Source organism: Microcebus murinus, chromosome 15 (assembly GCF_040939455.1).
Source record: "Microcebus murinus isolate Inina chromosome 15, M.murinus_Inina_mat1.0, whole genome shotgun sequence".
NCBI classification, from domain to species: Eukaryota; Metazoa; Chordata; class Mammalia; order Primates; family Cheirogaleidae; genus Microcebus; species Microcebus murinus.
The window spans coordinates 16,492,937-17,618,603 of record NC_134118.1 but is presented as its reverse complement, the minus strand read 5'-3'; the positions used below and the strand labels follow the sequence as shown (position 1 = coordinate 17,618,603).

General features: G+C 39.8%; 10 protein-coding genes, 1 long non-coding RNA gene, 3 other non-coding genes and 4 pseudogenes across 18 annotated transcripts; 7 read left to right on the top strand and 11 right to left on the bottom strand.

Moving 5' to 3' along the window:
- The first annotated feature begins 8,765 nt into the window (after positions 1 to 8,765).
- On the top strand, positions 8,766 to 43,475 carry DEK (DEK proto-oncogene). Of its 2 annotated transcripts, XM_012753534.2 has the most exons (11): positions 8,766 to 9,177; positions 9,602 to 9,755; positions 13,112 to 13,213; positions 13,459 to 13,568; positions 14,571 to 14,665; positions 15,679 to 15,799; positions 20,880 to 21,068; positions 35,574 to 35,709; positions 36,349 to 36,497; positions 41,143 to 41,211; positions 41,926 to 43,475. In XM_012753534.2, the coding sequence occupies exons 2-11, from the start codon at positions 9,611 to 9,613 to the stop codon at positions 41,935 to 41,937; spliced, it is 1,128 nt and encodes a 375-aa protein (XP_012608988.2). In that variant the 5' UTR covers positions 8,766 to 9,177; positions 9,602 to 9,610; the 3' UTR covers positions 41,938 to 43,475. The 2 variants fall into 2 exon arrangements, with proteins under 2 accessions (XP_012608988.2, XP_012608989.2); XM_012753535.3 differs by lacking the exon at positions 8,766 to 9,177 and having other exon boundaries at positions 9,385 to 9,755.
- A 414-nt stretch (positions 43,476 to 43,889) lies between these two features.
- KDM1B (lysine demethylase 1B) lies at positions 43,890 to 96,902 on the bottom strand. Of its 3 annotated transcripts, XM_012753531.3 has the most exons (22): positions 96,725 to 96,902; positions 96,370 to 96,413; positions 92,688 to 92,786; positions 91,797 to 91,924; positions 90,593 to 90,682; positions 88,877 to 88,988; positions 86,165 to 86,281; positions 75,647 to 75,685; positions 71,518 to 71,728; positions 69,355 to 69,539; positions 65,091 to 65,267; positions 64,667 to 64,741; positions 62,177 to 62,314; positions 61,101 to 61,272; positions 58,262 to 58,389; positions 56,771 to 56,902; positions 55,771 to 55,845; positions 52,432 to 52,548; positions 51,567 to 51,692; positions 50,523 to 50,645; positions 48,341 to 48,493; positions 43,890 to 45,717 (listed from the first exon to the last, which is right to left on the bottom strand). In XM_012753531.3, exons 3-22 carry the CDS (start codon positions 92,772 to 92,774, stop codon positions 45,634 to 45,636), a joined length of 2,469 nt encoding a protein of 822 aa, XP_012608985.1. In that variant the 5' UTR covers positions 92,775 to 92,786; positions 96,370 to 96,413; positions 96,725 to 96,902; the 3' UTR covers positions 43,890 to 45,633. The 3 variants fall into 3 exon arrangements, with proteins under 3 accessions (XP_012608985.1, XP_075866605.1, XP_075866606.1); XM_076010490.1 differs by lacking the exons at positions 96,370 to 96,413; positions 96,725 to 96,902 and adding an exon at positions 96,134 to 96,346; XM_076010491.1 differs by lacking the exons at positions 91,797 to 91,924; positions 96,370 to 96,413; positions 96,725 to 96,902 and having other exon boundaries at positions 92,688 to 92,769.
- A 129-nt stretch (positions 96,903 to 97,031) lies between these two features.
- On the top strand, positions 97,032 to 115,911 carry TPMT (thiopurine S-methyltransferase). Its single transcript, XM_012753663.3, has 9 exons — positions 97,032 to 97,091; positions 101,453 to 101,619; positions 102,162 to 102,254; positions 105,735 to 105,867; positions 109,477 to 109,529; positions 110,190 to 110,264; positions 113,220 to 113,305; positions 114,715 to 114,759; positions 115,205 to 115,911. Exons 2-9 carry the CDS (start codon positions 101,480 to 101,482, stop codon positions 115,315 to 115,317), a joined length of 738 nt encoding a protein of 245 aa, XP_012609117.2. The 5' UTR covers positions 97,032 to 97,091; positions 101,453 to 101,479; the 3' UTR covers positions 115,318 to 115,911.
- Positions 115,912 to 125,377: 9,466 nt separating this feature from the next.
- On the top strand, positions 125,378 to 127,428 carry NHLRC1 (NHL repeat containing E3 ubiquitin protein ligase 1). Its single transcript, XM_076010489.1, has one exon. The coding sequence runs from the start codon at positions 125,464 to 125,466 to the stop codon at positions 126,649 to 126,651; it is 1,188 nt and encodes a 395-aa protein (XP_075866604.1). The 5' UTR covers positions 125,378 to 125,463; the 3' UTR covers positions 126,652 to 127,428.
- A 15,207-nt stretch (positions 127,429 to 142,635) lies between these two features.
- LOC105865219 (protein BUD31 homolog pseudogene) lies at positions 142,636 to 143,273 on the bottom strand (annotated as a pseudogene).
- Positions 143,274 to 235,911: 92,638 nt separating this feature from the next.
- KIF13A (kinesin family member 13A) lies at positions 235,912 to 434,398 on the top strand. The gene is given in 40 exon segments (XM_020280123.2): positions 235,912 to 236,122; positions 236,362 to 236,452; positions 312,045 to 312,057; positions 333,233 to 333,293; positions 348,532 to 348,624; positions 349,515 to 349,695; positions 352,459 to 352,546; positions 354,280 to 354,414; positions 355,113 to 355,225; positions 366,427 to 366,538; positions 366,921 to 367,133; positions 370,040 to 370,150; positions 371,901 to 372,035; positions 374,394 to 374,524; positions 379,320 to 379,406; positions 379,528 to 379,694; positions 386,467 to 386,680; positions 391,855 to 392,017; positions 393,080 to 393,220; positions 393,979 to 394,128; positions 396,639 to 396,800; positions 397,331 to 397,504; positions 399,668 to 399,819; positions 401,717 to 401,849; positions 402,032 to 402,178; positions 405,666 to 405,704; positions 407,299 to 407,398; positions 409,026 to 409,152; positions 411,918 to 411,973; positions 413,261 to 413,385; positions 413,641 to 413,817; positions 414,528 to 414,620; positions 415,085 to 415,237; positions 416,548 to 416,625; positions 419,827 to 419,874; positions 422,899 to 423,004; positions 424,107 to 424,258; positions 424,784 to 424,888; positions 432,022 to 432,819; positions 432,821 to 434,398. Coding segments are annotated over 40 exon segments (5,418 nt in total). The 5' UTR covers positions 235,912 to 236,067; the 3' UTR covers positions 432,860 to 434,398.
- On the bottom strand, positions 241,921 to 242,028 carry LOC142876782 (U6 spliceosomal RNA). Its single transcript, XR_012923600.1, has one exon. It is a non-coding gene; the product is annotated as a U6 spliceosomal RNA (small nuclear RNA).
- On the bottom strand, positions 265,050 to 296,753 carry LOC105865109 (small ribosomal subunit protein eS12 pseudogene; annotated as a pseudogene).
- Positions 434,399 to 438,802: 4,404 nt separating the features above from the next.
- On the top strand, positions 438,803 to 440,937 carry LOC105865162 (nucleotide triphosphate diphosphatase NUDT15 pseudogene; annotated as a pseudogene).
- A 22,075-nt stretch (positions 440,938 to 463,012) lies between these two features.
- On the top strand, positions 463,013 to 560,067 carry NUP153 (nucleoporin 153). 2 transcript variants are annotated; one of them, XM_076010488.1, is made up of 22 exons: positions 463,013 to 463,077; positions 488,926 to 489,151; positions 507,363 to 507,611; positions 507,763 to 507,902; positions 507,984 to 508,112; positions 513,506 to 513,622; positions 513,709 to 513,750; positions 513,831 to 513,884; positions 516,772 to 516,918; positions 520,473 to 520,522; positions 520,776 to 520,902; positions 530,980 to 531,117; positions 531,767 to 531,865; positions 533,716 to 533,803; positions 536,194 to 536,319; positions 538,562 to 539,179; positions 543,086 to 543,316; positions 545,874 to 546,758; positions 550,003 to 550,359; positions 551,033 to 551,305; positions 558,408 to 558,576; positions 558,907 to 560,067. In XM_076010488.1, the coding sequence occupies exons 3-22, from the start codon at positions 507,446 to 507,448 to the stop codon at positions 558,989 to 558,991; spliced, it is 4,041 nt and encodes a 1,346-aa protein (XP_075866603.1). In that variant the 5' UTR covers positions 463,013 to 463,077; positions 488,926 to 489,151; positions 507,363 to 507,445; the 3' UTR covers positions 558,992 to 560,067. The 2 variants fall into 2 exon arrangements, with proteins under 2 accessions (XP_075866603.1, XP_012609065.1); XM_012753611.2 differs by lacking the exon at positions 463,013 to 463,077 and adding an exon at positions 473,109 to 473,342.
- Positions 548,296 to 548,399, bottom strand: LOC142876767 (U6 spliceosomal RNA). The gene has a single exon (XR_012923585.1). It is a non-coding gene; the product is annotated as a U6 spliceosomal RNA (small nuclear RNA).
- Positions 556,217 to 556,322, bottom strand: LOC142876783 (U6 spliceosomal RNA). The gene has a single exon (XR_012923601.1). It is a non-coding gene; the product is annotated as a U6 spliceosomal RNA (small nuclear RNA).
- A 3,355-nt stretch (positions 560,068 to 563,422) lies between the features above and the next one.
- Positions 563,423 to 572,655, bottom strand: FAM8A1 (family with sequence similarity 8 member A1). Its single transcript, XM_012753610.3, has 5 exons — positions 571,830 to 572,655; positions 570,593 to 570,713; positions 568,864 to 568,987; positions 568,189 to 568,328; positions 563,423 to 567,030 (listed from the first exon to the last, which is right to left on the bottom strand). Exons 1-5 carry the CDS (start codon positions 572,533 to 572,535, stop codon positions 566,886 to 566,888), a joined length of 1,236 nt encoding a protein of 411 aa, XP_012609064.1. The 5' UTR covers positions 572,536 to 572,655; the 3' UTR covers positions 563,423 to 566,885.
- Positions 572,656 to 572,679: 24 nt separating this feature from the next.
- Positions 572,680 to 581,920, top strand: LOC105865195 (uncharacterized). Its single transcript, XR_001151381.2, has 3 exons — positions 572,680 to 573,794; positions 578,656 to 578,925; positions 580,877 to 581,920. It is a non-coding gene; the product is annotated as an uncharacterized LOC105865195 (long non-coding RNA).
- A 12,421-nt stretch (positions 581,921 to 594,341) lies between these two features.
- Positions 594,342 to 727,016, bottom strand: CAP2 (cyclase associated actin cytoskeleton regulatory protein 2). The gene is made up of 13 exons (XM_012753608.2): positions 726,867 to 727,016; positions 704,456 to 704,577; positions 700,813 to 700,913; positions 671,105 to 671,182; positions 635,132 to 635,275; positions 634,713 to 634,798; positions 631,586 to 631,691; positions 608,999 to 609,188; positions 607,551 to 607,726; positions 606,314 to 606,437; positions 606,124 to 606,206; positions 600,098 to 600,238; positions 594,342 to 595,752 (listed from the first exon to the last, which is right to left on the bottom strand). Exons 2-13 carry the CDS (start codon positions 704,574 to 704,576, stop codon positions 595,669 to 595,671), a joined length of 1,434 nt encoding a protein of 477 aa, XP_012609062.1. The 5' UTR covers position 704,577; positions 726,867 to 727,016; the 3' UTR covers positions 594,342 to 595,668.
- A 76,040-nt stretch (positions 727,017 to 803,056) lies between these two features.
- Positions 803,057 to 815,692, bottom strand: RBM24 (RNA binding motif protein 24). The gene is made up of 4 exons (XM_012753673.2): positions 815,046 to 815,692; positions 813,881 to 814,004; positions 812,411 to 812,465; positions 803,057 to 805,202 (listed from the first exon to the last, which is right to left on the bottom strand). Exons 1-4 carry the CDS (start codon positions 815,211 to 815,213, stop codon positions 804,839 to 804,841), a joined length of 711 nt encoding a protein of 236 aa, XP_012609127.2. The 5' UTR covers positions 815,214 to 815,692; the 3' UTR covers positions 803,057 to 804,838.
- Positions 815,693 to 911,384: 95,692 nt separating this feature from the next.
- On the bottom strand, positions 911,385 to 940,755 carry STMND1 (stathmin domain containing 1). Its single transcript, XM_012753691.2, has 5 exons — positions 940,624 to 940,755; positions 929,862 to 930,039; positions 924,861 to 925,012; positions 916,096 to 916,227; positions 911,385 to 915,034 (listed from the first exon to the last, which is right to left on the bottom strand). Exons 1-5 carry the CDS (start codon positions 940,705 to 940,707, stop codon positions 914,747 to 914,749), a joined length of 834 nt encoding a protein of 277 aa, XP_012609145.1. The 5' UTR covers positions 940,708 to 940,755; the 3' UTR covers positions 911,385 to 914,746.
- Positions 940,756 to 1,063,194: 122,439 nt separating this feature from the next.
- Positions 1,063,195 to 1,063,407, bottom strand: LOC142876736 (uncharacterized; annotated as a pseudogene).
- Between the last annotated feature and the right edge of the window lie 62,260 nt (positions 1,063,408 to 1,125,667).

Sequence of the window (1,125,667 nt, the reverse complement as noted above, 5' to 3'; positions counted from 1 at the left end):
AAACAGAACCAATAGTGTCTGTGTGTGTAAATACATACATATATATTAAACCTATATATAACCTATATACCTATATATAACCTATATATAGAGAGAGAGAGAGAAAGAGAGAGAGAGAGAGATGTATTATAAGGCATTGGTTCATGTGATTATGGAGGCTGAGAAGTTCCACAATCTACATCTGCAAGCTAAAGACCCAAGAAAGCTGGGTGTTATTCAAAGGCTGAGAGCCAGAGAGCCAAGAGTATAGATTGCAGTTTGAGTCTGAAGGCCTAAGAACCAGGAACTCCAAGGGCAGGAGAGGATCAATATTTCAGCTCAAGTAATCATGCGGAGAGTGAATTCAACCATCCTCCACCTTTTTTGTTCTATTCAGGCCTTCAGTGGGTTGGGTGCTTTCCACCCCCAGTGGAGAGGGCTATCTGCCGCACTCAGCCCACCAATTCACATACTATCTCATCCAGAAAGACCCTCGTACAGACATACCCAGAAAAAATGTCTTACCAAATACCTGGGCTTCCATGGCCCAGTCAAGGTGACACAAAATTAATTGTCACACTACCTTATCTGATCCTCATTCATCTCCATTCTCTTTTCTCTTCCTGTAGAATAGGGTTTCTCCAGTTCATGTGGCAGAAAACTTGTCCCTACAGTTTCTAACTTTATTTGTTATAGATCCAATTACCAAGTAGAAACCAATATTTCTCTCAATTCCAAATTCCCAGAAAGAGGACTAATTATCCTTACTCTGGTCAGAGTCATGATGTGAAAGACATGTCTACAAGAGTTCTTCATCTAATTATATGGGTGGTGGCTATAGGACTGGAAATGAGGATGGGAAGATAGGTTTTTTTTTTTTTTTTTTTTTTTAGACAGAGTCTCCGTTTGTTGCCCAGGCTAGAGTGAGTGCCGTGGCGTCAGCCTAGCTCACAGCAACCTCAAACTCCTGGGCTCAAGCAATCCTGCTGCCTCAGCCTCCCGAGTAGTTGGGACTACAGGCATGTGCCACCATGCCCGGCTAATTTTTTTTTCTATATATATTAGTTGGCCAATTAATTTCTTTGTATTTATAGTAGAGACGGGGTTTCACTCTTGCTCAGGCTGGTTTCAAACTCCTGACCTCGAGCAATCTGCCTGCCTCGGCCTCCCAGAGTGCTAGGATTACAGGTCTGAGGATGGGAAGATATTTGAGGAGATTGAGGGGAAGGGCAACTCTTTAGAAAGGATACCCTAGGAAGACAATTCAGTAGATATTCACCATAAAAGCAGACATGTAAATAAGTAATTATAATTTCATAAATACTATAATAAACATATGAACAATGTACTAAGGGAGCACAAAAGGGAAGGAGTTTCAGCTTCAGAAACAGGCATGCTTCTTCAAGAAGACAATGTTTTTTGAGTCTTAATAGATTAATCTGTGTTTGCCAGACAAACACACTAGCTAGTCTATAGGACCTACAGTCCTTTTTTGGTAAATTAGTTTTTACTAGGGAAAGTAAGGGAAAGGATGAAGCTTCAGGTAGAGAGACCAGTAAGGAGACAATTATATTAATAACAATTTAGTTGAGAGCTGATATGGCCTGAAAGAAAAAGGGGTGAGAATGAGAGATATTTAGAGGTTTAAAATCCAGAGTACTTGATGTGGGGAGTTGAAAAGAGGCAGAGGCCCAAGATAACTTCAAATACTAAAGCTTAAACAACAAGGTAGACAACAAAGAGATTAAATGAATCAGAAAAAAGAGGATATATTTGCTAAAGAGAATGGGTTTAATTTTTAATATGTTGAATTTCAGATATTGATGGGATATTGAAGGAAGGTATCCAGTAGGCAGTTGACATTAGTATGATACTCAAAAAGAAAGTAAGTTACTGAACATATTGATTTGGAGTTTATTATTCTGGAAGTTACTGATATCATAGGTGTGGACAGAAACTAAGCAATATCATAAAAGTATTCAAAAGAAGCATATTTGGAGGTTACTATTCATCTTTATGAGAACAATTTTAATGGAGTGGTAGGAAAAGTAAGTACATTGCATTAGATCAGAGTTTCTCAATTTCAGCACTTTTGGCACTTTGAACCATATAATTCTTTGTGCTGAGGCTGCCCTGTGCATTGTAGGAGTTTTAGTAGCATTCCTTGCCTTTAATCACTAGATGCCAGTGGCACTTCCTCCCAGTTTTGACAATCAAAAATGTCTCCAGACATTATCAAATGTCTACAGTGTCTCCTCCTTGCTTGAGAACCATTGCATTGTACTGAGATGTGAATGGGAGAGAGACACAACAAATGTATTTAAAAATATATATATTAGGCCGGGCGCGGTGGCTCACACCTGTAATCCCAGCACTCTGGGAGGCTGAGGTGGGCAGGTTGCTCAAGGTCAGGAGTTCGAAACCAGCCTGAACAAGAGTGAGACCCCATCTCTACTATAAATAGAAAGAAATTAATTGGCCAACTAATACATATAGAAAAAATTAGCCGGGCATGGTGGCGCATGCCTGTAGTCCCAGCTACTCGGGAAGCTGAGGCAGGAGGATTGCTTGAGTCCAGGAGTTTGAGGTTGCTGTGAGCTAGGCTGACGCCACGGCACTCACTCTAGCAACAAAGCGAGACTCTATCTCAAAAAACAAAACAAAACAACAACAACAACAACAAACTATTATTAGGAGGTAGCATCACCTTTAAAAAAAACCTTTTTCTTTTCCTAATTTGAAAACACCTGTTCATTCTAAATTTAATTTTTTAAACTCAAGCAGCCTGTGAAACAGGTACGCTTCTCTAGTTCCCTTAAATGAAGAATACGTTATAACAAGAAATGTTTTATTTATAAAATCCTTGTTAAAAATAAGCTTAATAGAAATATTTTAGTCAGACATATATATTTTCTAAGATAACACCCCATTTTGACAGTCCTGTGACAATGTTGATATCTAGCCAACTTGCAGTGAAAAACATTTTTCAGACCGTGATATTATGATTTGGCCGACAGTGATGGCATTAAATATAACCTAAGCACTGAATCTTAGTCCATAAGCACAAAAGCCCCCTTCTACAAAGATGACCTTATTTTATATAAGGAGAAATAACACCAAACTCTTTTTATATATAAGGGAAATAACACCAACGCTCTATGCTTCTGTTTCTTTAGTCTTATTCCATAGAACAGGTGATAAGATATATTAATTAATTACAAATAATAGTAAATTTAGAGCAAAATTAGTTACTAGGAGCAAAAGTTTGGTAACCACTTATCCTTTGTTCTCCAAGTTTTGTGAGTCTCACCACCATTTCCCTTCACCTGCTTACCTTGAGTAGTGCTCTCTGGCCATTGTAAAGCTAGAATATCCAGTTTATTATCAACCAACTGGATATTGTTGCATTCATTCATTTTCAAATCCAATCTCGAACAGTATACTTTGGCTAACTCTTTCCACCAAAATAGAGTATGATATCTTGTTTTTAGAAGAACCAAATGTGTCATTATATTTATATTTATGACCAGGTTTAAAATAGAATCTGGTCATCAGCTTATTTAATCCATATTAATTTACTGAGTTGGTAGGTATTGCTGGACAGTCTTTAGCATCCAGGAGACGGACTCATGCCACTAAGAACCAACAGGGAGTGTATTTCAATTAAACAAACATTTTAAAAGTATTTACTATGTGTCAGGCACCATGCCAAACACTAGGATGGTATAATAAAAGCATGCACAGGGTCTCTGCCCAGGAAGCTTACCATCTAGGAAAGATCAATTTATTTTTACAAGAGCTACATACATGTATGAGAAAGATCGATATATGTGTGCAACCTATGTTAAAAACTTCTCAAAGACAAAAGGAGAGAAATGTTAAGAATGAGGGTTTTAATAATTGCCAAAATAAATTCAACATATTTTTAGGCACATCCCTGTTCATCCCAATTGTAACAGATACTGTTGCAATTATTAGCCCTCTGTGGTGGAGACAGCAATACTCATCAACTATGCCCTATATGCCCCTATTTTGTCTAGATTCTTTGTGGTTAGGTGGGATCATATGAGTGATCTGGCCACTGGCCAATGAGCAGAATCATAGAAGAGCAGCAGGCATGAGTTCTCCTCCTGCTCTCTTCCCCTAGACAGTGAACATGAAGGACTTGTGTTAAGACAGCAGATCTGTAAGATCAAAGTAGCCAATAGCAATGAGTTAGCCACATGAATGGAAGCCCTGGAGAGTTGCTGGAACTGACAGAGAGCTTTATAAAGCAAGAATTAAATTTTGATTATTAAAATAGCCTGTTTTATCCTGACTATTATACCTTCTCATCACATTAATCAAAAAATATTCTGGGTCTTCATAATAAGAGTTTATTTTGGCTTGCATTCATTCATTCAGCAAATTTTTTTTTTTTTTTTTTTTTTTGAGACAGAGTCTCACTTTGTTGCCTAGGCTAGAGTGAGTGCCATGGCGTCAGCCTAGCTCACAGCAACCTCAAACTCCTGGCTCAAGCAATCCTTCTGCCTCAGCCTCCCAAGTAGCTGGGACTACAGGCATACGCCACCATGCCCGGCTAATTTTTTCTATATATGTTAGTTGGCCAATTAATTTCTTTCTATTTATAGTAGAGACGGGGTCTCGCTCTTGCTCAGGCTGGTTTCGAACTCCTGACCTCGAGCAATCCGCCCGCCTCGGCCTCCCAGAGAGCTAGGATTACAGGCGTGAGCCACCGCGCCCGGCCATTCAGCAAATATTGATTGACCACCTACTACGTGTTAGGCAATGCTTTTGGTGCCGAGAATACAGTAATGAACACGACAAAGTTCCTATAGCTTCAAGGAGTTTACATTTTAGTGAGGAAGACAGATAATAAATAAACAAAAATTTCTGGTAGTGATAAATATAACAAAGACAAATGAAGATCTTATTTATTGGTCCTGCCCCCTTCTCACTAAGTCTCACCCTTTTCATGTCCTAACTTTCCTCCTTACTCAGCTCAGTCTCTATGGTCTATCACTATCTTCACTGTTCTGTGCATATCCTCAACTCACTTACCCTTCTCCCCTTTCTTCTACTTGCCTGGCAAAATCTGAACCTGATTAAATGCGTTTTTATTTTATTTTTTTACTATTTTCGCTCATGATTTCACTAAGAAACTTAAATAAGAACTTCTAAAACTCCTACTACATCTGCCAACCGCCACCCTGAGTCTATACCCATATCCTCTGTCTTCCCTCCTGTTACTTACGTGGAAGCTATCCATTGTCTTGTTTAAGGACAACTCTTCCACTTGTGCACTTTATCCCAACTCCTCTCATCTCCTGTGGCAGACATGGAGATGTGCCACCCAGAACCCTCTTCAAAGAAGGATCTGTTGCCCCACTGCAGAGCCCGTGGTCAGCAGACAGCCTCTATCTGTCAGCTCCATCAGGGTCTGCCAGGGCTGTGGTCACTTCACTAGGTCACACCCTTCCTGGGACTGCCTGCAGGCAGTGACTAGGCAATGTGAGGGTAAAAAACCCAGCCAGTCAGGGTATCCTGAAGAGCAGTACTTACTCCAGAGCTCCCCGTGGGATTGGCTGAAGCTTTGTCAAGTTGGCTGTGCAGTTTGACCTCTTCTTCTGCCCAATCTTGCTTCCCCCCCCTTTCACAGGTCTTGAACCCTAATAAACATATGGTGTCCCAAATTCTGTTTCAGCATCTGCTTACAGAGAACCCAATCTAACATACCTATTTTTGGTTTGCTCCAGCTACTCTCTTGCATCAATGTCCCCTTTCTGCCAATTCATCCCCATAATCACATAGAATAACATCTTCCTTCTTAAAAGCCAAAATCCCTCTGAGCTACTGCTCCATCTCTTTGCTTCCCTGTACAGCACAATTCCTGGAAAGAGTGTCCGAATCCATTCCTTGCCTACCTGTCTCTCTAAATCCCTACTCCTGCCACCTTCACACACACCTCACAGAAATAACTCTTGTCCGTGTCACTGATAACACGACATTGTTATATCCAGTGATCAATTCGCTGTTGTCATTTCACCTGACCTTTTAGCAGCATGCGACCCAGTTGATCACCCTCTCCTTCGAAAACACTTCTTTGTCACTTGGCTACTGGGACACAACTTTCATTTGATTCTTTTCCCACTTCACTGTCTACAGTTGCTCCCTCTGCTTTGCTGGCTTCTCTTCCTCTCCTGAACCTCTAAACATTGGCGAGCTCCAGGGTACAATTTGGGATGCGCCTCATCACTACCTATGTTCACTCTGTTAGTGATCTCATCCAGTCTCAGGGCTTTAAATATCATCTACATGTTGACAACTGCTAAATTTATATCTTGAGCTAGTGCTTCTTCACTTGAATGCCAGATTCTCAAATCCAACTGCCTATTCTGAATCTCCATTTAGATAACAGAAATATGTCTAAAACAAAACAACTGAGTCCCACCTCTTGCACCCTGCCTCAAAAACGTCCTGCTCATCCCCACCCCTTGAAGTCTTCATCTCAATAAATAGCTACTCTGTTTTTATAGTTGTTGAACCAAAAACCCAAAGTCATCATTGACTTCTAGCTGACTCTCATGCCCCACATCCAATACTTTAGAGAATGCTTTAGAACAGGCATCCTCAAACTACGGCCCATGGGCCACAGTATGCACTCTCTAACGGTCTGAGGCACAATGAACTGGCCCCCTGTTTAAAAAGTTTGAGGACCCCTGCTTTAGAATGTATGTATCTCTGCTGCTCTGATTTCCCCAGGATCTTTTCAAATGCTATCTTATTTTTTTTTATTTCAGCATATTATGGGGGTACAAATGTGAAGGTTATGTATATTGCCCATGTCCCCCCTACCCCCTCGAGTCAGAGCTTAAGCGTGACCATCCCCCAAATGTTGCACATCTCACTCATTGTGTTTGTATATACCCATCCCCTCCTCCCCCTCCCACCTGCCCAACACCCGATAAATGTTATTCCTATATGTATATATGTATTCCTATATGTATTGATCCATCAATACCAATTTGCTGGTGAGTACATGTGGTGCTTGTTCTTCCATTCTTGAGATACTTCACTTAGCAGAATGGGTTCCAGCTCTATCCAGGAAAATACAAGAGGTGCTATGTCACCATTGTTTCTTAAAGCTGAGTAGTACTCCATGGTATACATATACCACATTTTATTAATCCACTCATGAATTGATGGGCACTTGGGTTGTTTCCACAACTTTGCCATTGTGAATTGTGCTGCTATAAACATTCGAGTGCAGGTGTCTTTTTCATAAAGTGACTTTCAAATGCTATCTTATTAACAAGACCTTCCTTAATCATTGAATATACAAAATAAAATCCTATCCACTCTACTGGTACTTCATATCTCCTTTAACTTGCTTTCCTTCTATCATGATTTGTCATACAATATATTCACTTGTTCAGTCGTTCATTGTCTCAACTAGAATAATGTAAGCTTCAAGATGGCAAGCACTCAGTCCTTCTCGAGCTCCTAGTGACCAGCAGAAGCTCAAATAATATTTTTGAATGGATGGATGAAAAAGAATAGTAAGGAAATAGTGATAATATTGGGAGAGGAGAAGCACTTGAGCTGAGAGCTAAATGATGTGAAGGGGCAAGCATATGACGATCCGGAGGGAAGAGCAGTCCAGGCAGAAAAAAACTTAAGTATAAAACTCAAAAGCAGAAATGAACTTGGCCTTGCAGAGGAACATCAAAAAAGGTCTGTGTCAGGAACTGTGTCAGAGATGAGATCAGAGAGATTGTCAGCAGCTGGATTATGTAGGATTTTATAATCCATAAGGATTTTGGATTTTATTCCAAGTGTGATGGGGAACTATTGGAGGGGTTTAAACAAGAGAGTACCCAATCTGGTAATTTTTTTTCTTTAAAGATCACATTGGCTGCCTGCCGTATGACTAGTGGGGGTTGACGGTAAAGCAGCAATGTCAAAGGCGGCTGATCAGTGAGAGGCCAGGTTGTAATCACAAGAAGAGAATGCATAGGAATTGTACGGAATCAGTAGGATGGGAAATGGTATAAAATTTGAGTGTAGACACGACAACATTTGCTTTATGTTTGGGAAGAAGCACAAAAGGAAAAGAGAGGATTCAAAGAAAATGTCGAATTTTTGTCTTGCAACCAGGAGTCCATTCAAGCAAATTTAACTGCTGGTGTTTCCATTAAGCCCATTGAGTAAAAGGATCCTTTGGGCAGCTAGTGGTTGAGGAGTTGGGAGAAAATGAAGGCATCACAGACAGAACAGGGGGGGAAAATACTGAGTTGAATTTTTGAGTGTAAAAGGTATCTGCGGGTTTGGCCTTTAAAACTCTGGGAGAAGGGTCTAGGCTGGGCAAATACCGTATTTCCTGTAGTATATAAACAGAGAAAAAGAGAGAGAGAGGAGGGAACGGGGTGGGGGGGAATTTTCCCCTGCCTTCACAGGTGTGCAAATCTCTGCCGCTGGTTATATAAACCTTTACCATGGTACGGTCTTTTTCCTTACGGTGCACCTTGCCAGCGACGGGGTCCTCAGAAACACAGAACACTTGGGAGTCATCACCCAGCATGATCTCTGGGACACTGAGATCACTCTCATGTAGTAATTCCCCTCCGTCTCTGTGAAATACTCTCGCTAGCGACTTCAGGGGGTTTCGGAACTTCTTTACCAACACCCGCCGCGCCCCTCCCCGGCCCGGGACTGCTCATCACGTTTTCTGGGCAGCCGCCGCCGAGACAATAAACACGCAGGCCCCCTAGCGACCTTCCGTTCCGCGCGGCCAGGCCGGCTGGCCGCCGGCTCCCGCCCGCACTCCCGGCCCGAGCGCCGACCCGACCACAGGCGCAGCCCGCGCCCCTCCGCCCGCAGCCCCGGCGACCTCCCGCGGCCCCGCCCGCTCGCCCGCCCGAGCGAGCTTCCCGCGGAGGCGCCCGTCCCGCCTCGCCTCGCCTCCCCCGCCCCGCGCCCGCCAACTCCCAGCTCGCGGCCCTGATTGGCCGCCGCATTCCCGCTCTCCTTCCCGAACCGCCATTTTGAAAATCTTGTTGATTCTGGGGAGCGGAGCGCGCGGCGCGAGCGTCACGCCAGACAGCGGCCCGCGCGCCTTCTCCTCAGCGTCGGCCGCCGCCGCCTCCCGGAGCCTCCTCGTGCCTTCGCGCGCCAGGCCCGCGGCGGCCGGGACCCGTGGTGAGGGCTGCGTCGTGGGACTGGAGGCCCGGCCGCCCCCGCCGCGGCCGACGAGGGAGGGACGCAGCCATTTGGACGGCAGCCCGGGGCGGGGGAGGGGACGCGGAGCGGCCGGCAGCAGCTCGGGCCGGGCCGTGGACCGCGCAGCCTGGGGCGGCGGGGCGGGCGGGCGCGCGCTGGGGGCGGAGGCGGGAGGGGCGGGAGCGGTTTCCCGCCTCGGGGAATCCCTGGACGGCGGGCGGAGCCAGAGGGAAGCAGCCCCCGGGGACTGAGCGGTGCTGTCCCGGCTGCGGGAGGGGGCAACTCCCCGCGGCCCCCAGCTCCCTGGGGCTGCGAAGGGTCGCAGCAGTCTCGGAGGCCGCCCGGTCCAGGCCGCCGGAGCGAGGGGCCGAGACCGAGACGTCTGCTTCCTCCCCGCCCGCAGGTCCACAGCATGTCCTCCTCGGCCCCCGCTGCGGAGGGAGAGGGAACCCCCACCCAGCCCGCGTCCGAGAAGGAGCCCGAAATGCCCGGCCCCAGAGAGGAGAGTGAGGAGGAGGAGGACGACGACGACGACGAGGACGAGGAGGAAGAAAAAGGTGGGGGGAAGTTGCATCCCAAGTGTTGGATTTTTCGGACTGAAGTTTTTTTCCCCCCAGGAAGCAGTTTTCTTGCTCTTTTGGTGCTTAGAGGCATTAAATCGGAGTGATTCCTCAACAGGAATGTATGCAAAAATCTATCTGCTTTTGTGTTGAGCAGTGGCATAGAATTGATTTTGTGAGTTCCAGTTTTTAAAATATTTGTCGGCGTTTTGATGATGTATTTTGGAGGATAGCTGACTGCTTGCCTGCACTATACGTTCTTAACACTTCTTCTTTTGACAGGAAGTTTGCAAGTTTCACATCTGCTTTTAGAAATCTGTGTGCACCTTGAAGTTGCTAAGTGAACGTTTTTTAATTTGATTACATATCTTTTGCATTTTGAAGTTATTGTAAGGTCTTTAATCAAACACGTTAAGATTTAAGAGAAGTTATTAATGTTCTGGAAGTATTTCAATATTTTAAAATACTTTTGCACTTGCTGAACCTCTTTCAAAGGAGAGTTTCTCTCACGGGGAAACACCGGTGAAAGCTGTTGCTATTTGAGAAAGTAGTTAAAAATGAAAAAAGTGAACTATGAAAGAAAGTTAAATGTGAGCCCAGAGCTGTCTCGGTTTCAAAGCTGCATCTCCCCTATGGTAGGGCAATATTAACCCTTATTTGACTGGAAATGTAAAGAATGGTACTCCTGTCAGTTTATCCAAGATGTATGTAGCAGCGCCAGCTTCCTAAGATGTGTTCAACCAGTTTTAAATCCAAGGTACGCAGCTCTTAGCATTTTTTTGATATTAGCCTAGTCTAAGATATGGCTACAACTTAGCCGAACTAGTGAAGAGGTTGACATTCTCTTCCCAAACTCAGGTTTAACTGCTAATTTCTGTCAAACCTCAGTAAGGCCATGATCAGCATTTTATAAATACAATCTGGGTAAGTTTAAAAGGTATGTTTTTTGTTTGTTTAGTGTGGTATGTGCCCTAAGAAGGGAGCATGTCCGTATTTAAGTACAGCACTGCTTTTTAATTACAAATGTTGCTTATTAATATAAATTGTTTTTTAATTATACAATAACTGAAAATTAGCTGCAGTATCTCACTACTAGCAAAAGACTCAGCAGTTTTTCGTCCAGTTTTTTGTTTATTTTTTAGCCTTTCTGTGAGGGCAGAGTTGGAATACCACAGAGATGGTGAATTTTCTTTATGTCAGGAAAAAATTAGAGAAGTCAGGTAAACAGACTGTAAATGACCAACACAGTGATGCTTGGAGTACTGGGGGTAGTTCAGAGAATCTCCTATATTGTTCTAGATGGGTAAATTGTAATTTTTTTTAAAAAACATGATTATGTAAAACATTTGTCTCCTAACAGTTTTATAGTTCCAATTTATGATTATTCTTTTTACTCATTTGAGGTGTTTGTGGGACAACTAGAATTGTGAAAGTTTTTATTCTACTTAAATCTGAATATTTAACTCTAGCACTGAGTCATCATGGAAGGAAGGCAGTGAAATCAGAGAAGTCTGCTAAATAAAGGTCAGATTAGCCAAAACTGGCAGTGATTTTGGGGGACGGGAGAAGAGGGAAATAACTTGTAAAAGATACTCCTAGGTTAATGTCTTTGGCAGCTGAGTGGATGGTATTAGTGTTTTCTGAAAAAAAAAATTCACTGAGATGAACAAGTTTGGAGATGATTATGACTTCTATTTTGGATGTGTTGAGTTTAGGTGCCTGCTAAGTGGAGCTGTCCAGGTGGCAGCCAGGCATATACATTCAGCCCTCTATGTCCATGGTTCCTTATCTGTGAATTCAACCAAGAATGCATCAAAAATCTTTGAGGAAAAAAATGGATGGTTGTGTCTGTACTGAACATGTACAGATTTCTATTCTGATCTTTATTCACTAAACAATACAGTATAACTACTATTTACCTAGCATTTACATTCTATGAAGTATAAGTAGTTTAGAGATGACTTAAAGTATACTAGAGGATGTTCATAGGTTATCTGCAAATAATACACCATTTTATGTAAGAGACTTGAGCATATGTGGGTTTTGGTATTGAGGGGGTTGAGGGATCCTGGCACCAATCTATGAAGTATACTAATACCTAGGGGTGACTGTTGGTTGATATGAATCTCAGAAGAAAGCTCTGGACTGGAGATTGGGAAGTCATTAATTTATAGCTGGTAATCAGAGGCAAGCAAATGGTTTAAATCATTGAGGGAGAGGAATTTGAGTGATAATAGGGATTGCTTTTGTGTTCTTACTCTTCAGTCTGTATAAAATGGCCAGAATATACCTGTTGATATTCCTTTTTCCTGACTATTCCCTTTCTGTGCAAGTCCTCATGTCCCTAGATCTTACCTATCTTTCAAAGCATTTTTCTAGACCAAAAATAATCAATCCCTCAACTCACAGAACTTTTATTTGTGTCTTTAAGATGTTTTATCATCTTCTACATTGAAATATTATATATCTTATTGGTAAACATCTCTTTCAAAAGACATTCAATGTCTTAATCATCTATTCATCCAATCTTAGTACTGAGTGTAGCTTTGCACAAAACGGGCATTCATTAGAATGAATAGAAGTACCTCTGATAATAGAGTGTTCATTTATTTATCTGATTTTATTTCAATCAGTAGGTAAATTATTTTAGATAAATGGAGCTTAATGTTTTAAATTTTAAAATATATGCTTTTGTATTTTCAAAAAAGATCTTTTAAGCAGACTGGACTAAATAGACTTTAACCTTTTTCAGAGTGATTTATGGCTATCATTATGAACATTTATTAAACTACAAAGCAGTGCTCTCCTAGTTGATTGTATTAAATGTAAACTTGTAGAATTTTGTCTTATCCATTATTCCATGCTGTTCTGACTAGGGGTCCTTGTTTTTGTCAATTTATTAAATTATTACTGTCCTCTGTCTTTTGAAGTTCTTAGAACTCCCATTCTAAACTTGCTATATCTGATGTACAGCAAACTGTGAGTCACAATTAATAAACAGAATTATGTCCAAGCAAAAATTAAACTGCTAAGATGATTTTTCTTCGCAAATAAAGTGACTAGACTTTAATAGCAGTAATTTTAGTTGGATAAAAATTTGTTGCTCTCTGATTTTTCATTAAAACTGCATTCATGTGAGTTTTCCAGGTAAGTAAAATTATTACTCATAAAAAATTTTCATGCTGCTCTGTTATCAAGTGTTTTCATCTTTTATGTCATTTGCTTCCCAAAACCATGCTCAGGAGAAGAGAAGGATACTAGATTTTGAGTATCTTTTTCCTCATGTTTATCCAGTAAAGTTAATACATTCTTTAAGCTTTTTGTTACTTAAGAAATATTAAATTAATTTCCAGAAAAGAGTCTCATCGTGGAAGGCAAGAGGGAAAAGAAAAAAGTAGAGAGGTTGACAATGCAAGTCTCTTCCTTACAAAGAGAGCCATTTACAATTGCACAAGGTAAGTTTATTCTCTGTTCCTTTCATTTTATGGTGAAAATGCCTAAATGTGTGAAAATAATGGTTAGTGGTGCTTAATACTATAATATTTAGTGTTTAGTAAGTATATACTTTTGGTATAATTTAATTTGCTCCATTAGAGCAAAGTTACATGTAAATTATGCTGTAAAAATAATTCTTATTCAGTTAACTTTGTGAATGTATTAATAAGCAACGGGCATTTAGTTATGCTGTTTTTTTTTCTAGGAAAGGGGCAGAAACTTTGTGAAATTGAAAGGATACATTTTTTTCTGAGTAAGAAGAAAACAGATGAACTTAGAAATCTACATAAACTGCTTTACAACAGGCCAGGCACAGTAAGACCTTTTTATACCTTTAACCTGTTTCATGTTTATAATTTTAGTTCTCTAAAAGACTTCAGCAGTCCACTAATTCAGTTTCCACACTATGCCAGTGAGCAAACTAAGACACTTGTTAAATGACCTGTCAGAGGACGTGGCTGAATATTAGCAGTTAGGATTGTAATATCTAAGGCTTTCTACTGTAGTTTTTTAAATTCCAAACTAAAATTTAATTATGAAATCCAAATTGTGATGGTTTTAGTGATCTTTAAATGTATTAGAAGAAATTTATTTTTTGGATTTCTGGCCATTCGGAATAAATTATTCAATGTAATTATATCTCATTTTGAGCAAATGCTTGATAAAATGGGTAGTAATTGTTTGCCCAAGGATTTATTATACTGTACATATGACAGTATTTTATATAATTGAGAAAACTTTGCTTTAGGTTGTACATGAGCAAAGTAAACTTTGATCTTGGAATAGAATGTCTGAAACATGGTATAATTTATTTTTACATGTGTTGATCTCATTGATCTTCACAACAGTCTAATTAACATAAGTCCCATAACTAGTAAATGGCATCAACTTTTTTAGGTACTCACTATTCTTTTCAAAGAATAAAGTCCTTGACTTTATGTTTTGGAAAATAAATATTAGAGATTGATTTCAAATATTAACTTATAAAAAGGATGTCTTTTTAAGTAGTAACTTTTCACATCTGCTGATAGTGTCAGATAACATTTAGTTCTGTTAAAAATTCCCAGATAGAAATTCATTCAAATTTAAACTGTTATTCTCAAAGAATTAAGTTTGTAGGATTTTTATTATGTTAGTAAATTATTTTAGTAACAAATATAATTTTCAATTTTGAACAAGAAATGTATAAACCAATATTGTAACATATGGAAATAAGTATGTTGGCTTTGAATTGTTTTTTTTCTTGTGTACATTACTGAATAATAAGTTATATTATTCATTATGAGAAACATTTATTAATATGAGAAACATTTTCAGGTGTCCTCATTAAAGAAGAATGTGGGTCAGTTCAGTGGCTTTCCATTTGAAAAAGGAAGTACCCAGTATAAAAAGAAGGAAGAAATGTTGAAAAAGTAAGTTACTTTTATAAATACTGTTATGATTAGTGTGCTTTATCTTTTTTAACATTAAAAAATGATTGCTCATTCATTTTCAGTAGATTGCTAATTCTTTGCATGAAATGCCAAGATGTGACTTGTCTTCCTAGCTATGAACTTGGGGTGTCCATTACTTTCCAATAGTTGCTATCAAGATTATTGAAAACTCTTAAAGAAATTTTTATTTTCTAGGAGAATTATACATACAGGTCAGTCATTCAATGTCCAAAATTTAAAAGGTCTAAAGGGAATATAATGAAAAATCTTTCCTATTCTTGTTCCCTGTCATTCACTCTACTCTGTAAATCATTTAAACTATTTTGAAGATAATCAGTTTGATAGATAGAAACGGCATCCTTCTCTTTTTTTTTTTTGTTAGAGACAGGGTCTTGCTCTGTGACTCAGGCTGGAGTGCATTGGCCCAATTATGGCTCATTGTAACCTCAAACTCCTGGGCTCAAGTGATCCTCCTGCCTTGACCTCCCAAAGTGTTGGGATTATAGGCATGAGCCACTGTGCCCAGCCAAGATGATGCATTCTTAGAGCTTTTCTTTGTTAAATACCTTGTAGTTTAAGAAATTAAATAATAAAGATAATTATTCTTTCATTGAAACATTGTCATAGTAGCAATGCTGAGGGAAAAATGTAATGTTTAATCACCAGCCAGAAAAGTTGTCAAGGCCATGAATTTTATAGTATTCAAAACTTTTTACATAATTTTCTAACTTTTTTAATTTAGAATTTATTAAATGTTAATTTATTCTTGTACTGCCTTTAAAACTTAATTGGTAAGTGCTATTTTTAATTTGTTAATCATATCTAGTTATACACTAGTCAAGATTATTAAGAGTAAGATTTAGAGAAACATTGGCTACTTTTTAAAAATGCGTGTAACTGAACCAATTTATTGGCTGTTGCTTTTATATTGGAGAGAGTGTTTATCAACTTTCCTATATTGTCACCTTGGTTTCTTCCATTTTCTTTTTCAGATTTAGAAATGCCATGTTAAAGAGCATCTGTGAGGTTCTTGATTTGGAGAGATCAGGTGTAAATAGTGAACTAGTGAAGAGGATCCTGAATTTCTTAATGCATCCAAAGCCATCTGGCAAAGTAAGGATCCATTTTTCTATTTTCATAATAAATCAATTAATTATAGCCTCTCTTTACTATCTTTCTGTGAAACAATAATTTAATTGGTTAATAGCATTGCTGTCAATACTGTAATATCTGCATTCAAAGACTATACCTTGTATTGACATATTAACAATTTCATGATAGGAATAATATAGAAAGCATAAGGATGTGTTCCCTTAGATAAAAGAGATGTAAGATTAAGAAACATAAATTAATGTTAGATGGAAAAAAAAATATTCAGGATTACATATCTAGAAAGCACTGGAAGAATGGAAACAGGTTGAGTTGAGGATGAGTTGTTGGGTTTCGGGGTTGCAACCTATAATCAGATCAAAAAAGACAAAATGGGCATTATATTAGAACTGGATGTTTTCTAGATCTTGGAAATAAGGTTATTAAAAGTGATATTTAGGCCGGGCGCGGTGGCTCACGCCTGTAATCCTAGCTCTCTGGGAGGCCAAGGCGGGCGGATTGCTCAAGGTTAGGAGTTCAAAACCAGCCTGAGCAAGAGCGAGACCCCGTCTCTACTATAAATAGAAAGAAATTAATTGGCCAACTGATATGTATATAAAAAATTAGCCGGGCATGGTGGCGCATGCCTGTAGTCCCAGCTACTCGGGAGTCTGAGGCAGTAGGATTGCTGAGCCCAGGAGTGTGAGGTTGCTGTGAGCTAGGCTGACGCCACGGCACTCACTCTAGCCTGGGCAACAAAGCGAGACTCTGTCTCAAAAAAAAAAAAAAAAGTGATATTTAAAAAGCTGACTCTTACAAGTTTCTCGGATTGGGATTCCAGAATCCTCAGCAGAATCCAGGAGCTGGGCAAGGAAGTAAAATCGCCTTAAGTTTTCCCACTCTTCGTAAAATGTCGATTAGGTTTGCCCTAACTACTGAATGACATCAGGGATTAGTGCTACTTATATGAGGATGCATCTTCAGTATGTTTTAGGTCTGTCAGCAAATGTGTTTGTATTATTCCTCATTTTGTTAGGAAAAAGTGTAGCAGGCCTGGACGTTCAGGTGAGCACCATCTGGAGAGGGAAGAGGGCATGAGAACTTGAAACCATAAAATAGCTCTGGGACTTGGTTTTTGCCCATCCATGGTCCTGATCACCATTAGCTAGGCAAGGACAGATAAAGGATATTCGTGGTGTTAACTTTTGTTATGCAGCTACAACCAAAGGGGTATGATAATTTTTGGTGTTTCCAATTGGCTTATTTAAAGACAAAAGATAATCTCTTTAAACTTTTACTATGGCTATACTTGTACATTTTTAGGATTGCATGTGGCAAGGTGATCACTACTTCCTCAGAAAGAATATCCGTATTTCCTAAATTATGAGAGATATGTTTATATTCATCTTTTTTTTCAGTGATTTTTCACTACTTCCTCAGAAAGAATATCCGTATTTCCTGAGTTTTGAGAGATATGTTTATATTCATCTTTTTTTCAGTGATTTTCAAATTTATCAGGTTCAGGGCCCCATTATTCTCTGATAAAATTAATGAAAATCCCAAGAACTTTTGTTTATGTGGGTTATTTTGATATTTACTGTATTTGAAATTAAAACTGAATGTTTTTATTTTAAATTAACATGTTAATAAAAGTAATATTTTGTATAAAAATATTTTCAAAAGAACTGAGAAGAGTGGCCTTATTTTTATGTTTTTGCACATCTCTTTAATGTCTAGCTTAAGAGGAAACAGCTTGATTCTCATTTGTTTCTGAGTTCTTTCTGTTGCAGTGTATTGTTTTACTTGATGTATATGAAGAAAATTCAGCCTCACATAAGTATGTAGTTAGAAGAAAGAGTATTTTTAAAGTCCTTTTAGATAACTCTGGATGTTCTCCTTTGATACGACACCACACAACACCAAAACTTTACAAATTGATAGTTTCTTAAAGGTTAGTTGTAATGTTTAATGTAGATCTGAAACCATGTTAATGAACTTGGTCTTTTACCTATGTATGGTTTTGTAGTATTATACATTTACACCATTTGTAAATATTGGTTCCCTGAATTATGCAGATCTTCCAGATGTTGACACATTTCATTAAACACTGTCAAAGAGTCGCAGTCATTAATGTAAACGCCATCTCATCAGAAAAATCTTTAGGTGTTTGGAAACTGTCAAGTTCACGGTAGTAGAATTTTCCAAAATTCTAATTTCCACTCGAAATCATGAAATGTATCATTGGCAACAAATACTCTCAGTTTTCCTTAAAGGGATAGGCTCGCCTTGTTCATTCTTGAGAACATGTCTATCAAATACCTAAGTCTAAATAGCCATGTTTGTCAGATCTTTTAAAAATGGTGTTCTTTCATGAAAAAAGTAGCTAGTTTAGCTCACAACTCAATTACACAGAGTCTTTTCCTTGATAAAACCAAGGAACTTCAACAAAGTAGCTAGCTTACTTTATGTGTATTCCCATTTTGTCATAGTATGAAGATATGTATTCCAGAGTTGAAAGTTAATAGAGGTAATATTTATTGCTTCATCAAGGGCATTCTTAAGTGAAATTGCTGAGCTTTTTTTGTTAATGATTGCTGCTTGTGTGGTTGTGAGGAACACAGTGACAACTAGTGCATTTTGCTGCCTTGATTAGTGCTAAGGTGCCAGCAGTTTTACCCACCTTTAGTTTTATATAATTGGTACAAATGTCAACATAGTGAAAAGAGCAAATAAATAGTATGTTGTGGATTCCTGAAAGGGTCTTAGGAATCCCCAGGGTCCATTAACCACACTTGGAGAATCAGTTGTAACCTTTCATACAGGACCTCATATCAGTATTTCATATATAACCTTGTGATGATTATTCCTTAATCTAATGGTATCAAACTCAAGCTATTTTCTCAGTTACCATAAGTTTCCATCATTTAAGAAAAATGCTATAAATTCATTACTACTTTTTCTCTATAATAATTTTTAAATAGTTAAATGAACATAACATTCATCATTGATTGTTTCACTGTTCTTCTATTTGGACTTCTATCTTGATTATTTTATTTATTAGATTTTTGTTTCTAAAAAGAGATAATGCTGTTTTGACACTGGATTTTGATTAATAGATTTAACTTTTTTTAGAACAAGTATAGAAAGGCTCTAAAGCATTTGCATATTATAACTTTTTGATTTTTGTTTTTAAAGTGCCTCATTTACTTTTGGGAGCTGAATTTTCTTGATTGGTTACTTGAATAACTTAATATCGTTTCATTTTTCTGTATAGATTCATCCAGTATCTATTTTGGTCCCCATATTAATAATTCTGTATACACATTACATTCTTGCTACCTGCATCTGTTTCTGAGCTGATTAGTGAGAGATATCACGTTTTTCTAATGTATTTGAGACCTGGAGTTAATATAGCAAGTAAGTAGGAAAGTAAGAAAGAGTTTGGATGTTAAGAGTCACTTTTGCTCCAAATAGTGCTATCAAAGAATTTATCCAAATCAGTTAGGATCCTGATTATAGTTGGTAATGGTGGCAGTTCATATAGCAAGGATATTTGTATAAATTCAAGCAAGTTTCTTGTAGAGAATCTTTTTTAAAGAATCTCTTTGGTTGGTCCACTAACTTAAAGTTTCCAGAATGACCTAAATTGGTTGTTTCTCAGTCTGTCTTTAGAAGAATAGGTTGTTTGGGCAAGCTAGAGGATATCCTGTGGTTTGTAGATAGCCTGAGAACACTACATCACACAAAGCAGCCACTTTTTCTTAATTTTTGTGTAAGTGACAATGACTTCTAGAAGACGAGAGGTTCCTGGGAGAAAAGAGATTATGGTTCTGCTAGTTTCATGAAAGATACTGCCTAAAATTGTCACAAACATTTACGCAGTTGAATACTTTTAAGATTGTATTATGTGATTTTGCCTGAATGTTTTTGCTTATTGCAGAAAATGAAGTAAGAAAAACAAAAAAAAATATAAAAGATACTCAATCTTAGAAATAAATAATGTTAATTCCTCACTGTATGTACTTTCAGATTCTTTATGTGAGGTAATTTTGTGGTTTTCAATTTTAGAATGTAGCAGAACTCCCTTAAGAAAGCATTTATTGGTTAATATAATCAAATCAGGGTCCTCACGTGATCTACTCTGCTTTTAAAATATGAATAGTTTAATTGATTATCAGAGTAGTAGCAATGCACTTATTTTATGCTTCTTAATTAGTTTCATAATTAACATACCCAACATCTATTGCATACTTAGAAGCATCAATGAGAATATGATGCTGGCATTATTGAAAGAGCACAGAAGTAATGTGAGAATTTAAATTGTACAGTTCATTCACAAATTCAGATTGTGTAATTGGTAGTAAGGTTTTATTTTCTTTATAGATGGTTCCGCCCACTCCTTTGGTGGGCCCTCTAAAGCAAGGAACTCCTCTAGCAGTGACAGTTTTAATAAGTTGAAAATCTGACTTAAAATACTGTCTTGATAAAGTGTGACCAACCATCTCAGCTTAACACAATGTGTACATGGGCTTCTTGTTCCATGTCAGAACCTAGAATATGTATTTCTTAACATTTGAGAAGCCTTGCTAGGTGTTTAGAACACAAATGAAAGGATATTGGTAACAGGTAACACAGTTTTAGATTAACCTGACACATTAAGTTAAAGATGTTCTCTGTAAAGCTACTAAGCTTGTAAACTTCCTTAGAGAAGAGCAAGAAGTTGTTGACTTGAGTAGATGTCAAAAACAGAGTTGGGTCCAGGTGTGGTGGCTCATACCTATAATCCTAGCACTTTGGGAGGCTGAGGCTGGAAAGTTGCTTGAAACCAGGAGTTTAAGACCAGCAAGAGCAAGATCCCATTTTTACAAAAAAAAAAAAAAAAACAGAAAAATTAACCAGGCGTGTTGGTACATGCTTATAGTTCAGCTCCTTGGGAGGCTGAACTAGGATGATGGCTTGAGCCCAGGAGTTTGAGCTGATGATGCCACTGCGCTCTAGCCCAGGTGACAGAGGGAGACCATTTGTCCAAACAAACAAAAAGAGTTGGTTGACTTTGAAATATAATACCTCAGTGATGTTATCTTTATAAAATGTTTTTGCACAGCCATTGCCAAAATCTAAAAAAACTTCTAGCAAAGGCAGTAAAAAGGAACGGAACAGTTCTGGAATGGCAAGGAAAGCTAAGCGAACCAAATGTCCTGAAATTCTGTCCGATGAATCTAGTAGTGATGAAGATGAAAAGAAAAACAAGGAAGAGTCTTCAGATGATGAAGATAAAGAAAGTGAAGAGGAGGTAAAACCTTTTACTCTGTTTTTTTAATTACTTCTTTCTGTGGGGAGAAGTAAATATTAATATTCTTGCTCTATATTTGGTACACCCAGAAAACAGAGTTCCATATTGGTTGTTTTTAATTCTGAAGATGCAGACATAGTAAAGTATGAACCTATTTCTTTTCCTTGAGGAAAAGAAATTTCTTTTCCTTTTAGTTGCATTGCCATGCCAGAGTGTAGGTGTTGGAAAACAATGAGGTTGGTGTAGACTGGATTTGAAGTGGGCCTTGAAAACTAGAGTAGGTAAATGGGAAGGGCAGGGCAGCGAGACATGTGTATCCTGAACAGAAGCAGATTCTTCCAGAATTTTTTTCATGACATATTAATATTTTATGATTGAATTGAACTATTTTATTGTTTTACGCAAAAGCAAGGGGTTTAAGGGCCATTATATTTTCTCAACCTGTTGGTTATTATTTATTGAGAATAATGGTATTTGAAGTTTGATCACCAGGTAAGTTTTATATCACTTAGAATGCCTACCATTTTCTTTTATCTGGTAGTATTTGTAAATGTTGAGAATACTTAGCTTCCATAGTGAAACTTTGGGAAGGGAACTGCTCAAGCAATTAAAAAGGTTAACTTTACCCTCTGTTTGATATTATCTTCAATCAAGTAGATCAGGGAGAGTGAGTATAGGAGATGAATTCCTATCATTATCAATGGTGTTTTGGTGCCTTCTTTCAGAGGTCAGAACTTGGTCTGTTAGTTGGGTAATAAACCATGCCTTCTTTAGGAACTCGATTAATGCCAGCTTGAAATTTGGGGCCAGATGATTTTTTATTGTGGGGGATACTTCCTGAACTCCTGTTTTGACACCAAACATGTTCTTGAGACAGTGCTAATTGTCCCTGGGGGTTGGGGGGAACTCATCTCCAGTTGAGACCACTGAATTAGAGGGAGTAACGATGTAGTGAGCTCTGGTTTAAATATGTATATGAATTTAGTATGTATATTTGTCTTGAAGTGTTTAAAATTCATGCTTGTTTTAATGTCATTTTATAAAGACTCTGTAAAGCTAAGTATGAAATGCTTCATAATTTAAGAAAGATGGTTACAAATCTAGCAGATGCTTCATAAATATCTTAATATATATTTGGCATGAAAGAAGATGAGTAACTGAAGCACTAAGGCTTCTATGGATTGGACATCTGGTAGGAAAACATGTTTGTTTATATGTACATATATAATAGTGACAATTTTAAAGTAATAGTGTTCCTCATTCAGCAAATATTTGGTTGTCTTCTATGTGCCATTTACTGTTTCCTAAACCCTTTTTAAGGACAGACTTAAAGCATGAAAAGTTGTCATAGAATATAAATATCTAATTTTTTCATGGAGACACATTATCGTTACAAGCATGGGCTTTGAAAACTGGGTTCAAATGCCAGCTCTACCTTGAATTATCACTATATGACTTTGGGCAAATTATTTAAACTCCATACCTCTGTTTCCTATCTGTAAAGTGGGAGTGGTGATAGTACTAGCCTCATAGTCTCATATTAAATGACTTTATTTAAAATACTGAGAACAGTGCCTAGTACATGTTCTATCTAAGTGTTAGTTGCTGCTGTTGATATCAGAATTAACATGACCTTTTATGACAAGTAAAATTTCTAAATCTAATTTTCCCATCATTACCAAGGTGTAGGTTAAAAAGTAAGGGTATTTTATACTCATTTTCTTAGTTATTTTCCAGGTTGTTCCATAGTTCTAAGTATAGTTAGTTGAATTCTGTGTATACAGATGATGTCTTATTTATTAACCATATTGGTTCCTAGATAATAATCACAAGTGGAACTGTCCCATTATAAATGAAAGCCTTACTTCCTTTGGTATCATAATCTAGGGTCTGTTGCTAAAAACCCAGGTCAAATGACGAAAATCCATAGGGGAAGAAAAGAAAGCTCAAAAATGCTTTTACAGACATTAAGTATATGAAATCACACAATATAAAAGCTCTATCATGGCTGGGCACAGTGGCTCAGGCCTGTAATCCTAGCACTCTAGGAGGCTGAGGTGGGCGGGGAACGCTCAAGGTCAGGAGTTCAAAACCAGCCTGAGCAAGAGCAAGACCCCATCTCTACTAAAAATAGAGAAATTAATTGGCCAACTAAAATATATACAAAAAATTAGCCAGGCATGGTGCGCAGGCCTGTAATCCCAGCTACTCTGGAGGCTGAGGCAGAAGGATCACTGTAGCCCAGAAGTTTGAGGTTGCTGTGAGCGAGGCTGACGCCATGGCACTCTAGCCCAGGGAACAGAGTGAGACTCTCTCAAAAAAAAACAAACAGAAAGCCCACTATCATATTCTTGTCTGTGCTAGTACTGACAGACTTCATAAAATATAGTTCTGATAAAGTTTAGACTAAGAATTCTTTTTTCTGGAATATGTCTAGTATATGTCCCTCCAACAAGCACACGTATTCTTACTGCTCTAAAGACCCTTTAAATTTAGCACTGTCCTTCTAAACCTTTTATTGCTGATTTGAAAGGTAAGTTCTGGCAAGAGAACTTATACATATCTATGGCAACTTTGTTTTTCCTTATTCCATTTTATGATGACTCAGTTAAGTGGCAGATGTGACCTCTTTTCTGAGAGGCCCTAAGTAAGAAAAGTTACAGGTTAATCAGAAAAGCTGTGGATTGCCCGTAGGTTTTTTTTTTTGATAGAAAATTATTAAATTATTATTGCTTATTTTCTGAAACTAATTTTTCTTTGATAAATAAGGCTCCTTCCTCTCCATTAAGATCAGCTTCTATTGGAGTAATTAACTATGAATTTAGGTAGATTAATTTTACCTTTTCCAGTTTCCTCTGTAAAATGAGGGGTTTTGACTATATTCTACAGTCCAAATATCTATTGTTGAAGTCAGAAATCTTAAGCAGAAATCCAGTTCAAATAGTATTTTTTTTTTTGGCTGATTATGTGGGGTTGAATAGTATTTGCTCACCTGCTAGTTTTCATATTTAGCTGTGTGGAAGAGTAGGATATTTATAAGTAAATTCATTATTTTTAAAATGAAACCACTGAAATCCACATAGTTAAAACAGAACTGAGTTTTTTAAAAGTCATTTAAAAGAAAATATGCCATATTTAGCATATTAGATGAAAATTGCTAAAACATTTGAGGTTTTCTATACCTTTGTTTTTATGATAAGCAATGAGTAATTCACCAGAATTTTATAATCCTTTTTCCTTGGAATTAAATAAAAGAGGTTGCTTTTTCGGAGAGTAACTTCAGTAATTCCTTTATGAAAGATTCATTCTCAAATTCCTTATTAACTTTCCTGATGGACATTGGCTCTTTAGAGCAGTAGAAGGAGAGCAGTTGGGAGGCTAGAAAGAAATTGGTAGATGAATTTTTCTTTAAAATGAAAGATTAGGAAAATCTGTCTATTGAGTACAATGTACACTATTCTGGTGATAGGTACACTGAAAGCCCTGGCTTCAGCATTGTACAGTTCATCCATCTATCAAAAAACACATCCCCTAAATCTACTGAAATTTAAAAAATGAGAGAATAGGAAAATAAACAGGTTTGGTGATTTTGTATAAACTGGTTCTGAAAATCTACTCATTCCCATGTATATTAACTTTAGGGGGAGATTGCTAAAGTGAGCCACTAAGGTTGAACCCATGGTCTGTCATGCTATTCATGGGCGTTAGCCTGAGCGCAGAGAATTTACTGGAGAGTACAGAAAAAACGAAAGGGAAAACAGTGCCAGTTGGAGAAAATAATTGTAATAGTCTTTTAGCCCCTTAAAAGCATACTTTGCTTCTTTTTTCATATTATCCTAAAACCTCTTCAGTTTTTATTTTCTAGTATTTTTATAGCACACTCTTATCTCTAGAAAGTATAAAACAAACTTTATGGATTTTTACTTTTTGAGTATTTAGAATTTATCTGAATGTTCTCATATGTATCAAGGATATTTTTAGCTGATGTAATTCACAACTTTACTAATAATGTTCAAAAGAAAAGTTTTCCTTTGATGTCAAGAAGTCCACAGGCAGGCAACTCGAGGCCATTATAGCTGTTTATGAAAGGTTTCAAAGATGTAGGTACCTTCCTGATCTGCCATCTTTAGTATATGGCATTTAACCTCATGATCACAAGGTGGTGGTTTTACCTTTAGACATTGTATTCGTGTTCCAGACAAGGAAGAGCAAAGTACTTTCTCCTGGTGATGTATTGGCTTTTTTCCCTGGAAGGGATGCCTTTTACCAGAGATCTCCATATTCATAGCATTGGCCAACACTTTGTCATCTCTGTATTAGGTGCAGGGGAAGCTGTGAGATCCAGTTGTTAGCTTTTCTACCTGTATTGTTGAATGAGCTATCCTACAGTGTTTGCCAAATTGGAGAAACTTTCAGTTATAATTTTTAGCAAACTATTTGGACCATTCAGGAGATTATTTGGCTGTGGAGTGAGGGTGAATGTGAAAGTTTTGTTAATCCTTAAGTATGTTTTTAGAAGCTAAGAAATCTCATCTGATAATTTCATCAGAAGAATTATAAAACTGTAAACCATTTAAACCTTTTGTTGGAAGGCAAAGTTGAATAATCACCCTAATAAAATCCATTTACACTTAAACTTACTTTCATAATCTTTTATGAAACATAACTAGACTTACACATTCTTTACTCTTGGCGTTTTGAATTTGCTCAGCCAAGTTGTTAAAAGAATAGTGTATTTTAAGCTAATTTTTATTTTGTTCATCTGTTCACCCAGTACAACCTTTCTGCTGTGAGGACAGAATTCTGGCTCTGTGACAGGCGTCTTTTTTGGAGACCCTCCTTCAAGAGCCCTGCTGCCTATAAAAGATAGGTAAGCCTTATTCTCCCAAGATTTTTTTTTTGCCTTCCTTCAAAAAGTGCTTATGTCAGTCCTCTGATTCTATACCTTTATGGTTATCAGAGACAGGGAAAATCCCCTTCAAATTTTTGAAAATTTATATTATTCTTTACAAAATTTAGATTGTAGTACATTGTACTATCTAAAATTAATGGCAGCTATCAACTTTTATTGTTCCTCTTTGGTACATCAAAAATTCTTAAGATACTTGATGGTCCTGATTAAACTACTCGTAGCATATTCAGAAATAGCAAACCAGAATCTTTAAAAATCCCCTAACAACTTGGAAACTAGCTTTTTTTTTTTTTACCTTGTTACCTAATTTTTCCATCGTACATTTTGTTAAAAGACTTAGTCTTGGCTCCTATTTGATTATATAACAAAGGTGTCGACTATCATTAGTGCTGTCAACATTTTTCCTTAATAATGCCATCTAATGTTTTTATTATAATTACTAACATTTTCAGAGTATTTAATAAAAAGACTTAAAACGGGGTCAGTACTTGATTGCTAATGTAACTACTTTTTGATTGCTCAATTCAATAAATTAGGAGTATGCTAAGTGCTATTGGGGTACAGAAGATGTTTTCTACTACACAAATGCCATTTGATACTTAATATTATAGGATTTCAAAAGGAGAGTCTTCATATCTGTTAAGAAAAGGCTTTGGGAAGAAATGGAAGTACCACCAATTCAAATTGATCTTGGAGATGGAAAGGAAAGTTGGATATGTGAACAAAGATGGGACCAGGGAAGGCAGGATGCCTTTGACTGACATGCTTGTTTGTGTTTAGAGTCGTGTGCCCAAAAGTAAAGCAATGAGAGATCAAGCTAATGTAACGTAGGTTGAGTAATGTAGGTTGAAGCCAGACCATAGAGAACCTGTGATGTTGGGCATTCTTATGTAACTAATGCAACCTTTGGGTGTAGATTCATTATTCTCATTCATTCAAAATGATCATCTTATTCTATACCTGAGCATTTTGCTAAGTGGAAGGGAAAAAAATGGGACATAGTCTCTGTCTTCTAGGAACTGACAGTCTACTTGTGGAGAAGTACCACTTATTCAATAAGCATTTATTGGTACATACAAGGAAGATGCTTTGTGCCAGGTACTTTCACATCTTGCATCCCATTTAGTCTTGACTCCATTAGAGATGAGGGGAATATCCTCATTTTTATACTTGAGGATGTAATAAATATATAATCTTTTTAGTAGTGCTTTGTCTATGTAGTAGTGTTCCCTTATCCAAGGGAGATACTTTCCAAGACTCCCAGCAGGTGCCTCAAACTACAGATAATACCAAACCTGATTGCTGTCATTGGGAACACATTTCCGTTCCTGTTTTCCACTCACAGAATTGATGCCTTTTACTTACCACACACTGATGGCCATAACTTTCGCAGTTTTGCAGCAGCAGAACTAGCACAAATTTCTTTATCCTTCTTCACAGTTTCACAGATAGAAGATTTCATTCTTAACTCTAGATCCTAACGATGTCAGCAACCTCAGTGTGTGATTATTTTTCTTAAATTGAGAAATTTCACCTTTCCGCTTAAAGGAACCACTTTACAGTTTATCTTTGGCGTATTCCAATGGCCAACATCACTGGTGTTATACTTTGGGGCCATTATTAAGTCAAATAAGGGTTTCTTGAACTGAGCACTGTGATAAGGCGATCTGATAACCGAGATGGCTAATGAGCTAAGGGGCGGGGTAGCATTTATAGCATGGATATTCTAGACAAAAGGGTGGTTCATGTCCCATACAGAACAGAGCAGTGTGAGAGTTCATCACACTGTTTAAAACAGCATGGTAGGCCAGGCGCGGTGGCTCACGCCTGTAATCCCAGCACTCTGGGAGGCCGAGGCGGGCAGATTGCTCGAGGTCAGGAGTTCGAGACCAGCCTGAGCAAGAGTGAGACCCCATCTCTACTATAAATAGAAAGAAATTAATTGGCCAACTAATATATATAGAAAAAATTAGCCGGGCATGGTGGCGCATGCCTGTAGTCCCAGCTACTCGGGAGGCTGAGGCAGCAGGATTGCTTGAGCCCAGGAATTTGAGGTTTCTGTGAGCTAGGCTGACGCCACGGCACTCACTCTAGCCTGGGCAACAAAGTGAGACTGTCTCAAAAAAAAAAAAAAAAAAAAAAAACCCAGCATGCTATTTAAAACTTACGAATTGTTTATTTCTGGAATTTTCCATTTAATATTTTTGGGATGCAATTGACCACAGGTAACTGAAACCACATATGGAAAGAGAAACTGTGGCTAAGGGGAGACTATTGTATTACTATTTCTAAAGCTTCCTGTTGATATATGTCTGTCTTCAGAGTTCTCTCTCTAGAATTCCAATTTAGATCAAAATTTGATTTTAAGCAATACCATTAAGAAAGTTATTGAGTATAACTTTCTTATCAAAACTTTCTGAAAACTAAATACTATTAATGTAAACTTTATAACTTGAGGAATTACTCTATTTATTGCTTATCTGGTGGCTATCTTTTCTGTATATATCTCTAGTAATTTATAATCTATTCTGGGAATCAGCAGACTATGGCCTGTACACCAGTTCCAGCTTGTGACCTGTTTTTATACAACCCAAAAGCTACAAATGATTTTTCCATTTTTAAATGATTGTAAAACACAAAAAAAGAGAAATACCAATAAAGATTGTATGTAGCTGGCAAAGTTGAAAATATTTACTATCTGGCACTTTATAGAAAAAGCTTGGTGGCAGATCTAGACTATAAATGTACTTTTCATTCTGTATGGTATAGCTAGATAAGCCAGCTATGGGGCTTAAAAAATACAAACACACACACACAGGTGCCCAGGCCCTACTCTTGATAATTTGATCTAATGGTCTTCTTTCTTTCCTCTTAAATGTACAACCTATATAAATAAGTTGTGCCAGAAGATAGTGGCATTGAAAATCAAGAAGTTCGACTAACTTCTATTAACAGAAAACATTTCTGTCTTAGCAAATAGGGTTATTTTAATTAAATAGGACCTCAGGGTTGGAAGAAATCTTAATTTATCTAGTCCCCAAGTATTTTTTTCCCACTTCAGTTTTCTAAATAATTTCATAGCAACTAAGTGCCAGTTCTAAGCTCTGTGCTGAGGATCAAGAAATAAATAAGATAGGGTCTCTGTTCTTAAAACAGTTTAGTTTAGTTGTTTGGAAAAGAGAGGTCAAAGAACAGGATAAAAAAGAACTACAGGTCAGGCGTAGTGGCTCACACCTAAAATCCTAGCACTCTGGAAGGCTGAGGTGGGCGGATGGTTTGAGCTCAGGAGTTCGAGAGTAGCCTAAGCAAGAACAAGACCCTGTCTCTACTAAAAAAATAGAAATAAGCTAGACGACTAATATATATATATATATAAATAAATAAATAAAATTAGCCAGGCATGGTGGTGCATGCCTGTAGTCCTAGCTACTCAGGAGGCTGAGGCAGGAGGATCACTTGAACCCAGGAGTTTGAGGTTGCTGTGAGCTAGGCTGATGCCACGGGCACTCTAGCCCGAACAGAGTGAGACTCTGTCTAAAGAAAAAACCTACAGTAGAATATAACTTAAGAGCAAAAAAAAAAAAAAAAAAAAGTGTGAAAAATATAATGTGGAAGCTCAAAAGATATTTACCTCTTGTAGGGGAAGGTGGGGAGCAAAGTTCATGGATCCAGAGAAACTTCACAGTGGAGGTAACAATTTGATCTTGAAGGTGAAACAGGAGAGGCTGGCATAGCAAGAGAAAGGGATTTGGAGAAAACTGCAGTTGGATTTGGATTATACCAAGACGCATTTTAGCTTTAAAAAAATTATAAAGAATCCTGGAGCCCCACTACAAAGTTTGAGGGTAAGCACTGGGGATGGCACTAATGCATAGCTTGTTTTTTATTGGCATTCTTTATTTTCTGCTAACATTTTTTATTCTTTGTTATGGTTAGTAACATTTGTATGTAACAAGAAAAGATCTAAATTTAACAATATGATAGGGCAGGTGTGGTGCTTCACACCTATAATCTCAGCACTTTGGGAGACTGAGGTGGGATGATTGCTTGAGGCCAGGAGTTCTAGACCAGCCTGGGCAACATAAAAGACTCTGTCCCAGGCCGGGTGCGGTGGCTCACGCCTGTAATCCTAGCTCTCTGGGAGGCTGAGGCGGGTGGATTGCTCGAGGTCAGGAGTTCGAAAGCAACCTGAGCAAGAGCGAGACCCCGTCTCTACTATAAATAGAAAGAAATTAATTGGCCAACTAATACATATAGAAAAAATTAGCCGGGCGTGGTGGCACATGCCTGTAGTCCCAGCTACTCGTGAGGCTGAGGCAGCAGGATTGCTTGAGCCCAGGAGTTTGAGGTTTCTGTGAACTAGGCTGACGCTATGGCACTCACTCTAGCCTGGGCAACAAAGCGAGACTCTGTCTCAAAAAAAAAAAAAAAAAAGCCCCTGTCTCTATGAAAAAAAATTAGATGGGCTTGGTTGGTACATGCCTGTAGTCCTGGCTACTTGGGAGGCTAAGGCAGGAGGATCACCTGAGCCTAGGAGTTAGAAGTTATAGTGAACTATGATCATGCCACTTGCACTCCAGCCTGGGTGACAAAGTGAGACTCTTTCTCTTTTAAAACATATATATGTTAGATAAATAAGTTGTGATATCACCTGGCTTATTACTATAATTTAGTTCTGTAGTTTGAACCCTGGCTTAAAGAATTACTTAGGTCTGTTAGTCATTCCTCTAGATCTGTGGTCCCCAAACCCCAGGCCATATACTGGTTCCAGTTTGTGGCCTGTTAGGAACTGGGCCACACAGCAGGAAGTGAGCGGTGGGCAAGGGAGCAAAGCTTCATCTGTATCTACAGCTCTTCCCCATCGCTCACATCACAGCCTGAGCTCCACCTCCTGTCAGATCAGTGACGGCATTAGATTCTCATATGAGCACAAACTCTACTGTAAACCATGCATGTGAGGGATCTAGGTTACATGCTCCTTATGACAATCTAATGCCTGATGATCTGAGGTGGAGCTGAAGTGATGCTAGCGCTGGGAAGCAGCTGCAAATACAGATTATCATTAGCAGAGACGTTTGAGTGCACAGAGATCATAATAAATCTGTTGTCTTCCATCATTCTATGTTGATAGGACCATCTAATTGCAGGAAAACAAGCTCAGGGCTCCCACGGGAGCTTCTGATTCTGCATTGGTAGTGAGTTGTAGAATTATTTCATTATATATTACAGTGTGATAATAAAAATAAAGTGCAAAATAAATGTAATGTACTTGAATCTTCCCAAAACCATCCCATCTCCCACACTCCATGGAAAAATTGTCTTCTATGAAACTGGTCCCTGGTGGCAAAAAGGTTGGGGGCTGCTGGTCTCTAGGTAATACTAGGAGGCACGCTGCCTCATCAAAGGTTATTCTTACTAGCTGTAAGGTGTTGGCTCCCTTCCTACTCAGATACGTTTTCCTCATTTATAATAAGATAAACAATTTGGTTTTTGTCTTTCGCTTTTTTTATTGCTTTGCTTTGTTTTGTTTTATAGTTCATGAGATCATGTGTGTGAAACCAGTGCTATACAAATGCTTTTTTGTTTTTCCTTTTAATTACATTTTCACCTCCTGGGAACAAAGCACAGATAAACTAGGTTTTATAAATGGTTCAGAGGTGAACATAACAAATATTTTAAGTAGTTACTATATATCAAACACTTTTCTAATTGCTGTGGACAGATAGAACTAAGTGAAATAATAAATGTCTGTTCTTATGGAGATTGTCAGATCTACACTTCCACTTGCAGTGTAGTGGGAAAACAGACATGTATATAACTACTATTTAATAAATGTACATATATTAAATATCAGTTTTCTTTGCTGCTTTATATGCATCTAATTTTATCCTCACAAAACCCCATAGATACTGCCATAGTTCATAGAACCTACAATGCCTCTTAGGCATCATATTTATGTAAATTATAAAATGTACCCCAGTGTCAGAGATAAAAATGAGGGGGAAAAGTGGTAGTAGTACGTACCAACATTTGTATAGATGAAGAAACAGGTGCAGAGAAGGGAAGGGCAAGTGATTTGCCTGAAAATGCAAAATTAACAATAGAGTAAGGAACTTTGGTGGTAAAGGAAACATCCAGGAACGTTGGTGCTAAAGCAAGAGCATTTCTTATTCACTACATCATAATACCTTCCATCAAGTAGGGATAAATCAGTTGTAGGCCAAGTACTTTAGGAGTATGGATTAATCAAATTGGTATTTTGAAAGATTTAGAAGAGGTAATTGTTAGACTAGTTTTAGAATCCTAAGTGGGATTTTCCTAAGTAGAGGAGAGGAATAAAAGTTAGTGAAAATTTGAAAGTTCATGTAAAATTTAAATGATCTGCGTGTAACTTGCCTCCTCGGCCCTTTTAGTGTTTCTTTCCATTATCTCCAAATATTGGTTACCCATGTTTGCCTTAAAAGCCAAAAATTAATCCATTGTGTCCTGATACCAAGTCATGTCCTTTGAGATGCTCTCGTTTTCCAGAGTTAGCTGTTCCTCCTATGATAACTTATCTTCAGCACAGCTGAAGAGATTATTAACACTTGCAGGATTAAAGCACGAGAGTGAGCTCATTGGTTATCCTCTCTGGTCAAGGTAACCCCAGGTTTGAGTTTAGTTGTTTTACTGTTTCCCAAGTCAACACTAATCAATCTAAAAAAGATACTTTGCTGAATTCCTACCTTGTCACAGAAAAATTTACTAAAGATAAGAGAAATCCAGTATAAATAATGTAACTTATTAATACAGTGATTCAGATGTTGGTGGGTCAAGTCATAGCTACCATAATGTCATGAAATAAGCATGATATATCATGATTAGTTACTACAGGTATTATTAAAAGCCTATCTTACTGCTTTTGTAATTTGCATTCTATGTATCAGTACTTTTTTTTTTTAATTTAAAAAAATGTTTAATTTCTCCAACATTGCCAGAAAGTATCTGCCCTGCTTTTAAAGAACACTTATAAACTTTAAGTTATTGGAATAAATTACATTTGCCTAATGAAAGAATTTCTCACTTTATAAAAGCAAGCACTCGTAATGGTAATAATAGCAAATATTTATTGAGTGTTTCCTATGTGCCCAGCACCACCCAAAGTACTTTCATGTATTAATGCATTTACTCCCCATAAAATCATAGGAACTGTTGTTTCCTTTAGTTTTTAAATGAGGAAACTAGGGCCCAGAGAGGTATTGGGGCTGGAATTTGAAACCAGGCAGCTTGCCTCAAGAGCTCATACTCTCTGAACTATTGTATCATCCCCAGTGCTTGTGCAATATGTTTGCAGTCTTTTAGAAATTTTGCTAATAGATGCAGTCTAGTTGTCTATCTAGAAAAACTGTAGAACATTATTCCTTATAGGAGATGTGGCCTATAGAAAGATAACATACTTTTAATTGTTTATGTGTTTGTCCAGAAGTAAAATTTTATGGAGATGGCTTGATCTTTATTACTGCAAATGTTTATTCTTTGTCAAACTATTACTACTCCCAATATGTAGGTTTAAAATCTGCCATGTTGTGTATCCCTTCTAAAATTTTAATGACAGGCTTTAAAAGGCTCTGGAAGAATTTTAATTATCTAATTCTCTAATTTGAATGAGGGCCAAGTAATAATGCTTATAGTATTCTTTCTCTTGTTCTCCCTCCCTGACCCTTTCAGTAATAACTTAGTTTATTATACCTACAAGTCAAGATTTTATTAGTCCTTGGATAAGAAATAATGTATAATAGTGATTATTCTGTGTATTAAGCATAGCAACAGAACTTAAGAATTTTTAATATTCCCTTTCAGAGCCTGATATACTTCTTGTGAACTAGGTGGACACTTAATAAACTTAAAACGTAGTTTAAATTAGTCATAAAAGACTGATAAACCATTGATACCTGTCCCACAATCTCCACTATCTGGAATCTCTCTCAGAATTAGGAAATAAGTAAAAATGGGCTCTAAAAAGCTGATGTACTGGCCATGCACAGTGGCTTGTGCCAGTAATCCTAGCACTCTGGGAGGCCAAACGGGCGGATCTTTTGAGCTCAGGAGTTCGAGACCAGCTTGAGCAAGAGGGAGACCCCGTCTCTACTTATATAGAACAAAATTTAGCCGGGCATGGTGGTGCATGACTGTAGTCCCAGCTACTGGAGAGGCTGAGGCAGTAGGATTGCTCAAGCCCAGGAATTTGAGGTTGCTGTGAGATAGGCTGGCACCATGGCACTCTAGCTGGGGTAACAGAGTGAGACTCTATCTCAAAAAAAAAGCTACTGTACTTTATAGAAACATGTCAGCTCCTTGACACCCCTTAAAAATGTGGGGGGTTTTTTAGTAGCAGTTAAACTACATGGTTCCCAGCCAACAGTATATTATTGAGGTAGTGCAGGGTGACAGTAGGCTTATATAGATAGGTACAGTGATGGTATTATAGCAGAAAGAAAAACACTGAAATCCTGCTGAGTGTGGTAGTGTGTGCCTGTAGTCCCAGCTACTCCAGCGGCTGAGGCAGGAGGAAGAGACAAGACAAACACTAAAATCTAATGAACCTACACTCGGAAATAGTCTGAGCCCATTTAACTTTTGGAACAGATTGGTCTATACACCTTAATCTAAAGGACAGTTTTGAACATGTTATTGTCCTTAAAAAAAAAAAAAAGGTTGAATTATGATGATGAAACTCAGAAGTCAAGAGTATAAAACATTTGGAGAACCATTCTGTCAACTGATTTTCAGTGGTTTTGGTGTATAAGAATGAGAATTTAAGTTGTCTTGGGACATTCGTTCAATAGGATGCTTTGCCTTTGGGAATGTTAATTAAGTGAAGAATTAATGATTTCTACTTTCATAGGCCCTGGATGAGACAAAGTAACTATAAAATATAATTTTGTCCTTTTAAATCTATTCATATGTATATAGTTTGCTTTGGTATAATTAGCTATGGTCTAGTGTTTGGGAATATAAATTCTGGATCAGATCTCTTATTTTAATCTTGCCTCTTTATTAATGTGACTGTGGACAGGATAACCGCACTGATCCTTAGTTTCCTCATACAGTCATAAATATTTATTGAGCAACTACTATATATAGTTGTAAATAGTGTACTAGGTACACAGTTGTAAATAGTGTACTAATTAGTGTACACTACTAAATAGTGTACTAGGCACTATTTTAGTTCGGGATACATCAGGGAACACAGGGGGAAACCCTGTTTTTATAGAACTTAGATGCTAGTTGGGAGAGACAGAAAATAAGAGAAGATAATAGTATCTATATTTTAGAATTTTTTTCAAGATTAAGTAGAGTAATATACATAAAGTCTTCTATCCATGGTGCATAATAAATTATTTTTTATGGTCGCTGATTTGTTGTGCTTGGACTTGTATCATGATAAAATTGTATGTTGAGTGTATTAGTCATCTCATAAACATTGATAAGTATTAACAACTTTTAATTGCTAATGTTGAATGTTAATTTTCTCTAATACTGTTGAGGGACATAGGGGAAGTAAAGAGATGGCAATGAATCTTATCAGTATATCTAATTTGCTTCCCTAACAGCCACCAAAAAAGACATCTAAAAGAGAAAAACCTAAACAGAAAGCCACTTCTAAAAGTAAAAAATCTGTAAAAAATGCTAATGTTAAGAAGGCAGATAGCAGCACCACCAAGAAGAATCAAAACAGCTCCAAAAAAGGTATGTTATACATTACATTATCATCAACTTTAAATATATAGCATATATGTTGTACATAGTATTTAAGTGTGTTATGGGGGGGGCAGCTTAACTGCAAAGAACATGGAGAGGAAAGTAGTACAGGTTGAGATCCAAAATGCTTGGGATCAGAAGTGTTTCAGAGATATTTTTTTCCCCCTCAACATTTACATATACATACTGAGATATCTTAGGGATGAGACCCAAGTCTAAACACAGAATTCACTTATGTTTCATATATACCTTATACACTTAGCCTGCAAGTAATTTTATGCAGTATTTTAAATAATTTTGTGTATAAAATAAAGTTTTGATGGTGTTTTAACTGTGACCTGTCACGAGGTCAGGTGTAAGAATTATCCACTTGTGGCATCATATTGGTCCTAATAAAGGTTCTGATTTGGGAACATTTCAGATTTCAGATTTTTTGATTAGGAATGCTCAACCTGTATACACAGTTTTTTATAGTTTATGATTTTTTAAACTGACATAAAATTTTCAATGCATGTTTTATAGGTAACATACAGAGTGGTGATTTATAATTTTTTAGGATCCAATATTTAGTATCCAATTTACTATGCAAAAAAGATTATTATTCACATTTAATAAAATATCTTTTAGAAAGTGAGTCTGAAGATAGTTCAGATGATGAACCTTTAATTAAGAAATTGAAGAAACCTCCTACAGATGAAGAGTTAAAGGAAACAGTAAAGAAATTATTGGCCAGTGCTAACTTGGAGGAAGTTACAATGAAGCAAATTTGCAAAAAGGTAATGAAACAACTGTTTAGGTTATTTTGCTTTTATTAGAAAAATTATTTCACTCATTCCTTAATTTCAAGGTAGATCGTATGTGCATTCATTCATTGAATAAGTATATATTGAACTACTATCTGTCATGTCTAGATCCTCTTGTAGGCTCTGGGAAACCACATTAAATAGTCAAAATCTCTGTCATAATGGATTTATTTTTATAAATAACATTAGAATTATTAACCACTTCGGTACTGAGCTCACTGGCCGCGACACCTTGCCCAGAGCCGGCACTCACAGTCCGCACGATAGTTTGTGCTGTGCATTGACGACGAATCTGTTTTGCTCTTGTGTGATGAGGAAAGCTTGAAAGCACTGAAAGCTTGTTTTACTTGACAGGCAGCTTTACTTGTAATGTAAATCAGAATAGGTAACATATACATATATGTTTTCATTATGTTATTTTTTAAATGTTCACAATTTTATTTTGATAAACGAAAAATTAGAAAAGTCATATCACGGCTGTCAGCTAAAGTCGCTGTGCGCGTTCATCTGTGGCTATCAACTATAGTCGACGCTGGTACCGAAGTGGTTAAAATTAAAGTGATCCATTCTAGGAAATTTTCTTTTCCTGCTCTGGAAACTTTTTATTGAATTATCCTTAGATTGTGTTAGTTTGAAAAAGCTGATTCCCCCGGACTTCTCTTGATAGTATGGTAAGCAAGGTGTTATAGATTAGGTTTTTAACTCAGATTTCAGTGATGTTCTTCGAATACTTAGGAAATAAAGTATCCTATTCTTGAATATGATTTCATAGGGATTCTATACCCTAGATGAAAATTTGGAGATTTAGAATCCCAAGGCTATAGGGAAAACAGGTACTTTCATATGCTTTAAGTTGTAACTGCTTCTTTGGAGAACAATTAGGTAGTGTCTTAAAATTTAAATTGCAAATACCCTGTAACCTAGGAATTCCATTTCTGGGTCTCTGTCCTAAAGACATAGTCACATCTGCACCAAAATGATTACAGTAATGTTCAGCATGTCTGTAATAATTGAAACACAACCTAAATGATGATGGATAGAGAAATGGTTAAACTGGTATATCCATATTTTTGGAATATTGTGTAACAGTTCAAAAGAACATGGAAAAAACCTTCCAAGTATTGTTGAATTTTTAAAGCATATATAGACTATTACTCCATTCAGTTAATAAATATAGAAAAACTCCACTGCCACTTATACATACGTGTGTGTCTATAAATTTTTTTTAAGGTCTAGAAGACTACACACCAAATTGGTCACTGGTTTCCTCTGAGGGGAGAGAAGGATGGGGACAGAGTGGAGGGGAAATTGAACAGAAGTTCTGTCCATCTCAAGGATTTTTGTGAATATATTTATGTAATTTTTTTTTTTTTTTGAGACAGAGTCTTGCTTTGTTACCCAGGTTAGAGTGAGTGCTGTGGCGTCAGCCTAGCTCATAGCAACCTCAAACTCCTGGGCTCAAGCAATCCTGCTGCCTCAGCCTTCTGAGTAGCTGGGACTACAGGCATGCGCCACCATGCCCGGCTAATTTTTTCTACGTATATTAGTTGGCCAATTAATTTCTTTGTATTTATAGTAGAGACAGGGTCTCGCTCTTGCTCTTGCTCAGGCTGGTTTTGAACTCCTGACCTTGAGCAATCTGCCCGCCTCAGCCTCCCAGAGTGCTAGAATTACAGACGTGAGCCACTGCGCCCGGCCTATTTATATAATTTTTAAAAGAGGATTATCAGTAACATGGAGAGGTTAGGTGAAAAGGACTTGACCTTTTTTTGGAGTTTGCATTTAGGAGATGATCACATAATAAGCAGTTTTGAGGGTTGGTAAAGCAAGGGTTATTTACCCTTAGGCCAAGAATTAATGCATAATTAGGAAAACAAATGAATTAAATCTTGTTTCAAGCCACTTGCTTTGGAAGGAAGTTCCAAGCAACTGGTTTTGGTAGATAAATGAGGGGATCTAAGTTGATGAGAAAATCTTTTTTTAAAGCGGGGGAAGCATGTTAACTCAAGGGTCAAGTGCTGGGCAAGGAAAAGCTGAGAAGCTACGGGAGAGTTGAGGGCTGGGTCTCTGTGGAGGCAAAGGAAACAGTGATAAATCCAGATACAACTGGAGGAGGAAGAGGTATGCCAGCAAGTTGAAGGAATTCATAATAATGGCTTCTTGGCTGCAAGCAGAAGCGTGGGGCACTTCAGAGTAAGGAGGTGAAATTGCCATTGATGGCAGTGAAAGGAGAACCAGGCGAGGGGATCCTCGGGAGCCTTTGAAGTTGAGTACCCTGACCTGAAAATGGGACCAAATTATTCAAAACTGTTTTCCCACAGCAATCTGTGGCCTCAGCTTAACCATAGAAAACTGGGTAGTTAGACCAGTTTGAAGTTGGGGTTTTGTAGGGAAAGAAAAAGGCAAACAATTAGAGTAATTTAAATAATTTAAGTGATCAACTGTGTTTTGAAAATTGGTAAACTAGAGGCTGTGGGCCAAATCTGTTCTGTCTCTATCACCTGGTTTTGTAAATGAAGTTTTGTGATACAGCCACATCTATTCATTAAAGCATTATTTATGGCAGATTTCACACTGTAACAGCATAGATGAGTGATTGTGACAAACTATGAGTGGCAAAGCTTAAACTATTTACTAGTAGGTCATTAAATATGAAATGTCTGATTTTGAGTCAAAAATTTAGTTTATTATATCTCAAACAAGAAGTAATGCAATTAAAGTATGGGCCTAAACGATTGACACAGTTTTGCCATCTTAATGTTAGCTTGTTTATGCCAGCAGCAAAGAAGCCTGGAGAGTGTGGGGTGATGAAATCGCAACAGGCATTTTCCACAGCTTGTTGAGAATTGAATATTTTTCATTGCAAGAAGTGGTCCAAAGCCTGGAAGAAGTGGCAGTCAGTTGTTGCTGACTGACGGAAGAAGTGGTAGTCAGTTGTTCAAAGGTCTGGTGAATACAGCAGATGATAGAGTTTCCAAGTCCAGCTTCTGTAGTTGGAGCAGTGTTGTTTTGTTTTGTTTTTTTTTTTTTTTTGAGACAGAGTCTCGCTTTGTTGTCCAGGCTAGAGTGAGTGCCGTGGCGTCAGCCTGGCTCACAGCAACCTCAAACTCCTGGGCTCGAGCAATCCTTCTGCCTCAGCCACCCAAGTAGCTGGGACTACAGGCATGCACCACCATGCCCGGCTAATTTTTTTAATATACATATCAGTTGGCCAATTAATTTCTTTCTATTTATAGTAGAGACGGGGTCTCGCTCTTGCTCAGGCTGGTTTTGAACTCCTGACCTTGAGCAATCCGCCCGCCTCGGCCTCCCAGAGAGCTAGGATTACAGGCGTGAGCCACCGCGCCCGGCCTGAGCAGTGTTGTTTTTTGCGACAAGTGGTCTTGCAGGCCTGTCTATTGAGCAATCTCGGCTGCTTAATCACAAGCGTCTTCATCATTGCATTCAGTTGGTTTTAGTAGACATCCGTTGTCATTGATTGACCAGGTTTCATGAAGCTGTAGTGGATAATACCAGCGCGGGACCACCAAACACCATTAGCTTTTTGTGATGAATATTCAGTTGTGGACTATGTTTCGGCACTTCATCTTTATCCAACCGTTGTGCCAACGCTTGAGAGTGTCAAAAAGAATCAGTTTTTCATCACATAACAGTGTAGAAATGGTTCACCTTGTTACAGCAAAGACAAGTTTCAAGACAATTTCTCTTCTGATGCTCATTTAATTCATGCGGAACCCATCTATCCAGCTTCTTTACCTTGCCAGTTTGTTTCAATTGGTCCAATATTGTTGGAATAGTAACGTCAAACCTTGCTGCCAATTCACGCATAGGTTGAGATGGATTCGCTTCCAGTACAGCTTTCAGCTCACCATTATCCGTCTTGGTCTCAGGTCACCCACATGGCTCATTTCCAAGATTAAAATCATCAGAATGGAACTTCTCACACCATTGTGATGTACTGTGCATTCATTAGCTACATCCTTCTCAAACATTTCATTTATATTTCAAGCTGTCTGTGCTGCATCAGTTCTACAACAACTCATATTCAAAAATAACACAAATTTTTGACTTATACATGGTTTCACAAAAATTGCCCTAAAATAAAAAACTTGAAAGATAATCACAAACCAAAATGTGCATTTGAAAGAATGAGGATGTACCGTCACAATTTAAAAAAAGTGTTAAAGTGAAATGTCAGATACCAACTGGCAAACTTAGTACTTAAAGAAATCAGTCGTTCCATACTTAATAACCTCATAACTTTAGGGAGAGGATTGAGCAGAGTGGAGTAGAGACCGAAGTTCAATTGTGGACTCATATGTAGAGTGTTGGAGAAGGAAGAGGTTCATCTGTGTGTTTGCCTGGCCCATGTTTATTGTTAATTCAGCCCATACTACCAGCCTATAAAGCACTGAGAATGTTTGCATGCTGGTTTTCTCCTTTGTATACAGTATTATTAAAACTACTCATTTGCAATAGAATTCTATATGGTGAACCAGAGTACTGTTATAATGTACATGCAGCTATTTGTATATATCATAGATTTCCTCTTTTATTAAAAGAGAATATTTGATTTTTAAAATCTGCTTTTTAACATTGTTTTTCCTTTTCACTATAGGTCTATGAAAATTATCCTGCTTATGATTTAACTGAAAGAAAAGATTTCATAAAAACAACTGTTAAAGAGGTAAATGTTTTAGTTTTTTTCAGGTTTGATCATTTTAGATATGTAACACACAAAGGTATTTTATATATAAAAAACTGTATAGTTTTAAAAATATTCACATCACTAAGTATTACTTTTTTCTCCCCCAGAGTATTATGGGGATGCAAATGTTTTGGTTACATGGATTGCTGTTGTACTGCTGAGTCAAAGTTATAAGTGTGCCCCTCACCCAGATAGCGTCCGTTGTACCTGTTGGGTGTGATTTTCACCCATCCCCTCCTCCCCCTATCTCCTGCTTGATTTCCATTGAGTTTTACTTCCATCTGTGCACTAAGTGTCACATTTGATATCAAATTTCTTCATAATAGATGGGGAAATATATTTCTTTTCATTCCATTTTAAAATCTTAAAATTGAAGTTTGAGCAGATAGTGACAACCTGAACTCAGATTAAGATGTGGTTTCACATCTTAGCTACCCACATAATGCTACCCATCATAGCGATTGTGGGTAGCTGGGCATCACAAAGTTGCTCACACAGCTACTTGAGGACAAGTTCCTGTATACCAAAGGCAGGGAAGGATCTGCAGGCAGCGACAGTTTTATATTGATCCCAACTGACTTCCCCGTATCTGTAGTAAAACAGATATGGAAAAAATGGAATAAGATTTTTTGGCTTATATATATACTTAATATATGTTGATTATGGTAAAATAATGTTTCTCTTTTATTACAGCTAATTTCTTGAGATAGAAGACAGAGACAGATGACTTGTTTCCATAGATACAAAGATCTGATTTATACCATTATACCAGCAAAGAGAATGTATTTCCTTTTCTAAATCCTTGTTAAGCATTGTTAGTAGAATTTACTGTTGACCTTTTTATCTTGAGTGTTACGTAAATTTGAGTTTGCTGTTTTAAATTGCATTCCTGTGCAGTTTTTAGTTTAAAATCTTGCATGGCAGTAATTGTTCCTTGCTTTTATAGTTGTATTTTGTACATTTTGGATTTCTTTATATAAGGTCATAGATTCTTGAACTGTTGTGGTTTTTAGTGCACTTAATATTAGCTTGCTTAAGACATACTTTTAATCAAGTAGAACAAAAACTATTGTAACTGGCATTTATACACAGACTATTGCAATATTTAGTATATGAACTATTTTGAATACATATCTCTTCTGTCAGTGTCTGTCAGTGTGAAAACTCAGTGGCAGTATGTTCATCGTATTAAAAATACACAAACTACAGCTATCCAGATGACTAAATTGGAACTTTTCTCCTGCATGTATATAATGTCAAATTGTCAGCATGACAAAAGTGACAGATGTTATTTTTGTATTTTTAAAAACCAATTTGTTGTATATAAAGTTTTTTATTTCTTTTGAGCAAATCACTTTTTAAATTCACATAGGTAGGTATCTTTAGAGTTGTAAACTATGAAATCTCAGTGTTCAGCCAGGCAGTGTAACGGAGCGGAGCAGTGAAAGTGCAGTGACAGGAACACTGAAGGAACAGTCTTCCTGCTTTGCCTGAAAAGTGTCATCAATTTTTGTAGTATTAACTCTGCAAAGTGTCTGTAGGTACATTTTATATTAAGGAAAGACCAAAATCAACACATCACAGCTTCAAAAACTTTGGGAAGGGTTGGGATTAAGTACAAGCACATTTGGCTTATAGTAAATGAACTGTTTTTTATTAACTGCTTTTGCCCATATAAAATGCTGTTATATTTACAGAAAACCTGGCTACCTTCATAATTATGATAAAAGTGCCAGGTGTAGTGCCAGAAGATAATGTACAGGCAATAGCAGATATCTCTGAAAGTATTTCTCAAAACTGGTAAGATGTTTATTTCTAACGTTCCTGGAATCAGCTATTGGGTTTTAATTTTTGGCTAATCAGGATTCTAGGTATCAACAAACATATGGACCACTCTTGAAAGAGAACTGATATTGTATTGGAAATTGACTGTCTTAATCAGTTTATTAAGTAATCTCTCTGAATTTTAAAATAACATGCTGCTCATGACAGAATTAGATATTTGATGTACCAATTAAGTGTTGAAAGATATCTTTGCATCATAGAACAGAAATATATAAAGATAATATGTTGAATTGTTAACAGGTATTTTCACAGGTTTGACTTGTTTCTTGATAAAGACATTAGGGCACGGTATACATAATACAAATGAATGAAATAAGCAACTAAATGAGACCTAAGAATGGGCCCTTAATTTTAAACATGTTCTTATAAACCTTGTCAATAAAAATAATAAATCTAAATCAATGGTGTTAAGTGTCTTGCATTTAATGTCAGATAATAGGTTTAAGGAGCACTTCCCCACCTAAGGTGAGGATTTTAGAACAAATTTTTAAATGGAGTTAGCCCCATTGCTTATACAATTTTGAGTGCTCTTCAGTGATAACTGACCAGTTTTGAAGTGATTTCAAAAAACTATCAAGGTTATTTTATGACCATTTACTACAAAGAGGATAAGTAGTAATGCCTATGACCTAAAAAGAATAAAAAGGGTTTGGAGGTAAGGAGATGGAGCTGGTGTGTGTGAAGTTTCTTCATGATGATATAATACATCCATTAATAAGACTAGACCGTTCATCACTACAGTACACAAAGTGTATTTGAAAGACAAGCCTCATTTTTATTAAGCATTTTTTAACAACTAGCTATTCATCATCTGTAAGTTAAAACATTGTAAGTTTTTATTTTCCGCTACTCAATTACACAATCTTCAGACAACATTGAGAAACATTCAAAGTAACTCAAGAAAATAAAGTACCATGGTTCCTTAAAGAACAAAATGTCAAAGTATATCACTTGAGACGGTAAATTAAAAAAAAAAAAATACACATTTACCATGCCTTAAGTAGGTTTTTCCCTGCTTGTAGCACAGTGCAAGTTTAAGTGCCCAGAAACTAAAGTAATAATTTACTGTGAACCATTTCAAACTTAACATATTTTGCATTTGTCACTTAACACATGCTATTTAAACATTTTAGTACATAATACTTTAAAGTAGAATACTTTCCAATCAATACCAATGAGTCTCAACAAATAACCTAAATATCAGCATTTTCCTTTATTTACTTTGCAATATACAGTTGTTGGCTTTCCTTTGTAATATACTTTGGGGAAGAGGGGTATCAAAATGCTAAGGTTGACTGCATATCTTTCTGTAAGGTATTTATAAGCTGACTTTAACTTTTAAAAATACCTAATATTTTGAAAAGTGGCTTTAAAGTCTTTAGTCCCTTTTTTAAGCAAACCAAAATAACTGAAAGAATTGTTAAAGACTTTAAAACAAAAGCGTATCTCTAACCTGTAAACTGAAGTTTCTTGGCAAAGTAGGCATCATGAAGACCCTGAAACCAAAGTTTATTTTAAAGTGACATTAAACCATTTTCAGTCTGGAGTGAAAAAGTAAATGCCATGTTCTTAGGCTTTTAAAATATGGCTTATAAAATGTGTAGAATTTACTGGGATAGCTCACATTTTTCTGCAGTTTTCCAGGGGACCTGCCTATGGAATACTGTAAACATAATTATGTAAAAAATATTCCTAGAGATTAAATCAGTTTTTTTAAGTAGAAGTGGAGAGGGGCTTTTGTTATTCTGGCAAGATCTTTTTGTTAGTGGTTGCCAGAATTAGGGATATTTAAAGCAAAGGTATATTCTATATCTACAGTGTGAAGAACACACTATCTGTGCCCCACTGTTGATGATACAATGCCTATACTGTTTAAGGGACTGAAAAATTTCCTGTTTTGCCAATGATTGCACAAATCTAAAATATTTTATCACAAAAGATACCTGAATTTAAATTTCTTCTGAACACCCAGTGGGAAGAAGTATGTACAATATAAAATGTCTAGAAGCTTCATATTACTGTCAACTGGAGAGTTTGTGCTGTATCAAAAATGAAAGTTCTATCTAAATTTTAAGTAAAAGCTCAATGTTGGAGCTATATAAAAATATTAAGGCTCATTGGTAAAGATACTGATAAATTGTCACAGAAGAAAAACATGGCTTTATCTAGTTTTTTAATGATTCCTGCTTGAATGATTTGGTTCCTCAATGTGTAAAAATTGATCAACCAAAAAAATGTCAAATCTGAAGGGAACCTCCAACCATGGAAAAATCATTTCCAAGGTCTCATGGTTATATTCTGCCTTATTCTGAAATCTAGACTTTGAGCACTAGTTGGATTTGTGAGCAATGGAATTAAATATAAGTGCCTATAAGAATTTTGGGGGTCAGTGCTTTCAGAGTGGTAAAACGGGCTTACATTATTGTATCACCTTAAAAAACACTTCAATCTTACTATACAGAGGAGTTTTTTCCCCCCTTACAACTGAGGTTCAACATGTGTTTCAAACTTTCCCATTTGGGGTACAGAAGAAAGCTGGGTCCAAACAAATTCTATTTAAAATGCTGCAATCTTGCTTGCTTCTCGAACACCACTCAAATATGCCCCTGTCACAGTTTGTGGGAAATGCCTGTTTGTTGCCTGTAAAAAATAATTATATAATTTGAGATCATGCAGAAAGAATACAGTTGATATCAAAAAGTAATACAAACTTAGACTGTATCTGGTCCTCCTAAAATAAAGATTGGTGCTACTCTTGTGTGCTCATATATTAACACTACTCAGCCATGAAAGCCTTGAACTTTTGGGTTATCTTGCCATGCTTTGCCAAATCCATTCATTTAACATATTCAGCATTCCTGCCAAGTATATGGGATTCATTCAAATATTAAGTATCTGTATGTGCCAGGTACTGGGGCTTAAGAAGAATAAATAAGATAAAGTCCCTCCCATCAGACCAGTAATCTAGCTGGTACATTCAGAGATAAGTGAAAAAAGTACAGAAAATGAATGGCCATTTCTCCACATAGGGAGTTTTGCTAATTATATAGAACGAAGGCATAGAAGGTTAAATTACTCAAAAGGATACACCAGGGACTTTAAAGTCAACAAGAAAAAGACAAAATGTGAGGGCTTTTGGATTGGAGGAAGTAAACAGACCGTCAATGACAGCAGAACCTCACTTCCAAGGAAGGGCTGTAGTGAGAATAGAATAAGCAAAGCAGGAGGCTAGGAAAGGGGGAGGCCCGTATTAGTGGGAAGTGATAATGACAAGGTCTGGGAAGGGAGAGCTGAAGTGGAGTTGGACAGGCCATAAAAATGAAGGACAAGGAACAGTGCAAGAAGTGAAGTTGATAGTCCTCTAAATTAATGGCTGGGATAGAAGAAAACATCCATGTGCCAAAGACTCAGGTCAGTAGGAATACAATTACTAGCAAGGGGAGAAAATGGCAGTGAGAGCAGCTTCAGAGAAGTTAGTTTTTAGATGGTGAGGTAATTGTATCAACGCAGCAAAGGAGAAAGCAAGAAAGGTTACATGCTCATGACCTTAAGACACAGGACCCTCAAACAGCCATCTCTTGGAAGCAGCTGGCATTTGTTGCCCAGCATGCCACCTTTATGTCCTTCCTACAAAGCTGGCTCTGCATAGGTCAAAGAGTAATCAGAGACACCTGGTTTTGAGATGACATTCTTTTGTAAACAAAAACACTAACTCTATTTTAGGTTAAACTGCAAGGCATGTTATACTCCTGAACCACAGTACATAAAGTATGAACACAGATGAAAGTGGTAACAGAATTCACTCTTAAGTTTGGACTGGGAGGTCTAACAACAAAAAGCAAACCAATTCATCCCAGAGAATCCTTACAAAATCTCAGCCATTGGAGGCATGAGGAACCCTGGAGGCAGAGACTGGCATGGGGTAAAAACACAATTGGTTTAAAAACGATGGATCTCTCAGGTTTTCCAAAGAAAAATAAATAAAAACTATAGAAACAAATTATATTCCTCATCAGAATGACCATTCGACTCTATGCAACAGGATCTGACTTAGCAGGATGAGGCACCAAACAAAATGAGGATTAAGTCTTCATAACTAACAATGAGGCTTCTACTGCCCACAATGCTAGAAGTTAAGCTTCCACCAAAGAGAAACTGAATGTTTCTAGATAGATAGTGATGTTTGTGGATCTAGCCACCAGTTATTGAGCTTGCTGAAGCTTTCATGTGGCTTTTAAAAAATGCCTCACTCAAATCTGAGCTGACAGTTGGGGATTTGGAAGTGTAGTAGGCAGAGACTAAAGCACACAAAATAGGAACTCTGAGGATATCAGGTAGGGAGGAGGCAAACAGAAACAAGTTATGAAGCAAGAAGAGGCTATTACCAAAAAGGAACATCTTGCAAACAAAGAATTCATAAAGTAAAAGCCAAAATTTTAAGTTAATTTGAGGGTTTGAAGATTTAAAAGATCTCCCCAAAAGCAGAATAAAAAGAGATGAATAATATTAAACAAGAGATCAGATGGTCAACCCAAGAGTTCCAAGATACGGAACAGAAGATCTAGAAATAAAGAATTTTTTTTTCTTGACCAGATAAATAATAAAATGAAGAAAATTCTAAGATTGAGGAACATGAGTTTATAGATTACAAGGAATGAAAAAAGGCACAGAAAGGATCAGAAGTCAGAATAACATTTTTTCAACAGAAGTAATTCAAGAAAGAAGAGAGGGGATCTTGGAAATAGAGGCCCAATGCTAGAGAGTGGTTTAAAAAAAAAAAGAAAAAGGCCCAGGAGGAGGCTCTTGAGTAATCTCAGAGATCAACCAGTGTGGACTGGAGCAGAGGGAGGAGGACTCCAGGAAGGGGGAGTTCAAAGACTGGAACTAACAGGCCAACTCAGAGAGATTCGCCTGTGAATTAGAGATGGCCAAAGGGTAGGGGAGACCAGAAGAGTTATGCTTATAAACCAAAGGGGCCATTATGACTGCCAAGAAAACAAAGCTGTGTAAGAAGTAGATATGTCCAATGTTAAATCAGAAGATAGCAACATATTGTTTCAAAATATGAAGTCAAGTCCAAAAGAAACAGCTGGAAGAGTTAAGACGCTGCCTCTGGGAGTATGAGGAGGCTGTTGAGAAAGCTTCTGCCGTTTGTGATCATAATACTTTCAACCGTATTTGACTTGGTTTTTAAACTCTGGGAAGATACCACTTTAAAGAAACCAAAATACAAGTTAAGTGGATTTGGAATCAAGACACACACCTCGCCAGCAAAAAAGATGGTTCCTTGTATTTCTTCAGCAATGATATCGTAGGCCTCGCCACTTCCACCTGTCTTCACAAAACTATATGCCATCTGGATCCATGGGTCTGTGCTCCACCGAGTGACAAAGTACTTTGTGGGATCTGGGACCTCCTGCATCCAACAGAAAGGAATTATAAAACAGGGTCAAGAAGGGGCTTAGACACGGTGCAACCCAAATTACAAATACATATGTCTCCCTCCCTTTAGGACTGAGTTCACTCTGAGCATTCTGAAACAACAGTTCTCAGGATGTTCCTCCTCCTCCTTTAAGCCTCTGCACCTCATCGTCAATCTCCTGTCCCACCAACCCACAATCACAATTCCCTCATTCCTGTACTTCTTCCTTCTGCCAGGGATATGTCTCCCCACCTACGGGGCCATCATGAATGGCCAAGAGTTCGGGCCTTCCCTTTTCATTGCCTGGCATGTGCCGGAGAGATGGTGGCCCGGAGTCTTCTCTAGCTCAGAGTGGAAAGGGGAAGGGCGGAGTCTTCGGATCACAAGTTGGAATCCTCAACAGGCTTCTCCACAAAACAGCGATACAAGGATATGTTTCCCATTCACCAAATTTAAGATACAGAAGCCTCCCCTTATCTTCAGGGGATACATTCCAAGACACCCAGTGGAGGCCTAAAGCCATGGAGAGTACTAAACCCTATACATACTATTTTTTTTCCTATATATACATATGCTAAAGTTTTAACTTACAAGTTAGGCACAAGTCAGAGAAGAACAGTAATAAAGTAGAATTATAACAATATACGGGCATAAAAGTGATGTGACTGGATCTAATAACTGATGGCTACTATGTGACTCACAGGTGGGAGCATCTACAGGGTGGAGATGCTGGACAAAGGCATGATTCACGTCGTAGGCAGGGCGGGGCAGGATGGCTCAAGATTTCATCGTGCCATTTAGAACTGTCCACAATTTAAAACTTATGAATTGTTTATTTCTGGAATTTTCAATTAAATATTTTCAGGCCCCAGTTGACCTCAGGTAACTGAAACCATGGAAAAGCAAAACCTCGAATGAAGGGGAACTACTGTAATTTTGCCGGCTGGCCTCTGACAAGCATCATCATGAAAAATATTCCTATGGCAACTGTGTGCTCAGTTCCAAACAACTAATTTAAAAACAACCTTTAGACAAGAACCCCAAGTGAGGGTCTATTGTGTGATATAATCACATCACTAGTTACATCCTTTCATATAAAATTAGCAACATAGCTGAATGTCCCTCTCTAATTTATATAATGTTTGAGTCACTTCTATTTTTGCTCTTTTATCGGGAAAAGACAAAAGCCACAACCATTTACAAATCTCCAGAGAAGATGAAATTCAGTATACTGGCTAATATAAATTAGCTCCTTGGAGAAAAGACAGAAAGGAGACTTGTCTATGTGGGGTATGAGAAAATTCTGGACAATGTCCCTCTTTCAAAGAAGGTTGTAGTCAAAGCTTCTAGGGTTTGGGTAAATACAGAATCTACAGAAAATGTTGAGCCTCTCACATCCTGAGTGAATGCGGGGTGTGCATGATGTGAGGAGAAAAAATGAAGGAAGACAACTGTGAAAAGAGAAGTACAGAGCACTGTTATGGGCTGCACTGGGTCCCACCCAAATTCCTATGTTAAAGTTCTAACCCCCAGGACCTCACAATATGACTGTATTTGGAGACAGGGTTTTAAAAATGGGTAATTATGTTACAAAGGGTCAGTGGGTGGGTTCTAATCTAATCTGACTGGTGTCCTTATAAGGGATGAGGACACAGACACACACAGAGGGACAACCACATGAGGACACAGGGAGAAGACGGCCACCTACAAGCCAAAGAGAGAGGCCTCGGGAGAAGCCAACACCTTGATCTCAGACTGCCAGCCTCCACAACCGTGAGGAAATAAATTTCTGCTGTGGAAGCCCTGCAGTCTGCGGGTGAGAGGACATTATGGCAGCCCTAGAAGACTCATCGAGGGGCCTAAGTGGAAGGTGGGATGCTAGAAGAAAGAACAGCAGGGCCCAGTGCTTGGCTCCCTTCCTCCTCAGACACACTGGTGGCTTCGGGTCCCACATCCACTCTGAAGAGCACGTAACATTAACAGCAAGCATGGGATCCTCCTTCCAAGAAGGGCTTCCTCTGACCTGCTCCTTGAACAGCTCCCGGAGCGTAGCCATGCACTGCTGCAGCACCTGCTTGTCGTCCAGGGTCCTGATGGACGCCACGGCCTCCCCAGCAATCACGGACATCAACACGCTGTGCTTCTTCTGGAGCCCGGGAGAGAAAAGCAAGGTATGTCTTTTGCTTTGGGTATAGAAGTCTCCAGATGCTTGGTTCCAAAAAGGTAAAGGCCTCATCCCCACAAATTAAATTTCATTATTTCCGACTGTCCCTTATCCCTCCTTCAATTGCCAGTCCATTTTCTCACGACCACGCATTAACCATCTGTCCGCTCCAGTGTAAGGTGAAGAGCAAATTCGTGCTACCCTTGGCTGTTCACTTACAACAACTTGTTTCAGAAGAAGTAGGAAGAGATTGAGATGGGAACTCTGCAGATAAAATAATGGGGGAAAAAACTCTTCTCACGTGGTAAAGAAATTCTGCTCTCGGTGAATACTTAAAAAGGGTTCACATGGGAGCCCTTTCTGACGACCCCCTTTTGAACAGTTTCTTGAAACCAAGAGAAAGTAAGAAACAACAGCTGCGATTCTTTTGTGTGGCAGCAAAGCGACAGCAGGGAAAACCATCACAGCTATCGAGTTCCAGGGATGACCTCTCCTCTCCCTTCCCTGGCTCACACCACACCCAACCCCTCCTTCACGGTGCACCAGAGGACCCTCAGAGAGCAAGTTTCAAGCCCCTCTCTCTCACTGTGCTGTCGCCAGCTCTCCTAAGAAGAATCGCCCTATCGACCAAAAATAATAGTTTCCACAACCAGCCAATTCATGTCCCAGGGAGCAACAATAGTACTTCAAGAAAACATGGCAAATATTGGGGCTCCTGTCCTATAGGAAAACGTCCCAGTCCAATAGGAAAATGTCCCAGTCCATATGTCCGCCCAGAATATACACATGATCATGTGTCTCCACAATATTCATTAACTCCTGAGCTTGACATGTGAGTAATTATCAAGCCAAATTCTAAACTTTAAAGAGGGAATTCAAAGCACAATTCACAAATGATTTTACCTGGGGATCCATGTCATAGAATACAGCAAAAAGCCCTCGCTTGCTGGCACTAGGAGGAACGTGACCAAAAAAGTCAGCCCCTTGAACTTTACTGTCCCAAAACCTATAAGGAAATTGCAAGGCGATCTGGAAAGTAAGCAAGAGAAAGATGGTTAAGTATTTTCTCGAATCAAAAGCACAAGCAATCTCTCAGAAGCAACCTGCAGCTCTACTCTAAAACAAACTATGTTCAAAGGAACAAACCAAAATACTCCCTCTTTCCATTCTGCTGACCTCGTTTATGCTCTTGGTGACGTCCCACTTTTTACACCATCCAATTCTACACTCCTACAGGTAAAAAGGTGGGACCTGCTGACAACCTACAGGCTGATCTGAAAATGTAAATCATTCCTGAGATTTGTTCTTGAAGCCTATGTCCAATTCTAGTTCAATTCAAGTTCAATTCTAACTATGTATAGGTCTGCCAGGATCTACTGCAGTGCTGGCAGATTCTGCTAAAGGAGATTTTAAAGGCAGAGGAAGGAAACCATGTCTTCATTGGGGCCAAAGAGTGGAGGATAGACGAGGAAAGCAGAGGGGGGCAAGGGGGAAAGAACTGCTTATACCAAATTCAAACGTTGAATAACAAGATTCATTCTCCTAAACTCAAAACTCAAAGACCTCAGCCAGGCATCCTACTTTTGTTTTGATGTTCTTTTGTCTTCTTCATGAACAATTATTCAAATGAAAAGGAAATCTCTGAATTTTCTTTAGATTCAAATATTACCCACATTATACTTTGGATACCCCATATCAGAAGTTAAAGCCTATTATCTGATATTATTAATAATCGCTCTAGTTCTGAGGCTGAAGTAATTTAAGTCACCTTTTCAATAATGCCTGCACCTAAACTGTTGATAGCTTTCATCTTCTTCTCCGACAACGGTGGATTAAACTGAATGGCACCTTTCTGTAGTAAGGCCAGTGGTATAGTGACTAATACCTGTGGGAAATAATTAACAGTTAACACACAAACAGCAACAGAACCTAACACCACAACTACTCAGTGGGTTTATTTCCAGGAAAATCTCAGTGTTTTTAAATATAGCTTCTTACAAACTCTAAGCTCTCTATTGCCAATCATGAGATTATCAACATGACTGTGTTGTTATACTGGTAAGAATAAGGGTTGCCATGTTTGGATGGTGCAGGTTGTTCACTGCACATGGGTGCCTGGCTGAGCATCCACATAAATGAATTTGCATAAAAGTCCTGATGGCTAACAATAATTGTAAGAAAAATTAGCAGACTCCAACCCTAAAAAGCAGTGCTATGGGAGGAAATAGCCCTAAATATGGAGTCAGGAGAACTCTATCATTTCTGATCCATTCTAATGTGTGGCAAGCCCTGCCACTCATCTCTGCTAACCATCTATAAAGCGAAGGTAACAGTTGCCCCACTAACCTCAAAGGATTAGGGCAGTGTGTAAAACTTAGATTTACAATGCTTCATAAACGATAAAGCATATAACATTAGGAATTATTTTAACTGGGTAAAGTTACATGAAATTTTTCTAAATAGAAAGGCAATTTATTGCAGGGTAGCAAGTGGGTATAAAGAATCATTTAGAAGGGCTGAAGAAATAGATTTGAAAAGTTGGGCCTTCAAGAATGACTCTCAAAACCAGGTCAAAGTAAGCGGCTGCCTTGCATAAAAATCAGGAAATTTCTGGCTCCAGACCACGTTACCACTTCTACACTCAGAAAGCCATTACTGCTGCTACCAGCTCCAGAATCACATACCCCATACAGATCAACCTGCGCCTGCAAAATGGTGTCTCACACCCCACCCCTTCACTCCCTAGTAGTGACTGACTGAACCCTGGGACCTCCATTATCCCTGCTGCAGAAGAACCAAACACCTCGACCACTGTGCTTGTTAGCAGAGGCAACAGAAGTAAAGCAAAAACCATCCTATACGTTCCAATCTCATGCAGATACATTAGACTGGATGAGCCTCATTCGTATTTAGAACCTCAGCTGCAAGGGAGTCTGGGAAGAGTGTGTGTGCTTACTTTCCCACATCTGCGGTACAGGGTGACACACTAGGAAGAGCGTGGGATGGAGTTGAAGACCAGGCACCCTATCTACTCTAGCCCTCAATTCTAGGATCACAGCAAGTTTAGAGTTCTTCCTGTGATTTTTGTCACTATTTTCTGCCACATGAAAACTTTTTCTTTAATATACAGACAGCGTCTCACTTTGTCAAGGAGGCTGCAGTGCAGTGGCATGACCATAACTCACTGCAACCTCCAACTCCTGGGCTCAAGCGATCCTCTCACTTTAGCCTCCCCGGTAGCTGGAACTATAGGTGCACACCTCTACACCCAGATGGATTTTATTCTTTGTAGAGACAGGGTCTTGCTATGTTGCCTAGGCTGGCCTTGAACTCCTGGCCTCAAGCAATCTTCTTGCCTCGGCCTTCCAAAGTGCTGTGATTACAGGCGTGAGCCACTACACCCAGGCTCTGACACATGAAAACTTTATAAAATATAAAACATGTTCTCTATCCTCAAGTTTATAACCTGTTTAGAGATGATAGCTACCATGCAACCAAGAAAAAAAACTCGAAAAAAAAAAAAATCGCCCAGTTAGATTACGTATAAGTAGTGCAAGAAAATATAAAATCTAGATGTTTTCTTAATAACAAAAAAACTTTCAATAGCACAAGAACTTGGGTAAACAGACAAATGATATAAACACATCTCTGAAAGGAACTAAAAGCTAATCTCAGTGGAAGCGGCCTAGATTGAGTTACAGTTTGTCAAAGGTTTATCAGTTTATCATGTTGGGTTGGAAATCTTTCACTTACTAGCTTGGGGAAACTTCCAGTATAAACTACAATGTGTGCTAGCTACAGAAAAATAAAAATATTTGCTTTAAACATTTCAAAGCGCAGCCTGAAGCTGTGCCCTAATTTCTTTGGAAGGCTGGAACACAAACACAGAAGGGCACGTGTGCCTGGCCGGGATCAGGCAGAGGTTGACCAGGCAGGGGAAGCATAACTAGCCTGTTGTCCTGGACACCAAGACGCAGAGCTATAGATACCAGAAGCGGAACTGCCAGCTGACTTGTAATTTTAAAAAGTAGTTTTTTTAAAAAATGTTTACCACTAGGAAGAACCTTAGACATTGGGGGCTTACAGACAAGGACCCCGTAGCCAAGGTTCTCAGCCAGCACTTCACAGTGGAATCATCCGGGAAGCTTGAAAAACACGACCTTTGCAACTTTTCTTACAAGCACCTCCCAAGTGATTTGGACATGAATGTCCAAAGTCTCTCAGCTAGTTAATGGTAGGAATACCACTAGGATACCTCCCACCCCACCCATTCTGAATCTAGACCCTGCCTTTCCCACAGGACATGCATTCCTGTATTTCCATATGAATATGAAGGACTATCAAACAGGTTTCAGACAAGTGAAACATAAAAAGCACAGCTTGTCTAAGAGACTAGTGATAGTTATCAATATTTTTTGACAATCACTTCAGACATAACTAAACTTAAAATTAGCTTTCAAGGTTTATTAAATCCCCTCTACCCCCAAGTAAGCAACTTTGTTCTCCAATACTATAAATTTCAGGGTGATTTCAAGTGCCTTGCCCTGTGTACTTACTAAAGCTGTTTACAAAAAATTTAAGTTATATAAAAGTACTTCTGACAGTTTCAAGATGAAAACATAGAACGTTCTTGATCTGAAAAAGGATTCCATGGTAAAAAAAAAACACAAAAAAACTTGAGCACAGAATTAAAGTAGAATATATTTATTTAATGCAAAACTTGCCAGAGCCTTCAATATATTCTTATTTAACCCCATATAACTCCTATTTAACCCTAAAAGTAGAGTGCAATATGCAATATTTCCCAAACTTATTTGGGCAAGGAATTTCTTTTCTTGTTCAACTCTCAGGACTAACATTCCATAGAACCCACTTCGAGGAACACTATTCAGAATTCCATCTGCCATGAATCTATACAATGTTAGATCAATGTAATCAGCTGTGCACATCTACACAAAACTAAGTGGGGATACATAACTCATCAGAAATCCAACAAGGCTCCAAGGCAAATTGCCAAAGGCAAACCGCTTAGCGGGAAAGACTGTTTCTCCTTTTTCCAGGTCCCTGGCAGCAAGGGGCTCTAACCTAGTGGAATCCTAGCACTTACCTTTTGTGCAGAAAACCCTGTGCCGTCTGTGGTGGTAACTTGTACTTCATCTCCAGAATAATCGATACTCTGCACCTGCTCAAAAGCAACCATGAAAAAATGAGGGATGGGACCACGTGACCCAGGATCCTTTCCCTTTCTCATATTATGTGAGTCTACACCTCCAAGGCTATGGGAAATCATTTCCTGGCATTCAGAGATCTAAAGAGTTACAGCTGAACTCAGGGAATTAAAACTTAGAAATACTACATCAGAATATGGAAAATATTTACAATATGATATAAAGTGAAATATATATATAAAATTACCTCCATGACTACAATAAGGTACAACACAAATGCATTGGGACAAAGATTTGAAGAGAAAATTTAAAAGCAAAAATAACTACATTGGGTTAGGGAGGTTGTGAGCAATTTGAATTTTTATTTATTTATTATTTATTTATTTATTTGAGACAGAGTCTCACTCTGTTGCCCAGGCTAGAGTGAGTGCCATGACGTCAGCCTAGCTCACAGCAACCTCTAACTAACTCCTGGGCTCAAGCAATCCTGCTGCCTCAGCCTCCCAAGTAGCTGGGACTACAGGCATGCACCACCATGCCCAGCTAATTTTTTCTATTATATATTAGTTGGCCAATTAATTTCTTTCTATTTATAGTAGAGACGGGGTCTCGCTCAGGCTGGTTTCGAATTCCTGACCTCGAGCAATCTGCCCACCTCCGCCCTCCCAGAGTGCTAGGATTACAGGCGTGAGCCACCTCGCCCGGCCTGAACACCTTATTAATGAAAATGTATCTGGGCCACCATTGTTTGCAAACAGCAGCAGCTAACCTCCCTGACATGTGTAATGCCACTTGGCTACAACTGCACACAAAAGTACTTGATGACACTGGCTGAACATCAAAGCAAACTCCAGCATCCTGAATAACCCACATGCCCAAAACCTCACATCCTCCCCAAACAGGGCAAAGCCAGAGCCTCCCACCACTGTTGATACTCACTGGAGATCTGAGTCGAATGTCTAGCCCTTCGGCCAATTTTTCAATTATTGCGGAGTACCCAGGAGTTAGGAGAGTGTGGTCACCAGCAAACTGGGCAAAGAATTCATTGTGGTCCCAGGAGCGAGCAGACACCTGGAAAATGAGAGAGGTTGGGGACACAGAAGTGTAAATCCCTGAGCCTGTCCCAATAAAAGGAGCTCCAGGTGGGAACAGACATCCAAGGCAGGAGGGAGGGCTACCAACCACAAGGCACACATCAAGGAATTGGGGGATGAACAGACCAGCCCAGGTGGACACCACTGTCAGGAGAAAGATGTCTCTTGATAACACACAGGAAAGTTTATTTTAGAACAAAAGGTCTATATGACTTGGGCATTCCTTGATAAAAATAAAAGTTGATCTTATATATCAACAACTCTGGCAAAGGAGAATTCTATGAGGGTAAAACTGTGTTTGATCAATTCCATATAAATTTGCCAACTATTTGTCTTTAACATGGAAATTCTACAGATCTTGGAAAACAGTGTGATTCCAATCACAATGCAGAATCAGATGGAAATGAAAAGGTTCCTCCAAAGGGTGCAAATTAAATCATCCATGAAGTTTCTATTCAAAATACAGAATACCGGAGTATTAAGGTCACAGTTGGTTAAATGAGTTAGACTCAAGTTTAAGTTTATTTTAACAAAATAAACAAACCAGAATTGCAAGGATACTATATTTTGGTATCTAGAGAGCAGTGTTTTTAGACTCTATGGTTCCACAGAAATGACTCAAGGGCCTCTGCAGAGGGCAAGGAAAACAGGACAGTTAGAGAGGCCCTGCTCTGATTCAGCCCAACAGCCCTTCTTTCTTTGGTTTCACATTTTGAGCTTCTTCACAGGTATTTCTCTTGTTTAAAAAAAAAAAAAAAAGGATTTCTCTTGTTAAAAAAAAAAACAAAAACATTTAAACATTAAAAAAAAACCGGCCGGGCGCTGTGGCTCACGCCTGTAATCCTAGCTCTTGGGAGGCCGAGGCGGGCGGATTGCTCAAGGTCAGGAGTTCAAAACCAGCCTGAGCAAGAGTGAGACCCCGTCTCTACTATAAATACAAAGAAATTAATTGGCCAACTGATATATATATAAAAAATTAGCCGGGCATGGTGGCGCATGCCTGTAGTCCCAGCTACCCGGGAGGCTGAGGCAGAAGGATCACTCGAGCCCAGGAGTTTGAGGTTGCTGTGAGCTAGGCTGACGCCACGGCACTCACTCTAGCCTGGGCAACAAAGTGAGACTCTGTCTCAAAAAAAAAAAAAAAAAAAAAAAAAACCAAAAACATTTTGGGGTTAATATATGCTCAGAAGTCATGGTTTTCCAACTTTTAAAGCAGCAAAACTATTCTTCCCTGTTTATCCAAACTAGCCCAAGTTCAATATTTAGATACACAAAATACAAGTCTATGCAAAAACAAGTATTTTCAAAGTACACGTTACACAAAACTCAATCACACCTGGTGGAGGTTGCTGCCAAAGGCGTATTCCAGGTTACTGAGATGGAACTGAAGCACTTGTCCTTCAAGCTCACTGAACTGGATACCAGATTCCTTAATAAAAGCTTTGTAGATCTCCTCAATCTTTTCTGCAATGGGAATGGATCAAAGCAGAAAAAAAAAAAAACAGCATTAACATGATTCTCTAATTCCTTATCCTTTGCTTTCAACCTCCTTCACACAGCAAAACCCAAAACTTCTGAAGTCTCTTCCCAAGTAAACTCAGGGGGAAAAGGATCTCTTGATCAGGTTGACTTCTCTCAGGAAGTGAAAGCTTATCCTAACCGGAAACAAAGCTATGTAGGTTCCATATCTTCAGAAATGTTTCGTTTCTGCTTAGTTGAAAAACTGTTTCCTCTTTTGCTCTAGATTTAGAAAAAGTAGTCCTGCACATACATGTGCATACACACAGAGAGAGGATTGCCATTCCCTTTCTGGGCCACTGCCGTCACCTTAAAGTCAATTCTTGTAACATCTCACCTCAACTGAGAGACCTATAAATAAACTAACTATTGGCTACAGTCTCTCCCAAACAAGAATATCCCATTATGGACTTTTATCATGTCAGCCCTTTGCCTCAGTATCTTCAATTACTGATTCCCCGCTGCCTATGTAAATTCCAAAAAACCATAGCCAGGCAGAGCTGGCTGTGGTTTTAGCCTTCCCAAAGGCAGCAACTACAAGCTGCCCACTTACAGGCTGTGCTGTGCTGCCGCTGAATCTTTTCCTGGGAAATTCCAACCCTGCAGGTCTGCTGCTCCAGCTCCCCATCGCAAGAATCCCCACCCCTACCCCCGTCCTGTCCATCCTTTACAGGCCAGCATTACCCAGCTGCTGCAAGCCTCTGAAATCCCTCCCCATCATCAACCCCAGCACTTATCTCTCCCATTCAACTGGACTTTTAATTATACAGACACAGCCCTGTGATATCATTCCCATTATTGTCTTAGATTCCTCTTTGGGGGCTCGGTGGTGGGGGAAGAGGGTTCTGGCCTCGTGTCTAATTCTAAGCATCCTTATGTGGGTGACTTCTTTATAACTTTTTCAGTGATGACAACCATCCAACACATACATCACAGACTCCAAGTTTCCACAAAGTATCCAGCACTTGCCTGACTAGAGACTGAACCAAATAACGGTTAACTTCTTTTTGATAGCTAAAGGTTCTCATTAACATTTTCACTTCTTACACTAGAATGTGACATGTGGATGTCCAAGGAGCCTCTGGATTTGTGTCAAGCATTTGTTCCTAGACCACGGGTCTCTGTGGCCTTTTCAGTGCCTTTTGAAGCAGTCCCATTCTTGCTTCCTGATATGCAGTTTCTACTTTCCTGTCATTTTTATGGTGGAAGAAAAACCAATATTGCTAGAATAGTATATAAAATAAAGTATAAAAAGACTAAGAGGGGCCTTAATTGTGATTTTTATGTAAATAATATTTAAAAGCTTTAGTACGCGTACTTTGTGAAATGAAATCTAGTCTCTTAGTATTTATATTTGGGTTTTCCCAATTTTGTGTTAATGAGATCTCAGACAGCTGAGATACTAATAGGCAGGGTATAACTATAACCTTACAGAGATACATGTACTATTATTAAAGCTTTTTAATAAAATATTAATATGATGAAACAACTACTTACACAGTAAGTATTCCTGAGCTTCCCTTTTAACTTTTTTTATATAAAGCCAAGGCAAAGCAATATCTTTAAACTTTTTTATTTGGTGACTGAAAGAAACATAAAGAAACGTAAAGAAAAACCCCAGCCAGCGACTACCACACAAGTGCAAAACACTAACCAAATTCTGAGAGCATCCTGCAAGTCAGCATAGTAACTGTTCTCAATTCCAGAAAACTTAAACGACCCACCAATTGATCTGGACACTATGACATGTTTCTCAAAGCGTTCTGTCATTGTATCAGTCAGCATTTACTAAGGGCAATTACAGTGTGGGTCAGTCTCTTAGAAGCGGTAGCTTGAGGTAGCTGAGGAGGAGGGGAAGAAGAAAAAGAGACAGTCCCTGCCACTGAGACGTTTACCCCAAACAGACGAAGTTTATATCAGTCTGAAGAATTGAGACCCCTTGCAAAAAACATATAGTTGGAGCAAATTAACGTCTTGCAAATTGAGTTCAAATGTTCACACTTTAAGAAACTTCAACATGCCTCCAGAAACTACAAATGGATACATTCAGGTCACAAAATTGTAGGTTATATAACTATCAATTTAAGAAGCAATAACAGTAAAATTTCACCTGACACCCTCGTGGAAACGAGGCAGTCAAGTTTTCTAAAGAGTTGTTGTTAATAGTGCCCATTTAAGTACCAAAGCCAAAAGATTCTGAATTAAAATTCTCAAATTATAATATATATTCTTGCATTCTTAAGCAAATTATACTGAAAAAACCTTAACCTATAGCCCAACAAAAAGAAAAGAGAAGAAATCCTGGCATATAGACACCCTCATCTAGAAAAGATGTGATGATTTATTCACACAGTGCTTACCAAATATTTCCTTAAAGGTAAGCTCCTCTGAGAAATTTAAAATTAAACATGTAGATAATTTTGTCAAACACCAGCTACTGTGTCAAGTAAGGTCCGTGTGTATGCGCACACAACACAAGCATCTAAGGCACCTGGGGCAGTTCCAATCCCCAGTCCCCAATGAGGAACAGTCTGGAGAACTCATCAGTCTATCCCTGTCGCAGACATCCACCCTTGTGAACGCACGTCCTACTGCTGATCAAGCTCAGGTTAGAATGAAACGGAGATGGAACAATCAGAACACCATTCTCCCCATACCTCCTAAAGGGACATCTTGGAGCTGAGTCTTATCCTTCCTCCACTCAGAGACAACATCCAAGAGAGCATTAAAATGAAAATCCATGCGCTTGTCAATAGTGGGGTCAGTTATTCTTCCACCTTCCTGAATTAAGTCACATCTTTCTCCAAATTTATGCATGCTGATGCCAAGCTTCAAAATAATAAGAATAAGAAGGTGAAAATAATTTTCCCTGGAAAAAATATTTTACAGGTTCTAAGCTGAAATTAGACAGAGCTCTCATGGAGAAAAGGGTCTATTACCTCTCAAAAATAAAGCTAAACGTGCTTCATGGGACAGGGCAGCAAAGTCAGGCAGTGGAAAAAAATAGCAAAAAATCTACAAGACCTTATTTTATGAGAATGTGAGATGGCAGCAACGGCTCCTATACCACGCACTCTGTAACTTTTTGGCTAACGTTTCAGATGATAGGCACTGCCTGTCCTTGCTCTAATACTCTATCTCCTCCATGGACCCTCAAGTAAATGAACACACAAACACGCAAACACCCACAGCAGAAGCTGAAATTCAATTTACCATCAATAAATATTTCAAAAAAAGCCTTGGGCCTAAGAGGTCTTCAAAGAAATCATGTAAGGTTGCCAGACAAAAGACAGGCTTCCCAGTTAAATCTGACTTTCAAGATAAATAATGCATACATTTTGAAGCATAAGTATGCCTCAAATGTGCATGCAAAATAACGCATGTAATATTTGGGACATACTTCTATTAAAAAATTTCTCGTTTATCTGAAAGTCAAACGTAACTGGGAATCCTATATTTTTAGTTGCTACATTTGGCAACTCTAAAATTATGAGCTAACCAAGTGGCCTGCAAATAACACACAAATAAAATTAAAGATCTTAGAAAAAGGAAAAAAAAACATTTTACATCTTCCAGTTCCACCTTCTCAGAAAGGCAGAGTGTAATTGTTCTTATTTACTTTGAAGAGGGGACCTGTTATATGTTATCTACTTTACAAACTTATAAATATTACACATAAGCAAATTGAAACAGTTTTTCTTTTATCTACAATACAAATCTTAAAGAAACTCACTTGCTCACACATCAGTGCTATTGGGTTATTAACACAGCCATTGACAATCTGGGCTCCTCTTCCCACTGTGACGCCTTTAAAAGATTTATCATCCCATACTCGGCCTCCAATTCTGTCTTTGGCTTCCAGGACCGTCACCTAAAAAGACAATGCAGGAAGCTAAATACAAGAGTTATATCAGATATGGTATGATAAAAATGTAGAATGACACTCACTGTTCAACAACCTCTGTATTTAGTTAATTTATTCTATTTCTACCGAAACAACTTTAAAAAGCAGGCAGTGTGAACAGAAGCCAAAGTAGATGTCTGAAATAATCCAGATTCTAGCAAGGGGTGGTGTACTAGAGGAAGTCCTCAAACTGTTTTCTCTCAAATCAGATAAGATTTGATGAACATATGAAATCTACCCTGAAAGCTTTTACAAAATAGTGTCCCATAAATTTAAAAGCACCATTAAAAACTTGGTTAAAGATGTGATTTTTTTTTCCTATGAAATATCCATGTATGTAACAAAATTCCTTTAGCATTATAAATAAGCCTTTACTTCCCTCAGATATGACTATTATTTTTTTAGAAAAAATGGTATGCCCTTCATGTGAGTCTTACCTCATGGGCTTGGCCTAACCCGATTGGTCCCACACCCAGACTATTTCAGCTCCTCCACCTCCAAATTAATTTATTCATTCATGCATTTATTTATTTTGAGCCAGGCTCTCACTCTTGTCACTTAAGGTATAGTGCAGTGGCACGATCATAGCTCACTGCAGCCTTGAACTCCTAGGCTCAAGTGATCCTCTCAACCTCAGCCTCCGAAGAGGTGGGGACTTCTTCAAATTTCTAATGCTGGTGGCACAAGAAGCTGCCACTGAGTAGAAAGGCTATGTCTTCCTGCAGTCCTGGGATTCAAAGTGCCATACTCCCTTCCATGGGTTGTATTAACTGAAGAGGTGAGTCCTCCTATTCATTGCAAAGCCAGTCATTTCGTTTCTAGATCCCTATTAAGCACTTCCTCAAATTGCATAAGAAGAGCTTCCAAAGATTAACCATCTCTCAGGTTACTCAGAGGAATCTATTTCCAAACCATGAGGGAGGTGGATGGTCTCCTAGGCATCTCCCTCACCACTTCGGGAGAGTAAGAGGAAAGTAATAGGGGTCCTCTGAATGTTCTTTCTCAGACCTAAATTCTTCCCTTTCTCTACCTAGGAAGGGCACAACTCATAGTTCCACCTCCCTACCCTCTTTCTCTGACTTCAATTTTATACAGAACCGTCCATTTCTAGTTTCTTTTTCACATGAGAAGAAGGGTGAATATTAAAGACAGTTTCCTTAGACTTTGGGTATTATTATTATTATTTTTTTGAGACAGAGTCTGTGTTGCCAGGGCTAGCATGCCATGGCATCAGCCTAGCTCACAGCAACCTCAAACTCTTGGGCTCAAGCGATCCTCCTGCCTCAGCTTCCAGAGTAGCTGGGACTACAGGCATGTGCCACTATACCCGGCTAATTTTTTTCTATATATTTTAGTAGACCAGCTAATTTCTTTCTATTGTTTTAGTAGAGACGGGGTCTTGCTCTTATTCAGGCTGGTCTCCAACTCCTGAGCTCAAATGATCTGCCCGCCTCAGCCTCCCGGAGTGCTAGGATTACAGGTGTGAGCCACCACACCCGGCCAACTTTGGGTATTAATAATAACCTTCCCTGTCAGATAATCTGTAGGTTTCCCAAGTAAAAGACAAACTAACAAAAAACTTTGGCCCTAACATCTAAGGTTGAAATCATCAATTAAAACACTTTCTAGCTTAATACCACACACAAAAAATGTTTTTAAATGCAAGCACACTCAGAGTCTTCTGTTTTGTCAGCAACCTAATGTAATCCAGGACATGGGTCTTCTATGCAACAAAGAGAAAATCTCTCTTAGGCATAGCTATTGAAAACTTTTCTCATCTCAGAAAATCTTCCCACAGAGAAGTAAAAAGAGTGTCGTTTCTTTTAGCCAGAGGGAGAATAGTGAAAAGACTAATTCAGTTCTACCCAATTAATTTATACTTTTGGTTTACTGAAAAACAAAGTTCTTGCAAAGTAAGTTTTTAAGAAGAAGAAATGTGTCAGACCTAAAAAGAAAAAAATCACAGAAATCTGTGGGATGGTTAATTTGAATGAATTTAATTGAAAGTAGATACCAAATCACACATGTTTTGTCATCAAAGTCTCTATTTTGGCTAATTTTGAACAACTGGACTAAGGCAAGAGTTTAGCAACAATGTGTTGCCTTATCCTACCCTGGGGAAACAAGCTATCTTAAACATATACAGTACTCAGTCATTTAATTCTATCTCAACCAATGGATTAACTAATTCAATCTTGCTTGCACTATAGGTGTGTACCACCATGACCAGCCAGAAAGTGGTTTGTAAGTCTTAGAAAAGTTGGACCAAAAGGAACAGCCAATCATCTGTTTCCAACTACATGTCCCAAAAAGTCCTACCTTAATTCCAAAGTTATGCAGTTGCCTAGCAGCTGCTAATCCTGCTGGACCAGCCCCAATAACGATGACTGATTTCTTAAAAAGAAAAGAAACAAAACTCCAATTAGAGTAATGATAACAATTTACTGTTTTAGTGGCTCTGGAACTGCCAAGCAATGTTAGTTCATCTACATTTCTTTGATGTCCTTAGTTATTTTCCTAAAGAATATGGTGGTACTTGTGTTAAGTAAATCCCTTCCTTTTTTTCTATATTCTGAGTAAACAGTGCTGTTATTCTCCTTTTGGGAGAAACACATTTCCACAAAAGTACTGTTTCCACAAGCTTTATGGTGATTAAGTGACTTTTACTAGGATTATTAACAGCAATACACTAGCATTTGTCTGGACCAATGGCAGTGCTATCACTAAAGCTACAGTCACCTACGTTGTGGTAGTCTTTAGGGAGAAGATACTGGTCGGCTCCCACGCTGAGAACTCCTGTGTTGATGAGACCTTTTCTTGTCATAAAATAAAGTATCCTTTCTACTTCCTGAACGCATCGAATGCGCACGAGACCCCGGACCATGATGTGAGGAATACATTTCTGAGGAGTAAGAGCTTCCTGTGTTTGGAAATGAAAACAAACTGTTAAAACACAAACAAAAAACCTCAATGAACTCAAACAACCCAACAGCAAGAAAACAAATAACCTAATTAAAAAATGGGCCAAGGATCTGAATAGACATTTCTCAAAAGATGACATATGAATGGCCAACAGTTAGTCATCCCTTGGTATCTGTGAGGGATTGGTTCCCGACTCCGCTGAGAACACCAAAATCCACAGATGCCCAAGCCCCTTATGTAAAATGGCATAGTATTTGCATATAACCCATGTACAACCTCCCATATGCTTTAAGTCATCTCTAGATTACTTATACTACTTAATATTATACAATGTAAATAGTTGATACGTTGTATTCTTTAAGAAATAATGACAAGAAGAAAGACTGTACACATGGTCAGTACAGATGCAACAATCCATTTTTTTCCCCAAATATTTTAGATGTGGAAGTCATAGATACCAAGGGCCAACTGTAAATGCTCAACATCACTATCAGGGAAACACAAACTGAAACCACAACCAAATAGCACCTCACCCCTGTTAAAATAGCTATTACCAAAAAGACAAAAGGTAACAAGTATTGAAGAGAAAATGAAACCCTTATGCACTGTTGGTGGGAATGAACATTAGTACAGCCATTGTGGAAAATGGTATGGAGGTTCCTCAAAAAATTAAAAATAGAACTACCATAAGATCTAACAACTCCACTGCTAGGTATATATTCAAAGGAAATGAAGTCAATCCTAGCACTCTGGAAGGCTGAGGCAGGAGGACTGCTTGAGCTCACGAGTTTGAGACCAGTCTAAGCGAGAGTAAGACCCCATCTCTACTAAAAACATAAAAATTAGCCAGGCATTGTGGCATGCCTGTAATCCTAGCTACTCAGGAGACTGAGGAAGAAGGATCACTTGAGCCCAGGAGTTTGAGGTTGCAGTGAGCTATGATGACACCACTGTACTCTACCGAAGGCAACAGAGTGAGAATCTGTCTAAAAAAAGAGAGAGATCTATTGTACAACATGGTGACTATAGTTAATAACAATGTATTGTATACTTGAAAACTGCTGAGATTTTAAGCGTTCTCACCATAAAAAAATGATAAGCATGTGAGGTAATGCATATGTTAATTAGCTTGATTTAGCCATTCCACAATGTATATGTATTTTAAAACATCATGTTGTACAACCTAAATAAAGTCTCTTGGTTCCTCAAAAAGTTAAACATAAAATTACCATATGACCCAGTAATTCCACTCACAGGTATATATGCAAAAGAACTGAAAACAGGTATTCAAACAAAATGTTCACTGCAGCAGTATTCAAATAGCTAAAATGTGGAAACAATTTAGATGTCCACCAATAGATAAATGGACAAACAAAATGTGATATATCCATACAATGGAATATTATTCAGCTATAAAAGTGAATGAAGTTCTGACACATGCTATCACACGGATGTGAAAACATTATGCTAAGTGAAAGAAGCCAGTCACAGAAGGCCACATATGATTCCATTTATTGGAAATATCCTAAATAGGCAAATCTATAGAGACAGAAAGTAGATTAGTGGTTGCCAGGGGATGGGAGTAGGGAAAAGTAAGAAGTGACTACTTAATGGGTATGGGGTTTCCTCTTGGACAATGAAAAAATTCTGGAACCAGATAATGGCAATGGTTTTACAATACTGTATATACACTCAATGCCACTAAACTGTACATTTACAATGGTAAAAATGGTAAATTTTATGTTACATGTATTTTATCACATTAAACAAAACCTCTAAGGGCAATTCAAATCCATCATTTATCACTAAGACAGTAAGAACAAAGGGAGGTTTGCCCAATGGAGGAAAAGAAGAAAAAAGGGACAAAAGGAAGACACAGCAATTTATAGCTCATCACATGAGTTTCCTTCCCCTTGCCAAGAATGACTGCTGCAGGGAGCATGGGGGCAGACATATTATATTCCCAACTCAACAAAGGCCACTACAGAAATCCAGGCTGCTACTGGATTTCTTGTACTGGCAGCAGGAAAAGCTGGATTCTCATGGCTGATAAGATGTGTGGGGGGCTGATTTAAGAACCTAAAGGAAAAAGAAAGATGTTGCCTTCCTCTCCTGACCCAGCTTCGGCAAGGCCTTGGTCTGTTTCAAAGACTCAAGAGTCATGAAGCCACTGCTCCAGCCCAGTGTCAGGAAGTTAGAACAGGCACCAAGGGGCTCCCCTACCCCAGACCTCTCCTCTATTCCTGTCATCAACCCCCAGCTCCACCGAACCTGATCAAACACAGGCAGATGACCATATATCAGAAGTAGTTAAGAAATAACACGTACAATTGTTGGCTTGGATTGCTGCAGAAGATAATAAATTGGTTTGTGTTCATCAAGTTTTTTAAAAAATTCAACATCTGATTTTTTTTTTATTTTGGCATATTATGGGGGTACAGATTTTAAGGTTTCAATAAATGCCCGTTTCCCCCCAACATCTGATTTTTTAAAAGCAAATATATTTATGTCTTTCCACTAGAGTATTAAGTATACACAATAAATTCTAGTTTCTTGTTAAAAACTAAGATAGATCCACACTGACAAGTTAAGGACTTTTTCTATAACGTTCTCCCCAATATAAGCCAAATTTCAATGTAAAATAAAAAGAAATGTGAAGAAAAATGAATCCAAAGCTATTTCTGAAAAGTACATCTTTATAACTTATTTATAGGAAATTCTAAACACAATTCTGTTCAATTCAGTAAATGTTTATTGAGTATCTACTTCAAGCCTGCTGGGTAGAAAATAAGTATTTCTACTTTGCCCAACCAACTCACCTGGATAGAATTCATATAATTGTATTAATAGCAGCCATTACTTACTCAGGTCATCTCATCTCATACTGGATTCTTTTTTTTTGCAAGCAAGCACAAGGTGAAATTTATTGAGGAGGGGCAAGATAGGATTATAAAGCAAGAACAAGATACAGGTTTACAGAACAAGATACCTATGCCACAGATGATGAATGGATCCCTTGTAGCAAAAAAGCTCATAGTGTATTCTAATCAATTCTAATTGAGTGAAATAGCAGGGTGAAGTTGGACTGTCTTTCTTTAATCAAGACTACTGTGGCAGTCTTGTACAACATTCTGCATTCAGCAGTGACTCAACTGCTGAAGAAATTAATAAATCAGAAAAATCCTAGGGTCAATTCTATCTTCATTTAAAAAAAAAAAAAGCTAGTATTCCCATTCTGCCCCCTAATTTATCTTCACTCTTGTCAAGGTGGGTGCTGTGTGATGTTTCTAACATTTATTTCAGGCCAACAGAGAGAAAAGCACTGGTCTTAGTTGCTTGAGAACACTGAGGAGAATAAACTTAGTCCCTGCCCTCAACGGTTTATAATCCGATCTTTGATTTTTCTTTTATCCTCCTGGCACTGCTACTGGCATTCTTTGAACCAAACTTTGTACCTTATGCTCACTCACTACAATAGAGTCAGCATTCTGATTCTGTATAGTCTAAAGTCGTGGTTCTCAACAAGGGTTGACTCTACTCCTATTTGGAAATGTGTAGAGATGCATCTGGGTGCTGTTAAACATCCTACAGTGTGTAGGGCAGCCACCACAAAGAATTATCTGTTCAAAAGGTTAACAATGACCGGGCGCAGTGGCTCACACCTGTAATCCTAGCACTCTGGGAGGCCGAGGCGGGTGGATTGCTTGAGGTCAGGGGTTCAAAACCAGCCTGAGCAACAGCGAGACCCCATCTCTACTATAAATACAAAGAAATTAACTGGCCAACTAATATATACAGAAAAAATTAGCTGGGCATGGTGGTGCATGCCTGTAGTCCCAGCTACTCGGGAGGCTGAGGCAGAAGGATTGTTTGAGCCCAGGAGTTTGAGGTTGCTGTGAGCTAGGCTGACACCATGGCACTCACTCTAGCCTGGGCAACAAAGCGAGACTCTTTCTCAAAAGAAAGGTTAATAGTGCCAAGGCTGAGAAACCATGATCTAAAGGTTCCATCCCTGGATAAAGCAGTTCCTCTCCTTCAACAAAGTGCTCTGTCCACGTGCTGTTACCTAACACACCCTTACTTACTTTGCAGTTAGTATACCACAGTGCGAGGATGAGGTTTCTCAAAGCCAGGTACATGGTGGGGTCTCGAGAATATTCTGGAAACTCATAGAGCTCATCCAGTTCCATCACATCTGGCCTCACACACAGGGCTTTGCCACACTCGTTGGGCTGGTAGAAAGGCTGGAAGTACCGGTTCATTTCTGGAACTGACAGGTGACACAAATGAGCAACTCTGTGAGCTGTGACTTCCAAATCCAGAAGAATTAAAGAGAAAAAACAAACCAAAAAGGATAGCCCAGACAAACCCTGCAGTCTATCCTACATAAATCTCTCTGCTTCCTCCATCCAAGTTGATCAAAATATACATGAATTAAATATTTTTTCCCATTCTTTCTTCATAAGTCACTTGCAACTTTAATTTCTATGGTATGGAAAAAAATTTTAATTTTTCATTGTAGGAAAAAAACCACATACCACAAAATTTACCAATGTAACCACTTTTAAGCATACTGTTCGACAGTGTTAAGTATATTCAAAATGCTGTGCAACAGATCTCTAGAACTTTTTCATCTTGCAAGATTGAAACTCTATACCTATTGAACACCAACTTCCCATGAGATATATATTTTAAAAGTTAACTTGGATGGCATTTTTCTGATTATAAAATAGGTTCACAGAAATAAAGAACAATCACTAATCTGATTATGTTCAAGTGGTGGGGTTACATTTAGGGGTATACTCTACCCTTATTTCTGTTTCTATGAATAGAAAATATTATATTTTTTGTATCTATATTAGATATTAATACAACAAATATCAGAAAATTGCTATAAAAGTACTGTTTTCTAACCTTTTTTTTTTTTTTTTTTTTTTGAGACAGAGTCTCGCTTTGTTGCCCAGGCTAGAGTGAGTGCCGTGGCGTCAGCCTAGGTCACAGCAACCTCAAACTCCTGGGCTCAAGCAATCCTCCTGCCTCAGCCTCCCGAGTAGCTGGGACTATAGGCACGCGCCACCATGCCCGGCTAATTTTATATATATATATATATTAGTTGGCCAATTAATTTCTTTCTATTTTTATAGTAGAGACAGGGTCTCGCTCAGGCTGGTTTTGAACTCCTGACCTTGAGCAATCCGCCGGCCTCGGCCTCCCAGAGTGCTAGGATTACAAGCATGAGCCACCACGCCCTGCCCTCTAACCTACTTTTTAAAATTTATAGTATCATTTTCCCATGTCACCAACTATGATTTCTATGGCTATATGATTTATTATTTAACCATTCCCCTATTGCTAGGCATTTAAATTTTATCCAATTATTTCATGATTATAAACAATGTCAAAATAAATTTCTTTGTATATAAATCTTTAGATTTACTTTTGATTATTCATTTACGACAAATTCCTAGAAATGGCACTGCTGGGTCAAAGAGTCAATTTTAAGGTTTTTGATGCACACTGCCAAATCATCTGTCATAAATATATACTCTCACTAATAGTATTCAAGTGTCTGTTTCAGTACACCTTCATCAAGTCTGGGAATTACCACTTTAGCTATGATTTCCACAACTACATTTTAAGAGGGCCCAGTGTTATTAAAAACCTTAAGATAGAGCCACAATGCAAAAATCTATTTGCACCATTAAAAATGCGGTTTGTTCATGCACGGGCATTAAAAAATCCAGATTTCTCGCTTCTACACCAAGATTCTAATGGAGAATTTTAAAGATTTCTTTAAAAGTAAATAGCGGCATGCCTGCCCTGAAATGAGGTTTCTAATTTTTTCAAGAGTAGATCATTTGGTGGAGATCACCAATGACATAACTAGCAGCAGAAAGACTCAGAGAAAAAAGGACTGCTCATGTAGTTCAAAACTGTTTCCTGGTAAGTCAGTTCATGTTATCATTAAACTAGACAGCTATCCAACTTTCCAATAAACATTCATTAAACCCTGTAGGTAATTCATGAGTAAGTGTTGCAGGCCTTCCAGATTTGTGAGGGAAAAATTAACTGCATGCAATACACCAATGATATGACTGATCCACAGGATAACCAGATCCATGAAACAACACTGTGCTTTATGTCACAGGCTGCTTACATTTAAAAAAAAATATTTTGCATTTTGCTCACCCACATTTCCAGGGAGGGGAGGGGAATGGAAGGCAGGGAGGACTATGAAGGGCTCTCACCAAGCACAGAGGAGGCTGCCTTGGAGTGCTCCAGCTTCCCTGGGCTGGCACTGCTGCCAGTGGCGGCACGGTTTGTGCTGGTGCAGGAAGGGCTCATGCCAACGCAGTCGGGGTAGTAGGCAGAGAGCAGGGGTGCTGCCACGCTGTCTTTCAGCAAAGGAGGTAGGATGAGCATGGAATACCACCAATGGTTGGAAACTTCCGACACTCGCTGTGAGGGGCCGAGCAGAAGAGGGAGAAGAACAGACAAGAAGTGTACATGCACGTTCCACCAAGGCCAGGATTCTCCTCATTTCATTCATCTTTAATTAACCCTCTCATCATTGTACTTTTTCCCTCTCAATCTTAATAATTCTGCACACACAGATTTTGAAACAAAAATGAGCTCATGATACACCTGGAGAGAATGTTTCTCTGGTAGAATTCTTTCCAACCTACAGCAATAGCCTCCGCCACCCACCCGCCCTGCCCAATGCCAGGTAAGTCATAAACCTGTGTCCATTTACTATACCCTGAGCCTACGTTTAAGACGGATGTGGGAAATATATCTCTTCTTGGTAATCATCTATCATCGAGTCCTGCTTTTCACTTAGGATTTCAAGACAGTTGAAATCGAGAAACTGGGCATAAAAAATAATGCTCCTGAGTAGTGGACAAGCATTACTGATTTTTGCCAAGTGCTACCACAAAGCTTTCAGAGAGAAAACTACACTGCAACCATCAAAGGAAGATGCCAAATGTAGAACAAAATAAGCTATTTTCGGTCTTCAAATATGTGATCATGTTCCAGAGTTGGTTTAACATATGGAGACACTGGATCACAGCACCCTCGTGATGGCTAACTATTGCAATAAAAATAAAACCCACATGGCCTCTGAAGCAACGTTGCCACAAAACCCATGGTAGACAGAAAGCCTTTTTAAAGCACAATCTTAAACATATGCTCCAAGAATTCTAAGAATCTGACACAGGGAACTTTGAGCTCAGAGACCTCCTCTGTAGACCGGTCTCCAGGCTCCATGCAAATGCCCTTTGCCACCAAGCAGGAGTTTGCAAATTTAAAGTCTACAGAGTAAATCTGGTGTGGAGATACATTTTTGTTTGGTCTTTAGATTTCAAAGTTCAAACGAGGGCAAGCATTTTTTCAGTTTACTACAAGCCCTTATACCTCCTATAAATTACTGCCAGCTGCCTCACACATTCATCTTCCTCAAATACCCTGAAGGTATTTGAGACTATATCCTTTGCTCTCAAGGCTTATTCTAGGTTTTGCTATCCTTGACCAGCCTACACTGTCCCAAAAGAAGGGGAGCTCCAGCTCCTTCCTAAACACACCAGATCTGCCTCTATCAAGCCTCTTCCTAGCTCAGTCCCCAAGGAAAGAGTAAACAGAATTCAGCCCCTGATACTCTGATGGGACCATATAGAGGGCAGAAGGTTGGTGCCTTAAAAAACATAAGGACTCTTCCCATTCTTTTCTATTTCCTGGGTCACATAGCAGAGTGGGCAAACTGAGTCAAGACCCAAGAAAGGTCCTGCCATCTTGCCACTTCTTCCTAGTCCTTTTTTTTTTTTTTTTGAGACGGAATCTCGCTCTGTTGCCCATGCTAGAGTGTAGTGGCATCAACCTAGCTCACTGCAACCTCAAACTCCTGGGCTCTTGCAATCTTCCTGCCTCAGCCTCCCGAGTAGGTGGGACTGCACCCAGCTAATTTTTTACTATTTTTAGTTGCCAAGATATTTTTTTTTCTGTTTTTTAGTAGAGATGGGGTCTCACTCTTGCTCAGGCTGGTCTCGAACACCTGACTTCAAGCGATCCTCCTGCCTGGGCCTCCCAGAATGCTAGGATTACAGGCGTGAGCCACCCACCCAGCCTCTAGTCTTTCTTTTCCCTAGAAGCCCACCTGAGGGCACTCCAACCCAGCCTCTGCAATATCATGGGAGAAACTCAAAACAGTGATTATTTAATAAATTAGCATTGCTCTTGCCAGTCACCATTGCTGGACACCTGGCTAGAATTCTGCCAATATGCCATCAAAAATCTCACTCTCATCTTTAATACATATACCACTGAAGAAATGATGCCTTATGCAGCCAATACAATAGCATATTTAATCAAATACACAGTGTACTGGATTAGTGTTCCCCAAAAATTCATGCCTACCTGGAACCTCAAAATGTGACTTTATTTGGAAATAAAATCTGTGCTGATGTAATTAGTTAGGATGAGGTCATTCTGGAACAGAGAGAGCCCTAAATTCACTATGATTGGTGTCCTTATAAGAAGAGAAGAGACAGAGTCAGGGGAGACACACAGGGAAGGTGGCCATGTGATGACAGAGGCAGACATCAGAGTGGTGTGTCTATAAGCCAAGGAAGGGCCGGGCGCGGTGGCTCAAGCCTGTCATCCTAGCACTCTGGGAGGCCGAGGCGGGTGGATTGCTCGAGGTCAGGAGTTCAAAACCAGCCTGAGCAAGAGCGAAACCCCGTCTCTACTATAAAATAGAAAGAAATTAATTGGCCAACTAATAATATGTGGAAAAAATTAGCTGGGCATGGTGGCACATGCCTGTAGTCCCAGCTACTCAGGAGGCTTAGACAGAAGGATCGCTTGAGCCCAGGAGTTTGAGGTTGCTGTGAGCTAGGCTGACACCACGGCACTCACCCTAGCCTGGGCAACAAAGCGAGACTCTGTCTCAAAAAAAAAAAAAAAAAAAAAAATCTATAAGCCAAGGAAGGCCATAGATTGCTGGCAACCACCAGAAACTGGAAGAGATAAGGGAGGATTCTCCTTGGGGCCTACAGAGGGAACACAGCCCTGCCAACACCTTGATTTTGGACTTCTGGCCTCCAGAACTGTGGGAGAATAAATTTCTGTTGTTTTATGTCAACCAGGTTGTACTAACTTGTTACAGCAGCCCTAGGAAACCTACACACCCACCAAAATCTAGAAACTTCTTTAAAAGTGACCCTATACGCCATAGGAATAAAAAAAACGTAAATGATTATGGCTATAGACCTGTTCCTGACTTCTTAACTGAACACAAAAATAAGTAACTAGCAGATGAATATCCAGGGACTCTCCCAAATATTTTAAGTTCTTATATCCCATGAATATCACCTCTGTCCTAAAATTCGTATTCTTCTGGGTGCAGAACAGTCTCAATATTAGAGGACAGAACAGTGAGTATTATATTTAAAGTTATTTTTCCTTTATATAATCTCATCCTTTTACCCCAACTCCAGAAATTATTTGGGCCACCACTTTATTGTGAATTGAGGGTACAATCTATTATTAAAAACGTGTATAAAGAGGTAGAATAGATTCTGAAAACCGAAGGTAAAAATGTGTGTATACACACACACACATATACATACACACACCCCTTCATATAACAGAATGAATTCAAGGTAGATTTGCCAGGTGTCAATTCTCTCTTTGCCTGAAAATCCATCATAGTCCCTGAGTTTCACACATCTAGAACAACCACAAATTCATAATCCTAAATCACTGAAAATCAGAATGACTCAGAATTTTAGAAACTCAGAAATCCAGAATTTTAAAAATTATTTTCTGAAACAGCTACTGGCTCTGGTTACATGGTACATGGAGTTTGTCAACTCAGGTAGCAAAGTTTTATGAAGACGCAGGAAGCGTGAGGAGGGGTCCTGTTCCCCCTTTGCATCTAGGCATGGCCAGGACAGAGCAGTCAGGCTGAGGTCAGAATGCACAGAAACACCCCTGCAACTGAACCCAGGCCAAGACAACCAAATTATGGCTCTCTTGTTCTTTTCTTAGAAGGAGTCAAGTAGAGAAGAGGTCACAAAGTCATCCTTGAAAAACAAGTATAGCAAGTCTGATCCCTCAAGCAAGGCAGGGAGCAGTGTCTTCCTGTTTATTTCCTTTTAATGTAAAGCCATACCACTTCACTGTTTTTAAGTTGTAGGGGTAGGATCATCCACAATACTACTATTGCTAGCATTTTCATAATTTAGTTACTTTAGATTAAAAAGTCTGATCAACAATCAAATAAAGAGAAAGAAACTCATAAAACTGTTATTGTCATTTACTTATAGTACTTATTGAAGGCACAATTAACCCCAATCCAGAATATGCAGATATACTTACTAGATCCTCTGGGAGGGAACAATGATCTAAGGTCTCAGGCTGCAAAAAGAAAACCAAGTTTTAATTAGCTTTACTTATAAAATATAATATTAAGTGTCAATTTACCTTGATTTAATCTTAAGGGTCAATTTACCAAGACCCCTTTTAACCTATTAGACAAGCAAAGAAAAAATGTTTTGATAAAATACTGTATAAGTGAGTGTGTGTAGAGATAGGTACTCTTAAAAGCTGTTTCTAGTGGAAATATAAAGGAATATAACAACTACAGACAGCAATGTGATAAAATATGAACAGTTTAAATGCACAATTTGCATTATCTTGTATAACCAAAAATACATATGATGTACTGAGCAATTCTAACCTTAACATATTTTCTAGAGAGACCCTTGTACAGTGCCCTAATAGAAGTATTAATTAAAAAATGTTCAGGCCGGTCGTGGTGGCTCATGCCTGTAGTGCTAGCACTCTGGAAGGCTGAGGTGGGAGGATCACTTGAGGTCAGGAGCTCAAGACCAGCCTCAGCAAGAGCAAGACCCTGTCTCTACTAAAAATAAAATGAAATTAGCCAGACAACTAAAAATAGAAAAATTAGCCGGGCATGGTGGCACACGCCTGTAGTCCTAGCTACTTGGGAGGCTGAGGCAGGAGGATCACGTGAGCCCAGGAATTTGAGGTTGGTGTGAACTAAGCTGATGCCATGGCACTCTAGACTGGGCAACAGAGTGAGACTCTGACTCCAGAAAAAAAAAAAAAGTTCAAAGGAGCATTGTTAGTAGTAGAAAAAAGCTAACAACTCAAAAGTTCAGCAATAGTAGAATGGATACCTAAGTCATACAGTCAAACACTGGCACGCTACACAGCAATGAGAATGAACTACAGCTATAGATCACAATCTCGACACACCTCACAAATACTATGTTGAGCAAAAGAAGCCAGACCAAATGATTCTATTTACATAAAATTCAAAAGCAAGCAAAAAAAAAAAAAAAACTCAATAGTTTTGTAAGTCAGAAAAGCAGGCCTGGGGAAGAAGGGATAGAGGCTATGACTAGAAGAGGACCCAGGGGGATTCTGAGGAGCTGGTGAGCGTTCAATGTCTTTACTAGGACGTGGCTCAATGAACACTTGGTGAAAATTCATTGAGCTGTGCATTTTGATTTGTGCATTTTCTGTTCAAAGATTATGCTTCACTAAGAAAAGGTACCTAAATAAACTGAAGATTTAGCTGTACCATATGACCTAGTAATTCTTATCCTTGGAATCTATTTCAAAGAAATAGTTGTACTTGCAGGGCAAGAATGCTCACAGCAGCACTGTATGTAACAGCCAAAAACTAGAAACAACCATTATGTTCATGAACCCCAGTAAAGATACACTGAAGTAGATTCACACAATGTACTTCTACCCAGCAAGGAAAATTAACAAAAGCAGAGGTTTATGCATCCACATGCATGTCTCTCAAAAACCTCAATGTTGAATGAAAAGAGCAAGTTAGAGAGGAACACAAGCAGTGATGATACAATTTAAAACCAGTACAAAAACAGGCAAAATTTAATATTTAGGGTTTCAGAAATATGTTATTAACTCTAACAAAAAGCAAGGGAATAATAAATACAAAATTCAGAATGCTGTTTACCCCGGCAGGGAAAAGACAGGGAGTAACTACTGAGGCACACACTGGGAGCTCCAAAACATTGGAAGTGCTCTGTTTCTTAAACTGGACGGTAGGTACAGTGTAGCATGTTTGCTTTAATTCTTTACGCCTTACATACAAGTTATACATCTTTCTGTATCTATAAATTATTTCATGTAAAAACAACTGGTATAGGCCGGGCGCGCTGGCTCACGCCTGTAATCCTAGCTCTTGGGAGGCCGAGGCGGGCGGATTGCTCAAGGTCAGGAGTTCAAAACCAGCCTGAGCAAGAGCAAGACCCCGTCTCTACTATAAATAGAAAGAAATTAATTGGCCAACTGATATATATATATAAAAAATTAGCCGGGCATGGTGCCACATGCCTGTAGTCCCAGCTACTCGGGAGGCTGAGGCAGAAGGATCGCTCGAGCCCAGGAGTTTGAGGTTGCTGTGAGCTAGGCTGACGCCACAGCACTCACTCTAGCCTGGACAACAAAGCGAGACTCTGTCTCAAAAAAAAAAAAAAAAAAAAAACAAAAAAACAAAAAAACAACTGGTATATACCCTTTGACACAGAATTTTATTTCTAGGAATTGAACCTACAAATTATATTAAAAAATGGTAGATGCATATCTATTCCCTGAAGCCCCATCACAAATAAGCATTTAAAAATCACCTTCGATGGTGCTTAATTAAGCATGGGACATCCGTTCAGTCTACTATGTATTAGACAGTCATTAAAGAGAAAGAAGAGATCTTTATGTAGTGATATGGAAGCATCTTTAAAGCATATCACATGACAAAGATCCAGAACAGTGTGTGTAGTTTGCTACTGTTCTCTTTCATGTTGTTCCACAAATAAACCTTTCCCAGCTTTGTCCCTGACAGCATATTAAACTGAAAAACAAAATAACCCTGGGTCAATAAACATCATTTAAATTAATATTTCAAAAGTTTATGTTACAGCCAGGCATGGTGGCTGACGCCTGTAATCCTAGAACTTTGAGAGGCCAAGGCAGGAGGACCACTTGAGGCCAGGTGTTTGAGACCCTATCTCCACAAAAAAAAATCTTAAAATTAGTCAGGTGTGGTGGCACATGCCTGCAGTCCCAGCTAGAGGGTGGGTAGGCTGAGACAGGAGGATGGCCTGAGCCCAAGAGTTTGAGGTTGCAGTAAGCTATGATGGCATCACTGTACTCTAGGCCAGGAGTCAGAGCAAGATGCCATATCAGAAAAAAAAGTTATAAATGGTAATCAATTCAGACTGGTTGGAGGGGTCTCAAAGGAGGGTGATGGGGGGAAGATTAAAAAGATGGGATATCATCCTTAGGAGTTGGAATTAAAGGAGATCATAAAGGCTTCAACTGCTTAAAGTGAGGTGGGAAGAGAGACAAGCAATTAAGTTTTCAAAAACTTAAGGAATCTGACATATGAGACTCTCTCGGGGGGAAAAAAAATACTTATGTTAAAATACAGCCAACAAGGTAACAAATCAAAATAAGGAACTTAGGATAAAAGGAACTAAGATAAGAGAAACTATATAGAGTAGTAAATACACATTAATATAGAGGTGAAAGTAAGGGAATATTGTTATAGAAAATAATTAGTAAAATCTCTGACACACTAAAAAAACAAAACAAAACAAAACAAAAAAAAACCAATAAGAACTCTTTTCCTGAGAGGTAGGCTAAAGTGTAATGTAATTTACTTTTCTCTGATTTCATAGCAGGGTATCCATCAATATCATCTAAAAATTAAAAAAGTTTTCTTTTAAAAGTTACAGTGATTCCAACTTCTTGTCATTCTCATATTTTCTCAACTCTTTAGGGAGTTTTAAAAAACTAATATTTCTTGGAATGAAGAAATATTTTATGTTCAGCAATTTTATTTCACTTTGGCTTCTTTTTCTTATTTTAAATTGATGTTATATTAAACTCAATCTTTTTACAAAAAACCCAGGTTGTACAATACTATTCCTTAATAGGAAGCTATTTGTCAACCAGGCCTTCTCCCTGTATACATGCAGGAATATTCTTGAATGAATTTCACTCATGGTGGTTATTTCATAGGGATGACTAAAAAATTCATGCAGTCATCTTTGTTCTTTTCTATATTGCTTTAATTTTTCAATTTTGAACCCATACCCATATCATTTGTCTAAAAACATTCTAAAGAAAACTTTAGAGTTTTGAAAAACTACTTAAATTGGAGAAACCGAAAATGACAACTACCACCCAAAGAAAAATTCTAAAAAATAAAAAAAGGCACATGAACAGTTTGAACAATTCATAGAGATAAAGTCAAAGTTGTATATTCAATTATCAGCAGGTTTAAAAGAGAGATTATGGGCCGGGCGTGGTGGCTCACGCCTGTAATCCTAGCTCTCTGGGAGGCCGAGGTGGGCGGATTGCTCAAGGTCAGGAGTTCAAAACCAGCCTGAGCAAGAGCGAGACCCCGTCTCTACTATAAATAGAAAGAAATTAATTGGCCAACTGATATGTATATAAAAAATTAGCCGGGCATGGTGGCGAATGCCTGTAGTCCCAGCTACTCGGGAGGCTGAGGCAGAAGGATCGCTCGAGCCCAGGAGTTTGAGGTTGCTGTGAGCTAGGCTGACGCCACGGCACTCACTCTAGCCTGGACAACAAAGCGAGACTCTGTCTCAAAAAAAAAAAAAAAAGAGAGAGATTATGGATAACTCCAAATTACAGTTTAGTCAAAGCACAGAACAAAATGTAAAATCATTCCTAGTATTAAGTAACAATATTATTATACAAGTTATCCAAAATCTTTTTAAAATAATTGCTTGGACTAAAAATCATTGCATAAATAAGTTGCGTGAAAATGGCTCAAAAGATAGAATCTATTAAAGTAATCTGCGTTTTTTGGCCTGCTTGGCTGAACTCCCCTTTAACATTATGATGATAGCTATTGAGTCTACTTTTCTTTTTTTCTTTTTTTTTTTTTTTTTTGAGTCTACTTTTCTTTGAGAAATAATCAGGGGCACAGGTGCTAGTTAAGGTCAGTGCAACCGAGGCATTGTTCCTGCTAGCTGGACGTGTTCCACTCCACCTCACAAGCCTGTGGTGTCTTCATTACTCAGATTCCAGTTCCCATCACTGCAGCCACTCATCCTGGAAAGGACTCACCCATCCCCTTGTTGACAGCCTCTCTTATTTTTTCCTTTTCTACCCTTCAGAGTGGCCTTCTACTCTCAAAAGTTGAGCTTGAGAATCAATCAAGAGCTAAAGTGAAAGACTTTAGAACAGGTCTTACCAATTCCAGACACCTGGTCCCAGGCTGGGCTTTCCATCCCGCACTCCCAAATTACTAACATCAGGGAATAAAAGGGATACCAACACAGCCCACCGACACTAAAAGGAGAATAAAGGAACAGTGCAAACAACTTTAACAATTTGACAACGTAGATGAAAACGGAGACTTCCTTGAAAAACACAATCTTTCAAAATGGACAGAAGTCATAAACCACCTAAATGGCCACATATTAAAGAAATTGAATCCGTAATTTCTAAACTTCTTACAAGAAAAACTACTGGCCCAAATTGCTTTACTAGTGAATTCAACCAAACACTAAAAAAGAAATAATATCAACCTAATACAAAAAACTAACAAAACTGAAAGGAGGATATAATTCCCTATTGTTTTATGGAGCCAGCATAACTCTGAAAGCAGAACCTGATAAGAGTATTACAAGAAAGCAAAGTGACAAAGTATCCATCATGAACACAGACACAAAAATTTTTAACAGAAATATAATCAAATCTGGTAATACAGAAAAAGGATAATACACTAAGTGGGACTTTTCCCCCCAGGAATGCAACATTGCTTCAACATTTCCAAACTGATGTGATTCACCACATTAACAGATTAAAGGAGAAAAATATACATGATCATAAGATTCAGCAAAAGTATTAGACAAAATCCAACATCCATTTGTAACAAAACACTCTCAGCAAACTAGGAAAAGGAACTTGTCCGATCCATAAAAGTCATCTGCCAAAAGCTACCGCCAACACTGTACATAATAACAGATACTGAACACATTCCTCTTAAAGTCAGGAACAAGGCAAGGATGTCTGCTCTCACCATTCCATACAGAATGCTGTCACTGGTGGTTCTGGCCAATGTAATAAGGCAAGACAAAGAGCAAAAAGAAAAGCTGGTAGGCAGCCACGATTATATGTCTGGTTTTGTAGATAGCCCAAAGGAATCTATAAAAAGTTCTATGAAACTTAATAAGTGAAATCAACAAAGTCTCTGTGTATGAGGTCAATATACAAAAATCAACTGTCTTTGTATATAACTGCAACAATAAACAACTTAAAAATGGAGTTAAAAATAAATTCTACTTATAATTACAGAAAACAAATCTAGAAATAAATTTAACAAAAGGCATAAAAGACAACCTCAGTGAAAACTTAGAAAATACTGCTAGGAGAAATTAAAGAACCATGAAAAGATGGAGAGATATACTATGCCCATGGGTCAAAAGAGGGGTCAGGAAACATCTTCTGTAAAGAACCAGATAACAAATAGTTTAGGCTTTGTCACAACAACTCTGTCACTGTGGCATGAAAACAGCCACAGACACTACATAAAAAGGAGCATGGTTGTCTTCCAATAAAATTTTATTTACAAAAACAGGTGTGGTTCAGATTTGGCCCATGAGCCATCATTTGCCAACCCCTTAGAAGTTTGAAAAATGTAAAGATTCAATTCTCCACCAAATGATCTATAGACACAATGCATTCCATTCAAAAACCAAGAGGCTTTTTAGTAGACACTAACAAGATGATAAAACTTATATGGAAATATAAAAGACCTAGACAAAACAATGTTGAAAAAGAAAAACAAAGTTAGAGGAACTTACATCACCTGATTTTAAAGACTTACTATAAAGATACAATAATCATGACAGTATAGCATTGAATCAAGATAAACAAAGATAAACGGAATGGGGTCCAGAAATAGACCTACAGATATGGTCAACAGATTTTTTATAATGGTTCCAAGATAATTCAATGGGAATAGTCTTCTCAACAAATGGTAATGAACAACTAAATATCTATATGGAAACAAACACTGTTTTGGAGACAGGGTCTCACTTTGTCACCCTAGTAGGAGGGCAGTGGCATCATCCATCATAGCTCACTGCAACCTCAAACTCCAAGCTCAAGTGATTCTCCTGCTTCATCCTCCCAAGTACCTGGGACCACAGGCACATGCCACCATGCCCAGCTGATTTTTCTATTTTTTGTAGAGATGGGGTCTCACTATGTTGCCCAGGCTAGTCTCAAACTTCTGGCCTCAAGCAATACTCTCGCCTCAGCCTGCCAAAGTGCCAGGATTACAAGGCATGAGCCACTGCACCTGGCCTTGTATGGAAAAAACTTGAATCTTAGCCTATCTCTTACATCAAAACTAAAAATTAAAGAGATAGTGATCTAAATGTAAAGGCTAAAACTGTAAAGAGAAAACAGAATATTTTTACAAGGTGAAAGGTAGCCAATGGTTTCTCAAAAAGACACAAAAAGTTCTAAGCATAGATTGAAAAATGCAGAAAGTAGGCTTCAAAATCAAAAGGTCCTAAAAAAAAAAAAAAAAAAAAAAAAAAAAAAGACCTATTTAGAAAAGGCTTTACATGGACTGGGAAAAAAGATTCAAAATACATACTTATATACTCATATCCAGACTAGACTACATAAAGAACTACAAATCAGTAAGACAGCCCTAATTAAAAAAAAACTTTCCAAAGAGGTACTATGGATGGCCAATAAGCACATGAAAATATGCTCAGGATCACTAGTTATCTATCTGAGAAATGCAAACTAACACCACAGTGAGATACCAGTACATACCCACTGGAATGGCTATAATTAAAGAAAAAAAAGTAACACTACCAAATGTAATGTGGTACAACAACTATGGAAAACAGTTCAGCAGCTTCATAAATGTTAAATAAATGTACATGACTCATCAATTCAACTCTTGTGCATTTACTCATAAGAAATGAATACATAGGTCTACAAAAACACTTGCACTGAATAGTCACTAAATTTTTTTTTGGCCGGGCGCGGTGGCTCACGCCTGTAATCCTAGCTCTCTGGGAGGCTGAGGCGGGCGGATTGCTCGAGGTTAGGAGTTCGAAACCAGCCCCCGCAAGAGCGAGACCCCGTCTCTACTATAAATAGAAAGAAATTAATTGGCCAACTAATATATATAGAAAAGTGAGCCAGGCATGGTGGCGCATGCCTGTAGTCCCAGCTACTTGGGAGGCTGAGGCAGAAGGATTGCTTGAGCCCAGGAGTTTGAGGTTGCTGTGAGCTAGGCTAACGCCACGGCACTCACTCTAGCCTAGGCAACAAAGCGAGACTCTGTCTCAAAAAAAAAAAAAAAAATAGTCACTAAATTTTTATTCATAATAGCAAAAAGTTTAAAACAATACAAGCATCATCCTTCAACAGAAGGATGGTTAAACAAATTGTGGTACATACATACGATGGAATACACAGCAATAAAATGAAACTACTAATCCATATAACAACATGAATGAATCCCAAAAACATTTTTACTCAGTGAAAGAAACCATCACTGAAGAGTTTACATTGGCTGATTCCATTTTTGTAAAGTGGAAGAGCAGGCAAGACTAATTTATGGGGAAAAGCAGTTGTCTCTGAAGGGAGCAAATAACTGGAATGTTTTAGGGTGACAGAAACATTGTATATCTTGATTGGCACACAGGCTACCCATTATAGAGTTTGGGAAAATTCCCAAACTCAATGAGACTCATTTAAGATATGTGTATGTAATTACAGTATGTAATCATATCATAATAATAAAAATATGCAATTTGAACATCTGTTAAAAACACTCCCAATCAATGCAGGTAAGGTTTTGATATAGTAATCACTCTGAGCTATATAGGTCTTTAAACCTTTAAAAAGTAGTTTGGATAGTCATATCAATAACCTTTAAAAAGTATCTACCATAAAGATGTGATCAAATGCATTTTTAAAAGTTCTAGTAGGATTAATGACTTGTAAAGAATGGTAACCTATTAAAGCAGTTAATGAGGACTTTCATTTTTTATTTGTATATGTGTATATATTTATACATACATTCGATTTACTATTTTTAAATCCTGAGATTATATTCATGTAATACTTAAAACAAAAAATATCTAACTCCTAAATGTTCATATTCTTTTTTTCATCATTTCACTTTACAAAATCTTCTAATTTTTTTACAATATTATGCATTGCTTTAATACTGCTTGTATTTTAAATCCCAAGCTTTTGGGAATATACACATTGAGTTTCCCATATCCAAAATGCTTGGGACTAGCAGTGTTTCTAGATTTCAGATTTTGGAATACTTACAATATTCTTACCGGTTAAGCATCCCTAATCTGAAAACGTGAAATGCTCCAATGAGCATTTCCTTTGCATATCATGTTAGCACTCAAAAAGTTTCAGATTTTAGAGCATTTCAGATTTTTGTATCAGTTCAACCTATACTATAAACCTCTTGCTCTGTCATCCTGGGCATCATCGTAGCTCACTGCAACCTCAAACTCACGGGCTCAAGTGACTCTCTTGCTTCAGCCTCCGGACTAGCTAGGACAACAGGTGTGTGCCACCACACCCAGCTAATTTTTGTATTTTTAGTAGAGACAGGGTCTTGCTTTTGCTGGTCTTGAACTCCTGAGCTCAAGCAATCCCCTTGCCTCAGCCTCCCAGAGTGCCAGGATTGTAGGTGTGAGCCACTGTAATTCAGGCAACTGGCCTGAATTGTATCCTTTACAAGGGTGAATTTTATGGCATGTGAATTATATCTCAATTTTTAACCCTTTGCACTCGCTTGCTTTTTTCTCAATTCCTTTATTCTACTCGAGATTTAATTTTTTAAATATCCCAGATTTTACAATGCACAGCAGTAGAATAAAAAACTGGAGTTTCTTTTCATACAAACTTATTTGGAATTTTTTATATTTCAAATTGTTGATACATTCAAAGAGTAATTTTAATCTACATAATTTTTGCTAACCGTTTCGAGTCACACTTGACATCCGAGTGTAAAGGGTTAAAAACAAAATATTTTTTTCCTAGAGATTACAATGATTCCTAACATTCTTTAATGCATTATAGGTATGAGCAACATTTGTATAGACTAATACCCTTAACACACTAAAACAATTATAGTTTTAAACATTAAGTAATTGCCAGATTTCAAAAAAGTCACATTAAACAAACCATGGCTGAGTCCTAATTGCCAAACATATCTATTCATCCCTTGATCCTTACTACCAGGATCCTGGTTTGGTTTGGTTTTGCAACATGCTCAATTATAAAATATTTTCTTCCTTTGTTCTCACTGTAATTTAGAGTAGCTGCATGATTCTGTTCTGGCCAAGGAGATTTCAGTAGAAATGTACCATTGGAACTTCCAGGAAAGCTCCTGTGTCCCAAATAAAAAAGGGATGGACTCAGCTGGTACCCTTCTTGCCCTTTGTCCTTCCTTTCTTTTCTGATTAGAATTTGGATACAATGGCTGGTGGTGCAGCAACTACCTTATGGCCTTAAGGATGGAAGATAAAAGAAAGGTGGCTGGACTAGAAACTAGAAGGAGACTTCCTTGGGCAACTTGTCAGTACTGGACAGCCTACTTCCAAATTGCTTGTAATGACAAAAAAGTAAAACCCTTAATTGGTTAAGCCATTATAGTTGAGGTTCTGTTACATGCTCACCAATACAACCCTGACACAATAATTAATGCAATAAATGAAAAACATATACCATTCGTATTTATTGACAATTACATGAATGTATCAACTACTTCTAATGGAAAAAGAAGAGAGATCGTACCTTAACAGTAGTATTTGGTTTCATACCGCATCGGTAAGTCCTTGCTATCTGTGGAGTAAGCTGGATTTCCTTGGTAAGCTGCCTCCATTTTCTACACTCGGGTTTTGTACACTGCACCTAGATGGGAAATAATAAATCATGATCAACAAGTTTCTTACCATTTCTATCCTCCACCACTTTGTCATCCTCTCCAACCTTTTAGCAATCCTATTTTTCTCTCCCCCTTACATCGCCACCACCCGTAAAATCCACTTTTATTCCATTAGGGTAATTTCTGATTCAGTACTAGCTCAGTGCGAAGGGGATCTCAGTGCAATTGTCAGAAAGATTTTCCCTTCATAACTTAAAGAAACAATCAGAGTTAAATTTAGTTCATTAGTCAAAAAGTATGCACACTAAATGCAATGTGGTATGCTTGGTTGGATCCTGGAATAGTAAAAGAACATTAGTGAAAAAACTGATGGAATCCAAATAAAGTGTATAATGTGGTACTGTGCCAATGTTAATTTCTTAATTTGACAAATAATCATGGTATGTAAGATGATAACATTAGGGGAAAGTGGGTGAAGAATCTATGGAAACTTTCTATACTATCTTAGCAAACTTTCTGTAAATTTAAAATTATCCCAAAATACAAAGTTTATTCTTAAAAGGTGTACAGATATATTCACATGCAAAAGAATTAAGTCAGACCACCTATATAATTTTTGTGTATGTGTAAAGACATATACACATATGTGTGAAGACACATACATAAAAATTAACTCACAGTAAATCAAATACCTAAAAGTCAGCACTAAAACACTAAAACTCTTAGAAGAAAACAAAGGGGTAAATCTTTATGACCTTGAATTTGGAAATGGAATCTTAGCTACAAAACCAAAAGCACCTGTAACACAAGAAAAAAAAAATGGGATAACTTCAACTTCATCAAAATTAATAACTTTGTACAAAGGACACTACCCAAAGTAAAAAGACAACCTATAAGAGAAAACATTTGCAAATCACAGATCTAGTAAGGGTTTAGTATCCAAAATATATTTAAAATTCTTACAACTCAACAACAAAAAGACAAACTCAACTTAAAAATGGGCAAAAGATGTGAACAGACATTTCTCCAACGATGTACAAATGAACATTTCTACGAATATAGACAAATAACATGAAAAGTGTTGTCTATGAGAGACACGCAAATTAAAACCAAATGAGATACCACTTTAAACCCAATAGAATGGCTAGCATCAAAACAAGAGTTGGTGAAGATGTGGAGAAAACTAAATGCTCATATGCTAGAGAAAAGAATGAAAAATGGCACAGCATCTATAGAAAAGAGTTTGGAGGCCTCTCAAATAGTTAAACATATAATTACCATAAGATCCATTAATTCCATTTCTAGGTATATAACCAAAAGAATTGGAAACAGTTATTTCAAATATTTGTATATGAATGTTCACAGCAGCACTATTCATAATAACTAAAAGGCTGAAATGAACCAAATGTTCATCAATAGATGAATGGGCAAACAAAATGTGACATATCCACCCAATGGAATATTAATCACCCATAAAAAAGAATGAAATACTGACACATGCTATGATGTAGATGAACCACAAAAACATAATGCTAAGTAAAAATGGTCAGACATGAAAGGTCACATAATGCATGAAACATCCATAATAAACAAATCCATAAGGAAGATTAGAATTAATAGTACCAGGGACTGGAGAAAGAGAGAGAAGTAGGGCTCCTTTGTAGGTGATGAAAATACTTTGGAATTAGATAGAGGTAATGATTGCATAACACTGTGAATATACTAAGTGCCACTGAATTGTACACTTTAAAATGGTTAATTTGGCCAGGCACAGTGGCTCATGCCTATAATCCTAGCACTCTGGGAGGCCGAGGCAGGAGGACTGCTTGAGGTCAGGAGTTTGAGACCAACTTGAGCAAGAGCAACAGCAAGACCCCCGTCTTTACTAAAAACAGAAAAAATTAGCTGAGCATCATGGCGCATGCCTATAGTCCCAGCTACTTGGGAGGCTGAGGCAGGAGGATCACTTGAGCCTAGGAGTTTGAGGTTGCTGTGAGCTAGGCTGACACCATGGCACTCTTGTCCAGGTAATAGAGTGAGAGACTGTCTCAAAAATAAATAAATAAAATGGTTAATTTTATGTTATATGAATTTCACATCAATGAAAAAAAATTTTAAGTGTGCACAGAGAAGAGAAGCTCAGAATTACTCATAATATTCAAAATATTAGCATATCATTTATTAAATGGTGGTATATTTGTATGGTATATACAATCATAAAAATTATTTTCAAAGAATAGCTAAATGAAAAAAGAATATAAAGCCTAATTAAGCAAAGAAAAATTATATCTGAAGTCTAATTTTAAACCTAATTATGATCTATATATAAAGCATGAAATTGTGTTTAAACAAATAAAAACTATGTACAGAAAAAAAGACCATAAAATTATGTACCAAGCTCAACAATGGCTATCACTGACTGGTGGTGAGACTTTAGTTTCCTTTTTTATATTGTGTTGAATTATCTAAGCTTTCCACCAAAAAAAAAAATTTTGGCTTTAATAGTCATAGAAAGAACAAATGTAATAAAAGAAAGATTTCCTATATATTGGTGTTTTCATCCATTCCTCTTATATTTAGCTCCACAAATGCTTTGCAGAACAAAAGAGCATCATTCTTACCCAGTAGGGGAGTTGCTGATCTGCCATGAAAGCTTTGGGACTAGGTTCAGTTTTGCCGTTGCTAGTCCATATTTTTTTCCATGTAGTATATTTGTCATACCCATCCTTATGACTGAAAAACAAACAAACAAAAAAATACATCAAGCTATCTATAAGTAATCAGGTTTTCAAAATAGGAGGCAGGTTAGTAAATCTTATGTAAAGGACTTATCCAGCCTTGTACATAAGGAAAGGAGAAGTTATAATGGCATTTAAAAACCAGGCGGGGTACATTCTTGTCAGCTTCAGTATGTAAAACTAATAAGGACATAAGATTATTTTAAAAAGAAATTTTATATATATTTATTTATTTATTTTTTATTTTTTTGCCCCATGCCTATAATCCTAGCAGGCCAAGGTGGGAGGATCGCTTGAGGCCCCAAGTTTGAGACCAGCCTGGGCAACATCCAGAGACCCTGTCTCTACAAAATAAATAAATAAAACAAAAATCTATATGCTGTATGCAAGAAATCTACTGCAAATACAAAATACTCAGAGAGATTAAAAGTAAAGAAATGGAGAATGTTATCGTGCTAACACTAATGAAAAGATAATTGAAACAGCCATATTAATTTGAACAAGGATTGTTATCAGGGATAACAAGACAAGGGATATTACATACAGAGGTCAGTTTTCAGGGAAGCCATAACAATGCTAGATGTAAAATGTACTAACAATAGAGATTAAAAATACATGAGGTAAAAATTTATAGAACTGAAAGGAAAAAAGACAAATCTACATTACAGTTGAAAACTTCAAGAGACAATTATAATTGTAGACTTTAAGATACCTCTCCTAGTAATTGAAAGATCATGTAGGAATAAAATCAGAAGGATATATATGACTTGAACTGCACTGTCAATCAACTTGATCTATTTGATATTTATAGATCATTCCATCTGACAACAGTAGAATACACATTTTTCTCCACTGCACATGAAGACAGTCACCAAGATACATGGCACTACGGGCCATAAAGCAAACCTTGACAAACTTAAAATACAGAAATCACGGAAAGTATATTCTCAAACCATTATAGAATTAAACTAGAAATCAATAACAGAAAACTTATTGGAGATGTCCCAAATATTTGGAAATTAGAAATTTACTTCTAAATAATCTATGAGTCAAAGAGGAAGACTCAATGGAAATTAATATTTTGAGCACAATGAAAATAAAAGTTATCAAAATTTATGGAATATAACTAAGAGGGAAATTTATAGCATTAAAATGTATGTACTGGAAAAGAAGATCTAAAATCAGTAATTTAAGCTTCCAACTTAGGAAACTAGAGAAAAAAGAAAATTAAACCTAAAGCAAGCAGATAATAAAAATTAGAGTATAAATCAATGAAACTGAGAACAATAAAACAGAATCAACAGCTCCTAGATTTTTCCAGCATCTATCACTGACTGGTGGTGAGACTTTATTTTCTTCTTTTATACTATGTTGAATTACCTGGATTTTAGGCTTGTAAAGTAAGGAAAACAACTGTTTTATGGCAGATATTTTTTGAGCCCTGACTTTGTACCCAAGCAAAACTACAGCAAAGTTCTGGTCAAAATTATAGCCATGGCTGAAACAGTCAAATAATTTCAGTAAGCCTAGGAACTTAAACATTTGACCACCTCGACTACCCCCTTCTCCACAGAAACCTCAAACCATTAGTGAACATACCTTCTGTAGTAATGGTCAAAGCATTCATTACAGAAATGTTCCCCACAAGAAAGGTGATACCATCGGGATGTGTAGCCATTTTTGGCACATCTGAAAATAGTGAAAACATGTAGCTTTGGTAGTGAATAAACATTTCTACTCTCTTTTTAAAAAACATTTAGCAAGCACCTCCTATGCACCCATTTTGCATTATCTCCACTTAGACTTCTAACAGCTACAAGCTAACAATGGGATAATTTGAGAGAAAAAAAAACAAACCAGGGGAAACTGGAATGGATGACTAACAGATAATAATACATGGTGAGGCTATAAGGACTTAGACCAGTGGTACCTAACCTAGCTGGCTGCCTGGGGCTTAGGAGTCTTAGCAAGTGAGGCTCCTTGGAGCAATCATGGTTTTATGACACAAAATGACAGATGCCACTGCACTTGCTGCAAGCCACATGTGTGTGAAGAAGAGAAGTGAAGTCTCTAGAAATAATATCTGGCCCAGTACTGAATAGAGAAGGAATCTGGCCAGCTGTAATCTAAACATCAAATAGGCAATCTGGCAAACATAACCTGTCAAAGAGCTGATAATATAGCAAGAGAATGAAAAATCATGCCAGCATGACCTGACCACTACCACAACTTTGTCTTTGTGTTTAAAAACAAACAGAATTTGTTTTCCAGGTTTTATTGAATCTTAAGCCTTAATTGAAGATTTTTCTCTGAGAAAAAAAAAATCATACCTGTGTCACTCCAATAAAAATGGCAAGACTGCAGTTAGCTACACAGTGTCTATGAGACCTATATGTGTATGTGGGAAGAGGAGGTATGTTTCATGAGGAAGAAAACACAGCGAAAAGTAAACACATGTTGGTCTCTACAGGGAGCTAATGGGTTCTTTCTACTGTCTCACCACTCCACACCATCCCACCCTCAACCCCCAGGAGAGGTACAGCTATGGTTGGCTGGATGTGAGGACACTGTATTGCAAAGTTGATACGGGTACAGTCAGTCTCTCCCAGTGAGTGAAGTATAACAGGGGGAGGGTGTCGAGGAGGGTGTGGTACATATAGAATGTCTGGGCCATGTCTCTATTATTAGATGACTTACAGAATCTATATCTATCTTTAGGAAAACTATCTTCGAGGATGATGTTCCCACAAGGAATGTTCTCATGGGCAGAAACACGATGCCAAGACACACCATCTAAACAGACCTTTCAGAAGCACTTGCAAAGCACACAGGACATGTTGCTGTACAGCCTGCCTTTTCACATTTCCTGTACTTCTTCTCTGACCCTCCATCCTCATCCTCATCCATTGTCTCTATTGCTTTCTTCTTTGCCTGAGGGAGAACCAACTGAGGTTAAAATTTCACCAGAATGAGCAGGGTTGAAGGTGGCAGAAGGTTCACTACTAAAATCACATCCATGTGAGAAGTACTAAAGGTGAAGGTCAAGAAGATCCTGGCAGTAGCAATATCCTTGCAACTGCTCTGTGCAAGTAATTCCTAATGATAGGTATCTGAGTAGAGAATTCAAATTCAGGGGAGCCCTTCTTAGGAAAAAGTGACAGTCAAAATAAACAAAAGTCATTCTCAAATTAAATTTTTTTTCTTTAGAGAAGTTATACCCTCAGTACTGTTGATAACAAACTAGAAAAATTCTAAAGAATTACTCTATCCTTCCATTTTTTCTTGTAAAAAATAAATAAAAGCCCTACCAAAAAAGCCCTCCAATACAAAAAAGCAATCCTCCAATCAAACCCAACCAACTAGAAGCTGAGGTCCAAATTCCTATGAATGATATCCATGATGTGGCCCCAGCCTCATGTTCTGGAAGCAACCACACAACTGCAATTCTCTGAACACCTCATGCTGATTCACATGCTATGCCTTTATACTTGCAGTTTGCTTAGCCAGATAAGCTATTTTCTACATTCTATCACTTTATCACATTGTATTATGACTGTACTGTGAATTTTCCCACTAGACTACAAGCAACTTGAGCACTGGAGTTGCATCTTTTCAACTTCTACTCTCCAGTATCAATCATAGTAATTCTGTGTGTTCAAAAAAAAGGTACATTGAATGAACAAATGAGTAATACCTGCCTACCGGAGCTCCTCAAAGGAAGGCTATCTGGAGAATGATCCAAAGATGCTCTTTTCTTTGTCCTCCCTCGTGGGGTTGCCATTGTATTAGAAATCTGCCATAAAAAAAATTAAACCATAAATATTAGCATCTGATAATGTTTTCACCAGCCTGGAGCAAAGTTATTATGCAGTTTAGTAGCTAGAAGTGTATGCTCTATAGCTAGACTGCCTGAGTATTAAGCCACCATCTCCAAATTACTTAACCTCTCTAAGCCTCAGTGTTCTCATATATAAAATGGGCACAGTAAGAGTATACTTAGCATTGATAAGAAGATTAAACAAGATAACCTATTTAAAGCATCAGGACTGGAATAGTATAAGTACTTAATATTTTCCATTAGTAGTATGTACACTTAAAAATATAAAAATGAGGCCGGGCGCTGTGGCTCAAGCCTGTAATCCTAGCACTCTGGGAGGCCGAGGCGGGCGGATTGCTCGAGGTCAGGAGTTCGAAACCAGCCTGAGCAAGAGCAAGACCCCGTCTCTACTATAAATAGAAAGAAATTAATTGGCCAACTAATATATATATATAAAATTAGCCGGGCGTGGTGGCGCATGCCTGTAGTCCCAGCTACTCGGGAGGCTGAGGCAGCAGGATTGCTTGAGCCCAGGAGTTTGAGGTTGCTGTGAGCTAGGCTGACGCCACGGCACTCACTCTAGCCTGTGCAACAAAGCGAGACTCTGTCTCAAAAAAAAAAAAAAAAATATAAAAATGAGAAACATACCACACATGATCAATAAATTACACCATGTTTGCAAAATCCGATGAAGAAAAACACCTAGTTTTTATCTGCTGTGCTCCTCTCCATCTTACTGTATCTTCTTAGCAATTCCTATATTTTGACCTCTCAGTATACTTTAAAAAGAACTCATTCCTTCCTTAAAACTCCACATATAAATATCAGGAACACTTTCTAGTCAATACTGGATATATGAATCTGAATTAGATAGAAGCGCTGGTATCTCTTACTGAAATATTTTAGGAGTCTCAAACTAGTCCAATAACACCATGATTAAATAAATATTAAGAATCAAAGTCTATAAGAGAAATAACACACAGCAACCAGGAAAGATAAGAGCTACTAGAATTTGTTTCAATTAAATAAGGAATGAAAAACGCTTAAATCCATACTCAACAATATATAAAATATATAATTATCATTCATCTCCTTCCCTTATCCATCATATTCAGTATACACACACAAAAAAAGTGATAGATGAAAAATAGGATATACCTACAGATAAAGAATTTGAAAGTGGAAAATTGGTACCATAAAACACAAATTCCACACATATAATCTTAATCTTGTAGAAAATCTTTTAGTAGCTTGTAATCCTATTGTTTAATATTTGTGAGTTACATTAACATTCATAATAGTATTTTTTCATGGATTATTAACATCATGTGGAAAAACTCATTTTGCCATCTACATTGACTTTGAAAAATCTTGACATCGATGTTATGGGTGATTTTCCTTCGACTTAGTCTTCACTTTCCCAGAACCAATAAATATTACATTGGCTGTGAACATAATGAACATGAACCCTACATATTCTGAAATGTATTATAGTCCTTTAAGCATTGTCATTTAGTTCTACAGCATCCATCACACTGTTGAATAAAGCACTAATAATGTTAAAAATACTATCTACCTATAATTGCTATACCCAAAGAAGGCTTTCTGGATCCCATTTATATTTTCAAAAGGCTGTCCAATCTAATGAATCTTTTCATATACACATGTAAATATGAATTCTCATATAAATACATAAATCGCAGTTATGTATAAAACATATCCCACAGTATTCATAAAATGAACCACATAGTATATGTAAATATATATAGTATTTGTAAATGTATAGGATATGTAAGGATTGTACTAAAAATATATGAAATCCAACGTGGCGTTAGAAACGTAAATTAAATCAGCCTAGGTTCATACAACATTTGACCCTGTCATCTAGGAAGGCATACATTGTCAAAAGAAAGCTTAGTTTCCAGAAGTGTCATTAAGAATTTTAATCTAATTGCATACTGGAAATTATATACTTAATTCAATAAGAATATAATTCAAGAAATGTTTAAAGATAATATGAAAACATTACCTATAAAAGCCATTATTAAATCTGATTTAAGGGGGGTTTTTGTTTGTTTTTTACTGGGCTCTGACTGAAGGTTTTTAAGGTAGCACATTTTCACCTTTTGTTATACAATTGAGGGTTATGTGCCTCCATCCTTTTTGGCACTTAATGTAATTTCTCTATTTCCAGTTGCTGGGTCCTTGAGTCTTAAAATGAAGGAAAAAAATTTTAAGTGGGAAAAACTAAACTTACTGTGCTTTGATACAAATTTAGAAATACTGACCAAAACAACATTAAAACAAACTAGTACCCTAAAAGTGTTTTCCCATCTGATTTTTCAAATTAATAAACATACCTAACTAAATATAATCAATTTGTTTCACGTTCAATCTTATTAGCATATTTATTACTCATTTTAAATTTGCCTTTAGTTTTCTTTTAATAAAAGAAAGAAAAAATTGAGGGTTTTTTGGTATATTTAAACAGATATATCAATATGTAGATTTGTATTTTAATAATTCCCAGGTGTTCCTGAAGCAGCTTATTCGGAAAGATTTTCTTAAAACATACTCACAAAATTCAAACAAATATGAATCAAATGGACTTCAGGTTAGAATAAAAATTAGTGGAGTCAGCACAATTTCTAAAAATAGAACAAACTACTAGAAACTTCCTTAGGCACAACAGAAACAGGAATGTCCCTTTGGGACATTTAACATAAGCCAGGACTAGCACCTTATTACTGCCACACTATAATCAAATTTTCAGAAATATGGATCCCGTACAATAATTCAATATTGAATTATTCAATATTAAATATTAGCTCAATAATTTAATACTGAATCCCCAATTGCTTTGGAGGTCTTTTGTTGACTACTTTCTCTGCCTGGAAGACAATTAATTATTGATGGTAATTTTCTCATGTCCCTCCTGAAGAAACCTTCCCTCCCACTCACCTTTCTGCCGCTAAAAATAGATTTAAAAACACAAAACAAAACTGGCCAAAGCCTTGAGTCCCGCGAGTGTATGTGGAGTGGGGAATCCCCCCCAACTCGAGGGGTCTCTAGAGTCCTGGCAAGCTCACCCAGGGGAAGACTGGGCCTGTATCTGGCTGCGTTCCAGACCACTGAACCCCAACTTTCTACGCCTGGGCCTGCCTCTTCCTTCCCCTTTCACCTGCCAGCTGCCGGGCTGTTGACTAACAGCTACGGTAATCGGGCCACCCCCTGCAGGTCTCCAATCCCAGAGGAGTTACCTCAGCAACCTGGCAATGCTAATCAAGTCTCGAAGCGCGGCGGCGAAGCCAGAGTTACTACACCTGCGAGGCTGTGCGGGCTCCTCGCCGCACGCACCCTACCGGCTGGAAGGACGTGCGAGGGAGTTCCTCCTCCCAGACCGCGGGGTTCCCCGGGCCGGCGCCCGCCCGAGGACCGGGCTCTGACAGCCCCGGGAGGGAGCCCCAACGCTCACGGAGCCAGCTGCAGCCGCCTCGCTTTGCGAAAAGCTTTTTCGCGTCTCCTCTCAAGTCAGAGAAGCAACAGCCCCGGGGCTCACCTCAGCGCTGAAGGGGTGCGAGGAGTCTCGGGGAAAAGGCAGCGCTGTAAAGGAAACGTTGCAGGGTGGTTAGGAGACCCCCCAACACCGCGACCGACCGGGGAACCCTGTCGCCCCAACGCCCCAGCCCGGGAATTCCCCCTTCCTCAGGCAGGGATCCCCACCCCACACCTTCTTCCAATCCGGGGCATGAGGTACCAGCCCCTGGGGCACTCGCCCACCTCCCACCCGGTCGAGGGACGCTGCACAGGGGGAGAAGCAGGGCTTGCACCCCGGCCAAGCTGCTTTGTGCAGCGCTGTCACCCGAAATCCGCCACCGCCCCCACGCCCGCCCCCGGAGTCGCGGGCCCTCCACCTCCGAGCGCCGGCGAGGTGGCGCGCGCCGCCGGGGACTGCGGGCGCCTCTCCGGAGCCGCGCGCCGCGCGCACGGGACGGCAGGATCCGCGCAGCGAGCCGCAGCCCCTGCTGGGCCGCCGCCGCCGCCGCCGCTTCCGCCCCTGTCACGGCGTGACCCGGGGTGGGAGGAGCCGGCGAGCCCAGGGAGGAGCAGGGGCCCCGCCTTCGCTTTAGCCGCGGCGCTCGCCCCGCCCTGCCCATTTCCGCCGCTGCGCGCACACCGGGCGCAGGGGAGGGGGCGGGGTCTGCGTGCGGGGGCGGGGCTGAGGGGCGGGGCTGGGGCTCCCGCGCTGGAGGCAGTGGTCGGCGGCCGGCGGTGAGCCAGGTAGGCTCCCCGGGGCGCACGGAGGGTGCGGGGGAGCAGTGGGACGGCTTGCTGGGAGTCTGTGGGCTTGGGATAGGATTCCTGGGATCCGGGGTCCTATAACAAGCGTGGACAGCCCCGCGATGCGCGCTCTGAAATGGGATTCAGCGAGCAGAAGCGGTCACAGGGAATCACGAGGTCGAGCAGTAAATGACCTCTCTGAGCCCGTGAGCATTGCTGTGTATTCGCGATTTTTAGGAAAAGAGAAGCACGGCCAAATAGCGATGCTCTGGGAATGTGGGCACCTGAAATGCTGTAAATATTCTGTCTTGCTCTGTGGTGGTTACACAGATGTGTGCATACGTAAAAAATTCACTGAGCCATCCTCTTTTTATATTTGTGCACCTTACGGAAGTTACTCTTCAATTTAACGAAATTTAAAAATAAAACTAAAGCAGAATTTTTTTTAAAGGTGGATAGGGAGACCAGAACAACCTGAGAACTTAGGAGACCACAGGAGCTTATTAGCAATTTTAATTAGGCATTATTGTGAAATTTATCTTCCCTGATTCTTGTGATGTGCACTTTAATTGTATCACAGAAACTTTTTGTGTCTCCAGAAATGACTGCTAGAACAGCTAAGAAGTGATTAAGTTTATATTAATGATATTATACAGTTATTTCAAGTTTGTATGAAAGGTTTAGAGGTGTGCAATTCCAGGTTGTGGTGGCTTTATGATAAAAGATTATGCATCCCTTTATTTTATGTAGAGAACTGCTCTATGAAGCCCCTAGTTTAGGTTCCAGAATTTCTGGCTGAAAATTAGGATGGGCAAACTACAACTCTCTTTTGCTCTTCTTTTCCCAGTATATTATACAGATATTCTCACTGACCTCTCAAAAAACTGATAGTCACCTCCTGACATCATTAGGGTCTTAGCAAAAGCCATTTGCTAACAAAGGTTTGCTGAGAAGTGAATGCATGTTCCCAGTAATGAAAGAAATACTTTCTCCCTAAATCCTAAGCATACAAAGGCCAAATTTCATGACAAAAGGAGAACTTTTCCTGAAATACCTGCTTCTATGTAATGTTTGCTGATTCATGGGTTAATCATTACATTAGATGTGTCAATAATAGCATACTAGTATAATCCAAACTAAATTAGTGTTTCTTTCTTTCTCAAAGAGAGATCTAGTTTCACTGATTTAAAGGGAATGTTAGAATTATGGTGTTATATAGTCTTTAATATTGCAAAGTTCACATTGAAAGGACAGGCATTTTCCTCATACATTCAGATAGATCTGCAGTTATATTTACATATCTTTTTCTTATGCAAAAAAGCTATAAAAATTTGTTTGAAAATACAAATTTGTGGAGTAGAGATAGGACATTGAACCTATGCATCTACTTTTGCTCCCTCCTGATAACAATAACAGGATTTTTTTAAGGCATAAACCACTAGGATAGAGAAGACAGGAGAGGAGATAAAACCAATAACATTTTGGAATCTAGAAGGCAGATGGACAAGTGAGAAAGAATTTTACAAATTCAAGAAAGCTGAATTCTAAACCAGCAATGAGGAAAGTCAATCAGCAACCCATTGTGTTTTGCAAAATCCCTAAATGCTCAAGATTAGCAGCAACAGGTACTGCCATGAAATGAAAAGGTGTGGTTGACACAAGAAGGATTGCTTGAAATTCTGGTTAAGAAAAGCTAAATCCCCAGATTCCTTTCTCAACTTCTTGCAATCATGTATCTATCCCTCACCACACTGGCAGGATTTTATTCTCTCTAGAGGGTAAAACAAAGAGTCTCTGGACAGAGAAGACATACACAGTTGAGGATGGGAATACTATACTGAAAATAGAAGAATTAACTGAACATAGGCAGACTGAATGCTGAGACCCTCCCTCACTTCTATCCTCCTTTTCTCATGAGAGTATGAAACAGTGGCCCCAGGAATTGGGAGATCAATCTATGAAAAGTCTGACCAGCCCAAAGAAAATGAAGACAATGACATCTAGGTTTCCAAATGAAATCCACTCACGTCATCCTACAATAAAGCTTACAGTCAATAAACCCCATTCACATTCTTAGCCTTCCACTCAGCATTTTGGTACCTGCTCTTAAATATGAACAGATAATGAGAATTGCGAGGCATTTGAGGAAATTCTATAATCTGAAAGATATAGGCCAAAAGAAACCAACAGAAAAAGTGACATGTCAGTAAATAAGAGAAAATATTATAGATAGATAAATAAGAGAAAATATTATATCCATGAAATAAGAACAGAATAATATAAAAAGAGAAAATCAGAGAACAAAAAGGAGCTCCTGAAAATTAAAGACTTGATTAGCAGAAAGGAAAAAACAGAAAGGTAGATAGATAAGAATTTAGATAATCTCTCAGAAAATAGGGCAAAAAGATGAAGAGATGGAAAACAGATACAATGAGAAATTTGTAATACCAAGTCAGGAAGTTATACAGACAAATCATAGGGGTCCTAGAAAGAGAAAGAGAAAAAAAAACAGTGGGACATAAATCATCATCTGAATTATTCAAGATTTTTTTCCAGAATTAAAGGATATGCACTTCTAAATTTAAAGAACTTGGCCAAATAGATGTAAATAAACCTAAAATAAGGCATAGAATTATGAAATTATAAAAACTAGGGGCAAAGAAAACCTTTGAGAGAGAAAGTAATTGCCATGTGGAAAATATCAGGGTCAGAATGTCTTTGAACTTAAGCAATAACTCTGGAAGGTAGAAGACATTCTAGTAATTCCTTCAAATTTGGGAGAGAAAATGGCTTTTCACCAAGAATTCTATACCCAGCAGAACTATACATCAAAGATGGTTAGTAAAGACATTTTATACATGCAAAGTCACAGAAAATTTCTCCCTTGCACTCTTTCTCAGGAAGCTGCTGGAGGTTGTGTTTTACCAATATAAGGGTGGTGGCAAAAAAAAAAAAAAAAAAAGAAAATATGGGATAAAGGAAACTGGAGATCAGGCAAAAAGGAAATTTCCAGGATGATGATCATCAAAGACATCTCAGAATGCTAGGTGTCTACCAGAAGTCAGGAGTTTCCTCTAAGAAGATAATATTGATTAAATATCTGATGACTAAAGAGATTGAGAGTACATTGATAGGAGGTTGACACAATTGACAGAGTTTAAAGTTGAGTTAGTAACAAGTACATAGAAATTTTATAAATGAGAAAGCAAGACAGTTATTAACTACAACATTAAAAAGTATGGAAAAGGCAAAGTCATCATAGAATACTACATGGCTTAGCTGTAAATAGCATTTACCTACTCATAATAATGTGCACCCCAAATATTTAATCAGAACATGCTATGACTACATTGGAAGGAAAGATAGAAAGGTGGTATATGTGTATGTGTCAGGAAGTTGAAAGAGTGCTAGGTGCTACCTAGAAGTGAAAAATCAAGAATATACAAAATGAGCATGCTAATTTGAGATATAGAGGCAGTTAGATTTCAAGATTCACCTACAAGAGTTAAAGATGGTTTCTTCTCTCTTTGGGAATGGAGACCACTAATTTCAAAACAAATCTGTTGAACTCTTTTTTTGTTTGTTTGTTTTTGTTTTTTGATACAGAGTCTCACTTTGTTGCCCTGGCTAGAGTGCCATGGTGTCAGCCTAGCTCACAGCAACCTCAAACTCCTGGGCTCAAGCGATCCTCCTGCCTCAGCCTCCCGAGTAGTTGGGATTACAGGCATGTGCCACCATGCCCGACTAATTTATATATATATATATTTTAGTTGTCCAGCTAATTTATTTCTATTTTTTTTTTTTTTTTTTTTAGTAGAGACAATATCTCGCTCTTGCTCAGGCTGGTCTTGAACTTCTGAGCTCAAGTGATCTGCCCGCCTCGGCCTCACAGAGTGTTAGGATTACAGGCGTGAGCCACCACGCCTGGCCAAAATGCGACCTGTTGAATTCTTTACATTGTATGTATTATAACGTAGATAAAAGTAAGAAGTAAATATTAAATTCAAAAATTAAGGAGGAAGTAAGATACTAGAAAACATCCTAAGCTTATGAAAATTATAAACTGTGAAATGCCTGTTTATTTTTTGTCCCTTCCCCTGCTTTTTTCACTTAAGTCAAGCCCTTTTATTCTAACATTAAGAATATAATTGATTTAAAGATCTTTCCTAATGTGTACTAAGAGGTATGTTTTACCACTATCCTCAGTGAAAAGTAATTTTTTGTATGTCTTTTCATTGGATGCTGAAATGTCTTTAAAAGCCATACTGCTAAGGATAATAAGGGTAATAGATGTTTAATTAATTCATCAATAGAATTGTGATGCCCTTGAAATGTTAACATTGCAAATGTTTTCCATTTAGACCTTGGAGAAAGATATCTATGAAACTATGGATAATACAAAAACTTTGCTTGATATTAAAGAGTACCCTGATACTGAGGTACAGAAAAACCAAGGACTAACTCTGGAAGAATGGCAAGACAAGTGGGTGAACCGCAATATTGCATTTCATCAAGAACAAGGACATCAGTAAGAAGTTTTGGTGCATATTAATAACAGAGAAGTGCTCTATAAGAAACTGACTTTGAGATAGAAATAATATAGATCTACATTATTTGACTGTTCTTAAGGTGCACATTTTAATTTTTCACATTTTAGTGCCACAGCACATCTGTGGCATGTAACAGTTTAATTGACAGTGTCTTTTCTTCCCACAGTGTATAAATAATGGTGTAACTTAAAATTGATGGCATCTTAGATTTATGAAATATGTAATTTTTTAACATCCCCTGCAGCATCTATGTACTGATCATGCGTGTTTATACATATATCAGATGTTCAAGCAAAGTTTATGCCTCCAATTCTTTATGTTGAAAAGGAATAGTGTTTTTCCTATTTCCTCATATATAAACTAGAGATTATAATAAATAATATATTTGTTAAGGTTGTTGGGAATTTTAAGTGAGACAGGGCATGAAAAGAGCTTAGTATCATGCAACTGTTCTTTCCTCTGTGCGTTAGGCTGACTGAACCCCCCCCAAAAAAAAACAACTGATTTTTTTCCTTTCCAGGCTATTAAAGAAGTACTTGGATACTTTTCTTAAAGGCGAGAGTGGACTGAGGGTATTTTTTCCTCTTTGCGGAAAAGCAGTTGAGATGAAATGGTATGAGCAGATAATAATTAATAATAATAATTATTAATAATTAATTATTAAAATAATATTTCTTGTCGCAATGATGAATTCTTCAGGTGAATGTTTGACAGGATGTGGGTTAAAAAGTCTGTTCTCAGTGAAATGCACAGGGATTCCTTATTTTTAGTAGACTATTCATGATGGGCACACAATGGGAGGTAATATTCTCAACAGTAAGAAATGGAGCAGAAACAGGTATGACCTAGTCTTTCTGTATTGAGTTTTAAAGAAAAAGAATTAGTTTGGAACCATGGGGGAGAAAATCCCACCTTCCCTCTTACATTTCCTGGATTTTTGTGTGCGGTTCAGTTTTTGTAGGTAGTTTAGGAATTTAGCAAAGTTAATTTTAGATATTTGAAATGGCGGCAGACAGAAATATTCAAAATGAATTACAACTTTTTGGCAGGACAGTGTTTATAGTTCAACTCTCCCCTCCCCCTTGGAGCACAAAACCAGTGATGAAGAAAGTATTTCCTTGTGAGTAAATCTCTACAAAGAGAATTCATGTTAAATAACAAGCCACTATTACTATGGGTTAACCTAAAGTCACAAACCTCAAAATCATTCTCTAAGCATAACTCTGTTGTTGTGATAATCTGCAGACACAGTCATACCTGCCAAGATATGTATTCATTTATAAGCTTGAATGTTGAGAACTTTGAACACTAAGCAGGAAAGAAAAAAGGATGTATGGAAAAGGTTAGTAAATGCAAAGTATAGTAACATAAAAAGATTCCATTCCCTATATAACGGTGACTGACTCACAGAGCATGCATGCATTTGGAGTTGATTTTTCGAGTAGAGATGGTGGAATTTTTGTAGCCAGCTCACATTCCCTCAACTTGTAGCTGAGAGTACTTGTTCAATAGCTCTTTTGGCTTAAGATTCAAGTGTAGCCCAGAAATTGAGAACATTTACACTGTATTATTAGACCTATATCTTAACCACAGAATCAGAAGAGAAAGTTACTTTGGAAACCACCTACAAGAAAAATACTAACTCTGTTAAACAGATTGTCTTACAGTGCTGTCATAAATGGTAATAGTGTAGCTCTAGCAGAGGTATTGAGGCGACATAAGGAAAATAATATGATGAAATAGCCAGTTAAATATGATTGTTGAATATTTTTAATCTGAAGCCATCTGTAATAAAAATATCAGAACTGAGCTACTGTAATTGCATGTAAGTTATTGTATTAGAGGGGTTTTTTTATTGATGTAACTAATCTATACATTGAGGTCTATACAAACATCAGATGTGAATAGATAAAGTGACCATGAGCTAATGCAAAAAAGCATTAAAATGAAATGTTTAAGATATTTCAGATTTTATCTTTTGTTTTTTTTTTTATGCCAGGCTATAGTAGGCTATACTTCATTTTTCCATATGTCGGACAGGAAATAAAAATGCATGCAGTCAATTTAAATAGCTTTTTGTTTACCTTTTATAACTTACAAAAAATGTATGAAGAATAAAAATATATTCCCTGTATGTTAGCTTACAAATTTCCTAGGAAATATGACAGGTAAGTTATTAAAATATTTCATTTAGAACAGTTCATGCTCTGCCCACACTGAAAGCTTGTACTCTTAAGGAGATGATAGGTACAATCAGTCCTGCTGTATCTCTTGTTTTGAAACTATGAATTTAATTCTAACTCAATTTGGAACAATTTGAGCATGAAGTGAATTTCACCTTTGTGTGTGATTTCGTCTGCAAAAAGCTGTAGGTAAAAAGCAGAAAACTACACCCAACTGAACTAAGTCATGTGTGAATAGACAAAATGCACACGTGCACATACTTGAAACATCTCCCAGCTACATCAGTTTACCTCAGGTGCTATAAACCGCTCCAATCCACAGCTGATATTATTATACAATTTAACATTTGATTTCCAAAAACCCTCCTTCAGTCACTTCATAATGACTCACAAACTGCAGCCCTTCCAATAGACAGTTCTACAAGTAAACTTTAGATCTTTTTCAAGGTAAAATGCCACATTGTAGTATTTATTTCTTAACCATTTACCATGTGCAAAACTGTTGTTAGATTCCTGTATTTTTTCTTTTTAATGTGGCACTGACTTTTTTAATGTTGTAACCTAACTCTCATTTTCCCCATCAGCCTGGTAATTGTTTTTTTCTTTTTAGAGACCAGGTCTTACTCTGTCAACTAGGCTGCAGTGCAGTGGCACAATCATAGCTTACTATAACCTCGAACTCCTGGCCTTAAGCGATCCTCCTGCCTCAGCTTCCCAAGTAGCTAGGACTACAGGTGTGTGCCCCCACACCCAGCTACTTTTTTTTTTTTTTTTGGATGCTAATGTCCTAGAGCTGTGTGCTCTAATACGGTAGCTACTAGCCACATGTGGCTATTTAAATTTAAACTAAAAGAAAATTTAAAATTCAATTCTTTAGTCAGATTAGCCATATCTCAAGTACTCAATAGCCAATGTGATTGATTGATGGATGTTGTGTTGGACCGCACAGATGCAGACATTTTCATCATTGCAGAAAATTTTAATGAACAACGTTCATTTAGGGAAATTGAAAGTATTTCTCCTAGTCAAATGCATTTGTATTAGTCAATATTTTAAAATATAATTTTCCGGCCGGGCGCGGTGGCTCACGCCTGTAATCCTAGCTCTCTGGGAGGCCGAGGCGGGCGGATTGCTCGAGGTCAGGAGTTCGAAACCAGCCTGAGCAAGAGCGAGACCCCGTCTCTACTATAAATAGAAAGAAATTAATTGGCCAACTAATATATACAAAAAATTAGCCGGGCATGGTGGCACATGCCTGTAGTCCCAGCTACTTGGGAGGCTGAGGCAGGAGGATCCCTTGAGCCCAGGAGTTTGAGGTTGCTGTGAGCTAGGCTGACGCCACGGCACTCACTCTAGCCTGGGCAACAAAGCGAGACTCTGTCTCAAAAAAAATAAAATAAAATAAAATATAATTTTCCAAATTTTCAATTTTTTGCTCAGGTCATATAAATCAATTTTTCAGAATTCCACATAACATGAGGTTTGAAATATATAGATCCACTTTCCTACATGTTCTATGAAACCCTGCGAGCCTAAATTCATGTAAATCACTTAAAATTAAGGAAAATGTGGCCAGGTGTGGTGGCTCACATCTGTTATCCTAGTGTGTGAGGCCAAGAGTTTGAGGCCAGCTGGGGCAATGTATCAAGACCCTGTCTGTACAAAAGATTTTTTTTTAATTAGCCAGTCTTGGTGATACACACCTGCAATCCCAGCTGTTCAGGAGGACAAAATAGGAGGATCCCATGAGCCCAGAGTTCAAGGCTACACAGAGTGAGACCCTGTCTCTAAAAAAATTCTTTAAATTAAAAAAAAAAGAATTAAGGAAAATGTATGTTTGTGGGGTATACCCCTCTATTTAGTACTGAATTTGAAAAAAAATTGAAGTGTAAATGTATGGTTTTATGCAGGTTTGCAGACCTGGGACACAGTGTAGTTGGTGTGGAAATCAGTGAACTTGGGATACGAGAATTTTTTACAGAGCAGAATCTTTCTTACTCGGAAGAACCTATCACAGAAATTCCTGGAGCCAAAATATTTAAGGTTTGTTTTGGTTTGGGTAACAAATTGTTTCCATGCCCCCACAAAAAAGTTTTTTCTCAGTAAATGAGGGTATTACACACGTGTCAGAGGGCTTCTCTCTATCACATACCTAGACATTATGTTAATATGTATAAAAGCTGAGGTCAAAGTCTCTCTATACTCCTGTTTTTGGGTTTGTTTGGTTTTTCTCAGACGTAGTTTTTGAGAACCTATCATATTCCAGACTCTGATTAAGACACTGAAGAGATAAAGATAACATAGTCCCTAACCTTAAAAGAATCTCGTAGCTTAGGAGAGAAGAGAAACAGGGATGAAGCTCTTTGTAGTACAGGAAGCTAAGTGTAAAGACATGGGGAACAGTGTTACCCAGTGCTGGCTGGGGGTGCTTCCTGCAGCGTGGTGACGGGTGAGACTGGAGACAGGCAGGGCTCATGTCTGTGGTCTCAGATGCCCTGGGAAGCGAGTACTTCATACCGCACAGCGGGGTTTTACATAGGAGCATAACACGGCCAGATTTACTTTTGAGATAAATTCCCTTTATAGGAAGTAATTTGAAGGCAAGTAGCCTCCTGGCAGAGAGACCAGGTAGCAGTCTTTGGGCAGTGGTCCAGAAAGGAGATCACAAAGGCCTGAAGGATGGCGCATATAGAGTGTATAAGATGGATTAAAGCAATGTTTATGATGTCAAACCAACAGAGTTTTGTGGCTAATTGAGTGGGAAACCAAAGGAGTGATGGGTTCATGTTTCCACCTCAGATGACTGGTTGGATGGTAGCGAATCCAGGAGAAGCAAGTTGAAGGGCAGAGAAAATGAGCGTTCTTCTGAAGATGCTGAGTTTAAAGGACCTGTGGCTTGACGAAGGTTTTTCGTCTCTGAAGCACAGGGTGGTGTTTGGGCTGGAAATTATAAGTCTGGGAGTTGTCTTCAACCTATGACCAGAATGATCCAGTGTGACTGCCTCACCACTTTGGGGTGATAACGTGCAAATAAATAGATACCACCCCAATGAGACAAGCAGAGGCTGTGTGTGCAGAGAGAGCCGGCCATTTGTGTTTGGCAGAGACCCACAGGCAGGCAGGGGGGCAGGAAAGCTTTGCAGTGGGCAAAAGCAAAGGTCAGGTGTGTGCTGATAGGAGGCTATTGACATGGGGAAGCTGGAGGTGGGCCACTAGAAACGGGGCATCCTATATGGTTGGTTATGGGGGCATATTTGCCTGTCTCTAGTTGGTCCTGAATTAGAAGTCGGGTGGTGGTAAAAACCAGGGAAGCTGGCAGTCATTTGCCAAGTTGCTGCAGAAGTTGTGATTTGGCTTCCCAGGCCAGTTGCTGCAGAGGTTGTGGGTCAGAGTTCTGTTGCCACCTAGGGTTGCAGTGCCAGCCTGTGGCCTGTTAGGAGCCAGGCCGCACAGCGGGAGGTGAGCATTGGGCGAGCACACAAAGCTTCATCTGTATCTACAGCCGCTCCCCAGCCCTGGTATCACTGCATAAGCTCCACCTCCCGTCAGATCAGCAGCGGCATTAGATTCTCACAGGAGCATGAACCCTACTATAAACTGCGCACGCGAGGGGTCTAGGTTGTGTTCTCCTTATGAGAATCTGGTGCCTGATGATCCGAGGTGGAGCTGAGGCGGTGATGCTAGCGCTGGGGAGCAGCTGCAGATACAGATTATCATTAGCAGGGAGGTTTGACTGCACAGTAAATGTAATGCCCTTGAATCACCCTGAAACCACCCCCGCCTACCCCAGTCTGTGGAAAAATTGTCTTCCACGAAACTTAGGAACCCCAGGGGCTGCACAACAGAAGGTGAGCAGTGGGTGAGCAAGTGAAGCTTCATCTGTATTTACAGCCACTCCCCATCGCTGGCATCACCACCTGAGCTTTGCCTGCCCCCAATACCATCCATGGAAAAACTGTCTTCCACAAAACCGATCCCTGGTGCCAAAAAGGTTGGGCACCCCCAATCTAGGGTCTGGCCATCGTCCATTTGTATATTCAGTCTCACAGAGTACTCTTTTTTAGATAATGAAATTAATTGCTCAGATCAGTAGGAAGCTTGATAGTACCTTATTTTATAGCTTCCTCCCACCCCGTTCCTAAATCATTTTTAAAAATCCAAGGAGTTTATTCAGTCCAAAGAGGCTAGTCCTACTTCCAGACTTGTCTTGGAACAGCAGTTCCCACCCATGGCTGCACATTTTAAATCATCTGTGGATCTTATGAAAAACTTCCAAAGCAAAGGTCTCACCTCAGCCCAATTCAATAAGAATCTCCAGGAGTGGGGCCCTGGCCTCAGTATAGTACAAAGCTCCCTAGTGATCCAATCTCAGGCTAAGTTGAAATCTACCAGCTGTTCTCCTGCCTCCAGGCCCACCCCTCTCTGTGCTGACCCACAGTGCCCCCAGGCTGGCATTCAAAGACCTTTCCTCCTCTGCTTTTATTTTATTTTATTTTATTTTTTTTTTTTGAGACAGAGTCTCGCTTTGTTGCCCAGGCAAGAGTGAGTGCTGTGGCATCAGCCTAGCTCACAGCAACCTCAAACTCTTGGGGTCAAGCGATCCTCCTGCCTCAGCCTCCCAAGTAGCAGGGACTTACAGGCATGTGCCACCATGCCCGGCTAATTTTTTCTATATATATTAGTTGGCCAATTAATTTCTTTCTATTTTATGGTAGAGATGGGGTCTCACTCTTGCTCAGGCTGGTTTTTAACTCCTGACCTCGAACAATCCGCCCGCTTCGGCCTCCCAGAGTGCCAGGATTACAGGCGTGAGCCTCCACGCCCGGCCCCTCCTCTGCTTTTAAACCTGTGTGGGCGCCTTATTTCAGAATAAAATCCAGCGGTCTGATGTCCTGATGCACCTTTCCTACCCTGCCATTCATGCCCGCTCCCAGACTGCTCAAGTCTGTGTCATGTTGCTTCACTTCCTGGATGCATCAGCAGATGCACCAGTACACCCTTTTAAAAGCCAACTATGGTTCGGCCTTCCCCGCTGCTTGCAGGCAGGCCTCTGCCGTGTCTTCTGGGTTCACATGGTTCTCGGGTACACAACCATAACAGTGCAGGCCATTTTATATCCCGGTGTTTCTCTGTGCCCACACCTCTCTGCTCCAGGCTGTCCTCCCTGCAGTCAGAGACTGTGTTGAGTTCACATCCACCATCTAGAACCCAGGATAGGTGTCCTGTCTACTAGATGCTCAGGAAATACATGCTCATTAGCTAAAGTGCGTGTTTCATGAATAACTTAACATATCTGGCCTATCTGTATCAGCCTTCCTGGTGATTGCTTGATCTGCAGATTTAACTTTAGCAGAGTCAAAATATTAGGATCTGCTCAAGGAGATATTGCTAAAATTTCACAGCAAGCTCTGAAACCAATAATAGCTAACTCATCTTCAGGGTTACCCTGTCTAAGATCTTCCTCTGTGAGTTGACCCAAAAGAATCCCACATGGGTTTTGAAAGAAAAAAGTAAGTAAAATTATTCACTTTAATTATGTTCAATAAACATTCTCTCCCGAACACCTTGGCTTTGCTTGGGCCCTTGAATGGGCACCTTGACCATTCAAGTATCTCCTAAGTAGAAAACATTGTTTTCATTGTTTCATTACAGAGTTCTTCAGGGAACATTTCATTGTACTGTTGCAGCATTTTTGATCTTCCCAGGTAGGACGAAACACTACAGCTGTACTTCTAAAAATTCAAGTGCTTGCTAGGCGGTGTGGGCGTGAGGGTGGAGGTCTTTTCGTCACTCCCATCCCTTTGTGTAACATCCACAAATCATTGATTTGAGTCTCTGTTCTGCAGTTGTTTTTATTATAGCCTAGCTGTCTGCACACTTAGTACTTTGTCCTTAGATAGCTCCCAAGCGATGGGAAACATTATTGTGTCCCAAGGCAGGTAGAGAAAAAGGAAGAGAGAGTAAGACAATGTCTTCTACCTTGCACTGGGGCCTGCAACAGAAATGAATTTTGAGATACAGAGGGAGGCGAGATCTCCTGCAAGTCTCTGATACCAGAGCCAGGGGGGCTAGGAGGAGCAGAGTTGTCACACATTGTGCTTTGTTCCTCATCCATGCTCCCAAGTCATTATCAGAGTGGGGAGGCTGCTGCCTCAGGCTCCTACAACCATGAGAAGGTAGACACTCCTCACACCCAGGTCAAGACATCCTTATGGACGTGATGAACAAAAGCAGATATGCGATCTTAATTTCTTGAAAGTTGGTGGAGTACCAGCATGCACCACGGGGGGAGCATGGTTCATTCTGTTGAAGATTAGATTTTTTTTGCATAAAATGTTGCATTTTTTCCTCTTCCTTTCTGGCAGAACGAATATTGGCAAATTTGACAGGATTTGGGATAGAGGAGCATTAGTTGCCATTAATCCTGGTGATCGTGAATGGTAAGTAATTTGGTTTCTTTAATTATGCTGGTTTTTCTTTTTCTTCCCCCCCCCTTCTTAATTTAGTATGCTGTACTTCTTCTGAGTTGCAGAAAATTAGCTGGACTTTTAGTAGTTTGAAATAGTTTATTGTATTTGGAATTAGAAGACCTCAATCTAATACCAGCTTTATCTAAAAAGCACAGGATTTGGCGTGAGCCACTGTACCTGCCCCTTAATAAATCTTTTTTTATAAATGTATGGAAGAAGCAAGGTGCAGTGGCTGACACCTATAATCCTAGCACTCTGGGAGGCCGAGGCAGGAGGATTGCTTGAGGTCAGGAGTTCGAGGCCAGCCTGAAAAAGAGTGACACCCTGTCTCTGCTAAAAATGGAAAGAAAAAAAAATTACCTGGGCAACTAAAAGTTAGCTGGGCATGGTGGTGCATGCCTGTAGTCCCAGCTACTCAGGAGGCTGAGGCAGGAGGATCACCTGAGCCCAGGAGTTTGAGGTTGCTACGAGCTAGGCTGACGCCACCACACGCTAACCCAGGCAACAGAGCGAGACTCCGTATATGAATGAATGAATGAATGAATGAATGGAAGAAAACTGGACTTAGTGCAAGGGAAATAGACTGTTTCCTGCTGACCATCACCATGTCATTTGTTCTTAGATATAAAGGCCATCTGAGTAGACTCTGAACTGTTTATTAATAATGAATGAGGAATAGTGAGGACCCTTCTGGAACTCTGATTTAGGGAATCCCATTCTAGCCTGGCCATAGACTCTGTGTGCTCCCTAGTTCTCCCACTCTAACTCCTCCCTCTCCTCCCAGCAGAGAGAGAGAGGGAGAAAGAGTGTGTGTGTGTGTTTGTGTGATCACCGGCCCAAAGCACACCAGAGAACATATTGGCCTTTATTTCCAAAATAACTACTTACTTTGAACTAATAGAAAGATAAACTACTTTATATGCTGATACTTAATATCTTGGTACTTAGTATGTTAGTACTTTAACTCAGTACTATTGTTAGTACTGAGTGTCTTCTGCACATTGTCATGTACTTATGTATTTTCTGCTGTAACTCTTGAGCTATTGCCTAACATAAATCAGTGGGGCATACCTCTCTCCTTTTTCTGAACTTTTTGAGACTAGTTGAGAGAGAGTCCACATTTCAAAAAAAATGAAGTCTGTCCATCCTAGGAAACCCTGCCAAACCAGTCTGACTGATCACCTTCATGGTGACAGCAAGTTTCCTCCTCTTACTTCTTCTTAAGAACAAGAATTAGAAAGTTAAGAAGTCAGGGTTTCTGCTCAAAAGTTTGCTTTACTCTGGTTCTTTCACCTGCGAAGAAGAGTGAAAATCCACCCTTGAATTAGCACAGCAACTTGTGAGGTGGTTACTAGTCTTATTCCCATTTTACAGGTGAGTAAACTGAGGCACGGAGAGGTTAAGAATTTGTCGAGCTTACATAACCAGCGAGTGGAGGAGCTGGGTTTTGAGCTCAGGCATCTCACAGCGTCCACACTCCTAATCTCACACAGCTCTGGGCAGGATCACAGTATAGGCAGGGGTGTCTGTCTGTCCCTGTGGGCCTGGCTCTCACGGCATCCCCAACTCCCTGCATGAGTCACCTCTGTCCTCCTGTCCTTACCCCTCTGCTTACTCCATTTCTGTCCCCACATAGCTGACTTGCTGACAACCCTCCGCCTCCTTGCTCCAAGCTCCACACAGCAGAAAAGCTCTAACTTTCAGCACAAGGACCACAGCGTACTAGCAATTCCTCTTTGGTCTCTTAATGTCCAAGGGCGTCATTTGATTGGTCCAACTCATCATTCTGTATCTGGTCCTGGTCAGTCTACTGATGGGTCCCTTTAGAGTCAGGCCCCCCCACTGTGAACCAATCAGACCTGTCTGGGAAGTGGTGTCACCTGCTCCCTCAGGCACTGGAAAAGATATTTCCAGCAGCATTTGTGGTTTATGCCACACTTGTAGAACTTTAATTTAATGCTGCCTTTTTTCACCTACCTGTTAGTCTTGTCTCTCTCCAGCTAAATAGAGGAAAGGGATTGTGGTTTTTTTTTTTTTGAGACAGAGTCTCGCTTTGTTGCCTAGGCTAGAGTGAATGCCGTGGCGTCAGCCTAGCTCATAGCAACCTCAAACTCCTAGGCTCAAGCAATCCTTCTGCCTCAGCCTCCCCAGTAGCTGGGACTACAGGCATGCGCCACCATGCCTGGCTGATTTTTTTTTCTATATACATTAGTTGGCCAATTAATTTCTTTCTATTTACAGTAGAGACGGGGTCTCGCTCTTGCTCAGGCTGGTTTCGAACTCCTGACCTCGAGCAATCTGCCCATCTCGGCCTCCCAGAGAGCTAGGATTACAGGCGTGAGCCACCGTGCCCGGCCTAGGGATTGTGTTTTGTCCCTCTTACATATGCCTCTGGGGAGGTCCCAGTCACCTGGGATATGTGCTAAATTGCAACATCCCGGACCCCACAGCAGACCCACTGTCAGTCAGCGGGGATGGAAAAGACACTCAAGTGTCTTTTCTTTCAACGAGCGTCCTGGAGATGTTGACATTCGGCCTGGCGTAGGAACCACCCCGCCCTCCAGGACACAGAAGCACGAGGTCCTTCAGGCATACGTCCAAGGTCAGCAGGCCCCGAGTACTGCACCACGCTGGAAGGAGCCCTGCTCCTGCTGGTGTGAGGTCTTCTGGTCCAACCACACTGGATGCAGGCCTCAGTTTGCCTCCCATCTTGACCGTTTCCCAGCTCGGGCAGGGGACATCATTTGCTGAGCCCATTTCTCGCTTTTAAAATGAGAATTGACCTCATGTGATGGTCAGGAGAATTAAGCTCAGTAATGTCGCTGAAAGCAAATGCCAGCTTCCTTCCCTGCCTCTTGGCCCCTGCCCCAGCGGCCTTTGCCTGTGCAGAGAAATGTAACAAATTCCTTCTTGTGTTCTTTTTAGCTACGCAGATATAATGTCGTCCCTCCTGAGAAAAGGGTTTCGGTACCTCCTGGCTGTTATGTCTTATGATCCGACTAAACATCCAGGTAAAGTGTTTTTTTCCCTCTTTTTATAGTTGCCTAATTTCCTGATGTAATTCTATGACATGGATAAGAATTATTTTCTCTTAATTTATCTCATAGGAAGCATACCGCTTCTATACATGAAGATAATTCCATTTTTGGCTAATGTGAACTATAAACATTTTTTTCTCTTTCCAAAGTGTGCATGTTTTTCTTACATTCCTCTCCCATTTTGCCCACCATTCATAGCTCAAACTATAGGAAAGGGGGGAAATGGATTATCCTAATATAAAAATCTCACAAGCCCTGGATTAGGAAGGAGAAATTTGGTTGCCCTGCTATGGATATTGCATATCCCTGCCATCCGTAGTGGTTATGATGTGTTGTTCTGTTGTCTGCACGCACAAATGTACCCTCACAGGAGAATGGGGTAAGATGTGGATTGGGGAGGGAGGAGTTGTGCAGGAAAATCTCTAAATTGTTGCTGTTTTTTTTTTAACTTGTGAAATTTTATAATTTATCTATTGCATTCTTTTGTAACTCTTTGTTTCAAATCTGTAAAATGTATGTTTTCTTCTGGACTCGTTTTGATGCATTTGAACATTGAAACTGAACCTTTGTCATGACTGGACTTTTATATTCAGGAAGAAGTGAAAACAAAATATGTAGACTTTTAATTTGTAAAAAATCCCCTTTTTGATTTTTAACTGAGTTGGTGCCTTGTTTTATAAATATTTACATATGTTAGTATTGTTTTTTTCTGTTTGAGTAAATCAGGTCTTAAAAACTCATTAAAAGATGAGACCTAATATCCTTAATTAAGTCTGAGACCATCAGATGAAAATAGAAATTAATGGAGACAGCAGTTAGCTCTGCTAATCTGATTTAAATTCTGTTCATGAACAGGAGGCCTAAGGAAGGGCCTGTGGGAAAAAAACACAGCAGGCTCTGTCTGGAGGTGGGGACTGCAAATACTGCTCTGGAAAGGGGCAGAACTAATAAGGTTCCTTATAAAATCCACATTCCGCAGCAGAGTGGGAGGGGTGTATAGAATGTGGGTGAGTGTAGGAGTTGGTAGAAAATCAATACCCCGGAATATGAAGGAAACCCCAAAGGAATTTGCTGATGAATTCCACTCTGATTTCAATGTTCCTAAGACACTTGGCTGGCATGGCTATCTCATCTGGGCTGGCAATGAGTAGTACATAACATTGCCATCCCCTCAATAAGCCAGTCTACTTTGGTATGAGATCTGCAAAAGAAGAATTAGAACATGCCACATAGTCACCTATTTGGATAATTAAGTTGAATATAAAATAAATACACGTAGGTTATTGGAAATAAGCTGAGAAGGTGGGTCCTGAGAATTTATTTTTCTTTAGAATTAGAAGATTTGTAGAAATTAATCTTCACTGCATTTCTCTTTTACTTAGGCCCACCGTTTTATGTTCCAGATGCTGAAATTAAAAGGTTGTTTGGTAAGTTATGCTATAACTTTTGCTATAACTTACCTATAACTTTTTTAATACAGTCAATGATTAACTGTTTTGAGCTGTTAGTGAACTATTAGTATCTAAACTATGTATATAAAATTTAAAAATTAGAGACAATTTTATTGAAGATTCTTTTTATTCCAGAAAAGAAACCAGTCTCTGTAAGGTGTCTTTTTAGCTATATGCTTTATGTTGAAGACATTTGAACTTTTCTAGAGAGATGGCATATTTATTTTTGCTCTTGGGAGCTATAAGTGATAACAACTCAGAGTTCAGAAAATCTGCCCTTAGCATTTCCCCATTTTTATTAAAAAGAAGAGAAAAGGTTCCAGTACATAGTATTTTTAAAATCATTTGAAGTATTTTTAGAAGAACCTCTGATGTCATTCTCCATAATGTTTTAACTTGTTACTCTTTCTCCTTCTTTCAGGTACAATATGCAATATTCATTGTCTGGAGAAGGTTGACGTTTTTGAAGAACGACATACAAGTTGGGGAATTGACTATATTTTTGAAGAGTTATATCTACTTACAGAAAAATAAATGAGATATAAATAAAATCAAGTAGCATTAACATGTTTTTAAGCAATTGAAAATTATGCTAAGGCCTGAAAATCTAATGGATGAAATTTTTTTTTAATTGTTCATAAATCATATCATAGACCTGTGCTCAAAAAGGCATATAACTTTTTAGCAGAAAATAATACTAAAATGTTAAAGTGGCTCCTTTGGAGAGGAGAGTATAATGAGGGTGAAAGATTATACCTGTGTGTCTTATAGTATATATTACTTACATATTTAAAAATAAAAGAAAATGCATATAACTTGAATATGATAAACATAGAAAAATTACATTCTTTATGAAATTTAGAATGATTAAAGAAATATACTTTAGTAGGGTTCAAGGTAGTCCCAAAAATTATGTAAAAGAAGGGGTTAGTTCTTACTAGGGATTAGTTTTTACTATAAAACTTCATCTTATACTCAAATCCTAACATCCCTTTTCACATGTTTTTTCCATGTGTAATTTTCTATGTAACAGAATCAAAAAACAAGAAATTTTAATTAAACAAACTAACCTATGTGGAACAAAGTATTTTTCCCAACTGTAAGAATAAATTGAGAATTAAAAAGTTTTACCTGAGTTATTGTTTCCTTTAATCTGTTTAAATGATCAAGCCTAATGAAGTACAGTATGCTTAGGGCCAGGTTTAAAATCATGGTTTAAAATCAAAATTTCTCAATTCTTTATTAACAAACTCATTTTGTTAAATCAGACATTCCTCTCTAACCCTGCAGTACCTAATAGCTGAATTGAGATTGGTTGAGATTGTGTAGTTCATGTTAATAGGATAGTGTGTATTATAAAAAATGAGTTTCAACAAAAAGAAAAAAAATGAGTTTCCTAATTGTGTGTGTGTGAGAGAGAGAGAGAAAGAGAGAGAGAGAGAGAGTGTGTGTGTGTATGTGTGCTATGAAATTACAGGTTGTTAATACAGAGGTTTTTGGACCCCTTTAATATTGATGCAAGCTATGGTTACTCTCCCCAGAGATATGTCTTATTGACCTCTCTGTTCCCTTGGCCCACATTTAGGAACTGCTGCTCTCGAAGCTGTCTGCCATTGATCTATTCTGTTATACTTATCAGGCTATCAATTTGGAGTGTCTCCCTTGCTCACAGTGAGTCCTGCTTCTCTGAGACCTGCCCCTCATCCACAGGGTGGACTTCCAGGAGCCATGACTACCCAACTCCACTTGTGTCGCCAGCTGAATGCACCAAGAATGGACAGTTAGCCTGAGCTGGACCAGTCTGATTCTCTTCAAAGACTTTTGGACTTGGGACTGGAAAGGCAGGTTAGCTGCTTGGGGGGGTGGGGGGGATAAAACTGTAACATGTAAGCCCAAGAAATGTAGGGCAGCCATGTTCTGCCACATAGATCTGAGAAAGAATACTGACCTGCAGAAAGGGAAGCGGAGATGAAAACCAGAGGCAGCGTTGTACAGTTCATCCGCGTAACAAAAAACACTTGTACCCCTTAAATCTATTGGGAAAAAAACACAAAAAGCCACCAGTGTTTTGGTCTGTTTTCATCCTTGCAGAACCCAACTGCCCAGGGTAGCGAAAGAAACTCTCCATGTTTCTGTGTCTCTTCTCTTGCTTTAGCTAGAGTTGGTTTCTATAACTTGCACCCAAAGAATCTCCAATAATACAAATGAGATATCTTCTTTATGTAGTTGGTCTCTTATGTGATATGTGTCCGCATTGGGAGAATACTGAATTTTTTAACAGTCTCGAGAGGGAAGATATACTACATATAGATTATTTTAGAGCAATTGAATTATTTTCAGGATTTTCCACAAATACCTTTTATTTAATTGTGTCATTTAAATTACCTAAGCCTCTGTGTCCTATATACAGTGATTTATTAAATACCTTGCCTGGCCTGTACAGCAGGCATGAATGTACTAGCAGAGACACTCTTAACGTTATCAGTAACAGGATGAAACGAGAAAACTATATAATAATACATCTATTTGGGTGAATGTGGAAAGAAAGCTACAAAGGAATATAATCAAAGCTGTAACACCTCCCTCTGGCAAGGCTAAGATTGGTTTCCTAAGTGTTACTAGGAGGAGGACTCCAGAGGGTGGCCTGAAGGATGGATCTGGGTGACAGCTCGCACATGAAAGGGGACTCCAGGGCAGCATGAAGTGACAAACAGAAGTCTGACCCACAGAGATACTAGTCCAAGCATTTGCCCATTCAGAACCATAGTGCTCACCTGAAGTTGTTTTATTTTATTAAAAGGGGACGATTTAGATGTGTATTTCTGCATACATGTATATATGATATGGCACATACTCTTTAAAGAGCTTTCAAAGCAAGATTTCTACTGAACGCTTCTTAAAAATCAAAACTATCTTTTTTTCTTTTTTTCGAGACAGAGTTTCGCTTTGTCATCCCAGGTAGAGTGCAGTGGCATCATTGTAACTCACAGCAACCTTAAACTCCTGGGCTCAAGCCATCCTCCTGCCTCAGCCTCCTCAGTAGCTGGGACTACAGGCACACACCACGATGCCCAGCTAATTTTTCTGTTTTTAGTAGAGACAGGGTCTCACTCTTGCTCATGCTGGTCTCAAACTCATGAGCTCAAGAAATGCCCCTGCCTCGGCCTCCCAGCTAGGATTACAGGCGTGAGCCACCACACCCAGCCCCAAATTATCTTTAATCCTTACAACTCTGACTTTCCATCACTTCTTATCTAATGTACTTTTTGCCTTCTAAAAATTTATATTACAATCACAAGAGTGGCTGAGTTAATAGAAATAGGATAAAATTCCATATATGTACCTTAAGCATAGCCACTCTGCTGGTTTATAGCAAATAGTCAAGTCCCAGATTCATTAATTCAGTATAGCTTTAAAATGGGAACTGAAAATACATGTGTGAAAATCTGTGATCCCTAACCAGTGGGTATTAATAGAAAGTTGTTTCACTATTGGTGTTAACTCCCAATAGCAAATAGAAGGAGGATAATCAAGGCAAGTAGTTAGAAATAAAATACACCATAAAGTATTAACATTCAGTTATGTTTAAATAATAAGAAAAATGATGCTTTCTCATTGGCAATTTGGGAACTATATGAAAGTCAGAAAAACAAAAGCAACCAAATCCTATCACTGGAGATAATTACCACTAAGATGGTGATATGTTTTCTTATCTTTTTTGTCTGCTTATACATGTGTTTGTTTTTATAAAGTTGCAATCCTATTAAGATGCAGTATTGTAGCTCTGCTATCTCACCCTCTAGTTTATTAGCCCTTTCCCGTGTCACTAAATATTTTTCAAAAACAAGATTTTGCAATAGCTGTTTGATGTTCTGCCATATGGAACTATCATGATTATTAATCTTCCTCCTGCTATCAGAGTCAGCATTCATTCAACAAATGTAAGTACTCTTGGGTGTGCGAGGAAATGAGGTTTAATGATAATTGAAGACAGTCCTGTTCTCAGGAGTCACAAGTTATAGAGAAAGTAACTGAACATTGCACATTATGATTGAGCACAGTAAGGCTGTTTTAGAGGACAAGCAGGGAGCCGTCCACTTGTCAGTGGCCATGTGAACCATGAGGAAGTGAAGGTGACATTGCTCAGGGAGAGAAGTGAAAAAGACCAAAGCTGGTGCCCTGAGGAATGCTCTCAATTGTATCAAATTTGAGAAACACTCAGATCTCTAGATTCCCATTTCCAACCACATATCTCCAGCTCATTTTTCTGTAGGCACTCAAAAACTTCAATACCGAACCACTGTTCCTCTTTCTGCCAAATCCCTCACCTCAGAGAAACCAAGGCTGTAGGCCATGAGTTTAAAAATTAGGGCCAGGTGCGGTGGCTCACACCTGTAATCCTAGCACTCTGGGAGGCTGAGGCAGGCGGATTGTTTGAGTTCAGGAGTTCAAGACCAGCCTGAGCAAGCGTGAGACCCCCGTCTCTACTAAAAAAAAATTGAAAGAAATTAGCTGGACAACTAAAAATATATATAGAAAAAATTAGCCAGGCATAGTGGCGCATGCCTGTAGTCCCAGCTACTCGGGAGGCTAAGGCAGAAGGATCGCTTGAGCCCAGGAGTTTGAGGTTGCTGTGAGCCAGGCTGACAACACGGCATTCACTCTAGCCTGGGCAACAGAGTGAGACTCTGTCTCAAAAAAAAAAAAAAAAATTGGAGTGGTGGTCAGAGTGGGCAATGAGAAGAAGGGATGTCCCTGTGTCCCTGGAGGGAGGGCAAAGCTGGAAACAGTAACAAAGCCCAGGCCAGAGTCCAAGGAACCTCACAGGATTCACGTGGGAAGAAGATACCCTGAGGTTGGCCTGAAACACAAAACTGACCAACCCAGGAAGGATCCAGGTTGGCAAAGGTAACAAGTTTTAGCTTCTTACTTATAAGCTCACAAGCCCATGCTAAAGTGCCTACTGTTTCTGTTCCTTGCCCTTTCTTTTTCTGTCTTTTTTTCTCTTTCTTTCTTTTCCTTCCTTTCTTTCTTTCTCCCTCCTTTCCTTTGTTCCTTCCTTCCTCTTTCTTTCTTTCTTTTCTTTCCTTCCTTCCTTTTTTTCTTTCTTTTTTGTCTTTTTCTTTTGAGACAGGGTCTTGCTCTGTCGCCTGGGCTAGAGTGCAGTGCCATCATCATAGCTCACTGCAACCTCAAATTCCTGGACTTGAGTGATCCACCTGTCTCAGCCTCCCAAGTGGCTGGTAATACAGGTATGCATCACCAAAATTTTGTTTATTGTTTCTAGAGACAAGGTCTCGCTCTTCCTCAGGCTGGTCTTGAACTCCTGAGCTCAAGCAATCCTCCTATGGCAGCCTCCCAGAGTACTAGGATTATAGGTGTGAGCCACCACACTCAGCCTCCTTGTCTTTTATTTTATTTATTTATTTATTTTTTTGAGACAGATTCTCACTCTGTTGCCCAGGCTAGAGTGCCATGGCATCAGCCTAGCTCACAGCAACCTCAAACTCCTGGATTCAAGCGATCCTCCTGCCTCAGCCTCCTGAGTAGTTAGGACTACAGGCACGTGCCACCATGCCCAGCTAATTTTTTTATATATGTTTTTAGTTGGCCAATTAATTTCTTTCTATTTATAGTAGAGACAGGGTCTCGCTCTTGCTTAGGCCGGTCTCGAACTCCTGACCTTGAGCAATCCTCCTGCCTCGGCCTGCCAGAGTGCTAGGATTACAGGCATGAGCCACCACACCCAGCCTCCTTGTCTTTTAAAAGGTTGCATGTCTCCTCCCTGATTGAGACAATTCTGTTCTCTATGGCTTGCTCCTCTTCCTTTCTCTTACATCACTGTCAGGCTGTCTGTGATGTCATTGGGTCATTGGACTTATTTTGGGATTCTTTCTAAACTGGGTGTGTCTGGCACATCTTGCCACACTTGTACAACCAGGAGCCCACCTGCCTAAGCACTGACTCCCCTGCCCACCCCATGTTCCCCCTGCACTCTCTTCTCTGCTGCCACCACCCTGAGCTGGGTGTCTATTCTCTTTCCATGGCTGTGTGGTGCTTTGCAACCTAGGTTAGCCACTAACCGCTTCAGAAACAAGACGTTCTACCCTTCAAGCCCTTGGCCCTCACAATTCTCAAGGCTCGTTCTAGGTGGAAAAAGGAAGAGATGGGTATGCAACTCCAGGACCCTCTAAATGAGCAAGATTGGAGGGAAGCACAGAAAATCCATGAAGGCTCAACCATGGGGGAGGAAAAGATAGTCATAGGAAACTCAAAATGTTAGAGTGAGATTCAAACCATTTTCGTTATTAATCAGTTCATCAGTGGTTACATGCTATTTTCCTAACATTGCTTCCTATAAATACTGGAGAAACATGAAAGGTATAAGCATTTAGGCTTGCTGCCTGTAAATAGAATTCTTTGAAGTATTTATTCATTTATTCTACTCTGAAAATATCTGCTGAGCTCCTACTGTGGGTCAGGCTAGGCGCTGGGTATACCATATTGAGCAAAAGCAGACATGGTTCCTGTCCACCTAGAACTTAGTTTATTTGTTCAGAGACAGGAGCGAAAGAAAGATGGGGTGAAGATAAAGAGCAATTTAGAATGGATAAAAGGTCGACTGGACACCATGTCCTGTAAAGTAGAAAAAGGACAGTGAAGGGAGGGAGTGCTGGCTGGGGTGACAGGAGCCCGGGGACAGGAACTGGCTGATTCCGGGGGAGGCAGCAGAGGATGAAGAAAATAATCGATTGCTAAGGATGCCCAGCTGGGATGTGCGGACCCTCAACTGGCAAAGACTCGAACCCAAGTGTTTTTAGTTCTGAAGCTTTGCCTAACTGTGCCATTTGAGTGGGAATTGAGGTTTTCTCAAAGTTATATTTCCATGCTTTAAATTTACCATTAGATTCTTGACAGTTACATCACTAGGGTAGATCGTCTGTGTATGAGCCCGAGGGCTTTCCAGCACCACTGTGCTGTCTCACTACCAAGCAGCAGAGCAATTGCTATGACATCTTCAATATGTCAGATTTATTGCAGCTTTTTCTGGTTTACCTGGATAAACACCTTCTGCTTCTTTGCACTCCTGAGGCAAGGATTGCTTGGGCTAGAATCCGGGGCTCATAAAGCTGATGGTGCAGTTCCACAGATTGCCCTGAAGGGGCAGCAAAGGATCAAGAAGAAGAAGAAGGTAGGATTAGCAGAGAGCTGGAGTCCTATCTTCTGCTAGTAGTCACACACAGGCTGGCAGGATGTCACTGCAGGATCCAAGTCAGCCACAGCAATGACCTGTAGTCTTTGGATAGTTTTTTTTTTTAAATCTTGCTTTATTCATTTATTTATTTTTTGAGACAGGGTCTTGCTCTGTTGCCCAGGCTGAAGTATAGCAGTGCAGTCATAGCTCACCGCAGCCTCAAATTCCTGGGCTCAAGTGATCCTCCTGCCTCAGCCTCCCGAGTATCTGACACTACAGACCTGTGCCACCACACCCAGCTTTTTAAACATTTTTTGTAGAGACAGGGGTCTCACTCTGTTGCCCAGGCTGGTCTTGAACTCCTAGCCTCAAACAATCTTCCCACCTTGGTCTCCCAACTGCACACAGCCTAATCTTGCTTTTTAAAAATTTTCATTGATACATAATATTTAATATATTTATGGTGTACGTGTGATATTTTGTTACATGCGTAGAATGTGTAATGATCAAGTCAAGGTATTTGAAGTATCTATCACTTGGAGTATTTATCATTTCTGTGTGTTAGGAAGTTTGAAATATACAACACACTGTGATTAACTACAGTCACTCTACTCTGCTGTCAAACAATAGAACTTATATACCTTTTATCTAACTGTATGTTTGTACCTATTAACCTACCCTTCTTCATTGCACCACTCACCCACCCTTCCCAGCCTCCAGTATCTATTAGTATCACTCTACTCTCTACCTCCTTGAGATCAACGTTTTTAGCTCCCACATGTGAGTAAGAACATGTGATATTTGTCTCTCTGTGCCTGGCTTATTTCACTTAACATAATGACCTGGTTTTTGGATAGTTTTAAAACAATGTTGGAACAGAGGCAAGTTAGAAACAAAATCAGGGATGAATGAAGTCAATATGGGTTGTGTCTTGAGAATGCAATAATATATCATGGCACGGACTTGGGCTAGATCTATGCTGTTCCCTGTGGTAGTCACCAGCCACATGTGGCTACTAAGCACATCAAAAGGGGCTGATCTGAAATGAGATGTGCTGTGAGTGTAAAATATACACCGGATTTTACCTGGCATGTACAAAAAAATATATAATATCGCAATATTTTTATAGTGATTACATGTCAAAATGTTAATAAATTTGGATATTTTGTGTTAAATAAAATGTACAATTAATTTTGCTAGTTTCTTTTTACTTTTGAAAATGTGGCTACTAGAAAATTTAATATAGATTATATTTCTATTAGGCAACACTAATTGTAAAAATATTTCATTATTGGTGTCCTGAAAAAAATATATATATATTAAATTTAGAGACAGGGGTCTCACTTTGTTACCCAGGCTGGACTGGAACTCCTGGGCTCAAGGGATTCTCTTACCTCAGCCTCCCAATTAGCTGGGACTACAGGTCCATGCCACTGTGCCCAGCCAGCTCTGAATATATCTCTAGGCTTAAAAATTACTTCAGAAAGAAATTTCTATTTGATGTCATTTTAGTTGGTTATTTATTTGGAGTGAAAATGTAGTCTGAAATTATAGTATTATGTTGATTATTGTGTCCCAATACACAATCTTTGAATCACATAACATTTGATGAGAAAATGTTCTTTCTTGTCTTATACCAAAGCTGTCTCTCCAGGAGTTTTTTTTTTTTTTTTTTTTGAGACAGAGTCTCGCTTTGTTGTCCAGGCTAGAGTGAGTGCCGTGGCATCAGCCTAGCTCACAGCAACCTCAAACTCCTGGGCTCGAGTGATCCTTCTGCCTCAGCCTCCCAAGTAGCTGGGACTACAGGCATGCGCCACCATGCCCAGCTAATTTTTTATATATATATATATCAGTTGGCCAATTGATTTCTTTCTATTTATAGTAGAGACGGGGTCTCGCTCTTGCTCAGGCTGGTTTTGAACTCCTGACCTTGAGCAATCCACCCGCCTCGGCCTCCCAAGAGCTAGGATTACAGGCGTGAGCCACAGCGCCCGGCCTCTCCAGGAGTTTTTAACAGGGGACAAAATCCCCTGTTTTCTCAGAAGTGTAGCAAATGAGGGTGAATGATCATGATTATGAATCTCTAAATGAACAGAAGTGATCTAATATGTAGTTTTGCCAAAGACAACTGTTCGTGTAAGTATAAGACATTTGGGTGTGTGTGTTGGGGGGAAGTGTATATCCAGAAAATGGGAGATTATAATAGCACAATGGATTCTTGAGAATGCTATCTCCTCTTTGAAGATTTTCCAACCTATGGCAGATTCTTTTTGCTTTTGGTCTTAACTGAGATTGGAAAACTGAACTTAGTACCACCTGAAGGAATTATCATAATGCAGTGGTTCTCAAACTTGGCTGTATATTATAATCACCTGGGGAGCTTTTACAAATCCCAGCTGCCCAGACTACACTCTGGACCAATTATTAACAAACTCCTGGGGATGTGACCAAGGTGTTTACCTTGAGCAACCAAGTTTGCTTGCAAAACCACTGATATAGTTGAGTGTGGATTCTGCAAACTGCCTGGCTGCAAATTCCAGCCCAGCCACTTCCTAGCCATGTGACCCTGGGCAAAATATTTAACCTCAACAAACTCTATCAGGAAAAAAAAAAAAAAAGTGATAGAAATAACACATGCTTATAGGATTGTCATGAAATTTAAATAAGAATCCATTTAAACCAGTTAAAAGAAGGCAGGCATGTAAATTTTATCATTGAGATTATTAACTATTATAACAGCTTGTTCTCATTTCATGTTCATTCCTCTTGAAGACATTCCCAGTCATGGTTCCCCCATCTGACACTCACTCATCTAGTAGAGTTCTTGTATTTTCCTATAACATTCCTTCTTTCTTACGTAAATTCATTTTATTAGTGCATATTCACTTAGCATCTACTTTATACTAAGAGTGTGATAGAAGATGCAAAAGAAATACACACACCTGCCTTACGCCCTTGGAGTTTAACTTCTCTCGTGTGTCTGGGTTTTCCCAGTCAGATCGTCAGCATCATGAGCTAAGGGACCATGTTTTCGGCCAGGCTAGCCCTAACACCCAGCACCCAGCACCCAGCACCCAGCGCTGCAGGTTGGAAAGATTGCTGGGCACCAGGGTTGGAAGATTGGGTTCAAGTTCTTGCTTTGCCACTTAACCGGCTGGAAAATAGGAAGCAAACCAATTGTCCTCCATAGGTGTGTTTGCTCATGTGTGCAGTGAAGATGATCTATTCAAGGCTGTTGTGACTATTACAGGTCTGCACAACACACGCGTGGATTCGTCTCGCCAACGTCCAGGTCCACGTCCACGCCCCCAGGTAACAGTGCCGCGCGCGCCCGCCAGGGGGCAGCAGATCGCAGTCCCGCGGCCCTGCGCGCTGGACGCCCCGGCGCACGCCCCGCCCCGTGACCGTGACCGTGACCGTGACCGCGACCGAGGGCGGCGCTGGGGCAGCGTCCTGCAGGCCGGGAGCGTCCGGGGTCCCACGCCATGGGGGCCGAGGCCTCGGGGAGCGGGCCGGAGCTGCGGGAGCTGGTGCGCGAGGCCGAGACCAGCCTGCTCGAGTGCAAGGTGTGCTTTGAGAGGTTCGGCCACCGCCAGCAGCGGCGCCCGCGCAACCTGCCGTGCGGCCACGTGGTCTGCCTGGCCTGCGTGGCCGCGCTGGCGCACCCGCGGACGCTGGCCCTCGAGTGCCCCTTCTGCCGGCGGGCCTGCCGGGGCTGCGACACCAGCGACTGCCTGCCGGTGCTGCACCTCCTGGAGCTCCTGGGCTCCGCGCTTCGCCCGTCTCCGGCCGCCCCGCGCGCCGCCCCCTGCGCCCCCGGCGCCCTCACCTGCCACCACGCCTTCGGCGGCTGGGGCACGCTGGTCAACCCCACCGGGCTGGCGCTCTGCCCCAAGACAGGCCGGGTCGTGGTGGTGCACGACGGCAGGAGGCGGGTCAAGATCTTCGACTCCGGGGGAGGATGCGCGCATCAGTTTGGCGAGAAGGGGGACGCCGCCCAAGACATTAAGTACCCACTGGACGTCACCGTCACCAACGACTGCCATGTGGTTGTCACTGACGCCGGCGACCGCTCCATCAAAGTGTTTGATTTTTTTGGCCAGATAAAGCTCGTCGTTGGAGGCGAGTTCTCCTTACCTTGGGCGGTGGAGACCACCCCTCAGAACGGGGTTGTGGTGACGGATGCGGAGGCAGGGTCCCTGCACCTCCTGGAAGTGGACTTCGCGGAAGGGGTCCTTCGGAGAACCGAGCGGCTGCAAGCGCAGCTCTGCAACCCGCGGGGCGTGGCCGTGTCTTGGCTCACCGGGGCCATTGCGGTCCTAGAGCACCCCCTGGCCCTGGGGACTGGGGCCTGCGGCACCACGGTGAAGGTGTTCAGCTCGAGTATGCAGCTCATCGGCCAGGTGGATACTTTTGGGCTGAGCCTCTTCTTTCCCTCCAAAATAACTGCCTCTGCCGTGACCTTTGATCACCAGGGGAATGTGATTATTGCAGATACCTCTGGCCCAGCCATCCTTTGCTTGGGGAAACCTGAGGAGTTTCCAGCACTGAAGCCTATGGTCACTCATGGCCTTTCCCATCCTGTGGCCCTGACCTTCACCAAGGAGAATTCTCTTCTTGTGCTGGACACAGCGTCCCATTCTATAAAAGTCTATAAGGTTGACTGGGGGTGATGCAGTGTGGGGGTGGGGTTCCTGGGGCCTGGAATCTGAATCCCCAGTTGCTGCCACTAATGAATTGTTTGACCCTGGATAAGTCACTTAAACTCATGTCTCCAGGCAGAGATAATTAGAACTGCCTGGCAGACTTACCAAAGCTGGGGCAATTATTAAGTTTATTTTATTTTTTTTGTAGAGAGCGGGTCTTGCCATGTTACCCAGACTGGTCTCAAATTCCTGGGCTCAAGTGATCCTCCACCTTGGCCTCCCAAAGTGATGGGATTACAGGCCTGAGCCACCATGCCTGGCCTGGAATTATTAAAGAATAATTATTAAATCCACCATATATTGAATGTATACTGTCTGTGCTGAGAAATTTGCAAATATTAGCCATTTAATCCTTACTACCCAGTGAGGTCATTTTTATTATTAATCCCATTTTACAGGTTAGAAAACTAAGATCCAGAGAGTTTAAGTGACTACCCCAAGGTCATATTCACTGTGACAGTCAGAATTTGAACTCAATTCTGATTCTCAAACCCTTTGCTCTTAAATAAGGTAACAGACGTGGGGAAAGCAACTCAAATGTATACTGTTGCTGTGTGCACTCTCTTTACAAGTAGCTCATTATTTTAGTTAGATGTACACAGACTTACAGAGTTTAGGAGAAAAAGGATTTTGTGATGGGCAGCAGTTTAGTTCCACTTGCAACTCCTCTAATGGCACATTAGATGAAGTTACTGTTGATGAATAAGAAAAACAATTGAGTTGCATATTAAAAAGGTAAACGTGTCTTTTAGTACCGTATTTTCTCCACTATGCAAACTCGGAAAATACTATTTGGTTGTTTGAGAAAGGCCTGTGTTGGCATAAGCTCTAAACCACTATAGAACACTCTACATACTAGTGTCAGAGGGCCAGGTGATTCTCCTGTTACATGTTTATGTTAATGAGGAGATATCACAATAAATTCACGGCCGAAATGATTTTGCTTGCCCTTTTATAATCGGTGGGAACCATGATGAAGGTATCGTGATGAAGGTTTTCTCTGTGCAATTTAAATTTTTCCCAGGTGTCACAAAGGCTGTGTGTTCAATAAACAGTTTCCCCCCATTAAAGGCCACTGGTAAACAGTTAAATATTTCTTGAAGTATAGCCTTGACCAAGATAATGCCTGCTTAACGTTGCAATTGAGTAAATGAACAGGTGTAAATTTCAGGTGAAGTAACTAGTTCTTTATAAGTTGCTAGTGCAAACATCTTAGAATTAAGGGCTGTGGGACTAGTACCAAATAACTGGCACCTCAAAAGCAGTATGAAAAACATTTTTTTCTTTTTTTTTTCTTTTTTTTTTTTGAGACAAGGTCTTGTTTGCTCTGTTGCCAGGGTTGTAGCTCACTGCAACCTCAGACTCCTGGGCTCAAATAATCTTCCTCTCCCTCCCAAGTAGCTGGGACTACAGGTGTGCACCACCACACCCAGGTAATTTTTCTTTTTTTTGTGGAAATGAGGTCTTGCTATGTTGCCCAGGCTGGTCTCAAACTCCTGGCCTCAAGCTATCCTCCCACTTCATCCTCCCAAAGTGCTGGGAATATAGGTGTGAGCCACTGAGCCTGGCCAGGAAAAACATTTTCTCAGGGAGAAAATATTGCTTTTGAAAGGTGAGAGTTTGTTTTAGTTAATAACTGATGATTTATCAATAAAAATTGCATTCAGTTATACAAACAGTTGTAAGAGATAGGATACAAACATTAGAGAATTAGAGACAGTCCCCAAATTATGAGTAAGATATGTTCCCAAAGATTGTAAATTGCACCTTTGGAGCTAATACTGAGAGTCTGATGGCCATGCCAGTTGCAAAACTCATTTTGTTTCCAATGCTTCCATGATACAGCACTAATAGATTTCTAGATTTCCTAGACCACGACTTATAAATGCATTTTAAATAGGAATTCCTTTTTTCCCATTTACACACGCTCTACCCTTAGAAGTCACCCTTAGGTTGGTGACTTCACAGATATACTCTGAGTGTGTAACAAGAAAAGTTGTTTCAGGTGGAAATGTGAGTTCATACTTACTTGGTCCTTTGTGAGTAGGGCACCTGATGATTGATCTTAGAATGTTGTCCTTAGGAACAGTGACATTTTAATGGTCTTAGGGTTAGCTGAGCCGTTTCAAGAGATTTTTCTCTTTGGAATTATCAGTGGCATCATCTTTGACTATAAAGCTGTGCGTTTGTCTTTTTCAGACATAGTAAAGGTGTGGAATGTGCAACACACGTGCATGTATGGGGACAAGGTAATATTGCTTGTTATTGTGTGGATTACCCCACCGAAAGAATCAGGTGTGCCTCTGTGAGATGATGTGGGAGCATAGCAGAGACGTCATAACTTGTGACCTTGGTAACCGTTAGCTCTCCTTTGTAGATTAGCAGGGCCGGGTTTGCAATGTGAAGTGTGTAAAGCAGGGGTCCTCAAACTGTGGCCCGTGGGCCACATGTGGACTGCCCACGACATTTATCCGACCCTCGAGGTGTTTTTGCCCCCGCTGCCTGTCCTGCTTAGCAGCCGACTCGTCCCGGGCCCACAGTGCGCATGCGTGGAATGTGCGCCGCACTCTCCAACGGCCCTCCAAAGGTCTAAGGGACAGTGAACTGGCCCCCTGTTTAAAAAGTTTGAGGACCCCTGGTATAAAGCATCTCTTGCCAAGAATGGGTAATACAGGAGCAGAGTTTCCTTGGGGAAGACACAAAGCTTGCGGTTCTCGATCTCACACACACTGGGGTTTCGGCGTGACCTGTAAGGCAGGTGTGGAATTCATCTTCCAGACTGTGTTCTTTAAAGCAAGCTGGTTAAAGGGCTTGAGCAAGTCACACTGAACTCCGGGTTATTAAAAAGATTGGAGCGTTCTGAGACAGGCAGGAGGAAATAATCCCAGCAGAAAGTCAAAGGTTCCAAGGTGCTGGAGGAGAGTTGGAATGACTCCCAGAGACTGGGACAAAAGAACGTGCCCAGGACTAAAGGGAGAAGGAAAAGAAACAGGCTCTTCTGCAACATCCAGCACGCACCACCTGGCAAGTTCATAAAAGCAAACGCAGACACCTGGGCCTCTGTCTCAGCAGTTCTCACGTCACCCTCCATCTGTTCCACTCTTGCCAATTCCTGATCCTCGCATTGTCTCCTGTTTTTTGACCTTGTTTTGTGTCCTCTGGACTTGGCTCTCTCAGTCTTTTTCCTTGGCATTTTGCAAAGACCTTGGTTCAGATTCATAAATCTACCCCCTGGCAAGTCCAGCTCTGGATCCTAGGACCCCAACCTCACATACTGCTTATGCCTTATCCAGATCTTTCCTGCCCACCCCCACTGAGTGGGGCACAGACCCCAACTAGAGTGAATTATGTACATTTTAAGGGAGAAGCATTATCCTGTGCACCTCAGAAAAATGAGGAAGAACCACTGATGATAGAAAATGTAATAATCCTTACACCTGCGACAGAACAGAAGAAATATATATTGGTGGTTAGTGTTCCACTAATAGAGATGCCATGGTGGTGTATTATGATTAATCAGGAAATGAACTGTTTTCTTGAAGAATATGTAGGAAATATGACAGGGAGGCTGGCACGGCTCACCACAACTACTGTGCTGGACAGTCGTGGTGTCTGCTGTGCCCACAGCCACCTCTCAGGAAACTGCCTCTTCCACAGGCCCTGCCACCAAGCCAGCCCTCACAGCCGCGTTTTCTACTGTGTGGTCCCCTCTGGCGAATGCTGATGGGATAGGGCTGTGCACCGAACCAAAGCACAGCCAAGTCATCAGCCATGCTCCTACCAAATGTATTAATCGGACCAGGAACCTGGCTACGAATCGGCCCGACATGAACAGTATTCCTCAAAAGGTGCAAGGAGATCCAGTTCGATTCTTGTCCTTGAAATGTTGAATTGAGAAATACAGAGCAAATCAGGCAGGCGGCAGCCTGAGGAAATGCTGAAAACACTCTCCGTTGGAGGGGACGAAGACCCCCTGCGAACAGACAGATGACAAATAAGAAGCAGCTATGAGGCAGAGAGAAGATACGGTTTGGAGGAATCCAAGTAAGAATGGCAGGAAAAAAATGCATCCAGAGAAGCAGTGGCTTGTTGTCATGTTAGCGCCAGGGCACCAGCTGCCGATCCCTCCTGCTGAGGTCCCTGGTGCCGCCTTGCATCCACTTTGCCTCTCTGAGAGGCCAAGGTGCACTGTAATTTCTGTTCTTGGAGTCCCAGGAATACTCTCATATGCCATGTAAATTCTTATACTAAATGCTCCCTTGCTTCCGCTAATCTTCATGAATCTCTGTTTTTTGCAACAGAAAGTACCTAAACAAAAGTTACACTAATTTGCTAATTTGTTTGGGTAAAATTGGATTTAAACCTACAGATTTTGATGCCATGAGTAACAAATTCTGCGGGGAGCAGCACTCTCCCATCAACACGCAGACCCTTAATACTGGTGGGGCCTGAGACCAGAGTACAAGTGGAGGCTCATATCCCACGGGCCTAAATAGTTAAGAGTTAGGAATCAAGCCAACACATGTAAAACACAATTTGGTCCTCCTACCTTGATGAAGGTCAATATAAATGTCAAAATTATAATTTCATTATGATCTGGAAAGCCAGGCTCCATTTTAGAATACTTGGATGGAGTTTTCACTCCATTTTGGGATGCCACATTTTAAGAAAGATCGTGACAAGCTGGAGTATGTTTAAAAGGTGTGAAGAAGAATCTAAAAAGCCTGCTTTATTTTTGTCAGCCTCTAGCCCCTAGAATGTAAACTCCATGAAAGATGTTTGTGTCGTTCATAGCTGTATCCCCAGTGTCCAAAACAGGGCCGGAATACTGGAGCCATTCAGAAATATTTGTTGAAGTGATATGTGTTTCCCCCAAATTTTTTCTAGACTGTGTATTCCTTTCACTGATAAAAGGGAAATGGAGTGGATAGCTGGGTAGCTTGGGGAAGCTGGTCTAGAATTAAAATAATTTGTGGCGGGTTTGCGGAGTGACTCAGACAGTTACAAAAGGATTCAGGTGGCTTTGTGGTAGCCTTTGTTGGGGTTGTGTGAAGAACTTCTTGTTTCCAGTCACCACATTTTCCATTTTCACCTCAGCACATGGGACTTTGAGGTACTGGGGTTGCCTGAGTCTTCATGAGTCACATCATTTTGTCAAACCGTGAAGAGCAGAGACGACACTGGTGTGCGAGCTCTCCAATACCAGTGGTATCGGTGATGCCAGCTCCAGCTGGAGGGCAGAGAATGAACTAAAAGTGTTCCCGTGTCACTCACCTGGTGGTGTGCTTGGAGCATCATCCAGGTCATCTCTGGGTTAATTTTGGTTAATGGTGAACTCCTAAACAGGCTTCTGCCTTTCCCAGAAACCACCAGTATAGCGTAGGCAGCTCAACCACAGATGTTTGTTATTAATAACTAACAGGCTACAAATTATAATATACGGTATATCCATTATAATAGTTAAAGAACAGCTCATATCTTCCCTCAAATGATACAGGCCTGGCACGGTGGCTCACGCCTGTAATCCTAGCACTCTGGGAGGCTGAGGCCGGCGGATTGCTCGAGGTCAGGAGTTCGAAACCAGCCTGAGTAAGAGCGAGACCCCCGTCTCTACTATAAAAATACAAAGAAATCAATTGGCCAACTAACATATATGGAAAAAAATTCTCCAGGCATGGTGGCACATGCCTGTAGTCCCAGCTACTCGGGAGGCTGAGGCAGTAGGATCGCTTGAGCCCAGGAGTTTGAGGTTGCTGTGAGCAAGGCTGACGTCATGGCACTCACTCTAGCCTGGGCAACAAAGTGAGACTCTGTCTCAAAAAATAAATAAATAAATAATGATACAATAGGTAGCTAATTTCCTGACAAAGGACTCTGGTCAAATCAATCATCGGCTTGACTAACAATGTCATAAAAGTAGCTACAGTGAAAATCTAAAGTCACATATATTAATAAGATGATCAGATGAAATTGTGCTTCAAGCCGTAGAGTTTGAGAACTGGAAGGGGACTTAGAAATTTTCTGTTATAAAGCACTCAAATTACAACTGGGGCCTATAAAGGTAAAACAACAGGTTTAGGTCACACAGGTAGTTAAGGGCAGAACCAGGACTAGAGAATGGACCTTTCTGCATCACATCCCTCATTTACCCCTCTAGTGGGAAAGGTTCGGAAAGTCAGAGGCTGGAAATAAACACACACATGATACACAGATGCACAAACACACAACATGCCAGCGCTTGATCTTTTACTTGTAAAGTTCTTATGTTCTTTACATATATGTTGTCCCAACTTTCCTTAAGTCAATGTTTATTGTTTCCCTGTTCCTGCTGGAATGTTGTACTGTTTCTTTCTCAGCCAGCATGTAGGTTAGTATGCATGCTGGCGCAAGACAACACTGGTATTTCCAAATCGACCAATTAGATCATAGCCATGAGGCCAGTCTTTTTACTCATTGCATGAGCACATCCCAGTGAGTCCGATGTCTTGAGGCTTAGTCCCAGGGGCCAGAAAGCTTTATTCTATTTCATATTCATCAAATGTTTTCCAGCAGCGCATGTCCTCGTTATAAAAAGGAGCCTTTGCGTACAAGGATGGATCATGGTTAGCCAGGTGCAGTGGCATATGGCTGAAATCCAAGCATTTTGGGAGGCTGAGGCAGGAGGATCATTTGAGGCCAGGAGTTCCAGACTAGCCTGGGCAACATAGCAAGATCCCATCTCCACCAAAAATAGAAAAATTAGTTGTGTGGATCCATGCAATGTAGAGGTGCTTTAAGATGCTATGGAGAGATAACTGTTTATATGGGGAGAGCAAGAATTGTGAATAGGTCTCAGTGGAGAACTTAGTGATAGGGGTCAGGTTCTGCTATTTCTCTTAAACTAAATGTTTGTGCTAAAAAAAAAAATGAGATGTGCTTGTTATTTTCAGAAATCAGTGAATGTAATTCTTTAGTTTCTGGCCCACAGTGCTCTTTAGCTCTCCGATCTCAGCTCTGAATGTTGTGTATGGCTTAACTCATAAGGTGAAGAGAGACTCAAGGGCCAAGTGCCAAATGGCAGAAGCCTGGCCTAGAAGAGGTCACTGTTTCCAAACACTCTGGCCCCAGAGTTCTCTTCTATTTCTCCTTCTTGTTGTGTGCCTTTTACTTGATAGTTGTTTCTTTGAAATTTTCCCCTGAATTGCAGAAGTAACATATGCTTATTGTACAATTGAAAAATGTAAATAAGCATAAAGTTATTTAATCACTTTTAATTTTTTGATATTGTCCCACAGGTCCTTATGACTCTGTTCATTTTTTTTTTAAATCTAGTTTCTCTCTTTTCTTCAGAGTAGATAATCCCATTTATTCAAGGTAACTTACCGTTCCCATGTTTTGAACTGAGTTGACTGTCAACTCATCACTGTGGAATTATTATTCCTGAAAATCATTTCATATATCCACATTTTAGGAAACAGTGAATGTATCACATAAACTGCAAACTCTTCTGGCAAAAAAAAGTAAATTTCAGTGGCATACAGCTGAAGTTCGATTTGGGAGATCCCCAAACACGGGAAACAAAAGCTCTGGGGCAGAATGAGAAATGGAGAAAGAGAGAGGGAGACAGAGGTGTGTTCACCAAATATTACACCTATTCTCCACAATTCCCAGTCCCCTGAAATTCAGCAGGGCCATGTGACCAGCTCTTACTATGAACAGACTCCAAGGTGAGGCGATGTGATTTCTGTGAGCTGGTGAGAAGACAGAAGAAAGAAAAAGTGATGAGTGTACAGATACATTCTGAGGTTAAGCAGAGGCCTCAGGTTTCATAATGAAAGTACATAATCTACGCAGATTAAATGCTGCACTTAGATTTTATACAGTCAAATTCAAATGGACTCTAAGCTCCTAGTCTTTTCGATCATGTCAAATTTGCATGATAATCAGGATAGTTCAGGTTAGCATATATATTCAGGATACTCTCTTTCACCATTCATGAGGGCGGTTGGTCCTTGCTGCTGGACAGAGGAGAGCTCTGTAAATACATGGAATGAAACATTAGCGGCAGAGCCGTGAGCTGCACGGTGCACGGTGTAGTTGCAGGGTGATGTGTGTGGTCGGGTCAGAGGAGCCTCCGCTCAGATTTCTTCACATCAGCCGTTTATGCCCTCTGCCCGGCCCACGCTCTGATGAGCCAGGTGTTCCAAAATAGATTTCAGAGTAATGCCCTCTCTTCCCAGATACACAACTTCGTGCACTCCATTTCTTTTTTTAAAATCACTGATTGATATGACTGGACAAACTGTGAAATTGATGATATAGGAGGCCAATTCTGTCACATTTTGGAGTTAATTTCCTTAAGAATGCACCAGTTCTCCTTGGTGGACGCTATAAATTTTAAAATTAGTACTTCCTCTTTTCTGATGATAATAAATACTTTATATATGTTTGGAAAATTTGCTTGAAGAACTATCCACACAACAAAAACAGATGAGGATGTACAAATGCATTTCTTTGATTATTTGTAGATTATCAGTTTACATTTTTTTGGGAGGGGGGTAGATAGATAATGTCTACGTCAGGCTTTGGCATAAGGGTTATGCTGGCCTTACAAAATGAGCTGGGAAGTGTACCCTCCCTTTGTTTTTCTCAAAATATTTGTATATCATTGATATGAATTTCTTGTTAAATGTTTGACACAATTCAGTGAAATCTTATGGCCAGGAGTTTTCTTGGTTGAAAGTTTTCTTTAAGTTGTTAATTTAACTTTTCTAATATATTGTATAAGGTAATTCAGATTTTTTGCTTCATGTTGTGTCTGTGTTATAAATAGTATTTTCCAAGGAATTTGTCCATTTAATCTAAGTTTTTGAATTTGTTGACAATAAAATTATTCACAATATGTCCTTTTTATTATTTAAATTTCTATAGGATCTGTAGTAGTAACTCTTCTCTCATTCCTGATATTGGTACTATGTATTTTCTCTTTTTATTTTTCTCGATTTGTTTAGCTAGGGGTTTAGTGATTTTATTTCTTTCAAAGGACCAGCTTTTGACTTATTAAAATTTTCTCCATTATTTGTCTGATTTTCTGTTTCATTGATTCCTGTTCTTATGCTTCTTCTATGTACTTGGGATTTACTATACTTTTAAAAAAAAATTTTAATAGAATAAAAAAAAATTATATTTAATTTTTTTTAATTTACTCTTATAAAAAATTAAAAATTTTTAATATTTACAGGCAGCAGTTCTTAGATTACTATACTTTTTTAATAGCTTCTTAAGGTAGAAACTTAGGTGATTGGTTTTAGACCTTTTTCCTTTTCTAATATAAACAAAGAAAGCTAGAAATTTTCCTCTCATCACAGATTTAGCAGCATCCTACAGATTTTGATATGTTGTACTTTTATTATCATTTGGTTCAGAAATTTTTTTAAGGTTTTACTTGCAATTTCTTCTTTGACTCACAGATTGCTTTAGAACGTTATTTCATTTCTAAATATTTGGTATTTTCCTAATTTGTTACTGATATCTAATATAATTATGTGTAGTTAGAAAACATAATTTGTATGATTTTAATGATTTTAAATTTATTGATATTTGTTTCAGGTCTGACAAATGGTCTGTCTTGGTCAGCATACTCTGTGCATTTGAAAGAATGCATACTATGTAGTATGTAGTGTTCTATAAATATTAATTTATGTCAATGTGGTCAATGATATTGTTCATTTCACCTGTGTCTTTACTGATGTTCTTGTTTAGTTCTATCAATTGCTAAATGGGTGTTAAAATCTTCAGTAATGACTATAGAATGCCTATTATTCCCTTTAATTCTGTAAATGTTTGCTTTATATATTTCAAAGCTCTTATTAGGCACATGTACAATTATGATTGCAATGGCTTTCTGATAAATTGGTGCTTTTATATTATGAAAACAGATGAGGATGTCCAAATGTATTTCTTTGATTATCTATAGTTTATCAGTTTACACTTTTTAAGAGGGGGAGATAATGTCTATGTCAGGTTTTGGCATTAGGGTTATGCTGGCTTACAAAATGATTTATCTCTCATAATATTCTTTGTATTGAAGTTTATGTAATCTGATACTGGTATAGCCACACCAGTCTTCCAATTCTTACTGTTACCTGGTGTATTTTTTCATCTACTTACTTTCAACCTGTGTCTTATTTTTAAATTGCATCTCTTATAGAAAGCATATAGTGGGGTCTTGCTTTTTAAAAATGTATTCTGACAGTCTTTGCCTTTTAATTGAATTATTTAGTCCATTAATATTAAATGTAATTATTGATATGGTTAGATTTCGGTCTACCATATTATCATTTGTTTTTTTATTTATCCCCTCTGCTTTTTCCCTCTATTCTTTCTTCTCTGTTTTCCTGTGGATTAATAGAATATATTTCAAAATTTTATTTTAATTTATCTATTGCATTTTTGGATGTACCTTTTTGTATTGCTTTTCAGTGGTTGATCTAACAAATTATAGTGTATATCCTTAACCAGTCTACTTAGAATTAATATTAACCACTTCATGTCAAGTACAGAAAACTTGTAATAAGTCTTTTTATGCCACCATTCTTTATGCTTTAGTTGTCGTTTGTCTTACATAAAAACCTTCCAAGACAATGTTACAATTTTTGCTTTAAAGATGCATTTTTTTAATTAGAGGAAAATAGTCTTTTATTTAGTTTTTTATATCCAGATATTTATCATTTTTGGTGCTCTTTATTCATTCCTGAGCATCTGAGTTTCCAAATGGTATCACTTGCCTTCAACCTGAAGAATTTCCTTAAACATTTTTTCCAATACAGGTCTGTTGATGACAAATTCTCTTGATTTTCTTTTATCTAGAATCATCTTTATTTTGCCTTCTTCCTTGAAAAACATTTTTTTTTTTAATTTTTTTTTTTTTTGAGACAGAGTCTTGCTTTGTTGTCCAGGCTAGAGTGAGTGCCGTGGCGTCAGCCTAGCTCACAGCAACCTCAAACTCCTGGGCTCGAGCGATCCTTCTGCCTCAGCCTCCCGAGTAGCTGGGACTACAGGCATGCGCCACCATGCTCGGCTAATTTTTTTTTTTATATATATATCAGTTGGTCAATTAATTTCTTTCTATTTATAGTAGAGACGGGGTCTCGCTCTTGCTCAGGCTGGTTTTGAACTCCTGACCTTGAGCAATCCACCCGCCTCGGCCTCCCAAGAGCTAGGATTACAGGCGTGAGCCACCGCGCCCGGCCTGAAAAACATTTTTGTTGGATATTGAATCTTAGGATGACATTTTATCTTTAGGTATTTAAAGATGTTCTCCTATCTTCTGGCCTCCATAGTTTCCAATGGGCAGTTATCAGTAATTTGAATAATTGTTTTCCTCTGTGTAATATGTCATCATCTTGCCTGCTTTCAGAATTTTCTCTTTATGTTTAAATTTTAGCAATTTTACTGTAATATGCTTATGTAGTTTTCCCCATATTTATCCTGTTTGGGATTTCACTGATTCCCTTAAAACTGTAAATTTATTTCTTTCATAAAATATGGGAAGTTTTTGGTCATTATTTCTTCATATTTGTTTCCTGCCCCATACTCTTTCACTTTTTCTTATAGGTCTCTAATCACACATATGTTAGATCTTTTGATACTGTCCCAAAGGACCTTGTGACTCTGTTCATATCTAGTTTTTCTCTCTTCTTCAGAGTAGATAATTCCATTTATCGATCCTCAAATTCATTAACTTTTTTCTTGGTTATCTCCTGTCTCCTGATAGGCCTATGCAGTGAATTTCTATTTTGGATGTTATAATTTCATTTCTATAATTTTTATGTTGCTCTTCATTGTTTCTATTTTGCTACTAAAACTTCTCATTTATTTATTCATTACAGATATATTTTTTCTATTATGTTATAGCATAGTTAAAATAACTGCTTTAAATTTCTTGTTTGCTAATTCCAACATCTGGATCACTCTGGGTTGATCTCAGTTGATCATCTTTTATCTTGAGAATGGGTCATATATTTCTGTTTTTTCATATTTTAATTAATTTTAATTGTATCCTGGATGTTGTGAATGCAATGTTATGGATACTCTTAATGCTGATATATTACTTCCAAGTAGTATAAAAGTTGTTAAACTTTTTGTTTCTTTGTTGTAACAGACAATTAGCTTTGTCGGACTTACACTGTAAATTTGACTTCTTAATAATTAGCTTAACAAACTAACTGCCATGTGATTTGGATTTAACTCATGCCAGTTTTGAGCCTGGGGCCTTGTGAAGCATATGTAACTCACACATCTCTTCACCCTGGGAGCTGTGAGAACTACTTTTCAAGTTGCATATAACTCACACACAGAAAACAATTAAAAAATAATAATTTTTCATTAAATTAGAATTGTTTTATTTTTGAAGTTTTTATTCTATTTTCATAATAAAACAGCATGGCCCCAAAGAAAAAAAAATTTTCTCTAGTGTGGCAGTCAATGAGTTAAGTTTCAGTTCAATTATTTTCTCCCTAACTAGGTTGCTTGAATTTGGGCTGATGAACACATGGTTCAGGGATCAGCCAGCGACTTCGGCAGCATTTATATATGCACAACATTTGAGGTACCCCTCTCTGCCACTTTCCTTTTCAGAATTTCTTTCACTTTCCAGCAGTTCTGTTTGCCTGAAACTGTTCTCTTGTTATTACAGACCATAAAGACTAAAGGTTTTCTGGCTGGGTGCAGTGGCTCACACCTGTAATCTTAGCACTCTGGGAGGCTGAGGCAGGAGGATCATCTGAGGTCAGGAGTTCAAGACCAGCCTGAGCAAGAATGAGACCCCATGTCTACTAATGATAGAAAAATTATACAGGTGCGGTGGCATGCGCCTATAGTCCCAGCTTTTCAGGAGGCTGAGGCAGGAGGATCACTTGAGCCCAGAAGTTGGAGGTTGCTGTAAGCTAGGCTGACACCAGGGCACTCTAGCTTGGGGCAACAGAGCGAGACTCTGTCTCAAAAAAAAAAAAAAAAAAAAAAAAAGACTAAACGTTTTCTATTGAAGTAGCCACTAGTGCAGATTGGGGCAATTCCTAAGACTAGAAAGCCATGAAAATGGGAAAACTAATTTTCTTCTTTCAAGGCTCAAATCCCCTCCAAAATCTGCTCTGCTTGACTTTATTTGCTCACCAATGTCTGATTACTCTCTAGGTAAGTGTGTGTGTGTGTGTGTGTGTGTGTGTGTGTGTGTGTGTGTGTGTGTACACATATACACATACATCCAGAGTTTATAGTTGTTTTCTGTAGGCAGATTGGAACTTATTCAATCATACTGGAACAGGAAGTGTATTCATTTAAAAAGTATCTTTTAAAATTTCCTTAATTTTTTGGCAAGCATTTATTCAGTAAATATTTTCTATGTGCTCACTATATGTTAAGCAATGTGCCAGGCAGTGGCATATAAAGATGTCCTCAAGGGACTCACGGTCTGGCATGGGCATGGCCGGGATAACTAGAAGGACATGGTACAGCGTGAATGCTATGGAAAGGTGTGCTCAAGGCACTGTGAAGAGGAAGGGATAGCCCCAAATACTACCACAGAAAAGGCATATTGGAAGAAGCATATTCATCACCTTAGAATTTCAGACTGATTAATGTCATAAATAATGATTGCTTCATGCAAAGTGAACTAAAAGTAAACAGTTGCATTTAAGCCCACATTGTTTCTTTATGTTACCAATGCCAGGATCTTCTTTTATGTGGCTGTAGCCAGTCAGGATTCTGGGCCTATATAAAGATGACAAGATGACAGCTGTGTTTCAGAGCATCTGAGGGTATTTTACAGATATTTTGACATTAAGCTAAATACCAAAGTAGTCAATCTATTAATATCTACCCAGGTCAAAAGTACCCATTGCGAACAAAGCTTAAATATGTTATAATAAAATAATTCCCACAGTATTTTATTATTCTATCCCATGTTTAGGCCCTTTCCATCATCATAGCAACCAGCTTTCATCAGAAGAAGAGTCAAACTGACATTTAAAAACTTCCCTAATTCAGAGATGTTTGTCATTGGAGGTGTCCTTCTGCCTTTTCCTTCTGTGCTCTTGGAGTCTTGTGATGCTTGGCGCCTGCCAACAAGCACTGAGGGACCAGGACTTCGCTAGACACTTTGGCATCGAGGGTATCATGTCAGTCTTTCCCTTGCCCAACCTCAGTAACTCAGGTGGCGTAGCTCCTGCACATGAATCAAGGCAAAATATTCTAGATAAAGACATTGCAAGCTTTCACTTGGTGTCTCTGTTTAATCGATTGGGAACCACATGTTAAAAGAGGTTAGAAACACTGGCCAATTTCAAAGAACAGTATTTGGGAAATATGGAGCCTTTGAATAGATTTGAGTCCAGGCACCCATCACTTGGTCAGGAATTCCAGAATAGCTGTTTCAGTTCTAATAGAAACCAGCCTCAGTAATCTGTCAGTTTGATGGGATATTTCACAATTCAGTTAAGAAGTATTTTTTGCCAGGGCATGTGTTAAATTTTCTATAAGATCCTATCTTTGTTGTGAAACTTGCCTAATAATTTATGAATACTATTTAGCACCCTCTCTTCGTGTAATCACCATCAATGAAAGGCTTCCTGTCAAGATGTGACCTTCAGTTGGGTTCCATGCTCTCTCTTCCGGCCAAGTCAACTCATTACCATCTCCCTCATGGGGAGAAGGGGGTACCACCTGCAGCTGTCCTGCTGGCACACTCTGAAGCTGGCTCCTGCCCAGCAGGAGCCATATAAGAGGCTTTCAGTTAAAGGTTTTCCTGTCTGTCCCATCAAGGCTAAAGAGACAGCCTCGACCTTGGTCTTATTCTCAACTCCATTTTTCCCAACGAGGACACTACAACTTAGTCCCAGTTTTGCTCTGGCTCTGCTGCTTTGGGCCTCCTTCCCTATACCTGCAGCTGTGCTCCATTGTGACACTTTCCATCTTATCTAATGCTACAAGAGACCTTGGAGTTTATAAAGATGGAATTTTCTTTGACCACTAAATGGAAAGAGGCAGGGAATGAGAGAAGGGCAAGTGAAAATGGTACCAAGAATTATTGTCTTCTCATTGTAGGCAGTGACTCTGTGTTGCATGCTCTTCATCAGTTCTTACGCACACTTATCCAATCTTCACAATAGCCCAAAGATGGTTGCTATGGGCATTTTTACATATGAGGAAACTGAGGCACAGAGAGGTTAAATAATTTGCCCAAAGTTACACATACAGAAAGTCGGCAAGCTATTTAATCTCTCTGAGCCTTACTTTTCTTGTCTGTAGAATAGAAATGTAGTAATGCCTACTTTCTGGGGTTGTTGTGAAGCCTAGATAAGTTCACGCGTGTGCGTTAGAACAGTGAGTGATGTGGTAAGTGCTCAGTACTTCTTAGCAATTATTATTTCGCTTGAAATATTTGGAGTAAGCACTACCTCTTTTTTCAAGCATGGCGTTGAAGGACCATGAAGCTTAGTGCTACAGAAAGCCATCTTTGTTACCACGTAGAGAGCCTGTCTGGCAGCACAGCCCACAGAGAAGGAGGCAGAGCGGAAAAATCAGGGAAGGCAACATCCGTGTAACCTTGTTTGGGTCCCCAGATCTTTCTGTTCCCAAAGCTAGATGCAATCCTCGATATCCTAGTTGTTAAGTAATATCAATAAATTATCTATTCTCCTTAAATAAGCCTGACTTGGGTACCTGTGACTTTCACCTAAAAAGAGCCTTAAGAGAGTCCATGGTAGACACTTCAAGGATTTGGCTTTACACCTAAAAGCAGTTACAAGGCTAGTTTTTAGTCTGTGCTGAGTTCCATGGTAGAAGAAAATAATTTGGTTCCCTTAAGTTGTTTGACCTTTTTTTTTTTTTTTTTTTGACAGGTAGGAGAGTTGCATGGTACCAAATGAAAGGATTTTTTTTTTTTAATCAGAGCTCTTTTGATATATAAGGGGGTTTTTTTGTTTTTTTTTTAAGTTTGAAAGTTTTATTTTTACAAATCACAGCTGACAGACAGCAAAGCCTTCACCCGTAGAGACCATGTTCCAACTCCGGCCTGGGGCACCGCTCTGTGGGAAGAGCTGCTCCCAGGAGGGAGGGTGGCGCAGCAGACAGCAACTGCGAAGTCCAAGGTCCTGGGCGGAGAGGGGTTGCGGGCCTCAGCCAGAGCAGCCCCGGCAGCCACAGTGCGTGCACTTGATGATGCGGCCCACTTCCAGCTTGCTTTTGGGGACCCGGCAAATGCAGTTTGTTCCAAAATTGGTGTCCCGTGTCTGAATGCACCGCAGGCAGCACAAGTTCTCATACCCTTGCTTTTTCCATTTTGCAGTCAGGTTTTTGTCTGCATACCCTTCTTTAATACAATATTCATATAGTTCTCTGCTTATGGCTTTCCACTTCTAAAAGAGGTCAAAGAAATAGCGGGTTTTCTGGTGGTGGATCCTGAAGATGGGCCACAGAGACTCCACTTTCCTCTTGCCCTCATGAGGCTCTGTTTCAGCTTCTCTCATCTTTTGGTCTAATTCATCCAGTGTGGGTTCGATCCATTCCCAGCCATCTGGAGGTGGTTTCCGGCTTCTTTTGACTTTAGGCATTTCCCCCCTCCACAAGACAATGCAAAAAGATCTTAGAATCTGCCTCCCAAGAGTGTAACAGAAAGATCTCTGGTCTCTGCAGTTACAGGCTTGGATTCTTGTCCGGCCCTAAAAATTATTCTGTGACTTTGGAAAGGCCTCTTTTCCTCCTTTCTTCAGTTTCATCCGAAGGCCCCGCACCTCAGGCCGCCGCTTCTCTACTGATACATAAGGTTTTAAAGTGTGGCAGGATCATAAGATCCTGACGCCTAACTGCCCCCATTACAAATTAGTAAACTGAAGCTCGGAGAGGTTAAGTGACTTGGGCAAGCTGATTAATCTGCTTAGGAGAAAAGCCAGATTCTAAACTGCCACTCGAATTCTCTCTGATCTTGGACTGTCAGCAATATAAGCTGCATGTAATATTTTTTCTACACAGAGATGCAGAATTGAATAGAGTCAGCAGCTGACATCAGCTCATTCACCTGACTCCTAACCTAGTTTTTCCTATTGTATCATGTTTCTTCCTATAACTAAACACTTTTCTGTGGCCGCCATATTTACTTAATACAGTAGTCCCTCCCCCACCACCACCGTTTCTCGGTTTTGCCTTCCACAGCTTCAGTTACCTGTGGTCAACCACAGTCTGAAAATGGAACAATATTTTGAGAGAGAGACCACATTCATATAACTTTTATTACAATATGTTGTCATAATTGTTCAACTTTATTATTAGCTATTTTTAATCTCCAAATGTGCCTAATTTATGAATTAAATTGTATCATGAGTATATATGTGTAGGAAAAAAAACATGTATATATAGGGTTTAGTACTATCTGCAGTTTCAGGCACCCACTGGGGGTCTTGGAACTAGCCTCTATGGATTAGGGGGGGCCATTGTACGCTATAACAGAACATAACAAATGTTAGAGCTCTGTAGAACTTTAGCCCTATAGGATGCTACTAGAATGGGGTAATGTAGAAAAAGAAATCTGGGCTGGGGGCAGTAGCTCACGTCTATAATCCTAGCACTCTGGGAGGTTGAGGCAGGAGGATCACCTGAGTTCAGGAGTTCAAGACCAGCCTGAGCAAGAGCAAGACCTCTGTCTCTACTAAAAATAGAAAAAGTTAGCTGGCATGGTGGCACGTGCCTGTAGGCCCAGCTACTCGGGAGGCTGAGGCAGGAGGATCGCTTGAGCCCAGGAGTTTGAGGTTGCTGTGAGTTAGGCTGATGCCAGGCATTCTAGCCCAGGCAACAGAGGGAGACTCCATTTCAAAAAAAAAAAAAAAAAAGGAAAAGAAAATTATTTAGATAAATGTATGAATTAGATCAATTTCTTTCAGAGCCATTATTAATGGCTCCTCAGAGCCATTTTGTATTTTGTATTTAAATTGCCAGAGTGAGGTAAGCTTAAATACAGTCTTTTTCAAACTTATCTTAACAAAGGTTTAGTATCCCGGGAAATGCAGTATTACAGGGATGAACTTTCACATTTTTTCCAAGGCTGAACCACCACCTTGCTTCCATAATTCAGTTCTGCCCTCTTCTCTGGTGTTCTTCCTTCCGGATCTCCATTTTAAATTCTCACCTTTTTTTAATTCTCATACTCCCTCTCGTTTTTCTGTTTCGATAAGTTTCTGTATTTGGATGCTTCTCTGGCTGTGATTCTCTTTCTCAGTCTCTTTGTGTGTGGCCTTTATTTTCGGGATAAAGAAATAGGGTGAGGCAGCGTCTCTGGAGGTTTTATTTAAGGAAGAATGACCAGCGTGGGCTCGCTGAGAAGGGCGGGATCAGCCCTGAATTAATTAAATCTCAATACTCCCACCCCGTAGGGTGGGCTTGTGGGAAAGAGCATCACATACAGATGCCTTTAAGAGATTGCCCATGGCCGGGCGCAGTGGCTCACACAGTGGCTCACACATGTAGTCATAGCACTCTGGGAGGCCAAGGCAGGAGGATCGCTTTAGGTCAGGAGTTCTAGAGCAGCCTGAGCAAGAGTGACACCCTGTCTCTACTAAAAATAATAGAAAAAAAAATAGTTAAAAAAAAAAAAAGAAAGAAAGAAAAAGAGATTGCCCAGAAGTGCCAAGAAAGCCAGTGTCCCCATCGTTAAGTTCTACTCATCTTCACAGGCACAAGCCCAGCAGCAGAACATCTCTGCGAATTACCCAAACATCAGAAGGCCCTCTCCTGACATCCAGTGTCTATTATAACAAGCAAGCCAGTCCCAGCTTGGCATGTGGCCTCTTCTCTCCTTACAAGCTGACACTGTGTCCAGGGTGGCATTTGCGTTTTGACCAGAAGAATCATCCTCCCATATTAAGATGTGCAGCAATTATCACTGTGTATGGTGCTGTCTTTTATCTTCCTAAAGTGTTCTGTGTTTTCTACAATTCTAGCAGTAATTTTGAATATATTTTGCACAATGGGTAGGATTTATCTTCATTTAGTTTTTGCATCCACAATTCCCTTCTTTTCACGGGACTTCACAGACCTAATGATTGTGCTGCTTTTGTTCAAATGACACAGAATTGTTAATGCTGGTCCAATTAAATGGATCTTTTCTCCTTCTTATACTTTTTTTCCCAACATTTTCACATTCAGTCTAAAACTGAGATGCATTTTCTGCAAGTCTCTATTTTAAGGAGTTTCAGGGATACTAATGCAGGCCTTTAGCTTCATGACAGAGACCACACAAAGCCAAACAAGCAATTTCAAAGGCTTTTCAGGTGTGAGTTGTTGACAGGTGGAGATCTGAATGAGCTTTATAAATACTCAGCATTCGTTTTAAAGTTCCACACTGTCTATAAGAATAGATCAGAAAAATAGATCTGAAGGGCCAGTGGTAAGTATGCTTTTATATTTTCCACTTCAGTGGCTTTCCTAGAGTCATACGTATACTCTTTTCACTATTGTATATTGAACCAAAACCTTCCCATTTGATCATTGTTCATTTAAAACAAATATGTTGATGTATCTCGGGATCTGTCAGTCCTGAATGTGTGCTCTAATTAACATATCAACAGAAAACTGTGACAGCCAGCAGAATGTCCCATGTGAGCCCCCACTCAGCCTTACCTTTGTGACTCACTAAGTTGTGATACTCACTACCTACTCAGAAGCCACCCACGCAGACATAATCGAAGGAAACTATCATAGAGAAAAGGCCTGATCTGATGACACCCAGATCTCTTCCAGGGAAGAAGAGGCTAAGGAAGATTACTCCTGCTAGAAACCTGAGACTCATGTAACCTGGTAAGCACTGCCTGGCTGGCCATTAGTTTAAATAAGTTACTTCTTTGGGCTCAGGTATCACACCAAGGTGTTAAATTTAATCTCCGAAGATTTATGTGGCTTGGACTCAGAATGTTCTCATGTACACAACTTTTTCCCCTTGTCATGTTGTATCCGAACCCTATAACTGACCCAGATTTAAGGACGTGGCCTGAACTGTCTTGCCTGACTTCTGAGTGAAGCCTAAAAACCTTGGAGAGCAGAGCTTCAACCTTTCAATGTTGAGAATTCCAGGGGTTAAGTCTGTTTAAGACAGTGTCTTGGTTCCCTCCTACAGATAAGTGTAGTTGTGTGCTTCCTGAAATCCCCTGTACATAGTAGGAGTACCATTCAGATACTTCCTCAAGTAACAGAAACCCAACTCAAGGCAGCTTAAAAAAGAAGGCCATGTATTATGTCATGTCTGAATTCCAGAGGTAGGGTGGCTGTAAGGTGGATCAAGTCGGCAACTCAACAACATCAGCAGCTACCCAGATTCTATAATATCTTCCAGGCCGAGTGCGGTGGCTCACGCCTGTAATCCTAGCACTCTCGGCTAGGATCTAGGCAGAGGTGGGAGGATTGCTCAAGGTTGGGAGTTCGAGACCAACCTGAGCAAGAGTGAGACCCTGTCTCTACTAAAAATAGAAAGAAATTATCTGGACAACTAAAAATATATATAGAAAAAATTAGCCGGGCATGGTGGCGCATGCCTGTAGTCCCAGCTACTCGGGAGGCTGAGGCAGGACGATGGCTTGAGCCCAGCAGTTTGAGGTTGCTGTGAGCTAGGCTGATGCCACGGGACTCACTCTAGCCTGGGCAACAGAGTGAGACTCTGTCTCAAAAATAATAATAATAATAATAATACCTTCCTGCTCTGACCTCAGACTGGTGCCTCTCAGGTTGCAAGAGGACTGCTCTAGCTCTAAGACTCCTCAGCGGAAGAAGAGAAACCATTTTCTCTCACATCCCATCCCATGTATCATTTTAAGAAAAAGTAACTATATTCTAGAAGCCCTCATGTCACATGACCAATCCTAACCCAGTCACTGTCAAGGGAACTAGAACTAGAATGTGGCTGCTTTAGACCTGTGGTTCGGAATCCTGGCAGTACATCTGAATATCTGGGGCTAAGTAGGAACCTTCTAGAAACACCAATGCCCAGGACTACCTCCAAATATTCTTATTTCATTGGACTGGGAGGGAGGCCCAGACATGAGTATTTTTTAAAGCCTCCCTTAGTGACTCTACTATGCAGTCAGAACTGACAACCACTGACAGACTAATCAGGATTTACCTGAATCCATGCCTGAATCATCTCAGGGAGAGATGAAACTAAACCTCAGCCTGGAAGATGAGAAGAAATGGCTATTGGTTATACAACCCATAGATAATCAAAAAAAAATTTTTTTAATTTCCCCAAAGAAGATAGACAAATGCCAAACAAGCACATGAAAAGATGCCCAACATCACTAATTATTAGGGAAAAGCAAATCAAAACCACAGTGAGATACCACTTCACACTCATTAGGATGGCTAATATAAAAAAAAAACTGAAAATAATAAGTAGAAATAATAATAACAAGTGGAAAACTGGAACCCTATGTATTGCCAGTGGGAATGTAAAATGGTGCCACTGCTGTGGAAAATAGTATGATGTTTCCTCAAAAAAATGTTTTGAAATTACCATATGATCCAGCAATTCCATTTCTAGCTATATACCTTAAATATTTGAAAGCGGGTTCTCAAGGAAGTATCTATACACCCATGTTCAGAGCAGCATTATTCACTATAGCCAAGCAGTAAAAACAGCTTAATTGTGCACTAATGGATGAATGGATAAATAAAACGTGTGGTATATACATACAATGGCATATTATTTGCCCCTAGGAGGAAGGAAATTCTGATACATGCTATGATATGGATGAACCTTGCAAACATTAAGCTAAGTGAAATAAACCAATGACAAAAAGACAAATACTGTGTGACTCCACTTACAGAGACACCTAGAGTAGTCAAGTTCACAGACAAAGTGGAATGGTGGTTTCCAGGGGCTGGGGGAAGAGGGAAATGGGAAGTTATTATTAATAGGCCATGGAGTCTCAGTTTTGCAAGTATTTTGAAAAATACTCTGTGGATGGATGGTGATGGGGTAGCACAACAAAGTCGATATACCTTAATGCCACTGAGATATGCACTTAAAAATGATTAAGGTTGTACATTTTACCACAATTTTTAAAAAAATGTTTGCTGAACAGATGCAGAACTGAGAATTTGTACCACTTGCCTTCTATACCTGTGGCTAGGTGGAGGCTGGGCAAAGGTGAGGAAAGGGGAAATGATACAGGAGCACCCTTAAAACAACAGATTGCATTTCTTTAAAGAGCAAGAGTTCTGGATTCCAATGATGTTTAGAGGTGGAGAGGGGAAAGGGGGGGGGAAATAAGAATTGGGAGAGAAATTCCAGGAATAGCCCACACCTAGTTTGCCTAGTTCGTTACCACCTTTTGGGGAGCCCCTGCCAGGTGTTTTTTTGGCAAAATGCCCTGCTGAGAGCCTGTGAAGATGAGACAGGCTGGGCCCTATACACACTGCGGGCTTTAATGGGGCTTTTGCCAGAGTCAGGTTGACCACATGTCTACTTCCCTCTCAATTTCCTGCTCTAACAAGGGTCACTGGGACTGGGCAATCCAAACCACTGATAATAGCAACATCTCTTGTATTTGGCTTAGGGGTACATACGAATACTGATGCTTAAGTTTGAATGGCTCTGACAAAGAGGACATTTATAGCCCTTAAAGACAGACAATAAAGCCATACTTTAAAGTGGTGACTCGTTATGATCTAGAAGCTATCCAGCCCCATCTGGTTCCCACTTCTGCGGCCATCTGCTCCATGTCTCCCTGTTTATGGACCGATGCTCCGAAGGCCAAGAAGGATGCCAGCTTTCCGCGTGCTCCACCACCTCCTCTGCTTCCTCAGCTTACTGTCAGCTTTTCTCACCACTTCCCAAGAGAGTATGGAATGAAATCCTTTGGCTTAAAAGGGCTTTTCTTGGGGCTCTTGCTAATGAAAATAATCTTCGTGCTAATCTAAAGAAAAGACTTTGAAGTTTGAAAATCATGTTTCCAGAAATGTGAATAGTCCACCTGACTCAGAATTACCTGGGACACTTGTGAAAAATGCACCTGCCCGGCTATAACCAGACCCACACCAGACTCTCCGGGGGTGGAGCAAGGAGCCTGCCTTTTAACAAGGAGCCCAGGTGATTCTTAAACCACGGAGGACTGAGAACCAGTCTTCTTTGGGGAAGGTTGCCAGAGATGAACGGCAAGTGAATGATCTTGGGCTAAACGAGCATAGAGAGGCAAAGGAGGAAACATTTACTAATGATCTCCTTTAAGTTCCTTGTATATAAATTATGTCATTTAGACTTGACAACAATACTCCAAAATTAGGTATATTATAGTCTCTACTTCAAAGTTGATCAATGGGAGATTGAGTAAGGTTAAGTGACTTGTCTAAGACCTTGAGGAAACCGGAACTTGAATCTACTGTGTTTCCCCGAAAATAAGACCTATTCATAAAATAAGCCCTAGCAGGATTTACAAGCATTTGCGCAAAAGCCCTATCCCAAAAATAAGACCTAATTCAGGGCGTGGCTAGGAGCGGTAAAGAAGCCGAGCAGCCCTTCTCATCTGCCCCATGAGAGCTCTATGGCTCGACATGAGAGATTGGGGTCAATGATTCTAAAGGAAATAGAGTCGCAAGAAATTCAGGATGGAGTTCAGGGTTTGGAGAGTTAGGATGATGTTCCAGAAGAAGACAACTTAACTATATTTGAATAAATGTAGATTGTTGTACTGTACTTAAAAAAATAACACATCCCCTGAAAATAAGCCCTAGGGTGTCTTCTTGAAGAAAAATATAAGACCCTGTCTTATTTTTGGGGAAGCACAGTAGTTCTAACTGAAAGCCTGTCACTATGTCACCTCCCAGAATCTGTCTACTTTTGCGTGTCAGTAAAGTCTAGAGGATGTTGAGCTGATGGAAGCCAAGTGGCCGTATCCTACAGTATTTGTCATCAAGCTCTGCATTCATTTATGTCAAGATTATATCAAGTGATCTATAATGAAAGCCCTTCACTCATAAGAGGCCCAGAGACCCTCAGGGCACCAACTTCTCTCCTCACTTAAAATAGAAGCAAATAACACCTCCCTGACTGGGTGTGACATCTAACCAAAGGGAGTGACACACCCTCAACTAAGGAAGAACTAGCCAAATCCAAGGGCGTGGTCTGATAGTAAATGTTCCCTTTCAGATCGCACTTGGGCTCTCACCAACTGTTATTCTCATTCACCAAGAAGAGTTCTACTGCTGAGACTTCTTGTGCTGCAGCCGGTGCATCTTCCTTTCTATCCTGCACCTAGCGGAGACACAGGTCAAGGTTCCTGGGAAAGGAGATCCTGTATTCTGTCGGGCAGTGGGCCAGTCAGATAGTCACCCCACAAGGGTTTCATAAGCTGCAACTATGTGCAAAGGTTAAAGATGAATAAACCGTAACGAGGAGCTTACAATCTGGGGGGCAGGGGGAGGGGGAGCAGGTCACTAAACAGCCTGTTTTAATAATGATGGCTGTACATGCACAGGGCTTTGGAGGAACACTACAGAGCGGTAATCACAGTAACCCAGCCCAGGACTGGACATAAGAGATGGGAGAGAAGGATTCCTGGAGGAAACCGTGTATACACAGAAGCTTAAAAGGGTGAGTAGGAGTGACCAGATGAAGGAGGCTGGCAGGGCCGACAGTGTGAGCACCTTCATTCAAAGTTTTGCAAGCCCCAGGGGCTGCAGTAGACTTCCAGGACATAATGGCACAGGATTGGATCAGAGCACAGTCCATCAAGTATATGGTAAGTATATTGGGTAGTATAAGGTAAGGGACAAGTCAGGGAACCAGAGGGAGGCTGGATGGGAAAATCACATACCTCAAGGGGGCTGGGTCCTTCAATGAAACTGTTCAGTGAAACAGTTCTAATACCTCAGGACTGTAACCTACACTCTCCAGCTGCTATGGGTCATCTGGTTAGTGCCATCCCTGGGTACAACGCTCTAAACCAGTGTTTCCTAAGGCACCTTCCTAGAAATGAAGAAAAGTGTTTTGTGGTAAAACAAGTTGCAGGAAAGAAATGTTGTGCAATGTGGTCTCCTCCTTTAGAAGCATGACCAATGTACATTAGCAGTTAAAGGCTCTGAGAAGTCCTGCAGGAAAGACAACTCTTTAATTTTATTTAACTTAGCATTTTAAAAACTTTTTGACCATGCAACCCTCTATTCCCTGGTAATGCCTATTCATATCCTGTGGATGTCATGCTTTGTGGAAACACCACTGATGACGCTGATGTGGGCTTTAGACCTATGAGGCTCTGGAGTGTGTGGAATGAGCCTGGCTCAGCTGGAAACTGGAATCCTTATTACTCAAGGAGATAAACTCCCTTGGCAACTGTCGAGTGGGGCCAGGGAACTGGTGTTCCCAGTGTTCTCTGTTGGGCTGAACCTTGGGGTTGGCACCATTTCTAGTCAAGTGGAAGGTTTCCAAAGCTCTTCACTGGGAAAACTCTTATCTTTCGTGATCCTTTATTGTCTGTGGCTAGCAGCGGGTTCCTGGCAGCAGGACCCCTCCCTTCCTTCTTTCCATAAATGCTTATAATAATTTTGTTGAATGAGCTGAATTTAGCCAGACTTATAAGCATAAAGTAACTTTATGCTTTCTTGCACCGTCCCTTCAAGTCACTCCATGGCCTAACCCTTCCTTGCCCCAGGATGGAATCCAGGGCATGAACCCTGGCTTTTCCAGTCCGTCCGTTCTTAGAAAATAAATGAAAAGCCCCTTGTTTTGGCATTACAAAACAAAATCTGTTTAATAACCATATAATTCGAATCTAGTCCAGGATAAAAGCCAGAATTCTAGATTTAATCCAATTAAGACTTCTTCCTTTCTCCAGTTTGGACCTGGGAGGCAGAGTCGAGGGTGGAGTCTGTTTCGTTTCTTTTCTTTTTTCCTAATACTCTTGCTTCCCACTTATGAGCCGCTGTTTATAACCCGTCCAGGGTTGGGTCCTGGGATGGGGGGATGAGGGATAAGGGCACGGCCCCCCTCATGAGGACTGCTGGGACCCCACTGCCTTGTTCCCTGTGGATGGCAGATGCCTTCTCTCCTGGTGAGCTTTTGCAAGCTCCTGAGACCCACCCATCTACTCTTTGATGGAGACGATTGTGCCTTTCCTGGTTGCTCATGACCCCTGGGCATCTTGTGTCCACCCCCTGCCTTTCTATTTATAGTAGAGACAGGGTCTCGCTCTTGCTCAGGCTGGTTTCGAACTCCTGACCTCGAGTAATCCGCCCGCCTCGGCCTCCCAGAGTGCTAGTAATTTTTTCTATATATATTAGTTGGCCAATTAATTTCTTTCTATTTATAGTAGAGATGGGGTCTTGCTCTTGCTCAGGCTGGTTTCGAACTTCTGACCTCGAGCAATCCGCCTCATTGTCCTTCTAGGCAATCCGCCACATTGTCCTTCTAGGTAGGCCTCTTGGGGAGAGTCATGTTTAAGCAACTCCCAGGCTAGCTGCCTTCCAATCCAGTTGCTAGTCAAATGCGGTAGAAATGTAGCTGCCCCTCGAGGCACCTTGTCTTCACTGTAGTGCGAGGCAGGAGCAGTTCCAGCCATCTTTCTCACCTCTAGATGTCACTTGGCACAAGCCAGACACTAGTCCCTGTGTCCCCAAACCTCAAACTCTGCAAGAGGTTCTCTTTAAACTCCACTGGAAATATTAACATATCCTTTTCCTGCCTTTGAGGTTGGGATGCCCAGCACACTGAAAATTCTCACAAAGACATCCTTCTTCTAGTATAGATTACTCAAATTCAGTCTTGAAAAATTAGGTGTGGGTGATCAGCTAATGCAGGCGCAACTGGTTTCTGACTCTCTTAACTTGCCCTGAGTGTCTGCACCAGCATCCGCCTGCATCAGCTGGGGGAGACCTGGCCCTATCGTATGGTTCTCAGTTTTGGGGGAAGTTCCTTTGAAACCAAGCCAGAGAGAAACTCATGTTAATGTCCTGTTACTTACAGATGTTTTCCTCTGAAAGTTTTGGTCTAAAGTTTGGAAGTTTGCAATATCACTGCAGTTTGATATAGGCATAGTGAATTGACAATCTGCCAGATGCTATACTACACAGACAATAGCATCTTTACCTTTAAAAAAAAAAAAAAAAAGCTCTTGGCCGGGCGCGGTGGCTCACGCCTGTAATCCTAGCACTCTGGGAGGCCGAGGTGGGCGGATTGCTCAAGGTCAGGAGTTCAAAACCAGCCTGAGCAAGAGTGAGATCCCGTCTCTACTATAAATAGAAACAAATTAATTGGCCAACTAATATATATACAAAAAAATTAGCCGGGCATGGTGGTGCATGCCTGTAGTCCCAGCTACTCGGGAGGCTGAGGCAGCAGGATTGCTTGAGCCCAGGAGTTTGAGGTTGCTGTGAGCTAGGCTGACGCCATGGCACTCACTCTAGCCTGGGCAACAAAGCAAGACTCTGTCTCAAAAAAAAAGGCTCCTAAGGTTATAATCTCTAGAAAGCTCTATTTCCTAATTTATAATGTCTTTAATTTCTACCCTTTACATTTTATTGTCCTGAACAACTTAATATTTGCAAACCTTTGTTGTTGTTAGTAATGATACATTTATTTTTAAACATTCATCTTTTCATTTTGATGTAGGAAACATCAAGGGGGCTTCTGTATTAGTTACCTATTGCTATATACACATTATACCCCAAAGCCTAGTGGCTTAAAATAAGAAGTATTTATTAATTCCCAGTTTCTGTGGGTTGGGAATTCAGGAACAACTCAGCTGGGTGCTTCTGGCTTAAGGACTCTCATGAGATTGCAGTCGAGCTGTCAGAAAGCCATGGGTCTCATCCGAAGGCTCAACTGGAGTGGGGTGGGGATGGGGGCAAGGATGGCTGCGACCAGGCTCACTCCTGTGTTTATTAGAGGACCTAAATCCCTCACCAGATGGGCCTCTTCATACAGATGCCTCCTGACCCAGCAACTGGCTTCCCTCAAGGCGAGGAATCCAAGAGAGAGTGAGAGAGGGTGCAGCCAAGGTGGAAGCCACAGTCTCTTTATAATCTAATCTCACAGTGATGTCCCATCACTTCTGCTGGATTTTATTGCTTAGAAGTGAGTCAGTAAGTCCAGCCCACATGCAAGAGGAGGGTATCATACCAGGATATGAACTAGGAAGGCAGAGATAATTGGAGTTCACCTTAGAGTCTTCCTACCCCAACTTCATAATGATAAGTTAAAAAGATTGAAAGATACTAACATTATTGTCTCAGAATCTTTCAGTCTTTTTTCTTTTTTTTAGACAGTCTCACTCTGTTGCCTTGGCTGGAGTGCTGTGGTGTCAGCCTAGCTCACAGCAACCTCAAACTCCTGGGCTAAAACAATCCTCCTGCCTCAGCCTCCTGAGGAGCTGGGACTTCAGGCATGCGCCACCATGCCCAGCTAATTTATATATATATGTGTGTATATTTTAGTTGTCCAGCTAATTTATTTCTATTATTTTAGTAGAGACGGGGTCTCACTCTTGCTCAGGCTAGTCTTGAACTCCTAAGCTCAAATGATCCTCCTGCCTCGGCCTCCCAGAGTGCTAGGATTACAGGTGTGAGTCACTGCGCCCAGCCTGTCAGTCTTATTTGTATCTACTACTGATTTCAGAGAAAAATCTCAACTGGCCCAGGATCATATATAATCTTTCAAGTTGAAAACTCATATAAACTACTTTATAAAAGAGTAAAATAGGGCAACCGTATTCTACATAAACCTGGACAAGCTGAGCAAGCTGTAATTACAATTATGAGCTCCTTCAAAAGCTATAGTAATATTGGATACAAAATTTGTCACTCTTTAATAAAAATATCTTTATGAATGTGACCTATTGCTACCTGTCCAAAACAAATCACTAAAATACTTACCTGCAAGATAAATCGAGAATGTTGGTACCTTAAATATCTTGTTATCTCACATTTAATTACAAATCAAAACTATAGATTGTCTCTTTTTGTTAAATAATCATACATTATTCTCTCTTGAGCTATGTACAGGCTTTACTACTTGTGTCCCACCTGTTTCCAAACAGAATCTGTGGCTGTTAGAATCATGCCAATTTATGCTTTGTAGTACATCATTTTATTTTATATCATTTTGCTCTTCAAAATGAGGAATCATTTCATTCTTCTAAATTCAGTTTAAAATAAGTCTGCGATATGGTTGGAACAGGTGATTATTTGCACTTTAGAATTAGAAAAACAGGTTGAGAGAGTTTCCCAAAATCACACAACTTATAAAGAGCAAAATCAAAGCATGACCCCAACTCTGGTATATTTCCCACTTCACACCAGTTTCTCTAAGCACAGTGATCACGGTTCAAGAGTGTTCAACCACGAGCTAGAGTCACAGTCTTTGCCCTGTTTAAAAGATCTACAACAAACTCAGTATGCCACATAGAACAATCACTTGGCAAAAACGATCCTCTAAGAACCTGTTTAAACAAGCTTTTTGTTTGTGTAATAAACAAGGAGAGGCAAACTTTCCCTGATATTAAAAAACGCCACTTGGCTTTTGTCCCGAAACCAGACAGCTTCTGGGTAAACACCCTCTTTCATTCTTCAACCCCAGAAGGCTCCCACAATGCAAATGACTTCTAATAGTTCCTGACAAAAATGTTCCCAACACCTCATGGTATGATTTGTTCCTCTAAAAAAGTATCATGTCCCTGGAAAAAAAGAAGAAAAAATTAAAGGGTTTTAAGATGCCTATTATTCATGGAATAAGCATTCATTGTAAGAAAGAAAGTAACCCAAACAGTTCCACTGTGACTTGGTAAGAAATGAAGTTTAAAAATCAAAAAGACTAAAGAACTTAACAGCATGATCCAAAAATATTCATCCAACTGGCATGTTTTTTAGCTATAGATTTATGAGACACTGTGTTAAGAGCCAGAGGAAATACAGATATGAAAAGTCTACCTCTACCAACAAGTAAATTACTATATGGTGGGAAATACCAGAAGACAGATATTTTTATATGGCCCATTTTACAGGTGACAAAACTGAGGCTCAGAGAGAGCCCCAGTTACTTGCTCATGGTCATAAAATTTGTGACACAGCCTAGATTTGAGCCCAGGCCATCTAATTCTGGAGCTATGTGCTTATGCACAAATCTCTTCTTAGGTATGTAAATAACTAAAAGACAAGACGGGAGTTGATAGGTACTAGGATAAAAGTGTTACAGGAGTATTGGAAGGAAAAGATTGATCCTGACCTGAAAAGTGTTTCTTACTGGGGAAAAAGGTGACATTTACCTGACCTCTGTAACTTTGAGCTAGTTACTGAACCTCTTTGAGCCTCAGGATTTGATAAATGGGTAAAAAAAGGAGCAGGACATTTCAGGAACAGAGACCAAACTGAGCAAGGAACAGAGACGGCAAAGCCAGTGCAGTGTGAGTAAAATACGTGGGGCCCGGGGCAATGCAACTGGAGCTAGTGTTGGAAAGGTATTTTGGGGTCATATCGTGGAAGATTTTGATCACCAGGCTAAAGATCTGCAAAATATAAAAATAGGAAGCTATTGAATACTTTGGGCAAGGAGGTGACATGCTGGGAGTGCAGCCCTCTGAAATGTGTCGTAATATAAGTCTTCAGGTTCTGTGGATAAGTTCCAGAGTGAAAATGTTTGCCTTCCCACGCTCATCTTCTCTGTGCTGATTCTGATCTGTTCGGGGCCGCAGGAACGGTGTGAAGTGATGGAGGACAAGGCATTCTGGGTCATCCGAAGGACAGTGGATCGCTAAGTTCAATGTTTTTGTTTGTTTTGAGTTTTTTTCTTGAGACAGAATCTCATTCTGTTGCCCGGGCTAGAGTGCCATGGCGTCAGCCTAGCTCACAGCAACCTCAAACTCCTGGGCTCAAGCGATCCTCCTGCCTCAGCCTCTGAGTATCTGGGACTACAGGCATGTGCCACCATGCCCGGTTAATTTTATATATATATATATTTTTTTTTTTAGTTGTCCAGCTAATTTCCTTTTATATATCTTTTTAGTTGTTCAGCTAATTTTCTTTTATATATTTTTTTAGTAAAGATGGAGTCTCGCTCTTGCCCAGGCTGGTCTCGAACTCCTGAGCTTCAAGCAATCCTCCCACCTCGGCCTCCCAGAGTGCTAGGATTACAGGTGTGAGCCACCGCACCCGGCCTAAATTCAACGTTTAATGAGAGTCTGGGAGACACTAAGAGATGGGTTCAGAATGGCAGGCTCTGGACAGGATAGCAGGACAGGAGTGAATCATGCAGATTGTCCCATAGGCCATGGGCACCCCCGGAAGAGTCCCTAGTAAGGCAATGACATGATGGTAAAGTTATAAGAGGAGAAATCAGCTGTGGTCGTTTTAGACTAGCTTTTGTTTGTGCCTGCCCACAAGCCACTGCATCATTCACCGTTTGTCATTCAAAAAGCAAAGCTTGCTCCACCCCTTCCGAGTGCCCTTTGGATTATAAATGCTGATATACTTTTGTTAGAATCTATGTTGGTTTTCTATTGCCGCATAACAGATTGCTGTAAACATTTGCCAGCTTAAAATAAAGTTCACTTATTATCTCACAGTTCTGTAGGTCCAAAGTCCAAGCACAACCTGCCTGAGTTTGCCGCTGAGCAAGATTCTTGTCTGAAGACTCGACTAGGGACGAATCCGCTTCCAAGCTCACGCAGGTTGTTGGCAGAACTCAGTTCCTGGCCGTGGTGGGACTGAGGTCCCTGGTGGTTGTCGACTGGAGGTCACTGTCAGCTCCTCGAGGCCGCTTGCAGGTCCTTGCCCTGGGGACTCCTCCGTCTTCAAAGCAAGCATCAAATGGCTCTCAGGCTTCAAATCTCCTCTTCAAGGCAAGCCTGGTCCCTCATAAGGGCTCACCTGATTAGGTCACGCTCACCAAGTAATCTCCTGTCTTAAAGGCAGCTGTGCCATAGGACATCGCCTGCTCAGGGAGCCCATCTCCTGATCACATCATATTCAAATATCATATTCATCATATTCTTGAGGATTATGCAGGGCGTGGACCCCTGTGGGCAGAATCTTAGGGGCCACCTTAGAATTCTGCCTCCCACAGATTCTAAGTCCCCGAGGGCTGGAACTGTGCGGAGCAGGAGTCCTCAAACTACGGCCCAGGGGCCACATGCTGGCGTGCCGAGGACATTTATCCTGCCTGGGGAGTGTTTTTGCTGCCGCTGCCTGTCCTGCTTAGCAGCCGACTCGTCCCGGGCCCACAGTGCGCATGTGTGGAATGCGCGCCGCACTCTCCAACGGTCTGAGGGACAGTGAACTGGCCCCCTGTTTAAAAAGTGTGAGGACCCCTGGTGTAGAGGATGCTTCAGAACCCAGCACTGCGCCTTGCCCTTAGAGACGACAAAGCCAAGACTCCTGAGCGCTGATGCACCTCGCTGCCTTTCTGTTTAAAACAGCCCCTCGCTCCTGCCACTCAGTGTCCCCTGACCTTTTCCCCCTTCTTAGCATTTAACACATCAGGAAGTTTTTCATGTATACATATGTTTATTTATATATTATTTGTTCTTTGCCTGGCCTCTCCCCACTCAATGAAAGCCCATTGAGGCACGGACTGTTTTTTTAGCTTGTTCACTCACCGTTGTGTCTTCAGTGCTTAAAACAGTGCTCGGCACATTGTAGACACCCACCAGCAAATATCCAGCAAATGAACGGATGGCTGAATGTTCTCAACTTGTTAAAGAAGGTGACACTTGAGGGCCACATCAAGTTATGTGGGAAAATGTTCCCCATTTCAATTCAAGAATACCTTCCACGCATTCGTGACACACAAACAGTCACCGAATGTATTAATCTTTATGTGCCTGGCATGGTGCTAAGTATTTTATTCCATGCAAGCAACAGAGCAGCCAGAGAAAAAGTTAAGAGCTAGACTGTGTCCCTCCTCTGCTCAAGAGCCTGCAGTGGCTCCCGCCTCACTGTGGGCAACAGCGAAGGTCACCTGATGGCCTGCAGGTCCCCGTGCCCCACGTCCTCTGCCCCCCTCCATCCTCCCTGCCCTCTGCCGTTACTCTCACCAGCCTGACTCCGGGCGCAGGGTCTTTGCCTTGCTGTTGCCGCCACCTGGCCTGCCCAGTCTCCTAGATGCTGGCACGATTCGCTCCATCTCCTCTTTCGGCTGCCTCCTTGCTTCGCAGCGTCTAAGCGCAGCCTTCTCTGGAAACTAGTCACAGCCATTGCTCATCCTCCCTCACCCAGAACTCCTGCGCCCCATCCTGTTTCGGTTTTCTCCATAGCGCCTGCCACCAGATGCCGCTTACATCTCATGTATTTATTTTGTTTGTTGTGTGTCTCCTCCCCCTAGAATGAAAGAAGAGCGGGGGGTTTTTTGTCTGTTTTGTTCACTGAGACACCACCCAGCCACTAGAACAATGCCTGGCACATTTTGTAGGTCCCCAATAAACATTTATTGTAGGCCGGGCGCGGTGGCTCACGCCTGTAATCCTAGCTCTCTGGGAGGCCGAGGCAGGAGGATGGCTCAAGGTCAGGAGTTCGAAACCAGCCTGAGCAAGAGCGAGACCCCGTCTCTACCAAAAATAGAAAGAAATTAATTGGCCAACTAAAAAGATGTAGAAAAAAAATTAGCCAGGCGTCGTGGCACATGCCTGTAGTCCCAGCTACTCGGGAGGCTGAGGCAGAAGGATCACTTGAGCCCAGGAGTTGGAGGTTGCTGTGAGCTAGGCTGACTCTAGCTGGAGCAACAGAATGAGACCTCTGTCTCAAAAAAAAAAAACCCAAAAAAGCAAAAAAAAAAAACATTTATTGTATCCTAGACAGCTGACAAGGATGCAAAAAAACATGAATGAATTGTGGCTCAATACTTTCCTCATTAATTTCAAACCAAATTTCCAGGCCCTCTACCCCTCACCCCAACCAAAAATACTACCCCATCTCCCACCCTTTGAACAATGTATAAAACCCCAGGAGAAGAGGTTTTGGTGTATTCTAAGAAACCTGGTGTTCTTATTCTTTTGTATACGAAAGTGCCCAGTAACTTCTAGTAACATCTGAGCCTTGCATTGTCTTTGTACTTGGCAGAGAGAAGTAGGTTAAAGTAACTGAGCTTTTTATCTGAGCTAATAAAAGCACTTTGAGTCAATGTTAGCCATGGCTGGGCCCTCCTTAAAAGAATTGTTGGACCAAAATACAAATAACGAGTCTTGGGAATCCAAAGGAGAGGTCAACAAAGGCTCCCAGGGGAAAGTGGAGGGCAGAAAACTGTGTATTTATTACAGGGCCTGGGCTGTCCATCAGAAGGTTTTAGGTTTGGACCGTGGAGCTGTGCTTAAATAGAAATATTGCCAGTAGGTGAATGGCTCCCATCCTCCCCCCAGCCCCTATTTCCATTTTTTCCACCTTGCAATAGTGCGACCTCGCATTTCACACAAGGTTTTGAACCTCTCTTATGGTACGCCTTTATTCTAATGAGCTAACCACACACAGCAGATTCTAACGGATTCTAAACAGTAGCTGGACAATGTCTCTAATTTCAGATTTTCAATATGCTAAAAAAAAAAAAAAGAAGCCTATAACCTACTAAGTCCTACTGAGTCTTTCTCTGCAATAGATTTGTCCACCGGAATCTCAGCACATAACCCCAAGCCTCAGATATATGCAGGACTACTCACAGATGTTGGCGTTTTCTCCAGAATGGGAGACAACCATAATCCTGAGTGACACATTCCTGAAAGCCATAATCCCAAATGCTGAAATCCCAAAAGATCAAAATCCTAAAAATAAAATTCTGGAAAGAATAATTTAAAAATTCTTTAAAAGATATCTATTTACATTCTTAAAGAGGATTTATTTGAGAGACATATAAAAACATGACAGAACATTTTGTAGACCACTTTACAAAACAAAATAGGCAAAATATACATATTTTTGCAAGCATAAACAGGTATACTAATGACAGTCACATGGTTATAAGCAGAAGTTATGAGCAGATGAACCATAGTCATTAAAAATAGGCCAAAAATGAAATATATAAATGCATGTCATTGGGGTTGGTAATTGTGTGCACCAGGCTTTATACCTGTGGTCATCTGAAATACTGTGATGGACAACCAAAGTCTTTTTTTTTTTTTCTTTGAGACAGAGTCTCACTCTGTTGCCTGGGCTAGAGTGCCATGGCATCAGCCTAGCTCACAGCAACCTCAAATTCCTGGGCTCGAGCGATCCTTCTGCCTCAGCCTCCCGAGTAGCTGGGACTACAGGCATGCGCCACCATGCTCGGCTAATATATATATATATATACATATATATATATATTTAGTTGTCCCACTAATTTCTTTCTATTTTTTTAGTAGAGACAAGGTATCGCTCTTGCTCAGGCTGGTCTCAAACTCCTGAGCTCAAACAATCCGCCTGCCTCGCCTCCCAGAGTGCTAGGATTACAACCGAAGTCTTTTAATGAGATGGATCAAAAACCCAGATGGGCCACCACCAATCACCACCAAACCAGCTGCCCAAAGAACCAAGGTCTTGAGAAATTTTGTCTTTCACCAATGCACACGTACAAGAAGAACATCTCTTCATTTATTGAGGATATTTCAATACTAACACACAAAGACAACGTTGTGATAATGCACTTTGATGAAGTCACATTTGCAAAATTAGAACTCTCTAAAAGTTTGTACACAATTTACACCTCCAGTGAAGGTGGAAGTGTGTGAAGATGAAATACAGAGCAGAGCGAATTGTAAAAAATAATTCTGACAATTTAGTGTGGGGGGGAACCTCAAGAAAGAAAAAGAAAAGATAACAAACTAAAAATACAATTTGACATATGAGAAAGTGTATTACAGGGATAGGTTATGGGCAATTACCCAGAGATAGTCCATAAGAGCTTGCCAACTTTCATAATCATTAACATATATTTTGAAGTCTTGCATCATGATGAATAGCTGCTTTATTTCTTTTAAGACATAGCTCTCCTCGGAGCATATGTTCACATTCATCTTCTACATGGCACTGCTCTTTTTGAAATTCTTCTGTGATTCAATATACACTGACATGAGCATCCCCTGTTGAATCTTCCCATCTTCTGTGCCATGTTTCTATGTTGTTTTGGGTATGTGGAAACGCATTCTACATGTGCTCATATACAGACCACAGATCTGGCAGGAGCAATACTGGTGATCAAAGAGCAACACCATTGCATGTCTTCTTATTCTACCATGTACATAATAATTTTTGAACTAGTCAGTTTTCACTGGCTTCTTCAGGCAAATGCGGCTTTAATTCATTAAAAGCTTCTGGAATGTCATCAGCTGGAAGGAATGCCAATGCAGACAAAGGACAGATTTTTAAACTGAGATTTTCATCGCTGCCATATCACATGATGAATCCACTCATCTTAATTTTCTGCCAAATGCATTGGGCTGAATGGAAAAGACAAATTTTATTGGTAACACCTTGAAATTCATTTTTAGAAGCCTTGATTGCCCCTAATTTGAAATCCATCACTATGGTCTGAGGATTCAATTGAAATCCATTTACTTCCACATAAAGACAAGGTAAGAGTTCCTCCTAACATGATGCAACTATCCTGTGATTGTGATTTTAGGGATTTTAGACATTAGAGATTTTAGACTGTAGGGCTTTTGCTATTTCGGGATTTCAACATTGAGGATTATGGCATTTGGTATTGTATCTTTCAGGATTATGATCCAAATCCTCCAGAACTAACCCAGTCAGAGCCTGCTCGGGCTAGCTTGGCTCATTGCATCTTCTGCACAAGGATGAGCTAAAATTTTCTCATTTGGTAACTAGTTGATGCTTTAAGAGGTAAGGTCGTTTGCACAGGCCAGGATGTTGACAAAAAGATGTACGAGTGTTTTTGTATCCTGGGTGAGAGAGAGAGAGAAAAAAAGGAATAAAAGAGAAGGAGATGGTGTGTTGTTTGTAAATGCATTTTGTGTAAATGTAAATACCTGCATAAATAACATGTCTAGAAAAGGCAAAACTATAAAGACAGAATATAATAGAAGTTGCCTGGGGCTGGGGTGTGAAAGCAGGAATCTACTGCACATATACACAAAGAAACTTTGATGCAAATGTTGTAAAACTAGATTATGGGGAAGGTTGCCCAACAGTATAATTTTACTTAGACTCATCAAACTTTACATTTTAGAGGGGGTGAATTTTAACAATTCCATTTACAATAGCATCAGAAAGAATGAAACAGTTAGGAATAAATTTAACCAAGAAAATCTAAGACTTGTACCTGAAAACTACAAAACACTGCTGAAACAAATAAATGGAAAGACATCCGTGTTCATGGGTTGGAAGACTTAATATTGTTAACATGTCAATACTCCCCAAATGTACTCTTCATACAATCCCCATCAAAATGCCAATGGCCTTTTTTGCAGAAATTGAGAAACCAATGCTCAAATTCATATGGAAGTGTAAAGGGCCTCAAATAGCCAAAACAATATTTAAAAAGAGGGACACAGTTGGAGGACTCACACTTCCTGATTTCAAAACAAACTACAAAGCTACAATATTCAAAGCAGTGTGCTATTGGCATAAGGAGAAGCATATAGACCAGTGGAATAAAATTGAGAGCCCAGAAACAAATCCATGTATCTATGGCCAGTTATTTTTCACAAGGATGCTAAGACCATTCAATGAAGAAAGAACAGTCCCTCAACAAATGGCACTAAGACAATGGGATTTCTGCATGGGAAAGAATGGAGTTAGATTTCTACTTCATACCATATACAAAAATTAGCTCAAAATAGATGATTGACCTAAACATAAGAGCTAAAAATAAAAAGCTTTTAGAATAAAACATAGGGGTAAATCTTCATAACCTCAGATTTGGCAATGGATTCTTAGATACGACAGCACCTCTATGAAAAACTAGATAAATTAAATAGATACTCCAAAGTGAAAGGTACTTTACCACATACATATATACATACACAAAACGGATGATCTTAGTGAAGTTAAGAAATTCTGATTTCAAAAAGAAAAATAATGATAATAACACATACCACATACAAAAACTATCTGTTTTTTATCACCCTTGAACAAGCCCAGTCTTGTTTCAAAAAGAATTTGACACATAGCAGGTACCCATTAGATGTTGACTAGCCATTTTAAAAAATGAATGATAGGCCGGGCGCTGTGGCTCACGCCTGTAATCCTAGCTCTTGGGAGGCCGAGGCGGGCGGATTGCTCAAGGTCAGGAGTTCGAAACCAGCCTGAGCAAGAGCGAGACCCCGTCTCTACTATAAATAGAAAGAAATTAATTGGCCAACTGATATATATATAAAAAATTAGCCGGGCATGTTGGCACATGCCTGTAGTCCCAGCTACCCGGGAGGCTGAGGCAGAAGGATCACTCGAGCCCAGGAGTTTGAGGTTGCTGTGAGCTAGGCTGACGCCACGGCACTCACTCTAGCCTGGGCAACAAAGCGAGACTCTGTCTCAAAAAAAAAAAAAAAAAAAAAAATGAATGATAGAAAAGCAATTATGAGGGGACTAGCCCTAAATCTTAAGAATCACATTAGTCATTAGTATTTCCCCGGTAGTATTAATGGAGAGCAATGGTCCAAGCAATAAATAGTGTTTGATGAGTGAGAGAAGAGATTCCTCTCTATTGAAACAGTTGCTGGTCTGGTCTGCTGCCAAACACCCAGACATTATGGAGATGGGAGACATCGGAATTTTCCATGGACATGAAAGACAAACATTATAAACAAAGGGCACCAATTAAAGAAGCATTTCCCCTACTTGTCAAAGCAAAATATGCCTAAGACACTGCCAATAATATTCAGATGCCAGCCGACAGATGACAAAATCACCAAATCTCTGCTCCAGTTTATTTCTCACTCACATTCATGCCAATCCAAGCTTTTTTAAACTTTGCATCTGCCACCTTGGCTGCAGAGGCCTGTTCCCAGGCTGGTGACAGAATCCAGTGTGAGGCTCAAAAGCGCGGATCTGTGGCCAGCCTGTGTCTGCCAGGCCTGAGGCACGACTGACCTGAGGGTCATCTGCCCCACTTAGAGGAACCACCAATGGGAAGAATCTTGTTTCTTTCTGTCACTTACTACTTTCCATGTTATAGTATCTCTTTTATAGGTTTCTGAGAGATCAAGGATCACCCAAGAAACTGGACATTTATTTCATATTCGAAACCTATTTTTTCATGTTTTTGTATATTTATTTTTACTTTTGTAATTGGATTTGTGGAGTCAGACTACAACAGGCTAGCACTCTGGGAGGCCCAGGTGGGAGGATCACTCAAGGTCAGGAGTTCGAAACCAGCCTGAGCAAGAGTGCGACTCCGTCTCTACTAAAAATAGAAAGAAATTAATTGGCCGATTAAAAATATACAGAAAAAATTAGCCAGGCATGGTGGTGTATGCCTGTAATCCCAGCTACTCGGGAGGGTGAGGCAGAAGGATGGCTTGAGCCCGGGAGTTTGAAGTTGCTGTGAGCTAGGTTGATGCCACGGCACTCTAGCCTGGGTGACAGAGTGAGATTAAAAAAAAAAAAAAAAAAAAAGACTACAACAAGAAGATATGAGTCGCTGGTCATTTCATCCACCAGTGCTCTACCTGCTTTGCATCTCCTATTAGAGAAACCTGGCATCTGAGAAGCAGGTACCAAGACAGAATTAGATGAGTGTTAATGGCTGAACGAATTATGTTCCCCTAAAATCCATGCATTGAAGTCCTAATGCCCAGTACCTCAGAATGTGACTGTTTTAGGAATGCGACTGCAGTTAGGATCTTTAAAGATGTAATTAAGTTAAAACGGGCTCATTAGAATGGAGCCAATCCAATAAATCTGGTGTCCTTATAAGAAGAGGAGATGAGGACACAGACACACAGAGGGAGGATGACGTGAGGACACAGGGAGAAGACGGCCACCTGCAAGCCAAGGGGAGAGGGCTCAGGAGAAACCAACACTGTGGACACCTTGACCTTGGACTTCCAGCCAATAACAGACTGGCTTCATTTCTGCTGTTTGAGCCACCCTGTCTGCGGTACTTTGTCACGGCAGCCCATGCTGACTAAAACAACGAGCAAGAGACATACGGGGGAAGTGCCCGTGGAGGAAAAAGGAGAGGGAAAACACGAGAAGGTACAGAGAGCTTCCGGCTGCAGCGCAGGTTTGACAGCTGTGGCGTGAGAGGGGAAAGGAAGGAGGACCGTAAGAGGCTGGGACTGCAGCCGCCGCCTGGGAAGTCCCTGAGCAGACACTGCCTGTTAGAGAAGCCCCTCACGCCACGCTCAGTCATTGGCTGGACACAGCTCAGCTCAGAGGACCGTGGCTGAGGCAGGAACATGGCAACAGACCCCAAGACTGGGGGCCGCCGGCCACCTGCACTCCCCGCAATGTACTCTCCCAAAGGGAGACCTGAGGGACACGCCTCTGCAGCTGCCTCACTGGGTGACAGACTGTGGGCCTGTCCCTGGCCTTTCCTTCCCCAAAGACACTCCTCTTCCTTACCCTCCCTGAGCACTTCTGCAGGAGCTCATGAGCAACAGCAGGAAATCAGAGGTGAACTGGAGGTTACAGGCTGAACAGTGGGAGAAACGCCAACCTATTGGAAAATGAGAAGGGGAAAACTTCACTGTGCCCTGGTTTCAAAGAGTCAAAGCTACAATTCAAGAATTCACCCCTCCTGGGCTACTGATGTCCTAATACCAAAGGATATTTTCAAAATGCCATCCTGATTGTGTCATTTCTCTGTTTAAAATCCTTCTCCTGCTCCTCACTGCCCATTGCAATGAACTTCAGTTCCTCCCAAGAACCATTTTTGAGCATGCACCAAATGCGCACACACACACACACACACATTCACTATGCAATAATATGTATGTACATTTTAAAGCATAAAGTTAGAAATTAAACATAATTTTGATTTCCAACCTCTGAGCCAGAGTCATGAGGGGGTTTTGGCTGCCTATGGAAACTAACAGCTGACATCGCTCTTTTTCTCTCTCTTTTTTTTTTTTTTTTTTTTTTGAGACAGAGTCTCGCTTTGTTGCCTAGGCTAGAGTGAGTGCTATGGCGTCAGCCTAGCTCACAGCAACCTCAAACTCCTGGGCTCAAGCAATCCTTCTGCCTCAGCCTCCCAAGTGGCTGGGACTACAGGCATGGGCCACCATGCCCGGCAAATTTTTTCTATATATATTATTTGGCCAATTAATTTCTTTCTATTTATAGTAGAGACGGGGTCTCGCTCTTGCTCAGGCTGGTTTCGAACTCCTGACCTCGAGCAATCCGCCCGCCTCGGCCTCCCAGAGAGCTAGGATTACAGGCGTGAGCCACCACGCCCGGCCTCTCTCTCTCTCTTTTTTTTTTTTTAATTTAATTTTTTTTTTTTTTTTTTTTTTGAGGCAGAGTCTTGCACTGTTGCCCAGGGTAAAGTGCCGTAGCATAAGCCTAGCTCACAGCAACTTCAAACTCCTGGGCTCAAGCAATTCTCCTGGCTCGGCCTCCCAAGTAGCTGGGACTACAGGCATGTGTCACCATGACCTGCTAATTTTTTCTATTTTTAGTTATCTGGCTGATTTCTTTTTATTTTTAGTAGAGATGGGGTCTTGCTCTTGCTCAGGCTGGTCTCGAACTCCTGACCTCAAGCAATCCTCCCCACCTTGGCCTCCCAGAGTGCTAGGATTACAGGCGTGAGCCACTGTGCCCGGCCTCTCTCTTTTTTTTTCTTTTCTTTTCTTTCTTTTTTTTTTTTTTTTTGAGGCAGAGTCTTGTTCTGTTACCCAGGCTGAAGTGTAGTACCATAATCATAGCTCACTGATAAGTAACACAAATAAATATCGACAGGATTCCTAATATGTCTTCCATACTCCATCACTTTGGACACCACTCTCAATCCCCCATGAGGGACTGTCGTTAGGGTTAAGGTTAGGTGACTTTCCTATCAGCGCTCACAGCCTTCAACCTCCCTGGGCTGACTGCTTCCAGAGCACTTCTTCCATGTATTGTCATTTTTTTGTTTACATAGCCATATTTCCTACTTGAGGGCATGAATTTTTGTCTGGCCCATGGTTGTCATCCCAGCAGCTATCACAGAAATGTTGTGCTTGGCACTCAATAGGCATTCAATCAATCTTTGATTAATGAATGTTTCATGGACCCCATTTATGCATGCCCCTTGAACATTTCCAGTGTGGAGATGGCTCTGAATGCACTAAACAATTCCAATGTAATGCTATTTGCTAGGCTTTGCATATACCTCCTTCAGAGAATATGTAGTTATTTTCCTAGCAGAGGGTACTTTTTTCCCTAAATCTGTGGTTTTGAATGGATCAATAAATCAACTACATCACGATCACTTGGAACACCTAATAAAAATAAAGGCTTTCCTGTGGTAAGACTGGGAATGAGAAAGTTGTGTGTGTGTGTGTGTGTGTGTGTGTGTGTGTGTGAATGCACAGCCAATTTCAGGATCACACTGCTCATAGTTTCTTACCATGACCCATATTTGCAACCCTAGTGGTTGAAGATCATTATTTGTCACTATGAAAAAGAACAAAACTGATTGGCTTCATGAGCCCCTTTCTGTAATCCATTGAACTAACTGGCATGCTCTTTGAGTGCTGAGATAGGAAGTAAATGAAATGGAGCAGGGACCCCTGCCAGGCCCCTGGAGCATGGAAATAAAGGAAAATCTTGAGAGCCTTCATCGAAGCACAGGCACCTGGCTGGTCTTGAAAAGTCAATGGACAACCTGATGGGAACAATGGCCCTCCACTCCCACTGAGCCAGAGTCAGGAGGTGTTTGGCTCCCTCTGGAAACTAACAGCTGACATCTCTCTCTTTTTTTTTTTTTTTTTTGAGACAGAGTCTCGCTTTGTTGCCCAGGCTAGAGTGAGTGCCATAGCGTCAGCCTAGCTCACAGCAACCTCAAATTCCTGGGCTCAAGCGATCCTCCTGCCTTAGCCTCTCCAAGTAGCTGGGACTACAGGCATGCGCCACCATGCCCGGCTAATTTTTTCTATATATATTAGTTGGCCAATTAATTTCTTTGTATTTATAATAGAGACGGGGTCTCGCTCTTGCTCAGGCTGGTTTCGAACTCCTGACCTCGAGCAATCCGCCTGCCTCAGCCTCCCAGAGAGCTAGGATTACAGGCGTGAGCCACTGCGCCCGGCTTTGACATCTCTCTTTTTTTCTCTTGAGACAGGGTCTCACTCTGTTGCCCAGGCTGGAGTTCAGTGCCACGATCATAGCTCACTGCGGCCTCAAATTCCTGGGCTCAAGGGATCCTCTAGTCTTAGCCTCCCAAAGTGATGGGATTACAGGCCTAAGCCACCCTGAAGGCTGGGCATTTTAATGTACCTTCTTAAGTTGTTTTTTAGAAACCTCCACAGAACAGACAGTAGATGAGGGGAACTGAGGAATTGAACTCTAACCAACATTCTTTGCTCTAAATTTCCCCAAGGGGCCCATCACACCCATGTGAACATTCCTTTCCACTGATATAAGAATCTCTGAATCCACCGATGCCCTCACACTTCGGGACATTCCACCTTTTGGGGCCAGGCCAATGATAACCTCCATGTATTGATTTACAATATCGCCTGCCTGAAAATGTACTCCTGTCTTTAAAAATCCTGCCTTGTAAGCCATTGAGGAGTTCAGGTCCTAAGTATTAGCTGCCCATGCTCCTTGCATGGCACCATGCAATAAAGATGCCTCTTTCAGCTGGGTGTAGTGGCTTATTCACCGTTGTAATCCCAGCACTTTGGGAGGCCAAGACTTAAGTTCTCGGAGTTTGAGACCAACCTGGGAAACATAGCAAGATCCCATCTCCACAAAAAATAAGAAAAATTAGCCAGGCATGGTGGTGGCCCCCTGTAAGAGGCTGAGGCAGGAGGATCACTTGAGCCCAAGAGTTTGAGGTTGAGGTGAGTTATGATGGTATGATGGCACCACTGCACTTCAGCCTGGGTGACAGAGTAAGATCCTATCTTTTAAAATTAAAAAAAAAAAAAAAAAAAAAGCTTCTTTTTCCTACTGCAACTCTCAGCTTTAGTGCCTGGCTTTGCTGCAATGGTTGAGAGGACCCCAGTTTAGTTTAGTAACTAAACTAGGTTTAGTTACTAACTTAGTAACTAACTTAGGTTAGTTAACTAACTTAGGTTTAGTAACTAACTTAGGTTCCCTCAAAAAGCAAAGAAATTGAAGGAATAAAATACTGTTCTTCTCCATCATATTGCCATTGTGGAGACTGAGTGCTCTAAGGGTTTGTATTATCAGCAACAGAAGTATCTACTTGGGGTCAACTGCACCTCTAACACTTCCCCCTTCACCAAACATGCACTGCTTCTTTGTTCAGAATAGTATTCTAAGCATGTTTCTGTACAGTTATTTTTCAGTTTTCCTAACAGTTTTGGAGAATGTTGCTCATTACAGTTTGTATAAAGAAAAATCTGGGCATAGATTATTTCACATGGTTATTTCACATCAAACCGAATCTTACAAGAAGCTTAGTTCTTCTGTTCATCTTTGTTGTTTTGTTTTCTTTGGGATATCATTTTGTTCTTTCCTATAATGTTTGGTTAATGTATTCTTGACATTATTAGAAAAGTACGGATATACCACCTGTGAGGAAAAACAAACTGTTTTTTCTCTGTTTTCACATCACAGCAATCAACACAGAAGACTTCTGTGACCAAGTGTGCGGGGATTTCTCTCCACCAACAAGCAAGCAATCAGTTCTGCAGCAGACACAGAGTCGGTGTCTTCCCCTTCAATTCTGATGTTATTTACCTGGAAATAGTGTCAAATCCCACAGGTGAGAGCTCTGTCCCCAAGACTGCCTTCTCATTCATACACCAGTTATAAGTCCCAGGCTCAGGAACGTGTGACTAACGGGCTTCAAGTTGGGGTTCCCATGACTCACTCCTTTATGTGCCGTTCATTTGCTAGAGCAGCTCACAAAACTCAGAGAAACAAGTTTACTGGTTTATTATAAAAGATATTTTAAAGTATACAAATGAACAGCCAGATGAAGAGATACATAGGGTGAAGTCTAGAAGCATCCCGAGTGTGGGGGCTTCTGTTTCCATGGAGTCAGGGTGTGCCACCCTCCCTGCATGTGGAGGAGTTCTTGTTCACCTTCCTGCAAGCCTCTTCCAGTTCAGCTGTCCAGAGGTTCCCCGTACTTCCTCCTCTTGGACCTCGTATAGAGACGTCACTGGACAGGCATGATTGACAACCATGTAGAAATATGATTGGACAAAAAGGATATGCGCTAATGCTAACGGATTGATTAGGGAATCCCAGCAAGGCCTGTCTGTCTAGATTCTTCTTGGCCTCTCCGAGCAGCATTCCTTCCTCCTGGGTATGGGGCAGGACCCCTTCTGAAATGGGGGCCTTGTAACCTACAATCAGACAAGACAGATCAGAGACTGTCTTGGTGGCCAGGCTCCAACACAGAAAGGCAGGGGAAGATTGGAGCATATTTTTACTTTCTATGGCCTGCCTTGGGGAGAAAGAGAAGCAAGTGAAAGGAAGGTAGGAGAAGGTCAGAGAGAGAGATTCTGTTTTTTGAGGCTGCTTCTGAGGCCCAAAGCATCCACCAGCAGAACAAAAGACAGTGTCACCTTTATCACCCTGGAGCTATTCTGAAGCTGCTTCAGGATCCAAGCACAAAAGGCAAAATACTTTAACAAAAGACGTGCTTATTGTTTTAGGCACTTAGGAAATAACAAGGGCTGTGGGAGTTATAAGTCAGGAACCATGGATAAAACCCAACATATATACATCAGAATATCACACCACCCAACTAGTTTTCTCCTCTTTCATTAAATTGTATTAAGATTTTATTAGGTAAAGCAGAAACAACCCCAATGTCCATCAACTGACAAGTGAGCAAGCCAAATGTGGTATATTCTTACAATGGAATGTTATTTAGCATAAAAAGGAATGAAGTACTGACACAAGCTACAACATGCATGAACCTGGAAAACATTATGCTAACTGAAAGAAGCCAGACACAAAAAGCCACCTATTGTATGATTCTATATGTATGAAATGTATGAAATGTCCAGAGCAGACAAATCCACAGAGACAGGATGTAGTTTAGTGGGTATCAAGGACTGGGTGGGGGAAGGGAATAAGGAGTGACTGATAATGGGGATGGGATTGCTTTTTTTGTGACGAAAATGTTCTGGAATTAGATAGTGTTGATAGTTGCATAGCCACCAAATGTAAAAGGGTGAATTTTATGGTATATGAACTATATCTCATAAGGAGATGAGAAACACATAAGATCACAGAAGCAAACATGCCATAGGCTTTAAGAGAGTTGCACCACACACACACACACACACACACACACACACACACGCACACGCACACGCACACGCATCTATATCTCCCAGCAGACATCTTTATCTAAACTTGCTCAAATTTCATTTAGATATGACTAGAGGAGCTATATAACTAAAATTGGATTATGTTGCTTAAAATAAGCTAACTTTATTAATAAAATAAAATGGAAGATGTGTAGGCAAACCTATAGAGACAGAAGGTAGATTAGTGGTTGCCTGGGGCTGGGGGTCAGAACAAGGAGTGAACTTGGAACAAGTACAAGTGGGCATAAGGTTTCTTTTTTACTGGATGTAAATGTTCTAATATTAGATTATGGTAACAGTTGTACAACTCTGTAAATTTACTAGAAATCATGGCATTGTACACTTAGGTGAATATTATGGTATGTAAATTATGTCTCAATAAAACTGTTAAAACTAAAATGCAAAGTAGATTAATAAAGGCCTATGAGTTAGTCTTGAAAAAGAAAGCATTAGAAATACACAGAAGAGGCCGGGCGCGGTGGCTCACGCCTGTAATCCTAGCACTCTGGGAGGCTGAGGCGGGCGGATTGCTCAAGGTCAGGAGTTTGAAACCACCCTGAGCAAGAGCGAGACCCCGTCTCTACTATAAATAGAAACAAAATAATTGGCCAACTAATATATATAGAAAAAATTAGCCGGGCATGGTGGCGCATGCCTGTAGTCCCAGCTACTCGGGAGGCTGAGGCAGGAGGATTGCTTGAGCCCAGGAGTTTGAGGTTGCTGTGAGCTAGGCTGACGCCACGGCACTCACTCTAGCCTGGGCAACAAAGCGAGACTCTGTCTCAAAAAAAAAAAAGAAATACACAGAAGAAACGACTGAAAGGAACTATACCAAAACTTTACTGATGTTTTTGCATGATGGAAAATATTTTTTTTGTCATTTTCTTCTTTTTCCTTAATCACCTATAATGAGCAGATATTTGCAGGATATGTTATTATTAAAACGTTTTCACATATCATGTATTTGGGCAAAAAATAAAAAAATTTAAAAACCCTAAGTATGTTTTTATTTAAATAACTAGTGAATAAAATAATTGTTATTCAGCGCTAGAGCAATCCATATACCTACCTGCTTTGGGGAGATGTTATTAGCTGAAGGACTTTCAAAATAGAGTTAAGCTACACTCTGGCAATGACAGAGTACCTTGGATCCTTAATAACCATCACAACAAGAATAAATATAAGAGCTGAAAAAAAATATAAAAAGGCAATAACAACAAGCAAAACAAACAACCAAAACAGCTTCTGTAACACATCAGAAATGAAACAAACTCGCCAGACCTTGAGAAGCCAAGATCCTAGATAGGTGATACCAATGTAAAATACTGCTTTTCCCACTTAAAACATTTGCTAGTTCCTAAACTGTGCATAAGTAGAGCAAGAGGCTGAAAACCCAAGCAGAAAGCAGCTGCCAAAAGACTATGAAGGTAAACAAAGGTTTTGGCAGTTTTATAATACCTGGAGACAAAACTAGAGTCCGAGGCCTGCCAAAGATGACAAGCTGTGATAAATGCCCCAGCTTTCTGTTGAGAGTCTTAAAGAACTATATCCTAGAGGTTTCTTCATCTTGGTACTATTGACATTTGGGGCTAGATAATTATTGCTTTGTGGAAGGCTGTCCTGTGTATTGTATGGTGTTAAAGAGTATACCTGGCCTCTACCCACCTCCAACTTACGTCACTAAGATGTCAGTAGCACACACCCCCAATTTGTGACAACCCCAAATGTCCCCAGATATTACCAAATGTCACCTGGGGGTTAAAATCACCTTCAGTTTAGAACTATTGCCCTAAGACTAAAGGAAACCAAAAATAAGCCCTCTCAGTGCTTGAAATTTAGCTTTTCATCATATCAACTTCTGATCAGACCAGTTGATTGGCTCTTACTGCATGCCAGAAAAAATAAAAATTAAATTTCGGAAGAATGATAACATCATTTAGGTCTTCTACAACTTTTCACCCACAGTGTCTAGAATTCAGTCAACATTTATTAGGCCTGCACATCAAAAGTTCCCCAGTTCAAGAAAAAAAAAATTATCAGGCATGCTAGAAAAGAGTAACAAATGACCAAAATGAAAAGGAAAAATACAACAGGAAAGAGACACACAGGTGACCGGATATTAGAGTTATAAAATAATCATGATTGGCATGTTCAGAAAATCACCAGGTACGGTGGCTCATGCCTGTAATCCTAACACTCTGGAAGGCCAAGGTGGGAGGATCACTTGAGCTCGGGAGCTCGAGATCAGCCTGGAAAGGGTGAGACTCCATCTCTACTAAAAATAGAAAAATTAGTGGGGCGTTCTGGTACGTGACTGTAGTCTCAGCTACTTGGGAGGCTAAGGCAGGAGGATCACTTGAGTCCAAGAATTTGAGGTTGCAGTGAGCTACAATGACACCACTGCACTCTACCAGGGGTGACAGAGCAAGACTTTATCTTCAAAAAAAAACATGTTCAGGAAATCAATTTAAAAATGGAGGATTTCACCAAAAAAGAGTGGAATTTATAAAAGAGAATCAAAGGAAAATTATAAAACTAAAAGAAAGGTGAAATTAAGCAGATAAGTACAGCAAAAGAGAGAAATCATAAACTAGAAGATACATCAGTAGTAAATATTCTAATTTAAACATGGTAAGCAAACACAAGAATGAAAAATACATAAAAGGGCATAAGAGACATACAAAACTATGTAAATCTAACATATATGTAATCAGAGGTCCGGAGGAGAGGAAAAGGGGAATATGCAAAAATAATATTTAAAATAATAATGACTGAAAATTTAAATAAACTGATTAAAGGCACCAAGCAACAGATTCAAGAAGCTCTATGAATTCCACACCCTGAAATTATAAAATGTAAATGGACTAAATATTCCAATTAAAGAGCAAAGATTTTAGTCTGAATTAAAAGAAAGCAACAGGCCGGGCGCGGTGGCTCACGCCTGTAATCCTAGCTCTCTGGGAGGCCGAGGTGGGCGGATTGCTCAAGGTCAGGAGTTCAAAACCAGCCTGAGCAAGAGCAAGACCCCGTCTCTACTATAAATAGAAAGAAATTAATTGGCCAACTGAAAATTAGCCGGGCATGGTGGCACATGCCTGTAGTCCCAGCTACTCGGGAGGCTGAGGCAGTAGGATCGCTTGAGCCCAGGAGTTTGAGGTTGCTGTGAGCTAGACTGACGCCACGGCACTCACTCTAGCCTGGACAACAAAGCAAGACTCTGTCTCAAAAAAAAAAAAAAAAAGAAAGAAAGAAAGCAACAATTATATGCTGCTCTAAAAAAAATGCTCTTTAATTATAAGGACATAGAAAGATTGAAAGAAAATGATGAAAAATATGTACTCTGCATACACTAACCAAAATAAATCTATAGTAGTTCTACTAATATCACATAAAGCAAACTTTAAAGGGAAAACTATTTCTTGAGATACAGAAGGGCATTTCTTGCATTAAAGAACATAACATACTGAAAAGGCAAATTACAGAAAGGGAGAAAATATTTGAAAATCATATATTTGGTAAAGAGTTAATATCCAGAATATATAAAGAACTTGTACAACTCAACAACAATAAAAAATAATATTAAAAAATGAGCAAAGTCCTTGAATAGACATTTCTTCAAAGATGATATACAAATGGCCAACAAGCATATAAAAAGATGTTCAACATAACTAACCATTAGAGAAATGCAAATCAAAACCATCTTGAGATATTACCTCACACAATTAAGATGGCTACTATAAAAACAAGCAAACAGAAAAAACAAGTGTTGACAAGAATGTGGAGCAATTGGAACCCTTGTGCACTGTTGGTGCAATTGTAAAATGGTGTGGACACTATGAAAAACAGTTTGGTGGGTCCTAAAAAGTTAAAAATAAAATTACCACATGATCCGGCAATTCCACTTTTGGGCCTCTATTCAAAAGAAATGACAGTGAGAACTCAAAGATGAATGAATAAGCAAAATGTGGTATATGCATTCAGTGAAATATTCAGCCTTAGAAAGGTAGCAAGTACTGGCACATGCTACGAAATGGATGAACCATGAGGACATTATCCCCTTAGTGTCCCTACAACCAGAGACACTTTATAAATGTGAGATAGTGAGAAAGAGGAGGAAGAGGCTGGGCAAGGTGGCTCACGCCTGTAATCCTAGCACTCTGAGAGGCTGAGGCAGGCGGATTGTTAGAGCTCAGGAGTTCAAGACCAGCCTGAGCAAGAGCGAGACCCTGTCTCTATGAAAAATAGAAAGAAATTAGCTGGACAACTAAAAATATATAGAAAAAATTAGCCAGGCATGGTACTGCACACCTGTAGTCCCAATTACTCGGGAACCTGAGGCAGGAGGATCCCCTGATCCCATGAGTTTAAGGTTGCTGTGAGCTAGGCTGATGCCACGGCACTCTAGTCCAGGCAACAGAGCGAGATACTGTCAAGAAAGAAAAGGAAGAAAAGAAAGAGAGGAAGGAAGGAAGGAAGGAAGGAAGGAAGGAAGGAAGGAAGGAAGGAAGGAAGGAAGGAAGGAAGGAAGGAAGGAAGGAAGGAAGGAAGGAAGGAAAGATGAGGAAGAGGAAAGGAGTGCCAATAGAAAGGGAGGAGGAAAGAGGTTTACATAACGTGATTGGGACCAGATTATGAAATATACACCTGAAATGAAATACGCATCCGAAATCCAGGGCATGGTGTGGGGGGTGGATAGGAAATAGGAATGGCTCCTCACTGCTATGAGAGTTAAATCCAAACTCCCTACAATGAAGGATGGCCCTGTACTGGTTCCTGTCCACCTCTCTGGCCTCAGTTTCTCCCACTGTCCTGCACCCACACTGGCCTTCTGCCTCTCCATCTCCCTCACCTTCTGAGAGAGGCTTTTTTTTGACCTTTAATTATAAAGTGGGCCTCTCTCATCCCAGTCACTCGGTCTCAATAGTCTGTTTTTTTTTTTTTTTTTTTTGGAGACAGAGTCTTGCTCTGTTGCCCAGGCCAGAGTGCCGTGGTGTCAGCCTAGCTCACAGCAACCTCAAACTCCTGGGTTCAAGTGATTCTTGTGCCTCAGCCTCCCGAGTAGCTGGGACTACAGGCATACGCCACAATGCCCGGCTAATTTTTTCTATGTTTTTAGTTGTCTAGCTAATTTTTTCTATTTTTAGTAGAGACAGGGCCTAGCCCTTGCTCAGGCTGGTCTTGAACTGCTGACCTGAAGTAATCCTCCCGCTTTGGCCTCCCAGAATGCTAGGATTACAGGCGTGAGCCACCACACCCAGCCCCTGCTTCCCATTCTTTTGGATAGCCAGTAGTGGAATTGCTGGACCATATGCTAATTCTATTTTTAAATTTTGGAAGAACTGTCATGCTGCTTCCATAGTAGCTGCACCATTTTACACTCCCACCACCAGAGCACACGGTTCCAATTTCTTCACATGTTTGCCAACACTTGTTATTTTCTAGTTTTTTGATAGTAGCCACTCTAGTGGGTATGAGGTTTTCTTTGTCGTTTTTAAATTAGTTAGTACTCTTGGATTCCCTTCACCCCTTCTCATTTCAACCGTTCCAATCTCCACACCAAGCAGACTTCCATTAACCCCTCCTATTTCTACTTTTCTGGAAGCAGCCATAACACACAGGAACCCATGCTCACGGTTCTCAGAAGTGGCTGAGGCCCTTCCCTCCCCCGGTGTTACTGCACTTTCTTTTACTGACCAATTCGTTATCAGGAAGACTGAAAATAAACTTTGCTTCTTTGCTGGTTCTGTGAAATTAATGTGATTTTTTAGTATTTTAACCAGGTTTAACCAAGACATAACCCACAATCTAGGAGAAAAAGGCAATTTATTTGTAGTTCCCTTAAAAGCAAAAGCAGAGTGCATTGCCCTCTGGGCACGATGACTGCAGCCCGCCCTCGATGTTGGTTTTGGCCTCTAAGGATGTACCGAAAGCTCACCCCATTTTTTATTCTTTGACCCTTAAGATGTGTTTCTCTAGTTGATTAGATAAGGAGTTCTAAGGAAGGCGGTGCCAGGGTGGAGGAGGAAGATGATAACATTTAAAGGCTTTTCTCTTTCAGTTCCTGTTCTCTGTAGCTCCCCTTCATCCTCTGAATTTCCCTCCCAGAGATCCACTTAGTAACCATGTCCTTGGCAAGTGTTGAGTCTTGCTTGAAAGTTTTTTGTTTTGAATAAAAAGTCTTTGATTTTTTTTCCTTCTGCTTTTTTTTTTTTTTTTTTTCAAATTGCTGTAGTTAAGTGCCCTGGGCCAAATCCTGTCCTTAGTTACTATTTCTATGGCATTTGTATTGTACACATAAGCAAACCCTGAGGTTGATTCCGTTATAAACTTTTAATAATAACAACTTACATCTGTCTGTCATTTTGTATTGTAGAAAATGGTTGTGTGTAGGGTTGCTCATTTGATCCCACAAATACACAAAAACCGTGTAATAATAGATAAGTCAGAAATATTTTTTTATTTTTATTTTTTTTAGCCAGTCAAATTTAGCAGTGGGGGTTGAATACCAACTTCAGTGACACTAATGTTAACAAGTTCTGATAACCCAAAGTCAGAAATATTTACTCCTATTTTACAGGTGAAACAACTGAAACTCAGAGAGGTTAAGGGGCTGATCTGACGCCACACAGGCACCGATGGGACTCAGGCCCGGATCCTCTGATTCTTAAATCTGCACCCAGGAGGGTTTTTGTTTTGTTTTGGTGATTATGGAGTTACAAATACACACACAAAGATAGATTTTATATTATTCCCATACTATGTATGGGTGCTTCCAGGAGACATGAAAAATGAGGAAGAAAACATAATTAAGTGAAAGAAACCAAATTTGTGAAATGCAGGACACAGGTAAGAATTTTGCAGGAACTGTCGGGAAGGAATACGATAAACTGCAAATTACAAGAAGGCAGTGACTGAGGTTAACTCATCTTTGTACTTTAGATAATCCTTAAGGCTACATCTTGCACTTAGTGAGTACTGAATGAATGAAGGAATGAATGAATACAGTTCCCTAGAGTCCTAGAGGAAGTTTGACCTAGGGTTCCATGTGGCTGGGAGAACTTCAAGTTCTCCTCAGAATAAAAGCCCCAGCTGGTTAGCAGGAGCCTGTGTCTGTGCAGAAAGAGACCAGGGAGAGAGGAAGGAAGGGATAAAGAGATGGCGTTGATTTGCAGTGACTCTCATTCCATCTCCCTGGGAACCATTTACTTGATGACAGATGCAACATTGGGCAGAAAACCTGTACTGAGAATATGTATTTTTTTCTAACCTGTTGTCGTTATTTTGATGCATACAGTGATGTTAAAGACTTGTCAATTGATCTGAGTGTCTTGTGGTCATCTAGGTGGTGCCTGGCCCACAGCAGGTGCTCGGGGCATGTTACTGAAAGAATGAATGAATGCCAGACATTAACAAGGAGCAGACTAGAACCTTCTAGGCAAGCAGGGAGCCCTGTAGAAGGAGCTGTCTTATGCACTCTCTTCTCTAAAGTCATTGAAAAGTAGGACCTTTGGTTTGGAGAAGCAGCACTCCCTTGTCACTCTAGCCTTGAGACTTAGGAAGGAAAAAAAAAAACCTACAAATTACAAGACAAGCCCTTAGCCAGAGCTCCATCAAGGATTGTTTGCTGGTCTCATCACAAGTGACATCCACCTCCAATTCTACAATTCAGTTTTCAAAATATTTGTAAGGATCTATGATGACCTATGTCACAACTCAACTTCTGATAAGGTAAACTGTAAACATCTAAATGCAGTCATAATTTCAAAATTTAAAGGAAATCTGTAAAAAGCCTTAGGCAAAATAAAGAATAAAACATACTTCAATAAATTGAAGAATTCTTTTGCATAATGAATAGTCACACCTAAACTTACTGGTTTCCTAAGTATATATTTTCATATTTCCAATTTTGTTTAAAGTAAGGCTAACCTATATTTTGTAAATGTCAATTAGGTCCAGTTGATTGATGGTGCTGTTCAGTTCAACTGTGTCCTTACTGATTTTCGGCAGGCTGAATCTATTAATTACTGATAGAGGGGTGTTGAAGTCTCCAACTATAATAGTGGTTTTATTTGTTTCTCCTTACAGTTCTATCGGTTTTTGCCTCATATGTTTTGATGCTCTGTTGTTTGGCATATACACATTAAGGATTGTTATGCCTTCTTAAAGAAGTGACCCCTTTATTATTGTATAATCCACCTCTTTGTCCATGGTAATTTTTCTTTGTTCTTAAGTATGCTTTGTCTGAAATTAATATAGTTGATCCAGCTTTCTTTTGAATAGTGTTAACATGTTATGACTTTTTCCATCTCTTTACTTTTAACTTATCCCTGTCTTTATACTTAAAATGGATTTCTTATAGGCAACCGATAGTTGGGTCTTACGTATTTTTTTTATCTACTCTGACAGTCTCTGTCTTTTAATTGGTGTTATTTAGACCATTGACAAATAAAGTGATTATTGATATAGTTGGATTAATATCTACCATGTTTATATATGACTTTTTTTGTTTGCTGTACTTATGTTTGTTTCTTTTATTTTTTTTTATCAAATCTTTGTTTCTTTTTTATCTTCTCTTTTTCTGCCTTCTCTAGCTTTAATTGAGCATTTTATATGATTTAATTTTCTCTTCTCTCTTAGAATATCAATTATACTTCTTTTTTTAAAATTTGTTGTTGCCTAGAATTTACAATACATATTTGCAATTAATTTCAATCCACTTTCAAACAATACAATACAGCTTTACAAGTAGTGCAGGAAGCTTTTAATAGAATGTTTCTGATTCTTTTCCCCCCTCTTTCATAACATTGATGTCATTCATTTTATCTATAGGCTATAATCACCCAATACATTGTTACTGTTATTATTTTGGGCAATTATCTATTAAATCAATTAAGAATAAGAAAAATAAAAATCTTATTTTACCTTCATTTATTCCTCTCCAATGCTCTTCCCTTCTTTATGTAGAGCTGAGTTTTTTTTTTTCTTTAGTTCTTTTTCCTTGATCTTCCTTATATGTCAATAAGTAGATCTTAGTTTCTGACCTATGTCAGTTTTCTTTTCTCTGAAGAACTTCTTTTAACATTTCTTATAGTAAGGTCTATCATTGATGAATTTCCTCAGGTTTTGTTTGTCTGAGTGTTTATTTCTCCCTCACTTTTTTTTTTTTTTTTGAGAAAGAGTCTCGCTCTGTCACCCTGGGTAGAGTGCAGTGGCATCATCATAGCTCACAGCAACCTCAAACTCCTAGGTTCAAGCAATCCTCCAGCCTCAATCTCCTGGGTAGCTGAGACTACAGGCATTTACCAGAACACCCTGCTAATTTTTCTATTTTTAGTAGAAACAAGGTCTTGCTCTTGCTCAGGCTGGTCTTTGAACTCCTGAGCTCAAGCGATCCTCCTGCTTCAGCCTCCCAGAGTGCTACGACTACAGGCGTGAGCCACTACACCCAGCCCTTCCTCACTTTTGAAGGATAATTTTACTAGATATAGAATTCTAGGTTGATGGGGTTTTTCTTTCAACACTTCAAATATTTCATTCTACTCTCTTCTTGCCTGCATGATTTCTTATAAGAAGTCTTATGTAATTCTTATCCTTGTCCCTCTATAGGTAAGGTATTTTTCTCCTCTGGCTTCTTTCAGGATTTTCTCTTTGTCTTTGGTTTTCTGCAATTTGAGTATGATATACTCAAGTGTAGATTTTTTGGTATTTATCCTGGTTGGTGTTCTCTGAGCTTCCTGGATTGGTGGTTTGGGGTCTAATTTTGGCAAAATTTCAGCAATTATTTCTTCAGTTATTTCTCTGCCTCTTTCTCACTTTCTTCTCCTGCTGGTATGTTAATTATATGTGTTTATGTCTTTTGTAATTTTCCCACATTTATTTCATACTGTGGTCTGTTTTTCCATTCTTTTTTCTCTTTTTATTTCAGTTTAAGAAGTTTTTACTGACATTTCTTCAGTTCACTGATTATTTTCTTGGCCTGTCCAGTCTATGGATGAGCCCATCAAAAGGTTTCTTAATTTCTATTAATGCTTTTGATTTCTAGCATGTCCTTTTGATTTTTTCTCAGTATTTCCATCATTCTGCTCACATTACCTATCTCTTCTTGCATGTTATCTTTTTTTCATTAGAGTTGTTAACATAATTTTAGTTGTTTCAAATTCCTTATCTCATAATTCCAAAATCTGCGTCATATCCAAGTGCTTAGTTTTTCTCTTCAGACTGTGTTTTTGCTTGCCTTTTAGTATGGCTTGCCATTTTTTTTGCTGAAATTGAGACTCAATGTTTTGGGTAACAAGAACTGCAGTAAATAGGACTTAGTGTGAGGTTTTATGTTAATCTGCCTGGGAACTGGGCTGTGTTTAATGTTTTATGTACATGTAGGCATCAGCGGCTTCAGTTATCTTTGATGTCCTTGTATTGTTTTCATCCCTCTTTCTGGGGGGGATTCCCTAAGAATTCCTTCTTAAATAGAGTCTGTATCTTAAAGTTCTTTTAGTTGTAATCTACTGTTATTATATACTGAAAATTTCTTGGTCTGATGGTAAGATATGGGGAAAGTGCTCTATACTCATATACTTAAATCTCAGTCTTTTTGTGGGCCTGAATCCCTGGGCTGTAATCCTGAGAAGTATTTCTTATTCTATCTTCCCCTCCAATTAAGGAAAACAGAAGACAAGAAGAGACTGGAATTGACTAATTGCCCTTTCCTCAGGCAGATGATGCTCTGGTAAAATCTTTACCCTTAGAAAGCAGGACTTTCTTATGGAGAATACTCTGGGTGAATTTCAAAACTGTTACTCCCTTCCCCCACTGCTGCCAGAAATCTAAGGGGGGTTTTTCTTAGTTCTTCATCTTGAGAACCAAGTGGCATTCCTGGATATAAACCGACAAAAGTGTGGAATCCCCTGAGACTGGATTTCCAGGGGTTTCTCTAGCAATTTGTCAAAATTGCCATTTAAGTGTTCCTACCAGTTTATGGCTCCAGCAGCTTCTGCTCCAGGTAAGTTGATCTCAGTTGTTATTCACTATGTTCACCCCTCTCTCCAGATTTCAGGGTGAGCTTTGCTCTATGACCTTATTTCTCCAATGGGTCTGAGAAAAGTCATTAATTTTCAATTTATTCAGCTATCTTTGGTTGTTGTTATAAGGATAGGAATGATGACTTACAGCATTTCTACATATCAGAGCTGAAACCAGACCTAACCCTGTATTTTGAAAGACCTTAACTGATCTATTCTCCCACCCTCTGGTACAGTGCTAAGAAAACCGATAATAAGTTATCAAGGCAGGTGGAAGCCTCATTCTTAGTTCCCAACTCTTTGTACTATAAACTGTGTGCTTATCAATTACATTCCTCCTTCACCTTGACTGGGTTATGATAGAAGAAAATATTACCAAGAAAAGAGATTTGAAACAAGCGTGTCTACTCTGCCAAGGGTTTCTTGTAAGCATGAACAAACAAGTTGCATAAATCAAGGGCTTCAAAGTCTACAGGAAGGATATGTAGTTGCCTTGTTGAAAGAGAGCCATTCATGAAATATATATGAGTAGACACACAAGGGAGGAAGAGCCACTTGGCTAGATCTCAATATCTGACTAAGCCCCCTTCAAACGATGTGGTTCCGCTGCTTTCAGACAGAAAAAGTTGCCGTTTAGCAATTGTCCCAGTGGCCAAGTCAGCCCTTAGCCCCGGGACAGAGGTTTGAAGGAGAAACAATGGAAGGAGCAGCTTTATCACTTTATCTCTTGCACCCTAACATCCTCTGTTATCCAGGCTGCCTTTCTTCCAACCTGATGGCACCATCCTCTCTTCTGTCTCCCTAAAATATGCAGTCCCCAATTTCCAAGTCTAGCTCTCAGCTAGCGGTCAGCCATTGAAATCTGGACACTCATTGTCACATCACCGTCATTTTTCAAAAAAATGCAAAGGTACAGCCTTTCCAAGAATATTAAATTTTGACAAAGGGTATCTTAGAACAAAGAAGTTTCTAAAAATAATAACCGAGGAGATGGATGGTATATTTTTCTGGCAAAGGATCCTGCCTGTACCCTTCACATCACATCACTTAAATGGTTGCCAATCCTCTCTTTATGTAAGAATGATTTACCCTTAACTCCTTTTATTAGGAGGCTGAGGGAATGGTCAATGGCAATCTTAGAAGGGAAAAGCAATTTTTGGAACAGGTAAAATGCCACAGGGATATGCCTCTATAAGAGAAAATACTGGAATACAGTCCAGGGGTATCATACATCTCTTGGAAAGGACTGACAAATGCAATTATTGAGAGCATAAAATTTTGCACTTTTAAAGTGATAGAGAAATTTTTCATGAAAAAGGAAAACTTATGAGAGAACCAGTTAAAAGCCAACTTAGGATAACTTCCTGGTTTTCATCTTTTTTTTTTTTTTTTTTGCACTTCATTTCTTAAAAACTAAACTCTTCTACATATGGGGGAAAACATATTAGAATTCAGTTTACTTTTCTATCCCCTGGCTTTATTCTCACCCACCTTCAAAATGACTTTAAAGTGGGACTTCTGAATGCCAACCCTAGACAAAGGCTAATATTGTAAGAGGAAAAAAAGAGATCTTTATTTTTAACTAGAGAAAGAATTCCAAGAATGTTTCATCATTAGTGGGAAGGAACAGTGTGAGGTATTTGCTGTCCATACACCTAAGAGCCAAAACCTGTAATGGTGCATTTAATCCCAGCCATTTCTTTTCTAGAAAGTTAGCAAGAAAACATAATTCAAAGAGAAGTGAAAATCTAATAAGATTTCAGGGACAGAGTTAAAGATATATATATATATATATATATATATATATATATATAAATTTTTTTGTAGAGATGAAGTCTTGCTATGTTGCCCAGGCTAGAGTGCAGTGGTGCAATCATAGCTCACTTCTGGGCTCAAGTGATCCTCCCATGTTAGCCTCCCAAGTACTGGGATTACAGGTGTGAGCCACCACGCCCAGCCTTAAGAGAAATAGTAAAAGAAATAAGGACTTATTTTTAGCTAGTTAATTTTTTAGTTGTTATAATGGCATTGTGATTCAATTTTTAAATGCCCGTAAATTCTGAGATGTACACGTATATATACAGGGGTGAAATGGCATGCATGACATTATATATATATATATATTTTTTTTCATCTCCAGTTCCTGGCTCAAAACTCCCACAGCCCTTGTTATTTCCTAAGTGCCTAAAACAATAAGCACATCTTGTGTTCAAATATTCTGCCTTTTGTGCTTGGTTCCTCAAGCAACTTCAGAACAGCTTGAGGGCGATAAAGGTGACACTGTCTTTTGTTATACTGGTGGGTGTTTAGGCCTCAGAGGCAGCCTCAGAAAACAGAATCTCTCTCTCTGACCTTCTCCTACCTTCCTTTCACTTGCTTCTCTTTCTCCCAAAGGCAGGCCATAAAAAGTAAAAATATGCTCCAATCTTCCGCTGCCTTTCTGTCTTGGAGTTGGCCACCAAGACGTTCTCTGACCTGTCTTGTCTGACTGTAGGTCACAAGGCCCCCATTTCCGAAGGGATCCTACCCCATCCCCCGGAGGAAGGCAAGAAGAATCTGAACAGACTGGCCTTTCCTGGTTTCCCTACTCATGCTATTGGTACTAGATCGTAACCTTTTTGTCCAGTGATATTTCTACACGGTGTCCACGCTTCAGTCACGCCTATCCAATGAAATCTCCATAAAAGGCTCAAGAGGACACGGTTCCCTCCCAGAGAGCTGCACACGTGGAGGTTTCCGGAGGATGGTGCATCCAGGGAGGGCAGGGAAGTTCCGCGCCCCTTTCTCCATACCTCACCCAAAGCATCCCTTCACGTGTATCCATTATAATATACTTCCTGACAAACTAGTACACCCTGCTTCCCTGAATTCTGCGAGTCACTCTAGCAAATTAATCAAACTCATGGTGTGGGGTATGGAAACCTTGATTTCTAGCCAATGGTCAGAAGTGTACGTAAAACAACCTGGGGCTGGTGACGGGCATCGGAAGTGGTGACAGGGTGACTTACCTGACCTGGAGTCCTGGAAGTGGGTATTGGTAAAGCAGCCTGCTGCAGTCATCATTGTCTCCAGGCAACGCAGCGGCGCGGGCTCCGTGGCCCCGCCCACTGACGTCACTGGCGGACGTGGTAGGGTCGGGCAGCCACGTTTTCCACCCGCCTCTTAGGGACAAGGGATACAGAAGGGGTCCCTGACCCTAACAGGTACGGAATCTACACGGCTGGCCATGACTTATAGCCTGAATATGGCCACACAGCGTCTTTCTGTCAGCAATTTGAACTGAAAAGTAATGAGAAAAGGAGGTATTTAGCAGCAGGAAGGGCAGAAACCAAAATGATTCAGAGGCTGAAGCCCAAGGAAGGTCTGTGGTCATGAAGGCCAAGCCAAAGACAAGAAGGAGCAGACGCTATGGATAAGCAGAAGGAATGCCCAGTAGGGAGAGGAGAGGCTAAAAGGACTTAAGGAGAGGGACTACTGAGTATCCCCTGAGGCCACAGGAAGAGTAAGGCCCCTGGGGCAGCCCCCATTCCTGGCTCCTGTCAGTTTCAGGGCCAGTGCCTGAGTATCATCACAATAAATCCCATTTGTCTCAAGATGATTTTACTGGATTTTTCATACATCCCAAGTATACAAGCCAGAATAATCCCCCCTCAACCCCATAGTCTGCTGGATTGTGCTTTCTTTGTTCACCCTAAATTCCTTGCCCATTTCAGTAAAATGCAGCCTAGTCTAACTGGAGAACACTTGAGACACAGTAACTTAAACAGAAGCAGGAAGTGTGCTTAGAAGTCTGCCCTTCTGGAAAATTACTGAGCTTGTCAAACTGTGCAGAACACCTATCCTATAATCCTAACAGCTGGAGATAAAGGATAAAGGATGATAAAGGATGATAAAGGAAGAAGGCTGTCCAGGGCACAGGTCTGCTAATGGTAAGAAGGAAGATCTCATCCACCTGCAGCCCCTACTTTCTGATGTCCTCATTTCCCTTGTTTAAAATGAACACGTGCTGTCCCAAGCCCACTGCTGAATTCTACCAAACACTTAAAGAAGAAGTAATATCAATTTCTCAAACTCTTCCAAAAATATCAGAGTACATACAAGGCATACTTCCAAACTCACTTTACAAGGCTATCATTACCCTGCTATCAAAGCCAGATAAGGAGAGTACAAGAAAAGAAAATTATAGGCCAATATCCCTAATGAACATAGATGCAAAAATCCTTAACAAAATATTAGCAAACCAAATTCAAAAACACATTAAAAGAATCATTCACCATGATCAAGTGGGATTTATCCCTGGGATTCAAGGATGGTTCGATATATGCAAATCTATAAATGTGATACACCACTTTTACAAAATGAAGAATAAAAGTCACGTGATGATATCAATAGATGCAGAAAACGCATTTGACAAAAATTCAACACCTTTTCATGATATAAACTCTCAACAGTTCATGTATAGAGGGAATGTACTTCAATGCAACAAAAGCCCTATATGACAAATGGTAGCTATCATCATTCTTTTTTTTTTTTTTTTTTGAGACAGAGACTCGCTTTGTTGCCCAGGCTAGAGTGAGTGCCGTGGCGTCAACCTAGCTCACAGCAACCTCAAACTCCTGGGCTCGAGTGATCCTTCTGCCTCAGCCTCCCGGGTAGCTGGGACTACAGGCATGCGCCACCATGCCCGGCTAATTTTTTATATATATATCAGTTGGCCAATTAATTTCTTTCTATTTATAGTAGAGACGGGGTCTCGCTCTTGCTCAGGCTGGTTTTGAACTCCTGACCTTGAGCAATCCGCCCGCCTCGGCCTCCCAAGAGCTAGGATTACAGGCGTGAGCCACAGCGCCCGGCCTTATCATCATTCTTAATAGTGAAAAGTTGAAAGTTTTTCCTCTAAGATCAGGGACAAGACAATTATGCCCACTCTTACTATTTCTTTTCAACATAGTACTGGAAGTCCTAGTCAGAGCATTTAGGCAAGAAAAAGAAAGAAAAAGCATATTAATAGGAAAGGAAGAATTGAAATTATCTCTATTTGCTGTTGACATGATCTCATATATATAGAAAACTGTAAAGACTCTAATAAAAATTATTAGAACTAATAAGCAAATTCAGTAAAGTTGCAGTATAGAAAATCAACATACGAATATTGGTAGTGTTTCTCTATACTAATAATGAACTATTGAAAAAGGAAATTTTTTAAAAATCCCATTTACAATTGCAACAAAAAAATTAAATACTCAGTTATAAATTTAACCAAAGAAGTAAAAGACCTGTATACTGAAAACTATTAATATAAAACACTGATGGAAGAAACTGAAAAAAAAATCACAAATAAATTAAAAGACATTTCATGTTCATGGATAAGAAGAATTAATATTGTGAAAATTCCCATGCTACCCAAAGTAATCTACAGATTTAATGCAATTCCTACAAAAAATTCCAATGTCATTTTTATCAGAAGTGGAAAAAAAATCCTTAAATTTGTATGGAACCACAAAAGACCTCAAATAGCCAAAAAATATCTTGAGCACAAAAAGCAAAGCTGAGAACATGACACTCCCTGATTTCAAGACATAAAGTAATAATAATAATAAAAACAATACGGTACGGGCATAAAAAAGGACACATCAACTAATGGAATAGGATAGAAAGCCCAGAAATAAACCTACACATTTATGGTCGACTAATTTTTACAAAGGTGCCAATAACACACGGTAGGGAAAGGACAATTTCTTCAAGAAAATGGTACTGGGAATACTCAATATCCAAATGCAGAAGAATCAAATTAGACCCTTATCTTATATCAGGCAAAAAACCAACTCAAAATGAAAAAGAAAAGACTGGGCATGGTGGTTCACACCTATAATCCTAACACTTTCAGAGGCTAAGGTGGGAAGATTGCTTGAGGTCAGAAGTTCAAGACCAGCCTGAGCAAGAGTGAGACCCTATCTCTACAAAAAATAGAAAAATTAGCTGATTATGGTGGTGTGTACCTGTAGTCCCAGCTACTCAGGAGGCTAAGGCAGGAGGATGGCTTGAGCCCAGGAGTTTGGGGTTGCAGTGAGCTATGATGATGTCATGGCAGTCTAGTCAAGGTGACAAAGCAAGGCCCTGGTCTTCAAAAATCAAACAAACAAACAAACCATCCAATTTACCCAGATGCAGTGGTGCATGACTATAGTCCTAGCAACTTTGGATGCTAGAGCAGGAGGATTACTTGAGCCCAGGAGTTTGAGTCCAGCTTGGGCAACATAGCAAGACTCCATCTCTTAAAAAAATGGGCAAAGCCGATGAACAGGCATTTTTCAAAACAAGACATACAAATGGCCAATAGGTACATAAAAAAGTGTCCAGAATCACTAATCTTTAGAGAAATACAAATTCAAACCATTATGAGATACCTCCTCACTCCCGTAGCAATGGTTTTTATCAAAATGATGAAAGATAGCAAGTGTTGGAGAGGATGTGGAAAAAAGAGAATTCTTAAACATTGTTGAGGGAAATGTAAATTACTAAAGCCACTAAGGAAAACAGTATGAAGGTTCCTCAAGAAATCAAAAATAGAACTACCATGTGATCCAGTAATCCCACTTCAGGGCGTGTATCCAAAGGAACTGAAATCAATATGTTAAAGGGATATCTGCACCCCTGTGTTCACTGCAGCACTATTCACAACAGCCAAGGTATGGAAACAACCTAAGAGTTCATCAACAAATGAATGGATAAAGAAAATGTGTTATATATACATAATGGAATGCTATTCAGCCTTAAAAAGGGGGAAATCTTGTGATTTGTAACAACATGGATGAATCTGGAGGACATTATGCTAAGTGAAATAAGAAAAGCACAGAGAGATAAATAGACACATGCTTTCAATTATCTTAGAAATTCATCTAAGAATAAAATTGCTGCATGATCTCATTTATATATGAAATCTAATAGGGAGTAGAGGGTAGAATGGTTACCAGATTGGAGGAATGGGGAGGGAGGGGATGGAGAGTAGTTGATCGAAGGGTGTAAAGTTTCAGAGAGACAGGAGGAGTAGGTTTTGAGACTTACTGCATACCAGGGTGACTGTAGCCAATAATAATATATTACACATTTTGAAATAACTGAGAGAGTAAATTTCAAATGTCTCACCATAAAAAAATCATAGGTAAGCGAGGTGATGGATATGTTAATTAGCTTGATGTAACCATGCCACATTGTATACATATATCAAAACATCACGTTGTACCTCATTGATGTATAAAACGATGGTTTGTCATTTAAAAAGTGCAGTCCCTGCCGGGCGTGGTGGCTCACGCCTGTAATCCTAGCACTTTGGGAGGCCGAGGTGGGTGGATTGCTCAAGGTCAGGAGTTCGAAACCAGCCTGAGCGAGACCCCATCTCTACCAAAAATAGAAAGAAATTAATTGACCAACTAAAAATATATATACAAAAAAATTAGCCGGGCATGGTGGCGCATGCCTGTAGTCCCAGCTACTTGGGAGGCTGAGGCAGTAGGATCGCTGAGCCCCGGAGTTTGAGGTTGCTGTGAGCCAGGCTGACGCCACGGCACTCACTCTAGCCTGGGCAACAAAGTGAGACTCTGTCTCAAAAAAAAAAAAAAAAAAAAAGTGCAGTCCCTTAGCTGTCTCCCCTTTTATATCCTTTCTGATAGACTGTGCCTCACTAAACATGCAAGTGACAAATGGTTTTTAATGTTGTCTCCTCTATTGTATCTATATTGAAATTACTGATAATTCCTTAATCCCTGGTTTTCAAATGGGAAGGAGAGAAAGGAAGGAAAAAGAAAAAGAGAATTGCTCTCTTTGTTACAGAACTAGAAAGGCAGAGGTGGACTGTCATTTGAAAAGGCATGTTAAATATTCTAACGCAAATTTATATCGGAAAGTTTTTAAGTAATTCAAAGCATCAGCTGTGAAGTTTAATGGATCTTGGCTGGTGGCAAAGCACGGAGGATAATCTGATCCTGGGAGTCTGTCTCAGAACCTTAGATGGTGGAGAATGGAGCTTGTAGAAAGTTGAGAGTTTTTTCTGAGAGAGTAAAGGTTTAAAAAGATTGAGAAACTCAACTGTAACTAAAGAGATCTCACTTGGATGCCACAATTTCACTTGTCATCCGTGTCAGACATGTCATTAGGTACAAGTCTTTCCGGCCTCTCTAATACCCTCCCATACTGAACTTATCTTGGTTGCTTGTGTATGAAGCTTTCTCTACACCTTCCTCATGTCTTTTCAATTCTCTGAAATCTGAACCCCATTTTCTCTTGAGGTTGCTCTTTCTTTAGCTGATAGATGGGGAGCCTCTATAAGATAGAGCCTCTGGCCGGGCGCGGTGGCTCACGCCTGTAATCCTAGCTCTTGGGAGGCCGAGGCGGGCGGATTGCTCAAGGTCAGGAGTTCAAAACCAGCCTGAGCAAGAGCAAGACCCCGTCTCTACTATAAATAGAAAGAAATTAATTGGCCAACTGATATATATATAAAAAATTAGCCGGGCATGGTGGTGCATGCCTGTAGTCCCAGCTACTCGGGAGGCTGAGGCAGAAGGATCGCTTGAGCCAGGAGTTTGAGGTTGCTGTGAGCTAGGCTGACGCCACGGCACTCACTCTAGCCTGGACAACAAAGCGAGACTCTGTCTCAAAAAAAAAAAAAAAAAAGATAGAGCCTCTATAAGATCTCTTTCTTCTATTTCAGTGGTATTGGTTAGCCTAAGAGTAATATATTTGTCAAAACTTGCATGTGAAAGTTAATGACAGAAGCAAATTGTGCCAAGCCAAGGAAAACACTAAAAACAAACAAAAAGCCCAGCATTTACAAGGAACAAATAATGTCAGCTATGAAAACCAAAACTCGTGTATCTAACTCATTGAACTGTGGAATTGTTCTCACAATTCTAAAACTCAGTGGTTGAAAATGTCATAAATCAACAAATGGTAATTTGCCTGTTTTCCTTTTTCACATATAAATACTAAAACTTAACTTGTTTTCTTACATAGTGAAAAGTTCCTCAATTTAGCCAACAATCGGGCTAGAAATTTATACACATCCATCTTTTTTCTTGAAAGCAAAAATGCACCTCAACTTATTATTTTTTAAACTTTGTTTTTATCTTCTGTAAATGTTACCTTCTGAAATGTAAATTCATAACGTAATGCACATGTTCAGGTCTATTAAAGAGAACACAGGCTGGGCGAGGATTATATAATCCTAGCACTTTGGGAGGCTGGGGTGGAATTGCTTGAGGCCAGGGGCTTGAGATCAGCCTGAGCAACATATGAGACCCTATCTCTGCAAAAAATAGAACAATTAGCTGGGCATGATGGTGAGCACATGTAGTCCCAGCTAGTGAAGAGGCTGAGGCAGGAGGATCACTTGAGCCCGGGAGTTTGAGGTTGCAATCTCTTTGTCTACTGAATGTTCAGAGTATGACTTATTCATAGGGTTGCAGTGAGACAAAAATGAACCTTGGCTAAGGGATAAAAGCAGTGCTGTCCATTCGGTTGCACCAGCTAGAAACATATGAATCATTCCTAACACCTCTTGCTCTCTCATGCCCCATATTTAATCCAAAAATAATCCAGTAGGTTCAATCTTCAAAATATCTTGATTTTTTTCACTAGTCTCCATTACTACAGCTATTATCAGTCTTAGACATTATAGTTTCTTATTTTCACTATTGCTCTTATTTCCTGACTGGTGTCTCCACTTTTGCTCTTTATCCTCCCCCCCATCCCCAATCTTCTCTCCATATATAAGGAAAAAAATGAGATTTTTAAAAACATAAATTATGCCACTCTTCTGCTTAAACCTTTATGATGGCTCCCCAGTTTATTTTTTTAAATGGCATCTTTATTGAGATATAAATCACACATCATAAAACTCACCCCCTTCAAGTATACAAATTAAAGTGTGCAGTGTAGTTTTTAGTATATTCACAATGTTGTTCAATCATCACCACTAATTCCGGAACACTTTCATCACCCTAAAAAGAAGTCCAATATCCATAAGTAGTCACTACCATTCCCTCTCCTCCCAGACCCTAACAACCACTTATCTATTTTCTGTCTTTATGAATGTGCCTGTTTTGGACATTTTATATAAATGGAATCCTATCATGCACGACTTCTTATGTCTGGCTTCTTTCCCTTAGCATAATGTGTGTGTGTGTGTGTGTGTGTGTGTGTGTTTTATTTTTTTAAGACAGAGGAGAGTGATGTGGCATCAGCATAGCTCACTGCAACCTCAAACTCCTGGACTCAAGCAATCCTCTTGCCTCAGCCTCCCAAGTAGCTGGGACTACAGGCATGAGCCACCACGCCCTCTATTTTTAGTAGAGATGGGGTCTCACTCTTGCTCAGACTGGTCTTGAACTCTTGACCTCAAGTGATCCTCCCACCTCGGCCTCCCAGAGTGCTAGGATTACTGGTGTGAGCCACCACGCCTAGCCATGTTTTTAAGATTGATCCATGTTTTAGCATGGATAATACTTCATTCCTTTTTATTGATGAATAATATTTCATTATATGGATGGATATACCACATTTTGTTTATTCAGTCATCATTCGATGGACATTTGGTTGTTTCCACTTTTGGGCTCTTACAAATATGATACTATGAACATTCATGTACAAATTTTTATGTAGACATGCGTTTTTCTTTTTTTTTTGGTTCCATTTGACGAATCAATAGACATGCGTTTTTGATTATTTTGGGTATACAACTAATAATAAAATTGTTGAGTCATATGGTAACCGTACATTTAACCTTGTAAGGAACTGCCAAACTATTTTCCAAAGTGACCGCACTACTTTACAATCCCTGCACTGCACTTCCAGTTCCTTCACATCCTCACCAACACTTGTTATCTGTTGTTTTGATTATACCCATGACTGAAGTGATTTCTCATTGTGGTTTTTGTTTGTTTGCTTGTTTATTTGTTTAGAGACAGGGTGTTTTTCTGTTGCCCAGGCTGGAATGCAATGGCCTTCATCATGGCTCTCTGTAACCACAAACTAATTAGCTGGATTTATAGGCACACACCACCACACCTGAGTAAATTTTTTGTAGAAATGGGGTCTCACTATGTTGCACAGGCTGGTCTTGAACTTCTGGCTTCAAGAAATCCTCCTACCTCAGCCTCCCAAAGTGCTGGAATTACAGGCATGAGCCACTGCACCAGGCCCTCATTGTGATTTTGGTGTATTTCCCTAATGATTAATGATGTTCAGCATCTTGCTTATTAATCATTGCTTATTAATCATTTGTATATTTCTTTGAAGAAAATTCCAGGTATTTTGCTCATTTTACAAATTGGATTATTTGTCTTGCTTTTTATTGTTGAGTTGTAAGAGTTATTATGGATATATAATAAGCAAATATTTTCATCCGTCATGGGGGTTACCTTTTCATTTTCTTAATGATAAAAGTAGTTTTACTTCTTCCTTTCCAATATGGATTCCTTTTATTCCTTTTTCTTGCTTAATTTCTCTGGCTAGAACCTCCAGCACAATATTGAATAGAAGTGGTAAGAGTGAACATCTTTGTCATGTTCCTTAGGGGGACAGTATTCAGTCTTTCACCCTTAAGTATGATGTTAGTTGTGGAGTTTTTCATAGATGGGCTTTATTAGGAAATTCTCTTTTATTTTTAGTTTGTGGAGAATTTTTATCATAAAAGGGAAGTGAATTTTTAAAATTTTTATTAGAGATGGGATCTTGCTATGTTGCCCAGGCTGGTCTTGAATTTCTGGTCTCAAGTAATCCTCTTGCCTCAGCCTCCTGAGTAGCTGGGACTATAGGCACACCCCACTGAGCCCTGCTAATTTTTATTTATTTATTTATTTATTTATTTATTTATTTATTTATTTATTTTGTAGAGACAGGATCTCACTGTGTTGCGCTGGCTGGTCTTAAACTCTTGGCCTCAAGCAATTCTCTTGCTTAGCATCCCAAAGTGCTGGGATTACAGGCATGAACCACCACACTGGGCCAAAGGAAGTGAATTTTGTCAAATGCTTTTTCTGTATTTATTAATATCCACATGATGCTGTATTAAATTAATTGATTTTCATACATTAAACCAACCTTGCATGTCTGGCATAAATCCTACTTGGTTGTGATGTGTAATTCTTTTTATATGTTGCAGTTCAGTTTGCTAGTATTTTGCTGAGGATTTTTGCATCTATATTTATAAGGGATATTGGCTGATAGTTTTTTTTTTTCTTGTCATGCCTTTGTCTGGTTTTGGTATCAAGGTCTCACAGAATCAGCTGGGAAGTGTTTCCTCCTCTACTGTTTTTTGAAAGAGTTAGTGAAGGATCGATGTTAATTCCTTTTTAAACATATGATAGAATTCACTAGTGAAGCCATTTGGGGCTGACCTTTTCTTTGTGGGAGGTTTTTTGTTTGTTTGGTTGGTTGGTTTTTATTACTAATTCAATCTCTTCCCCTATTAAAGGTCTGTTCAGATCTTCTATGTCTTCTTGAGTCAGTTTTGGTGGTTTGTGTCTTTCTAAAAATTTGTCCATTTCATCTAGGTTACCTAGTTTGTTGACATACAGTTATTCATAGTATTCCGTTGTAATCCTTTTTACTTATGTAAGTTTGGTAGTGATATCATCTCTTTTATTTCTGATTTTAGAATTTTATTCTTCTCTTTTTTATTCTTGGTCAGTCTAGGTAATTGTTTGTCAATTTTGTTGATTTTTTTCCCCACTGCATTTTTGAAGCATGTCTAAACTCCTTATCTTGGCCTGTTGGGGGCCCACGCCAAGGACCTCTGTCTATGCTGCAAAAGCCCCTTATTTCTTTCTCACCCTTTAGTCTGCTACAGCTACACTGGCCTTCTTTCAGTTCTTGAATGCACCAGTCTCCTTGCCAGCCCGAGGCTTTTGCACATACTGTTTCCTCTGCTGGGAAGCCCTTTTCCTCCACGTTTTGCCTGACTAGCTCTTCCTCACCCTCCTGAGCTCACATATAGCAAACTACCTTGCAAATTTGGAGTAAGTTCACTCTTCCACCTTTGGGGTAAAAAGAAAAAAAAGGACAAATTTGGAGTAGGTGCATATTCTCAGACTCACTCTATTACCTGCCTTATATTCTCATCTTGTATTTTCCTCACCATGTACATATACCCAGCATTTAACACAATGCCTGGCTCATTACAGTAGTTCAGAATTAAAAAGAGGTACAGAATTAAAAAGTAGTACAGAATTAAAAAGGGGGAACAAAAACAGAACTCAGAAATTTATAAAATACTATAGAAATACAACCTGTGTCTGCTGTTAATAATTGCACAATATTATTTATGGGTTTGCTTATTATTAGACATCAGATATTGTTACCTCCCAACCAGGTTTATTGTCCACTGCTCAAGAGGAAGCCAATACACTGAGATGGCAGGGGTTGCAATGCAGAAAAAGTTTAATATCGCAGGGCGCAGAAAGAAGAGATAGGAGAAATTTCTTAAAGCCATCTCTCCAAGAATTTTGGTGCCAGGGTTTTTAAAGATAGTGTGGTGGACAAAGGGCTAGAGTATTGGGTCTGCTGATTGGGTGGGGATGAACTCATAGGGTTGGGAAGCAGAAATTTTCTTATTGCGCCGAGTCAGTTCTCAGATAGAGGGTCACAAGACCTGCTAAGTCAGTTCCTAAGTAGGGGCACTGGGCCAGTTGGTGGCAGTTGGTCCCTGGAATGCAGAGTCTGGAAAATATCTCAAAGACCAGTCTTAGGTTTTACAATGGTGATGTCATTTCTGGGAACAATTAAGAAAGCTATGAATCTTATAACCATAAAGCAAGCTAGAAAGCAATGACTGGTTATACACATATATTAATATATATTAATATATATATATTTTTTTAACTATGCCTATACCTTTGCAGAGTTCAGGCTCCTACAGAAGTTCCAGCCTATGGTCCTCTATTAATTTTATAAAGAGTGGTTTCAATACTGTCACTATTTCTAAAACTGGGGATATCTTTATCTAATGTGGGCAAAATGATGATAGATACCCTTAGACAAAAGTGGGTGTTGGGCTGGGCGCAGTGGCTCACGCCTGTAATCCTAGCACTCTGGGAGGCCGAGGTTGGAGGATTGCTCAAGGTCAGGAGTTCGAAACCAGCCTGAGTGAGAGCGAGCCCCCTGTCTCTACTATAAATAGAAAGAAATTAATTGGCCAACTAAGATATATATAGAAAAAATTAGCTGGGCATGGTGGCACATGTCTGTAGTCCCAGCTACTCGGGAGGCTGAGGCAGAAGGATCGCTTGAGCCCAGGAGTTTGAGGTTGCTGTAAGCTGGGCTGATGCCACGGCACTCACTCTAGCCTGGGCAACAAAGCGAGACTCTGTCTCAACAACAACAACAACAAAAAAAAAGTGGGTCTTGTCTAATGCACAATATTTTCATTTGGCTAAATTGTTTAATTTTTAAATATCTTGGAATATTCTGGAGGACCTTTAAATTTCAAAGAAATCATTTCTTAGCAAGCACTTAGCCTTGGCATAGTGCTTTGCATGCAAAGTGTGCTGCTCATGAAATAAGTAAAATGATGTCTAAACTCCATCATTATTTATTTATTTATTCATTCATGCATCAATTGACACTTACCAAGTACTTAGTGTGTACTAGACATTTGTTAAGCTCTTAGGGTTCAGAGTCAGACACAAAATCTCTTGACTTGGGAGGAGAAAGAATGCACCGGTGTTCCCAATAGAGAACAGTGAGGACAGGGACAGAGGCTTGTAGGTGGTGCCGGGGGAAAAAGAGCGGGGCAGATGGGAGCTGACAATGGAATAAAGCAGGAGTCACAGACTCAAACGTCTCACGAGCCAGGTGGGCTGGGTGGGAGACAATGAAAATGGTGGAGTCTGTGGCCAGGGGAAAAACAGCACATTCTATTTGAAAACATTTATGTCTGAATTAAAAAGTACTGTGGCAGGCAGACAAAATACTTCTTCAGGTTGGATACAGCTCATTGGCCAACAGTTTGAGCCTAAGCCCAGCCAAGGCAGAGGGAAAAGAGAAGAATCAAAACCACTGCTGCTGTGCTAGAGTCAGCAAGTCCTGGCTCAAGGGAGCCCACTGTGCAGGTCTCTCCCTGCTTCATACTCACTGGCATCAAGTTGGCAGCTTGAAATCAGCCATGGTGGTGGGAGTATCTACACACAGAAACTGGCAAATGCTACAAATCAGGCTCTCTGTAGCCAACACTGAAAACAAGATTATTTAATTGCTAAAAACAAAATACCAAAAAAAAAAAAAAAAAACCCTAGAGATATGCTCCTATTTGAAGAAAGAATAATCTTTTCACTTAGGTTTCAGAAACTTCTCACTTCTTCCTTTACAAGTATTATATGCACAGTGTTCTTATTTGGTTTTATTTGCATTCAGGATTAACACATGTACCTTGTCTTACAAAATATAAGTAAATAACTAAGTAAGCAAATAAATAAAATGAGTTCAAGGGAAGGGCTGTATTTTTATTTCTTTATGTATATTTTTAGATAATGAACTCATCTGAGAACCTGGCTGTGAAAAATGATAGACACTAAAGAATTATCTTAATTACAGGGAATCAATTGTCATTTTCATTGTTCAATGTTGATTACTATTTACACCCTGACTGTGAGAAATTCCTCTTGTTAAAATCAAATCCCCCAAATGTGGGAACAAGCTCACATTATTTCGAGCATAGTACTACTCATGAGTCCTTACTTATAATAGTATATTTTCTAATTCCACCTCCCACTTGAAAAATGTGATGATGTAATTTGTCATCATTCTTTTAGAGCTGGGAATGCATTGGAAACTATCGTGTACAGGGCAATCGTACAGATTCCAGCTCTTCCAGATCCCATCATTAGTGGCGGCTGCCTGGAGTCTTGTCCAAGCTCAGCAGGGAAAGAGACGTGGTTCAGTTAGTGACATCTGTCCTTGATACAGAAGGGGAAGAAGTCATCATGAGTCCAGTCGAGTCTTGATCTGGTCTAATCTCTTTATTTTGCAGGTTGTAAACTAAAGCCCTAAGAGGTGAAGAGACTTGTCAAAAGTCATACAGTTAATGACATAGGTAGGCTTTTTTTTTTTTCTTGAGACAGTTTCTTGCTCTGTTGCCCAGGCTGGAGTGCAGTGGCATCATCATAGCTCACTATAACCTTGAACTCCTGGGTTTGAGTGATCCTCCTTCCTCAGTCTCCTGGTTGGCTAGAACTACAGGTGAGCACCACCATGCACGGTTAATTTTTTTTTTTTTTTTTTTTTTTGTAGAGACAAGGTCTTGCTTTATTGTCCAGGCTGGTTTTGAACTCCTGAACTCAAGTCATTCTCCCACCTTGACCTCCCAAACTATTGGAATTACAGGCATGAGCCACTGCGCCTAGCTATAGCTAGGGCTTTAAATTCATTAGGAAGTTGTTCTTGAATAAAATTTCTCCCTTTCACCCCCAGCACTAGGTTGTTCTAAAGCCTTGTCCCAAAATACCTCTCAAATGAATATTCTCCACCTCGATGCCACTAACCCTGCCTATTTGTCAGGAGTCTCTTACTTTTTTTTTTTTTACCTGCCCCTGATATCTGTCTCCATTTCCACATATAATCCATTCTCCTCGACCTAGAACACAGCCAGAGAAGAATTCTAAAACACAAATATCACAGTGTCGCTTTCATGCTTAGCCACTCCCAGGACCCCAGCACCCAGCAACATTGTGCTTCCATGCCTTGGCTTATTCCCTGCAGCATCTTTCTGTCCTGCAAAACCCTGCTCATCCTTCAGACGAGCTAAAACATCACCTCTTCTGCAAAGCTTTCCTTAATTCTCCCCTACTCTGTAAACTGTCACTCTGTAAAACCAAGGACTGTGCTGTCCTCATCTCAGTCTGTCTTGCACCTCCCCCAGGGTTTTGCAGAAAAGGATCTCCATAAACATTTATTGATAAATAATAAGTCAGCCTGTACCTACATACACCTCTACAGCAAGATGCCAGGGCACGAGGCCATTAGGCAGAGATTCCAGAGGTTGCTTTTTGTGGCTACTTTTCTACTCTTTAAAAAAAAATTGCAACTGATACATATCTAGAAATGTTACTTACGAAAATAATCTATGGCCGGATGTGGTGGCTCACACCTGTAATCCTAACACTCTGGGAGGCAGGCGGGTGGATAGTTTGCACTCAGGAGTTTGAGACCAGCCTGAGTAAGAGCAAGACCCTGTCTCTACTAAAAAAAAACATAAAGAAATTAGCTGAACAACTAAAAAAAAAAAAATATATATATATATATATATGTAAATTAGCCAGGCATGGTGGTGCATGCCTGTAGTCCCAGCTACTTGGGAGGCTGAGGCAGGAGGATGGCTTGAGCCCAGGAGTTTGAGGTTGCTGTGAGCTAGGCTGACGCCACAGCACTCTAGCCCAGGCAACAGAGTGAGACTCTGTCTCAAAAAAATAAAAAATCAAAAAATAGCCTAAAATGCAGGAAATAAAAACTTTAGGTACACAGCTTTTTATCTAAGCATTACTTATAGCAGTGGAAAACAAAACTAAAAACAAAAAACTGTCCAACATTAAGGGACAGTAAATAATGTACAATACATGTGCACGATGAATTATGAGACAGCCATTTAAAATCATGTTTGTGAGCAGTTTTTAATGTCATGAGAATGTGTTTATGATGTGATGATAAAGGGGAAAAGCAAAATAAAATATATATGTGCAATAATATTTTATCCACATAAATGTGCATTGAAACAAGACTGGGGTGAAGCATTAAAGGATGATTGGATCATGGGCAATTGTTTTCAGCTTTTTTATACTTTTAACTTTTATGCTAAGATCATGTATTCATTTATCAGTACTTTATTGAGGTATAAGTTATATACAGTAAAATGTATAAATCTTAAGATGAATTTTGACATTCAAAAATCAATGAATTTTTGAACGTGTACATCTCTGTGTGACCACTTTCTATAAAGATATATAGCACAGTTCTCCATCACCCCAGAAATTTCCCGTCTCCAGTTAATACTCACCTACTTGCATTCTGACTTTTATCACAGTAGATTAGTTTTTTTCATTCTTTTTTTTTTTTTTTTTGAGACAGAGTCTCGCTTTGTTGCCCACGCTAGAGTGGGTGCCGTGGCGTCAGCCTAGCTCAAAGCAGCTTCAAACTCCTGGGCTCAAGCGATCCTCCTGCCTCAGCCTCCCGAGTAGCTGGGACTACAGGCATGCGCCACCATGCCCGGCTAATTATACATATATATTACTTGGCCAATTAATTTCTTTGTATTTATAGTAGAGACAGGGTCTAGCTCTTGCTCAGGCTGGTTTCGAACTCCTGACCTCGAGCAATCCGCCCGCCTCGGCCTCCCAGAGTGCTAGGATTACAGGCATGAGCCACCGCGCCCAGCCTAGTTTTTTTCATTCTTAAACTTTACATAAATGGAATGATATATATTCTTTAGTAGTGTCTGGCTTCTTTCTTCTTCTTTTTCTTTTTCTTTTTTTTTTTTTTTTTGCCTATTTCACTCAGGCTAGAGTGCAGTGGAATTATCATATCTCACAGCAACCTCAAACTCCTGGGCTAAGCAATCGTCCCTCCTCAGCCTCACAAGTAGCTGGGATTACAGATGTATACCACCACGCCCAGCTAATTTTTAAATTTTTGGTAGAGACAGGGTTCTCTCTATGTTGCCCAGGCTGGTCTTGAACTCATGGCCTCAAGTGATCCTCCTGCCTCAGCCTTCCCAAGTGCTGGCATTACAGGCGTGAGCCACCGTGCTAGGCCTGGCTTCTTTCATCCAAACAAATGTTTTTGAAAGTCTTCCATATTGTTTCCTATATCAGTAGTTTGTTCTTTTTCACTGCTGAGTAATATTTCAATGTATTAATATACTGCAATTCGTGTATCCATTCTCCTACCAAGGGACATTTTGGTTGTTTCAGTCTGGGGATATTATGAATAAGGCTGCTATGAACATTCACATACAAATCTTTTTGTGCACATATATACTTACTTATGGGAGTACACCCAAAAGTAAAATTGCTGAGTCCTTAAGGCAAATATAGGCCAGGCAAGGAGGCTCACACCTATAATCCTAGCACTCTGGGAGGCCGATGTGGGTGGATCATCTGAACTCAGGAGTTCAAGACTAGCCTGTGCAAGAGTGAGACCCTGTCTCTACTAAATATATATATATAAAAAAAAATTAGGCGAGCAACGAAAAATTAGCCGGGTGTGGTGGCATGCACCTGTCGTCCCAGCTACTTGGGAGGCTGACTCATGAGGACTGCTTAGGCGCAGGAGTTTGAGGTTGCTGTGAGCTTGGTTGATGCCATGGCACTCTAGCCCAGGTGACAGAGTGAGACTCTGTCTCAGGAAAAAAAAAAAGTAAATATATGTTTCACTTTGTTGGAAATTGCCAAACAGCTCTCCATAGTGTGTACTCCCACGAGCAATGTGTGGGGGTTCCAGGTACTCCACATCTCTGCCATCACGTGTTATTGTCAGTCTTTTGAATTTTATGGATTCTGCCACATCTGTAGTGGTATCTCACTGTGATCTTAATTTTAATTTCTCTGATGAATAATGATTTTAAGGACTTTTTCATTAGCTTTATAGTTTTTTGGCTATCTTCTTTTGTAACACGCCACTTTAAGTCTTTTGCTCATTTTTAAGTAGAATTGCTTGTCTTTTCATTATTGGTGGCTAGGAATTTTAAAAATATGTAAGTCCTCATATCCTTTTTGGATATAAGTCATTTATTAAATATATATTACAAATATTTTCTTCAAGTCTACATCTTTTCACTTTCTTGGTGTTTTTTGATGGGCAGAAGTTTTTAATTTTGATAATGTCCAATTTCCAATTTTGTCCCTTATGCATTTTATGACTTGTCTAAGATATGTTTTCCTACCCTAAATTTATGAAAGTATTTTTCTATGGTTTCTTCTAGAAGCTTTGGAGTTAGAGCTTTCATATTTAGATCTGTGATCATTTCTTTTTTTAATCATAAGAACTTCCTCATAAGTAAAGAAGCAATCTGCTAGCGAATTCATCCATTATTTAGGTTGGGAAATGTTGAAGTTTTGGTATCTTGGTAGAAGAACAAGCACTTCTGTTATTTGGTATTTTGGTAGAAGAGCACGTCTGACTCTATAGAACAGTCTAATCCAAACTCTGCCTCCACAGACAAGCTATACCTGATATTTCTTACAGCTAGAGTGTTGGGAGAAGATTTATGGAACTTTGGAGAGATTGGCAATAAACAGAATTGCAGAGAACCCCTGAGCTTCAAATGACCCCTCTATCCAGGGCTCAGCTTCATACCTGCTCTGGGCTGCTTCTGCAGTCAGCAAAGACTCTGGTGAAAGTTGGGGCCCTGCTACCCTCCAACGTGGAAACCCCCAGAGCTGGGAGTCCTGGAGAAGAGGCAGGGTGGTGTAAGCAAAGGAGAATCATACCATTCGTTTTAGTGATTTAGCATTAAATAGATGTTAGTCTTGTCTCCAATGTGGACACTGAGAAAGATGGCCAGAATTCAAGGTCCCAAATTCCTAAATCCTCTCCAGTTGCTAATGAAGCAGCTGTCACTCTGCATGAGTTTGCCCAGGGAAGTATGTGCACAGCAGACAAGGCCAGGTACAGGGACACCTTATGACAACAAAGGCTTTTGGTCCTTACCCCAGTATTGTCTTCTAGTGAGGTATACTGGACTCTGTGTGTTAATGATCTTACCTTGCTGCAATGGTCTAAGGCTCACACTTAAAGCAGCAATTTCTTCAGCCTTCTCCCCCTAGGCCAGAAATGGCAAATGTCTGGCACGTACATACGTAACCACTCCTGCGTCTGTGGCCAGCGTGGATGCTGTGATGTGCTGCCCAGATCTCCCTTTCAGGACCCAGGCACTCATTCTCCAGCTGCCACTGATGGCTCATTCTCTGGGGACGGCCCTGCCCAAGGTTACAGACCTCCCTGGCCAATGTTGGTGGGAGTGAGGGGAAGGAGTTAGTGCTAAAGTCTGGCACCTTTGCCTCATTTGGGACAACCTAGCTCCAGAGATCCCCAGGCAATTAGCTAAGGCCTTTGTTGGAACTACAATGTCTCCTCTTTCACCCCTCATTTCCTTACAAACGTTGTTCCCAGGTGTAGTCCCTAAGAAACCTCCTGCCAACAGGTCTCTGAGTCTCAGAATCAGTTTTTGGGGAATCCACCAAAAACAGTGGCCATGTCAGAATACGTTACTAATTAATCATATTATTTGCTTTTTCCTGCTAAGCCTGGGAAAATCTTAAAAATCTTTCTCAAAACAGCCCTTTAAATAACTACAAAAACCCAACTGGAATGATTAACAAGTTCAAACCCATTTATCATCTCTGCTCCAAGCCCTTACTTTAATATCAGTCCTCTAAATCTTACTGTTCTGGTGGCAAGAAGAGACAAGGAGAGGCATGCCCGGGGAAAAGTACACCAAGGAAAGAAGAGAGCTACTGGAACCCAAGGTCTCCTGCAATTCAATTTAAACAGTTTATCCCTAGTTATCCAAAAGCTTCCCCAGGTGGGAGAAAGCCCTAGGCTGTGAGTTATGTAGAGGAAACCAACATAAAAGGGTCAACCCAAGAAGGGGACCTGCCATTTACTCTCAACAATTTTACTGTCTGCTTGTCATGCTAAATTCCCACTCCCTCACACCAAGGTCACAGAATACCCTTGGCCATGACCACTCGTACCAGAATCCTCCAACTCGCCCTTGAGGCCAACGTGGACTGAAGATCGGTTGGTCTATGGTCTGTTCACAATGCTTACATGGAAAGTTGTCTATCTTGGGGCAAGACATTCACTGGGGACTAGCTCGCTCATTTATAAAATGAAGGAAATTACTCATAAGATTTCTAAGACTCAGTCTCTGATCACCATATGATGCTGTGCACAGGAGCCAGGCTGAATGTAGATAAATTTGCTCTTGGTGGCAGTAGCGTTGTAATATCAGAGATGGCCTCTGCCTTGTCTCTGGCTTAAACAGATGCAGAGAAAAACATAACAGACAAGAAGGAGGTGAGAAGGGGAAATGGAGGCAAGACGGGGACACCACTGTGGCCAAGTGACAGGTGCAAGGGTGGTGGGCAAGGCAGGCAAGTAGTCTTCCCACGGTTTTCATGTGCCAGACAATAGGAACCCTAATACCTGCCTTATTATATAAGACCTTGGTCAAATCCTTCATTTTCTCTGATCATTATTTCTGAATATGGAATGGAACATACTTATCAGAATGCTTTGGTTGTGAATCAAAAACACAATAGAAAATAACTTATGCACCCACCCCAGGCTCATATCTTTCTAGCTTAACAACCCCAGTGGGAAATAAATTTCTGTCTCCAGGAGAGACTCTGAGTCGTGCAGCTGGGTCACATGTCCATCCCCAAGACAATCACTGTGGCTGGTTGGAGTCCATCCATGTTTATAGTCAGAGAGGAGGAAACAAAAGTATTGACATCCCCACTGGCACTACATAGAGTAGAAGGATGCTGGTGAAGAAAAACATGTTTATTATATGGCTATGATCTATTTCCTCTGCCTCTGAAACTCCACTGTATACGTTGTCTATTGCTGCCTAAAAATTGTCGCAAAACTTACTGACTTAAATGAAGATGTCTATTTATCCCACAGTTTCTGTGTGTCAGGAGTCTGGGTACAGGTTAACTGAGTCCTGCACTCAGAGTGTTTCCAGCTGAAATCAAGGTGTCACCGGGGCTGTGATTTCGTCTGAAGCTCAGAGTCCTCTTCCACAGTCATTGAGGTTGTAGGTGGAATTCAGTTCCTTGAAGTTGTAGGGATGATGTCCCTGTTTTCTTGCTGATCATCGGCCAATGACCACTCTCAGCTCCTAGAGCCACCCTCAGACGCCACCCATGTTGGCTCTCCCATGGGCAGTTCACAGCATGGCTGTTTGCTTTCTTTTTCTTTTCTTTTTTTTGAGAAAGTCTCACTCTGTTGCCCGGGCTAGAGTGCCGTGGCATCCACCTAGCTCACAGCAGCCTCAAACTCCTGGGCTCAAGTGATCCTTCTGCCTCAGCCTCCCGAGTAGCTGGGACTACAGGCATGCACCACCATGCCCAGCTAATTTTTTCTATATATTTTTAGTTGGCCAATTAATTTCTTTCTATTTTTAGTAGAGACGGGGTCTCACTCTTGCTCAGGCTGGTTTCGAATTCCTGACCTTGAGCGATCCGCCCACCTCGGCCTCCCAGAGTGCTAGGATTAAGTTTCTGGGGACAATAAGGAGAAGACTTCTTGCCTTTCTGCTAGGGGTCCCCAGGGGGTCTCACTGCTTCGTATACAGACTCTCAACAATTATGTCTATTTTCAGCCCCACTATCAGTCCTGCCTTCTGCAATACCTTGCACCTCTACACCCTGATGTTTGAGGTTCTACAGAGCATATGGACTTAGCGCTCACTTTTTGCGGGCATACAGACCTGTTGAACTCTCTCATCTGCTGTTGTCTCTGCTATTGTCTTTCCATTTAAGGATTTATTTCTTCTTCTTTTCAATTGCTTTCAATTAATGGCTATGGAAGACAATTGCTAAAATGACGTTCAAGATTTCTACCTGCTGGTGAACACATTTTATATAATTCCTTTCTCTGGAGTGTAAGCAAGCTTAGTGAATACAATGGGCTGTCACTGCCATGATTAGACTACCAAATACTTGACTTTTAGGTAATCAAAATGGAGATTATTCTGGGTGAGCCTGACCCAATCAGGTGAACCTTTTAAGAGAAGGTGAGCCATCACAGAGATGCTCCTGCTGGCCTGGCCTGGCAGAAAGCAAATAGCCTGGCCAGGCGCGGTGGCTCACACCTGTAATCCTAGCACTCTGGAAGGTTGAGGAGGGCAGATAGCTTGAGGTCAGAAGTTTGAAACCAGCCTGAGCAAGGGAGAGACCCTGTCTCTACTAAAAATAGAAAGAAATTAATTGACCAACTAAAAATATATACAAAAAATTAGCTGGGCATGGTGGTGCATGCCTGTAGTCCCAGCTACTCGGGAGGCTGAGGCAGGAGGATCACTTGAGCCCAGGAGATTGAGGTTGCTGTGAGCTAGGCTGACGCCATGGCACCTACTCTAGCCTGGGCAACAAAGTGAGACTCTGTCTCAGAAAAAGAAAAAAAGAAAAAAAAATGATCCCAGAAAAAGGGATTTCTACAAACTGATGTTTGTGGGTTATTCTGATAGAAAAGCTAGTGTGGCACATGATCACCCTGTTCTGAGGGCCACAGGTTCAAAAGCATGCCATACACACCCACACACACCCACAAACACACATATACACATGCACATACCCAACCACTTCCAATCAGCTCTTCACTGCTTTACCTGTCACCAAATGGAAATGGTGCAGGTGACATTGGCCTTGAGCAGATCATAAAGCAGCTATAATTTGCATGACTTCCAGACCACCTGTTGTTGCCACATTGCTGCCTTTCCTCAACTCATACCTGTGGCTGCCAGATTTCCTAATAAGTAGTGAATTGAGGAAGCAAAATTCAAGTATGGTTTACAAATTGCTTCACACAATATACTGGCACCAGCTGGATGGCTGCAACATTACCACAGGCACGGGAAAGCCGGCTTGTGGACAGGGCTTCAAACAGGATATCTGGTTGTTTCACTTTGGCTAACAAGAAAGAATTCCAGAGGGAAGGATCTATGTCTATTCATGGGTAATGGCTAATGATTTTCCCACAGGAGGGGTCAACACAAATAAAATAGCCCAGGGGAAATAAAAATAATGCAAAAGCCAGAAGAAAACCTTTAAAAACAGAACTAGAATTAATATGCTTAGAGCAATAAGAGAAAACAAGAACAGAATGCTAAGAAAAAAGAACAAAATTCAAGAAAGAGCTCTTGGAAATAAAAAAATAAACAGGCTAACCTAATTTTAAAAATTCAATAGAAATATTGGATACTAATGTTGGTAGAAATCTCTCAGGAGGTAGAATAAGACAAAGAATAGCAGTAAAATGTAAGAAAATTAGAGAATCATTCCAGGAGGCTCAAAATGATTCAGCTAATAGGTATTACAGAAAGCTAATAGGTATTACAGAAAGAAAGAAAAGAGGAAGTGGAAAGGAGAAAACTGTCAATGAAATCATGAAGTGATATTTTACAGAACTGCAAGATATAAATTTCCAGATTTAAAGAAACTACAAAAGCCCAACATAATAATGAAGAGGATGATACGAAAAATAAAGCCCACACTAAGGCACATCATCATGAACTTTCAGAATGCTGTGGATAAAGGGAGGATCTAGTGAGTTTGGGGATAATTATTTTCAAAGACGGTCCTTGCTGAGGATTGAGATGACCATGTGTAAGTTTTCTGCAAATTCTCTCTTCTCTTATCTAGAGCTATTATTATTTCCCTTTCTTTTGCCCTTTGAATTCTGCTCACCATAAAATAAGCCAAAATCCTTTTTATTTTTATTTTTGGCAGCAAAACTTGCCAGATTGAGGAAATCCATTAACAGAGCAGAATTCTCAGAGGAAAGAATTTGGGGCTTGACCAAAGCAGATGATAAACCTCAGTGATGCTTTTAAATTCATAACTCAAATGGGATATAAATAAAGGTGTCTTTCTTTTGAAAGGCTATTTTTCAAACCCACTAATGAAAAAGCTAGGGAATATCGCTATCAATTCTTCCTTCCCTCCCCAGGCAAATAGCATTCCTCTGCCTAGAACAGATGGGGCTCTGTGATAAATAACCCAGTGTTCCAGGGAGCAGCGGATGGCCCTGACGTCCTTGTCCCCAGTGTTTATAAGCTGGGTTGTCCCTCTGCTTTCATTTCCTTTGACTAGACTGGGGCAGTGTTTGAGACTCAGACAATGGAATGGCAGGGGTTAGTCCCAGCCACCCTCACATTCCAGCCATTCTTTATGATAATGAGCAGGGCCAGCGCCTTCGAGGAAGGAAGGATTGGGGGAGAGAACGGCCAAGCCCCTCAGGCCTGGCGGTACCTTCGCTGGCTGTATTAATAGCTCAGGCACTGACTGCCGCGGTTAATTGCTATTCCCAGGGGATTCAGCTGGTTCTTCCATTTACAGAGGCAGCTATAACAAAGAGCCTGCGAGCACATGGGCACACACACACACACACACACCACTATTCCTATTCCTCCAACGGACTGGCTTCCTTGAAAGCCCTCGCCTTCCCCATCATTACCATAAAGAAGGCCAGTCATCACTGAATGCAAAGGTCTCTTAAGGAACATCAGAGTGTTTGCTGTTTTAATGATTTCCCCTGCACTGTATGGAGCTTAGAAGATGATTGATGTCCCCAATAAGGGCAGGCTGCTGCAGCTGACTTCCGGCCCGGTGGAGAAGTCGTATAGTATGTGACAGTAAATGCTGGAAAGAGCAAATTCATCTTAAAGGGACACGTCTACATTCCTAAACCTGCAGCTTGTTCCTGTGATGTTGTAAAGTCTTCCTAGGTATTGTGGGTGGATTCAGAACCAATCGTGTTTGCATATTTCTGCATATAAACATCTCTGGGTGCATTTTTCCTTTCTGCCTCTGACTCCTTATTCCTAAAAACTCCATTTAATGAGGAGCATTTGTGAGTCCTCATTAAATTCACATGATATTTAAATGCACATCCTCAACACAGGTTTATGAGCTTCTATCACTTGGCAGCCAGGCTCTGAATGCTGGGCATGGGGGACTCTTGTCTGCATGGAGCTTCCTGTCTTGTCACTTACTATGCCCAGAGAGTATGGGATCTGAAATTGATACAGGAAGGAGGGCCCTTTAAGAGAGAATACAAATGTAATATGCCAAGTATTTATTTAGAAACAGTACAGAAATTTCAAAATAAAAAATTGTAAAAGATACCCATCTGAATTTGAAGAACCTGAGGCTTAAACTTCAAACATTTCACAGTAAATCCTCTGATAGAGAGGTACGAAGTATTTTATCTTGATTTACAGATAAGAAAAACCGATTTTTTAATTTTAATTTTTATTTTTAAGTAAATGGCTGATTTGGGGTCAATAAGACTCCAAAGCAAGCATTCCACTGCTTGTCAAAGCAGGGAGGTATAAACAGAGGGCATCCAACTGGAAATGGAGCTTCCTCCACCAGGGCACAGCTCAGAGTATGCTGGCAGAAAAAACAACAGGCCACCCAGACATCTCTGGTTCCATCTAAACCAGCAGACAATTTGCTCCTCAAAACATTTATTATAACCTTAGGCCTTGTTTTTCTTGGGGTTTATTTGGGTCCTTGCTAGTTGGGTACTTCTGAATGTCACGGCAGTTGGGTCCAGTTTAAAATTCCCTATCTTGCATTTTTGTGACTCACCCACAAGATAAGGAGGAAGGATGGACCAGCTTATCATTACCCAAACTTTTCTGCACAGCATTAGAGTTGAAGGATGTGCATTGGTGTTATGCAAAAAAGAGATATATAGACACATTAGCTAGGAAATGCTGGATGAATAAAAGTTAAAGTTGATTTTTTTTTTTTTTTGAGACAGAGTCTCGCTTTGTTGCCCAGGCTAGAGTGAGTGCCATGGTGTCACCCTAGCTCACAGCAACCTCAAACTCCTGGGTTCAAGCAATCCTGCTGCCTCAGCCTCCCGAGTAGCTGGGTCTATAGGCATGCACCACCATGCCTGGCTAATTTTTTCTATATATATTAGTTGGCCAATTAATTTGTTTCTATTTATAGTAGAGACGGGGTCTCGCTCTTGCTCAGGCTGGTTTCGAACTCCTGACCTCGAGCGATCCGCCTGCCTCGGCCTCCCAGAGTGGTAAGATTACAGGCGTGAGCCACCGCGTCCGGCCTGATTTCTTTACTATTGGCCTTTTCAGGGACTTTATTTTGCTAATGTGCATAGTTTGGAAAGAGGGAAAGATAGTACATAGCTTTTCCCAAACTTTTTCTGTTTATTTAAAAATTATTATTATTATTATTATTCTTTGAGACAGGGTCTTGTTCTGTTGCCCAGAGTACAGTGGTGTCATCATAGCTCACTGCAACCACAAACTCTTGGGCTCAAGCAGTCTTCTTGTCTCAGTCTCCTGAGTAGCTGTGACTACAGGTGTGCACCACGATGGCTGGCTAATTTCCCTGTTTTTTGTAGAGATAGGGTCTTGCTATATTGCCTGGTTTCAAACTCCAGGCCTCAAGTGATCCTCCTGCCTTGGCCTCTCAAAGTGTTAGGATTATAGGTGCAAGCCATCACTCCTGGCCTTATTTAAAAATTATTTATTGAGTGCCTACTATGTGCCAAGCACTGTTCTAGATGTTGATGACACAGCAGTGAATGAACTCTTGGAGCCCAGAACCCTCTCCCCCAACCCCATGGATGATCATACAAGAAGACCAATGTTTCATGACTCCACTTTGGAAAAGACTAGGCTCTCTCTCTGCCAGAAAGTTGGCAGTCAGGTTCCTATTCTTTAGGATGAAAATTGGAGAAATCTTCTTTATAGAAAATGATTTTCTAAGTCCTTTCTGTTTCTAATACGCTGTGGACAAGGATAGGAAGATATTTGGGTCAGCCTAACCTTGGATAGAGTATCTTCACCTACAGTCTCAGTCTTGCCCAGTTCTCGAGCCATAATTTAGGAAGTGCCCATTGTTTATAGAATAAAGCATCTATATCCTTTAGTTTTTGGACTCCGTCCAAACTTCCAGTCATCTCTTACTGCTCCTCTGTGTGCTTCAGTCACACTAATGTACTTAATATTTCCAGACGATCCATGCTCCCTTGTGCCTCCGGGCCTTGGCAATGGCATGAACTCTGCATGGAACACCTTCCTTTACCTTGTCCACCAGGTGATTCTCTATTCATTTTTTTTTTTTTTTAGGTAAAATCCACATAAAGCTAGCCATTTAAAAGCATACAAGTCTGTGGCATTTAGTACATTCACAACATTGCGCAACCATCGTCTTTATCTAGTTCCAAAACATTTTCATCTTCCCAAAAGGAAACCCCATACACATTAAGCAGTCACTATCTGTTATCGCCTTCCTTCAGCCCCTGGTAACCACAAATCTGTTGCCTTTTTGTATTCGAGATATTTCATGTAAGTGAAATTAAAGACTCACACAATATGTGACCTTTTGTGCCTGATTTCTATCACTTAGCATAATATTTTTTGAGTCATCCATGTTGTATAGCATGTATCAGTATTTCATTCCTTTTTATGACTGAATAAATAATATTCCATTATATGGATATATCACCTTTTTTTTTAGGCTGGTCAAGTGAAGCAGTGGGAGTGGAGAAGGAACAAAGGAATCTGTAGCTGGTTGTGCTCAATTACTTGTAAACACCACTGCACTCAGACCAACCCATCTTTTGTTTAACCATTCATTAGTTTATAGACATTTAGGGTGTTTCTCCCTTTTGGCTGTTATGAATCATATTGCTATGAACATTCATGTATAGGTTTTTTTGTGGATGTATATTTTCAGTTCTCTTGAGTGTATGCCTAGGAGTATAATTTCTGGGTCATATGGTAATCTTTTAGACTTTTTGTGGATCTACCAAGCTGTTTTCCACAGTGGCAGCATCATTTTATATTTCCACCAGCAACATATGAAGGTTCCAATTTTTCTCTATTCATTTTTTTAAGACTCAGCTCAAGCTTCCCCTCCACTGGGAAGCTCATGATAGCATCTTTTGATTCCTTTCCCTGATCAGTCTGCTATATTTATATATGTGCCTCCCACACCAGGGATCTCCTCAAATGTAAGGCAATGACTCCCTTACTTTATATTCCTAAGACCAAGCACTAAGTCAGGACTTCAGTCAAAAGCTGTTGAAACAATGAAAAAACGAGCATTTGATGTCTTAAATTAGTTTCTCAGCATTTGACCAGTGTCTTTGTATGGGGTGGTGCCTGGGTATCCTCTTGCTTGAGACCCGCTATGTCTCCCTAATCCCTGCCTTTGTTATGCAGTCCGTAAACCTGGATTTTTAGCCCTGGTCTCCTAATTAATTCCCCAATTTCCTTCTGAGACTGGAGCCTGCCTGAATTCCGGTCCCCTTGTCTGATTCCTGAAATCTGGCCAGATTTAACCAGCCACCACCACCCTTTCTGGGCAGTGGTCCCTAACCCTACTCATTCAGTCACTGTGTGAGATCCTGCTGCAAACCGCACGAGCCACCAGGCAAGCAGACCTGCCCCTTACGGAAAACTCCTACAACTCCTATTGCAGTGGCCCACACTGGCTCAAGCTCACGCTGCCTACGTCAGACGGAGACATTGCACTGCACTGAACTCACATGCCTACAACTGTTACAATATTCTTTGCCCGGCTATTTGTGATATTCTACTACAAGAAGCAAAGTTTAGAGCCTAATTATGTGCCTTGCCTTCCATCCCATTCCATATTAGCAGCTTTCCTTTTCTCTTTCTCTTCTGCCTCCTCTTCCTCCATCTTCTTTCTCTCCTCCTCTTCCATCTTCTCTTCCTTCTCCAAGCTGCTTCTTCCTCCTCCCCTTCCACCCCCTTATTCTCTCCTCCTCTTTCTCTACCTCTTTGTTCCCTTCTTCCTCTTTACCTCTTCTTCCTCCATAACCCGTTGTATGCTTCGTTGTCTTGTCATCAAAGTTGCAACAATCTCTAACTTGTGCCATCTTCTGCCACCAATAATATCAAACTGCTCTTTTTTTTTTTGAAACAGAGTCTCGCTTTGTTGCCCAGGCTAGAGTGAGTGCCATGGTGTCAGCCTAGCTCACAGCAACCTCAAACTCCTGGGCTCAAGCAATCCAATCCAATCCAGCCTCCCCTCCCGAGTAGCTGGGACTACAGGCATGCGCCACCATGCCCGGCTAATTTTTTCTATATATATTAGTTGGCCAATTAATTTCTTTCTATTTATAGTAGAGACGGGGTCTTGCTCTTGCTCAGGCTGGTTTTGAACTCCTGACCTCGAGCGATCTGCCTGCCTCGGCCTCCCAGAGTGTTAGGATTACAGGCATGAGCCACCGCGCCTGGCCAGGAAATACATTTTTAAAAAGCTACATATAATAATGTTTCTGTTAGCATTAATAGGATTACTTAAAAGACAGAGACTGAAAAAACTGAGATGTTTAGCAGCAGTAGATGATTAAGTAAATTACATATGAATGAGGGGATATTATGTAGCTATTAAAAATCATAAATATGGTGGTTGTGTTGTAAAATGAGTGTCATTGAAATAAGTGAAAGAAGTAGGACACAAATCTATACACACCATGATTCAACTGTGTAAAAGCTATATGCATATGCCTGTATCGATTAGAACAAATTTTACAGCAATAAGACAGATGCACACTTAAGGTGGTATGAGGATGGGTGTAAATTTTCATTTCTCTATTAGAATTTCTTCTTCATGATGTTTTAAGGCTGATTGTCAAAGTTCTGAGGCAGTTTTGCGAAGGCTGATCTTTTTCATTAATACTCTACTTCATCTATAGGTGGCAATGGCTCTTCATGGTCCACCCTGGTGAGCAGAGCTGGCATGAGCATGACAGCACTGGCTTGTTCAACAGGCCTCAGTCGAATCACCAATAGCTAGAGAACTTAATTTGGAATAAATACATCTCATTGACGCTGGACCGTGAAGGGCAAGGAGAAAAGGAAGCAGGGTTGAGTTGCACATTATTTCAGCTGGAATACCAAACTGAGATGGTCTATAAACAGATAGGAACCTTTGAGCCAAGCCTGGTAAAAATTAATGAGGTAGATTCAGGCTCTCCCTAAAAAACTAGAGATTGTATAATTTTCCCCTCCCTAAATTCTTGTTCAGATCAACTCCACCCATATGTTGCTCATATACATCCTCCTCTGCTCAGTGAAAGAGACAGGAATGTTTAATGATGAGAGATTAAATGTCTACAACTGACACATCAGGATCCAAATATCCAAGGTTAATCACTTAAAAATTCTTTTTTACACAAACACTTCATGAAATGGACATGACTGATCTAGCCCCAAAGACACTCAAAAGAAAGACTCACCTGCAGAAGTCATCTCAAAGACATTCCAAAATGATTATGTACCCTGCAGGCCACAACGTGAAAGGGCTTGGTCAGACTGAAAGTCATCAGCCCTCTTGTCAAGCATCTCATGCTTGAAAACTAATAACATTATCCTGGAAGTCTGAGAAAGGATTAATAATTGAGCTTTAACACTCAGATAACACTTGGCTTCCCCAAAATATCAGGATCATTGAAGAAGGAAAGAGGAAGGACATTTGCAGTTAAATCATAGCATTGGAAACACCGAACTTCTTGAGCAAAGGCAGGAGGGGTGGATATATAATTAAGTTCAAGGGTGTGTCTATCCATCTCTCATCAGGATAATGCATTAATCCTGCTTCACTTACAGACAAAAGTGTGATCTCAGCCTCCAGCAACAGTTCTGTTCTTTGAGTACACCCCTTATGAAGCTCAGGTTGAAATGACTTTGTGTTATTAGTCATGCACCAATTGTTCTCAAGATGACTACCCCCTTCATTCTTGCTATGTGACCACTAACATCTCAAAGTCTTAACTTACTGCCACACAAATTTAATGATCTCCTACTCTATCTCTGTGGTTTAAGAGGCAGGATTCTGTACTCAATTGAGTAAAAGAGCTATTTCTAATGCACAACCAGCGAGTGAAGGAAGGAGCCAAGAGCCAAAGATCCAACTTACAGCTGCACGTATGGGTGTATAGAGACACTACCAACAAATACATATCATGGCTATAAGAATGGGATGCTTGTGTTAGTCCAGGTCCTCCAAGAATCCAATGTCAAATCGGGATTAAATACGTAAGGATTTTATTAGGGGAAATGCCTGTGTGAGAGAAAATGGGGAGAAAGCCATGAAACCACCATGCAAATCTGACCCTAAGTGAAAGAGAAGGGAGGGAAGTTTGGGCTTTGACGCTGCAGCCAAAGGCAGCATTGAGAGACAACTCCCAGTTTTCCAGGAATAGACCCGCCTTAGCATCTCTGCTGCCCTTAGGCATGGGCTGGGAGTAGCAGCTCTTGAAAGGCATGGCCTCAGCACAAACACTTCAAAAAAGTTCAGAGCACAGCAGCTGGGGTCCTTGGTCAATTATACCCTGCCAAAGTTGGAGTTCGGTGAGATATAGTCTTGTTCCTGTCTCGAAGCTGCTTACAAATCAAAACCCCACTAGTACTGAGAAGAGGGTGGTTTGTGATTAGGATATAAATTAATTGTATGTGGGCAGCTGATGAAAAAAAAATAAAACAAAACAAAAACCAGAACCATGTTTTGGGAGAAAATAAGGTGAGCAGAGAAATGGTAGGATCAGCTTCTTATCCTGAGAGCACAGTCCACCAACATGCTAACTTGAGCCATAAAAACTATCAAAACTGACATTAGGCAGCTATTTTGCTATAGAAAAGTCAAGATTCATTGACTAATACTGACCATAGTTATGGTTTGGACTTCAGCCTTGACATATGAAGAAGATTGGATTTTAGCAGATGCAGGATTTTAAAATATGTTCCCCAAAGAACAATTCATCTATTGAATATATTGTTCTGAATGGAGTTTGAATAAATTCGTGCCAGAGTCTTGGATATCTGCCTATTCATTTTTGTATAAAACTAGACTAATAAAATACAGACCAAAGCGCCTGTCTGAGGCAGATCAGCAGAATCAAATGAAACATACAGAAAAAGACCCAAGTACAAATGGAAATTTCTATTAATACATGAGAAAAGTGGAATTTCCAATTAGTAGGAAAAAGATTGTTTAATAAATTGTGTTGGCACAACCGGTAACCATCTAGAAAAAAATAAGTTTGGATTTGTACCTCATATGTTATACCAGAATAAATTCAGAAAGAATTAAGGATTTAAATGTTAAAAATAATATAAAAGTACTGATGAGAGAATTTAAAAATCCCCTCTGAGTGGCAAAGGACTTGCAAAATGTGAAACAAAACCCAGATGTCACAAAAGAATAGAAAAATAAATATGACCCCCAAAAAGTTGTTTATGCATCTGTGAAAAAAAACACCTTAAGCAAAAGCAGAAAACAGAAATTACAAAATAATTTTTGTATTTCATATTGTAAAAGTCCAATTTCCCTAAAATATAAAGAGATCCTACAAGTCAGAAAGAAAGGCAATTAACCCAATAGAAAAATAGGCAAAGGAGATGAATAGATATGAAAAAAAATACAAATGGTTCTTTTTTTTTTAATTTTTTTTTTGAGACACGGTCTCATTCTGTTGCCCGGGCTAGAGTGCCATGGCATCAGTCTAGCTCACAGCAACCTCAAACTCCTGGGCTCAAGGGATCCTCCTGCCACAGCCTCCCAAGTAGCTGGGACCAAAGGTGTGCACCACCACACCAAGCTAATTTTTTCTATTTTTAATAGAGATGGGGCTTACTCTTACACAGGGTTCAGGCTGATTTCAAACTCCTGAGCTCAAGAGATCCTCCCACCTCAGCCTCCCAGAGTGCTAGGATTATAGGCATGAGCCACCACATCCAGCCCAAGTAGTTCTTAAAGACATGAAAATGCCCAACTTCATGCAACAGAGCAAGGCCCTGTTTCAAAAAACAACAACAACAAAAAGAACCATTTGCATTTTTTCATGTCTATTCATCTCCTTTGCCTATTTTTCTCATTTAACTCACATAGTTTTAAAAATCAACCAACAGTGAAAATATTAGGATTGCAGTTCATTTACATGGATAAGAACAGTTTATATTATGAATTATCAAAGAAATACTAAGAAACAAACTCTGACTTTTCATTTTTTTTAAATCTAAAAGTGCATTTTGAGATTAATATGCATGAAACATATTATTTTAACCTTCTGATTTATCATGACCATGTGTAATGTGTAATGCCAACATTGTGTAAATGCCAACATTGTGTCTGATGGTGAATTATTAGCAACACTTATTGAAAAACTTAATTTGCTTTGCACTAGGCTTATAAACAACCTGCTTCAGGTTCATTGAGTGTTATTTTCAAAACACGTGTATTTCTTCCGTGAGAAATTACCTATTTGTATGTAGTATTAGAGCCTCTCTTTAAAATTTTTATCTGTACTTATTTTTATTTTTAAAACACTGTACCATGAAATATTTTAAACATTTATAAGTAAAGAGATTATTATAATAAACCCCGAAATAATAATCACCTACATTAATAATTAACATTTAGCTGCTTTTATATCATCTATTATACTTATTTGCTAAAGTATGTAAAACAAATCCCAGACATCATATCTTTGAAAAAATGTCATTTAATTACACAAGCAAAATAATATGTGGTCCATATTTACATTTCTCTGGCCCAAAATATCTACTTGCAGCCGGTTTGTTTGAACCAGGAGCCAATGGTTCACATAATGCATTTAGTTAAGTTTTGTATTAAAAGCTCTTAGAGGAAAATTTATTGCCACTTCCCTCTCTTTTCTTTAAATATATGAAGATTTTTTTGACCTTTTATAATAATGATTTCATACACTGTGGAGGCAGTAAATATTTATGAAGAGAGGGAAGGCCTTTTTAAGGTCAATAAATGCTTGAACTTGGCTTAGCTGTTTTTGAGAGAGCACTCACATAACCACTGAGGTTCTCAAAAGCCTTACAAATGCTGCTTTATAGTCTATTTTTGGAAACACATGTTTGCTGCCATTACAGAGCATTGCTCCCTTTACAAAAATGTGGGATTTCCTTGTTCAAAAAAGAACAGTCATTTTTTAGAGCCATATTTCTTCCACTCATCTCGGAATTCTGATAAGGTCTTTAGGAAACACTTTCTAAAATTACAAAGCTATACCTAGAGCACTACCTGGAAAGCAGAGCCATTGGCCAGGGAAATAAACCACCCATCAGCAAGCGCTTCCAGTGGAAACCTGAACTCCTGCTAGCCCACAAGAAGGCACTTTCCCTGGAGAAAGGTTTTGCAGGTTATTGTTTTCCTTTCATCCTGAAGACTTTCTGGGAGACAACTAGGACCACAGGCAAAGATCTGTACAAGTGGGAGGAGGGAATGGGTGACATCACACCTAACGGGTACAATGCACATCTGGGTGATGGCATTGACTCAACTTTGACTTTGACTATAACTTTGACTCAAACAGTGCAAAAATAATCCATGTAACCAAAACATTTGTACCCCCGTAATATTCTAAAATAAATAATAAAAAAAAATCTGGACTGAGCGCAGTGGCTCATGTCTATAATTCTAGCACTCTGGGAGGCCGAGGCGGGAGGATCCCTTAAGGTTAGATCAGCTCTGAGCAAAAGCAAAACCCCATCTCTACTAAAAAATAGGAAAAATTAGCCGGGCGATTAAAAATAGAAAGAAACTTAGTCAGGCATAGTGGTGCATGCCTGTAGTCCCAGCTACTTTGGAGGCTGAGGCAGGAGGATTGCTTGAGCCCAGGAGTTTGAGGTTGTTGTGAGCTAGGCTGACACCGCAGCACTCTAGCCAGAATGACAGAGCAAGACTCTATCTCAAAAAAAAAAAAAAAATCTGTACAAGTGTTTAACAAGGCCCTAGGAGGTTAGGAATCATAGTTCGAAGGAGCAGACTGGTATCCTGAGTCTTAAATCATAAATCTTGAATCCTGAAGCAAAAAAGGAAGGGAAATATTAGTTAAGTTACAGCTGTCTGGGAATCCAAACAAGATTAGTTTGTGATTTTCCAATGGAATTTTCACTAGTTATCTGTCTTTTTAAAATCTAATTTAATTTAATTTTATCACACATTGAAAGTCTTAGATAGTTATCTGTCTTGGTATTAACTTACTTGACTAAAAGAAAACCATTAAAAAAACAGGTACCCCAAATATATCAGTACTACGTCACCGACAAGAGTGTCACCCTGAGCCAACATCCCCCGTGAGGCTGGGGGAGGCGGGAGGGGAGGAGGTGAGCAGGGTGCACTTGTATCTTGAGTGGTGTGAAGCAAAGACACGCTGAAGTCTGGCAGATTGGGAATTACAGGAGTCATACACTGGGGTCTTTCTTCTACCAGGTTCCACAAGAGAATTAAGCCTTAGTGACCCATGGCATCCATTGTGTCTAACGAATTAAACTTCTATGCATCTAGGGTAGTGTTTGTTACGTAACAACCAAGGGAGAAATGAGAAAAGACTTACTCAAATCATTTTTGGTGTTCTGTAATTCAGAGGAGGGACCTGGGCTGAGAAAGTCTCCCAAGCATCCAGTTAGTTACGAGGGGTGGGCAGACAGTCTGGCAGAGACTGGGAAGCAATACATCTAGAGTTGTGTTGGGTCAGATTGCTTCAAGTCTCCAGACCTTCCACCTCATAGGAAAGGAGTTTTTAGTGAAAAATCTGAGATCTTGCCAGGGGTTAACTGCATGGGTGCTGTTAGGGAGAGGGTGAAGCAGGTTTGAATACTGGGATTCGAAGCCGTCACCGTGGGAGGCAGCTCACACAGCAGTGCCATGAATGCATCTTAGCACTTTGGGGGCTCTTCTTTTGGACCATCTTCACTGCCCCGTGCTCAAGGCAGTGTGGTTTATCTTCCCTCATGCCTTGATTTTGAACCAACCCATATTTCCCAGCTGATTCACGCATCTTCCCTCCAGACTTAACTGCAAATGTCTTAAGGTTATTTATGAAATCAAGCCCCTCTTCCTGGCTTTGTGACCATAGTCACGTTACCTAATGTCTCAGATGTATCTGTTTCAGGCAAATGATTGCATTAAATGATCTCTAAGATCTCCTCCAGCTTGAGAATCCCAGGACCAGGATGGGTGGAGCAGACCTGCCAATGCTGAGAATACTTACAGGGATGTGTCACAGGCTCTGAAGGAAAAGAGAAAACAGAAGCATCACAACAATCAGTGCATATACTTCCTTGCTGAGTATCCTGAAAAGAAGAGAGACCCAATTATTTAAATTAATCCATTCCTTCTCAGTGAGTCTTCTATTGAGAAGGTTCCAGGTGCCAGGTTCCATGCCATGGGCTGGTGATATTCAGATGAGCAAGGCGAGTTTCCTACCATCTTCAACAATAGTAATAATAAAAATGTGTACCTTTTACTGGGTTGTGCCTGCCACTTTACACATTCCAATTCCTTTTTTTCCTCAGCTTTGTTGAGGTATAATTGATAAGTTAAAATTCAAGGTATACCATGTGATGATTTGATACATGTATACATTGTGTGATGATTACCATGATCAAATTAATTAACCCATCCATCACCACACATGGTTACCACTGTGTGTTAACTATAGTCACCATGCTGTACATCGGATCCTCAGAACGTTTTCATCTTATAAAGGACGGTTTGTACCCTTTGACTGTCATCTCTCCATTTCCCCCACCCCCGGACAACCACCATTGTGATCTCTGCTTCTGTGAGTTCAACTTTCTTAGATTCCACATATAAAGTGAGATGATGCACTATTTGTCTTTCCGTATCTAGCACATTTCACTTAGCATAATGTCCTCTAGGTTGATCCATGTTGTCAGAAATGGAAGGATTTCCTTCTTTTTTATAGCTGAATAGTATTCAATTGTACACATATATACACACACCATATTTTCTTTTCTTTAATAGATTTTTAAATTCATTAAAATTATAAAATATATATATTTTTTGAGACAGAGTCTCACTCTGTTGCCTGGGCTAGAGTGCTGTGGCGTCAGCCTAGCTCACAGCAACCTCAAACTTCTGGACTCAAGCCATCCTCCTGCCTCAGCCTCCCAAGTAGCTTGGACAACAGGCATGCACCACCACGCCTGGCCAATTTATATATATATATGTTTTTTTTAAATTGTCCAGCTAATTTCTTTCTATTTTTTAGTAGATATGGGATCTCACTCTTGCTCAGGCTGGTTTCAAACTCCTGAGCTCAAAGGATCCACTCGCCTCGGCCTCCCAGAGTGCTAGGATTACAGGCGTGAGCCACCACACCTGGCTGCACACCATATTTTCTTTATCCATTCATCCATGAATGAACATTTAGGTAGTTTACTTATTTGGCTATTGTGAATAATGCTGCAATGAACATGGGAGTGCAGATATCTCTTCAACATAATTGATTTCATTTCCTTTGGATATATACCAAAAAGTGGGATTGCTGGATTATATAGTAGTTCCATTTTTAATTTTTTGAGGAAGCTCCACAGTTTTCCATAATGTCTGTATAAATCTACATTCCCACCAGTAATATACAAGGTTTCCCTTTCCCCTACACCCTTGATAACATTTGTTATCTCTTGTATTTTTTATAACAATCAACCTCACAGGTATGTAGTGATATCTCATTGTGGTTGTGATTTATATTTCTCTGATGATTAGTGATGTTGAACATCATTTCATATACCTGTTGGCCATTTGTATGTCTTATGTGGAAAAAATGTCTATTTGGGCCCAATTTTAATCAGGTTACTTGGTTTTTTCTATTGATTTGTATTACCCTCTAGTTCCTTAAGGAACTCACAGTCCAGGGGGGAAACAGACAATCAAACAAACGGATTAAGAAACACTGTGATCATGATAGCTAACACTTAATGCTTACTGTGTGAAGGCATAATGCTAGTCACTTTACATGAAGTGATGGCTAATTTTATGCGTCAACCTAACTGGGTCATGGGGTGCCCAAAGATGTGGTTAAACATTATTCTGGATGTGTCTGAGAAGGTGTTTCAGATGAGATTAGTACTAGAATTGGTGGACTAAGTAAAGCAGGTAGCCGCCTGCAATATGGGTACCATTCAATCTTTTCCGGGTCTGAGTAAAATAAAAAAAAAAAGGCCGAGGAAGATGGAATTCACTCTCTCTGCCTATCTGCTTGAGCTGGGACATCCGTCTTCTGCCCTCAGAGAAGGACCCACACCATTGCTTCCTCTGGGTCTCAGACTTTCAGACATGGACCATAATGACACCATCAGCTTTCCTGAGTGTCCAGCTTTCAGACAGCAGATCCTGGGACTTCTCTGCCTCCATGATCACGTGAACCAATTCCTTATAATAAATCTCTTTATATCCTATTGGTTCTGTTTCTCTGAGAACCCTGACAAGGCAATCATCTTGTTTTATCCTTACAACAACCCTGTGAAACAGTTTTATTATTATTATTGGTGACATTTTGTAGATGAGGAATACGAAGCATAGAGAAGTTACATAATTTGCTCAAGGTGACACAGAGAGCAGGTTAGAGATGGTTGTCCCAAGGCCAGGTGCAGTAAGTGGCTCACACCTGTAATCTTAGCACTTTGGTAGGCTGAGATGGGAGGATTGCTTGAAGTCAGGAGTTACAGACCAGCCTGAGCAAGAGCAAGACCCTGTCTCTACTAAAAATAGAAAAAAATAGCCAGGTGTGGTGGCACATACCTGTAGTCCCAGCTACTCAAGAGGCTCACGCAGGAAGATCACTTGAGCCTAGGAGTTTGTGGTTGCAGTGAGCTAGGCTGACGCCACTGAACTCTAGCCAGGCAACAAAGCAAAACTCTGTTTCAAAAAGAAAAAAGAAAAGAAAAAGAAAAAGAAAAAAAGAAGTGGTTGTCCCAGAGGATTGGGAAAGGAGAGAGTAAAGGATGGACAAGGACTAATAATTTTATAAATCTTTGTACAGCATCTGATGTTTGAACCCTGTGACAGTGTTGTGGTATATGTTGCCCACAAGCTGAGAAACAGACAAAAGTCCCCAAAGAAAGAAAGGGCAGCACAGGCTGTGGGGTATGCCCAGTGGACTGGGGGAAGTAAAGAGGAGAGCAGCATCAGAGATGGGCTTTTCCAGCCCCAGACTTTCCCTGGGGTTATTTGTTCTTTCCTTCCATTTCATTGAGTTAAGGTGCTGGGACTTCTACTTCCGGAGGCAGGACATTTTTGTTCATGATCCATAGGTAACAAGATAGTTCAAGAGGATTTCCATCCCCTGCCCCCATCTTTTCCAGGCCATTTCTTTAGGTGTCACTGACTGTGCTTCCCCCACCTGGCCCCCTCGGCACCCAGCATGATAGAGTCCCCAGAAGATGTGGAACAGCCCCGTCTTTGTCCCTCCACGCCTGTCCCAGGAGCTCCTCCTTCCTACTTTGGCTACTTCCTGTGGTTGATTAGACATGCTTCCCGTCCAGAAGGGAAACAGCAGAACAGAAGGCAGGATCACAGGAACAGGATTCTGACTGAATGATCTCATGCTTGAAGGTCAGGGGGAGATACAGCCAGCATCTATTTTTCTGCCAAATGAAAGAAAATAGCCTTTCTGAATGAACCGCAGCAGAGTAAGCGCGGTGGCCCTGAGGAAGTTAACTCCCAACTCCCACTACACACAGGACCTGAAAATCCCAAATTCCGCCCACAACCTCCCTCGTTCCTCAGTGCCCGCCACCCCTCATGACTCTGGCCCTTCTCTTCCTCCTCCACTCTGTTGGGCACTCAACTCACTTCTTACCCCAGGCTTGGCCCAGCCTTTTCTTCTGCCTGTCAACACTGATGGTTCCCCTGAGTCTCTTGTCTTTTATCACCGACCCCTTCCCCACCACACCCCACCATTCTGACTTTAACAGAACCTGTATTCACTTAGAAGACCAGACTCGACTCGCTGCCCTGCCTGGTTGGCCATCGCTGGGAAGTGGGATGAGGCAGTGTGCAAAGGGGTCTGAGGCGGGTGTTTTCCATTAAGTGTAAAGAAAAGATGACAGAGCTCATCTAGAGAGAGAAGAAACTAAGCACAGGGAGTGGATGAAAGACAGACCACAGTGAAAGGAAAGAAGGCAGTAACTTGAGTTCCCAACTTTCCGATTCTGGTTCCAGCCCTTCCTGAGACCCCCATGGAGGTGTAACTTACTCGCTGTGTTCACCTTGGACATTCACACACCTGGAGGTATGTTCTTTTTGCTTCGGCCAGTTCAAGTTCATCTCTGCTTTTTGCAACTGATTCTTTTTTTTTTTTGAGACAGAGTCTCATCTGTTGCCCGGGCTAGAGTGCTGTGGTGTCAGCCTAGCTCACAGCAACCTCAAACTCCTGGGCTCAAGCAATCCTCCTGCCTCAGCCTCCCAAGTAGCTGGGACTACATGCATGCACCACCATGTGCAGCTAATTATATATATATGTATATATATATATATATATGCACATTTTAGTTGTCCAGCTAATTTCTTTCTTTTTTTTTTTTTAGTAGAGATGGGGTCTCACTCTTGTTCAGGCTGGGCAACCCCACTGATTCTTTTTTTTTTTTTTTTGAGACAGAGTCTCACTTTGTTGCCCAGGCTAGAGTGAGTGCCATGGCGTCAGCCTAGCTCACAGCAACCTCAATCTCCTGGGCTCAAGCGATCCTACTGCCTCAGCCCCCCCGAGTAGCTGGGACTACAGGCATATACCACCATGCCCAGCTAATTTTTTTTGTATATATGTTTTTAGTTGGTCAATTAATTTTTTTCTATTTTTGGTAGAGACGGGGTCTCGCTCAGGCTGGTTTGGAACTCCTGACCTCAAGCAATCCGCCTGCCTCGGCCTCCCAGAGTGCTAGGATTACAGGCGTGAGCCACCGTACCTGGCCCCCACTGATTCTTGATTAAGCCATTTTCTTTCCTTGCTTGGCAAAATACACCTTCAGTGTGTAGGATCCATCTCGAATGTCCTCTTCAACGAGAAGCCTCCTTCAGGGTGGGAATCACTGTACCCCACCAAACTGGTTCACGCCATGAGTGTGTCCCGTCTAGATTGCATGTGGCTGTTCCTTCCTGCCCCGGGAACCCCTTGAAGGCAGGGACTATGTCTGTTTCTGAATTCCAGCTACTTTCGTCGTACCTGTGTGCCGCTGTTCAGTAAACATTTGATAAATGAATGGATTCACTAGTAGATGGGTAGAGAGAGCTTGTCCACTTTCAACCGGTGATGTCTGTCGAATGAAAGCTAATGTTCACTTGGTCACCTTGGGAGCAGGTCATTGAGTTCTTACCCACACAACTTCCAACCTGAAGTCTTCACATCTGGATAAATCCCTCAGGAAAGGCCTCTATGTTTTGTTTTGAACTTCTTCTTTCTCTGCACTTTGTTTTCACTTTTGGCTAGTTCCAGATCATTCCATGAGCCCATGTGCAAGAACCAAGGTTATAGAATAGCCAGGGACAATCCCTTCCTCTTCACGTCGTGGGCTGCATCCACTGTGACGGGGTGGCCTAGTTAAGCTGTTCCTAAATGCCAGTCCAGGCACAGGCTATTTCACAAGCAGCCCAGCCCAGACCTCCTAAACCCCTGTCTGAGGGAACACTCAGGAATCCCTGTTTTAGCAAGCTCCAAAGAATGGACAGCCAGGTTTTGGAACCCTCTTCCCCTCCCCGGCTAGGTCACTGTGCTTATGAGACTGGCTTATGTGTGGGTGCCTTGCTAGAGACCACAGACCCCGGGTTGATCAGCTGCTAATCCTGCTCAGAAGAGGGCATAGTGAGAGGGCTCTGCCAACCTGTGGTGCAGACAGAGATCTCCACCCAGGGATGTGTCCTGGGCCTTGTCTTCCTCACCATTGTCCCTGCTCTTCTCCTGCTTCAGGCCCTCCCCACTTCTAGCTTGAATAGTCCATTCCCAAATCATTTTCAGTGGTTTCTCCTAGAACCAACACTTCCAGTATCCAGTGCTTGATTAGGTTCCTAAAGCACAGCATTCCATTGTTCTCTGGCCTCCATGCCTTGTCCCTCCTGCTCCCTCTACACAGACTGCTTTTCCACAGCTATTATATCAGAATTCCATTCTTTCCTCAACAACTACTGCAGTAACCATAGCAACTACTATTTGTTGAATGTGTGTTCTGTTTGTGCCAGTCACCAAGCCAGGCATTCTACATACATTATCTCATCCTCACAGGAACTCTGTGAAATGGGTATTATAGAACACACTGTACACACAAGAGCCCCAAGGCTTGAATGTCCGAGGTAAACACAGTGAGTAAGTTACAGAGGCAGAAAACAAACCACAGTGGGTCTGACATCAAAGTCTGCTTTTCCTTCTATGCCACTGTGAGCCCAATATCCTGTGCAATTACCACCCCTACATCTGGCAAAGGATTATCTTCTCTTTTACCTCCAACAGTACTTTGTAATAATATTTTAAGGAGGCTACATATTGCATAAAACTGTAAAGCACAATACTAACTTACTATTGTTTATATTGCTTGTCACATTCTTTTTTGTGCCCCCCCCCCAAAATACAGATGAATCAGGGCAAATCCATTATCACCCTTAGAAAAACCACTCACATGCATGTTCCAATTGTGTAGGTTGGTAGTTTTATTTTGCAAAACACATCCAAAGCAGTCACAATGTAGAAGGGAGAGCCTGGCTGTTTGAAGACCTGCATTCAAATCTCAAGGCCATCACTTCCATGGTAGGCGACCTTGGGGCAAGTTACTTAAATTTTCTCTTTGTTTTTTGCTGATCGGTATAATGAAGGATGATAATAATAGTGTGTTACTGTAAGGATTATTCAGTTACTGTAAGGGTTATTGTAAGGATTGAGTAATAGAACTGTTTGGTCAGTAGTCACTGTTTAATAAAAGTTCTCTACTATTAACTATTGTGAAATATAAATGTTATCATGGTAGATGGTTTGGAGTCCCTGGGGGAGAATTATTCTTCGCTGTCCCACCGATGCTTAGTTTGATCATGTGATTTGCTTTGTTCCATGAAGATTGAGAAGGGATGTGTACCATTTCTGAGCAAAAACTTGAAGAGCCAAAACTTGAAGGTCTGCTACCTTCTCCTCTTCTGCTAAAAAATTAGTACTATCCCAGCTAGGGGCTATTTTGTCAGCCTGGAACTTAGAATAAACATGACAGAAGCAGAACTACAACTAGCCTGTGACAGGCAAGTCATGTGTGTGAGGCATAAAGCTTTCTGTAAGCCACCAAGATTCCAAGGTTGTTGGGCACTGTGGCATCACTTAGCCTAGGCTGACTGATATGGCTGTTAAACTAGGTTTATAGAAAGCCTCTTATTTAAGTATTTGCCTGCACAACGATTACTCTTGGATTCTCTGCAGACTTAAGTCATTAGCAGTTTTTAGATCAGCCTGGCAGCCTGATCTGCTACTTCTGACTTTAGTAGCTTTGGAACTTACACTTACAGAAATCGGATGATCCCAGAGTCCCTGGGATGTTTGCTACAAGTTCTTTTCCAGTTCTTCAGAACCATGGTGTCTCCAGTTTCTAAGTAAAGCCGTGTTAACTAGCACTTCCTGACAAAGGGGCACATACCAGGGCTGTTTTCGTGGCCAGCACACACAGCTGTATTAGTTGGTTATGGTAGCCTTTGGGCATTGCAGAAATGGTTGGATGTCTGGGCCAGAGTGTTCTGTCAGGGAAGTCTCAGCAGCCTTCCCATAGTTCAGCCCCAGTCCAAGGCCTCTTTGTAGGTTAGGCCCACTCCCCAATGAGCCTTTACCTCCATGCAGTGGGCTCATGCCCTCAACAAGCTGCCTCACCATAACCTGAGCCTCTTTTCCTCCAGACCGACTACAGAATGGGACACTGTTTAGCACTCTGAACTTGCCTGTTGTCACTAGAGAAAAGCCCTTGCATCCTTTAATAGTATTTTTTGTTAACCACTTCAGTTAAATAGGCAGAAGAAAACCAAGCATGGGCGAATTAGAAAGGTCCAGATTCTTCTTAAGAAGTCCACCTAGTTATTAATAAAATTCCTGGTCTATAGTCTATGACCCCTTCTCAGATAGATAATTACTCGAATTTCTGCTCGCCAAATATCTAAGGTTGGGGTTTCCAAAATCTCCCCTAAAGCCCTTTGGGACCTTCTTTCTAGGGAAGGAGGCTGGGAAAGCCCCCACCTGACCCCTTCCAAGCAAACTGACCTGGAGAGGTTCCATTTTTGGTCTCCTGTGAGTAATTTGCACTTCTGAGGGGCTCTGGGAAGGGCTAATTAGGCACTGGTATGATTAGGGAGGGTTATTCTCTTGAGGATTATTTCAAGGACTGTTCTTCCTTTCATACTGTGACATACTTTGGGCACTTACGGAATGTGGTAGGGTCCCATCTACTGGATAACGATGAGGAACCTCAGCTTGTTGAGGGGAGTCCTGGATTCATGAATAATAGTAGTGGTGATGATGATGATGATGATGAAAACACCACTATGCCTATTTAATTCTTATCATGTGCCAGATCCTCATTTAAGTGTACAACAAGGCAAGTACCCTCATCATCACCATTGTAGAGATCAGGAAGTGGAGGTAGAGATAAGATAAATGACTTCAAGTTGCATGGCTTGCAAGTGGCGGAGCTGGGATTTGAATCCAGATGACCTGACCACAAAGTCCATGCTTTCACTCCCTGTACTATGCTGCCTTCTAGTTTTCATCAAGTTTATTGTGTATATATTCAACTCTAAGTATCTCCCTTCTGAAAGGGATTTATGGATGGAGGGCACTGTCAGCGCTATTTTGTAGAATATATCGACTCTCTCCATGCTGACAAAATATAACTAGTATTCGTGAGCACCTTCTTGTCTTCTCAGTCTCGGCCCCTTTCTCATGTTAATTCTATCCTCACCATAGAATCTAGGGGCAGGGATGCAGCTCAGCCAGATAGAGCCTAGAGGCAGAAGCTGGAAGATTTTCAGAAACGCAAGCAGTTCTCTCTTGCCTGATTGTCTCTGCACAACGGCCTCATTGATCTTCTTCAGAGCAATTTTCTGGGTCTCCCCATGACTCTGATAAAATACAGCTACCTCACAGCCATCAGGTTCACTTCAAGGAGGTAGCAGCCCCTGTTCACATGCTGTGATGAGAATTTCATAGCTATTAACTCATTTTATCCTCCTAACAACCCTATAGCAGGTACTCTTACTATTATCATCATCATCTCATCCTGTTTTATAAATAAGGAAATTGGGGCCCAGAAGAGTTAATATAGATTTTCTTGCTCAGAAAAGGAAGGTTCAGGATCCAAACTAGACAGTCTTTTTCTGCGGGCATCACCCTTAATCACCACCCTCTGAATCTCGAGCCCAGATTTTCAGGGAGAAGAATCCGATACGCTCAGCTGGTGGCAGGAACAGCCCTCCTGGTCCAGTTGGCTGTTATCAGGCAGGTGTGGTCCATAGTACAAACGTGGCTGCCGGAAGCCTAGGAGTCAGGGTTGGAGTGGGGGGTGGGAAGGAACAGCAGTTCTCAGGAAAAGTAGGATGTGGGGTGTCAGGCATACATTCAAAAAGGTGTCCACTACATCCTGTGTGGTAGGAGTTCAGATGCTCGTTTGTTATTCATGAACCAAGTGAAGATTAAGGAGGTTAGGCAGTTTGTTTCAGACTATACGTAAGTGAGAGAGGCAAGATTCAAACACAGCTTATCCAATTCCTAAGACTTTATTATAACATGTTGTCAGTGGAGGATGGCCAGGACAGTTAAAGGAACGTGTTATGTGGTGGACTGTACTTTTCAAAAAGGGTGGCAACAGTATGCCCCACCAGACATGATATAACTTTGACATTCCCCCCATCGAGATAAGAGGGCTATCTATGGTCCTCCCCTTGAATCTGGGAGGGCTCGTAACTACGGCAGAAGTAACACTATAGGACTTCTGAGGTTAGGTCATAAAAGATGATATGATATAGCTTCTGCTGGTGTGCTTGGAATGCTCACTCTTGGAACGCAGCCACCATGCTGGGAGGAAGCCCAAGCCTACTCCTGCAGAAAGACCATATGGAGAAATCTTGAGACAACAGAGAGAGAGAGAGAGAGAGAGAGAGAGAGAGAGAGAGAGAGAGAGAGAGAAAGGCCTGGCCAACTCAGCTACCCCAGCTCCCTACTGTCCCAGCTTCAACCACCATCTGATTGCAATCTCATGATGGAACTAGAGCCAGAACTCCCTATAAGAGCCCTTCTCACATTCCCATCCCAACCCACAGAAACTGTGAGAGATTATATGATTGTTGCCGTTTTAAGATGCTAAATTTTGTGGGGGGATTTATTATACAATATCAGTAACCAGAACAGCATATTCTGAGGAACAGAAGTCTTCAGAAGGACATGAGAGCCACCATCAAGTATCTGGAGGGCTTTAAGTCTAACAGGAGTTAGACTAGGGATGTGAAGCACTAGGAGGTAGCATTTCTATTACCAGGTGGAATTTACAAGGAGGCAAATTTGATTCATTACGGAGGCCTTCTGTAGGTGCAGGACTTGAGAATGAGTCACCCAACAGTGTGTTTAGCTCCTCCTCAAATTTGAGCACTCTGTCACCAGCCATTCAAGCAGAGGATAGATGGCCACTTTAGGGGCTATTGTAGAAGGTCCAGAGGACCCCAAAAGGCACCCTCTAACTGTAAAAAGACAGAATTCCTAATGAGTTAAAGCTAAACCATTTTGAAGAAGAAACATTTATTAACAGCAAACTTGTCTTAGAAGAGATGGGAGAACTGATCTGGGCCTTTAAAATTGGAGAGGGTTGGGAAAGCAGAAGGAAGAGCCACTCTGCAAAGAACTAATGGAAACTGTTTATTTTATTTTTTGAGACAGAGTTTCACTCTGTTGCCTGGGCTAGAGTGCCGTGGCATCAGCCTAGCTCACAGCAACCTCAAACTCCTGGGCTCAAGCGATCCTCCTGCCTCAGCCTCCTAAGTAGCTGGGACTATAGGCACGTGTCACCGTGCTAATTTTTTCTATTTTTAGTTGTTTGGCTAATTTCTTTTTATTTATAGTAGAGTACAGGGTCTCGCTCTTGCTCAGGCTGGTCTCGAACTCCTGAGCTCAAGCAATACTCCGGCCTCCGCCTCTCAAAGTGCTAGGATTACAGGCGTGGAAACTGTTTATTTAACCAGCAACACCAAATTAATTGTGCCCCTCTCACCTTTAGACCTAGTATCCTTTGCATGCATTTATGGTGTTAAGGGCCATCATTCTTCTAGTCCCTTTCCCAGTCACTTGCAATTCTTTGCCTACCTCAATCATGTCCCATTGGTTGCTAAATTATTCCACTTTTATGGCCACAGTAAGTCCTGCATCTGTTCCTTCTGCTCCATGTGCACTATCATTGGCTTTGTTCACACTATCATCCGTCTCATCTGGATGACTGCAACAGCCCTATGGATGGATAGAGTGTTGTCAAATTAATGTTCTATGTCAAATGAATGCTAAAAGAATGCTCTAAATGTGCCAGTTCCTGGCTTTAAAACCAAAACCTTCATTCAGTTCCCATTGCCTTTAGAATAAAGACGAAATTTTTTAGGCACTCAAAGCTTTCATTATGTTGCAGAGAATGAGGGAGAAGGGGAAAAGGGGAGAAAGAAAGAGAGAGAGGGAGAGATCAAGGGGGTGGGGGGAGAGAGAAACAGATTAATTCCTGTACTAGTTTCTTAAGATTGCTATAACAAATTATCACAAACTGGATGGCATAAATCAACAGAAATTTAGTGTCTCAGAGTTCTGGAGTCTAAAGGTCCAAAATCAAGGTGTCTGGGCCAGGCATGGTGACCCACATTTATAATCCTAGCACTCTGGGAAGCTGAGGTGGGAGGACTGCTTGAGCTCAGGAGTTTGAGACCAGCCTGAGCAAGAGCGAGACTCCATCTCTAATTTCAATAATTAAAAAATTAAAAAAAAATCAAGGTGTCAACACAGCCATGTTTCCTCTGAAGACTCTAGGGAAGAATCCTTCCTTCCCTCTTCCTAGCTCCTGGGAAACTTTGGCATTCCTTGGCTTGCAACTGCATCACTCCAATCTCTGCCCGTCTTCACATGGTCTTCCTCCCTGTGTGTGTGTGTCCAAATCTCCCTCTCTTTTCCCTTATAAATACATCCGTCATTGGATTTAGGACCACCGAAACCCAGTATGACCTTGTTTTAACTTGATTATTTCTGCAAAGACCCTATTTCCAAATAAGGTCACATTCACAGGTACTGGGGGTTAGGACTTGAACGTATCTTTTTTGGGGACATAAGTTCAGCTCTTTATAATTCCCATTGGTAGGAACTGCCAGAACAATGGCTCAGCATAGGAATGGCATCTTGCTTGTTGAAAGGTCCTGGATGAAATGAAAAATTTCAGGAAGAGTGGAGGTAATATTAAATAGAGTAGGCCAGAGAGTTTTTTGAATGATGGAATAGCATGCGCAATGGGTAAAATTTTACTTTCGTGAAAAATCAGTCTGGAAGCTGGATATAGGAAAGATTATAGGAGTTAAAGTTAGGAAGGTCAGTTAAGAGGATGCCGCAGTAGCCCAAAGGTGGGGAACTAGATTGTTACCCCCAGAGAGATGAAATTTCACCTATTTGTTCACCTCTTCATTCTTGAAAGCCTGTGGCCAAGAGCCTACAGCAGTGTCTGCCACATAGTAGGGTGCTCAGAACACATTTGTTAAACTGATGAATGGATGGACAAAATAGAATTGCAGCAGTAGGAGTGAGAGGAGGAAAGATACAACAGGCCCTTTCAGAGGTGGACTGACTTAGCCGGCCCTGCAACAAGGCAGGGATGAAGAAGTACAGTCGTCCCTTGGTATATGCAGAGGATTGGTTCCAGGAACACCTGAGTATACCAAAATCCACGCATACTCAAGTCCCACCTTCAACCCTGCAAAACCTGAAAAACACAAAATGTCAGACCTCCGGGTTTGGCCACTGCATTTTCAATCTGCCTTTGATTGAAAAAAATCTTTGTATAAGTGGACTCATGCAGTTCAAACCCGTGTTGTTCAAGAGTCAGCTGTGGTATCAATTAAGCATCACTTAAAGTCAGGCCCGTAACTTGGAATGTGTTGGAGGCAGACCGCACCTCTTTCCTGCCGCCTGCCACCCACCGTCTAGCACAACGTGTGTGTCCACGTCACTTCTCCCACCTTCGCGTGCGCCTCTGGAGTGCCGTGCACAACACTATCCACGTTCGTGGGTGTCCTCACAGCACCTTGCACACGGCGGGACCTCGACACAACTCCCAACAAGTGGATTCCTACACTGAAGCAACATGGAAAGATTCCAGGATCTAAACTCCACACTCTGGACTTCTGGATGCCTCAAAATGCCCGGCACCCGGCGAGCGCCCCCTGAGCACTTGTTGAACCAAACAGAATAAACCAGATCCGCGCAGTTCCGCCCTGGCGGCGAGGTCTGCATCTGGCAGGATGGCAGGATTCATTGCCATTAAATTCTTATGTAAGAGTTAATGACCCTCCCAGCCCGCTCGACATCTCTCCCACGGCAGGAGAGGAAGGGGAAGGAAGGGGGAGCACTGTTTACAAACACACACACTGTTTCGGTGGCAGGTTCACAGATGAATGTCTGGTCTCGGTTCACCACAAAGATCTTAAAACGCGGCTGCGAGCTCCGTGTGGGGCAGAGGGAGGCGGCGCGCCGGGATTTCGGTTGAGGCGCATTTAATTCCGTGGGGAAGGCCTGCCCACCTGGCACGGCGAGTCGGGGCCCTTCCCTCCGCCCAAGGGCTCCGGGTCTGCGGGTGACAGCGGCCCCCGAAGGCGACTGCAGCTCCAGGCCGCGTCCCGGGGGTCCGCGCGGGCGCCGGCTCGGCTCGGCTCGGCTCGGGAGGCGCCCCCGGGGGACAACGCGTCCCGCCCGGGACTCCGGCGGCCCCTGAGCGCCGCGCGCGCCCGCGCCGGGCCTCACAGAGCCGCGGCGACCCCGGCGGGCGGGCGGGGCGCGGAAGATGGCGGCGCGGCCGGGACCCCGGCGGCCGCGAGGGGCCGCGGCGCTGCGCGCTCGGCTGGGCCGGCGCGGCTAGAGCGGCGCCTGGGCCCGAGGCGGCCTCCTCCCCGCCCGCCGCCGCCGCCGCCGCCGCCGCCGCGCCCCGCCCCGCGCGCCCGCCCCTCCCCGGGCCGCGGCAGTGCCCCGCGTCGCGCTCCCCCGGGATGGCCCGCGCGCCTCGGCGCTGCCTCTCGGAGCACACGGCGGAGCGGCGGCGGCCGCGCTCGCGGGGCGCGCGGCTGTGGCGGCGGCGGCGCGGCGCGTGAGGGGCCGCCTCGGGCCGAGCGGGCGCCGCGAGCGGCCCGGCGAGCGCAGCCAACATGTCGGATACCAAGGTAAAAGTTGCCGTCCGGGTCCGGCCCATGAACCGACGAGGTGAGGAGCTTTCCGCTCGTTTCTGTTTCTGCTCGGGCCGAGGGCGGGGGCGACTTTGGGAACTGCGGGGCGGCCGGGCCGGGCCGGGGCGGCGGGAGCGCGGCGGGGCCCGAGGACGCGGCGGAGGCAGCGCCCGTCCTGGCCGCGGCGCCGGCTCCCGGCTCGGCCGCCCCGCGGGACGGAGCCCTGGCGGCGCGGGCGCCCGAGTTTGCAGCGTTCGCTCTCCTCTGTGCTTTCAGAGCTGGAGCTCAACACCAAGTGCGTGGTGGAGATGGAAGGGAATCAAACGGTCCTGCACCCTCCTCCTGCTAACACCAAACAGGGAGAAAGGTAAGGCGGGTTCGCAGTGGGCGGGCAGGAGGATCCAGCCTCGCAGGGTCCTGCAAGTTTGAGCCGGGAAAACGGGAGAGCTCTTCCCTATTGTTGGGAGGACGGCTTCAAGTTTATCGCACGCTCCCGTTCGAAGCTGTTGCAAGTCCAAGTTCCTCTCCTCCCTGCGCGCCTCCCCCTCCGCGCCGTGCCTTCTGCTCTGCTGCGCTGTCGCGGCGCCCTGTCCCGAGCCTGCCCCGGCGGGCTGTGAGGCCCCCAGAGAGTGAGAGGGCCAGATGATGAGTCCAGCGGCCACATTTTACAGACAGGAAAACTGAGGCCCGAGGCGGGCAAGTGACCAGCCCAAGGCCTTGATTGTTCGTGGAACCCAGTGCCTGGGATTTTTTTCCACCACTACACAGTTTGTTTCCTTTGGCAGAATCGTTTGGGGACTTGGTGTGTTAAATGGTGGGGGGGGGGGGTGGAGAATAAAGCAAAACAGTTCATGTACCAACGAGGCAGGCTCGGGCTGGACCATTTAAAATCTATTTTTTTGTTGTTGGTGGTGCTTGATCGAGATAATGCCTGAATGTAATGCGCGAATTTTGATTTTCAAGGAAACAAAAGTAGTGACCTGAACTGTATAGACAACTGGGGGGATGTTTAAAAGGGGGCTGCATTTACTAGATGGCAACATATTTGCATTTGAAAAGTGGTAACTGTTGGATCCTTATTAATTCTGCTCTGTTCCATGCAGCAGTATGGGAAAATGCCCTAAAATAATTAGAATATTTGGCATTTTTCTGTAAGCCCCTGAGAAGAAATCAGTTGGAATTCATTCAATAAGTAATGCAGTAGCTTATAAAAAATATCAAAGAAAAACTGGGAGATTTTACAAAAGTAATTTTTCTTGGAAATGAGTATGAGTTTGTGTTTCTAAAAGTCACCTGTTGATTGATGAGCTACAGTCTGGTGAATTTTATTCTTCAGAGAATTTCACTGAGGAGAGAAGTAGGGTTTGTTACTTTATGGCTAAAGGGAGCACCTGCCTCCATTCTATAACCATGATGGTAGTCAGGCACAATTTTGCACAATTTTGAGGAAGAAATTATGAGGAGGTAAGATTGGGAATGGTTTGCTTTTCGTGTTGAGCCTAGCAGTTTTCATTCAGTTTGCAAACATTCTGCTACCTCTTCAGATTCTTAGGGTGATATTCAATAGCCAAATTATATGGATGTATCCTTGGGTAGTATTTTTAGATACATTTATAGCAGTGTAGATAATATATTTCATGCTGATAAGTAAACTCATTAAGCAAATTAAAGTATTTACAGATTAAATTAGATGCCCTCATCACCAAAGTTTTTTTTTTTCCCAAACTGGATATTGTTATATTGTTTTAGAAAAAAAAATTCTGTTGGGTCAGATTCTTCAAAGCAGTCTAGGAAACAGGTAGAATATTATAGCTTCTCTTACATGTAGCTGCTGCTTCTGTCGTCCTTGCTGGTTTGGCACCTGCTCCTTGTCACTCTTCACTAAAAGGAGTGCTACTGTTAGCTACTATTTAATGAAATCAAGTGTTGTCATTTGTGCAGGGAAACAGATTTGATTTTGTGGAATTTGGCTAGAATATAACTGTGGACAGTTGGTTCCAAATGCTAAGTAATCAGTTGATCATTTATAGGGCTCCCATGTTACTTATGAATCAGGATCTTTTAAGTAAATTTTGTGGGGTGATTTTGGGATTTGTCCATCTGCTTGCTTATTGAATAGTCCCTTATCTGGTGCTGTAAAAATAGCATTGAAATAAAGGTGCTCGCTTGTTCTGTGCTTTTGATTCTTTGAGTGGTGGTTGAGCCCTTTCTGTGGGATTCTACCTGAGTACCGGTCATTTAGTTTATAGACAAGCTGAAAAAAATCAACACAGCAGTGCTACTTATAGATTAGGATTACTGTTTTTTGCAAGGGTGAAGACACCAAATGTATTCTGATTTCCATTATGCAGCTTGGTTTCATATTTCTCTACAGTTTTCCCTTAAAGCAGCAGTGCATTTAAAAATAGAAACAATTCTTCCCTTGGGCTCTAGGTTGATTAATTGCAACAATGCTTCATGCTATGTTTGCAACTCATTTCTATCATTTGTTTTTGGATAGAGCTCAGGGCAGGGCAAAGGTGAGTGAGTAGAATTTGGAGAATATTATTTTTCATATCTCGAGGTCCAAGGATTGAAGTGTAAGAGGTCCTTAAATAAATAAATATTGGCAAATCTGTGTCAAATTGAGAATTGACATTTTTCTAAAAGTTGTGAGAAATTACCAATAAATGAACCATGAGTAGAAATTCAAAGTTACTGGGTGAAAGTTTTCAGTCTAATGAGTAAAAACAAGTGAGAGTACATTAACTTCCAGGAAAAGAAACAGGCTCAGCTTTCATGCTTTTCCCCAGTTATGGAATCAAAGCCAAGACTGCATGGTGAGGACAAAATGATCAGAGGACTTCTGAGGTAAAAATTATTTTGGTGCTAAAATTCTAGGACTGTAATACATTGCATAGGTCCAGGTTAATAGTTGACGTATATACTGATCACTGTTCTGAGACATTAAGACATATGTGAATTTTGTTTCTGAAAATGTTAATACCATTGCATTGCTATCCAGGAGACATTTATGAAGTTCAGATCATGCGAGTACCATGCTTGGAACAGGGCATCTAAAGATAACTCTGGATCCAGTGCCTATGCCAGAGGCTTTCATCTTTGAGAGATGTGGGAAGAGAAAGGAAAAAACAGTTAAAATACAATGTGTTAAATTACGTTGTTGTATACTTTTGCCCTTACAAGTATCATATTATTTGGAAATTTTCTTTCCTCTTCTGTCTCCTCCTTGAGGCTGTGAGCTCCCTGAAGGCAGGTACCTCATCCTGCTTCCCTTTGTGCTCCATGCTCTCCACAGGGCCTGGCACACAGCAAGGGCCCACAGCAACTGTTTGCTGTAATGGGAGCACTGAGGAGGGGCTGTGTTTACCACCCAGGGTCCTGGCAGCTTTTAAAGTCAGGTGGCTTTTGTGTGGTCTTGTGAATGCTGAAGAGTGTAGGTTCATGTTTGCAAGCAAGATTAGGAGAAAGTCCTTAGTCAGTGAAAGGGAAAGCATACCTGGCATGAATTGCTTCTGGGTGGTTGTACGTCTGTGAGTGTGGGAGGTGGAGTGGGATTCAGAAGCAAGGCATTTCTTAGGGGGTGGGGTCTGGGGAAGAGGGGGTAGAATGAGAATGCCTAATTTACCAAAATAGGTGAGACGTGCAGTGAAAAGTCTTCCTCTCACCCCTGCTGACACCCTTACTCTACCCATCCCCTCAGCTCTCTGAAAAAGGGGAACCATAGTCATTTATTTCTCATGCATTTTAAGATATATGTGTGCAGTTTTTCTCACACATGCACGAGTATATCTTATTTATATGTTTTTTAACAAATATATTTGGTATCGTTCAATATCAGTATATTAAGACGCATTCCTTCTTTTTTACATTCAGTATGAATGCTAGTGGTGGTGTTTAAAATATAGGTAGTTGGCTTATGGATCTGATCCTTATGACTTTTAGACAGTGAAGCTTTATCATGAAAAGAGTATAATAGAACTGGCTATCTAGAGAGGTTTTTGTTTTTGATTATTTTATGTGAGTGAATTATAAGGTATGAATCCAAAATAAAGTGTGTATCTAACCTAGTTGAGTGAAAAGAAAATGTTGGCCTAAATAATGGGCTCTTAGAAAAAGAACATCAGAGTTTTTAGCTTCCTGCCTAATTTTTACGTACTGCAAAGGTGAACAGTGTACCTTGCAAAGTATATGAGGGAGAGTCAGCGGAAGAAAGTTTCTTCTTGGTCAATTGCATTTATGTTTTCTAGTTTATGCACTATAGGTTGAGTGTACCTAATCCAAACATCTGAAATGCAAAATGTGCTGAAATCCAAACTTTTTGAGCAATGACATGATGTTCCAATGAGCATTTTGGATTTTGGATTTTTGGATTAGGGACACTCAGTCAGTAAGTGTATAATGCAGATATTCCAAAATCCGAAAAGAATCCGAAATCAGAAATGCTTCTGGTCCCAAGCATTTTGGATAAAGGATACTCAACCTATGTATATGACAAGTTTTTTTTTTTTCCCAAGCAGCCTTCTTCTGCCATTCCAGGCTTTTAGGATGGTTCCTGTGGCTCAAGTGTCTCTCTAGATCACAAATTTAAATATTATTGAAAGTCACACAAAATAAAAAAGATCATCTAAGAAGCAGTAATATTCCACATTATAAAATCAGTTGTGGGACTTTGAATTCTGTTTTCTGTGTTGCTACTTGTCTCTCTGGCTATATTACAGAGTTAATTGTAAGAAAGGAAAGAATATTTAGGTTTCACTAATACAAGAGTAACCGTTCTTCAGGCATGTTATTAGTGGAATTATAAAGAGCATTATAATGGATTATTTTCATTAGCTGTCAACATTTTCAATTTGTTTGAAATACAGGCACATTGAAATATTTAAAAAACAAGACTAAGAGTAATTGTAATGCAATGTAGTTTAGAGTGGTGATTTTACAATTATTTGATGACAGTCCACAGTTAAAAATACATTTTATATTATGAACCTGTATGTGGGGGTATGAGTATTATAAAGGTTCATGAAAAAACACTCTTAACTATGTACAACTTATCTCTTATTTTTTATGCCTTTCTGTTTGAATTCATTAAAAAAATTATGGTTGTGATTTACTAATTGATTTCACAACAACCCAGTAATGAATGAGTCATATAATTTGAAAAACACAGGTTTACTGGGCAAGAGCTTGGGCTCTCTTTTTTTTTTTAAACCAGTGTACATAATTTAAAGTGTAAAGTAGTTCTATAATTTATAAAGGCCATGCTAAAAAAAGTCCTCTTCTTCATTTCTTTCCCCAGAGGCAACTACTTTCAGTGGTTTTAGTTCATTCTTTTGGAATTTCCCTCCATATTTCTAAATAACATGCTGGTAGTGCTTAGTTTTTTATTTGCTCTTTGTTCTCCTTCTACTATTCCCACTCCATCCCCAAATTCTCTCCCTCCCCCATTTTCCCAGTATAGTTGTATAGTAATTTTGGCTGGACCAATATTTAATGTTTATTATTTAAATGAATAGAACACTGTTACATTGAACCACGTACTAGTCAATGAATTCTTTGTATTTTTAACTGTGGACTGTCATCAAAATAGTTGTAAAATCATCACTCTAAACTACATTGCATTATATTTACTTTTAGTCTTGTTTTTTAAATATTTCAAATATAAAGCTTTGTTTTTCCTGGAGTTAACAATTTTTTCCCTTTTTTCCTTGAATTTGCTTCTTTTTTATGTATATATCATTATTAATCCAGTATTCAAACTCTCTTCCCCTTGGCTAAATCTCCTTTAAAGACTTTCAAATATATTAAGTCCTCATTCTCTCTCTCCCTCTCTCTCTTTAAATGAAATGCTTCACGAATTTGCTTGTCATCCTTGCCACAGGGTCATGCTGATTTTCTCAGTTATTGTTCCAATTTTAGCATATGTGCTGCAGAAGCGAGCACATCAGATACTCTCTGAATTTCATCATCTTAGAAACATTTCTCCATGACCCTTCTAACATGTTCTCTTATGAACTGGTAGCCCTCTGTGCTTGGTGAGGCTCTCTTCTTGGGGTTTTATCTGCACCTTCGTACAGGAGATTCCTCTTGTGTGTGGGGAATCTCCTATTTTTCTCTTTTTCTTTTTTCTTGGTTTCCTGCCTCCATTTTGTAGAGCACATCCTTCAGTGGCTTCCTCGGAAAGCATGTTTAGGAAGTAAAGTTTTCTTAATCTATGAAAAATTTCTTCATTCTACCCACTTACCTCATTGATAGTTTGGATGGGTATCAAATTCTGCTTTAAAGACCTTGTTCCAATGTCATTTATCTTCCACTGCTTCTGTTGAGAAGTTATTTCGATTTCTAATTTTTTGGATGTGATCTAGTTTTTTCCTCTCTGGAATCTTATAGAATATTCTTCTTTTTTTTTTTTTTTCAATTTTTTTTTTTTTTTTTTTTTTTTTTTTTTTTTTTGAGACAGAGTCTCACTTTGTTGTCCAGGCTAGAGTGAGTGCCGTGGCGTCAGCCTAGCTCACAGCAACCTCAAACTCCTGGGCTCAAGCGATCCTCCTGCCTCAGCCTCCCGAGTAGCTGGGACTACAGGCATGCGCCACCATGCCCGGCTAATTTTTATATATATATATCAGTTGGCCAATTAATTTGTTTCTATTTATAGTAGAGACGGGGTCTCGCTCTTGCTCAGGCTGGTTTTGAACTCCTGACCTTGAGCAATCCGCCCGCCTCGGCCTCCCAAGAGCTAGGATTACAGGCGTGAGCCACAGCGCCCGGCCTTTTTTCAATTTTTGTGGGTTACAATAGCGGGCCTTTTTGACCTGGAAACTCGTGTCTTTCAATTCTGAACAAAATTCTTGAATTAGTTCATTAGTAATTCTTCTTTTTTATTTTCTCTGTTTTTTTCTGGAACACTTATTTGGACATGGGGTTCCCTGAACTGGTCTTCTGATGGTTTTATTTTTCCCTTCTATCTTTCATCTCTTTTCCTACCTTTTGGGAGACTTCTTCCACTGTCTCTTTCAGCCCTATGTTTAACACGTTGACTGCTACACTAGAAAAAGATTTTTTTCATTGGGGCCATGATGTTTTATTACAAAAATAGAATAAAAACTCAGAAAACAAAATGATCTTTTCTAATTTAATGAAAATTTTGTTATTTTTATTGTTTTCTGTGCATGAATTATGTGCAACTTGAAAAATAGCTCTCATGGCTTCCAAGGTGAAGTGACGTGAGTTACATATGCTTCACAAGGCTCTAGGCTCAAAACTAGCGTGAGTTAAATACAACTCACATAGCAGTTAGTGTATTAATTTTTATTTTCTGCTATCATATTTTTAATGTTCAAGAACTAATTTTTGGCCTTTGTGTATGTTTTTTTTAATAGTATCTTATTAATGTTTCTTGGTTGTGGCATCTTTTCTGTTTGTCTGAAGACATTAATGATAGCTTTCTTTATATAGTCCGCTTTTTTCCCCTAAAGTGCATTGTTTTGTTTATTGGTTTTTGTTTCTTTTATATTAAGTATATTTCTCAGATATAGCTGTATCCCAGCTAAATTCTGGGGTTTCTCCATATGTGATTTATCTTTGTTTTCTCAATGCTCAGATTCAAGAATGCTCAGCATATAGAAAGTATTTGTAGATTATCTCTGCAGTTATTATTAAAGGCTTCTGGCAGTCAAATCCCTTTTCTATTTAACTTCCAATAATAAAAGTAAAAGCAATAATTTTCTTTTTCATAAGAGCATAGATAAATGCTAACACTGAGGTAGCTGCTGTAGACAACTCTTAATTACTCATGTTCCCAAAGATAATTAGTTGTGGTTAGGACAAAAAGCTGGAAAAAAATTTAAATCATATTTTTTGCATCACCGTTGTAAAAATTTCAGTTAACAAATTGTTTTATTCCCTTTCATTTAAAAGATATGTGCCTATTGGGCTGGGGGAAAATTCCGTATTCTTATATCTTTTCAGGATAATACCAAAATGCCTAGTTTATCATCCTACCACTTAACTCAGCTTCTTGTGGCAAAATCTAGTTAGAGATAAGTGGAAAACTTTAATTATTTCAAATATTCAGCAAAATCACACCTGGCCTATACTCAATTTTAAAGAAAATTTACGGGAACAAGTTTCCCTCAAATAGTAGGCATCTTCAAGACATTAAAGCTTTTCACAGTAATCCTTTCTCAAAGGAAAGTTATCCTTTCTCAAATATTCCTTGGAGCAAGAGCAGAGAAGGTGTTTAAATAGAATTAAAGGAGTTTTTAGAACATTACCTGCAAAGGAAACAGAATAGCATAGAAATCAATAAAACATACAGAAACACAGAAAGATTACTTTGTACCTTGAAAAAATATAAATTAAATTTACTAACAACAGAGCTATCAATAAAAGAAGTTATGCTAAAATTTATATGAAAACATGTATTAAAACAATCAAGAATTGATTTATGTGAGATCTAGGAGCTATCTTTTCAGAGAAAACTACAAAATTTTTCTGGAAATTTAGACTTGCAAATGAAAGAAGATATTTCTCCTTGGAAATTCATTTATTTGGCATTTTGCCACTCAACAACTGGGTAGACACTCTGGGAGACCGAGGTGGGTGCATTGCTTGAGATCAGGAGTTTGAAACCATCCTGAACAAGAACGAGACCCTGTCTCTACTATAAATAGAAAGAAATTAATTGGCCAACTAATAGATATAGAAAAAATTAGCTGGGCATGGTGGCACATGCCTGTATTCCCAGCTACTCAGTAGGCTGAGGCAGGAGGATCCCTTGAGCCCAGGAGATTGAGGTTGCTGTGAGCTAGGCTGACACCACGGCACTCACTCTAGCCTGGGCAACAAAGCGAGACTCTGTCTCAAAAAAAAAAAAAAAATTTATTTGTGCAGATATGTAATTCTTATATATTTGATTGTAGATCTAAGATTCAAAAGGAAAAGTAAAGAGGAGAATCCCCCCCATACCCTCAGGGCTAAGATCTGAGATTTCACCAGTCCAAGGCCCCTCATTTGATTGGTTTCATATTAATTTCATTTTGCTATCAGATTAACAATTCAGTGAATCATTGATAAAGTATTAGAACTATTTTACCAAATTGTCCTTCTAGTGGAATTTTCATGTGAAAGGACAGTTGTACCTTTTAAAAAGTTGCTTTGGTAGACACTGTCTAACATGTTTCTGCATAGGTAACTTTATAAGAAGCAGGGCAAAACCAAAAATGGGACAGGGGAGAATCATTGTCCTACCAAGCCTAAGAGGTCAGTTATTCTTATTTTTCCTCTACCTTCATTTTGCCCTTGCCCATGTCATACAAATATTTGCAGTTAAAATTCTGTGTTCTGTCCCAGCTACTTGGGAGGCTGAGGTAGGAGGATCTTTTGAGTCCAGAAGTTGGGCGCTGCAGTGAGTTATGATTGTTCCATTGTACTTTAGCCTAGGAGACAGAGTGAGACCCTGTCACCAAAAAAAAAAAATTGTGTTTTACTTTTCTTCATTTATATTTTGTCGCACTACATAGTTTTCCGATGATCATTTTAATGATTGAATATAGTCTGTTGAATTTCATAATCTTTAACCATTTCTATAGTTTTAGACTGTATAGTTTTTTTTTTTTAGTGATTATAAATAACAGAGCATCTTAAAACTTTTTAGAGTCCTTTGCTTACTAATTGTAAGGCATGTCTTCTAAAAGTATGCCAGCACAAAAACACATCTTTGAAATTGTATGACAACATGAACTATTTTCTTGCATTATAATGAAGCTAAAAATTGATGATTTTCATATTTAAGTATGAGAGAGAACATGGAAGAAGTGATTTTGTATGAACACTAACAAGACCAAAATTCAAGTGTGCATCAGAATTACCTGGAGAGCCCCATCCTGACATGTTCTGATTCAGTAGGTTTGAGGGGCTTGAGAATTTGATACTGATATGGGTGGCCTAGGAACAAGCTTTGAGAACTGCTAGTCTAGACTAGCACTGCCTAATGTGGCTAGTGTGGCTGAGGAATTGAATTTAAAGTTTTATTTAATTTTCATTAGTTTACTTATTTAGTTTTTGGAGACAGAGTCTCGCTCTTTTGCCCTGGCTAGAGTACAGTAACGTCATCATAGCTCACTGTAGCTCAAACTCCTGGGCTCAAGTGATTCCCCTGCCTCAGCCTCCCGGGCAGCTGGGATTATAGGCACACACCACCACCCCAGCTACTTTTTCTATTTTTTTGTAGAGATAGGATCTTGCTCTTGCTCAGGCTGGTTTCAAATTCCTGAGCTCAAGAGATCCTCCTGTCTCAGCCTCCCAGAGTGCTAGGGTTACAGGCGGGAGCCACCTCGCCCAGCCTTATTCGTTTAAATTTGAACAGTTACATGTGCCAAGTGGCTACTGTATTGAACGGTGCAGGTTTAGACAGTAATTCTCAACTTGGCTGCACATTAGAATCATCTGGGGTGCTTTAAAAATAGATGCCTGGGTCCCATTCCCAAAGATTCTGGCGTAATTGGGCTGTGGTGCACCTTGGACATTGCAATTTTTTTTTTTTTTTTTAAAGCTTCCCTGATGTGCCAGTTACTATTGTTGCCTAACAAATCACTCCAAACCTTAGTGGTCTAAAACAACCATTTTTATTATGTCCATGGATTCTGTAGGTCAGGAATTTGGACAGGGACAAACTGTCCAAAGCCTTTTTTCTGCTCCACAGTGTCTGGGAGTGTAGCCATCTGTAGGCTCAGCCAGGCTGAATGTCTAAGGAAGACGGTTAATGCACGTGGTTGGCAGTTGATTCTCATTTGTAGCCAAGGTTGAAAACCACTGGTCTAGTTTAATAAGCCAGGTTTTAAGCACAGTTTCACAACGTAAGGACTCTCTAGCCAGGTGTATTTACCTAAAATGCCTCTCATCTTTGTTTTTACTTGAATTACAGACCAGGGGGAAGGAATTACCTAAATTATCTAGGTACAGGGTGCTTGCCTATCCCTTTACCTGAAATTGACTTGTGGGGAAGCACAAGTTCTTTTTCACCTTTCTGGTTTGAGTGTTGTGGTCCTCAGCTTCCTGCTTCGGGTCCTGTAACTATGTGGCAGTCACCGTGGAACCCTGGAGACCGTGACAAATGAGGAGGATCTGAGCTGGCCTGTGGCGAAGTAGCATGGCCTAGTGAACAGGTGGGAAGTCTGGGTGCCACCTGGTTCTGCCACTGACTCGGTCTGCATTGATCTTTCAGCTAGCCATTGATCCTTTCCCAGCTCAGTTTCTTCATCTGTAAAATTGAGGGCTGGACTAGATAATCTGTAGGGTTTTTTCAAGTTCTATCTAACATTTGTATTTAGCCCAGTTGTACTTTAAATACAAAGTTGAGTCAAATAGAATATATGGGTAATGTTGATAGGGGCTGAAATGGGTTGCATTTTAATTTACTTCTTGTCAGAGTGTTAGAAGAACTAGGGAGAACAAGGTCACTGTTCTTGGGAGGCTCGGCTTGCCTGCAGTAGCTGATGTGAAGATGGAAGGTGTCAAATGAAATGAGACAGCCCCTGGCTCCAGATACCTGAAGTCGTTATCAGCTAGCTGAGGAGCCTGGGTTTCTTGCAGACATTCTGTGTGCCCTCTTCCTCAGCTAGCACAATAGCATTCGTGTGTGCCTACAGGACATTATAAAAATCATCTTATTTGGACCTTTCTGTTAGTTTTCATCTTGTACAGTTGTATTCTTTGTGGGAACCAGTAATTTGAAGCTGTTCTTGCAGGCTCACAGCTGTTTTATACAACAAGCATGCATGTATGGGGGTGGCAGAATGACATTTCCAGAGCTATTAGCTTAGGACTTCCTTGGGCATCTGGTTTTATTTCTGAGGGTTCTGATACAACCCTGCTATACTCCAGTTAATGCCCAGTATTTCCTGTCTTCCACTGTGGGACAAACTCTGCTTAGTGTGCCCTCTTCCCCTTTCTTTCGAAAGCAGAGTGGAGTTATTGATTCTGTGGGGCCCTTCAGAGTCTGGTCTGTAGGTGTGACAAGCGTTGCTGCCGTTAGAAGAGGCATGAGGGAAGCATCTGTTTGCAGTTCCCTTAGGAGAAGTCTGGAGCCTTGTTTTTTTAAAAGACAGGGAACAGGAAGGAAGCCTCTGAGGAAAGGGAAGTTTTACCCTTTGCTGTTGGTTCTTTGTGTTGTCTTGAGGAGACACTCCCTAGACCATGAAAGACCACAAATATTCATGTGTCTCAAGCTGGGAGCCTCAGAGGATAATCAGGGCAAGGGATTGATGAACCACACAGGTGTTCTGCTGCAAGTGTTGAGTGGATTTATCTCAGATTTTGGAAGGGCCAGGTATAGTAAACCCACATGTAGTTTGTTGAACAGATTAACAAGCCTTTAAACATACTTGAGTTCTCTTCTGGTGTTTAATAAAATATGTCCTCAGAATTGATGCTTTTTGCTCCCCTCTATCTGTTATCCCAGCTAAAGAGAGAATGTGTAAAGATTTATAGCTGCACTTACAGTTATAATTGGAACTCTGTAAATTGTAAGGTTTTAAAATGGAATAGGGTTTTTCTTTGTTTTGACTTTTTGCTTTCTATCCTTAACTACTTCCATTTATATAGTTAAAGATTAGTATTTACTATAAAAATTGTGTAACAGGGAATGATTACATTATTGAGTTAAGACAGGTCTTTAAAATTACTCGTATCAAGGATAATGTTTTGAGTAAAGAAGGAAGAGTGTGATGGTAGGGAAGGTTTGTCAAGATAATGGTATTAAATTTGATCAGCCTTATCTAGTTTTAAACATCTGATTTTTTTTTTTTTTTATCTAGAGTTATACTTACAGTACAAATAGGTAACATAGGCATGGTAATGTCACTTTAAGTTTTCGAAAACTTAAAGTATTCCTGGAATAGTAGAATAGTATTCCTTTTTCAAGGATGACAGCTTAGTATACATTTTTATGTTGAATTATGCAGTGGAAATAATTTTCTAAAATTGCTGGTCTACTGCAATCATAAAGGGCTTTTTAAGGTTCTCTAGCCAGGTTATTATTTAACTAGTCATCCCCCACCCCCAAGAGTGACTTGTAGCTATCCTTGCTCATTGGTTGCCAAACTTGAGGATTAAAAAAAAAGTAGAAATAAAAATTTGGATGAACTGAAAGTTTCCAGCTATTTTTAAATATACCAAGTAATCACAATGCAACAAACATACCACTGTATTTTGACCACCTCATTTAATAAAATAAAGGACAGCTTAACAGAATAGGAGGACAGATATAAACTCTGAATTTAAACCTTGGATAAATTTAATTTTGTAAAAACTTCACCATGTTAATTTTCTCCTTTTCTGGGAATTGCAAAAGTCCTTTGGACTGTGAAGTACAGGTGGATGTCCCTGGTATCTGTGATGTCTAATAGTATTTAATTGTTAGAGTTTTGAGCTGCTTAGACTCTTTTGGACCTTCAAGCCAATGCATACTATAAATCATTAACATATTTTTTCCCTTAAAAATTGACCAAAAATTCTCATTATTTGTGTGTATAGTGGATTGCATGGTAGACTATGTCTTTGTTTTTGTGTTTCGATATATCGAAATAACCTCAGCAATCTTTTTAAAAGTTAACCTAAATAAAATTAAACATTTTTAAAGTATTGTAAATTACCTTGTATCTGAGCCACAGCTTTCTCCCCGGATGAAGAAAAACCTGTTTGCCTCTTGCAATGTTTTTATAGACAGCAGTTGAGTATAAATAGCTAGTTTTGTAAAATGCCATCAAATGTTGTGGCAGAGTGTTGTAGCGGCCAAGAACGTGGACTTTGGAGGCAAACTACTTGTGTTTGAGTCTGACTCCATCACTTACTAGTTGTGAAATGTTGGACAAGTCCCTTTTAACCCTCTGTGCTTTGGTTTTTCTCTTCTGTAAAGTGGGAATAATAAAAGTACAGACCTTCTGGAGTTGTGAAGATTAAGCACAGTGTTTGGCACATAGAGCACACTAAGTGTTGACAGTTTTATTATTTTTATTACTGTGGGACACTTAAAACTTGTTGACTTGAGTTTTGTTTCTCATATTGCTTGTTATTTATTGCAGGCTTAAGAAAAGAAATCGCTTTTTAGCACCTAAAAAGAGCAATGAAAAAAAAAGAAAGTCTCAAAAATTTTTGTGCTTAAGTCTTAAGATTTTGTGATTACTTTTGATATTTAATGCAGCAGTATGCATTTTAAAGTCTCTCTTTAGAATGTCAAATCAAGCACTTCACACATCTCAACTAACAAGTGCACAGGAACACTGCTTTGCTGAGATAGATGCAATGCATTTGCAGAGGAAATTCCTTATAACAGGTGTTCACTTGTCTCTGGTTCTTGGCAGTTATTCATTTGGGTAAAGAATTTATGTCCATTAGCTGGACAACTAAAAATATATATATAAAAAATTAGCCGGGCATGGTGGCGCATGCCTGTAGTCCCAGCTACTTGGGAGGCTGAGGCAGCAGGATTGCTTGAGCCCAGGAGTTTGAAGTTGCTGTGAGCTAGGCTGACGCCATGGCACTCTAGCCCGGGCAACAGAGTGAGGCTCTCGTCTCAAAAAAAATAAATAAATAAATAAATAAAAGAATTTATATTTAGAAATTATATGTGAATACCTGTAAGAAGTAAATATTCCTGACAAAAATTTGATGTGTTATAAAAAGTATGTGCATGAAGAATGGGGACTGGAAGCCCAGCCATGGAATAAGATCTGAGAGAACCACCTGAGTGCAAATAGCCTGTCCTGGAATTGACCCATTGTCTATTATCTGCTTAACGAGAGGGCTTGTTGGGAGATCTGTCCCTGGTTTTAGGGATGGGGCTGTATCTCCAGTTGTGATATCTCCTGCTCTGTGTTCTAGTTATTGGGGCCTGGTCCTTTGCTTAGACACAGTAGGTTTCTCACTAAATGTTTGTTGTGCTTAATTATATTTCTATTAATTGAATATATGGTTAGCTTTAGTTAGCATAAAGGATTCATAGACTGCCAGTACTACAAAGTCATAAATTGATTTCTGAGGAAATGATCAGCTGAAGCTACTGAAACATTGTGTTCCATAATATTAAGTTTCTGTACTTTTTTTTTTCCTTCCTGAGACATCTGACTTTATTTTCCCCAGACCCATGCTGGTGACTCTTGTTCCAATGTTTACCATATTGGAGAAGATGGACTGAGGGCCTCCCTGTTAAAATTCAGAATAGGTGAATCTTTTTCTTGTATATCTGGTTCTCTGGCATCCCATAAGTGCATATATTTGATCCCAGAACTATTATTTATTTATTTTTTTGGAACTCTTTTGGGTTTTGGCATTCGTAACCTGCTAAAATTTGGAAAATATATTTAGGATATCTTGTAGAAATTTTCTAGTTTCCTTTGAATTTATTGGTTATTTTCATAAAAAATTTTCAAAAAATATACCATGCAAACCTAAAGGTATGCATATTTGTGCTTTTTTTTTTTTTTTTAACACATTAACTGCCATGTGAGTTGTATGTAATTCACACTGGTTTTGAGCCTGGTGCCTGATGAAGCATATGTAACCCACATGTCTCTTCACCTTGGGAGCTGTATGAACTATTTTTCAAGTTGCATGTGACTCATGCACAGGAAACAATAAAAAATAGCAAATTTTTCATTAAATTAGAAAGTATCATTTTGCTTTTGAAGATTTTATTCTATTTTCATAGTAAAACACTGTGGCCCCAAGGAAAAACAGTTTTTTTTTCTAGCATGGCAGTCAATGTGTTAAATAAGAGAAAGATGCATGTTCTCTTAGAATGGCTTTTTTTTTCCAGCAGTGGGTCGGGGGTGGAGACAGCGTCTTAGTCTGTTGCCCAGGCTAGAGTACAATGGCATCATCAGAGCTCACTGCAAACTCAAACTCCTGGCCTCAAGCACTTCAGCCTCTGAAGTAGCTGGAACTACAGGCATGTGCTACCATACCCATCTAATCTTTTTCTATTTTTTATAGAGACAGGGTCTCACTATGTTGCTCAGGCTGGTCTGGAACTCCTGGCCTCAAGGAATCCTCCCACCTCAGCCTCCCAAAGTACTAGGATTACAGGCATGAGCCACCATACCTTGCCTTCTTAGAACAGGTTTTGATCAGTTTATTCAATTTAGTTTTTGCGTACAGAAACACACAAAAGTGTATTTCTAAAGTGTAAGTACACAGAAACTAAAGATAATGAAAAGTTTCAATGTGCCGAGTATTTTGTGCATTTACATGAATGAAGTGTGTGTTTTGCTTTTTTCTTTTTCCCCTCTGCATGTAAAGCATCTTGGCCCCACTCAGGCCCTGTGGCTTTGTAAGTGAGGAAAGTAGAGGCATGTGGTTCTCCCATTAGCCTCTCCCTTCTCTCAGCGGAGCTCTTGGAGTTAGCTGCTGCTGTGCCTCCATCCACCCCTGGAAGCAAAGAACATGAAGGGGAGGTGGGACAAGAAGTGGAAGCCAGGACATAGGAGGAGGAGGAGGGATTAGGGACATGGATAGGCTTTGGCTTGATGACCTTGACTTCCCAGCCAGTCCCCAGAGCCCTTTTAGTGATTAGAGACAGCAGCAGGCTGAGATAGGAGAGACAAGGCCAGAGTGCACGTGCCCCATTCTGCAGCTGGAATGTTTTGCGGTATCTGAGGTGTTCATTAGATCATCTTCAATTTTAAATTGGAAAAAGAAAGCCTTTTACATGGCTAATCAGCCTTAGTGATTAGACAGCTATTAATCAGCATGTATCAGCGTCTGTCAGAATGTATCATCCAGGTGCAACACTGAGTGCATAGGAACATTTTTATGTCAGGATGCTGAGAGAGGAGATCCAATGACGGTGTGAAAGTAAATAGATTTCAGATCACTTACATGCTTCCAGCAATTTGCTTGCTTCAATTACCAGGTGTTTTCTTTCTTTCTTTCATTCTATTTTATTAATTTAGTTGTTTTTGAGACAGGGTCTTACTCTGTCACCCAGGCTGGAGTGCGATGGTATGATCATAGCTCACTGCAGCCTTGAACTCCTGGGCTCAAATGATCCTCCTGCCTCAGCCTCCAGAGTAGCTAACAATAGGCATGCCCCATCATGCCTGGCTATTTTTGTATATTTTTATAGAGACGAGGTCTCACTGTGTTGCTCAGGTTGGTCTTGAATGCCTGACCTCAAGCAATGCTCCTGCCTCAGCCTCCCAAAGTGCTAAGATTACAGGCATGAGCCACTGCACCTAGCCTTGAAGTAATTTTAATTTGGTCTTTGACCTAAACATTTGGATCCTGGATATCCCTGGCCATGGGTGTTAGAGACAGGGAACTACTTCTCCCTAAGCCTATTATTTCCTGAATTCTTTCTAGGGATGGAGGTGATAGGTTCAGGTAGGAGTCCTGAGCAGATCTAGCTTATAGTCATTTAAAAGCCTTATATACATTCACTTGAGCATCATGATATCCTTCTATCCCTGTGGTCAAAACCTCTTGCCCTGAATTAAGACAATGACCAATTCCATGTCCATGAAGAATCTGAGCAAATTCCTTCAAGACTGTACACTCCTTGAGGGCAGAGCCCCTTGTCTTACTTATCTTCTGTTTCTTCCCTATTTCTTTCTCCTAGCAACTAGCACAAGCCTTTACATAGTAGGTACGTTCTAGATGTTTTATGATTGGGTATAATAAAAGGTGTGAGTGTAACCTTTACAAGAGCTGTACCTAGGTATGTGAGTCTGTGTATGGAGCGTTTGTATTTGGTCTTCAGGCTGTGTCTGTCACATCTCTTGTGGTTCTACTAATTCCAGTCTGGGCCCTGTGAGACCTCTAATTTCTGCATTACATTATTACATAATCATAGGTCCTGTGCTGTTGTGTGGCTTTTTGGGTAATGTAGCTTTAGACCTTACAACTTCCACCACCACTGCCTTGGGCTGACAAGCAGAGGCCATAGCTTAGCTTTAGCACAACATGAGGTAAGTAATGATTGATCCTGCCAAGAGGTCACCCACTCTTTGACAAAGTTCACATGTTTAACGTTCACTGGACAACCTGTGTAGCAGCCTCAGGGGCAAGTTCTGTGCAGATAACTAGTGGAAGAGAATTCTATCCTAGGCAAAGTCATGAAGTCAGGAATGTTTCATTTCCTATAATGCCAGAGCTGATGTCTGCCCCAGAGGTGGTGTGTGGTCCCGGACTTGATGGGTGGACATAACACCAACCTGACTTGGTTGGCATTCCTGTGAGTTAGGACATGTTCCTCTTATTGTCGTGGAAAGAGAGTGGTGGAAGGGAAAGAGCTTAGAGAAAGGAAAGATGCTGCATCTTCCATTTGCTCTTGTGGCAGTTGTCAAATGTTTGTTTCCCCCTTCTGCAGCACACTTGTCAAATGATGCTTCTAAGTTTGTCACTCCCCCAGGGTTTCTCAGCGTTGTGGGCAATTTGTAGTATGCTGTTCAAGAATGTACATTGGAATGGATGTCACGTGAGAACGGCATTCTACGGGGATAACTTGAATTTTGTTTTTATTTATATTTTTAAGTAAGCCATTTGCAGACTTCATTAACCCTTTATTAAGACTTCATAGACTTTATGAAGCCTTTACAGACTTATTTAATAAGCACCTTATTAACAAGTTACTTGTGATACATCTCACAGCAGTTACCAAACATCAGCAGATCCTAGTCTTACGGCTGAGCCTTGTAGTTTCAGAAACCAGGGCAGAGGGTGGTGGGGGGAGGTGGTGTGGGCCATAGGCCTCACAGGCTAGCCAGCTGAGCAAATGAGAAAACCCACACTGCAGGTCTTTCCTTTGGGGAGTAAAAGACTGGGGGCAGATTGTAGGAAGTTGTGGCCAGTAGCAGTCTGTGTGGTGGGAGTATTTCCTGTCTCGGCTCCTGGAACTTGCATTCTTCCAGAAAGGCTTAGATAGGTTTAGTTTTCCATCTTTGAGTGATTGAGTATGAGATGGGTTCTTTCTGTCTTTCCTTATTCACAGCACTTTTTTTTTTTTTTGAGACAGAGTCTTATTCTGTCGCCTCAGTTACAGTCATCATAGCTCACTGCAACCTTATAGGTGTGGAGCCACCGCACCTGGCCTTTATTCACAGTATTTTTAAAATGACAAAATAACAAGCAACATGGTGCTACTTTTATTATTATTATTTTTAATCCAAGCGTCTGAGGGACCTTTTAGGAACTTACCCCTAACATTTGCATGGCTCGGGGTTTCTTCATGCGGGGGAAGTGAGAGGCACATATCCTTCCTTCCCTTTGTGAAAACTTAAATTTCTTTTAATATAATTTTTTTTCTAATTATAAATGTGATGCCCATTCACTGTTGAACCTTTGGAAATCATAGGATATTAGAGATAAAACTTGCTCATCATACATTAACATTTTGATGTATTTTCCTTTTCCTGTGCGTAGTATTTTATACCACTGAGATGAATAATCCATTTCTTGAGGATACAAAAGCACAGCAATTGTATACTGCCTCTAGGCAATAGCACTGTCTGAAAATTGACAGCCCTAAGGTCAGCTAAACATTTAGTCCAAATCAAAGTTTTGTCTCGTTGAAATTTTCCTTGTTTTGCTTTATTTTTAAATCTCCCTTCACCAAAGTTTTCTTCTCCTCAGACTACTTTTCCCCCGAGAAAGTGCTTAGTACCAACAGGGTATAGAAAGTCCACTGAGTCAAGTTAGATCCTGCTGGAATGTTTGGGGTTTTCCCTCCCTAAGTAATGAAGCAGCATTAGGAGCACTGACTCTGCAGCCCAGGCTCCCTCAGTGCCTGTCTTGGCACCTGCACTTACTAGTTGTGTGATCTCAGGGAAGCTGCTCAACCTCACTGTGCCTTAATTTCCAACTTCACGTGAAATAGATAAAGCACTGTGAGTATTTGTAGTGAGTACTAAGTGTTTAGCTATTTTTCTTAGTGCATTATTATTGTTTATGCAATAATAAGACCCATAAGGCAGAGGGAGGATGCCACAGTAGTGAGATGCTTAATGAAGATAAGAACAAAAATACTTTTTGATAAATTTCTCAAAATTTTATATGATGGGGAAGATGCAGTCAAGTGAATCTGTGCTTGACCCATGTTGAAGCTATCAAGCACTGTGTTGTGTTTGGGTCAGATCTAGGAGACGCTCCATTTATTCACCCCACCTTGTTTGTTAATACTGAGATCGTTGTACTTGAAAAAAAGTCTTCAATGGTTTTTTTTTTTTTTTTTTTTTTTATAAGCAGTTCAGAACCTAAGAAAGTACCCTTGCTCACTGGCAAAGATATGTTCCATAATCTTGAATACTCACTGCTTCAAGATATTAAATCCTTTTAGGGGAAAAAAACATTGGAAATAGATTCTAATGGGTATACCAGGTCATTTCTCATGGGTACTGAAGTTGCTATGTTAAGCCATTTTGGAGATGGAGTTAAAAAATAACACATACATGTCATTTTTATGAGTTGACATTAATAATTTCCATTTTAGCCTTACTTTTGTCCTACCCTCTACCTATTTGAGAAATCTTAACCCATCACACAAACCAATATTGTACTTCTTTTGAATTTGATGACCATGTGGTTATTCCTTAATCTAAAAATTATAACTAAAGGTAACATGTCATCTAGCACCACAAAGACAAGTCTAAAGTAATATACCAAGGTCAAGATCAACCCTGTTATTGCTTTTCATTGCTATGTAAAAAAAAAAAAAAAAAAAAGACCAACCCTGTTAATAAGGCTACTGGATAAGTAACGAGATTTAGCACCACAAATATCTTTAGTGCTATGCTCTGAAAACATCCCACTAATGAAGCACAGTTAAATTGCTTTGTTTTGAGTCACTAGTAATAATTTTTTTTCCTTCCTGATGCTAAAAAGAGAATGGAACTTTTGACTCAGTAAGAGCTATGTGAAATTTTGTAAGGGTTAGAGAATCATTTCTGCATCTGAACTCTGAGTTTCTCTCAATAATTATTGAAATACTCGACATTAAAATGGTCTGTAGGAGATTTGAATCAAATACAACAAAAGTCTTATTCTTCCCCACCTTTGATTTTTTTTTTCATATTTGAATACTATTCTTAGATAGTCGGGCTTTAGATGATATATGTGGCTAGCCTTGATAGAAATATCATTTATTTATCACCTAAGTAAATTTTTGGGCAGAGGATATCTAAAGATTAAACATGACTAAGATATGTCTAAGCATGAAACTAAGAACTATTAGAGAAAATTAATGCAGGCTCCTAGGACAGCTTGTTACCTTTTCATTTGGGACATACTGGTTTCCTTTGATTTTTATCTACCTTTCAAAATTCTAAAACATTTATCTGGGATAAAATCAAGCCACCTTTGAAGTTCTATAGAAGGCAGTTACCTAAGCCCATGAAAAATTTGCTAGGCTAGTATCATTTTCTTCCAAGTTTATATGTTGTTATTTAAAAAAAAAGTCCTTAAGCTTCTGGCTTTCTCTTTTAAGAAAGCAGCATCAGTGCATACTCATTTTGACAGGATTCCACTTGTATTTTCTTCTTCATTGTCATTTTCTACTGTTTTTATGAATTTGATTTACTGGTACTTTACCCAATGATTGGACTCTCTCTCTTTTTTTTAATCTTTGCTTTTTCTGCATTTGAAGTCAGCAGAGAATAAGTTACAGATGTCAACTTAACCACAGACAAGATTTATTAAAACAGTCTTTTAGGCCAATGAATGATCACAGCTTATAAAAAGCAGACTTAATGTGAATATCATTTGCATTTTGTCTACCATTTTTCAAATATGTTCCATGAGAGTCAGTGAGGTGGCTACAATATGAGCAGCTAAGAGAGAAGGAAGAGAATTAATGGAGCTGATTTACTCTAAATGGAATAATTTGCTCTTGGATCATATACTTTAAAATCAAACTTGAGGTATAATTTACCTACAATAAAATGCACCCCTTTTAAGGGTACATGCTCTTGAATTTTTACAACTGCATACACTTGGGTAACCACTGCCACTGTTACGATATAGGACATTTCCATCACCCAAATCATTCTTGCAGGCCCTTCTGCAGTCATCAGTAACATATTTTTCGTATTATAAGAGCTTCTCTATCCCCGTTACCCCATATGACACACACAGCCCCTCTCCACCTCATTTCCATTGGTCACAACATTGAACAGGAAGCAAAAATCTTTGATGCCTAGACCCACTGGTTCTGTAATTACACTAAACGATGGTCTTCATGCACTTTGAATTTACAGTGTAGGGGGAGAAGGGATAGACTGCAATCTAAATGATTGAATCCAGTGCATCTGTGTAAGAGACTTTGGGGTTGGCCGATAACATCAACTTGATTCTGTTCATCACATTGTCATTACATTACATTAATAAGCCAGAACTAAGTGGAGAAATCAAACTCGAGTCAAGCATGAGGAAGACTCTAATTGAATGGAAAGGTGTAGATTGGCTGTGATATACCTCCAACCTGTGGAAGCTCAGAGGAGAGGGAGAGAGGCAGGAACACAAGAGTTTGGCCAGAATAGATCCTACAGTCACAAGCGCTCTGTGGCTGTGCTGCCTCAGGGTGCCTGTGCTGACGTCCAGACTCAGGCGAACTGGCACGCCACCCCCACACCAGCATCAGCTGTTCCCGAGGGCAGGGCCGGCACAGACACTTGTGTCCTGCCCCACCCTCCCCACAGTGGAGCCTTTCTGGCTCCTGCCTCTTCCTGGCTGTGCTCATCTCTGTGCTCGGTGTCCTCTCTTGCCTCCTGTTGCCTTCACAGATCTTCATCTTTCTTTTTTTTGATATCTCTTGTGACTTACGGCTTCTCTCCTGTGTCTCAGCCTTTGCAGGCTGACCTTTCATGGCTCTTTCAAGCCTGTTCTTCAATTTATTACCATATTTTATCCGGATCTAAAGTACCATCAATTATAAGACACATGGACAGTATAGGTGCCACAAAAAGAAAGAAAATCTGTTGCTGATTGAACCATTAATCCTTGATTGTCAGGAGTATACCAATCTAAAATGTTAAAATGTGGAAAAAAGACAGTATTACCAGCCAAACACGGAGCACCTCAGAGCACAGACTGGAGCAAAGGGCTTAGGGGAGGATATCCAAGGTGATGGGAGAGTAAGAGAAATGATTTGAAGCTAAGAGTAAAATGCCTGATGTACACTAGAGTGTGTGTAGTTGCTGGCTGTGGGCCTCATAGTTGGTTGGAGGATTTTAGAAGCCCATGCAAAGAGGAAAATACTATTTGCTATATGATTGCCTATAAGAAGAAAATAAGCCAGTTGCTCAAAAAGAACATAGCTATTCTTGTTACTAAGCCCTGAGTGAAGTATCTTTCTGTCCTCTTATAGTGTAATTTAGAGAACAGTATCTTCAACAACATCTCTAGTATAGTCACGTTTGGGCTGTTTTGTCTAATGTTTAATTTATGGGAGTCAGTTGGTAAAATATTAAAAGTGCAGTTAGGCTCAACACGGTCTGGCCTAATTCAAAGATAAATAATATAAAGTGCTTATTATGCCTGGTGCTCGTTGGGCCAATTGTGTGCTGGTTTCAGGTCTCTGACTTGCATGCTGGGACTCTACTTAACACTGTCTTAATAACTTGTTTTATCGTCTCCACATCAGTTGCTATCTCCTGCCTTTGTAATCCCAGCTCCTTTTCAGGTCCCCCTCTTGCCCCACTCTGGCAAAGTCTGTGCCCAGATCTCATTCAGTTGCACATCCAAGGTCTCACTTCCTTATTTTCTCCAGTCTGAAATGTTCTTTTAGCCTTCTTTCCGCAAACTCATGCTCACTGGTTCCTTTTAGATGATTCAGCATGCATCCTCCTTTAAGAATCTGTCTCTGACCCTTGGCTTAACTTTAAAACCCCCTTAACATTATTTAGATAATTTTAACCACATTGTTATTAACTTGTCCCTCTGCTTTTTTTTATAATTCTTTAAGCTGAATTATAGGGTAAACTTCTAAAAGAGGCTTCGTTTCTTTAGACTCATCAAACGCGTCTAGTGCGGTGGTTGGCATTCAGTTTGTGCCCGAAAACATAAAGAAAGAATGGATGATATGATGTACTCTGAATTGACTCCTTGGTGATGAAGTCAGTAGGGGCTTCTTCCCAGCTCATTTTACTTTTGCTTTGCTGTCTTTCATGCGCTACTATATGATTGACATCACAATTCTTTACTTTCCCTTATTCTCCTGGGAATATATTTCTGAGGAATGACATATAAAAGTATTTTTCAAACGTTTGGCTCAACTTAAAAATTTCACCTCCATCTAAGAGATGATACTTGGATATATCCCTTGGGTAAAGGAAGGAGCCGTCCTGAACCATGACCCCCCAACTGTAATTGATGATCTAAGAAGACTATGCTCTCAGGTAATAGTGTTGAAGGTTATTACTCCAAAATGGTCACTAATGTGTTATCTAGCCTGATCACATTTATAAATGCAAGTTTAGGATATAGAAGGAAAAAAGCTATTCATGGGGGGAGTTTAGCTTAGCAAGGCTTCATGATTTTGAAGTTTAGCACTGTTATTTTCAGTTATGATTCATTTGTTAGGTTCATTCAACAAACATTGGTACCCAGAGGCTATTTCATTAGCTAAAACAAAATTCAAAATTGTTCTTCATGGCCGGGCGCTGTGGCTCACGCCTGTAATCCTAGCTCTTGGGAGGCCGAGGCGGGCGGATTGCTCAAGGTCAGGAGTTCAAAACCAGCCTGAGCAAGAGCGAGACCCCGTCTCTACTATAAATAGAAAGAAATTAATTGGCCAACTGATATATATATATAAAAAATTAGCCGGGCATGGTGGTGCATGCCTGTAGTCCCAGCTACTCGGGAGGCTGAGGCAGAAGGATCACTCGAGCCCAGGAGTTTGAGGTTGCTGTGAGCTAGGCTGACGCCACGGCACTCACTCTAGCCTGGACAACAAAGTGAGACTCTGTCTCAAAAAAAAAAAAAAAAAAAAAATTGTTCTTCATGGCTCCCACTCTCAAAAACTGTTTTCTTTTTTTAGTTTCTAAAGAGATTTTTCCCATTGACTCATACCCTTTTCTTAAGATTCTACCTTCTTGGCAACTTTTAATTCCTAAAGTTTCTGCATTGGTTGGGAATCGTAAATGCCATTCAAAATGAATGCATAACGCAACTTTTTCTAGACTTCAGCCACAACCTCTTGGGGAGGACATGCTGATTGGTGGGAACTCACAGCTTTTAATCAAATGAGGAAACCTGTTAGATGTCCCTGACTTTCATATTTGTTTTTGGGTTAATGTGGAAGTTTAATAAATATAATTGAAAATGATATACCTGAAGAGGAGTCCTCTCTACTTGTTGATAGGAAAGGTGTTGAGACTGTCTTATTTTAGAGTTGTTTTCTCTAAAATAAGTAAACAACTTATTTTACTTATAAGTAAACGGGGTAGAAACGGGGTAGAAACTGCCTGTTTCTACCCCGTTTATTTTTCTAAGAATACATTCTTTCCTGCCTTCCAACTCTTGACTGTTATGTGTTCGTACAGAGAAACATCTGCTATTTGGAGACTTTTATTTTTGGTGGCTACTGAATATTTTATAAAACTCTTTTGCATTGTAGCTCCCAAACATAACATAGCACAGATAATAAAGAACAATTTGTAAATGTACATAAAATACATGATTGTGTATGAGTATGGCTGAGTTTTCCATGCAGGCTCTGTAAACATAAATGAAAATGTCTCTAGAAGCCCTTATGTAGCAGCTGCAGGTATCATATTAGTTTTGCTTGTCATTGTATACCTAGCATGAAGACTTACTGTACACACTAAATGAGTGATAAAGTGTATGCAGCTTCTTTAACAATGAGCTGTATATGGCTTATAAACATTTAGAAATAAATGACATGAAAATGAGAGGATTGCCCACATAATTTTATAATTGGATTTTTATATAGTGAATAAGATAAATAGTGGATGCAAAATAAACTTAGTGTTTGGATGAATAAAAAACCTTGACAGCGGATTAGATGGAATGAATAAAATTAAAGTATAAGAATAAATCACACACCAGGAATTAATCGAAAATATTACATTGTACATTTAAGATGAACTTGAAGGAATTGAATAAAATTGTCCAGTTTGAAACACAAGGATAGTTGACAGAAAAAGTAAATTGCTGTTAGAATGCCCAATTGTAGTCTTTGCCTCACGAAATTCAAATAACAGCTGTACTACATTATAGAGAATAGTCTTTACTATTTATAGCTTATGAAATAATGTTATAAGCAACAAACTATGTATTTGGATATTTATAGACATTTTACTTAGTAATTTCAGTTACTCAGAAGTTTGACATATCTAGTTTTTACTAGATACAGAGTTAGATTTGTGCCATCTAGAACACCATCTGCAAATACAGGTATTCTTAAAAAGCAATTGGAAAAAACATTTCTGCTGAGAGGAATGGAGGGTCAGAGAAAATTTTTTAGGGAAGAGTTTTTTTAAGCCCCTCCAGTATCTTTTGAGGAATTTGGGCTGATTTGATGATCATCTAGAGGTAGTGGATGAAATTAATGCCACTAAAGACAGATTACAATTGATTAGAATGTTTGGTGATTATTCTTTGGTTAAATCCCTCATTGTACTTGAGGTGTGATTGTAACTGTGGATGGCAGCTTAATGGCTTATAGAGGCAGGTGTCTATTATAGGAAGAGTTTTTGATTTCTGTGTCAGATTATTGGATAGAAGCTGCTTCAATTGCAAGGTCTGGCAATAGCTTTTAGAGACATTTCACCATTGAAAATGTTTTCTGTGAATGTTTCCTGGAAGAAACCTAGTCCAAGACCTCAGGCTGTTCTTTTAAAGCTTTTTGAAAACATGTGTGAAGCCATTGTCATGTTGAGCTTTTTGACAATGTGAAGAGGAAAAAACTTGAAATAATTCTGTCTGGCTGATAGATACTCCATATATATCATGTCTTTAAATACTGTGATAAGCTTAATGTTACCTTTACTATTTAAACATAACTTGCCTCCTTAACTTGGTAAATTTCTTGCATATTGGGTTCCTGTTTCCATCTTAGCTGTTTTTATAGTACTAGGTACAAAATAGATAATGGATAAAATTTTGCTAATTAATTTGAAAAGGAGCGACCACCAACAGGTGGTGCTTAGCTGCATAAGTGATAGTCTTTGAAAAAGGGTGCAGATACTGGAGTTTTCTGGACCTCCTCTGCAATGGACCCATTTTTAAGGATCACATAGAGCTAGTGGCTAAAGTCACAGACATTGGAGCCAGATTGTCTGAATGTAATTGCAGTTCTTTACACGTGTTACTGTGTGACTCTGAGCAAGTTACCTGTCCTCACCATGCCTCAGTTTCCTCATTTGGAAATGAGGACGATAGTACCTACATTTTGTAGATGTAGACTGTAAATTTAAAACTATATTAGTAGACCTTTTAAAAATTGTGTTTATGATCTGGAAATACGGCAGTCTTTCAGGCAAACCTGTATATGAGAATAGCTGTTACTATCAGTGGCATCACCTGTAAATATAAAAGATAATGATTGATGTGGTGAATAGATTTGCATGTATTTAGGCAATAATGTGGATGCGTGAACACCAAACTGGCATAAAATAAACATATAGGTTAACGCATAGAAACAACCTGTGTTGAATTGGTATAGTCTCATTCTGGGACTTTGGAAGAAGTCACAGAAAATAGGGACTTGCCAGCATCTCCCCTTTGCACACAGCTTTTTTGCTTTAATGACTTTGTCTTCAGCTGTTATCTTATCCAACCAGCCAAATCATTAAGATTAGTTCCATTGGTGTACTGCAATTAAGATAAATTTCAACCTAGAAATGAATACTTTTTCTATTACATATGATATAGTGAAGTACCTTGTTCTATGTGCTCAAAAAAAAGCACTTGTTGAAGTATATCTGTGGAAATTATAGGGAAGATTTTACTTATTGTATATGTAATGTGGTCACATATCCAGATTGGTTTAAGTGGGGAAAAGTCCACATGAAACTTTGCTATATCAGTTACTGAACTGAGTGCTTCTGAAATGAACAAAAGCAGAGTGCCTGTTAAGTGAATTGGTAGAATAGATTTTGTTGTTGTTATTAATTTATTTAAATAAAAACAGATAGAAACTCAGGTTCTTGGTTCTAGTCCTTGCTTGGCCACTAGTTGAAGAATCCTGGGTGAGTAACATTAACATCTATGGAAACCAGTCCCAGTTAGAGATTAGACCAGATCAGGTCTGTGGGTTCATCCAACTCTCATATTCAGTGATTCTCAATTCAAAGAATTGTATAAAAATCCTTATAAAAATGCACGTAACGGACAATTTAGCTTTGGTCATACAATCAGTATAATTTTACCTTCTGTGAAAGTGTCTTAAGTACGATATAAAGGAAGATAGAATATTGGAAAGAATATAAAATCAGGTCATTAGTATGAAGACTAAGAAAAGTTTTTCCAAAGAAGCCTAATATCATATTTTAAATTATACTGTGTATTATACTTAAAATATAATATTGGTAGCATGTTTAGTCAGCTGCATTTTTTGAGCAATTATTCTAAGGGATGAGGGGATTTGAGAAGACCTTAAACCACCATCCCTTCCAAAAGGAGGAAAAGGTAGTCCTTTGACTATATGAGTTTACCTTTTCAAAAAATGCTGATCTGATTGTGTTTTTTTTTTTTTAATTTCTTTCTTTTTTTTTTCCCATTTTCAGTTGGCCAATTAACTTTTTTTTTTTTTATTTTTAGTAGAGACAGGGTCTCGCTCTTGCTCAGGCTGGTCTTGAACTCCTGAGCTCAAATGATCTACCCGCCTCAGCCTCCCAGAGAGCTAGGATTACAGGCGTGAGCCACCGCGCCCGGCCCTGATTGTTTTAAATTAGTTTCCAGTTTGTTTGTTTTTTTTTTTTTTTTAAGAAACATGAGCCACATTTTTTATTTGTTTAATTTTTGCATCTGAAGTACTCTTCGATGACGTCCTTGGCCAGGATCTTTGCCATAGTCCTTAACTACTACACAACTGCAACCAACCACTTTGTGGGGTTTTTCCCTGTGTTCCCTACTCATTCCCCTAGTTTTTTGTTGTCATCAACCTTAATTAGGTTGATTTGGTGTTCAGCACAAAGGGCTGCCACTAACTTCATGTATGTAGGCTCATCATAGTTCAGTGCAAGCACACAAAGATATAAGCTTGATGCTTGTCTAAGGCTTGGATAGCTTCGTGATTTCACACGTGAGGCTGTTGTGGACCAGAGTGGTCTTAAGTATCTCTTGTGAAGTAGTAATTATGTCCATTTACATCTCCAGCAGTAATGCCTGCCTTGGCTGTGGTGGTGGGTTATAAGTGAAGCTGAATTTTGAATGCACCCAAACCTCCACCTCTGTGCAACTTAGCAGAGGCACGGAAAGAGCCCAAGGAATTTTTGTAATTTCATGACATCTGTTACACAGGGGCTTTAGAGATTTTTTTTTTCTTTTCTCCCTTGTTTAAGAGAATAAATAATAAATAATCAAACAAGAAACGCTTTTCCTTCCCTTTTACTCCCTAAGGGCAATCATTTCTCAAAGTTTGTAGTGTATACTTTGAAAAAGAAAGAGAGAATATGGGTATATATTCACACACCTGTGTATACATATGCATATAATTTTATATAAATAAGATTATCTATATGAATTGTTCTCTAACCTGCTTTTTAACTTAACAGAATAATGACTTCCATAATACTTTCCTTTCCATGTGAATGTATATATGTGCCTACCCTGTCTTTTTAGCTGCTGTATTATATTTAATTATATCTATGAAAATTTATTTGCTCAACCTCTATTAATAGACATTTAGGTTGTTTCCAATTTTTCGCTATAAACAGAACTTCAGTAGCATCAATTATATATTTTTTGCCTTTTTAACCAATTATTTTCTTAATATAAATTATTTGAAATGGAAACCTAGTAAAAGAATATGAATGTTTAAGTTTTAAATACAAATTGCCTAATTGCTTCTAGAAAAGTTGTACATAAAGATATTTTTGGCTCACCGCTGTAATCCTAGCACTCTGGGAGGCCAAGGTGGTAGGATTGCTTGAAGTCAGGAGTTCAAGACTATCCTGAGCAAGAAGAGACCCTGTCTCTATTGAAAATAGAAACATTATCCTGGTGTGGGCATTGTTTCCAGTGGTTGTAGTCTCAGCTACTTGGGAGGTTGAGGCAGAAAGATTGCTTGAGCCCAGGAGTCTGAGGTTGCAGTGAGCTATGACACCACTCTACTCTAGCCAGGGCCATAGAGTGAGACTCTGTCTCAAAATAAAAAAGAAAAGGGAAGAAAAAATTAAAAGTTCTTTAGTAATTAGGAATGTTTTTTTTAGATGAGTGGGTAAGAGTTATTTCTAAGTGTCTGTAAGTTTTCTTGTTTGTTTTTGTTTTAAACATTTCATGTGGATTTCTTTAGGCCTGATTAAAAGTGTATTTGAGGACTTTTAAAGATGAATTCCTAAGATTTAGAGATAGTTATTGCTTTGTAATTTTGTCAGGTGCTCAACTGTTGAATAAATTATGCTTTTGTTAAAATTCTGTGGAGCACTCATCCAACAAATAGGCCCTAAGAAAGGAATCTGTGTTTGTGTACATGTTCTTCTATCTGTTGGTCTTTACAGAAGGTAAATTTAACTGATGAAATCTGTAATTACAGTGCTTTATTTGGTAATCCATTAATAAATCATTTCATAATAGCATATGTACTTGAGTCATTATTTTTGAGTCTTCTGTCCCTCTGATTTAATATAAAGTTTGCATTTAGATTTGTTCAAATACTCCCAGGTTTGTTAGAACTAAATCAGCTTGCTCTCTGCTCTTCTTTGACTTATATGTGAGGAAGCAGAGATTTGTAATTTTGTATTTATAGAGATCAACAGAAAAGATCAGATTCCCCATGCTCTGAGAGTCTGCCAGATGTAATTTACATTTGAACAAGGATTTACAAAAGAACAAGGATTAAGTTAAACAATTGAAGCAGCATGCTACAGACTATATCCTAGGAACACTATTTGGGTCAGTAGTTTTTGTTTTCAACAGACTCTTGCATTGTGAGTGCCCAGTAAATTGGTTGTAATTAATAATTGTCTTAGTGCAAGTCTTTGTTTAGGGAGAAGGGAGTTAGCTAACATAAGTTTATGACTGCATTTTGGGGGAAATGTATCACATTAGCTAATGAGTTTCATGAATGTAAAAGTTCTTAAAATTATTATTTTTAAAGCCCATTGATGTGTATTTGTTATCTGTTAACATTTCTGTTTAGTTTTGACCTCTTGGTCATTCTTTTGATACAAAAGCTGAGTTGGCACTCATTGTTTGTTTTTACTTCATATGCAGTATCATGACAATCTGTATAGTGCAGGATATTTTAAATTGGGGCCAGTGGACCCCCTGAAATTAAATTTAAAATGATGTATTTGTGTGTGAATGTGTAATTTCTAAGGACAAGCATTCATATTTTTGATCAAAATTTCAAAAGTTTCCGAAACTCTAGAAAATTAAGAATGCTGGTGTCAGAGACATTTTATGGTTGTGTTTGGAAGTATGTTTTTCTTTTTCTATCCTAAGTGCTTTCCCTCATTTTTTCCCTCCTCAGGAGACCTGCACTAACAACATAATACATTTGGAGACCCGGTATACAGTCAAGGTCTCCAGACTGTCACAGTTGTTTATATTAAAGTGCTGAAATATATCAGCAGCCACCTATTACTTCTTTAATTACTCAGTAGCCAGAATTAAAATGTTGTGAGTGGCTTTAATTTATAGCAGGAAGGCTTTTGTAGTCACTGTAATAAATATTAAACAGAGCCTTCCCCAAAGACATTGGTCACATGCTTCATCTCTCCAGTAATTAACTTATCAATGAGCTATGGTACACTCTGGTGACTTTTTCCGAAAAGATTTATACTTATGACCCACCAGGGCATGATAAATTTTTCTAAGAAAAGTGCCTTTTTGACCCAGAGGAGACTAATGCAAATTTCTAATGAGTTAGGGTGCATACTGGTTGGCAAGTTTCAGCATCTCCTTTGTATGATATGTGTTCCCCGCTCATCTGGTCTTATTTTTCCCTAGGTCATGTATACTGTGTACGTTTGACATGTGTATCCATATTGAATATAATGTTATAAGGAAAGCAAAAGGCTATTTATCATTAGTTTAAAAGCATCAGAGTGTGGATTTTGCTTTCCAAGAGCTTATACTACCTGCTGCAGCCTCCCATACTGTGAAACAGGCAAAAGAAGGCATGTGGACACAACACTGTGTCCAGTTTGGGAACCAAAATGTTTCCCTTCAACGTTCATATAGCATAAATTACTTTGCTTTAGAAAAGCTACAATGTTAAGAGAAGGAATTGAATTCTGTCATTTTTTTCTTAAGTTGGGAGACATTTGACTATTTGTGTTTCTTATTCCCTAGGAAAAAAAATGGTACTCTTTCTAAATGGAAATTTGTGAATCTACAGTGTTCTCTCCCATAGTGGCGCCACTTTGGGTGCCACATAAAACCACTTGACTACCTGATGACAATTAATTTTAGCCTAGGCACTTTAGTAATGAATCTCTTCAAGTATGTTCTGATGCTCCAATCTGGCCATTCCAGCACCTCTTAGTTTGAGACTGATGGTAGGGGGAACAAGGTAATTCAGTTATGTGTTTGATTAAAATAAAAAATGAACAGACTAGAAAAAAAAATAGACCATGATAGAGGTATAAAAAGTGTATTTTCAGTATCAAATGATGTTTCCTGTGCTGAGTTTTTAGTCCTCCTTGGGCAACACAGTTTTAATTTTTCTTTTTAATTTTGAAAAAGTATCAAGTTGCAAAAATACAGATTGACACATTTTAAACCTTTTCTGCATTTGCTTTATTATGATCTCTTTGTGGGAAAAAATACAGATATAAAATTTTATTTTGGAACTCTTTGAAAGTAGGTTGAATACATTATAACCCTTTAGCCCTTAGTACGTAAGGATGTATTTTCTAAAACTATTAGCAAATTCAGAAAATTTAACAGGCAATGGAGCTTTGCAATTTTGAAGTTAAGGAGGAGCCTGAAAGCAAAACAAAGTAGCTGGCCTTAATAATTATTTGTTATCATAAATTTGTTCTCTTTAAGTTGATCTCTCTAAAATGGAACTATTAAAATTTTCTTTATTTTTAAAAATTTTGAAGCATTGCTTGTATAATAAAGGCTTATGTAACTTATGTGTTTGGTTGTAAGAGTTAAGAAAAAACATAAATATACCCTGTATTACCACCCATCTTGTACTTTTTGTCTCTTGTATCACTTTTTGCAATTCCATTCCTTTCTGTTGCCCTTGTAGAAGGACGTGACTATGCTGAATATTGTATATTTTTTCTTTCATTTTCTTTATAATTTAACTACATTTATGTTAATGCCATGCCTGGTTTTGATCTTTTTGTAAATGGAATGATACTTTTTGAACTTTTGGCTTCACTTTATTTGCCCAGCTATTTTGGGGATACCTTTATTGATGTGTAATTTACATATAATAAAATTTATTCTGTAATAAGCGTACAGTTTGACAGTTTGATAAGCTTTGGTAGTATATATACAGTTGTGCAACTACTTCCACAATCAACTTTGTTCTTGACGTTCATTCGTCCATGTTAATACATGTATCTGTATTCACTTTTGCTGTTGTACGGTATTCCATTGTATGGATATACTACAGTTTATCCTTTCATTGTTGATGGACATTTGGATAGTTTCCAGTTTGGGGCTTTTATGAACAATGGTGCTATACACATTGGGATTGCTGGATCATAGAGTATGTGCATGTTAAACTTTACGATTTATATGTAAAATTGTTTTCCTAAGTGGTTCTACATCACCAGTATTATCAGACTTTAAAATTTTTACCAATTTGGAACATGTGAAATGATACCTAATTGTGGTTTTAATTTGTATTTCCTTCATCACTAATATGATTGTACATCTTTTCATGTATTTGTTGGCCGTTCATTTTGTTTTCTTTTGTAAAGTGCCTATTCTCTTTTTGCCTATTTCTCTCTCTTTTTTTTTGCCTTTTCTAATTGATTACTAAGAATTATTTGTCTGTTGCTTATATAAATCTTTTGTTATGTTACAAACATTTTTTCCTAGCTTGTGGTTTCTCTTTTTACTTGGTTTTAATTTTTTCTTTTTTTTTTTTTTATTATCAGAAGTTCTGGTTTTTAAAATACTGTTTAAAAAAGTTTCTCTTTACTTTTAAGATTAATGCCTTATGTGTCTTGTTTTAAAAAGTCCTTTACTACCCCAAGGTCATAAAAATGCTATCTTATATGTTCTTCTAAAAGTTTTAAAGTTTTAGATTTCACATTTAAATCCTTGAAATTTATTATTTTTAAAGTGATATGAAGTAGGAATTCATTTTCCTGTATACAGATAACCTATTGTCCTCACACTATTTATTCAATAGTCCAGCCTTTCTCACTGAGCTGCGACACTTGGTTCTGCCATACCAGGCTTCCAAACAACTGAAGATCATCTTCTGAGCTCTCAATTCTGTTTCAGTGTTCAGTTTGTCTGTCCCCAAGGCAGTACCACATCATGTGCATTACTGGTAACTGTAGGATCAGTTTCCCCATTGTTTTCTGCTATAGAGGTGGCTAGGTCATTCTTATGGACTGACATTAAAAAATGATGTTGGATTGCATTGTACAGATAGCTCAGTGTGGAAAGAAGTAGCATCTTTCAGTATTGGGTTTTCTAATTTGAAAATACAGTATGTCAGCTTATTTAGGTCTACTTTAACAATAAACGTTTTACATTAAAAAAGTCTTCATCACTTGGATGTCGTGGTTTATGCCTGTAATCCCAGCACTCTGAGAGGCCGAGGTGGCAGGATTGCGTGAGCCCCAGGAGTTTGAGACCAGCCGAGGCAACATAGTGAGACCCTATCTCTACAAAATAAAAAAATAGACAGATTAGCCAGGAGTAGTGACACATGCCTGTAGTCCCAGCTACTTGGGAGGCTGAGGCAGGAAAATCTCTTGAGCCCATGTGTTCGAGGCTGCAGTGAGCTATGACTATGCCACTGCACTCCAGCCTGGGCAACAGAGTGAGACCCTGTCTCTTAAAAAAAAAAAAAAATTAATCTTCATAGAAGTTCTTACACATCTTTTGTTAGATTTATACCTGGGTACTTAAAAATTTTTTGCTATTGCAAATGGTATCTTTAAAAATTTTTACTGAAGTATAACATGATACATACATTTTTTTTGTATGTATAAGTGTACAGCTTGCTGAATTTTCAAACTAAACACTAGCACCCAGATCATGAAACAAAACATTAGCAGCTCCCTAGAAGCCCTCCTCTTGTTTCTTTCCTGTTACTAACATACCTTGAGGGCTGTCACTGTCCTGACTTGTAAAATCATGAGTCTGTTTACAGATCATTCATTCTCATTGCTGTATGAATACGCCACAAGTGGTCATTTTAAGTTGCATTTTGTGGTAGCTTAGAAATGCTGTTAACTTTAGTATGTACTGATCTTATAGGCAGTAACTTTGCTAAATTCTCATTAATTCTAATAACTCTTTGCACATCATTTTGGCTTTTCTTTATAGGTAGTACTTTTGTTTCCTAACGATGACCTTTTTCCCCCTGGTGTATATATGCTTCATGTCTTTTGACCAAGAAGAGAAGCAAGCATAAAAGCAAGTCAGATACAAGCATCATGGGATATATTTGTAAATAACTTAGGTTTTCTGTAGCTTTTGGGAGAGAAATTGAGCTGGAATTTCTGGGGTTTTTGTTTTTTATGGGTTTTTAAAAATTTTGTTGTTGTTTTTTAATAGCACTGGGGTTCTGCTGCCTTTCAGTGCCTGTGTAATTAGGACCGGGGAGCTAAGCTGGGGAGGAGCCAGATAAGAGGCAGCAGCTACTTTGTCCTTAGCCTCTGTTCAGGTGTGTGCAATTGGAGGTGAATGTTTTTCATGAGGTATTTTTCTTTTTTTTTTTTGGAAATAGAGTCTTACTTTGTCGCGTTGTGTAGAGTGCGGTAGTGTCATTGTAGTTCACTGCAACCTCACACTCCTGGGCTCAAGCGATCCTCCTACCTCAGCCTCCCAGAGTGCTAGGATTATAGGCGTGAGTCACTGTGCCTGGCCAAAAATTTCATGATGTCTTGACAAAGTGTCACAACTGATTAATCTTTTCTTGGTTTATCAGTGCAGCTGGATATCCAGGAGATGTGTGTGTGAGGGTAACTTGTGTTCTAGCATATACGTTTGTTATTTAGTTGAATGAAAATGGTTTTGGGGCACACTGAACCCAAAAGGGCACACCAAGTTCCACCATCCTGGGTTTGCATGTATAATAACTTCAGTGTGTATGGATCAATTCATTGAAACTCCTCCTTAGAGAACAGGGTAAATAAAGTCTTAAAAGAAAGTTAAAGTCACGAGAACTGTTGAATCACAAATTACCTTTTGATTTCTCAGAGGATGTCAGTGATAAGGCTCACGTGTCAGATCTCAACAGGGAATTTTTATACCTACAAATTAAAGCCAGATCACCCTGTATAGTAATATAGTCTGTCTGAGGTGCCAGCTAATGAGAAAAAAAAATCTTTAATAAGTATGTGATTATTAGAAAACCATATATTTCTAGCTCATGTTTCTTTAAAATCTTCTTCCTATTGGGTAAATGCAGGAAAGTTATAAGCATCAACTTAATGCTGTTGAAGTTTTCTTAACTGATATCCATTTGACCAGTTCACTTCCTTAACAAGTGCTCTTCTTTCTGTGACATAAGTCAACTAACTGATGCCCACAGAAGGTTCACTGTCCATGGACATCCCAGTTGAATGTCCAAGCACTTCCACCCCTTCCATTTGAGTTATAAGTTACCGAGAATCAGTAGTATTTGTCCTTAAATTATGTAATTTAATTAAATATTATGTAAATTAATATAATGTGAATACAGAAAAATGAGCTTTTTATGGAAGTCAGAATCAGTGAAGGTGCATTCTCAAAATGCGGTTCCCAGATCAGCAGCATCTGGCATCTTCTTGAAACTTGTTAAAAGTGCAAATTCTTGGGCTCCACCCTAGATCTCCAGAATTTAAAAACCTGTGGGTCAGGTCCTGAAATTGGTGTTTTACTAACTTTTCCAGGTGATTCTGAAGCATACTAACATTTCTGCTAAAAAATATTGCTATTGAATTAAGTACAAGAGGGAGGGGAGTTGTAAAAAGATGGGAGGCTTCTGCACTGAGGTTCTTTTTCAATGATCTTTTAGTTTTTTATCCTCCTTAAAGAAGCAGAAACTGAAAATTGATGGCCCATCATGGTGTAGTTTACATAGAAAAAACAACCAAGAACTCCATTCAGCAGACCATTCTCAAAGAAATGGCCTTTGTCTCATGTCTAAAGATTGGTGAATGAACACATTTTTATATGATTTAAGTTAACATAAAAATGTTTAAAAGTACAAGTATTAGTTTTTATGATTCTCTGGGTTTTTTTGTTTTTTTTTTTTGAGACAGTGTCTCAGTCTCTTGCCCTAGCTAGAGTACAGTGGCGTCATCATATCTCACTGCAGCCTCCAATTCCTGAGCTCAAGTGACCCCCTTGCCTCAGCCTCCTGAGTAGCTGGGACTGTAGGTATGGGCTACCACAACTGGCTAATTTTAACATTTTTTGTAGAGATGGGGGTCTCACTGTGTTGCCCAGGCTGGCTTGGCCTCCCACAATGCTAGGAATACAGGCATAGTGAGCCACTGGGCCTGGCCAAATCCTTACCTGAAACGAAGATGCTTCTCTCTTAATTCTGCTGGTGTGTCTTGAAAGAAGGAAACGGTGATTGGAAGGGGAGAAAGTATGCATAAAGTATGGTTGATTTTTGACCCCTACTTAGGTTGAATCCATAGGGTCACTAATGGTATTTTCCTCCCATAAGTAAATTAAACAGTAACACTTTATCCATAACAAATAATTTCCATGCTTTAATCCCTTGTTACTCAGTGTGGTCTGTAGTCACCAAGAATCAGTAGTATTTGGCCTTAAATTAGAATATCCTGGGAGCCTGTTAGAAACATAGAATCTCAGGACCCCCACCCCCCTCAGATTTACTGAATCAAAAAAAAAAAAACCTACATTTTAACAAGATTCCTGAATAATTTATATACATACTCAGTTTTTAAAAGCATTGCTCTGGATGGTGATAGTAGCAGGACTTTAACTGATCTTTTTGTGAAAAATATTTCATGGTAGATTTTGTCTCTGTTTTCTGTTCCAGTGTGACATCCAGTTGCTCTCTAGACTGAATATGGGAGACTCTCTCTGGCTCTGTCATTTACCGGCTGATAGATAACCTCTTCCCTTCAGTTTCCTCATTTACAACTGAGAATAGGCTGGGCTGGGTTGGCTGTACCTGTAATCCTAGCATTCTGAGAGGCTGAGGGGGGAGGATTGCTTGAGCTTAGGAGTTCGACACTATGAGTAAGAGTGAGACCCCATCTCTACTAAAAATAGAATAGAAAAATCAGCCTGGCATGGTGGCATGCACCTGTAATCCCAGCTACTCAGGAGACTAAGGCAGGATAATCACTTGAGCCCAGGAGTTTGAGGTTGCAGTGAGCTATGATGATGCCACTGTACTCTAGCCTGAGTAACAGAGTGAGACCTTGTCTCAAAAATTAAAATAGAACAACAACAACAAATGAGAATAATGTCTTAGTGTCAAAAGATTAAAGGAAAAATGTATATATAAAGTTCTTAGAACAGTGCTGGGCGCAGTAAGTGTTCAGTCATGTTAACTGTTACTACTTTCTTAACATTACAACCACCATCACTGCTGCTACTACCATAACCAAGCCAAACAGAGTTACTTAGTCTAGGAAAATGCCTGCTACATAAGTGAATAATAAATGTAGCAATTGCTTTATGATGAACAACTCTCACTGTGGATACAGATATACCAATCCACTAGATAATCCACCCAAACTTTTAAACTCCTCTCTGAAACAAACAGAAAACTAGAACAAAAATATTTAAAAACTTAGTGTAGAAAAAATGTCCACAAATCATTCATTTTTTTCCCCCTTTCCTATCTACCATGAAGACACTTGGGATCTGTGTTTTAGTCAGGACTTACTTGTTTAACAGAGATCGTTGTAGCCTTACCAGGAAAGCTGTGATGGTGCGTACATATGTTAGTTACAACTTTGAGTCCAGGAACATGGGCTCTGCTCCTGTCTGCCATGGACTGGCCTCGCTGACTTGGGCAAGTTACCTATCTGTGAAGTGAGATTGACTCAGTAATTGGTAGCATTCTCCAATCCTGTGAGGGTATGTAGCATTCCAGTACAGCCTCTGTGAGACTTCATTTCCATTTCAAATGGTTGGACTCTCAGACTCTGAAGAAGACTGTGTTCAGTGACAGCAAGCGTGTTGAAGAATAATAAACTTAAACTAGAATGGCCTTGAGGAGCTATTATAAATACAAACAAATCAAGTATAACATATTTCTCTGTTGTGTTACAGTGAAGTATATCATCACTGCTTTGCCAAGTATTGGATTTCAGATGTGGCACCGAAACATCTGTTACTAAGATATGCACTGGAATGTCTTAGGTCTTCCTTTCAGGAACTGTTGTTTATAGATGTCTTCTGTTGTTTTAGTGTTGTTAATATGTAGCAGATACACACAGGGAAAGGGGCAGGGAGAGAACCAGGAAAGCATCCTAGAGCACCTTAGAGGTTTTCCAAGATTGAAATTTGTTTTTCTTTATACTTTTATTCAATTGAAGCAAATAATGGAGGTCTTAAAGAAGGAGGAATTTGTGCCAATTTGCTTGCATAACAATTGCGTATGTAATAGATTTAAATGACTCATCTCTTTACCATCATGGGGTTTTGCCATGCAAGGCTGAATTTAATGATTGGTGGACTAAATGGAACCGAGATACCAATTTCTGACATTTCAGTAAGATTTAATTGTCAGATTTCTGCAAGGAAAGAATATTTAAAAGTTAATGTTTCTTTATTCTTTGCATGAAGTTTGGTTTAGATCAAGCTGTGAGCATATGTATGAAGACTGCCATGATATAATAAGCCCAATTCTTCATTCGGCGAAAGGGTAGTCTGGCGAATCCCCGCACCTCTCAGGACCATTCTGTCTTCAGGAAGCCCTTCGTGATTTCTTCTGCTGGGAGCAATGTCTCCACCCTGCAAACTCCAGGAATACTTCATACCTTTCTTACTGCATTGGTCACATTTGTGTTATTTTACCATCTATGAATGCTTGTTTCATTACCATTCTTTTCTTTTTTTTCTTCCCCATTCAGCAGGTCTTTGTTGAGCACTTATTAATATGTGCCAGGCCCTGTGCTTTCTTTTTTTTTTTTTTGAGACAGAGTCTCGCTTTGTTGCCCAGGCTAGAGTGAGTGCCGTGGCGTCAGCCTAGCTCACAGCAACCTCAAACTCCTGGGCTCGAATGATCCTCCTGCCTCAGCCTCCCAAGTAGCTGGGACTACAGGCATGCGCCACCATGCCCGGCTAATTTTTTATATATATATCAGTTGGCCAATTAATTTCTTTCTATTTATAGTAGAGACGGGGTCTCGCTCTTGCTCAGGCTGGTTTTGAACTCCTGACCTTGAGCAATCCGCCCGCCTCGGCCTCCCAAGAGCTAGGATTACAGGCGTGAGCCACAGCGCCCGGCCGGCCCTGTGCTTTCTGATTGAATTATAATCTGTTTAAAACCAGGGTATGTTCTTGTATATTCTTATTCTTAACCAATAGTTAAATGAGTGGTGATACTTTAGATGCAGATGTCTGTCTCTAGAATTCTATAATTTTACTGTTCAAAGGCCTCAGTAAATCACCTAGTGCTCTATTTTAAAGGTACTTTTGCCTTTGCTTCCCATAACTACATGAAGAGACCTTTTGTCACTTTTTCCAGACAACACATTTAGATTTACTGTGTCTTCAGAACTGTGGATTACGCTATTGCAGGTTCCATCAGATACAAGATGAGCTGTATAAGGTCAAAGGACTGAAACAATTTGAGATCCCTGCCCGGTCACTGCCACCTCCCAAGTTTAATGTATATTGAGAGTATGCTTTCCCTTGATTTAGGACCAACCAGCAATAACAATTCTTGGAATTACCAGAGACTTCCAATTGCTGTTCTCCATGTTGGGTTGTTGGATTGTCCTGACTCCACACTCCCTTTTTTCCTTTCCACTAACAAACATTTTGGTTGTTGCTACTCATATTTTTTCTAAGGGAATGCAAACACATTTAAATGTAACACATAAATCTGTTTTGTAGAAATTTCATTATGCCTGTCAGAAATGAATGATATGTTTTTAAAAACAATGTTCATATTATTCATTATGTGACTACAGACATTCGAGGTTTTTGCATTGCTGACTTTTGTGATTTTTTTTAATCTCCTAAATGTTTTCCAGGATTTCACGATTTTTTAAAATTTCCTGAGCCTCATCTATGAACTAGGGCAATAGTAGCCACATTATAGGATTACTGTGATTAAATGAAATAAATGTATAAAATGCTTGGTACCAGCCTGGCACACAATACTTGCAACTCCCTCTACCTCCTTTTTTTCTTTTTTCTTTTTGAGAGGGAGTCTCACTTTGTTGCCTGGGCTAGAGTGCCGTGGCGTCAGCCTAGCTCACAGCAACCTCAAACTCCTGGGCTCAAGTGATCCTCCTGCCTCAGCCTCCTGAATAGCTGGGACTACAGGTACGTGCCACCACGCCCGGCTAATTTTTTCTATATATATATATTTTAGTTGGCCAATTAATTTCTTTCTATTTATGGTAGAGACAGGGTCTTGCTTTTGCTCAGGCTGGTTTTGAACTCCTGAACTCAAGCAGTCCTCCTACCTCGGCCTCCCAGAGTGCTAGGATTACAGGCATGAGCCACCACACCGGACCCTTTTTTTCTTTAACATTTGCTTGGGACGTGAAGCATATATTTGTGCATGTATTTAAATCTCACTCTCCCCTAAACCCCCCGATAGAGGAATCTTGTTGAAAGTTTAGGGCAATAAAGAGAGGCTCAGCCTCCCCCTGACTAGAATTATTCTAATGGTGTCAAGGTAACATTGGCTTTATGTAAGTGATACGAAGTTACTATTAATCTTCCCTATTTGTCCGAGTTGGTCAGTGTGGGCCTTTTTGTGTTCTCACTGGGAGAAATTTCTGTATGTTCTCATTAAAAAAACAACCTCCACACACAGCATAAGATGAAAAGGGGTAAAGTTTAAAGAGTAGAAGATACTGTGGTTTTAAGATCTCTTTAAAGCCCATTAAACCATCAGATTTTATCTGTACTCGAGAATATGGTTGGGAATGTATCATTTATCTTTTTTAAAGCTTCATTTATACTAATCAGTGTAGTATAAATTGGATTTTGAATTTTGAAAGTAACTAGCTTTTTGTTCTATACTTGTTGTATACTTTATCTAGGAGGATAAAAAATTTTTGTTTACAAGGTACAGTTTTATAAGGCTTTATAAGAGTAGCGCCCATGCCCCATTTCCTCTTCTTACAGATAGGGAGAGAGAGCTGAATTGTGAGAGAATTAAAATTGCCTCTCCTTTTTATGGGGAATTAATGCTTAGAGGTTCATGGATCCGTTGGGGCAGTGGCCCTCAACACTGGCTAGGTGTTAGTCACTTGGGTGCTTTTACAAAAGTACTCTGCACAGGCCCAGCCTCAGAGCTGAGCTGCTCATCACTTGGCAAAGACAGGAGAGCGTGGATGTGTTACTTGTCCCTGAACTGAGCCACTCCAACAGGTGGGGGCCGGCAGGATTGCGGTGCCAGCCTTTCCCTGCACCCATCTCCCCCAGCAGAGTTGGAGCTAAGCCAGGGTCTGTGACACTGGATTTCCCTTGCTGGTCTCATGGGGGCTCAGTAGAAATGGCTCAGGGCTTGAGCCTCAAACTGACTGTCCTTAGGAGGAATTATTTGCGAAGAACAATGTTTCTTTAAAATCTGATTATGACATTTATTCAGGACAGTGATGAATTTATTTTAAAAAATGATTACTAAGGCATTGAAGTGTTCATGGCAGAAAATTTGAGAACTACAGTAAAGCACAGATAAGAAAAGAAAAAATATCTCTAATCCCATGATCATTAGAGAGAGAACCATCCATTAACATTTTGGCCGCTTAAGTGTTCCTCCCCCTCCCCAGGTAAATGATGAAAATAACTAAACTTCATTAACTGAATATTTATTTGGGGCCAGCAGTGAAGTTGCTGTTGCCCTTAGAGTGATGAGAAGCCTGGCACATGGGTGTAAAGGAACTTGCTTCAGGTGTTGCAGTAATAAGTAATACAGGATCTTCCTGATTGCAGGGTCAGGGATCCTTGTAAGACTGATAGATTTGTGTTTGGTTGTTGCTAATAAAAATTGAGCCACATTCTACTTTGGACAGTGGCTATATTTATGACATGCAGTTAGTACAAGAGTATCATTGTTAAATGTCTTTTTATTATGACATTATTGGAGATCTTTTGTATATAATACTATTAACAGGATGCTACCTGCTAGAATATTTCATGTGACTGTCTACCTTCAGGAGCATGTAGCACAGGGAGAATTCAAAGATCCTCATTAGGAATGGAGTGATGTTCAGTCTCTCTTGTCTTGGCTTAGCAGCTGGTATGTTTTTCTCTTCCCACCTGCAAGTGAGGACTGGAAGCCTGGGCCCTCTGCTCTGACCTCACCAGGGTCACTTAATGATTTGGAGAAGGCCAACATGCTCTGGCCATTAGTTAGTAGTACAAGAGAACGAAATATGGCCTCCTTTGTAATTATGAAAGAAAAAATTTGCCCTGGATTTTATAAAAATGCTGGTTTTCTTTTTTTTCTTTTCCACTTAAATATTTATTTTTTCCCATTCTTTAAAAAAATACTAATAAAAGTTGACCCTAAATGGCACAATTTAGATGGAATTGGATTATAAAAAGCAGCTCTCCTTATTTATAAGAGAAAATATAACTCTAAATCCTGTGTTTCCATAGTTACATTGCATTGTAATAAGATAAAAGCAGGACTGAGGGATAGTTCTGAAAGGTGCCCCAGGAACTGACTGAGATAAATGTGGTTATTAAGCCACTGTGCCAGGTTTTAGTGAGGATCTATGCAGGCGGGTCGAATGAGTTAAAATTCCCCATTAGAAGAAAGGCATTTCTAATGCTTTTTGTTGAAGGTAGAAATGGACCAAGGAAGTTCACACTCTTACTTCTGTATTGGGAGTTTATATTTCACCAATACCTAGAATCATAACTTGCAAAAGTCATTCCTTTTGAAATGGTACACAGAGTAGTTTCCAGTTTGGGAAATCAATTTACTTTAAACAATCTAAATTGCTTTTTTGGTCATTCTGCTTTCTATTCCTTTCTAGCTCCAGTTTGTTTAATTATCTTATTTATTCAAAGAATACTGGCAACTTGAGGCTGAGTATGTATTTAACTTGGTCCAAAGTACATTTTACTTGGTTCATGTAAGAATACTTAAGTAAGTATTATGCTTACTTAAACTTCATTAGTTGTTTTCTTAATGAACATTAGTTATTTAGTGTGCTTTTTTGATTGATTACTTGAAATATGAGAACTAGAGTAGGGAGATGGGGGAAGGAAGTATTAATAATACATGGTCGAAAAAAATCTAGCCATAGGATAGTGTTTTCTATTTGAAGAAGGTTGTTTTTTTTGGAGTCTTACTCTATTGGGGTCTTACTCTATTACCTGGGCTAGAGTGCGGTGGCATCATCATAGCTTACTGCAACCTCAAACGCCTGGGCTCAAGCCTTCTGCCTGCCTCAGACTCCCGAGTAGCTGGGACTACAGGCATACACCACCATGCCCAGCTAATTTTTCTATTTTTTATAGAGATGAGGTCTCATAATGGTGCTCACACTGGTCTTGAACTCCCAGCCTCAAGCAATCCTCCCGCCTCAGCCTCCCAAAGTGCTAGGATTACTGGTGTGAGCCACCACACCCATCCTGTTGTTTTTAACAATAAAACCAGACAGTCTGTGTGAGGCTGTCCAATTTTTTTTCTAAATTTAATCTGAAAAAAAAAACCCTAGCAAAATCAAGATTTAGTATAAAAACTTCAAATAGTGATGAAAAATCTCCACTGTAGAGTTGTTATAGATAGGAAGATGTCAACCTGTGTATATTACCTCTCACTCACTCCTTATTAGACCAGTGTAAATATACAGCTCTTGTAGCTGCCAATTGATACTTGCTTGTATGGTTCTCAGTAAAGTTTGTGGATTAGCTTATGCTGCTTTCTAGGGATGAATCTAAACTTTCATAGACTTTCCCTCTCTTAGACTGTATCACAGTTCAGCCTACTGGCCCTTAATATGAGAGCACAAACAACACTGAAGACTTTTTTTAACTTAAAGCAGAATTTTTGGCAGGCTGTTAGTGAGGTTTTACTACTCATGAAGTTATTGATCTCACTGATTATTGTTTCCTTAGAAATCTGCTTTGAGGAGAATAGTTATTTTTTTCCCCCTGGGCTAGAGTGCTATGGCATTAGCCTAGCTAACAGTGACCTCAAACTCCTAGGCTCAAGTGATCCTCCTGCCTCAGCCTCCTGAGTAGCTCGGACTACAGGCATTCACCACCAGCCTGGCTAACTTTTTCTGTTTTTAATAGTTCCTGGCTAATTATTTCTATTTTTAGTAGAGATGGGGTCTCACTCTTTCTTAGGCTGGTCTCGAACTCTTGATCTCAAGCCATCCTCCCGCCTGGGCCTCCAAGAGTGCTAGGATTATAGGTGTAAACTACCACAACCATCCAAGAATAATTATTCTAATTCACAAGGAAACTGAAAGTGTTTTCTGTTGTTTTTATTTTTTTACCCTTACCCCTACCCCAATCAGAGGAAGGATACCATTTATTATCCATGTCACCAAATTCAAAAGGCATATTAATAAAATGCCAAAATAAAAAACTAGGTTGGAAAACCCGATTGAATTATTGTCTGCAGAAGAAGATTATGAAATTTCTTCTATTTATTTTTGTAATTAATTCCAGGAAGTATCTACTCTGAGTCAAAACCAGAACTCTTCATCTTTTTCACATAAAATATATTATAAACTTTTTTTTTCCCCTAGGGCAGTGGCCTAATTATCAGAGTTCCATTCCCTCTTTCAACTTTATGTTGTTCTTTTAGAACAGGTCTCCCTCTGGCTGTTCTCATTAGTTTTCCACTCTTATATTGTGCTTTTATTACTAGGGTTTCCTATTAGAAGTTGTTTTCAGGAGTCCTCTTTCTCTTAATTGTAAGTCATTGTGTATGACATTAGTCTACTGCAGGAAAAACAGCCATAAAAATGAGATTTTATTGTAGAGTCAAATAAAATGGCTTTGCATGAATGAAACTCTTAATTATGTCACATCATTTCCTAGTAAGAAGAGCAACCCAATTATAATGGAGAAAACATCCATAAGAAAAGGAAGTATTTTCTGTATTATATTTCCTAGTTATTTCTTACAGGTAGGGATGACTTCATTAATTTTGGTTTCTGCATGTGGATTCTTATATATTTGTGTGTATGTGTATACGTATATATTTTTTTATTTTTTTTTTTTTGGAGGCAGAGTCTCGCTCTATCACATGGGCTGGAGTGCAGTGATATTATTAAACCGCTGTTATTAATACAGGTCAAATGGCCACTTTAAAAAGTAACAGATAGGCACAGTGGTACACATCTGTAGTCACAGAGACTCGGATCAGTTGAGGCCAGGAGTTCAATACTGCGGTTCACCATGATCACACCTGTGAATAGCTCCTACAGTATAGCCTGGGCAACATAGACCACTGTATAAAAAAATAAATAAAAGTAACAAAGAAACAAAGTCTGTAATTAAAACAAACAAAAAACTTCAACTTTAAGATAGAAGAAACAAAGCATTTTTTTACAACCCAAAGACAAAATATTTCAGTACATAGCTTTTTTTTTTTTTTAAAGGAGGCTAGTCCCTGAGCAAAGTCGTTGATTCTGTGGTTTGGTTGTGGTCCACTCCGTACCTCTGTCCACCCTGTGGGTCATCTCTCCCTAACATAGGCAGTGCTCGCCCTCCTGGTACCTGTCCACCTGCGTGTAATCCCCTTCCTGCATCAAAAGAGAAAAAGATTAAATGATGATTAGCTATTTCTCCTCCTTCAGTAGTTATTGCACTTCAATTGGAGCTCTTTTATTTGAGTTGTTACCCTTCCCCTTTAAGATTGAACTACTATCATTAACATTTATTAATCACTTGTTATGGGGCTGTTCCTGTGCTAGGATTATAACATTCTTATAGGGTAGGTAAAAGTATATAATTTTATGAAATGAGGGCCGTAAGTCTTATGGTAACTTATTGGAAGCCACATAACCCAGAAGCAGGGGTGCTAGGATTTGAACCCAGCTCCTATTCTGACCCATAACCTTCCGTCTTTCCTTTAAGCTACATTGCCTTTGGTCTCTAGATGTGAGTTGAAAGGTCAAAGATTGGAAAGGTATGTATTTCAGAACTGGAGAAACAATTTGGCCAAATTAAGCAAAATCTCCATGGGATGTCAGTGCTACTTACCCCAGTTTTCTTCTCTTTCCATTCTCACAGTCTGCCTCCTTGCTTCAGCCCTCCTTCTCTGATCTGAGTCCAGGCCGCTGGCCTGTGGTGTAAAAAGCTGCTGGAGCTTGCGTTGCCTTTCTGGGATTTGTGTGGCAGTGCTCTGCTGTGGTGGGGTGGACGTGAGGGAAGCATGAGCGTGGAGATGACAGTTCCGGTGTGTCAGACTGGAGGGTCAGGGAGCTATTTGCTCAGTGCTGCAATGTTGGAAAACAAAAGCAAGTTTCTAAGTAACCCCAAAATAGATTCATGGACAGGGCAGAGAAGCTAATGCAGATGTTCCTTATTTTTTTTTTTTTTTGCAAAAGATCTAAAAACCTTATGCAACTACTCAGATTTTTAAAAATGGATTTCATGAGGTCCCAATGTTACTACAAAATGACTTGTTTATTCAGCCAGCAATGTTTCAGTCTGGCTGTCTCTTAGTGTTTAATTGCATTTGTTATGTGAAGCATTTTGAGATACTGTTCACCCATGTGTGAGGCATTCAGTAGGGTACTTATGCAATATTTAGGCGATTTTTAAGATTCAACCTTGGTGCCAAATATGGATTTAAAAATTTAAACAGTATGTGTGCCATAACCCCATTTTGGGAAGAGGGTGGCTATATGTAAATATATATGTGTGTGTGTATGTGTCCATGTATGTGTGTATAGTATATGTCAGTGATTCTCAAACTTTGGCACACATCAGAATCACCTGAAGGGCCTTTTTTTTATTTCCTGCCTTGTGTGATTTGCAGGAATGGAGGGCATATTTAAACACAGATTGCTGTGTCTCACCCTCAGAGTTTCTTATGCAGTAGGTCTATGGTGGGGCCCAAGCATTTGCTTTTCTAACGAGTTTCTTGTTGATGCTGATGCTCTTGATCTGGGGTCCACAGTTTGAGAACCATAGCGGGGAAAAGAAGTATAGAAAAAAATCTAGAAGGATAATTCACCATTGTGTTAACAGTAGGTATCTCATTGCTGCATAATGGGATTTCAGGGCTCTTTATTTTTCCTTTATACTTTTCTGCATTTATTTTTTTCCCCAGTGACAGAGTATTACCATTATCATCAGAAGAAACAACAATTAAAAATTTTTTGGAGTCTCTGGTACCTACACCCTCATGAACACATAGAGTTCTTATTGTCCCCTACTGTTCAGTCTTACAGTGTTGTCATTATAAAAACTAAGCTTCAAGAATGCAGTGTTCTCTGTCCCTGGTTCTTATTTTGTCTTCGCAAGATGTGAGTTTTAGAAGGGCACATTTGTCACTTCTTATTTCAGTGTGTGGTGCTGAACACATGGTTAAGTGTTCAGTAGGTACCCAATAGCTCGATGAGTTATAATGGATTCTTTTATGTCACATCACTTCTCTTAAGACCCCATGGAATGCTGTTTCATGAGTATGACTCCAAGTTGATGTCCATGTAGAAAAGGAAGGTCTCCTCAGAATCTGAAAGAACAGTAAAGAATTTGTCTAAAGTAGCCAAGTAAATAAAGACCAAAATATAATCCAAGTCTCATGGATTAACTGAGAATAACAGACTAAACCAGTCAGCCAACAACAGAACGTTGCCACTAGAAAAGCACTGTATCATGTGAAAGCTCTCCATAGTTTGGCCCGTACAGTTTTAGGAATAATATGATGTAACACCACACATGAAAAAGCTTCGAGAATGCAGTGTTTTCCCATGAAAGAACACCAAAGATATTATATGTATATGTGTATTTTGTTGATATTTTAGGAAGGCCCTGTCTCAATTGCAAATCAGCGTGGATATTGGCTAGTTGAGAAAACACAGAACTTAAAATCCAGAGAACTAGTTTTTAGGTCTGATTGTATCCAATTTTAGGCACATTACTTAAACTCTTGGATTAAAACCAAGTCTGTAAATGGGAATATTGGCCCTGTGAACATCTTGCATTGTCACAATGATCAAGTGAAGCTGGTTAGAAACATATGAAAACCCTCTGAACGCTAAGGGAGTGGTAGTAAGATTGCCACAGCCCCCTTTCTCTTCCCAGCCCTGTGGTCTGTTGTGGAAACTTACTTAACACTCTGCATTTTCTGTCCCAGGGGGGAAGGTGATGGCAAAGTGTGGCAAATCCAGGTTCTTATTAACCTTCCATCCTGCTCAGCCAATTTGGCAGGAACACACAGCCTTTGTATGAACTCTAAGCTCAGACAACCTTAGCAAAAGCAAGACTGTTTCTGAACGGTGTTTTTCCTGATAACACTAAAAGTTCCTTTCCCATTACACTGTTTCCAGGAAGTTAGAGTGGTTACTGTCTCTATGGAAATTCATGAATCTGTTATTATAAAAAATGATTTCTCACCTGAGGAATTTGTTTGTCACTTCATTGTTCACTGCCCATATTAGGAAGCTAAGGAATTAGGCGTTTGTGAACTCCCCATTATAAATTCTTATGGTACTTGTGGGTTCTAGGGAAGCTGATACTTAACTCATCTGTTTCCTAAGTAAACATTATGCTTCCAAATGGTTTAATGTATATTCATGAACGTTTCAAAATAAATTCTGGCTTTTTCCAGGAAAGGGGTAATTCTGCTCTGCTTTCTAATTTCCTTAGCACGTGGCCAAGTTTTGTCACCTGTTAATTCATTTTATCCTTCAAAGAGCAAAGGGATAATACACTTCACAAATGGTATCTTTTTAAGTATTGCAGGCAGACTGGATCCCCATTTTTAGTTCCTTTTCTTTGATTTAAGGTTCGGTGTGTCTCGTGTAACAGTTGCCCTGACCGTCAGCTGTCTCTCAACCGTGTCTTTGACCGTTGTCTGTGGCTGTGGGATTAGTGCCGCTGTCCCCAAGGCTGGCTGAGGTGTTTGCGTAGTCTTGAAGCATTACTAAAGTGCTTCAGTCCTGCTAGGGAAGGAGGTTAGAAAGGTAAAACCAAGTGACTAAAATTTGGCTTTTAGCCTAAAATGTATCTTATTCTAATTTTTACAAAGCAGGTAATGATTTAAAAAATTGTGAGATTCCTGTACCTTTTCCTTGAAGAGCTGTTTTGTTGGAGAAATTCTTTTCTTTAGATTTATTGCTTGTGGCATGAACTTGTTCTGGAATGCGCACATGATCAAATTGTTTGTAATCTTGTGTTTAGCTTTTGTGTTATTTATAGTGTCTGTGATCTTACATTAAATTTTTTCAACATTTCCATCCTATACCGGTCTTTCTAAGTTCATGTTTAAATCATTAGCCTAACCCAAATTGTTCTGAAGTTGAAGTTTAGGACTTGATATGACCTCTATGATGTGCTTTTGCGAACACCTTTGTAATCATTATCATTTGGGGGGTGGTTATCTTTTGAGGACATTTAACACATGTGCTGATACTCAAAGCAGGGAAACACAATTTCTTACTCTTGGTGTTCTAGTGTTAGAGTATCTTGGACAGCATGACACAGAGCAGCAAAGAGAAGTTATTATAGTGAGGCTTTTTGCTGCTTTGTAGACTACATGTAGTGTAACAGATATAGCAGAATAAAATGAACTCTGAATTTCGTTTTCCCTGGATCCCTCTAAGTGCCACTTTGGTCATTGAAGTAGGACTAATCGTGGCTTCCGTGCCTTTGGTAGTGCCTCTGACGTAGTTGGCACCTGGTTATTGCCAGCTTCTGTAGCTGTCTGGACCCACTGTCACTCTCACCTCAGGGCTCTGGGGCTGTCATGATATCTGTTTTCTTTTGTTATCTATTCCAACTGGTATGGAAAGATTTCTTTGAACTTCATCTGAGACAGATTTGGAGTATTTTGAACATTTTGGAAAATAAGAAATTCCAGGAATATGTTCACACAAAATACCTGCGCTGTAGAGAAGCTCATACATGGGTGGTGTTCATTTTGGTTCAGGAAACCGTACCATGCAAAGGCTGATGAAGATGAGGTGAGCTGGCCCAGGTTACTAGCTTACAGATTTTGATTTGTTTTACCATGTTGAAACCAGCCTGGGAAATAGATACATAAACTTCTCTAGGAGATCTTTGGCTTTCATATATTGTATTTTCTCACAGCCTACGATTTTCCACGTTATATAGGATATAAAGATTCTAAACTGCCTTTCTTTTGCTGAAGTCTGTCTTTTCATATCAGCTGGCTGATGATTGCGAGTAGTCGGAATGTTGTCACTGTCCACTGGCATCTGCCTCTGGGGTGTTTGGTGTTGGTGCTCTGGTGCTGCAGGGCTCACCTGAGAGCCTGCCAAGTCCGAGCTGCTTGTCGTCTTGTGTGGGCCAGCCTCCCCACATCCTCAGCATCCTGCTCTCTCTAAGAGGAGTTTCACTCTCTTACTCAGTCTTAGTACCCAGCAATTGTGAAAGTGGGAAATTAGCTGTAGTCTGATTAGTATTTTTATCATGGTAAGATATACGTAATATAAAATTTACCATTTTAACTATTTTTAAATGCACAATTCGTTGGTATTAAGCACATTCACAGTGTTGTACAAACATTACCACTGTCCATGTCCAGAGCTTTTTCATCATCCCAAACGGTAACTCTGTACCCATTAAACAATAACTCCCTATTACCCTCTTCCTCAGCCCACGGTAACCATCGTGATACTTTCTGTCTCAAAGAATTTCACTGCTCTGGGTATATCATCTAAGTAGAATTAGATAAAAACATGCCGTTCATCCATGTTGTAGCATGTTGATACTTTCCTTCCTTCTTATGGCTGAATAATATTCCATTGTGTGTATATATCCCATTTTGTTTATCCATTTGTCCACTGATGGGACACTTGGGTTGTTTCCACCTTTTGGCTTTTGCCAGTAATGCTGCTGTGAACATAAACGTGCAAATATCTGTTTAAATCTCTGCTGTCAGTCCTTTTGGGTATGTACCCAGAACTGAAATTGCTGGATTTTGATTACATTTTAAGGCACCACTGACTATAGGTTGTTTATCATCTGAATACATCCTAGTATACTTAAACATTTTCCAGTTATTGCACATTTAGATTTTAAGTAGGTTTTACATCAAAGAAAATTTCATTGTTCTCCTTATTAGTCTCCTGCTCTTCCAGCAGGTGCGTAATCAGGGATGCCTTCTATCTAAGAAGCAGCCAGTGAAACTTTGTTCTGAATATGAGAAAAACCATCTAAATGTGTTCTAAGAGATGGACCGGGAAGTAAATAAATTTAGGGACTCACGAACTTTACAAGAACTGAATTTTTGGGCTTTCTTATATTTTAACAAAAGATAAACAATACATTTCTTTTCTGAATTGATAGGAACTTGGACATGGTGACCACTTCAATTACATGCTTGATTCAAACATCTTCATTATAAGATGAGCATTTTACATTATGACATCATCAATACGGCTGTGGGCACAGCAGATTCTCTTGAGAGTTGGGTTGAGGCAGGTTAGGAATAACTGATATCTTTAGTAAATATAGCTCTTTGTGCTACTAAATTACTGTTCCTTCTGACTTGCTTCTCTCCTATCCGAGTATCCTTTCATTAGTAGCTAATTTCCAGAGCTAATGGACATTTTAATGTCTCCTTACTCTTGAACAAACCCTTCAAACAGATAACACTGTTTGCCTTTGTCATTCTTCTGGAAGCTGTCTGATTCTCAGTGAATGCTGCTAATCAAACATAATCCTTAATTTTAAGTATTGAAGTGTCAAACTTTGTTTAAATGCAGTGCACACACACTATCGATTATCTGCCCTGCCTGTGGGATGTTGTTGGTTATGGTCTCTCCTAGTAAAATGTCGAGGAAATCTTTTGCTTTCTCTTGTGAAACATCTACCAGATGGTTTCTTTAAAGTGATGACGAAGAAACTGTGAATTTACTTTATGCTGTCGAGTAGACAAGGTTACTCTCTACACAAGGCAGTAAATGAATCTCATCCAGGTTCATGGCCTGAAACATTTTCATTTTGACCTCATGTGTACATACACTGCCTGCTTGCCTTCTTCCCTTAGATGTCTTGTTGGCATCTCAAAGTTAGCATGTTTAAAATCAAACTCCTCATTTCCTCCGTCAAACCAACTCTTCCCACAGCCCTTCCCATTTTACTTTATTATTTATTTATTTTTTAAATTTTGAGACAAAGTCTTGCCCCGTTGCCCCTACTAGAGTACAGTGGCATCATCATAGCTCACTATAGCCTCAAACTCCTGGGCTCAAGCGATCCTCCTGCCTCAGCCTCCCGAGTAGCTGGGACTACAGACGTGTGCCACTTTGCCAGGCCAGCAGCCTTCTTTTAAGTTTCATTTTTCTGTCTTGCTCTTTCTGATCCACTTCTTCCCAGCTCACAATGCTGTCCTTCCTATAACTCCTTGTTTTGTCGTGTTTGTAAGAAAGAGTTGGGCAGAAAAAGAATATTTAGTCCAGCATAAATAGAGACTTTAACAGGGGCTTCCCTCAGTAGAAGTTTTGTTTTTTGCTTATAGACATTTCATTTACCTGCAAGTCCTATTAGTTGAGTGATTGAAAAATCTGCAAGTTTACTTATAAAAGTACTTTTATTGATTAGTCCAAGGAGAAACCTAAGCTTTTAAATTTAACTTCATTTCAAATTTAAGACTAGGGGTTGTTCAGAAATGTCTATTATAAGCAGCTCTAGCTAGTATTGTAATTAATGGCAGGAAAATGTCCCAAATCAAGTATGGGTCCTGCTGGAACCTGAGTATGTGACTTTTCTAAGCATGCTAATAAATAGAATCTCAAATATATGATTAGAAATATCATCTCTGCTCATGATATCTTACAGTTTTAACATACATCTATTTAATGATCCTTGAGATTTTTTTAGAAAGTTTTAAACAAATGATTTTAAAATTCCTGAGTCATATCTTTTTTTTTTTTTTATCCTGTGAGCATGTTATATGATAAAGTCTTATCTTAAAGTAAACGCTTTTTTAGCACCTCTGTGTATCAGATATGGAAGTAGGTGTTGAAGATACTATAGGATTGAGAGAGGGGCCTGGCCATAAAGAGCTTATTGTGTAAATACTGGTTGTCATTCTCTCAGGGCTGCTAAGCTGGCTGAATCTTAAAGAAAGGTTTTTAGAGTTGTGCCCACACTGACATCTGAGATAAGAACTGGAGGCTTCTAGTGAAAAGGTGATTGAAAAAGTTTGAGGAATTTTGGGAAAGGGTTAAAGGACTTTTGTGTGATTCTTGGAGTGCAGTTTATGAAAGATTTTGGTCTGTTGCATTTTTGCTGTCCCTTGTCATTTGTCTAAGTGGCTCATTTGAAAATGTGTGTTCCTTAATTGTTAAGTGGGTGCCCCTAATCACTGTCTGTTAGGGTCCCCCAAATCACCATGTATTGTCTTCCCACAAACATGAAACTAGACTATCAGATGCCAGAAATACAGAGAATCATGTCTGGCAACCTCCAGATCTTTGGACCAGGGAAGATGTAATGGAATTGACTGTTTTAATTGCAAAGACTTACTGAATTCCAGGGACATTTCTTGACCTTACCATGGTTGATGAATCTCTCCTAATTAAAGTCCCCTGACTCATCCACTTTATTTTTAAAATTTGTTTTCTTTTTTAAGACTTGAGGAGAATCACTGTTTACTTTTAAAATCGTGAAATATATCATATATACAAAAATGTATAAAACATATATGTGCAAATAAAGAATAACAATATATCCTCCATCCAGCTGAAAAAACAACCTATACTTGAGAAGAATGGACCCAAAGCAGTGTTGCCCTCCAAATAACCTCACTTTCCTGATTTTTGTGTTTTTATTCCTTTGTTTTTAAACAGTTTTACTTTTACCTATATATATTCAAGTAATATATTTTTAGTTTTGCATTTTTGGGGGAACTTTATGTAAATAGAATCGTACTTAATATATTATTCAGGGCCTCACCTCCTTCTTTCAGCATTATTTTTTGGGATTCCTCCACATTGACATGTAGAACTACAGTCCATGTTCTTGCACTTTTGTAAAATATTGCATTGTATAGAATACCACAGTTTAGGCCAGGCGCAGTGGCTCACGCCAGTAATCCTAGCTCTCTGGGAGGCCGAGGCGGGCGGATTGCTCGAGGTCAGGAGTTCAAAACCAGCCTGAGCAAGAGCAAGACCCCGTCTCTACTATAAATAGAAAGAAATTAATTGGCCAACTGATATATATATGTAAAAAATTAGCCGGGCATGGTGGCACATGCCTGTAGTCCCAGCTACTTGGGAGGCTGAGGCAGTAGGATCGCTTGAGCCCAAGAGTTTGAGGTTGCTGTGAGCTAGGCTGACACCACGGCACTCACTCTAGCCTGGACAACAAAGTGAGACTCTGTCTCAAAAAAAAAAAAAAAAAAGAATACCACAGTTTATTTTTCCATTCTCCAGGTTTGTTTCTTCCTTGGTATTTGAAAAATCATACGGACCCCAAGCTCTGAAAGTCAGCTTACCATTTAAAGCTTCAAGGGTTGGTGACTTCTTTATGGCGAGATCTGTTGAGTCGGAGCTGGGAAGTTGTAAATGGTTTACTTTCATTAGTGGAACTATCGGACATTCTCATTTCTGGAGACCTTCTAGACAGTGGACTGTTTTCAGCTTCTCCAGGGGACTGTTAGCTCTTGACCGGGGCTTTCATTCCATTCCTAGGTCTGGAATGAAAGCCATGTGTCTGTAGGACCTTGTGGACAAGCCTTTCCCTGTGATCACTCCTTTTAGGGCTAATCCTTTTTTGGAGCTTCAGGTTGGTTGAAGATGGTTGAACTAGGAGCAGGCTAATCTCTAGAGCACAGGAAGACACTAAGAGTTTCTGGTCTTCCTGTGCTTGGCTTTCCCAGGGCATTCTCCTCCCTTCCTCTCCCCACCTTGAGTCTTGTCACTTGTTGGCAGATGTTCTGCTCCATTGTGTCCCCACTAAGGGAGTCAGTGAAGGGGCACACCCAGTGTTTCATTTTAGAATACCCTTCTGGAAGTGACCGAAGCATTTATTTTCAAATTTAGAAAAATTTTCTGGAATGACTGCACTAAAGGGTTATTGGCATCATTGTTACAATCCTCTAACATTTTTAAAAGTAGGATTCTGAATGTGTCTGTTTTTCCTCCTTCATAAAGGGGAGACTGGGAGTATACTTTTCTATATTAGCTGGTTGTAATTACTTGAAATTTGTTCAGCTTTCCTTGAAGTGTGTTCCCTTGAACTGGATGTTAATGTTTACCACATAGGGAAAGATGGTTCTGCAGCAAAATAAAGTTCAGTCAGTTTATTTATGGCATGCGTTCTCAGAGCCCTTGATATGCTATCAAGCTTTGTGAATACTTAAGTGGCAGGAGTTCAAAAACATGTCTGATTATGGGATATCCCCCCAATATACTACCACCATTAGCATACCTTGTTGCAATAATCCTCTGAATACTCAAGGAAAGGCATCATGTAGATGTTTTCCATTGTTTACATTGGTTCCGTCTCAGGATTGCAGTGGAATTTTTCTAGTACCTTAAGATATGTCCATTTATCTTGAAGGAGGATGTGACCCTTTAAGGGCAAACTTATTTTCAGTTCACTTTCGATTTAGAGTATGCATGCCAAACAGTATGTACTTTACTTTTAAATGAGAGTAGGGTGAAGAAGTAGATTTGTCAATTGATGAAAAGAATAAGGTCTCAGCTTTTAAAGGATAGTCATTGCCCTTAGAATTATATTCTACAAAAGTAGGAGAATAACAAAAAGGGCTCAAACCAAAATTTTCTTTTTGTGAATGTCTCCAAGCAGAGAAAGATTTTTGTATAAAAACACTAATGAAAATGATGGTTGTCTCTGATGATTGTAGAAGAAAAAGGTTTTCTTCCTTTCTGACCTCCTTCCCTACCTTCCTTTTTGGTAAGTGGGAAAAGTGAAGGTGAAGACATTAGGGACACTAATTTATCTTTTTTTTTTTTTAAGATTTCTTTTTTAAAGACAGGTGTGTAGGCCTGCTGATTGCCTTATTGCCATATGTTTTCTTCTGTTGGTCATTCCTCTGCCTTCTTGGCCTTGACCACATCATAGAGACAGAAACTGAAATGATAACTAATCATACCCTTTTGATCAAAATACTAAAACAAAAATCAGACAAGCTCAATCTTGAATAATTGAAATTGGCCAGAGTCTTTATCTAAAATAACTCTTATTCCAACGAAAAAAATTTTTTGCAACTCTGCCTGCTTCTCATGTTTCCCACCTGTAAGTATTTTCATGTAAGTTAATTTTCCAGACAACTGGAGCTTGTTCCTTCAAACACTGGCCTTTCACCATGTTGCCATTTCTCCCCGCTGTTGTAAGCAGAGGCTAGGGTCCGCTGGACATCACATCCATTGTTGCATGGTGACAAGAGCTGGGGTTGCTCTTGGCTTCTGTCTGCTGTGACAGTACTGGGCTGTCAGGAGGCACCGTCCAGCTGCCGCCCTCTTTCAGCCTTGCGTGTTGGCTGTCCTATCTGCTATGTGTGCTGGAAAACTAGATAATGGAGCAGGTCAAATCCGGGTGGGTAAAGCAGCCGCCAAGTGCATTAGGAATAGAGACGTGGCTGACCCCGTGGGGCTGTAGGGTAGCTATTTTTGGTGTTCATAGCTTTCTTCTTGATACAGGAGGGTTGAGGTCCCTGGGAAAAGGAGTGGTTACTATTCGCGGTACCATGTGAAACCTAGATGAGCCCTTTGGAAATTGTAATCTGCTAGTTTGTTTCCCTAGACTGGATAGGAATCTGCTTCTGATTAGATATTAATATGAGTTTTTTTTTAATTTTAGAATATTAGGGAGTACAAACATTTTGGTTACATATGTTGCCTTTGCATTTCTCTAACAACCTTATTTTAGCAGCATTAAGTATATAGTATTTTACCTGCGCAAGACTGGCCATGTAATGATAATTATTGAAGGTGGGTTACTTATGTTGTTATGTTATGTGGTATGACATTATGTGATGTTATGCTATTCTCTCTCCTTTTGTGTATGTTTGAAATTTTCACTATTAAGGCATTTGTAAAAAAACAACACTGCATATATGCTTGTTTGGTCTTCCAGCAGACCCTAAAGAGTGGAGTTATTCAGGGAAACATCACCGTTGTCTCAAGTATTACTAGTTACTCGGTGATGTGAGCCAAGGGCTTCACTTATTCATTTAGCAGATATTTATTAAGTGACCATTTTGTGCCTGACAGTGTTGTAGAAGGGAACAAGAGAGACAACACTCCTGTTTCCATAGAGCTTCTAGCTGTTGGATCCAGGGGAGAAGACCTGTAGAAAAGTAAGCAAATAAATAAATGAGATGGTTGAATGTGGTGGAAGATGCTGTGAAGAAAATAAACCTGAGTGACAAGGCCAAGGGGGGTGGAGGGGGTGCAGCCCCATTAATGTGGGGAAGGCTCCTGAGGGGAGCAGCCCTGGGGAGGGCACTGCAGGCAGGGGACGTCCTGTGCGGGTGCCTGCGATGGGCTTGCTTGCTTCTCTGAGTGACGCCTCGCTCGCTGCTAGGAAGGCAGCCCCGAGGACCGCGAGGTCCATGCGTATCTGACGCACAGGCCCACTGAGGCCTAGAATTGGGAAGCTGCCTCTCTGCGCGATACCTGCTGCTTTAAGAGCTATCAAGTTATCCAATAAACGAGCCAGCAGACATCGTTATGAAAAGGACTTTCAAATTAGTAATTAACCAAAATAATCATCTTTCTGCATCGGTAAAATAAACGTCCTTAGTTATTTATATAAAAATAGGCCCCCGCAAATATGACTTGTCATAAATGGCTGTGTGGGGCATCTACATTCTTTTTGTATACAGTTCTGTAGTCCCAGCTACTCACGAGGCTTTGTGGGGAGGATTGCTTGAGCCCAAGAGTTCGAAGCTGCAGTGAGTTATGATTATACCTCTGCACTATAACCTGGGCAACAGAGCAAGACCCTATCTCAAAAAAAAAAAAAAAAGATAATTCTGGTTGTAAGGTTAGCTCTGGGGTTAAGGAGATATACTAAAAAGGTCCTGAAGTAGGTTTTAATTTTAGCTTTGCCATTTACTTAGTCTTGTGAGCAGCTTAGTGATCTGAGAAATGGGGCTAATAAATTCCCCCTCACACTGTAGTGAGGATTGATAAATAAGATAAGATGTCAAGAACCATGTGTAAAGTATACCATGTGCTCAGTGATGCTAGTCTCTTCCTCACTGCCTCTCCTTCCTGCAGAGTAGAATATATGAGAAAGGTGTTCTGGCATCACAGAGATGCAGCACAGTCTCTGGGGTCTTGGGGACGGCAGCACTGAGCCCCATGGCAGCTCCCGGAGGCTGTGGGCATGGTATCAAGCTGTGGAACTTTTTTTGTTCTTTTCTATTTGAGGTTGATCTGGCCCATTCAAATATTGGAGTAGTAATGGTGGCTTTGTTTGTGGCTTGTTCTAATTGAGATTAGAGTTTAGAGTATTTAACAGAGTCTTCCCTCCTTCTCGATGCCTTTTGAAGGAGAGAACTACGTTGCTAATGCAGTGTTACTATTGCTCCTTATGAGTAATGCTCAGGGTTATATCAGGAGAATCTGCAAAGCTTAACCGCCTCTTGTTCATACCTTGGATCCTCATTTAGACTAAAGAAGTTTTCTTTACCTGCCAATTTGCTTGGATTTTCTTGTTGTGAATTTCGAAATATCTTGCACAAATAATGGGTTTCCTATACAACTTTGTGGAGACTAAGTAGTTCTGAAGAATTCCATCATAATGGTATTCATTGAGTCCAGTGAATTGAGTTTAGTGAATTTGCTTAATTGGAAAAAGGTTTGTTTGTTTTTGACCATATACACAGTATGTGCAAATAAAATGCTGCTAAGTGGTATGGAGGTGATAAAAAATGGTTTGGATGTAGCAGCTGCCTCAAAGGCATTGTAGTGGAAAAGGAAGAAAAACTTTCAGCCTTGTTTTAGCAATCACATACCTTCACGAATAGGTTTCAGACTTGTCTTGTAGTGAATTCTGCACTGGGAAGGTGACAGGCATTGTAGGGAGATCATATACATGAGGGTTCATGTGAAGGTATTATCTACTCATTTATTTATTCTGCAGTCTGGTCGCATGTAATTTAAAATGGATCCTTGGATTCCCCCTTAATTACTTTTAGGTATATCCAGGTTTAGAATCAAACTGTTCCTATTCCTAGTTTGCCATCCACAATGAAGGTTTTTCATTTAACACTACCTAACCCAAAGAATAACATTGCCATGAATGCTCACCACTGGTGTGGCCTTTGTCACAGACACATCACTGGCAGAGACTTATTTCCAGTTCCCAGGTCTGTGTTGGGAATGGGAATGAGAAATGCTTTTAGCCTCCTAAAATCTCATTTGTCGTAGAAATGGGATTCATTTGCATTGTAATTTTCCTGCCTTGGTGGTTCGACTCAATGTGACATTGAAACTAGATGGTTCTGCACAGATGTCTTGCCAAGTAAGTGGGCTGCTGACTCAGAGGGTCTCTTGGTCCTGGAGCTCTCAAGGTGGCAGGTCCTGAAGGCTGTCAGTGTCCACTGGCATCTGGCATCAGCAATGGCAGCTGTTTCTATGGCAGATGGAGAGAAGGAGTTTATAGGTAAAATAAATGGCTGAAAGTGGGAGGGGTTTGCATCTTGTATATTCATCTGATACCTTAAAAGCTTCACATATGTTCATTCATTTAACTCTCGCAGCAACTCTGATAGGCCAGGGGATTAAGGCACAGAGAGCTTAACCGTCATGCTCTCGTTCACATCACTATAAAGTGATGGAAGAATGGAACCTGGGCAGTCTAGCTTCTGTGTCCCTGCTCATGGCCACCATACTGGCTGTTTGTGTTGTCTCAACTGTGACCAAAGGGGAGTGTTCAGCTAACACCTTTGCTTTTGTCAAGCTGTTGCATAGAACATGGTATGTGGACTCTTTAATGTAGAAAAGTCAAATATTTTATTGTTTATGCTATCATAGGTAAATGCTGTTAAGGCACAAGCTCCCACATAAATGGAAAATTAATCTTGGAAATAAAAGTCAAACCACATGGTTAAATGTATGGTCCCACCAAAAGGCATGTTAACTGGAGTCAGATCTTTAGTGGTAGCAGATAGACCAGTGTATGTTTTATCCCGAGAGTGACTCACAGGGGTGCTTAATTGTTGATTTGTGAATCAAGAATTGGTGCTCTACGCTGCATTTTTTTGGAAAGCGTCGCTGTGTGAAAGTTTGGAAAACATGACAAGAAAATTGCACAAGAGCCATGTTTTCTCTGCTTAATTTTGTTTTGGTTAGCCCAGTGTGAGTTCTAGCTAGTCTGGCCCAGACTGGGAATTGCTGCCATGGCGATCAGCAGCAGGAGCTCTGTAAAGTGGCCTGAGACCACCCCACAGAGACCCCGCAGTGCTTACCTGAGGCCTGCGACCCACAGCTGCAGTTGGTTGTGTGGTGGTAGTCAGGAGGAACAATTCAGGTGTGACTTCACTTGGCAACATTGGAAAAAAAGGCAAGAAGCTGTTATTGATGGATAGTGATTACATATAATGCTGTCGTATACCTTATAAAACTTTGCATTTCTTTTGTGTATGCATTTTAATTTTGGAAATACATATAGACCATATGAACATCATTATGTTAAATTAGTAGTTATTGGGGATATACTCATACATATTCATCTCAAATTTTGCATTTTATTGTAATTTTTTAATCAACTGATTGCATAGAAATGAAAATTTATTCTGAATTACTTCTGCTCAGCTCTTGGGCAGCAATAGTGAAAAACCTTTCAGAAAAGGGAACATCATTTTTTTAGTGAAAAGGGTCACTATAAATATTGTAGTTTAAAAGCTATAAAAATAAAAAACCTTTAACTTATTTTAGCATTTAGTAGTGGGTACTTGAGGTTTGCCTTCTAACCTGAACATTTGATAGACTAGGGAATGGCCAGGACTCAGTGTGTCTGGAAATACCTGTGGAATACAACTTTATTTTTCCTTTTTAATTCCATTCATCAGGGACTGATACTTTTGTAGATGTTGGGGGAGGGAGGCATCGTGGTATTTTACCCCTAAAAGAAAGCAAGATTGTGGCCTGTATCTTAGAAGAGATTCTCATATCCTGTGGGACCCAGCAACAAATGGTTTACCGTCTGGCACCAAGCCTCAGGCTGCGATTTGGTGAGCTCAGGGCTCGGAAGTATTTCCAGATTTCCTCCAGGTTAATGTTCCTTTCCTCATCTCTCCTTTCTGTCTAGTTTTGCGTCCGTTAGTGTCCTGTGGCTCTTCCTTTAGTTCCCGGAGATTGTCGATGAGCAATTTAGTGAGTCACCTTCACCCCTCCCAGACTGTTTCTAAATCCTCTCCTCCCCAGCACACCCCAGTTCCCCACCGTCCCTGACAAACACCCTCCATCTTCCAGGGCTCCGCTGAATTGACCATTCCCTGTTCATGCCTCCTTTGAGTTGAAACCGTAGAAGAAGAAGAAGACACAGGCAGCTCTTTGTTCTCACCTGCCTCATAACAACATTGCTCCTAAATCTTGTTTCTCCTGCTGGAGTAGCAGGGGTGGAACTTTCTAAAACTTTCTTCCATTTTGCGCTTATCAGAACAGGCTCCAGCTCTATGTTGCTAAACTGCTGTAAGAGCAAGGAATGTTTGAAGTATTCATGCTCACTGCAAGATTATTGTAAGAATGAGAAAGGTCATTCATTGAGAAGGAAGAAGCTCATTATTGAGTGTCCACTGTATACAGAATATTAGTACACATTAATCCTCTAGATTTGTGGTTTGGAAAACTCATAGAATATTTCAAAACTCCATCCTGGGATCAGCTACCTCTAATCCCTGCTTGTCCCCAAACGCTGTCCTGCCTGCCTTTTGCTGTTCTGAGCAGAGTATCCTCTTGGTAAAGGGAATAGTCTCACTTTATTCAGAAGCTACAGGTGCTTGAAAAAAAAAAAAGATTAGATATAAGGAAATCGGAAGTTTTAGAAGAGTTCTGAAAAGGAGAAATTGTAGGAATTGTGTTTTCAACAAATTCTCCTTTGTGTAATCATCTTTACCATCAGTGTGTGTGGGCTTTCTCTGTTCAGGGTCAGTGCCTGGACGGGGAGGACAGCCTGAGAAACAAGTAACCTTTTCTGCTTCCAAACCATTACTGGGAGAATATTTTCATGGGATCCTTTCTTCCAGCCATCTATGGACTCACTGTAAGATATTTAAAAAAAAACATGAATTCAGAAATGGAAAAAAAGAGACTTGTAGATACATGGTAAAACTCAAAAAGGATAGCATGTCTCAGATAAAGAAATGGCAAATGGTGGTCCAGTTGGTTTATTCAGTGGAATGTAATGAGCATCGGCTGTTTGCTAATAAGTGCTTAGGATGAGAACAACAGTGAGCCAGGGAAGTACAGGCCCCACCTGCAAGGAGCTTGAAGCACAGCTGTCTAATTGTCCTGGGTATTCAAACCTGCCTCTCATAGACATTGGCTTAGGCAAAGGATTTTTGAAAAAGACCCCCAAAGCAATTACAGCAGCAACAAAAATAAATAAATGGGACCTGATCAAATTAAAAAGCTTCTACACAGCCAAGTAAACTATCATTAGAGCAAATAGACAACCTGTAGAATGGGAGAAAATATTTGCATGCTATACATCTGATAAAGGGCTAGTAACAAGAATCTATATAGAATTTAAGAAAATTAACAAGAAAAAAATCAAACAACCTCATTAAAAAGTGGGTAAAGGACATGAACAGAAATTCTGCAAAAGACAGAATAATGGCCAGCATATAAAAAAGTGCTCAACATCTCTAATCATGAGGGAATTAGAAATCAAAAACACAATGAAATATCACCTAACTCCAGTGAGAATGGCCTTTATCAAAAAGTCGCAAAACAACAAATGCTGGCATGGATGTGGAGAGATAGGAACACTCTTATACTGCTGGTAGAACTACAAATTAGTATAACCTCTGTGGAAAGTAATCTGGAGATATTTCAAAGAACTAAAAATAGAAATACCATTTGATCCAGCAATCCCACTACTAGGCATCTACCCAAAGGAAAAAAGTCATTTTATAATAAAGACATCTGCACTCAAATGTTTATGGCAGCACAGTTCACAATTGCAAAGATGTGGAAACAACTGAAGTGCCCAAAAATACATGAATGGATTAATAAAATGTGGTATTTGTACACTATGGAATACTACTCAACCATAAAAGACAAGGGTGAACTAGCACCTCTTATGCTATCCTGGGTGGAGCTAGATCCCATTTTTAGAAGTATCACAAGAGTGGAAAAACAAATGCCACATGTCCTCACCGTCAAATTGATACTAACTGATCAACACTTAGGTGCTCACATGGAAGTAATATTCATCGGGTGCTGGGCAGGTGGGAAGGGGGTGGAGGGGATGGGTAAACTTGTAACAAATGGATGCAGAGTGCACTGTATGGGGGATGAGCACGCTCGTAGCTCTGGCTTGGGTGATGCAAAGGCAATATACATATAACCAAAATGTTTGTACCCCCATAATATTCTGAAATTTTTTAAAGTAAAGAAATAAATAGGCCAGGCGTGGTGGCTCACGCCTGTAATCCTAGCACTCTGGGAGGCCGAGGCGGGCAGATCGTTTGAGCTCAGGAGTTCAAAACCAACCTGAGCAAGAGCGAGACCCCGTCTTTACTATAAATAGAAAGAAATTAATTGGCCAACTAATATATATAGAAAAAATTAGCCGGGCATGGTGGCACATGCCTATAGTCCCAGCTACTTGGGAGGCTGAGGCAGGAGGATCGCTTGAGCCCAGGAGTTTGAGGTTGCTGTGAGCTAGGCTGACGCCACGGCACTCACTCTAGCCTGGGCAACAAAGCGAGACTTGTCTCAAACAAAAAAAAAAGAAAGAAAGAAAGAAATCAAAGAAATAAAAACCTGCCTCCTGCGGGATGCTGATATTATTGTCAAGATAGTTACCAGTCTGGGAATTAGAACCTGACTTGAGTTTCTTTCCCAGAAGGGAAAATTTTGGTCTCTGAATATTCTCCTATCAATTTATTGAATAATGGAAACTCAATTAGAGACGAAAGCTTTGTATTTTAGATTTTGAGCTCAACTTGATTGACATTAAATTTATTTTCTAAAAATGCTTTTATCCAACAAAATTTTTATTAAAGAATGTTTATAGGCCAGGCATGATGGTGCATGCCTATAGTCCCAGCTACTCGGGAGGCTGAGTCAGGAGGATGGCTTGAGCCCAGGAGTTTGAGGTTGCTGTGAACTCACTGATTGGTTGATTGAGTCCCGTAACAAGAGTTGTTTGAATACAGATTATTTGTAAGGCATTTGAGGCACATGACAAGGGCTTCAGTTGTTCGCAGAAGGGCACCACTGTGTGTTCACTGTTTAGTGGAGTTGGTAGGGCTTGTATGGTGAAAACTTGAGTCTTGCTGGGTGGCAGACAGGTTGTACACAGTGCAGGAAGAAAAATACTGATTTAAAAAGTTAGAATTTTGGCCGGGCGCTGTGGCTCACGCCTGTAATCCTAGCTCTTGGGAGGCCGAGGCGGGCGGATTGCTCAAGGTCAGGAGTTCAAAACCAGCCTGAGCAAGAGCGAGACCCCGTCTCTACTATAAATAGAAAGAAATTAATTGGCCAACTGATATATATATAAAAAATTAGCCGGGCATGGTGGCGCATGCCTGTAGTCCCAGCTACTCGGGAGGCTGAGGCAGGAGGATCACTTGAGCCCAGGAGTTTGAGGTTGCTGTGAGCTAGGCTGACGCCACGGCACTCACTCTAGCCTGGGCAACAAAGTGAGACTCTGTCTCAAAAAAAAAAAAAAAAAAAAAAGTTAGAATTTTATTGTATTATATTTGAAAACTATTATATCTAAAACTTTTTTTAGATCATCTGAGTTTTAAAATAAGGAAACTAATTTATAAATCTTGAATTAATTAGAAAACTTCTGGTGAGAATTGTAAGACTTTGCTGTTATTCCCTTTGTTTCAGAAGTTTATTGCTTCATTTGTAAAGTTGACACATCTTTATTGCAGAAATGTTTTTGACAAAGGCTAACGGAATGAATGTTTCTTTAAATCACTTTTTTCACCATTCAGTTGAGTGGACTTCAGTAGTCAGACTTTCAAACTATTAATAGAAATGCTTGATTCTGGCTTATAGGGCACATCTTACATTGGTCATAAGATTCTGCTCTGTGGTACTCAGCTGAAAAGTCAAGGTGTCATTTTGGGAAACGGAATTAAAAGCAGTTTGATTTCCTGGGTTGTTTCTGACACCGACCCTTCATCTTCTACTGACAACTTTTTAGGTCATCAAACACCAATAGGTTCTCTAGCTAGTGATATGGAGAACACGTGCTACTTATCAGACCGAGAAAATAAATGCAAACTTTAAAATATTGGTCTCTTTTTAAATAAAGACTGTCTTTAAATTTTAGATCATTGTTTCTGTGTCCATCTCGTCAGCTGCCTTGGTCCCAGCTTTGCTGTCAGGGGAGTTTTATTGCAGTTTGTAGGTAAATGTGGCAGTACTTCGCACCAGCGTCAGAGATGATCATCCCAAAGTGTTTGCCATTACGCACTGGCTTTTGGCTCTTTCCTAAAAATATTATCATTATAGTTTAATTCTTATAAAGGTATCCAACTTTATACATGTTTATCTAATTATTCCCAGGGTTTTTTTCCCCTCTCTATTCTTTACCTTCCCTTATCATACATGTTCTTAAAAATCTTTTTTTCTTAAGGGAAATAACCCTAATTTAGAAGTGCTTTTATTCTTCAGCTCCTAGAACCTTTTCCTAGATGAAGTTTATTTTGAGCTGTGTTGACATTTTGCATGTATAATCCAGGAGGGCTATTTGTGGTAACAGTAGCATCTCACATTGACTGAGCAATAACTGTGCATGCTCACGGTGTGTAGCATTATCCATGTCACTTCGTGAAATCCTTCAGCGGTCCTGGAGGAGTACTCTTCTACCCCCATTTTATAAACACAGAAACTGAGGCTCAGAGAGAGGGGTGGAGTGAACTTGTCAAGGTCAACATAGCTAGATCGTGGCAGAGCTAGGGTTGGTTTGGCTCCAGATCCCAAACTCTCTTCACCACTCTACTTTATTATTTCTAGTAGAAATTTAGGCCAAATGTAGTTATGCCAGAAGGATATAGTCCAAATATACAAAACCAAATCAAACCACAAGTCTTTCCACTCCAGTACAAAATTAGTTCAGTTTTTCTTTTTGATTTTTATTGAAAATGAGAGATTAAGTAGAGTGGTAATTTTTTTTTAAAAAAGCAAGTTTTTTAAAAAGAGAAATTATTTTTTAAAGTCGTAGATGTGTTTTGAATTAATTTTTTAAACTGCCAGCAGTATAGTAAGTATCAATATAATCGAAAGCATTTTTCCTTTCATTCATCTTGAGTCTGCTGCAAGGTCTGTGACCAGAGTCCCATGTGAAAAGTCACTCCGAGCCACACAGTAGTTAGATCTCAGTAGTTAGATCTCTTTCAACGTGGTGGAGGGGCTGGATGGCTGGGGCACAGCAGGCAACAAGTCTTACAGAATTCTTCTTCCTTCAGGTTGTCTTTGTGTTCCTCCTTTGCAGCCTACTTTTTCTCTTGCCCTTGCAGTGGTGTCTTAACTTACACACCATGAGGGCGCTAGTGCTGACCCTGTAGATGATGTAGCCCCTGTCATTAACCCTTGAGCCTCACCCTCCTAAAACAGATTTGGCCATGTTATTCTCATTGTCCAAACCATCCATGACAACTGCACTGCAGTTCTTGTCTGTGATTCCAGCTTTATTGCTCTCAATTATATTCCCTGTCTACCTGCTATTCCCTGAACAACGTATCCTGTGCTGTCCAACATTGTTCCAGCTGTTCCCCTGCCTAAGATTTGTTCCCAGCACATTTGCATGTGTATTTTTGTGCCTTTATTCATAGCCCTTTTTCGTGGTGCTCAATTCCCTGCCTCCCCAGTGGGAAGTGGTGGTTTGCAGGCTGCTTCTAACTCCACACTGCCACAATAGTCCCTTCTTTCACATAGAAGTCATTTCTCTTTCGAGGTTCACTCCGTATAGGTTTTTCCTACACAGTCATGAAGGACTTGAATACAGACAAGGCTTATTCGTGTTGTTAAACACATGGGTGACCCTTGTAAGCATGGATGAGCCACATCATTGACCATCCACAGGGGTTGCTATCCAGTACCCTAGCGTAGGCTTGAAGAGCTTTCACCAAATTCTTAGACACAAAAGAGGCAAGTTACAGTAGCAGTTAAGAGCAGGGGGCTGCTACAACCAGAGACTGCCCAGGACTGCTGCCAATTAACTGTGACCTTGTGAAAGTCATACGATCTCTATACCTTGTACTTTCAGTGTTTTTCATCTGTAAAATGATAGTAAAGACAATTTTATAGGATCATCAGTATGTGTAAGTGAGTTAAATGAGATAGAACTAACAGAAACCTAGCTGGCACATAGTTAGAACTCATTAAGTGTTAGCTATTAATTAAAGTAATGGTCATCCGTTTTATTTTACAGACATACTATATGACCAGGTTACAGTTTACCACCCTGAAATGTGCTGTCTCTGAAATGTTACATCTCACTCGCTGACGGTAGCGTCTTATCTTACCCACCACCTCCACATCTTTGCTCTTTAACTTTACCCAGACCATGAGCTTCTTACCTCTGCTATTTTCTCCCACTCTGTCATTCTCTTCCTGTCTTTACCTTCTTCTCTTCCTTACTCTTGTACTATCCAGTCTTCTCATTGAACTGTAGCAGCCTCTTGCTAACTGCAGGGATCATGTTCTCAAAAAGCAAAACGGTTAGCAAAAACCATAGGAGGCGAGATCAGAGTCCTAGGGGACGTAGGGGGTTAGGAGAAAAACAATAAAAAAAGACGACATTAAGCATATATCTTAAGTTTAGTAGATTCTAGATGACCTATCCAATATTCTTCCAAAACAAACTAGATGTCCTAGTGTCAAAAGCCTGTGCTGATTAGTGGCATTTCTCTTGAATGAATCAGCTTCTTCACATGTTCAGAAAATTGTGCTATAGCATCTTATAAGTTTTATAATCTGCTGACTTGCCTTTGAGTTTTCAGACCAGTCTTTGTCATGTTTTGGCATTTGCATTCTTCATGTGATAGCTTTCAAAGGCTCTTCAAAATATATATGTAACCCCTTCTACTTTTCATAATTCACAGAAGTATTTGTTATGTATTTTGGATGTAGATAATATGTTAGGTTATTGATACACAAATATATAAACTTATCCCTGGGCTATAGTTAGTAAATCCTGCTTGAAGATGGTACCCACCTGCCCCACAACATTTTAGTGCTATACCATCACCCCAGGTCCCACATTCTCTGCTACTAGAGCCAAACTGCTGAGCTTGGCAACAGAACAATCCCACAGGTCTGTGGTCCTTTAGTGGCCTATGTTCTCTGGTGCTTTTTGCATAGACAATTCCCCTTATTGGGTTACCATTTCTTGGGCTTGTCAGCTTGGTGAATTCCTATTCAGTCCTTCTTGATTCTGCTTGGGGCTTTTTCTGCTCTGGGAAACTTCCCTTTTTTCCCAGGTGATCCACCCTCTTTTGAGCTGCTGCTGTGCACACCATATTGCATTGTGACATGTGTGAAAATTCAGCTTGTCTGAAAGACAGCAAGTCTAATTTATCAGCAGAGTAGCAAGCAGTGGATGTTAAATATTTGTTGAATGGACATAGCTCTTTGTTCCTATTTCTGTTTTAACACTTACCACATTCCATTTAATATTATGCAGATGTGTATCTGGCTCTCTCACATGGTTCTAAGCTTCTGCAGGACAGAGACTATGCCCTATTCCTCTAAATATTCCCTCAAAGCACTTATAATGTACACTGTAGGAGTCAGTGCTCAATAAATTCTTACTGATAGAGAGGACTTGGAAGATTTAGGTGACTTGGTGTTTAGTTCTGTAAGATAGAGTTGTGTGTCAGGGGCTTCATAATAAAGTACATGTCCTTAAACTGGTTTCCAGGAGGGAAATGTCCCCCAGCTGTGTATCTTTCTGATCTAAGTTGTGACAGTTTCCAACAAACCAGTAAGATAGTTAATACATGAGAGAAATTTGTTTCAGCAGATGCTTCTCTGATCATGCATATCTTTTGAAGCACCGACTGGTGTTAGGCCATTGTCCATCAGGATCTTTGGCCATCAGACTTCTAAGTAGATAACTGTAGTCAATAGTCTGTACACAATGATCAAAGGTCTCCTTGACCCAGAATTTTCTCAGTGCGAGTTATAGGGAAAAAACTTGAACTATTTTTGTAGTTGTTGTAATAGACTACTTATCCTGCTTTCTTTATTTCTTTTTTTTTTTGTTAAACTTCCCAGGTCTCTACTACCTACTAAATTAAGTACTGATTCCTCATTTCAAGACCTGCCCCAGTATAGCTATGTCCAGCTTATCTTTACACTCCAATTTTCTAGTGTCTCCTCCTATAGAATCTGTAGTTTCATCTAACTGTACACTTGCCAAGACACTACAAATATTTTCATTTAAGCATTTTGCTAACACTGTCACCACTGTTAGAAATGGTCCCCTCCTCTGTCGGTTAGGTCCTCCCCTGTTCTCAAAGACCCTTTCCACATCCTCTCTCCTCTCAAACCACCATGTCCCTATGCCTACATTCAGATTGGATCTCTCTCTCTTATGTGAGCTCTTGTGCCATTTTGGCAGGTGAGAATTCTACCACTGAACCACCAGTGCTTGTTCTTGTGCCATTTTGTTTGTACCTCTTACAGCACTTACACAGATATATATTTCAAAAGTTACTTCAGACTTCTTTTTCTTTTATACTTATGCATATTTTTTATCGCAACCTTTTAAAATTCATCTCAGGTTATAGCCATATTATCCATGTTAGTACCTGAGATTATTGAACTGCTAGAATTGTTAAAATCCACTGCATCCTTGAAAAAACCTTTTTTTGGTGTGGTTTATTAAAATCAGTGATAAGTTTTTCCCCAAATATGTTCCATCATTTTCCTTTCAAAGAATTCTGTCATGAATTAAGAATTCTATGGCAGTACTTTTCAGAGGCCATAAAGAAACAAATGTTTAACTGCATTTGGCAGCATTTCTCAATTTAGGTGACCTCAGAAGCTTTTTAGGGTTTGACCTTTGTTAACATCCCATTGAATTGCCACTCTTCTGAGAAATGCTGGTCTAGAGAAATAATTATTTTTAAATGAGTCATCAGAAATATTTTGAGTTTTCTGACAATCCCTGAGGTCATCCCTGCTATTAAATTTAGGCACTCTTTCCCCCAAATTGTGGGATTGTGGTGGTGATTTAAGCAAATCCTCATATCTGGATTATGTTTAACTTACTAATGTAAAAAATTATATCTGAGTTCTTATAATATACTGAGCCCTACATGAGTAGTGGGGATTGGGGACAGGGATTATGAAAGTAGCATGTCGTGTAGCCTCTGTTTTCAAGAGGTTTAAATCTTAAAGCTACCTGAGACTCAAATACAGACAGAGTTACTGGAGGCTATTGAACTTTTATGTTCTTGGCCAGTAAGTGCCAAGCTGTTTTGTTGACCATAGGAATCCTGGGGTATTAGAGGAAGTGAAGACAAAGTTGGTCTTAAAAGTTGGTGAGGAAGGGAGAGAGGTGAGCTTTGAACTAGGCCTTAAAGAGTGGGCAGATGTGATCAGGCATAGTGAGGAGACAAAGTGGGACAAAAGCATGTAAATTGCATGAGTTGTGTGGTGAAAATACGTGGTGTAGGTGACCATGAAGATTCAGCCTGCTTGTCCTTGGAGTGAGGAGGAGCTTCAGTGTTTTGCAAAAACAGAATTACTATTAGCATAGAACTGCACCTCCTTACTTTCTCTCCAAATCCTGGGACCTAGAAATATTATTACCCATTTGTCTTCTGAAGTGTCATATTGTGTTCAATTTATTTCTTTGAATGTACACACCAAAATCTAATTCTTACAGAGGTTTATATAATTGAAAATGAGGATTTTTGGAGGGTGAAGGAGAGACTGGGCAGTAGAGAGTGGTCAGGAGTAAAGACATTTTCGGGCAAGTGTGGATGGACTCTGTTTTCTAAGGTGTCAGCAAACAAGCTTGTGTGTCATGGTCTGTTAAGTCTGTTTGAAGGGATATTCTTTTTCGTTTGCTGGATATTTGCTTAGCAGAAACATTGCCTCTTTCTGTAATGGAGCCATGCAGTTTTCTCAGCAATAGGCTGGACCTGCCCAAGAGACGTGGCTTTCGCTGACGTAATCAACAGAGGGCCATAATTTAAAAAAATATTTATATTTAATATGGATTATTTTGAATATGGTATTTATATTATTCATTCTCATTTCATCCTTTTCCATATTGTTAACAGATAAACTTTCGCACATTACATTTTAAAGAGTTTATTTGAACAGACAGCGATTCATGAATTGAGCAGTTTTGTTTAGGTAGAAACCCAGGGTGTTGGAGCCATCTCAGCCTATGGCCTCCTATTAAGTTATTTTAATAGTTTATGTATATATGGATATAAATCTTTCATGTTTACATTGTAGTAGCACGAGTTTTTTTTTTTTTTTAAGAGGATAGCATACTATATTTGATTATATAGTATCAATATTACTTACATTGGAAAAATTTTTCTTCACCACTACCAAAGACGACATGCATCCTCTGGGGATTGTGGCAGTAACCTTGCTTCCTAATCAGGGTGACTTAGCAGCCTGTCACCTAATTCACACCTCCAGGAAGTTTACCAATTAATAAACCACGGTTGTGATGCACTACCTGGCTTCTCCACTTTTCCTTCTGTAGTAAGGATCCTTGTTCTAAATTGAATGATGATTAACTTTGGGTATATAATGTCATATCTTTCTAAGTGAAAATGATAGACTTTTAAAAAACTTAAAATGCTGAAATAGGATTGGTGCTTTAGGAAGAATGAAGATAATTTTAATTTTATTATTGACAACTGAGGAAGTACATGTACTACTGGCTACAAACCAGCACTGGATCTTTGCCGCTGGTGATGATTGCTGTTATACAGCTGTGGGCTATGGTGTAAAGGACCCGTATGAGAAAACTCCCTGGGGTTCCTGTTAGTGTGTCCCACCCCCCACTGGGTTACTTGGTTCATCATGGCATAAATGGGAAAACTGTATTATTTTATTAACTTGGTCCATGCTGTTTTATATGATTGCCTTATCGTGATGTTATTTTCTTTCCTTTGTTAAATAAAGCAGTGATTTAAATGACTTTTTTTTAAATTTTTTTTTTATTTCGACATATTATGGGGGTACAGATTTTAAGGTTTCAATAAATGCCCATTTCCCCCCTAAATGACTTTTAAAGAATAAGTCAAGCAAAATAAGAAGGCTTAGTCAAAAGGGCAGTGCATAAACATTCATTATTTTAGAACAGATGCCTTCCAGAGTAGTGTTCCACTTAAGGAAATTTTCTTCGCAGAAGTCTCAAGTTTTACGTACAGAATGGAAATCTATGGCTTTCTTAGAATTAAAAACGCTCGTGCATTTTTATTTATACCATCTATAAATGTTTATCTTATTTTGGAGGGCAGACATACAAGTATGTTGAGACTTGCTTGACAGCAGCCAGACATAGCAGTTATTCTAGACAAAGTTCTCCTCTCAAACCTGAAGACAAAAATAGATAGCATTCCCATTGTGCCTGTCTGAGGTAATGACATCAGGGATGGGGCTCATTTCCTTTCAGCTAATTCATTGAATTTCAAGAAAATGATGCTTCAGGTTCATCATTGTTGGAGCATGATTATTTTTCTTTCCATGCACTCAAAAGTTTAGAATTGTGCGTAGGATTGTAGAGTCCGTGGACATTCTTTCCCTGCTGCTGTGCTCTGGGTTTTGTTCAGAGCCCTCGGAACTCTGTGAAGACTGTTGAATCCCATGATGGAGAAAAGGCCTCAGACTGTTTTTGCTTGTACCTCTTGATTCCCACGCCCTCAGCCCTGGAAAAGCTTTTCTTAGGCTCATGATTCAATTCCCTGTGATGAAGGATTAAGGCCATGGGGAAATACACCCATTTCTCTTTCATAGTAATTTTACAGCTATGGATTTATGATATCAGAGGTTGATCAAGAATAACTACATCAGGAAGGCCAAGAACTGTCATAGGATCACATACCTTAGACATCATAATTGAACTTCTTAATTTTGTACATACAAAAAATATTATCCTAGCTCTTGGGAGGCCGAGGCGGGCGGATTGCTCAAGGTCAGGAGTTCAAAACCAGCCTGAGCAAGAGCGAGACCCCGTCTCTACTATAAATAGAAAGAAATTAATTGGCCAACTGATATATATATAAAAAAAAATTAGCCGGGCATGGTGGCGCATGCCTGTAGTCCCAGCTACTCGGGAGGCTGAGGCAGAAGGATCACTCGAGCCCAGGAGTTTGAGGTTGCTGTGAGCTAGGCTGACGCCACGGCACTCACTCTAGCCTGTGCGACAAAGCGAGACTCTGTCTCAAAAAAAAAAAAAAAAATATTGAATACTTACAAAGCAAGTCAACCTAATATTTTGTTGCCTCAAAGACTATTTCCTTTTCAGAGTTTTCTCCAGGTACAGTTTCAGTGATTCCCGAGTTACTAACATGCAAAAATGCACTTTTAAAAAAAGTGCATGTGTGTGCTATGGGAAACTAAAGTAACAAAATTAGAAAAAAAATAAAATTATTAAAAGCAGGAAAAAAAGTGCATGTGTGGTTAGTGGTGGGGGAAGGATGGATACTGCTTTTACATTTTTAGTCAGGGTTAAAATATGTGAAAATTATCATCTAGAACCATGGTTATTAAGTGAGAGAAACTCCCATTTATATATGTATTTACCAAAGGAAAATATGCATACATCTTAATACCAATTTAAGAATTTAAATATTAAAATTGATAAAACTATTTGACCACGTGCAATAATGATTATAGCATCTTTCTTTATCTTGCTACTCTTTCATTGGCATTTCTTATGATCATTAAAAATATCTCTGAATGACTATCTGGATCTATTTTATTAAAACAGGAAAGAAATTCATTATGTTACTGTATTTTGAGCAAATGTAGGAGCTTATCTTTTCAGGCAGTAATGTGTTTGAATTCTTCATGAAGAAGAAGAGTATCTTTTAGATCATGTTATCAAGGTGCTGAATTTACCTTATGTTTTTTCTCTTTCATTGTGTCCATCTGATGTGGCTGCCGTCTTGCCAACCCTCTGTATCTCTGCTGCTGAAAAATTTTTCCATCATTAAGGAAACCTCCCAAGGTAAGCACTGATAAGGAATTGGCATGTATACTGGCTTGGTGTGCAAAAATCCTGGATTTTACTCATCACAATAGCCCACGTAGAACATTTGTCCCCTTGAGATTTGAAGCTCAAGCCATGAAAAAACAATTAATGTTGATAATAATATAAAATCAGAATGTCACTCTGCGTTTATAAAGCACTTCTGTACTTTATTTCATTCTCAGAAAGAATGCTCTGATCTTCAGAGCAAACCTATCAGGTTATTGTTTCTATTTTGCTAATGACGAGATGAGCCACAGAGAGGTGAAATAGCATGTCCTAACTCACAGATAGAGTGGGTAGAGGAGCTGGGACTGTATGGTGTTACCACCCTAGAAGATGGAAGGACAAAATGGTAACATCGTAGAATGATAGCATGACAGCTGTGATTACTGATTGATTAGCCAAACTGTCATTTTCTGTGCCTTACTCAGAATAGATGATGTCATTGGAAAAGTTCTTTTAGGTACAGCTCCAACCTTCCGACAGCTTTATATGCTCCTTGCCTGTCACAATGTCCACTACTTAGAGTTGTCCCCCACTGCTCTGGCCAATCTTTGATGACATGTTTACCAGTGAGAAGCCCAAAAGTTAGAGAATAGTTGGAGGGGTGGAGCAGGGGAAATGAGAAGTAAGGGATCCGAGTGACCAGCCCCTGAATAATTGAAGGTTGATTTTGTTACCAGTGAGCATTTATTGAGTATCAGAGACACTTAGCACCAAAAGGAATGAGAAATTTGACCAGCCCTTGGCCAATGATAACAACTGTAGCTGTGGTTCCTGAGATGTACACACACTGTATGGTCAGAATCCAAGATGTGTTGGGTGACTGTATGGAATCCAGACTAAGCAAGGCTTACTTTCTCCTGGGGTATGAAGAAAAATCTAATTTAGCTCTCATATTATGGAAACTGACTAAAATGCTGTTTCATGCTTTATATTTATTGAAAGCTTTATATTTATTGAAGTATTGTCTTTGGCACTAAGATTTCAACTCAGCAAGGAAGGCATGCACTGAGCAAATAATATGAGATCTGTTAAGAAAGAGGAAAGATATAATGTTACAGAAGTATAGGCAGTGGCATCCTGGCTAAATCTGGGGGATTAGGAGATTCTCCTTGAGCAACTGATGTGGATATAATGCCTGAAATTTGCAATTTAAATACTGTCTCTGCCACTGGAAGCTAGGAGTTCTCTTTATCTAGTTCTTACTTTCCTTGCTGTTGGTTTCCGAAGTTTCAGAACAGACTGTCAGTCTTGTAATATATTTATTTCCCCACAGAAAAAGGCATTGGAATACTGAGCAATTCTACATATGGCTACTTAGTGAAGGAAAAGCACTGAAATTAAAGAGGCACAAAAAAGTTTTTTAAAAACCACCAATGCTTTGTACACAGGAATGTTCTAGTTACTTTCTAGCCAGTATATATAGTTAGTGATCCCCAGCCTTGGGTTTGCTAATAAGTATCTTATTGCTAGGTCCTAAGAAATGTCATAAAATTTTCAAAACAAAATTAATGCTAGTTCGCTAATTTACCATGTTAAAAAAATATATATATGTATATGCCATAAGGCACATCTGGAAAGCATAAAGATTATCTTAAAACCAAATAAATGACACATTAGAGTCAATTAAAAAAAAAAAGACACTTAGTAGATACAGGCCTTTCCTTGTAGATACTGTATAAATGTTGAAAGAAAATGGGAAAGGGAAAGGTGCTTTTAATGATGATTATATAAGAATGAAATTTTATTTATTCAAAACAATGAGATTTTGATGTAAATAATAAGCAAAAACCATCAGAGAAGACTGATTGATTCAATTTAACAAATAATTATTCCCGGCAGGGGACAACTGAATTAGGCCCAGTCCTAGCATTCTAATGGGGGTTGGGTAGGGAATACAGTTGACACTTGAACAACACAGGTTTGAACCGCTTCAGTCCACTTTTATGCAGATTTTTGCAACCAAACACTGATCAGAAATACATTAATAGTATTTGAGGGATGTGAATCCGTATACAGAGGGCCATCTTTCCATGTGTGAATGTTCCACAGGGCCGACTACGGGACTTGAGTATGCATGGATTTGGATATACTGTGGATATACTGTGTATACTGAGGGATGACTGTATATGCACAGTTGTATTAAAGACCACAAGGGGCAAACTATTTGTGAAATTCATAGAGTGAAAGTTCTTGTTCTGACTTCTGCATTCAGAAATGACAAATTCAGTGATTAGCATCACCTCTCCCACTGATGACAACTAGGACTGGGCAAAATATTAAAAACCTATGCTTGAAGGCACTGGAGATATACCAAGTTAGTGAGGAATTGCTAGTCCCAAATCCAAAAAAATGTGAAAAGTTAGAGAGGTGAACCTAGTGTTTAGATATATGCCATTCAGGAAGAAGCAGCTTAAATGCAGAATAAATATGTATTCTGACCACTTTGTGGGACCTACAGGGACAGGAGGGTTGGAGTTCAGGTCTTGTCATGAGGAGTCCTTGGTAAGTTCCTTATGATTGGAGTTGGCAAAGTGAATTCAGACCCAGCTTTGAGTGGAATATGAAGGTGAAACAATGATAAATCAGCCTTCACATGGATTGCTATGCAGTTCCAAGTCATTTGTATGATCCAGGAAACCTTGAGCACAAAAATTGTATCAAAATGATATCAGAGTGCAGGTGCTCATAAACACCTGGCAGAAGTGATTGTAATTCTAAGTCTTTAAAGATGCCACAGTTTTTGTTTTTTGAGACAGAGTCTCACTCTCTTGCCTGGGCTAGAGTGCCATGGCATCAGCTCACAGCAACCTCCAACTCCTGGGCTCAAGGGATCCTCCTGCCTCAGCCTCCCTGGGACTACAGGCATGTGCCACCATGCCCAGCTAATTTCTTTTCTATATTTAGTTGTTTGGCTAATTTCTTTCTATTTATAGCAGAGACGGGGTCTCACTCTTTCACAGGCTGGTCTCAAACTCCTGAGCTCAAGCAGTCCTCCCACCTTGGCCTCCAGAGTGCTAGGATTACAAGCGTGAGCCACCATGCCTGGCCTAAAGATGCCACAGTTTCAAAAATAAAATGTCCAACACACAGTAAAAAATAAAGAAGTACATGACCAGCTAATGTGACATGAATATGGACAGAAATAAAAAATAGAAGTAGACCCACAGATGCTTCAGATGTTCAAATTATTAGTCATGAACTTCAAAATAAATATACTTTAAGGAGATAAAACATAAAATTGAAAAATGTTGGCAGGAACTAGAAATTATAGAAAGTGACATAACTCATTTGGAAAATAACCCACTAGATAATTCTCAGTCTGAAAAACCCAAAACAAAAATTAAGAACTTAGTGTTTGGGTTTAGAAACAGATAGATCCAGCTGCCATGAATCCGTTCTCAAGAAGATCCAAATGCCTGGCTGGTCCATGTCCCCTGCTGATCCCCTCTGTGCATCTCACCGTGGCCTAACCCAAAAGGGGAAAGTGCCCTCTGAACCTTATAGACCTCACCACCAACTTGGATTCTCTTGTCATTAGTTTGTGTTTTGCTAAGGAATATTTATTGATGTAGTCTGTGGGCAATTGTTGAGATTATGTCTAATTATGTGATGATGATAATAAGAATCACCTAGCAGTAATGTACACTGTTTATATCATGGGTAAGGATTTTGTACAGTTTATTAACACATATTCCAAGGCAGAAATGCTGATTAGAAGGAAGAGGAGATGTGCCATTTTGAATATTTGGTTGAGTTACCACTATTTCTACCCAACTGCTGTGCGGGAAAGGTCTCGCTTTCTTTTTATCCATCCCTGGTTCTGTACTCTTCGAAAATTATCATCATTGTTATTATCTTTAGTTGGGAGAGAGCAAGGAGAGGGATGAATAAGTAAAGCACAGGGGACACTATTCTGTATGATACTATAACGGCAGATATATAACATTATGCATTCATCAAAATCCACAGAACCATACAGCTCAAAGAGTCGACCTAACATAAACGGTGGAGTTTAGTTATGAATACTGAATCAATATTGGTTCATCAGTTATATCACACTGATACAGATATTAGTAATTAAGGAAACTGGGGAGTGGGGGATGAGAGGGTACATAGAGGAACCCACTGTACTATCTGCTCACTTTCTCTATAAACCTAAAACTGCTCTAAAAAACAAAGTCATAATTTCACGATTATGAAAAAAATTACTGTGATGCATCATTTTGACAGAATAAAGAAGAAAAACTATGTGATCATCTCAGTAAATGCAGGAAAAAAGGATTTGACAAAATTCAACACTTATGACACAAACTTGCAGCAACCAGTAATAGAAACCTCCTCAACCTGGTAAAGCACACTATTAGAAATCTACAACTGATGTACTTAATGGTAAAGGACTGAACACTCTGCCTGAGATAGAGTAAGGCAAGGGTTGTGTTCTAATCACTTCTATAGTGCATTGACAGGAGGTCCCAGCCAGTGCAATAAGCAAGAAAAAAAATTCAAATTGGAAAGGAGGAAGCAAAAGTATTTTTATTTATATACAATAAGGCCATAAACTTGAAAAACCTTAAGAAATCTTCGGCCAGCCTTGGTGGCACATGCCTTTAGTCCCAGCTACTTGGGAGGCTGAGGCAGGAGGATTGCTTGAGCCCAGGAGTTTGAGGGTGCTGTGAGCTAGACTGACGCCACAGCACTCTAGCCCAGGCAACAGAGTGAGACTCTGTCTCAAAAAAAAAAGAGGCTGGGCGTGGTGGCTCATGCCTGTAATCCTAGCTCTCTGGGAGGCCGAGGCAGGCGAATTGCTCGAGATCAGGAGTTCGAAACCAGCCTGAGCAAGAGCGAGACCCCGTCTCTACTATAAATAGAAAGAAATTAATTGGCCAACTAATATATATATATATATATATATATATATATATATATATATATATATATTAGCTGGGCATGCCTGTAGTCCCAGCTACTTGGGAGGCTGAGGCAGAAGGATTGCTTGAGCCAGGAGATTGAGGTTGCTGTGAGCTAGGCTGACACCATGGCACTCACTCTAGCCTAGGCAACAAAGCGAGACTCTCTCAGAAAGAAAAAAAAAAAAAATCTTCAAACAATCTCCTAGAATTTATAAGTTGGCAAGATAGGGGGAAAAAAGGTTAAAATACATTTCTTTATACTAGCAATGAACAATTAGAAAGTAAAACTTAAAAAACCAGAATATCGAAAACATTAAGTATTTATGGATACATTTAGTGAAAAATGTGCGGGAGCTTCTCAAGCCCCACATGTGTTTGGTCATTTAATTGTAAACATCTCTGCCAAGACATGTAGCTAGGAGAGTGTCAACTGGGTTCAGAGAAGGACAAAGCATAGAGTGGGACCAAAGGTACATGAAGAGAAGTCCTGGGCGACTGAATTATATTTCCCCACAGCACTTGTGACACCAAATGTGTGGTGGTTTTTATATTTCCTCACAGCACTTGTGACACCAAATGTGTGGTGGTTTTAACTACACAAATACATTCCCCAATTCTCTGAAACCAACTGTGAGTGTCCTATAATTTAATTCAATTCTGGCACTAACAACCCAGCAGGGTTAATATAGACCCTACAGGTTAAGGGCTCAGTCCCACAAGACTGCCTCTACTGTGGATGCCAGTCACAAGTTCCAGGTTGCCACTTGTACTTCTGACCTACTGGCTATAAATCAGGAGTTCCCATGACCCCTCCTCAGGTTCAATAATTGCATAGAACTCAGGACAGCCTTTATTTAATATTGTCAGTTTATTACAAAGGATATGACCCAGGAACAGTCAGATGCAAGAGATGTGTAGGGGAACGTATATAGGTGTGGGATGGAGCCCCTATTCCCTTTCAGGGGTCCTATCCTTCCAGTGCCCCAATGTGTTCACCAGCCAACAGCTCTCCAAACCCTGTAGTTTAGGGACATTTAGGGGGCTTTTATCACATAGGCTTGATTGATTGAATTATTGGCCATTGGTGATTGAATTCAATCTCTAGCCTCTCTCCCCTCCCAGAAGTTAGGAGTGGGGCCGAAAGTTTCAACCCTCTAATCCTGCCTTGGTATTTGTGGTGACCAGCACCCACGCAAAGCTACCTAGGGACCCCCAGCCACCAATCATCTCATTAGTATACAAAAGAAACTCTTATCACTCCAGAGAGTCCAAGGATTTTATGAACCAGGGACAAAGACCAAATATGTGTTTCTTATTGTGTCACAGTGATACATCTAAAAAGAAGTCGAAACCAAACTCAGCTGTGGAAGACCTTGATACCTAAAGCAGTGACATATTTGACCCTCCTTTTCAGAAGGATAATCCGAAAGCAGAATATAATGAATTGGGTTTGGTCGTAGGGAGGCTATAGATGGTATTTTGTGAAGTGCAGCAGAAAAAAGGTAGGAAAGGTCTATATCAGAGCAATGCCCATGAGACTAGAAAAGAGGAAGGAAAAAGAATTATCAAAATATGGCAGAAATAAAATATCCAGAACTTGGATGCTAACAGCCTACAGGAGAAGACAGTGCAACAAAAAAAGTGTTGGAGATGGCTCTGGGGTTTAAAACCTAGTTACTGAAAAATCAGTCGAAACTAAAGAAAGAAGAGCTACTTTGGTTCAGTGGGCAGTTGGCAGATTACATTTTAGAGAGGGTTGAGTTGGAAATGATGGCAGAGCATCTGATAGGGATGCCCAAGAGTTTGTTATACAGGTTTGCAGTTTCTCTCCTAGAAAGGTCAGGTAAATTCTTGGGAGGAAGAGGTAGGAAGGGAGTGGGGAAGGGGTATTTGTTATGTTGTCAAGGAAGAAAGGATGAAGTAGAATAGAAGACATTAGAGAATAGAGGCTCCCCCTGCTCTGGGGAATGGAAAGAGGAGGCAGAACCAATGAAAATTAAGAAGAGAGACTAGGTGCTCATAAATAAATATTATGAGCACCTAGTCAGCTGCTGCTGCTGGGGTTGAGAATTCTTGTACTTGTTCTCCCTGAATTCAGTTTCTTTTGTTCCTAATCCCTAAAAGTTATTTTTTTTAAGTGTTGTGTTAGGGCAAGCAGAAGATGAAGATATTCTTCTGGTTGACTTTTGAAAGTTAGATTTAAAAATTTTTATATAGCACATGTAATGTAGTATGTCAGAATGCAAAGGGAAATTTATACAAATTTCTATCTTTATAAATTGCTTTGTACTATGTACTTTGTACTTTCGATTTTTCTCTTTGGTATGTGTTGTATTTTGCAAACTTGTTCTCTTGAGGGGAGAAACATTTATTTCAGCATAAGGCGCATGCATACCTTTTTCTTTTTTTCTTTTTAGATAGAGATAGGGTCTCACTCTGTCACCCAGGCTGGTGCAGTGGCCCTATCATAACTCATAGCTCATTGTAACCTTGAACTCCTGGGCTAAAGTGATCCTCCCACCTCTGCCTCCCAAGTAATTGGGACTATAGGCACATACCACCAGACTCAGCTAATTTTTTTTTTTTTTTCGGCATATTATGGGGGTACAGATTATAAAGTTTCAATAAATGCCCTTCCCTCCCACCCCCCACAAGTCTGAGTCTCCAGCATGACCATCCCTCAGATGGTGCGCCTATCACTCGTTATGTATGTATATACCTGCCCCCCCTCGCCCCCCTCCCCAATACTCTATTACTGTAGTACCTATGTGTCCACTTAGGTGCTACTCAGTTAATACCAGTTTGCTGGAGAATATATCTGGTGCTTGTTTTTCCATTCTTGGGATACTTCACTTAGTAATATGGGTTCCAGCTCTAACCAGGAAAATATAAGATGTGCTATATCACCATTGTTTCTTAGAGCTGAATAGTACTCCATGGTATACATATACCACATTTTATTAATCCATTCTTGAATTGATGGGCACTTGGGCTGTTTCCACAGCCTTGCGATTATGAATTGTGCTGCTATGAACATTCGAGTGCAGGTATCTTTTTTGTAGAGTGTCATTGGATCATTTGGGTAGATGCCCAGCAATGGGATTGCTGGATCAAATGGTAGATTCACTTGTATCGCTTTAAGGTATCTCCATATTGCTTTCCACAGAGGTTGAACTAGTTTGCAGTCCCACCAGCAGTGTAGGAGTGTTCCTCTCTCTCCACATCCACGCCAGCATTTGTTGTTTGGAGACTTTTTGATAAAGGCCATTCTCACTGGAGTTAAGTGATATCTCATTGTAGTTTTGATTTGCATTTCCCTGATGATTAGGGATGTTGAGCATTTTTTCATATGTTTGTTGGCCCAGACTCAGCTAATTTTTAAAAACAAATTTTTTTTTTAGAGACAGGGTCTCACTATGTTGCCCTGGCTGGTCTCAAACTCCTGGCCTCAAGCGAATCTCCCACCTTGGCCTCACAAAGTGCTGGAATTACAGATGTGAGCCATCACGCCCAGCCATACTTTTGAATACTTTTACCAGTTGCATAATATGCATTATTTAAGTTTCACTTAAAAAGTAACGTTTTGAACAAGCATGAGACATCTGCTTCTTACCTCCTCTGTAATTTAGAGGGGAAACAAAAGAGCCTTTGTCCCATCATTTTCAGAGTCAGTGTGTCTTTCCTTCTCAGTATGACTGTGGTTTTGAGTCCAAGGTTTCTTGTCTGCCAGGTATTGCAAATAGAGACAAAGGGGGGAAATTGCGTGTTAGGTTAGCCACCTTCGGATTAACTTTGGACTTCGGCAGGAGGTGGTGCAGAGGAAGAAGACGCGTGGAGAATCGCTACCTAGTTGTGTCATTATGCACAGTCTGTTGATGAGTGCAAGAAAACATCCTTGATCACAGCAGCTCTGTCTGCAGAAGCCATGTCTGGACTCCCAGGTGGCCCCAGAATGTCTGGCACATTCTAGGACCCTTTACTTTTCATGCTCTTGTAATATCTGCCACCAATATCTTGTCTTCCTAAGGAGCTACACAGAGAAAAAAGAAAATTTCTTCCTCCTTTTTCCATTTTCTTCTTTCATCCCTCAAGATTTGTTGAGTACCTTTCCCGTGTCTCAAGTTAGCTCTACAGAGCTGGAAGAGATTTTTGAACTCCAACCATTCAAATCCTCTTATATTAAACCAAGGAGAGCCAGGTGTGGTGGCTCATGCCTATAATCCTAGCACTTTTGGAGGGTGAGCAGGAGAATTGCTTGAGGCCAGGAGTTCAAGACCTGCCTGGGCAACATAATGAGACCCCCAACTATACAAAAAATTAAAAAATTAACTGGCTGTGGTGGCATGTGCCTGTAGTCCCAGCCATTTGGGAGGCTGAGACGGGAGGATGGCTTGAGTCTAGGAGTTCAAGGTACAGTGAGCTATGATCCTGCTACTGCCCTTCAGCCTGGGTGACAGAGTGAGATCCTGTTACAAATAAATAAGTCAAACGAGACTAATGCTTAAGATATGAATTGGCCAGAACCATCCAGTGGGAGAGCTTGGCTCCAGTCTAGATCTCCTGATTGTCAGTCAGGGATAGTCTAGTACACAGTTGGCCTTCTGTATCTGTGGCTTCCACATCTTCAAACTCAACCAACCATGAGACAAAAATATTTGGAAAAATATATATAACAGTAAAAAATAATACCCACAAAAATACAGTATAGCCACGATTTACATAGCATTTATATCGTGTTAGGTATTATATATAATCTAGAGATGTGTGTAGGTTGTGTGTGAATACTATGCCATTTTATGTAAAGGACTTGAGCATCTGTGGATTGTGGTATCTGTGGGAGTTCCTGGAACCAATCTCCAGAGGATTCTGATGACTGTATTTATTGTGACACCACGTGATTGTGAAGGAGTTATTCTATTTGTTGGGGTTTATGTGGCAAGATAGGAGGAAAGAGTAAGAAGGAAGGATTTGAGGGAAAATGTAAATAACTGCAAAATGACCTTGTTTAGGATCTTAATCCTTTTTTACTCAGTTTGCTCCTTTTAAAATCATTATTGCGTTTAATATTTTATAACATGGTTTATTTGATTAATTCAATCTTGTGAATTAAATTCACTTTCAGTGTTTTCTATTTTATTAATATTTACGAGTGAGGTTAGGAACTATTGGATTTCAAGGAGTTTGATCCTGGTTCTGTGTATGTAAATTTGCTGGCGTAATAGTGAGTGGGAGAAATTGACTACATTACAGCAAAATAAAATTGTTACTTTTGGAAGGCTGAATCTTTAAAAGAACCACACTGATGTATACCAAAACCTTGGCTTTACAAAAAAATTGCTTAGAAAAAAGGAGAGGGAAACTTTATTATATATAGCTTATGCCATCTGAAGTGAGGTTTGTTTTTTTTTTCTTTTGAGACAGAGTCTCGCTTTGTTGCCCAGGCTAGAGTGAGTACCGTGGCATCAGCCTAGCTCACAGCAACCTCAAACTCCTGGGCTCAAGCGATCCTCCTGCTTCAGCCTCCCGAGTAGCTGGGACTACAGGCCTGCGCCACCATGCCCAGCTAATTTTTTCTATATATATATTAGTTGGCCAATTAATTTGTTTCTATTTATAGTAGAGACGGTGTCTCGCTCTTGCTCAGGCTGGTTGCGAACTCCTGAGCTCGAGCTATCTGCCTGCTTCCACCTTCCAGAGTGCTAGGATTACAGGCGCGAGCCACCGTGCCTGGCCAGAAGTGAGGTTTTATTTAGTCTCATACAGTGTATGACTGCCATCGTTTTCTGTTGCCTCTGCCATTTTGCTGCTGTGAATTTCTGAAAACTAAGCATTGGGTCTCACATGAGATAAGCTCTAGACCTGCACTGCTCAGTACAGTAGACATCTAGCCATGTGTGGCTTCTGAGCCTGTGATATGTGGCTGGTGTAGCTAACACACACCAGATTTCAGAGACTTAGTACAAGAAAAAAAAGAATATGAGATAAATATTTTGAATATATTTGGTTAAATAAAAACATATTATTAAATTATTTCATCTTTCTTTTTGCTTTTTAAATATATCTACAAAAACATTTTAAATGACCTATATGGTTTGCATTATATTCCTGTTGGACAGCTCTGTTTCAAACCAAATGAATGGTTGGGTACGCCATGTCTTTCAGCATCCTTCCCAAGGCGTTTGCTTATTTCCTTACCCAGTTAAACGCAGCACTCCTACCATCATCTTCTACACTTCTGCCTTTATATCTGGGTCCAAGAGTATTGCAGCGGCATGAACTTAATGTCAGCATAACCTTCTTGCTGTGCATTTTTCCTAGGAATTGTTTTTACTTATCCTTTCAAAGTTCATTAATTAGGCAAGCATTAAATGACAGTTTTTTGTAAAAAGTATCATGTGAGGAGTTTATGGGACTTAAGAGGTAATTAAACTAGTGATTCCTGCTCTCTAGAATTTATAATGTGATGGGGAAGATTAAACATATACTGTAATCTAAGTAATAGAAAATAGATTACAATAAACATCAGCATTCACTACTTCAGTACTTTATGCCTTCAGAGGAAGAAGGGCTTCATAGCTAAACGTGGAGCTTCAGGAAGGATTTCAAGTATGGGTAGGGTTTCAGAAAGCAGAATCAAGATGTATGTGAGGGAGACAAACTAGAAAGTAATTGACGCGATAGGAGATAATGGGTTGCACGCTCTGGTTAGAGTGTAGAGTATATGAAAAGAAGTTGTATATTAAAAAACTGGGGAAATGTGTAGCTTATAGAGGGTTGGGAATCTGACCTTAATCTGGTTAGCTATGAAGATCATTTAGGATTTTTGCGCAGAAAGGTTACATGATCAGAACTGTATGTGCAAGTAACTCATCTGTCTGCAGTGTACAGGATAATTGGCTAGTATAGAACATAGAGTGGATAACAACTTAGGTTCATTTTATGATTACCAATTTGTGTATTAGTCTGCTTATGCTAGATGATACAGCAGTAACAACCTGAAATGTTCAATGGCTTGAAACAACAAAAGTTTACTTTTCTGCTGTTGCATGCCAGCTGAGGTCGATAATAACTCTGCATCACGTGACTTCAATCTGAGCTCCAATGTGCAGGCACAGCCCCTGTCTGCAACTTGCTAATACCATGGCAGGGTGAGGAGAGGAAAAAAAGAGAACCATACAGTGGCTTCTTAAAGTAGATGCCCTGAATTGGCATACATCACTTTGTTGGCCATTTAATTGGCCAAAGGAAGTCACACACCCAAGCCTGAAATCAGTAGGGCCAGAAATCAGTATTCCTCCTGCTGGAGGCACTGCAGGTCATGTGGCAGTAGGCAGGGATGTATAATCCTCTTGCAGGGAGGGCAGCGAGTCATTTGGAGCAGTAATACAATATACCACACTTTGTCATTCTAAATCACATTTCTAAAAATTGCCCAAGGTTTTATTCTTTTTTAAACAAACCAACAAAAAAAACCCTGAGACATGTAGCACTGTATGTTTCTACCTTGAAATTTCTACGAACTGTATCCCTTTGCCCTTTCCGTCTGCCTGGCTTTGTTCAGACCAGATATTCCCACTGTAACCCTGTGCCTTTAGATGCATACGGTGCAGCCTGCAGAGTACCAGGTTGTGTGGATTATAGGCCCCCAAGAGAAAAAGATACCTGTCTCCCTTGTCTCTTGGCGCGGATCCATCTCCCTGTCCAGAACACCGAAAGCCTCTGTACTGGGGAGAGTCTCTTGAATCCCACCCGGCCTGGGTCATCCCCAGCAGAGTGAACTCTCCATCAGCGCTTTCCAGTGCGATTGGACCGAAAGTAATTGTTTGCAATCCTGGGGTGCCTCAGGTCCTTCAGGCTCTGGTGGCCTTGGGCCTTGTAGTCAGCCCAGCTTTCTCCTCTCTCTAGCTAGGTGCACCTGGCATGGTGAGGTCTTTGTCTGAGTGTTCTGAACCAGACCCAGAGTCACTCAAATTTAATGTTCTATTTTTTCCCTTTATTATGAGCAATAATAATCATTTATTAGAGATAGCAGATGGGATCATACAGTACATGCTTAGACATTTGCAACTTATCATTTGGGCTTTTTTAAAAGAAGAGATGTTTGAAAATATCCATATTACCTTTTGACTGTGCTATTGGAGAAGTTACATGGGTGCCTAGGTTTTTTTGTGGGAAAGTAATCAGGGCTTGAAAGAACCTGGAATACCGTAGGTTGTGCATTTGTGACACTCCCACTCTCACCCCTCAGCAACCAGTGAAGAAGATTTTAAAAATGAATGATAAACGATTAAACATGAAACAAGTAGAATATTTGAAAGAGTTAGAATCGAGTTAGTGCTTCATTGCTTATGCACCACTAGTTTGTATGTGTACGGTGTTGAATGGAAGCTCTGTGCCGCTGTAACATTGGTCTGGGTTTTGAGAGGACTACTAAAAACTTCCTGTTTTCAGATTTATTCATTAAATGTATGCAACCATGAATTAGTTCTCCGAAGAGATACCTTCCATGCACCCTTAGAAATTTGAACTGCAGAGTAGTACTTTCCACAGATAGTTGCTTCCTAGAACAGTTTCTGAATTCCCTGAGATCAGGGACAATGCCTTATATCTTGTAGATATCCAGCAGATGCCGGTGACTTTGAATCTTTAAGATATTTTGACATCTTCATAGTCAGGCAGTGTTGACTGTGTAACCCAAGGCATTGTTTGGTATGTGTATGTAGGCATATATAAAAGAAATGATTAATTGCATTGCAAAAAGATAGCAGTTGCTTGACAGATTTTTAAATGGGAAAGTATTTCTGTCAATGGAACTCACCAGTAATAAGGGTGATGGTTCTGGCACTCCTCCTTTGTGCCCAGTAGCAGATATGTTCAAATACAGGCAAGAGTTTATGCTGGCAGAGCTGCTTTTGTAAAAGCAGCAGTAAAGACAGTTCTGTGATCACACAGGCTTTCAGTGCTGGGCTTTCAATTTTTGTCCAGCTTCTCTAAGATGAATGAAGTTTAACTCTTACTTTTTTTTTTTAATGATTCTTCACATCTCTGATATTAGGAAAAAGATGAAAAAGAGAAAAGTGTTCAGACTTGGTATTGAAAGGAAAATTTCAAAATGAAATGAATATAGTACTTTTTTGTATGACTCAGTTCTTATAACATGGTATGATAAAATGTGAACAAATTTGAAATATCTCTTTCACATTAATTGTATTCTTTTAAATAGACAAAGTTGAAAAATAACCACAAAACAAGACATTGGCATGCCAGTATCCCTAAAACTGGAGAAATGGGGGCTTCCAGAGAAATCCTGGGCTCCATTTTCAGAATAGATTGTGGTAAAACAGGCCATTAATGGCAGTTGGGTCTGCAGATGTGAACAGCTACACAAAGCAAAGCAAGTGCACATAGAGAAGACTTTTTTCTCTCAAAGGAAGCTCTTTTGATTTTAGATTTGGGAGCTAGGAAGTAGTGTGTTTCGCATTGATATTTTTGACACAGAACCAAACAGTCTGTAGCAACTCTTCCACTCATGGCCATTTTTGCCTTTTCACTTTTCTCTCTTTATTTAATTTAGCAAATACTGAGTACCTGCCTACTATGTCCTGTACCTATACTATAGGGAATAAAGAAATGAATTTGTACCAGGCGTGATGGCTCATGTCTGTTTTCCCAACAACTTGGGAGGTTGAGGTGGGAGGGTCACTTGAGCCCAGGAGTTTGAGGTTACAGTGAGCTATGGTCATGCCACTGCACTCCAGCCTGGGTGACACAGCGAGACCCTGTCTCTGAAAAAAGAAAAGAAATAGCACAGTCCCTGGCTCAGAATATTGTTGGCAATAGCTGCCATATACTCAGTTATACTGTGTGCCAACATTATATTGGTAGGTATTTTGCTTAAGTTCCCACAATCCTAACTTAATGTAAAATGTGCAGTTATTTTGGTGGATGAGTGTGTATTGGGGGGGGGGGCGCGGAGTGGCTAGCTAAGACCTGAGAGGAGGGAATGATTGCAGAGGGAAGTCAGGAAACATTGAAGGAGGTAACATTGGGCAGGTTTTGAAGAGTGACTTGTAGCTCACTGGCAGGGAGGTGAGGTGAGGAGCAGGAGGGCATTAAGGAAGAAATATAAGGTCCCCTTATATTTCTACATTCCTGTCTCTTCTTTTTTCCCCCGGACGTCTCACTGTGCACAGTACACCCAGAGGATTTCTTAGGCATTGATGGAGGCTCTTAGAGCTGACAAGGTGGCTGACCATTGCCATAATGTACAGATGAATAAGTGGGCTTGCTCCTGTCTTTTCGGGAAAGGATAGAGAATCCCGTAAACATACAGATAGTGTCTTAGGGCACCACCTGTCATATCATTACAATTGAAGTGAAAATGGAGGCTTTGACAAAGTACTGTTACGCTGTTTGTTGTACTACTGGCTGTGCCGCCGGAGGATTTATACTCACTGGTCTGCACTATTCCAAGCAGCCATAATACATGGAAACACAGATTTGCGGGCGTGTTTAATTAAGAGGGATGCACCAGGAAGTTGCTTTAAAACATAAATTGTCAGAGTCTTTTGTTTTGGTAATGAAAACATTAGGAAAACTAAGGTATTGTCCTCTAAGAATTAATAATGTAACAGAACACAGGAAATCATATACCATGTTTCCCCAAAAATAAGACCTACCCATAAAATAAGCCCTAGAAGGATTTCTAAGCATTTGCGCAATGTAAGCCCTGCCTGGAAAATAAGTCCTAGTGATGGGCGTGGCTACGCAGCGTGTCTGCACATCCCATGCATTTTGTTGTGGAGAGGTAAAGAAGACGAGCAGCCCTTCTCATCTGCCCCATTGTGACAGCTACTATCCCAGAGGTGACCGGAAAGGTGCGAGCAGCCCCACCAACAAGGTCGGCTCCCCCTGTCAGGTCCCGGCCATCCTATGTGTGCTGCAAGCTGAGGCTTTGAGAGGAAAATAACACATGCCCTGAAAATAAGCCCTAGGGTGTCTTCTTGAGGAAAAATAAATATAAGACCCTGTCTTATTTTCAGGGAAACACGTTATAAACAGGTGTATCTGATTAGACAGGTGTGGAATTCAGAGTAATGAGTAGTATCCTTAAAGGTTTCATAAAGGAGTGACATTTGAGGTGACACTGAAAGATTTTAATAGAAATCGAAAGAGGCTAGGTGTTGGCTCACTTTGCAAAAATCTGATGTGTATGTCCAGAAAGATTTATTTGCATAAAATTAAATTATCTTGACATTATAAGTATTAGATTCATCACTTTCTGCCTGGGGAGGGTGTGTGAGGGGTAGTAAAATGATTTTGGAAAAATATATGCACTTTTTTCCAGAATAATTATTTTATAGTCTATCTTTTTAACTAGATTGTAAGTAGCTAGAGGACAGAAAACATGCCCGATATGTATTTGAGTTCCCTATAGGACCTAAAACTGAAAAAGGTGGCAAGTGAGCATTAGCTGATTGCTTTTTGGATTAAACATTTTACAGGTGAACATACTAATGAAAGCACACAACTACAGAGGGTAAACGAAGGGATACAGCGGTAAATGCAATTGAAAGTACCTTTAATTGAAAGTACCATAGGTTTTTATGGATCAGAAAAACAATTACAGATTATATTTCTTAAAACATTGATCCTTCCAGTTCTCTAAGGAATATAGAAGAATACTTCCTTCATTTTTTTTTTTTAACTGTAAATTGAACATTGCTGAAATGGCGTCAGAGATAGGACTTTTAGATCTAAGAGTGGAGTTTGCCTATGCTGTATGCTACTCATAAGTCCTGGAACTCCGTTACCTCAGAATATATATCACTCAACACATTTGCCTTATTAAAAACAGCTTCAGTAACTTTACTAGATGTTGAGTGGTTCACAAAAATGCAAAGCTAACATTTTTAAGAGACTGATGAAGGTGGAACAGATGTACAGCAAGCTGCAGGGAATTAAACGCTGGTATGAGTTTGACATCTAAGAGGAAGGAGTGGGATTCTGAGAAGGTAGGAGTCAAATTTTGTTGAAAACAATGAAGACAATGGCTTTCAGATTTTAAAATTGCCTAGAGACCATCTGCACTTTTGCCTCTTTTTCTGGTTGAAAAGGTATGAATACCTTTACCAAAAAAATGTTCTCCCAATGGTGATAGGCATTGATAAAATATAAAATTTATACTTGGTTTCTGTTTTCATTTTTTTACTCACTTGTATGCATTTAAGAAGTCCTGTGTCTCCCACACTCCCGCTAAGATACTAGTGACTTCATGAATAGATGAAATAAGCATTTAGGAATTTTAATGGAATTAGTTAGAAGTCTTAAATAACATTTCTCTAATATGGTGTGGTGGCTTTGGGAAAAAATGATTTCTTTTTGTTCATAGTGGTCAGTTTCCAGGGAATAAGTCTAAAAAATTGGTTCTCTTCCTTTGAAATGTCAATGGATTTTTATTGGAAATTCAAAACTATTATTAGACCTAAAAAATCATGTATCTTTTTGTAACAAACCTTGTATTATTCAATTATAATTACATTTTGGTCATGAAAAGAAGAATAATAGTTTATAAATAGTTTGTAGTGCTAACAAGAGATTGCAAGGAAAATGATCAGACTACCTATGACAAAGAAATTATTTTATTTTATTTATTTTTGGAGAGAGAGTTTTACTGTGTTGCTCCAGCTGGAATACAGTGGTGTCATCATAGCTTGCTGCAACCTCAAATTCCTGGACTCAAGTGATCCTCCTGCCTCAGCCTCCCCAGTAGCTGGGACTACTGTACCCAGCTAATTTTTTTTATTTTTAGTAGAGATGAGGTCTTGCTCTTCTTCAGGCTGGTCAAACTCCTGAGCTCAAGTGATTCTCCCACCTTTGCCTCCCAGAGTGCTAGGATTGCAGGCATGAGCAATCGTGCCTGGCCCAAAGAAATTATTTTAAACATCTTTAAAACTGCCTTAGTAATAGTCATAACAAATTTTTCTAATGACAGTCAAGCAGGTAATTGTTCTAATTTCTGTGCAGACTGCAAATTGTACATGATGTGAACCGTGCTTGTTTATGCACCTGAACCGTGGAATAATGGTGAAAAGGGGACCCCAGTATTCATTTAGGGACCAGATCCGGATTTGACCATTGACGGAACCAAGTTCCCCCAAAACATGCATGTGGAAATAATGAAACAGCTAAAAAATATATTCTGCAATTGAACCTCTGCTTATTCATAACAGTTCTCACATCCATTCCATGCTCTTGTCTGCATTCCAACTCCTTCCCCAGGTAATATGTTTATTAATTGAAAAAATATATGTACAGTGGCTTCCCTGGACAAGGTCCTGAACCAGGCACTGAGTGCATGGAACATAGTCCCTGCTGCCAAGGAGCTCACCATTTAGAGTTGGAAGTAAGACCCACACAGAGGAACTGAGGCATAAAACAGAACCACATGTGAATAGTGCCATGGGAGCTACAAAGTGCTGCAGAATTTCATAGAAGGGCAAGGGGACTGGGAATCACTTCTAGCTGATATTAAAGAGAAAAAAGTAACAAGAATTTTTCTGTTCACTTGGTTCGAGTTTTAGGGAAATCACTCAGATTCCTGGTCTTTCTTCCTAGTAAATGTTTAGTAATATAATATCCTGTACTCCATGACTGGTTTGAGGGATCACCATTCTAAAATGCCTGTGATCAAAGATTGTGAAATTCAAGACATAATGCAATTCAAGGGGAGGCCGGTATTTGGCAAGCAAAGAACAGTTGTATCTGTCAGTACTGTCAGGGCCCTTTCCTCTATGGGGTTTTAATATTTGTCTGAATTTTGGGGGGTAAATGCTTGATGAAAAATTTTTTTCACATTTCTTTTTATTAGCACAACAACTTTAAATGATTAACTCTTTCATTGTTAGAAATGGAAATTGTCACAGAATTTGGAATGATTCTTACTGACAGGTAGACTCTTAATTTGGGGTGGATTTCATTTTATTTCAAGGAGTGTTACTGTGAATATAAATCTCTAGCTTTCTAATCTTGTATGCAGAATAGCAGACTGTTAAAAATAAGTTTGAGATAGGCATGAAAAATTAACAAATAGGAAACAAACGATTATTCTACCATATATAGCAACAATTAAAGAATTCATTGCGTATCCAGAGAACAATAAAGATACTTTTAAAAAATTGGAAAATAGCCTCTGTTGGCTACTTAAAGTAAGGAGAGTTGACTTAGGTCAAAAGGAAAGGAAAATGTCCCAGGAATGAAAGTTAAGTATTGTAAGATACCGTTAAAGGGAGCTTGTGGGATCTCCTTTTCTGGTAATGTTTAAAAACAAGACAGATCTTCATCTCTCAGGAGAAGTGCTGAAGTTTGGTCTTACCCAGAGGCAGGAAGATTAACTGAATTACACCTGTGTGGTCCCTCATGTCATTGGAAGAGCCTTTGAATGCAGTGAATATTCCACACTCTGTTGGCTGAAACTATTGTTTCATAGCTATTCCTTTGAAACTTGGTTATTATAAGACCAGAGTGAATGTTTGTGTATGTAACAAAATTGAATTTGTAAGTAAGGTGCATTGTATATACCAGAGTCAATTTAAAAAACATTAAAAAGTATGTATGGTGCTGAAACCGTTCAGAGCATAACTTGGTCTTGATGTAAAAGGTCCTCCTTCCTTGAAAGGTCTCAATGGCATTAATCAGTCAATAAATACTTATAAAGCAACTACTGTGAACATTTCAGGCTTCAAAGATGAATTAGATACAGTTCCTGCCTTCAAGAAATTTATTCTACAAGTGGAGATAAAACATACACACAGATCATATGCATGATAAGTGAAAAATAGAATAATATGGATAGGAGCCATAAAAAAGGGTTAAACAGTGTTGTGAAAATTCCAAGAAGGGAAAGATAATTCCTTTGGATTTAAGCAAGGAATGCTTCCTGGGAAGAAAATGTATTGAACTGGGTCTTAAGGAGTATGAAGTATTCTGAAGGGTGGTAGGAAGAGGAGAACAAGAACAAAGGTGAAATTGTACCTAGTAATTCTGAGGTAAGGACAAGTTATGCCAGAGCATGAGGAACTTGGGGGAAATAGACTGCAAAGGGTCTCACTGGGGCCATTCTCAAATGCCAGGCCAGAGAGCATGGGTTCCATTTGCCCAGTGCTTAAGATTCCTTGGAAATGATTAAGCATTAAAGGACTCCTGTCCATGGGAGGTTTGTAATTTGCTATTTGGACGGCAAGAGAGAAAAAAGGCAATAGCAAAGAACCCAGGAAAGTAGCTGCTGTCCTCTGGGCCAGAATTTGCTAAGGGTTATAGTGAGAAATAGTAGTTTCAAAGCATGTTGTTAGGGTACTCAAAAAAGAAGTGTCCTCATCAAAATTAATTAGGGAAATAAACAAAGAAATGGGTTTCTTTACTGGAGGACTTTTCAGAGCCTTTAATATTGAGAATTGCATTGAGAATCTCAAATACGGTAAAGTGTGCACCATTTCCAACATGATTTAATCATTTTTTCGTGGACTAGTTCAGGAGTCTACTGTTCCTTGGAGCATAGTTTAGAGAACATTGCTCTATGCATTTGATAATAAATGGGTTAGATGGGAGTCCTTATGGAGGAAGCATAAGCCATTCCTGGTATATAGTAGGCATTTAGTAGCTATATGGAAAATTTATGGAAGAGTGAATTATTGATTTAATAACAGTACTTGGCCAGAGATTGCATGCTGAAACAGAAGAGGGAAAGGAGTCCAAGATGGGAATGTAAGGAGTTTTGAACTTCAGATGTTCTAGAAATGATATCATGGAAAGCTAGGAAAAGGAACTGGTTTAAATGAAATGTGATCATTTTCATGTCACCTGAGAAGCTAAGGGAGATCCAGCCAGAAGGTTTCCACGGATGCTGGAACTGTGGCCTTCGAGAGAAGTGGTGGTTTTTGTTTTTTTTTCTCATTAAATATATCTTTTTTTTTTTTTTTTTCAAAATGTGGTTAAGATATCTGGTTATTTGAATTCTGGATGAATGACAGTTTTCATATACAACTCACTCTAATACCTGAAGCTAACCGTAAATTTAGTTTTAAAAAAACCTTCATAGTTAACAAAGCACCAAACCTGTAGCCATTTTTAAAAATCAAACATTAGTGGGTATCCTTCTCTTCCTTTTGATTTTTTTTCAGTCTGATTTACTCATAAGGAGTTAATTTTTAAGTTTAATATTTTATTCTTCTGTTTAGGTATTTGCCTTTGATTATTGCTTTTGGTCCATGGATGAATCTAACACTACGAAATACGCTGGTAAGTTGACTCTCTGCACCTGATAGTTGGACCTCTGGTCTATTCTTCCATTACATCTGTTTTTAATTACTCTAGAGTTTTATTTTTCCCATGTAGTTCACACTGATTCTTTCCAACTCTAGCACATGAGTTTTGAAGTCTGTAAGATTTGGTTTCAGAATCTGTCTCTGCCACTGACTTGCAAAAAACTTGGACAATTTTTTTTTTTTCTTTAACTTCATTAAGCTTCAAGTTCTTGACCTGTTAAGGGGGGAGGGATATTATTATTTTCAGAGATGTTCCAAGGATTCGAGATAATGGGGGAGCGACCACAGTGTGTCAGGGAACCACACCCATTTAGCCATAAATGTTACCTCTTGTGATGATCACTGAAGAAAAGGTGTCATTTGTCATGCCATTCCTTGCCAGTAACTTTCACGTCATTCCCTGGTCTGTTTATATAAGCAAAGCACATGTGGTGTTGGTTTCCAGGGCCTACTGAGGCCCTGAGTGTCCTAAGCAGTCAGTGTTCATATGAACTAAAATTCCATGTTTCTCAGGGAAATGCTGCCTCCTGGCCCCACGTGTTGCTAGTGTTCTGTCCTTGAGGCATTTTATCTTCACTCCGTCCAACACAAGTGACTGCTGTTTTACTACTTACCATCCTAGGTGAATCTTAGGCCTACTTAGGAGTCAAATGCAATTGCTGTAGATCAAGAAGCATTTGGCTTAGTGGAGGAAGTCTTTGGATCCTTCCCTTCTGATTGTGTCCCCCATTTTCTTAGATATTTCATCCTTTTTTAAATTTATTTTTTTAATTGACAAGTAAATGTTGTGTATACTTACCATGTACAACATGATTTTTGAAATATGTATACAGTATGGAATGGCGATGGCTACATCTAATTAATATATGCATTACCTCACTTATTTTTTTGTGGTGAGAACCCTTAAAATCTACTTTTAATAATCTTCAACAATACAATACATTATTATTAACTATAGTCATGCTGTACAATAGATCTCTTGAACTGTATATTTCATCTAGTTATTTCTACTTATAAGAGTGTCAGCTGAATGACTTTCTCATTTAGTTAAAAACAAAAACAAAAATGAAGAGAGGAGGATGTAGGTCATGGAAGATTGGGAGGTAAAAGGAAGTTAACTTGCTTATAGGGAATCTTTTGTTTATTGACAGCTTTTTCCTTGCCATATAAAGCAAATTTGTTGAGAAATTGATATATAATTTTTTTTTTTTTTTTTTTTTTTTTTGAGACAGAGTCTCGCTTTGTTGCCCAGGCTAGAGTGAGTGCCATGGCGTCAGCCTAGCTCACAGCAACCTCAAACTCCTGGGCTCGAGTGATCCTTCTGCCTCAGCCTCCCGAGTAGCTGGGACTACAGGCATGCGCCACCATGCCCGGCTAATTTTATATATATATATATCAGTTGGCCAATTAATTTCTTTCTATTTATAGTAGAGACGGGGTCTCGCTCTTGCTCAGGCTGGTTTTGAACTCCTGACCTTGAGCAATCCGCCCGCCTCGGCCTCCCAAGAGCTAGGATTACAGGCGTGAGCCACAGCGCCCGGCCTGATATATAATTTTTTAAAAAGCTAATTTTAAACTAGGAGAATTCCTTTAGTTGCTCAGATTGGGTGAATTAGCATTTCTAAACATCATTCCTGCAACTTCAATGTATTTTATTAAAGTGAATAAGTAGTTCATAATGTTTGTTGTAATTAATTTGTCTTCTTATCAGCCCTTTGGGACTTCATATAATAAATTCTACAATCTGGAACAGTCTGTCTTTATTGTTAGTACTATATTGTATTTTTATGCAGGGTGTGTGCTTTTAGATTTAAATCAACAACAAAAGTAAAACATTTCCTACAGTTGGAGAGACAAATAGGGACAAATGCTATGCCTATACAAAGCCCAGTTTCTTCCTTGTTCAGTTGATGTTATTCAAGATGCAACCAGATACATCTTCTTGAACTGACACTCTTCCCATGTAATTCCCAAATACTTTCCAGTACTCCTCATTACCTACTAGATAAAATCTGTCCTCCTTGGACTACATTTAAGGTCCTTTTTTATATAGACCCAGTCTTCCTTCCCACCTTCTGTTCTGGGACTCCCTCACTACCCATTCTGTGCTTTAGCCTACTGTCTGTTGTTGGTTCCTCTCATATAACCCAGGAAGCCAGAGAGTGTCAGAATAATTTTTAAGTATTCATGAAACCCTACTGTGTGTGCAGCCCAGGGAGGCCTTGAGGAATCCAAAAATAAGTTAGGAAGCAAAAGAAATGCATGCATATCAAACAACATCTGAGGTAATATTTAAGCTCTAAATTTTACAAGTTTGGAGTGTTAGAGAAAAACCCAGGTAGAGACAAAATCTGGAAAGGCTGAAATTGTCAGGGAAGACATCATAGAGGAAGATGGGACTAAAACTGAACGTAAAAGTTAAGGATGGGGGGGAAAAATAAGTATTTGAGGTCATGCATATGTTAAATAGCCTGATTGAGCCATTCTGTAATGTATACATATGTCAAAACATGATGTTGTATACAATAAATATATTAATATATAATTTTTACTTGTCAATTAAAGAAAACGTTAAGCATAGGGTTCAGTCCAAGGGGAGCCTAGCAGGCATCCAGACAAGAGGAGGGAGCGTGGTGTCTAGGAGAGCACCTGGACTTTGATGTCACACCTGGGTTTGAATCTCAGGGTCTCTACTTTGATTCTCTTGGTCAGTTTCTTTAATTTCTCTGAGCTACAGTTTCTTTTCTGCAAAATGGAAATGGTAATACCAACGTCATATGGTTGTTGTAAGGGTTAAATATAGTTCACTTTATGGGCCGATTAATGGAAGGTGCCCAATATGATACTTCATTGGACTTTTCTGGAAGGTAACGTGCAGAAGCACGGTGGTAGGACTGGTCTGAGCAAGAGGTGTGTCTTAGGGGGACACCGTGGGAGACCTGTTTGTATGTGTCAAGTGAGGCCAGATGATAGGAAATTCTAAAAGCTGAACTAAGCAGTTTAGACTGATATGGTAAAAAAAAAAGGGGGGGGTATTGGAGTGATGTGGTTAAAATAAGGCTTAAGGAAGATTATTTTCCTGCTTCTTTTCCATATCCTCTGGAACCCTCCATTATTGCTCACAGAGAACGCTCTAGCCTTCTACAATCTATCATTCACGTCCCTGCATAGAAGACAAACTTTTTTTAACCAGAAAAAAAACTTCATTAAAGCACAGATGATAAAATTTAATTGTGAAATTCAGGGTCTTTGCAGTTCCTCATTATAAATAGTATGTTCAGATATACTTAAAAAAATAAAAATGATTTTTAAACAAACATAGGCTAAAATTTGCTAAATTTTAGGTTGCGTGATCACATTGAATACCATGTTCCAGTTAGCCCTTAAATAGGGTTTTCCTGACTCATAGAGCAATGTCTATTTATAAAATTTTGGGGGAAATTTCTTATTCTTCAAATATCTCCATTATTATACAAATACTGACACACTTGACCTTAGCAAAAAGTAAAATTCTTGGTTACTATTCTGTCAGGTTTTCATCCATTGTAAATAATCTGCCTAGTAAATATGTGACTAGTATATTCATTGATTGGTTTCCATACTAATTTGATTTCCTTTCTCTCCATTAAAAAAAATAGCAATTCTTTCTTAACTGTGAATAGAAGCATGAAGATAGAGGCATTCATTCTCTGGTGGGAAATAGGCAAAATGGAGAAGGGGAAGCACATATTTCCTGAAACCGACCTATTTGTCACACTCGATGAATAATGGCATCATTGATGCTGAATCAGGGCTCTCAAAGAAGCTCTCAAAACTGGGGAGTGGTGGGGACAGAAAGAGAGAAAGATAAGTGCATGGATTGAGAGAGCAAAGAGAAGCAGCAGCTCTGAGTTTCACATGGTGTGTTAAAATGTTAGATTCTCAATGACATTTTGCTATTTATTAAAAGCTCTCAAGCTTTCTGATTAGAAACACCTAATTCTCAAGTAGGAATAATGGCATTGCAGTGGGTTGGTTGCAGCAGTTGAAGAATGTGGGCTCTTAAGTCAGACTGGGTTCACATCCCGGCTCCACCACCTTCTGTCTGCGTATGGCCAGGTGAATTACCGAATCTCACTGTGCTTCTGTTTCATCATTTGATGAATAAGGACAATAATAGTTCTGATTGCGTAGTGTTGATTTGAGGACTAAGTGATCTGTTTGTGTAAGGTACTTAACCCAGGACCTGGCATGTGGGAAGTATTGACTTAATATTTATCATCATTTTCATCATTGTCTCACTGTGATAGTAGTTGGGATAGTAGCATCAGTACTTGGGAAAGGAAATGCATCTCATTGGAATTTATGAGACCTGTTTTTTCCACAAGCTGCTAGACTTTGTGCAAGGTAACCTCTGTGGGTCTCTGTGTCTCATCTGTGAAAAGAAGAGATAGAGCCTGGAATGATCTCAGATCCCCTTAAGCTCTCTGATAAAACATGAATCAGCCATTTCATGTGGCCGTACAGCTGTTCCAGTGGACTTTTCAGAGGCAAATCAAAGGCTTGTTTGTTAAGCCATTTGCATTGCACTGAATCAGCTTTGAGGCATTTTACATTTTAAATATATAATCTCTTCCTCTTATTACCTAGGTAGTTGTAATAACATTTGTCTGGCAGATAATTTTGAGTTTGAAGTGAAAACCCTTGTGCTAGAGCTAGGGAAAAAAACAGAAATAATCAGCAGAATTTGACACCTAAAGCATGGCATTTCTACATAAATCCATACCTTCCCCAAAACCTCATATATACATGCACATATACATAGATCTATGTTGAAGATTATAAAGTTAATATAGTCAACACTGATAAATTTGACAGTGGTTTTTGTAAACGTTTAAGTCACTGCTGATTGCATTTAAGGCATTCTTGACAATGAATCGATACATTTATCATTTCCTAAAATGTGCTATGTTAGTAGATAACAGTGACTGCCAGTAACCTTGGTTTTGTTTTCTTCCTAGTCCTCTATACATTTTCATACCAAAAATAAAAATAAAAACCAGTATGGTAGTGGCATATCTGAGGGTCAGTGTGGATGCAAACATTCCCTGGCCTCTGAGAGATTCTAAATTGTTGACTTAGAAATTATATAACAGTTCTTGCCATATGGCATCTTGCTCAGATTTGCTGAAGCCATGTGTTTTCAAGCATTGTTAATACCTTGCAACTCAGGAGAAGGGTTGAAATAGAAGCAGAGTGAGACTCGGTAATTCTCATTCTGCTAGCGTTGGTTTATACAGTGAGGGAACAGCTGAGCACCCCAATCCGTGAGCTAATGCTCCAGGACAAGCAGCCATGTTTGACTCTGCATGATGGAGGATTCTACGTGCTTAAAGGTAGAAATGATTTCTGCTCCACATTGCTTACCTGAAGCAGAACTGTAACGAGACAAAACATTTGGCACCTAAAATTTACACTCTAAACCCAACAGTGGCCAAAATAGAACCAATTTCTTTAGCAGAGTTCCACAATATTAGTTTGTAATTAATATTGTATTGGTTCATTGTGTTACTATTAAAGTGCTCTGTTTACATGAAGGTCAGATTTCTAGCAGTTAAAGGCACAGGCTCTGGGGTAAGACTTCATGGGCTCAAATCACTCTGCCACCTCCAACTGTGTTGACAGTGGACAATAATAACAGGACCACCTTCAGGAAGCTGAGGGAGGCTGAGGCAGGAGGATCACTGGAGCCCAGGCATTCAAGGTTGCAGTGAGCTATGATCATGCCACTGTACTCCAGCCAGGACAACAGAGCTAAATATTACAGATCTTGTTGAAATGAGATTATGTATATGAAACACTCAGCAAGTGCCTTATATAGAGGAACACTTGATAATTGTTAGCAATTAGGTTTAAATAATAGAAGTTTTCCCTATAGTTACAAGACGCACTAGTAGTTGGCTATTTGAAAAGTTAGATATTCACTATAAATGATGCATGCCATATTAAAAGATATTTATGAAAAAAATATAAATGTCAAATCCTCCCAGATTTAAAAAATATTTTTCTTTTAGTCTTTTATTAATTGCCTCACTCATACCTGATTTGAAATTTCCTTTAGTGACTCACTTTTATCAAGTTGTTACTAAGCATTCAACTCAGTTTTCTTAGAATCAGCACCCCTCTTCTTACATTTTCTAAATAAACTGTGTAATTACAGAGAAGTACAACTGACATAAACCAGTTTAGGAGCAGACACAACTGACCCTTTGTAAGAACATAACTTAGCTGTTGGGAGTCCAGAGAGTGGAGTACCAGCTGGGGTGATTAGCATGCAGTGGGCATGCATCAGTGTAGTTTGTATGTGGAAGAGAGAATGTTGGTTAATCCAGATTATTGCACAAGTGGAGGTCAGTTAAAATTTTCTGTTTTATAAGGATGTCCAAAATAAATGAGCTAAGCTAATCTTGTTAAATTTTTTTTATAATGTGGTTCTCTTTTTATTCTCCCCTCTACGCCTCTATTTTTTATCCCACCAAATCTCGCCTTCTTCCACACTTTACTTTTTTTTTCTTGTCCACATCTGTTCCTTAGAGTATTTGCTGACACCCAGATACTTACAACTTAATTAAGTGTATTTAGAGGGGTGGATCACAGTAGCAACAGTAGACAGTATAGTCCTGAGCACTAAATCCTGAGCACTGTGCTAATCCTTTTGGATGCCATAGGTAATGAAGTTGTCGAAGCACCCAATCAAGTAGAAACTATTATTGTCCCCATTTCACAGATGAGAAAACGGAGGTTCAGCGAGGCTCTGCTTCCTATGAGAGAGCTGGAAGCACTGGTAAATGTGGATGTCAGCCAATGACAATTACGTGTGGTGGCAGAGATTTTATGGAATCTACTCCAGTCACCAGCACTCCTCTGTTCTCTCTCACCCTAAAGAGAGTCCGTGTTAAGGAATTCATACTGGAGTGCTCTGGCTTGGAACCTAGCCAAGAATACTACTGACAGCATCCTCCCTCCTGTCAGAAGTTCTCTAGAATCCTCGTGTTTAGTTTGGGCTTTGTTTTAATCTCCCCTCAAAGTTTTGTAAATATTGTGCACCACACAGTCCAGCAGAGATGTTGAGTCAGGTCTGCTTGTATGTCAGAGAGAGACGGTGTAAAACACTCTCAAAGCAGATAGAAATGAAAGTTTACTTTGTGAGCAGTCGTTTTATGTGAAAACACCCTCCTGAGTGATTCCAACATGCGTTCTCCGTAAGCCGTTCTTCACAGGTGAGGCGGCTCTGTTTTCTTCCTTCGTTCTCCGCACCGGGGCCGGGGGCAGCAGTTGCATGACCCCTCCTTGGTGAGTCAGCCACTTTACTCAGCCACAGAAAAGGAGCAAGCTCATGACCAGCCCATTGCTGTTGGCAGGGTGGAAACATCCATCTGGGTGAGTCACCCTGTGCCATGCTGCCAGCAAGGGTTCCGAGGACTGCAATGCCGATAGCTCTTGGATGCCTCAGTGGAAAATGGCCCTGTGGTCTACATTTACCCTCGTGGCCTGGTTTCTCAGGATCCTCTTACCAGGCCCCTTAATGGCACACTTCTCTGTGGTTGATTAAAACTTAAATCTAGTATCACCAAATCAAGCCTTAGAGCCTTAGTTCCTTTATCTGAACTCTGTAGTTTGGGTCAAAACGTAAACCAGGTTTGAAGTCACCACATAAGAGAATTCCATACACTAAAGGGTTTTGAGCAAGGGATTTAGTTAAACCTTGCCCATGTTAGGCATTCTTCCCTCCTTCTGGTATGTGTGAAGAACCTGTCCGGTCTTGCACTGTCCAGGTGCTCTGATTTGGAGCTGGGCCACCTGCCAAGGCCAGACACGTCAGAATCGCTGTGGCTGTCAGCCCTGTTTAGAAGCGGAAAAACATCCTCACAAATGAGCAAGCCCAGGAATTCAAAATCACAAATAGTGAGCCCAACCTTTTTTTCCCTGCAATTTGAACTCCAAAGAGAGAAGAGGGAAAAGAAGGCAAACTGGGGACTCTGTTTAAACTGATAAAATTATTGATTGTGTTCAAATCTTGGATACTGTCTTACGTAGTTACTTTGGAAAAACAAGGAATATTCTGTTGATATGTCAGGTCTGGCCTGTGATCATCATGCTTAGTGTTCAGTTCAACCATGGTCTGTATGTGTCTGCCTTGTTTATTGCAGATTATAACCAAGACAGGGGTTATGCCCTCCTATTTCATTTTCCAACTCTCTAGGACATAGTCCACTGCGACTGTTTTACCTTGTGTCTCTTCAGCCATCAAATGGTGAGCATATGAATGAATGATAGGTGCATTTTCCCTTCTATCCTTGGTTTCTCTTCTTTTGTGCTTTGCAGTCAGGGCCTTGCCATAGAGAATTGCCTTGGTTACCCAGCTCCCAGAACACACACACACACACACACACACACACACACATACACACTGCTGCCATTCCCAATAGGGACAGATTATGCACAACTGTGGAGACCCAAGGGCGTTAGCTTTTCAAAAATCTGTATCAGAGGTGACTCAGGATTGGGTGACTCAGGTCTGTGACTTTGCTTGCAGGAATTCTATACAGGAGCTCTCTGTACGGTTCTGACATTGTATTATGGGTTACTTTGGGCATGCCTGCGTTTTACAACTTGTCTACATGGTTATAGGAGGTCTAATCATAAACCCCAGAGGAAACTGGCATCATGGTTGTGGTTATTAACAAGTGAAGTCAGGCTTGCCCTGTGGATTCACCACACCAGGCAGAGCTGACGTCTGCAGAGTGGCCGTCTCCTCACTGGCATCCGTCTTGCTGAAAAGCCACGGGCCTCTTGGGTTTGACAATGTTGTGGCTTTGCACGATTTGTCTAGGATAGAAACAAATACTCATAGGTCCTCCTTCTTCCCACAGGACTTGTGAATTCTCTGTCATGGGCTGGTGTGCATTTCCTCAGACAAATAGCACTTCATCCTACTTAAGTACAAACTGTAGTTGGGAAACATTTAGGGTGGAGATAGTGCATCTTTCATGGGATCCACCCATGCACTGTTTGAATTCCCCTATTCCCACCACCCAGCATAAATAGCTCCTTTTTTTGTGAACTGAGGTTCAAAAGCAGTTGGCAAGTCATTTTTTCCTTTGCTGAGAAAGGGGTCTGTTGTGTTTAAAAAACAGAAATGAACAAAGCACAAAAAGAAAAAACAACAAAAAAAACCTCTCCAGTCTTTTCAAAACCAGTCTTCTTAAGAAACCATATGAAGGTTTTTGGTATTTCATATTTTCTGTCACACAGTGAAGTGTAGCCATCCTTTGTGTTCTGTGGAGAGCTGGTTGTGAAAGAGCACAGAGACTGTGTGGAGTCCTATAGTGCCTTTTAAGGCTTTGGTTGACAGGTTGGCCTTTTTTGTAGCTGTTCTTACTATACCAGTGGTGCCCTGAAGGTCACTAGACCAACAAATTGGTTGCAATGGGTGATGGGGACACTTATAGCCATGACTCAAGCACTACAAAAGTAATCCATGTAAACAAAAATGTTTGTACCCATGTGATATTTTGAAATTTTTAATAAAACATCCTAGCAACCCACGAAGGTAGCAGCTATTATTCCTATTTTGTTGATGAAGAAACAGAATTTGCACAGTGTCATGCAAGCTAGTAAGGAGATGATAGAGCTCAAGTTTGAAAATAAAATTGTAAAAAAACCAAAATGAACAAAACAAGAAGAAAATATAGATGTATTCTATATAATTTGGGTGATGGAAGAGGATTTTGGGAAAATAACATACCATAGGTGAAAATCACAAAGGAAAAGGGAAAATATAGAATGTGAAAGACCAAAAGCTTTTGTATGGCAAAGAACAACATAAGACTGAAAGGTAAATGACAAGATGGAAAGAAAATATTTACAACATATACGATAGGCCAAAGGTTAATATCCTTAATATGTAGTGACCATTTTAAGATTAATAAGAAAGGCCAAGCGTGGTGGTTCACGCCTGTAATCCTAGCACTCTGGGAGGCCGAGGCGGGAGGATCAGCACTCTGGGAGGCCGAGGCAGGAGGATCAGCACTCTGGGAGGCCGAGGCGGCAGGATCGCTCATGGTCAGGAGTTCAAGACCAGCCTGAGCAAGAGCGAGAGCCTGTCTCTATTAAAAATAGAAAGAAATTAGTCAGACAACTAAAAATATGTAGAAAAAATTAGCCAGGCATGGTGGCACATGCCTGTAGTCCCAGCTACTCGAGAGGCTGAGGCAAGAGGATCCCTTGAGCTTAGGAGTTTGAGGTTACTGTGAGCTAGGCAGATGCCACGGTGCTCTAGCCCAGGGAACGGAGTGAGACTTTGTCTCAAAAAAAGATTAATAAGAAAAAAAGCAATGGCTAAACCAACTGATTTATAAAAATGAGCACAGGACTTAAATAGCTAATTTACTGAAGAATTAATACAAATGAGCAGTAAACAAAAAAAAAGAAAGTTAATTTATGAAAACAGGAGGCTTTTTTTCCCTATTCATTTAGTCAAAACTAAGAAGAATGATCATAGGCAGTGACGTTGAAGGTGTTGTAAACAGTGCATTACTAGACGACTTAGCAATTTGATTTTTTTGGACTTTTGCCTAGTAAAGTCAATAGGAAAGTGCACAGAGATAAACATGTAAGGGTAAATATTGCAGAAAAATTAGAGGAAAAATCTAAATTTCCATTGTGGGGAGCAGATGGAATCACTTATTCATATAACGGAAAACTCAACACCTATTAAAAATGCTGACATGGATGTATAATTTGTAGAGATTAAAAAATGTTCATTATTTCTTGTCTTATAAGAAAATTAATTTCCTTTGAGACATGAAGCCATAGTGGTAAAATGTATTCCAGTCTCTCTAGAACCCAGTCCTACTTAGATTTATAAAAAATACATGGAAAAGAGAAAACAAATCTTTTCAGAAACAGTATATTAGTTTTCTATTTTTTTGTATTCATTTTTTTTCTCAGATTTTTTCCTTTCCCAGTTATGAATAAAACTTTATTCAATATGTTAAATTTGAATATTCTATCTGCCAAGCGTAACTGTAACTAGAAGAACTTGACTGTTTTCTAAAATCATATGCACATATTTAGTGGAAATCAGAGTAGCTAGCTTTATTTTTTGTCACATGTATTTTGTTAGAATGCCCAGGAGGTTACTCTGAGTATCTGTGAAAGGGTGGTCTGTAATTTTTATCAAAATTATCTGACTTGGCCGGGCGCTGTGGCTCACGCCTGTAATCCTAGCTCTTGGGAGGCCGAGGCGGGCGGATTGCTCAAGGTCAGGAGTTCAAAACCAGACTGAGCAAGAGCGAGACCCCGTCTCTACTATAAATAGAAAGAAATTAATTGGCCAACTGATATATATATATAAAAAATTAGCCGGGCATGGTGGCGCATGCCTGTAGTCCCAGCTACTCGGGAGGCTGAGGCAGAAGGATCACTCGAGCCCAGGAGTTTGAGGTTGCTGTGAGCTAGGCTGATGCTACGGCACTCACTCTAGCCTGGGCAACAAGGCGAGACTCTGTCTCAAAAAAAAAAAAAAAAAAAAATTATCTGACTAATACATACTATGTTGACACATCTATTCATACCCCATTGGCTTATTTATTATTTAACAAAGGCCTACTGTTGTCTTCAGGGATTCGTTAGAATTTCAAAAACAGTCATACTTTGACCAAAGTGGAAACTGATACAATTAAGCATTTCTTTTTAAGGTTAACGAGCAATGTTTTGATGACTTTTATTATTACTAATGAGGAAAGGAGCCCTCAATTAAAAACACGTCAGCCCGAGAACAGCAGTGTCAACGCAGGAAAAATTCAGTAAATATGAGTGCCTGCCGTGCGCCCGGCACTCTGCTAACATGCAGTGACTCCTCTTTTCAAGGCGCTCACAAACCTAGCAGGAGAGGCAAACGTGAAAAGAAAAAATCGGGCAGCGTAATAAGTTCTGGCAGTTTGTCAAAAATACCTTGGAGACGAGAGCCGGGAGCAGGTGATTCCCGGTGTCATGCAGCATGAGTTAACCGACATGGGCGGACATCAGCCTTAACATTTGGGAGTCGGTATAGGCAGGCCCGGGCCCTGCCACTCACAAGTGATGAAGTTTTGGGCAAATTGCTTAACCTTTCTGAAACCCAGTCACCTTATCCATCATAATTCATACCTACCCTACCTGGACATTGTGTGGATTCAATGATATAAAATATGTAAAGTATATTACCAATAGGACAGTTCATAAAAATTAATTTCCCACCTTCTCCTTAGTAGCATAAGTAATAAAAGTACACTAGTTTAATTAGGTTAAGTAATGTCCTGTTTAGTATTGTGATATTTGGACATATGCTAAATTGAAATTTACTCTTATATTTTTATATGCCAGGGAATTCTTTGTTCATTTTTCATGCAATTTTAGTATACACATCCTTGTTGTTGGGTTTTTTTCACTTGTAAACCTATTTCATGTAGCTCTATAGTATTCATTCTTGTTTTTTCCAACGAATAATCTTTAGCTTAAAAGATCATTCTTACCAAGGAAAAAGACACTTTGTGACTTACTCTTGAAAGAACGTAGGGAAAATAATCCCTCCTAATTCCAACCTACTCGGCATTCGGAGCAGAAAGCAGAAGTGTTACGTTTCACTACCCGATATGTAGGAATAGGTATAAATTCTTGATTGGTTAATGATTTCAGGCTCTAGCAGGCCATGCTAAAATCTCTTTGACCACACACAGTGCTCCTCTGCAGTTGAGTCCTTTCATCAACTCAAGCTCTTGCTTTTTTTCAAATTATTAAATATGAGCTGGAATCATGAATTACGGTCAGGGTGCTTGACCTAGCCAACTCTTAAAGTCTCTTGTCCCCACCCTCACCCCACCCCCTTCCTGGGGGCTGGTTAACCAGTGTGGAAGATCAAACAGGATTGATTGCTTCATTCAGCTGCTTATGCCAAGAAATGTTGCTTTTAGAATGCCTTCAAATGGCACTTGGGTCTGCGAATGGCACTTGGGTCTGCATGAGGACCACAGGCAGTTCTAACAAGCCTGAGCACAGGCTGCATTTGATTCTGGATCCTCTCTGATACAGGACTCTCCGTTCCAGATATAAGGCCTGCCTTTTAGCATGGGGCTTGGGAATATGTGTGGAATAAGGGAAGGTACTTTGAGAAAACGTGTGAGAAAATACTGATGTGTATGAAAGATCACGCACCAGGGTGGTCAGATATTTTCTTAATGAGCACAAAACTATCATACTTGACTGTAACATAAAAGCAATTCTTAAAGTGTATGTGTAGTAGATAATTTTGACAATACCCTATTCTTTTCAGAACGTGTGTGTGCACAAATACACACACACGTACCTTTAAGTAGTCTTCACAACGAACCTGTGAGTTTCAGAAAAAAGGCTCTTAGGATAACACCCATTTTAAAAAATCCACATATCCCACCAACATATTTTGAATATCTCTTAGGTACCAGGCCCTCAGTGTTGGATGGTAGAAGTTAGCAATAGAGAAATAAAGTTACATCATTTGGTATTTTTTTTAATTCATTTTTATACCATAGCATCTATAGATCTCTCTCTCACACACACACACAGTATTTGACATAAGTTTTTACATTATATGTACAGTTTTAAAAATGGCTTTTTTTCACTGAACAGTATTTTTTTAATTCTAGCATTTTTATACATAGATGTGGGGTTTTTTTATTTTATAAAATATTGTGTAGTATTCCATCATATAAAAATAATCGCATTCTACTTACCCACTGCCATACTAATAGGCATTTCATTTGATTCCAGTTTATGGTTTTATAAATAGCACTGCCATGAACATCCTCGGAAAGGGCCCTTCGTGGGAGAGTGTCTCTAAGGTAGAGGCCTCACAGCGGGTTGGGGAGTGTGGGCATATTCCCTTTTATAGAAGCCATGAGGTTTTCCTTCATAATGGCTCTCTTCGTTTATTCTCCCACCAGCAGCTTATGAAAATACCTATTTCCTCAATCCAGCAATATTTGATGTTGTCAAAGTTTTATTTTATTTTTTGCCAGCCTAATTGTTGAAAATAGTATCCCTTGTTTTGTGTTGACACACTTTTAAGAGTCCCATTCCACGATCATGATAAATAATATCATGATATAACAAGGGACTTCTAAACTCAGATCCAGCTTGGCGTAAGAGAAAAACATGAAACCAAAAACTTACTTACATTGTTTTCAAATGTAAAAGGAACTGTCATGTAGGATAAAAAGGTTAGACTGACTCATTATTTCAACAAACAGTTATTATGCATTTTGTACTAGGCACTAGGATTACAAAGATAAACAGATTATAGCCTCTGACATCAGGGGCGCTCATTCCAGTGGAGGAAACAGGTACTTAAGCCATTAGTTTCTGCAGATGCTGTAATGGTGAATGTTCTGAGAACTATAAGAGCATAGAGGAAGGAGAATGTAATTTTAATTCTCTTAATGATGGGGAATAAATGTTCAAAAGTCACCAATTTCAAAGTGCAGTAAATGCTTGTGTTTTAAAAAATTGTCACACCTTTACTCTTCAGCCTGACTTACCATAGTTCAGTACATGACTGAATACCCCCAAGAGTGACAATATGATGCAGAGAGATTCATGTAAGAGAACTTGTCCCTGGGGCCCCAGTGGGAACACAGGTGAGGGTGCCTGCAAATCTACAAACAGCAGTTGAAGTCATCACTCCACCATCACCAGTGAACAGTTTTTTGGGACATGGCATGTACAGAACACCATGCTAGGGGACAAAGGGGGTACCAAAGTGTGTATGACATGGTTCTTGCTCATTGGAAGCTCTGAATCCAGATGGGGAGATAAGGCAATTGATGTTTAATGACATTTTTGGTTGCTAAGTCATAAGAACTAACTAAACCAAATTTGACTGATGCTTCCATATGGCCCACTGACAATGGAAAGGAAACTTCAATGCCTAAAGAAATGTCTTAGAGGGAAACAGTTTATGCACGTACTGAGCTATAATTTAGAAACGTGAATGAAATTGCATATATTGAGCTATTAATACGTAGCCTTGCCTTGTTCATAGTAGACATTCAGTACAATTTTAACCTTTTTTTAATTGAGATGTTACTAATACAAATGTGTTAAAAATTATTCCCTTTTTTTGGTTTTTAGTTTGTGTTTGTCTTGGTTTTTAGGTCAAGAAGTGGTTTTCAAGTGCCTTGGGGAAGGAATTCTTGAAAAAGCCTTTCAGGGGTATAATGCTTGTATTTTTGCATATGGACAAACAGGTAAGAAGTGGCTTTTATTTAGCATCAATGATTAAATATGCATTTTTGAAAATTTAAAAATAGAAAACCTCTGAGAAGCAACAGAAAAATGCTTCCTGACTTTTGTGCATTTAGCTGAATTAGATGATCAAAAGTAACCATCTTTTTGAAGGTGCAGCAGTTTTGCTAATTTAGTAATTTCAATGTTAATAAGCAAAGCTAATTTAAAAACCTTACATGTCATTTTCCTAAGTTATCGTTTTAACCTGTATTTGAACTAGAAGAATACTTAACCAGTTTCTCAGTATAAATGTTATAGTAAAAACTACAGAAAAACTCTTAGTATCATCCTATACTGAGGATCTTTACCAGGATACAAAAGTAATGATAAGTTATTAAACCCAGGCTTGTGAATCAGTTGGTTGAAATAAGCAAACTAAAAACATACTAGTGGTTCAGTGGTTAACACTCTGAGCCACTGTTTTTTCAGCTATGAAGTAGGAATAAATAAATCACAACAGTGCTGGCTAATTACCACATCATAGCATAACTAAGAGACTCAGATGAAGGAATAAGTATGATATATACAACAGTAAAATACTATCAATGTTATCTTGATAAAGCGTGGTTGGAATTTTACCATACATACTTTTAAAGATTATGTATTTTTCGTGCTTGCATTTGTGCACATTCATCTGTAAGTGAGGTGCTCTCCAGCTCTTGCAATGGGGGTCAGCCTGCAGGCGGTGAGTGTAATAGAAAGCGTAGCAGCAGCTTTGGTGTCCCAGGCTGCGTCTGAGGGCCTGGGTTTTCGGGGCCAGATGTGCCACTCTTCTGCTGCGTGACCTCAGCTGATACATACATTTCACTTCCTTTTCTACCCTTTCTTCTTCTTGCTTTCTCTTCTCCAGGTTCAGGAAAATCCTTCTCCATGATGGGCCATGCTGAGCAGCTGGGCCTTATTCCAAGGCTCTGCTGTGCTTTATTTAAAAGGATCTCTTTGGAGCAAAATGAATCCCAGACCTTTAAAGTCGAAGTGTCCTATATGGAAATTTATAATGAGAAAGTTCGAGATCTTTTAGACCCCAAAGGGTAAGTTAATGATTGAAATGCAGCTTGTAAATAGAGGGTAAATAATTTTAAATGATTCTAAAAGTTAAAATCAAGGGTAAATGTATGTATTTGAGCCCTTGCTTTTTTTTACTGTGGTTTCAGTTCATTTACTGAAATCATCAGCTTCTCAAAGCCCATCAGCATACCCAGTGTATATACAGTTTATCCTGTACTCATGTATAAAGTTGCCTGTGTGTGCCTTTTTTTTTTTTTATTTCTGGTATTATTTTTTGCCACCATGAACTATTCATAAAAATTGAGTTACAAATAACACGTTGGTTCTTCCATTTATACTGATAAGAATCAACTCCGTGTTGAAGGTAAAATGGTTGAAGGATTGAAGCAATTCAGTCTAGGCAATAGTTCCATACCCTGGTTGTGCATTGGAATGTTGTGGGGAACTTTTTAAGGATCTACTGGAGTGACTAGACCAAGGCCCACCCATAGAGACTGTGATTCAGTAGACCCAGGGGGAAACCTGCATCTATATTTTTTAAAAACTAGATAATAAAGATTAGATGAGTTTGATTCATAGAGGAAGGAAAGCCATTTACATTTTTTTGAGCTAAAAAAACATTCTTTACTGTATGTAAATAGTATGTATTTATAGAAAATTAGAAAGTAGGTAAAGTATAAGAAGAAATAAAGATGATCTCTAATCCCACCATTCAAAAATAACCATTGTTAATACTTTGGGGCATTTTGATCCTGTGTTTCAGATCTATGTATGTGTGCACATTTTCAGGTCATTCTCTTAAAAGATAATTCAGCATCCTGAATTTTTCATGTAACACAATGAATGCTTTCTCCTGTCATTAAAAAATAAAATTCTTTTAGCAGCTGAAATGTAACATTTGTGAACGTTTATAAGTCCACAAAAATCTTAGGTGAAATCAGAGGTGTGCAATCAAAACTTTGAGTGACAAAGAAGTGGCCCAATCATAGGAAACTTTTATATTTACTTTAAGAAGCTATTAACTATTTAATATATAGAAAAGAACATTTATAACACCTGTAAAGGGTAAAGAATAATGAAATCAACAACTGCCTTCTCGCCACTTGGCTTAGTAAATGGAACATGACCAGTATTTTGGAAGCCCCCTATATGTTCCTCTTGGATCCCATTCCATTCCCTACCTCTTCCCAAGGGAACTACTATTATGAATTCTGTGTCTGTCATTCTTTTACTCTTCTTTGGCATTTACACATAATTTTGCTCAGTTTTTAACTTTGTGTGACACTATAATATATAGGTTCTTCGGTGATTTGCTTTTTCCCTCCCCCCAATGATTTATTTATTCTTATATATGAAGTACTAATTCATTAATTTTTACTGCTGTTTGGCATTCCATTGTATGATTATACCATAATTTATGCGTTCCCCTGTCATTGGTGTGGTTTCTTTTTATTATTACTGCGTAGCTCTGAAAATTCTTATATAGGTCTCCTGGTGTATAGGTGCAAGAAAGAGACTACATCAAGGGCTGGAATTGTGAGTCACAAGATACTAAATCTCCAACTTTATTAAATAGTGCAAACTGTTTTCCAAAGCAGTTATACCAGTTTACACTTCCACCAGCAGTATACAAGAATTCCAGATGTTAGGCACCATCACAAGCACTCAATATCATGCTAGATTTACTTCTTCTTGCTGCTGAATAATGTTACAGAACCTCTGGTTGTGCAAGCAGACTGAGCTGGATCATGTGCATAAACATAGCTCTCTTGAGGACATGCATTGTAGTATTTCCCTGTTTAGAGTACTGCAGAATTGTTCATTGTCACATTGAATTCTTTTTTTTGTTGCCCAGGCTAGAGTGCCATGGCGTCTGCCTAGCTCATAGCAGCCTCAAACTCCTGGGTTCAAGCAATCCTCCTGCCTCAGCCTCCTGGGTAGCTGGGACTACAGGCATATGCCACTTTGCCTAGCTAATTTTTTTTCTGTATATTTTTAGTTGTTTGGCTTTCAATTTTTAGTAAAGAGTAGGGTCTCATTCTTGCTCAAGGCTGGTCTTGACTTCCTGAACTGGAGTGATCCTCCCGCCTTGGCCTCCCAGAGTGCTTATGGCCTTGGTTTTAATCTCTGTTGTCTGTCAATAAGCTCTTCAAATGGGTTCCAAATCAGGTTTGCTATTCAAAAACTCAGAGACTTAAAGTCTTCACCAGTAGAGACAGTGCTAAATATAGGATAAATACTAACAACCACCATGCTATTAATATAATCTCATTTCTTTATAAAATTGTCATAAAAGCAACATAAATCAATGCAACTTAAAGGAGTAAATTAAAGTTAAAAGCATTTTAATATTGTTCACTATTTGTCCAAAAATTTTAAAACATTGTTTGCTGAGAATGTGCTTACTTATAAAATAGCCTTAAGGTTAAATTTGATCTAGCATATTTTTTGCTTCACTCTTTCCTTTTTTCCCCCCTATGTGAAACAAGTTCATCTACTAAAATGAGTTAGCCTAACCTAGTTCTGTGTACTGACTGTTTAGCTTGGGACTAGAGATAGGATGTTTTAAAATAGTAAGTTACTTTAAATAGAAATCAGAGTATAAAAGACATTCCTCATGTGGAATGCTGTTTTGCTAATCCAAATAAAGTAGTTTTAGAATTTGTGTGTGTGTATGTGATTAAAAAAAATTCTTTTGAAATTGCAATCTTAGTAAGTACCTAAAAAGAAAGAAAAGCTTTCAAGTTTGGTCTGTTTCATTCATTCCCTTTTCCTCCCTCCCATAGGAGTAGACAGTCTCTTAAAGTTCGAGAGCATAAAGTTTTGGGACCATATGTAGATGGTTTATCTCAATTAGCTGTCACTAGTTTTGAGGTAAGTTTTTTTAAATGTTGTTAAAAAACTGGCTATAAATCAAAGTGTATAAGTGATGTTGAATGTATTTGTATGTGGATGCTTTACAACATACTGATACCATTCACGTCCTCAGAATCCCGGTATCGGCACACCCCAACTCGAGAGAGAAAGGGCTTGTAATCACACTCTTCAGGCTCGTTTGTTGTGAAGGTTTTGTGTGTGGCTGAAAGGCCTAATGATTTGAGGTTGCTGAATATTTTCCCTGATACCACACTATTGAAACTGTTCTCCTTCAGTTTCCCGGTGACGTCCTTCTAGACAAATGTGGTAGTCTAAACAGATTTTGATAGTTAATTCCAACCCCTTTATTTTGACAGAATCTCCTGCCTTGGTTTCTGTCACCTTTCATTCTTCTGGCTCTTCTGGTTTTTTTTTTTTTTTAGTCACTCCCCTTTCCATTGACTGGCATATTTTCCTTTTCTTACTCCCTGACTTAAAAGGACATAAATGCCTTGTTACAGTCTGAGATTCTTTTTTCTGCCCTTATTTCTGTAGTCATTGCTTTGGAAATCTCATAACACAAACTACTCTCTCTGTTGCTGAAAAATGTGAGTGAATGAATGAGTGAATGAACAGAAGAATCCCTGTACTTACTGGTGCTATCTATGCAATGTGGCTGGCCATTATCACCTCAGACTCAGTATGACTAAAACTGATCTATGACTTAATTCTCTCCAGTCATTTAAAGGAAGATGTATAGAGTATTGCTCAAATCAGAAATAGGGCATAGTGTCATCCCTTTTAAAACATTTAGATTCTGAAATGAATGGAAACCTTTCTGCTGTAAATGTGCAGCACCTTCGAGGAGGGCCTGGTTCTTAGCTCAATGCAGTTGAAGTCCGTGTCGACATCATCCTGTCACTTATTAGTAAGAGCAGGGAGCACTTGATTTGTACCCCAGCTCCCCCTCTCATTAGATATGGGAAAAGGTATTTGACTTCCATGAACTTTAGCATCCTTATGTGTAAAATCAGGAAAATACTTAAGTTCATTCTGCAAACATTTTGTAAGAGCTCATAGGCTCAAGGTATTCTGGGAGCAAGTGTACAGCGTTAAACAAGGGAAGTCCCTTGCCCTTGGAGAGCCACAGCGTTGGAGGAGGAAGGCAAATGAGCAGGCAGTAGTGGGTTGTTTAGCACAGGAGAGTTAGAATTAAATAAGGTCACTACTGTTACTGAGTATCTAGAGCAGGCGTCCTCAAACTATGGCCCTCGGGCCACATGCGGGTGTTTTGCCCATTTTTTTTTTTTACTTCAAAATAAGATATGTGCAGTGTGCATAGGAATTTGTTCATAGTTGTTTTTAAACTATAGTCCGGCCCTCCAACGGTCTGAGGGACAGTGAACTGGCCCCCCTGTTTAAAAAGTTTGAGGACCCCTGATCTAGAGTGCTCAGTAAATGTTAGCTCCCCTAGGAACTTAGAAAGGAGAAAATAAGGACTTAACAGAGAAAAAAAGGCAATTGGGGGAGGGAAAGAAGAATGGAAGAAGACTGTTCATATGCTAGAAAGCTCAGAGGGAGGTGGAAGCTCACACCATGCTTGATGGAGGAGAGGTAGGTGGAGAGGTTTTCATGGAAGGGTGGTGATGAAGGTGCCAGAGGAATCGTAATTCATTAGCACATACCCCTGGTATGCAGGACTGTGTTCTTGTGCTTTTGCTTATGGCGTTTTCCTTATGCTTTGCCTCTAGGATATCGAGTCTTTGATGTCTGAGGGAAATAAGTCTCGGACGGTGGCTGCGACCAACATGAATGAAGAAAGCAGCCGCTCCCATGCTGTGTTCAACATCATAATCACCCAGACACTTTATGACCTCCAGTCTGGGGTGAGGGATTGGGCAGAACCTTGGGGACAGTGGAAGATCTCAAAGTGTCTATGTGGGTGACGTGTTTCATGGTTGGAGTCAGTGGCTGAGAATTTTATGTTGGCTCTTGTACTTCCTAAAGGAACTATTTTGCTTAAATCCTTTAATTTCCGAGGTCTTTCTTTATATATAATTTTTTTTTAAAATTGGATTTCTCATGTAAATTCCCTAATAACATGAGGATACCACCATGCAGCTTTTAATATGCATCTTTGCATACTGAAATTGCCCTAAAAACAACTAAGCCTACTTCATAGTCAGTTGAGGGATATGAAAGAAGAAACCACAACATCTAGCCCAAAGAACACTTCCCAAAAGATGAAAGATTGGACCTGAATGTGCAGAAATCCACATCATCAAATATTTCCTCATAGGCACATAACATCTCCAGATTTCTGACTAGATTCTGGAAAACTGATATACTGGTTACCTGGATGTAAAACAAAATGCTACATTTCATACCAATTTAAATTTTGACTGTGAAGTTAATTGCTAGTTCATATAACTCTTCTGGCCATTTAAAATCTTGAGAAGTTTGCTGTTGGAGTGGGATGGATACTCAGGTTGCTCTCAATTACAGTACAGACATATGTGTAGGTGTCTGTGTGATTTGTTTTTGCATTAATGTGTGTTGTTTCTCTCTTGTTTTCTACAACTAGAACTCAGGAGAGAAAGTCAGTAAGGTCAGCTTGGTAGACCTGGCGGGTAGCGAGAGAGTGTCTAAAACTGGAGCTGCGGGAGAGCGACTGAAAGAAGGCAGCAACATTAACAAGTAAGGTGGCTGGTGCTGGAACGACCGGGGTGCTTTTCTTGTCTTTTCTTGGGGGACTTGCTCTGTGAGGGTCGGAGGTTCTGGTGCACGGGTTGCTCAAAGTCTGTGTAGCTTTGGTAAACTGAGTTGAAGAAAAACAATAGCAGCCTGCCTCTGTTAAGATGCATGAGATTTATGTGAATAAAGCTGCCTGGTGCAACCCTGCTCAAAAATGATATAAACAGAAAGGTAAGTGCCATGCGTTCTTACTCATGTGGAAGCTAAAAAAGTTGATGTTGACCAGGCATGGTGGCTCAATGCCTGTAATCCTAGTACTCTGGGAGGCCAAGGCGGGCGGATTGCTCAAGTCAGGAGTTCGAAACCAGGCTGAGCGAGACTCCGTCTCTACTAAAAATAGAAAGAAGTCAATTGGCCAACTAAAAATATATATACAAAAAATTAGCCTGGCTTGGTGGTGCATGCCTGTAGTCCCAGCTACTCGGGAGGCTGAGGCAGTAGGATCGCTTGAGCCCAGGAGATTGAGGTTGCTGTGAGCTAGGCTGATGCCATGGCACTCAATCTAGTCTGGGCAACAAAGCGAGACTCTGTCTCAAAAAATAAAAAATAAAAATAAAATTAAAAAGTGATGTCATAGAAGTAGAGAGCAGAATAGTGGTTACTAGAGGCTGGAAAGGGGGAAGGGAGGAGGGATGGCCAGAGGTTGGGTAACATATAAAATTACAGCTAACAGGAGGAGTAAGTTCTAATGTTCAGTAGCACTGTAGAATAACCATCGTTACAACAATTTATTGTATATTTTCAAGTAGCTAGAAGAGCAGATTTTGAATGTTCTCAACACAAAGAACTGATAAATGTTTGAGGTGATGATGTACTAATTACCTTGATGTGATCGAAATACATTGTAGACATGTATCAAAATGTCATTCTGTACTACATAAATATGTACAATTGTGTGTTAATTAAAAATAATAACAAAAGAAAAAATGGTATAAACATATGTGTATCATTGTATATCATGCAGTCTTAGGTAAATGCAAATCAGTTTTTTAAATAAAATACATATTGAATTCAGGGAGCTTATTCTGAAAAGAAAATCTGCTTTGAATCCCTTCTTAAGGCTAATGTTGTTTAAATATCAGCACCTTTGGCTTGTCCGAGCACAGTGGTTTTTATAACTAATTGATCACAACCAATTATAGATTCCTTTGTTCCTTCTTCACTCCCATTGCTTCACTTGACTAGCCTTAAAAAATAAAAATAAAAAAATTAAAGTAATAATAGTAATATCAATACCTTAGAAAAATGTTAACAGTTATTGAATAACTACCATACTGAAATCTTGCAATGTGCCTTGAGTGCCTATGTTGCACTCAGTGATGCAGTAAAAGCTGAAAGAGCAGAGGGTGAAAGATGATTAGGAGTTTGCCATATAGGCAAAGGAGATAGATGCAGGTGGTCCACAAAGAGGGCCTCAGTAGAGGCGCTAATGAAGGACTTGTTATTTTTGGTTATGCAGTATCCCTGGGTGGCCCCTGATATGCAGGAGGAAGTCTCTTTGCTTTTCAACATGAAAGGGAGCAGAGTTTGTATCTAAGAGTGTGCATTCAAGCCACACTGGCTAAGTTTAATCTTGCCTCCACCACTTACTAGATATGTATGTTGTGGAAAAGTGATTTAACCCCTCTATGTTTCATTTTCTCATCTGTAAAATAAAGATAATAATAGTACCTATTTCATAGATTTGTTGAAGATTAAATGCCCATTGTGTGCTTAGAATGATGCCTGGCACATAGTAGGCATTGAATAAATATTGATTGTTATAGCTGTTATTTTTATAATAGGGATAAACATTATCATTATTCCAGGTTCAGCAGAAATTACTTTAGTCTGTACTTGTAATATTTTTCTGTGGAGCCATATTAACTTGGGATTTGGTTTAGGACAGAATGTGGCGAGAGGAGATATATTCAGGAACATGTTCGTGTAGCTTGCATTTTGAGATGACGTTAGCACATTGTGATTCTAGTACACAAAGACTTAAAAGTTAGAAGTAAAACATTACCCGCTCTATCAGATGGACACAGCACACTCACTAGGAAAGACTGCTACTTTAGGGAGTTAATTTTCCAGTCATCCTGTCTCCTGCTCTGATAACAAAGGATTTTGCTGTATTTCCTGACAAGGCATTACAGGATCCCAGACTAGCACTGCAGCTCTGGGTTCCAAAATGAGCTCAGAAACCAGGAAGGGAAGACAGAAGTGGGAGTGTCGGGGAGCAGGTTCCGAAGGAAAGATCGCCATCCCTCACAGAGGTTCCTTTGCAGGTGGTGAGCCTTGCCTGCCCTTTGCCTACTGGCTGGGTGTGTAGGACAACATGGGAAAGTCTGTGCTGTGAACTTGTGGGGGTTTAGAGGATATGTGCTTGGCTGGCCTGGATGCAGAATGGTCACTAACTTTTACTGAGCTCTTGCCGGTGCCAGGCACTGTTCTGAAGGCTCCATATGCAATGACTCATCTGACCCTCACATCGATGACATGGGTCTTTTATCCTCATTTTACAGATGAGAAAACTAAGACCGAATGGGGTTAAATAACGTGCCCCAGGTCACCATGCTGTAAGAGCCTGTCTCAGATTTGGTTGTAGGCATTTAGTCTCCAGAGCCCAGGCTCAACTACTAGGCTACATGTTGGGGGTGGCCATTCATTTTCTTGCCTGGGAGTTTCTGGTTGATACTTTTGTCCCAGAGTAAATATTACTAGTGCCCCCTTCAATTTGGAAATTAAATTATGTGGTGTCCCTTACTGGATTACCTTACGGCTACATGATAACATGATTTAGATCTTCTAGTAACTGGCTCTTTTCCATCATGACTTGTTGAATTGAATGGAATTCTCTCAGCATCCTACTCTCTTTTCTTATTTACATACTAGCTCTTTCACAAATGGATGTGTGTATTTTTTCCTGCCAACTCATGAGATATGATCTTCATTTTTTCTTGAACTACTTAGCCTCAAGCATCTTCCTGTCTTGGCCTCCCAAAGTACTGGGATTATAGGTGTGAGCCACCACACCCAGCCCTTGATCTTCACTCTTAAGAGTTCTTTGTAGTTTTCACAGCACTTTCACTCCCCTGCAAGGCTCATAGTGGATATTTTTAGTCTCTATTTAAAGATGAAGAAACTGATGCTTGGAGACATTAAGTAACATAAAGAAAAGCCCAGCAAACATTTACTATGTTTCTGCTATGTGTCTGGCACTGCAATAGATGCTGGGGAAGCAAAAGGAATTTAGACTGTGGCAGGTAGAATAATGCCTCCCACCTCCCCTTAAATAGATCTACTATCTAATTCCCAAAACCTGTGCATTTGTTACCTTACAAGGGAAAGGGATTTTGCAGATGTCGTTAATTAAGTGAAGGATTTTTTGAGATGGGTGATAATCCAGGTGGACCCAATGTAATAATTACAAGTGTCTTACCAATAAAATTGGGAGATAGGAGAGCCAGAGAGAGAGTGATGCAGGGTGAGAACAATTTGACGAGCCATTGCTTGCTTGAAGTTGCAGGAAGAGGCCACGAGCCAAGGACTGTGGGCAGCTAGAAAAGGCAAGGACAGACTCTCCCCAGAGCCTGTGGAAGGCACGCAGTCCTGACGATGTCTTGATTTTAGTCCAGTGAGAGGCATTCTGGACTTTTCACCTCCAGAACTATAAGATAATAAATTTGGTTGATTTAAGCCACTTAGTTTGTGGCAACGTGTTGCAGCATGGTGGCTATCCTTGATGAGCACATACTTGAGGACAGCAGTACATCTCCTCACTTGAACGGTGAAAGGGAGGAGGATTTTCTTGAATAGAGAAGGTCAAGATAGCCTCTCATGTGTCTTTTGCTCACTTTGTGGCCATTCGTGTTTCACTGGGGGGGGTGCTGTATAAGATCCCATCAGGGGTTATATAGAGCACTGAATTAACATCCTGAAATCCCAAATATTCTGAATTTCAAGATATATGTGGCCCCAAAGATTTCAGATAAGAGATGTGGACCTGTATTTTTTGATTCATTTTAGCAAAGTGTGTTGAACACTGGCTAGGCATGAGAACACAGGGATGGGGGAGATGGGACTCTGGCCTGGGGAAGTGGGGATGGAAGACGTTGGGAATGGTCGTATTAATACGTTGGGTGACTAACATACCTGCAAGGATCACGGAGGGCTTCCCAGAGGAGACACTACAGTTTCTTGGTTACATAAACTAGCTGTGTGACCCTTCTGTGAAATGCGGGTGAGGAAACCACCCAATGAATCGGGTTGTTAGGAGGGTTAAAATTCATTGCTTTTTGTGAAGCGTTTAGAACAGTACCCCACACATAGGATGCTGTATGTATAATGGTGTGCTAATAAAGTAACATAAAACAATAAACTGAAGCTGCTTCCTGATAGCTCCACAGATGGCTTTTTAAGCTTTGAAAATCAGTGCCCAGTTGAGCGCTAAAACTAGGTAAATCTCTGGCATGTTTCTTAACCTTTCTCTCGGCCTCCCATTTGGATTTCTTTGTGTGGAGCGTTAATAATCCTCTTAAGCAGACTTGTCAGGGACTTCACATAGACATCAGTGTCTGCTTAATGGGCTGTGGATTTAGGAGCCTCATCTCTCCTGAAGCTCTTAAGAGCTTAAAAGCACACGTTATTCCTTTCATTGAAGCCCTGAGGCGTTGTGTGGCTGCACTGCCAAGGAATGTTCAGAGTGTAGGAGGAATAGGTCATCTGTAGGCCATGTTCGCAAAGGAATGCCTCTGAAACACCAGTATGCTGCTCCACCTGTCTAGTAAGGTGAAGTGAGGAAGCCTTTTCCCTGCCACTGGAGTCTGGCTGCTTTAGCTGCACCGAGAACTCATTTGTATCATACAGCACTCTCTCTAAAGCCCCCAGAGGTCGAAAATTATTTCATTTTATTCTCAGCAATGGCTAGTCACCAAATGCAAACATTGTTCATCTAATGAGTATCATTTCCATTCTCAATTCTGTTTTAATGGCTGTGGTTAATCATAAGGTGTATACTAACCCCTTGCCAAAAATGGGTTCTACTGAACACTTGTTCTAGGGGTATTTGTATATGTTGATGAGCATTCAGTTTAATGATTGTCATTAGCCACTGGAAAACAATTTGTAAGGAAATGAGGTTCATACTGTAGGTATAACTGTTTTCTTTCCTCTCCTGTCATTTCATAGAACTGTCCTTACCCTGTAATTTGTCACTCATATTCTTTTGCATTTTTCCTTTACTCTAAGAGTGGGGACTGGGAGGATGCTAAACTCAAATCTATTTTGTTTCCTCGTCTTTCACCTAATTCTTTCAAAGTCAGGGATTGCATTCTGCACTAGGCAACAGAAACCAGCTACATGACAATGAAACGGCCTTAGTTTGCTCATTTAACAAGAGGTCCAAAGGCTGGTGCAGCACCTCAGAAATGCTCACAGCTTTACTAACTTTAGTGTGTGTTCATGGCATCCTCATGATCGCAGGATGGCTCTCCCTCTCCAGACATTATATCCACATCTAAATGAGAACAAAAGAGGAGGAAGAGAAAGGAGGAAAGGGGAAGAACCACAGGCTTCTGGCAGCTGAATATGTGCCCTTTTTCCCAGGAGAACAATAGCTTTCTTGGAAGCCCGGCCTGGTAATGTCTACCTACATTTTCTTGGCCAGACTGTGTTTCTTGGATACCCCAAGCTGCAAAGTTTAGAAAATGCAGTTTTTATAATAGTTCAGCACATTGCCTCCAGCAAAACCAAGTTTCTCTTAGCAAGTAACATCCATCATATCCCAAAGCCATCCTTTTTAGATGGAGGCACATGTTCTGTCCCTCACTGGGATCTAGACTCAGAATAACTCAGCAGATATTTACTGAGTACCTTCTGTAAACCAAGCACAGTAATTGCACAGAGGAATATAGAAAGCAAAGAATGGTCTCTTCCCTCAACGTGATCACAGTCTAAATAGAGACAGAGAAATATGTACACAAATAACTCTAATAAAGTTCAATAAGTACATATATATAATCTAAGAAAAAGATTATTGGAAAAATAAGTAAAATAACATTTGAAATCCATCCTAGACAAAACAGATAACTCACATCACGCTATATCCACTCCCAAGGATAGAGATACAGTGGTTAGAGTTTTAAGGGAAATTTGAGTAGGTTGGGGAGATGCAGAAAAGAAAAAAATCATGTTCAATTTTTTCTTGTTGATTTTATTTATTGGAACAGCTTTTGTTTTGACACTCCCAAGTTTCATTTGCTTTTTTAAAATCCTGAGTTCTTCATTATTACAGATTGGTAGCTTTTTAAAATTTTCTATCTTAAAACATAACTCTGTTTATAAACATAACCTAAGACTTTCTTCCTCTCCAGTCCAGCCCTGCTCAAGAATTTGTAGTAAGAGATTTAAAGATTAGGAGCTTCCTTACTGTATCAAACTCCAGCAGGTTCAGGGAAGGAGTAGTGCTTTGGTAGAATAAAAAGATGCCTAGAATAACTTTTTCTGCCCCTAAAATTGGCAAACCACTGCCACCCTCTTCTGGACATCAGTGAAGGCAACGAGCTGCCCTGTGCCTCCAGCTTGAGAAGATAGTACTAACAGCATCCATAATGAGTGGTTTTATTATATTTTTAAGCTCCCTGGGAATAAAATTCTCATTAAAATATGTAAGCCTAAAAAAAAAAGTTTTCTTACAAAACAAACAAAAAAATGTATAAACCTGTGGTTCATCTTTCAGATGTTGAACTTTTGGTTTGGAGGGTTCTAGAAGCCCCCGGATCATTGCTTCTGGGTGGAACCTAGAAGAGAAGGATGGTATAGGCTGCTCATCACTGGATGACCTGGCCTCTTGCAGTTATTTTCTTTTTGTTCCAAGGGGACCTGTAATAGGTTTAGATAGAGTTCTTGTATTCAGTGTGTGTGTCCTATTAGGCAAAAGGGTGTGGCTTCTCCTAATGATACACTTCTCTAACTGGTAAGTTATAGAGCAAAGTGCACACGGAAACTGCAGTTATATACCATTTCCGTACAGCTCCACCCCTCTGCTGCTGATGCTTGCATACTATACTAATGCAGGGCAGAGAAAAAAACAATCTTTTTCCTCTACGTTCCCAGTAAATTAGACTGGCCAAAAACAAATTAACAAGAGAAAAGCAACCAGAAGTTTATTAGCATGTGCGTCTTGTTTACACATGGAAGCATCCAGAGATGAGTGACCCAACGGGGCAGTTAGAACTTGGGTCTATATATATCATCTTAGGCTGAAACAAAAGGAATAAAAGGGGTTTGAGGCTTCTGGATGGGGAAGGCCAGCTATGGGAAGATGACCAGGGGAAGCCTGATGAACAAGGATGGTTCAGTAATGTTTTGTTATGTAGGTTTAATTCACTGCCTTCCTACTGTTAAGAGCTATTGAGTCCTCCCCTACCTGGGCTGGAGTGGGAGACACCTCTAACAAATGGAAATTTCCTTTACAAAAGGAAAGCTTGGGCCCAACACAGTGGCTCACACCTGTAATCCTAGCACTCTGGGAGGCCAAGGCAGGAGGATCGTTCAAGGTCAGAAGTTCAAAACTATCAAGAACGAAACCCCATCTCTATTAAAAAATAGAAAGAAATTAATTGGCCAACTAAAAATATATAGAAAAAATAAGCCAGGCATAGCGGCGCATGCCTGTGGTCCCAGCTACTCAGGAGGCTGAGGCAGCAGGATTGCTTGAGCCAGGAGTTTGAGGTTGCTGTGAGCTAGGCTGACGCCAAGGCACTCTAGTCTGGACAACAAAGTGAGACTCTGTCTCAAAATAAAGGAAAGCTCGTGCCCTCTTTTTTAGAGCTTTTCCTGAGTCTGCTGATTCTCATTGGCATTTATTAATAGTTCAAAATAATTTGTATGCCAATGAGACATATTTTGGGCTGGTATTTTGCAATTCCCTTCACTCATCTTACAGAGAAGACATTGCACAGTGGTAATTGGATTGATTTTATGTTTCATCATTTAGGAGTTCCAGAAACTTTCCCTTTTTTCTCCCTGCACTGTCAAATTAGGAAATATAAACAGTTGCCACAAGACAGAAGAACATCTTCTCTCCGTGGTGAAAAATCCATTTCATCCCCAAAATGTGTTTTCATGTGAAGGGGTACTGTTAGCCATGTGAACTCAAATAAGATCTTAAGCACCCCAGCTGATTGAATTGGACCCCTTTTGGCCAAAGGCACCCCAGAAAAATCTTAAAACTGATTTGTCTGCTATGAGCAGAAGGGAGGTCAGACACACCTAGTTATGCCCTGTCCCTTTTGGAGTTATTCTTTGTAACAATAAGATACAAAATTATTACCAAGGGCCCGACACAGTGGCTCATGCCTGTAATGCCAGTACTCTGGGAGGCCGAGGTAGGAGGATCACTTGAGATCAGGAATTTGAGACCAACCTGAGCCAAGAGCAAGACCCGTCTCCACTAAAAACAGAAAAACTAGCCAGGTGTCGTGGTTTACGCCTGTAGTCCCAGCTACCCAGGAGGCTGAGGCAGAAGGGTCGCGGGAGTTTGAGGTTGCAGTGAGCTATGATGATGTCACTGCATTCTACCTAGGGCAACAGAGCAAGACTCTGTCTCAAAAAAATAAATAAATTCTGCACTTGGATAGTAAAATATCTGGGATAGTTCAAAGAATTGTTTCCAATCAGAAATTGTATTTTAGTACTTGCTAAATGTGAAAAAATGCTCAATATTCTATGTTAAAGAAGAAATGTATTTCTAGCTGATACTGAACTCCTGTTTGCCTCTTTTCATATGATTGATATACAGTTTTCTTTCTTAAAATTGTTACCTTTGGAGGAGTGATTGTACTTTAAAAAAAAAAAAACAGCTATATTGAGAAATAATTTGCATATCATATAGTTCACCATTTTAAAGTGTCCAGTTCAGTAGATTTAAAATGTTCACAGAGTTGTGCAGCCATCACCACAGTCTAATTTTAAAACATTTTCATCACACCCAAAAGAAACCTTGTGTCCAAGTCTTTCCCCATTTCCTCCACCCACAGCCCTAGTCAACCTTCTACCTCCATCTCTATGGATTTGCCTATTCTGGATATTTCATATAAATGGAATCATACAGTGCATGGCTGGATCAGCTTTCTAGAGCTCCCATAACATATCACAAGCTGAGGGTCTGGTGGACATGAATTTTTGGGAGACACTGTTCAACCTAGGACAGTGGCCTCGTGTGTTTGTCTTCTTTCACTTAGCATGATTTGCCAAGGTTCATCCATGTTGTAGCATGTATCAGAGTTTCAGTCCTTTATATGGCCAAATAATATTCCATTGCATGAATATGCCAGATTTTATCCATCATTTCATCATTTGATGGACATTTGGGTTTCCACATTTTGGCTTTTGTGAATAATGCTGCTTTGAAAATTCATGTGTAAGTTTTTGTGTAGACTTAACATTTTCGTTTCTCTTGGGTTAGACTTGTTTAACTTATAAATCTATCAAGTGTGATTTACTTTTTTGGTATAATTTATGGGATCCAAGTGAAATTTTGTTACATAAATAGATTGCATAGTGATCAAGTCAGGGCTTTTAAGGTATCCATCATTCAAATAACATGCATTGTACTCAATAAGTAGTTTCTCATCACCCAACTTTCTCCCACACCCTGTCCTTCTGAGTCTCTACCATTCCTCTCTGTACAACCATGTGTACATTATTTAGCTCCTACTTACAAGTGAGAACATGCAATATTTGTCTTTCTATGTCTGACTCTTTTACTTAAGAAGATGTACATATTTACACCATTCTGTAGTCATGGCTGCTAGTTACTAAAATTCTAACAGCCATTCTGATAGAATGAATTCTCATTCATTCTCTGAATCTTGAATTCGCTTTGTATTTCAGTGACTCGCCTTTGGGGAATTATGTTTTCTGGGAAATACGCTTTCTTTCCTTTCAACCTATTTGATAGAAATCTATTGTTAATATTAGAAAGAAGCCTGCCTAGTCTTTGACTTGCTGGTTTGTGTCCTTCTTTATTATTATAAATAAGTAGTATCATTCAACTTTTCAAACCATTTACAAAGCACTTTCTTGTGATGTTTTGTAACTCTCCTTGCAATTTTGTGAGATCTGCCAAGCCTGCTGTTTCCATTTGGAATCCAATTGACTTCCTTATAAAAGAGCATTTGGTACTTAACTGTGACATAAGAGGATATCCTTCATCCCTCGGTACCACAAATCTGTTGTCTTTACAGCACTCTTTTCTGCAGGTGGGGAGAAGGTGTATAAGCCACCAAAGAAAGCTTGTTAGCCTAGGACAGTGATTCTCAAACTAACCTGCATCAGAATCACCTGGAGGGCTTGTTAAAGCACACATTGCTGGTCCCTTTGTAAGTTTCTCATTCATTAGTTCTGGAGTGGGGCCTGAGAATTTGTGTTTCTAACAAGGTCCCAAATGATAGAGATGCTGCTGGTTGCAGGACCACACTTTGATAGGCCTCAACAACTAAATATATTTGTCACTGGGTTATTATTCAGCCAGGGCTTCTGAAAATTTAGTGTGTATATGAACCACCTGGGATACCTTGAACTGGTCTGGTTCAGTAGGTCTGGAGGGGCTTCCAAGTGTCTGCATTTTTAACCTACTCTCGGGCGATAGCAGTGTTACTTTGTGCCCTCTACCTGGGCAGCTCTTTGCTTTTGTCCAACTGTAATAACTCTACATTGAAACAATGTGCTGGCTTTAAGCAGAAGAACAGGACGTAGTTTGTGATGTGTAGTGGAAGGATGCAAGTTACACGGTTATTCTGGGAAACAAAATCAGAAGCCACATGTTTCAAATTAGAGAGCCTTTTATAGACTTTTAACTATAATATTGAGAGTAAATTAAAATTCTCTAGTGTGGTCTTTTAAATGTTTGTTCCACAGGTCCTGTGAAGGAAGAGAGCAGAGTCTCAGGGATTCCAAATTCATTCTTTTAAGTTAATGAAGTTACTTTTTGGGTTTTTTTTTTTTTTTTCCTCAGCTTCTTGACAAATGAGTGGAGACTTGATTGTGTCAACTTCAGAGCCTTTTTGTTCTGTATATTTTATACTTGTCACCTAGAAGGATTTTATGAAAACAAAATATAGACATTCCATAAAACTAATTTTTTCATCTTCTCTTGGCAGATCACTTACAACCTTGGGCTTGGTTATATCCTCATTGGCTGACCAGGCAGCTGGCAAGGGTAAAAACAAATTTGTGCCTTATCGAGATTCAGTCCTCACTTGGCTTCTTAAGGTAATTTGTTGCTCTAGTGCTCTTTTCCAACTAAAAATTGGCTGTTTCAGATGTGACAGCTGAAAAGTGTGTGCAAAGTTAACCAAATACACAAAGAACTCTCCCAACAACACAGGTATGCTAATTACTAGGAACGCAGAGTGAAAACTATTTTCTGCTGCTTTTTATTCCATTATAATACTATTGACAGGCATGTTTATTGCTGTGAATACATAGAGGACAAATTGTGTCTTGTCATAAAATTATCTGTGAAATGCAAAGCCATTTCCACATAGCATTTTCTTTGTAGAGAGTACTGTTATACTTTATTTATATATTGCTTTTATTTTATGTGTCACGCATGGAATGGGCTTCCTAAGATGCTCTTTGGAATACTTTGCAGGACAATTTGGGGGGCAACAGCCAGACCTCTATGATAGCCACCATTAGCCCAGCAGCAGACAACTATGAGGAGACCCTCTCCACGTTAAGATATGCAGATCGGGCCAAAAGGATCGTGAACCACGCTGTCGTGAATGAGGACCCCAATGCAAAAGTCATCCGAGAACTTCGAGAGGAAGTTGAGAAACTCAGAGAGCAGCTCTCGCAAGCAGAGGTAAAATCAGCCTGGTGCTCCCTGTTCGTGCAGTTCCCTGGTGTGTGGCCTCTGAGTGGTGAAGGTGTACTTGCTAACAGTCTAGGTCATCTCAGTGTGGTTCAGCACTCCATTGTCTATTGGCATCTACTATGTGCTAAGCATTGTCATTGTGAAGAGCAACACATATAATACAAGACTTCTGTGCTAGGAAGCAAACAATTAAGAGAGAATTCCTGCTACTACCTAATCGTTTGCTTCAGTAAATCAGTTGGCCCTTGAACTTTCTATGGGAAATCCTGAAAACAAAGTGTGTTGCTTTTATTGACATTGTAGACTATATTTCCACAGGGCTTTACAATTTTCAGAGAAGTTAACTAGATATCACTCCTCGTTAAAGTCATAGAGACAGTGTGATCAAGGATAATGAAATAAACATTAAGAATTTGGAAATCTCCTTTTACTTTCTCATTTATATCAGCCCCTGGCAGGAAACAAAATCAATAGTTTTGCATTGTTACCTTCTTTCCTTGACTTTCCCAAACTTTAATAACCTTCCAAATAGGCGTTGCTTTTTGCATATTGCTGGGTGGGCCACTGTCTCATTTGAAACAGGTAAGAAGGCCGTGTTAGAGGCCAAGTGTCTTAGCTTAAGTCACAGGCTTCTACACACCAGAACTTGGGTGTGTACCTGACACTTCCAAGTTCACATTCCTTTGCCACTCCTCTGACCCCACTGTAGTTGGAAGAGTAGTAAGGAAAAAAAAAAAAAGAAAGAAAGAAAGAAAGAAAAACAGTTAATAGCCATCATTTATTGAGCACTTATGTGCCAGGCACTATTTAAATACTTTTATCTGTCAGCATAATTAATCAAAAAGTAATCAACAGAAGACTAAAAAAATAAAAAGGCAAAACCAAGAGTCTGCATATTCTCTTAATCGGTAATCTCGATGTTGTATTATAATTATTTTTTTACATGCCTTTCTCATCTTCCAGGCTGTGGGCTCTTTTTTGTTTGTTTGTTTTTAGAGACAGAGTCTCACTCTGTTGCCCTGGCTAGAGTGCCTTGGCATTAGCCTAGCTCACAGCAACTTCAAACTCCTGGGCTCAAGCGATCCTTCTGCCTCAGCCTCCCGAGTAGCTGGAACTACAGATATGCACCACATGCCCGGCTAATTTTTTCTACATATTTTTATTGGCCAATTAATTTGTTTCTATTTTTAGTAGAGACGGGGTCTTGCTCTTGCTCAGGCTGGTTTCAAACTCCTGACCTCGAGCAATCCGCCTGCCTCAGCCTCCCAGAGTGCTAGGATTACAGGCGTGAGCCACCATGCCCGGCCAGCTGTGGGCTCTTAAAGTGCAAGAAGCTGTGTTTTATTAATTTTTTCATCCTTAACCCGTAGTCCAACATTTTTACTGGAAGCACTTAGCACAATGCCTTGCATATAGTAAATGCTCAATAAATGTTGCTGTTTTTTCAGTCATCATTATGTAATCATTCAGTGCATTAAACATATTTTTTTTATTGATGCCAAGAAAGGTAGCAAAACACCAGAAAAATCAAAATGCTGTTAAACTTTAAAAAGAGTCATAATGCTAGGAGGAAAGTATTAATATAATGGTTCTGGAATTTGATTATAGGTGGATTATCTACTTCCTCTTGTTTCTAATTTGCATTTCCATTGTGACCATATAATCTAGGTCAAATGTCTAGAGTAATACCTGGCCAAAGGAAAGAAAAAAAGACCCATGTAGCGAGGTGGCTCACGCCTGTAATCCTAGCACTCTGGGAGGCCGAGGCAGGTGGATTGCTCGAGGTCAGGAGTTCGAAACCACCCTGAGCAAGAGTGAGACCCCATGTCTACTATAAATAGAAAGAAATTAATTGGACAACTAACATATATAGAAAAAATTAGCCGGGCATGGTGGCGCATGCCTTTAGTCCCAGCTACTCGGGAGGCTGAGGCAGCAGGATTGCTTGATCCCAGGAGATTGAGGTTGCTGTGAGCTAGGCTGACGCCACGGCACTCACTCTAGCCTGGGCAACAAAGCGAGACTCTGTCTCAAAAAAAAAAAAAAAAAAAGACCCATGTAGATCCACCTAAAATTTTCACATGTACCCTGCACTACATGCCACTCTCAGGCTCTGTTGACCATGAAACTCAGGCGTTGTCAGCCAGCTTTCAGCTCATCTCCATTTCAGCTTCTCCTCCATCCAAGCTTGCTCACCTTTCTTATTCACAGGGTTTTACTCTGTAGAGGCTCGTGTTACTATGTGGTATCAAAGCATATTGTTACCTAGTAATGCTCTCCCCCAAATTTTTTAAGCTGCAAGTATCTGTATTTAGACCCATTAGTTATTCTTATAACAAACTTGGAAACCCATTTAACCAGATATCCTGCTCCCAAGTGAATGACAAATATGCTAAATTTATTACATCACTGGGAGAAAAGTAGTCTAAAGGGCCCAGATTCAAACTTTTAAATAAATGAGAAAAATCTTTACTTTTCCTAGTAGATTAATAAAACTGGAATGTAATTATTAGTGATGTGTGTTGATCTCTGTCTTATTGAAAAAGAAATCTGCTTAAGTAACCTTTTCCCCCTACTTTTCTATTTCAAAGATTAACTTCAGCATCTTTTAGATCTTTAAATGTGAAATTTAAATATGATGGATAAGATGACTGTGTAACAATTTATTCCATTTTCATTCACAACACTGCCATTTCTTTTTCTCCTTGAAACAGGAGCAGCCATGTTCTCTTAAATTCCATTTGATTGTAAAGGTCAAAAACCCACCCAACAGTGTATGACTTGATTGTTTCCAACAGACTATTATAACTGCTTACGAAGGACAGTAAGTGATTGTCTTGGACATAGTGGTGGAAAAATTTTGCAAGTCAGATATCTTTGGTTTCATTTTAAAGGCCATGAAGGCTCCTGAACTGAAAGAGAAGCTCGAAGAGTCTGAAAAGCTGATAAAAGAACTGACAGTGACTTGGGAAGAGAAGCTGAGGAAAACAGAAGAGATCGCACAGGTGGTTTGATAACATAGGCCTAAAGAATTGTGATTCTTTTTCACTCGTCTTTTCTTTACAGCCACCAATCATCCTCAAAAAATCTTTGAGGGGTCCCTTTCTGCTGAACTAGAGATTGCAAAGATCAGCCTTAGACACTGACTTTGTGTTTTATTAATATCAAATTACAGTTTGGTCCATGTATTTACTAGATGTGTTAGCACCAAATTTGAACAGGCCTGGTTACAGGCCTGCTCTTCACATTTAAACAAAAGTCTGTGATTTTTAGATCACCTGGCAAAGCATGAGGCTATCTGATAGCAGAGAATTTATAAGATACAACTCATCATAGTTTTTTCAATGTATTTAACTCTTTGGGCTTGTTAGAAATACTGTATGATCTTTACTTGAATTAAAAAGAAAGGAAGTGCCGGGCGCGGTGGCTCACGCCTGTAATCCTAACACTCTGGGAGGCCGAGGCGGGCGGATTGCTCGAGGTCAGGAGTTCGAAACCAGCCTGAGCAAGAGCGAGACCCCATCTCTATTATAAATAGAAAGAAATTAATTGGCCAACTAACATATATATAGAAAAAATTAGCCGGGCATGGTGGCGCAGAGGCTGAGGCAGCAGGATTGCTTGAACCCAGGAGTTTGAGGTTGCTGTGAGCTAGGCTGACGCCATGGTACTCACTCTAGCCTGGGCAACAAAGGGAGACTCTATGTCAAAAAAAAAAAAAAAAGGGGAGGGAGGGAGGCAGGCAGGCAGGCTAATTCTGTAGGGGTGTGTATCTGTTATGAATATTCCTACACCATGCATTTCATGAAAATTTTTAATCTCATTGAACATTTGGAAATATTTGGCCATCCCAATCAAGTAGCTCAAAAGCAGTCACTGAAACTCTGTCTAGCCTTCTGCTGATAAGTTTCTTGTAGATGTCATTCACACACATACCCCCCACACACACACTTCCTATCCCTATCACATTGCTTTATGTTTCTCCATAGCACTTCACACCATTGGAAATTGTATGTATTATATTTACCTGTATTTTTTTTTATGGTCTGTCTCCTCCTACTAGAATGTATGTTTGCATGAAAGAAGGGACTTTGCCCCACTGTTATATTCTCAGCCCTAGATCATTACTTACAACATTGTAGACTCTGATAAATCTCTCTTGAATAAATGAATGAATGAATTCAAGGCCTTCTAGAAGGACCCAGTCTGCTCTTCCAGCACCATCTCCAACTGCTTTCCCAGATTTGCCAGGGGTTCTTGACCTCTAAAATCATCTAGTATGCCCGAGTCTTCAATGTATTTCCGTATGTCCTGGCCCAAGAACACCTTGTCCTTATTTTCCTGTTGAAACTCTTCTCATGCTTCAAGAACCATCTCAAATACATTCTTTTCCTGAAGGCTTTCCTGGTCTCTTAACCCATCATGATCTCCCTCCTTTGAAGCCCCCAGCATTTTGTATCCCTCCGGTAGCACAGTGTTCTCCTCTTTGGGGTTCTGGTTGTGTGGTTTTGTCCCCTCTCCTAGGCTGTAAGCTCCTCAGGAGCTGAGATAGTATCTGGTTCATCCTTGGTGCCCCTATGACACTGCCACAAGATGTCATGCATCGCAGGCTCTCCATAAACTTGATCGAGCTGAGTGGAATGTGTGACTTCATTGGCATTGTCCCCAGAAACAGTGACTTACTCTTTCCATGGATACATCTTATGAATAGAGCAACAAATAGAGTTCCCTGATTCTGTCTGTTTTTGTGCACAGGAGAGACAAAGACAACTTGAAAGCATGGGGATTTCCCTAGAGACATCTGGTATCAAGGTGGGGGACGACAAATGCTACTTAGTCAACCTGAATGCGGACCCTGCTCTCAACGAACTTCTGGTTTATTATTTAAAGGTATGAGAGTATATGAATAGATTGTTTCAATCCTGATCTATTCATGTATAATTTGCAGGTGAATCTGGGTGCATGTCTCCATGATTTTACTATTCGTATCCAGCTTAGCCCTCATTCAAAGTAAAAGGATGGTGGCTGGGCACAGTGGCTCACACTTATAATCCTAGCATTTAGGAAAGCCGAGGTGAGAGGATCATTTGAGGCCAAGAGTTGTAGACCCCATCTCTACAAAAAATAAAAAAATTAGCCAGGTGTAGAGGCACATACCTATAGTCCCAGCTACTCACGAGGCTGAGCCAGGAAGATCACTTGAGCCCAGAGGTTTGAGGTTGCAGTGGGTTATGATCACACCACTGCACTCCAGCCTGGGTGACAGTGAGACTCTGTCTCAAAAAAAAAAAGTAAGAAGGAAAGTGGCTATTTTATATGATCCTGGGGCTTGTAGTCAGAGCTGATTTCCTACAAGTGGAGGCTTGACACGGGGTACAAGTGGGCAACAGAGGGTGTCAGGGTGATACCTACAGGAGAAGGTTCCAGGTGTGAGATGACAAGGATTCTGACAATATCTGGGTTCAGCCAGATCCTGAGAAGCTCTGGAGGTTCTCAGTTATGCTTCTGACTGATTCTAAGGAGATCCCAAGATCAACACAAGACTCTGGTGCTAGCTTAGACAGCAAGGTTCTTCCTGGTCTATCCCTTCTAAACCTACATCCTCAGGAAATAACTTTTGGTCCCATAATCACCCTTCAGGTATAGAGGTAGGATGTGGCCTCTTGGAGATGGCATTTTGGTCTCAAGGTATGCCATGTTGGGTAACTTTATTGCAGCAGTTCTCAAATTTTCTGGCTTCAGAACCCATTTACATCCTTGAAAGGATTCCAAAGACCTTTGGTGTATCTGGGTTATATCTGTCTGTATTTGCTGTGTTAGACATTAAGACTGAGAACATTTTAAAGTACAAATATACAACTGTTGGTCTTCAGAGCTACAACATCATCACATATCATGTAGCCTCTGGAAAACTCCAGTGTACGTGTATGATAAAATGAGAGAACAAAGGCCAACAATATCTTAGCGTTTTTATTAAAGTAGTTTCCACCTCATAGACCTCCTGAAAGGTTTTCAAAGACCCCAAGGGTTCTCAGACCACACTTTTAGAACTACTGGCTTATTTTGTTAAGTGAAGAATAAGATATCTGTTTGGAATAGGGTGCCTGACTGACGTAGGGCATTGATGTAGGGCATCGTGGCGGACATAGGGCATTCAACTGACCATCAGGGCATTTCTGATCTCACATATACACATTCTTTCTTTCTGAGTTATGGACATGAAGGTTATCAAGGACTGGGGACCTTGATAACCATACACTGTCCACACACCCAAATCTCTAAATGCAGAAGTATTATCTACTTGTGAAAGGTTAGGTGTCTTGTTAAGGATTCTGAGCTGCCTAGTAAATATATAATATGCAATGAAGAATAAGCTAGAATTGAAGGAAGGAGCCTAAGTCTTCTATGATCCTTTGTCTTCTGCAGTTTCCTGAGACATAAATACGGTGCAAATAGCCCTGACATATTGAAAATCCACTAACAGACTTGAGATCTATTCATGTAGGCAATGATTAAGAAAGGGGTAAGGAATTGTTTCTAAAATCTTAACTTTGAAAGACCAAGCTTTATGCTTTCTCTGTTGGATATTGTTATCATAGTTAAAACAAAGAGGGCAATCATTGACTGAATCATCAGTAGTCTCTGAGGTTCGAGGTACGTAAAATCACACTAGTTTGTACATCATATAACCCACAGGCTTCAGTACTCTGTGTAATATTGGTGTTAAAAACTCAAATATTTTTAACATTTTAAAATATGACTTTCTATGAAACTGCTTTTTAGTGATTCTTAAATTTATATAACTGTTTTCAAAACACTTTCACTGTTAGATGATCTTTGAAAGAATTTTGTTAAGTATGTCTTAACAATAGATAATATTGTCCTGATGTTGCTGAAAACGAAACTGAGGCTCAGAGAGTGAAATGACTTGCCTGTGGTTACTTAAATAGTAAGTGGTCTAATCAAAATTGGAACTCAAGTATTCTACTGTCAAGTCCAGTTACCATGTTTTAAAATAATATCTAATCACTGTTGATCAGGGTCTTTTTCGGTAGTGTTTAAACTTTTTTTTTTTAATTTAGTGTGTTATGGTAAGCTTTTGACTTCTAATGCTTCAGATGTCTAACATCTCTGATTTAATATTTAATTTAATATTTTTGTGCATATGCTGTTGGGTTATTGTTAGTGATAAATTTTTGTTGATTTACTTATCATGTGGGTTTTGCTTTTTTAATAATCCATTACTAGGATCACACCAGGGTGGGTGCAGATACCTCTCAGGATATCCAGCTCTTCGGCATAGGAATTCAGCCTGAGCACTGTGAGATTGACATTGCATCTGATGGAGACGTCACTCTTACTCCAAAAGAAAACGCAAGGTAAGAAAAGGAAATGGTGGCAATATATCTTGTGTGCCTTATTCTCAGAAGGAGAAAGCAGCCTCCTTCTGTTTGCTTTCAGTTATATGAAAGTTCAGGATGCACTGGGCCTTCAGAGGGACATGCTTTCTGATTGTAGGGAGGGATGTTTGCAACATGTAAGAGCACCAGCTCTGTCATTATAAGTAAAAACTTAAGTTACCAGTGTTGAAATATCACTTTGAAGGTGTGATTATTTTCACGTATGTGTTCTAGTTCCACTTATTCCATAGCTAAGCTTTAGAGTCTCGTAAAGATCAGGAGTCTGGTAATGGGAGTGAGAAAAGCAACTTATTGGAAAATTAGAACTCAAAATAATATTCATTATATTTCTCCATCAAACTTCACCTGACAGTCTGTTAGCAGAGTAATCTTCAATTAATTAATTATCTCCTTCCACTTCCAATGTTTTATTTTGTTTTTAAATATAAAAAATTGGCTGGGCACTAGCTCATGCTGGTAAAGCACTTTGGGAGCCTGAGGCAGGAGGATTACCAGTAGTTCGAGATCGGCCTGGGTAACTTCTTAAGACCCTGTCTCTACAAAAAAGTAAAAAATTAGCCAGATGTAGTGGTGCACATTTGTAGTCTCAGCCACTTGGGAGGTTGAGGCAGGAGGATCACCTGAGCCCAGGAGTTTGAGGCTTCAGTGAGCTGTGGTAGCCCTACTGTACTTCAGCCTGGGCGACAGAACAAGACCCTGCTTCTAAAAAATAAATACTAGAAAATCTTTTTTATTATTATTAAGTAGAGGAAACATTTATGAAAAGATTAAAGTTGCCAGCACTAAAAATTGTGGAGGATCTTTCCTCCACCCTAATAAAAAGTCACAGTGATTATGCTTTAACTGCATCAAAGGATCAGTTGATGAGAGAGCTATTAATAAGCAGGAAACCCTATAAAATCTTTTGCAGAGGGTTATCCAGCACACTGCCTTCACAGCCCATTGCTTACCTATAAGCTGCAGCGAAGTTGCAGTATAAGAAAGCTACACTATTGAAAGACCACATCTAAATGTCCACTAGGTGGAGTTGCTTCTCCTTCAAGGCTTATTTTCAGACAAGTTCACGATGCATGAGAAGCCAGTGCACGTCATGTAGGGTGTGATATATACAATATATCAAGAATGGGCAGAGTCCGGGCACCATGGCTTACGCCTGTAATCCTAACACTCTGGGAAGCTGAGGCGGGAGGACCATTTGACTTCAGGAGTTCAAGCCTGAGGAAGAGCGAGACCACATTTCTACTAAAAATAGAAAACACCCAAATGTCAATGGCGTGAGATTAAGAAAAAAGAGAAAAAAAAATTGTAAATTATTTTCTTTTTAAAAATTAAAAAAAAAATAGAAAACATTAGCCAGATGTGGTGGCATGCACCTGTAGTCCCAGCTACTCGGGAGGCTGAGGCAAGAGAATCACTTTAGCCCAGGAGTTGAAGGTTGCTGTGAGCTAGGCTGACACCATGGCACTCTAGCCCAGGTGACAGAGCAAGACTCCATCTCAAAATAAAATAAAACAAAATAATACTAAAGAGACTGCATTTCCAGAGAGACAGACCAAGCAGGATTGAAAATGGGCACTCCAAGGGAATTCCTGACAGGCCTTCCACCTGAGATTTCAGAACCTCCGATGAAGAGAACAACCCCAGAGAGTCCCCAGCCAGACCTTCTATCAACATAAATGATTCCAACATGAACTTGATGTTACCTCAGGATCCAGCTAGGCCCACAACATCAAAGAAACACCAGGAACGTACCATATTCACTCAAGAACAGTATAAAAAGTTGGAGGCTCTGTTTGGCCAGACCATGTTCCCAAATAAAAATACCCAGAAGGAACTAGCTTTGGAACTCAACCTACCAGAGATAACAGTGAAGGTTTGGTTCAGGAACAGACGATTCAAATGGAAGCAGCGGCAGCAGCAGCAGCAGCAACAGCAGCAACAGCAGTCATCAAAGCAACCAAACCAGATTCTTTCGACAAATATGCCCACTTCATCCAGAATATTCACCGATCCTTACTCTTTATTTCCTGTGGTTTCAGGTTTCTGTAGCTACGTTGCACCTCAGTCTTTGGATCCTTCTAATTGGGCATGTGGGTGTACCTTCACTGAGAGTCCCACAAGTGATTTCCAAATGCAGGATCTTCAGTTGGAGAGGCTGGTGGCCTCTGTTCCTGCTTTGTTCCCTGATTCTTACTACATAGGCCAAATCATGGAAGTGTACAGTTTTCCTGATGAAAATGAGATATCCTGTTCCTTCCACTGTCTATATCAGTATCTCTCACCCACAAGGTCCCAGCTAGGAGAATAGGGTTCCTCTATCAGCACCCTTGCTGTCACAGCTGTAGCTCTATCTCCTAGGCAAGCCTGGTCTAGTAGGACAAGCCAAAGCTTTGAATATTAAAGTCTAAGAGAAAACCTTGAATTCCAGAATACTTCCAATATGGTAGACTTTGGATTACTCTGATCAAAGTACTAATGAATACCAGACCAGTTAGAAGAGAGATCTTCTTGCCTCTTGTATATGACTCTTTTCTTTTCTATGATTTTTAACCCAAATGTCTGGGTCTTTATCTCTTTGATTTCCATGGAAATGTTGTAATAACTAGAATTTTCCACATATAGCTCTGCATTACAAAATCAGCCTCATGATCCTCTCTGGGGAGAAGTCTTCCTAGTCCTTTAGCCAATGAGACTCCAAACTTCTCTCTTCCCAGAGCTGTCTTGGACATTTTAAAAGAGGGACAGTGGCTTTTGGGTTCATCCACTGTTGATAACAGAAGGTTATAAACTTACATTTTACTTCCAGTCTTTATGTCTGGGGTTTTAAAAAGGGACTTTCAGTCCAAATTTGAGGAAAAATCATCACCACCATTAGTTTTAACATAATTCAACAGTCCAGACATAGTAAGAGGTATAAAAACAGGCATAGGAGAGGGTAAAAGAGATTTTTGAAGATGAGATGATTATTTAGGAAAACTAACAAAATCAAACTTTTAGAATGACATTTCAGCACATTTTCAAGCTACATAATCAACACAATTAATAGCATTTCTCAATACCAGTAATAAAGAAAATTAATAAAATAAGTACCTCTTAATAAAAAATTTAAGGTATTTAGGAATTAACAAAGAAAATTAAGACTTCTGTGGAGAAAACTTTAACACTTAAAAAAGTGACATAGAAAATGGTTTTGATAACAGGCATTTGAGGACATAAAATAATAAATGTATTTTTATTTAAAAAAAAATAAAATAAAATAAAATAAATGGGTGGGCAGAGCTGTCTCTTCTTCCCCAAATTGTCTATTTCTGCTTGTTTGATAGCTTTTTAGGATTTAAACCCAGTCTTCTTTTTATGTTTGTCCTCAAGTTTTTATTATGAGAAATTTCAAACATATAATAAATATAATGACCCCCATGTATCCATCATCCAGTTTCAAAAATAGGCACCTCATAGATAATTTTGGTTTTTTTGTTTTTTGGTTTTTTGTGTTTTTTTGAGTCAGAGTCTCACTCTGTTGCCCAGGCTAGAGTGCCATGGCGTCAGCCTAGCTCACAGCAACCTCAAATGCCTGGGCTCAAGTGGTCCTTCTGTCTCAGCCTCCCGAGTAGCTGGGACTACTGGCATGCGTCACCATGCCTGACTAATTTTTTTTCCTATATATTTTTAGTTGGTCAATTAATTTCTTGCTGTTTTTAGTAGAGACTGGGTCTTGCTCTTGCTCAGGCTGGTTTCGAACTCCTGACCTTGAGTGATGCATCTGCCTTGGCCTCCCAGAGTGCTAGGATTACAGGCGTGAGCCACCACGCCCAGCCAATTTTGTTTTTTTTTAATATGCTTTCCACATCTCTTCCTCAGCTCCTAATATGTTTCCACATCTCTTCCTCCCTCCTAATATGCTTTCCACATCTCCTCCTCCCTCCCCTCCAGGTTATTTTAAAGGAAATTCCAGATATTATCACATTATTTCTATAAATATTTCAGTGTGCATCTCTAAAATATGAAGATTCTTAAATATAGCTTCAATACCAACACACCTTAAATAATAGTAATTCCTTACTAATCATCATGCATTCGATCAGTGTTCAGATTTCCCCAGTTGGCTCATCAGTATTCTTTTTCAGTTATTTCTTGAAATTAGGACCCAAATGAGATTCTACCATTGTTGTTTTTTAATACGTCTCTTAAGTCTCTTTTAACTTGGGTTTCCCCTTCCCCTTCCTCTGTGTGTGTGTGTCTGTCTGTCTGTCTGTCTGTCTGTCTGTCTGTCTCTGCCTCTCTCTCTCTCTCTCTGTTTTTCTCTCTTTCTCCTTGCATTTTATTTGTTGAAGACACCTAGTTTGTTGCTCCTAGAGTTTCCCATAGTCAGGATTTTCTCACTTCATCTTGTGGCATCATTTAACATCTTCCACTTCCATGTTCTCTGTATTTCCTAAATTGGTATTTAGATATGGAAGCTTGGTCAAGTTCAGCCCACATTTTGATAAGAATAGCCATAAGCGGTGCTTTCTGTCTCCATCAGGATCACATCGTATTGGGTTGTCGGTCTAGGGGTGTGGCGTTGGCAACTCTAGGTCATCATCATTTAGACCATATGCTTTGATAATGGTTACAAATGCTGTTATTCCTTCTTCAGTGATTAGGTGGAGTATATCTAGTAAGGGAAGGTTCCCTCACTTATTTCTCTGGATGCCAGGTTCTAGGTCTTGTGCTTTTTCCCATTCACCTGACATCTTCCCTCATGTTCTTTCAGATCCTGTGTAAACGGCACGCTTGTGTGCAGCACCACACAGCTGTGGCATGGTGATAGAATCCTATGGGGAAATAACCACTTTTTTAGGTAACATCTTTATATTCTCTAATGCTTTCACATACATTTTTTCTGTTATCTGTTTAAATGTAAACTGTTTACATTTGATCTGTTTAAATGTGATTTTATCTAATGATGAAAAACCCCACAGAATTAATTTACCTAAGAGGAAACGTCGAGATTGGTTGAAAGACTTTGAAAAGGACACAGGGCCACCAGAGCATGACCTGGATGCGGCCAGTGAGGCTTCCTCCGAACCGGACTATAACTATGAGTTTGCACAGATGGAAGTGATTATGAAAACGCTGAATAGCAACGGTAAGACCCGAACTCCGCATTCCAGCGTCTTGGACAGTTCCTCATCCCCTCGCCATCAGTGAGGGATAAGCACATATTAAGTGTCATTCTGAGTTTTAGACACATAAAATTGCTAATTCCTTCAAAAGGCCATCAGGAAAGAGCTAATGAAGAGATAGGAGGGTGGGAGGTGGGAAGGGGGTCTTCTCCTTCAGGTGTAACCAGGAAGTGAGTGGTTCTTTTCTTGAGCCAGTTGTGGTAACATTTCTGTGGTCCCGGAGTACTGAATGATTTTCACAGAACTCCTTATCAAATTTTCCATTATTGAGCCTGTCGTTTCTGAATCCTCAAGAGCGTGAAAATCCCCAAGAGAATGTGAATCCAGGAATTTCAAATAGAATTTAATGGAATAATAAAAGTCACAATATTTTACTATAAACTCAGTGGGAAATTATACCCTAAAAGAGACTTATTTAATAAGCCCCGGTAACATTTACAAAAATGGTACCAAAAATGAAATGCTTTCTAGGCTGTTTCCTTGACTTACATGCCAGGCTGTCTCAGATCTCTGAAAAAGAAATTCCCCTTAGCACATTAATTCCGGATCTCTCTTTCCAGAAGATTTGCAATGTTTATATTAACATTCTTCATTTCTGTATCTAAAAGCCCACATTCCTTCACTTTTTCTTTCTTCCTCTGTGCTTATACACATCTTCATGCATTCAGTAAAATGCAAGCCAGATTCTTTCCTTGCTTGCTATTGTATAAATCTGCCCCTTTCTTTTCCCATCTCCCAGTCTTCTAATTCCTAGACTTGGTTCCCTGGACTAAGAAGCCAGGCGTTAAAGTTCCCATTACCAGGCACAAGACAGCATTTCTGGGACTACAACTGTTTCACAAGGATAAAGTTGGGGCACCTGAGAAAGTTAGTTTGTAGGCTCTATCCAACCTCACCTTCCCATTCATCTGCTCTTGGGGCACCTGAGGGTCCCCAGCTTGAACCAGGGAGGACTTCCAGCACCCTGAGGACCCTAAGACAAGTGGCTTCTCCCTGACAGGGGGCTGGGAGAACATTTTGTTTTTCACAGTTGAGCTCTTCCCTAACCATTGGCTTTCTCAGTTTCCTCTTTGAATTAGCCTCTCTGGGAGAATTTGAAAATTGAGAGGGGACTTCGATATATGTGCTGCCAGAGTGAGCACGTGGTGAGAGAATTATCATCAGATCTCTGGCATAGCAAATTCGGGACTCTATTGCAGGAATAAAGATTTTGGCCTTTTCATTGATCCCTACTGATGAATTTTTAGTCTTAGGGACCTCTTTTTTTAAATTACAAAAACGAAGCATAAAATACTAGACTGAAAAAGAAAAGGTGTAATGTATTTATTTCAAGAGTATTGGCTGGGCGTGGTGGCTCAGGCCTGTAATCCTAGCACTCTGGGAGGCCGAGTCGGGCGGATTGCTCAAGGCAAGGAGTTCAAAACCAGCCTGAGCAAGAGCGAGACCCTGTCTCTACTATAAATAGAAAGAAGTTGATTGGCCAACTAAAAATATATAGAAGAAATTAGCTGGGGTCATTGGCGCATGCCTGTAGTCCCTGCTACTCAGGAGGCTGAAGCAGGAGGATCACTTGAGCCCAGGAATTTGAGGTTGCTGTGAGTTAGGCTGATGCTCTAACTCTAGCCAGGGCAACAAAGCAAGACTCTGTCTCAAAAAAAAAAAAAAAAAAAAAAAAAAAAAAGTATAGAACCACAAAAAAAAAAATGGAGAAAAAATAACTTTATGAAGAAGTTTGGTTATTTCTCTCTTTAAACAGTAAGAGTATGGTATTACGATTAGTCACTGGGCCTTTTGACACTGTAGTTAGTGCAGGGTGAACCGTAGTGAGAAATCAAGCGTCAGCCCAGTCTGCCCCTGGCCCAGCAGTTGGAAGGAATCCCCAAAGACATTCCAAAGTGATGTTCAGACATCAGAATCACATTAATGGGTCATTTAACAACAAGCCTGAGCAACAAGTCCCCTGTGAGTGATCCTTCAAAAGCCTGAGTAGATACATGTTGTGGCAGGGTGTGGCAGGAGGGTGTAGCCTCCAAAGTCCAGGTGGAAGAATGCCCATTTGGAGGGAGCTCATTTCTTCAGATGAGCTTATAGAATTCTGGACATTTGTATTCTAACTCTGCAGAGTTTCCATGTGGTATCAATTTCATCATTTATCCATCCCAGACCACAGATTTGTGATTTTATACAATTAACTTCTTATACAGAATTAACTTGAGTATTTAGTAAGCATTTGTTAATTCCTCACATCCTCCTAGCCAAACCAATTAGATTCATCAGTGGCCTTGTGCATGGTGTCAACATGTGTTACTCGTTTGTATCCCAAATCAGGCCTTGCTCTCCAGAGTTGGGGTTGTCTATATGAAAGTAATGTTTCCCTCTTGCCCACCCCTTACCCACTTCTGATGGAGCCTTCCTCTGAGGCATACAAACATGCTCTGGTGCAAGTGCTGGCCACACGGTGTTCACTGCAATTCACCTCTGCTAGGTGGCTTCCCGATAATAAGCCTGTCTGCCTGGTGGTCGTCCCCGTGGTGGTCTTATTTGAAGATCCTCTTCCCTCTCATGTGGTTTCAGACGAAGCTCCTCCACAAACACTGGGATAAAGGTTTTTAACTGATTGGCATTAGCATGAGGTAGCTTGACTGGTTTGGGGCAGTGCTGCTGACCGATGCTTGTGCTACATGCTTTGGCAAAACCTAACTAACATGATCGGGAAGAAGCTGAAGTTTTCCGCCTGATGAAAATACTCTGAATTCTTGATTGAGGAATGTCCCTTTTGAATTATGACTCCTCCCTCCCCATTTCATTACCTTCCCAGTGGTTAAAATCTGACAGCTCTTCTTTTCCCTGTACTCCCAAAAACACTACAAAAATATTATTGGTATTATTACTACTGTTGCTGATGGCTTTGTTACTGTTAACAACAGAGCAATTCAGGATAGGAGTATTAATGTTTTCAGATATATATTCACCTAAGTAATAGATCAGAATAATGCATTTTTGAGTCTCTAGAGTAAATACTGATCCTAAAACTCTATTCATTTAAATTAGAAGTAAAAGGAAACCTAGTATCTGTGGACAATAAAGCCTTCTTCCCAAGAGTTCAAAATAGGAATCAGACATTCATCTCTTTTCCCAATGCCAGTGGTAGCTTTAAAGACCAGTTAAGGGGCTGGTGAAGGGTCGTAGAGCCAGTTTATTCCATCTGGCATCAAAAGATTCTTTTTTCCCTAAGGATCTACTTCTCCTCAATTCAGTGCTTTGCACTTTTTGGTGTGAATTAATTCTAAGTTTTTTTCTAAGATAAATACCCTCCTACCAACACCACTACCAGCACCACTAACCGCCATTCTCTCTTTTCCGCTCTGGGGACGAGAGGTCAGCTTGAGCTGATTTCATGGTTACCTACCAAGTAAAGAAAAAACTAGTAAAGAAGAGAAGGTGCTATGCCCAAAGTCAATGTGGTCCCCTCTCTCTTCCTAAAATACTTATCTCTTTGGTAGCTTGATCTTAGACACCTAGCTCACAGAGGTTTAAGACAATTCCTTCAAGAGGGAGGAAAGTGTTCAGGGAAAAAATAAGACTGGACAGTATCCTAATACTTGCTTGGTTATTTGAGAATAGGCCAAACAATCTTTGGCTTCTGTCCTGGGCTACATCTTAGAGTCAGAGTGACTTGCTGAATTGGATAATCTATTTAAAAATATGCTGGGTGTAATGGTCAAGGCTCAAAACTGGTTAATTGATTTGAAAAGAAAATGTTATCAAAGATGTCTGTGAGGTCCAAGTGCTGTGGCTCACGCCTGTAATCCCTGCACCTTGCGAGGTAGAGGTGGGAGGACTGCGTGAGGCCAAGAGATCAAGAGCACCCTGGGCAACATAGCAAGACCCCATCTATACAAAAAATTTAAAAATGAGCTGGGCATGGTGGTGAGCACCTGCAGTCCCAGCTACTTGGGAGGCTGAGTCCAGAAATTCCAGGTTTACAGTGAGGTATGATCGCACCACTGTGCTCCAGTCTGGGTAACAAAGCGCTACCCCATCTCTGAAAAAAAAGAAAAAAAAAAAAAAGATGTCTGTGACACAGGTGTTTCAAGACTGGTGTTTGCATCTGAAATGAAACCAAAACGCAGCCCAGGCTTCCACCAGGGCTGCAAGTAGCTAGGGCACATCTGAGAGTCTCCGGGGTGGGGCCAATACAGTTGTACAGTGGGAGGTTCAGGGGAAGGAAGAATGCATTGAGTTGTTCTCTCTTTCATGTCTGCACTTTGATCTGTGGCCACTGACGACTACCCAGTGGCAGCACTGTGTCATGGCAGCTGCTAGCGCAGTTTAAATAGCCTCAGGCACACAGCCTCCGCGCTGGTATGGAACCCTGGAATTGAGAGCCTCTTGGCCTCAGCCGCTGGGACCACGTGCGTTTCTGCATCATTGACTAACAAGCAGAAATGGAAATGTGGATTAAATATCATACCCAGCATCTCTTAGCAAAAACCCTGTAATGCAACTTTATAAAATGGTGTGTTTCCCAGTTTCTCTACAAAAGATTCAAAAACATGAACTTAGGACAGTTGGGACCCTTGAAAATCAGGCTCCATGTCAACACTAGCTGGATGGCACACACGCTGTCCTTTCTTGTTTAAACCCAGAGTCTATATTCTGCTTGAGACATAGATTTTTTAAAAAATTCTGAGAGAACTTTTCTTCTCTAGATCTTACGATTTAGACTCTCTCAGAAAAGTTTACCATGTTTCTCATGTTTTCCTCAGAAGTTGTAGAGCCAAGTCAGAGGTTCTAATGCTGTGGAATACATAAATTATCACTGTATGGAGATTTTTTTTTACCCATGATTTGCCTTTGTGTAAGAAGATTTTTATTTGTTTTTTGTTTTTTTGGTTTGGGATTTTTGTTGTATTTTTAGTTCATTTTCTGTCAGCTTCTTCAGTGATATATTTTAGGGCCTCTATGTCAGGATTCCATGAAGAAAACCACTTCTTTGAAAACATGCTGAATTTTAAATTTTTATATCAGCACAGAACAACATTTTTTTTAAAGTAACTACTCTTTCACAGAGCACTACTTGTAAGCAAAAAATTGGTGTCGTAAGAATATTACATCAGTTTATTACTAATGTCCTACCCCAGCCAATTAGGTATCTGAGTTCAAAACCTGGCTCTGTCACTTATTATAATAGCTCTGTGATCTTAGGTCGGCTACCTAGGCCCCAATTTCCTCAGCCCCAATTTCCTCATCTTTAAAATCACCCCCTTAGGTTTGTTGTAAAGCTTTCATGAGGTAATGCATGCAAAGGGTATAGTACCTCTGCCTGAGAGGTAACCAGTAGCTAGTAGAGTGATTATTGCCATTGTGGTTGTCATTTTTATTAAACAACTCACCTGTACTTGGCATATCTTGTGATTCTTTAAAATTACTTCCTTTTTTTGTATTATTTAACCTTATTTTTGAAAGCTAACGTGTTGTCTTTTTTGCTTACTGCTAATGTAGAAGAAAATTAGAACAATTCACATGTTTATTTCGCAAAATGATAGGGTATTTTGGAAAAGTCAGTCAATAGCTGTCATCAGGTTATATAAAAATTCCTTCTGAGTCACTTTAATTCCAACTTCCTTCCTGGAAGTTAAGCTGAGAGCCAGTGTGTGGGAATATAGCACAAACAGCACTGAATAGCAGGCAAACGTGTGAATGTGCAAGGAGGAAGTTGTGTCCCAGGCTGGTCTGAGAATGCATCTCCTCTCAGTCCCATGTACTTGTCTGACATATTTAGTATGATGCTGATTTTCTTTTCTGTCATCTAAATTGTTTAACATACCGTATCCCTACAGCCTACTCACTCAGTGATGTCAGTAATTTTCTCATTTGTACATGTGGCCAGAGCCTTAATCTTTCTCTGTGGCAACCAGCTCATTGGTCATTACCAGGCTAACATCCTGCCCAGCCAGAGTGCTATTTAGAGTCATGTCCTGACTACAGCACAACCACCACTGTCATCAGAGTGGCTGCTGGGAGTAAGACCTATTAGCATGTCTCTACCTGTTTGCCCACATGTGTGGTAGTGAGCTCTACATCCATACCAAGAAGATGTCAGAAGCAGGTTTTTGTTATTTTTTATAACCGAATTGCCCTTTTAGATATTAGCACCTAAGAAATTGTTAGACAGTATCCTCAATATTTTTTAAAATATGCTGTGATCTGTAAGTTTCCTCCCACCTTAGAGAAATTCAAGAGTAATAAGGTTTGTGATGAAAATCATAAGCCCTTTGTCATCTACTCTATCCGATGCTAAGTGGGCATAGAAATCACTACTGTAAAGAAAGATCAAATCTCATGTGTTTCTGTCTTTGGAGTCGTCCTAGATTTCGTGGAGTTTTTCTTCTCAGTTGACAGGATCACCTGCCCTTCTCCATCATCTGCTGCTAGTAGATTAACGATCGATCTGAACATTAGGATGAGCTCATCAAATTGAAGAAAGTAACATAGTGGATGTGGAGGATGTTTACATATGGGCACTTATCTAAAATGCTAGTAAAGAGGAAATTAAGAGGATTTCTTCAGATGAGGCCCCTCGGGCCTCTCTCAGAAAGCGTGTTGACAGGCTAGGTCCTGGGGCAGGAGATGGTTCTTGCTGGAAGAATCCCTGACAGGCTGCAATCCCTGGCGTGAGTGCTTGTCCCAGCCGCCCCTGAAGACACCTTGCCTTGTCTCTTGGCTCACCAGACCCAGTTCAAAATGTGGTTCAGGTCCTGGAGAAACAATACCTAGAAGAAAAGAGAAGTGCCCTGGAGGAGCAGCGGCTCATGTATGAGCGGGAGCTGGAGCAACTCCGCCAGCAGCTCTCCCCGGAAAGGCAGCCGCAGAGCAGCGGCCCCGACCGCCTGGCCTACAGCAGCCAGACGGCGCAGCAGAAGGTGACCCAGTGGGCAGAAGAGAGGTAAGAGCGGGGACTGGGCGGCCCAGAGTGGGCGGCCCAGAGTCCAGCCTCCAGGGCCAGGGGGCTTTGGGGAAGGACTCGCGAAGCATGTCAAATGGGGACAAACCCAGTGGAGAAGGAAGTCTTAGTTCCATGTCTGATTTGTTAGCACTTGGATTTTCCTTTCAAAGATACTGTCCACCACTAAGTGTGTTTACTGTAATGTCAGCTGTTAAAAAGTGCCAAGTTAAAAGGCTTAGACTGGTAAGTATTGAAATAGAGAAAGTTTGAATAATTCTTTAACAGAAAAAAGCTTTTTTTCTTATTTTTTATTTCTCATACTTTTCTATTTAAATACAACTTCTGTGCTAAGAAATCTACTAAATGTGAATTTTTAAGGTTTATACTTTCCAATATTTATATCAAAACTTTCGAAGGTGGTAATAATAATAACCACCACAATAAGGATGATAAGTTAGCAATAACTTTTGCCATGTTCTTACCACAGTCTAGACTTGGCCCTAATTTTATTTAACACTCCCAGCAGTACTCTGCCCTAGAAACTCTTATCCCTGTCTTGTGGATTGGGCAATCAGTTTAAGTGTCCTGCCATAATCATCCATCTAGTGAGTAAAAAAGCCAGAGTTTGAACCCAGGTCTGTTTACAGTCCCACTAATAACCTCTGTTATAAAAATAATTAACAATAGTAATAAAAGTAGCACCTGACCTTTATGGAACATTTACCATATGCCAAGCACTAAGTGCTTTACATATATTCCTCTCATCTTCACAACTGCTACCATGTTCACTCCCATTTTACACACGAGGAAACTGAGGCCAAGAGGTTAACTGACTTACCCAAGGTCATTTAGCTGGTACATTGGGCAGCAGGATTGAAGCCATGGCAGGCTGACTCTATAGCTCCTTCCCTAACTCGTACATCACATTGCATCTATCACTAGCAGTGATAGGCTGAACGTGAACCACATGCAGGGAAGGTGACCCCCAAGAGGAGAAAGGGGAGCTCTACCCCACATTAAAAGGCTCTTTGAGCCAGGCACGGTGGCTCACGCCTGTAATCCTAGCACTCTGGGAGGCTGAGGCGGGCGGATTGCTCGAGGTCAGGAGTTTGAAACCAGCCTGAGCAAGAGCGAGACCCCGTCTCTACTATAAACAGAAAGAAATTAATTGGCCAACCAATATATATTGAAAAAAAATTAGCCGGGCATGGTGGCGCATGCCTGTAGTCCCAGCTACTTGGGAGGCTGAGGCAGGAGGATTGCTTGAGCCCAGGAGTTTGAGGTTGCTGTGAGCTAGGCTGACGCCACGGCACTCACTCTAGCCTGGGAAACAAAGCGAAACTCTGTCTCAAAAAAAATAAAAATAAAAATAAAAAAATAAAAGGCTCTTGGTAGTAATACACTTGTTTGTGCTAAATACAGAGAAATGAGTTGATTACATTTTCCTCAGGACCTACCTGCTCATTTTTCTGGATACTGAAGTATAAAGATTTATCATGCTTATAGTATGTTCTGCTTTATACTTTATTATGCCTGGGAAAAACAAAGATTATCAGATGGTGTTTTTTCTGAGGAGCTACCTTTTCTACATTTACTATGAGCAGGTGGCTTTAAGCAACAATTGTTGAAGGTAATTGGTGTAATTGTATCCACTTACATCCTTTCTATTTCAATAAAAGCAAAAGTATCTGATAGAAAAGGTGGGTTGCAATGAGGCATGGTGGCTCACACCTATAATCCTAGCACTCTGGGAGGCCAAGGTGGGAGGATCATGTGAGCTTAGGAGTTTGAGACCAGCCTGAGCAAGAGCGAGACCTCATTTCTACTAAAAATAGAAAATATTAGCCAGCCATGGTGGTGCACACCTGTAGTCCCAGCTACTTGGGAGGCTGAGGCCGGAGGATGGCTTGAGCCCAGGAGTTTGAGGTTGCTGTGAGCTAGGCTGATGCCACAGCACTCTAGCCTGGGCAAGAGAGCGAAACTCTGTCTCAAAAAAAAAAAAAAAGAAAAGAAAATGTGAGTTACTTTTAATTATAGTGTTTTTAGTTAAATAGCTAAAAATATTGTTTTACTTTAATTCCAGATTGATTCTCTTTGGGGCTTAAATTCTTAAAAAAAAAAAAAAAAAAAAAAAGGTTAGAAGCTGGGTGTGGTGGCACATGCCTGCAGTCCTAGTTACTCAGGAGCCTGAGGCAGTAGTATTGTTTGAGCCCAGGAGTTCTACCCTACAGCGAGCTGTGATCATACCTGTGAATAGCCACTGCACTCCAGCCTAGGCAACATAGTGAAACCTGTCTCTAAAATATAAAAATAAGTTTTAAAAGAATAGAGGGAAATATTTTGAGAATGTCATTGAAAGAGATAAGGTAGTTTCAATGTTGATTTCATCAGATTTCTGTTGCTGGATAAAATTAAGATGCCATTAATGATGGTGGTTATAAAGAAGCTGAGATAATTATGTAAGTAAATGTTGATGGGTTGTGAAATAATGAAAGATTCTTACCTACATACATGTTGATGGGCTGAGCATCAAGTGGTGTGAAGAGCTAAGAATTATAAAGAAAGCTACAGATGTCTTTTATTCTCCCTATATACTTAGGCTGCAGTGTGGAACAAGATATAAATAAGTGAAAAATTAAATCATAATAGTAAATAGCAGTTTCATTCAACGATAGGAAGTGTTATAATTATATGGTTATTCATTTGTTGTTTATCTCCTCCCCTGGAAATTAAGTACCAGGGGACAAGGAATCCATTTTATTCATTGAAGTCACCCCCAGTGCCTAGAACAATGCTGTCACATGGTAGGCGCTTAGTAAATATTGTGTATTGATTGTGTGACTATGTTGAAAGGGCCAGCAAGCGTGGGATTGCCAAGTGGGCAGAGGGCACAATAAGTTTGGTGGTTGTTCGGTGACGGCTGAGACCCCAGTGGAGTCTTCTGCATAGATTTTCAGGGAGGAGGCAGGACTTAAAGTGCATCTGAAAGGTGGAGTCTGGCTGGGTGCGGTGGCTCACGCCTGTAATCCTAGCACTCTGGGAGGCCGAGGTGGGCGGATTGTTTGAGCTCAGGGGTTCAAGACCAGCCTGAGCAAGAGCGAGACCCGTCTCTACTATAAATAGAAAGAAATTAGCCAAACAACTAAAAATAGAAAAAAATTAGCCAGGTATGGTGGCACGTGCCTGTAGTCCCAGCTACTCGGGAGGCTGAGGCAGGAGGATGGCTTGAGCCCAGGAGTTTGAGGTTGCTATGAGCTAGGCTGATGCCACGGCACTCTAGCCCGGACAACAGAGTGAGACTCTGTCTCAAAAAAAAAAAGAAGAAGAAGAAAGGTGGAGTCTGGTAGGCAGAGAGAAGGCAGGAGGGCATTTTGGGTGCGTTGCCATGAACAGATGGGAGGCAATGGAGAAGAGTAAGATGTATTGAGGTGTAGCAAAAGAACTGTTTTGTGTAGTCTAGAAGGTGATTTCTAGAGGAGTAGGGAGAATTAAGTCCCAAACTATCAGATAGGGCATGTGGGAGGCCTACAGCCGGGAGTATCTGGGATTTATCCTGCGGGAGACACGGAGCCCTGCAAGGTCTTGAGCTGAGCAGTCGCCTGAGGAAGGCAGGGGTTGATAAACTCTATCTTGCCGTGGAGCAAGAAGAGCCTGTATGGTATGAGATTGTTGGGAGGGTGTGAGGGACCAAGAGCCTGGGTGGTATGAGATGTTTGTGAGGGTTTGAGGGACCAGAGCAAGGTGTAGGAGAAAACAGAAGAGAGAGATTTAGGAGATACTTTAAAGGAAAAGTCAACAGGCTTTCTTTTTGGAGATTGTGGAAGAGAGAAGAGACTGAACAAATCCAAGCCTGGGTGCCTGGAAAAACAGTGATAGCATTTTTAAAAACCATCGTCTTTACATTAGCCTCCTCTCAGTGTGCCGCCTCTGTCACCCATACAGTGACAAGGAAGGAGTAGGGATTTGGATGTTCCAAACTCATCATTTTCCTGTGAAGTAAGGGCAGTCTGCATGTAAATGGTAGAAAAGAGAAGCTAAGGCACAGAGCAATCGCTAGACTGGGCGCCTTTGAACCCAGATTCAAGTGTGAAATCCAGAAGGACTCTTTCCCTTTTCATTCATTCAGTGAGCCTTTTTTTTTTTTTTAAATATCCTTTGATGGGCCATGCATTGGCCAGGAACTAAGTGCAGTGCAAGCAAAAAAGACATGGTGCCTGCCCCAGGGTCACTTACAGCCTAGTAGGGGAGACATCAGATAAGAGTCGGATAATTATACAAATAAACAAAAAGTTATAACTATGGCAAATGCTATGGAGGCTAAAGACATGCGGCTGAGAGAACATATAATAGTTGTGACCAGGTCAGGGTGTTGCTTTTTGTCAGCAAGTGCTATTATATATTGAGTTGAAAAAAAGAATTCCTGCTGCTACAGAAGTACCTTATCACAGTATGACTTTTACCGACTGAAAAACTCACGGCAAACACTTTCTTCTCCTAACTCCAGGTCTCTCTACCAACCTGCCAGCCCCTCCCCAGCCTACCCTCATATAGCACACAAAAGTCATAATCATCATTTCTTGTTCCTAAACTGTTCCTTTATTGGTTTTTTACATCCTCATATCAAAATTTGTTTTCAAATGTTACATAATTTAGAACCTGGTTGATTGGGCACAGTGGGTCATACCTGTAATCCTAGCACTTTGGGAGGCCGAGGTATGAGGACCACTTTTGAGGTCAAGAGTCCAAGATCAGCCTGAACAACTTAGTGAGACTCCATCTCTACAAAATATATATAGAGAAAATTTAGCTGGGAGTGGTGTCCAGGAGGCTAGGGTAGGAGGATTCTTGAGCCCAGGAGTTTGAAGCTACAGTGAGCTATGATCATGCTTCTGTACTCATGCCCAAGCAACAGAGCAAAATGCTATCTCCAAAAATAAATAAATAAAAATAAAGCCTGGTTTTCAGTTAAGTCCCTCCACAATTCACTCCCCATCAGTGGTTCTCAGCAGATAGCCCATCTGTGGGCAGAGGGAAAGGTAAGTGGTATGGTGAAATAGATTGGAAAATATTGCCTGAAAGGAGTTTTCTGCCATTTTCTAATAGGACTACTGACTTAGAAACAGGATTGCAGTTTTCTTTCAGATTTTCTCCTTTCCTTTTCTGCGACTCCACAGGGATGAACTCTTCCGACAGAGCCTGGCAAAGCTGCGAGAGCAGCTAGTGAAAGCTAATACCTTGGTGAGGGAAGCAAACTTCTTAGCTGAAGAAATGAGCAAACTTACTGATTACCAAGTGACTCTTCAGATCCCTGCTGCAAACCTCAGTGCCAACAGAAAGGTAAAAATGTTCTTAAAGAAAGTGAGAACAGGGTGTCCAATAGTTAATACTGTATTATAAAATGAAATCTAATACTAAAATCCCAAAGCATCCATGAGGCGATCCTGACATGACCTAGAGGTGTTTATTCTTTTAAGGCTTCCTCTGTACACCTCCTTGGGTAGGAAAACTATATAAATCATGCCCTTAGATATGCAGAATTTTGGTGGCTGAAAGACTTGTTAATTTAAATGCTTTCTTTAAAACAGTGAAACCGGAAATATATGTACATAATCCTGCTTGCTTTTCCTTACATATAAATACCTCTTTCTGAAATGGGAGATATGTTCGTTATAGTACTTTTTAAAGAATGAATTCCACAAGAAAGGAAGACTTTTTAATGATACCTATCTTTACATACACAGAAGAACTCTTTGCAGGCATTTGGAAATTTCCTGTCACTTCAACTTTAAGAATTTTTCCTGTGGGGATAAACTTTGAAGAAAACAGTTTTTCATCCATTCATTTTGTACTCCAGCAAGCAAGCTACAAAGTGAGACAGGGACTATCTTATCAGTCTTTTGACTAAGTAGTTCCCCTTTGAGAAATTTATTCTAAGTGTGTAGACATAGAGATTTATATACAAGGAGGGATGCCTATTATAATGGCCTTTACACTAGCAAAAATTTGAGACAGCCATGAAGTTGAACAATAGGACAATTAGTCAAATGTGTGATAAATCCACAGGATGGATTGCTATTGTTGCCATTAAAAAAAAAATCTTGTTTATGAAAAATATTTAACGACACAAGAAAAATGTAAAAACTGGGGAGAGGATTTGGATATGAAATTTTATTTTTATTTGGTCCTGAGTGTGATAAAACAAAAAGTGTGTGCATGAGTCTGCATGGAAGCTGTATAGAAAAGAAACCAGAATATTCTCTAGGTGATAGAATTTGATCTTCTTTTTATACCTTTGTGTGTTTTGCAAACTTAAACTACTTTACTATCGTATATATTGCTTTAGCAATCAAAAAGAAGTTGTAAAAACGTTTATTTTATTTGTTTTTCTTCCTCATGCAGAGAGGTGCAATAGTGAGTGAGCCAGCTATCCAAGTGAGGAGGAAAGGGAAGAGTACCCAAGTTTGGACCATTGAAAAGCTGGAGAATAAATTAATTGATATGAGAGAACTTTATCAAGAATGGAAGGAAAAAGTTCCTGAGGTAAAAGAGAAACTGTTGAGATTTGGTTATATTAAAAGCAGAGAGCATAAGTGATTTGACCATGAGAACATGTGTGCTCGCGCGTGCACACACACACACACACAGATGTGCCCGTGATACATTTATATTAGGAAAATGAAATAAAAGTGATCTTGAAAGAAGTGCTAAGTTGGATCAGAAATATAACATGTGATCTTTGCACAGATGGAAACTAAATGAAGAGAACGTAAATTCAGATTCTTGTTTGGCTTCATTTTTACTATATTTCAAGTGAAATGAAGTGAATCAAGTAAATTTATGCTGTTTTGTCAGTGATGTGAAAAATTGGTCCCTTGGCTGAAGCCAACAGGAATTTTGTATTCATTAGCGTATGTTCATGTGCCTCCAGCTATGATCGTGGCTGGGTAGATTGCTAAGAGTAGTTTTAGTGTACATAATCCATCCTTGGACATTAGTGATGGAAAAGAAGACTTGGCAAAGGGAATGATATGAAAAGGGCTACAGGTTGAGGGGTGCTGGGGAAGTCAAGACAGGACCTGAAGAAAAGTCCTCCACACAAGTGTCACTTAGTTCGCTAACAAACTAGTCTCCTAGTGAGCTTAATTTTGTTTTATTTATGTGACATTCTAATTTTACTTCTTGCTTGCTTGGGTAGATGCCTTGTTTGAAATTTTTTTAAGTGCTAGTTTTAAATAGTATGACTTAGATTGATGTTTTGTTTCCCACTTTCCCACCCACTGGCCCCTCCTACTACTCAGGAAAAAAGACTCTACGGGAAACGGGGTGACCCTTTCTATGAAGCCCAAGAGAATCACAACCTAATCGGGGTGGCGAATGTGTTCTTGGAATGCCTCTTCTGTGATGTGCAACTTCAGTATGCAGTTCCTATTATCAGCCAGCAGGGGGAGGTAAGGCTAGGCCAGCCTCTGAGAATGAGGGTGGCTCAAGGTTTTTTGTTGTTTTTTATTTTTCATTCAATTTAAGCTATGTTCTTAAGGTATATCAAGAAACTAGGGCAAATAGTCGGGGTCTGCATTCTTTTCCTCTACCAATAATTGATATTATTAGTAGAAGCAATGAAAATGAAGTCATGGTCTTAAAGGATTATTAGAACATGTTTTTGTGATTTACACATTTTTTCTTTGTTTTAATCATATTGAAAATATTTTGGGAATCAGATTCACCTCTGTGCCCTGTATTGATTTCTCTTTTTAAAGGTAATTTCATACCTTTGTGGTATGTTCTAGTTCCTTCCTGGCCCCCAAATAGTCTTTACAAGAAAGAACTTGGGAAGATTGTTTGAAATTGAAAGTATTCAGAGAAACCAAGCTTAAATAACCCACTGTCACCTTCCTTTTAAACTCACAGTCCTTCAGTTATTTAAATATATTGGCCCTTGGGGTGCAGTGTCTCATGCCTGTAATCCTAGCACTCTAGGAGGCCGAGGCGGGAGGATTGCATCTGTGGTGTGCTTTAGGTATTTCATGAATCCCCTGAAATTATATTAAAATATATTAGATTCTCCAAAAGCATTAAAAAAAAATCTCAAGGGCCACTTTTTTTTTTTTTTTGAGACAGAGTCTCACTCTGATGCCCAGGCTAGAGTGAGTGCTGTGGCATCATCATAGCTCACAGCAACCTGAAACTCCTGGGCTCAAGTGATCCTCCTGCTTCAGCCTCCTGAGTAGCTGGGACTACAGGCACACACCACCACACCAGGCTAATTTTTATATTTTTAGTAGAAATGGGTTCTCATTCTTGCTCGGGCTGGTCTCAAACTCCTGACTTCAAGCGATCCTCTTACCTTGGGCTCCCAGAATGCTAGGATTACACGGGTCAGCCACCACGCCCAGGCAAAAACCACTATGTTCTAACCGATTTCTCTTATTTCCTTTTTTCTTTCCTCTTCCTACTTCCTCCATATATGTCTTACTTGTCAGATATCATCAGTTAATTTCTCTCAGGTCCTTGGTATCAGTGCCAGTTGCTGTGTGGAAGGTGGGTCTGAGCTACCTTTAAAAATCACCTTCACAGGCCAGGCACGGTGGCTCACGCCTGTAATCCTAGCACTCTGGGAGGCCGAGGCGGGCAGATTGCTTGAGGTCAGGAGTTCGAGACCAGCCTGAGCAAGAGTGAGACCCCGTCTCTACTAAAAATAGAAACAAATTAATTGGCCAGCTAATATATACAGAAAACATTAGCCGGGCATGGTGGTGCATGCCTGTAGTCCCCGCTATTCAGGAGCCTGAGGCAGGAGGATTGCTTGAACCCAGGAGGTTGAGGTTGCTGTGAGCTAGGCTGACGCCATGGCACTCACTCTAGCCTGGGCAAGAAAGCGAGACTCACTTTCAAAAAAAAAAAAAAGAAAAGAAAAAAAAAATCACCTTCACTATTTGAGATGACAGCAGCATGACCGGAACATGTGTGACTTTCAAAACTGTAGTCATTACAACCTTAAACTGTGTGATGAAGGATAACTCAGGCAATTAAAGCATTCCAAAAATGCAAGTTTCAGGATAATTCTTATACTCTAATTCAGTTCTGTGCAACCAGCTTTAAGGGAAATACTGTTAAACTGGCTCCTATCCAGAGAGCCACCACAATAGTGAGAGTGAATAAAAAACAGTTTTACAAGAACTGGTTCCTCATATCTATAAGGCTTTGTACACACTGTTCCTCATGGAATAGGACTGATGGCACCACCTCAGAGAGCTCTTTTCATCCTGCTCCCAGCCACAGTCTGAATTGCATACCCATTCTCTACTCCCAAGAATAGAAGCTTCATAAGCCCAGGGACCTCGTCTGTTTGGCTCGCTGCTGTAAATGTACTGCTTAGCACAGTTCCTGGCATAATTGGTTCTTGGTAAATACTTGTTGAGTGGATAGATTTGTCACATAACATCCTGCATGTATCTCTGTTATAGCAGCTGGTCTACACTGGATGTTACTGGGTTTTTACACCTCTTTCTCCCTTTGTGAGTTCCCTGACAGCAGAGCCCGTGCTTTATCTCACTACCCCACAAGGCTAGCTGTTTGATCAAATGAATAAATGAATGGAGCATTTGATTAAACACATGTGAGTGAATATACAAACAGACATGGAAAATAGATGGCTCCAGGTAGAATATGATAGCTGCCTTTAAGCTGTTTCTAGGCTGTCCTGTAGAAGAAGGGTGAGACTGAGAATGACTCCAGAAGGTAGTTTCAGGGAGGCAAATTCGGCTCAAAGCAAGGCAGGATGATTGCAGGGGCAAGCGGTAGAATGGACCAGCTCTGGTGGTGGTGGAACTCCCAATGCTGAAGATGACCAAGCAGCAGCCCTGCCACCCCAGGGCTGTGGTAGAGTGCGCTTCTGTCTCGGGTCAGTGCTGCCCACGGGATGCTTTTAACTCCAAGGTGTTCCCATTCCTTGACCCAGGTTGCAGGGCGTCTCCATGTGGAAGTGAGGCGCGTTACAGGAGCTGTTCCGGAGCGTGTGGTGGAGGATGACTCTTCGGAGAACTCCAGTGAAAGTGGGAGCCTTGAAGTCGTAGACAGCAGTGGGGAAATCATTCACCGAGTCAAAAAACTGACATGCCGGGTGAGGGGACAGTGACGAGGAGGCTCATGTCAATGACCTTTTCCATGCAAAACCATTTTTACAGAAAATCTTTTAAGAGAGGTTTTCATCCAGCGTAATAAAAATTGAATTTTATGACAACAGATACAATGATGGGCAGTACTTTTTTTAGCGCACACTTTCTAGTGATAGTTGTGTCAAATTGCAAAAGCATTTATATATTTGGCACTTGAGAAGCATATGTTGCTTAGTGGATTATGTTTTTCTAGGAAAATTCGCATCTATATCATAAATTGGTCATTAGGAAGATTTTACAGGGATGTGTGCATTCGTCACCAAGTTTATATACTTGTAGTTATAGAACTATGGGGCAGGTTTCGTTGTACACAGGGCCCTTAGTTGACATGGTGTCAAATATTTTCAGATGTCAAATGGATGACTGATTTATTTATTTCATTGTTTACTCTTAAATTTGAGGTGGCTGAAATAAGAAAAGAACGTTTAATGTTTTCTTTTTGGGGATTTTATTTGCATTTTTTAAATTTCTTCAGGTAAAAATTAAAGAGGCAACCGGGCTGCCCTTAAACCTTTCAAATTTCGTCTTCTGTCAATATACGTTCTGGGACCAGTGCGAGTCGACCGTGGCTGCCCCCGTGGTGGACCCAGAGGTGCCTTCACCACAGTCCAAGGATGCCCAGTACACGGTGACCTTCTCCCACTGTAAGGTACAGACACCGTTACAAAGCGAGCTACGTCGGGGGCAGCAGAGTTAGACGGTTCAAAAATCTATTTTCTCCATGAGAATTATTTTAAGCATAATATGTTTATTAGACCTTTTAACATCAAAAATGTACTTCATTACAAATTCAAATAATTTAGAAATATTTAAAATAAAATCTGAAAGATCTCTACCAGCAATCTTATTCCCCAGAGGTATAACCCACCAATGACAGTTTGTTGATTACATATTTTAATAAGTTATTTACTATGCTCTACAACTTTCATATGTGTGTGATAAACATATTTATACACACACACAAATGGACAATGGACATAAATACATGCTTTTATGTCATGCACACCTACCTTTAAAAATTTTATACAAAAATGAGATCACATTGTACATACTGCAGAATTGTGGGCATCTTAACATGTAAGTTGCTGAAGAGATTTCTCATTATTTTGAATATAACATAGCATTCTAACATATCGTATGAGTTTTTAAGAAAATATAAAATGAGAAAGGTGAATTTGTGGTGAATGTGGTTGGACTTACCTTGAGACATCACCTACCCTCTTGGCTTTCACATGGGACTGCCAGCAAGTCATTTCTGAATGACCAGCTCCCTTCCCTCTGTAATTTTGTTCTTCTTTGAATAATCCTTCAAAGATACTCAAGACCCGTTCTTTGGCAAATTGTGCCTACTCTTTCTGATTCTATGCTTAGGAAACAAATCCATATCACCACCTATAAAATTTCACATAGGTAAAGGCTGTCAAGTATTTCTTTTTCTGAAAACAGCCAGCCTACATTTCTTTACCTGTATTTGCCAATCTGTTTCTCAAAATCTTTATTAATCGTTTTTTTTATCTCTGACTATTCTTTTAAGTATTTTCCATCTTCTTGTGAATCCACAAAGCTGCTTATTTACAAGGATGAAATCTGAATTTTAAGTGCATCCTCTTTAGCAGCTGTTTTAATGAATACTAGTCCCAGAGCCTCTGGGTTCACTGTGTGACCTTGGAGTTTTTTCATCTCTTAAAATGTATAGATTATACTTGATCTGTACATTTCTTCTCCTTCTAAAATTCTGGGTCTGTCTCCAAATAAAATAAGTAAAAAAATAGAGAGTGTAAGGTTAATCAATATAGCACAGCTGTTTCTTGAACTTAAAGGCATAGAGACATCTTCCACCTGAGGTTCCACTGAGAGGCTGATGGAAAGAAAATCAGCTTGCTTCCTTCCCTACTGCGTTGTTCTGACAATGCACTATTCGTTCCTCACAGTCATCTCTTTGTGTTTTAGAATGAGGAATTGGGGCGGGAGAGCTTAAGAGAAAAACGTAATATCATGAAGATAATCATACAAAATTTAACTCTATTCTTAGTCTCCTAAGCCATGGCAAAGAATGATTTGCCAAATTAGTCCATGCCAGTTAAAAGTCAGAATGGTAGTGTGGGACCGAGAATCAAGCCTAAGAGAATGTGGATTCAGCTCTGCAACTAACTAGCCATGTGACTTTGGACAAGTTGCTTTCATCACTTCCCCTCTTTGTGGAAAAAGGGGGTTGAATTAAATTACTTCGGAATTTCCCTTCCAGATCTTATATTCTGTGATTCTTTATGGCTTCCTGTAAAACATAAGAGATGAGTTTAAGGTTGACATCAGAATAATATACCCCAAAGTAAATCTACATACAGTTGAAAGGTCAAAAGGAAATTTCATGGGCTCTTTGATGCATAGTTCTTTTTCCCCTCCACTGGTTTATGCAACTTTATTAAAGAAGAATAAATCAGTTACCAACAGAGCTATCAGTTGATCACTCATCCATTGACAACTTGTATCATTTATTCAGTGCTATATTAAATAGAGTATTGGAAGATAGATTATCTAATAGCTCCAAGCCTCCTAATAATTTCAATGAAAATTACAAAATGTTTGAGACCCTATTTTTGGAACACAAAGGGTGCTTGACTTCTAATTTCCATTTTCTGTAGAGTAAGAACAGGTCATTCCTTTATTGACATGCATAAAATACATCACATTTTCTGTTCTGCTGATGCTATAAATTCAATACCAATTCTCCAGACACATCAGTTACGAGCATAAAGTATATCATGTACATACATAATTCTTATTGCACTTTCCTTCCTCCCGATTATCCCAGGACTATGTGGTGAATGTAACAGAAGAATTTCTGGAGTTCATTTCAGATGGAGCACTCGCAATTGAAGTATGGGGCCACCGGTGTGCTGGAAATGGTAGCTCCATGTGGGAGGTTGATTCTCTTCATGCTAAGACAAGAACACTACATGATAGGTTTGTACTTGGCTATGAGCTTTAGACACAGGGTCAAGATTAGCACTTAGTTCAGAATACAGGCTTTGAACCCTGGGACTGCTGCTGTTACTTTGGACAGGTTACTTAATCTCTCTGAGCCTGTTTTCTCCTTTGGAAAATGAGACTGATAACAGAAACTACCAGACACCAGAGAAATTCAATAGGGAAAGGTAAGTCCTAGCAACAAATGATATGAGACAACTGCCTATCTGTATGGAAAAAAAATTTTTTTGATCTTCACACTGTACACAAATGTTAATTTGATATTGATCTTAACCTTAAATGCAAAAGCTTATGAAAGAAAATACAGTTTTGAGATAGTCACATATTCTCAGAAGAGCCACAGAAAGCACTAACCATAGAAGAAAAAAAATGTTTAAGTTAGACTTAATCAAGGCCAGGCGTGGTGGCTCATGCCTGTAATCCTAGCACTCTGGGAGGCCGAGGCGGGTGGATCGTTTGAGCTCAGGAGTTCCAGACCAGCCTGAGCAAGAGCGAGACCCTGTCTCTACTAAAAATAGAAATTAGTTGGACAGCTAAAAATATATAGAAAAAATAAGCTGGGCATGATGGCGCATGCCTGTAGTCCCAGCTACTCAGGAGGCTGAGGCAGAAGGATTGCTTGAGCCCAGGAGTTTGAGGTTGCTGTGAGCTAGGCTGACGCCATAGCACTCTAGCTTGGGCAACAAAGTGAGACTCTGTCTCAAAAAATTTAAAAATTTTTTTTAAAAGTTAGACTTAATCAAAATTAAAAGCATGTGCTCACCAAAAGACATCATTCTGAAAATGAATGAGCAAGCCACAATCTGGGGGAAAACTGGCAGTTTTTTGTAAAGTTGATCATTTCACCTCTTCTTTGACGCAAGTATTTACTCCTAGGTATTTACTCAAGAGAAATGAAAACTTAAGTCCACAAACAGAGTTGTACACAATGTTCATGGCAGTTTTATTCGTGGTATCCCCAAACCACAGACAACCCAGATGTCCTTCATTGGGCGAATGGATAAACAAATCATCAGTATTATTTATGAATAGAATATTACTGAGCATTAAAAAAGAAAAGAACCATTGATACTCATTTAGATGATTCTCAGGAACATTATGCTGAATGAAAGAAGCCAGATACAAAATAGTACATTCTGCGTGATTCCATTTATATGACGTTCCAGAACAGGCAAACCTAATCTCTGAGCTACACAGCTACTACCAGAGTGTGGAAATTGAATGGGGAGGGATATGAACAAACTGAGGGGGGTGGGGTGGGTAACACAGGTGGGTGTGGTTGTCAAAAGTCACTGAACTCTATGCTCAAGATTTGGGTATTTCTGGCCGGGCGCGGTGGCTCACGCCTGTAATCCTAGCTCTCGGGGCGGCCGAGGCGGGCAGATTGCTCGAGGTCAGGAGTTCGAAACCAGCCTGAGCAAGAGCGAGACCCCGTCTCTACTATAAATAGAAAGAAATTAATTGGCCAAATAATATATATAGAAAAAATTAGCCGGGCATGGTGGCGCATGCCTGTAGTCCCAGCCACTTGGGAGGCTGAGGCAGAAGGATTGCTTGAGCCCAGGAGTTTGAGGTTGCTGTGAGCTAGGCTGATGCCACGGCACTCATTCTAGCCTAGGCAACAAAGCGAGATTCTGTCTCAAAAAAAAAAAAAAAAGATTTGGGTATTTCACTGAACGTAAGTTATAACTCAATAAAATAAATAAACTAATAGTTAGGGTTGTTTTGAGAGTTAAATAAGGAAATCATTTATGCAACATACATGGTGCAGTGCCTAGCTCATAGTAAGTGCCCAGTGAATGGTAACTTATTACTATTACTGATAGTGTCCCTGGACGATGACATCGCTGCTTGTTGGGATGTGTTTTTGCAGGTGGAACGAAGTAACTCGAAGAATAGAAATGTGGATCTCCATATTAGAGTTGAATGAGTTAGGGGAATATGCTGCAGTGGAACTTCATCAGGCAAAAGATGTCAACACAGGAGGCATCTTTCAACTTAGACAGGTACTAGGTTTGTGCTGGGTTTTTGTGTGTGTGTCTTCTCTCTGTCCCACTGTTACAGTTTCTGGGAATTTTCTAACCATCTGTATCTTTGTTCCCTAATCCTCTTCACTTCCTTTATCTCCTTCTCCCAACCCTCCCCATTATCATTCCTGGCACCCACATTCCCCTGCTCCCCTCTGCAGGGTCATTCGCGTAGAGTGCAAGTCACGGTAAAACCTGTGCAGCATTCAGGGACACTGCCGCTGATGGTTGAAGCCATCTCGTCAGTATCCATCGGCTGCGTAACTGCCAGGTCCACCAAACTCCAAAGAGGGCTGGACAGTTACCAGGTAAGACAAACAGACTTGAAATGGTCTTGAACAAAGCTTGGTTAATGCAGAAGTGAAGGAGTTAATGATCTTTGGTGAGGACCTCTTTGGAAATAGAACAGAAACTCCTTGCATTAACCATGTGTATTCCCCCAATTCATATTTCCATCCATTGCCTTTTTTCTAGCTTTAAAATACTATGTTTACTTAGTGTTGATTAATAATAATTTTATTTATAAACACATAACATCTTAATGCTATAGTATTCATTTACTTTAGGCAGGTTTCACTTTATGCCAAAATATGTTGGATATTTGGCATTGCTGCTTGGCTTGATCCAGTTTTATTTGTATCATAAAATTGTTTCCATACGCTGTCATAATTAACCAGCTTGTTGAAAGCTTTGCTATTTTTTTTCCCCCAATTAAAAGTTGTCCTCATGATCATTTTTGTCCATTATACTCTCCTATTCCTAAACTTTATGTAAAGTTCTCATCTAAAAAGATGAAAACCTCTAAGAATTGATGTTCATATTATCAGTCAGAACTATTCGGTAGTCTGCGAAAATAATCTTTAAGATTAGGAACCTGTCCTGCAGTGGCCCAAAAGGATGTATGCTCCTCACAGAGTCTCCGGTTTACTGCCAGATAGGAAATAGGATATGGGGAAGAATCAGACTGTCAGCCCCGGCTCCCTCACTGCCATTTGTGATGGAAACACTTCCCTTTCCCCTTCGTGACAGACAGAAAGCATTTCTGCTTTGTGGAGTCTGGGCATAAGCCTAGCCACTCTTGAGAGTGATTCCACATCTGTCTCAGTTTCCTTTTGACTCCCATGACATTCAGGCAAAGCTAAAAATGAAAGCTAAAAATCAGTGCACAGGCTATTGGGCTTTAAGGAAAGCACCACTTGGTCAGACACAGCCTTCCCTCTTCAAGACCAAAATTCCCTCCAGCTCGCAACATCTGTCCAGACTTCATTCAGTGTATGAGTGAAGATGCAAGGACTGGGGCTGCTGTGGTTTAGGAGGCTTCTCCATCAGTCTTTTCCTTGTGTGTCTGCAGCCCATGGAGCAGGAAACGGGATCGTAGGTGTTCTCATACAAGTTCAGTCCCCCCGCCCCCTTAGCCGTCAACTTTTGGGCAGCTGCAGGGCTTGGCATGAAGAGAGGACTGGACTTGGAGTCAAGAGGCCTGGGTCCTTTAGTCTAATTTGGCTTTACTAAATGGTTACCTTAACTGGATAATTTAAACTTGAGTTTCTTTTTTTTCTCTCCAAAATGATGAGGTAGACTTAATAATTGTCCAAATATTTGGATTTTTAAAACAATTCTACTTCTGGGTTAAAACTGATTTTTGTCAAAATGTGAGCCTTAAAATATTAGCCTTTCCCCAGTGCTGTGATGCTCTTTTAAGAGTATAGTACCAGCCATACAAATTTGAACTATGACAATTTTTTTTCTTTGCTGCCATACTTAAAGTCATTTCTAGTAATTTTGTTGTTGACATAATAGAATTATTCTAATGCAGTAGCTGAAGCCAGGACAGAATATGCTGATGTCGCAACAGTTTTACATCATGAAAGCTCGGGCCAGTTTTCAGTTAATGGAAGTACTTCCTTAGTATAAAAATTAGTGATAGGCTGGGTGAGGTGGCTCACGCCTGTAATCCTAACACTCTGGGAGGCTGAGGCGGGCTGATTGCTTGAGGTCAGGAGTTTGAAACCAGCCTGAGCAAGAGCGAGACCCCGTCTCTACTATAAATAGAAACAAATTAATTGGCCAACTAATATATAGAAAAAATTAGCCGGGCGTGGTGGCACATGCCTGTAGTCCCAGATACTCAGGAGGCTGAGGCAGTAGGGTTGTTTGAGCCCAGGAGTTTAAGGTTGCTGTGAGCTAGGCCACGGCACTCTAGGCTGGGCAACAAAGTGAGACTCTGTCTAAAAAAAAAAAAAAAATTAGTGATACATTAGAGCTATTGGTTCTTTTACATTAATAGGGAACATTAATTCAAGATAAATTACTTCAGGGTTGGGCTTTTATTTAGCAAGTCAGTCATATAACTCATAATTATAGTCCCCAAACTTTTTTAAAAAAGTGTTTTTTGAAATGTAGATATGAAAATAATTTTAACTATATTTTAAAGCACTTTTTTAAAAAGGAGATTCATGTCTTTTCTATGACTAAAAAAATTTAGTCATAAATCTAAATGGAGGGTTTCCAGATTATTGTTTCTAAGGAAAATTGTCTCAACCAAAACCCTTTTGTTTTCAGCAGGCTGACCTAGTTTTTCCAAATGTTTTTACCAAAATTGTCACTTCATGTAATTATTGTAAAATGTTGCCTTGTGTTTGGGACAGTTGTGATTTTGTCAAGTGATTGTTATGGTCCCTAGAGGATACTGAGAGATCCGTATGTGCAAAATAGCGCACTGTGCTTCTATGGCAACAGTGTAGTACCAGACCTTGTATGTACGGAGGTTTCTCAGGTTTTCCCCTGCGATAGCGTCACCCATGAGGGTGGTGTGTTGCAAGGAAGGCAGCTGAACACTAAAGGCCTGGCTGTGGGTCCTGACCTGCTACTATCTGTGTGACCCTTGGGTTCAAGCATTTTATCCTTCAGGAGTTCAGTTGCCTCATCACTGAAACCAAGATTGGGCAAGAGAATCTCCAAAGTCCCTTTGGTGTTGCCATTCTGTCTTCCTAAGCCCGTCCCAAATCTCTGTCAAATAGGCTATCCTTAAGTAACAAATCAGATGTCTGTTTGCATAACAATGGAGCAAGGCCCCTTGATGTAGCTTCCTACCCTCATCTAAGAGAGTTCTTTTTTTTTTTTTAAGCCAGTCAACTTTAGCAGAAAGGAGTTGTATACCAACTTTAGTGTCACTGATGTTAATAAGTTCTGATAACCCACTACCATCGGGCCGGGCATGGTGGCTCATGCTTGTAATCTTAGCACTCTGGGAGGCCAAGGCGGGTGGATTGCTCGAGGTCAGGAGTTCGAAACCAGCCTGAGCAAGAGCGAGACCCCCATCTCTACTAAAAATAGAAAGAAATTAATTGACCGACTAAAAATATATATACAAAAAATTAGCCGGGCATGGTGGCACATGCCTGTAGTCCCAGCTTCTTGGGAGGCTGAGGCAGAAGGATTGCTCGAGCCCAAGAGTTTGAGGTTGCTGTGAGCTAGGCTGATGCCAGGGCACTCACTCTAGCCTGGGCAACAAAGCGAGACTCTGTCTCAAAAAAAAAAAAAAAAACACTACCATTGGACCAGCTAAGGGTTCTTATTTTTAATGACTGCTTTCTTTATAAAAAAAATTATTTAAATTACAGACTAGTGAGTTAAATCTGTTAAACCTCTTTGAGCTTCAGTTAAATGTTTTATTATGCTGATGTTATGCAAGCTGTCCATTGTAATGTGTGTGTTAAGCTTAAAGAATTATTTTCCCTGTGTGCTGTTTGAGAAACAAAATGCATGTCCTTTGTGTTTATTTTTTCCTACCAGAGAGATGATGAGGATGGTGATGATATGGATAGTTATCAGGTATTGCTACTGCTGTCAATCCTGTGGCATGGGGCACAGCTACTGCTAATTGCCAGCATTCGCAAAGCAGAGGCCAGGGAGGACGACCCTAGAACAAGAATATGCAATTTTTCACTTGCTTTTGATTTGCTTTATATGCAGTTGGGTACAATACTATTTCTGGAGATTTCCTTGTCAGTTCAAAATTTGTAACCAGATACTGCCTTTTTGCTATGCCATCTCGAATTACTAGCTTACTGCTAAGCAAGATCATTATCAGTGTATTAAAATTGGTAATCTTAAAAATTGCACAGCTATCCATTCATAATCTTTTAGGTAGACACTTTCCAGGGCCAAACTGTACTTTGCTCCTTACATCCAAGAGGCTAGTATTGCTATAATATGCCATTTTACTTTAAAAGACTTTTGCTGACAGGAAAATTGAAGACATTTTATGCACATAACTTTGTTTTGTTTTGTTTAGCTAGTTTTCAAAATATGTGCAAATGCAAAATTTTACCTAGTCAACACTGACAGGCCTGTTCTCATGGATTAGGTGTAACATAGTCATGGTCAAAGCAGCAAACCAAGGTGAAGGGTTACTGGGATTGGCTCCCAATGTTGTGTTGATTTTCCAAGTTTTCAAAGGATGTCTTCCCAGGGTGCCTTCCTATATATATGTAAAATGTGGGTACATTGTAGTTAAAACTTCAGAGGTCCTTAGGTCTATCTACACTTAATATAATGTCTTAAGGCTTAGGCTACAAGCAGGCAAGTCAAAGAGCATTTTGAATAGAATTGATGGATTTTCTTTCCCTACTCATAATTTTACTAAGGAAAAAAAAACCATGTAAACAAAAACAAACTTTAGGGGAAATATCAGTGTCCCTCGGATCTCAGCAATGCCATTGACTAACGTCCTGGGGCTGTTTGCGCGCTTCCTGCCACATTATTCACGGTGAAGTCCAACGGCTGCTTCTGGGATTTCTCAAAGCATGGCTGACTGCATGTTGGGTTTTTGCATGGGAGATTTTTGGTTAGCCTCGTGGTGGTGGTTAGAAGTAAAATCTCTGTGGCAAGTTTGAAAAGTTCTCTGCTGACCTATTCTTTGCATTTCAGGAAATATATGTTATCAGGCCATTGAATTATGAAAATGCCTGTCATTTTCCATTGCATTTGTTGTGACATGGTTTGGGCTCTGTTCATGGTGTCCTTCTGTTTGGAATCACAAATCCTGCAATGAGTAGCCATGATTTAAATACACATACAGGCATGCACACACACACACACACACACACACACACACACACACACAATGCATTAAAAATCATTCAACAGCTGGTATAGTTTGAGCATGTCTTGCTTTAAGTATAATTATCCTTTTTGAGATCCTGGGGATCTGATTTCTGGATAGTGGCATCCTTGATCAACATGCGTTGTTACTGAGGCCTCTTTGCTTTCTTCCATATAAATTACACAGTAGTGTTTAATGGCCTTTCCTAATGAAAATTTTCCTAATCAATTTAAACATCTTTTTGGGGAAAAAAATAGGAAGAAACAAAGAAATAGTTGTCTATGCACCCTACAGGAAAATATTTTCCCTCCTTGATGTCAGGAAGAAGACTTAAATTGTGTAAGAGAGAGGTGGTCAGATGCACTCATTAAACGCCGAGACTACTTGGATGAACAGATTAAAAAAGTCAGCAATAAAAAAGGTATGTGAGATTAAAGTATTTTTCTGGGAGTAGCTTTTTTTTATTATTATTCATTTATTTATTTATTTTGAGACAGAGTCTTGCTCTGTTACCTGGGCTAGAGTACCCTGGTGTCAGCCTAGCTCACAGCAACCTTAAACTCCTGGGTTCAAGAAATCCTACTGCCTCAGCCTCCTGAGTAGCTAGGACTACAGGTGTGCACCACCACACCCAGCTAAGTTTTTTTTTTTACTTGTCCAACTAATTTATTTCTGTTTTTAGTAGATACAGGGGCCTTATGCTTACTGAGGCTGGTCTTGAACTCCTGAGCTCAAGCAATCCTCCCACCTCAGCCTTCCAGAGTGTTAGGATTACAGGAATGAGCCACCATATCCAGCCCTGCGAGTAGCTTTTTTATTAATACTTCAACACAATGGTGATGGGCTATTTTCTTCCCCTAGTTGGACAGTAGTATCTTAGTTTTTTGAACTTAAAATTATAGACATTAGTGAATCATATAGTACATTTTTGGTTTTAAGAAGGCTACAGATTTGAAAGTAACAGGTTTTCATAAAACTCCTGGTTTATGTCATAAAACTGTGACATTAAATGTCAAACTCAAATTTTATTTTGATAAATGCAAATATGACCAATATTGATCAGAGGTACTCCAGGGACCAGGACCTAGGACTTACTGCAGCAGCTAAATGGTCACTTCTGAAACCACACCACTGGGCAAGCAGGTCAGCGGCCAGCCACTGTTGGGGCATAGCTGTGCACTCAGCTAGTTCAGGATGGCCCCTGCAGTTCTACTCGCTGCCACCCAGCCCTGAGGTGGGTGCAGTTTGCTTATGCTGGCAATGGCCACTTGGATTCTAGAGTAGAAATCTGCACTTAAAATCCTTAGTCTCTCCTCTGGACTTCATGGTCCATTCATTGTGGTTGGTTCTGCACCAAAGAACGCATCATGAATGTTAATCCATTTCATGTAGAAGCTAGCAAAAATTCCCCCTCAGGAAAATATCTTGGCTCATCGTGTGGTGTTGCTTTATGTTCGTGCTCAGACTGCTAACGAGAACTCACTTTGACTATACCCAGGGAGCCCCAGAATTGAGTTACGGGTAAGAGAATTTCAAAATATATCAAGTAAAATCATAATAAGCCTGAAGGGGAAAAAAATAAAGTTGGTTTTACAGGGTAAGATAAATGGTGTTTTTAAATCCCCTCTCTTTATAACATGGTGTACAGTTTTATAGAGCAATGGCGCATCCATTATTTCATTTGATCCTCCCAACAAGTGCATGAAGTAGACATGACTTATATGATCCTTCTTTGACAGATTAGGAGACTAAGGATCGTCTGCCGAATAACTTCCCCAAATTACAGAACCAGTAAAATGACTGAGCCTTCTAACTGCTGTTCCAAATACTCTTTCTACTATTCCTGGCTTATGGTACCTTAAACTGGTGTCATAGCTGCTTTCGGCTCCTGTGGATGCTCTTGCTTGAACTTTGAAGCCTCATACCCTTTTCTGCAACATTGTGGCTGTTTAAGCACTTATGGCTATCACTGAGTGAAAACCTGTTTATTTTAAATTGAGAATTTTGCTTTCTCTTGTTGGCACTGGTCCCCTCATTTCGTTGTGCAGAGAAGACAGAGGATGACGTGGAGCGGGAAGCCCGGCTTGTGGAGCAGTGGGTGGGGCTGACGGAGGAAAGGAACGCAGTGCTGGTGCCGGCGCCAGGCAGCGGGATCCCCGGGGCACCTGCCGACTGGTAAGGCTGCGCTTCCTTCTGTGGGGACATTGCCCGTGGCAAGAGCTATGCATGTGACTGTCCAGGACTGTCACAGTAACTACCAGCCAACTGAGCTGCTCAGGGAAGGGCCACCCATCTCTAGTGCTCCCTTTGCTATTTTCCTTCCCTACTGCAGGCAGCTTCCTCCCACAGGAAGCCAGAGAGCATTGATTACCTGGCCAGGTAATCAATACCACACTCCTCCATTCCTCTGCATAAGCACCTTGGGCATTGTTCCCTGATCTTTAGAGATTCTTTTATTTTGGATGGAAAGAAGGATGTTTCCACAGTGTACTGGAAGAGCACAGAAAATATATCTCATTTGCCCTAGTACCTGCTTAGTATGGTAACTGGCACAGAGTAAGCCGTTAAGCACCACATAAATAATGATTGATCAATCAACCCTAAGTGTTCTCATAAGAAACAACCTGGTATCTAGGCTATGTTGTCAAATGGATCTGGATTTAGTTTCCAGCTTCAGCTCTTAGGTGTATTTCTTTAACTTCTCTAAGGCTTTACTCCTAATCTATTAATGGAGCTACCTTTTTGGTGGTATTGTGAGAATTAGAGATAATGTATATAAAATGCCTATGTATTAGTATATACTCTTACATATTATAATGTATATCAAATACCTTTCATGCCCATTCACTGATTGGTAGCTGCTACTGCTGCTTATTTATTCTACTGCTACTATACTACTGCTTCTTATTCTCATTCTCATCCTTATTGCAAGAATATGTCCTGGGCATTTAAGATAAATCAAATTTCCTTTTGACCACAGAATGTACATGCCCAGATAGTCTTTTTTGAATAGGCATCGAAACATTAGTGATGCTATTTGTCTCTAATGATAAATGGAAATGTAATCAATTTCATGGTCTGTTTTATGAAACTAAAAAAATCTGAATTATGCAGGCACATAATTTGTAAGCGACGTTTCTCCCTGCAGATGCTGCTGCTGTGCTGCAATCCCGTAGGTCACACGCAATGTGTCTGCTGGGCACTTCTCATGGACAGCCAGCAAATTCCCAGGCTTACTCTGTTCTGCAACAAGATAATTCATTTCCTTTCCTCAGTCTCTCTCATTTGAGGTGTTTTCAAATTTCAGGTCGTGAATGTTTGTAACACATTACTCCTGGGCCTCATACCTAGTTATTGTGACACAGAAAAGAGAAAGGATGGGAGGATGGACCCAGGACTCAACATTTATATGTTTATTTATTTTTGAGACAGAGTCTCACTCTGTTGCCAGGGCTATAGTGCCGTGGCGTCAGCCTAGCTCACAGCAACCTCAAACTCCTGGGCTCAAGCGATCCTCCTGCCTCAGCCTCCCGAGTAGCTAGGACTACAGGCACGTGCCACCATGCCTGGCTAATTTTTTTCTATTTTTAGTTGTTTGGCTAATTTCTTTCTATTTTTAGTAGAGACGGGGTCTCGCTCTTGCTCAGGCTGGTTTCGAAGTCCTGACCTTGAGAGATCCTCCCACCTGGGCCTCCCTGAGTGCTAGGGTTTCAGGCGTAGGCCACCATGTCCAGCCCTTTTTTTTTAAATAAGAATTTGCATTTTTCTTGTTTTTTTTTTTTTTTTTTTAGACAAAGTCTTGCTCTGTTGCCTGGGCTTAGAGTGCCATGGAGTCAGCCTATCTCACAGCAACCTCAAACCTCAACCTCCTGGGCTCAAGCAATCCTCCTGCCTCAGCCTCCCGAGTAGCTGGGACTACAGGCGTCCACCACCATGGCCAGCTAATTTTTTCTATTTTTATTAGAGATAGGGTCTCGCTCTTGTTCAGGCTGGTCTCAAACTCCTGACCTCAAGCGATCCTCCTGCCTCAGCCTCCCAGAGTGCTAGTATTACAGGTGTGAGCCACCATATCCGGCCAAGAATTTGCATTTTAAAAAACTCCTCTTCAGGCTGGGCACGGTGGCTCACGCCTGTTATCCTAGCACTCTGGGAGGCCGAGGCGGGCGGATTGCTCGAGGTCAGGAGTTCGAAACCAGCCTGAGCCTGAGCGAGACCCCGTCTCTACTATAAATAGAAAGAAATTAATTGGCCAACTAATACATATATAGAAAAAATTAGCCGGGCATGGTGGCGCATGCCTGTAGTCCCAGCTACTCGGGAGGCTGAGGCAGGAGGATCGCCTGAGCCCAGGAGATTGAGGTTGCTGTGAGCTAGGCTGACGCCACGGCACTCACTCTAGCCTGGGCAACAAAAGCGAGACTCTGTCTCAAAAAAAAAAAAAAAAAAAACAAACTCCTCTTCATTCCAAGAGAACTCTGAAGAGATTGTGTTGCAGCTGGGCCATTTTTTGGTAAAACACTGCTCAGACTCTCCTGCATGCTACCCTACCTCCTTTCACACATCATTCCTTCTCTCCTTAGAGCTTTTAAAATATTGTCCCTGTTGTTTATTTCCTCTAGTCTCTGATCCTGCCTCTGTCACCACTCTAACGACATCCTCTTTCCTTTTCCCTATCGCTAGAATTATTTTTAGAAAGGCTTCAAATAATCTTTGTTTCAATTAATTACATGTAATTTATATAACTGGTAGTTCTTTTATATGTCATGTAATTCCCATGATTTATGCTAGCAGGGAAGTCAAGAAATGTAAAAGTATTTCATTAGTAGAACCTGCATCTCCATAGTGGTTCTCCTCTGCTTCCACGGCTCTGCGGCATTTTATCATCCAACAAGATATAAAATACGTATTTTGTTATGATTAAATTTTGTTGTTAAATTTAGGATTCCACCTCCTGGAATGGAAACGCACATACCAGTTCTCTTCCTCGATTTGAATGGTAAGTAGACAACGTTCCAGAGATTATCACATTGAATTAATGTTTGTAATCTGTTCAGACTCACATTATTTTGATTGTTAAATCACTTTTCCCATCATTCATATGCCAAATCTAGGTGACATTTTTGCTCCATTCAAGTATATATAAGCCTGAAATGTGAAATCGCTGGAAGAAAGATGTAGATATTTAATGAAAAAAGAGCATACTCAGAGATTGAGAACTACACCTAGGAACATTAGGTGTTGCTCTTGAAACATTAATAGACATAGAAATTACTTGGGAAAGTAATCACCCCTGGAGATTCTGGCTCTTTACACTTGGCAAGAGCTTAGGGATCTGCATTTCTGACTAGTTAACTTTGCTCCCCTCCCTTAGTAGTTTCAACACCAGAAATGACCACACTGTAACCCTGCATGAAGGGTTGTTCTTTAGCATGGCAATTAGGTCAAACCTAGGCAAGCCTAGAGCAATGATGTGTTTTCGCAATAAAATCCTTTTCCAAAAGAAATATTAAATGGAACCCCATGTGTAGAAAATAACAGCAGAGTTGAAGAGTTTGGGGTAGGCAGGCTCCTGGCAAGCCCTCCCCTCGCACAGGGTCCTAGAACTCCTCCAAACACAAGCTGAAAACTTCTGTTCTAGAGGGAGGACTAATAATGAATGGATGGAAGACACAGGGAGGTTGGCTTTGTCTCTTCACGTGAAGAACTTTTTCAAAGCCTTGTATGGAACTCACCATCATGCAAGGTTCCCCGTTGTTGGAGGTATATGAGCAAAGACTGGATGACCACTGGCAGATTTGGGAAGAATCAGATTTAGACAAGGTGTAGGAAGAAGACAATCTTTGTATTTCTCCCAAGTGATCAGAACTGTGATTCTAAATTGATAATTTAACTGCTGAAATCTCTAATTTAGTGTAAGTTACATAAGTAGGACAAAAAACTAACAGCAAGTTACAGGAGGTATTGACATCAGAAAGCAGCAAAATTCTAAGGTGTGTTTAGTGAAAACATTTGCTCTTAGGACTACATATAGAGTATATTCCTTCCATCTTGTAAGAGCTTCACCAGGCAACTTTTTGGCTCCCATTGTTGTACTTTGAAAGAATAAAAGCTATTGTGAGTCTTAGAGTCTCTGTTTCAACTGCAGGATAAGGAATAAAAGAAAAAACGGAAATGTATCATATGTAAACCTTCATTTGTACAAAGCATATTTTAAAATTTTTGGTGTTTGCTTAAAAACTGACTTTCCCCCCACTTTTTTTTTCTGTGCCCCGGACTTGGTTAGCGGATGACCTCAGTGCCAACGAACAGCTCGTTGGCCCCCACGCCTCGGGTGTGAACTCCATCCTGCCCAAGGAGCATGGCAGCCAGTTTTTCTACCTGCCCATCATAAAGCACAGTGACGATGAGGTAATTAACCCCCAGGGTTCACTTAAAGGGCATCAGATTATCTTGTTAAACTGCCGTGGTTTGCTTTGGGGAAGAAGACTTGGGAACTTGAAAAAATAAAATAGAACATTTGTGTTGTTATTCAAAAAAGGTAAAGAAAGAAATCTGTTGGATTGCACCGAGTTGGATTTATTTTCTTTCTCTAGGGTGTCATGTAAAACTGCTACACCTGAGTTGTGTCTTGTTTCTATCTCCCCATCATTGCCCAACTCCTAGGTTTCAGCCACAGCCTCTTGGGACTCCTCGGTGCATGATTCTGTTCACCTGAACAGGGTCACACCACAGAATGAAAGGATTTACCTGATTGTGAAAACCACAGTCCAACTCAGTCACCCGGCTGCGATGGAGTTAGTGTTACGAAAGCGGATTGCCGCCAATATTTACAACAAACAGGTAGTAACCGATCTGTTCTGCCACTGTGGCTAGGAGCTCGATGTTTTCTCCTTCTCTGTGTCACAAAGTAGTGCGTTGTGATGCTAAGGCAGTGAATATGCAAACTGTGACCACACTGGGCAAGTTACAGTCTGATCCTCATTTCTGCAAGATAGGGGGCATGAGGCTGGCAGGGTTAGTAAATGTCATCTGCCAAAGGACTCTTCCACCTGGGAGAGTGGAGACCCACCATCCAGCATAAAGTGGAGCAGAGACTGGAAACTGGAAAAACCAAGACTGAGAGATTAAGTGTCAGTGACAAAACCAGCACAAAATGCAGACTCCAAATAAATCCTGTCCTACCGCTTTGCCAGATCTCCTCTCAGGGGGGCTGTCAGCAAAACTGATCCTCCCCAGTGTTCTCCTCACATCCCCGGAAAGACTGATTAGACCCTGGAGAGATGAAAGGAGGCGGCAGATAGGAGAGAGAAGCAACCACAGAAACCCGGAATAGGAGCACATTCTGTAGTCTAGCTCCTAAATGGCAGCTGGACATTAGTGTCTCTTGGGGTTGGAGATGGGGATTCCTGGGTTCAGGTTTTTTCTTTGTTGTTTTGCTGATTATTGTGTATCTCAAAAACATAGTAATTTATAATGTTTTTAAAATTTGTAAAATACTAGATAACTTAACATTTATCACATAGCTGAATCCAGCTTTCTTTTTTTACCAGAGTTTCACACAGAGTTTGAAGAGGAGAATATCATTGAAAAATATAGTTTATTCCTGTGGTGTAACCTATGAAATAGTATCCAATATACCAAAGGTAAAATTTATAGTATTTTTTAAAATATCAAAATATAAATAATGCAGAATGGGTTCATTCTCCAGAATTCTAAAGCATTTTCTTACCACACTTTATTTTTTATTTTATTTTATTTTTTTGAGACAGAGTCTTGCTCTGTCACCCCAGCTAGAGTGCAATGGCATCATCATAGCTCACTGCAACCTCCAACTCCTGGGCTCAAGTGATCCTCCTGCCTCAGTCTCCCAAGGAGCTGGGACTCTAGGCGTGTGTCACCATGCCTGGCTAATTTGTCTGTTTTTAGTAGACACCAAGTCTCGCTCCTGCTCAGGCTGATCTCGAACTTCTGAGCTCAAGTGATCCCCTCACCTCAGCCTCCCAGAGTGCTACGATTAGAGGCATGAGCCACCACACCTGACCCTGGCCACTTTTCCTGAAAACACTGTTCATATGAAAGTATTATTATTTCCTGCCTGTCGCTGTAGGCAACTGAGGAGATAGAGGACCGAGAAACACTGGCTCTCCTAGCAGCAAGAAGTGAAAATGAAGGCACGTCAGATGGGGAGACGTACATTGAGAAGTACACGCGTGGCGTGCTGCAGGTGGAAAACATTCTGAGTCTCGAACGGCTCCGGCAGGCAAGTAACTGAATATTTGGACCAGAGGATGAAATCACCAGCCTTCACTCCCAGTGGACAAAGATGAATTTATTGCCCAAACACCTCTCTAAGTCTGTCAGAGAAGGAGCACTTCAGTAGCGATCTCACTAGGGAAACAACTCTGGCAAAATAGGAACAAAAAGTAAAATAATGGCTAGCTTTTTTTTTTTTTTTTTGAGACAGAGTCTCCCTTTGTTGCCCAGGCTAGAATGAGTGCCATGGCATCAGCCTAGCTCACAGCAACCTCAAACTCCTGGGCTCAAGCGATCCTTCTGCCTCAGCCTCCCAAGTGGCTGGGACTACAAGCATGCGCCACCATGCCCGGCTAATTTTTTCTATATATATTATTTGGCCAATTAATTTCTTTCTATTTATAGTAGAGACGGGGTCTCACTCTTGCTCAGGCTGGTTTCGAACTCCTGACCTCGAGCAATCCGCCCGCCTCGGCCTCCCAGAGAGCTAGGATTACAGGCGTGAGCCACCGCGCCCGGCCATGGCTAGCTTTTATTTACTACTTCCTACTTGCCAAGCACTGTGCCTGAGTAATTTAGATACATTATTTCATTTAAGCTTCAAGATAACCCTCTGAGATAAGTAATGTTGAAATCCCCGTTTTCACATGAGGACATTGAGGCCGAGAGAAGTTTGCTAACTCGCCCAAGGTTACACAGCTGGGAAATGGTACAAAGTCGGTGTCAACCCAAATAGCTTCACTCCAAAGCCCACATGCTTAACCATGGACTCTTACTGTCTCCATAATACTTAGACCTGGCTTAACCTTTGAGGTGACAGCAAGACATTCAAATGGAAATAATCTGCTAAGCAGTGGAACTGTAGGACAGGAGATGTCATGTCATAGGAGCAGTAGTTCACATTAGGGAGAGTGTGTTGAGCTCCAGGAGGAATACGTTTGGTGTCTGTCTGAAAAATCTTCCCTTGGTGGAAATCCCACCCACATTGCTGCATGAGTAAAACACAAACAGCATCAAACTTCATTATCATTTTGCAAGTGAGATATATAGTTAGAAGCATCTCTTCTAGGTTTTCGCAACATAAATGCCTTTTATTCAGCAGCTTTCCTGGTTTTATTTATGAAAATGTTTTTGATAGAGTGTTAAGCAAAAAATAATAATAAGTGGGTGCAGTAAGATTTCAGTTTTATGAGTGCATGTGTAGGACTTGAAGTGTGCTTTACTTCTGTATTTTCTAAATCTTTTATAAATAAACATATGCTATTTTATCATCAGAAGAAAAATAAGTGTTGTTTTGAAATTATTATACATTTGTAGGCCGTCACAGTCAAAGAAGCACTCTCCACCAAAGCTCGGCACATTCGGAGAAGCCTCAGCACACCAAATGTTCATAACGTGAGTACACCCTGCCAATGTGATGCCTCTTCTATGACACGTTTCAGAAACTGAGATGGGGGGCGTGGGGTTTACTTAGTGGGAATAGCGTATACGGCCCTGGTGTCAGCACCCTAAAGTCTAGCCTGCTTCTCTGTGCTAGGGAAGGACACCAGGGAGCGCAGTTGTGTGTTACATTGACTGAGCCTTTAGTTTATCAGGTTATCTCCTCGAAAGAAGTTTCGTAAGGTATAAATTGAGTTTGGTTCGATAAAGGTGGTAGAATCAGCTAGGAATCCTGGCAGCAGAGCCCCAGGATTCCTAGCTGACTGCTGGCTGCTCTTGAGTGAGTTTACGTGCCTGTTCTAGCTGCCCTAACGGGTCTTATCTGCTGCCATCCATGTGATAAGGAGCCAGGCACTCCACGTGGATACTCGTGCAGGCCCTCGCTTTTCCTTTGACCATTTTGATTGTCTTCCTCAACCAGTTAGCTCAGGTAGAAAATCCAGTTGACAGAAAATGCTTCGAGAGGAGGGGGACGCTGTCACGGGGGGAAAGGACAGGTTAGTTAGTGCATGGACCACTTCAAAGCTTCTCTTCCCAGAAGAATCAGAGTGACAGTAAGATCCTTCCAAGGATTGTTTGCCTTCCTAATCTCCAGAATGGCCAGAAAATTATTAAAAACATGATGAACATTCACAAAAATTGTCTTAAAATAGGCTACAGCGCAAATCCCAGCAGATACCAGTAATCATCATCATACAAATTACACTGTCTGACCACAGTGCATTTATTCGAAGTAGATAATAAGAGACTAGTACAGTTGTCAATTGAGAAACACTCTTCTGGCCGGGCGTGGTGGCTCACACCTGTAATCCTAGCACTGTGGGAGGCCAAGGCGGGCGGATTGCTCAAGGTCAGGAGTTCAAAACCAGCCTGAGCAAGAGCGAGACCCCGTCTCTACTGAAAATAGAAAGAAATTAATTGGCCAACTAATATATATAGAAAAAATTAGCTGGGCATGGTGGCGCATGCCTGTAGTCCCAGCTACTCGGGAGGCTGAGGCAGAAGGATCACTTGAGCCCAGGAGTTTGAGGTTGCTGTGAGCTAGGCTTACACCATGGCACTCACTCTAGCCTGGGCAAAAAAAAACAAAACACTCTTCCAATGAACTCATGTATCAAAGAAAAGATCGTAATGGAAATTAGAGTGTATTTAGTACTAAATGAGAATAAAAGTGGTATGCATATCAATACTTGAGGGATGCAGTTAAAGTGGTGCTTAGATAGAAATTATTAACCCTAATTAAATTCCGTATTATTCCATTCATACAGCAGAATACTACACAGTAGAGAAAATGAGAGTGAGAACTACTATTAGGAAATGTATAACTCTTACACTAAGAAGAGTAACAAATAATGAGGTAAACATCTAGCTTAAAAAATAAAAACTACCTGTGAGTTCATCTAAAAACTGTTTAATTTTGAAACTAAATCTAATTAAGACTCTAGATCTAACTAGTAATATTTACAGAGGACAGAGGAAAGTGTTAAATGACACCATAGGTGTCATTTAATTAGCAAAATCCAGGCTGTGGGAAACTTTACAGAAAAAATGAAGTAGTTTTTTAAACAAATTAATGTATTTATTTTTTTTATTTCAATAGATTTACAATGTACATGTGGTTTCTTGTTACATGGATGAATTGTATAGTGGTGAAGTCAGAGTTTTTAGTGTACGCATCACCTGAATAGTGTACGTTGTACCCGATAGGTAATTTTTGATCCCTCACCCCCTTTCACCCTCCCCACTTCTGAGTCTCCAAAGTCCATTATACCACAAGTTAAATGTAAATGCAAAAAAACCTGTTTTTTAACAAATTAAATTTCAAACACATTAGATTTTAAGAAAAGAGAAAACTCACAGATTGAAAGATACTTAAGGGATATATCAACCAATTGCATTATACAAACTATTTTGATCCTGATTCAAAATAAACTATGAAAATGTGTATGAGACATTTGAGTACCAACTACATATTTGATAGTATTTAGGAATCACTTACTTTTAAAATATGTGATAATGGTACTGTGGTTGTTTTTTTAAAGGGAAAGGGAGTTCCTTAACTTTTAGAGATTCATAGAAAAATGTTTATGGATAAAATTTTTTTAAGTTAGGAAAAGAAAATTAGAATACATACAAATAAAGAAGGAAATAAATATTAGAGCAGATACATAATAAATTCAAATAAAGGAATGATAAATATTATAACAGAATTATATGAAATAGAAAAAGAATAATAGAAAGAATAGACAAAGTTGAAAAGCAGGTTGTAGTCAAATGAACTGACTTCCAGTTAAGATTGATTGAGAAAGAAAAGAAAATGTGAGAAAATATACAAATATTATTTGAATAAAAGGGATATTACTATAAAGAGAACAGAGATTTAGATATCATAAGAGTGAACCATGAATAATGTTATGCCAATAAATCTAAAAGCTAAAAAAAATGTAAATTTTCTACAAAAACTGAATTAAGAAGAAATAGAAAACCTAAATACGGCTATCACCAAAAAGAATGCCTAAACTAAAATAATGACTATGTTTATTGATGAGAATACACAGAATCAAAGAAATTAGGGCCAGGCATAGTGGCTTACGCCTATCATCCCAGCACTTTGGAAGGCCAAGGCAGGAGGATTGCTTGAGGCCAGGAGTTTGAGACCAGCCAGGGCAACATAACAAGACCCCATCTCTAAAAAAATTTTTCTTAAAAAATTAGCCAGACATGGTGGTGCATGCCTGGAGTCCCAGCTACACTTGGGAGGCTGAGGCAGAAGAATTGCTTGAGTCCAGGAGTTTGAGGTTGCTGTGAGCTATGAAAAGCAGCCTAAATATCTGTTAATAGGAGGATGGAACAAATAAGTTGTTACAACTATGGAAGAAGACCGTGTATAATAAGATGTCACTATATGGAGTATAAAAATGTGTATAATAATACTATGTATTGTTTGTGGGTCTATACACATGTAATTATATAAAACATGCCTGGAAATAAGAAACTCCAAACTGCGGTAGTCATTACTCCTGTGGAGGGAAGAAAGAAGGAGGAATAGAAGAACATCATACAGGCTTCAACTATATCTGTGACATTCTGTATCTTTAATAAAAAGAAAATTGTTAATATATCAATCACATTAAAAAAACTATTCATCTCTTATAGGTCTCTTCCAGTCGACCAGACCTTTCTGGCTTTGATGAAGATGACAAGGTGTGTGTCTGTGGGCATGGCTAGGTCATCAGTAGACTCTCAGTCTGAGAAGTTAGGAGATCTTGGTGTTTTTAAAATCCCTGGGACTTACCTTGTTGATCCTGCCAAAAAAAGAAAGAGAGAGAAAGAAGAGAAGAGAAGGGAGGGGAAGGGGAAGGGGGAATAAAAGAAGAAAGGGAGGGAGGGAAAGAAGGGGAAGAAAAGGAAGAAAAAAGACCCCAAAAAGGTCCAAAAAAAGCTCTGGACTTCCCACTTTATTCTTAGGCAAATCATTCTCTCCATTTCTAAATTCACATGCTTGATGTGAAATTTCTATGCACTTTCAGCTTTACGTTATTACCTAGCATGATGCATTCCATACCAGGATAATACTACATATTGTTGAATAGATATCTGTGTGTTTATGAATCTGACTCTAAGTGATTGAAGAAGGTATTACATCCACCATAGCAAAATCAAAATTATTTCAAATGGGTAAAACAAGAGATTCAAAATTAAGGACAGTTTACAAATCATCTTATTCAGCAAATATTTCTTGAATACATATTATATATGAGCTACTCTGCTAGATTAGCACAAATTATGTCCACAAGAAGTTTAAACTCTAGTCCTTAGAGGCAGCCAAATTCTGGGAAGTTGAAATAAGATTAAATAAACTCATATCATATTACAAGAGTTTTCTCCCTTTAGACTTTAGTCTAAAGACTAAAACAGGACCTGCACTTTCCACCTCTCACAAAAATCAACTCCAGCAAATGATTCTTAAAATAATGGTGAAACAATGGTGAAATAATTCTTAAAATCATGGTTATTTTAAAGGCTCTAGTACCAACTTCTTAGAAATGTCCAGTTAGCTGGGCCTCAACATAGATTTGTCTGTCAAAACCATTTTAGGTTCTGAGCTGATGAAACAAATCATCTTAAAATAATGGTGAAAAGTGCTACAGTCCTTTAAAAAATGGTGAAATAATTCTTAAAATAATGGTTATTTCAAAAGTTCTGCTACCTACTTCTTGGAAATATCCAGTTACCAGGGCCTAAACATATATTTGTCTACCAAAACCATTTTTAATTTTGAGCTGATAAATCAAATGATTCTTAAAGTAATGGTTATTTTAAAGGCTCTAGTACCAACTTCTTGGAAATATCCAGTTAGCTGGACCTCCCTTTAGTATACCAATATCTTATGCCTGTTTGAAACTTTTAAATCTTAGGCATACATAGAGTAACCACACCACCTAGTTTGCCTGGGACAGTCCTAGCTATGTCTGCTACCCAGGCAAAATTATTAATGGAACCGTTTTAGTCTCAAAAGTGTTTTAGGTTGGTCTTTAAATTACCCAGCCATTCTAGATATATGCAAAATTGATCAAACTGACTGCCTCTGGGGAGGGAGGAAGATGAATGGAAACATACATGGGTTCAAAAGTGGGTTTCAGCCAGACATGGCAGCTCACTCCTATAATGCTAGCATTCTGGGAGGCCAAGGCAGAAGGATTGCTTGAGGCCAGGAGTTTAATTGCTTGAGGCCAGCCTGAGCAAGAGTGAGACTCCATCTCTACAAAAAATAGATAAATTAGCCCAGTGTGGTTGTCCCAGCTACTTGGGAGGCTGAGGCAAGAGAATAGCTCGAGCCCAAGAATTTGAGGTTGGTGTGAGCTATGATGACACCACGACACTCTAGTCAGGCCACAAAGCAAAACTCTGTCTCAAAAGAAAAAAAAATTAAAGTAGGTTTCACTTTATTTTTTATGATTTTATTAAATCTTGAGCAAATACAATAAAATATGAACATATATTCACTCTGGGTATACCTTGAATATAATGGTATTATAATTATTTAGCACTTTTCTATATGTTTGAAATATTAAATAATAAAAATAAAGAAGGGCCGGGCGCGGTGGCTCACGCCTGTAATCCTAGCACTCTAGGAGGCCGATGCAGGCGAATCACTCTAGATCAGGAGTTTGATACCAGCCTGAGCAAGAGCAAGACCCCGTCTCTACTGAAAATAGAAAGAAATTAATTGGCCAACTAAAAATATATGGAGAAAATTAGCCAGGCATGGTGTCACATGCCTGTAGTCCCAGCTACTCAAGAGGCTGAGGCAGTAGGATCACTTGAGCCCAGGAGTTTGAGGTTGCTGTGAGCTAGGCTGATGCCATGGCACTCTAGCACAGGCAACAGAGTGAAACTCTGACTCAAAAAATAAATAAACAAATAAATAAAAATACAGAAGAGCATATACTGCCATTAAAAAATAGAAGAGGCCGGGCGCTGTGGCTCACGCCTGTAATCCTAGCTCTTGGGAGGCCGAGGCGGGCGGATTGCTCAAGGTCAGGAGTTCAAAACCAGCCTGAGCAAGAGCGAGACCCCGTCTCTACTATAAAATAGAAAGAAATTAATTGGCCAACTGATGTATATAAAAAATTAGCCGGGCATGGTGGCGCATGCCTGTAGTCCCAGCTACTCGGGAGGCTGAGGCAGGAGGATCGCTTGAGCCCAGGAGTTTGAGGTTGCTGTGAGCTAGGCTGACGCCACGGCACTCACTCTAGCCTGGACAACAAAGTGAGACTCTGTCTCAAAAAAAAAAAAAAAAAAAAAAATAGAAGAAACTCAAATTTAGGCTTCATTTCTCTTTTTTTTTTTTTTTTGGAGACAGAGTCTCACTCTGTTGCCCAGGCTAGAGTGCCGTGGCATCAGCCTAGCTCACAGCAACCTCAAATTCCTGGGCTCTAGCGATCCTACTGCCTCAGCTTCCCGAGTAGCTGGAACTACAGGCATGTGCCACCATGCCTGGCTAAGTTTTTCCACATATTTTTAGTTGGCCAATTAATTTCTTTCTATTTATAGTAGAGTCGGGGTCTCGCTCTTGCTCAGGCTGGTCTTGAACTCCTGAGCTCAAACGATCCACCCGCCTCGGCCTCCCTGAGTGCTAGGATTACAGGCGTGAGCCACCGCGCCCAGCCCATTTCTCATTTTAGAATGACTTAATTATAGTTAACCTATATTTTTACCTTGTAGGGCTGGCCAGAGAACCAGTTAGATATGTCTGACTACAGCTCCAGTTACCAAGATGTAGCATGTTATGGAACTTTACCCAGGGATTCACCTCGAAGGAGTAAAGAAGGTAGTGATGAGATTGTTTTGCAGCATTATTTCTTTATAATTGCTTAGAAAAAGCATGGAAGAAAAATCTTTCATGGGTGGCATATTATAAGACACATAGCTGAAATTCTAGTTAACTAGATGATTCAAAACAATTTTCTTGAAGGAACACATCATGTTCGCTTATTTGATTTCTTTGCATCCAACTTATCCTCCAAATAATGGTAGCCTTTTTGTATATCATTTTAGGATATCCAAATCATTTTTCATGCATCATTTCCTGAGTTTGAAGTCAGTTTTGAGACACAAATCATATTATGTTATTCTCTACCAAATGAATATCTACCTCTGTCATGTTTTTGTACTCAAAGAATTTTTAAAAAACATGACTCTAAATCAGTTTCAAAAATAATACCTGAAATGACTTTGATCAATGGCAACATTATTAGCTAAATGTCTAGTCTTCCAGTGCTTTGATGGGAACAGCATTATTTGGTTATATAAATCAGCTCTCTTACCATATGACCTTATATTTTACCTACTAAGTGCCCTTGTACCAGTGAATTGGGAAGGGGGAAAGAGGCCAAAAATAGTAAGAAATGAGTACAAGCAAGAAAAAAGAATTGTCCTTTCTTAATCATATAGGGGAGGGTGGCCTGAGAAGATTAATTGATGATTAATTGAGCCTCTACTTGCTATCTTAAAATAAAACTATAGAAATAAGAAACACAGAAAATAGGTAATGTCTTATGGTATGTATAAGTAATGTCTAATGATAAAGTACCAAAATGCACATACAGATTAATAAGGGCTCTGAGAATTCAGAAATGGAAAATCAGTGTGAGTTGAAATTGGTATGATAAGTGGCACTTAAACTGGTTCTTGAAAAACAGATAGAAAATTTGGTTTCTTATTTCTTTCATGCTGTCCCGCCCCTCAGTAACTCTTTGTGATTTCATAGGTTTATCTCTGTTCTTGCCTACGTCTGTTTTAATGCTTACCCAAATATTAGCCCATGAATTTCATTCTACCAGATATTTCCATGGCTAGGTCGTTGCCTCACTTCCTGTGTGTTGGTTAAAGTTGTCTGTACCTGTAAACTCATGCCTTTTTGTCTTCCCCAGGTTGTACATCAGAGAATCCTCATGCCTTAACTGTCAGCCCTTTTAAAGCATTCTCTCCCCAGCCGCCAAAGTTTTTCAAACCCCTAATGCCTGTAAAAGAGGAGCATAAGAAAAGGATAGCCCTTGAAGCAAGGCCTCTTCTAAGCCAGGAGGTAAATGCTTGACTTGTCTGTACTGGGCAGAATAGAACAGAATCATGTCGCCCGCAGAAAAGCAGCGATTTGCATTCACAAGTTGGATGTCGCATGTGGACATGCATGGGTCATCACTCCATGGGATCCCGTTCTCAAATACCTCTTTCTCGAGCATGCAGGGTCGTGGTAGAATTTCTTGTTTGTTAATGTTGTTGTACTTTTATTTTGTTGTGTTTATGGCTTTTTAAAGTATTTTTTTTTTTTTATCTTTCGAGTGAGACAGATGTTTTCTAGGTGTTTTTGAAAATATTAAAAGCTTCTTATTTATTTTTTGATAGAACTAATTATGTTTCTGCCATAGAATCTGTGTATTCCTGTCCAATTTCTCCAGTAGTTTAAGTCTGGCCTGCAGAATTGGCTGCTGCGTTGCTCACGTGTAATAAGAGTGTTAGCGTTGCTTTCCTAACTTGCACGTACTTAATATGTATTTTGGCTGTCGTCGTCTTTTGTGTGTGATGCATCTGTGTGTCTTAACCTTTGCAGAGCATGCCTCCACCTCAGGCACATAACCCTGGCTGCATTGTGCCCTCAGGAAGCAATGGCAGCAGCATGCCTGTAGAACACAATAGCAAACGTGAGAAGAAGATTGTAAGTTCTGGAACCATTTCTGTCATATTGCCTGGTGGTGGGTTTAAGGCCCTTTCACAGACAATCATCCAAATGCTAGGATAAGACATGTATGGGGTCTCTGCTTTAAAAAAAAAAAATGTGATCATTGGTAATGAAATTTTGCATGAACGTGGCCATAACTGTGATTTTCCTGTGTTCATTCTATTTGGTTTTATTCATTTGTTTTTTTACTTGGAATAAGTTTGCTTAGAAAAAGGGGGAAATGCACTTCTAATGATTCTGGTCTTTATAAAAAGTGTAACAAAGAGACCACTTTAACTAATACTGAAATCTTTTTAATGTGCCTATACATATTGCCCAGATTCTGAAGTTAATCTACCTAGAGGAATTGCACTTACTTGGAGTAAGTAATCATGCATTTAGCTGTGGGTGTGTTTGAGAGCTTTTTATGTTGCCTGATCTATTGCCAAGATAATTCTGTAGTTTGAGCTATGTTATAGTTCATCAGCACCCATTATCATCATCTCTCTGTCTAGGGTAGCCCTTGGTAATTAGCTGGCAAAATATATTCCAACCCTTTGGTGTCAGCCTTGCTTTCAGGATGGCTTATCTATATATTTTACCACAGGTAGGTTGAAACCCTGTCTGTAAAATCTCGTTCCCCAGCACTTGGTTATAAAATTACAAATTTGAGATACAGTTTTTAAAACACTGCACACCAGGCACTTTAGATTACAAATTATACCTCAATTTATAAAAAAAACAATCTATATATTCTCAAGCCTGGAAAGAATTCTTTAATTTTGTGTCTCGGCTTTTGCTCTTCAGTGGCTTTCTGGGCTTTAAAAAAGTAAAGCCAGCTTGGGAAGAGAGGAGGCTGCTTGGTATTCGTGTCTGCGTATGATCCGCTCTGTTGGGCAGAATGTGAAGAGTCTCATTTCCCAGCAGCACCATGTCAGAGCCATTCCAAAGGCTCCTTAGTGTGAGATCCTTTAACAGTTCCAAAATATGCTGCTAATGCACGCGGCGTGAAAACTAACCGCAACTTAATCCGGATATGCAGTTGGCCCTGCCCCTGCATGCTTGGGGTGCCAGTGGATCTTAGGAAACGACCTTCACATTCCTCATGTTAGGAAAGAAGTAAACCACCATTTTCCCTCCGTTCCTTTGTTTCTCTTTCCCTCTTACCCTCCTCCGCCTCCGGGTTCTCCCTGTCCCAAAGCCCCATCCTAGTTCCTGATGGAGAAGAATCTGCACATCAGCATCTGCTCCATCGTCTCTCTGGATTGTAATGTGCTGTTGAGTCACTTACTTGACTGCCCCTTGCTCAACTAAAAAGGGTTGCAGGGTGGCCTAAAAAGGCCAGATGCCTGCGGTGGCTCACGCCTGTAATCCTAGCGCTCTGGGAGGCTGAGGCGGGCGGATTGCTCAAGGTCAGGAGTTCGAAACCAGCCTGAGCAAGAGCGAGACCCCGTCTCTACTATAAATAGAAAGAAATTAACTGGCCAACTAATATATATATACAAAAAATTAGCCAGGCATGGTGGCGCATGCCTGTAGTCCCAGCTACTCGGGAGGCTGAGGCAGGAGGATTGCTTGAGCCCAAGAGTTTGAGGTTGCTGTGAGCTAGGCTGACGCCATGGCACTCACTCTAGCCTGGGCAATAAAGTGAGACTCTGTCTCAAAAAAGGGGGGGGGGGCAGATGCCTAGTTTGTTAACCCTTCAGAGTCTATGGCTCTGTGTGTGATTGGATCTGTTTATTGAGATGACACTTATCACTGTGGTCACAGGCACTAAATTGAAACCTACTGTAGCAACACCATCGGGAGACTGCTGGGCCACCTTCTGAGCTACCAGGCAGCTGGTTGCACAGGCCACAAAGCTTGCCTCATGGTTACTGTCTCCGTTTTCCTTTTGATATTTGAAAATAAAACCCATCTCAGGACTTTCAGCTAGCAGAGGGTAGGATGGGACCAGATTCTCTTCACCCAGAAAGACTCAAGCAGCAGTTAGACCCTATGTGACTGCAGGTATCATGAAATACACTAGGTAGGATTTGATGGAATTGTTTTTATTGCTGGGATCTTACTTGAAAGAGCTGCCTCTACTCTCCTTGTAAAACTGGCTTGCTGAGCACTCTTCATCTCTGAGGCTATTGGACTGTTTATTCCAGAGAACTGTTTTTCAGGATGTTCTGGTAGAGTTTAAGTTCATTGCTTGTTTGACCTAAGGTTCTATTTTTTTTTTTTTCCTTCTCCTCCTTTGCTGGCATGACCTGAGGTTCTAATTCCTCTTTGGGAAACTTCAATTTTATTTCCTCTATATTAAATAGGTATAAACTGTTTTCTTGCTTTGTGCCTAACTCTCTCTCATTTTCCACTCTTGAAAAATCAGAGTGGTTCAGTGGTTTCGTACTGATCAAGAGTGGTTGAAATCATTCTTGGGAAATAATACCAAGATTGTGTTCCTGTTATTTTTTAACCCACCTAATTACCATAGTAACTTCCGTGATTTCATATAAAATATACTATATGAAATATGGCTGTGCTTGATTCCGAAAGCTGTATTTTGTTGTCTGATCAATTTGGGAAGATATATCGATGTCTATAAGATATATCATGCCTAGTATAGATAAGATAAAGGCAATAATATGCCTTTGGAGTCTTTTTGTGTCATGAAGAGTCTTTTTGGAGTCTTTTTGTGTCTTTTGTGTCATGAAGCATAGAAGGTAACAAAAAGTCAGTGATTTTTCTTTCCATGGTATCCATACTACCCCTCTCTTAGGGCTTGCATAGACAGAATGTGGTTTATTCCTTTTGTTTTACAGAAGAAGAAACAAAGGTCTAGAATTGTTGAGCAACTTGCTCAAGGTCTTATAGTTAATGAGAGCATAAGAACAGAGAGCCCCATCCTTCAGGATAATTGGAGGGACTCCAGTGACTTCAGGTGCTTCCAAAGATAGGGTAGTTCCAGTATGTCCTGCTGCTGCTCTTCTCACAAAGTTCTGTGCTCCCCTCAGTACCATGGACAGAAACACTGAGAGCCTTGGCTGATACAGTTCTGAAAACACACTGTCTCTCTAGTAGGCAGCACAGACCTGATTATAGTGAGAGTGGAAATTGCATTAATTAAGTGAAACTCCTTGCAAAGAGTCACTGATTTAATGTAGGTTTTGATCCCTTTTTAAAATCAAAGTGTTTTTATCTATAGGTGAATATCAGCTGCATAAGTTAAATCACAAAAATCAAATCCTGAAGACTATAGCTATAGAGAAGCTTGAGAACTTGACTCCCTGCTCCACTTTTAGGTAGGGTTTTAATTCTTTTTGTCCTTAAGACATCATAGGAAAAAAAAAAAAAAAAGACATCATAGGAAGGTGCTTAGTTTAGAAATGATGTTTCTGGTATAAAAAGTCTATCTAACCAAACTCCCTCAACATACAGTTTAAGCCAATTAAGTCCTTTCTTTTCTCCTTGTATGCAATTACTCAGTAACCTTTCAGGGTCCTTTTAAATGTTGGAAAATGTTTAATCTCTACTCAGTTTTCATTTTTCTGGAATAAGTTGTCCCTACTGCTTCAGCCTTTCCCTTTGGGCTTTTGGGTCATTTTCCCCACTCTTTTAAGGGCATAACTGTGAACTCCTCCCTCCTTGAACTTAATCTCTTAGAGTTTTGTAGACTCTTCAATTTTACTAAGGTGATTCTACTCCTTTAGGAATAACTTTTTTTTTTTTTCTTTCTACCCAGAAGCTCTCTAGATAGGAATAACTTTTTATCTTTGTAAGTTTAATAAATTTATACCTATTTCTACTCATTAAACTCACGGTTACATATTTTATTCAGCAAAATTGTATTTTAGGTTGACAAGCCTTTCCTCGGTTTTGAGAAGAAATAACTTCGGGCATAAAAAGAGCCCTATTTACTAATTCTTATCTTCAAATTTGGTTTTCCTCGCAACAAATAACTTTTTAGTAATTAATTATGGCATGTACTGTGAACTTGGAGAATTATGTTTATTTGCCAGCTTAAATCAAAAGGAAATATAAGAGATACATTTGAAATTCAATTTTGAGTCTAAACATGACAAATAGAGAATCTAAAAAATTAGGCAAAGGCTACTGATTCCGACAATTCTGTTCAGTCTTTGTTCCATTACCAACAACCCCTCAACCCAGAGAAAGAACTCTCCACCCACCCTCTTTTTAATAGTACTTCTTAATTTAGAACATGGCTAAAGATAAGATGGGAATAGGTTACTGTTGCCAAAAATTTTGCTTTGCTAATTTCAGGAACTTTATCACTGATATTTGATACTCACCTTTGATTAATAGCCAAGGAATTAAGATTACTGATTACAGCTGGGCACTTTGGCTCATGCTTGTAATCCTAGCACTCTGGGAGGCCAAGGCGGGAGGATTGCTTGAGGTCAGGAATTCAAGACCAACCTCAACAAGCTTGAGACCCTGTCTCTACTAAAACTAGAAAAAATTAGCCAGGCTGAGGCAGGAGGATCGCTTGAGCCCAGGAGTTTGAGGTTGCTGTGAGTAGGCTGATGCCACAGCACTCTAGCCCATGTAACAGAGTGAGACTCTGTCTCAAAAAAGAAAAATACAAAAAGAAAATTACCGATTTCTTTAAACGTTCATATGCAAATACATTTTTAAAACTGAGTTGTTAAAACTAAATTATTTTTAAAACTGAGAAGCGTTGAAAAGAGTATTAAACTATTGTTGAGGTGTTTAGCATCTTGAGATACAAAAGAAAATACTACTATAAAATTCAACAGGTGAAATTTATGTTCCTTGCTGAACAAGCATTTGACACATCTGAAGATATCTCCTCCTCCTACCCCTCAATTAAAATGCAACTTTAATGAGTAAGACTGCTGTTTTGGTTCCAGGTCTTGTTTTGTTTTTTGGTTTTTGTTTTGTTTTGTTTTATTTTAGACAGAGTCTCACTCTATCTCCCAGGCTAGAGTGTGGTGTCATCATCATAGCTGACTGCAACCTCAAACTTCTGGGCTCAGGTGACCCTACTGCCTCAGCTTCCCAAGTAGCTGGGACTACAGGTACACACCACCACACCCAGTTAATTTTTCTATTTTTAGCAGAGACGGGAATCTCAGTCTTTCTCAGGCTGGTCTCGAACTCCTGACCTCAAGCAATCTTCCTGCCTCAGCCTCCCAAAGTGCTAGGATTACAGGTGTGAGCCACTGTACCTGGCCAGGTCCCAGGTCTCTATAATCACCTAGTTATAACTGTATAGTTGTTTCAATTAGCTTGTTAAACCAGATGACCAATGAAAAAAAACTAACTATTTTCGAGGTCTCAGTTCTACTTTGAATGAAAGTTTTATCCACCCATGCGGAGTCCAGGATTATTCTAAGAGCAAGGACCCAAAGTTGTAACTCCCTAAGGGAGGGACCATGTCTGTGTTTTGCTTAGCATTAGTATTCTCAAGTCTTAGGACAATGGCTAGCACATAGTGGGTGCTCCATGTATATTTTTTGAATGAGAGTCACATTTTATGGATGCCAAACAAAAGTTGATCTTGTAGAAGTATAAAGTAGAACAGAGGATACTAGAGTCTGGGTAAGGAAGGAGGAAAGGGGGATTGGAAGAGATTTTTTAAAGGATACAAATTACAGCTAGATAGGGGGAATGAGCTCTAATGTTCTGTCCCACTGTAGGATGACTATAGTTAATGTATTATATAGTTTCAAATAGCTAGAAGGAGGATATGAATCTTCCCAACACAAAGTAATGATGAATATTAATATTTGAGATGATGGATACGCTAATTACCATACAGTTGTATAAAATGTATTGAAACATTGCTGTGTACCCATAAGTATGTACAATTATTATGTGTGAATTTAAAATGTTTTTACATAAAAAGGAAGTCACATTTTTAGAGGAATATTTGCAATTTCATTGGATGTTTATGAAGTTAACTAGATAGCATATCATTTATTTTATTTGAACATAAAATACCCCCATGTTTTTCTACCAAATATAAAAGAATCAGGCCAGGCACTGTGGCATACACCCATAATCCTAGCACTCTGGGAGGCCGAGGTGGGAGGATTGCTTGAGTTCAGGAGTTCCAGACCAGCCTGAGCAAGAGCGAGACCCCATCTCTACAAAAAATAGAAAGAAATTAGCCAAACAATTAAAAATAGAAAAAATTAGGCATGGTGGCGCATGCCTGTAGTCCCAGCTACTTGGGAAGCTGAGGCAGGAGGATCACTGGAGCCCAGGAGTTTGAGGTTGCTGTGAGCTAGGCTGACGCCATGGCACTCTAGCCCGGGCAACAGAGTGAGACTCTGTCTCAAAAAAATAAATAACTAAAATAAAAGAATCATTCGTTTGGAGAGAGATTGGGGAATTGATGGCATGCATTTTTTTCATGTATTTACCAAGCTTTATAAACAGGGTTCAAAAACAATTTGAGGAAGGAGATTTTCATTTAAGCCTCACTATCTGTCCTTCTGATCTTCTAGCCAGTTCCTCTAGCCATGCTTGTCAAAAACTCTAGAAAACTGTGATTGTTAGTATTTTACAGCCTTATAATGTATAGTATAATCCTAAGAATCGGTGTTGAAATTGTATTCTTTGCCTGTTTGCTGTTGGGGTCTTTATTTTCCTGCCTCTTTCCCCTGTAAAATAGCTCAGAAACTTTTTCAAATTACCTTAACTACCTGCACTTTGCTTCCCAAGGTGAAGATTGTAAGAACAAATGAAGGAGTGGCTCTTCTGTTTCTTGCTGTCCCTCTGTTCATTTTAATGAGAAAAAGAGAAAACATCACAGCTGAAAACTAATCCTGAGTAGCTAATAAAAAATCCACTGCATTTCCGTTCTATCCTTTCTCCTACACCAGGGAAGGAAAGGTTTCTAATTAGCAGCAAGTGAGCATGGAAGAAATAAATGTCCTTCATATTAGGTATGGAGGGGTTTAAATTCACAGGTCTCTGAAAATACTGATATACCTATGTCTACAATAGGTGGCAAGATTCGACCAAACTTGGAAAGAAAAACAAAAAACACAGAACACGTGAATGTGAATACCTTTACTAAAGTATTTAAAACTTGTCTCACCAATACAATTGCTACAAGGAGCTAATGACTGACTTTTGCTTCATTTTTATAGGACTCCGAGGAAGAGGAAAATGAGCTGGAAGCTATTAACAGGAAGCTGATAAATTCACAGCCTTATGTACCTGTGGAGTTTGCTGACTTCAGCGTTTACAACGCCAGCTTGGAGAACAGGGAATGGTTTGCTTCTAAAGTAGATTTGACAAACTCACGGGTCTTGGAGAAAGAAGTGTCCCGTAGCCCTACCACCAGCAGTATTACCAGTGGCTACTTTTCCCACAGTGCCTCCAATGCCACGCTGTCTGACATGGCAGTCCCTTCCAGCGACAGCTCAGATCAGCTGGCCATTCAGATGAAGGATGCAGACTCCACTGAGCACTCTGGCCCATCGCTTGGACAGGATTTCAGGCCGTCATCAAACAGAGAGTTGACGGAAGTAGAAAGAGGCTTGGTAAAGGACAAGATAATCATGGTGCCACTCAAAGAAAACAGTGCCTTAGCCAAAGGGAGCCCATCATCCCAGAGCATTCCTGAGAAAAACTCCAAGATGCTGTGCAGGACTGACTCGTGTTCGGAACTAGATGCCTGCCCCAGCAAAAGTGGCCAGCCGGCCAGAGAATTCTGCCCGGGGGAGGTGACAGTAGAACACACCACTAACATCCTTGAGGACCATTCTTTCACAGAGTTCATGGGGGTGTCAGATGGCAAAGATTTTGACGGTTTGACAGATTCCTCTGCTGGAGAGCTTTCGGGTAGGAGGAACCTACCAAATAAAATGGATAGCAGGTGTGTCTCCGATGGGCCCCAGGACCCTGTCCAGCTGCATTCCAACTTAGAGGATGACAAGGTAATAAATTCCAGAGACAGCCCTTTGGGTTCCGTGCTGTCCGTGAGCACGCCTGACTGCACACCAATCCCCAGAGGCCCTTCACCACCATCGCTTGGTAGGAGAGATTCATTCAGATGTCTCTGACAAGGAAGATGAGCCCACTGGGCAGCAGGTCACATCCCACCCAGCTCAGACTCTGTGGCAGAGCAGGTCTGCTTTGGGAACCAGAGTGGAACCATGAAATAGATAGGACCAGTGAATTTTTTATCTGACACGTGGGTTGGTGTTGAATAAAGTGTTCAGATGGATAAAGATCAGTCGATCTCATATTCATTCCCTGAGATGGTTGGTTACTGGCTATCCCAAAGAATTCTGGTAGCATCTACCATATTTCATCAAATGTGTGATTCCTTTGATTACTAAATGCCTTTATTTTATGTATCATTAAGGAAGAAAATACCAGTCATATTGGATTAGAGGGAATAAGAAAGAAAAAATCGGCAGTTATAAGACACACCCCAATTTCAAAGATGTAAGGTGGGGAGAAGAACATATATGTCACAGAATGGGTAAAATAAAGTAATTTGATACCTATGAGTGGAAAAGTGCCTTAGGGAGGCACAGGTGAATTCCCTGAGCAATTAACGTTTGGGCTTTGGAAGTCACCCAGGTTGGTTTTAATACGGGTAAATCTTCTAATTGGAACAAAATGGAGTTTTGCTAATATTCCTAAGGCAAACAGAAAATGATGTGAATAAGAGATTATCCACTTCTGAGCACCACAGTTTCTTTCCTTTCACATTCACTTTCTTGGCCCCATGGCTGTGCAGGAGGCATGGGAGAGCCACAGCTTAGCGAAACAAAGAGCTAACAGAACTAGAAAGAGCCTTGTTGAAGGCTAAGATAATCATGGTGCCACTCAATCCCTTTGTTTTGCTGAGAAAGTTATTCCAGAGTAATGGCTTTCCTCCCTGCTTTCCTTACTGGGCCTTAACATTTCAGCGTGTGTCTTTTATGTGGCGTACTCATTAATAAACGGCCGAAACCTAAACAGTCATCTCTTACAAGAAGAAAAAGACTTCTTTGCCCAACAGAAGAATGATGGTAGTCACTCGCCACTGTTCTTGTGAGCAAAACGTGCATCTTCCTTTACACGGGTTGAAGCAGAATCTGCATGGCTGGTCTGTGCCAGCTTTTCCGTCCTTGTTCAAGAAGGCCGTGTTAAAGCCTCTTTCATTCTTCACCCTAAGAATTAAGTTTGTTTCACAAACCTAAATGTGCAACAGACTCACTGAGTGGTAGGGGGTCAGTAGAGGAGGACGCCTCTTAAAAACTCAAATTCCCAGGACTCACTGCTCTCCACCCCTGTGATTTTGCTTCATGGGAGGTGGAGCAGGGGAAATTAGGTTTTCACAAATTAGGTTTTCCACTCTGGTGTCTGAGGGCCAGAGAAGAGGGAAGAGGGGCAACAGATAGAAAAAGTTTATGTTTCAGAAGTTTGCAGAATAGCATGTCCCTGCCAGAGAGCTTGGTTTAAAAGTGGGATTTACAGAACTGTTTGCTGTAGCAAGATGATGGAATTATGGGGATTTTTTTTTTTTTTTTTTTTGAGACAGAGTCTCGCTTTGTTGCCCAGGCTAGAGTGAGTGCCGTGGCGTCAGCCTAGCTCACAGCAACCTCAAACTCCTGGGCTCAGGCAATCCTGCTGCCTCAGCCTCCCAAGTAGCTGGGACTACAGGCATGTGCCACCATGCCCGGCTAATTTTTTCTATGTATATTAGTTTGCCAATTAATTTCTTTCTATTTTTATATAGTAGAGACGGGGTCTTGCTCTTGCTCAGACAGGTTTCAAACTCATGACCTCAAGCAATCCTCCCGCCTCGGCCTCCCAGAGTGCTAGGATTACAGGCGTGAGCCACCGCACCCGGCTTGGGATTTTTTTCCTTTAAAAAATTTTGTGTTAGTATTTTTGTTACATTAGTTTTGGTAAGTTGTTTTCACACGCCTGCCATCCCAGTACTTTGGGAGGCCACCGTGGAAGAATCTCTTGAGCCCAAGTGTTCCAGGCCGCTGTGAGCCACAGTCACACATTGCTCTCCAGCCTGGGCAACAGAGCAAGATTCTGTCTCTAAATTTTAAAAAAAATAATACATTGTTTTGACAGTATTAAAATGTATTTGAGAACTTTTCAGGTACTAAAATTGGACTGTTGCTCTAACCCTGAAATGACTTAAGAGCATGGGTCCAGAAATAACTTTTTTTTTTAACTTCGAGTGTTGCTATCATGATTTTTCCTAGAAATTTCACCCCGGGATGTGTATAGTATGAATTCCAGCACTGGATTCCATAATAAACCCACTCCTGTGGGTCGCTTTAGGAAGAGCCCCTTTCTTGGGGGGAGTGTGGTCTGGGCCCAGGGTGGGTTCTGTCGTGGGGTGGGGGGGCAGGTGGGGCTGAGAAGCTTGAACTCACCAGCCTCTGCATTCCAGGGAGCCACGGCCCCACGGTGAAAGGCAGCGAGCACTTCCTCCTCAGGCCACCTTGGGAAAGCACCAGCCCATCTTTGCAACATGCTGCCGCCCAGCTGAACCTCAGACCAGAGGCTGGAGAAGCCAAGCCATGTGCTTCCTGGGCCACCTCCTTTCCCTTCCCCGGCGGGAGAAGCGGCACTTTGTCACTTGGGTGAATCAGCAGCCTCTGCTTTTTTCAGAAAGCAAGAGAACTGAAAATCCTGGATTAACTAAGTGACAGTATTTTTGTTTGCACTTACTACACACCTCCACTGTGTAGAAACCTCTACAGATTCAAACAAACTTTATTCTTGTACAGTTTTAATCAATTCTTACTGTAGAATCTGGAGTCAATGCTCTAATTTGTTTTTTTTTATAAATAATATATATTATGTATATGAAATGTGTATCTATAGTATGTCTGTTCGGAGGCAGACATGGCTGCACACTAAAATGCAGATAACGGTGATTTTTAGGAAATCATAAGGTACTGGACTTCGTTACAAAACAACTTGGATGATCTCTTATACATGAGCAGATGAAAAATATTTTGCCTAAGAATGAGCTCGCAAATCCCTCTTTGCAGAGAAGGTTACAGCATACTGTTCTTTATAACCAAAGAACTGACGTAAGACTGAACGTTTTTGCTGTCCACTGTTGTTTTGTGTGAACATAATATGTCTGACCGCAAGTTTGGTGCCATACTTCCTGTGCTGCCCGTCTCTGTCCTTTGTTTCATAAGCACACTGAGAAATCTCACGGCTACAATCTTTGGTCTTCCACCTGGCCCAGCACCTACTGACTTGACATTGTATTACAACCTGTTGACAGTGACTGGAGCTCTGACTCTGGAGCTTCCTGTCCCTTGGGTCAGCCCAGGCGGGCAGGTGGAATGCAGAGAGCAGTATTACTGTCAGAAAACACAAGGACAGCCACCGGTTGGGTTGGGGTGGGGTGGGATGGGAGGGGTGTCGATTTGGGTTTTTTTGGGTTTTTTTTTTAATGGTTTTGTTTTGGATTGGTAGGTTTCACTGTGGTGTGGTTTTGCTGTTGTTATTTTGCTTGGTTCTGGGAAATGCTGAAGAGATGGACTGAGCCATAAAGTTACCCAGTTCATACTTTACCATGTTTGCAAGAGATGATCGAATACAGATGACTCTGCTGTTGTTGTCTTCATTTGTAAAGTTCTCCTATGAACGGAGATTTTGAAGGACCGTGTGTATGAAAAGTCCTTTCTGTACCTATTCTGTAGATGCCTGTATAATTGGCCTGGGTGTACAGCTACAAACATGTGAGAGCAAGAGTGAGAGAATGGGGTACAGCCTGCTGTACCTTTTTTCTTTGAGTTCTTGGCATCAGTAAATGAGTAAGATATCGGAAACTGTAATGAAAAGCTGCTGTTCATGGTTTTTGTGTATAGTGAGCTGACTGTAGTATTTTACTATTGTCCGTTTAAAAAAAAGAAAAAACTGTAATTTATATCCCCATTCAACTTTATTGTATTTAATTGGTACAGATTTCTGTGTGTGTTTTAGAATACAGACTGTCTAATTCAGATTTTAAAACATCAATTGTTTGTCTTTAATAATCCTGCCACTGGTTTCAGATCTGTTTGTATACAAATAGATACATGGTATACATATGTATACATGCCATATTTGTATGTATACAAGCCCCTGTAGTGTTAGACAATAATACCATCAGCTAACATTTACTGAAAGTTTACTGTGTACTAGGCGCTATTCCAAACATTTGATATTTATTATTATTGATCCTCATAGCAATGATGCCATAGGTGCTACTGTTATTAAGTATTTGACAAATGGGAAACTGAGGCACAGGTTCATCCTGGAGAGGTGGCAAAGCCAGGGTTCAGCCCACTCTTCCATCAGTCTCTCTGTGCTCTCCCTGATGGCGTGTCGCAGAGGGCCAGACCTCATGAAGGGAGGACAGGGCACCTTCAGAGGGCAGAAGTATGTGGTGAGTGTCACAAGTTCTAGACTGACCATCGTCCCATGGGGGGAGGCATCTGGAGCAGGTGGAACATGGTGTGTTAATCCCTGTTCACAGTGCTTAAATCTTTACGGCAAGTAGCAGGACCCTGCCACCTGTGAAATAGTGTCTAAAGATGGCATACTTTGGAAGTTTTATCTAAAAATGATATTATTAGAGAATCTTTTCAGAAAAATCTCAGTTCACAAAAGCTTTTCTGAGGTTGCCAATAATTAGATCTAGCCTATGCTGGGCAGAAGAGTGCCTTATATAGACTTCCAGGAGCAATTAGAGAGGGGGCCAATAAAGAAACCCAAAACTTATTTGAATTTTACAGAGTGGGGCCAGGGAGAGGAAAACGGCTATTTAATATTTAAATGATGACAACTAAAAATATAGTTCAAGAGAAAATGTATAATCATCATTCCCCTTATTAGTGTGAAACCAATGGTATTCAGGTCACTGACATTGTTATTTATCATTATGACTAAGAAAACAAACTGGTTGTAGGACATATTTTACTGGATAGTTAAAATAGGCATGTGTTTAATAGTTAATTTCCAAAGTACCATATTACCAGTGTCGTCACATTTGTTTATGGCCTTTTGTTTTTGAGACAGAGTCTCGCTTTGTTGCCCAGGCTAGAGTGAGTGCCGTGGCGTCAGCCTAGCTCACAGCAACCTCAAACTCCTGGACTCAAGCAATCCTGCTGCCTCAGCCTCCCGAGTAGCTGGGACTACAGGCATGTGCCACCATGCCCGGCTAATTTTTTCTATATATATTAGTTGGCCAATTAATTTCTTTTCTTTTTATAGTAGAGACGGGGTCTCGCTCCTGCTCAGGCTGGTTTCTAACTCCTGACCTGGAGCAATCCACCCGCCTCGGCCTCCCAGAGTGCTAGGATTACAGGCCTGAGCCACCGCGCCCGGCCTTGTTTATGGCTTTTTGTTTATTTATTTATTTATTTATTTATTTATTTATTTATTTATTTATTTATTTATTTATTTATTTATTTATTTTTTGAGACAGAGTCTCACTCTGTTGCCCAGGCTAGAGTGAGTGCTGTGGCGTCAGCCTAGCTCACAGCAACCTCAATCTCCTGGGCTCAAGGAATCCTATTGCCTCAGCCTCCCGATTAGCTGGGACTATAGGCATGTGCCACCATGCCCAGCTAATTTTTTGTATATATATATTTTAGTTGGTCAATTAATTTCTTTCTATTTTTAGTAGAGATGGGGTCTCGCTCTTGCTCAGGCTGGTTTCAAACTCCTGACCTTGAGCAATCCGCCCACCTCGGCCTCCCAGAGTGCTAGGATTATAGGCGAGAGCCACCTCGCCCAGCCCAGGGACATTTTTACCTCATTGTTTTTGTCATGACTGTTCCCTATGCCTGGAAGTGTTTTTTCCTGTCAGACTTATTCACATGCTTTATCTTCTCACCTTCTTTGGGTATTGACTTTTTTTTTTTTTTTTGAGACAGAGTCTCACTTTGTTGCCCAGGCTAGAATGAGTGGCGTGGCGTCAGCCTGGCTCACAGCAACCTCAATCTCCGGGCCTCAGCAATCCTCCTGCCTCAGCCTCCCGAGTAGCTGGGACTACAGGCATGCGCCACCATGCCAGGCTAATTTTTTGTATATATATTTTTAGTTGGTCAATTAATTTATTTCTATTTTTGGTAGAGACGGGGTCTCGCTCAGGCTGGTTTCGAACTCCTGAACTTGAGCAATCCTATGGCTTTTTGGACACACATTTTATCATAACAAAAATATAGCCTTGTGTTTCTTTTTTTATATATATATATGTTTTTAGTTGGTCAATTAATTTCTATTTTTAGTAGAGACGGGGTCTTGCTCTGGCTGGTTTCGAACTCCTGACCTTGAGCAATCCGCCCACCTTGGCCTCCCAGAGTGCTAGGATTACAGGCGTGAGCCACCATGCCTGGCCTAGCCCTGTGTTTCTAAGGCACCGACTTGTGGAAAGAATAACTTTATAAAAATACCTTTAAGGTTATGGCTCAAGCTGTGTGTGCCCACACGAAGGCAGTGGCCGGAGTGGGAGTAGTGGTGACCAGCTGCAGGAATCCTCGTTGAGTCCTCTGGGGAAGAGGAAAAGGTCATTTGGAACTGGCAGCTTCCAAATTCCTGGGGGTCATCTGGAGTTCAGGGAGAGCTGGGAAGAATGCACTCAAAAGGAAACCGAGGAAGAAGCAGCTCTTCACCTAAAAGATGTTCGCTTTGCCTAGGTTGTGAATTCTGTCATTGCGAAAGAGGATACCATTATGTCACTCTGTTAATGAAAGGAGAGGTGAACGTGAGTCATGATTTAGAACCAAAGAAAGTAGACCCTGAAAAAAATGAAAGCAGGGAGTGGGGTTCCTTGGGAAGAATTTTCCTCCACTAAACCAGTGTCTCTGGACACTAGGTTGTTTAAAGGAACAAGAGTATGATCCATTTAAAGAAGATTTGAACCATCTGATAGGATACAAAGGAAATTATCTCTAGGTGACCAAGAAGATTCCTTGATTTAAAAAAAAAAAAAAAAAAGATAAAAATAAGGTCTAGAGAATAAAAAATAGCTACATTTCAAAATTCCATTTAATCTAAAAAGTTCCCTGTGATTGCTAATTTATTTACAATCTCTTTTTTTTTTTAATTCTTCTGCAACATGTAACTAGGGGAATATTTACAGCCTCTTAAAGTACCCACTACCCTTTCAGTCAGTACTTGAGAAAAGTTTTCTGGAATATGTCATTGAATTGCATTTCTGACACACACCATATGATAAATAGTGATTCTGTGGTTAATCTGCTTTGCATATTTATGATATTTGCTGTGTGGTTTGTCATTACCAACTTGTACGGAGTAGGATGCAACAGAATTTGCCTTAACGTTTCAGTTCAAATATAGATCCTAATTCAAATACCATAATTCAAATTCAAACACAGTTTGCTTAATGCAGAATTTATTAAGTGTGTTGATTTTCCTCTCATTTATTTAAGAAAGGTTTTTTTGGGGTTTTTTTGATAATATATTGTTACAGTCTATGCAGCTGTAGAGAAAAGGCCAAGGCATTAGGGTTTCTGATTGAGAACCTAAACCAAGAGAAATGAGACAAACCATCTAAGATCTGTATCCTACCATTAGCTGGCTGGGTGATTTTGGATTCCTCACTTATTGTCTCTGACATCCAGTGACTTTATATGTAAAATGAGGAAATTAGACTACAGCATTGGTTCTCAATGTGTGGTCTGCGTGTCCTAAGGAACATTTCAAGGGTATTCAAGGTCAAAGCTATTGTTATAATAAGACATTGATTATCTTTTTCACTCTCATTCTTTCATGAGTGTATGGAGTTTTCCAGAGGCTACCTGATGTGTGATACTTTAACAGACTGAAAGCAAAAGCAGAAGTGAGAATCCAGCTTTCTTCTAATAAATCAGACGTTAAAGAGATTCGTAAAAATGTAAAACAATGCCACTGTTCTCACTAAAAAAAAAAAAATCCTTTAGGATTAGATAGGGCAAGATACTATCTTCTACTAAATTATACTGTTCCAGCCAATAATTGTTTTTAAAATTAAAATATTTAAGCTTTAGAACAATGTTGAAAAAAACAAGACAGGCCGGGCGCCAGTGGCTCACGCCTGTAATCCTAGCACTCTGGGCGGCCAAGGCGGGTGGATTGCTCGATTCCGGAGTTCGAAACCAGCCTGAGCAAGAGCAAGACCCTATCTCTACTATAAATAGAAAGAAATTAATTGGCCAACTAATATATATAGAAAAAAATTAGCCAGGCATGGTGGCACATGCCTGTAGTCCCAGCTACTCGGGAGGCTGAGTCAGGAGGATCGCTTGAGCCCAGGAGTTTGAGGTTGCTGTGAACTAGGCTGACACCACGGCACTCTAGCCTGGGCAACAAAGCAAGACTCTGTCTCAAAAAAAGAAAAAACAAGACAACTAATTACATGATTAAGCTTTATTTAAAAAGTAAAGCTTTCTGGTCATGTAATTAGAAAGTCTTAAAATGTAATCGAATAAGAGATTCTTTCTCGCTCTCTACTTTTCTGGACCAAGAGCTATAAAGAGAAAAGTATGCACAATCACGTAGAAAGCTTTTTGTATTAAGCCTTGCACTTACTACAGTAACACTAGCACTGTGGTTCTCTGTAATGTTGAGCTCACCTCCCAAATTAAAAAACAAAAAAACCTGTAATTGATGACATAGAGGGGATAAAACAAGTGGTTTCTTTTCTTTTCTTTTTTTTTTCTATTTTCTTGCTCAACAATCAACCCAGAACACTTCTGAGACCAAATGGGGGCGGGGGATTCCCCATACTCTGGACACCAGCTGGGTGTCCTCCAATTCAATTCTGAAACCCACCTCCCTGGAGAAGCGTCAGATCCCATAGGTGGAGGGCTCAGTCCCACAAGACTGCCCCCCACTTCCACTGCCAGTCGCAAGCCTCAGGTTGTTTCACCTGTGCTTTTGACTCACTTGCTAGAAATCGGGATTCCCATGACCCCTTCCGTGGCTTTGATTAATTTGCCAGAGCAGCTCACAGAACTCAGGGAAACACTTAACTTCACCAGTTGATTCTAAAGGATATTACAAAGGATGCGGACGAAGAGATGCACAGGGCAAGGCGGGGGGAAGGGATATGGAGCTTCCATGCCCTACCCGGGTGCACCATAGTCCAGGAAACCTGGACAAACCTCCACAAGTTCAGCAGTCTGGAAGTTCTCCCAGTCTAGTCCTTTAGGAACTTTATAGAGGCTTCATTACACAGGCATGATTGATTAAACCATTGGCCCTTGGTGAGTAACTTAACCTTCAGCCCCTCTCTCCTCTCCAAGGTTGGGGGGATGGGCCTGAAAGTCTCAGCCCTCCAATCCCGCCTTGGTCTTTCTGGCGACCAGCCCCAGCCACCATTCAACTCAATTGCTTACAAAAAGACACTCATCACTTTGAAGATTCCAAGGATTTTAGGAGTTTATGCAGGATGAAGACCAAATACACATTTCACAATATCACAGTAATATACAGCAGTTCGTCTCTGGTTTTCTTCTGAAAGGCAGTGAGCTCTCATGCCAGCAGCTTCCCACCTGGGAAGACATCCTGGCGGTCACTACTGCCTGGAGCAGGTGGGGAAACAGGAATGTAGAAGACTCCACAGGAAGGCCAGAAGGTGAGATCCACCCTTTAATACAGTATAAACCGAAGCTGACTGGAGTGAAAGCAAAATCCCCCAAAATTTAACCTGCTTATCATTTGTATCTAATCACCCAAGGAGAGGAAAAAGAGAGATATACATTTGAACACCACTTAATGGTTATTGTTTCCTGGACACTGTGTAAGTTGAAATAAAATTCCTTAATCTTTATCTTTCAGATGTTTGGGACACACACCCACTGCTATTTATTGTTGGTGAAACAACAGTTGTTTTTCCCCTCTGGGAGGCTCACTGGGTAACTGTACCCTTGCAGTTCTCTTCTGTTCTCACACTTAGAAGACTGTAGCTCTGGAAGGTGCTTCTGGTGCCTCAAACACTGTCACCTGAGCACAGTGGGCAACAGCCACCATCTTGGAGCTCGTGCTAGGTTTTCTCAGTGTCCGACTGTCCCTGAGAAAGAAACCCTTGAATCCTTAAGGGACCTTATTCATGAAGACATTGAGTGGCTGATTAAAAGAACAATGAATGTTTTACAAAGAAACAGGTAAGCTTTGAAATTGGAGTCCCTGGAGGAATAAAAAGATCACCTTGGAGAGGGGAAAAAAGGCCCAGTTTGGTTTTAGCGGAGCACAAACCCAGCTGACTCTTTTATGATACCTAAGATGCTTATAACTATTAAGATTTTAAAACAGGAAAACATTGGTGTTTATGACAACTTTAAGCAGTTATTTTAGGCCTTCAGCTCCTAAGTAGCTGCCTGACTCAAACCATGGAGATGTTCTTAGGTTTCCTTGTTCCTGTTTGTCTTTTCCTAGTCCAGTGTCAGGAGGTTTGTGGAATATCACCACAGAGTAAATCTCTTTTCCTGAGATTTGTAGTCAAACACATCTGAGCCAAAATAAAAAAAACCCACTTTGGGGAGATTAGTCGCCATTGTTGAATGAGCGTAATCTTTCCCTGGTGTGTGGTGAGGACGGCGGGGCTGGGGTGTGTTCCCCGGCCTCTGAAGGTTCACTGAAATATCAACTTGCAAAAGGCAGGTTAACTGGGGAAAAGGCATACGAATTTATTTAATGTGTACACATGGGAGGCTTCAGCCTGAAGACCCAACCCCCAGTGGGGTGCAGACACTTATATTCCATGTTGAGTTTACAGAAAGAATGCGAGGGCTTGGATTCTGGCAAAACAGGTTGTGGGAAAGGGAGAAGAGGAATTCTGTTAAAGGGCAATAAATGATTACTAGGGAGAATTCAATGGGCTAGAAGGACATACAGTGGTCTGGCGCAAAGTCTGTTGCCTGCAGAGCAGACAATGGTTTGTGACAGAAGTCTGTCCAGGTTTGTTGACAGATTGCAAGCTTCCTTCCTGCAATATGGGTTCAGTTAATGAAAACTCAGAAGGGAACAGAGACAATTGTTTTTCTTCTTTGGTAGTTCAGACTTTAGGCAGATAAGGGAACTTCAGAGAACAACTTTATCTTGTGTTCTGGGAGAGGCAGTGGTGGGGGTTGGGAGAGGTCACAGGGCGTTCAGGTTTCTTCGCTTGAGCATGTCAAAATGCCATATTTAGGCCTGGTGTGGTGGCGAATGCCCTAGTCCTAGCACTTTGGGAGGCCAAGGCCCGAGGATTGCTTGAGTTTGAGACCAGGCTGAGCAAGAGTAAGACTCTGTCTCTACAAAAAATAGAAAAAATTAGCTGGCGTGGTGGTGTGCCTGATAATCCCAGCTATTAGGGAGGCTGAGGCAGGAGGATCACTTAAAGCTCAGGAGTTGGAGGTTGCAGTGAGCTATGATTGTGCCACTGTACTCCAGCCTGGGTAACAGAGTGAGACCCCGTCTCAAGGAAAGAAGAAAAAAAAGGCACAAACATATCAATATATTTGATGGCTTCACTCAAAAGAGGAATTCAAATACATTTTTTTTTAAAAAAGATTTATGAAACTTAAAATTTTTCTCTTAAAAAAAGGGAGGATTTAAAAGAGAAGAGTTTACGGCCGGGCGCGGTGGCTCACGCCTGTAATCCTAGCACTTTGGGAGGCCGAGGCGGGCGGATTGCTCAAGGTCAGGAGTTCGAAACCAGCCTGAGCGAGACCCCGTCTCTACCAAAAATAGAAATAAATTAATTGACCAACTAAAAATATATATACAAAAAATTAGCCGGGCATGGTGGCGCATGCTTGTAGTCCCAGCTACTCGGGAGGCTGAGGCAGTAGGATCGCTGAGCCCCGGAGATTGAGGTTGCTGTGAGCCAGGCTGACGCCACGGCACTCACTCTAGCCTGGGCAACAAAGTGAGACTCTGTCTCAAAAAAAAAAATAAATAAAAAAATAAAAAAAAAAATAAAAGAGAAGAGTTTAAAAAAGGAAAATAGGTAAACAAAAAATAAAATTTAAAAATAGACAAAAAGATAGTACAGATATGTAGAAAACGATTATTGGATAGTTTCTGTTTAAAATTAAGCTCTTATAGGTAAATATTCAACTGAAACTCCCCATCAGAGCTCTTTTTCCTCTCTTTGAGTCTGTGCCCTGAACCTCTTGCTTCCCAGGATAGGTCTGGAAGGCTCCTTATCCTGCAAGTCACGGTAGGCACCTGTAACCTGTTGTCTTCTGCCATCTCCTGCTGACCCTGGTTGAGCAGTATTTTTTCTCATCTAATTTTTGGACGCAGACTCTGTCCTGGCCTGTCCACCACTGATGTCAGTGACCATCGGTCCTCCAGGAAACTTTGTGCAGGACAATGCCTGGCAAACTCTGGCTGCTCACAGCTGCCCTTGCTTGCCTTGCACTGGTACTTCTTTTTTTTTTTTTTCTTGAGACAGAGTCTCACTCTGTTGCCTAGGCTAGAGTGCCGTGGCGTCAGCCTAGCTCACAACAACCTCAAACTCCTGGGTTCAGGCGATCCTCCTGCCTCAGCCTTCCGAGAAGCTGGGACTACAGGCATGCGCCACCATCCCAGCTAATTTTTTCTATATATTTTTGGTTGGCCAATTAATTTCTTTCTATTTTATAGTAGAGACGGGGTCTCACTCTTGCTCAGGCTGGTTTCGAACTTAGTTCTGCCTTAGTACAGGGTTTTGCATATGAAACTTCTTAGGTAAATGTCAAATTTTAATGCTTTTATTTAAAAAAATCTAGTGTGGGTTTCACTTACATTCCATGCTACCATAATCATATGATATTTAATTAATGTTCATAGAAGAAAAGGGTTCTAAAAATGCAACAATTGAATGTCATCCCATTCAGTCAGTCCATAAAAGGATAAAATCAGGATAAAAATGAGTATGAAATTAGTCAGGTATCATTCCAAAACAGTTGTAAATCAGTTGATAATAGGTGAGGCAAAAAAAAAAAAAAAATAGGTGAGGCAACCTTTTCAATTTGTGGCATAAATCAGTGACCTCAGGGGAGATTGCCTAGTCCAAGGGGTATAAAGGGCCATTCAGTGGGATTTGGAAGGAAGATATTAGGCTTTCTCACTCGGTGTTTTGTCTCAATGATTTGTTTATATCTTTTACTTACACCATAATGTGTAATTGTACCTTTACAGCATTTTTTTTTTGAGACAGAGTCTCAATTTGTTGCCCAGGCTAGAGTGAGTGCCGTGGCATCAGCCTAGCTCACAGCAACCTCAAACTCCTGGGCTCAAGCGATCCTTCTGCCTCAGCCTCCCGAGTAGCTGGGACTACAGCCATGCACCACCATGCCCAGCTAAATTTTTTCTATGTATATATTAGTTGGCCAATTAAATTCTTTCTATTTATAGTAGAGACGGGGTCTTGCTTTTACTCAGGCTGGTTTCGAACTCCTGACCTCGAGCAATTCACCTGCCTCGGCCTCCCAGAGAGCTAGGATTACAGGCGTGAGCCAAAGCACTTGGCCTTTACAGCATATTTTAAAATTGGTTGGGCAAGTCTCCTTTTCAGCATTCTTTTTTTTTTTTTTTTTTTTTTTTGGAGACAGAGTCTCGCTTTGTTGCCCAGGCTAGAGTGAGTGCCGTGGCGTCAGCCTAGCTCACAGCAACCTCAAACTCCTGGGCTCAAGCGATCCTCCTGCCTCAGCCTCCTGAGTAGCTGGGACTACAGGCATGCACCACCATGCCCGGCTAATTTTTTATATATATATCAGTTGGCCAATTAATTTCTTTCTATTTATAGTAGAGATGGGGTCTCGCTCTTGCTCAGGCTGGTTTTGAACTCCTGACCTTGAGCAATCTGCCCGCCTCGGCCTCCCAAGAGCTAGGATTACAGGCGTGAGCCACAGCGCCTGGCCTCAGCATTCTTTTTATTAAAATGTCTTGACAATTTTCATGTGGTCACACTTTTTTTTTATTGAGATAGGATCTTGCTATGTTGCCCAGGCTGGACCAAACTCCTGGGCACAAGTGATCCTCCTACCTCAGACTCCTGAGTAGCTGAGGCTGCAGGCATGTACTGCCACACCTAGCTTCATGTGGTTACACTTTAACATTAAATTTAGTATCATTTATTTGGTTTAACCACTTCGGTATGAGTGTCAACTATAGTCGACAGCCACAGATGAACACGTACAGCAACTTTAGGCGACAGCCGTGATATGACTTTTCTAATTTTTCATTTATCAAAATAAAATTGTGAACATTTAAAAATAATATAATGAAAACATATATGTATATGTTACCTATTCTGATTTACATTACAAGTAAAGCTGCCTGTCAAGTAAAACAAGCTTTCAGTGCTTTCAAGCTTTCCTCATCACACAAGAGCAAAACGGACTTGTCAATGCACAGCACAAACTACCGTGCGGACTCTGAGTGCTGGCTGGGGGCAAGGTGAGCACGGAATCGAAGTGGTTAAGGGGTAGTGAGGGGATTGCTGTCTCTTTTTAGAATTTTAATGAGCTAGATGAGATGGAAAGATAAAGCTCACTAGGGTTTGCTGGGGCAGGCCAGTCTTTAGACATCATAAGATGACTGTGTATGAACATCATGGAGTGAAAAAAAAAAAAAAGGCTGGGCGCGGTGGCTCACGCAATCCTGTAATCCTAGCACTCTGGGAGGCCAAGGCGGGAGGATTGCTCCAGGTCAGGAGTTCGAAACCAGCCTGAGCAAGAGCGAGACCCCATCTCTACTATAAATAGAAAGAAATTAATTGGCCAACTAATATATATAGAAAAAATTAGCTGGGCATGGTGGCGCGTGCCTGTAGTCCCAGCTACTCGGGAGGCTGAGGCAGGAGGATCACTTGAGCCCAGGAGTTTGAGGTTGCTGTGAGCTAGGCTGACGCCACAGCACTCACTCTAGCCTGGGCAACAAAGCGAGATTCTATCTCAAAAAAAAAAAAAGAAAAAGAAAGAAAGAAAAAGAGGCTGGACACAGTGGCTCATGCCTATAATCCTAGCACTCAGGGAGGGCAAGGCAGAACAATCGCTTGAGCCCAGGAGTTAAAAACCAGCCTCAGCAAGAGCGAGGCCTCTGTCTCTACCAAAAAGAAATAGAAAAAAGTAGCCAGGTGTAGTGATGTGCGCCTGTAGTCCCAGCTACTCAGGAGGCTGAAGCAGGAGGATCACCTGAGCCCAGGAGTTTGAGGCAGCAGTGAGCTATGATGAGTCCACTGCACTCTAGCCAGGGCAACAGAGCAAGACTCTCTCTCAAAAACAAAATAAAACAACACAAAGAAAAAGAAAAAAAGACGAGAAAAGATGGCTAAATGGGAAATGACATCATCAAAAATAGAAACCGATAGCAGTTGTGTCTCTCACAAAGACAGCCAGAAAAACAAATAAACAACTACATTTTGGCCAGGCGCGGTGGCTCACGCCTGTAATCCCTGCACTCTGGGAGGCCAAGGCGGGTGGATTGCTCAAGGTCAGGAGATCGAAACCAGCCTGAGCAAGACCATATCTCTACCAAAAATAGAAATTAATTGACCAACTAAAAATATATACAAAAAATTAGCTGGGCATGGTGGCGCATGCCTGTAGTCCCAGCTACTAGGGAGGCTGAGGCAGCAGGATTGCTTGAGCCCAGGAGTTTGAGGTTGCTGTGAGCTAGGCTGATGCCAGGGCACTCACTCTAGCCTGGGCAACAAAATGAGACTCTGTCTGAAAAAACAAAACAAAACAACATTTTAACAAAAATAACTGAGGGAGAGTTCCAGAGTGCATCAGAGGAGTAACAGAAACTCAGGTGAGCACAGAATCTCAGGATGACTACATGGGGAATGGAAGGAAACAGCAAGCCTCCACAGCCCCAACCCCCTAACCAGGATCAGCTGAGAAGCAGAAGGAGCTTCTTCCATTAGCAAGGAGGTTAACAAGAAGATCCCAGCAGCCCCCATTAACACCTTGGATGCCTACCTACCTCACCACTAGGGTCTCCAGTTGTGCTCACAGGCACTAAGCCCAGCTGAGAGAGTGCACACACCTGTGCTCCCTCCAGAGAGGGAGCAAACACTGTGTCCCACCCCCCATGGCCCATGCACTACTGCAATATGCATCTTGAAATTGGAAAGACAGTTGGAGTGTCTTGCTCTGGGGGCAAATAGTTATGGCTCCCCTTCATGCCACCTCCAAACCACCCCAGCCCAGTGACCCAACATCCCCAAGCTGAACTGTGAATAGCCCCAGTGGAGGCAAACAGAGATGGAGCCACTCCACCTACCCGTGCCCTCGCCCCTTTGGGCAGGAGCTAAAGTGGTACCAGTCTCCTGGGAAGACAGTACTGTTGTTGCTCAGAGCAGTCATGCCTCTCGGGTGCCTAGGTTGAAGCAGCACCCTGCATCCCAGCAAACAGTGCCTTGGCCATGCAAAAGGATCACACACCCTAGTACCTAATGGGGAGGCAGCACCCTGGAATCCAGGGAAATGGGGCCTGGGCTGCCCAGAAGAGTCATGCCCCAGGCAGGAGCTCAATTGGCACACTGCCCCCTGGAGAATCAGCCTGTCCTGGCTGAGGTCAGCAACTGCACATCCCAGGGCTGAGTTGACATAATACCCCAAGTCCTAGAGAGACAGGACAGTGGCTAAGCTGAGACACTCTGCCTTACAGACCAAACAACCCTGGTATCCCACTTTCCTAAAGTTGGGCTAGCCCCCTAGAGTCTGAGCTGCTGAGACACCCCTCTCCTTGGGGAGTGGAATCATTTCTGTGTTGTTCCATGGCCTCCCAGGGCCAAAGTGACAGCTGTGCTCTACCAATCTGTGGTATTTGCTGCCACTGCACCTGGTCTCACAGAGCTGGGATACTGCCAAGGCCTACCCTCACAGGGTCTAATGTCACTACCACATGGTGCCTAATCCCCTGGGACCTGAGTTGCTATTGAGCCCTAGTGGCTCAGGTTCCTGAATTGCAGTTGCACCCTGCTTCCTAGCCCCAAACCTCCAGAGCCCCCCTCCTTCTTCCTGGCAGTCAGGCCAGTGCTGTGTCCTGCAACTCAGGGGTAGAATCATAGCTACAACCCAGGTCCCAGAGTCCAAGCTTCTAGAATGTACCTCATAGTCACAGATCTTGGCTCTATGGGCAACCTAGATCTAACCCTGTCTCACAGAGTGAAACTGTACCCCAAGACTCAGGTGACACAATAAGTTTTAGAGACCCTGAGCATAGGACCTTGGCCCCACAGCCACTCTGAGCACCTGTACCTGAAACCTAGTGCATGCTACTGCAGCAGCTTGTTGGCTATATCAGACCTGACACAAAGAAGGATCTACTTGGATAACTCTCCCCATTGTGGAGGAAATGAGGGCGGGAGGACCCCCAAATCCCCTGACACTGAGTATATTAACATATGCCACTACCACTGCTGCCACAAACTTCTATAGCCTAGGCCACCAAGGTGCCCACAGTTATTGCTGACATTAAAACTGTCATCACATCCTTCCCAAATGGCACACTAAAAGCCAACTCCAGATGAAAGTCTTTCTCTACAAAAGCCACTCTAGAAAGTTTAGAAAAGTGATTGTTCCACCACCAGATGCACAGACATCAATTCAGGGACACAAGAAACATGAAAAAGCAGAGAAATGTGACATGATGAAAGGAACATAATAACCCTCTAGTAACAGACCCCAATGAAAAGGAAAGCAATTGCTGGAAAAGGAATTCAAAATAATGATCTTAAGGAAACTCAATGAGATCCAAGAAAATATAACCAGATAATTCAATAAAATCAGGAAAATAATTCATGATATGAATGAAAAATTCAAGAGATAGAAATCATAAAAAAGAACCAAATGGAAATCTTGCAACTGAAGGATTCAAAAAGGTTCTTTCTGAGGCACATTGCAGTCAAATTGTCAAAATACAAAGAATTCTAAAAACAGCAAGAAAAAAGTGTCAAGTCATATATAAGGGAATTCACCTTAGATTAACAGCAGATTTCTTTCCACAGAAAACTTACAGATCAGGAGAGAATTGGATTATATATTCAAAGTGCTGAAAGAAAAAAAAATTGCTAAACAAGAATACTATGCCCAGCAAAGCTATCATTCAGAAATGAGAGAAATATAAAGTCTTTCTCAGACAAGCAAAAATAGCATTCATTACCACTAGACCAACCTTGTAAGAAATACTCAAGGGAGTCCTATATCTGGAAACATAAACATGAAAAAGTATAAAACTCACTAGGAAAACAAATACACAAAGGAAAAATAAAAGAATCAAACCTTTCATTTGGTAAGTGGGCTGCAGTAAAGAAAAAAAGGATGAAAATTTTATAACGATATAAAACCACAAAACTGCAGTAATAAACAATAAAAGAGGAAAAAAGAAACAAAAGATGTACAAGACAACCAGAAAACAATTACCAAAATGAAACAAATACTCACTGATGAATAATAACCTTGAATGCAAACAGATTAAATTCCCCCACTTAAAATATATAGACTGGCTAGAAGGATTTTTTTTAAAAAATGATGCAACTATATACTGCCTACAAGAAACTCACTTCACCTGTAAGCATGTAAGCACACATATAGAATGAAAGTGAATGGATGGAAAAAAATTACCCACACAAACAAAAATGAAGGGAGTGGGAGTACCTCACTGATTAGACATTTGATACTTTAACCATTTTAATTGGATTATTTGATTTTTTTTCCTATTGACTTGTTGGACCTCCTTATATATTCTAGTTATTAATCCCTTGTCAGATGCGTAGGTGTTTTGTTTCCTTTTTTTTTTTTTTTTTTTTTTTGAGACAGTCTTGCTTTGTTGGCCAGGCTAGAGTGAATGCCGTGGCATCAGCCTAGCTCCCAGCAACCTCAAACTCCTGGGCTCAAGTGATCCTGCTGCCTCAGCCTTCTGAGTAGCTGGGACTACAGGCATGTGCCACTATGCCTGGCTAATTGTTTATCAGTTCTAATAGTTGTGTGTATGTGTGTGTGTGTGTAGTCTTTAGGTTTCTAGAAACCTAAAGGTTATTGTCTGTAAACCAGGATAATTTGACTTCTTTTCCAAACTCGATGCCCTTTCTTTCTTTCTCTTGTCTGATTGCTCTAGCTAGAAGTTCCAGCACTATGTTGAATAATAGTGGTGAGAGTGGGTTTCCTTGTCTTGTTCCAAATCTTAGAGGAAAGGCTTTTAGGCCAGGAATGGTGGCTCATGCCTATAACCCTAACACTCTGGGAGGCTGAGGTAGGAGGACTGCTTGATCTCAGGAGTTCAAGACCAGCCTGAGCAAGAGCAAGATCCCATCTCTACCAAAAACAGAAAAAAATTAGGCATGAAAAAAATTAGGTGGTGGGGAAATAAAGGTACATAAAACTAAAGCTGTAAACATATCGGAGGGATGGAGTGATGGGCTAGCCCATTCCTACCCCAATACCTAAGAACTTGGGTTTTAATTCCCAAGTGAACATGAGAGACAAAGCATTGGTCCATTTGAGGGAGAAAATTGGAATTGAGATTCCTGTATAAAAGTGGAATGTTTGAAAGGCTACATCTTAAAACAATAAATCATGGACAGGCATAAAGTGATAAGAAATTCTTACTATATATGTGTGTTGGAAGGTGTAGATTAGAAGGAGAGAAAGAGTTTCTCTTAAGAATTTACAACCATGTGTTGCATTTGCCAGGATTTAAATTTTTACTTCCATGATGTACTAAGAATTCAAATGCTAAAAAAATTAATATAAATAGTGGTCCTGGAGTGGTGATATCCTTTGAAAACCTGGCTATAGCAAATCCAAAAATCTCTCTTGTAAGACAAGCCTTCAACCCAGGCGACATGGACATTCAGAGATAAAACCCTGCTGAAGATGAGCTCATGACAAAAAAAAAAATTACAAGCCACCAAAGTAAAGACCAGGAGAGTCAGCAGATACAAAAACAGCAGGATTAGATTACCAAGATTTAAGATACAGAACTCTTGAACAAGAACTATTGAATAACTGTATTTTAAGTAATATATTTTTAAAAGACTGGAAACAGAAATAAGAATAAGACAATGTAAAAAAGAACACTTCAGGCGAGCGACTTGAACTCAAGGCGGTGCAGAAGGCAGGGGAGGGGGGCGGGCTCTCCCAGCTTCCCCCGGAAGCCCTCCTTTCCTCCCCGCCCCCCCGACCGGAAGTCGAAGTCCAGGCGCTGTGGGTCGGTCACCTGGATGCTCCGCGGCCCGCCATGGGCAGTGCCAGCCCGACCCCTGGCATGTCGCGGCGGCGGGGGCCCTCCTTAGGTACTTCCTCCCGTCAACATGGTCAGAAGAGACGTGGGTGGTTTAAGGAGATCGGAAAACTTCAGAAGAACACAAACCTCTTGTTAAGGACGCGCCCCTTCAGCCGCCTGGCAAGAGAAGTGTGTGCTAACTTCACTCGCGGTGTGGACTTCAGTTGGCAAACCCAAGGCCCCGTTGGCCCCACAACAGGCAGCAGAAGCATTTCTAGTTCATCTCTTTGAGAATGCTTATCTTCTGTCCTTATACGCCTGCCGAGTTACTCTTTTCGCAGAGGATGTGCAACTGGCCAGGGGGATCCCAGGCTGGGCTGAGCTCCTCCGTCAAGTGTTTCTAGATGATACCCAGGGACTCTCTCTGCAGCTACAACTAGATCCAACGGAGTCTGAGGTGCTGCCTGGACTTTGCTGTCTCTAAGCAGTGTATGCATGTTGCTTTTCAAAATTTTTTTTCCTTTAAGAAGGAGATGACTGCATGACTTTCCTCGGTAACAGGTAATATATGAAGCAATCAACACAGTTCCAAAGGCCTGAAAAATATTTTTAGGTTAAAGAGCCTCTAAGATTGACTTCGGTTTGTGAGTTACTCATATGACAAGGATTTTAAAGATATCAGATTTGCTGTGTTGTGGGAGAAAAGGAGATTTACTTATTATTTTAGATCTTTCTATACAATTTACATCTTTTACCATTTTATTTTAAACATAAGGGAAAAAATAAGAGAAGACTAATTTGATCAGCTGCATGGAAGGGCCCAGCGTGTCTTGTGTACAGATCTTTGTCCTTCAGGTCAGCCTCATTATTGGAGGCAGCATCAAGTTTCTGAGTGAGCTGTGCTTGTCAAAAAATGTGTAGCTTTTCAAAAATTTAATTGGGGTTAAATAGAAAATGTTTAAGATTTGATGTTCTTATTCCTTCTAGTAAATTCCTATCAAAATTATTCAGAAATCCTAACTACATTCTAAATGTAGAATCTAACATTTTATTTTCACTTGTAAATCATAGAAGATATATCAGTCTAGGATTTTTAAAGTTACTTTTCAATGCTTTTACAGGTACTTTTGTAGCCTCTTTGTGGAGTGATAATAAAAATAAAAATAATTTTTAATGAAAAAATTAAAATGAAGTTGCTGCAACAGCAAACAAACAAACAAACAAACAAACCAAAAAACCAGGAATATTGGGAAAAGATCCAACAACTGAAAAAGTGAAAACTGAATTTATTGAAATTTAAAAATCAATGAATCTGTTAACAGCAGAAAAGATACTGAGGAAGAAAGATAAGTGTGGAAGAGATTTAAAGAAATTACTCAAAACTTTTCACAGACAGATAAAGAGATGAAAACTATGGAAGAGCATGTAACAGAGCTTTAGGATAGAATGGGAAGACCAAATATACATCTTATATGAGCATCAAAGGAAAAGAAGTATGCAAGAATAGGGAAAGGCAAAGGGAGAAGATATAAGTGCTGAACATTTTCCAGAACTTAAGAAAGACATGAGTTCTCAGATTCAGGAGGTACAATAAGTCCCTTGAAAGATAAATTAAAAAGTCAACAATTAGACTCATTACATGGAATTGCAGAACACCAAAGACAAGTAAAATATCTTAAAAGCATTCAGAGAAAACAAATATTAGCTACAAATGAATGACAACTAGATTGACAGCAGACTTTAAAAACATACCAATAGGGGTCAGAAAATGATGGAATAGCTTCAAAATTCTGAGAAAAATGTTAACCTATACTTCAGTTTCCAGTTAGTTAACAATTCAAGAATGAGGACAAATAATAACAATTTAGTCAAATACTGGGAGAGTTTACCACCTATAGATGACTCCACAAAAAGAACTGTTTAAGGAAGTATTTTCAGAAGAAGGGAAGGGGACTCACACTTATAATCCCAGTGACTTGGGAAGGTAAGGTGGAAGGATTACTTGAGGCCAAGCGTTCAAGACCAATCTGGGCAACACAGTGAGATCCCATCTCTACAAAAACTTTTTAAAAATTAGCTGGGCTTGATGGCTATGCTTGTAGTCCCAGCTACTCTCCTGAATATCCCAGTGACTCAGGAGGCTGAGGTGATAGGATCTCTTGAGCCCAAGAGTTTGAGTCTGCATTGAGTTATGATTGTGCCACTGCACTCTAGCCTGGGTGACAGCAAGATCTCGTCTCAAAAAAAAAAAAAAAAAAGATAGAAAATGAAAGAAAAGAAAAGAAGAAGTAAATTAAATCCAGAAGGAAGGAATAAGAGAGAAAAAAGAATGGTGAGCAAAGAAATTGGTCAATACATGGGTAAATCTAAACAAGCATTAATAAAAGTTGTGTGGGACTATAAAAACAAAATGGAACTAAAAATGTGGTCAACAGTAAGAAGAGGAATGAAAGCATTCTAACATGCTTGTACAGTAGTCTCTCCTTATCCATAGTAGATACACTCCAAGATTCCCAGGGGATACCTGAAACCACAGGTAGTATTGAACCCTGTGCCAGTTGATCTGATAACAGAGACAGCTACTAAGTGACTAACAGGTGTGGCATGAGGGTAGGGAGAAGTAAGTATAGGAAGCTATGTTGTTCTAGGCGTAGAGTAGGGGAAAAGGCTGAGTCCCATCCCATGTTCAATTAGAAGATGTTCACTTATTTCTGTGTATTTATGCACTGTGCCAAGTGTATACACTGAACTAGGCCTCGCTGGTTCGATTATCTGGAGGATAAACCTCTGGACTTTTACGAAGGTGGAAGAAGAGAGAATCCCCTGGCTACCCAGGCTGGGAGAGGAGAACTGGGGATCACCAAACTCTGAACTCACCTCCTTGTTTTCAGCCATAGGCCTCTCTCCAGCTTTCCACAGTACTAGGAGCTTTTTCAAGGTTCTTTTTTTTTTTTTTTTTTTTTTTTTTTGAGACAGAGTCTCACTCTGTTGTCCAGGCTAGAGTGAGTGCCATGGCATCAGCCTAGCTCACAGCAACCTCAATCGCCTGGGCTCAAGCGATCCTACTGCCTCAGCCTCCCCAGTAGCTGGGACTACAGGCATGCACCACCATGCCCAGCTAATTTTTTCTATATGTTTTTAGTTGGCCAATTAATTTCTTTCTATTTTTAGTAGAGACGGGGTCTCGCTCGGGCTGGATTCGAACTCCTGACTTTGAGCAATCCACCCGCCTCGGCCTCCCAGATTGCTTGGATTACAGGCGTGAGCCACCACGCCCGTCCATTTCAAGGTTCTTTTAACATTTTATCAAAAATGCTTTTTCCTAGTCCTTAGGTTATAATTTTGTCTGCCCTGCTAAATGAGGTATCCCTTTTCTATTTGCTTTCCCTCTCCCAGAATTGTGACTAAAATATTTTGTCCATTATTTGTCATCTTTTCCTTTGTTTTTCTCTAGTGGTCTAATTACCTTTATTCATTTACTGTCACATATGATGGGTTTAGGGAGAGAGAGGATACAAAAGTGTGTGATTAACCTGCCATGTTTAACCAGAAGCCTGTGACTCAACTCTTTCTCTGCCACACCTCCACCTCAAACCCGAGGAAAACTTGAAAGCCACACGCAAATAATTTGAAGCACTGTCATATAGAAGAGGAGTTTGAATTGTATGTGACTTGTAGTATATAGATCAATGAATGGAAGCTTTCAAGAGAAAAATTTAACTGTCATTGCATACATTTTGAAAACACCAGAACTGTCTCAGAAGGTCAGAGATCATAGGAAACTAATAGCCTCTTCCCTCTTGCTTATTTTGTTCAAGTAATTCCCTTTGCTTATCTTTGGGCCTATGTAACAATGCATGTGTTACTTGAGTAACTCTTTTTTACATGGGACTATCAGTATCTCCTGGTCAGTTAAACTCAGGATCTAAGTGTTGATCAATTAGTACCAATCTGATGAAGAGAAAAGAAAAATAAAGAATAAACTCAAGATCAATTGCCAATATAATATAAAGGCTCTTCCTTGAAGTACATGAAAAATCTGTGCAGAGTTAATTGGAGTTAAGTAGGCATTTACACATCTAGTTTGTTTTGTTTAGGGCATGGGAAGCAGTACAATTTAATGGTTGTTCGAACCAGGTCTAATACTCGACACCTACATGAACTTGGGCAAGTTATTTAACTTCTCTAAGCCTTGATTTCCTTATCTTAAAATGGGAGTAATACTATATACTTCATGGTATTAATTTTCACAGTGAAAATTAAATGAGATTGTCCCAAATAGGGTACCCATTATTGAACCAAGTATATTATAAAATTTCAATGCATGTCAATTCTCTTTTTTCCTCTCCACACCTCTTCCATCCTAATGCTATCAACCCTTAGTTGCCACTAATGAAGATGCACATTAATAAAGAATAAGGCCAGGCACGGGGGCTCACGCCTGTAATCCTAGCACTCTGGGAGGCTGAGGCCGGTGGATCGATTGAGGTCAGGAGTTCCAAACCAGCCTGAGCAAGAGTGAGACCCCATCTCTACTAAAAATAGAAACAAATTAATTGGCCAACTAAAAATATATAGAAAAAATTAGCTGGGCATGGTGGCGCATGCCTGCAGTCCCAGCTACTTGGGACGCTGAGGCAGAAGGATCACTTGAGCCCAGGAGATTGAGATTGCTGTGAGCTAGGCTGACACCACGGCACTCTAGCCTGGTCAACAGAGTGAGACTCTGTCTCAAAAAAAATAAAGAATAAGATGCATGTTAATAAAGAATATTATTTAAAAAAATTACTCAGTGAAAACAAAGTAAGATCACACTCCAAATAATGTAAAACACGTTGGAATTTGAGCCAGAAAGTGTCCATTCTATCACTAAGTCACAGTTGTGACTTTTGAGTATACAACCTAAGCTCGCTGGGCTTCAGTTTCCTACAGTAAGACAATAATAACTCAATAAAAATATATGAAATGAATGAATTAATAACAAAATGGAAAAAAAATAATTCCCAACTGGACAAACCACCACAAAGAACAAGGTCTTTTGTCTGGGGTAGAAATATCTAAAAACAACACAGGTATTGAGGGAAAATCAGCTTTTCAGCCAAGGAAGCACTTGTTGGGGGGGGCCTTGCTGATGAAGTCTCCCTAAGGTTCAGATCTGTCCAGGCCAAGTCCCTAGAGCAGTCCCCCAGGGCTCACCAAGGAACAGCCAGCAGCCAAAAGCAAGCTGTTCCCACTGTGGCCCTCCTCCTCCTGACTCCCACTCAGAGAAACAGCTGTCACCATCTGGGACTGTTCTCCATCCCTCAGGAAGCACAGGTCTCCATTTCCAAAGATATAAAGCCCAAATAGAATGGGCACTTAGAGAGGAAGTGGAAGAAATAACTTACCCATTAGTGGTGGGACTGGCCTACAAGAACATTATAGTTTCTTTCAGCCTGTGAAGTGTGTGATTTCTTTGGTTCCTAACTCCGACCCTGTACCAACCTTTTAGGAAAAAAGGACAAACTGCGAAGGAAAACTAGTTTTCTTTATTTACAACATCTAGCAGAGTGCTCTGCAGACAGTCGACATTGGCTATACTGTTTCCTGATCAATCAGCTTGGAAGAGCTACTGCTGCTTAATCAACTTTAAAGGAAAAGATGTATTTCTCAATAATTTACACCTGGAGTGAGATATTCCATTCTTGAAATTAAAGAAGTAATTATGGGAACCTGGTTCATCAACATTTCACTTCTCTGCCTCCTGCTGAGCCTGCCCATCTCTCTCATTTTTTATGCCCTTTGCTTGTTGTTTAACATGGAGTAGTATTCTGATGTCATAATAACAACACATGATTTTTTGTTGAGTCAAGTCAATAAACATAGCTGACTTTTATAAACATCAACAACCATCCCAGGGGGTGAGTCTTCCCAATCATTACTTGTAAATGATTTTCAGTTAGTGTGCCTACTATTACTCTCTATGATGCAACCCTTTAAGAGCTCCAATTCAGCTTAGCACTCCTCACCTCATTTTGAAATATAACAGGCCAACAATATTGTCAGCCTGACATGTCCTACCTAGCCATATTCACTTTAAAAAGGGTGACCTAGCTGGGTGTGGTGGTGTGCAACTATAGTCCTAGCTACTTGGGAGGCTGAGGCAGGAGGATGGTTTGAGCCCAGGAGTTCAAGACCTGTCTGGGCAACATAATGAGACCCTATATAAAATAATAATAATAATAATAATAATAATTTTTTAAAAATGGTGAACTCTTCTCTCCAAATAAATTCAGCGTGGTTTTAGCAATAAATTAAATAATGCAAGTAATATAAAAATATTACTTGTAATTTTTCTACTTTGGGATTATATCTTAATTGCTTAGGTCTTTTCCTCCAGAAGTACTCCCAAAAATTGAAGAACTAGGATGTTTATGTATGCTGATGATTCTCTGTAAGAAACAAGCAGCATTTATTTTTTAGAGAAGGGCTCTCAATCTGTCACCCAGGCTAGAATGCAGTGTGGCACGATCACAGCTCACTGTAACCTCGAACTCCTGGGCTCAATCAATCAATGTTCCTGCCTCAGCCTCCTGAGTAGCTGGGACTACAGGCACCTGTCACTGTGCCTGGCATCTGGGAAATATTTTTGCATTTCACACAGGTTGAAGATATGCTATGGAGATGGTCTTGTTTGGTGGATTAGACTCAGATTTTCTACTTGGAATATGAACAGGAGACTAAAGAATGATAATAATGGGATAAAAAACAGATAAGAGTAGACATGACACATAAGCATCCTCTTGGCCTCCACCTTCCCTTTGAGAGATGGATACAGAACTCCATACCAGATTTTGGTTCAATGGAAGGGACTCAAACTGATGTTACCACTCCAGGGGTATGACAGGAAGGGAAAGAGGACAGGATGTGAGAAAGAAAATCACTTCCGAGGCATCTTACCCAAAAGCAAGTTAGAGGACTAGTGCAACTGAATACATAAAAAAAAAATGTTGGAAGTTTATTAAAAGACAAGTTCTAAGGTTCAACTTTAGAGATTTTATAGGTCTGGGGTATGGCCTGAGAATCTGTGCTTTAAATGTTTCCCAACTGATGCTGATGCCAGATTTGTGGACTACTGCAGAAAAGCAAAAGTTAAACTAGGACCTAATTTTTAGTTCTGGCCTAGGAAAAAAAGGCCTGAGGATGTTTAAAGCTGGTTAGGATACATTCCTCGGTATTGTCTCCTAACTTCTCTCCCTCCTTTCAAGCAGCCTAACTCTTTTGTGGTCATTGCCTCAGGGGAAGACTAAGCTGGAATGAACAGGAAATAACCTTCCAGTGTCTTCCAAAAACCTAAAATCCTTAGGGGAATAGACACACAGGAAAAATGTTTGTGAGCTGGAAGGTGGGTGTTTAAGAGTGTGGGGTTTCCTTTCAACCCTCCCTAGAAAAAGATTGTCTAGGAGGAGAGAAGAATTTGGGAAGATGGAAGAGAAGCAAGCCTGGAGGACACAGGTGCCTTAGTGTCCTCTAGAGGGACCATGTGTGATTCCCCAGGGGAAGAGCCCTGGAGAGATAGTCTGTAGGATTTGGTGGCAGGGTAGTCCCTCTTCACTCCCCAAACAGAAACGCAGTGGAGTGGTAAGAATCCATCGAGGGAGTGGCTAAACTGTGCAGGAAGGGTTTGCAGCCTTAGCATGGTGCAGCAGCAGCAGGATGGTGCTTGTGTGTGAGTGGAATAGAGAAGGAATAGAAAGCACCTGGATTGAAGGGGCCAGATGGATAGGAATATGAGGTGATACACCAACAATTTGCATGGATAGAAGACATCACAAAACAGATGCCTTCCACAGCATTATGTGAGCCCTTGGAGCAACTCTGGAAAAGGGAGGCGGATAATGAGACCTGACTTGACTGCGTTTGTGTTTCTGTTGCCTCTAAACCAAACGAAGTTTTGAAATAGAAATTCTGTTGAGTTAAAGAATATAAGTTTACATTTCTGGCACATAAGATTCATGTTTGCTGCACTAGAAACCAATAAAATGAATGAGAGTAGCATAGTATGATAAACCATTCAACAGCTTGGTGGGGTCGGGGGTGGGAAGAATGATGTGCTCACAGTTCAGAGTTTCTTACAATTCCAGTCAACAGCAAGGATATTGTAACTCCAAGCTAAAGATCAGGTACACAGTGGTAAGTCACTCCAGTGACTACTACTCTCTAATAGATAACTACTCTCTAATTCTAATTTAAGGCATTTTGAAATAGGGCAAAGAAGTAGGGTTTCCAGATTTATGTTCCAGAATTAATTTTCCAAATTAATTGTCCTGTGCAATATTTGCTATATTGGGGATGTACTTAAAAAAAAAAATCATTGTTCATCTAAAATTCAAATTTAACTGGGTGTTTTGAATGTGATCTGGTAACCCTACAAAGAAAGTAACTCACAGGTACCTGGGTCCTGATAGGACATCATGCAATACACTGATCTGGTTAGCAGAGTCCCTGTTCTGCCCCAGAAATCCTGCCAAGGCCCAAACTGAAAAGCAGCTGGACACACCCAGGTGGAAAGAACAGGAAAACCAGCAGGCTCAGCAGCTTCCATAAACATCTCAGGCTCCCCTCCCTCCATCTGCCCTTTGCCAGTTGGAAACTCTAGAATGCCTCCTGGCTTAATGGAAGAAGTGCAGGTTTTGAAATTAGTCAGACTTGTGTTCAAAGCCTATCTCTGTCAACTACTAGGTGTGACCTTGAGTTATCTATCTCTTGTAGGCTATTCCCTAAAATTCTCCTTGTAAAGATAAAAGTTAATTCATGTAAAGCACCCAGTGGGTGTATTGCATACAGTGAGTACTCAAAAATTAGTGCTATAATTTCATGCCCTCAGTTACTGAGAGTGGAGGAGACTTTAAATCCTATTCCTTGGCCTCTTCTTCACCTCTGGGAGATCCTACTTAGGTATTACAATTATTTGGGGGACACAATTTGTGCCTTTGCAACCTTTGGTCTATGTATCTTTGTCTGAAGTATACATTTTGCAGTAGCTTCTGTAACCTGGCCATTCACACAGAAGAATTTATTTTCATCTAAAGAAAGGAATGACATCTTCTGCTGAAAAATCATTAAATTGTACTCACAGTGTCTACATGCAGAGTCTTGAGCCCATTGAGCTGAGGAGTGGAGATCACAGTGCTTAATCTGAAGCTTTATTCTGTCTGCCTGACAGATTGTTTAACATGAAGAAGGTAACTTAAAGTGATCTATGGCAACACATATTTCCAAAAGGAAAATTATTTGCATACATATTTACTCAAAATACTTAAAAATAAAGTTAACAGCATAACCGTCTCCACTTGTCCCTAAATGGCAGGACCTATCCTGTCATCATGTTTCTATCTGCAGAACACATGGCCTGGAATAGAGTGAGTGTTTGTTGACTTCTATTCTGAAGATCTGTTTTAAAAGCACATATCCTTCTCCCTTTAAGTCACAGTTCCTATTTTGGCATAACCCCTCAGGGAAAGCACCATCTTGATCTGATTACATAAAAGTGATTTTTCTGTTTGCCTCTGATATTGCAATTAGTGCATGTTTCAGGTAAATTGTGTTTAAAAGGAAAGGGGAGAGGATTAAAAGTGCCTTAACAATAAAAGATTATTTCAACAAAATTTTATATTAAACAAATTTTCCAAACACACAGAAAAAAATTTGCATAAGAGTTGGTGAGAGAAATAAGGAATTGCAAAACCTTCCAAAAATATGCATTCATCTATTCAATAAATATTTATTCAATTTGTGCCTGGCACTATGGATATAAAATGTTAGGATAACACGAAGTGACAATAACGAGGGTCTTTTCTTTCCCATGTATTATTTATTAGTCCTTCATTATTTATGTCACTAGTAAGTGACACTCTGGGCTTCTATAACACCATTTATCTAAGGTATCACTCATTCTTCCTTCGTTTTCTTACAGCTTTTGAATTTGGGTCAATAAGAAGCCAATCTGGACCCCAAAGACTGACTTATGGAGGGAAATTACAGCAAAGGTGAGTTTAGGTCTGCACAGACCTGGCAGAATTTTTGGTGGTGTTTTCAGAAATGGCTAGCGGTGACCATTTCACAGAATTTTAAATTCGCCCTCCCCCTCTGTGCTCACCTTAACCTTCCTCTCTTCTCTCTTACATCACCCCTCAAACATTTCCCCTTTCTTTTTCTATATTGCTTCCACGTATAGGAAGTTTTCAGTGAAAAATTACTGGAGAAATTTAAACAAGTGATCTGACCTGCCTTGCTTGATCTGATGTAGAACCGGCCACTGCATTTTTCTTTTCCTTAGCTTGAAATTAGGACAGAAATCTTCTAAGAACTGTTGCATCTTTCCCCTCCATCTGAGTTTTTAATACTTTTCAAAGGATCTTGTTCTATAGTTAATGCTGGAGCAAGTGGAAAAGTCCACTCCTTTTTGTTTGTAAACCAAAACCAAACCTCGAGAGAAGAAAGACTCTGCTGGTATCTGAGGAAGCATAGGTGAAGTGAGTTAAGAGGCATAGCCACAGTAGCTAACAGTGAAAAGAGAAAAATGAGGTTTTCTGCCCAGTTGTCCATTCCTAGTGCCCTTTTGTAGATTTACCTCCTCACCACCCAGCAGCAGATCCCTACGTCTTTGCAGAGTAACTGCCGTCCTGCATGGGACGACCCAGTACAAGACAGACAAGTGATTGTACTCCAGCATTAGCAAGAATGAAGCTCAACTCAATCACTGGGCTCAGCACTTCATCTGAAAGGGATGGGCGGCAAGGCAGGTGCTTCTTGTAGAAGGTGCTTATGAGTCACTGCTGATGCCCTGAGGGGGCAAGATTTTATGACCAAGCAAGCAAAAAAGAGAAAATTGAACTGTTGCTAATTTAAAGCATTTAAGTTATGGCTTGGGCTTAATTGTGGCTGGTAGATGCCATTTTTTGCTTGGTTCAGGCCTCTGTGGGGACCCATGGTCTGCTTTGATGTTTTTCTTCTACACATCCTGTATGTACAAGGTGGAACCTAAATCTTCTTGGAGAGTTTTCTCTAGCTGGGGGTAGTGTGTTTAAGTAGGTTTTGCTCAGTGTCTGCAGACTTGTCTTTAGTTTGGTAATACTGGCTATTTAATATTGAATGGAGAATGATATAACCTCATATATCTTTGCTTTGGAGAATATTTGAAGAGTTTTTTTTTGTTCATTTTTTGGTTTTTGAAGAACCATATTTTTAGTAGCTTATGATATCTTTCTGTCCTTATAATGGACCCAAACAAGGTGAGCTATGTTGAGGCCACTGACCATGGTTATAGGTATTGGCTTAAAATGATCTTAACTAACCATTATGTTTTCATTAATTGTTCTCTTAAATCAACTCTGCTATGATAACAGAGAATGAGGATGTACTAAATCCAGATTTTCATTTCAAGTAATAGTCTAGTTTCCTTTGGGAAAAAGCTAATGAAAATAATTTTAAAATGTTTAATTTCATTTCTGCTCACTTTACAGCAAAGGTGAAAGGTAACAACTTGTGAATAAAGGGGAAAAATCAACACGTTCTATAAGCTGTCGGTTCATCAACTCTTAAATTGTTGGTTGTTGTAGATTAATGAGGAACGGAAATTCATAAGCCAGAAACATTGGTTACCTCATTATCTTGCCTTGATGCATGTGTTCATATGAGCAAATGTTTATATTTGGCTTATGCAAGGGGTGATGTATGTGAACCTTTTAAGCATGATTTTTCAGTTTTTGTATTTCACAACTTTTTAGGTCTTGTTGTAGGAGTCAGGTGTATTGTGGAAAGAATACTTTTGATGAACAGCTTCAGGGGATTTTTACACTAAAAGATCCATTATTGTTATCAAATTGAGCTTTTCCAGAAGTAATGTTTGGAGAAAATACTGTATCTGAATTTTGTCTTAGCTTCATAGCACCTATTTAAGAGTTCAACTTACTAGAAGTAGGTAATCTATTTAATTGTTTTTATGATTTGTCAAGCAGAAAGTTGCTATCATTCAGGCCATTACAGTTTAGGAAAGTGAAATCTATAGATTTTATTCTAGGTTGCCTGACTTCTCGTCAAGCATTCTAGATATTAGGTGCTAATCCAGTCCCAAGAATATTTCCTCCTAGAGTGCCTGTTTGCTTTTCTACCTTAAAAATGATTTTGTAACTACTCAGAAAAGTCATAGCAATTTTAAGGAAGTAGTCTGTTTTTGTTTTTGTTTCACAATTTCTCACTCATAGCTTCTTGGGCTATGGTTTACTTTAATTCATGTTTTTGTTTCTCATGAATTCTAAAAAGAAAATTTGTACAAATAAGGGATATTTGGAAATGAGCAAGGTGTTCTTGAAATATCTATGCTTAACTATGTTATAAAACGAACATTCAGTTTCAAACTCTTAACATTTCAGATATGCTTAATAAATTCTGGTGGCATGGTTAATTTTTAAAACAGTGCTTCTCAAATGTAGGGTGCATATGATTTACATTACATGGGATTCTGATTGAGTTGGCCTGGGACGGGCAGAGCTGCTTTAGTCTAACAAGCTCCCAGGGGGTGCTGCTGTGGCCAAAAGTCACTGTTTAAACTGGGTAGTTTGTGCTTTTTTGGTGGTAATGGTAGGGTGATGTGTACAATAGAGTTGTTTATGTGTTAATTAGTAGAATGCTTTTGAAGAGAAAAGCCTTAATAAGTTAGGAGCTGATAAATTCAAGCATTCTCTACAAATGTGTTTAAAAATAAAGAAGCTTGGTACTTAGTGTTACCGAATTGAGGTTTGTAAACATTATAGTTTTACACAGCTTGCAACCTTAATGATAAGTCCAGTTTAATAATGTAACGGATCAATTATATTAGAAAAAACGAAATTAACTAAGCCAATACATTTCTTGCATGGGATAGATTCAATAGCTATGTTTAGAATTTGGAATGTAGAATGTTTTAGGTAAACTACTAGTGTTAAGTGCAAGTGGGTAATAGATCATAATACAGTAATCTTTAAGAGAATTCAGCAAAATGGTAAAGTGTACTCTGTGGACAGGGATTGTTTTACAGTTATGTGCACTGACAAACTAAATGTCAAGACTAGAAACTGACACATAGCAAGCAGGTTCTCAATAAATGTTTTTTAATGAATTAATCCCAGTTGATGATTCATTAACTGTCTTAAATGTTAGGATGAGATTGGGTTTCCTGAATTTGGTCATTATTTCATCTAATAATACTGAATTTCCATTCAAGATTGATTGAATTTAAAGTATGCCTTATACTATGATGAAATATACATCAATTCATGTATATCAAAGCCATATACATTGATATATGTAGTCAAGAAGAAGAAACACTATTTTAATTTTTGAGACAGAGTCTCACTTTGTTGCCCAGGGTAGAGTGCCGTGGCATCAGCGTACCTCACAGAAACCTCAAACTCCTGGGCTCAAGCAATTTCTTCTGCCTCAGCCTCCTGAGTAGCTGAGACTACAGACATGTGCCACCACTAATTTTTTCTATATATTTTTAGTTGGCCAATTAATTTCTTTCTATTTTTAGTAGAGATAGGGTCTCACTCTTGCTCAGGCTGCTTTTGAACTCCTGACCTCAAGCCATCCGCCTGCCTTGGCTTCCAAGAGTGCTAGGATTACAGGCGTGAACCACTGCACCTGGCCAGATGAAACACTCTTATATGGCATGTTGGAATTAAGTGATAAATGTAGTTAATAAAAATTTGATCATATTAGTTAATTCACTTATTCTTAAGTATTACTTTATTCCCAGAAGACAGAGAACACAGTAGTTAATGATAGTATAATGATTTACTTCTTTAATATCTTCGCATTGCCATGGCCCTTCTTCCCCAAAATTTAAACAGGCAAAAAACAAAACAAAACAAAATCCAGTAACGTTCTAGAATTCCAGCCCTGCTACTGTGCTTTGAGTTTCTCCAGTTGATATCATTATAATAGAATGAATTTTTTTTTTTGAGACAGGATCTCACTCTGTTGTGCAGACTAGAGTACAGTGGTGTCATTACTCACTGCAACCCAAACTCCTGGGCTCAAGTGATCCCCCTGTTTCAGCCTCCTGAGTAGCTGGGACTACAGCTGCATGATACCATGCCCAGCTAATTTTTGCATTTTTTTTGTAGATTTAGGGGTATCACTATGTTGTCCAGGTTGATCTTGAACTCCTGGCCTCAAGTGGTCTTCTCACCTTGGCCTCCCAAAGTGATAGGATTACAGGCATGAGCCACTGCACCTGGTCACAATGAAATTTTTTAAAAAACCACTACTTTTATATTATTTTTCTATCTCAGAAAATGCATGGTAATAATTATCACATGAAATGTGTGTGAAAGGTCATGGAGATCTATCTAAAATTACTCTAAATAAAATACAGTTATGCATCATTTAATGATGGGGATACATTCTCAGAAAGGCAATTTTGTCACTGTGTGACCATCAGAGTGTATTTACACAAACCTAGAAGGTATAGCATACTACTCACCGAGGGTATATGTTCTAGCCTATTGCTCCTAGGTTATAAACTTGCACAACGTGTTACTGTACTGAATACTGCAGGCAATAGAATACACAATAGAAAGTATTTGTATATCTAAACAGAGAAAAGGTACAGGAAAAATAACGCATAAAAGATAAAATATGGTACACCTGTATTAGGCACTTACCATGAAAGGAGCTTGCAGGATTCGAAGTTGCTCTGGGTGAGTCAGTGAGTGAGAAGTGAGTAAATGTGAAGACCTAGGACATTACTGTACACTACTGCAGACTTTATAAACACTGTACACATAGGCTACACTAAATTTCTGTTTTATATTCTTTCTTTAATAATAAATTAACCTTAGCTTACTGTGACCTTTTTATTTTATAAACTTAATTTTTAATTTTTAAACTCCTTTATAATAACACTTAGCATAGATAAAATACACACATTGTACAGCTATAAAAATATTTTCTTTCTTCATATCCTTATTCTATAATTTTATAAACTTATTTTTATTATTACTTTTTTTACTTTTAAAACTTTTTTGTTAAAAACTAAGACATATAGCTTTGGGATTTTTGATTGGTAAATATTCATGATGTGTGAAAAAGCATGATGCATACTGTACTATCTCAATCTCATAAAATTGGATGTTGTGTATGTGTCAGGATCTAGAAGGACATGTCCAACTGTGAACTGCTTGTGATTGTGGATGACTTTGTTCTTTGCTTCTTGTGTTTTTCAGTTTCCTATATTGCATATATTAACTTTAAAAAAAATAAAGATTATTTTAAGGTGCAAAAAAAACCCCAAAACACCACAAAACTAAGACACAGACACACATTAGCCTAGACCTACACAGGGTCAGGATCATCAATATCACTGTCTTCTACCTCCACATCTTGCTCCACTGGAAGGTCTTCAGGGGCAATAACATACGTGGAGCTGTCATCTCCTGTGATAACAGTGCCTTCTTCTGGAATACCTCCTGAAGGACTGGGCTGAGGCTGTTTTACAATTAACTTTTTTTTTTTTAATAAGTAGAAGACGTATACTTTAAAATAATGATGAAAAGTATAGTAACTACATAAACCAGTGACATAGTCATTTATCTTCAAGTATTACATACTGTACATAATTGAATGTGCTCGGCTTGTAAATGACTAGCAACGCAGTAGGTTTGTTGACACCAGCACCATCACAGACACATGAGTGATGCATTATGCTAAGACCTTACAATGGCAGTGATGTCACCAGGTGATAGGAATTTTTCAGTTCCATTTTAATTTCATGGGACTACCATTGTACATGTGGTCTGTCGTTGACCAAAACATTGTTATGTGGTGCATGCCTGTAATAATTTGGTTTAATAGATATCATAACAGACACCTCATTTTTGTAGGGTAAAATAACTATATAACTATGTAACACTTCCTAATAAAATGACTACATACAACATCCTAACTTCTTACAATTGTCATCTTTAAATATTCCTTTGGCCAGAATTGTCTTAGCTTTTGAAGAATGTATCAAGGCTATTTTTCAGTCCAGGTTGAGCTTAGACTAAATTGTATTTCATATTAGTGGCTATTCCTTTTCTATTAGAGAAGGGTCAATAGCCTCTCCGTTTGCTGATTTATAATTGGCAGATAGTTACTATATTATATGGGAAAAAAATAAAGAAGTTTCTTGGCAAAGGACCATTGTAGTAATAGGCTTTTCAAGAATTGCAATGCCTCCCAATATACCATTTGTTTTGGCTGAAAAACTGGGTCTAGGTTGAATGTAGATTTCCTCCTGTCTTTTTTTGGAGACAGGGTCTTACTCTGTCACCCAGGTTGGAGTGCAGTGGCATCACTATAGCTAGCAGCAACCTCAAACTCCTAGGCTCAAGCGATTCTCCTGACTCAACCTTCCAAGTAGCTGGGGGTACAGGCATGCATCACTATACCCAGCTAATTTTTTCTCTTTTTATTTTTTTTGTAGAGATGAGGTCTTCCTGTTACTCAGTCTGGTCTTAAACTCCTGGCCTCGGCCTCCCAAAGTGCTAGAATTACGGGTGTGAGCCACTGTACCATTTTTTGTGTGATGGGGTCTGGCTATATTGCCCAGGCTGGTCTTGAACTCCTGTCCTCAAGTGATCCTCCCACCTTGGCCTCCCAAATGCTGGAATTTCAGACGTGAGCCACTGTGCCCAGCCTCCTCCTGTCTTTTATTCCTCCTCTGCTCTCAAGCCTGTTATGGCTTCCAGTGACTCAATCACATGAATGTAGGACTAATGTATTACAGCTCCCTCAAATATTGTTTTACATCAAAGAAATAATTATGAAATGAGGTAAACAATTGAGAGCAAGGCTAAGAGGGATGTGGATTTTTCCCATATCCCCACAAATCCTCCCAACTATTGTGAAGTTTTGTCTAAGTTTGGCCCAATTCTTTTGCATGTCTCTTCCTTTCAAAGCTTGCTGTAAAAGCTGTCCCATAGGCCAAATAACAGCCTCTAAGAATGGGATGGGCTTTGAGTCCAGCCAGTCTTCTGTCCTGTGCTGGAAATTTTGAGTCTGACAGAGTGAAGAGGAAAGATAGGATGTGGCTACAGTTTAATCTCCTATATATGTAGCCAAATTAAAGATTCATGTACAGATCTTCCCTAGGAGTTAGCTTATCAGGAATTACTTTACTCTGCCTCTCAAATACCTAGCTAGGAATTTTGAAAGAATGGCATTTCCTTTCCATGTAGGAGGAAGAGGGCACCTGAGAGAATTCTTATTTAATAAGGATATGGCACTTCAGGAGGAAGAGAAGGCTTACCTGGAGAATCTAGCGGGAAGTTAGTGGTGGAAGGAGGCATGAAGCCAGAACAAGAGAGCAGAAGAGAAAACAGATTCATTTTGTGTACCATATTTGGCAACTTGTGGTAGTGGTCATGGTGGTTAAGGTCAGAGGTGCCACCGAAAGCCATTTGCTTGTATAACTAACTACGTATGGTGCGGCACGGTTCCTTTAGGTGCTGAAAGGTACTATAGGTTCAAAGATATTATAATTTCATTTATAATTTTATAATTTCATTTATATGATTGTGACTTGCATTGTGCAGTTTGGTGGTAGAGATAGTATTACATAAAAGTCTGGGAGCTAATTATTTGTATCTGACAGCTCAGTAATATTAGATTGCATTCTAAGCAATTATTATGAGTTCAGTATACATTAATCCTTTTACCAGAACCACCACCCTGTTGAGGTAAATATTCATTCTATTTACAGATGAGGAAACTGAAGCTTAGAAAGAGGATCAGTAACTTCCCCAAGGCTACACAGCTAGTAAGTGATAGATTTAAATTGTCTATTTGACTCCAGAGTTTTTATAAGCTTTAAAATAATTGCCTCAGCTCATGCCTATAATCCTAGCACTCTGGGAGGCCAAGGTGGGAAGATCACTCAAGGTCAGGAGTTTGAAATCAGCCTGAGCAACAGCGAGACCCCCTCTCTACTATAAATAGGAAGAAATTAATTGGCAAACTAAAATATATATATAGAAAAAATTAGCTGGGTATGGTGGCATATGCCTGTAGTCCCAGCTACTCAGGAGGCTGAGGCAGAAGGATTGCTTGAGCGCAGGAGTTTGAGGTTGCTGTGAGTTAGGCTGATGCCACGACATTCCAGCTCCGGCAACAGAGTGAGACTCTGTCTCAAAAAAAAAAAAAATTGCCTCAAATGGGACAACAAGCCTATGATTTTTCACAAAAAAGTTTTCTCCTTAATCATTTTTTTTTTTTTTTTGAGACAGAGTCTCTTTGTTGCCTAGGCTAGAGTGAGTGCCATCGTGTCAGCCTAGCTCACAGCAACCTCAAACTCCTAGGCTCAAGCGATCCTCCTGTCTCAGCCTCCCGAGTAGCTGGGACTACAGGCATGTGCCACCATGCTCGGCTAATTTTTTGTATATATATATTTTTAGTTGGTCAATTAATTTCTTTCTATTTTTAGTAGAGACGGCAGTCTCGTTGTTGCTCAGGCTGGTTTCGAACTCCTGACCTTGAGCGATCTGCCACCCGCCTTGCCCTCCCAGAGTGCTAGGATTACAGGCATGAGCCACCATGTCTGGCCTCTCCTTAATCATTTAGCTACTTGTCTCAACTCTTATAGAATAGTTGGGTTATAGTCCTGGCTTTGACTGCTCAGTTCAGTAGCATTCAGGGTGACACCTGAATTTTTCTGGACCTTTTGTATGGTCGGTTGAATGGGAGGGCTGGACCATGTGATCACCAAGAACTTTCTCTCAACTTCTAGAATCTACACTTTGTGGATTCAGTCTTTGAGTCTAGCTCAGTTATTCATTTTCCTAAATATAATGCCTTCTATTTGAAGCAAAGATATGTATACTTTTATTACTAGGACTATATCACTTACCTCTCATGTGTGCTGACTTCATAGGTTATCATTGTAATCATTTCTTGCATTTCTTGTATAGCAGGAAATATAAAGTACGCTATATAAATGATCACATCTGATCCTCATTACAGCTTTATAAGGTGGGTTTTTAAGTTCCCATTTTATAGAGGAGGAAGCCAAGACTCAGAAGGTTTTGACTCATCCAAGGTCAAATAGGTAGAGTGGGGGAGCCAGAATTCCAGTACTGTGTGTTTGACAACAAAGCCCTTACATGATTAATTAAACATTAATGAAGGTGTATACATTTTTTAATTCGAACGGTGATGGACATTGTTTTTTTCAACCACAGGGTTTTTTTCTTCATTTGTATATTACTAACTCTCATCTTTGATTTTATTATGTTTCCTTTCTGCCCACTTAACCAACCGACTGGGAGAAGTGGAGTGGGAAGAGGTTACTGTTCTTATGTTAAATGCTTCTCAGAGTCTAGATTTACAGCCAACAGCAGCAATAGGAGGACCCGGTGGCTTTGTGTCACTGCGACGCTCGTAAGAGCCCCTTCCCCGCCCGTCTTCATTTCCGAGAATGCGCGTTCTAGTGCTGAACTACTTTTCCTAGCGTGCCGCGCGGCCGAGAGCGCGGGCTCGACCAGCCCTTCCTTCCTCCTCGCCTATCACCCGGTCGCAGCGTGATGATGCAAACGCGTCGGGCGCTGACGAGTGACGGGTTTCTGGCTCGCGACCGCGGCGGCGGCCTTGGCCGCGGCAATAGGCGCAACAGCGGCGGCGACTGCGGGGACGACGACGACGAGGACGACGACGACGGCGGCGGGGCGGGCGCTGTGCGCAGAGGGGAGGGGAGGGGTAGGCGGGCGGCGCCAGCGGCTTCAACTGCGGCAGCTACGGCTAGGGCGACGGAAGAACCCCCACCAGCCGGCGGTCGAGTTAGGCCTCAGCAGCGCCCGGAGCAGTTCGCACTGTCCTCTGCGGGAGATCTCCATAGAGACCGTGACATACACAGAGGCGGGGGTCCGCAGGAGGCTGCCGGACCCGAGCCAGCTCCTCGGCCTCTGCCGCCGCCACCCGCTTCCCCGCCGCACCCTCTCTCGGCTCCCGCTTTCAACCTCGCGGTTCCCGGTGTGCCTGCGTCCCACTGTGTGGGCACCGCGGGCGGACTTTTGGGCCGGGGCCGGGCGCGGCGGGGGCGCTCTAAGGCCTCCGCCTCTGCCTCTCCCGCCCCCTTACCCGCCCCCTTGCCCGCCCCGGAGCGGGAAGCAGCGGAGGCTCCGCCATGGCCTCGGGAGCCGGAGGAATCGGAGGGGGCGGTGGCGGCAAGATCCGGACGCGGCGTTGCCACCAGGGGCCAATTAAGCCTTACCAGCAGGGGCGACAACACCACCAGGTACGGGACCCCGACGCCGTGGTGGCCCAGCGGGCTGGGAGCTCGGCAGGAGGAAACGGGCGGTGAGAGGCCCCGGCGCCCCACGTGGAGGGACCGGAGGGCCTGGGGGAAAGGCCCGAATGAGGCGGCGGGAGCTCAGGCCGTTGGGGGTGGCGACGGGAAGTGGGCTGAGACAGGCCCAGCCTTGCGGCGCACACGTGTGGCTTAGGCCGCCTCGACCCCGGCCCTCTGGGCCAGGGGCTTTCCCTGACGGGCGCAGGGCGGGAAAATAAATTCTAGGCCCACGATGCGTTTCTTTCTTTTGGCGGGGATTGGGAATTTGTCGGTATTACTCACGTCCTCCCGAGGGGAGGGAGAAAGGAAAAGATGTGGCCGGTGGCCCCTATGCTTGCTGTTTGTTTTCTGGTGTGCCCGATTTCAGTGTGTGGAGGGGGCTGCCGGGAGGAATCTGCCTCTGGGGCACACGGGGAGGTGGGGGGGGGCGCTGTTACTCGGAAAGTGGAATAAGTTAGTCTCAGTCTGTTAATAAATTCTCAGTCTTCCCTGCCCGTGTCCCTCCCTGTTCTGGGAGCATTTGCTTAGATTTTCTTAACCAGGGTATAGTTACCCTGGCACTGGGGCATTTTGAAAGTCCCTCTCCACCCTTACGTCTTTTCTCTGCTGCGTGACTTTTCTCTTCCCCCTTCTCTTCCCGCCCTCCTCCCTTTTATTTTGGAGGTGGGAATTGGCGTTTCTCCATAGTTGACCTCCCGGGACTCCAGCTCTGATCTCATACACAAAGTATGTTAATATGGGGCATATTCTAGAAGTTTAGGTACTTTGACACTCTAGGAATGTTGGTGGTCTTATAATTTAGCCACCATATGTACTCGTGGGTGTTTAAAATTACAAACAGGAGTTTATTCTGATTGTAAATGAACATTTAATTCTGAGAAACTTACTTTTTTTAAATGTTGCTTGTTTGGACTGAGGAAAAAAATGTTAAAACCCTATTTTAAGAAAGCCACGAAGAAAACTTCTCAATGTTACTAAGGTGGAAAGTATGTCTTAAACTTGTTTTAAAAAAAGTATAGCAAAAGGGTCTGATAACTTGTTGGGTACTGTTAAAGGTAGAATTCTTAGATTATTCTGAATGATAATGAAGATTGAACACTTTAGCATGTTGTTTGGTGGTGTTGCTAAATTGTATCATTATCAACAGATTTTGAAAAGTAAAGATTTGAGGAAAATATTTGAATGGTAAAAATACATACTACTTATGTATTAAGTAGTTTTCTAATGGTTAGAAGGGTTGGCATTACTGTTACTTCCACTAGTGTTCCCCCAGTTATGTACAAAAAGTGCTTGATTTTCACATGTCTTTTTGACAAACAGGGGTTTGTCAGATTAGAATTCAGGTCACAAGCCTTGCCATTTAACTTAATCCTTTTGTAGAATGGAAATTAGACATAGATGCTTTCTGTTTCTCCTAAGAGTAAATTTCTTTGAGTACTTCCTTAGATCTTCCTGTATTACATATAGAAAAATGAAATGTTTTAAATACAGATTAGTGGATGGTGTGGACAGAGGTTAGAAGGGAGTTAATATAGTCCAGTGGCAAAAGTTATATTCACAGCTTATTTTTAAATGTGCTTAGATAGAAATCTAATTCTGGGGAGATGATGCCTTAACAGCATAACACCTGTGATCCAAGTTGTCTTAGAGGTGATACGATTTTAGGCTGTATAGTTTTGTTTTAGATCTTGATGATTTATCATTGTCTCCTATCTAAAATACTTTTAGCTTATTACTCCAGCCATTTAATTAAAAAAATATATTTTAGCTTTTGAATTGAAATTAAATGTGTTTAGGGGTTTCTTGATCAACACTGTAGGTGTTATTGGCAGAAACTACCCAGAAAAGTATTCAGGTATATATACAAAAGAATACTCTTCTGTTTATTGCTTTTTTTTTTTTTTATTATTATCTTGAAGACTTTCTTTAGGCCTCATTAGAACTTTGGTGGACTTACAGGCTACCTGCTTGCTGTGTGCTATCCTAGGCTGTCAACTGGATGTTTTGTAGCAGCTGCTGAGTCATCATGAAGCAAGGAGCTTCATGACATGGCATGTTTTATACTAATGTTATTTGATAAAGTATACAAGGGTTTCTAGGCAGAAATGAAGCTTTTGGTTGTTTAGTAGAAGATTGGAATAAGAATGAGCCATCTGGCACTGGTAGTTAATGGATGTTTGCCAGTGCCTGTCAGGCCAACTAGCTAGTTCAGTCACCCAGTACCTGTGACTTCTGCATGTATTCGGTTGACTTGTAATTTCCTGTTTTGATTTCTGGTTTAGCTTTACTAGGAAATGCCTAAAGTTTAGCATTTCCACTTTTTAACTTCTGATCTTTAAAAATGTCATCTTTCTTGAATTTGTGAAGACAGAAATCCATTGTTTTGCTCAACTAGCTGAAGGGTAGTAACTTAAGAATTGTAGAAGCAAAAATGAAGAAAAGCCATGAATAATGTAAGTTGATCATTTCACTTGCTTTCTTCCCACCCCCTTACCTTTTAGCTCAGATACATTTAGGAAATGGTGTTATTTTTCTAGTTGGGAGTGAACCAGGTCACCAAGGAGAATGTGATTAGTTCTTGTCTTTTCTCATTTCATTTTCATGCAGATTATCAGGTCGCGAAAGTCAGCTCTGTGGAGAGGTCAAGCTGCTTGCTTTTCTTAATAGCCTCCACAAAAAACTTGAGCCCCTGGGCAAACCAGAGCCTTGCCTCTGGGAGAACCTACTGCCACCTCCTGGTGAGATGGGACTACTACTTACTTTTGTGCCTGCCCTCCCTTTCCCCGCCCCCTTTGGGGCGGGCAGGGTGTACTTCAGACATTTGTCTTCTGGTTTGGAGATAAGGGAATCTACCTTTAATCCTCCTAGATATAGTTTGTATCTTACAAGTTAGTTTCTGCGTTTTGCTATTTAAAAAAGGGGAGAGGAGACGCCCATACAAATAGCTTAGATCCAGGGGTCAGTAATTTATTCTTAAAAGGGCCATATAGTAAATTTTTAGGCTCTGCTGTGGCAAATTCTACTTTTTTGCTTTTACAACCCTTAAACAAATGTAAAAACCATTCTTGGCATGTATAAAAACAGGCCAAGGGCTGAATTTGGCCCATAGACCATGGTTTGCTGAAACCTGGCTTATGTGATAGTTTTATCTGTTTTGGTAGCTTCGGTATGAAGCTTTGGTTTTATCTGTTTGGTAGCTTCGGTATGATACTTTGTCCCAAGTAAGTATGTCCTAGCTAGTATCTGATGGCTAGTGTTCTCAATTTTGAAAAGGAGGAATATTTAGAGATTGAATATTTAACTCAGTCATTCCAGAAGTCACTAAGTAGCTTTGTCTTTATTTGCTTTATCTTAGATGTTTAATACTGTCTGTGGGAATAGAAATGGAAATAGTTGATAGGAAAAAAAGTATAGAAGTCAGACTGTTTGAATCCCTCTTCTGCCCAGACTTGGACAAGTTATATAAATTCTGCTTAATTTACTCCTCTGTATAGTGAAAATTGTTGTGAGAGTTAAATGAGATGATATAAGTAAAGCTTTTAGAATAGGACCTGGCATATACGGTAACTCATTTGAAATTGTAATTAGATAGAACCTTTTGATTTAATTTCTTTAAATTGTCTCTGAATTTATCTGCCCTTTAATAGAATTTTTATTTTCCCTTTAGGTACCCAAATGCAATCCTTTATAGGCTCACATTTTTTTTTTTTATTTTTTTTTTGAGACAGAGTCTCGCTTTGTTGCCCGGGCTAGAGTGAGTGCCGTGGCGTCAGCCTAGCTCACAGCAACCTCAAACTCCTGGGCTCGAGTGATCCTTCTGCCTCAGCCTCCCAGGTAGCTGGGACTACAGGCATGCGCCACCATGCCCGGCTAATTTTTTTTTTTTTTTTTATTGTTTATTTTCTTTAGCTAACTACAGTGAAAATGAATTTTTTTTTTTTTTTTTTTTTTTTTTTTATATATATATATCAGTTGGCCAATTAATTTCTTTCTATTTATAGTAGAGTCCGCCCGCATCGGCCTCCCAAGAGCTAGGATTACAGGCGTGAGCCACAGCGCCCGGCCTAGGCTCACATTTTTAAGGTCTTTGTTTACTAAGTGGTGAGGCCAAACCTCTATTACTACCCTTTTAAGTACTTAGTATTTTCCTCATAGAAATGCCAGTCATTTAAGTATATAGGAAAAAAACCACAAGTATTAATTTGTTTAATGCAAAGTAAGTAGATTTTTTATTTGTGATGAGGGGTTTTTGTGTAGTCTTTTACCAATTTACTTGCCAATTTTTCTTATAAAATAAATGGTGACAAGAAAGGCCAGGTGATGTCTCCATTTTCTGGAAAGTTCCCTGATGAGGCAGGTATCTTAGTTTGAAGAAAAATGAAAACTTTGGTCAGATAACACTAGTTAAAACCATTTTGGGGGGGGGAGGGCATTTATTGAAACCTTAAAATCTGTACCCCCATAATATGCCGAAATAAAAAAAAATTTTCATTTATTTATTTATTTTTTTGAGACAGAGTCTCACTTTGTTGCCCAGGCTAGAGTGAGTGCCATGGCGTCAGCCTAGCTCACAGCAACCTCAAACTCCTGGGCTCAAGCGATCCCCCTGCCTCAGCCTCCTGAGTAGCTGGGACTACAGGCATGCGCCACCATACCCGGCCTCATTTTGTTATTTTTTTTTTTTTTTTTTTTTTGAGACAGAGTCTCGCTTTGTTGCCCGGGCTAGAGTGAGTGCCGTGGCGTCAGCCTAGCTCACAGCAACCTCAAACTCCTGGGCTCGAGTGATCCTTCTGCCTCAGCCTCCCGGGTAGCTGGGACTACAGGCATGTGCCACCATGCCCGGCTAATTTTTTTTATATATATATATCAGTTGGCCAATTAATTTCTTTCTATTTATAGTAGAGACGGGGTCTCGCTCAGGCTGGTTTTGAACTCCTGACCTTGAGCAATCCGCCCGCCTCGGCCTCCCAAGAGCTAGGATTACAGGCGTGAGCCACAGCGCCCGGCCTGTTATTATTTTTTTAAGACTAGTCAATTGTAGTGGTGAGGGGGGGAAGTAGTAGAACAAGGAGTTCAATCCATAACTGACTGTGAACAATCAAGTGAGATAATTCACTACCTTCGGACCAGCCAAACCATTTTCATTAGGTACAGAATATTATTGCAAAGATTATAATCTTGTATTTTCAAACAAATTACTTGTAGCTACTTAGCTTATGGTCATAGCTATAATATATTATTAAAAGATTCTTCTGTGTTGGGAGGCTTGCTTTAAAGTCTTGCTGTCAGATACAATTTATTATTAGAAACAGGGTGATGGGATGCCTTTGCTGTATATAGCTATTTCAGATCATTTGTGAGTTTGCTTGATTTTGCTTATCTTTTTCATAGTGGGATTTAAGAAACACCCTAAATTTTCAAACATTATGTGAGAAAAGTGTGAAAATAAATATCTTATAGGTAACTTTTAGTGAGTTTAAATGCTGTGGGCTTTTATTGAGTCTACTCTTCCTAGTTTGAAATGGGTCTTTTAGGGACTCTTTTCCGTGTTCTTCTTTCATTACTGTTAATTATCTGTTAATACCACTTCTATACAATGCATAACTAGAAATAGATGGTAAGCCAGGTCATGTTTCTCTGTACAGCATTTGTGGCAAAATGTTTTGAAGGAGGTTAAAATTTGTAGCCAATTGTAGATTTTTAATTCTTTTTTTTTGAGACAGAGTCTCACTTTGTTGCCCAGGCTAGAGTGAGTGCCATGGCATCAGCCTAGCTCACAGCAACCTCAAACTCCTGGGGTCAAGTGATCCTCCTGCCTCAGCCTCCCAAGTAGCTGGGACTACAGGCATGCGCCACCATGCCCGGCTGATTTTTTCTATATATATTAGTTGGCCAATTAATTTCTTCCTATTTATAGTAGAGACGGGGGTCTCACTCTTGCTCAGGCTGGTTTTGAACTCCTGACCTCCAGCAATCCACCCTCCTCGGCCTCCCAGAGTGCTAGGACTACAGGCGTGACCCACCACGCCAGGCCGGTTTTTAATTCTTTAGTTAGCAAAATATTTTAACTGGAGGACTTGGACTGGGTGTATAGGGTAAGCTTGGCTTCTGCTTATAGAGTATGACAAGTAATTCTTAGATTTGGAGGTTAAATTCAGATCATTCAAACTAGATTCAGTATAACTACATTAGGATTTGGATACTTCATTACTTTTTCCCCTGATGGAAATAACTGAGTGTTAAAGTTATATAATAGAGAAGCTTTATTAAAATAAGTAATGTTAAGTGGATATATTTAAAAACTGGAAAGAACTGAAACATTAGAATGGCATATGTTTTTATCATTTAGTATTTTTTTTTTTTTTTTTGAGGCAAGGTTCTTGCTCTCTTGGCTTGGCTTGGAGTGCAGTGGTATCATCATAGCTCCCTGCAACCTCTAACTCCTGGGCTTAAGTGATCCTCCTGCCTCAGCCTCCTGAGTAGCTGAGACTACAGGTATACCCAGCTAATTTTTTATTTTTTGTACAGATAGGGTCTCACTATTGCCCAGGCAGTATTTAGCGTTTAAGATGTTTTTTAAGTAGGTAGTTTTTAAAGTCGCAGGTGGAGTCTCAGGGTTCTTAGCTCTTGTTTTTCATTTGGGGTTGGAGGGAGCAAGGAGAAAACTGATTTGGGAAACTGTGTGAACTAAGACTTTCAAGAAAGTGACGTGAAAGTTAAATGGGTAAGAAGGGTGTGCACAGAGCTCTGGAAGAAAGCTAAGAGTCAGTGACTGGCCTCAGCGCAATACAGGCAGCCAAAAGAGCAGATAGAAATCAAAACAGCAGTGTATTGTGGGAGAATAGGCTCCCAGAATCTTAAAACTGATGTATTTTATATTTATGGTTAAAGATCTAGTGAAGTTACTTGTGAAAGGAGATTTTTATAATCTAAATACTACTGTTTAATACAGCATAATGTGAATAAAAGGGAGTTGAACAGAAGTCAAAAAAACTAATAGGAAAAGAGCTTTGCATATGAAGAAGGAAGGTTATATAGGAATGGCAAGGATTTGGATTTTCTATTGAAAAGGAATCTCTGGCTATTTGTTTGAATAGATTTATAGGAGAAGAATATCTTTTTAATTACAAATGAGTTCTGGTTTAGTGTTGTAGAATAGCCCTCGCCCTTACTCTCACCCTAGCCTTCTCTCTTTAATCCTTGAACTCAGGTTAAATATAATTTGAAAAGCTAATATATTCATAGTGCCTTACACATTGAATGTTCATTTTGTTTTGTTTTTTTTCTGCCGAGGTCTGGATTTGGATGAATGTTCTTGATATGTGCGTAGTATTGAATTGAATTTGCTTCTGGTCCCCAAATGGGGTTTTAAACTAGTCTAAATCTCAGTGGCATTTTTGTCATATTTTGCCAAATAGTTCTTGGAAAGAGAAAACCCAATGGATTTAACTAGTTCGAGCTTAAAAATTCACTCCTTTAATCCTTGAATTTAAATTTCTTATTTATGATTATCTAGCATAGACTTGGCTTTAGGGCCATCAGAATATTTTTAAGATATTAATGCTGTTTTTTCTTGTTGATTTTTCTAAGCCCTTCATTAATTTTGCTTTCTTTGGCTACCTTTTTGTTTCTTTTCATTTAGTTGGCTTTGTGGTATTTATGCTTCCAGAGGATGGTTCTTTTCCCTTGGTTCTTGAATAGCTCGACAAGTTGGTTTTTGGGGAAGGGATACATAGCTCGACAAGTTGGTTTTTGGGGAAGGGATATTAGTGGGGTAACAAAAATGATAATTGCTTAGGGTGAAACTGTTATATCAAGTAAATGTATTAACTGGAATTACTGATGTTCTTTTTAGAAACTTGTCCCAGAATACTTATTTATTTTCTTAGAGACAAGGTCTTGTTATGTTGCCTAGGAGTTTGAATTTTGCCTGGACTAGAAGTCTAGCCCAGGCTAGATTCAAACTCCTGGGCTCAAGTGATCCTCTTGCCTCACCTCCCAAGTATCTTGCTCCTGAATATTCATGAGGCAATAAGATGTTATTTGAGCAGTGCAGCTGCAGATAAATTAAACTCATGCACCAACTAACCTATGTACTATGTAGACCTGGTGCCTGCTGTCACAGAACTAATGCTCTGGTAGAGGACATGGACAGATTGTAATTACCATCCTGTTTGACAGATTGCCCTCTTGCAGGAAGTACAGGGCACTGTTGGTACATATAAGGGAGTGATTGTCTCAAGATTTGGAGGGTCAGAGAAAGTTTTCTGCAGAAAAACTTCTGGAAAATTACGATAGTGGCAATTATGCTTATTGCTGAAACCTCTGAAAGTAGGGAGGACGTTGACTGGGTAAAGTAGGGCTTGAGTATTCACTCTTCAGTGTACCTTTATTCAGAGAACTTCATAAAGTATTCTTCAGGTCCATATAGGAAGTTGTTATGCCCCATTCCTGTAAAAACCTGAAGAACTCTTTTCTCAAGTACTCCTGAAAAGATAGATGGCTTATATTGGACCTTGTTTGGTAGTATGGTCAAAGAGACTTTATCTTCCCATAAGAAAACCATTTTCCCCCTTATCTAACTCCTTTCACTCTCTCTCAGTTTTCCACTAGTGGCTGAAGTCTGTCTTTGGTACTTTAAAACTCTTATAAAAAATTGCCAGTTGGGGAGATACTTCTCCATATCTGTTTGTTTGCTACCCAAGGTTCTTTACCTCTTGATAGTTTCCTACTCAGTGCTGTGTATAATCAGATTTCTTTTCCCTAGTGGTTTTGTTTATTTTTTTTAGAGACAGGGTCTCAAGTTCTGTTGCCCAGACTTGAGAGGGCAGTGGGGTCATCATACCTCGCTGCAACCTCCAATCCCCGGACTTCAAGCCCTCCTCCCACCTCAGCCTTCCAAGTAGCTGAGACTGCAGGTACAGGCCACCACACCTGGCTAGTTATTTTTATTTTTGATAGAGATAGTGTTTTACTGTGTTGCCCATGCCTGGCTCAAGCAATCCTCCTGCCCCAACCTCCTAAAGTGCTGGGATTATAGCCCTGAGCCACTGTGCCTGTGCCCTGCCTGCCTAGCAATTTTTTAAAAATTCGAATGTCTAGTATTGGCTGTTTACTCTAAACAAATATATACCCCGTATAAATCTTCATAACAGTGGAAATAAAATAGACTCAAAGGTAGGCTTTCATGTTTATGATGGATTTTCAGAGTCAATATGACAAAGTCGATGTTTATAAAAACTGATATGATGGCATGTTGTGTTTGATAGATAATGAGATAATCATTCAAATAGGTGGCCTTTAAGGTAAAACTTTACCTTATATTCTAATTAAACTTATATTCTGGTTTATGTTTACCAAGGCCTTAATTGGAATAACAGTATAGTAGTTCTCAAACATTAATTTGCATAAGAATCACCTTAAGAACTTGTTAAAACATACTTGCCTTTCTAGGAGCTTATAGGTGACACCAATACTGCTACTTTGAGGGCTATACTGTTTTAGTCATTTTATAGTTACTGGATATATTATATAAACTACAGAACAGATTATGCAGATTCTTACACATGGGTATGCACACAAGAATCAAGGGGAATTTTGAATGGTTTAAAGTTAATTTAAGATTTTGGTTTTGCATTAATTGTTAAGTTTACCAGAAGTTTGGCCCAAATGTTCCAAGGGCGCTCCTATATTTGGGTCTTTGCACCTTTTTGTTCCCTCAGTATGTAATAACTTCTTCAGTAGAAATTTGTATGGCCTATTCTTCAGTTTTTAAGTCTTTGCTTGTATAATGGGATACCTATCGCATTTTACTTCTCAGCTTTATTTTTGTTGGTAGCACTAAATCACCATATTATGTTTATGTGTTATATATTATGTTTACTTGGTTATTTGTCTGTCTCCCTAATCTAGAATACGAGCTCTGAGAGGGCAGGAACTTGTTCACTGTTGTATCCCCAGTGTTTAATACCTGACATGTAGTATGCAGTCAATAAGTATTGATTTCATGAAGAATAGCAATGTCTGTCTTTACTTCCTACCTTGTGAGTTAGTGCAGATTCTAAAATATTCACCAGGATAAAGCACCTTTTCTAGTCCATTTATATATTGCTTTATAAAGGTTGGATGTCGCTTGTTGGGTAATATGGGTGCTTCCTCAAGTATGGTTGGTATACCTGTTCATTGTATTTTTAATTAATTTATTAGTGAATGAATGAATGAATGACAAAGTCTCACACTGTTGCCCATGCTAGAGTGTCGTGTCAGCCTAGCACACAGCAACCTCAAACTCCTGGGCTCAAGCGATCCTCCTGCCTCAGCCTCCTGAGTTGCTGGGGCTACAGGTGTGCACCACCATGCCCAGCTAATTCTTTCTATTTTTGGTAGAGAAGGGGGTCTCACTCTTGCTCAAGATGATCTTGAACTCCTGAGCTCAAGCGATTCTCCCACCTTGGCCTCCTGGAGTGCTAGAATAACAGACATGAACCCTTGCACCTAGGCTGTTCATTGTTGATAAAGGTGAATCTAATACATAGAAAAGAAATTAATAACTAGCAGTCCTATATCAGTTAGGGTCCCAGCAAGAAAAAGTTCACTGCAGATGGCTCAACTGAAGTATCTTTAAGAAAGGATCTACTTAGAGTGATGCTGATGGCTCAAAAGGAATAAATACAGGATAGCAAGATGTCCAGGGAGAAGCAAGGGCTGCTACCATCCCTAGGACTGGAGGAATAAAATGAAGAAATAATGTAACTGGAGTGAAGGAGGGGTCATCTGGCTGGAATGGTAGCTTTGGAGATGGAGCATTTAAGCAGGGAGGACAGAAGAAAAGACCTCCTTTTTCTTCCATTTTCTAATTTCTAGTATCTTTTAGTATCTTTCATGGGCAAGTCTAACCAGAACCCAGTTGGTAGTGCAGTCCATAGATACAAGCTATCAAAAATAGGCTGAGAGGCTGGGCGTGGTGGCTCAGGCCTGTAATCCTAGCACTCTGGGAGGCCAAGGCAGGCGGATTGCTCGAGGTCAGTAGTTCAAAACCAGCCTGAGCAAGAGCGAGACCCTGTCTCTACTATAAATAGAAAGAAATTAATTGGCCAACTAATATATATAGAAAAAATTAGCCGGGCATAATGGCACATGCCTGTAGTCCCAGCTACTTGGGAGGCTGAGGCAGTAGGATTGCTTGAGCCCAGGAGTTTGAGGTTGCTGTGAGCTAGGCTGACACCATGGCACTCACTATATTCTGGGCAACAGAGTGAGACTCTGTCTCCAAAAAAAAAAAAAAGGCTGAGAGAAGTGCATGTGGAGACCAGCACAACATCAAATCCTTGATTTTTTTTTTTTTTTTGTGTGTGTAGATTCGTGTGTGTGTAGGAAAAAGCTAAGTTTTAAGAAAAGTAAGTGGATTAAAAGAAAAGCATTAAACAGTAGTACAGGTAAAAAATCATGGCTAAAGTTTGGGAAACACTGGGAAAAATAGTTATGCGAGCAGCACTGTATTCAGCATAGTCCAAAATGGTCACTGTAAGATTTGTTTTCTGAATCATTTTAGAAAATTTTCATCGTATTTTCTTTTGGGGACAGTCTCTCACTCTGTCACCCTGGCTAGAGTGCAGTGGTGTCATTGTAGCTTACCACAACCTCCAACTCTGGGCTAAAGGCATCCTCCTGCCTCAGCCGCCCCAGTAGCTGGGCCTACAGGCATGTGCCACCATGCCCAATTAATTTTTCTATTTTTTTTTGTAGAGATAGGGGTTTTGCTGTTGCTCAGGCTGGTATTGAACTCCTGGCCTCAAGTGATCTTCCTGCCTCGGCCTGAGCCACCGTGTCTGGCCTCATCTTAATTATGGTCTGACTAGTGCTCTACATGTATATGTTTTCTAGGCAACTGAAGCCTAAGCCTTTGCACAATTTTATTTACCTGTTTTAGAGAGACTTTTACTCTAAAATGATGGTAATTTCCTGAAATGTATCTGATTTCCTCATCTCAGTAACTATAGTGGTGGTTCCCAAACTTTAGGATACACCAAGCTTACTTGGGAGGTCTTGATAAAAGAGGTGGGCCCCCTCCTCTGGAGTTTATTTATTTATTTTTTGAGACAGAATCTCACTTTGTTGCCCGGGCAGGAGTGCCATGGCGTCAGCCTAGCTCATAAGCAACCTCAAACTCCCGGGCTCAAGTGATCCTTCTGCCTCAGCCTCCTGAGTAGCTGGGACTACAGGCATGCACCACCATGCCCAGCTAATTTTGTCTATATATTTTTAGTTGGCCAATTAATTTCTTTGTATTTTTAGTAGAGACGGGGTCTCACTCTTGCTCAGGCTGGTTTCGAACTCCTGACCTTGAGCGATCCTCTGCCTCGGCCTCCCAGAGTGCTAGAATTATGGGTGTGAGCCACTGAGCCCAGTCTGGAGTTTATCTTTTAGTAAGACTGGAATAGGACCTGGGTTGATGCTGATACTACTGCTAATGGGATCACACTTTGAGAACCAGTAGTGCTAGAGTATTTTGAGCTTAATTTAATGTTTTCTTGATGACATAGGGTCATTTAACCTACAAAGGTATATTTGATACTGAAGTGCAGGGATGTTCTTTCAAAATGGTTCCAGGTCAGTTTTATAACCTGTATTTCTTTTTACTCTTCCTGCTGTCATTCTCTGTGCCTCTGTCTCAATGTAATTTTCCTGTATTAAGCTGCTCTGGGGTGAGACTAGATAAGTTGGTTGAATTTTAGTTTAGAAAAGACAAGGTCTGAAAGCAAAGTTCATGCACTTTAGTGAATGAGCTTTAGTATATCCATTTTGACTGCTCAGTTTTGTTTTCTGATTATTCTTCAAAATATCTAAGACTGCCACATAAATGACATTTGGTTACGTGTGGTATCACTTTTAAGTTGTTCCATACTTGCCTTAGATGAATAGGGATCTCAAGATTTTCTGATACTTTTAGTAGTTGAACACCTTGGGAGAAGTCCATGAGAAACTTCCTGTCTATATTAAATTCTTGTTATGGTTCTGTAGCTAGCCTATAACCTGTATCAGGTATGTGTTTTTGTTTTAAAGTCTGTCTTAAACTGTGTTGTATCTTGTAAGCACTTTTAAGTCTTTTGAAATATAGAAAGGGAGCAGGTAACTAGTATTATGCGTGTTTTTGTAAACACTAAATCTTGGATGTAGGTCTATAATCTTTATTCCCCCAAGATAACTAAAACTGTGTAACATTAGCATAGAAAAGGGGAATAATGAATTTGTGTTTTTCAGTAGTGAGTATTCTAGAACTGTTGGCTTCATATGTTTGATAGAAAATTTACCTTGTAGGCATGTTGAAAATTTGTTTGGAGAATCGTGGAAAAATAATTACATACTTCTCAGTTGTTACCACATATTTTCAAACAACAAGGAATTTACTGTTATAGTGCCTGTATCAGAGATGTCTTCCACATCTTTTCTGTTGATAGGAATTTTAAGGCCTTCGTGTCTTGGGTTTCCTTTCTAGGTAGATTTATATATTCTGTCTTGACTTTATTTTTGTACTTATTAAATCGTTTTTTTTCTTCTTTGACTTTTTCTCTGAAACCCTACTAATGCTGATTTGTGAAAGAAATTGTTGCTTAAGATTTATTACCTTACCTCAGTTTGTTTTTGCTAGCTTTTTTCCTTGTTAGTAATAAAGTTATCAGTATACGTTTTGTTATTCCTTGTAAATTGAGATATAATTTCACGTTATTTTATTTGATTTTTCATTATAATTCCTAAAGATGATAATAGGAGGTGGTATTTTTCTTATTTTAGCTAGAGTAAATCAAAGTACAGAGAGGTACTCAAATTTTACCCTAGGTCTTAGCAATCCCAAAGCCCATGCTTTTACTCTATTATATATACACTGTAATAGTCATGTTTTTACATTGGGTAAGTTAATTAACTTCATTTGTCTTCATCCTTAAAGTGGGAATATTAATTCCAACTTCATAGCGTTATTGTGAGGATTAAATTGAATAATATGTATTAATTGCTTAAAACGGTGCCTGGCACATAGCCAAACTACCATAACTGCTGTTAATACTAGTGGTTGTTATACCACATTACTTTTCTTTTCTCCCTTTAAAAGTTACCATCATTAAATTGATTTCTCAGATTTTCAGGCAACATTTGCTGTAGTGAAATTTCACCATCAAAAAAGATTCTTATAGCAGAAAACTTGGTTCCTTAATAAAGAAAAAAAAAAAAAAAGATTCTTAGATTATTTCTTTATGTTTGATTGGTTTTATATCCTGTCTTTAAAAAAACCTCTCATTCCTGTTAGTCTAAATTTTTCTCTCTTTTTTTTTTTTTGAGACAGAGTCTCGCTTTCTTGCCTAGGCTAGAGTGAGTGCCGTGGCGTCAGCCTAGCTCACAGCAACCTCAGACTCCTGGGCTCAAGCAATCCTCCTGCCTCAGCCTCCCGAGTAGCTGGGACTACAGGCACGAGCCACCATGCCCGGCTGTAAATTTTTCTCTCTTAAAAGCAGCAAAATAATTGCTTGAGAAAGCTATTGAAAGTATTGTTTATATTGTTCTAATATGCTGGGAGAAAAAATGATTGCCTTTTCTGAGATTAAAACGTTTATTCAGGCTGGATGCGGTGGCTCACACCTGTAATCCTAGCACTCTGGGAGGCCAAGACAGGAGGATTGCTCAAGGTCACGAGTTCAAAACCAGCCTGAGCAAGAGCGAGATGCTGTCTCTACTAAAAATAGAAAACAAATTAATTGGCCAACTGAAATATATAGAAAAAATTAAGTGGGCATGGTGGTGCCTGCCTGTAGTCCCAGCTACTCAAGAGGCTGAGGCAGAAGGATCACTTGAGCCCAGGAGTTTGAGGTTGCTTGTGAGCTAGGCTGACGCCATGGCACTCTAGCCTGGGCAACAGAGACTCTTGTCTCAAAAAAAACAAAAAACCAAAACGTTTATTCTTTTTTTTTGCTAAATCTAAAATGGATATTGCTTATTTGATGGCCTATTGGGGGTTTTTAAGGATTGGCCATTTGAGACAATTATTGGCTAATGTATTCATATAAAAGATAGAAAAAAAGTAGGAATTTCTTATCTATAGAATTTGTAAAATACCATTATATTAGCATTAACTTTTATAACTTATTTTTTTTTTATTTTGAGACTGAGTCTGACTCTGTTGCCCTGGGTAGAGCGCAGTGGTGCCATTATAGCTCACTGCTCACTGGGCTAAAGCAATCCTCTTGCCTCAGCCTCCCAGAGTGTTAAGGATTATAGGCATGAGCCATCACACCCAGCCTGTAATTGAATTAATTAGTGTATTTATTTATATTTCAGCATACTATGGGAATACAGATATTTAGATTACATATTATTGGCCTTTGCCCCACCTGAGTCAGAGCTTGAAGCATGTCCTGTAACTGAATTTTAACAAACTTTTTTGGGAACAGTGTCTTGTTTAACTGGCTTTCTCTAAGCAGTAGTTATTTTAAAAGATAAATTTCTAAAACTGTCTTACATGTTTGTCCCCCCTCAATAGGGCATTCTTAGCAGGGTTACGGAATCTGTTAAGAATATCGTGCCAGGGTGGCTACAGAGATACTTCAACAAGAATGAAGATGTATGCAGCTGCTCAAGAGACACAAACGAGGTTCCACACTGGCCAGAGAATAGAGAAGATGACCATTTGACTTATGCTGATGAGGAGAGCTCTAATATTAATGATGGGAGAATCACTCCGGAGCCAGCAGTCAGTAATACAGAAGGTAAATAGAATGTGCATATTTTGTCATGAATGATAGGTTTTCATGCCTTAATTTTAATATATTAACTGGCTATGATAAATCTAATTGGGTGGCACATAAACTGTGTAGGAGGGTGACAATCATGTTCAAATTGGATATCTTTTATATATCAGCTTTTTGTTTATTAAAGAAGGTTGATAAACTGTGTATCGCTTAAGAGTATAAGCTCTGATGTCGGATTTCCTGGGTTTCAATTTTCATACCGTCAATATTGGTTGTGTGGCTTTTGGCAAGGTAATTAATATATTTTCTCGTTTGTATCTTCATAAATTGTTTGAAAAAGACTAATTGTGAAGCCCTTAGAATAGGTCCTGGCACTAAGGTAATAGCACTATATAAATATTAATTGTTAAAGTGAAACTGTGGTAGTGCCTGTGACAAAAATTTGGGTATAATATGACTGCAGTTGCCTTTTATCCTCTTCGGAGCAAGTTCAGCTGGGTCATTCCATTAGTCTTGCAGTTTAAGTGACCCTGCGTTTTAAAGACTTGAACTTTTTTGATGTACTTTAAATTTGCAGCATCTTGGTGGGGTTTACAAGTATTTAATGGATTCAGTATAACCTGTGAATATGGTGTATTTGGGAATATTATTCTGTCAATTCACTTTATATATTTTTATGGCTTTATTGGGATACGCTTTTTTTCTTTTTGAGACAGAGTCTCGCTTTGTTGTCCAGGCTAGAGTGAGTGCCATGGTGTCAGCCTAGCTCACAGCAACCTCAAACTCCTGGGTTCGAGCGATCCTTCTGCCTCAGCCTCCCGAGTAGCTGGGACTACAGGCATGCGCCACCATGCCCGGCTAATTTATATATATATATATATATATCAGTTGGCCAATTAATTTCTTTCTATTTATAGTAGAGACGGGGTCTCGCTCTTGCTCAGGCTGGTTTTGAACTCCTGACCTTGAGCAATCCGCCCGCCTCGGCCTCCCAAGAGCTAGGATTACAGGCATGAGCCACCGCGCCCGGCCGGGATACGCTTTTACATGCTATAAAACTCACCTATTTAAAGTGTACAGTTGAGTGGTTTTTAGTATATTCACAAGAATTCTGCAGTCATCACCACCACTGATTTTAGAACATTTTCATCACCCAACAAAGAAATATCATATCCATTGGTAGTCATTCCCTCTTCCCCTCTCCCAACTCCTGGCAGTCACTAATCTACTTTCTGTCTCAGTGGGTTTGCTTATTCCAGAAATTTCATGTAAATGAAATCATAGAATATGTGATCTTTGTGAATGACTTTAAAAGAATACTGTGGTTTTAAGGTTCGTCCATATTTGTATCAGAAATTCAATTTTTCCTCCCCAGACAATATTCCACTGTCTGGATAAACTACATTTTTAAAAATCCATTCATTAGTTGATGGATTTTTAGGATATTATGGATAATGCTGCTCTGAATATTGGTGTATAAAAGTTTTTGTGTAGAGTAAAATTGCTAGGTCATATGGTAATTTTGTGTTTAACATTTTGAGGAATTGTCAAACTATTTCTCAAAGTGAGTTACACCATCTTTCTTACCAGTAGTGTATGAAGGTTCCATTTCTTTATATCTCCACCAGTACTTAAGTTCAATTTATTTTGATTATAGCTATCCTAGTGGGTATGACATTATATCTCTTTGGTTTTGATTTGTGTTTCCCTGATGACTGATGACATTGAGCATCTTGTGCTTATTAGCCATTTGTATATCTTTGGAAAAATAGCTATTCAAACCCCTCTTTTTCATTTTTGATTGGGTTATTTGTCTTTTTATTGTTGAGTTGTAACAGAGCTTTATATATTCTGGATATAAGTCCTTTATCGGTATAGGATTTGCAAATATTTTCTTCCATTCTGTGGGTTGTCTTTTTACTTGCTTGATGGTGTCCTTTGAAGCACAAAAACTTTTAATTTTGATGAAGCCCAACATATATGTTTCTTTCAATGTGTATTTTTTTTCTTTCAATACATGTTTTGACATACATAGTTAGTTTTTTCTGTTAAATCTTGTCTTAAATAAATAATGTTTATGTATGCCTTGTTAATTTTGGCATACTTAATATTTTCCTGTAGTGAAAATGAAATGGACCTGAAAGAATGGTTTTTATTTTGGAGAAATGGGAATCTAAGTTTTCCTTGTAATATTTAATTTGATGTATTCTTTAAATGCTCAATTATTTTTATTAGAATAACTTCAGAAGTTTTAATATCTGTGCTTTTCAAGGATTCCCCTGCACCCACCTCCCCCTCCTTTTTAAAGTGACAGTCTCACTGTCTTCCAGGCTAGAGTGCAGTGACACCATTACAGCTCACGGCAGCCTTGTACTCCTCCGCTCAAGGAATCATCCCTTAGCCTCCCAGTAGCTGGGACTACAGGCACACACTGCCACACCTGCCTAATTTTTTTTTGTGCCTGGGTAGAGATGGATTTTTCTGTGTTGCCTAGACGGATCTCAAACTCCTGGCCTCAAGCAATCTTCCCACTTCAGCCTCCCTTCCCAAACTCCGGGATTATCCCGGCGCAGGGTTTCTTTTAAATATATTGCCAGCAACTGTCTTGAGGCTTTATCTGGTAGATCTCTAAGCTGAGTGCTTCCATGTCATTTTCTTTTCTGGCCACCAAATGGGACCCCAGCTTTTCTCTTTCTTTTGGTTAGAGACTTCTAGGGAACACCAGTGTATACACAGTGACTGAAACTATCTTTTCCATTTTAATGAACATACTTGTAAGAATTAACTAACTTGAAGAATTTAGTTTAGGTTTGAGATATATGGAGAGTTTCTCCTTCTACAGTTGTTAAGTTTTATTTGTGTGTTTGTATTTTCATGAAAACAGTGGGATTGATTTCATCTGTTTGCCAAGATCAATTTGAACTGAGATTTTATTCACCATATTATTAAACTCATAAGGTAGCTTTTCTGTTATATGTGTACTATCTTATAAAATTATTATGGAAAATTTCCAGCTACTGAAGTAAGGAAGATAGTACAGCAAACCCCCATGTGTAGTCATCACCCAGCTTCAACAGTCAACTTATGGTTGATCTTGTTTTCTGTGTTCCCACACTTATTTGCCCACCTTCTTATCCCTACTCCCCTCATGTAGAAGCAGATTGTGGGCAGCTTTTTGATATCTACTTCAAAAACTTGATAGCAATTTCCTCTCTCATTCTTATCTTAGATCTGAATCCTGCTCCTCTCTTAAATTTTGTGAGTCCTAGATACTTCCCTTATAGTTAACATCGTGTGTGACTTCAGTTCCCCACTAAGATTAATATAGATTTTGCTAGATATATTAATAACAAAGAAATCCTGGTTTATGTTTCCTCTGTGAGACATTACACTAAATTTGACAGCGTATTCTCGAAAAAACTTACAGGTAGTCATACATTGCTTAACTAAGGGGAGACATTCTAAGAAATATGTTGTTAGGCAATTTTTGATATTGTACAGAGTGTATGCACACAAATCTAGATGGATAACCTCTCACACCTAGGCTTTAGCCTATTGCTCCTAGACTACAAACCTGTAGTAAATGTTATTTTACTGAATATTGTAGGCAACTGTAATATGTAGTTGTATATCTAAATATGAAAAGGTACAGTAAAGATACCATATAAAAGATAAAATATGGTTCACCTGTATAGGACACTTATCATGATGAAGCTTACAGGTCTAGAACTTACTCTGGATAGGTCAGTTAGTGAGTGGTGGATGAATGTGAAGGCCTAAGATATTATTGTCTACTGCTGTAGATTTTATACACATTGTATACTTAGGCTGCACTAAGTTTATTTAAAAATTTTTCTTCTGTAATTAACCTTGGCTTACTGTGACTTTATAAACTTCTTAATTTTTAACTTTTTTACTTTTTTTTTTTTGAGACAGAGTCTCACTTTGTTGCCCAGGCTAGAGTGAGTGCCATGGCATCAGCCTAGCTCGCAGCAACCTCAAACTTCTGGGCTCAAGCAATCCTACTGCCTGAGTAGCTGGGACTACAGGCATGCGCCACCATGCCCGGTTAATTTTATATATATATATATTACTTGGCCAATTAATTTCTTTCTATTTATGGTAGAGACGGGGTCTCACTCTTGCTCAGGCTGGTTTTGAACTCCTGAGCTTGAGCAATCCGCCCGCCTCAGCCTCCCAGAGAGCTAGGATTACAGGTATGAGCCACCGCGCCTGGCTAACAGTTAACTTTTTATAAGTAGAGGGAATACACTCTAAAATAATAAATGCATAGTAAATATATAAACTAGTAACATAGTCATTTATTATCATTATCAAGTATAGTATTATATACCATATATAATTATATGCACACTACTTTTACACAACTGGCAGCACAGGAAGTTTATTTATACCAGCATTATCATGGTATACATGAGTAATGCCTTATGCTAAGACCTTATCAAGGCAGTGATGTCACAGGTGGTAGGAATTTTTCAGCTTAACCTTACGAGACCACTGTTGTGTATATGTGGATTGTAGTTGACCAGAATGTCCTTATGTGGTATATAACTATATATTTACTGTTGAAGTAGTGTTGTATTCTGAAAAGCTAAAAATATTTAGATATGACAGCCTTGAATATTGTTTACAAAAAAATTTTTTATTTGACATGTTGGGTACTCACAGTATCTGGAGTCTACTAAATACTAATTTTAGAAATACAGACCAACTACAGTGGCTCACAGCTATAATCCTAGCACTTTGAGAGCCCAAGATGGGAGGATAACTTGGGCCCAGGAGTTTGAGACCACCTTGGGCGATAGTGAGACTTTGTCTCTACAAAAATTTTAAAAACTAGCAGATAGGGTGGTGTACCTCTGTAGTCCCAGCTACTTGGGAGACTGGATCGATTGAACCTAAGCATTTGAGGTTGCAGTGAGCTGTGTTTTTTTTTTTTTTTTTTAGTATTTTTATAATTCTTAGAATAAATTTCTTTCTTTTTAAATTAAAAAAATTTTAAATAAAATTAAAATTTAATAGGCACAGGCCCCTCTCTGGGGGCAAACCCATTCCAGGGCACCCTGCCCTTCACAAAGGAGAGCGAAGTCTCCCTGGGGCAGTGAGTTATGATGCCACTGCATTCTAGGCCTGGGTGACTGAGTGAGACTTTGCCTCAAAAATTTTTCACAAATATAGGCGTATGTTGTTTTATTGCACTTTGCAGATAACTGCCATTTATTTATTTATTTATTTATTTATTTATTTATTTATTTATTTATTTATTTATTTATTTATTACAAATTTTGAATGTTTGCGGCAGCCCTGTGTCAAGCAAATTGATTGGTGCCATTTTTCTAACACCATGTGCTCACTTTGTGTCTCTATTACATTTTGGTAATTCTTGCAGTATTTCAAACTTTTTCATTTTATCTGTCATGGTGATTGGTGATCTTTGATGTTACTGTAATTGTTTTGGGGTGCCATGAATCATGTCCATATAAGATGGTGAACTTCATAAATGTTGTGTATGTTCTGACTGCTCCACTGACTGGCCATTTCCTTTCTCTTTCCCTCTCCCTATTTCCCAAGACACAACAATATCGAAATTAGGCCTATTAGTAACCCTACAATGCCCTCTAAGTGTTTGAGTGAAAGCCAGAGTCATGGGTCTCTCATTCTAAATCGAAATGGGCCTGGGTGAGGTGGCTCACACTTGTAATCCTAGCACTCTGGGAAGCCGAGGCTGGAGGATTATCTGAACCTCAGGAATTTGCGACCAGCTTGAGCAAGAGTAAGAGCAAGACCTGTTTCTACTAAAAATAGAAAAAATTAGCCAAGTGTGGAGGCGTATGCCTGTAGTCCCAGCTACTCAGGAGGATTGCTTGAGCCCAGGAGTTGAGGTTGCTACGAGCTGGGCTGATGCCCTGGCACTCTAGCCCTGGCGATAGAAACTCTGTCTCAAAAAAGAAAACAACACAAAACAAAACCAAAAAGCTATGAAAGATTAAGCTTACTGAGAAAGGCATGTCGAAAGTTGATTTAGGCATTAGGCCTCTTGCTCCAAACAGTTAGCCAAGTTGTGAATGCAAAGGAAAAGTTCTTAAAAGAAATTAAAGGTGCTAACTCCAATGAACGCACAAATGATGATAAAACAAAACAGCCTCATTGCTGATATGGAGAAACTTAGTGATCTGGATAGAAGATCAAACCAGACAGCATTCCCTCAAGGCCCTCACTCATTTCAGTTTGATGAAGGCTGAGAGTGGTAAGGAAGCTGCAGGAGAAACTGGTGGAGGTGGTTCAAGAGGTTTAAGGAAAGAAGCCGCTTCCATAACATAAAGTGCAAGGTAAAGCAGCAAGTGCTGATGTAGAAGCTACAGCAAGTTATCCAGAGGATTTAGCTAAGATCATTGATAAAGGTGGCTTGCTAAGGAACACATTTTCAGATGAAACACACTTCTATTGGAAGAATATGCCATGTAGGACTTTCATAGCTAGGAGAAGTCAATGCATGGCTTCAAAGGATAGGCTAACTCTCTTATTAGGGGTTAATGCAACTAGTGACTAAGTGGAAGCCAATGCTCAATTTACCATTTCAAAAATCCTGAGTTCCTTAAGGCTATGCTACATCTACTTTGCCTTTGCTCTATAAATGGAATAATAAAACCAGTATGACAAAACATCTGTTAATAGCATGATTTACTGAATATTTAAGCCTGCTGTTGAGACCTACTGCTCAGGAAAAAAAAATTCCTTTCAAAGTATTACTGCTCATTGGCAATGTACCTGTTGATCCCAGGACTCTAATGGAGAAGTACCAGGAGATTAATGTTGTTTTGATGCCTGCTAACACAGTATCCATTCTGTAGCCTGTGACTACAGAATTTAGACTTTCAAGTCTTACTGTTTAGGAAATACATTTCTTTAGGCGATAGCTATTAGTGAGTCCTCTGATGGCTCTTGGTAAAGTAAATTGAAAACCTTTTGGAAAGGATTCACCATTCTAGGTGCCATTAAAAACATGATTTATGGAAGGAGGTGTAAATTATCAACGTGAACAAGAGTTTGGAGGAAGTTGATTCCAACCCTTGGATGACTTTCAGAGGTTCAAAGCTTCAGTGAAGGAAGTCACTACAGATGTGGTAGATTAGCAAGAGAACTAGAATTGGAAGTGGAGCCTGAAGTTGTGACTGAATTGCAGCAAACTCATGATCAAACTTGAATGAATGAGGAGTTGTTTCTTAAGGATGAGTAAAACAAGTAGTTTCTTGAGATGGAATCTACCCCTGGTGAAGATGCTATGGACATTGTTGAAATGGCAACAAAGGATTTAGAATATTACATTAACACTTAGTTGGTGAAACAATGGCAGGATTGAGAGAGGATTGACTCCAGTTTTGAAAGTTCTGTTGGTAAAATGCTGTCAAACAGCATCACATGCTACAGAGAAATCTTTTGTGAAAGGAGGAATCAATTGATGTGGCAAACTTCAAGTTGTCTTTTTTGTTGTTGTTGTTGAGACAGAGTCTTGCTCTGTTGCCTGGGCTAGATGCTGTGGCGTCAGCCTAGCTCACAGCAACCTCAAACTCCTGGGCTCAAGCGATCCTGCTGCCTCAGCCTCCCGAGTAGCTGGGACTACAGGCATGCACCACCATGCCTGGTTAATTTTTTCTGTATATTTTAGTTGGCCAATTAATCTCTTTCTATTTTTAGTAGAGATAGAATCTAGCTCTTGCTCAGGCTGGTTTCGAACTCCTGACCTTGAGTGATCTGCCCGCCTTGGCCTTCCAGAGTGCTAGGATTACAGGCGTGAGCCACTGTGTCCGGCCTCAGGTTGTCTTATTTTAAGAAATTGCTACAACCTCTCTAACCTTCAGCGGCTACCACTCTGATCAGTCAGCAGCCATCCATAGGAAGGGAAAGACCCTCCACCAGCTAAAAGAGCTTGACTCACTGAAGGTACAAATGATCCTTAGTATTTTTTAGCAATAAAAAATTAATTTTAATTAATTTAAAATTAAGATAGGTACTTCTTTTCCTTTTTCCTTTCTCTCCCCTCCTCTCCCCCTTCCCTCCCCCCTCCCCTCTCCTCCCCCTTTTTTTTTTTTTTTTTTTGAGGCAGAGTCTTGCTCTGTCACTCAGGCTAGAATGCTATGATGTCAGCCTAGTTCACAGCAACCTCAAACTCCTGGGCTCAAATGATTTTCCTGCCTCATCCTTCCTAGTAGCTGAGACTACAGGAATGTGCCACCACAACTGGCTCAATTTTTCTATTTTTAGTCATCTGGCTAAGTTTTTCTGTTTTTAGTAGTGATGGTGTCTTGCGCTTGCTCAGGCTGATCTCCAACTCCTGACTTCAAGTGATCCTCCTGCCTCGACCTCTCAGAGTGCTAGGATTACAGGCATGAACCCCTATTCCCAGTCCTTGTTTAATCTTAAAATCCCAGATTGTGTCCTTTATTAAGCATGGTTTGGAGGGTGAGGATGCTTTGTAAGTACCCCAACCTGATATTGCTGTTAGCAGCATACCTTCAAGCAGAAGTATGTCATACTGGATTTCTTTTTCCACTGCCATTTCTGTATATACTACATTTAGCAGATGTCTGCCAAATAGCTAGAAAATTTTCCTATCATTTTATCCTATAGGTTAAACTAATGCAGGGATAAGAGAATGGATAAGTAAAAAGCACTTTTATGGGCCGGGCGCTGTGGCTCACGCCTGTAATCCTAGCTCTTGGGAGGCCGAGGCGGGCGGATTGCTCAAGGTCAGGAGTTCAAAACCAGCCTGAGCAAGAGCGAGACCCCGTCTCTACTATAAATAGAAAGAAATTAATTGGCCAACTGATATATATATAAAAAATTAGCCGGGCATGGTGGCACATGCCTGTAGTCCCAGCTACTCAGGAGGCTGAGGCAGAAGGATCACTCAAGCCCAGGAGTTTGAGGTTGCTGTGAGCTAGGCTGACGCCACGGCACTCACTCTAGCCTGGACAACAAAGTGAGACTCTGTCTCAAAAAAAAAAAAAAAAAAAAAAAAAAGCACTTTTATGATATAATATACTACACTATTAGAATATTTCATTCCCTAAGCATAATTTTAACCTGTGCATATATAAATCCTGATTGTGGAGAAATTGAAATAATTACAATGTTTAAATGCTAAGTGGTTTAAAATGCCAGTAGCAGGCCAGGCATGGTGTAAAATCAATTTAGGTATTCTGTTGGATTTTTAAATTAGGATTTTTCGTGAATAATGATTTTTTTTAAAAAGATAATTCTTTTCCTCTATTCTTGGTCCTTCTTGCTTTTTTTTAAGAAAAAAAATTGTTTTTGATTTGTGGTAAAGTATACATAACATAAAATTTACCATTTTTCAGTGCTCAGCTCAGTGATATTAAATATATTCACATTGTTGTGCAACCATTTACAACCATCTGTCTCAGAACTTTTTTCATCTTGCAAAACTCAAAGTCTGTACCCATTGAAAAATATCTCCCCATATCCCCTCCCTCAGTCCCTGGCAGCCACCACTCTAGTGTTTGTCCCTATGATTTTGACTACTCAGTACCTCATATGAGTGCAATCATACGGTATTTTTGTTACTGGCTTATTTTACTTGGTTTATTTTACTTAGTCTTTAAGGCTCATTCATGTTGTAGCATGTATCAGAATTTCCTTTTTAAGGTGAAATAATCCATTGAATATATACCACATTTTGGTTATCCATTTATCTGTCGATGGACATTTGGAGTTGCTTTTACCTTTTGACTATTTTGAATAATGCTGCTGTGAACATGAGTGTACAAATGTCTGAGACCCTGCTTTCAATTTTTTGAGTATGTTCCCAGAAGTGGAATTGCTTAGATCATAAGGAAATTCTGTCTTTAATTTTTTTTTTTTTTTTTGAGACAGAGTCTCAATTTGTTGCCCAGGCTAGAGTGAGTGCTGTGGCGTCAGCCTAGCTCACAGCAACCTCAAAATCCTGGGCTCAAGCAATCCTGCTGCCTCAGCCTCCCAAGTAGCTGGGATTACAGACATGCGTCACCATGCCCAGCTGATTTTTTGTATATATTTTTAGTTGGGCCAATTAATTTCTTTCTATTTATAGTAGAGGCGGGGTCTCGCTCTTGCTCAGGCTGGTTTCGAACTCCTGAACTCGAGCAATCCGCACGCCTTGGCCTCCCAGAGAGCTAATTTTTTGAGGACTCACTATACTGTTTCCATAATGTCTGTACCATTTTACATTCCCACTGCCAGTGCACAAGGATTCCAGTTTCTCCATGTCTTTGCCAACATTTAATTTCTTTTTTTCTGATAGTAGCTATCCTAATGGGTGTGGGATGATATCTCATTCTGGTTCTAATTTGTATTTCTCTTATTAGTGATGTGTTGAGCATCTTTTTATTCTTTTTTTTTTTTTTTTTTTTTTTTTCTTTTTGACTGGGTTACCATGGAGACTTTTTTTTTTTTTTTTTTTTTTTTCTTTTTTTTTTTTTTTTCTTTTAAATGTTCATTGGCCATTTGTACATCATCTGTGGAGAAATGTGTATGTAGTTTCTTTGCTTTTTTTTTTTTTTTTTTGAGACAGTCTCACTGTGTTGCCGGGGCTAGAGTACCATGGTGTCAGCCTTGCTCACAGCAACCTCAAACTCCTGGGCTCAAGTGATCCTTCTGCCTCAGCCTCCTGAGTATCTGAGACTACAGGCACACGCCACCATGCCCGGCTAATTTTTTCTATCTATTTTTAGTTGGCCAATTAATTTCTTTCTATTTTTTAGTAGAGACAGGGTCTCGGTCTTCTTGCTCAGGCTGGTTTCGATCTCCTGACCTTGTGTGATCTTCCCTTCTTGGCCTTACAGAGTGCTAGAATTACAGGCGTGAGCCACTGCACCCGGCCTCTTGTAGGAGTTCTTATTCTTTTTCTTTTTTGCTTTGATTTACCTTTTATTTTTTATTTACTTAAAAAATTTTCAATTATTATGTATGCATAATAGTTGTACATATATGGTACAGGTGATATTTTGCATTATGTGTATAATTTGTAATAATCAAATCAGGGTAATTGGGATGTCCATCACCTCAAGCATTTGTTATTTCATTGTGTTGGGAACATTCCAGTTCTACTTTTTTAGTTATTTTGAAATATTCAATAAATTATTGTTAAATGTAGCCATGTGTTAACGGTGCTACTAAATATTAGATCTTACTCCTTCTATCTAGCTGAATTTCCTTTCTTTTCCCCTTCCTTCTTTCCTTCTTTCCTCCTCCTTTCTTACTTTTCCTTTCCCACAACCCCCGCATCTAGCTGTATTTTGTATCCATTAACCATCCGTTGTTTATTGCCTTTCTTCTCCACTACCTTTCCCAGTCTCTGATAACAATCATTCTACTCTTTGAGTTCAATTTTTTTTAACTCCTATATATAAGTGAGAATATGTGATATTTGTCTTCTTGTGCCTGTCTTATTTCACTTAACATAATGTCCTTTAGTTACATCCATGTTGTTGCAAATGACAGGATTTTATTCTTTTTTGTGAATGAATAATATTCCATTGCATATATGTACCACATTGTTTTTTATCCATTCATCCATTTATGGACACGTAAGTTGATTCCATATTTTGGCTGGTGCGAATAATACTGCAGTATACATGGCGGTGCAAATATCTCTTTAATATATAAATTTCCTGGCCCGGTGTGGTGGCTCATGCCTGTAATCCTAGCACTCTGGGAGGCCGAGGCGGCCGGATTGCTCGAGGTCAGGAGTTCGAAACCAGCCTGAGCAAGAGCAAGACCCCATCTCTACTATAAATAGAAAGAAATTAATTGGCCAACTAATATATATATATGAAATTAGCCGGGCGTGGTGGCGTATGCCTGTAGTCCCAGCTACTCGGGAGGCTGAGGCAGCAGGATTGCTTGAGCCCGGGAGTTTGAGGTTGCTGTGAGCTAGGCTGACGCCACGGCACTCACTCTAGCCTGTGCAACAAAGCGAGACTCTGTCTCAAAAAAAAAAAAAAAAAAAAACCAGCCTGAGCAAGAGCAAGACCCTGTGTCTACTAAAAATAGAACGAAATTAATTGGGCAACTAAAAATAGAAAAAATTAGCCGGGTATGGTGGCGTGTGCCTGTAGTCCCACCTACTTGGGAGGTTGAGGCAGAAGGATCACTTGAACTCAGGAGTTTGAGGTTGCTGTGAGCTAGGCTGACGCCACAGCACTCTAGCCAGGGCAACATAGTGAGATCTGTCTCAAAAAAAAAAAAAAAAAAATGTGTGTGTGTATATATTCATTCTCATTCTCATTCTCTCTCTCTCTCTCTCTCTCTCTCTCTCTCTCTCTCTCTCTCTCTCTCTCTCTCGCTCGCTCTCTCTCTCGCTCTCTCTCTCGCTCTCTCTCTCGCTCTCTCTCTCGCTCTCTCTCTCGCTCTCTCTCTCGCTCTCTCTCGCTCTCTCACACTCTCACTCTTACTTCCTTTTGGATATATACCCAGCATTGGGATTGTTGGATCATATGGTAGTTCTGTTTTTAGTTTCTTGACGAATCTGCATGTTGTTCTTCATAGCAGCCGTGTACTATTAATAATTTACATTCTCATCAGCAGTTTACAAGGGTTCCCCTTTCTACACATTGTCACTAGTATCCATTATCACTTATCTTCTTGATAAAAGCTATTTTAACTGGGGGCAGGAGTTCTTTATATATTCTGGATATTAACTCCTTAATCAGTTATATGGTTTGCAGATATTTTCTTTCATTTTGTAGGTTGCCTTTTCATTCTCCTGGTTGTGTCTTTTGATGCACAAAAGTTTTCACGTTTGATAAAGTCCCACTTAACTATTTTTGCTTTTGTTGCTTATTCATTTAGTGAAGAAATTATTGTCAAATCCAGTGTTGTTATGGTCTATTTTCTTCTTGGGAGTTTAAATTTTGGGTGTTAAATTTTGGTCTTTAATCCATTTTGAGTTAATTTTTGTATGTGGTTCAAGATAAGGGTCCAGCTTCATTCTTTTCCATGGTGGGTATCCAGTTTTTCAAAATCATTTGTTGAAGACACCAACCTTTTTTCATTGAGTGGTCTTAACTTCTTTGTTGAAGATCATTCGAACATGCATGGTGGTTTGTCTGGGCTTTGTATTCTCTTCCGTGGTCTATGTTGTCCTTATGGCAGTGCCGTATTATTTTGATCACTGTAGTTCTATAATAAATTTGAAATCAGGGTGTGAGACCTCCAACTTTTTTATTCTTTTTAAAGATTATTGTGGCTATTTGGGGTCCCTTGAGATTATGATATTTCTATTTCTCTTTTTTAAATTTTTCTTATTTCAGTATGTGTTTAGGTTATGTATATTGCCTTTGCCCCACCCGAGTCAGAGCTTCAAGCGTGTCCATCCCTCAGACGTGGTGTGTACTACATCCATTAGGTGTGAATATACCCATCCTCCTCCCCCCCACCTGCGCGACACCTGATGAATGTTACTACTATATGTGCACTTAAGTGTTGGTCAGTTAAGTTAGTTAATACCAGTTTGATGGTGAGTGCATATGATGTTTGTTTTTCCATTCTTGTGATACTTAGTGTAGAATAGGCTCTAGCTCTATCCAGGTTGGTATTTCTATTTCTGCAAAAAATGTCTTTGGGATTTTGATAGGGATTGTATGACTCTATAGGTTGCTTTGGATAGTATTGACATCCTAACAATATTGTCTTCCAGTCCATGAACTTGGGATATCTTTCCATTTATTTGTTTTCTTTAATTTCTTTTAGCATTGTTTTATAATTTTTATTGTGTACATCTTTTGCCTCCTTGGTTAATTTCTAAATGTTTTATTTTTTTTGATGCTATTGTAAATGGATTTGTTTTTTAATTCACTTTTCAGATTGTTCATTATTAGTGCATAGAAACACAATGATTTTTTGTGTGTCCTGATACTTTGCTGAATTTATTTGTTCTAACAGGTTTTCTGTGGGGTCTTTAGTGTTATCTATATATAAAATTATATCATCTGCAAACAGATAATTTTACTGTTTCCCTTCCAGTTTAGATGCCTTTTATTTCTCCTTTTATTGCTCTGGCGCTAACTTACAGTACTATGTTGAATAGACGTGGAAAAAGTGTGAAGCCTTGCCTTCTGATCTTAGAGGAAAATCTTTCAGGCTTTTACCATTCAGTATGATGATAGCTCTCTTTTTTTGTATGGCTTTTATTATGGTGAGTTAGTTTCCTTCTAGTCCTGGTTTGTCCAGTATTTTTTTTTTTTTTTTTTTGAGACAGAGTCTCGCTTTGTTGTCCAGGCTAGAGTGAGTGCCGTGGCATCAGCTTAGCTCACAGCAACCTCAAACTCCTGGGCTCAAGCGATCCTCCTGCCTCAGCCTCCCGAGTAGCTGGGACTACAGGCATGCGCCACCATGCCCGGCTAATTTTTTATATATATATCAGTTGGCCAATTAATTTCTTTCTATTTATAGTAGAGACGGGGTCTCGCTCTTGCTCAGGCTGGTTTTGAACTTCTGACCTTGAGCAATCCGCCCGCCTCGGCCTCCCAAGAGCTAGGATTATAGGCGTGAGCCACAGCGCCCGGCCATTGTCCAGTATTTTTATCTGCACCTTGCTTTTCATTTAATAGTACTTTGAAACTAAACAATCCAGAATTGTTTTGTATTGCTTAAGCTGCAAATTTTTTTTAAAGACAAACTTTTAGAAAGCACACAGAAGAAAATTAGAGTAGCAAACACAGTATGGCAGCACATTACAAAATACTGGGGAGAATATTAATCAGGGAATGCAAGGAATCATTCAGCATTTAATAAAATTTAGCATGTTACTAGGTAAAATGATCCTATACTTTTTCTCCTTTTAGTAGATACTAAGTAGGCATTTATTAAAATTTAAAATCCATTATTTACTTCTATGTGGAATTTGGAAACTACTTCTTCCTTAACATGTCAGTCTTTCAAACCAAAGGTCAGAATCATGTTTAACAGTGAAACATTAGACACATTCCCATTAAAGTTAGGAATAAGATAGAAGCCCATTGTCAATATAGTAGTAGATATTAAGAATGTAATGAGAGAATGTTCAAATAAAGGAATTCTGTAAATTGATCACAAAGTTAATATTTAAAAATTAAACTCTCTTATTTAAGCAGTATCCAGTTAGAAAATGTGAAGGAAGATGGGATCCCATTTACTATATCAGACAATAAAAACACAGGAATATACTTAACTAGAAGTATAGGCACTCTAGAAGAAATCTTAAGTTCTGCTGAGGTACATAAAGGAGACCTGAACAAAAAGGAAGGGTGGATAGGAAAACAATGTTGGAAATAATATCAGTTTCTTTTTAAAAGAAACAGTTTCTCTTAAAGTTTCTCTTAAAGTCAGTGTGATCCCCAATCAAAATAATTTTAACATGTCTTTTAGGAACTTTGAACATATTCAGTAGCTACTTTTACAGTCTTGTTATACTAAATGATTAAAAGTTTCTGTCTACTCTCTTGGGTTAAAGTTTCTGTTGACTATTTTTCTCCCCTACTGTGGACCACATTTTTCTTTTTTATGTTTATCAAATGAGTTTTTGATTAAATATTTGCATTTGGATAATAATGTGTAGAGACTCTGGATTCTGTTATCTTCCTCTGAAGAGTTTTGATTCTTGTTTTAGTAGGCAGTTCGGTTACTGTTTTGAACTTTTTTAGATATAGTTTTGTGCTGGGTTAATGTGTGTTTGTGGAAATTCCAAGGTGTTTCCTGAGCCTCCTTAATGTGGTAGGACTAATCTGTCTCTTTTGTGGCTTTTTAGGAGAGATCTAGAGTAGGCCTTGTTCTAGGACGTAGTCCTTACTCCTGAGGGGAAGCTTTTTGGTATGCCAGCTGAATGTCAGTGTTAATGGAATCTCTAAGTTGTGGCAGCCCTGGAACTTAAAAATCCTCAACAGTGTTGTTTTTCCTAGCACTGCTCACTATCTGGCATCTTTGTTTTCTCAACACCTTTGCAGCTATTTGCTAAGTCTTAGGTGGTCTTGCTCTGTGTATGTACAGCCCATCCACTCACCGGTCATGTCTATATGGATTTTCTAGGGGCCTCTCTCTGTACAGTTTCCCATTGTCCAGTGTTCTTCATTCTGATTTCTGCCTGCTGTGTTTTGCTTAGATTCCAGGTCTCTTGTCTGAAAATGTTTTTAGAGAGCTGGGTAATCATAGGGCTCACCTTGTGAGTTTTTTTGGGTGCTGTTTCCTTCTGTCTAAAAGCAGTTGGTTCATATTTTTTTCTCCAGTTTTATAGTTTACAGTAGAAGAGTTAGTTTGATCCCAGCTATTTCATCCTAACTGGAATCCTCTTTTGGGAACTCGACATACAATTCTTAAAATCTTGATAATAACCCTGAAGATAAATAGAGAAATTCTGAAAAAGAATAATAATGAGAAAGTGGAGTTGAGTAACTTTAATAGGTATTGAATGTGTTCTAAAGCTATAGTGTTTAAAATATGGTGCTGGCACAGAAGTATAAAGATACATCATCAGAGGAAGGAAGGATAAAGTCTCTTAGGATTTAGTATGTGGTAACAGTGGCCTCTCAGTCAGCAAGGGGTTATTTAAGAAATTATTTTAGATTATAAACAGGCTAACCATTTGGAAAACAATAAAGCTGAATCCTTCTTTCACTCCTACGTCATAACTGATTTCCAGATCAAATCAAGATTAAACTTTTCTTGAAATAAAAGCAATAGTACCAATAATCGGTAAAAAAAAAAAAACAACAACTGTAATCTTGACATGGTAAAAGACTATAAACAAGGTATAAATTATTTTCTGTATTACAGAAGACATCAAAAAGTGAATGGCTTTAACCACCTGGGAAAAAATAGTTGTAGTATTTCAACTGTCATCGCATCACTTCGATCTTACTGATCAAAAAAAAAAATTAGCTCTTAATAATCTTATTTAGTACAAGAGATAACCTTAATATACAGTTAACAGAAGAAGAAATATAAATGGCCAGCAAATATAGGGATGGATGCTCAAAAGCCCTCTTACTCTTATTTAAGTAAATACAAATAAAAACAATGCTATTTGACATATTAGATTGATAAAAATCAGAAAAGGTTAATGCCCGGTGTTGGAGATAATAGGGAAATGTACATTATTATCTGGCATATAAGTTGTCAGGAAGTCCTTTGAGTCACAGTTTAATATCTGTCATAAGCTAAAATGAGTATGTGGTCTGATCCAGATGAAGTGATTCCACATATAATTGTTTATCTTTGTTGATTCTTAGGATACCCGAGACTGCTCAGGCTAATTTAAGGGTCCAGCTTCAGACATACTGAATCATATTTTTTGTGGGTGACTCAGGCATGCTTAATAGTTTCTCCTCATGATTCTCACACATATTTAAAGAGAACCATGGATTTATCCCAAAGAATCCTGCTAAACATATGCAGATATAAGTGCATGTATGTTTGATGAGGTATTGGGAAAATAATTGAATAAATAACTCAAATAAAGCATATGATTGTATGATAAAATACAAAGTAGTTTTTTTGTTTTTGTTTTTTTGGAGAGACAGGGTCTTGCTATGTTGCTAAGGCTGGAGTGCAGTGGCTACTTATAGGCATCATCATGGCTCGCTACGGTCTTGAACCCATTGATTGGCTCAAGCCATCCTCCTGCCTCGGCTTCCTGAGTAGTTAGGACTATAGGTGCGTGCCACCATGCCCGGCACAATGTAGTATTGAAAAGGAATGCTCTGAATGTAGAAACAAAATTGATAAATAATAAAACAAAAACAAATCACGGAGCAGGACACATAACATGATTATGTGTTTAGGGAAAATGTATTTATATCTGGGAGGATATATAAGTTTATCAGTGGTTATTCCTGGAGGGCCAGACTTTTGACTATTGTTTTATGGCTTTCTTATGGCTGCTTTAATAATTTTTATGAGCATGTCTTGTAATAACATCTAGTCAAGGAAAATCAAGAATCATGCACTTTCAGAAGTTGTATGTGGTCGTTGAACTACATTTTGAGACTATATTAGGAAAATTAGTTGAAACTTTGGCCAAAGTGTATCTGAAATTGTGCTTATCAGAGGAGGTCTCTGAATTGAATTGAAGTCAAATCATACACTTTAGTGTGTTTTCTTAAAGTAAAAACCATTTTATTGTGATAGTGTATTGCTCTAAGCTGTATATTCATACTATTAATGCTTTTCTTTTAAGAACCATCAACAACTAGTACTGCTTCAAATTATCCAGATGTATTAACAAGGCCTTCTCTTCATCGGAGCCATCTAAATTTCTCCATGTTGGAATCCCCTGTATTACACTGTCAGCCATCCACATCCTCAGCGTTCCCAATTGGCAGTTCTGGATTTTCCCTTGTAAAAGAAATTAAAGATTCTACCTCTCAACATGATGATGACAACATCTCAACTACCAGTGGTTTTTCTTCAAGAGCTTCTGATAAAGGTATTCTTGGCATTTGGTAGCACATAATTTTGGTAGTAAAATTAAGTTTCATGGGATAAAACTTTTTCTGACTTATAATTTTTTTCTATTTATAAAGATGTAGCATCCTGTAATTGGTGCTGTTACTATGCATTGCACATTTTTGTTTCAGATATAGCTGTTTCAAAGAACACTTCATTGCCACCTCTGTGGTCCCCAGAAGCTGAACGTTCTCATTCACTCTCACAGCACACTGCCACCAGCTCAAAAAAACCAGCATTCAACTTGTCTGCCTTTGGAACGCTTTCCCCTGTGAGTACTAACTGGATTGGATTTAATCACATTAATTTTGAGTATTTATTGCTTATAATTTATCACTGTGTTTCTGTGCAGTCACTTGGGAATTCTTCATTCCTTAAAACTAGTCAGCTTGGAGATTCTCCTTTTTATCCTGGAAAAACAACATACGGTGGGGCAGCAGCTGCTGTAAGACAGTCTAAACTACGAAATACACCATATCAGGTAGGCTTGAATAGGATAAGAGTTGATACCTTTTTTTTTTTTTCACTTTAACTGGACAGTAAGTTATTTGGCACTCATAAAATAGACTTTAAATTTAAACTTGGTAAGATGATGGAACTGTGAATATCATTTTTTCAATTAGGGTACGTGAACATTTTAGACCTAAGTGAGCATTTTGTTTATTAGATTTGTGTGTGTGTGTGTGTGTAAGCACATTTGTGGGTGTATAACTACTTCTGCAATCAAAATATTGAACAAACATTTTCATCACCCTAAAACTTTACCTTGTGCATCTCTGTAGTCAGCCCCTCCTCTTACTACCACCCTCTGGAAACCATTGGACTCTTCTTTCTTTGTAGTTTTGGCCTTTTCAGAATGTCATATAAATTTATTCGTATACTATGTAGCCTTTTGAGTCTGGCTTATTCCACTTATCATAATGCATTTGAGATCTACCTGTTTTTGTATACATCAGTAGTTATCTCTCTCTCTCTTTTTTTTTTTTTTGCTGAGTAATATGGCTGTAATACAGTTTGTTTGTCATTCATCAGTAATAAGATACTGGGTTGTTTCCAGTTTTCGGCACTTGTGAATAAAGGTGCTATGAACATTTTGTGTGAACATTTCATTTTCATCTCTCTTAGGTATGTACCTAGGTGTTGGATTGCTGGGTCATGTAGTACATATACAATAAACTTTATAGTAACCTGGCTGGACGAGGTGGCTCATGCTTATAATCTCAGTGCTTTGGGAGGCTGACGCAGGAGGATTGCTTGAGGCCAGGAGTTTGAGACTAGCCTGGACAATATAGTGAGACCCTGTCTCTACAAAATAACAAAACATAAAAAAATTATCTGGGTGTGGTGGCGCACGCTTTTGTAGTCCCATCTACTCGGGAGGCTAAAGCAGGAGGAGTGCTTGAGCCTAGGAGTTGAGGATACAGTGAACTATGATTGTGCCACTGTCCTCCAACCTGGGTGACAATGTGAGATCCTATCTCAAAAATAAATGCATACATACGTACTTAATAACTGCCAAACCATTTTCCAGAGTGGCTATACCAGTTTGCATTCTCACCACTAATGTGAGATTTCCTGTTCTGCATCCTTGGTTTTACCATGTCACCCAGGCTGGAGTGTGGTGGCACGATCATAGCTCACTCCAACCTCAAACTCCTAGGCCCGAGGGATCCTCCCATCTCAGCCTCCCAAGTAGCCAGGACCTACATGCATGTGCCACCATGCCCAGCTAATTTTTCTTTTTTCTTTTACTTTATTTTATTAATTTAATTTAATTTTTTATTTTATTTATTTTGTCTTATTTTAATAGAGACAGGGTCTCACTGTGTTGACCAGGTTGGTCTCAAACTCCTGGCCTCCCAAAGTGCTGGGATTACCGGCGTGAGCTATGGCACCTGGCCAGTCTGCTGGGATTTTGCATGGGATTGCATTTTAGTCTAAAGATCGATTTGGGGAAAATAAATATCTTAACCATTCAGTCTTCCAATCCATGAACATGATATAGCTCTCCATTTAGGTGTTTTGTTTTTGCTTCAGTGTTTTTTGGTGTTCAATGTATAGACCTTACACATATTTTGTTATATTTATTCCTAAGAATTATTATCTATTCAATAAATTGAATTCATAATTATAATACCTGCCAGCAGAGAAGCTTTTGGGCTCAGATAGCTTCCTTGGTGAATTCTACCAAACATTTAATTTGGTAGAATTCTATTTTCGTAATTCTACCAAACATTTAATTGGTATTATTTCTTGATTAATTAAATTATTTCTTGATTAATTAAAAATGTAATGAGAAGTTCTCTCATTACATTTTCATTATATTCTCATTACATTTCTTTTTTTTAATTTTTTTTTTTTTTTGAGACAGGGTCTCACTTTGTTGCCCAGGCTAGAGTGAGTGCCATGGCATCAGCCTAGCTCACAGCAACCTCAAACTCCTGGGCTCAAGCAATCCTGCTGCCTCAGCCTCCCTAGTAAACTGGGACTACAGGCATGCGCCACCATGCCCGGCTAATTTTTTCTATGTATATATTAGTTGGCCAATTAAATTCTTTCTATTTATAGTAGAGACGGGGTCTTGCTCTTGCTTAGGCTGGTTTCGAACTCCTGACCTCGAGCAATCCACCCGCCTCGGCCTTCCAGAGTGCTAGGATTACAGGCGTGAGCCACCGCGCCCGGCCCTCTCATTACATTTTTATGAGACCAACATTACCCTTATACCAAAATCAGACAAAAACGTTACAAGAAAGCTACAGACTAGTATTTCTCATGAATTATTGATACAAATCTCAACAAAATATTTGTAAACGGAATCTGACATATTTAAAAAGGAAACTACATGATCAAGTGGGTTTATTCTGGGAATGCAAGATCAACCCAACATTTGAAAATTAATGTAATCTACCATGTGAGCAGACTAAAGAGTAAAAACTGTAGGAATATATCCATAGATATATAAAACATTTGACAAAATCCCATTTGTGATAAAATTTCTATCAAACCTAGGGATAGATGAGAACCTCCTCAAACTAAGAAAGTGCTTCTACCAAAAAAAAAAAAAATCATCATCTAGTATCATACTTAAAAGTGAAAGACTGAGTACTGTTCCCCCAAGATCAGGAAGAGAGCAGGGATGTCTGTTATCACTGTTACTATTCAACATTGTACTACAGGTCCTAGCCAGTGCAGTAGGCATGAAAAAGAAACACAGGGCATACAAATTGGAAAAGAAAAAATATAATTATTCTGACTTATAGACAACATGCTTATCTACATAGAAAACCCTAAGAAACTATAAGAAAAAACCTGCCAAAACTAATATGTGAGCTTAACAAGGTCATAAGATACAAGGTCAATGTTCAAGATCAGCTGTATTTACATACATATATTAGGAAATAACTGGAAATTGTTAGAAACTTTTAAAAGTATCAGTTTAAGGTAAATTATGTCATTCTGTGTTTTGTCTTGCTATTTTCTTGGGGGCCATAAGCATTCTATTTTGTGTATATGTTGCTGTGGTACTTTTATTTTACATTACAGATTTTGACATTGTAAAGAATGGAAGAGAATATGTAGGTAGGCTGTTGGAGAGGGAAATTTTGTTAAGATGACAAGCACATTTTGAAGATTTTTGTCATTAGAGTAGTTACTTGCTTTCTTGATTAGAGGATTTTTCCATATATAATTAATGGTAATTATGAGACTTATTTCTGAGTGTTCATGATAGTATTTTGTTAGAAGGTATTAACCAGATTTTATTATTACACAAGAGCTTTTTTCTAAAGCGTAAGCTGACTTGTATTATACTTCTTTTTTTTTTTTTTTGAGATGAGGCCTCACTCTGTTTCCCAGGTTAGAGTGCAGTGGCTTGTCATAGCTCACTGTAGCCTCGAACTCCTGGGCTCAAGCAATCCTGCCTCACCCTTCTGAGTAGCTGGGACTACAGGCTCGCTTCACTGTACCCGGCTGATTTTTCTAAGTAGAGACAGGGTTTTGTTCTTGCTCAGGCTGGTCTGGAACTCCTGAGCTCTAAGTGTTCCTCCTACCTCGGACTCCTGGAGTGCTAGGATTATAGGTGTGAGGCACCATGCCAGGCCTGTATTACTCTTAAAAAACTTTTTAATAGTTAAAGTAGTTCAGCATGTTAGTAGAAGTTAAATTAATGTAAGCCTGTGATTCATGGAATAGTCCAATTCGAATATGTTCCTGTTCCTTCCTCCTCTATTGCTAATATTAAATCTTTTTCTTTTAATGCTGAGTCCTGAATACTATTAGAATCCTTCTCAATATAGGCTTCCAAATATTTGTAATTGACATTTGGGATCAAATCTATTTGCTGTTTCTTTTCTAGAGTTATAGAGCTGGGGAGACATAGTAAAGATTTTCTAATTCAGTTCCATTTTATTGATTAATGAACTGAGGCTCTGACAGGCCAGTAGACTCCAGTGACTAGACAGACTGTCATATATTCCTGGAGGATATTTTAGTGTTTCCTCATGTTTAACCAAAGCCTCTAGCCTGGATAGCAATCCTTAATGGGCAAGTTCTTAATAAAACTGAAGTGGAGTATTGCAGCTACTCTAAAATATAATGAATATTTGGTATCTGATAGAGAAACGTTTAAGGTAATTGTTACGGTTCAATTTTTCAGATATATAAGCTGTTTATAAAAATTGGGTTGTATTTTGGTTGTGATACTATGTTTTTCTTAATCATTGCCAGATTACTTGGTTTTGTGGTAGCCACTTGGTTATTGCAATGTTGTAATGCATTCTTGAGAAAAGGAAGTGTTTTTATTGGATCTCAAAAACATTGCTTGTGTATTGAAGGGTACTTGCCTATTCTTTAAAAGATTTTTCCTAATGCCAATTTTCAGAAAGTTGAGAAGTCATTTATTAAGAAATAGCCTGAGCATTTAAAAATCTTTTGTTTTATTATCTTCTTAGAAATAAGTAATTAGTATTAAAATGTTAAATTTCCATAGCAGCAGAGTCTGCACTCTGCTTGTATAGCCATCTTGGAGTTTAGTATAATTCAGTGTTATTTAATAGCCAGGACAACAGATATCTTTTTTTTTTTTTTTTTTTTTTTTTTTTGAGACAGAGTCTCGCTTTGTTGCCCACACTAGAGTGAGTGCCGTGGCGTCAGCCTGGCTCACAGCAACCTCAAACTCCTGGGCTCAAGTGATCCTTCTGCCTCAGCCTCCCGGGTAGCTGGGACTACAGGCATGCGCCACCATGCCCGGCTAATTTTTTATATATATATCAGTTGGCCAATTAATTTCTTTCTATTTATAGTAGAGACGGGGTCTCGCTCTTGCTCAGGCTGGTTTTGAACTCCTGACCTTGAGCAATCCGCCCGCCTCGGCCTCCCAAGAGCTAGGATTACAGGCGTGAGCCACAGCGCCCGGCCTGACAACAGATATCTTAATTCAGTTCTCATTAATTTAGTGTTCTTTGATTCAAATATTAGGGAAAAAATGGATCCAAGAAAATGGCTAGAACTTTTTATCAGTCACCCCATTTCTCCCATGTGACACAATTGGCAGATCTTTCTTTAGAGTGGTTCATACTATGTTATATCACTCTTCCAATTGTAAAAGTAATTTCTTTTTTTTTTTTAAATTTTTTTCTTTTCCTTCTGTGAAGACAGTATAAAAGTAATTTCTAAAGCAGAGAATTGGGTTTTCAATAAAGGTATAAAGAAAAATATTTGAATTTACTCTTAAGGACACCACCCACAGATAAATTGCTATTAACACATTAATCCTGTTTCATTTTGGACATCCATTCTATTTTGTAAATATTTTCATTGCATGAAATATGTGTCTTATATTTTGTGTTGCAACAAATAATAGGGTTTATTTTATAGGCACCAGTCAGGAGACAGATGAAAGCTAAGCAACTCAATGCACAATCTTATGGTGTGACCAGTTCAACAGCTCGGAGAATATTGCAGTCTTTAGAGAAGATGTCAAGCCCTCTAGCGGTAAGTTTTTAAAATCACAAATACAGGAGTGTAACAAAATTTGACATTAGTGAAAAATATTAATTTTATTATTTCAACTTTAACAGGATGCAAAACGAATTCCATCTGTTTCTTCTCCTCTGAATTCTGTAAGTTGACTTTTAAACCTTTTTAAAGAATACGATTTTTAGAATTTTCCATTTATTCTAATAGTATTTTATTTTTTCAGCCTCTTGATAGGAGTGGGGTAGATATCATAGACTTTCATGCCAAAAGAGAAAAGGTAAGACTTCTATAGCAATTAGTAATTAAAATGTCAGCAATTTTGTTATATTTAAAGTTTGTAAGTACACAAATTAGATTTAGTTGATAGTCATTAAGGGTACATGTTTGAAAAATAAGACTCTTTTACTTGGACATTATAGCCTCTTCTGAGCGCCTTAGGACAGTGCTGTATATATGGTGGATTCTTATTCAGTATGTTTTAGTTGGCATTTCCTCCTTCAGGATCTCGACATTCTTTATGGCTTACTGCTGCCTTTTGATAAATAAAAATAGGAGTGAGCAAAGATTGAAATGTTTAGTAATTAGAAGTTCAGTATACTAAAGCCTTCATTGAATGTAGTCCTTTTGGTAAATTTCCTCCTTAAACAACATGTCAGATCTATTGTGTATAGTAGAATTTGAATTTGGCATGTCTCATCAGGCAGCCAAAATGTTGTTCCATGATAATAGAGCTAATAAAAAAATATAATATAGATTACTATCTTGATATCTTTTTGGGTATTATATTTGGTAAAGATTAGCTTTGGAGGTTACTGTGGGAGAAAATACTATTGTTGCTAGTTTGGGTTAAAAAGTTATGTTTTTTGTTAGTTTATGGCTGGTTGATTCCCAGATCCTTACTTATGAAAGCATTTATTACAACATCAAGTTCCTCTAAAATAATTATTAAAATTATCATAATTCCATGAATTAATTGTGGGGATTATATGTGAGATATTGCTAAATTATAATTTTGCTGAAATTCTGATGTAGAGAAGAAAGCTAAAATTGAATTTTTTCTTAGAAGAGTGTTGCTTCTCAATTTTCAGAATTACCTAGATGTTTGCAATTAGGCAAGAGGGAATTCACTGTTAGTTATTGATAATATTAATTTACACTGTTAGCATTTCTCAAATCCCCATTTACATCAGATTTTTTAAAAAGAAGTAAATTTTGATTGGGTGTGGTGGCTCACACCTGCAATCCTAGCACTTTGGGAAGCTTGAGACCAGAATTTGAGACCAGCCTGAGCAACATAGCATCTGTCTCTACTAAAATTAAACAAAGTTAGCCAGGCATGATGGTGTGTACCTGCAGTCCCAGCTACTCAAGAGGCTGAGGCAGGAGGATAGTTTGAGCCCAGGCATTTGAGGTTACAGTGAGCTATGATGATGCTACTATACTCTAGACTGGGCAACAACAAAATACTCCCTCAAAAAGAAAAATACAAAGTAAATTTTAAAAATTATTCTATAATATAAATTCTTTTTTTTTTTTTTTTTTTTCTTTTTTGAGACAGAGTCTCGCTTTGTTGCCCAGGCTAGAGTGAGTGCCGTGGCGTCAGCCTAGCTCACAGCAACCTCAAACTCCTGGGCTCGAGTGATCCTTCTGCCTCAGCCTCCCGGGTAGCTGGGACTACAGGCATGCGTCACCATGCCCGGCTAATTTTTTATATATATATCAGTTGGCCAATTAATTTCTTTCTATTTATAGTAGAGACGGGGTCTCGCTCTTGCTCAGGCTGGTTTTGAACTCCAGACCTTGAGCAATCCGCCCGCCTCGGCCTCCCAAGAGCTAGGATTACAGGCGTGAGCCACAGCGCCCGGCCTAAATTCTTATCAATAAAAACTTTACTAGTAGTTGAGTCTAGTATCAATAAAAGCTTATTAATGGGTGCTAGGAAATAAGAAGCCAGAATGCAACACAATATTGTAGTTCATGTTTCACAGATGTAATCAGAACAGTCAACAAAATAGACTGTCTCATTGAGTTATTGGGTCACACTTGAGAGGAGGATTTAAGGAAGAGGTAGTAACTGTACAGAGGCTTTGCCCTGTAAACCAGTGTTGTTTACATCTGCTGCTGAGTAAAAGGACTGTTCATAGTATTATAATCTTTGGACAGAGTAGAAGCTTTTGCCTTTATAGTGATTTATACCAACAGATTATGTACTATGTTTTAGTGTAGTAAAGGACTATTAACAAAAAACCCTTGTTTACTTAGATAATAAAACCAGTTCATTTTAGAATCTGAAAGTCTTACAGTGATTTTTACCAATTAGTCTTTTTTTTTTTTTTGAGACAGAGTCTTGCTTTGTTGCCCAGGCTAGAGTGAGTGCCGTGGTGTCAGTCTAGCTCACAGCAACCTCAAACTCCTGGGCTCAAGCAATCCTGCTGCCTCAGCCTCTTGAATAGCTGGGACTACAGGCATGCACCACCATGCCTGGCTAATTTTTTCTATATATATTAGTTGGCCAATTATTTTCTTTCTATTTATAGTAGAGACGTGGTCTCGCTCTTGCTCAGGCTGGTTTCGAACCCCTGACCTCAAGCAATCCGCCCACCTCGGCCTCCCAGAGTGCTAAGATTACAGGCATGGGCCACCTCGCCTGGCCCTTTTTTGGTTGTTGTTCGTTTGTTTGTTTTGTTTTGAGACAGAGCCACCAATTAGTCTTTATAAGATTTTTGGTTTGGTTTTTAAATAACAATGGGGGAGATCAACTTGCAGATGGATTTGCTCACATTCTTAAGGAATTAAAATATTTTTATAGCTAGTTTAAAAATATCCTCTTTGCAGCTACGAAAGCTATAGACTAATTTGGGGAAAATGTGACAAAAATCAATTTTATTTCATGTATTTAAAATTCACCCTGTAAAACTTAGATTTGTGGAGCTGTTTTAAATATAGTTCCATTTTGTATGTATACATGTATGTGAAAAGTCATTAAGTCTGAAATAAAATACAGCCTAGGAACCATTTTAGAATTATACACATGTATATGAGTATTTTTATGTGTACATGTATATAAATAGATACATACCCATGGTTCTATTACCAGTTATTCCTCTTGATTTATATGTTTATATTGATTTATATGAAAATAAATGTTCTGTTTTACCTATCAGGTAGATTCTCAGTATCCCCCTGTTCAGAGACTCATGACCCCAAAGCCGGTTTCCATAGCAACAAATCGAAATATGTATTTTAAACCATCTTTGACCCCATCTGGTGAATTAAAGAAGACAAATCAAAGAATAGATGAAAAGTACACTGTGAGTATATGTATATTTTCACCAGTCTTTAATTAGATCATTCATGGATTAGAATGATTAAGAACAAATAATATAAAATATAAGTACTCAACTATTGTAGGAATTATGTAATGCATAGTTTGTGAATTAGTGATGATTATGAATTGTTATGCCTTTAAAATATCTATCACCTTGATCAAATCTTAAATTCGTGTTTACTAGTACATACTAGCATATACTCATTGATGTCTAGATTAAGTAATTTTGCCAGATTTGCTTTATCTGTATTTCTCATTTGTGTTGTTGTTGAACCATATGAATGTAAAATTTCAGACATATCTTTTGACCCCTAAGTACTTTGGGGTGCATTCCCTAAGTACTTTCTCCTATGTTATTCTAGCTAAGAAAATTAATATTCTTTAACATTATCTAAAACCTAGTCCATGTTTTTTATAGCTGCTGTTTTATCCAGGATCCAAACAAGATTCAGATATTGCTATTGCTTTTATTTTTCCAGACATTAAACCCTCACCTTGGCCACATTGGTTTTTGTTTTTTACGATAATTCACCTAATTAAAGTTTTCGGTTCTGTGGTTTTAGCATATCCGCAGTTGTTCAGCTGTTCAGCTATCCAGCTATCACAATAGTCAGTTTTAGAACATTTTCATCACCATCTCTCCCACCACCTGCCGCCCCCCCCCCAAATCCCATACCGATTAGTAGTCACTTAGCACGGTGTTTTCAAGGTTCATCTATGTTGTAGCATGTATCAGTACTTCAGTCCTTTCCTTTTTATGGCTGAATAATGTTTCATTGTATGTATAGATCAGATTTTGTCTATCTATTCATCAGTTGAGGGACATTTGGGTTGTTCTTGCTTTTTGTCTATAATAAATAATGATGCTGTGAACATGTGTTTACCAGTAATTTTTTGTGGACATATGTTTTCCTTTCTCCTGAGTCTATATCTAGGAATGGATTTGCTGGACATGTAGGCCTGTGAAGAGCCCAGGCCAGTTATCTTATAAAATGTCCCATAATCTAGGTTTATCTGTTTTCTTCTGTTATTTAAAGTGTTTATTGTATTTACATAGTATCTTACTGTTTTTACCTTTACTTATATTTAATTTCATTTCTTACAGCCCACTTTCTTGAAAAGCTTAAAACTTAATGTTGAAAGAATAGTACAGTGATAACCCATATATTCCATTATTTTGACTCACCAGTTATTAACATTTTGTCATCTTTGCTTTCTCTCTTTCTCTGCATACTTTCTTTTTTTTTTTAATTTTAAAAAGGTTATTGTAGAGACAGGATCTCATTATGTTGAGATCTCACTGGTCTTCAACTCCTGGCCTCAAGTGTTCCTTCCACATTGGCCTCCCAAAGTGGTGGGATTACAGGCATGAGCCACTGTGCTTTGCCTCCTCTTACTTTTTAATTAACATTAAATGTTATTTAAATATTTTACTTTTATTTTTTTTTTTTTTGAGACAGAGTCTCACTTTGTTGCCCTGGCTAGAGTGCCATGGTGTCATCATAGCTCACTGCAACCTCAAACTCCTGAGATCAAGTGATCCTCCTGTGTCACCCTTCTGAGTGGGTGAGATTGTAGGCATGTGTCACCATGCCCGGCTGAATTTTTCTATTCTTTTTTTGTAGAGACTGGTTCTTATTCTTCTTATGCTGGTCTTGAACTCTTGCCCTCAAGCAGTCCTCATGCCTTGGCCTCCCAAAGTGCTAGAATTAATAGGCATGAGCTACCACACCCTGAGCTACCACACCCAGCCCTGAATATTTTAAACATAATTGTTGACTTATACATTTGCAAAAAATGTTTCAAGATCTTCACATTTCCTTTATCTTTTTCTCTCTTTCTCACAAATAAGGAATTCCCTTACGTAATGCATAACAATGATCAAAACCAGAAACTTAACATTGACACAACACTATAATCTACGGATTTTATATATATGTTGCCAGTTGTCCCAGTAGAAAAAATTCCAAGATACATCTTGCGTTAGTCATCTCTATGTCTCCTTTAGTCTAGAACATTTCCTTCCGTTTTGTATTTCACAACATTGATAATTTTGAAGAATACAAGCCAGTTATTGTGTAGGATGTCTTGCAGTTTGGGGTTGTGTGATGTCTGCTTGTGATTAGATTCCCATTATACACTTTTGGTGGTAAATCCAGCATCCATTCAATGGTTATTGAATGGATGCTGAGTTGTTTTCAGTGTTCAGAAGGCACATGCTATCAATTTGTCCCATTGCTGGCACTGTGGTCCTTAGTTAAGGTGGTGTCTGCGGGGATTCTCCACTATAAAGTTGCTATTTATCTTTTGTAATTAATAAGTATCTTGGAGATAACTTTGGAACTATAAATATCCTTTTCACCCACTGGTATTAGCATTATTGATTTTTGCCTGAATCCATAGATTGCTACATGGCAGTTTTTGAATTTTTCTGTTTCTTCTACATTTCTTAGTTGGCTTTCTCTACTATAAGGAAGAATTTTCCTTTCTTTGTGTTTTTATTTACTTATTTACTTTTTTATGTCAATTTGAATGTTTATATATAATAGATACAATCTTTTATTAGCATTATTTATTTTGATGTTCAGATTGTTCCATGTTTTGCCTTTGAACTGGCTCCTGTGTCTTTTAATATGTCTTCTCATTTTTTGAGCACTCCATTGCATTTTGATGTTATAAGATAATTTAGGCTCATCTTGTACATTTCCTGCCACAGTCCTGTAATCAGCCTATTTCTCCAAGGAATTTTGATTCCTATCAGTAGATGTACTTTAAGTGATACAGAATCATTTCCAAATGGATATCCTTGTAAATTTGCTTGCACAATTAATAGGCCAAAAAGAGGGAGAAGTAAAAGTAATTTTGTTCCTCTTCCCTTCCTCCCTCCACCCTATTTCACCCCCAAAAAAGTAATTTTGTGGTTAGTAAGCATATTATCTATAGACTATCATTTTGTTAAAAGGACAATTGTGGGCTGGGCGCGGTGGCTCATGCCTGTAATCCCAGCACTCTGGGAGGCCAAGGTGGGTGGATTGCTCGAGGTCAGGAGTTCAAAACCAGCCTGAGCAAGAGCGAGACCCCGTCTCTACTATAAATGGAAAGAAATTAATTGGCCAACTAAAAATATATACAAAAAATTAGCCGGGCATGGTGGCGCATGCGTGTAGTCCCAGCTACTCGGGAGGCTGAGGCAGGAGGATCGCTTGAGCCCAGGAGTTTGAGGTTGCTGTGAGCTAGGCTGACACAATGGCACTCTAGCCTGGGCAACAAAGCGAGACTTTGTCTCAAAAAAAAAAAAAAAAAAAAAAGGGGGACAGTTGTGCTTGATAACATTCTGTATGTGTAATCACATTGTAACTCTTGGTTACCATTCAGAAGGTTAGATATAATTTCAAATTTCAAGATTCATTAACTGAAAAAATCAAATTCCTGATTCCAAATACTAAGATTCATGGGAAGAAGGGCATTATTTAAAAAAAATTAAAACAAATAAGCAGGAATATAAGTGTGTGTATTTTTTTTTTTTTTTTTTTGCAGATGGGATATGATAAAAATATGACCCCTGGACAAAATAGAGAACAAGAAAGGTAATATTTCACATATCACAAAACTTCTTTATATTTAATTTGTAAGGTCCATATTTGATCTACATATACTTTTTTGAAGATTAAGATAAAAAAAAAACTTGACACCGAAAAAAACATCTGTTAGTTTTTAAAATCACATTGAGCTGTACATTTATTTCCTTACTTTTTAGCAGTTCTGTTTTTTAAGTATTTAGTTAACAAGTTATGGACCAGAATAATAAATCACTTCTTTAAATTTTTTTTTATTTGCTAGTGGCTTTTCATACCCAAATTTCAGTTTGCCTGCAGCCAATGGTTTATCTTCTGGAGTAGGTGGTGGAGGTGGCAAGATGAGACGAGAAAGAACACGTTTTGTTGCTTCTAAACCTCCAGAGGATGAGGTAAGGCTGTGTACTTAATAATCTTGAGGTTTATTAAAAGGTTTGATGTGGTGGTGAGGAGAGACCACTGGGTAAGGGTGGGGTTTGAGGAGACACAGAGCAAAATCAATCTGCCATTGAAACGGTCCCTTCAAAGTGTGTGCTGAAAAACTAACCTAATACCTTAAATATCATGAGTAGCATAAGGAAAACTACCCATAATTCTTCAAATAAAGGAATTGCAATTGAAATTATTCGACCCTTAGTATTAGTGTATAAAGTTTTGCCTGTTTATGAAATGTACGCAGATAAGTTTATAAATAGAATCAATACTGTATGTATTCTTCTCACTTACCATTTTCTCTTTTTTTTTTTTTGGTGATTTGTGTTATGAAAGGTAACTGTTTTCTTTGTGTTGGTTATCCAGTTGTTCTTGCAGGTTGTTGAATTTTCTTATGATCCACATTTGAAATTCCTCTTCCGTCATTTTGGTGGCCTGATTTTGGTTGGTGTCCATTTCTAAGGGGCTGGTGCTCCTCTTTGGGGGTGTGCTTTCCTTTTGGTTCTTCATATTTCCAGATTTACTTCGCTGATTTATTCCCATCTGGATCAGTTGTTGTTTCTTGCCTTTAGGTTTTTGTTTGGGTTTGTTTTTTTTGTTTTGTTTTTGTTTTTTTGAGACAGAGTCTCACTTTGTTGCCCAGGCTAGAGTGAGTGCCGTGGGGTCAGGCTAGCTCATAGCAACCTCAAACTCCTGGGCTCAAGCAATCCTTATGCCTCAGCCTCCCGAGTAGCTGGGACTACAGGCATGTGCCACCATGCCCGGCTAATTTTTTCCTGTATGTTTTTAGTTGGCCAATTAATTTCTTTCTATTTATAGTAGAGACGGGGTCTTGCTCTTGAACTCCTGACCTTGAGTGATCCACCCTCCTCGGCCTCCCAGAGTGCTAGGATTACAAGTGTGAGCCACTGCGCCTGGCCTCCTTTGGGCATTGACACGCCCTGTTTAGTCTCTTAGCCGGTAGGTGGTGTTTGTGGGTGAGATTCGACCACACCCTATATGATGAGTTAGTAGGTTTTGTGAAAAGGGTGTGCAGAATGTCCTCCCTGTCAATAGGTGGCACTTGCTCGGAGGAACAGGCTACACTGTTGCTTTTTGGGTCTTGTATCCAGTTCTTGTTCTGCTGGAGTGCCTCAGGTGGTGGGTGGGGTCCTGGGACTCCAGGTGTGTCCTTTTCTCCCCCTCAGTGAGGGCTGGTCTGGGAGTGAGTCTGGGCAGTGCTTGGTTGGGTAATCCTGCCCTCAGGTACCACCAATGCCCTTAGCAGGGGTCAAAGTTCTGTTCTCTGCTTCCAGGAAAAGCTGTCAGGGAGGGGCTGGAATGGCCCTGCTCAGTCCGAAAGTCTGCATGTGGGGGTGGGCCTGTCTGAGACCCACTGTCTGGAAGCGGGCCTTGCACCTTTCCACCCTCCCCAACTCCATGGCTACTCCTGGGCCTCTGCCAGCAGGCCAGACCTCATGCAATTTAAGACCTGGGTGCAAGGGATCTGGTCTGCAGGTCGGACTTCTGGGCTCTGGAGTTCAATCCCTGACCCCACTAGGGAGAAGAGTGCCAGTCCCAATTCACCTACAGGGAGCCCAAGCTGGGTCTGTGTCTCAGGGTCTGCACCGTTCTCCTGGAATCACTGGGCCAGCAGCACCTGGGAGGGCTGGCGGGTAGGGAGCTCACCATCTGAGTTCCCCTCAGTCAGCTGTAGGGTCCCAAAAGGGAAGGTCCCGTTCCCTGGAGGTGCCTTCGGCTGGCGGCTGTATTGTCTCTCTCGGCAGCCGCAGATAGGGTGGGGGGGAGGGGAGAATGGAGCAATATGGCGCCTGCCACACAGCTGGGGTCTGTGCACACAGAGATGCCCTGAGGGAGTTGGGAGCCTGGTGCCTGTCCGCTACAGGCTTACCTCTCACTGGCGGTGGCCGTCTCTGGGCTAGTCTCTTAGGTCTCTCCAACTGCTAGGAAGCACCCCAGCAGTCGGAGATGCAAGGGAGGAGGAAGTTAACTACTTCACCTACCCTTGCTGCTGGTCTCCAGGCTACTTGGGAGGTCTCTGCTTCCAGTTCTCCTCCCCAGCCTCCTCCCATGGAGTCTCCTGTGGTCTCAGGTACCCCTCCTTCCAACCCTTGTCCGATGTATGCTCGTTTGCTAGCTTCTTTCTTTTAATTTCTCCTAGAATCTGTCTTTTCTGCAGAGACACTCTGTTTGGCGGTGTTTCTCGTCTGCCTCGAGATCCACATCTTTAAATAAATGTATTAAAGGTTGCATATTTCTCTTCAAGGTAGTTTTGCAATTTAACACTCCACCATGTGATAATAGGTAGGTCTACTTTATCTTTACCTGGTATTTGATTTTTTTTGAATTTTTTCCAGTATGATGGATGTGTGCTTTCATTTGTCATTGTTATAGTTAAAATTTCACCTGTGACTTCCTCAGGAATGTTCTGTTTCTATTGACTTGTCATGTTTTGAGTTAAGTTGTTGGATGTCTTCGGGTTAGTTTTCTTCATGTCTATTGGAATTTTGTTTTGCAGTCTTAGGATGGGAGGCCTTTCTTCCTTCCTTTCCTTCCCTCCCTCCTTCCCTTCTTTCCTTCCTTCCTCCTTATCTTCCTTTTTTCTCTTTCTTTCTTTTCTTCTTTTTCTTTTTTCTTTTTTTGTTTGAGACAGAGTCTCACCTTGTTGCTCAGGCTAGAGTGTGTGGCGTCAGCCGCAACCTCAAAGTCCTGGCTCAAGCAATCCTTCTGCATCAGCTTCCCGAGTAGCTGAGACTGTAGGCATGCGCCACCACGCCCGGCTAATTTTTTCTATATATTTTTAGTTGACCAATTAATTTCTTTCTATTTGTAGTAGAGACGGGGTCTTGCTCTTGCTCAGGCTGGTTTCAAACTTCTGACCTTAAGTGATCCGCCTGCCTCTGCCTCTGAGAGTGCTAGGATTACAGGTGTGAGCCACCATGCCCGGCCTGTTTGTTTTCTTTTTTGTAAGAGACTGAGTCTTGAGTCTGTCACCCAGGCTGGAGTGCAGTGGTACAGTCATAGCTTACTATAACCTGGGCTCAAGTGATCTTCCCAGATCAGCCTCCTGATTAACTAGGACTACAGCTGTGCACCACTACCCCTCCCCTGGCTAATTTTTATTTTTTGTAGAGGCGGGTCTCATTATGTTGCCCAGGCTGATCTAGCCTGTTTCTCACTTCTTGTCTTTCCTTTTTCTACTTAGCAGTTCTGTAGTTGTGCCTCTGGCTCACCAGAATCATGACTTCTTTGGCACTTTGCATATTGTCATATTGCCTGGCTTGTCATGATATTTGGGATTATGCTAGGAGACTTGGCTCACTTGTCTGGAGAGTCCATCTTTCCCTTAGGTTCTGCTTGTCGCTTTACTGGAGTGTTGTGAAGGGAGGGGAATGTATACTACTGTTTGGAAAGAAATCATCAATGTTAACTCTGTTGATCACATATATAGTATATAAAATTTTGTAGTTTTTGTAGCAAACAAGTTTTCTTTTGTCATTAAAACTCTTTATGTAGACTTTATTAATTCCATTTAATAAATGGGTTATGTAAATAAGGAATTTGGTATTTGATTAATATAGCATTTGTTAATTTTTAAACATAGGCTTCTGTATTTCATGGTAAAATTTATATATTTCATGGCCTTACATTCGTAAAGGTTTTTTTAAATCTCTGTATGAGGAAAGCATTAGCTTGGCTTGATGTTTGCTAGTGACAGATTGTATAGATTTTGTTAATTTCCCTTCAGTTTCAGTTTTTTAAAGATAAAATTTCTAAGATCTTATGCTGAAGTTTAGGTTGATATCTGTAGCTTAATTTTAGCTTTCTTGTAGATAGGTGTTTAGTGTGACTTTGCTGTATTGAACAGTTTTTTGATTTTATTGATGCATTACTTTACTTTTGCTCTTTGTGTCCAGTATACTTGAGGACTTTATGAAAAGCTTACCCGACCCCATGTCTTTGTCACCTTCTCCCTTCTTTGGGCCCCCTCTCATCATTCTGGCCAACTGCCAACTGCCAGTTTCGTATCCCAGGATGCCTCACCCAATCCCTTCCATCCCTGGCTCTGTTCTACCCTGGAGTGAGTCTCCACATTTCTGAGGAAAGCGGTACTAATGGGATGACTGTCCCAAATTTTCTGGCTACCTTGTGTTTATCTATATAGAATAAGTTTGGTTTGGATACGTACTTGTATAGTTACTTTGAATCCAATGCTACGTTTTTGTTTTATATGTCAAGTATGTTCAGATAACTAATGCTTCCTTGTTGAGTTATAGTTAGTGGGAATTTTGGTACAAGATTAAAGATTCATTTTTTTGTGGGTATTTTAATGGGCGTTTGGGAAAGGTCAAATGGAGGAGATTTATTTTTGATGAGAAGTAAACAGATTATAATAATTTCATATACAATTGTTACTTAGCAGGAATTGGTGTATTTTGATTCATTAAATTCAGGATAGTAGAACTCTATATTTAGAATAACCCATTTTGTAAGAGTGTTTTACCTTTCACCTTATCTTAGATTCCAAAACACATGAGGATTGTAGTCACCATATGTATTGGCATTTTGCCTCTACTGTGGTACCAATCCAAGTGTTTTTTTAATAATTGAAAAGCTCATTGATACAGAGTAGGTATGTTAGCATGTAAGACTATTATTAGAGAAATTTTTTTTTTTTTTTTTTTTGAGACAGAGTCTCACTTTGTTGTCCAGGTTAGAGTGAGTGCCGTGGCGTCAGCCTAGCTCACAGCAACCTCAAACTCCTGGGCTCAAGCGATCCTCCTGCCTCAGCCTCCCGAGTAGCTGGGACTACAGGCATGCGCCACCATGCCCGGCTAATTTTTTATATATATATCAGTTGGCCAATTAATTTCTTTCTATTTATAGTAGAGACGGGGTCTCACTCTTGCTCAGGCTGGTTTTGAACTCCTGACCTTGAGCAATCCGCCCGCCTCGGCCTCCCAAGAGCTAGGATTACAGGCGTGAGCCACAGCGCCCGGCCTATTAGAGAAATTTAATTGCTTGCTATTGTCATATATAGTCTTGCTACTTACTAGGTTGACTTTGAACAGATTAACCTCTTTGTACCTCCTGAGTTTATCTGTAAAATGGGAATAGGAATAAATGTATTGAGCTGGTATCTGTAGGATGTCTACCACATAATAGCTTTATGGTATTAAGCCATATATTTCCCTGCCTCTGTTTTCTCATATACAACAATAGTATCTATTTCATTTGAGAGATAACCTACACAAATGTATTACAGAGGTATTGTGGAGTGGGTTGTCAAATATTTGATGATTGGTTTGTTCAACTTGAAGTGTCTATAAAAGTATGAAGTTAGCAGAATTCATGGCTTTTTTTCTCCTAGATTAGCGGGATCTGCCTATGATCTACTAAGTCCAAATTTTAGGGAACAGGAATCAAATTATAGAATTGGTTCAAGGGCAATAAATAATACAAAGGAACAGGGGGGCCAAGTATGGGGCTTAAGGAGCTGGCACGAGATAGCAGATTATATAGTTGATGTTTTTAGGCTTCTAGGCTAGAGATTGGAGAAGGAAGAGACTTCCTTACAGAAATAGCTAGATGCATCTTTTGTTTGCTCCCTCTCCCCCCAGATTGATTGTGATAAGCTTCAAACATGAAATGTTAAAAGAATTGTGCAGTGGATACACATAGTAGCACTTGGATTCTAACATTTTATTATATTTGCTTTATCAAAAACACCTATCTTTTTTTAGTGCATTTCAGAGTAAGTTGAAGACATCTGTACACATTATCCCCAAATACTTCATAGAATGCTAAAGTATTATTTTTTAATTTAGCAAAAATTTACATATATGAAAGATAAAATTCTTAGGTGTACCATTTAATGAATTTGACAGATGCTTACACCTGTGTAATCCAAACCCCTGTGGAGATCGGACATTCCCAGAAATTTCACTCTTCAATTCCCATCACCTCCTACTCCAGAGGCAATCACTATTCTCATTTTTGCACTGTATATTGTTGTTGCTTGTTCTCCAACTTCATATGAATACAGTTATTCAGTATATATTATTTTGTCCCTGGCTATTGTGAGTAAAGCTGCTATGAACATTCTTGTACAAGTCTTTTGGAACATGTTTATTTCTCTGGGGGGGATAAATATCTGGAAGAGGAGGTGCTAGGCTATATCCTAAGTGTTTTAACTTTTTAAGGAACTGTAAAACACTTTTCCAGCGTGTTTGCTGTTTTACACTCCCACCTACAATGTATGAGAGCATTTTAGTTGCTCTGCATGCTTACCAATAATTGCTTATCATCATCTTTTTTTTTTTTTTTTTTTGAGACATAGTCTCGCTTGTTGACCAGGCTAGAGTGAGTGCCGTGGCGTCAGCCTAGCTCACAGCAACCTCAAACTCCTGGGCTCAAGCAATCCTTCTGCCTCAGCCTCCCGAGTAGCTGGGACTACAGGCATGTGCCACCATGCCCGGCTAATTTTCTATATATATTAGTTGGCCAATTAATTTCTTTCTATTTATAGTAGAGACAGGGTCTCGCTCTTGCTCAGGCTGGTTTCAAACTCCTGACCTGGAGCGATCCACCCGCCTCAGCCTCCCAGAGTGCTAGGATTACAGGCGTGAGCCACCGCGCCCGGCTCATGTTTTTAATAAAGTCATTCTGGTTTGTGTATGATAGTATCTCATTGTGATTTTAATTTGCATTTTCCTGATAACTATTATAATAATATTGTGTTCTTTTTTATGTGCTTATTGGACATTTGTTTATCTTCTTTTGTGAGGTGTATGTTCAAATCTTTTGCCTGTTTAAAAATTGAAGTGCCTTATTATTGAGTTTTTGGAGGTCTTTATAAATTCTGGACCCACGTACTTTGTCAGATATGTGTCTTAACAAACAAATTTGGTTTACTATTTATTTTCTTAATGTCATTATCAGTAGATGTTCTAAATTTTGTGAAGGCTGGATTTATCTTTTTATTATTATTTTTACCATTGTTTGTGTCATAAGAAACTGTTGCCTATCCCCAGGCTACAAAGATAATTCTCCTGTTTTGCTTCTAAAAGATTTATAGCTGTGCTTTTGTTTTCCAGTTTTCCTTTTGATTTTATATTTGACCGATGGATTATTTAGAAATGTTTTTAATCTTCAGATATTTGGGGGGGGATAGTGGTTAGCGATTTCTACTTTAATTTCATTGTGATTAGAGAAATACTGAGATCATGATATTAATGTTTTGAAATTACTGAGACTTGGCTTACAGCTTAGCATATGGTCTGCTTGGTAATTCTTGAAGAATATATATTCTGTACTTGTTGGGCATAGTGTTCTACAGCAGTCAGTTAATAAGGTAACTGATAGTATTTATTAGATATTTGTTCTTTTTTAGGAGAGAGTAAGGTATAGTCTGTTAAACTATTGAGGGTCGGTGTTAAAATTGCCAAATTTATTTGGTGAATTTGTCTTCCCCCCTTAATTATATCAATTTTTGCTTCATATATTTTAGGGTCCTGTTTAGAGCATACACCTTACAAGAGCCACCTTGTTATGTGGCTCCATAATGAATTTCCCTTTTAATGTTGCTACATGTCCTTTTTAATAAACTTTGAAAATACTCTTTGTCTTGAAATCTACCATCTGGTATTAATGTAGCCACTTATTCTTACTAGAACAAGCCTTGTGCTTACTATTTGCAGGGTATGTCTTTTTAGTTTATCTGTGTTTATATTTAAAGTAAATATATAAATAGCATATAGTTGATTCTTTTATATCCATTTTCTATCTTTTAGTTGGAATATTTAATCCCTTTATAATTAATGTAATTATTGGTATGGTTAGAGTAAGGGTTTCCTTTTATCAGTTATTTTCTATTTCTCGCATATATGTTTTTTTTTCTTTTGTTCTTTTCAGAACTGCCTTTTTGGGGACTAACTGAATATTTATTAAAATTCCATTTTAATTTATTTGTTGGCTTTTTATTTTTTATTTTTTTGAGAACAGAGTCTTGCTCTGTTGCCTGGACTTGAGTGCTGTGACATCAGCTTAGCTCACAGCAACCTCAAACTCCTGGGCTTAAGTGATCCTCCTGCTTCAGCTTCTCAAATAGCTGAGACTATAGGTGCACAACATCACACCCTGCTAATTTTTTCTATTTTTAGTTGTCCAGCGAATTTCTTTCTATTTTTAGTAGAGACGGGGTCTTGCTCTCGGTGAGGCTGGTCTGAACTGACCTGAAGTGATTCTCCTGCCTTGGCCTCCCAGAGTGCTAGGATTACAGGCATGAGCCACCATGCCCGGCCTATTTGTTGGCTTTTTAGCTCTACCTCATTGAGTTATTTAGTGGTGTATCATGGAATTATGATATCTGTCCTTAACTTTTTACAGACTCTGCTACTTCCTGTAAAATTTATACCACTTCTGTAAAATTTAACAGGACTGTGTAGTGAGATTTCCTACCCCACTTCCCTGGCATTTTATGGTATGCTTATTTGTATTATATCTAGCTAGGCTATAAATTCAACGATGTATACCTTTTGCTTCATATGGTTATATGTATTTTAAAGAAATTAAGAGAAAAATCTTTTTATGTTTGCTCTCACACTCTCCATTTCTTTCTGAAATCTGAGTTTCCATTTGGTATCATTACCCTTCAGCCTGAAGAACTTGTAAAGCAGGTTTTATGGCAATAGAGTCTTTTTATTTTATCTGAAATGGTCTTTATTTTGCCTTTGATTTTTGGATCAGCTTTATTCAGGTGTGCTTCATGAACAATAAACTGCATCCATTCGAAGTATTTAGCTACTTTTAGCTAGTAGTGAACTTATCTGAACTCAGATTTAGTTTCCTCTATGGTGGGCAGCTGAAACTCTAGTTTTATTTGGCTGTTTGGTGTCTGCTTAACACCTGTATAGTTTCAGATCTACCAAAGATTTGGGTGGTTTATATGCAGAATTTGGGGCTCCCCTTTTGTGACTCTTCATTCCTGCATCTCCCGTAATTTTCTAGCTGATTCCTCAACTAACAGGCTTGCAGTTTTCAGTGGTACCAACTCATGAAGAGAACAGGAGGCTCACCTGGTGCCCTTCTCATTTTCAGTGTGTCCTCTCCTATCCAGTTTGTTCTTGATTTTGGTTGCTCTCCAGTGTTTTCACATGGTTGTTTCTTAAATTTTTTCCAGAGTTTATAGTATCTTTTAGAGTAGTGGTCACATATAAGCTACTCCACCATTAGCAGAAGTGGATTCTTTTTGTTTGCTCTTAATTTAGGCTGGAGACTCAGGGTGCTCTTTGCTCTGTTAGGTTAAAAACCAGGGTGGTTCACCAGACTTCTCAGTACCAGCGGTTGTTAAATGCTTGTTTTACATACCAAGACCATACGGTAGTTTCTGCTTATCCTTGCGGATATGTTTCAAGACCCCAGGGATTGTCTGAAACCCTGAATAGTACTGAGCCCTATATCTATGATATTTTTACATACATACCTATGATAAAGTTTAATTTGTAAGCTAGGCCCAGTAAGAGATTAACAACAACAATAATAAAACAAAAATAATAACAATCTACTGTAATATAAGTTATATAAATGTAGTCTCTTTCTCTCCGATTCCCTCCCTCCCTCCCCCAGTATCTTATTGTATGTAATATTTTTGTATCATGATTGACTACTGCAGGCAACTGAAACTGTGGCAATTGGAACCCTGGATAAGGGGGTACTACTGTATATAACTTTGTTTCAATTAATACTAAGACTATGGTATAGAGTAAGGATTATTATTTTTTTCTCTCATATTTACCAATTAGGGAATTGGTGCTGAGGGCAGTTAGGTTCTTAAAGTCACATGGCTAGTGGCACAGCTGGGATTCACATCTTGTTTAGTTTTTCTGATTTGAGAGCCCACAATGTTAATGCTACATGGTGCCACCTTCTTCCTATCTAAATTTGCCTGTACCTTTGATTCTACATGAAAGTAAGTAGAGATAAAAGAATGACATGAATGATGAAATGTATCATTATAAATAAAACATGTGTTTTAGGAAATGGAAGTACCAGTATTACCGAAAATCTCTCTACCGATCACCAGTTCTTCACTGCCTACCTTCAATTTTAGTTCCCCTGTGATGACAACTTCCTCTCCGTCAGCCATCAGTCTGTCTCAATCATTAACAAACAAGGTAAAAAAACATTGTATAAATAGAGGTGAATTTTGTTCATTCTTCCTTTTTTAAAAAAAATCTAATACTGTACTCTGAGCAGTGATTAATTTTCATTATGGAAATTAATAGCTCATAGCAAGCAGAGAGAAATAAATGGAAGTGGTGTTTTGCTTTTTAAAAAGTATGTACAAATATCTTGGATACTTTATAAGGGAGTGTTCTTCTACTCTTATGCAATGCATTAGAGAATGAGATTATTGTAAATTTGTTTCCAGACAGTGTTTTCCAAAAAGATACTTTTTGGGCAAGAAAGGACTTATGTTTTTACTTCTAAAGTGTAGTCTTAACATCTTTCAATGTGTTCTGAAATTTTTATGATTTCTTCTTGGCTTGCACTTTTTCTGAACATATTCTTATAGATGGTATTTTTCTCTTGTAGGCAAATATCCACCTCTAAGATTGTGTATGCTCTTTTTATAAAAGGAAGCCAGATTTGATAGCATCTATAGTTCACTGTTTTTCAGAAGTTAAAGTTATTTTTAAATGTAAAAGGAAAAAATTTTTAGTTTCTTTGGGATAATTAATTTGCTTAAGGTATATTGTATTGTCAGTTTTTTTTTCCTAAGTAGCTCTTTTTGTGTCATTTCTTAATAATTTGGAAAACCAGGTACAGATGACCTCTCCAAGTAGCACTGGCAGTCCTATGTTTAGATTTTCATCTCCAATTGTAAAATCTACTGAGGCAGATGTACTACCTCCATCATCTGTAAGTAGCAAGCAAAGAATAATTTTTGTTTATTCATTTCAAAGCCATGTTGTATTTTTATCAAATCTAAGGTGGCACTGGTGGTAAGAAACACTATTCTTTTTCTTTCAACTTAAAAAATATTCAGTGTATAGAAAACTTCTGAAAATTACATATTATTCACTACATATATATGCATATGTATTTTCTCCTATACCATTTCAAAGTTAAAATGCAGGCATCTTGATTTCCTTAATGCTTCTCTGTGTATCCCCTAAGGAAAAGGACAGTCCTTTGCATCTTTTCAATACAGTTATCATACCCAAGAAATTACATGATATAATAACAACACAATCCATATTCAGATTTCCCTTTCATCCTGAGACTGTCGTTTAATTGCTATTTTCTTTCTAATGGTCCTAGATCCAATTAAGACAAGGACCTAATCAAGTAAATTATATTGCATTTAGTTAAAACATGCCTTTTGATTCGTCTTTAATCTGGAAAAGTTCTGGGCTCTTTTTATGTCCTACAATATGTATTTGTTTCTTCATGGTCAAGTATTAAACATTTTGTGCTGGGTATGGTGGCTCACACCTGTAATCCTAGCACTTTGGGATGCTGAGGCAGAATCAGCATGCTTGAGCTTAGGAGTTTGAGATTCCAGTGAGCTATGATGATGCCACTGCACCAAACAAACAAAAAAAAAAAAAAAGAAAAGAAAGAAAATGAAGTAAAATTTTGGGTAAGAATAATACATAAGTTTAATGTTCAAGTTGCTCCACATTTGGCATGTTTTTGACATACCATGTTCTGTTTTTAACTATGCCCTTACTTTCTTTCTTTTTTTTTTTTTTTTTTTTTTTGAGACAGAATCTTGCTTTGTTGCTCAGGCTAGAGTGAGTGCCGTGGCATCAGCCTAGCTCACAGCAACCTTAATCTCCTGGGCTCAAGTGATCCTTTTGCCTCAGTCTCCCGAGTAGCTGGAACTACAGGCATGCGCCACCATGATCGGCTGATTTTTTCTATTTATAGCAGAGATAGGCTGGTTTTGAACTCCTGACCTCGAGCAATCCGCCTGCCTCAGCCTCCCAGAGTGCTAGGATTACAGGAGTGAGCCACTGCTCCCGGCCTGTCCTTACTTTCTAGCACCACTAAATGTTACAGATCAAATGTAATTTCCCTGCCACATATCTGAAATCCATCAGTTGCCCCCAAAGTCTCATACTTTTTATTAGAAAATGACATTCAGAAACCCAGAACTGGGCATTAGGAACAAAAACCAATTTTATGTACTGATTTGAAAGAAAAAAATGCCTAAGAAATTAAAAATGCTGTCTGTTAAACTATGACATTGACATTCAATATAAGAAGAATCCCAACTTCAGAGATTATAAAATATAAACTAAATACATTAAGATAAGTGAAATTTAGTACATATTTTGACTTGGAATAAAAATAAGCTCCATAGTTGATATTTGTTTAAAAGTAAATTGACAGGCTGGGTGCGGTGGCTCACGCCTGTAATCCTAGCTCTCTGGGAGGCCGAGGCCGGTGGATCGCTCAAGGTCAGGCGTTCAAAACCAGCCTGAGCAAGAGCGAGACCCCGTCTCTACTAGAAATAGAAAGAAATTAATTGGCCAACTAAAAGATATATAGAAAAAATTAGCCAGGCGTGGTGGCACATGCCTGTAGTCCAGCTACTCAGGACGCTGAGGCAGAAGGATCGCCTGAGCCCAGGAGTTTGAGGTTGTTGTGAACTAGGCTGACACCATGGCACTCTAGCCAGGGCAACAGAGTGAGACTGTGTCTCAACAAAACAAAACAAAAAAACTAAATTGACACTTAAAGGATACCTTTTCTCTTTACAGATTGGATTTACTTTTAGTGTGCCTGTTGCTAAAACAGCAGAACTTTCTGGCTCCAGTTGTACTTCAGAACCAATGATAATTAGTTCAGGTAAGTAAAAAGTTCTCACATATTTTTATATAAAAAGTTGCATACATTAGTATTTCAGAGTCTCTGTCACGTTTGGTAATTCTTACAAATGCCTTCATTTGAATGAAATTAGCTCTGAAAGGCAATCAAGAGCTGTCATCAACCTTAAGCTTAATATTTATATAATGCTTCTTGTAAGTTATCTTCAGTGATACTACCTCCTTAAATTAAATGTAAGTGTTAAGGTTTGGTTTTGAGAGGGATAGCAAGTTTATCTACTCTCTTGGTTTAGTTAAAATAAGGTGATGAATTTGTTATAAATGAAATCTCATTTTAAGAAGTTTAAAGGTTGTCTACATTATAATTGTAGTGGATTTTATCTCCAGGTTTTATTGTTCAGTTCACAAGCATTTTTGTGTGTATGCTGGCCCATGCAGTGATACATAATTTCTGAACTGAAGAAATTCAGTAGCTGAATTTCAGCAGCTGAAATTCAGTAGCTGAATTCAGTAACTGAAGAAATTCTCAGCATGGTTGAGAGAAAGAAATGAGTTTGTTCGCTGTTTATGTGTCTTCTTGGAGAGAAATGTCTATTGAAGTAGTTTGCCCATTAAATTGGTTTTTCTTTCTGTTAGAGTTACAAGAGTTCTTTATGTATGTGATCTGGATACTAGACCCTTATCAGATTAATGATCTGATCTTTGCACATATTTCCTCCCATTTTGTGTAGATTTTCTTTTCACTTTCTTGATAATGCCCTTACATGTACAGAGGTTTTTAATTTTGATGAAGTCCAGTTTTTTCTTATGTTGCTTGTCCTTTTGGTGTCATGTAAGAATACATTGCCAAATCCATGGTCATGAAACTATACCCCCTAGGTTTTCTTCTAAGAGTTTTATGGTTTTTGTTATTATTGAGGTCATTGATTCATTTTGAAGTAATTTTTGTTTGTGGTGTGAGGTAGAGATAAGTCAATTTTTTGAAACCAATTTACCCACTATTTTTTAAATTGGCAAACATTTAAAAAGAAAAGCCTGGTTATTTATCTTCAGGCATTCTCAAAAGAAGAATAGTAGACTGAATGCCATATACTCTTCACTGGCTTCACCATTTACTATTTTATTTTATTGTTTTATTATTTCTTTATTTATTTATGAATGAATGAATGAGACAGGGTCTCACTCTTGTTGCCCAGGATAGAGTGCTGCGGCATCAGCCTAGTTCACAGCAACCTCAAATTCCTGGGCTCAAGCAATCCTTCTTCTGCCTTAGCCTCCTGAGTAACTGGGACTACAGGCATGTGCCACCATGCCCGGCTAATTTTTTCTGTATATTTTTAGTTGGCCAATTGATTTCTTTCTATTTTTAGTAGAGACAGGGTCTCGCTCTTGCTTAGTCTGGTTTCAAACTCCTGACCTTGAGTGATCCTCCTGCCTTGGCCTCCCAGAGTGCTAGGATTACAGGCGTGAGCCACCACACCCGGTCACCATTTACTATTTTATAACCAACTTGTTTCTTGTCTCGTTGGTTTTTTCCCTCTTCCCCGCCCTACATAGAAACACACACATAAGGTTGTTTTGAAATAATCCCAAACATCTTATTTCATCAGACCTCTCTTTAAACATATAACTATAAAGCCATTACCACACTCAAAATTTAGATCTCTTATTTTAAATATAAGGATATAAATTTGGAAAGCATAAAATGTAAAAGCAATAAATAAAATCATTCATCTAACCCCTAGCAGCCACTATTACTCTTTAGATGTAAACATTCTAAATCTTCTGAACTTTCCAACCTGCTTTTACCTGTAACTGCTTTTAAGAACGACTTCTTTGGCTTCATAGGCATTCCATCATGTCACCGTTCTATAATTTGTATAATCAGACCCTTACTATAATTGTAGAGCATGTTGTCATATAGATTCTTAGTATAATAACTGGAGACATGTTCAATATAGTATGAATTTCTAGAAATGAAATAATTGCTCAGTTGGAACTTTTAAGGTTTTCTTGATCAACATTATAAATGTTTGTGTAATCAAATGCATATTTCATGTAGTGGATGGGTTTGCCCCAGTTGCCATATTTTCTCTAGTGTTTCAGTTTGATTTTCTTGATAATTAGTGAATTCATTGGGTGACAGTTATAGTTTATATTTTTTGTCTTTTTGTGTAGTACAGAAAGGGCATGGTACAGGGGCGTGGCACAGTATGGGAAATAGTATTTTTGCCTTTTAATGGCAAATTAATTTTGTACTTTTAAGTTTTTCATTATCTTTTTATTACAGTTAATTTTTTCATGAGCTTTTAGAAATTGATCAAAAAGAGTTGACTTTGAAAGATTTTTTAATGCATTTAGAGTCCAGTGCTTTTTCTCAGCATAATATCTTTTACAATTAAAAAATTACAGCTCAAGATATCACTGCAGTGAATAGTACAAGCTGTAAGAAGACATCAGATGAAAATTATGAGAACCCTTTTAGACCTGCAAAAACCCTGAAAGAAGGAAGCGTTCTAGATATTCTGAAAAGCCCTGGTAAGATAACAGCTACTGTTGAGAATAAACAATCTTAATTATTTAATGCAAACTCATGATCTCATTTTAATGTCATTTGAATTATGCTTTAGGCTTTAAAAAATTATGATAGGAGACCAACTTTTGAACATAGATGTAGTCAGATATAATCCTTTTGTGGGAAATACCTTCGAATCCTTATTTATTTCTTTGGAATTTAAGGACTCTGTAATAAAATGAAATCTCTAAGAGGCAAGTATAAAAGGAGAAAATGAATTGCCTGTCAATAGAGACAGGCCAATATGGAATCAAGAGCGAATCAAGACTATCTAGGCATGTCTTTCTCTGAGAGCATTGAACTGCCTTCTCCTCTCAAAGTATATATGGAACAAGGCCAGGTGGAAGGCATTTGCTGAGTTATAACATATACATATAGGAGACAGTACTCAATTGAAATGAAACAAGATTTGCAAGCTAGTAGGTAACCATTTGAAGAGGATAAATAGAATTTCCCAAATAGGATTAAGTTTTTGGTTCGAAATCAAAGAGAAAGTTCACAGTTTCATTTGCTGTGTAGTATAAGACCGTAAAACCATTTATAAGATAATCTAATGGCTCAGAAAGAATTTAAACTTACCCAGCAGATGTGTTTATGTAAATGGGATAGGTTTTTAAAAATAAGGTTGGCTTTTACAACAGAATTTAGAAGGATTGGATTTTTCTGGCCCAGATCTCTCATTTTATAGATGAGTATACTGCCTACAGGAATCCAGTATTTTAGATAGTTTTTGTGCAGTTATGGCAGAACTCTAGAATGCGTGTATTAGAATTTGGCAAGCATCAAGTGTGTATAGTTTATCTTATACATCTAGGGTTATACTTTGCACTCGTGGTACTAACTTCCTCTCGTCCCTTTTTGGATTTTGAAATAAGAAAAATTTGTGAGGAGTCTTCATTGAGCAAAATTAGGAAAATCTGAAAAGTTGGAAGGAGATCTGTGGTGTGTTGAGGTGGTTACTGTTAAATTTTGCCAACCTTAGTGATTTAAATTAATTATTAGCAAAATAGTATATTGTTGACCACTGGGAGTAACTGAAGTATTTGGGATCATTTTGCCCTTATCTCAAATAGCTTTAGGCTGGATTATTTATTGGTACCACTAGAAAACCTGTAACAACCCTCTATATTTTCTTCCCTTCTAATTTTCTTTTCCTTTGGTGGTAAAGCCTGGCAAAACAGATCACTGATGGGGTCAGTGTTTGTAAAATAAAAGTTAACTGCTTCTAAGTGAAGGATTAGAAAGTCATTCCCATGAATAAATTGTAGCTTAAGTGAATCAATTCAATGACAACAGTTGGGGTAGCACAAAGACCTCCACCCTCTAGCCCCATTCCATGCTTTTGTGTGAACAGCTTGTCTAAATTAAACACCTTCAGTTTTTGCCAAAATGGTATACTTGGAATTTGAAAGGATCTCTGAGATTATATTGAAGAGACATCTGAGACAGTTTTGTTTGAATAACTGTTCAGTAATTTTGTCTAAGCATGTATTTGAGTTGCATGTGCTCTTGCTCCATGAAAGGTAGATTTGGTTTTAATCATCTTTATATTTGTAGGCCTTACCAGAGGATTTGGTACATCTTTGTTGGGATTTGTCATTGAACCATTACCATTTTAAAGCCTATATGAGTTTAGTATAATTAAAAATAATCCTTATCACCCAGTTGTACTTTGGAGGGACATCTGTCAAATAATTATACCTGCACAACTCATATGGTTTTATTAAAGCTAGTGGATTCCACAACAGTGGATTATGACTGAACAAAATTCAAAGATGATAGATATTGAAGTCATTTGGCATAGCCAAGGGAACTTGAAAGAAGAGATAGATGAAGGAGGAAGGCTATGAGTATACTGTATTTGCTGGAAGGGCAGAACATAGCAAAGTGTACATGACAATAGTATATATCAGTAAATTAGTACAAATGAAGGGATCAAACTAGAAATTCCTCGAAGGAGAAGGCGCTATCCTGTAAATAAAAATATATTTTGTAGAATTTTAACTGGTCCAAGTGTCACTTAGTATATAATTAAGAAATATGATTGCTTAGATGAAAAAAAAACCTCTTAAGTAGTCCATCTTGAATTGTTTTAACTGTGCAGTAAGGTAAACATGTCTTCTCCTAGTAATAATATTCCAGTTAATGCTTTGATTTAGAAAGCTTCTCTAACTTTTGTTACACTCTCCCCTTCCTTTATTGCAGGTTTCACATCACCGAAGGTAGATTCTCTTGCTGCTCAGCCTACCACGACAAGCCCAGTGGTTTATACAAGACCAGCAATAAGTAGTTTTTCTTCTAGTGGAATTGGGTTTGGAGAGAGTTTAAAAGCTGGATCATCATGGCAGTGCGATACATGTCTACTCCAGAACAAAGTTTCAGACAACAAGTGCATAGCCTGTGAGGCAGCAAAATTGCCACCAAGAGATAGTGCTAAACAGACTGGAATTGGGACACCAAGTAAAAGTGGCAAAGCAACTCTTTCTACATCAGGGACAAGCTTTGGAGACAAATTTAAACCAGCAGTAGGAATTTGGGATTGTGATACCTGTTTAGTACAAAATAAACCTGAAGCGATAAAATGTGTAGCCTGTGAAACACCGAAACCTGGAACTGGGGTGAAGCGAGTCCTTGCATTGACAGTGGTTTCAGAAAGTGCTGAGACTATGACTGCTTCATCTTCCAGCTGCACTGTGACCACCAATACCTTAGGATTTGGAGATAAATTCAAAAGGCCCGTGGGCTCTTGGGAGTGTCCAGTATGCTGTGTTTCTAATAATGCAGAAGACAATAAATGTGTGTCCTGTATGTCTGAGAAACCAGGTATGTTTATGGCTTTGTGGAATAATATTGCTAAGTACTGTAGTACAACATTGTAATTTATTCTTTGCAAAACAGTTCAGAACAGCTGCAGTATTTTAAATGTTTCAGGATGAGCATTTCCTCGTATATATTAATTTTTCTAAACTATCTTGTTAAAATGATTTGCTTGGGGCTAGATCTCCATGTTCATTTTGGATAGGTTGTGTGTTAACCAGTCCAATATTTATGCTGACCTTTCTGTGTGATTTTATCAGAAACTTTTTCATCATCATTTTCAAAGTTGACGAATAAAGGTACAGAAAGAGCTTAAAGTGGGGCAGTGTTTCTCAAACCTTTTTTTTTTTTTTTTTGAGACAGAGTCTTGCTTTATTGCCCAGGCTAGAGTCAGTGCCGTGGCATCAGCCAAGCTCACAGCAACCTCAAACTCCTAGGCTCAAGCGATCCTCCTGCCTCAGCCTCCTGAGTAGCTGGGATTACAGGCATGCGCCACCATGCCCGGCTAATTTTTTCTGTATGCATTAGTTGGCCAATTAATTTCTTTCTATTTCTAGTAGAGACGGGGTCTCGCTCTTGCTCAGGCTGGTTTTGAACTCCTGACCTCGAGCAATCCGCCCGCCTCAGCCTCCCAGAGTGTTAGGATTATAGGCATGAGCTACCGCGCCTGACCTCAAACCTTTGTAGAGAATACAATATTTGTCTCCTCTCTAAGTAGAAATTAGGATAGCTAGTGGTCAATACCAGGGAAGGCTTCTTTAAGGATTAGACAGAGTCCTTAATGAAAAGCTGTAGCTGAATATTGATGACAGTACATTTTGTTCTCTGCCAGAGATGTTGTAATGATAGTAAATTACTGGATCATTAATGAAAAAATTCTAACTTAGCCAGAAAAATGTAGTTAGGTTTGAGTTTTTTCTGTTTCTCTGTTCAAAGTTGGAAGAATTACTGAAGAGTCACGTCAATCTTTAATTCATCTGAAAGTGATTCTTTGCTAGTTTTGTAATGTGATACATATATAAGGCATCATAGATATTGATTAAAAACATGCATATTCTGAGAATGATCCTTCCTATTTTTATTGCAATTTTTTTTTTTTTGAGACAGATTCTCACTCTGTTGCCCAGGCTAGAGTGCCATGGTGTTAGCTTAGCTCACAGCAACCTCAAACTCTTGGGCTCAAACAATCCTTCTGCCTCAGCCTCCCAAGTAGCTGGGACTACAGGCATGCGCCACCATGCCCAGCTAATTTTTTCTATATATATTTTTAGTTGGCCAATTAATTTCTTTCTGTTTATAGTAGAGATGGGGTCTCACTCTTGCTCAAGCTGGTTTCAAACTCCTGACCTTGAGCTATCCTCCTGCCTTGGCCTCCTAGAGTGCTAGGATTACAGGGATGAGCCACCGTGCCTGGCGTTTTATTGCATTTTTAATGGATGTGTAGTTTTATGTTTGTAATGTAAAGCTCTGAGTTGTTATATTAGCCTAGACCCCTTGCCTGAGCCCTTGCACCATGTTTCTAATTCCTACTGGGCATCTCCACAAGAATAAGACTTTAGAATCTTCATTCTGAAATACCTTCTTCTTCTCATGGGGTGCCCCCTCCTCACCTAAAAAAAAAAAAAGAAAGCCCTTGATGTATGCAGGAAACCAAAATTAATTTTTAGTTGGTGGAAGAGTAATAAAACTTTTGAGTTGGGAAGTGATTTGTTACACATGAACAAAGGAAGTTCATCTATGTATTAAATAACTGTATTCTTTAAATGACGAGCCATCATTTTCAGCAGAGGAGTGATATGGTGAAATTTGTATTTGTGATAAGTCACTCTGGCTTTTTGGAGAACAGATTTGAAAGCAACAAAATTTGGAGACCAGAGGACAGGTTAGGAAGTTATAGCAATAATATATATAGGTGATAGATACTGGTGATATGTACTAGTGGAATTAAATAGGGAATGGGGGATGGACAATAATGTAAAAGCAGTTGATTTCAAGCTACCAAAGTTGACATTCAGATACTATGTGAGGCTTTTGGATATTCTGATATAGACCTTCTGGGCTGGAGATACCAGTTTGGAGTTATTAGTTCATAGTTTTGGTATTTGAAGTCCTGGGAGTAGAGGTGATTGAGTTGAGTGAATAGAAAAGATGTCCTAAAACTGAAGTCACTAACTTAAAGGGAGTGGCAGGAATAAAACCTTTGAACAGTTAATCTTTTAAAAGGAACAACCAGAGAACTACAACAAAATGACGTGGCACTGGTTGCTTCTGAGGAGGATAGATTTCAAAGGAATAAGACCAATGGTCTCAAAAAAAGGGGCTATTATTCAAATAAGAGATGAATGGAGGGCTTAAACTAGAATAGTAATGGAAGAATCAGAACAAGATTGGAATAAATTTGAGAAATATGTAAGGGAGGAGGAACCATCCAGCTAAGCTAATAACCAAGTGGACAGTGGAGCCATCAACTTAGAAGAGACTATAGTGATGAAGCTCAGAGTGTGGGTTACAGATCAGATTAGGAAATGTTTTGTTGGTGTTTAAAACTATCAGAATAGATGAATTTGTGAGAAGGGCAGTGGACCAAAGATTGAACCCCAGGGAGCAATTTTGTTGGTAAGATAGAAGAGAACATACCTATAAAATGCAAAGATCATTCAGGTAGCTGTGGGAAAGTGATAATAATTGGAGACCATTTAAAGTAGGAATACCAGTGAATGGCTCCCCTCTCAACACTATCCCCATGCAACTTCTCCCACAAACATGTCAGTTCTGCTTAAAGATTTGTCACCTCTGTGTATCCTTTTGCCTTTTAGTCATTTCTTCCTTCTTTGCACACTTATTTTAGATCATTTATCACTTGGTGATGGTGCTTCTATGCTTTTTTTTTTTTTTTTTTTTTGAGACAAGGTCTCACTTTGTTGCCCAGGCTAGAGTGAGTGCCATGGCGTCAGCCTAGCTCACAGCAACCTCAAACTCCTGGGCTCAAGCAATCCTGCTGCCTCAGCCTCCCAAGAAGCTGGGACTACAGGCATGTGCCACCATGCCCGGCTAACTTTTTCTATATATATTAGTTGGCCAATTAAATTTCTTTCTATTTATAGTAGAGACAGGGTCTCACTCTTGCTCAGGCTGGTTTCGAACTCTTGACCTTGAACAATCCGCCCACCTTCGCCTCCCAGAGTGCTAGGATTACAGGCGTGAGCCACCGCACCCCGCCTGCTTCTATGCTTTTGAGGTTTTTTTTTTTTTTTTTACCCACTTTTAGACCATGAGCACCTTAGAAGATAAACAACATTTTATTCATCTTTAGTGTCTCCAGAAGCCAAGTATGGTACTTAATAAATGTCTACTAAGTGGCTAGCATATAACAGGACTGTTGTGAAGATAGTAGGTGTCAAGTTGAATTGCAAAGTGCATGATAGAACACTTCCTTCTGTGCAGAAATGATTGTTTCAAAGGCAGAGAGACGTAGGCTTTGAAATCTTGAAATTAATATGGTCATGGCTATGTATTTTATGTGTTAGAATATTGCCTACAGTTTTCATCTTATGTCTTAGAATGTTGGGCTGTTTGAAGAAATTTGACAAAGATTCTTGAGAACAATTTAGTCTTTTAGCTTCTAATTTGTGAGCATGATTTACAAAACAGAAGCCCTAGAATTTCAAACTTGGGTTAAGGGGAGCTCAACTCTGAGCATGGTTAGTGTGAGCTGGCTCATTTATAAGGTTAAAAGAAATCTGAGAGGTCTGTCCTATTCTTAATAATCTACTGTTCATATTTTTGGCCTTTTATCTTAATAGGAAATGTTACTAGAAATTGAGCATTGAAACTTTGTGGTGTTATTAAAATCCTGAAATGTAAATTAAAATTTTCATGTGTTTCCCCATTATTTATTTATTTTTTTTTTAGGAAGTTCAGTACCTACTTCAAGTGGCAATTTTTTAGTAACTTCAGTACCTACTTCAAGTAGCAGCACTGTACCTGTCTGTCTATCTTCTGGAGGTTGTCTAGGATTGGACAAGTTCAAGAAACCTGAGGGAAGCTGGGACTGTGAAGTGTGCCTAGTGCAGAATAAAGCAGACTCTACCAAATGTGCAGCATGTGAAAGTGCAAAGCCAGGCACAAAATCTGAGTTTAAAGGTAAGGCATGGTAAAGGGCCTCTTTGTAAAGCCATTTTAAAATGACGTACTTGCAGATACCGCTAGTGTTTAAGTTATTCATTTTCTATTGAAAATTCATGTAAAATGAGATCTTTTAGTTATATATCTATCTATGAATTATTATAAACTTGAGTTAGTTGTTTGTCAAGAGTCAGATATCTTTTCTATAGCTGAGTAAAGAAATTTTTCTTGTGTTATTGAGTCTCAAAATTTTTTGGTTTTTTTTGTTTTAAACTGTTAACACCCTATATTAATTTACTGACTCTTATTTGACTCTGAAACCTATTTAATTAATCCTGGCTTGGAGTTTGATTTCTCAGAATATGTCTCAGAAAAAGAACTCTTTTAATATTTTAATATGTAAATATACAGGAAGAACTTCTCAAAGTAATTAATGCTGAAGTATCTGGAGGCCAAATTTTTCAAATTTTTATATCCCTGTATGAATTATTTTGATCATTTACACATTTCAGTCAAAATTTTGATGAAAGCTGGGAAAGAAAAGAGATTTTAGATCTGAAGGACCTGCCAGGGAGGGGTGAGAAAGATTTTAATCTGTAAGATAGTGAGCCTACAAGTTGGAAATGTGTGGGGATTAAAAAGAATACCAACCTTTATCTATTTCATAATTTGCCTTGGACTCTAGTAGCTTTTAGATTTTTTGACTGCAAACCAAAAGTCAGAAATAACCCTTTTATATTGTGAACCATCACATGCACAGTGTACTCGTCTATATGATTGAAATAAAAGTTTTACAAACTAATACTTAGCTCTGATGCGTGTGAGGTACCCTGGTATTTTCTATTTTATTTCATTTTAAAAGAAAAATAGCTGGTTGCAGCCCACTAAATTAATTGAGTGACGAATGGGATACAACTGACAGTTTGGAAAACATTGCATTCATGTATTTTAGAAGGTAACTGCTTTCCAGTCCATTTTCTCTGATTCTGTAGTTGTTAATTCATGGTCCTTTTCTAATACTGTTCTCTATCTGCAGTTCAGTGATCTACCATACTTTTAAATCTGTCCAGTAGAGCCCTTTGAAGCCAAGATGATAACTTCTTAATTCTTATCTTTGGCACCTTTATTTTTAGCTTTCTGTCTAATATTATTTAATATATTTTAGACCATGTGGTTAGCCACATCTTTCTGAGATTGTGATCTAATTTTTCAACTAAGCCTTTCTTAGGGAAAGAAGGTGGGGTGGGTAATCATTAAAGGGGGAAATCTGGGGGATGGGCTTATAAATCTTGGCTATCATTTGCCTATTTACTTATGGGTAAGAGATTAATGCATAAGTATCTTAGCGCCTTTAAATGATTCTTGTTTTGAGCTGATCAGTAAGCACTTCATTTTACTAGTTTCTTTAGCTGCGGAAAAACATGAAACCAAGAGTTTGATCTTATCAGTATAATATTGTTTAACTTTATAAATTTTGCCTCAACTTATGTAATTCTTGTTTTTTGATGCTAAATTATTTTTAAATCCTTGCGTTAATAATACATTTATTCATAAGATTTAAAAATCAAGAATAAGATTCACAGTGAAAAGTCTATCTCTTGTCTGTATTTCAACTTCTCCCCTCCAAACGTAATACCTATGGCTAATTTGTTGTAAATCTTTTGGTGTTTTTGTTTTTTGAAACAGAATCTTGCTTTGTTGCCCAGGCTGGAATGCAGGGGCATGATCCTAGCTCACTGGAGCCTCAAACTCCTGGGCTCAAGTGATCTCTTGCCTCAGCCTCCAAGTAGCTAGGATACAGGCACACATTGCCACATCCAGCTAATTTTTTAATTCTTTGTAGAGATGAGGTTTCACTACATTGCCCAGGCTAGTCTCAAACTCCTGGCTTCAAGTGATCCTCTCTCCTTGGCCTCCTAAAGTGCTGGGATGACATGCATGAGCCACCACACCCAGCCTCTTGTATATCTTTCAATTTCTTTATGCCCATCCTAATCAAACACTATTATTCTGTGTATTCTTATTTCCCTTTGCCTTATTAGAAAAGATTGCTATATTACACATCCTTTCTGCACTGTTGATTTTATCATGTATTATCTTGGGCATATCTTTATTCTTTCTCATTTACAGTTGCCTTAATTGCATATGGCATTTTGCAGGCCTCTAAGTTTATCTTTAAAACAAAGTCCCAGCTGTAGAATTGCTGAGTCAAAGGGCATATGTGTTTGTAATTTTTGGTAAAGATTAACAAATTGCCCCCCTACAAGTTTTTGCTAATTTCCACATCCACCTGCAGTGTATAGTGCCTGTTATTTCCAGTCTCATCGCCAGTACAAACTTTATCAGACTTTTTTGATCTCTGCCAGTCAATAAATGAAAAGTGGTAAGGATTGAGATATAATTCTCATACACTGTATGTTGGTCAACCTGGTTCACGTTTACTGCCATTGGTAATACTCTTCAAAGTAGGCCTTTTCAAAGTTACTCCTATGTCACTTTGGCTTTCAGGGTTTACATTTTATTTGAGAAGGTGAGTATATTAATTCATTGTATGTGTGGTGTCATATTTTTTCAGGCTTTGGCACATCTTCCTCATTTTCGAATCCACCAGCTTCATCCTTCAAATTTGGTATACCATCATCCTCTTCTGGGACTTCTCAGACTTTAACAAACACTGGAAACTTTAAATTTGGAGATCAGGGAGGATTCAAAACAGGTGTGTCATCAGATTCTGGGTCTATAAACACCGTGAGTGAAGGCTTCAAATTTTCTAAACCAATAGGAGAGTTTAAATTTGGAGTTTCATCTGATTCTAAACCTGAAGAAGTTAAAAAAGACAGTAAGAATGATAATAATTTTAAGTTTGGACTCTCTTCTGGTTTAAGCAACCCAGTTTCTTTAACTCCATTTCAATTTGGGGTGTCTAATCTTGGACAGCAAGAAAAGAAAGAGGAACTGCCTAAATCTTCAACTGCAGGCTTTAGCTTTGGTACAGGTGTTATTAACACCACCCCCGCTGCTACTAACACCACAGTGACCTCTGAGAACAAGAGCAGCTTCAGCTTTGGAACCATAGAAACCAAGAGTGTTTCAGTGCCTCCTTTCACATGTAAGACATCAGAAGCAAAAAAAGAGGAAATGCCTGCCACCAAAGGAGGGTTTACTTTTGGCAGTGTGGAACCTGCCTCTGTGCCATCAGCCTCAATGTTTGTTTTGGGAAGGACAGAAGAGAAACAGCAAGAGCCTGTCACTTCTACTTCTCTAGTTTTTGGAAAGAAAGCTGACAATGAAGAGCCAAAGTGTGAACCAGTGTTTTCCTTTGGGAATTCAGAGCAAACCAAAGATGAGAGTTCTTCAAAATCAACGTTTAGTTTTAGTATGGCAAAACCATCTGAGAAGGAATCTGAACAGCCAGCAAAGGCCACTTTTGGTTTTGGGTCTCAAACCAATACTACAGCTGGTAAGTATCAAAGTTTTTTTACAAGGTATCTTTGATATCAAGTCAAGGAATGGTTTACATAGTTGTACATAGAACATAATTGATAGAGTCCAGAACTCTTTGGGAAGGAGGCCTAGGATTTTCAGTTTCAACTGCTATAAACCCTTGGGATTCTAATGAAGTTATCTTCAGATCTAATTTTGAGAAATACAGCTCTCATGGAAAGCCTACAATAGTGCACATTTGTATATATCTTTCTCCCTTTTGTTTGGGCTTTTATAATCAGAATTGGCATATACTACCTGGGAAAATAGGGATTCTTACTTGAGCTCATGAAGTGTTTTCTAACTAATATAATTTTTTGTAGAGGCCTTTATGTACAGATAGTTAAGATATCAAGCCATCATCAGACATTTAAGAAACACAAACAACAGATACAATTAATCCCTGAGAAAACAGGTGATTTTGAAAACTAAAATCCTAAAGAAAAAAACGAAATAGCATCCTTACAAGCTAAAAAACATGGTTGATGAAATAAAATTATTCTGTGTACTGAGTTGTAGGAAGAACATAGCTGACAATCAGATTAATGAACTGGAAATTCCCCAGACAATGCAAAAGTATAAACAGATTGATCCAAGCTAGATCCTCAAGTTTCTTTTGAATAGGAGTGCTTAAAAGATGAGAACAGTATGGAGGAATATCAAAGAAATGACAGAAAAAATTTTCTGTTTTTACTTTCTTTCCTTTTTTTTTTTTTTTTTTTTTTTTTTTGCTAGAAACAAAAACCCAGATTGAAGAAAACTTTCTAGATATAAAAACATTGGTCTTAAAAAATGGAATGATCTGCTCATTGACAAAGACCAGTGAAATTTTAGGACACCAAAGCCCAAACCCTGAATACAAATAGGTATCAGATTAGCATCAGACTTCTAATTTGCAATATCAAATGCTAAAAATAGTAGAGAAGTGCCTCCAAGTAAAAATGGTCTCGAACCTAGAATTCTGTTATCAGCCAAATTTGTTAAACTTGAAGGCAAAATATAGTTGATTTCAGACAACAAAGGATCAAAAGTTGAATGCCTGTGAACACTGTTGAATAATAAATTGGAAACACTCAAAATCAAAATTAACCTTAAAAGAGTATGGAATTTGACAAGTAGCTGTATTTTTTGTCTATCAGATATTTACTTGGACATGTAAAGACATCCTACAAAGAAAACCAAAACTAAAATTACTTATCATTTGGAAAGGAACAAAACGAGATAGGGTCTAATGAAATTTTATCCTACTTTGTGTAAATCATACTAATGCCTATAGCATACTGTGACCAGCCCTCCCTTGTGTGTAATAATGGAACGAACAAATTATTGGAATAGTGGGGGAAAAACTCTTCAGCTAGGTCGCTGGATTTAGGATCACCATATAAAAATTAAAAGCTTTCCTTCAAATCAGCAATAAAATAGCATATCTCATTTGTATTATCTAACATTTTTAATTTTTTTAAAAAAATTTATTTCAAAATAGGGAGTATAGCTTTTTTATTTGTTATTTTTTTTATAATATGGAATGCATTATGAATTTGCATGTCATCCTTGCGCAGGGGCCATGCTAATCTTTGTATCATTCCAATTTTAGTATACGTGCTGCTGAAGCGAGCACTCCGCGGATAGCTTTTGTAATCCTTGAGTCAGGACTGTAAGTGTGCCCATTTCCTGAATAGTGTTCATTGTACCCTTTAGGTAGGTTTTTGCCTCCCCTTCCCTCCTGTTTGATTTCCAATGACTTTTGTTTTCCTCTGGGCACCTGTGTGCCCATTGGTTAGTTCCAGTAACATTTTTAATTCGTATTTTATAACAACAACAGAACTTGTAACATGCTGAATACTTAAAAGACACAAAAGACATACTTGTTTCTGGGTGAGAGATCTCCTGTCCCTCCTCATAATTTCAGTTCTTAGAGCAATTGTTGTGGAACTTGACAAGCTAAAGCAATTCTAAAATTCACATGGGACTGCAAACTAGTACAACCTCTGTGGAAAATAATATGGGGACACCTCAAACAGCTACAAGTAGAGCTACTATTTTACCCAGGAATCCCCTTACTGGGCCTCTACCGAAAAGAAAAAAAAGACATTCTATAAAAAAAAAAAAACCTGCACTAGAATGCTTATAGCAGCATAATTCATAGTTGCAAAGATATGGAAACAACCCAAGTGCCCATCAGTACATGAGTTGATTAATAAAATGTGGTATATGTATACCATGGAGTTCTATTCAGCCACGGAAAACATTGGTGATATAGCACCTCTTGTATTATCCTGGGTAGAGCTGGAGCCCATTTTACTAAGTGAAGTATGACAAGAATGGAAAAACAAGCGCCACCACATGTATTCAACATCAAATTGGTGTTAACTGATCAACACATATGTGCACATATAGTAGTAACATTCATCAGGTGTGGGCAGGTAGGAGAGGGGCAGAGGGGATGGGTACATTAACACCTAATAGGTGCGGTGCACACCATCTGAGGGATGGACATGCTTAAAGCTCTGACTCGGGTGGGGCAAAGGTAATATATGTAACCGAAACATTTCTACCCCTGTAATATGCTGACATTAAAATAAATAAATAAATTTCACATGGAAGGGAAAATATACAAGATATTCTGGGGAGAAGGGCAGGCACACAGGCAGGTTTGCCCTACTAATATTAAACCATACTGTAAGTTACAGTAATTGAAATAATCCAGTGGTAATAACAGTAGAGGAAACATATATGTATTTGGGAATTTAGTGTACCATAAAGGTAGCACTACAAGTTAGTCACAAAAGTGTACTACATGTTGTGGAGAAAATTGACTATCCATTTAGATATAGTGAAGTTGTGATTCTGCTACATATTGTAACATAAGTTGTAAAATCAATATATAGAGAGATATTGGCAAATCAGTATTGCTATCTTCCACTTTCTGAACTTGGTATTCAGACAATATATCTAGTTAAATTTGGATTTAATGGATTTTAATTTTTATTAACCTGAATGCTGAAGGCCCTCCTTCGATAGAGGAAATCTGTAAGTTTTAAAAGAAAAGATGGATATATTTGGCTTTGTCAAAATTTAGTATTAACAGATGTTCGCTCAATGAATAAATCTATATAAAAAACTTACTATTTTTTCTAGTGAATTGATTGTAGGGTAGGAAAAAGCTTTTTGAGACAATTTGTTCTTAAAGATTTGTTTGTTTCTTAATTTCTGTCTTACAGATCAAGGTACAGCAAAGCCAGTTTTTAGTTTCTTGAACAATAATTCCTCCAGTTCAAGTACTCCAGCCACTTCTGCAGGCAGTGGCATATTTGGTAGTTCCACCTCTTCCTCCAATCCACCTGTGGCTGCCTTGGTGTTTGGACAGGCCAGCAATCCTGTGAGCGGCTCTGCCTTTGGTAACTCTGCTGAATCCAGTACATCTCAGTCTTTGCTATTTTCTCAAGAGAGCAAACCAGTAACCACATCCAGCACAGGTACAGCTGTCACCCCATTTGTCTTTGGTCCAGGAGCCAACAGTAATAATACCACATCCGCTGGTTTCAGCTTTGGAGCTACAACCACATCTAGCTCTGCAGGTACATTTATAAAAGAAAAAAGATATATTTATACATTGTAATGGGATGGGCTTTAATTATAAGTATGTCAATTTTTAGTAAATAATACAACAGGTTATCACAAAACTACATGAATGCCTTTAGGTCATCTATACCAGGGAGGTTGTAATTATTCATTATGTGGAATAATGTACATTTTTTGTGTTCAAGTTTAATATATTTAACTCTTGGAAACAGTTTTTCTAATTTTAGAAAGTGTAATATTTATTTTTTTAAGTTTTATTTTTGAAATGTTAAGTTGTAAGTAACCAGACACTGGAGGTTGTTTTATTAGATATCAGTCTTTATTATGCAGTCTGTACATGCACACAACATGAGGCAGTTTCTGACCAAATTAAATTTTTGGTGGGAGATTATTTTAGATACATCCCTTTACCAAAAATTATTGACTGTGAAGGTGGGGAGTGTTTGTTAATTGAAGTTTTTGTTTATATGAGTTCTATATGTTTCACTAAATATGGTAGAGAGAGTTTTATATTTTTTATCATTATTTAAGACTTACCTTGATGGAATTTGGTTAGTAAGGCAAGAGTCTGAAAAGAAGCTTGAAATTTGTTTGTGGGTTTACAGAAATGTTCTGAGGATAATCTCACTTAGCCACTGTGGTGATTTAAGCATTTCCTTTGGCCTCCAGGATCCTCCTTTGTGTTTGGAACTGGACCTTCAGCACCATCTGCCAGTCCAGCATTTGGTGCTACCCAGACCCCAACATTTGGACAAAGTCAAGGTGCCAGCCAGTCTAATCCCCCAGGCTTTGGATCTATATCCTCTTCAACAGCATTATTTTCTGCTGGTTCTCAGCCTGCACCACCTACTTTTGGGACAGTGTCAAGCAGTAGTCAGCCCCCCGTGTTTGGCCAACAACCCAATCAGTCTGCATTTGGCTCTGGGACAGCTCCTAATTCCAGTAAGTATGTACAGTGATGTTGTTTGTCTCTGTACTTAGGTTTTGTGTATCTTAAAAATATTTTCTTTGAACTTTGAAACCATGCACATGTCTATTTTTTCTTATTGTCTCTTATACTTGGCAGAATAGAGAGGTATATGTTCAATTTACCTATACACAATATTCCCAAGTTTCACAAAATCATAACTTCTTAAAGATATTATTAGAGTATATTTTAAAGTGTTTCTTACAATTCTACTTAGGTGTAGAGTTTACTCATTCTCATTTCTCTTCAACTTTGAATTTTGGGGCTATCAAAGCTAGGTTTGAACTATATTTTCTGATCTTTATGAATGGATTAGCTTCAGGAAGTTATACCCTAGTTCCAAAACTCTTTCCTTAGACAGTCCCTCTGAGTTGTATCATGACACTTTATATTTAATGATGATACTAGCCTTTGCACTTGCATGTATAAACAAAACTTCCCATGACTTTTAAAATATGACTAATCATAGTATATTAAAATGTTGTATTTCCTCAAAATTGCATTATTTGATATTTTTCTAATTGTGAAATGTAACCTAATGTAGAAAAGGGCATAAAACATAAATGAACAATGTAATGTTGAAGCAAATGGCTTCTAACAACCACCTGGGAGCCCTTCTCTTTTGATCACATTCCTCTCTTTTTTTCTCCACTCTAGTGATGACCACTGTCTTGTCTTTTATAGTAATCACCTTCTTGGTTTTATTTAAAGTTTATTGACGTATGCATCTCTAGAAAATATAATTTTGCCTGATTTTTATCTCTGTAAATGGAATCTTACTGTATACAATCTTTTGATTCTTGCCTCTTTGACTCTGTTAGGTTTATAAGGTTCATCCATGTTATTGCATATAGTTTGTTTATATTGTCATTGCTGTAGAGTAAATCAGTGTATGAATGTAGCACAACTTATCTGTTTACTATTAATGGATATTTGAGTTAATTTTAGCTATTAGAAAATGCTGCTCTGCACATTCTTATATATGTCCGTTGGAGCACATTTGCGTTTTTTCTAGTGTATATGCCCTGGAGTGGGATTGCCAAATTAAAAGGATTTTGTGTATCTTATACTTTAGAAGATAATAAAAACCTTTCCTTATGAATTGTGCCATTTCACATCCTGCCACCATTGTGTATGAGAGTTCTCATATTTGGATTGTATTTGATTTCTTACCTTCTTTTGTTTTTGTGAATTCTTTTAAACATTTTTTGGGTCAGTTTTTGGTTTGGTTGATTGGCTTTCGCTTATGGGTTTGTAAGAGTTCTTTATTCTGGATATTGGTGCTTTTGTCAGTTAATATAGGCAATAAAATGCCTGTTTTATGATACATATTAACCATCTTAATCAGAATCCCCCCCTCACAATACTGAATGGGAACATGAGAACATTTAGATTTTTTTCATTCAGGTATCATTTCCCTGTATCTTTCTAATGTAGAGACACTGTATGGTTAGATCAGTATTGTGATTATGCAAATACTAGTCATTACTGAGCCATATACATGACTTTCTCTCCTACACAGAATTTATTTCTCTGACATCAATGATTCCCTCTCTTTGTTAACATTTTCTTTGTACCCATCACTAGTTAAAATTTTAACTCCCGTTTTATCATGTCTATAATTCTCAATTGAAAATTTTCAAACACATTTAACTGTTTTTCAGTGTCTGAATGAATTATTTTTTCCTTAAAGAAAGATACTTTTATTCAACCCCAGATTAAAACATGCCACTTTACATAAAGAACAATCAGTTGTATAAACTTAAAAAAAAAAGTCAACTTTCAGAAATGTTCCTTCCAGTTAAAACATTGAGAAAAAGCAAAAAAGGCACTAAAAATGGTAGTTACACTGTTGCTGAAACTTGGGGAGAAAACAGCATTTCAGAGTTGTGGTCCTCAGTTCTTCTATAATAAGGAATATGTTAGAAAGTTGTAGGCTCTGGGTAGCAGCATAACTATCAAAAAAGGCCATACTTCAAATTCTAATGAAAGTCATTCCCACAGAAAACACAAAGCTCTCATTTTGCTATACATAGACACATACTTTTAGTAATAACCAAAAAGCATTTTTGATAAAGATTAAAGCTTTACATTTTTAATTGCTACATAATATTTGTATATATTTATGGAGTGCATGTGATTTTTTTGTTATGTGAATACAGTATGCAGTGATCAAATCAGAGTATTTAGGATATCTATCACCTCGAACATTTATCATTTCTTTTTTTCTTTTTTTTTTTTTTTGAGACAGAGTCTCACTTTGTTGCCCAGGCTAGAGTGAGTGCTGTGGCGTCAGCCTGGCTCACAGCAACCTCAATCTCCGGGGCTCAGCGATCCTCCTGCCTCAGCCTCCCGAGTAGCTGGGACTACAGGCATGCGCCACCATGCCCGGCTAATTTTTTGTATATATATTTTTAGTTGGTCAATTAATTTATTTCTATTTTTGGTAGAGACGGGGTCTCGCTCAGGCTGGTTTCGAACTCCTGACCTTGAGCAATCTGCCCGCCTCGGCCTCCCAAAGTGCTAGGATTACAAGCGTGAGCCACCACGCCCGGCTATCATTTCTTTGTGTTTGAAACATTTCAGATCTTCTAGCTATTTTGAACTATATATTGTTAACTACAGTCACTCTGTTGTACTATTGAACACTAGAACTTACTCCTTCTATTTTGGTGCTCAATAACCAACCTCTGTTCACCTCTCCTCCACCTCCCCTACACACACCCTTTCCAGCCTCTGATAATCATCATTCTATTCTTTCCCTCCATGAGATCGTTTTTTTTTTTTTTTTTTAAAGATCCCACATGTGTGTGAGAACATGCAACATTTGTCTGTCTGTGCTGGCTTATTTCGCTTAACATAATGACCTCTAGTTCAAACCATATTGCTGAAAACAACAGGATTTAATGTTATTTTTTATGGCCAAATTGTATTCCATGTATTTATATACCACATTTCCCCCCCATTTATCCAATGATGGACTCTTTATCTGTATCTTGGCTATTGTTAATAGTGTTGCAGTAGACATGGGGGTGCAGGTATCCCTTTGATAATATTGATTTCCTTTCCTTTGGATAAATAGCCAGTAGTGGGATTGCTAAGTCATTAGGTAGTTGATTTTGGTTTGAGAAACATCCATACTGGTTTCCATAATGGCTGTACTAATTTGCATTGCCACCACACCAACAGTATATAATAGTTCCCTTTTCCTTATTTGCATTTTTTTTTTTTGGTCTTTTGATAATAGCCATTCTAATTGGAGTGAGATGATATCTCATTGTGGTTTTGATTTCTGTTTCCCTGATGATTAGTGTGTTGAGCATTTTTCTCGTGTGTTTATTGGCCATTTGTGTGTCTTTTTTTGAGACGTGTCTTTTTAGCCTCATTACCCACTTTTTAATGGGATTATTTGGGTGGTGGTTTTTTGGTCTTGTTTTTGCTGTTGAGTTAGTTTGGGTTCCTTGTATATTCTGGATATCAGTCCTTTGTTAGATGAATAGTTTGCAAATATTTTCTCCTATTCAACAGAAGTTCTTAACTACATCGATGTTTCCTTTGCTGTGTAGAAGCTTTTTAGTTTAACATAGTCCCACTTGTCTATTTATGCTTTCATTGCCTGTGCTTTTGAGTTCTTAGCCACAAAAATCTTTGCCCCTAGACCAGTGTCCTGGAGCGTTTCTCCTCTATTTTCTTCTAGTTTTATAGTCTCATGTTTAAGTCTTTAATCCATTTTGGGTTGATTTTTATATATGGTGAGATGTATGGCTCTAGTTTCATTCTTCTGCATATGAATATCCAGTTTCCCCAGCACCATTTATTGAAGATGTCCTTTCCCCAATGCATGTTCTTGGCACTTTGTTGAAAATCAATTGGTTGTACATATGTGGATTTATTTCTGTGTTCTTTATTTTGTTCTATTGGTCTGTGTGTCTGTTTTTATGCCAGTGCCATGTTGATTTGGTTACTATAGCTTTATATAGTATATTTTGAAGTCAGATAATGTGATGCCTTCAGCTTTGTTCCTTTTGCTCAAGAATGCTTTGGCTCTTTGGGCTTGTTGGCTTCATTGAATTTTAGGGTTGTTTCTTCTGTTTCTGTGAAGAACGTCAATTGGTATTTTGACAGGGATTGCATTGAGTATATAGATTGTGAAGGAAATCAAAGTATTTTTACCCCAGAATATATTTCTTTGACATATTTTGAGATGGCTGCCAAAGGACTAGCAAACAGAAGTGGCCCTGCAAAGCTGCCTTTTGTGGGGGAAATTTACATCTGTAGAGAATCTGCACTGATGCGGCCAGGCCTTCCCTTGTCCACAGCTGGGAAAAATTAACTGAGAGTCTGACATCTTTAAAGGTCTGAAAAGAAACGTTTATCATCTGTTCTCTCTGAGGGCTGGTAACTCAGCCCTCAGTTGAAGTCCTGAGGTTTCATCTATATAACAAGACCACTTTTGCTAGCCAAGTCTTCTCTCCCACCCATAACCTGTCTTACCACTAAAACCTGATTTTCTACCATAACCTGTTTTTGGCCATGCTCTCTGAGCCAGCATTCTCTCTGTAACCTCAAAATCGTATATAAGCTTTGGCACTCCATTGGGAGATTGGGTCTTCATTCCAAAGGCTCCTGTGTGTATATATATATATATGTGTGTGTGTGTGTATATATATATATATTTATTCATAAATTTGTATGCCTTTTCTCCAGTTAATCTGCCTTTTGTGAGTTGATTTTTCAGTGAACCTTCATAGGGCAAAGGGTAAGTTTCCTCCCAGGCTCCTACAATTGCCTTTGGATAGTATGGGCATTTTTACAATATTGACTCTTCTGAGCATGGGATTTCTTCCATTTGTTTGTGTCCTCCTCCATTTCTTTCATCAGTATTTTATAGTTTAGAATGCTTCACAAATTTGTATGTCATACTGATGCAGGGACATGCTAATCTTCTCCATATCATTCGAATTTTGGTATATGTGCTGCTTGAATGGGCATTGGAAGAACTTTTCTCATGGAATCTTTTCACCTGTTCTCCCATCAGGCTTTCTAGGCCTACTGTTTAACTGTGCTCTTGGGGTCTCTCTTTTTTACCATTATCTTGGAGACTCCTTTTAGCTTCTTGCAGGACCTTCTGTTTCCTGGGTGTCGAGTCTTTGTCACTCTCTTGTTTTTGATAGAGCACATCTTCAGTGTTTCCTGAGAGTTTAGGGAAGAAAAATTTGAGGATATGGATTTCTAGAGGGATCTTTATTCCATCCTTATGTTTGGTAAGATTTTGGCTGAATTATAGATTTAGCTTAAAAATAATTTTCATAATTTTGAAGACAGTTCTCCATTGTAGACTTTCTGTTTTCTAGGATTGCTTATGAAGTCTGTCTTGATCTTTGCTTTTTGACCTATTTCTCCTTTCTGAAATCCAGTTAGAATCTTTTCTTTTTAACTCCATTGTTCTGACACATCAGGGACTCAGGGACATGCCTTAGTGTGGGTCCCTTTTTTTTTTTTTTTTCTTTTTTTTTGAGACAGAATCGCACTCTGTTGCCCAGGCTAGAGTGCTGTGGCGTCATCCTGGCCCACAGCAACCTCAAACTCCTGGGCTCAAGCGATCTTCCTACTTCAGCCTCCCGAGTAGTGGGACTACAGGAATGCCCCACCATGCCCGGCTAATTTTTTTCTATATTTTTAGATGTCCAATTAATTTCTATCTTTAGTAGAGACAGGGTCTCACTCTTGCTCAGGCTGGTTTCGAACTCCCGACCTTGAGTGATCCACCCACCTCGGCCTCCCAGAGTAATAGGATTATAGGCGTGAGCCACTGTGCCTGGCCTGGATATAGTGTTTATTGATCTCTTAAGGACATTAATGGTGAGGGAAGTTTTGTTTCATTGCTTAGTTGATATTCTCCCAAGTTGTTTTTCTCTATTATTGTTTTGGTCTCAGTGAAGGAAATATTTGTCTCTGAAGGAAATATTTAAATAGGGACTTAAGAACAGAAGCTATGTCCCAGGTAACTGCCAGACAAGATGATATTTCTTACTAAATACTATCTTCAAATGTCTGGTACTCCTTGGTCTCTAGTCATAGGTTTATGAGTGTAAGACACCTAAATACTACCTGAATCCTTTGTACCTTGAGAGGGCTTACAGATGTTGGATTTCATTGCAAGTTTATCTGCCTTTATTTTACTTGGGAAAATTAGGAACAGTTAATTAGTATCATTAGGTCTTTCTTCTTAGTCTGTCAGATTCCCCAGAGAAGATGCTTCCAATCTCTTGCTTCGTATCAGAGAACTTCAGCTTAGTGTTCTGCGAGCTAAGTTAGGGAGGATGGCTAGAGTTCTCTGTATTCATTATATCAACCTACTCTTAATTCCTATTTCCAGTATGATGTTCTTGCTCCAAAGGGGCAAGAACACTATGCATGTTTTGCCCCAGTCCATAGACTTCTCCAAAGACTAAGTTGTTGTTCTGTTGGGATGAAAGAGAATTACCATCTTGTTTGGTGTTGGGGAGGGAGAGGTCTTGATATCTACTTCTTATACAGATATTCTACCATGCTTCCTTTTTTTTCTTTTTCTTTTCTTTTTTTTTTTTAGTCCCACCTTCATTCTCACTTCCAGAGGTACCTGGAACCTAAATCTTTGGGGTATGTTTAGTATAAATGGAATTGCTTCTGTGCTTTCCCTGCTGCTAGTGTAGTATCAGCTCCAGTCGGCCTTCCAGCTTCTACACTTTTGTTGCTGTTGTCTCCTCTCTCCCCATCTTTGTGAAAGTCCCCTTACTGTTATTTTAATGCACTTTTCAAAGAAGATAGAGCTTAATATGTTGATTCTGCTATCCTTAACAAAAAGTCTACTTTGCCCTTTTTTCCTTGGTCATGGGTGAGTTGTGTGATTTGTTGGAAGTGTCAAGTATGTACTACTGTATGTCAGTGGAGAAAATATTTTTATTTTTCTTTAGATTAAGAGACCATAAGGGATCTTAACCATTTACATGTTTTTATATGTAGTAGAGGTCAGAGTCATTACTAAAAAACCGTCATTTTGCCCTTAACAAAGTACTTTTGCTTTAACTATTATAGGTTCGTTTTTCCAATTTGGCGGCAGCACTACAAATTTCAACTTCACAAACAATAATCCATCAGGAGTGTTCACATTTGGTGCAAATCCTAGCACACCTGCAGCCTCAGCCCAGCCTTCAGGCTCAGGGGGTTTTCCTTTTAACCAGTCTCCAGCAGCATTTACATTGGGGTAAGAGAACTTTTGTTGCAATGGAGAATTTACATTGGTAAGAGTGCGTGCATGTGTGTGTTTTGTTTTTAAAAGTCACCAAGATGCAATATAGTTTTGATAAAATCAAATGTTTTTCAACATCAATTTACCATATTACAATTTGGTAGATGGTATTATAGCCTGAGAAAAATAGCAGTATAGTGTGTGTGCTAGGTGTAGCATCAAATGTGTTTAACAGTGTCTTTTTTTCCCCCTCCTTATTACTGGTCATATTAAATGTTTTGATTCTGAAATTTTGCTCTGGGCATTGTGTCACATTATAAAGTTTTTAATTTTAATTACCCACAGGTCAAATGGGAAAAATATGTTCTCTTCTTCTGGAACTTCAGTTTCTGGTCGCAAGATTAAGACTGCTGTTAGACGCAGGAAATAAAGGTCACATTGGTGTTATACACAAGGATCTTAACAACAGCTGGTGCCCTGCTTTCAGATACTGGATTGTGCTATGTGATGGGGTTTTCTGAAGTCAGATCTGCCTAAGGACTTCTTTAGTTTTTGGAATTTTCTTCCTTTCTCTTTCTTTATGGAAGCCCCGTCCCCACCTCACCCACCCTCTTTTTAAAAAATAATAGCTAGACTGGTGACTGATTCTTCAGCAAAAATATTTTATGATCCAGCAGATTATTCACTGATTTGATGTAGTCTGGCTGTACCCAGGAATGGAGTCTGCACGGCAAATGGCTTTGTATAGAACTTCTTTGTCTGCACCACTATATGCGTTGATAAGCATTTGTGGAATGCATTGAAATTGTAATTATATCTGAGGAATTCTGTATAGATTAGAATTCTGTATAGATTAGAGGATGTTGAAATGAATGATTTCTATGCCGAGTTTGTGCTGGTGTATGTGTGAAATGAGTGAGTTGGGTGTATTGTGCACTAAAATTTTCTGATAGAGGAAGCCTGATTAAAGAATGGTCCATGCTAAGGACTTGTTAGATCTAGTTCATTCTCCATTTAATAATTATATGCTATTTCTATATTTTCATTCTTCTATCACCTGTCTTGCCTTTTTCATTATTTTATTATGAAACTTATGTAAATACAATTTTGTTTCTGTACTTTTTTGGCATAACATAAATCTGTGAACTTGAAATTTGAATTTTATGTTAGAAATTTTTTTGTTGTTTAGTCTTGTCTCAGATTTTATTATGTAAATCCCATTATTCAAAGTTGCCTAAATCCATTTAGAAATCTTTAAAAAAAAATTGGGGATTCTTAAAGTTGAATTTATTGGCTTTTCTGATCCAGTTTTGTTTGGACCAAAAACCAGTATTGTACAAAGTATTAAGCATATATTTTTATATTTACTGAAATGGACTGTGGTGACTTTGGATAATAAGGAAAAGTTTAATATTAAAGCCATGTTTATTACAGTATAATTAACATGTTAAACCATGGGATAAATGCCATCAATAAAAAATTATGACATACTTTTTGTCCTAGTTTTAATTCATTATGAAGGTATCCAGTATTAATGGGAGGGGCCTTTTTCAAATAAAGGGTTAACAATGGACAATTAGAAGATAAATTCCAAAGAATTAAGTGATTTCATATCTAATTTGCACATACATTTTCGTACCTTTTTTAAAAGTTGAAAATAAACACACACAGCCATTTCTGTTTGTACTTGTATCTTCTTGGTAGATGACTAGAACAGTGTTCATTGACTAAGTTCTTGGAGATACATGCCTAAAGCAGTTCACAAAAACTGCAGTGGCTCCTTAGTATACAGTTGTCCCTTGATGTATACACTAAGGATTATTCCCAGGACATGCCCGTATCCCCTAATACCAGAATCTGTGCAGAACTTGAGTATGCAAAATGTCAGCCCTCCTTATATACATGTTTTGTATTCTGTGAATACTGTTTTTGATCCACGTTTGGTTGAAAAATATCTGTGTGTAAGTGGGCTGCCCATGCAGTTCAAATCTGTGGTGGTCAAGGGTCAGCTGTGATTTCTTTTTTTTCTTTTTTTTTTTTTTTTTGAGACAGAGTCTCGCTTGTTGCCCAGGCTAGAGTGAGTGCCGTGGCGTCAGCCTAGCTCACAGCAACCTCAAACTCCTGGGCTCAAGCGATCCTGCTGCCTCAGCCTCCCGAGTAGCTGGGACTACAGGCATGCACCACCATGCCCGGCTAATTTTATATATATATTAGTTGGCCAATTAATTTCTTTCTATTTATAGTAGAAACGGGGTCTCGCTCTTGCTCAGGCTGGTTTCGAACTCCTGATCTCGAGCAATCCGCCCGCCTCAGCCTCCCAGAGTGCTAGGATTACAGGCGTGAGCCACCGCGCCCGGCTAGCTGTGATTTCTTTTGAATTATTTTGCTGCATTATTATTATTTAGATTTTTCCTGTGGTTCATTAAAAACTCTTAGAGCAGCATTTGATAATTTTATTTTTCAGTTTGAATGCACACGTATTTCATGCTCACTTTTAATTTGCTTAACTTCTGGTTGGTTTTATGTTTAAATTCAAAACCTTAAAATATTTAGGAGCTTTTTTGTGCTTCCAATAAAAAGATATATCTATTTTTTTCTTATCTGAGCTCTCTTAGGCCATCATCAGATGGTTAGGGGTAGAAATTTATAGTAGTTACTTTATTAATAATACACATTTGACAATAAGTGGTGATGAAGCTGGAAGAGGTAACTGGAAATCTATGTCTTATTGCTGAGAAGTTAATGCCTAACTACCTTACAGGTTAGTTCTTAGCCACTCTCTAGATGCATATGGTTGGGAACTTTGCTACTTTCTCTAAAAATGTGCTAGAAATGTTTACTTCTATTTAGTACTCTTTTTAAAAAACGAGTTACTGAAAACCATACTTAAGTTGGCTTATGTTAAAAATGGAATCTTTTTGTCCCCTAAACTGAGAAGTCTACAGGACTATATTCAGAATTTGGGATCTTTTCCTATCTGTTTTCTTGGGATACCAACCTTAAACCTGTCCTACCTCAGGCTCAGCAGAGGGTATCTCCTTATTGCACTGATTCAGGCTATAGACTCACCACTGATCCACTCCTCACGACTGTAACTGCTCCTTTGTAATGGCATATAACTATGCTTCACACACAAGTGAATTTTCTTTTTTTTAATTTCAGCATATTATGGGGGTATAAATGTTAAGGTTACGTATATTGCCCATGCCCTCCCTCTCCCGAGTCAGAGCTTCAAGCGTGACCATCCCACAAACGTTGCACATCTCATTTGTTTGCATATTCCCATCTCCTCCTCCCCCCTCCCACTCGCCTGACACCGATAAATGTTATTCCTATATGTCCACTTAGGTGTTGATCCGCTGATACCAATTTGTTGGCGAGTATATGTGGTGTTTGTTTTTCCATTCTTGAGATACTTCACTTAGTAGAATGGGTTCCAGCTGTATTCAGGAAAATACAAGAGGTACTACATCACCATTATTTCTTAAAGCTGAATAATACTCCATGGTATACATATACCACATTTTATTAATCCACTCATGTATTGATGGGCACACAAGTGAAATTTGAGGGCTGTTTGTGCAAGAAAGGGAAATGTGTTGGAAAGAAAATAATACAAGTCTACTTCTCTTGGTGGGCCAGTAGGAATTTTCAATAGAAAAGACTCTGAAGGAAAGTCATGCAGAAAGTTTAATTGGATAATTAGGTATGTTTTCATAATTTGGTTGACTGACTAGCAGATCAGTGGTCCTTACTGAATGTACTGTCAGCATTACTTGTGAGATGTGTCAAATACATGGTCCAGGACATCATTGCCAGAGATTCACACATTGGGACTGGATAGAGTCCACAAATCTGCAATCTGCACCAATAAATAAGCACCTAGAAGATTTCTGACGCACTGATGTCCAGGGATATCACTTTTAAGCAAAGTGCAAGTTGGTTTTGAGTAATTACAATTCCAGGCATTAAGACAAACTGCAATTTAGTTGAATGTCTTTTAGCTGCTTATTACTATATTGTGAATTCTAAATTGCTTATTCATGTAATTAGTATTTTATTATTTGAAATTGAATTAATTTTAACAATTTGTAACCAGGCCATACACTCCCTTGTTTAGCCAGGGAATAACTTGTGTTTGCTTTAATTTTCTTAGCATGTCATTTTCTGGGCCTGTTTAAAGTTTGAAATTCAATGGAAATTTTATAAAGGTTAGTCTGTATGTTTAATAGAAACTGATGAATTTCATACAGTAAAATTGAGAAAATAGGGGTACTGGGTCTAGCTACACAAACCAGTTGCATGACTATGTCAATCTGAACTGTCATTTCCCTGCAATATGGGGCAACTTTCATAAACTTCCTGAAAAAGTCCACTTTAGTTCCAAAATGCACATTATCCACAGGGCTGTATTTTAGCTACACTTAAGTTTATCCTTTATCTTTGCCTTATATGCAGAACCTGTTGTTTTGTCTCCTGCCCTTCCTCTCTGGACTTGTTCATAAAGGTTAGAATAGGAAAGGCTTTTAAAGGTAGAACTTGGTTTGAATTGCCTAGCTCGGTCATTTACTAGCTGAGACTTCACATCTTGCATGGTGGTTGTGATGCTTAACAATTTTTAAAGGACTGGCTTAGTTTACAATTAAGCTTAGTTCATGCACAGGTAATTTCTGAGTGCATTTAATAAATGAATATAAATATAAAATAAACATATCCCTAAAAGTGGACGATTTGTCATAGACCTCTTTCTGCAAGTATTCCTGTTTATTTCTGCTGTAGCCACTGGAAAAGCTGTATTTGGAAGCAAAGTCTGAGGAGAATCCAGATCAAACCATAAAGAAATACATAAAACACAGATGCATAGGTGACTAAGTATTTATTGAGACAAAGAATACAAATTGGTGGCTTACAAATTATTAAAAATAGAATGCTGAATTTTATTTATACGTGGGCCATCAGATACTGTTTGCAGGTCAAACCCTGCTGTAATGAACCGCAAGGAAATATATTCACACATAGTTTGAAATGAACTTTACCCAGGCAAGCACGTGATAAAGACTGGCCTTTGGTATTGGGGGTGGGGAGAATGGCAAGTAATTGAAATGGTACTCATTACGGATCTTTAGAAATATTGTTATGTAAGCATATTCTTCAAAAAAACAGCCTGTTTAAATAGGGACAAGAGTAGAATGAAAACATTAATACCATTATCCACCTGAAAAAGCCCTTTATTCACAAGCAGTATAATTTTCAACTCCTTTCTACCTTCCCTTTGCTGGAAATATTTATAAACACAAACCATTGAAAGGAAAAATCCTTCCTTTTTACTATCACTTGAAACAAGAAAAAACACTAACTCATTTGGTAATTTGGAAAAAGTAGCCCTCAACTATATAATGCGATTTTTTTTCTAATCGTAAATACTTGGGTGAAATCAGGTTAATGTTTACATAGAAACAAGTAACTACTGAACCAGTGGTAGATAAGTATCAGTTGGGCAATACTTTTTATAATACTGACAAGTGAAGGCTTACTATCCAAAAGTGTTGGTTTTATTTCTATAATCAAAAAGTAGTTTAAAAGCAGGGTTTGCTGTCACTCACACTTACCTTCCTAGGGCCTACCTTCTGGCTCCAACCTGAACATTAGTATGCCAGACTTTTCTCAAGGTGCACTAGCCATTCCGGACACTTGTAGGCGGCGATGGATACTGAGATTTTCTGGATGCCTAATTTAACTGCTAGTGCTGTAGTTTAACTTAGGGCATGCTTATTGAAAGTATTCTTACTCCCCTTGAATCCTAATTTTTGTTCCCTTATTACTTATCTTGTTAAAGTGATGAATAATGTTTGCACTAAAAGAAAGTTGAAGACAACTTTCTTTTTGCCTTTTCAGGCTAGAGTTTCAGCATGAAAATTATACTTAAGACACAGAAAATCAAGATAAGTGAAATATGCTAAATAGAAAAAAGTTCTGAAAAGGAGACTCCACCCAACAACCCCAAGAAAAATATGTGGTAGTAAGGCCTGGTTCCCTCTTCCCTCGTTGTTCTGTCATTTTTTTTTTTTTTTTTCAAATTTTGGTAATCAAAATCTCTTTTCCAAACTGAATTCATAAATAGAAACACTTGGGTTTTGCTATAAAGACAAAGTAATACTTCTATGTATCTTATAGGACTATGTACTTGAATCCATGGTTGGATCTGAATGAACCTACATAGATATTAATCTGAATGATTCATGCTTAGCAAATGTGTAATATTTTAAGTATAACAAACTAAACTGGACCACTTGTTTGCTTTTGTTTTACTATATACATGAATATAGCTTAGACAGCAAACCATTCAATTATCTGACCAGAAATTATAAACCAAAGATGTATTCTAGAACTATATGACTGAAGGACATTTCAACTTGAATTCCCCAACCAGTGGCCAAAGTAGTGTACACCAATGTTAGTGTCCATATATTACTAAAGTGCTAACTTTATGTAACCCTTCCTAATTTCTAGTCTAATTTAAAAAATTAAAGGTTTTTCTTAAAAACTGTGACGGGCCATAATACTAAATCTTCCCAGCACAAGTGAATGATCTGTTTAGTAAGTACACTGGCATACTTAATAGGGTTTCTGTGAAGTTGGATTTAATATAAAATTATTTTGAAAAACATGGTTTATGAAATTTTATAATTTAAAAAGAATAAGAACATTGTTAAAGTTTCTGTAAACATTAAATGTGATTATCTATTTTCACAGTTTTAAATGTCAAAGAAAAACCCACTTTAAAAATTGATACAGTGATAACAGATATCTTGTGTTTCCTATTAAATTTAAGATCAAGAACAATGCCTAGATTGATCCCTTAAGCAATCTAATTTTGAACTGCAATTTAGTGTTTGTTCTGAAAAAAAAAAAAATATATATATATATATATCAGAGATGGAGAAAATACCTAAGAACCCGATAAAACATGAACTATAAATAGTGCAGGTATATCTCAACACATGTAACTGGGGCATCCAACAAAAACATACACACATAAAACCCAGAATGTTCAACAGAAGAATATTTTGTTTCAACAGAAGAATAAAGGTGGTAATACACAAAGTATTACTTTGCTTAACGTTTCCCCCAAAACTTCATCCCTAATAGGCCCAGAATGAGCTTAAAGAACGTAGAATAATACCTGGAAATGATACTTTCCCTTCTTTAGAGAGAACAGTTCATAATGGGAAAATAGCTAATATTTCACAAGCTACTAGTATTTTGAGTAAATCATGAGATATTAAGATTTTTTATTTAACTCCTTGATGTTTCAACAGTTATGGAAGTATATAAAAAAGTAGTATGTGAATATGCTGTATATAAATATAAGTTATATTCAGAACACTGAAAAGCACTAATACTTTCTTTCATGCTGCACACATACTGGGAATATTGTTTTACAGTAAATATGCAACAATGTGATGGAAGTAATTTTTCTCCACATATTTATGGTTTGGTTTAGGGTGCTGAAAACACTTGCACATGAATTATAAGTTAAATTTACAGTGAAAATTTACTCCCCCCCCCCATTAAAAGCAATCACTAACTTACCTTTTCTTTAAAAGAGTCAATGATAATATAGCAATATGACTTAACACTGTTTCATCATCATTAAAAACCTGCCCCCAAATATATGTTTAAGCATTAAGAATAGTTGTAAAGTTACATCATTACTGCAGTGAGCTGCAGTACAGATTGGAAACTTCAGGTAAGGGAACTGCTAGGCCTGTCTCACTTGTCCCTTTCTCTTGCAGCTAACTCACTACCCTCCTGGGATGGGAGATAATTCAATTATCCAGTTTGTGTCCCCAATCCCTCCCCTCCAAAAACAAAGACAATTTCCCCAGGAAGCGTAAACTAAAAGATGAATTACGTAGGTGTTTATAAAACACAACTGGACATTTTTCCATCCTTTTGGGATAAACCAAAGTAAATTTTTAAAGTTTCATTTGGAGATTTCAAAGCTGAAAATGCTTTCAACAAATTCTAATGCCTTAGATCTTAAGAAAGTATATATTGTCCGTTGTCGATTATAAAACCACTTGCCTTCTTTTTGATCTAAAAATTTTAACACTTGAATTTAACAGGTTTTTCTTCTGGAAAAGTTCTTTGGCATTCAAGTAAAATCAATACTTTCAGAATAGTCAGCTGCATCACACTACAGTGACTGCTTTAATTTCTAAATCATCAATTAATGTAACCCAGGGATACTGATGGCCTTGATACATAATTTAGTCTTGTCATTATTCCATAAAGTGTGGAATTCAGGGTTTTTTTGAGCATCATCTGACCCCATTTCTTTTTACCACAATGGTTCCTGCTACAATGTCATAGGCTGTTCGATTATGCTGAAAAAACAGCAGTGTGATGAAAGCAGGGAAAAAAGAAGCAATAGAAAAATTCTTGATCAAAGCTCGTATAGTGGACCTAAAAAATTAAAGCAAAAATATCAGGTAAGTTGTACATCACCCACATATAGATTAATGGTATTCCACCAATTCAAAATATGTATTTAAAACATATATTCAAAGTGTAGTTGAGAAAATTTTTACCTCTGATATTTGAGTTATTTTCAAGTAGCACTATATCATAATCAGATCACCTGGACTATTTCTAAAGATTTCATCAACATTAAAGACCTTAGAACTTTTAACATGAGTGTGGGCTAAGAATCCAGACCAGCTGAATTCAAATCCATCTTCGAATTACTAGTGTTCCATACGTGCACAAAGTGGATAACGGTATCTATCTTACGAGACTATTAGGATTAAATTAGTTAATAGATATGCAGTGTTATTAACAGTGATGGTATATGAGAAGGGCTCAATAAACGTTAGCCACTCTTTTATTAAAAGAAGTAGCTAGGATTATAACCACAAAATTTGCAGCACAATCGAGGCTTCTCCTAGAGTCACTTGTTCATATTTCTTGATATAACAATCTAGCTCTGAATCATTCTGGCAACAATTCTAGCCAATATCTTGTTTGGCTCAACTGATTACCACCCACTCAACCTCTATAACTTCCATTATCATTAGTTGGACCTTCCCCCGGAGCTAGATGCCAATAGCTAGCCATGAGCACTGAAAATAACACAAGCTCTACTGCTTAAGAGCAGGAGTGGGGTTCATGAATGCATAGCTGTCAAAACTCTTACCATGTATTCAAGATGGAATTATGATAGGCATTACCAAATGGAGGCTCAAGGCAGGTTAATAACTGACCAATGTCCACAGATCTAGAGGACAGGAAAGCTGGGCATGGAACACTGACACAACATTAATGCCCAAATCATCCTCTCATTATTGTGACTTGTATTTCATAAAATGAACATCTTGAAAATGTATACTGAACGGGGGTGAGGGGGTCTACAATCATATAATACAACTGAAATAAATACTCAAACTTTACATCGTAAACTTAATAAATGAAAGCCTGTCTAATAACATACCATTAAGAAGAAAAAAGCATACCAATATTCTAAAACACTATATCAAATGCTATCAATTGTGAATTATAGTGACTATTATACTTAAAATATATTATTTTCATAAATATATAGATTAAGCAAAGAAAAGGACTTACGTTGTAATGCTAACATTTGAGGAAGGAATCACTAATACCCGACTTGGTGCAATAAGTACTGATGTATCACATGTCACAACTCGAAGCCCTAGCAGGAACTTCCCTGGGGTAGCTCCACCTGCTCCCCAAATGCAAATTATCTAAGGAAAGAAAGGATAATTTAAAACAATTTGCTAGCTCAACTACACCAATTTTAAAGGTAAGTTGTCCTACCACATTATTTCATGTTTTAAAATTTTAAGTTGAAAGAATTGCATAGAATATCCAAATATTAACCATTTAATGTGTTTCTATAGGTCTTTAACATGTTCAATACCACAGATGTGTACTGTAATATTTCTCTATGACCTATTATACTTTTCAGCAAATTGTTTCTATGGAAAAATATATCTCAAATTCCTCAATGAACTTAGAAGTATATTTTTTGGACCACAATCTGTTTATGAGTGGAATTGTATTTGAATTCCTAATACTAAAAAATATTACAAAGAAATTATAAAATGTCTCACTTCCAAAAGTTGTTTTTTTAATGTTATTAAAGAAAATTTGGAAAAAATAGAAAAGCAGAAGGAGACATTTAAAAAAATGCATGATTACAAATTTCTACTACTTTTTTGTCTTGGGCTAATAATCTAAAATTGTTAAATATTAATATTTGCTGAAGTTATAGCTTACCTCATAGAAACAAACTAATAATCTGTATATAAGAGCCACAACCATCATTTTCTGCAAGTCTTCCATTGATGTGTCTTCATCTATTTCTTCTATTATATAATGCATAGCGAACTTAGATATATCCCTGTACAAAATAATAGTTTGTGGTTATAAAGAATTAGTTATCAGAACAGTTGCACTGTTTTTTTTTTCATTAGTGTAAGTCATAAATTATAATTGAAATTCTAAACTAATCTTTTAGGTTCCTAACCATCTAGTTTCACAAAACATTCATTAGCATATTCAACAAATAAGCAGCATTATCATAAGCAGGTATTGTACTAGCCCTGTGGACAGAATGGTGAATGAATTCAACATGGTTTCTGCTTTCATGGAAAACAGAATAAATAAGTATCAGTAATAAAGTGGGATGAGAACTGTGATACTATGGAAACATATACCAGATACATTTAACCTTGTAAAAGCTTCCCAGAAATGACATTTTAAGCTAGGATCTGAAGAATGAAGAAAAGTTAGCCAGACTAAGAAGGGGAAGAAAGTTCCAGAGAAAGGGAACAGCAGGAGAGAAAGCCTTAAAGCAAGAAAGTATGTGATGGAAGCTGAAAGCTGTTTGGTGTGGCTCAAATATTAAGTGTGAGAAGTTACAGTAATTAAGAAATAAGGGCATCTGTTAAACCAGATGATGAAATTCAGACTTTATCCTGTTGGCAATGAGAAACCACTGAAGGGTTTTAAGGCAGGAGAAGGGCAGAATCAGAATTTTTGGATCACTTTGGCTTTATACCAGAGACTTGACTGAGAGGAGACAGAGTTACCACTTAGAAGACTACTGCTATAATCCAAGCAAAAGATGACAGTAACTGTACTAGGGCGAAGTAATGATGAGAGAGAGGGTGGTGGGAGGAGCAGGAAGGAATCACAGTAACACTCAGGTTCCTGCCAAGAGTCCTGAAATTTGACCACATGGGTTTGTATCTTAACTCTGTCACTTACTACCTTCCATAACTTTTTAAATTCTGGGCTTAACTTCTCATAAACCCAAATTCCAAACTCTATAAAATGGAAGTATTAACCTCTACCTCATAGTGGTATTAAGAATTAAATAAGAATTCACATGAAGAGGTGAGCTCAATGCCTAGCACATAGAAAGTGCTTAGGAAGTGATAATTGTTAGGATAAGTGATAACTATTAGGATTATAATTAATCTGAAAGGAGGATTATTCAAATAAATGCCTCATTTTGCAGTTCACTTGGGACTTGTCTGATAGTATAGGCAATCCCATTTGGAAATGCCATCTAGTTGATTATTAATGACTCACCTATCAAAAGCTCTTTATGTCTTTGTGTTTAAGGACTCTACAAGGTGGTAAAAGGAAAATTAGTTCCTGGCCTAAGAAAATAGTTGAATAAAACCAAACCAGATTTGGAGGCTCCTTTTATCCGCTTTTGATAGGTGAGAATACCACACATCTTACAGAATTTATTAAGAGTCTTTTTCTCCTTTGTTTTTTTTTTTTTTTTTTTTTTTTACGCATTGTAAGAGGCTTATCTCCTTTGTAGTTATTTCTTAAAACCAACAAAACAATAAATCTGACAAAGCTCTTATAAAGAAATCTTGACAGTGGCACACTGATTATACATATAATCATTTGCAGGCATGATCAAAATTTAACAAAACAAGATCTCTGAACAGAAATTAAAACATTTCTGTAAAAGTCCTTAACTTACTTTATTCCACTGAGGTGCATAATACTTAAGACAATGGTTGCTTTTATAAAGAAGAGAATAAAGAAATCCACCATCTCTGCCATAAATCTGTGGGCCAAGGATGGAATAACATACTCTCTGCCTGTTAAAAAAAAAAGGGGGGAGGTTAGGAAAACTAATCATTTCACAGAGGCCTTACAATACAAGCTGGGTAATGAATGGGGAAAATCAAGGTACAACTCAATAATAAATAATCTATAATCTTACAACAGCAATCATTGATATTGATTCTACCAAGAGTACATGTTATTAAATACAGCAACACTACTGCACTATTTGCTGAACTGCTTAAAGCTTGCTTTCAATACTTTAATGTTTAAAAGGTATTGAAAGGTTTATTGATTTCACAGATAAATTTGATTAGGGTACCCAATACATGTCACTAGGAACTCTAATGAGGAGAATCCAGGTGATCACATCTAAATGACAAAATGAAATGTTTTAGTAAAAATCAAGGTTAAGTACAGACAAGTAGTATAAAATAAATCCCTGTATTTCTCCCCTATTCTTTTAGTTTGCTTTGCTTTCTATAAAATAAACTCAGTAATTATCAATTTTGACTGGGATTATACTCAGGCATCAGCTAGTTTTTGTCCCATGTATCCGTGGCTGAATAAATTTTAAAAAGTTTAATAAAAAGTCAGTAAACCAAAGAATGTAACTAAATAAAAATATTCTAGTCTCTATACAGAAGTAAACAATTAGATAATATACAAGATCTGTAAGCCATGGCTCAATCAAAGCTTCCTAACTCTATCTGTATTCAAGTAAATCTCCTTTTATATCCCTTCAGTTCCACTGTCCCTAAACAGCCAATGTCTGGATTATTTCCAGACCATCAGTCAAGCCCCTCCAAAAGTGGATTTGCCATGTTGGAGTTTAGCTTTGGAGCTTTCTCTCCAGAGCATGGAGATCAAGGTAAGAGGACGGCTTGAAGAGCAAAGATGTCTTGACATGTGGAAATAACTAGTCTCATGAGTAAGGGAATCAATTCGGAGTGCCAGTTCTAAAGGAAGAAGAAACTGCACTGCCCCGTACATTTTAGGAATTTAAGGCTTGGACAAACGATAGCTGATGCACACGGAGGATCACTAATCAGAGTGGCAATTACAGATTTAAAAAGAGTGCCCGCTCTACCCCGCAGGCAGTTCACCGAAGACCCTTACGCTCCGCTCAACCTCTACCTCGCGCTTCTCACCTGCCTGCCGCCCGGTCTCGCTCGGGGTTCGCGAAGGGGCTGCGGATCCTACCCTCGTCACTGGAGTGGCGCGGACTGATCCTTGCACGTGAGGGGCCCGGGGTCCAAGGCCAGCGACTGGAGCAGGAGTGGCGACGCCCGTGGCTGCCCCGGGGTCAGGCCCCGCGGCCGCGGCGCTCAGGAAGTAGAAGGGGTTGTAATAGCCCAGCTGGGGCGGCGGGGGCCCCGCAGCCTGGGGAAGCGCCGCGCCGCCCGAGGGGTAGGTCGCTGGGGGCGCGTGGGGGCTGCAGTAGGCCGGGAAGGTGGCTAGGCCGCTGTGCCAGGTGAGGTAGCCGCAGTAGGACTGCCACAGCCACTCGTGCACCTGCCGGGAGTACTCGCGAGCGCTCAGCCGCGACGGCCTCTCCCGCGGAGCGGCGGCCTCGAGCGCCTCGCAGCCCGCCGGCTCCTGCAGCTCCGCCCCAGAGCCGGCGGCCGCCTCCCCGCGCTTCCTGAGCTCGCTCGCCGGCCCCGACTCCTCGGCGGCGGTCGCGAGGCCGGGGGCTGGGGGCCGGCCCGGGGCCTGGGGTTCAACCTGGGGCCCAGCCCGGGGGCACGGGGCGGCGGCGGCGGGAGGGCCTCTCAGGGAAGGGACGGGCTCGTGGTCCCCTCCGCCGTCGTCCTGCCCGGGAGGGCGGCCTCGGGCTTCCTCGGGCCCCTCTGCCATGTCGCCTCAGCAGCACCCTCCGCGGTACCTGTCACTGCGCCGTCTCCCTCCCCCAGTGGCCCCTCCCCAACGGCCCCGTCGCCACCGCAGCAGCCGCAGGCGTCAACAATCCACCACCGGAAGCGGAAACCCCGCCCCCAGGAGCGACGCCGGCCGGTGGGCGGAGCCGGGCGAGGAGGGCCGGGCGGCGGGGCTGCCCGCCCTGGTCTGGCCCTGGTCTGTTGTCATAGAGTCACGCTTGCTGTTTGTTGGGTCCTGAGTGTCCCTCCTTCCCTGTACGGTTTTAATGAAGTCTAAGGCTCAGGGCCTCTCTAGATGTCCCGTGGGGCTGGAGCTAGGCTGTCGGTGAGAAACTGAGGATGGGCAGGGTTTCCGAGAGGTCCCAGGGTCAGCGCAGCCTTTTCCACCGCGGAACTGCAGGTGGTTTTGGTCTCCAGGTGCGGGGCTTGTTGCTGTGTCTGCCCGCATCCATCCCAGATAACCGTCTGTACTCGAGAAGGTGATACAGGAGGCATCTGTCCCCTTAGAAGATACGAAGTTAAAAGTCAGACTAAACTGGGACATATATTAACATATCCCTACCACTGAGAGGCTTATAATCAACTTCAGGATATAGGAAAGTATATTAAATATAAATATGTGAGGCGCTATATATAATTCAGAGGAAGAGGGCATCATGAGTACTCCACAGCCCTGGGATATGACCCGGGCCTTACGTAACAGAAAATAAAGGAAAAGACACCTAAGGTTGAGACAATGGGTTTGAAGAAAGGCACAATTCTGCTGGAGCAGAAGGCTTGTGTCTACAGCGGTGGACAGAGGACCTACAGGGGACAAATGCTGCGGAAATATTTGTTAATGATGATGCTGTTGGGACCAAGGGAAAACTTTACCTTCACCCTCTGAAGGTTTGCTGAAAGTCACTGACAAGAGCCAGATTAATAGGAGAAAAGGCATACAAATTTATTTGATCATAGTTTTACGCGCTACAGAAGCCTTCAGAATGAAGACCCAAAGATACAGGGCAAATTGTCCATTTTTATGCTTAGGTTCAACAAAGTATAGACAGGCATGTAGAAATATGACAGGACAAAAGGGTGTTATCTAATGTTAATAGACCAAGTGAGGAAACCCGGCAAGCCCTGTCTATCTAGATTCTCTTGGCCTCTCTGAGCATACATTCCTTCCTTCTTCCTTCCCCTGGATATGGGGCATGACCTTCTCTGCAATGGGGGTCTTATTACCTACAGTCAAACAAGGTAGGTCAGACAATTTCTTTATGGCCAGTTTTTACACAGAAAAGCAAGGGGAAAGTTGGGGTAATATTTTTAAGCTTCATGGCTGGCTTTAGGGGAAAGGGGTTCAGCTTTTTATGACCTATGGAGGGAGGGATTCATAGGGGAGAGGGATTCTAGTTTCTATGGCCAGCCTTGGGGGAGAATGGGGTGGAGAGACAGGAGGGCAGGAGAAGGTCAGAGAAAAAACTTGTACTTCTGAGCCCTTCATTTGGGGTATTGCTTTCTGAGTCACAACAATGACCAGAATCATTTTTTTTTATTTTACTCTGAAAGATATAAAAGCCATAACTTTTGCTGGTAAGAAGCGAATGATCTGGTGGGGAAGGACTTTCATGAAGCACTTGAAAACCTATTTAAGAATTCAAAATAAGGGAAAAATTATGGTGGCCTATAGCTAGAAAGGTTTATCCTTATAAATTTGGTTTTAAAATCACCTATGAGAAAGTAATGTTCAACAAGTATTCCAGGTTGGAGTGGGGAGACAGGAGAAACAGGAACAAAGAAAATGAAAACAGCTTGGAATGAGTGAAATATTGTGATTACTGGAGACACGGACTTTGCTTTGAATACCACTCTTTATGTCGCACCTGCACAGTGTCACCATAAAGACATAAATAAAATGTTATAAGACTGTGGTCCCCAACCTCTGGGCCACAGAACAGTACAAGTCTGTGGCCTGTTAGGAACTGGGCTGCACAGCAGGAGGTGAGCAGCAGGCCAGCAAGGGGAAGCTTCATCTGTATTTGCAGCCACTCCCCATAGCTCACATCACCGCCTGAGCTCCGCCTCCTATCAGAACAGTAGCAGCATTAGATTTTCATAGGAGTGAGAACCTTACTGTAAACTGTGTATGTGAGGGATCTAGGTTGCACATTCAATATGATAATTTAATGCCTGATGATCTGAGGTGCAGCTGAAGCAGTGATGGTAGGTCTGGGGAGCGGCTGCAAATGAAATGAGTTTGATCCTCCTACCCTTCTTCATCTAAAAAAAAGAAAAAAGAAAAAAATGTAAAAAAAAAAAAAAAAAAAGAAATGAGTTTGAATCATCTGGAAACCATCCCCCTCCTACTCCCGTCCATGGAAAAATTGTCTTCTGTGAAAACATTCTCTGGTGCTAAAAAGGTTGGAGACTGCAATTATAAGACAGGAAAGTGCAAAATAAATCAGAAAAATAAAAACTCAGGAATGAAGCAACAGAACTTGGGAAAGAACAGAAATAAAAGAAAAAATGATTTCAGAAAAGGGAACTAAAATAGAAGGAACAAAAGAGTAAGCAAATACAATAGATGGTGCCTGAAGAGAACTGGAAGTTGAAAATGAGATTTTTTCTAAATCAAAAAGAAATGTAGAAAGAGAAATAATTCAAGAGAAATGATAAATATTGAAGATATGCAAAGAAGATCCAACATATCTTGGATCTTTAATTTTTAATAGATTAAAAGTCCCTGATAGGCCGGGCGTGATGGCTCACGCCTGTAATCCTAGCTCTCTGGGAGGCCGAGGCGGGCGGATTGCTCGAGGTCAGGAGTTCAAAACCAGCTTGAGCAAGAGCGAGACCCCGTCTCTACTATAAATAGAAAGAAATTAATTGGCCAAATAATATATATAGAAAAAATTAGCCGGGCATGGTGGCGCATGCCTGTAGTCCCAGCTACTCGGGAGGCTGAGTCAGAAGGATTGCTCGAGCCCAGGAGTTTGAGGTTGCTGTGAGCTAGGCTGACGCCATGGCACTCACTCTAGCCTGGGCAACAAAGCGAGACTCTGTCTCAAAAAAAAAAAAAAAAAAAGTCCCTGATAAAGGAAACCAAAGTCAAATAACAGAATAAACACAACATATTTTAATTCAAGAAGTTTTTTCTGAATTATATATATATATATATATATATATATCTCCTCAGATTTATACACACACACACACACACACACACAGACATAAACACGCACACAGAGTCACTTAAAAATGAGGATACATTTTGAGAAATGCATCGTTAGGCAATTTCATCACACAGACAACATATAGTGTATTTACACAAATCTAGTATAGCCTACTACACACAGGGCTTATATGATAGACCTAGGCTACAAACCTGTACAGCATGTTACTACACTGAATACTGTAGGCAGTTATAACGCAATGGTAAGGATTTGTGCATCTAAACATATCTAAACATAGAAAAGCTACAGTAAAAATACAGTAAAACGATAAAAGATGATATACCTTATAGGACGCTTACTATAAAGGGAGTTTGTCGGAGTGGAAGTTGCTCTGGGTGAGTCAGTCAGTGAGTTTCAAGTGAATGTGAAGGCCTAGATGACTATACATTATGGTAGATTTTATAAACACTGTACACAGGTTAAATTTATTAAAAAATTTTTTCTGCTGCAACTTTTTTACTTTGTAAACTTTAATTTTTTTAAACTTTAAACTTTTTAAAAAATTTTATTTCACAATATTACAAGGGTACAAATGTTTTGGTTACATGGATTGCTTTTGTACTGCTTGAGACAAAGGTATAAGTGCCCATCACCCAGATGGTATACATTATACCCATTAGGTATGATGTTACCCATCCCTTTTTCCCCCCTGCCACCTGAATTTTTAAAAACTTTTTGACTCTTGTAATAACACTTGGCTTAAAACAAACACATTATAAAGCTGTACAAAAATATTTTCTTGTTTAATATTCTTATTCTATAAGCTTTTTTCTATTTTTACAATTTTTTGTTATTTTTACTTTTTAAGCTTTTTTTGTTAAAAACTAAGATACATACACACACATTAGTCTAGGCTTACACAGCATCAAGATCTCCACGATGTCACTAGGCAACAGGAATTTATCAGCTCTGTTATAATCTTTTGGGACCACCATCATATATGCCATTTATTGTTGACTAAAACATCATTATGCAGTGCATGACAGTATACATATATATGGTTATATATGGTAATATACAATATATAATATGAGGTTTTATATGTATGTATACATATATATATATAGAGAGAGCACGCACATACTGTGTATCTGAAAACACTGACAATGAACAAGATATATTCTAGCAAAATTACTAGACTTTACATTTTTTAAAAAAGTGGCCTTAGGAAAGGGAGAAGGTGGACCAGATTGGGCAACATAGTGAGACCTACTCACTACAAAAAAAAAACAAAAAAAAAACTAAGCCAGGCATGGGACTTGTAGTCCAGCTACTCAGGAGGCTGATATGGGAGGATCGCTTCAGCCAAGGACTCCAGGGTTACAGTGAACAATGATCACACCACTGCACTCTAGCCTGGGTGACAGAATAAGACCCTGTCTCTAAAAAAAAAAAAAGAAAAAAAAATGATCTTAGGCCAAAAAATCAAGTCATTTATGGGAGAAATAAAACTGAATTATTGTAAGACTTCAACATTAACACTTCATGGGAGAAGAAAGTGGTGAAATATATTTAAAGGAAAGAAAATATTCAAGGAAAGAAAATGTGAACCAAAGACTTTATACTCAGGAAAACTGACTTTCAAGTATAAAAACATAATTCATTAACAAAATGGAAGACTTCAGGAAGTGTTATCCACTTGAGTTCTTTCCAAGGAATCTACTTGAGAATGAAGCTCATCAACCAAAATGAGTCATAGACAATGATAGAAGCACAGGTGGTGGACATTAAATATTTAATTACTTGTAGAACTGAGATACAATGAGGGTTTGCATCGGTCAAGGTCCAAGAGATGGAAACCACACGGTAACTTGAACAGGGAACATTTACTATAAGGAATTGTTTTTAAGAGATGGGTCTTGCTACGTTGCTCAGGTTGGCCTCAAACTCCTGAGCTCAAGCAGTCCTCCCACCTCAGCCTCCTAAGTAGGTGGGACCATAGGCATGCACCACTGCATCCAGCAGTATAAGGAATTATTGATGGGATTGGAATTAAGGGCGTTTGGCTAAAAAGAGGCAAAGAGAATTGTAAACCATATGGAATAGCAGAAATAGGGAGCAGCCACTACTCTTAGGATTGAAATAGGGTGTCTAAGGCAGAGATCTTCTTTGTGATACCTCCAGGGCTGAGGTCTAAATCTTGCTGGAAAGACCATGGTTGTTGCTCACTGGTGGGCAAAAAAGTTCATTGAGGTGTGACATCAGTGGGACTCACTAGAAATCCTCTCTCTGGAATGCTGAGACAAGCTATCCACAGGGAGACGCTGCATCTCAGAATTCACTGCAAAGTATGAAGAGAAGCCACTCAAAGGGAGGTGCTTTGCTGGCAGCACAGCACTGGGGGGCCATCCAGAGAATGGTGTGCTGGGGGAAGCTGTCCACGGGCAGTTGCTGCTTGCTGCTGACCACTAGGCACTGCTGAAAAGAACCATGCACTCTGCAGGAGCCCAGGGAGATATGCACATACATGTGTATGAGGAAGAGAAGCCACTGCCTCCTCTGGTGTCCCCCCCCAGTGCCCTCTATAACACAATCTGACATCAAACTAGCTGCCATGGGAGAAGTATTTACAGAGTTCAGCCTCATTACTGCTGAGAAAGCAAGGATTTGAAGCTGAGAGTCAATACATTGACACCTGACACAGTAAAAAGAGAATATAATATGAGATGGACTTATACTCTGAAATGTTAATACAAAATAACTATAACGTAGGGAAGTATGGGGAGAATATAGGCGAAACATTTTCAACATTTGGTGTATTGATGGTGGTAATATTAGTACTGTTACTTTGAAAATGTGTGTGTAATATGGGACAAAATGAATAATCATCATCAGTATGAACTTTTGTCTGTCAATCAGTCTATCTCTCCTCTTTGTCATTTCAGTAACAATGATCATCCTTATAATCTGGACTGTGGTTTTAAAATACAAAGCGGAGTGGATGGTGCCCACCCACGTGGAGAGGGAAATCTACTTCGCTGAGTCCACCAATTCAAATGCTGACCTCATCAGGAAATATCCTCATAGACACACCCAGGAATAATGTTTAATCTGGGCACTCCATGGCCCAGTCAAGTTGACACATAGAATTAACCATCCCGGGAACTGCACCTGGTGACAAAATTATAAAGAAATCAAGAAGGATGAAAATTGTGGTGGGTGTTTTCTTTTTTGAACATCCTCTCTCTTTACCCCCGCCTTTTGGTAATAGCACCCAATATCCTCTTACTGAACAACCCTTCTCTCAATATGTACAGCTGTGGTAGGACAGTCAGGGTATTCTGCACTGCCACTCCACGCCATGGGGTGGGCATGCATGATGGAATAATTTGAGTGCCAGGAGAGGATCCGTATCTGATGAGACTGTTGATTAACTCTTGCTACCTGTATTTCTTCCTGTGATATTTCATCTATCTATCTATCTGCCTATGAGACAAGGTCTCACTATGTTGTCCAGGCTGGATTTGAATTCTTGAGCTCAAGCAATCCTCCCGCCTCAGCCTCCTGAGTAGCTGGGGCTATGGCAGGTGCCACCGAGCCAGGCTCCGATGTACTTTCAGTACATTTCTTTTTTTTTTTTTTTTTTTTTTGAGACAGAGTCTCGCTTTCTTGCCTAGGCTAGAGTGAGTGCCGTGGCGTCAGCCTAGCTCACAGCAACCTCAAACTCCTGGGCTCAAGCAATCCTACTGCCTCAGCCTCCCGAGTTGCTGGGACTACAGGCACGAGCCACCATGCCCGGCTAATTTTTTATATATATATATTAGTTGGCCAATTGATTTCTTTCTATTTTTATAGTAGAGACGGGGTCTCGCTCAGGCTGGTTTTGAACTCCTGACCTTGAGCAATCCGCCCGCCTCGGCCTCCCAGAGTGCTAGGATTACAAGCGTGAGCCACCGCGCCCGGCCTCAGTACATTTCTTTTAAGCTTAAATTAGCAAGGGCTGGTTTACAATCCTTCCAACTGGTTTAAGAACCTGGATTTGGCCAATAGGAAGTCATGGGTGGCTTTGCCTGAGCAGTTTCATGGGGCAAGGAGGGAAAGGCTGAAGGGGAATGGAAGGTGAGAAAGTTGAGATAATAATTGCATTCTTATCTTTAAGGAGTTTGTTTTGGAACAGAGTCTACGACCATACCGCCCCAAACGTGCCCAATCTCGTCTGGAATAGAATCTGTTAAATAAGTGGTTAATTATTTTTAATGATGTTTGAATCCATATTTTGAGAAAGACACTGAAAAGAGAATTCCTGAAACTTGGGTAGGCATAAATATGTTGTTTTGTTATGAATTTCTCTAATTTTTAGTAAGACAAACTCATTTCTAGTTTATCCACATATTTCAACTATTCTTTTTTTTTTTTTTTTTTTTTTTTTGAGACAGAGTCTCGCTTTGTTGCCCAGGCTAGAGTGAGTGCCATGGCGTCAGCTTAGCTCACAGCAACCTCAAACTCCTGGCTCAAGCAATCCTCCTGCCTCAGCCTCCCAAGTAGCTGGGACTACAGGCATTCGCCACCATGCCCGGCTAATTTTTTGTATATATTAGTTGGCCAATTAATTTCTTTCTATTTATAGTAGAGACGGGGTCTCGCTCTTGCTCAGGCTGGTTTCGAACTCCTGACCTTGAGCAATCCGCCCGCCTCGGCCTCCCAGAGAGCTAGGATTACAGGCGTGAGCCACCGCGCCCGGCCATTTCAACTATTCTTACTAGCAATACATGGCAAACCTGCTTTATGATGTCAAATTGATCTTTAAAGTGTTTAATTCAGAAAAAGGGTCTTCTGATTTGATACACTGATAGAAAGCAATTTGTGAAAAATAAAACCACTGCCAAAGGCTTATTGTGTCAATAATATGCCCAAAGCACCAAATCAATGACTAAATTGAAAAATAATTTGATTTTGGGACTAACTTTTAGAAATACACATAAAATAGGGCATCTTTTTCTTCTCTAGCCAGACTTGGAGTGATTTGCTGTACTGTACAATGATTTCCTGCCCCCTAGTGGTTGTTAAGAAGCATTAAGAGAAATTTGTCAGCGGCTTTTAACTATTTTATACTGTGATAAGAATATATTTTCTTCATAAGAAAAAAAAATTTTGTTTTGATTTCAGGAATTCGAAGTGATTCAGAAACATGTCATCATTCGCAAGAGGCATGCGCTACTCTTAAAAATAGGCCGAAATTCATCAACTATTAAATAACTGCGAACCTCATTACATAACGTGGACGGACGGGGCTTGAGGCAACCAGCAGGTGGAGGAATTTCCAAAGCTAAGACACCGCGGGCTGCAAACCCGGCTTGGGAACCGGACAACGGTGAAGACGGTGGATCCATACCCACAGAAACCGAAGACGTTTGTTGACCAGCTCCAAGTTATGCAGGAAAGACTATTTTGGGTTAGGAGTTTTGGGTTAGGATTACTCGTGAAATATGAGATGGGGTGAAGGGAAAGCATCGTTTGAGGCTGGATAGCAGGAGATAAAAAGCTGAAAATAAGTCATGTGCTATGAAGACAAACAAAACAAAACAAAACAAAAAAAACCAAACCGACTATGACCTAAGGGAGGAAGGAAGCAAAAAAAGAGAGTCATCTGGGGGACGTGTTAGGAAGTGTGATGTCACGCAGAAAGGTCAGGGACGGAGGCTGAGTTTCGCTTTGGACCAGTCAGCAACAGAAGGACAAATATTTATAAAATAGAAAGTTTTGGTACAAATGGATGTGAATACATTGATTGATTGGCTTCCGCTGCTCCTTTATTAACACCAAAAAAAAAAAATAACCAATCCAGAGGGAAAAACCACAGAAGCTCTGTGAGCACCCTGGTCAATGTAGCCCTTCCGTGCCTAAGTCAAATTCTTTAACCTTAGAATTTTACCTGTGACTCTGTCACCCACTGCTCTCCCAGACTTCCACCCCGCCTCCCGCCAAGGTGGAGCCCACAAGCCTGAATGCCGCTGTCCCCCACACCCAGTTATTATTTCCTTCATTCCATGAGCTTATCATTATCATGAAGCGAGGCCCCTTGCCTGGCCCATCTGGAGTTGTACACAGGCAGGACACACATAACTGAAAACTCAATCAATGTCATCAAATTCCCACCTTGTTCTTGGCTCCCCCCAGCTCTTGCAGTCAAATAAATGAAAAAAATTCCACAATTCTGGTTTCTGCTCTATTCTCTCTCTTTTTATGGAGTTTCGTTGACCTGTACACTCTTCTACATTTAATATCCTGGCTCATTTTCTTCTTACTAATACATCGTAACAGTTTATCTTCTTTTTTTAGTCAATGGACTCCCCTCCCCACTATCAATTTTAGGCACTTAAATAGGCCATATAAAGTTTTGCATGTCAGACTAGAAAAATTACTAAGATTGGTGGTATCGTGTGTTGATGAGGTTTGGAGAAATAGGTTCACTCATACATAGTTCTTGGAAGTATAATTTTGCACAACTTTTTGGAAGACTTATTTGGCAGCATCCACCAAAATTCAAAATAGCTAAACCTGTGACTCATTAATTCTCTTTTTAGAACTCTACCTTACAGAAATATGAGTACTAAGGTATTAAGATGCAAGTCAAGCATATTTCCTGTGGTATTATTTATAAAAGCAAAACAATGAAAATAAATGAAGTAGCCATCAAAATTTAAAGATCAGAAAACACAGTGAATAGTACACCTGTAATCCATAATTTGGGAGGCTGAGGTTGAAGGATGTCTTGAGGCCAGGAGTTCGAGACCAGCCTGGGCAACATATTGAGACCCCATCTCCACTAAATAAATAAATAAAAGTGAAAAAGAGAATACAGTTTGTCAATAACTCTAATAAGTAGTTCTTTCAGGAAAAAAACCCCCATATAACACATAAAATTCCGACAATGTTAATTTACAAAAAAAGAAAAAGAAATTGGGACAGGCACATTGGCCCATGCCTGTAATACTAACACTCTGGGAGGCCAAGGCAGGAGGATCACTTGAGCTCAGGAGTTCGAAATTAACTGAACAAGAGCAAGACCTCATCTCTACAAAAATATAATTAGCCAGGGTGGTGATGCATGCCTGTAGTCCCAGCTGCTCAGAAGGCTGAGGCAGGAGGATCAACAGAGCCCAGGAGTTTGAAGTTGCTGTGAGCCATGGTGATGCCACTGCACTCTAGCCCAGGGTGACAAAGCAAGACCCTGTCTCAAAAAAAAAAAAAAAAAAAAAAAAAGAAGAAGATGATGAAAAGAAAAGGAAGCAATTATAACTAAAGAACATTAAGAATGAGAAAGAATATATACGAAAAAATACAGAAACAATTTTAAAAAATAAGATGAAGTTGATGTTCAACTCTATTCCAACAAATTTAAAAACCCAGAGAAAATAGATCATTTCCTAGAAAAAGATAAATTGCTAAAACTGACTCAAGAAAAAGACGAAAACCTAAAGACATTTATAACCACTGAAGAAATTTAAAAATCAAATAACCTGTCAAAAATAGTTAACTTTTTAGTTATTTATTTTTCTGTTAGTTATTTTTAAATTCTCTTTTTATAGCTTTTATATAGCATCTTAAAACTCTTGAGTTCTGAGACAATGCCTATATAATTTTTGTGTTTTGGGATTTGAGGCATTAATTTTAAAATGTGTTCCATAAGATACTGGAAAAATAGTTTATATAATACCTATGACCTTCCAAAGCCAGAATATTCCTTATTTATTTGCCTACCTATTTTTAATTATAAAGATAATAATACATGCTTATTACCACAAATTCAAACCACAAGGAAAGATGCTGCTCTTTGTACCTCAAAGGATTACCACTCAATGTTAAGCCAGTATAGATTTTTCCACATTCTTCACTGCTTTTTCAAACATTAAAAATAAACTTTTATGTTTTAATTGTTTATTATTATTAATTTATTTCTTCTATATTCCTTTACTATGTTATGTTTCCCTTCCCTAGCTTTTTGGCTAGCTGCTTATAACCTTTTAAATGTAGTGCTTCATTGTCACTAAATTGTTATTGCAGTATTGCTTTCTTCTTTGATTCAAGAATTGTTTAAAAGAGTAATTAAACCACACCTCTTCAATGCTTAGATTACTTTGGTTAATTTTCTCTTCTGTTTTAGTTTTATTGTCTTACAGTCAGAGACTGTAGCCCATGTCATATTTACTTTTTGACTCTAAGATTTTCACTTTATGTAATATAGGATTAAGTCCATAAGAGACTGGACAAGCAATTATATTCTACATTTTGAGAGTTCTTGTAATATTTCAAATCAATCTTGTTATTTATAAATATAATAACTTAGATGTCTTATATTGGTGTCAATTATTTTTTTTTTTGCCTAGTCCATCTGTCAAAATAGAAATATAAATTATAGCACACTACTTTCATATTTTTAAAAAAACAACCTCATTTTGCATTTTTAACAGTTAATGTACTTAACATATTTGAAAGCAGTGGCCTTGCAAAATTAACAAGAAAATATTTAATCCTTAAATTTCTTAGTGACAGTTAAAGATCAGTCCGATGAGTTCTGTCACTGCAGGGCTCCTGTTTTACACAATTTCTGAAAATAGCTGAACAGAGGGCAAAGAGATGTACATTTTTCTCTTTCAAAATTGCTTCGAGAATGTACTTTTACAGAGTTCCCGAGTGAAGAGCAGGGTGCGAGCTTCAGGCCTCAGCCATACCTCCAGGGAAGAGTCACATCTCCTGCAAAAATCCCTTCTCCAAGGAAAGGCCAGAGAGCCGATTCTTGGACTTTGACATCCCGCCGCAGTTTCTGTTATCATGTTGCCACGGAGAAGAAAGAATGGAGCGGATGCAGCAGTATCCTGTGAACTTGGCTATAGCCATAAACCTCCTTCACTCCCTAAATAAAAAGCCTGAATACTTGGTTCTCTCTGCCCACATTTTCTATCTCCTTCATTTCTGTGTTGGCCCTTTTTTCTGCCCAGGGAAAAGTAAATAAACTTCTTCTTTCTATCCTATTCTTTGTCTGGAGAAATCTTTTTTTTTTTTTTTTTGAGACAGAGTCTCGCTTTGTTGCCCAGGCTAGAGTGAGTGCCGTGGCGTCAGCCTAGCTCACAGCAACCTCAAACTCCTGGGCTCCAGTGATCCTTCTGCCTCAGCCTCCCGGGTAGCTGGGACTACAGGCATGTGCCACCATGCCCGGCTAATTTTTTTTTTTATATATATATCAGTTGGCCAATTAATTTCTTTCTATTTATAGTAGAGACGGGGTCTCGCTCTTGCTCAGGCTGGTTTTGAACTCCTGACCTTGAGCAATCCGCCCGCCTCGGCCTCCCAAGAGCTAGGATTACAGGCGTGAGCCACAGCGCCCGGCCTGTCTGGAGAAATCTTTCTCAAAACCCATGTGCTCTAGCTCTCACACCCCAACAATATTAAGAGCTAATATGTTTTCATGAAAAACAATTCGACACTGTGGCAGGTCGAATTCTCAGATGGTCTCCCAAATCCCTGCCGCTTGGTATACATGCCAGGTAGGAGGAGTGTGAGATCTCTTGAGTGTGAGAGAGATCTGTGAGTGTGAGAGGCTGTTACTCTCATGATAAAATTACAAGGTGAAGGGGATTTTTGCCAGATATAGCCAAGAGCCCTAATCACTCTAAAGTTAATCAGAAGGCAGGTTATCCTGAGTGGGCCTGACCAAATCAAGTGAGCCCTTCAAAAAAGAGTTTAAAGGTCAGAGACTGAGGGAATCAGAGAGATTTGAAGTGAGAGAGAGCTTCATGCTGGCCTTGAGGAAGCAACAGCCCTGGCTTGAACTGCCTATGGAAGGGGCAGTGAGGCAAGGACTCCAGGGAGTTGTTGGGAATCAGAAAACCACACCCCAAAATGAAAACCTTAGAGGCAGGCTTGGAAGCAAAAGCTTTTCTTTGACCTTCCCTGGCCCTCCTGTCTCTCAGTCCTATTCTCCCCTGAGGCTGGCCGTAGAAACTAGACTCCCTGTTCCTCAAGGCAGGTCATAGAAACCAGAACCCCTTTTCCCTAAAGCCATAAAAATCTAAGAATATTACTTTGTCTTTCCCTCTGCCTTTCTGTGTTAAAACTAGTCATAAAGAAATTATCTGACCTACCTTGTGTGACTGTAGGTCATAAGACCCCCATTCCAGACAGAGCCCTGCTTCATACCCAGAAGGAAGGAATGCATGCTCAGAGAGGCCAAGAAGAATCTAGACAGAAGGTCTTGCTGGGTTTCCCCACTCAGTCTACTAGCATTAGATCATTCCGTTTTTGTCCAATCACATTTCTACACATCTGTGCATACATTGTTGAATCTAGGCATAAAAATGGACAGTTTCCCCTGTGTCTTTGAGTCTTTACTCTGAAGGCTCCTTTGTGTACAGATTAATATAATAATAAATTTGTATGCCTTTTCTCCAGTTAATTTGTCTTTTGGGAGTTGATTTTTCAGTGAAACTTCAAAGGGCAAAGGGCATCTTTCCTATGTCCCCAACAGAGTGATCCCCAGCCAACATGTAGCTAGAAAACAGAGACCGCAGTCTTAAAATCTCAAGGAAATGAATTTTGCTAATAACCTCAAGGTGTTTGGAAGAGGATTCCAAGAGCTGAATAAGCTCTAGATGAGAACACAGATCAGCTGGCATCTCCATTTGATTTCAGTTTTGTGAGACCCTGACCAGAGCCCATAGTTACAATGTGCTCAGACTTCTGACTTACAGACACTATGAGATAATAAATGAGTATTGTTTCAGGCCACTAAGTTTGTGGCTAATGTGATGTGCAGCAAGAGAAAACTAATACAAACATATAAAGACTTCTCAGAGTTGTATTTTCAGTGTGAAATTATATCCTTCATTATTATAAAATAAGCCTTATTGTGCTGTTTTAATCCACTTGCTTTGGGTTTTATTTTCTATATATTACTAATTTTGTGATCCCTGATTTTTTGTTTGTTTTAATTACTATTCCTTTGCCCATCCTTTTAGTTCTAATGCTGTGAGATGCTTTATTTTATTTTATTTTATTTTATTTTATTTTATTTTATTTTATTTTGAGTCAGAGTCTCACTCTCTTGCCTGGGCTGGAGTGCCGTGGCGTCAGCCTAGCTCACAGCAACCTCAAACTCCTGGGCTCAAGCGATCCTCTTGCCTCAGCCTCCTTAGTAGCTGGGACTACAGGCATGCACCACCATGCCCGGCTGGCTAATTTTTTCTATATATTTTTAGCTGTGCAATTAATCTCTTTTTATTTTTAGTAGAGACGGGATCTTGCTCCTGCTCAGGCTGGTTTTGAACTCCTGACCTTGAGCGATCTGTCCTCCTCGGCCTCCCAGAGTGCTAGGATTACAGGCATGAGCCACTGAGCCTGGCTGAGATGTGTTATTTTAGAAGTGGCTTTTAAAAACAGCATATATACTAGTTTAATTGAATTTTTGTATTTTCATGATATAATTTATCACATTTTATTTGTTATAAATTTGGTCTTATTTTTCATCTTGCTCTATTGTTTCTGTATCTTGTTCTTCCTTGTTTTTTTATTTTCTGTACTTTGGTACATAACTATATTTTGTTTGGTTTTTCTTTTCTGGTGTTTTAGAAAAGCATACATTATAAATTTTTTAGGAATAAAAAAATGTAGGTGTTTCTAGAGTATTCTTGAATCTATATATTTTTTTCAAGGCAGGCACTGTGGCTCTTGTTCCCTTATATACTCAGGACCAATCACATAAAAGTGTTTAAAAATGTTTAATATGCTGAATTGAAATCACTAGGTTCCAAGAAATTATATTGGTAGATAGTTTTTACCACTACTTTTTCCCAAATAAGCATTTGAAAATATTTGAATTTTCCCTTTGGACTATAATTATAAAATATTTGCTTCGTATGTATTTGTTTTAAAGTTTTTAAAATTTTTATTTTATTATTTATTTATTTATTTTGTAGAGATAGGATGTTGCTCTTTTACCCAGGATGGAGTGCAGTGGCACAATCATAGCACACTGCAGCCTCAAACTCCTGGGCTCAAGCTATCCTCCTGCCTCAGCCTCCTGAGTAGCTATGACTACAGGCATGTGCCACTATGTCTGGCTAATAAATTTTATTTATTTATCTATTTTTTTGTGATGAAGTCTAGCTATGTTGCCCAGGCTGGTCTCCAGCTCATGGCCTCAAGCAATCCTCTCCCTCGGCCTCCCTATATACACTCTTTTTTTTTTTTTTTTTTTTTTTTTTTTTGAGACAGAGTCTCGCTTTGTTGTCCAGGCTAGAGTGAGTGCCGTGGCGTCAGCCTAGCTCACAGCAACCTCAAACTCCTGGGCTCAAGCAATCCTCCTGCCTCAGCCTCCCGAGTAGCTGGGACTACAGGCATGCGCCACCATGCCCGGCTAATTTTTTATATATATATCAGTTGGCCAATTAATTTCTTTCTATTTATAGTAGAGACGGGGTCTCGCTCTTGCTCAGGCTGGTTTTGAACTCCTGACCTTGAGCAATCCGCCCGCCTCGGCCTCCCAAGAGCTAGGATTACAGGCGTGAGCCACAGCGCCCGGCCTATATACACTCTTTTAAAACAGAAACCTGTGATCTGAATCAGATAAAAATAAAATGATGAACTAAAAGGTAGTTACCTTTGTTTGAATGTATTTTAAAAAAAACCATTGGATGTTTGATAATCACAAAGGATGATGGGAATTTTAATCAAATATATATTCTGACAAATTGAAACAAAGAAGAGTGGAAAATAGAAAGATCCTTTCCTCTCTCTAACCTATATCCCAAAGATAGTCACTGTTGCCATTTAGTATGCATATTTCCATATTTTCTCTCTGCTATAATGATGATAACAATGGCAATTAATACTTATATAACATTTACTATGTGCTTTACATATATTAATTCATTTAATCTACAAAACAACCCAATGGAATAAGTACTATCTATGATTATCATCTCTATATTAGGGATGAACAAATTGAAGTGTCAAGAAGTTAAGTGATTTTTTCCCCCCCAAATTATACAGCTAGTAAGTGATAAAATGAGGATCTATGCTTTCAACAACTATATTAAATTGTCTCTCATCAAATATATGTTTATATATCTTTATATGCAAAAACAATATAGTTCTTTGAATTGATTCATACATATTAATGAAAATGTTCCTACAATCTTTCTGATACATGCTCATTTTACTTAATAATGTATTGCGCACAGCTTTCCAAGTTCTTTGAAGGAAGTATTTCTGATGAACCAGTAAATCAGAGGGTTCCTTAGGTGGCATATTAGTTCTGGTAGGTTAAACTGCTCTCATAAATAAATCCAAATTTGTAATCATTTAAGCACAATGTAAGTTTATTTCTCACATAACTACCTACGACAAGTTCAGGTCAGTGAGTGGCTGTCTTCCATATTGTGACTCAGGGACTCAGGCTCTTTCTAACTTGTTATTCTTGCATAACCAGAGCATCTCGTCATGTGCATGATTGAGGCTGGTTGCCGTGTATCTGCTGGTGGAAGGGAACGGGAACACGGAGGAAACATGCCTTCTTAAAAGACTGCCCTAGGCCGGGCGCTGTGGCTCACGCCTGTAATCCTAGCTCTTGGGAGGCCGAGGCGGGCGGATTGCTCAAGGTCAGGAGTTCAAAACCAGCCTGAGCAAGAGCGAGACCCCGTCTCTACTATAAATAGAAAGAAATTAATTGGCCAACTGATATATATATATAAAAAATTAGCCGGGCATGGTGGCGCATGCCTGTAGTCCCAGCTACTCCGGAGGCTGAGGCAGAAGGATCACTCGAGCCCAGGAGTTTGAGGTTGCTGTGAGCTAGGCTGACGCCATGGCACTCACTCTAGCCTGGGCAACAAAGCGAGACTCTGTCTCAAAAAAAAAAAAAAAAAAAAGACTGCCCTAAAGTGAGATTGACATTACTCAACACTTCTTACATTCCTTCAAGGAGAATGGAGTTACATGGCCGTCCAACTACAAGGGAGGCTGGGAAATGTAGTCCCTTAAGAAAGGCAGCGAAGGAGAGAATAGATTTTGGTGCATAGCTAGTGGCTCTGCCACAGGCAGTATTGTTGTACATTTGTTTAATTTCACATTTGAAAAAAATGTTAGCACATTAATCTTATTTAAAATGAATTACTTGTCTTTGAATGTGTCACAGGCATTTGCCAAGTGGGCATACCTCTCTAGTTAGTGGCAGATCGAAAATGGAAATGAGATCTTCTGACGCCCCTGCCAAAGCTCTTTCTACTTAACGCAAGACTTACTTTACTTTGAAAAGTTAATGAAGTATGAGCTTTTTTCACTGAAGATAAGCTCTATTGGAAACATCTCTGTCTGGTGAGATGTTGAAGCCTTTTTGAGAGAGAAAGAGAGAGAGACAGACTTATTTCTATAGAGTAGAGGGTTAATTTAATTTGAGAAAATGGGTGTCTAGTCAGTTGGTAGAAGCAGCCTGCAGAATGTAGACCATATTGCCGGCATAATTATTTTAGATGCTAACAAATGAGAGAACATTTTGATAACTATGAAAATCTCTCAGATTTTAGTTAACGATGGGACATCATTCCATGAATTCCACATTTAATGGGCCTCCATTAAAATATCCCTTCTTTAGTCTTCAGATACTTGTATATCAGCTGCGACTGAGCAAATTTTTTTTTCTTAGTGAATTTGGACAGGTAATGTGGATAACTTAGGTTTTCAAATACTATAGTTTCTCTTTGCTTAAATTAGCCAGATAAATACCCGAATCTCTGTTTCCATTTGCCATTGTAGTCAGAGCTACAGACACATGCGATTTATAATGGTAGAGGAAACTCTTGGTTATTTCATCCAACTTTTTATTTCAGAACATGAAGAATACATATAATTTACAACTCCTTTAGAAACCATATTGTCACAAATTTATATCCTTTTATTAAAGATCCATCTCATACATGGTTCTTACAAAACATTTCTCCAGACCTCTACACACCTTTTCGTAAGGGTACAGGATGATGTGTTTAAATATCTGTAAGGAATCATAGATTTTATCATGCCTGATTGCAGAAGGCGATCTCTCTCCTGGAACTGACAGTCTGCATCCGCCTAACTCTGATATTTTTCTCTACTGCTTTTAAACTGAGGAGGAACGCCTGACGCAGGGCTGCCGTAACATCAGCGGCATGCAGGGCAGGCTGCTGGAGAGCATGTGTCATCAGCATCACCCCTGCTAGGGGATGCAAGCCATTCACCATGTGTGGACACGATTCACCACGTGAGTCCCCCACAGGGACAGCAAGCAGGAAAGAAACAAATCTCACTCTTCCTAAACAAATGTACAGAACTGTTATATTATTCATGGGAAGACTTATTGCATGTTTATTGACTTTTGAGTGAAAGAAATGAGGTAATAGAGTTATTAAAAAGTCACAAACACCCCGCACGTGCGCCTCAGGTGGTCTTCTCTGCAAATGGGCTCCGTGTGGCACCCCCCACCCCCCAAGCCAGCTGTGAGCCCACACTGAGGCTGCCTGGGTTCCTGGCTTCCCTTCCAGCCTCAGCTCCTGGGGAGTGCCGGGTGACCCAGGGCAAGCCATCCGCCACCATCCGGAGCTGCCCAAGGCTGACCCAGGTCACTGGTGGGCCAGCTTCTTTTTCGAGAAGTCCACTTTCCTGTTCATGGCCATGGTTGTGGAGTCCTCAGAGCACTCGGAAGCCCCCCAGGCCACCAGAAGCATGACCACCTGTGGCCTGGCCTAGGAAGCCGAGAGGAAGCAGCCCTGTGGCCAGCCCAGCACAGCCAGTGCTAGGTCCCTGTCCTGACCCGAGCCGCTACCACCAGCCCAGGCTCGGGGTGGCAGAGCCCTGCCTGCCCTGTAGACCAGACTGTAGCAAGCAGGAAAGAAGTCGTGTTGGTTGGTGGCAACTCAGCAGACACCAACAGGAAGTCAAGCAAGCCCTGCTCTTCCCTGACCAAGCACGCACGAGCTTTCCTGACACCTGGTAACTCCTCGCCTGGCACCAAGTGAAAAATAAACTCCCATCAGCCAGCAAAACAAACAAACAAAATTTTAAAAAAATGCACCCTTTTGGTCAGTTGCCAGGATGAATTATTGGTATCAGGAAAGTACTAACTGATTTTTCAATGGGAAAACCTTTGTGATACTGGTGCATGGAATTTAAAAATTAGAATTATGGTTTTCAGTAAGTGATCCACTTCCTTCATCTGGATCTGCCTATCATTATGGGGTATCATTTCTTGACTATCGAGGGTCCTAACAAGCAAGGTATTGAAATAAAGTAGACTTAGAATTCAAATATTCAAAAGAGTAGGTTTAGGGGGGAGAATCGTCATTAAATATAAAGTGAGGCATTATACTAGAGGGAAACCTGACAAAATTTCTCTAATAGGCAAATGTTACCCTTTGTTAGTTGCATATTCTGTGCCAAGTTACTAAGCAAACAGTAGAAGAACAAAAGCCATTTGGAGAAATCTGGCTGAACTATCCACTGGGTAATTTAGGCTGGCTTACTTTCCACTTGCGACACAGATATAAGCTTCATCATACACAGAAACATTGAAATGGTTAAATGTGCAAAAGAAATCTGTGACAGATTATAAAATCAGCTTGTCTCAGTTGAAGCAATTAAAGCCCTTAAAATTGCATCTGTATCTGAAGTGGTGCAGAAAGTGCCAATGGTTTAAAATAATTCTTTTGAAATGAACATGTTTAAATGTAATTCATTTTTAGAATATTAAATTTATGAAATAATTCCTAAGGATTTGGTATTGGGAAAAGACTCCAGACCCACATATCCAACTGCCTACCATCCATTCTAATTAAATATCACAGACATACTGTGATGTAAGCATGTTCAAGACTGAACCAGATCAGTCTTGGTTGTGGTTTCCCCCAGATCTGGTTTTCTGTCAGTGTTTCCTATCACAGGAAATGGCTGGTTTTAAATCTATGATGAAAAATATCAAGGGAGCCATTGAATGAAAGTGGAAAGGCAGAGGGGGAAAATATGGATATGTGTGAGAGATGTGCATCAACTTTGGCCATGTTGAGTGAAGCTGGGACAGTTAGGCAAGTGTGGACAGTTGGAGTTAAGACTTTGGGGAGATGGATCTGGGGTGGAGATGTGGATTTGGGAGTCATTTACAGGGAGGTGATGAAATTCAGGAAGACAAAAGAGCATTTGAGAGGGAAATAAAAAAGATTGAAGGGAAAGGAACCAGAGAATTACGTTGTGTATCACAAAATCAAAGGGAGTTTAGTAAGAAAAGGGCGGTGTCAAGAATCCCAATTGAAGAGGAATGAATGAAGTCACTGGATTTGATGACCTTTGACAGTTTCAGTTGCTAATGTCATGAGTTCTCAGCTTTCTCATCTTTAAAATGAGAGGATTCCCTAGATACACTCTAATTTAGAGAGTAGACATTTTCAGTGAATGAAAGAACAAATTAATAAAACTACATGCATTTCCTATCAGTTCCATAGATAGGGATATGTGGTTAGAATTGACTCCCCACTTCAAGATATCCTGCTATGAAACGAATATTATCATAATAGATTTTCTAAGAGGAAAGTATCAAGAAAAGGATTTACAAGGCAACAAAGACTTACCTCTTTCAAATTATCATTTTTATCTTGTAATACTACAACATAAAGAGATATAGGAGACTCTTGGCACTTAATCTTTTGACAGTGATTTTCATTTTGACTTTTTGTGAATGTATATGATGTGCAATTCTGCTAAGTATGGATTTATTTTTTAATTTTTTTTAAATTTATTTTTTCTTTATTTTTTTTTTTTACTGTCAATCTCCTTTGAGATTAAGGTATGGGTTTCCCAATTCTTTGGCAATATTTATTAGGCCATAGTATTGGTAACACTGGAATTCAAAAGGTACAAGAAACAGAGTATATTGGATGTGCAGCACTGTTTTTGGCAATTGTTTATACATTGCCAAAGTTTTTTCAACAAATTCAACCTACTCTTAAGTCATATAAGAAGGTAACTTAAGGCATACAGGGATGGTAAAGTAATTGTTTGACTCTCAAGTTCAGATCTTCAATACCAATGGTGAAACATTTTGAAAGACTGATATCAAGACCAAGGCAAGCTGACAGATTTTAAGAATTTCGAGTGGATTTATTTCTCAATATAAAATCACTGCTATATAATGGCTGTGTAATATGTCCTTTTAAAGTCTTTTCTTCCCAGTTAATATCTTTTCCTCTAGAATTTTATCTATAAATTTATTATGTTACTTAGATTTATGTTATAGATTTATAATATATATTATACTTCTAAAATCATTTGTTTTAGGGGATGTTTACATTAACAAAGATCTATGAGGAGGATTTTCTCAGTGAAGAGGACTTGAACTATAAAACTGGGTTCTAGAGTTCACTGACAGTCATTCCAGTTGCAAAGGTTTTGTGTGATGCTATCTCAAAGAAGCAACCATTCATCAGGGAAGCCGATGGCAGGCTGGATAAATTCTCTGATGCAACCAGAAGGATTCAGCTGCCTTTTCTAAATCTGATATATGAGCAAGTGGCAAATCAAAGTGGAAAAAAAAAATAATTTTGACACCCAGAGTTGATCAGAGTATTTAAACAATTAGAATTTTACTTTATTTCAGAATAAGTTTACAGTTGAAAAATGATATTTACTAAAGCCACAACATCATTCATACAGACAAAACTTTTATAGCAAAACCTTGGTACATGAGCATTAATAATTTGAATACTATGTGGATATAGAAGATATTTAAAAAACGGAAATGATGTATTCCAAAGGCTGTAGTAGGCACAATATATATGCTTGTATTGGGTCTGCAAGCATTATAACTATAATTCATTAAATGTGATCCAAGAAGTTGCAGATTTTTCAGCACTATGTACTGAAAGATACAAAGGAATATCATAGTTACTCTTATGTTGAAAAGCTTGTACTATCAAGACTACAAAATAGGAGCAGCAAGCCAAACCAACAAACAATTGCTTAGGTTTTAGAAGAAGTTATACATCTATGGCTTTTTCATGTTCGTTGCTGAGAGTGGTTAGCAAGTCTGGCAGGTGGAAAAGAAGAAATAGTCTATAATAAAACATTAAAGACATAATTTACAAGGCATCTGATATTTAACATGTTCAATGTTGGAAAAACTTGAGCTTGATCTTAGAGCAAAATTGTGAGGTATTACATAGCCCTCCCGTCAATCTTCTGGCATAAGAATCTCCTATGCAGAAAAGTAAGAGTTTTCAAATGACATAGTGGAAAAATATTTAAGATGAATAATTAGAATTTACTTTTGATTTTCATAACTATAAAGAACATAGGTCTTCCAAGGACCAAGAAATTGCATTTGTTCCTTAGTATGGAATTTTCTTATGTTTTTTTAAAAGCGTGAGTTGAAATATGTATTCATGCTGACAGTGTACACACGCTGATAAAGGTGAACATATGGTAAAAATAAGAAAAAAATGTCATACATTTTTCAGGGCACACTACTACTACATCATATTGAAATTATTCTAGAAGGTAAAAATGTACATCTTAGATTCTCAAAAGTTTTATTTTTCAACTAGCAATTAAATGTAAGTGTAAAAGTGAATCATGCAGCATTTTTACCTAGCAGTTACTATGTTCATGATATGAGGGGAACAGAATTCTTTTTTTCCCTTTAAATCTGTAATGCTCAGAAGTCATCGTGTGGAACTAAAATCACACAAAGGCAAATCATGAAGAAACGTTAAATATTTCAAAATGCCCACGAAAGCGTGCCAGAAACGATGCTGTTTCTTACAGCACAGGATTGTTGGAGGCTAAAACTAAAGCAGTAGAGCCACTGCAACTTCTAGCTCTTCAATGCTGCTTTTTTGTTTGTTTGATAGAGGAGATTCAGGTGAGGGGTCCGGTCTCTCGGGACGCTAGCCCATAATTTCTGCAGGTTCAGTGACCAACTTGGATCCATCCCATGCCGTCTTGAACTGCTCGGGAACGGGAAATTCTCTCTGAAACAAGGCAAGAACAAAGTTATTTAGACTAAGGCTTCCTTTTGCAAACAGATGGGAGGCTGATTTGTGCCACATGGTGGGCAAAGAAACTCAGTCGAACTCAAAGCCGCACCAGGGAGAGGTATTTGTCACATGAAGACTCAAATATGTCGTGTGTCAGTTGTGTGACTGCATTCCAGTGTCATCATTCAAGCTAGCATTTACTGAGAACCAGGCATTCTTCCAAGCACTAGACACAGATGAACTCGACTCATCTCCCACGACAACCCCGTGAGCTGGGTGTCACTGTGATGCCATCTATGGGAAACAGAGGCCCGAGAGGTTAAGCAGCTGGCCCAAGATGACACGGCTAGTAAGCAGAGCAGCCAGAATTCAAACGGAGGCAGTCTCTCTTACCCACCACGCTCCACCAAACCACAACATGCACACGAATCAACCAGGGATCTTATTAAAATGCAGATTTTGATTCAGCAGGTCTGGGGAAAGGGGTGAGAATCTGAATTTCCTACATGCTCCCAGGCGATGCCAACTCTGCTGGTCCCTACAGCTAGAGCAGAAAGGCTTCTCTCTACTCTTTGACGAATTATAAAATCGGGCTTAGGGTTGAACACACATTTGTTATGCTTCACCATGCCACCCTACTCTTCCCATTGGGAAATATACACACGCACATGAAGGAAAATACAGAATAAATAGCCAAAATAAAAGTCGTCTGGATTCTCTCCCTTCCTTGAGAGTGATTCTCCAGTTATTTCAGAAGAGGACCAAAGAGGAGGGCCAGGAGCCTTGTCCCCGGCTTAGGGAGTCTCCCGGGACTTATTTTCCGTGCGGCGCTTGCCGAGACCCCTGCATCTGACCAGCCGATGTACCGACATCATGAGAAGTGATGTGTCAATGGGACACACATGCCACTCGGTATCTTCCTAGATGTAGGATCCAGCTGTTTCTTTGGAAAGAAGTGACTTATTTATTTTAAAGGTGAAGCCCCCTGCTATCATGAGTAATGAATTCTCCTTGAGTGAGATCTGTGATGGAAAGATCTTAAAAGGAAGTAAAAAAGCCACGATCTCAATAACCTAATGTGCCCGTGTCAGTGTAGACAATACTTCCCTTCTGGGGCTCTCCTTGACGAGGAAATGAAGCTTGGTGTTTGTTCTTAATTCACAGGCCAAGTAGAGAGTGCTCCAGAGCGAACGCACCTCTGTGACCGTTTCTGCACGACAGCTGCCCCGATCTTCTTTTTGGCAGAGAGGTGGCAGTAATAGGATGACGGATCTTCTCCGGGAGGCTGACTTCTTTCAGGATGAAGCATGCACACCATCCATTCCCACATTACAATGCCCATGGCAGGTCCTCTGTATTGTTCCCTGCCTCCTTCAACTGAAAACGCATAAAGAGGGCCAGGGACCGAGGCCACAGCTAATTTATCTACAGAGGCAAGAGCTCACTTTCTCAGCACAAAAGCTCAGGTTTTGATCTCTACTCAGCCTTCAGGCCAGTGGATCTCAGTGTTGGCGCCACACCGGAACCACCTGGGAAGCTTGGTCCCACACCCAGGGGTTGTGGCATCATCATTCCGGCGTGCTCACCCACGTCCCAGTGCTGTCTCAGCACATCCAGTGCCACGCAGCTGAGCCTTCTGCTCAAACAGCTGCCAAGGCCAGGGCTCACCCCAATCTTTGGCTCTCCCATGCTGAAGCTGTTCTATATTGGCTTGAGCTCTTCAGTAGTTGTTGTTTTAGGCAGAGAGCTCAATAAGGGACTTTTTTCTAGCTCGGGTATTCTTTTTTTTTTTTTTTAGACAGAGTCTCACTTTGTTGCCCAGACTAGAGTGAGTGCCCTGGTGTCAGCCTAGCTCACAGCAACCTCAAACTCCTGGGCTCAAGCAATCCTGCTGCCTCAGCCTCCCGAGTAGCTGGGACTACAGGCATGCGCCACCATCCCCGGCTCATTTTTTCTATATATATTAGTTGGCCAATTAATTTCTATCTATTTATGGTAGAGACGGGGTCTTGCTCTTGCTCAGGCTGGTTTCGAACTCTTGACCTCGAGCAATCCGCCTGCCTCGGCCTCCCAGAGTGCTAGGATTACAGGCGTGAGCCGCCGCGCCCCGCCTTGGGTATTCTTTTCTAGTTAGGCTGTCCCTATGCCTAGTAGTGAACCATGGCCAGAGGCTTGCAGAGTTTTGTTTTTTAAACTGAAATGATGGATTCTACGCTGCCGTAGATGGAATGTAGTTGGGCAGAGCTGAGGGACTTAGTGACGAGGAAGGGAGAACATGGCAGCAGGCCTGCTGTCTGCCTAAGGGGATCCCCCTGCGTGTTGACTGCTGTGCAGATGCAGGGGATAGACCCACAGGCTGGCAGGGGCCGTCTTCCAAAGGTGTGCCTGCTAAGTTAACGTTTTCTCCCGTCCTTCCCTGGTTCACTGGCTCCCTGCACAGTTAGACTCAGAGGGAATTATCTCTACTCATTTCCCTCCTTCTGAGTAGCAACAATGAGGAGATCCATCACACTTTGTGATTCAGAAAAATGTATTTATTTATACTCCCTTTTCAAGGTGCGAATAGGATACGTGCATGCTTCTTTTAGAGGCTGCTTTGTTGGGGAGAGGAAACAAGGAAAATAAACAGTGGCAAAACCACTTAGGCTATTGTTTCTCAGAAGAGCCGTAGGATGAACCGATGGCATTAGAATCACCTGGCATGCCTGTTAAAGATCCAGACTCCTGGGTCTCACTCCATCCAAGCCTCCTGAATCCAAGCTCCAGGTGCAGGGTTTGGGAGTTGGCCTTTCTATCAAGCTTCCTAGCTGATTCTTACCCTGAGCCTGAGAACCTTTGATTTAAGTACACCTGCACAAATAAGCCTGCTTATTGTCCCCTCACCTCCCTCCCATTTTTCCCCTAAAGCATTTCTCTCTCTTTCCTGTTTACCTCCACCAGAGCAAAGGAAAATATCTAGTCCTACATAGTGGGAACTCAGCCGCATGCTATGCTATTTGATAAAAGCTAGCCTAGTAAGGTAATTATTCATATATTGCCTTGAGAATCTCAAATCCAAAAGTGAGCAGTCAAGAAGAAAATGTTGGAAAAATTCTTATAGACATTGGTCTAGGCAAAGAATTTATGAAGAAGACCCCAAAAGCAATCACAGCAACAACAAAAACAAATAAATGGGACCTGATCAAATTAAAAAGCTTTTAAACAGCCAAGGAAACAATCATTGGAGTGAATAGACAACCTACAAAATGAGAGAAAATATTTGCATGGTATATATACTCCAATAAAGGGCTGATAACCAGAATCTATAAAGAACTCAAGCAAATCAGCAAGAGAAAAACCAAACAACCCCATTAAGAAGTAGGCAAAAGACATGAACGGAAACTTTTCAAAAGAAGATAGACTAATGGCCAACAAACATAAGAAAAAATGCACAACATCTCTAGTCATCAGGGAAATGCAAATCAACATCACAAGGTGTCACTTAACACCTCGTGAGAATGGCTTTTATCAAAAAGTCCCCAAATAGCAAATGCTGGTGTGGACGCAGAGAGATAGGAACACTCATACACTGGTGGTGGGACTGCAAACTAGTACAACCTCTATGGAAAGTAGTATGGAGATACCTCAAAGAACTAAAAGTAGATCTACCATTTGATCCAGCAATCCCGCTACTGGGTATCTCCCCAAAGAAAAAAAAAGCCATTTTATAAAAAAGACACTTGCACTCAAATGTTTATAGCAGCATAATTCACAACTGCAAAGATGTGGAAACAACCCAAGTGCCCATCAGTACAAGAGTGGATTAGTAAAATGTGGTATATGCATACCATGGAGTACTCATCAGCCATAAAAACATAGTGAACTAATACCTCTTGTATTAACCTGTATTGAAAAGGAGCCCATTCTTCTAAGTGAAGTATCACAAGAATGGAAAAACAAACACCCCATGTACTCACCATTAAACTGGAATGAACTGATCAACCACTTATGTGCACATATGGAAGTAACACTCATTGGAAATCAAGCAGGTAGGACTGGGGAGGAGGAGATGGGTACAATGCCCACTATGGGTGATGAGCACACTTATAACTTTTACTCAAATGGTACAAAAGCAATTTATGTAACCAAAACACTTGCACCCCTGTAAGATTCTGAAATAAAAAATAAAGATGGTAACAGGAAGGAAGAGACGTGGAAGGCAGCTCCCTGAATTCCTCTCCTGCCTGTGAATTACTCTACAAATAAAGCTCACGGGTTGGTAGTTGATTAATCAATCTCTAAGAATGTTAATAATGAAGGCTCAAGAAAAATTCCTGACAGGCTTTTGAAAGGTACTTACATAATCACCATCCTGAGGGATAAGTATATTCATTTCAGATGACTTAGCACTCACAATCTCACAGTCTAACGCATCTTCACTGAGGTATATGTGGCAACCTTCCGTCTTATTAATGGAAATTGTTGGCACTCTTCCCATTACCTAAAATAGGAAAAAAAAATCAGGGACCAAAGCAAAGGAATAAAGATCAAGATACCCTCAAATAAACACGATCTAGATTCTTCTTGGCTTTAAGCTTGGGCTTAAGCAAGCACTGGGATTCACTGGGCAGAGCTGGGGAGATTGGTTAGTGGCAAAGTCTCCAGGCTGAACAGGGTAGGTGTCATCTGGGGACAGAATGAAAGGACCACACAAGGGGATTCTCGAACCTCAGGGTCTTTTTCCTCAGACAAAACTAAGGGATTCATTTGGAAACAGCAGCTAGATGTTCAGTAAAAGCCTCACAGCCTAGTCAGTGGATTTGAAACATATATTTGATTTCACGATAAAACAAACAAGATGCATTGCTTTCATTTGCTCAAAATTTTAGTTCTGACAAATCTCTATAAAACTTAGATTATAACAAATGCTAATATTGCTATTTATGAGTAAAATTATTCTTGAGTAAAAACTGAGTAGATTTTTCCTGAACTTAACTAAAAATAAGTAAGAAACACTACTATTCTTTTAACCTAAGTCCTTTGCTGGATAAAAATCTCACTGGCTGAATTTGAGGCTTAACTGAGATGTGTGTCTAGGTATTTTGAAATGTATTCATTTCAAGAGCCAAAACTGGGGGCTTGGCTCAGGACACTCATTATATAGATAAACAGGACCATATACAAGAGGAGGCGATTCTCAGGTATTGTTTATAAATGTCTAAAGGCTATAAAAATTCTGATCAGTTTTAAATTTCTCTTCTAACAATCAGCAGTTTTCAGACACCACCCCAAAATCTCCATACGGGCAGACCGTTTCCCCAAAGACCATATTACAACTCTATAATTTTCCTTCTTCTAATGGTAATTAAAGCGATAAGGACATCTCCTTTTTCACCCTGAAGAAAAGGGTGGATTGCAAACCAAAGGAGCAACTCCTGTTGATGGTGCAAGTGTTGTAAAGAATTCCTTGGAGGGAGTCTACCCAGGTCACCCTGGTCTCTCTCTGTTTTCTCCCCTCTCTCCATAGAAACTGGACACTGAGTTGGAATTGAGTACCAATGCAAAAAAAAAAAAAAGGCAGAGGTAGTTCAAGGTCAGGTAAGCATAGAGCTCTGCCATAAATATAATAATATTAACACTGTACGTATATCTATATTTTAAGAATGTGTTAGCAGTAATGTTTCAGTAATTTCTATTTTAAAATTTTTGTTATTTTTTATTTTGAAGGCTGGATGAGGGACTGTTTTGGCAATTTCTAGATGATTAGTTTTTTTTATAATGATGAGGAGCAGTTACCTACTGACCAGAACTATAGAACACCAGGCTAGTAAAGGAAAAGGGGTAGTTAGTGAGTCTTAGGTGGTTTGTGTATGAGACAGAGTGGGAATACATTGTACTAATATGTTTTATTTATATTTATGTTATATATTGCTATATTATGTTAAAAATGCTGAAATACCTTATGGATTTGAAAAGACAATACAGGTTGAATATCCCTTATCTGAAATGCTTGGGACCAGACAGAGTGTTTTGGATTTGGGATTTTTTTCCAGATTTTGGAATATTTGCACATACATAACAAGATATCTTGGGGATGGCACCTCTACCCTTAAGCAACCACTCATCTATGTCCTGCATCTGTAAATTTGTCTTTTCTGAACATTTTATAGCAATAGAATGATAACGTGGTCACCTGTGTCTGGTTTCTTTCATGTAGCATGGTGTTTTTGAGGTTCATCTGTGTTGTAGTGTATAATAGCTTATTCCTTTCTTTCATTGCTGAATAGCTTTCCATTACATGAATAGACATTTTATTTTATTAGTTGATGATATCTGGGTTGCTCCTACATTTTTGCTGTTATGAATAAAGCTGTTATGAATATGAAAAAAAAGATACCTTGGGGATGGGATCCAAGTCTACACATGACATTCATTTATGTTTCAGGTATACCTTATGCACATAGGCTGAAGGTAATTTTATACATTTAAATAATTTTGTGCATGAAACAAAGTTTGTGTACATGAAGTCAGGTGTGAAATTTTTCACTTCTGGTGTCAGAAAGTTTCAGATTTTGGAGCATTTTGGATTTTCGGATTAGGGATGCTCCATACATAGCTGAATTGTAAGAATAGCTCTGGTATGTTAAGAATTAATTTCCATGGCACTTTGGTCAGTACTGCATTTGAGTATGTAGGAAACATGCCTTTCTTCCCTGGTAGAGCACCTTGAGGACAGAAGCTGTTTCCTATCAGGAGAGCTGGGCCAAATAACAGCTCCTCTACTGAGTGGTGGGTGACATGTGACCACGCCCAGGCCAACACTCTTACATTTAAGGCATGTTTCTGTATTAATATTGTTTTTCATGAATTTATTTCTCCATCAAATTTTAGAAATTTCCATTGTCTATGATAGCCTCTTCTCTCCCCCATAATTTATACTATTTTCCTAGGATAGTTTGCCAAAAATAGGATTAGTGGGGCAAATCATAAACTTTTGTCCATGCCCTTTTTTCCCTCCTTTCAATCTTTTAACAGCATTCTTGAGGTAAAATCTGCAAACATAGAATTAACCCATTTTAAATGTACAGTCTAATGATATATAAAACCATTTTTCATTAAAAGTCCTTTTGAGATTTTGATGTTAAATAAATGGGACAGTTGATAGTGATGTCTTTCTGTCAATTTATTTGCATCTCTTTTGAGTTCTTCAGGAATATCTCTCATTTCTGTTGTTTAATTTTTTCCTAGGCACTTTACAGTTTTGTTGCTATTTTAATCTTATTTTCTATTACATTTTCTAAAACTTATTTGTGGTATAAAGAAACGCTATTGATTTTTGCATGTTCATTATTGTATCCAACCTTCTCGCTGGTTGTTTCTGGAGTTTTATAGTTTGTTGAATATCTTGGATTTTATATAAAAGCAATCAGTTTGTTGGCAAATAGGGACATTTTTATCTCTTCCTTTTCCAATATTATAGCTCTCAATTATTTTTCTTATTGCATAGGTTAGAATCTTTAACACATTATTGAACAGAAGCAATGACAGAAGGGATTCTCTTCTTGTTTCTGACTTTAATGGGAATTCTTCAAAAGTTTCAAATAAAGTATAACTTTTGCTGTAGGATTTTGATACTTTTAATTCAGTTATAGAATGTAGTATATTGTCTGATTTTTTCTAGGATTATCAGATATGGATATATCTATGTGTATATATGTATTTATATGCATGCGTTTAGAAAAATGAAATCATGCTTTACATAATGGTATAAAACTGTTCTTTCCTCTTTCTTTTTTTTTTTTGGTAGAGACAGAGTCTCATTACGTTCTCCAGGCTGGTCTTGAACTCCTGGACTCACGCAATCACGCAATCTTCCTACCTTAGCCTCCCAAAGTGCTGGGATTACAGGCGTGAACCACTGTGCCCAGCCCAGAAGTTTGAAATTTTTGAGTAGACATATTTATCTACCTTTTTTGAAAATTTCTTCCATTCTTTCCCAATTTAGAATTTTTTTCTTACTTCAGAAATCTGAAGAATATTTAGAACTTCTACTTTCCCCATGGTTTCATGTTTTATATTTAATTCATCTGATTTTGTATTTTGTATGTGATGTACTTACAGTAAAAAAATAATGCTTACTCCTTATATATGGTTTCATAATTGCTACTCAATCCCAGTTCTGTAAGAATAAAAGGGAGCTTGAAATAAAATCTCTAAAATTAAGGTGTGTGTGTTAAATTAGATTGTTTCCAAGATACTTTTCAATTGTAACACTATGATTACATGATTATGGCTAAATATACATCTCTGCCATAAAATATTACTTCATGGTTATTTCTAGTCTTTTGTGTTTTTTTAAATTAAAAAATAATGTGAAGTGGGAGAAAGCCTGGATCTTTATATAGGAACTCCCACCATTCAAAACGGCTCTTCAGAGAGTGTGGACTCATAATGAGCTGTGATCATCCTTGTTTTTTTTCTGATGATGAGTGATTTCCTTAAAGTTTTCATGCATAATACCTTGGGAAAAGTAGTATTATTAAATGGATAAATGTGGTGATCAGAAATACTATAAGCTTCATGTGGGTAAGAATTTTTGTCTCATTTGCTCACTGCTATTTCTAGTGCTAAGAACAGTATGTGGCATGTTCAACAAAAATATATGAAAGGATGAACAAATGAATGAAGGCATGTTTTAATTTAGAGTGTGCCCCGAGGGTGATCAAGTTTCCCTGTTTGCAGAGTGAAGGTAATAATAGGATATATGTCTGTGGGAAATCATTTGGTTGTTTTCTTTTAAATGGTCTTCCATCAAGGAATGGAATTCATGAAAAAGTAGAGGCAGAAAGGTCAAGAAGAAGAGGATTTACGTAGAGGCACTGAAGAGAACATATGGAACTAGAACTGAATATTTATGTATAAGAAACAAATGCATCCATAGAGATTCTGTGGCAAGAGTGCTTAGAATCTGGGCTGGAGAGGACCTTAAAATCACCCAGTTGGACCAGGCGTGGTGGCTCACGCCTATAATCCTAGCACTTTGGAAGGCCGAGGCAGGAGGATCGCTCAAGGTCAGGAGTTCAAAACCAGCCTGAGCAAGAGTGAGACCAAGTCTCTACTATAAATAGAAAGAAATTAATTGGCCAACTAAAAATATATAGAAAAAATTAGCTGGGCATGGTGGCGCATGCCTGTAGTTCCAGCTACTTGGGAGGATGAGGCAGCAGGATTGCTTGAGCCCAGAAGTTTGAGGTTGCTGTGAGCTAGGCCGATGCCCTGGCACTCTAGCCCTGGCAACAGAGTAAGACTCTGTCTCAAAAAAAAAAAAAAAAAAAAAAAAAAATCACATAGCTGACTTTCCTCTGCTTCAGGACAGGGGACTCGGCACAGAGATGAATTGCCCAAGTGCACATCCAGGTGAGGGTGGGGCTGGCTCCAGCGTCCAGGCCTCACAATGCCCAGTCAGGGTTATTTCCATTCAACAGACCAGCAAAAACAACTTCTTAAATGACAGTTTGCAAAGTGTAAAATGTATAATCAAGTGTACTCTGGTTAAAAGTGTCAGTTGTGAAAAGCCCAGTAAAGCAAAAGAGAAAGATCTATATAACCAGACTCCAATGTAACAACCACTATTTAAAAATATCAGATGGTATTCCATTGTATACATATACCAAAGGAAAAAAAAAATATCAGATGGTAAAGAGTAATTAAGAATGTGAAAGGAGTGTAATCAAAGATAGAAGTTACAGTTGGCCAAGGGTAAGAACTCCTTTAGTTTTTGCTGTATTGTAAGATCCCATTTGGCTAAATCAAAATTACTAGAGGAATACAGATTTTCTTATGTTTTGCAAATTCAATTCCAATCCTACTTCCCAGGTTGTTTTTCTGATTATCTTACTGATTCTTTAGAAAAAACTTTTCTTCTTTCTTACTCTTACCTGGGACCAATTTATTCCTCTGGGGGAAAAATGTTCTCTTTGGGGTGGTGTTATTATGCTGGGAGAAACTCTTAGTATTTTTATTCATGCATTCACTGATTCATTCCAATCATGCACTCATCAAACATTTATTGGATGCCTAGTATGCACAGGTGCTGTGCACATTTCTGGGGCTGTAAAGATATAGTTAGCTGAGCTAGAAACAGAGACGGTAAGCCAGTAAGTTATCGAAGCACACAATGGGGCGTATTATAAGAGATTGGAAAGGAGGAGCTAACACTGTCTAAGAAATAAGATAGGGCCTCACCACAGAGCTGTATTTAGAGGGAATGGGAATAGGCATTTTTTAGGTGGACATGGAGAAGGATGAGGCCTTCCTTGCAGGCAGAATGTATGGTCTGTGCAAAGCCAAGGTCAGGGCCAGAGTGTGGCCGGAAGGACCACTTACCTGGATTTGAATGTCCTTGGAGTTGATCACTTCTACAATGCCCACCACATTATCAAACACCAGGGCAAACTTCTTACAGTTGTCTAAAAAAAAAAAAAGAAGACCCAAAAACCAATTCCATTAAATACACATAGTATATTTATACAAAACAGCTCATCATATCAATTACAGAGCCATAGTTCTGCCCTACCGATTGTAATGGAGTTTACTTTCCCTTTTATCTGGAGAGTCGATTTGTCGCATTTGAAAATGTAAGCCACTTGTTTCAGCTCAGTTTCTGAAATCACGAGGTCATTTCTGTCCTCCTGGTACTCCTAAAATTAAATTGGATACAAATATTAAATTTAAAAATATATAAAGCGAATCCACGGCACACTGAAATTACTATGGAGTTCAGCCTGAATTCCATCCGTGCGGTATGTTCTTTCTTTCAGAACCATCTCCTTTCAGATGAAAACACAGGTCTCACCCTGTCCTTGTAACAATGGGAACAGATGGAACCGCTGCTTAGAAGCGGGTCCATATCCCTTCGTAAACATCAGGTACCAGGCACCTGGCTAGCGGGTGGGGGCCTGAGCAGGGACGTGAGCGCTTTTTGTGGAGACATCGATGCTGAGTCTGGACTTGATGCTGTAGCCAGATCTGCCGTGTCAAACAGGAGTTGGGCAAACAGGCTGGTGAAGGGTCACGACAATGGTCTAAGCCCCAGGCCATGACAACCTTTCCAGGGACTTTGGTCCTTAATCTTTAGGGGAGCCCTCTGGATTGGCAGTGGACACCAGTTTTCACTCCCCTCGAAGCGTCTATGTCCTGCTTGCACACCTGGCGGTGGCAGGTGGCAGCTGCAAGGTGCAGTTACATCAGTGCCTCCATCTGCGGGACTGAATGAAACATCCCACAGCAGATCTGGATGGGGCACAGACTCCCTGGTTCCTTCCACGTGTTAATGGTTTCTCTCGCTGCTTGGTTAAAAGCTTACGGAAAGAGCAGTCACAATAAATAGAGACAGAGATTAGAATGCTAATTGCCAAGGGTTGGGGGAGGGGAATATTCTTTAATGGCACTGAATTTTGGTTCTGCAAGATGAAAGGAGTTCTGTGGATGGGTGGTGACGATGGTTGCACAACAATGTAAACGGACTTAATGCCAATGAACCGTACACTTAAACTTGGTTAATGGTCAATTTCATGTTATATGCATCTTACCACCACTGGAAAATATTTTTTAAAGTTGAAGAAAAGAATGACAACTAGTGAAAACAAATAAAGCCTATGGAAGCATTCAGAAACGCCCTGGTGTGTATTCTGGTGAGTGGTTTTTGCCTTCACTTCTTAAGACCTTAAATCCTTAAGACCTTGGTAAATGGTTTAGCGGTTGACCCTTTTGTTGGAGCGAGTCAGGGATAAAGGTTAAAGGGCGTCACTCACCACTCTCCATTTCTTTCCTTCCAGCTCGAACACAGGATCGTGCTTCTGAGAAGGGTGAGATTTGGGAGATGTGGGACTTGGAGTGTGGCTTTTGGTTGGAGAGCGCGCTTGCCCTCCTTGAGCCCGCAGGCCGGGATTCTTGTATGTCTTCTGGTCATCTGTGACGTGCCGGAGGCCTAGGATAACACATATGGACATGATTTCCTTTGTACGCAAAGGGAAGTGTTCCTAACTTGTTAGATCGACATGAGGTAAAGAGCACAAAAACTTTTGGTAATGCTATTTTCAGAAAAGTCTAGTGCTTTCTCAAGGTTAGGATGCAGAGACCAAATCCTGTATAAGTTTTGAGTTGACCGAAGCACTCTAAGTATTTTTTAACTTGAGGAAGTGCTCCCTTCAGGAGATAAGATGATAGAAAACAATTCTATAAGGAGCAAACCGCCTCCCCAAAAAGGATCAAATTCTACAAAGAGCAAACTACCCCACCAAAAATTCTTTTCTTATGGCTAAAGCATTTGACAGACATAGCCTAAAACAGGCGTCCTCAAACCATGGCCCGCGGGCCACATGTGGGTGTTTTTGCCCATTTGTTTTTTTTACTTCAAAATAAGATATGTGCCGTGTGCATAGGAATTTGCTCATAGCTGTTTTTAAACTATAGTCCGGCCCTCCAACGGTCTGAAGGACAGTGAATTGGCCCCCTGTTTAAAAAGTTTGAGGACCCCTGGCCTAAAAGGTTAGGGCATTCCAGTGAGTATATATCAGACTATGCAATCAACTTTAGGGTCACAAGTCCAGTCCTTTACTTTGCAAATTAGTTTCAGAGGGGATAGTGAAGCCAGTTGGAATCAGAGACAAATTTAGAATTTCGGGTTCTGACCTCCCAGCTCAGTACAGAGGGACATTCCCACCCTAACTCCTATCACCTGTGCAGTGCAAAAATACACGTACACAAAGTTTCTGGCAACATGACTGTATTGTTTAGAATGCATGTGCTCCTGATCCTGATATATTTTAAATGTATGATTTTTTAAAAAATTAACCATTCATTATGAGAACAAAGATGAGTTCAATGACGTAATTCTTTGACAAGCCTGTGCACTGCTTCAGGACAGAGGTGCTAGTGTTTGCCATTTTTATTTCACTTGCTCTTGTTGCCTGGGTCGTAGAGGATGCTACAGAAGTTTCGGGGGCAGAAGTGATGATGCAGCACAGTGGTCGACTTAGAACCCAGAGTCTCTGAGTTCTTTCTGGTCTGTGCAGTGGCCTCCTGAGCCCGTCTGCCTGAAGCTGAAGAACACTGAGGCTCTTCCCATCCCGGCAGCAGCCTCCTCCCCGCTGTGTGCTGGGGACAGGATGGAATGATGTGTCCATCCCTGGGGCTCTGGGGCTCCTTGTGCCTGGAGCCAGAGGGAAAGAGAGGCAGCTTCAAGGTCTTGTTTTCTCACCTTTCGTGATCGCTTCTCCCTGGTTAAGCTGGGCGAATAATGCGGAGCGTGAAGGAGAGGACTCCTCTTTTCTGCCTTCATTCTCAAAAAGGGGAGGTGGCCCTGGAGGAGGTGGAGGAGGAGGGGGTGGCGGAAAGCCAGGCCCAGAGGAGAGGACTGAGAATGCCGATACGGCAGATGCTACAGGACCCTGTAGAGACAGAGACAGAGAGAGTTGCATTGAGACTTTGGTCATTGCTGGGATTTCGCCTGAGTGACTCAGAACCTACTGCCAATGAAGGAATAGGGCTCAGACCTCACCAAAGGCTCCCAGAGGGCACACCTGTGCATCATGGAGCTGTGCGGGAGGACCTGGACCAAGGGCTTGGGAACACGGAGCATGACTTAGCCATACTGCACTGTCAGTAGAATCTGCAGGGCCAGGAGCCTCACTGCCAAGTCGCAGGCAAACAAACCATGGTCACACGTTCATGTCTAAGGCTCAGATGTGAATGAAACTGGGCCTCGGCCAATTTATTATCATAGGAAAAGAGTGATCCAATTAATGGAACAATTAACTCTTTTGAGACAACGGAAACTACAACAACCGATGAGAGAGAAAAAGTGAGACAGGTGAAAAATATTCAATGGTTATTAGATGTTTTTGAAGCCATTTGAGCAGCTAAAAAGAAAGATACAGAAACTCTCTGGAACTCATTTTCCAATATGCATGCCTCCACCTGACCCTCAAACAAGGACCGTATGCGATCTGAATGCTTGTCAAACCCGAAGGTGATGAGGGCCCAGGACCCATTTGACGGTTCATCAAATGCTGGCTGTTAGTGACCAGCTGAAAATAAGATTCTTCCCGAGAAAGATCCAAACTTTTTCTTATTTTCTCTTTGTTTTCAATATGAAGGTCTAACAAATTCAAATAGCAACAAAAGGCAATGGACAAGAGAGGGATTTAATGTTCTAAAAGGACCCCATACATGACATTCTCAAAGAACTTAAAACTGGTAGGATAGAAACACACATACACAACAAACTTGGGATATATACCATTTTACTTTTAAACCCTCAAGAAGAACTGTATACCTATGAGGAATAATAATTCAATTATAAGCTACTTCAGTAGTCAGGAAACTTAAAAAATTTGATAGTGATGGAATTGTGACTTAGACATACATATTTTCAATACCAAAGACAAAAGGTAGAACATGACTGAAGTGCTGAATGTTAACAAATACAGCCTATCCTTATTGTGATAAACAACTCAGTATTATGAAGTATCAAAGTCAGAAAGTTTTAATCTGTAGTTTTCAGTTAAAAAAAAAAAACCCAAGCTATTTTCAAAGTACTTACATAATTCCTATTAAGTGCACAATCACGCTGAAAATAAAAGATGATTCTCTTATTCAGAATGCATGTCTTTAAAAACTCAGCAGGCTGGAAAGCTCATCTCTTGAAGATATAATTTGCCATGTTTTTTGTTTCTAAGGAAGAACCAGCCTGACTCCATGAGGGTTCTCAGGTAAAGTAGAAAAGGATTTCACAGTTCTTGAGACCGACCAATTTTTTCCCCCGTATCTTCAATGTTTTCTATTGTCACTTGGGTGAAATTTGAGAATTTGCTCTGAATCATAAAGACCGTATAATATAAGCTTTGTGCATCAAATAATATACCAGTCCTCAGTTACAGACACTGAGAACCACGAAGCATTACTTTTACTCACAAACCCGCCATAACTCATGTCGTTGGGGAAGGGACAGACCCCTCCCCCAACATCTGAAACTCGGCTGCTCTGAAGTCCTCCTATTTTGTGCAAAGGGGAGAAAGTGCTGGCTTCTGAATCTTAGAATGATTTCGATGTCTCCCTCGCTCTCAGAATTCAGAGCCTCTCTCCAAGAGCCCTTAAAGGACACTGAAAGGAATAAGCCTCATATTCAACTTTTTGGAACTTTGATACATTCAGATGGCTGACCCAGGAACACTAGACAAAGGATTTACTGCTGCAAATGTTGAAAATAAAAGCCCCAAAATCAGGACCCGTTGAAACTCTGCCTTGGACTAATCCTTTGTACGTCCTGCCTCGTTCCTGTATCAGCCCCAGGGAGTGCACAATACCAGGCTCTTGTTTCCAAGGTTACTTTTCAATTAGCATTCAGGGGCTTTACTGTACGGCGGACTCGAAATCAAACTGATTAGACATTCCCTTAACTGGATCTCCGTGGGCTGCCCCTTGCAGAGTAACTTATCTTTGCCTCTTTTTCCTCTTCTCTTTCTGTAGAATAGTACAGCACATGACACCAGAGCTTTCTGCATTCTCATATGTGCCTGGCCACTTGTGTCAGTCACACAGACTGGAGCCACAGCCTGACGCTAAGTCTTCAGGCGTCCCAATAAAAAATGGTTGGTCGGGGGTGGGAAGGAAGTGTATATATACATATCTACATATATGTAGCACATTTGGTTATTCCACTTATGAATTGATGGGCACTTAGGTTAATTCCATGTCACTGTGATTGCGAATTGTGCAGGGAAGGAAGTCAGGGACTGTGGAAAGTATAGTATGGACCAGGCTCTGAGCATTTGCATTCATTCATACATTCATTCATTCATTCAACAGATCAACAGATATTTAAAAAAAAAATTTTTTTTTTTTTGAGACAGGATCTTGCTCTGTCACCCAGGCTGGAGTGCAATGGCCCAATCATAGCCCACTGCAGCCTCAAACTCCTGGGCTCAAGCAATCCTCCTGCCTCAGCCTCCTGAAAAGCTGGGACTACAGGCATGCACCACCATGCCGGGTTAATCAATAGATATTTAATGCTTAGTATACGACAGGCTCTATGCTAGGAGTTCCCAAACTAGGAGTCTGAACATTAGAAGCATCTGGGGATCTGTTAAAAATCTCAAAGTCCAGGCCATGTTACAGAAATACTCCTTGGGGTGGGGTGGAGAGAGGGGACACAGGCATCTGTATTTTTTGAAGCTCCCCAGGTGATTCCAATGTGCAGACAAGTTTGGGAACAACCACCCTTTCCTATGTGCTGAGATTGATCTTAATCATCACGACAATATTGCTAGGACTGTATTGAAATTTGTCTTTAACAGAAAGTAAAGCAGGAAGTCAGACAGGCTGTTTACATTCATCATTAAATGGCCAGTCGATGGTAAAGACATCCGATCACATATCTGCCTGATTTTAAAGCCTTCTTCAGGGAAATCCTTTATGATATATTTAGACTTTTTTTTTTTTAAATAGTTGTTAGACAAATTAAAGAACCAGAGGTATGAGCTACTTTGACACATATGCAGTGCTGCTCTTGGGCCTGTGGCTAGAATATTTATGACTAAAGTATTGGGAGGTGGCACAATAATCTGGCTCTGTTTTTTTTAAAATTTCAAGCTATTAAGGGGGTACAAATGTTTTTGTTACATGGATAGCTTTTATAATGCTTAAGTCAGGGCTACTAGTGTGTCCATCACCCGAATAGTGTTCATTATACTTGTTAGGTAGGTTTTTATCCCTTCTCTCCTCCCTCCTGCCCCCTTCTTGATTTCCAATGACTTTCACTTCTCTCTGTGCCCATTGACTAGTTCCAAATTATTAGAGAGCACATGTGGTGTTTGTTTTTCCATTCTTGAGATACTTCACTTAGCATAAGGGTCTCCAGTTCCATCCAAATTGCTGCAAAAGACATTAATTCATTCCTTTTTTTTTTTTTTTTTTGAGATTGAATCTCACTCTGTTGCCCCGGCTAGAGTGCAGTGGCATCATCATAGCTTGCTGTAACCTCCACCTCCTGGACTCAAGTGATCCTCCTGCCTCAGTCTCCCAAGTAGCTGGGACTACAGGCACACGCCACCACACCCAACTAATTTTTCTATTTTTTGTAGAGATGGGGTCTCACTCTTGCTCAGTCTGATCTTGAACTCCTGAGCTCAAGCAATCCTCCTGCCTTGGCCACCCAGAGTGCTAGTATTATAGATGTAAGCCACCATGCCTGGCTAATTCATTCCTTTTTATGGCTAAGTAGTACTCCATGGTGTGTGTATATATACATACCTACATATATGTAGCACATTTTGTTATTTCACTTATGAATTGATGGGCACTTAGGTTAATTCCACGTCATTGTGATTGCAAATTGTGCAGCAATAAACATTTGAGTGCAGGTGTTTTTTTGATGAAAGGACTTCTTTTCCTTTGGGTAGATATCCAGTAGTGGGATTGCTGGATTGAATGGTAAGTTTACATTTATTTCTTTGAGGAATCTCCATACTGTTTTCCATAGAGACTGTGCTAATTTGCAGTCCCACCAATAGTGTGTAAGTGTCCCTTTCTCTCGTCATCCATGCCAGCATCTATTGTTTTTTGGCTTTTTAATAACAGCCATTCTGACAAGGGTAAGGTGAAAATGTGGGAAAAACTCTTCTAAACATCAGCTTAGGCAAAGAATTTATGACTAAGACCCCAAAGGCAATTACAGCAACAACAAAAATTAATAAATGGGACTCGGTTAAATTAAAAAGCTTCTGCACACCAAAGGAAATAGTCAACAGAACAAATAGACAGCCTACAGAATGGGAGAAAATATTTGCAAACTGTACATCCAATAAAGGGCTAATATCCAGAATCTACAAAGAACTCAAACAAATCAGCAGGAACAAAACAAACAATCCCATTAAAAAGTGGGCAAAAGATATGAACAAAAGCTTTTCAAAAGAAGATAGACAAATGGCCAATAAACATGAAAAAATGCTCAATGTCACTAATCATCAGGGAAATGCAAATTATAATAACCACAATGACTCAGTATTTATCTGTACTACGCCTCACTCCGTCCTTCTAATGCCTTACAAACTGCCTAAGCTCCTACAGCAACCCTGGAATCAGTCTTGATCCTATGGGGTTATAAGATGTCTTGGGCTTTGACACTAGTACCTCAGTATCAAGTCATCTTTGCTGCTGGTGTGCTGTTTATTTTTTTAAGAGACAGGGTCTCACTCTCACTGAGGCAGGAGTGCAGTATGTGATCACAGCTCACTGCAGCCTCAAACTCCTGGGCTCAATCCATCCTCCTGCCTCAGCTTCCCAAGAAACTACGCCTACAGACCTGTGCCACTGTGCCTGGATAATTTTTAAATTTTTTTGTGGAGTCAGGGTCTCTATCTTGCCCAGGCTGGTCTCAAACTTCTTGCCTCAAGTGATGCTCCTACCTAAGCCTTCCAAAGTGCTGGGATTACAGGTGTGAGCCACCATGTCCAGCCCCTAAATATTATCTTTCTACCTGCCTGACATCACTTGCAACTGTCTATTACTTCCCATCCCCACCGCCATGCCATAGTTTAGATGCCCATCTTCTTACCCCTGGGACCTTGCAACATTCTCCTCTGGGCTCTTCTGCTGCCCTTATGTAGCTGTTATTCATATGCTATCTAAATATTATATAGTCATAGTATGGATGTCAACTAACAGACAGCCTGTCATGGGCCTTGATGGTGGTTTTGTCATGACTCTGTGAACTGGCTCTAGAAACTGGCCTCTTGCCTGGTTAATTTTTCCCGAGTATCCACCGGTTGTAGTAATGAGGTACTCGTGCCCAGATCTTGGCTCTGTCTGGTGCTCAAGTTGTTTTGGGATGGGGTCTTACCCCTCTCCTGGGGACAAGAGATTAAAGAGCACTGCCCCTCAGTGTGATTTCCTTTCAAAGAGAGAATTTCATGGTGACGTAGTAATGCCCTGGGCTGTCTAGACTGGATGAGAAGGAGTGGGTGAGAACAGGGCCTGCAGCCTCAGTTGCCTAGCGAGTGATCCATTACTTCTCATTCCCAGTGGGCAATTGTGGGGCAGCAGGGCTCAGAAGAGGGGGGCACTGGCTGAGGGCAGATTGCGCACCCTTTACAGTTTAAGTTAGGTCAGTCTGGAGGTGGAGACTGATGGCCCCCAGAGAGGCAAACTTGTCTGGGAGGTGCCCAGGACGAGGGCTGGGAAGATCCTCAGAACCAAAGGTACCTGCCCCAGGAACCCGAGAGGGATACCATATGACAGGTTCTCTTCCCTACTGTTTGCCAGTGAAGTCTTAAGAAATGGTGGCATTACCCTGCACGTGGCATTCATTCCTCCGAACAGAGGCTCTGCGGTCAGATCTGCATGTGCAGAATAAATCAGAGGCCTTTAACAAGAGATGTCACTTACCTGCAAGCTATCTGAATATTTTTGGTCCTTCTCAAAAGAAGGCTTTTCTTATCATTCTATAGTGTGTTTTACACTAACAATTACTTACTTTCTTTTTTTTGAGACAGAGTCTCACTCTGTTGCCCGGGTGGGCTAAAGTGTCATGGTGTCAGCCTAGCTCACAGCAACCTCAAACGACTGGGCTCAAGCGATCCTCCTGTCTCAGCCTCCCAAATAGCTGGGACTACAGGCATGCACCACCATGCCCAGCTGATTTTTTTTCCTCTCTATATTTTTTTTTAGTTGTCCAGCTAATTTCTTTCTACTTTTAATAGAGAAGGGGTCTCGCTCTTGCTCAGGCTGGTTTCGAACTCCTGACCTCGAGCAATCCACCCGCCTTGGCCTCCCAGAGTGCTAGGATTACAGGCGTGAGCCACCACACCTGGCCTAACTTTCATTTTATTTCTACAGTGTAGAATCACCAATCTAAAAGCTCAAGACCTAAAGGATTATGATGTTTTGTGACTTGCACAAGGTTACAAAGACAGGAAAGGGAAGTTGAGAACTGAATGGATGTATCCTGCATTGGAACCTGAAGGGAGAAAGACTTAACCTTAGTTAAGTACAACAACCACACAAATGCTTTTTTTAAAAAAACCACTTTGTTCTGGGGGATGGTCACGTTTAAAGCTCTGACTCGGGTGGGGCAAAGGCAATATACGTAACCTGAATATTTGTACCCTCCATAATATGCTGAAATAAAAAATTTAAAAATAAACACACCCCACTTTTTTCTTAGCACATCCAGGGTATTAAAACAAATAAACAAACAAGAAAACACTTTGTTATGTTGCTGTAATGAGTCTCTTAAGTAATTAGAGCTCTAGACTGTAAACAATTGTAAAATACATTTTATTAAAGTCATTGTAACAATGGCTGATAACTTAAACAAAAGGAAAGCAGCACATTTGTGATTTTAATTGGCCACATTCAGGGTGCAAAAGTTCACTCATGTGGCAAGAATATAGCATAAAACCTAAAAATCCTGCTTTTAAGGTCTATTACGATTAATTTTGAGGGCAGATGTTTGAATTACATACTTTTTTTTTCTTGGCACAAAGACTTTTAAAAAGTTACTGTACTGCAAATCCCTTTCTCTAAGTTAATTTCAACTGCCCTGGGAACAGCTGCCTCTTCTGTTTTTAAGTATATGAACTGCAACTATAAAATAATGAAACCATTGTATGCAGCATGTGAAAAGTAATTTTTGGTTGCACATATTACATATATTAGGTCATTAAATATGAAATGTCCCATTTCAAATCAAAATTGTAGTTTATTGTATCTCAAAATAAGACGCAGTACAAGTAATCACTGTATGCGCCTAAACTAGGGACACAGTTTTGCCATCTTAAAGGTAGATTGTTTACGCCAGCATCAAAGAAACCTGGAAATGGAATTGTGAAAAGTGCTTTCCACAGCTTGTTGAGAATTGAATATTTTTCCTTGGAAGAAGTGGTCCAACGCCTGGAAGAAGTGGTAGTCAGTTGGTGCAACGTCTGGTGAAGACAGTGGATGACAGAGAGTTTCCAAGTCCAGCCTCTGTAGTTTGAGCAGCATTGTTTTATGTGGCATGTGGTGTTGCAAGAGGATTGGCCTGTCTCTATTGACCAATCTCGGCTGCTTAATCACAACCTCATCATTTGGTCCAACTGGTTGCAGCAGCCATCCACCGTCATCGATGGACCAGGTTTCATGAAGCTATAGTGGATAATACCAGCGCTGGACCACCAAACAGACACCATTGGCCTATTTTGATGAATATTCAGTTTTGAACTGTGTTTCCACACTTCATCTTTATTCAACCATTGTGCCGAATGCTTGCAATTGTCAAAAAGAATCCATTTTTCTTTTTTTTGAGACAGAATCTCGCTTTGTTGCCCAGGCTAGAGTGAGTGCCGTGGCATCAGCCTAGCTCACAGCAACCTCAAACTCCTGGGCTCAAGCAATCCTGCTGCCTCAGCCTCCCAATGAGCTGGGACTACAGGCATGTGCCACCATGCCTGGCTAACTTTTTCTATATATATTAGTTGGCCAATTAATTTCTTTCTATTTATAGTAGAGATGGCGTCTCGCTCTTGCTCAGGCTGGTTTCGAACTCCTGACCTCAAGCAATCCGGCAGCCTCGGCCTCCCAGAGTGCTAGGATTACAGGCGTGAGCCACCTCGCCCGGCCAAGAATCCATTTTTCATCACACATAACAATATGGTGTAGAAATGGTTCACCTTTACATTGTGACAGCAAAGTAAGGCAAGTTTCGAGACGATTTCTCTTCTGAAGCTCGTTTAATTCATGCGGAACCCATCTATCCAGCTTCTTTACCTTGCCCATTTGTTTCAAATGGTCCAATATTGTTCAAATAGTAAAGTGAAACCTTGCTGTTAATTCACACGTGGGTTGAGATGGATTCACTTCCAGTACAGCTTTTAGCTCATCATTACACACCTTGGGCTCAGGTCACCCACATGGGTCATCTTCAAGATTAAAATCACCAGAACGGAACTCCTAAAACCATTGACATACTGTGTGGTCATTAGCCACATCCTTCCCAAACACTTCATTGATATTTTGAGCTGCCTGCCCTGTACTGGCTCCACAATGGAACTCATATTCAAAAATATCATGAATTTTTGACTAACCCATGGTTTCATAAAAATTAGGTTATTAAGTATGAAATGTCTGATTTCATTTCAAGTATGAAATGTCTAATTTCCTTAAGTACAAAGTCTGACAGTTGATATCTCTGACATTTCTCTTTGACACTTCTTTTTTTTATTATGGTGGAAGTACATCCTCATTCTTTCAAACGCATGTTTTGGCTTATGATTATCTTTCAATTTTTTTAGAGCAATTTTTATGAAACCATGGATAAGTCAACAATTCGTGTTTTCGAATATAAGTGGACAATACGCTTTGTTGCTCAGGCTGGTCTCAAACTTCTGGCCTCAAGCAATCCTCCTGCCTTGGCCTCCCAAAATGCTGGGATTACAGGCATGAATCACCATACTCAGGAAAAATTTGTTTTCATTAGATGTTACTTCTTGCGATAATTACTGGTCATTTTATTGCTTTAGAATTTAGATTTTATTATGAATGGGAAATTACTTCCAGTTCTTAAATGAAATATCCACATTGCCTTCCTGGTGGCAATTAACAACCCACTTTTATCTCCTCCCTACCACAAACACCACTGCCTTAATTATCCAGTTAATTCAGATAGAGTCTAAATTTGGATCTAAATAATCTATCAACATTCCTCTATTATTTCTGAGTTTATAGAAAGTAGGACTAATTAGGGTACTTTTAGAAAGAGGTTTTATGTGATTGTGAGAACATTAAGCAAACAGTGAAAAATATCTGCTTAAGTTAAAAAAAATTAGTAACAATGAAAAGTTTAACACTTAAAATTTTCTGTAATTCTGTCCCAGATAATTCAAGTATTTGGAAATTTTCAAGTTTCACATTTTAAATTCAAGGAGTTTTCAAGCCCAACAAGAAGTGTGGCAGATGATTTGGTCTAAATAGAATCTAATTCCTAATGGATTGAAAATGAATGAATGACGAAGGCTAACCTGTTCACTCAACAAACATTTACCGAGTGCTAGTTGGCTGGGAATGTGGTTCATGATGAGGAAATGGGCATAAGTCCTGTTTTTTAAGACGCTCATAATCTAATGGGGGTGGCACATGCACAAATAAGTAACTGCAGATGTGGTTAGGTAAGTGTTATACATCACAGGAGCAGGGGATGCTGGGAACTGGAAGGAGGGAGTGAGCAGCTGACCTTGGGAGAGTGGGGTTCTCGGCCAGAGACTGCTGTGGTTGAGGCCTGGGTGACTTGTAGATATCTTTATCCTAATAGGCGACATTGAGCTGGTGTAAGCCTGGGAGAAATGTATGGAGATAACATTGATCTCCTACTCTAAACACATCAGGAAACCTATTAATGTTTTTACCAATTTTTAAAAAACAGAGACCAAGAAAGCCAAAACATCGCAAGACAGTCTCTTGCAACAGGTGGATTATGTTGCTCACAACACAGCTTTTGCTAAGATGTTTCTTCTATAAAACTAGCTTAGAGTAGTAATATTTTGAGCCACCCGTCTTTAAGTATTTGTGGAGATTGTCGAGAAAGCCACAAAATGAGGCGGCTACCATGCAGTGGGGCTGTTCTTGGATTTTACCTCTCTCCCACCCTTCCTTTACTAGCCTTCCCCACAACTGCCCTTCGTGGACACATACTTACAGCTCCTTTCTGTTTCTCAGTCCCATTCTGCTCATCCCTGAACCATCCTGACCCATTAATCACCTGCATTACCAGTAACGATCTCTAGGTAGCAGTGACAACTTACATGTGCCCACCTATACACTTTAAAAGCAATTTAAATACCACAAAATCCATTTAAATCACAAGTACACTTATATCTTCATGCTGCAAATATAGAGACTAACAATGCTTTACAGCTTAACATTTTATAAAATGCTGTTCATTAATTTTTCCAAAGGCAAAGAATCTCAAATGGCCTTGTACAATATGGCACATAAACGATGAGTGTGATAAATCCTTCATATACCATAATAGGAGGGAGTGACTAAAAGAAAGAACTACCACTTTCAGAATTAGACTAACCTTTTATACACATGTATCAGACGGTCTTCCTAGCTGCAAAAAAATACTTCACAGAGTTATGATTTAGAGTTTGTTCATATTTTTGATGTCAGAACTAATTTCTTTCTATTTTCTGCAAGATGATCAAGAACTTAGTGACACTGACACAGATACAGACTTATTTGATCAATAACTTAGTGAAATTGATACAGATTTCCAAATCTGTCAATTTCTATAAGACCTTGCAAATTTTTTACATTCATATTTATATCATACTTTCATTAGAAGACTGTAATAATCAAGAAAAAAGGTTGCACATAAACTAACAGATGGCCATCATGTACAACGTTAAGTATAAGCCAAAATGAATTTATTACTTTTATCTCTATTCTCTTATTTTTATCACTTCTTAGAATTTTGAAACTTCTTCTTCCAGTGAAAACAAAGTTCCTGGGGGCCTTTCTAAGAAAACAGAATTGTTAATAATACCACCATGAAGTGCGTGTAACGTTTTAAGCATGTGTTTATGAGTAATTTTTAAAAAGTCAATTTGGGGAATATTTCCTATTTCATCTATGGAAATAGAACAGTACTGGAATTTCATGTTCTCATAAAAGTACTGGTACTTACATGCAGTCAAAATAAAAAGACGTTTCCACAAGTAAGAAGGAAACGTTGGGCCATTTTGATCAGTTTTCTTCAGAGGCAAAGCTCCAAACACCCTCATTCCCATGACAGAAATACTTGGGAAAGGCCATTAACAACCCAGTCTCATGGTTTTGTCAATGGTTTCTGATGTTTTCACTCTTCCTCACTCCTCCCACCCTTCTGTAGACCCCGTATGCCATTCCTTTGATGACCTGGAAAGATCTGAGCTTTGGCAGCAGATGAACAAAAGACAGAACAAGAAACAAAGTTGCTTGGGAGATGTAATAACCGCTTTAGACCAGAAAACAGCCTGGGAATAACATACACAGTCTATATTAGCACGTGTAAACCAGTAACTTAGTGTTTCTATGCCTGTGGCTCTCTTAATTTATACAGATGTCTAAATTATGTTATAAATTATACAGACGTTCCTCAAAAATGTACTTAATACACCTAACCTACCGAGCATCACAGCTTAGCCTGGCCTGCCTTAAATGTGCCGGAAGACTTCCATTAGCCTGCAGTTAGGCAAAAATCACCCAACAAAAAGCCTATTTTCCATTAAAGTGTTGAGTATCTCATGTAATCTATTGGATATTCTACTGAAACTGATAAACAGAATGGTTATGTGGGTACTGGAACCATCAATGTAGGTTGGGAACTGTCTGTATATTCAGATGTGGCCCCTCAAAAAACACAGGTGGTGATTTCTGTTCTAAATGCCCAATTTTTGATAAAAGAAGACCAAGTACTCAGAGCAGAGTCCAGAAGATTATACTGACCACAATCTAATGTGCTCAAGTGAGCCAGATATTCTGCATAAATTGTCCTGGTATGTAGCCTTAATTATTAGTTTGGCTTTGCTGCTGATATCTGGACCAAATGTGGAATTTCCAGATTGTCTTTTCTTCCTGTCTGCTAGCATGGGCAGCTTGAAAATACAATTTCTCATAAAAAAAAAAAAAGTAAAGATAAAATTAAATTTTCCATGGGAAAACTTTCCAGGGTTAAAGATAGCAGAATATAGCCATCAAAGAGACAAACTCTAGAGAGCCGACAGTTATATAAAGACCTAGAGGGACATGTGGCTTGAATTAGCTGGACAACCACTTCGTTTGGCCAGAAGAGCCGAAGTCTGAATTACCAATGAATTCAAGTTTTTGTTTTTCTTTCATATTTTTAGGGTCATAAAGAATCATGGTGCTTTCTCAAATTATCCATGCTTAGTAAATAGTAGAGGTGGGAGTTAAGACGAAATAATAGCCATTAGGAAGATTATTTACATTTGGCTCTATATTGTATATGTATTTGGGAAAATTATTTTTGATTAAAGTAAAAAAGCATTGCTTGAGGCCAGGAGTTTGAGACCAGACTGGGCAACATAATGAGACTCTGTCTCTGCAAAGAATAAAAAAAATTAGCCAGGTATGGTGGTGCATGCCTCTAGTCCCAGCTACTGATGAGGCTGATGCAGGAGGGTAGCTTGAGCGCAGGAGTTCGAGGCTGCAGTGAGCTATGACTGTGACACGGCACTTCTGCCTGGCTGGCAGAGTTGAGACCCCATCTCTAAAAAATAAAAATAAAAAGAAAGAAAAAACAAAATAACCCCCCCCCCAAAAAAATAAAAAAACCCCAGAAGCATCAACATCTCTGGAGCTCTCTACTGGAGGCATACCAAAACAGAGTAAGCATTGTTTCAATTTCAGTTCCAAAATTCACAGGAAGGGCTATGGGTTCTCAGGAAGACCTAGGGAAGGGGCCGTGATTAGCTTAGTTTATTATCAAGGTTACAGCCTGGACCAAAAAACTGTGGCCAGGGCTTGCCTGTGTATTCTATTTTATGAAGAGTTTGTTTCACCTTTAGAAGATCATCTGCCCCTTCCCCACTTCTCCCTTCTTAAGAAAAGTGTCTTTTACCTAATCTCATATTAGCTGAGTTTATGCCAACTGAGAATGAGAGGCAGCAGTTGGTGACAAGAGACAAGAGCAGAGGAGAGGCACTGGTGACCAATGGTCATTCCTGTAATAAAATGCATTGTCCATTCCCATTATTGGACAGAGGAAGTAAAAACATATTTCTTTACATGACTCTTGAACAATGGACGTGATCTGAAGTTAATAAAATAACTCTTTGGAAATTTCATTGTAAAGAAATGTGATTTCAAGTCAACATGTTCAAGTTTGCAGGTACGTATGAACACTGCCTGTTTCCAAGGCCCTGTACCAGTCGCCACTGCAGATTCCAGGCTGTGTTAGAAACAGACCCTGCTTTCCATGAGCTCACAGCTGAAGAGGAGGAGGAAGACACTTCAGTGTTCTCAGGCGTGACAGGCACTTGGCTCTCGGTCTTTGAGTCCTTGCTCAATTTACTATCTGGAAAACTCTTACGTAGTCTTCAAACCTCAACTCAAATATGTCTCTCTCTTCTTTTGTAGCTTTTCTGGAACTTTCCTAGGAGGAAATTCCCTGTTTCTCTATTACAAGAACCCATTAGGACACTCATCATGACACTTCACACTATAGTGTAATCATCTGTCTGTGAATTCAGGTTTGGTCCTCTCCAAGCCCAAGCTCTGATGAGCCACTCATTGCCATTCATATTTTTTTTTTTTTTTGAGACACAGTCTCACTCTGTTGCCCAGGCTAGAGTGCCATGGCGTCAGCCTAGCTCACTGCAACCTCAAACTCCTGAGCTCAAGTGATCCTTCTGCCTCAGCCTCCTGAGTAGCTCGTACTACAGGCATGCGCCACCATGCCCGGCTAATTTTTTCTATATATTTTTAGTTGTCCAGCCAATTTCTTTCTATTTTTAGTAGAGATTGGGTCTCACTCTTGCTCAGGCTGGTCTCAAACTCCTGACCTCAAATGATTCGCCCACCTCGGCCGCCTCCCAGAGTGCTAGGATTATAGGAGTGAGCCACCATGCCCGGCCCTCATTCATCTTATTGTCACCAGGAATGTGGCGCAATGCCTGAAACACAGTAGATGCTTCATAATTATTTGCTAGAGTAAATAACTGCTTTATCAAGTAGAAAGTGCTAAGCATCATAAAAGCAGTAGAGATTTTAAGAAGTGCTGTGAAGCTTCTGGGGGTTTTGAAAAGGCTAACTTCCAGCGTGGGGTAGGCATGGCAATAAACAGATCAGAGAAGCTTCTTGAGCAAAGACTGTTTAAATAGACCTTGAAGGATGGCTAGGATTTGACCCTCCAGAGAAGGTCACAATGGATTTTGTCCATTTGAAAAAATAAAATTGACTTTGAAAGAAGGATGATTCGCCACTCAAAAGGCTGGGCCAGTGAGAGGGGGCAAGTCACTCAGCGGTGGCAGTGCCAACTGGGAGGCCCAGTCTCAGGAAATGGAAGAGACCAGGAGTGACGGCTGGAAGGCTGGTCCCAGAGGCGTGGCATCTCGGCCATGAACAAGAGCCCAGGAGTGTCTCCTCCTGCTCAGGCAGCCCCAGCTCTGCCCGGGGGAGCCCCTCTGGCCGCCCCCCTAAACCACAGTCTCCTGATAATCCTGAGAGGGGCTGGAGGACAAAATGGGCAACGGGGACACCCTCAGCTACACCCCTACCTGCAACACTACAAATTAAGGAATTTTAAATGGACACATCTCCCCAGGGTGATGGTTTAAATAAACTAGGCATGTGTGTTAACTTGTTAGCCCTCAGGTTTAGAGAGCTTGAGGTCTTGGTTATGAAAAAGTTCTGGTAAACAAAATAATCTTGATCATTAAAGTAGGCAGTTTTAAGAGCTACTATCGTTTTGATTTATGGAGATTTAAATGCTCTAAAAATATTTACACATGCTCATCAACTAACACTAAAACTCAAAGGTATTTATGAAATAACAGAAACGGTTCTAGATATAAAACATCTACTTAGAGCTTCACAGTACACTAACTCTTAGCGATGGTGTATGAAATTTTAGGTATTTGTCTTCGACCTAAACTTAACTCTATTCCTGCAGTACAGATCCCAAAAAAAAAAAAAATAAATAAAAATAAACTTAACTCTACCGAAGGTTACAGCACAGATTAAAATAAAATCCACAAATAATCCCCCAAATTCAAAAGGCAGAAATTGAAGCCATAAGTAATAATCCATCCAATTAGACAACTGTCCCATAAATAATGAAGAGATCATTACAAGAAAAATTCTCACTCCTTAATGCTATAAAACTGCATCTGCCTTTCAACCCTCCAGAAACTGCTCTCTGAGGGTCACTAAAAACACACACACGGTGATGATGGGTGATTTTTCCAACTCTTACTCTCCCTAGGTTACCACGGTTGGTATCAGTGGCCAGCCTGTCTTTCTTACAGCTGTGAGGCCTATGATTCTTTTCCTCTCTTATCTCTTTGATGTAATTTACCCCAGTCTCTAAATAACGGTGTCCCCCAAGGTTTTCTCCTTGCTCTTACTGTCTTTTTTTCTACCATCTCATCTATGTAACTGTCATCTTTAGGCACATGACTCCCAGCATGGCCACCTGCGTCTACACCTTCTGCAAACCCCAGCCCTGACCCCCTGCCGCCTCCACCTCTCACCTCAAACACAGCACAGCCGGACCCCGGGTGAAGATTCTCCTCCCTCCTCCTTGTGATTTCGCTATTTTTATTGATGTTGCCATGATCCTCCCAGACTTCCGCATTGGAAACTTTGTGTGCAGGTTTGATGTCTCTCTCTCGCTCTCCTTGTCCTCCAATTGGAGGCCACTCCGTCTCCTTCTTTGCATTGCCATTGTCACACGCTAGGTCACATCCTAATTACCTCAACCCCTCGCTATCTACTAAAGTCTCCCAACATGGGTCAGGGCCTCTAATCTATTCCCTTTCCCCTCTATCTTACACAATTCCTAAATCTCTATTCCCTTTTCCGTCTATCTTACACAATTCCTAAATCACTATTCATGGTGTGTAACTTTTTGTTTAAAAACCTACAGTGAAGGAAACAACCCCACACACCACACATGGCCCCATCTTCTTAGCATGACGCGTGAGGCCTCCACCATCTGGCCCCGACCTGCCTTCCTGGCCTCACCTCTTGCCACATTCAAGCTCTGCAAAACCACCAGCCTTTCTGTCTTTCAGTACTTTTTTCATGTTCTTTGTGCACATACTGAGTTCTCTGCTAAGATTTACCTTCCCTTAATTGTCTTCCTGGAAAACTCCTACTCATCCTTCAAGACCCAAATCAAATGTTAGCCCCTTTGTGGCCTTGCCTGCCTGCCCACCCAGGAGTCTAATTTTCAAGGCTTATTTTCCAATATAGCTTTGTATTGTTGTTATTTATTTATGTGTTATAGTAAAAACCCTGCTGCTTGATGCCAGAAACTTTAGCCTAAACATCATGCCTGGTGTGTGCTCGGTACATAGTAAGTATCCAATAAATGGTTATTAAGTAAGTGAATTACTAAATAAATGAACCAGTAAAAATGAATGATTGATCCCTCTATAACAACTCCTTTGGTCCAACTTAAATATACCAGAGCAGTGCTTTCCAAACTTCAGTGTGCATATAAATCGCCTGGGTAATCTTGATAAAATGCAGGTTCTGATTCAGGATGGCTGGGGCCTGAGATCCTGCATTTCTGGCCAGTGCCCAGGTTGCTGTTGGCCCCAGAGTCACACTGCACTACAGGATGGGCCGCCCCATCCGTGTCTTCTTGGTCTATGCAAGCATCCTGTTTTTTGTGCTGGTCTCTAGCATGCCGCTCCCATGGCTCTATCCTAGCACATCGTTTACATATTCATTAGTTAGAAGGAGAGTTTCAGTGGACAGGACTTGTGACCGCATTGTCCTATATCCATCCTTGTATTCTCAGCACCCTGTCCAGAACTCAGTGCACTGTAGGTTCTTAAGCAATGTTGGTTTAATTATATGGTCTCTTCTGGGCTGAACTCACAACCATTTCCAACCCATCTTTATTATCTGTGCATTTGGGACTCCTTTTGTTAGTTGATGGCACTTCTAACCCCCGCTGAGCAGCGTGGATTTCTTCCAGAGGAGAATAAAAGTCATTGGCTACATGAAGCCCCAAAAGGGAGCTAGAAACTTAAGTGCAATTAGCTAAACAGAATGCAGCTAAGGTCAGGTACTCTGGCGGGTGCAAGGCTCTAGGGAAAGATCCACAGGGGAGATCCGTGAGCTTTGTGATTGTGTCAATCAACGTACCATCTGAGGCTTTGCCCATTCACTAGTGAGATTGGCAAACCCAAGGTGTGGGTTTGGTACAAGTTCTAAGTGAAAATTTAGATATAAAAGTTTTTTTTTTTTTATATAAAAGGTTTAACAACAGGTTTCTCTTGTAAATAGCAAGTGGAAGCCAGAGAGACCAGAAGGCTTGAAAACTTACAATACATACATATTTAATGATATGCTACAAAGTCTACATTATTTATAATAAGTCAGGATACCCTCTGGCTGAGTTTTAATTTGATCAAAAGTAAACTGTTAAACTTTCACTTTGTTATTAATAACAGACATTTGGCCTTAACATTGAGAAACAGGAGGAAAAGAATTATCTACCTGGAGGAACAGAAGTGATCCCAAACTGTCTTGCTTTGGGAAAAAATGAAATTCCACCTCGTCTATAATTTTAATCACCCCCAACTACTTGCATTTTCCTGAAGTTTCAGGGGAGGTTGGGATGGATGACCATTAGTGTATAGGACATACTTTTAAAACTCACATTATTAACATAAAGAACTACATCACCATTACATAAGACAATATATACATTCATCCATGTGTAGTTTTATTCTACTTTACAAATACATATGCCCTACCTGTTCCCAAAGCTAAAGTAATTCAGAAATACATGAAAGGACAGAAATCTGTTGACAAGTTTAAAACCATGAAGTTAATGAAATAATCATATTTATTCTATTCATGGAATTCCTCTCATGACGTTTTGCCAGCCAGATCGACACAGAACAGAAAACAGTTTGATGTTGATCTGGAAAATTCATAGGAAAAATAATCAATTATTTCAGTAATTATAAGTATAAAGTCCAGGTCATAGTTTTATCTGATTTGAAGGAACTGCCAACAAATATTACAGATCTGACCAACCGTAAGGGATGATAAATAATAGCGTCGCTACTGGGCTTGTGCCAAAAAGTCAATTTATTCAACAAAGTGCATTTTAAACTTAGCACTGACGGAAAAGCATCAATTAATATGAAAAAAGAGTTCCCAAGAATGAAACTAATTGAAAACTCCAAGTAGTTTCTGGTGTGGAGTCCTTCTAGTTCTCAGCTGCCTCCCCATGTTGAAGAAAATCTCATAGAAATGACAAGATTACATTTGCCACAGTAAACCTAACAAGACATTCCAGATAGATTACTCCCCAGCTGCTTCTGCTCCCCAAATGCACCCTGCCCCACCCAGCACACTTGCGCATGCACACACACACACACACACACACACACACACACACACACCCACACAGACTCTCTTCCGACCATTGTCCTGAAAAAGCACCGGCCTCAAAGTTTTACATTTCGCCGGGACAACTGTGTGGGGCAGCAGTTGCCTGACACAGCTGCAGTCTGCAGGCAAGGGTTAGGAGGTGGGTGCAGAGAAATTCAGCTCCAGCTGTTAACTCCGGAGAACGATTATTTCTTAGAGCCATGCACCCTTGGAAACTCAAGGTCCCAAGCAGCATGCTGTTGGTCACTAAAAACCCCACAGGGTGCAAATCTCAAAATCTGATTTGAAAATAGAAGAGCACTAACTACAATTACTCACAACACTTGAGATGCTAAGTTGCCATAATTTTTCGTGGTGCATGTACGAGTATTGTAATTCACCGTGTCCATTTAGGTGGAGTGCTTTTTTTCAAAACCTCTGAACACCGTGGTGTCCATAAACAGCAGTACCACATCTTCCCGCATTCTGCCTCGATCCTTATCACTTTATATAAATACATAGCTTTTACATAGTTGTGATCCATGGGCAAATAAATAAAAAGATCTTGTTTATTTTTTCTTCCCAGAGGCCATTTGATCAGATAATTCTAATATCCCCTTTCCTCTTCTTTGCAAGAATGCCTGCTTCTGGCTATAATTGTTTATCATTCGTTTTGCTAGTATGTCGACAGACCACAGTAAGGGAGGAGAACTTAGTCTGATTGATGCTATCGATTATGCTTTGGAATCTTTTAAAATAGTTTTTAATAATTTAAAAGAGTAATTTTTAAATTCGAAAATATAATTTTTATATTTTTATATAATATGCTTTTTAACAGCTTTCCCCCCAAAGCTGTAGATGAAGAGGACAAAAATATCAGGAAATAGTTTCCGTGCCTATGTTTTAAAGCTTGTCAAAAGATTTTGTACACATGATGTTATTTCTGAGTCAACATTTTCTTATAATCATTTCCCACTTTTAATGTCTGACCAAAACTTTATCATTTCGCTCCTGGATTCAAGAAGTGAAGGAGGTGATCTCCTTTTACCATTCTGAATAGAATTTTTCCATGGAGTATTATGTACTCAGTAGATAATTTAGCCATCATTATTATTACGGAAATGTGTGCTATGTTTTATGTTTTGTATAACACTTTTTTTTTCCCCGAGATGGAGTCTTGCTCTGCCACCAGGCTGGAGTACAGTGTCATAATCATGGCTCACTGCAGCCTTGAACTCCTGGGCTCAATCGATCCTCCTGCCTCAGCCTCCCTTCCAAGTAGCTGGGACGACAGATGCCACTATGCCCAGCTATGTTTTAAATATTTTGTAGAGATGGGGTCTCACTATCTTGCCCAAGCTGGTTTCAAACTCCTGACCTCAAGTGATCCTTCCATCCCAGCCTTCCAGAGTGCTGGGATTATAGGCTACGAGCCACCATGCCTGGCCAACACTTATGTTCTAGAACATATTTTTCAATGTAAGATGTGATGTGTTAGTGGGTCATAAAATCTACTTATTGGGTCTCAGCCAGAATTTTATAAAAATGATGCAAGATAAAAAGAAAATATCACAGTGCATTGTGCATAGTAAGAGAAAGTATTGTTTTGTGAAACTTGGTTTAGTACTACAGATGTAGGGTATGTGTGCCTGTGTGGGTGAAATGTATTTCTTTCTATTGTCTTAAAAAGCTTGAAAGTCATTGTTATAAAGCATATATTTCTACTGAACATAATGAAATAAGTATTCACTTCAGAACAAACAAAAACTACATTTTTTTCTATCATTAATAATCAATTCTCTTTTCTATTCATAAACACAATTACTCAGCTTTGTACATTGCATCGAAGGTCTTCAAACCATTTATAAGTAATTTTCTATTCATTTTGCATGGGCACCATTAGAGAACTAATAAGCTAGCATTTGTTGACATTATTTTCCACAAATGGATTCTTATTCCTCTTATATTTATCTATCATGAATAATAATAGATCCAAGGACTCTTGATTTTCATTTTATTATTCTCTAAAGGTGACCTATCTCCACGGCAAATATATGATAATTCTCCTCTATGACACATTGATGTATAACAAAACAGTGTCTCATTGGAAATGAATGAAAAATAATTCTGATTAGTCTACATAAACACCCACCCATATCCATACACACCCTTCATTATTAAAACCCTTCACATGGGTATGAACTCTCTTCTCAAAAGTCATACTGTTATGGGCAGATGACAAATAATCAACTTAGCTGTATCATGCACTGTGCATTTCAGTGCTGTGGAAAAAACGGGCAAGGTAGAAAATAAAAAGAAACATCCACCTTGAGAGGCCAATGTTAACATTTGTACAAGCGTTGGGGGACAGATGGACAAGTCCCACATTCCCTTGAAAAAACCCAAAGTCTGCCTTAGCATTAAGCCTACTGTACTGACACCAACATCCAGGACCGAGGGTGGTTTGGGTGCTGGATGGGCTACAGCTATCGGGACAGTGGGAGTTCTGCCTTAGAACAGAATTCATAAATATGCCACTTCATGAGAGGTAATATTCATCTCTGATGGAAAGGAGTTTCCGTGGGAAGCGAGTGCAGAGACCCAACTGGGCAAGGAAGACTCTGAGAGTCCCCTCACTCAGGATTTAGTTCAAACCACTTAGTGAGGACGTACTCAGCACCAGGCACTATGCTAGGAGCTGAGTGACAGAGACGAGTTTCCAATCAAGTGGGAGAGCCCCCAAAGCACACAGAGAATTACAATTCTGTATGCTAAGGGCTACGGCTGAGGGGTACTCAAGATACAAAGCAGGCATAGAGGAGAAGCCACCCAACCCAGATGGGGGAATGAGGGACATCAGCGGAAGTTTCTTCCAGAGGCGATGTTTGAGCAGAGTCGTGGAGAAGAGGCAGGGGTGTCCCCCTGGGGAACTCGTTCTCCAGCATGGTGTCTGTTCAGGACATTGCAATAAAGGTTAAACAACGTGAGTTTGGCAAATTTTAAAACAACATCGATTTCGTTGGGTTCAATCTAAGCAACGCATGAGTTCAGGAGACCACAGGTAGCCGGGGACTGCCAGGACTCACAGGGAGAGGTGGGAAGATGAGAGAAAGCTGAATGAATGAAGCCGCGACGGTCAGATGCACATGTCACGTGGGCATTAAAGTGGGAACAGATGCAGGCTGGGATTCTATCCTGCTACTCAGATACCACTCATAGTACTAGGATTGCCTGGGTATTCAAAAATATTATTCAATACACTTTAGCCCATCAAAAGAGAAATTAAGAACATTTAAAAAGACATTTCATTCATAATTCCATCTCCTTCAAATTACACCTTTTTCAAGCCTTCCCCCCCCTTCAATTCCTCTCACGCCATTTCTTAACATATACGCCACCTTAGTACTCATAAACTTTTTTGTTTGACTTTTATCACTCGGCGCTAATTGGTAAATTGTTTTCATGGCTATGGAGGGTTTCATTGCGTTCTTACCACAGGCAACCGTTCTCTCTCTGTACGTCACGTAGGCAGTTCCCAGATTTTCCTGTGACAACTGACATTTCCATAGACAGTTTCTACATGTACATTTTCCCTTCTGCATTCCTTGAGGTGACGTCTCAGGCTTGAGATGACTAGGCCACAGGGTATAAGTATTTTTACGGCCTCTTGCTGCCCAGGCCTGGTACTTACAGTTTTGCTCCAAGTAAGGCCGGTGGTGTGGTGCTCCTTGATGTACGCTTGAAGCTCACTCCAAATGCTCAGGTACGACTTCACCCAATCCACGTGGCGTAAATCACTTTGTTATAAAAGAGAGTGGAAGAGAGAGGAGTTAGGATCTCAAACAAAATTTAAAAGAGATTGGGGTACCGGGGTGGGGTGGGGTGGGTGCACATGCTTATCCAGTTGACTAGGGCTCCAGATCAGCCTGGAGTAATTGTCCTTCTATCCCGGTCACGGTGAACAGATTCGGAATAGAGCCCCGAAGGGCAGGTGGCCGAGTGCCCTGAGCTCCCGGTGTGGACAGAGAGACCACAGAGAGGGGACCCTCATGTGAGGCGAACGTGGAGGGGAGCCCATTTCTTTCCGTGCTGCTCTAATGCGAAATGAGAAGCAATATGCTTCTCAGGAATGATAAATGGCATTAAAAAGAAAGAGAAAAAAAAAAGTAATTTGGTTCATTTAAAAATAATTTGGTTGAATTATTTGGTTAAAAGAGTAACCGAAGTGGAGAATTTTAGTCATTATGACTGACAAGGAAGTCGTTATTGTAAAAAAAGTTGATTTCTTACGCAAGGGTCGTGCCCCTAACGTCAGTAAATGAGACATTTACTGAAATTCCCTTAATTTGATACTATTAACAACAATGCAAGCTAGGCAAGTCATAACCAGTTTTCTAAGTCTCTATTTTATTGAACAAAGAGCTAGTAAAATGCTTACCTTTTATAACAGGTTTACAAGATCGAGAGAACTGTTAGAAACATTCAACTTACGACAGGTAAAAATAGTTGCGTTTCCTTTGGTAACTTTTATCTATAATATTTGTTCCCCATTTTGAATGAAGTAGTGGTAAATGAGACAATGATGACATTTGAGTTAACAAAAATTTAATTATGTTCCTGGGCCATTAACCTGAAGATAATCACTGAAGGAAATCTCTATTATTAAAGCTCTTGCCAATAACGACTTGTCTCTAGACTTACTTTGTTTTGTTTTCCTTGAAAAGCTCCAAGTACCCCCGGCATGTTAGAATCCCATTGTATTAAGCCCTGCCTTTTAGGAGAAGTGAAATAGGGAACTGAAGTCATAATTATTCATTCCTCAAACAGGAAAAAGATGAATGTGATTTTGTTCTATATTTTTAGATTTACTGATTGTATTAATCAACTCTATGAAAAATCTCATTTTCACTTTGTGTCACGTTCATGGTCAAACCCCAAAAGCCCTTTAAGTGTAGCTCCATTGGTCTCTCTGGTTAGTTTCCTTAGCCTATAGGGTCTTGTGAAGGTCTTAGTACAATGTTTTACACATAGAAAGCAGCATATATCACAGCTATTATTAATATTAGAACATGCAAATTACTTCAATATAAATGTACATATATATTTATATATATGGTCATTTAATACACATATATGTATACATGGCTAGGTACACCCAACACACACATTTGTCTGTAGACATTATAGAAATATCATGTTGCCCATTCAATATACATTCTATTAAAAAATGTAACAGTAGATGAAGTCCAACTCTGTATAGGAAAATTCATTTTTTCTTTTAACCATTGTAGTTATTATTTTGACTTGAAGAAAGTTCCAGCAAAACTTGTAGTAAGGAATAACAGTATGGTGCCTTGTTACCTGAAGTCAGTCTTTAGGAGGTAATAAAGTGAGCAGAATCCAAATGTACATCAAGGTCTGCAAACTCATCCTCGATTTTCCCTTACCCTGGAAGGAGCTATGATGGGGCAAGGCAGGTTTTAATGATTTTGACTCAGAGATGCCACACCTCTTTAAAGCCCAAATAACTGACTTGCTCTATTCATATATTGAAAAAGAGCCAACAAGCAGTCAAGTCAGTGGTAGGGGTTGCACAGACATGAAGAGTCCTCTGCTCACAGCACTTCTATTTAAAGACAGGGAAGTCTGCCTTTCAACTGCCCATCTGCCAGGCGGGCAGCAGTGAGTTGCAAATGACTACAGCACTGAGAAGGCACTGCAGGCTTGGGTCCACCCATGAACAGGTGGTGCGTGGTGTGCATATTCTGCTTTTGTCAGGTGACCAGCCCTAGAAGCTCAAGGGTGACTTGGGACCCGTCTGACTGCTCCTAGCAGTGAAATGAATGATTTTGCTCCCCTAGCTTCGTCTATGGTCTTCAGGAGATCCACAGAACTTAACTGAGTTGTTCTCGGTACTATCGAAAGTACATTTCCTACTTAAATAGCTGACATCAAGGGGCAAATTCTGGACTCTCTTTGTATGTGTACAAAAATGTGAAAATGTGGTTTCCTTTCTTTCTTTTTTTTGAGACTGAGTCTTGCTCTGGCGCCTGGGTTACAGTGCAGTGGAGTCATCATAGCTCACTGCAACCTCAAAATCCCAGGCTTAAGTAATCCTCCTGCCTCGGCCTCCCAAGTAGCTACGGATACAGACACGTGCCAGCATGCCCACCTAATTTTTTTTTTTTGCTTTTTGTAGGGACAGGGTCTCGCTATGTTGTTCAGGCTGGTCTCGAACTCCTAGCCTCAAGCAATCCTCCCACCTCAGGCTCCCAAAGGGCTAGGATTGTAGGCAAGAGCCACTGCGCCAGCCTGGCTGCTATTCTTATAGATGTCTCACTGTCTACTCCCACCGTATTTCATCTTAACTCAATCTCTGGTTTCCCCCTCAGTGGGCTGGTTTATTGTCTCATTTCATTTCTGCTCTTGATTTATACTTCATTTCCTGATTCCTCCTTTCTTCTATCTGCTGACCCATCAACTCTACTTTGATTGATGTAAAAGTTCTGTAACCACATAGCGCTGGTCCATCACAAAGCTCTCCTGTTATTGTGGGAATGCATGATGGAGTGACATGCATGCTTTTGGGGCAGTTTATTCATTACAAGAAAACTAAGGCAGACTTTCTAAAATACACACATTATGTGGATAATTGATTCCACTTTCCACTTGGCGTTCCCTGCAAAGATGGGATTTTCCTTTAAAGATTCTAGTACATTAGCGAAGAGCCTTGCAAAGGAATCAGCAATTAACTACATTGAGTTTTAGGAACAAATGTCTAACAATTGAGAACTTGGTCAGTAAAAGAGGGTACGTACCTGTGTTTGTAGTCCTTTAGGACCCTGTTAGTGTAAAAGGTGGCAGCATCATTCATCTCCTTGACATAAGGACCGGGTTTGGGGGACTGAGAAAACAGGACCATCACCCAAGCATAGAAGGAAAAAAAAATAGGATAAGAAAGAAAATGCCTTAAAGAAGAAGAAAAGCAATGGAGGTGAGGACTTGAAAGTGGGAGGCAAATTTTGCTCGTAGAGGTTGGTAAAACACTTTCCAACATCTCAGAACAGAAAGCGTTGAACTTTAAACAGGGTAAGAAAAAGCTGACGCATTCAGCCTGGAAGGAATCTTCCTTCAGTGCATCAGACTATGGATGAAGGGGTGTGAAGGTAGCTAGGAGTTCTCCTAAATGCTCCAAAAATGTGACAAGGTGAAGGGGTGACATTCCGTCTGGACTCACCACAGCTATCCACCCCAGGGCAGGGATGCTTTCGCTGACGGCCGACAGATGATTAAACATGTTACTCCCCCGGTTCCTCTCTCTGAAAGTTTGGATTTCCTGAATCTTTTCCGATATGGGTTTCAGAAGCGTGGCCACTTCGTTCTGTAAGCAAACATTGAGGGCCGTTACTACCGACAGAACAGAAGCATAGCACCTTCATCTCCTAATCAGGCGTCTTCAGAACCTACCATTTGTCCAGGGGTCGTCTAAAAAGAAACATATAATCATCTTTCAGGATGGAATGAATCCTCTTTGTTAGGGTCACATTACATATTTTTATTCTCTGGAGTATGAGAATTGCAGATATTAACATAATTTTCTTACTTTACCATTATGGAAATAATTTAATATTATTAATGCTGTCTTTTGAGACGTGGAAAAACCCAGCAGTATGATACAGACCCTGTTTTAGAGATTCCTGCATGGAACACGGTGAAACTAAGCATGGATCAGTTATATTTTCAAATTGAATACATAGATCACACACTGCAAAAACGCAGGTGTAAAGTTGGGGTGGGGGTTAGTAAAACGATGTCTTCCTATTCCTGGGGGAACATGAAGTGGGAGAGGGTTTTACCTTGGCTTTACCACAATCCCTGTGAAAAAGGGGAAGTCTCTCATTAAGGCTTTTTTCAAGAAAATGTAATGGCTTATAATAATTATGGTGACTTTAGTCTGGTTTGGCGTTCTATGTTGTCGCCAGTCCACTTGGCCTATGACTACTGGTCATGCTCACTTCTGACTAACTCAACAACTTCAAATTGTATGACTTCTCTAGCCATATGAAAAATGGCTTTCACAATTATGTGAGCTGAATCATGAAGTATCCCAGAGACAGCTACTCTGGAATACCGCAGTTGTTTTAAACATCTCTTCGTCCATCGTTTAGCATTTTCTGATGTCTTTAGGTGTTGAAGAGCAGATACAAGGTTGTTTATCCGATTTTTCTTTTGTGCTCCAAAGAAATGTCAAAGGTCCTACACTTCAGCTTTGTGAAAGCTGCTGAGGAGCTTTAAGTAGTATTTTGCTAAATCTTGTTTGCAGGAGGTAAAACGGAAAAGCTCCTTACAGCTCTTTAATTTCTTTAACCAAGACTTCAGAGCAATGGTTCCCAGGCCTGGCTACATATTAGAACTACCTGGAGGGCTTTAAAAACCACTGAGACCTGGGTTCCACTCCCCAGAGATTCTGATTTTACTGGTCTGGAGGTGGCCTGGGTGGGGGTAGAGATTTGGAAAAGCTCTCTGGGTGATTTTAATCACTGCCACAGTGGTGGCTTCACACCCCAAAGGACAGTTGTTTCTGCCAGGGACAACAAACCATTAGAGAAGAAATTTGTGTGCAGCTGCAGTAGCACCCAGACTTTACTTCTCCTTCTAAACCTCTTTATATACCCTCTCCTAAAAGAAATGTTGTATGTATGTTGTATGTATGTATGCTTTGGAGTTAGAATGGTCTCAGTTCAAATCTCAGCTCTGCCATTTACTACCTATGGGGCCTGGAGCAAATTTCTTAATCTGATCCTTGGTTTCTTCATCTATAAATCAGAGATAATAATACCTACAACCTATAGGCTACAGGAGACACTGTATTTAAACCCTGGTACATGGGAGGAACACAATAAGTGGAAGTGATTACAATTATTGCTATGATGCGGTTAGCTCATACCAGAGGTAAAAAAAAAAAAATCTTGTCCCCTGTAATATGGAATAGTCATTTGTTTCAAATAAATGTGTATTTAAGATGAAAGAGGCTCCAAATAAACATCCACATAGGCTAACAGGATTTTGTGATTATAGGAGCCTAAAGTGGGTCACCTAGTTCAGCTTTTTGACAGACCCAATTGAATAGGTCACAATTATTATTTTTAAAAATAACTAAGATAGATTGGGATAGACTAGAAAATATCAGAGGGCATTCACAGATAGTGAATTATGCTCTGTGTGTGTGTGTGTGTGTGCAGTGGGTTGCAAAAGAAAATATATTTCTTATTACGGATCTCAGTCTAAAAGTTTGCGAAACATGGCTCTAATCCAGTTCTCCTATTTTACATATGGGGATACAAGCTCAGGGAAGTTTATTTACTAAGTCAAGGTCATCTAGCAAGGGTATGTTGAGCTGGAGCTAGAAGCTAGGTCTTCTAGGAGGTGCTGAGACAATTCTTTATATTGGGTATTGAGAAAAATACGGTCCGCACTCTACACACAGGTTTCTTTTCTGCCAACAAGACTAGAGAAAGGTATTGTTTATAGATTAAGAGCTCAAGTTCTGGAATGACACTGGTTGGGTTCAAGTCCTTGCTCAACAGTGTACTAAGTTCTGAGACTTTAGACAAATTACCAAACTTGCCCAAGGTTCCATTATCCCATTTGCAAAACAGGGTTGACAATTGTTCCCACTTAACAGGGATGTTCTGAGGAGTACATGAGAGAACATGTCTATGTTTGGTAAAGGGTCAGGTCCATTCTGGGTGCTCGACAGATGGTTGGTGATCTCCAAGGGATCTGCCAGTTAAAGAGTCTGTGACCAAATTCGCTGACCAGCTCTTTCCTATCACTTACATGTGAACACAAGGAGAGCAATTTCCTAACTGAGATATGCAGACAAACAAAGGCACATTTTTGTTTGGGGGAAGCAAAAAGAAATATAGGGAAAGGAAGCAAACTTTTCTCAAAGTTCTCAGTGGATTTTTTAATGATTCCATATTAACGGAGGAGAAAAAAGAGTTTGCTACAGAAGCTAGCCAGTGCTTGTGGAAAACTCATGAACGCTCTTCTGCCTTCTCTCTTTCCTTTCTGATCATTACAAAGCAAGGGCCTTACAGATTTGGTAGGAAGACCCTGAATGCGGGTTGTTACGGGCTGTGTCTGCCACAAAATTCCCATGTGGAAGCCCTAACTCCCAGTACCTCAGAGTGTAACCACAGTTGGAGATGGGGTCTTTAAAGAGGTAATTAAATTAAATTGATGTTACTAGGGTAGGCTTCTACCCAATACGACCGGTGTCTTCAGAACAAGAGGAAATCAGGACACAGATATGCACAGACGGACGGAAGATGATTGAGGACACAGGGAGAACACCGCCATGCACAAGCCAAGGAAAGAGGCCTCAGAAGAAACCAACCCTGCCAACACTTTGATCTTGGACTTCCAGCCTCCAGAATTGTGAGCTAATAAATTGCTGATGTATAAGCCACCCAGTCTGTGGTGCTTTGTTATGGCAGACCTAGAAATCAATACCGGGGTCCAACACCAATTCAGGAAAAGCAAACAAGCACCTTCAACTCCTTTGCCCCCAGACCCTCAACAATAAAACAAACAAAAATCCCTCTAGATACTCCTAGCTCTAAACACACTATTCCATATTTGTTCATTAATAGCTTCCAAAAGTCAGTTTTAAATGCTCTCCTTGGAATTTCACTCTTTAGAAAGCAGACATTTTCCTCTTCAAGGAATTCTTTTCAGTCTAAACTCAACACCTGATCAAAGGCATGGCATTGGTTTCCCCAGAAGGCAGCTGTTTTTTAATTGTGGCAGAACTACTAGACAGCATCCTAAACCCAACTATATGCTAAGCTATAATATTCTTGATGCAACGATATTTTTGAGAAAGGCCAGAATGTCTGAATTGTGGGTGATACCTGGCCCACTGCCCCAAGGGGGGAAAGAACCAGAAACTGTATAATTACCATGTTAGAGAGATTTATTAAGGCCATCTTTGTTTATTTCTAACTCCCCAAGAACAAACTCTGAAGTCTGAGAAGACAGAGTCTCCTGGAAGATATTTTATATTGGTTATCTGATAGAAGCATCGTAAAGATTGAGAAAGTTTTCTTTTGCTTTAGTTTGGCAATTGTGTGAAGAAATGTCATCACTAAAAAAAAGCAGCAATGTTGAGAGAACTAAGCACAACAGCTATGTGCACAACCCTAATAAACAGTGCAGCTTTTATTCTGTGCCAATAGATTTCTCCTGCACTTTAAAGTAATCTTATCTCTGCCAGTTCATCCTGAACTTTCACAGCTGGAATCAAAAATAGAAGGGAACATTACAGTGACGGTGTGATTTCCATCAAGGCTTATTGTGTGGGATGTCAGACGGAAAGCCAGTGGGGGTGCTATTAGGTGGAGGTACTTCCACCTGTTTAAGTATTAGGCATACATCAGGCATAATCAATACAGGCTGATTTGCACTGATGCAATTAAAATTACAAAAGGGCTTTTCACTAAAAGAGGAGATCATTTAAGAGGCGTCCTGGGTTTTTTTTCAATGGAGTGCACTGGTGGTAGCTCCCCGGACATGTCTAGCCTCAAGTATGCTTTGGGATGACTTTAAATCAGCTACTTTTGCTACTTTTACATAGTTGTCAATCAGAATTATTTTTTCTTAATGTTTCACCCAGGTTTCTTTTATTCTGAGAAGTTTCCCTGATAGAAAATAATTTCTCAAAGTAGATGTGAAGGCGAGCTGAACATCTTCCCTGCCCTTCCCCAGACTTTTCTAGAAGGGGCAAATGGCTGCAATGGAGGAGATGCATGAGCAACTTGCGAGTATTCAGCAAACATTTCCAAGGGCTATCTTAGCTGGATGGGGCTGTACTTTGGAGAGTATTTTAGGACTCCCATGTCTTTATGACCCTAGTTTCTGCTTTAAAGTTGAGGAATTGAGCCCCACTATCAGCTTCATCTCAGTTTAGCTCCAGAAGTAATTGAATTGTTTTGCAGAAAGTAAAATGAAAGAGTTTTATCAGCGAGCTTTGTAGAAACTTTACCCAAAAAGGAAAACCAAATTCCCACTCATGCTGTTTTGTAAGAGACGGAACAAACTCTGGGAGTTTGACCTCAAAGATGTGTCATTGAGTCAAACCAAACAGGCCTGTTATTTCTGGAATCCAGGGTTCTCATGTAGTTCTGTATCAGGTAGAAAATGGTTCGATCATCATTACTTCTTTTTAACTCATTTCTTTTTCTGATTATAAAATTAATACATGCTCTTTGTGAAACACTGGCAAATACAGATGGGAAAATGTAAGTAAACAATAAGCATCTGTAAATCTACCACATGGAGAAAGGCACTGCTAAAAGTTGGTCCTCATTTTTCCTTTCCTATAGACATAATTATTGGAGGTATTTTAAAAAATAACAAGAATTAGTTTTTAAATAATGGCTATTCAAACCATAAAGAATGATTCTAAGAGCTGAATTCAAGCAGTTTAGTTAAAACAACCTAGCACAAAAAGTCCCATCAATATATTCCTGGTAAGTACTGTGAGAACTCTCATTTTAGACAGAATGTTTTAGAGATAAATATTACAAATGCATTACTATTACAACTCAAACAGACTTACAGCATTCAAGAAAAAGTTTTTTCAATGTTTGGATCCCACCTGTATTAAAATTCTAAGACAGCTCTTATCAAGCAGTACTTCTAAGCAAACCATACCACCAAATATCAATCATTAGTACTTTTACTTATGTATTTTGTGAGAAGTTTTACCAGTTGATTTCATTTGGATATGTGTGTGTGAGTATAGCACAGAAAACATATGGAAAGATATACATCAAAGTGTTAACATAGATGTTTTATTTAATTTTATTGGCTTATCCATATATTTTAAATCTTCTATGTACATACATTTTTTTTGTAATTAAGGGGAAAGTTTTAAAACATATTAACCAGTTTTGCACCTTCAAAGGTAGAAAAAATTTCACATAGGTGCTGTTAAGTTTGCATATATCAAAAAATATTAAGCCTCCTTTCTATCAGGGATGTAGCTTCAGGAGAAGACATTTGGAAACTGCCAGAATAAATTATTCAGATGAAGAAGAATACATTTTTCTCAAGCAAAGGTTATCAAAATCAGGAACAGTGTTTGCTTCTAAAAATATATTATTTGGGCACATTCTAATAACTGAAGCAATTGTTTTTACCATTTTAAGTCAGAAGCAAATATTTTTTATGAGAAATGTTTATAGGAGCACAATTCACAATTGCAAAGATGTGGAAACAACCCAAATGCCCATAAATCCATGAGTGGAATAATAAAATGTGGTATATGTATACCATGGAGTTCTACTTAGCCACAAAAAAACAATAGTGATCTAGCACCTCTTGTATTATCCTGGATAGAGCTGGAACCCATTCTACTAAGGGAAGTATCCCAGGAATGGAAAAACAAGCACCACATGTACTCACCATCAAATTGGTATTAACTGATCAACACTTAAATGCACATATAGGAATAACATTCATTGGGTGTGGGGCAAATGGGAGAGGGGAGGAGGGGATGGGTATATACATACATAATGGGTGTGATGTGCACCGTCTGGGGGATGGTCACACTTGAAGATCTGACTTGGGTGGGGCAAGGGCAAAATACATAACCTAAACATTTGTACCCCTATAATATGGTGAAAAAAAAAAAGAAATGTTCAACTCAGTTAACGTTTGCTTTGGTGTAATTATATATATTCCCCTAGGCTAGCTAGTTCCCCTTTGTGTTCCGTATACATAAAAATTTTTACTGTCCAGGAACATTTTGGAAATTTCAGAATATGCCTAGCGGAAATATTTTCTAAAACCTTATACATTTAAGACAATTTAAAATGTCTGCAAAACTGTCACAGAAGTCAATCTAAATAACAAAACTTACTAAGCACCCCAAACATACATGATGCCACGACAGTTGCCATTATATTGCATAATGACAAATTCCTTGGGGAATATTTTTATATCTTCATAAGACTTTATAGCTCATATATATACCTTATTTTAGGGTTGCTAGACTCTTTTAAAAATACACTCAAGAATCTTTTTTTGCTCATGTTCTTTATATATTATATTTGTTTATATTCCTTAAAAATCAATCTGCAAGAGTAAAACCTGGTGACTTGATCTTTCAGGAGAATCAACTGCTTTGTTGCATTGTCCTGATACCTCAGAGAGGCACTTTTAACATGCAAAAACTCCTTAAATTTTTACCGTAAATCTTTCAACAAACTTATCTGCACATTTTTAGTGATAGTTTTTTTTTTAAAAAAACAAACTATTTCAAATATACAGAAAAGCACAGAAAATAATATCAGGCTCCTATTTATACAAAATATAATTTAATATGGTATAGGGGCCCAGGATCATTACTCTGATGCCCCTTTACTGACATTTGCTGCAGAACTGCTGGAAATGCAGAGGTCTAGAGTCTGGGACATAGAACTATTGGGTAAGACCTCGAGGGTGGCACTGAAGTTTGACATCAAATTGTTCTATTTTTCTCATAAAGGTGGAAGAGCACACTTGCAGCTGCAAATTGGGCATTTTTAATGTAAAGTCTTTTCTGCAAACCACGGGCTGAAGAGCCTTCTCCGAAGTCATTTCCGTAGTCTTCAGATAGCGATTTGCACTGTTGTCAATATATTTTTTTAACTTGTGAGAATCATTCAAAGCTTTATCTAGGGTTTGGGGGCCATCGATACAATGAACAATAGACATTTCTTTGTCAGTTCACACTGACTATTCTTTGTCTTTGCTGCTGTTCACAGGTGTGAGCCCCATCTCTTATCACGTCTAGATTTTCTGCTGTATTTGGAGAAGTGCTTACTCTAAAACCTACCATTTCTTCATCAGAACAGGAACACAGTTGACATGACACAGGGTCCAGAGTTTTCTCTATGCGCTCAATGCTTGACACTTTTCAGATGGGTAGGTATGTGATATAAAACATAAGTTCAAGGGAAATCTAAATGTTTAACACAGGGACCCACAATAGTTTGTGTCCCTGTCCTCACAATCTCTCATATCCTGAATCTTGATGCAACAGTGGGGGTTGGAAGATGATTAAAAACAAAACCAAACAACAAACCAAAACCCCTTAATATTAACTGCTCCCTCAGGTTGAGATTTATGGTTTTCATTACAATTGTTCTGATAGATACTTTCACGGGTAGTACAAAAAGGCAACAGTCCAGTCAGAGAAAACATATCTTTTCCATTCATGCATTGGTGTGCAGGCTGGCAGATAAACATGGGATACACATGAAGCTCCAGTGTGTCTCCCCTACATAATGGGATTTGACAAAATGGGCTCTTGGAAAATGCTGGGTTCATGGCAGGGGCATGGGATTAGTTGGATTAGTTGGATTATTTATCCAGGAAGGAAGTAGTAGATCAATGATGAGCAACGACAAACAAAGACATACAAACTCACGGCAGAAACAAACCAGAAATTTGAGTGTGTGTGTGGGGAATTAAATGGAAAACCAAAGCTTACCTCTAGTTATCCACAATAAGAATAAGACAATAGAGTAGCTGGCTGAGAAGAATCTCATTTTGCATTTCGTTATTGTTTCAGCTTATTTTATTGGTTCAGCTGAGATGTCGGCTCTTACATTATCTGGGAGGTCCCATCTGTCTTCTGACAGTGATGAATTTTCTAACCACCTGTAATTTTCCTTTATGAGATTCTGCATATTAACACTGAAGAGCAGACCTCACTGTGCTTTACTTAAGCCCAGAGGGACTTCACCAACAATCCCTACAGATAGAAATTGGAGAAAACCCCAGAGACTATTCAAATTTTCCAGCTTTACAAAATCTAAGACAATATACAGTGATCAGAATTAGTTCTTTGAAGTAGCAAAAAAAAAATTCTTCTGAACTGTTATTCATTTTTTATTCTACTAAACAATTTGATGAGCATTGACTATATGTGAAATACCATGCTGATTGGTTTTCACCTGTTGTGTCTAACTTCTAATGATAAATATCAAACTATTAAAGCCACCATTTGAAAGATCCCAGCTCAGTCACTGGGTCATTGCCTTTCCCCTGAATAAGTGGCCCATGGTAGAAAGACCCGCCAGGTCTTTTCTCTGAGATTCATTTATGCAAAACACAGCTGAGATGATGTCAATCTATAGTTCCAGTTTCAAACTCAGGAGATGTAAACAATTTCGACAATCACCCTGTGGGTCTTAAGACTTCCCACAGGGTAGATGAACCGTTATTGTACCAAGCCACTGATACTTAGCTCCAATCATCCTTAATCAGAAATCTGCTTTCTCTTCTAAGATTAGCATAATCTCTCTATGATTCCATTGTTTGTTTTTCTCAAGAGCAGTGCATCCAACAGTGCAGTGGCCCCACTGTTTAAGCTCAACGCAAACCCTGCTTCCTGGTCAACAGCCTTCAGGGGGAACTTTGCATATGGCGGCCTCCTCAGGCGACTCACAATTCACCTCAGAATACTAAACGAGGTATTAAAGAAACCTATTTATTTAACTTTGCTTAACAACATGCTTCTCAAGCTTTCTGTCCACGGAAATTTTAGTTCCTCCCCAGTTTTCTAAGGAACTGGGCATTCTGTGGAACAGACCCAGGGGATGCTGCTAGAAGAGGCCTGTGCGGCGGCTTTGGGGCTTCGAGGAGGCCTTGCCAGGCTGTGCTCTGTGTGTTCACTTGTCCTCCTCCTCTCCAGTTACTCTCACTTATTACCATGGAGACGCGTTCAAGGACATTTCATGAAGGCAAAGCAGTCTCTTCTCTCTCATTTCCAACACACACACACGCTCACACCGAGTGTGGCTGTTTCCAGGAGCCGTAATGCTCTCTGGGCGCAGCCTCCCCCCTCCCCCACACCCCTCCCTCCCTCAGCCCCCGCACCAGGATCCCATCCTGTGTTGTGGGCTTTGCTGACAGCCATCCGTGGGCTGGCTCTGCCCCCATTTCTAACCTCTCCCACCACTGGAGTCACAGTCTCTTTCCTCTCCTTTCTCCTCATTTTCTTGGTTTGTGAGCTGGGATGCTTATTCATGAGCGATTTTTGGCTACTTCCAAGTCGAGAGCAGTCCCACAGCCTTTCCTGACTTAAGGCTCCCTTACGCCATAGATCACGTGGACTCCAAGTCTTGTCAGGGCTTGTACACTGCTGAGCCTGGCTTTTGACATTGACCCCAAAGGGACAGTGTGGCTAACGGTACGTGGGAATCCAGCATAAAACGTGGTGTACAACCAGAACTCCTTTCTATGAGGCATAGGCAGGAAGACCATTCTTTGATTTTTGACTCGGTTATTAGATTTGTATCCTGAATGAAATGGAGCTCACCTAGAGTGTCATTCAGCAGAGGAATGACATCATGTGGCTTTTCTTTCCTGAGGCTCGCTCTGGCTGCTTGCTGTACTGAGAGCAGATTGTCTGGGGATAAGTGCAGAACTAGGGAGACCCCATCTGAGACAACTGCAATAACTCAGATGAGAGATGGAGGTCGCTGGGGCCACAGAGAACGTGGAGGAGATCGTGAGAAGTAAATTCTAGATTGGATACAGGGTATCATAGCAAACAGGGAGTCAGGAATGATCTTTTGCTTTTGGGCTTGAGTAACTAGAAGGATGGAGTTGCCATCAACTTAGCAGGGACACAGCAGAAGGAGCAGGTATTAGCAGAAAGACCAGGAGCTCCAACTTAGCCACTCTTAACCAGGCTTTCCCAGGGGCCACGATTCACGAATATCAGGTGCAGTGAAGCTGCTGATGTCCTTGTTTTTTCTCTCCCTCAGCTCAGTCCCTTTCTGGTCCCCACTTTTTAGCTTGCCTTTGCTTGAGAGCATCTTCTCACATCTTCAATACAGTACACACAATGCATGGACGTGCTCTATATTCCCGCATTCGGTATAATTCAGTTCCAATTTGGCACAACAGAACATATACATGCTCTGTTCCACACCTATAAGGATGGTGCTTCTGGCCCTCAACGGGCCAGGGTGAGCTCTGTGCTGTTTCTCCCCTGGGGAAGGCTCGTGCTGAGTCATCCACCCTGGCCAGCAGCAAGAGTTTGTGAGACAGCCAGCCCGGATTATGGGTTCAGCCTGGGGTTGGCGGTAAAATTATTTTTGTTAATTTCCCAGGTCCATTACTCATTATATCCTGAAACTAGCTGGCCCATAGAGAGATTAAACCTTTAGACGTGGCTTCATTTGTACCATATTTTGCCTAATTGAGGTAATGGATAGAGGTGCAGTATTTAAGGCAGTTGATTTGGGTTAAACCCAATCATGTTATGTGAGTGAATGCTGGTGGTCTAGCTTGCATTTGCATCCTAAACGGTTTATCCCACAGTGCTTGTCATGTAGCAGGTGAATGAATACACAAATGAATGTTGAAGTGATCAACAGCAATGAAGCTTGTGAGAAATCAGAGGCAATCTGGGTAGCAGAAACAGAACGTGCCAATCTAAACATGGCAATAGTTTATTTTGACTCATGTACATTTTGATTCATAAATGAACAAAACAATATGATATATATATATATATATATATATATATATATATATATATATATTTTTTTTTTCAGACAGAGTCTTGCTTTGATGCCCAGGCTAGAGTGAGTGCTGTGGTGTCAGCCTAGCTCACAGCAACCTCAAACTGCTGGGCTCAAGCGATCCTGCTGCCTCAGCCTCCAGAGTAGCTGGGACTACAGGCATGTGCCACCATGTCCGGCTAATTTTTTCTATATATATTAGTTGGCCAATTAATTTCTTTCTATTTATAGTAGAGAAGGGGTCTTGCTCTTGCTCAGGCTGGTTTCTAACTCCTGACCTTGAGCGATCCGCCCGCCTCGGCCTTCCAGAGTGCCAGGATTACAGGCGTGAGCCACCGCACCTGGCCACAATATGATATTTTATGTTCTCCTCCTCTGTCTTCTTTTTTCCTGCCTGAGATCCACTAACCATGATTCATCATCTTTTCTTGTTCCTTTTATCTGTTCCAATATTTATTGAGCACCTACTACGTGCCAGGCATAGTCTAGGAACTTGGAACACATGAGTGAGAAAGGTCTCCCCTATGGGGTTTACAAGCAGTAAACAGACAGTGAACAAGAGATGTATTAAATATGTCATGCTATGAAAACGAGGAGTGGGGCAGGACAAAGGGAGATCAGGAGTGCTGGGGAGTTTTTATTAATGTAATGCAAAAGGGCTTATGCGAGAATATTTGGCCTACTAAAACATCTGAACATTTGGTTGATGCTGTTTGATCCAGCCAGCCAGTCACATGCTAGCAGCTGATTAGAATGGAACATCCAACAGCAATGAGGAGAAATTAGGAAGTGGAAGGGGATAAAAGCTGCTTTTTCCCCTCAAATGGCTGCCCTGAATTCAGCCAGGCATAGGCTAAAGTTCACTTTCAATTCCAGACACTCTGGATGTCAGCATACGGTACAGGACAACGTGCTTGCTGCTGACTGGCAGCACAGAATAAAATCCGCCAGCTGCAGTTCCAAATACCTGCTTGATCCTCTGGTGTCCTACCGGTCTTGTTTTTCTCTTTTAGTTACCTTTCCTCAGCTCTGGGTCCTGCTGACTTCCAGCCCATAGAGTTACTTTATTAAATATACTCAGAGTCTTGATTTTTTCGGTGACCCCCAAATACAAACTTAAAACACCAATACATGCACCCTACAACTGGTGAACATCCACAAGAAGTTGCTAAATTTATAGGGAAAAAAATCTATAACCATTTCCCATCACTGGTTTTAGAAGATGTCTCTGAATTTCTGAGATGTACCTCTCCGGCATCACTATTAGTGCAGCAAAGTACAAAATACAATTCCTGCAAAGGAAAGGCCAATAAGGTCAAACCCTTTCCTTCCTTCTGGCACACTAAGTGCTCCTTCCAGAATAAACACAGGGACAGGTTGGGGCCAACTGTAGCTGAGCTGGGGCTGCCATGGGATTAGTTTGGTCCTCACCAGCAGACCGTGGTAGGAAGCCCACAAAAATCTGCAAGAATCCTTTGGGATGAGCATTATCTGAAGATCAGTTTGGAGGGAGGGAGGAAATGAATATTTATTGTTGCCTACTATAAATCAGGCACTGTACTTTGTGTTCTATATATTATCTAAACATCACAAAACCTTGGAAAAGTTGGCATGATTATTCCTGTTTTATGAATGGGGGAATAAAGTTGAGAAATCCTTACTAATTTGCTTAAGATCATCTGGCTAGAACTGGGATTTGAATCCAGGTATGTCTGACTCCCCAAATTTTTACTCTTGGGTGTGTTGGAAAAAAGCATTGGCTTTGGAATAGGAAATATCTGAATTTAAACCATATCTTTCACACTAGTCTGAGCCCCAATATTCTCCTACGAAATGAGTAATGCTCACCTGTAGAGTTCTGATGATGATTACATAAGATAGTACGTGCGTAATATCTGACACACAGCACAGGCCTAACAATGGTAGCTGCAATTATCATTGAAATTATTCAAGCAATTTTACTGATCTCAGATAGTGAATAAAAGATATGTCATTGATAGTTGGACAAAATGGAATTATTGCTCAGTTAAACACTGTAGTTGATGAACCGAGAGCACAGTGCCCACGTTGTGCAGTCAGAAGGATGTGCTTACAAGGCAGGCCCTCTTGAATGGGGTGGAAACTTAGGTCATCTCTTTTTGAGAATCTCAGGCAATTTACTTACATGCCTCTGGAACATACTGGATCAAGTGGAGCACAGTTGGGGCCCCCTGACAATCTCTGGAGCGCTGGGGGGACAGTCCTTGGGAAAGGTTGCTCAAACTCAATGCAAGGATGTTAGGAGAACCCCAGGACCAGGAAGTCACCTTTCTGGGGTATGAAGTCAATGCCACTGAGTTTCTGGCGCAAGGCAGAAGGGGATCAAAGAGGAACCGATTTCTTTTAGTAGCACTTGTCCTTCCATTCTCCGGGTAAGGCCAATGGATCAGAGTGTCATATAGTTATGGCAAGCGGGACTGTCTTTTAGTGAAACTGAGAACCAGAGACCAAAATAGCTTGCTTCAAGAAGCTATATCACTGAGAGGACTGGGAGGGGGTTTTCAAGCTCCCTTGGAAATACCCCGTGGAGCTATGGGCACAGCCTGGAGAGTCACTTGCGTGGGAAGCAGACATGTGGGCAGAAGGGCTGAGCTTGTGGTTGACATTCAGCTGACGGGCAGCAGGGCAGCTAGACCAGCTGTTAGGGCACTGCAGTACTCTGTAGTGGCTGGTAAACTCCCACTTTCTAATCCCACTGGGGACTCCTTGCTGTGCTAGCTGCCTCGGTCCCTCTTCCAGGACCTGTGAAGGTCCCCCACAGCCCAGCAACCCAAGGGTAAAGCCTGGCCTAGCAGGAGGCCTCCAGGATCCTGCTCCAACCTAAAACTCATGGCAGGACCTCTGCTCACAAGGAGTGCTGTCCATATGGCAGGGGCATCTAGCTTTGTTTCTTTTTTTTTTTTTTTGAGATAGGGTCTCACTCTGTCACCCAGGCTAGAGTGCAATGGCATCCTCACAGCTCACTGCAACCTCAAACGCCTGGGCTTAAGTGATCCTCCTGCCTCGGCCTCCCAGAGTGCTAGTTTTACAGATGTGAGCCACTGCACCCACTGCTGGCTTTGTAATTTATACCCTGTCAAGCATTTTAAAATTGCTGGCATTTTATAATCCTCCTATTGATAGCCTGAAATTCACAGATAATATAAGCTATATAAACACATAATTAAAAAAATCAATATGGTGCCTAATTGTAAAATAAAGGAGAAATAAAAGGAAAGTAACTTCAATATGTAAATGTTTGGCCACAACTAGGAAGACATGAAATAGTTTCAAACGTGCAACTGTACATAGAATCATGGGTAAAGAGATAGCTATAGATGAAAACTGATATGGGTGAGTGTGTTAGCCTGTCAAATATAAAAAGTCTTTGGGAGATATTTGGAGATAAGATTTTCTGAAATGGCAAACAATGTTTGGTAAAGTTCAGGACAAGATAAAGTGTCGTTTTCCCTTAATTGGCACTGTAGTTGCATTCCAGAGTAACTCAGGATGTATTAAAACTGTACAAAATTACTGTGTGCATTTATATGGAATATGGACTGGAAATAGGTTCTAAGCTCAGATGATTAAAGGTAGGTTTTTCACCTATATGCATATCTGGTAGGACATGGAAATTCAAGCAGGGTGAGGGATAATGCACTGTGTTCTGTGTTGCTAGGATTCTAGCATCTGTGATCACTACCGACCAAATGCCAGAAGCATCCTCCTGCATCTGACAACCAAAAAGACCACCACAAATTTCCAAAATGCCCCACGGAGAACCCCAGATCTGGCTAAATGTAATAAATGGCGCCATTATCATGACTAGATTGCAAACTCCAGTAGGACAGGTCTGTTTTGCTCACTACAGTTTTCTCAGCCCCTTGTCCAGGATCTGGCATATAGTAGAATCTCAACTAATATTTACTAAGTGTGTGAATGAATGCAAACCCCTAGACAATAAAGGACAAGGTGACTAATTTCATGGAGTTAATCCCAGCAGCCAAGCAGAGACGTGTGTGGAAGATTCTAGTTCAAACTGAACTCTCCCAATGATGACAGGTGACACCGGGTTATGCCAACTGTGGGACATTCAGTCATTCAACACATGTTCAGGCACCATGTGGGACTCTGAGGACTTAACACTGTCACCTGTTAGAAACAATACTGAATAGTAGTTATCGTGTTGCTGATTTTCTTTTAAGGCAATTTCTCTTGTGGCTCATTATGGCCATCAATTTTGTGAACTGTGGGATGAACATTAGCTTCTAGACTTTCTGGTGCAGGTGTTTCCCTGTGTTTCTAAGAGAGGCCACTGGCAAAGGTGTGTGTCAGCTGCTGGTGACAACCCTTCTGGCAGAGGGGGAAGTACAGTGGAGTTTGCACACACCATGGGCATCTGAGTCAGTCTTGGACTTCAGTCTTGATTCTGCCTTTTATAACTGACAGAATAATGCCCACCTTACAAAATAGATGTGAAGCAGCAGATGCTCCATGTTCATGAATCCCTTACACTTCTGGAGGGTCTAATTCAAGGCTAACTCAGCGTGCAAACTCTGAAAACAACAGAACTAACACAAATTGCTACTATCGGATGAGATATTGTGATGTGATTGATTCTATGGTTTCCAAATAGATGTTAGTTCTCCTAATGACTCTGTAATTAAGTATTGCCCCCATTTTTCAGCAGAGGAAACTAAGGCTTAGGCAGACTTAACATTTGGTCTCTAATGTTGGCTTGTAATATGAACTTTTTTTTTTTTTTTAAAAAACAAAGTAGGTATGGAATTCATTGAACAATTCATACACTGAATGACTTCATTTACCACAGTTACCATATTCCCGACCCTGAGCTACTCAGAGGGGAGTCAGAGGGTCACAGGAGCAAACGGTGACAGTGGAGCTGTCGGAAGAGCTGCAGAGGGTGGGATGGATGCTGGTCTGAGTGTGGGTGGCATCAAGGGGACAGTCCAGAGGGGCAGTGTCTGCTCATTCATTAAGGATGAGAAGAAATCTGAAGGGAAAGGCGGAGGCATCAGCAGACAGAAATACAAGGAAAAGGAAAGCACAAAGTCATGGAGTGCTCAGTAGACAACAGATTGGCAGCTGACAGGGGTCTGTTCTTGGGGAGCCCTGCCAGGATGTTAAGCAGGACCGCAGCCTGCAGCCTGGATTAACCAGCCCAGCAGGGAGGAGTCAGGGGACAGCCCTAAGTTAGGGGGTGTTTATCAGAACCTTGATAAGGGACTGAGGAAGGGAATAGCAAGGGGGGCAGGGAAGGGGACAGATCTCGCAGGCAGGTAAGAGGCAGCGCTGCCCACAAGCACGAGGATGGGGGCTTCTGTTTCTCATCTGCAGTGTCCTTAGCCCCTGGCACATAGTAGGCACTCAATAATTAAGTGCTGAGTTAATGAATGAGGTGAGTACGAAATGTGACGGCAGAGTGGGCACGGAGGAGGATTCCGAGCATCCTTGTTTGGAGGTTGCTGTTTAAAACCGCAGCCGCCTTCTGTCAATGAACTCAAGGAAAACTGCAGGACTCCACGGCAGAACAGACACGGCACAGGCGGTCCGCAGCGGCTCAGCCTGGAAGCCAGGGGCGAACCGTGAGCACACGGTGCACAAGGACTTCCAGATATCCTTGGATGGCCACAGCACATGGAATGAGGATTCAGGGCCATCTTACCTGGATCCTAGGGGCAAAAGTGACTTCAGCTGGCCTTTGGGCTATGTGAACAGGTTGGGCAAGAGAAAATGTTTTTAGAGTCCCAGACTTTAACACTCTCATCAATGGTATTTTGCGACTGATTTCTAACGAGCACTCTTGATCTTTTTATGATATCCTGGCCATGTGTAAACATTGTCAGTTAATTGTCTAGGGTTTTTCCTTGAGAAAATTTAAATCGAATTTCAATTGTCAGCAGTTGCAACTTCCTGAAGTCCTACGCCCTGTTATTTTGAGGGAGGTTTTCTTTCTTTGTTTCTTTTTTAGAGTTTTAGAGATGGGCTCTCGCTATGTTGCCCAGGCTGAACTCAAAACACTCAAACCCCTGGGCTTAAGCAATCTTCTTGCCTCAGCCTCCCAAATAGCTGAGACTACAGGCATGCACCCCCATGCCCAGCTTATTTTATTGGCGTTTATAATATGCTTGGCCATAAACATGGGTGATTGTTATATATCAGGGACTTTAGGCTTTCAGAATTGGTACTCCAAATTACTCCTCTATCCCTTGAGACTGAGGGCACTGTAGATTGTGGGAACACAAACGGGTTGTCCTTCCTCCTCTCCTCCTCTTCCTTTTCTCCCTGCTGAATGTCCCAACTTCACAAACAAATGCTGCACTAAGTGGTGGCCTGACAGAGCCTGCCGTGGAGATGTATTATAGTTTGCAGGCTACTTCCATAGAAGGTTCTTATGCGTGTCTGGTTCCTGACAAGGAAGGGCCAGGGAACAAGAGGCAAGCCTGGAAAGACCTGGCTGGCATTTAGATTTTTCCTTTGAACATGCAAATGCTTTTTGGAAAAGTGTGACCTCATTAATAATTACTAACCTCTGTAGTTACCAGTTAACCTGTTTCCAGGGTCAGTGGAAATCAGCCCGGAGTATAAAGGGGCTGACAAGAGACGAGGATGAGTGGGTGGGAGATGGGAGCTCACATGGCAGGGAAGGGTGCCAAGGGGATGAGACTCAAAGTCACTGTTGTTTCCCAGCTGGCCTTAGACCCGGTTCTCAGAACCAGCCCTCTTGCTACCTTGGGCCAGGGTGTCAGTGGTTCCCAAGCACGGCTGGGGAAAGGTGGGTGGCGCTGGTAACCGGAGGCTTGTGTCCTGGGAAAAGCCCAGCTGACCACTGCAGGTCCCTGGCAAGTCCTGTAATTGAACATCTGCAGGCTTTGATCCCTCCATCTGTATGTGAGGTATAACATTACCACCCCATGCTCTAGCGTGACATTGTGAAAATTAACCAACAGCTGATAAAAGAATTTTGACATCCTTGAATTAAAAGGTCCCTCATAAATATTCACATAAAATGCCATCAGTACTTATACCGTTTATATTAGCACTGGGGGGTGGGGAGGGAGGAAACCCTCAGAACTGGGAATCTATTTATTTTACTATTTCCATTTATCATTCTACTTGTGTCAAATTTTCTCCCTGCTGAATGCCCCAAATTCACAAAACAAATACTGTCTCTTCTACAGCAGCTCTCTGACTGTGAGCAGAAAAATCGGACAATAGTGTTTGAGTCTTGCATTTCAGATTCATTTCAGAGAATCTTCATGTTATACCAATAAAGAGTGATTTTCAAAGACAGTGAAAGAAAAGCATCTTTGGTTAAGAACAGTTTGTGGCCAGAGAAAACGACAGGACTTGGATCCCGAGACAATGACACAGTGCGTCCTTCATCTGCAATAGAAACAGCTCCAGGTGTCCAAGGCAGCTGCCGAACGGTCTCAAAACCGTTTTCTCTACTGGGTTTTCTTACCCACAGCGAGGCTAGCCAGGACAAATCTGCTGCAGTCAGCTTTCCTGGCCAGCCACCTATGCGTTGCTTGCACGACCCCAGACTTGACTAACACAGCACACGGGCTTAGCCCGCTGTCTATCCCATTTGGTTTTCCAATTTGCAAACTGCCCAGGAAACATGTCAGATAGAGGTGAAAAGTAACGCTGTTTACAAACTGGCGATGAAATATGATATTCACCCTGTCGGCTGAAATGAGCCCGACAGATGTATTTTTTTGTTAAAATTAAAATGGTGGGCCATATCGCATTACCCCTGGTGAGGCCACCAGATGCACAGCGTATGTCTCACAAAGAGGCACCCCCTCTGGTCACCTGAGCCAGGCTGTGGGTTCCAGCAATTCATTACACGGAGCTCATTGCAAGCCCCTGCCTGAGAGCGGGGCCCCACCCAAGCGCTGAATACCCAGAAGCAGACTCGTGAAACTGGTGCACGAATGATGCTGTTTGCTGTTCCCTGCTCACAAACATCCTGGCTCCTGGGGAAGAGCTCTGGGAAGAAAATGAATGGAGTCCATCGTCTTTGATTTTGGTCTGCAGAAATGGTTCTCATCTCAGGCTAGCAGACTAAGAGCACAAGCTTGGGAATGTGTCAGCCCTGCACTATGCTCTCTGGGACTCCTCTTCCCCCTGGACTCACACGACTCTAAGGACTGACCAGAGACAGGAAGCAGGCACACGGGAGAGACTACAGGGTATTTTCTAGGGCAAGCTCCTCTGGGGTTTTTCAGGGGGCTTTTGTGCATAGCTTACAAATATGGCCTATTTTTTTTTTTTTTTAAATCACCTAACAATGATCTGGTGGTTCCTGGTGTGAAAACAACACTGTTGGCAATACCAGGGAGAGACATCTCTAAGGGGCCTTTGTGGTTGGACTTCCAGAGGGCTTTGTGGTCCAGTGGTGGGCGCTGGGCATGTAAGAATGTCCTATACAGGAACCCTGCGGTTCCATGAAGGTTTGAAGTCCCATCCTTTCCTACCTTCCCTTTAGGAACTAGAACGTGGTTCTTTCTCACAGGGGCCTAACCCCTGCCTTATCCTGCTGTGATAATGAGTCCCAGTCCAACTGTGTCCTTTGTCATCCCCTATCACTCGCTCTGCATCACCTGTAGAGCAAGTCTGCTCTGGTTATGTGTCCCTGGAGTGTGGCCAAAGGCATACCAACAATGTCCTTCCTCCACATTTACATGAGTTCCATGTACGTGTGTGATGTCTCAGGGCATCACCAAGATTTTCATAAGATTGCCCATAAAAATTAGAAAGGAAACAATTTGGAGGGAAAAAAAGAATGAAAGAAAAGCAGTGGATACTATATATTCTGGACTCTTGAGAAGGAGCTTTATAGATGGTATTATTATCTGTAAAGTTATCTGAAATAAACAAGAGACAAAAAACACAATACGAAAAGCTTCATAAGCAATAAATAAGTTGAACAAATAAAATTCCACCAATCGACAGCCTGAGTCCTATAAAACAGTTTTGCTGTAAGAGATTGAGCAAATGGGCCTGGAACTATCCACCTGAGCGGGTCTGAGGAGCTCATCACAACAGCTTCCAAAGAGAGAAAGAACAATCAGTTATCGCTACAGAAGACTATGTAATGGTAGGAACCATGACATGCTAGAACCACTGGCCCAAATTATGTCAGCATTACACAGATAATAATGTTAGAATAATACCTGACACATCTCGTGTTATGGATTGAATTGTATGCCCCTCCAAAATTTATGGGTTGAAGTCCTAACCCCCACGTACCTCAGAATGTGTTTTATTTGGAAATAGGGTTATTGCAGATGTAATTAGTTAAGATGAGTTTATAATACAGTGTGGGGGGGAGGCAATCCCACATGACTGGTGTCCTTACAAAAAGTGGAAACTTGGACTCAGAGACAGACACACAGAGAGAAACCATGTGAACACAAGGACGGATCGGTGCAATGTGTTTACAAGCCAAGAAACACCAGATTGCCAGCAAACCACAAGCAGCAAGGAGAGAGGCCTGGAAGAGATCCGGCCCTAGCACCTTCCCAGGGAGTATGGCCCAGCCCACCCCTTGATCTCGGACTTCTAAGAACTCCTGCCCTGTGGAACTGTGAGAGCATACATTTCTCATTTCTGTTGTTGAAGCCACTGGGTTTGTGGTACTGTGTAAACTAATACACCCAGGAAACAGAATAAGGAAGCTCAAGTTTTGAAGGGTAAGAATGCCAGTGGCAATAGGAAAGGACTGTGATGAGAACAGAGTTAAGAACAGAGACAGCAGAAAATTTACTGAACTGAAACAGAACTTTGGCACAGATATGACGAGAACCCAGGAAAAGCCACTCAGCGGTGGTGGGTGAACTTCCAGGCCCAAACTTCCCTCCACGTGCTTGTCTATCACCTTACAAAAATATGTAAAGACAGCGATCCCCAACCTTTTTGGCACCAGGGCCCAGGGTCATGGAAGACAATTTTTCCACAGACGAGGCGGGTGGGGGGAGGCGGAGCTCAGGCGGTGATGCGGGTGATGGGGAGAGGCTGTAAACACAGATGAAGCTCTGCGTGCTCACCCACCCCTCACCTCCCGCTGTGTGGCACATGTCCTAACAGGCCACGGCCCGGTACTGCAGAAAGACAAAGGCAAAGCCTTAAAGCTATCACTAGTAAGGAAAGTTGGTATTCAATGATGTAGAGATAATAATTTAATCAGATTTCTCTCCTTAGACTTTGGAGGAGAAAGGACAGGGTGGAGAAACTAGGACAACACCAAGAGAAAGTACTTGGCTAGGGTCACACTTTGCTCTTGGAAGGCAGAGGGTAATCTTTTCAGACTTGACCAATTGGCCAATTAAAAATACAAACAGTGGTTTTCGAAAACGCCTACCCATTATGCCATTGTAGGAAACTATCTAGGCTAGACGGAGACTTAAGGACATCTTTGAGAATCAAATGAATTAGAGTATTAAGTAAGGATTAATGTAATATAATGAAAAAAGTTTGGTAAATTAGCAAATTAATTCTTGGAACTATAAAATTGGGAATTAGCGGAACCTCAAAAGGATCTCAGATAATAATCACAGATAATGAATGTAGTAGAAGAGGAATAAAAGACTCCTTTTGTTTCCTAGGAGGGAATGTGAGTTTATTTCTTTAAAAGAAATAAACAGAAGCAATTAAAATTGTTTTTGTGAAATGCATTAATGTTAAACTGTTAACATTAGATCACTTAAAGTTATCTTTTGGCCTACCTCCAAAAAAACCCAAAAAAAGTAAAGAGTTTAAAATCTACTAGAAATCTGTGGTTTTTAACACAGAAATGAAAGGAGAAAGCAAGAAATGACTATAATAAAGATACATTTCTTTGGGCTTAAAGAGAAATAATATATCCAAAAGTAAATGTGAACAGCCTAAACTTGTTTATTTAAAAAAAAGTAATTGGATTAAAGAATAAAACTCAACAACCCCTTGTTTAAAAGAGATATATTTAGCACTGAATCATTTTGTTAGACAAGGTGGGGGAGAATCATCTGAGATTTAACACGCTTGTGTGAATATCAGAGCAACGAAACTTCAGATCCTTGCATTTGTCAGGCGTGTTTTCCCGTGCATGAATCCTGTTTATCTTGCAAGACCCAGTTCAAGGGGCCCCTCCCCTGTGACCCCTTCTCTAGCTCCCCCAACCTCCTACCTATGGGCCCCCACCAGCTCAGCATTTATTACAAAGAGCTTATTACAATGAACCACGTTTAGGTTTATCTTTTGCCTTCATTAGACTTTGAACTTTTGGAGAAAGCAGTTCTCGGTGTCTCCAAGCCCAGCTAATCAAATTATGGAAAACAATATATCTGTTAAAATGAAAAATAAATGGATTAGGGAGAGAAGGATGGACATTTCAGGCCCATCATTCCTTTGCACGAGCAAAGAGATGCAGGCATGAAAGACAACACATGCTAGGAGAACCTGGGTTGTCTAATGCGACTGGGATACTGGGTTTGTTGTGCGGGAAGGGTTTTGGGGAGAGGACTCAGATGCTAAAACAAGAAGTCGCAAAGGGCCTTGAATGTCACCGGCTGCAGGCTGGAATTGACTGCGTAAGCAGTGGGAAATGGCAGCATTCCTGATTAGTTCTGTTTTCTGCTTGTTTGCTTCGCGTTGTAACAATAGCTATGATGACAGCATGGGGGACAGACTGGAGGAGAGGGCGCTAGTTGTAAGAGGCCACACTAGAGTGTTTGTCAAGGAGTGGGGAAATTTGTTTCTTGTTATGTCTTTTCTGTATTTCACAGTTTTAAATAAAGCAAGATTGTAATACCTTTGTATTAAAAAATTAAAAAGCAGGTTATCTCTTTGTCTTCCTCTTCCTTTCTTTCTCTCTCTTTTTTTTTTAGAGATGGAGTCTTGCTCTGTTGCCCAGGCTGGAGTGCAGTGGTGTGATCATAGCTCACTGCAGCCTCCAACTCCTGTGCTCAAGCGATCCTCCTGCCTCAGCCTCCCAGTAGCTGGAACTACAGGCATGCGTCACCACGCTGGGCTTCTTTCTCTCTTCTCTTCCTTCCTTCTTTCTGCCCTCTCTCCTTTCTTTCCTCCCTTCCTGTCTTCCTTCTTTCTTTTTAATTCCCTTCCTCCCTTCTTTGCTTCCTCCCTCTCCTCCTTCCTTTTGAAATTAGTGCACACGGGAATGGAGGAAAGGTTTCTGATCCCATTGCTTCTCACAGTCAGGGCAGGGCCAGGACTCGGAGACTGGCTGGAGGTGAGGGGTGAAGGAAAAGGAGCAGTCATGAGGACACAGGCATTTCCAGTTCAAGCAACAGGGTGGCTTGGGGTTCCATCGCTTGGGAGAAACGATCAGGCGGGAGAACAGCATTGGTTGGGGAGTGTGTATGGTTCCAGACACGTTGCACCTGAGGCCCATGGAGGACACCAGGCCCAGGGTCATGCCACAAGAGCCTTCAGTCTGGGGAAATCCAGTTGGTGCCATCAGCAGATGGGTCATTGATACCACCATGGAAATGGGTGAAACTGCCCGGGAGAGGCCAGGTTTGCTAAAGTCCTCTTCTGATGATAAGGAATGAAATCTTAAAGGAATGTATACACTCAAGGAGTAGAGGGAGGAAGAGAAATCAGAGAAAGAAATGAAATGAAATATGCAATTTAGAAAGAATACTTTTATTATGGAAGGGAAGGAAAAACTTGGAGGAGGGTGATGGTCGGTGGTAACAGTTCTTGCAGGAGGTTGAATGGAATGAAGACAATTAGGAAGAGAGTGGGGCTCTGGGAAAGGCTTTTCTGGTAAAACGATAAGGAGGGAAGACAGATGACAGGAGATTAAAAAGTGACAGGGAAGTGAGGACACGGGATCAGGGAGGACAGGGTGTTCCCAGGAAACCCGGCAGTGAAGAGGGGAATTGAGGTGGTTTAGGTGGTCAATGAAGTTGTTCTTTGTTTTTCTTTAAGGATAGAGAAACCTGATTTGGTTTGTAGACTAAACAGAAGGAGCCAGTAGGGAGAGAAAGAAGGGAATGATTGATTAGATAAGGTTCTGGGGAAGGGAGAAGGAGGACACATCAACACCCCAAGTAGGGGTGCTTATGATGTTATCAGATTAAAAACAGAATTCTGAATATAAAGCAACTGAGGAGTCACCATAGGATTGCAATAGATACAACCTACCTAAAAGAGTAAATGTTTATGCCCCAAGCAACATAAAAAATATAACTAAGAAGGTGGGAAAAATGCAAGAAGAAGGAAAATTAGTAATTACCTAACTTAAAACTGTTTAGGACATACCTGAACAAATAAAGAATGAAGGAGAAGTTGAAAATTGTAATAATTTAAAGAAAAACTAACAGATATATGAAACAACCTAAATGACAGGATTGAGTTTTAATCACAGTTTCTTTTCAAGAAAAAAATAGATCCTTACCCCCAAAGTAATCACAACAAAAAAGGGGGCAGGAAAACCAAATCAAAGAGAGATTGAGGTGATACATTTATGGTCACCAGTTCCAGAAATGGAAAACCTTCGCTTTCAATATTTTTGCTCTTGTTGAGTGACACCAGACAAGTAACTTTCTGTGCTTAATTTCTTATCTACGTGGGAATAATATTTTTTCACAACCAATCCATAGGTCAGGAGATAATTATACTGAAGCCTTTAATGATGACTGTGTTGAGAATCAATCAATCTCCTCTTTGCATCCCATAAGTATGAGGAGATTCTCTTACCATAGTAGTGATTGGAGTTGACTTTGTATGCATTATTTGTTTCCACAAACAGAAAAGCAAGAGGAGGGACTCAGAGACTCATTTAATAAGTGACTTTTGGGAAAAGGTCTCAATCACCCTAAATATCCGGGGTCTGGCTGGTTAGGGATGGTTTATTCATTTTGTCTCTTCTTGAGCACTTATCATGAGCACCGGACACAGGGCTGGGCATTCATTGCTCAGAAGTACTGAGTAATCATATTCTCTTATATCAGCCCCTCCCTGGTACTTACTGGTAGTCATTTAAAGGATTACTCACTACTTAAGTCAACAGTGAAACTGATTTGGAGCCAAGGACAAACATAAGAGCATCGGGAGTCAATGTAGGGGAAACAGCTAAGTTTAGGGTAACCTGACTCAAAACAAAGGCTCAAAAATAAGTCAAGGAAATTAAAGTGGCTGGATGACAAGTTTTAACAGTGCACGCAGCCCTGCATTTCACATTTGCACTCCTTCATTACTGCTTTGCTACTATTAATCCTTAACACTACACTTTGCTTTCCCAGCTTCGGAGGCTACGAGTGATGGACAAAGACTCAAAGAAGAGAATAACACCAAAGTGATTCAGAGAAGTCGTGTGCTAAAAAGTTTTGGGGCGCACAGCCACATGGTCAGCTCATAATTCCTCCCTCACTTCCAATTGATGAACTGCAGGGACATGATTATCCTGCTCTACCTTCTCTGCCCACATGACTCCTGTTGTTCTTGTCTGTCTCCTTTTTCCATTTAAGCCTTGGGAGATGGAAGAACAAAGACAAGTGGACTGTGAAGAACCTCCCGATGCATTCCTGGGTACAGCCTCTGAATGATGTGATTCTTTGGTTGCTGCTTTTGAAAAGGATAATTCCATCTCATGTACAGCATTAGAGAATTACAGAACGATTTTTTTTTTTTTTTTTTTGAGACAGAATCTCGCTTTGTTGCCCAGGCTACAGTGCCGTGGTGTCAGCCTAGCTCACAGCAACCTCAAACTCCTGGGCTGAAGCAATCCTTCTGTCTCAGCCTCCTGAGTAGCTGGGACTACAGGCATGCGCCACCATGCCCGGCTAATTTTTTCTATATATATATTAGTTGGCCAATTAATTTCTTTCTATTTATAGTAGAGACAGGGTCTCACTCTTGCCCAGGCTGGTTTCGAACTCCTGACTTAGAGTAATCCACCTGCCTCGGCCTCCCAGAGTGCTAGGATTACAGGCGTGAACCACGGTGCCTGGCCTACAGAATGATTTTGAATGTCTCTGTCCAGGCCAGAGAAATGCTGTCAAGAGACGAAAAGAAAAGGCAAGAGTTCTGATGGACTCACAAAAAAGTATTTTAAAGATATGGCTGATCTAGTATTTTTCTATAAAAAGACCTTTCAAGTTCTAAACAGTCAAGTAAAATTATTATTACTATGGCCATTATTAGTTTCAGATAGGTAAGTGATGATAAAGATTTCTTTTATGAACTGTATATACAGTTAGAATTCATTAGAAACTCTCATAATCAATATGAACAGTATATTTATAACCACTTTATAGGACTTGGAACCACATTTTCCCATTTTAAATAATTATAAAGGTTTTAGCTGTGTCTTAGTTTTTATGATGTGTAGTTTGCCCTGTCTGTGCTTAATTTGCTGTCAAGCTGGTAAAAATATGAAGTTTCAAATTATAACCCAGTTCCTATGGGAAAATATAATCCAATTATGACTTTCCAAGAGGAATCCTGTACACATTCAACTATAAGATATTCAGCCAAAGAAAATGATGGGACTCCTGTTGTTCGAGTCATTTAAATCCAATTTGTGTGATGTGTTGGTCATTATTCTATATAGAGAATCCATCTGCACAGAGATAGCATAAGCCTTGAAGTTATTCCGCGCTGCAGTTTCTGTAGTTCAAACTGTGTAATTTTCAGCTTCAGAGGACTGACAATGGACATTCACAACAATTTCACTGTCTCAAGAAAGTACCGTTTTTTTTTTTTTTCTTTTCACAATTTACATGAAAACTCTGCACAGGGAAGAATCCATCTAATTGGAACATTTTTCAGTAGCATTTAAATATCAGGCCAGCTGGATCTTCACAGCCCATGTGAATTTAATCAGCACATTCTTCCCAGAACCTATATTCTATAATCATTGAATGCTTGAGCTGCATCTGTCACCCAAATCTGCTTGCTATCATTTCTCATCGTTAGCTCCACACACCCAGAAATGAGCCACTCCGTGGCACCCTCACAGGCACTCATTTTGAAAAAGGGGACATCAGAGAAATGAATCTTTGAAATGAAATGCCTTACTAACACCGTATCGCTTGTTCTTCCTCAAATCTTCCTTTTTTTCCATAAGGGAAGCTCTTTCAAGGATGAATCTATGCAGCCAATCCCCATGACTTAACGTTTTACCAGTTACCCTGTCAATTGATAACCCAGCCCTTACCAAATACACCTCCACATACCAAGTTCTTTTTCAGTAAAAGATAACAGTATCGCAAATAAAAATGTCCTTTTGCTCTGTTCCCTTCCTTGTGCCACTGTAATCCATTAACCCAGTTTTTATTCCTCAAACAAATTGAAAGCGATTAGGAGCCCGAGCCTCTCTTCTTATCCAACTCGGCATCAGATACAACATCCTGAAGACCACACTACGCCCTAAAAGCAAAGACACATCAACTCAGAAGATCCATGAAGCTCTTGGAGTCTGGTGGAGAGGATGGAAAATATGCACAAAAAATAACAGTACAGTATTTTTAAAATAACGCATAAAGAAGTTATTTGTGGTCTGATGGAGACTACTACATAGGTGCTGAGGAAGGTCAAATAACATCACCCGGATTTTGTTTTTCCAAAGTATGTCCGCATACAAATGAAATAATAATAGAGGTAGTCATGCTAAGTGCTCTGACTGCTATACAGTAAGCATCCAGTAAATGCCTGGTTAAAAATAAAAAAGCCAAAAGAACAAATTAATGGAGCTGAGGAAATTAAAGAGGGCTGGACTATGTAAGATTAACAGAACCTAACAAAGATCTGAAACAACTACTTACAGGCAAATTTATCTAATAAACGATTCCAGATATGGAAACACTAGTTCTCACAGCAGCTAATCCACCAAAATTTGACAACAACATTTTTTTTTTCCTGTTTAGCACACAAAAAGAAATAATCATCAAAGAAGAAATACATCCTCTAGGTGCTCGCCAATAGAAAATTAAGTATTTAGCTGCACTGGGGGAAGGGATTTGGAGAATAGAAGGAAAAAACACTTGTGTGTTTTCTTCTGTCTCTTGATTAGTTTGGGAAATGTCTCTCCTCTTAAATGAATGGACATCAACAAGTCAGGAGAAAGCACTAAAAAATGTAAAATGGTGAATTTTGGTCTTCATCATTCTAGCAATGTTGACTTGTTCATGTTTAAAATTCATGTTTTAAAGTCTCTGGAAGGCACAGTGCATTTCAATTAGCCGGGTGTACAGCAGTTTGCCTTCTCTTAAAGACAATTATATAAAATTTATTTTGGATTATTTATAATTTTAGTACTCAGGGAAGTAGTCTGCATTTTCAATTAAGAGTTCAATATACAAGTTAAAAGTACTGCACAGGGAAGCTTAATCGAGCCCTCACTAGTTGGTGCACATAAACACTAATATCAAATGATGGTTTTGTCATGTGATCCATCTCCCAGCACATACAAATATAGAACATGACCATAAAAAGTAATAGACCATGCCCTCTGCTAAGTAATTTACGACAGCGGATCCAGACTGGAATGCCAGCTGGAATTACCTTCTCCTCGCCTGCAATTTTCACATATACAGCTTTGTACAGATAACAGAAGCTATGTCTTGCAAAGAGGACTTATGGTTAAGGCTGCTGAAATGACTAACAAGTAGCAAACCCGAATGAAAGGTCAAAATATGCCTGGCTGTTGAAAAGATTTGTTGAATGACTCGGTGATCTCTTTTTGAATTAATTTTTGACTCAGATGTAAGAAACCTGTAACCCTTGCAACTCTTTATATCCAATTTATGGTGGCTAGCAGGCAAATATTTAGCTCCACGGTGGAAAATGACAGATAGTTGATAATTATTTTACTAAAAATACAAAGTGATGCCAACATTTAACTGAATGGAGAATGAAAAATCCCCTAGTCAAATAAATACACAGTTTAATCACTTTACATAGCGTTTGCCATCAAGGCAGTCTGGAATTCTAACAAACTTAGTATGAAATTGTCGATAAAACAAAGATTATTATCCTTCTTTAGTAACCTTCACCCCTGGGATAATCTCCCAAATCCCCAGGGTGTGATAACCACCTCACTTCCTTTGAGCAGCCATTCATTATCTAATTCATGTCTTACACAAAGAGAGATGAGCTAATGTGCCTTATCAGATTTGAAAAAAAAAAAAAAAAAGGTCACCATGAGTGATGGTCCAACAGGACAGGATCTTAGCAAATCCTTTCTGCCTCCACAGCCCTGGGTTTCTAAATACCTACAAAGCTACCAACTCACGGTCACAGCTCACAGGCTCATCCACAGCTTTATGTTGCTAAAGCAAACAGTCTGGGCAGAAGAATGACAGAATTACTCTCCCTTCTGACTTCCCCCCTCCTCTCTGCATCCTGATAAACTAATGATTAGCTTTCCTGTTGGGATTCAGCCCCGACTGGGTAGCTTCAGGCTTGTCAACTCTGAGCAGACCCTGATGATATCACACAAACGGCTGCCTCTCCTTCCTTCCCTGGCGTTCTACTCTGCACTCACCAGCATCTGTAGCCAGCGCAGACAGCTGACTTCACACGCTGGCCATGGTGTCACTACAAGGTGATTTTCTTGCCATGGGAAGGCTCCCATGAAAAGTAAAGGCTTTCTTTTTGCCTCACTTTCTTTTGCCTCCACCTTCTGCAACAGAAAGCTGCTGGTTATAAAAAAGCAATCCTGTAGGTAGCAGCCAGCAGTTGGTTTTTTCCTATACTACACAGGTTATATTCGATTTGTAGGGAACCTTCTGATTTTGAGATTGTTCTTTTTTAGGCACCAAGGGAGGCAAGAAAAGCTTCATTTTTCTCTTTTGCGCCCCTTTTAATGAAAGGATTTGTTCTGTAAAATTTGGATTCGGTCAAAAGGCCGCACTCAAGGATCCAGAAAGCCACATGCGGCCCCAAGGCCACAGGTTCCTCACCCCATATACCTGTAGTCCTCACCCCCCAGGCCAGAGACAGGTACTGGTTCATGGCCTGTTAGGAACGGGGCTGTACAGCAGGAGGTGAGTGGCAGGTGAACCAGCAAAGTTTCGTCTGTATTTACAGCTGCTCCCCATCGCTCACACCCCTATCTGAGCTCCTTCTCCTGTCAGATCAGCTGTGGCATTGGAGTCTCATAGGAGTGCAAACCCTACTGTAAACTGCACATGCGAGGGATGTAGGTTGCACGCTCCTTATGAGAATCTAATGCCCGATGATCTGAGGTGGAGCTGAGGTGGTGATCTAGTGCCCAGGAGAGACTGCAAAGACAGATTATCATTAACAGAGAGGTCTGACTGCTCAATAAATGTAATGCAATGGAATCATTCTGAAACCACGGCCCCAACCCCAGCCCCAGTCCATGGAAAAATTGCGTGAAACTGGTCCCTGGTGCCAAAAAGGTTGGGGACCACTGCCATACACTTCTCCAGAAATTAAAAGCATAGATTGTCTTTGGGTGCTTTTGAGTTGATAGTGAACAGAACCAACCCATTTAGCAATATCAATAAGAGCAGAAACTTACGTGTATTTATGAAGTGAGAATATCAAGTTAATTTAGAAAAGACCATAAAATGAGCCACTGGTTAGATTCAAGGTGCTGATCCTTTCTGAAACTGTCAATCCAGACCTCTGGGAAATACACTACTACTTAATGAAAACATAACTAAGCATGATACAAAGTATGAAAATTTTTACCTTTTATTTCCCTTGTAGGCTTTTTCTATTTTCAAGATAAATGTGGAAATTATATATTTAAAAAATCCATTAAATACTTGTTCTGCACTTATAATTAACAGCAGTTACTCAAGAGAATATTTTCTTGATGTCTTTGTATTAAGAAAAAAACCCAACTTTATGGCAATATTTCAAAATAGACATTTCATTTTACATTAGGACAAGAATTATTTTTTTATTGCCTCATATTATCTGTCATATGACCCCTGACAATACAACTAACCAGCACTAATCGTGGCCAAATCTTTCAAGAAGATTCAGCAACCATGATTGAGCAATGCTGTGACATTTTCTGGGCATGGACTTAAGAAACACTTGGGAGTTTGGCTTCATTCATTCGTTTGCTTTTCTGTTACAACTTCCAGACCTGCCACCAGCACCAAGTAATTTACCCAAGGCATGCGCTGAGATCAAATCACATGACTACTTTGTTTGGCATTTCAAAATATTGGACAATAATTTGATACCTTGTAGTTATGGTGAAACATTACATAGGCAAAAAGGATGAACTCACTCTAAGTAAAAGAAATTTTGAGATACTATATACTTATATCTATATCTCTCTATTAAGTACATTGAAAACATTCAGCCATTAGATTTGAAAGTCTTTCTTGTCTTTCTCTGGACAGCAAGAGAAATGGGGTATTAGCCTAAAAAAATCCATATAAGTTTTTGGAAAGACAATACATTTGTACTGAGCGAGATCTCATTTTAGTCAAACCACATGGCCCACTCTGATAGACTGGCTAGGTACTCACCAAACCTTTGAGTTCTTCTTTCCCAGAATACAGGTGATTAAATTTCCCAGCCTCCCTTTCAGCTAGGAATGGCCAGGAGACCGAATGCAGGTGAGGTGACCTTGGCCACTTTTAGGCCTGACTCATAAACCTTCTGGGAGTAATCCTACATTCTCTGTCCCAATTCAATGGCTGAGGACCTGGAGGAGCTGGGTACCTCATGATGGAGGAAGCCTGGGCCCTGAATGACCATGTTGAAGACTGTCAACCAAAAACACCAGAGCAGACCTTATGTGAGCAAAAAATAAATAAAAATTCTCCTATGTTAAGCTTTTGAGATAGACTTGGGGACTTTTTGTTAAAGCAATTGGACACCACTGACACTGAATTCTTGTACTTAATCACCTGGCCACCTGGCTTTGCATGCTTTTTCTCATTTAATCCTCACAATAACTCTTCCACGTAGGAATTATTATCCCTATTTTAAAGATAGGAAAACATGGGCTTGGAAAGTTTACCTGGGTTCCGCTAAGTGGGGGGGGGGTTGGTAATTGACAAGTTGGTTTGGGTAGAGTAGATCAGGGGGAATGTATTGTGCACTTTACCAGGTTGATTCTCCAGTGGCTGCCCAGAAAAAGAAATTTCTCAAATGTCACAGGATCACAGATGAATCTGTTTTTCTTGCCTTTGGATTAGCAGAGCTACTGAGTAGAAGATCTGGGATTCAAATCCAAGCAGGCTTAGTCTAAAGTTTCTGTTCTTGACTGCCCTCACAGGTCAATATGTTTTATTACAATCCCAAACATATTCATGCCCAGTAGTCATCTGGATCTCTCATGCTTCTAAATAATTAGCTGAACTGCCACTGGGATCACTTGCTTGGTTTAAAATGAACAGATTATTAATAAATTTGATTACTGCTCCATGCCTTAGAAAGTCCTTATTGTGTCAGTGTTCAGCAGAGACCATGCTGGGTTGTGAGTGTTCACTCAGAGATGGAAGAATGGAGGAAGAGTCTCTAACCCTCTTTCCCCTTCTAATTTTTCAAACTGTATAAACAATGAAAGGAAAGAGAATAAGCTCTAGATTCCTGCTCTATGTACAGGAAGGCATGATTTCCTTTTAAAGTGCAAGTTTAAATAAAGACAAGAAAAGGAGAAGGAGGGTAGAAGAAACTCCCTCTCTTTCATTTCTGGAGGAATACAAGACTCAGACTTCCCAGTCTTTTTGACAGAAGAAATACAGACTTTTGGGCCCCACCTGAGACCTACTGAACCAGACAATTTAACAAGATCTCCAGGTGATTCAAATGAAGGCTGAAGTTTGAGAAGCAGTGGTCTTAGTGGTAGCTGGAAGTGACATTCTGAAGTACCTGAAATAATCTGAGCTCGAGGTGTAACAGTGAGAGTGATCCACACGCCACAAGTCCTCCAAGTGTGGTGGTGCCTGGACTAGCAGCATCACCATCCCTTGGGGACTTTTTAGAACTGCAGATTCTTGGATGCAACCAAGACCTACTGAACTGAACACTCTGTAAGTGGGGCCCAACAGTCTTTTAACAACCCTCCAGGGGATTCTCATGCACTCTTAAGTTTGAGAATCACTGCCATGTGCTAATGAGAGTTGAAATTACAGCAGTTATTGCTCTTTCTCCTGAAAGAAGGAAGAGAGGAAGACACAGAAAGTTATAATATTGTTCCCTTGAGAAAATACGATCTGTATTATGACAATTCTCTTAATGATGTATCTTCTAGAATGCACAGTGGGAAGATCGGGCCTGGCCATGTGCTATTCTCTACTACGGTGGTGACCTTGCAAATCTGCTTTTCTATCAGGTGGAAGTACTGGGACAGTGCTCTGGGTAAAGAGGAAAGGGAAGGAGAGCGAGGGGCCAGAAAGGGAGTTGAGTATGATAAATCTGCTCTGCATTCTGCCTGCCTGGTCTTGCCGAGCCTTATGAACGTGGGGTACTGTGATGAGTGCTAATGGTGGCATTTCTAGTGCATGCCTTCTGCGAACAAATTTCTCCCCCTTTTATCAAAAATGCAATAGAGTAAGAAAGGGAAACTGTGGATATTATACCCAAGAATCTGCACAGCCACATGCTAAGCCACAGTGTCTCTGACCACAGCTCATTCTGGGATGCCACAGTTCTAAGACATGCATTCATTTGTTGGTTCATTCACATCTTCATCCAATACTTAGTGAGTGGCTTTTTTGTGCAAGGCCTGAAAGGCCAATGGAGAAGCTTCTTGTTCTGCATTTAGGGAAAAAAAAAACAAGGGGAGCACCAACAAGGAAAGTCATGGGGCTTCCTCCACCTGAGACTCTCTGTTGACACCACTTCTCCTCCCACTCCTGCCCACAGAGAAGGCAGGCTAAGGCCGAACCTATGATGCATCCCATTGTGATTTCCTACTTTTTCTCTTTTGCAAAGCAGGGATTGAGACGGCCAAGGAGGAAAATGCACCCACAGAAGACTATTTCCATCCACACAGAGCCTTCTCCCTAGGTGGTGTGCTAACTCCTCATTTCACACGGAGGGAAATGACATCTCCATCTCGGGTGGAGGCTGACCGCTCTAGTTGTGAATTAGAAATCCCTGTGGAGCCTGTAGACATCTCAAAGCCAAGGCCACTCCCCACACCAATTAAGCCAAAAGCCCTTGGGGTGGGACCCAGGCATGGGCGCTTTAAAGAATTTTCCAGGTGATTCCACTGCGCAGGCAAAGTTGGGAATGGCTATTCTGGGGACGGTCCAGTGTCTCAGGTCCTGCCCCTTTATGGAGCGGAGCATCATTCCCTGAAGGTCAAAGTCCTGCATTCCCAGTTCAACTTTTTCAATTTCAGGAGTTTGTTTTAGAATTCAAAGTGAACTATTACGTTGAAGCTCTTGTATTATAATGAATATTCATTTTTTATTTATATAATTGTTACCAAACTTCAGATGCAGAATATTTCTAGACAAAATAACAATTTTTTTTCCTATTTAAGAAGGTATACCAGTAGTAGCACTAATTTTTAATGAAAATGTCACTCATTACACAACCAGCATGGTCGAAACGCTGTTATTACGATCTCTTGGCAGAAGGCACGCAGTTATTTGCATGGTACGATGTCAGTTCTTTGGGGGTGGTGGTGGGGCCTTGGTTTAGAGAATGGGAAATTTTATAAAGGTCTGGGAAATGAGAAGGCATCCCATCACTCTGCTCTTAACATCTGCTCTTCCCAGTTTCATTCCTTTGTATATTAATATTTAGTCTGGGGCTTACATGGCAATGTTACAATGGTTAAAAGTGGTTAAAATTATTATGTTGGTAATATTGTTGCAGTTAGCATCAAATCCTCTAACACTTCTAAATGTCTTTAACCTGAGAAATATTAATCCATATTCCTTATGGTGGCAGAGAAAGGAGAGAGGTAGAATATTCCTAAGTACTTAGACATTCATGAAAATTCCTTCCAGTTCTGGTGTTTTGAGAATGAGGACCAGCAGCCCAGGTATGACCTAGGAGCTTATTAAAGAGCAGAATCTCAGGCCATATTCCAGGCCTGACGAATCAGAAACCGCAATGAAGCTCCTTAGATAATCTATAAACACAAAACATTTGAGAAGCACTGGTTTAGCCTATCTCTGCTACTGAAGAAATAGGAGTTAATTCATATACAGAATTTAGGGATGACCACAGATACGAACAGTCTTTGATAACAAAGCAGCTCAAAATTGGAATTAAAAAATTAGTAGTAAAAGCTTCCTTGATTATAAAGAGGTTGTGAGACTAGTATAAAGACTAGGACACAGAAGACATAAACAAATTGATCTTTTAAACTGGTGGGGTCCATTGTTACAGTATGAATTTGGCCATATTGATATATTAGTAATAAGAAGGCACATATTGCTTTTTTTTTTTTTGTAAGTGGCATACTTTTTTTTTTTTTTAAACTCGTCTGTAAAATTATGAAGACAAAAGAAGTGTTCTGTACGGTGATCTACATTACAGACAGAACCTACATGTGCTAGCAGCCTCATTTTCAGGATGTCTCTCACAGTAAATGATTCTGTTGCTCCCTCGTTTTTTGTCTTACACTGCCCATTCCCCAGGCAACCTTGTCTCTCAGAATCTGCTCTTACCTCTTGAGGTTGTTGGTACTGAGAGGCCATCAGAAGGAAAGCCCGCTGGGCCTGGAACGCACTGTGCACCATTTCTGCCTGGGAACAGAGAGAGGACAGCAGTTTCAATGTTTGAGCTCCAAAACATAGAGCTACTGCATGGTCCAGCAATTCCACCTATAGGTATATGCCCAAGAAAAATGAAAACATATGTAAGAACTTGTATTAATAAACGAATGTTCATAGCAGCATTATGCATAATAGTGAAAGTGTGGAAACAACCTGAATGTCCATCAACTGATGAATGGATTAACAAAACGTGCTATGTCCACACAATGGAATATTATTCTGCATTAAAAAGAAATGAAGTACTGATACGTGCTACGACACAGGTGAACCTTGAAAACATTATGCTGAGTGAATGAAGCCAGTCACAAAAGAGCATATTTGTGTGATCCCATTTATCTGAAATGTCCAGAATAAGCAAATCTATAGATGGCAAGTAGATTAGTGGCTGCCAGGGGCTGGCAGGAGGGAGGAATGGAGTGAATTGCTAATGGGTATGGGGTTTCTTTTGGGGGTGATCATAATGTTCTGGAATTAGTGATGACGGTTCCACAACTTGGTGAATACACTAAAAACCACTGAACTGTACACTTTAAAAGGGTAAGTATTATGACATGAATTATCTCAGTAAAGCTGCCAAAAAATGTTTGAGCCCCAAAGTGCAACTGTTTTCAAAGGAGTCTATTACTCTCTTTCAAACTGTGCCTGTGACCCAAATCTGTTCTATACCTTCTAGTGGGAAGAGAATTTTCCCTTAAGCCATCCCCATGAAAATATGCTCACTGAAAGCCAGTGGCTTCTCTAACTGCTCATCAAGACAGATCTGGAAGACTGGGACCCGGGTAGAGGGGTCCCCACCTGGACTCAGCCCCCCTAAAAGGATTTGTGGAGGTGGGAATGCCCTCAAACACATATTCTCTTATCCTCACCCTCTATTCACTCTTAACTAATTCTTTAATTAGTTAAGTTAACTAGTTCTTAACTAGTTCTTTAATTTTTTACATTTAAAGAATTACAGAAGTGTACCAAGAAGAAAATCATGTCAAATATCCCTATCACTCAGAATTAGCCACTTTTTGCATATTTTTTCTAGTTTTTAAGAAAATCCACACAGTTGTTTTCATAAGACAAAGCATACTGACTTAAAAGGATTAATGTTTTAGAATTCATAAAGTTTCAAAGATTAATGATTTTAAAAAATGCCTTACAGGCTGGGCGAGGTGGCTCACGCCTGTAATCCTAGCACTCTGGGAGGCCGAGGCGGGCGGATTGCTCAAGGTCAGGAGTTCAAAACCAGCCTGAGCAAGAGCGAGACCCTGTCTCTACTATAAATAGAAATAAATTAATTGGCCAACTGATATGTATATAAAAAATTAGCCGGGCATGGTGGCGCATGCCTGTAGTCCCAGCTACTCGAGAGGCTGAGGCAGCAGGATCGTTTGAGCCCAGGAGTTTGAGGTTGCTGTGAGCTAGGCTGATGCCACAGCACTCACTCTAGCCTGGGCAACAAAGCGAGACTCTGTCTCAAAAAAAAAAAAAAAAAAAAAATGCCTTACAATCTAGAAATAATCATCATTAACATTAGATGAGCATGATTGCAACCATGTTTTAAGAATATATGCAGAGAGACTTATAAAATGGGACCATACCTATGCGATTTTTTAAAATAAAAAGCACACATTTTAATTGAACAGTGGAGATGAATAAAAAAAAGAACTGTTCAACTTCAAGGGAAAGTTTCTGTACCATAATAGTTATTATCTCCTAAATGATCATTCTAACGTAAAAAAAGATTAGAAAATATTAAGTGATTGGAATAATTATGTGTTTGCATTTTAAACGTGTTATAATTCTAGACAGTATTGATTGACTTTTTTGCTGGGAAAGAGAACAATAAATACTCTCACTCTTTTCTCACCTCTAGTCCCTATCTTTCATATCTTTTAGTTATTATTTTTATTTTGTCTGACTGATAACATTTCATATTCAATCTATAGCATTATTTTCCATAGTTGCTTAGTATTAGTTCTGCATTTAAACAAACCTAGTAGTTCTCACCATGACTTCTCCATTTCTGAGTTATTCTGTTATTTTTTTTATTCCCTGGGTGCCTGTCACCATGGATTTTTTTCAACAAGGTCTCAAAGTTGCTTTTGTCCTTTCAGGTTTAAGCGTGTCTCCCTGTTGTCTTTAAATTTTAATGACGTCTTGGCTGGATATATCCTTGGGTCACTTTCCTTCTCCATTTTCAGAAAGCATGGCGCTAGACGGGCAGTGGAGAAATCTCAGACCAGCCTGGGTTTTTTCTATCCTGTAGGAAATTGACTTATTCTGGTTTGGTACCTGAAGAATTATTTCTTTAGCCTTGAGGTTCAATAGCTTAACTAAGATGTGCTTGGGTTTTGAGCATTCAATAGCATACTGCCTAGAATATATGTGGTCCTTTCTTCATTTCTGTGAAATTTTCTTATATCTTTCAGTATATACTGTTCTTTTTGTTAGAGTCTCTATTCGGGGATTCCAACTATTATCTTCACATTGTATAATATTTTAATGTTGTCATATCTTTCAGATTCTCGCTGTCTTTAATTTCTTTGTCACCTGTATTCACTGTGACTACAGAAATACTTTCTTTCTATTTTTAGTAAACAAATTTTCAACAGGTCTTATATATGTTAACATTTTTAATTTACATATTATTTCTGCACTAATGTTTTTGGTTCTTGATTTGATAGACTTTCAGCCTTCCTTTTCATTTCATTCTTGTTTTATCACCTTGTCTTCAAGCTATTTTAAAAATACTTTTATGCTCTTGTTAAGTTCTAGAGTATCAGTTATACTCTTACTAAGTCATTGTGAGGAAGCTGATTCTGTTCCTTAAGTTTTATTTTCAAGGGTGAGCCCGTGTCTTTGCACTCTGCATGCTGTGTTCCTACACGCTATTAGTAGCTGCTGGGCTGATTCTCTTCATCTTGCATGTGCTTGATCAGCTCTGTCCATTTATTTTACATTTTCTGATTAAAATGTGGGTGATTCCCTGCCACCATACTGGGGAGCCATTTTTTTTCTCTCTCAAGTGACAGTCTGAGGGCTAAATGATTTGTACTTTTTCTATTCTTCTAGGGCCCTATTCCTGACAGGAACAGGGACAGCAAGAACTCAGCTGACATGATAACCAGTCTTTTTTAATTTTTATTTTATTTTTATTTTTTTTTTGAGACAGAGTCTCACTTTGTTGCCCAGGCTAGAGTGAGTGCCGTGGCGTGTCAGCCTGGCTCACAGCAACCTCAATCTCTGGGACTCAGCGATCCTACTGCCTCAGCCTCCCGAGTAGCTGGGACTACAGGCATGCACCACCATGCCCCGCTAATTTATTGTATATATATTTTTAGTTGGTCAATTAATTTCTTTCTATTTTTGGTAGAGACGGGGTCTCACTCAGGCTGGTTTCGAACTCCTGACCTTGAGCAATCCGCCCTCCTCGGCCTCCCAAAGTGCTAGGATTACAGGCGTGAGCCACCACGCCCGGCCGATAACCAGTCTTTAATTCAACTTCTGAGTGCTGCTTATTCTTCTGGGAATTTTCTCAATGACCCAAATCAGGATTCACACCACCTACTTGGAACATATGCCATGTTGATAGAGTGGTGCCCTCAGGTTCTAGATCATTCCTCCAATCCACAACCTAGACGTGAAGGCTTTACATCTGCAGACAGAAGCAGTCCATGGTTTTCTTTTCTTCCTTCATAATTCTCCTTTCCTGATTTCATTTCCTCTAAGGTGTGTCTCGAAGGGGTGGGGGATTAAGAGCCACTCAGCCATCATTTACTGAAATGTATTGCTTTAGGTTAATGGCTTTTTTGTGTGGTTACTATTAGTGAGTTGTTTGTTTTTTTTTTTTTTTTAACTTTTTTATTTTTTTGCTCATTTGCAGGGAGGGAAAAATTCTGTGATTCAGTTTTGTCTGGTCATGAATTTATATTCTTCTATACTTATCAATTTCATCTTTAGTCTCCTCTTTGTTAACTTCACATCTGTTTAGAGGCAGTTTCTCCCTGCCTGCTGTCTTGGGTATGGCTTACTTCTCTGATATTAATAGATACGTAAGAACCAGCTTGTATTTTCAAAAACAGATACCTAGGATAGCAACAAGAGGATTAGCTTAACTTCATCTTGGTGTTAGTATCAGATAATTGTCTGGGCTGCAAGGATAAATGTGTTAACTGACTAGTTTTTGTCATCCCGTTTCATTAGCACATTTTGGCATCTGACAAAGTTTCCAAAATATAACTGAAATGAACACCTTAATCTTGTTTCTAACTTTCCTCATTACTTCCCATCCAAGCCTTTTTTTTTTCCCACTGAGAAGAAAATGCTTGAAATCAAACGAAGACTTGCAGACCATTTACATTTAAAATCACAAATTCAATCACCATCAACCTAACAGATTAAGTCTCATAAATGTTCAAATGAGGGTATATTTTTCTCCAAGCCATTCTGGAGTACACCATACCATCTCTTCTCCCTTTTTTGGTAGCCTGACTGCTGGCCTATATTGCCCAAAATCTCAAACTTTGGATATTCCTTAGGGAAGAACAGAGAGCGTTTGAATCTCACTGTCTTGGAGGCCATTAGGACCTTATGAATGTGAAGCTCTGAGCTGTGTGAATGTTTTTCCATGTAGTAAAACATATATTTTCAGTGATTTGGAGGGACTTTCCTTGGTCTCTAATGACCACATTTCCGAAGAGAAGACTACAAAATACAACTTTCCAGAGCTCGGATATAAATAAGTGCACTTATCCCAGCAACGGTAATATAGAGTATCGCATTCATCTATGGCAGGCCTTGAAGAGTCAACTGAATCATGGTTGCTGGGGGAACGTAATTTGGGATGGCCTGACTTCTGTAGTTACAATTTCAGCTCAGAGTGGCATTAACAATATTTTTATAGTTATCCCAAGATGAACACTATCATTAGCCTTTTTTACTTTGCCTAGAAACAACATTTAGCCTGTTGCTAATAGAGCAATTTTCTGGTGAGTCTGATTAGCAAAGATGGCCAATCTCATTAATTAGTCTCTTCCTCCAAATGGCCTTTCACGACAATAGGGGTTGAGCATGGGGTGGAGAATGGCTCAATAACCTAGATATGTGCTTCCCTTTCATTTTGCTTATGTAGACAAAACCTTTCTGAAAATTCGACTGTGCCCTTCTTTCAGCTCCCTGGAACTCTGGGCATAATTAGCAGACTCCAACCTACATTCATTTTTAACCTCACCAGTCTACATGTGGAAGGACTTTCATTACGACTTCTGATCCACTTGTTCCTTCTTTCCGGAAAGTTCCATGAGTCCCCTCTACTAGACAGCATCCGATTTAGGAGCAATTTTATTGAACCTGCTGAGTCTGATAGCTTGAAAGGGAGCATTTGGCTCACTCAGGCAGTTCAAAACACTGTGAAAGAAAAAGCCAAACGTAGGGGTTTTCAATAATGACAAATAATTGAGGGTTTTTGCTGAGTTTGTCCATCACATGTGTGCAGGGCTCAGAGAGCCTCGGTGACCTTTGTGGGTGAACATGAGCATCCATTTGCCTGTAGGCACGTGTGTGCAGAGAGGGAAGGGATCCTTTTGGCCAAAGTCAAAGCTGTGCATTTTGTTTGAACTCTATCAATTATCACTTCAACAACTGGGGTTCTCAGATAGACAGGTTGGTGGAACATCTATTGTTCTAGGGTCCTAGGGTGAAGAGTAGGAGAATGAATTTTCAGAAATCAGTTGAAAGCAAGCCTTGAGAACAAGCAGACACCAGCTCAGTATGACTTATTTCCATCTAATCCCCTGGGAGGGAAAGCTGGCTCTTTAGGGAAGCCCAGTGGATTTCTGTAGACTCATCAAAGCTTTGCATTGTTTTGCTGGATGCAAACTGCAGGCTGCAAAGTCCCATGTGAATGGCAAAAGGGGCAGGGACAACTGAGGGAGAGGGCAAGACTTGGAAGATGGGGAAAGCACCCACCCTGGGTGCCTGTGCTAAAGGCATTTCCAGATCCTTCTGAAACTGCATCGCTTCTCTTCTTGAGAACCAGACAGCACAGGGAAGGGGTTCCTCTTTCTCTGACTGAGGACAGGTGAATGGGCATCTGCTTTCTCAGTGCAATTTGCAGCCCCTGGGAAGGTCACTGCCAAAGCCACCCCCATAAACCTTCCTAACTGGTCTACCAATGTCCTGTATTCATAACTAGAGACACTGTATTTCCAGATTTATTTTTTAGGGGCCTCTAAAAGGGGCAGCCTTGCAAAAATAACAGGAAATTACCTAACCCCACATAGGAAAATACCTGATCCTACAATTGCCCCAGTAACAGTTAAAGATCAATCCTATGAGTTGTCTAACTAACAGGTACCCTGCAGGAGTTCTGTTTCGCGCAACTTCTGAAGAAAGTTTTGAAGAAAGCTGAATGGATGGAAAAGAAATGGAAATCTCTCTCTTTCCAAATTGTTTTTTGAGAATCTGCTTTTACAGAGTTCCTGAGCCATATCCCGAGGACAGAGTCACATCTCCTGTGATAATCCCAAAGGCAGGAAACCAACTCTCGGACTTTGACATCCTAGCAGTTTTTTGTTATCCGCCTGCCCCCAAGAAGAAAGAAAGGAGGGATACAGCAATTTCCCAACTACACCATGCCATTTTCACAACCCTGCACATTCTTCCCTTTCCACCTCTGTGTTGGTCTTTTTCTTTGCCCCCCTGGGGAAAGTACATAAACCTTTTCTTCCTATCCTAATCTCTGCCTGGAGAAATCGTTCTCAAAACCCAAGTGCACCGGCAACACCACTCTACAGCCTCGACTCTACTCTAAAGGAACGGTCCCTTGAGCTTTGGCCAGTGAGGAGGTAAAGCAGGATCTGACAGATGACAGCAAGACAAGAAAATGGGCCAGAAAAAAGAGGTGACAGATGTGCATGCAGATGAATTTCCCCCATCTCGTGATTTTTGCTTAGAACAAGATTGAAGACGCCTCATTTCTTTAAACACGAACATAAGCACTGACCCCAAAATAATGCCAACTCAGATGTTGACACATCATGAACCTCACAGAAGGTAGTGACTGTCGATCTTGAGCACGAAACAAAATCAACCCGAGGGTTTCTGCGGAATCCCACGCACAGAGTTCTGATTCAGAACATTTGGACGGGATCGAGAATTTGCATTTCTCGGGTAGGGCTGATGCTTTGAGTCCGGGACACCACACAGTGAAAACCACTGGCCTAAATGGTAGCTCATATATTTTTTTCTCTCGCTTCTATGTCATTTTCATTAGCACCTGAATTAGCAAAACAGCTCGGAGGGCATCCACTGCGGACACTTGCGCTCATACCATCCGAAGAGGCTCATTTCATTCAAGCCCTGCATTTTTTCAAGGGAAGGGACGAAGGTCTAGAAGAAAAAAAAAATGAAGTTCTTCGCCCAAGGTCCCATAGCCGGTTAGCGACAAATTTGTGGCAAGAATTCCTAATTTCTGACTCCTTTTCTAAAGTTCTCTTTTATTGTCAGGGGAGAGACTGGAAACACAGAGAAGGGGAAAGCTTGGCAGAAGTGAGTGAGAACAATGCAGACCATGAGAGTGAGATCTAATTGCATCAAGCTAATGTGTTTTTTTTGAAAAATAGCAGCAAGACTGTCTTCATAGCTACGACTACTCGCCTAATGGAAGAAGACAAGTGGGCGTGAGCTAAGCCAGTCATGGGAGCTATCACCACCCGAAAGTATTTGCAGAGCAGCTGCAGGAGCGCTTCACCTCTGGGCTGAGCACAGGGCAGCCGTGGTAATGGGAGATTACAAAAGGAGGGCCCTGAGTAAAAAATGTGCTAATGGTGTTTGGGAGCAGAGGCTGCAGGCCAGGGAGAAAATGCCTCACCCCTCCCCACTCACAGTGCTCGCTTGGATGCTTATTTTCTTATAGTGACTTTGGGGGCTCTAATTTCTTATAAACAGTTCGGATAAAGTCCAGAATTTTGCCTAGCCTCCACGGCCCTGCACAACTCCCTTCTCTGCAAATAGTCTCTGCTCCGGTCACGGTGGTCTCTCGAGCACCCCGGGACTCTTTTCGAAAGAGCCCTGGGATAAGAAATGCATTTGTTTATCCAGAGCCTGCCTTACACAGCTCTCCGCCTCTTTGAAAAAGAAACCAAGACCTGGAGAGGTTAGTGAATCTCCCAAGAGCATAAGATTAGAGTCAGGTTTGCTGACCCGAGCCTACTGCCTTCTCCCTAAATCCTATACTAGTTACCACAATGGGTTAATCTTGTGGGAACAGCATCTTTGATGCTTCCTCAATGACACTGTAAGGCCCGAAAGAGTCAAGATTTCATGTTCCATTCTGTTGTATCCGTCACTGAGCCCAGTATGGGGCTTAGCTATGGGAGATGACTGACATTTATAGTTTGACATGGGCCCCCTCACTGTGGTCAAGACCTGGCAGAAAGTTAAGCCTGGGAGCCGACTCTAATGGTGACGGCCCAGAGAACAACAGATGGGGAATATGACCATCCTCATATAGGGACAAATTCCACAGGCCTTTGTCTTTTCCCTGAAGCCCAGTCTCAAGTGGTCCCCATCACATAACGAATCAGTAATGCTGAGATAGGAAGGTAGTTCCTTAGTCTACACCATGTGGCCCTGAATAGAGAGGTCCTCCTCAGTCGCCAGTAGTGTTCCATGCCCCATGTGGCTCTGTTCTGGTCCTCTCCTTCTGTCATTCTCCTGAGTCTCCACTTCAAAGTCCCTCCACACCTTCTAATTCCAGTTACCACCCTGCCCATTGCCTGGCACATGACAGGTGCTGAAGAACTGCTGAGCAGATGCATGAATGAATGAATGAATGAATGAATGAAACAGCGTGGTCGGTATCTGAATTGAGTGTAAATTATTCAATATTAAGCCCAACAAATGTTGATGTATACATCAACATTTTCCCAGTACTTGATGGGAAAGCTGTAATAGCTTTGTATCCTTGCAACTCCTGCTATAGTCCTGTGAGTTAAAATATTTAGGTTATTATGTATGAAATCTCTGATTTCCTTAAGTACTAAGTTTGACCATTGATATCTCTGACATTTCACTTTGAAACTTCTTGTTTTACTTTTATTGTGAAGGTGCATCCTCATTCTTTCAAATGCACAATTTGGCTTGTGATTATCTTTCAAATTTTTTTTAGAGAAATTTTTGTGAAACCATGGATAAGTGAAAAATTCATGTTATTTTTGAATATGAGTTCCATCATGGAACCATTGCAATGCAGACATCTCGACACATCAAGGAAGTATTTGGGAAGGATGTGGCCAATGAACAGACAGTACATCCATGGTTTGAGAAGTTCCATTCTGGTGATTTTAATCTTGAAAATGAGCCATATGGGTGACCTGAGACCAAGATGGATAATGAGCTGAAAGCTGGAGTGGAAGCGAATCCATCTCAAATTATGTGTGGATTAGCAGCAGGGTTTGATGTTACTATTCCAACAATATTGGACCATTTGAAACAAATGGGCAGGGCAAAGAAGCTGGATGGATGGGTTCTGCATGGATGAAATGAGCATTGACAGAGAAATTGTCTTGAAGCTTGTTTTGGTTGTCACGACATAAAGGTGAACCATTTCTATACCGTACTGTTACGTGTGATGAAAAAGGGATTCTTTCTGGCAGTTGCAAGCTTTTGGCATAATGGTTGGATAAAGATGAGGTGTGGAAACATAGTCCAAAACCAAATATTTATCAGAAAAAGCTAATGGTGTCTGTTTGGTGGTCCGGCTGGTATTATCCACCACAGCTTCATGAAACCTGGTCAGTCGATTACAGCCGGATGTCTACTGCAACCAATTGGATGAAATGATGAGGAAGCTTGCAATGAAGCAGCTGAGATTGGTCACTAGAGACAGGCCAATCCTCTTGCAAGACAACACTCAACCACATGTCACACACAAACAGCGCTGCTCAAACTACAGAGGCTGGACTTGGAAACTCTCTGTCATCTGCCATATTCACCAGACCTTGCACCAACTGACTACCACTTCTTCCAGGCTTCGGAGCACTTCTTGCAAGGAAAAATATTCAATTCTCAACAAGCTGTGGAAAACGCCTTTCACAATTTCGTCGCCACCTGCTCTCCAAGCTTCTTCACTTATGGCATAAACAAGCCACCATGAGGACGGCAAAACTGGTGATAGTTTAGGTGCACTTTGATTAATTGTACTGCTTCTTGTTTGAGACACAATAAACTACACTTTTGATTCGAAATCTGACATTTCATATTTAATGACTTAAATATTTGCCCCCTCCTCTGCATTTTTTTTTAAGTGAGAAAGACTATTCAGTTTCAATATTCAGGCCACATTATGGAACTTCCATTCCAGCTTCATCTCCCCACCAGCTGACGTGGGGGGGGGGGATTGTGGAGAACTGTGGGAAGAGTCATGGGAGGGGCTCCGGTGCAGTCATCCAGTGGAAAGGACGGTGGGACTTATATGGCGGGTCACTAAGAGACTCTAGGATAAACACTCTGTTTTCACTTGGATTGTTTCTGCTTATTAAAAATAGCAAAGCTCTCTAAAGATGCTTTCATCCTCACTACGTAAGATTTTATTCTCTGTGCTTATATTTATCTGGGGATGCCTAGAGGTGCTCATAGAGATTGGGGATGAGGGGGGGATTAAAAAAATACTCAAACTGCCCCCTTTATGCTGTCCCAGCCAAGAATAAAACGCAAAAGTACAGAATGTTTCTGTGCAACTTCTTTGGTTCCCATGGACTTTTGCCTATTTTGCCTGATGTTTGGGAAACCACTCTCTCTCTTCCGAGTGTGCCATTAGGAAAAGACACAAAGAAGCCAGCCAGAATTACTATCAACAGAGAGACTTGTACATCTTCTTGTGCTAAAAAAAAAACTTGTTCTCAGAGCACACTCTGTTTTGTCAGTAACATAGTCTAAAGCTAAGAGTTAAGATGTGAGAAATCAGATTGACTGCTATTTGTAGTTGACTCTGAAATTGCCACACTGAGACAGAACTGGACTATGTCTGGCCCCATCATGACAGTCAGCATCTTGGTATCTCACCTGGACTACCTGTACCTGCCAGTGCGTGGCATGTGTCACTTGCCCTAAACATAGGGACAGCACAGATTACAGCATGCTTCTATCTTATCAAGGAGAAAACAGTACTGAACAATCAATGGTTTTTTAGACTTTGAAAAATGTCCTTATGCAATAAACATGCCATGATATCAGTGAAAATTATCTTCGAGTACTAGGATTATGAATGGTTTTTGTTCTCTTCTGACACATTCTGATTGTCAAATTTTCCTACATCAGACATTTTTATTGCATTATCAGAAAAAAATTGTTGGAATGATATAACCAAGTAAAAGCTTATTATTTAATTTCATAATCAAAGTATTTTCTGAGTATGTACTATATGCCTAGGGGTTAAATCAGGTATAAATCAGGATATAAATCAGATATAGATCAGAGAATAACAGTGCATGTGAGTAATAAGTAATAAGATGCTCACTGTGTGAACAGACAACAAACATCCAATCCGGACAGGAAAGGACTGATGATATCACTAATCCATGGGTTGAAAAGGTAAGTTTTCCCATTTGGTCAGCTGAACAAAACATGAAAAGCATTCTCATAAAAAAGAGGATGAAAAGGAAAGTGCATTCTCTTGGATAAACGATTTCCTTTTCTCCGGAACCCAGGATGCATACTGCTTGCTACTCAGCCATTTCTAACCATCGTCATGACACGGCTCTGGCTCTTCAAGACACCAGGGATTTCATTAAGCCTCCAACTCAGCCACGGCTGCCTTTCTGAAGTATCCAGGGTGTGCACAATAAAATGGAGTCTAAATTTACAGTCTGACTAGGAGAAGGAAGCAGTAATGTCACACTCTACTTACTTAACAAATATGTTGGCAATACTCCATTAAATCATACAGACAAGTTAATTTAAAGACTCTGGCCCGCTCAAATACCAAACAAGTCACAGTCAATTTTGGGCTCTGCCTTAGCCAAAGCATATATCAAAAGGGCAATAATTTCATATTAGGTAATTGTTATAAATTAGTATTTTTACTGCTCTTAACAGTTTACTGATTTTTTTTTTCAATGATTCTATTCTCATTGTAGGGAAAGGAGGCATGCTTATGGAATAGAGCTGAATAGTTTTGCAGTCTGGAAAGGAAAGATGAGTAGGTAGATTGAAAATGTCAATGCTAGACTACTAGGTACATTTATTTAAAAAATAATCATTCAGGCACTGCTAATAAATGAGGGTTATTCTTCATTAATAGGACTGTTGCCTTGGCAACTTCCGGCTCACAAAAGTATTTACATCAGCCACGGCGCACAGTTCTGACACTAAGGAACAGCTCTAACGAGTTTTTTTCTACATCCATGCCTGGAATCTTCTATTATATATCTGAGCTGCATTACTGGTCTCAGTTAAGGTGACCTCAACACCCCACCAACCCCATCCAAAACATGTCATATTCAACCCCAAAGAGGCAATTTAAACAAATTTCTTGGTACAGCAAATAGATCACAGATAAAACTGATCATATTTTTTGTTTTGTTTTTTTTTGTTTTGGCTTTGGTTTTTTGCAAAAAGGATTGTTTATATACGGGCTGTTTTTATTTTCCTGCTTGTCCAGCAGAAGGCAAAGTATTTTTAAACAATTAGGGTCATGAATATTAATGAGCATTCAAATCATACACACTAAAACTCTTATTTTCCTAGTTTCTAATTGTCACCAAATAGCCTGAAGCACTTTAGCCACTGTGATAGTATGAATCAGCACAACACGTGTATGGAAGAATAATTTGGCAATTAATATTAGGGGCCACTAGCCATTAGCCTAGCACTTTCAATTGTAGGAATTTTCCTTGAGAAAAGAATTGCATAATTACAAAATAATGTTTGTACAAGAATATCCACTGCAATTTGATTCATAATAGTATAAAAACCAAAAACAAGTCAAAAATCACTAATTTTTTAAGTGATTATAAATAATACTAGATGAATGTCCTTGCAAGGTCTGGGCCAGGGCAGAGCTAGCAAGGAGCCCAGGGTGTGAAATTTAAGAGGTGATCTCTCTCAGAGTCACACCGCGGGGGTTCCCCTGTCTCACCTAGTCTGAGCCCTGCATTCTTGCACATACATTATATCACCAGCATACAACTGTGGTTGTTTAAATCCATTATGGTGTAACCATGCAATGAAATACTATGCAACCATTAAGAATGATAAGGTAGACTTCAACTTACTGTTATGGAAAGAAGCCCAGAACATATGGTCTAAGTTAAATACACAGGTTACAAAAACAGTTTGTGTAGAAAAGTCTGAAGAATCTATAATGTGGAACCAATCACTGTAACTTAAAAAGCCCTACACAGAACTCTTCTAAATAATTGATTATTGGAGGGAGAGGGGAAGAGGGGATGGGTGACAAGCTACCTAACAGGTACCATGAACACTATTTGGGTGACAGGCACACTTTTAACCCTGACTCAATTATTTAAAAAGCAATCCATGTAACCAAAACCATTTGCACCCCCATAATACTTTGAAATAAAAATAAATAATTGACCATTGTAATTTATATAAGATCAAAGACCTGAAAGGACTAAACACAGGGGATGGGAAGGCATGGGAATAGGAAAAAGAAAGTAAACATCATTGTATGTTTAAATCCATTTGCTTTTCTGACAGGCATGACTACTGTTGCCAGCTTGTATTCTGAACAAAGCCATGCTCCTAAATTAACTTCATTTTCAAATTTAATCACTGTGTAACTACAAAATACTTGGCAGATTGGCCCCTCTCCAAATTCTCTAACTTGTTTTCCGAACACTTAAGGAATCTAAAGCACTTTATCAACACGTTTAAACCAAATCTTTTGACTTAGGGAACGAGCAGCTTCTTCCCAATTGATGAATCCTGAGTCTTCACAAAGAAAGGACCCTTGGTTGCTCTAAAGCTATTCAGAAAAATCAGAGACAACACCGACTAGGTCCATTAGACTGCACTGTGATTATCCTTTCATGTTGGGTTATGTAAGTCATATTCCTGTCTAAGTTTTCATGCATGTATATATGCATTGCATCCCCAAGTAGAAAATGCATTGTGGAGGACTAAGCCAGTGAGAGTCTACCTGTTCTAGAAGGGCCTTTATTACCATAGAAGCTCAGTAACTACTGCTTAATAATGAAAGAGTGAAATTATTGGAAAGCAGCGGGATGTATTAATAGCAAAGAAACCATAAACTTGAGATTCAGATGGGCCTGATACCATATTCAACTCTACCCCTTCCTAGATGCATGGCCATTTGCAAGTTACCCAGCCTTTCTCAGGTAAGGAAACTTGGTTTCCTTATTTTGAATGATACTTACATTAAAGGTTCTCCTAATGATCAAGGGAAGTAATGTCTGTCGGCAGCTGTGCACCGTGCCTGACACGTAGCAGGACCTCAACAAATGTTACTTCTCTTTCCCCTTCTTTACAACCACCTCTTTTACTACTATGGAACACAAAAATAAGGCAGGGAAATAAAGCTGATTTCTAGTGACCATAAAATTTCTCTAAAAACCAGCTTTTTTTTTTCATGTATCAACCACGTCCACCCAATACTAACGCATCTGGATTGAGAGCTTACTATGAGCACTTGACCATGAAAGGTCCTTGCTAAGCACTGGCTCCCCATTCCCATGGATTCCCAGGCAGCTGGGATCAGGGACCACCAGGGTGCCCTGCAGCCAAGCTGTGTGGATTGGTGGCATCACCCACATTTTCTTTTCATTTTGTCTTTTGTTATTCAGTTAACTTCCTTTCAGGCCATACCTTAATTTCAAGATTTTTTCTTCTAGCAGCAAATATTCCTTTTCCCCTCTTCTGATCATAACATATCCTTGCTATAAAAAGTTCAAAAGACATGGGCATTCAAAAAAATAAAAGCTTTCAGGCCAGGCACTGTGGCTCATGCTTGTAATCCCAGGATTTTGGAAGGCCAAGGCAGGAGGATGGCTTCGGGCCAGTTCAAGATCAGCCTGGGCAACATAGTGAGACCCCATCTCTACAAAAAATAAAAAAACCCAGTTGGGCATGGTGATGTGTACCTGTAGTCTCAGCTGGTCGGGAGGCTAAGGCAGGAGCATTGCTTGAGCCTAAAAGTTCAAAGCTGCAGTGAGCTGTGATTGTACCACTGTACTCCAGCCTGGGTAACAGAGTGAGACTCTGTCTCAAAAATAATAATAATAATAAAGCTTTCAGTAATCCCACCCCCCAAGGATGACCACTGTCAGTAATTCAATGAATATCCTTACAGACTTTATTTTTTACAAGACAAATCTTTCTTAATTGCATATGTCACCTCCCTACCCTCTCTTCTTTCAATTCCTGCTCAGTTATCCTCAGAAAAATCTCTTTTTCTGTCTTTTTTATCCTACTTGCGAACTCCCAGGTTACCCTAATAAAGGTTGCTAAGCATCAAAGGACTGTAACTATACTCATATAAAAAAAAACAGAAAAATTTTGTTTGGTAGCAAAAGTAGAAGGGAGTCAGGCTCAGTGTCAGCTGAAAGAATGCAGCATTTGCATAGAAATTCCTATTTCTTTGTCTTTCTCTAATTAAACTCACATTTCCCTGGCTATCAGCATTCATAATAAATGACTGTTTTTCATTTCATGTTATTGTTTTCCTGCTTCATTTAACTAAAAGCATGGTGGAACAATTGTTCTCTAGCATTTTGCATTAGATAAGTACCTCCCAGAAACCTGTAGTGAAGGTTTTTCTTTTTAATGCCTCACCTACCACAGACTGATACTTTTGTAAAATAAATAAAAATGCATTACTAGAAAAATGAAATGTAAAAAAACAGATATGCAAAGTATAGTACAAATCGCAGTTATTTCAATTACTAGACTCGGTAGACTTAATTGCTCCGCTGGACTGCTATAAAAGTTTTCAGTCTTACAATTTCTGTACTTATCTCATGGTTCAAACTGTTAGTGAACAGTTTCTAGACAGCACAGAGAGGAGTGTTCTTCCATATCTTTGCATGGGAATCCAGCTCCCCCCCCCCCCCGCCCCGCCCCGTGGCTGACATTAGGTCCATGGGAAAGTGTCTTCCAAGTTTCTAAGAACTAATTTGCAAATGAACTTTGGGAGGAGGGGGTCTCATTGAAAATTTTGGGACTGTCTGTATTTGGATATATTGAGACAATCTATTGACTTTTCGCTGTCCATCCAGATGTTTGCAATTATATAAATACAGTCAACGACTCTTGAAACCAGGGAGATTTGATTAACTGGAAATACACAGTGAAGTACCTGCCAAAAATTTAATTTCCCAACTTATTCTTTCAGACTCCAAAGTTAATTCTTGCCTGCTCGCTATCGTTTTGAATGTTAGCAATTGAGGGGAAAACCATGTGCAAAACCCAATCTAAACAGAAAATCCAAACAAAATTCTCTGCCTTTTAAAACTCTGGCCTTCAGTTCAAAATGCTTATAGTAAGGTTCACATGAATATCTTGTCTCAGAGCTTACAGGGATTCTACTGGCAGTGTCAATATATTAGTGGATTTTCTCATTACTGATGAATTCTTGTCCCACTTTGTTAAACTGCCTTAGAGCCTTGGTCTTTCAATAGCTCACTTTTCTCAACTACAAAAGAAGAATGAGAATGAGGGAGATACTAGATAAATTGTCAGGGAAATAATAAATTCAAGACAGGGTGTGTGTGCCAATAAAAATATATAGGGACACAGTAATCTAATAGTCCATGATTCTCAATGTTTCATTTGCTAATTCATGACTTAAAACCTGAACTTGATGACTTGTTTTTTAACTGCTAGTCCTTGTTTGGCCTGATCCAAACTGCCAGCCAGAGTAAGTTCATCCATCCACTGATTCGGTTATTCATTAATAAATTTGATTAATTTGTTTAAATATTCATTCTCGTTCATTCATTAAACAAACATTTATTAACTATTTACTACGAGCACAGTCCTAGACATTGAGAAGGCTGGAAGGAACCAGCATAGCTCCGGAACCCTGTAATAAATCCCAACACTCAACCGGTGGATGGGGACCCAAAGTTATATCATACTGCCTTACCTGTATACTAATTTGTTCTAACTTAAGCTTGGGAAAGTCAAGCATCAGATTCTAAGCACCTTACTATTTAAAATGTTCCTTTAAAAAAGGGTTTTCTGGCGACTTCCGGGGCCCCCGCTCTTGGGGCCCCAGAACCTCGTCCAAAAAAAAAAAAAAAAAAAAATAGGCCGGGCGCGGTGGCTCACGCCTGTAATCCTAGCACTCTGGGAGGCCGAGGCGGGTGGATTGCTCGAGGTTGGGAGTTCGAAACCATCCTGAGCGAGACCCTGTCTCTACTAAAAATAGAAAGAAATTAATTGACCAACTAAAAATATATATACAAAAAAAAAACCTAGCCGGGCATGGTGGCACATGCCTGTAGTCCCAGCTACTCGAGAGGCTGAGGCAGGAGGATCGCTTGAGCCCAGGAGTTTGAGGTTGCTGTGAGCTAGGCTGACGCCACGGCACTCACTCTAGCCTGGGCAACAAAAGTGAGACTCTGTCTCAAAAAAAATAAAAATAAAAAAAAAAAGGGTTTTCTGAAAGAGAAGGGATTTATACTGCAAACACGTGTGTGATTTTAGTTCATTGAATACCCTGTTCTCTTTTATATCATGAAAACATCTTATATTTGATATATTAAAAAGACTTGGTATGTGATGTGTTATAACATATATATGCATATATATGTGTATATATATGTATATATGAAATCTGTCTTGTTTTAAAACTAACAGTGTTAAACCACAATCTAAAGACACCTGGGAAAGGAAAAAATATATACTAAAGGTTGGAAAACATATTCCATACTTGCCTTATGTACAGTAACAAATCTGCAAACACATTTCCTAGAATCCGAGTGATTCTTGGGCCAGAGTGCCTATATATTTGACCAAGACTGTATTTTCTTATGCATAGCTAATACAACATTTTAAGGAATTATGTGAGGAAGGGTGTGTGTGTGTATGTGTGTGTTGTGGGAATGGATGTGTTAATAGAAATAACAAGATAATCTACATGAAATCAGAATGTAAAGAGCTTATTACTTTTGGACAAAAGTATTACCACTGGAGCATCCTCCTTGCAAACAGTGAAATTATCCTGAAGTCTAGGATAATGTGCCAATTATTGGCATAGTTTTAGAAAGAAGGAAAGATGGGGAAAAAGAAGGCAAGGAAATAGGCAAGGAAAGGGACATATATTTTGCAGTATTAGGTAGTACGATTAATTTCTAAAATAGAAAACAATCCTCTGAAAGTGTATTTTTGAGGAGAAAAATTTTAGAGAAAAGTTGCTGGTTACCCTCAGGAACTTCTGACATGGACTATGCTGTAGACAAATGCTATATTTCTACATAGAGCAACACCATTCATGTGAGACTCAATAATCTAATTTTTTCGCAGGTGCAGGTGAAGAGGTACCAAAGGTACTGTGATTACCCCCAACCAAGTAGGTGCTGGGCATGCTCAGAATTCATCCCTGTCTATGTTGGCTGTTCCACTGTGCTTATACCAGGGATTATAGAATAGAGAGGGACAACCAGCACTAGTACTCCGTAGGTTTCCTGGGAAACATCACCACGTGAGGATTCAAGACCCAGAGAATTAAGAACCTCATCCAGAGATGCATAGCAAGTTCATGGCCAACTTGGAAGTAAAACCTGGGTTTCCTTCACCTAGTGCAATATTCTAATCATTGCATTATGGTCATTATGGAAGACAGAAATCTCATTTAGATTCAGCAATTCTGGAGGATTCAGCTTTGTCTGACTTACTCAACCAAAGAATTCGATTGCCCCTAAAGAATTTGCTACTGAAAACAGGTCAGTAAAGGCTAATTTCATTGTGGAGGCTCTTCCTCTTCCTGCCTAATTTGTTGATACAGGCAATAATGAGTTATGCAAAGAAGTGAAAGAAACAAGGGTTCATTATGATTCCTATATATTATTGTTGTGTTTTTTTAATTTTAAATTTGAAAAATGTAGGTTATGTGCATAATAGCAAAAAAATTGCACTTTAAAGTTATTTTTTTTTTCTCAACAGCTACACCTGTTAGCTGTAGTTTAACTATGAACCTGTGATAGAAAATACTTTATTATTTGGACAGAGCATCTGAAATAAGAACGTTCTAAATACAAACAATGGTCTTCAGCATACAAGTGCTTTTAGTATTTAATAATATATTAATAACAAAGCCTAAAAGTACATAAGAATTTTTTAAAGAGTGCATATTTTTCTTAAACAAATTAGCTCTTATATGATTCAGAAAATTTCCTATATCCCTTTGCCACATGTAAAATTCCTTAAACACCTTGACAGAAACATGGAAGAAAGTTTTGAATGGTAATGTCAATATAATTAAATAGCTTCCTGAAATACAAGAATGGTTCAATATTAGGAGCTATATTAATGTAATTAATCATATCAAAAGATCTAAGAAGAAAAGTTATATGATCATCGCTACGGATGCTAACAAAGACCTTTGACAAAATTCAACAATCTTGATTTTAAAAAAGACACAGAATTGGACATTAACATTATTACACACCTCCCCCCCACACACACACGGACTTTTTTTTCAGCCCCTAACAAGTATCAAATTTAATGGCTGGCATTCTTGCTAAAAGATAAGTCACTATCAATATTTTTAAACACTGTCTTAAAGGTAATAGAAAAGAAAAAAACATGTATAAAATGTATAAAATATAGAAAGAAAGAGGCAAATCAATTACTACTTGCAAATAATTATATATCTAGGAAACGCTGGATAATCAACTGAAAAGCTACTATAAACAGCAAGAAAAATAAACAACTGTAGAAAGGCAGCCAGATATAAACTTAACACAGAGAAAGCAGTATCCTTTGCATATATGAACAATCAATTAGAAAATATATAGATGAAATCAGTCCATTTACTAACAACGACAACCACCAACATAAACTCAGGAATCATGCGAAAGCTCTGTAAGAATAACTTTAGATACATAGTCCTGAGGGATACAAAAGAGGACTTGAACTTATGGAAAGACATATCCTGTTCTTGGGTAAGAAGACTCAACAGCACACAGATGTAATTTTTTAAATACTAATTTATAAATTTAATTTGAGTCCAATAAAAACTCGAATATCATTCTTTTGGAAATAGATAGCAGATTTTAAGTAAAATAGGCAAATGGTCAAATACCTCTAGGAAAACTCTGGATAGGAGAAGCCACAAGGGGGAATTAACCCTGCTACACAGGCAACGTACTCTAAATCCTCAGTGATTGGAACAGTGTGGCACTGAGACATGAACAGACTGACGCACGATGGAATGAACAGAAAGTCCAAAAACAGACCCAAAGACATACAGGTATTTAGCAGGCATTTTGATCAATGAGGGAAATGGACTGATTCAAAAATGGTGATGGGAATAGTGAGAATCTACCTGGAAAAAAAAAAAAAGCTGGATCCACACCTTATATCACACACCAAGATAAACTCAAATGTATATCAAATTTGTATGTAAAATATGAAGCCATAAGAGTGTTAGAAGAAAAAGCCTTTTAAACCACAACTCAAAATCTAGAAGCCATAACAGAAAAAAATGGATACGTTTATGATAAATTCTACTACATAAAAAAACTTCTACATGATAAAAAAAAAACAAAACAGAAGGAATGTCATAAGATAATGACAATAGGGGGAAAATATCTATACCTCTCAGCACAGACAGAAAGCTGGTATCCCCAATATGTAAAGATCTTTAGAAATCAGTAATAAAGAAATCCGCTGGGCGAAGTGGCTCACACCTATAATTCTAGCACTTGAGGTAGTAGGATTGCTTGAGGCCAGGAGTTTAAGACTAGCCTGAGCAATATAGCAGGACCCTGTCTGAACAAAAAAATACAGGAGTCATGGTACATGCCTGTAGTCCCAGCTACTTGGGAGGCTGAGGCAGGAGGATCACTTGAGCCCAGGAGTCTGAGGTTGTAGTGAGCTATGATGACAACACTGCATTCCAGTCTGGGCGACAGTAAGACTCTGTCTCCAAAAAAAAAAAAAAAAAGGAAACCAACAACCTCCATGAAAAGATGTTCAACCTCACTCATCATTGAAACCACACGCAAATACCATTTCTCCCTTATCAGACTGAAAAAGTCTACTGACATCCCCCTTTGTAGCTGAGTGTGGGGAAATAAACACTCTCATCCACTTCTGAGGGACATGTAAATGGCACATCCCCTATGGAAGGCAACTGACAGTAGATCTCACAAGTAAGTTGCCCTTCCCTTCACCCAGTGTCCTGACGATCTCTGTTTTGCTGCCCTAGCTCCACTTTCTACCTATTCTCCTGTACCTGCTCTATGCTCTGGATTGACCATGGAGACAACAGCAGCACCCACAGGCTTCCTGGCTCCTGACTGGGTTCAGCCAATGGAAGGCCCGGCAGGAGACTGGACCACGGGGGGCAGGGGGCGGCAAGTGGAGAGGGGGTCTTTGTTCCATGGCTCTTCCTTGCTGGTCTCGGGGCTTGGCTGTGTCTCCACCGAAGGGTCTGATACCTGCTCCCTGAGCTTGCCTCTCCAAGCCTTGGTACAGCAGAAGCTCCTGTTATTGGTAGCCCTGGGTACTTCCTCAATTTTTGTTTCCCAACACCCTGTGGTTAGCTTTGTAAAGTCCCTCTATTAAACTTGCCTCAAATTCCCTAGTTGACCATGCCACTTATATCCTTCCAGGACTCTGGGTGATATACCCAGTAATCCCATTTTGGGGGAATTTATCATGATCTACTTACACATATAGGAAATTATATGCATACAAGGTTATGCACTGTAGCAGAAGATTAGAAATAACCCAATGTCCTAATGTCCGGCAATGGGGGCCTGGTCAAATAAACTATGATCTATCTACACAGAGGAGTGTTATGAAGCTGTAAGAAACAATGAGGAAGCTATATGTGTACTGACAGAACAGATCTCTAGAAGCTTTGTTAAGTGAGGAAACAAGTTGCAAAACTGTGTATATAATGAGGTGACCTTTAATAAGAAAGGTGATGATAAGAATAAATACATTTTCAAAAGGAAACACAGGAAGGATACATAAGAAACTTGAAAAATAGTCACCCTTAGGGGTAGAGAGGGAAATGGGATGCACAAATAAATTGGTATGCTTTTTAATGCAGTGTTTTTCCTTACTGAAATTCTTTAACTCATGCAATTATTTATTCAAAAAGTTAAATTATTTAAAAAGCAGAAAGAAAAACACTCAGGCAAGAGTTTGGCAAAAAGCACATTTGCTGTCCAGGAAGAAAAAAAAATAAAAGCATTAACCTTAGAAACTCGTGGAACCTAACACATTGTTTCAGCAAGATATTTTTTGATGATGTTTCATTTTGGAAGAGTAAACGGGCAATCCTGGTGGTTAGTGATGTTTGGTGGCCCGTCAAAGATGTTTTGATTCCAAGTCCAGTTTCTTACTGGCCAGTCCCCAAAGCTCTAAGTGTGCTATGAAATTATTATATTAATAGAATGCACAGTGACAGAGATGGGGATTGTATGTTTTGAAAACAAACTTCCTTAAGTAAAAAAGTAGTCATAGGGATGTCCAACTAAGGCCAGTGACTTAGCAGGAGATGGGCTGTGAATCAAAGTATATGTTTGTTAGCAAAGTACGTATTTAAGGCTGAGAATAAAAATTCTCCACATTCCTGGGAAGAAATGATAACAGAGACTGATCTATCTGGGACCTTTCTGAATTCTGCAAATTCAGTGCCAACAGCACAAAGAGTAGTGACTGGGCCAAGATTGGGCCAGGACGAAGGGGCAGAAGTGAAGACCCATGAGGGACAAAGTTCTGTCCTGAAGGTGACCACGAGGCACAGTGGCCTTCCACCCTCTTCTTGGCCCTAGGCCTGAACCTGTGTTAGGCTGACCTACTCTCCTATTCTGGAAAGAGCAGGTGAAGAAGGAAGTAGGTCAATGCCGCCTTGCTTCTCATTAGGGAACCAGTTACCCACAGTGTAGTGGGAGACACAGCTACCCTGCAGGTCAAAGCAGGTGTCAGCCAATGGGACAGGCTGAGACTCTTGAGACTAGATTCCTGGTTCTGCCATTGAGTTTCTGTGGTCTTCAACGCATCAGCTAAACCTCTCTGGTTTGCAATTTCCTTCTCTGTAGAAGACAGAAGGACAAATGGATGGAAGGAAGGGAGGGAGGGAGGAAGAAAAAGAAGGAGGGAAGAAGGAAGGAAGGAAGGAAGGAAGGAAGGAAGGAAGGAAGGAAGGAAGGAAGGAAGGAAGGAAGGGAGGGAGGGAGGGAGGGAGGGAGGGAGGGAGGGAGGGAGGGAGGGAGGGAGGGAGGGAGAGAGGGAGGGAGGAAGGAAGGAAGATGGAAGGGAGGGAGGGAGGAAGGAAAAGAAGGAGGGAAGGAAGGAAGGAAGGAAGGAAGGAAGGAAGGAAGGAAGGAAGGAAGGGAGGGAGGGAGGGAGGGAGGGAGGGAGGGAGGGAGGGAGGGAGGGAGGGAGGAAGAAAGAAAAAAGAGAGGGAGAAAGCAAGCAAGAAAGCAGGCAAGGAAGAAACAGGGTATGAAATTGGAATGGATGATTTCTAAGCTTCTTTCTCCAAAACTTCTGACTATCGTTAATGGTTAAGACAAGAAAGGAGAAGCCTGATTTAAAGCCTGTATGAAATCCAGAGGCAGAATTCTTTATGCAAGTCAGTTTTTGGATCTCTGCCATTTGGAGAAACTGAAAGACATACAGATCCTTTGGGCTTGCGATTGCCAAGATATTCTACATCTAGTTATAATAAAAATAAATGTTCACTTTAAAACAATTAGCAGGAAACTGGAAGTTAATGGAAGGACCAACTTGGCTGAAGGCAGAGTGAGAACGTGAAGAGATCTGTGTAGAAAGGGCTGGTTCGTGGAATCAACCCCAAATTGCTGATAACTGGAGGAAAGTGGGGACCCTATATAGATCCTGATTCTAGAGCACCAAAAATGCAAATGATCACTTTCTTAGTGAATACAAATTACCTACGAATGTTTTCTAAAATCAAAAGAATTGGAAGAATACAGATACAATTAGTAAACTAAATTAATATGTAGATGTTTTTGCATTATTTATTCCAGATATAAGGTTATTATTTGTTGTAGAGATAAGGTCCGCTTAAATGAAGAAGCGACAACCTGTAGGACCAGGAAGCACAGACTCATGGAGGCCTAGGACCATTTCAGATCCACTTAAATGAAGAAGTGACAACCTGTAGGACCAGGAAGCACAGACTCATGGAGGCCTAGGGGTCTTTTGAAATGAAGGAGTCAGATGTCCCTCTACTCCATAGTAAAGCAGGAAGAAATTTTATCTTCAATGTTCTGTGTGTCCTTTTTCTGACAGGTTTCCTTCCACTTGTTTCCCGTGGTTTTTCCCTGGCATGGCTCAAGATGCTTTTTATAATGGTGCTGATGCCACTCAGTTGCAAACTCTTCACTTGGAAACCAAATAGTCCCCTCATGTTTTAAGGCTGTTATAACCTCTGAGTCATTGTCACAGACTGTGAGAGCCAGAAGGCTCTTGGAAACCATGTCATCCCGCTTTGCTAAGGAGCAGGTTAAGGGGCTAGCTCAAGGTCATGCTGTCAAAAGTAGAGACAGCTCTAAAATCTGAATATATTTCATAATACAAACTGCTAGTGCTGGTTAGAGGAAGAGAGACTTCTCTCTCACTTTGCAACTCTCTGAACTCATTACCCAACCAGCAGGGCATAAAATGAACAAAACATTTTGTAGATGATTTTAAAAAATGGTAAAGACTAGGAACATCTAGTATAGTGATCATGACCCATCAGAAGTGAGGCTGTAATAATTGCCTAATGATGTTCATCCTTTATAAAGTCAGAGAACTCAAGGCCACAATATTTCATGGCATGTGATTTAATCATATTATGCTTTATGTGTGTTATGTTTGGTTAAATTTATTGCCTTTTTGTTCAAATTGTGGTTCTTTCATTTTATTAAACAATTAATAAAAATTTTAAAAATCCATTTTAATTAAGAATAGGAAATAAATGTTCCAGACTGCTAGAAACATTTAAAGTGTAAATTCTATAAATCTCCAAAAAGGATTTGGGTTAGGAAGAGCTGTGATTCGCAGTTGCTTCCTATTTGTCAAATCACTTAGAAATAGTTCCGACATTAGTTCCATACACCACGAATAACAACAGCACAACTTTGTTAAACAAAAATCACCAAAAAAAAAAAAAAATCACATTAGTCCATTTACAGATAAATGATATTCAACCAGAGGCTTGGTATTATGTAGGCCCAGTTTCTAGAGGATCCTTCCCTTTGATATTGAGGATTATTTACCCTAAACATCTATTATAAAATTATGTATTGTTTATCCTTTTTAAAAAGGGGTGCAAGCTGTGTCAGTGTTCTTGGGTTGAAGAATGATTTAAATAAGCCCTTTGGTTTATGCTGCATACAAGAAGGCTTTACAAGATCTAATCTTTTCTAAACCTGTTATGTTCTTTGGTTCAGCAGAGCTTCCTAATTGTAGCTATTAGTTCCCCCTTTTTTGTGGTCTGTTCTGTCAATAGACTATTGAGCGTTCAGTAAATTAAGCCCAACCAGCAGCCAACACATCGAAACAGACGTTAAATCATAGCTTGGCTGCCCTTATTCATTATTAGTATCTGAGAAATAGCTTTTAAGCACAGGCACAGGATTTAACATGATGCACATTTGTGTCATTCTCAAATTTCCATCCTGAGCAATCAGGTATGTGAGGGTTTTTTTTTTCTAGGCAACAGGTGTGTTCTTGGAATAAAGTTCAACCCCCACTTCTGGCTTATGTGAGAGGCAGCAGCTGCAAGCTTAATGCCAATGACACATGGTTCTATAAGAGAGAGAGAAAAAAATAAACTACTTGTTCAAAGTATTAAAGTAATGGGCAGATGGACTATAGCTGCCTGTACTTTTCTTTGTGTTGTAGAGCCAGAGTCTAAACTTTCGGATGACAAGTGTTTCTTTCTCTCTTTTTCTCTTTCATTCTTGCTTGTTTGCCATCCATCCTTCCTTTATTTTTTCTTTTCCTTCCTTTCTTAAGTTTTTTAAAAACTAGTAGAAAGCATAAATTTCTTTATGCATTACATATTCACTGTTAAGAATATTCCTTCATCTAGTCATCTTGTTTACAGGGTGATGAGGGGAAAGGAGAAAAAAACTTAATACAAATCGAGCTACACTTTATAACTTACTCTGTACTGACAAAAATTTAAAGGGACTGTTTATTATCTGAAGACAATATGCAACTCCTACGTTTTTTAAAATGCAAATTTAAATGTACTTATTTATAGGACTCATTATTCTCTTGCAAAAAGCTTCTATCTAGAATTTTTGAGATATTTCTAATGAATTATAATGTACTGCGTACCTGAGAAGTCTGTCAATATTAATTAATAGGAACAATAAAGCTACGATAATTATTGTGATAGTGTTCAAGAAAGTAAATGTTCATCAATCACTCGAGCATCTTTTTTAGTGTATTGGGGATAGTATTCCTTTGTATATGTAAGCTTTCAGGAATTATCATGCCTGAGAATCTAAGCTGCTCAGCCACTATCTTGCTGCATACAAGGTTTCTCTTGTAAACAAAAACACTGAGGAAAAGAAGGGAGTAATGACAGAGCCATGTGACACATTTGAAGTGGACGTAGTTCACAGACTCTTCTGGAACTCACGTATATCAAAGCTTCTCTGCTTTTGCCAATGGGTATTTCAAGAGAAATGTTTAATAAAAATGGAGGTTGTGAGAAGGGTCTTTGTTTTTCTTAGATGTGACTAATAAATATATTGCCATGTGAGGAGATAAACACCTATTTAATTACACTCTTGCAAGCCCTGATATGACCAGAGTTACCGGATCTCCTGGAAGATTGGAGTTGGGTGTTGCACATGGAGTCTAATTAGAGGAGGGGCAGAGAATCCCTTTTTACTTTTTTTTTTTTTTTTTTAATCCCAGACCACAACTTTACTCAAGAATCAGATTTTTGTGACTCTATACTGAAAATGGTTTTTGCCACGATTGTCTTGTTGCTGAGAAAGCTATAGGTAGATGGATTTGGAATTCAATCCTCTGTGAGAAACAACAGCCAATGAAAGAGAAGAACTTGGTGGTAAATTTCTTTTTAAGTTTTTAATTTTAATTGGTTTGGCTATTATATTAGATTTGCACTGAATGCATGAAAACAATGACTAACCTCAGGAATGACACTAATATATACTTTTTTTAACTTTTTTTTATTTCAGCCTATTATGGGGGTACAAATTTTAAGGTTTCAAATAATGCCCTCTCCCTCCCTCCCTCCACAATTCTGAGTTTCCAGCGTGACCATCCCTCAGATGGTGCACATCTCACTCATTATGTATGATATTAATATTTTTTAAAGTATAAGAAGTGTTTAAAACTGGAAGGCTGGCTTAAATATCTTTAAAGTTCTCTTCCAATCCACAGATTCTCAAATTCTATAATTTTGCCCTTCCTTAGGCTGTACTTTTTAAAAAATTGTGGTAAGATACACACAACACAAAATTTAGCACCTTAACCATTTTTAAGTGTACATCTCTGTAGTATTCAGTGTATTCACGCCGTTGTACAATCTCCAGAACTTTGTTTTATCTTTCCAGACAAAAACTTCACATCCCCTGAACAACTTCCTATTCCTCCCTCCCTCCAGGCCCTGACTACCACCATTCTACTTTGTGTCTCTATGAATTCGACTACCCCAGGGACCTCATATACGTGGAATCATACAGTATTTGTCTTTTTATGTCTAGCCTATTTCACTTGGCATAATGTCCTCAAGGTCCATCCATACTGCAGCACGTAACAGGATTTCCTTCCTTTTTAAGGCTGGATGATATTCTATCGTAGGTATAGACCACACTTAGTTCATCTGTCCATGCACGCTTGGGTTGCTTCCACCGCTTGGCTATTGTGAATAATGCTGCTAAGAACATGGGTGTCTCTTTGAGACCCTGTTTTCAATTATGGGGGACATATATTCAGAAGTGAAATTGCTGGGTCACATGGTATTTCTAGCTGTTGATTTTTGAGGAGCCACCATACTGTTTTCCGCCATGACTGCAACATTGTACATTCCCACCAACAGATCACAAGGGCTCCGATGTCCTCACATCCTCGCCAACACTTGGACTTTCTGTTTTTGTGAGAGTAGCAATCTTACTGGGTGTCCAGTGACATCCTCAGGCTGTACTTTCAGGAAAGAAGAAGGGTGGCTGCTGACTCAGCTCAGCCAGAGGATTTTTTTTTTTTTTGAGACAGAATCTCATTCTGTTGCCCAGGCTATAGTGCCGTGGCATCAGCCTAGCTCACAGAAGCCTCAAACTCCTGGGCTCAAGCAATCCTCCTCCCTCAGCTTCCTGAGTAGCTGGGACTACAGGCACTCGCCACCATGCCCGGCTAATTTTTTCTATATATTTTTAGTTGGCCAATTAATTTCTTTCTATTTATAGTAGAGATGGGGTCTCGCATTTGCTCAGGCTGGTTTCGAACTCCTGAGCTCAAGCAATCCTCCTGCCTTGGCCTCCCAGAGTGCTAGGATACAGGTATGAGCCACCGCACCCGGCCAAGGATCTTTTTAAAACACACATCAAATCACCCTGCGTTCTCTGCCCAGTGTCCCCCGGGTTCTCTGTCACATGTGGAATGAGAGCCAAGCCCTTCACTGTGACTGAGAAGCCCTCACTGTGCTCTGGCCCTTGCTACCTCTCTCCCTCACCCACTGCTCCCTGGCATTCTGCTCTGCTGAGAACACACCAAGCCGGTTCCATTCTCTCAGGGGTCCTCAAACTTTTTAAACAGGGGGCCAGTTCACTGTCCCTCAGACCATTGGAGGGCCGGACTATAGTTAAAAGAAAAACAAAAAACTATGAACAAATTCCTATGCACACTGCACATATCTTATTTTGAAGTAAAAAAAAACACAAATGGGCAAAAACACCCGCATATGGCCCTCGGGCTGTAGTTCCAGGATGCCTGCAGATCTTTGCCCTGGGCCTTGCTGTCTCCTTTGCCTGGAGCTCTCGTTCCCCACATCCCTCCAAGGGCTCTTTCCTTCTCTCGACTCAGATCTCTGTTCAGCTGTCACCTCCCTGGACATGCCTTCCTACCCCAAGCAGTATCCCTGCTTCTAGCACTTTCTGTATCATTACCCTGCTTTCATACCCCAGACGAAAGTGAAAGTTCTGTGAGGGCAGGACTTGGTTTACCTTGTTCATCCCTGTACTCCCAGCTTCTAGAACAGTGCTAGGCCATGCTCAACCAGTAGGCATTGCAGGAATGATTAAATGGATGAATGCGTAAAGGAATGTTTTAGCCACCACCTGCCCAGCCAGGGTGAAAATAAATAAATAAATAAAGATGTCGTCACGGCAATAGAGTTGGCAGAGTCTGGGTTGGTCTTTTTGAACCCTCCACAGAGAACAGGGGAGTCAAGTACTCACATGAGTCTCCACATCACCAGCAAGGATCCTACTGTTCTTTAAAAACTCGGCCACCATACCATTCATCAGCTTATCAAAGGCTTCCACGGAGGGGGCCACACCTTTGGAAGAGGAGCGTTTTGTTATTCCCCGGTAGTATAATGAAAAGCTGGGACTGTCTTATCATAAATAATACAGAAGAAGTTTGATATCACCAATGTCATTCTCACTAATTCGTTCACAAAGTCATTCCCTCACTCAATCAATATTTATTAGACACTTCTCAATGTTTTCCTGGTTTTCATCCTCCTACCTATGTAAGGATTTCCTTCCTTCCAAACCCAGGGGTGTAAGTAACACCATCACAGTGTTACAGATGAGAAAATGGAAATGCAAACAGAGCTCATGCCTGGACCAAAGGTGTAGACCAAATAATAGGCAGATCCAAAACCTGAACCTAGTCCATTCACCTAAAGCCAGGGGCCTTTCTTCCACAACGACCTGCCCATATGCTATGACAACCTTAAACATAGTTACCAAGATTACCCAGGAAAATAAAAGGTAATAATGACCACTAGGCAAGGAGGAAAAGAAAGCTGATGTCCCTCATTTTGTTCCTTCTTCACTCCCTAGGGGGAGGGGAGAGGGCCATGGCAGAGTGAAAATGACCACCGAGCCAGTACCTGTTGGGTTTGAAGCCAAATTACTGTGAAAGCTGAAGTGACTACGGCCCAACCGGCATGCTCCACATTTCTTTCTTGCCTTTTAATTAACAGAAAAAAAAATCTAAGTCCCTGATGTCTCTAATTTTGAGAAACATAATATTGACCAATTGAGCACTGCAGGCCATTAAAACCAAAACCCAAACCTAGGATCCTCTTCCTCATATTGTACAAATATATCATCCACGTTCACAAAACTACAGGATAAAGTTTCCCTATTTCTTTTTTTTCCCCCAGGTCCAAAGGATGATGGAAACAGGTATTTACAGCTCTCTGCACCTGCAGTCTAACTTCTGAGCAGGCTGTTGAAGCTGAGTTATCCTAAAGTCCAAAACACAGTGCATATCACCATCTGGAGAGGAAAGGGGCACAAGCCCAAAGGTTCCCTATAGATCCATTTGGAAACAGAAAAACCTATTGGTTGCTATGGAAGAGGCCTGAGGGCTCTCTGCTGACTATTTAAAGTGGTCTGTACAGAGGATGTCTCAGAAGTTTCAGAAATGTGACACAGACCTCTACACAGCAGAAGGTACCATGATAAAAGGGAATATTTTCATTTTCCCTTCATCACTCAGCTCTGCTCATACCTCCTGCGGGCAGATCTGTCTTTCTCCCCAGATTGCATCCTTTGAGCATCCTCTAATCAAAGCATTTGTGGCCCTGCATAGTAATGCATCAAGACCAAAGATTCTGGAGGGTGAGGACTTTACATAATTCATCTTAGATTTCCTTGCACCTAACACAGTGCTTGTCACGTGGCAAAAACGCAAATATATTTCCTTAACTGTTGAGCTGAACTTACCTGATTTTCAGGGGGGAAAAAAACCCATATTATAAAACACATCATAATACCAGTACCATAACAGGGTAGTCCTTTGATCTATACATATTATGTATTTATGATAGATTGCGTTCCTTCTGAAAGTCTCTTTAAAATAAAAAAAAATTTTAACTTTTGTTATAACAATGTCATAATGATGATGTTTATATTTAAGGCAAAAGGCTGTTCTTAAAGATTTATTAAAAACAGAATGTAGAAAATTACCTAAACTTACTAATTAAGAAGAAATGGTTACACGCTGGTAGCACTCCCCAGGTGAAAAAAGGAGAAAAGAATAGAAAAATTTAAAGATTTAAGTAAAATTTAAAAACAAACAAAAAAAAGAAGAAATGGAAATGATGTTTAGTATTAGTAAAATGTTTTCAGGATGGATATCATTCAGACATTTTACTAATTACCCTACTTCATTTCAAGTAAGATAATAAATTTCTGGCTAAGTTGTTTTAGAAAGCTATTGCTTTAATAACTGGTGTGGAATGATTTGTTATGTGAGAACATATTTGTTATTAAACAAATAATTTAATTATATGCCCTCCAATTCTACTTAACCTATTAATTTTCCCAGAAAAATTCTTTTTTTATAAAGAAAATAAATAGAAAGTTCAGTCTAGTACTTCTTTAAATAAGGGAGGTTCAAATTATTGAGGGTGTTTTTTTTTTGTCTTTACTCAACAATACTGTACAATCTCCTGGAAAATGGATTTTACCTTAATTTGTGTATGTATAGGCTTTATATTGGTCAGCAATTCAGAGAATGTCTTTAATCACCTGATGCCAACAGCAGAATGAAGCAAAGTTACTGAAGAGTACGTGAAAATATTTTCTTACAAATAAGGTTTACTGAATCTCATATACCAACTGTATAGTTAACAAAAAGAGGCTTAAAATGAAATCATAGATGTGTCTCAGTTGGTGCGGAAAAAACCTACAGGCTCCTGGCAGCCTTCCTTTAAACAACACCCCCTTTTCAATTCATTCAAAGCATTTTAATTTTCATTATGTTCAGGGGGGAAATAAACCAGCCAGCACATTTGTGCTCACACAGTAATTTTTGTCCCATGGCATGTAATACAAGGCACAGCTCCAAATACGCCTGAAATTCTAGAAGCACCAATGTAGGTCTGTCCTGGTGAAAGCTTTTTCCAGAGCCCCCCACTTCCCCAAGGCTTTTCTCAGCCTCCCCAAAGACTGACAGGATTCAGATGGGTCAGGTAAGGAGGAAATGCACATGTGACAAGAAGAGAGTTACCATATTAAATACAGATCACCTGGTTAAATCTGAATTTCAGATAAGACAATGCATACGTGTTCAGTATAAATGGGTATCTTGCAGTACAGCCCATGCGGTATTTGGGACATAACGTATACCAAAAATAAAACATGTGTTCTTTACCTGAAATTCAAATTTAACTGGGTGTCCTACATTTTTATTTGTTAAACTACATATGTCCTTAGACAAGAAGGAATTAGAAAAATTACTGTAGATAGCTTGGAGAGTTTCCACACACACGATACCCTTTTAAAGAAACATAGCTAACTTTTTATTTTTGATCATATAACTTTTAAAAATCTATCTTTAAATTATGGTATTAGCATATAGTTTTAAAAGCGTAGTTGGTTAGGAACAAAGGTAGAACAAGGTGACAGGGCCCTGTTACATCAATGTCATATTTGGCTAGCCTCCTTCAAAACTGCAGTTCCTAAATTTAATGACTTGTTCTCTCTAAACTTAAAATCTACATCATGATAATTCCTTCCGATTTACATTCTAAATGGGAAGATTAGTTTCTTTTTCGATAATTACGTCAATAATATATTTAGTCATTGAGTGCGGAATAGCAGCAGAAGCACCACGAATAATGACATGTGGCACAAGGATTTATGCTCTCAAGAGGCACAGATATTGGTAATTTTTGTGAATTAAGGGTTGAAAGGTTTTCTTCCTTTCTCTTTTTCAGAGATTGTTTACCTCTGGTTAATGCCATGGTCAACATGTAGAGGAAGGAGTAGGGAAGTTGAAGGAAGTAGACAGAAAAATTTCTTGAGAACTAAATGACTGGAACAAATTCAGACCAAGAATGACAACAGTGTGTGGCCCTACCTCCAATGACACCGTTGACTTCCCCGCAGTCCCCAGGGCGCCTGTGGGACTCTGCAGACAGCACCTCGAGGCGGCTGACGGCTCGCTCCAGTCTTTGCACCAGCTCCTCCATGTCTGCCATTCTAGAAAAGCACAGGCATAAGCGGAGCCCGCGTGAGCACCAGGGAGAACTAGAAAACTAGCACCATGAAACTTAACGGCAGCAAGGAGGAAAATAAAAATCACTCGGAATGGCTTTAATTACCTAATGAGTATTTTTGCACATCAGGACAACACGTGAAATTCAAAAGAACCTAAAACTTGGAACAAAAATAACAGCAAATTATGTGGAGCTTATTTTTTATGCAATTCAGTGATTTTTACAAGCCCAATATGCAATACACAAATATTCACTCCTTTTGCATGGCTCTCCAGTGCCTGCTTGGATGGACGCTTCCTTGTTATAAGACACAATCTATGCACAGCACTTATTTACAAGGCTGAGAGCATATATCTCAAAATTAATATTGCCAACTCTCGTTCTGCTAAATGGTGGCAGCACATTTTAACTATTTCCAATAATTCTTTCTGTTTAAGTATAATTCTCCAGGGGACACTAAACCTTCTAATAATCCTTGTTTACTCAATTACATGAAACCAAACAGCCGAGCTCAGGAGAACTATGAGTTTATGAAACTGCACATCATTGAGCAGGCGATGAGGCTGTCACCTCCAAGAGCTAATTGTTTTCCGCTTCTTGTTCGTTTGTTTCGGTGTTTCTGTTGCCAAATTATTTTAAATGGTAATTATTCTGAATGGTGGGATTTGAATGTATCATGTTAAAAATGGTTATTTTCCTTTTGTAACGCTGGTGGTTATCTATAGGCAAAATTTAGTCTTGAGGCTGGGGTGACTTTTAGAGACGGGGATCTTCAGTGACCCCATACTCTTGGCTGGGATAAATAACGATCGAAACTGACTAAAGGACTGAAAATAAAAATGAGGCGGAGTATCCGTCCTTCCTGCTTCCAAAGAGATAATTAAATGAGTGTGGGTAGGGTCAATGCCTCAAAATTACTGACCTTTGAATTTGCGTGTCATTAAGACAACCTTTGAGGAATGGAACTCAGTCTAATTTGGCCAGGTTCATGAGACCCGCCATAACTCTGGCCATGCCTCATCTTAATCAGTGCCCGGAGTTCTTCTCAACTCTTAAGAACTTTCCAAGCATAGTTCTGAGCGAAAGAGGACCAGCAGGCTTCTGAATCAGAGACGCTCCTGCCCTAGAATATGAGTAAATGTCACTGCTCTCAGATGTGTGAATATCTTATATTTCTGCTGGGCACCAGCCAATGCATTTCTCCTTTGTGTTTTGTATTCCATTCGTTTCGAGCTTAAATACAATGACGATGTGCCACTGCTGTTTTTAAAAAGCAACGTTATACTTATACGCTTATCAAGGTTATGCTTATAGCGTACAGCTCTGTCATTCTGTGTCCGAATGTCAGATGGCCATCAGCTGTGGATGGTGGAGTTCGCTGTCTATTTTGGAAAGTCGTCTCTGCTGAAACTGGCAGCAGTTACTCTTTCAAAATATGGGGCAGTGTTCTCTGCACAGCTGAAATCAGCATCTAATCCTAAGGGGATTCAAAATTAGAAGTTTCTCATCTATTCTTTTCCTCTTCACGTCAGAGCTTTTGCTTCCATTGCAATTGAAGAAAAAAAAAAAAAAGAAAGAAAGAAAGAAGAAATTTAATTGAATCCTTTACGTAATCCTCTTGCAAGGGAACCGGGCATGCTGTAGGTGGGTGAAGGCCATTTGAGAAATGATGAAAGCCCCTCCAATCTTTTAATAGTTGCCCATCTGTTCACAGTTATCTATGCTCCCTGTTACTCAACTTGCCAAATGTTACCGCCATAGACCTAGCCCGCGATAGGAAAAAATGTGTTTGCTTTGTTAGCAAGCTCCCTACCCCCCAACAGAAATGCACCAGCCACCTCCAGCAACTAGCAGATCAAGCTGTGTTGGGAACGCCTGTTACATTTCACACTTAGGACTTCTGTCTCTGACTGTGGCTTAATCAGACTCCCTGACAAGACCCAAACTCACACACTATCTAATAGTGCTCCATATGTTGAAAGACAACAGGAGTTAGCCCATAAACTGCAGGGCTGGGACGACTGGTGTGGAGTGCAGCTGAAAAGTGACTCAGATGTCACTCCATGTAAAATCACCATGAGCAAGACTGAGGTCTCACCTTAGCCTCTAAAGAGGTCAAAATGTAGCTCATGTGAGGAAGCTGGAAAGATGCCTCTGGGTTTAAAATTTTAGAACAGCTTCTAAGAGAGAATGAAGAATACGTATTAAGAATATACCAGGATACATGTTAGCATTCCTAGGGACCCAGCATCCCTGGGTCCAAGATGACCGACTGTGCCCTCTTCTCCCAAAACTCTCTCTCTCTCTCTTCCCACATACACTCTCAGCTACTATTCCGGCTCTCAACAAGGAGGTATGAACAGAGCTGCAGATTCTCCAAATGCCTCCCAGGCAGTCCCATCCGCCTCAGTGTTTCAAAGTGGATTTAGCCAAGTTCTGATAAGGAGGTGGAAGCCAGGAATTAAGAAATAGATTGAGGAAATGCATAGGACAGTCAAAGCAAATATAGATAGCAGGGTCAGGGTAAGGAATGAGCCAGAGCCAGGGGGATGGACAGAGGAATCTGGATCAGGAAGTCAGTAGTGTAGGGGAAAAGGGCAAGGTGGCTGGAAATAACATCTTCTAAGAATCAGATGAGGAGCCAAGAGAATTCTCCAGATTCACCGCTAGAGAATTAAGAGACTGGGTTAGGTGATGCAGTTCAAACTTGGCTCTCCACATTTTCTAGTCATCCTATCTAAGTAGAAGCCAAGTGCAAGGAGAGGTCAGAGGGTACACACAAACACTGGACCGGAGTCTGAGGGTGTGTGGAAAGAAAGACAAAGGGACATCGTATTTCATGACTTTCTCCTTTTAAAGACTTTAGGAAAATATACTTGAGGTTAATCTTAATTCCTCATTCTGTATTAATTTTTGAGTATTCTCTTTTGAGTTTCACTATAATGAGAGGTACACCCCTCCTTGTCTTACTTGGGTTTGCCCCTCACTTTTCCTTTTTTAAAGTTTAATTTTCATTTTTATCAAAGCTGGACATACACAGAATTAAGAGTCGGTAGTTCTCCTATAAAAACAAGGGTTCTTATAAAATCACAACAGTGCCATGCCTGCCACCTTTCACTCTTTGTCTCAAGAGTCAGCCATTTTGAATTATTTTAGCTGTTTCTTTTGGTAATCACCTCCTTATCTCTAAATAACATGCTTCTATCTCTGTGTCTTGTTTTCCTTTAGTGTTATCCATTGGGTTCCCACCAAAAATATGAGGGTTTACTCTTTTTTTTTTTTGCCCAATCTCCACTACCATATACATGCATACTTCCTTTTTTCTCATCCTCTCATTAATGTTATATCACAATTTTTGTTAGATCAATATCCAGTGTTAATACAACTATGACTATTTGCATCTGAGGCATGAGTTATACAAAGATTGTTTTCCATTTTTTGCACTACCTATTTTCCTAAAGTCATTATTTTCATCTTCTCAGTTTCTTATATGCTTAAAATTACTCATCTCCAAACTTCCTCCAGTTGCATTAAGTCTACATTCTATAGGGCCAAACACATCTGGAATTCTATTGGTTCTTTCTTCTCAGAGGTATCTCTTCTGAAGATTTACTCCAATCTACATGATTGCTCTGTAAGCCCGCTGCACATCTATAACCTGGGATCTGCTGTCATCTTTACTCTAGAGATTTTCCTGCCCTCCCCCAATGACCTGTTTCCTGTATGACCTCTTTCCTGGATTTTATGTCTTCCTCTTTCTTGGTGTACTTCCTTCATTGGGAAGACCATCTTCTTCTGAAAAAAAGGTACATGAAAGGTCAACTTTTTGAGACCTTGCAAGTCTGAAAATATCTTTGTTTTGCCCTCACACTTGATTGCTAGTTTAGCTGAGTATAGAATACTAGGCTGGAAAATTTCCTCAGAATTTTAAAGGTGTTGATCCATTGTCTTGTAGTTTCCTAGTTTGCTGTTGAGAAGTCCAAAGCCATTCTGATTCTTGATTCTATGGAGATAGCCTGTTTTTTCTTCCCTGGAGGAAATTTTTAGAACCTTCTTTGCCCCCAATGTTTTGAACATTCATCATGATATGCTTTGTTGTCAATCTGTTTTATTAACAAATGATTTTCAAAAGGTGTGGATAAGAGAGGAAAATGGGCCTTGCATATTGTTTGTCTCTAGGTGAATTTAAAAATCAAGCTTTTTTCCAAATAAATAAGTTCGTTTTCTAAATATTTAAACAGTTTGAAAAATTCAAACTTTACTCCCACATCACATTTCTCCCAGTATTTGCAAATATTTCATACACTTCAGTAAGAACACAGCCAGTCAGTATCCTCTTATATCCTATCTTAGAATAATAAGTATTCTAGAATCAACAAGATATTTTCCTCCCATAAATGTGTACAACTATTATATATTCATAGTACTTAAAAAATTTTAAAAATGTTTAAAAAAGGAAAATATTTTCCTAGGAGAAAAGATGGTTCTCATTGTTTAAAAAGTTTTTTCTCCTAGGTCATCTTATAAAACCCATCCTCAAATACTGTCCAAGTTTATGTCCAATGTCCAATGTTATGCCCATAATACAATGTTTATGCTTGAAGTACTAAGACAGACATAACAATTTCCAGAAAAGGAGAGTTCCACATGCTTTCAAATATTTTATAAGGGCTTAATTGTTTTGGTCATCTTTAACCAGCATAGTACAGAGAGATCCTGGCTTTGCAGGCAGACCTAGATCTGTACTCTCTGGCTCTCACCAGCTGAGAGACTTTGAGAAAAGAGCTTAATTTTGCTTTGCTTCATTTACTACCTATATGTGGGGTTGCTATGAACTATGAAGGTATATAAAGCCTGGAACATGGTCAGTGATAAACATGTTAGCTACTGTTATTAAAACAATCCATCTCATTTTGCTCTCGGTGGGAATAGTTATCATATTTGCATGTTAAGTAGTCATCTAGAAGACCTGGTCAATGCAAATGACTGAGAACTTCAGGTCAGTATACCCTTATTTTTTTTTCTTCTAGCATTTCATTTTCCTCTGTCCATGTATTTATTCCCCCAACGTTCCTCAACGAGGTTTTCTCAAGTCTATGTGTATGTGTGGTTACTATAAAATGAAAATTTTGGTATGTAATTAGTTTTTTAATTACATATTTTCCCTCTAAACATTTTCACAATGACTTGTTTGTTTTTAAATAGCCCTCTGCAAAGGACACAAACACAATCTCTGCACAACCATTTTTGGAAAATAGCATTCCCTGATCCCTCATATTTTCTTCACCCAAACCATCTTATGCTCAGTGGTAAAGGGTTTGCTGAGCCCTTTACTAACTCAATCTAATCAGTTATGAAAGCAGCTTTCATAGCTGCTTTGAACATTGACACTCCATGGCACGGTGTAAATGGTGATAAACCCAGAATAATAGCCTGTTTGTCTGGATTATATATTTAGTATATGTAAGACATATTGCCCAATTAAAATACTTCCTGTGCTTTCTTTTCCTTTAGCACATGTACACCTTGCCTCCCAAAGAGACCGGCTGCAAGCTTTTCACAGGCTGAGGTTGTATCTTATGCTTCTTTGCATCTCCCACTGAGTCCAGCATGGTGCCATATACCTAGAGAAGTCTATAAATACTTTCTGATTGACTAATTAATTAGCTACCATTCACTGCCTGCCCACTCACTGGCACCATCCCAGATCAGGCTGAATGCCAGATTTTCACAGGACAAATTTTCATTTAAAAGAAGATGCAAGATTAGTTTTCCCACTTGGAATCAGAGTGCCTTCCTCCCATGATTTAAAAGAGCACACTTGTTCCTGCTAACATACACCTTTGGGCCATCCACCATTCTTTCTTATTCAGGATTTCAAATTTTTTAAAAAACTCCACACATTGTCCAAAGGGTTTTGTAAATCCCTCATGGCAAGTTCATAAAACAAGCAAGGGAGAATGCTTCTTTGATAATATTTTCATGGTGATAAAAGAGCTGAGTCTTTCAGGTTTCCTGACCGCTAGTTCAGAGTTCTCCTCTCTAGCCAAAACACAGAAATAACTGTGGTCAGAGTTTCTCTTCTGATTCTTTAAGGGAGAGCCAGATCCAAGAGATTCTGAAGATCATGAACCTAACATTAAATAGGATATAGACTTGAAATGACAGAAAATTGGAGACTTTCAAACCTTTTTTCATCGTAAGGCTGAGCAACTGGCTTATATGTCAGCTCTCTGCAAAAAATAAAGTAACAATGGACTAATTTCTCTATAAGTGCACCCAAATTAAAGAATATTGGTTAAACTACCACCAAATTAGACTGTCCTAGATTGTTAAATTCTGTTTACTCAACGACTTTCTTTCCTTTAACAAGAAACTACCAATCACTGGGAGAAGTAATCTGGTAATTCACTATTACTAGCTGGGTAACAGTATGTATAGGAGAAACACACCATCATAGTATTCATTCACTCATTCATTCATTCACTTACTGGTTTATTGAACATGTTTGTTTCATTCATTCATATATTCAGTCCCACTGTCTGCTAGGCACAATGCTCATATCTAAAAACCACGGCTGATTAAAAAAACATTTCCTTCCCAGCTGGAGCATGAGGGGGCTGGAAGCAAACCCTGCTCAGTCAAGCCAGGGAGTCGTTTCACTAAGAGACATATTCATGTTGCCAGGGTGCATGCCGCCTTCGCATCTTTTGCTTACTTTCCTATAGAGTGTTTCTGGAGCCAGCTTTTCACCAAACAGCAAACAAAAGGCACCATTTTCTTTTTACTGCAAAGACGTTTTAAGAGTCTCTGATTTTTGAGATGGCGTAATCAGAATAGGAGAGAACAGAGAATTATATAAGTAAAAGAACACTCTCAATTTTTCATGGAACTGGAAAAAAACATGTATGTCATTTTGGTGAGCCAGTTGATTCCTCTAAAACCTCTAATAATGTCCCACTGCAGAGGAGAAAAGCAAACGCTTCAGTTAGATTTTCAAAAGCATCTCACCCTAGCTCTCTAGTTGTAACTCACCGGGCTCCTGAGAGAACCCAAATGTCACAGGGTCAACTCGCCACGTCCCAATCATGCCCTACCTTAATTCTCTCCTACTCAGGGATCCTGCTGTTTCCACTGCTTCAAGAGTCCTTCCTGGCATTCTTGCTTTCATTCCCCAAATCCCAACTCCTCTAAGAGGTCTTCCAGTATCCCACAAAATAGAAGAAATCCCTCTTGAGAGATCTACTCCCCATCATCTCCACCAAATTCAAGCTGCAGTGCAGAAGGGCAGAATAAACCACCGTGTGCAGAAATTACCTCACCATCCCATTTGCCCTCTGCTGGTACCACTCCTCAGCACCAGCCCTGGTCAGCTTTGTAGTATCGTTATTTCTTCTCTAAATTGAACCTCTAAAGAGAAGAGGCTAGGAATTGTGACTTGATGTAGTGGAAAAAACATTTTGGAGGATCAGAGAACCTAACTTGAGACCCAACCCCTTCAGCTGACAACCCACATGAGTCTGGGCAGATTACTTAACCAGTCTGAGTCTCAGTTTTCCCATTTCCAATAAATACACGAACTCATTCCTTCTTCTTTATTCAGTGACTTAAGAACCTTGTATGAGAACATGTTTTGGGCTGCATTCTGTGCTGTTGGGGCTACACAGATGGAGGTGACACAGATGGTGTCCTCAAGTCACCATGATCTCCTTGAACAGTAGAGAGTTTGGTCACTGGGGACAAGCCAGCCTTTCAGGACATGGGGCCACAGGAACGGGACCACTGTGGCAGAAGGGGGCCCAGTGGGAATGGAGCCCATGGGGGAAGCCCACATATATCCTGATGGCTGGTTCTGTGCCCAGACCTGGGATGGTGGGGTTGAGGGTGAAGTCGTAAGATCATAGACTCTGAATGCTGAGAGAGACCAGGACACACTGGTCCTCTATTCTATTATACTCCTCTATTCTATTACCCCACCATGAAGTGGGAACTCCCTTACTGAACTCCTCAGTAAGAACACTTTGCTGGAAAGCAGCTCCCATCCCTCCCTCCTCCATGGCCCCTTCCAGGTGCCTATGCTGTCAGGGAAGCTCTTTCTTTCCCTATGTCCTCACATTGTCCTTTTGCTCTTGTTTAGGCCATGGAGGAGGTTGAGATCAAAGATTTGCTTCCAGGAGTCCTCCAAGGGCCACACCTTGGCACTGAGAAAAGAAGAGCTATGGAGACCCTGCTGGCCAGGCCGCTACAACCCAGGCAGGGGTTTCTTGGACCTTTTGTCCCTCCATCAAGTAAATGTATTGCTCCCCTTGTATCCAGAATATACAAAGAACTTATACAACTCAATAATAAGACAAATATGTTAATTTAAAAATGGGCAAAATGAGCAGCTGAATTCAATTTTCTAGGATTTTATTGAGAATTTTTGCATCTATATTCATAATGGATATTGTTCTGTAGTTTTCTTTTTTTGTGGAGTCCTTTCCTGGCTTTGGTATCAGGGTGATGTTGGCTTCATAAAATGTGCTGGGGAGGGTTCCTTCATTCTCGATGTTGTAGAATAATTTCTGCAGGATAACTGGGTATCTACCCAAAGGGAAAAAAAGACATTCTATAAAAAAGACATCTGCACTAGAATGCTTATAGCAGCACAATTCACAATTGCAGAGATGTGGAAACAACCCAAGTGTCCATTAATACATGAGTAGATTAATGTGGTATATCTATACCTGGGAGTACTATTCAGCCACAAAAATAATGGTGATCTAGCACCTCTTATATTACCCTGGATACAGCTTTAGCCCATCCTACTAAGTGAAGTATCACAAGAATGGAAAAACAAGCACCACATGTACTCACCATCAAATTGGTATTAATAGATCAATATTTATGTGCACCTAAGGGAAGTAAAATTCATAGGGTGTAGAGCAGGTGGTAGGGGATGAGGGGATGGGTAAATTCCCACCTAACAGATGCAGGGCACGCTGTCTGCGGGGCACATGTGTACCTCTGACTCAGGTGGTACAAAAGCAATTTATGTAACCAAAGCACTTGTATCCCGATAATACTCTGAAATAGAAAAAAAAAAAAAAGGAAAAAAAAGAAAAGAAGCAGGAAATAAATAAATAAATAAATAAATAAATAAATAAATAAAAATGGGCAAATATCTAAAGAGAAATTTTCCCAGAGAAGATAGACAAATGGCAAGTAGCACATGTAAAGATGCTCAAGAACACTAGTTATTATTAGGGAAATGCAAATCAAAATTCCAACAAGATACCGCTTCACACATACCAGGATGGCTACAACCAAAAAGATAATAAAAAGCGCTGGTGAGAAAATGGAGAAACTGGAACCCTCATACATTGCTGCAGAGAATGGAAAGTGATACAGTTGCTTAAAACTGTTCAGAAGTTTCTTCAAAAGTTAAGTACATATTTGCCTTATGAACCAGCCATTTCAATTCTAGGTAACTACTCAAGAGAAATGAAAACATACGTTCACACAAGGACTTGTACACAAATGTCATAGCAGCATCATTTGTAATAGCCAAAAATGGAAACAACCCAAATGTCCATAAACTGATAAATGGATAAGCAAAATATGGCATATGGACATGACAGTATTCAAGCTATAAAAATGGAATGAAATACTAATACATGCTACAAAGCAGATGAACCTCAAAAATATTATGCTAAGTAAAGGACACAGAAGCCCATATATTGTATGATTCCATTTATATGAATCCAGAAAAAACTAATTTATAGAGATAGAAAGTAGATTAGGGGTTCTGTAGGGCCAATTTTAAGAAAGGCCAATTTTAGAGCATGTAAGATTATAGCTCAAAAAAATCTTTAAAAAACAAATGAAAAAGTATTGTGCCTCTTTACAGAGTTAAAACCAGTTAAACCTGAGTAACTTTGCTGCTCTCATCTGCCACCCAGTCACAGGTGACAGTTAAACTTAACCTGGGGCTGTTCCGTGGGCCACACCCCTTGCTCCTCGAACTAGTTGTAGCAGGGGCCACAGCAGGTGGGAGAAGAGAGCAGTGGTCCTCACTACTCCTTCTCTTGTGCATCCAAATCACTAAACCAGAAGTGGAACTTCTAAAATGCAGATTCCTGGGCCACACTCTCATCAATACTGGTTCGGTTTTTCTAGGTATTCCCAGGATTCTGCATTTTTAAGAAGCAAGAACTTCAGAGTGCAAGGATCCACACATGGAGAATTACTAGAACAGAGGCGTGCCAGAATGCCGTGGGAGCTTGTGAGAATGAAGGCTCAAAAAGGTGGGGACTCAACTATGAAAGTTAAGCTAGGAACTAAACTGAACTTCGAAGGATAAGAGGGTATTATTTCAGAAGAAGAAAGAAAGTAAAGGCATTCCAGCGCCTGTGCCTCTCATGTGCAAAGACATGGAGGCATTAGCAGCCAGTAGATATTTACTGAACATTCACTATGTGCCAGTGGCCACTTAGCAAAGCATGAGAAACAAGGGATTGAAGGGTAGTTATTAATAGAAAGGGTGGAACAGAGAGTTGAAAGGAGATTTGAGGCAATACTTAGAAGGTGACAGTGGATCAAAGACCTGAGAGATATTTAGATTGGGCAAGATGTGGGAACAGATTGAATGGATGAAGGGAAGGGGAGAAGCTAGGGTGTCTTAGATGTCCTGCTTCAGGGTAGGATGGTGCCAACCAAAACACAGATGGGGAGTGGAGGTGTATGGGGAAGAGGAGGAGTTGAGGGTCAGAGGTTCTGAGTATGAATGCCTGCATGATATGATAGTTAGATGACAGTTGGCAGCTGCAAGGAGAAACCTGAAGCTCAAGGGACTTCTGGAAGGGAGTTATAAGTACTACCTACCCAATAATAATACTTACCTAGGATTCTTGGGAAGATGAAAGGAGACAATGAAATGAACTTTACGAACTATAAAGTGATGCCCAAGTGTCATTATTATAATTTCCCTCTGAATGCTCACTCCACAGCACTCATCATTGCCATCTGTACCCAGTGAGTACTCAATCCATGCATTACTATGACCAGTGATACTATCCTCTTCTATCCTCCAAATGCACTGACCATAACATCTCACATGCCATGCTTCTAAAACCATGCTACAAAACAAACAAACTGCAAAAACTCTGTCGACTGAAGGCATGAAAGGGGATATCATTTTATATGGTCAGTTATTTCTCACAACATGACTAGAAATAGCCTACTTTATTAAATTCAGTGTTAAGAATGCCATGTCTCTTTAGAATAATGAGTGCTATGGTTTGGTCTGTTTGACCCATCCAAACCTCATGTTGGAATCTGATCCCCAGTGTTGGAGGTGGGGCCAAATGGGAGCTGTCTGGGTCATGGGAGGGGATCCCTCATGAATGGCGTGGTGCAGTCTTCAAGGTAACAAGTGAGTTCTCACTCTATTAGTTCCCTTTAGAGCTTGTTGTTAAAAAAGACTGGCACCTTCCTCCCCCTTGCTTCCTCTCTTGCTGTGTGATCTCTGCACACACTGACTCCCCTTCTCCTTCCACCACGAGTGAAAGCAGCCTGAAGCTCTCACCAGAAGCAGATGTCAGCTCTGTGTTTCTTGCACAGCCTGCAGAGCCAAGAGCTGAATGAACCTCTTTTCTTTATAAATTTCGCACTTTCACAAATTCCTCTATAGCAACATAAACAGACTAAGACAATGAGTAATAGTTTGCTGAAATGCCTTCTAATCTCAGAATGCACTAGCATTCATTATAAGATTTACATACAATTGAATAACAGATCCGGCAGATGTCTTAAAAGAAAAGGAAAAAAGGAAAACCCTAAGGATCAGTTATTAAGTGTTGAGCCAATTTTACGCATAGAAATTACCAGCAAGTGCAAACGCAACCATTTGATGTGAAAAAGCCAGGTGATCGATTTGGCCCAAGCATTCTCCTCCAACCCCTTTCCGCATCTTCATGTTTCTCCAGCCTCCTGGATTTACTTTCATACTTGACTTCGATTTATTACTTTAACACAATCACAGTTTTCAACTTGTGCTTTAGATCGCCAAAAGACTACTTGTTCTTCCTTTCTACTCTCTGGAAGTAGGAGCCCAAAGTCAAAGCAAAAACAGAGAAAGAGGGTAAAGCAGAAAGAAAAAAAATGGTAGGTATGGGAGAAACAGAGAGAAAAAAGGAAATAAAAGAGAGCTTCAGAAAGAGGAGGGGGTGACCAAGGATGGTTAAGAAGGAAGAATTCCAATCCAACCTATCTCTAAACTGCACTCAGAGCACAAAAATCATCTACAGGACTCCAAAAGATAAAGCAGTAGCAGGTGAATTGAGGTGATGAATCAAAACTTGAACAAGATTCTGGGTTTTTTCTCCTCTTTTTTTTTTTTCTCTAGGGTTGACCTGAGGTCAGAATTGTGCAGGGGAGCAGGCAGAAAACACTCCAAGAAAACACCCTCTTCTTGGCCAGACGACCTGGAAAAGGGGCCCCTGCAAATAGGAGAGTGTGGGGAATGTCCAGGTTTTATGTTTTGTTTGCATTTTTCTTTTCCAAGGGTGGCCACAGGCAAGAACTGTGTGGCAGAACAGTGAGCAGCAGCACAGGCAGCTTAAAGTTTCTCCAAGAGAAACCTGGTCTTATTGACAGAAAAGTAGGGAAACAGAGGGCCCTCATGGTCCAAAGAGTGTGGGGAGAATCCCTGCTATTTTTTTCTTTCACTGCTTTGCCCTGAGGATGGCTCCAGTCTTGGGGAACTATACTGCAGCTGCATAAGCTGCTAAAACTTCAAGAGAAATCCAATCATTTTGGTCAAAACAATGTAAAAAAAAAAGAGGTCTTAAGAGCAGGAAAGTATGGGAAGAATCCCAGAGAGGAGAGAACTGAAGAAGAGGACACCCTGATTCTGTGTATGACTCAGTGCACGTCCCTGAGCTGTGTATATGTGGGATGGTCCCAAAGCCTTTGAGAATTGAACTATGACAGAAACCACTGCTCAAGTCCCAGACTAACACCTAAATAGGACATACATGGGACTCAAAGCAGCATAGCAAAGGTTTAGAAAATCGAACTAATGTTAGGACCACTACCCACAACATACAAAACAGAACTGTGTAGATTGTCTGGTAAAACAAAAAAAAAGTCAGTATTTTCCAAAGGACCCAGAGTCTAACAATGTAATACTCAAAATGTCCAGAATTCAATTCAAAGATATTAGACATGCAAGGGACCAGGAAAATGTGATGAACTCTCAAGAGAAAAGGCAATCAACAAATGCCACCCCCAGGATGACACAGATGTTGAAATTACCAGACAGATTTATAGGAGTTATTTTAACTACACTCTAAGACATGAAGATAAACACTCTTGAAATGAATGGAACAACGGGAGTTCACAGTGGAGACTTACAGAAACCATAAGAAAGAAACAAGTAAAAATTCTAGAACTTAAAAATACAGTAACTGAAATCAAAAGTGCACAATAGCAGAATGAAAATGACAAGAGTGAAGTGTCTATTAACTTGATGATTCAGATATCCAATCTGAAAAACAGAGAGAAAAACGTAGGAAAAAAGTGAACAAAGCCCGAGAGGCCTATCACACAATACTAGGTCTAATATTAGTGCCACTGGAGTCAAAGAAGAGGATAAAGAGATTGAGGTAAAAAAAATTTTTTAATAGATTATGATTAAATTCTTCCAAACTTGGTAAAAACCATACATTTACATATCCAAATGAATTAGTTACCCCTCATCCCAGTTTTACTTTCCACAATTTCAGTTACCTGTGGTCAACCATGGTTCAAATCCAGGTGAGTACAGTACAATAAGATATTTTTAGAGACAGAGATAGAGAGACCATATTCACATAACCTTTACTATAGTATATTGCTATAATGTTTTAGTTTATTATCAGTTATTGTTGTTAATCTCTTAATGTGCCTAATTTATAAATAAAACTTTGTCAGGGGTATGTATGTATAGGAAAAAAACATAGTATATATAGGGTTCTGTACTATGGTTTCAGGCATCCACTGGGGGTCTTGGAATATATGCCCCATTGATAAGGGGAGACTACTGTAGTGCTATCTGTCCGGATATCACACACACACACACACACACACACACACACACACACTGACATAATAACTTACAGTGAGTGCCTCCATTCACTGTGGAGGCACTGAGTGCCTTCACTTTATTCATCTTTGTCTCTCCATGGAGAGACAAAGATGAATAAAGTGAAGCTATAACTGCCTAAAAAGAAATAAAATGTGATAGGCTATTATCCCTTATGAGAGGTGTCACATATTTCATGACCTATTAATTCTTAAATTTCTTCCCTAAATCCCCTAGAACAAGGAGTTACTAGAACTACGTCTATCAATAAATCAGTTCATTTACCAATACTAAACCAGAAACAGTTTGCCACATTACTGACCCTTGATTTTTGATCAGAAAACAAGAGAAGGATGAGCTACAAAAGGAGTTTTCAAATTTTTTGCTTGCACGTAGCCTAAAAGAATTTTGTAAACGCCTTTCACACATTTCAGACTAAGATATATAACCTTTCACCAAAATGTGAATAGTTGCAAAGAATGTAACTTCCAACACCCTGTAAATATTGACATATAAAACTATTTTATCATTTGTTAAAGTATGTCTGATGAAATTCATCATTATTCATTTTAAAAGAATTACAAGAATAGTCACAAATTTTGCATAATTCCATTTTCTCCTTGAGCTTGTATTTTCATTTTTCTTGCCCTACAGAAGTTTATCCTAATTTTATGCATTTTATGCCTTAATATCTTTTACTCATTAACCTATTATACTTTTTTGCATCAAAACTATCCATTTAAATAAAAATTGTAATTCAATAATCAAAATATTTTAAGAAAAATCTCTTCTAATGTTGTCACTATTAATGCAACTTATCAACACAAATATTAAAAATTTTGACCAATAAATACAAAATGTAAATAAAAAGCAATTTTTCGTTAGAAATCACTCTGTTTTGATCATTTTTATTTTTAATTATTTTATGCATGTATGGATGAGTATACTTAGTATTAAAATGAATCAAAGCTGAGCATCAATTTGATTCTCATTTTTACTTTTTATCAGTGTAATGCTGGGAAATATAAATGAGGAGATGAGAATGGGTGGAATTTTGTTATAGAAATACCACTCAATTCTGTGGACTCCTTCTGAGTTATATGCTAAACATCACAGGGTGATGAAATATCACAAATTAATAATTACTGTCTATAGGCATGCAAATAAATTTATCCTGCGCAGGTTCAATTGACTTCCCTCTCCCACTATGGAAGAAGCCAGTTTTAAACCGATTAAGCAAATTCATTCCAGCATTCCTATAAATGGTCTTTTTCGAACTAACTGCAAGACCTTTCTGGTTTTCTCATTTTAAAAATAAGTTTAAAAATGTACATTTTGTATTTGTATGAGAGTCATGATTTCATCCTCTTTTAAAGCTTATCCTTTACCATAAATTTACAATTTGATTAGATTGGCATTCAGTTTTTTTCGTGGTTGTTTTTTTAAAGAAAGATTTAGAAAATACATAACTTGCAAAAGGGTTTATATATCCAGGCATTAGAATCATTCACTTTCTCACTCCTGAAACTAAACTGATATTCTGAAATGTCCCTCTTTTTGCCCTCCCCAGCCCCTAGATTTTTACATCCTTAGGCAAAGCAATTTAAGAAAATGGGTTACACGTAGACCTGTTAATAAAATGGATAAGTTAAATGGATTAGACATAGGGGAAAGGTGATTCTAGAAAAGCAGATGGCAGAGCGAACCTGTCTACATTACAGGCCCACTCTCCAGAACATTAGTCTTAGGAAAAATGGCATGTGGACGATGAAGATTTGGACATTTATTTTCTCAAAACACCTGTGCACAGGTACTTTTGGGAAGTCTTCGTGTATAGTAAAAATGTACACAGTGTGAAGACTTCTGAACTAAAGTAAGAAGTATAAAAGTGAGTTCCACCCCTAACTCTACACTATCTAAAGACTCATTGCATTAACGAGCCTCTGTTTAAAGTTTCCAATTACTGGAGAACTTTAATTAGATAATCATCCATCTTTCATTCAGAAGAGACAGTAAAAATCCTAAAGAAGAGAGAGGCCATTCTGAGGCAGGACAGAAGGGGGATGGAAGGTTGTCCATTGCAGGAACTTCGAATGGACAGAGGGAAGACAGTACTAAGTAAATGGAGGAGAAATGGAAATGAAGGAGGAATCAAAACTTAAACTTTAAAAAAAATTGCCTAAATACTTGTAGACCTGCATTGTAACCCCCAAAATCTCCAGCCAGCGTCTAGCATGACTTCTGAGATAAAGACTATCTGCATTTAGGCTACCTAATGCCAACCAACCAATTAGATGGACTTTTCCATCAACCTAACTCATTGGGCCAGATATTTGGTCTTCCTGCCACTGGAGAGAGGTGAGTAGAAGTCCCAGTATGGTATTCATTATATGGAAAGATCACTCTTACACCACACTGAGCCCTCACCCACACACTCTCGGCAACACAGAGGCTACTGTTTCAGTCTGTTCATGCTGCTATAACAAAATACCATAGACTGGAGGGCTTATAAACAACAGAAATTTATTTCTCATGGTTCTGGACACTGGGAAGTCCATTATCAAGGCAGACTACATGTCTGGTGAGGGCCCACTTTCTGGCTTATACATGGCACCTTCTTGCCATGTCCTCACTTGGTGGAAGGGGCAAAGGGTCTCTCTCGGTCTTCTTTTATAAGGGCACTAATCTCATTCATGAGGGCTCCACCCCACCTCCTGATCATCTCCAAGGTCCTACCTCCTAATACCATCACATTGGGGATGAGGATTTCAACATATGAATTTCGGGAGGACATAAATGTTTAGACTTTAGCAGCTTCCAAACTAAGATTACATAAAATGAACAACTATATATCAGACTATAACCAGATAGAACCATGTATCCACCACTTGGAAGCCTAGTTTACCTGGTTCTGAAAAATCTGATTGGCCAGTTTTCTTAGTGTGGTCCAATCTGACTTCTCGTTGCCTTAGAGTAAAATAATCAATTTATCTCTTAAGATTCTTCTCTAAATAAAATAGAAACAAAGTTGGAAATAATAATGACAATCATCAGGGTACGCTCTTTGAGACTATGTCTACAGTTAAGGAACATCTTTTGTTCATTATATCTTCCTTCATTAATATTCATTTTTGAATCCCCAATGATAGATGCTGGGCATATAGCAGTCCTTCAACATAGGGGGAATGAATAAGTAATCAATAGATCCCAGAATTTTTCTGGATTTCCAGGGGGAATGATGCAAAGTAACAAAGGTTATTTTCTCATTAAACAGTGCACAAGTATAGACATAAGATAATACTACAGGTCTGTCTTTGGTGTCTCAAGCATCTAACTTCAGGGACCATCCTCTTCATAACTGCCATTTAGGTCACCTCACTTCTATTGTCAGTCTCCCAGAAACTTCCTTCTATTTCATACCCCTCCCTATCAAAACAAGAGATTTTAGATCTGACTGTTATATTGCAGAAAGGCCTTTAAATTCTGAGAAGCTGGGGGCTAACAGGCAACTCTCGGTTACTTCATTTATCCATTCATCCTTAGGTGTAAAATTTTAAGAATTAAGAATTACCGCATCTTCTCCACTTGGCTGAGTGGCCAACTAGAAGCCAGGATAAGTAGATATCTAATTAACTAGACAGGGCAGATGAAGACCCCATTCACAGTAGCCAAAAGGTCTTTTGGTTTTAGACACCTCTCTATGCCCCTTATTATATAGGGCTGTGTATTGAAAGGGAAACAATCCTATTACATAAATTCTCAGTAAAAGAAGCCATGTTTTCCTCAAGTGAGAAAAACAAAACAAGATGGAATTCCCCTGGATATAAAAGTTCATGTACAAAAAGACAAATATTGTATAATTCCACTTATATAAGGTACCTTCGTAGAGATAGAAAGTACAATGTTGGTTACCATGGGCTGCAAGAGAGGAGAATTGTGAATTATCATTTAATGGGTACAGACTCTAGTTTAGGAGGATGAAAAAATTCTGGAGATGAACAATAGTGACACTTGTACAACAATGTGAACGTGCTCAATGGCCCTGAACTGTACACTTAAAAATGGTTAAAATTTGATGTCACTTATATCTTACCACAATGAAAACAATTAAAAAAATTTTATAATGATTTGTTCTGACTTTACGGTTCTTCCTCCCTTCCTAACTGCAAATAGAAATATCCTGAACGAACTGCAAAAGCTCACAGCCTGAATCAGGGGCAGACCTAGAAAGTCCTCCAGGCTAAACCACCAGATTTCTGATTGGCTCACTGTTAGCAGAATAACCAAACTAAATCACATCAGGAATTCTGGACCACCCAGCAGGATACACAATACTAGGAAAATTTTAGTGAGGTTAAGTAACTCATCTACCCGGACTAAAGTAATGTCCCTTGATTTAATAGTTCAAGTTGTCCTCTGCCCCATCCTAACCCAGGTGCTGTAAGGGGATGAAAATGATTGTGAGTGGTTGGGGTTAAGAGATCATGCTGTGAGATTCAGCTGTGAAGCTTTAGATTAGTATTTTCCACACTTCAAAACACATGGGAAAATAGATATTACAATTAGAATTGAAGTAGGATGAGAAGCCAGAATCCCAGATATAGTCACTCTACCTTGGTTTGGGGGAATAAATAAGTTGGGTATGTAGCATCAATGTGTAAGTCAAAGAAGAATCAGCTATTTTCTTTTGCCATTAAAATACATGGCACATTCATATTCACTTAGAACTCTTGCACATGTGTGCCAAGATACATGGAAAAAAGTCTTCAAAGCAGCACTCTGTAATAGCAAAACGTGGGAACCGACCCAAATGCCTGTCAATAAGAGAATGGCTAAGTAAATGATGGAATAGTTGCCAAAAAGCATTATATAGCTACATGCAACAATATGGATCATTCTTAAAAGTTAATGTTGAGTTTCAAGAAAGTGAGATATATATACCTTTTTTATAAATCAAAAAGCAAGCAAACCTCAACAATGTATTGTTTGGAACACATATATATGTCATAAAACTGCTTTACATTAAAACCAGGGAATGATTAACATAAAAATCAGGTTTGGAAGAAACACAGGGAATGGCACAAGGGTATTGCACAAAGAAAGATGCAACAGGATAGGTAACAATCTAGTTCTTTTCTCCCCCAGCCTTCTGTTTATTTTATTTAAGAACTTTATTGAGATATAATTCACATACCATACAATTTACCCATTTAAAGTGTACAATTCAATGCTTTTAGTGTGTTCAAAAATATGTGCAACCATCACAATTTTAGAACATTTTCACTTTTTCAGCTCAAAAAGAAACCCTGTACTTTTTATCTATCACTTCCCTACCTAACCTCACCCCAATTCCCCAGCCCTAAGCAACAACCAATCTACTTTCTGTCTCTATAGATTTCCTTGTTCCAAACATCTTCATATGAATGGAATCATGCAATATGTGGTCTTTTGTGATTGGCTTCTTTCACTTAGTATAATGTTTTCAAGGTTCATGTGTTGTAGTACATATGGATGAGTACTTCCTTTTTATGGCAAAATAATATCCCATTGAATGGATATACCACATTTTATCTACTCATCAGTTGATGGACATTTATTTGGGTTGTTTCCAAACGGTGCTGCTATAAACATTTGTATATAGTTTTTCCTGTGGACATATATTTTAATTTCTCTTGGATATATATTTATAATGGACTTGCTAGGTCATATGGTAACTATGTTTAACTTGAAGAACTACCAAACTATTTTCCAAAGTGAAGGCACCATTTTTTATTACCCTCAGCAATGTATGAAGGTTCCGATTCATCCTCGTCAACACTTGTTATTATCTTATTTTTTTGATTACAGGCATGCTAGTGAGTATAAAGTGATATCTCACTGTAATTTTGATTTGCATTTCCCTGATGAATAATAAAGTTGAGCATCTTTTCATGGGCTTATTGACCATGTGTATTTCTTCTGGAGAAATATCTATTCAGATCCTTTGTCCATTTTTAAACTGGATTATTTATCTTTTTATTTTTGAGTTCTAAGAGCTCTTTATATATTGTGGATACAAGTCCCTTATTAGAGACATGATTTCTAAATATTTTCTCCTATTCACAACCATCTAGTTCTTCAGCCCTATTTTCTAAACCTAGTGATGGGTTTAGAGGTGTTCAATCAACTATATAGGTTATAATGTACATAGACTTAGCATATTGTTACAACATATAAAATATTACATAATTAATGAATTAAAAACAAAACCTCATGCACAAAGATGTCTGTTAAGAAATATTCAAAACAAAATAAAATGCCATAGTGCCCCAAATCAATCATTGCTATTCTTGAGGGTATTTGACTTAACTCTCGGGGCACTCAGAGAATCTGACCCACTAATCCTTCCAAAAGACTCCTCTCCAAACTCTAGCACAGGGTCAGTGAGAGTAGTAAACTACTGCCAGTGAGATTAATCCACTCCTCCCTTCTCTAATAGTTTTGTGTTCCCCCCTTCTCCGAGCTAAGAATGGCTTTTACGAGTTTAAATGTCTGGGGAAAAAAGGAGAATGTTTTGTTACTGATGACAATTATATGAACTTCAAATTTCAATATCCATAAATAAAGTGAAACACAGCCACACCATTCCTTATGTATTGTCTTTAGCTGCTTTCAAGTCATAACAGCAGAATTAAATAGTTGCTAAAGAGAACATATGGCCTGCAAAACCTACATATTTACTATCTAGCTCTTTACTCAAAAAGTTTACCAAACCCTATGGCATCAACAAATTAAATTACTTTGCACTTCAACAGACAGCAGCAAAAAACCCACTTCTGACTGCCTTGATAATCAACTTCATGATTTCCCATAGTCAACTGTTTTTCTCTTTATCCTTAATAAATATTTCTATGACACTTTGATTCTAAGTTTGTTAAGGATTTTTAGATTTGGGGATTTATGGAGTAGTCTTTCCTTGCAAAATATGCAGTATCTTCAAGAAGTCATGCTCCAGCCACAAAGTATTGAATTAACTATTTTCACAAACTTTTATTATCTCTTCATTACAAGCTGTGAGTCAAATACTGTTTGGTGCCGCAGGGGCTAGCAAACACCCCATTCTTGCTCTCAAGGGGCTTACAGTCTAATTAGACTCTAGTAAAAGTAAGACCAACTCGCCAACGTTCACTCTACCATTGTAATTTCGTATTAAGTGGGCTTACATACTTTACCAGGAATTCTAAGGTGCGTTCCTTAAATTAAAAGAAAAGGATATATAAGCAGTAAATAAATAGCACTTTGCAAACGAGTCTGGTAAACCATGGTTTGCAAGTCCTGGAGGCTTCTGCAGACTATACAACCAAAGGTCCTAGATCTTTTTGCCAAGTGTTCGTCTTCACTCTGTTTGGATCCAATCCCAGTTCAATACCCTAAATGCAGTCACCCATATTTACTCATTTTAAAGAACGCACCAATTCAAATGCTGCCAAAACTTGCAGCGTATCTGTGGTAGCGAACACCACTCTGATGAAAATAAAGGCCACCTGCATGTCTGATTTACTGGCCCTAAAAAGTGATGATAAGGTGGCTACTTCCACGAACAGCCCTCTGCCCAGAGCAGTCAGAGGGCCAGCTGTGGGGTGCCCTTTTTCGGAGCCATTCCTCCATGCCTCAGTTGCCTTTGCATTTTTTAGAAGTGACTCATCGCCTCAAGTCAGATTCTGTAGAGGAGAAGCCAGGTCTGTTTCTTTCCAGCACTTTCTGCTGGAGGTGGCTCTGGTGGTAGCTGGAGCAGCGACAGTCCCCTTCCCCCCTATGCACACCCCCGTGAGACCGGCAGCTGAGAGGGCGAGACCCCCCTAGGTCAGACCCGCTCGCCCGGGTGGGGAGGCCGCGGCCGCCTGCCTGGCGAGCGGCGCGGGGAGGCGGCGGGGGCAGGGCGCGCTGCTGACCCAGATGGGGGTGCCCGCGCCCCCGCGTCCGGTCCCCGCGTCCCAGCCCCGCCAGGCCCCCGCGCCTGCCGCGTCCGGGCCCCAGCTCCCGCGCAGCCTTTATTCCCCGCGCGCCGCCGCCTCCCCACGCCACCCACCCAGCCACCGGGCGCACTTGCCCGCGCCAGCCGCCAGGCGCCCCCGCACCTGCACCCCCGCCCCTCCCAGCCTCCCGGGCCCGGGCCGCTGCGGGATTACCTGCCTCGCTGCCCTGGGGTCTTGTCCCCGGCGATGCAAATCCGTGGTCGGCCACTCGCACCCTCCTCCCGCGCGTCCTCCCCTTCTCCTCCCCTCCCGCCTCCCCCCAATGGCAGTCGGTGTCAGTCACGCTGCTCCCGGGGAGAGTCGCCGGCAGCTTCCGGGAGCTCCAAATACGGACAAGCCGAGGGGGAGCGGGACAGCAACGCCACGCGGGTGGGGAGTGGAAATAAAGGGGAGCAGAGAGGACGCGGGGGGCGGAGGCAAGGAGGGCAGATGGGCCGTGGGAGAGAAGACTGGGAGCTGGGAAGGCAGAGGCGAGGGAAAGCGGGCGAGCCTGCCTGCCCCGCGCCCGGCTACGAGAGACATGAATTCGCTGCATTGGGCAGTATTTGCTAAGGAGTCTGGGGAGATCTGGAGGCACAGATAGATTGGGTCCCCAAAGACTTGTGCGTAGAAATGAGTAATGGAGTCCTTAGGAAGCAAGAGACAGGCTTGTGTGCCCCCCCCAACCCCAATATGAGGATCAAGGCTCTTGCAGGACAGGAGGCTGGACATCTAACGGGTTAGCTAGGCATCCAGACAGGATGCACTCATATCCAGTAACAACATTTAAAAAAAAGTATTGTATATATAGCAACTTTTAAAAAATGGCCTGATTATTTAAAAAAAAAATGAATGTAACCAAACTAAATCTACTTCGTAAAATATGCAGTATATGTATGGCCATTTCCCCTTTACATATTGATTATAATTACAAAATTAGAGGCTTTTTCCCATTTTGCTAACATTATTAGAAGGAAAGCATTGATTTTCAATTTTCATCAAAGTTTATTTCAATCTGAAAACATGACTTGAAGCTCTCTATTGAATGAATGCCAGGAAAATAATTGCAGACAAAATGGAAAAAGGGGAAAACGTAATTGATATCTACTTAGAGCAAAATCTCCAAACAACAAACATAAAGATGAATCTCTAAAAAGCCAATATTCTCTGTCGATGTTAAAATGGCATCTAATTTGGGTCTGTGTATCACACGGCTTATTCTGGCTCCACAGTTCACAACTTAAAATGAAGGTCATTCCAATTATACGTTGCTCTTGGTGGACAGTGGTGATGTGCAGTACCTCTGTGCTTCCCTTTGTCTGGAAAAAAAGGGAAATAAGAATGACATAAACATGGATCAATGAATGTGTACGCTGCATAAAGCCAGAGCTAGCATCCTCCCAGTCCTGCACATGCTTTGCATATGGCAGGTCTTCAATATGTTTATGCTGAATAATGAATGAATAATGAATGAATGAAATGAGTGAGTGGATGAAATATATGTATATCTAAAACATTTATATTACAGGAATGTAGAAAAAAATATAGCTATAAGAATCAATTTGTGCAGGATCACAGTAAACTTCCAAGCATCCATTCTAATATGACATTTTTTTGGCATTAACTTCAACAAACATTAATAAAGCATTTCCTTTAGCTAAATAGATTTCATATTGGAGTATAAAGTACTATGGAGTCTAAGGGTGAATAAGGGCCTAGCGCGGTGGCTCACGCCTGTAATCCTGGCACTCTGGGAGGCCGAGGCGGGCGGATTGCTCGAGGTCAGGAGTTCGAAACCAGCCTGAGTAAGAGTGAGACCCTGTCTCTACTAAAAATAGAAAGAAATTAATTGGCCAACTAATATATATAGAAAAAATTAGCTGGGCATGGTGGTGCATGCCTGTAGTTCCAGCTACTCGGGAGGCTGAGGCAGCAGGATTGCCTGAGCCCAGGAGTTTGAGGTTGCTGTGAGCTAGGCTGACGCCATGGCACTCACTCTAGCCTGGGCAACAAAGCGAGACTCTGTCTCAGAAAAAAAAAAAGGTGAATAAGGCATAAATCTTGTCTTTATATTGATATTATAATATGAAGATGTGGAGAATATAAAATATACACAGTGCAAGGAATACTGTAAAAAATATCTTAAGAGAAATATGAATGAAAGTTCATGTACATGCAAAAAGGGAGATTGCTTCTAGTGCTGGGGATAGAGAAGGCTTCCCCATGGAAGTGAGAGTAGAGTCTTCATGCAGAAATGAGACATGAAGAATGGATAGTGGAGGAAGAACATTCGAGATGAAAGGAACAGCAGGGACAAAAGTGGAGAGGTGATAAAGCATGAAACATACACGAAGGACAATCTGTGAGTTGAGCTGGAACGGAGAGTTGTGGGAATTAGGTATGCAAGGAACGTCAAGGTCATCTGGTGGGAGGCCTTCAATCAGCCTAAGATGTTTGAACCCTATGTGGTAGGCATTGGGGGACTATTGACAGTTTTGGAGAAGAATCATGATAACAATAGTTCATTTGGTGGCGTATAGGACTGGGTAGAGCTAGGAGGCAGGGAAGTCTACTGAGAAATAATTAGCTAGTCTGGAGGGGAAAGGTATGAGTCATAACTTGAAGCCTGAATTCTCCCCTTAACTAGTTCCACCTAACATGGCATAGATAGATGTCATCCGTCTCCTACGTGATGTCTCTCTCAAAAGGCTAACTCCCAGTGAACTTTTCTTCCTCATAACTCTTCATACTTATTGTCTGCATTTTCCAGCTAGACCTGTAAATTCCAAGAAGATGGGAATTATGTCTGTTTGGTTCACAGGTGTTTTCTCAGGGCTGACGCATTAAAATCATTGAGTACATATTTGTTGATAAAATTTTCTTTTACAGGATTGGTTCTGAAGGTAGTGGAGTTGGAAATAAGAGGACAGATGCTGGGGTTTATAAATCTTTGCAGTCCTCCTTGAGATTCCAGCCCAAACCTGCCTTCCACCTTAGCAGATGATCTTATTATCTGCTCTACAAGGAGGCAGATGCAGTGTTAGCTTCTACTCTTAACTTTTTTCCCCTCTACCTCCAAATTTCTCTTGTCTTCTCCTTTATCCAGTATAATTCTTTTGACTTGATGTCCCCTTCCTTGCCAGCGCTAAGAATGTTCTTGTCTTATTCCACCTCGGGCCCTTATTCTTGCACCCTGAGCCTCCTCCTCTCCATCGAGTTTGTCCTTATGGATCACACTCCAATAATGACCTGCCAGGGCTGTACTCAAGAGTGGATGACACAGTAGACTTAAGAGGAGAAACCCATTGCTGGAATGATTCAACTGTTCTCTTGCCTTTGTTTATATAGGGTAAAACTTTTTAATGAACTATTTTATATGAAGTGTCTTTGCTAGAATCTCAACAGATTAGGTGATCCAGGATGTCGAAATTCATGTTCCATAAAGTGTATACAAGTACAGCAGCTCCCCTTTATTCATGAACGGTATGTTCTAGACCCCAAGTAGCCTTAGATTAGTACCAAACTCTGTAGGTACTATGTTTTTTCCTATACATACATATCTAAGACAAGTTCAATTTATAAATTAGGCACAGTAAGAGATTAATAATAACAAATAATAAAACAACAATTATAACAGTATACTACAGTAAAAGTTATGTGAATGTAGTCTCTCTCACTCAAAATACCTTGTTTCACTAAACTTACCTTTCTTGTGATTATATGAGATGATAAGATGCCTAGGCGATGAGATGAAGTGAAGTGAACGAGGAAGGCATTGTGATGTACTATTAGACTACTATTGATCTTCTGATGATTATGTCAGAAAGAAGACCATCTGCTTTGGGTGATACTGGAGCATCGAGCCATTGTGATATCCATGGTTGGATATCAACAGTAGATGTGTCCATACTAAGAGTGAATAATGCATACAGCATGGAGTTACTGGGCAAAGAAATGACTCATGTACCAGGTGGGATGGAGCAGAACAGTGTGAGATTTCATTACCCTACTCAGAAGAAAGTGCAATTTAAAACTTATGAGTTGTTTATTTCTGGAATTTTCCATTTCATGTTTTCAGACTGCGGATGATCTCAGGTAACTAAGACTGAAAAACGTAAACCATGGGTAAGGGAGGACTACTAACTATATCAGGTGGAATCCAGGCTACTGTGGTCCCTTTTCAGAGTCTGCTGTTGAGGTGGTATCTCAGTCCATTTGTGCTGAGGCATGAACAGCCCCATTCATCAGAATCACCTGGGCAGATTGCATTTGGTATGTTTAACCTTTTGAGAATGTCTTCCTTTTTACAAAGGGCATCTTGTGGTGGCCATGCCTTAACTCGCAGGGATAACTCACTAATTCCAGCCACAAATTCCAGGGGATGGGGTAAGGTTCAGAGGCATTTGAAAGGGGAAAGGGGTAGCTAACATCACTCAAACCCCAATGTATGTCTCTAATAACCCACTTTGTGGATAAGATTGCTCCTGCATAAAAATTTTATGTAACTAAAAATAGAGAAGACCAGTGGTCTTAACAAATCTAAAGATCTTTTTGAAATTCCATGACTTGCTGGAGCTGTACCTAAATACTCCAGTCCACCTTTATCTCTTCCTTCTTTAAATACCTTTGAAATTTATAGTTTATTTGTTAAATTAGAAGAAAATTACTCTCTTAAATTTTTTTTCTGTTTTTCAAGTCTCTCCTCTCTTTATGTAAGTGCCTAAAAGCAGGACTATACGTGTCTCAAATGTATTTCCCATCATTACTCAATGCTAAGGACAGGGCTGCTACTAGCCCATATGGTGTCTCTTCCTCTTGTCACATGTTAACAAATAGCCTCCATTCACCCGCTAGCCAGATGCCCTTGTGCAGGGGACACCTGCACAGCTGTACACAATGGCCCCGAACAAGGACAGCTCATGACATGCAATCACTGGTCAGTAAACGGTTTCATTGGTTTGCTTAGTGAAACAAATCCAGATTAAAGTCAGGACTTAGAGAAACAGACAAATTTATCCCAAACAACACAGGAAATAAAACTATTGCCAAATGCATTCAACACATTTTTTTAAAAAATTCCAATTATTGAGAAGAAATAAGGTAATGGTTTTGAAAGCAGAATTAATAAGAGAAAAGCCCCACTCAGAAGTTTAGACTGTCTAAGGAAGAGAAATTATCCAAGAGAAGTTAAGAGACTCGTAGGCCAATTTGAACCCAGAATAAGTGTAGAAAAAGCTACTAAACTAATGATATTTTAACCCTGGTGTGAAGAAGACTTTAGAGGGTGAAATTGCCTGAGGCCAGCAGTTAGACAAGCATTTGTTACTAAGAAGGCAAGCTTATTTATTTTCCATTTTAATATAGTATCTTAAAAGTAATGAAAATGTAGAATACATAAAAATAATCACATCATCCTACCACGGCATTATTTATGTATTCTTTCTTCATATTTCTTCTATGTGATATATTTTGTGGCTGTAAGTTAAAAGTGAAGCCATAATCGAGAATTATTTGAAATTGAGAATTAGATTCCAGTTTTAAAAATTATATTATGGTTATTAAATGGAATCTTCCTGCCTCTCTCATTTAATCATTGCACTAGTGTGTGCTTATACTATTGCTATAGATGGGGCAACTAACTAACAATGGCAAAGACAAAAAAAAACTGAGAGGTGTAGAGAAGCCTGCCTAAGACACAGCCAAAATTAACAACCTCTTTTTCAGTGAAACATATGCCAGGATATCACCCACCTGGCACACAGGAGGTTCTCAATAGATATTGGTTGAACTTAATACTGTGACACGTAGCACTCCATTAGAGAACAATCTGGAAAAGATGCACTGTCTAGAAGAAACTTTAATTATCCAAAAACAATTTTAAACAAGTAGAAGTCAGTGGTCTATTATAAATTTAATAGTTTATATACTGTATGTATTATATACTTAGCATGCATTAGAGAGCATGTTTAATATATTTAAAATAAAGAGTGGGTTAACCTGTAACTTCATGGACGCTCTAAGACAGCAAGTGGAAAATTTCTAAACAATAACTGTCCCTCCAGGCAAATGTACTCCTAGTCAGGGCACCTACCAACTTTTTACAAAGAACAACTCTAGATTTCCAAGTTTCTGCCTGTTTTAGTTCTATAGTCATCAACACAACAGGAAGGATTAACTTCAAATAATTTTCCTGGCCGGAATTCATAGTTGGAAAATAGTACTCTATTGAGTTTTATGGATTCCTCAGTTTTTGGAAATGACACAATTCGGATTATGTGTTTTGTAATGATTCTTAAAAATAACAACATGGCTGATTTAAAACCTGGTCCTTCTTTCTGACACCTCAAGAGTTGTGTTGATCCGATTGAGTTGTTTCTCATTGAACGTAAGGGATAGAATCGTGAGGTCTTTAGCTGTTTGATCTCCACGAGGGAAGCTCTAGGCTAGGAGCCACCTTACCCAATTCTGGTTGGAGCCGCCAGCACTTGTCTCCTCTTCTCCCCCACACTTCCCGTCCAAGATTATCTCCATCATCTTGTGACTAAAGGAGAAAATAACTCCCCAGCTGTCAGTGGCTTTCTCAGCTGCCAACATGAGAACTTGATCACAGAGGGGGAAATTCCTGAATTAAGGAGAGAGAGTCAGTAGCACACTTTTGATTTCACCCCGTGGGTTCCTGGGCTGCGGTGGTGGCAATGCCCCTGCCTGCCCCCACCCCCCAAAGCTCCAGGAAGGATGCCTGAAGCCACAGCAGAGACTTGGCTTGTAAAATCTAGAACAGTTGACCTCACAGAAGCAGCGAGTAGAAAGGGGTGTTAAAAGAAAAACCTTACACAAATTCAATTTAACCAAGTTTAATTGAGCAAAGAACGATTGGCGAATTGGGCAGCCCCCCAAATCAGAATAGCTCCACAGGGACTCGGCGCTGCCATGTGGCCGAAGAGAATTTATGGACAGAAAAAGGAAAGGCATGTACAGAATAGGAAAATGAGGCACAGAAACAGCTGAATTGGTTACAGCTTGGCTTGTGCCAAATAAGAACCAGGATGGAAGGGTTGGCCACCTTTAACTGGCTGAAGCTCAGCGACTGGCACAAGAGTAGGTTACAGTCTGTTTCCATGTCCAGTTGAGTCACAGTTCACTATGTAGGGAGAACCCTTTAGGCTGAACTTAAAATTTGAAAGGAGGTAGCTTTAAGCTAATCCTAATTTAACAGGTGGTTGCCAGGGTCTGGTGGGGAGAGCAAGTAGGGCAGGATGGAGAGATATTGGTCAAAGGGTACAAAGTTTCAGACAGGAAGAGTAAGTTCTGGAGATATATTGCACAGCAGCATGGTGACTGCAGTTAATAATGATGTATTATATACTTGAAAACTGCTAAGAGAGTAGATCTTAAATGTCCTCACAACCAAAAATGGTAAGTACGTGAGGTGATGGATATGTTAATTAGCTCAATGTAACCATTTCACAACGTACACATACACGAAAACATCACGTTGTACACTGCAAATATATAGACGGTCCTGGCTTGTCACAGTTCGACTTTCGGATGGGTTTATCCAGTATAAAATGCTTTTTTGATTCATGATATTTTTGACTTAATGTGTTCACTGGGACATAGCCCCATCGTAAGTTGAGGAGCATCTGTATGCAACTTTTATTTGTCAGCTCTACCTTCATTTAAGAAGGGACTCGGCTTTTTTGGTTACTATTAGCTTCTGCTGCTCCTGTTCTTTTGAATGAGATTTCTTATGGGGCTAGACCTTCCACAGCTGAGTTTTATATACTATAGAGGGAGCATTTCGTGTTTTCTTTATATTGTTTCAGAAGTTCTGCGGGTCCTGACGGGTCTGCTGATAGTGCATGGGCGGTGGTGTGGAGACGGGCACAGGCTTTGATGACAGAGCTGGGCCCTGCTTAGCGCCGCCTCTCTCCCAGGATCTCCTTTCAGGGGTCCAGAGAGCCGGAGGCTGGAGAAGCTGGAAGAGCAGTGACTGAGACCAGAGAGACTGTCCATGGACGCACCTGGCAGCGTGTGAGTGAAGTGGGTCCTGGAGGAGCCGGCAGGAATGGCCCGGTGCACTGTGTGGGCCAGAGAGGACAGACAGAGCCAGCACAGCCCACGGGGGCCGGGTGATGAGCGTGGCCAGCCAGGCTGCAGGTGTCACCATGCAGTGGTACCAGGGCCCGTCTGGAACAAAAATTTTCAAGTCCACCATTCATGACCACATGGAGAGTCTCACTGAGAGGAACGCCGAATAGAAATAGAAAGAGCGTGGAGAGGCTAACTTTTTGGCTTATTGTTTTAAGAATAATAAAAGCATTAATGAATGAAATTCTGCATTTTTGAAACTTTAATAGCCGCCTAACCATAATTTTGTGGATTTCTCCTAGTAGTGATAAAATAAAAATGGATGACATAAAATCAGTAGAACCTCTGCAGAATGCCTGCAAGAGGAGGTGGTAAACACGAAGGAGAGAATTCTACAGCACAGAAAGGAATAAAGTTGGTATTTCCAGTTTCTGACCTGATGAAGAATCCTGGAGATTTAAATCTAACTTGACTCTTGAAGGTGATCAGTTTCTTACTTCTTGCATATGTAGCAGAGAAAATTCATTTTTTATGCAACAAAACTTGTCTTTAGACAAATCTTGAATGATTTCCTATAACTTCATAAAAAATGTCAAAGAGATCTGTAAAGTAAGGCCGGTCTGCTCCACATTTTTAAACAAGCTACTGTAGAAAAGTCTGAATAACTGTGTGGGGCCATTCAAATATGTATGATGGCTGGTAAACCTTCTAAAACCATAAATATACACTTGAACATTTTTTGTTTATATTATGTACATTTATTTAAAAGATGATTCTACTATGAATGAAGCTCTTTTAGTGCTTTAAAACCCATATTTTAAAATCAGTAACTTCATTTTTCTTTATTCTAACTTCTATAATTCAGAAGAAATTCCATGTCTGATGTTTTCCATGTTCAGGTATTTTGCATGAAGTCTGATGTGGTCCTTTGTAAAGATTGCAATGAAAAGTAATTATAAGCCACTTCTAATCTGAAAACAATTAGTGTCAGGAAGTAGCTGTCTTGCTGAAATGTTTCATCATCATTTCCTTGATCATGTCTAACCAGAACCTCAATACAACTTCCTAAGAGAGCAGTAGCATAAGCCTTTTATTTATTTTGATCTGATTTCAAATATCCATTGAGAGATTTTTGCCCCCACTCACTCACAGACAGAAAACTGGTTGCAAATGTTGACATAGATTTGCATTTTCCAGCATTCTTCAAAACACAAGTAAGAGCTCCATGGCCTCCCACAGAGTGACCAAAAATAGACAATTTTCCATGGTCCACTGGAAAATTGGCATTTATCAGTGGGGGAAGCTTATCCATTATGTAAGAGTGCATTCTGTAGATAGTTTTTCAGCTCCCCACAGAAAATCCAGCTCTGGTCCTAAGTCCTAGATCTGGTCTTTCCCTGGTATCTGGAGCAAAGATGAACAGTCTGTGTTCTGGAGCCAGCTGGATCATAGCTGACTCATTGTAGCATTTGCTCAGTATATTTTAAGACAGGCAGCCAGTACAGTTCAATCACTCTTCCTGTTCCTGGCTTAGGAAGGAAGCAGACAGCAAATTTCATTTTGCATGTCAGTTCAAATCTATCACGTTCAAACACCTTCGGCAACCCTCTAGAGAGCAGCACTGTCCAAAAGAACTTTCTGTGATGATGGACAAGCTCGTATCCATGTTGATTCGAAAAGGTCCAGTGTACTTCTGCCCCCCTCTGCCCCTTTATCCCTCAGAGAAGAAGCTTCCTTCACGTCTTCATGAGGATGGGAAAATAAAATGGCAATTGGACAAAGAAAGAATGACAAATAGATTTCTAGCAACAAATGTTCTAGAGTTGCTCTGTCCAACATGGTAGCCAATAGACATGTGGCTATGATAATTAAAATTTAAATAAATTAAAATAAAATAAATTTAACAATTCAACTCCCCACTAGCTACATTTCAAGTGTGTAGTAGGCACATGTGGTTAGTGGCTACTGTTTTGGATGCTATAGCATTTGGCTGTCCAATAGGTTGTAGGAGAAAAGAGTTCTGCCACTCCGTCCTCTCCAACACTACTACCCCATCCTCCTCCTCATCATCATCTCATGCTTCCAAGTTTCAAAAACCACAGGCCTACAATCTAAACTCATCGACATGGATTCTTGTTTATGTATTTCTCTAAGGAAGTCCAGCACTTTTCAGATATTGTTAGGGCTCAACTTTTTTAGCAGGTTTTATTAAAGTATAATTGTCATAATATAAATTATATTAATGCATATTTAAATTAGGTAACCTGACAAGTATTGGCATCTGTATGCACCTGTAAAACTATCACCAGCATCATGATAATGTATAGATCCACCATCCCCCAAATTTCCTTGTGCTTCTTTGTCATCCTACTCCTTTGCCCTATGTGCCCTCTCCCCATCCCCAGGCACCACTGATTTGCTTTCTGTCACTATAGATCAGTTTCCATTTTCTGAAAATTTATATAAGTAGAACCCTACAGTTTGCATTTTTTTTTTTTTGGTACAGCTTCTCTCACTCAATATAATTATTTTGCTATTCATCTATGTTCATTTTTTAAAAATTGCTGAGTAGTATTTCATTTTATGGGTATATCTCATTTTGTTTATTTATTCACATGTTGATGGACAATTTTTTCCAGTCTGGGGCTACTACAAATAAAGCTGCTGTCACCATTTGTGTACAAGCCTTGGTAAGGATATCTGCTTCTCTTTCTCTCAAGTAAATCCCTAGGAGTGGAATAACTGGGTCATATGGTAAGATATTTTGAAGCTTTTTAAGAAACTGCCAAGAACCTTTCGAAATTGGTTCTACCATTTTACATTCCCATCGGACTTATATGAGAGTTTCAATTGTTCAACACTTCGTATGTTCAATCTGTCCAATTTTAGATATTCTAATAAGTGTGGTGTGGTATCTAATTGTGGTTAGAATTCAATTTTGAAATTAACATTTCATATTGCTTCTCTTCTAAGCTTTATTTCTTCATTTGACAGATATGTTTTGAGCAGATGACATTGATTTCTGGTTATTTTTCTAGTTAAAGTCACCAAAGTGATGGGTTACAGATTTTTGAAATATATGAAATAAATAACATCAATTCTGACCTTATGGTGAAGTCTAAACTGAAGAAATTAAAAGAGATGGAGGGGAGAGAACTTTTTATAGATCTAGACACAGCTTCCTTTGTATCCTGATTACTTTGTAGTTATCTGAGTAGATATAAGTATATCTACTATCCTTATATTTTGCATAGGAAGTGCTATTACAGGATTAGTAAAGCACAGAGATGGTTTTATCTATAGGAGAGAAGTTTTTAAAAACTAACATTTTTAAATAAAAATTCAAAATTAGCATGCTTTTTACAAAATTTAAATAGTACATAAAGAAGAATAGAAGGTGAAATATAAAAGTCTTCTATCCCCAGCTACTACAAATCCTTCCCACAGTGATACTGTACATAATCGTGATTAAGCGTATGTGTATGTGTGTGTGTGTCAAAAATGCTATGTATAACATAAGCACAAGTAAAGATGCTAACATCTGTCATTAGGGAAATGTAAATTAAAACCACAGTGAGATACCACCCTTTAGAATGTCTAAAATAAAATAAAATAAAATAAAAAAACTGGTAATACCAACTGCTGGCAAAGATGTGGAGCAACAGAATCTCCGTACAGTAATAGCGAGACAGCAAAATGGTACAGCCACTTTAGAAAAAGTCTGGCAGTGTCTTTTAAGGTTAAACATACACTTACAATATGACCCATCAATCCTACACCTTATTACTTACCCAAGTGAAATAAGAATTTATGTTTACACAAAATCTCATACACAAATATTTGTAGTGGCTTTATTCAAAATTGCTGGCCGGGCAGGGTGGCTCACGCCTGTAATCTTAGCACTCTGGGAAGCCAAGGCGGGTGGATCGTTTGAGCTCAGGAGTTCGAGACCAACCTGAGCAAGAGCGAGACTCCATCTCTACCAAAAATAGAAAAAAGTTAAGTGGACAGCTAAAAATATATAGAGAAAATTACCCTGGCATGGTGGTGCATACCTGTAGTCCCAGCTACTCTAGAGGCAGAGGCAGGAGGATTGCTTGAGCCCAGGAGTTTGAGGTTGCTGTGAGCTAGGCTGATGCCACGGCACTCTAGCCTGGGCAACAGAGCAAAACTCTGTCTCAAAAACAAAACAAAAAAAAAAAACCACTTGCTGAAATTGGAAATAACTCAAATTTTCCTCAACTGGGAAACAGCTAAACTGTGGTATATCTATAAAATGAAATATTATGGAGCAATTAAAAAATAAGCTACTAATATACCTAACCAGAGAGGAAAACCTAAATATGCTAACTTGACCCAGACTTAAAAGGCTGTATATTATTTAATCCATTTACATGACATTCTGGTAAAGGCAAAATTACAGTCATGTGCAGCATGATGACACTTTGGTCAAGGATGGACTGAGCATATGAAGATAGTCCTCTAAGATTACAAAGGAGCTGAAAAATTACCATTGCCTAGTGACTTCGCAGCCATTGTAATGTAGCACAGCGCATCACTCGTGCATTTGTGATGATGTCGGTGTAAACAAACCTACTCCTCCCGAAGATCCTCAGGCAGGTCCTTCAGGTGGGGTTGCAGAAAGTATTATCATCATAGGAGATGAGCGCTCTATGCGTGGTTTTGCTTTGAAGGCCTTCCACAAGATGTGGAGGTGGAAGACAGTGATATTTACAATCATGACCCTTATAGGCCTAGGCTAATCTGTGGGTTTGTGCCTTAGTTTAAAAAAAAAAAAAATTTAAAAGTAAAAAATAAATAAATAAATTTTAAAATAGAAAAATGCTTTTGAGATAAGGATATAAATACAGAAAATATTTTTGTATGGCCGTATAATGTGTTTGTGTTTTGTGTTTTAAGTTGTATTATTACAAAAGAGTCAAAAAGTTAAAAAAATTAAAAATTTTATAAAGTTACAGTAATCTAAAGTTAAGTTATTATTGAAGAAAGAAAAATATTTTTATAAATTCAGTGTAGCCTGAGTCTATAATAATGTACAGTAATGAATGTCCTAGGGCTAGGCCTTCACATTCACTCACCACTCACTCACCCAGAGCAACTTCCAGTTATGCAAGCTCCACTCATGGTAAGTGCCCTATACAGGTGTACCATATTTTATCTTCTATACCATATTTTTACTGTACCCTTTCCATGTTTAAATATGTTTAGGTACACAAATACTTACCATTGTGTTACAGTTGCCTACAGCTTTCAGTACAGCCACATGCTATGCAGGTTTGCAGCCTAGGAGCAATATGCTCTATCACATAGCCCAGGTGTGCAGTAGGCTGTACCATCTAGGTTGTGTAAATACACTCTGTGCTATTCACACAACAATGAAATTGCCTAACAACACATTTCTCAGAACAACCCCCTACCACGAGCTATGCATCATTGTATATAGGATAAAAAACACATCAGTGGTTGAGTAAAAAGAAAATCAAAGTGTTAGGGCCACCCTAAACTCCTTATGCAAAAGCAAAGGTAAAGGCCTCGGGCACCTGGCTTCAAAGATCATTCATTAAGGAAATTCCTAGCTGACCTCCCATAAGCAAGGACATGCAAGTGACACCTATGTCTAATGCTAAAGCCAGCTGGATTCCACAATAATAATGAATTACAAGTTTACCTTACAGGTAACAGGACTGGAGACAAGACAGAATCAGACATTCTTCCACCTACCCAGGGACATCAACATAAGAAATGCTTCCTTCACTCCCTTATGTCATGTAAAATGCAGATCTCTTGGACCTCACAAGAATGTAACCACCACATCAGCCCCTCCCCTGCCCGCCTCTTTCCCTCTCTCTGTATGCCTTTAAAATGATCAAAGTTCCAACTTCCCCCTTCAGAAAAATAGTCATCGTGGTGCATGTTTTTCCCAGACACATCCTCAAAATCTTGGCTTAATAAAGCTCCATTGACAGAGTTTTTTGCCTCAGTCATTTATTTGGTTCCACAGTGGCCAAGGGTTGAGGGTGAGGACCAGGGTGGACCATAAAGCCGCACCAGGGAATTTTTTTGAGAAATGGAACTGTTCTGTGTCTTGATTGTGAGGTGATTGAACAGTTGTATGCGTTTTTCAAAACATTCAAAGTCATATACTAAAAAGGGTGAATTTATTGTATGTAAATTATAACTTAAAAATATGCCTATGCATATATGAATATATGGGTATATGTGTGCATCTTTTTTTGTTGTTGTTTTACAAAATGAAATAATAGTATGAATTTAGTATTCTAACAGAATGTCTTAGCTATCTTATCATATTGGTACATACAGAGCCAGTCACCTATTTGTAGATATTTAGTTTGTTTCCAAATTTTTCAACAATGTTAAAATTAAGATACCTATATGTGTCTTTTCCCAGTTATGCAAGTAAAGCTGTATGATCAGTTCTTTTAAATACAATTGTTGAGTCAAAAAAAGTGTGCTAAAATTTCTAGTAGATACTTTCAATCTCTCACCAAAAAGATGAACCAAGAAATAAACTTTGAAAGAAGAATCAATAAAACTAAAAGACTATGTATTGAGTGCAAAAGGCCAGAGAGATTTCAAAAATACTTTTTTTTTTCTAGTTCTGAAATCTGAAGGATTGGGAAAATTTTTGCACCATTAACAGAAATAGAAAATTCAAGGGGGAAGGATAAGTTGACTTTTAGATCTGTTGAATTTGAGGTGAATGGAGAACAGCCAAGTGGACATGTCTAGTAGGCAACTGGAAGTATAAATCTGAACTCAGGAGAGTGTTCTGGGACAGAAATGGAAGTCCTTTAAGATATTACTGAGGAAATGTTTATTGGCATGCCATCATATAAAATCTCTGAAGTCTGGATCTCCAAGGTCAGTGAGCTCTTCAAGCTTAAAGGGAGGAAAGCTAAATAACTGAGGACTGGACCTTGGGGAAGTCCTTCATCCAAGTTTGGAAGGTCAAGGAAGAAATCGAAATGGAAAAACAAAAAAGAACCAAAAGGCAGTGATTGTATAAGCATAAAGAAAATAGAAAATTTCAAGAGAAAAAGAATGATCCCCAGCACCTTAGATAGAGCAACTCTCAGAATGAGCAGAGATACACATACTTTCCTACAACGGAACCAGTCCTTTGAGGAATGAAAGAGTACATTGCTTCACAAGAGAATAGCTCTACTGAGAAGTCAGGGAGAATGAGGGCTGAGTGACTAAAAAATTCCTGTCATTTGTTAATTAATAGGTCACTTTTAATTATTCACTGTTCAAGGGGAAATGAGGGGGTAGTAGAATATAACCTATAGGGGGTTATGGAAATCAAATTGTTAGAAAATTTAAAAAATGGTGACAATAGGTAAAAAGAATGTTGAAAAGAGGCAAATAGAATAAGCACTTGAGAGGTAAAAGATGGTGATATCTTGACTCAGAATCAGGCATCCTCTCTAGAACAGCTATGTCATTCCCACCATGAGTCATTTCAGACCTTTGCTTCATCAGTGTTTTGTTCAGGGAAAAGACTGGATCAATAAAGCCACAGAGGTGAAGGCTAAAACTAAGACTACTGCGCTCAAACAAATGGAATAAAGATGATATCTAAATCAAGTGACTGCACATGGATGCTAACATTCAGGAATATTTAAATTTTGTTGTACATCTTTGCTTTATTTTGTCGTCAAAAAACATGGACTGGATCATTGATTGATGACCTCAAATTGATAATCAGACTGTTAGATTCAGTTCCATTGTGAAATTCCTCTATTTATCATATAATAAAAGGTGATGATATTAATATTAGCTTATAATTTCATAATGTTTTATAGCTTAAAAGTATTTTAAAATATGCCTCCAAATGAAAAGTAACAAAGCTAACATCTTTAGTGAAGAGTTATTAAACTTTAAAATAAAAGATCTAGAAAGAAATTACCAGTTGGGCAAACCTCCATATTTAGGGAATGTCCCTTTGTCATCTTAGTTCCGAGAGGGTTTGTATAGTATTTTAGCAACGTGGGGACTGAATTTAGAGCAAAACATGGGAAATGTGGGTTTATAATTGAAACATTTGGCTAATTTTATAGTACAGTAAAAAAGAAATTGAATGTCAGTTGCAATGGCAGAGTAAGGACCTCTGAAAATCCTTACAGCAAGTAATAAGAACACTGGAAAAACTTTCATAATCAACTTTTCCAGAACTCTGTAAATTAACTGAAGTCTTGCTTATAGCACTCTGAGGAGAGTTTATTCAAGAAAAATGACCAAATCTTGTAAGAACAGTGAGCTTTGTGGGGATTTAATTTTCTCTATTCCCATTTCTTTCACCCATTCCCTTCACCTAGTTTTCCCTATTTCCATTCCTCTCCTCTCCTCTCCTCTCCTCTCCTCTCCTCTCCTCTCCTCTCCTCTCCTCTCCTCTCCTCTCCTCTCCTCTCCTCTCCTCTCCTCTCCCCTCTCCTCTCCCCTCTCCTCTCTCATGATCTTAAAACCCAACAATCTAAGCTCACAGTGAAAAAGACTAGTTTGGGAGGCACTGGAAGGGTAAAATGAGTTTAGAGCTCCATTCCCATAGAATTGTCATTATTTGACCTGCCTGGTGATTTTCCGAAGATTCCACTCATAAATCTTGTCTTTATTTCACCTGATTTGGAAGTTTCCCGGCAAAAATATCATTTTTCCTAGAGGAATTTGCCAAAAACAATCAGCTGCAATTGTTTCAAATAGCAGCTGCCTGAGGTGGTAGACAACTGTTGGTATGAACAACAGGCTATACAAAAGTTTAAGTGGAAAAATTGGGAAATGAGATGTCCATGGGTGCTTTGAAAAGCTCTGATATATTCTTGAGAATCTGGAAGGCCATATGCTCACACAGGAAGGACTGTGCACAGGCATACAGCTGTGTGCATGTTCAAAAAAGACCTGAGATGGCCTTATGGCTCTCCCCTATGACTGAATGTGAGGTGTTATGTAAGCAAGAAGTGAACAAGGTATGCCATAACATGCACACAGAGGGTCCTCCCCCAGCAAAGACTGGGATACTTATTGGTTCCAGGCATTTAGTAAATCTATATAAAATCATTAGCTGCTATTAAGCTAACCAAAAACAAACTTCAGTGGCCACACATGACAAAGAATACAGACTTTACACAATTAGTTCTGAAAAGTCACTAAACAAACAAATATACCAAAATCCCCTACACACAAAATCTGGGAAAAGGAGAAAATCGGATGTCTCGAGTTGCCATATTATATTATTTTAAATGTCCAGTTTTCAACATGTAAAGAAACAGAAAAGTACAATTCATACACAGGAAAAAAGTATTCAAAAGAAACTGTCAACTGAGGAAACCCAAATTTTGGACTTACTAGACAAAGACCTTCAATAGTGTTTTAAATATATTCAAAGAACTAAAGGAAATCATATCTAAGGAAATAAAGTATGAGAATGATGTCCATAAGATAGTATCGATAAAGAGAGATAAATTATAAAAATGAACCAGATTGATGCTGCTGCTGGCACCTCCATCTCCCCATGAAGGTCCCACTCCTTGCTGTGCCCCCACTCCCATTCCCAGCCCTGGAGTCCCCACAGCTGCCTCTTTGGAGCACAGCTGTTGGGGAGGGTGAGAAAATATAAATAAAGTAAAAACAAACAAATAGAAATTTCAGAGTTGAATAGTACAATAACTAAAATTAAAAAAAATTCTCTAACGGACTCAACAGTAGATTTGAGTAAGCAGAAGAAACAGCAACAAATTTGAAAATAGGTCAAATGAGATTTATCCAGTGAAGGACAGAAAGAAAATAAGAATGAATAAAAATAAAGATTCTCAGAGACCTGTGGGACACCATGAAATGAATTGTCAGACCCATAATATGAATTCCAGAAGGAGTGGAGGAAGAAAGGAATAGAGAGAATATTTGAAGGAATAATGACTGAAAACTTCCCAAATTTAATGAAAAACATTATCTACACATCCATGAAGTTTCAAGTAGGTACATTCAAAGAGATTCAAACCTAGACACATTATAATTGAACTGTCTACACTAAAATACAAACAAAGAATTTTGAAAGCAGCAAGAGAGAAGTGACTCATCACATATAAGGGATCCTCAACAAGACTAACAGCTGATTTCTCATCAGAAATCATGAGGGCCAGGAGGCAATTAGATGACATATTTAAAGTGCTGAAAGATAGTTAACCAAGAATTTTATATCTTTCAAAAATGAAAGAAAAATAAGATAGTCCCAGACAAATAAAAGCTGAGGGAATGACTAGTAGATCTGCCTTATAAGAGATGCTAACGGGAATCCTTCAGATTGAAATGAAAGAACACCAGACAGTAAGTAATTAGAATCCACGAGGAAATAAAGAGCACTGAGAAAGGTAACTACATGGTTAAATATAAAAGACAACATATTTTTTCTTTTTGTAACACTTTTTCATTTGTTTTACTTAAAAGACAACTGCAGGAAGCCATAATTATAAATCTGTGTGTGTTGATGGATAGCCAATGTAGAGAGTTGTGCTAGTATGACAATTGCAAAAAGGAAGGGGGAAGGCATGGATCTATACAAGAACAAACTTATGTATAGTATTGAAATTAAGTTGGTATTAAATGAAACCAGATCTGAATAAACCGAGATGTTAATTATAAGTCACAGGGTAACTACTAAGAAAATAACTAAAAATATATAGTAAAGAGGAATTAAAATGGACTACAAAAATGTATTTAATGCAAAATAAGGCAGTAATAGATGAATAGAAGAATCAAAGAACACATAAAACATAGATACAAAGGTAAATTGGCAGACATAAAACCTATCTTATCAGTAATTACATCAAATGTATAGATTAAAACTCTAATCAAAAGGTAGATAATGGCAAAATGGATTTTAAAATGATTCAATTATATGCTTTCTACAAGAGGAATACTCTATATTCAAATACACAAATAGTTTGAAAATAAAAGGATGGGAAAAAATACTGTGCTAATAGTAACCAGGTGTTTATGTATATCATAGTATAATATGTATATGTATATATATATATACACACATTCATGTATATGTAGCTGTACATGTTTATGTGTATCATAATATATTATATATACAATATAGTGTAATATGTATACATTTTTTTATGTACAGCATAGCATAATATGATATGTGTAACACGGCATGAATAGTATAGCAACTGTCATGGCTAAACTAATAATAGTCAAAATAGGCTTTAAGACAAAAATGGTTACTAGAGAAAAAGGAGGGCATTTTCTAATGATGGAAGGGCTAATTATTAAGAAGATATAAGAATTACGAATATATTATGTCTAGCAATTGACTCCCAAAATATATGAAGCAAAAACCGAAAGAATGGCAGTTGAGGAGTTCAACATTCCACTTCAATAATGGAGAAAAAACTGGAAAATAACAAGGAAGAAGAAGACTTGAGCAGCACTATAAACCAACTACATCTAACAGATATCTATAGACCACTCCACCCAACAACAGCTGAATAGAACACACATTCTTCTCAATTGCACATGGCTTATGTTCCTAGAGAAGGAATTTTCTCTAGTAGAGACCACATGTTAGGCCAGAAAACAGGCCTTCATGAATTGAAAAGGACTCTGAACTTATGCCAAATATGTCCTCTGACCACAAGGAAATGAAATTATTAATAGAAATCAACAGCAGAAGGATTTTGTCACAAATATGTGGAAATTAAATATTCTCTTCCTGAACAACCAGTGGATCAAAGAAGAAATCATGAGGGAAATTAACAAATGCTTTGAGATGAAGAAAATAAAAAACCCAACATAATATTTGTAAGATACAGCTAAAGAAAGGCTTAGGAGAAAATTCATAGCCATAAATGCCTATATTAAAAAAGAAGAAATTTCTGAAATCAATAATCTAAATTCTACCTTAAGAAAGTAGAAAAAGAAGAGAATCTAAATGCAAAACAAGGAAAAGGAAGAAAATAATGAAGATGAGAGCAGAAAGAAATGAAATAGAGAACAAAGACACACACAAAAAAGAAAACTACAGACCAATATCCGTTGTGAATATATATACAAAAATCCCCCAACCCATACTAGCAAACTGTATCAAACAGCATATATAACCATGGGTTATTTATCCCAGGAATCCAAGCTTGGTTAAACATAAGAAGATGAATGTAGCACCGTATGAACAAAGCATCTGACCAAATCTAACTCCCTTTAATAATAAAAAAGCATTTTAAAAGCAAGGAATAGAAGGAAATGTCCTCATCTGATAAAAGGTATCTACAAGAAAATCACAGCTAGCGTTGTACTTTATGGTAAAAGACTGGGAGCTTTCTCCCTAAGATCAGAAAAACAACAACAATCACAACCACAAAGATGTCTGTTCTCACTATCTCTGTTCAATGTCGTATCGAAGGTTATAACTAGAACAATTAGGCTAGGGGAAAAAAAGGCATCTAAATTGAAAGAGAAGTAAAACTTTCTCTATTTGCAGAGATGACATGATCTTACACATAGAAAATCCTAAGGAATACACACAAAAAACTATTAGAGCTAATAAATTTTAGCAAGGTTGAAGGATAAAATATCAACATATAAAAAATAAATTTTACTTCTAGCAAAGGATAATCTGGAAATGAAATTAAGAACAATTTAAATAGCATCAAAAACAATCAAATATTTAGGAGTAAATTCACCAAAAGAAGTGTAAGATTTATACACTGAAAACTATGAAACATTATTGGAAGAAATTATAGAAGATCTAAGTAAATGGAAAGACATTTCACATTCACAGATTTAAAAACTTACTATTGTTAAGATGGCAGTATTCCCCAAATAGATCTACAGATTCAACATAATCTCTACCAGAATCTCAACTATGTTCTTTGGAGAAATTGACAAGCTGATTCTAAAATTCTTCTGGAATTGCAATAGACCCAGAATAGACAAAACAGTCTTGAAGAAGAAAAACAAAGTTTGAGTACTTACACTTCCTGATTTACTAAAACTTACTAAAAAGTGACAGAAATCAAGACGGTGTGGTACTGGAATAAGGTCAGACAAATAAAGCAATGGAAGAGAACTGGAAGACCATAAATAAACTGTTATATTTATGGACAATTGATTTTTGACAAGGGAGCCAAGACAATTCAATGGAGCAAGAATAGTTTTTTCAACAATGGTACTGAGGCAAATGGATAAACACATGTGAAAGAGTAAGTTTGGCCTTTTTTTTAAATCTCACACCACATACAAAATTTACCTCAAAATATATCAAAGACCTGTATGGAAGACCTAAAACTATAAAACTCTTAAAAGAAAACATAAGTGTAAATCTGTGTGACTTGGATTAGACAATGGTTTCTTTGACACCAAAAGTATAAGCAACCAAAGCAAAAATAGATAAATTGGACTCCATCAAAATTAAAACCTATTGTGCTTCAAAAAACACTATTTAGAAAGTGAAAAGATCACCCAGAGAACAGGAAAAGATATTAGCAAGTCATATATTTAATAAGGATCTCTAGTGTCTGTATACAAAAAAATCTTAGAACTCAACAATAAAAAGACAAAACAATTAAAAATGGGCAAAGGATTTGAATAGATATTCTCTAAACAAGATATACAAATTGCTCATAAGCACATGAAAATATACCCAGAAACATTAGTCTTCAGGAAAATGCAAATCAAACCACGATGAAATACCACTGTGCCTCTTCTAGGGTGGCTAAAATTAAAAGACAGTCAATAACAAGCATTGATGAGCATGTAAAGAAATTGGAATTATCATACAGTGCTGTTGGGAATGTAAAATGGTGCACCCACTTTGGAAAAACAGTTTGACAGTTCCTCAAAATGCTAAACATTGATTTGCCACATGATCCAGCTATTCCACTCCTAGGTATCTACTGAAGAGAAATGAAACCATATGGCCAGATAAAAACATGTTGGGTAATATTCATAGCAACATTATTCATAATATACAAAGAGTGGAAACAACCCGAATATCTATCAATGGATGAGCAGATAAACAAAATGAAGTATCATGCAACAGTATAGTATTCCGCTTTAAAAAGAAATGTAGCATTAATATGGAATATAACATGGATGAACTTTGAAAACATTATGCTAAGTGATTCCATTTATGAAATGTCCAGAGTGGGCACATCTATACAGACAGAAAGTAGATTGGCTGTTGCCAAGGTAGAAGGGCAGGATGAAATAGCAAAAGACTGTTAATAGATATGGAGTTTCTTTTGGGGTTAGTGAAAATGTTCTAGAATTAGTGGTGCAACCTTTGTGGAAAAGAATTTGGAGATACCTCAAACAGCTAAAAATAGAAATACCATTCGACCCAGCAATAACATTATTAGACATCTACCCAAAGGAGCATAAGACATTCTATTATAAAGACATCTGCGCCTGAATGTTTATGGCAGCACAATTCACTATTGCAAGGACGTGGAAGCAACCCACGTGTCCATCATGAGTGGATTGTTAAAATCTCGTATATGTTTACAATGGAATTTACTCAATTCTAAGAAATGACAGCGAGCTAGCACTGCTTATATTATACTGGATTAAGCTTAAGCCCATTATCCAAAGTGAGGTGACACAAGAGCAGAATAATGGGCTCCACATGTACTCACCGTCAAATTGGTACTGACTGATTGACACTATGGTGCTCAAAGGGGGGTGGTGTTCACCAGGGATTGGGGGGGGTAGACCCACATCTGAGGGATGTAGTGAGCATTATGGAGGGGAAGGGCATACCTCTAACCCTTGTAGGGAGAGGCAAAGATAAAAAATGTAACCAAAATGTTAAAAAAAAAAAAATTTATCAGGTGTCCGGCAGGTGGGAGGGGGGAGGGGGGGTTTTCATACATGGTGAGTGCGATGCACACCATCTGGGGTATGGATATGCTCGGAGCTCTGCCTTGAGGGGGGAGGGGAGGTAAGGGCAATTTACATAACCTTAATGTTTGTACCCCCATAATATGCTGAAATAAAAAAAAAAGAATTAGTGGTGATGCTTACACAACTTTCGGAATATGATCATGACCACTGAATCGTACACTTTTGAGTTGTATGATATGTGAATTTTATCCCAATTTCAAAAAGTTTGTCTGAAGAAAAAAAATGTAGCATGGAAAAAATCCTAGCTCTTTTGAATCCTTAAATGTCTGGCCATCTTAAATGTTTTTTTAAACTGTTACTTTTTCCAGTTTCTCTAAATGTATCCAACGGCAGCTACTAAACACATGAACAAAATACACCACTAAACCAAGTAGTGAATGATGATCTCTAAGAGAGTGTTACATGATTTTCAGGCAACCTCTTGATAAGTGATTGGTTTTCCATGTACACTGAAGTCACGTGACTCTTGCCATACCATACTGATAAAAAGAATGTGACAGGGCCATGCATATTATGATCCCCTCCACTTTCCTAATCAGCTCTTCAAGCTGATAACTGAAATGGTATTCTAAATTGGTTGCCCTTAGGTAAGAAGTGATTGTTATTATTACCAATGCTTAGAAAACCATTTTAAAAACATGATGCTTGAAATCAGCACTTTATTTTCACCTAAAAGCAAACAGATTCAAGACAATTGGTAATGAAAGAAAGATATTAGAACTTCTAAAAAGCCTATAATTTTTTTCCCATGTAAGTTTTAAAATTGTGGTAAAATATACAAAACATAAAATTTACCATGTTAACCATTTCTAAGTGTACAGTTAAGTACATTCACATTGATCTGCAACCATCGTCACTGTCCATCTCCAGAACTTTTTTTGTCTTCTCCAACTGACACTCTGTTATCTATTAAACACCCCATTCTTTCCTCTCTACAGCTGAGGACAGCCTCCATTCTACTTTGTCTCCATGAATTTTGCTAGCTACCTCACATAAATGGTATCATACAGTATTCGTCTTTTTGTGACTGACTTATTTCATTTAGCATAATGTCTTCAAGCTTCATCCATGTTGTAGCATGTGTCAGAATTTCCTTCCTTGTTAAGGCTGAATAATATTCCATTGTATGTATATACCACATTTTGTTTATTCATTTATCCATCAATGGACACTGTGATTTGGATTTGAATTTCCCTGATGATTAGTGATGGTAAGCACCTTTTCATGTATTTTTTGGCCATTAGTTATCTCTTTTGGAGAAATGTCTGTTCAAGTCCTTTGCCTATTTTTTAGCTGAGTTGTTTTTGTTGTTGTTGTTGAGTGGTAGGAGTTCTTTATATAGTCCAGATACTAATCCCTTGTGAAATATTTGATTTGCAAATATTTTCTCCCATTCTGTGGGCTTCCTTTTGACTCTGTTGATAATGTCCTTTCATGAACAAAACTTTGAATTTTGATAAAGTCCAACTTACCTATTTTTTCTTTTGTTGCCTATGCTTTCCCCAACGTTATCAAATAATTGCTTTTGTTTAAAAATAGTTTCTTTTGGAGGTGGGGTGGGGATGTGTATAATTGGGGGGAAAGTTACATGTACTTAAAAGTATGCCAAGTTCTTATTGGTTTCCTATACTGAAGGTTCATTTTTTTTCTTTCAGCATATTATGGGGGTACATATGTTAAGATTACGTGCATTGCCTTTGCCTCCCCTCCCCCCTCAAGTCAGAGTTTCAAGCGTGCCCATCCCCAAGATGGTGCACATCACACTCACTATGTATGTATATACCCATCCCCTTCCCCCCCCCACCTGCCTGACACCTGATAAATGTTTTTTTTTTAACATTTTGGTTACATTTTATATCTTTGCTTCTCCCTAGCAAGGGTTAGAGGTATGCCCTTTTCCTCCACAATGATCACCACATCCCTCAGATGTGGGGCTACCCGCCCAACCCCTGAATCCCTGGTGAACACCACCACACTTTGAGCACCATAGTGTCAATCAGTCAGTACCAATTTGATGCCAAGTACATGTGGAGCCCATTATTCTGATCTTGTCTCACCTCACTTTGAATAATGGGTTTAAGCTTAATCCAGGATAATATAAGTGGTGCTAGCTCACTGTCGTTTCTTAGAATTGAGTAATATTCCATTGTAAACACATATGAAAATTTAATAATCCACTCATGAATTGACGGACACTTGAGTTGTTTCCACATCCTTGCAATAATGAATTGTGTTAATAAGTTCACTTTTCACCTACATTATTCTTTGTGGAGGAAAAATGCATCTAGAAAAACATAGTTTAAATACTGTATATAAGATAATAAAAGTTAATAATGTCCATTATTTAATAAAGTTTGTAAAGCACAAAGTAAAAATAAAACAAAAAGTGTCATATCCAAGAAATTGTTATCAGATCCAATGTCATGAAGCTTTCCCCTTGTATTTTCTTCTAAGAGTTTTATAGTTTTAGCTTCTATTTTTAGGTTTTTGATCTATTTGGAGTTGATTTTTGCATATGGTATAATGTACTTTTTGTTCTTATGGCTATCTTGTTTTCCCAGCATCACTTGTTTAAAAAATCTCTCCCCATTAAATGATGCTGACACGATTGTCAAAAATCATTTGACCATATATGCAAGGGTTCATTTCTGGGCTCTATTTTATCCCACTGATCTATATGCCTGCCATTATGGCATTACCAGAATTGTTTTTTTTTTGTTTGTTTGGTTTTTTTTGTTTTTTTTTTTGAGACAGAGTCTCGCTTTGTTGCCCAGGCTAGAGTGAGTGCCGTGGCGTCAGCCTAGCTCACAGCAACCTCAAACTCCTGGGCTCGAGTGATCCTTCTGCCTCAGCCTCCCGGGTAGCTGGGACTACAGGCATGCACCACCATGCCAAGCTAATTTTTTTATATATATATCAGTTGGCCAATTAATTTCTTTCTATTTATAGTAGAGACGGGGTCTCGCTCTTGCTCAGGCTGGTTTTGAACTCCTGACCTTGAGCAATCCGCCCGCCTCGGCCTCCCAAGAGCTAGGATTACAGGCGTGAGCCACAGCGCCCGGCCACCAGAATTGTTTTGATTACTATAAATTTGTAGTAACTTTCAACGAACTTTCAGAATTGTTTTGTCTATTGTGGGTCTCTTGAGATTCCATATGAATTTTAGGGTATTTTTGGAAAAAATATTGCTAAGATTTTGATAGAGATCATACTGAATCTGTAGATCACTTCAGGTAATATTGATAGCTTAGCAATTAAGACTTCTAATCCATGAACAGAGCATGTCATTCTATTTATTGGGATCTTCTTTAATTTATTTTAGCAACCTTTTGTAGTTACCAGTGTACAAGTTTTCCTTCTTCCTGGTTAAGTTTATTCCTGAGTATTTTATTCTTTACAATGCTTTATAAATGGAATTGTTTTATTAATTGTCTTTTCAGATTATTTATTGTTAGTATATAGAAATGCAACTAATTTTTGAGTGTTGAATTTATACCTTGCAACTTTACTGAATTCATTTATTAGTTCAAACAGTTTTTCATGAAATCTTTAGAGTTTTATACATATAAGATTATGTTGTCTGTGAACAGAGATAATTTTATTTCTTCCTTTCCTATTTGGATGCCTTCTCTATCTATTTCTTGCCTAATTACTGTGGCTAGAACTTCCAGAACTATATTTAATAAAAGTGGCAAAAGTGAGTACCCTTGTTTTTTCCCTGATCTTACAAGGAAAGCTTTCAGTCTTTTACCTTTGAGTATGATGTTGGCTGTTGGTTTTTTATATATGGTCTTTATAATTTTGAAGTAATTTCTTTCTATTGCTAGTTTGTTGAGTTTTTGTTATCATGAAAAAGTGCTGAATTTTGTCAAATGCTTTTGCTGCATCGAGATGATCATGTAGTTTTTTTCCTTCATTCTGTTACTGTGGTGTATTATCGTGATTGATTTTCATACGTTGAAGCACCCTACGTAAGTTTTTGATCTGTAGATTAACTGACATTGAAGGGTAAGATAGCATAATATTTACTGTAATAAATAATTTTGAATACTTAAAAATCATTCAGATTTTGCATGTGTTTTTTTCTTGCTTATAACTTTTTCCTTATGAGATTATTTTTAAAGATTATGGGAGTTCATCATTCTCATTTTATACAACTTAAGATATTTTAGAGAGGCATAAAGTGAGTTGGTAATAAAAAAAAAAACCAGAATGAACTATTTGGAGAAACTACTTATTACTTTAAAGAGAATTCTTGAGATGATTTCAAACTTGTGAAACAATGTAATTATATAACACTTTAATAGATCTATTCAATTGTAGTGATAGATATGTAATTTTCTCATTCCAGGAGGGTTTTTTGCTCTTGGTATTTTGGAATTTAACTTTCTCTTGAAGAGCAATAAAGTTGGCATAGGTGTGTCAAGTGATGTTCTCAGCAGTCCTACAAACTGAAAAGCAGGGGAAATTTGCATAGTGACATTGTCCTATAGAAATGTGATGTGAGCCACACTTGTGTACATTTAATTTTTGTAGCAGTCACATTTTAAATAAAACAGGTTAAAAAAAGTGAATTAATTTTAATATGCTTTATTTAACCTAATATTTTCTAAATATCATTTCAACATGTAATCAAATTAACTTTGTGAAATTAATTTTTGAGATTATCTTTTGTACTAAATCTTTGAAATACAGTAGGTATTTTACACTTAAAGCACATCTAAAGTTGTACTGGCCACATTTTAAGTGCTCAGTAGACAAATGTGGCTAGGGCTATCATGAAACTTAAGAGTTCTACACTTCCTGCATTTATAATAGCAGAATTTTCATGGTCATGAAGTTGCATTAGGTAGTACTTGGATATATCTCAGCATAATGTTTGTGAAGACCCTCTAAGGAAGAGGAGACAGGGTTGATGCCAAATGGAGTGGATTATCTCACAATGTGTTCAATACTTTGGGTCTATTGATAGCCTTCATAGTTCTTGGATAAATGGTTTTTTATTTCCAGTGGTTGTCAGCTCCTGATCTTTTTCTTTTTATCAGAAAGTTAGGTTTCTAGCAGTGTTCACCTAGTACTCAATGTAGTTGCCACTCATTTCCAATTTATACTATGTGGCTTCAATTGAAATATTTTAATTTGATTTTAACAGGTCAAACAAACATCAAAATGATAAACAGCATATAGTAGAAAGTTTCTCTTACCTCTGCCTTCTATCTTCTCATTTTCCCAATCTCCAGTGTATAATTATTGTTATTTGTTTCTTGTTTGTCCTTCTAGCTAATGAAGCTTAAGCTTCAGGATGCCCCATTTGCTTAGGTCTTTTCCAAGGTCCTGGCTAAGGTCCCAAGCAATTTTTTCACAAAGAAATATATTTTTGCAAATTTTGCAAAAGTAAGATATTTTCAACAGCAGTAAGTTAAGACCGTTGTCCCTTTCCACTCCAACTTTCTCTCCATTATAATGTCTTTCATTTGGGTAGTGCTAGAGTAATTGCATCCAATTGTGGGATCCAACCAGGGGAAAGTTGATGTAAGGATACATTTAATTTAGGTTTAGATAGATATATTTATGCAGTTTATAGTCACTTTCATGTATAGGTAAATTATCATGCTATTCACTGTGTTGAATCACCCTTCCTCATGACACATAGGTGTAAGGCCAGAGACTGTATCACTACATGATCGTATCACTACATGCACATGTCATAGCTTAGACAGCACTGGAAGAAAATATATAGTGGAGAAGATACAAAGTTTGAAATGTAGAGAGTCAAAAACAGTCTGTGGAAAATTATTCCAAATATCAAAATTATAAATGAAAGATTTGGTTGTCATTGACATCTGATCAAAAGTAAAGTTCTCTCCTGTCATAAATATACTCAATAACACAGTGTATACAATTATAAATGCACCATTATTTTTTTGATGGAAAGTATATAAAATAACAAGAATTTCTGTGTTTGTAGAACATGAACCAGTAATAGTGCCATAAAGAGTGAGTATACATATGTAAGAAGTCACAAATTTTTATGTATCCCAATGTATTAGATTATATTTTAGCATATTTCACAGTTTGCCCTGATAACATCTGGTGCTTTCTGAGAACATGACATCCAAAATTGCTACTAATGCAGAAAATGAGAAGCATTTTAGAGGAAGTACTGAATAATCCATTGTCTCAATATAAAATAATATCATAAATTATTCTTACGCAAAGAGGCAATAAAAGAGTAAGCAGCCAAAAAAGTTAGAAAAAGAGCATTGTGGTGATGTGTCACAAGTTACTAACAAAGGTATTATCCTTTTTTTTCTAGATTTTGTAAAGTTTGGGAAATTTTGTTATATATGTCAATCATATGATGAAATTCCCCATCATTTTACTATTTTTTTAAATATAGTCTTGCCTGAATAAAACTTTTGCCTGATAACTCCAATATCTAGTATACATGCAGCTCTGTTTCTATTGTATGTTTTTTCTCTTGATTGTTAGTCATTTGGTTCAATTGCTAGAATTACCTAGTTATTTTTCTTTGAATGCTGGGCATTGTGCATACAAAATTCTAGAAGTGCTGGAGATGTTATCTTTTTCCAGAAGGGGTAAATCTTTAATTTGCTAAGTAGATATCATCTTAGATTGGGGTTGGTGAACTATTTTTATCAGGAGCCAGATAGTAGATAATTTAGGATTTGCAGGCCAGGAGGCAGGCAATCAAGGATATTATGTATGTATGAATGAAATTCTTTTTCTGGGATGACATTTTGCTTAATTGTGTTTCAAATTGGGTGTTCCCTATCATCAAAGTCAACTGCAAATGTTCATCTGTTAATGCTGATCTGTAATGAGATTTTATGTAAATTTCATCTTCAAAAATGTCTTTTTACATAGACAGGTATTGCCAAATATTGATATGAAACTACAACTATAGAGCATATTCACTGATTGAAAGACATTTACAAAATTTTGTCAGATTCTTATAGTTTAAGATCAGAAACTATATCTACTGAAAGTTAGCAAGGTAATGTAGATCTCCCTTTTTATTTTAAATTTTGCCAGCATAGGAGGTATAGAAAGCATCTTGATATTATTTATAATTTAAACAACATTAGTTGTCAAAATGATTTACACACAGGATAAGTTTTGCATATAAGTGCTATTTTACCTGGTAATTTTAAACCAAATTTATTAAGCTTCATCATCAAATCTGTAGTAAAGCTGGTTTCAGAAAGGAAGAAGTTCTTAAATCTACAAACTAAGCTTCCAACTTAAAAACCTGGAAAAAATAAGAGAACACTAAACTCAGAGCAAGCAAAAGAAGGCAATAATAAACTTAGAATTAAAATCACTGACAATAAAGAAAAAAAACCCAGAGGAAATAGATGAAATCAAAGTCCAATAAAACTAACAAATCCTTAGCAAGACTGACAAAGAAAATAACAGAAAAAACACAAATTTCTAAAATCAGGAATAAAAGAGGGAATATCACTACTGATTCCACTGAATTTAAAGGAGTATAAAGAATATCATAAACAATATTATGCTGACAAATTAGACAAACTTTGGTGACATGGAAGAAAAAAATTCTAGAAAAAAACAAATTCCATAAACTGACTTGAGAAGAAATATAAAATCTGAACATACCTAAAATAAGAAGAGAGATTAAAAATACTGCATTTCTACAAATAAAAAATTCACATCGAGACTGATACATGAATGTTCATATCAGCATTATTTGTGTTATCCCTAAACTGAAAACAACCCACTTATCAATTGATAGACAAATGGATAAACAAATCTCTACAAATGAAATAGTATTTAGCGTTAAAAAAAGAAAAATAACAGTACATGCTACAGCATAGGTAAACCTCAAAACCATCATTATAAATAAAAGAAGCCAGATACAAGAGGCTCTATATTGTATGATTCTACTTATTTGGAATCTCCGGAAAAGTCAAGCTTAGAGGCAGAAAGCCGAATCTGCATTTGCCTAGATCTGGCCAGTGGTGGAAATGGGGATTGATTAAAAATGAGCTTGTAGGAAAAAGTGGATTGTGATGGTTGTACAACTCTATAAATTTATAAAACACATTGAGTTGTATACCTAATTGTATGGTAAATTGTATGGTATATAAATTATGTTTCAGTGTAGCTATAAAAAAAATAGGAGTGTTTTTTCACATAGCAAGATGTCTAGATGCAGACACTTTGGGTCTGGTCAGTGATTTGACCATGTTGTCAGGATTCAACCAATTTCTTTCTCTTTCCAATTTGCCATCCTTGTGGTGCTAGCTTTCATCCTCACGCTGGCTGCGTGGTCAAGGTTAACACTGATCTAGGCAGTACCCTCATACTCAACTCAGAATAAAAGAGACTGGGTAGAGGCAGGATGCTGATAGTTGTGTCTGTTCCTTTCTGCCAGGAAATCAAGCTTTCTCATAAACCTTAAGTAGGCTTCAACTTACGTCTTATCGGACAGACCTGTTAAACATGGAATTTTCCAGCCTAACTACTAGGGAATCTGGGAAAGTGGTCATTTAATTTGCCAGCTTCTATTTAGGAAGGCAAGGATGAAGGTGCTGGGAATGGGATATTGAGCCAAGAGTTTCTGCCACTCTTTTCTTTTCCTCCAAAGAATTATCAACCTTAAACAATAGTAGCCATTATTTTAAATGTGTTCAAACTATGTGCATAAATAGTTTATGGAGAAAAGGGTAATGCTGGTATTCGAATCATTCTGAAGATATACAGTCATTAATATGTTTCTTCTTACCACCACATAGCTTTAGTTGTTATCAAGGTTTTTTCCTGATATAAAAATACAGATTAAACTTCATAATGATGGGAAGAGCCTCAGGAAAAATGTTAGAATAGCTTCAATTCTCATTCTCAAAATACTTTTTAGAAAGAAAACAAGTAAATTTAGACAGCTGATCAAAATAGTTGGCAAAAGGACAGGAAAAAGAAACAAATAGTGCTTTATTTTAATGTAGCAGGCCCAAACCAGCCTTAAATGCCTCTGTAAAGTCTTTTATTAAAAAAGATTTACCACAGGTGTCAAATATTATAGACACTTTTTGTTTTTTACTCTAAACACCCACGTAAATTTGTTCCCCTACTTCTAGGAGAGGGGACTTGCTTGACTCTTTGGAGCCCATGAGCATATCTCTTCCCAACCCCAAGTTCAATGATATCCATGATGGTAGATCACTGTGGTAGAATTTATACCACAGAAATTGGCAAATGCAACAAATCAGTTATTTTTTCCCCCTAGGGAGTAGTTAAATAGCTACTAGCACACCTCTGCCCACTTGCATCGATTTTTAGAGTTGACTGAATTACACACCCAGAAACAAATTCCTTCTCTCTTCATACTCACCATGAACTCCCCTAATGGATCTATTTGCTCTTTCCTTTTTTTTTTTTTTTTTTTGAGACAGAGTCTCACTTTGTTGCCTAGGCTAGAGTGAGTGCCATGGCATCAGCCTAGCTCACAGCAACCTCAGACTCCTGGCTCAAGCAATCCTTCTGCCTCAGCCTCCCAAGTAGCTGGGACTACAGGCTTGCGCCACCATGCCCGGCTAATTTTTTCTATATATATTAGTTGGCCAATTAATTTCTTTCTATTTATAGTAGAGACGGGGTCTCGCTCTTGCTCAGGCTGGTTTCGAACTCCTGACCTCGAGCAATCCGCCCGCCTCCGCCTCCCAGAGCGCTAGGATTACAGGTGTGAGCCGCCGCGCCTGGCTGCTCTTTCCTTTTATAGGTCATTTTTTCCCTAACTTAACACCAACACCATCACCACCAACAAAATCAAAGTAGTGGCAATTTCATGGCTTAACAAAATTAAGCCATGGAAATATCGGGATGAGAAATTTGATGGAGGGGTTAAGAATAAATTCATGGCACGGTAGTTTTGTGCCAGGGCTACATGGACCTCTTGGGGCAGGAAAGCTCCCATTGGCATTAGTGGAGCTGGCTGGCATAGGACAAAGAAGAGCCCTCTATTAGGGGTGAGGTCTGGGGCAAAAAATGTCTCTACAGCTCTGGTCCTTATTGCCTCAGAGATGGGGGATTGTTTCCTGAATATCACCAAAAACCACTGTCAGGGCACACGAGTATTGTAGAAGAATTGCTACACCACTATTACCAGTATCCTAAATGGTAGTGGTCACCTTTGATACTAAGTGCCCTTGAACGATTATGGCGAAGGGTAGAAATATGAAGGAGTGCAGAGGAATTGTAGTCACCCCACTAGGATGAGAGTAGACGGGGCACAGCAAGGATTCAATCTGATTCAGGCACGCAGTTCTATTTTATCTTCAATGAGATTATTCTTGTCTAGTTCATTGTCTTTTCAGGCTCAGAATTTGAGGAAGTACCTTTAAAAAAAGAGGTATGTACCATGTGCAGTGAGGCAGAAAACCCTTGAGCCACTTAATCACACCTCCTGTGCCTACCAAATGACTGTATTGTTCTCGGTAGAATTAATCAAATGAATAGAATTATTTGTTTAAGAGATAACAGCTTAACTGTTTTTGTTTTTGTGGGGTTTTTTTTTGAGACAAAGTCTCACTTTGTCACCCCAGGTAGAATGCAGTGATGTCATCATAGCTCACTGCAACCTCAGACTCCTGGGCACAAGCAATCCCCCTGCCTCAGCCTCCCCAGTAGTTGGGACTACAGGCACATGCCACTACACCTGGCTAATTTTTTCTATTTTTAATAGAGATGGGGTCTTGCTCTTGCTCTGACTGGTCTCAGACTCCTGAGCTCAAGCAATCTTCCTGCCTCAGCCTCCCAGAGTGCTAGGATTACAGGCGTGAACCACCACACTCAGCCCTTAACTGCTTTTTAAACATCAAAAATCATAAGTAAATTGTTAATTCATGTCATAAAAATGTACATATTTAGAACTCCACCATTGGCTTTAAAAATCATCTATTTTATGTTCTTCCACTTCGTTTATACCTGAGGATGTCCAAATAGAGATCAAGCTACTTCTTGCTAAATGGGAACTTAAATCCTCCTGAAACAATCTATTTTATTAAGTTCTTCCTTATATTGATCTGAAATTTGTTCTTTATGCAAGTTTAACTCTTTGGTGTTAGTTTGGATCTTGAGGAATCTTTTTGCAACTGGCATGCTGCCTTTTCCCCCTAAATCTTCTCCTGCAACCCAGTAATTCAAAATTTCTTCCACAACGTGTCTCACAATATTGTTTTTAAAGCCCTTTCCATGTTGAGGTTGCACTTCTCTGAATGCTCTGTATTTGTCAACATGTTCTTAAATTGTTCAGTACAGAGTGCAACAAAGCACATGGCTGTGGTATGACCAGGAACCAGTCCTGTGCTTGGTGTGGAGAGTCTATAATCAAATGTCCATGGTAGTCAGATTATATTCCTACCTCATTTGGAGTGTCAGTCAGCTGAAATCCCTGTCTTATCCAGTGAGATTTTATTAAGCCACATTTCTTCCATTTTCTATGTAGTTGGATTTTTAAACTTAAGGGTAGGACTTTACATTTATGCCAAATGATTTTCGTTCTCTTAGATCTGATTCAATGTTTCCAGACAGTCAAGAGATTTCTGAAGGCTCAATTTTGTCATCCAAACAACTAGCTATTTTTTTTTCCAGCTTCACATCATTTGAAAATGTAACAAAATGCCTTTTTTTCTTACACAAGTCATAGATAAATGTTTTTAAAATATGACCAAGGACAGAGCCCTGCAGAGTACCACAGGAGACCTGCCTTCTTGGTGAATGGGATCTAGATTCCATTGTTTCTAACAATTACAAATTCACCTCATTGTCCTTGGATCCAATCCACCTATAATAACATCATGTATAAACATGTTTTTAATTAACCCATGGTAACTTCTACTGGTCACCTCTTGCCTTTCTATTAAAAACAATTACAGGCCGGGTGCGGTGGCTCACGCCTGTAATCCTGGCACTCTGGGAGGCTGAGGCAGGTGGATCATTTGAGCTCAGGAGTTCGAGACCAGACTGAGCAAGAGCGAGACCTCGTCTCTACTAAAAATAGAAAGAAATTAATTGGCCAACTAAAAATATATAGAAAAAATTAGCCGGGCAGGGTGGCACATGCCTGTAGTCACAGCTATTTGGGAGGTTGAGGCAGAAGGATTGCTTGAGCCTAGGAGTTTAAGGTTGCTGTGAGCTAGGCTGACGCCATGGCACTCACTCTGGCCTGGGCAACAAAGTGAGACTCTGTCTCAAAAAATAAAATAAAATAAAAAAATAATAAAAAATAAAAACAATTACATAAGTAGAAAGTAAATTATCACTGTTGAAGTGTAGAAAATATAGAAATAAAAAGACTTAACATTCCCTCTTCACTCCCTTAGTCAAATGCCATACTTTACCCAGAGCAAACCATTGTGAAATTGGCATTTATCTTTCTAGATACTTCCTTATGAAAATTTATATTGGATAGTACTCTATATTATCTCTTTTAATAAAATACCAGAGGATCTTCCATGACAGTACACATTCTCTTTAACCACTTGAAAAATAGTCCTCAACTTACTACAACTTACTTTACTGTTCCCCATTGATAGACATTTAGGTTGTTGCCATAATTTTGCTTTTAAAAACAGTGCTGCTATAAACATCCTTTTATATACGTCTTCAGGCAAATGAAAAATAACTCCAGCAGCATAGCTAAAAATTGAATTGCTGTATAAAAAAGCATGCACATTTTAAAATCCTAATAAATCTTTCCTCAATTTATATTTCTTTAAGTATGTGTGATAGGACTCTATAGCCTAGCTATGCAAGGCGGTCCTATGACAAGCAGAATTGGCATCACTCAGGAGCTTGTTAGAAATGTAGAGTCTCAGGCTCCATCCAGATCCACTGAGTCAGAATCTGCCGTTTAACAAGATTCCCAGATGACTCATATGCTTATTAAAGTTTGATAAGCACTGATCTTTTCCTCACTAAAATAAGATATTATTAATCCTTTATATTTTTGTCTATCCCCCTTTATTTTCCAAGTACTTAAAAACTGTTTATTTAATAACATTCCCTAGAATTTTTTTTTCTGAGATTTCTGCCAAATGCATGGGTTGATCATTCATCCTTTATGAAGATAATATTTTTCTTTCTCAAATCTTTTGGCATGTCTTTTATTCCCCAAGATTCCTTAAAGACAATCGACAGTTATTTGACAAATTCACCTGCTGGTTCCCTCTGTCTTGTGGGACATAATTTATCTGGGTTGGGAGATCTAAACTTGACTCAGAGCAAGTGAAATCCTCTCCGGGATTCATTTCCCTGTGCTTAGACGCATAGACAAGTCCACAGACCCTAGGGAGGATATCTAAGGAGAAATATATGTGTCACTTTTGAGAACTACTGCTTCAGGGGATCCTTTAACAAATGGTTGTGGAACCTCTACTTTAGTTGTGTTGGTCGTTTTTCAGGTGGGCGGTCCCCTTTCTCTCCTACCTCCGCACCATGTGTCAAGGCAAAGAGAAGAAAGGCAGGGCTGTGCTAACTGGCATGAATTGTTCCCGAATTATTGCATACGTGACCCTGCATGTGTTGGCTCTTGAGCCAATCTTTGATTTTCGTGCTATTAGTAAATGCTTATTGAGAGCCTACTGCATCCCGGATACTATGCTTAACACTCATCAATTGACTCAATCCTTAAAGCAGCCCTCTAAAATTGATACCATTGTTAGTCATTTTCCAGAAGGGGAATTGAATAAGTGGTAATAAGTAGTGGAATCTAACTTGCCTTTTAAATGTCACCTATACTTCCTACAGGTGATCAGCAGAGCTGGGAGGATCAGAAAAGGACTCAGTATGACTGAAGGCTTCTCATGCAAAGTGTCACTCTGCTCTCAAGTAAAGAGTGTTATAAGAAAGTGTTGCCAAGTGTATGGAGTTAGTAAATATAAAAATAAAACAAAATTGCTTTATCTATAAACATCAATAACATTCTTGGGTCTATGTGTTCATATGTGAATATTCTGTTTCCTGGGGAGCTTAAGGATTAGAGTTGATCCTAATTCCCATTACTAGATTTCCTGAAAGAGCAAGACAGAGGAAAAATAAACCTAAGATTCTCAACCCATATAAAGAGATTGCTATGGATGCAAGGGGTCCTGTGGTCGCCTTCAGTTTTGACAATCTTTCAATGTCTTCCTCTAGTCTCTTCCTGCTATGGCCCTGTAGCTATAGGTTCTGTAAGAACAGTTTAAGTTGTTAATAAAATGGTATCTCTGTAACCGGCTGATCTTTCGTCTGTTCTTGATACTCAAATATTATGAGGATGACACAAATGTTTCCATTTATTTCAAGGATATACTGGCTAAAATTTTTAAAGAAGTCTCAAGATGAAATCAACTTCAATGAAAAATGCATAATTCCTTTTCAGTACTTTTGGGGCGATGCCATGTGTGCAGGTGATTAACACAATATGAAAAACCTCAGTAATCATTGCTAGAGGAACTATGATGCTTATTTTTAAAAGATTTTCTGGAAGCTAGAGTATCTATTTTCTCAAACATCCAACAAATTCTCAGCATTAATTTATGCACTGGGAGAATCTGAACAAATTGTGGAAGGCTTATATAAAACACAGTTTTGCCAAGTAGAAAATTGCATTTTAGCTCTATTATTTCTTTTTCTTTTTTAGAGATAGAGTTTTGCTCTGCTGCTCAGGCTGGAGTACAGTGGTGTTATCATAGTTCACTGCAGCCTTGAACTCCTGGGTGCAGACAATCTTCCTGCCTCAGCCTCCCCAGTAGCAAGGACTACAGGTGTGTACTACCATGCCCGGCTAATTTTTAAAACTTTTTTGTAGAGATAGGGTCTTGCTGTGTTGCCCAGGTTCCTCTTGAACTCCTGACCTCAAGTGAGCCTCCTGCCTTTGCCTCCCAGAGTGCTGAGATTACAGGTATGAGCCACTGTACCCAGGCTAAGCTTATATTTCTTAAAAGTCTTCTTGGAGGCATTTCTTGAATTTTGGGCCCATTACAAGTATATTTGCTACATAAATATTAGTTAGCCATATTCTGTTGGCTCAGTTGGCTCAGATATCAGAAAATAAAAAAGAGAAAAAGAGAGATGACAATGAAATATCAAGTTTATATTAAAAATGTACCTCTCCCAAAGAAAATAAAGGAAACCTATTTCATTAAGATATTGGCCCCTATGCAATAAATCTTCCTGACTTAAGCCTCTAAGGAAATCTGTGAGTGAAACATTTGTAAGGTAAAGAAAAAATATTATGAAATTATGAGAAAAGGTTTACTTGTGAGAAAGGGACAATGAATAGGGTTGGGGAAAATAGTATATTTTCATATTCTGTTCTTGGGAAAGATCATTATTGGTACCCAGAAATGCTACAGATTTCTGTACATTGATTTTGTATCCTGAAATTTTAATGGATTCATTTATCAAATCTAAGAGTTTTTTTGGTGGAATCTTTAGGGTTTTCTAGATATAAAATCATATTGTCAGTGAACAGGGGTAATTTGACTTTCTGTCTTCCAATTTGGATGCCTTTTATTATTTTCTCTTGCCCGATTGCTTTGGCAAGGACATCCAGATAAGAGTGGTGAAAGTGGACATCCTTGTTTTGTTTCAATTCTTAGGGAGAATGCTCTCAACTTTTCCCTGTTAAGTATGATGTTGGCTGTGGGTTTGTTGTATAAAGCCTTTATTATTTTGTGGTATGTTCCTTCTATGTTTAGTTTGTTGAAGATTTTTATCATAAGGGAATGCTGATTTTATGAAATGTTTTTTCTGTGTATATTGAGATCATCATGTGGCTTTTGTACTTAATTATTTTATGTGATTAATCACATTCATTAATTTGCATATGCTGAACCATCCTTGCATCCCTGGTATAAAACCCATTTGACCATGGCATATTCTTTTTGCTATGCTGTTAGATTTGATTTGCTAGTATTTTTTTTGAGGATTTTTGCATTTATGTTCACCAGGGATATTGGTCTGTGGTTTTCTTCTTTTGTTATGTCCTTGTCTGGTTTGGTGTCAGGGAGATACCAGCTTTGTAGAATGAGTTAGGGAGAATTCTCCCCTTCTCAATTTTTTTTTTTTTTTTTGGATCAGTTTCAGGAGGGTTTGTATATTTGGTAGAATTTGGCTGTGAATCCGTCTGATCTGGGGCTGTGGTTTGCTCTTGTTGGGAGATTTTTTATTACTGGTGCAATCTTGCTACTTGTTATTGGTCTGTTCAGTTGTTTTATTTCTTCCTGGTTCAACCATGGGAGGGTGTATGTTTTTAGGAATTTATACATTTCCTCTAGGTTTTCTAGTTTGTGAGTGTATAGTTGTTCATCATAATCTCTGATGATCTTTTATATTTCTGTGGTACCAGTTATAGTATTTCCCTTTTCATTTCTGATTTTGTTTATTTGGATTCTCTCTTCTAGGTTAGCATAGCTAGTGGTTTATCAATTTTGTTTATCTTATTTGAAGAACAAAATTATTGTTTCATTGATCCTTTGTATTGTTTTTATGGTCTCCATTTCATTTAGTTCTGCTCTTGTCTTGTTTCTTTTCTTTTGCTAACTTTGGGTTTGGTTTGTTTTTGTATTTCTGGTTCCTGGAGGTATGATGTTAGGTTATCAATTTGTGATCTTTCTACTTTTTTGATTCAGGCATGTAGTGCTATGAAGTTCCCTATTAGTAGTTCCCTTTTGCTATATTCCCCCAGGTTTTGGTGTGTTATATTTTCATTTTCATTTGTTTCAAAAAATTTTTAAGATTCCACATTAATGTCTTTGTTGACCCAGTGATCATTCAGGAGCATGCTGTTAATTTGTATAGTTTCTAAAGTTCCTCTTTGTATTGATTTCTAGGTTTATTCCACTGTGGTCTAAGAAGATACTTGATATGATTTCAGTTTTTAAAAATATCTTGACTTGTTTTGTTCCCTAACGTGTCGCCTATCTTGGAGAATATTTCATGTGCTGATGAAAAGAATGTATATTCTGTATTTTTGGGGTAGAATGTTCACAAATGTCTGTTAAGTCCATTTAGTCTAAAGTCCAATTTAAGTCCAAGGTTTAAATTTATTTATTTATATTTATTTTCTATCTTGATGATCTGTCTAGTGCTATGAAAATGGTGTTGAAGTCCATCACTATTATTGTATTGTTGTCTACCTCTTTCTTTAGGTGTAGTAAAATTTGTTTTGTGAATATGGGTGCTCTGACATTGGGCACATATATAATTAGGATTGTTACATCCTTTTGCTAAATTGATTCCTTTATCATTATATAATGGCCTTCTTTGTCTTTTTCACTGTTTTTGATTTAAGGTCTGTTTGATCTGATGTTAGTATAGCTCCTCCTCCTCTCTTTTAGTTTCCACTTGTGTGGAATATCTTTTCCCACCTCTTTACTTTCAGTGTATGTATCTGCAGTGAAGGTGAATTTCCTACAAGCAGCATAAAGTTGGATCATATTTTTAAAATCCGTTCTGCCAATCTATATCTTTTGAGGGAAGAATTTAATGCATATATCTTCAAGGTTAATATTGATATGTGAGGCTGTATTCTTGTTGTATTATTGTTTTCTAGTTGTTTTATAAATTCTTTGTTTCTTTATTTTTCTCTTTTTGTCTTTGTGATTTGATGAAATTCTGTCTTGCTGCAATTTGATTTCTTTCTTTTCCTCCTTTGCATGATTATTTTCTAAGGTCTGTGCATTGTATATTTTCATGTATTTTTGTGACAGTGAATATCAACCTTTTGTTTCCATGTTTAAGACCCTTTGAACATTTTCTGCAGGGCCAGTCTAGGGGTGATGGATTCCCTCAGTGTTTTCCTTCTGGGAAAGACTCTTTCTTTTTCATTTATGAAACTTATTCTGATAGGATATAAAATTCCTGGCTGACAGTTTTTTTCTTTCAGCCCTTTATTTTTTTGTTTTTGTTTTTTTGTTTGTTTGTTTTTTTGAGACAGAGTCTTGCTTTGTTGCCCAGGCTAGAGTGAGTGCTGGGGCATCAACCTAGCTCACAGCAACCTCAAACTCCTGGGCTCAAGTAATCCTGCTGCCTCAGCCTCCCAAGTAACTGGGACTACAGGCATGCGCCATCACACCCGGCTAATTTTTTCTATATATGTTAGTTGGCCAATTAATTTCTTTCTATTTATAGTAGAGACAGGGTCTCACTCTTGTTCAGCATGGTTTCGAACTCCTGACATTGAGCAATCCTCCTGCCTTGGCCTCCCAGAGTGCTAGGATTACAGGCGTGAGCCACCGTGCCCAGCCTTCTTTCAGCACTTTAAAATGCCATTCTATTCTCTTCTGGCCTGCTGAGAACTCTGTTGCTAGTCTGATGGGGTTTCGTTTATAGGTGCCTAGATGCTTTTCTCTTGCTAATTTTAAAATTATTTCTTTCACTTTGAGTTTACACATTCTGAATATAATATGCTGTGGTGAAATATTTTTGCAATATATTTGCCTGAGAATCACTGGGCCTCCTGTATCTGTATGTCTAATTTTCTTGCTAAACTTGGGAAGTTTTTATTGATTATTTCCCTAAATAGCTTTTATAACTTTTTGATCTCTTTTCACTCTCAATAATACCAATAATTTATAAGTTTGATTTCTTTATGGAGTCCCAGATGTTGCAAAGGCTTTGTTAATTCTTTTTAATTTTTTTTCCTTGTTTCTGTCTGACTGGATTATTTCAACAGACCTGCCTTCAAGTTCTAAGATTCTTTCTTCTCCTTGGTCTAGTCTATTATTGAAGCTTTCAAATGCATTTTGTATTTCCTTCAATGAATTTTTCAGTTCCAGGGTCTCTGGATTTTTTTCTTTTAAGATAGCTATCTCTTCAGTAAATTTCTCATTCATATCCTGAATAGATTTTCTGATTTCTTTATATTGGTTTTCAGATTTCTCTTGCATCTCATTGGACTGCTTTAAAATCAATATTTTGAATTCTTTGTCTGGCACTTCAAGGAGTTACTTTTGAATAAGTAGCTCTTTTTGATTGGGATCTGTTGCTGAACAATTGTGGTCCTTCAGCATTGTCACATTTCCTTGCTTTTTTATGCTTCCTGTGTCCTTCTGTTGATATTTGTGCATCTGGTATTGTAGTCACTTATTCCAATTTTTGGAAATTGCTTTTATAGGGGAGAATTTTTCCTGAAGATGTATATATGTTGTTGGTTGAGTAGGACTCTATGGCTTTGATTTAGGGTGTCTGGGATACTGTGATCTTTATGATTTCTTTGGTGTAAACAGGGTCAGTGGTATCTGTAAAATCTTAAGTGGCTTAGGGTATGGTTATTAGTTAAGGCTGTGGTAAAATTTTGCTGGGGTCTTGGACACCAATCAAGCCAGTCAGTGTGCCCTGGTGGTGGCAGCAGGGGATGGCATATGCTTGTTCTTAGGCCCCAGAGTAGCTTGAGTTGACACTGGTGCTAGTGGGACCTGGAGGGCCAATTTTTGAGCCTTCAGGGTGGTTGTTCTGAAGCTAGTAGTGGGAGTGATGGGCTGGGTATGTGGGCAGGTTCTCAGGCCCCTGGGCAGCTGTTGTGATGTGGACGATGGCAGTAGTGGTGGGTCTCAAGCAGTCTATGTTGGTGTTTTTTGTGACTGCAATGGGTTGGGTGGGCTAGCCTCCAGTCCCACAGCCACCCATGGCATGGCAGTGGATATTGTCCTAGGTGTACATAGGATAGCCTGGTTTCCTTGTTCCTCCCAGCTGGGCAGCAACTGCAGCTGCTTCAGCCCAAACTTGGCCCAGCATTAAACTCTCACAAAATCGCGCCTTAGGCATGTGACCAGAGAAGGTGGGGCCCTGCTTATGCAAGCAGTGTGGGCAAGAAGTTGTGTGGGGATTGTGGCCTGCTCACATCTCAGACTCTATAGCAGAGAAGTGGGGATTTTCCCATGGGTATGTGAGAATACCCAGTCTCCCCTATCCCTCCTTGGTGACTGTAGATTCCTGGTGTCTAGGCTTTCAGAATGACACTCAGCTGAAGCTGCTTTAGGCTTGGATGCCCGCGGGATTCCAGGTGGGTTCCCTTTCTGTAGCAACGACTCTGTGCAATCTTTAGGCAGCTCCCTATGCTAGGGCCAAGGCCTGTGCCGGTCAAGGGGTTCTCCTGTAGTCAAGATGGTAAAATCCCATTTTGGAGTGTGGAGCCCTGGGGGGTTTCTCTCTTACCGTTTCCCCACATCTAGAAACATTTCTTGGCTCTCAGCCAGTCCCCAGCTGGGCAAGCTTCCTTGAACCCTCCTCTTATTTTTGGTGCTTCCTGTCACTGCTCCAGTGAATCCTAGCATTCTCTCTTAGATGATCTGTTCAATGTGTGTATCTACTTACTATTCTGGTTCCTTTCCATGGAGGAGGCACATACTACCTTTGTCTAATCGGTCATCTTGACCCCATGTCTCCAAGGAGAATTTTAAAAGAGGAGGCATGTGTAGGCCATGAAATCAATTCACAAGAAGATACAAAACTGGCTATTCCTACAGGATGGAGAAAAGAAACAAATTGTGTCTCCACCAGACGGAATTTATTCATAGGTCTATTGAAAAAATTTTTGCATTCCATCTGTTAGCTACAACTCTCAGAATTGTAAAATCACTCAAAGACAATGAAAGACACATGCTCCATAAAACCAGATAACCCAGAAAGATGTACTCTAAGCAGAGCATAGTTTTCCATATAAGATACCAAGTAATCTTTCGGTATATTTCAAAGTTTTTCACAATTTTTTTCCCCTAATAGATGATGTAAAACCAAGACAATACAAAATGCTTTCCTTATTATCCCTATGATTGTCTCAAGTTCTCAGTTTGTATTTCTTTCTTGTTGTTATTGCTTAAAAACTGCTTGATAATCCACACACAATAATTGTACATATTTATGGGGTACATATGACATTTTGATACATACATATGATGTATAATGATCAAATCAGGATATTTGGGATACCTATCACCTCCAACATTTATCATTTCTTTGTGTTGCGAACATTTCAAATCATCTCTTCTATCTGTTTTGAAATACACAGTATATTGTTGCTAACTATAGTCACCCTATTGTGCTATAGAGCACTAGAGATTATTCCTTCTATCTAACTGTATGTTTGTGTTCATTAAAAACCTCTCTCCATCTGCTCCTCACGCCTTCCCTGTCTCTGGTATCTATCATTCTCTTATTTTGTTTTTCTAATATAGATGTAGCTCATCAGATAAAATTTCATTCCAAACAGGTAAGAAGATTCATCTTTTATTTGCAGGAGCAGAAAACTAAGATGGCCATTGAGAGATCAAATCCCCTCTTGGAGAGTGCATCTCATGTGGCATAATGAGATCATCTTTGATGGCAAGAGAAATATCATATATGAGACAGCATCAGATATGAGGGAGCTTCAGATGGAAGTGGGGGGACAGCAGGCTTTGTCTGAACCCTTTGTGGGTCTGACATTTGGGGCTGTCAAATGAAACATGAAGATGCATTTCAAAGATTTTCAATCAATCTTTTCTGGAAATTTATTTATTAATTCTTCTAAGTCTAGGAAAATGTTATTTTTTTAAACAAATCGAGTTAATTTGTATCTCCCAGAGGAGCCATTAATTTCCTGCCGTTTTTCTCTTTTAACTGCCTGATCCAAGAGTTGCATATATTTTGCATGAAAACCCTCTCTTCATTTATCCTCTGTAATTTTTTTTTCATCTTGAAGTTCAAATTCCTTTTCTACCACCAATAACATCAACAGTAAAGAAATTGTTCAAATGTAGCTCTCATGCTCTGATCAAAGCTATTTCCCTCAAGGTGATTCATATCCTCAGACTTTCAAAAATGTGCAAACATTTATGTCGTTACTAATACACCAGCAAAACTTCAACTGTACCAAAGGCCAGAAATAAAATTAGAGCAGTGAACTAATTAGCATAGTAGGTACTAAAAGGAACTGACACTTAGGAATGGGAGGGTGGAGTTTGTTAAATTTAAAACCCAAAACATCAACAAGGTTCTTCTCAAGCCTTTTGAGATTCATATATTATTGTATTGCCACTAGCAGCATGCAGTGTCATCCTATATTTCCTTAAGAAATATAAAAACTCATACTAGAAAACCAATTGCTTTGCATCTGGAAAAAAGAATTGAATGCATTTTGGCTTTTGAGTTGTTCAGAACAATGAAACTGTTTCTCTTCTGACTGAGAATCTATAATTGCAGCTCTGACAAAAAGATGTCTTGAGACAAATTCTTCTTTTAAAAGGCCTTGATTAGATGGTGTTTACCCTTAACTTAAAATTGTGTGCCCTGAAGACGCTTTGCATAAAATTGGATTAGCATCTGCACCACCTTTCTGCAGGATTTAAGAGTCAAAGCTCTTTGAACCGCCACCTTTACTCTCCCAGTGTGTCTGATTGATGTGACTTCATGTTCGCAGGGAAATTTATCATGTTTGCAGGAGAATTTTGTCTATCTACCCTTAAAAATCTTTGTCCAGGTTGTCAGAATAGGAATAGTAGAGTGGAATAGGAGTGGCTCTCTTGATCTGTTTTGTCATCTATTTTTTCTATTCTTTCCCAGTTTTTTCACATGCTGATAATGGTGACTACTAAAAGCACTCTTCATTCCTTATGCCTAGCTGCTGATCCTCGTCAGCAATGAACAATTGTATCTATTGGAGAAGAATCAAAACCCACCAAAGGGTGACATGGAGTCTTGAGCCAGAACAGCCTGGGTTTGAATTCCAGCTCTGGCTATGACCAGCTGTATGACCTGTCACAAGTTCCTTCATCACTCTATTCTCAGTTTCCTCATCTATAAAACAAGGGTGATATGTTAATACCTATTTCGATGGGTTATTTTAGAGATTAAACAAGCTCACTTCTGTAAAGTGCTTAGAACCCAGCTTGGCATTTAGTATGTGTCATATATGTATACTTTGAATTAATTAATTAATTAAAATAATTGCTTTTCATTGTGAAAACTGGAAAAAAGCTAAATATCCATTAACAGGAGGCTGGTTAAATCAAATATAGTACATTTGCACAGGAGTATATAATGCAAGCATTAAAAAGAATGTGATGGTTTACCCTGTTTAATATGGAAAGATCTCCAAGAAAAAATATACATACGTATACTTATGTGCATAGTAAATTAAGTCTGAAATAACATGCACCTTATGATTGTTTCTGAGAGGCACAAAGAGAGACTTGGGAATTTGGGAGGCTTCCTTTTTATTATATATCCTCTTGTTCTACTGAACAGTGTAATCCAATTTCAGTTATTACTTCTTCAATAAAAATCCAGTGAATTAGGGAAAAAAAGATAATTGAGAAAGATGAAAGATTTAATTTTGTTACCTAAAAGAATAAAGACAAATATAAGAGATTCTGAAGTGCTTTGCTTGTTATCTTTTGCATTCAACACAACTTTAGTGTTTTCTTTGGGAACTGAAAGTTGGCTCTGGAAATTCTCAACCCTCATCCTCTTCTCTGAAGCATGATTTGGGATACAACATAGACAATAGCTCACTATAATTAAGGCATATTTTATTAATTATAGGTATGAAATTGAATGTGCTTTTAAATGTACACTTTACCTATCCCCCACCAGAAGGTTTTGTTTATTTTGAGGGAGATGGATCTGTGGTAAAGGAATAGCAGTAGGACCAGAAAGAGAGTCTTATCAAGGAAAACACAGAAAGCTAGCGATTCCTTATGAACGGATGGCCTCACTGCCCCAGATATTTTTCCTACCTCTTTATTGCGATGCATACAATTAACACCATTATTCACTACTTAGGGTTAAGATACAGACTTTATGGACAGAGATTATAATGAAGAGGAAAACATTATGTATAGAAGGCAAAAATTAAAAAATTGAAGTGGTTGAGGATTAGGTAGCTACAGTAGGTGTGGGCTTCAGAGATGGAATCCAGTGGTGAAAAAGACATTTACATGGTCAAAGTTAGGTTTGGATCCCAGCTCTGACACTATTACAGTATATACTCATCTTGGGAATTAGTTCACATCTTTGAGTTTCACTTTCCTACTTTGCTAAATGAGGAATAATCCTTGCATGTATGATAATACAAAAAAAAAAATCCTTGTTTTGCTGTATATACCCAGAGCCTAGAATAGCATCTGCCATGTGACTGGTGCTCAATAAATCTTTGTTTAAAAAAATCCAAATAAATTAAATGAGGTAATATAAAGCTACTTGAGTGTAGGTGGTAGCCAATAAATTTTAGTTCTCTTCTTCTGGTTCCTGCAAGGTATTTGATAAGGTTCTTCATTGTATGTCCCTCATGAGGATGGAGGATCATGGGCTAGAGGTAAGAATTAGCAACACCTTCAATAACTATAATCAAGGGGTGAATTAATGGATCGTTGTCAGTCTGGTAGTGGGTTGCAAGACATAAACGTAAGGCTCTGTCCTTGTCATTTGTTACACATTTTTGTCATCTACTTGGATAAAATTGTAAAATGGTGTGGCTCCTCATATATTTTCATGACACCAAGCTGAGAGAAAGGATATATTGTAGGAAAGAATCAGGAGATTTTGATTGATTAACATGAGGGACAGAATTAAACAGAATGAAATTTAGCAGGATAAATTTAAAGTCTCACATTTGGATCTAAAAAAATCCTAAAGCATACTAACATGGTAGAGGAGACTGTAAGTCACAGAGGTTTTTGTCTTCAAAAAACTCAATATGTATCAACATCAAAGATTGTGTCAACAGGTCATGCAATCTTGAGTTGCATTCATGGAGGCATGGTATCAATTCAAGTTAGGGCATGGTCCCAATTTACTCTGTCATTTCTGGAAGATTGTATTGTACTCTCAGTGTCCTGGTTCAAAAACAATATACAAAAACTAATTTGAGTGCAGAGATGCTTGATCAGGATCATGAAGGGACTTGGCACTATGTATGTGGTTTGATGGAAGAAACTAAGAAAATTTAGCCTGAAGGAAAAACTTAGATAAGGATAAGATGTTGCCAGGCTGTCACATGGGAAAGGTATTAAATTTGATCTCTAAGGAACCAACAGGTAGACTGTGATCACCTGGGAGAATTAATAGAGAGAAATATTTTTGTCTCATTATAAGAAAGAATTTTTATGGGTAAAAAGTATTCGAAGAGAGGATAAACATTAGTGCTTTTCTTCATTGGAAATAAAATGCATGTCCTTTTGTAAAATCAGAAAACAAACAAAAAATGTTGAAATATGATATGTTCAATCATCTGTCAAAGCTCAGGAATGCTAGTACATTGTGGAAAAAAATTTTGAGTTTAATAGATCACTAAACTTGGCAGATGTTCACGTAGAGATTGGTCTGTAACTTTGCAATAAAGTTACAGACAGCGTGGCACTTAGATTAAATAACATTTAAGACCTTTTTTAAATCTGAAAGCCTACTACTTTCTAGATGCAAGAAGCATTGATTCTATCGAGATCAGAGCTCAGATACTGACCTTGGTTCTAGGCCTCCTGTGACTATGAGTGTTAGCATGATCCTTGGACTCTATCAGGCTCCATTCACAGCCGGTTAACTAGCATGGAAAGCTGATGCAGTTGCCAAGCAACCCAGATTTGGATAAAGATGCCTTTTTCTAGTGTACCTCATAAGTAGATAAACAAACATTCTTTTGATTATGACTCAATCTTCCCTGTGGATACATTTATAACATGAATGAAAGAAAGAACCAAGGCATATATTCAGGTAATATGTGCAAAATATTCTACGGATAAACAATCTGATCATTTAAAAACCCAACTGGCTCGATCTATGTGAATAATTTCCTCAAGACTAACTATATCATAGTGTGTGAGTACGACAAAGTCTCAGCGGCCCTCCGTTTAACCTTGAGAAAGCAATACCTGGTATAGTATTAGAGGAAGAAAAAGAAGACAATAGAACTAGTGGTAAGTGTACAACTATGTCTCATCTATAATTTGATCACCTCCACCATGGAGTTGATTTGTGAGTTGGATGTCTTTTATTAGAATCTTGGACCACAGTCAGTAGTTGCTGGCAGGACAATGAGGTCAGTTTCTGGCAGCAATGAAATGGTTGTTTCCCCAACTAGACTGTGAACTCTTTGAAGGCATTTATTTTTGTATTTCACAATGTCCAGAAAGTATATAGTACTAGATAGTAATTTATTACGATTACAGATCAAAGATGCCCTTAACAAAATGCATATTCAATTATGTTTCCCAACTTTATGGGCATTAAATACACATATTATACTAAATATACATAATAATATACATATCCAATCAAGATACCTGCAATAAGGCAAATGTATCCTCTGAATACAATTTTTATTATTGTGATACCTAAAAGCTTAAGCCAAGAAAAGCATTTTTCATAAAACAATGATGATAAAATACTGATATTCATTGATCTAATTTTAGCAAACCATTATATTCAAAGCTTTTTTTCAACAATTCATTGGCATGCTTGCATCTAAAAGATGGTGAAGTTTCAAAATCGTATTTACAGTTCAACATTTTTCTTTTTCTGATTAAAAACTATCATGTATCCTTTCTATAATAAAGAAAACCATCATTATTTATAATAATAAAAAAGAACTATGAAGCACCCAATTATTCCCCAGTGGAGTGCGTGGCATTGCTTAACCCATTGTTCAAGCCCTTGTTGGTGTCCCTGCGGCAGAGGATGAGCAGTGAGGGTGGAGTGGAAACCCTGAACACTGAGGCTGAAGATTCGCTCTTCATCATCTGCGGGAGACTTGGCCTGGACTGAAGGGCTGGCAGCCACACTCCAATCATGTCGGAGGAGCCTGCAGTGGGTGCTGCTATAACTTCCCTTGATCTCTAAGGGGTTTGCATTGCCAACGGCAGTCTGGTAGCCACCAGATCCAAAAGGCACAAGAGGAAGCGTTTGTGGGAAGTTTTCTCCTATCCTCGAAGGGCAAATTGAGGGAGAAAAACCATGCAAGATAAATAGAAGGGGCAAATCAGATTCTCTGAAGGCTCCTGGTGACTTTAAGTTCTCCTCCCCCTAAAATGCACACGTCAGAGGCTCTATCTTACTATGTACATTGTCCTAATTCCAGGAGATAGGTATTACTATCATCCTTATTTACAGATAAAGAAATCGAGATGCAAAGAGGTAAATGGCTGAGCCAAGATTTGTTTTTCCAGTGTTCTGAACACAAAGTCATCTCTTTGCCTTTTGAGAAAGAGTGTTCAGAGAAGACAGAATCAGCCGGAGCAGAGGTGTCATTTAGTTCAAATCTCCACCATCCCTACTTTTCTTTCTTACATGGGCAGAGATGACATCTACCCAAACCAGGGCCTTCCACCTTTTCATGCCTCTGGTAGATTCTAAGATCATTAAGCTCTTTGGGGGCAAAATTGTGTCTCAGTCCCGTTTTATCCCTAGCATGCAATTCCTGACATCCAGCAGAGATATGGAATGAAGTCTGTGGGGACAAGCCCTTTGCCATATTATCTCCATTAAAAAGTATGCAGAAGTTTTTCAGAAACCTCAAGCTTGTGAAGATCTGGGATTTCATTTTACAAGTTTACTATATTGGGAAAATAAATTGGCTAATCTATGTTTTGATTTTTTGTGAGTAACATAATGACGAGGTTGAGATGTGTGGTCTTTATGGTGCCCACTGTCCCTTGACCTTCTATGTCTACAGAAAAGCTTAACGTTTCCGTAGACAATAGAAATATTCTACTTGACTATTTAGTTCATATCATCAGTAGCACTTGCCAGCTCTTACATAGCTCAAATTCGAGATGCAAAATTTACCACTTTAGGGGAACCTCATTTGCCCACAAGGAATTAAGGAAAGCATACAGAAAACAAGCCCAGGCATTGTTGGCAAATAATCATGGGAACTCATGGATCAACTTTTAGATAAAAGTAGCTATTTACTGAAATTTGGTGGAAGCCAGCCTGAAGACCTACTCATACATATATAATATGGCTCTGTAATCTGTAATAAGTAACTTTCCCCCAGGAAGGCAATCCTTTATCATGTTAAAAGTATTCTGTTTACTTATGGAGATGCAAAAATGTTCATTTTAAGAATGTAAAGAATATACAGGCATCCCTTAGGAAGAAGTTGTGCCAAGGCAAAATGAGAAACACAATACCTATATGTTTATATGTGCACGCAGGAGAATTTTTCAAAATCCAATTAATTCTTAATTGAATACGTTGTCTTAGTAACTACTATTTCAAGATGCTCAGTGCTTACAACATAACTCATAGCTTTACCAAGGCAGGAGAAAAATAGAAAACGACAGAACCTTAAAATACCTTTGCCAATTAAATCCTGAATTATTTTTGACTCCGAGAATAGTCAGTCATTTTATTTAAGCTGTTAAGGATGATAAAGAACACACTGAAACTTCATGCTTCCACTTACATTTTCCCTTTATTTCACAATCTTCAATGAGTTTTGGGGTTTCATCCAATCTCCTTTACCTCCAAACCCAAGATGTTAAAAATAGATATAAAGACCAGTTTAATACTGGATCTTTGCCTTGAAGGCTAATGCCAAAATAATGGAGTTCATGACCCGAGTCACCAAATTCCCATAATCCCAGGGCAATCTCAAGAAATCTATAAAATGTGAAAAGTAAGTAATGAGATGGAGCTACAAACTGCACACCAAAACCAGTTAATGCTTTCTTGTTGACTCTTTGTAGTGAAAAGTTCATTGTTGAAGGTCAAGATGACTGGATAGATTCACAGCAAACTTCAAAGGTTTATTTAAAATTCCAGAAACTACCCTTTAATAAGTCTCTCATATGGTAGGTTCTTGTGGCAGGTCCTGTGCATGGGTTACTAAAAAGCTATTCCCAACTCCCTTTCCCACAGATACTTTAAAGCAAAATATTTTGCTTTATGTAGCTTTTTATCTAGCTAGCTAGGGATAATATGATGGATGGCACTGGGGCCATGAGGCATAAGCAGAACTCTTCTGGGGCACTTCGAGGTGAACTCGCTGTCCCCGGAATGAGGGATAGATGTGCCTAGAAGAGCCTTTCTTCATTTCCCCCTATTCCAGCCTTGAATACACATACACCACCTGGAACTTTAACAGTTATTTGGCCACCATGAGGCCACAAACATAAAGGAAAGGTCAAGAAACTTTCAGTGACATTTGCCACTGGACAATGCCAGCAGCCACCTGCCTCCATGCTTTTAAAAGGACAAAAACAAACCCTTATTTGTTTAAGATACCATCAGTTAGGATTTATGTTGCTTGCAACCGAAAGCATCCCTAGCTGATGGGGGGTTACCATATATCATTTATGATTCCCACGATACCCTGCAAGGTAGACTGTATTATCCCGGAGGCACAGAGTCGAAGTTACTTGTCCAAGGCTGGTCTTAACCACTTCACTAGTAGCCTCAGTTTTTAAATAGGGTTTCATTTACCGGCTAAACATTAATGTTTCATGCACGTCGTATTGCACTTTCTTACTCTCTCTGCGTATGCGGGCACATACGTGTGTGTGTGTGTGTGTGTGTGTGTGTGTTGCAGTATTCCTACCAGGGAATTTAGGTTCTAGTCTAGCTCTGCTGTAACTTGCCTTCAAGGTATCTCCTCTACTCAGTTTCCTCTTCTATAAAATGATAGACTGGATTAAAGCTCAGAAGTCTCTTCCAGCTCTGAAGTTCTATGATGCCATCATCTCCTCACTTCCATTACGTATGTACTGTGGCTTGAATATTTCCCCCAAAGAGCATGTGTTGGAAACTTAATCTCCAATGCAACAGTGCTGGGAGGTGGGGCCCAATGGGAGATGATTAGGCCATGAGGGCAGGGTACATGGATTAATGCCAGGAGTGGGATTGTTATCTCTGGAGTGGATTCCCTTGTATAAAGGAATCTACATGAGTCAGACTATTCTGATTATTGCTTTGCCTCTGCTGTCCGTTTCGGTCACTATGCCCAGCTTGCCTTTGATGGTGGAGTGCCAGCACTCGGCCGCTGCCACTCCAGAATCCAATTATTCCCATTGCACTTAGAGTTTTTCAATTGAGTGAGTGTTCCCACTGTAAGGTCAGGCATACAGAAAAGAGCACTCATGGAGCTCTTCGGGGATGCTGTGGCTCCCCTTACAAATGCATTTCTCAAGGCACCGGTGAAAGGTGTGTCTGCTGGACCTTCCCAGTGTAGGCGAGCAGGTTTTACCTGGCAAATTCACTCTTGCATTCCCATCTCCCTGAGCCCTTGGATCCCTTCCGCTATGGGAAACCAAGGGAGATGAGGCATCTCCAGCTTGCTCTCCATGGGCCATCTTTGCATGCATGTTTCAGCCAATCAGTTAGCCCCTTTCCTAACTCCCTAGCTTCAACATTAAGCTCTCCGCTTAGTGGGCCCATATCAACCAATTCAGCCTAACCCAACTTTATGTTCCTTCCACCACTATTCCACACTCTTTATGTTCATTACCACACATGTTCTCCATATTTCTCCTTAAATAAATTAGAAAACTCAAGTAGTTCTTTTGGGGAACAGCTCACCTAGTCATGGGTCATACTTTGTACTTCATGTTTAGAGGCCTTCTGGGACTTGAGTCTAGTCACAGGTCTAGAAGCAGAGAAGGGTGGCGGGGGTGGGTCCTGAGAAGAATCAGCTTTGTCTTGGTTGGCAACTGCCTGAGGGAAAACCACTAGCAATTCCTCAGGCAATGCAGAGTCAATACCCTCGGGGACAGAAGTGGAAAGGCGGATAACACTGTGGGTGGGGGTGTCACTGCCTCTGGGGCTGGGGGTGGGGATGGGACAGTCATGTCTAGCAAACAGGACTCAGCAGAATTTAGGAGCTCAATGTCTTCAGGTTCGTCAGGGTCCTTTGATATGTCCCCATCTTAATTTGTGGGATTCCATGCTCTCCCAGCCCAGGCCCTCACTTGAACAGGAGACACTCTACAAGGCTGAGAATTAAACTTTCTTCATAATTTAGCCAATTGCAGGATGAGGGCTAGTGTTTGATTTTTGGCAATTTCAGCCTTGTGGGGAGAAGATTCTGACTCAGGGCACACATTGAAACTCTCGGGTCATTTATGTGGAGCTGGACCCAAGAAATTGAATCCATGAGCTCACCCATTTCTTTCATCACTGCGTCCAGCCATGCTAGGGGCAACCAACCATTGTCATCATATTCCCTTGCTTTCCCCCAAATGTTCAAGAATATTACATAGAGAGTCACAAAATTCTTTACCTCTTATAAGTGGTGAATTAGGAGTATCAAATCTATTTATTTTACATATCTCTATAAACAGTTCATGCCAGAGACTATCAGTGATCTCTGTACTATTAGAGCTCTCTGCTCTAAAGGTAGAGACTCTAGCATTTTAAGTCTAATCAGATTAGAGAGCCAATTCCCCAACCCCAAAACCAATGAAGGAAATTCATCCTTAAAATTCTGCTCCTCTAGAACTAGTCCTGGTACCAAAGTCTGTATTAGTTAGGATTCTTCAGAGAGACAGAACCAATAGAACTAATAAGAGATAACTGATAGATAAACAAATAGATAGACAGATAGTCAGATGAGAGATTTATTAGGAGAATTGGCTTACATGATTATGGAGGCTGAGAAGTCCCAGGACAGGCTGTCTGTTATTTGATATTCATGCTATGACTAATATTTAGATAGCCTATGAATAAGAGAGACATAAGGGCAGCAGAGAAGCCCAGAGGAGAATGTTGCAAGGTCCCAGGGGTAAGAATATAAGCATCTAAACTGTAGCATAGTATGGGGATGGAAAGGAGCAGACAGTAGCAAGTGATGTTAAGCAGGTAGAAAAATAATATTGCTAACCAATTAAATGAGGGGGATGGTGAGCAAGAGCATAATACTTGGGAACTAAGCACAAGGAAGTGGTTTTGTGGAACCAAACAATGAGTTTTGCTTTGGACATGTTACACTCAGAATGCGATGTGATATCTGAGCTCTCCAGTAGAACACTGGACAAATACGGGTTGGGGCTTAGAGGACAGAGAATCATCAGTAGTTAGTACAGTGGTTCTCAACCCTTTGAAAACCAGCATCTCCTTTATATAACAAATATTTAATACTTAGTAATGTCCCTGTAATTCATAGATAATATATAGGCACATCTTGTTTTATTTTGCTTCACGTTACCGTGCTTTGCAGATACTGGGGTTTTTACAAATTGAAGGTTTGTGGCAATCCTGTGCAGAGCAAGTCTATCAGCACCATTTTTCCAACAGCATATGTTCACTTCATGTCTCTGTGCCAGCAATTTTTAGCCATAAAGCATTTTTTAATTAAGGTGCATTTTTTTAGACATAATGCTATTGCGTGCTTAATAGACTATAGTACAGTGCAAACATAATTGTTATATGTACCAGGAAGTCAAAAAATTTGTGTGACTAACTTTATCATGATATTCTCTTTATTGCAATGATCTGGACCTGAGCCAGCAATATCTCCCAGGTATGCCTGCACAAATGTAAGGATTCAAATAATACCATACAAAAGAGAAATAAAAGGAAAGCAATGCTTTTAAATTAAAGTAGAATATTTACATATTTAGGTATGACTATACTTACAGTGTATAAATATATGTATGTATGTAAGGTTAGTCCCTGCAGAATTCATTCATTCATTCATTCATTCATTCATTCATGTAACAACTGTTCATTGAATCCCTTCTAAGTTACAAGTGCAGTTTTAGGCACTAGGGAAACAGCATGAAATAAAAGAGAGACAATCTATGGAATTTACATTTACAATCTATGGAAATTACATTACATTTACATGGAGGAATTCCAATTTAAATTGGAATTTCAATTCCAATCTCTCATGGAATTTACATTCTCTTAGAGGGCAAGACAGACAACATGTAAATACATAGGTAAATAGTAACCTTATGGTCATAATAACTATGAAAAAATAACATAGGCTATTGAAATAAAGAGCTAGTGGTTGGGGGAGAGCTACTTTAGATGGTAAAGTCAGGGACAATCTTTCTGAGGCACTATAGATGGGAGAGAGAGGCAGCCCTGCGGAGGAATTCCTGCTCCAACATGGAGAAAAGCTGGGTGTGTCTGAGGACCAGAAAGAAGAATAACACAGCAAGAGTGGAACGTTTTAAGATGAAATCCCAGAAGTAAGCACGTGTCATATCATGAAGGTCAAAATAGGAAGCTGAGGTTTTGTTCTAAGTGTCATATGAAACCACTGGAAACTGTTAATCAGAGGTGTGACATTATCTGATTTACATTTTAAAAGGATATTCTGGAAACTTCCCATTGTGATAGCATGGCAAACTAGATTTCCTGAATGACTCTGCCGTTGAAAACAAGTACAAATTCTGGATAATTTTATACTTTTAAAATTTTAATGATCTTGCAGACAAGTAAGGAATTTGCAGATGCCAAAATGAAATAAAAGCAGAAATCCTAGGAGGTATATTCCTGAAACTGGCTTTTATCCTAATGGTATTTTCTCCACTGTTATAAACGGCAGCTTCTGTTTGATTGCCACTCAGGCCACTCAGGGCTCAGGTGAAGGAAATGAGGTCTCAGGCCCATCCAAAGTGGGAGAAATGTAGAAAACCCTCACATAAAGCTCAGATCCCAAAGGGATGGATCTTAAAGAGAGAACGAGAAACAAAACTACAGTGCAGAAAGAGAAAGCAGGCATTCCCGTACAATGCTGATGGCAGCATAAAATAGCGTAACCACTTTGGAAGGTCATTTGGCAGTTTCTTGTAAAACTAAACATAATCCTACTCTATGACCCGGTGATTCTACTCCTGAGGCCTTTACCCAAGAAAAATGAAAACATATGTCCAAATAATGACTTGTATGGAAATGTTCACAGAAGCTTTATTTATAATAACCCAAACTGGAAACCACCCAAGTGTTCATCAACACAAGAATGGATAAACATATTGTGGTATATGTATACAATAGAATACTAGCTAGCAATAAAAAGGAATGAAATACTGATGATTACAACAACGTGGATAAATCTCCAAAAAAAAAAAAAAATGCTGGGTGAAAAAAGCCTCTTAGGAAAGAGCACAAACTGTATGATTGTATTTATATAAAATTTTAGAATAAGCTAAACTAATCTAAGAAGGAAAAAAAATCAGAATAATTACTACCTCTAGGGTTGGAGGGAGAGGTGGTGACTGGCTCTGGAAAGGCATAAGAAAGCTTTCTGGGATTATGTTAATGTTCTATATCTTGATGGGTTTAAACAAAAAATGGTCAATTTTAGATTTATGTATTTCATTGCATTTAAGTTTCATCCTCCAAAAAGAAAAAAAAAAAACTGTAAACAAATACTGACTCAATTAATTACATGTATGCTGAAATGCTTAGGGGTGATGTGTATTTTCAAATGTATCAAAAAACATGATCAAGTGATGAATGTATAGACAGATGAATGCATGTGTGAGAAAAATAAATGTATTAAAATAAAAGTTTTCATGATAAATTAATGCAAGAAGAAAATAAAGCATGGAAATGTGCCAGTCTTGACTTTGACAGTTGGTGGAAGGCAAAAAATAATTCATACTATCCCAGAAGAAGAATTTAATTTAAATGGTCCTAGGTTGCTAGTGCCCATAAAGCAACTGGGAGACGCAAATATAAGAAAAATGCGAGTTGAGCTCAGGACTCAAAGGATTCTCTTAGGTCAAGGATTCTTAAAGGAGAATTAATTCATAAACAAAATCCCTCAGAACAAAAGGAAACAAGCGGCCATGAATAGGAGTCAATGGAAACAACAGGTTACAGAAACAGACACAAAAGACCTTGGGTATTTGAATTATTAGAGTATGTTTGATGTGTTGAAAGAAATATGAGAGGTTTATACTTGTGAGCAAGGAACAAGAGACTATGAAATGTTACCAAGCAGATTAGATGAAAAGACATCTAGAAATAAAAAGTATAATAATAAATGCTTAAAATTTAGTTCAGATTAGGAACTGAAGAGAGTATTGGTTAACTAGAAGATGCACAAACTATAGCTTAGTGAGACTAAGAGATAGATAATACATAAAGAAGTTAACAGTCAAAAAAGATAGAAAGGGAATATCCAACATACATTAAATCAGAGTTTTAGAAGAGAGAGAGAATGGGAGGAGGAAATATTTTAAGAAATAAATGCTGAAAACAGAAGAGAATTATTAGAAGATATCAACCCTTAGACTCAGGACTCCCAAAAAATTTCAAGCAGGATAAATTAAAAAAATACACACCTCAGCATATCAAAGTAAAATTGCAGAAAACCAAACCAAACCAAACAAAACAAAAAGAATATTTTAAAAGCAGTCAGAGAGGAAAAATGAATTGCCACAAAGAAATGGCAATTAGATTTGCAGGTGACTTCTTCACAGCAATATTAGAAGGCAGGAGACAACAGAAAAATATCTTGAATATTTTTAGAAAAACACAATTATAAACCTAGAATAATATACCTTGTGAAACTGTATTTTAGAAATCAGTGCAATATAGAAACATTTTCATAAGTGTCACTTCTGCTCACATTTCACTGCCCAAATCAACTCAGATGACTATGCCTAATACCAAGTTCATGGGTATCTAGATGGAGAGAAGAACCAGAAATCTTGCTGAGCATTAGATACTCTACTATTGTAGGTGAAATTACATAGGTGGTAAAAACAGTAAAAAAAACAAGGTAAATTAGGAGCATAAGATTCATGAGAGTGGCAACCCTTGTTGGGGAGGGAGGGATACGATTCAGGAAGGACAGACAAAGGGTTTCAAAATTATTTGTTGGTAATAGGCTCTTTACTAAGCTGGGTGATGAGTGCATTTGGTGTTTGTTTTCAATATTCCTAACGTAGAAGTTAGACATTGTAACACTTGTGTATATGTCATGATGAAACAACAACAGACCACTCTGGCTCCTTTGTGGCGAAGGGGTCAGGAGCCAAAGCAGAGAAACAAACCCTGCAGAGAAAATTGCAGCAGACCAGAGAAGCAGGAGAAGAGCTGAGCGTAGGGCAAGAGCAGTGCCAATGGGAGAAAGGGGCTGAATTTAGGATGTATTGTACGGCCAATGAGAAATTGCGGGTTAAGGAAAAGATAGAAAATAAGAAGTACTTGCTAATATTTTAGTCTATATTACTGGCTGGATGGAGATGCCATTAATTGGGAAAAAGGGAATTAGGAAAGGAAAAGTTTGATGGGAACAGACAAGAATTCTTTTTTGGACAAGTTAAATTGTTGATGTCTATTAGATATTAAAAGTGAAGATACCAAGGAGGTAGGACTTACAAGAATCTGGGGAGAGGTCAGGGCTTGAGAAGTTAATTAGGGAGTCATGAGCACATTGGACATACATTTCATCATTTGATATTAAAAGGTGAGAAATGTTTGAATGTATACAAATAACCAGCTAGTTAAACAAATTATGGTGTTTATAATGGAATATCATGCAGCAATTAAATAAGGGTTATAGATTCATATGGACTGGTATTAAAGGTTTTTAATATCAGTCCAGTTTTCAGGACATATTGTTAAATTAAATATCAAATGGCATAACCATATATATTATATGGCTTGTGTAAAAAATAATCACATATATGTATGCTTGCACATGGATGGAAAATTTCTGTAAGCTATGTGAGCAGGTGTCAACAGTGGTTACCTGTCCAGAGGTGGGGTAGAGGCAAGATACGGGGAGGGTGGCTTTTGCTTATCTTTTTTTTTTAATTTAAAATTTTGCTTTGAATGTATATTTTATAAGTCAATAAATAAATACCTAAATGGTGATTGCATTGTTCTTGTTGTTCCAAAAGAAGCTTCCGGCTACGATATAAAGAGAACAAAACTGGGGAACTGGAGACCGGGTTTGTTCACTGACTCTTGGTGTGTTGTGTCAGACCAGACTAAATTAAAGTCTATCTAGGCTTTAATTTTCTCACCAGTAAAGCATCATCATTGAACAAACAGATACCATCTAGGCTAATTTTGCCTCATGCTATATTCTTTCCAGGCTTATTTATTTATAGCACACACCAGCACATGGATTCAGATACTGTTTTGCACCAATCCAATCCAATCCAATCCACCTAATCCAAATCATCCAATGCTAATCAATCTACCAAATCCTATTTAATTCAACATTGCACCCACTATGTCCCAGGCATTGTGTAAGTGGCAAAACAATAAAAGGAAGTCCTAATCCTCACAAAGAGTCCCTGGTCTAGTTGGGGATATAGTCTTGTAAACAATTATAATACCCTCTGTTGTAATGGAGGCATACAAAGGTTCTTAGAGGGTGCAATGGAGGAAGCAGTGATGAACTCTTTTTAGGAAGACCAGGTGATTATGATTATGAGGTTTCTTTAGTAGGTTGTGTTGCTGTTTACCAGTATCTACTGTCCTCACTTGGAGAAGATTCTACTTTCCCAATCCGCTCAAGTCAGAGCTTGGCATGAGACTAGCTTTTGCCAACAGTTGAAGAGCTGCTTGTGCTTTGCTGCATTCTTTTTCTCTGTCACTGACCAGTCACATTCCAGAAAGTTCCTGGTGGTTTATCCTGGGTCCCTAAGCAAAGATGACGTGAAACAGAGTGGCAGCCAACCATGATAGACTTATAGCATGAGTGAGGTTCAAGGTGTCATCATCAGCCACAGAGATATGGAGATCTGTTCATGCTGTACATCTTTGAGGGCTGATCAATGATGTTAGGCTGAGTCTTCCATAGAAAGAAACCCAAAGCAATAATTTAATAAAATATTGAGGGTCCAGGAGCACCAAATCCATATCATTTGTGGGCAAGGAAACTCAAAATAGGTCCTAGGAAGAAGAGAACATGACCTTGATGTTGTTCACTTTTGTTCCAGAGAATACATTTTCTCTCTCAGCAAGTGAAACAATTTCTGTCTTATTACTCTTTTAAGTCAATTTCCACTATCACAAAACAAAGCTTATGCATAAATAAGACATATTATTAACAAAGATTCTTTCTGTCTTCAATGTGGCTCTGTTCTAAGTGGGACAAATCCAATGCTTAACTTCACATGGAGAAACCCGAAAGGCTGTAAGTAACAGCAGCTTTTTTTTTCCCCCCGTGGTTGTTCAGGGTTTTTCCAGGTTGTTAGTGAGAGTGGAAAAGTCTATTCCATGGTCCAGGCTGCTCCTTTGAATTTCCTAAAAAGAAAACACCAGTGTCTTATAGGCGGTGAATGATACGAGTGCGAAAAGGTATCTTGGGAACAAAGAAGTTAGCTGAGATCAGGATTTCGGCTCTTGGAACACATTCTGCAACTCCATTCGGGTAACAACCCAAAGCATTTCATTAGACATCTGATAGCTTTTCTTTGTTTTTGTTTTTTTTTCCCCCTCTGACCTCTCCTGTTTGTTCATTAAGCTGATTTTTTTTCCAGGTAGAAAAGAACCTCAATTAAAAATATTGTCCCATTAAAAAAAAAAAATACAATGCTTTCAATTCATGACCCTGGTAGGCCTTTGAGAGCTTCCTGGTAGTCCTAGACCATTTCTCTTAACTCACTCAAACTCCTAGACTCTTATTTTAGATCTTGTCCTCCTTCTTCAAAACATCAAGCTCTTGTACTCATGAAGCTTAAATTCTGGGGGCCGGGAAGATAAACAATAAATAAACAAGTCAATATACTTTTCCAAAAGGTGACAAAAATAATGGCAAAGAATATGGAAGGAAAGGAGAGAGAGAGTGATAGAGGTGGGGAGGAGGGGATAGAATTCTGATTAGCTAGTCTGGGAAATGTCTCTGATAAGATGGCATTTGAATGGGGACATTCAAGGGAAGATTGTTCCAGGCACAGGGAACTGAATATGCAAAGGTCCTGAGGCAGGAGTGTGCTTGGTGTGTTCACAGAAGCAAACAAGGAAGAAAGTGTGGCTCCAGTGGAGGGAGGAAGAGGAGAGAGGTAGGGGTGAGGTCGGGGAGGTGGCAGGTAGCAGCCAGAACACATAGAACCTCGTAGACCCTCTTTACCATCACCATCCTCACTCTTAGCTAATGACTCTAACTCTTATTTTGTTAAAAAAAAAATTGAACCAATCAAAAGAGAACTTGTTTCTAGCCATCAAAGCTATAAAGAAGAATTTAGAAAAGGAGAGAGAGAGAAAGAACTTGTACCTCGCAACCACACCGACTTCCCCATCTGCATCTGTGCCCTTTACAGTGTGTCTTCTCCCCTCTGATCTTGGACGATGCCCAGATTCCAGCGTCTCCATGGGAACCCTGGGTCATCCCCTCTGCCTATCGGTGACATTGCTCTTGCTGTTGTCTGCTCTCCTGCATCATCAGTATTTCCCACTCTACTGGCTAATTCTTTTTATTACGTAAGCACACTGTCATCTTCTCTCAGATTGCCCTCCTTTGACCCCTCCATTCTCTGCTTCCCTTAACAGAAAATTAACTTCCCTTCGTCTGTTTTGTCCATACTTGGCATCTCCGTTCCCCTTTATCACATTCCTTCCTGAACTGGACATTAAGCAGATTTCACAAGATCTCTCTTGTCAAGGTCACGGCGTGTTGCCAAATGCAATGTTCATTTCCTAGTTCTCTTTCTTAGCCTATCGTAGCCCTTGACGCAGTTGATTACTTCCTCCTGCTTGAGACGTTTTCGTCACTTGACCTCTCACGTCTGTGGCAGCTGCTCCTCCTCAGTCCTCTGTCTTAGCCCATTTGGGAGATCAAGACATTGGCAGATGTGGTGTCTGGTGAGCGATGGCACTTTCTTCCTGTGTCCTCACCGGGCAGAAGGGGTGAGGCAGCTTTGTGGGGGCCTCCTTTATAAGGGCCCCATCCCTATGATCTAATCCCCAAAGGCCCCACCCATCTCCTAATACCATCACACTGGGGATTAAGTTTTCAACATAGGAATTTGGGAGCGACGCAAACATTCACTGCATGGCAGTCTCCTTCCCTGGAGGCAGGAGGTAGTTAGGAAGAAAATTCCTTTTCTTCCTACCCTTTCAGTGTTGGGAACTGAAGTCCTCAGCACGCAGCCCCTCTTCATTGTCATTAACATTCACGCTGAACGTGATCTCGTCCAGGTCCATGGAATTAAATACATCCTCATCTTTATGACTCCTACGCAATTGTCAGAATAGGCTAGATTTTTTCTGCGAACTACTCTCAAATCTCGATAACTGAGAACAACAAAGATTTGTTTCGCTTTCGCTCTAAAATGTCCATCCTGAATCATCAGGGCTATCACTCAGGGATCCAAGCTGATGCACGTGCCACCATCAGCTCGGCAGAGGAACGGGACATGAGGAACCACACTCTTACAGCATAGAGCTTCTGCCTGAAGTGACACATCGCTTCTGCTCTCATTTAGTTGGCTATACTCACATGGCTATGCCGAACTTTAAGGGGGCAGGAAGCACAGTCCTATGGCATTAGAAGGAACCAGAAATGTCTGTGAATAGTTCTAATGATTACAACAGTTCTCCCAGTTTTGTCTCAGACCCTGACATCTCTGCTGGACTCTAGACCAGTGGATCGAACTGCCTACTTGGCATCTTCTCTTAAATATTTAATAGGCAATGTAAACCTAGTATGTCCAAATCAAAATTGTTGATTTTTCTCCCACTCTCTCCCCATATTGCCAAAGCTGCCACTGCCTCTCTTATGATCATTTTGATAAGCAGCAACTCCATTCCACCTGCTACTCAGGCCAAAACCTTGGAGTCATCTTTGACTCCTTTCTTTTTCTCAAACCCCACACTTTATCCATCTGCAAATCCTGATATCCAAAATATACATATATGATGACCTCTTCTCAACCTTTTATTATGGCCATTGTAGTCCAAACCAATATCATCTCACTGTTTCCTTGCCTGCTTTCCTATAGTCTATCCTTCACACAGCAGTAGAGTAACCCTCCAAGACAATGTCAAACCATGATCCTCTGGGATGCTCTCAGACCCTGTCAGTGGCTCCCTATTTCATCTGCAGTCAAATCCTGAGCCCCCACCATGGTCCACAAGGTTCTACATGTTCTGACTGCTCCCTCTCTGACCTCATCTCCTACCACTCTCCCCCTTACTTTCCCCATTCTAGCCACACTTTCTTCTTTGCACTTGCTTGAAGACATCAAGCATAATCCTGCCTCAGGGCCTTTGCACATGCAGTTCCCTGTGCCCAGAACCAACTTCCCTTGAATGTCCACATAACTTGCTCCCTTACCTGTTCTTGTTCCCTGTTTACATTTCATCTTACCAGAGAAACTGAGAAGATCCCAGCACACCCTTCCCACCTCTAACGCCCTCTATCTCTTTTCCTACTTTATTCTTTGTCATTACTTTTTAACCAACCTGGCAAGTATATTTACTTGCTTACTTGTTTCTGGTCTCTCCTGCTCCCAGAATGTAAGCTCCATGAGAACTAAAACTGTATGTTTTACTACTGTGTCCCAAAGCCTAGCACATACTAAACACTCAATGCATACTTGTGAGATGAAAAGAAAACAACAGCAGTTAAAAATACCTAACCTTTATCGAATGCTTACTAGTCTTGTTTTATGCTTTAGCCTTTACATTATTGGGCTTATGAGATATCGTTCCCCTCTTACAGAGGAGAAATGGAAACTTAGAGGGGTTTGTAATTTGCCTAAGGTCAGACAAGCTGGCAAGGTCACACCAGCTGGATTCTGGTGGAATCCAGACTCAGTCCCATGCCAGCCTGCCTCCAAGTCCATGCGCCTGCCCATCACCCGCTAATGACTTTGTCCTGCCATGATTTTGGCCAACTCCCTAGTGAGCAATCTATTAATGCAGTCTTAAATTAGACTAAAAGTAAGGGAGGATTAATAATTAAATGTTACCATAAAGAAGAACTAGACAGACCTAGAAGATTGTAAGCTTTAAATGGAGTGGAAAAAATATTGGGGAATTCTGTGGGTTTTCAGTCTTCCATATTGGATTAAAAAACATCCAGATAAACATTTTTGTACTTAAACAATGACCCGATAGAAAGCCTGGTTTGCCAAAATAACTCAGTGCCCTGGACTAGTCTTAAAGACAAACAAACAAGCAAACCTCTGGTCAAGTGTGTTTCTGACCAGACTTTGACCTCAGCTGACCAGCTGGCCGAAAGGGCATTAGTGTGTTGAAGGCATCTTCTAAAATTGCTTCTGATCTAAGCTATCTGGTGACGTAACTGGAAAGTTCAGAGAGTGCTGCGTCACTCTGAGCATATTCTGTTTCCCTGGAACGAGGGCATCATTAGCTCTGTCTTCTCCAAACAGCAACATGCGTTATTAATAGGGTTCTTTCTCCACGGGGCCATAGATTATTGATGAAGCTCACTGTCAGGCAAGGCCTCCTGTCACCCTAGACAAATACAACTCGGCTCTCCAGCCCCACTTCGGCGGGCCCAGGTGTCTCCCTTCAGCTGCCCACGTGTGTACCCGCCCAAGGCAATGTGAGGGTGGCTGTCGCTCGAGTGGCTTCTCAGAGGCAGAGCGCCTTTTCTCTGGCTGAGTGAATAGCAGAGGTATCAGGTGAGCTTGAAAGGGGAGGGGAGGGGAAGGACACTGGCAACTATTGTCATTGCCCTAGGCAGACGTCATTACTAGATGTCGCTCAGATTGGCCAGGAAGCTCTCTCTGGACCCCAAATCTTGACTGTAACCTCCTTGCACCAAAACACCTTCTCTTCCAGCTCTTTCTCTTGCCTTTCTGTGTCTAGACATTTTGTTACATGCAAAAAAGGCACCGCGATGCACATAGGGCAGAAACTCTATTGTAAGATATAGTAGGTTACCAAAGGAGTGCTTGTTTTGTTATTTTTCCTATCTTCTTTTCATGCATACTTTAAAAGCTGCTCTGCTAGGAGTGTAGTAGGAGGGATTTGAACTAAAATTATAGTATTTTTGTAACTGGAAGGAAGGGACTCCTGGGGTTACCTAGCCCAAACTCTTTATAGATGAGTAAACTTAAAACAAAGAAATAAGGGACTTGCTCAAGTACATAATGGTGATTCCCGGTGGGCAGGGATTGAACTTGGAACCTCTGGCTTCTTAGTCCGGTGCTCCACTGACTGCATGGCCTGCTGGCCTCCTCTGAAAATGGGTTCCTGCCTTCATCCTCATGATTCCCTATGTACTCCTAGATCCAGCTATTTTCCCTTTGGTGTATAACCCAAAGGGGGATTTGGACCCCCATCCTGCTATCTCATAAGTTGGTTTTTAGGTATAGAAAAAGTGTCAGTCTCCTAAAAAGTTGGGTGCTAAGTTATATCTAATAACAATTTAACGTATCATACTGACATTTGAGTTTCTGTTTTATTATTAAACCTAATCAGTAATATGTCAGAAGTAACCTCTTGTGCAGATATATCCAGGGGCTCTGCCACTCGTAACACACTGATTCCCATCACTCAAAAATGAGCAAATGCAGCCACAGAAAGAGGAAGAGGACTTATTTTTTTTTTTTTTACAAGTTAGATATTGAGATGAAAAAAGCATTGAAGGTAAGTGAACTTATATTGGGAATAAAATTATTAATGTGGCAAAATTCCTTTTATTCCTGCCATCAAAAAGTGGGGAGTAAGTCCCCTGCCACTGAGTCAGGGCTGGCGTCAGTGACTCACTTGCATTGGTAGAATGTGGCAGAAGTCACACTGGGTAACTTCTCAGGCTGGGCCAAGAGAAGATGTGAAGCTCCCATGTTGTCTGTGGGGAACATTTGCTCTTGGAGCTCTAAGTCATCCTGGGAGAAGTCATGTCACAGCCCTGAGACGGCCATGCTGAGGCGCCACCTTGGAAGTGGTCTTCTGGCTCCAGCTATTTGGGCCACTGAGCATTTGGGTCCCCTCAGCTACTCTAAGCATCCCATGGAGAGGAGCTCTCCTCAGTGTGCCCTTTCTGAATTTCTGACCCACAGGCAGCGAGCGCAAGAAAAGTGCTGTTTTTGTTTTTATGCCAAGTTTGAGAGTGGTTTATTATTCTGTAATAGATACCTGGAACAGTTAAATAGTTCAATCCCTCTCTTTGATCAAATTTGCAGTTCTTCACACCACGTTGCATATTATTTTTATTTTGTCATTCCCAGAGAGTACTTTGCCTCTTTCTCTGATGCACTTGCATGTTCTCATAGTCTTTCTACAGCTTTTATGCTTGGGTTCATCTCTGTGTTAACTCACATCTCTGAAAAAAAATCTATAGACACATACTAAGATCTAACTTGACCTAGCTGAAATTATGGAAATGACTAAAATTTTATGATGATCATTGCAAATAATTTCTCTGGAATGATACAGGAAGATAACTGATCTATTTTTTTTTTTGAGACAGGATCTTACTCCATCACCCCGGACTAGAGCTCAGTGGCATCATCATAGCTCACTGCAACCTCAAAGTCCTGGGCTCAAGAAATCCTCCTGCCTCAGCCTCCCAAATAGCTGGGACTACAGTTGCATGCCACCATGCCCAGCTAATTGTTCTATTTTTTGTAGAGACGGGGTCTCACTGTGTTGATCAGGCTGGTCGTGAAAAACAGTGAAAATTTTAATTTTAAGAAACCAGCTCCCACCACTTTAGTTACTCCTACTTTGTTCTATCAGAGATTTGAAAAAGTCAGTTAGTTATTCAAAGACCTGGTAAAAATTAATAATGTCAACGGCATGTTAGCTGCCACAAATTGGCTGTTCCACAGAAACAAAATCCCAGAAATATGTAGTGTGCTTAACATGCTTTATACATAGAAAATGCCCAGCAATGCCCAATAGACGTTACATTTCAGTATTGACATCATTGTATTAGAACAGGAAGATGGAATACTATTATGACAAAAAGACAAAGTGACTCAAAGTGAAACATTATGACAACTGTAGTTTTGAAGTTTTAATTTGTAGACTCTACCAGCTACATCATTTGTCTGCCCTAGGGCTATGAAGGTCTGAGCCAACTCAGTTAGGTTACAATTTCTGGAATCGCAGAATCTTGAATATGACACCAACTCATCTTTTACAGCTACTGAGCCTCTGTCTTTCTAATGCAAACTATTTCTAATACAAAGTATCAGGATCCAAGCTGTTACCTAATTAGCAATACCTAGAAAGAATTTACCCTTTGTCACTTGGAGATGTGTGTGTGTGTGTGTGTGTGTGTGTGTGTGTCTGTATGATGTTTGTGTGTGTGTATCAGTTCAGCCGTTCTTTCAGGAAGACTATAATCAATGCGGATGTCTTCAGAATATGTTCAAATGCAGAGATTGATTCTAATTAAGAAGAGACACTGCCTGTTGATTTTCCCTTAACCCCAAGAACCTGGACTTAATTAAATACATAAAAAGTTCCCATTTACCTTATAGCATGGTGTATATATTTCTGTGCAGTCAAGATATTTACCTTTAATATTAGTTGATATCATTCTTTGAGAGAATAACTTAATAGCATATTGGCAACACAAAGATATTTTTTAAAATTTCCTAGAAAAGAGCAAGATTGGCCAACCCTTTCCCCAAAGGGAACTAGGATATTACCCAAGACACCTAACAGCTGTTGAGCATTTTCTTGAATGGGAATTGAGAAGTGACAATTTCCAGAAACTGTTCGCTGTGCCAAGCAGCATGCCATTCTGAGAGCTGTCCCTCTCAGCTCTGCAGGAATCCTCAACTCTTTACTGCATAATTGTAAAAATCCCCAAATACTAATATTATACTATTTCTCTTAACCACTCGGAACTCATGACATTAGGAAAATCTGGCAACCCCACAGAACTGACAAAATTCTCTCGTAAGAATGACCATGAGGCATGGCGATCACATTGAGTAGAGAAGCTTAGAATCAACTAGAGGTATCGGCAGTAGGCAAGTGAAGCCAAATAGTTTCCAATATGAAATGAAATTTCTCTCCAGCTTTCAGCATTTACATTTCTGTGCACAGTGGGAATGCCGGTTAGCATATTATCCAACTGAGAAAGTGTTACATAAACTCAGTAAGGCTGCAACCACAGAGAATCTGCATTTCTAAGGAGAGAAATCTCTTATATTGGACAATTAAGTGCCCTGTGGTTCTCCCTTGCATTTCTTTGTGCAAGCCTCTGGGGTGTCCCATCCTTTCAGAAATGCTTGGGTTGATTCATGAACAGGTTGTATGAAAGCTGAGATGAAATTTTTTTCTTGTTAGATTTCACGGGTAATTTTGCAAATGCATTGTTATAATGGTTACGTTCCTTCCCCACACCATCACGCTGAAATGTCTCATTCCTGGAGAACTGAGAGACAACCACTGTGCCAAAAGTGGCAGCTGGGAAAGATTAAAAAAAAAAAATAAAGATAAAGGAAGCAAGGGCTGAGAGGTAAGAAAGACAGCTGAGAGATTTAAGGGACGTGGCCACTAAGCAGCTGAAAGAGACAGCGGTCCAGGAAGAGACTGTTTGCAAGATAAGAGGCTTTGTGCACGCTGAAGAACTATGCCAAAGATGATAAGAAATGCAGCTGTTATGAAAGCGTGAATGATCGAGATTCTCGGTATGCTTAGGACATAAAGACGTTCAACATGTGCACTTGAAGGACAAGTACAGCGAAGTCTTTTACCATGCAGTGTTACTCTTCAAACTCTCTCCAACAGGATTCTGTGACTACCTCTCAGGCATGCCCAAGCTGCTGTGGTTCCTGCTTCTGGCATTAACTCCAAGTCTCCTTTTCTCCCTAATCTCCTTTCAGTTTTACTTTTAATATTATTGATTCCTAACAACTGTACATATTTATGGAGTACATTTAGGATATCTATCAACTCTAACATGTATCATTTCTTCGGGTTGGGAACATTTCAAATCTCTTCTAGCTATTTTGAAATCATGCAGTACATTGTTGTTAACTATAGTCACCCCTACTGTGCTATTGAACACTAGAATTTATTCCTCCTATCCAACTGTGTGTTTGTGCTCATTAACCAACCTCCAACACCCTTCCCAGCCTCTGGTAATCATTCTATTTTCTACTTCTATGAGATCATGTTTTTTTGCACCCACATATAAGTAAGAACATTTGATATTTGTCTTTCTGTGCATGGCTTATTTTATTTAACATGATGACTTCCAGTTCCATCCATGTTGGTGCAAATAACAGGATTTCATTCTTTTTTTTTTTTTTTTTTTTTTTTTGAGACAGGGTCTTGCTCTGTTTCCTGGGCTAGAGTGCAGTGGTGTCATCATAGCTCAAGGCAGCCTCTAAATTCCTAAGCTCAAGAGATCCTCTTGCCTCACTCTCCAAAGTTGCTGAGACTATAGGCATGCACCATGATGCCCACCTAACTTTTTCTATTTTTTGTAGTGACAGGGTCTTGCTATGTTGAACTCCTGGCCTCAAGAGAGCCTCTGGTCTTGGCCTCCCAAAGTATAAAGATTACAGGTATGAGCCACCACACCCAGCTCATTCTTTTGTTTATGGCTGCATAGTATTCCATTGTGTATATACACCATATTTGCTTTTCCTCTCCATTTTAACTGAGACAGTAAAGGTAGTAAAGCTATTAATGCTAGATGGCTTGAATCATACACCTTTAGTACTTCTGCATTTAAATCCAAAGTTATTACTATTAAAATTGACAATGTTCATTAAAAGCTTATAATTATTTGATAGTCTTTGACATAAACTTAAACATACTATCATTCAATTTTATAATAATTTGTAATAGTAAATCACAGCCTTAGGATACTATTTTCCTCACAAAAGCACAAGTGAATTGAGGTCAAAATGACTAAATAGTCGTTCTAACCCTTAATACTATCACCAAACAAATGTTGCCAACAGAAATTAAATAAAGAAAATGAGCATGGAGACCTTTATATTATGCAGTCTTTATTAAATGTTCTGATCATGTATATAACTTACCTCAGGGTGCTTAGCTTTGGGTTTAACCCCAGAACTGAAGGCATGTTTATTAAACTTTCCTTATAATTTTTGAGACAATTTCCTAGTGACATACAAACAGATTGCTAAAACAATCCAAGGGGCAGTTAGTCTTTGACATCTGGCAGACCTGGGTTTCAAGTTTGAGCTGTGACTTTGGGCAAATTACACGAACTCTGTAAAATGAAGATGATAGCACCAAGCCTGCTGTGAGGTTGCGAGGATTTCAGATAATGTATTCAGTGTCTGGCACAAGGGGATGTTCAGTAAAAGGTAGCCAAAACTCTGGGTATTTAAAGTAAAGGAGTGAACAATGGTAATAAAGAGTGTTTGATGTTGATTATGACAGTATTGCTTCTCTGATATTGCTCTAAGACAGGGAAGGAATTCAAGAATGAAAGCAAAAGCTGCAGAAAGAGCCCCATGCCAAAGGGTCTTGAAGGCAAGGTTTTCTTACAACTACCCTCCTGACTTCAGATATTTCCTTGAACTTCACATTTGCCCAGTTACCCTCTCCCAGCGTACTATCTTTCCACTGACGCCAAGTACATTGCTGAACATGGTGGATGACAGAGCATGTGGGGTGTTTTGAAACTATTATTGGTGGAGTAGACGTAGTGTGGGAACATCTGCATTAGAATTTGACAAATACAGTCTTCCAGTGGTGAGCAGGCACAGAAAGTAGTTAGAAGTCAGGCTAGAGCTCCAAAGAACAGACTCAACTGTGATTGGGAATCAATCGGATTTGGTCAGGGTAACACTGAAAGCTTCTTCAGCCCTCCTGGAATCTTCTGTCTCCATCCTCCCCAATAATGCGGACCTTCAGGCAGGCATTTTCCTTCTGCTAAGTCAGTGCTTGCCTGCTTTTGTGTAGGAACTTGAAGACAGTGGCAACCAGTGGCTCTGTCTAAAGAACTGCAGGGAAAGCTCATGGGGTTCACTACGAAAAGCAGAGGCAGCAAGCAGTGCAGTGAGGTGCTGTGCATGTGGGATTTGGTTTCAGGCCACCCCATCTTGAACTCTGGGGTCTGCACCATGCCGGAACTGTGACTTTGGGCAGGCTCTTTCCTTTGCCTGAGAAATGGGGACACTATTCCCATCTTTCACTGTTACAAGGATTAAATACAAGCACCCAGTACATGGTAGGTGGTTAGTGGTACAGGCCTCTTCCCTCACATCCCATCACAAACTTCCCGTGATTTCTCCCAAAGCCCACGGAGAGGGGCGGACCAGTGCCGGGACAGCACGTGCGGACACAGAAATTAAGAGCTTGAGTTTCCCAGCCACCAATGGCTTTTTAACACGTTGAACTAACACAGATTAGATAGCAAGGTGCATACTTTTCTTTAATCTTCCCCCTTTCTTTCGACTCATTTGCTTCTCCTCTTAAAATGAGAAGTAATGACAGGTAGATAAATGAATACCAATGTTCCCTGTCCCTGGAGGTCCAAGGTCTGTGACCAAGCTCTGTCTAAACCTACTAGAGGTGCCATGATTGTCTGCTTCTAACGTTTTCAGTTATAAAGAGTATACTCCAGTTTTAAAAATGTCTAAATCTTTGCAAACATAGTTCAAGAACTCAGCTGTTAACTAAAAATAGAATTACCATACGATCCAGCAATCCCATTTCTGGATACTCAGCCAAAGGATTTAAAAATCGGGACGTAGGAAAGTTATCTGCACCCCCACGTTCATTGCAGCACCATTCACAATAGCCAAGACACAGAAACAACCTAATGGCCCATCAGTGAATGAATGGACAAAAAAAAAAAATGTGGTATATATACACAATGGAATACTACTCAGCCTTTAAAAAGAGGGAAACTCTGTCATTTGCAGCAACATAAATGAAGCTAGAGGACATTATGCTAAGTAAAATAAGCCAAGCACCAAGAGAAAAATACCACGTGATCTCATGTACATGTGGGATCTAAAAAGTGGAGAGTAGACTGGTGGATACCAGAGGCTGATGAGTGGGGTAGGGGACAGTCAGGGAAAGAGGAAACGTTGGTCAAAGGGTACAAAGCCCACCTGCAGGAGCTCAGCTTTCAGTTACATGGGAGGAAGAAGTGCTGGTGACCTATGGCACAGCAAGGTGACTATAGCTAATAATAATGTATATTTTTAAATCGCTGAAAGTGGATTTTAAATGTCCTCATCAAAAAGAAATAAGTGTGTGAGGGGATGGCTATGTGCATTAGCTTGATCTGATCATTCCACACTGTATACATGTGTCAGAACATCACATTGCACCCCATAAAATATGTACCCCATAAATTTTTGTTGATTAAAAATAAAATTTAAAAGGACTGAGCTGTTATCCTAAATGCCTTTTATTTCATTAGACAGTAGAAGGAAACCAGGTGTCTAATTACCATCCTATAAATGACTCTCCACTCCCATCATCAGATGAGGTCTCCTGCCACTCAGCCAATGACTACCGCTCTCTCACCTACCGGCCCCCTCTGTGGCTGGCCCTTGCCTGGCCACGTGACTGTCACTCCTTGATCTCATCTTCTTTCGCCTATTTTTGGGAGACACTTTTGACCTTAGCTTCCCCTTTTTTTTCATTATTTTCGCTACATCCTTTTCACTCTCCCTTTTTCTCAAATTTCCAAAGGTACGTAAGCGAATGCAGAATGAAAAACGCACGCCCCAACTCTCTCTAAACAGCCTCAGCTGTGTCACCTCTGCCTCACCTGAGGCAACTGCAGGGCAGGTGGCAGAGCCAGGAGTATTTAAAAAGTAAACAAGTTCACACATGGTTGGGACCGTCAGATAAACAACGTTTAAAAATAGAGCTAAAATGCAATTTTCTATTTGGCAAAACTATGTTTTTGCATTAAAAACTAATTTTGGAAGTCAGTTTGATATTTGCCCTTTTATGAACACATTATCTGAGCTATTAAATGAAAAGAAATAACGATTTGTCCTCAATCCATGTTATAATGTAATTGGAATTACCTCTAACGGTGGCTGAGTGGAAAACAATGTGTACCCTCCAACTCACTTAAAATATATTAATAGCTTAGTGGTGGCATCTCGTATATAAAAAAGCAAAGGCATTTGTCTTCTAGGGGACAAACGGCTGGAGAGAAGGGACTTCATAGACTTTCTCTCTGAAGAAGTTGGTCAAGATGGACAAAATAATGTGCAATGCGACAGAATGAATTGATAGCAAGGCTATAAATGTCTGTCATTTTTTCTTATCTCAAAATTCTAAAAGGCTTATACATGCATTGTCTCATTTCTTAGTTTGCTTCACAATTGGGCCTTCAAAGCTGAAAATGTAAATGGTTTAGCTAAAATCATGATTAAGCTTCTAAAATTCAACACAGAACAAATATCCAAAATGAAACCTCTTCTGTACGAAGTGCTTAAGGAAAACAAAGTTAGAATTTCCATGGAAACAGCCTGGAACTCTGGAAGGAGAAGAGAGGACAAAAGTAAGCATGAAAATGCATTTATTTATTTTTTTGGTTTCTCTTCACCTCTGCCCCTCCAAACCTCAGGCTGTCATCTTAATGAACGCTTTCAAGCCTCAGAGGGAATTAAGAAGAACAATATTTGACAGGAGTGAGGAAAGAACTAAATATAGTTCCCTTGTGAGAGAGAGAAAAGTATTCCATAATCTGCCTCTCCCTCCCCTATCTGGGTAATCTCTCCATTTTTCAAAGTTATTTTTGTGCTTCTCTTATTGTACAGCAAGTATAGTATTGCTTGGTTGGGATAGAATGAAGATAACATCATGAGATACAATTTTGTCCTCTTTTGGGTCATTCGATGAGAAAAGTAAATTCAGTCACTAAATTAATATTGCACATATTTCCTCAGTGTCATGATTTCCATTCACCCAATGCTTTAGAATTTCTAGAATGCTCTCCCATCAATTAATTTAACCAGTACAACCAGAGCAGTAGATAGAGCAACTATGTTGGGTACTATCAGCTCCCATTTTACCAGTTTAGAGGGATTTAGGATTGCCCTGCTGGTAAGTAAGGAAGCCAAGACTCATCTAGCACTTTGGATCTCAGACCCATTATACTTTCTCGAATTCTACAAATGTAAACTCTGCCTGACCCAATGTAAACTTTATGTCATGACTACTCTCTACTATTTATTAGATATTAAGAACTTTTATTTATTTAGTTTTAGAAATTTATGCCTTAGCATTATAAAGTAAAAATCTTGCTCTTTCTCTATAACTGCTAATAATGCTATCACTACAGTTCAGGAGACATCCCCAAGAAAGAGACAGCCAGGGGTAGGTGGAATTTTGGCTTTCCTGAGTATGGCTATTTTAGACAAGCTTTTCCCAGAACTGCCTGACCTATTTTTGATCGATAAATCAAATACTGCTTCATTTTGAACTTAACAATAGATAGCTCATTGAGGACAAAAGTGACCTTTTAGAAATCTGGAAAATTAAAACATGTCTTTTGGAATAAAATAATCATTGATGCATTGGCTGAATTAAGTAGCTTAGAAATTATTTTACTGGTCCTAGACAGTATTTTGGGATACAGTAATATCCCTCCATGGCAATAAGCTGTTAACTATTTTTCCTTGGAAGATTAAAGGCAATTAAAGTTTGTGATTGTGATAGCTCTAAAATAGGATGATAGTTATAAAAGTAGAAAGTATGATATGGAATCTGTAATCATAAGCAGCTTTCTGTTGCTTATGATTATTGAAAACTAATGGAGTTCAAGAAAAACTGTCATAGATTTGGGAAATATTAGGACCAAGAGATCCACAGATGATCCATTCCCAAATTAACATAACACATACCCCTTTAAGACAATCAATATGACACTCGTTTGAAGTTCTACCACACACCTTATTAGATGTTACCATATCATTGTGGACAGAAATTTAAAAAAATAAAATAAAAGCATCCCAATAGATGACTTCCTTTTTGAGTAGCTACCACTATAGGGAACTGCAATAATAATTGCTACTGCATATTTGTTATACTATGTATTTGGCTCCGTGGCATGTAGATGGTATGCTTTATTTTATTCGATATTTAAATAACCATGTGGGATAGGTATTATTATGCCAGTATCATAGATTAAAAATCCACAAAAACCTCACCAAAAAAGTGGATTGCAATTTGCTCCACTCACATTGCTGGACGGTGGTAGCACACCTGACCCTGGCACCATTGCGCTGGTCCCACTTCTGATTCAACAGTTCTCTCTACAACCTACTCCTCTCAATCTCCAGCTAACCAATTTTCAGTGATATGAATAGTCCTTTAGGGTTCGCCATTGGAGGGTGACCTATATCATTTGCTAAGTACAGGCAGACATTGAGTTAGTGAATAAAGGCACAAAAACGGCGTCTGGGGGAGTTTTCGGCTCGCTGAAAATGTTACATGTGAACCATGGCTATTAATTCTAGTTATAAAAGAGACATCGTTCACCTTTACTACAGAATTAGAAATAATCAATGCAACAGAAGTTTTTAAAAATTATATTTAATACAAGTGATAGATTAGAAGATCTGAAATGTTATAAAGCAATATACACAATGAATAAATAATTTGCACAGGAGAGTCATGTCTACATTACATAACACTGTCTAGTATGGGAATACTTAAAGTAAATCCAGTGATAATGGAGAGAGTCCATAAAAATGCTAACCTGTCTTCCCTTGTATGAAATTGTTCAAGTATAAAAATCCAATACAGTGTAAAATAGTATTCAATTTAGTTTAAGAATAAAAATTGCAAGTATTGCAGTTTCAGAAGAAAAATGTAAAGCAGCATTTAAAAACTACATAAACTACGTAAGAATAGTGTTAAACTAATGAATTACCGATAAATGAGAGCTACACGAGCAAAATCAGAGAAGGAAGCATGAAACTAGCAATATATCTTGTTTAGAAAAAAATCTAAAAACTAAACTAAAATGTGTTAATGTAAGAGTACTCTCTTATACAGTGCACATATGAATTTAAATAAATCCAAGTCAACATCTTTAGTTGAATAGGTTAATATTTAATATGCTACATCTAGACCTACTAAATAATTTATGCCATGAGATGAATACATAATTTTACAGTGTCACATCTAAAGTTCCTTTCTTTAGAGTGCAGCATAGTAAAACTTAAAAATAAATATCTTAAATAGCATTACTATTAAGGCACAGTATAAACCACATTATCATTAACCTTTGAAGAATTGTAATCTCAGTAACCTCGTTGTCTCATGTACTGTATTCACTAATAAATAGTTTTAAATATGACTCTGAAATAGATACTAAAAAGTGTAAAACCATTTAAAAAGGGGGGGGAAAAATAAATGTCCTTAAGACAGTTCTGCAAACTTTGCCTGCCTTTATTCATAAGCCACGAGTCGACACAATAAATAGAAAGTGAAGGCTGTTGTAGTAAAAGCCTGATCCTATTTCAGAATCAGAATTGCTGACACCAGCAGATACAAGTTTCCCAAAATTGAAACAGGATGGGGAGAGGGATTAGAATGTGACAAGCTCATCAAACAAGCACAAGTGATGTGTTCTTTCCAGAACTGTGTGTGTTACTGATTGTCTGCACAGCTGTTGCACCCATTCATTCCACATCACTTGTTCCACAGTCCCACTCATCCACGGGATAGATGAGAAAATAGCTTTGGTGCCTGTCCACCATTTCACCCACTGCCACGCTCCCGGATTGATTGTTCGATGCCCATTTTTGAGATAGTAAGAACACTACCTTCCTCCTCGAAAAAAGTTCTATAGGCCATAGTGACTGCTACAAACGACAATCAGTGCTTTACCATTTTGTTTGTAAAAAATCTGCTTTTAAATGTAATTCAAGCTACATATTGCTCGCTCTGTATTCCCTGGTTCAACTAGATTCAAATAGCATTTTCTAACTTGTAAAAGGCAGTTTGCTTCCCTGATACTATAAAAAGAGCAAAAATAAAAATCCCATTACAAAAGTGAAGTTCCGTTGTTACTCCTGGCATCATTTCGTAGCGGCCTTTCATTTAATCAGGCTCTTTGGGATTGATTTCCAAAATTGTGCCCATTCCCCTCATCCTCAACTCCTTTTCATCTAGAACACTACCTGGAGTATAAAAAAAATAATGATTCTGCTTCACAATAGCATCGCTTTTTTTGTTTTTTTTTGTTTTTTTTTTAAAGCTGTTAAGTCAATGTTAACTCTCTCATTAGCTACTAAAAATTGGAAAACTGGGAGGGAAAGAGAAAACAATTCAACTTTGATCAGATGGCTAGTCTATTGCATTCGGTCTGTTTGCAGCTGCTGAGGCTGATACTGGCCAAATGCTGCAGCGGCAGCAGCTGCTGCAGCGGCGGCAGCAGCTGTCCCAGGTGCCGCTGCGGTGATTGGCTGCTGGACTGCGTAGCCATAGCCCCCAGCGGTCACATATCCTGCAGCAGCTGGAGAGGCTGCATAGGGGTACTGGTCATAGGCAGCGGCGGCGGCGGCGGCGGCAGCTGCGGCAGAGTACTGTGCATACGCAGCTCCAGTGTAATCAATGTAAGGGGTGGTGGAGGCAGCAGCTGCTGTTGGCTGGACATGTGGAATGACCACTCCAGGCTGCACAAAAGCCTGCGGATAGACATAGTGGGCAGGTATCCTGTTGAGAAATGGAAAACAAAGTCAGGCAGTGGTCACCTCCTCTCTGTAGCATTTGTTGTTCAGAGATAAGACAAACTCAAATTTAGTGGTTATTATGAACATAGGGTTGCCACAATATCTACTTTTCTAGTGGTCTGTTCAAAGTACTCTGGCAGGAGCCAAAGTCATGGAGTGGCCCCAAAAGAATTCAGCAAAAATATGATGACACCTTCCCTGCTTTGATTTTCACTTATGATCATTTGGAGCCATTAAATGTCATTTATTAGAGGTTTGGAAAATAAATCAAGGTTCATGAGGGCTATACACATGATAAATGCTTAATTGATTAAGACTTTAGAAAAATTTTGTGAAAAGTTCATAAAAGGAAAATGTTTATTAGCAAATAGAAAAATTCTTAGCCATGACTTAGAAGACTCAAAATGCAATCCATAATCATTCAATTCTGCGGGGTGATGGCCGGTTTGTCAAAATTAAAAGAAATTTTAACAAAATCCATGTGTTTATTATCATGGCAACCCTACTTGAAATCGCTATGCAGACTCAACACACATTAATCTCTCTGCAACCTCAGTCACCCTTATTAAAAATAATAATTAAAAAAAAGAAGCAGGCGACAAAATAAAAAAAAAAGGAGTTGAAAAGTTCACAAGTGTGGTAAACACAGCAGAATCACACTTCTCAAACGAACTGTAGTGCAGCTCACTCTGTCACAAGAGGCTGTTGTGGAAAGCCACAAAAATGCTATTAACATTCATGGCAGTGATTCCCAAAGAGATGTGCAGCACACTTTTTTCCTTTCCTTCTTTCTTTTTCCCAGAAAATTCATAAGGACACAACGGTCAACCAAACCTGTTTGACTATCAGGCAAGTGAGGGTCACAGCCAGCTTGTTTATCTCTATGCAAGACAGACAGAAGGGGTTTTGGGGAAATGATGAGGTTGAGGGAGAAGGTAGGGAAGGGAAATACAACTAAATATTTCTAAAATGAATAGAAATTTAAAAGGCTTACACAATAAAGAAACTTTTTTTTAAACATATCTACTAACTCTTGTTTGATCCTTCAAATCAGCAGAAATAGGTTTATCAGCATATGTTTTACATCTGCCTTAGTACTTGATATTTTGTACAGATCAATTGTATGATTAAGCATTATCCTGCAAAAAGCTCAAGAAAATAAAACAAAATCAAGTATCTTTTAAAATTATACATTCACAGATCACATACAAGACAGACTCCAATAGCCTTACTTAAAAGTTAATTCGGTTAAAAAAAAAAACAATCACAAGAGGTACTTAAAAAATCCCACGCATCTCAACTCTCACTCTTGCAATTCATTAACTGCCCACTTAAAACACTACCATGAATATCTGTCTTATTTTCATCTTCCTTTAAAACAATCTCCATCGAAACCCCCTATAATTTCTAAAACTATGACCCTAGAATGCTATCTGGTTGCTTGTTGGCAAAGCCAACTTAGAAGAAGTATATAAGCATAAGTAACAATCTTATGATGTTAAAGAACTTAAATCGGAAAACTGCACATTTATATTTTTCAAAAACAGAGATTCTGCTTTGCCTGCTCAGAGTTTTACTGAAAGCGCTCATTAACGAACACCCATGGAAAAGATGAATTTATCACAGAGGGTAGTGAACTTTGACCCCAATGATAAAAATACACTCAATTTTACCAGACTTGTAGATCTTTCCCAGTGCCAGGAGAAACGACGTCATCAAGTGTTTCTGAGGACACTTAGAGATGTTCTTAACTGCTTGTCAGGAACCAGGCACGTGGTCATGCACACACTCAGAACTTTGCTGCAGGTCAGGTGACTGGTTCACTCACAGCAACAGGTGTGGCTTTATGAAACACTGTCCCTGGAGGCTGCCACGTCCGAAATGTGCAGACACGGCTAAGAGAGCCTCCTCTCATGCCAGTTTACATGTGGTGACAGACAGCAGGGGCTGCAGCCGGGCTATTTTTGATCCTGTCATGCGACAAGGGTTTCCAGCGGGTAAAATGTCTTTATAAGGCCAAAGTAAAACATCTATCAGCTGCGAGGGCCAGCCAGTATGAATCTCACTGATACCGAAACATTAACCCCTTGTACTCCCAAAGTGCCAAGGACACCACGGTGCATGCTAGGTTCATTATCTTTGAATAAATGTGTTAACCGAAAATAAGTTTATCCTACAAAGAAGCAGGATAAAACGTGTGTGTGTGTGTGTGTGTGTGAAGAATGCAATTAAAAGATAGGCAGGGTCTAGCAGTTACAAAGGGGACTCTATCTCTGGGTTTACTTTACACACTAAGAAACAGTGAAGATTTGATAATGCCCAACAGTGCGAGTATAAATAAAGTTCGCTGGAATATCAGACTCCTACATGAAGTCTGGCAAGGGTAAGGAAGACATCTGGATGGCAAATCAAAACCTGGAGGCCTTTAAGGCTCAGGGAAAAAGAGAACCCAGAAGACCATGGGCAGCCTAAAATACCTTGGTTCAGGAAGGCAGGCAGATTTGGATTAAAGGGTAAGGTGGCGCTTTGGAAGCAGTTCCCACTTTATGAGGTCTTTTTAACAGTCTGAGGACCCCATTAAGGTGATCTGGGAATCTGCCTCCTACTAGGTATCTATCTATATCCTTTCCCTCGGTAAACTATGGAATGTACATGTCTAGCAGCTACAAAGGCACCAAGCAAACCAGATACTTTTGGTAATTTTCAAAGGAAAATTTACCACATTTCCCTTTTCTTTCCATCTCTTCAAGTCCCACTAACATCTCTTTGTGACTTTAAAGCTACATCCTAACTGGTTTCCTCTTTCAACCTACCGTACACACTGCTGACCAAGTCTTCTTCTCATTAACTTGCTCAAAGTAGTTTTTGGTCCCTAACATCATACCAAACTCAGGGCAAATTTCTTAAACCTTGGCATTCCAGGCCAAAATACCTAGAATGCTTCTGGCTCCAAAATACCTTTCCACCTTTCTTAAACCCAGGTGAACTGGACCCCTTAATGTTTCCTGGACATGGGCCACATTCCTAAATCCTTATCTTTTCTCATGCAATCTAGCTTTGACCCAGATGCCAATCCTCACTCCATCTCTACCTGTTGAAATCCAAATCCCACTCACCCTACCTCTAGTACTCACTGTGTGCGGAGATTTCAGAAATTTCCTTTATCTTTTAGTCTCACTTTTTTCATATGTGAAATGGACTAATAAGTTCACTAATTGTCTATGGAAAGCGCCTACTGTAATTAATATAGTAGGTACTCGATAAGAGAGTTCTTCTCTATCTTCCACCAACCTTTAAAATCCAGTCTTTCTTCAGGAAGACTTCCTGAATTCCACTGACTTGATGTCTCTCTTCCTTATCTGAGCCCATATGGACAGCCCTTCCTGACGCTTATCAGTTTTATTACCAGATAATAGTAGAGATCAGAGTTATGTCTTTGTTTGCTACAACTTGACAAAGAGGAAAGAACACAACTTTTTTTTTTTTCTTTTTTCTTTTTTTTTTCTTTATTTTTTTAATATATATATCAGTTGGCCAATTAATTTCTTTCTATTTATAGTAGAGACGGGGTCTCGCTCTTGCTCAGGCTGGTTTTGAACTCCTGACCTTGAGCAATCCGCCCGCCTCGGCCTCCCAAGAGCTAGGATTACAGGCGTGAGCCACAGCGCCTGGCCAGAACACAACTTTTGAGGTCAGACAGACCACGATTCTGAACCTAGAATCAGGCTCTAACACTTACCGGTCCTGTACTCAGGGGAATTTAATTAACCTCTGTGCGTCTCAGTTTTTCACCCATGGAAAGGATATAAACAGTGCCTTCATCAAATACTTATTATGAAAATTAAATTGAATAATTTATATAAATCCCTTATCATTACTAAACACATAGTGGACGGTTTGGTTAATGTTAGTTACAATCCCTCCTGCCACCCTTAGTGGACAGTATAGATACCAAGCACAGTGTTACCACACCTAGCAAAATACTTAAAGATCTGAGTCATTTACTGAGTAAATGTGTAAGTATATGTTCACATATACTTACTGATCTAAACTAGCCCAGAAATTTCTACTCACAGATCTATGGTCTCTCCTCTCCAAGTTTTCAACACACAATACTTCTTTCAAACATAAACTATTTATAAGATATTGCTCAGCCAATCCACAATCCACAAGTTTCTCTGTATCTGCCCACTGTGCTACAATCAGAAATTCCTTCAGGCTAGGATTTTGTCTTCAAAGGCCCAGAGTAACCTGGGTACTATATAAGGACCACATTAAAAAAAAAAATCCAATTACTAGAATTTCAAACAAATCAAGTAAAATTAAAAATTCTCAAGCTTTTTTTTTCCAGGCCTAAAATAAGAACATGTAGCATTCAAATAGGATTTCAGATGACCAGGTGTGATTTGTTAAGTACAGACTCTAAGAATTAGAAGCGTGTTGAGAACCCCTTAAAAAAGAAAAGAAAGCTTGCTTGGTCCATCTGGAATGCTATCTATTTCTAATAAGAATCTCAAGTTCAAACAATTTATGCACACAGTAATAATCACCATCCTTTATGGAGACAGTTAATATTAGAAGAGATGAAAAACAAAAGGTTACTATCAAAACACACTTGATTTAAAATTTCCATATGACGTGTTTTACTCTGGTGATACCTTCTTTCTTAAGGGTCCGTAAGGACTACCACAGCCAGTCCAAATGCCTATGCCCAGCTCTCAAGACCCTCCGTAGACAGCTGGCTTCTCCATGCACTGAGCCTTTCTCCTCCATGCCTCTGCTTATGCTCACCCCATCCTATACCCTTCAGACACACCCAGTCTTTCTTTTACCTCTCTCAGACATACTCAGGTGCAAGTCTAGTTCAAGTCTACCCCTCCCCAACAGCACTGTCCAAGTCCTCCACCCCATCTGTCTTCTAGCTACTCTGAGTTCTTTTTTGTACTTGAAACAATACCAAGTCACTTAGCAATTAGTAATTCTTGATTGGTTTGTGTTATTTTTTTTTTTTTTTTGAGACAGAGTCTCACTTTGTCTCCCAGGCTAGAGTGAGTGCCGTGGCGTCAGCCTAGCTCACAGCAACCTCAAACTCCTGGGCTCAAGTGATCCTGCTGCCTCAGCCTCCCGAGTAGCTGGGACTACCGGCATGTGCCACCATGCCCAGCTAATTTTTTCTTTATATATTAGTTAGCCAATTAATTTCTTTCTATTTTATAGTAGAGACAGGGTCTCGCTCTTGCTCAGGCTGGTTTCAAACTCCTGACCTTGAACAATCCACCTGCCTCAGCCTCCCAGAAAGCTAGGATTACAGGCGTGAGCCACCGCGCCCGGCTTGGTTTGTGTTATTTTTGATTCCCAAACTAATGTGCAATTTCCTCATTTTGCATCACCTACTGGCACAGTGAAAAAATAAACACAAGCAACAACCTGTTGACTGATTTCGTTTTATGGCTATTTCAAGACTGTTAGTGTGAGGTCATGACTAAGCTCGCCACCGCATCTTCAGAAGTACATTCTCCTCCCCAATCCCACCTTAAACAAACAGATAGTCTAGACCAATGAAGAACCCACAGAAATAGGTGGATCAACCAACCCACCATTTGTTGTCAGTATCCAGGTTGGCTTGGATGGGGCTTTGATAAATAGCTATGGACATATGAAGGCCCTTTCTGATCATATTGGTCAAAAGACTCTTCTATAGCTTAAAAAAAAAAAAAAGTAGGAGTTGGTAGTAAGAGTGAGGTACTGATATGTTTAAAGGGAAAGTTATAAGAAGTTGGTCATGGAAAATATAACTTGACTCTTCCAAGTCAAATTATTATTACTTTTTTTTAGCTCTATTTTTGGAGACACATATGGTGGACATCTATCTATGTAGACAGATTCCAGCCTTCCAGGCTACACAGGTAGATGTTTATGTCCTAAGCTAGAGAAGAAAGTATTGTTGAGGGTAAATACTCCTTGAACAACTAGAACATTTAAAAAGAAAGTTTAAATCTCTGGCATTAGACTTACAAGAATGTTGATCACATAGAACATAGCCAAAACAGATTCTAGTGTCCAGGATAAATTTTGGCAGGAGGTGATCTCCCACCTATATCACGTCTGAACGGAAGGGAAATGGGGACCTCAGAGAGGAAAGCTGGTGATCACAGGACCCAGACATAACACAAATATGAGCAGATGTTCACCCGAGTTGGGTCTGAAAGGTGAAAGTTAGTGCTACGCTACTCAAAAAAAACTGGCTAGGGTTAATGAAATCTGGTGAGAGTTATTGAACCTTTAAATTAGATGGCCTAAAAGTGGATACACATTGCAAAAGAAAGAACCCCGTTCCCAGAAAACTCCCCATAAAACAGAAACTTAGGACATGCAAGCAATGAATCTGTATTCTTACAGAGAGAAATCACACAATTTAGCACTCACTACAAAAATATGGTTAAATAGAAGTCACAGGCTACAGCTTAAAAGCAAGAAAAAAAAAGGCCCTTTGCTTCCCATGGCAAAGTCAAAAGTCAACACCCCTCAACACCACCACCAAAACCAAAACGCAAAGAGCCCCTTCCCCAAGGAAAAGAAAACACTTTCACTACAGCTCTTTTCAATTAAGTAAAAAGCACACAGTTTAGCTATCAACACCACTTCATTACTGTAATAAATAAAATAAAAGCACACGAAGGGCTATTGACTATTGTGAAAAATAAAAACAACAACACCAACATCCATGCATCGTTAATCACCATCTGAGCTTGTGTGTCTGAGTCTACTGGTTACAGAGTTTAATTCCAAACAGAACTATTCCACCTCTTATCATCGTATCCTTCTGATCAGTTAGCTTAACTGTATACGAGCCCTGTCAGGTTAGAAAGAGATAAATAAAATTGAGTCAAGTTGAACAGTAGTAATGGTGACGGGACACAATCGTCTTGTACACAAGTCATACCTGGTATTTTTGTTTTGTTTTGTTTTGTTAATCATAAGCTCAAAATTTGTCTGGTTTGGAGGCTGCATACTTGGTCAGATAACTTGACTCATCTAAAAATATTTATAGTATCAGCATTAAAAATATACAAACATATATAAATATGTATAACCAGGAACATTCTGTGACATGATGATCTTATCTGTATATAACAGAGAGGCAGGTGAACAAATGATAGGCACTTAGGAAGGCCTAATGAATTGACTTACCCGAAAGGTCTTTGTATAAGGGCCGGATGAAGTTGTTGAACACCAAAGGCAAAACCTAACAATAAAACATACCACATTCTCTATTTGTACATGCTTAAGCATTTATTGCTCCTACCTGTAAAATGCAATCGCAACTTTCACTTAGAAAAGATAACTATTCTTTTGATACTTTAGAGGAGAAATCATATATATATTTTAAAAGTCAGTTTTATAAATGCTATCATTGATCCAAAACAAAAGTTTTAATCAGCTAAAAGTGAAAACTTTAAAAAAATCTGCAAAGTTTAGTTCACAGATACAGAATAAGACCTTAGAAAATGAGACCAGGAAAAAATGCTTACGAAATAAAACCAAGGATTTGAAAGTTACATGTCACAAATATTCCTGCAATTCTGAACCACAATCTATAAAAAGTCTTTGGAATATTCTGGGATGTTCTGGACAATGCTTTGGAAGATTGTGGGTGTTACAGTTTACAGTATTAAAAATTCACGAAAACAAACTCTCCTTTTCTGGACAATCAAATACATACACATAATATATTAGACAAATACTTATTTTTTTAAAGCCTATACGTATTTGCATAGACACTCACTTTCTTGACAACCTAGTTTCCTTTTCAATCTGTTCGGATATTAGTGTCAACCTCTTTCCAAAATTTCATATGGAAAGACTTATTAAGAGTGAAGAGTACATGATTTATCAAAGAAGTAAAGTTGCTTGCTCAAGGAAAAGATAACATTTGCTCAATAATCAACTCTCAATTCTTTGTGCTAACGCAAAGGGCAGTGTTGTTAAATGACCCAAAAGGTCATATTTTCCCATAGACAAAATGCTGCTCCCTTTTGACAACTAAGGGCTACATGACTTTGGGTAAACTATTCCTCTTCTCTAAACATCAGCTTCTTGCTCTGCAACATAGGTTCACTGAGGAGGCGAAATCTCTCTGTTTTCTTTGACTGCTAATACTCTGTGATTTGATGTTAAAGCTTCACCATTCAGACACCACCCCCACCCCAAGCTTCTCTGAAGTCAGTGCTCCAGTCAAGATTGCCTGCTCTGAGCACAGTGCAACCGGTGACCAAAGGAGACAACACTAAGCAGAGAAGTGTATTAGCTGGAGTTGACAACTTTGGCCCATATAATCCACATGTAAATTATCTACAAGTGGCTAAAAATTGGAAAAATTGAGAGCAGACTACAAATGTATGTCATATAGGAAACAGGTGAGTCGACACTAACTACTGCGGTGTGTTCAAACTGCCCAGACCCTCAAGATCTATTTTTGCACACAGGTACCTCTCAAGTCCTGAAAGGAGTATTTACAACTCTCATTTATATTTAATGCTTTGGTAGAATAACAGGCCATGGTTCGAATTTACTAAACACATCTACAGATACTTCTGACTTAGGGAATCATTCTACAAGTGGGGGGATCTGGGAGGAGGAGGGGAGATAGACAATCCTCACCTGGTTGCATGATCCTTGGTTTTGCTCCTAAGTATGCCAGATTCACGTTGGCCTTTCTGCCATCAATGATGGGGTTGGGATCCTTGCAGGCCCTTTCAGCAGCAGCCCGGTCAGCCATGGTGACCTTAGCAACATACACACACAGACATACATACATAACCTCTAAATTAACCCCTGAAGGAAACCAAGAATCACACCGGAGAAGTCATTCATGATAAAACTGAGACCAAACTTTCTTTCTTTTTCTTTTGGCTGGACCTTACTCCTTGATCCCTCATTTAAAAAAAAAAAAAAAAAAAGGAGAAGAAAGAAAAAAGAAAGCAAGCCTCCACCCTCACCCTGAAGTCTTAAGGGTGCCAGTAGGGCCTAGCAGAGATTTGGAAGCCTGAATTCTTAGAACTCCTCTGGAACCTCCTTCCCCCAACTTCCCTGCCCCCCACCCCAGCCAACCCCCCAGGTCACCACCAGGCCTCAGAGACACTGTTTGCTTTAAGGAAAGTCCAGCCTCACATCCGCCCAATGCTCCCAACCACCCTCAAACACTCCCCAACCACAATAGCTATTGTCCTACTCTGGGGCTCACTGCTCTCCGGCAGCTGAATTTGCACGCTTAAATCTCTAGGAAGCTTAATATGCTGTTTCAGTTCGGCAAAGAGCCATAGGATCATCTATTTAAAGAACCCACCTTTGCAATTAAAAAGGGGGGAAGGGTGACATGAAGGGAAAGAGCCCCAGACCTCACGGGGTGTCCCCTCCCGGCCCCGGCCAGAACACCAGAAGACACACGCATTTTTACAAAGCAACAGCGCGCTTCACAACCGGCCTCCAGCCGGGGAACGCAGTCGTGCGGGGCCGCGGCCCCTCCCTCTCGACCCTCCGCGCCCCAAACCCAGCGATCCTTACAGTTCTCAGCTTCGCCCCTGCCCTGCCCAGCCCTCGACCCCGCGCGGCGCTCGGTCCTCGCCGAACCTGGCCAGGCGGCCGCCGGCCCTGTCCCCCAGCTCCGCCGCGCGCAAAGTTTCAGTTCAGCCCGGAGCGAGGGGCCGCGCGGCTCACGCCCGCGGGGCTGCTCGCTCAGCCCCGAGGAGCCCCCCACTCCAAGCCCCGGCCCCCGGGGCCGAGCGCCACCCGGCCTCCCCGCGCCGCCACCGTCCGTGCAACTTACAAATCCGTAGCCCCGGGACTTGCCCGTCTGCCGGTCGGTGATGACCACCGCCTCCTCGATCTCGCCGAAGACCTCGAAGTACTTGCGCAGGCTGGCGTCGGTGGTGTGGTAGGGCAGCCCCCCGACGAAGATCTTGGTGTACGTCGTGTCCTTCTGGGTCGTGTGCATCTTCGCGCCCGCCCCGCCGCTCGGGCTCCGGCTGCGGCTGCGGCTCGGGCAGCGGCTGCGCCTCCTCCTCCGGCTTCGCGTCTCCCGCACCCTGGGGCGGCCGCCGGCGGCCGAGGGCGAGCCCGGGGGCGAGGGCGGCGGCGCGGCGGGGGCGAGCGGCCGGGGGCGGCCGGGGGCGCGGGGCGCGCGGCTTCCGAAGTCGCCAGCAGCCCCGGAGACTTGACTCCGCTCTCTCCTCCCGCCCCCCCTGCCGGTCACCGTACAAATCCTCCGGATCGTCTGGGTTGGAATCCGGCTCTACGGAACGTGCCGGCGGTTTGCGCTCACCACCCGGCGGGGAGGTCAGAAATGGAAAGAGAGGGTGGTCCTCGGCGACGAAGGGGGTGCGTTCGGAGGTAGATTGTGCTTTCCCAGGAGTCAGGCGCCTCGGGTGCGGCGTGGGCAGGGGCGGCGGGCAGAGCGTCCGAGCGCGGGGGCGGGCGGGGGGCGCGGCGCGGGCCCGGGGCGAGGGGCTGCGCGCGGCTTCGGCTGGCTCCGTCCCTCCCGCCGCGGGCGCTGGAAGACGACTGCGGAGGACCGCTCTCCACCTCTCCGCTCCCTTCCCCCGCGGGTCGGGGGTCGACGCCCGGCTGGGGAGGGGGGCGGGCCGGACGCCTGCGATTGGCCGCGGCAGCACCTGGGGCGCCGGGCGCCGCCGCCCCCCAGCTGTTGGGAACAGCTGCTTCTCTCCCGGCGCGGCGCGGCGCTGGGTGGCCGGGCTGGAGCGCCGTAGCCTGCGCAGGGTAGGGCTGGAGCCGGCTGGGGGCGGCCTCGCTCTCGGCGTCGCCTGCTCTAGCGGGTCAAAGTCCTGGGGACCCGGCGCGGCCCCGGCGGGGACGGAGGGCGCGCAGGGAGCCGCGTTGCTCTCCGGGGCGAACGACGCGAGCTCTTCGCGCTAGGCCTCGGTGACCCGGATTGGCGAGCCGGGGGCCCCCAGGCCTCGGGCGATCCACGGAGAGGCCAGTCCCCTCCCAGGCGCGGGGGGCCGAGGAGCCCGGCCAACGCTACTGGAGCTGGGTACTCGAGGGTCTGGAGAGTGAGGAGGAGGCCCCCAACTTTCCTTGGCCCCAAAGAGCCAGTGCTGGGGAGAGCCGGAGAGGTAGAGCCTGAAGGGGAAAGAGATCTAGCTCGTGGGTGTGCTTGGAGAACCATTAGCTTTAATTGGTCACAGCCCAGCCAGACCAAGTAACTGCAGATACCTATGTCCACCAGGCACCGCCTTCTATTTCAGAAGACCATACATTAGTACTTGAGCCCCCACAGTCACCAAATTTGTCTTTCCTCCCTTAGCTATTCGGGAAGATTGGTACAGATGTCTCGTGATAAATCCTCCTTTTTTCCCCTTTTAAGCAAAGAGTTCATCTCTTTCCTTCTCTCTGAATTACAAGAATGTTTAGCGACTTGCTCTCATCTGTTTTATCTGGATGTAATTGTAAAATGTACAATTTTTGAAATCCACTTGTTACATAACCACTGATTTCTACCAGCAGACCTGAAAGCCTTTGTAGAATATAGTCCACCCCGTAGATATTTATCACTTTACATCAGCTTTTTTGCAACTTCTTTTAATCAAGAGTTAAATGCAGTTAAGATTTAAAATCATCCAGTCATATTTGAGGTTTGGATGAGCATATTTAATGTGAGCATAACGTTTCAGCCACCACTGTCAGTGCAAAATTCCCTTTTAAGTCCTTTCCACCAGGAGTCCACCCTAAAGTCCTTGCATTAATTGTTGGTGAGCGGCACCATTTATTCCCATTAAAGCAGTTCGGTGTGTTAACCTATTAGAGAGGCACATACTCTGTCTCTCTTCCCAGGGCACCTTTGCAGTCAACCCAAGTGGATGAGAAATGTTGCATTTGTAAAAGCTAATGGGAATGCAAATATTCTTGTGCAAAATGTTAAATTCCATTTTTCATCCTGCTGACTTTGGCATGAGGTTAACTTTTTGAGATCATTAGTTTCTTTAAGTTTGAACCCCCAGTGGGAGATGTGGAGAAATAAGTAATCTATCTCAAGTTAAATTTTTTTGTATGATCCAATTAAAAAAATAAAATATTTTGCAGACAGATGAGAGCCAGAAAGGGAAATTGTAAACAACACCCTTTCCTCATTGCTTAAGTAAAGGACAGGTTCAAAAGGGACTCTGTGTGCTGGTATGATGAAAGACAATTTTTAAAAATTAGAAAAACAAAGCAGGCCGTGAAAGAGAGGAGGCGTATTTTTTTAATATTCAACATCCATCTTGCAGTGTCATTTAAGAATTACTGTACTTAGATGAGACTCAGGCAAAACCCGTTAGTGAGGGGAAGCTATGTACCGAGGAGCCTTAGAAGGGTGCTTTTGTCTGGCCTCTCTTCCTAAGGGGACTGGGAGCCCACCCTGCAGGGGACTGTGATAGTATCCGGGAAGGAGGATTTCTGGGAGTGTAGCCAATGGCTTGGGTGTTCACTAGGTACAGAGGTGAGATCTACAAGGAAATTGTGATCCCAGGTTAGAATACCTATGTTGCAGAACTGGCTTCTGGGAATAAGATGCTTCCCTGCGACTGTTTTGGAGGAAAAAGTACAGCCACCCTCCCTCCATTCCCATACCAACCCCTGACTGGTGTGCTTTTATTCTTCCAAGGGAACAGTAAATATTTGATACCTCTGTTTGAAACTTTGTTTTATTTTGTACCAAACGATGCCTAGATATTCCCTAATTTTGAATTCCAGAGATAATTAAAGCATTACTAATACACTGGTATTATGTGAATCATTGAGAACAAAGGTTAAGAGGGATAGAGATTCCTTATTTTCCAAACCTATTTAAACAGCAGCCACAATTCATACCCAACTCATCTCTACAAACCTTCATTGAGTCTCCCCGCCAACACCTCCTGCCTAGGCAGGCACTGGGCTAGGCATTCTGGATGCCCACTGCGGGTTTTGTTTTACAGCTACACAAAGGTGGGCACAGTTACAGTTGCTAGATCCATTCTCGGTAGATTTATGAACCTGAGCCATCAAACCGTGTAGCCTGGGGCCATAAAATCTTTGTGAATTCAAAGTTATAAGGTTATTAAATACCAAATATTTCTGTACAATTATCCATTCAGGTTTGAAAAACAATACTTGGGTAATCCTTTTTGCTTTCTCAGCTGCTTTTGGCAGAGAATACTTGTATATTCACAGGCCTTGTGCAATATGATGTGTGTTTCTTTGGAAAGAAAGAGCCATAAAATACTGTAAAAGTTATAAATAGGTTCCAAGCTTGTCATATCCAAATTAGTACATATGGATGGTCCTGAATTCTTGGTCCCTACTCTATGGTGAGATCGATATTATTTTATTACTTACAGTAAATTATTGTCCACTTTGTTCAAAATCTTTATCAGACTATTAAAGGCCAGAACCAAACTCACAAGTTTCACGTTCACTTACATATTTTTTTCTTTTTTCCCCTCCTTCCTCTTAAATTAATTATGGAAATCAACTCAGGGCTCACAGGCTTTAAAAGAATTTTGAAAAAAAAGTAATATTTCATAAAGACCGAAAAGTACTGTTCTAGCTCATTGAGGCTCTTGCAGGGGGGCGGGGGTGAGAAGGTAGTTTCTCTTTGAACAAGAAGCCACCTGACAGCAGGGTGACACTCTTAGATGTCACTGGATCTCAAGCTGGTCATTTAAACGCTTCACAGCGTTCTGCACATAGCACTAAAGAAATATTTACCGAAAAGAATTGGTATCTTAAAGATATCTACCTTCAGGCTTGGTGGAACAAAACATATTCTTGATTAAAAGTGACTACCTGCAGGGTATTTAGGCTGGGCCCTCCCATCTTTTATTTTTAAATAAAAATATGGCTTCGGTGAAGTCTTTTGTTTTGGTTGTTTGGAAACGGTTTCTTTTCTTTTTAGTGTCTTGTGTGAGCATTCTGCTGTAAAACCAACAGTTTTTCTGGCTTATCGAGAAGTCCCATCATCAGCTGTGTTTGTTTCTCTAGGTGGGTTGGTAATTCTCTTAGTAACAGATAACAAATGCGTGTAATAGGTTATGCTGCTATTTTAGCGTGCAGTAGAATCGGCAGTCAGAAACCCAGTCAGTTCAGCTCAGACAAACCCACCTCTGGGGGAATTCTATTCACATGCATAAAACCACAGCTAAACTGGTAGGTAAAGTGAAATGGAAATTTGTAACCTCTTATTCAGTCCTTACCCTCATAATGCCTCTCTTACATTGAAAATCCAAAAAATAGAGCGGAGTAGGGTTATTTGGGGGAGAAGGCAAGGGCAAATATCGAAGTGCAGGGGGCCAAAAGGGTTCTCTGCCAATTTTGCCCTGCCTATGTAGAAGTGGCTTTAAGTGTTGGCACACTTTAAATTCTATTATATAAATCTGAAAGGCAAGGAAGAGAATGCAAACTTTTTAAACCCACTGTGTGCTTCTTCACGTTTTAAATTCAGCGTATGCTTTGGTTTTAAGTCTTTAAACAGCGAGCCTCTGAGCTGCCAAGTTATTTTTAGGGAACTGATGATATTCTCCACATGTATTGAATGACCTCTCTCTTGATGACAGATTCATTCTAATGATGTTGCTCGTGTGCTGGGCAGAGGGCACAGGGTGGGGGAAATAGCCTTGGATCCCAGAACAGGAGACCGGGGGCCTAGTCCAGGCAGTCATTAACCAGCTCCAAGACCTTGTGTGCTTTTACTCCATTAAGAAGTCCAAGTGTGATTAGAAGAAGCCCTTATGGGCTTCCCTGAGCAGACGCATCCTAGAATGGAGGATGTTAGCCTGACCCTTCATTTATAAATGTCTACAGAGGGTCACCCTGGATTTAAGAGACAGCTTAATGTTAATACTTGAGTGTTATTTATTAACTTTTTAATTTAAGTTACTTGAGATCATTTTGCAAGATTGATATTTTCTCTGATAACAAAGGAAAGGCATATTCATGATAGAAAATTAAGAAAAAGCATAAAGACATACAAAGAAGAAAATTAAAATCACCCACAATTCTACTCAAAACAAATGTTGCCATTTTAACATATCTAATTTCAAGCTTTTCTTTTACATAAATATACACATATAGTATACCAACATAAGTTACACTCTGTTCTGTTTTATCATCAGCTTTTTTTCGTCTATTACCGTTTATTAAATTAGATATAACTAAATGCCAACTTCACCCTGTGGTACTCAATTGCACAAATTTAAATGTACAGGTCGATGTTTTTACATACAGGTACACCCATGTAACAACTACCAGATCAAGAGTAGAGCATTTCCATCAATCAGAAGATTTCTCTGTGCCCCTTCCCAATCAATAACCAAGCCCTCACACAGATACACACACACACACACACACACACACACACACACACACACACACGGATAACCATTGTTCTTACTTCTATCATCACAGGTTAGTTTTGTGTATTCTTCACTTCCATATACATGTAATCATAAAGTATTTCCTCTTTCGTGTTTGGCAGGGGTCCTCAAACGTTTTAAACAGGGGGCCAGTTCACCGTCCCTCAGACCATTGGAGGGCCGTTGGAGAGTGCGGCGCACATTCCACACATGCGCACTGTGGGCCCGGGACGAGTCGGCTGCTAAGCAGGACAGGCAGCAGTGTTTTGCAAAAACACTGGTGGGCCGCATGTGGCCTGCAGGCCTTAGTTTGAGGAAGCCTGGTGTTGGGCTTCTGCTCAATCCATAATCATAGTTGGAGATGTTAGCACCTCTTTCTCAGTAATTGAAGGGAATGAGATTAAGCGCCTGGGGAAGCTGAGCTGCAGTGAAGTCTCAACAGAGGCTTCTGCCACCCCTGTGGGGAGTTTGAAGCTGGCATGACCTTTCAGAGTTGAGGGGGCCGTGCCTTTACCCTGTCTTTCATCAGTCATCCGAGTGGGCCACCCTGGGAAGGAGCCATGACCTCGTGCGATGCAGTTCTCTTCAGCCAGTGCATTCTTCAGGGGCTGGCAGCAGCAGGTTTTCTGCTGGTGTCCTTCCAGCACCTGGGAAAAGCAGCTCTTTACTCCTGAAGGGGGACCTGGGCAATTCATCATGGTTTCCATCTCAGTTTACTCCTTGTGCCTCTTGGATTTACTTCATATGAGTTATGGGAGCAGCTCCTCCAGGATTCTCGTGCTTCTTTTTCTGAGAGAACTTAGAAGTAGAAGGTTAGTGGGATGATCTACAGCCTCTATTGCTCCAGGTGGTCTTGGGGCTGCAAATGATACTCATCCTCACCTTCCTCACTGTCCACACTGAATTCCTCTCGTCCTCAGCTAGCACAGCTCTTGGTCTCAGTATTGGCTTTGTCATGTGTATGTATCAGTCAGGATTCTCCAGATAAACAGAACAAGGAGATCTCTCTCTCTCTCTCTCTTTCTCCTGCTCTTTCTCTCTCTCTTTTTCCATCTCTCTCTCTCCGGAGAGAAAGGGTGGGGGAGGAGAGTGATTTATTTTAAGTAATTGGCACATGGAATTGGGGGCTGCAAGTGTGAAATCTATAGGACAGGTCAGCGGGATGGAAACTCAGGCAGGATTTCTATGTTATATAACCTTGGAGCAAAATTCCTTCTTCTCTGAGAAACTTCAGATTGGCTATTTAGCCGATTAGATGAGGTTCACCTATATTATTGAGAATAATATCCTTTACTTCAACTGGCTGAACTTGTTAATCACATCTACAAAATACCTTCACAGCAACATCTCGACTACTGTTTGACCAAACGGATGGACACCATGGGCTAGCCAAGTTGACACAAAAATTAACCAAACCCTGGCTAATACCTTGGAACAGGGTGTAATTGAGACCCTCTTCCCTGAGAGGTATGAGCCCCTGGTTACCATGCACCTCTCATGATGTGGCTGCTACATTTGTGCATTTACTGTCAAAATAGGGCAAAGGAGTACCAAGAAGCGTCCAAGTGGATCCTGTGAGTGCCAACCTATTTCTGCCTCGCAGTATAAAATAGCCCTGTTTCCTCCTGATGATTGGAGTCAGTTACCCTGGCAGGATGACAACTCCTCTCCTTGTCTGCTCATCTCTGGACATAGGGAGCCTAAAACACCCAGGTGGTGATCGTAGCTTATAGTTCCACTTGACATGTGCTGTACCTCCTGGCATGAGAGTGCTCTCTTTGGGACAAGGACCTCTAAACTCACAGAGCCCAGAATTACGGGTACAGGAAGCACAAACTGCCTAGAGGGTAACTGGGGGTAACAGTGAGCAGAGCCACTCTTAACCCATTGATTCTTAGACCTATTTTCCACCTGCCAAGAACTGTGGTTTAGTAAAAAATAAATATTTGGTCTTTGTCCTTAGTTTGTGATGCAGAACTCCTAAGACCCTTGGAATCTACTGTCTTTTGTATGCTAATGAGATGACTTATGGGGGAGGGTGGCATCCTAGTAGCTTGAGGATGGTGCTGGTTACCAGAAGAACCAACCATGGGATTTGAGGGCTAGAACTTTTAGCCCCACCCTCCAACCTTCTGAGAGGGGAGAAGGGCTGGAGATCGAATGAGTTCAATCACCAATTGGCAATATTCTCATCAATCAGGCCTATATGATAAAACTGCCATAAAACCCCCTAAATAACAGGGTTCTGGGAGCCTCTGGATTGAACACATGGATGTGCCAGGAGGGTGGCACACGTGGAGGGGCTGTGGGAGCTCGGCCCCACCCCACCCAGCCCCTCCATGCTTTGCCCAATGCATAAATTCCATTTGCCTGTTCCTGAGTTGTATACTTTATATTAATAATAAACTACTAAAGAAGTTTTTGAGTTCTATGAGTCATTTTGGGGTATTCATGGGAATCTCTGAATTTATAGTGGCCAGGCAGCAGTGTAGGGTGCCTGGGGTTCCTGCTTAAGGCTGGTGTCTGAAGTGGGGGTAGTCTTGTGGAACTGTGGGGTCCACGCTAACTCTGGATAGTTAGTGTCAGAATTTCCTCGAATTGTTGGATGCTCAGTTGGTGTCAGAGAGTTGGAGAATTGCTTGTCGGTGTTGGAAGAAACCCCACACATTTGGTGTCAGAAAAAAAAAATACAGGAACAAAACATTGCACAAGAGTCATTGATTTAAAGTATATATTAATATTATGTCCTGGAGTAAGGTACCCCAATCTTGCCAGATATCTCCTCTGAGATAGAATTTTAGCTGTGTTTTCAGCCCATGATTCCATACTCCTGTTGGGCCAGTGGCTTCTGTGTTGCAAAGTCTGTGATACGACCAGTGGATTCTACAATCGTGTGCCCAGCCTCATATCCTGTTCATTGTAAAGTGGATCTCTTGGTTTATTGCAGTGTTCTGTGAGATCGTATTCTAGTGGATCAAATTCTGCTTCCTATGGGCAGAAAAGGCAAACTCGTTCCCAAAATATACGTATTTATACTTGTCAAAATTTCTGCTCCCTCCTGAATGGAAGGAGCCCAATATACTCATCTTGCCATCAAAGGACTGGCTGGTCCCATTGAGGAATGGGGATGTGTTGTGGAGCCAACGTTGGAATCAGCTGTGGCATCAGCTGTAGCCTTTGTGGAGCCTCCATCCCTGCCACCATGGTGACGCTGTTCAGGTACCCATTGTGCCAGCCCTGGGGTGGCTGACGACAGAAGCTGGCAGTATCAACTGGTCAAGCCATTTGGTCCACCTGACTGTGGTGGGTACACTTTGCGGCAGTTACATTCTGGGGAGTATTCACATATGCTACAACGGTCTCCCCACTTTGTGCCCACTGTCACTTATCTATCCACGTGCTTCTTCCTCTCTGGACTTTCTAGTCTCTGATCTTCTAATCTTTCTCCTTCAAGGTCTCCATCTCCAGGTGGCCAAATGATGGTGGCCACCTATCTGTGCATATTTTAACTGTGGGCCCCTTCTTTTTCCACACAAAGGTGGATAATGTGAGCCATTGCCTGAGCGAAAACAGTGGGAAGATTTCCCTTCATTGCTGTCTTTCGAGGCCACCTCTGAATGGAGCTATCGTCTGTTTTTTGCTTCACAATCGGCCGGCACATCCATGCACCAGGCTGAGGCTTTCCCCCACTCTGGCAGCTGGTTCTGAAGGATTAAGCCATAGGAGTGGGCTGAGGGAGAAAGTGCCAGCCCCACAGTGGTGGGTGACATGGAGCCTGCACCCCCTGCCTGTGCAGCTGACTTGCACCCCTGGTCCTGCTCACGCCACTTCCGGATGTAACACTTCCACCTTATGGTGAATTGTGGTTGGGCTTGTTCAGCCTTAGCACTCGGTGGCTCTGACAGAACCCAGCTCAGGATGGACAGTTATGGCTCCACGGTCATTTGGTGTCGGTTGACCAGGTACTCTTACTCTACCGGGGCCCTACTGCATGCCAAGAGCTGTTTTTCAAAAGGTGTAGTATTATCTGCTGCAGTTGGCATCACTTTAGTCCAGAACCCTAAAGATCTATGTTGTAATTCTCTTAGGAAGACGTTCTATAAACTCCATATCGTTTTTTTCTCATCACTGATATCTCTAATAACATAGGATCTCCCACGTATACGGCCCAAGTGACAGGACTATTGGTATCACAGCCTGGGCTTGATATAGTTCTCGTTCATGCTTTTGACCCCACTGAAAGCTTGTTTCCTTTCATCTCACCTGTTGTTGGGGCAGGAGAAATATTATTATTTCTAAGCATAGAATATCTGCCTCTATGGCCCAAAGAGGCCCACCAGGCATTATGTTGTCTTCTTAGTGGTCGGAGGTGGGAGATGCATTAATTAACCCTTTACTTTGGAGAGACCTAAAAATTTTACTGAAATGTCTGGTTTCTACATATTCATCGTGTTTATCTCTCTCCTTCTGAAGCCCATGTGTCTTACTCAGGCTGACACTTCCTTCTTGTCTGGTCCTATTAGCATGATGTCACCAAAATAGTGGATCAATGCGATGTTTTGTAAAATGTCTAGCCATTTCAGGTCTCTTTGGCTATTATTTTGTCAATTTTTTACCCCATTCTCATTTAATTCCCCTTCTGAAAATTAATTATACCTATGTTATACTATTTTAATATTATCCCACAGGTCTTTGAGGCTATATTCATTTTTTTTCTTGAATTTTTTTTCTCTCGGTTTTTCAGGTTGATAATTTGTATTGATCTGTCTTAATGTTCACTGACTCTTCTGTCATCTTCAATCTACTGTTAAACCAAATAATTTTAAAATTTCAATTATTTTTATTTATTTATTTTTGAGATAGAGTCTCACTCTGTCACCCTGAGTAGAGTATAGTGGCAGCATCACTATACTCATTGTGTGACCTCAAATTCCTGAGCTCAGGTGATCCTCCTGCCTCAGCCTTCTGAGTGGCTGGGACTACAGGTGCATGTTATGACACAGAGCTAATTTTTCTATTGTTAGTAGAGATGGGGTCTTGCTCTTGCTCAGACTGGTCTTGAAATCCTGAGCTCAAGCAATCCTTCCACCTTGGCCTCCCAGAGTGCTAGGGTTACAGGTGTGAGCCACCACACTCGGCCTAAATTTTCAATTATTATACTTTATGTAATAGAATTTTCATGTTCTAAAATTTTTCATTTCTTTGCTTAGATTTCCTATCTGTTTACTTACTAAAACCATGTTTTTCTTTAAGTTTTTGGCCATATTTATAAGGTTATTTAAAGTCATTGTCTACTTAAAGAACAATATCTGGACCATCTCAGGATTGAATTCTATTAACTGCTTTTTTCTCTTGACTATGGATCACAATTATCTATTTCTTGGCATTTCTAGTAACGTTTTAATTAAAAGTGGCCTTTGGTAATGATGCATTAGAAAGACTTTGAATACTGTTATGTTTCTCGAAAGAGTATTGACTTTAGTGCTGTGTGGCAGTTAAGTCACAACCTTAGATGTGTGAGGGTTGGTTTTACATCTTGTTAAGGCAGAGCTGTGGACGTGCTTCGCAAGCCCCATTAACTTGGCGGAACTAAACCTTTAGACTCTCTCTCCACTGAAGATCTTGTCTGCACATGGTTTTAGGCCTTTTGGGGATGGATCTAGAGAAGGCCTTAACCTAGGGTGTAGCCTTTAATCCTAAAGTACCAGCCTTTTGTGTGTCTCATTTGGATCCTGGGGTGTTAGTGAGGTACTAACGAGTTAGTTATTGTCTGGACTGAAATTTCAACACCCCTCAGCACTTGCTCATCCTCTTGTACGTTTTTTTCTAAAATAGCCCCTCTCAGGTAAGCCTCACCTAGGCTTGCCCTGTACAGGTACAGCCTAGTCCTTAGCCAAGGACTTATAGGGGAAACCCTACATATTTCTCCCCACCTCCTGCCTCCCAAGACTCTCTTCTCCCTGATGCCCTGACCCACAGATTTTAGGCACTTACTTTCCTCAAACTCTAATTCCTGACCCTTCATCTCAGCAAGACTGCCAAGCTCTGCTAGGACTCCAATTCACTGTGCCATGGTCAGGAATTTGTCCCCAAACAGAGAGCCAGGGCAATCATAGCGTTTAGCTCAGAGATTTCCTCCCTTTAAGGCTTTTAGTCTTCTGTGATCTATTTTCAAATGCCTGAATATGGTAACTGCATATATTTTGTCTGGTATTATAGTTGTTTTTAGAGGAAGGGCTACCCCAGTACAATTCCTCTGACTAATCTTCCATAGCAGAAGAAAAGTCTACATTCTAGAGGTTGATCTCCATAAGCTTACTTAAAATGTGTTTGCAGCTATATTATGATATAGTTGATTTATAATCAATCATAACCACACACATTTAAAATGTACAATTTGATGAGTTTTGATATATATAATATATGCACACACAAGTGAGCATTTCCAACACCCCAAGATTACCTCCTGTCTCTTAGTGATCCCCGGTTTCTGTCCCTCACTATCCCCAGGCAGCTACTGATCTGCTTGCTGTCACTATAAATTAGCTTGATTTCTAGAATATTATAGAAAAGTAATAATAGAGTCTGTATTCTTTTATTGTCTGATCCCTTTTAGTACAATTTTGAGATCCACTCCTGTTGTGTGTATTAATAGTTTGTAACTTTTTATTTCTGAGTTAGTATTAATATTTCCTTGCATAGGTACAACACAATTTATTTATACACTCACCTGTCAGTGCATCTTTGGGTTGTTTCTAGTTTGGCCTATTAGAAATAAATCTCCTATAAACATTCATGTACAAGTCTGAGTGTGGACATATGCTTTCATTAGTCTTTGGTAAACATCTAGGGGTAGAATAGCTGTGTTATAAGGTAGGTGTAGGTGTACATGTAACTTTTTAGGAAACTGCCAAACTTATGCATATTATAAGTTTTGATATGTTGTTTTTCATCATCATTCATCTTTAAATGTTTTCTAATTTTCATGCAATTTTTAACCTATAGTTTTTTGAGAGATATGTTGCTTAATTTTCAAACATTTGGAAATTTTTTTGGTTATCTTTCTATTTTGGGTTCTATTTGATTCCACACAGTGGTCAGAGATATATACTGTGTGATTTCAATCCTTTGACTACTTGAAATTTGTTGAAACTTATTTATTTACCCAGAGTAAGTTCTATTTTTAATAAATATTTCATGTACACTTGAAAATGGTGTATATCTTGCAATTACTATAAAGTGTTCTAGGTACATTAATTACATTAGGTTGTTAATTGTTGTCCAAAACTTCTTTAGCCTTAACCATAACATTTTTTTGTCTGTTTATTCTGTCAGTTACTGAGCAAGGTTTGTTAAAATCTCTAACTTGTAAATGTGTCTATTTCTTGGTCCTGTCAACTTTTGCTTTGTATGTTTTGAAGCTGTACTATTAAATACATATACATTTACAATTCTTTTCTATGATTTGATCTTTTTATTTTTTTAAATGTGTTTCCTTATCTCTCATAATAATTTTTATCTTAAAATCTACTTTGTGTGATATTAACAGAGCCACATCAGCTTTAAGTTAGTGTTTTCATGAAACATCTTTTTCCATTCCTTTATTTTAAATCCATCTGTGTCTTTATATTTACTGTATATTTCTTGTAAATAACCTTGCATCTCTTTTATATCTAGTCTGACCTTCTTAGTATTTTAATTGGAGTGTTTAGTCTATTTAAATTTATTATTATTGATATAGTTGTATTTAAATCTACCAACTTACTGATTTATATTTTTTTTGTACCTAACTTTTCTGTTCCTTTATTTCTTCTTTCCTGACATTATTCCATAGATTTCCTTTACTAACTTTTTTCATCATAACTTTATCTTTTTGGCGGTTATTCTAGAAATTACAAAATACATTTTTAATTTATTACAGTTGACCTTCAATTGGTACTATACCACATCATGAAAAATGCAGGCCTCCTTAACTACATTTACCCCTACAAGTTTTGCTATTTTTAAAAATATATTTTACTTTGATACATGCTGTAAAACACATAAGACTTTATTATTGTTATTTTATTTTATTTTATTTTATTTTATTTTATTTTATTTTATTTTATTTTATTTTTTTTTTTGAGACAGAGTCTCGCTTTGTTGCCCAGGCTAGAGTGAGTGCCGTGGCGTCAGCCTAGCTCACAGCAACCTCAAACTCCTGGGCTCGAGTGATCCTTCTGCCTCAGCCTCCCGAGTAGCTGGGACTACAGGCATGCGCCACCATGCCCGGCTAATTTTTTTTTATATATATATATCAGTTGGCCAATTAATTTCTTTCTATTTATAGTAGAGACGGGGTCTCGCTCTTGCTCAGGCTGGTTTTGAACTCCTGACCTTGAGCAATCCGCCCGCCTCGGCCTCCCAAGAGCTAGGATTACAGGCGTGAGCCACAGCGCCCGGCCTATTATTGTTATTTTAAATGATCATGAGTCTTTTATGTTTAACTTTCTGGGTGCTTTTTATTGCTCCTTGCACTTCTATGCTCTTATTTGCAGTAATTATTTTTACATTATCTTGAGGGACTTTCTTAAATGTTTCTTGTAAGACTTGTCTGCCTATGATGTATTTGTTTAAACATCGTTTTCTTAAAAGTCTTTACATTGTTTACTTTATTAGGAATATTTTCTCTGGTACAACCTGGAATTCAAGGTTGGTAGTTGTTTTTTTCTTTTGTCTTTTTAATGATATCTTCTGGCTTCAAAAGTTTATAGTGAGAAGTCAGCTGTCATTCTTATTGCTTTTTCCTTGAGATATATATACACACACACACACACGCACACACACACACACACACTACATATATAAAAACTGTTTTTAAAACTGTTTTCAAGATTCGTTGTTTGGTTTATTTATATTTAATAGTTTTCAGCAGTTCAACCAGGAAGTGCCTACTTGTGACTTTGCTTGTATTTTTCCTGTTTGGATTTTGTTGAACTTCTGGAATTGATGTCTTTTATCATAGTTGTAAAAGAATATGAGTATTATTTTCTTAAATATTTCTTCTGTTTTATTCTTTCTTCTCTATTACAGGAAATACTTTATTTCCTTTCAAATGGCATTATGTCAGATCCTATAATCATGTCCCTGGTCTCTCTGATTCTCTGTGCTTTCTTTTTCTTTTTCACTCTATGCTTTAATTTGGTTATTTCTGTCAACCTGTCTTTGAGTTCCCTAAGCCTGTCTTCTGCTGTGTTCTGTTAAACACATCAAGTGACTTCTAATTTTAGATATTGTATTTTGCAGTTTTAGAATGTTCATTCAACACTTCTATAAATTATAATCCTCTACTGAAATATTTCATATTTTATCTGTTTTTTCTGTTTTCTTTCATTTCCTTTAACTTAATATTTATAATTATTTTGAAGTCCTTGGATGCCAACTTCAATATTTGGATCTTTTCTATATCTGCTTCTGCTGACTTTTTCTTCTTATCATCACCTTTTTCTTGTCTTTTCACATGTCTAGTAATTTTTTATTTTATGCTGAACTGTGTGTTAAAGAAGCTCTGCATGATGTTATTTTTCCTCTAAAATATGTTGAATTTTGTATTGGTGGGCATTTAAATTACTGGCAGATCACCTCGATTCTGTCAAGATTTGGATTTAGATATTTTTAGGATGGCTGGTTTTCAACTTTTTCCTTATTCCTGGAAAGTAGCCCTCACTATTAGTGCTTGGACTTTTTGGAATCTCAGCTAAATGAGCGGAGTGTTCATCAAGATCTCTTCAGTTTCACTGGGCTGGAATGTTAAGATTTTCCCAGCATTTTGTAATCTCTGAAATCTTTGCTCATCAATTAGTCTCCTAGTACATGTGTGTGTGTGTGTGTGTGTGTGTGTGTGTTTGTGTGTGTGTGTTTAATAGGCTTTCCTTCTTTGTAAGTATGTTTCACTTAGCTTAAGACCAAGGAGAATTTTTATGCAGATATTTTTTGTCTCCTTGTTTTTCGTTTTCCCTTACCTGATACCTATCCCCCAAATCCCAGCATTCTTAGCAGGTCCAAACTCTGATCTCTGTTTCTTTTGCCCAGTGAAACTGACACTGTATGCTTGGGTTCTATTTTCCTGTGCAAGAATTGAAAAATAGTTTCAGGGAGAAACCTGGAGTGCATATGGGATTCAACTCATGTTTTTTCCCTCTCTTGAGAATTGTACCCATGAATTGCTTGCTGTCTAATGCCTTCCAATAGGTTTTATATATTTTATTCAGACTTTATAGTTTTTATTCAACAGTATGAGGATAAGCAATTCTTTATTATGGCCTAAACCAGAATTCCTTTAAATCAGTTTTTTTTTTTTTTGAGACAGAGTCTCACTTTGTTGCCCAGGCTAGAGTGAGTGCCGTGGCGTCAGCCTGGCTCACAGCAACCTCAATCTCCGGGGCTCAGCGATCCTACTGCCTCAGCCTCCCGAGTAGCTGGGACTACAGGCAGGAGCCACCATGCCCGGCTAATTTTTTGTATATATTTTTAGTTGGTCAATTAATTTATTTCTATTTTTGGTAGAGACAGGGTCTCGCTCTTGCTCAGGCTGGTTTCGAACTCCTGACCTTGAGCAATCCGCCCGCCTCGGCCTCCCAGAGAGCTAGGATTACAGGCGTGAGCCACCGCGCCCGGCCTAAATCAGTTTTAAGTGTGGGTGTTTGGGGTGAAAACCCCTTTCCTCTAAAAATATTAATGTATTAAAAAATTCATCAAACAAATGTCTTAAGGCCTGTTATGTAGCAATTAGTGTATTTATTATGTTGGATTCCCTGCAAACATTTACTGAAAATGCAGGTGATTTCTCTGTTTATAAGGTACATATTTAGGAAGAAAAATTCTACCAGAATAAATATCTTCTTCACGCTAAACTTTTGCCAAGACCAGAAAACAAAGAAACTATTAGTTTTAATGATGAGAATTTGAAATACAGAGGTAATCGACAAATCATGGGTCCATCAAAGTCAGCTTCCACATCTACTCCCTTATCCATCAATTTCTGGGAATGGGCATAAAATTGACTGTAATATCTCAGAGTTTTAGTCTACAGCATACTTGTATTAATCACAACGCTCAGGAACAGTTTAAAAGAGCTAAAGTCAACATTAAGAGACAACATTACAATGCAGATGTGTCTCTCAAGACATTCACAGGCTCAGCGTGTAATTCTTCACTGCCTTGGAATTCGTTCTCCCTTTTTCATAAGATGTGCAGGTTTGTCCTCTGCAAATGTAGTTCTTGGGCTCCTAGCATGGAAATTTTATGCTTATTGATAAGAGCACTTGCAGCTATTGCCTTGGTGTACAGATGTGAGTTTTTAAAAAGAAAAATAGGAAGGAGGAACCAGGAGTGTTTGGTGAGGCCATGCAGATTCTGCTGCTCTGTCTACACCAAGACTGGCCTGAGATGGAGCATGAAAATGGGGTGTATCAGTCCCTGGATGTGTGACTTTGTCAGTTAGAGCACCATAGTGCTTTACATTACGTGGCTTTCTCTTTCCAGGTGAAGCTTGAGGTCTGAAAGTGTTCCAGATGTTTTTTTCTCTGCCATCTGAATAGTCATTCCCTCACCATAGGTGTATACCCTTGTTGGGAGAGGCACTCCAGAAATTTGGAACCTGGAAGGGAGAAATAGAAGAGGCAGCATAGCGCCCAGTTGATGAAGTGCAGAAGCGCCAATTAAGGAAAGCAGGCAGTCTATCTATATACTTCAAGTATTCCATTTAAAAAGCAATTCAGCAGGCTCTGCCAAAGAGACAAGTGCCAATAAATTAGCTAAAAAGCACGCTGAAGAGTCAAAACACAATCAGGGCTTCTGTCATATTCTTACCGTGATTCCGAGGGGGCCTTATGTAAATCAAGAGACCCTTCTGTACTGTGTCTTAAATCGCCTAAATAGTGAAAGTAAAGTTATAAAGGTTAATATACATGTATATATGTATACTTATGATGGAGATAATATCTATTTCTTTCTGTTTACAGAGTAAAGCAATTCATCCAATTATTCCCACAAAACACAGTGGAGCAACCCAAACATTTTATGAGAGTAATTTATTTTGGTTTATCTGTTCTGTTTCTATTTATACTACACTACATGAAAATACTTGGCCCTCTTTGTACGTGGAACAGTGTCATTTTCAACTTGTACTGAGAATCCATCTCAGCATAGGATATCTTAATTAAAGCAGTGCTTCTTCTAACTTAGACAATTCAAGAGATGAATCAGTGGTATAAATGTTATTTAAGTTAAGTAACTAACTGCACAGTTGGATATTTTTCTAATCTTTGGGAGATGTTTATTAAAATGTTGTTCCTCACAGCTTGAAAAATAATTTTTAAATCTAATGTTTTTCTTCCAATTTCAACTTTTCTTTTCCTTCGTTTTTTACACTTTTGAGTGAAAAACTATCATCATTTTATTCTTATCAAATGGAAACCAACAAGTTATTTCACATGGAAAAAGCAAAGAAACATTTTCTTAGGCTGCCTCATATGTTGCAAGAAATATTATAATACTATGTACTAAAATAAATTAGCCTAGGTCCAAACGTTATATACATGTATGGGAATTAAATATTTATATTTTCTTGAAAATCTGTTTGTTAGAATACCTATATATATTTAAACTGTTGATGTTGAGATATCATAATCTCAGCCAAATTGTTAAATTTGGGAAGAATAGAATACTTCTGACTGGTAAAACATCATAGGTTTGGAGAATTTTCGAAATGTTAGAAACTTGAATCTACCTCTTCATTTTTCTGGAACCATTCTGGATGCATAAAAATCCTCCTTTCTAAGTGCCAAAATACATTGGTTAAGGACTGCATTATCCTTAACATTATCCTTAGATCATACTCATTCATAAATAAGATGGCTTTAAAAAGAGAAATTTCCCAATCTTACTGTATGACTTATTGGTTTAAGGCAGAGAAGAACTTTTATGAATAGTGAGTGGTGTGTACGATGTATCCTGATTTCTCTGCCACTCTCTTATTAATATTAGGTGGCTGTTCTTTTGCTGTTTAATATTTTATCTCAGGAAAACCCTGTTAAACTATTACAACCAGGAGGAAAGGGCTAGAACATAAAGATTTCAGAAGAACTATGTGAGAAATAAATGTTTAATTATAAATAGCAGCTAACATGTAGGAAGAAAGGACTTCTTCTTCCTCACATGGAAATCCATGAGCTGCTTAGCATTACCCACTTGCACACACATGAAAACAAGAGGACGGGTCCCACAGAAGAGGATGCTATTTGGAGAAGTTGTCTGTGATACTGTGAAATGTGAAACGTATTTAATATTAAGAAAAATGGATAAAACTTTAAAAATGTAATCTATCTTTCTTGGTCAAGAGGAACCAAGGAGCCTAAATGCCCAGTTTAAGAACATACCAGAAGAGGAGAAGCACCTCAGGAACGGCAGCATATGGATCTTGAAAATCTGTTCTCCCACAAAAGCAAGTAGAACATTTGCAAAAAATTGTCAAAATCAACTTTTTTAGAACTCTGGAAATTAGTCAAAGGCTTGCAACAATTTGAAGAGTGTTTATTGAAGAAAAGCAGGTGAATCTTGGTAAGCGCAGTGTGCTTTGTGGTATTTCCCGTCTTTTTCTCCCCAGCTCCACGGTAACTTTGAAAACCGACAGCCTCATAGTCATGATAGGTATGAAAAAAGCAGCCCAGCAGCCCAGCACCCACTGGAGGGGGAAAAATGGTATTGGAGGATTCCCCCAAAAGCACCACTTGCAGAGACATTTATTATTTGACCTGTCCGGCAGCTCCCTGAAACCTTCCATTCATAGAATCGTCTTTATTTGACCTTGTGCAGAACTCACTAAATGCAAACAGCCTTTTTCCTGGGGCACTTGTCAAAAACTTACAGTGGCAATTGTTTAGCATTGTAGTTACTTGAGGTAGTGTCTTTGTTCATGTTGCTATAACAAAAACACCCATAAACTAGTGGCTTATAGAGAACAGAAATTTATTTCTTACAGTTCTGGTGTCTGGGAAGTTCAAGAATAAGACACCAGCAGATTCAGTGTCTGCTGAGGGCTTACTTACCAGTTCGTAGACAGCCACCACTTTGCTGTGTCCTCATATGTTGGAAGGGGCAGATCAGCCCTCTGGGGCCTCTTTTATAAGGGCACTAATTCCATGCATGAGGCTTCACCCTCATGACCTAATCACCTCCTGAAGGCCCCACCTCCTAACACCATCATGAGTTAGGATTTTCACATGTGAATTTTGGGGGAACATCAACATTCAGTTCATTGCAGGTGGTAACAACTAATGATAACTCAAAAAAAAAAATTAAAACACAAAGCAGATAGATGTCTGTCTATAGGAGATTTGAAAAGCTCTGCCATTTTCCTGGGAATCTAACAGGCCATACACATGTGCAAGTCTACATGCATGCCCAGGAGAGACCTGAGAAAACACTAGCTTTCCTCCTTTGGCTGACCTTGAGTGTCTGTATAAGCAGGAAATAAAGGTTAACCTGAGTTTTAAACTGTCAGAGCATTGAGTTTGTTTCCCAACATGCACACAAACATTTGAAGGTATGGGTAGGAGACTTATTTAAGGAAATTTATGTCCAATTGTTGTACAACAACTAGCCAGGCACAGAATTTAGTGGCTACACAGAACAAAGAATACACACTTACACATTATAGACTTAGTTCAGCAAGTCACTAAACAAACAGCAGCAACTAAAACAACAATAACAAATAGCTACAAATCCTGGAGAGGGGGGGATCTGATTTCCAGAGTTGCCATGTTATATAATTTTCAAAGTCCAATTTTAAAAAATTTCTAACAAAAAATGTTATGTCATACAAAGAAACAGGAAAGTTTATACAGAAGGGGAAAAGAGCAGTAAAAAAGAAAAAAGAAAAGAAAAAAAAAGCTATTGCTGAGAAACTCACATGTTAGACTTACTAGACACAGACATTAAATCAGCTATTATACATATTTTAAAAAATGAAAAGTTATATTTTTAAAAATAAAGAAAAATATGAGAATGATGTCTCAGCAAATAGAGATTATAAATAAAGAGAATTATAAAAAAGAATTAAAGAGAAATTCTGGAGTTGAAAGTTACAAAAACTAACACACAAAATTCAATACAGGGCTCACCAGCAGATTTGAACTGGCAGAGGAAAGAATCACTAAATTTTAGATTTGTTTATTTGAGCTTATTCAGTTTGAAAAATAGAAGTAAAAGTGAAAGAATAAAAATGAACAAGGACACTTGTGGGACATAGTGTATATAATATGGGAGTCCCAGAAAGAGAGAAAGAAAAGATCAGAAAGAACTTTGGAAGAAATTATGGCTGAAAACTTCCAAAATTTGATGAAAACATTAATATACACATCAAGAAGCTCAATGAACTTAATGTAGGATAAATTCAATGAGGCCCACAACTATACACATTTTATAGCTAAACTGTGAAATGCCAAGGCTAATTATAATACATTACGAATATAATACAATAATCAATTATATTTATATATGCTTGAAATGAACAATCCAAAAATAAAATTAAGAAAACAATTCCATCCATAATGGTATGAAATTACTTATGATTAAATTTAACAAAATAAACAGAAGGCTTGGACATTGCATGAAACATCATTGAAGGAGAAATAATTAAAGAAGACCTTTAATGACTGGAGAGAAATGTTGATAAATTAGAAGACTTAATATTAAGATGGTAATATTTTCCAAACTGATCTACAGATTCAGTCCAATCTTTTTCAGAAGGCCAGATTCCTTTTTTCTTTGTAAAAATCAACATGTGATAGTAAAATTTATATGGAATCGCAAGAGACCTAGAATAGCCAAAACAATCTTGAAAAAGAAAACAAAGTAGGGTTCATATTTCCTGATTTCAAAATTTCCTACAGCCTCATTGAGAGTTACATTAGCAAGATGGCAGAGTAGGAGACCCCCAGCTCATATCCTCACAGAGAAACACGTATTTGGCAGCTAACCATGGACAAAATACACACACACACTAAAATATTATTCAGCTGTAAAAAAAGAAAAAAGGGAAATTCTGCCACTTGTAATAACACGGGTTAACCTGGAGGACATTGTGCTAAGTGAAATAAGCCAGATACAGAAGACAAAATACTGCATGATCTCACTTACATGTGGAATCTAAACAAATCAAACTCAGAAGCAGAGAGTAGAATGGTGGCTGCCAGGAGCTGGGGGTGTGTGGGAAATGGAGAGATGTTAGTCACAGGGTACAAAGTTTAAGTTGTGCATGATTAATAAGTTCTAGAGATCAAATGAACAGCATGGTGACTATAGTTACTAATACTGTATTATGTAATTGAAATTTGCTGAGAGAGCACAACTTAAGTGTTCTCACCCATACACACACAAAAGGTAACTATGTGAGGTGATGGATACGTTAATTAGTTTGAATGTGGCAATCATTTTACAGTATATATCACAATATCATGTGGTATACCTTAAATATATACACTTTTTATTTGTCAATTATACCTCAAGAAAGCTGGGTAAACTTACTGCAAAGCTATAGTAATTAAGACAGTGTGGTATTGGCATAAAGCTAGATGTGTAGGACATGTACCTTAATGGAATAGAATTGAGAGTTCAAAATAAACTCATACATTTATGGTCAATTTATTTTTGACAAGTGTGCCAAGAAAATTTTTTCTTTTTAATAAATGTGCTGTGACAAATGGACATGCAAAAAAAAAATGAAGTTGGATTTCTGTCTCACACCATATGCAAAAATGAACTCAAAATGGATCAAAGCCCTCAGTATAAGAGGCAAAAATATGAAACTCTTCAAAGAAAACCTAGAAGTAAATCTCCATGACCTTGAATTAGGCAATGCTTTCTTAGATGACACCACATATACAAGCATCAGAAGAAAATATAGATGAATTAGACTTCACCAAAATTAGAAACTTTTGTGCTTTGAAGGACACAATCAAGAAAATTACAATATTTCTTGACCTTGTTTTTTGGGGATTACCTATAGAGCCAATTGGACATGAATTACATCTTCCTAAGTGCAGTCAAATATTTAACTGAGAGATTTGTTTTCCTAAAACCAATTAGAAATTATTCATAGCCAAGTTTAATGACTAAAGTGAGAGATTAAATTGATCAAATGGAATAATGGTATTTATGTTTAAAAATACAGTGTAATGGCTATTTTTCTACGTGGTTTATAACTCTACTCTAAAAGTTTTAGTTGATCAATCTCAGTCCACAAACCCCAGTGTACAAGGAATATGACTTTCTTTAAACAGGCAATAGACATCAGCATAGATGTTAAGATCACAGACAGTGCTGCCAGATGCATGGGTTCAAGTCGTAGCTCTGCCTCTTACTGGCTGGGATAAAAACACTTGTTAATATTTCTTAAATATTACCCTGATAAGAGGAGAATACAAAACAGAAGTGCCAACTATGTTTTGAGCATTGGTATCATGTTTGGAATAAGTGAATAGCTTATTATGGTGACTACTCTGATAGTAATTATTATGATATATAATTCCTAGTAGGTTTGTAAAAATAGTACTTTCTGGTCATACGTTTATATAGAAGCAGAGATTTTTCGAGATAGAATGGATCTTATAAATCTTGTTATAAAAGTAAGATATCTGACACTGAGTCATTCCTTGACCTCTCCAAGGTCACATAAGTAATGGAGGGCAACAGTAAATTGGAAAGGACAACTTGAGGTCAGATATATGGGTAATCTGGATCTTGCCCTCATTCTCCATATATTCTTCAACAATACATTAGGCTACACTTCAACACAGATCTCTAGCCTTCCACTGTAATGTGCTTTCTCCAACATATTTTTTAACTTTTGGTTTTGGAACATTTCATTTAGTTTTGCCCAATATCGTAAAGTATAATGCTTAAAATGTGTTTACTATCTCTTTTTGCTATTGCACTGTGGATGGCATACTTTAACTTTTTTCATTTGATTGTTTTTGTTTTTTGACAATGTTCTTTTCCTAAAAGCATTTACTATGATGATACAAAATTTTTCTTGTGACATTCCAGGATATCTCCAGTTGGCTCAAAAAGCCATTAAAAGTTCAAAACCAAATTAATTTAAATAAAAAATATAGACCATCCATAATGTTTCTTGCGATGATGATGCCAGACACTATTCTAGGTTAGAGTTGCCAGATTAAGCAAGGAAAAAATAATATTCCCAGGAAAATTTGCATTTTAGATAACAACAACAAAAAAATCAATGATTATATAGGCCATACTTATACTAAAACAAAGTATTCATTGTTTTTCTGAAATTCACATTTTCCTGAGTGTACTCTATCTGTCAACCCTAATCTAGGTGCTTAGGCTACATCACCGAATAGAAGACTCATGGTCTCACAGAGCTTATATTTTAGAGGGGAGAGTTGGACAAGATAATAAACATAATGAATAAGTAAACTATATAGTAGTATGTTAGGAGATAAATGCTTTAGAAGAAAAGAAGAGAGTAGGATGCCTTAACCTGGGTGTGTGGATTTGTGGAGGGCAAGTTCTCATTTTAAATAGGATGGTTGTTGAGGTAAACCTCACTGGAAGGTGAGATATGAACAAAAACTTGAAGCATCCCTCCAGAATTAAGTGGAAGAGTATTCCGGGCTAGGGGATAGTATCTAGAATATTTGAAGAATAATAGTAAGGGGACCATTTGGCTGGAGAAAAGTGAGTGAGAAGGAGAGCGGGAGGAGAGGAAATGGGAAACCAGGTCCAAGGGCCTGGCCAGCCATGGTAAGGGCTTTGGAACCATTGCAGGACTTTGAGCACAGATGTGACGTTACCTGACTTACCTTTTTAAAAGATCTCTCTAGCTGCTGTGTGGAATTGACTATAGGGCGACAAGTGTAGAAGCAGGGAGACCATTAGAAAGTGATCACAGCCATCAAAGTGAGAAGTGATGGGGCTCAGACTGTGGTGGTGGGAATAGAAGTAGTGTGAAGGGGTGAGATTCTGGAGTATATTGAAGACTCAACCAACAGGATTTCCTAAAGATTGAAAATGAAGTGTGAGAAAATCAAAGGAGTTAAGGGTGATATCAAGGATTTTATCCAAGCAAATATTTTATAAATGGTACCATTGTAATGGCTTCTCTCTAAGAAACTGGCAAATTTGTGGGTTACAAGTAAGTTAAAAGTTCATTTGATGTTATTGACTGAATAGAACCATTTGTTTTCTAACAAAATATTTGTTTTTGGGTAGATACCGCCTACGTGTAGAAAATAGGCAGACAGAAAGCCTGTCCTGCCTACCCTTCCCACTGGAGTTTCATTGTGGATGTAGCAGCGCTCACCTTTTGCCACAGGTGGGAGTTGAAGGACACAAAGCTGTACTTCTTAAGATTTTAGTAGAGTCCACAGAACCAAAAATAACATACTGGTTGTGTCACATACCAAGTAATGATTAGTCATGAAAAACCCCCACCTTCAGGCTGGGGATATTTTTAAGAAGCTGTGTATTGAGAGTTCTCAGGACTGATTGTGATTACCTTGAAGTGTCATTTAAATAATACATTAACATACATCTACGGACACAAATTAGGGCATGACCTACTGCTTCTTTGGGGAAACTAAAGACAGCCAAGCACTGTCGTGTACTATAAATAGATTTTTATGGAGACATTTTATTTTATTCCACTTGTTAGGATAAAGAGTGGGGCAGACAGCTCGCCAGCTTACCAAATGTTACCAAGCCCTGAATGCTTCAGCCTCAACGTAATTATATCCTTTTTATTTATTGATAAACACCATATGCCTGTCATGTCAGAGATCAGAGAACGTCAAGGATTCATTCATTAGACTACTATAAAGCCTCCCTCTTCGTGCTCTATTGTGTTCATTCTTGCAAAGACCTCACTCCTGAGAACCTCTGTCTCTAGAGATGCACAGCAGAGTATTCAAATGAAATAGCACGCCTTTGAGAGTGGAGCCATTGGTGCTATCACTAATAGGCAACTGCCCTCTCTCAATTATTTGCCCTATGTGGATAATTAAAAAAAGAAGAAGAAGAAGACAAAAATTATTTATAATTAGTTCAGAAATATATAAATTGATCGCTAGAAATTTCACCCTTCCTTAATGTAGTTTACACAGACTCAATTTAAAGCTGATGTTGCATCTTCTAAGTCTACATGAGCCAGGGAGGAAAGAGTCTTGCTTATTTATAATTAGCTCAGAAATATATAAATTGATCGCTAGAAATTTCACTCTTCCTCAATGTGAACAGGGTAATACTGTTTGGGGATTAAAAAGAAAATATATTGTAGCATTGTCAGTTAAAAATGGGACCTTGTTTTTTATAGACACATGAGAATGAATGCATGGAATGATAATGGTGATGATGGTCAAAAGGAAAATAACCACGATAATAATATCTAGTAACTATGGGACTTTTAACATGTGCCATATACTGCTCTGTGCTCTCCACATATATTAAACCTCTTAATCCTCATGGCAATCATATATATGAACTGGGTATTATTATTACTCCCATTTTACCAATAAGGAAACTGATGCTCAAAGAGGATAAGTAGCTTGCTCATGGTTACTCAGCCAACAAGTGGCACAGTTGAGATTTGAATCCAGACAGTCTGACTCCAGCACTTTAACTTCTGTATGATACTAAATAACATGAAATATCAAGAATAAAATATAATACATTGCCTAGCTTGATGGAAAGGGAAATGCCTAGGAACAGAGAAGAAATTCAAAATTAGAGGCATAAGAAGAAATTGAAGAAGTAAAGCCTTAAGGAGTCATAGGACCCAAATACAGACCCTAAGAACTGGGTGGGATTTTAATGCCCACATGGGAACAGGATGCATGAACTTGCACCTGTGCAAGGAGGGAAGCTTGGGATGAGGTTCTTTGTTAAAGCTGGGAATATTGAAGGTTTGCCTTCTTTGTAAAAAGGACCAGAAGAACTTTGTCCAACAACCTAAAAGGTGAAAAGGAAGGTTGTCATTTTCTTGGGGCAATAGTAGGCAAAGATATTTGTAAATGTGTGAGAAAAATATAAATAAGGGAGAAAATAAAATTCCAGACTTGTGTCACATGCAGGTATGATGTTCACATTTTTATTGCCCAGAATATAAAGGAGCCTGAAGCTTAGAAATAAGCATAAAAATTAGTCCACAGTCAGTAAAAGCTCTGGAGCCTTGGCAGAGAAAATGACCACAAAAAGGCTGTGCAGGTACAATCTCACCCCTCAGATATAATGGGTGCCCCTGCGGGAGGGAAGGAAACTGAGTACGAGCTACCAGAAAAAAAGTTATAGATGACACAAAGAAATGGAACACTGTGAGGATGACATCAACAGATAAAACAAGTAGTAGTATATGTACTGGATATAAGATGTAATTGGAAAACTGCTATGAGTATTTTTAAAATTATTAAAGAGACAAAAGAAAGAACAAAGAATGTATGGAAAGATAGGATACTCTGAGTTAAAAAATGAATTTTAAAAACAGCCAAATAGGACTTCAGAAAGTAAAAAAATTAAAATTAAAGTGCAATAGATAAATATACTGAAGATTTGATACAGATGAAGGGAGAAAGAGTGTGCCAGAAGATAGAGCTGAGGAATTCACCCAGAGAAAACAAGCTATGGGGGAGAAATCACACCAACAGATTAAAAAAAAATGAAAAATATGAGAGGTTAAGAAACATGGAGGACTGAATCATAAGGCCCAATATATATCTAATAGGACTTCTAGATAGAAGGAACATTATTTGAAGAGAGGCAATATTTGAGGACATCATGGGTGAATGTTTCTCAAATCAAAGAAAGACATGCAGCTGGACACCAAATTATGAATAGAATAAAAATAGATCCACATCTAACCACACTGGAGTGATACTACATAACCAAAGAAAGACAGGCATTCTTAAAAAGAGACAGAAATAAAAGACATGTAATAGAATATTATAATGGAATGCTTTCTGTCTTAATTTATGCTGAGGCCCCTTGAGGCCAATGACAAAATATTAAGGAGTGAATACTTCCTCATTACAAAGAAAGGTGCTAAACTACTTATGCAGGCTGTGGGAAGGAAGTGCTGAAAACCATGATGCTTAGCCCAAACCTACTTTAAGGGTTTAAAGGTTTGAGTTGAAGAATCCAGCAGAGCATTTTTTTAGGAAAAAATAGTTAGAGGCTATCACATTTTTCACCTTCTAATATTTATTTGTGTGTGTGTGTGTGGGGGAGGGGACGGAGTCCGCTCATCTACTAAAAGGAGCTTTGAGAATATCACTTGGAGGATCTTATATCACTCCCTAGAATTTGAGAAAATACAGGGACTAGATTTTTACCCAGTCTCAGGAAGACTTGGTGAAGGTGAAAGGCTTTGACTGTAACCACTTGCAGGAGCCAGGTGTGACAAGAAGGAAGAGCGGTAGTTGGAACACCTCCATTTGGCTTGGAAAATATATGTTGTTTCTTTTGTTTATTCTGTTGTTTTCCATGGACTCTTGCACTGGAGCCATCTTGAAGGGAACCTGCCCAAGATGGAAGCCTGCCAATGTGAGGGGAACCCAGCAACAAAAGACTGTGTGGTAAACCACGAGGGGCAGTGGGTAAGGGCAGGGTGAGTGAGTATAGCTTCTGTCAAAACTGCAATATGGAGTCTCCTTGGGTGACTCAAAAACCCAAATGGCTCCCAAGTAAAATAATCAGCACTAAAATAAAATCCACAAATTCCCAAAAGCATGCAAACCAGATCATGACACTATCAATAAATACCTTTCCTTCCAGACCTTTCTACTTTTTCAGAAAATTAGCACCAGGCTCCCCAACACAATTTGAGGATCTAGGAACCAACTTAGTCAAAGAGCAAGGTGTAAGCATTAGAGAAACGTAAGGAGAGCAGAGAGAGAAATAGTAACCCCTCTTCTCTCCATCTGCAAACTTCTAGTGTGAAGCAGGCCGTAGATGAAGGGCTTTAACTTTAAATAAACTTCAAATGGTTTACTAGCATACTAGGAAGAATGTTTCATTTACTGAAATGAGACTTTCTATTTTATTAATTAAAAATAACCAGACAACTTTTTAACATCATACTGGAAATCCTTGCCAATGCAATAAGATAAGAAAAGGAAATAAAATGTATACAGATTGGGAAGGAAGAAATGAAATTGTCTTCACAGATGATATGATTGCCTATGTAGAAAATATGAGATAATTGATTTAAAAAACTGCTTGGAACTAATAAGAAATTATAGCAAGCTTGCATGATACAGGTTAATACAAAAAAATCAAACACTTTTCTATATGCCAGTAATGAACAGTGAAATTTTAAATTAAAAATACAATACTATTTATGTTAGCACCTCCAAAATGAAATACTTAGTGCTATAGTTTGGATGTTTGTCCCCTCCAAGTCTCATGTTGAAATTTGATCCCCATTGTTGGCGGTGGGGACTAATGGGAGGTGTTTAGGTCATGAGGGCAAATCCCTCATGAATAGATTAATAAATGGGGAAGGTGATTTCTTGCTCTATTAGCTCCCATAAGAACTGATTATTAAAAAGAGCCTGGCACATAACCCCCCCGCCATCTCTCTTGCTTCCTCTCTCACCATGTGATCTCTGCAAATGCCAGTTCCCCGTCACCTTCTGCCATGAGTGGAGCAGCCTGAGGCTTTCACCAGAAGCAAATATTGGTTCCATGCTTTTTGTACAGTATACAGAACCATGAGCCAAATAAACTTCTTTTATTTGTAAATTACCCAGCCTCAGTTGTCCTTTATAGCAACACAAAATGGCCCAAGACACTTAGTTATAAATCTAACAAAATATTTAAGGACTATGAGGAAAACTACAAAACTCTGATGAAAGATATCAAAGAAAGACTACATAAATGGAGAGATATTCCATGTTCATGGATAGAAAGACTCAATATTGTCAACATGTCAATTCTTCCCAACTTTATTTGTAGATTCAATGCGATCCCAATGAAAATCACAGCAAATTATTTTGTGTATGTCCACAAACTTATTCTAAAGTTTATGTGGACAGAGAAAAGACCCAGAATAGCCAACACAATATTGAAAGAAAAATAAAGTTGGAGGACTTGACACTACCTGACTTTGACTTTCTATAAAACTACACTAACCAAGACAATGTGGTGTTGGAATAAGTATAGACAATTAGATCAATGGAACAGAATAGAAAGCCCAGAAATAGAGTCACAAAAATATAGTCAACTGATCTTTGACAAAGGAGCAAAGACAACACAACAGAACAAAAGTATTCTTTTCAACAAATAGTGCTGGAACAACTAGACATTCACACATAAAAGAATGAATCTAGACACAAACCTTACACCGTTCACAAAAATTAACTCAAAATGGATCACAGACCTAAGTGCAAAACTGCAAAACTATAAAACTCCTGGAAGATAATATAGGAGAAAACATAGATTACTTTGGATGTGGTGATGACTTTTTAGATACAACACCAGAAATATGATCCATAAAAGCAATAATTGATAAGCTAGACTTCATTAAAATTAAAAACTGCTATGTGAATGGCAATATATGGAGAATAGGACAAACTGCAGAGTAGGAGAAAATATTTGCAAAACACATGTCCAATAAAGAACTGTTATCCAAAGTATGCAAAGAACTCTTAAAACTCAACAATAAGAAAACAAACAACCCAATTAAAAAATGGGCTGAAGACTTTAACAGATACATCACTAAAGAAGCTATGCAGAAGGCTAATAAGCATGTGAAAAGATGTTTCACATTTTATCTCATCAGGAAAATACAAATTAAAATGACAATGAGATACCATTAGCCATGTATTAAAATAGCCAAAATCCAGAACTCTGCCAACACTAAATGTTCCTTGAGCAACAACATGGGAGTTAGGGACACTGACCCTCCACACAGCCAAAAAATCCTCATATAACTTTTGACTCCCTCAAAACTTAACTACTAATAGTCTACTGTTGACCAGAAGGCTTACTGTTAACATAAAGTCGACTAACACATATTTTTTTGTGTTATATGTATATTATTATAGTAAAGTAAGCTAGAGAAAAGAAAATGTTATTAAGAAAATCATAAGGAAGAGAAAATATATTTACTATTCATTAAGTGGAAGTGGATCATCATGAAGGTCCTCATCCTCATTGTCTTCACATTGAATGGGGCGAGGAGGAAGAGAAAGAGGAAGGGTTGGTCTTGGTGTCTCAGGTGTGGCAGAGGCAGAAGAGGTAAAGGAGGTGGAAGGGGAGGCAGGCACACTCAGGGTAATGTTATGGAACTATGTTGTCATTTCTGTCTGACTTTTTCTGCATCACCATTTCTCCAAAATTGTTGCTATATAGTATCAAACCTTCCACCCTTTGTTTTAGTTTCAGTGCCTGTATCATAGAAGAATCCATGTCATAATAGAACTCAAAAGTAGTCTTGAATAATCAGAACCCTTCTGCCAGTTTGTCTAGTGTCAATTTGTTTCCTGGCACTGCCTCTTCTACGTCTTCCTTATTATCTGGCACTTGTTTGGAAGCACTCATGTCCCTCAAGTTGTCGTCTGTTAATTCTTCTGTGTGATGTCTATTAGCTCTTGATTTCTCCAAGATCCATATCTTGAGATTCTTCACTCCCCTCCTTTTTTTTTTTTGCCATATCCACAATATCTTTCATGATTTTTTTGATTGGCTCTGTTGTTAACCCTGTGAAGTCATGCACAACATCTGGACACAGTTTTCTCTAGCAGGAATTTATTGTTTTAGGCTTGGTGGCTTTCATGGCTTTTCCTATCATAATGATGGCATCTTCAGTGGTGTGATCCTTCCAGAATTTCATGATCTTCTATCAGAGTTCTCTTCCATAGAGTTGACAATCCTTTCCGTAGCGTAAGGAAATCAAGTGTAATGAGTCTTTAACTGTAGACCCCTTGATCTACAGGCTGAATTAGAGACATGTTTGGGGGCAAGTAGACCAATTCGACACCTTCAGTGTGGAACTCATGGGGTTCTGGGTGGCCAGGGACATTGTCCAATATCAGAAGAATTTTAAAAGGCTGTCCTTCCACTGTCAAGGTACTTCCTGACTTCAGAGACAAAACATCGGTGGAACCAATCCAGAAAAAGGGTTTTCATTCTCCAGGCTTCTTGTGCAACCAAAAGACCTGCAGCTAATGTTTGTCTTTTCTCTTCAAAGCTCAGGTGTTAGCAACTTTATAGATAAGGACACTCCTGATCATAAACCTGACTGCATTTGTACAAAATAGTGGAGATAGCCTATCCCTTCCTGACTTAAATTCTTGTGCTTGATTCTCTTCCTAGTATTGAATAAATGCTCTTTGTGCCATATTTTCCCCCAAAATAGGGCACTTTCATCTGCATTAAAACCTATTCAGATGGATATCTTTTCTCCTCAATGATTTTCTTAAATGGCATCTGGGAACTCATCTGCTGCCTCGTAGTTGGCAAAAGCTGTTTCTTCTCTTATCTTGACATTTTTTAAAGCCAAACCTCTTCCTAAAATTATCAAACCACTCTTTGCCAGCACTAAATTCTCCAGCTTCAGAGCCTTCACCTTCCTTTTGCTTTAAGTTGTTATGTGACAACTTCGCTTTTTCTTGAATCATCATGTTAGGGTTCATAGTTAAGCCTATAAAAGCTGAATTTTCTATACAAATAGATAAAAAGGTATTTCACAAAAAGTGCAAGGTTTTCGTGCCTGCTGGCCTAGCTGTGATGACATATTAATCAATTCAACTTTTTCTTCTCATATCATGACTCTGCTTCTTGGGAGCTCTTTCAGCATCACTAGTGACACTTTTTATGGGTCCCATGGTGTTATTCAAGGTGTGTGTATTGCACTAAATACCATGAAAAATATGTGAATGCACTTTTTACTGCATATGCAATTTACTGGAGAGATGAACTACTCGTGGAAATGATTAGCATCACCCAATGTTTTAACCAGATGTTCCCAACACTTGAGCTCACTATAATAGCAACAGGAGGTGGCTTCAAAATTATTGTGGTAGTACAGTATATACTACAGTTAATTTTATATAGTTATGATCTAATACTGCATCTTTATATTTGTTTTTATTTCTCCTGATTACAAATGATGCCATGTACAGTCTGTATTTTGTATGTGTAAGTTGTGATAAATTTTAACTTTTTACAATAGATTTGTGCATATTTTATGATAACAAATGATAAAATAGATTAGTATTTATGTACATTTTCTGCATTCATGGCATATGTAACTTTTCATTAATTTTTTTGATATTTCTAGGCTACATGGTTCATCTACAAGGTTTTTCAAATCTCCAAAAAATATTTCAATATATTTGTTGAAAAAATCTGCTTATAAGTGGACCCACATGGTTCAAACCTGTGTTATTAAAGGGTCAACTATACTCGTTATGGAGAGATTTTTCTATGAAGATATGAAAGTTAAACTAATAGCAGACTTTTTATCAGCAAAAATAGAAATTTGAATACTGGGGAAAATAATAGAATGCCATCCCTAACTAAACTATTATTCAAGACTAAGGCTGAAATGAAGGTATGTTCACATACATACACAAAAGCAATATGAGGCCGGGCGAGGTGGCTCATGCCTGTAATCCTAGCACTCTGGGAGGCCAAGGCGGGCGGATTGCTCAAGGTCAGGAGTTCGAAACCAGCCTGAGCAAAAGCAAGACCCCGTCTCTACCATAAATAGAAAGAAATTAATTGGCCAACTAATATATATATGTAGAAAAAATTAGCCGGGCATGGTGGTGCATGCCTGTAGTCCTAGCTAGTCGGGAGGCTGAGGCAGCAGGATTGCTTGAGCCCAGGAGATTGAGGTTGCTGTGAGCTAGGCTAATGCCATGGCACTCACTCTAGCCTGGGCAACAAAGCGAGACTCTGTCTCAAAAAAAAAAAAAAAAAAAAGCAATATGAGTTTACTCATACAGCTTTGTATTTAAACAAGAATAGAATTGAATGTGAAAAGGAATGGGATGCAAGAAGTTATAGTAAGCAAAGAAATAGATAATATTTTGGTAAAACTAAGTAAGAATTGAACCATTGGGGATTATTTATAAGCAAGGTGTAAACAACATAGTAGATAGTAATGTGAAAAATGGGAAGGACAAATAACAAATAAGCATTTGAAGATTTTTGTGTATTTCATGAAAAGTATGGATATTAATTAATTTAATTAACTCTTCATTAACTGCTTTTGTGTCCTATCTCATTAAATTATAATCCTAAGTGATACTGTTTTACTGTTTCTTCTATTTATGTTAAGTATACACTCCTAATCTTTTTTAACTTCACTCTAAGTTCCGTCTTAGTTGTGTCCTAGAAATTATGATAGTCTTCTCACTGTCTTTCAGTTTAAAACATCTTTTCAATTAATGTTTGCTTTCTTCTTAGCCAATGAATTATTTAAAGGTTTCTTTTTTCCTCCTTTTGTTATGAACATACGGTAACACAGGGGAAAGTTTGGCTAGCTTTTGTTCTTGAATTATATTTTTATTTTTATTTTCTTTTTATATTTGAGACAGACTCTCACTCTGTTGCACCAGCTAGAGTGCATGGCATCTTCATAGTTCACTGTAATCTCAATCTCCTGGCTCAACCTCCCAAGTAGCTGGGACTACAGGCGTGTGCCACCACACCCAACTTATTTTTTTATTTTTTGTAAGGATGGGGTCTCACTGTTGCCCAGGCTGATCTCAAACTCCTGACTTCAAGTGATTCTTCCACCTTGGCCTCCCAAAGTGGTAGGATTACAGGTGTCAGCCACCTCGCTCAGCCTTGAATTATACTTTTAGTGTATTCTGATCAGAGACTTTGTTTCATATTTATTTTTTACTATTTGTTTTGACTTCTTTATAGCCCAGGATGTTGATTTTTTATAAAACTTTATGTGTACTTGTAAGGAATATATATTGTCTCTGCTGAATTCAGGACTTTTTTTGTGAACACATTTCTAGTGAGTAATAATGTATTTATCTGGGAGTCATAAGCTGTGTGTGTGTGTGTGTGTGTGTGTGTGTGTGTGTGTGTGTGTGTGTGTATAAGTTGAGCTTTAGTAGATACTGCCAAGCAACTTTTCCCATATTGTTTATATTCCCATTAGCAAATTCTTGGCTTAAGGAGACTAAAAGTAGGACCCCATTCCTTTCTGGCTTGTAAGGTTTCTGTTGAGAAGTCTGCTGTCAGTCTGATGGGTTTTCCTTTGTAAGTTACTTGATCCTTTCACCTCATGGCTTGTGGGAGGTCCTCCTTCATGTTGACTTTGCCAGACTGATGACTATTTGCCTTTGTGATGCCCTTTTTACAGTGAATCTCCCAGGTGTTCATTGAGCTTCTTGTATCTGGATGTCTGAAGCTCTAGCAAGACCAGGGAAGTTTTTCCTCAATTATTCCCTCAAATAGGTTTTCAAGGCTTTTTGTTTTTTCTTCTTCACCCTCTGGGATGCCCATGATTCTTACGTTTGGCTGTTTTACATGTTCCCATATTTCTCACAGACTTACTTCCTCTTAATTCTTTGTGCTTTATTTTTGACTGACTGGGTTAATTTGAAAGAGTTGTATTCAAGCTCTGAAATTCTTTCTTCTGCTTGATCTAGCCTACTCCTAAAACTTTCCACTGTATTTTTTTATTTTCCTAAATGAGTTTTTTATTTCCATAAATTCTATTTTTTAAAAATATATCTATCTCTAGTAAATTTTCTCATTCATTTCCTTAATTATTTTTTCTGGTTTCTTTGAGTTGGTTTTTCATTTTCTCTCTCTCTCTTTTTTTCTTTCTTTTGTTTTTAGACAGAGTCTTACTCTGTTGCCTGGGCTAGAGTGCCAGGGCGTCAGCCTAGCTCACAGCAACCTTAAACTCCTGGGCTCAAGCAATCCTCTTGTCTCAGCCTCCCGAGTAGCTGTGACTACAGGCACGTGCCACCACATTCAGCTAATTTTTTCTATTTTTAGTAGAGATGAGGTCTCACTTTTGCTCAGGCTGGTCAGTTTCAAACTCCTGACCTCAAGTGATCCTCCCACCTCCACCTCCCAGAGTGCTAGGCTTACAGGCATGAGCTGTACACTGCATCTGGCTCCATTTTCTCTTGTATGTCATTGAGCTTCCTTACAATCCATATTTGGAATTCTTTATCTGTCATATTAGCATTTTCATTTTGGTTGGGATCTGTTGCTACAGAGCTGGTGTGCTCCTTTGGGGGAGTTTCCTTTCACTCTGATTTTTTTTTATACTGCTGGGGTTCTTGCATTGGATTCTTTCTCATTTGGAGCAGCTGTTGCTTCTTGTTTTGGGATTGTCTTTTGTTTAGATGGCACTTCCCCCCCTCCACACACACACACATACTCTTATGGGTGTGCCTCTAGCGTATGTTGGATAATAGCCTGTTATTTCTGTCTTTCATACTCTTGAAATTTTTTAAGGCCATATATTAAGCAGAGTATCATACAATATGGATTTGTCTGGTGGATTCCTGATGCTTATATTCACAATAAACATTCTTGGCAGGAATAATTTTTATGTGATAATATGTATTTCTCAGTCATCACAACAGGAGGCACTTGTTGTGACATATTATTGATGATGTTAATTCTATTCACTTGGTTAAGATAATATTTGCCAGATTTCTCCATTGTAAACTTGTCTTTTATTTTTGTAATTAATAAATGAATTTGTGGGACAGTACTTTGACACTGTTAATAATTCTTGCTTGAATTGATTATTATTGTGGTAATTTGTGCATTTTTCCCCTTGTTTTATTGCACTGGCTAGGAAATATACTACAAAGTTAAATAGGTATTAGTAGCAGTAATCTTTGTCTTTCTCCTAATCTCAGAGGGGAAATGTTCATTATTTTACCATTAAGTATGATATTTACTATAGTTTGTTTTCCATAGTCACTCTTAATGTAGAGAGGGTTTTATGTTGTTATTGTTTGCATGTTTTTTAAAGAATCATAAATGGGTATTGGATTTTACTAAACCTTTTCAAAAGTTTTTTTCTGCATCTATCAAGATAACTATAAAATTTTTTTCCTTTTTTTCTGTTAATGTGATGAATTATATTAATAGATTTTCAAATTTTAAACCAACTTTGTATTCTTGGAATAGAAATTTATTGTTTAATTTATAAATACTTGAGATTTTTCAAATTGTATTTTTATTATTAATTTTTAGCTTAATTCCACTGTGGTCAGAAAATATGTCCTGAATTATTAAAATCTCTGAATTTTGGTGAGAGCTGCTTTATGGACCAGCATATGGTCAATTTTGATAGCTGTTTTATATACATTTGTATTTGTATGCTGCTGTTGTTAGATGTCATACTCTGTATATCCTAAATGATTCAAGTTTTTCACTCATGTTGTTCAGATCTTCTATATCCTTACTGATTTATTTCCTGCTTGATCGTTCGGCTACTGAGAGGGGCAGTTAAATATTCCCACTATGATTGTGGATTTGTCTATTTTTCCTTTATGTCTGTCGAATTTTTATGTATGTATTCTAAAACCAAGTTAAGTGCAATAAAATTTACAATTATTATATATCTTTTGTCTCTCTTTATCTTTATTAATATTTCTTACCTTAATGTCTACTCTGCCAGATGTTGGTATAATTATATCAGCTTTCTTTTGCTTAGTGTTTTTATGCATCTCTTTTTCCATCTTAGCTCCCTGCAACCTCAAACTCCTGGGCTGAAGTGATCCTCCTGACTCAGCCTCTTTGGTAGCTGGGGCTACAAACACACACCACCATGCCTGACTAGGTTTTTAATATTTTGTAGAGAGGGAATCTCATTATTACCCAGGTTGGTCTCCAATCTGAGAAATGCTCTCCACTGATTTATGAATCTTGGTGGACAAAATATGGACATCATGGCCTGCCAAAGATGGGGAATACCCTGCTAACTCTCCCCTAGGCTTTGGGTTGGGACCCTATGGAACTATATCTTAGGAGAAAGGACAAACCAGAAATAGACCAGTTCTTAATCAACTCCATCTTTGATTGGATTAAGGTGATTTGAGATTGTTAGTGCGTTAGCCTAGCCTGTTTGAAGCAAATATAAGTCTTTCTGGAGAAAGAGAACATCATCCAGAACCTAAAATTATCTTTATCATCTGTCATATGTAATGTCCCATGCACAATAAAAATTAACTAGTTACATGAGACAATATAACATGGCAAAAAAATGTATAAGAAAATAAAAAATAGAAATAAAACTATAGATAATGGAATATGAAATAAAGTTAAAAATGTTTAGGAAAGTTTTAAAAGCAGATGAGAATTTTGACAGATGACTAGAAAACATGAAAAGAATCAAACTAATTTTAGAAGCAAAAAATAAAATAGTTGAAATGAAGAAGAAATGGATGAGTTTATTAGCAGATTAGACTCAGATGAAAAGAGAATTAAGTTGAAGATGACTCAAAAGAAAATATCTTTATAGAATCACAGAGTAATAGCAGTAACAAAAAGTAGAAAACACTAAACAGTGCAAGAGACATAGAGCATACAGTGAAAAGGTCAACATATGTGTCACTGGAATCTTGGAAGAGATGATAGAGCAGAAGCAAGATATGAGGAGATAATAGCTGATAATATTTTTAAAACCCTGAAAGTTATTAAGCCACATATGGAAGAAATACTGAAAACCCCAGGAAAGATAATATTTTTTTAAAAAACATGTCTAAGCACATCACAGTGAGATTGCTGAAAAACAAGTGTATAGAAAATAATCTTTCAAGCAGCCAAGGGGAAACAATAAGAGTGACAGTTGATTTTTTAAGAGAACAGTGGAGGCCAGGAGCAGTAGAATGATATCTTCAAAGTTCTCAAATAAAATAAATAACTACTGGTATGGGCAGGACTCACCCAGATATCTTGGGCTAACTGAGGATGGCTCTGCTCCATCTGTCTTTCATCCTCCTCCCCCGAGTTCTAGCAGGCTAGCTTGAGCATGTTCTCCTCATGGTAATGGCAGAGACACAAGAGCATGCAGACACATGCAAGCACCTGTTAAGCTTCTGCTCATGTCATATCTGTTAAGACCCCATTAGCCAAAGCAAATCACATGACTGAAGTCCTAATCAAAGAACAGGAAAGTATGTCTTGACATTTGATAGGAGGAGCTATGAAGTCACATAGATAAGTGCATGGCTACCAGAAGGGGTGAAGACAATTGCAAAGATGTGGAAACAACCTAAGTGCCCATCAATACATGCGTGGAGTAATAAAATGTGGTATAGGTATTCCATGGAGTTCTACTCAGCCACCAAAAACAATGGTGATGTAGCATCTCTTGTATTGTACTAGATAGAGCTGGAACCCATTCTACTGAGTGAAGTATCATAAGAATGGAAAAACAAGCACCACATGCACTTACCATCAAATTGGTATTAACTGATAAACACTTAAATGCACATATAGTAATAACATTCATTGGATGTCGGGCAGATGGCAGGGGGGAGGTGGGGATGGGTATATACACACCTAATGGGTACAGCAAGCACTCTCTGGGGAATGGATACGCTTGAAACTCTGACTCAGGTGGAGCAAAGGCAATATACATAACCTAAACCTAAACATTTGTACCCCTGTAATATGCCGAAATAAAAAAAATTTTTTTTAAAGAAGTGGTGAAGAACTGTAGCCATCAATGCACCACAAGGTAATTAGTGAAAAGGAACTGTACAGATACATTTTTGTAGTCTGCTTTTCTGGACAGAAGTGCATCAGGAATACCTACTGAAATAATTCTAGCTGTTCTGACCAAATCTAAAGAGAGATAGTAAAGGGCACAAAAAGTCTTCAAACACTCTTTCAGTTTATACTTTCAGAAGCACATGCTTCATACCAAAGGTGCTTTTATTAAATCCTAAGAGCAGCTCCTTTTGCAGGACCGTATGTAAATTAAGTGAAGGGGAGAAAAACTGTATTTACTCTTTAAAGCATGGGAGAAATAGTAAATTGAGATGAAGGAAAGCAATTAAATATGAATTTGGGTAACCTTTGTTATGACAACTAACAAAAAGCACTATGTAGAAGTAAGTGAAAAGAGGGGTTTTTTTCTTAAGTGCACAAATTATTCCTTCTCAGGTTTAGTATTGTTAAATTGGAAAAATTAGTATTGCTTTGGACTTATTGTACAAAAAGAATATGGAAGAAAGGCATAAAAATGATTCAAATTTCAACATGTCAAGTTGGAGGCTATTTCCCACTCCCTCTACCCAAGGAGAAGGAAACAAAGTAGATGCATGTGGGTTTGAGTCATTGGTACTTGCTTATGTAGGGATAGGCAACAAAAAAATAGGACAAAAAGAAATGAACCAAAGTGGTTCTTGGAGGGATTTCCTGGGCATTGGAGGCAGGCAGTGTGGGGTAGAGCCGTGCTTGTCAAACTGGTCCGTGCCACACCCTGAGCAGTGAAGTCACAGCAACACACAGCCCAGGACAGTAAGCCTGCTGCCCCAAGCATAAATGTCCTTTGAGATTTGTGTTCTTTTTCAAAATCATGTGAATTTAGTTTGCTCCTGCATAGTAAATACATGTTTGTTTCTTAATAAAAAATGTATTTAACTTATTCACCTTCAGGTGATAATGAAGGTTTAGGAAGAAATGGCATATTTATGCTGTAACTTGGGATATTTCCTGACACATGAACATATACATCCCTCAGGCTTGGTTTGGTTCTATTTAAGAACCTCAGGTTGTAGAAAGTTGGCCTTGACGTCAAGGGGACTGGGTTTTACTCTTGTCTTTGCCATTCATTCGTGCTAGCGTTGGAGAAGTTATTTGAATGGCTGGGCCTCAGTTTCTTTGCCGGGAGGAGGAGATTGCAGGTTCCTTACAGTTAAGAGTCTCCACGAGTCTCCTATAGGTCCTTAGCCAACTAACTTCCACCTTGGCATTTGCTTATGAACATTCTTCCTTGAGCCCTTCTACTGTCACCCAGGCCTGTCTGGAGGTCATTTTAATGATCCATCCCTGAGAATGAGAGGCAATTTTCCCTTACATCATACAGAATGATAGAGTCCACTTCACATAAAAGCAGCCACAGTTTCTCAGTGTAAGACAATACAAAGGCAACAGCAATTTAGCATAGGAAGATGTGTACCTTAAACAATCAGTCACAGAAAATGCCAATAGGACTTTTTCTTTAATATATCAAATTAACAAACTTTTCATGAGGACATTGATGGACTTTGGCCTATTAACAAATGCAGGGTTTGTTTTGTTTTCTTGTTTTTTTTTTTTTTTTTTTTTTTTTTTTTTTTTTTATTCCATCAGCTTTGAAACTGAGAATGGAAATGAGACACCTGCATTAATAAAACAAGGTGGTATTTGGACACTTAAACTAAACAAAAGAAATTGGACCTGGGAGGGTATTACTTATTTATGGCATCTCCTTGTCAAGCTACCCACTCCTTTATGAGGCCCGAGATGCTGTCTTTATTGGTCCTCAAGGCAAGGGGGAAGGACTCTGTGATGCTTTGTGGTTGAGGTCAATGGTGGGCTGCTGGTGGTGGGGGTCATGTAGTCAAAACTTCCTTACGAGAAAGTGTGCTCCCTCACCCTCATTTCTTAAAGGCGTTTTGAAATCCAGTTAATAGTAAGCAGGAGATACGCTCAGGAATTTCGTAAGATGATACATCCAAGAGGCAGTGACAAAATTAAGTCAGAATGAAAACAAGGTCAAAGATTTTAATAAGCTCCAAAAAGAGGAAACTCCTAAGGAAATGGCGGCAGCCTGATTTCTTGCATCTGCTGAAACTGACCCGGGGAAAGTGTAAGCGAGCGCAGGGTAGGGGGCAGAACTTCTCTGCCAAGGAACTTAAACTGTAGAATGACCTAAATGACCTCGTCCATCTCCGGTTTCTACTGTTGTCCCCAAAAAGCCACAGCAGTTCTCATGTTACCTTGTTTCATGTCATTTAAATAAAGACTACTTGGAGTCTGTGCGGTCCCATAGAACAGAAGTATTTCACAATCAGAAATGAATTCTTAATAGGATATTTAGGTATATGTGTACATGTGCTATGAAACAGAAGTCTTGTTATTATTGTACATCTGTGTCTCCAAGTTTATTTAAACATATACTTCTTGTTGTTGCACACTGGCAGGTTCCATATGGAAAGCATTTATGCAGCACACACAACTTTTGTCTTGGTGTAAAATCAATTCTTCCATCGAGCATTTTCTCCTTGTCTTATAACTAAGAAAAAAAGGGTCTGGTTTTGGGAGAAGGTAGAAGACAAGCCCACGGAGGAAGGGCTAGTCTTCCCAGCAGTGAGCCAGGCTTTCCCACCAGGATCTACAAAGCTGTGATAAGTACCCTTCTCATGGGTCTGACAACAGAGAATTTCAGAGCCCAAGGTTAAGGAGAGATCAAAGGATCACTGAGACCTGGGGGTCAGAGGGTGTCAGAGAAGTGACTGTCAGACACAAGGCCTGATGGGTCAGGGTAGCTACTGGCTTCTTAGGCAGGAGAGCCGGCAAGACCAGGAAGATGAACCCCAAGATCATTGCTGGTTGACTAGGCTGGAGATGGAATTCCCAACAGGAGAGGGAATCCCACCTCACTTCACCTCACTTCAGGAGCCCCCTTCTAGAGCCACCACACCAAAGCTCTGTCTTTCACGTCCACCAAACCTCTCCTCATCCTGGCCCCTTCTGGGTTATCCAAGTTGACCAGCTCCACTTCTGACTGGGCCCGCCTCCTTAGACTTCCTCAAATCTTTTAAGCAAGCTCTCTCCACCACCCGTAGATTTCTCTTCCCTGTGATGCCATCACATCAGCCAGTCCGATCCAACCCCTGCCTGGGATCGGCACAACTATTCTTGTCTTCCACTCCTGTCCCTGAGGTGAAATGTGCTGCTGTGGGGAAAAAAACCTGAACCAAAAGTAAAACCTAAACCAAAGATGGAATCGGGGCTGGCTCCATGACCATCACATCATTTCTGGCCTCTTCTGGTTTTCTCATCCTTGCCCAGAAAACTTACCCATCTCACTGGAAGGTGACAACAGAACATCCCATCTCACCTCAGATCCTGACTCTGTTCTGAGCCTGTCACTCTCGGCAGAAGACATATTGCACGAGAATAGTAATGACTACTTACTATGTGGCTGTTATAAATTCCTTCTCCTTTCCCCTTCCAACTATCCCTGCAGCCATCTCTCCTTTTCCCCAAGAAAGCTGTTTCTCTGTCCCCCACTAAGGCTCATCTCTACATGAATTCTCAGTTCTAAACTGTCTCTCTTTTTTGGTACTTGTCTTCTCAATTATTTTTTTCTCTTCAGTATTTTTTAGTATCTTTATTTTACTGTTCCCTCATCTATTGGCTTGCTCAAAATCTTTCCCATTGTTAAAAAAAATCTTTTCTGCATCTCTTCTTTCTTCCATGGTTGCTACTAGCTTTTCTCCTTCACCCCCTCACACAGCAAAGTTTATAGTACTTTCTGCCTTTTCTTTCTCACTTCTCAGTTTCTCAAGTCACTGTGGCGTGGTATTGACCTCATCACGATAATGAAAAGGTATTGTTTATGGTCCCACCTTAAATCAATTTCCCGCTCAGTGAGGTGGGAGGAAAACACAGGTGTCCTTGCTTGACAGACTGTAGTGGACATTGTTGTTAGAGTCCAGATTCCCCCTCCTGGGCTGAAGCACTTGTTCCCAGAGACTAGGAGTGTTGCCTGCTAAGAGCTTACACCTCAGCTCCTCACCAGCCATTGCTCCTGCAGAAGAGAGCCACCTCACCAAGGTCACTCTCCTCTTCGGAGTCAGCCTGCACCTGCTGCCTTGGTAGTCCGGAGTGTGTACAAGGCCCCTTGCCTCAGTGAGGCACACCTTTGAAGAACCATCCAAGCTTCAGATCTTTCCACGGGATTGACCGAAGGCTTTGCTACAACTTCATTGCAAGTTCAATTTCTCCTTCTGCCCAATCTGGCTTTCTCCCCTTCCCGAATAGCTGTTGTTTCTAGAGCACTTTCCAGTGAACTTCCTGCAGGCACGTGTCCATCTCACAGTCAAGCTCTGGGGAACCTGATGTGAGACACAGATGAAGCTAAGTATTTCCCTGGAAAAACAGGTCATAGAGCCAAGAATTTTTCTTACTTTTAATCTTACCTCTCCCATTAGGCTCCTTTGCTGGCACTTACTGAGCCAGGAAGACTTCATCATGCTGAATCCCAAAATATAATCTTTCCTAGGCTTGCATAGCAACAAATAAAGTTGAGTCTCAACTTCTAGGTCTTCATTTTCTCAAATAACATTTACTTGGGAAAATACTGGATCCAAACCCTTTCCTTGGAATGATAGACAAATTTCTATGAATTAAAAATTTGAAGGGCACTTGTATCTCAACAATGTTCTCTCCTTTACAGAAACTATTGCCTTATCTGCGCTTCTCCCCTTTTGTGGTTCCTGCCCTCTCGAGTCCTCAGAGATTTGCTCCACTATGAAAGTTTTAGTTTGTCCCAAGTCTCTACACTTCCACCTTTTATCATGACAGGATTACATGAAGTTCTTGGTTCTGCTTTGACCTGGACTTCCAGACTTGATGGAAACACTAAAAATGTGGCTAAAAATGGGCTGTTTATTAGGATCATAGAATATATGCTTTTTTGCTAGATTCAGATCATTTTGATACCTCTAATTACACGTGCTTGAGGGTAGATAACTATTCTAATCGCCAACAGTTCTGCCTTCTCTTAATTCAGAACTATATTCTAGATCCAAACGTTTCTTTCCACACGTTTTCTATCATTTACATCAGTTGTTCAACACTGAGTAATGAGCACTCTAAAAATGTGTAAGCAACAGTTATTATTTTTCACCCATCCTTGGTTTGTCTGGATATTTCTGCTGAGCTAAGATGGCCTCCGCTGGGATAGTTCAGCTCTGTACCACGTGGTCTCTGCTCCTGCAGCTGGCAGCTGGCCCTGGCCTGCCCTCATGCAGCAGGGATCCCAGAGCAAGCCGAATCCATCATGCAAGGGACTGAGCAGGCCCAGTGCATGGGCCCTTTGCAAGCCTCTGCCCATGTTACATTATGCAAAGCCCAGAGTCAGGATGGAACGGGGCTGTAAATTAGAGACCAAAGGGCTTGGGTACCGGAAGGCCATTAATTGGGGCCATGCATGCAACCACTCTACCACATTGCCCTAGGCCAAGTCACTCTCAGGTTGACTGGGTGGCTCCAGAAGCCCCGTTGTAACTGTGGTCCTGCTCTCACTATTGACTCCTGCAGTCCATTCCCACCTCATAGCCAGAATCATCTTTGAAAGCATCAATCGGACCATGTCACTCCACTGCTCAGAACCCTTCAGGGGTTCCCCATTGCATGGAGACTAAAATATACACCCCTTACCATGACTTCCAGGCAATAAAACACGTGACAGCTCATCTCCCTGCTCATCTCTACACCTTCATCCTGTAACCACCCCTTCCCTTGCCTACTCTGCTTGGCCACTCAGCTCTTCTATCTATTCCTCCAGCCTCAAGGATCATGTCCTTGGTGCTCTCTCGGCCGAGCACGCTCTGCCCCAAGTGTTTGCATGGCAGATTCCTCCTTACCTTTCAGCCCGTACACCCTATTCCCTCAGAGACTTTCCTGCTCATCGATAGAAAATAGCTGGGCGCCTTCCTCCCGTGACTCTGACTCTATTTGATTACCCCTTTTATATGTTTATACCAACTTAGTATCTGACGTTATTATGCTTTGTAAATTTTTTTATTTCCCCTCTCCTTCTACGATGCGAGCTCCATGGGAACCTGCCTGTCTTGAACATCGATTGCTTTCTCCCTCATTAATGGTAGTGCTTATAGACACTCAGTCACAATAGTGACTGAATAAATAAGTTAGCAATTTAAAGTCCAAACATATTGGCCCAATATATAAAATACATATATTCTGCTTCACTGACTTAGGGTACAAAGTACAGCTATCTCTCGTTCCATGTTCAAAGTAATGTGATTCTATGCCTTTGCTGCCCTGTCTTTCCTATTATTAATACAAGGAATGTATGCATGTAGGATTTAATAATTCCCATTCAATTGATGGGAATTATTATTTTGTGTGTCAGGATACTGTTTTTAGATAATAAATTATGTCTTGTTTTTGCTGGAAGAAGATCTTGACTTTATGGTAGATTGAAGCTTATACAATTTTTCGTTCCTATTTTAAAAATATAATAAGGACGTATAAACATTAAATCAGTAGAATGAAACACTTTTCAGCCAGATTTCAGCCAGATGTTCTGGTTAATTCTGTCCTCTTTTTGTGGGCCCATTTTTTATTTCTCTCGTGTCTGCCATTGTAGCCAGGCACTCCAAAGCTAATACTGTTTTCCTCTCTGGTCACTGTTGCATACCCCCCAGGAGCCAATGCAGTTGTCCAGCAGACAGATTGGGATATTCTTGATGACGGCTGGGAGACACCGGTCGGTAAACGTGGACCGGCCAGCCATGAAAGCCAGATTCCTCCCTAGCCTCTGCCACTCACATCTTGACTTCTGAGGACAAGTCAAGATGTTGATTTAAAATTCCAGTGGAGTCAGGGGCCTGATGGAACTGCTAGCCACAATTTCTTTTTTCTATAATCCCCTGCGTTTGAGCCCTCATAGATTGTTCTCCAGTGGACTATCCTAAGGGCATTTCAATCAAATGGTCTGTGGTTCAGATCCATCTCAGAGAATACACTTCCTTAGTCTTATTATCTAGATAATTAGATAATTAGCATCTATTATGGTCCTTTGAGAACTATATTGAGTTCTGCCTCTTGATGAGATCTGTATGCTTTTCTATGGGACTTTGAAAATACCTGAGGCTTGGTAGGCATTCATTCAAACTCATATTTCAAACTGCTTTCATTTTGACCCTCTCCTGCCAAGAGCCTCACAGGTCTTTCTCTGCCTGCCCTTTATGGTCCTCCAGAGTTGAGTGTCATCGAGCCTTATTGGCAAGGACACTGTTCCTGACTAGCCATCCAGGACCCTTAAGTTCCCTATACTTCTTCAGAGCCCTTGCTCATATTCTTTCTCCCATGTGGAGTAAAATGCCTTTGCCCCAAAGCAGAAAGAACTGAAAGCATTTGCATGCAAGTAATGAAGCTTAATCTTGAGGGCCTTCACATGCATTGGCCCTTTTCAAGGCCCTGGGAGGAGCCCTAATGATACATTCACGTGGTCGGTGCAAAATTAGCAAAAATAAGATATTCTAACTACTGTTGACTAAACAACTCTCTCTTCCTTCCAGTGCTGAGTAGCGATGGCTGGCCATGGGTATTTTGAGGGTCCAACCTAGGGAAAGTTAAGCTGGGAAAACATTTAGTTTAGATTTAGCAGAATATGTTTATGTGGTAGGCATTCACTTTCACATATTGTTAGGTTATTGCTGTCCATCCTGGTGTAGGAAGGGCTCCTATGAATCCTCCTACTGCCTGTTCTGCTGATGCCCTGGGCAGGTTCAGAGGTTAATTAAGGTATGCATGTCTTTTTTCTGGAACCAGAAATACATGGATGGTAGAAAAGAAACAGGGTTTGAAATGTATGGAGCTGGAAGTTTGTCTGTGGAAAATTCTTCCGATCACCAAATGTAGAAAAATGTAAGCCAAGTATTTGATTCTCATGGATGCCTAGTCAAAACAGAAGTTCTCTCTGGAACATACTGTATGATGTAGTGTATAAAATTATACATGCACTAGTTTTTTTCTTATATTATGGCAATCACATGAAATAGAATTTATCAGAATTTCTGTGTTTGTAAGTCATAAGCCTGTAGCAAGTACTATAAATAGCAAGTATATCTGTAAGTGAAGTCACATGTTTTATACATCTCAACTGTCAATAACAAAAAGCAAATTTCAATGAACCCAATGAAGAATGACTGAATTCTCTATTTGCTTCATAGAAAATGTTACAAAATCAATGTCATATGAAGAGGCGATCAAAGAGTACACAGTCAGAATGTGTAGGAAGAAATATTAGAGAGATGTGTTATGCAATTAAATAATGAAATAATATGTTATATTTTTAGATTTTTGTTAGCTTCTTAAGTCTTGAATTTGGAGTGTTTCATTCTACTGATTTAATGTTCATACATCTTTATTATGTTTTTAAAATAGGAACAAAAAAATGTATAAGCTTTAGTCTCCCATAAAGCCAAGATCTTCTTCTGGCAAAAACAAGACATAATTTATTATCTCAAAAATTATCCTGACACACAAAATAATAATTCCCATTAATTGAATGCTTGCTATGGGCCTGACATTATTCTAAGCACTTTATATAATTCTCTTATTTAATTCTTAAAACAACCTTTATGGGTTGATATGGTTTTCATTCCAGTAGGTTACAAAAAATATGAACAAATTTATAAAAACATTGAAGTGATTTACTCAAGGCCACACAGTTCAAATGCATTCTGTCTTTCTGCAGCCTGTGCTCCTCCCAGCATGCTTTGCTTCTATTATCTTCTGTGTTGTGTAGGTTAGCACTTAACTGCATTTTTCCTGTGTTGCCTGCTTGCTGCTTTATATTTGTGCTCCTGGATTCCAGCTAGAATCTAAGTTCCTTGAAGATAAAGAACAGAACCCCAATTTCTTTCATATCACCCTCAACACATGGCAGAGAGCTGAACTTGTGATGGAATCTCTTTAATTCTTGACAAGCAAAATCAATCACATCTGTCTGGAAAATGATGCCCCCAAAGAAGTATAGGATCACCCCAGGAATAAATGAAAAACTAATTTTTTTGCCTCAATACAATGCTATCACTCAGCACTGGTAGGGGAAATCTCCGATTTTCAGTTAAAAACACAAAGGAAGTAAATATGCAGTCAGAAGCTACAGGTAGGCTTTTGGTTTCTGTTCTGAGCCATCACTGCTTGGCGGATACATGTGTGAAATGCTAGTTACCATAGCAACCAGCACAGCAAGATTTTTTTTTTTCCACTTTGGTTTATGAATCCAAATCAATAAATGTTTATAAATAACTCTCCAATTGGCCAAAAGAAGTAAAAGCATAAGCCAGAACAATCCTTCTGTCCTGTGAATGTGAGTCATAGATATGTTGGCCATATTATGGAGACAGAAAAAGGCTATCCATGGAATAAACAATTGGCCACATCGTTTTCTTTGCAAGAGCAATTAGGAAAAACCCATGGAGTGAAAATCTATTTCACATGCTTACTGACAACAAAGAATACAAAGTGTGCACATCAAAGAGCATAGAGACAAAACTGAAGAAATCACTGACTTTAGTCATACAGATCACTGGGTCTGAAAGAGAACATTGATGTAATCAGACCTAAACAATTATACTGAAGTTCAAATGGAGTAGGTGAAGGCGTTACCCTGCATTTATGCTTTATATATTCTCTAGGATATGCAAGGAGAATTCATATAAATGTGGAATTTGGTCTGAAGAGTCCCAACAAAAATCAAATCAGGCCACCAACCAGGGTAAGGATTCTTTCTATAGCATTCCAAACAGATGGTCAAACAGCCTCTCTCAGGATATTTTTAGTGAAAGGGAAAGTCATTTTCCTCCAGTCTCTATCTAGTAGCTGTTAAATTTATTTCCCGAGCCAAAGTCTCTTCCCACTCCCAACCCTTAACTTCTCTCCATTGGTCTTAGTTTGTTCTTTGGCACAACAAAGATCTAATCCACGTGGTTCCTCCCCTTGGTGACAGCCTTTCAAACTTTTGAAGGCAGCCACCAAGTCCTTCTTTAGTCTTCTCTTATTGTTGGTTTGTTTCCAACCTCTCCCCTCTCCCGGTTTCTTTTCTCAGAGTGCTCTTGACTTGTCAGCATTCTTCTCAGAATGTGGACTCCCAGAATGGTCTGTACAAATCCCCACATGTAAGTTAAGATTTCAGAGCACAATAAAATGACTTCCTGTGCTTTCTCTATCTATGCATGTGGCTAAGTTTCTGTTCAAGTTTTCTTTTCTTTCATTGTTTCTTTCCTTCCTTCCCTTTCTTTTCTTTCTTTCTTTCCTTTCCATTCTGCACTGTTAGCACCTATTAAACTTCTGCTAGGCTAAAACACAGAAGAGAAATGAATTATATAAATATTTATCCCAGGAAGAACCCAACTAGGGCAGGGATTCCCTGGCAAGCCACTAGCCTGAGAAGCAAAAAGGAACAGCTGTTCTGATCATTCTGGCAAAGATTTTATCTGGCTGACATAAAGCAGAGAAGGAGCAATTGTCCACAAGATGTAGTTTGAAGAGTCTTAGAAAAGAGTCTACCACCTCCAAATGTCTCAGTCATCCAATTGCCAAAATGACTGGAATTTCACCATTTGGAAAGGTTAAACAACTCCTTCCCATTTTTCCCCTCAAAGGACTTACTAAATCACGAGCAATTTAGTGTGAATGAGATGATCACATTTCTTTCTTCCAGGAAAGTAGAACTTGGGACAGTAAGAAAACACTAACGTCCTGGATTTGGAGGGAGAGAAGAGGGTTAAAGTCAGAGGAAAAAGTTTGAAAGTAATAGTAGGATATTCTGAAGGCTTTACAAGTTTGCCCTGCTCTGCTTACAAACTCAAATGGACACCAATGGAAGAAACAGGGTAGAAGAGGGTAGAAAAAAATACTATAAAGCTGGCATAATAATAAACAGGCCTGAGACAAGGGGGAGTGCTGGGAACATGGGGCCCTTGGAGGGTCTCACCACAGGGGCAACCATTGCTCAGCTCTAGCCAAATATTGCAAAGGATGAGTGCAGGCTCTGTGTTGGCCAGTCTTTCAAATTTTCAGAAATCTGGAGGATTATATAAAATCTTCAAATTTGGGACTGTTCACCAGTGCTTTGAGGGTGAAACAAAATATCTCTGCTGCCACATTCTAGGATCTATACCTACATCTATGACAATGAAGCAAGTAGCAGAGACTCCAGAAATAGAAGCTTAAACGAGATAGAAGTTTCTGCTTTACTGCTCCTCAGACCTGAGAGGGGCTTCAGGGAGTGCACTTGGAGAGCTTGATTGCATCTCCTGGAGTTTGAGGGACACAGTGGATGATGCCTGATGACTGGTGTGTGAGCAGGCCAAGGGCAGGAAGCTGTGGCCATCTGCCTGTAGTGGCAGAGCAGATACAAAGAAAGCCACGTTGGAAGAAAACAGCACTTCACTGTTTGCATGTGTGCACATGCATATGTTATCTGTGCCTGTCTGGAGGAGTTGTGGAATCTGTCTGCAATTTCACTTCTGGGCAGGAAAGGACTAGATCACAGAGCAGGTTTAAACAGGTAACGGGGAGGGGAAAAAAGTCATCTTCAGCCAATTTGATGGAAAAATTACACACACATACACACACACACACACACACACATCCAGAGGCCCAAATGTATGTGAGTTCTCTTTGCCCACGATTCTGAACCTTCTTTGTAATAGTAAAATAGCTTGGAGATTTTTCTACATCAGCATTATCCTTATTCTTTTTCCCATCTGCATATTCAATTGTATGGAGTATGCATTTAAACAGTCTCTTGGTGAAGGATATTCATATACATTTTCATTTTTTGCTATTATTAATAGTCCTGCAATGCATCCTCTTGTTCACATGTAATGTTGCATATGTATGAATATATCATGGGATAATTACTAAGGTGGAATTGCTGACAAAGATGTATACTTTTTGTTTTGAAAGACGTGACCAAATTGCCCTCCAGATAGATAATATAAATTTGTATCGGCACCAGCAGTGCATGCTGCATAAAGGGTTGGTGGACCAGCAGCCGCCAGCAGCGCATGGGGCTTGTTAGAAATGCAGATTCTCAGGCTTCATACCAATCTTCTCAATCGGAATCTGTGTTAATTCCACCTCCAGGTGGTTTTTATGCATGTGAGGTCTAAGAAGCCCTATGATTGCTTCATCCATAGCTGTCAAGCTATGTCTTTTTATGGTTTTGTTTTGTATGGGTTGAGCATCTTTTTATGTGTCTAAGAACAATTTGTAAGTCATTATATATTTCGGAGATTATTTCAATGTCTGTGATATGAGTTACAAATATTTTTGTTTGTCGGTTGTCTTGAATTTTTAATGTTTTTTTCTCCGCTGGGCAGAATTTTTTTTTTTATTTTTATATAGTTAAATTTATCTTTTTTATAGTTTCTGTGTTTTGAATCATAGAAAGGTCTCTGCCCACTCCATCATTATTTAGATTTTTTGTTTTCTTTTAATACTTTGTGGCTTTATTGTTTACATTTCAATATGTCTTCTCTCTGGAATTTATTTTGGTTTGAGGACATGGATTTATTTTAGTGTTTTCCAGGTGGCTACCTCCTTGTCCAAATACCATATATTGAATAGTTTACCTTTTCCCCATTTATTGAAAATGTCACTTTGATCGTATACTGAATTTCCCTGCGTGAGCTATCAATCACTTACTGAATCGTGACACCTTTTGATTAACCAAGATTCTCTAGTGACCTGCTTAATATGTTTTCCCAGGTCTGTGCTCCTGCCTTCCAGGTGATGATCAAAATGATCAAAATGTATTTGCCTTGTGTCCCATTTCCTCAGAGTTCCCATAGGTGACAACTCTCCTGATAAGGAAATACAGGATAAAGGCTTATCAGGGTCTGGAGGTGCTATTGGTTTGTTTATTTGTTCGTTTTTAAATAATGCCTTGAAACAAAGAAGTAACTGAAAGGAATAAGACATTCTAGAATAGATGGAGATCTTAGAATTTATCATTTTATGGCACAGAAGCAGCAACTTATTATGTCTTCGCAGTTCTAGGATCTGGGAAGTTAGGAAATTAGACTTAACGTATTGTCTCCTTTCTCCTTTCCATTCCATACCCCCTGTCTTTTTTTTTTTTTTTAGTTTTCAGCACTATTCATTGGTTATCTAGCACTTTTTCTATTGCTAACACATCATCTTTAGTGCTTTCTCACCTCTGGTTCAAGTATATTTTCTTTCCTTGGATCAAAACTTAAAAGTAGTTCTTGTCCCACTTGGAGTACCAAAAAACAAAACAAAACAAAAAATTAAAAGTATTCAAGTTTTTTGACACAGTCCTTTTAGCATCTTTCTCTTTATTTAAGAAAAAAATTTGTGATTCAACCCTGGTAACAATTAAAAACAAAAACTGAAGCTCCAATATATCATTTAAAAATAGGAATATCGGTTTCTGCCAGATGTGCTTGTATTCTTGTAATATTCCTTTTCATTAAGACAGAGTTCTTTTCTCTGATGACATTAAACGAGGACATGTTATGACCAGAACAAGGCTGCTTCCTTGTTGGTCTCAAGATGTCTCTACAAACACACTCGTGTGAATGTTTGCAGATGTGGACCACAGGCTGTTTTCCAGGGAATTTAAATTGAGGATTCCTTCTTAAGGGCACTAACGCATTTTAATAACGTTTTAGTTTGGAAGGAGAAACTCCCTTAAACTCAATAAAAAGAGGGATATGCTAAATCTCTTCTTCTCTAATCATGGTAATTTTCCTCTTACCCATTTTGGAACAATTTTAAGTGCCTTCCTTCCTTTTGCCAGACTCACTTGAATTTTGCAAGCCTGCAATTTGGGGACACTCAGTGATTGCTGATACTGTAAGCAACAAGCACATGTTAGCATAATGTACAGGGTGTTGAAATCAGTCTCCCTCTTTGGGGGCTGTGTATGGTAACGCGGTTGTGGGCCTTAGCCAAGGGCCATGAGATGCTTATACCACACATCTCTTACGGTCATGCCTACCGTCTTAGCTTGGAAAAGCATGGTCTGCAACTAGGGCCTGGTACAGCTAGTGTACTTAAGGACAGGAGCCCAAGGAACCACAGTGGGGGAGGGGCGCTGGAGAGAGTGGGGGTGGGGAGGGAAGCCAACTCAAGAGAGTGCAACTGAGCAGGTTTCTCCTTGTCAGTTGGGGACCTACCCCACTGCAGACCCTTTGAGAAAACTAGAATGTACCTGAGGATAATCCACAAGAGAAGAAGGAGGATTGACTCCCTGGCTTGATACCCTTGCTCAAGGATTGTCCTGAAGGTGTTGACTCCCAGGCCCATAAATGTGGCAGAGTGGCTGGGAGGTCTCTGTAGGCATCCCAGCAAGCAGCAGTGCAGAGCTCAGGCCAGTGAGCAAGAGAAGGCCACTCTGCTGAGGCCAGCACGCCAGGCTATACCTGATGGCACCTGGAAGCCACAGCAACGGGCAAAGCGAAAGGATGGACTGACAGATGTCACACATACTTACATACCAGGAAACCAATTCCCCAAGGTAATCAGGCTCCTGACTACCCTTTCTCACTGGCTGCTGGCATTGAATCTGGGGATGCAGGTGGATTTGACATTTTAAGAGAGCCACAGCGAGATGGTAAGTGGCAGTTACTGCTCCTTGCATCCACACCTCTCAGTGACCTGGTGTGCCACCTTTGCAGAGTCCCATGGGAAGCCAGGTACAGTGGACAGGCCTCCCAACAAGCTCAGAAGTCCCAGGATACTTTCTGAGTGGACAACCAGGCCACCCACCTTGTCCACCTGTCTTTAGGCTTCTGTAACGCCACAGACCATTTCTACTTAATCACACCCGGCAGCCCTCGGTGCTAATAAAAGAAACATCAACAGGGGAGGGAAACAGTCCTGAGGTGTTTGTGGTTATCTGCTAGTGCCAAGAACATGACTAACCCTGCAGTGGGCACCCGGGAAATTCATCCAAGCGTCGTGCGCTGGGGCTAGAACAGCGTGCATGTCACAAAGATGGTTTTATAGGCACGAGGTGTTAGTCCAGTCTTTGGCAAGTGCTTAGTACCATTTCACAAACACTTTCCCCAGTGACCTCAAGCCAATTGCTTATATACATAGGTGCATGCATATATAAACATATATGCCAAGAATTGTCATGGTGCAGTTAAGAACAGCAATGACTGTCTATAAAAATCCTCTTGGGTTGCCTCCAGAGACTCAAGCCAAAGGGATACTCGAAGAGGGAATAAGAGGATATATGGCCTTTCAGAGAGAGGAGAATTTCTACTTTCCAGAAAGGAGTGACAGAAGAACCCAGCCTGATCCTGATACTAAAAGAAATGGCAGATGCCTGAGCAGTCAGGTGTGGAAGGGCACACCTGCTCAGCAATATGGGATGCAGGGATAGAATTCTGACTTGGCTGCTGGCTCACTTCTCATCCCAGGTTCCCTTTCCCGCTTTGTTCTGCGTTAGCTGACAAACTCAGCCCCTGCGTCTTCACAACTTATTTAACAAGCACGCAGGACCATTTGTGGGATGCCGAGTGCCAATCTAAGAACTTCACAAACATGCACTCATTTAGCTCTCCTAAAAATAGCATGAAGTTCGTAGTTATCACCCCCGTTTGACAGATGAGTACACTGAGGCATGGAGGGGCTATGTAATGTGCTCAAGGTCATGCAACAAGTGAGTGTTAGCGCTGGGACGCAGAGTCTGTGCTCTGTCACCGTCTTTGCCTGTCGTGCCCTTCCTTGTCTGCCACTGAAGGCTGAGTTACCACTTCACCCCCTTCCCTGCTCTCCCGCAGTGTTTATTGTTGTGGTGTTCAATTCCAGCCTTTCCCATATGAATCTCCGATGTTCTTGCGTGTTTGCCTTGTTTCCTCACCTAGATCATTAGAAACCCAAGGGGGAACAATGTGGACAGAAGCTTTCTGAAGCACTGAAATTGTCGACAAGAATCTGAAAAGTATGAACTTTTGTAACATCACCCCAGGTCGTCATTTGGAGCTTACTGACTCCATTTATCATCTTTGCCTATTTAGGGGTCACATTTTGGGGTGACATTTCCTGAGCTCCTTCAGCCCTAGACCCTGTACCTACTGTGCCTAATGTATAAGTCAGCCCTGCCCAGCTCAGAGGAAGTTTGTCCAATGTTAAGAGTGTCCATGTTCCTCCCATGGGCTTAGTGCCCATCATAACTTTATCTTGAAAATAAGTTCTAAAAACAAGCGTGATTGGTAGTAACTTGCTAAAAATAGAAATTAATTTTAAAAAGCAAAAGATAAATATAATACATGTTTTCTCTTTTCTTTCTGTTTTTATTGTCCTTTCTGTTAACCTTCCTCCTTTCCTTTTTTAAAATTAAACTTATGTTGAGACCATTGTACATTCACATGCAAGTTGTAAGAAATAACAGAAAGATGCTATATACCTTTTGCTTGGTTTTCCTCAATCTCTCTTCCTTTTTCAACCATTATAGTCTCACTGCTTGATGACACATTACACCAAAATTTGTTCCAAAATCCGATTAGCAATCTTTTCTAAACTGCTGGTACAAAGCTTTACTTGCGTTTAAATCTTTATTTGCATTTAATAATTTGTTAACACTAGTAACATTGGCTCTTCAATGCATTTAAAAGGTCCTAAAATGTTTTAGTTTGTACTTAACATAAATTCCATGCTACATAGTGTCACTATTTTTCTATTTTTTAAACACTTTGGGGCTGTTCTCTAAATGTTCTAAAGAAAATCTCAGCATTTATTGCTCTTGAATGATCTGAACTTCCATAGATGACATTGTGTAGGTTGGGTTGTGGTATTGACTTAAAGCTTCGTGCTGGAAGGTAGCATAGGAAAAACAAGTACTGTGCATGGGTTTCCTTATTCCCCCATCCCCCACCCTTTCGTGGGAATGAATTGAAGATAGTTCATAGATGTAGACTCAGTTTTCTCAACCTCCACACTATTGATGCTTTGGGCTAGATCATTTTTTTTTTTTGGAGAGGGTGGGGTGGGCAGAGGGAGCTGTCCTGTGCATTGTAGGATGCTTAGTAGCATCCCTGGGTTTTACCTACTAGATACCAGTAGCACCCACCTCCCACCCTTCCAGCTGTGACAACCAAAACTATCTCCATCTGGACATGTCCACATGTCCCGTAGGCTACATCATTGCTCCTGGTTGAGCTCCGCTGGCTCAGAGGATCCAGAGAGGTGGAGAGGAGTCGTGGGAAGAGGACCATAAAGGATGTCTTAAGGTTCGCAGGAACTTTTTCCATTCTTTTTTCTTTTCCTGAAAACTCTCTAAGTCCTAATTTCTGGAATGACCTCCCTGCCTCCCTGCGAAACAGGTATATAGTGCAGGCTCCAGAACCAGACCTCTTATACTCAAATTTCAGCTTTGCCAGTTGCTAACTGCATGGCTTCAAGAAGGTTTTGATCTCTAAGCCTTGATTTCCTCCTGTAAAATGGGGGTTTAATGGAGCTACCTCACGTAAGAGAATCCATGCAAAGTGCTCATCATAGACCACAGTACCTGTCACATTACAAATAGTAAGTGTCAGGTATACACACACACACACATATAAACACACACACACAAAGACACAAACCTCACATACACACTAATGCAGCTGAGGTATGCTGGCAGAAATTATGACAGTGGCTATCTTTTTTTTATAAGGGCTTAGAGGAGATCCACCATACTCTGAGAGATTTGGCAATAAATAAGTTAAGAAAATGAATTGCCTTTTACAGAAAGAGGAAAGGCAGTGTTTCATAACTAACCATAAGAGTGTAATTTCTCTGCTCTGCTGAGAAGCCAGGTTACAGCACTTAGCATAGGCCAGGCAGTAATTGTATTATCCCCAGTCCTCCCTACAGTCACTTAAGGTGAGTATTATCACTCCTAATTTTAGGATAAGGAAATAAAGTTCAGAGAGGTTAAGTCACTTGCTCAGGTTTACTGCACTTAAGTTGCTGAGGCAGAGTCGAGCTCACATCTGATTGAATTCAAACCCTGTCTTTCTCGGCCGTGCTGTATAATAGAAAGTGGAAGCGTGAAAAGCAGGTGGAGGGAAGATGCACCAAAATGACCCAGGGGACGATTGGGAAGAAGGCATTTGGCCAGAGAGAGAAAATGCCCAGAGTGACTGAGAAGAGCTGTTCTTTTAGCACAGGGAGCTGAGATTCCTTCACAGATAGCAACTCTAGCTGATTGATTGATTGATTGATTGGAAATTGAGCAGGAGAGAGAAGAGGCAGATGTTGAAAATTCGGCTGGAGTAGGTGTGCTGCTGCGAGGAGGAGCTGTTTTGTGCTGTCTGCAAGGATTGGAGCTCTCAGTGCTCAGGCTGCCCGTAGAAACCCAGCCAGGGAGTGTCCTATGGGCAGAGGGTTGGAAAGGTTTAAAAGAAAAGGTCCCAGAGAGGAGAAAAGGGGATTTGCATTCTGCCTTGGCTGAGAAACCAAAGGATGATTTGGAAGCAAACACATACTCCAGTATATGCGCTCAGCTCCTCTGTCTCCTCATTCATTTCAGCTGACCCCTCCGCCCCCCCAGGCAAACCGCTAAAAGGTGAGCTCTCTGGGTGCTGACAAATAGGGGACTAGAACAGCTCCTGCTCCTTAGAAACAAACATACCAACCTCTGACTCCACGTTCTTTAGAATGGAAAATCCGGCGCTCAGAAAAGAAGCAGTCATTGATAAACTCCGGGTAAATCTTGTCTAACTGGCAGACAGCACAATGGCTTCCAGGCTGGGGTGGGGGAGGCAGCGGCTGAGTGTGTTTGGACCATATTCCTCTTTTCAAAGGCCCCCGGGCCAGCTGGAGGCTTTACAAGGGCCCCCACTCAGGCCAGCCAGCAGGGAGTTGAAGTAATCTAATTTTAATTATGTGACAAAAGCATGAAGAATCATTTAAAGGTCTGTCAGAGGGAAAAATGGCTCCGGTCTGCCAGGGCTCCTTAGATGGTAATAAAGAAACCCGTGGGCTAAAATGCTGGGTTTTGGTGCTTAAAAAAATAAAACTCATGTAATAACCAGATTGAACACTATTCAAACAGAGATTCGGTGGGGACATCCACAACTCTATTAGCTAAGGACAAAGGCACCCACAAGACATCTGTCTACATGAGAATAATTCTAAATTTTTATTGGGGTTAAGTTATCTTTTACAAATGTGATGATTATTCTTTATTTCCCTAAAACCAATCAAGAGAACATGTCTACGGACAGTACCAAAAACAAATGGTTTCTAAAGAACTTTCATATACGTTATCCATTAGGAGATTCAAAAACATGATCTTGTTGGGTCTTTAAGGAAAGCTCTTAGTTTTAAGTAAAAAAAAAAAAGATTGATTTTTGAAATCTCAATCTGGTTTCATTTGCTGCTGGCTATTACATAAAAATGAAAATAAATGTCCTTTTGTCTAAAGCTAAGTAGCACTATTTTAAAGTTCTGAGAGCCTAAAGTCAAGTGTTCAGTTTTTCTTTCAATAAACCAGCCTTGACCAAAGGATCTTTGAGGACTGGGGCCATCTCCTACGCAGTCTTCAGCATAAACTGCATAAGTGATAAGCAAGTGTCGGAATCATTGAGCAGATTAAGACTAGTGGCTTTTTCAAAGGTATTGACTCATCTTCCTCAAATTCAACCCAGAATTTGGCCCAGAGCTCTACCCCAGGTAAATATAGTAAGGTTTATTGACAAGTAAGTTTGTCACAAAAGGTGTGAGTCAGGGGATCAGTGGGGACTTCAGAGAATCTGGGCAAATGGATGCAAAGTTATCCTGTCTCATAGTGTTTATATCTGCTCTGTCCCTGCAGCTTCCACCAAATGGGAAGGTCACCTTCCTGAGTCGATTTCTAAAGTGGTAGCTGTAGGTTTTCTTGCTTCTACACAGTTTTTGAATAAGAAGGATAATATAGTCTCTCCTAATTTTCCCCGGGGGGCAGGGTTAGTCAGGATAAAGTAAGGTTTTGCTTCAGTAACAAATAAATCTCAAGTTCTTAGTGGCTTACCCTAATAAAAGTGTACTTATGACTCATAGCACAGCCTGAGGCAGGCTCCCCTTGGAGTCTCTTGTCTAAACAGTGATGTCAACTTCTAACTTGTAAGTGATTCTATCTGCATTCTATAGCTGCCAGGCCACTGGGGAAAGGGGAAGAGGCAAATAGAGGAAACACATTGGCTTTGAAATGCACAGACCTAGAAGTGGGTGATGAAAACATCCCTTCTACTTCTAGTTCATTCTCCAGGTCTAGTGATATGGCCCCAACCTGACTGCAAGGAGGTAGGGAGATGCAGGGAGCCCACCAATATTTGTGAAACATTAACCTTCTCTGCCCCTGAGGACTCTACTCAGAACCCAGAACCGTTTCCCACTAACACTCTTTTCTGGTTATTTTGATGCAAATGACTATTATAACAGTTCTTCCTCACAAGAGATTGGGTTGAAGCAATACAGATAAGTGGTTGGTGTTACTACTGACCAGGAAGAAATTTTTTTCTTGCTTCTCTTATATGGCTATCCATAAAATATTTTAGATTTGAGATTCCATCTAGAACAGAGTATCAAGAACTCATTTTTTTTCCTCTTGTGGTGCTAAAAAATTGACTAATTAAATATATATGGTAATTTTTGGAAGCTTATTAATAAAAATAAGTATAAATGGTGAAAAGGTGGAATGTTGGCTCAAGAATCCTGCTTCTAATTTCCAAGGAAAACAGAAAGTCCCTGAGATAGCATTGCAACTTCCAAAACTAGGTTCATATTTACACAATGTTCATGTATCAGGGGCCAGTCTCGGGGTGGGTGATGCATTCAAGGAGCAAGTGAAAGCACTTAAAAAAAGCAACTCGATTCTATTATTTGGGTTTCTCAGAGAATATCAAAAGAGATTGCTTTTATAATCCACAGCATCACTTAGTTGTGCCCCTTTTTACTGTTTTACTCGCACCCGAGTAAAACTCTCTGAAAAAGTACCAGTGTAGTTTTCTGGTATCTCTTCTCTTTTCCCAGTTCATCCATCCAAATCATCTTCCATATGGGGGAGAGGGGAAGAAAGTGTTAAAATCGAGTGGACAAATACAAAAGTATCTTTAGCAGTGGGGAAGGGGGAAAGCTCTGAATACTCATGCATTCATAACTGTGCCCATCACATTTGCTGGTCTTACAATTCCCTGGAGGCATCATACATACTCCTAGTACTTAGCATCTCTCCCCACAGGCCCTCTGCTTTAATAACTCGCTGCACCCCTCGAAATCAGATATGGAGTTATGCTCAGGAGTGCCTTTGAAATAGCAGGAGAGAAGTGAAAAAGTTCTTCTTTTCAAGTGGAGGTAGAAATAATTTTGAATATAAAATGAAAATTAGAATTACTCTCAGTAGAAAAACATCTATTTTCTAATTAATCATGAAGGAAAACTTGAGTTTGTGTTTTGATGCCTTCATGTCCCATTAGTTAAAAATTATGCTATAGCATTTCCTTTCAAGTTTTTCTATTTTCCACCCTACATGGTGTAGTTAGTCCTTGTCACATAGACTCACAAAGAAACCCCATCACCCTCCTGCATTAGGCATCCTCACAGATGGCCTTCTCCAGCAGACTCTGCTGGCTTCCTGTCTCTGTAGTCCTCTCCTTCGCATATATGGGGACAACTGGCTCTTTTGCAGCCTTCAGATCCTAACCCTCCTGCTTGGTAGTTCTCAACCCTGGGTGCACATTGGAATAATCTGGAGAGCTTTGAAAAAATCCTAGGGACCAGGTGCACCTCTGACTGTTAAACCAGTATCTCTGAGGGTGGGACACAGGCACCAGCATTTTGTACAGTTCCCTAGCTGATAACAATGTGAAGCCAAGGTTGAGAATCATGGCTCTATCCCAGTGTTTCTCAGACTTTAAGAGGTATCAATTCCCTGACAGTTCCTGTGAAAAATCCAAGTTCTTCCTTCTGAGAGATTCTAACTCACTGGGTCTGAGGTTAGGTTCAGTGCTCTGTTGTACAAGCACCTCAGGTGAATGCTGATGTAAATGGTTCCCAGATCACATTTTGAGAATCATCTCCCTCCTAGGGCTCAAGTGCCAAGTTACAGCATGCTGTTGTGCTTCTATATTCATTTAAAACATGCTTTTTTATGGGAATTTTAATATATACATTAAAATAGAGATAATAGTATCATGAATGCTCTGGTCATCTATTGCTACGTAACCAATCACTAGAGTCAGTTGTTTAAAACAATAATTTATTTTGCTCATGAATCTGCAATTCAGGCAAGACTCAGTAGGGACAGATGGTCTCTTCTTCCTCTATCATCAGCTGGGGTAGCTCAGCTGGAGTTGGAGGACCCACTTGCAAGATGTCTCACTCATCTGACAAGCAAGTCAGTGCTGGCTGTTGGCTGAAAGTCAGCTGGAATTGCTGGACAGGGATCTTGTTTCCTCTACATGTAGTCTCTTTAGAAGACTGCTTGGGCTTCCTCACAGCATGGCAGCTAGTTTCCAAGAGTGAGTGTGCCAAGAGGCACAAAGTGGAAGCTTCCAGTTGCTTAAAACCTGAGCCAAAAAACTAGCATAACATCATTTCCTTTATATTCTGTTGATCAAATCAATAAAAAAACTTTCCCAGATTCTAGGGTAGAAGACCTAGGTCCTATCTTTTGATGGAAGAAGTGTCAGATTTGTAGCCATTATTAATCTACCACCCAGCTTTACTTATGTCTAATTTTGAACCCTTTTCCTAATCCTGAGGTCAGTAGGTCTACCTTGAACCCAGTTCTATAAGCAAAATCCATTTTTGGGTATATCTAAGTTCCAATCAACTTCCCTGATGCCACTTTGCCCCTGTTTTGTTTGGATCTCTGAAAATTGACAGCTCTTGGATTCCTGGTTTGTTCCTCACCTGCCATTTGGAATTCACTGGTTCTGGGCTGTGGAGTTCCCCGATATCCACTTTGCATTGTCTGACCAATCCGAATTCAGTCTCTGCTTCTTCCTACACTTCTTATTTATTTATGTATTTGTTTATTTTTATTTTGGCATATTATGGGGGTACAGATTTTAAGGTTTCAATAAATGCTCTTTACCCCCCTCCCCCCACAAGTCTGAGTTTCCAGCATGACCATCCCCCAGATGGTACACATCTCACTCATTGTGTATGTATATACCCGCCCCCTCCCACCTCCCACCTGCCCAATACCCTATTACTGTAGTACCTATGAGTCCACTTAGGTGCTGCTCAGTTAATACCAGTTTGCTGGTGAGTGTATGTGGTGCTTGTTTTTCCATTCTTGGGATACTTAGTAGTATGGGTTCCAGCTCTAGCCAGGAAAATATAAGATGTGCTATATCACTGTTGTTTCTTAGAGCTGAATAGTACTCCATGGTATACATATACCACATTTTATTAATCCATTCTTGGATTGATGGGCACTTGGGCTGTTTCCACAGCCTTGCAATTATGAATTGTGCTGCTATAAACATTCGAGTGCAGGTGTCTTTTTTTTCCTACATTTCTTACTAGCTTCTAGAGTTGGGTTTATTCTTCCAGTGCCTTTTCCCACCCAACACATGGGTGGGAACCATCTCCACTTTTAGGTCCTGAGTCCTCCTGGCCAGTCATCTTTGAGGTTGCTCCAGACTTTTCACTCACCTATTTTTCCTCCTGACTACCTTTCTTCATATAAATCACAGAATTTCAGAATTCTACAGCAGGAACAGGCGTCAGACCATCTAGAATGCAGCCTGGAGATTTAGAGACAAGCATATCTCTGTTCCTTCCACATATTTCCACCTGGGTGCCCTTTGAATTATGGGAACAGTATTTCACTTTACCTTGGTAAAATGACTTTCCCATTCTCCCATTCAATACCCACTTTTTCTGAAAAAAAAAAAAAATTAAGAAGTAAAGCTAACTTTACATCCCAGAAAATGGCTAGTGGGTAAAATTGGGTGGGTGGATGTGATAGAAAGAAATAAGTCCCCATGTTCTTCCTATATTAAAAGAAAAATAAACCTATTTCCAAATTATTTGAACACATTCATGTGTTTGTATGCTCTTTGTGCTTTCTACTGAGCAGCCTTGACAGCTTAATAACTGCAAAACAACATTTCTGTTTTCCCGCTACTCTGTTAGAAAGAGGGAGTGTGCTTCAGAGACAAGGATAATGAAAGTGTGGGACTGTATCTTCCAGGGCCCCATCTAGTAATTGCAGCAATCTGAACAAACAGGAAAATTCTTGCTTCCAATTTAGTGAAGGTGCATAATGGAGAAGACGGGGTGAGTAGGAAGATGGCATCCTTAGGCTGATGGGGCCCCTGCTTTTTACCCTAGCTTTCCAGCCTGAGCTTAATGGACAGACAGAAGGGAAGATCTTTTGTTGATGAGGAAGAGCGGTTGACTTAATTCTATTTTTAAGTTATGCTTTTAAATGGTTTTACACTCTAAATGTCAGTGTCCTGTCACCAAGCCCAGTCTAGGTATGTCTTGTGGTATCTCCTTAAAATTCTCAATTGCCCAAACAGGGTGGTATAAACAGTAGGCACTCCATTAATGTAAATGATTCCTTGTAATTAATGGTGTATGCATGCACACACACACACACACATCCTAGGTCACTCTTGAGATTGTCACAATTCATCAATGACACCACATGAATTGAGCGGCTATTGTGTGCGAGGCACTGCATTAGATGGGCCCTGGAGATAAAAAATCATACAAACATGATTTTGGATCTCAAGGGTACCAATAAACAAATCTATCATTACTTTAAAATATGTTGAGTTGAAATATTGGTGCCTCTTAAAATGGACTGTTTCAGATTAAAAGGAGTATAATTATATCACTTGTTAAGAGTCTTATCAGTAAACTTTTTTTTCCCTTAAACATTTCCATCTCTCTTTCGGCCTTTGGTTTAGGGACTCAAAATTATTATTCCCTAAAACAGCTTTTTCTGTCATGCTCCACGCTGGCCCCTTTGTTATTTTTATGATATAGACTCAAAGAAGTGGAACCGTTTAGAGCTGGAAGGAACGTTGGATACATATCCCTTTCCCGATTTTCTCTTTGAACCATGTATCGTGTTACTTTCCATTCCGTTATATATATTGTGCAGCTGTTCAAGCTCTGCAAGCCAGGAAGGTCACTGGTATAAATAGGATATCTTACCAAAGGAGGAACTGGCTCCTGGGACTTTTGGAAGTGAGGGACTTCATCCAGTACTAGTGACCGTGAGGATGATAAAGATTTACTGTTCTCCTCGCTCCTTAGACATTGCAAATGGCAAGGGTGAAAAGGATTAGGGAAATTGAGGGGAGGCTGAGAGAGGGCTCCAAAAAGTGAATTTCTTTATCAAGTTATGTCCTAAGACTCTAGTTTAATGTTTCCAAGGTCCAAGTCCTTGGAAATGGTTCAGAAAAGCATTCTTAACAAGCAGATGCCCTGGGGGCGTGTATGCAGGCATGTATTCTAATATGATTAACTTCCTTTAGGAGGGCAGAAAAACATAATCCAAGGTGTTAATCACATTTAATGAGGTCTTTAGCCATAGAGAGTATCATCAGAGGCTTGGAGGTTAGTTATTAATTATGTTGGCTAAATAAAGTTAGGGTCTGTATTAATTTCACCTATATTCGTACTACCATGTATTTTAGAAGTATTGGCTGATTTATTTTTAACTCCAGAGTATATCTTACATTTAATGTATAGATGATGGGAATAACCCTCTTAATTTTGGAGCCTGGAAATAGGAAAATTCATAATGGAAAAGACCAGCATGCTTGACCACATATAATAAAGAATATTTAGTTATTCATTTATTTAACAAATATTTAATAAACTCCCACTTTGTGGCCAGCTTCGCACTCAGTGTGAGAAGCCCTGCTATTCTTAATCATCATGTCTCTGTATATTGCAAAGCAAAATAGAATGAAAACACAACTATAGTGGGAAAATGCTTTTTATGAAATTGACAAAGTGCTTATATATCCCCCTATATAAAGTTCAGTAGAATATCATTTGTGATACTGATAGTTTTCAGGGCTGGGTCATTCAAACATGGAAAAGATGACAAGGTAATAACAAGTTAATAGGTTAAAATCTAAATGGGAATGGAAACCAAGAGAGCTAAATGGGAAGCTAAGCACCAACTCTCTTATACTGGAGGGCATTTGCTCAGCCAGGTAAATGTAGGCTTAGGTTTTGGAAGTATCCTGATGCTTTGGGGCCAAAGCCAGTTTCCCCCAAAAGTGGAGAATCTAACAGGAGTCTCTCCCCTTTCATGAAATAAATTGTGGCTCCCAAATGCATATGTTGAAGCTCTAACCCCTTAGTTCCTCAGAACGTGACTATATTTGGAAATAGGACCTTTAGAGAGGTGAATAAATTAAAATGAGGCTGTTAGGGTGTGTTCTAATCCCATCTGACCGGTGCCCTCATAAGAAGAGGTGATGAGGATGCACAAACAGATGCCAGGGGCACAAGTGCACCAAGAGATGTCCCTGTGAGGAGGCGGCAGGTAGGTGGCCGTCTGCAAGCCGAGAAGAGGGGCCTCTGAGGAACCAACCCTGCCAGCACCTTGATCTGAGACTCCCAGCCTCCAGAACTACTGGAAGATAAGTTTCTGCTCTTTAAGTCACTTAGTCTGTGGTGTTTTGTCATGGCAGCCTAAACAGACCAATGCACCTTCCATAACGCCGTTGGGTTGAGCAGAGCAGGAGAAGAAAAACCAAACCCATCTCTGAGAAGCTGTACCCAGCAGGTAGACCTGTCTGAATGTTTGCAGGTCAATTTGATATTACTTGAGTAGAAAAACAAACACACAAACAAAAATCCCTAAATAGTGAATCTAACTTAAGAGTGGCCCCACTATGGTATTGTTTCTGGGCACCTCATTTATGACAAATATACATTAACATGTTATTAATATTATTAATTAATAAATAAATAACATAAAATTCATCGATATTTTATAAAGGGCAATACCCCATGACCAAGTTAGGTGTGTTCGAGGAATACAAGGTAGTTAAACATTAGAAAAATTCGCTGGTGTAATCCAGTATATTAAATTCTTACAGAAAGTACACCAAATTATTTTCTTAATAGATTTTTAAAAAAACACATTTGATAAAATTCTACACCTTTTATAATATTATACCAATTTAAAAAATACTTTTAACAAACTGAGAATAGATAGAACTTTCTTATGTTCATCAGGATGTCTAAAAAACCTACAGCAAATGTTATGCTTAATATAAGTTTTAATAAAAAATAAAAACTTTCCCTTTGGTTGGGATCAGACAAGGACATCTGTTACCATCACTTCTATTATACCAGAGGTTCAAGCTGGAATAGTAAGACAAGAAAAAGAAATAAAAGGCATTAAGATTGGAAAGGAAGAAACAAAACTATAATTATTTGTAAATGACATATGATATGATAATGTACATAGAAAATACAAATGGCATGCAGATAAGTTACTAGAATGAATTAAAGGGTCTAGAAATTTTGCTGGATATAAGATTTAATATGCAATATCTACTTATATTTTGTGTGCTACCCACAAACAGCTGGAAAATAAAGTAAGGAAAAGGATATTTTGAACATGAACATCTAAGCATACCTAAAAATAAATCTTACAAAAGATGTGCAAAATACCTTTATGGCGAAAATAATAAAACTTTATTGAGCAACAAAGAAGACAGATAAATGAAGAGACACATAGTATTCATGAATTGGAAGATTTAGAATTATTTAAATATGCCAATTCTCTCTAAATTGAACTACACATCCCTTTCAATCCTAATAAATATCACAGCAGATTATTTATTGAAATTGACTCACCACTTGTTAAGTATATGGAAATGCAAATGGTAGAAAAAACACCAAAACACTTCTGAAGAAAAATAAAAGGAGTGAATTTGTCCTCTTATACGAGATATAAAGGTATGGTAATTAAATAGTGTGATATTGATACAGGGAGAGATAAACAGACTGATGGAATATAATAGGGACTCCAGACACAGATATGCTTGTTTGGACAGTTCATATGTGACTGGGGTCACTTTGTATATCAATAGGCGAAAATGGGCTTTTCACATGATAGTACTGGGACTAGTAGGTACCCATATGGAAAAAGGTAAAAGTCTGTTGGGCACAGTGGCTCATACCTGTAACCTCAACACTTTGGGAAGTCAAGGCAAGAGGATGGCTTGAGGACGGGAGCTTGAGACTAGTCTAGGCAACCCAGCAAGACCCTGTCTACAAAAAAATTACTGGGCTTGGTGGCACATGCTTTAGTTCCAGCCACTCAGGAGGCTGAAGCAGGAGGAGCACTTGAGCCCAGTGAGCCATGATCAGGCCACTGTACTCCAGCCTGGGTGACAGAGTGAGACAATGTCTCTCTCTTTTTTTTTTTTTTTTTTTTTAGATAGAGTCTCACTCTGTTGCCCTGGCTAGAATGCCATGGCATCAGCCTAGTTCACAGAAACCTCAAACTCCTGGGCTCAAGCGATCCTTCTGCCTCAGCCTCCCGAGTAGCTGGGACTACAGGCATATGCCACCATGCCCGGCTAATTTTTTCTACATATTTTTAGTTGGCCAATTAATTTCTTTCTATTTTTAGTAGAGACGGGGTCTCGCACTTGCTCAGCCTGGTTTCGAACTCCTGACCTTGAGCGGTCTGCCCAACTAGGCCTCCCAGAGTGCTAGGATTATAGGTGTGAGTCACCGCACCTGCCTGAGACAATGTCTCTTAAAAAAAAAGAAAGAGGTAAAAGTTGACCTTTACCTCGTATCGTACATAAAAATCCATTCTAGGAAGATAAGACAACTAAATGTGACAGGTAAGACTATACATTATAAAGAAGATAAGAAAACTTCAATGACCCAAGAATAGGGAAGAATTTCTTAATCAAAAGGGAAAAACTTGATAAATTTAACTTTAAAATTTAGAACTCTTCATGAACATGAATCACAGAGTAAAAAGGCAAATCACAGAATAGAAAAAAATAGTTGCAACATGTTGCCACAAAAGGCTAGTGTCTTGACTGTTAAAAACTCCTACAAATCAATAAGGTAAGAACTGAGAAATTCATAGGAAAAAAATGGGAAAACCTCTATATAAATGAGACAGTTCACAAAAAAAGGAAATAAAATAGCCGATAGGCATATGAAAAAGTACCTAATCTAATTGGCTGTCAGGCAAATGTGTGTAGAAGTCACAAACAGCATCTACATTTTAAATAAGTTCTTTAGGAAAGTGTTTTTTTTCATTTTAAAGTTTAAGTATCATCTAGTCCACGGATTACTAAAATCTTTGTAGCATATATTTTTTCCCCTTTTTTGTTTAATTTACTTATAAATTATCAGAAGTACTGCATCAAAGCTATATGAACATTTTAATAAATCTTGATTTATATTCCTATGTATTGGGTAAAGATAACTTTACCACAAGGCCTGGTATTCGGGGTGTTGGAAGGTGGTACTGGCATAGCTGAGGATGGGGTGAGACAGTAGGGAAACTAGGATTTAGGAGGTCTACGTGAAGTAAGCAGAGGTAAAGTTAAGTTGGATGTGAATGCATCTGATGCTCTTGGAAAGAATATGGTCCATTTCTAGACTGGTCCTTTACCTCTGCTCTGGCTTGGTCTGCACTGGCAGATCTCAAACCTTATGGATCTGCATTCTGCAAGATGGCCACAGAAGAGAGAATACTTTAAGAGACTTCAAACACAATAATTGGACCATACATCTTTAGCGGGATATATCTTAAGGATAAACACAACTGAAAAAAATCTTGAACTGGTTACAGCATTCATAATTTTGGTGAGTGCTGGAATTACTTCTCCAATACTGCTGTAGGTATAAAGCAGTGAATTTGTGGGATAAAGCAAGTGAATAACAGTATGACATTCTAATTGTATCATTCCCAGTGTCATTGACAATAGCTTTTACTGGTAGGTGAGAAAGGACATATTTAAGATAGAAAAGGTTAAGTAAACCCTTTACTCCTGCATTTGAATTGGAAGTGTCAATATGCCCTCATGACATATTTTATCTTTTAAAAAAAAACAGTTTTCTAGTTACGTCTATGGAAATACAGAGACAATAATGATCAAGCTCATAGCAATGTATATCCCCAGCAGCCAGACTCTGATCGTGCAATACCAACTCCTACTAAAGAGAAACACAGTTAGTTGAAGAAGTGACTGATTCCAGGTCTGGGTCAGGAAATGTATAGGAAGAGCCTGAAATATCTTTCTGGATCAGAGAGCAAAGATGAAAGGAAGACGTTAAAGATTACTAAGTCATGTCAAAAGGACTCAGGATCCAACCTGAAGGGGCTTCCCTGGCTAACGTTTGAACCATTTTAACATTATTAAGGATGATAACGGCAATGGATTGAAACACATAAAATATGTTAAGACCCACAAGTTCATTATAATACAAAGAATAAAAAAGCAACTCAAACTATTGGCACTGGAGAAGGATGGTGGACCAACTCATTAATGTAAAGACCAATTTACATTAATGTTACAATAATTAACTACATTTATCCTGCTGTCCCTATATGACCTGTGCCACTGGGTAACTAAATGGTAGTTGAGGAGAATGCTACAGATTGAATGTTTGTGTCCTCACCCCAAAATTTACATGTTGAAATCCTAACTCCCCAGTGTGATGGCCTTTGGTAGGTCATTTGGTCTTGAGGGTGGGGCCCTCAGGAATGGGATTAGTGTCCCTTATAAAAGAGGCCCCAGAGAGCTCCCTCGCCCCTCCGCCATGTTTAGACTCACTGAGATGAAGGGCATCTATGAATTGGGGAGTGAGCCCGCATCGGACACTGAATCTGCTGGTGCCTTGATCTATGACTTCCTAGTCTGGTAGAGAAATCACTGCAGATGCGAAAGAGATATCATTCATTTTAGCAAAGTTTCCTTTTCTCACCATCCCCACCCCCTAGGAGCCAGAGTTTACTCCATTGATTCATCGATGGACAAAATAAGTCTACTTAGGAGGGTGAAACTTCAGCTACAGGAGCTGAGAGCAGGTTGGGTGGGGCAATAGTTCCACGTTGCTTTTAGTCTTGTCCCTCATCATGTGGCTCTGACACTATACCCTTTTTATTAGTCTGTTTGGGCTGCCATAACAAATGACCACGGACTGGGTGGCTTAAACAACAGAAATTTATTTTCTCACTGTCATGGAGGCTGGGAAGTCCAAGATCAAGGTGCCTGCAGATTTGGTTTCTGGCGAGGGCTCTCTTTCTGGCTTGCAGACAGCTACCTGCTTGTGGTGTTCTCACATCCTCTTTTTATAAGGCCACAGTCCTACTGAATTATGGTCTCATCTTTATGACCTCATTTAACCTAATTACCTCCTAAAAGCCTCGTCTCCAAATATAGTCACATTGGGGGTTAGGGCTTCAACATATGGGTTTTGGAGGAATGCAATTCAGTCCGTAGCACCCCCCTATGCAGGACTCTCCTGCTCAGTGCTGGGTCCAAGCCAGAGCTCCGTGTTGATAGCCAAGTACCCGAGAGGTTCCAGCTACATGAATATTTGCTGGGCTTCATGACAGCCCATATGGCTTTGCACTGTCTGCCAGAGCTTGGCTGAATTAATTAGATCAAATCAAAGAAGAGAGCCTGAAAGGATATTGCTTTTTGCTAGTCCTTCCCATCACAAGACCAAATACTGGATGTAATTAATCAGTCACGTGGCACATACAGGGGAAGTCTATTTGTGTGTGTGTGTGTGTGTGTGTGTGTGTGTGTGTGTGTGATTTGTTTCATTTAATTTTGTAAAAGCTTTTTCTATGAGGGCAGTGCACAAACATTTAACTCACCTGCCTTTACAGGTAAGAATAGTAAACATGGAAACAAATCTAATGAAACAACAGATTCTACCATGGATTCTTCAAATATTAGGAGCAGTAGAAAGGCAGGCGGGAGAAGGAAGAGGCAAGAGACGCAAAAGAAATAAAAGGAACAATAACAAAAGGGAAGGTACAGGGCCAGCCTGGGAGAGAGGGAGGAAACTGCCCGAGGAAGGAGCCCCAGAGAGCTCCATGGAGGAAGAGCACAGACACCGGATTCAAGAATGGAACCATCAGTCCAGGGAAGCAGAATAGGGGAGAGTGGCTCAGAAGCCACCGAGGTTGGTGTTCCTTAAAATATACAGCTCTTGCTTCTCTCTGAGGCTGATCGCATAAAAGATAAAATCATCATCTTTTCTAATTGTTAGGTTGGCTAAATAGTGTTTCCACTTAGTTCTTCTTTAACCCGAAATAATCAGGCTATTCTAAGTAGAAAAGCTGCAAGCCCCAAGTTCACGACAGTAGGTTTGGAGTTTCAGAACAATGTCAACCCAACTGTAGAATGAAATCAAACCAAGGACCAGAATGCCTTTATCCCTGCAGGCTGAGCTTTTTGGTTGGTGGGGCAGACATTGCTGGTTGCCTGCCCTTCCCTGCACACCCCAGCCATTCTCCCTTCTTGTCTCCTGAGAACAATGGTTTTATTTGAATGGCAACATGCCTCCTGGCAGAGGGAATCAATTACCGTAGGCTAAGCCAGTTTGGGCAATCCTGCTGCCCATTGGCAGCGGCCAGAATCGAGGTGGGCAGTGAGGTGTAAGGTTCTTACTGATCCTAGAGAGAGTTCCTTCCTGCTCTGGGCGCTGGTGTAAGAGAGTGTGCTGCTGCAGCCAGACTGTGACCAGAAGTGGCAGTTCAGGAGAACCACAGAGATGCTACCCTTGCATCCTGATATTGTTGAACTGTACAACAGATTCTGAAACTGCCTACCTCAAGATTTCTTCTAATGGGGGGCAGCAAAGTGTCTTTTCACTCAAATCCTCACCGGCCATGTGTTCTGTTGCTTGCAACTATGCACGGGCATCAGGAACAAATGAAGCTAGAGGATATTAGTAGGATTGGGCTCAATTGTGAGGTACAGAAACCCCCAAATAGCAGCAGGTCAAAGGAGACAGAAGTTTTTTTTCTCACTCACACAAGAGTCTGCAGGCAAGCGGGCCAGGTGATACAGTCAGTGGCCCAAAGCCTCCTTTCCAGGGACAACTTATTCTCTATGGTGGTAGCTCCAGTTCCAGCCACCATTTCCTTTTTTCATCCACCAGGAAGAAATGAAGAAAAAGAAGGGGCTCCAGCATATGGCTTATGTCCTTCTGTGTGCTCGAGAAATAAAGGTGTTCAGGTATCAATGCCAAATAACTGGTGTATCTAAAGGTCTCTGTGTAACGTGTGGAAGGAGATTGTCCCCCGCTCAGAGCCACCCGCAGTGCGATGCCGGTGGGGACACTGACCAGCGGCAGCGGCTGCACGGTGGGGCTGGTGCCAGCTTCGGCAGGTGCAGCAGCAGCAGTACAAAGCTCAGTCCCCTTATCTGTCTTGCAAGCAGGGCCAGCAGCCAGGGCGTGTGAATAAGCATTGGGGAAACCCCCAGGGGTGGAGGCTGGAGGCGGGAGGAGAGAGCAGGAGGCCTTGGAGAGAAGTGACTGCAGAGGCAGAGAAACATTCTTTATTTCTGTTGACATGGCCTTGTTTTCCCTCCAGGGCGAACTGGGAAATGTGGGCCATGCAACTGAGAGGTATGAGTTATCATATAAAAGATCGCGACCGAGCGGTATGGATGGGAGCAGAAAGCGCTGGTGGGAGACATCAGCCCTGTACACTTCGCAGCAACTTGGAGCGTCCCTTGGGTAACCTCAATCAGCGTCAGATGCCTCATCTATGACACAGGTGCAGTGCTCGTATCCACCTGGGGCAGGACGGGCAGGACGGGGTGTTCTTTTGCTCCGCCTCTTCCTTCTCTCCTTGGCCATCTTCAATCCAGGTGCTGAATGAGTCCATAGGAAGAAAGGACAAAGGCTAAGCCTTCATTCAGATAACGTTCAGATAACGACAGTACTGCATGCTACCCCAGGACTGGCGCTCAGAGCACGTGGGTCTCACCGTGACCCCTCCCCATGCGGGCAGCCAACCCGTGGGGAAGAACAAAGGGTAGAAAAGGCCAAAAGGCTCCGGAGGCAGAAAGACCAGAAAGAGAAAGATCACTCAGATGCCTTCTGAACCAACGAGCTATTATAAAAGGTTCTCAGTGGGAGAAGAAATGTTTTGTACCATCTTCTTGCCATCTTTTTTCTTTTTTGGTAACAGACTCTTCCTGTACGTTCTTCCATACGCGGTGGATTTAGTGGAGGATGTGCATGTCTCAGAGCGACTGAAATGCTCTAATGTGTCCAAAGCACTGAGCACAGTGCTCGGCACAGGGGAAGGAGTCAATGAATGTCACCGCATTTGGAGTGGAAGAGACTGTGGTTCTTATCCCAGTCCTGTGAATCGTGTGGCACCAATACTGGGCCTTTGTTTCCTCATCTGTAAGATGAGGACTTGGAGAGAGGCGATTGCTAAGGTCAGTTTCAGTTCTCCTGTTTGTTGCATTGGGGTGCAGGGCTAGGAATATACCCAGCAAAAATGAGGTAAGTATTTTTGACATAAGCTTGTCTGATGGGACCAGGTAGGGGGAGGAAGGACTGAGTTCTTGCTCAGAGGTGCCTTGAAAGACCCCCGACATCCTACCCTGGGGAAGCCCAGAGGTGAGTGTTTCTCCTTGGGAAGTGAAAATGTGTCTAGTCTTCAAATATTCCCCCATATAGGAAATTCTACCAAATGATGATTTTTTTTTTTTTTGAGACAGAGTCTCACTTTGTTGCCCGGGCTAGAGTGAGTACCGTGGCGTCAGCCTAGCTCACAACAACCTCAAGCTCCTGGGCTCAAGCGATCCTCCTGCCTCGGCCTCCTGAGTAGCTGGGACTACAGGCATGCGCCACCATGCCGGGCTAATTTTTTCTATATATATAAGTTGGCTGATTAATTTCTTTCTGTTTATAGTAGAGACGGGGTCTCTCTGTTGCTCAGGCTGGTTTCGAACTCCTGACCTCGAGCGATCCGCCCACCTCGGCCTCCCAGAGTGCTAGGATTACAGGCGTGAGCCACCGCGCCCGGCCTTGATGATTTGTTTTTAAGAATCCCCTTAAAAAATGGAAATGTTCTGGGCAAATGGTGGTATTATCTTCTCTAATGAGAATTGGTTCAATTGAACTGATTTTCTTTGAATCTTGAGCTGATGTGGGCCACAGTTAGGACATGGGGCTTTGATGTCGGGCGGGAAAGTGGAGGGGGGAGGCGGTGGTGTAGGGAAGGGGCTGTGGAGAGAAAGCGGGGCTGTGCGGGAGGCTTTGCTGTTGGGTTCAGAGGGACGACTAAAGGGCCTCCAGGCTGCAGTGGCGTCTCGTGGCTGTGCAGGGAGCGCTTTTAATTTTCTGTTGCTTTGGGATCCATTTTAAATGCGGGTTTAGCTTTCTCATGCCGGAGGCAGGGCTCAGGCACCCTTGACACACTCCAATGGCTCAAGTCGGTGGCCAGAGGTAAGGACTTAGGGACATCTCTCCCCACCCGGCAGACAGGGCTCCCTGCTTTCCTGCACTTCCTTTAAAGGGACCGTTCAGGCATTTGCCCTTGAACTTGAAGTGGCCCATTCCCTGGTATCTGCTGCTAGTTGTCATACCTCTTCTCTCTCCCTGCCTGAGCTCCATGACATGTGTGTGTGGCCTCCAGGTGCCCCGTGTACCCCCAGGGTCTGTAAGAACTAAACACTCTTAAAGCTTCACCCTGTGGGTGTGTCATTGAAGCTGTGCTCACTATGGGACACCTGACAGCAAGGCCTCCCTGGAGGGCCCCATGCAGGTGGACACTTTTGTCCGGTCCTCCTGTGGCCACTGAGAACAATAGCTACCAGCTAAGTTGATAGAGAAACTGGAAGAGTTTCACTCAAAACAGGCTGCTGTAACAAATTTCCACAAACTACGTGGCTTAAAACAACAGACGCTTATTCTCGCACAGTTCTGGAGGTCAGAAGTCCGAAATGAAGGTGCCAGCAGGGCAGTGCTCCTTCTGAAGGCCGGGGGAAAACGCCTTCCTTGCTCTTCCCGGCTTCTGGTGGCTCCTGGCACTTGCGCCCTGCGGCAGCATCTCTCTGATCCCCGCCTCCCTCTGCACGAGACCTTCTTTCTTGTCCGTGTCTCTCTGTCCTTTCCTCCTGGTAGGACACCAGTCATTAGATTTAGGGCCCCTCCTAAATCCGGGATGATTTATCCTCAAGATTCTTGACAGTGACACCTGCAAAGACCCTATTTCCAAACAAGGTCACTTCTGAGGTTCTGGGTGGACATGAACCTGGACGCTACTCAACCCACTCCGTAGGCATTGCAAGAGTGGTGCTGAACGGGAGATGGAGCCAGCTGCCAAGTTAAATGTTTTCTCTGGAACTGGCCCTTTCTCCTCTTCTCTTGCCAGGAGGGATGTGGCTTCTCCTTCCAAAAAACTCAGGCCCCAGGGGGCAGGGATGACACCTGCAGATGCTGACCCAGGGAGCCAAGTTCTGGCCCATTCTTGGACCTTCTGCAACTAGAGAACACGTGCCCCTCTTTCCTCCTCCCCTGGACCTGCCCCTTCACCCTTGCCTAAGGAAGGACCTGATTCATTTTTACATTATTATTATTTTTTTTAATTTTTATTTTTTTTAGAGATAGGGTCTTGCTCTATTGCCCAGGCTGGAGTGCAGTGGCACTGTCACAGCTCACTGTAACCTCAAATTCCTGGGCCCAAGGGATGAGGGGGACCCGATTCTATGGAGGCTGGGAAGGTTTCATAGGAATTGTGCTGTAGGGTGTTTGCAAGGTGGTAGCCTGGCGTTTGAGGTTTCTGTCCAGCAAGGAAGTCACTAGTGGTGTTCATTCATATAAATGACATTCTTGAATTGTCTAAGAGTTACTGTTAATCACTGACATGACTTGTATGTAATTGGATCACATGCAACCTCTCTGCCGAGCACTGTTTTGAAGATTCCATCTCTACATTCAAAGGCTTGAATCTCACAGGCACATCAAGGCAGTGCCTTTTTGGGCAGCTCAGCAAGCCCAGGAGCAGGGAATGGGATTCTCATTAGCATTTCCCACCAGCCAGGCAGCGGTGCTCCTATGCAGATGCGTGGCGGTGCTTTCCTTTTATGTAAATGTCTGATCCACAACAGGGCTCTCCTCTGACTGCTTTCATCTCCCTCAGATCTTGCAGGGCCCTTTTAAGGTAGGGATCATTTGGCAGCTCTATCAAAGAAGTTGGCCTCCTTATATCAAGAACTAAAAATTCTGACATAGCCCTGAAATTCCTTGAGACAAATAGTTCATATATTTTCAGTTTGATGGTGCATTAATCATGAGTTGTTTTTTTTTTTTCCTTTCCTTGAATGTGATAAAAGATTAACTCAAATGAGCTAAAGCACATGAAGGGATTTAATAGGATACTAGAGTTTCTTCTATAATCAAAAGACGGGTTGAACAAACAGGCAAACATCAAGAAAGGCAAGAATGCAACTCAACACAAGGAAAAACTATAATGAGAGACTTGAATGTCAGAAGAAAAGCTCTGTTTCTGTTTTTCTCTGCCTTTGGACCCCATTATCTCTACAGACTGCCCCCAATTTTACAACTTGCCGTTTCTAAAACTAGAACAGGACGGACGCACTCTCACTCTGGTCCTAAGGTAAAATAAAATGCCAACAAGGGCTGTGATTGGTTCAGCTCAACCAAAGACTCACTGCTGGATCCAAGTGCCCTCACATCTCTGGAGAGGTTGTTTCCTCTCAACAGTTTATCAAATTATGTTGAGATTTTGAATCTGATGAAGTCATCTCGTCTTTTGTGTAATGCAAATCTTGATGATTTTACTGCATACATGTCTGTTTCTGAGAAAACCAAAGCTTTGAATGTGGTGTTTGCTTCCTTGGACAGAATCTTTCTGGAATAAATGGAAATATCCACCTCAGCTAAAAAGTCTTCCTTATTAAAATGGGTCATATATTCTGCTTGAAATCCTGTGTTCAGTGCTAATGTGTAAACATCGGTCCCCAACCTTTTTGGCACCAGGGACTGGTTTCATGGAAGACAATTTTTCCACGGAGGGGGGGGGGGATAGGGGGCGGAGCTTATGCGGTGATGCGAGTGATGGGGAACGGCTATAAATATAGATGAAGCTTTGCTCACTTGCCCACTGCCACTCATCTCCTGCTGTGTGGCCCCCCCGGGTACCTAAGTTTCATGAAGGACAATTTTTCCACAGCCTGGAGAAGGGGGTGGGGCAGCAGACCTCTATGGGGCAGCAGACCTCCCTAACAGTCCACAGATGGTACTGGTTCATGGCCCCAGGGGTTGGGGGCCCCAGGTGTAAAGGATATTTAGTGCTATGGACAATCTACATATTTAAGAGACTTTATAATATCGTGTCTAGCATGAAATCTCTGTTCTGTTTTAAATATACCTTTCATTTGTTGAGGAGCTACAGCTGAGGCTTTGGGAGGGGGAATTGATAAAAATAGCTCTGGGCTATGTCTTCATATTTTAAAAATAAGAGTGAGCCTTGGTAGTATGTGTCATCTTCCTTTGAGAAAACAAATGTTGGTTGCAACAGAAAAGCAACCAACATTTCTACCATCAGACTCAGCTTTGTTGTGCTTAATCATCCTTTAATAGAGCAAGATCCTCCCCTTCTCCCTCTCTCACTCCTCATGCCTTGTTCCCTGGGGGAGCGAGCACTTCATTCAGGAATACTTGTTTGCTCCTGTTAAAGGATAAAGACGAAGACAGGAAGGTTAAGCAGCAAACCTAGATCTCTTGCACACGGCAGCCTGTGAGACTGGGAGGCAGACAGGCCTGGATGCAAACTCAGACTTGGCTACTTACTGCGTGATGCTGAATACAACACTCGACATTTTAAAGTTTTGATTTTTTTTCATCTGTAAAGTTGAGATGGCAACATCACCCAGAGCTGTTTGGAGTGTTACAGGATATCATCTATGTAAAGTGCGTGGCACACGATTGCTTGGCGGGAGCTCTAGGGGGGCCCAACCGTAGTGTGACCTCATTCCCTTCTCTGAGTCATCCAAGTCTCTCTTCATCTCCCACTCACTTCTCCAGCACAAGGAAGAGCCACACCCACACTCAAGTTGGCCACTAGAGGTAAGGCTAACGCCACTTAAACCCCAGCTTCCCTTCTCTCGGTTGTTCTTACAGGAATAGGAGGTCCTTTCAGCTTGGCTGGCCTCACGCAGGGAGAGCACTCATCTCATAGGCAGTGCCTACCTGTCGTATGTGCCCAGATTCAAGGTGACAAGTTTGTCTTCTCCCTTCTCTCATCTTCCATATTTAATTGTGTGTTTGTTCCAAGCACCCTATTTTCTTTGGAGAACTTACCTTAGAAAGAGGAAAGAGTGTGCATGAAAAAGCACCAGCACAGAAGGAGCGAGGGAGCTGGCTAGCCCTGCCCATGGCTGGCTTGGCCCCCGGAGGGTGACGGGAAAGAGTATCAACTGGCAATCAGAAACAGTGCCATGTAAACACTCAGGCACGGATCTCCTCATCCAAGAAACTACTCTGAACGTCAAGTGCATCATATTTGCTGAGGCAGGACCAGAGACCAGCCAAACGCCAGGCCCTGCCAATGCAAGGACGAAGTGTTACCGTTGTTTTCCCTGCTCGTTGATATCCGGTTTATCGGAGGTGACATTTCTCCTAGTGCTAGAGGGAAACAAACATGTCTTCGCCCTTCTCTGGCTCTTGGTATCGAGTTTAGTTTTACAACAGAAGAACCTGAAGTTGTTCTAAAGGCCTGTCTATGCCAACGTAAATTCCAGAAAGAAAAATCCATGAGTCAAAGCCCACGGTTAGGTGACGATGAACCCTGAGCACGATTTGGCATTTGGGCCTCCTGGATGGTCAAGAACCCTGCCCTTTCCAGAGTAGCAGGAGGGATGGCAGTGACCAGCTGCCTCTGGAAATTCTGATCTAGCTTCCTGAGAATTTGCACAGCCCGCTCTGGGCAGCAACTCCACCCTGGGTGATGCCTCTGAGCTCAATGTGTCTTTTGCTGAATACTGTATATTATTCTAGCTGCAAACTCAACCATGAGGCCCAGGGCCAGTGATGATCCTATTTCTGTTGAGAAGAGTCAGGAACACTTTCCATTTAATCCTGTCTCAGATAACATGCAGATGCTTTAACCCATAAAAATAAATCCAATTCTTTGCCTAATGTGTGTCTGGGTGTTTATATATAGACAATTGGAGCTGTATTTCATTATTGGCTTTAATAAAAAAAAAAAAAAGCAAGGACTAAATGTCTGTAAGATAAAGCCTGTGAATACATTTAAAGCCTATAATTGTCTTGATAATTGGAGGAAAATGCAGGAGGATTCAATAAAATGATAAAGTAGGGTTTTTTTTTTTAATTTTAGAGATATTTGGATCTATAGCTATCAATACTGTTCAAGCCAGCCTAACTTTATTTCTTACTGGCGACAGGTAAGAAAACTGTTTCTGATTGCTTTTGATTGAGATCGTGAATGAATAGTCATGTCTGCCACAGAATGGGACTTTGTCTAAAGAGACAAAGTCCAAAGGGAAATTTACTGTGGCAAAGCCAACAATTTATGAATTTGTCCAGAGCACCACCTAGTGAATAGGTAAATACTGCTGCAGAAGCCTCAGGAACAGATAGTGCAATGAGTTAAATTCCTTGTTAAGGGAAGTGAAAACTTTTTTATCTCTAGTTTCTAAATGGTTTTTCCAATTTGCATATATATATATTTTGCCTTAGTAAATATAGCAGAGTGAACATAAGCAATCATTTCTCAGGCGAGTCAGAGTCTGGAAGTGTTTTAAGGTCATCCTTTAAAAAAAAATCAGCTCCCTATGTGAAGAATCAACCTTGTAGGTTAGTAATGGCTGAAAGTTCAGAGATCTTCATGAACTCGGTCTTTGTCACCTGCGCATTTTTAACAAGTCTGTGTTTTTACACAGTTTAACTCTTAATGACAAAAACTGAGTACAGAAAAATTCCATTGAGTTGATGGCACTGGTTGATCAAGTTAAAGTTAATAAAGTACATATATGTATACTTACAATGACTCCATTCTAAAATGTTCAGAATGTACCTTGCTATGCAAACCCTTTAATCTCCCCGCATGGGGCTGTGAGCTGCCCGGGAGCAGTACTGTTAGGGACTTTGTACCTGTCTACACAGTACTCCGTGGGGCTGTGGATTGAAAGCAGTGGTCTCCACCTTGCCTGCATGTTGTAATCCTCAAACGAGCTTTCAAATACACCAATGCCCGGTTCCCACCCCCAGAGACTCTGATATAATCGGTTTGTAGAACGTTCTGGGTATTGGGAATTGTAAAATTTCCTCAGGTGACTCTAATGTGCACTTGGGAACCACTGATTTCAGGCATGAGTTGTCAAAATGCAGAAATGGCAGCATCACTTCTCTGAGATACTAGTGGGTGGCCAGAGGCGGTGGTGGGTAATGCAAAGGCATTTTGGGGTTGTCTGTAACCATATGGTGACAAGCTTGTTCCCAGCAGAGTGGCCCGCTGTGGTAGTATAGAGTAACAGGGATTTTTCTGGCCTGTTATTCACAGGTAGTGGAGATGAGTGAGAGGAGGTGTTTGAGGCATTAGAAAGCTCCAGAACTTAACTTCTTCTGTGCCACTGGTTTCTAAACTGTCACATAAATAATTCACAAAGAGAGAAATTAATTATAATTTAAGAAATACTTATTTATTAAATTAATAAATACTATATGGAAAATGTTTGATTTTAGTAGTAATCATATGAGTGCAAATTGACACTTCCTCCCTCTTAATTATAATAAAAATTATTTTAATGATGTTGAGGGTTGACAGTGATAGAGTGAAACTGATCTTCAATTGCCTGAATCCACTGGGCAGCATAGATCAAAGACTATAAAAATGTTCTCATTCTTTGACTCTATAATTCCCTTTCTGAGAGCGTGCTATAAGGAAACAACTCACAACATAGGAAAATCTACATAGATAAAGATATTCATCACCGTTATTTCCAATAGTGCCATATCAGAAGCAAAGTATAAAACAGCATGAGAAAAGTTAAAAACTACAAATGATATCCACTGGGTAGAATATTATGTAGCAATTATGAAAACTGATGGAAATGAAGATCGTGTTACCCATAGAAACACTTACGCTCTAATGCGAAGTAAATTACGACATCATACTGTTTGTAAACTATGATATCTGTTGGGTTTGTTAAAAGGCCACTTGGGATGTCTTCGATTCCAGAAGATTCCTCTCCTGGAAGGATCGCTGCTCTGATATACCACACATTTGCTCTCTGTGCTGGTTGGCCGACAATAGCTTCAGGTCTTTCATCTAAACTATCCTTGGAAATAGCTGTCGGTCCTTTCCATCGGCAGTTGCTATGGGTACGGACACCTTTTAATTTTTTAACTACCTACCTAGCACTTCTTTATAAAAGCCAGGTATCAATGAGAGGTGGAGGCAATTAAAGCTAGCGAAAGTTCTGTCTATTGCACATGGGAGAAATGAGAAACCCATTCAATTCATCTTCCGGGTGATCCATTGCTGGGGGCCCAGCCCTACAGCTTGCGATTCCTGGAGGTTCTTAAAGCCCCTGGCTGACCACTGAAAAAGCAGTTTGAGGGCAAAGCTCATTTACAGACAGACCGGATTCTTCAGCTTGAGTAATGCTAAAAATAACCAAACAGGATAGTGGATGTACGGAACGGGAATTGCTACAAAGTGAATAGGAATTATCTTGAAAATCCATCTGCGAGAATTCCAGAACTTATATGGATACTGGAGCTTTAGGGTAGGCTCTGTTTGAGAAAGCAAAGCTGTTGCTCGAGACAGAGGCCGCAGTTCCTTCTCGGGCTAACGAGAGCAGCAAGGGCTGTCAGATTCTACAGCAAGCTGGGCCCCGGGGGTCCACAACTGGTTACTTAACCCTGATCGAGATACACGCAGATCCAGTTGTCGTAAAGTGCTTGCCATCTGTTATTAACTTATCATTAAAAATTATTAAACTATCATTCTAAAAATGGTTTAGTCCAAGTTATTTTCTATATTGTGGCCCAAAGGATACAGTAAGAGTCAGTTTGGCCCCAGTGGGATTCTTCTCCACCAGGGAGGCTGTAAACCATTCTACACAAATGAGCAGCAGCCCTCAGAGTGAGGGGACAAAAGGTGACCATTTGACCCTAAGACTCTCCAGATTTATTTATTTATATATTTATAATTGTGGCAAAAACACGCACAAACATAAAATTCACCATCTTAACCATGTTTCAGTGTGCAGTAGTGTTAAGTGTAATTGTGCGGCAGATCTCTAGGGCCTTTTCATCTTGCAAAACTGAAACTTTGAACCCGCTGAACAACAACCCCCCCTGACCCCTGGCAAACACCATTCTGCTTTCCCTTTCAGTGAGAGTCTCACGGCCCAAGTGAGTGGATTTCACTTAGCACAATGTTTTCCAGGTTTATCTGGGTAGCAGCATGTGACAGAATTTTCTTCCTTTTTAAGAATAATGGCAATAAGACTGTCTATTTTTCATTACTTCTTCCCTTTAGCCTATAAATATGCTCAATGATCCCATCTCATAATAACAAAAATAATAATAATCTCTTTTTTTTTGCAGATAAACCCCTAAGCTTCTGTTTTTCCTTTGTTCTCATTATCCTAATAACGCCTGGCTTTTACTCATTATGCTCTGGTTTCTGCCTCACCACTCCTCTTAAACTATTTTCTCTAAGACTATTAGAATCTTCAGGAACTAAAAAAAAATTATTTTTAAAAGTAAGGTTTTTCTATCGCATGAGGCACTCACAGGAAATCTATTTCTTGGTCATGTTTTCTTCCCGACTTGGTCCTTGTCCATCTTCAGCACACTCTCTTCTTTTCACCTTTAATTTTCTTTTAGCTTAGTTTAGTTATTAGGCATAGAATCCCTGTAGAGCAGAAATGACTCATCAATAGACAGCTCTGCTCCGATGTCTAATTGCTCTCATGTGGTGTAATGCATTCTACGTGACATGTTCTGCATCTGATTTTGAGGCCAGTTAGTTGAATGGGACTTTACAGGTTTAAGGCTAGGTGTTGCTCACAGTTCATAATTTTGTGCAGGTTGCTGATGTGAAGAGGGTGGAGGTAGAGCCAAGCTGGAGCTAAAGTCTGAGCCTAGAGGACGTGAGTTCTGAAAGTTCTTTTGAGATCGTGTCAAATGTGACGGGCTCGCTCCATCCAGCCAGGTGTACACACAACTCCCGTGAGGTTTGGCTCATGGCCCCAGCTCAGCAGGACGTCTGGGAGGGTGGGAAGCCCTGGTGGACTTTCTAGCATCTTTCAAGGCCTCCTGGGGAGAGAAGGGCTTCTAATCTGGAAGACTTGTCTACAATATCTCCCAGGGATGTTAATCCATGCCCTGGGTCCACTTCTCTACAAATCGAAAGGCGTTCTTAGTGAGAAGGCTCAAGATTTTGCTAATATACCTTCTTTGCTTGGTGGAGTTTCTGAGGAGGAGAAAGCAAGCAGAAGCCAGACCACGTCGCACCACTCGAGAACATTTTGGTTCTTCCCTTGGGGCCTCTTTTTAAAAGTGTATAACATGAAGGTGTCTCTTTTTCCTTGTTTAATTGTACCTGGTAAATTTTTATTGTTTCCTTTTGGCTTTTGTGTCTGTTTACAGTATTCTGTTCATTGCGTTAGCTAACGGGGAGAGAGTCTACGAGCTGGCTTTGTTCTGCCATTTGGCCTGGCAGTCCAACAGTATCACCCTTGTTACTAAATTTAATGACCTTTCCTCGTTACTCAGCCCTCCCCACCTCTTAAGCATTTTAATACAGTTGACAATGCTCTTATCTGACCCACGTTACATGATAGGCTCTTCCTCCTCGATCCTGGTGTCTCTTTTTCTGACTCCTCCTTCTCACTAAAATGAAGGTACTGAGCTGGTTTACAGTTCTCGGTGCTAGCTGCACATTAGAATTACCAAGGGAGCATTTTAGAAATACCTCACTCATAAGAATTCTAATTTCTTAAGCTTGAGATTCAGTGTGAATATCAGTATTTTTAAAAAAAAACTCTCCAGGAGATTTCATGAGTGGCTAGAATAGAGAGCCACAGGCCTCTGTGTCATGGCAGCCTTTCCCCACTCTGGTGCTGTAAGGCTCTATTCCTCTATAAAGAAGGCAGGCGGAGTCCCCAGAAATCCCCCAAAAGAGCAAGGAGGTGAGCAACTTTAGCAAGAGGGAAAACTCTGTGAACAAACTCCACAAAATCCCACCAAAAAAGATACAACAACAGCAGAGAAAGAAGAGCCCCAAAACAGATATACTGTTTGGTAGGTTGGGAGTGGGGCCCAGAAGTTATAATTTTTAGAAGCCACCAGATAATTTTGGTAATCAACAAGATCTCAGAACTGGTGCTCCAGATGTCCTTCGCTTGTCTCCCGCCAAACATGAGGTCTCACGAAAGTCACTCGAATCCATCCTGTCCTGCCCGGACTCAGGCCCCTGGCTTCCCTCCACTCTAGGGCTGAGCTATTTGGAACAATCTACAGAGCTTCAGTCTGCCTTCACCCCACTTCCTCCTCTAGTCTGATCCTAGAGCAGTGAGGGGTCCTCAAACCTGAGTGTGCATCATCATCACCCGGGTGCTTTGCTACAGCACAACTCCCAGGCCCCATGCCTGGAACTGTGGATTCTGAAGTCTGGGGTTGTGGCCAAGCATTTGGATTTCTATCAAGTTCCCAAGTGCTGCTGCTGCTGGTCTGAAGCCATATTTCGAGAAGCTCTGTGCTGGAGAGATTATCCCCAAACAGATCGGTGCATTTGTCCATTGCACGAAACCCTTCAATGTTTACAGCTTAACGCCCGCCCACTGAGCAGGGGACACGGGCACCGAGCTGTGCTAGCTGTGGCATCGCCATCCACCCTGCATCTCTGGTTCCAGCACACAGGCATTTCCCTGTTCCATCACCATGCCGTGTTCTTTCACACCTTCAGCCTTTGCATACACAATTCTCTCCCCGGAGCCTTTTCCTCCTATTTCTATATTGGGTAGACTCCCACGCAGCAGTCAAGATCCTGCTTAAATGTCACTTTCTCCATGAAACCTTCACAGAACCTTTCTCTCTTCTCTCCTCTGCGCTCTAATTTAGAACATGCCTTGATGCATTTCGATTACTTGTTTGCATCTCTCTCTCCTCCCCTAATAGATGCCGAGCCCCTGTGCATAAAGCTAAGTTTCATTCATTTTGTCCCTGTGTTCCCTGCATCCCAAAGACCCAGCACAGTGTCCGGTGCAGAATACATGCTAAATAAACATTCATTACAGGAAAAAGTGGACAGTCAAGAACGAACTATGTAAGCAAAGACTTGGTTGACTTCTTCCTTAGAACATAAAAAATCCTTAGAGTGAAAAGGCAGAATCATCCTTTAGTTGGGGGCTGGGCATACCACTTTAGCTGGACCTGGAGACTGATTTCAAGGCTAGACACTATGGAAGAGATGAAGATTTACAAAAAACATTTTCTTAGACCACTGTACTCTCTGCACAGGAATTAACGCCATTTTCCTCATTCCCCACATCACTCTCCAAAAAGGGCTCAGAATTTTAAATCCAACTGGTACAAAAGAGAGTTTGGGTGCGGTCCTATTCTTCTGGGCAAATAAACTGCAACTATTTTACCTGACAAAAAGCCAGAGAAGTGGACTTAATAAAACTCTTCGCATTTGAAATACAGGACATGTTGTAATTTGGAGGATGGAGACCTAGAGTCCTTCCTTTCACTAAGATGAACACAAATATCTCAGGGTTTAAAGATACTTAAATGGTCACAGGAGAAATTTAACATGGTTGAAAAAAAAATTACAATCATCCGTTCTTAGGTTGCTAAGATATTGGCAAGGCTGGGGAAACCCTAAATTTATAGATGATTCTGAGGGTAAGGGTGTTTTTCTGTCCCTGGCTGGTATTTTATAAAACATGCCATTGTGTTCAACCTTGTAGAATTTATGCCATTAAGTGTTGTACATTCAGATAAAAGCTGGCCCGGGAAAAGGAAATTGTTGGCAGAATATATTTTGGTAAATGATTTACAAAAGCAGATGAGTTGGTTTGTTCTGAGTTTTAAACTTCCCTTCAATAAAACATTGAGCAAGGACTTGGAGGCCTGCCTGCCTTCGTACTTCAGAAGGGCAAAGCACTACATGTCAGGAGCCAAAGGTGCTGTTTGAGTGCTGGGAAATATTGTGGGAGTCGACTGCTGATTCAAGCAGAGAAATCATTCATTCACTGCCTCAACAGGTTTGTATCGAGAGTCAACCAGCTGCCAGGTGCTCTCCTTGGCCCTGAAGACACAGCAGGTAACAAAGCAACACAAGTTGCTGCCCACATGGATCCTACACTCTAGTTGGGGACAGAGAGTGGATAAACCAATACACATCACTGTGGGAAAAAATGAAGCTAGAAGCAGGCTCGAGAATGGGGGGAGTGGTGAGGCTGTGGTTTTAAACAAGAGGGCCAAGGGAAGAGCTCTCTGGCCTGAGGGAGGTGGAAGAGTGACGAGAACAGCTATCTGGGCAGAGCAAACAAGAGGGACAAAAGCTCCGGGTGGGACCCACACCTGCCAGGAGTGAGGACTAGTATTGAAGTCACCAAGAATTAAGACAAAGCAGTGTTGGAGCAGGTTAATTGCAAGCCAGGATGTGCTGGGGTTTGAGAGTGGGTAGGGGAGCAGTTGAAGACAAAGTCCAGGAGAACCTGAGAACCTGGTCATATATGGCCTTGGATTCTGGTCACGCATAATGATTCTGGCTTTTACTTGGTGTGAGATGGGAAGTCTTTGTGATATTAATTAGAAAAGTGATTACGATCTACATGATATTATATTATTACAGGATTGGCCTGGCTACTGTCTTCAGAGTAGACTGAAGGGAGACACTAGCAGAGCAGGAGGATGAATGAGAAGGACTATTCCCGTAATCCGGTGAGAGATGGTTGTGGCTTGGACAGGAATTTCAGTGCTCAGGTGGTGAGAAGTGATCAGACTCCGATATATTTTGAAAAAAAAAAAAAAAAAGTGCTGACAGGATCTACTAGAAGACTGGGTAGAAGATGCGAGAGAAAGAGAGAAGTCAAGAACGACTTCCAAGTTTTGGGCCTGAACTGTGGAGAGGGTGGAGCTGCCATTCACTGAGAAGGGAAAGGCTTCGAGAGAAGCAGAGAGAACTGTTTGGGGGCATATTCAGTAAGGATGCCGATGAGACATCCAAGTGGAGCATGGACCTAGGGAGAGATGTTTGTGTTGAACATAAAACTTGGGGAGTTGTCTGCATATTAATGGTATCTTGTCCATCTGACAGGACCTGATCACCAAAGATGAGTATGTAGTTAGAGAAGAGCGGATGTCCAAAGGCAAACATGCTATCTCTCCAATGTGTGGCCACCAGGAATGTGCCCATGTGGAAAATGAAGAAACAGCAGCCAGTGGGTGGGAGGAAGCCCAGGCGAGCATGGCCTCCTGGAGGGGAAGTGGAGGGAATGTTTTAAGGAGGAGGGATCAATCGCCCCTATCAAATGCTGTCATTGATCAAGTACTTAAGAATTGAGAATCATCTAATCGATTTAGTAGCCCTCGATCGTAACAAGAATAATTTCAGTGGAATAGTGAGGGTGAAGCCATCGTTGGAACGGGGTCAAAGGGAGAACAGCAGGAGAAAAGAAGTTGGTGCAGTGGGCACAGACCAGTCTTCAATACACATGGCTATAAAAGGAAGGAAAGAAATGAGATTGTACCTGGAGCGGGGAAAGTGGATAAGAAGGAAACCAGGCGTTCAGGGAAGTTCAGGCATTCAAAAAAAAAAAAAAAGAAATATTTAGAGCATATTTACGTGAAGTTGGGGAAGGTCCAATAGAGAATTGCTGATGTAAAAGGGGGGGGAGGACTTATAGGACTATCATGCTGGAGTAGCTGAGAAGGGATGGGCTTCAATCAGGGGTGTGGACAGGTCTCCACACCCAGGAAGGAAATTGCCAAATACGGACACGAAAGCAGGTGGTTGGGTGGATGTGTGTTTATGTGTGTGTGTTAGGCTGGGGGAGAGTTGTGAAAGAACTCTCTCGATTCCTTCTATTGTCTAGGTGAACTTTCAAGCAAGATCATCACCTTTAGGTCTGATTGGTCTAAGGAGAGTGAGGATGAGCAGATCTTGGAGTCTGCACAGAGGAAAAGATCTTCAGAGTCATCTAGGGTAGAGAGGAATGAATGGACTAGGGAAGCAGCTGGGCCCCATTGAGGGCCCACTTACATTAGTAATCACGAAGTTAATGTGAGATCAGCCAGCACAGGATGGCACTTTAGAGGAGCTCTCTAGAGGACAGGAAGTCAAGGAACTGAGAGGTAAGGACTTAGGAAGAATCATACACGTGGATATTGAAATTACCAAGAATGAATACAAGAGAACTGTTGGAGGATGTAATAGTGATCTGGGAGCTAAAATATTCAAGAAGTAGACTATTCAAAGTTTTGACTATTGTGCAATCAAGTAGAAAAACTCAAAATGCCTTAAAACCCCACCAATTTTGAGTCTATTTACTGTGAAGACAAATATTGATTTCTATTAACTATCCTTTGGCGCCACCTGCTGGACACAGACCAAAGCAAATAACTATAGGAAGGATGAAGCCGCTAAGGAAAGTCCTTGTGATTTTAATGAATTTCATCAGGGGTGTGGGAAAAGGATCTTAGTGCACTGTGATTAATTAGAGAACTCACCTTTGAACTTCACTCAGCAATGAAATTTTACAAATTTCACAATTTTCCAAATTTTACGAATTTTACAATTTTTCAGCAATCAATTTTACAAAGCTTGGTTTCCGAGAAAGATCTAGGGAAGAAATAGAAGATACGAGAAGGAACAAGAAATAGAAGAAAAAAGAATCAAAGGAGATAAAAGAAAAAGAAGCAGGAATGAGATGGCAGAATTGTCTAATCATTCCATAACTTGTCTTTTGGGAAATATACTGTCAATTTTGTTATTTTTTTTTTTCATGTGTACATGTGTTTTCCTCCCCTCATCTTAAAAATTACTTGTGACACACACGCCCCACCCTGTATCTCGTACAGGGCCAGGTGAAGGGTAGATGCTTCGTACCTGCCAGGGATTGGGGCAAGAAGCAAGACTTGAAAGTCGAGATGGTTATAAAACAAGGCGATTGTACATAACACTACTGAACCATACACTTAAAAATGTTAAGATGGTAAATTTCATGTTATGTGTTTTTTTAAATCACAATTAAAAATTTAAAAAATGTAAAAGGGCAACGTGAGTGAACCTTGTGGTGATGGAAATACTCTATATTTTGCTGGTCTCCGTGTCAGTATCTTGGTTGTGATATTGTATTACAGTTTTGCAAGATGTTACCACTGGGGTGAATCAGGTATAGGGAACATGGGATCTCTCATTATTATTTCTTATGACTGCAAAATTAACAGTTTAATTTAAAGAAAAGAATAAAGATATCATAAAATATAGTTTGGTATTTTAAAAAACTGATCAAAGACCAGAAGCATGAAGAAATTGGTAGAATTAACAGGATGATCATCAGTGTAGCTTTCTCAATTCAGCAAGGTTGATAACAAATTATTTGAATCCCTATGAGGAGACTGTCAGACCCAAATCTAGCAGCTTGGGAGGAGGATGGCCTGCCCACCTTTGAGTCTCTGGTAGAAAATTCCTAATCCTCATTCTTATGAGAAAGGACCATGATGAAGAAAACCATGCACCAATAATGCAAAATTCAAAATAAGATGTTAGCAAAATAAATCCATCATTCTATTAAAATAATAACACACCGTGGCTGTGATTGACATTGTTGCACGCCTATCCAACATCAATTTGTCTTCCTCCTTCCTAATGGAATCCAACTTCATTCAAGTATCCACTTCTTCCCAACTTGCCCCAGGGAAAGCTGTCCTATCCCCACCTCCAAAGGGAGATTAACTGGTCTAAGGATAACTCCCACTTCCTCAGCAGTGACTGGTTTAGGACTTGGCATGGACACAGTCCAGGCACATGGAATGCAAAGAGACACTTTTGGAGTCCCTTAGGAAACTTCCTTTTTGTTTTTACAAGAGTGCTTCCTGAGTGACTCTCTTCTGCTAGATGTACATGAGGAGGAGTGTAGACCCAGCTGCCACTGAAAGCCATCCTGTGACCGCAGGAACATCCACCTTACAATGGAGCCGATGTTGTGGGCAGAAGAGCCTGCAGAGCCCGGGATCAGCCCATCATAAATGTACCTTAGTTTCTGAATTCTAGTTAAATACATTGATAGATTTCTTTATTGTTTAAATTGCTGCGAGTTGGGCTTTTTAGTATTTCTAGGCGAAAGCATCCTAACTGATCAAATGGCTTGGTCTCGGTATTGTTCTGTATTGGCAAAGATGCTGACTTAATTAATTCCATTAATAGGTCAGAAAAGCAGAGTATCGTGACTCTTTGGATATATATTGAAGAACTATTTGGAAAAACTCAAAATAATGTGTGGGTGAGAGGGTGTCTCTTAATAAACAACGCATAGAAAAATATTCCTGAGCCCTCTCTTAGAGGGCAGAAGCACTTTGGGAACGTAGCCACCTGAAAGTGGCCTTCTCTTCTCGTTTATGCCCAAATCCAATCCATATGGGTCTCCTGTGCCAAACAGCTGCTGGATCTACAGGAAACTGCAAGAAAGCTATGTCCTAGGTTTAGCTGGACTCTGGCAGAGAACCAGCAGAGGGTCTTTTCTGCCAGGGGCTGGATGATTGACAACGGTGGATATTTGTGTGAATGTAGATAAAAGGAGCCCCTGGGGAAAATCATCATCTATCCTCACAAATGTGCCTGGTTACTGGGCTTCCATGAAGACAGGAAGAAGCTAAATGGGTCAGCTCAGCCCTCCTGCCTATGAGATTGGTAAGGCACATGGAGACCAGTGTCAGGGACCCTTCTTCCAGGTACATCGGCCAGACTCATGCATGTTAAATCCCTGGAATGGAGATCAATTTGATGCTTTCTTCCTGTGACTGCTGTCTTTTAGGGTATTGAAACAGTCTTACCCGGGTACGCGAACCAAACATCCAACAACAACAGCAAATCCCACCCGCCATCTTGAGCAGAGACGGGATGTTAAGTTGTAACGAATAGAATACAAGTCCACAGAAACAAAGCTGCTGGAGGAGAGAGATGACAATTTAGTGTGGGGAAAAGACCAACTAAAGGGAATCACTGGCAATCCAGAAAAAAATTTCTGAACTTAAATATAACTTACCAATTAAGCAATTGCAAAGATAAGTAGATGTTTACTGTTAAGACCCAAACTGGTTGCTGGAAGAGCAAGTCTAAAAAAATATCTCAGTGACCAGAGGGTAAAAAAGGTATATTAATAGAGAGGATAAGAGACTTGGAGAATAGGCCTGAAAACCTAATTCTACAATAGAACTCAGAAGAAGGAGAGGTAACACTTCTAAAAAACAAAAAAAGAACAGTTGAATAGATATTGGTGGCCTGTAGACTGAAAGAGTACACTGATTTCCAGACTACAATGATGAGAAAACACTCATATCCAAGCAAATTCCAATAAAATTCCTGAGTTCAAAAAAGAAAGATAAAATCATAAAATCTTTAGGCAAAAACAACCAAATTACTTCCAAAAGAAAAAGAATTTGACCAGCATTTGGATTTCTTACATGTAGCAATAGAAGCTAGTAGAATTGAATCTATGGACTTGTGAGAGAGAAGAACTGCAAGCCCGCTATCTTATACCCAGCCAAGATATCCCATCTAACATGGTAAAGAAAGAAATCTGAGGAGATGTAAAAATTCAGAGATTATATACCTAAGTGTTCCCAAAGAGGGATGCTCTCAAGGAAATACTCTCAACAAACCATAAATGAACCCAGACATTATGATAGGGCAAGAAGATGAGAAGAAACAGTATGAGCAGTGAAACTTGAGATCTTTATATCTAAATTCTATTCTTATCTATCTATCTATCTACCTAAATGAATAAGCATAGACTGTCAGTAAATTTGTAATTTAAGTGCAAATATGGACTCTAGAGATAAAAGAGCATACTTTATGGGTAATTTAACAACATGAAAACAAAAGTACTAAATTATCTCAGAAAAACTGGGAATTGGAGTAAAGAGGTGGTAACTAAAATCATTCCAAAGCTTTCAACTTCAGACCAGGGGACGAAGGAGAAAAAAATATATTGAAAAATATTTACTGATCTTATCGAGGTGATGTGGGGAATAGGAGAGAAACAGTTAATTAGCAGCCACTTCTGGGAGAGCTCCAGTTGGCTGATTTTTAGAAGGTTCCAGAGGGCACTTCAAAGGGGTTCCCTGCTGAGAAACCGAGCTTTCTTTCCCTTGCCTGGGGTGGGAGTGCTGCCTATGCAGGTCCTGAGATGCTCCTTGATCATATGAAATAGCAGGCTTTTATAAGAAAGAGCGAAATAAAATTGCCAACCACTGTGAAATATAATACTTTAACCAAGCCCATAGTCCAAGGCCATCTTCCAAGGACATCGGTTTTTTCCTTTGCTGTACAATGTGTTGTACTGGAGCTGTTGGTCTTTCTAGCAACTGTTTGCAGGTCAGCAATTACTGCTCACCTTGGATTGAGGGTTTAAGTCAAAATGAATTTCTCTACCTTGGCTACAACTGGTGATTACTTGTTTTCTCTGTCTGTAAGTTTTCCAGCAATCAAGCTGCACAGATTTCCACAAGTTTGAAGGGACAAAGGAATAAACAGTCCCTCAGAGAATTCACACAGATTGTTCCAAGTCATCTGGGCTAATCAAGCAGTCACTCATTGTCACAGTATTTCTGTGGAAATGGCAATTCAATCATCAAGTTCCCTGCAATGTCGGACACAAGATCCAAAAGGAAATTTTTTATTTTATTTAACTTAGGAGGTGAAATGTAAGACTAATTTAATAAACTAGCTTTTTAATGTTGACTGCAGAATTATTTACAATATTTTATAATATTGATAAATCGGAAATGACCAACACTTCCAACAACAGGGATCAGTTAAATAAATAATAGCAGTGTCTTACAATGTTTTTAGAATTGCAAATCCCCTTAAGTGGTTTTAAAAATATTGTCAGCAATTTTGAATGGCATAAAAGAAAGAGCTGATTTTCCATAAAAACATTTTTAAAACTTTAATCAGTACATTAAATATAATGTTATGAAATTTCTTTAAAGTAGAAATAGATGCAACTGAGTGTGAGAAATTATTAACTAATAAAAATAGCTGTGAAATAATAAGAAATTCACACATTGGTCTCTGCCCTCAGTGCTGGGCACAGAGTTGGTGCAACTCTTGGAATTTCCTGATGGGGTATCAGGCAAATCTTTTGTTCTAATGTTTGGTCTCTGTTCCAGTTCCTGACACAGAGCTCCTAAATCTCTTGGGATTTCCTGGGTGACAGGAGCAGCTTTTGTTCTAATGAGACAACTCTTGGTGGGCTCCTGGGTAGGGGCTGGTCACCAGAAAGACCAAGCCGTGATTAGAAGCTTGGAACTTTCAGCCTCACCGATGCTCTCTCCCCATTCTGGGAGAAGAGAGACGGGCTGGAAATGGAGTTAATAAACCACCATGCCCACTCAATGAGGCCTCCCTAAAAATCCCTGAACTATGGGGTTCAGAGGGCTTCCAGTGGGCAAACATTTCATGTGCCGGGAGGGTGGCACACCCTAAATTTACAGGGACAGAAGCTCCTGCCTTAGGAACCTTTTTTTTTCATGCCTTGTCCAGTGCATCTCTTCCACCTAGCTATTCACCTCTTGCCTTTGTAATAACCTTTATAACAAATGGATAATAAAAAGAAAGTGTTTTGCTGAGTTCTGTGAGCTGCTCTAGCAAATTAATTGAACCTGAGAAGGAGTTGTGGGAACCCTGATTTATAGCTCGTTGGCCAGAATTATAGGTGACAACCTACTACTTGTGACTGGTGTCTGAAGTCAGGGGCAGTCTTGTGGTACTAAGCCCTTAGCCTGCGGGACCTGACACTGTCTCCAGGTAGTTAGTGTTGAATTGAATTAGAGGACACCCAGCTGGTGTCCACTAGAGAATTGCCTGATTATTGGTGGGGAGAAATCCCCACACATTTTGGTGACCAGGGGTGAAGTGGTATTGAGTGCATGAGAATAGGAAAAACACTTTGATTTTTCCTAGATAGGAAAAATTAGGCAATTAGGGAGTCCTAAGAAACAATGCATATATTACGTATTCTAAATATTTTATTTTAACTTAAATCATTTACATATACTTTCACTTGAAAATACTTTGATGTAACATCAATGCATGATTAAAATTCTTGCATAAATCACACCCATAATGTATTATCTGTAATTACAGTTTTAGGCCCCTTAAACTAGAGGGTGAAATTTGGACATTTACAAAACGATGTGAGTATAGAATACTTTGAAGATTTTTTTTTTTTTTTACAAACTCGTCTATCCCTTTTCCAACAACATTTTTTAAAAAAGTTATACAAAATTAAATATAATAGCCAGCACAAATAGCACTGGGAAGTCTTAGAGTAAACATAGGTGGCTCAGTAAATGTTCAACTTGACTCTTGGGGACAGGCGTCCTTGGGCACGCTGGAAAGGTGCCTTCTAGTCTGTAACGTGCATTGTATTATGGATGTTGCTCGGTGTGTTTACAGTGTGAACAGCAAGCACAGAGCAAACTTGCGTATGCATCAAAATCACCTGGAGGGCTTGTTAGAACCCAGATCGCTGGGCCCACGATCTGGTACAGAAGGTCTAGGGTGGGGTCTGAGAACGTGCATTTATAACAAGTTCCCGGGTGATGCGGATGCCGCTAGTTGGGGCTCACACTCTGAGAACTATTGGCATAGGCCAGTCCAGCAAGTTGGTAAACAAAGGTTGGTTACACGTTAACCCTCAGTACAGTCTTTCTCCCATTGAACAAGCGAGCACTGCTGTTTATTTGAAATTAAGCAGGAGAAAGCATACATTTTTGTCATATACATTTTTTCCAGGATACATTGTATTTGGATTAGGGATTGAATTCTATTAGCATAGAGAGGAGATTTATGTATTAATTACTAGAAATTACTAGGAAGATTGTGTTTTGCGCTTAAAATAGCTGATCACTTGATTTTATGAATAATTTCTTGTTTCTGAAAACAAGAGAAAAGGTTTCAGATCCTTACCTGGAAACACTTCTCTGCCAATAACACTTTGCACACGTGGCTAGTTTTCATTCTTATCAATGAAAAGGCAACTCAGATATAAGGATATATAATAGTCACTTTTTTTTCTCTTTCTATCACGTGAACTTTTGAAGTATACTTGAAATCTCCGTGTGCTGAATAAAAACTGTCATGAGATGAATTCAACTTCCTGAACAGAAGAGTCTGGAGGTGGATTTTTAAAACGGGTTGCATTCAACCTTCATTCTTGGTTTGCACTCAAGGCATTTCATGGAAAAGTAGTGACCAAGAATAAAAGCAATGGAAAGTGGTATACAAGGCAAGCATTGCAGCTTCTGCTCTTTAAGGTGTTTAGATTGCTCTGCTTTGACAGGGAAATGTTCAATTATGTTTACTTATCAACATTCTCAAAACAGAAATGGAAACACATGTTGGCTGTCGTTATCTACAGGAACCCTTAGAAACACAATAGGAAAACTAAACAATGTTACGTCATCAAGAATAATACCATGGAAGCAGATTTATTTGCACAGAAAGATATTGTACTCTGGAGAGAAAAATGCAAGGTGCAAAATAGCTCATATGGGATGAGCCCATTTTTGTAAGGAAAAAGTACTGAAGTACATGTAACAAAATGTTGCCAGCAGTTATTTTTAAGGGGAGTGGGGGAAGTATTGGATTCCTGGTGCTTTTTGCTGCATACAGTTTTTAGTATTTCCTATTATACATTACTCATGTAATTAAAAGACAAATACAAGTGACACAGACAGAACATAACTGTCATCTCCCACAGTTCATTTTAAAATAGCGCCTTTTATTGACCTTTCTGAGACATAGGCTCCACTATGCTCTATATGAAGGTTTCCCATACACAGATTACGGGGATGAAAAACTGATGTTTATGCTGACACAGTTTAGCATTACATATCTTTAGAATGCAGTATTTACTGTATAATTACTTTTCCAAATACTAACTATTTACTGATGGTGGAATAACAAACACAGGAATAGGCACAGTCATAAATTACTGGTAGTCACTATAGCAACACGCTGTGATAAATTCTATTTTTGTCCCTGTGATTACAAAATTACTTTTACAAACATAAGCGTCTTACAACGTGTATTATTTTAAATATATCTGAAAGATTGTAAAATATACTTCTTAAATATTATTTAAAATATATTACCTTAAATATGAATCATCCATGAGGTTTTTTCCCCCCTAGAATTAGAGTATTATTAAATATCAAAGTAATTTCTGTTAGATACAGCAAGGTCATTTTTCACAAAAAAATAACTGTGCAGAAATTAGTCGGTTGGCCCCCAATTAAGATGATTATAGAGACACTTATCTAATCATGTGTTCCCTGGCCCATATCTTCCTGAAGGTTGTGGTTTGATTTTAGTTGAAATAGCCTGGTGGTTGTTCAAAATTTTGTGCTTTAAGAATGAGAAAACCAATTATGCTATTTCAATACATAAAATTAACATTATCCCAGAGGCTATGTTTTAGAAATCTCAATTCTTCTTTTTGATTATTCATTAGTACAAATCATCCTTTAAAGAGAAAAGAAAAGAGGAAGAAACATGATCATGGGGAAAGTCACATTTCCATTTGAAGTTTTTAAAAAACGTTGCAGGGATGGAGTTAATAGCACTTGGGAGGCAGAGCAGGATTCAAATACAAGCTTCGTCCCTGGTTGATGGTGGTGGCTCTGTGACTGTGGGCAGTTGCTCAGGGTCTCCGAGTCCCTGGTTCCTCAAACCCTGTGATGGTTTTTGTGAGCAGTAATGTACCTAGAACTTTAGGTATCCATTCTAATCGTTTCTCTTCCCATCCTATTAAAGTGGGTGGCATCACTAAGAAAATACACAGATTATCATTTAGGATGTGTTCATCTTTTGCATATTTAACTCTATATACGTAGAGAGGTTTTCAAGCTAAGGTATCAATGATAATGTTCACATTTATACTATATATATTTTAACTCAACAAACATGCCATCCAAGCCCCTATATATAACATAGGCAAGAGCATAAGATTTCAAGAGAAAGTATTATGTCAGTATTTATCAAATTTGGGAATTTAATTCACAATACAAGTCTGTGTTGACAGTATTTTGTGGGCATTTAAATTTTATTATTTGCAGAGATATGAATGATACCCAAATCTTTTTCTGAAGTATCCTTGTACAATTATTCTAGCTACTCTAGTATTTTATAAGATTGGCACATGCCACCATGAGAATGCTTCCATAGAAAAACCTTGGGATGGATGAAAAACATCATGTTGCTTACATGAGATTTTATATAACTAACATGCTATCAATACTGTGGCATATTCTAGTCTACACAGTATTTTAAACACATTATTTAATTTGCTACAACTCCGTGATGGTGGCTATTCCAAATTAACACATAAAGTGATTGAGACACAGAGAGCCCACATGCCTTTCCAAGGTCATGCTGTTAGAAGTAGACTCTGACTCTGAAATGAGTTTTGAAGAGACCTCTACCCCCTGCATCTCCACCATCATACCTTATTGGCTATTAAGAGTCCAGAGTCCTACAGGCTATGGGAACACAAGGTCCATATGCAAAGGGAATGTACAAACGGGAGATGCTGAGTGGCCCTCAAGTCAAATCAGCTCTGCCCTCAGCCACTGATTTCCAGGAAAACAAGCTGACTCCTGGGGCTGTCCTCCTGCTTCTGGAGGCTACACAGGCATATCCATTCACCCACTAAAGCAATATTCACACAGCACTTATTATGTGCATTTCGCTTGCAGAGGTACAAAAAAAATGCAAACCATGATCACAGCAGACCCACTCCTTTGCCCTTTGGGAACTGAAAATGTCCAACAGTAAAGATGGAAACGTTATCAGGTAACTCCTAGACAGGGTGAGAAGTGCAAAGACGAGCAGCAGTCCAGGCTGCCAAAAGGTGACTCTGAGAGAGAGGGGCACCAACCCGAACTGAGGGGCTTAGAGGGAGTGACGTCTGAGTTGAGACATGAAAAACAAGAAGACTTTCTTCAAGTCAAGGACTAAGATGGGGAGAGTGGAAGGAAGGAAGAGCATGTGCAAAGGCCCGAGGCTAGGGAGACTGTGCTGAGTTTGAAGAACTGGAATAGGCTCAGTCTGGGTGAATTGTGAAAGCTGAGACCCTTCCCAGCAAGACCCTGGACTTGATCTTGACAATAAAAGTAGGCAGCGAGGAGTTTTCAACAGATGACTACTGTATAAAGATCGAGAAAACTGTTGCAGTAACCCAGCTGAATGCTGGTGGGGTGGTCTAAACTAGGTAGAGACAGAAGAAAAGTATGAAGATGGATTGCAAGAGACCTGTAGAATGTAATCCCACGAGACCTGATAACCAATAGAATGTGGGTAGTGAGGGAGGGAAGAACCAAGGAATAATTCCAATAACTTCAATAAGATGAGGGCCAGCAAACTCCTCAGCTCAGATGCCTGCGGGGAAGAGAGTTCACTGGCAGCAGAGACGACCCTCCGTATATCCACTGTCTCCCCAACTTCCTCCCGCCCTGTGCTCTCCAACTGAAGTTTTTCTGTTTTCACAAGACCAAAAACTCCATACTTTACCTAATTCTGAGAACCAGATATTGCTTACTTAAACTATTCGGATGAAACTGGTTAATTCGACCAACTCGAAGATATTGCTTTATTCCTTTGTAACACAAATAAAATAATAATAATAATAATAATAAAACTCTAGCTGTACAGCATAAGAAGCATACAGATCGTGAATATGTTTAATACAAATCCATGCAATTTGTCTTAAAGGACTGATACCAGGGGACACAGCCGCAGGGCAGGAATGAAAAGAAATGATTTCATTTGGCACAAATGTATTCATGTAAGCTGAAGATACTCATAAAATAAAGACACCGTCACAATGTTTAAAGAACATGCAGAAGAATACCAATCCCATAACATCTAAGCCGGTCAAATCTCCCTCCCTTTTATTTAGCTAGCATGACCATCTAATTTACTCACCTACCCTTTAGCTCACACAGTGATTCCTAATCCCAATAGAGTGAGGTCAGGCAGTCAGAGAACACGACACATACTAAGAATGTCACAGCCGGGGAGAATGGATGCTTTCTTACGAAATTCACACCAAAAAATGGCTTATTAGAATATGTCATCCTCTTGGTTGTAGGACATGTCTGACTCCACAACCACAATGCTTTCATAATTGTAGTTTCCACCAGTGGAAGTTGCATCGCTTGTACTGTTCTTCCTCTTCAATGGCTTTCCTCCCTGCAGGTCTGAGGGTTCAAACCCAGCAGGATTCACCGTTTGAAGTCCCTTGGCAAACGGAACCTCAGCCTTGCTCAGCTCCCCGGCTGAACCTGAACGACCAGCTGAGGGCAAAAGTCGGTCACTCCGTAGCCTTTTTCTTATTTTGTCTTCTTTAGTCTAAAAAAGCAGGATTAAAGAGTAAAAAAGAGCTTGAATAACTTTCTACAAATTCTTATTAAGATTGCTTGTTAATGAACATGTATGGTTTTCTGTATTTCACTATTCAGTCTTGTAACAAAATCTTGTTGAGAAACTCCAGGTGAAGAAGGCAGACACAGGGACTGCCCTCACAGAGCCTGGAGTCTGACCCTTGCTCTGAGAGGCCAAATAGAGAGCAGGGAAGGGAAGGAAGGCTGTCGGGGACCCACACTGCGAAGGCCGGGTCCAGGCAGAGCGGCTGGGAGAGAGTTCTGGAAGCCCTGGGAGCAAATGCTGCAGGAGTTGCTGGCTGATGCACTGCAGGGCCTCTTCGCAGCTTAGCACGGTAAGATACTGGGCTATAAGCGCAATGGACACCTTCCAGCTTCTTTACTGCTTGTTTGCTAACCGCAAGGCATTATGGGTACATTATGGGATGCAGAGGAGAAAGACAAAGAACAGCGGAAACCGGAGACTCTCAGCTAGGACCCAGAACAGGTTAGAGCCTATCAGGGGCAGGATGAAGTAAGAATCACTGTGGGGGCGGATGCATGATCAGTATGTAAACAACTCAGGTATAAAAGGGTCACTAGCACACAAAGGGGGGGGTCCCTGCCCGAAGAAGAGGTCACTGCGCTGGCACTCCGGGGGCTCGGACCCTAGCTCGAGCTAGACAATAAAACTCCTTGTGATAATTACAGCCTCGTGACTCTGTCCCTCTGTCCTGCGGCCCTGCGCATCTCGGCTATATAACAGCACCACACCCACCCTGCCTCTCCTCCTGCCCCTACACCCAAATTAAACTTTCGTTTTTTATTTGAAGAAAACTCCAGACTTCACTTGGTTTTGAGAATTGGATGCTGCTTACTTAGGCTATATGGATGAAACTCTAATCTTCGACCAACTGCAAGATTTTGCTTTATTCCTTCACAAGGGATATTTTAAAGAAGACTAAACCTATAGCATAAGCAGCACTCAGATCATTGAAATACTGACACGAGCTCATCTGAGTGTGCAGAGAGCGCCTGAGAGCTGAGTACCTTCCGGCGCTCCTCTGCCGCCTGCATCTTCTCCTCGATGTCCTTCATCGTGAAATCCTGTACTTCCCTTTTGATCTTGAGTTTTTTCAGCCTGGCCGGTGGCTTTCTCAGCGGCTTCTCAGTGATGTCCACCTGGAAGAAGACACTTTTTAAAGTGGAAAAACAGGCCAGGCGCGGTGGTGGCTCACGCCTGTAATCCTAGCACCCTGGGAAGCCGAGGTGGGCGGATTGCTGGAGGTCAGGAGTTCGAAACCAGCCTGCGCAAGAGCGAGACCCCCATCTCTACTATAAATAGAAAGAAATTAATCGGCCAACTAATATATATAGAAAAAGTTAGCTGGGCGTGGTGGTGTATGCCTGCAGTCCCAGCTGCTGAGGAGGCTGAGACAGGATTGGATCGCTTGAGCCCAGGAGTTTGAGGTTGCTGTGAGCTAGGCTGATGCCATGGCACTCGCTCTAGCCTGGGCAACAAAGTGAAACTCTGTCTCAAAAAATAAAAAAAATTAAAAAAAAAAAAAGCGGAAAAACAACCACATTCATTAACAGAGGAGAAAGGCAGAAGAGTTAGAATAAACGCAGTTTAAAATGTAAATCCTAGGCTCATGCCTGTAATCCTAGCACTCTGGAAGGCCCAGGAAAGAGGATTGCTTGACGTCCGGAGTTTGAGACCAGCCTGAGCAAGAGTGAAACCTCTACAAAAAATAGAAAAATTGGCTAGGTGTGGTGGTAGTCCCAGCTACTTGGGAGGCTGAGGCAGGAGGATGGTTTGAGCCCAGGAGTTTGAAGTTGCTGCGAGCTATGATGGCGCCACAGCACTCTACCCTGGGCAATGGCGCGAGACTCTGTTTCAAAGAAAAAAAAAGAAGAAGAAAGAAAAAAAAAAGGTAAATCCTAAAAAGCGAAACTTTCCAGAGGCAAATTAAAAAAGCAACAGCAATGTGAAAGCTATTAATAGTAACAACAGAATTAATTCATAAAGACAAAATCTCTTAGATGCTTTGAAAACACCAGACTACTACAAAAAAGCTGCTGAGAATGCAAGGTGCACTGAAACTAAGTAGAAGAAGACTTCTAAGAATAAAAATATCTTGAGAAGCAATACAGCGTGGAAAAAGATAAGGAATGAGGGACGAAAAGGGATGAAGATGAAAAGGGATAAAGGTGAAAAGTTCGACCTGATTATTTTATAATATTCCACAAGCTACAAATAACTTTCATTTGGGACAGAGATTAGTTTTCACTACTTTTGGTTTGTGGTGGGAAGAGACAATGAATAATTACTGAGCAACAGCTCTGTACTAGCCTTTCCTCTGAAACTTTACAAATATTTTCATGACAGCAGAAAAAAAATTCCATTTCATAGGATCAACTGCCCTTTTGACAGTTCTAAGCAATAATAATGACTTTCTAATTATAATTTCTAGTTACAAGAAAAGTAAACTTATTGTAAAAGTCTATAAAGAAAGTTTAAATTTATGTTTTGTTTTTTAAAATTAGTGTTTTATAATGTACATTTATCATGAATAATTAAAATGATACCTAAATAATCTCCTAATCCTGTGTTTAACCACTTGGCCCCCCAGTTCTACTTCTTTTTTTTTGAGACAGAGTCTCACTCTGTTGCCCGGGTTAGAGTACCATGGTGTCAGCCTAGCTCACAGCAACCTCAAACTCCTGGTCTCAGGCGATCCTCCTGCCTCAGCCTCCCAAGTAGCTGGGACTACAGACATGTGGCATGTGCCACCAAGCCCAGCTAATTTTTTCTATATATTTTTAGTTGGTCAATTAATTTCTTTCTATTTAGTAGAGATAGAGTCTCACTCTTGCTCAAGCTAGTTTTGAACTCCGGACCTTAAGCGATCCGCCTGCCTTGGCCTCCCAGAGTGCTAGGATTACAGGTGTGAGCCACAACGCCCGGCCCCCAAGTCCTACTTCTTAGTATGAACCTTTTTAAAGAGTTTGGTGTGTGTCTTTCCAGATATCCTCTATGCACCAATATTTATATACATAATATGCATTCAGGACATCTATAATGTTAAACAGAACCTAAATGGAATTATAGCATACGCACTGCTCTGCAATTTGCTTTCTCCAATTAATTTAATATGGACATCTCTCTAAGTCAGTATACACAGATTTATTACAACTGGGTTTGCAGGAAGTTTAATGAACTCCAGGGCTTCATGATAAGATGAACTGAATATTGTTCCAGATAATTTCTCAAAAGATGTTTTTAAAGACAATGAAGCTATTAATATTCATTGTAATTTCTGAGAAACTGTCTCTTCAGACTATAATGTTGGAGATACTGAGAAAATAAATCAAACAAAGAGAGGCAGTTTAGTCCAGCAGAAAAAGGCACCCGAGATCAGAACTCAGACAGACCTGGGTTTGAATCCTGGTTTGGCTATCAACTGACTTTCCATGAGTCCTTAAACTGCAGGCCATGGTTTTGTCACAGCCCAAGCAGGTTCACCACCCAACTATCAAAAAGGAGACAATGCACCCAGACAGCAGGGGTTACAGCAAAGAGTTTAATATCACAGGCCCCATGTGAGGAGATGGGAGGAAGTTCTCAAATCCATCTCCCTGAGAATTTGGGAGAAAGGGTTTTCCAAGATAGTTTGGCAGGCAAAAGGCTAGGCAATTGGGTCTGCTAATTGGCTGGGTTCAGGGCAGGGTAGAACCACAGGGGTGTAGAAATTGTCTTTTTTGTTGAGTGGGTTCTTGGGTGGGGGTCGCAATACCAGTTGAGTCAGTTCCTTGGCATGGGCCACTGGTCTGGGTTGGATCAGCCATTCTACCACATGCAGGGCCTGGAAGAGCCCTGCAAGATATCTCGAAAACTAGCCTTAGATCTCACATGGAGGATGTTATCTATGTGGAAAGTTAAGAATCTTTATGACCATCAACTATGTGACTCCTGAATAGCAATTATAGGAAAGCAAACCAGGAGACAGTGGCTGGTTATTATCATTATTTTGAGCTATGCCCCTGCCCCTGCAAAGTTTAGGGCCTTACCACAGTTCTCTTCTTGCATCCCTTTATTGATTTGTAAATGGTGGTTTCAGTTTCCTCATTTGTAAAAATAGGTTTAATAATACTTATTTCACAGGATGGGGGAAGAAAGAAAATGAAAATATATAGTAACCGCTCAGTAAACAGTAACTACTTTTCATTCAGTAAAAGACTTTTTCAATGACAACACACAGAATCATAACCAGGATGGGGTATTATCTTACCCCAGGCCAGCAGGAGGCCTGAGAGTCAGCCCTGGGGCAACCATGACCACCAATACCCACTGCGGCAGCTGAGGAGCCTCTTTTCTTCAGGCTGGGCTTTCTCAGCTGTGAAACAGTGAGGGGACTGAGGACTGCTAAGTTTCCTTCAGCTTTGAAATCTATGCTTCTAGGAAAGTCTTCTGAAGGGAAACATTTATTGACGTTTTGGCTCGTTAGAGCCATCAGACAGTTTTATGCAGTGTGAAGTTTTTCACCACGTGAAAACTGTGGAATGTTCCTCAAAGCAAGCCACCCCTCCCCCACCATTTGTATTATTTTTATGACAATTGGCTCTTAGGCTTCCTGCTGGCAAAAGCCATCTGCTGAAGAGAGGGACATACTTGCTATGGTGGCTCAACTAGACATACTGTGAAATTAGTATGAAAGTGTTTTTTTTTTTTAAGGAATGTTCGCTTGCAGAGGGCTAAGACAAAATGGAAGTAGGAATCCAAGATCCAGTAGAGAAAAGCTGGGTTTTCTTTACACAGGAATCTGAACCTTGATGAAAACGATGAGATCGGTAGTTCTCACAAAACTTTGGTTTTCCAGTTTGGGTGGCCTCTTCCTGTGGCTTAATCCCAAAATGACACCTGTGATACCATGTTCTGCCTGGCCCCCTTGGGGAAGTTAATCCTATCAAGGCAGCCCTGACCTTTCTAGAGTTCGACATTTTAAGTAAAGGAATTGAATGATGCATAGCATGATATCTGGGTTCTTTACCACTCAGTTTTATGAAGTCATTATTATCAAATGTTGGCACTTAAAAATGATAACAAGGATCGTATTATGCTTAGAGAGATGCTACCAATAGAAACTAAAAAAAAAAAAAGGAAAAGAAAAGAAAAAATCAAGCTTAAAGCCTATAAAAGTTACCAGTTCAGTTATTTTCTTAAAGAATATTATTAGATGACTGCCAAGCCCAAAGATGCTGAGATAAGATTTGAGTTTCGTTTCTAGTCAACCTAACTTGTATATGTTACTTCTTACATCCACTGTGTGTTCCTCAAAGCTTTCTTAACCAATGATCTATGGATGAAGCTTAGTTTTGTTTTCCTTAACGGAGTCTTGTGCATAGAAAAGGACAAAGCTTCCTGCAAGACATCTGGTCATTCCTGTTTTGTCAAGGTTAGACCTCCTGGGGAAGGGCCTCCTGGGGACTGCCACTCTGATCACTAACTGACATTGTTTAGTCCTAACCCAGTCAACTTCCTCTTCCTTAAAAGCTCCACATGAGGTTCAGCAAATAATGTCAGAGATTCTGATGCCATGTGAGCAAACTCCCTAACTACGCTAAAGGTTACCAAGTACAGAAGTTGCACAGAGAAGGGATAAACTCTGACCAGACAACAGGAGGGAAGAGTCAACAGAGAATTCACAGGGCCTCGTGCAGGGAGACCCAGGACACGCTAAGAAACAGGGAGAAATGAGTTGGGGATAAAAGACAATTGAACTCCATGATAACCTATGTGGATAAATGAGAGCCCATCACATCTGTCTACAGTGGTCCACACCAATCCATACGAATATTGACGTGGGTACCTAAAACCAATTCATAGGCCAGGCACGGTGGCTCACGCCTGTAATCCTGACACTCTGGGAGGCAGAGGTGGGGGGATTGCTTGAGCTCAGGAGTTTGAGACCAGCCTGAGCAAAGGTGAGACCCCCAACTCTACCAAAAAAAAAAAAAAAAGGAAAAAAAAACCCCAGCCAGGTGTTACAGTGTGCACCTGTAGTCCCAGCTTGAGGCCAGGAGTTGGAGGTTGCAGTGAGCTACCATGACACCACTGCGCTCTACCCAGGGCAATGGGGTGAGTCTCTGTCTCAACAACAACAAAAAAACACAAGACAACTGAGCACCCCTCCTCACAACTCGAAAAACAAAAAACAACAACAAAAAAACCCAATGCACATTTATAATATAGTCACCTGAGTCTCGTTAGAATATTTTAAACTACATTGAAAGAGTCACTTAATATGCTATTTAGCTTCTTAATATTATATTTCTTATCTATCTTTTTAACTCTTAGTAAACACAAAATCTATTAGTATGAACATTCCTGAAAGCTGGTTATTCGGAGAGCACTGTAGAAGTACTGTAGTGCTTGCCAGCAAGCACACGATAAATATAAAGACAAAAAGACAAAGGAGGCCCCCATGGTGGCCACAGATCCTCCCCTGGACCTCCAGGGTGAGACTGGCTCACAGGGGATGCCCCTGATTCAGAAGATGTTGGAAGACCCTCACTTTCCAGCATCCTTCATTCCACTCCACTGAAATAACTCAATTAGAGACAATGACCCAGCCAAGAAAGGTTCAAATCTACGTCTAAGATTCCCTCGTATTTCAGTATACTGTTGGTCCACATAAGAAGTCTTATTTTTGAAGTAGTCTCACATTGATTCTATTTTCCTCATACTATTTTAGTTAAGAGACTTCTTTTTTTCCATAGAGCAATGAAGAAATAATATTTCCATGTCTAACCAGATTCACAACCATGTGGCAGCTGCTGACATCAACATCTTTTCTATAACCATCCCTTTTGTGTTTCCCTTGACTCCTGGGTTTGTTTCTTAGCCATTTTATCATATCTGGTCTTTTTTTTTTCAGATGAAGTATTAGTTCAAAATATTAACAGTTCCATTCTTAATATGGTTCCCCTCTCATTCCTTCAATATTCATTCTCATCTTTTTACGTTGCCCTTATAACTTTTCCCCAAATATGCAAGCCACCTGGTGTCTGACACACGTATATTCTCAGCTACACTTGAATTGAAAGAGGCTTCATCTGTACTGAGCAACAGCATCTCTTCTTCGTTTCCATGGGCTTCCTTGGTCCCTATTCCTGCAATGGTATATTTTCAGGAATGTTTTAGAATTCTCTTTTACAATGAATGGGGAATGGACTATGATTTCAAAAGCTGCACGTTTTTCCACCTTGGTAATGAATTTAAGAGCTTTGTGTACAGGTTTGTTGAAACTTGAGGGCGGTGGTTCTCAGCCTGGGCTGCCCACAGGAGTCACTTGGGAACTTTCGAGAGTGTGAAAGCCACACCCCATGCCCTGGCACTGGCCTGATGGGGGACCCAGACATTGGGATTTTTGAAAGCTCCCTAGGGGACCCCAGTGTACAGCCAGGTCAAGGACTACTGCAAGCCTGGCCTTTGTTGGGATATCGTGGCCTAACACTAAAATGAACAAACAAACAAAAAAATGTGTTATTCTTGCAGCCTGTCACATTTAAATCATTTTGTGAATGATCCAACTCTGCTTCTAACAACCATTCCATGTCTGTATAGTATGAACGTCTTCATCTTTGGTTTACTTAATCATGTCATTCAAAGTCAAGCCTGTAGTTCTCATTTTTTAATAGATACATTTCTTTCACAAGGCAGCTTAAATTAATTAACCTTGCCTGCTCTTTTGCAAGGTCTAAGTTAGAACTCATTCATCTCTGGCAATTGAATCACTGAGAAATGTTTTAATGTTATTCCCACCGGTGTTAACACCAGTATGTGTCTAAAGCATTTCCCTTAAGAAGGCAGTGCTTAACTACTGAATGCTTTCAAAATCTATTCTCTTCATTTGGACTACTCGTCTTTTTTTTTTTTTTTTTTTTGACATGCCTTCTTTTTTCTGACCCCCAGAGACTCACCTACAGCTAGAAAAACATCTCTACACCTCCTCGACATTAAAAAGACCCATTCTTCCTCTAGTACTTCCAGGTAAGATAAGGTACTCCAAAATGCCTTGTATCATAGATAGCATTGTGCAAATGTAAACTGTCATTACGTTGACATTATCCTTTCCATTGTATGATCCATTTTTACCTTGCTCTTTCCCCCACATCCTCTTATTATTGGCAGCCTGGTAATATCATTCATAAAATTTGAAAATCTCCCCCAAACTTTCTGCAAGACTGATTTTCCTTTTTCAAAAGAAAATGGCACTTTGGTTTTTATTCATGAGTTCTCAACATCCCTACACACGGAGAAGGAAATTAATTTGTTTCAAACATGAAGTGACTTGGTCTAGGTGGAAAACTTGATTTAAAATAATGTGTTTTTTTAATTCTTGATTGACTGTTTTCCCTACAACACAGGGATAGGCAAACAGTAAGGAGTCTGTGATTTGTGTTGCCCATTTCCACCATTTCTGTTTCTTTCTTTTCTTTTCCATTCATTTTTCCTCCAGCTTCTTTTCTTTGTTATTTCTTTTTTTCACCTTCTCACTTCTGCCTATGCTTCAAGGACTACTACTGGTGGTGCCTGAGAGCATTGGCTTTAAAAATAAACAAACAACCAAACAACAAAACAAAATAACGACAACACACAACAGTGACAAAATCTGCTATCTTATTCACAGGTTTATAGAGAATTTATTTAAAAATTTAGAACTCAAGACTTCGGCCAAACCAGTTAAAATCAGAGTAAAAACATTACTCACACTAAGGAAAACCAATGACAGATTAAGGATGAATCAACAGGATGTTGAGGATGAATCAATAACAAAAAAATAATAGTATAACAATCTCTAGAATTGTGTTTATTTCCTCATGTTTGCTTTTAGGGTGTGCATATGTATAAATGTATAAGCACATCTGTTTTAGCTTTGACATTTAGGCCCACTGTCTTTTCTTTTTTTAAATTTTATTTTGTTTTTAATTGAAACATAATTGTCCATATTTTTAGAGTACAGGATGATGTTTCAATACATTTATACATTTTATAATGATCAAACCAAAGTAATTAGCACACTCATCATCTGAAACACTTTGTTGGTCAGTGTGGTGGCTCATGCCTGTAATCCCGCCACTCTGGGAGGCTGAGGTGGGAAGATCACTTGAGGTCAGGAGTTTAAGATCAGCCTGAGCAAGAGTGAGACCCTGTCTCTACTAAAAACAGAAAATTTAGCTGGGCATGGTGGGAAGCACCTGTAGTCCCAGCTACTCAGGAGGCTGAGGCAGGAGGATGGCTTGAGCCCAGGAGTTTGAGGTTGCAGTGAGTTATCATGACACTACTGCACTGTATCCTGGATGACAGAGCAAGACTATCTCAAAACCCAGAAACAAACAAACAAACAAACAAACACTGTGTTGTCACAGGCCTATTTCCTTCTTGAATAAATCAGAATTTAGTTTAATATTCCCAATGCCTGGCATAATGCCTATGACATAGGTAATGAATAATAAAAATTGCTAAAAAAATTAAGGCATGTTATTCAATGGGGATTATTGTTTTTCAAAATTAGTAAAACCTAAGATATGTTCTATTGGATTGATTAATCATTAACAATTAGGGAAATTCCAGATCGATAGAGGAGGATTATGTGCAGAGGTATGGGGCAATTTATGGGAGAAAAATCTGACTTAGATGAATGCTGTCATCTGGATTATAACTCAAAGATGCTGGAAATAATGACATGCAATCAATCATATTCTATTGCTACTTTGAACTATAAGCTAATGTTAATTACAAAATTACTTGCCATGACATCATATGATTCTCCATTTCTAAATACTTTGCTGTGGCTTTGAATTATTCCTTGAACAATTAGTTCCTCCAGGATGTCTGATGACTTCTGTCGCTCTCGATTCTCTAGGGGTTGGGGCTTATTGATTAATCCATTGGTCACTAGGTCTTCCAAAGGAAAAGAAAAAAGAAAGTGAAATGTAAGAATGAAGATTTTATCAGTTGAATGCTAAACAGATGCCTTATAAATCATGCTACTTAATTAGGGCCAGGGGTGGTGGTGTATGCCTGTAATCCCAGCACTTTGGTAGACCGAGGCAGGAGGATCGCTTGAGCCCAAGACTTTGAGATCAGCCTGAGCAACATAGTGAGATCCTGTCTCTGCAAAAAATAAAAAATAGTGGGTGTTGTGGCACGCATCTGTAGTTCCAGCTGCTCAGGAGGCTGAGGTGAGAGGATCACTTAAGCCCAAAGTTCGAGGCTGCAGTGGGCACCATGGCACCATTGCACCACTGCACTCCAGCCTGGGAAACAGAGCAAGACTCTGTCTCTAAATAAATAAATGAGTCAATCGTGCTACTTAATTAAATCTTAGTCTCAGTACTCTTCAATAAATATGTTTCTATTTAACTCTTTGTAATCTTTTAAAGCCCAACTTTTTAATGTTCTTACAGAGGATACACATCAACATAACATACTGTTTACTTAGCAGATCACATATTAACCCAACAAAAATTCTTCCTGTGTGCTGCCATGGACTACCTTTTTGTTGTAACAACACTTATACACTCGGGTATGACGCCGTGGGTTTGCTCAACTCATTATGTAGCCAAACCACAGCTAAGACTCAGATATTCTTTTGGTGATTCTCATGAGTTGCAGTTTGGTTTCTATGCTTTGTATACAAAGGATAAACAGCGTGATGTTGCCAAGAGACTTCTAGTTCTGCAACTCTGAGTTTAAAGTTACGCCATCTGGTAAATCTACATAAGTAAAAGTATGCCTTTTTGAAAAGAGTCTTTGAACCAAATCAGAACTGGAGCTAGACTGTTATCAGCTAAATTTTTATTAATGATTCTAAAAATGAGCATTGAAACGGTTTACAGGGGAGTTTCATCTTTAAAAGCTACACTAGTGAGAGAGGCCCCCTTCCAAATCACCCAATTACCTAAATAAGCAAAAAAGCAGCTGCTTTTATGTCTTCACGTTATTAAATAAAGGTCACTGGTTTGTCGGGCCAAAGATAGCTTTGCTTTTCCTGTCGGAGATGGTGTGATGGGGAGTCCTCGGAGATGAGCTCTCTTCTGTTTTGTAATCATCTTGAATTCCTGATAGTAACCAAGTCCATTCTGTTTTGCGGATGGAATAATTTTTATGAAAATTTCTAACCTCAATGGTTAGCTAAGACAGCTTTCATGACTCTGTGCTGGGAAGACAGAGAACATACACAGACGGATGCACACACACTACTCAGGTGTCTGTCACTTCTGAATGGTAACCTCTCTGCTGTGGGACATTTCTCTAATTGACCACCGCAAGTGACTCCAACAAATTCCCCCGCATTTCAGTACCTTTTCAGGGTTGTGTTTTCCACCCACAAAGCTGTTTGAAATAGAGCCAAGTCCCACTTTAAAGTGCTCTATGCAGACTTTTGGTGCAGGGTGGGCTAAAACATGTCATCCACGTAAGTAAACTAGAAACTTGAAACAATGGAGAAAAACTCAATAAAAATGTCAGAGGCAAATCCCCGTTAAGGAATTAGGATGATATTTTTGTTGTTGTTCTTGTTAGAAGGTGGGCTTACCTGGAAGTGTCAAAAAATAATAATTGCTATTTATTGAGCACTTATGCACCTGCACTATACTAAGTACTTGGTGTACTATATAACACCCAGTGCAAACATAAGGTCTGAGAGAGAATTATTATTATTCATATTTTATAAAAAAAAATAGCTACACTGATATGAGGGAGGCTAATTAACTCGCTCAAGGCGATACAGGTAGTAAGAGTGCTAACTAGGATTGAATCCAAGTCTGTTTGGCTTCAACACCCACATTCTCACTATCTCACTGTTTTTCCTTCCAAATATGTCATGTAAACAGCTCACTGTGGTCCATGTCTGTCTCAGGATGTTTCTAAAAGGAATGTCATGTTTGACATCTGTCACTAATACAATGAAATTACTGTAACCATTGTGGTCCATTCTTTGCTGAGTCCAAGTATTTAGCTTGACATTTGCAGTAACTAACCTACACAGAAATTGCTGGAATATGTCAGTCATTTCAACTAATTTTCTTGCTCTCTTGGGCTATCAGGGAATATTGGAGAATGTTTAAAACCACACTGTGCTTTTTTTTTTTTTATCATAAAAGTAATATATAATTACTGTAGTAAGTTTAGAAAATATAGAAAAGAATAAAAAGTAAAATAAAAAAATGCCCATGCTTTCACCATCCAGAGATTGTTATCGTTAATACATGACATTTTATTTTTATAAATTTGACATCATACTGGACGTACTGTTTTATTTCCCATGTAGTTAACATTTCCATTAGCATTTTCTCATGTCGTTTGAAATTACACAAGTAAACATAGGTGAATTTGTCTTTAATCTTGGTGCAGGGAAAGGCTTTCTAATTGTGACTCAAATTCTAAATGTAATTGAAAAATTAGTAAATTTTACTAGATTAAAAAAAAACTTTTGCAAGGCAGAAAAGTTAAAAAAAATAATGCATTAAATATAGTTATCACATACCTCCTAATCTGCTGTATTAAGGAAGACACAATATCAGTTTTGGTATTCTTGCTAAAATGCATAACCTGAACTCAATCATAAGGAACACTTAGACAAACCCAAACTGAGGAACACTGTACAAAATAAATGGTCTATACTCTTCAAATGTACCAAGATCATAAAAAATATCAAATACTGAAGAGCTATTAAAAAAGACTGAACACACCTGCCAACCAAATTAAACATATGATCTGGAACTCTGAATGAGAAATTTATTTATACAGGACATTTGTGAGACAATTGACTAAATTTTATTTCTTTCATTTTTGAGACAGAGTCTTGCTCTGTTGCCCCTGGTAGAGTGCAATGGCATCATTATAGCTCACCGCAATGTCAAACTCCTGGGCTCAAGTGATCCTCCTGCCTCAGCCTCCCAAGTAGCTAGGACTACAGGCGTGAGCCACCATGCCTGCCTAATTTTTTCTATTTTTTGTAGAGATGGGGTCTCCCTCTTGTTCAGGCTGGTCTCGAACTCCTGACCTCAAATGATCCTCCTACCTTGGTCTCCCTCTAATCCTCCTGCTAGGATTACAGGCTTGAACCACTGAGCCTGGCCTGAATGTGGTCTATTGATCTTATAATAATAGTACTACATCAATGGCACTTTCCTGATTTTGATCCTTGTACAGAGATTATGCAAAGAATGTCCTTGTTTTCAGGAAATACACACTGATGTATTTAGAAGTAAAGTGGCATTAAGTCTGTGACTTATTCTCAGAAAAACATACTTGTATGTGAGGGAGAGAGATGATAATGCGAATGTGGTAGCTTGTTAACATTTTGGGAATCTGGGTGACAGAATACAGGTGTCCTTTGTTTTATGAACCTTTTCTTGAATCTGAAATTATTCCAAATAATTTTTTTTTTTAAAAAAGGAAACACTTGGGAAATGTCAGTGTACAACTTGAAATTCTTAACAAATATACTCTGCAGATGTGAAGAACAGAGATGCAGGAAGGAGGACACCCAGGACTGGGAGGTAGAAAGGAAACTGGGCGGAGAACAAATAGAAAGTCCAGGGTACAAGGTCCTGATTGTTCTGTTGCAAGGTGCTTCCTAAGAACTCGCTGGCCCTGCATGTCAGAAACATCTGCTTGGTGGCTGACCCCTCCCCAGCTGTTCTCCCTCAGCACTCTCCTGCCTGCTGCATGGGCCTTTAACAGTGTCCCTACAGCTGGCAGGCTGGACTGTCCCAGGACACACAGGGTCCCTGTCTGCCTGACACTCTGCAGTCTGTGACCAACACAGATATGTAGCACTCAAGTTGCAGTCTAGAAGGGAGTCTCGTCAACAGAAGTATCAGAGAGAAAATCATGTACGAGCTGGCCCAACACCTAGAAGAGCGTGAGGGGCCGTTCCTGCATTCCCTGACCTCTCCCGTCATTCTCAGAGGTCACACTGACACCACATCAGAGCCCTAAGAGGAAGGAGAATATAGAATCTGTGATAACCTGAGTGTGCCAGAAAAGTCCAAGAAAAAGAATCGCACGTATTAACCTGTTTTCCCATCCTAACTTTTACCTAGAGAAGAAACTATAGAGACAAGGCAAGAAATAAAAGTCTTCCCCCCAAATAAAACTCTTCCTTGAGGTCTGTGAAGTCCAATCTGTTGCGAAGGCTGACATAAATAAGATGCGTGAAATCAACACCAGGGGTCACTCAAGTATTTGTGGTTTTTCCCACCATAGGCAAAAAAACCACAAATAGTTTCTAAAGAGCATACTATTAATAGGTAGTAATTACTTCTCTTACCCTTTTGAGAGATTCTTTTATTGTGTATTTGCTGATACTTTGGGTGGGGAAAGACATGGGAAACACTTTGGTGTAGGTTTTATTTATTTTTGAAAATGTAGACTTTCCCCTGGAAAGATGTTAACACAGTGGTAGCTTAAATTTCTTTAAACTTTGCCAGTTCTATTCCTAAGGTCTGTTTGTTCCCAACTCCCAATAAAGGCTCTTAGTTGTTTTTTTTTTTTGTTTTTTTAAACAGATGGTTTTAATTACTTCATCAACAAGAAGATTAATGGTCAGCATTATTTATTCACAGAATGAAGAACTAAGGCTAAATTCTAATGTCTTAGGGATAAAAACCTTGCCATATAAAGTACTTCATGATCCACAAAGTAGTGATGAAAGATCTACCAAACAGACACTATATAATAATATATTTAGAGAAGCAGTATTTTGTAAAGCTCAACATGAATGGGAGTGTAGGGAAGTTACCTGAATTTACTCTTCTGTTTCTTTCACTAGGAGATGGAGAACTTTCTGGAATGGTCCCGGGTAAGTTTCCCATCTGGGCTTGTTTCAGGTCCTCTGCATTACCCACAGTACCCCTGGGTAGTACAGCTTCCTCTCGGGGGCTGAAATTCTCCCTGGAATGAGTTGCAGCGCCATCAGCCTGTGAAAAGGGAACAGAGTGTCAAGATTTCCTGGAAAATAAAAACAATGTTGCAGGGTCGGCTTGGTGACTATCTAGCCAGCCAGCATCTGCTGTAGGCTGAATGGTACCTAGGAACCTGTAGATGTCATCTCATACGGCAACATAATTAAGCAGGTGTGATTGAGGTTCTCGAGATGGCAAGATTATCCTGAATTACCCAGGTGTCCTTATAAGAAGGAGACTGGGGGAGATTTGACTACAGAAGAGGAGAAGGTGATACAGCAACAGAAGCAGAGACAGATTTGAAGATGTCAGGGTGCGGGAGTTGAAGATGGAAGGGGCTCGAGCCAAGGAATGTAAAGAAGACAGCTGTAGAAGCTGGAAAAGGCAAAGCAAGGCAAGGATTCTCGGCCCAGAGCCTCCGAAAGCAGCCAGCCCTGCCATCACCCTGACTTTAGCCCCGTGCAACTGCCTTTGGATTTCTGACCTCCAGAACTGTAACAGAAGACATCTGTGTTGTTTTAAGCCATTAAATTTGTGTTAATTTGTTATAGCAGCAATAGAAAATTAGTATAATATCTAATATGAATTTACCAGGTACAAGTTACCATGCTGATCATTCTGGAAGATACCAAGATAAACACGTTCATAATCATCAAGTGTGAAAGTAGAGGGACTATGGTATTTTTTAAAAGTATTTTTAAAAATTGAAACGATATTGTTTTTGCTGATTAAAAAAGTAATACTGGCCCAGTGTGGTAGCTCATGCCTGTAATCCCAGCACTTTGGGAGACTGAGGTGGGAGGATCACTGGAGCCCAGGTGTTCAAGGCTGCAGTGAGTTATGCTTGTGCCACTGCACCGCAGCCTGGGCGACAAAATGAGACCCTGTCTCTAAAAACAAACAAAACAAAACAAAACAATAAAAAAACTAATAGAAATTCATTGTAAAAATAATTAAATGATATAGAAGGAAATGGTAATGGTCAGTTTTATGTGTCAACTGGGCTAGGCAACATCAGCCAGTTGCTGTATTTTTTTTTTTCTTTTGAGACAGGGTCTTGCTCTGTCACCCTGGCTAGAGTGCAGTGGCATCATCATAACAATAGCTCATTGTAACCTCAAACTCCTGGGCTCAAGAGATTCTCTTGCCTCAGGCTCCTGAATAGCTAGGACTACAGGCACACACCACTATGCTGGCTAATTTTTCTATTTTTTGTAAAGATGGAAGATGGGGTCTCACTTTTGCTCAGTCTGGTCTCAAACTCCTGGCCTCAAGAAATCCTCCAATCTTGTCCTCCCAAAGTGCTAGAATTATATGTGTGAGCCATTGAACCTGGGGCCCATTCAAACATGAATCCAGGTGTTGCTCTGGGAAGGTATTTTGTAGATGTGGTTAACACCTACAATCAAGTAACTTTAAGCAAAGGAGATCATTCTTGATAATCTGGGTGGGCCTTATTCAACCAATTGAAAGTCTTCAATAACAGAATTGAGGTTCCCCTGAAGAAGAAGAAATTCTGCCTGTCAACTGCAGCTTCAACTCCAGCCTGTCCTTTCTGACTGATTGTCTGCGCCATATATTCTATGGAGTTTGGATTTGTCTAGCCAGCCTCTGTGATTGAATAGGCCAATTCTTTGTAATTCCTCTGTCTACTCACTTATCCATTCATCTATCCTACTGGTTCTGTTCCTCTGGTAGATTGATACAGAAACACAGTAGAAAATAAATAACATCCCCTAGACAGAACCCCAGTAACATTTTACTATATCATTTCCCAGATATGTTGCTCATATAAATGTAATCTTTAAAAATAAATTGGAATTGGCCAATAAACACATGAGAAGATGTTCAACACCATTAGTCTTTAGGGGAATGAAGATCAAAACCATAATGATATACCATTTCACATCCATTAGGATGACTATAATGAAAAAAAAACACACAATAACAAGTGTTGACGAGGATGTGGAGAAATTGGAACCCTCATACATTGCTGTGCAAATATAAAAGGGTGCAGCTACTTTGGAAAACAGTTTGACAGTTCCTTAAAAAGTTAAACATGCATAGTTACCATCTGACCCAAAACGTCACTTCTGCATATATACCCTAGCAAAATGAAAACATCTGTTCACACAAAAACTTGCACACAAATGTTCATGATTATTATTGATAGTATCCAAAAAGTAGAAATGATCCAAATGTCCGTTAACTGATAAACGAATAAATGTAGCTTAGTCAAAGAAAGTAGTATCATATGGTGATGAAAAGATATTAAATACTGACATATGTTGCAACATAGATGATACCTGGAAACCAGAAGCCAATGAAAGAGGCCAGTCACAAAGACCATTCATGCTCAGAATGGGCAAATTTATAGAAGCAAAAGATAGATTTAGTGGTTGTTTAGGGTGGGGTCTGGGGTGGGGGAAATTGAGATTGCTAATGGGTAGCTGTTTTTTTGGGCGGGGGAGCAAAAATGTTCTCAAATTAGATTGCGGTGATGGTTGTCAATTGTACATTTTAAATAGGTGCTACGGTTTGACTATGTCCCCTGCAGAATTCAGATGTTACCAATGTGATAGTATCAAGAGGTGGGGCCTTTAAGAGATGATTAGGCCATGAGGGCTCCTCCCTTGTTAATGGGTTAAGTCATTTATAATTTATAAAAGAGGCTTCCCACAGCTTTCAGCTGCCTTGCTCTTCTAATCTTTTACCATGTGAGGCACAGAATAATAGTCCTCACCAGACAACTTAACCTTCTGTTGCCTTGATCTTGGACTTCCCAGCCTCCATAACTGTGAGAAATAAATTCCTGTTCATTATAACTTAGCCAGTCGGTGGTATTTTGCTATAGCAGCACAAACAGACTAAGACAATGGGTGAATCATATAGCATGTGAATTATATTTCAATAAAGCTGTTTAAAAAATAAACAGAATTACATATTAAATGATACATTTCTGTAACATGTTTTTCCATTAGCAACATATTGGCGACATTTACCTATGTCAACATATATAGGTCTACCTCATTCTATTTAATGGTGAAGAGTAGTCGCTTATTTGACAATTGCATTGCAGTCCATTATGTAACTATACCACAAAGTATTTAACCAATTTCTACTGAAGGACATCTCAGCTGTTTCTAACTTTTCAATACAATAAGCAGTGCTGGAATATCTGTGCATATACATCAGTGTGACCCATCCAATCATTCCGCGAGAATAAATTCCTAGATGTGGACATGGTGGGTCAAAGGATATGTACATTTTATACTAAAATGTGTTTCCAGAGGGCCTTCCATAAATACTGCACCAATTCACAATCCCACCTTCTCTTTTCAAAGGTGTCTATTTCTTCATACCATAATGTCATTGCTTGTATTACTACATAGGTCAAAACACAGTGCAGAAATCTGTGATTTAATAAACCATTGAGGACAAATTTCTTGTCTGTGTCACATTTTTCACAGTTCCACAGCAAACGAAGAAAAATAAGAAAACTGTAATGAGTTTTTCATAAAGCTAAGTTAATTCAATTTAAAGAACTGTCACTTATTTTGAGAGTAAGTACATTTTACATGTTAACATGTTCAGAAAAACTTTTCTCATATCCCCCTAACTACCACGTCTCCTTTCTCTTGGTGTGTAGCCATCTTTCATTGCTTGGGTTGCAACTTTCCTACTTTTTATTTTAATGGGAGTCATCACCTTCTGCATCTATGACACAAGGACCAGAGGAAACCTCCTCAGTGTCCCCAGAAGAGATAAGAACATAAGCATCTTCCACTGAGTATTGTCTTCCGGGGATGTTTCTTATGTGCGTTGATTTTGCTTTTTGGCCCAAGTGGTGCTTTTCCACTCCTCTGAGTCTTTGAAGGGCCTCAGGACTCTGCCATCCACCTCCCACTCTTTGCAGCACAACCCTGCTGTATGTGCCACAAGGTTGTGTCTTGTTGCGGCCAGCACAAGGTGTTAAAGAGGAGAAGATGCTTGAATTGGGTCTTGATGAATGCATTTCCAGTGAACAACGAAAGAAGGGCATTTTAGATGCAAGGAGAAGCACACACAAGAGAGGAATATGAAACCTATTGTGTGTCCAGGAAGGTGAACTATTCCAGAGTAGTGGAAACAGACTGAGGTAGACAGTGGAAGGTGCTGAGGTGGGAAAGAGGAGTCTTTTGTGACAAGTAAAGGAGATTGATTTGTTTTGAATGCAACAGGAATCTTTCATGGGATTTTTATCCATGGAAGTAAAATAAATTCACCAGGTGTGTTTTTTAGAAAGGGCATTCTTGGGTTAGTGTAAGTGACGAAAACAGAAGGAAGGAAGGGACATAACAAGGTGATCAGTTACAATTACTGCAATTGTCCAGGTGAGATTTGACTAAACATGAACTAGGACAGTGGCAGTGAAAACAGGGGAAAGAGGTGGGTCCAGAAATGTTAGAAAGGCAGAGAATTGACTTCTTGGAGCCTCAATTTGAAGGAGGGAGCTCCCTTTTGGCGCTAAAATTATGACTCTAGGAACCGTGCAGAAGATATTCCCTTTAGGAAAACTAAATAAAAAATAGGACATTGGTCTGAAACTCTTGGTACTTTTACAGTAAAAATCATACAAACTTTAAAAAAAATATAAGCACATTTGATCACTTTGTAGAATTACTCCAAAATTTGAAGTCCCTTAGAGGCTAAGTAGAAATGGCAATGGTGAGCTTATGGTGGCGCCAGTCATGATTAGGTTTCCATAATTCATTTAGGGATTCTTCCATGTTCCTTGTGGGTCTTACCTAGCTCCTTATCACTGTGTTTATATAAAATGATCGCTCCAGCTAAACCAACATCAGTTCATTGTTTTGAGGGTTAACTAGTTCTATGGCTCAGGACTACATGGGAAAACATGAAAAACCAACCAACCAAACACACAAGGAAGCAAACAAAACCCCAGTGTATCTGAAATAGGAATCAGAACAAGGAGAAAGCCTAAAAGCAACTACATCCTTTTCTCCTTCTCCTTCCATCTGTCTTTCTTCATATACACAGTTAATACCCATGCAGTCCCTACAGAGTAAGTGGGGCCAGGAAAAGTCTTTGCACACAACATATTACATATAACATATATATTTGTTACATATAACAAAGGAAAAGGAAACCTTGATGCCTTTCTTTCAGAAACTCACAGTTCATACTGAAGGTAAAGATGCAAACCATGTTGAACAGTTTTTCCTTTCTTTCCAAATAAACTATTAAAAGCCAGTATCTACAGTGATAGTAAGACAAGTATTTTCGCAAGTTAATTTTGTGTTGCAGAGCCATCATTTTTTGATCCTAGTAAAGCACTGAGTTACACACAGGGACTAATTTTGTCATTTAACATTTCCAAATAAAGATCCTGAAAAATTGGATTGATTTAACAACAGCAGCAACAACAAAATGCCTACATTGGAATTGAGGGCAAATTTGAATTTTTTCAGTCTAAAAAGTGGCCTTTTCACAAAGACATTCTGTAATTTACAACTTAGAATAGATGTAAATGCCACAACCCTGAATGATCTCACAATAGTTTCATCAAAATCACTTTAACTAGTGGGATTTAGAATCTGGCCATAGCAAGGATCTCTACCTATTTGCGCTTATTTAGAGACTTGAGCCCTGTTAGTGACCAAAACTTAAATTGCAGCAGGTGAAACACGATCTCTTAGTATAAAACAACACAAACCAGCCTTCTGTTTCCAGAGTAGAAATTTAAGGTTCTTTTCTTTTGAAAACTAAGAAGGTCTCTCAAATATTTTACCTATGTGCAACACATTCTAGAAATTTTAACCCAATTTCATAATGTAGACTTGAGAATAGACATAGCTCAAACACCAGACATATTTACAAATTAATTAGATCTATGCATCTTGGGGATACACCAAACAGTGTTCTTGTTCTATAAATGCATGCAGAGTTTATATTTCCACATCACTGAGAAGAATACCTGCATTATACAAATAGTAATGGTACTGTGGCAGGGGGCAGGGCGGTGGGTGGAAGGTTTTATTTTTTCCTTGAGATTAAGTTGTAACAAACAAACAGATTCAATGTGTTTCTACATTTTGTATGAACTCTATTTTTATACCTCAGTGTCTTGAGGATAAAATTTTATCAATTTTAGACAGAATTAAAAAGTTGTCAATTCCAAGCTACCAGCTATGCACAGGAATGATCAGCATTCCAAAAAAGGTATTGCGTTTAACTATAGACAGGTGGGTTTATTTTTGTTTGTTTGTTTGTTGTGTAGCTTTTGTTGTTGTCATTGTTTGGTTTTTGGTCTGGAGGTACTGCCTGTGTTTTATAGCTTTTGGGAAACATGTTTGTCTAACAGCTGGAAGGGAATAATTTGTGGAGGCTCCCTGAAGGTAAAGCCTTCGTAAATCAAATTATTAGCAGATGCACTTTATAAATGTATCTGTCTCTAAACATATAGGAAGAAATGATTCTGCAAAATTTGATTTTTTCTAGTTTAATTCTCATAAATGTAATAATAAATGGCAACTCGCTAAAAGCACTCAGAAATATGATTGTTTTAAAAGCTGGACTTTGAGAAGTAATGTAGTCCATTTTACTGACAATCAAGAATTTTCTTTTCATGTATTAGCAAAAAACTGTGCAGGGTCCTTGGAGACCATCCATTCCAATCTAGCCTCTCCTTTTATAATAGGCAAGGGACTTTGAGTTATTCATATAGAAGGAGAGCATATCTCCAACTAAGAGAAGTTTCCCATACTTTTCTTGTTATTATGCATTATTTTATTACAGTGTCTTCTTGCCATTTTAAACTAAGGTAAAAGTGAAGAGAAAGTCTGTAGACAGGTCTCAAGAAGTTTAATTCAGAATATTTTGAAGTCATGCCTCTAAGAAACATAAATATTTCATGCAAGCAAACATATTCACTTCATTTTAAAGACACTTCTGAACTACTGAACTCTAAGCCTTATACAGTTATAAAAGTAGTGAAAGCATTACTATTCTGATAGCTATAGAGTGCTTAATTAATAATAATCATACCTTTCCCAGATCAGATTTCCAAAGTCAAGTGCTTGGGGCAGGGAAAGGTAGGTGCATGACTCTGAGACTATTTTCAGGTTATTTTAATATTGAATTTCCTCCTTGCAGACTGTCATTAGTCTAGTTATTCTTCCAGGAGACAAAAAGACTTTAAGGAATTTTGGAACCGGGAGGGATGTGCAGTCACTCAAGAAATATTCACTAGTGCCTGCTGCAAATCAGTATAAGGCAACTAGTAAGCACTGGAAACACAAAGGTTAAAAAACAGGTCCTGTTCCCAAGGAGGTAACAGCTCAGGATGGGAGGCAAACATAGAAACAAATAAATACAACAAATTGTTTTGAAATGTGATACGAGCAGGTATAAGATCAACTCTGCCAGCATGGTGGCAGGGGCAGAGGAGGGAGAAGGGTGTCAGGAAGAACTTATGGAGGAGCAAGCTTGAGTGTCTGGAAAGACAGGTACACATTTTTCATGTGACCCAAGAGAGGCAGAAGGAGAAGTCTGAAAGGAGAGAAAACAATAAATACAATGGCACCACGATAGGAACAGAATGGGCTTAGAGAACAAGCCATAAGGTTTGCCTAGAATGTGAGCTGGGGGGAGAAATGAAACTGGAGAAGTTGGCAGGATCCAGATCAAGGATGGGACAGGATGGCATGCTATATAAGGATGTAGGATTTTATTTTATAATAATCATTGTAATAACTTATATGAAGCACTTATTCTGCACAAGGCTTTGATACGAGCAGTTTACCTGTATTGAATTCATTTAATTCTCACAACAACTACAAAAATTGGGTACAGTTGTCCCTAAGTATCCATGGCAGATGGGTTCTAGGGCCTCCCTTGGGTACCAAAATCCGATGCTCAAGTCCCTTATAGAAAAGGGCGTGGTATTTGCATATATCCTACACACATGCTCTTACATACTTTAAGTCATCTCTAGATTACTTATAACACCTAATATGATGTAAATTCTATGTAAATAATTGTATTGGTTAAGGAAAAAACTAATAATAATTTTATTTTTTGAATATTTGTGATCCGAGGTTGTTAGCTGAAGCCATGGATGTGAAACCCACAGATACAGAGGACCAGCTTTGCATATTGTTATTTACCTCATATGACAGATAAGGAAACTGGGGCATAGTGAGGTTAAATAACTTCAGCAAGGTCATACAATAATAAATAATAAATCCAAAAATCTTAGATTTCAGTTTCTTGAGCAAGAAAGAAAAAAAAAAAATCAAACCTAGGTCATCATATTCTTGTCCATTGGTTTATGTGCCCACCTAATGGGTTGGTGGCTTTTTTTTTTTTTTTAACAGAGGACTGATATATCAGATTTTATTTAGAGTGATCACTCTGGAGGTCACATGGAAAATCAGCAGAGAAAGGATTTAGGAAGAGCAGTTAGGAGACATGCACAAAAATACAAACCAGAGGTAATGACTATTGTACCCAAGAAATTCAGGAAGAAACCCAAGAACCCTTCTAGGCCTTGCAGTGGCTTGGCTCAGAGGGACGTAGTGGATTTGACACTTGGAGAGGATTCCTTTTTAGCATTCCATCCTGCTCTGTACAACAAAATGATTTTCAGTAATAACCATGTGATGGAATAAATGATAATGGCTGGAAAAGAAACACAAATAGTGAAAAGTTTCTTCTACTAAAGTCTTATATGTAACCATGCCAGCAACATATATAAAAAAGAAAGATTTTTGTATGAAAAGGAAAAAAGAATGATGGATTAATATTTTTAAACGACGTTAATGCCTTTTTGAAAAACCGGGAGAAAAGAGTACTCCTACATATTAGTCCTAAGCAATAATGAACAATAACAAAGATGACCAAAGTGTTCCCAAGGAGCCCATAAATCTAGGAGGGAGAAGGACCTTTAAACAAACATTACCCAGGTGGCAAGGGAGCATCATGGCCATTATCTTCCAGCTCAGTATTGAAGGATAAAAGGACTTCAGCAGGCTGACCCGGGAGAGGACCCAGGGAGTCATTCCCATCGGAGGGAACTTCCTGGGAAAAGGCATGGAGGCATGAGAAGCCTGGGAGAACGGAGCCCTGCGAGTCATTTGGCTTGACAGACCTACAAGTGACAGGCATTGGCAGTAGAGAAGAGGATGACACTAGACTGAAAGGATGGGACCAAATTGTAAAAGGTTTTGCACACTACAAAAAAATTTTCTTGGGAAGATAGGTGGCACTGGTGGTGGAGTAGACTGGTGAGGGTGGTGACAGGAAAGGCACAAGGACTTGGTAAGTGGCAATGGGCCCATAAAAAACGCAGACCATGGCAGCTTTGGGATGGAAAACAGAAAACAGTGCTAAGATGGGTAGTCATCTGGGCCCAGGCTTTCCCCAGGGTCAGGCAATACATCTGGAGTCTCAGCCTTTAGTAGACTCTGGTCTGCTTGCTTCTTAAATGTACTCCAAGAGGCCAGCAGATGTGCCCCACATGTGGTAGGTGCTATCACTGGCACCTAATGTGTCCTGCACAGAGCCTGCTGAGACAAAGTGCATGGAGTTTAAACAGTAGCTCCAAAAATGCCCTTTAGGGAAGGTGGCCATAAGTCCCAGTTTGCTGGGCTTCAGCCAGACTGTCTGAGAAAATTTATTAATAGTGTTCCCTTTTACTCTTTACAGCATGATTTTGATTATAAATTATATGGAAGCCCTATCTTTGGGTAACCCCTCTGAAATGGACCCTTGAGGGTCCCTAGCTCTGTTTATGAAATCTTGAGGGTGGTAAAAATGGGAAACAATCCTGGCTCTCATTTCTGTCTCAACCCACCCATCCCTCCATGCCTCACTCTGGGAAAAAAGTCCCCTTAGTGGCTCCGGAAGAATTATAAGGGATGCAGCCTTGGCGGACAGTGGAAGGAGATTGGAACGACACTCTTAAACGGTAGATTCTACTCTAGCTCTGCCCTCAACAAGTTGTGCTGCCTTGGGCACAATGTCCCCCTCTCTGGGCCTCAGGGTCCTCATCTATCAATTGAGAGAGGACGCAGCTAGATGGCTTCTGAGATCTCCCCTAGCTCTAATTGAGTAAGTACCCAACTACCAAAGGAGCCATTTTCCAGAAGCCAAAAATACTTGGCAGTTTCCAGGAACTCCCACCCTCCCCTGAGAACCGCGGCCACCCCCAGCCCTGTGCGGAGCCCACGGCTCATCCCATGCCTCTGCCCTGCCCTGGGCGCGGGCCACCCTCGCAGGCTCCTTACACACCAAGGCTCTCCAAATCTGTCCTGGCAGAATAAACATACACACACACACATCTATGCATACATATGTGTGTGTCTATCTATCTGTCTGTCTGTATTTCCTGGTTAAGACAGCAGTGAGACAGTGGCAGAATAAAGTGGCTCTCACCCTGTCCTCTCCACTCCCCACCCACTAGGGGGCTGTGACCCTCCACCCACCCTGCTCCAGGACACCCCTGCCGCCCCCAACGCTAAGTGCTTTATGTCTCTTTGTTTATTTACTTTTCTTTTCTTTCCTTTCTACTTTTGTTTGTTTGTTTCTTTGTTTTACCTTGAATCCTTCTTCCCAGCCCTTCTTGGGCGCGGGGACGCGGCGGCTCCGGTCTCCAGCGGGCTGGGAAGGGCGGCAGCCCATGCTGCGCCCGCCGCTCCTCCTCCGCCGGCTTCGCCTCTGCGCCCAGGCGAGCGCTCCCTGCTGGGGACGTCCCTGTCCCTGTCCCGCGCCCCTGCCCCTGCCTCTGGCCCTGCCCCCTGCCCCTGCCTCTGGCCCTGCCCCCGCCCCTGCCCCCTGCCCCTGTCCCTGACCCCGTCCCTGCGCCCGCCCCTGCCCCTGTCCCCTGTTCCGGTCCCTGCTCTGCCTCTGCGCCTGCCCCTGCCCCTGCCCTTGCCCTCGCCCCCTTCCCTGTGCCTGCCCCTGCCCTTGCCCTCACCCCCGTCCCTGCGCCTGCCCCTGACCTTGCCCTCGCCCCCGCCCCTGCCCCTGTTCCGGTCCCTGCTCTGCCCCTGCGCCTGCCCCTGCCCCTGCCCTTGCCCTCGCCCCCTTCCCTGTGCCTGCCCCTGCCCTTGCCCTCACCCCCGTCCCTGCCCCTGCCCCAGCGCCTGCCCTCGCCCCCGTCCCTGCCCCCTGCCCCTGTCCCTGCCCCCGTCCCTGCGCCTGCCCCTGACCTTGCCCTCGCCCCCGTCCCTGCCCCCTGCCCCTGCCCCTGCCCCCGTCCCTGCCCCTGCCCCAGCACCTGCCCTCGCCCCAGCCCCTGCCCCTGCCCCTGCGCCCCCCAGCGCCACCCGCTTCTCGCACCTCCCGCACTGCCACGCTGGGCGGGACGCGCTGGGCACCTGGGCAGTTGCCGGGAATGGTTGCCACAATAAACTGCGTCACGCGGACCTGGCACCTGGACGGCTATGGGACTTCTGTAAACTTGAAGCTGGAAGATCGGAGGCGTCTAAATGGCAACTAGGATGCAAACCGCAGCCCTCTCCAGAGCAGGGAGGGGAGGGGAGGGCCCACTGCCTGGCCAAGTCCGGTTTAAGCGTACCGGAGTTGTAAGCATATTGCCGGTTGCTTATATTTTTCCTTTGTGAGGCACCGGGGACACGCCCCTCTTCCTGGTGCTTGGGGCCAAGCGCTTGAGTAGTTTGCAGACGCTGCGGGGACTGTGTAGAAGGCGACTGTGTGGAGGGCGACGCAGGTGTCCAGTCGGTGGGGACCCGATCATGAGGGCAGGTGGCCAAAGTGGAGGCAGGAGGGCCGGCAGGCACCAGAAGGCAGTGGCACAGGACAACCTAAGAAAGGACAGTCACACAAACAGGAACCCATGCAATGACGAAAACCAGACGTTTAGGACCGTAAACAGCTCAAATTACGCAAATTATTTTTATGAAAGGTGCATTTTATGAGCGGTGATATTGTAAGGAAAAAGCGTGGCTAGGCATATTTCTTGCAGAGAATTGCATAAAAATGGTGTAATCCATCGAAAAAGGCAGACCAGGAAGACTGCTCGAATGAGCAACAAGTTTGTCTTTCCTGGATTTTTTACTTTTGATCTGTTTTCAATTTATTATTATTATTATTATTGTTTTTTAAGTTTTGAGAATTAAGAAAGGAACTGAAGGGGATCTTAGAGATCTACTAACCCTTGTTTTCACAGGTTGCAAACTTAGGCTCAGTGGAGTTGAGTGACTGTCCCAACACCCTAGGGAACTAACTAGTTAATGAGGGAGCTGGGATGAGGGACCAGGTGGCCTGACTCAGTCTCTCCAAGTATCTGCACGCAGCACCATGAAAATATAACTAAGGATTCTTGAAAATGTAAAAGTCCTGGATCCTCCCAAGGAAACTCATGGTCAACTCTGTTATAGGAAGCTGATTATTTAGTGTTTAAACTCGTTTCACACTGTCTCTCTCTTACTGGATGCTGCTGTCAATTTTTCTTTTATTAAAATTGAAGAAGAGGAAAGATGAGATGAAACTCAAGTCAAAGCATAATTACAGAGCAACAAACATTAAAGATTTATGAATGAAGGGTTGAAATAAGGCTAAAATGGTATCTGGGGACCATCTCTAAAAGTGTTAACTCATGAGTGTAATAAGTCATATGAAATGTTCCGACTAGAAACTGGAAAATTCTCGACTAGAATAATCCAACACTAAGGACACCTATAAAATGTTCTTGAGAAAGTTTAATGGATGTTTGTAGAATTGTAAGAGTGATATACTGCACACAACTTTTAAGGCTCTCTGTGAACAGAGGTTTGCTGTAAATGAATGGTGTGGTTCCAATGTGTTGTGCAGGTGTCTTCTGGAACATCAAAGTTGTGAAAGTCCAAAGTTGTGAAAAATGCCCTTTTTCTAGGGGCATGCTAGGGCCAACTAGTACTGGCTGATAAGAGCTGACTATCAGGAACATTTGGGCCCAGTTATTAAGCCATTATTAAAATTAAATGTTATAAATGTAACAATTAAATTGGTTATGTTAAAAACGAAGGTAATAAATACAACCGCACTTTGAGTAGCAAGGGTATATAGCACACCTGTGCATATTAAAATCATTCTTCAAAGACAGAAAGGAAAAATGGAAGGAAGGAGAGAGAAGTGACAGAGAAAATGATCGTGAAGAATTAAGATGAAGTCCATTAGACAATCAAGTATAGAGGAAAAGAAACATTGGCCCCTTTTTATGAAGGCATTTTCAGTCTAGGAAGACCTCCATGCATAAAAACTACAGTGAAGAGCCCCGACGCTACCCCAGCTTCTTATCACTCTTCCCTGGTAGAGGAGGAACCTTTGCAAATTGGTGAGTCAGGGTGAAGGAGAAAAGAAAATCCTTATTCGCCATCACCCAAGCTCTGGAGTCCATTTCCCCCCATTTTCTCTGTTCTGATAGAGAGTTAACCTGTGGGGGACGCAGGGCACACCAGAATGCAGAGAAGTCTCCCTGCAGCACTGAGACCATGGGTATATTAGGGCAAGGTTGGTCACACAGAGCCCAGGGGCTTCCATAGTGACGGCTGTGCCATTTCGGTTCAGACTCTGCGCTTTTCTAAGAAGTGGAAAGTCAAATAGTGAAATCAGTTCCAATCTCAACGGCAAATTCACTGAGCTTACCAGCATTCTTCCTATGAATAGCAAAATTATGTGCCTACTTTCATTCCCAGACATGTCCCAACTAAGATTTAGAGCAAAAGCTGACATTTTGAGTGCTTGCTAAGGATTAGGTAAATGAGGGAAGCTCGTGAGCATGTTGTTGTTTGTACTTTATCAGCCCATTATTGGTTTAAAGAGAGGGTTAGAAAACTATGACCCATGGGCCAAATCTGGCCCACTCTCTGTCTTTATATGGTACATGAGCTAAGAATGGATACAATGTTTATAAATGGTTGAAAAGAAAATCAAGGAATATGATTTAGTGATTTGTGAAAATTATATGAAATTCAAATTTCAGTACTTGTAAACAGACATTTCCCATATGTACATGTGTTATCTATGGCTGCTTTTGTGTCATGACAGCAGAATTGAGTAGTTGCGACAGACAGAGACTGTATCACCTGCGAAACCTAAAATATTTATTATTTAGCCTTTTACAGAAGATGTTTGCCGACTCCTGATTTAAACTGATAAAGTAATTCCCATGGTGATATTAAATAGTACACGGAACCCTAACAGCCAGAAAGGGTTTGTGCCATTTCCAGAAGGGAAAACACTAGAGAGAGAGAGAGTACCACACGAGGGGAATTTATCTCATTAAAGAACAGAATTCCCAGGCCTGTAAAACATTTTGTTAAGTGGCTTCATTCAGCTGATAAAACCCTCCCATGCTTCGCTGGAGCACCCTGTTCAACAGGAGGGCTATAGAGTAGGGAACAAAACTGCACTGTGCTGCCCGGCTGTTTTGCATCTGAGACATAGAGCAGGGAGCATTGTAGCTTCTGGAAAAAGACAAGAGAGCACCAGATTGTAAGAAACCGGTGGTATTTTGAGTGTCATCTTGAATTCAAAGACCTAATTTTAAAATCGCATGTTGCTCTGGTTCTTCGTGTTCCTTTGTCAGACATTTCAACCCAAACATTATATTTCTGGAAAACAGTCACCTTCTCCTCGTTCATACACACATTGTATTGCTTAGACGTGAGAGGGTCTCTGAAGTTTCTATCTTCCAAATCCACTTGGGGCAGGTAACCTCAGTAACTGTACCAAGTACATTTAGAAAGTTCATGAATAATCGGTCTGTCTGCGAACAGTTATGTGATAAAGAAAACTATTATTACTAAAGGAGGTTGGGGCTAGAATATTGTCATTAAAAAGCACACACACACAACATCACATTAGCATAATCAAGATGTTTGCAATTCACGTGCCAATGCTTGCAATAACACCAGCCATGAGTTAATGGAGTTGCCTCCCCAAATGCAGAGTCCAAGCATATTTTAGGTATCCCTTTAAGAGACTTGGTGTGACAGATTCTTATAGAGGACAACCAGAAATAAATAAAAAAGCACACAAACAGGGGAACAATTGTTTGCTGAACCTTGGCATTAAGCCAACAATCTTGATGTTTGCTCATTCAACACAAAACTGAGTAAATACAGAGAGAAAACACCAATCTCAGGGTGATAACTCAGAGAATGGCAGTGTAACAGTAAATTTCACTGTAATCTCATAGAATTATAAGGCATCCATTTACATATACCCTTAAGAATCAGTTCTGAATCACGTTTAGATATTACACGGGTCTAAATCTATGCTGAGCGCTTAATGGGGATGTGTAAACGGAGAAACAATACGTGCTGAATGGCAGTTGGAAAAGGCAAGCTTGCTTTTTAGAAAGCTGTAACAACTCTTAAGGTTACACATGGCGATTTTCACACACTGATATTCTCACAATTAAAGAAAAGTAATATTTAAATGATTTTCACTGCTTCCAATTTTGGCAGTACGTGGGCACAAAGCACTGAGACTTTTCGAATTAGTGGTGTGATTTTTCCGTGCTGGCCTTGAACATATTGTTTGACGCTCCAGGGGAGTTTGGCTGCTTGAAGAACTGAAAAATGAGGGGAAGAACAAAGCTCTCTAAGAGACTTGGAGTTTTTGCTCTGTTGGAATGTGGTGGAAAGAATGCTGGGCCAGATGGCTCCATTCTGGTCCCAGCCCTGTTCTGGGCTAGTGGACTGGCCTTGAGGAAGCCCTTTAATGTCTGGGGGCTGGACGAGTACCTATCCCATTCTTCAGACGAGGGGGCTGGACTCGGGGTGCTGGGTGCTTAACACCCCCTGGAGCTCTGGTTTTCCACGTGATGTGCTGTGGCATCTGCTTTAGAATAGCCTCTGCTGCTTGTCATCAGTGCAGGTTCCCAGCAATGTGAACAAGCACGTGGGACAAGAACCTCCAGGACTGCTGACCCAGAATCTGTATTTTTCACAAGCGTCTCAGGTTGTTGGCAGGCACGGGCCTGACTGCCATCGCAGAGAGCAGAGTAGGGAAGAACTTGGGCAGAGGGAGACTGACCTGGTTTCCCCTCCGACCTTGGGAAGTTATTTCACCTTCCTAAATCTCAGTTTCCTCTTCTTTAAGAAAGGAGATAATAATACTACCTACCTCCTAGGGTTATTGGGAGAATTAAATTTGAAAAAAAAAAAAAAAAAAGGCCTGGGAAGTGCTTTCTTCATGGAAACCAGGCAATACATGGCAGCTGAGATGATCTAGGTTATATTCTGACATTTACAGCCGATTTTTTTTATTGTAAATAAAATCGTAAATTCCGGTTGAAAGCTCACATATTTATCGAATTGGCCTCACTGAAAATGAATAAATTTTTTTGGGTCAAATAGTATGGGTTTTGAACAAGATTTAGTTGTTTTAGGGTGTGTGTGTGTGTGTGTGTGTGTGTGTGTTTTAACCATGAGCTTGATTACATCTCATTTTTATACAAACTGCCAAAGAGCTTTAGGAAAATCAGGAAAGGTTTCAAGGCCTGTGTGTGGCAGACCCCCGAGGGTATTCAGGCTGTGCCCTCTTCACGTGAAAGTCACCAGGGGTCTCACGGGGAGGCATAGATCCTTGTTTCTGGCTCCTCATGCTCACACCCACCTTCCCTCTGTCTTCTCTTTCCTCTGGCTCTACAATTATAGCAGCTACAGCAGAAGCTGCTTGTTCTCTGTTCTCTTTCAGAACAAGCTGCAGCGAGGCCTGATAGTCAAAATTACTCGAGGGAAATTATAGCTCTTCTCCCCTAGAAAGTCTGCTGAGTCTGGCTGTTACGGAGAGGCTGCTACCAACTCCTTTCTCTCTGGGAGAAACTCAGGTACAGCCTTCCTGCTGGAGGGGAGGGCTGGGGAGGGGCAAGGGCAAGGAAGAAGAGGGAGAAGGAGGGGAGGAGAGAGTGGGAGCACACGGATAGAGGAAGGTTGGGACACGTTTCCCAAACGGATAAGGGTACATGAATAAGCTCAGGGAGCAGCCTCCACTGGGAAAGAGGAATTCAGTTTTCCAACTTCCCTGTGCCTGAATGGGCTCGATGCACACACCAGGTGGCACTAGCGTCACTGCTTGCAGAAACGGCTCTGCTACATTTCATTCCCCAAACTTGTATCCGGCACCCTCACTGTTGGCCCCTCATAACTTCTGACTGTCCTTCCTGCTACATGTTGGCAGGTGAATTCTCACAGCAACAACTGTTAAAGGAGTAGAGGAGCCAGCCAGATGATGGACTGAGCATGACAAAATGTTGTTCATTCTTAAATTTTTTTTTTTTTGTCAGCTTGTAAGGGGAATGTGCTAATGCAAAACTCCAGCTCGGTTTCTCGGGTCCTGCTGATGGTTTGGTCTTATATGTGGTTAGGTGCCTTGCCACCACGCAATTTCAGTTGCTAATATTGAGTAACTGGGAGGGTCAAATAGAGGCTGTACTCTTCCACGTTCTATGGAGTATACCGTTGGCCCTTTCAATCTGTGGGTTCCTCATCCTCGGATTCAACCAACCATGAGTTGAAAATAGTAAAAAATACAAAATAACAATACAACCGTAAAAAAACAACGCAAATTTAAAAGCCAAAATAGCATAACAACTATTTATATAGCGTGTACGTTGTATTAGGTATTATAAGTAATTTAGCGATGATATAAAGCATATGGGCGGGTGTATATAGGTCACATGCAAACACTGTGCCATTTTGTGTAAGGGACTTGAACATCCTCAGGTTTGGGTATTCCAGGGGGTCCTGGGACCAATCCCCATGGGTACCGAGGGATAACTGTACAGCAGCCTGCTGATGGATGTTTCGCAGGATCTATGATTGGGCTTCTTACTTATTCTCTTTGGGGAGTGTCTCAGACTCAACCAGCCTTAATTTCCTCGTGAATCCCTCCTCATCACCTTCTCAGATTGCTACCCCAGCATCCCAGCCAACCCCATACTGACGAAGTCCAGTAGTATCTCCAATTATCTCATGCATTAAATTTTAACTTTGTGGCCAAAACATCATTTGTTACTTCCATCTAACCAGGCCAGTATCCTAATGATGCATGTGCATTTATTTAGCTTGCAAGTTGTTCTACGTGCTTATTTATTCATTCAGCAAATATTTATTGAGCCCCTACTGTATACCAGGTGCTGTCCCAGATGTTGGGGATACAGGAGAGACCAAGATAAAGTCCCTGCCTTCGTGGACCTTATTGTCTAGAGGGGCAACAGAATAAATAAATAAGTGGACATATACCATGCAAAGAGGTGAAACGTGCTGGGAGGAAAAAGAAAGCTTGGAAAGGATAGAAAACACTGGAGAGGTGGTGCAATTTCAGACTAGGGAGTCAGGAAAGGTAGAGAGGAAATGACCCTTATGGGCTTAAGTGGGTGGAATGCTCCAAGCAGAGGGAACAGTAAGTGAAAATGCCCTGTGGTAGAAGCATGCTTGGCACAAGTAAGGGAAAGAGTGGGGGCCAGTGCGGCTGCACAGGGGTTTAGGGTGGGTAGGGACAAGGTCAGAGAGGTAGATAACATCAGCATCAGTGGTGTTAGGACTGGGTGGGACCCCAAGAGAAGTAGGACCACCTAGTCTTTGTTTTAGAGGAGGCTTTGTATTAACATACTTATTGCATAAGGTGCCTGAGAGCCAAAAAGGGGATAGTGTATTTAGCAACAAGCCTGGGATGTGGTTGTTCCCAGTGCCCATCAGCCCACTTCGCCTGCAGATTCTATTATTTCTTATTCCCTTAGTAGAATTTCTCTAGCACTCAGCAGAGGATAATAGTCTATTGTATGACAAAATTCTTTCATTTTCTTTTCCAAATGTCTTTTACTTTACAAAACAGGTGGTGTTAGTAATGATGAGGATGCTGCTCAAACATTGATGTACTCTAGCAAACATTGCAGCCAGGAACATTCTTCTCCCCTGACAGGTTTTATAGCTAACAGCCACCATTGGTCCTTTTCAGCACAGTCTCTGAAGACTTAAAAGGAGTAATTGAAGAAATATTCATAGTGGGTAGACCTAAAACTTTTCCTGCTGAGTTCTTTCTTGTTCCCTTGTTCCCTTCTAGAGTTAATCCCAACTGACTGGAAATTAGATTGACTATTTACCAGATAAATGCTGAAAGGGCAACAGGGATAGATGTTTGCAGTGATATTAGCAAAGATATTCACCAGCAGGGAGGATCTTAACTTCAAAGGACCCTATACAATGTAGCAAGATTGTACTTTCAGTTGTTCAGAGCAGATGGGATATCAGCTCAAACTACTAGAGGGAGATATTCAGCTTGCTATCTCCTTATACTTTTAGCTTGCATTGAATTAAATTCAGCAATGATTTTTAAATTCTTTTATTTCCCACCCTTGTTAGGAAAAAAGTAAAAAAAAAAAAAAATGCTTCCAAGTGACTGCAAGAGAAAAAAAGAGGCATCTCACCTGTCTCCCTTCCTCAATCATTACATAAAAAGAAACAAAGTGTGAAACAGAAAAGCTGTCTCACATGTATGATTACCATACAGCTAGATAGCTTCAAGAAATGCAGCTGAACGATAACTCCTACCTGCTGTTCTTTCTTCTGATCCAACATGGTCTATATAGACTTCTGCTTCTGGTCAAGATGGAGTAACAAGCACCAGATTTGCTCTCTCAATGAAAAAATTAAAAAAACAAACAAAATATGTGAAATGATTTTTTCAAGACACTGGACATCAGGCAGTGAAGGACAGTGACCCCTGGGAGATGGACAGCAATAGGGTGGGTCCTGTCATTACCGCCAGCTAACTGCCTTGAGAAAGACTCAAGGTGCATGGAGAAGAAAACCCAGCAGAACCCTGTGCATGGCCTGAATTGAGGAGAAGGAGCTGACAATCCAGGGAGGAGAAAGGTGGCTAGAGTTTGCAGGTACCTGAAAGGAGACAGAGGGGGAACTCTGGACAGCTGCAGAGGGTCCCCTTGAGAATTCAGCAAAGGAGAAGACTGATTAACACATGCATAAGAAAAAGGCTGAGGAAAGAACTACCCAAAAGGAATACAGGGAATGGTTCTCAGAGCTCTCACAGTACCTCTTCTCACCAACCAGACCAGAAAACCTTCTGGGACATAGATTAGAGTACTCAGACAGGTTTGGCCTTAGTAGTGGGGAAAAATTAGCCCTACACTAAACATTTGCTGTGGTCCCACCTAACACATTCCAAAAGCAAGACCTGAAACTGTGTCCAAATAATGGGACAAAAATCCCAAAACAAAGTTCAGGAATATTTATAGGATTACAAAACTATCTGGCACCCAAAGAGGTAAAATTGATAACATCAGACATCTACTACAAAACTTACCAGGCATGCAAAGAAGCAGGAAAATATGACCTACAATTAGGAGAAAAAGATATCAATCAAAACTGATCCAGAACTGACACAGATGCTATAATTAGCAGACAAAGGCATTAAAACTTATTGTTACTGCATTCTATATGTTCAAGAGCTAAAGGAAAGAATGAACGTGTTAAGTAGAAACCTGAAAGATATTAGAAAGAAAAAACTGAAGATTTTTGGAGATAAAAACTGAGATTTAAAAAAATACATTGAATAGTTTTAATGACCAAATAGACTTTGCAGAAGATTAGCGAACTTGAAGACATAGCAATAGAAACTATTCCAAATGAAATATACAGAGAAAAAAGACTAAAACCAAAAATGAACTTAGTATAAGTTCACTGAAGGACAACTTTACACAACCTAATGTACAGGCAACTGAGGAGTAGAGGAGGGTGGGGACAGAAAAAAATATTTGAAAAATAATGGCCAAAAGTTTTCCAAATTTGATGAAAACTGTAAACTCACAGATCCAAGACACTCATGAAACCTGGGCACAAGAAACATTAAAAAATAAATAAAAAAAAAACCTACACTAAGGAATGTCTTAGTCAAATTTCTCAAAACTGATGTTAAAGAGAAAAATATCAAAAGCAGACAGAGAAAGAAAACATGCTACATGCCGAGGAAATTTCAAGTACTGAACATCTTAAAATATTGAAAGAAAAATATGGCAATATATAATTTTATACCCTGTGAAAAGATCTCTAAAAACAAGAGCAAAATGAACACTTTTTCAGGCATACGAAAGTTGAAAGAATTTATCACCAGCAGACCCATATGTAAGAAATGTTAAATCCTTCAGATAGAAGGGAAATAACACCCAATGGAAATAGAGATTTATACAGAAGTATGGAAGAGCACTGGGAAAGATAAGTACATGCATAAACACGAGTTTTTATTACTATTTAAGTGTCTTCAAAGATAATGGATTGTTTAAACAAAAATAATAACAATGCAGGGGGGTTTATGAAACATGTAAAAGTACAATCAATGTATGACAACAGCGATAGCACAAAGGCCAGGAGGGGAGAAATGGAAATATACTAAAAGCATGAGGAAGAAACCAATAACATGATCTCTGGATAAGCTCCTGACTATCTGGAAACTAATAAATATTCCTCTAAATCCCATGAGTCAAAGAAGCAATCAAATACTGAAATAAGGGTTCTTTCCCCAGTTCTTTGGGAAACTAAAACACCAGTTGAGAATCATGTTAATATTTTTGGAGTTATTGGAGAGTGCATTAGTTTTCTATGCCGATGTAGCACATTTCCACAAACTTAGTGGCTTAAAACAGCACACATATATTAGCTCGCAGTTTCCATGGGTGAGGAGTCTAGGCATGACTTAGCTGGGTCTCCTGTGCAGGGCATCACAAAGCTGCAGTTAAGGCGTTGGCTGGGGTCTCATCTGGGACTCAGGATCCTCATCCAACATCATGTGGTTATGGGCAGAATTCACTTCCTTGCAGCTGTAGAACTCATGGAAGCAGCTTGCTTCTTCTAGGCCAGCAGGAGAGAGTTTCTGCTGCTGTTTCTCTCTCCAACCTCAGGACGCTCCTTTAAAGGGCTTGCCTGATTTGGTCAGGCCCACCCAAGATAATATTTCTTCTGATGGACTCAAAATCAACTGATGTGAAACCTTAACTGTGTCTGCAGAATGCCTTCCCCTTTACCATATGATGTAACCTGCTTATGACTGTGACATCCCATCATAATCCCAGGCGGCACCCACATTCAAGGGGACTGTCCAGAGGTGTATACTAAGGGTCTAGCATTTTTGGGGCCATCTTAGAATCTGGCCTGCCACAGAGAGACAGAATGGAAAGGGAGCAGAGAAAGGATATCGTTTGTCAGTTATTTGTTATTCATAATCTCTTCTAAGTGACTAAATATTGTTCTCAGATGCAAACGATGAGCTTTGATTGGCTTCATGTTATTTTTTTTTCCTTAAGACCATTTGTAAGGTCTTGAATAATGATAAGAATAATTATAGTAATGATGACAGCTACTGTTTCTTGAATGCTGAATGTGTGTCCGGCACTTTGCAAAGTATTTTACAGATAATATTACGTAGGCTCTTCACAACAAAAGTATGAGGTAGGTATTATTATATCCAGTCTATGGATATAAAGAGAAGATCCTGAGGTTCAGAAATCCTTAAGTAACTGCCTTACATGGCTAGGAAGGAAGGATCAGGAGTGGAAGCCAGGGTTGTCTGATTCCTAGTCCAGTGCTATAGAGAAAAAAGTGGGAATGGAGATAGCAGGGAAGTCTGTGTTTCTACTGCTAGTTCTGCTTTGTGAACAACTAGTCATTTCACTGAATTATTTCCATTAGAGATAAAAGCAGCCATCTCTGGCTTTTTGGAAATGCTTCCCTCAGTTAGAAAGAACATATAGCGAACACTAATATATATTTTTTTCAACTCTGCCAGAGGATTTTCTATCAATTAGAAACATAGTTCTCCATAGCCACCATTCCACTATTTTGTCTTAAAAGCTAGAGCAAAGCTGTACAACTGTGAGTGGTTGAACTGTGATTTGTGGGTAGGTTTCTGATTGGAGAGTGAATACACATTTGGAAACATGAAAATGTGTACACAGGTGACACTTCCTAAGAATGCCCACCAATTATTATAGGTAACTTCACATGTCTGATTATTGGTAGTTCTACTGTTATTTTATACATTTGAAAATCTAAGCCCATGGAAATGCTAGCTCCTATGGGGACTGAATTTGCACAGGTGTTCCCTAAGTAAAATAGAGGTCCCCAGTCAGTTGTTCTTGGAGACCGAATGGCTTCATGGTTCTTTCTGGTGATTGCCTCACTAGATGGTGCCTAAGAGACGATGAAAAAGTCTTCTAGGCAGAGGGGAATAAAGGGTGGGAGGGGGTCACCCTAAAGGAAAGGATGCAGGTGGGCCTGACCACAGTTTTTATCAAGAAAATGCTCTCATGCTTTTTTTGTGTCTAATTTTGCTTGGAGAAAAGTGAGTACCACAATCCCCTGGGAGCGTCCCTGGACCCCTGCTAAAGCATCAATAGCTCCAACGCATTCAGGGCTAAGTAATTCGTGTAGCCACCAGGGGGCAATAATACCACAGCGATGCTGGAATAGTAATCAGCTTGCCTTTATTGAGTCCAAATCACCTACAAGAATAATCTTAGGTGAATGGATTTTGTGCTACTAATAGTCTACTATACAATTAAGTACTAATACACTAATTACATTTCCGCTTTAAAGTAACAATAATAATCAGTCTACGCAGCCTATACAGTCGGGCAGGCTTCTGTAGGGAAAATTTTTAATCCCCTTGGCCGTCCTTCCCCTTAGAAGGAAATCTTAGCCCTGAAATGGAGTAAGATGGGAACCCTGGGACAGGAGCTGCATGTGGACAGGAGCAGGGAAAGGGGAACCTTCCAGGAAAGGAAAATGAGGCCCAGAGACATAAGGAGTGAATCTCTCAAGGTCATCTTCCTAGAAACAAGATTGGACCCCAGAGACCCTGAGTCCCATGTACTGGTGCTCTGTAAGACTATGATGCTGTCTCAGTGAGGAAAGGGGCGTGGTCTCCTCCAGGTGCCCTCAGCATTTGACATGGGCTCATTGAGCTCCTAGTGTGTGTAGGTCCTGGGTACTGGGAGGAATAATAATAGCAATATAGACATGGTTCCTGCCCTCGGGAAACTCCCCCAGTGTCTATCTGGTGGAGATACAGATAATGAGTTAATTATCAGACAACCATCTAATCACAAATCGAATTAGATGATAGAAAGGAAAGTCCTAGGAAGGGCGGTCAGAATCTGACACTTCACCTGAGGCTTGAGGGATGAGATAAACAATAACAGGTGGGGAAGAGTACTCCAGGCTGGCCCTAAGGCATACTGGGTTGTATACAGAGAGGGTGGTGTGCAAGGTACCTTCTAGGCTGTGTAATAGATTTGGGATTTTTATCCTAGCTGTGAGTATAAGTTTTAAGGGATTTAAACAGAGGATTGATATGGATCCAATTATTTCATGTGATCATTCTGGCTTCCATTTGGGAAAAACATTGGAAGGGAACAAGAGTTAAAGAGGGGAGAATTATTAGGAGGCTATTGTAGTCATCAGGTGATAAGCAATGAATGCTTGGTAGTGAGGATAAAGACAGGTAAACAGATTCCAGATGTATTTTTTTTTTCTCTCTCTCTTTAGCCCCAGCTACAGTGCAGTGGCTTCATCATAGCTCACAGCAACCTCAAACTCCTGGGCTCACCCAATCCTCCTGCCTCAGCCTCCAAGTAGCTGGGACTACAGGTGTGCGCTGCCATGCCTGCCAAATTTTTCTGGGTTTTTGTTTGTTTGTTTGTTTTTTATAGAGATGGGGGTCTTCCTCTTGTTCTGCTGGTCTCGAACTCCTGGCCTCAAGTGATCCTCCCACCTCTGCTTCCCAAAGTGCTAGGATTACAGGTGTGAGTCACCGTGCTTGGCCTCCATGTGCACTTTGAGTGATTCTGGGTGAGACTTCTTGTTGTGTTGAATGTTGGGGGCAAGGGAAAGGGAGATGTCCAGGAAGACCCCCTCCCAGATATTTGGCATCTGACTGGGTGAATGATGGTGACTTTATTGCATTGGGGAAAGCAGGGAGATGAACAGAATACAAGGATCAGTTTTAGACATGATCAGTTGGGAGGCCAGGAGACATCCACGAGGGGGTATAAGGTTGGGGTTCAGGAGGAAGGTGTAGGCTGGAGGGCCAGGTGAGGGATGATCAGCAGACAGCACTGAGAGTAGAGGAGACTTCCTGGGAGAACAGCAGTGGAGAGAGAAGAAAGGGGGGCCAAGAACTGGGCCCAGGAGACACCCCAACACTTAGAGGCAAGGAAGGAAATGGATACGTGCAAAAGTGACTGAGAAGGACCTGCCAGAGGTGTAGAAGAAACCTGGAGAATGTGGTATCATGGAAGCCAAAAAAAGAGGCTCTTTCAGGAAGGAGGGAGTAGTCAGCTGTGTCAAGTGCTGCTAGAGACTGCATCAGATAAGGCTGGAAGAGCACTGGATAAGCAACACCGAGGTCATTGGTTTCCTTCCTGATATATTTCAGTTACGTGATGACAGTGGAAGCCAGATGAGAGGATTTGAAAAGAAATGGGCACACACTACTCAGACATACATGCATTAAGGAGTTAGAGGTGAAAGACAGACTCTAGAGTGTTTAGAGAAAATATGGAAGAATATGTTCACAATTTTACAGCAAGAAACAACTTCTTAATACACAAAACAAAGACAAGTCATAAGAGGTATGACTGATACATTTGACTAATATTACCTTAATACTAAGAATTTCTGTTTTATAAACAGAGTGAAAAAATAAAAAACCAAATTGAAAATATGCAAACCAGCGATCCTTCTAGTCCACGTCTAGGAATGCAGTTCAGAAAATCTTGCCCATGTGCCTGGAGACATGTATAAGAATGTTCACAGTAACATTGTTTATAGTAGAAAAAACCTAGAAAGTGTTCAGGTAACCAGTCTCAAGACAATTGATATATAAATTGTGGCATATCCATTGAACTGAATGTTACACAACATATAATGAAAGTGAATGAACTACGTGGATGACTCTTACACACATAATATTAAACAAAAAATTCAATGTGCAGAAGATTACATGCTGAGTGTTTAGCTGAGTGTTCAGCTGAGTGTTCAGTTCTGTAAGGTTCAAGACTATTATTTTAAAATATGAGTATAAATATTCAAAGAAACAGCTAGAAGAAAAATTGAAAGTAGTTGTCCTTGGTCCGCAGACTTGGACTTAGAGGGGAGTGAAGGCACTATATTTTCAATAAATACGTTGCAGTAATATTTGAATTTTTAAACATATGTACATGGATTATTTTAATACAAATGTAAAAATAATGTGTAGAGTGAAGAGAGGCTACATGAGGGATAGCTCCGAACAGCTTCAGTTCTGAGTGGAAGTATGGAGAGGGTTGTTGGCTAATAAGGGATAAGGGAGTCAGGGAAGGTTGTTTATTTTGCATTGCTTCTTTTTTTAGATGGAAGATTCTATATGTATATATATATTTGGTACTAATGGGAAGAATCCATTCAAGAAGGGAAGGTAAAAGGTGCAGACAATAAAAAGATAACCCACAGCATGGTCCCTCAGAAGGCAAGAGGGAGCAGGGACCACCACAACCCTTTTGCTGAGAGGACAGATGCTTTGTTTGTGATAACAGGAAGGAGAGGTCAGATACAGGTACAGGTAGGTGGTGAATTTTGTAGAGGAATGAGAGAAAGTTCCTGTTTGATGGCTTCATTTTTCTCTTTCATGGAAAAGAAAGATCACTTGATCAAAAGGATGGTTAGGTAGGGAGAGTCAAAGCTTTGAGAGTGGGAACTCCCCCCAATTTGGGGGCAAGTGACTTGTTTGCTCCCCTTTGTAGATAGGGGTACCTGTGTGACAAAGTTTGAGAACCAGTGACTCAGGCTGTAGTGGGTGTGCAAATAACACAGAAGCCACGCAGAGAATAGGAGCCATATTTTTGGATTCCAAAGCATGTGATTTTTCTACCTTCCTACATAACATCTAACTCTTAAAGATTGTTCATTTCTGTGCTAGGGTCTTCTATTAAACTGTACATGGTGCATTCAATAATCGTGTATTTATTTTATCTAACAGTTGCAAACGTGGCTCCAGAATTCTGACTATAAATAGAATTTTATTAAAGCCTGTGGCAATCTCTGCTTGCCATTTGGCTGGTGGACTACTCCACTATTTTAGGCATTTCTTTCGGTAAAATTCAGAGCTGTGCAAATTGGACTGAAAATTGTACTAATTCTGGACTTTGTTTAGGGAAATACATTTGCATCTATATCATCCTTTCTGTTTGACAGATGAGTAAAAGGAGTCAAGAGGTGTTGCTTGCTTGAGATCCTAAAACTCACAAGCAGAAGCTGCTAGTTTCCTATTCTGTCAGAGTAAATGGTGCTACTATTTTTGGTTCAGTGTTCTTTTCCATTTCTGGTTATCATGATCAGAGAGAGACAAATTCTACTTTGTTTCTAAGATACTCTCTGATCTCTTTCAGGCAACTTGCAAGCCATGTATTGTCACAGGAACTCCCACATAGTAGGTTCCTTCCGAGGTGGTGGCAGTGGTGGGATTATATGATAAAGCCTCATGTTGATAAATAAATATAAAATATTATCCCATTCTCGGCGCCAGAAAATACAGTGAAATCTGTGCACTTAACCCTTCTTTAATAACTTGTCAAAATCTGTTATCTCCTCAATGCTCTGCCCTTTCGCAAGAGCCAGAGGGGACTAAATCTCACTAGTCATGAGTAACAATCATTGAAAAAGCATTTAAAGGGGTAAAAATTATGTTATGCATTTAGAAATAACTAAAAATTCCATCTATATGCTAAAAAGGGCAATATGAACATAGAGGCTAATAATAAAGTAGTAATCAGATTAGGGGGAAATTTGCCATTGGTAGGAAATAGACTGGGAGCTGGTGCCACCACCATCCCAGGAAGGGGTTTGGTTTTGTGGGTGCAGGGGAGGTGCACAAATTCCCTGCAGCAACTCTGAAGACAGGAAAAAGCAATTTGGGAGATGGTTATAGATAGATCCAGAATTTTCCATTGTGTTTTTCAATTGAAGGTGGGTATTTTACAATGCATGGGATGTGGGTTACCAACCCTTCCACTTCCCACCACCCACCAGTGACTTGTTACTTAAGAACCCCAAGTGGGAATAAAAGAAAAGTGATAGTATTGAATAGGATCTTCACCTTATACGTGCACAAATCCAGCATTCTCTCTCATGCTTCCATACCTGTGTCCAGCTGTCCCTTCCTTCATTCTTTTCCACGTAACAGACTCCTATTCTTCCTGTAGAAGTCAGCTGTGACACTTTCTTCTTGAAACTTTCTTGGTCAGGCTTTTCCCTGCTGTGCTTTTGGGCTCCCTTTGCCCTATTGTCAGGGTTGCTGCATTGCCGATGACCACTTTCACGTCTAACTGCTCCCTGGACTGTGAGACCCTGGAGGGCAGGGGCTGAACCTTTTCATCCATTTCCCCAGCATCTTCTGTAACAGAGGGAATGGGCTGAAAAAGGGCAAAATGTGTCACAAGCTGTCTCTTTAAAACCTCCCCCACTCCTTTTTGGAATTAAAACCAGCATGCCTGTTACAGGCTAGTGTTTGGCAAGGACTGGGGAGTGTCCTTTCTTCTTTGTATTAAACCACAGGAGATGGATCAATGGTACTGTCCGGGCAGGGATTGGGATGGAGGTCACAAGATTGATTGGGACCATCAACTATAGTTAACACTGAAGCTGAAACCCTCCCTTTCAAAGCTCTGTATTTCTGCTTACAGTTAGGAAAATCAGTACTTTAAGACAGAAGCCTGACATTTTCCTCATTTGCTGGCAAATAAGTAAATCTCCCTTTCCTTCTCCTCAAACCACTTCTTCTGATGCAGCTTTGGAGACAAGTACCAAACTTTCGGTAGCACTACCAGAGTGTCTACTCCAAAGTGGCCACAATATTAATATCTGCTGGTCCAATAAACAGTGTCTAGAAGATGACTCAGGCTATGCCTTTGTGAATGATACCAAGGGTTCACAAACACACCCATGTCAAATCTCATCATAGAAATTTAGATAAGCAAGAGAGTTCCTAGTCTGTGCTAGTAGCTTACCAGTTTTGAAATCACCATCATTGTGGTTCATTGCATTAACATTTCATCATAGACAAAAGACCTGAGACACTGGGATAATTTGTTGCCAGGAAATTTTATTTCAGTGAAACAGAAAGAGCTCAGAATGCCTAAGACACTGCAATGAATCCTAACCCTTTCCAGACTGTCACCTGGCTTTGAGTCCCTCTCTGCTACCCCACATCCACATCCTTCCTTCCACCATTATCTTTCCTCTTTCTGTTGCCCAGCCCTCTCCAGCCATGGCCTGCACACCAGGCTCTAGAATCACCATTGGAGCATCTTGATGGTCAAGGTGGCCCCTTAGTCCTCACTGACACTCCAGTGAAATTGTAATTTGTGGACACCTCTTGCGCAATGTCTCCTGTAACAGCTCTATCTGGGAGAGACATATGCTGGCTCTTCCTTTGCTTGGCAATACCAAGCAGTTGCAAAGCATCCCTATGGTGCACTAGAGCTGTGGTCCCTAATCCCCAGTCCACAGATACTGGTCCATGGCCTGTTAGGGACAGAGCAACAAAACTCCATTGCACCCCCCTGTCCCTAACCCCAGTCCATTGGAAAATTGTCTTCCATGAAACTGGTCCCTGATGCCACAAAGGTTGGGGATCACTGTACTAGAGGATTGCCTTATAGCTTAGAGATTAAGTGCATGGACTCCAGTTAGACTGTCTTAATTTAAACCCACTGCTTCCATTCACTAGCTGTGACACCTTGGGCAAGCTAATTATCTTAGATTGGGCTGCTATAGCAGAATACCATTGACTGGGTGGCTTAAATAATAGATATTTATCTCCCAGAGTTCTGGAGGCTGCAAGTCCAAGATCAAGGTGCCGGTCAATCATAGTTCCTGGTGAGGGCCCTGTTCCTGGTTTGCAGACAGTCGTTGTCTCAATGTGTCCTCACAGGACAGAGAGAGATCCTCTCTCTCATATCTCATAACCTAATTATCTCCCAAGAGCCCCACCTCTAAATACCATCACATTGGGGATGTGATAAGAGCTTTAACATATGAATTTGGTTGGGGGACACAGTCAGTCCATATCACTACTTCTCCATGCTTCAGTTTCTTTATCAGTAAAATGGGGTTATAATAATAGCACTTGGCACATAGAATTGTTTTAAGAGGATTAAGTATATCAGTGTCTCTAAAGCTCTTGAAATAGTCCCTGGCACATAGTAAGCACTATTTAACTTCTTGCTCTTCTTGAAAATTTCGAGGTTTGCCAAAGAATAAGAATGGTGTGAACGGGGATTCATATAAGCTTTGGCCAGCAAAATATTAGAGAAACATCACATAGGAAACATTTGATATTTTACCGTCAGGTAAGTCTAGGTTACATTAAAGGAGGCAATTGTTCAGGTTTTGATGCCTGTTCCGTTAGTTATCCTGCCTTTTCTATTGGGTTGACAGGATGAGACCCTTTCTTCAGATATCACTGCAGCCTGGCACCTTCGTCTCAGGGATCTTGGTCATGATCCCCAACTAGCCACTGTACAACTGTAAGGCAGGACAAATGTTACCTCCCTTTTTTTCAAAGGGGAAACCCTAAAGCGCAAAATAAATATATTCACTGATATATAACTTTTCCCTTCACTTGTTTAAATCCTTGTAGGTGCAAGCTTTCCTGTCAAATCTTCATTAACAATAGTAGTCCACATTCATTTCTCTATTTTTCTAGATCCTATAACGCATTCATCACTCAATTATATCCTTTTTCGGTTCTCTGTTTCATGCATATTATTGTTTCAGAAAGGGTACTGAAACCTTAGGGACTATATCTTGCACATTTATTTTTATTACTCATACAAAACTCCTGGTGTTGGACTCTGAGAAATACAGATTAGGGACATGGAAGGTAATGGGTGGAAGAAAATTCAGCAGTCTGTGCCAGTCTCTAAGATACGGTTGTACCTGTATGTCACTCGTTAAGTGGCTTTTCCTAGGATGCAATATCAACTAAACGTGTACCTTCAGCAGCTCCAGGCCCTGGTAAATTTTAGCGTGGGAGTTAATAGTGATCCCACTGAGATACACACAGTTCCCACAGATACACACAGACTGAGCAGGTCTGTCCATTGATAAGTCCTTGCTCTGGTAATTATTGCCAATCTGTGACGGATAAAAACCTAGTTTTTCTTCCAAAGCAATATTTCTCGTTCCAAAGGCTTTATTGATCTAGTTCACCCTGACACAATAAAAGTTACGCTAAATCTTCAGAAAAGTTTGCACTCTTTCTCTAGATTTTTCCCTCAAAAAAAAAAAAAAAAATATTCTGTGTGAATATCTTAATGTAAAGAAAAAAAAAAAAAAAAAAAAAGAAAAGTTTGCACTCTGATACTCCAAAACTATACCATCAATCTAATGAGCATTCGATGTGGTTGAAAATTAAGTATGTGTGTAAGCAATGATTACCATATTTTATTTTCTAACTTCTGATTGGTCCAGCAGCATGCACCATGACCTACCCATGCCCACCAGTGACTCATAAATGTCTTTATTTGTATAGAGTGCACTCTATTTATTAATATTTGGCTGATTACAGTGATTCTAGGTTTTACTTTTCCTTTACTTCATCTGACAGCTTATGCCTGTTCTGCAACACAGAGTCCAGATTCACTTGTAAATTTTCTTTCCCATGTAGTCACAATGACCTTCAGCCCATTATACATGCATGTTCCAGTTTTCTTTCTCATAAACTCATTGTGCCTTGTTGACCCCCACTTTAGCTTTCCTTTTCTGTGCAGGATGCCTTAGTAAGTCATTCATGCCTTTTAGGCCTCGTTTGCTTCATCTGTAAAAAGGTATTAATATTTCCCTCTTAGGGTCATTGTGAAGGTCAAAATAATTAAAATAGTTCTAATCCTCAGCATGGTGCCGAGGCCATACCAAGTGTTTGGCAAATGTCACCTATGATTATTCACTTTTCCTGTTGTCATCACAGCTCCATCCTCTGTACCTGAGGACTCCACCTCCTCTCCTAACAAAATAGCCTGAGAGCATCTCACCAAATTCGCATAGTGCTGGAGCAAATAGAACACTGATCCAAGACTCATGAGTGATTGTCGGTAGTATTTGTGTCCTAATGATATTAGTGCACATTTGTGTCAAAGGAAGGAATTATAATTGCCTCCACAGGCCCTGTGCCCACTTCCTCAGGATGCTCTGCAATTGATCGTTAGCCCTGCTGGTAAATATCTGACCTTGACTTGGTATCAACTTCCCTTTGTAAACCAATTTATGGCTCCTGCAATCACAAGCAATTCTAGACTTCCTCCTCCCAGGTGCTAGACCTCTGGGAGGCTTTCTAGGGTTGTTCAGCAACACCGTGCCACCACCTCTTTCAGGAATTCCAGCCTCCTTGCTGTAGCAGAGTCCACTATTTGTGCCCTGATTCCTCCAGGGAGCCTACCAGGATTTATCAGACAAGGCAGAGTTTCTCAAGGTTGTTCAGAAACTCATTGTCTTAATCCTCAAATACTTAAGGAGTGAATGGTAACCATAGTAACACTTCTGACTATTCTTAAGCAACCACTAATCTACTTTCTATCTCTATGGATTTGCCTCTTCTGGACATTGCACATAAATATGTGGCCTTTTGTGTCTGGCTTCTTTTGCTTAGCATAATATTTTTAAGTTTCATCCATGTTGTAGGATTTATTAGGACTTCATTCTTTTTATGGCTAGAAAATATTCCATTACATAGATATACTACATTTTATTTATCCATTTATAATGAAGAATGCTGCTATGGACATTCATTTAGAAGTTTTTATGTATACCTGGGGATTTCCTAGGTATATATTTTTAACTTCTTATTATGGAAATTTCAAGCATGCACAGAAATTGGGGAAATAGTACCCCCTTTACCTATCACCTGGCTTTAAGAATAATTATTAATTCATGCCCAGCCTTATTTTATCCATACCCCTACTCTCTTCCCATTGCTTCTAAATTATTTTATGGCATATTCCTGACAGCATATTGTTTTACCCATAAGTATTTCAGGAGTGATTTCTAAGTTTGTTTGGTTTTTTTTAGACAGCTTTGTTGAGATAAAATTAATATACTACAAATTTACTTGCTTAAAGTGTCCAATTCAATGGTTTTTATTAAAAATATACTTTAGTATTTCCCTAATGACTTATAGTGTTGAGTATTTTTTTCTTGTGCTTGTTGAACATTTGTATATATTTTTGGGAGAAATGTATATTCACTCTTTGCTGCCTATTTTTAAATTTGGCTATTTGTCTTTTTGTTATTGAGTTGTGCTTGTTATATATTTTAAATACAATTTCCTTATCAGATATCTGATTTGTAATTATTTCCTCCCATTCTATAGGTTTTCTCACTTTCTTAATGATTTCTTTTGACGTACAAAAGTTTAATTTTGATGAAATCCAATTCATCTATTTTTCTCATGTTGCTTGTACTTTTGGTATCATACCTAAGAAGATGTTCCCTAATCCAAGGTCATGAAGATTGACTTCTAGGTTTTCTTTTAAAATTTTTATAGTTTTGGCTCTTACACTTAGGTTTATGATTCATTTTGAGTTCATTTTTGTGTACAGTGTAAGAAAAAGGTCCAATTTGATTTTTTGTATGTGGTTATCCAGTTGCCTTAGTACCATTTGTTGAAATGACTATTCTGGGTCCATTAAAAGTTCTTTGGATCTTTATCTAAAACCAGCTGACCATATATGTAAGGGTTTGTTTCTGGGCTCTCAATTCTATTCCATTGATCCATATGTCTGTTCCTATGTTAGTACCAGACTCTCTTGATTAATATAGCTTTGTAATAAGTTTTGGAATTGGAAAGTGTGAGTCCTTCAACTTTATTCTTCTTTTTGGAGATTGTTTAGCTATTCTGATTCCCTTGAATTTCTTTATGAATTTTAGGATCAGTTTCTCAATTTCTGTAAAGAAATCATGGGATTTAGATAAGGATTACTTTGATTCTATAGATCAATTTGGGAAGTACTGCCACCCTAACAATATTAAGTCTTCTTATCCATGAACATAGGTCTTCTTTCCATTTATTTAGGTGTTTAATTTCTTTCAACAAGGTTTTATAGTTTTCAGCATAAAAGTCTTATACTTCTTTTGTTAAATTTATTACAAAGTAATTTATTCTTTTTGATGTAATTATAAATGGATTTTTAAAAAATTTATTTTCAAGTCATTCATTGTATAATGATACAATTGATTTTTGTATATTGATCTTATATCCTGCAACCTTGGTGAACTTGTTTATTAGTTTAGTTTTAATCTTATCACTTTACCTTGAACTTGATTTTGGAATTGATCATCTTGCACAAGTCTCTTCCAAGATCCTGGGAGGGCCCAAGCAATCTGTTCATATGTTATATTTTTTAAATTGATGCATAATTTATGTAAAATACAATGCACTAATCTTAAATGTATAGCTTGATGAATTTTTACATATATTTACATCAATATAACCATTACCCAGATCAAGATATAAAATATTTTCATCACCCTAGTAAGTTTCCTCATACATGCTCTTTTCCAGTTAACAACCCACTCTCCACCAGATAAACAATTCTTCTGACTTTCATCAACTTAAGTTAGTTTTTCCTGTTGTGAATATTTTATAAATGACATCATGCAGTTTGACTCCTTTGGATCTGTCTTCATTCACTCAACATAATATCTCTGAGATTTATGCATGCTGTGCATGTACCAGTAATTTTGCCTTTTTTTTCTAAGTAGTATTCCAAATTATGAATATACCAGGATTTGTTTATTCATTCTCCTGTACATGGACATTTAGGTTCTTTTAAGTTTTGGGCTATGTGAATAAAGTAATTATGAATGTTTTTGTATAAGACTTTTTTGTGGTGATAACTCATTTGTCTTAGATACATACATATTAGTAGGTCATGTTAACTTTATTAGAAATTGCTAAACAGTTTTTCAAATTGGCATGTTATTATATATTAATCATTAATGTATAACAGTTCCAGTTACTCTACCTCCCTGATAACATTTCATGTTGTTAGTCTTTATTTTAGCCATTCTAATGGGTATTTAGTGTTATTTTGTTTAGTTTTAATTTATTTTTTCCTGATGTCTAAAGGTATTTAGCAACTTTTCATGTGTGTATTGCCATGTGGAGAAGTCCTTTTGTTGGTTGCTCACTGAAGTCTTTTGCCCATTCTTAATTGGGTTGCTTGTCTTTTTATAACTGATTTAAAGAGATTCTCTGTATATTCTGGATAGCAGTCCTTTATCAGACATATGTCTTATGAATATTTTTTTTCCATTCTGTAGCTCACTTTTCATTTTGCTAATGGTGTTTTATGATGAGCAGAAGTTCAAAATACTTCCTAATTTCCCTTTTGATTTCTTTTTTGACCCATGGATTACTGTATCAAAACATCACATGTACCCTTTAAGGATATACAACTATAAAAAGTAAAATAGAATAAAATTTAATAAAATAAAGGTATGTGATTGCGTTTCTAAGTGTTTGGCAATTTTTCAGTTATTTATTTCTAATTTAATTCCATTGCCTTAAAATATACCTTGGATGATTTGAATCCTTTAAAATGTATTGTGAATTGTTTTATGACCCAAAATATGGTCTATTTTGGTAAATATTCATGTGCTTTTAAAAAGAATGTATATTCTGCTATTATTGAGTGAAGTAGTTTATAAATGTTAGTTCGGCCAGTTAGTTTACGAGATTAAACTAAGAAAAAAGTCTATATTTATGCATATACTTGCCATTTCTGGTGGTCTACATTCCTTTGTGTAGATCCCTATTTCCATCTGGTATTCCTTCTTCATGAGGCACTTCCTCTAATATTTCTTGTAGTGTAGGTCTGCTGCTGATAAATTCTTTTGGCTTCCCACCTCAGCCCATTCCCTGTGGGCTTGCCATGGATTGGCCACATCCCTCCACCAAAGGTAATGCTTCCTGCCAGGTAGCTCTTTCTATTCAACTACTCTCTTTGACTTTCAGTAACTTCTTACTCCTCTTACACTTCAGGTCAAGTGATGGTAAGAGGTCCTATCCCTTGCTAGCCTAGGGGTACTGGTTTTCTTACTGCCTGTCTATGCATTATTAAACTCTTCTCATTATCCCAGTTCGAAAATGCCCCGTCTCTTTCTTTCCAGGACCCTGACTGATACAGTTAGCCTCTGGACTGATTTCCTTAAGCTCGTGTTTTCACCTCTTGTCCAATTAGCCATGGCCAGGAGGTGCAAGATTAAATACCATAAACACGACTGAAGGGTGGCCCATGCATTGCCAGTAAAAATACTTTCATGAACAGAGGTGGTTGGCTTCATAGACATCCCAAATTTGGCACAACGCCCAGGCAACAAGTTTAGGCATTCATTTCCTTTTATTTCTTAATAGCCTTGAAATCTTCCTTAGTGCTCAGTAGTGATCAGCATGATGTTGGTGCAATGGCATATCCCAAGTTACATTCCATGGGAAGTGAGACAGAAATAGGTGAGTAGAGGGATTATTGCCCTGGGAATCAGGTGCATTTTCAACTACTCATGGAGACAGCTTGAAGAGGGGTAGGAGGCTATATTGGAGGGGACTCCTAAATGCACCTTGATTTGCTTCTCAAAGATGGAATATGGCCCTAAAAATTAGATCTGAGCAGTGGCAGGGAGGGGCTGCAGGCAGAAGCTAACTAGAGCTGTTTTTCACAAAAGACTCTGAGAGATGTGTAGAGCGGCTTTGGTGCCAAGAAGCCAGAGTGCCACCTGGCAGCCAGTCTCCCATTTCTGTGAATAGCATAGCACGGCTCTTGAACAATTTTGAACTGTAATAGTTAAAAAAGCTTTGGGAGTATCAGACATCAGTGCCCTGGTCATGAAGTCAGCACCCCCACACAGAGGGCACTTGTAGTGGCAGGAGTGACATGCCACCCCAGGTAATGCAAACCGTGGACATCAACGAGGAGGCTGTGCCTGGACAGCATGTGAGAGGTTCTCCCTGAGCATGTGTGTGTGCAGCACCCAGAAGACTCCCAGAAGTAAGAGTGGGAGGTGGAGAGCTGGATTATCCAAATGGTGGTGATAAACTGTAAAGTATCAGTTATTTCTAGTACTATGATCTCACTCATAGCCACAGCCTGGGGTGTAGGAGCATTAAGGTCACTCTAGTACAATTGCTCCTTTTTCCTCTGGACTATCTTGGCCCTAACATTTTTTTCAGCCTTCATGTTGTCATTTTGAGACTCTCTTTCCCCACCTCTTCCTCTTCCATCGAGTGTGTTCTGTAAATCCCTGCCAGTATATTTTCCCCAGCTTTGACACTCCTTTATTAATGGCCAAGTTTAGGTGATGATTTATTAGTGGACAGAGGCTACACCTTTTCAATTCTTACTATGTCATTGTCAGTACCACTCAATGCACAAGTATAAACATTTTAGAGCAACTGAACTCTTCCTATTATTTTGGGGTTTAGTTTCCCTTCCCTTTCAGACATTTACTTCTCTTCTGCAGAACAAAGAATAGAGGAGAAATCATTGCTATAAATATTATTATGCAGATATAAATGCTTATATGCAATCTACTTCCAGATGTACCTGGGTATTCGATGAATATGAATTATCAATATTTCTAAAATGAAGTATCTTCTTTGTGGGTGTAATCCTGAAGAGTTTCTGAATGTCTTCTAATAAATCCTTTTTATTCCTCAGTCTAAATTCATTTTTTCATAAGAAACCATCTAGAAGAGGCAAGAGGAACCACGTCACCTTTTACGCATCTCACAGTAAATCTGTCTACCTTGTTATTATTTAATCAAGGTTATCAATTCCAATTCATTCTTTGTAGCTTCTAGCCTGGGTTTTAAAAGTGTTATTGAGATTTACCACTGGGGTATGAATGTAAGAAGAAACAAACTGAAGGCCCAAGGGAAAGAGGGAGGCCTGTGTGGATCTTCACCCTCATTTGTAAGTATTCTACCTAATCCTACTTGTCTCCAAGCCTCCTCAAGCCCAACAACTTACTTTGTCTCATCTCCTTCAAAAAAGCAGATCTTTGACAATGGGAGCCCTGAGCCCAGTTAAGTTTACTGACTTACGCATGACACCACAAAAGGTAAAAATGGTACATCTGCCTCTTGGGATTGTTATTAGGATAAAATTAGTTAATACATGTAAAGTGCTTAGAACATTGCCTGACCCATTATAAGCGTTCAATAAATGTTAGCTTCTATTATTGCTGTGATGATTATTAGTGCTATTATTATCATTTGACTCTGCATCCTACAGTAGCCAAGACCAGTATTAGGAAATGAGGAGTTGAACTTGGCACTGGGAGGAAAACATTATTTCACTATACCTGTGATGTTTTATCAGCCATGATAATTACATGTAAAATCCTATTTTTGAATAACAAATCCAATCTGTGTCCATCATAGTTGTGGTCTTACCTACATGGTAGCTAGTGTTCTCTTGATACATATATAAATCTAAGTTTTATAAAGTTAGTCTGCACAGAGCAGAATTCTTTCTGGAGTTTCATATAACCCTCTCTATTCATAATTGCTAGCAAATACTAACTACTAATGATTTCATTACCCACAATTACTTATAGAGAACACGAGATTCTTTGCATTTTCCTTTAAATTCCCCCTAGAAATAATTCTTCATTAGAAATTTTTAGTGGTTTTTTTGTTGACCCAGAAAAGAAGTCGATTGGACTAAATGATCTATTTATAATGAAATTTTTGAAAGTTTGGAAAGAAAGCACTGTGATGAAAATATGCTTTCTTTTATGCATTAGAACATTAGGTTTTGCCTAAAAGAAGGCAATGCTTTGTTAATAATCATCCGACAAGAGTCTCAGTCTCAATTTAGACATATCAAAAATTAAGGCCACCACGTATTCTGTATCAGGACAGAACAGAAGTAAGACTTTTATTTACTACAGAGACCAGGCTTTAGGTGTGTTGTTGTAATTCAAGACTTTGGCACCATCTTCATGGGGATGGGATGAATGTGTTCTATGAATATATGGAAACATTGGGTAGCCAAAGGGGGTGAACCATGGCAGACAGCACTTGTTGCCTATCCAATATCCATTCTCTCCTTCACTATTAATATCAGAATTTTAACTTTGTTTGAAATAGCATGTCCAGCTATAAATATACATTCCCTACCATCCCTTGGAGTGAGAGGTAGCCATGTGAAACAGTTCTGGCCAAGAAGATATAAGTAGAAGTTTCTGAATGTATTCTAGGTAACTTTTGCCTCTTTTGGCCTGGAATGCAGACACTATCAGGAGATGAGGCAGCCTCTTGTGACCATGAGGCAACAAGCCTGAGGCTGAAAGTCACCTTTTAGAAATGACTGAGAAAAAAGATAGAAGGATAATGATACCCTGAGATCATTGTGGAGCTGCTGTTCATGCCTTGGACTCCTACCTCTGGAATACTTGATATACAAGAACATAACGTGGTATTTGGTTAAACCACTGTGAATTTGGTTTTCTTTCCTTTGGGTTTCCTAACCTTTAGCTTAGGCAGAATGTATAGTCAGTGTCTATATGGAATGATTTGAGGAACTATGAGCAGATAACTTTGGACAAAACAAAATAATCTCTTCTACTTTCTTAAGTATTCCTGAGATACTACAATAAACATTTATTTTCTTCTAAAGGTTTCAGGTCCATTTTAAAACTCAAAAAATTCTAAAAATAACTGTGTCAGTTGGAATATATATTAACTATGTTTTTTTTTTTTTAAATGTTCTGTGTTCTTGATGCTCTGACGTCTGGGGGCTTGCTGACCTGGAGGGACTGTCCCTTCTACCGTTAGTTATGCCTAGAGATGGTAAATCTCTTCTCTTTGAGTGTGCTTTTGATGTACAAATCAACCATTCCAGAGCCCATATGCTCAACCTCCTCCTTTTAGTGAGTTCTTATACTCTGGGCCACGATCTCCCTGCTGTAGTCACTCCAGGGCCAAGTATATACCAGGTGACTGGGCAGCCCCTCTACCCTGGGCTCTGCTGAAATTATTCCATCCAGCCCATTCTAAGCCTGCTTAGTCTGCCTACCTTGCCTAGTCCATTCCTTCCCATGAAACCACAGCAAAGTTTTCCCACCCCACCAGCTCACATTGCCTCGGTGTTGCCCATGGAGCCCACATGGAATGCTGAGCCTCCTCTTCCTAGGGTACTAAGGCTATAATAAAACCAGTCATTTTCGTATCTGCATGCCTGCCAACTCTAATGGCTTAAGTAGTGAGATACATTATTTCACATAATAAGAATTTCCTTGTGGGGCAGATTCAGGTTTGGTTAGTTCCTCATGTCATTAAGGCCCAGATGCTTTCTGCCTCTCTGCTCTGTCTTTCTCAAATGGGCCAACCCTGTCCTCGGCTAGCCTCCTCATGGTCAAGGTATTGTATCCAGACACTACAAGAATGGAACAGAAGGAGAGGGGTCAGTTCTTCCCATGTAAGGAAACGTTTTCTTGGAGCCCCCCTCAGTAGATTGCTCCCCACATCTCATTTAGCCAGAGGTGAACAGCATGCACACCTCAGGCCAATCCATGTCAAGGGGAGTGGACCACCATGATTGCCTGAGGCCAACACCAAGCTCACTCTGAAGTCACACAGAGGAAGGATGAGTGCCCCAACAAAAGTTAGGGTCTACCGAGGAGGGGAAAGTTTGGATGGACAGCCAGCAGAGTCTGCTACAACACCCTTCACGGGGTTGTATGCTTTAATGTACAGGAGATTCTCATTTGCACAGGAGGAAGGGGTCCAAGAGCATAAAGCTCAGGATAAGGAGTTACTCTTCTGAGTTGAGATAGCAGAGCACGTTTTCTGGAACACAAAAGTGCCCTATTCTCCAATTTTGCCTGCACTTTTGAGTCGAGTGGTGCCAGGTTCCTCCTGAAGAGGGTCCCTGGCTCCTAAAAAGCCCTCCTCAGCGCATTGTGCTCCAGTCCTCGTCTCTGCTCACCCTCTCTCCTTTCTTTTATCTCTGCTTAGTCTGCTAAAATTGCGTGAATTTGCTAAACCACTGCTGTACTTTCCAAGGGAATTTCATGGCTGCCCAGACATATCTCTCTCCACTATGTTGGGGTGGACAGAACTAAGGTTTTGACTTACTTCCTGCAGAAACTGAGCTTTGAGCTGGTTGCTACAATTTGATGAGACTTTGGGATCATCTTCATGAAGATGAGATGAATATGTACTGCAGTCCTATGTTGCTTAACAACGAATCTTCAGGAGATTTTGTTGTTGTGCAGACATGATGGATCTCACCTACACAAACCTAGGAGGAATAGCCTACTACACATCTGGGCTATATGATACGGCCTGTTGCTCCTAGGCTACACACCTGGACAGCATGTTACTGTGCTGAACACTATAAGCGATTATAACACAATGGTATTTGTGTATCTAAACATAGAAAATATACAGTCAAAATATGGTATAAGAGATAAAAATGGTACACCTATATAAGGCACTCATCCTGAATGGGGCTAGTAGAACTGGAAGTTGCTCTGGGTTAGTCGTGACTGAGAAGTGAGAGACTATGAAGAGATAGAACATTACTGTACACTACTGTAGGCTTTATAAACACGGTATACTTAGGCTACACTTAATTCATAAAAAGAGATTTTTCTTTCCTCAATAGTAATTTAATCTTAGCTTACTGTAACTCTCACTTCATAAACTTTGACATTTTCTTAACTTTTTGACTCTTTTGTAATAACACTTAGCTTAAAACACAAACACATTGTGTAGCTGTGTAAATATATATACGCTCTATTTATATCCTCATTCTATAAAATTGTTAATTTATTTTTTATTTTGTAAAACTTTTTGTTAAAAACTAAGACACAGACACACACACATTAGCCCAGACCTACACAAGGTCAGTATCACCAATATCACCATCTTCCACCTCCACATCTTGTCCCAGTGGAAAGTCTTCAGGGGCAATAACACACATGTGGCTGTCATCTCCTATGACAATAATGCCTTCTTCTGGAATCCCTTGTGAAAGACCTGCCCAAGGCTGTTTTACAGTTACCACTTTTTTTTTTTTTTTTACATAAGTAGAAGGAATACACTCTAAAGTAAAGGGAAAAGGTATAGTATAGTAAATACACAAACCAATTCTGAACCATACATAATTGTATGTGGTCTGCTATTTACACTACTGGCAGCTCAGTAGGTTTGATTATATCAGCATCACCACAAACACGTGAGTAATGTGTCGAGCAAGGACATTGCTATGTCTGTAACGTCACTAGGCAGTAGGAATTTTTCGGCTCTGTTATAGTTTTATGGGACTCCCGTTATATAACAGATGTGGTTGGTCACTGACTGATACACTGTTATGCAGTGCACGTCCATATATGGGTATATAAGAAATTCGATTAGCCATAGGGGTGGACTATGGCAGACAGCTCTTATTATTGTTAGGGGCTTTGCCTGAAATCTCTACTCAGCCAAATATTCCAAGTGTTGGCCTCTTCAACCCTAATCCTGCTAATTCTATTAATAAATGAAAACTACTGTTAGGGATAGAAAAAAACAACAACAACAGTGTTTTTACTACTCTCACACAATCACCATCAACGATCTAATCACTTTATCTAGGAGGTTTGAAAATTTTGATCATCTAAATTGAAACCAGGGGAATTACAGAGTGTTATAATACAATTACTCCAGATTTATCCCCAAAGGGCGGCCTGAATTAACTGTGGCGTGGGTGTGAGTGAAATCTACCTCGCTTCTTTCAGCTGACTCAAGCAGATGAGGACTTCAGGACGGCAGGCGTGTGTTGTCATAACATCACTGGGATCTCTTCTTGGCAGGATCTCTTCTTGGTGAAGGGAGAGAGCCAGGCTTAGCCAGGTTTGAAGCCTGACATAGGCGAATCCCTGTAAGTTGGGTCTATAACTTGTCTAGCCTCGTTTTTTTTCTTCTATAAGTTGGATATAATAACAGGGTCATTGTGAAGGGCAAATGGATGTACAGCCTCTGCCTATTGCAACGTCTGATTATTTAATAAATATAAGCTGTTCCTCTCATCCTGAAGGCACATGCAATGTAAGTCACCATTTCCTGGTCTTGACTGACTGGGTAAGAAAAATCTTCCTTATTTCTAAGCTTCCTCATGCTCCCCTCTGGTGAATCTGCCCGGCAGCCAGGATTAGAATGCCTCCATCAACACTTTTTCATTTTCAGACCAATATCAGGCCTTTTCATTTTGCCTTGCATTATTTGTGAACATGGAAAAATTCCTTAGCCACTTAAATAAAAATAGTAGCATCTATATTTAAAAATCCATATACCATGGGTTAAAATATTAGAAGTGACAGCTAGGGTCAGAATGGGGTTTTGGTGATATATTAATGGTGCATGAAGAAAGCTCCAACATGGCTTGCTTCATCCCCGGCTTCAAGCCATCAGAGTGGTCGCTGGAAAGATTTTTATTAATAATACATGGGGCACCGTATCAGACAAAAAGCAATGGTCAACTGTCCACAGCTCTTCCCGGGAAAGGGCAAACAGAAACCAATCAACCCAGTGGAAGCTGTAATCCGGGAGGATTTTGCCATAGCAATGTGATTTTAGGTGGACAACTCATATACATCAGTTTAATAACCCATTTTTAAGTTGGCCCCTGTGGCATAAAGGCCATTTTTTTGTGGTAGTTGTGGTAGTCCACATCCAGATCACCTGGACCTTCTACAGGGAAAGGATATCACTCCACATAATGTCCAGAGAAAGCACTAATAAATGTCTTGATAATAGTGACCCGAATGATTCTAGTGTGATTTTGTTTTTTTCTATCACTCCACATAATGTCCAGAGAAAGCACTAATAAATGTCTTGATAATAGGGATCCAAATGATTTTAGTGTGATTTTATTTTTTTCCCCATTTAAATCTGATGGGACCACAAAATATGAGGGTGTGAGACATCAGAGAGATTATAGCTGCACAAACACAATGTGAATTTAAACCTTGGAAAACCCACAGTATAGAGATGAAGGACTGGATTATATTACACTTCACATGCAGAGAATTTAGTTGCAATCCAGGTCACTGGAGTGCTTTACTTCTCATTCTAAAGCTGCTTGGTTTGTGTAAAATATCATCACAATTTTAATGTAGTTAAATACCCTTAGCTGCAAATGTGTTATAACAAGGTGTATCTCTCTGCTAGAATCTCATGAAATAATTACAAATAAAGCGACACAAATAGCTCAGACATAAATATAAAATGAAAGGGTTCATGTACGAGAAAATAATGGTATATGTTGAATCTGATGTGAATATATTTAAAACCTGTATTTATGTGTTGTGTTTCTTTTTTCAAAGAAAAGCTTTTCAAGGTCCATCTTTAAAGGCTGTTTCAACATCATGTATCTTAATTAGAGGCTTACGTGTACTGAACATGACCATAATATCGTCTTCGTTGCTGAAGGAAGCCTCTGTGGAATGTTAATTTCTTTCAGTAACTGATATTTACTTTGAGCAGGAACCGTGGAAGAGCTGTGATAGCGACTGGGAAGACAAACAAGTGAAAGAACAAAATAGAGCAACATAGCAGTTGCTCAAGTTACACTGAGGCCAGGTGTCTAAAAACAGAATTAATAGAGGAAATAATTTTGGACCAGATTAGGGAAACTTTGGATTTGGAGCCAAACCCCTTCTTACATTGAAATTTAATCCTATGCACAAAACAAATAGCAAGAGACTGTGTTTTCATTTATACCCATAGTTACCCAAACACAGCGGAAACATAAAAGTGACCACTTGCCACTTCTTTAAGAGCCACACGATGGAGGATGGCGTCTGAGCCGAGCCACTCCCTTTGTAGCTTCTCGGTTACATAATGCCACACAGTCACTGTCCTCGCATGATCTCCTAAGCTGCTGAGGGGTGCGGTGGCAGGCTGAGGTAGTCTGATGAAGTGCAAAGTGCCTCTTTTGTGAAACTGCACTAGAGGTATTAACCTCTTAAGGTTGTGGGGATGATGAAATGGGATCATGTATGGACAGCGTTTTTTACACAATAAACAGCAGTTGATGTTATTAAGACAACGGAATGATGTTGACATCCTGAGTTTGGTTATCTAAATCGTCCCTTTCAAAATGTTCACCAACAGTTTTCTGGGAGTAGGGGCAGGTCCCCCTGTTGTCACCCAACACTGCCGCTGCCCCTACAACGCCCGGGAGAGCTCTGATCCTTCTGGGCTTGGCTCTCCTCTGCGACTACCGGCACTACTGCTATTGGTACCACTGTGGCCTCAAGGTAGGAGGCCTTGCTGTCCCTTGCCTACCCTGTCACCAACCCGGGATAGGTCCCTTCTCCAATTCCCCACCACAGGGCAGACAGTGCCCTCACGAGAGTTTGCTGGGAGTTGTGAAGTGGTAGATGAGAAGCATAGCTCATGGAGAAATTGACCGACACGGCTCACATGCTCAGTTGTCCTCTGGGTCCCTTGTGAGGTCCCCACAAGAAGAACTCCAAAGTCCTCCAGATCTCAGAGCTTGGACCCAAACCACTCCTGGCCTCAGAAAGAGGAGGATATTTTCACACACCAATTTAAGGCCCACCTCTGAGTATTCTATTCCTGTCCCATCATTAACTCATCCCAGCATGATTCTTGTAGGAGTAACCCAACCCCCCACCTAGAGGAAGATGCTCTGGCCACAGTAAAGTAATAGCCTCCAAGCAGGTGGAGGACAGCCTCAGCTCAGGTGTGTCATGGAGATGTAGGGCTTGTGACACCCTGATCCCCATGCACCCAGCTTACAGGTTTCCTGGGAAGTCACAGAAGTTTGTTGAGCCACTGGGGTTGCCAAGCAGATGAGGTTGGGTGATTGGAGCCCATAGTTGGCTCCAATTCCAATTGGCTGAAAACCAATTCCAAGATCCATCAGTTGGTGGCTATGAGGTTGTGGCTATTCTACTTTCACAATTGGCTCAGGAATTGGGCCAAAAGTGAGTCTACAGGAGGCAGGTGGAACATCAGTGACAACTGAGAGGCTGGGGAGGGGAGAAATAGAAAAATCAAAATGGAGCAAGAGAAGTGGGCATGCCTCCTCTGATGTCTCTGTTCCTCTCTCTCATATGTTTGTGTGTCTATGTATATATAGAGAATATTCTATTGAATTGAATATATATTTGAATACAATATATGCATTGAATATACACAATTGATTCAATTGAATACATATACATACATGTATATATGCATATATATGTATATATATATATGTAAGTATTCAACTCTTTTGTATTAAACTCCTCTTTTTAAATCTTTGGGTTTTAATCCATCCATCAAAATCTTTTTTTTTTTTAATTTTCAACACTATTTTCTTTCTTCCTTCCATTTGTCTTGCAATCTCTCCTTTAAACAGAGCCACAATATGGAACTTAATATGTGGGTTTTTTAAAATATGTTTTTATTATCTGTTTTCTTCTAATTTATTTTCCTGTTAACAATTTTTAATATGCAAAGTGACTGAGACTTTTTTTGCTATTTCCCTGGGTTTTTTTTTTTTTTTTTCCCGTTTACTTATGTTGCCTCCAAACAAATTTTCCCATGGCCAGTGACCTTCTACAGAAAAATGTCCCCACCCTTGTTCTAAGTAAACACTGGAATGTAACTCTGAACAATGCCGCCTGGCTGTGCCGTGCTGGGCAGCAACCTTTGCAGCCCAGCCAACCTGGCAAGGAGAGTGTTCAAGAGGGCTCTGTGTTTGAGCAAAGCGGCGGATAAGACCAAGGGCAAAAGTGGCAACACAGGCGAAAGCTCGCTGGCGTCTGCGGGACCCATTCCCACTCATTTAATGTAGCTCACGCTAACAGAGCACATGTTGCTGCGAAGTCAAGCACCACTAGAACGGACTATGAAGATTGGGAATGGGGACACGAAGGCAAAGTGCTTGGAACAAATGCATGGCCCATCTCCAAGACAGGCTGGGAAAACACGCCCTGTTTTGAGGCACGCAGTTCTAATGTATGCCTGAAACTACGGGGATGTAACTAAGACGTGCAGAATGCTAAGGCTTTTATCATCAGAGTTCCAACGACTCCAGTTCAAACCCTAGCTGTGTGTCTGCCACCTGAGCTAACCTTGGCAATGTCACAGGGGAGGTTTCAGACGCTGAGTCTGGTGAGAGAGATATAATAAGGGCAGATAAAACTTTCAACACTTCTTGCAGACATAATCAATTCCAATTTCCAGCTATAGCTAAATACGACCCGTCCTTTCTGGAGTAGCGAGGAAATAAATTTTAGCCGTGACGACTCCACTTCGTTCCAGGTTTCTAAGTGTGCTCTAGGAGTCTGGCTAATTTACAGGGGATTTCTGGCTCCAAAATTCAAGGATGGAAGCCGGCACATCTTTGTAGAGTCCGGCTTCATACCTAATGCCTGCAAGGGGGGCATTTGCTCCTAACAGCCTGTGGTGGGCAGAAGTCCATGACGACCACCCCCTTCTCCATCAGACACTCCGTTCACGGTGTCAGAAATCTGAAGCTGCGAATGTTCCTTCATCTCTCCAGGGTGAGAGGGAGCATTCTGAATTTTGATATCTAAATGATAGCTAATATGAATTGAATGTTAATATATAAAAGGCAATGGGTCGAGCACTTTACACATATTATTAATATTTTATTAATCCTCTCAAAATCCTCTAATTCAAGATAACTCTTTTGAAACAAAGGAATGTTTCAAAACTATGTTATTGGAAAGCCCCCCTGTGTACCTCAGATGAGCAAGCTACAATGACCAGCACAAAGAAATATTCTAATAAAACTTCTGGACTTTACAGAAAAAGAAAAAAATCCTTTACTAGCCAAAAAGGACAAGCAATTCATATAGGAAAAAAAATTAGACTATCATAGGCTTTCTAACAATGACAGATGAAAATAGATTATATATATATATTATGCATTATATAATATATATATATTATATTCAAAGAAAGAAAAATGTAAGGCAATAATTTTTTACCCAGCAAAACTGACTGTCAAACATAACCGGAACAAACTAATAAACATGTGAGAAGTCAGGAAATGCTGTTCATGTGAGCTTGTCCCCAGGAATCCACTCAAGAACGATCTTCGGACAACCAAAATAACTAGAGATACAGCAACATGCGAACAGTTGGGGAACATTGTGTATTGTTACTTTTGGAACTAAGATTAACTGAGGCTCAAGAAGAAGAAGCTATAGTATGTAAAGGATATATGCTCTGATGACGTAGACACTGGGCAACTGTTAAAAATGGGGAGAAAATGTGAAAAATTTTGAATATGTTTTTGTAAGTATATTGATGGTGGTAGTATTAGCTTGCTTTTCTGAGATTGCTATGCACGCCATGTGGTTTAAATAAATAATTATGATATATTTGAATAATATCAGCCCTAGTAGCCTTTAGAACAGTGGTCCCCAACCTTTTTGGTACCAGGGACCAGTTTCATGGAAGACAGTTTCTCCACGGAGGGGGTGTGGGGGATATGGTTTCAGGATGATTCAAGCATATTACACTTATTATGAACTTTATTTCTATTATTGTTGCATTGCAATATATAATGAAATAATTATACAACTCTCCATAATACAGAATTAATGGGAGTCCTGAGCTTGTTTTCCTGCAACTGCATGGTCCCATCTGGGGGTGATGGGAGACAGTGAGACCCGAAGTGTGATGCTTATGTCCAGTCTACTCCATAATCTCATTTTGGTTGCTGTCACTGCAGAAAACCCTGCTTCACAAAGATAGGATGTTGGAAATGGAAGCAGGCTATTCAGTGCTTTTGTGGCAATCTCAGGATATTCTGCCTTGACTTTAATTCAGAATGTATGGAGATTTGAAGTTGTCTCAAACATACTTTTAAGGCCACTGTCATTCGCGATCTCAAGCAGTTGATCCTCTTCTAGCATGAACAAAGTTGGTTCACCTGGCTTATTCACAAATGGGTTGCAGATCCATTCCTTCCCAGTCTGAGGGTCTTTAGTGGTTGGCAAGCAATGCTCAAACTCTTTTGAAAACTGAGATAGGTGATCATGCACCAGCTGGGAGAAAGAAAGCCCTGGCTCAGTCTCTTTCAAAATCTCTGCTAATGTTTGAAACATGTCAAAATCCTAATGTTCACTCGTCGCCCACATAATTCTAGTTTGGGTTTGAATGCAGCCACTTTATCTGCTGACTTGAACACAGTTGTCATTCTCCCCTGAAGTGACAGATTGAGTTCGTTGAGCAGGTTGAATATGTCACATAAGTAAGCAAGTTTTGGACCCATTCTGTGTCACTGAAATGTGCTGCCAGTGGTGACTGTTTTCCTAAAAGGAGTCTTTGGAGTGCCTCTCATATCTCAGAAACCCTGGCCAGAGATCTACTTTTAGAAAACCATCTCACTTCTGTGTATAAGAGAAGCTGTGTATGCTCTGTGTCCATCTCCTCAAAGAGCTACGTGAACAGACGTGAGTTAAGAGCATGTACTTTATTGTGGTTGATAATTTTAATCATAGCCTGCAAAACTTGTTTAGTTCAGGTGACATTTTTCAACTAGCCAGCATTTCTCTATGGATGACACATACAAAAATCAATCTTACTTCTGTATATAAGCATTGAACAATTGGAAACTAATTTTAAAAAGTACCATTTACAATAGCTCCAAAAGTTAAATATTTAGGTATGAGTATAACAAAAGACATAGGATCTACATGCTAAAAACTACAAAATGTTGATGAAAGAAATCAAAGAACACCCAAATAATTGAAGAAACATGCTTCTTTAATGCAGTAGAAGATTCAATATAGCTAAGATGCTAATACTCAAATTGATCTGTAGATTCAATATGATTCCAATAAAAAATACTAGGAGAACTTTTTTGTAGAAATACACAAACTGATTATAAAATTTGCATGGATATCAAAGGAACTATAATAACCAAAACGATTTTGTAAAAGAGCAGCCAGAGGACTCATGTTGCTGGATTTTATGACTTATAGTAATTAAAAGAATGTGATTTTTACATAAAGATAGACACATAATTCAATGTAATATAAAATAAAATCCAGAAATAGATACACACAAATATGGTCAATTTATTTTCATAAAGATATAAAGGTAATTCAATGGATAAAGGATGATCTTTACAACAAATGGTCCTGGAAAATTTGGACATCTATATACTTCATACCTTATACAAAATTTGACTTAAAATAGACTTCATACTTAAGCCTAAAAATTTTAAAATTACAAAAATTCTGAGATTCCAGAGATGCAACCATCTGTATATGGTCATCTAATCTTTCATAAAGCAGACAAAAATATACAATGGGGAAAAGAATCTCTTTTTAATAAATGGTGCTGGGAAAACTGGATAGCTACATGCAGAAGAATGAAACTGGATCCCTACCTTTCACCTCTCACAAAAATCCACTCAAGATGGATAACAGACTTAAATCTAAGGCACAAAACCTTAAGAATCCTAAAGGAAGATGTTGGGAAGACCCTTTCAGACGTCGGCCTGGGCAAAGAATTTTTGAAGAAGACACCCAAAGCAATCACTGCAGCAACAAAAATAAACAAATGGGATCTGATCAAATTAAAAAGCTTCTGCACAGCCAAGGAATCTATCATTAGAGCCAATAGGCAACCTAAAATAATTTTAGAAGAAAACAAGATAAAATCTTTGTGATCTTGTTCTGGGCAGAATACTTTGATATGACACCAAAAACGTGATCCATAAAAGAAAAAATAATAAAGTAGATATCAAAATAAAAAAAAAAACTAAAAAATTTTGCTCTCTGGAGGACAATGGTAAGAGAATGAAAAAACAAGCCACAGAGGGGAATAACATATTTTCAAATCTCATATGCATCAAAGGACTTGTATCCAAAATATGTAAAGAACTCTCAAATCCCAACAAACAGCTCAATTTAAAAATGGGATCTGAGTAGACATTTCTCCAAGGAAGACAGAGGGGATGCCAAATAACTACATGAAGAAATGCTCAACACCATTAGTCATCAGGGAAATGCAAATTAAAAAGCGCAATGAAATACCACTGCACATCTGTTAGAATGCCTAAAGCAAAACTAAAGATATAAAACTTATGATTTCAAGTAATGGCAAGGAAACAAAGCAATGAGAACTTTGTACATTGCTGGTGGGATTGTGAATGGTGTCGTTATTCTGGAACAGTTTGTCAGTTTCTTATAAAGTAAAATATATCCTTACTGTATGGTCCAGCAATCCTAGTCCTCGGTATTTAACCTAGATAAATAAAAACTCATGTTCACACAGAAATCTGTACACAAATGTTTATGGAAGCATTCTTAAACACACAAACTAGGAAACAATCCAAATATCTTTCAACAGGTGAGTAGATTAACAAAACTGTGGTGCATTCCCATAGTGGAATACTACTCAGAGATAAAAAGATACCATCTATGCAGGTGAATCTCAAATGCATTATGCTGGCCGGGCGTGGTGGCTCACGCCTGTAATCCTAGCACTTTGGGAGGCCGAGGCGGGCGGATTGCTCAAGGTCAGGAGTTCGAAACCAGCCTGAGCGAGACCCCGTCTCTACCAAAAATAGAAATAAATTAATTGACCAACTAAAAATATATATACAAAAAATTAGCCGGGCCTGGTGGTGCATGCCTGTAGTCCCAGCTACTCGGGAGGCTGAGGCAGTAGGATCGCTGAGCCCCGGAGTTTGAGGTTGCTGTGAGCCAGGGTGACGCCATGGCACTCACTCTAGCCTGGGCAACAAAGTGAGACTCTGTCTCAAAAAAAACACAAAAAAAAAAAAAAAAAAAATGCATTATGCTGAGTAAGAGAAGCCTGTGTCAAGGCCACAGTGTATTGTCCCATGTATATTACATTCTTGAAAAGGATGGCTGGCAAAGTTCTGTCTCTTTACCTATAATTATTCACTAGGCTATGCATTTCTGCAGTTTTCTGTATCTACATTTTATTTAACAATAAAGAACTATGTAGATATTGAATCAACAAAATGTCAACAAAAATTTCAACATGGTTTTAGATAGAACTTGTCAAGCTAAAGAAGGCAAACAGGAACAATGACAACAGCAGCAAGAAGGACTGCCTTCCCAGATATCAAACATTATCACCAAGTTAAGATAATTCATAGAATGTGGGTTTAGGCTAGGAAGAGACATGTCAAAAAATGGAACAGAATAGAGGTCAGAAGTACATCCATGCATATGAGGCAACTTGAATAGTACAAAGAAGACATCTGAGAACTGGGAGGAAAGATGGATTGTTTGATTAGTTGCCCTGGAAAAACTGATTATCAAGATTTTAAAAATTATATTGCTAACTCATACCATATACAAATCTAATTTCCAATTAGATTAAAAACTTAAATGTGAAAGACAAAAACTATAAACACATGGAATATAACATAAGAGAATATCATTATGATTTCTAGGTAGGGAATCAGTTCTTAAGCCTCAAAAAGCCACAAAGCCTAATGGGAAAAACATGCAAATGGAAATTAAAGATATCTATTTATCAAAGTACATCATAAGTGAAAAAAAATCCATAAATTAGGAGAAGTTATTTCCTCAAGCCATGACTGATGTAGGATTAGTATCCAGAGTATTCAAATGAAATGAAAATGGAATAAAATTCAAATGGAATGAAAATGAGATGCAGCTGCATGCTAAAACAATTTTCAAAAATTGAAATGACAATACCAAATATCGACAATGATATAGAACATCAGGAACTCTTACCTATTGCGGGTGGGAACGTAAATTGGTACAACCACTTTGGAAAACAATTTGCACCACCTATCAACGTAGGAAAAGTGCAGGAATGATTGACATGAAATTTGACAGAACAATGGCTCCCTCTGGGGAAAGAAGAGGGAGTCATCTGGATAGGGAACACAGAGATGTTCTAAGGTCCTGGTTATGTCCTGTCTCTTAGGCCAGACTACAAGTACTTGGACATTCATATTATTAGTATATCTTATCTACTCCTTTGTATGTGTGATCTATTTTACAGTGAAAAAATCATTCTAATGGAACATTATCAGTGGCATTTTCAAATGTGCTGAATGACTTTGTATTATTTATCAAATGTATGCTTTCCTGAACACCAGTTTTATACCTATTATGTGCAAGATCTTTTGAGGTATATAAGAAAAGTACAAAATATTGTGTGAGTATTTTATATTGAGAATGAATTCATGTATTATTTGTGTAAAAAGTGGAATTAAAACTAAGAAAACCACAAAACTTGTTTCCTGCACCAAAGAATTAGAATCATATTCAGGTGATGGGAACATAAAAAGAAGGGCCTGGAAGAACGTTATTTAGACCGATCTTCAGGAAAGGGGGTACAGTGTGCCAAAGATGTGCCCTCTGGTGAAGAATCGGTGCATGTTAGTTGCACCCCAAACTCCCTAGATCACCCCAGTCATGTTTAAGGGAAATTTCATTCGACTTTTAAGTCCACCTGTTCCGGGAGAATATATAAACACTGAACAATATATTTTAAATTGAATTTCAACAGGTGCATCAGCTGTGATAAACAGAAATTTGTTTTGCAGGCAGTTTCTCAGGGTTGCACCTATTCTAAATGGTAAAATACACCTACCTATGTGTATTAGCACAAAGAAGCCGAAGGAAATAGAACCCCAATTTTTTGTTTTATTTATTATAGTTCGTCTGCATTCCAACTTTCCCCCGTGATCTTGGAACCTTAACATTCTCCCATTTCTTTGTCCTTCTTTTAGAAATGGAACAGCCGAAGTTTATTAGCTTACTATTGGATGTGGAGAACCAATGTGTTGTTCTTTGGAACTCTTTTGGGGCTCACAAAAAGGGCTGCCATGGGGATTTCTGCATCCTCTTCTGAAATTGAGTATAAGCCAAGGGGACTGTATAATTTAATGTCCAAACTGAAACACTTTTGAAAATGGGTGTCACCGGCAATTACTTGAGGATGTGTGTAAGTGAGGGCTGTCCTGGACAAACAGGGACATACGTCATCCCAGGCATTGCTAAACTGGAATGCACGGAGGACAGCAACCAGGAGGGCACGGGACACTGAAACTGTGATGGGTGAGGGAAGGTGACAGGCACAGAGGATGTTTGGCCAGGATGCAGGCAAGGTGCCATGAGTGCTTGGTAGGTGCTTAGTGGAATCAGACAGAGTCTATCGGCTCACGATGTACAGGTTCCTATCGCTCATGGAAAAGCACAGCCCAATCAGGTTGTGAGTGTGCGTTGGATGTGGCTGTGTCTCTGTTTGGTGGCATGAGAGGGTGTCTGCGTGTGTGGCAGAAGTGGCTTGTGTCAAAACCCCCTCCTTTTTGCTCACTTTCTGGGTATGGCTCTATTTTTATGGTGATGCTGATTTTTTATAGAGTCAGCTCACTGCTTGCCTTTCTTGCGTGGGCATAACATCTGCTATTATTTCTCAGGGGACTCAAGGTGGCTTTTTCTTCCCAAGTTGTAACAGTTTATGAAGTTCTACCCATGGGTCGTGAGCACAAGAGGAGGTGCTGGTTAGAAATCTCTGCTGGAGTGCACGGGCAAAATCAGAACAGAAGGCTCTGGAAGGTACTGGGAGAATAAATGCATAATACACAGTGGAATAGAAGCATAGAGTCTGCAGAAACTATTTTACCTTAATATACAGCAACTCTGTCCTTGCCTCTTTCTCCCCATACCTTTGCTCATTGGTCTCTAATATGCACACACCTAATGCTCTTTCCTTCATTAACAACACGCATTTAGTCCCTACTGTGTGCCATTCTAGAGGCTGGAGAGAGTGTGGTGACCGAGACAGGCCGGCTCTGTGCCTTCATGGCAGTGGCGACGGATGATAAACACAAAAGTTGAGATAATATCAGAGAGCGGGATGTGTCTTGTAACTAGAATCTTAATTAACGTTTACTGAGAGCTTACTCTGTGTGGGACATTGATTTACAGGCTCTGTGTGTGTTATTCATATAACCCTCCCAGCAGTTTTATGCCGCAAGTGAAATTATTGCCATCTCCATTTTACAGATGAGAAAACTGAGGCACATTCAGAAAGATTAAATCACTTTCCAAGGCTACACTGCCAGTGGTAAGACTAAAATGTAAATGCAGACCATCTGATGTTTTTTAATTTTCTTTTTTAAAATTTCAGAATATTATGGGGGTACAAATATTTTGGTTACATATATTGCTTTTGCATCACCCAAGCCAGAGCTACAAATGTGCCCATCCCCCAGACAGTGCGCTCCACACCCATTCGTTATGAATTTGCCCATCCCCTCCATCCCGCTGCCCGGCGCCCGATGAATAGTACTTCCATGTGAGCACCTTAGTGTTGATCAGTTAGTCCCAATTTGATGGTGCGTACATGTGGTGCTCGTTTTTCCATTCTTGGGATACCTCACTTCAAAGAATGGGCTCTAGCTCTGCTCAGGACTCCAGTGAGACCATCTGAGTTTTGAGCCCACATTCTTAACCATTGTCTCGTGTGGACTTCCGCATGCATGAAGGTATTAAGTGCTGGAGTTGGGGGCTAAGACCACATCTGGGATGAAGAGCCTGCATTGAATAGGGCGGTCAAGGAAGATCTCTCTGCGGAAGTGGCATTTGAGCTGAAACCTAAATAATGAGAAGTGGGCAGATGAGTGAAGATCCAGAGGGTCAAATTGTCCAGGCACAGCAGTCAGCTAGTATGAGGATCCTAAGGCACAATGAACTTGAATCATTTGAGGGACAGAAAGAGGGCAAATGTGGTGGTCATGGTCTTCATGAAAAAGGAATCCAAATTTACAACAGAAAGATCCGGCTTACTCTTTTGTCAGTTTCCTCATCTATAAAAAAAGAATGGCAGAGCCAACCCTACCCACTTGCTATAGAATTAAAAGAGATCATAGTAGCCATTCTTATAATCAGTTATTAATAACATGTCCATAATAAATACAGCCTGGCCAGCTTGCCTTTTTCCATAAGGACATGTCTATGTTACTAGTTCAACACGTAACCGGGCGGGGATTGTGTAGCTAGCACAGCATGCATGTCGTTCAGTTATGGTGTCTGTCTAGTAAGGTAACTCCTCTTCTGTTTTTGTAGATAAGGAAACTGACGTTGTCAGAAGTTTAATAATATTACCAAGGTCAAATATCTAATGAAAGTGAGAAGACTGCAATTTGAACCCAGTTTTGTCTTATGTGGAATTACAAGGTGTTTCTTCTATACCACATTCCTTTGCAAACCACAAACTCATTCAGAGCAGACAGGGAGCAATGTCTTGTCTCTATTAAAGTGTTGCTTGCAGATGCAAACCTATATGATACATCTTTTTAAGATGAAGGTTATAATGAAGATGATGATAATGCTGGAATGATGATGATAAAGTAGAACAAAGTGTTTTGGAGCAATGGATTGCTTCAGCCACATTCCTGTCCTCAGGTGTTCAGACACTTCTGATAAAAGCACAATCTTCCACCGCTCTTAAGCTGTGTAGGCTTGGCCTGAGTGAATCAAGAATAAAGCTGATTGCAAACTTGGTGCATAACAGAGAAAATAAAGACATCATTTACTGACTGATTTGGACTAAGAAAAGATGTATTTACTTGCAGTTTATTATGTTGAATGTGACAGGCATACATTTGTGCTTTTTATTGAATGATGACTTACTACATACAGGAATTGGTGCAATTTGTAATGCAGATTATGTTTTTAAACAAAAAAGGGTGCAAATACACTGATGGCTGTCACATGACTCTCTCTGCACTTCTCAAAAAGTGGCTGGAGCGTGGGCAGAACGACAAATATACCCTAGATGCACAAATGTAATTTCCAAAGAAGAAGATTCTGGGCAGCTTCCAATTCAGTCGGGCAGATTTAGACAGAAGAAATCTATGGCTAAGAAAAGCTAAGTATCCTAAAATAGCAGGAATTGGAGTAGGATCATTTGAATCACTCCCATTAACTACTGCGATGCCTCCAGACAGAGTGAGAAAAGCCACAGCTAAAACCAGGACGTGGCACGAAAGAGTCCATGTTGAATGTCTGTAAGATTCCCAAAGTTAAACACCTGGGAATCCCATTTTTCTTCTAATGATGGGAGGCGAGAGCAGGGGAAACACAGAGGAATCTCCCTCGTGCGGCGAAATGCAACAGAGCGAGGGCCAGGTTCACGGCTTATTTTCTGAGTAATGAGTTTTGTGACCTCATCAGCTTCTAGGCATTGGGCCAACTCTCGTCTTGTGATAATACATTTGTGTAATTCCTCCAGGGTGCAGACTTGGGTTTCCCATTTAAAGTAGATTTGTGAATTCACTAGTGGGCAGGACTCAAGTCCATTTCTCCTGATAATCAGCCACATATTCATTTTCCTCAATACATAACTGCATTTAAAAAAAATCCAGGCTCCTTTTAGATGAAGGAAAATTGTATTAATTGCTTTTCTTCATGTGACCGGGCTTTACAACCCACTTCATCCAGTGATCCAGCCACTAAGGAGTGCTCATTCATGCTAATAACTTCCATTGAAGCTGCTCATGAGTAATATTAGAGGGAATGTATGACTAACGGTGCAACCCATGCAAAGATTTGAAAATAAGTGGAAACATTTTTATGTCAAGACTTTTATTTGCCTTGGAAGAAGGCAAAGCTGGGCATGACATAGTTTTCAAATTGTGTTTCACGGCTTTCTCATCTTTTAAAACTTGAGCTGCTTTTGTTTAACAGAGATGTTGTAGCATGGACAAAATGACATGTCAAAATGGTTTCTTTTCTCATAATCCTGGCGCTTCAAAATTAATTCTGCCATGACGATGTGGACACCCACCTCCCCCCGTTGGTAAGCTACCATGGGCAACTTTCCCTTCTGGTGACCGATGGGGTCTGTCCTCTGCCTCACACCTGCTGTGAAGTCCTGTCTCTTGTGCAAGAGCAAAGGCTACGTCCCCATGCACATTTCCAAGAAAGGCTCAGCTTGCTAGCTCTTGTCCAAAGTTACCGCAGACAGCGATTCCATTTAAGGCCCGGGTGTAGTGTTGGAGGCTGGACCCACTCCGGTCTACACTGCAAATTCCTGCCCAGGGACCAAGCTGCAAGGGTGCACAGCAGCGCTGGCCCTGCTTTCCACGGTGAGATGGTGGCTCTATTTTTAGGCAGCTGATCATGGATTTCCTTGGTTTGCCTTCACAGATCTGCCTGTCCACACTCTGATTACAAAAAGAGGGCCTGTGTCTGTGCAAATGGAAATCACCGGGTGAGCGAGGGACAGCCAGGCGCTGCTGAAGGCCTCTTTGTTCCTCGAAGACACGGTGCCCTGTGGGCGATGCCCTGCCTTGCCTCAGAAGCTGGTGTTTTGACACAGAGGTGTTTTGAGCAAGGGCATGTGGTTTTCTTTTGTTTTGTTTCATATTCCAGGCAGGATAGGAAGTAGGAAAAAGATGGCAGAAATCACCATTTCCACCCTCCCCCTGACTTCTCACCCTGACCACTCAGCAGGCTCACTACCTACCCCCAGATCCCTCTCCAAGGGTCCTCAAACTTTTTAAACAGGGGGGGTCAGTTCACTGTCCCTCAGACCGCTGGAGGGCCGTTGGAGAGTGCGGCGCACATTCCACGCATGCGCACTGTGGGCCCGGGACGAGTCGGCTGCTAAGCAGGACAGGCAGCGGCGGCAAAAACACCCGTGGGGCCGGATAAATGTCCTCGGTGGGCTGCATGTGGCCCACAGGCCGTAGTTTGAAGACCCCTGCATGGGGGCTGCGCAGGGGAGGCGGTGGTGAGGAGAAAGGACAGGGCAGAGGAGGTCTCTGCTTGTCCTCCTGTCAAAGTAAAGAAGTAGCATTAGGATAAGTTCCATTGTCCTCCAGAACCAATGCCAACTGGGTGAATGCACCTAGAACCTGTGTTAGTGTCTGCCAGGACTGCCACCACAAAGTGCCACTGCAGAAACGTGTCGTCTCCCAGGTCTGGAGGCTGCAGGTCTGCCTTGAGGCGTCCGCTGGGTTGGTTCCTTCTCAGGGTTGTGAGGGACAGTTTGCGCCAGGTATCACCTGTAACTTCTGGTGGTTTGCTGGCACTCCTTGGCTTATACAAACATCACCCCGATATCTGCCTTTATCTCCACTTGGTGTTCTCTCTTTGTGTGTCTGTGTCCAGATTTCCCCTTTTAGGACATCAGTGGTGTTGGATTAGGCCCACCCTAATGACCTCATTCTAACTTGATTACATCTGTAAAGACCCTTTCCCCAAACAAGGTCACATTCTGAGGTCCTGAGGGTTAGGACTGTCTTTTCTGGGAGGACACAATTCAACTCATAACAGAACCCACATTTAATTTCTTTCATAATTCTAGTGCCCGTGCCTGTGCAACCTCTAGCACACTGGTCACGCTCTTCCCAAATTCAGGGCTGCTGTTGGTGTTCCTGGAGTGGGATTGCGGATGCTATCAGCATTCTTTGAACCTGGTATTCCACAGAAGTGTGAGACGTTTTCCTTGCTTCTGGCTTTGCCTTTTCCATAATTCTTGAAGAGAAGAGCCAGCTCTGAGGCTATTAACTTGGCAGTAGTCTTAAGGACCAGGCCCCTTGAGGGAAGGAGGGCTATTTAAGCCATGCATACTGTGAACTCCCATAGTAGCTGCTGGGCCTGAAGGCCAAGCCCTCTGCTCCTACTCAAACAGAAGCAAATTGTACTGGTAGCCTCCTCCTCTGCCTGAATCTGCCACACACACCTGTGCACCCTCCTTCCACCTGTGCACCAAAAAGGATGGGGGCCTCAGCACACTTGTGTGTGACCCGGATCAGAACTCACTTCGTGTGTCTCAGGTTTGCGGATGATACTGTTTTTTACCTGCTAGACTGTGGACCTGGCCTCTGCCTTTAGGTCGAGCTGATTTCTGGGCCAGCTCCCAAAGCTACTTGAACCAACAGAGCCTACCTGATCCTTGACACATATTTTTGCCTCAGGAATTTTATTTCCTCACTTTCCTGGTTTTAACCAGTCCCTCCACCCCCCCCCCCCCCCAGGCAAGTGGACTCTGGGTCTTGTCCCCACCTGCACTGAGCATCCCAAATGTTCCCTCCTGGGGTCTTTCTGTTTCTTAGAGAGCCAGTAGGGCAGTGGATATGAAAAGAAATGGTTGCTTTGCCTTCCTCATAGGATCATGGGCTGGAGCAAATGTTTGCTGTGACCCGTGTGATGTAGGTGCTACTATAATTAGACAGAGCTGATGACATCATATGCAGTATAGATAGAACACTGTATATTCTTGTTGACATGGAGGCCTCGTGATAGCCCAGTATATTAGTCAGCGTTCTTCTGAGAAACAAAACCAATTGGATACATATATAGAGATAGATGGCTATAAGGGGATATTTATTATAATAGTTGGCTCATGAGATTATTGAGGCTGAGAAGTCCTAGGAACTGGTGTCTGCAAACTGTAGAACTGGGAAAACCAGTGGGGTGGTCTAATTCCACCTGAGTCCGAAGGCCTGAAAACCTGGGAAGCTGGTGGTATAACTCCCTGCTGAGCCTGAAGGACCAAGAACTAGCAGCTCTGATGTCTGTGGGTGGGAGAAGATGGATGTCCAGGCTCAAGGAGAAAGAGGGCATTTGCCCTTCTGCCACCTTTTTGTTCCATCTGGGCTCTTGGTGGATGGGAGGATGCCACCCACGTTGGGGAGCACGATCTTCTTTACTCAGCCTATTGGTTCAAAGGCTGCTCTCTTCTGGAAACGTCATCACAGACAACCCAAAATAATGTTGCACCAGCTCTCTGGGCATCCTTTAGCCCCATCAAGTTGACACACAAAATTAACCATCATACCAAGTAAGCTCTTGGTCATTTCAATTTTACAAATGAAGGGATGGAGATGAGAGTTTAAGGGAAAGGCACAGAGTTAGTTAGTGATATATTTGGGATTCAAGCCTACGATTTCTGATTCTGCATTAGTATTCTTTCTAATATTCCAGGAGCTACAGTCACAAAAATGTGCTGCTCAGATCTCCTGCTGCAGCAAGTGTGACTCACTGACGGCCACCACTGCTCTGCCATGCCCAGGCCTCATTTCCCCTGGGCTGTCCAGGCAATGACCTGGCTCACCTGAGTCCTGATGCAGCCTTTTCCTTTGAAGTGTCGGTGTCCTCTTTCTGGTGACTTTATCTTGAGGATTCCAAAGTGACTACATGGAGACTGTCTTAGAATTGTGCTATAGCTTGAAAATCTCCCTGCCCAGCCCGCCCTCCTCTCTCTCCCAGGGGTCATCCCTGCATTGTGTTCTAAGCACTGTCCCCACCTCTACTGGCACTTCCTCCTTTGCCCCTCACAGACACTTTGCCCAGTAAATCTCTTGCGTGTCTAACCCTGTCTTGTTATCTGCTTCTCATGGGACCCAAGCAAATGCACCAAGCTTCCCACTCTAGCTGTGGAGCTATGAGTCCTAGTCAATGCATTATTTGTGTAATCTTTTCATGCACTCGATGTTTTCGTGGCTTAGATAGGTGGGAGGAGGGATAAGGAGAGCAAAGAAGGAAAGAAGCAAAAAAGGAGGAACACAAAACAATCACATGCTGTGGACCTTGCCTGTAAGACAAGAGGACTGCACATGAAACGTAAGGAAGATGTAATACAGCGGCACGTGTCTATAGCATATGACATACCTGGGAAATAGCAAGATAAGCTCCATGACTTTGGACAGTCTTGAATTAGTACACCTCTCTGTGCCTCAGTTTTCTCACATGTAAAATGGGGAGTGGGTGATCTACTTCACAGGGTTTTTATGTGGGTTAAAGATTTAATATTTGTAGAGCATTTAGAAGAGTTTCTGGGGCAAAGTAAGTACAATTTAAGTGTTTGCTAAATAAGTTAGTGGAGATAAGTCTGTATTTGAGAAGGAGTTTAAGTTGAAGAGTGAGAAAAGCCAGAAAACAATGCACAGAAATAAGTGTAGGAAATGAGAGTCACGTGTTTGCTGAGGAGAAATGGCATGATAACAGGTGCCTTTAGAAAAGATTTTTGTGTTGTGTTACTCATATGAAGTAGAAACTGGAAGTGAGGAATCTGAGACAGAAAAGAACACACCTCAACAAATATTTACTCTGTCTTGAGAGTGTATGTACGTGAATCGGGGAGATGAAGAGAAGAGGAGATTTAAATATGATTCCAAACTTTAAAATGTGGATTATTGAAAGGATGTTGGTGCCATTAATAAAAGACAGAAAAGGTAGGCGATGATGCTTGTTTGAGGAAAGAAGACACAATTTTTGGATAGAATTGGATTGGGGAAGGAGATCTGAAGTGACCATGTCTAATAAGTAATTGAAGATGTGAAACTGAAGACAAAGGATGATTTCAGGGTCCAGATTTTAGATTCACTGGCATTAGCTGTTGAGATAAACCAAGAGGTGAAAATCTCATGACTCAGCCAAGCAAGGACACTGCCACACTGGCTAGCGGAAGGTCCTCAAAGCTAGTTCTGGTTTACTGCCTCTTAAAGGCAAAACAGCTCAATGGCTCACAAGTTAGTGATCCGTGTGACACCTTTGTTAACATGCAAATGACCCTGCAAGTATGGAAACAACTGAGAGTTCATTTATTATTTTTAAAGTGCTTCATCTCACTAGGAATAGAGGGGAACTTCCAACTTCCGCAACTTGATAAAGAATATCTACCAAAACCAAAACAACAGCAACAAAAAAACCCCTATGGTTAACATTATACTTAATGGTGAAAAACTAGAAACTTTCACACTAAGATCAGGAATAAGGTAAGGATATCTTCTCTTACTACTGCTTTTCAACATCATGCTGGAAGTCCTAGCAATGGAATAAGACAAAAAAGGAAATAAAAAGTACACTGATTAGGAAGAAAGAAATAAAATTGTCTTTTTTCCCCCAGAGATTACCTATGTAGAAAATGCAAAAAAAAAAAAAAAAATTGTTAGAAAACTTCTGGTACTAATAAGCAGTCATAGCAAGATTGCAGGATACAAGGCTGGTATATACAGCAGAAATTTAGACATAGCTGAGTAGTTCAAGGTCAAGACAAATTTGCTGCTTGGCCTTCTCTCACCTTGAGTCCTAGATACTAGCAATGAACAAGTGGAATTTGAAATTTAAAACATAATACTATTTATGTTTTCACCACCAAAAATGAAATACTTAGGTATAAATCTAACAAAATATGCACAAAATCTATATGAGGAAAATTACAAAACTCTGATGAAAGAAATCAAAAAAGAACTAAATAAATAGAGAGATATTCCATGTTAACAGATAGGAAAACTCAATATTTTCAAGATGTCAGTTCTTCCAATTTGATATATAGATTCAATGTGATCCAAATCCAAATCTCAGTCAGCTATTTTGTAGCTATTGACAAACTGATTAGAAAGTTTACATGGAGAAGCAAAAGACCCAGAATAGCCAACACAATATTGAAGAAAAAGAATAAAGTTGGAGGACTGATGCTACTCGACTTCAACTCTTTCCATAAAGCTACAATAATCAAGACAGTGTGGTATTGGCAAAAGAATAGATTGATGGACTTGAATAGAGAGCCCAAAATGGAGCAATATAAATATAATCAACTGATCTTTAACAAAAGAGTAAAGGCAATGCAATGGGGAAAAGATAGTCTTTTTGACAAATGGTGCTGGAATAGCTGGACATCCCCAGGCAAAAAATGAATCTAGATGCAGACTTTACATCCTTCTCAAAGCTTAACTCAAAATGGACCACAGATCCCAAAATAAAATACAAAACTATAAAACTCCTAAAAGGTAACATAGGAAAAAATCTAAACGACCTTATATTCGGTGATAAATTTTATATACTATACCAAAGTCATAATTCATGAAAGAAATAATTGATCAGCTGGACTTCATTAAAGTAAAAAATTTCTGCTTTGTAAAGACACTATTAAGAAAATGAAAAGGCAAGACACAGACTGGAATAAAATATTTGCAAATGAAATATTCGATAAAAGACTGTTATCCTAAATAAACAAAGAACTCTTAAACTCAATAATGAGAAAACAAACAGCCTGATTTACAAATGGACCAAAAATGTTAACAGACACTACATCAAAGAAGATGTGCTTATATAAAATAGGCATATGAAAAGATGCTCCATTTCATACATCATCAGGGAAATCAAATTAAAATGACTGTGAGATACCATTACACGCCTGTTAGAATGGCTAAAATTCAGAACACTGACAACACCAAATCCTGGCAAGGATGTGAAACTATAGGATCTCTCATTTATTGCTGGTGGTAATACAAAATGGTACAGCCACTTTGAAAGACAGTTTGGTGGTTTCTTATAAAATAAGACATAGTCTTATCGTACAGTCTGGCAAGCACACTCCTTGGTATTTACCCCAAAGAGCTAAAAACCTATGTCCACACAAAAACCTACATATGGATATTTGTATCAGCTTTATTCATAATTGCCAAATTTGGGAAGAAATCAAGATGCTCAATAGGTGAGTGGATAAATAAACTGTGGTACATCCAGACAATGGAATATTATTGAGCACTAAAAGACATGGAGAAAACTTAAATGCATAGTACTAAGTGAAAGAAGCCACTCTGAAAAGGCTACATGCAGTATGATGATTACAACTACATGACATTCTGGAAAAGGTAAAACTATGGAGGCAATAAAAAGATCAGGGTTTTCTAGGGGTTGCAGGGAGGGAGGGAAGAATAGGCAGAACATAGAGGATTTTCAGGACAGTGAAACTATTATGTATGCCGCTACAATGGTGGGTGCATGCCACTGTGCATTTGTCCAAACCCACAGAAAGTACAACAGCAAGAGTGAACCCTAATGTAAACTATGGACTTTGTGTGACAATGATGTGTCAGTGTAAACGCATCAGTTGTAACTCTGTTGTGGATGTTGATAACAGGCTATGCATGTAGGGGTAGAGGGTGTATGGAACTCTCTGTATTTTCTCCTCAATTTTGCTGTGAACCTAACACTGCTGTAAAATAAATAATGTCTTTTAAAAAAAGTGTTCCATCTTTATTCCACAATTCTGTTTCTCCAGCATGGCTATATGTGGAAAATCTCCATGAGGGAAGCTGTAATCCTTAATTCATTCATATCTAGCCACACCGCAGCCGAGATTGGTTTATTACATTAGCTCACAGTCATGTGGGGAAAAGCAGAAAATATTTCAAACATAATGACTAACCTGGCTTCCTGCCCTACATCCTTGAGTTTCAAACCAGAAGTTTTCAAGCTTTTTTTGGACTATAACATTAAGAAATATATTTTACATCACAACGCAAGACACAGATACCTAAAGCTGAAACCCTTACTATGTGCAATGCACTTTGTTGTTTTCTTTTCTATTCCATTCTGGTCTATTTAAGCACTCTAGTTACCAGCCACAAATGAATTTCATGATCACTGGATGGGTCATGACCTGCAATTTGAAAAACAGTGACCAGCAGCTGTAGGCTGAGCTCCAGTAAACCAGCAGAAATTTGGACACAGTTGAGTGGTTCAAGGTCAAGACAAACTTGCTGCTTGGCCTCCTCTCACCTTGAGTTCTATTCTAGTCATTGGGCTCTTGCTTTGTTTCTTGTACTCCAATTCCAATACTGAATTGATATTTTGGACCCCAGCACAATGCCCTCTTTTGTGCTTTGTTCCTCCTACACTAAAAGAACTTCGCGTGGCTATGTCCCCACTGCATGCTCTCAGACCTCCCCAGCTCCGGCTGCAATTGTGCAGCACCTACCACAGTATCCAGCACAGAGTAGGCCCTCGATGGCTGCCAAATAATTGCATGTACGCCAATGGTCTACTGCTTACCCCTGAATCTATGCAATGGTAACCTTCTGCCTGCTAAGCCTGTGGCAGCCCCTTTGAGTCTCTCAGTTCCCTCTACAATCCACCTGGAGTTAAACCAACCCCAGCTTTAGCACTGAGGGAGAGAGCTCAGATGAGGGGCTGGAACCCATCAGAATGGGGGCTCTGAAGTGAAAGGCCATGAGCAACAGGGTGGCAGGAGGGCACAGGGCATCTGAGATGGAAAGTCGGGGGCAGCAAAGGAGGAGGCTGGTGCCAAAGAGAAGCTCCGTGGGAAGAATGGAGGCAGCGTCATGAGGCCCACAGGCCTGGCACTTAGTCCTGACCCCTCATGTCTAGCTCTATACATCACTTTATGCACCTGTAAATTTAGAATCTTGTTAGCGCTTCACAAATGGGACTGTTGTGGGGATAAAGCGAGATCATGCAGCTAGCAATACTCGTTTTGCAATTTTGCTCGCAGCTAACTTTGGTAACAACGTGAGTGCAGAGTTTTTAGACTGTGGCTATGGCCAGTGTTAAGCAGATTCTGGCATCTTCTGCCTTCATTTAGCATTCCCCTCCCTTCTGCTACTGCCCTAGAATGGAATCGCTCCGTTAGTTATCCCTGCTGTGATAGCTGGTGATGACACCCTGGGGAGCTATCTCGCCTATGAGTACTGGCGTTTTAAAAGAAGATGACTATTAGAGGTCTTAAAGAAATAAATGGCTACTAATTGAACTTCAGCCATCATAATGAGGGTGAATGGTATTATTTTGGGCTAAAAGGATCTCAGTGATTGGTAATTTTCAAAACATTGCAATTGGAGTAGAATTTAGGTTAAGAAGTTGGCACCACGACTCAAGGCATCTATTTATATACTTGGCTTTGACTCCGGTGATATTAAAGCAGAAGTAAAAACTTCTTCAGCTTTGCTCAAAGATCAGATGTATCCACAAAGTGTCTAGGATTTTTCATATTCTTAGAGAAAACCAATAAAGTCAATAGCTGCTCCACCATGCAACACTGGTACATATTTTGTATTCTTTCATTTAACTAATTCTAATTATTAATTCATCTACCTCCCCAAAACAGCATCCCTCCCCTTCCATACTAACTCTTTCAACACATTATTTTTTCAAATAAAATATAGTACTATATATGGAAAATCAGCGTAAGGAATGTGTAATTTTTAAAATGGATTAAGTACTCTTATATCACACTGTTCTGTTTACACCTCTTTCAAGATGGTGTATATGTGTGTATTTGTGTGAGGTGTGTGTGTATGTGTGTGTATTATATATATGAAATCTGGATATGTTTATAATATTGAGACATATGTTTATAAATATTCATAAGGCAATTCATACATAAATGAATAATTTAACTTCCTTAGCATTGCCCAATCTGTTTATAGAACTCCTTTTCTGTCCCAGTTGAGCATCACCTCATAAAGTTCCTCTCAAACACCTTCTCCCAGCTAGCACTGTGTTAAGTAGGTGAGTACACCTCATACAACTGATAGGTTTATAGAACTATATTAATCTCCTAGGCTTAAAACAATACATATTATTACCTTACAATTCTGGAGGTCAGAAGTACTAAAATTCATATGAATTTTAGGATTGTTTTCCTGTTTCTGTGAAAATGACATTGGAATTTTGATAGAGATTGCATTGAATCTGTAGATCACTTTGGGTAATATTGACATTTTAAACAACAGAATCATGCATTGCTTGATGATGGATGTGTTCTGAGAAATTCTTTGTCATTAGGTGATTTCACCACCTGAACATCATAGAGTATATTCACACAAACCTAGATGCTATAGCCTATTTCTCCTAGGCTACAATCCTATACAGCATGTTACTATACTACTGTAGGCAATTAGAACACAATGGTGAGTATTTGTGTATTTAAATATAGAAAAGTTACAGTCAAAATATGGAACAAAAGATAAACAATGATACGTGTGTATAGGGCACTTACCAAGAGTGAAGCTTGCATGATTGGAAGTTGCTCTGGGTGAGTCCGTGAGTGAGTAGTGAGTGAATGGGAAGGCCTAGGACGTTACTATACACTACTGTAGACTTTATAAATACTGTACACTTAGGCTGCACTCAGTTTATAAAAATATATTTTTCTTTCTTCAATAATAAATTAAACATAGTTTATGGTAACTTTTTTACTTTATAAATGCTTTTTGGACTCTTTTGTAATAACACTTAGCTTAAAATATAAACACATTGTAAATCTGTACAAGAACATTTTTTTCTCTATATCCTTACTCTATAAGCTTTTTTTTAATTTTAAAAAATTTTAATTCTTTTTTACTTTTAAGACTATTTTGCTAAAAATTAAAACACAAATGCACACACTAGCCTAGGCTTACACAGGGTCAGGATCATTAATATCACTGTCTTCCACCTCCATGTCTCGTCCCACTGAGAGGGCTTCAGGGGCAATAACATACTTGGAGCTGTCATCCCCTATGATAACAACGCCTTCTTCCAGAATCCCTTTGAAAGGATCTGCCTGAGTCTGTTTTACACTTAACTTTGTTTTTATAAGTAAAAAGAATATACTCTAAAATATACTCAAATAGGGTTTGTTTGGGTAGAATCTTTAAGGTTTTCTATATATAATCATGCTACCTGCAAACAGAGACAACTTAACTTCTGTCTTTCCAATTTGGATGCTTTTTATTTCTTTTTCTTGTTTAACTCTACAGGGTAGAACTTCTAGTACTATGTTGAATAGAATTGGGTGCCCTTCTCTTCTTCCTAATTTTAGAAGGAAAGCTCTCACCTTTTCACCTTTGAGTATGATGTTAGCTCTGGGCTTGTCATATATAGCCTTTATTATGTTAAGGTACATTCCTTCTATGTCATATATAGCCTTTATTATGTAAAGGTACATTTCTTCTATATCTGACTGTTTGAGAATGTACCATGAAAGGATATTGAATTTGGTCAAATGCTTTCTCTGTGTCTATTGAAATGACCCTATGATTTTTATTCTTCATTCAAATTTGCATGATACCATAAAAAACCTTGACTAGCCAAAGCGATCTTAAGACAGAACAAGGCTGCAGGCATCACACTCCTTAATTTCAAACTGTATTACAAAGCTATATTTATCAAAGCAGTATGGTACTGGCATAAAGACAGATACATAGACCAGTGGAACAGAACAGAAATACCAGAAATAAACCCATGCGCATATGGTCAACTAATCTTTGACGAGGGCACCAAGAATACACAAAATGCTGCTGGGAAAACTGGATATCCACATGCAAAAGAATGAAATTTGACCATAATCTTATACCATATACAAAAATTAACTTGAAATTTATTATAGACTTAAATGTAAAATCTGAAATTATAAAATCCTAGAAGAAAACATAGGGGAAATGCCCCTTGGTCTAGGCAATGATTTTTTTAGATATGTCACCAAAAATACACACAACGAAAGCAAAAATACACTTGTGGGACTATATCAAGCTAAAAAGCTTTTGTTCAGCAGAGGAAATAATCAACAAAATTAAAAGGCTACCTATGGAATGGGAGAAAATATTTGTGAGCAATATTTTTGATAATGGGTTAATATACCAAATATATCATGAACTCACACAACTCAGTGTCCAAAAAAAATCCAAGAAACCCAATTAAAAAATTAAAAAATAGGCAAAGGATCTGAACAGACATTTCTCCAAAAACAACATACAAATGGCCAACAGATATATGAAAAGGTGCTCAATATCACTTGTCAGAGAAAAGCAAAGTATATAAAACCGCAATTAGGTACCAATTTGCACTTGTTAGAATGGCTATTACCAAAAAGACAAATGATAATAGATGTTGGCAAGGGTGGGTAGAAAGGGAACACTTGTACAGTGTTGATGGAAATGTAAATTGGTACAGTCACTATGGAAAAAAGTATAAAGTTTGCTCAAAAAAGAAAAATTAAGACTACCATTGAATCCAGCAATCACACTTCTGGGTATATATCCAAAGGAAATGAAATCAGTATCTCAAAAAGATATCTGCACCTCCGTGTTTACTGCAGCATTATTCACAGTAGCCAAGATAAAACAATGGAAGTTTCCATCAATGATGAAGGGATAAAGAAATTGTGAGATAATGGAAAATTATTCAGGCATAAAAGAAGGAAATCCTGCCATTTATGACAACATGAATGAACCTGGAGGACATCGGTGTTAAGTGAAATGAGCCAGACACAGAAAGAGACATACTGCTTCATCTCACACGTGGAGTCTAAAGAAGTTGAGCTCATAGCAGCAGAGAGTAGAATGGTGGTTGCCAGGGGGTGAGAGGTGGGAAAAATGGAGAGATGTTGGTCAAAGGGTATAACCTTTCAGTTAAAGATGAACAGGTTTCTGGGGATCTAATGTACAACATGAAAGGTGATGAATGTATTAATTGATTGTGGTAACCATTACACGATGCATATGAATATCAAGTCATCACATGTACATCTTAAATGCATTCAACTGTATTTGAAAATTAAATTTTTAAAAAACTTCCACATTAAAAAAAAGTATGAAAATCAAGGTTTCGGCAGGGCTACAATCCTTCTGGAAGCTCTCGAGAAAATGTTTCCTTGACTTTGCTCACTTCTAGCAGCTGCCTGCATTTCATGGCTTTGTCCTCCATATTCTAAGTCACCAACAGGACATCCTCGAATCTTCCTGACTTGGTTTCCACCCTCACAGCTCCTTTTATGACTCTGACCCTCCTGCCTCCCACTTACAAGAACCCCTGTGGTTACATTAGGCCCCTTGGAGAAGGCAGGATAATGTCCCCATCTTCTCTGTGAATGGGATCCTTACCTTAATCACATTTACAAAGTTCCTTTTGCCATGTAAGGTAGCACTCAGGTTCTCAGGATTGGGATAGGAATATCTTTGGAAGGCCATCATTCACCCCACCATAAGTACAAAGGAAAACAGTGTAACGTAATAATTTTCTGTACATTTTGTATTTCTTACAAATGGAAGGAATGGAGTTTTCTCACAATGTGTCTGCTTGGCCTAACTTTCTAGATGTCAGGCTATCAATGACTTTATCATTTGATATACCAAATATATATGGAATTCCAAATGATGAATACAGGAGTCCGTAAACAGTCCTTAAAAGTTGGAAAATCTTAACAACGGAACAAGAAAGTCTAAAATTACTTAAAAATTATTAATAGTTCAGTCCCTTTGCTTAATTTTTGTAAGTGTTAGGCTTTAGATGCTTAGGATAAAAAGGCATCACCATTTTGACAGTCTCTCTATTTAAAGGAATCACTTAAATCAATGTCTTTAAAAACACTTATTGTTTATTAAATCATTGATTTAACCAGCCAGTATTTACAGAGCACCTACAATCTACCAGGCACTGGGCATAATGTTGACCAAGATCAACATGGTTTTCACTCTCATAAGCTTACAGTCTAGGGGAGGACAGGAAAAGCAAGAATGTTATCACAGCATCATATAATAAGTGTGTGATAGGAATGGTTCTCACAGTTGTCCAGTTACACCCAAGTCGTAGTGCCGGGGACTGTCCCTTTCATACTCCCATCCCATCTCTGGGTGTCAGGGCCCTTTCACCCTCTGTTGGAAGAAGAACTTAATGAGTATCCCAAGCTCTTAATAAGTAGAGGGTGATGTGACTGCCCACGCATTTCAGATGGGAAAGCAACAAACAGTTGAAGTGTTGTAATGGAAGCTGTCAAGGACAAGATGGACAGCTGACAGAGCTTCCCTTTTGGGGTAGTGTGTAGTATGCCCTAGACTGGCAACAAGTGGCCCCCAGGCATTGCTTAGGCTTCAGTACAAATGCCCAGTGCTGCTTACCGTGCTTAGCACTGCTGATGCCGACACTGCCGCTCGGTATCTGTCTTGCCCTGTCCAACTCCTGCTCTCAGCCCAAATGCCCTCTACTCACACGCAGGGGGGGGGAAGGGATGCCCCGCTTTCTTTCATCCTCTTTCTATTTCTATTTTTATGTTCTAAACACTGTTCTCTGATTCCCTCAGGCCATTTCTTCAGATATTCAAAATCCCAATTAGAGAGTTTTGGGTTTTTTTTTTAAATACACACTGAACATTGTTTCCTGCTTTTTAAATTCCTGCTTTAACAATCCTCCCTTTCCTCCAGGGAATCCAGGCAAAGTAGACACCTCTGACAAATGGAAAAGTCACACAAGCACAAGGGGGCCGGGAGGAGAAAAGCAAAAAGACTGATGTTTCCGGACACTATCAGGCTCCTCATGTTAGGACAGGGAAAGTTCAGGATGCTAAGGGCCAAGGTGACGTCGCCAGTTGGATCCCACAGGGCCCTGTAAGGAATGCAAGACAGCAGGCCCTCATCCGGACAGCAGCGCAAAGCCACCCGATGGTCTTGGGCAGGGGGTGTCACGATCTGATTGTAGTTTTACAATACCAGTTTGATTGCAGTGTGGACAGTAGAGGGAGAAAAGTCTGAGGTCGAAGAGAATAGCTAGAACACAAATGTGTGATCGAGGTGAGAAATGTGGTGTGTTGCACTAGGATAATAAAGTGGGTTTGGAAGGGCTTGGATGCTCTCGGGAGATACTAGGAGGTCCAGCTGGCGAAACTTAGCGGCTGATTGGATGTGGAGGATGGAGGAAGAAGAGGGGTCAGGATGATCCTTGGGAATCTGAAGGGAACAACTGAACTTCCCATGTTTGTGAGACAAGGAACACGGGGAGACAGCAGGTGGGATGCATGCAGGTGAGGAGCCAACGGGATGAGCTCAGCCTGAGGCGTGTTGATGTGGACACTGAAGTGGAGAAGTGAAGGAGGCAGCTGGGTATAAGATCTGGGGCTCAGGAATGAAGTTTGGGCTTCAAAGGAGGATTTGAAATTCATCAGGGTAAAGCTGATAATTAAAGGTATGGGAAGGGTTGAGAGTATCTGGGGAAATTGTTTTGAAAATGAAGGAACAAAAGGGGACCAAGTCAGATCCTTGAGGAATATTGATATTCCAAAGATAGAGAGGGAAACTACAGTTTGCTAAGGAAACTAAAACAGAACTGCAGGCAGAGAACTGAGAGAGTGGCATGTTGCAGACCTTAAGGGAAAATTTTTGTTTGTCTTCCTTCCTGCCTGCCTGCCTTCTTTCCTTCTTTCCTTCTTTCCTTCCCTCCCTCCCTCCCTTACTTCCTTCCTCCTCTCTCGTTCTTTCTTTTAATGAGTGTGGTAAACATCAACAAAAGCTGGGAAGAGGTCAGTAAGGTGAGGAAGAATAGTATATACCGGCTTTAATAGCAAGGTGATTGCTCAGTTTCAGAAGCCAAAGGGTTGGAAACTAAATCCCAGTCATTTAAAGACTGAAAAGGAGCTAAGAAAATGGGGTCAGTGAGTGTAGACAACTGTTTCCAGAAGTGTGGCTGAGAGTAGGAGGAGAGAGTTAGGGGGTTGGGATGAGAGGGGAGTGATGTATAAAGTGAAGGGACAGATATTTTAAAATGCTATTAGAATTTGAATAAATCAATGAACATTTATAGGTTAAAAAATTTTCGGACTATATTTTTCTTATTATATATTCAAAGTAAATTCATGAGTAAATTATGTGGGTAAGTTAAATCAAACCTCTCTTTTGCCTGAAATAGCCAGAAAATAAAATGAAGTTAATTATTACAATTTTTTAAAAATTGGCCTAATAATTTTGAATTTATTATAGGGGTTGAAAAACAAGACTATTATTTCAAAGAGTTCTTTCTCTTAAGATGTAATATGAAAATATCTGACAATTTTGATTTTTCTTTCATTGATACATAATATTTGTATATATTTATGGGGTACATGTGATAGTTTGATACATGCATACAATGTGTAATGATCAAATCATGGTAATTAGGATATATATCGCCTCAAACACTTATCATTTATTTGTGTTGGAAACATTTCAAATCTTCTCTTCCAGATATTTTGAAATACACAATACACTGTTATCAACTATCGTCACCCTACAGTGTTTTCAAACACTAGAACTTACTCCTTCTATCTAACTGCATGTTTGTGCCCATTAACCAACTGCTCTTCATCCTTCTCACACTTCCCAGCCTCTGCTATCTATCACTCTATTCTCTACCTTCATGAGATCAAATTTTTTAGCTTCCACATTTGAGTGAGAACATGTGGTATTTGTCTTTTTGTGCCTGGTCTATTTTACTTAACATAATGACTTCCAGTTCTATCCATGTTGCTGCAAATGACAGGATTTCATTCTTTTTTATGGCTGAGTATTATTCCTCTCTGTGTGTGTGTGTGTGTGTCACATTTTCTGTATCTATGCATCTGTTAACAGAGAGTTAGGTTGATTTCATATCTTAGCTATTGTTAATAGTGCTTCCGTAAACATGGGGGAGCAAGTATCCCTTGATATACTGATTTCCTTTCCTTTGGAAAAATACCCAGAAGTGAGATTGCTGGATAGTATGGTAGTTCTATTTTTAGTTTTGTGAGAAACTTTCATGCTGTTTTCCACAATGATTGTACTAATTTACATTTCCACCAGTAATGTATAAGAGTTCCCTTTTCTTGGCATCCTTGCCAGAATTCATTATTTTTTATTGTGATTGTAATAGCCATTCTAACTGAGGTGAGATGATATCTTATTGTGGTTTTGGTTTGCATTTCCCTGGTGATTAATGGTTTTTAGCATTTTTCATGTACCTGTTGGCCATTTACATGTCTTCTTTTGAGAGATGTCTATTTCTCTCATTTTTAATCAGATTTTTTTGGGTTTTTGCTATTGCATTGTTTGAGTTTCTTGTATATCCTGGATATTAGTCCCTTCTAGGATGAATAGTTTGCAAATATTTTTTACCATTCTACGGGTTGTATCTTCACTCGGTTAATTGTTTCCTTTGCTATGTTAAAGCTTTTTAGTTTAATATGGTCCCATTTGTCTACTTTTATGTTTGTTGCCTTTGCTTTTGAAGTCTTAGCCTTAAAATCTTTGCCTGGATCAAGGTCCTGAAGGGTTTCCCTATATTTTCTTTTAGAACTTTTATAGTTTTAGGTCTCACATTTACATCTTTAATCCATGAGTTGATTTTTCTATATGGTGAGAGATAGGGGTCTATTTTCATTCTTCTGAATATGGATGTCCAGTTTTCCCAACACCATTTGTTGAAGAATATATTTCCCCCAATATATTCTCTTGGCACTTTGTTGAAAATCACTTGGCTATACATATATGTATTCATTTCTGGGTTCTCTATCATGTTCCTTTGATCTATGTGTCTGTTTTTACATCAGCATTATGCTGTTTTGGTTACTATAGTTTTGCAGTGTATTTTGAAATCAAGTAGTGTGATGCCTCCAACTTTGTTCTCTTTGCTCAGTATTGCTTTAGCTAGTCTTGGGTTTTTGTAGCCACTTGCAGAACATTACCATCCTCTTACCCTTTTTAAAAACAAAATACCTCCTATGGGGTTGATGTTAAGCTGCTGGACCACCTTCTGGCCTTTCTTGATCCTGAAGTCTCCTAAGTGTGGGTCACACGCCCATCATTTTTCCTTTCTCTACTCAGCCTTTACTAGCTATTATTCCATAATGCTCCCAGATGCCTCTACCATTTTCATTCTTAGTACCCTCTCTGGGTGAGAGTACTAAGATCTTGTCATAAGATCTGAATGGGCCATCATTGTTTTTATGTCTTAAAGTGTATCTTAAAGAGCTAGTTTTAGGAGTAAAAGAAGTTGGTGTTTGGCTTGTTTTTGTATCTTCATATTCAGTCTTTGTAAAATCTTTGGTTGTAAAATCTTTGGTTGTAAAATCTTTGGTTTCCTTGTAAAATCTTTTTAAAGTACTGGTCCAAATTCAAAGACTCATGTAGTCTAAACCTTGATAATATAATCCGTAAATCCCTTATGTAGGCCAAGATAAACTACCTGTCATCATCACCTGGAACAAATGAGAGTGATTACTGCTGTCACCCCCTCTGCATTCAGGAAGCCACTTTCCTCTCTGAACATCTTTCTTTCCACATGTGACATGCAACTGGACCACATATGTGGATCAAGCAAAGAAACAGTCTCCAACATTACCTTACATATTAGTTAGACATAATGTCTTTCTTAAAATTTTTGGATGAATATAAATACAAATGGAAGTTCCAGTTCAGATGATTATGAAGTACCTTATATTGGACTGATAACAATTATAAACTATGATCAAAATATAGAGAAGTAACTATTTGAAGTCAGTGGAAAACGATCCCAAACGAGTAGAAATAGGAGGGTATTTGATCGTTGAATAAAGGGGCCATTCATCTTGGATAAGAACTACATTTGTTTATGTCTTTTACCCTGAGGGAGCTATCTATTCTTCTTGGTAGCTAGAATTTCAAGCTGGGAAGTGTTTCTTTCTTTTGTATTTTCTAAAAGTGTTTGTATAGTATTGGTATTATGCTTTTCTTTGGTATTTGATGGAATTCAATAGTAAAGCCATTTGGGCCTTTCATTTTCTTTGTGAGCAGGCTTTTGACAATGAATTCAGTATTTTTAATAGATATAGAGCAATTCATATTTCTCATCTCTTTTGGTTTCAGTTTTAGTAAGTTGTATTTATTGAGGAATTTGTCCATTTACTCTAAGTTGTCAAATGCTGGCGTAAATGTATTCATAATATTCTTTTATTATCCTTTCAATATTTGTAGGATCTATAGTGATATCCTCTCTTTCATCCTGATGTTATGTAATTTGGAACTCTAGCCAAGGACATAAATACAAGAAATAAAAGGCATTTGGATAGGCCGAGGTGGAAGGGAGGGAGTACATAGGCTAAGGAAACTTAAATGTAATGGATATGTTCATTATTTGATTGTGATGATGGTTTTATAGGTCTATCATATGTCAGAACTTATCAAACTATGTATATTAAACATGTTCAGTTTCCTATATGACAACTTTACACTAATAAAGCTATAAGGAAAAAAAATACACAGATTGGAAATAAAGAAGTAAAATGGTCTTTACTTACAGATAACATGATGTTTATATAGAAAATGCTAAAATAAATCTACAAAACAATTACAGATGCTTTTTGACCTACAGTGTGGTTGTATCACATAATCCCATCATAAGTTGAAAATACGGTAAGTGGAAAATACATTTGATACACTTAACCTACTAAACATCATAGCTTAGCCTAGCCCACTTAAAAGTGCCCAGGACATTTACATTAGCTTATAGTTGAGCAAAATCATCTAACACAAAGCCTATTTTATAATAAAGTATTGAGCATTTCATGTAATATAGTGAATGCTGTACTTAAAGTGAAAAACAGAATGATTGAATGGGTATCTGAAGTATAGTTTATACTGAATGTGTATTGCTTTGTATCGCATTGTAAAGTAATGAAATTATAAGTCAAAACATTGTAAGTTGGGGACTGTCTGTACTAGAAAAAAATTAGCAAGGTAACAAGACACATGGTTAATATGCATGATCAATTGCATTTCTGTAAGCTAGCAGCAAAAAAAATAGGAGAATGAAACAATTTTAAGCTCACTTAAAATAGAATTTGAAAACCATAAAATACTAAGGTATAAAGCTAATGGAAGACACAGAAGATTTCCACACTGAAAACTATAAAATATTCCCAAGAGAAATTAAAGAAGACTTCAATAAATGGAAATATATACCATATTCATGAATAAGAAGATTCAATATTCTTAAGATGTCAGTTGTCCTTAAATTTGTCTGTAGATTCAATGCCCTCTCAATCAAAATCCCAACAGATATTTTGTAGAAACTGAAGAGCTCATTGTAAAATTTATCTGAAAATGCAAAAGACCTAGAGTATCCAAAATAATTTCAAAAAAAAAGAACCAAGTTGGAAGGCCTACACTACATGATTTGAAGACTCACTATTAAGTTCTGTAATTAAGTGTGATATTGATGTAAGGATCTACAAATAGATCAGTGGGACACAATAGTGTAGGGTCCAGTCATAAACATTAAACATGAATGGTGAAATGATTTTCAACAAATGAATCAAGAGAATTCAATAACATGGGGATTTTTTTCCCCAACAAAATAGTTCTGAAACAATTGAACATATGCATGGGGAAAATCAACTTTCAAACCCACCTCACAAAATTTAATTTGAAATGGATCATAGACCTACACTTCAAAGCTAAAATTCAAAAGATTCTAGAAGAAAACATAGAAGAATATCTTTGTGACCTTGGGATAGGCAAATATTTATTTCACAGAAACACTAAGACTATCAGAAAAAAATAATATATTGGACTTCATGAAATTGTTTAAAAGTCATCATTAAGGAAATGAATCAGCAAACCACAGGCTAGGGAAAAGTATTTCCAGTACATATATCTGACAAATATAGGCATTCAGAATATACAAAGTGAAAACAATGTTGAATTGTCAGACTAACAGGTTCTGGGAGAGCATACTAAATTTAAATAGGAATAGATAGCAATTACAGTCCTAAGGCACCCTGGGGCCAGCCCTAAGGCCCCAAAAAGAGGTTTCTAAGCAAGAGTATCCTTTCCCAGATACAGACAGCTCGGAACATGATTGGGACACTCTCCTAGTTCCATTTATTTATCAAAATATGGTTACTAAAATCTTCCCAGAGAACTTTTGTAAGCCAACTTGTAACACTGTATTTTCATGCAATATCCAGTTTAGCCAAACCCTCTGATTCTGCAACTACAGAAAACCCTGGAGGATTTGGGAAACTGCTCCAAAAGATTTCTGAAAATCCTATGTGTGGGTGAGTAATCAGGGCTGTGGTAATTTAATTCAATAAAGGATAATTATAGAAAGTTATCAGTGAAGTCAAAGAATCTCAGAAGGAAACACACAGTTTCTTTTCACAAGGAGCCATGCTTCAGAGAATTGTTTGGAGAGTCTAGTTAAAAGATTTATACGAGTAAATTTCTGCCTTCAAGTATACAGTTTTCTGAGGATAAAAGTAGAAGGCACCATGGTGAACTAAGAGGATTATTTTAGTGCTATAAATGAACATTTTAGCTAATCGAGCATTGTGCACTGGCGAGAGGAGTTTAAATTCTGAAGTCTCAATCAAAGTATTGGAAAGCCCTTAGCTCTCAGATGACAGCCAAAAGAATGCTATTTTTTTCCTGATTATTAAAACAATATTTGCATATTGTAGAGATTTTGTAAGGCTTTAAAAAAACCCTTACTTTATTTTTAAAGCATGACAAAATCAGAAGGAAAATATTATTTATAATTCCAGATTCCATTTTTCTTACTCATATCATTGTAGTTTAGATAATTTTATATTTTGCTTTGTTTCTCCTGACACTGTACATAAGCATTTGTCTATATTTAAAATTCTTCACAACCTACTTTTTCCTTAACTATTTCCCTATTGGTGGATATTCAAGTTGTTTCTAGTTTTTCTTTCTTTATACAATAATGAAAAATGTTGTGATGAACATCCTTGTACATTAATATTTTATCCATTTCAGAATATAATTTTAGAATTCTACCCTGAAGTTGTATTACTGTGTCAATGGATATGAAAAATTTTAAGGATCTCAATGTTCAATCAGAGTGCTTTCCAAAACCATTGTACCAATCTTTCAATTTATGAGTAGGAAATTAATTGGCCAACTAAAACTATATAGAAAAAATTAAAATTAGCCAGGCATGATGGCATATGCCTGTAGTCCCAGCTACTTGGGAGGCTGAGGCAAGAGGATGGCTTGAGCCCAGGAGTTTGAGGTTGCTGTGAGCTAGGCTGATACCATGGCACTCTAGCTTGGTCAACAGAGTGAGACTCTGTCTCAAAAAAAAAAAAAAAAATCATCAGATTGGCCTGAATCTGAATCCTGACAGCCTGTGGCCTGGGGTTCAGCTTCACTCCCTTCTCTCGTGAAGTTATCAATTTGGTGATTATTGCCTTGGCCTGGTCACAAGACTTAGCACTTCAGACTCCCAGAGGCATGCTTCTCTATATATCTTTGGGCAGACAGCTATTCTCAAGCATTCAAATCTTGGGGCTACAAAAACATCAACTTCTTCCTCCCTGTAAAACTCGTATTCTCTCAGGTCTCTGTAGTATAAGAAAAATAACCTAAGAACAGAGGAAAGCACATGGGCTCACGTGACCCACTTAGTGGCAGCCATTTGGCAATAGAATTGTACTGTTTTAATGAAAGGGATACATTAGGGAAAGTAAGATAAAGAAGGGTGAGAAGGAGATGGAGAGAGAAAGAGAAAACCACAGAGAGAGAGAGAGAAAAGAGAGAGAGGAGGGAGAGTGAGGAAAGTCACAGAAAAAGACAGACAGACACAGACACAGTGAGAAACACATTGTATCTGTGTGTCAGAGATGTAATGAGCAAGAGAGAGAGAAAGAGAGAGAGAGAGAGTAACACTAATGTGTAACAGGGGATTTAACTTTTAAATATGCAGTGCTGTTATCCTAAAATATACCTTTGCCTGCAAGGCTGCCGCAGGTTCATTTCAGCACTTAGAAAAAAGCTGGTCTGATTTGCATGGCCTTTCAGAGGTTCCCAGCACGGTCCCTGCCCAGGTGTGTCTGTTCCCTTGTAGACGACTACCTCCAGGTGGATAGCTCCTTCTGGGCAAAAGGACACTGGGCATACAACTGTTGAGCTGATGATTCATTGGATTGTTCTAGAATAAGTAAGAAACTAGCAAAATAGAACTCAGAGTGAGGAAGTAAAATCCACCGATAAGATAATGAAAAGACAGTGTGTACATTTTTCAGATAACTAGAAAGCTTTAGGGAATCCTAGGAAACAATAAATAATTAATAATAAGGACTTAGGATCTTTTAGACAATGAGAGAGACCAGAAGGCTTGAAGGTTGTTCTTTGGCAGAATGCCTCCCTAAGGTCCTCCACGGAAGAGGTCTCACTTGCCAGCCTTTTCAAATTTCATGATGAGGCACAGGCTATAATTACTTCTGATATTGCCGCTGAGCTTGTGGGTTGCTGCTTTCAGAAGAACAGGTGGGCAGTGTACACTGTGAAGTGCTGAGGTCCATTCTCAAGGGAAACACCTGGAAAATGTTGCAGTGGTTTTAGAGCAGAGAGAGAAAGCAAGCTCTTCTGGGATGATATCATCAGACATTCACAGTTGGATATATTTGTGTGGATTCAATACAGGATTTGGGGCTAAAGGTTCCCATATACAGCAGAGGGAAGATTGGCAAGTCTGGGAATGGCCCTAAATTCTTCCAACTTCCTAATAATCTCATAGAAATAGACTATGAAAGATAACAATACAATCTTTGCTTGTTGATGTTTAATGAAGTTAACCTTGTCAGTAAGGCCATGTAAACATGTCAGATGAAGGGTGACATGCTTGGGGCTCCTGCAAAGGAGCTCTTGCAAGACTAAATGTGTGATCATTTCCTTGTCATCATATATTTGATCCCATCTTTTTTATTGCCCTTGAGATTTCCTGGCTTTTAGGGTGTGCTGGTCCATGCCTTGTTCAGCAGGTGGAGCTCTATAACTATGCAGGAAATGACATATCTAGGCCTGAATTTTTTTTTTTTTTTTGGAATGAGACTTTGAGAAAAGCTGAACACCATGGACTATGGTGGTAGAATTGCTCTTGTGAGATTGTCTTAGAAGGAAGTTTCTTGATGTGTTGCTTCTAATACAGTGCAACCACAGAAAGAGTAAATGGTAAGCATTTTCCCTTTTCCTATCACTGACATTCTTTGCAATTATTACAGGTCAATTAAATTTGATTTGAGGGGTTGGATTTACTGACATCCTTAGCACACTTGACACTGGTAATGATTACAATTCACCAAGTGGGCAGTGGGGAATTCACTGTTTAACTTAGAAGTACATGATATTTCTCTGCATTTGTTCATTAGTTCCTAAGGTTCAAGTTCCATTAAATTCCCAGAACTTTTATCTGTTTATTCATGTTTGCTTTCTCAAGGCAACCTAAAAAATATTTTGCTTTCTTAAAAATATCACTTTCCTCAAATATGACATATAAACTCTAATAAATGGTTTATGATTAGATAAAAATGCCAATAATAATCTTTTCCTTTATTCCTACTGAAATGCTCAAAGTTCTATAAGAAATACTTGAAATTCACAAGTGTCTGGGCTCAGACACTATTCTGGTCATAGAGTTTAATCTCTATTAGTTGAGGAATGAATGGGTGGATATGCAGATGGGTGGATGGATAGATAGATGAAGGAAGGGAAAAAGGAAGGTGAGAAGGTTAGATGGATGGCTTGAGGTTATGATGATTCTTGCTGAAATTTGTCCACAATGAAGAACTGTTATTGACGCTTCCAGAGAAGTATACAATTATTATTTTTATGGAGCTTACTAAGAAAAGCCAGCCAAAACAAATGTAGTTTCACTTCCATCCATAACTTATAAGATGCTATACAGATTTTGTGTCTAAAGTTTGCAGACTTCTGAAACAATCAGATAATAAATAAATAGTACAGTAGCACTTTTAGTTTGTTCAGCACAGCAGAAACAAGAAAGGAAATTTTAGAACTGGTGTAAACTAGTGTTTTTGAATTTGAGACTTGCCTGCAGAATATTTGCCAAGAGTTGAGTAAGACTAGAATGATGAAGTGTGGTGTTTGTTCAGTTCAACAAACAGTAATTGAAATTACTACCTACCACGTGCCAGGAAGTATACTAGGCATTGGCAGATTCAAAGTAAATAAATCCATTTCTGCCTCTGAGGATCCTGCAATCCCCCTGGGGAAAGTGACAAAGGAACAGATGATTTGGATACATTATGGTAAAGTGATGTGATCACTTCTAGTATCATGGGAAGAGGACTACACTATAATGTTCATGAAAGCAAAGACTTATTTGTCTTTATTTCTAAGCATATAGCAGAGTCTCTGGAACCCTGTAGGGGATCTATAAATATTATTGAATGAATGAATGAAACCCTGGGGTTGAACAAAAATTTCTTGAAGGAGATGACTGCTAGAACATCACCAACAATAAGGATAATAATTATGATGACAAATACTCATTTAAAGCTTATTATGGGCAATGTTTAAAATACTAATTCATGTCATCTTTACAATAACTCCCTGAAATAATTGTACTGAGGATAAAACTGAGACACGAATTGGTTAAAATTTTGCCCACAATCATCCAGCTAATTAAGTGTTAGAACCAAGATTCAAACCCAACACCCTCCCAAAATATGGACGGGCATTCTGGGTACACGAAACATTAAGAGTAAAGACAGGGCAGGAAAAATCAGTGTCTGCAGAGCTCTACCAAGGAACTTGGGTTTTATGCTGTAGGGGATCAGAAATGACTGCGTAATTTGATCAAAGAAGTGACGTGGTTAGATTTGTATTTTAGCTAGGTTCTTCCAGTTGCTGGCTGGAGGGTGGGTGTAAGCCTTGAGGGTAAGATTGGAGGAGTGCTGAAGGATAAAGAAAAGTTCACCTGTGACAGAGGCGTGGGCAAGAGAAGGGTTGGAGGCACTGGGCAGGACACGTGCAGAGGCTGGGAAATGACAAGAGTACCGCATTTGCAGCCTACTGAAAGTACCCCAATCTGGCTGTAGCATAAATCCCCAGGGTAACAGTAGGTAAGGGCAATGAGAAATGATGTTCGAGAGGTAAATGGGGACCTGATTGAAGAGTTTGGAATTTATCCTAAAAAAAAAAAAAAGTGCGAGACCGCTGAAGATTTTAAGCATAGGAGGGAGATAATTATGTACATGTTTTAGAAAGATCCCTCTGTTAGGTGGAAAATAGACCGGAAACTAGAAAGACTGTAAGCAGGGAAATGGGTCTGGAAGCCCTCACCATAATCTAGACAGGAGATGATGGCAATCTGAAACAGGGGCAGCAGGGCCCCAGAGATGTTTAGGAGATGGAATAGGTGGGATATGGTGATTGATCATCAAGGAAGGAAGTGGTCAGAGAAAGTAAGAAGCAGAGTCATTGTGGGTCCTGGTTTGTCCAGAAAGGTCTCTGTTGTACCACAGTAACTACTGTTAGAGCTTCCCTTCGCTCTCACGTATGATAAATTTTACGGCTACTCCATTTAGAAGTGGACGATGTGTTGTGTCACAGGGTCTTGGCTTGAACGACAGAATAGATGTCAATCGTGGAGATGGGGCATGAGGGAGAAGGAACAGCTATCAGGGTGAGGTGGTGAGGATGAATTCTGGGCATCTTAGGTTTGAGGGCCTGGGGTTTGAGGACAACGGGTGTCCCAAGCTCATGTGACATGTTTTGGACGGAGATGTAGCTTTAGGAGTCATTTGCATAAAATTAGTAGTATTCGATCCAATGGATGCCTTTGAGCTGCAGTCACAGATGAGGCAATGCTCTGAGACATTTTGTCTTTAGGACCAGGTGGTTAGTGAACATTTGGAGAAAATCAATTAATCAAATATTTTCTGCGTGCCTGCAATTGAGTGGATGGATGTTTCCAGCATAGAGCTGGTTAGTGGGAAGCTTCTAAGCAGGGAACCCACATAACTGGTATAACTGGGATTGTCACAGGTGTCCCAGGACACAGGGTCATGGGAGAACTTAGAGAAGAATGTGAGTCTTGGTTCCCATCATGAAGGAGCCTGTTGTCTGTTGAGATACAACTAACTATACCACTATTGTCTGGTTAGTGAGATACAACTAACACACAAGAAACAATTGAAATGATACATTTATGTTTAAAATGATACATTTGTATATGCTAACTTGGCAGTACAAACTAAGGGTGTTTTAGAATTTCCAAAGAGGGAGAGAACACTGTGGGCTGGAATAGTGGCAGCCATTTGTTAACTTGGCATTGCATTTTCCCAGGATGTTTTTGGGAACAGGAGTAGAAGGTCTGGAATGAGCAGTTCCTTTGCATGAGTTGTAGAAGCCCTTACACTGCTATGTACCATTTTGTATCATCTCTGGACAGCTGGAATATCTTTTGTGCAACTAATACAGTTGGGGACATCACACAGAAAGCTTCAGGGAGGTGCTGGACCTTGACATTTAGCAATGGGCACACACAATGGGTAATGAGCTGAACATGAGTCTAGCATATATGAGAAGCATTAAGGAAATTCTAAGTACCTGAAGGTTCATACTAAGCAAGAACAAGAGGTAAGATCTAGAGAGTCCTCTTCTCTGCTGGAGCTCTCTTGCTGCCTTATGTAGCGAGCTCCTGCTTATCATTAAGACCTGTCCAATTGTCACCACCTCCCTGAAGGTTTCTGTGATTCCTCTGGGCATTCAGGCAGCCAGTGCTCTCTGTGTGCTTCCAAGGCATTTGTTTACACTTTTTACTATAGTATTGATCATATTTCTCTGAACTTGTTTACAAGTTTGGTTCCTCCATTAGACTATTAGTTCTTTGTGGACATAAACTACATCTCTTTTCTTTGCCTCCCCAGCCTCCTAGGATGGTGCCCAGCCAATAGAAGGATCTTGATTAATGTTAGCAAACAAAAGATTTAAATAGTAGATATGGTAGGACTTGGCTCTCCTACAAAATTAGGTTACTCACTGAATTTAGAATATGCTCTACCCCTCTGCACATTGATAACCCCTTGACTCAGCTCTCTCCTCCTCTCTTGAAATCCTGTGCATTCTTCCAGGTACTACCCCAAGCCTAGAGCTCTGTGCAGCCTTCCATGACGTATGCCATACCGCCTTGTGTGCAATCTTTGGTTCCTCTGAACTCAGAGTCCTAATGGAAACCTGCCAGTATGGGATTGTCATCACCCAGAAGTTGGACAACACACCTTCTATGGAATGCGAGCACAGCTCAATGAAGCTAACCTTCTCATTGTCCAGGTAAAGGTGGACACAGCTGGACATTTCAAGTGAGCGATGCAGAAATCTCTGCAACAGCAGCTCCCTTCTCCCTGGGATCTGGTTGTATTTTGATATGATTATGCATCAAAAGTATTCCAGCTCAGCCTGGCTGCTTTTTGCTTTCTGTGCTCTGCTTTGTGAGTGCAGGGGGTAAGCCTCTGTCTAAGGGAGACTACTGACATCTCCTTTCCAGATATCACTGACCTTCTTGCCTAGACTTTTAAGCACAGGCAAACATTAATAACACCTCTTTTTCATTAGCAAGTTCTTAGCAGAGCGCTGCATCAGGTAAACCCAAATAAAAGTGCCAGGACAAAGAGTTCAAATGCTCCAGTGGCTCCTAGTGGCTGTCCTACCTGTAGTTAAACTAAAAGGAATGATCATTGCTTTTCTCCCCTGGGGAGCTTTCACCCATTTTAAAGTGGGCCAGTAACTTCCCGAACAAAGAGGAAACAACCCATATTTAAAGCAGTGTCTGCTTGTGTCTGTTTTAGCCATTTTGGCAAACGACTTGAAAAATGAAATCTTTTGGCCTAAACTCAGTTAAGTCTCGGATGCAGTTACTGTGCCAAGATAATTCTAATTTAGCATCACCTCACATTATTTAAAGCTGTGACTGAGGAAGTATCCGTAGGGAACACTGAACAGATGTAAAAATATATGGCCAATGGGCAGGGGGAGAAAAGGTAATTCACTGGTTTATCCATCAGCCAGTATCTTTTGTGTGCTTTGTGCCAGATACTATCAGGTGCTAGAAATAAACAGATAAATGTGACCTAACCTCTGCTCTTGAGAAGCTCACCAATATTTATAACCGAAATGAGAAGTCCTAAAAATACAAAGTGCGAAGTGCTGTAAGTAGAGGCACTGGTGATGGGACCACCTACACTTACAGGGGAGAATTCATCTGAGCTGGAACTTAAAACGCAAGTGAAGTTTGCCTAGGGAGAAGAGGAAAGAGCTTGTGAGAAGACAGAGAGACATGAAAAGGCAGGGAGTATTCTAGAAGCAAAAAGTCATTGTAGGAACTAGGTTGTTAGAGAAGTGTCAGGAACATAAGTTGAGGCGGATTCAAAAAGATCTGATAAATCACGAAAAGGACTTGAGATTTGTCTTGAAAGCACATGGAGTTATCAGCGGTATTTACCAGGCAATATCTGGAAAGGAAATGTCAGTATACTCCCCTTGAGACAGAGATTTGCTCACTGTGATCGCACCCATCATTTTTGCAAGAGAACGCTGACCACGATATGGAAGATACTTTGCATAGAGAGACCACAGGTGAGTTTAGGAGGCCATGGTGAACGTCAGGTGAAGGATGATGGATGTCTGAATGAATGCGGTTGGCAATGGGGAAGGAGAGAAGGGACCGTATCCAGAGATATTTGGATGCTAAAATTAACACGTTCAATTGATTAAATCTAGTTGGAAGGTGAAGGAGGAGTCAAGGATGACTCTGATTTCCAACTTGGATGACTGTGAACTGCCAATGCCAGCAGGTGGAGAAGAGCGAGGGGAGGGAAGTGAGTTGGTTTTGAACGTGGCAAGTTTGACGTGCATACAGAGCATCGGGGGGAGTGGCTCACCAAACGCGATACTGGGCCTCCCCAGACAGAATGTGTGGGATGTTGGGCAAACAAGCAAGTTTCAAAATGGCTGCCCAGGTGATTTTTGTCTTATTTTGAAATTATTTTAATTTTTTAACTTTTTTTTTTTTTTTTTTTGAGACAGGGTCTTACTCTGTCTCCTGGGCTCTAGAGTGCCGTGCGTCATCATAGCTCACTGCAGCCTGGAACTCCTGGCCTCAAGTGATGCTCCTGCCTCGGCCTCCCAAGTGGCTGGGACTACGGGTACACACCACCACACCCAGATAATTTTTCTGTGTTTTGTAAAGACAGGGGGGGGTCTCACTCTTGCTCAGGCTGGTCTCGAACTCCTGGCCTCAAGCAATCCGCCCACCTCTGCCTCCCAGAGTGCTAGGATTACAGGCATGAGCCATTGTGCCCAGCCTAATTTTTTTTTTAAACAGTCCTAAACAAGAGACAGATCCTCAGGTGATTTTAATAACATCCTCCCACCTCACCACTCATGTAGGTGGCTTCCAATGCCTTTAGAATAAAATCCACGTGACTTGCCATAGCCTAAAAAGCCCCATGGAACCTGGCCCCTGCCTGCCTCTTTGACCTCACCTTTGTGAGATCTATCTCAGTGTTCCCTGGTCCTTGGTTCCCAGTGTCAAGAGTGAGTACTGGTACCAAGTTGCACCGATGATGGCATGATCACAAATACAAAGCAATCCCACACAGTTTATTACAGAAAAGAGAGAAACTATACAAAGCGAAAGGTAAAAAAAGAAACTTACCCAAAGTGAAAATATGTTCCAGAGAGAGGAATAGGTCAGTCTCCACAAGCAGAAAAAGACGTTGAGAACTCGCAGGTGGTTGGTTTTTATTGGCCTGGTCTGGGGAGGGCTTACAGGAGGTGTGGGATGTGACCAAATGATTATCAGGTGTTCCATGTTTTCCTGCAGTCCCTTCCCCTGATTGGTCCCTGGCTTCTCTGCCCATAGGAACCACCTTCCTGGCCTACACCCACCACCTGCCGATTTGATCCCTACCTAACACCTTGACCCCTCTATACTAACTCCACTTGTGCCCCACTAGTCTTGTTTCTGCTCCTGAAACACCTGAGAGCTCCTCCTCGCGTTAGACTCTTTGCATAAGCTATTGCAGCTAACCTTCCAGATCTTTCCATTTATGACTCCTTTGTGTCATCAGGATCTCAGCTTAAAATGATCTCTTCAGAGACGCCTTCTCTGTCTATCCCATCTAAAATAAACTAACCTCCTCCGGTCACATCGCATGACCCTTGTTATTATCCTTATAGACATTTATTATATTAATAAAAAATAATGTTCTTTATCATTTGGGGTGCTTTTGGCAGGGCTGTGTTTTGTTCCTCGTCCCCACGCTCCCCACAGATAGTCTATGAAAACAGGGTTCCTGCTATTATAGCTCTAGTGCCTGGGACAGTGGTTGGGACATAGTAGGTGCTCAATAAATATTCGCTGAAGGATCTAATAAAGGAAGTGAGAAGGGAGGGAGAGAGGAAAGGGGAAGCGGGCACTATGGGGACCCAGAGCACGGGATATGACTCAGACCATGGGATCCAGGGAAATCGTATGAAAGAAGTAAGTTTGAGCTGAGTTGTGAAAAATAAAGAGGTACCAGCTAGGCTGACAGAATGGACCATTGGAGCTGGAGTGGTCAGAGATGAGGCTGAGAAATGTCCAAGGGCCAAAGGCTGGACTCCGCTAGAAGAGACCACAGAGCACCCCTTAGTAGCTGAAATGTGACCTTTATTCTGGCAGATCTAGTTACTGACCTGTTTCAACAATCTTTTGCAGAATTGACATGACATGCCTCTGTGTTGCCTCTTCTGGTATGTTTCTCATTCTGGTTTCTTCTGTTAAATTCCTTATCAACTCCAAGCATGCAATTAGAAGAGGTAATTTGAAAAAAAGAAAGGAAGTTAAAAAAAAAACAACTTTTTTTTTTTTTTTTGGACCTTGCCTCCAGGATCCTAGTCTCTGCTGAGAACACAGGCTGTAAGTGCTCGGTGGTGGTGTCTGTTGTTAGACTGAGCCACTGCTGCGTGCTGTTTGTGCAAGATGTTGGCAAGAATGCTGAGCGACTGCTGTTTTTTTCTGGGCCCCTCCAGAAAATGAGATGCCTGTCTCCCCAGGCTGCTCCGGAGAGCCAGATTCTAAATAAAAGAGAGCTGCATCTTCATGCACACTGCCGTGCACACTGCACTCAACATGCTCATCTCTGCTAGTTTTCTTTAGCTGGTTTTTAGAACTTGTGTGGTTTTAGAACTTTCCTTACTTGCTTCCCCTTTTCCTCATCTCCTCCCCCTTTTCTATCCATTTTCCCTTAACTCCACACCAGAAAAACAAAAATTCACAAATTTATACTCAATTAGTTGTAAACATGAAGATTAAGCAAATAGGCACAAATTTGAAAAACTAGAAGGGAGCATTGTTCTTACTCAGCATTTCCCAAAATTTCAGTTATTCCTGAATAATATCACCAGGGCAGCCTTTTCCGTAGGCACCTGATGTGGGTACTATAGCTATTTTTCTTTGAATATGCTTACTTTTTTTAAAATTCAGATTAAGCATATAAAGTCATGAGTAGGATGCTATAACTGCCCAAAAGCACATTAAAATAAACAATCAACTATTAAAACAACAAACTTCTGTCCTTTACCAACTAAATTAATCTCACAAAGCTTCCAGAACTAGGGAGATACTACATCAAAGCTAAGAATTGATCAACTTACATGTGCAACTCAGAATTCGAACCCAACCCCAGCATTTTATGTGGCTTCTCCAGAGATGTTTGTTCTGTTTTATTTACTGATTTATTTTTTTGAGACAGAGTCTCACTCTGTTGCCTGGGCTAGAGTGAGTGCTATGGCATCAGCCTAGTTCACAGCAACCTCAAACTCCTGGGCTCAAGCGATCCTTCTGCCTCAGCCTCCCGAGTAGCTGGGACTATAGACAAGTGCCACCATGCCCGGCTAATTTTTGCTACATAGTTTTAGTTAGCCAATTAATTTGTTTCTATTTTTAATAGAGACAGGGTCTCCCTCTTACTCCGGCTGGTTTCGAACTCCTGACCTTGAGTGATCTGCCCCGCCTCGGCCTCCCAGAGTGCTAGGATTACAGGCATGAGCCACTGCGCCAGGCCTGTTTTGTTTTAATTGAGATCCAGTATTACTGAATTCTGGAGAGCTCTGCAGCTTGATCAATCAGTTCATGTTCATAATCCTGCTTTGCAAATCAAGAGAGTCAAAAGCATCCTCAATATCATGAGTTTGAAAACACTGCATAAGCAGCAGTCTCCTTTTGTGCCTAAAAGAAGAAAGTTCTCTTTCTGTTCCTCCCTCAGCCCCACCTCCCCTTTTCCTTCTCCTGCCGAATGTTTTGTAGTCTCCTCGGTTTTTTGGCTTTTATCCACGGTCTTTCTAGTTTTTCCTCTGGGGCTCCTCAGTGCAGATCACACCAGAGGAGTTTGTCATCTTGGATTTGCTCTGAAGGTGTTGCCGCATGTTTTGTAACCTTTGTACATATCCGTATCTAGCTTTGGAAGGCAATGAGATGTTCCATACCAATGAGTCTTTAGATAATTAAAGCTTATCCTTTGTAAGCTCCCAAATATTTTCAAAAATCCAAACCGTTTTGATAGAAATCTTTCTAAATATATTACACACTTGACTGCCTTCTTGTATAAACGTAATATAATTCCACCCAGGGAGACAGCAACATGTGTACAGTAAAAGGATCATCTCATCTCAGCCTGCATTTGTTTGTACTTTTGGTTTTCTCTTTGACCCAAGAGTAACATCACTGCATGCTAATTAGGTTGGTTTTATTGTTCTGGCTCCCAGTTCTTGTTTTCAAGGAGCTCACAATTGTATTTGAGGAAGAGGATGTGTAAATACATCAAAGAGATAATTAGTGATCAGCATTGGGAGAGTCTAACTCAGAGGACCAAGGAGAAGGCATGGCCTTATTTGGTCAGAGAGAATGAATGGGAAAAATAAAAAGACACCCGAACGGAATCTTAAAAGATGAATAGAAGTCCACCTCAAGGACCCGGAAGGTAAATGTGTTTCAGAAGAGGAAACAGTACAATCAAAGGCACAGAAACTTGAAAGAGTGTGCTATATCTGCTGACAGGTCAGTGGTAGTTTTGTGAGGCTAAAAAGAAGGGTGAACAGAGGAACTGGTGAAAATGAGGCTGATAAAGGTCTGCAGGGATCAGATTGTAAAGGACTTTGTTTGCCAAGCTGATTTTAAATTGTATTCAATTGCAACAAGGAGCCCTGACGATTCATAAAGAGTAACATGGCATGGCAAGATCTGGATGTTAGTGATAGGAACACCACTCTGAAGCATGTTTGCCTTCAACAGCTATTTATTAAGGGCAGAAATTGATTTAATCATGCACAATACAGGTGTGAAAAAAGCAGATGGACTCTTTGCTCTCAGGGAGGTAGAATTGGGGATGAAATAGGATTTAAGCCAATGAGGAGACTAAGTTGTCCAAGAAAAAATTTTTGAGAGATTTTTTTGCCTGTAGAATTTATAGAAATTGGTCCTAGAAGATAAGTCTAGGAAAACTCCCATGATTCAGGCTAGAGTGATGGATTGTTGGTGGTGAGCACTGTCTGAGACAGAACAACAAGCAGCTCTTTGGGGGGGGGGGGGGTGGCGACAACCTCATTGATCTTTGGGAACATTCCCTGATACTCTGACCTAATCTCACTCCTACCCGGATCTAGACATGCGTTTTCTCTTCCATGCTACCTCTACTTCTTGTACATTCTTCCAGTTTTGCTTCTCTTGTTAAACTATGACGTAGATACTTGCATGTCTTTCTCCTCTGCTGATCTTTGAGATTTTCTTTATCTCTGCAAGCTCAAGATCAAGCGCCTACATACCTGGTGCTTTAAGAAACCTTAGTCCAATTATCAGTAAAGAATGAGAAGAGCTAAGGAGGAGAGAACAAGAGGAAGGACAAGAGAGCTTATTGATTGGTATAACTTTGAACCCATTGGATTAGAAAGGCCTGGGATATGAATGTAAAGTGAAAGACTGGAGTTTTGGATATATATCTGAGAGTCATCAGCATGTAGTATGATGTGGGTATGGATGATATTCTTTGGGCAAAGTTGTCATTTACGTCAACGAAGAATAGAATTTCAAGAGGTGGGGCAATGTCAAATATCACCAAGGTACCAACTAAGATACGAATTAGAAATCTGGCAACCACCTTAATGGTTCCCATGTGGTGGTAAGATCAAAAGCCAGATTGTAACAGGATGGCACAGAAATGATTCTGTTGAATGCAGTTGTTCTTCTGAGCAGCTCCAAGAAGGGAGGGAACAGGAGAGGGTGGTTATTGAAGGCCACAAGAGCTTTCACAGAAGCCAGGGAGAGGATTCCTAAATCGAGAAGGATTGAATATGTTTCATACTGAATGGACTCAGAAGAGGCTAAGGCCATGACAGAGGTGATAACTGGTGGAACCAGGTGCCTGAGAAGAGTAGAAGATACAGAGTTCGGGTGGAGAAGTTGACTTTGAACTTGCAGGAGCACTATTGCTCCAGAACAGAAGGGAAACACATATAAGGGATACTTGTAGTAAAGTGGGCAGAAGGGTGAGAGGATTCAGGTCAGAAAGCTCGAATTTTCTCTGTGAAGTGAGACACAACGATGTACAAAGCTAAGAAGGAAGAGACGACAGGAGGAGGCTGGGCTTCAGGGAAAGTCATGAAGACTTGTAACCACATGTTGAGAAGTAGAACAAGGAATTGGCCTAGAAGAATACTGGTGAAGCAATTGTCCACACATCTTCCCAGCCTGACTTCCGTAGTTCATTCTAAGTGCCTGAGTCTCCTCCAGTACTGATTCCCAAAATCTTTGCTCTCTCCTAGCAATCTGCTAGGAAGAGCCATTTATTTTCCCCGTGTGATTTTTGGGCAGGAAAGAATGGCTTCCAGCAGGGTGCTGCTAAAAACATTGTCCCTTGGAAACAAAAGACACGTTCTTTTCTGCCCCTATCTGATACTATTCCCTTTGCAGTGTCTGACCAATGGGCATTAAAACATTGCTTTTATACACATAAAAATTGTCCTGAGACTCAATGTTTTAAATGTCCACTGACTTCCCCTTTCGTCCCTAACTGTGTGTGTGCTGCATTGAGTTGTTTACTCCATGGTAAAAGGTCCTGGGAGTTGTGCTTTTATTGTGCTTGGGTCAGCTTTTTGTAGCTATTCTGACAGTTCCCTCCCTCCTTTCTTGGTTAATGTCAGAATATCCACCTGTGATAGCCCTTGTATTAGATTTCTAGACCTGTCATAACAAAGCACTACAAACTGTCCTAGAAACAATAAGCACTTATTTTCTCACAGTTTTGGAGGCCGGAAGCCCTAAATCAGCAAGGCCATGCTCCCTCCAAGGCTCTGGGGAAGAATCCTTCCTATCTCCTTCTAGCTTCTGGTGGTTGCCAGTCATCCTTGGTGTTCCTTGGCCTGTAGCTGCATCATTCCCGTCTCTGCTCTGTCCTCACATGGCCATCTTTCCTCTGGGTGTGGCTGTTTGTGTCTTCACCTGGGCTTTTATTTATTTATTTATTTATTTATTTTGAAACAGGGTCTTGCTACATTGCCCAGGCTGGAGTGCGGTGGCTATTCACAGGTGCAGTCACATGGCCTTCACATATGGACAACTGGTCATTAAATTTAGAGCTAACCCTAATCCTATATGACCTCATCTTAATTTAACTTATTACATCTGCAACAATCTTATTTCCAAATGAGGTCACATTCTGAGGTTCTGAGCGCACATCCATTTTGGGGGTTGGGGAGATACTATTTAACTTGGGTACAGCTGTCTTCTAATTTCTGTTATCGACATACTATGAGCTGGGGCATTAGTATAGCCAGGCATAGACTCTTCTTCCCCAGCCTTCCCCGGAATCTGAGAATCAGCCTGCTGTCTTTCGTCTTCAAGCTGGCTCTAAGCCCTGCTCTGTTTTCTGGGACTCTTCGGCACCAGATTTCTTAGTGAGGAAATGCTACTATGTCTATTGTGAAAGTAAGATGTGGAAAGTCTGGCCATGCCTGCTCTTCTCCAAGTGCAGCTCAGACAAAGCCGATGGAACACACTGGGGATTCCTGACCTGGGGATTCCTCACCAGTGGCCACCTCCCAGCAGGGCCTCTAGACAGGGGTCCTGGGGGGTTACCTGTAAGTAGTAACTACCAGTACCTAGAAACAAATTCCAGAATCTTTGAACCCAAAGAAAGCTACTACCAAACCCAGCCCCCAAAACTCTATTAAAATGAAGTATTAAAACTCTAGTATTTGATTTGTACAGATCAGAGGATTCTTTTTCTTATTTTTCCCCTTTTCTCCATGCTAAGTTGAGGTCATTTGTTGATAATTTATTTATACATGAGGTATCATTTTTGCCCTTTCCTGATTTCCATTTTTAATTGCCAGACTTCTACTGACCTACTTATTAGGGAGTTAGGGCTTAAAGATGTAGGCTTCTCGTGCCATCCTTACCCTTGTGCAAAGCTGCACAGATAGACATGAGCCTTTTCCCTATTGAGTTCAGAGGAATGTCCCTAAGGGAACACAGAGGCAGAGAAACACTGATGTCCCTTCATCAGTGACTCTGTGTTCTCCATACAAGACGCTGGTCTGTTGTCTACATCTCTACTGTCTACGTGTTGACTTGGTCTTGTGCACCTGGGAAGTTTTTCTCTCACCTCTTGCTCTGATGCCAGGGGAAACTTCTTAGCAGACAGAGAGACCATTGCCTAAATCCTTAGCGCTTTCTCTGAGGTGGGTTTTCCTTCATCTTCAAATAAAACAACTCCCTACCTTCAGTCAAGAACATACGGGAGTAAACATGAATTGAATCCAGAGAGCTGAAGTGGATGCCAGGCAGAAAGCTGCGAATAAGAGTATTTATGGGATGACAGGAGGAGACCTAGAAGGAAACAGGGGTGTTTGTCCAGCAAAAGATTTACCTCTCCACATTTTATTTTCATTCAGTAACTGTCTTTTAGCCAAATCCTTGCTTTCTTATACTTCCACGACTTCCATTGTACAGCATTTCTGTTTCTCTCACCATCAATCCTCGCTTTTAATCCACCTTGGCCTTTTTTTCCACCTCCCATTGGAATATTTATGATTGGGTAGCTTGTAGTGATTTTGGTCACGCGTTAATTTATCTTTAAACATGTTCCATTTCCTCCGTGGCTTCCTCCTCAACAGATTTATCCTGTTTCATTTCCTTCAGCACTTTCCCCATTCTTCCAAAATTAGCTCTACTAAAATTTAATGTCTTTAGTTTCCCCTTCTGCTGTGGCTTCGATTCTCCCTGGTATAAACATAACTATTATTAGCCAATCCCTTTGCCCGTGGGCAGGTCTGTGGCCACATGCCAGCCAGCCCCGCCACTCCTGGCTCTGCCCTTGGTCCTAAATCCAGATAAACACAGCTGATCTTGCCTTGTGCTGAGACGGCTGCTGCCACCAAGAGCCGGGCTGTGTAACAGACACACTGTGTAGGTGTTCTCTGCTCTGAGTGTCCCAGTTAATCGTAGAGTACAGGGTGTCTGGCTAACTGCTCTTCCCCTTCTGATACTATCAACGCTGCCTAAGCTGCCATGACAGCGCATCCTACGGTTGGATCTCGAATTCCCTTCAGACCATTAACAGGGAAGGCACTGGAGAAATCCACCGACTGATTCTTTTTTTTACTGTGCTGCATTTTCTCACACTGCTGAAACGTTCACGTGGAACGTGCACACATTCTCTTTCAGCTCCCCACTTTCAGAATGTTCTGTCTGGGCTTGTTCTCGGCTGCGTTTAGGGTATTTTATTCAGCATTAAACTTGAAAGCCTAATTTGATGGACGTGGCTGAAAGATTGATGCAAAAAATTGTTGCTGTTTATGCTTCCAGCCTTCTGGAATAGTGGAAAAATACTCACCTCTCCAGAACATTTGCTCCGCTACGGTTGCCAAATTATCTAACAGCCCGTCAGGATCCAATTTGACAGCGTGGTATTTACTTTTTTTAAAAAAATTATGCATTGTGGTGTCTGTTTCTGTCTATGACAGGTTCCTAATAATAATAATAATAATAACAACTTTGTCTTTACATAGTGCCTTTTAATTCAGGAATCTTCAAGAGTTTTGACTCGCATTGCCTTGGTGGACGCTCACAGGCAAAGAAGCAAGGATAGAGATGAAGTCAAAAGAGCAGAGCTGTGTAGCTGTTCCCAGCAGCCTTGTTCTCAACACACAGGAAGGTCTGTTCTCTCTAATTCAGTGCTCCAGTGTACCCCATTTTTCCTTTTTTCTTCCCATCCCCAAGTAACCCTCACCCCCTCTCCCCCAATTTTCTTGGTTAGTGGTAAAGAGCTGCCCCACTCACCCCAAACTCCTCCCTTTCTGCACTTTCCTCACCATTCACAGGCTTTCTAAGGATGGTGCTGGAGACGGTGAAGTCCCTTCACTCTGAAGGCAGCATGGTGTAGCAACGTGGAGTCCCATTGCTCTCTTTCGCTATTTCTTAACCTCACTGGTATGTTCGTGATGTGGGATAGTAATGGGTTGGTATGAGGACTGGGTGAAAGATATTCTGTCTTCATTAAAGGGAACAAAGACAAAGGTTCTCTATGGACATTTCTTACCTAATACTTCCCTTCCATTGCAGAGTGTCATTTCATGTGACACCCCTTTGGTTGTTTATAAATAAATGTAAAATACATTGATTCAGTTTCTTTCCACAGATATCCATTTTGTGCAGGGTGCTGTGCTATAGAGTTTGGGCTTATAGACACAAAGATAAGATCAAGACATGCTGCCTGCTCTCGGGGAGCTTATAGTCCAACTAGAAGACGGGGTTGAAATAAGCACACATGTGTCTAGGAGTAATGCACACCTTGTTAAGAGAAATACAAGGTTCAGCAGTGATTGAAGAGGGGAGAACCATATATACTTGGAGGATCCAGGAAAATGTTTCATTAAAGAGAAGAGATTTCAAATAGGCTTTAGGGGACTTGAAAGATGTTACAAGATTGAGACCAGGGAAAGAGCAGTGTAAATTTACACAGAGACGCGAAACAGTCCACTTTGGCTCAAGGGCGGAGTGTAAGTGGGGGAATTTGAGAGAAAATTGCTAAACAATTGGCTGCCATTTGATACCAGCAGGTCTTGATTATAGATGAAATGTTTCCACGTCAGTCTAAGGGTGGAGATTGGCCACTGAGCAGGGCAAGGCAGAGATCGGAGCTAACAATAGGAAAATCATTCTGGCATTAGTCTGTAGAATAAATAGGAGTAAAGAGATTTATAAATGGAATAAGTGGGAAATAATTTTATAGATGAAAGAATTGAGACCCAGAAACATTGCATCTGTGGACTCTACAGGCCCAATAACTTATTTCCAAGGCTCCAAAGTTACTTATTTCTTGGTTGTCTGTGCAACCTGATCAGAAGCCTCCAGGGCTAACTGTGGGAAAACTCAGCAGCAACATCCCCGACTCACAGGGATGCATTTGTGTGTCATTGTGGGATGCACACACAGGGGTCCCTGGAGGGGGCTGTTGGGAGGGCATGTCCCTCATAACGAGATCAACACTCATGTCCTTTACTTTTGTCTAGACTTAGTTGCATGAAAACGAAAAGCTATTTTTCAGAGAACAGTTTTCTTATTAAGATAGTAAAGCTTGCATTTTAAAAAGTGAGAACTAAAAACGAAAGAATGGGAATTGACCTAAGATGTATACGTGGAAAATGCATCCCAACATATAGCTATATACATAAAGAAATGAGGCCTTTTGTGTTATGAATGTCTACTTCATTTCCCTGTTGGCAATGATTCTCTCCTGTTAGAATGGCCACTCGAGACTCCTGGAACACTGCCTATCCTATCAAAGGAGTCGAGCCCACCCTCTGGTTAGATTTGCAATGGCAGGATAGGGTGATGCTGCCTGTTTAAGACTTTATATGTTAAGTAAGGGGAACAGAAGCTCACTGCTAAGAAACCAGACCTTGAGAATGTGTTTTTCCTTTTGGGTACTCTGCCGTTTACTGAAATTTCTATCCCTTATTGTTACTGTTGAGTTAATCTTGGAAGTTGAATAGCTAACAAGTACTCCAATGGATGCCTGCATACCATTTGGATTAGGATAACAGATACTGAGACATGCAGCCTTATTCATTTTCAATTTGTAAAAAAATGAGTCTCTTCTTTGAGTTCAGCGATTGTAACCTTTGTATGTGTGCAGTGTGTGTGTGAGTGTGTGTGTGTGTGTGTGTGTGTGTGTGTGTGTGTGTGTACTGGGGTTTCACATCAGCCTTCTCAGCACTTTGCCAAACAACAAACCATACTGCTTACCAAATTGACAGCTACAACCAAAGCAGGCTAACTGGCCAGAAGTGACTGTTTTTTGGGTTAGCTCATCCTGCTGAATGGAAACTTCTCCAGGTTTGTTAGAAGTTTTTGTTTCAATTGTGGATCTGTATCAAAAGCCCCCAGATATATGAAGTTCTTACAACTCAGCCCTCTTAGAAAATCAAAAGCTATATACTGCATCTCATGTATTCTAATCACCATGCAGTCTCAGTGCAACAGCATTTGTGACTATAGAATGAGCCAGAAAGAAAAATATGGCCAAATACAGATCATGCAACCAAATTCAGCTTGAAATTTCATTTTTAAAATACACCTATATATTTTTCAATATCTGATGTGACATAAGTTATCCTTTTGGTCAAGATTAACTAAGAAATTTTGCTATATTTTAATAGCTGTTTAGCTAATACTAATGGTTTGGCCTGTTCATATCAGTTCAAGACCTGTTCTACCCAAATTTTCACAGTTGCTTTAATTAGAAATATAGTTCTTTGGTCTCATATGGTGGTCATTGCATAGATATTTATCATTGCAGCATTTAATTATAACAATGAGGCTTTGGACATTAACAGTATGATTCACTACTTCAAAATTATATGGGGTATGCCAGATGCTGAATCCGGCTTTTCTTTTTTTTCTTTTTCTTTTTTTTTTTATTTCAGTATATTATGGGGGTACAAATGTTTAGGTTACATATATTGCCTTTGCCCCACCCAAGTCAGAGCTTCAAGCGTGTCTATCCCCCAGATGGTGCACATCACACCCATTAGGTGTGAATATACCCATCCCACCCTCCCCATTTCCACCTGCCCCCCACCCAATGAATGTTACTACTATATGTGCACTTAAGTGCTGATAAGTTAATACCAATTTGATGGTGAGTTCACGTGGTGCTTGTTTTTCCCATTGTGTTACTTCACTTAGTAGAATGGGCTCCAGGTCTATCCAGAATAATACAAGAGGTGCTAGATCACCATTGTTTTTTTGTGGTTGAGTAGAACTCCATGGTATTCAATACCACATTTTATTAATCCACTCATGTATTGATGGGCACTTGGGATGTTTCCACATCTTTGCAATTGTGAATTGTGCTGCTATAAACATTCTGGTGCAGATGTCTTTTTTATAGAATGTCTTTTTTTCCTTTGAGTAGATGCCCAGTAATGGGATTGCTGGACTTTTCCTAAACTTATCTAAATGAATTAGTAAGTACTCACTTTGCCTTTATAATGCAGTTGATCCTTGAACAACATGGGTTTGAACTGTATAGGCCCACTTCTTGTACAGGGGTTTTCTCCCACTTCTGCCATGCCTGAGACAGTAAGACCAACCCCTCCTCTTCCTCCTCTTCCTCAGCCTATCTAGTGAAGATAGTGAGGGTGAAGACCTTTATGATGATCCGCTTCCACTTAATGAATAGTAAATACATTTTCTCTTTCTGGTGGTTTTCTTAATAACATTTTCTTTCCTCTAGATTACTTTATTGTACAAATACAGTATATAACATATATAACATGCACAATACATATTGATTGACTGTTTACATTATCTAGAAGGCTTCCAGTCAATGGTAGGTTGTTATTAGTAAAGTTTTGGGGAGTCAAAAGTTATACGTTAATTTTTGACTGTACATGGGGTCAGTGACTCCAAACTCTGTGTTGTTCAGGGGTCAACTGTTTTTTGAATTTTCTCCAGAATACACAATTAAAATAGGTTTTTTCAAAAGGTCTGTATGAGCCACCTTTGTAAATGATCATTAGAAACTCCACAGCTGCAACAATTTTTCTTTATTTTTCTTTTTTATTATTTTTTGTTTTTAATTATTATGGGTACATAATAGTTGTATATCTTTATAGGGCACTTGTTTGTTTTTAAATGCTTATTTTATATTGTTGAATATAGATACATGTCTAAACATAAGATTGAGGACTTATCTCTCTCCAACTCCCCAAACCAACATTTGGACCTAGAGGAGGGATGTAGCCAAAGAATCCTTATTTCAGAGTTACTAAAACTGAAACTCATCAATTTGCAAGTAAGTTGACATTTTCCCCTCTCTTAAGTGTGGATTTTTTTCCCCTCAATACTGTGGTTTCTGCCAAGATCATATGGCTTAATCTTTCCAGTTTCAAAGTTTAGAAGTAATTTATAGCCAGTGACCATATTATGTTGGGAGTTACTCTGGCAGCTCTGTACAGACAAAAGGTCTTTTGACCTTGTCTCTCACATTTTCCATTTTCTCATGTAGAAATGTATTGAAGGTCATTTTCTCACACGATTAGGCTAGATACCACCATATGCTCATATATCTTAGAGCTCACTTTTGTCTTCCATGGCTGTTCTCTTTTCATCTGCTCCAATCTACCCCAGGGATGCCTCCTTGGCCCTTTTCTTACTCTATGTGCTTTCTCTGACTGAGACAGGTCACCCGCTCCTTGACTTTAAGCATCCCAAGAGTCTCACATCTTCATGGTCAGTTCAGATGTCTTTATTAAGCTCCAGATCTGTAACTCTAGCTACTTACTGGACACCTCCCCTTGATCATCTCACAGGCAGCTCAAGCACAGCATTTACAAAACTGAACTTCTATCTTTCCGTGCAAGTGCACCAGCTAGAAACCTGGGAGTCATCCTAGACCAAATCCAACTGGTCATTATATTCTACCTTTTCTCCTTCCAAAATCTCACTCTGGTCTACCTCTGCTCTCCATTCTCATAGCCACTCCTTGTGACCAGGCCTAGGTGATCTCTCTCGTGAATTATTGGCAAAGCCACCAGTCATCCAAACTTAGGGATGGGCTCCTGATGACCAGGACCTGCTGGAAATCCCTCTGCCTTGGTCTCTTGCCCCTTTGTTTTAGCCAGTGACAGGGGCTGCTGCTTAATTAGGGAGCACACACCAGGGAGAAGTAGGGAAAGACAAGGACAAAGAGACGGAGGGAAGGAGAAGTGAAATATAGATGCATCACTGCACTGGCCGTTGCTCAGTGCAACTGATTGCTTGAGCCTGGAAAATCATCAAGACATGCAAGTTCCATCTCAGGACCATCCTTCTAGGGGAGAAAAGGGAGAACTTGCCCCTGTGAAGTAACACGTTTCTCAGCATACAGATTGAGTATTTGTGAATGCTGAGCAGGATCCTAAGATGTCCCATACCTTGATATCAACAGGAGACCCCATCGTGGGAGGGAAGAAGCACAGGGCCCTGGGGAGAAGCAAGCAACCATCAGGATGTGCTTACATTGAGTCAACCCAAGCCCACCTAGAGCTATTTGCATGGCACCAGCTGGAACAAGACAAAAGAGACTGAGAAGTTGTGAAGTGGTACATGAGAAGTGTGTGATCCCCCTCCAATAAACTTGGACTGTTTCAAGAGTGAGCTTCCTAAAGCATAGATGTCACCTTGCCCCCCTCTGCTTTAAAAGGCTCTTTATCACCTAAAGCAGTGCTTTTCGCTTTGTGGTCATCAGAGTCCTGGGGTCCAAGGTGGGTGGCGTCTCAAAGGCAAGGAGGAAGCCAAGGACAGAGTTTTGATTCATCACCTCTGCTTCACTAGGAAACAAGAAGTCGGCTGCTAACAACAGTTTCAAAACTCTTGGCATAAAAAGAGTAGTGTCCCAATACTTTAAGAGCACATTCTTCCATTGAATACTTAGTGGTTGAACTGAGATCTGAAAGGCAAAGAAGAGTGAACTAGGCAAGAGGGGAGATCATTCAAGGCAGAGGAAGATCATTCAAGGCAGAGGAAGCAGCATGTGTAAAGTCCCCACTGTGGGCAGGAGCTTGGTGAGTAGTGTAGACTGAAGGAGGGCTGGTGAGGCAGTGGTCATAGAGAATGTGGAGCCAGAAGAGGGTGGGGAAAGGACAGGGACAACCTATGCGCAGCTTTATTGGCCTCAGTAAAAAGTCTATCTTAAAAGCAACGGTGAACCATTGAATAGTTTGGGAGAAGGGATGATGAACAAAAACTATGAGTTTGTAAAAGATCATTCTGACCATGGATTAGAAGAAAAGCTGAACTGAGTGACATGGCTCTGCAACCAACATGGTAGAGAGCAGTAGTAGACGGACAGCTCAGGGGATGGCAGCTAAGCCTTAGAAGCTCCTTGGGAGCTCTAGGTAAGTTCAGAGATTCAACCACATGGGAGAAGCCTGGGGTTGGAATAAGGAGACCAAAGAGGGTGGGGACATCAATTCCAGAGGCAATGGCCAGACCCAGAGTATTAGCACTAGTGCCAGCACGATGCCCAAAAGAACAGGTGGGTCAGGCTACACCCTGCAGGTGCTAAGAAGACTCGGAGAATGGCCTCATCAAATAAATAGAAAGAGACCCTGAAAGACTGGATAATTACCCCCAGGGGATGTCTTTAAGCTAGAAGAGATGACATGGTCATGTCATCAACATAAATGTAAGCTAAAAAGCAAGATGAAATTAGTAATGGAGGCTGGGTGCGGTGGCTCACACCTGTAATCTTAGCACTTTGGAAGGCAGAGGCAGGAAGATTGCTTGAGGCTAGGAGTTTGATGCCAGCTTGGGCAACACAGTGAGACCCCATCTCTATGAAAGAAAATAAAAAAGAAAGAACAGAAAGAAAAATAAAAAAGAAATTAGTAATGGAAAATAAAATGTGTGGTATGTAAATTCAAAATCAATGCATAACCAGTTGAGTCAACCCTGCAAAATTACTCACTTAAGATGACTTCAAAATTGACTAATCCTATACAATATGATTTCCCTGCAGACACCAGCTTCCATTGATTTAGGGAGTTGTACATTTGGACACAACTACTGATCTTGATAATGATTGCTCCATATGGCTCTGAAGAAAGTGAACTTTGTAAGATGTCATTTTGGATTCAGTTTAAATACAAGAGAATTGCAACTAGAATATTAAAGCAAATATATTATAAAAATGCAAGCATATTAGTTGACAATAGGAAATATAACTTTGGAGAGCCCAGACATTTGCACTGCCCTGAACAATGTCTTCTACCCTTTTTAAGCAAGATTTCTAGCAAGCCAGATCATCAGAGGGGGATTGGTGAGCATATCAGAACTGGATTCGAATTTTTCATGACATAGAATCTGATAGTTAGATATATCCCTTGCTAAAATAGGGACATACCTCTCGTCACCCAGAGAGTACCTTGTCCCTTAGGTAGTGTTTGGATAGGTGTTGCTAAATTTTCTCTCTAGGACTTTTCTTTCTCTTTGCTTGGTCTCTTTCACATCCTGCCATTGATTTCTCAGATATTTGCCCACAGAGATGAAGAACCACAGGTCCCAATGTGCTATTTCTTTGTATCAAGAGCTTCTCACCAAGTTTAATATTAAGTGCAAATCTTGATGCTTTTTATAGCATGAGAACCAAACTCAAGTACCCTTCAGTCTTCATTATAGCAAGTCTTGTTATTTAAAAGGTAACCAGTTGGAAATTCATTGTATAGCAGACTCCGATGAATGAACATAGTCGTTCCATTTATCCAATCACAAATGTGTCCTTCTTCAAAGGTGAGTAATTTCCATTTTCATGCCTCGGCTGCTGAATCTGCAGTACTTGCTCTTGCAATCACACACTGTTCAGGGTAAACACGGAAGCAGAGCCAGGGGAGCAGAGAAACGATGGGATTGTTAGCAGTTCTTTCCTTCTTGTTTCTCTCCTCTTGTCATAGTTCCTTCCCAGGGCTCCAAACCCAGCTTCCACTCCTCCCCACCCCAGTGCATATGCACAAAGTCCCACTGAGACATTAAAGCAAAACTTGGGGGTGGTGTGAGACCATAGACTGGGCAGAAAAGACAGCTTTGACATGATTTCACACGTTGAGCCAGCCATGCTTCACCCACGACCAACATTTCCCAGTCATTGTTCCAAACCTTCTCTTTCTACTTTTTTCTGCTTTCTTTGCTACCCTCTCTCTCTCTGTTGCCTGACTTATAGCTTCCCCCCCCCCTCATTTACACTTTCCTTTCTTTCCCACCTAGAGATGAAGACAGGGCTGTGTGTGTGTGTGTGTGTGTGTGTGTGTGTGTGTGTGTGTTGACAAATTTAATTTGGATTGGAATGGACTGGAGTGAATTGAAAGCCCTCTCCACAGAAACAGCCCTCTAGAAAGGAGATGGGATTGATGAGAACTCCAGGTAGAATGCCCAGTTACGCGATCCACCTGGATCCTGTCATTCTGTGTGACTTGTCCCCTTAAAAAAGGAGGTAGGGATGAGAAGACATCACTGTGTGACTATACATTCTGCTTCCATTTTCTCCAGGATCTAAAGAGGATGAGCTCTGGACGACTGTGCGTATCTGCAAAAGCACTGCATCGTGTTGCCTAACTCCAGGCCAGCCCTGTTTTACCTGTTTGATAAAATAGCAGATGGTATCATGACCTAGGCCCTCCCTGGCTATGGTGGGGATGGGAGAGAAGATTCAGGAGGGACCCTTTGAATGAATGATATTTGCTTCAGATGACTTTGGTGACAGAATCATTTCCAGTTGAGCAGTTAAACAGATGGACGCTTTTTTTTTTTTTTTTTTTTTTTTTTTGAGACAGAGTCTTACTTACTTTATTGCCCGGGCTAGAGTGCTGTGGCATCAGCCTAGCTCACAGCAACCTCAAACTCCTGGGCTCAAGCAATCCTCCTGCCTCAGCCTCCCTAGTAGCTGGGACTACAGGCACGCACCACCATGGCCAGCTAATTTTTTCTACATATTTTTAGTTGGCCAATTAATTTCTTTCTATTTTTTTTTTTAGTAGAGATGGGGTCTTGCTCTCGCTCAGGCTGGTTTCGAACTCCTGACCTTGAGCAATTCACCCGCCTTGGCATCCCAGAGTGCTAGGATTATGGGTGTGAGCCACCGGGCCCGGCCAGAGGACACTTTTTAAACAAAGACAGCCAATCTTGATAAGCTAGACACTTGACAAATAAAGATCATCAGTGATGACAAAGGTGCTTTGAAGTGTGTTTTTTGCTGTGCCTCCAGCTACACTGAAGATCTTCCAGTACTTTCTGTGGCTGTGGACTTCGGCCCGATACGCCTCCCTTCCAGTGCATTTTACAGGCACATTATCGCAGCACCTCAGTGCTCAGATACAAACGCTAAAAACAGCAAAGAGGAAGAAAATTCCTACTTTAAAATAATGACAGGTTGGCAGGTTGAATGGTGGGGTAATAGGAACAAGAGGAATTATCTGCTTCAATGATACTCATTCCACTGTCGTAGTCACATTAACACTACAGGCATGACTGAGATGGAGTTTCCATTAACACGCCCATCCTAGTTCTCTCTGTTTCCTCTGTTCTCCAAAACTGATCAGTTCCTTTAAAAAAGTGTCCTCGGGCTGGAATTTTCCCTGTTTGACATCAATTCAAAGGTAAATTGACTGCAAAGTTTGAGGCAAATTCTAATTGTGTTCATGTCTGCTTCACAGAGTGTACAAGCCTACTCTTCCACTCAACTTTTATTTTTAGGAGTCTTCTCCACAGCTCACTTGGAGATATCGACAATGATTTGATGCCACACTTCTGGCTGCTGCACTGCCTAAGCATGAGTGACTGCTAAATTTGCCCATTAAAAGGGAGACTAAATGTCATGGCATTATCGTGCCAAGTTAAATCCTGTAAATAAAGTATAAATATCAAAAATATTAATTGGATTTATGTGTCATAATAGATAAAGACACATAGATAAATAGATAGATGGATCCATGCTGGCTTATGTTTATTTATATCATCTCTCCATCAGAGAAAAGTTTGGCAAGGAAACCAAGAATTTTGCCAAAGCGCCTTTACAGATTCCTTCTTACCACTGTATATGGCTCATATTCTTTGGAGGAACATAGACTCTCCCTTTGGATCGCAGGAGCTACCTATTGATTCATGTCCAGTCTTCCTGGTTGGAGAATTTTCCAAGCCACATACATTGCTGGGGCTGTGCCCAAGGATATCTGTAACCTTGTAAGCCTGGTACCTAAAAGATGTCTTTTGAAGGTTCAAATCCATCTTGCGTCAGGGGGGTGGGATCCCAGTGGACTGGGATAGCAGCATGTGAAGCCAGACAGAGGGTGGTGGCAACACTGGCCAGATGTGGGACCTAGTGAGTGAGTCAGTTTTTGTCATGGATTTTCACCAAGGCTTCCCAATCACCAGAGATGCTTCTTTGAATGACTCCAGACCACTATCTTCTCCATCGCTACACTAACCATGTACAGGGTAGCCTTCCCAGGGTGGAAATGTCATTATGTTGTTACTCCTCATTTTCTTTCCCTAAAGAATAAAGAGGCACTATTAAACTAGATCTATTTTATTCAAGGGCCCTTCCTTTCAAGTCAACATGTAACCAAAACGTGTAAGAAAGAAAGAAACAAGCTCCCAAGTCATCCTCACTTCCCCACCCCAATTTCTTCATTCATTCGATTTTTCATTTTCTTGGATATACTAAGAGAAGGCACAAAAGAAGACTGGGCTTTTATAAAGGTGTGTCTGTTTTCTTCTAATTCAACAAATGTTATTATACTGAACATCAGAAATGTGTTAAGAAGGAATATTTGTTTATACCTTAAGCTGCATAAAAAGCAATATTGCTTCAGTCTTGTTAAATCAATTACTCTCTGGGCCTCGAGTTGGCAAGCAATTCTGCATGTCCTCCCAAAGAGCTGAAGTTGCAGATTTATTATTTAAAACCTATATGATTCACTGCCCTCCAAAAAAACAAATATCATCCCTTCTGAAATCCAGATTGGACCATTTCAATCGCAAACACATTCATTTATTATTTCTGGCACTTCCTTCAGCGTTAAGGACTTCTTTGGCCATTCACTCAGGCCCAGTTTTCATAATGAAATCTATCCCTTAGATAAAGGCAAATAAACAGACTTGGTACCTCAGGCTAACTTGATTTTCTGAGTTTTGGAGGGCAGCAGCTTGTTTATTTTTTTTTTTCAGCCTGATAACTTTCCAAGGCAAAATGATTTATCTCTGTCCAGTTCTTCTTGGGATATTCACGGGGCAGAAAGTGGATTAAGGAAGAAGGAGAGAATAGACTGAAATAGAAAGGGAAGGAGCTCTAAGGGCAACACTGAAAAGACGATGGCCTAACCTGATTACTGTGTATCCTCTAAAGAGAGCAAAAATCAAATTAAATTGGAGAAAAAGAAAGTGAAAAGAGAAGGAAATTGCAATATTTTGGTCTGAGGGAGATTGCATTGTAGGGTTAATAGAATTTAGATGGCAACATCATTTTTAAAACTAGATTGGCTCATGCCTATAGTTCCTGAATGTACTGAATGTTCATAGGCAAGGTTTGTGTGTGTCTTTTTCTGACATGACACAAGAAAAAAAAAACGCTCTCAAATGATAATTGCCTACTGCCAGCAGTCACATAATTCCCTTTCAAAAGAGAACAGGGAAAAGAGCTGCTGCCAAGGCAAGCTTGGAGGCTGCGAGGACCCAGAGCTCTCCATTATCTGAGGTCCCACCCACAGCTTGTCATTTCTCTCCAAAGCATCTGTCTGGCACCTGGCACCTCTCCCTTCCTTCCCGAGCTGGAGTTGGAAGCACCGCCCAGCTGGGGTACACCTCCCCCAGCATGCTCTCTCCATTCGCCATGGATGTGTGGACTTAGGATGCTCACAGTTCTCTGGAGGGGGTGTCCAGATGTGTGACCAAAAGTTCTTGTCCTCAAGAGACAAGACACATATAAACATGTGAGTGACCCAGGAAGTCCCAGATAGAATGTGTAGATTGGCTATTCTCACTTCAGTTGTCACAGCCAGTGGGAGGAAGGAGTAGAGTTAGACTATTGTTGCTGGCATAGCACCCGGTCCCATGGGCTGCCTTATAATAGTGACAGGTAGCATTTATATAGTGCCAAGAGGGTGCCAGGCACTGGGTGAAGCACTGTACCTGACTCACAATAATCCTGTGAGTCAGTCAAGTGAAGACGATGACGTGTACCTACCTCTCAGGCTGAGAAAGGATTAGGAGACACTCTGCACACTATGCACTTAGTTGGCGCCTGGTACAAACTGGAGCTGTCGTTTGCATCATCCTTCAAAATTAACTGATATGAGGAAACCAAAGCTGAGGGGTGCTAAGTAATAGGTAGCTACTGGTAAGACCAGAATTCTAACTTTGCTCTGACTCCAAAGGCCATTGTCTTAGCACTTCTGTCTTACCGTTCTACGGTGAGTGGGCAGGCCTGTAGACTCGGGTAAGCTCTATCAGTGATGTTGAAACAGGCTCACAGCAAGTGCCACAGGGGAGACCTGCAGGATGAAGATTTCAGAGAAGACTCCGTGGAGGAAGAGAGGTGTGGGAAAACGTGCAGGACTGGGATGGCAGAGGAGAAGGCAGTTTAGACTGTGGAGAGGTCAGCTTGTGTTGGGACTGGGAGACAGTGGGCAGAGCAGTCGGGGCTGGAGCTGATGATTAACTAGGGAAGTAGGACATTAGAAACATTGAAGCTCACATTGCAATCCTGCTCCCCACGTGCTGCCGGGCACGTGCAGTGACGCGGGCTCCTCGGATACTGATTCCCATTGAGGTCCGTTCATCCTTTGAGGCAGCAACTTGACAGGCAGTGGTGTCGAGTTTAATCTGTCACAAAACCCAAGTGCATCATGAGACCTTGGTGATGATCCTGTTCAGCCTAGCGGAGGGTCTTCTCTGCAGGACGAATACGTCCAGGGATGGGGACCTCATTGCTTCTGGGCCCAGTTCTTCAATGGAGAGCTTTCATTGGTAGAAACCACTTCCTTATGTCATCTCTGCTCCTTGAGCCCCTCAGGTATTTCAAGGCAGCTGTCCTGTACCGAGTTTCTTCTTGTCAAGCCAGAGTGACCCCAGGTGCCCCATTTTTTTAACCGCGTCCAATCGCTTTGCTCCGATGCAACTGGCTATAACTTCATGGAGATCGCATGGCTTTGGGGAGCGAGGCATGAGCTCACATTAGCAGCCATCCTCACACACAGAACACCAGTGAACAGATTGGTAGGGCTCTGAGAGGAAACAGGAAGCGCCCCACCCACACCTGAGCACAAGTAGCTCAAATGAAACCAAAGTCAAGGGCAGTGTCACCTGTACCACCAGGTGTTCCAAGATTCTCAGTGCAGCTTTCAGCTTTAATAGCTTTAGAAGTATATTTGCCCAAATCTGACAAAACACATCACTAGAAAGTTCGGTTATTTAAATTTCTATTATATTGTACTTTTTTAGTTTTATCAACTTGAATAACACATTTGATTTTTTTAGTTTTAATATATATTTCTTAGCATATCACAAGCTCTGTCATCCTATTCCTTTGTAGTTTTTGTCCTGAATGTCACTCTTAGAAAGCCTTTTCTTACCCCAACACGATATAAACATTTACGTATATATTCCTCTGTATTTGAGCGTAAGATCCTCAGGTGTGGTTGATTTAGTTAATTCCTCATCTTCTAAGACATTATCAGTGGTTAATTCTTCCTAGGCATCTCTCATATTTACTTATTCCCTTTTACCCATATTCCTATTCCACTCCCCCCAACCAGTCTAAAGTGTTAAATATGTACCTTTCTCATTTGCATTTGTTTTTGCTAAATATGTATTGTACAATGTTCACACATTTTGATTGCCATAAGTGAAATTGTGTTGTGTATCTCATTCTGTTTCTTACTTGTTTCACGCAGCACTATATTTTTAGGGTCCCTCCTCTATGCTCTGTGTGTACCGGGTCCCTTGCTGCTGACTTCTGCTCTGTCCTCTGTGGTGTGTGTGCTCACATTTCACCAATCCACTCTCCCAGGAACGGACACACCACTCGCTTCCAACTTCCACCACTGTAAACAACACCGCATTCATTTACAGATCTGTGCGAGAGGAATGTGACTGCATCAAGATGAAGGACATCTTGTTGTTCTGTTCAACAAAGACAAACAGAGACAAAATTAACAGACAACAAAGAGTAAAACGATCGTTGCAGAGCCTGAACTAACAAGAGACTGATATCCAGAATACATAAGGAACTTTCTCAACTCAATAAGAAAAACACAGGCACCACAATAGAAATTGGGCAAAGGATATAAGATGGCTTATTAAGAAAATGGAAACCCCAAATCCAACAAGTGCATGAAGAGATGTTTAAATTCATTTGTAATCAAAGAACTGCATTTTAAAGCAACAATGAGCTTATCAGAATGGCAAAACCCAGAAACCAGACCAAATCAGGTGTTGGTATGGATTTGCAGGCGTGGAACTTTCAAACTGAAGGGTAGACAATGGCAGCTGATCTGGCAGTGCTTGGTCAAATTAAGTGCACATAACTCTCCTGCCTGCAAAATTCCACTCTTTTACCCACACTTTTACAGTGTGGATTTTTGTTTATTTTAAACACATAAATATTTCATCCGTCTGGGATTTATTTTGTCGTAGAGTATAAGTATTTAGCAAAATTTGTTTTCTCCAAATGTTTGGCCAGTTGACCTAACACTTTTGAATAACATTACTTTTCCCTCACTGTCATTCTAATATTTACTAACTTGTCATAGATTCCTGGGTCTGTTTCCAGGTGTTAAGTTTCTAAGCCGTGTATCTCAGGGCAGCTCAGCTGCTATGAAGTGACCCATTCTGAGAATGTTGAATCCTTCCTGTGTTTTGTGCTTTGATGTCAAGAGCCGTGAATTAACTACATATCTAGAGATAAAACAGCCACAGAAACCAAACTGTTCCCCCTGGTACTTATAAATTCTTGTTGAATGGAACTTTGGTCTTGATATTCTTAAATGAGACCCTTCTCTAACATTGTTTCCCTCCTTCCCGGTTTCTCAGCCTTCTGGTAGCATCTCCTTTAACTCAAGAAACAAGATTTCTCTCCTTCTTTCTTTCTCTCTCTCTCTCCCCTTCTCTCCATTTCCTTCTTCTCGCTCACTCTTTCTCTCTCACTTCCATCCTCCCTTCTCCCTCCCCCTCTCTCTTTTACCCTGTCTCCCTCCTCCCTCTCCCTCCATATTTCTCCCCTCCTTCTCCCTCTCTCTTCTCTCTTTCTCTTCTTGTTCATGCTTTCTTGCTCTCTCTCTCTCTCTCTGAGTGCCCAACTAATCCTGTTTCAAAAAGAAAGTTTGAAACAGTCTTGAACAGAGTTTGGAAATCAGAAAACCTCTCTGGAGATTAGCAATTTAGAGATTTCACTCAGCCCAAATTCCAAAAAAAGAAATCCTTCAGAACTGAAGAGTCTCTTTGTTTCCTAATAGTAGGGCTGGTGCCACTCTGGCAGGTCTTTGCTCTCGGTGCAGGTTCATTCTAACTACCAGAACCAAGGCATCTGGCAACGAAGGGTTAAAAGCCCAAGGAGCATCCCAGACACCTGAAAGCCACCTTCTCAGGAGGGAGAGCAAGTCACATTCCAAGGCTACAGAAAAGTGCCAGCTTGAAGAATGTCAGTCACTTTGGTTTTAAAAGACATAGACAGCACTTAAGCGCTGTCAATCATTTCTTATGAAAGGAGACAAGAAACTTTTAACATATGAATTGCCAATATTTTCTACAGTAAATTAAAAAGAATTTTTTGTAAATGTGGAAAATTATTATTTCCCAGCTCGGGCCATGTCTTTGCCATGAGACTATTAGGAGTAGCATTCATTACCTGTCAGATTTTTTTTTTCAAGTTTAAATAGATCTATTAAAGCCTAACAAGAGAAATCAGGTCTGACTCCTCTTGACTGTAAGGCTCTGTAGTCAATTTGGAAGCTGACATTTGCCAGAGTAAGAAGCTGTCCTGCTGGACAAAGTTGACATCCACATTGTGCCCTCCAATATGGCAGCCACTAGACACATGAGGCCATTTAAATTAAATTAAAATTCAAAAACACTTTAGTTTCAGTTACAGTAGCTACATTTCAAACCCCATGTGGCTAGGTTGCTACTGTATTAAACAGCATGGATATAGAACAGTTCCATTACCGTTGTCTATTGGACAATGCCTATTTGACCCTTGCTACTCATAGTATGCCCACTAAACCGGCCTCCATTTACTCACAGACAGAACCTGGGAGCAGGGCGGACTTCACCGGCATGTGGGTGTGCCATGGCACAGGGCCCCAGGCTCAAGAGGACTCCTTGCTTGGTTTAGTGCTCTGTTGTCGCCATCTTGAAATTGTTAATAATTTTTGAACAAGAGGACCTGTATTTTGATTTTTGCACTGAGCCCCACAAATGATGTAGCCAGTCCTACTCAGGAGCTTGCTCCAAATGCAGAACCTCAGGCGGCAACCCCACCCACTGAATCAGAATCTACGTCTTAACAAGACCCCCAGCTGCACTTTATGGACATTAAACCATGATCTAGAAGAGTGGTCCTCAAACATTTTAAGTCTATGGAACTCTTTCTTTCAATTGATTAAAATTAAGTTTGCACAGAGCCATGTATATAAAATAGATTAAAATAATTAAGCCCATTAGGCAATATGTATAGTTATTGTTAGGCTATAAATAATAACTGGTTATTTTTGGGTTTAGGGGGCTCTATGGAAGAGCTTGAACACCTCTAACCTAGAACCCCCTGGTTGGAGACAGTTTACGATGTTGAGACAACCCCAATCCTATACCCATGGAGAACCGGCAAACCCCAGGAGAGCCAGTTTTCTTGGAATAAGCAGATAAATAAGAACCATGGGAACCATTATGCAATCTATGTAATATTATCCAACCCATACGAGTGCATATTTGAGAGCTCCCACTTGGTGCTGGGCATTTCACTACATTACCTCATCTAATCTTTGCAGCTCTATAAAAGGAGGTGCTCTGACTCAATGTGGCTTGCCCAGGTTTCTCAGATTCCAGAGACTGGGTCAATGCCTACCTCTGCCTACGCCATTGAGTCTCAATCTTGGCTGCCTGTCAGAATCACAGGGTCAGCCAGGAAAACATCCCCATGCCTTGGAGCCCTGGGGCCCATCCCCAGAGTCCACTCTGATTTGTATGGATGGTTCAGAATGGCGTCTGGCCCTGAGTTCATTGCAAAACTCTCCGGTTTATTCTAATGTGTGGCCAAAGTTGACAGTGACTTTGCTACACTACGCTGCTGCCTCTCTTGAAGATCACAGGAGGCCAGCACACAAAATGAAACTCTCTCTGAGCATTCTGTAAGGAGAGGTCAGCTGGAAAACACATCCTTTTCCAGCGTGGAGTGAGAATCATAGAATTTTAGATGTAGGTGGTGCCTCAGGAATCATAGAATGTTGGCACCAAAAGGACCTTGAATTCAATTGCTAATTTTACTGATGTGAAAACAGAAATTCAGAAAGGTGACCTCGACTTGCTAATGAGGGACAGAGAGACAACAGGAGCAAAGGATTCCAGATCTCAGCTTTCGCTGGTTTCAAAGCACCCACCAGAGAAAAAGAAACACTTTCTGCTCTCACCAAAAAGAAACGAAAGCAGCCACCAAAGTCAATCGCTCTCCCCAAAATATAAGCATTGTAGTAAAATTGCTCTACTTAATTGTGCTTTAAAACTGTCATTTTCAGAATAAACTAGATTAATCTGAGCCCCAATTGATAAAGTGACAACTTGCAAGTCTGATCCGCACAATGTTTTAAAAAGTTGATCCAACATTGAGAGATTTCACATACAATTTTTGATAACAAATGTACTTCTATTGACTACTTTGAATATTTGGCATGTGTCTCCGTCTCCCTGACCCTAACAACTGCCCAGAGCTGAGTCACGGCTGTCCGTTGTAAGGAGGCCCAAGCCCTCCTATTTTTGTCACAGCCTCCATTACGTGCAATTGTATTTATGACTCTAGGCTGGCTAAATGTCACTGAAAAATTCAAAATTAAAGTCGACATCTCTGAAATGCCAGAATCCTCCACCCAGTCTGTCTCATGCATTTACGTTAACTGTTTGGCCCCAGTAGCATTTGAGTTTGCAACCCCTGATGTTGTCATCGTAAGTCCATAATGTGCCACACGTCGTTGAGGCAGAAAGAGCTACCCAGGCTGGGGGGTGAAGTAGTTTTCTGCAGTGGAGACCTTAGGAAGCCCTTTGCAAAGAACCCCAAGGGCTGGAGCTTCTATTTCTGGACAACCCACCACGTGGCTTGGTTCCAAGTCATACCAACACACCTCAGACTAGCGCATCCTTTTTCATTCGAAATGTCTGCTTCCTGTCATCAAGGTTTTTCCTCCCTTTGGCTTCCTTTGCACCCTTCTTGAATCCCGGAATGCCCTCCAAGCTGCTGGTAGGCTCGGCTTCTTGGATTACTCTGATCCATGCGCGCCTCTCCCTTCTAGGAAACTCTTAAGTCCTCAAGTCAATAGAGAAACCGTATGTTCTTTTGATTTCCCTGGGCCAGAGGATAAGCTCCTTAAACTTGCCTGTTTATAATTCCTTTGAATCCTCCCTAACACCCAGGCCGGGGCTGGGCACCCAGATTCCGTGGCGCGAGTCAGGGTCCCTCCTGGCCTTCCTCCCTCCTGTCCGTGCAGGCGATGCAGCTCCCGCCTCAGGCCACCAGAGGTCGCTCGTCCACACACAACGTGCCCTGCCCAGGTTCCGTGCTGCGCGGAGATTACTCGAGCCTCTGGAAGTAGGGCAGGCTCATTTATTTCCTCTCCAACACAGCCTCGGGCCATCAGAGCCTCTGATGTCAGGGTCCCCGCCGCGCAAGCTGCAGAATGAAAACACTGCAAATAAGAAAGGTCACTGCGTCGGGCTCTGCACATTTACTTCTCACCTGAAATCTCTGCTTTGCTAGCATCATCCCAGCTCGGGCTCTGAATATTTTCCCCGACTCAATATTCCAGCAGGAGGGAGAAGAAATCTGTGACTGCCGCGCACAACATGTGTGTGCTTTTCTGGATTACTGCGTCAGGCGGTGGCCCGGCGTTGTGTCAAGGAAAGGTTTCCATGCACTCTTCGCTCCTCCAGGCCCCAGGGAGATTCTGACCAGGGCACCGATGCTCTCGCTCTGTTCTGCTTTGGCTACTGCTGTCCTCTGCTAATAACAAGCCTGATCTTTGAAAACGGCCCCTATCAAACGAGCCAGCCTTAAAATAGAGGTAGCAACCAGGTCTTATTTCAGAGATTTGATGCGCCCAAAGCAGCGACCGTGAAGGGAGCACGCTAGGTCTGAGAATGGAAGAGATGCCACAGGAGGGTTAGAGAGGGTGCAATGCAGGCGTCTAAGGGAATGCCTCCCAAGCTTGCTGAACTGCCCCGCATGCTGTCACATTGGCATTGTAGACCTGGATGCTGACGTCGGTTGAGTCAGAGTGGTTGTAAAGACCTAGCACGTAAATATATTAGTCACAGACATTCAAATGCATGCCCAGACACTGGGAAGAAAACTAGCTAACATGGAGCTCTGCTTGAAACAACAAAGCCCTGGAGTCCAAGGCTCTAAGCACAAGATTTCTAGCATGGCCGGCATGTTTTAAGACCAGCTCATTGACAGCCTCTAAGCATTCAGACCTACTGGCAAACTTTAAAAGAAAGGCAGATTGGCCCACCTATTTCATCCATCACCGGCACCATGGGCAAAGGGCTGCATTATTTGGTAGAGGCTGTACCAGATCCCCCAGGAGGGAACCGGAGTTCTGACATTTACTAGCCATTATTTAAACTCTTCTGTGTCTCCATTTACTCATCTGTAAAATGAGACTAATAATAGTACCTAAGGCACCAGGACACTATGAGGACTAAAGTGCTTAGAAGAGTGCCTGGCACATAGTAAGAGCATATGTCAATATAAGCTATTTATCGCTAAGGTTATTATTTTTATTATCTATTCTATACAAAACATACGCTAAAGCCCCTCTTTTCCAGACCTGGCTGTGTCTAAAATGAAGAATGCCAAAGAACTTTTCCAGAAATAGTGTCAATTTCATACCTAAGCAATGACAATGTCACTTTCAGTTCAACAGGTCTCTCCTTTCCTACAAAGTCAAGTTGATAATTGTGTTAAAGGTATTTATTTATACGTTATCCCCCCACCCTTTAAACAACAGGCCTAATAAACATGGGTAAGAATTAACTATTATTAATTACCATTTAATTATTAATTACTATTAATTTATTCAACACGTATTTCCTGAGAGCCTGCTATGTACCAGGCACCGTTTCTGGTGCTGAGATGCAGCAGTGGGACACACAGAAAGTCCTGCCCTAAAGAGGGTTACGTTCTAGCGGGCGGGCACAGGCAATAAATGAGAAAGCAGAGAAGTAGGCAAGGTAGTTTACATAGTGACGAATGCTATAAAGGAAATTAACAGGATGACTTGGAGGGCGGAGTTTACTTAAGATGGGATGATGAAGCAAAAAGTCTCTGGAAAGTGACCTGTGAGCTAAGATCTGAAAGATGACAAGAACTAGACACGCAAAGAGCCAGAGCGCAGGTGCAGAAAGTGCAAGAGACAGGAGCTGCAGAGATCCTGGCACGAGAATGAGCTCCGGCAATTCAGAGAAGAGAAAATAGGCCTGGGGCTAGGATGTAAAGAATAAGGGCTGTCTTAGTCCTATGGTATCCTGCTATTACAGAATACCTAAGATAGGATAATTCATAAAGAATCGAAATTTATTTCTCACAGTTCTGAGGGCTGGGCAATCCAAGATCAAGACCCCAGCAGGTCTGGTGTCTGGTGGGGACCTGGTCTCCACTTCTAAGATGGTGCCTTGAACACTGCATTCTCCAGAGGGGAGGGTACTGTTTTTCATGTGGCAGAGGAGTAAAAGACAGCAAATCAATTCCTGCATGCCCTTTTTATAGTGGCATTAATCCATTTATGAGGGCAAGCCCTCATGACCTAACACCTCCCGTTAGGCCCTGCCTCTCAACACTATTGCATTGGGAATTAAGCTTCCAACACATGCATTTAGAGGGGACAAAATATCCAAACCATAGCAAGAGGAATGTGGTATAGGATGAATTTGGAGAGCTAGGCAGTGGCCGTATCATGTAGGGCCTTGTTCACTAAAGTAAGATGTGTAGATCTTATTCTGATGAGAAGCTATTGACCAGATCTAAGCTAAACAGAGACATAATCCAATTCACAATTTAAAATGTGGAAGAGGCTGGGCATGATGGCTCACGTCTGTGATCCTAGCACTCTGGGAGGTAGAGGCAGAAGGATTGATTGAGGTCATGAGTTCAAGACCAGCCTAAGCAAGTGCAAGACCCTGTCTCTACAAAAAAATAGAAAACCTAGCTGGGTGTAGTGGCTCATGCCTCTAGTCCCAGCTACTCAGGAGGCTGAGGCAAAAGGATTGCTGGAGCTCAGGAGTTTGAGGTGGCTGTGAGCTATGACGCTGCCACTGCACTCTACCCAGGGTGAGCAGACTCTGTCTCAATAAACAAACAAACAAAGAAATAAATTGTGGGAAAAAGAGCAAAAGCAGAGAAACCAATGCGGAAATGAGGGGCGATGATGGTTTGAATCAAGGTGGAAGCAGTAGAAATAAAGCGAAGTGGATGGGTTTTTGGGTTAAAACACGGGATTGTTAATAGGCTGACAGCGGAGTTGAAGGAAAGAGAGAAATTCATGATTATTTCCAGGTTTTTTATGTGAGTGGATGGTGGTGACATTTACTAAAAAGAAGCAAAAGTCAATGAAAGAAGCAGACTGGTTTAGGGAAAGTAGAGTTTTGGTTTGCCCATGTTACATTTGGACATCATCCATATGGAGATGTCAGATAGGCATTTGTTTATACAAATTTGGAGTTCAAAAGAGAGGCCAGGCCTGGAGATTTAACCTGGAAGTCATCAGCAAATAGACATGTGAAGCCAAAAGCCTGATTGCAATTATTCTAGGGAGACAGTGTCCCGGATATATCCCGTGGCCCTTTGTCTGGAAGGGAGAGTGTGATTGAGCCCAGTAATGGGGGGTCTCACAGGAGTTTTACACGCGTGTCAATCTCTCACACCTAGCTCAGATACGCACGCCCGGGGTCAGAGAAATGCTGGAGAAGAGGAACTGGAGAAGTGTGCGTGGGTGGGGGGGAGTCTCTGATTTTTCATCTCTTCTTTCAAGTTTTTAGTCACCAAGAAAGTTTTTAGCCAATGCCAATACAAACTAATCCAGCTGCTTTCCTATTTCCCACTCTGAGCAGAGCAACTGGAAAGACATTCTGGGAGGTGGGTAAGAGAAATAAATATGATTCCCTCCTGTAACAACCTAACCACTCAGAAAGAAAGGTAATCAATGAAAGAGTCAAATAATCAAAGTAAGGCATCATATGGGTTCAGTTCAAGAAAGAGAAACCACATTGCTGTATTTGGGAAAAGACTGGTAGGGTGAACTAGGTACAGAAAACATTGTGGAAGGCTGCAGAGTGGCCCTTAAGGACCAACTCCTATGACATTACAGAACTGACCACCAGAGGAACTAGTACCTCTGAAGCCGCCACTGGATTGGTTGAATTCAAGAACTCACTTTGACTGCTGCCATTCAGGAATGAGGAAGCTGCCCACCCTGCGCTGACATGGAAATTGCCTCTGGAAACTCGGATGACCAGAGGATGTGACCTGGAACACTGAGCCTGACCATGCCTCACCCACCTCACTCCTCTTCCTCAGCACCCAGGAGGATGGACGTGGAATATTGCTGCAGAAATATTTTGCATCTCCACAACCCTTTTTGCCATTTGAAAACAGCCAAGGGTAGCAGAGGATGGTCTCCACTTCAATCTAGTCTTGAAAATCTGGCACAAGTTCACCTACTTCTCAGAACCTATCTGAGAAGTCCTAGCTGCAACAGAGTCTGAGAAATGTAGCTTTTAATTTTCTAGGCTCTGAGTTTGAGGGAGGTACTCTAGGAGTAGTTTGTAACTGGAGGTGACTTTGCTCCTCATCTTCAGAGACATATGGAGACGTTGTTGGTTGTCGCCACTGGGGGGGGTGTTCTGTGCTACTGGAATCTAGTGAGTAGAGGCCAAGGATGCTGTTAAACATCCTACAACATCCCCCCCACCAAAGAATTACCTAGCCCCAGATGTCAATAGTGCCAAGGTTGAGAAACCCTTCTATAAAAATAGTGTTAAGTCAAGATTGACTGAAGTCCGACCTGTTGTATCTAACAATGGTGAAGGGCCCAGATTAGTTATATAAATAATACATCTCAAAATGGTTTTTTGGTTTTTTTTTTTTTTTTACAAGAGTTAATTAGACTGGAGCTGGAGTAGTTAGATCATTTTTTATGAATGATATGGGAGTGGAATTGCATTCTAAAGAATGTGAAGGATTGTATGTGCTGAGGAAATAAGGAAGATGACAGAAGTAAGAAAGGGAACATGGCCCATGCACAGCTTCTCCCGTAATCAACATTCCCCACCAGAGTGGTGCATATGTTACGATAGACGAACCTACGTTGACAAATGGCAAATCATTATTACCCAAAGTCTACAGTTTACATTTGGGTTCACTCTTGGTGTTGTACATTCTATGGGTTTAGACAAATGTATAGTGACATGTATCCACAAATATAGTGTCATAGAGAGTAACTTCATTGCCCCCAAAATACTCTGTGTCCCACCTGGTCATCCTTCCCTCTCCCTAACCCCAGCCAACCACTGATGTTTTTACTGTCTCCATAGTTTTTCCTTTTCCAGAGTGTCATATAGTTGGAATCATACAGTATTATACAGCCTATCAGTGGACTTTTAAAATCCATTATTGCCTTAATTCCAGCACCAAATCTATAAACATTTTAGAGGAGGGACTGTGATGTTTCTTCTCGTGTCTCCAGGAAGTATTCAATAAATATATATGGGATGTGTGAATAAATTACTACTTATAACATTTCAATATCTCAACAATCAGCAATGGGCAACACTTTTGGAAAGAAGGGTTCTCTCTGAAGGAAGCATCAATTTATAATTAAAATATGTTGGTCAATTGAAATAGCAGCTAAAGAAGTCTGGAACCAGAATTGAGGACCTAGGTGGCCCTTTTCCAACCAAGTGTTGGGACATCCACCAGTAGAAGAACAGTGACAGTCTTAGAGACAGAGTGATACATAGCTTTCTACACAGTAACTGCAGCTGCAAATCATATAATAGCTGTGGTTTGTTAACTTCTACTTGATTTCCTGTGTTATTGTTTATTCAGTCCTTAGGTTAGCAGGCAGGATTAGGAACAAGAGAAGTAAGAATCATTCTTACCTTCACAAGAAAATGAATAAGTCTTTCAAAGCACTTCAAAACTCCCCATACCATAATTATAAGATACATGCACCATTCTTTTCCCTTTTCCTTTTACATGGTTTTGCCAACTGTATACTCAGTACAAGGGTACATTTATGTTTTATTTTAAAGGTGTTTATCATCTGAATCTTGAAAGAGCTAAATACATCTTTGGCTAGTCAAAGACATTGTGATTTGGTGATGTAAACACAACAAACTAGAAGAGGCCTTTAATGTTGAAATTATGGGAGATCAAATGTTTAATGTTCAACAGTGAAACTGCACGACAATTAATTTGCCAGGAATTCTTACACAGGATAACTAACCTCCAAGCTCCATCATTCATGATTAAAAAAATGTACCTGTTATTTCAAGAGTTGGTCAGCTCAGCCAACAAATTAATTATGGGATTCAGTATATGTTCATGAAGACAGGGGTAGGGTGCGGGGAGGGGGGGTGGTAAAATTGCTAACCATTTTTATCTACAGAATTGAAAATGGCAGAAAACCAATTACAACATTGCCCCAAAAAAAATTGAATTAAAAATTTTTTGGCTTATACTTGGACACATTTTTCTGACTTCACCTTCTGTGTGTATGTGTTTTGTTTATTTATTTTAGGGAAAGTAAGTGGTGGGTGGACAGGGCCTGTTTCATTCTAGTTCCTTCTGTAAAGAGAAAGAGAATTGTTGGTGGTTTTGGAGAGAGGATAGGAAGACGAGAGACTGCTTAGCAATAATTAAAGAATAAAGCCTTTCCACTTCCTGTAGGCAATAAAAGGTTGGGAAGTTGAAAAATGATTGCTCTCATTTTACATTTCTTAAGTCTTACCATAAAATGTCTCCAGAATAACTCCAGAATTTTTACCTAAAAGAAAAATGAGAAGAGAGTGGAGCCTTGAGGAAGAAGGACAAGAAGGTGGATGTTGTAGAGAACAAGAATTGAGTGGGCAGAGGAGGTTGGCCTTTCTCTCTCCCTGGGACCTTCTCTTCTTTTTGTGTCCTCTCCCCTTTCCCTCTTCTTCATCTTTCTGCCACCAGCCTCTTTTCCTCGTGCACTATCTCATTTTTTTCCATGATGTGTACCTGAAACATGGTTATATATATTTTTTGTATTTATTAAGCAAAGTTGTATATGTTTTACTCAAAATTTTAAAGTGAATCAAATATCTTGTATATATTCCACCCTGGTCTCTCTCTCCCCACCCTCAAACCCCAAAAGGTTGATTATCAGTTGTTTTCTATTTGCTTGTAGCTGTCTCCACGAGGTTAGTGATTTCTAACAGGAAAAAATAAATAAACAAATCCCCACTCTGCCCGAGACATACTGATGAAGAAAATGAAAATGTTGGAGAAATGTTCAACAGTGCCCTTCTCTTTGCTAGTTTGTTTATTGCCTGCCTTATGCCAGAAAGTATTAGGGATATCTTTAAAAAATGTGAATAACTTGGAAACATAAAACTAGTAGGTTAGAAAATGAGTAAAAGAAAAAATAAAATAGAAAGTTTAAAAGTACCAGGAACAAATCACAGATTAAACTTGCAGCGATCAGCTTCTCTTCTCACTTTGGCTGACAGGATCTATCCAAAGAGATTTTTTAGTAAAATCTCTTTTATGGAGGCAGGAGTAAGAGATGATCTTCTGCAGAGAAAACATTCTGGATTTCTACCTGGTTTCCTATTTAGTTGCTGTATCATTAAAATTAGTGGAGTACAATCATCTCTGCTGGGGGATGTCCGCTTGGGCACAAAAAGAAGAGTTAGAGTCTGGAAAGGATGATGCTGAGGATCAGAATCAGAAAAAGATGAGCATTTGCAACCTCTGATGATTGGATAGAGTTTGCAGGGCACACTATGTGCTGGAAGACCGTTCAGCATCTGCATTAATTTACTCACTTATCTAAACCAGCATTTCTCAACCTCCACACCATTGACATTTTTTCACATTAGCATCTGCTGTGGGGAGATGCCCTGTGGGTTGTAGGATGCTGAGCAGCATTCCTGGCTCCTGCCCACTAGACGCTAGTAGCCCCAGCCAGTTGTAACATGTAAAATGCCTCTGAACATTGCCCAACATCCCCTGGGTGGCAAAATCACCCCTTATTGAGAACTACTGGTCTGAATTTGTTTATACATTTATTCCAGGGATCCTGTTGAATTGGACAGATAATGTGTTCTGCCTTCAGGGGGCTTGAAGTCTTTTTTTTTTTTTTTTAAATTTTAGCGTATCATGGGGGTAAAAGTGTTAAGGTTACATATATTGCCCATGCCCCCCCTCGAGCCAGAGCTTCAAGCCTGTCCATCCCCCAAACGTTGCACCTCTTACTCACTGTGTTTGTACAGATATAGAAAAAATAATTTTACGTTTCGTATGGAACCAGAGAAGACCCCGTATAGCAAAATCAATCCTAGGCAATAAAAACAAAATAGGAGGTGTCAATCTACCAGACTTCAAACTATACTACAAGGCTATAGTAATTAAAACAGCTTGGGACTGGCACAAGAACAGGGACATCCCCTCCTCCCCCCTCCCACCTGCCTGACACCCAATAAATGTTATTCCTATATGTCCACTTAGGTGCTGATCTGTTAATACCAATTTGCTGGTGAGTACATGTGGTTCTTGTTTATCCATTCTTGACATACTTTACTTAGTAGAATGGGTTCTAGCTCTATCCAGGAATATACAAGAGGTGCTATATCACCATTGTTTCTTAAGGCTGAGTAGTACTGCATGGTATACATATACCACATTTTATTAATCCACTCATGAATTGATGGGCACTTGGGTTGTTTCCATAGCTTTGCAATTGTGAATTGTGCTGCTATAAATATTCGAGTGCAGGTGTCTTTTTCATAAAGTGACTTTTGATCTTTCGGGTAGATGCCCAGTAGTGGAATTGCTGGATCAAATGGTAGATCTACTTGTATTGCTTTGAGGTATCTCCATATTGCTTTCCACAGAGGTTGAACTAGTTTGCAATTCCACCAGCAGTGTAGGAGTGTTCCTATCTCTCTGCATCCACACCAGCATTTGCTATTTTGGGACTTTTTGATAAAAGCCATTCTCACTGGAGTTAAGTGATACCTTGTGATGTTGATTTGCATTTCCCTGTTGATTAGAGATGTTGAACAGTTTTCCATATGTTTGTTGGTCATTATTCTGTCTTCTTTTGAAAAGTTTCTGTTCATCTCCTTTGCCCATTTTTTGATGGGGTTGTTTGATTTTTTTTGGCTGATTTTCCTGAGTTCTAAATATATTCTAGTTTTCAGCCCTTTATCAGATGTGTAGCTTGCGAAAATTTTCTCTCATTTTGTGGATTATCTGTTTGCTCTCTTGACAGTTTCTTTGGCTGTGCAGAAGCTTTTTAATTTGATCAGGTCCCATTTGTTTATTTTTGCTGCTGCTGTGATTGCCTTTGGGGTCTTCTTCATAAATTCTTTGCCTAGGCCGATGTGTAGAGAGTATTTCCAACATTTTCCTCTAGGATTCTAATAGTTTCACACCTAAGGTTCAAGTCTGTTACCCAGTGTGAGTTGATTTTTTTGTGAGAGGCGAAAGGTGTGGGTCTTGTTTCAGTCTTCTACATGTGGCTATCCAGTTTCCCAGCACCATTTATTGAATAAGGATTCTTTTCCCCAGTGTATGTTTTTGTCTGCTTTGTCAAAGATTAGTTGGCTATATGAGGATGGTTTTATATCTGGGTTCTCAGTTCTGTTCCACTGGTCAATATCCCTGTTCTTGTGCCAGTAAAAAGCTGTTTTAATGACAATAGCCTTGTAGTATAGCTTGAAGTCTGGTAGATTGATACCTCCTATTTTGTTTTTATTGCCTAGGATTGATTTTGCCATACAGGGTCTTCTCTGGTTCCATACGAAGTGTAAAATTATTTTATCTATATCCGTGAAAAATGATAATGGTATTTTGATAGGTAGGGATTGCATTGACTCTGTAGGTCACTTTGGGTAGTATAGACATTTTTACAATGTTGATTCTGCCAACCCATGACCATAGTATATTCTTCCATCTGTTTATGTCCTCTACTATTTCCTTCTTCAGTGTTTCATAGTTCTCCCTGTAGAGGTCTTTTACCTCCTTAGTTAAATATATTCCAAGGTACTTTATTTTCTTTGTTGCTATTTTGAAGGGAATTGAGTCTTTGATTTGGTTCTCATTTGTACTGTTGTTGGCGTATATGAATGCCTCTGATTTCTGTGTATTGATTTTGTATCCTGAGAATTTACCAAATTCATTTATCAATTCAAGGAGTCTCTTGGTTGAATCCTTGGGGTTTTCTAGGTATAATATCATGTCATCAGCAAAGAGTGAGAGTTTGATCTCTTCTGGTCCCAGTTGGATGCCCTTAATTCCACTCTCTTGTTTGATTGCTGTAGCGAGGACTTCCAGTACTATGTTGAATACAAGTGGAGATAGTGGGCAACCTTGACTTGTTCCAATTCTAAGTGGGAATGCTTCCAATTTTTTCCCATTCAGTATGATATTGGCTGTGGGTTTGTCATATATGGCTTGTATCATTTTTAGGTAAGCCCTGTCTATGCCTATTTTGTTGAATGTTATTATAAAAGAGTGTTGAATTTTGTCGAATGCTTTTTCTGCATCTATTGAGAGGATCATATGGTCTTTGTTTTTGCTTCTGTTTATATGGCGAATTACATTTATCAATTTGTGTATGTTGAACCATCCCTGCATCCCAGGGATGAAGCCCGCTTGGTTGTGATGGATTATTTTCTTGACAAGCACCTGGATTTGATTGGCTAGGATTCTGTTGAGAATTTTTGCATCTATCTTCATGAGGGATATTGGTCTGTAGTTTTCTTTTTTTGTTGCATCCTTTCCTGGTTTCGGTATCAGGGTTATGTTCGCTTCATAAAATGTGTTGGGGAGGATTCCATCTTTCTCGATGTTGTGGAATAATTTCTGCAGAATAGGCACCAGTTCTTCCTTGTAGGTGTGGTAAAATTTGGTTGTGAAACCATCTGGTCCAGGACTTTTCTTTTTAGGAAGGTTTTTATTGCTGTTTCAATTTCAGTACTTGATATTGGTCTGTTCAGGAATTCTATTGCTTCCTGGTTGAGCCTAGGGAGGCTGTGTGTTTCTAAGAAATTGTCCATTTCCTCCACATTTTCTAGTTTGTATGCACAGAGGTTTTTGTAGTATTCATCAATTATATCTTGTATCTCTTTTTTTTATTCATTTAATGAATTATTGCATTTAATTTCCAAATTAAAGAAAGAATGAAATTCCAAATTAAAGAAAGAATGAATTAGTAAACTTTGTGAACCAAAGTTTTCTCCTCTGAAAAATTGAGATCCTCTAAAAAAAATATTTATTGAGTCCTTTCTTGGTGACAAGTGTCATGTTTGGTACCTATTTCTTCGGGTTTCTGTGAGGACCAAGTGATATGATGCAGGAAAAGCATACAATGTAGTCCTGGGCACATTGTGAGTATTCAATAAAGGTTTACCATTATAGATGTTTATTATTATTATCATTGTTATTATCAGCATATATTTAAAGCTTTATGATTTTCAAAGCTATTTTTAAATGCTATCTCTCTTTTTTGTATTTTGTTTTTCTGAGTCTGCTTGCTAGGGAATAAATGCTAAAATGCTCTCTCTCTTAATCGTCTTAGCAACTTAGTGGATCATTATTGCTTTTCTCCTGCTTTATAGATGAGGAAACTGAGACTTAGAGAGGGGATGTATCCCATCAATAAATAGCTAGTAAATGGTAGGCCCCAGATTGGATCTAGTTAAATCTGATTTTTCCATCTCCTCCATGTTGTCTGCTAAAAACAAAAGAACTGGCGGAAGAAATATCAGAGTAGGAAATCCACAATGGGTATGGTTGAGATAGGCTGTGTACACCTGCCTGTCTTTTCCTTCTAAGACACAACTACATCTAGACAACAATGTTATACTGTTAGAAAATGAAAACCAAATTTCAACTTGGCACACTTGTATTTTCTCTAAAACCATCTCTTGCTCATACAAACCCATGCATCCTGTCCTAACCTATGTTCAAAGAGCCTTCATTAGCAGAAGTGTTATGTTTTCAAAGCTGTCTACACTTTGTGTGCACAGTGCACACAGCTGGGTCAATTCAGAGCAAAGGATTCCTTGTCTTGCTTCATAAGTACTCAACCTTTTCTAAGAAAACCTTTGGCTCACTACAACTATGTCATGGATCATTTCTAAGATTCTCCCCGCCACCCCCTGTTCAAGTATTGTCATGTGTGCTTGTGCTCGTTTCTACCCAAGAGGAAGGTATTGAATGGGCCATGCTGCCAACAAGTCCTTGTAATATGACTTCACCAAAAAATGTAGTTAATAACGTGAGATCCTTGTCTGCCCAAGCTTAACCCTCAGGACTGAGAGTTAGGAAGCGCTGCTGACAAAGGCGGCAAAAGATGCTGTTTGAAGGTCGAAGAAATAGAAATTACAAAGTAAAGAACTTGTCATTGTTCCATGAAGACGTGACAGAAGTTAGTCTTGTACTGAATGTCAAACTTGAATTCAGGAAAATATTGACATTTACCATTCTGAGAGTCAACAGAGTCATTTCCCCCACCCAGTCAGCATGGTACCGCCCCTCTGCCTCCCTCCACCCACACATTCAGGCCAAGAAAACATTTGCAGCTTGTGAATTTTTCTTTTCTTTTCTTTTCTTTTCTTTTCTTTTCTTTTCTTTTCTTTTCTTTTCTTTTCTTTTCTTTTCTTTTCTTTTCTCTTTTCTTTTCTTTTCTTTTCTTTTTTTTCTTTCTTTTTTTGTTTTTTTTTTTTTTTTTGAGACAGAGTCTCACTCTGTTGCCCGGGCTAGAGTGCCATGGGGTCAGCCTAGCTCACAGCAACCTCAAACTCCTGGGCTCGAGCAATCCTCCTGCCTCAGCCTCCCAAGTAGCTGGGACTACAGGCATGCACCACCATGCCCGGATAATTTTTTCTATACAGTTTTAGTTGTCCAGCTAATTTCTTTTTATTTTTAGTAGAGACACGGCCTTGCTCAGTTTGAGACTCAGGCTGGTCTCGAACTCCTGAGCTCAAATGATCTGCCTGCCTCGGCCTCCCAGAGTGCTAGGATTACAGGCGTGAGCCACCACGCCTGGCCCAGCTTGTGAATATTTCAACAGTATGGTTTTAAAAGGTACATTAAATTTATTCTAGATGTTGTGCTTCTGACGTGGATAATGTTACATGATAGAATAATGATCTCCAAAAAGCTATTCCTATTAATAAATGGGCAGATAAAATGTAAGAGGCAGACGTCACTCCTCATTCTCAAAGAGGGAATCATGTTATAATGATAGAACTTTTCCTAGGAGAGTACCAGGACCTCTTCTGCCTAGAAGAAAAATATATTTTTCTTTTTTGAGAATTATGAGAAAGGAAGAACTAGAAAGGAAAATTAAAATTCAATGTACACTTTCAGAAGCAAATAAGTTAAAATATTACTTGAAGCCTTTAATTTAGACAACCTCAGAGGAGTTCCTCGTTAGTTTAAAATTCAATAGATAATAAAACACTATGCATGAATTACAAATATTGTATCATAACTTACACTATACATACACATGGATTATATGTCTAGCAACCATTTAACTGATGGTTCTGAACACAATCCTAAATCTATATGCATCTTGTTTAAGACAAAAAGAAAAAAAACCAACCAAACAAAAGCCATTGTTCCTGGGCTCACAGTAGCAGAAGGGGAAATTACAAATCCGGCATTTCCTTATTCTCTATCACCATGCAAACGCTTAAGCACATGCACATATGGAAAGGAGTCACTGGAAGCTTCTAGAACAAATACTCTCCACTGGAGACTCTGCCTTTATGTTATTATAAGTTGGGCTTCTTAGAAAAATCTACATCTTCATAATCGTTACCCAAAAACATTTTAAATGAATTGGACAGACTTCTTTTTCATACAGGCAAAACTATATCTGAACGATTTCGATCTTAACAGGTCTTCACAGATGTTTCCAGCTGTTCTATCAGAGAGGGACACATGTTCCTCATCACCTGTTTCAGAGTCTGGTTAATGTGACAATCCAAGCTCTAAGAAGAAGCTTTGAGCAAGTCATTTAATCTGTCTGAGCTTCAAATTTATCACTTGTAAGGTGTGAGTGGTAATAATAGTTAATGTTTATTGAATATTTACCATATTCCAGGCACTATACTGTGCACTTTACATTCGTCATCTCACTTCATACTTCTAAAACTCTTTAATGTAAGTTTTATTATTATCCTATTTTCCAGATGCAAAACTGGGGCTTGGAGGTAAAGCAAGTTATTGAAGAACACAAAACTCATGAGTGTTCTATTATAGTACAAAACCAACCCAAACCAGGTGCAACTCATTCCAGAGCATAAACTCCTAACTATTTTCTGTAAAGTTAAATAACCCTTAAAATATCCAGCAGAGTGTCTAGCAAAGATAGCAATAAAATGTGGCAATTTGATTTTAAAGTAAATCAAATTGATTTTAAAGTAAAATATCTACCCATAGGTATCTTTGTTTATGACAGAGTTTCTCAACTTGGGTGTATATTCAAATCACAAGGGTGTTCTTTAAACAATATATATATTTTTTCCAATCCCATCCCTTACAGATTGAATTGAATCTCTGTGGCTGAAACCTAAGTATCTGTTTTACTTTGAATTTTTAAAGCTTTCAAAGTTCTGATTCCCAGTAAAATGGAGAAGCACATTCCACCAAGTCAGTGCAGTTAAATACCTCAACAGAATGCATGGAGCAGTTATTTGAGGACTCTGAAAAGTAAAAAGTAGGTAGATTGGGGGAAAAGACCAGAGTTCTAAGTACCACTAATCATCAATGAGTTCATCTTCATTTTGTTGTTATTGATGTTGTTTGGCCTGAACTCAGGCACCCTGAAAGTCAGAAGTTACCATTGGTACAGACAGAAAGAATTTTAGGAAAAGTCCTCTAGTTCAAACACAGTAGAAGAAAAGGGATCTCAATATACAGACAGTGTTTTTATTCGTTTTTTCTCTTTTCTCTTATTTTGCTTCCCAGGATCCAGTGGCCAATAGGCATCTAAAACTCTGAGGGAGTGGACCTTCCTTCAGATGGAAGGAACTAGGGTCCCAAGAGAGTGAGGGGAGCCCCTGATGAGGTTTTTCTCCCTCTGTCTTTCCACTGTTTGGCTCTGGATATGGGCTATGCAGCAATTATATTGCAGAGTGGGCAAATTAAGCCCAGCTTTCTGCCAGAGGATGAAAAAGGGGAGTCCCAGAGAACTGGAAGCAGAGAAGGAGAAGCTCAGAAAGTAAACCCATAAATACATATAAGGTACTTAGTAACTCCTAGTCTTATGAGCTGTATAAGTGTAGATTTGACCCTAAACAGCATCCCACACACTTTGAGAACGGAACTATGGAATAGATTACTGGCCAGGTTTCAGAATTGCCACTGGACAGTGCCAATGTGGGACTGACTTAAATAACAGTATGAGGCTTTGAAGATGGAATAGACATTGAAACCACAGAAGGCTGTTTGGAACTTGTGGCCTGAATCCAAACACACTGATCATCTGGTGAAACAAAAGCTTCAAAATTCTCCATAGATTCAAATAAGACCCAGCATCTCATAACATAATTCAAAATATGGAAGATAAAATCCAAAATTACTCAGCAAATGAAGAACTAGTAAAATCTCAACTTGCATGGAAAAAGGCAGTTAACAGATGCCAATGCTGAGAAGATAGAGATATTGGAATTATCTGACAAAGACTTTATAGCAGCTATTACAAATATGCTCCAAGAAGTAAGAATAAATGTCTTTGAAATGAATGGAAAGATGGAAAGTCTCATAAAAATTGAAAATATAAAGAAGAATCACATACACATTTTAGAGCTAAAAGTAGATAACTAAAATAAAAACTCATTAGATGAGCTTAGGGGAATAAGAGAAATGGCAAAGATAAGAGTCAGTAAATTGAAGATAGACCAAAGTTATCCAATCTGAACAAGTGAAAAAAAAAAAAGAATATTAAAAAAGGAAAACATAAATAAAGCCTCTGGGACCTGTGTGATAATACCAAAATGTCTACATTTATATCACCGGAGTCTCAGAAGGAGAAGAAAAATGAAGTGCAGAAAAAAATTTGAAAAAAATAATGGCTGAAAAATCTCCTAATTTTTGTGAAAGACATAAATCTACAAATTCAAGAAGTTCAGGGAATTCCAAATAGGAAAAAAAACACCCATGCCTGGATGCATTATAATCAAACTGCCAAAAACTAAAGATAAATTATAAAAAAAATAGCCAAAGAAAAAAATAGCACATTACTTACAGGGAGCAATGTTTCAATTGACAGTGGATTTCTCATAAAAAAAAAACATGAAGACAAAACAAAGGGGCATGGCATTTTTTAAATGACTGCAAATTTCTCATGAAAAACCATGGAGCCAGGGAGAAGTGGCATGATGTTTTTTTTCTGTGTTGAAAGCAAAGGAATATCAACCCAGAATTCTATATTCAGTAAAAATATTCATGAGGAATGAAGGAGAAATGAAGGTATTCTCAGAAGGAAAACCAAAAGAATTCTTAACTGAAGACCTACTCAAAAAGAATTTCTAGAAGTTCAGACAGAGGAAGTAATAGCAGAAAGAAACTTAGAATACCAGGGATAAAGGAAGAGGCACAGAAATGTTAGATATATAGGTAAATATAAAAGACTATTCTTCTCCTTTCTAGTTCTTTAAAATATTTTTATGATTATAAGCAAAAATTATAACATATCTGATTAAGTTTTCAAAATATATACATATAATACATAGGATTATATAAAATATATACATATAATACAACATTAATGGGAGAGAGTAAAGAATTCTATATAATGATAAGGTTTCTACCTTCCACTTGGGATGCTAAAATATTGATTCCAAGACAACTGTAAAAAGTTAAGTATGTTTATCATGTTCTTTACAGCAATCACTAAAAAAAACTATACGAAGAGATACAGCCAAGCATACAATAGAGAAATTACAATGGAATACTATAAAACATTTAAATAACCCCAAAGAAGGCAGAGAAGGGAAGTAGAGGGATGAAAACAGAGAAATAAAACAGAAAACAAATAATAAAATGTAGACCTAAATCCAAGCACATCAATATTTATCTTAAATGCAAATGGTCTAAACATGCCAATTAAAAGACAGAGATTATTAAATTTAAACAAACAAAACACCATGACCTAACTATATGATGTCTACAGAAAACTTACTTCAACTATAATGATAAGAAAATCAACAAGAATGATTTGAAGAAAAGGCATCAGAGTAACATTTAAATGGACAACATAAGAAAAAGAGAGTTGGGAATTTTGTAGGTAAATACACCTACCTCATAAGTTTTTTTTTTGTTTTTTTTTTAATATACGTGGGTTATAAAAATGAAAATCCATTAGTGCTTTCGCTAGAGCTGTGGTCCCCAACCCAGAACCAGTGCATGGCCTGTTAGGAAATGGGCCACACATCACCACCTGAACTCTGCTCCATGCCCCTCACCCACCCGTAACACCCCACCCCACCCACCACCAGTCTGTGGAAAAGTTGTCTTCCATGAAACCAGTCCATGGTGCCAAAAAGGTTGGGGGTTGCTGCACTAGAAGATCCCTTTTACAAAACTAAAGGCATCCCTCTAAAATAATTTCTATTTGTTTCCCTAAAACTTGACTGACCTTCAGCAAGTCACTTCTGCTTTCCAGGCCTCCTTTTCCTCATCTATAAAATGAGGGAAGGGGCTGCACCCACTCACCCCACTCTCCCTCCGACATGATTAGACTTTATCAAAGTTGTCTTCCAACTCTATGATTTTCCCTATGCTTTTGTTTTCCAGTCAATTTTTTTTTCTAGGCTAGTATTTTCAAATCATCCTATATTGGAACCAAATTATCTTTCCATCTTTCTACTTAACTTGCAAAGAAAATATTAAAGATAAGACAGGTGGGAATCTGACTCATTGTCACTCAATCAAAAGTCTGTGATCTGGAAATCTCCATTCAGACACAAACATTTTGAATCACAAGCAGAAATCAATATGGAAAAAACAAAAGTACAAGTTCTAACAAAACATCATGATTTTTTTTTTTCCTGCAGAAATCTTTTTTTTTCCCCCTGTCAGGTAAACACAGGCTTAGGTAATATCTAACCAAATATTATTTGTGTGTAATGGAAATGTGGGTACACTGAATTTGGAAAGTTATTTGTTACAAATAAAACCTGACAAACCGTTCAGACTTTAATAATGTGAGAAGAAACAAAACGAATTAAAAGCTAACCGCATTCTTTGCAGCTTGCTGATGGGTTTTGTCCAAACAGCTTGAACAATTGCAAAATGTTATTCAGGTAATTTCCAGGCATAATGCTATTATCATTTTAAACTGGTAAGAACAGATACTACAGTTGGTCTTAGCCAAAAAAGCTGAGAAGTGGTTGCTATTATCATTTTAACTTGAGAGAAGTCTTTTGGATATTTACTATATTGTTCTAGCTCTAGACCTTAGACGCAAAGATGTAAAAGATATGGTCACTATCTTCCAGGTATCATGAAAACTCCTACTGAATTTACTGCAAATTCCAGGAGGGCAGAAAATGTGGTTGTTTTGTTTATTACTTTTTAAGCCGTGCCTGGCACAGTGCAGTGTATAGGGTGTGCTCCAGATTAGTTACTGGAAGGTACAATTATTGAGTCCAGAGCTTATCTTATTTAGCTCCTTACTGAAAGGATGGGTCTCTATACAAAAATGGAATTATATACACACATAGTTTATTTGTTAGTTTATCATATGTATGTATATAACAAACAAAAAGCAGATTGTTTTCACTTTTTTTTTAAACCTATGTAGACCCCAAAACACAATAGGATTGATGAAAGTTCTCAGGTTTCATTTGGTTTTCTGAGAGCCCAGTTGAACACTGCTTCTACAACTTGAATGTCCACACACCTGGGGATCTTATAAAAATGCAGATCCTGCTTCTGTAGGTCTGGGGCATGTCCTGACATTCACATTTCTTGCAAACTTTCACTAATCGTGTTCCATGGACCACACCTTGAATAACGACGAGGCAAGGCATGCGGTGCTAAATGTAAGTGGTGTTCAGGTGCAGGTGGAAGAAGCTGTGATGACTATAATATGCAACCTTGACAGGGTAATGAACACAGAATTTTAAACTGAGAATGACTATAGAGATTATTCTGGAGAAGTGAACCCTTAGGCATAAAGAGGTTAAAAGCACCTTCGTAAGGCTCTATAGTTAATTGTGGTTTTGTTCCCACTGGGATTGGGCCAAGGGGCTCTTTTTTAAAACCTATTCTTTTCACAATTTGATTGTCTTACTTGGTTAAAAAAGGGAGTTTAAGAGCAGCCACTAGTATATCTAGGATGGAAAAAAGGGCATTGCTAAAAAAGACAGGAGGTGTGTTCTAGGCTGGTTGCCTATATATGAATGAGTCTTGGGTCTTTGTCAAGCAGAGCTAAGTTACATTCTTTCCCCAGGTCACTGTCTAGGTGGCCTATGTCTGGTTCCTGCAATAGAAGAAGGAAGAAGAGGAAGTTGGGAAATGAGGGTCAGTGGTTAGGGCGTTCCAGAAAATATTCTTTACCACCTGAATCAAGATCTTTTGCCTCATCCCAGCAACCTGTCTAATGGTTGTCAGTGGTTTGGGGCAGGCCAATAAAATTTCCATGCTGCCAGGCTGTGAGACTGAATTTCTAGAGCCATGTGGATTTTCTGTCTTCCCTTAGAGTGCGATTCTAACCCATTCTAACAATCCTGGGTGATGCTACTTCCTAAATCACACCTGAGAAACTATTCTGATCTGGTTTTGTCTTCTTCGAATTGGCTGGATTGGCTATGTATGTAGGAGAGAGGATGGTCATTGAAAACCTAAATAAAATCCACAATTTTCTAATTTGCCTGGAAATCACCAGAATTTTCCATTCATTCAGAGATTGTTTTCAGGGGAAAATTCTCACACTAACCCAGTCTAAGGGCACCTAAAAAATCTTAACGTTCAGTGTGTGACATGCCCCTCATAATCCGACGATGAGCTGTGTGTGTTGGTTCATCCAGGGGGGAGAACACAGGCAGGAAACACAAACACCATTTGTGCTGTGACCTCAAGGAAGTCACTCACTGGGCTGGCATGATTGCTAAATGTTGGAGGATCTTAGGGAGTTTCTGGATCCCAGGAGTCCTCTTAGGAATGAGGATCACAGACTTTCTCCTAAGGGAATGGAAATCTTATCATAAATTAGCATCAACATCTTTAAGCCATTCTCTTCTGAGAAACTGACTCTTTTTCAGGGACTTTCTTTCTGTATTCTCTCCCCTTCCTCCCACACCCACCAACCTCCAACTCTTCGATCAAAAGAGAAAAAACAAGGGCAGCAAGACAAGCATGAATCTTCAAGGTACCATGGAAAGCACGTGACAGGGAGTGAATACACGTGCCTCTCCGTTGTGGCTATGGCAGTCACCAGCTGTGTGACCTTTAGCAAGTTGCTTAACTTCTCATATGTTTCAATTTCTGGTTATAAGATAAAGGAGTTGGATGAAAGTATTTCAACATATTTTTTTTTCAGCCTTAAATATCTAGGAGTCTACTGTTTAGTTTCCTTCCTGAGCTCATAAACCTACCCATGGGATTCTGACTTACGAGACAAAAACTGATGAATGAGATTAGTGTCTTATGATGCTGGAATTCACTTCTTTAAAGAAACCAAATCAAGATTACCTGGGTGACTGGAACATATATTAAATCCTTACTAAAGTCAAGAGATCATCACTTAGCACATTTATTAATTTTAAACTACTCAAACTAGCGGTTTGTGGTTAGTAGTCCATTTGTTAAGTCATTTTTCATCCCCCAAAGCATTCTTTTTCCCTTGTCCTCAGCTTCATCTGAAACCCCTTTAGCTGACACTTTGGGATGACTCTTTGGTCACTTCCCACCACCTCTAATTGTGACCCCCAGCCCCGGGGACCTTAACATAGAAACTCAAAACCCCATCGTTTAACAACAAAACACCGGGCCTCACAGGAAGTAGATCTTGCTTTGTTTGAATAAAAACAGTCTTACAGCACTTACAAACACATAAACCACACATGGAAAAAACACGTCATTTGTACCTCTGCCTGGAGGAAAATGTCGATATTGTACCTTGTTAATAGAAATTAAACCAACATTAACTCTGTAAATGATTTTTCTCTTCCACTGGGAGAGGCGCAGAGTTTAGTACTCGGAAGAGAAAGTCAGAAGAAATCCGATCTGGAGTGACTTGGCATTTTGGTGCACCCAGAACCGGAGTGCTGGGAGTTAGATTTCAGGAAATAGAAGGGAGGAATTTGAACTGCATGGAAGTGATTACAAGAGAGATAATGGACAATTACATCAGAACTAACTCGAACCTGCCAGGAGGCTCAGTGGCTCTTCATTAATAATGGTGATGCTGGCAAAAAATGAAATAGACGAGTGAGAGGCCTTGACTGAGCGTTGCTCCAGCCTGCATTCTGCCAACAAGTTTGCATGTGGCAAGCTGCAACTTTACTACTCAGAATCATAAAAGAGCTGGGCACCATTCCCAGAACATTGCTAACTTTTCTTCTTTCTTCTGTGGTCCACATATTATAATTGTAGGATTTTTTTTTTCCCCAAAGCCATTTTCAACTCTAGAAATGGAGAGAATATGCAATGCACATGTTATCCAAGTTTAGACCCAGTTCTCTCCTGACAAGTTCTGCTCTGACATTTAGCTCCTATGGGAACAGTGCTGGCTTAAAGGGCATATGGGGGATGACCTGCCTCATTCCGAGATAAAAGGATACTAGCACTGTGGCTGGATTGAAGTCCTTCTAAACCTCATGAGGATTTGATTAGCTAAAGATGTCTTCATAAGTCCTGGACCCCAACCTAGCCCCCTTACTCTTGGCTGGTGATCCTAGCAGGATGTTAGGATGTTAGGTATCAGCCAACTTAGCTTGTTTTCTCTTCACCCCCAAAATTCTGGGGTTCATCTCCATCCTCACCTTCCTTCCTCCATCTCAGAGAAGGAAGCATGTCTCCTCTCCTCTAAGCCACACCCACAACTTATGTCCTGAATCCCATCTCTTCCTTCCTGAGTCTGTGGTTGGATCCATGCGTGTACTTCTGTGGGTTCCAAGCACACTACACACTACACACTCTCTGGCCCTCAAGTGCCCCTTTACTCAGTTCTTCAGGCCAGGAAGAGGGTTATTATCTGAGTTTTAGCAGCCCTCACCTCAGACCCACCTTCCAGATCTGTGCTTGCAGCCACCCACAGGGCAAAGCCATGAAGAAGAGGAAGAAAAGATGCCTGGGAAATTCATTCCCTTGCAGGTCACTTCTCCAAGTTGAGTTCATCTTCCCTCCACAATCTACCTGCTTTGACCTAATTTTCAGAGCCCTCTCCACCATCATTTCCTCTCTGATGGAGGCATAGCATCTTTATTATTTAACTTCTCCTCTGGGTCTCTGCTGCTGGCCTTCAAGCAAGTCCCACTAGCCCTTTCTAAGACCTCCTTGTTTCTACCTTGCCTCCTTACCAATGCACCATCCTGCTGTATTCTTTATTTTCCTTTCCAAGCTCCTCAGAAATGGACTTTCCATATGAACTTAGACTCTGTTTCTGGCATAACAGGGCAAGACTAACACAGCCTACCTTTTTCACTGATTATAACTAAAAACGCTTAATAAAATACAAAAAATAACTCCCTAAGGACTCTAAAAATTAAGCCAAAGCAAGCAGATTAAAGAAGGAAGTTGAAACTTGGAGAGGTTAACTAAAAAGAAATGAATTTCCCAAGTGTTCTTTTTTTTTTTTTTTTCTCATAGCTTTTCCCTGAGGGTGGCTCCAAACACAGAGCAGGGAAAAGGCAAACTGCTAAAATTTAGATGATAACCCCAACTATCTAGGTGAAAGAGCTGGGAAAAGGGATCTTTGTGGGCTGGAGAGTATGGAGAGGAGAGAGCTATAGAAAGAGATCCCATGATTCTGTTCATGAGCCCACACAAGTGCATGCATGGATCAGACCCAAACCAGCACAGCAAACGCTGTGAGAGCTGAACTGATATTAAACTACAGCTCAAGTGGCCGCTTGATCCCTGAGTGGCACATGCATGGGGCATACTCAAAGCAGCATTCCAAAAGCTTTAAAAGCTGAACATAGATCAGAACCGCCACCCACAGAGGGAGAAACAGAACCTTCAGTTTGAACCTAACTAGGTTGATTACCTGATAAATCAAACAACAACAAAAAAAACCCCACAATATTTCTACTTGTTTTATGCCAATAGCCTACACTATATAATATTCAGCGTCCAAGATACAATCCAAAACTACTCATAGAACTAGGAAAATGTGACCAATTCTCAAAGGAAAAGACAACAAACATATGTCACCTTGATATGTCCCAGATGTTGAAATTCTCAGGCAGAGATTTTAAAGCACCTATTATAACTATGATACATGAGGCAAAGGTAAAAATACTTGCAATGAATGGAAATACATAAGTTCTCTGCAAAGAAATAGAAACTATAAAAGAAACCGATTAGAAATTTCAAAACTAAAAAATACAATATCCGATTTTTTAAAAAAAATCAGTGCATAAGCTCAACAGCAGAATGGAAATGACAAAAAAGTCTATGAACAAAAAGAAAGATCAATAAAAATTATCCAATCTAAAGAACACAGAGGGGGAAAATAAAATAAAATCGAACCTCAGGGACCTATAGAACAATATCAAAAGGCTTCACATATGTCATTGGAATTTCAGAAAGAAAAGAAAAACAGATTGGGGTTGAAAACTTCCACAATTGAAGAAAGACATAAATTTGTAGATTAAAGCAGCTCAGTGAACCCCAAGGAGGATAAACTCAAAGAAAACCACACCCGACACATCATAATCAAACTGCTGAAAACCAAAGATTAAAAACAAAAAAATCTTACAAATTGGTCAGGAAAAATGACACATCACATACAGGGGAACAATGATTGAAATGGCTGTGAATATCTCATCAGAAGCCTTAGAGGCCAAAAGACAGTGGATCAATGTCATTAAAGTGCTGAAAGACCAAGGATGAGGCAGGGCTTATGTCTGAGAGAGACTGAAGTGCAGGCTGATTATTAAATACTCAGGCTCAGGTCCAGGAAATGGGACAGAAATCCAGAGATCAGCACTGCAGTGAGGCTCAGAAACAAGAAAAGTTCTGGTGGATAATCAAGGCTCGACCAGCAATGTGCATATCAGATCTGGGACACACACACACACACACACACACACACACACACACACACACACACGTATTCACAGAGGGTCCAAGTGATTGTCAGGAAGCTGGGAGTAGAGGCCAAATGGCCACAGTTGAAGGAGAGAAGGCCCCTGGGGCTGTCAGACTTGGCTAGACATTAGCTCTTTCTGTGCATGTCAAAAATGTCTCTCCTTTGTCCACACAATTCCCTCTGCCTTCATCTCCTACTCTCTCAACTCAGTAGGACTAATTCCTGCTTACCTTCAGTGACCTAGCTCACATGCAGCCTCATCCATAATACTGGATATTAGTAAGTACCTGGTAAGTTTTTGCTTACCAGATACTTACTGTGTACAAAGAGCTGAACTTCCTAGATCTTCCTACTGAAAGCAATTCCCCTCTCCTCTGAATCTTCTATTAATATCTATCATGGTAACTTACGGCTCTTCTAACTCTCCATCTAAGGTTCATGTTCCCTTTAACTCAGTACTACAAGGTACAGATTTACTGAAAGAATAGAAGACCAGGGTCTGGTTGAGTGAGCCTGGATGGTTGGTTAACATCACTGAAGAGGCTGGTCGTCTCCTCCCCCAAGGTTAAGGAGCAACTGTGAAGATTATCTCTATGTTCAGCTAGCTCTTCCTGTGTGTCTGTGGCTGAGAACAACAGCCACTCCTGTCTCACCAGCTAGTTATTCTACTCACTGTTTATAACCCCATCATTTAAAGAATCAGAGAGTTCAGAGGGAGGCTAGGAAACAAAGGGGAAAGCATAGTTGGAAAGAAAAAGCCGTGCATCTGATCTCGGTTCTATCGAAAACCAAGTTAAAGACACTGCAAAACCCCTTATTGCCTTTGGTGCCTCAGTGTCCCCACTTGTGAAATGATGTTGAAGATGCCAATAACGTTGCAAAAAGAAATGGAATGCACATTGACTGGCCACCAAGTAATACAGATTTGCGATGCAAATAGAAACAAAACACTGAGGGATGTATGAAGAGTTTTAAGTATAAAAGAAAAACAAAACTAAAAAGATAATCCTTTTAAGAAGTTGATTTTTTTCCCCCCAGTCATTCCCAAAGTAAAAGGGCCAGGGTGATACTGCCAATGCTTAACTCCAAAATAGATAAAAGGTTAAAAAAAAAGAAAAAGGCAGCTCTATTGGGGGAAAAAGTCCTGAAATAACCCATTCACTGATGTTCAAAAGTCACAAGGTCATCATTCATCTTTATAAAAAGAGACACGGAACAAAGACAAACAAGGTAAAGGGCTTACTTTTTACATAACGCCAGGACAGGTAAAAGAAACAGCTATAATTCCTCAGGCCTTGAGCATGACAGAAAAATTTAAAGCTTTAGGAAATATCCTATGAAATGCTATATTTCTGGTTTCAACAAATGCTTGGAGACATCATGAAAGTCCTTTTGATATGGACAGAAAGTTTTGTTCATCATTTCTTTTAAATTCTTAAAAAAATATTTTTTTTCAAAGTCCTACAGTCTAGTCTCTATGTTGACCTAAGATCAGTCAAAGGCAAGCAAACCACAACTTTAGACGCTTACATCGAACTTAGTTACCCTAGACTTTCACATTTATTAACTTCAACACAGAACAATACATTGCTCTAACAAGAGTTAACATTACCAATTCTACAAACTCTCTATTTGGCACTTGACTATAATTTCCTTTGTAGTGTTCTTTTAAATCTGTCTGTGCACACACATTGGCACACATTCTTACGAATGAGGAGTAGAAGGAAAAATTGATGTGTTTATCCAGTGAAACCTTATCACAGACATACCACTAACTGCAGAGATAAATGTATAAGAGATCAGGGTCATAGACTAACCCATAGCAAGAAAAAAAATTCTTCAAAATCTCTTGTTTATCTAAAAATCTTTGTAAATTTTAAATTATACACTATTTTATGTATATAGGGTTCAATATTAAAATAATATTTTTCCCCAAATGTCCTAGTAGAATGGCATCCTCCAGTATAGTAAAATATAGAAAGAAAATCCACACCACTTTTGGTCTAGTCTTCTGGCTATTTTAAGGCAAAGTTGTTTTGTTTTCTCTTTTGAATTATTTAAATCTCCATGCCAGTTATACACTGCACTTTACAAAAGTGTAGTACTAAGGAATCTTATATTAATAATTTTTATTAACTTGCAGACTTTTGGGGGGGTAGGAATATCATTTAAATGTTCCCTATGAAGAAACCAAAAGAAAGGGGAATTTTCTTCTGAGTTTTCAACTGCAGCTGATAGTGAATGAAAAAATAAGTTCCCATTCAAATCTACATGGCTATTTGTGAGCAGAAAATAGTTTTAATTATTCTGTCTATGCAACCAAGATTTTCTGGGGCAATCCCAATTTCATTCTTTTCAATAAATGTGAATTTCTATTGCACTTGTAGGAAAATGGCCAACACATACTCACATAGGTGATCAAAGTCCATTGTAGAAAGCAGATTCTCAATAATGGTAAACAACTGAAAACAAGATAAATGCCCCTTAGTTGGGGACTAGTTTAAGAAATTTTGATACATCTGAATAATGCGACACCAAGCAGAATCAGGTAGATCCCTATGTATGGAAAAATATCAAGATACAGAACGGGTGCTTAGTATACTGTCATTTGTGTCACACTTATAAAAATTCTACCATATATGTTTGTCTACGGTTGAAATTTTTCTGGAAGAACATATACTAGAAACAAACAAACAAATTGCCCCTGGGGTTGGGATGGAGGGTTAGGGAAAGATGGGACTTCTACTTGTCACTCATATTTCTTAGTTCCAGTTACATCTTTATCACTTTGATGAATTAAACTCTTTCCCTGATTCTTCCAATCCTCACTGCTTTTCACCCTGTTTGAGATCTTATATTGTCATAACTCATTCAGTCCTGGCCACAAGATATGAACTTTCATGAAACTGATAAGAGATGGTTGGGGGAAAAAAAGTAAGTAAATGTCACAGAACTTCACTGTGGGGTTGACTGCTGAGGGCTATGGCCAACAGGTCAACATGTAGCATTATGATAGATGAGGTATTCCAGTCACCAGCAATGTCAAGCAAGTCCTAAACAGTGTGGGCATAGGAGCTGCCAGGTGGAATTTACACAGGAAATCAAGCATACGAGAGCATCACATCATTCCAAGTTGGCCAACTTTTTCCTTGGACTTGGTTATGGTAGCGTGGAGAGCATTACCCAATATCTATTCTCCCCTTCTTCCTTATAACAGAACCCAAATTTTGCTGGGGGATACCAAGTACCTAGTTAAAAAATACTTCCTCAGATTCTCTTGACATTAGAGGTGGCTATGTTACTTAGTATTGGCCAGTAGGTTGAAAGCAAAAGTCTTTTGGGTGACACTTTCTGAGAATTACTCTTTCTTGATGAAATATAAAGGACAGATTTAGCTAGCTCGTGCCTTTAGCCCTCATCTCTCTTAACCTCCCTAGAAATAGATTTGAGGACTAGGAGTGAAAAAGTCATCTTGTAATCACAAAGAGATGGCAGAGCAGAAAACCAAGAAAAGTCTAAGTCTTTGAGGAACTTCTATGGTGATTCTAGAAGTCCTAGATGGATGTTCCCTCTGGATCTCCTGTTAGATGAGAAAAATGGCCTTCTTCTGGGCCACACTGCTGTAATCAGTCCTCTCTGGTCAACGGGAGTCCTGACCAATTCCGGATCCTCCACCAATGGTTTGGGGTAGAGGAAAGGGAGAGCTGTCAAGGTTCTGGAGGGGTCATGAGAGATCCAGACAAGAAGGCTATGTTGCTGTGGAGTGGGGAGATCTGGAAAATGAACCAGGAAACTCCAGCAGAAGCCAGGCCATGATCTGGCTTCTTTAGACGGAAGCTGCGTCTTGGCAGGTACTCAAGTGGGCTCCATGCCCAGCATTGGTCTGGCTGTAGAGCAGGATGGTGCAGAAAACAAAAGCCAGGGTGACTTCTGGCTGTGGCATAAAATGGGGAGGGAAGGACGTTCCAGTGTCTTCCAGGATCAGCCACTTTCAGGTCCTCAGCCTGTGGGACCGATGATGCTTTGGTACTCGGCCAGGTCACGGCGAAAACTCTGTGCACCCTCATCTTCTCCACCAGGCTCTCACAGAGCTTCAGGCCCCATCTGTATGCAGCTGCCCATGGGTGTCTGTAGCTGTTTGATTTAGCAGAGCGAAGGGCCTGGGGCTGGGAGTGGAGAGAAAGAAGAACTGAGTTCCAGTCCACATGCTCCTAAAGTGACATACCCTCTCCTGTTCACTTCTCTAACATTTATTAATTAGAAAAATAAAAAAGGGCTCCCTAGTCAAGGATAGGTGAGTAAAGAGGATAAATAAGTGTTAACTGAAAGAATTTCTCTTTTATTTTTTTGAACCTACTCGGAAGAATGCATTATCTGTTAGTAAGTAGTGTAAGTAATTATCTTCCGCGTGGAACCGGTATATTTTAGGCAATCCCACTGAAATGGCGTAAACAACATTTCCTGTGTCAAAAGCAGAGATCCAAGTCTGTTTTAGAATGGTCCTAATCTCCATCTCTTATAATTTCCACCAATAACTTGTCTTTTTATATATGCTGGCATCTGTGTGAAAGACAGCATCCCACATTGACCAAGTCTCCATCTGGTGACAGACGGGGGAACAGGAACGTAGACTGTCACTTTATGCAGATGGATTTCTATTAATACAAACAAGTGACCCTAAAAGAGAAATTGGCTCGCTCCAGCATAACTTTAAGAAGATTGTTCTGAATTTCCTGAAAACAGGTTATTTCTAAATACATGGTGTTGCCTTTTCAACGCAGATCAGGCATTTTGTCCTTCTCAGAGCTGGTTTTACCAAGTGGTCTCGCTGTCCTGAACCCGGTTTGTCGGGAGGAGAATGGGAAGGAGACGGAAGGAGGTGGTTGCAATGAGGGCAAGAGGTGTCTTGTGGGAAGAGCCCCAAGTTTTCCTGGTCACTGTTCCAGGACCCACGTGTCACGAATCCCAGAGAGGGCAGGGGACGGTGGTGAGAAGAACACGGGGGAAAGGAAGTGGTTGAACCCATCATGGCCGCCTGCCACCCTTCTCGTCTCCTGCCTTACCATAAGAAGAATCTGTAGCTTTTAAATACCGTCAAGTGCATCCATCAGGGAAATTTACATTCTTAACTTACACAAGTATTCCCCAGAGCATCACTAGAAAGGCTTTAACTGGCCAATATGACAGGGAGGGCTCCGACTGGGCTAGGAGAGACTCACTAGAGGAACGGATTCCTAATCTGGAACAACACACCCAGTGGCCTGTCAGTAGTGACAGAGCAACTGTGTATCCACCCAACAAACACTATGCTGTGATTACCAATCACACAGTACACAAACACAGTACCAAAATGTGTTACTTTTGTAACAGTATTTTTCAAACTACAGTTATTTCAGTACCACTTGGGATTTTTTGCCCTGTGTTCATCTCTACTATGATAAACTTAACATATTTTTTTTATGTGGACTCAGTTTTTAAAGCATACAGTCCCACATTGTCCTCACCCTAAGTAATGATATCTGTGCCACCATGAGTTTGAGGGGCTAATTATATTTTTCAATACAAATTAACATAAACAGATAACTATTAAAATGGAAAATGCTCAACTAAGTATCAGCTAAAATCATCCTGATTAGCCCCAGTGGTACATTTCCCACTCTCTGGAGAAATTGCGTTAGAAGAGGATTTGGTGTCTCTCTATGGCTTTGTTGTTACTTGAAAAAAAGCAAGCACAGAACAACGCAGTTGGATCACAGTTTTGTGGGAATAATATGTGTGTGTCTGTGTATGAAAAAGTTCTGGATGTATGTACCCCAACATGTACATAGAGCAATTAGCTCTATGTAATATGGTCTCAAATTGAATTATGTTTTTTTTTTAACAAGTGCCACCTTTATTTTAAAGTGATAATTAACTCATTTGTCTTTTTAAATAATAGCTTTATTGAGCTATAATTCACATAATAAAAAATTCACCTTTTTAAAATATAAAATTCAGTGTTTTTCAGTGTATTTACAGAGTCGTACACCCTCAACAATATCTAATTTTCATCACCACAAAAACAAACTCTGTACCCATTATCAGACATTCCCCATTACTCCCTATTCCTGGCTCCTGACAATAGCTAATCTACTTTTTGTCTCTATGACTTTGTCTATTCTGGAAATTTCATATAGATGGAATCATTCAATATATGACCTTTTGTGACTGGCTACGTTCATGTAGCATAATGTTTTCAAGGTTCATCTACATTGTATTTCAATTCTTTTTGTTGTAGAATAACATTCCACTTCCTGATATATCACATCTTATTTATTCATTCACCAGTCGATAGACATTTTTGCTATTCTACTTTTTGACTATTACAAGTAATCCTGTTATGAACATTTGCATATAAGTTTTTATGTAGACGTATGTTTTCAACTTTGTAAGGTATATACCCAGGAGTGGAATTGTTGAATCATATCATAACTATGTTCATTTTAAGGAACTGTTAAGTTTAAGGAGTTTAAGGAGCTACCAAACTGCTTTCCAAAGTGGCTGTACCATTTTACAACCCTACTTGCAGTGTATTAGAATTCCAATGTCTTCATACCCTCTCCTAATCTGTTATCATCTGTCATTTTAATTTTAGCCCTCCTAGTGGAAATGAAGTGGCATCTCATTGTGATTTTGATTTACATTTCCCAAACTAATAACCTTCTCTTAATGTGTATTTTAGCCATTTGTAAATTCTAATAAATGTCTAATCAGACCCTTGCTTATTTTTCAATGGGGTTATTTGTCTTTTTATTATTGAGCCATAAGAGTTCTTTATATATTCTAGATTCACATCTCTTATCAGATATATGATTTGCAAATATGCTCTCCCATTTTGTGAGTTGTCTTTTTATGTTCTTGATAACGTCCTTTGAAGTACAAAAGGTTTTAAATGTTAAGTCCAATTATATTTTCTTTTGTTGCTTGTAGTTTGAGTATCAGATCTAAGAATATATCATCTAATCTAAGGTCACAATGATTTACGCCTATGTTTTCTTCAAGGAGTTTTATAGTTTTAGCTCTTAAATTTAGATGTATGATTCATTTTGAGTTAATTTTTACATATTGTTTGAAGTAGGGGTCCAACCTCATTTTTTTCATGTGGTTATCCAGTTGTCTAAGCACCTTTTGTCGAAAAGACTTTTCTCTGTGGAATGTTATTGGCAACCTTGTCGAAAATTATTTGATCATAAATGTAAAAAGTTAATTTTGTACTCTTAATTCTATTCCATTGATCTATATGTCTGGTCTTATACTAGTACTTCACTGTTTTGATTATTGTAGCTTTGTAGTAAGTTTTGAAATCAGGAAATATGAGTCCTTGCTCTTATTTCTCAAGATTGTTTTGGCTATTCTGGGTCCTTTGGATTTCCATATGAATTTTAGGGCCAGCTTATCAGTTTCTGCCCAAAAAAGGGCAGCTGGTGTTGTGATACTGATTGAATTGAACCTATAAATCAATTTGGGGAATATCATCATCTTAATAATACTAAGTCTTCTGATCTTTAAACATAGGTGTTTTTTTATTTAGTTAGATCACCTTTAATTTCTTTCAACAATGTTTTGCAGTTTTCAGTACCTAAGTCTTATACTTCTTTTGTTAAATGTATTCCTAAGTATTTTATTCTTTTTGGTGCTATTGTAAATGGATTCAGATTGAGTTTTACTTTCTTTTTTATCCTTTTCTAAATTATCTACAACAAAGACATAATACTCTTATGATCAGAAATAATATGAAAAATAACCATTTCAGCTTCATGAAGGTTTAAGAATCCAAGCATGGATTTTCTGAGCTTTTTTTTTTCATGTCTGCATTTGACTTCTAGTTTGATTCAAACAATTTATCCAATCTCTAAAGGAGCTTAAGAAGTTGACCTCATTCTTAACTGCATGTTTAGCATATTGTAAAGATGTAATAAATTTAAAAACAAATTTATTCCCTGGGACATAACAGATTTTAGACATATTGTTTAACAAAAATGAAAGATGTTTTGTTGGAAGTAAGATCAATAAATTCTTGCTTCATAACCTTGGGTCTATAAAGCAAATCAAAATAAAGCACTTCACGGTCCTGTGGAATAGAGGGGGAAGGGAATGAGGGTTTCAGTGAAAGGAGAGAAAAAAATGCCTGTTTGCTTGATCCAAATTCTGAATGCAGCTGGCCTGACAGAGATTAGCTGAATCAGCTGCCCATGCCTCCACTGTGCTCCAGACTGTGACTCACCTTTACTTTGCAGGTTCATTGCAATCTAGCATTTAACAGATCCATCCGTTGAATCACTAGGGCTCTTGGAGATCTTCACTGGAAACCTCAGCCAAAGCCTCCAGCTTGCAGCTTAAACCTTTTCTTTACAGGTTGTTTGTTCGTTTGATCGATTATTGGTTATAAATCAAACAGAACTTGCTCACAGTATTGGCAGGGCCCATTAGTTATCAGCTCTTTGCCATGTTACTGAATATAGGACTTGTTGGGTTGCTATGGCAGCTCCAAACAGTCAAGTCATTCAGAGCAGACCTAAAAGATTCCTCTGATTATACAGATAGTCCCCTGGGGTAGGCTAATACTGCTACATCTAAAGTCACAGCCCCTGGCAAGAAAAATTATAGGCCAAAAAAAAAAAAAAATCCCACAAGAAGAACAAGAGCCCAGCTGCAAAGTTGATGCAGATGAGCTCCTGGAAAACATTGCTTTTATGCCTTAGGACTATCAGCCCCTATCTGAAGGAAGGAGACACTAAAACTCAAAGTGCCTTACATATGTACTTTGCTGGCATCATTTATGCTTCCCAGTAAGCCATGGCATGGATTAAGAAAGAAGTATATGAGAATTCCCACTCAGAAAGCACTCATCAATGTGAGCATTTCACACATTTTATTTTAGAAACAAATATGTAGCCCTCAGTCTCAGAGAAACAACAGAGGATAGCTCCCAGTACTGTTGGAATCCCTGTCACAACTGCCAACCTTTAGGACAAAAACCTGAGTAAATTGAATCCCTTCATCCAAAACCCTAGACTTTCAGAGTCAATGTATGTTAATTTCTCTACCCTCTTTTCTCACCACATAAAGCAACAAGAAATTGGCTAGGACTGTGGCCAGCACCCACAGCATTCCTCAGACAGAGGTACCAAGGCTCCCTGGGGGTGCCCCTCTTTACAAAAGGCACACAGCTCTGTTGCTTTGGCCCTCCAGGGACTGCAGACTTCACATGCAAATAATGCTGAGCTAACCTCCCAAGGAAGAAAATTGAATCAAGGAGCCAGGTAAGAAAGAGGTTAAAGCAGGAGTCCTCAAACTTTTTAAACAGGGGGCCAGTTCACTGTCCCTCAGACCGTTGGAGGGCCAGACTATAGTTTAAAAATACTATGGACAAGGCCGGGCGCTGTGGCTCACGCCTGTAATCCTAGCTCTTGGGAGGCCGAGGCGGGCGGATTGCTCAAGGTCAGGAGTTCAAAACCAGCCTGAGCAAGAGCGAGACCCCGTCTCTACTATAAATAGAAAGAAATTAATTGGCCAACTGATATATATATAAAAAAAAAAAATTAGCCGGGCATGGTGGCGCATGCCTGTAGTCCCAGCTACTCGGGAGGCTGAGGCAGAAGGATCACTCAAGCCCAGGAGTTTGAGGTTGCTGTGAGCTAGGCTGATGCCACGGCACTCACTCTAGCCTGGACAACAAAGTGAGACTCTGTCTCAAAAAAAAAAAAAAAAAAAAAATACTATGGACAAATTCCTATGCACACTGCACATATCTTATTTTGAAGTAAAAAAACAAACGGGCAAAAACACCCGCATGTGGCCCGCGGGCTGTAGTTTGAGGACGCCTGATAAAGTCTTCCATGTGTCTCCCTAAGGATGAGCAAAAGGCTGTCACACAGCCGGAGAGAGAACCAAATAAAAGGGTCAAGGCTTTAACCAAGATTCCCCTCATGAGGCGGAATCTTGCGTGATGACATTTTCATCGGTAGAAACTCCGAGGCAAATTGTTCATCTGCTCATTCTCCCCAGGAAGCCTAACCCTAACCCCCAGCCAATCTCTTTCGCAGCAGTCACAGAACAGTGACTTGTTCTGTGTCACCTCCTGCTGCTCGGCAGGCCCCTGCCCCCTCGGTTGGACGGGCAGGCCCCAGTCTTCCCTTTCATGGCCATGCTTGCCCCTGCCAACCATGGGTCAGCGACGATGGAGTCATGTAAGGCCAAGTCCTCAGAGAAACGTTGCCTTTTTTCTGACTCTGAGTATCTAGGGACATGTCTTCCCGTGACAACTCATCTTTTCCTTAAATGAGGCAAAGTGAGAGAGCAAAGACAAGACATTCTGACTTTATAATGTTTCTCTTAGACTTTAACATCACCCATTTACAGAACACTCGGTGTTTCAGAAAATTCTTCTGTTTCCGAATCTTCGCTTTCTCTGAAGCTCTTCTCAAGCTTCAAGGCAGTGGAATTTTAGTGGGGGCAAAGGCTCCGGCTATGTTGATTTTTGTTATCATCAGAGGGCCAGCATGTGGGATATCAGGTGAACAGGATACTTTTCACTCAGATAGCAGGCAGGTACTCCTCCTAATGCTTGTCCAGCTTCCTCATGGGATCAGCCTGGTCTATCGTCATACATAACTCCTGCCTACTAATAGGCACTCTGATTCCTTTAATGTTTGGAATCACTTTGACAGTTTTCAGCATATGTTAGCTTACTGAACACTTGTAGGAAATTGAATGACAGGTTTGGCAATGGTTCTGTTAAAAATTCATCCACACAAAATAAGAATAGTGAAGATTTATCCTTATTGGTCAGATTACCATAGCTGTCTCTGCACAAATTGATAAAGATTAAATGAGGCCAGGCACAATGGTTTATGCCTGTAATCCCAACACTTTGGGAGGCCAAGGGGGGAGGATCCCTTGAGGCCAGGAGTTTGAGACCAACCTGGGCAATATAGTGAGACCTTGTCTCTACAAAATAAAATTTTAAAATGTTAGCCTGGCATGGTGGCATGTGCCTATAGTCCTAGCTACTCAGGAGGCTGAGACAGGAAGATCTCTAGAGCCCCGGAGTTTGAGAGTACAGTGAGCTATGATCATATCACTGCACTCTAGCCTGGGCAACAGAATGAGACCCTGTCTCAAAAAAATTATTTAAAAACAAATAAATAAGGACTAAACAAATAGCATGATGACTTTTTGATGGCATTTTGGGTGTGTTTATTATGAACTTTGCTTACATCTCTAATCAATATTACTGTTGAGTAATCTTCACTTTTTTTTTTCCATTCTCAAAATGAATGTTTTAAACTGGACTGAAAGACCTTAGTTCCCCCCTTAAACTGGCCCTGACCATAATGTCAGGCATTTAAGGATTTTCAAATGTTAATTCAATGAATGAATATGTAAAACAAAAATGGAAAAATATTCATGATACAATGCTAAGTAAAAATATAGAATTAGAAAGTATGGCTATGACTTAATCATTTCACTATATATACACATTAGAATATCACATTGTACCCAATAAATATTTATAATGAAATAAAAAATAAAATTATAGCTGTACTATTGCACTGCAAATATATAAAAGTTAAATATACATATGGGCAACCTTAAAATATAACATGGACAAATGCAAACATTGATTTTTGTTATGCAACTAAATCAAAGGAATTTTCATGTTACATATAGCATTCTTATTGCAACAAACTGACATTCTAAAAAAAATGAATTTGATCATACGAAAAACTAGATATGTAGGATTATGAGATAAGAAAGCCCATAATACAACAAGAGATGATCAAAAGATTTAAATCGTGTTTTCAATATATCTACCCCAATCAAACTTACCAAAAATTGTAGATAAGCTGAAATCCACCTTGACTGTCCTCTTTGGATAAGCAGACCATCCTATATTTTAGTTTACTAAAGACTTTTAATAAGGAAAAGTAAAAGAAAAAAAACTGGCAAGATTAAAAGGAAAAACATCCTTTCACAAAATTGGATTATATAGAGCTCAAGAGTAAGCATAAAGTTTAACTGTCAGGGCTGGCAATAAATGGAGACGTGGAGATGAGGCTGCCTCTAGCACAGCTTGAGCAAAAAGGGTAACAGAAGTATCAGCCTTACTTGTCAACTTTGCAAATTCTTTCTCTTGACTTTTAATCTCCCAGGATCTTTAAACATTTTATGGTTCCCAGTTTTGACTCTGGGAAAAAAACATTCATCTTAAAGCATCTGCTCTATCCTATAAAGCTGAGAAAGTTCCCAGAAGTATGGTCAGAATTACTTTAGCTCCATCTTAGTTGAGTGGTCCACAGTTGGCTGACCTTGACAGTTTTGGTGAGAACTGTCACAATTTTCTCTCTTTATATATATATATTTTTGCTTTTATTGGAATTTTATTGAGATAATTGTAGGTTCACATGTAGTTGTAAGAAATGACATAGAGTATAGAGATTCCTTGTATATTTTGCCCAATTTTCCCCACTGGTAACATTTTGCAAAACTGTAGTACAATATCACTACCAGGATATTGACTTTGATACAATCCACTGGTCTTATTGTGAATTCCCCAGTTTTATTTGTGCTTGTGTGTGTGTGGGGGGGAGTATTCAAGTCTATATCATTCTATTAGAGGCTTCCAAGTTTTGCCAAATTATTTGCCTTAATTTCCTCTTCAGATATAGTTCATTCAGAACACTTTAAAAATGAGATCCCTAACTGGGCATGGTGATGCATGCTTGTAGTCCCAGCTACTCGGGAGGCTGAGGCAGGAGGATCGTTTGAGCCCAGGAGTCTGAGGTTGCACTGAGCTAGGCTAATGCCACGCCACTCTAGCCTGGGCAACAGAGGGAGACTCTTTCTCAAAAAAAAAAAAAAAAAAAAAAAAAGTACAATCCACCCCGCATTTAACCTCGAACTTTATGTATCTGCCCCAAATTAAAGACTCACTGGTTTACTATTCTTTCTTTCAATGGTCCACATCAGCTTTTTTCTCAACATTATGAAAGACACAGTTTCTTCAACTTACATAAATGTGAGTCATCTCTGGGTTAATCTGTTCCATCTGGGTATAGATTCCAGATTTTTCATGGTTTATTCATTCATTCAAAAAATATTTATGGTTGGTTACTGAGTCCTTAAAGTGGAATCCTAGGAGCCTGGTGTACAGTGGGAAACAAAAAACATGATCTTTGCTCTCAGAAGACTTCCAGTCTGTGAGACAAGATTGTGCCAACAATAAAACTGCTGGAATCAAGAAGGTAAATATAGCCTTCTCACAGATTTGCTGAAAGGGTGGTCGTGTTTTTAAGAAGTTCAATGCAATTTCCTCATTTGCCTCACCAAATAAATGACCTTCACATCACCTCAGTAGCAATCCTCCCACCTAAAGAAATAGTTTATCATAAACGAAATTCAAAGAGAAATGCTGAAGTCTATTCAGCCTCTGACATTTAAAAGGATTATGCAGCCAAGTATAAACCAAGCAATTCAAGCTATAATCTTGAGGGACTATTTCCCTAATTCTTTATCTTGCCATTTACCATATTAGTGGCCAAGCTTGAAAGATCTAGTTCACAGAGTTCTTCTAAGTGGAGAGAAGATATTGATTCTATCCTCTCAGACCAAGCCAAAACCTTTATAGCATGATGATAGAACAGGTGGAACCTTCTGGAAAAATTGGAAAACAAAACAAAACAAGAAGAGTTTAATTTATATCACGTATCCAAATTTTAGTACGAGTGGAATTTGCTATCTGGCTAATGCTCATTAACTAAACAAAACTGTAATCACCATAGATAGTTTCTGAAGTTAAAATAGACAAAACTTTTAGCCTCAGGTTGACGTATTCAGAATCTTGGAATATACTTTGAAGCGTACTCATTGGGGTCTACCCTTCTAAATATCATTCCTCTACCCAGGTTATGCTTAGGTTATTTTATGGTTCACACTGCCAAATCGTTCCACCTGCCCTTTTCCAATCCAAAACCCTCATTTACTCTTTGGGCAAGGTTTTCAACCAAATTCTTCTTCAAGTGCTTGAATTGATTCAAAGCTCTTTTTGAATAAAATCTGGCTTTGCACAGATACCCTGCTATCTCTGTTTTTCTCTATTCCTGAAATGGATATTTTAAACTGGGTTGAAAGACATTAGTTTCTCCCTTAAACCTACCCTGCTGTGCACAAATAGGATAGCCCCCATCTGGGCTAGCATACAAGTCAGGATACTAAATTTGCACAACAGAATGTCGGCTTTGCCACCTGCACACCTGTTATTGAAAGCATATGGCTCTCTCTTTAATCAACAACACAAAACATAGGCGCTTCAGGCACTCCTTGGAGATTTCAGGCCTGCCTCTGATCCAGCCGTTGGCAAAAGCTTACTTGAAACATCTGATATTTGAAGGAGAAACTATAAGACATGTTAACTACACATTTCTTTAGCTAAGTTACACTGTTTCCCTCTTAAATGTAAATATTTCAAAAACGACATATCCAGATGCTCTCTAGACCTTCCACAGAAGGTTTTGCACTAAGATGTAGTGTGAGATGTATTATCATGGAGGTAAATACATATTTACTCGTTTGTTTTGGCAGTGTTTGCAATTCTACATCTGATGATGCTATCTGAAAATCAGAGATGGGGGTACAGAAAGCTGGGAAGAGCCTATGACCATCACAAGTTTATGGAGCTACTCCCAATTTGCATTGCCCATCTCTGAACTTCTTTTGTACGAGAAATACACTTCTAAATTACTCAAAATATTGTTATTTTGGGATTTTTCTGTTATATGAAGTGAGATCAAGTTCGGAGCAAAATAAACATTGTCTTGCTCATTACTTAATGAAACAAATGATTTTTATCACCCAAAATATGCTAGGCACAATGCAAAACATAAAGAAATGGGTAAAATATGGTCCCCGCACTCAAGGAACAAGGAACCAATAAAAATATAATGCAAGCCACATATGTAATTTCAGATTTTCTAGTAGCCACATTTAATGCAAAGCGAGTGCAACAGGTGAAATGGGTTTCAATTACATATTCTACTTAAACCAATATATCAAAAATATTATCATGAACATTAAATACATACAAAAAACATAGTATTGAGATATTTTACATCTTTTTTTGGACTAGGTCTTCAAAATCCAGTGTGTATTTTACACTTACAGCCCATCTCAATGCAGACTAGTACATTTCAAGTGCTCAAGAGCACACGTAGCTAGTGTCTGTAGCCAGTATATACAATATTACAGTATATACAGTATATACAGCATAGGTCTGAGCATGTACGTGTGCACACACAATCGAACATGTAAACACATAATAACAATACACTGTGCTAAATGTTACAGCAGGGACATTTACCAAAATATTTGGATAGCAAAAGATGCAATGCTGAATCCTATCTGGAAGTAAAGAGAAAAGGGTCACTGAGAAGGGGGGATTCATCAGAATCTTAAAGAAAAATTAGGTATTTGACAGCTTAAGTGATGAGAAGAATATAGGCGAGAGAAATACACCCTATTTTGAGAACTGCGAGGGCTTTTTTTGTTTGATTGAGAAATAGAACATGAATACAAAAGGCATATTACTATTCGTGATTAGGTGGTATAATGAATAGTTTTAAAGAGAACACTAATCAAACTATCACCCAGATCAAGAAATAGAACATTGTCATACCCCGGAAGCCCAGCACAAGCCTTTCCTGATCATATTCCCTGTCTTACCCCAGAAGTAGCAATTATCCTAATTTTAAGGTAATCACTTGCTTTTTTTTTTTTTTTTTTTTTTTGCAATTTTACCATCCACATATGCATCTCTAAATAACCTAATATACTTGTGTTTATTTTTGAACTTGTATAAATGGAATCATACTATATGATTCCTTGGTGTTTCGTTTTTTTAATTCAACATTGTGTTTTTAAGATCGATGCACACTTCTGTGTAGAGTCTCAGTTGCTTTCAATTGTACATAGGATTTTATTGTACGAATACACTGTAGTTCCTCTGTTCTACTTTTGATAGTCATTTGGGTTGCTTTCAGTGTGGCACAATGTGAACAACAGGGTTATGAATGGTATCGTACATATATCCCAAGGCACAGTTTTCACAAATTTTTCTAGGGTATTACTCCTAGAAGGGAATTGCTTGTTCATAGACAGTATCTTCAACTTAAAAGATATTGTCAAGCTACTTTCCAAAGTGTTTGCACAGAAGTGATTTACTAGATATTGCCAAACTGTGTCCCATCCTTTTTTTTTTTTTTTTTTTCTATAACAGAGTCTTGCTCTGTCACCTGGGCTGGAGTGCAGTGGCATCATCATAGCTCACTACAACCTCAAATTCCTGAGCTCAAGTGATTCTCCTGCCTCAGCCTCCCAAAGTGCTAGGATTACAGGTGTGAGCCACCATACCCCACCCCACCTCCCAACACATGTGTTATTGTTGCTGTGTATATTCATTGTATATTTATATGTGTGAGTGAAGCTTCCACAAAAAGTTCATGAACATATCTTGTAGATCAGCAACAGCCTTCAGATCTAAAGTTATCTTTGACTATTAGGCTTACTTCTCTATATCTCTAGGTTCTTGCCTTCTTCTGTATTTTGTCTGAAACGTTCTCATCTCTTGTTTGTTCTTCAATGTCTTTAAATATTTTCTGAATTAATAAATGAAATCAAATTAGGAGACCAACAAATTCATCTAAATGAGGGATTATAAGAACCTAGACAAAGGCAATGACAGTGTGAGTGGGATGACAAGAAAGCATTTAAGAAAGACTAATGGAGGGCTGATGTGGGTTCCTAAGCACATGTGAAAAATGGAAGCTAAATGTTCCTTCTAGAATGATTTATACCTTAAATGCTTTCAAGACTTTAATGCTAGGAAAAATTTATCTCCCCATCCTAATTCATATGTTTTTTTTCCTCAGGTTAAAAAATAAATAATTTTTACTTTCTCTGGGTAGCTGGGAGCACAATTTGATGTTTAATTATAGCCCAAACTTAGCTTCTGTGTCTTACTTAGCTGTTTTATATTTCAAAATGGCTTTTAATTGCTTTATACATTTTTAAAGTAATGTTTTATGTATTTTTCAATTTTTAAACTTTCTCAATTACTTTGGAAAATAAACAAAAAAATAATAAAGGACAACTAATAAATTTCGAAGTATATTAGTGAATAAAATTAAGATACCACTTTCAAACATTTCTGTTATTAAGGGCTTTGCAATTTAACAACTCATTCAAACAAAATATATATGAATATAGTTGCATAAATTTTAGAGAATCATAATATAATGTTAAATTTAATTTTTATTTTATCCTCAGCTCCACAACTCTTTTAGCTGTTCCTTTTTATATTTGCCACAATATTTTAAAATAATAGGCTTATATTACTATTTATAATTTTAAATTTAACTATTAATTATCTTCTTTCTGTCATGGAAATAAAAAATTTGCTCTCTTACACTGTCTCTCTTATATACACATAGTACTTCTTCCTTCATCTTCCCAATATTGTTATTATGATTATGTTTAAAATTGTTCAAACTAAGATATAAAATGTGATATAAATATATATACTTTCTTAAACAACTTTTTGTTTTTCTAGAATTTGCAGTTGCCTTGTTTTCATGTAGTTTTTTGTATACCATGAGTTTTTCCCATAAGCACTCCTAGAGAGATGTACAATAAGTCACCTTAGCATAAGCAAACCATAAGAAATTGTATCTGCTCTATATTTTCCTCATTAATGTCTGTCTTTGTGGCCAGGCATGGTGGCTCATGCCTGTAATTCTAATACTTTGGGAGGCCACGGTGGGAGGATCCTTTGAGGTCAGGAATTTGAGACCAACTTGAGCAGATAGAGATCCCATCTCTACTAAAAACAGAGAAAATTAGTCTGGGCAACAAAGCAAGACTCTGTCTCCAAAAAAAAAAAAAAATCTCTCTTGGAGCCCTCTAACTTCCTGATTTAATCTGAACTCTGGGCCTCTGGGTCTGCAATGAAGCTTTCATCCTGACCCTTCTCTTTTTCCTAACACTGCAAACAACTTTAACCCTGTGTTGATCTCCAGTTGCCTGGATATCTTGTCTTCTTCTTTATTGCTTTACTATCTTGCTCAAATGAAATGCATCCTCTTGTAGCTTCATGAGAAAGAATATGGGAAAAGTTGACTCTGAGAATTCGTATGGTCCCAAATGTCTTTATGTTCTTCTGTTACTTGATTCATAATAGCTTGATTATGTAGAATTATAGGTTGGACTAATTTTTCCTCAAAATTTTCAAAGTATCATTTCGTTGTTTTACAGCTTACAATTTTGCCATTCAAAAATCCAGCTCCACATAGTTGCTAATCATTGGTCTTTGATCTTCCCTTTTCCCTAGGGGGCTTTGTACTTATTCCTTATTTCAGATTCTGAAATTTTACAATTATTTGATTTGATATGAGTCTTTTCTTCACTCATTTTAGCCTTCAATAGACTCTTTCAATCTACAAGTACATGTTCTTCATTTCTTGAAATTTTTCTTATATAATTTATGTGACATCATCAACCCTTTCATTTTTCTATTTTTCTCTCTTACTAGAATAAAACTTTCATTTATCTATTTAAACACCCTACTTTTCTTTTCTCTTTTATTTTCCAGACCTATGTCCTTTTTTAAACTTTCTCAGAGATTTCCTTAAATTTCTCTTCCAACCTCTCTATTGAATATTTTATTCCTATTATTGCACATTATTGTTTTCAAAAAATCTTCTTGATTCAATTCCACAAACATTTGTGGAATATTTATTATATGTAAGTTGCTGTATTGGGGCCTGGTTGGGGGAAAAAACAAATATAAAGAAGTCCCCAAATTCAAAAACCTTATAATCTATAAATTTATAAATGAGTATCTACAAAATGAAAGCAACATTAATTTCAGTCAACAAATCTGAAAGTAGAGAAGGAAGAGCTGTCATCGGTATTATTCTCATTTCTAAACCAGAAGTTCAACTAATGAAAATATTAGCAAGTTAATTAAAAATATTACTAGGATCATATTAAGAGAGCGAATTTTCCATTCAGATTGACTACTCAAGATAAAACTTTGATTGACATTAGTTCAGTGATTCTAATATATGTCTCAGAGCCGATGATAGATATAATGAGATAGAATATAAAGTCAAATTCTGGAGAAGATATATATTCCATCCTATTACAGAATATTTTGAGATCAAATAATAGCACTCTTAAAAAAGTGTAGTATGTTCAACTACTGATACAATCTACATGAAGAAATCACTCAATTGGTTTTTGTCCTGGTTAAAAAAAGAATCTTCAAACCAAGGTCATATATGGGATTATTCACAAGTCTTAAATCTATCTAGTAATGGAATGGATAATGGGAACGCAAGAAGGGATATTTCACAGTTTTGACTCAAAATGTCTGAGCAGCATTTATAATAGAGAAACATGAAAGAATTGCTGTTTGACACAAACAGCAGGCGACTCCGATCCACTTTTCCCAGTATTATTGGAAGCAAGACAGGGTTCTAGAAAAGGAAGTTGAAAGACAGGGCTGTTTTGCTCTGAGAAAACCCACTCAAGTAAATAGTGGCTTTTCATGTCTCAGGGTCCAGAGGGAAAGCTAGCTGAAATCACTGGGTGGATGGGGACACTGTTTTGTCTGCAGATTTAAAAGATGTTCCCCCCATGGGATCAACTGGCATTTGACATTGCTAAAGAAACCTTAACTGTTCTGTGACTACTATCCTTACCTGGACTCTTCAATGTCAAGGACCCTTTGTTACTGGGCCCCAGTCTTGGGAGTGGCTTTGAGAAACAGCCCACAGCTTTATTGAACTTCTGTGGTCACCATCTGCAGCACTGTTTGTGCTATAGAAAACCCAGGTTCTGTCAAGGAGTAAACGTGCACTGCAGCTGTGGACAGCAAAATGAAAGATGTTCCTGCATATCTAAAATAAATGGATTATAGCCACTTATTTCATTGGTTTAACTGAATCAGACCTCTGTCAGCCTGCTCCAAAGAGCTGTGCGGCAATCGTCTGGTTGCATGCCATAAAAACTGAGTGGTTCGTGGGTGGTTTGTGTGTTTAATGGATTTCTTCCTTTAAAATGTTATTTTTGTATCTTAAAAGCCTAACACAGTGTTTGGCACATTTGTTGAATGAGTTAGCTCTATGAAGTCTTAGGCTAAGCAATTTAGTTCCACCCTCATTCCCTGCTGTGCTAAAAATTTCCTTAGCTAATTCCGTATGACACTTAGGAGACCTTTCTCGTTTCTTTATATTGCATTTCATCAGTTCCTATTAGGTTCAAAGAAAAGAGGTTGAAATTGTGCTCCAGCAAATATTTATAGAAACATATACCATATTCAAGGCACTCTTTACGATAGCTTACAAACTCAAAAAGGAGATAAGATATATACACACAAATATAGTCTCAGAACTATAGATCTCTAACTAATAAATGCATTCATATGTAATCGGTATGCCCCCAAATATTATAAATGGGATACAAAATAGGTTTCCCTTTTGTGTAATGCTTAATGTCGTTTAAAGTTGAGACTAAAATGACTGTAGACCACCACTGGCCAAGAGTAACAGTCTTTTCCCCAGGTTTCTCTTTGGTAAGTATTTCTAGAAAAGTCCCAAAGTTGGTATGGTAGGTTATCTTCATTTTCCCCTCACCCCTTTTTATCTGCCTGGTCGAAACCCCAGGGGGTTGACCACTCTCCACTCCATTAATTGCATCACTCATCTCCACAGTCCACTGGCTTCTAGTTGGGTTGGGTCAATGGGAGGCAGTGGCAGAAGATGGGGCACAGGAGTACAGAGAGAAAGGACAGAGTGTTTATTCACCCCTCTTCCTCCCTGCCTGGCAGCTGTCCTGACAGCAGCTGCATACCTCTCAACTCTAAGGTCCTGTCTCCAGACCCACTGCTTGGGTCACATAAGGCTGTGATAAATCATTCATCCTTTGCCCCTTGTGATGGTTAATTTTATAAGTCAACTTGGCTGGGCCACATGGTGCCTAGACATTTGCTCAAATATTATTGAGAGTGTGTGTGTGAGGATGTTTCTGGATGAGATAAACATTTGAATTGGTAGATCTAAGTAAAGCAGATTGCTCTCTTCAAAGTAGGTGGACCTTATTGAATCAATTGATGACATAAATAGAACAAAAAGACTAAGTAAGAAGGAACTCTTCCATCTGACGGCTTGAGCTGGGCCACCGATCTTCTGCCTTTGGACTCAGACTTGGAGTGGAACTTATACCACTGGTTCTCCTGGGGCTCCAGCTTGCCAACTGCAGATCTTGGGATTTCCCAGCCTCCATGATCACATGAACCAATTTCTTATGGTAAATCTCTCTTGACAGATAGACAGATAGATGACAGATAAATAGATAGATGGATGGATGGATAGATGATGGATGAATGGATAGATAGATGATGGATGGATGGATGGATGGATGGATATAGATAGACAGATAGGTCTCCTATTGTTTCTATTTCTCTGAAGAACCCTGACTAATTTGCCCCTTCAGACATAGAGATGGAAAAACCTTCCCACAGTTATCAGCCTCTGGTGCCTCGGTTCTCTAGCTCCATTCACACCACTGTAAACGGTCCCTTCAATTAAAGTTCTCAAAATCCCAGTTTAGGGTGTCATCTGTTTTCTGCTGGAAGGATGACGGTCACAGTTGCTCATAACCTTTTCACTCACTATCCAGCTAGAGGGCATAGTGAGCCCTGGTGCCTCTGAGCTCAGGGTGCTGCACGCTGAGTTCACACACCCTGAGCTCAGAGGCACGTCAAGTCCCACTTACAAAACTGCTGGCCTCCCGACACTCTCAACCATCCACCTAGGTTTGCTCGACAGTATCCCATCCCCTTCACACAAGTGAAGGCTTGTTGTTGCCTAGAAAATAAAGAATTCCCATAGTTCATTTAATATAACAAAATCTCCCAATGTGGAAGTGCTGGAGAAGCAACTGGTGTATAAAGATTTGATTTTACAGTCACGCATCACGTAACCACAGGGATACACTTTGAGAAGATGCATCACTAGGAGATTTTGTCATTGTGCAGACATCAAAGAGTACACTTACACAAACCTGGAAGGTGTAGCCGACTGCACACCTGGGCTGTATGGTAGAGCCTGTTGCTCCTAGGCTACACACCTGCACAGCAGGTTACTGTGCCGAGTACTGTAGGCAACTGGACCACAAAGGTAAGTATTACTGTACCTAAACATATCTGAACATAGAAAAGGTACAGTAAAAATATAGTTTAGAAGAAAAAAAAATGATACACCTGTATAGGGCACTTACTAAGAATGGAGCTTGCAGAACTGGAAGTAAGTCAGTGGGCGAGTAGTGAGTGAATGTGAAGGCTAGGACATTACTATGCACTGCTATAGACTTTTTTTTTTTTTTTTGAGACAGAGTCTTGCTTTGTTGCCCAGGGTAGAGTGAGTGCCATGGCATCAGCCTAGCTCACAGCAACCTCAATCTCCTGGGCTCAAGTGATCCTACTACCTCAGCCTCCCAAGTATCGGGGACTACAAGCATGCGCCACCATGCCCAGATAATTTTTTTTGTATATATATTTTTTTAGTTGGTCAATTAATTTCTTTCCATTTTTAGTAGAGACAGAGTCTCTCTCAGGCTGGTTTTGAACTCCTGACCTCGAGCAATCCGCCCGCCTCGGCCTCCCAGAGTGCTAGGAGTACACGCCCGGCCTGCTATAGACTTTATAAACACATACACTTAGGCTACACTAAATTTATCTAAAAAATATTTTCTTTCTTCAATAACAAAATAAACTTGGCTTACTGTAATTTTTTACTTTATAAACTTTATAATTTTTTGACACTTGTAATAACACTTAGCTTAAAACGCAAACACATGGTACAGCTGCACAAAAATACTTTTATTTATGTTTTTATTCTATAAGCTTTTTTCTATTTTTAAATTTTTTTCACTTTTTTGTTAAAAACCAAGACACAAGCACAAACATTAACCTAGACCTACACAGGGCCAGGATCATTGCTATCACTGTCTTCCACCTCCATATCTTGTCCCAGTGGAAGGTCTTCAGGAGCACTAACACACAGGGACCTGTCATCTCCTCTGATAACAATCAATGCTTTCTGGAATATCTCCTGAAAGACCTGCCTGAGGCTGTAAAGTTAACTTTTTTATATAAGTAAAGTACACTTCAAAATAATGTTCAAAAATAAACACATAAACCATTAACATAGTTGTTGATTATCATTATGAAGTATTATGTATGGTACATAATTGTATGTGCTATACCTCTATACAACTGGCAGTGCAGTAGGTTTGTTTACATCAGCATCACCATAGACACATGAGTGCTATGATGTTACCATGGCTACGACATCCATCACTAGGTGATAGAAATTTCTCAGCTCCATTATAATCTTATGGGACCCTCATCATATATGTGGTCCATCGTTGACTGAAATGTCATTATGTAGTGCATGACTGGATTTAATGTAGGATAATAATAGGTAACTCATGCTCAGGACTGCCTATCCATTTTAATCTTTTGTGGAAATAAGTAAGATGAAAGACAGTAAGATGTAACTGAACTTATCCTGTTTTTTTAACTGTGTCCTAACTACATTATGAGTTAAACACTTTGGTCAGTTTGTTTTATATTTCAGCCATTTTAAATAACACTATTTATTGTAAAAAATGTGTCCTGACTTTCATACTTTTGTTGCAGGATTTCTTTTGTCTAACAATTATCTGTGTATATGCCCATAGTAGTATACTTGTGCTCACAAGCAAGATCTTTATCTTATTTATCACTTTATCACCAAAGCTATAAACTTGTTGGCATATAAGGCATTATAAGCATTTATTAAGTGGATGAAGAGTGAATAAATGAAGTGTACCTTGAAATGTAGACCACTTGCAAATTGGGCACTATCTGAAACTATTAATGCCCCTTGGGTGGCACAGAGAATAAAGCCATTGAATTCTTCTCTCCTCACTATAAAGGTCCTGCCCCTCATCCCTTTCCAGGCCGTTTTTCTACCTATTATATGGTAGATTCCTTTGCAATTGATTAGCAGCCTGTTAAATTACCCAAACATTCTGTGGTAAGCTGTTCTTTTCCTTCCTATGGTTTGCAAACTGCCTTTAACCAATATAAATAAGAGTTTGTAGTTTTCAGATCCTCACCTATGAGCATATGAATCACAATATCCCCTCTATTCTTCAACCCTGCATATCTGCACAGGAGAATTAGCAGTTTCTATAACACAGAGAAATTATTTTTGACCATCTTTTGCCTCCCTCTGCTTATTTATTAGATAGCAAATTTACGACTCAGTAACAAACTTAGGAATTTTAAGCCCCCAAGCAAAATTTCAAAATGGTCCTTTTTATCCTTTGCTATGTATTTTTTCTTATGAAGGGAGAAGATGGAGGGCAACTTCTTTCCTGATTTTTGTGTGTTTCCTGCAAGCAGAAGTATCAGAGTAGTTAACCCTCAGCAGGCTGAATAATCTATATACAACCTTTGCCACTCCTTTGGTTTATAGAGCTCTGCAGAAGTGAATTTTATAGCAGTGTTTGGTGGAAACACAGAGAATTCCAAAAATCCTCTGGAGCTATTCCTTGTTGAATTAGAAGTACTTTAAAGTATCAGTGGCCATAAGTAAATTATAAAATGTCAATGGCTTAACCCAGTAACAGGTCTTTCGCGAGCAGATTCTCTCCAGTGTTGTTTCAGGGACCCAGGCTCCTTCCATATCATGGCTCTTCTACCCATTAGGGCCTCAGAGTCCTCAGAAACCAACAACCAACTAAAGAAGAGTATGAGAGTCACATGACAGGCTCTAGTTGCTCTGGCCTGCTCACATTTCATTATGGAGAGCTCAGCCATATGGCTGCATCTACATTCAGGAAGGCTGGAACACGTAGGCCCTGGCTGGGCAGCTACTTCCCAGTGACAATTATACACTGGGAAAGAGGAACACAAATGTTTCTGTGAGCAGCTAGCTGACTCAGCCATAGGAAGTATGGGTTTAGGGTATATCATCCCAAATAGACTCCTTCTGTGACTTAGAGTGAGGAAAGAAGCAGGAATTAAATCTGAAACTAAGAGTATGAGTTATCTTTATTTAGCACCTCATCTCTTCAGTATGGGCAAGTTCTGGTGTTGGTGCTATTATCTCTCATTTGAGTGGGAAGCCCAGATGCGCCTCCTCCCAAGGTGTAGAAGGCCTAGATTGGAAATACTAGTTGTTTCCTCTCTGCCACTACACTTCCTTCTTACAGAACTATCCACTCCTCCTCCTCATAAAGCCTCATGATCTAGACCCAGCCAAGTGGAAATGGGTCTTGCACCTGCCAGTCCTGGTCACAGCAAATAGAACAGGGTTAGACGCTAGCCTAAGCTAAGCCAACCTGATACCCCCTCCCAGGAATTAGGAATTAGGATTCAAAGGTATTTAGTTGGTCTGTGCTGAGTGCATAAACTTCCCCCAGGTGAGATAAAGCTGGTGCTGGCCACCTGTGTTCAGCCTGTGTTGCAGATACTCAGCATAGAGTTAATCCGGGGGTGAGGGTGGGAGTGGGGACTGAGGTAACACGAAGAAACTGAGTCGGAGAAAGTAGCATTGGTTCCTGACATTCCAGCTCCTAGTATTTCTCAGGGGGGCATTGCAGTTTCATGAGATACCTTTGCATCTTCCCAAAAGATAGCTTTCTGAGTTGGAGTTAGTTTGGCTGAATTAGCCCTTTGTAGCCAGCTAGTCCCTAAAATTAATTTCTACTTGGTTGCAGAAGCCTTGAAGACAATACTGATAGTAATGGAGTCTAACTGTGAAGTCAAGCCCACTCATGGCATTTATTACTAAGTTTCAGAAAAAAACCCTATTCTTTATATTTAAAACGAGTTTCTTATGTTCGAGTACAATGAACACTATTATGGTGATGGGCACACTAAAAGCCCTGACTTAAGCATTATATAAGATATTAATGTAACCAAAACATTTATACCCCCTTAATATTTTTAAAGAAAAAAATAGGAAAGAAAAAAATATATAAAAGAATAATGATAATAAAATAAATGAGTTTCCTATGTATAGCATCACTACAGTTGGGTCTCGCTTTGTGATCCAGTGTTATAATCTCTGCCTTTTAATTGGATGGTTTAGGTCATTTAAATTTAATGTATTTTTTTATTTAATTGGATTTAAAATTATTATCTTGCTACTTATTTTCTCTTTGTCTTATATGTTTTGTTTACTTTTTTATTTTTCCTGCCTTCTTTTAAATTCAGTGAGTACTTTTCAGGATTCTATTTCATCTTCACCATTGCTATCCTCCTTTCTTTTATTGTTTAGTGCTTACTCCAAAGTTTGAAATATATATTTATAACTTATCACAGTCTATCTTCAAATAATATACTACTTTATGTGTCATTTAAGAGCCTCACAATAGTATACTTCCATTTCTACCCTTCTTTCCTTTATACTACAGTTGTCATACATTTTATTTCTATATAGGTTATGTCCCAAAATATATTTCTATTAATTTTGCTCTAAACAATTATCTTTCAGAGAGATTTTTAAATAATAAAACACTTTCTTTTATATTTATGCTCATATTTTTCTTTTATGGTACTCTTAATTCCTTCATTTTTGTGTAAAGATCCAAATTTCTATCTAATATTATTTTCCTTCTGCCTAAATAACTTTCTTTAAAATTCTTATAGTGAAGTTCTTTTGGCAATGAAGTTTCTTAGCTTTTGTTTTTCCTAAAGTCCTTTATGTTGCCTTGATTTTTGAAAGATATTTTGCAGAGTACACAATTCTAGGCTGACAGTTTTTTCTTTCAGTACTTTAAAGATGTTGCCCCACTATCATCTACCTTGCATTATTTCCAGCAAGAAGTATGATGTCATCCTTATCTTTGTCCTTCTGCATGTAATGTATTTTCTGCCCCTCTGTTTGCTTTTAGGGTTTTCTCTTTATAACTGGTTTTAAGCAATTTGTTTATAATGTACCTTGAGGTGGTTTTCTTCATGTTTCTATAAGTTTATAGATTGGATCTATAAGTTTATAATTTTCATCAAGTTTGGAAAAGATTTAATTAACATTTCTTCAAATATTCTACTATTTCTCCTTTCTTTTTTCACTTCTGGAACTCCAATTATGAGTTTGTCAAACTTCTTGATATTCTCCCACAGATTACTGATACTCTATGCTACGATTTGAATGTGTCCTTCAAAAGTTTATGTGTTTAAAACTTAATTGCCAATGTAACTGTATTAAGAGGTGAGGCCTTTAAGATTAATAGATTAATGCCATTATTGTCAGAGTGAATTAGTTTTTGCAGGAATGAATTCTTGTGAGGCCAGGATGTTAAAAGAGTAAGCTCCGCTCATATTTGTGGCCTCTCTTGCACTTGTTCTTCTGCTCTTCTGCCATGTTATGACACAATACAAAAGCCCTTGCCAGAAGCTACCGCCAGGCCCTTGGATTTCCCAGTCTTCAGAAACATGAGCCAAATAAACTTCTTTTCTTTATAAATTACCCAGTCTCTGGTATTTGCTATAGCAACAGAAAATGAACCACAACATTTTATTCACTTTTTTCAGGCTTAAAAAAAATCTTTTATTTTGAGGTGTTTCTATTGTTATGTTTCCAAGTTCACTACAATGTCCAATATGCTGTTAATCCTATTCACTATAATTTTTATTTTAGGTATAATGTTTTCCATTTCTATAAATTCTATTTAGTTTTTCCTCATCATGTTCATATTTCCTTAATATCCTTAACTATATTCATAAGATTTATAATAGCTGCTTTAAAATCTTTGTTAATTCCAGCATTTCTGTTATTTCTGAATTTCTATTGCTTTATATTTTTTCCTTCTTGTTATGAGTCATATTTCCCTGCTACTTTTCATGACTCTCAATATTTTTATTGAATACTGGACATTGCAAACATTGGGTGCTGGATTGTATTGTATTCATTTAGTGTAGGACTTGGTTCTGACAGGCAGTTAAGTCATGTCAAATCAGTTTGATTCTTTCAAAGCTCTGCTTTTAACCTTTGCTAGGACAAAGGCACAGAAGTCATTAGTCTAGGACTAATTTAGCTCCACTACTAGGGAGAACCCTTACTGAGTTCTACACCCAATGTCCATTTATTACGAGATCTCTCCCCATTGACTAGTGGGAATGTGATCTATTTCCAGTCCTATGAGAGCCTGGGAATTTTTCAGCCTTCTTTTTGATAGTTCTTTTCCAAACTTTTTACAAGAGGACTTTTCTTCACATCTCTGAAGTGTGCTCTCATGCATTCTTATTCTCTCTTTCTCTCTCCCTCCCTCCATCTCCTTCAGTATCTGTCCCACAAATTTTAGTTGCCTTATGCTTCTTGAATGTCAGTCTCTGGCTTTCTTAAGTCAACAAGAATGCCTGCTGGTGTTTTGGTTTCCCCTCTCTGTGCTATGCCCAGGAAACTGCCACCAGTGAATAAGCTTCAGGGATCACAGGACTCACTCATTTATATTCCTGCTCTGGAGATCACAGTCCTGCACTCTCTATTATCTAATATCTGAAAATAGTTGTTTCATATACTCTATCTGGTTTTCTATTTTTCAGAGTAGGAGGGCAAATTCTGCACCAGTTATTCCCACATAAACAGAAGCAGCTCTACTACATTTTGTGTTGTACTGTTTATTTGGTTTTGTTATTGTGATGATGATTTTTCTTTTGCATGATATGTCTCATTGCATTCGGATGTGTAATGAAATTGGTATGTAATTGCTCTGCTCTCACAGTGCTGAAGAGCTGTGGGAGAAGGGGAGGATCAAGGACTACATTTTAGCCCAGTTTGGATGAATCATTCCAATGCATCAGTTTAAACAGTCTCTTTAAGTAGCTCAATCTCTGCTTGGGTGAGAAAGTAACATCCAACCTTTCCAAGCTCCACCATCCCCTTAGGGTAACCAGCTTACACAAATCCTGTATCCTGGGAAGCCACTTGGTCCCAGGCAAACTGGAACAGTTGGTCTCTACATTCCTCCAATTCATCTCCAAGATGACACCTGTTTGGGAAGCAGTGGTGTGTCTTTCCTATCACTGTGATTTTAGAGGAAAGATTGAGTGTGAATCAAGTGACATAGAGACTATTACTGGCCACTAGTCAGAACTAGTGAACAGAGAGACTCAACTGGTCCCATTCCTGGCCATTCTACTGGAGCTGAAGCAATGTGCCTAGGAAATGATGGCTTTCTCTTCTTGAAGAGAAAGGCTCTACCTCAGTCCTCATTGGCCCAAAGAAACCTTGTGTTCTGCCTAGGACTCCCACTCTTCTTCCATCCTGAGCCATCTTCCCCACAACCCTCAAGGGTAGGGCCGCTGCACAAAGACCCATGCTGGCAGGCTCCCCAGACACTACTCTCCTATGGCATCTCTCCATAGGACATGCTGGAAATTCTTTATTCTGTCGATAACCTGGGACCCCCTGTGGAACTAAACCAAGACCCTTCATCAGCCTAAGCACATCACACCACTGAGTTTAGTTTCATATGGTCACATTCAGCTTGTTGTGGGAACAGACAGTGAATGGTCACCTTTCACCATTCCCAAGGGAAGAGGGGCAAGCTGATCTGCAATCAGCACTTTCCTTAACCTACCTAACATACCCTCCCAAACTGAAAGCTGAGCCTGGGAGTCAGGAAACATATCTGACAACCCATTTCTCCTACCCCTGGCTCCCTTACTTTCTCACCATTCTGGGGGAGCTGAAAGAGGTGGGATTTTGGCTTTTCACTTCTTCTTTGTCATATAATTTTACTGCAGGCCTCATGCATAAAGAAAACTGAGGCACCAGATCTACCTCTTATTATATAAAAGCAGAGTTTTAAAAAAAATTGTAATCATTTTCCCTATCAATATAGCCTAGATTTCTAGATTCACATATCAGAAATTGGATTACAATTGATACTAATTAAGTAAATCTCTGCCGAGCGCAGTGGCTCACACCTGTAATCCTAGCTCTCTGGGAGGCCAAGCCGGGCGGATTGCTCGAGTCAAAACCAGCCTGAGCAAGAGTGAGACCCCATCTCTACTATAAATAGAAAGAAATTAATTGGCCAACTAATGCATATAGAAAAAATTAGCTGGGCATGGTGGCGCATGCCTGTAGTCCCAGCTACTTGGGAGGCTGAGGCAGCAGGATTGCTTGAGCCCAGGAGTTTGAGGTTGCTGTGAGCTAGGCTGACGCCATGGCACTCATTCTAGCCTGGGCAACAAAGCGAAACTCTGTCTCAAAAAAAAAAAAAGTAAATCTCTTTCTTCCTGCATTTCAGGTATGACATTTTCATCCTTCCCTTATCCTCTTTATGCCCAGCCAAAGGCAAATTCAGAAGAAAAGTACATTTGTATATTTCAGAGTTTTATTCCCTTACCTGTGATTCTAAAACTTTGGTTTTAAATTTCTTTAGTTTTAAATGTATTTCTTGAAGGGAGTATTGTTTTGGATTTTCTTTTCTAAATTTTAGAATCTTTGTCTTTCTACAAGGGAGCTTTGTCCTTTATATTTTGGCTTAATTGATATCTGCGCCTTACTTCTGTGACTAATATGAAGCTTTCTATTTCTAGAAGGCTCCTCACTATTATTACCTTAAAACTTTTTATTATTATGAACTTTTTATCAGTTATCACTTGTAAATTCTGTATCATACTCTTACACCTCGTAGTATAGCATTTCTCAAGGTTTCATAGGGTATTAAGAGTTGTTACTCATAACAAAAATATTCCGCCATTAAGTATGTTTGGGAAATTCAGGATGAATCAAAGTTAAATGGACTTCTCACTGTATTATTATTTTTTATAATATTATTAATATATTAATGAACTTTAGGCTTCAAATGTAGAAAATGCACAACATGCCAAATTTATTTGACCCTAGAATTCCTTTTCCAACAAATCTTTAGCGAAATTGTCCTATAGAAAACTATTGGAAAAATGTTGCCTTGATATTTATGTTTTTGCACCTATATTTATGTAAATATTCTCTGATTGCCCCTGAGGTCCATGATCCACCTTTCTCCACTCTAACCTCAATGAATGAACTTCAATGGGATTCCCGCACCCTCAGGGGCTCAGTTGGGTTTAGCCAATGGGAGGTTCTGGCAGGAGATGGGAGGGTGTGAGGAAAGAGAACCCAACCTATCTACTTCCCTGGTTCCCTTCCTGTAGGGCCAGGCGTTGGCACTGCATGTTCTTCTCTTGAGGGCAAGCTCTTGTCTTCTCTGATGGGAAGGCTCTTTTCCAACTACAGCTACAGCGACAGCTCCATCCAGAAATCTCTTTTTTTCCTAATCTCTTCAGGCCTAAGAGTTGGTAACAGCCACCTGCTACTACCACACCCAGGTGTTTTCCCATCTCTTCCTGGTTCTACATAGCCTGGTACAAGAATTATGAAAAATTGATTCTTTATTAAACTCTCCTCAGTTACACCATTGAAATGACTTATCTGTTTCCTGTCAGTTCTTGGACTCAAACAATGCCCGCAGCATAAAACATTGAAATTAACACACATTTTCTCATCCCCTTTCCCTCTTCAACCCCAACTCTTCTTAGTTTATATGTAATTTCATAGTTTTGATTTATTATTAATATGATCATCATTATTTTATTATATGTGAAGCATTTTGTCCTTTGCTTTCCATTTCCTCAATTGTACTTATAAATATTATTTAGAATCACACTGGTTTAAATGGTTTTAAGGATCACTTTTAGTGCTTTTATACCAGGACTTCTACATGCTTGAATGCTTTACTTTGGTTAACCACTCAATTACCTGAAGTAGTTGTCAAAAAGAATATATGAGTTGTGTATTTTCTAAGTCGTTGCATAGCTTAAAATATCTTTCTGTTCCCTTCTCAGAACAATGATTTGGCTTGATATAGAATTCATGAATCACAATCCTCTCAAAATCCTTTAGATGTGGTTTCCAATATCTGCTATATTTTAACATTATGGAGAAGTAGTTAGGGGCCAACCCAATTTTTCTTTGTCCATCTTACTTCCTGTTGCTGCCAGCCAACATTTCAGGGAGGTTTTTGCATTTCAAAAAAACCCTACTTCCTTCCCCACTTGTGAGTTCTCTCTCTCAGTCTCTCTCTCTCTCCCTCCCTCTCTCTCTCTCTCACACACACACACACACACACACACATGCACACACACACACACAAGTATCATGTAAGACCAGGTAAGTATCCAGCTTTTCAAAGTTCCCTGTGAGATTTAACATTCAGTAACTTTTCTTGCCTGATTCAATCTCTACCTTGACACTGGCAAAAATGATAATTTTCTAATTTTTACCAGTTGGACTCTGGCACTCAACTGTAAGTGAGAGCCCTCTCTTTTCCTTGAATTATTTACTGATCTGTTTACTATTGGCATGGGTGCAGGATTTTCTATTTTTTATTTTTTAATGGTTTACAATTCATTTTGCACTTAATTATTTTAGTTCAGATTTTCCCAGATCTGGCCAATGAGAATCTCTTCAATCTGAGACACTCCCTTAGACACTTAATTGCTCATTTCCAACAAGATTAAGATGCACGGAATCAGACACATATTCTCAAATCACCAGCCTATCTTAGAACTGATGTCATTTTCTCATTGTACATTTCACCAAAGCCAGAACAGGCATTAGACATTGATGCCTATCAATGCTTACTGAGTTCTTTCCACATTGCTGCAAACCTTTCCTGATGACATTCTTTTGTACACTGCTTGCTACTAGCTCCTATATTCATATGTGGCTAAATTAGAGACATCTGTAGTTAAAACTTTTTTAAAAATCAGGTTACCATATAGCAAGGTCTGACATATTGTACATAAGTTCACATGTGCTTATGCAAAAATCTATCTAAAAAATCTGAACCCCATGACTGCAAAGTCTGATGATATGTGTGTGTGTGTTTGTGTATGTGTGTTTGTGCATCTGTGTGTGTGTATTACTGGAATACACCCATACAAACAGTCTACTCTTTATTAAAACCATAGTGAAGGTGGCATTGGGTGCAGCTGGTTATCAGAACCAGATCAAGCCTAAGGCGTGCAAGTGGATGGTTCTGGAATCAGTGAAGTCCAGAAAAACACAGAAGATAGAAGGAAGCTGGTATGAATTAGAACTGAAGCCATGTCCAAGGCAGTCTGAGGTGGAGATTTGATGTCAGGTACAAAGCAGAACATCTACAGCTAAGTGAGAACCAGAGGCGGCCCAGTACCCTGGATAGCTCCTCAGCATACCAGCTTTGCTAGGCAAACTGAGACCTACCTTGCAAACACCATTTTGATTCCTTGCTCTGTCTGGAATTCTCAGAGTGCTTAAGAGCTTTTTATCCCCTTCCTGTTCTCATTCCCTCTCTGTCCAACCATGTAACTATTTTCATCCTCTCCAGAGCTTTTGCAATCTTTGCCTTGAGTGGGAGAGGTTCTCGTATTCATCTCTTTAGAGGGGTCTACAATGCCCAGAGTAAGGATCCTGGGACAAAGGATCATACACACACACACGAAAAGAAAAGAAAAGAAAAGAAAAGAAAAGAAAAGAAAAGAAAAGAAAAGAAAAGAAAAGAAAAGAAAAGAAAAGAAAAGAAAAGATTAATGGCATTCCCCCCCTTACCTCTGGGTGAGTGCTGCTGCTGAGGGTGGCCTCTTAGAATACCTCCCTTCGTGTGTGTGCAGTGTGTGAACCTCTCAGAGGCCTGTGAGTTCACAAACCCATTTTTTTAACCCTCTCCTGCCATTCAGCTTGTCACACGCGGCAGACAGAGACAGAGCCCAGAGTTCCACGGCTCTCTTCCCCCAGCGAGGCTGCCACATGTCACCGAGAGCTGCAGTTCTCTCTCACACATTTTGCATAATCAGTTTCTATTCTGTCATGTTCTCTCACACATGGTGCTCTGAGACTATTCTGGAAAATAGAGAAATTTTTTTTTCAGTTTAGATGAGTAGCATGATTTTACGTTGTGCTCAGCCTGTTTGGTAAATGAAGTCAATTACTCATCTATCTGTCAGATGAAGAGAAAGACACATGCCTGCGTGTAACCTGTTTTTAGATCCAGAGACCACCCCCTTTGCTTCCATCACGCCGAGAATAGCAGCAATCCGCATCATGGCCTTGAGAGTTGATGTTTGCATTCGGATTGCTAACTTTAAAAATCCACAGCATGGGTTTCTGCAATAGCTTCTAAATGTTTCCCCTCCTTTGAATATATTCTACATTCTACAAGCCATTCCCTGATCAAACTTCTGAAAGCACCACGTGCTACTTGGCTTAGAGATTCAGTTTTACCATTGACTGGCTACTCAGTCTAGTAGAGTCACCTCTTTCTGGAGCCTCAACTTACCCAGAAGTAACAATGGGATAATAATATTGTTTTCCTTCTTAAAGGATGGCTAGGAGGACTCACTGAAAGATTGTAGATCAGGGGCTTTGTAAATCACAAACTCTTAGCAGGGAGTTATTATTTCCTACAATCTTTCAGCAGCTTCTTACTGCCTAAAGCTCAAACTCTAACCTGACACTTAAATGACTCTTGGACCGAAATCCACCCAAACACATTTTTGTTATTTTTTCTTTTTTATTACTCCCCATCTGAACCTTCCTTCCCAGCTGAATATGTGTACCTGCATTTTCACTGGGCATGGCTGATGTTGAATAATACAGTGCAGAAGTTCAGGACAATGAGAGAACAAGGCAGGAGCACCAGATGAGTTGGCAAAACTAAGATTTCGATATTTTAGACATAGATTTTTCACCCAACTCATAATAAGCACATGCACACCCTCAGCACCCTTGGGAGAAATGATTAGGATTTGTGACACCTATGACATTTTCCAAGTATGTGACCTTAAGGCACTCACTTAGTAAATACTTACAATTTTCTATCTCTACTGTAAAAAACTTTGAACCTTAGCAGTTGGGAAGAGCTGATGTGATAATGCATGTTTTTTAAAAAAAAATTTTTCCAAATGTTAAGGCCTGTGCAAATGGTGGTTTGCCATTATTGGGTCATGAAGACAAGTGAATTTACGGTGCTTGGAAGGCACCTGCAGAGCAGTTCTTCTGACTGGCAAATCCTTGTGTGATCCTTGCAGTAGGTGATTCCTGTAGTCTCTCAACAGGTCTGTTCTCAAATTTCATAAGCAGTGCCCTTCTAAGGGCAGAGGAGAAATAGACAACCTCAAAACAGTTTCCTCACTAATTTCCCCTAAATTTGGAGAAACCGATGGCACCTGTGAAAGCAGTAGCCTCGCACTAGCACACTCACGGTCAAGGTAAACTTCTTTCCATCTACCACCAGCTTTTGATCATTCAGGGGCTGTCAACTCAGTTTGGGGCTCTGTTTTTCTTCCTCTTCCTGCCCACGGCCTCCTTCTCAACCATCCGCTACCCATTAGCACACCTCCCCGTGGGAGGACCAGGAAAGAAGACATTGATTAACTCTTATAAGTCAATAAGAGTACTTTTTAACAACTTGCACCGGTGAAAGAGCAGGTTAAATAAATTGTGGCTTGTGAGCACTCTGTGAGCTTCATTCATCTGTGACCACTCTTTCCCCTTCAACACAGCCACAAATAACTAGGGGAGGACTACATCAGAGGCTCTCTAATATACATAAATTCAGTTTCTTTGGCAAAAAGCCACAATGCAATTTTGATGTGAAGGTTTCTTTTTTTGTTGTTGTTCCTTTGACAAATGATGAAAATGCTGTTTGTCTACTTAAAACTGCTCTCTGCTCTCTGGACCTTGAGGACTTGCAGGCCAGGGAACAGCAGCCTCTTAGAGTGTGGCTGTTCTGGAGCAATTGTCCTGCAGAAGCCTGCAGGACCTAGGGTGAAGGGGGACTTCAGCCACATCCTAATAGAGACGGAGCACTCCCTACCTGAACTGCATTCAGCAGGCATACTTTCAAGGTGCATTCGCTCCCCTGAAAACAAGCTGCCTAAACATCTGTGGGGAGACAAAGGAAAACATGGGGAAGGAACCCAGAAATGAATATTTCAGTATAAACGTGGGAAGAAGTACACTGCAACTTGCAAACAGCCTTCTGTACCACATGCCATAAATTAACACAATATAAATTTATACATATTTACACCACATAGTCTCTAACTATATAAATCCTCAATACTCAGACTTTTGGAGTAGGTGTAAGAGAACAGTCCATATGTTTATTCATGTTCTGTGGAGCTCTAGGGAACTTGGTGGTTTTACACACACACACACACACACACACACACACACTCCGTGTGTGTGTATGTATATAATTAAAGGTGATTCTAAATGTTTAAATCAAATTAATGCATAAAATCAAAACTCTTGTTTCAGAAAATGTTGCCATTTTTTCAAAGATATTCACAGCCAAAAAGAATTACAATTCAACTTCACTGAGCATTTACCTGGTTGGCTTATGTATTCCAAAACTTCAGTAAATAGATACTAATCTATACATAAAGATTGTGTTGAGTAAATTTTTATTGATGGAAAAGACAACTTAAAGGACTATTCCTTAGGCTCTCTTATCTGTATGAAAGAAAGGAGGATTAACATACAAGATTTCACAATTTCTGCTTGGAAGCCGCTTAGCTAATGAGAGACATTGTGATATCTGGGCTTGGGGAGGGAATGGCTGACATCAAAGTCAGAATAGTTGGGTCTTGTCCCTGGCTCTGCCATTTACTTATCCTCCTTTGAAAAGTCCATTTACCTCTAGAGGATAAGGAAGATAGTAATATCTGCCCTGAATACCTAAAAAAAAAAAAAAAAATGGCAGGAGTCAATGACACAGTTGGTGTGAAAGTACTTGGCAACTGTAAAGTCTTTATATGTACTGTCGAATCATTGTTATGGTTTCCTTTGTAATTCACTAAGCAAACAAAATGTATTCATTTTCTTTTATAGCTTTCTTGGAAAAAATCTACAGCTGGGTTGCTGTTGACACTCTTTGTTTCAGAAGAATGCCATCCACGATGGTCAGAGAAGCACATCACAGCACCGACTGCCAACTGGCTTTGGCACATGCATGTGTGTGGGCGGAGATTGTCACAGTGTCTTTGGACATTGCCCAACACTCAGTGGGCATTTATTAAATAAGGGATAACAATAAGTATTTTAGAGGGAAGAGGCTGTCTGACACAAACAAGACAGCAGTTTTTCCACATGTCACTACTTAAAGGTGTAGTGGCTTTAAAGCTAGCAGAAACATTATGTCCTGGTAGTCACCAAAGAAACACAATGAAATACAGTTGCACTTATCAAAGTCATAACTGTTATACAATGAAGAGCTTCATCTCTGCTTTGCTTTATACTGACAGCAAATAGAATCCACTTCAGGTAATACCTTGTCTCTATTTCTCTATTTGAGTATGACTTGTTTCTCCCCTTTGGTGTATGAGATGCTGCTAGTAATACATCATTTGAAGACCAAAGGGAAGCCCTTTCTTCTGCCCACATCCTTACAGGCACGGAAAAAGGCTACACATCACAGAAATGCCCCCAGACTCCATATAAGGGCCAGGACATAGGCCTAGGCTCATGTGCAATAATTGAGTGATGCTAGGTTCATATTGACACCCCATCCGCCCGCCACTATGGCTACTGCCATCATGCCTTCCCACAGCAGTAAGGGGCACAGCAGGATGACCCAGCACTATGCTCAGTGATAATAAGGCCCACTTCTGAGGAACAGATTTTGGCATATATAAGACAAGAGTAGCACCCAAAGGACACCTGGGACCACCAGCTTAGAGCAAAGCCCCATGCAGCCTCATCCTTACAACTGACAGAAGGACCACTAATGAAGATATAAGAGTATTTTAAACATTCCGTTTTCTCATGCTTTTTGTTTTATTTTACCCACATCCTGCCGGGGATAAAGATGTGAAGTTGAGAATGCCCCATTGAGACTACCATGTTCAATTTTAAGATCATAGTTCACTTTGCTAGTTAATGAAATCTATGGACCCCCCTTTTTCAGAAAAAAATGCATGTGATGCAAAACTGTAAACACAATTTTAGAAGCCTTGATGGCCACTCCAACCCAATTTATGAGCTCTGCTCTGAGGAATCAAGGAAAAGACAACAAGGAGAGACTACTTATTAGGCTTGTTTTCTCCATAGGGCTAACATGGTGAAATAGCGTATATGAGTTTCCTATTGTTGCTGTAACAAATGACCACAAATATGGTGCCGTAGAGCAACACTAATTAATTATCTTACCGTTCTGGAGGTCAGAAGCCTAACATGGTTCACTAGGGCTGTGCTCCTCGGGAAGGGTCCAGGGGAGAATCTGTTTCCTTGCCTAATCCAACTTCTAGAAGCTGCTCATATTCCTCAATTCCCAGGCCCACATTCACACTCAGTATGCTCGAAATTTATTTTTTCTTAAATTTCTAATTTACCTAGATAATCTTCTTAATTATCCTCTTCATTTTGTCTAGATAGGATAATGTCCCAGCTAGGATCTGAACTCACAGAACAAGGAATGAACAGGGGTCACCCCACGTTAGGACTTCACAATCACCTGGGGAAACTTCGGCAGATCTCATCTGACACTGAGAGGTGCTATTGTTGGCCAAATTCACACTTGGTATGCTCAATTTCAAATATGAACTCAATATTGGAGGAAAAGGAAATTAAATCAGCACTCGGGTTGTTGTTTTCTTTTTTGATCTGCACCAGACTAGTGTGTCTGGATCCCGCGATCAAGATAGAATGTCATTATCCTGGTTTTTGTCTGTGACCTGTCAGAGCGGACGATCGGGTTTGGACTAAAAGGCAGCACATATGCTTCTGAAATGCGTAATTGTAGCAACACAGAAACATTGAATAAGCTTCACGGTGAAAATGTTGTCAGTTCTCTTCCTAAGCCCCTCAGTGTTAAAACTGGGCAAAAAATAGACAGTCGAGCAAAGGCTGTTGTTTCCCTGATGTTCTGAGGAGCCAGCTCCCAGCTCTTGGCTCACTCAGCCTTGCCGCTGAGGTTGAGCTGAAGCTGGAGAGCAGATGAATGCTACGAGCGCCCACGATGCAAATCAATTGCAGGCTCACATCATTCTAGAGCACTGCACCGGGGTACCATGTTGATCTGCTTTATTGCTTTAAATGGAAAAGCCTCCAGGGAAGTTTTGTGTACTCTAAACAAGATCTCTGTAGGATCAGATAATAGGATCTGTGTGAAAGTAATACAAAATAGAATGGAGAGAGAGGGGTGAGCATGCTAATGCAGATTAGAAATTATTCAACTGAGACTTTCATTTACTGAGGCACACAATGTAAAAACGCCACTATTCCAACTGCCATTTTCTTGTGATTTCTCCAGAGAGTTGAGGAAGATTATTTTGAAAACAAAACCAGTTTAACTCTCAAGAAGTCGGGTCTAGAAACAAAACATAATATGTGTTTCCCACAAATACTTGTCTACGTTATTTGTATTTTTAAAACTGTGCATGTTTTGAAGGTAAAATGTTTGAGGAATGGTGGATATAATTATCAGTCATTTCATTTGAATAATCAAGGAATAAATGTGCTGAAAGAGGGTCATTTTTAAAGAAGGAAATAGAAAATGTTTAGATATACCAACTTGATCCAAAGTAGAAATGTCTGATCACAGGAGACAATGCATATAGTAATTAAGGTTGCTATTTTTAGTACCATGCTAATGAAATGAGTCCATGTCATGAAATCCCATACATGTCAAAAATGTTAATTTGTTCCTTCCAAAATTTGTTCCTTCCAAAAATGTTAATTGTTCCTTTCTGTATTGATCAGGGTTCTCTGGGGAAACAGGACCAATAGGATAGATATACATATACATGTGGAAAGAAAGAACTAGCTCACACAGTTATGGAGGCTGAGAAGTCCCCAAATCTGCAGTCAGCTAGCTGGAGACCCAGGAGAGCAGACGGTGTGATTCCTGTCTGAAGGCTGGCAGGCTTGAGACGTAGGGAGAACCAATGCCCCTAGGTCTTGAGTGTTTAAAGACAGGGAAAAAATTATGTCTCAACTTGAAAGCCATTGGGCAGAGGAGTTCCCTCTTACTCATAGGGAGTCTACCTTTTAATTCTATTCAGGTCTTCAACCAATTAGATGAGGCCTTCCCACACTAGAGAAAGCAATCTGCTTTTCTCCTTCTACTGATGCGAATGTTAATCTCATCTAGAAACACCCGCACAGACACACCCAGAATGTTTGACTAAATGTGTGAGAACTTCATGCCCCGGGCAACTTGACACATACAATTAACCATCTCATTTCCTGATAAAGGTTCACCCACCCATCCAGCCAGCCACTCATTCATTTGTTCAGCCTACATTATGAGCACCTACAATGTACCAAATTCTGGGCTAGGGGCTAGGAACCCAAAGCAAATAAAGTGGGTTCCACTTCTGGCATGACAGCATGAGGAGCTCTGCAGACTTGCTACCCAGTGAAACTCGTTAAAATTATTTTTGAAAAGTGAAACAATCATTTAAAGTCCCTGGCAATCATTCTAAGGGAATACAGCAAATGAAGAAACATTTGGTAAGACCTAAGACCTACTAAAATTGAGTAAGAACAGTGACAGTCTGTGATATCTGAACTCCCTCCTTCTCTCCTCTAAGCTCAATGAGAGGGAAACTATACTCCAGACAGCTAAGAGCACAAGGCCGTCTGTCCCCCCTCAGCTCCCAGTTAGAAAGAGATGTCAGCCCTTCTCATCCTATCTCCGACTACCAATTGCTGACACTAAAATCTGGGTGGGTGCAGCAAAGAGGTGGAAGCTCCCTTCTTGCACCCAGCCTGCACTTGAGAGAGAGAGGCTGTGTGTTGGGTGCAGTGCCGTTGATTGTGCTGGGGCCTCAATTACCCTGGCATCAGCTCACAAAATACTGGATCAATGCCAGGAGAGGCAAGCTGAAAAAGACCTGATGTTACTGGCCCTGTCCCTCCATCAAACAGTTCCAAAAGTGAGGTGTCACCCAGAGAGAAGCACACAATTGTTCCCACTTCCACCCCCAGATCTGCAGCTCAGAAATTTTACCCAAGTGGAGGAGCAGACTGTAAAGTGGAGAACTCCAAGTCTCTTCCAAAGGAACTTACTTCATTCATAAGAGAATGTGGAGAAGTTCAACCCGAAGGGCACTCTCAAAAGCAACAGATTTGTGGTGAAAGACAGTTGCGAGGAAATTAGTGGATTCATTAGAAATATAGGCTGGACTGTAGGCCAGGTAGTTTGCTGGAGAAAACCAAGGAAAGAGATAACTGGGGGGAACCCTAGATATCTGCTGGAATTTTGTGGAGTTTAACAACTGAGCGTAGTCAGGGAAAGGAGATAGCTAAGCCCTGCTACTCTGCCAAAACCACTGTCACCCCAGGGTGACTGCAGTTCTACCCAAGGCTGTGCTTCCTGAAGAACAACATTGGAGGCTTAAAACAGAGGGGTCAGGAGAACAGAATTCACTAAAATTATGCAGTGGTCACCAAACAAATAAGCAACCAAAGGCCAAGGGAAAACAATATTGAGAGTTGCTACAATACCTAAAATGGTCTAGTTTCCAACAGAAAGTTATGAGACATGCAAAGAAACAGGAAAGTGGGAACCATGCACTGCAGAAAATAAGCAGGCAACATAAACTGCCTGTGAGAACAACAAAGTGTTGGATTCAACAAAGACTTCAAAGTGGCCATTATAAATATGTTCAAAGAACTAAAGAAAACCATAACTAAAGAGGTAAAAAAAAAGGTATGAGGATAGTGTCACATGAAATAGAGACTGTTAATAAAGAGATAGAAATTACAAAAAAGAACCCAATAGAAATTATGGAGTTGTAAAATACAATACAATTGACCCTCGAACAATGTGGGGGTTAGGGGTGCCAGCCCCCTGCACTGTCAAAACTTTACATGTAACTTCTGACTCCCCTAAAACTTAACTAACAGCCTACTATTAACCAGAAGCCTTACTGATGACATAAAAAGTCTATTAACACATATTTTGTATCTTCTATATCTAAAAAGCTATATTCTTAGAATAAAAAAAGCTAGAGAAAAGAAAATGTCATTAAGAAAATCATAAGGAAGAGAAAAAAATTTGCTATTTATTAAGTGCAAGTGGATCATCATAAAAGTCTTCATCCTCACTGTTTTCACATCCAGTAGGTTGAGAAGGAGGAGGAAGAGGAGGGGTTGGGCTTGCTGTCTATGGGTGGCAGAGGCGGAAAAGGTGAAGGAGGTGGAAAGGAGGCACGAGGGGCAGGCACACTCAGGGTAACTTTATGGAACTACATCATAATTTCTGTCTGCCTTTTTTTTGCTTTTCCATTTCTCTAAAAATATTTCTATATATAGTACCAATCCTTCCTCCATCCTTTGCTTTAGTTTTGGTGCCTGTATCATAGAAGAGTCCATGTCATAAATAAGTCAGAAGCGGTCTTGAATAATCAGAATGCTTCTTCCAGATTGCCTAATGTCAATTTGTTTTGTGGTACTGCTTCTGCTACTTCTTCCTCATCATCTGGTACTAGTTCAGAAGCATTCATCTCCATCAGTCAGCTTCCATTAATTCCTTTGGTGTGGTGTCTATGAGCTTCTGAATTTCCCCAAGATCCATATCTTAAAACCCTTGAACCCCCACCTATTTTGCCATATCCACAAATTCTTTCATAAGTTCCTTAACTGGCTCTGTCATAAATCCTGTGAAGCCATGCACAACATTTGGACACAGTTCTCACCAGCAGGAATTTATTGTTTGGGGTTTGATGGCTTGAAAGATTTCTGTATAACAGTGATGGCATCTTTCAATGGTGTGATCATTCCAGACTTTCATGATGCTGTCTATTGGGGTTCTCTTCCCTAGTGTTGACAAGACTTTCCTTAGAATACTGTGTATAATGAGCCTTAAAGGTAGGTCTTTATGAGCCCCTGATCAAGAGGCCAAATTAGAGATTTTATGTTTTGGGGCAAGTTGACTACTTTGACACTTTTGGTGCTGAACCCATGGTGTTCAGGGTGGATAGGGGCATTGTCTAATATCAAAAAAACTCAAAAAAAGGCCAGATGTGATGGCTCACAACTGTAATCCCAGCACTTTGGGAGGCTGAAGCAGGAGGATTACTTGAGGTCAGGAGTCTGAGACCAGCCTGGGCAACATAGCATGACCTAGTTTTTACAAAAAATTAAAAAATTAGCCAGGCATGGTGGTGCATGCCTATAGTCCCAGGTACTCAGGAGGCTGTGGAAGGAAGATCATCTGAGTCCAGTAGTTTGAGGTTGCGGTGAGCAATGATGATGCCACTACACTCCAGCCCAGGCAACAGAGTGAGATCCTATTTCAAATTTTTAAAATATCTTTATAAGACAGTCCCTTACTGGCAAGGTACTTCCTGACTTCAGAGAAAGCATCAGTGGGACCAATCCAGTAAAACATTCGTACTGTCCAGTCCAGGCCTCCTTGTTGTACAATAAAAAGATTGGCAGCTGGTGTTTAACTTTCCCCTTCAAGTCTCATTGGTTAGCAGCTTTATTGTTAAGGACAGTCCTGATCATAAACCGAACTGCATTTGCACAAAACAATGGAGTTATCCTATCCCTTCCTGCCTTAAATCCTGGTGCTCACTTACTAATAAATGACCTTTGTAGCATTTTTCCCCCAGAATAGGGCACTACTGTCTGTATTTAATACCTGGTCAAGCAGATATCCTTTCTTCTCATTGATTTTCTTAATGGCATCTGGAAACTTATCATCTATCTTTTGGTCAGCAGAGGCTGCTTCTCTTGTTATCTTTACATTTTTAAAGCCAAATCTCTTTATAAAATTATCAAACCATCCTTTTCTGGCACTAAATTCTCAAGCATTAGATCCTTTATCTTCATTTTGCATTAAGTTGTCATATAATGACTTCACTTATCCTCAAATCAGGTAGAGCCTAAAGTTATGCCTTTCTTATAGCAATCCTGTACCCACATAAGAATTGCATTTTCAATGTGAGATAAAAATGTATTTCATAAAAAGTACAAGGTTTTCATGCCTGCTGGTGTAGCTTCAATTTCCTTTCCTTTTTTCACAATGAAACTTCATGTTGGATTTGTTTATCTTGAAATGGCAGGCAACCACTGCTATCAACTTCAATCTATAGTCCATCTAATAATTCTACTTTTTCCTGTTATGCCATGACTTTTCTCTGCTTCTTGGGAGCACTTCCAGCATCACAAGTGGCACTTCATATGGGTGTCATGGTGTTATTCAGGGTTTATGATATTGCATTAAACACAATGAAAAATATGCAAGAACCTTGAAAGATCATTTTTTGCTATAATATGTAATTTACTAGAGAGACAAACTATTCATGGGGAGATAATTAGAGTCACATAGCATTTTAAGCAGATACTTGCAACTCCTGAATTCACCAAAATAGCAACAGAAGGTGATTATGAAATTATTATAGTAGTACAGTATATACTATAGTTAATTTTACACAGATATGATTTAATATTGCATCTTTACCTTTATTGACATTTCTCTTGACTACAAATGGTGCCATGTATGGTCTAAAGTGTGTGTGTAAGTTTTGATAAATTTTAACTTTTTATAATAGCTTTTGTATATATGTACATATTTTATGGGACCATAATGATAAAATAGACTAGTATTGGTGTATATTTTATACATTCATGACATACTTAACTTTTTAAACAATGCTTTTTATTTATTTATTTATTTATTTCAGGATATTATAGGGGCACAAACAATTTGGTTACATGTTATGACTTAAAAATGCTTTTGATATTCCTAGACTGCACAGTTAATTTGTGAGTTTTTAAAAATTGTCACAAATCTTCACAAAAGTTTCCAAAGTATTTATTGAAAAAAATCCACATATATTGTTCAAGAGTCAACTATATTGAGGAGAAAAATTCACTAGTGGGACTCAACAGTGGATTTAAACTTTCAAAAGAAAGAATTAGCAAGTTCGAAGAGAGATTAATAGAGACTATGCAATTCAAAGTACAGAGAGGGAAAAAAATGAAGAAAAATTAACAAAGCTTCCAAGAAATGTGGGATATCACTAAGTGCACCAACATATGCATAGTAAGAGTATGAGGGGATGGGGAAGAAAGAAGAAAAAATATCTGAAGAAATAATGGCCTAAAATGCCCCAAATTTGTTGAAAAACATTAATCTATACACTCAGGAAGATTAAAGAACTCCAAGTGGCATAAATGCAAAGAGATCCACAAATAGACACAATATAGGAACAATGCTGAAAGCCAAAGAAGGAGAAAATCTTGAAATCAACAAGAGAAAAATAGTTTGTCACTTACAAAGGAATCCCAGTAAGATTAATAGCTGACTTCTTATCAGAAACAAAGGAGGCCACAGATAAGAAGATAACATATCCAAAGTGCCCTCCCAAAAGATTGTCAACCAAGAATCCTACATTCAGCAAAGCTCTCTTTTAAAAATTAATGTGAAATTTTAAAAATTCCCAGATAAATAAATACTAAATAACTATTTTTGCCAGAACACAGAATACAAAAGAAAGTTTAGTATTTATTTAATATGAAAGGAAAAAATACTAAAGGAAATTCTTCAGGCTGAAAGCAAGTGACCCCAGATGGTAATTAAAATCCAAACAAATAAACAAAGAGCACTGGTGAAGGTAATTATGTAATTATAAAAACAGTACAAATGCAAATTTCTTCTCCTTTCTTCTCTTTACTGATTTAAAAAGCAATTGCATACAATGATATGTATATACTGTATTGTTGGACCTGCAACATATAGAAATGTAACATCTTTGCCAATAACAGCAAAAAGAATGTGGGTGGGAGCAAAGCTGTATTGAGCTAAGGAAATGACTCCAGATGGTAGCTGAATCCACTAGAACAAATGAAGAGAATCAGAAATGGTAAATAAGAGGACTAATATTAAAAAGCTATAACCATATAATTGCTATCTTTTATTTTCTTAGCTTCTTTGAAAGGCATAAAATTATATAAGGTAATTATTATAATAATGTATCGTTGGGCTTATAACATTTATAGATATAATATCTATAACAATAACACCACAAAAAGTGGGGAAAGGAAATAGAGCTATATAGGAGTAATGTTTCTATATCTCACTGGGATTAAGTTACTATAAATCTGAAGTTTATTCTGATAAGTTAAGATGTATAATAAGCCCTAGAGCAACCAAAAAACTATAAAAGTATAGCAAAAAAAACCATTAGAGGAATTAAAATAATACATTAGAAAATATTCACTTAATATGAAAGAAAGCAGTAGGATAGAAAAATGAAAAAGATATGAGAAATATAGAAAATAAAAAGTAAAAGGCAGATGATAACATTAATGTGAATGAAGTAAACAATCCCATCCAAAGGCAGAGATTATCAAACTGGGTAAAAATTACAAAGTTCAACTATATGCAGTTTATAGAAAACACACTTTATTTATTTTTTTTGTAGGAAACACACTTTAAATTCAAAGGTACAAATAGATTGAAAGTGAAGGACAGAAGTAGTTATTCTGCATAAATAGTAACCAAAAGAGAACTGAGCTGGCTATACTAATGTCAGACAAAATAAACTTTAAGTAAAAAAATGTTACAAGAGATAGGGAAGGATATTATATACTAGCAAAAGGGTCAATCCATGAAGAAGATAAAATAATTATAAACATATATATACCTCACAACAGAATCCCCAAATATATGAAGCAAACATTGAGAGAACTGGAAAAAGGAATACACAATTCTACAGTAATAGTTGGAAACATCAATATCCACATTTAATAATGAAAAGAAAGAATGCACCGAATATCAATAAGAAGATAAAACACTTTAAAACACTGTAAACCAACCAGACCTAACAGACATATGCAGGACACTCCACACCAAAACAGCAGAATACACATTTTTCTCAAATGCATATAGAACATTCTACAGTATAGACCATATCTTAGGTCACAAACAAGTCTCAATGAATTAAAAAAGATCAGAATAATGCAAAATATCTACTTCAACCACATAAAATGAAACTAGAAGTCAATAACAGAAGGGAAACTGAATATTTTCAAATATATGAAAAATAAAAATGTACTCCTAAATAACCAATGGATTGAAGAAAAAATCAAAAGGTAAATCATAATATACCTCTAGACAAATGAAAATGAAGATACAACATATCAAAATGTATAGTATGCAACTAAAGCAGTGCTTACAGCTGTAAATGCCTATATTAAAAAAAAAATCTCAAATCAATAACCTAACCTTCCACCTTAAGACACTAGAAAAAGAAGAAAACAAACTAAACCTAAAGCAAGCAGAAGGAATAAAATAATACAGATTAGAACAGAAATTGACAATATAGAAATAGAAAAACAGGGTGGGGGTAGTGGCTCACCCCTGTAATCCTAGCGCTCTGGGTGGCCGAGGCAGGAGAGTCACTTCAGACTGGGAGCTCCAAAGCAGCATGAGCAAGAGTGAGACCCCTCTCTCCACAAAAAATAGAAAAATTAGCCAGGCATGGTGGCTACATGGGAGGCTGAAGTAAAACGATCACCTGAGCCCAAGAGTTTGAGGTTGCAGTGAGCTGTGATGAGGCCACTGCACTCCAGCCTGGGTGACAGAGCAAGATTCTGTCTCAAAAATAAAACAACAACAAAATAAATAAATAAATAAATACTATATATGTAGTTATAAAAAAAGAAATAAAAAAAAAACTATAGGGAAAATCAATGAAACAAAAGCTGGATCTTTGAAAAAACAAACAAAATTGACAAGCCTGTAGTTAGATTAACTAGGAAAGAAAGAAGGGAGGAAGGAAGGGAAGGAAGGAGGGAGGGAGGGAGGGAGGGAGGGAGGGAGGGAGGGAGGGAGGGAGGGAGGAAGAAATGAAAGAAGGAAGGCAGGAAGGAAAGAAAGAAGAGGGGAGAGAGAGAGGGAGAGAGAAGGAAGAAAGGAAGGAAAGAAGGAAGGAAGGAAGGAAGGAAGGAAGGAAGGAAGGAAGGAAGGAAGGAAGGAAGGAAGGAAGGAAGGAAGGAAGGAGGGAGGGAGGGAGGGAGGGAGGGAGGGAGGGAGGGAGGGAGGGAAGGAAGGAAGGAAGGAAGGAAGGAAGGAAGGAAGGAAGGAAGGAAGGAAGGAAAGAAGGAAGGAAGGAAGAAGGAATTACCAGAATCAGAATTGGAAGAGAAGACATTGATACTGATGCTCCAGAAACGTAAAAAATGAAAAAGGGAGAGACTGCCAAATTGGCCAACTAGAGACACAGCTTCTCAGACCATCCCAGCAGAAGAACAGAGGGCTGGACTGAGAAGAGTAGAGAACGATGATTGCTCAGATGTGGCCATGGGGAGAGACAGCAGAGAAGTCTGGAGACCCTACAGTGAGGAGCTGTAAAGCTGAGAGAAATGAGGATAGAGAAGAAGAGAGATTGGTGGTGTGGACCAAATGAGGGAGGCGTAGAGCCCAGTGAAATGGTAAGGGGGCTCCTCTTCCTCGCCTGGGTGCCTTTGGCCAGCAGTGGGACTCAGGGCTCTCATCCCACAGGGGAGTGCAACAGGGGACCAGAGAGCCCACATTCTTGCATCTGGCCACCTCCTCCTGCACCTCCTCCATTCCTTGCATCCCAAATGTAATTTTGGCTCAAGCCATCTTGTAGCCTTGGCCCCCCCATTAGCAATTGTGAAAATGCTTTGCACTGAGAGGTCTATCTCTCTGCCACGGGGAAGTTTACAGCCGACCCTGCCTCAGAGAGTTGAGCAGAGGCGCTGTGTGTGGTCACCGGCTGGCAGCTCAGACAGGTGGGCAGGACCTGGTGCTCCTGACATGACAGTGGAGCAGGGAGACCAAAGCCCATCCCCTGACCATAGTGGTCACTGGAGTGCTTGGTGCTGAGGGGCCTGCTTCCCAGTGACAGGCATGCATTCCTGGCCTAGCCTGTAGAACAGCTGCAGTCTGCAATCTTCCTGCTCGGAGGCATTTGGCTGGATCACCCGCTGGTGGCTCAGACAGGTGGGCTGAGCCTGGTGCCCAGAGCCTGGTGCCCCTTGGCCAGGAGAGTAGGGTAGGGAGATGTAGGGGAGAGGTCACGGTTCTAGGCTCTGGTGGCAAGAGAGCCCTCGTGGCCATATCCAACAGGAGGTACAGAAAAGTGGAGGTCTGTGAGCATGCCCCATGCCCTTCACCTGCTGGAAAACTGCCATATTGGAGAAGCCTGTGGCAGTCTACTGAATTAGCTTAGCCTCTGGTTCCTATGGAAACCAAATGCCTCAGGAGCATGGGTGAACCAGAGCAATGGCCCTCCCACCACTCACTACAATAGGGAGTGCAGCGTGATCCAAGAGACTCATGAGCCTCTACTTCTCCCCCAGTGGAATGTTACCTTGGCAAAGACATTTGCAGATAGAGAGGCCTACTCCCCTCACCTTGGGATCTAGTGGTGAAATAGGGGTGCACAATTGAAGATCACCCCTACCCACCAGCTTCATGCAGAAACACACACACCAGAGGGTCAGATACACAAACTGTGGGGTAGCTTGAGAGCCAGTCTTGGGCAGAGAGGGAGTGCACGTGGACTGACAAGAGGGGAGAGTGCTGTGGAGTTCCAGGGTGCAAATAGGGAGGGCAAATGCCCCCCCCCCCACACACAGAGAAACCAGGCTAGTGGACAGAGAGGAAAAAAGTCTGGCTGGGGACATTAGCAATCACAAGATTAGGCCTCTCCTCTCCAGATTTGGAGAGATTGCCTTGAACTCCATATCAGCGGCTCCCCTAGTGTGTGGATAAGCAACCTCTGAGCCATGCTTAGGCTTAGCAAAGCCCCTCAGACTCTTGCATTCCAGCCTGGATCTGTCTTGCTCCTCCCCCATCTCAGGGGTAGTAGGGAGCAAGCAACCACCTGGGAGCTACAGGCTCCTTACTAAAACTTTGGGCATTCCAATGCCTCCCCCCACCCCAGGGACTAGAGCCTACCATGGGCATGAAAGATTACCTCAGCAGCTGGCTCTTCCACACAAACTTTAATGAATGACAGTGGAACAATCCCATAGCTAAACATAGTGCCTTCCAACTCAAGCAATTAGAGACCAGCAGATTTGTACCTAAAAGCACAATCCACCAGCTTGAAGATTAAACTGGGGAACCAGACTCAGTACATGCCATGGGGAAGAGGTGAAGACAACAGGTCAGAGGTTACCTGAGAGGTTCATCAAACCAGCTAAAACACCCCAAAGGCAACTCAGGACCAGAAATTCTTTCCCCAGCATGGTCAGGGATTGATCTTTGGGGACTAAGAAACACGGCCACAAGCCAGCCTTAGCACTCCCAGCTCTCAATTAAGAGGCCAGATGAAAAGGAGTCAGCAAAATGGCTCCAGAAACATGAAAAATTAGAGCAAAGGGCCAAAAGAAATCCTTACCAATGGACACCAATCTAAACAAGATAGTTACAATGATAGATGAAGAATTTTGAATATGTATTGTAAGAAAGCTCAATGAAATACATGAGAAAATAGAAGCCAAACACAAAGAAGCCACAAAAACAATGCTAGAAATGAATGAAAAAATTTTCTAAATAAATCAAAGTATTAAAGAAAAGCTAAACAGAAATTCTAGGAATGAAAAATTCATTCAGGGAATTACAAAACATGGTGGAAAGCCTTAAAAATAGACTAGATTAGGCAGAAGAAAGAATCTTAGAGCTTGAAGATAACACCTATGAGCTAAACAAATCAATTGAAGAGAAGGAACAGAGAAATAAGAAGGATGAACAAAGCCTACAAGAATTGTGGGACTATGTAAAGAGGATAAACATAAGCATCATAGGAATCCATGAAAGTGAAGAAGAAAATACATAAGGGTTGGATAATTTATTTGAGGGAGTAATTGAGAAAAATTTCCCTGACCTTGCTACAAATCTGGATATCCAGGTACAAGAAGCACACAGAACCCTTGGGAGATTCATCATAAAGAGGCAATCATGACCTATAGTAATTAGTCTGGCCAAACTAAATTCAAAAGAGACACTCCTACAAGGAGTAAGATGAAAACAGCTGGTAACTTACAAAGGAAAACCTATCAGCCTAACTATAGACTTCTCAACTGAAACTTTACAAACCATAAGGGACTAGGGCCCCATTCTCAGGCTTCTAAAACAGAATGGTGGCCAGCCTAGAATTTTGTATCCTACAAAACTAAGTTTCATATATGAGGGAAAATAAAGACTTTCTCAAGCAATAAGTGAGTGAATTTGCAAAGATCAGATCTGCCCTGCAGGAAGTACTTATGTCTGCATTATATAATGATCAGCAGAATAGACACCTACTAGTGTAAAATCATCCAAAAGCTAAAGTTCAGTGCCCAGATACCACAATGGCTCAAGAGGTAAATAAGCAAAAGGGTCTACCAAACAGGATGAACAGAAATCCAACATATGTATCAGTTCTCTTTTGGACTCTCCACTCAAGAGACATAGGCTGGCTGAATGGATAAAAATAATATATAAGCCAAGTATCTGATGTCTCCAGGGAACACGTCTAACCTACAAGGACTCATTTAGGCTCAAGATGAAAGAATGGAAAACAAAATTCCATGCAAATGTAAACCAAAAGAAAGCTGGTGTAGCCATTCTCATATCAGATAATATAGACTTAAAATCAATGAAAGTAAAGAAAGGCAAAGATGGTCACTATATAATGGCAAAGAGAATAATTCAACAAGAAGACATAACAGTCCTAAATATTTATACACCTATCACAGGAGCACCCAGATTCATAAAGCAAATCCTACTTGATCTAAACAAAATGATAAACAGCAGCATCATAATAGCCAGGGACTTCAACATCCAATGACAGGACTGGACAGATCCTCTGAACAGAAAATAAGCAAAGAAACAATGGACTTAAACAGAACTCTAGACAAATGGTCCTAACAGACATTTACAAAACATTTTATCCCAAAACTACTGAATATATGTTCTTCTCATTAGTTCATGAAACATTCTCTAAGATTAAGCACATCCTAGGCCACAAAACATGTCTCAACAAATTTTAAAAAATAGAATTATACCATGTATCTTCTCAGACCACAGTAGAACAAAATTATTAACCAATTCCAAGAGAAACACTCATCTCTACACAAAGTCGTGGAAACTAAACAACATATTGCTGAATGATAATTGGGTCAAGGGTGAGATAAAGATGAAAATCAAAAGATTCTTCAAACTAATTGATAATAGGGCACAAGTTATCAAAATCTATTGGATACAGCAAAAGCAGTCCTAAAAGGAAAATTATAGCCTTAAATGCCCACATCCAAAAGACAGAAAGATCACAGATCAAGAAGCTAATGAATCATCTCAAGGAACTGGAAAAGGAAGAGCAAACCAATCCCAAACTCAGCAGAAGAAAAGAAATAACCAAGATCATAGCAGACCTAAATTAAATTGAAAACAAAAGAATTATACAGAAGATTAATGAAACAAAAAGTTGGTTATTTGAAAAGATAAACAAAATCTGCAGGCCTCTTGCTAGATTAACCAGAAACAGAAAAGAAAGGACTCTAATAAGCTGGATCAGAAATGAAAAAGAAGAAAGCACAACTGATATCATGGAAATAAAAAGTATCATGTCTGAATACTATAAAAACCCCTATGCTCCTAAACTTCAGAAGGTAGGGGAAATGGACAAATTCTTGGAAACACACAACTTCCCTAAGCTCAGTCAGAAAGAAATAGAACTCATGAACAGATCAATATCAAGCACCAAAATTGAAGTAGCAATAAAAAGTCTTCCAACAAAACAAAGTCCCAGACCAGACGGTTTCACATCCAAATTTTACCAAACCTATACAGAAGAATTGGTACCTATATTGCAGAAATTATTCCATAACAATGAGAGGTAGGAATCCTCCCCAACTCATTCTACAAAACCAATATCACCTTGATATCAAAGCCAGGAAAGGACACGACAAAAAGAAACTACAGACCAATATCCCTTATGAATATAGACGCAAAAATTCTCAAGAAAATCTTAGAAAACTAAATTCAGCTGTATGTAAAAAAAAAAAAAGCAAATAATTCACCATGACCAAGTGGGCTTCATTCCAGAGATGCAAGGATGTTTTAACATACACATATCTATAAATGTAATTCACCACATAAATAGAAGCAAAATCAAAGACCATGTGATCCTCTCAATAGAACCAGAAAAAAATTGACAAAATTCAGCACCCTTTTATGATAAAAACACTTAACCAAATAGGCATAGATGGGACTTACCTTAAAATGATAAAAGCCATATATGACAAACCCACAGCCAACATCATACTGAATGGGAAAAAAATTGAAAGTATTCCCACTTAGACCTTACAAGGTTGCCCACTATTATCAGTTCTATTCAATATAGTGCTGGAGCCAAAGCAGTCAGACAAGAGATGGAAATCAAAAAATCAAACATTATTAAAAAGTGGGAAAAAGACATGAATGGAAACTTTTCAAATGAAGATAGACTAATGGCCAACAAACACATCAGAAAATGCTCGGGGAAATGTAACGGACATTCAAAGGGGGAAAGAAGAGGCAAACTGTCACTCTTCACTGATGATAGGATGTTATATCTAGAAAACCCCAAAGATTCAACCAAGAGACTCCTGGAATTGATAAATTCAGCAAAGTCTCAAGTTACAAAATCAATATATGCAAATCAGTAGCTTTCATATATGCCAATGACAGTCAAGCTGAGAATCACATCAAAAATGCAATATCTTTCACAATAGCAAAAAAGAAAATAAAATACCTAGGGATACATTTAACTAAGGAGGTAAAATACCCCTCTATAGGGAGAACTATGAAACACTGAGAAAAAAAATTACAGAGGATGTAAACAGATAGAAAAATATATCATGATCATAGATCAGCAGAATCAACATTGTTAAAATGTCTATCCTAGCCAACGTGATTTACAGAGGCAATTCAATCCCCATTAAAATACCAATGTCATTTTTTGCAGATATAGAAAAAAATAGTTCTATGCTTCATATAGAACCAGAAAAGACTACATATAGCCAAAGAAACTTGATATAATAAGAACAAATTGGGAAGCAGACTTCAAGCTATACTACCAGACTTCAAGCTATACTACAAGGCTATAGTAACCAAAACAGCATGGTATGGCACAAAAACAGAGACATAGATCTATGAATCAGAACAGAGAACCCAGATTTGAAACCATCCTCATACTGCCATCTGACCTTTGACAAAGTAGAAAAACATACACTGGAGTAAAGAATCCCTATTCAATAAATGGTGCAGGGAAAATTATATAGCCACATGTAGAAGACTGAAACACACCTCTCACCACTCACAAAAATTAATTCACAATGGACAACAGGCTTAAACCTAAGGCATGAAACTATAAGAATTCTAGAAGAAAATATTGGAAAAACTCTTATAAGTATGGGACTAGGCAAAGAATTTATGAAGAAGACCCCAAAAGCAATCAAAGCAACAACAAAAATAAATAAATAGGACCTGAACAAATTAAAAAGTTTCTGCACAGCTAAGGACACAATCAATAGAGCATATAGACAATCTGCAGAATGGGAAAAAATATTTCCATGATATACATCTGATAAAGAGCAGTTAGCCAGAATATACAAAGAACTCAAGCAAATGAGCAAGAAAAAAAATCAAACAACCTTATTAAAAAAGTGGGCAAATAACATGAACAGAAACTTTTCAAGTGAAGATAGACTAATGGTCAACAAACATATCAAAAAATGCTCAATGTCTCTAATCATCAGGGAAATGCAAATCAAACCACAATGAGATATCATCTAACTCCAGTGAGAATGGCTGTTACCAAAAAGTCCCAAAACAACAGATGCTGGCATGGATATGGAGAGATAGGAACACTTATACACTGTTGGTGAGATTGTAAACTAGTACAGCCTCTATGGAAAGTAGTATGGAGATACCTCAAAGAACTAAAAGTAGACCCAGAATTTGATCCAGCAATCTCACTACTAGGTATTTACCCAAAGGGAAAAATAGACACTTTATACAAAGACACTTGCATTTGAATTTTTATAGCAGCACACTTCACAATTGTAAAGATGTGGAATCAACCCAAGTGACCATCAACACATGAGTGGATTAATAAAATGAGGTATATATCTATCATGGAGTACTACTTAGCCATAAAAAATGGTCATCTAATATCTTTTGTAACAACCTGTATGGTACTGGAGACCATTCTTCTAAGTGAAGTATCATAAAAATGGAAATACAAACAGCACATGTATTCAATACTAAATTGAAGCTAATAGATCAACACTTATGTGCACATGTGGAAGTAAAACTCAGCAGAAATCAAGCAGGTTGCAGGGGGGGGATGGAAGTTACACCTAACAGGTACAATGCACACTATTTGGATGAAGGACACACTCATAACTATGACTCAAACTGTACAAAAGCAAATTATATAACAAAAACATGTGTATCTCCATAATATTCTGAAATAACAAAAAATAAAAATAAAAAATGTAAAAGGATTACTATAAACAATTATATGAAAATAAATTTGATAACCTAGATGAAACAGACAAAATCCTAGAAAGATACAAAACTATCAAAACCAAATCAAGAAGAAATAAATAATCTGAATAGCTTATAAAATAAAAAGTAAAGTAATTTGGATTTACAACAAAAAATAAATTGCCCACAAAGAAAAGCATAGACCTAGATGTCTTCACTGGAGTATTCTATTAACATTTAAAGAAAAATTAACACCAATTTTTCGTTAACACTTCCAAAAAGTAAAAATGTGAACACATCCCAAGTCATTCTAACAGGGATGTTGTTCCCTGAAACCAAAACCAGATAAAGATATCACAAGGGAAAAATAAGCACTCCAGACAATATTTATTATGACCACGGACTAAAAAACACTCAACCAAACACTAGCAAAATGAATTCAGCAACATATAAAAAGAATCATACACCACAACCAAACAGGATTTATCCCATGAGTGCAAGATTAGATTTCACATACAAAAATTAATTAATGTAATGCATCATGTCAAAAGAATAAAAAGCACAAAACCATATGATTATCTCTATAAAGTCAGAAAGAGCATTTGGCAATATCCAACATATTTTCATGATAAAACAACACTCAGTAGACTTCTAGTTTCTGGTCCAACATGTAAAAGGATCTTCAAAGTTGTCACTCTGTCCTTAAAATAAGTAAAAATCTGAACAAAATGAAAAGTTAACAACTCTTCTTAGATC

Excerpts from the sequence above, each read along its gene's own strand:
- DEK (XM_012753534.2), top strand. The coding sequence starts at position 9,611 with ATGTCCTCCTCGGCCCCCGCTGCGGAGGGAGAGGGAACCCCCACCCAG. Across the intron at positions 9,756-13,111 it reads GGACGAGGAGGAAGAAAAAG|AAAAGAGTCTCATCGTGGAA; the intron begins GTGGGGGGAAGT and ends ATTAATTTCCAG. Across the intron at positions 14,666-15,678 it reads AAGGAAGAAATGTTGAAAAA|ATTTAGAAATGCCATGTTAA; the intron begins GTAAGTTACTTT and ends TTTCTTTTTCAG.
- KDM1B (XM_012753531.3), bottom strand. The coding sequence starts at position 92,774 with ATGGCAACCCCACGAGGGAGGACAAAGAAAAGAGCATCTTTGGATCAT. Across the intron at positions 88,989-90,592 it reads TTTGACCATTACTACAGAAG|TCATAAGGATGGGTATGACA; the intron begins GTATGTTCACTA and ends TTTGTTTTTCAG. Across the intron at positions 56,903-58,261 it reads TTGGCAGCAACCTCCACCAG|GTGTCTGCTCGCTCCTGGGA; the intron begins GTGTGATTGAGT and ends CTCATTTTCCAG.
- TPMT (XM_012753663.3), top strand. The coding sequence starts at position 101,480 with ATGGATAATACAAAAACTTTGCTTGATATTAAAGAGTACCCTGATACT. Across the intron at positions 110,265-113,219 it reads AATCCTGGTGATCGTGAATG|CTACGCAGATATAATGTCGT; the intron begins GTAAGTAATTTG and ends TGTTCTTTTTAG. Across the intron at positions 113,306-114,714 it reads TGATCCGACTAAACATCCAG|GCCCACCGTTTTATGTTCCA; the intron begins GTAAAGTGTTTT and ends TCTTTTACTTAG.
- NHLRC1 (XM_076010489.1), top strand. The coding sequence starts at position 125,464 with ATGGGGGCCGAGGCCTCGGGGAGCGGGCCGGAGCTGCGGGAGCTGGTG.
- NUP153 (XM_012753611.2), top strand. The coding sequence starts at position 473,232 with ATGGCCTCGGGAGCCGGAGGAATCGGAGGGGGCGGTGGCGGCAAGATC. Across the intron at positions 513,623-513,708 it reads AGATGTCAAGCCCTCTAGCG|GATGCAAAACGAATTCCATC; the intron begins GTAAGTTTTTAA and ends CAACTTTAACAG. Across the intron at positions 539,180-543,085 it reads CTGTATGTCTGAGAAACCAG|GAAGTTCAGTACCTACTTCA; the intron begins GTATGTTTATGG and ends TTTTTTTTTTAG.
- FAM8A1 (XM_012753610.3), bottom strand. The coding sequence starts at position 572,535 with ATGGCAGAGGGGCCCGAGGAAGCCCGAGGCCGCCCTCCCGGGCAGGAC. Across the intron at positions 570,714-571,829 it reads CGAGACCGGGCGGCAGGCAG|GCAGAGAGTATGTTATTCCA; the intron begins GTGAGAAGCGCG and ends TTTTTTTAACAG. Across the intron at positions 568,329-568,863 it reads TATTAGTTTGTTTCTATGAG|ATAATTTGCATTTGGGGAGC; the intron begins GTAAGCTATAAC and ends TTCTTTCCTTAG.
- CAP2 (XM_012753608.2), bottom strand. The coding sequence starts at position 704,576 with ATGGCAGACATGGAGGAGCTGGTGCAAAGACTGGAGCGAGCCGTCAGC. Across the intron at positions 606,438-607,550 it reads AAGGAAAGAAATGGAGAGTG|GAGTACCAGGAGGACAGAAA; the intron begins GTGAGTGACGCC and ends ATTTAATTTTAG. Across the intron at positions 606,207-606,313 it reads AGTAAACTCCATTACAATCG|ACAACTGTAAGAAGTTTGCC; the intron begins GTAGGGCAGAAC and ends TTTTTTTTTTAG.
- RBM24 (XM_012753673.2), bottom strand. The coding sequence starts at position 815,213 with ATGCACACGACCCAGAAGGACACGACGTACACCAAGATCTTCGTCGGG. Across the intron at positions 812,466-813,880 it reads ACCAAGGATCATGCAACCAG|GTTTTGCCTTTGGTGTTCAA; the intron begins GTGAGGATTGTC and ends TTTTATTGTTAG. Across the intron at positions 805,203-812,410 it reads CTTATACAAAGACCTTTCGG|GATACCTGCCCACTATGTCT; the intron begins GTAAGTCAATTC and ends ATTTCTCAACAG.
- STMND1 (XM_012753691.2), bottom strand. The coding sequence starts at position 940,707 with ATGGGCTGCCGCCCTTCCCAGCCCGCTGGAGACCGGAGCCGCCGCGTC. Across the intron at positions 930,040-940,623 it reads GCTGGGAAGAAGGATTCAAG|GCTGATGGCGCTGCAACTCA; the intron begins GTAAAACAAAGA and ends CCCTTTTCACAG. Across the intron at positions 915,035-916,095 it reads CGGCAGAGGAGCGCCGGAAG|ACTAAAGAAGACAAAATAAG; the intron begins GTACTCAGCTCT and ends CTGCTTTTTTAG.